A 1,153,433-nucleotide genomic window follows, 5' to 3' on the forward strand; every position below is an offset into this window, starting at 1 on the left:
ACAACTTTAGCAAAGTTGCTGAATACAAAATAAAGCCACATAAATTCTCAGCATTTTTATACATCACCAACAAAATGCAACAGCAAGAGATAGAAAGAGAAATTCCATTCCAAACAAATGTTGAAAGTATAAAATATTTGGGAATCCATCTACCAAAGAAAAGTCAGGAATTATATGAGCAAAATTACAAAAAACTTGCCACAAAAAATAAAGTTAGATTTAAATAATTGGAAAGACATTCAGTGATTTTGGATAGGCTGAGCGAATATAATAAAGATGACAATACTCCCCAAACTAATCTATTCATTTAGTGATATACCAATCAGATTCCCAAGAAACTAGTTTAATGACCTAGAAAAAATAACAACAAAATTCATATGGAAGAATAAAAGGTCGAGAATTGCAAGGGAACTAATGAAAAAAACCTCAGAGGAAGGTGGTCTAAGTGTACCTGATCTAAAGCTATATTATATAGTAGCAGTCACCAAAACCATTTGGTATTGGCTAAGAAATAGACCGGTAGATCAGTGGAACAGATTAGATACAAAGGACAAAAAAGGGTACATCTATAGCAATCTAATCTTTGACAAACCCAAAGATACCTACATTAGGGATAAAAATTCATTATTTGGAAAAAAACTATGGGGAAAACTGGAAATTAATATGGCAGAAATTAGATATGGATCCACACTTAACACCATATACCAAGATAAGATCAAAATGGGTCCATGATTTAGGCATAAAGAGGGAGATTATAAATAGATTAGAGGAACAGAGAATAGTCTACCTCTCAGACTTGTGGAGGAGGAAGGAATTTATGACCAGAGAAGAACTAGAGATCATTATTGATCACAAAATAGAAGATTTTGATTACATCAAACTAAAAAGTTTCTGTACAAACAATACTAATGCAAATAAGATTAGAAGGGAAGTAACAAATTGGGAAAATATTTTTAAAAGTAAAGGTTCTGACAAAGGTCTCATTTCCAAAATATATAGAGAACTGACCCTAATTTATAAGAAACCAAACCATTCTCCAATTGATAAATGGTCAAAGGATATGAACAGACAATTCTCAGATGATGAAATTGAAACTATATCCACTCATATAAAAGAGTGTTCCAAATCACTACTGATCAGAGAAATGCAAATTAAGACAACTCTGAAATACCACTATACACCTGTCAGGTTGGCTAAGATGACAGGAACAAATAATGATGAATGTTGGAGGGGATGTGGGAAAACTGGGACACTAATACATTGTTGGTGGAGTAATGAAAGAATCCAACCATTCCAGAGAGCCATTTGGAACTATGCCCAAAAAGTTATCAAACTGTGCATACTCTTTGACCCAGCAGTGCTACTACTGGGCTTATATCCCAAAGAAATACTAAAGAGCGGAAAGAGACCTGTATGTGCCAAAATGTTTGTGGCAGCTCTTTTTGTTGTAGCTAGAAACTGGAAGATGAATGGATGTCCATCAGTTGGAAAATGGTTGGGTAAATTGTGGTATATGAAGTTTATGGAATATTATTGCTCTGTAATAAATGACCAGCAGGAGGAATACAGAGAGGCTTGGAGAGACTTACATCAACTGATGCTGAGTGAAATGAGCAGAACCAGAAGATCACTATACACTTCAACAACAATACTGTATGAGGATGTATTCTGAAGGAAGTGGAAATCTTCAACATAAAGAAGATCCAACTCACTTCCAGTTGATCAATGATGGACAGAAATAACTACACCCAGAGAAGGAATACTGGGAAGTGAATGTAAATTGTTAGCACTAATGTCTGTCTGCCCAGGTTACATGTACCTTCGGAATCTAATGCTTATTGTGCAACAAGAAAATGGTATTTACACACATGTATTGTATCTAGGTTATATTGTAACACATGTAAATGTATGGGATTGCCTGTCATCGGGGGGAGGGAGTAGAGGGATGGGGGGATAATTTGGAAAAATGAATACAAGGGATAATATTATAAATATATATATATATATATATATATATATAATAAAAATTAAAAAAAAAGAAAAAAAAACAGTTAGATGAAGGTGGCCTAGGTGTACCTGAACTAAAGCTATATTATATAGCAACAGTCACGAAGACCCATTTGGTATTGGCTAAGTAATAGACCAGTTGATCAGTGGAACAGATTAGATACAAAGGACAAAAAATGGTACAAGTATAGCAATCTAGCGTTTGACAAACCCAACGATACCAACATTTGGGATAAAAATTCATTATTTGAAAAAATTGTTGTGAAAACTGGAAATTAGTATGGCAGAAATTAGATATGGACCCACACTTAATACGCTATACCAAGATAAGATTAAAATGGGTCCATGGTTTAGGCATAAAGAATGAGACCATAAATAGGTTAGAGGAACAGAGTATACTCTACCTCTCAGACCTGTGGAGGAGGAAGGAATTTATGACCAGAGAAGAACTAGAGATCATTATTGATCACAAAATAAAAGATTTTGATTACATCAAACTAAAAAGTTTCTTTACAAACAAAACTAATGCAAACAAGATTTGAAGGGAAGTAACAAATTGGGAAAATATTTTTACAGAAAGGTTCTCATAAAGGCCTCATTTCCAAATTACATAGAGAGCTGACCCTAATTTATAAGAAATCAAACCATTCTCCAATTGATAAATGGTCAAAGGATATGAACAGACAATTATCAGATGATGAAATTGAAACCATATCCACTCATATGAAAGAGTGTTCCAAATCTCTACTGATCAGAGAAATGCAAATTAAGACAACTCTGAGATACCACTATATACCTGTCAGGTTGGCTAAGATGACAGGAACAAATAATGTTGAATGTTGGAGGGGATGTGGGAAAACTGGGACACTCATGCATTGTTAGTGGAGTTGTGAAAGAGTCCTGCCTTTCTGGAGAGTAATTTGGAACTATGTCCAAAAGGTTATCAAATTGTGCATACCCTTTGACCCAGCAGTGCTACTACTGGGCTTATATCCCAAAGAAATACTAAAGAAGGGAAAGGGACCTGTATGTGCTAACACTTTTGTTGCAGCTCTTTTTGTAGTGGTTAGAAACTGGAAAATGAATGGATATCCATCAATTGGAGAATGGTTGGGTATATTATGGTATATGAAGATTATGGAATATTATTGCTCTGTAAGAAATGACCAGCAGGATGAATACAGAAAGGTTTGGAGAGACTTACATGAATCGATGCTGATTTAAATGAGCAGAACTAGAAGATCACTATACACTTCAACAACCATACTGTATGAAGATATATTCTGATGGAAATGGATATCTTCAACATAAAGAAGATCCATCTCACTTCCAGTTAATCAATGATGGACAGAAACAACTACACCCAGAGAAAAAACACTGGGAATTGAATGTAAATGGTTAGCACTACTGTCTTTCTATGCAGTTTACTTATACCTTCAGAATCCAATTCTTAACATGCAACAAGAAAATTGGATTTACACACATATATTGTATCTAGGTTATATTGTAACACATGTAAAATGTATGGGATTGCCTGTAATCTAGGGGACGGAGTAAAGGGAGGGAGGGGAAAATTTAGAAAAATGAATACAAGGGATAATGTTATAAAAATATTACTCATGCATATGCACTGTCAAAAATATTTTATAATCATAAAATTAATAAAAAAAGATATAAAAATTAGAGGGGCAGCTAGCTGGCACAATGGATAGAGCACCAGTCTTGAACTCGGGAGGACCTAAGTTCAAATCTGGTCTCAGACATTCAACACTTCCTAGCTGTGTGACCCTGGGCAAGTCACTTAACCCCAGCCTCAGGGGAAAAAAAATAAGAGAAATAGGGAAATCTAAAAATATATAGAAAAAAGTGATACTGAAAAAGAGCTCATTTAAAAAGACAAACAAAATAAATATACCATTAGTTTACCTGACAAAGAAAAGAGCATAAAATCTAATTATCAAAATAAAAGACCAAGATATGTTCCCCAAAAAGAGGAAGTAAATATAATTATATGAAACTAAAACATATTTTGACTACAAAATTTAGAATTAGTATGTAGATAGTTATTTATAAAAATGTAAAAATTCACCTCATTAATAAAACAAGAAATAGATACTTTTAACAATTCAATCTCAAGAAGAGAAATCAAATAACACATAAATATCCTGAGGTAGAAAAAATTAACATCCCTGTGTCAAATGGATTTACAAATGAATTCTATTAAAGATTTAAAGAACAGTTTATTCTTATATTCAAAACTAATTTTCAAATTATCAAATGATAGAAGGCATTCTATCATTCTTTTTTTAATGAGACAAATATGTTCATTTCCTTAACTAGTGAAAAGAAATAAGAAAAAAGGTGTTAAAGATTAGCTTTACTTTCAGATGAAGAAATTAAAACTATTTCTAGTCATATGAAAAGGTACTCTAAATCACTACTGATCAGAGAAGTGAAAATTAAGACAGCTCTTAGTTACCACTACATATCTTTCAGACTGGCTAAAATGACAGGAAAAGTAATGATGAATATTTGTGGGGATGTCAGAAAACTGGTACACTAATGCATTGTTAGTAGAATTGTGAACTGATTCAACCATTCTGGAGAGCAATTTGGAGCTATGCATGAAGGGCTATCAAAATGTGCTTACCCAGTTGTATTTCTACTGGACTTGTATCCCAAAGAGATCATAAAAAAGAGAAAGGGATCCACATGTGCAAAAAATATTTGTGGTAGCCCTTTCTGTAGTGGCAAGAAACTGGAAACTGAGTGGATATACATCAGTTGGAGAATAGCGGCATAAGTTATGGTTTATGGAATATTATTGTTCTATAAGACATGATCATTAGGATGATTTGAGAGAGGTCTGGATAAAGTTACATGAACTGATGCTAAGTGAAATGAGCAGAGCCAGATTAGTATACATGACAAGAGCAAAATCATATGATGATCAATTCTTATGGACATGGCTCTTTTTAACAATAACATGATTCAGACTGGTTTCAATGATCTTAAGATGAAGAAAGCCATCTGCACCCAGAGAAAGGACAGTGGGAACTGAATGAATACCCTAACATAGTATTTTCACTCTTGTTATTTGCTTGGATTTTGTTTTCTTTCTCATTTTTTCTTTTTGTTTTTAATCTGATTTTTCTTATGCAGCATGATGTTTGTTGAAATATATATAGAAGAATTGCACATGTTTAACATATATTGGATCATTTGCCATCTAGGAGAGGGATGGGGGGAAGAGAAGGGAAAAACACAAGGATTTTTAAGGTAGACTATTGGAAATTATATATATATATATATATATATATATATATATATATATATATATATATATACATATATATATATATTAAAAGTAAAATGCTTTCATTGAATAAAAAAAAAAGATCAGCTTTACCAATGAATGCAAATGCTAAATTTTAAAGTAAAAATTTTTGCAAGGAAAAGTTATACATGTAAAAATAACATCACTAAGTTAGTTTCAATCAGGGATGCAAGAATGATTCATAGGAAGGTAATTAGCAAAATTAATCATAATAACAAAAAATACATTATTATTTCATCAGGATCAGAAAAAAGCCTTTGACAAAATGGAGGACTTATTTATGTTAAAAAGCTGTCTAAAGAACATCAATAAAATAAAGTCTTAGCTTATTTGTAATGGGAAGTCATTGCAATTTTCATAACACAAAAACAAAAGAAAGCATAATGTCACCCCACTATGATCTGACAATTCTGAAAATGTTAGCTGATGTGATAAAAGTTAGCATAATTAAAATTCCAAAAATCAGTAAAGAGGACACATGTTATTCCTATATGTAAGGATACCTATTATAATATCTACAGTTTAATTATAACAATAAGAAAAGAATGAGAAATTGAGGCAATTAACATAGATAAAAATGAAACAACTATTTTCCCACATAATACCATGGTTTATCTAGGGATTTCTACTGAGATGACCAACAATTAAATTAAGCAATTAATAGATTTAACAAAGTAACAGAGCATAAAATTAACTGACAGAAATCATAATCATTTCTATGAATTATAAAAAATAGAACAAGAAGAAATAAATACCATTCAGAACAATTAAAGAATATATGAAATATGTGTGATAAAATCTACACATATACAATGTCATGTGATATATATCAAGACAATTATAAAACATTTTACACAAGTGAATATCTACCTAAGTAATCAAGAGGTTCCATTATTAATGGGTATGTCTAATTACAGTAATTTAAATGAAAGTAACTCTGACACAATACTGACATGTAGATGAACTGTTAATAGAGCTATGGATCATTCCAAGCATTCTGGGAAACTATTTTGAATTATGACTAAAAACTCACTAAATTATATATGCTTGCTATCCTAGAAATATCAATCCGAGGCTTATATTTTAAAGAGATCAAAGAAATAGATAAAAGGTGCATATATCCACAAATATTTATTGCAGTGCTTTTTTACTAGTAAAACATGAAAAGGCAAATAAATAAATAAATGTCCACTATTCATGCTTAGACCCAGGCAAGATAATAAAAATGGTGACTACCTGAATCTTTTTATATAAATAATACAAAAAACAATAAAATATTCAGGCAGATAATCTAAGACAACTTTAAAAGAAACAAAAATATCATTTATTGTTGAGGACCATGCTTAAGTGTGGATCTTAGAAAGTAAAACATTTCAAGGTGACTACACCATTAAAGAGAGCTCTCTCAAGCCTCCACAGCTGTGAATCCCAATCCTCATAATGTTTTGTTTATACAGAGTTTCAAATCAGCCTTTACTTTTATCTTACTATCTGTGCAGAGTTCACAGGCTTAAGGAAAGACTAACCCGGAGAAGTCAGAGATATCTGTCTGGAAGTCATAAAACACATTTATTGATGTAGATCTTGCTTGTTAAAGAATGTATGCTTTTATTTTAAGAATCTTGCTGTACTTAAATGTTATGTAGATATAGACGTAGATTCTGTATTAGGAATGAGATAGTATATATATAGTAGAGAATATTTTGATGTTTATTCAGACTTGATCTATTCCTATGGATAGAGTTTTTCATCATAAGTCCTTTAGAATAGTTATGGTTGATGGTTGACTGTATTACTGAGAATAACAGTTACTTAGATCTGGTTATACCAGAACAGTGCTATTACTTTGCATACAGTATTTTTCACTTTGTTCATAAAGGACTTTCCAGGATTATTTTCCCTGATTATATCCTGCTATATTAAACAATAATAATATTTTATCAAAGAAACTTAATTTGATTTTTTTTTACAATTACTATTGCTAATTTTATTTCCCATTTATACTCTCTCTCCTTTAACCTTGTCCCTCCTCAAAAGTGTTTTGTATTGATGATTCCCTCTCCAATACACACTCTCTTTTATTACCCTCTCCTCTTTCCATAGCCTATGCTCCTCCTCTTTTCCTGCTGGGCAAAATAAATTTCTATATCTCTATTGAATATGTATGTTATTTTCTATTTGAGCAAATTCTGATGAGCATAAGGTTTATTCACTCACCATCTTCTCCCCATTTTCCTCCACTGTAAAATACTTTTCTTATCTATTTTTTATGATAATTACCAACACTCCATTTCTTCTTTTACCTTTTTTACAGTATATTTCTCTCTCTCACCCCTTAATTTCATCATTAAAAAAGATATTATACCTTCATGTTCAAGTCACATCCATGCTCTCTGTCCATATATATTCCTTCTACTACCATAATAATGAGAATTAGAACAATGATTTTCTAATGAGTTACAAGTATCATCCTCCCATATAGGATTGTAAGCAGATAAACATTATTAGGTCCCTTATGATATCAATTTCCTGATTATATCCTTATGGTTCTTTAGAGTGCCATATTGAAAATCAAATTTTAAATTTAGTTCTGGTCTTTTTATCATGAATGCTTGAAAATCCACTGTTTTATTTAATAACCACCTTTTACTCTGAAGGATTATACCCACTTTTTCTGGGTAGGTGATTCTTGGTTGCTATCCTATTTCCATTGCTCTGAAGAATATCATATTCAAAGCACTCTGATCTCTTAATGTAGAAGCTACTAAATCTAAAGTTTCCTGACTGTGATTCCACTATACTAGATTTTTTTTTTTTCTGAATGCTTGCAATATTTTCTTCTTGACCTGGGAGTGCCAGAATTTGGCTATCATATTCCTGATAGTTTTTATTTGGGGATCTTTTTTCATGAGATGATCAGTAAATTCTTTCAATTTCTATTTTACCCTCTAGTTCTAGAATCAAGACAGTTTTCCTTGATAATTTCTTGAAAGTGATGTCTAGATTCTTTTTTAAAAATCATGACTTTCAGGGAGACCAATAATTTTAAAATTATCTCTCCTGAATTTATTTTCCAGGTCAGTTCTTTTTTTTTTCTTTTTTCCCCTTTAATCCTCTTTTTTTATTATGATAGCTTTTATTTACAAGATATAGGCATGAGTAATTTTTCAGCATTGACAATTGCAAAACCTTTTTGTTCCAATTTTGCCCTCCTTCCCCCCTCTCTCTCCCCTAGATGGCAGGTAGACCAATACATGTTAAATATGTTAAAGCATATGTTAAATGCAATATATATTTGTGTATACATACATATATATACATATATGTGCCTATATCTATATATCTATATCTATACATTTCTAAATAGTTATTTTGCTGCACAAGCAGAATTAAACTTTGAAATAAACTTTAAAATAATCTACAATTAACCTGTAAAGGAAATAAAAAATGCAGGGAGACAAAAATAGAGGGATTGGGAATGCTATGCAGGTTCAGACTCATTTTCCAGAATTCTTTCAGTAGGTGTAGCTGGTTCTATTCTTTACTGAACAATTGAAACTATTTTGGTTCATCTCATTGAAGAGAGTTGTTGTTGAAGTATATAATGATCTCCTGGTCCTGATCATTTCACTGAACATCAGTTCATGTAAGTCTCTCTAGGCCTTTCTGAAATTATCCTGCTGGTCATTTCTTAAAGAAGCATAATTTTCTATAACATTCATATACCAAAATCTATTCAGCCATTCTCCAATTTATGGGCATTTATTCAGTGATCAGTTTTCATCAAACAGTGAATTATTATCCAAAAAGCTGGGGTCTTTGGGTTTGTCAAACACTAGATTATCAAGGTTATTGACTATTTTGTCCTTTGAACCTAAGCTATTCCACTGATCAACTAGTCTTAGCCAATACCAAATGGTTTTGGTGACCTGTTTTTATAATACAGTTTTAGATCTGTTACAACTAGGCCACCTTCAATTGATTTATTTTTTCATTAGTCCCCTTGAAAGTCTTAATGTTTTGTTTTTCCAAATGAATTTTGTTGTTATTTTTTCTAGGTCATTAAAATATTTTTGGGGGGAGTCTGATTGGTATAGCACTAAATAAATAGATTGATTTAGGTAGTATTGTCATCTTTATTATATTTGCTTTCCCTATATAAGAGCACTTAATGTTTTTCCAATTGGTTAGATCTGACTTTATTTGTGTGGAAAGAATTTTGTAGTTTTGCTCATATTCTTTTGGGATAAGAATTCACTATTTGACAAAACCTGCTGGGAAAATTGGAAAATAGTATGTCAGAAACTAGGCACTGACCCACACCTTACACTATATACCAAGATAAACTTGAAATGCATTCATGATGAAGCCATAACAAAATTAGAAGAACATATGATAGTTTACCTCTTAGATTTATGGAGGCAGAAGGAATTTATGAACAAGGAAAACTGGAGATCATTATTGCTCACAAAAAATATAATTTTGATTTGCTAAAAGTTTTTTTACAAATAAAACTAAAGCAGACAAGATTAGAAGGGAAGCAATAAACTAGGAAAACATTTTTTACATTTAAAGTTTCTGATAATGGTCTCATCTCTAAAAAATATAGAGGATTAACTTAAATTTATAAGAATTCAAGCCATTACCCAATTGATAAATGGTCAAAGGTTATGATCAATCTCTAGTCATATGAAATGGTGCTCTAAATCACTATTGATAAGAGAAATGTAAATTAAGACAAACCTGAGATACCAGTACACACCTCTCAGATTGGCTAAGATGACAGGAAAATATAATGATGAATGTTGGAGGGGATGTGGGAAAACTGGGACACTAATACATTGTTGGTGAAACTGTGAACATGTCCCACCATTTTGGAGAGACTTTAGAAGTATGTTGAAAAAGTTTTTAAACTCTGCATATCCTTTGATCCAGCAATGTTTCTATTGGGCCTATATTCCAAAGACATCTTAAAGAAAAGAAAAGAACCCATATGTGCAAAAATGTTTGTGGCAGCCCATTTCATAGTGGCAAGTAACTGGAAACTGAGGGGATAGCTATCAATTGGAGAATGACTAAGTAAATTATGGTATATGAATTTTATGGAATGTTATTGTTTTGTAAGGAATGACCAGAAGGAAGATTTGAGAGAGGCCTGGAGAGACTTACCTGAACTGATGCTAAGTGAAATGAGTAAAATCAAGAGATCATTATACATAGTAACAACAAGATTATACAATGATCAGTTCTGGTGGATGTGGCTCTCTTCAACTATGAGTTGATTCAAACCAGTTCCAATTGTTCAGTGATGAAGAAAGTCATGTACACCCACAGAGATGATTGTGGGAACTGAGTGTGGCTCATAAGAAAGCATTTTAACTCTTTTTGTTGATGATTATTTGCATTTTATTTTGCTTTTCTTTTTATTTTGCTTTCACTTTTTACTGGTTTAAGTTGATCTTTGTTGTGTGGTGTAATTGCATAAATTATGTATGTATATATTGGATTTAATATATATTTCTAGAATATTTAGCATATATTGGATTACTTGCCATCTAGGGAAGGGAATATGGACGGGGGGATAATGAAGCACAAGGTTTTACAAGTGATAATATTGAAGAATTGTCAATGCATATATTTTGAAAAAAAACCTTTAATTAAACAAAGCAAAGGTCATTTGGATATTTATGACATCAATTTTTGGGGCAATACAAAATAATTAACTTATAAAACTTGAGCAGCTGGAGAGTATCTAGCTTTTATCTCATCTTTAGCCTGTTGTTGCTTTAATAAATTAATTCTCTGGCTTTTTATGGGCCTGTGGGCTATATGTTCCTTGCCCCTGCTACACAGGATTCCCACATCATGCCAGGAAATTGAATTGCTTCCATTTGAATTATAATCTGAAAATCACTTGACAGGATAACATACCAAACACTAAGGTACTTTCTCAAACTAAACTGCCAAGCTTTCAAACTCTACTGAAGGGAATGCAATTGTTGCACTGGTCACATTCTTCCAATACCAAACATTTACTTGCCGAAAAGGTTATTTTATTGATACCTCACACAGGGTAATTATTCACATCATGATCATAAAAAGCAATAGAAAGACACACTCAAGTTGTCCTTCAGGAACTTTAAATTTGATTGTATGACAAGGGATACACTGGCAAAGAACTTCCATGCATGATATGCCCTCATCAGAGAAAGTGCTCTTTCCTATAAACAAAATAAAACTGAACTTGCTCAAAAGAAATGTGAGATGCATAGAATTAGAGAATTAACCCTGGATGTTCATATAAACTATTTGTGCCAAATTTCTGTTAGAGCATTCTCAGCTTGAATTTGCATGATCAGCCACAGTCAGATATAATGAAACTTGACTCTGACATAGTCATGTTATTTTGGTCTTCTGAGAATTATGGATGAAAACCATGAGTATATTATATATAATATGAGGTCAGTGTGCTTTATTTTTTCTTTCTTGGAAGCTAATTAAGATGTTGTTAATTCATTTTTCTTTGGGTCTGACTCATAGAGACCTCATTTGGAATTTTCTTGTAAACAGAATTTCATTTTGTAGCTCATTTGTGAAATGAGGAAACTGAGGATTAAATGGTGAGCCTAGGGTCACATATCTAGTAAGTGACCAGATTTGAACTTTGAAGATGATGAATCTCTAACTCTGGAATCAGTGCATCCACTACATCCACTACATCACCCAGCTGCCTAATAAAGAGGAAGATATTTACTTTATTCAATTCAATTTATTCATTAAAAACACACAACAGGAACTAGAACACATATTTCCTGAAAAAAACCATTCTTCCTTTCACAATAATTTGCTTCCTCTATTGCTCAGGCTATATATGTTCTTTATTAGTAAATGTTATTGCACCATTGTTTTTTATCTCCCTACTTATCTCATTGACTACATATTTTGACTCTATGGAACTCTATATGATTCATAGCAAACTGTAGGATTCTGAAATCTGACTTCTGGGTTTATAGTTTAGAATATATAGAAATTGTTTAAATGACTAATGCATGATATTTGATAATGTGAATTAGATTGCAAATTACTGCGATAACTTTTCCAAGTATTGCAGAGAAATTTAAACAGTTTGATTAAATTAATTTAGAAGTAAGAGAATCCAGGAGAGGTTAGTGACCTGGAAAAGAGTATAATTGATAGAAGAGATAAAGATATAGGATTTAATGTTGCTTTTGAATTGATAAGAAGCATTAATGTCAACAAGGAAAGTTAATTAGATGGGCTAGATTCAACACTTTTAAAAATGGAGTACTTAACTTACTGCCATAAAATTTCAGCCTGTCACTGAGTTAAAAGACTATGCCAAGAATGTGCAAACTAATTTCATTTTTTTCTTTTATAAAGGTCAAAGAAGGTGATTCGTGATTAAAACGAGACTTGGTCAAAATCTGTCCTCTTATTATGGAGGAAACATAAAAGAAGTGACTTTTGTATTAAATGGATGTAGCAATATTTTGACTGGTAATAAGATTAAAATTAGTTGATGATACATCAGGAACCTTTGATATTCCCAAGTATAAATACTTGATCTTTCCAGAAAAATCTAACTCTAATGACTCATCATGTAGATAAAGTACCTTGAGTTCTTGATTTAGAGTATAAGTAACTATACTCTCCTGGGGTTTTTAGCCAAGGTTTTTAATTACTATGAGGCATCCTATGAAAGGATAAATAAGTATAGTCTCAGAAGGCTGAACACTGGGTGAATCATTTTTCTTATCATGACTATTCCTATTCTATGCCCACTGATACCTGTCTCACTCCAGGACAAAACTACAAGGGACTTCTTTGATTTTTTGTACTTTTTAAAAACTCCTCAGTTATAATAATAGTGTAGCAATGTGTTATAATGCAAAAATTACTGTGTGTGGATCTGAGTTCAAAATTAGTCTACTATTAAATTCCTCTAGTATCTTAGGACGGTCACTTCTCTTTCTTAGTGTCTTTTTTTCATCCATAAAATGAAGGGGTCAGTAGAATGACATGATAACAAAGGTCACATGTAGTTCTAAAACATTATGTTGGGAAAAAAAAGGAAATAGAAGACTGCAAAACTGCTCAATTCTTAGATATTTTATAAGAAAGATTTTAATTGTCAGTATGCTTCTTGTACAGTTTTGGTTTGAAGGCCAATAAATTGGCCCACAAACTAGATCAATTGAACCATATGGTGAAATTTTCAAGATAAAACAAAGAATAAGCAAAAAGATTGTATTAAATTAAAAGACAGCAAATAAATTGAATTTCTAGATTTGATAAGATTTGATATATTTCATTTGTTTTAAGGTGATCAGAAATATATCTTACTAAGGTATTTTTCCATTTCATTTCCATCAATGCCAAGGATGAATGTGAACAATCATGAATATATGGTAGTTTATTTGACAAAAATCATAGATTGAATAAAATGTAGACATTTGATGAAGAATTTGGCAAAATCCTCCAAATTAGTTATTGTATATATTGGAATTTGGTGGCTTTAAGGGGGCAGGAAGGATGGTTAAAAATAATACAGCACTCATCATTCAACTATCAGAAAATGCATTGGAAGATTGTACAGGCTTCACAAAAGTATACCATGAATGGTTGCTCTAAAAAGATTTGTGAGTTGCAAGATATTGTAAACAAATTGAAAATTATTATATCTTACATAGGACACAATTGTATTGATGTGATTTTAAAAATAACTATCTTTCTGGAATCAAATAATTTTCTTTTTTTGCTGCATCAATTGTGGTAAGTGATTTGCCCAGGGTCACTAAGTCAGGAAATGTTAAATGTATGAGGCAGGCTTGAACTCCTGTACTGCTGACTTCAGGACTCATGCTCTATCCACTACATCAACTAGCTGATCTGGAATCAGAAAATTTTCAATAGACCAATATCAACCTAGAAGAAAATTTTTAAAAGTCTATAATTCAATAAAATGTATGCCTTGGTATTCACTGACTTCATTTTGAAAGTGGGGACAGGAGAAAACAGATAAAATTATGGTTAAGAAAATGATTAGGTATCAATGAAAATTAAGTAAAATCTTATAAATTACATTAAAGTCACCCTTGTGTATCATGAATATCTTCTTGAAGAAGGTACAGTTGAATCTACTATTATATCCATTTCTAAAATGTTTAGACTCTCACATGATTGGTAGACTTAGAAATATTTTGAGCATAAGAAAAGAGAACTTGACTTTTGAATTGTTTTCTTCTGTATTTCTTCATTGAGAAATAGTGAGAATTCAAAAATGATTATTACTTTACATTAAGTCAACCTACAACCCTTTCATTGACTATTTTTAGAAGCAAACTTCAGGTCTTTTTCAAGATCCATCTTCTGCAGTAGTAGCTATAAACTGGGAAGAGATCTCCTATTAATATACCCAACTCCTTCCCAAATGATTTTGCATATGAAATCTTAAGTTCCTGTGGCCTAACCAACTTGATTGTGCATCCAGAAGATAGAAGATTCTGCAGTCCAAGATGGCCATTATTTATTTTATTACACACATACATATGTACACATACATATATATTACTTAAATATTTGTTGAGTATAAAGTTATGCTATTAATTTTGTCATTTTGATGTGTGTTTTTCACAGGTAAAATTTTAAGTAATTTGTGCCACAATATTATTTTCCCCAAAAGCTCTGTGATATTCATTGAGTAATTTTGCATACCATGATACTTTTATAGGAATACCTGTCAAATTATAGTATAACTTACCAAGAAAGTATGGAATATGATAACTTAAATTGACTTTTTCTTTTTATATAGAAACTATTATCCATAAAACACGCAGTTATTTTAAAATCTGCTATCTTTGTAGCAGTCTCTGTTCATTCTGTTCGTTTAACACTTAGGTAAAAGTTAACACAAATTAAAAAGAAAATCAATAGCAGAAGACAAGTTTGTTCAATCAAAGTATCTCCTGTAGAAAATGATCAAGTTGTTTTTTTTTTTTAATCCTTAAAATGATCATAAAGACACTGATTTGAGCTATCATAAATTTCTAACAGTTTTTTTAACCAGTGCAAAATAATTGTAGCAAGAAGAAAAAAAAAAGCCTAAAACTGACATGGACAGCACTTTAACTCATGCATATATTAAGTGATAAGGAAGTCTAGGGTGATATTAGTTTAGAGTTGAAGATATTTTACAAATATTGAAGAAAATGACAAAAGTTTTGAGCAGCATTGCCTAAAAAATAATAAATCATAATTATTAATTTGACACAGAGGCAAGATAGTAGAGAGAACAGAGAAAGTCTCATGTCAAAAGAAACCTGGGTTTGAATCCTACTTTCACCATTTAATCAATAAAAACCATGGGCAAGTTTCTTAATCTTTTTGATCCTAAGCTCCTTTTGTCTCTAAAGTAAAAATAAAAGTGAAATCTATAATAAATGAAATTATAATATCTATGATATCCTTTTTGTGGGACTGATAAAAGATTCATTTGAAACAATGAATGCAAATTCATTTTTCAAGAGCAAAACATTATATAAAGTACTATAATTATTTTTCTTCGTGTGACACAGTATTTTTATTATCCTGTTAACTTTTATTTGCTTGGTTCATCAACAGAATTTGCTTCATATACTTCAATAGTTCATGAACTATTTTAGCTGCTATACTTTGTGAAATTATCTGCTAAAATGCAAAGAGGCTGCAAACTGATTCAGTGAGAAATGCCATTATGATAAAATATATATATATATATATATATATATATGGCTCATTTGAAGTAGTAGAATTTTTTTTCATTTTAAATATTTTAATTGAAATTTAGTGGGATACAAAAATCTAATCAACTTTACATTGCTCCTAGATGGGGAATAAATGTTTACTCCCTGATCCTTTCTTTCAACATCCCTTTTATTTTTCAAATGAATCCTTCTTTCCTTAATCACAACTATCTTGTATGTGTCACCTTTCACTCTTACAAAATGTAAGTTTCTGATTGTAGAATATATATGCACATATACATATACATATATAATATGAATGTGTATATAAATATGCACATAAATGTTTGTATATATGTGCACATAAACAAAAGCATATGAAATACATATTATATGTGTGTATATATAATTTCTTATATTATTAATAAAATCCTACAAAAGAAATAGAGAAATTCCAGTTAAAATGAATGTACTTGTGAAAAATAACTCATTGAGCTCCTATTCTATTCAGCTCATGAAAATCATATCAAAGTTCTGTATGTGAGGCCCCAGAGCTATGAGCTATAGATTATAAGTTTGCTTGCTTAATGATAGGAAGTTAACTGAAAGTCCTCTATCCTTGTTTTCCTTGTCATGGTGAACAAGTCCAGCATGACAAAGATGTCAGCTACTTGGAAAGTTCCCTCAAATTGTCTAGTACCACCAGATCAAGACATATACAATAGGAGCAGGAGAACTTATGACCTCTTAGATCAAGCAACTTTTGGTAGCTTATGCCATTTCTTCCTGCCCAACTCATGAGAAACCTGGGCATCTTGGGTAAATATATTCCTTGTTTCACCAACTTGTGACCCTGCTGACATATTATTTTGCTTATTTTAACTTATGTGGGACATGTCAATCAATAGAATTATTCTCTATTTGATATGGCTGTTATGGAATGTTTAGTTATCTAATCTTATAAAATAGGGGCCTTGCTGGAGCCAGTGCATCTTTGTCAAAAATTAGAAAATTAATGGTATAGAGAACTAAATTTAGAAGTTCTCTAGGGTTACCTATGGCTCCCCCTTTTTTTGTTTTTGGAGGAGTGTCTTGATGTCTCTGTTTCTTCTCTCTGCTATTGCCTGACCTGTGGATTAAAAGGTATTCCAGTTGTGTGTAAAATCTTATACTGCACACAAAAGTGTGCAAAATGTTTAGAAGAATATGCAGGTCCATTATCTGTTTTTATTTCTTATGGAACACCCATAATTGCAAATGCTTGGATAAGGAATTCAGTGACCACTCGGACTGTCTCTTTTGATGTTGGCACTGCAAAAGTGAATCCTGAAAAGGTATCTACTACCATGTGGATAAAAGACAGATGACCAAAAGATTTATAGTGGGTCACATCCATTTGCTAGATTTCATTGGGTCTCAAACCACAAGGATTCTTCCCTGGAGGGAGTGTAGGAGTGTGGAAAGGAAGGCAAGCAGTACAGCTTTTTACTATGCTCCTAGCTTTCTCTCTTGTTATTCCAAATTGTAAATGTAAAGCTCGAGCAGCCTGATGATATTTAGAATGAGATTCTTATGCTTCCTGAAGTAAACGAGTCCCTGGCTAACATAGTTAAAAGGCTATATGCCTTTGAATTTCCATCAAAAATAGGACCTGGAAGTCCACTAGGTGAGTGGACATGCAAGATATAAATCTTGCTGCATGTTTTCTCACTTTCTCTTGAAGTTCCTTAAAGAGCTGATAAATATTAGAGGCTGCAAATTTTATTTGGGCTATGGCAATTCTTTGTACTACACCTACTAAATAGGCTGAATCAGTAATTATATTTACATCTCCTGGGTAATAAGTAAGAACTAGCATGATAGCAAATAATTCATTCTTTTGAGTGTACTGAAAAGGAGTTCTGACTACTCTCTTTATGGTTAAATCATGAGAGTACACAGCACAAATATTTTGTTTGGAGGTGTCTGTAAAGATTGTTGGTCCTTTAAGAGGAACCTTAGAGACCTTTTCTTCAAAAATCCATCGCCAATTATGTAGTAGCCGGGTTATCTTTAATGGAAACCCATTTGGAGCTGTGGCCAATAAAATTTGCCATTCTCTAATACTTATCAGCTCTTTTTTTTTTTTTTTTTTTTTTAATTTTTATTTTATTTTATAATTATAACATTTTTTGACAGTACATATGCATGGGTAATTTTTTACAACATTATCCCTTGCACTTACTTCTATTCAGATTTTTTCCCTTCCTCCCCCAAACCCCTCCCCCAGATGGCAAGCAGTCTTATATATGTTAAATATATTACAGTATAATTTAGATACAATATATGTGTGTAGAACCGAATTTTTTGTTGCACAGGAAGAATTGGATTCAGAAGGTAAAAATAACAGTTTACATTCATTTCCCATTGTTCCTTTTCTGGATGTAGCTGGTTCTTTCCATCATTAATCAATTGGAATTGGATTAGCTCTTCTCTATGTTGAAGAAATCCACTTCCATCAGCATACATCCTCGTACAGTATCATTGTTGAAGTGTATAATGATCTTCTGGTTCTGCTCGTTTCACTCAGCATCAGTTGATGTAAGTCTCTCCAAGCCTCTCTATATTTCTCCTGTTGGTCATTTCTTATAGAACAATAATATTCCATAACATTCATATACCATAGTTTACCCAACCATTCTCCAATTGATGGACATCCATTCATCTTCCAGCTTCTAGCCACTATGAAAAGGGCTGCCACAAACATTTTGGCACATACAGGACCCTTTCCCTTCTCTAGTAGTTCCTTGGGGTATAAGCCCAGTAGTAGTATGGCTGGGTCAAAGGGTATGCACATTTTGATAACTTTTTGGGCATAATTCCAGATTGCTCTCCAGAATGGTTGGATTCTTTCACAACTCCACCAACAATGCATCAGTGTCCCAGTTTTCCCACAGCCCCTCCAACATTCATCGTTATTTGTTCCTGTCATCTTAGCCAATCTGACAGGTGTGTAATGATACCTCAGAGTTGTCTTAATTTGCATTTCTCTGATCAATAGTGATTTGGAACACTCTTTCATATGAGTGGAAATAGTTTTAATTTCATCATCTGAAAATTGTCTGTTCATATCCTTTGACCATTTATCAATTGGAGAATGGCTTGATTTCTTATAGATTAAAGTCAATTCTCTGTATATTTTGGAGATGAGGCCTTTATCAGAACCTTTAACTGTAAAAATTTTTTCCCAATTTGTTACTTCCCTTCTAATCTTGTTTGCATTAGTTTTGTTTGTGCAGAAACTCTTTAATTTGGTGTAATCAAAATGTTCTATTTTGTGATCAATAATGGTCTCTAGTTCTCCCTTGGACACAAACTCCTTCCTCCTCCACAAGTCTGAGAGGTAAACCATCCCATGTTCCTCCAATTTATTTATGATTTCGTTCTTTATGCCTAAATCTTGGACCCATTTTGATCTAATCTTAGTATGTGGTGTTAAATGTGGGTCCATGCCTAGTTTCTGCCATACTAATTTCCAGTTTTCCCAGCAGTTTTTGTCAAATAATGAATTCTTATCCCAAAATTTGGGATCTTTGGGTTTGTCAAAGATTAGATTGCTATTTTTATTCACTATCTTGTCCTGTGAACCTAACCTATGCCACTGATCAACTAGTCTATTTCTTAGCCAATACCAAATGGTTTTGGTGACTGTTGCTTTATAATATAGCTTTAAATCAGGTACACTTAGACCACCTTCCTCTGACTTTTTTTTCATTAGTTCCCTTGCAATTCTCGACCTTTTATTCTTCCATATGAATTTTGTTGTTATTTTTTCTAGGTCATTAAAATAGTTTCTTGGGAGTCTGATTGGTATAGCACTAAATAAATAGATTAGTTTGGGGAGTATTGTCATCTTTATTATATTCGCTCGGCCTATCCAAGAACATTGAATGTCTTTCCAATTATTTAAATCTGACTTTATTTTTGTGGCAAGTGTTTTGTAATTTTGCTCATATAATTCCTGACTCTCCTTTGGTAGATATATTCCCAAATATTTGATACTATCGACTGTTATTTTGAATGGAATTTCTCTTTGTATCTCTTGCTGTTGGATTGTGTTGGTAATGTATAAAAATCCTGAGGATTTATGTGGATTTATTTTGTATCCTGCGACTTTGCTAAAATTCTGAATTATTTCTAATAGCTTTTTAGCAGAGTCTTTGGGGTTCTCTAAGTATACCATCATGTCATCTGCGAAAAGTGACAATTTGATTTCTTCATTTCCTACTCTAATTCCTTGGATCTCTTTCTCGGCTCTTATTGCCAAGGCTAGAGTTTCTAGTACTATATTGAATAGTAATGGTGATAGTGGGCAACCTTGTTTCACTCCTGATCTAACAGGGAAAGGTTCTAGTTTATCACCATTACATATGATGTTTACTGAAGGTTTTAAATATATGCTCCTTATTATTTTAAGGAATAGTCCATTTATTCCTATACTCTCAAGCGTTTTTAGTAGGAATGGATGTTGGATTTTATCAAATGCCTTTTCTGCATCTATTGAGATGATCATATGGTTTTTATTAATTTGATTATTAATATGGTCAATTATACTAATAGTTTTCCTAATATTAAACCAGCCCTGCATTCCTGGTATAAATCCCACTTGGTCATAGTGTATTATTCTGGGGATGATTTTCTGAAGTCTATTTGCTAATATCTTATTTAAGATTTTAGCATCAATATTCATTAAGGAAATTGGTCTATAGTTTTCTTTCTCAGTTTTCGATCTACCTGGTTTAAGTATCAGTACCATGTCTGTGTCATAGAAGGAATTTGGTAGGACTCCTTCAATCCCTATTTTTTCAAATAGTTTACATAGCATTGGAGTTAGTTGTTCTTTAAATGTTTGGTAGAATTCACCTGTAAATCCATCTGGTCCTGGGGACTTTTTCTTAGGAAGTTGGTTAATAGCTTGGTCTATTTCTTTTTCTGAGATGGGACTATTTAGACTACTTACTTCTTCCTCTGTTAATCTGGGCAAGCTATATTTTTGAAGGTATTCTTCCATTTCATTTAAGTTATCAAATTTATCGGCATAAAGTTGAGCAAAGTAGCTCCTAACTATTGTTCTAATTTCCTCTTCATTAGTGGTGAGTTCACCCTTTTCATTTTCAAGACTATCAATTTGCTTTTTCTCTTTCCTTTTTTTAATCAGGTTTACTAAGGGTTTGTCTATTTTGTTGGTTTTTTCATAAAACCAACTCTTAGTTTTATTAATTAATTCAATAGTTTTTTTACTTTCAATTTTATTAATCTCACCTTTTATTTTTTGAATTTCAAGTTTTGTGTTTGTCTGGGGGTTTTTAATTTGTTCCTTTTCTAGCAATTTTAGTTGTAAACCCAATTCGTTGGCCCTCTCTTTCTCTATTTTATGCAAGTAGGCCTGTAGAGATATAAAACTTCCCCTAATTACTGCTTTGGCTGTATCCCACACATTTTGGTATGATGTCTCATTATTGTCATTTTCTTGGGTGAAGTTATTAATTATGTCTATGATTTGCTGTTTTACCCAATCATTTTTTAGTATAAGATTATTTAGTTTCCAATTATTTTTTGGTCTATTTTCCCCTGTCTTTTTATTAAATGTTATTTTGATTGCATTATGGTCTGAAAAGGATGCATTTACTATTTCTGCCTTACTGCATTTGATTTTGAGGTTTTTATGCCCTAGTATATGATCAATTTTTGTATAGGTTCCATGAACTGCTGAGAAGAAAGTATATTCCTTTCTGTCTCCATTTAACTTTCGCCAAAGATCTATCATATCAAACTTTTCTAGTATTCTATTTACCTCTTTGACTTCTTTCTTATTTATTTTGTGGTTTGATTTATCTAATTCTGATAGTGCAAGGTTGAGATCTCCCGCTATTATAGTTTTGCTATCTATTTCCTCTTGCAGCTCTCTTAATTTCTCTTTTAAGAATTTAGATGCTGCACCACTTGGTGCATACATGTTTAATATTGATAGGGCTTCACTATTGATGCTTCCCTTTAGCAGGATATAATGCCCTTCCTTATCTCTTTTAATTAGATCAATTTTTGTTTTTGCTTGATCTGAGATGAGGATGGCTACTCCTGCTTTTTTGGTTTTGCCTGAAGCATAATAGATTCTGCTCCACCCTTTTACTTTTAGTTTGAATGTCTCATCCTGTTTCAGGTGTGTTTCCTGTAAACAACATATAGTAGGATTCTGACTTTTAATCCAGTCTGCTAACTGCTTCCTCTTTATGAGGCAGTTTGCCCCATTCACATTTATGGTTAGAAGGACTAATTCTATATTGCTTGCCATCCTATTAACCCCTGCTTATGCTTTTCCCCTTTCCTTCCCTTTTACCCTCCTATCCAGTATTAAACTGGTAAACACCACTTGCTTTTCACAGCCCTCCCTTTTTAGGATCCCTCCCCCACCTTAAAGATCCTCCCCTTATTTTATCCCTTTTCCTCGAAATTACTGTATTCCCTTCCCCTTAGCTTACTCCTTCCCTTTCACTTTTCAATGAAGTGGAAGAAGTTTCACCATAAATCGAATATGTCTATTGATACACGCTATGTTCATCTCCCTCCTTTCTTTCTCTCAGATATAATAGGTTACCTTTGCCTCTTCATGAGATGTAGTACCACCACTTTATACTTTTTTATGATATAATCTCCTTTCCACCTCTAGTTTCTAAGACAAATTGTACATATGTTCTTTACATATTTTTTTGACAGAAGTATAGTTCTCAAGATTCTTTTTACCTTTTTTAGAAGTCTCTTGAGTTCTGTATTTGAAGATTAAACCTTTTATGTAGGTCTGGTTTTTTCATCAAAAATAGATGGAATTCATTTATTTCGTTAAATGTCCATCTTCTTCCCTGGAAAATGATGCTCATTCTTGCTGGGTAAGTCACTCTTGGCTGCATACCAAGTTCCTTAGCCTTTTGGAATATCATGTTCCAGGCCCTGCGTTCTTTTAATGTGGACGCTGCTAGATCCTGTGTTATCCTTATTGTGGATCCTCCATATCTGAATTGTTTTTTTCTAGCAGCTTCCAATATCTTTTCCTTTGTCTGATGGTTCTTGAACTTGGCCACTATATTTCTTGGCGTTTTGATTTTAGGGTCCCTTTCAGTAGGTGATCGATGAATTTTCTCAATGTCTATTTTACCCTCTGTTTCCAAAACGTCTGGGCAGTTCTCTTTGATAATTTCCTCGAAAATGGTGTCCAAGCTCTTTTTTTCCTCCCATTTTTCAGGGAGTCCGATTATTCTCAAATTGTCTCTCCTGGATCTGTTTTCCAGGTCTGTTGTCTTTCTGGTAAGGTACTTGACAGTCTTTTCAATTGTCTCATTTCTCTGGTTTTGCTTGACTCCCTCTTGGTTTCTCCTTGAGTCATTCATTTCTACTTGTTCCAGTCTAATTTTCAATGATGTATTTTCTTCACTCACTTTTTTTATATCTTTTTGTAATTGTCCAATTGAGTTTTTATCTTCTATGGAATTTTTTTCCATTGTATTTTTTAGAGAGCTGATTTCTTTTTCCAGCTCTCTAATCCTGTTTTCCTTGGAGTTGTTTACCTTTTCCAGCTCACTAATCTTGTTTCTCAATGATTTGATTTCTTTATCCACTCTGTCTTTGAATGCATGGGATGACTTCTCCAGGCTCTCTTGCCAAGCTTCCCTTTCCTTTTCCCATTTCTCCTCCAGCTCTCTTGTGAGAGCCTTTTTGATTTCCTCTATGAGGTTCTTTTGTATTGAGGAGCAGCTTATATCCCTCCCAGGGGATACATCTGGGGACAGTCTGTTCCTAGTCTCCTCAGCATTTGAAGTCTGCTCCCTCTCCACACAGAAGCTGTCAATGGTTAGAGCCCTTTTGAATTTTTTGTTCATTTTGTCAGAGTAGGAATCAAAGAAAACAAACTGACAAGAGAACCAATTGGTCTGTTTTGCGGGGGATAGGGCTGGATGGTATTAATGGGCTTCCTCTACAGACTGGGGGTAGGGCAGCAGAGAGCCACTAACAGAACAGCAATGACTGTACTGAGTCTGCGCTCTGAGGCTCCGAGAACGCACCGAGTCAGTCCAGGTGGGGGTTGGGGGTGGCCGGGCTCTGAGAGACGCTGGCTTTCTGGGGTTTTAATCTTCACCTCCAATGTTTACACCCTCTCCACCGCTCCTGGCTTGCTGCCAAGACGGAGCATCCACACTGGGGCAAAAGCCCTTTCACAGAAACTGCAGAGATCACACCCCTCCCCCTCTGGTCTGAGCTGTGTGAGCTGCCTGTCTTGCTCTGGCTGTCTGCCCTCAGTCTGCGCCCAGTCTGATTGACCCTCCCCCGAACAAACACAGACCTTTTCTGGCGACTTTCAAGGATGTCTTCTCTTGGTGATAATTTGTGGATTTCTTTCTGGGTCAAGCATTAAGTCAGAGGCTTGTCATGAAGTAAGTTCTGAGAGAAAACGAGGAGCTCAAGCAGCTGTCTGCCTCCACGCCGCCATCTTGGCCGGAAGTCTACTTATCAGCTCTTTAAGGAACTTCAACACGGGAAACCTCACCAGGCCTGGACATGGAAAGGATTGACAGATTGATAGCTCTTTCTAAATTCAGTGGATGGTGCTACTTGGCCCTTCTTGGTTGGTGAAGCAATTTGTCTGGACAGTTCTCTGATGTTAGGTGAGAACTCAGGTTGTCTGGACAGTTCTCTGATGTTAGGTGAGAACTCAGGTTGTCTGGACAGCTGTCTGATGATTGGGATTACAAAGTGAGAACTCAGGATTGTCTGGACAACCTCAGTTCTCACCTTGTAATCCTAACAGGGCTTGAAGGTGGGAGATATCTCAGATAATGAGAAAGATCTGAGGTTCACTTCATTAAAGGGGACCATGGACCATTTAATAAAGTGTTGTTGACTCAGAGCTCTGCCTGTCTCATTGATTGTAAGGGGAATAATTTTAATCCTCATGACTTAAAATGTGAAAAATATTTGGGACTCTCACTACCAAGATATACAGAGGAATGCTATGAATATAACTAGAAAAGACACTTTACACAAATAGAGACTGGCCTAAATAGTTGAAGAAATATTGATTGCCTGTGATAGATGGAGGTTATATGATAAAAATTACATTATAACCTAAATTAATTTTTAATTCAGTGCCATACTAATTGATCTACCAAATAATTACTTTACAAAATCAGAAAAATAATAAAATGTTATTGGGGGAATAAACGGTCAAGTATAATAAGGGAAGTAATAAAAAAAATGAGAGTAAAGGAGGTTTGGCATTATCAGATCTCTAAATATATCATACTGCAGTAATCATAGAAAATAATAGTTGCTCAGAGAGAGAGAGAGACAGAGAGAGAGCGAGAGCGAGCGAGAGAGACAGAGAGAGAGCAAGAGCGAGCGAGAGAGAGACAGAGAGAGAGAGAGAGAGAGAGAGAGATCAGTGAAACAAACTAACCAATTAATCAAAGACTATTTATTAAGCACTTAGTATGTGTATCATAGTAGTTGGGGAGGCAGGAGGACCTGAGTTCAAATCCTTTGTGCCCATAGGCAAACCATCTAACCCCTAACCTGTTTGTCTCAGTTCATTATCATAAAATGACTTGGAGAAGGAAATGATGAACTATTCTAATATCTTCACAAAGAAACAAAGAAAACTCCTAACTGGATCATACAGAGTAAGACTGTACTTAGTATTTATTCAACAATAACAACAATTATTATTCTGGAGATTCTAAATTCTTTATTTTTCCTCCTGAGGCAATTGGGGTTAAGTGACTTGCCCAGGATCACACAGGTAGGAAGTGTTAAGTGTCTGAGGTCACATTTGAACTTAGGTCCTCCTGATTTCAGGGTTGGTGTTCTATCCACTGCGCCATCTAGCTGCTCTGGGATTCTAAATTCTGGGGATATAAAAGAGTCAAAGATGGTCCCTGACCTCAAGGACATTACAATCTAATGGGATCATAGCATTCAAATTAGTTGTTGTTTTTCCTACTCAAAGACATATATTGGCAAACATATATTTGGCACTGAAAAAACGTGATCAGCCCAACAGATTTGTGCTCTCTGCAACAGAGTTAGAATACTTGGCAGTATAGTTCAAGAAAAGACATCAGTGACTGATATCTTATCCTGCCAGGTGATCTTCAGAATCTTCCTGATACAATTCCAGTGGAGGTGATTTAGTTTCCTGGCATGGCTGCACTGATATACTGTCTAGCTTTCATAGGCATACAACAATGAAGTCAGAACAACAGCTTTCTAGACCCTCAATTTGGTAGCCAGTATAATACCTTTTTTCTTTTACCCTTTTCTTCAGAGCCTCTCAAAAACTAAAGTAGCTTAGACAATGTATATATTAATTTCCTTATCAATGTGGTTATCCTTGAAAGTCATAATGTCAAGGTAAGAGAACTTATCCACAGCATTCAAAACTTCACCATTTACTGTAACTGATGGTTCAACATATGGAGGGAGGTGTGATGTTGGCTGATTCAAGCAACTATGTTTTCTTGATTAGTTGTTAAACCAAAATTTGCACAGACATCAAAGAATTAATCCATACTTTGTTCGGCTTCAGAGGCTGTATTGAGTGTATAATGTTCTGCAAACAAAAGAATCATGCATACTAGATAACTAAGAAATAATTAATGGAAGGAAGAAAATAGAATTAAAAGGAGATGAGAAAGGTTTTCATTAAAGGATGTGATAAGATGAGACTTGAATTGGTAATTTATTAAAAGAAGCCAGAGAGAAAAGTAGGCAGAGCAAAAGAGGGAAAATATTACAAGCATGGGTAACAGTAAGATAAATGCCTAGAAATATTTGTTCATGTGACAGCCAAGGGGTCAGTGTCACTCTATAGAAGACTATATGATGAAGAGGGAGGTTAAATAAGACTGGATAAGAAGGAGGGCTTTGAATAGGTAACAGAATTTTCCATTGAACCTGGAAATAATAAGATTTCACTAGAATTTATTACATAATTGGAACAGCTCTTCAGGAAAAATGCTTCAGTGACTGAATGAAGAATTAATTGGAGTGGGAAGAAACTTAAGTCAGGCTGACCCACCAGAAGGGTTTTATGATAATCAGTTTTTGAGTTGATTAGAACCTGCATTACAGTGGTGGCAGAGTCAGAAGATAAAAAAGGGGAACATCCAAGAGAAATTAGAAATATATTATCCTTGGCAACATCTTTGATTTGGGAAGGAGGGAGTAGGATCAGGGAGATAGTGAGGAGTCCAGGATGACATTTTGGTTGCAAACCTGAGGGACTAGAAAAATGTTGTTAGTCTTTACAGTAACAGGGAATGTGGGTAAAGGGAACTTTTAGAGATAAAGATAATGTTTTTGTCTGGGTATTGAGTTTAAGATCTATGTCTGAAAGGCAAGTTGGAGATGCATGTCTGTAGGTCAATAGAGTTTGGGGAAGAATAAGAAGATTTGACAACCACTGGCATAAAGAAGGTAGTTAACCCATGAGACCTGATGAGATCACTAAATGAAATAATATAAAGAACAAATAGAAGAGAATTTCTTTCAGAGTAGAACCCTTAAAGTCAGAAAACATGATTTGGAAGAGAACCTTGCAAAGGTTATAGAAAAAGAGTGGTCAGACAATCAGAAGGAGAATCTGAAGAGAGTGGTGATTCAAAAATTTAGAGAGGAGAGTATCAGAGAGTAAAACATGATCAACTGTAACAAATTCTGCAGAGAGATAAAAAGAAAATGAGAAATGATTTGGCAACCAAGAGATCATTAATAATGTTGAAGAATAAGTAAAAAGACTGGATAGATGGGGATATGTTATGCAATGGTTTGAACACTAGAGTGAGATGATAAAAATGATATTGTTAGAGATCAAGAAAAGAGAAGGAGAAAAGTGGATGCATCAATATAGGCAGGCTTTTCAAGTTTAGTTACTAAGAACAAAAGAGATATAGATAGGATGATAACAGAAATGGAAGAATCAAGTGAGGGCTATTTTTCAAAATGGAGAAAGACTCATATGACCATGTTTATAGGCAGTAATAAATCGCTAGACAAAAAGAGATAGAATACATCAAAGATTGGAGATTATGGAAGAGACTATCATTTGGAAGACAAAGGAGTACTTAAACAAGTACTGACATTCGTCTTGTAAAGGAGTTAGGCCATTTAATCATATGAAAAATGAGTCCACAAAGAATGGTCCCAAATTTCTTCTGTAAAATATGAGGCAATATTCTTGGTTGAAAGAGTGGGGAGAACATGGTTCCTTCTATGGAAGCACAGAACGTTTGGGAAGGGATGGAAAGGTTTGGCAGAGGCATTGTGGAGAGTGGGATAGTGATTTGATAAAGGAGGTAGAATAGAATTATTTAGCAATAATTGGGATCCCATTTTAAATTGTGTACCATTTGTAGTGTACCCAAATAGAAGGACTGAAAGATTTTTTCTGAATATTCATTCAACAGAATGTATATAGGAATAAAAGTGATGAATGATGGTAATGACATATGTCTGAGGTTGAGCTGGTCATAATGGGTAATATGATACAGAGCTCTAGATTCATGAGAAGAGGACAGTTTAAAGTCAGATTGTTTCACAAGGGATCAAGATAAGGAAAGGAAAGGAAAGTAGACTGGGTTTCTCAAACTACAGCCCGCAGACCAGATGAGGCCCGCTGAGGACTTTTATGTGGCCCGCCAGGTTATAGCAAATGGGCTGAGGGGCAGAGACAGAGTGTGAGTTTTTGTTTTTACTATAGTTCACCCCCCCAACAGTCTGAGGGACAGTGAACTGGCCCTCTCTTTTAAAAGTTTGAGGACCACTGAGTAGCTAGTGCAGAGGAAATGAGTTTAGAGAGAATTGAGAGAATCATGATATGAATGAAAAGTAGGATTTTTGTAAGAAAAGTCAGAAGAACCAGGAAAATATTGTACACAGTAATTGTCATGTAGAGGACTGAAACTCTGTATGATTGATTTAAACAAGGTGTTAACTCACTGGAATTGATAAGACAATGGTTATCTAAATTAGCATGATGATTAATAATTTTCTAATTCAGTATGATTGAATTAATCTTACAACAAATAATAGTCCCCTCATGATATAATGATTGACCTATATTAAGTATGATGAATTGATTTAATTGTAATAAAATATTTAAGAGGCTGGTCAGACTTAGAGGGGGACTGGAACAGACTCAAGGAAGACAGAGGACTAGAGGCTGGAGCACAAGCTACCAGACTCAGAGACTTCATGACAGAGACTATTGTGATAGTCCTCCTGCCTCCCGACAAAAACATTCCAGAGGACCTCCAGAAAGCTAGCCTGGACCCCAGGCAAGGAAACAGATTGTGAAGGAGACAATAAAGATTTTTGTACTATATCTCTAGCAATTCTCATGGAGACTACGCTGATGAAAATAAGGCTGGTCTAGAGACACACAGAAAACTAACCAGAACACTACACAGTGAACAAATGAAAATGACTTAACTATTCTCAGCAATACAATGATGCAAGACAATTCCAATGGACTCATGATGAAAATTGCTCTCTTCTTTGTGAATGGAAATTGAAGCATATTATTTTTTACTTTTCTTCCTTCCTTCCTTTTTTTTTTGTTTGTTTTTCCCACACAATGACTATTATGGAAATACATTTTTATAACATATATCAATCATTGTTTGCCACCTCAGGAGGAAGTGACAAGGAAGGGAAGTATAGAATTTGGACTTCAAAACTTAAAAAAACAAAACAAAACAAAACTACAAATGTTAAATTTGTTTTGACATTTAATTTGGGGGAAATATTTTGAAAAATGAGGACATAAAAATAATTCTTGTGAGGAGACAAAGGCTGAACAGGGATTTTCATAAATTGAAAAAGGGTTATTACAGAAAAAAAGGAAGGCTATGAAATGATGCAGAGTGAAGTAAACAGAAATGAAAAATAAATATACAATGATAACAATACAGTAAAGGCAACCAACAATGAAAGAATTAGGTATCATATTCATGTAATGGCCAAAAATTATTCCAGAGTACTAATGAAGAAACATGCAACCTACTTCCTGGTAGAGTTAAAAACCTTAGAAATAAAGAATGAGAAAAATTAGAAAAGATAACAGCAACATAAAAATTCATTATAAATAACCTGTCTAATATAGATTCAACCAGTTTTTTTTTACCCTCTAGAACTTCCATATATGAAAATCAACAGTCTCTTTCTGCTATAAATACCATACTGAATTTTGCGATTGTCCCTAAACCTTCAGCTATTGTTTATAACAAACAAGAGTGTTTATAACAAATAAGACTACAGAAGTGGGGAACAAGAATTCTAACTAACTAGAGTTTTATTTTTCCTCACTACCAGACTTCTAAAAACAAAGACCATACTTACTATTTTCATTTCTTCACCATGTATTCAGTAGTTAACCTCTTCCTGCCTGGCTTTTGACCCTTCAACTTTGCTAAAGTTACTCTTTTCACCAAAGTTCTCTGGATAGGTAATTAAAATCAATAGTTTCTTTTTTTTCCTTCAAGTCAGTTATTTAGTTTTAATACAATTGACAATTCCTCTCTAATTCAATTGCATTCAATTAATAAATATTTATTCAATTATTTATTTTGATTTATTAAATAACAAATTTCTTTTTCAAATTTATTATTTTTATTTTTATAATAATTTTTATATTTTAAATGCACACAAAGAAAGTTTTCACCATTCACTCCTGCAAAACCTTTTTGTTTCAAATTTTTCTCCTCCCCTCTCTATTTTTCCCCTTCTTTAAATAGCAAGTAATCCAATATATGTTAAACATATACATTTCTTAAAAGCATATTTCCACATTTATTATGCTGTACAACAAAAATCAGATAAAAAAAGGAATTAAAATTAAATAAAAAAACAAACAACAACAACTACAAGAAAGATGAAAATAATATGCTATGATCCACATTCAGTCCCCATAGTCCTCTCTCTGTGTGCAGATGGCTCTCTCCAACACAAATCTATTGGAATTGACTTCATTGTTGGAAAGAGCCAAGTCCATGATAGTTGATCATCACATAATCTTTCTATTGCTAATCTTGTTCCTACTTACTTCACCTAGCATCAATTCCTGTCTCTCATCCTTTCTGAAATCATGCTACTGATCATTTCTTACAGAACAATAATATTTTATTAAATGCATATACCATAACTTATTCAGTCCTTCCTCAATTTTGCTCAGTTTCCAGTTCTTTCCCTCTACAAAAAGGGTTGCTACAAATATTTTTGCATATGTTCTTCCTTTTCCCTTTTCTATGTCTTTGGCATACAAAATCAGTAGAGATATGGTTGGATCAAAGGGCATGCTCAGTTTGATAGCCCTGTGGGCATAGTTTGAAATTGCTTTTTAGGATATGGTTCAATCAGTTCACAACTCTACCAACAATGTATCAGTGTCCCAATTTTCCTACATAGGCTCCAACATTTATCATTATCTTTTCCTATCATCTTAGAGAATTTGAGATGTGTGAAATGGTATCTCAGAATTGTCTTAATTTGCATTTTTCTAATCAGTAACTAAAAGCATTTTTTTCATATGATTGTAGATGGTTTGAAATTTTGTCATCTGAAAATTGTTCATCTCCTCTGAACATTTGTCAATTGGAGAATAATGACTTATATTCTTATAAGTTTGAGTCAGTTTTGTGTGTGTGCGTGTGTGTGTGTGTGTGTGTGTGTGTGTGTATCAGAAATTAGATCTTTATGGGAACCCTTGGTGTAAAAATAAATTCCCCAGTGTTTTGCTTTTCTTCTAATCTTGGCTGCATTTTTTTGTCTATACAAAACTTTTTAAATTTAATATAATCAAAATTATCCATCTAGGATTTTATAATTTTCTATAGTTCTTCTTTGACCATAAATTTCTTCTTTTTCTACATATCTGAAGATAGACTTTCCCTTGTTCTCCTACTTTGCTTATGGTATCACCCTTTATGTCTAAATTATAAACCCATTTCAACTTTGTCTTTGTATAGAGTGCTAGTGGTCAATGCCTACTCTTTGCCACACTATTTTCCAATTTTTCAACAATTTTTGTTTAATAGTGAGTTTTTATTCCAGAAGCTTTAGTATTTAGGCTCACGAAACATTAAATTATTATAGTCATTGACCATTGTATCTTGTGGACCTACCTATTGCACTGATCCATTATCTATTTTATAACAAGTGCCAAATGTTCTTGATGATTGCTGCTTTATAATAGTTTTAGGTCTGGTACAGCTAGACCACCTTTGTCAGCATATTTTCTTTGATTCCTTCAAAATTCTTGACCTAATAATTATATTTCTTTGTTATATTATGCCCCTTAACAAAATCTGTTATTATAAACTGAACTAATAATGTTTCATGACTTCATTCTACATTTTTTAATCTATATCCATTAATAAAAGCTGTCATCACCCTCTTACTCCTGAAATTTCATCTTCCCTTAGAACCCAACTCAGTTTCCTATTTTTCTGTAAAGTTTGTTGTTTGTTTGTTTGTTTGTTTTGTTTTTGATGCTGAGGTTGTATAGAGAAGACATCAAGGATGGGAACCAATTTGAATTGGCAAAAGTATCAAAGTTTGAATTCAATAAGCTGGGTTGGAAGTGAACATGTCAAAAGATGTAGCAAGGCAAGAACTTGATTAAGGTAAAGGCAAAAAAAAACAACAACAGGTAAACTCTCAGAAAAGTAAAAGATGAGAAACTGTCATCTTTTGACAAGGATTTCTTAGTCAATTAAGGATAAGCAAGCTCAAATTTAAAGGGCTCCAGATTCTTAGATGGTGATATGATTCCATTAATTCAGGACTTTACCCCAGTCCACAGAGAAGTCACAAGAGGCTGACTCAAGATGCAGTGCTAAATTTTCTTGGTAGATGAAATTATACTGAACTCATGAGCCTTTAATAAGTCCATGTAGTCCTCACTTTCTCAGTGCTTATAAGATATCCAAAGATTTTAGATTAATTTTTTTTAGATAATATACCTAACAGTATTTGGTTTTCCTCCAAGTTCCCTAATCTCTTCCCTCCATTTGATAATACTAGATTAAGTTTGAACATTTGAAACAAAATAAAACATAATTTAATAAAATTAAACCATTGAATATTATAAAATGTAAAGCTAAAAATGTCAATGGTTTTCTTCATTGGCCTCAATAAAATTTGTCTTAGTATCTCAATATTCTCATTTTTTTCCAAATGCCAGAAGCCACACATAAGTTTTTTTTGTTTTGTTTTTTCATAAACAGAAATTACAAAATATGTCAACAAGTGGGGAGAAACCATTTTTTCCTCAAATTTGCTAGGCAAAGGAAAAGTTAAATTATATAGACTTGTAGTAATACTGTACTTTTGTTATCATTTAGACTTAGTCGAAGTAATATGTTAACACAGATGCCACGAAATTTAATCAAACAGTAATGGACTGGTTTAATTAAACAAAATTCAAAATGCATAACTTAGAAATTAATATTCTGAGAAGAAATTAGCAAAGAAGGTAAAGGATCATATTAGGGTACAAGTCTCCACTCAATCTAATCAATGTTACTATTGCTGCCAGACATCCAAAATAAATCATTCTACACCAGTTATAATCTATGTTTTTCACAAATTCATCATGAAGAGCTCTTTGTAGTGTATAGGATAAAGTTCTATATTTTAGATTATTTCTCACAATAAAAAAATAAAAATAAAAACTACTTCATGATAGTAGAGGGATTCCTCTTTTCTACCCCAAAGATATTAGAGAAAAAGCTAAAACTTCTGCCACGTGGTATTGAATAAGGCAAAATCAATGCTAAGGAAATATGTAATATATAGTAACCTAATACCTAAACTAACATAAACTTTTAATAGACTAGAATCCTTCCTTTGTCTGTTGCTTTGAAGATTGAACTGAAATTACCACTAAATTTTTTCTGTTTTCCTAAAAACTCAGTGACACACATGGACATTTCTTTTTTTTTTTTTCTTTTTTTTTTTTTTTTTTTTATTATATATATATATATATATTTTATAATATTATCCCTTGTATTCATTTTTCCAAATTACCCCCCCTCCCTTATTCCCTCCCCCCGACGACAGGCAATACCATACATTTTACATGTGTTACAATATAGTCTAAGTACAATACATGTGTGTGAATATCTTTTTCTTGTTGCACAATAAACATTAGAATCCGAAGGTACATGCAACCTGGGCAGACAGATATTAGTGCTAACAATTTACATTCCCCTCCCAGTGTTTCTTCTCTGGGTGTATCTACCTCTGTCCATCATTGATCAACTGGAAGTGAGTTGGATCTTCTTTATGTTGAAGATTTCCACTTCCATCAGAATACATCCTCATACAGTATCGTTGTTGAAGTATACAGTGATCTTCTGGTTCTGCTCATTTCACTCAGCATCAGTTGATTTAAGTCTCTCCAACCCTCTCTGTATTCCTCCTGCTGGTCATTTCTTACTGAGCAATAATATTCCATAACTTTCATATACCACAATTTACCCAACCATTCTCCAACTGATGGACATCCATTCATCTTCCAGTTTCTAGCTACAACAAAAAGAGCTGTCACAAACATTTTGGCACATATATGTCTCTTTCCGCTCTTTAGTATTTCTTTGGGATATAATCCCAGTAGTAGCGCTGCTGGGTCAAAGGGTATGCACAGTTTGATAACTTTTTGGGCATAATTCCAGATTGCTCTCCAGAATGGCTGGATTCTTTCACAACTCCACCAGCAATGTATTAGTGTCCCAATTTCCCCACATCCCCTCCAACATTTGTCATTATTTGTTCCTGTCATCTTAGCCAATCTGACAGGTGTGTAGTGGTATCTCAGAGTGGTCTTAATTTGCATTTCTCTGATCAGTAGTGATTTGGAACACTCTTTCATGTGAGTGGATATAGTTTCAATTTCTTCCTCTGAGAATTGTCTGTTCATATCCTTTGACCATTTATCAATTGGAGAATGGTTTGGTTTCTTATAAATTATGGTCAGTTCTCTATATATTTTGGAAATGAGACCTTTGTCAGAACCTTTGTTTTTAAAAATATTTTCCCAATTTGTTACTTCCCTTCTAATCTTGTTTGCATTAGTATTATTTGTACAGAAACTTTTTAGTTTGATGTAATCAAAATCTTCTATTTTGTGATCAATAATGATCTCTAGTTCTCCTCTGGTCATAAATTCCTTCCTCCTCCACAAGTCTGAGAGGTAGATTATCCTCTGTTCCTCTAATCTATTTATTATCTCCCTCTTTATGCCTAAATCATGGACCCATTTTGATCTTATCTTGGTATATGGTGTTAAGTGTGGATCCATATCTAATTTCTGCCATACTAATTTCCAGTTTTCCCAACAGTTTTTTCCGAATAATGAATTTTTATCCCTAATGTTGGAATCTTTGGGTTTGTCAAAGATTAGATTGCTATAGATGTACCCTTTTTTGTCCTTTGTATCTAATCTGTTTCACTGATCTACCGGTCTATTTCTTAGCCAATACCAAATGGTTTTGGTGACTGCTGCTATATAATATAGCTTTAGATCAGGTACACTTAGACCACCTTCCTCTGAGTTTTTTTTCATTAGTTCCCTTGCAATTCTTGACCTTTTATTCTTCCATATGAATTTTGTTGTTATTTTTTCTAGGTCATTAAAATAGTTTCTTGGGAGTCTGATTGGTATAGCACTAAATAAATAGATTAGTTTGGGGAGTATTGTCATCTTTATTATATTCGCTCGGCCTATCCAAGAGCACTGAATGTCTTTCCAATTATTTAAATCTGATTTTATTTTTGTGGCAAGTGTTTTGTAATTTTTCTCATATAATTCCTGACTTTTCTTTGGTAGATGGATTCCCAAATATTTTATACTCTCAACATTTGTTTGGAATGGAATTTCTCTTTGTATCTCTTGCTGTTGCATTTTGTTAGTGATATATAAAAATGCCGAGGATTTATGTGGATTTATTTTGTATCCTGCCACTTTGCTGAAATTTTGAATTATTTCTAGTAGCTTTTTAGCAGAGTCTTTGGGGTTCTCTAAGTATACCATCATGTCATCTGCAAAAAGTGATAGTTTAATTTCCTCATTTCCTACTCTAATTCCTTGAATCTCTTTCTCGGCTCTTATTGCCGAGGCTAGCGTTTCTAGTACTATATTGAATAGTAATGGTGATAGTGGGCAACCTTGTTTCACTCCTGATCTTACTGGGAAAGGTTGCAGTTTATTTCTATTGCATATTATGCTTACTGACGGTCTTAAATATATACTCCTGATTATTCTAAGGAATAATCCATTTATTCCTATACTCTCAAGAGTTTTTAGTAGGAATGGATGTTGGATTTTGTCAAATGCTTTTTCTGCATCTATTGAGATGATCATATGGTTCTTATTAATTTGATTATTAATATGGTCAATTATATTAATAGTTTTCCTAATATTAAACCAGCCCTGCATTCCTGGAATAAATCCTACTTGATCATAGTGTATTATCTTGGAGATGATTTTCTGAAGTCTTTTTGCTAATATCTTATTTAAGATTTTAGCATCAATATTCATTAAGGAGATTGGTCTATAATTTTCTTTCTCAGTTTTCGATCTACCAGGTTTAGGTATCAGTACCATGTCTGTGTCATAAAAGGAATTTGGTAGGACTCCTTCATCCCCTATTTTTTCAAATAATTTATATAACATTGGGGCTAATTGTTCTTTAAATGTTTGGTAGAATTCACATGTGAATCCATCTGGCCCTGGGGATTTTTTCCTGGGGAGTTGATTAATAGCTTGTTCTATTTCTTTTTCTGAAATGGGACTATTTAAGCAATTTATCTCCTCCTCTGTTAATCTAGGGAGCCTATATTTTTGGAGGAAGTCATCCATTTCACTTAAGTTATCAAATTTATTGGCATAAAGTTGGGCAAAGTAACTCCTTATTATTTCTCTAATTTCCTCTTCATTGGTGGAAAGATCCCCCTTTTCATTTGTAAGACTATCAATTTGATTTTCCTCTTTCTTTTTTTTGATCAAATTTACCAAAGGTTTATCTATTTTATTGGCTTTTTCATAAAACCAACTCTTGGTTTTATTTATTAATTCAATAGTTTTTTTACTTTCAATTTTATTGATTTCTCCTTTTAATTTTTGTATTTCGAGTTTAATTTTTGGTTGGGGGTTTATAATTTGGTCTTTTTCTAGCCTTTTAAGTTGTAAGCCCAATTCGTTAATCTTCTCTTTCTCAATTTTCTTCAAATAAGCCTCTAAAGATATAAAATTTCCCCTTATTACCGCTTTAGCTGCATCCCAAAGATTTTGATATGATGTCTCATCATTATCATTATCTTGGGTGAAATTCATTCTTTAAGATGAGATTATTCAGTTTCCAATTACTTTTTGGTCTATTTACCCCTAACTTTTTACTGAATGTAGCTTTTATTGCATTGTGATCTGAGAAGAAGGCATTTATTATTTCTGCCTTCCTACATTTAATTTTGAGATCTTTATGTCCTAGTATATGGTCAATTTTTGTATAGGATCCATGAACTGCTGAGAAGAAAGTATATTCCTTCCTATTGCCATTCAGTTTTCTCCAAAGGTCTATCATACCTAGTTTTTCTAATGTTCTATTTACTTTTTAAATTTCTTTCTTGTTTGTTTTGTGGTTTGATTTGTCTAAATCTGAGAGTGCAAGGTTGAGATCTCCCACTATTATAGTTTTACTGTCTATTTCTTCTTGCAGTTCTCTTAACTTTTCCTTTAGAAAGTTAGATGCTATACCACTTGGTGCATATATGTTTAGTATTGATATGGCTTCATTATTTATGCTACCTTTCAGCAGGATATAGTTTCCTTCCTTATCTTTTTTAACGAGATCTACTTCTGCTTTTGCTTGATCTGAGATAAGGATAGCTACCCCTGCTTTTTTGGCTTTACCTGAAGCATAATAGGCTCTGTTCCAACCTTTTACCTTTACTCTGTATGTATCTCCCTGCTTTAAGTGTGTTTCCTGTAGGCAACATATTGTAGGGTTCTGCTTTTTGATCCAATCTACTATCCGTCTCTGTTTGATGGGATTGTTCATCCCATTTACATTTACAGTTAAAATTACTAATTCTGTATTTCCTGCCATCGTATTATCCCCAGATTATGCTTTTTTCCCTTGACCCCCCTGATCCCCCTCCCCGATATTTAATTTACAGACCCCCCTTGTGACGCGCAACCCTCCCTCTTTTTTTTTTTTTTTTTTTTTTTTTATTAGGATCCCTCCCCCCTCCCTCCAAGTCCCTTCACTTATTCCCCTTTTCCTTTTCCCTTTTCCTCTCCCCCCTTTTAATGAGGTGAGAGAAAATTCTCTGAAAAACAAATATGTTAATTATTTACTCTTTGAGCCTCTTCTGATGAGAGTAAGATTCACACAATGATTCTCCCCCTCACTAAGTTCCCTCAGATATGGTGTATTTTCTATGTCTCTTCCTGGGATGTAGTTTCCCTCTTTTTATCACTCCTTCCCCTTTTTCTGAACCGACCTCCTTCCCTTTACTACACCCCCCTTTTTTTCTTTTATATCAGTAAAATCAAATTATCCTTGAGTATTTTTTATATACCCACAACAGAGTTACAGTTCTCAAGGGTTCTGTGTACCTTTTTCTGTTTCTCTTCAGTCTTGTGGATGTAGATCAAATTTTTTGTTTAAGTCTGGTTTTTTTCTTAGAAACATATAGAATTCCTCTGTTTCATTGAATGACCATCTTCTTCCGTGGAAAAAGATGCTAAACTTAGCTGGGTAGTTCATTCTTGGTTGCAGTCCTTGATCTTTTGCCTTACGGAATATCAGGTTCCAGGCCCTTCTATCTTTTAATGTGGAGGCAGCCAGATCTTGGGTGACCCTTATTGTGGCACCTTGGTATTTAAATTGTTTTTTTCTAGCTGCTTGCAGGATTTTCTCCTTTGTGTGGTAATTCTGCAGCTTAGCCACAATATTCCGTGGTGTTCTTTTTTTAGGGTCTATTTCAGAAGGAGTTCGATGAATTCTTTCCACATCTACTTTCCCTTCTGTTTCTATTATCTCTGGACAGTTCTCTTTGATAATTTCCTGTAAAATAGAATCTAGGCTCTTTTTTTGGTCATAGTTTTCTGGAAGTCCAATAATCCGCAGATTATCTCTCCTAGATCTATTTTCCAGGTCTATAGATTTTCCCAGTAAGTATTTGACGTTGTTCTCCAGCTTCTCATTTTTTTTGTTTTGTTTGACTGATTCTTGGGTTCTCTGTGAATCATTCATTTCTATTTGTTCCATCCTGACTTTTAAGGAGTTATTTTCTTCTTTCACAGTTTTTAGTTCTTTTTGTAAATGCCCAATTTCGTTTTTAAATGAATTATTTTGCTCTATTGAATTTTTTTCCATTTCCCTAATTTTTTTTTTTGAGAATTATTTTCTTTTTCCAATTCAGAAATTCTATTTTCTTGAGACTTTTTTATCTTTTCCAATTCAGAAATCCTACTTTCCTGTGTTTTTTTAACCTTTTCTAATTCACTAATTTTGTTTCCCTGCATCTCCTGTGAATTCTTTATTTTTTCCAACTCCAATTTCAGGACGTTGTTATTCTCTATCATAACTTCCCTTTCCTTGCCCCATTTTTCTTCAATCTCCCTCAATTTCTTAAGAGCTTCTTCTAGGAGAGAGTTATGTGATGGGGGGCATGAATCGTTCCCCTTTAGGTTGTTATCTTCTGAATCTTTGCTGTTAACTTCCTCGGGGTTGGGTACCCGCTCTTTCTCTGTATAGAAGGAATCTATAGTTTTTCTAGCTTTTTTGCTCATACTTAAAAAATGTTTTGGGGTCTGTCCCTGGGGTAGGAAATTATTTACTTCTTTACCAGCTTCCTCCCAGACCGGATGGATGCAGCGGCCCCTGCGCCTGAGCTAAGAGAGAGCTCTGGGAGAGAGTTCCCCACCCCCTCCCTGGAAGCGCCTCAGAGGTGATTAGCACTGCTGTGCTTTGAGGGCGTAGAATAGTGAAGACAGCAAGAAGCTCAGCCTATGTGTCCGGGTGGGGAGTGGATGTCTGCAGCAGGTGACGTGAGAAGCCCCTGCGCTCAAACTGGAAGTGTCTGCCAGAAACCGCGGTCCCTAGTTCAAAGGTTCCGCTTCTCTGGGACTTCCTGGAGCTGAGTTCCACTCCCTCCAGCTAAGCTAGGCAGTGTGTGTTGCCTTGGGCCGTATCCACCCACTTGTCAGTCTCTTAACTATTCTCAGGAGGTAGCTGAGGCCACACCCCCTGGTGCCGAGTCTGCCGAGTCACCCCCAGGGTGGGGGGAGGGGAAATCTAATCTGAGTTTTAAAATATTTTGGCTTTCTCTTCTGAACTGCTAAATAATTAGCAGAGAAGAGCTAACAGCCTGTGCCAGATTCCTTTACCTCAGTGGCTTCTCTGATCCCAGAGCCCCTCCCAGCGCAATGGGCGCAGCGTGCCCCTACCCCACCGTCTGTGCTGGTCTTTCTTATTCCTCCCCTGAGAACTGACCTTTCCTGTTGAAACTCCAGATTCTCTTCAGCTGGTAAGTCGTGCTTCCAGTCCTTGTGGTATCTATCAGTCCTGAGCTAATTTTGAGACTTAATTTATCTAATTGGTTGTGAGGGAGTGAGGACGTTCACTGAGTAGTGTGTTTCTTCTCCGCCATCTTGGCTCCGCCCCCCACACATGGACATTTCTGAAAGGATTTCACACTGATATAATTCAGCATGTAACATAAAAGATAACCAATATTTTATCATCCTAAAACAGCAATGACTTTGAGACTCTTTTAAAAAGCAACCCATGTTAGAGTTCATATCCTTCAGAATTTTAGTTTATTATTGTTTCTGAAGTCTTACTCATGGATTAATAGTATACTATATTAGAGCTAAAATGAATCTTAGAGTCCATGTAGGTTGATTCTCTTATTTTACAGATAAAGAAACTGAGTTCTTAGTAGGTTAAGATAATATATTAATGTGATAGAGGTAAGATTTATAGTGAAAACCCCAATTTGCTATAGTCCACTGTGTAATTAGAGGAATTGGAAAAGCAAGGAAAAGGCTAAACTAATCTATGGTTCTCTATATATGGATCATATTAGTTAAATTGTTACTGGCATAATTCATATCATAATGTCTCTTTTATATTTACATCATGATATATTTTTATAATCACTATGACATTTTCCATAATCTACATATGTTTGCTACTTAGAATATTTGAAATTCTAAATGCAATCACAAAGCTTGCTTGAAAAAGCATATATTCATAAACACAATCACGATTAACATCTAGCTCATCTCATAGGTACAAATCATTATTGCAGAAGTATGGAAGAGAAAGCCATGAGTCAATGTTATTTTGTTTATTTTACATTCTGGCATCAAACTCGCAAAAGTCAAAAGATAATTCAAAAATACAGATTAAAAACTAATTTTGGTACTTTGGTTCTTAAATTTGTCATATACCTTCTTATATGCTTATGACCATTTTTCAGCTAAATTACCCTGGGTTCTGGAAAAGTTTCTATGATTCCATATAATGCCAATAAATAAAACTCCTATCTCTATAAGAAAAGTTCCAATAAATCTGGCAAATTAGCTCAATAATACAGACTTCTGGCCAAGATGGTGGCATGGAGGCAGACAGCTGCTGGAGATCCGTGTTTTTTCTCAGGACTTACTTCATGACAAGCCTCAGAGTTAATGCTTGACCAGAAAAGAAAACCACAAATAATCACCAAGAGACGACATCCTTTAAATTCGCCAGAGAAGGTCTGTGTTTGCCAGGGGAGCGTCGAACAGACTGGGCACAGACTGAGGGCAGGCAAGCCAGAGAGAGACAGACAGCTCACACAGCTCAGACCAGAGGGGGAAGGGTACAATCTCTGCCATTTCTGCAAAAAGACTTTTACCCCAGTGTGGATATTCCATCTTGGCAGCAAGGCAGGAACAGCAGAGAGGGTGTAAACACCAGAGGTGAAGAATAAAACTCCAGAAAGCTAGCTTCTCTCGGGACCTGGTCACCCGCACCTGCACTTGGAGTGACTCAGCATGTTCTCAGAGCTTCAGAGCGCAGATGCAGCACAGCCATCACTGTTCTGTTAGTGGCTCTCTGCTGCCCTCCCCCCAGTCTGTAGAGGAAGCCCATTAACACCATCCAGCCCCATCCCCCTCAAAACAGACCAATTGTTTCTCTTGTCAATTTGTTTTCTTCCATTCCACTCTTGACAAAATGAACAAAAAAATCAAAAAGGGCTCTAACCATTGACAGCTTCTGTATGGAGAGAGACCAGACTTCTGAGGAGACTAAAAACAGACTGTCCCCAGAGGAATCCCATAAGGGGAATATGATCTGCTCTTCAATACAAAAAAATCTCATAGAGAAAATCAAAAAGGCTCTCATAAGAGAGCTAGAAGAGAAATTGGAAAAGGAAAGGGAAGCTTGGAAAGAGAGCCTGGAGAAGTTATCCAGAATGGATAAAGAGATCAAATCATTGAGAAATAAAATTAGTTAATTAGAAAAGGCAAACAACTCCAAGGAAAACAGGATTAGTGAGCTGGAAAAGGTGAACAACTCCAAGGAAAACAGGATTGGTGAGCTGGATAAAGAAATAAGCTCTCTAAAAAATAAAATGGATAAAATGGAAAAAAAAATTCCATAGAAGATAAAAACACAATTGGACAATTACAAAAAGATATAAAAAAAGTGAGTGAAGAAAATACATCATTGAAAATTAGACTCAAAGAAGTAGAAATGAATGACTCAAGGAGAAACCAAGACATAGTCAAGCAAAACCAGAGAAATGAAAGAATTGAAAAGAATGTCAAGTACCTTATTAGAAAGACAACAGACCTGGAAAACAGATCCAGGAGAGACAATTTGAGAATAATCAGACTCCCTGAAAAATGTGAGGAAAAAAAGAGCTTGGACACTATTTTCGAGGAAATTATCAAAGAGAACTGCCCAGACGTTTTGGAAACAGAGGGTAAAATAGACATTGAAAAAATTCATCGATCACCTACTGAAAGGGACCCTAAAGTCAAAATGCCAAGAAATATAGTGGCCAAGTTCAAGAACCAACAGACAAAGGAAAAAAATACTGGAAGCTGCTAGAAAAAAGCAATTCAGATATAGAGGAGCCACAATAAGGATAACCCAGGATCTAGCAGCATCCACATTAAAAGAACGAAGGGCCTGGAATATGATATTCTGAAAGGCTAAGGAACTTGGTATGCAGCCAAGAATAACTTACCCAGAAAAAATGAGCATCCTTTTCCAGGGAAGAAGATGGATATTTAAAAAAATAAATGAATTCCATCTATTCTTGATGAAAAAACCAGACCTACATAAAAGGTTTGATGTTCAAATACAGAACTCAAGAGATTTCTAAAAAGGTAAAAAGAAATCTTGAGAACTATACTTTTGCCATAAAAATATGTAAAGAACACAAGTATAATTTGTTCTGGAAACTAGAGGTGGAAATGAAATTATATCACAAACAATTGTAAAGTGATGGTACTACATCTCATGAAGAGGCAAAGGTAACCTATTATATCTGAGAGAAAGAAAGGAGGGAGATGAACATAGTGTGCATCAATAGACATATTCAATTTATGGTAAAACTTCTTCCACTTCATTGAAAAGTGAGAGGGAATGAGTAAGCTAAGGGAAAGGGAATACAGAAATTTAGAGGGAAAGGGGTAAAATAAGGGGAGGAAGTTTAAGGTGGGGGAGGGATACTAAAAAGGGAAGGCTGTGAAAAGCAAGTGGTATTCACAAGTTTAATACTGGATAGAGGAGTAAGAGGGAAGGAAAGGAGAAAAGCATAAGCAGGAGTTAACAGGATGGCAAGCAATATAGAATTAGTCATTCTAACCATAAATGTGAATGGGGCAAACTGCCTCATAAAGAGGAATCAGTTAACAGACTGGATTAAAAGTCAGAATCCTACTATATGTTATTTACAGGAAACACACCTGAAACAGGGTGATGCATCCAAACTAAAAGTAAAAGGGTGGAGCAGAATCTATTATGCTTCAGGCAAAGCCAAAAAAGCAGGGGTAGCCATCCTCATCTCAGATCAAGCAAAAACAAAAATTGATCTAATTACAAGAGATAAGGAAGGACATTATATCCTGCTAAAGGGTAGCATCAATAATTAAGCAGTATCAATATTAAACACATATGGACCAAGTGGTGCAGCATCTAAATTATTAAAAGAGAAATTAAGAGAGCTGCAAGAAGAAATAGACAGCAAAACTATAATAGTGGGAGATCTCAACCTTGCACTCTCAGAATTAGATAAATCAAACCACATAATATATAAGAAAGAACCCACATTTAACACCACATACTAAGATAAGATCAAAATGGATCCAAGATTTAGGCATAAAGAACAAAATCATAAATAAATTGGAGGAACATGGGATGGTTTACCTCTCGGACTTGTGGAGGAGGAAGGAGTTTGTGTCCAAGGGGGAGAACTAGAGACCATTATTGATCACAAAATAGAAAATTTTGATTACACCAAAATAAAAAGTTTCTGCAAAAAAAAAAAAAAAAAAAAAAAAAAAAAAACTAATGCAAACAAGATTAGAAGGAAAGTAACAAATTGGGAAAACATTTTTACAGTTAAAGGTTCTGATAAAGGCCTCATCTCCAAAATATACAGAGAATTGACTTTAATTTATAAGAAATCAATCCATTCTCCAATTGATAAATGGTCAAAGGATATGAACAGACAATTTTCAGATGATGAAATTGAAACTATTTCCACTCATATGAAAGAGTGTTCCAAATCACTATTAATCAGAGAAATGCAAATTAAGACAACTCTGAGATATCATTACACACCTGTCAGATTGGCTAAGATGACAGGAACAAATAATGATGAATGTTGGAGGGGCTATGGGAAAACTGGGACACCGATGCATTGTTGGTGAAGTTGTGAAAGAATCCAACCATTCTGGAGAGCAATCTGGAATTATGCCCAAAAAGTTATCAAAATGTGCATACCCTTTGACCCAGCAGTGCTACTCCTGGGCTTATATCCCAAGGAAATACTAAAGAAGGGAAAGGGATCTGTATGTGCCAAAATTTTTGTGGCAGCTCTTTTCATAGTGGCTAGAAGCTGGAAGATGAATGGAAGTCCATCAATTGAAGAATGGTAGGGTAAATTATGGTATATGAAGGTTATGGAATATTACTGCTCTGTAAGAAATGACCAACAGGAGGAATACAGAGAGGCTTGGAGAGACTTACATCAACTGATGCTAAGTGAAATGAGCAGAACCAGAAGATCATTCTACACTTCAACAATGATACTGTATGAGGATGTATTCTGATGGAAGTGGATATCTTCAACATAGAGAAGAGCTAATCCAATTCCAATTGATCAATGATGGACAGAATAAGCTACATCCAGAAAAGGAACACTGGGAAATGAGTGTAAACTGTTATTTTTGCCTTCTCAATCGAATTCTTCCTGTGCAACAAGAAATTCGGTTCTACACACATATATTGTATCTAGAATATGTTATAATATATTTAACATGTATAAGACTGCCTGCCATCTGGGGGAGGGGGTTGGGGGAGGAAGGGAAAAAAATCTGAACAGAAGTAAGTGCAAGGGATAATGTAAAAAATTACCCATGCATATGTACTGTCAAAAAGAAGTTATAATTATAAAATAAATAAACAAAACAAGACAAAAAAAAAGTTAAGAGAGTTTGAAGAAAAATGGGGAAAAGAAAGAGAACCTATGATAGAGAATAACAAAATTCTGAAATTTGAGTTGGAAAAAATAAAGAATTCACAGGAGCTGCAGGGAAACAAAATTTGTGAATTAGAAAAGGTTAAAAAAATCACAGGAAAGTAGGACTTCTGAATTGGAAAAGATAAAAAAATTCTCAAGAAAGTAGGATTTCTGAATTGGAAAAGATTAAAAAGTCTCAAGAAAGTAGGATTTCTGAACTGGAAAAAGAAAATAACTTTCTAAAAAAATTAGGGAAATGGAAAAAATTCAATAGAACAAAATAATTCATTTAAAAACTCAATTGGGCATATATAAAAAGAACTAAAAAATGTGAAGGAAAATAACTCAATAAAAATCAGGACAGAATAGATATGAATGATTCATTGAGAACCCAAGAATCAGTCAAACAAAATTAAAAAAAAAAAATAAAAGCTGGAAAATAACGTCAAATACTTACTGGGAAAATCTATAGACCCGGAAAATAGATCTAGGAGAGATAATCTGAGGATCATTGGACTTCCCGAAAACTATGACTAAAAAAAAGAGTTTAGATTCTATTTTACAAGAAATCATCAAAGGGAACTGTCGAGAGATAATAGAAGAAGGAAAAATAGGTGTTGAAAGAATTCATCCAACAACTTCTGAAAAAGACCCTAAAAAAAGAACGCCACAGAATATTGTGGCTAAGCTGCAGAACTACCAAACAAAGGAAAAAAATATTTCAAGCAGCTAGAAAAAAGCAATTCAAATATCAAGGGACCACAATAAGGGTCACTTAAGATCTTGCTGCCTCTACATTAAAAGAACAAAGGGCCTTTTCTTCTGAAAGGCAAAAGATCAAGGATTGCAACCAAGAATAAATTACACAGCTAAGTTTAGCATTTTCTTCTATGGAAGAAAATGGTCATTTAATGAGACAAAGGAGTTTCATTTGTTTCTAAGAAAAAAACCAGACTTAAACTAAAAATTTGATCTACATCCACAAGACTAAAGAGAAACAGAGAAAGATAAAAAGAACTCTTGAGAACTGTATTTCTGTTGTGGATATATAGAAAGTCTGCATGCATAATTTCATTTTACTGATATTAAAAAAAGGGGGGGAGTAGTAAAGGGAAGGGGTTAGTATCAGAAAAAGGGGAAGGAGTGATAAAAAGAGGGAAACTACATTCCCGGAAGAGGCATAGAAAAAGAGGTGGTGAAACATTGTGTGAATCTTACTCTCATCAGAGTAGGCTCAAAGAATAAAGAATTGACATTTTTTTTCAGAGAATTCTCTCTCACTTCATTAAAAGGAGGGAGAGCAAAAGGAAAAAAGGAAAAGGGGAATAAGGGAAGGGTACAAGAAAAGGGAAGGGTATTAAAAGGAAGAAAAGGGATACTAAAAATGGAGGGCTGTACATCATAAGTGGGGTCTATAAATTAAATATTGAGGAAGGGGTTCAGGGGGGTCAAGGGAAAAAAGCATAATCTTTGGATAATATTGTAGCGAGCTGTCGTCTCCAGAAGCTGCTGGATCGCTCTCTGGGAAGATATCTGCTGTGTCTACTCAAATCTCTCAGACAGATTCTTCTTCCTGTAGTGAACCGTTGTCTCCAGGAAGTTGCTGTTAACTCGTGTCCAGAGAAGTGACTTCCCTTCCTGCAGAGAGCCGACTTCCCTTCCTGCAGAGAGCTGCGTCAAGCCAGATGTAGTGCAGAGTCTTCTTCTTGAATCTCCTCCAGCTCTTATCCTTCTCCAGGCCAATCTGCTCTCTGGGCCCAATGTTGTCTCTTTTATCCTCCCAGAGAATGGGTGTGGGATAATGCAAGGGCTTCTGGGAAGAACCACTTCAGCCAATGAGCTTGCTCCTTCTATTAAGTCATCCTGAGTTCTCACCTTGTAATTGTCCAGACAACCTGAATTCTCACCTTGTCACTGTCCAGACAACCTGAGTTCTCACCTAGTAATCCTAACATAATATGATTGCAGGAAATACAGAATTAGTCATTTTAACTGTAAATGTGAATGGGATGAACTCTCCCATCAAACTGAGATGGATAGCAGACTGGATAAAAAGTCAGAACCCTACAATATGTTGTTTACAGGAAACACACTTAAAGCAGGGAAATACATACAGAGTAAAGGTAAAAGTTTGGAGCAGAATCTGTTATGCTTCAGGTAAAGCCAAAAAAGCAGGGATACCCATCCTTATCTCAGATCAAGCAAAAGCAGAAATTGACCTAATTAAAAGAGAAAAGGAAGAAAACTACATCCTGCTAAAAGGTAGCATAAAGAATGAGGCCATATCAATACTAAACATATATGTACCAAGTGGTATAGCATCTAACTTCCTAAAGGAAAAGTTAAGAGAGTTGCAAGAAGAAATAGATAGTAAAACTATAATAGTGGGAGATCTCAACCTTGCACTCTCAGATTTAGACAAATCAAACCACAAAACAAATAAAAAAGAAATTTAAAAAGTAAATAGAACATTAGAAAATCTAGGTATGATAGACCTTTGGAGAAAACTGAATGGCAATAGAAAGGAATATACTTTCTTCTCAACAGTTCATGGAACCTATACAAAAATTGACCATATATTAGGACATAGAGATCTCAAAATTAAATGCAGGAAGGCAGAAATAATAAATGCCTTTTTCTCAGACCACAATGCAATAAAAACTACATTCAATAAGAAGTTCGGGGTAAATAGAACAAAAAGTAATTTGAAACTGAATAATCTCATCTTAAAGAATGACTGGGTGAAACAGCAAATTATAGACACAATTAATAATTTCACCCAAGATAATGACAATGATGAGACATCATATCAAAATCTGTGGGATGCAGCTAAAGCGGTAATAAGGGGAAATTTTATATCTTTAGAGGCTTGTTTCAACAAAATAGAGAAAGAGAAGATTAATGAATTGGGCCTGCAACTTAAAAAGACCAAATTATAAACCCCCAACCAAAAATTAAACTTGAAATACAAAAATTAAAAGGAGAAATCAATAATATTGAAAGTAAAAAAAAATTAAAAAAAAACTATTGAATTAATAAATAAAACCAAGATTTGGTTTTATGAAAAAGCCAATATAATAGATGAACCTTTGGTAAATGTGATCAGAAAAAGGAAAGAGGAAAATCAAATTGTTAGTCTTACAAATGAAAAGGGGGATCATTCCACCAATGAAGAGGAAATTTGAGAAATAATAAGGAGTTACTTTGCCCAATTTTATGCCAATAAATTTGATAACTTAAGTGAAATGGATGACTTTCTCCAAAAATATAGGCTTCTTAGATTACCAGAGGAGGAGATAAATTGCTTAAATAGTCCCATTTCAGAAAAAGAAATAGAACAAGCTATTAATCAACTCCCCAGGAAAAAATTCCCAGGACCAGATGGATTTACATGTGAATTCTACCAAATATTTAAAGAACAATTAGCTCCAATGTTATATAAACACTTGCCACAAAAATAAAGTCAGATTTAAATAATTGGAAAGACATTCAGTGCTCTTGGATAGGCCAAGTGAATATAATAAAGATGACAATACTGCACAAACTAATCTATTTATTTAGTGCTATACCAATCAGACTCCCAAGAAACTATTTTAATGACCTAGAATATATCACAACAAAATTCATATGGAAGAATAAAAGGTTGAGAATTGCAAGAGAACTAATGAAAAAAAAAAAAGTCAGATGAAGGTGGTCTAGGTGTACCTGTAGCTATATTATATAGCAGCAGTCACCAAAACCATTTGGTATTGGCTAAGAAATAGACCAGTCGATCAATGGAACAGATTAAGTATAAAGGATGAAAAAGGGTACAACTATAGCAAGCTAGTCTTTGACAAACCCAAAGATACCAACATTAGGGATAAAAATTCATTATTTGGAAAAAAAACTGTTGGGAAAACTGGAAATCAGTATGGCAGAAATTAGATATGGATCCACACTTAACACCATATACTAGGATAAAATCAAAATGGGTCCATGATTTAGGCATAAAGAATGAGATCATAAATAGATTAGAGGAACAGAGAATAGCCTTCCTCTCAGACCTGTGGAGAAGGAAGGAATTTATGACCAGAGGAGAACTAGAGATCATTATTGATCACAAAATAGAAGATTTTGATTACATCAAACTTAAAAGTTTCTGTACAAACAATACCAATTCAAATAAGATTAGAAGGGAAGTAACAAATTGGGAAAATATTTTTACAGTTAAAGGTTCTGATAAAGGTCTCATTTCCAAAATATATAGAGAACTGACCCTAATTTATAAGAAATCAAACCATTCTCCAATTGATAAATGGTCAAAGGATATGAACAGACAATTCTCAGATGATGAAATTGAAATTATATCCACTCATATGAAAGAATGTTCCAAATCATTACTGATCAGAGAAATGCAAATTAAGACAACTCTGAGATACCACTACACACCTGTCAGATTGGCTAAGATGACAGGAACAAATAATGATGAATGTTGGAGGGGATGTGGGAAAACTGGGACACTAATACATTGTTGGTGGAGTTGTGAAAGAATCCAACCATTCTGGAGAGCCATTTGGAACTATGCCCAAAAAGTTATCAAACTGTGCATACCCTTTGACCCAGCAGTGCTACTCCTGGGCTTATATCCCAAGGAAATACTAAAGAAGGGAAAGGGACCTGTATGTGCTAAAATGTTTGTGGCAGCTCTTTTCATAGTGGCTAGAAGCTGGAAGATGAATGGATGTCCATCAATTGGAGAATGGTTGGGTAAATTATGGTATATGAAGGTTATGGAATATTACTGCTCTGTAAGAAATGACCAGCAGGACAAATACAGAGAGGTTTGGAAAGACTTACATTAACTGATGCTTAGTGAAATGAATAGAACCAGAAGATCGCTGTACACTTCAATGCTGTATGAAGATGTATTCTGATGGAAGTGGATATCTTCAACATAAAGAAGATCTCTTCCAGTTGATCAATGATGGATAGAAACAACTACACCCAGAGAAGGAACACTGGGAAGTGAATGTAAATTGTTAGCACTACTGTCTATCTACTGTCTATACTTTTGGAATCTAATACTTAATATGCAACAAGAAAATTGGATTTAGACACATATATTTTATCTAGGTTATACTGTAACACATGTAAAATGTATGGGATTGCCTGTCATCTAGGGGAGGGAGTAGAGGGAAGGAGGGGATAATTTGGAAAAATGATTACAAGGGATAATGTTATTTAAAAAATTACTCGTGCATATATACTGTCAAAAACTTTTATACTAAAGTGACTTTGTTTTCAATTAAAAAAAATAAAAAAAATAAAGTGATAGATGGTAAATTCTTCTTCCATTGCTCAAAGCCTATTATAATATCTAATGTTCAATTTCTTCTTAAGTTAGAACTTGAATTATTTTATCTTTCTTGTGAGAACCCCAATTCATCAGGAAAATTGATCTCTTATCATTTATATTGTCTTGCATAGGATAATAACAAAATCAACTTGTATCACTAAAGTTGGTAGAAATTGTTAGCTGTTTTTGAAGCTTTGTTTTAAAATAATGTTTACATGTTCATGATATTAATTTGGTTTTAATATTTTCAAAATCTTACAATTTTATTTTGGATACTTAGACTTCATGTTTTTTTTTAATGAATGGGCTAATATTAAGGCAAATTTTTTTTATTTATATGCATTAATAAAAAAAAAAGTTGACTTTAATCTGCCAGTTGAAATTATGTGTTTAGTTTTGAAATTTAAATTTACACTGAAATTTTTAAAAAGTCATTTTTCAACCGTATGCACTTTAAAGCTTTGATAAGCTGGGTGATATTATTAGAATCTTATCCATAGAAAAATGATAATAGTATGTCAAAATTTAAATAACATTTTGTCTATCTAATAAGAGCATATATGATCAACAAAACTGGATAAAAAGGTATCTCTGAGTAACAAACCTCAATTTTTTCCATTAAATTCCATGAAATAACTATAAATGAGGCATATGACAAAAGTATTATTAAACTGAATACTTTAAACGAACAAAGTTTTATGATAGAAACTGAGTTTTTATTTTGTATTGAGTATATATGATTATAGCAATAGTCTACATAAGTAGAATTCTAATATTCTGAATTTCTTCCAGGTTGTATGCTGGTCCAAAATGAATGGATACATTATAATGTCATTTATATAAGGCAGGCACTCATCATCTCATAGATAGGCTATTAGAATAGTCTTTTGTTTGGTCTCCCTACCATAAGTCTCGCTCCACTCTAGTCCATTTTCCACTTATTTGCCAAATAAATCCATCTAATGCACAAGTCTGACATAGCTTCTAACCATTCAATAAACTCCAGTGTCCCTCTATTATATTCAGTATCAAATAGAAGGTCTTCTGTTTAATCTTCAAATACTTTATCACTTGATATTTTCCTTCATTTCCGGTCTTCTATATTGGCCTCCTTCATATACTTTACAATTCAGTGACTATCACTTTTCTGTTCTTTGCACATCATGCTCCATCTCCTGCCTCAAAATCTTTACTGGCTGCCCTCATACCTGGGAATGTTTCTCATATTTACCTCCTAGCTTCCCTGACTTTTCTCAAGTATTAGAAAAAGTGCATTTTCTGAAAGAGGCCATTTTAGTCCCCCCCCCCCCAATTTTCCTTGTATATACCTACTTTGCACATAGCTGCTTGTATGTATGTATGTATTCATGTATGTGCATGTATGTGTGTATATCTATATATCTATCTATCTATCTATCTATCTATCTATCTATCTATCTATATCTATATCTACCTATCTATCTATTTATCTATCTATCTATCTATCTATCTATCTATCTATCTATCTATATAAAATTCCCCCATTAGAGTGTGAGTACCTTGAATATAGGGAAAAAAATTACTTAATAATTACTACTTGACTATTCCACAGCATCATAGAGGAGGGAAAAAAAAGATAGATAGATAGACAGACAGACAGATAGATGCATGGATAAATGGATGATGGATGGATGGATGGATGGATGGATCTCTCTGTCTAACTATCTGATTATCTATGCATGATCCATAGATAATCAGATAGTTAGACAGAGAGAAATAGATAGATAGATATAGACATAAAGTATCAGGTTTTTGTTTTTTGTTTTGTTTTGTTTTGTTTTGTTTTAAAGAGACCATCCAAGCAATCTTCTTTAGGAGATAGGAACCAAAAGTGAGTTTAATTGGTACACTTTAGATAATGGATGTTTGACTGAATTAGTAGAATGTAAATTCCTGGAGCCTAAGGAATTTTTCTTAACTTTTGTTTCTGTATTTCTTTTTATGGAGCATAGTGATCAGTACATAATGCATCCTTGACAAATAAGTATTTGCTGAACTATGACGAATGGTATCATTATAGTTCATTGTCCTAATGTAAATGAATGAATGTATATGTGTGATGGTGTTAAACAAATAGAAATGACAAAAATATGCAAAAATGAAACTAATGAACACTTACCTACATACTACTATGATGAAGAAGGGATATTCCAAACCCAATACTATTCATTAGTGACTATCCATCCTTTAGTAATTTATATCAGGAAATAAATTTGATTTATTGTTTGCCTTTTAAGAGAGAACACCTTGCTTATCCCAAAGGTTTGTGATGGAATTTGAGAGAGTATATTAAATATACATTAAAAATACAGTGCTGTGATAGGTAATTGGGCCTCTCCTGGAACTTTTGTAAAGCACTTTAAATCACATCAGTTTGAAGACTGCCTCATGGTTCTTTTCAATCCCCAAAAAAGGATTGTCCCACCTCATCAATTAAAAGAAGAAAAATTATATTTTCTTTAAGTTAAGTGTTTCATTATTTGACATTTAAATAAAATTCAGCATTGGTATGGAATGGTTTGAATTCTATACTTGAATTCAGAGAGAAGTGGGTTCAAATCCTCTTTCAGAAACTTTCTAGCTATGTGAACCTGACCAAAATTTTCCCTTGCTTCAAACAATTCATAGAGGATTATTTAAGTAAGAAGTGAGAATACCATATGTCAAGAAATTCATAAACCCTTTACCTATTTACCATCTATAAGACTGATTGGTTTGGCTCATTTAGAAATTAATGAACAGTCATATTCTCACAAACCATGCTAAAAAAAAATGCTGCTATGGATCATGATTTCTGTCTTTTACTTTTTACTTAAAATTTATAACTGAGGGGAGTCACAAAAGGACATGCCATTTGCAAGGCTAACCAATGCTTAAAATGTCTAAAATGCCTAACAAAGTCTGATTGGAGTATTTGAGTAAGACTTGCACTTTTCAATCCACATTTGCTTATACTTTCTTTACAGAAAGCAACTTCCCTTACCTGCTTATTACATTATCACCTTATGAGATAAAATGAAATTTCTCTTGAAAAGCCATGATTCACTGTTTATTTATGTATCATTCTTTAACAGACACTATTATCTTAAATCAATTAATTAACTAAGTTTTTGGCAAAGAAAGATACAAACCCCTTGAAATAGTTTTGGAATGGGTGCAAATATGCAAGGCAAGGACCATATATCATGTCATTAATAATTACTTGGAAAATGTCTACTGAATAGCTTATAGAGGTAAAATAAATGGTTTTCATTAACTAACAATTAACCTGGTTATATTACGAACATCAAAAGCCAGACAGTGGACTATAAAACTGTACATGCAGATATTCAAGAGATATTTTTTTCTAAGTATTCTAGGGGAATGCAAGTAACGATGGAGGTAGAACCATATAGAGTATGTAGCAACCAGTAGTAGCAACCATAGAGAAGTGAAACTAAAGTGAGACAAAAGGTCTCATTAAAAAAAAAAAAAAAAAAAAAAAACAGAAAACAGAATGACATAAAGAACCAAGTGAATATTTTGTACATATTCTTGCATAAATTATGCAACTTTTACTGCTAAAAATTATAACCTGCAAGTTTGTAATAATGCATGAAAATGTGAGTTTATGTTTGGAGAATGTGGAGGCAGGTTAGAGATATCTTAGATTAAGAAATAAGGGGGAATTCTAAAACATTATTATGAGGAAATAGAAAGGTATACTCTATGATTTCAAAATTTTATTGGGACTGGAAATGTTTACTTCATTAATTAGAATGGTAATACATTTGCTAATTTTTTATTTCTCTTCTTAGATGAACCAAGTTGAGTTTTTTTATTCACAGTGAGTGCTCCCACATAGGATCAACTAAACAGGGAATAAGATGTGAAAGGGATAAAATTATGATAGAAAATAGCACAAAGCATATGTGCTGAATGCATATAACTCAGAATATTAACAGCACCTTCTTAATTCATGTTTTGACCTCCTCCAGTTTTCCCTGTGCACTTGGAATACTGGCTCAAGTTATGTCAGCTCACTTTTCAATTCTAATTGCATTGGCACTGATTCACAGTGCACCTCAAAAGCCCAGATGGTTCTAGGAGTCACATATGCTACAGAAAGCAAGGATCAAAACATGAAGGAGAGTATGAACTTGTTTGGTTGTAATAGAAATATTGCTTTGTATTTTGATTAGATTACTGTCTGTGTAAAGTTCTATGTTAATATTATTTGATACATTTTTCTATATATCTCATAATGTTTTCAGGTCATATAATTATTTCCCTATTATTTTTTTATATATCACAGGCATTAGCATATTCAAATATATTGAAGACTATTGAAGATTCAAAATAATAGTTGACTTGGTGATCATGTCCTGACAATTCAGAACTGAACATTTTATATCAATTTAATTCTAGTTAAAATAGAATCTAATGGCCAGATTGACTATTTCCCTCCATCATCTCCCTCCTATCCAAATAGAACAGTATTGAAACTGGCTAGTAGTACGGCAGAATCATTCTTTTACTTATCTTTGGGAAAAAAAAAAAAATTTGTTTCCAATTTGAAAAGGAAAAAAAAAAATAAATGATCAGTTATTTGATGGACAGAAAACATTTTTTTAAAATAACTTTGATTTATCGTACAAAAATAGAAATGCAATATATCTCAAGAGATAATCTGGCTCACTTGTATGAATCAAGCTAGATAGAAAGGTTATCAACTTCCTAAAGATGTTCAAAAATAATTCCCTAAGCAGAATGCAAAGTCTCTGTTGAAAATTCTCATGTTAAGATTGAGCCAAAGATAGTGGAGCAATTAAGATTATAATTCATTCTATCTAGATAACGTTCTAAGCAGACCTTTCACTCTTTTTTTTGATAATTTTTACATTTACATTCATATCTGCATGATTGTAGGTTGACAAGCGCTGGAAATACAATAAGAAGGAAAAAGCATAGTTTCTTACAACAAGGAGTTTACTATTGGGAGAGACAACATAAAAACAAATATATTCAACCTAAATAGAAACTATTTGAAAATGTGAAATTACTAAATATAATTTTAACATAAACATCAATAGCATATTTGGCAAACATTTTAAAAAATAATATTTCATTTTTCAACATATGTAAAAGAGTTTTTAACCTTCATTTATATAAGATTCTGTTTTCCTAATTTTTTTTCCTTCCTCCCTTCTCTACAAGACAGTAAGCAATCTAGTATAGGCATACATTTATCCTCTTTTTAAACATATTTCCATATTTTTCATTTTGTGGAATAAATATCAGACCAAAAAGGAAAAAGCCATAATAAAAAAGCAAGCTAATAAACAAAAAAAGGTGAAAATAAGTACTTTTATCCACATTCAGTATCGACAATTCTCTCTCTAGATGCAAATAGCATTTTCCATCCCAAGGCTATTGGAAATGTTTTAGATCACCACATTGTTGAGAAAAGCTAAGTTTATCATAACTGATCATCATACATAACTTACTTCAAACAAGTAATATTGGCACAAACCATGAATTCGATTGACTATAGTTTAGAGTATATAAAATTATTATCAAATGCTTAAGGATATATTTTATAATGTCATGCCTGTGATATCTATTTATGTCTTTTTTCAATTCTCTTTAGTAATTTTTCCTTTTAAAATTATTTCCTATTTAACTAATATATGTCTATTTTTATGTTGTTTCTCCTGTTAAACTATAAACTTGTTGAAGTAAGGAACTATATCTTTTGTTTCTTGTATCTCCAGGGCTTGCCCAGTTTCTGGCACATAAAAAGCACTTATTACATGTTTTTTTTTTAAATTTTTTTATTAATTTTTGTAATTATAACATTTTCTTTGACAGTACAAATTCATAGGTAATTTTTTTTTACAACATTATCCCTTGTACTCCCTTCTGTTCCAAATTTTTCCCCTCCTTCCTTCCCCCCCTTCCCTAGATGGCAGGCATTCCCATAGATATTAAATATTTTATAGTATATCCTAGGTACAATATATATGTGCAGAACTGAATTTTGTTGTTGTTGTTGCAAAGTAGGGATTGTATTCGGAACCTAAAAATAATCTGGGAAGAAAAACAAAACAAAACAAAACAAAGTACTCACAGTTTACATTCACTTCACAGTATTCCTTTTCTGGATGTAGCTGATTCTGTCCATCATTGATCAATTGGAATTGGATTAGCTCTTCTCTATGTTGAAGATATCCACTTCCATCAGAATACATCCTCATACAGTATCATTGTTGAAGTGTAGAATGATCTTCTGGTTCTGCTCGTTTCACTTAGCATCAGTTGATGTAAGTATCTCCAAGCTTCTCTGTATTCCTCCTGTTGGTCATTTCTTACAGAACAATAATATTCCATAACATTCATATACCATAATTTACCCAACCATTCTCCAATTGATGGACATCCATTCATTTTCCAGTTTCTAGCCACTACAAAAAGGGCTGCCACAAACATTTTGGCACATACAGGTCTCTTTCCCTTCTTTAGTATTTCCTTGGGATATAAGCCCAATAGTAGCACTGCTGGGTCAAAGGGTATGCACAGTTTGATAACTTTTTGGGCATAATTCCAGATTTCTCTCCAGAATGGTTGGATTCTTTCACAACTCCACCAACAATGTATTAGTGTCCCAATTTTCCCACATCCCCTCCAACATTCATCATTATTTGTTCCTGTCATCTTAGCCAATCTGACAGGTATGTAGTAGTATCTCAGAGTTGTCTTAATTTGCATTTCTCTGATCAATAGTTATTTGGAACACTCTTCCATATGAGTGGAAATAGTTGCAATTTAATCATCTGAAAATTGTCCATTCATATCCTTTGACCATTTTTCAATTGGAGAATGGCTTGATTTCTTATAAATTAAAGTCAATTCTCTGTATATTTTGGAGATGAGGCCTTTATCAGAACCTATAACTGTGAAAATGTTTTCCCAATTTGTTACTTCCCTTCTAATCTTGTTTGCATTAGTTTTGTTTGTGCAGAAACTTTTTAATTTCAACATCAAAATGTTCTATTTTGTGATCAATAATGGTCTCTAGTTCTCCCTTGGACACAAACTCCTTCCTACTCCACAAGTCCGAGAGGTAAACCATCCCATGTTCCTCCAATTTATTTATGATTTTGTTCTTTATGCCTAAATCTTGGACCCATTTTGATCTTATCTTAGTATGTGGTGTTAAATGTGGGTCCATGCCTAGTTTCTGTCATACTAATTTCCAGTTTTCCCAGCAGTTTTTCTCATATAATGAATTCTTATCCCAAAATTTGAGATCTTTGGGTTTGTCAAACACTAGATTGCTATTTTTATTCACTATCTTGCCCTCTGAACCTAACCTATGCCACTGATCAACTAATTTATTTCTTAGCCAATACCAAATTGTTTTGGTGACTGTTGCTCTATAATATAGTTCTAGATCAGGTACAGCTAGACCACCTTCATTTAATTTTTTTTTTCATTACTTGCCTTGAAATTCTCGACCTTTTCTTGGTCCATATGAATTCTGTTGTTATTTTTTCTAGATCAGTAAAATAGTTTCTTGGGAATCTAATTGGTATAGCACTAAATAGATAGATTAGTTTAGGGAGTATTGTCATCTTAATTATATTCCCTTGCCCTATCCAAGAGCATCTAATGTCTTTCCAATTATTTAAATCTGACTTTATTTTTGTGGCAATGTTTCATAATTTTGCTCATATAATTCCTGACTTTCCTTTGGTAGATATATTCCCAAATATTTTATACTATTGAGCGTTATTTTCAGTGGAATTTCTCTTTGTATATCTTGCTGTTGGATTGTTTTGGTAATGTATAAAAATGCTAAGGATTTATATGGATTTATTTTGTATCCTGCAATTTTGCTAAAATTGTGAATTATTTCTAATAGCTTTTTAGCAGAGTCTTTGGGGTTCTCTAAGTATACCATCATGTCATCTGCAAAGAGTGATAGCTTGATTTCCTCATTTCCTACTCTAATTCCTTGAATCTCTTTCTTGGCTCTTATTGCCGAGGCTAGCATTTCTAGTAATATATTGAAAAGTAATGATGAGAGTGGGCAACCTTGTTTCACTCCTGATCTTACAGGGAAAGGTTCTAGTTTATGGCCATTACATATGATGTTTACTGAAGGTTTTAAATATATGCTAGTTATTACTTTAAGAATACTCCATTTATTCCTATACTCTCAAGCGTTTTTAGTAGGAATGGATGTTGAATTTTATCAAATGCTTTTTCTGCATCTATTGAGATGATCATATGGTTTTTATTAATTTGATTATTAATATGGTCAATTATACTAATAGTTTTCCTAATATTAAAACAGCCCTGCAGTTCTGGTATAAATCCCACTTGGTCATAGTGTATTATCCTGGGGATGATTTTCTGAAGTCTTTTTGCTAATATCTTATTTAAGATTTTAAAATCAATATTCATTAAGGAGATTGGTCTATAGTTTTCTTTCTCAGTTTTCAATCTACCTGGTTTAGGTATCAGTACCATGTCTGTGTCATAAAAGGAATTTGGTAGGACTCCTTCATCCCCTATTTTTTCAAATAGTTTATATAGCATTGGAGTTAGTTGTTCTTTAAATGTTTGGTAGAATTCACATGTAAATCCATCTGGTCCTGGGGATTTTTTCTTAGGGAGTTGGTTAATAGCTTGTTCTATTTCTTTTTCTAAGATGGGACTATTTAGACTACTTACTTTTTCCTCTGTTAATCTGGGCAAGCTATATTTTTGAAGTATTCTTCCATTTCGTGTAAGTTATCAAATTTATTGGCATAAAGTTGAGCAAAGTAGCTCCTAACTATTGTTCTAATTTCCTCTTCATTAGTGGTGAGTTCTCCCTTTTCATTTTCAAGATTAACAATTTTATTTTTTCTCTTTCCTTTTTTTAATCAGGTTTACTAAGGATTTGTCTCTTTTGTTGGTTTTTTCATGGAACCAACTCTTAGTTTTATTAATTAATTCAATAGTTTTTTACTTTCAATTTTATTAATCTCACCTTTTATTTTTAGAATTTCAAGTTCTGTGTTTGTCTGGGGGTTTTTAATTTGTTCCTTTTCTAGCAATTTTAGTTGTAAACCCAATTCGTTGGCCCTCTCTTCCTCTATTTTATGCAAGTAGGCTGATTCAGGTGTGTTTCCTGTAAACAACATATAGTAGGATTCTGACTTTTAATCCAGTCTGTTAACTGATTCCTCTTTATGAGGCAGTTTGCCCCATTCACATTTATGGTTAGAATGACTAATTCTATATTGCTTGCCATCCTGTTAACCCCTGCTTATGCTTTTCTCCTTTCCTTCCCTCTTATTCCTCTATCCAGTATTAAACTTGTGAACACCACTTGCTTTTCACAGCCCTCCCTTTTTAGTATCCCTCCCCCACCTTAAACTTCCTCCCCTTATTTTATCCCTTTCCTTCACAATTTCTGTATTCCCTTCCCCTTAGCTTACTCCTTCCCTCTCACTTTTCAGTGAAGTGGAAGAAGCTTCACCATAAATCGAATATGTCTATTGATACACACTATGTTCATCTCCCTCTTTTCTTTCTTTCAGATATAATAGGTTACCTTTGCCTCGTCATGACATGTAGTACCACCACTTTACAATTTTTAATGATATAATTTCATTTCCACCTCTAGTTTCCAGGACAAATTATACATGTGTTCTTTACACATTTTTATGGCAAAAGTATAGTTCTCAAGATTTCTTTTTACCTTTTTAGAAATCTCTTGAGTTCTCAATTTGAAGATCAAACCTTTTTATGTAGGTCTGGTTTTTTCATCAAGAATAGATGGAATTCATTTTTTCGTTAAATGTCCATCTTCTTCCCTGGAAAATGATGCTCATTTTTGCTGGGTAAGTTATTCTTGGCTGCATACCAAGTTCCTTAGCCTTTTAGAATATCATGTTCCGGGCCCTTTGTTCTTTTAATGTGGATGCTGCTAGATCCTGGGTTATCCTTATTGTGGCTACTCCATATCTGAATTGATTTTTTTCTAGCAGCTTCCAATATTTTTTTCCTTTGTCTGATGGGGTTCTTGAACTTGGCCACTTTATTTCTTGGCATTTTGATTTTAGGGTCCCTTTCAATAGGTGATAGAAGAATTTTTTTCAATGTCTATTTTACCCTCTGTTTCCAAAATGTCTGGGCAGTTCTCTTTGATAATTTCCTCGAAAATAGTGTCCAAGCTCTTTTTTTCCTCACATTTTTCAGGGAGTCTGATTATTCTCAAATTGTCTCTCCTGGATCTGTTTTCCAGGTCTGTTGTCTTTTTAATAAGGTACTTGACATTTCAATTGTTTCATTTTTTCTGATTTTTTCTGAGGCTTGTCATGAAATAAATTCTGAGAGAAAATGCAGAGCTCAAGCAGCTGTCTACCTCCATGCCACCATCTTGGCCAGAAATCAATTATTACACATTAATTAATTAAAAAGTAGATTTTTAAAAATAGCAATGTACTTTAAAATTCAAGTCAGTCTAAAACACAAGATACCAAAACCACAATGCGATGAATGACCAAAAAGCAGCATAACAATATAAAGTTATGTAGGAAGAAATAGGAAAAGAAGTCATGCAGGTACTTTTCCTTAGAGCATTTTCTGAGATCCTTATTTTCATAATCATAGATAACATCTTTGAACATAAAGTAGATACAAATCAGTAATTCTGAACTAGTTTTGTGTCATGACATCTTTTGTCTCTGTGGAGAAACTAATGGTCTTCTTTTCCAATGCATAAAATAGAATGCAAATGATAATTTAAAAAATACATATCTAAATAAATATGTACTTTTAAAATTTAAATAAAATTCATGGACCAAAGACCAAGACCCTCTTTAAATGTGATCCTAAAATATACAGAATGTATAAACATATATTTAATCAAAAATCAAATTGATAGGGGGTGGAGCCAAGATGGTGGAGAAGATACACGAGCTCCCTTCTTCCCTCAATAACAACTAGTTAAATCAGCCTCAAAAATAACGTTGGACTGATAAAAACCACAAGGATTAGAAGCACAACTTACCAGCTGAAGAGAATCTGGAATTTCAACAGAAAAGGTTGCTTCTGAGGGGAGGAAAAAAAGATCAGCATGGACAGGGTTAGGTGCTAGCACACTGTGCAAAACTGGCTGGGGAGAACTCTGGGATCAGAGAAGTCACAGGCTGATAGCTCTACTCTGCTTATAAAACAGCAGATCAGAAGAGAAATCAAGTCATTTTTAAAATATAAAGCCAGATCTTAGATCCACCCTTATCTGGAAGTGACCTAGCACCAATCTCAGCATGGCTGTGCAGCCGCTTTCTGCTGCCTAGGGCTTCTCCTTGGGGTAGTTAGGAGCCTGAACAGTGAGGACACAGTCCAGGGCAGTCTCTAATACACATAGTGTGGGGCTCAGCCTGAGGCAGTGGAATTCTAGCAGTAGCAAGAGAAAACTCCAACAGCAGCTGAACTCCCAGAACAGCATATCCTCCAAAGCAGGCACCATGGTTTCTGGGCAGACACTTCTGGTTTGAGCACAGGGGCTTTTTGCATCAGCTGCTAATATCCACGGCCCCACAGGAGGCTCTGGATAAGATTTGTGACTCTTTCGCTGTTCAGACTTAAACCTCAGGGCAGTCGCTAGGCCACACAGCAGGGTTCCTCACTGGGCACTCCTTGCAGCACAGCTGTGCTAACAACCTCTGAGGCATTTCCAGGGAGGTGGAAGGGGAACTCTCTCCCATAAATCTCTCTTAGCACAGTCAAAGGACTGCTTCAATTCTATCCCCCGTCTGAGAGGAAGCTGATAAATTTCATACGCAAGGGCAGACCCCCCACAGAGTGTTAACAATGAGTAAGAAGCTGAAGAGAATGATTAATACCTTCTATACAGAGAAAGAGCAGGTATTCAACCCCAAGGAGGCTAACAGCAGACTGTCTCCAGATAACACCCTAAAGGGGAATGATACCTGCCCCCCATCACATAACTCTCTCCTAGAAGAGAATATTTAAAAAAAAAAAAAAGTTAAGAAAATTTGAAGAGAAATGTGGAAAGGAAAGAGAAGCTATAATAGAGAAAAACAGCATCCTGAAATTTAAGTTGGAAAAAATAAAGACTTCACAGGAGGGGCAGGGAAACAAAATTTGTGAATTAGAAAAGGTTAAAAAATCACAGGTAAGTAGGATTTCTGAATTGGAAAAGATAAAAAATTCTCAAGAAAGTAGGATCTGTGATTTGGAAAATGAAAATAACTCACTAAAAAAAAAAATTAGAGATACAAACACAGTAGCAATGCTGCTGGATCAAAGGGTATGCACAATTTGATAACTTTTTGAGCATAGTTCCAAATTGCTCTCCAGAATGGCTGGATGTGTTTGCAGTTCCACCAACAATGTATCAGTGTCCCTTTTTTCCACATCCCCTCCAACATTCTGCTTTATCTTTCCCTGTTATTCTAGCCAATCTGGCAGGTGTGTAGTTGTATCTCAGAGTTTTCTTAATTTGCATTGATCTGATTATTAATGATTTGGAGCATCTTTTCATATGACTAGAAATAGTTTCAATTTCTTCATCTGTGAATTGTCTGTTCATATCCTTTGACCATTTATCAACTGGAGATTGGCTTGATTTCTTATATATTAGAATCAATTCTCTATATATTTTGGAAATTAGGCCTTTATCTGAACCTTTGACTGAAAAATGTTTTCCCAGTTTATTGTTTCCCTTCTATAATCTTATCTGCATTGATTTTGTTTGTATAAAAACTTTTCAATTTGATATAATCAAAGTTTTCTATTTTGTGATCAATAGTGATCTCTAGCTCTTCTTTAGTCATGAATTCATTCCTCTTCCACAGGTCTGAGAGGTAAACTATCCTTTGTTCCTCCAATTTATTTATAAACTCATTCCTTATTCCTAGGTCATGAACCCATTTTGACCTGACCTTGGTGTATGGTGTTAAGTGTGGATCAATGCCTAGTTTCTGCCATATTAATTTCCAATTTTCAAAGCAATTTTTCTCAGACATTGAGTTCTTATCCCAAAGGCTGGTGTCCTTGGGTTTGTCAAACACTAGGTTGTTAGAATTATTAATTATTTTGTCCCTTGGACCTAACCTATTCCACTGATCAACTAGACTATTTCTTAGCCAATACCAAATGGTTTTGCTTTATAATATAATTTTAGATCTGGTACAGCTAGGTCACATTCATTTGATTTTTTTTTTATTAATTCCCTTGAAATTCTTGAACCTTTGTTTTTCCATATGAACTTTGTTGTATTTTTTCTAGGTCATTAAAATTGTTTTTTGGAAATCTGATTGGTATAGCGCTAAATAAATAGATTAGTTTAGGTAGTATTGTCATCTTTATTATATTTGCTCACCCTATCCAAGAACATTTAATATTTTTGTGATTGGTTAGATTGGACTTATTTTGTGTGGAGACTGTTTTGTAGTTTTGTTCATGTAGTTTCTGATTTTCCCTTGGCAGATAGATTCCTAGCTATTTAATACTATCAGTAGTTACTTTAATTGGAATTCCTCTCTGTAACTCTTAAGTGTTGGATTTTGTTAGTGACATATAAGAATGCTGATGATTTATGTGGATTTATTTTGTATCCTGCAACTTTGCTAAAGGTGTGGATTATTTCTAATAGCTTTTTAGTTGAGTCTTTGGGGTTCTCTATGTATACCATCATATCATATGCAAAGAGTCATAATTTGGTTTCCTCATTATCTACTTTAATTCCTTTCTTTCTAATTCTTTCTCCACTCTTATTGCCAAAGCTAGCATTTCTAATGCAATATTTAATAGCAATGGTGATAATGGAAAACTTTGTTTCACCCCTGATCTTAATGGGAATGGTTGCAATCTTTCTCCATTACATATGATGCTTCTTGATGGTTTTAAATAGATGCTAATGATTATCTTAAGGAAAAATCCATTTATTCCTATACACTCAAGTGTTTTTAATAGGAATGGATGTTGGATTTTATCAAATGCTTTTTCTGCATCTATTGAAATGATCATATGATTTTTGTTAATTTGATTATTAATATGGCAAATTGTACTGATAGATTTCCTAATATTGAACCAGCCCTGCATTCCTGGTATAAAGTCTACTTGATCATGGTGCATTATTCTGGGGATGATTTTCTGGAGTCTTTTTGCTAATATCTTATTTAAGATTTTAGGATTAATAATCATTAGGGAGATTGGTCTATAGGTTTCTTTCTCCATTTTCAACCTACCTGGTTTGGGTATCAGTACCAAGTTTGTATCATAAAAGGAATTTGGTAGGACTCCTTCAATCCCTATTTTTTCAAATAGTATATATAGCTTTGGGGCTAATTGTTCTTTGAATGTTTGGTAGAATTTTTGACTTACCTCTTTAATTTCTTTCTTATTTGTTTTGTGGTTTGATTTATCTAATTCTGAGAGTACAAGGTTGAGATCTCCCATTATTATTATTTTGCTATCTATTTCTTCTTGCAACTCTCTTAACTTCTCCTTTAGGAAATTAGATGCTATACCACTTGGTGCATATATGTTTAGTATTGATATGGCTTAATTGTCTATGCTACCCTTTAACAAAATGTACTCTCCTTCCTTATGTCTTTTGATTAGACCAATTTTTTCCTTTTGCTTGATCTTAGATAAGGATGGCTACCCCTGCTTTTTTGACTACACTTGAAGCATAATAGATTCTGCTCCAGCCTTTTACCTTTACTATGTAAGTATCTTCCTGCTTTAAATGTGTTTCCTGTAAACAACATATTGTATGTAGGGTTCTGACTTTTGATCCAGTCTGCTATCCACTTACACTTAATGGGAGAGTTCATCCCTTTCACATTTACAGTTAAAATTACTAATTCTGTATTTCCTGCCATCAAAATATGCCCTGATTATGCTTTTTCCCTTACCCCCACTGAACCCCTTCCCAAGTATTAAACTTATGAGCCCCACTTGCGTCACGCAGCCCTCCCTCTTTAATATCCCTCCCTCTGACTTTAAAATCTTTTTCTCTTTCTTATTCCCTTTCCTTATGGCTCTTTTCTTTTTCCTTTCCCTCTTTTTAATGAAGTAGGAAAGAATTTTCTGTAAATCTAATATGTTAATTATTTTCTCTTTGAGCCAATTCTAATGGGAGTAAGGGTCCAACAATGGTTCTCCCCCTCTTTAACTTCCCTCAGATATGATAGGTTTTCTTTGACTCTTTGTGAGTTGTGGTTTGCCTCTTTTTATCTCCTCTTTCCCCTTTTTATTACATTATCCCCTTTCCATTTCTACTTCCCTTTTTTGTTGTTGTTGTATCCTTAAAATCAAATTATATATGTAGTCTTAATGTATATCCACAACATACAGTTCTTAAGAGTCCCTTTTACCTTTTTCTGCTTCTCTTTAGTTTTATGATTGGAGATCAGATTTTTTCTTTAGATCTGGTTTTTTACTTATATACATATGGAATTCTTCTGTTTCATTAAATGTCCATCTTCTTCCATGGAAAGAAATGCTCAACTTAGCTGGGTGGTTTATTCTTGGCTGCATTCCAAGTTCTTTTGCCTTTCAGAATATCAGATTCCAAGCCCTTAGATCCTTTAATATAGAGGCAGCCAGTTCTTGAGTGACCCTTATTGTGGCACCTTGGTATTTGAATTGCTTTTTCTTAGCTACTTGTAATATTTTTTCCTTAGTCTGATAGTTCTGAAATTTGGCCGCAATGTTCTGTGGAGTTCTTTTTTTTTTTTTCCCCAGGGTCTTTTTCAGAAGGTGTTCAATGAATTCTTTCAATGCCTATTTTACCTTATGGTTCTATTATGTCTGGGCAGTTCTCTTTGATGATTTCCTGTAAAATAGTAGCTAGGCTCTTTTTTTCATCATAATTTTTGAGAAGTCCAATAATCCTCAGATTGCCTCTCCTAGATCTATTTTCCAGGTCTGTCGTTTTGGCAAGTAGATAGCTGACATCATTTTTTTGGCTTTGCTTGACTGATTCTTGGTGTCTCAGTGAATCATTCATTTTTATTTGTTCAGTTCTGATTTTTAATGAGTTATTTTCTTAATTAGCTTTTTAAACTCCTTTTTGTATATGTCCAGTTGAGTTTTCAAATGAGTTGTTTTGCTCCATGGCATTTTTTTCCATTTCACTAAATTTATTTTTTAGTGTGTTATTTTCTTTTTCCAGTTCACAAACTTTACTTTCTTAGGAATTCTTTATCTTTTTGAATTCACAAATCCTACTTTCTTGTGAATTTTTTTACTTTTTCCAACTCATTAATTCTGTTTCCCTGCACTTCCTGTGAATTCTTTACCATTTCCAATTCACATTTCAGGAAGTTGTTTACCTTTTCTAATTCACATTTCAGGAAATTGTTATTCTCTATCATAACTTCTCTTTCCTTTCCCCATTTTTCTTCCAATTCTCTCTTCAGATTTTTAATAGTTTCTTCTAGGAGAGTGTTATTTGGGGAATTGTCTGGAGGCTGTCTGTATTAGCTTCCTCAGGTTTGGAAGCCAGCTCCTTTTCTGCATAGGTTCTTCATTTTTTTGCTCATTTTTTTTCAAAGCCTTCAGGGTCTGCCCTCAGGGCAAGGGGATCACCAGCTTCCTCTGCAGAATGAGGATGGGTTTATGGGCAGTATTTTCCCTCTCAATGGGCTGCAAGGAACAGCCGAGCTGTAGGAGGGCTCTGGAAACAGCTCCACTTGGCAGTGACTAGGCCTGGGTACCACAGGCTGGACTGTGTAAGTGCCCTGCTAGGAGCCCCACTGTCAGGACTAGTGACCGCCTTTGGGCTAGTGGTTAAGGAGCAAAGGTATCACTGCCCTCCCCCCCCCCACACTCACTTTGAGTATTTGTGATCATCCTGTCCCTCACCATACTGGAAGTGACCCTGCCTGCGGGAGTGCAGTCAGACTGGGAAATTCCATTATTCCAGGTGAGCCCCTCACTATGCAGATGAAAGGCTGCCCTGGGTTGTGCCCCTGCTGTGTGTGACTTCCCCCTAAGAGCCCCTCACTGCAGAATGCAGCGAAGAGCTATGTTATGGTCTGGGCTAGGTCACTTTCGGTCCTGGGTGGGCGCAGCCAGAGCCTCTTGGGCTTTGGAATCCCTCAGCATAACCACTAGCGCAGGCTCCAACTTCTGTGCTGGTCCCCTACTCTGCCACCAAAGCAAAGCAGTCAGGCTACAGCAGAGATCTCTTTGTAAACCTTCCAACCACAGAGGCTGTTCTGCTCCCATTTCTATTCCTGCCCTGCACTGGTCTGCTCCCTCACCCTCAGGTCAAATCTTTTTTGGCGATATTCTAGATTCTCTTTTGCTGGTAAGTTTTGTATTTCCAATCTTCCTGGGTTTTATCAGTCAAGCAATGTTTTTGAGGCTGAATTAAATACTTGGTAGAAAGGGAATTAGAGAGCTTAAAAAGTTCCATCTAGCTTCTCTGCCATCTTCAAAGCTAGGATTTCTAATACAATATTGAATAGTAATGGTGATAGTGAGCAAACTTGCTTCACTCCTGATCTTAGTGGGAATTGTTCTAGTTTATCCCCAATAGATATAATTTTTACTGATGGTTTTAAATAGATGCTACTGATTATTTTAAGGAAAAGTACATTTATTCCTATATTCTCAAGTGTCTTTCAAAAATATTTTAATAGTTTTTATTTACCAGCTATATTCATGGGTTATTTTACAACATTGACAATTGTCAAACCTTTTGTAATAATTTTTCCCCTCCTTCCCCCACCCCCCAGATGGCAGGTTGACCAATGTTAAATATGTTAGTGTGTAAATTAAATACAATATATGTATACATTTCCAAACAGTTGTTTTGCTGTACAAAAAAAAATGGATTTTGAAATAGTGTACAATTAGCCTGTGAAGGAAATCCAAAATGTAGGCGGACCAAATTAGAGGGATTGAATTCTATGTATAGATTCATAATCATCTCCTAGAGTTCTTTTAATAGGTGTAGCTGGTTCAGTTCATTACTGCTCCATTGTAACTGCTTTGGCTCATTTCATTGTTGAAAATGGCCACATCCATCAGAATTGGTCATCATATATCATTGTTGTTGTAGTATACAATGATGTCCTGGTCCTGCTCATGTCACTCAGCATCAGTTTATGTAAGTCTCCCCAGGTCTTTTTGAAATCATCCTGTTGGTCATTTCTTACAGAACAATAATATTCCATAATATTCATATACCACAATTTATTCAGCCAATCTGCAATTGATGGGCATCCACATAATTTCCAGTTTCTGGCCACCAAAAAGAGGGCTGCCACAAACATTCTTGCACATACAGGTCTACTTTCCCTTTTTAAAGATCTCTTTGGGATACAAATCCAGTAGCAATGCTACTGAGTCAAAAGGTTCGCACACTTTGATAACTTTTTGAGCATAGTTCCAAATTGTTCTCCAGAATGGCTGGATATATTCACAACTCCACCAACAATATATCAGTTTCTCTTTTTCCCACATCCCCTCCAACATTCTGCATTATCTTTCCCTGTCATTCTAGCCAATCTGACAGGTGTGTAGTGGTATCTCAGAGTTGTCTTAATTTGCATTTCTCTTATAAATAATGTCTTACAGCATCTTTTCATGTGACTAGAGATACTTTCAATTTCTTCATCTGAGAATTGTCTGTTCATATCCTTTGATCCTTTATCAATTGGAGATTGGCTTGATTTCTTATAAATTAGAGTCAATTCTCTATACATTTTGGAAATGAGGACATTATCTAAAACTTTTGCTGTAAAAAAAAGTTTTCCCAGTTTATTGTTTCCCTTCTAATCTTATCTGCATTAGTTTTGCTTGTACAAAAACTTTTGAATTTGATATAATCAAATTTTCTACTTTGGGATCAATAATGATCTCTAGTTCTTCTTTGGACATAAATTCATTCCTCTTTCACTTGTGAGGGGTAAACTATCCTATGTTCCTCTAATTAATTTATAATCTCATTCTTTATGCCTAGGTCATGATCCCATTTTGACATGACCTTGGTGTACAGTGTTAAGTGTTGGTCAATGCCTAGTTTCTTCCATATTTTTTTCCAATTTTCCCAGCAATTTTTTTCAAACATTGAGATCTCATCCCAATGGCTGGGGTCCTTGAGTTTGTCAAACACTAGGTTATTAGAGTTATTGATTATTTTGTCCTTTTGACCTTACCTATTCAACTGATCAACTAGTGTATTTCTTAGCCAGTACCAAATGGTTTTGGTAACCAATGCTTTATAATATAATTTTAGATCTGGTACAGCTAGGTCACCTTCATTTGATTTTTTTAAATTTTTATTTATTAATTCCCTTGAAATTCTTGAACTTTTGTTCTTTTCATATGAACTTTGTTGTTATTTTTTCTAGGTCATTAAAATAGTTTTTTGGGAGTCTGATTGGTATAGCACTAAATAAATATACTAGTTTAGGTAGTATTGTCATCTTTATTATATTTGCTCACCCTATCCAAGAGCATTTAATGTTTTTGCAATAGGTTAGATTGGACTTATTTTGTGTGGAAACTGTTTTGTAGTTTTGTTCATGTAGTTTCTGATTTTCCCTTGGCAGATAGATTCCTAGCTATTTAATACTATCAGTAGTTACATTAATTGGAATTTCTCTCTGTAACTCTAAGTGTTGGATTTTGTTAGTGACATATAAGAATGCTGATGATTTATGTGGATTTATTTTGTATCCTGCAACTTTGTTAAAAGTGTGGATTATTTCTAATAGCTTTTTACTTGAATATTTGGGGTTCTCTATGTATACCGTCATATCATCAGGAAAGAGTGATAATTTGTTTTTTTCATTACCTGCTCTAATTCCTTGTTTCACCCCTGATCTTAATGGGAATGGTTGCAATCTTTCCCCATTACATATGATTTTTATTGATGGTTTTAAGTAGATGCTACTGTTTATCTTAAGGAAAAATCCATTTATTCCTATACTCTCAAGTGTTTTTAATAGAAATGAATGTTGAATTTTATCAAATGCTTTTTCTGCATCTATTGAGATGATCATATAATTTTTGTTATAATTTTATATAATTTTGTTAATTTGGTTATTAATATGGTTAATTATACTGATAGTTTTACTAATATTGAACCAGCTCTTCATTCCTGGTATAAATCCTACTTGATCATGATGTGTTGTCCTAGGTATGGTTTTCTGTAGTCTTTTTTGCTAATATCTTATTTAAGAATTTTGCATCAATATACATTAGGGAGATTGGTCTATAGTTTTCTTTCTCTGTTTTCAACCTACCCTGGTTTGGTTATCAGTATCATGTCTGTGTCATAAAAGAAATTTGGTAGGACTCCTTTATTCCATATTTTTTTCAAATAGTTTTATAGCTTTGGGGCTAATTGTTCTTTAAATGTTTGGTAGAATTCACATGTAAATCCATATGGTTCTGGAGATTTTTTCTTAGGGAGTTGATTAATTGCTTGATCTATTTCTTTTTCTGAAATGGGACGATTTAAGCAATTTACTTCCTCCTCTGTTAATCTGGGAAATCTATATTTTTGGAGGTACTCATCCATTTCACTTAGTTATCTGATTTATTGGCATAAAGCTGGGCAAAGTAACTCCTTATTATTTCTCTAACTTCTTCTTCATTGGTGTAAAGTTCCCCCTTTTCATTTTTAAGGCTAACAATTTGATTTTCCTCTCTCCTTTTTCTAATCAGATTTACAAAAGATTTAGCTATTTTATTGTTTTTTTTTCCATAAAATCAACTCTTAGATTTATTAGTTCAATAGGTTTTTTTTTTTTACTTTCAATATTATTAATTTCTCTTTTTAATTTTAGAATTTCAAGTTTAGTATTTGGTTGGGGGTTTTTAATTTGATCTTTTTCTAGCTTTTTAAGTTTTAAGCCTAGTTCACTGATCTTCTCTTTCTCTATTTTATTCAAGTAAACCTCTAAAGATATAAAACTTACCCTTATTACTGCTTTGGCTGTATCCCATACATTTTGGTATGATGTCTCATTATTGTCATTTTCTTGGGAAGTTATTAATTATGTCTATGATTTGCTGTTTTACCTAATCATTCTTTAGTATAAGATTATTTAGTTTCCAAATATTTTTAGTCTATTTTCCGCTGGCTTTTTATTAAATGTAATTTTAATTGCATCCTAAAAAGGATGCATTTACTATTTCTGCCTTACTGCATTTGATTTTGAGGCTTTTATGCCCTAGAATATGATCAATTTTTGTATAGGTTCCATGAACTGTTGAGAAGAAAGTATACTCCTTTCTGTCTCCATTTAGCTTTCGCCAAAGATCTATCATATCAAACTTTCCTAGTATTCTATTTCCCTCTTTGACTTCTTGCTTATTTATTTTGTGGTTTGATTTATCTAATTCTGAGAATGCAAGGTTGAGATCTCCCACTATTATAGTTTTGCTGTCTATTTCTTCTTGCAGCTCTCTTAATTTCTCTTTTAAGAATTTAGATGCTGCACCACTTGGTCCATATATGTTTAATATTGATACTGCTTCATTATTGATGCTACTCTTTAGCAGGATATAATGCCCTTCCTTATCTCTTGTAATTAGATCAATTTTTGTTTTTGCTTGATCTGAGATGCGGATGGCTATCCCTGCTTTTTTGGCTTTGCCTGAAGCATAGTAGATTCTGCTCCACCATTTTACTTTTAGTTTGAATGTATCACCCAGTTTCAGGTGTGTTTCCTGTAAACAACTTATAGTAGGATTCTGACTTTTAATCCAATCTGCTAACTGCTTTCTCTTTATAAGGGAGTTTACCCCATTCACATTTATAGTTAGAATGACTAATTTTATATTGCTTGCCATCCTTTTAACCCCTGTTTATGCTTTTCTCCTTTCCTTCCCTCTTACCCCCCTACCCAGTATAAAACTTGTGAACACCACTTGCTTTTCACAGCCCTCCCTTTTTAGGATCCCCCTCACCTTAAAGTTCCTCCTCTTATTTTACCCCTTTTCCTCACAAATTCTGTATTCCCTTCCTCTTAGCTTACTCCTTCCCTCTCACTTTTCAGTGAAGTGGAAGAAGCTTCACCATAAATCGAATATGTCTATTGATACACACTATATTCATCTCCCTCCTTTCTTTCTCTCAGATATAGTAGGTTACCTTTGCCTCTTCATGAAATGTGGTACCACCACTTTACACTTTTTTATGATATAATTTCCTTTCCACCTCTAGTTTCTAGGACAAATTATACATATGTTCTTTACATAATTTTATGGCAGAAGTATTGTTCTCAAGATTTCTTTTTACCCTTTTTAGAAATCTCTTGAGTTCTATATTTGAAGATCAAACATTTTTGTAGGTCTGGTTTTTTCATCAAGAATAGATGGAATTTATTTATTTTTTTAAATGTCCATCTTCTTCCCTGGAAAAGGATGCTCATTTTTTCTGGGTAAGTTATTCTTGGCTGCATACCAAGTTCCTTAGCCTTTCAGAATATCATATTCCAGGCCCTTCGTTCTTTTAATGTGGATGCTGCTAGATCCTGGGTTATCCTTATTGTGGCTCCTCTATATCTGAATTGCTTTTTTCTAGCAGCTTCCAGTATTTTTTTCCTTTGTCTGTTGGTTCTTGAACTTGGCCACTATATTTCTTGGCATTTTTATTTTAGGGTCCCTTTCAGAAGCTGATCGAAGTATTTTTTCAATGTCTATTTTACCCTCTGTTTCCAAAATGTCTGGGCAGTTCTCTTTGATAATTTCCTCGAAAATAGTGTCCAAGCTCTTTTTTTCCTCACATTTTTCAGGGAGTCCGATTATTCTCAAATTTTCTCTCCTGGATCTGTTTTCCACATCTGTTGTCTTTTTAATAAGGTACTTGACATTCTTTTCAATTGTTTCATTTTTCTGATTTTTCTTGACTATTGGTTTCTCCTTGAGTCATTCATTTCTACTTGTTTGAGTATAATTTTCAATGATGTATTTTCTTCACTCACTTTTTTTATATCTTTTGTAATTGTCCAATTGTGTTTTTAAGTGAGTTTTTTTCTTCTATGGAATTTTTTTGCATTTTATCCATTTTCTTTTTTAGAGAGCTGTTTTCTTTTTCCAGCTCACTAATTTTATTCAATAATTTGATCTCTTTATCCCCTCTGCATGACTTCTCCAGGCTCTCTTGCCAAGCTTCCCTTTCCTTTTCCCATTTCTCTTCTAGCTCTCTTGTGAGAACCTTTTTGATTTTCTCTATGAGATTCTTTTGTATTGAACTGCAGATCATATCCCCCTTAGGGGATTCCTCTGGGGACAGTATGTTTTTAGTCTCCTTAGTATTTGAAGTCTGCTCTCTCTCCATACAGAAGCTGTCAATGGTTAGAGCACTTTTGAATTTTTTGTTCATTTTGTCAGAGCGGAATTGAAAAAAACAAATTGACAAGAGAAACAACTGGTCTGTTTTGGAGGGGCTGGGGCTGGATGGTGTTAATGGGCTTCCTCTACAGACTGGGGGGAGGGCAGCAGCGAGCCACTAACAAGACAGCGATGGCTGTGCTACGTCTGCACTCTGAGCCTCTAAGAACGTGCTGAGTCACTCTGGGTGGTGGTGGAGATGGCGGGATTCTGAGAGACACTGGCTTTCTGGGGTTTTATTCTTCACTTCTGGTGTTTACACCCTCTCTGCTGCTCCTGGCTTGCTGTCAAGACCAAATATCCACACTGGGGAAAAAAGTATTTTCACAGAAATGGCAGAGATCTCCCCCTCCCCACTCCAGGTCTGAGTTGTGTGAGCTATCTGTCTCACGATGGCTGCCTGCCCTCAATCTACACCCAGTCTGTTTGACCCTGCCCTGAGCAAACACAGACCTTCTCTGGCGAATTTCAAGGATGTCTTCTGTTGGTGATTATTTGTGGGTTTCTTTTCCAGTCAAGCATTAACTCTGAGGCTTGTCATGAAGTAAATCCTGAGAGAAAACATGGAGCCCAAGCAGCTGTCTGCCTCCATGCTGCCATCTTGGCCGGAAGTCCTATAGATGTTTATTTTTGACACATTCTTCCTATCTACTTCATTAAATCTATATGAATAAATCTATTTGCACTTTTACTACATTTAATAGATTACCCATATCTTCATTTTGTATCTTGATATTTTTCCTACCAATTGTATACTAGTTTTGAGGAACATAGACTTTTAAAAGAATATAATTCAAGGAGTTGATAGTTATTGCAACCATTAGTGTTTGCCTATCAAATAAGTCATGTAAATGATTTTAATAGTGCCATACTATTTCTAAGTATATGTCTCTATCTCTGCACCTTGCTGTGTGACTCAAAATAAGCCACATATTCCAAACTTATAACTGCTTTTTTTATATAAAACACCCTACAAGTTAGTGAAAGGTCAATGGAGACAGAAACCAAATCATCACACTTAGAAAAAATATAGGAGCTATTGAACCACCTTTTATCCCATATGTCTATATCTCTAATTTTTCAAATAAATAAAAAATAATTTTATTGTCAATATACTAATTAATTTTCATTTAATCACGTTAAATTGATAGTAATATTTTGCTAAGTTTACTGATAAAAATGTAAATTAAGGAATTATGTTCTTTATTAAAGCATACTTTTTGTCTCATATGTGCATTATGATGTGTAGGGATGAACAATAAACTTAAGTTTCATTTTTTCTACAATCTTATAAACTATTGTCTCTACTTTTTACATAGCACATTTAAAATTCCACAACTTTTGTCAGTGACAACAAAGAGAGAGGTGCAAAAATATGAACAAGTGTATTTGTGGAAAAAACAACATTAATAGAGTGTATAATTCACACATAAAGTCTCAACCTGTTTCTTTTTCCTTTTATTTTGTTACTTTTCTTTTCCTTTTTCTAGACAATAAGAGAGATACATTTGTTTTATGCAAAACTGTTGGTAAAGGATAAAATGCTTGCAAAATGTCCTATTTCTATATGAAATTTTTACAGTTCATTTCCCTCCTACATTCTATTTCTATTTTCTTTTTCTTGAGTTCTAATTTAATAAATCCACATGTCCCCTGCTTTATGAAACAGAATGGCCACCTTCTTCTTCATTCTCTGCTTCTGTGGAATTCTCAGAGGTATATTTAGCACTCAATTTGATTTCATCCGCAGAACTCATAAATTTTTGTCTCTTCAATCTAGTTAAAAAAAAAAAAAGGAAATATGAAAATGACTAGAAATTCTAGCAAGAAATATTTCAGATAAATAGAAGTATTCTGAACTGTCAAAATACCCACAATTATACTTTTCCAGACCTAGAGGTAGGGAGATGGCTTTAGACACTAACTCTATGACCCTTGGTACTTAACTCTGTTTTATTCATTTTCCTTATCTATAAAATAAGGTGGAGAAGGAAACGGCATAGGACTCCACTGTTTTTGCAAAGAAAACTCCAAATGACTTGAGAAAGAATCAGACATAATTGAAAAAACTGAACAACAAAACTTAAATATTTTGTCTTAATTTTATTTAAGCAAAATAAAAATGGACTGAAGTAGCTTAACTGATCTTTAATCTTATTTTAATCCTAGCATATGCTCATATAATCTGTTGTTTACTCTGAACATGTACATGTGGTACAATGACAGTTCACTAATCATGAGACAGGGAAGGAATTATTTGCAATAAATTAAATGTGATCAGGTAAATTGGAGAGAAATCTAAAATAATCATCTAGGCAACAAAAGGTGCTGGGGTCTTAATAAATCAAGTGTTAAATACATGACAGTGACTATTATCTCAGCTCTCAATTTTTAGTAAGAGATATTTAAACTTTACAATCAGATGAAATAATTTATAAAATAATATAAACTTTGTTGTTTAGACAAATCAAAAAAATGAACAGTCATGGATACATGAACATACTCTTTTCATAAATCAGAAAATTTGAGCAAAACAGATAGATGAGAGACAGATGGATAAATAGATAGATGATTAGATAGATAGATAGAAAGACAGAGCACACAGTTGAGATTTGTAAATTTTTTAAGAATCTGTATTTAAGATATGTATATTTGTATATGTATATGTGCATATACACCTGTGGCAGTGACACACATGGACATGCACATATACTTGTAGAAAACTAAGCTGAATAATAGAAATGAAAAATAATAGATATTTGCCTATTTATATGCATATATGTGTATATAAATATGTGTGTACTCATGTGCATATATGTGTTAATGTATATAATATTTTGACATAGTATCTCAGAGAAGTTTTAATTTGAATTTTTTTAAATTTGTTTTTTAATTTTTTGTACTATATTTTGCTTTATAAATCATGCTGGGAGAGAAAAATCAGAACAAAAGGGAAAAACCATGGGAGAGATTAAAAAAAAAAAAAACAGAAAAAAAGAAATGAACATAGGAAGTATTGATTTACATTCAGTCTCCTTAGATCTCTTTTCTAGGTGCAGTTAGCATTGTCTGTCAAAAGACTATTGGGATTGCTTTGAATTACTGAACCACTGAGAAAACCAACTCTTTCATAATTGATCATCTCACAGTCTTACTGTTATTGAATACAATGTATTCCTGGTTCTGCTTGTTTTGTTTAAGATCAGTTCATGCAAATCTTTCCAGACCTTTCTATAATCAACTTGTTCATCATTTTTATAGAACAATAATATTCCTTTACCTTCATGTAGCACAGCTTGTTCAGTCATTTCCCAATTGATGGGCACCCACAACTGTAACAGTTCTTTAATACCATGAAAAAGCTGCCACAAACATTAATGATCGCTAGTTCTTTGGTTATAAAATCCTCCCTTCACCAAAGATATAATACTAAATTATCCCTTGTTTTCCTAATTTGTTTATGATATCATGCTTTTTGCCCAAATCATGTATTCGGTTTGACTTTATTTATTTATTTATTTATTTTTTTGCCTGAGGCTGGGGTTAACTGACTTGCCCAGGGTCACACAGTTAGGAAGTATTAAGTGTCTGAGACCAGATTTGAACTCCGGTCCTCCTGAATTCAGGGCTGGTGCTCTATCCCCTGTGCCACCTAGCTGCCCCTGACTTTATTTTTTAATGAAGTGTGAGATATAGGTCTATGCTGACTTTCTGATGTTATTTTGCAATTTGCCAAACAATTTTTGCCAAATAGTGAGTTCTTATTTTTGGCAGTTTATCAAATACTAGATTGCTATTCAATTATTTCAATTATTGTGCTGTGTGTAAGTACCAAATAGTTTTGCTTACTACTGCTTTATAATACAGTTTTAAATTAGGTACAGCTAAGCCACCATCTCTTGTATTTTTTGTTCATTAATTCTCTTGATATCCATGCCCTTTTGTTCTTCCAGATGAATTTTGTTATTATATGTTCTAATTCTACAAAGTAAAGCTTTGACAATTTCATTGGTATGACACTGAACAAGTAGACCAATTAAGGCAGAATTGTCATTTTATTATATTAGCTCATCCCAGACATGAACAATTGATATTTTTTTCCAATTATTTTGATCTCATTTTATTTGTTTGAGAAGTGTTTTGTAACTATGTTCATATAGTTTTTGGGTTTGTCTTGGCAGGTAGATAAAAAATAGAGTATTTTATTTTATCTACAGTAATTTTAAATGGAATTTTTCTTCCTATTTCTTGCTAATGGGCTTTGTCAGTAATATATAGAAATGCTGCTGATTTGTGTGTATTTATTTTATATCATGTGACTTTGCTAAAATTGTGAATTGTTTCCAGGGAATTTTTCTATGATATATAATATACATAACTTATACATATAATATATAATATATGCAATATATATATATATGTAGTCTAAGTATATTATCATGTCATCTGCCAAGAACGATAGTTATATTTCCTTATTCTCTATTCTAATTGCTTTAATTTATTTTTATCTTCTTATAGCTAAAACCAACATTTCTAACAATGTTGACTAATAGTGATGATAATGGGAATCCTCGTTTTGCTTGTTATCTTTTTGGGAATGCATCCAGCTCCTTTCTATAAAATGTAATGTTTGCTGGAGGTTTTAAATATATACTGATTATTATTTTTCAGGAAAGCTCCCTTTATCCTTAAGGAAATCCTTAGGGAAAATGATTTTTAATTTCCTTTCTCTATTTTGGCTCTTCTGGTTTAGGTATCATTGCTATATTTGTGCCATAGAAAACAACCTTTTTACCTATTGTTCCAAATAGTTTTCATAGTACTGGAATTAAATATTCTTTAAATATTTGTTTAAAATCTCTCGTGAATCCATCTGACCTTGGAGATTTTTTTTTTTTAGGGAGTTCATTAATGACTTCTTCAATTTCTTTTTTTTCTGTAATGGGCCTATTTAAGTATTTTATTTCCTATTCTGTGAATTTGGGCAATTAATATTTTTATAAATATTCATCCATTTAATGTAAATAGCAGACATGCTTCTATAGAATTGGGGGGAAAATGCTCCTAATTATGGCTGTAATTTTTTTTTTCATTGGTGGTGGTAATTTTATCCCTTTCATTTTTAATACTGGTAATTAAAGAATGGTTTATCTATTTTGTTAGTTTTTTCATAAAACAAACTCTTTGTTTTGTTTATTAGTTCAATAGTTGTTATTTAGTTTCTATTTTATTAATCTCTCCTTTCATAATTTTTAAATTGGTACTTAATTGGAAAATTTTTATGTTCTTTTTCTAGCTTTTTTTAGTTACATGCCTCTTTCTCTGCTTTATTTATGTAGCTATTTAGTGATATAAAATTTCCCTTAAGAAGTGCTTTTACAGCATTCCATAGATTTGTTTTGTCTCATTATTGTCATTTTTCTTGGATGAAATTATGGATTTTTTTCTGTTCTTTCTTGTTTAACACATTTATTCTTCAGAATTATATTATTTGATTTCCAATTGGATTTTTTTCTGTCTTTCCCTGGCCCTTTATTGAAAGTAATTACTTATTGCATTGTGATCTGAAAAGGAAGAATTTACTGTTTCTGTCTTTATGCATTTGAATGTGAGGTTTTTATGTCCTAATGCACAGTTATTTCTGTGTAGGTCCATATACTGCTGAGAAAAAGATGTATTTCTTTCTATCCCCATTAAATCTAGGTTTTCAGGGATCCTATTAATGTTCCTAGCTTATTCTACTGTTTAAGTAGTTGTTTTCCTCATTTTTCCCTTTCATTTTCAAACTGCTGATTCTCTCATGTGTGTCTTTCATTTCTTTTCTCATATTTTCTTCTAGCTCACTTTTTTTTTGGTCTTTTGAAGTCTTCTATGAGCATTTCCAAGAAACCTTTTTGGATTTGCAATGATTTATCTCACTCTTCTGCATATATTGTGTCCTCATCTGAGTTTGTGCTTGTGGCTGCTTTTTATGATTAAGGTTCTTTGCTGTTTCTTGTTCATTTTTCCCCTTTTCTTTTGGTATTTTGTATTTTTTACTTTTAAGATATAGCTCTTGGAGAGTGGAGCCAAGATGGCAGAGAAGATACACTCAAATTTGTAAGCTCTCTTCTTCCCTCAATACCAACTAGTTAAATCAGCCTCAAAAATAATACTGGACTGATAAAAACCACAAGGATTAGAAGCACAACTTACCAGATGAAGAAAATTGGGAATTTCAACAAAAAAGGTTGGTTCTGAGGGGAGGAAAAAAATATCAGCATGGACAGAGTTGGACTAAGAGCTAGCACACTGTGCCAAATAGGCTGGGGAGAACTGTGGGATCAGAGAAGCCACTGAGATCTTTGGAGAAAACTGAATGTTGATAGAAAGGAGTATACTTTCTTCTCAGCAGTTCATGGAACCTATACAAAAATTGACCATATATTGGGACATAAAGATGTCAAAATTAAATGCAGGAAAGTAGAAATAGTAAATGCCTTCTTCTCAGATCACAATGCAATGAAAACTACATTAAATGAGAAGTTAGGGGTAAATACATTAAAAAGTAATTGGAAACTAAATAACCTCATCTTGAAGAATGACTGGGTAAAACAGCAAATTATAGAAACAATAATTTCACCCAAGATAATGACAATGATGAGACATCATACCAAAATTTGTGGGATGCAGCTAGAGCGGTAATGAGGGGAACTTTTATATATTTAGAGGCTTATTTGAATAAAATAGAGAAAGAAAAGATTATTGAATTGGGCCTGCAAGTTAAAAAGCTAGAAAAAGAACAAATTAAACACCCTAACCAAAAATCAAACTTGAAATACAAAAATTAAAAGGAGAAATCAATAATATTGAAAGTAAAACAACAACAACAACAACAAAAACAAAACAAAACAAAACAAACAAACAAAAACTATCGAATTAATAAATAAAACTAAGAGTTGGTTTTAAGAAAAAGCCAAAAAAGTAGATAAACCTTTGGTAAATCTGATCAGAAAAAGGAAAGAGGAAAATCAAATTGTTAGCTTTAAAAATGAAAAGGGGGATCTTTCCACCAATGAAGAGGAAATTAGAGAAATAATGAGTTAACTTTGCCCAACTTTATGCCAATAAATTTGATAATTTAAGTGAAATGGATGACTACCTCCAAAAATATAGGCTTCCTAGATTAACATAAGAGGAGGTAAATTGCTTATATAGTCCCATTTCAGAAAAAGAAATAGAACAAGCTATCAATCAACTCCCCAGGAAAAAAAATCCCCAGGACCAGATGGATTTACATGTGAATCCTACCAAACCTTTAAAGAACAATTAGCCCCAATGGTATATAAACTATTTGAAAAAATAGGGGATAAAGGAGTCCTATTAAACTCCTTTTATGACACAGACATGGTACTGATACCTAAACCAGGTAGGTTGAAAACTGAGAAAGAAAACTATAGACCAATCTCCTTAATGAATAATGGTGCTAAAATCTTAACTAAGATATTAGCAAAAAGACTTCAGAAAATCATCCCCACGATAATACACTATGATCAAGTAGGATTTATATCAGGAATGCAGGGGTGGTTTAATATTAGGAAAACTATTAGTATAATTGACCATATTAATAATCAGATTATTAAAAACCATATGATCATCTCAATAGATGCAGAAAAAGCATTTTATAAATACAACATCTATTCCTACTAAAAACACTTGAGAGTATAGGAATAAATGGAATAGTCTGGAGCATATATTTAAGATCATCAGTAAGCATAATATGTAATGGAGATCAACGGGAACATTTCCAAGTAAAATCAGGAGTGAAACAAAGTGGACCACTATCACCATTACTATTCAATATTGCATTAGAAATGCTAGCCTTGGCAATAAGATTCGAGAAAGAGATTAAAGGAATACGAGTAGATAATGAGGAAATCAAACAGTCACTCTTTGCAGATGATATGATAGTATACTTAGAGAACCCCAGAGATTCTAATAAAAAGTTATTAGAAATCATTCACAACTTTAGCAATGTTGCTGGATACAAAATAAATCCATATAAATCCTCAGCATTTTTATACATCACCAACAAAATGCAACTGCAAGAGATACAAAGAGAAATTCCATTCCAAACAAATGTTGACAGTATAAAATATTTGGGAATGCATATACCAAAGAAATGTCAGGAATTATATGAACAAAATTACAAAACAATTGCCACAAAAATAAAGTCAGATTTAAATAATTGGACAGACATTCAGTGCCTGTGGATAGGCCGAGCGAATATAATAAAGATGACAATACTCCCCAAACTAATCTTTTTATTTAGTGCTATACCAATCAGACTCCCAAGAAACTATTTTAATGACTTAGAAAAAAATAACAACAAAATTCATTTGGAAGAATAAAAGGTCGAGAATTTCAAGGAAATTAATGAAAAAAAAAAAAAAAGTCAGATGAATGTGTTCTAGCTGTACCTGTTCTAAAGCTGTATTATAAAGCAGCAGTCACCAAAACCATTTGGTATTGGCTAAGAAATAGACTTGTTGATCAGTGGAACAGATTAGGTACACAGGACAAATAGGGTACAACTATAGCAATCTAGTTTTTGACAAACCCAAAGATATCAACTTTTGGGATAAGAATTCATTATTTGAAAAAAAAACTGTTGGGAAAACTGGAAATTAGTATGGCAGAAATTAGATATGGACCCACACTTAACACCATATACCAAGATAAGATCAAAATGGGTCCATGATTTAGGCATAAAGAATGAGATCATAAATAGATTAGAGGAACAGAGCATAGTCTACCTTTCAGAGCTGTGGAGGAGGAAGGAATTTATGACCAGAGGAGAACTAGAGATCATTATTGATGACAAAATAGAAGATTTTAATTACATCAAATTAAAAAGTTTATGTATAAACAATACTAATGCAAACAAGATTAGAAGGGAAGTAACAAATTGGGAATATATTTTTACAGTTAAATGCTCCAATAAAGGCCTCATTTCCAAAATCTATAGAGAACTGACCCTAATTTATAAGAAATCAAACCACTTTCCAATTGATAAATGATCAAAGTATACGAACAGACAATTTTCAGATGATGAAATTGAAACTATATCCACTTGTTTGAAAGTGTTCCAAGTCGCTACTGATCAGAGAAATGCAAATTAAGAGAACTCTGAGATACCACTACACACCTGTCAGATTGGCTAAGATGACATGAACAAATAATGATGAATGTTGGAAGGGATGTGGGAAAACTGGGACATTGTTGGTGGAGTTGTGAAAGAATCCAGCCATTCTGGAGAACAATTTGGAACTATGCCCAAAATGTTATCAAACTGTGTATACCCTTTGACCTAGCAGTGGATTTATATCTCAAAGAAATACTAAAGAAGGGAAAGGGACCTGTATGTGCCAAAATGTTTGTAGCAGCTCTTTTTGTAGTGGCTAGAAACTGGAAAATGAATGGATGTCCATCAATTGGAGAATGGTTAGGTAAATTATGTTATATGAATGTTATGGAATATTATTGCTCTGTAAGAAATGACCAGCAGGATGAATACAGAGAGGTTTGGAGAGACTTACATGAACTGATGCTGAGTGAAATGAGCAGTTCCAGAAGATCACTATACACTTCAACAACAATACTGTATGAAGATATATTTTGATGGAAGTGGATATCCTCAACATCAAGAAGATCCAACTTACTTTCAGTTGATCAATGATGGATAGAAACAACTACACCCTGAGAAGGAATAGTGGGAATTGATTGTAATCTGTTAGCACTACTGTCTTTCTACCCAGGTTATTTATACCTTCGGAATCCAATTCTTAATGTGCAACAAGAAAATTGGATTTACACACATATATTGTATCTAGGTCATACTGTAACACATTTAATACATATGGGATTGCCTGTCATCTAGGGGAGGGAGTAAAGGGAGGGAGGGGGAAATTTGGAAAAATAAATACAAGGGATAATACTATAAAAAATACTCATGCATATGTACTGTCAAAAAAATTTATAATTACAAAATTAATAAAAAAATAAAAAGATCTAGCTCTGCTCCTGGGTAATGGTGGTGCTTTCAGTGCAGCTATGAACCTTGAATTGGAGCACAGCAGCTGCTTGTCTTTGTAGTGATTACCTTTGCTTGCTCTGTTCAGGAAACAGCCTGGTTTCCCAAAGTTTTCCTTTTGTCCTGGGACTGGAAGCTGCCACACTAATTTTCTCTATTACTGAGCCAGAACTGAGAATTTTAGTTGTTCAACTGCCATGTTTAAGACTCTCTCATGGGCTTGTTTCACTCCATCAGGCTTTGTTCAGTGGCTTGGTTTCATATAGTTTTCTAGGGAAACTTGAAGACTTGAGCAGCTTCCTTTCTTTACTCTACCATTTTGGCTCTATACCTGGAGCTTTGTATATAATATTTTAAAATTTAAATGCATGTATATACACATATGTACATATATATATATATATTACTTTTAAAATTTGCTATACCAACTTTAACTGTCTATATCAATTAACTTACAAAAATAATTGAACTTTTTCATTTAATTTTGGCGGTAATTTGGTACTTTAGTGAATAGAATTGCAAAACCTTGTGTTCCAATTCACCCCTTCTCCTACATCGTTTAGATGGTAAGTAGTCCAATATTTGTTAAATATAGTAGAAATATGTTAAATCCAATATATGCATACATATTTATACAATTATCTTGAAACAAAAGAAAAATCAAATTAAACCAGAAAAAAAAGAAGCAAAATAAAATGCAAGCAAACAGCAACAAAGAGTGAAAATGCTATGTTGTGAAACACTGAGTTATCACAGTCCTCTCTCTGGATGTAGATGGCTCTCTTCATCACTAAAACTTTGAAATTGACTTGAATCATCTCTTTGTTGAAGAGAGCTATATCTGTCAGAATTGATCATCGTATAATCTTGTTGTTTCCATGTATAATGATCTCCTGGTTCTGACCATTTTGCTTAGCATCAGTTCATGTAAATCTCTCCAGATCTCTCTGAAAACATCCTGCTGGTAATTCCTTACAGAACAATAATATTCCATAGCATTCATATACTATAATTTATTCAGCCATTCTCTAATTGAGGGGCATCAATTCAGTTTCCAGTTTCTTGCCACTATAAAAAAGGTTGCCATAAACATTTTTTGCCTATATGGGTCCCTTTTCCTCCTTTAATATCTCTTTGGGATAAAAGCCCAAACATTGTTGGATCAAAGGGCATGCACGGTTAGATAACTTTTTAAGAGCACAGTTCCTAACTCTCTCCAGAATGTTTGCATCCATTCACGATTTCACCAACAATGTATTAGTCTCCCAGTTTTCTCACATGCCCTCCAACATTCATCATTATCTTTTCCTATCATCTTAGCTAATCTGAGAGTTTTTAGTGGTATCTCAAAGTTGTGTTAATTTGCATTTTCCTGATCAATAGTGATTTAGAGCACCTTTTGTTATAATGAGTAGTTTCAATTTCTTCATCTGAAAATTGTCATTTCATATCCTTTGACCATTTATCAACTGGTGAATGACTTGAATTCTTATAAATTTGAGTCCATTCTCTATATAATTTAGAAATGAGGCTTTTATCAGGAAATAGAAAAAAATGTTTTCCCAATTTATTGCTTCTCTTTTAATTTTGTCTGCCTTAGTTTTTATTTGTACAAAAACTTTTTAACTTAATATAATGAAAATTATCTATTTTGTAATCAATGATGATATCCAATTCTTCTTTGGTCACAAATTCCTTCATCCTCCACAGCTCTGAGAGGTAAACTATCATATGTTCTTCTAAGTTGTTTATAATATCATTCTTTATGAATAGGTGTGGAGGCTTAGATCTTTCTGTCTCATCTACAATTCATCTTTCTTTAATGTGTTATTGATCCCAAGTAGAAAGTAAATACTTTGAGAGCAGAAAAATCTCCTTTTCTCTAATTATACCCCACCCCCAGATTTAACACAATACTTAGAATGTTCTATTTTTTTTTTTTTTGTCTCTTTCTCTTATATGGTAACTGATTTAGCTACCATACTTAGTCCAAATTAGATCATTTATTGATACAGAATAAATTTGTTTTAATGAAATAATTACTTTAAAATTAATTATTTTTAAATACAGAGATCACTAAAGATGTCCCATTTGAACATTTTTCCTTATTGCCAGAATCATAAAATATGCTTAATGATTATGTAATGCAATAATGGAATTTAATATATTCATTCTAAAAAGCATAATGTACTTATTACTAAATGAGTAACCTAAAAAAATGTTCTAATTCCCAAAATTTGACTTTCTATTAGTATCTTATTTGATAGAAAGCAAATTGTTGGTGCTATTGTTATAGACATGTATTTGAAGGTATCCAAGCTTATTTGATAAACTATCATTTCAGTTTCCAAGCAACAAAAACTCAAATACACAGTGTAAGAATACTCTTCTTTTATATCTCAAGAGAACCAGAAAATTAGAGAATTAAAAGAAAAAACAGTCAACTCAAAACCATGAATAAAAATGATTAAACCAATATAGTATATCATATCCACTTGGAATACACCTAAACTGCATATTTAAAAACAATTTAATTTATCTTGCAATATAAAATCCTTTCTAACAGAAATACAAAGACCATTTTGATAATGATCCTGGCTTTCAGTTGTAAAATCTCAATTATCAAAGCTAATGTGCCCTCATGAAATAAGGTAGTGGAAAGAGTTGGCAGTTTGATGCCACTATCTTCAATAGATTACTAAAGACACAAATTAATTTTAGCCAATTCTCATGCTGGTAGTACAAATTGATGAAAATGCTATACATTATGTTTGAAATTGATAACAACCCAATACTTTATTAAATTGAACATTATTTTGAATAACAAGGTTTTTAAATATTTCTTTATGAAAATATGAATGAGTAATATTATGAATTTTTATTGAAAAATAAAGTACTCTGCATTTGCATTAAATTAAAGGTATTTTCATTTGGAAATCAGAGTGGTTGTTGTTGTGGTGGTGGTGGTTGTTGTTGTTGTTGTTGTTGTTGTTGTTGTTGTTGTTTTTCTTTATAAGTAATCTGGAACTCAATTGGGCACTTGGGGTGTGAAAAGTGAAAAGAAATGCCTCTCTGGCAGGACTCTGTTACTTTGTTCAAATTTTGATTCAGGTCACACTCCTGGGTAGCAATATTAGGTCTAAAAGTACCATTAACAGAACAGAGCTTGCATCCACAATGAAAAGGGGACCATCTTCATAGTTCAAAGGCAAGAAAGAGTGGTCATGGCTTCTCACAGACCAAGAGAGTACTAAACACATCTGTCCTTAGATCAAACCACATTTAAAGAACTGAAAACGTAGAAGTCCCTAACAGTATGTTTGAAAACAGCTACACAAAACACCTGAAGCTTGGAACAATGCACTTTCCATCTTCAAAGTGGATCCTTACTTTAATAAAGTGTTAAAAATCAAATAACAGGCTAGGAAAATAGGCCAACAATAGAAAAAAAACTTCTGATCCTCAAAAATATGTAGAATTAAATCATCTTATAAGAATAAGAACCATTTCCCAATTAATAAATGATCTAATGATATGAACTGTTTTCACATGAAGTAATTAAATCTAGCTGTAGTCATGTAGGAAAAATAATGTCATAACTCACTTCTGATGGGGTAAATGTAAATTAATACAATTTTTAAATACTACTACATACCTATTAGATTGGATAATAGGAAAGAAAAATAAAAAAACAAATGAGACATTAATGCTCTGTAGATTTCTTAACCAATTCAACTAGTCTGTAAGGTAATTTGGAACTATGCTCAAAATGCTATAAAATTTGGGGGCAAAGAATTTGAAGTTGAGGGGATGCCTATCATTTGGGGATTGGCAGGAAAAAAAATGTGTTATATGATTGTGCTATTACAAATGATTAGCAAGATACTTTCAGAAATAAGTGGAAATACTTCCATGAGCTAATGCAAAGTGAAATGTATCATAAACAAAATAACATCAGCATTATTTTTAAATGTTTTAATTTTTTTTCTAGTTATCCATGTACATTAACTTTTCAAATACAATTTTATTTTTTAAAAATTTAGTTTAATCCTATATTTATTAATTTTATTAAATAAAATTTTAAATAAAAATCATATTGAGAGAGAAAATCAGAACAAAAGAGAAAAAACCACAAGAGAAAAAAAGTGAACATAGCACATATTGATTTATATTTAATATCCATAGTTCTTTTTCTGGATGCAGATGGCATTTTCTATTCATAGTTTATTGAGATTGTTTTGGATCCCTGAAGCTTGAGAATATCTAATTTTTTTATAGTTGATCATTGCATAATCTTGCTGTTACTGTGTACAGCATATTTCTGGTTCTCCTTGTTTTGCTCAGTATCAGTTCATATAAATCTTTTTCAGGCCTTTCTAAAATCATTTTTTCATTATTTTTTATACAACAATGATATTCCATTACCTTCATATAGCCATTGTCTATATTGATGGGCAATTATTCATTTTCCACTTCTTTACTACTACAAAAAGATCTGTTATAAACATGTTTGCACATGTGAGTCATTTTTCCTTCTTTATGCTTTCCTTGGGATACAGATATAATAGTGCTATTAATGGTTCAAAGGGAATACACAAATTTTATAGTCCATTGGGCATAGATGCAAAGTGCTTTTCAGAATTGTGGATCATTTTACAGTTCTATCAATAATGCATTAATGTCCCAGATATCCCACATCCTCCTTCAACATTTATCATTAATTTTTTTCTGTCATTTTAGCCAATCTGAGATGTGTGAAGTGGTACTTCAGACTTGTATCTCTCTATTCAGTAGATTTGGAGCACTTTTTTTTAATATGACAATAGAGAGCTGCAATTTTATTATGTGAAAATTATCGGTTCATATCCTTTGACCAATTATCACTTTGGGGAATGATTTATATTCTTATAAATTATATAATTTAGAAATGAAATCTTTATCAGAAATACTGACTATAAAATTTCCCCCCAGCTTTGTACTTCCCTTTTAATCTTGTTTGTATGGGGTTCTTTGTGCAAAACCTTTTTTAATTAAGGTAGTCAGGGTTGTCCATTTTTCACTTTTACAATGTTTTCTAATTCTTTGATCACAAATTTCTCCCTTTTCCAAAAATCTGAAATTATTCCTTGATCTCCTAATTTATTTTTATGGTATCATCCTTTATGCCTGGTTAAGTGTGATACTGCTAGGAATATAATTTTTTCATTGATTCATATTCTTGACTTTTTTTTCTTCCAGATGAATTTTGCTATTATTTTTCTAACTCTATGAAATTATTTTGGCAGTTTAATTGCATGACACTGAATAGACCAATTTAAGTGGAATTATCATTTTTATTATATTAGCTTGGCTTACCTATGGACAATTGATATTTTCCCAATTGTTTACATATGAATTTATTTATATAAAACATGTTTTGTAACTGTCTTCACATAGTTCCTGAGTTTGTCTTGGCAGGTGGACTACCAAATATTTTATATTTTCTGCAATTATTTTAAATTGAATTTCTCTGTCTCTTGCTGCTGAGTTTTGTCAGTAATATTTGGAAATGCTGATGATTGATGTGGGTTTATTTTACATCCTGCAACTTTGCTAAAGCTGGTAATTATTTCAAGTTGTTTTTTGAATGATTTTTTTAGAATTCTGTAAGTATATCATTATATCATCCACAAAGAGTAAAAAAAAAAAAAACTCTTTATTACCTATTCTAATTCTTTTAATTTAAGCAACATTTCTAGTACAATACTGAATAATAGTGGTGATAATGAACATTCATTTTTCACCTTGATTTTGTTTGGAATGTGTCCAATTTTTTCTCCATCACAAATAATGCTTGCTTTTGGTTTTAAGATGGTACCACTTATTATTTTAAGGAAAATTTCCTTCATCCTTTTGCTTTCTAATGTTTTTAATAGGAACGGGCACTTTATTAAAAGCTTTTTTTTTTTTGCATCTATTGAGATTATCACATGGTATCTGTGGGTTTTGTTATTGATATGGTCGATTATGGTAATAGTTTTCCTGATATTGAATAAGCCCTCCATTCCTGTTATAAATTCCACTTAGTCATTATCCTGTAGAAAAAATTTGCATACCAGTAACATTTTAAGATAATCAGCTGATTCATTCACAGCTGATTATCTTAAAATGTTACTGGTATGCAAATTTTTTTACAGGACAGCGATATAGTTAGTTTTTTTTTTTTTTTTTTTTTTTTTTTTTAATGGACTACCATATTGGAACAGTCTTTCATAAAAATAAAAAAAAAAGATTTGAGCAAAACTAAAAAAGAAATGATTCTGTTTCATCAGATATGCAATATCCCTCATTTGTAGTCTCTTGCACTCCAACTACTAAGAGAAGGAAATCACTTTTTTGGCACTTGTTTTTTGGAACCAAGATTGCAGGCATCAGTGTTAAGAAAGAAAGTGAAGAACTAGGAGTGTGTCTAGTATCTAATTCAGAGTATAATCAAAGAGGGTGATTAGAATGATATACATTCTGAAGGCTGTTTAAATCCTGGATAAACTTAAATATGTTTATTTCAATCAGGTATATTTACTATTTTATGCCTAGATGTGATTACTTAAGCACAAGTATATAAAAGCCCTGTCATTCAGCTTTTCCTGAAATCTCTCCAATTGATTAAATTTTTCTGTCCCTCTTCATAAGGATGTACTTTAAAGCAACTGACTATTAACTGGGATAAATCTACAATGTCTCTTGGTCTTATTTTCTTCATGTATATAATTATCTTTAAGGAAACTTTCTAAGTCTAAATGCAATGATTAGAGTATGTGTTGGCTTGTAAGAATGAACTAAAAATTGACTTGGAAAATAAAAAACTAAGAAGTTGTGAATAAATATATAAAATGTTTTGATTTTCTAAAAAAAATTGTTGCTAAATAAACATTAAAATCAAATACTGTCAACAAAGACTAGCATACTTTATGTTTCACCAAAACCAAGCATAGGAAAAATATTAAGAAAGCTATTAAAGATACATCCCATTGTGTCCAGTTATAAAGAAGGATGTGCTTGATTTCTTATCTAAATATGTATCTCAATACTTTTGTTAGCTAATGACACTTATAAACTTCTATGGACAATTTTATGTACAGAAACCTGTGCCATCATTTGAATTATAATCCTGTATTTGTGATTGTATTAACTGAATCTCAGAGCTGGAAGAAACCTCAGATACAAACTATTTCATAATATAAGTTGTTATGGGCCAGAACTCTTAACTTGAAACAAAGCATTCTTACAAAGTAGTAAGTCAGTGGAATTGATAGAGAAAATAGTTATCTAATTTAGCATTGGTCCATATGATTGATTTAATCCTACAAGGAGATGTTATGGGCCAAAACTTGAAACAACAAATGATAAATCTAGTTTATCATTGATTTAATCCTACAATAAATAATGGTTTCCTAGTGATATAATTATTGGTGTATACTTAGTGTGGGACATGTAAACTAGAAGCTCTCAGGGCCAGAAAGGACAATCACACCAGAAGCTCTCAGATGCTGAAATAGATTCATTCCATCGTCCATCTTTGTTGTGTCTGGAGGCTGAAGCATAAACCTTTGAATTTGGGGAGATTCAGAAGCTAGAGAAGACAGGCAGGAGCTCAAGCTCTCAGAACCAAAGAGAGAGAAAGGCATCCATAAAAACTAGCCAATCCCCAAGTGAAGGAGATAGGACTTTGAAAGAGGCAATAAAGGATTTGGACTTCAATCCCTGGCTGCACTTGTGGTGATTACTGAACTGAAATGAAGACTGCCTCTAGAGACCCCAAGAAAAACTCAACAAGAGAACAGTACATTTTAGAGAGAACACCACATTTTTGGCACCCAACATGGGGCTAAGAACCTTCATCTGTGACTCAGAAATTAGGGTGAGTACAAAAATAGACAAGGAAACTGTGTTAAAGGGCTAAAGTAGTACTTAACTAAAATGGGACCGAGGTTTAGAAAACAGTCTTCTTTTCCAATTCAAGGAAAATGTGTAGAGAGAATTGTCAGACTTATGAAAAGCTAAGGTTTGATTGTAACTTGGGAGCAGATCATTTACCTTTTAGAAACAGTACAGTACATATTTCCTTGGTTCTCTAAGGAAAAATAATTGAATCCAGATGAGTGAAAATTAGTAGGAGAGCAACAATGTCAACACTACAATGATTATAGACCTTCCTCAATTTCCAAAGAAACACTTTATACATATAATTTAATACAACTGACTTTAGGAAATTATATGTTATAGAATAAGGAAAAAAGAAGGAAGTGCAGGAGGGGGAGGTAATTGATATACTAGATGAAAAAGATGAAAAATCAGATAAGAATGGAGTTATGTACAATTCTGAGTGTAGTGCTTCACAGCAGAAGCCATTAAGGCATTCCCCATTTCCTGACCTACTTCCCTCAATTAACCCTTCATGGGTGGAGGGAGAAGGAGGAGGGGAGAGATAGTAACACAATCAGCACCATCTATGAAGCAGTCTATGATAAGATTACAAAAGGCATTGGTTACAGAAAAAAAAATTAAAATAAAAAAAATTTTAAAAAGGATAGGATATATCTGATTTAATAAATGCATATCCTGTGATTGAAGATCTTGATGCTTCAGGTCAACAAAGAAGAAAATATACTCATTTTGATCTGGAAAAAAATAAGGATTTGAAAAAGGGTTGCACTCTTTATGGGGCTACGTCATCTTATGTTAAGATGTTACTAGATAATTTGGCTTATGAAATCTTAACCCCTAGTGATTGGAAATACATAGCAGGGACATATTTAGAACCTGGACAAAACTTGTTGTGGCTTTTGGAGTATAGTGAATTATGTAGGTTTCAAACCCAATGTAGTAGGCAAACTGGAGTTAACATACAAATCACCTTTGACCACCTAACAGGTGAAGGTCAGTATTCAGAGAATTTAGAACAGATTAATTACCCCAAACAGCTTATGAACAAATTGCTATTGCTGCTATAAAAGCTTGGGGTTCCCTCCCAGTGAAAGATGAAGGTAAAGTCTTCATAAAAATAAAGCAAGTTCCCAATGAACCCTTTGAAGATTTTGTGGGACATTTGCAAACAGCTGTCACAAGAACCTTTGGAGAAAATGCAGCTACAGAAATAATGATCAGCAACTGGCTAAGGAAAATGCTAATGAGGTTTGCAGAAGAATTATATGGGGACTACACAAAGATGCTCCTTTAGATGAGATCATAAGATGCTGTGTCACAGTGGGCACAAGTGCTTATTATTCACAGGATATGATAAACATGGGAAGACAGGGTCACTTTTGGCAAGGGACTTCTAGAGAGATTTGTTGACGCTTTCAATGTGGAAAAATTGAACATCTGAAAGCCCAATGTAGGTATAGAGATAGAGTGAGAGGACAAGGTGAGAGAATAAGACCCAAAACCCTATGTCCAAAATGCAATCGAGGTTTCCATTGGGCCTCACAATGTTGATTGACCCAGGGAAATGAGAGGCAGGGCCCAGCTCCAAGATATCATACAAAAGACAGTGGGGCATAATGACAGTTGAGTTTACACCCAGAGAGACTTAGAAATTCAATATTAATACATGATCAATCAGCAAAAAGCAATCAGATGGCAAAAGGGATTACAATTGGAGATAATACAGGCTTTTTAATCCAACAAAAGGGCAGTGATTAGTGAAAACAGCTCCAATATAATGAGCAGCTCCAATGTAATTGCCAGGTGATGAGGAGAGATTTAGAAAGTGGTAAATAGAAGGGACTAGATAGGTTAACTGCTTGGTAGAAAGGGTTTGCTTTTATCACTATAGATGGATAAGGAATCAGATGGGTGCTAACAAGCACCTGGAGAGACACAGAAAAAAGAGAAAAACCTTGGAATAAAGGAGAAGACTTAAAAAACATCTGACACTGAAAAAGCCTGGCTGATAATGAGACTGTTAAAGAACTTTAAAATCAGCAGGAATCATTGGATTCCCTGAGATGAAAAAATTGTTAATAAAACTATTGCAGGACTACAAAACTTGCAGGATTCCTGGCACATTAAGTAATGGGCAATAGATTCCTTTTGGACTATTTCTAGGACTTATAGACATGTATAATTCCTCATTTTGATTCATGTTATTTGTTACATCACTACTAGCCTGTGTTATGTTTCTATGTGCTTATGTAATTTATTTAATTATGTGTAATACCACCCATATTGATAGATTTATGTATACCTGTTTTAAGAGTGAGATCCTTCAGAAACCTGCTAATCTGATTTGATTTCCCATTTTCTTTGGTGTTTTCATCTCCCTTCCTGAGATGTCAGGAAGGTCATGACCACCTATGTTCTAAAAACAAAAGAAAACAGGCAATGTTATGGGATAGAACTTGAAACAAGGTGCTAAGTCAGTGGAATTGATAGAGACAATGCTGTTTTAGTATGGTGCTTAACAGTTCTCTAGTTCAGTACATGTACTTAGCACTTACTATAGTTCTACAAGATTCACACCTTTGATAAGAGAGCACATAAGCTCAGACAAACTCAGACAGAATCAGAACTAGGGAAGGCAGAGAAGTGGTACCTGGCTCTCCTCCACTTTTACACTGAAACCAAGATCCAGAAGGCCTCCAGAACTAGCCGAGCTCCAAGTGAAGGAGATAAGACTTTGAAGGAGACAATAAAGGATTTGGACTTTAACCTCTGGCTGTACTCCTGTGATGATTACTGAATTTAAAGGAAGGATACCTCCAGAGACCCTAAAAAAACCTCAACAGAGAACATTACATTTTAGACTGAAAATATCTTCTACAACATACAAAAAACATGGTCATTCAATCCTCTGCTGAAGAGGAATCCACTTTTCCCTAAAGTAGTAAATTTAACTCGGCTCTAATTAATAGAAAGTTTTTTTGTTTTTGGTTTTTGTTTTAGTTTTAGTTTTAGTTTTTTGTTTTTTCCCCTTAATCATGCCTAAATCTATGTCTTGGAAGTGTCCACATATTATTCTTTCTGGGTTTAAATTAATTTGTGAATTCTGGAAGAGAATTTCTTCTATAAATATACATTAGTATATTATGTATGCTTTCTCTTTACATATATTCATTCTTCTATGAATATATAGGTATGAATGTGTGTAGTCTGAAATTAGACAGAAATAGAAATATTTATTGAACATACTTAAATATGAATGCCTTTTTAAAATTAACAGTATATTTCAAGGGGCAGAACATAAGCTCTAGGTCTAAATTACTTGATTCAAATTTCCTCATTGGGGCTTATATTTTTGTGACCTTCAGTAAATCACTAAAATTCTTAGGGTTTCAGTTTTCTAAAATATTAAATGGAGGGATTTTATTAGATGATATCAGTGATCTCTCTCAATTTTAGATTGCTACTTCCATAATTCAGTATGATTTAAGAACTATGTTTGCTTATTTTCCAATAGAATCTAGAACCTTCTATATTTATTCATCTATCCATAGCACAAAAATTTTCTTATAATAGATAATAGAACTTTTTATTTAAAAATACAGCAAAATTGAATTTTTTTTTTGTATTTTATTAGTTCAAAATCTTGGGTAAGTTAAAAAATTAACGGACTTAAAGTTCATCTGATATATGCATCATATCAAATGAAATAATTCTTGAAAAAAATGCATTTAGCAGTGACTGCCACATAATATGTGTTATATTATCTTTTTCCTTACATCCTTCCCTGCAAATGGGAAAATATTTAGCATGTTAATCATATAAACATGATAACAGAATCATTATTAAAGTTACTCAACTGCATGCTTTTTTCACCAAGACATTAAAAGTATCTTTATACATTCAAACACTAGTTGTGCCAATGATAAATCCTTCTTATGCTTCTTAAAAGGATTCTCAGAGGAATTGTATTAGGAATCACATTTTATTGTGAGTTAATTTATTACATGGACTGGAAAATAAAATTGAATTTCTTTTCATGTACACTAATTCTAAGAGAAATGCAGAAGTAGGTATTTCCTTGCCTTGTTATTAGTTTTATTTCTCAAAATTTAAAGAAGAAAGAAAGGGATCATAACTTTGGTCTTTGTTGTAAAACAAAACAAAACAAAACAAAAAAGAACTAATAGATAACATGAGAGTAGGAGGAACTGGGGAAAAAGTTTGTAAAAGTGAACAAAAAAATTCCATGACTTAGATTTCAGAAGAGAACACACACACACACATGTGTATTTTTTCCTGAGTCAACATTGGCATTTTCTTCCTCACACCTCTAGGGTTTTTTAATCCATCTTTTGCATTGTCTTGTTTTATTTTATATTATCATCATTTTAACATTTTTATTTCCTTTTAATAATAACAATCATTAATATAAAAATACTTCATGCTTATAGGCTACATGTTTTATAATGTAATTCCTCTATTAAACTTTAAATCCTCCTGGCTAAATTCATAAATTATTAATTCTTTTTAATCTCTTCTACTACAAATCTATGCCTGTAATAGGTTTTGGATATAAAGCTGATATATATATATATATATATATATATATATATATATATACTTACAACATTGGAATTTAATCTTAGATAGTCATGTGATAAATTAAGTAGAAGGCTTATCTGAAGAGTTATATTATTACATTCAACTTTCTGGTCAATTTACGCCTTATAAGTACAGTTATACCATAAAAGAAATCTCAGGGAAGGAAACACATATACAACAATGAAATTCTTCACCTGTTTTCCCTTGGATTAACTCATTGGGCATGACCCTCAGAAAAATTTATCTGCACATAGAATTTTTTCTTTTTAATCCCCAAGACTTCAGTTGGATCATGTTAATCTCATTTTAAACAAGTATATCTAAAGAATAGTCACCATGCTTATTTTCCCTGATAAAAGTAATACCTCATCATCTTCATTAATATACCAAATAAATATTATATTTTTTGGAAAGTTGTGTTGGGAAATTTATTACCTAGATATTATTGTTAACTTAACTCTATTATTCTGTTGTTTTTTAAACTAAATTAATGGAGTTGATTTCATTAAACTAAATCAATAATAACACTTTCTATTTTCCTATTCATTCAATATATGGGTTTTCTATTACAGCTATTACTATATTCTTCTAAATCATGATTTAAAAAACCCTAAACATCATATTTTAAGAAATTATCAAGGAAAGCTATCCTAATATTTTAGATTCAAAGGGTAAAAAATGTTAAAATATTCACAAGTTATTTCCTGAAAGAGATACTAAGATAAAAACTCCCCTGAATATTATAGCTAAATTCTGGAGCTTTCTAGAGAAGCAGTCAGAAAGAAACAATTTAAAAAGTGTGGAATCATAAATGGTCACACAAGATTTAGCAAAGTTCACAGTAGAGAGTGGAAAGCTTTGGATTATAATCAAGAATCATTTACCCAGGAAATCTAAGCATAATACTTCAATTGGGGGGGAGGGGGATAGAAATGTAATGAAATTGAAGACTTTCAAGAATTCTTTATGAAAACACCATACCACTATAGACAACTTGACATTCAAAGAGAAGACTCAGGAGAGATATAAAAGGTAAATATAAAAGAGTTTTCATAATGAGCTCAACAAAGTTAAATTGCTTCCACATGTATATGGAAACATGGAGACATATAACTCCTAAAAAAATTATCATTACTATCATTTGAGGTGCTAATGACCTTCATGGGGGAAAGGACTTTAAATTTGTGATAGTAAATTGATAGTAAATCCTGATTTAATTTGGTTGAGTTTTGTTCTAGAATTAAATAATCATATGGTCTCTTTAATAATGAGAGATTTTTGACCAGCAGGAGGAATACAGAGAGGCTTGGAGAGACTTACATCAACTGATGCTGAGTGAAATGAACAGATCCAGAAGATAGCTGTACACTTCAATGCTGTATGAAGAGGTATTCTGATGGAAGTGGATATCTTCAACATAAAGAAGATCCAACTCACTTCCAGTTGATCAATGATGGACAGAAATAACTACACCCAGAGAAGGAACACTGGGAAGTGAATGTAAATTGTTAGCACTACTGTCTATCTACCCAGGTTACTTATACCTTCGGAATCTAATGCTTATTGTGCAACAAGAAAATGGTATTTACACACGTGTATTGTATCTAGGTTATATTGTAACACATGTAAAATGTATGGGATTGCCTGTCATTGGGGGGAGGGAGTGGAGGGAGGGAGGGGATAATTTGGAAAAATGAATACAAGGGATAATATTATAAAAAAAATTACTCATGCATATATACTGTGGGAAAAAAAAAATTCTAAATAAATAAATAAAATAATGAGAGATTTTCTCCTATTGAGGAGGCAATTGTTTTAAGCTGACTTAACGCAAATTACATTTCCTACCCTGTGTTAAAGCTTCATACTGGAAAATGTACAAATCAGCAAAGTTTGAATTAAAATCATGTCTCAGAAATTTATTAGCTGTGTGATTTTAAGCAAATAATTTCACAGCTGCTTACCTCCAATAGCTAATTTGTAATTAAATGATAATAATAATATCTGTAAGAATTGGATGAGGGTTTAGTTTCCCTAGAGCTATGTAAAAAATCAAAATGAAGAGAAATGAAACTGAAACCTAAGAAAAGAAACCTAAAAGTTAGGCTGATGTGAAACAAAGTAAACAAAAACTTATAGAGAGATTGCCATTATGGTCATTCACAGGAACTAAATAAGGCTAATACCAATGAGAGATTTAGTCAGGGATGAATACTCATGCTCACTTAGGGGAATTAAGTGCTATAGATTCTCTGTAATATTTATATTACCTAGCCAACGAGGGGAAAAAAAGAGAAGGACTTACATTTCAGCATAGGGAATAAAGATGGTTTTGCATTTCAAGGATGTACTTACTAGCATAATAAAAACTTTTCTGGATTCATCAGCTAATCATTTAAGTTCTTGGTAAGATGCTTGTTTATTAAAGCACCTACTTCCCAAGTTATTGTGAGAATCATATAATTTTAAATATTTAACATAGAATTAAAATATCCACATAAATGTTGATTACTAATATTTATTTCTTAAAATATTTATTTAAAACCAAATGCAGCATTGTAAAGGGCAGAAATAGAGATGCACTTGAATAGCCTAGCACTTAAAGCTAATTACCAATTGTCCAATGACAATACTCTATTAACATATGACCCTCCCCAACTATTCTATGCTGGCTGGATCTGTGGGTGGAGACAGAGAAGTATGAGAGAGCTCAGAGGATGATGGATCATTCTTTGTTGGTGGATAGAGAGAAAGAAGGTGTGGTGATTCCTATATCTAATTCCCTGAGGGCGACCCTAAAAGATCAAGAATAAAGACTTTTGCTTATCCTGATTCCTGCTCATTCTAAGATACTCAGGGTACTAACTTGTTCATTATACAACATGAGAAAAAAAATTATAGAAAAAGGCAGAAAAAGAAAGTGAAAATCAAAATAAGCATTGTCATATGCTCAGCAAAACACCATGGAAGATTCACATTAGTTAACAATAAATTTCTGTTTCAAGAAAGCATATATAAGAATAGAAGAAATTATATTCATGACTTTCAAGCTTTTCTTTCCTTGTTTGTAGGTATTTTGTTATTTGTTGTGTAATTTTACTTCAGTTTTCCCCCTTTTCATTTTTCCCTTCCTCTTCCACACAGACTAGTCTAGCACAGATATACAAATATATATATACTTACATACATACATATATGTATGGTTTCTTGGCAAAAAAAAAAAAAAAATATATATATATATATATATATATATATATATATATATATATATTACATATTTTGAAGATGTATCCACTCATGGATCCATCCTTTATCTTCTCCTCTTACCCTTTCCTTCCCTCTTTATCCCATAATCTATATATCTTATCCAACTCCTCTTAATCTAAACACCCTTCTGTAACCCAATTTATCTTATGCCAGCTTTTCCCTCTTTCTTTTGGTGGTTGTTTAATATTATAGTTAGTTTTTCTACATATGATATATTTTGGCTGCAGGTATTTTTTTATTGTCTTTACATTTTTCAGGATTTTTTCTGGGTTTTTAGTCAAATACCATGTATCCACTGTATATGTAAAACTCCACAATGGGGCTTCTCAAAAAATAACTTAGTCCTAAGCTGTGACTACTTAAATTTTGCTACTTGAGGTAAAATGGCATGGATTATAATTTGGTTTTATTCTGAATTTTGATTTAAGGTGTGATTTCTGAATTGTCACTAAACCAATATTCCTTCCTTGAAGTGTATTAGCATGTGCTGCTCAGAAGGAGTAAGATTTAGAAATACCTACATGTAGAAGTACGTTCCTAAAAAAAAAATGATGGGACAACATTTGGCCTAAATAAAGTTAGGACATGCTTAATCCAATTTCCCCATTTTGTTATTTTCTTTCTGAATGGGGATTTTTTTTTTTAATCTGGTTAAAAATAAAATTGTTTATAAAGCCTTCAGAATAACTGTGGAATTTTTCTATATGGTTGGATGTTATTATGACTCATAGCTAGAAATCAAACAGGATTAAGGAAGTTTTGTTTGTTTGTTTTTTCCTATTTTGGGTTATGTGAATTTAGTCTGGCCCTGGAAGACACAGTCTTGATATTGTGATAACCATGCACCTCCTTTTTCCTTTAATAATATATTTCTATAATTAGAGCTGCTGACTTGTAAAATGTTTTGTTGTTATAATACTGAATCTATTAATTTTTGGATTAATACTGAAACTTTTTATTAATGTAAGGGAAGGAAATTTTAAGTATTTTTATCTAAATTTGCAATCAATTTTATACTTTAGCCAACTACATTAAAAATATTTTTGAATCTGTCACTCATGTTTTCATGCTTAAGATTAAGGGTTTTGTTTTTGGTTTTTTGGGGTTTTTTTAATAAAGTTTTTTTTTTTTTTTTTTTTTTTCAGAATATATGCCTGAGTAATTTGACAACATTGACTCTTGCATAAGATTGTGTTTCAGATTGTCTTCTCCTTCCCCCCACTTCCTCACCTACGTGACAAGCAATTCAATATATGTTAAACATGTTAAAATATATGTTAAATCCATTATCTAGAAACATATTTATATAATTCGCTTGCTGCAGAAATCAGATCAAAAAAATAAAGGGAATGATTAAGAAAACAAAATGCAAGCTAACAACAACAAAAAGCATAAGAATGCTATGTTGTAATCCACATTCAGTTCCGGCTCTCTTCATCACAAGATTATTGGAGCTTGCATCAATCATCTCATTATTGGAAAGAGGACGTTCATCAGAACTGATTGTTGTATAACATTCATATTGCCTTGTACAATGATCTCCTTGTTCTGCTCATTTCACTTAGCATTAGTTCATGTAAGTCTCTCAGGCCTCTCTAAATTCATCTTTCTGATAATTTCATACAGAACAATAATCTTCCATAGCATTCTTATACCATAATTTATTCAGCCATTCTCCAAATAATGGGCATCCACTTAGTTTCCAGTTACTTGCCATTTTAAAAAAGGCTGCTACAAACATTTTTTTCACAAGTGGGTCCCTTTTCTGCCTTTAAGATCTCTTTTGGATATAGGCCCAATAGAAACACTGTAGAGGGGGACTTTCAGGGGAAGAGACAAGACAGTGGAGAGGACACACATTTCTTTCCAAACTTCTTCTACAACTCTAAGACTAATTAGCAAAACAAGTCACTGAATAAGTTCTGGACCAGCAGAATACACGAATATTGTGAGTGCAACAAATTACAAGCACAGAATCATTTTGAAGATCGCCAAAAAAGTCTGTTTTAACTGGGAATGGAGAAAGGTAAGCCAAGTGAAAGTGATGTGGGTTGTGCTCCCTTTAAGACACTAATCCTTTCAGATTGATTTTATTTCCTTCTGATTCCCAGCCCTTCTTAGCTGAGGCATTATCAATTCAAGAAGGTAGGGCCTTTTGATTCACAAATCCTGTCAAAAGCACCCTTTTGAATTCCAATAGGAGATCTGGGCTCTCACAACCCCCACCCAGATCTGAGCCAACTTGGGACACCACCCACAGGCCCCTTTAGCTAAATCTCTCATAAAAGAGCCAAACTAAAGCTCTCTCCTTGTAGAGGTTCCTAACATGACAGCCTAATGCCTGGCTGCCAAGGATCTTTCTCCACTGGAATTTTATTTCCTTTGCCCTTTTATCTCTACCTTCACCTTTTACTAACTAGACTTTAACTTTACTTCCAAACCCCATAATAAACCTCCTCTATCAATCTAGGTTTTCGGGTCTGTAAATTGCTTTACAGGCAACTCTGTGCTGCCAGTAGACCTAATTTAACTCTTGTATTCTTGTGCTGAATCCAAGGGGGTTGCAGGGGAGTTCTATTTGACTCCCTCTACCCCAAACCTGCCACTAGACCTCAATTGAACCTAATTTCATTTAGTTATCCCAATTCTAAATCTCATCATAAGCAGGCTAAGCAGAGATGCCAGCACAGACAGTGCCAAGTCCCAGAGTGGTGCAGACTCTGTGTGGCAGTGCAGACTCCACAGGACAGAAAATCTACAGGGAGGAATCTACTGTAGTGTTGACTATTTTGCCCTGGTTGCAAGCCAATAGATCAGTGGAGAATTATAAAATGTCCAACACAACACAAAAGATAAAAAGAGAGTCCCAAAATGCCAGAATCTCACCAAACCTGGTCACACCCACCCCACACCAGGAGTGAGTCAGCACAGATCCAGCACAGCCAAGGCTGTGTATAGAGGTAGCTGTTGCTTGTAGAGGAAGCTTGGAAAACCTCCCCTGCCCCAAAAAGCAGACTTTAACTTTTAAAAAATGAGTAAAAAAGCAAAGAGAACTCTGATAATAGACAGTTTCTATGGTGAAAGAGAACAGATTTCAAACCCCTAGAAGACTAAAAGCAGATCATCTCTAGATGAAGCCCCAAAGGGTGATATAACCTGATCCCCATCACACAAAGCTCTCCTAGAAGAAATTAAAAAGGATCTTCAAAGAGAGCTAGAAGTAAAATGGGGAAAGGAAATGAAAACTATGAAAGAGGGTTTGGAAAAGACATATAACTCATTAAACAATAGATTTGATAAATTGGATAAAGAAAACAATTCCCAGAGAAACAGAATTTGTGACAAAGATAAAGAAAATAACTCCTTAAAAAAAAAAAAAAAACTTCAGAATTAGTGAAATGGAAAACATTCCATAGAAGAAAACAAGTCATTGAAAAATTCAACTAGACAAATACAAAAATAAATTTTAAAAAAGTAAATTAAGAAAATAATTTACAACTAAAAAAACAATGGAAATGAATGACTCATTGAGACAAAATAATCAGCCCAACCAAAACCAAATAAATGAAAATATAGAAAAAAAAAATGTAAAACTCCATGAAATATTGTGGCTAAATTTCAGAACTAAAAGACCAAGGAAAACTATTACAAGCAGCCAGAAAGAATTCAAATACTGAAGAGCCAAGGATAACCGGGACCAAACAACTTGTACTTTAAATGACCAGAGGACCTGGAATCTGATATTCTGAAAGGTGAAGGAACTTGTAATGCAGCAAAGAATAAATCATCCTGCTAAACTGAACAATTTCTTTCAGGGAAGAAGTTGGGCATTCAATGAGACAGGTGAATTCCCTTAATTTCTAATGAAAAGACTAGAGCTAAACAAAAAAAAAAAAAAAAAAAAAAAAAAAAAATTGACCTCCAAATGTAGAACTCAAGAGAAGCATATAAAGGTAAAAAGAATTTAAAAAATAAAACACTTGAGAACTATTTATTTTATGGGTATACATGGAGAACACATGTATAATCTAATTTTACTGATATTACTATAATATAAAAAATAAACTATAGATGGAAAGGGGAATGATTAGAAAAAGGGGAAAGTGAAGGTAAAATGAAGGAAATTACATTTCAGTAAGAGGTAAAGAAAACCTTTTACAATTGAGGGAAAGACAAGAGGGTGATGAACATTGTGTGCATTTTATTCTCATCAGATTTGGATCAAAGAAAAAGTATTAGACCTATTTGGTTTCACTGAGAGACATCTCTCATTTTATAGAAAAGTGGGAGGAGAAAGGGGAAAAGGGAAAGGATAGGCTAAATAGAAGGAAACACAGAAATATTAGGAGAAAGATATATAAAAGGCTGAGGATCTCTAAAGGGGGAAGCCTGCTTGAGGCTAGTAGTACTCATAAGGAAAATACTGAGGAGGAGGGAAAAAGGAAAATGAAAGAGAAACATATAATTTGAGGTTAATAAGATGACAGAAAATACAGAATTATTAGTTTTAACCATAGAATGGGGTTAACTCTCCCATATAATGTTAGCAGGTAGCAGACTGGATTAAAGGCCAGAATTCTACAATATATTGTTTACAAAATACACATTTTTTTATTTTATATTTTTAATTATAGCTTTTTATTTACAATATATATGCATGGGTAATTTTTCAGCATTGACAACTGCAAAATCTTTTGTTCCAACTTTTCCCCTCATTCCCCTCACCCTTTCCCCCAGAAGGCAGGTTGACCAATACATGTTAAATGCATTAAAGTATAAATTAAATACAATATATGCATACATGTCCAAATAGTTATTTTGCTATACAAAAATAATTGGACTTTGAAATATTGTACAATTAGCCTGTGAAGGAAATCAAAAATGCAGGTGGACAAAAATAGAGGGATTAGGAATTCTATGTAGTGGTTCATAATAATTTCCCAGAGTTTTTTGCTTGGTGTAGTTGGTTCAATTCATTAGTGCTCTATTGATGGCTGTGTCCATTAGAATTGATCATCATATAGTATTGTTGTTGAAGTATATAATGATCTCCTGGACTTGCTCATTTCACTCAGCATCAGTTCATGTCAGTCATTCCAGGCCTTTCTGAAATTATGCTGCTGGTCATTTCTTACAGAACAATAATACTCCATAATATACATATACCACAATTTATTCAGCAATTCTCCAATTGATGGACATCTACTCAGTTACATGATACAGATTTAAAGCAGGATGATACATACAGAATAACGGCAAAAGATTGGAGCAGAATCTATTATGCTTTAAATGAAATAAAAAACAAAAAACAAAACAAACAAACAAAAAAACAGGGGTAGCCATCCTGATCTCAGATCAAACAAAAGCAAAAATTGATCTAATTAAAAGAAATATAGAAGGAAATTATAGATACCTATAGATACACTATATGTGACCTATACCTATATCTACCTATAGATAACTATAGATACAGAAGGATACCATAGATAACGAAGCAATATCAACATTAAACATACAATGCACCAAGTGGTGTATCATCTAAATTCCTAAAGGAGAAGGTAAGAGAATTGAAGAAGAAATAGACAGCAAAACTATGATAGTTGGAGATCTCAAAGTTATACTCTCAGATCTAGATAAATCAAACCACAAAATAAATAAGAAATAAGTTAAAGAGGTAAATAGAATACTAGAAAAGTTAGGTATGATAGATCTTTGAAGAAAATTGAATGGAGACCGAAAGGAGTAAACATTCTTCTTGGCAGTATATGGAACCTATACAAAAATTGACCATGTATTAGGTTAGAAAGATCTCAAAATCAAATGCAGAAAGGCAGAAATAGTAAATGAATTTTCAGATCATGAAGCAATAAAAATTACATTCAATAAAAGGCCAGGGAAAATAGACCAAAAAGTAATTGGAAATTAAATAAATTCATCCTAACTAATGAATGGGTAAAACAGAATATCATATACACAATTATTTCATGCAAAAGAATAACAATAATGAGACAATGTACCAAAATGTGTGTGATGCAGCCAAAGTGGTAATAAACAGAAATCTTATATCTCTATGTTAGGATTACTAGGTGCTAACTAGGTTGTCTAATTTAGCATGGTACTTAACAATTCTCTAGCTCAGAGTTCACACCTTTAGTTCAAACCTTTAAAGGAGTTTACATCTTTAAGGAGCTAGCTCATTGGTTGTAAAGGAGTTCCCACAAGCCCCTGGGAGTACTCACAAGCCCATTCTCTGGGAGGATTAAAGGAGCCAGGATTCAGGAAGAAGAGGATTCGAGATTCTACTGTGGTGCTGACTGGGAACACTTGGACAAGAGCAGATTCACAAGAACTAAAGAAAAAGCCTACTCATGAAGATTCACAACTAGGACTGACTTCCGGGAAACCCACAATCCCATATTCTTGGAGGCAGAGTCTGATTCATTCCCATATCCACCTTCGCTCTGGCTGGAGGCTCCAGAAGCCTCCCAAGAAACCTGCTCCCAGAGAAAAGAATTTACAGAAAAGAAACCTCTTCCCAGAGAAGGATTATAATTGAGAGAGGACAGAACATTATGTGGGGCAAGGACTTTTGCTTATCCTGATTCTGGCTGATTCTGAGCTATTCAAGAGAGCTAGCCTGGACATAACAGCTCTAGATGCTTATTTGCATAAAATATAGAAAAAGAAGATCAATGAATTGAGCTTGGAACTAAAAAAGTTAGAAAAATAACAAATTTTAAAAACCCAATATAATACTAAATTTAAATTCTAAAAGTAAAAGGAAAAATTAATAAAATTAAGTGTCAAGTGTATGAGATTAGAATTGAACTGAGATGCTCCTGACTCCAGAGCAAATGTTCTATCCACTATATTATCTGGTTGACCCTTTAGTTATAATATATTAAAAAGGTATGTTCTAAGCAAGCAGGTTTATGTATACAGGAGGACATTTAGAAATCAACTCAATGAGCCCAGGAGAATTTTCCTTTTATAAATTAGGGGTCAAACCTATAGTGGGGAGTTTTTAAGAATAATTTAAACAATTATAAAATTATAAATAATTTATAACTAAATTTGCACATACATATTGCATTATATGCCTTCAAAAAGTGTTATTTATTGGGCAAGAGAAACAGATGATGCAGTGAAGTATTCTTTCCCCATAAATGGAATACAGCTATAAAATCTGAATAAAAATGATGAAATAGAACTTCTCATTCATTATATATGATTTCACCACTTTCCCACCTCTCTGTGATAGGTGTTTTTCCTACTAAGAAGCTTGCTTTCTTAGTTATAACTTAAAGACATAGTCTTCATTTTAATGAAATTGGTTACTATTTTTTTTTCTTTTCCCATTCTTACTGTGATTATCTGTAAGTTATTTCCTTATGATAGTCTCTTGCCTTTTGGCCTTATCTGAGTGACAAAGGAATTGAAGATATAAGTTGTAATTCATCTTTTCAGGCATTATGTATTCATTCATTTTTTTTTTTTTTTTTTTTTTTTTTTTTTTTTGCTGAGGCAATTAGGGTTAAGTGACTTGCCCAGGGTCACACAGTTAGGAAGCAGCAAGTGTCTGAGGCCAGATTTGAACTCAGGTCTTCCTGATTTCAGGGCATCCACTGCACCACTTACCTACCTCTCAGGCATCATTTTTAATGCATCTGTCTCAGTGCATATTCATATATCAGGGCATTTTTATAGCAAAAGCAACATTACTAGAATTAACTCTATATTTCATAATAATCCTTAAATGCTGAATTCACTGCAATGAAATAAATATAGTTCTGAAGGATATAGGACTGAAGATGGGGGAGAACAAAACTTGTTTCTTCAACTTTCTTATCTTCCTTAAGTTTTGTGAAGCTAAAGGAGAAAATTATGGTTGAAAGTGGTGAATAAGAAAACTTTTTTATTTTCTTTGTCGTATTTTATCTCACTACTGTTTAAAAAAAACTAATTAAGAAGAAAAAATTATCTTGGCAGACTTCCAATAGGCTTAAAACACATCTTAAAATTCTGGGTTTGTTTCCAGACTAGTGTGAATCAAATGTCTATTCAAATGTCTGGTCTAATGAAATTTTTTGTTTGTTTGTTTGTTTCCACGTAGCTGGTAACAGTTTAAAAGCAATTGTACTGTGAGGCAAAAAAATCTCCCCACCAGAAAAATGCATTAATGATCAGGAATACAGAGATAATCTGTATAATTAAAGCACAGTGTAAATTTGGCATTGTCAATGGATTATGCAATACATGCAGGACTGAATTAGATCTTTTTTGAAGTAAATGCTTATTTAATATTTAATTTTTGAGATTTCCCCTTTCCAAATTGTGCTGCCTTCTCGCTTTTTGATGATACATATTTTAATGGATTTATATTTTAAACACACTGTGCATCTTTCCTTTATCCATGAATATTTAATTATATGAGTTCCTAATTACTAGTACAGTAAAGACACTCTACATATTCTTAATTTTCTCTGTTAAAGACTTAATACATTTTTTCATGCAATGTGTTCATTTGATAAAACACCTAAACTACACTCAAAATACAGAACTAACTGGGTAGATATTGGTCATCTGCATTCAATAATTTTAATCATAAAGAAAATTCAGTTTTTAATTTTTTTACAGTACTCTAAAAATTTGCAAAGAAAGGCATATTGGTTGACTAGAGTCTAAATTACATCAGAAGAAGATTGCTTCTCTTTATAAGCAAAAATTTATGAAACCTAATATAATCCAAAACTGCACGACTGCTAAGACTGGGAAAATACTCCTTAAAAGGGACAAAAAAAAAAAATAAATTCTGAAAATTCTCAACAAAAATTTAGAAATTAAAGAGAAAATATAAAAGATGAGTGTAAATACCAAGTCAGCACTCTGGAAACCTTAGAATCAGCCAGAGTCAGGATAAGCAAAGGTTTTTGTTATTGGTCTTTAGGAGCAGAAGTGAAGGGAATGGACCTAGGATCTCTGTGACCTCTCCTCTATGTCTCCCTCCCAAAAGTGACCCTGGCTAGTCTTACTCCACCCCCTAGTCTCTCCTACAATTCCCTGTATACACCAAACAATTGGGCCAGCACAGAATAGTGGAAGGAGTTATTTTTCAAGCATATTCTAAAAGAGTATTGTCCAATCAGTAATTAGCCTTAAGCGCTTTGCTGTCCAACCTCAGTGCATCAACTCAGAGTTTCAGCCCTTTACAGATGAGTATCATGTATTTTGACCACCGTATCAAATCCCTCTTCCCTACAAGAAACTATATCAGATAGGTTAAGGGACATGTGGAATACTTTTAAGAACAGATTTGGGAGGTTTGATTTTTTTTTTTTTCATCCTAAGAGAGGAATTTGGGGAGATGTTTGGGGAACTCTGGTGATTCTGATCTTCACCAGGGAACCATAACAAAAGTGTAAGCTCCTAAAGGAGCATATATTTTGATGCTGATACTTAACCTTACATGAGCATAAAATGATGATTACATATAAGATTTGCTTTTTCTATCGAAGATATATTTTTAAAACTGGACCACTATAGTTAATCCAAGAAGTTGTCTGAGCTGTGCTTAGTTTCCCTTCAAAACAATATTAAATGAAGCCCCTAAAGAGATTCTGGATTGACAGAACCAAAAAAAAAAAAGAAATTTTATTTCTAGCCTAAGATAACTTAGAAGGGCTTCAGAAAATGTCTATCTTACGTGGGTAGATGGAAAGAGTAGCCCAATACAGATGTTATCTAGTTAAACTAGTGGGATGCTCTTAGTTACAACATGGATGAAAAACTAGGAGTCTTCTGTGCTGGCTCAACAGAACAATATGAAAAAATTAATTTAAACAAGTCATCAATGATTATCTAAGAAAAAATGTGAGTCAGATGGAGTTTCATGCAAATTCTATGAAATATTTAATGAACAATTAATTAAGATACTTTTTGAAAAAAAATAAAGGAGTTCTGCCGAATTCTTTTTATGACACAAATATGATGCTGATGCCTAAAAGAGGAAGATCCAAAAGAAAGAAAATTATACACCAATCCCCCTAATAAATATTGATGCAAAAATTTTAATTAAAACATTATCCAAGAGATTAGAACAATGTTACATGAGAATTACACATTATGAGTAAGTGAGATTTATCCTAAGCTTTCAGGTCTAGTTCACTATTAGGAAAATTGTCAGCATAACTGATCATATTAATAAGAAAACTGATGAAAGTTATATAGTTGTCTCAATAAAGCAGAAAAAGCCTTTGAAAAGTATAGCATCCATTCCTATTAAAAACATCAAAAAGCATAGGAATAAATGGAGTTTTCCTTAAAATGATATGCAGTATCTATCAAAAATATCAGCAACCATTTTATGTAATAAAGACATACTAGAAGTCTACCTAATAAGAGCAGTAAGAAAGACAGAGTGCCTGCTACTATCACTTTTATTCAATATAGAATTAGAAATGCTAGCTTTAGAAATAATAAATGAAAAGGAAATAGAAAAATTAGAACAGGCAATGAGGAAATCATTATCAGTCTTTTCAGAAGATATAATGATATATCTAGAGAAGCCTAATACATAAACTAAAAAACTGCTTGAAATAATTAACAACATTGTCTATATTGTAGAATATTAAATAAATCCATATAAATCATTGGAATTGCTATATGTTACTAAAATGCCCAGCAGCAACAGATAAGAAAAAAAAAGCCATTTAAAATAATGTAGGAAATATGAAATATTTGTGAATCTATTTGCTTTGTGTGAAATTATATAAAAACAGGAATTACATAACAACAATTTAAAAAACATTTTTCACACAAATGAAGTCTGGATTAAATAATTTTTAAAATAGCATTTGATTATGGGTAGACTGAACTTATATAATAAAAATAACAATTCTATGTTAAGTTTATATGTTTATTCTGAGCCATAGTAATCAAACTACCAAAAATTATTTGATAGAGGTAAAAAAAAATAACAGAATTGTTTTTAAATAACATAATGTCAAAAACATCAAGGGAAGTACTGAAAAACAAAATTTAAGGAGGTGGCCTAGTTGAACCAAATCTAAAAATTTATATAAAATGACAGTCATCAAAAATGTTTTGACCAAGAAATGAGTGGTGGATCAATAGAATAGGATAGGTACGCAAGACTCTATGGGCAATGATTACACTAAAATGACTGATAAATCCAGCTTTTGGGAACAAACTATTTAACAAAAATTACTCCAAAAATTGGAAAAGAGTATTGCAGAAATTGGGCATAGGCTAACATCTCACACTCTATTCCAAGAAGAGATCAAAATTCATACATGATGCAAACATAAAAGTTGATACCAAAAGGAGTGCAAGGAACAGTTAATCTGTCAGATAAACAGAAAAAGGAAGGATTGATAAGCAAATTGGAGAAAGAGAACATTTTTAAATGGCTGATTTTGTTTACATTAATTTAAAAAGTTTTTGCATGAGCAAAGCCAATGCAACCAAGATCAGAAGAAAAGTAGAAAGCTGGGAAACAATTTTTATAGGTAGTAATTCATTTCTAAAACACATAGAAAACAATCAAATTTATTAAAAAATAATACAAGTCATTCTTTAATTGACAAATGGACAAAGAATATGCACAGAGTTTTTAGATGACAATATTAAAGTCATTTCAGTCATAAGAAAAATGATAAAAATCATTATTAGTTAGAGATATGGAAATTAAAACAACTCTGGGGTATCACCTCACACCTATCAGATTATATAATATAACACAGAAAGAAAATGATAAATGTTGGAGAGGATGTGGGGAAAATTGGAATACTAATGCATTGTTCTTGGAGTGGTGAGCTGATCCAAAATTTCTGGAGTATAATTTGGAATTATGCCCACAGGGCTATTAATCTTTGCATACCCTTTGATTGCCAAAGGGATTTTTAAAAAAGGAAAAATGTCCACTAGTACAAATTTGGTCCTAGCTGTTCTTTTCTTGTGGCAAAATATTGGAAATTCATCAGATGATTATCTGAACAGGAAATTTCTGAACAAATTGTAATATGTATTACATATATATATATATATATATATATATATATATATATATATATATGTGTGTGTGTGTGTGTGTATTACATATATATATATATATATATATATATATATATATATATATATATATATCATGACATGAATTTAATGGAGTATTATTATTCTTTTTTTTTTTTTTTTTAGCCCTTTAATGTTTGCAAAACACTTTACATGCATTTTATCAAGTGGTTCTCACAACAATCTAGGATGCTAGTTATTAAACGCCTTAGAGGAAAATAATACTGAAAGAGATTTGTTGTCTTGTTTATGGTTATACAACCAGAGAATATCAGAGATGGGATTCCAACTCAGGTTTCCCCTGATTTCAGCAGCCTTTTGTAAAACCACATAACCTTTGATCGATTCCTTTAATGATTACCAAACATGTGACCTGCACTATCTCATTTGATTTCCTAGACAAATTTGGGTTGTGTTATTGCTATTATTGTCCCCATTTTACATCTGAAGATATTATGTCTACATGAGATTTTATAGTTTGCCAATTACTGTCAGAGGTGGGATTTGAATGCATGTCTTTGATGATATCTTTCTTATTTTTTCAGTGTACTGCCTGGTCTCTGAAGGACCACTGAGGTCCCTGAGGATTGAACAGCAAGAAAACTGAGGTTTAACTACCAAAGGGCTTTTTGAAAGACAGGTGCTATACGTGAGCACTGTCGGAAGGCAGCTTTGGGGAGCACTCAAATTTGTGTTTTTACAGGCAACAATGTACTTGAATAGGGCCTACTAAGAGGGATTGGTATTAGAAAAGTTTGTAAAGGCTTGTATTAAAAGGTTATCAAAAGCAGTCTGGAATCACTACTTGCCTTTGGTATTCAATGGAGTAATATACAACATTATTATTATTATTTTTTTTATTATATATATATATATATATATATATATATATATATATATATATATATATATATATATATATTATAATATTATCCCTTGTATTCATTTTTCCAATTTACCCCCCCTCCCTCTATTCCCTCCCCCCGACGACAGGCAATACCATACATTTTACATGTGTTACAATATAGTCTAGGTACAATACATGTGTGCGAATATCATTTTCTTGTTGCACAATAAACATTAGAATCCGAAGGTACATGCAACCTGGGCAGACAGATATTAGTGCTAACAATTTTCATTCCCCTCCCAGTGTTTTGTCTCTGGGTGTAGCTACCTCTGTCCATCATTGATCAACTGGAAGTGAGTTGGATCTTCTTTATGTTGAAGATTTCCACTTCCATCAGAATACATCCTCATATTGTTTTTGTTGAAGTGTACAGTGATCTTCTGGTTCTGCTCATTTCACTCAGCATCAGTTGATTTAAGTCTCTCCAAGCCTCTCTGTATTCCTCCTGCTGGTCATTTCTTACAGAGCAATAATATTCCATAACCTTCATATACCACAATTTACCCAACCATTCTCCAACTGATGGACATCCATTCATCTTCCAGTTACTAGCTACAACAAAAAGAGCTGCCACAAACATTTTGGCACATATATGTCTCTTTCCGCTCTTTAGTATTTCTTTGGGATATAATCCCAGTAGTAGCGCTGCTGGGTCAAAGGGTATGCACAGTTTGATAACTTTTTGGGCATAATTCCAGATTGCTCTCCAAAATGGCTGGATTCTTTCGCAACTCCACCAGCAAAGTATTAGTGTCCCAGTTTCCCCACATCCCCTCCAACATTCATCATTATTTGTTCCTGTCATCTTAGCCAATCTGACAGGTGTGTAGTGGTATCTCAGAGTAGTCTTAATTTGCATTTCTCTGATCAGTAGTGATTTGGAACACTGTTTCATGTGAGTGGATATAGTTTGAATTTCTTCCTCTGAGAATTGTCTGTTCATATCCTTTGACCATTTATCAATTGGAGAATGGTTCGGTTTCTTATAAATTAGGGTCAGTTCTCTATATATTTTGGAAATGAGACCTTTGTCAGAACCTTTGTTTTTAAAAATATTTTCCCAATTTGTTACTTCCCTTCTAATCTTGTTTGCATTAGTATTATTTGTACAGAAACTTTTTAGTTTGATGTAATCAAAATCTTCTATTTTGTGATCAATAATGATCTCTAGTTCTCCTCTGGTCATAAATTCCTTCCTCCTCCACAAGTCTGAGAGGTAGATTATCCTCTGTTCCTCTAATCTATTTATTATCTCCCTCTTTATGCCTAAATCATGGACCCATTTTGATCTTATCTTGGTATATGGTGTTAAGTGTGGATCCATATCTAATTTCTGCCATACTAATTTCCAGTTTTCCCAACAGTTTTTTCCGAATAATGAATTTTTATCCCTAATGTTGGAATCTTTGGGTTTGTCAAAGATTAGATTGCTATAGATGTACCCTTTTTTGTCCTTTGTATCTAATCTGTTCCACTGATCTACCGGTCTATTTCTTAGCCAATACCAAATGGTTTTGGTGACTGCTGCTATATAATATAGCTTTAGATCAGGTACACTTAGACAACCTTCCTCTGAGTTTTTTTTCATTAGTTCCCTTGCAATTCTTGACCTTTTATTCTTCCATATGAATTTTGTTGTTATTTTTTCTAGGTCATTAAAATAGTTTCTTGGGAGTCTGATTGGTATAGCACTAAATAAATAGATTAGTTTGGGGAGTATTGTCATCTTTATTATATTCGCTCGGCCTATCCAAGAGCACTGAATATCTTTCCAATTATTTAAATCTGATTTTATTTTTGTGGCAAGTGTTTTGTAATTTTTCTCATATAATTCCTGACTTTTGTTTGGTAGATGGATTCCCAAATATTTTATACTGTCAACATTTGTTTGGAATGGAATTTCTCTTTGTATCTCTTGCTGTTGCATTTTGTTAGTGATATATAAAAATGCCGAGGATTTATGTGGATTTATTTTGTATCCTGCCACTTTGCTGAAATTTTGAATTATTTCTAGTAGCTTTTTAGCAGAGTCTTTGGGGTTCTCTAAGTATACCATCATGTCATCTGCAAAAAGTGATAGTTTAATTTCCTCATTTCCTACTCTAATTCCTTGAATCTCTTTCTCGGCTCTTATTGCCGAGGCTAGCGTTTCTAGTACTATATTGAATAGTAATGGCGATAGTGGGCAGCCTTGTTTCACTCCTGATCTTACTGGGAAAGGTTGCAGTTTATTTCTATTGCATATTATGCTTACTGACGGTCTTAAACATATGCTCCTGATTATTCTAAGGAATAATCCATTTATTCCTATACTCTCAAGAGTTTTTAGTAGGAATGGATGTTGGATTTTGTCAAATGCTTTTTCTGCATCTATTGAGATGATCATATGGTTCTTATTAATTTGATTATTAATATGGTCAATTATATTAATAGCCCTGCATTCCTGGAATAAATCCTACTTGATCATAGTGCATTATCTTGGAGATGATTTTCTGAAGTCTTTTTGCTAATATCTTGTTTAAGATTTTAGCATCAATATTCATTAAGGAGATTGGTCTATAATTTTCTTTCTCAGTTTTCGATCTACCAGGTTTAGGTATCAGTACCATGTCTGTGTCATAAAAGGAGTTTGGTAGGACTCCTTCATCCCCTATTTTTTCAAATAATTTATATAACATTGGGGCTAATTGTTCTTTAAATGTTTGGTAGAATTCACATGTGAATCCATCTGGCCCTGGGGATTTTTTCCTGGGGAGTTGATTAATAGCTTGTTCTATTTCTTTTTCTGAAATGGGACTATTTAAGCAATTTATCTCCTCCTCTGTTAATCTAGGGAGCCTATATTTTTGGAGGAAGTCATCCATTTCACTTAAGTTCTCAAATTTATTGGCATAAAGTTGGGCAAAGTAACTCCTTATTATTTCTCTAATTTCCTCTTCATTGGTGGAAAGATCCCCCTTTTCATTTGTAAGACTATCAATTTGATTTTCCTCTTTCTTTTTTTTGATCAAATTTACCAAAGGTTTATCTATTTTATTAGCTTTTTCATAAAACCAACTCTTGGTTTTATTTATTAATTCAATAGTTTTTTTTACTTTCAATTTTATTGATTTCTCCTTTTAATTTTTGTATTTCGAGTTTAATTTTTGGTTGGGGGTTTATAATTTGGTCTTTTTCTAGCCTTTTAAGTTGTAAGCCCAATTCGTTAATCTTCTCTTTCTCTATTTTCTTCAAATAAGCCTCTAAAGATATAAAATTTCCCCTTATTACTGCTTTAGCTGCATCGCAAAGATTTTGATATGATGTCTCATCATTATCATTATCTTGGGTGAAATTGTTAATTGTTTCTATAATTTGCTCTTTCACCCAGTCATTCTTTAAGATGAGATTATTCAGTTTCCAATTACTTTTTGGTCTATTTACCCCTAACTTTTTACTGAATGTAGCTTTTATTGCATTGTGATCTGAGAAGAAGGCATTTATTATTTCTGCCTTCCTACATTTAATTTTGAGATCTTTATGTCCTAATATATGGTCAATTTTTGTATAGGATCCATGAACTGCTGAGAAGAAAGTATATTCCTTCCTATTGCCATTCAGTTTTCTCCAAAGGTCTATCATACCTAGTTTTTCTAATGTTCTATTTACTTTTTTAATTTCTTTCTTGTTTGTTTTGTGGTTTGATTTGTCTAAATCTGAGAGTGCAAGGTTGAGATCTCCCACTATTATAGTTTTACTGTCTATTTCTTCTTGCAGTTCTCTTAACTTTTCCTTTAGAAAGTTAGATGCTATACCACTTGGTGCATATATGTTTAGTATTGATATGGCTTCATTGTTTATGCTACCTTTCAGCAGGATATAGTTTCCTTCCTTATCTTTTTTAACGAGATCTACTTCTGCTTTTGCTTGATCTGAGATAAGGATAGCTACCCCTGCTTTTTTGGCTTTACCTGAAGCATAATAGGCTCTGTTCCAACCTTTTACCTTTACTCTGTATGTATCTCCCTGCTTTAAGTGTGTTTCCTGTAGGCAACATATTGTAGGGTTCTGCTTTTTGATCCAATCTGCTATCCGTCTCCGTTTGATGGGATCGTTCATCCCATTTACATTTACATTTAAAATTACTAATTATGTATTTCCTGCCATCGTATTATCCCCAGATTATGCTTTTTTCCCTTGACCCCCCTGATCCCCCTCCCCGATATTTAATTTACAGACCCCCCCTTGTGACGCGCAACCCTCCCTCTTTTTTTTTTTTTTTTTTTAGGATCCCTCCCCCCTCCCTCCAAGTCCCTTCACTTATTCTCCTTTTCCTTTTCCCTTTTCCTCTCCCCCCTTTTAATGAGGTGAGAGAAAATTCTCTGAAAAACAAATATGTTAATTATTTACTCTTTGAGCCTCTTCTGATGAGAGTAAGATTCACACAATGATTCTCCCCCTCACTAAGTTCCCTCAGATATGTTGTATTTTCTATGTCTCTTCCTGGGATGTAGTTTCCCTCTTTTTATCATTCCTTCCCCTTTTTCTGAACCGACCTCCTTCCCTTTACTACACCCCCCTTTTTTTCTTTTATATCAGTAAAATCAAATTATCCTTGAGTATTTTTTATATACCCACAACAGAGTTACAGTTCTCAAGGGTTCTGTGTACCTTTTTCTGTTTCTCTTCAGTCTTGTGGATGTAGATCAAATTTTTTGTTTAAGTCTGGTTTTTTTCTTAGAAACATATAGAATTCCTCTGTTTCATTGAATGACCATCTTCTTCCATGGAAAAAGATGCTAAACTTAGCTGGGTAGTTCATTCTTGGTTGCAGTCCTTGATCTTTTGCCTTACGGAATATCAGGTTCCAGGCCCTTCTATCTTTTAATGTGGAGGCAGCCAGATCTTGGGTGACCCTTATTGTGGCACCTTGGTATTTAAATTGTTTTTTTCTAGCTGCTTGCAGGATTTTCTCCTTTGTGTGGTAATTCTGCAGCTTAGCCACAATATTCCGTGGTGTTCTTTTTTTAGGGTCTATTTCAGAAGGAGTTCGATGAATTCTTTCCACATCTACTTTCCCTTCTGTTTCTATTATCTCTGGACAGTTCTCTTTGATAATTTCCTGTAAAATAGAATCTAGGCTCTTTTTTTGGTCATAGTTTTCTGGAAGTCCAATGATCCGCAAATTTTCCCAGTAAGTATTTGACGTTGTTCTCCAGCTTCTCATTTTTTTTGTTTTGTTTGACTGATTCTTGGGTTCTCTGTGAATCATTCATTTCTATTTGTTCCATCCTGACTTTTAAGGAGTTATTTTCTTCTTTCACAGTTTTTAGTTCTTTTTGTAAATGCCCAATTTCGTTTTTAAATGAATTATTTTGCTCTATTGAATTTTTTTCCATTTCCCTAATTTTTTTTTTTGAGAATTATTTTCTTTTTCCAATTCAGAAATTCTATTTTCTTGAGACTTTTTTATCTTTTCCAATTCAGAAATCCTACTTTCCTGTGTTTTTTTAACCTTTTCTAATTCACTAATTTTGTTTCCCTGCATCTCCTGTGAATTCTTTATTTTTTCCAACTCCAATTTCAGGACGTTGTTATTCTCTATCATAACTTCCCTTTCCTTTCCCCATTTTTCTTCGATCTCCCTCAATTTTTTAAGAGCTTCTTCTAGGAGAGAGTTATGTGATGGGGGGCAGGAATCGTTCCCCTTTAGGTTGTTGTCTGCTGATTCTCTGCTGTCAACTTCCTCGGGGTTGGATACCCGCTCTTTCTCTGTATAGAAGGAATCTATGGTTTTTCTAGCTTTTTTGCTCATACTTAAAAAAATGTTTTGGGGTCTGTCCCTGGGGTAGGAAATTATTTACTTCTTTACCAGCTTCCTCCCAGACCGGATGGATGCAGTGGCTCCTGCGCCTGAGCTAAGATAGAGCTCTGGGAGAGAGTTCCCCACCCCCTCCCTGGAAGTGCCTCAGAGGTGATTAGCACTACTGTGCTTCCAGGGCGTAGAATAGTGAAGACAGCACGAAGCCCAGCCTATGTGGATGTCTGCAGCAGGTGACGTGAGAAGCCCCTGTGCTCAAACTGGAAGTGTCTGCCAGAAACCGCGGTCCCTAGTTCAAAGGTTCCGCTTCTCTGGGACTTCCTGGAGCTGAGTTCCACTCCCTCCAGCTAAGCTAGGCAGTGTGTGTTGCCTTGGGCCGTATCCACCCACTTGTCAATCTCTTAACTATTCTCAGGTGGTAGCTGAGGCCACACCCCCTGGTGCCAAGAGTTCCGCCGAGGAAAGAGACATATATGTGTCAAAATGTTTGTGGCAGCTCTTTTTGTTGTAGCTAGAAACTGGAGGATGAATGGATGTCCATCAGTTGGAGAATGGTTGGGTAAATTGTGGTATATGAAGGTTATGGAATATTATTGCTCGGTAAGAAATGACCAGCAGGAGGAATATAGAGAGGCCTGGAGAGACTTAAATCAACTGATGCTGAGTGAAATGAGCAGAACCAGAAGATCACTGTACACTTCAACAACAATACTGTATGAGGATGTATTCTGATGGAAGTGGAAATCTTCAACATAAAGAAGATCCAACTCACTTCCAGTTGATCAATGATGGACAGAGGTAGCTGCACCCAGAGAAGAAACACTGGGAGGTGAATGAAAATTGTTAGCACTAATATCTGTCTGCCCAGGTTGCATGTACCTTCGGATTCTAATGTTTATTGTGCAACAAGAAAATGATATTCGCACACATGTATTGTACCTAGACTATATTGTAACACATGTAAAATGTATGGTATTGCCTGTCGTCGGGGGGAGGGAATAGAGGGAGGGGGGGTAAATTGGAAAAATGAATACAAGGGATAATATTATAAAATATATATATATATATATATATAAAATAAAAAAAAATAAAATAAAAAATAAAATAAAAAAAAATTAAAAAAAAAATTTATTAAAAAAAAAAAAAAGACACCCACTTGAAATAAATTTCTTCAGACTGAGAAAAAAAAAAAAAAAAAAAAAAAGAGTTCCGCCGAGTCACCCCCAGGATCGGGGAAAATCTAATTTGAGTTTTAAAATATTTTGGCTTTCTCTTCTGAACTGCTAAATAATTAGCAGAGAAGAGCTAACAGCCTGTGCCAGATTCCTTTACCTCAGTGGCTTCTCTGATCCCAGAGCCCCTCCCAGCGCAATGGGCGCAGTGTGCCCCTACCCCACCGTCTGTGCTGTTCTCTCTTATTCCTCCCCTGAGAACTGACCTTTCCTGTTGAAACTCCAGATTCTCTTCAGCTGGTAAGTCGTGCTTCCAGTCCTTGTGGTATCTATCAGTCCTGAGCTAATTCTGAGACTTAATTTATCTAATTGGTTGTGAGGGAGTGAGGACGTTCACTGAGTCGTGTGTTTCTTCTCCGCCATCTTGGCTCCGCCCCGAGTATTATTATTCTTAAGGAAATTAAGCACAAGTGCATTTCTATAAAACTTGAAAAGACCCTCATGAACAGATAATGAAGTGAGCAGATCGGGGAGACTATTAAACATGGTAGCAAACAACTTTTTACAGTGATCAAGTTTGATAGAGTGTCCTTTTCTCAGCAATACAATGATCCAAGACAATTGCAAAAGATAGAATTGATAGTAAATAATATCCTCATTCATATAAATAACTATGATGTTTGAATACAGATTGAAGCATGATAATCTCATTAAAAAATAAAAAGAAATTAAACAATCCATTAATGAACTTCTTAAGAAAAAAACCTCTTCAGGGCTAGATGGATTTACATGTGAATTCTACCAAATATTTTAAAACTATTATTTCCAATACTATGTAAAATATTTGGGAAAATAGATAAAAAAGGAGTCCTGCCAAATTTCTTCTATGATACTAATATTCTACTGATATCTAAATCAGGATGAGCCAAAACAAAGAAAGAAAATTACAGACCAATCTCACTAAGGAATATTGAGGCAAAAAATTTAAATAAACTATTAGCAAAGAGATTACAGCAATTTACCATTAGGACAATACATTATGATCAAGTGGGATTTATACCAGGGCTGATTTAATTTCAGAAAAAAAATTATGCTATAATTGACCATATAAATATCAGAACCAAAATATGATAATCTTTTATCATATAATAATCTCAAAAGATGACAAAAAAGTCTTTGACAAAATACAGTATGCATTCCTATTAAAAACAGTAGAGAGTATATGGATAAAAGGAACTTTCCTTAAAATAATAAGCAGTAACTATTGCAACACAACACCAAGCATTATTTGTCATGCAGTGAACCTGTATGTATTCCCAATAAGATTGGGGTGTAAAAAGGATGCCCATTATCACTATTATTATTCAAAATTGTACTAGAAATGTTGGCTTTAGCAATAAGTAAATAAAAATAAATCAATGAAATTAGAATAGACAATGAGAAAATAAAACTATTATTCCTTGCTGATGACTTGATAAACTTAGAGAATCGTAGAAAATCATCCAAAAACTTACTTGAACCAATTCATACCTATTGCAATATTGCAGGATTTAAAATAAACCCAAACAAGTCATCAGCATTTCTATTTAGTACTGACAAAGCCCATCAGCAAGAAATAGAGAGCAATTCCATTTAAAATAAGTGTAGACAAAATAAAATATTTAGGTGTATACTGGCCAAGAGAAACCCAAACTTATAGGAACATAATTACAAAACACTTCTTACATAAATAAAGTCAGATCAAAATACATGGAAAAATATCAGTTGTTCATGGGTAGGCCAAGCTAATATTACAAAAAGGACAATTCTGCCAAAATTGGTCTACTAGTTCAGTGTCATAACAATTAAACTGCCAAATATTATTTTATAGAACTTGAAAAATAATAAAAATAATTCACCTGGAATATCAAAGGAATTAATGAAAGAAAATTAGAATGGTGGCTTAGCAGTGCCAAACCTGAAACAATATTATAATGCAGCAGTCATCAACACCATTTGGTACTGACTAATAAATAGTGGTGGATTAGTGAGATAGATTAGATACACATGAAAAAAAATCAAGGCGTTTGGAAACCTAATATTTTATGAACCCCCAAACTCTAGTTTTTGGAATAAGAACTCTGCTGAAGATATTGGAAAATAATGTGAGAAACTCAGGATATCAGATATCATATAGATAAACCCATACATCATATCAAAATAATCAAAATGGGTACATGATTTGGGCAGAAAGGATGATGTCACAAATAAATTAGGAGAATAAGAGATAGTTTACCTATCAAATCTTTGGAGAAGGAAAGTATTTATGATCAAAGAAGGCCTAGAAAACATTAAGAAAGGCAAAAACTTTGATTACATTAAACTAAAAAGATTTTGCACAAATAAAACCAATGCAAACAAGATTAAAAGGGAACACCAATCCAGGAAAAATCTTTACAGTCAGTGTCTCTAATAAAGGCCTAATTTTAAAAATAAATAAAGTACTCTATCAAATTTATCAGAATACAAATTATTCTCCAATTGACAAATGGTCAAAGATTATGACAAGACAATTTTCAGATGATGAAATTAAAGACACCTAAAGGTATATGAAAAAATGCCCTAAAATAGTATTGACTAGAGAAATAAAATTAAAACATCTGTGAGACATTACCTCACACCTCTCAGATTGGTTGAGATGTCAGGAAAAAATAATAAGTATTGGAAGAGATGTGGGAAAACTTGGACACTGATGCATTGTTGGTGGAATCCTATTTATCCCACCATTCTGAGGAGCAATCTGGAACAATGCCCAAAAGGCTATCAAACTGTGCATACCCTTTGTTCCAGCATTGCCCACTATTGGGTCTGTATCCAAAGGAAATCATAAAGAAGGAGAAAAAACCCATATGTGAAAAATGTTCGTTGCAGATCTTTTTGTGGTAGCAAATTTTTGGAAAATGAGTAGATGTTCTTCAATTGGGGAATGACTGAATAAGGGGAGTATATAAAGATAATGTAATATTATTGTTCTATTAAAATTATGGACTGATTTTTAGAAAAGCCTGCAAAGATTTACATGAACTAATACTTATTGAAACAAGCAGAACTATTTCTGTAATTTTTAAATAAATGATACACAGTAACAGCAGAAATGTGCAATTGATCAACTATGAAAGATTTTGTTTTTATTAGTGGTTCAGTTACCCAAAGCAGTCCCAAAAGATTTTGGACAAAAAATGCCATTTGCATCCAGAAAAAGCTATGGAAATTGAATGTAAAACAATACATGCTATGTTCATTTCATTTTTATGCTTTTTTTTTTTCTCTGCCATGGTTTTTCCCTTTTTTTTCTGATTTTTCTCTCCCAACATGAGTCATAAAGCAATGTGCATTAAGAACATTTTATTAAAAAATTAAAAAGCAATTTTAAAGTTTTATCAATATTTTCTTTTTCTTACATTCCTTTTTTTACATTAATGTATGTACATACATACATTATATAGTATTTCATGTATTCACTTCCCTCTTTCTGTTAGTGCTATCATGTATGACAAATATTACTTTTTATTTAGAGAGGAATAATGTCAGCACAATTGAGCAATTCATTGTGAAAATCTAAAAGTATATGCAATGTTTAGCACCTGTGAACTTATTGCTTCCCTGAAGGGGATAATTTAGGGGTCTCTTCTCAAATATCATAATTTGAAATCCACTGGATTTTATTTTGTTACACTTACTTTTGGTTTTGTTGTGTGGAATTACTTTTCCATTTATACTGGAGTTCCTTTGTAAATTTTTTTCTTGGCCCTGATCATGTAACTCTTGTAATCTAGTTCTTGTTTGGCACACTTTCAGATTGTTTTCCAAAATGGTTAGATAAGTTTACAGTTCCAACCATAGTAAATTAATGTTCCAACTTTTCCCCATTCCAATCTAACATTTGTTCTTTTCTTCAATCATGTATCTTTCTATTCCAAATATAAATTAAGGGCTGGAAATATTATATTTCCTTGTTCTTTATTTATTTTTATAATTCCCTTGATATTCTATACCTTTTCTTTTTCTAAAATTAATTTTATAATTGTATCTAATTCTTTATAGTTTAATTGGCATAATATTAAAATATAAATATTTTTGTAATATTGTCACAGAGTGTTGTCACCTCTACCTACATTTACTTAATTTATGTTGTTATATTATCATCGATATCATTTCCAGTGTGATACCAATGAATAGTGGGTAAAGTGGAAATACTTGTTCACTTTCATATATACTGGGAAATTTCCACTGTATCCTCATTACATATGCTGCTTGCTTGTGGTTTTAGATAGATTCTTTTTAGACTTAACAAAAGTTCCACTATATCCATACTTTGTGGGATTTTGAGCATAAAATATTACACTTTGTCTAAGAATTTTAGATGCTTTTGTAGTTTTGGAAGTATTGATTTATTTTTTTCAAATTGTAATTAAAAGCAATAATAATATCCAGGAATTGAGTCAAATTGGAAAACATTCTTGAGATACACACACATACATTCTCACACACATAGAGTGATCTAAATTTCCTTTACTGACAGGAAAATTATTATTTAATCCTTCTTTAATTCTTCTAATTTCCCAAGATAATCTTCTAATATTTAATACAAAAAGTATTGCATTTTTCCAAATGCAAGGGACACAGTTTAAGTGTTTTAAGTTACTAAGATCAGGCTAAGAGAACATAAGGATATTGTCTTCCTATAAAGGTTTTATATATGTGTGTATATATGTCTATAAGTATATGTTGTGTATGTGTGTGTCTATGTATGATGTTTTCTACTCTGGAAAAGAGGTTGAAAGTAGTATACTAGCCATGTAAAGTATATTATCATCATTAAAAAACAAAACATAATAAAACAAACAATCAAAAAAATAGCTTGTTCTTTGATTTATAAACCATCAAAAGAAAAAAAAAAACACACGGATAGATTCAATTGTAAGAAGGTTTTGGGAAATAAGAGACATATACTTATGTGCATAAGTACAACTAAGTGCATACTTTGCTTATGTCATACACACATACATAAATACACATGTTTATGTATACTTGTTGTTTAGCTATTTCAGTCATTGTCCAACTCTTCTTTACCTTATTTGGGATTTTCTTAATGAACATACTGGATAGTGTTTGCCCTTTTCTTTTTCCATCTCATGTTAAAGATAAGGAAACTGAGGCCAAAACAGTTAAGTGACTTGCCCAGAGTAGCATAGCTAGTAAGTGTATGAGGTCCTATTTGAACTCAGGAAGATGAGTTTTCTGATTCTAAGTATGATATTATTTTTACTGCATCAATTAGATATATGTACAAACAAGTGTTGGGATCAGATTTTTATGAAGTATATATTAATAATCTAATGATACAGAATTCTCATTGAATACATACTAAAGTCTTAGAAAGTTATATACCAATTTGTTCTCATGTATTTTTTTTTCTGGGTCCTATCATGGTATGCATACACATACACAGAATGAATAGAGAAATCATTAGTAATTTAAATTAATATAAATTGAGGCTTATGACTCATGTTTTTAAATTAGGCTTTGACATCATGAATGACTAATACATTAAAATGCAGGCTGCAAGTAAAACAATGGTTAGTCTTTTGTGATCTACTTTACTGCTTATCTGATCAGGTGTTGTACTCTAAACAATGAAAGAAGAAAGAAAACACAGATGTCTCAATGTTAGAGATAGTGACACTTTTGAATTTCAGTGTGAATTGTTAGCCACTCCTTTGAAGATTGATGATGCATGTATTTTTAAGAGATTGCACAATGGTTTATGGAGGAAATGGTTTGCTGAAATTTTTTCATTTTGCTATTTCAATTAATTTCTTTGTTTTCAAATAATTATGACTTTTGCCTAACCAATCAAATAAATGTATTTTTTTGGGGATTATTAGTTAAGATTTTTAGTGGATATAAATCAAAAGGGTGTCTTGAATTTGGGATATCACTAATTGAGTCCCTATACAAGAGAAGGTTTTTTTTTTTTTTTTTATTAATTTTATAATAATATATTTTTTGACAGTACATATGCATGGGTATTTTTTTTACAAGATTGTCCCTTGTATTCACTTTTCCAAATTTTCCTCTCTCTCCCTCTACTCCCTCCCCTAGATGACAGGCTATCCCATACATATTAAATGTGTTACAGTATATCCTAAATACAATATATGTGTGTAAAACCAAATTTCTTGTTGCCTGGTAAGAATTGGATTCCAAAGGTGTAAGTAACCTTTGGTAGAGAGATAGTAGTGCTAACAGTTTACATTCAATTCCCAGTGTTTCTTCTCTGGGTATAGCTGTTTCTGTCCTTCATTGATCAACGTAACTGAATTGGATCTTCTTTATGTTGAAGATAGTCACTTCAATCAGAACATGTCTTCATACAGTATTGTTGTTGAAGTGTATAGTGATCTTCTGGTTCTGCTCATTTCACTTAGCATCAGTTCATGCAAGTCTCTCCAAGCTTCTCTGTATCCATCCTGCTGGTCATTTCTTACAGAGCAATAATATTCCATAACATTCATATACCATAATTTACCCAACCATTCTCCAATTGATGGGCATCCATTCATTTTCCAATTTCTAGCCACTACAAAAAGAACTGCCACAAACATTTTGGCACATATAGGTCCCTTTCCCTTCTTTAGTATTTCTTTGGGATATAAGTCCAGTAGTAGTACTGGTGGGTCAAAGGGTATGCACAGTTTGATAACTTTTGGGGCATAGTTCCAAATTGCTCTCCAGAATGGCTGGATCCTTTTACAACTCCACCAACAATGCATCAGTGTCCCAGTTTTCCCACTTCCACTCCAACATTCATCATTATTTGTTCCTGTCATCTTAGCCAATCTGACAGGTGTGTAGTGGTATCTCAGAGTTGTCTTAATTTGCATTTCTCTGATTAGTAGTGATTTGGAACACTTTCATAAGAGTGGATATAGTTTCAATTTCATCATCTGAAAATTGTCTGTTCATATCCTTTGACCATTTATCAATTGGAGAATGGTTTGATTTCTTATAAACTAGGGTCAGTTCTCTATATATTTTGGAACTGAAGCCTTTATCAGGACCTTTAATTGTAAAAATATTTTCCCAATTTGTTACTATCTTGTTTGCATTAATTTTGTTTGTACAAAAGCTTTTTAATTTGATGTAACCAAAATCTTCTATTTTGTGATCAATAATGATCTCTAGTTCTCCTTTGGTCATAAATTCCTTCCTCCTCCACAAGTCTGAGAGGTAAACTGTCCTCTGTTCCTCTAATCTATTTATGATCTCATTCTTTATGCCTAAATCATGGACCCATCTTGATCTTATCTTGGTATATGGTGTTCAGTGTGGGTCCATATCTAATTTCTGCCATACTAATTTTCAGGTTTCCCAACAGTTTTTTTCAAATAATGAATTCTTATCCCAAAAGTTGATATCTTTGGGTTTGTCAAACACTTGATTGCTATAATTGTACCCTATTTTGTCCTGTACCTATCCTGTTCCACGATCAACTAGTCTATTTCTTAGCCAATACCAAATGGTTTTGGTGACTGCTGCTTCATAATATAGCTTTAGATCAGGTACAGCTAGGCCACCTTCATCTGATTTTTTTTTTCATAATTTCCTGAGAAGGTGTTTTCTTAAAATCATTATAAACTACAACTTGGAAAAACAGTGAAAGATCATTAGCAATATTTTGCTTAGCAATTATTATTAATAAATTTTTCATAAAACAATGAAAATTATTTTAGGGAAGACTTTTTATTGGAAGAGGGAAATTTTATAGTTGTCATTTCTTTAGGGAATAAATTAGCTTAAATTCAGTAAATCACGCAATCCTACTTTCCTAAGTGAACAGCTAGGTTGTCCAATAGTTACAGCACTGGACTTAGAGTCAGTAAGACCTAAATTTGAAACTTGAAAATACTTGCTATTTCATCCTGGTGAAGTTACATAATTTAATAAAAGTTTAGTTAATTTTATCAGAAAAATAAAATAAAATAAAATTGTTAGTGCCAAAAATGAAAAGGGTGAACTTTCCACTAATGAGAAGGAAATCAGAGCAACAATTACAAGCTATTTGGCCCAACTGTATGCCAATAAATAATATAATCTAGATAAAATGAAGAAATATTTACAAAAATACAGATTGTCCAGTTAACAGAAGAGGAAATAAATTAATTAAATAGTCTCATTTTAGAAAAAAAGAAATTAAACAAGCCATTAATGAACTCCCTAAGAAAAAATCTCCAGGGCCAGACAGATTTATGTGTGAATTCTACCAAACATTTAGAGATCAATTAATAATAATACTTTGTAAACTATTTGGACAAATAAGGAAAAATTAAATACTACCAAATTCCTTTTATGACACAGACAGAATGCTGATACCTAAACCAGGTAGGGTCAAAACAGAAAGAAAGTTATAGATCAATTTCCCTAATAAATATTGATAGAAATCATAAATAAAATATTAGCAAAGAGATTACAGAAATTCATACCCAGGGTAACTCATTCGACCAAGAAGGATTTTTGCCAGGGAGACAGTGTGCTTTAACATTAGGAAAATTATTAGCATAATTTACTATATCAATAATGAAACTAACAAAAATAATACAATTATCTCAATAGATGCAGAAAAAATATTACACAAAACACAATAGTCAGTTTAAACACACTAGAGAATATAAGAATACATGGATTTTTCCTTACAATTATGAAGAGTATTTTTTATTAAAATATTTTATTTTTAAAACATGAGTATGGATAATTTTTTGATAATAATACTTGCAAAACCTTGTGTTTCAATTTTCCTCTCCCTTTTCCCACCCTCTTCCCTAGATGGAAAGTATTTCAATATGTTTTAAATGTGGTAGAAATATATGCTAAATCTAATATATGCATACATATTTATACAATTATCTTGCTGCAAACCAATAGCAAAAAATGGGAAAGAACACAAAATTGAAGGAAACCAAAATGAACAAAATGAGAATGCAATGTTGTGATCTACTTTTGTTTCCCACAGTCATCTGTGGGGATGTAGGTGCCTCTCTCCATTGCAGATCCATTGGAACTGCCCTAAATCATCTCTCTGTTGAAAAGAGCCACATCCATCAAGAATTGATCTTTGTATTATCTTGTTGTTGCCATGTACAATGATCTCCTGGTTCTGCTCATTTAACTTAGCATCAGTTCATGTAAGTATCTTCAGGCCTCTCTGAAATCATCCAGCTGAGTTTCTTATAAATCAATAATATTTCATAACATTCATATATCATAACTTATTCATCCAGTCTCCAACTGATGGGCATTTATGCAATTTCCAGTTTCTTGCTACTACAAAAAACCTGCCACAAACATTTTTGCACATGTAGGTCTATTTCACACTTTTAAGAACTCTTTGGGATACAAGCCCAGGAGAAACACTGCTAGTAAGCAAAATCTGATAACACTTTGGGCATAGTTTCAAATTGCTCTCCAGAATGGTAGTATCCATTTACAATTCCACCAACAATATATTAGTGTTGCTTAGAGTTTCCATAATTTGCATTTCTTTCACCAACAATGATTTAGAGCTACTTTTGATATGATTAGAAATAGTCTCAATTTCTAAAATTTGTCTGTTTATGTCCTTTGACCATTGATGAATTGAAAAATGGCTTGAATTCTTATAAATTTGTGTCAATTCTTTATGTATTTTAGAATGAGGTCTTTATCAGAACACTTAAATATAAAAAATGTTTTCCCAGTTTATTGCTTCACATCTAAACTTGTGTGCACTAGTTTTGTTTGGCCAAAAACTGGAATATATTGTTTATAAGAAACACATTTAAAGCAGAATGATATATACAGAGTAAAGGTAAAAGGCTGGAACAGAATCTCTTATGCTTCAGGTGAAGTAAAATAAAAGCCAATGTAGCAATTCTGAACTCAGATAAAGCAAAGCAAAAATAGATCTAATTAAAAGAAATAAGTAAGGAAACTATTCCTTGCTAAAGAATACCATAGATAATGAAGAAAGATCAGTATTAAACATATATGCACCAAGTGGGTATAGCATCCAAATTCCTAGAGGAGAAATTAAGAGGGATGCAAGAAGAAATAGGCAGAAAAATTATACTAATAGGGGAATTCAACTTTGCTCTCCCAGAACTAGATAAATCAAACCATAAAATAAATAAGAAAAACATTAAAGAGATAAATAGCTTTATACCAGGGATGCAGGACTGGTTCAATATTGGGAAAATTATTTGCATAATTGAAGATATCAATGACCAAAAAAAATTATTATCTCAATAGATGCAGAAAGAGCATTTATTTGATAAAATCCAACATCCATTCCTATTAAAAATAGAAAACAAAGGAATAAATGGACTTTTCCTTAAAATAATCAGTAGCATCTATTTAAAACCATCAGCAAGTATTATATGTAATGGGGACAAACTAGAATCATTCCCAATAAGATTAGGGGTGAGACATGGTTGCATATTATCACAATTACTATTCTATACCTTATTAGAAAGGTTAGCCTTTGCAATGAGAAGAAAAAAAAAAGATAAAAGGAATTAGAACAAGTAATGTGAAAATCAAAGTATGACTTTTTGCTGATGATACCAAAGTATTCAGAGAGAACCATAGAGAATCAACTAAAAACAAACAAACAAACAAAATAAAACTAATAGAAACTTTAGCACAGTTGCAGATGCAAAACAAATTAATCCACAGAAATATCAGAATTTTAAATATTGCCAAGAAAGTCTAGCAACAGAACATACAAAGAGACAATATACTTAAAATAATTAAATAATCATAAAATGTTTGGGAATCTATCTGCCAAGGGAAAAATCAGGAACTATATGAACACAACTACAAAACACTTTCCATACAAATAAAGTGAGATCTAATTAGTTGGGAAAATGTCAAGTGCTCATTGATAGGCCAAGTGAATATAATAAAAATGACAATACTTCCTAAATTAATCTGCTTATTTAGTGTCATACCAATCAGTCACCCAAGAAATTATTTTTACAATTCTAGAAAAAAATAATAACAAAGTTCATCTGGAAGAATTAAGATTGAGAATTCCAAGGTAATTAATGGGAAAAAAAATCCAATTAATTTGGCTTAGCTGTGCCAGATCTAAAACTATATTATAAAGCAGCAGTCATCCAAACCATTTGGTACTGGCTAAGAAATAGAATAGTTGATCACTGGAATAGGTTAGCTACACAGGACAAAATAGTCAATAACGCAAGAAACTAGTGCTTGACAAACGCAAAAGCCCCAGATTTGGGGACAAGAATTCACTGTTTGACAAAAACTGCTGGGAGAATTGGAAACTAGTATGGTAGAAATGAAGCATTCACCCACACCTAACACCATATACAAAGATAAGGTGAAAGTGGGTCCATGATTTAGACATCAAGAGTGATACTATAAGCAAATTAGAAGAGCATATGATAGTTTACCTCCCAGATCTGTGGAAAATAAAGAAATTTTTGGCCAAAGAAGAACTGGAAATTGTTATTGAACACCAAAAAGATAATGTTGGTTATATTAAGTTAAAACTGTTTTGAACAAATAGCATGTATTTAAAGCCATCAGCAATCATACTATATTAATGGAGATAAATGGGAATAATTCCCAATAAAATCAAGGGTAAAACAAGGTTGCCCACTATCTATTCAATATTGAATTAGAAATGTTTGCTTTGGCAATAAGAGAAGAAAAAGAGATTAAAATAATAGAGTAGGTCATGAGGAAACCAGTTTATCATTCTTTGCAGATGATTTTGATGGTATACTTAGAGAACCTTACAAAATCAACTAAAAAATTACTAGAAACAATTCACAACTTTAGCAAATTTGCAGGGTATAAAATAAATCCACATAAATCATCAGAATTTTTATATATTATCAACAAAGCCCAACAGTAAGAAATACAAAAAGAAATTCCATTCAGAATAATTGCCTATAATATAAAATATTTGAGAATCTATCTATTAAGGGAAAGTCAGGAACTATACAAATTCAACTAAAAAAAAAAACTTCCCAAACAAAGTAAGACCTAATCAGTTGGAAAAATATCAAGTGCTCATGAGTAGGCCAAGCAAATATAATAAAAATGACAATACTACCTAAATTAATCTACTTATTTAGTGCCATACCAATCAAATTCCCAAGAAATTATTTTACATTTCTAGGAAAAATAGTAACAAAGTTTATCTGAAAGAACTAAAATTGAAGAATTTCAAGGGAATTAATGAAAAAAAAATGATAACAGAGGTCCTTGCTGTGCCAGACTTAAAATATATAAAGCAGAGGCCATCAAGACCATTTGGCACTGTCTAAGAAATAGAATAGTCAATCAGTGAAATAGGTCAGGATCACAGGACAAAATAGGCAATAATTACAACAATCTGCACTCCAGCTTTTGGGATAAAAACTCACTATTTAACAAAAACTGCTGGAAAAATTCAAAAATAGTATGAAAGAAATTAGAGCTCAACCCACACCTAGAACCATATACCAGGAAAAGATCTAAACTGGGTCATGATTTAGACATAAAGAATGCTATTATAAGCAAATTAGAGTAACATAGGATAGTTCATCTCTCATATCTGTGGGAGACAGGAGTTTGTACCCAAAGAAGAACTGGAAATCATAATTGAACACCAGATAGGTAATTTTGATTATATTAAGTTAAAAAGTTTTTGTACAAACAAAACTAATGTAGACAAGATCAGAAGTGAAGCAATAAATTGGGAGATCATTTTTATACTACAGGGTTCTGATAAAGGCCACATTTCTTTTTTTTTAATTAAAGTTTTTTTTTTTTTTTACAAAACATATGCATGGGTACATTATCAACACTAACTCTTGCAAAACTTTCTATTCCAAATTTTTCCCTCCTTCCCCCCACCTCCTCACCTAGATGTCAGGTAGCCCAATATATGTTAAATATATTAAAATTTATGTTAACTCTAATATATGTATACATATTTATATAGTTATTTTGCTGCACAAGAAAAATCAGATCAAGAAAGAAAAAGAAACCTGAGGGGAAAAAAATGCAAGTAAACATCAAGAGAAAGTGTGAAAATTCTATATTGTGGTCTATAATCAGTTCCCACAGTCCTTTCTGTGGGTGTAAGTGCCTCTCTCCATCACAGGTACTTTGGAACTGGCCTGAATCATCTCATTGTTGAGAAGAGCTACGTCCATCAGAATTGATCTTCATATAATCTTGTTGTTGCTGTATATAATGATCTCCTGGTTCTGTTCTTTTACTTAGCATCAGTTCATGTAAGTCTCTTCAGGATTCTCTGAAATCATGAAGCAAATTGTTTATTAATAGAATAATAATATTCCACAATATTCCTATACCATAACTTGTTCAGCCAGTCTCTAACTGATGAGCATTCACTCGGTTTCCAGTTTTTTGCCACTACAAAAAGGAGTGCCATAAACATTTTTGCAAATGCTGGCAACTTTCCCTTATTTAAGATCTCTTTGGAATATAAGTCCAGTAAAAAATACCACTGGATCAAAGAGTATACCTGTAATGTGCTGTTGTCTCTAGAAACTGCTGATTGCTCTCTGGGAGATCTGCTGTGTCAACTCAAATCTCTCAGACAGATTCTTCTTCCTCTAGAGAGCCATTGTCTCCAGACAGTTGCTGTCAACTCTGGTCCAGAGTAGTGACTTCCCTTCCTGCAGAGAGCCACCTCAAGTCTGGTCCAGACAAGACTCTCTGTCTCTCTCTCAAGTGCCGCTCTCTTTTATCCTCCCAGAGAATGGGCATGGGATAATGCAAGGGCTTCTGGGAAGAAATACTTCAACCAATGAACTTGCTCCTCCTAAGCATGCAAACTCCTCCCCAGGAACTCAAAGGGGTTAAATACCTAGTAAAGACCAGAACTAGAGAATTGTTAAGTACTGACTTAGCACTTAGTAAGAACCTAATATCTCATTATCTCATTAGCACTTAGTAAGAACCTAACATATAACCAGTTTGATATCCTTTTGAGCATAATTCTAAATTTCTCTCCAGAATGGCTGAATCTGTTCACATTTCAACCAACAAAAATGTATGTGTTCTAGTATTCCCATATCTCTTCTAGCATTTGTTATTATATTTTCCGGTCATCTTAGCCAATAGTGTATGGTGGTAGCTCAGAGTTTTCCTAATTTGCAGTTCTCTGATAAATACTGATTTAGAGCACCTTTTCATATGACTAGAAATGGTTTTGATTTCTTCATCTGAAAATTATCTAATCATATCCTTTGACCATTTATCAGTTGGAGAATGGCTTGAATTCTTATAAAGTTGAATCAGTTCTCTATGTATTTTTGAAATGAATCCTTTATCAAAATCTTTGAAGGTACATATATGTTATGGAATATTGTTCTATAAGAAATGATCTGAAGGATGACTTCAAAGATGCCTGGAGGAATTTACATGATGATGCCAAGTGAAGTGAGCATAACCAGGAGATGAATGCACACAACTACAAGATTATACGATGATCAATGATATCATGATGGACATGGCTCTTAAACAATGAGATGATTCAGGTCACTTCCAATTGTATTCTGATGAAGAGAGCCATCTGCTCCCAAAGAGAGGATTGTAGAGACAACATGTGAATCACAACACAATAATTTCATTCTTTTTATTATTGTTTGAATTTTGTTTTCTTTCTCATTTTTCCCTTTTTGATCTGATTCTTATAATTTATGATAATGGTGGAATTATGAATAGATTTACTGCATTAAAAATATTGAGTTGCTTGCCATTTAGGGGAGGAGGTGGAGGAAGGGACAGAAAAAAATTGGAACACAAGGTTTTGCAAGAGTGAATGCTGAAAATTGTCTTTTCATATGTTTTGAAAATAAAAATCTTCAATAATAAAAAATTTTAAATTAAAAAAAAGAAATCCTATCTACTTTGAGAGATAGAAACTATTGCTTCCTGATGTGCCAGTGGACACAAAAAACTCTTATTTCCAATAGAATGTAGATTATTCACCAGTTTTATGGAAGTTTAACCACAGCAATGTCATGTTCAAATTATTTAGGATGTCATTTCTCCTTATTCATCTCTTTTGAATTCTTTTTATCTTGGGTATTCACTAAGAGAGTGAATTGTGATTTTGTTTGAAATAGGCAGTTTTCACAAAGGAAACAGTGACCAAAGATTTTTATAGTTCTTTATAAATTGACCAACGCCTCTCCACAAGGACCTCTATTATTTTGTGAGAAAGAATAGAGAGAAGTGTATAGGTCAGTAGACTTGGTGTGAAGAAGACTCATTCAAATTTTACTTTAAAAATACTTTTGTTGGGGCAGCTACATGGCAGAATAGGTAGAGCACCAGCCCTGAAAGCAGGAACACCTGAGTTCAAATGTGATCTCAGACACTTAACACCTCCTAGCTGTGTGACCCTGGGCTAGTCACTTAACTCCAATTGCCTATATATATATATATATATATATATATATATATATATGTATGTATGTATATATGTGTGTATATATATATCTATATATACATATGTGTGTGTGTATAAATCCCTTTACTTCTCTGGGCACTAATTTCCTCATATATAAAATGAAATAGCTGTATTTGACTTGTAAGTTCTTTTCCATGTGCAAATCTTAAGTGCTGGCATTTTAAAATCTCCTATTTGCTTGTAATTTTCTGGAACATATTTTTTATACTATGGAACTAAACCCTCATATTCCATAAAAATCTCCTTCTTGATGAACAAAGTTCATCACCTTATAACACTGAATTAGAAAAAAATATATATTATTTTTCCTGATGATTTTTCCCTAAATTACTCACCTTTATCAGCTGAAAGAACTTCAGAAACTGCTGTCCTTACAGATGAACAAGTAACTGTTTTTTAGCTAAACCCAGAGCTAAACATAATTTTATTAATGAGACTTCTCTAAGATTTAATTTTAGAAGCAGGTGACTTTCTGGTTTTCCTGAAATCAGCGCTCATTTTGGTCAAAGGCACTTTAAACTTCCTACCCTCACAGCTGCCAGTCGTTGAGATGCACAATTGCCAGAAAGCCTACTCCCTCAGTGGGATGTGGGGAAGAACCCTGCAGGTGGGGAACATTCTTCAGTGGCAGCCTATTTGCATCAAGGTAACCATCCATAATTCTTGATCTTTGACTGCCAGAAAATGTCACAAAAAGTTTCTTTTTTTATTCTTTGGCATCAGCATCCTAAAAAAAAAATATTCGCTACTATTAAATGGAAAATTTCCCCTCAGTTATATTATCTGCATCTAATAAATTTAATATTCTTTAAAGAAGAATTGTTATAAAAATTAGTACACACATTAATAGATACACTTGTTTGTTTATTTATTTGGATTATGCCACCTTTTGTATTTGTATAAATAAATCCTGCTAAATAAGTTTTCTTTCCTTATGTACTTGGATCACTGACAAGCTAAGTGGCTTGCCATAAGTCAGAAAAACAATATGTAAATCAAGTTGGAATTACTGGCTCTGTTGGATTTATTGGCTCCTTTGACCTGTTCCTGGTTTGCTAGGAATGGGTCTGCATTGGTATATTCTGTGGTGGATGGTGTTCCACTTTCACCCAGGTGTGACAGACCTCTCCTACTCATCTTTTAAGATATTTTGGACTGCAAAATTATTTCTAATGTAAACACTAAAAGATTATAATATAGATCATAATATATATTTTATTCTTATAGGATCTTAATATGTCCTCTATAGCCTCTAGAGAATATGTTCTATATAATTCTCCATTTCATTGAATGACTTCCTTTTCCTCTGAAAGATTATCCTCAATTTGGCTGGGTAGGTGATTCTTGATTACACTTCTTGCTCCATTGCTCTCCAGAATATCAAATTGCAAGCCCTCCAGTTTTTTAATGTAGAAGCTGCTAGATCTTATGTTGTCCTGACTGTGGCATCATTATACTTGAAATGTATTTTTCTAGATGCTTGCAATATTTTCTCTTTGAACTGGGAGGTCCAGAATTTGACTATAATATTCCCTAAAAGAGATAAATGGATCCTTTTGATTTCCATTTTCCCCTCTGGTTCAAATATATCAGGAAAAATTCCCTTGAAAATTTCTTGAAAGATGATGTTCAGACTCTTTTTTTTTAATCATTACTTCCAGATAGACCAATGATTTTAAAATTACTTTTCCTGGATCTATTTTTGAGGTCAGTGTTTTTGTTTTTGTTTTATTTTGTTTTGTTTTTCCAATGAGATATTTCACATTTTTTAATTCTTTCATTTTTTATTTTGCATTATTGTATTTTAATTTCTTAAAAAATCATTAGGTAGCATTTGCTCAGTTCTACTTTTTAAGGAATTATTTTCCTCAGTGAGTTTTTGTATCTCCTTTACCAATTGGCAATTTTGCTTTTTAAGGCATCATTAGCTTTTTGTATTTCCTTATACCTCTCTGAATTATTTTCCTAAATTTTCTTCTATCTCTATTACTTGATTTTCAAAGTGTTTTTTCAATTCTTCCATGAGCTGAGCCCAATTCTTATCTTTCTTGGAGTAGTTAGATGTAGAAGCTTTGACTTTGTTATCATCCTCTAAGTGCATGTTTTGATTCTCCTTGTGACCAAAATAACTTTCAATGGTCAGAACCTTTTTGGTTTGCTTGTTTTCTGCTCATTTTCCTAGCCTATTATGGTGCTTTTAACACTTTGTAAAAGTAGGACTCTGTTTCTAGGATGGGGAGTGCACTGCTCCAAGCTTCAAGGGTTTTGCACAACATTTTATCCCTCTAGGAATATGACCTGAATCACTAATCTCTTCCCTGGAGCTGCTAAGTATATCCCTGTGCCACCTATTATCTATATGATCTAGTGTGTTGGCGAGGGCTGGGGCTCATCCTACCAGAACCACACTGGGATACATACCAGACCTCCACTCCATTACAATGGACTTTCCAAGTCCTCCCTGGTATTTTTGGGCTGAGAGGTCCAGAAGTCTCCAGCTTTGTTGCTGATTGAGAGGCTCCAACTCACTAATCACTAACACTGGGGTCCAGGTCAGAGCTTGGGCCAGATCAGGCCTATCATAGATTGCATTCTAGTTTCCTACTCTGGTTTCACAGAGCTTTTCTGATGACATTCCACCTTCTGGTTGGTGTCCCTGAATTGAGAGGTCTGGAAAGACCTCCATATTGCTGTTGACAGGTTGGGCTAGGCTGAACTGGGACTGGGACTGGATTGAAAGCTGTACTTTTCTGCTGGGTTTTTAAGTTGTTTTTGGCAGGAAAATATTGTACTCCATCTTTTTGAGTGTTCTGATGATATAAAATTTGTTTAGACTCATTAGTTAAAAGAATCTGGAGAATTTGTGGGGAGTGGTTAGGCACGCTCTTGCCTTTATTCCCACAACCTTGGCTCTGCCTAATACAAAAATTTAAAATAAAACATTAGCAAAGAGATTAATGCAATTAATCACCAGGACAATACACTGCTTCCAGCATATTTATACCTAAAATTCATTGATGGTTCAATATAAAAATGCATTAGTATGATGGACTATATCAATAAAAAAATCATGAATCATATGATTATCTCAATAGATGCAGAAAAAATACCTGTTAAAACAGTACAAAGCACAGTAATAAATGAAGTTTTCCTTAAAATGACAAATATCATTTGCCTAAAACTATCAGCAAGAAAGTAAAGGGGATATGTAATTATTATATGTAAAGAGGATAAGCTCAAGGCCTTCCAAATAGACTCAAGGATGAAGCAAAGAAGCCATGATCATCATCACTATTATTCAATATAATAACTAGAAATGTTAGTTTTATCAGTAAGTGAACAAAAGGAAATTGAAGGAATTAGAGTAGACAACAAGGGGGGAAAACTATCACTCTTTGCTGATGACACTGTAATATACTTAAAGAATACTAGAAAATCAACTTAAAAAAACTACATGGCTTAATAACTTTAGCAAAGTTTAAGGATATAAAATAATTCCACATAAATCTTTGATATTTCTCCATATTATTAGAAACATAAAGCCTTGTCACAAGAAATAAAAAAAAAATAAATAAATTCAATGTGAAATAGCTGCAGATACTGTAAAATATTTGGGAGTTTTCCTTCTAAGATAAACCCAGGAACTGTGTAAAAATAATTACAAAAACAGTTTTCATACAAATAATGTCAGATTTAAATAATTGGAAACATATACTTAAGATCTAGCTGCTTCCACATTAAAAGATTGAAGGGCCTGGAATCTGATCTTCCAAAAGGCAAAAGACCTTGTAATGTAATGAATAATAAACTACCCAGCTAAGATGATCATTTTCTTCCAGGGAAGACAATGAACATTTAATGAAACAGATTAATTCCATTTGTTTCTAAGGAAGAAACCGGGACAAAACAAAAATTTGACCTCCAACTATCATGACTCAAGAGAAGCAGAAAAAGGTAAAAAAAAGTTCTTGAGAACTGTATTTCTGTTATGGATATTCATAAAGAGTACATGTATAATTTGATTTTACTGATATAAAATAAAAAAGGGAAGTAGAAATGGAAAGGGGATAGTATCAGTAAAACGGAAAAGGGGAGATAAAAAAGAAGGAAACTACATCCCACAAAGAGGCAAAGGAAACCTATAATATCTGAGGGAATTTAGAGAGGGGGAGGAACATTGTGTGAATCTTACTCACATCAGATTTGATTCAAAGATAAAATAATTGACATACTTGGTTTACAGAGAAACTTCGATCACCTGATTAAAAAGTGGGAGAAGGGAAAAGGTAAAGAGTAATGAGGGAAAAGAACAAGAAAGGGGAAGGTATTCAAAGGTGGTGGGAGGGATTCTAAAGTGAGAGAGTTGCTTAAGGGAAGTGGTGCCCATAAGTATAATACTAGGGAAGTAAGGAAGGGAAAGTAAGAAAAAGAAAAGCATAATCTGGGGATAATAAGATGGCAGGAAATTAAAGAATTAGTCATTTTAACCAAGAATGTCAATAGGATGAACTCTCCCACAAAAAGCCAGAACACTAGAATATGTTGTTTACTGGAAACACATTTAAAGCAGGGAGATATATACAAAGTAAAGGTAAAAGGCAGGAGCAGAATCTATTATGCTTCAGGGAAAGACAAAAAAGCAGGGATAGCCATCCTTATCTCAGATCAAGCAAATGCAAAAATTGATCTCATGAAAAGAGATAAGAAAAACAAAACAAAACAAAACTATATCTTGCTATTGGGAAGCACAGACAATAAAGCAATATCAATACTAAACATATATTCCTCAAGTGGTACTGCATCTAAGAAATAGACAGCAAAATGATAAGAGTGGGAAATCTCAACCTTGTACTCATTAGGTATGATAGATCTTTGGAGAAAACTGAATGGAGACAGAACAGAGTATACTTTCTTCTCAGCAGTTCATGGAACCTATACAAAAATTGACCATATATTAGGACATAAAGACCTCAAAATGAAATGCAGGAAGGCAGAAATAGTAAACGCATTCTTTTCAGATCACGATGTAATAAAATCTGCATTCAACAAAAAGCTAGGGGTAAATAGACCAAAACATATTTGGAAACTAAATAATCTCATCTTAAAGAATGATGGGGTGAAATAGAAAATTATAGACACAATAAATAATTTCACCCAAGAACATGATAATGATGAGACATCATGCCAAAATTTGTGGGATGCAGCCAAAGTGTAATAAGGGGAAATTGTATATCTTTAGAAGCTTACTTGAATAAAATAGAGAAAGAGAAGATCAATGAATTGGGCTTACAACTTAAAAAGCTAGAAGAAGACTAAATAAAAAATCCTCAATTAAATACTAAACTTGAAATTCTAAAATTAAAAGGAGAAACTAATAATATTGAAAGTTAAAAAACAAACTATTGAATTAATAAATAAAACTAAGAGTTGGTCCTATGAAGAAACTAATAAAAATGATAAACCTTTTATAAATCTGACTAGAAAAAGTAGAGAGGAAAATCAAATTGTTAATCATAAAAATGAAAAGAGAGAATTTTCCTCTAGTGAAGAGGAAATTAAATCAATAATTAAGAGTTACTTTGCCCAACTTTATGCCAATAAATTTGAAAACCTAAGTGAAATGGATGATTACTTCCAAAAATATAGGCTTCCCAGATTAACAGAGGAGGAAAGTAAATTGCTTAAATAGTCCCATTTCAGAAAAAGAAATAGAACAAGCTATTAATCAACTCCTTAAGAAAAAATTCCCAGGAACAGATGGATTTACATGTGAATTCCACCAAACATTTAAAGAACAATTAACCCCAATGTTAAATGATTTGGAAAAGTAGGGAATAAAGGAGTCCTACCAAATTCCTTTTATTACACAGACATTGTACTGATAGCTAAACCAGGTAGCTTGAAAACAGAGTAAGAAAATTACAGACCAATCTCCCTACTGAATATTAATGCTAAATAAATAAATAAATAAATAAATAAGATTTTAGCAAAAAGACTACAGAAAATCATTCCCCAGATAATAAACCATGACCAAGTAGGATTTACACCAGGAATATAGGACTGGTTCAATATTAGGAAAACTATTAGTATAATTGAGATATAAATAATCAAATTAACAAAAATCATATGATCATCTCAATAGATGCAGAAAAAGCATTTGATAAAATCCAACATCCATTCCTATTAAAAACACTTGAGAGTATAGGACTAAATAGGCTTTTCCTTAAAATAATCAGTAGCATCTATTTAAAACCATCAATAAGCATTATATGTAATAGGGATAAACTGGAACCATTCCCAATAAGATCAGGAATGAAACAAGGTTGCCCACTATCACTATTACTATTCAACATTGTCTTAGAAATGCTAGCTTCGGCAATAAGAGTTGAGAAAGAGATTGAAGCAATTAGAGTAGGTAATGAGGAAACCAAATTATCACTCTTTGCTGATGATATGATGGTAAACTTAGAGAACCCCAGAGATTCTACTAAAAAACTATTAGAAATAATCCACACCTTTAGCAAAGTTGCAGGATATTAAATAAACTCACATAAGTTATCAGAATTCTTATATATCACTAACAAAATCTTATAGTTAGAGTTACAAAAATAAATTCCATTTAAAGGAACTACAGATAGTCTAAAATACTTGGGAATCTATCTGCCAAGGAAAAATCAGAAACTATTTGAGCAAAACTACAAAACACTTTCCACACAAATAAAGTCAGATTTAACCAACTGGAAAAATATTAAATACTCTTGGATAAGGTGAGCTAATATAATAAAAGATGACAATACTACCTAAACTAATCTATTTATTTAGTGCTATACCAATCAGCCTCCCAAAAAACTATTTTAATGACCTAGAAAAAATAACAACAAAATTCATATGGAAAAACAAGAATTTCACGGGAACTAATGAAAAAAAAAAAAAATCAAATGAAGGTGGCCTAGCTGTATCAGATCTAAAATTATATTATAAAGCATTGGCTACCAAAACCATTTAGTATTGGCTAAAAATACACTGCTGGTTCAGTGGAATAGGTTAGGTTCAAAGGACATAATCATCAGTAACTTTAATAATCTAGTGTTTGACAAACCCAAAGACCCAAGCTTTTGGAATAAGAACTCAGTATTTGGCAAAAATGCTGGGAAAATTGAAAATTAGTAGAGTAGAAACTAGGCATTGATCCATGCTTAACACCATACACCATGATAAAGTCAAAATGGGGTCATAACCTAAGCATAAAGAATGAGATTATAAATAAATTAGAAGAACATAGGGTAGTTTACCTCTCAGACCTTTGAAGGAGGAAGGGATTTATGACCAAAGAAGAAGTAGAGATCATTATTGATCAATAAATAGAAATTTTTGATTATATCAAATTGAAAAATTTTTGTACAAACAAAATTAATGCAGACAAGATTAGAAGGGAAATTAGAAGAGAAATTAGAAAGAGACATTAGAAGAGAAAATGTCTTTGCAGTCAAAGGTTCTGATAGAGGCTTCATTTCCAAAATATATAAAGAATTGACTCTAATTTATAAGAAATCAAGCCATTCTCCAGTTGATAAATGGTCAAAGGATATGAACAGACAATTCTCAGGAGAAGGAATAGAAACTGTTTCTAGCCATATGCAAAGATGCTCTAAGTCATTCCTAATCAGAAAAATGCAAATTAAGTCAACTCTGAGAAACCACTACACACCTGTCAGATTGGCTAGAATAACAGGGAAAGATTATGTGGAATGTTGGAGGGGATGTGGGAAAACTGGGACACTGATACATTATCGGTGGAATGGTAAATACATCCAGCCATTCTGGAGAGCGATTTGGAACTATGCTCAAAATGTTATCAAACTATGTATACCTTTTTGATCCTGCAGTGTTACTACTGGTTTTAAATCCCAAAGAGATCTTAAATGAGGGAAAAGGATGTATGTGCAAGAGTGTTTGTGGCAGCCCTCTTTGTAGTGGCCAGGAACTTGAAACTTAATGGATGCCCCTCAATTGGAGAATGTCTGAATAAATTATGGTATATGAATGTTATGGAATATTATTGTTTTGTAAGAAATGACCAGCAGGATTATTTCAGAAAGAATTGGAGAGACTTACATTAATTGATGTTGAGTGAAATGAGCAGGACCAGGAGAACATTATATACTTCAACATCAATTCTATATGATGATCAATTTTAATGGGCATGGCCCTCTTCAACAATGAGATGAAACAAATCAGTTCTAATAGAATAGTCATGAATTGAACCAGCTACACCTAGCAAAAGAACTCGGAGAAATGAGTGTGAATCACTACATAGAATTCCCAATCCCCCTATTTTTGTCTGCCGGCATTTTTTATTTCCTTTACAGGTTAATTATACACTATTTCAAAGTCCAATTCTTCTTGTGCAACAAAATAACTGTATGGACATGTATACATATATTGTATTTAACATATACTTTAACATATTTAACATGTATTGGTCTACCTGCAATCTGGGGGAGGGGGTGAGTAGAAGGAGGAGAAAAATTGGTTTTGCAACTGTAAATGCTGAAAAAATAATCATGCATATATCTTGTAAATAAAAAGCTATAATAAAAAAATAAAATAATATATATAAAAAATAAGAAACTCAAATTACCAATATTAGTTCTGAAAAGTTTGAATTGTAATTAAGATGAAAATTAATTATAATAATATGTAAACCATTTGAGTAAAAAGGTAAAAATAGATAGAAAAAATGTCCTACTATATTCATTGCATGATGCAAATATGATTTGATATTTAAACCAAGGAGAATACAGAGAAATAAAACTGTAGGCCATTTCCTCTAATGACAATTACACAAGAATTTTAAATATAATTTTATCAATGGGATTATAGCAATATATCACAAAGATCATACATTATGACTAGGTAAAATTTGTATGAGGAAATCAGGACTGGTTTGCAGTTTGAAAAACTTTCACCTTATAAAGAACAAAACCAATCAAAATCATATGATTACATACATAAATGAAGAAAAAAGTTTTGGGAAAATATAATATTCATCTTTATTAAATCATTGAAAAGCATGGAAAGAAATGGAGCTTTTTTCAAAATTTAAGCAATATCTATTAAAATCAATGATAAACTAACTATAATTATTATATGTAATGGGAATAAACTGGAAGTCAAAGTAAGGTCAGGGATGAAAATGACATCCATAATCAGCATTATTATTCAGTATTGCCTTTATTGGTTGTCTTGTTAATTGCTTACTTTCCATGTTCAAAGAGATCTAAAATGATATCACTCTGACAGGGTTAGGCTGCAATTTGCCCAATTGTATAGCTAATCAGCCCAATTTGAGCTCAGAAAATTTTACCCACATTTTGGGTAGAATAGTCTATATGAACATTTGTTATGGAGAAATCACCTCATCACTAGACTGTCACCACAGAAGTATAAAATAGGTAAAACTTGTAAAATTATATGAATGATGTCTTTGGATTTATTCATAAATTAGATTTAAATGAGGTAGAGTTACAGGAAGCCATTGGCCTAACCCTCTGTAAAAGTCATTAAAATCCAGTGTCAAGATAAATTCAAAATGACTGGTGATGATTTGGAATGCAGTAGACAATGATGGCATTGCTGTTATTAGACCAAGCTCTATTGTTCCCCAGCGTGTATTCTAGACACATATATGGCCATGAGTGGATATTCTAATCTCTCCATTCCAGTGGGAGAAGTCTTCACATATTTAGGGTAGGGTCCCCCAAACTCTTCGAAGGGTTTAAGTTTCCTCTGATACTTTTAACATACTTTAGTCCATCTGCAAAGACTGTTTGCCAGGGTGCAGTCAATGTTCATGCTATAGTTTCTTGAAGTCATTGGTAAAAATTGAGTGAATCAGATGGACACTAAAGGTATAAGCATCCCTAAAGCAACCCTCACATCAGATATACTAGTATTCCCTGTACATACCCTACTTCTCAACTAATGGGGAAAGAAAAGGAGGCTACTAACTGAGAGTAGTGGGTTAGATGAGAGAAACAGAAGCAGTGAGATATTTAGTACAGGAAATAAACTGATCAAATCCAAGACACCTTGACTATTACACATACACACACACACACACACACACACACACACACATACACACACATATACACACAAATAAGTGTTCATAGGATTTGAAAAATAATTCTCAAAAAGAAGAAATGCAAAGTATCATTAAAAAATAAAGAGATTAAAATGTCCATATCCCTTGATACATAGTCCATCACCAAACTTTTACTACAAGGAACCTATCAATCCTTAGAACAGCAGTTTATGTGACATAAAAACTGGAAACAAAGAAAATGTGCATCTCTTGAGGAATGGATAGCAAAATAATGTTACCTGAATGCAATTGAATAATCTGTACTGTAAGAAATGATGTATGTGATAAATAGAGAGAATGGGAATCATGGGAAGATACATATAAAGTAAGAGAAAATTAGATACAAAGGACCTGCAATAATGTAAATGAAAAAATTTCCCAGCAAAAAAAATCAAAAATAAATGTAACAAAGTTTTGGGTTTTTTAAAATTTTATTTATAATTTTTGACAGTATATATGCATGAGTAATTTTTTATAACATTATCCTTTGTATTCATTTTTCCAAATGATCCCCTCCTTCCATCTACTCCCTCCCCTTGATGACAGGCAATCCCATACATTTTACATGTGTTACAATATAACCTAGATAAAATATATGTATGTAAATACCATTTTCTTGTTGCACATTAAGTATTAGATTCCGAAGGTATAAGTAACCTGGGTAGATAGACAGTAGTGCTAACAATTTACATTCACTTCCCAGTGTTCCTTCTCTGGGTGTAGTTGTTTCTGTCCATCATTGATCAACTGGAAGTGAGTTGGATCTTCTTTATGTTGAAGATTTCCACTTCCATCAGAATACATCCTCATACAACACTGAAGTGTACAGCGATTTTCTAGTTCTATTCATTTCACTCAGCACCAGTTGATGTAAGTCTCTCCAAGTCTCTCTGTATTCCTACTGCTGGTCATTTCTTACAGAGCAATAATATTCCATAACCTTCATATACCATAATTTGCCCAACCATTCTCCAATTGAGGGACATCCATTCATCTTCCAGTTTCTAGCCACTACGAAAAAAGAGCTGCCACAAACATTTTGGCACATACAGGTCCCTTTCCCCTCCTCAGTATTTCTTTGGGATATAAGCCCAATAGCAGGAATGCTGGATCAAAGGGTATGCACAGTTTGATAACTTTTGGGGCATAGTTCCAAATTGCTCTATAAAATGGCTGGATTCTTTCACAACTCCACCAACAATGTATTAGTGTCCCAGTTTTCCCACATCCCCTCCAACATTCATCATTATTTGTTCCTGTCATCTTAGCCTATCTGACAGGTGTGTAGTGGTATCTCAGAGTTGTCTTAATTTGCATTTATCTGATCAGTACTGATTTGGAACAGTTTCATATGAGTGGATATAATTTCAATTTCATCATCTGAGAATTGTCTGTTCATATCCTTTGACCATTTATCAATTGGAGAAAGATTTGGTTTCTTACAAATTAGGGTCAATTCTTTATATATTTTGGAAATTAGACCTTTATCAAAACCTTTAACTGTAAAAACATTTTCCCAATTTGTTACTTCCCTTCTAATCCTGTTTTCATTAATATCGTTTGTACAGAAACTTTGTAGTTTGATGTAATGAAAATCTTCTATTTTGTGATCAATAATGATCTCTAGTTCTCCTCTGGTCATAAATTCCTTCCTCCTCCACAGGTCTGACAGGTAGACTATTCTCTGTTCCGGTAATCTATTTAAGATTTCATTCTTTATGCCTAAATCATGGACCCATTTTAATCTTATCTTGGTATAGGTTGTTAAGTGTGGATCCATATCTAATTTCTGCCATACTAATTTCCAGTTTTCCCAACAGTTTTTTTCCAAATAATGAATTTTTATCCCTAATGTTGGTATCTTTGGGTTGGTCAAACACTAGATTGCTATAGATGTGCCCTGTTTTTGTCCTTTGTATCTAATCTGTTCCACTGATTGACTGGTCTATTTCTTAGCCAATACCAAATGGTTTTTGTGACTGCTGCTATATAATATAGCTTTAGATCAGGAACACCTAGACCACCTTTATCTGACTTTTTTTTTTCATTAGTTCCCTTGAAATTCTCAACCTTTTATTGTTTCAGATGAATTTTGTTGTTATTTTTTTCTAGGTCATTAAAATAGTTTCTTGGGAGTCTGATTGGTATAGCACTAAATATATAGATTAGTTTGGGGAGTATTGTCATCTTTATTATATTCTCCTAGCCTATCCAAGAGCAATGAATGTCTTTCCAATTATTTAAATCTGACTTTATTTTTGTATCAAGTGTTTTGTAATTTTTCTCATATAATTCCTGACTTTTGTTTGGTAGATGGATTCCCAAATATTTTATACTGTCAACATTTGTTTGGAATGGAATTTCTCTTTGTATCTCTTGCTGTTGCATTTTGTTTGTGATATATAAAAATGCGGAGGATTTATGTGGATTTATTTTCTATCCTGCAACTTTGCTAAAATTCTGAATTATTTCTAATAGCTTTTTAGCAGAGTTTTTGGGGTTCTCTAAGCATACCATCATGTCATCTGCAAAGAGCGATAGTTTGATTTCCTCATTTCCTACTCTAATTCCTTGAATCTCTTTCTCGGCTCTTATTGCCGAGGCTAGCATTTCTAGTACTATATTGAATAGTGGGCATCCTTGTTTCACTCCTGATCTTACTGGGAAAGGTTGCAGTTTATATCCATTGTATATTATGCTTACTGATGGTCGTAAATATATGCTCCTGATTATGCTAAGGAATAGCCCATTTATTCCTATACTCTCAAGTGTTCTTAGTAGGAATGGATGTTGGAGTTTATCAAATGCTTTTTCTGCATCTATTGAGATGATCATATGGTTTTTATTAATTTGATTATTAATATGGTCAATTATGCTAATAGTTTTCCTAATATTAAACCAGCCCTGCATTCCTGGTATAAATCCTACTTGATCAAAGTATATTATCCTGGGGATGATTTTCTGAAGTCTTTTTGCTAATATCTTATTTAAGATTTTAGCATCGATATTCATTAAGGAAATTGGTCTATAATTTTCTTTCTCAGTTTTCTATCTACCTGGTTTAGATATCAGTACCATGTCTGTGTCATAAAAGGAGTTTAATAGGACTCCTTTATCCCCTATTTTTTCAAATAGTTTATATACCATTGGGGCTAATTGTTCTTTAAAGGTTTGGTAGGATTCACATGTAAATCCATCTGGTCCTGGGGATTTTTTTCTGGGGAGTTGATTAATAGCTTGTTCTATTTCTTTTTCTGAAATGGGACTATTTACGCAATTTATCTCCTCCTCTGTTAATCTAAGAAGTCTATATTTTTGGAGGAAGTGATCCATTTCACTTAAGTTATCAAATTTATTGGCATAAAGCTGGGCAAAATAACTCCTTATTATTTCTCTAATTTCCTCTTCATTGGTGGAAAGATCCCCCTTTTCATTTGTAAGACTAACAATTTGATTTTCCTCTTTCTTTTTTCTGATCAGATTTACCAAAGATTTATCTATTTTATTGGCTTTTTCATAAAACCAACTCTTGGTTTTATTTATTAATTCAATAGTTTTTTTTACTTTCAATATTATTTATTTCTCCTTTTAATTTTTGTATTTCAAGTTTGATTTTTGGTTGGGGGTGTTTAATTTGGTCTTTTTCTAGCTTTTTAAGTTGCAGGTCCAATTCATTAATCTTCTCTTTATTTTCTTCAAACAAGCCTCTAAAGATATAAAATTTCCCCTTATTAGCATTTTAGCTGCATCTCACAGATTTTGGTATGATGTCTCATCATTGTCATTATCTTGGGTGAAATTATTAATTGTTTCTATAATTTGCTGTTTCACTCAGTCATTCTTTAAGATTAGATTATTCAGTTTCCAATTACTTTTTGGTCTATTTACCCCTAACTTCTTATTGAATGTAGCTTTTATTGCACTGTGATCCGAGAAGAATGCATTTATTGTTTCTGCCTTCTTACATTTAATTTTGAGATATTTATGTGCTAATATATGGTCAATTTTTGTATAGGATCCATGAACTGCTGAGAAGAAAGTATATTCCTTTCTATCACCATTCAGTTTTCTCCAAAGGTCTATCATACCTAGTTTTTCTAATGTTCTATTTACTTTTTTAATTTCTTTCTTATTTGTTTTGTGGTTTGATTTGTCTAAATCTGAGAGTGCAAAGTTGAGATCTCCCACTATTATAGTTTTGCTGTCTATTTCTTCTTGCAACTCTCTTAACTTTTTCTTTAGAAAGTTATATGCTATACCACTTGGTGCATATATGTTTAGTATTGATATGGCTTCATTGTTTATGCTACCTTTTAGCAGGATATAGTTTCCTTCCTTATCTCTTTTAATTAGGTCAACTTCTGCTTTTGCTTGATCTGAGAAAAGGTTGGCTACCCCTGCTTTTTTGGCTTTACCTGAAACATAATAGATTCTGCTCCAACCTTTTACCTTTTCTCTGTTTGTATCTCCCTGCTTTAAATGTGTTTCCTGTAAACAACATATTGTAGGGTTCTGACTTTTGATCCAGTCTGCTATCCGTCTCTGTTTGATGGGAGAGTTCATCCCATTCATATTTACAGTTAAAATGACTAATTCTGTATTTCCTGCCAAGATATTATCCTCAGATTATGCTTTTTTTCCCTTGATCCCCCTTCCCCAATATTTAATTTATAGACCCCACTTGTGACACACAGCCCTCCTTTTTTAGTATCCCTCCCACCTCCTTCCAAGTCCCTTCCCTTATTCCCCTTTTCCTTTTCCCTTTTCCTCTCCCCCCTTTTAATGAGGTGAGAGAGAGTTCTCTGAAAAACAAATATGCCAATTATTTACTCTTTGAGCCTCTTCTGATGAGAGTAAGATTCACACAATGTTTCTCCTCCTCTCTAAATTCCCTCAGATATGGTATATTTTCTATGCCTCTTCCTGGGATGTAGTTTCCCTCTTTTTCTCATTCCTTCCCCATTTTCTGATACTACCCCCTTCCGTTTACTACTCCCCCCCCTTTTTTTATATTAGTAAAATCAAATTATCCATGCAGACTTTCTATATATCCACAACAGTGATACAGTTCTCAAGAGTTCTTTTTACCTTTTTCTGTTTCTCTTCAGTCTTGTGGATGTAGATCAAATTTTTTGTTTAAGTCTGGCTTTTTTTCTTAGAAACAAATGGAATTCTTCTGTTCATTAAATGACCATCTTCTTCCATAGAAGAAAATGCTAAACTTAGCTGGATAGTTTATTCTTGGTTGCAATCCTTGATCTTTTGCCTTTTGGAATATCAGGTTCCAGGCCCTTCGATCTTTCAATGTGGAGGCAGCCAGAACTTGTGTGACCCTTATTGTGGCCCCTTGATATTTGAATTGATTTTTTCTAGCTGCTTGCAATATTCTTTCCTTTGTGTGGTAATTCTTCAGCTTAGCCACAATATTCTGTGGAGTTCTTTTTTTAGGGTCTTTTTCAGAAGCTGTTCGATGAATTCTTTCAATGCCTATTTTCCCTTCTGTTTCTATTATCTCTGGACAGTTCTCTTTGATGATTTCCTGTAAAACAGAATTTAGGCTCTTTTTTTGGTCATAATTTTCCGTAAGTCCAATGATCCTCAGATTATCTCTCCTAGATGTATTTTCCAGGTCTGTAGATTTTCCCAGTAAGTATTTGACGTTATTCTCCAGCTTTTCATTTTTTTTTTTTTTTTTGTTTTGTTTTGTTTGACTGATTCTTGGGTTCTCAATGAATCATTCATTTCTATTTGTTCTGTCCTGATTTTTAATGAGTTATTTTCTTCATTCACATTTTTTAGTTCTTTTTGTATGCCCAATTGAGTTTTTAAATGAATTATTTTGCTCTATTGAAGTTTTTTCCATTTCCCTAATTTTTTTACAGAATTATTTTCTTTTTCCCATTCAGAAATCCTACTTTCTTGAGATGTTTTTTATCTTTTCCAATTCAGAAATCCTACTTTCTTGAGAATTTTCAATGCGTCCTGTGGGGCATGGATATCAGCAGCTCATGTGAAAATACTTTTTAGGAGCAGCTGGATAAGTCAGTGGATAGAATATCCAGTTTGGAGACAAGAAGACAGGAATCTGGTCTCAAATACTTATTAGCTGTGTGACTTTGACCACGTTACTTAATTCTTTTTCTGAAGTGTTTCTATTATTATTATAACCTAGGTAGGCAATCTTATTCCATGAGACAGTTATGATAATTTTTCAAAAATGCATAAATGAACATATGAATGTTGAAATCAGAGTTTATAAAAGTTAACCTTTTTCTTTGTCAATGTTAGGCATATTTGTAACTGGTAAATAATATAAAACCAAATCAAACATATTATCTATTAATTCGTATCCCTTGTCCAGTCATTTTTTTTTCTTTTTCTTTTTTTTTTTTTTTTTTTTATTTCTCATGTTGTACTTTAGGATCTGTAGTTAGCATTAGTGTTTCCAATATCATGAACTGTTTAATCATCACCATCATCTACAACTTAATATGTCAAATTTTCCTTTGTCTTAACACTTGGTAACTTGTTCTCTGAACTCCTATATTCATATTCCTGGGATAAGTTTTCCTTTACTCATTCAGCTCATCTTGTATTATTATAAATATCAAAAAAAAAAAAAAAGAAAAGAAAAAGAAGATGCCATCAAAGATAAAAAAAGACAGAAAGATGAATTTACATACCTGGAGATTAACTTAGAAAATTTCAAAATTAGGAATGGCTGGAGTGGTAAAATTTGTTTTCTATTGATCACATAGATGAATAGTTTTTGACGTACAGAAAACATTCATGTCCTACATGCCAATATAAGGAAGTACCTTCATAAAAACTGTATTTAGGAGGATGAGATGAAACAGTAGCAATTTAGGACAAATTTTTCACTACTTCCTATTGTGGTTCTCCCCTTTAAACATCATATATACATATACATCTGTATATATGATGTTTAAAGGGGAGAACCACAATAGGAAGTAGTGAAAAATGGCATTTTATGTGGTTAAATTATTTTTCCCATATAGCAAGAAGCATAGTCTGTACCTATAATTTTGTGAGTGGGAATAATTCAGAGTGGAAACTTCTTCCATCAATTTGGATTAGGATTGCCTCAAATACAGAGTGGTTCAATGAAATGCCAATGGTCCATCAAACAAATTTTTATTATGAGATATACAGGTAGTATGTGTCAAGGGTAGCATTTTAACAAAAGTATTTTGACACTATTAATGTCTTTTACAATTACTTGAGCTGATATTGTGAGCTCAAGTTAATATATACTTCTAAGTTATCACATTATGCTTCAGAATCTCTAAAACTCTGTCAAGTTGAGTGGCAATTATCACTTTAAATATCTCATGATTGTAATGTTTTCCCTGAAAATTGTACTTCCTTTCAGAAAAGTATTTTTTCTATTAGTAGGTTGGAACTGAGATTTTGTCTCACAACACTAATAGGCTGAACAGTTATAGGAACCCAAATGCCAATTAATGAAAAAAGATCTTATAATATGTGGCTTATATAAGTAAAATACTAGCAATAGAAGAATTGCAGATTAAAAACATTCCTGAAAAATCTGTATGCATAAAATGTGTATCATTTAAAGCAGTTTTATGTAGCGAGCTGTCGTCTCCAGAAGCTGCCAGATCGCTCTCTGAGAAGAGATCTGCTGTGTCTACTCAAATCTCTCAGACAGATTCTTCTTCCTGTAGAGAACCGTTGTCTCCAGGCAGATGCCATTAACTCTTGTCCAGAGAAGTGACTTCCCTTCCTGCAGAGAGCCCCGTCAGGCCTGATGTAATGCAGAGACTTCTCCTCTTCCTGGAGTGCTGTCCTCCAGCCCTTGTCCTTCCCCAGTCCAGACTGCTTTCCAAGCTCAATGTTGCCTCTTTTTATCCTCCCAGAGAATGGGCGTGGGATAATGCAAGGGCTTCTGGGAAGAAACACTACAGCCAATGAGCTTGCTCTTTCTAGGATTCCTAAGGTGTAAACTCCCTTTACAGGTCTGAGCCAGAGAACTGTCAAGTCAACCTGAGTTCTCACCTTGTAATTGTCCAGACAACCTGAGTTCTCACCTAGTAATCTTATACAGTTTTACATTTGCTAAATGAGGGATTGAGACTTAGAAGTAGATAGGACTTTAAAACTAAAGTAGTTCTTCATTTAACACTGAAGGAAACTAGGATGAAAAAGGTTAAATAACTTACCTAAATTCATGGAATATAATAGATGACAGTTGGTATTTAAGCCCCAGATCATAGAATTAGAGGAACAGAGATGGAAGGTACATTATAGGTTATCTATTCCAAGCATCTTATTTTACATATGAGCAAACTGAGAAGGTGAATTGAATAATAAGAGGTCAGAAACAAGATTTTATCTATCACTCTATATTCCCACTGCACTTTGACTGCTAACATCTATTTTGATTTATATTTCAAAAGTGGTAGGGAAACTCATTATTTCATGAAACACTAATGAGAACAGTTTTGCTTACCAAAACTGATTATAGGAATAGCCTGTTATCTCTTCACATAGGTAAATGAAAAGGCATCAGAAAAGCACACTGCCCTTGAGTCAATGTGTCAAAGACTACCAGTTATAGCCCAAAGTATTTTTTGTTTTTAGTATGGAAATTTGAACATGTAATAGCCAATCATTTACCAGGAGTCTTTCTCTCCTCTTTCCCATTCCATATGACTCCATAACAAGAATCAGGATGGGGGGAGCCAAGATGGCAGAGAAGATTCACAAGATTTTTGTAAGCTCCCTTCTTCCCTTATTACCAATTAGTTAAATCAGCCTCAAAAATAACACTGGACTGATAGAAACCACAAGGATTGGAAACACAACATACCAGCTGAAGAGAATTTGGAGTTTCAACAGAAAAGGTTGGTTCCCAGGGGAGGAAGAAAAAAGGCCAGCACAAACAGTTAGGGGCTAGCACAATGCACCGATTGAACTGGGATCAGAAAAACCACAGAGAAGCAGAACCTTTGAAATAGGGACCACAGTTTCCGGGCAGACACTTCCAGGTTGAGCACAGGGGCTTTTCACATCAGCTGCTTATATCCACACACCATGGGACGCATTGGCTGGGCTTTGTGTCATTTTTACTGTTCAGTCTTAAGCCTCAGGGAAGTCGCTAGGACACACAGTGGGGTTCTTCACTGGGCAATCCTCACAGCACAGTCATACAAATCACCTCTGAGGCACTTCCAGGGAAGGGGAGGGGAACTCTCTCACAGAGCTATCCCTTAGCTCAGACACAGGAGCCGCTGCATCCATCCAGTCTAGGAGGAATCTGGTAAAGAAATAAATAAATAAACTTCTTACCCCAAGGGCAGACTCCAAAAGATTTTTAACCATGAGTTAAAAAGCTAAAGAGAACCATTGATTCCTTCTATATAGAGAAAGAGCGGGTATCCAACCCCGAAGAAGTTAATAGCAGAGAGTTAGCAGATAACAGCCTAAAGGGGAACGATACCTACCCCCCCCATCACATAACTCTCTCCTAGAAGAGACTATTAAAAATTAAGAGAGTTTGAAGAAAATTGGGGAAAGGAAATAGAAGCCATGATAGAGAATAACAAAGTTCTGAAATTTGAGTTGGAAAAAATAAAGAATTCACAGGAGATGCAGGGAAATAAAATTTGTGAATTAGAAAAGGTTAAAAAATCACAGGAAAGTAGGATTTCTGAATTGGAAAAGATAAAAAATTCTCAAGAAAGTAGGATTTCTGAATTGGAAAAAGAAAATAATTCTCTAAAAAAATTAGGAAAATGGAAAAAATTCAATAGAGCAAAATAATTCATTTAAAAACTCAATTGGGCATATACAAAAAGAACTAAAAAATGTGAATGAAGAAAATAACTCATTAAAAACCAGGACAGAACAAATAGAAATGAATGATTCATTGAGAAACCCAAGAATCAGTCAAACAAAACAAAACAAAAATAAAAAAAAAAAAAAAATGAAAAGCTGGAGAATAACGTCAAATACTTATTGGGAAAATCTATAGACCTGGAAAATAGATCTAGGAGAGATAATCTGAGGATCATTGGATTTCCCAAAAATTATGACCAAAAATAGAGCCTAAATTCTATTTTACAAGAAATCATCAAAGAGAACTGTCCAGAGTTAATAGATACAGAAGGGAAAATAGGTGTTGAAAGAATTCATTGAACACCTTCTGAAAAAGACCCTAAAAAAAAGAACTCCAGGGGCGGAGCCAAGATGGCGGAGAAGAAACACACGACTCTGTGAACGTCCTCACTCCCTCACAACCAATTAGATAAATTAAGCCTCAAAATAAGCCCAGGACTGATAGATACCACAAGGACTGGAAGCACGACTTACCAGCTGAAGAGAATCTGGAGTTTCAACAGAAAAGGTCAGTCCCCAGGGGAGGAAGAAGAGAGGCCAGCACAGACGGCTGGGGGCTAGCATACTCTGCCGATCGCTCTGGGAAGGGCTCTGGGATCAGAGAAGCCATTGAGATAAAGGAATCTGGCACAGGCTTATTAGCTCTTCTCTACTAATTATTTAGCAGTTCAGAAGAGAAAGCTAAAATACTTTAAAAACTCAGATTAGATTTTAACCGGATCCTGGAGGTGACTCAGCAGATCTCGGCACCAGGGGGTGTGGCCTCAGTTACCACCTGAGAATAGTTAAGAGATTGACAAGTGGGTGGATACGGCCCAAGGCAACACACACTGCCTAGCTTAGCTGGAGGGAGTGGAAGACAGCTCCAGGAAGTCCCAGAGAAGCGGAACCTTTGAACTAGGGACCGCGGTTTCTGGCAGACACTTCCAGTTTGAGTGCAGGGGCTTTTCACGTCACCTGCTGCAGACATCCACGCCCCACCGGGACGCATAGGCTAGGCTTTGTGCCGTATTTACTGTTCAGTCTCAAACCTCAGGGAAGCAGCTAAAACACAGCACCCTCGGGGCACAGCAGCACTAATCACCTCTGAGGCACTTCCAGGGAGGGGGTGAGGAACTCTCTCCCAGAGCTCTATCTTAGCTCAGGCGCAGGAGCCAGAGCATCCATCCGGTCTGGGAGGAAGCTGGTAAAGAAGTAAATAAATAATTTCCTACCCCAGGGACAGACCCCAAAAGATTTTTTAATCATGAGCAAAAAAGCCAAAAAAACCATAGATTCCTACTACACAGAGAAAGAGCGGGTATCCAACCCTGAGGAAGTTAACAGCAGAGAGACAGCAGATAACAACCTAAAGGGGAACGATTCCTGCCCCCCCATCACATAACTCTCTCCTAGAAGAGACTCTTAAAAAATGAAGGGAGTTTGAAGAAAAATGGGGAAAGGAAAGGGAAGCTATGATAGAGAATAACAACGTCCTGAAATTGGAGTTGGAAAAAATAAAGAATTCACAGGACATGCAGGGAAACAAAATTTATGAATTAGAAAAGGTTAAAAAATCACAGGAAAGTAGGATTTGTGAATTGGAAAAGATAAAAAAGTCTCAAGAAAATAGAATTTCTGAATTGGAAAAAGAAAATAATTCTCAAAAAAAAAATTAGGGAAATGGAAAAAAATTCAATAGAGCAAAATAATTCATTTAAAAACGAAATTGGGCATTTACAAAAAGAACTAAAAGCTGTGAAAGAAGAAAATAACTCCTTAAAAGTCAGGATGGAACAAATAGAAATGAATGATTCACAGAGAACCAAGAATCAGTCAAACAAAACAAAAAAAAAAAAAAAATGAGAAGCTGGAGAACAACGTCAAATACTTACTGGGAAAATTTGCGGATCATTGGACTTCCAGAAAACTATGACCAAAAAAAGAGCCTAGATTCTATTTTACAGGAAATTATCAAAGAGAACTGTCCAGAGATAATAGAAACAGAAGGGAAAGTAGATGTGGAAAGAATTCATCGAACTCCTTCTGAAATAGACCCTAAAAAAAGAACACCACGGAATATAGTGGCTAAGCTGCAGAATTACCACACAAAGGAGAAAATCCTGCAAGCAGCTAGAAAAAAACAATTTAAATACCAAGGTGCCACAATAAGGGTCACCCAAGATCTGGCTGCCTCCACATTAAAAGATAGAAGGGCCTGGAACCTGATATTCTGAAAGGCAAAAGATCAAGGACTGCAACCACGAATGAACTACCCAGCTAAGTTTAGCATCTTTTTCCATGGAAGAAGATGGTCATTCAATGAAACAGAGGAATTCTATATGTTTCTAAGAAAAAAACCAGACTTAAACAAAAAATTTGATCTACATCCACAAGACTGAAGAGAAACAGAAAAAGGTACACAGAACCCTTGAGAACTGTAACTCTGTTGTGGGTATATAAAAAAGTACTCAAGGATAATTTGATTTTACTGATATAAAAGAAAAAAAGGGGGTGTAGTAAAGGGAAGGAGGTTGTTTCAGAAAAAGGGGAAGGAATGATAAAAAGAGGGAAACTACACCCCAGGAAGAGGCATAGAAAATACACCATATCTGAGGGAAATTAGTAAGGGGGAGAATCATTGTGTGAATCTTACTCTCATCAGGAGAGGCTCAAAGAGGAAATAATTAACATATTTGTTTTTCAGAGAATTTTCTCTCACCTCATTAAAAGGGGGGAGAGGAAAAAGGAAAAGGAAAAGGAGAATAAGTGAAGGGACTTGGAGGGAGGGGGGAGGGATACTAAAAAAAAAAAAAAAAAGAGGGAGGGTTGCGCGTCACAAGGGGGGTCTGTAAATTAAATATCGGGGAGGGGGACCAGGGGGGTCAAGGGAAAAAAGCATAATTTGGGGATAATGGGATGGCAGGAAATACAGAATTAGTAAAGCAGTAATAAGGGGAAATTTTATATCTTTAGAGGCTTATTTGAAGAAAATAGAGAAAGAGAAGATTAATGAATTGGGCTTACAACTTAAAAGGCTAGAAAAAGACCAAATTATAAACCCCCAACCAAAAATTAAACTTGAAATACAAAAATTAAAAGGAGAAATCAATAATATTGAAAGTAAAAAAACTATTGAATTAATAAATAAAACCAAGAGTTGGTTTTATGAAAAAGCCAATAAAATAGATAAAACTTTGGTAAATTTGATCAAAAAAAAGAAAGAGGAAAATCAAATTGATAGTCTTACAAATGAAAAGGGGGATCTTTCCACCAATGAAGAGGAAATTAGAGAAATAATAAGGAGTTACTTTGCCCAACTTTATGCCAATAAATTTGAGAACTTAAGTGAAATGGATGACTTCCTCCAAAAATATAGGCTCCCTAGATTAACAGAGGAGGAGATAAATTGCTTAAATAGTCCCATTTCAGAAAAAGAAATAGAACAAGCTATTAATCAACTCCCCAGGAAAAAATCCCCAGGGCCAGATGGATTCACATGTGAATTCTACCAAACATTTAAAGAACAATTAGCCCCAATGTTATATAAATTATTTGAAAAAATAGGGGATAAAGGAGTCCTACCAAACTCCTTTTATGACACAGACATGGTACTGATACGTAAACCAGGTAGATCGAAAACTGAGAAAGAAAATTATAGACCAATCTCCTTAATGAATATTGATGCTAAAATCTTAAATAAGATATTAGCAAAAAGACTTCAGAAAATTATCTCCAGGATAATACACTTTGATCAAGCAGGATTTATTCCAGGAATGCAGGGCTGGTTTAATATTAGGAAAACTATTAATATAATTGACCATATTAATAATCAAATTAATAAGAACCATATGATCATCTCAATAGATGCAGAAAAAGCATTTGACAAAATCCAACATCCATTCCTACTAAAAACTCTTGAGAGTATAGGAATAAATGGATTATTCCTTAGAATAATCAGGAGCATATATTTAAGACCGTCAGTAAGCATAATATGCAATAGAAATAAACTGCAACCTTTCCCAGTAAGATCAGGAGTGAAACAAGGTTGCCCACTATCACCATTACTATTCAATATACTACTAAAAACTCTAGCCTCGGCAATAAGAGCCGAGAAAGAGATTCAAGGAATTAGAGTAGGAAATGAGGAAATTAAACTATCACTTTTTGCAGATGACATGATGGTATACTTAGAGAACCCCAAAGACTCTGCTAAAAAGCTACTAGAAATAATTCAAAATTTCAGCAAAGTGGCAGGATACAAAATAAATCCACATAAATCCTCGGCATTTTTATATATCACTAACAAAATGCAACAGCAAGAGATACAAAGAGAAATTCCATTCCAAACAAATGTTGAGAGTATAAAGTATTTGGGAATCCATCTACCAAAGAAAAGTCAGGAATTATATGAGAAAAATTACAAAACACTTGCCACAAAAATAAAATCAGATTTAAATAATTGGAAAGACATTCAGTGCTCTTGGATAGGCTAGGAGAATATAATAAAGATGACAATACTCCCCAAACTAATCTATTTATTTAGTGCTATACCAATCAGACTCCCAAGAAACTATTTCAATGACCTAGAAAAAATAACAACAAAATTCATATGGAAGAATAAAAGGTCGAGAATTGCAATGGAACTAATGAAAAAAAAAAACTCAGAGGAAGGTGGTCTAAGTGTACCTGATCTAAAGCTATATTATATAGCATCAGTCACCAAAACCATTTGGTATTGGCTAAGAAATAGACCAGTCAATCAGTGGAACAGATTAGATACAAAGGACAAAAAAAGGTACATATATAGCAACCTAATCTTTGACAAACCCAAAGATACCAACATTAGGGATAAAAATTCATTATTCAGAAAAAACTGTTGGGAAAACTGGAAATTAGTATGGCAGAAATTAGATATGGATCCACACTTAACACCATATACCAAGATAAGATCAAAATTGGTCCATGCTTTAGGCATAATGAGGGAGATAATAAATAGATTAGAGGAACAGAGGATAATCTACCTCTCAGACTTGTGGAGGAGGAAGGAATTTATGACCAGAGGAGAACTAGAGATCATTATTGATCACAAAATAGAAGATTTTGATTACATCAAACTAAAAAGTTTCTGTACAAACAATACTAATGCAAACAAAATTAGAAGGGAAGTAACAAATTGGGAAAATATTTTTAAAAGCAAAGGTTCTGACAAAGGTTTCATTTCCAAAATATATAGAGAACTGACCCTAATTTATAAGAAACCGAACCATTCTCCAATTGATAAATGGTCAAAGGATATGAACAGACAATTCTCAGAGGAAGAAATTGAAACTATATCCACTCACATGAAAGAGTGTTCCAAATCACTATTGATCAGAGAAATGCAAATTAAGACAACTCTGAGATACCACTACACACCTGTCAGATTGGCTAAGATGACAGGAACAAATAATGATGAATGTTGGAGGGGATGTGGGAAAACTGGGACACTAATACATTGTTGGTGGAGTTGTGAAAGAATCCAGCCATTCTGGAGAGCAATCTGGAATTATGCCCAAAAAGTTATCAAACTGTGCATACCCTTTGATCCAGCAGTGCTACTACTGGGCTTATATCCCAAAGAAATACTAAAGAGCGGAAAGAGACCTATATGTGCCAAAATGTTTGTGGCAGCTCTTTTTGTAGTAGCTAGAAACTGGAAGATGAATGGATGTCCATCAGTTGGAGAATGCTTGGGTAAATTATGGTATATGAAGGTTATGGAATATTATTGCTCTGTAAGAAATGACCAGCAGGAGGAATACAGAGAGGTCTGGAGAGACTTAAATCAACTGATGCTGAGTGAAATGAGCAGAACCAAAAGATCACTGTACACTTCAACAACAATACTGTATGAGGATGTATTCTGATGGAAGTGGAAATCTTCAACATAAAGAAAAACCAACTCACTTCCAGTTGATCAATGATGGACAGAGGTAGCTACACCCAGAGAAGAAACACTGGGAAGTGAATGTAAATTGTTAGCACTAATTTCTGTCTGCCCAGGTTGCATGTACCTTCGGAATCTAATGTTTATTGTGCAACAAGAAAATGATATTCACACACATGTATTGTATCTAGACTATATTGTAACACATGTAAAATGTATGGGATTGCCTGTCATCGGGGGGAGGGAATAGAGGGAGGGGGGTATAATTTGGAAAAATGAATACAAGGGATAATATTATAAAAAATATATATATAATAAAAAATTATTAAGTAAAAAAAAAAAAAAAAAAAAAAAAAAAGGAACTCCACAAAACATTGTGGCTAAGCTGCAGAATTACCAAACTAAGGAAAAAATATTGCAAACAGCTAGAAAAAAGCAATTCAAATATCAAGGGGCCACAATAAGGGTCACACAAGATCTGGCTGCCTCCACATTGAAAGATCAAAGGGCCTGGAACCTGATATTCCAAAAGGCAAAAGACAAGGATTGCAACCAAGAATAAACTACCCAGCTAAGTTTAGCATTTTCTTCCATGGAAGAAGATGGTCATTTAATGAAACAGAGATATTCCATTTTTTTCTAAGAAAAAAACCAGACTTAAACAAAAAATTTGATCTACATCCACAAGACTGAAGAGAAACAGAAAAAGGTAAAAAGAACTCTTGAGAACTGTATCACTGTTGTGGATATATAGAAAGTCCGCATGGATAATTTGATTTCACTGATATAAAAAAAAAAGGAGGGAGTAGTAAAGGGAAGGAGGTAGTAATAATTCACAACTTTAGCAAAGTTGCTGGGTACAAAATAAATCCACATAAATCCTCAGCATTTTTATACATCACCAAAAAAAAAAATGCAACAGCAAAAGATACAAAGAGAAATTCCATTCCAAACAAATTTTGATTGTATAAGATCAAAATAGGTCCATGATTTAGGCATAAAGAATGAGATCATAAATAGATTAGAGGAACAGAGGATAGTCTACCTCTCAGACCTGTGGAGGAGGAAGGAATTTATAACCAACTCTGACAACTCTGAGATACCCCTAGACACCTGTCAGATTGGCTAAGAAGACAGGAACAAATAGTGTGCTGAATGTTGTAGGGGATATGGGAAAACGGGGACATTAATGCATTGTTGGTGGAGTTGTGAAAGAATCCGGCCATTCTGGAGAGCAATTTGGAACTGTGCCCAAAAAGTTATCAATCTGTGCATGCCCTTTGATCCAGCAGTGCTACTATTGGGCTTATATCCCAAAGAAATACTAAAGTTGAGAAAGGGACCTGTATGTGCCAAAATGTTTGTGGCAGCTGTTTTTGTAGTGGCTAGAAACTGGAAGATGAATGGATGTCCATCAATTGGAGAATGGTTGGGTAAATTATGGTATATGAAGGTTATGGAATAGTATTGCTCTGTAAGAAATGGCCAGCAGGACGAATACAGAGAGGCTTGGAGAGACTTACATCAACTGATGCTGAGTGAAATGAATAGAACCAGAAGATCGCTGTACACTTCAGTGTTGTATGAGTATGTATTCTGATGCAAGTGGATATCTTCAACATAAAGAAGATCCAACTCACTTCCAGTTGATCAATGATGGATAGAAACAACTACACCCAGAGAAGGAACACTGGAAAATGAATGTAAATTGTTAGCACTACTGTCTATCTACCCAGGTTACTTACACCTTTGGAATCTAATACTTATCGTGCAATGAGAAAATTGGATTTGCACACATATATAGTATCTAGGTTATATTGTAACACATGTAAAATGTATGGGATTGCCTGTCATCAAGGGCAGGGAGCAGAGGGAGGGAGGGAATAATTTGGAAAAATGAATACAAGGGATAATGTTATAAAAAAACACTCATGCATATACACTGTGAAAAATTTTTATAATTATAAAAAAGAAACAAAAAACAAAAAACAAGAATCAGTAACAGTCTCTATGTTCAAGTTCCTCAATTACTTCAGTCAATGTTTGGTCCTGCTAGAGCAAAATAAGATTACCAGAAAATCTCATGAGACATGATTTCTTGGAGGTGGAGAACCTTCTTCCTACAGTTGTAACTAATGTTACCTGAGTTCCCAGGAGTGACCTGTTTCCAAGCTCTTTCTGGACTTCCCTTCATATTATAAATGTTTTCCTTCAATAGAGATAGTGTGCCCTCTTTGCTGCCTTGTTCATGTTTCTTTGTTTTGGATTTTGGTATTCTTACCAACTAGATAATATCATGTTGGCATTGGAGAAGCCATAGAAAAAGAAGACAGTCCCTGAACTCTCAAAACTAATTTTCTGAGAGGAGGAAGCAATGTAACACCTGTGCTAATAACTATAAAAACTGAATAATCATGTTCTGATTTATTCATTTTTCAAAATGACATCTCATATTCAATTTTCTGAAAATGGGGACATATATATTAATAAACATTAATTCCCTTAGCACGTTGAAAATGTGAAATAAGACTGCTGAATATCAATTGATATTATCTGCAGAATATCTACGGAGTCTATGAGCAATAGAAAAGTCTTAGTGGCTATTCCACCTGATTATCAACAAAGTCAGCTAATCTTCATACTGAAAAGACTTGCTTCAATATGTTGTGAACATGTGAACTGCAGTTGCCTGTATTTCTGCCAAAAATCCCAATATTTCCTTTCATTATTTCAAAAACTTCTTCCTTGTGGAAAGTTGTTAATTTTATTAATTTTGCCTTTCTGGTATTTTGGCTCAAATTCATTTTTTTAACTATCATGAGTGTTTGGAATCTGTTTAAGTATGCTTTCTTTCATCTACAAATTGTTTTATTAGTAACAGCACTACAAGGATTCAACTCATTTTTCAATTCAAAGACTCTGAAATCAAAGAAGTCAAAAGCTGAATTACCTCTTTCCCACATTTTAGTCATAGAGAGAAGAGAAAAAAGAAAACACTGATGATTTCAATCATGTAGGTAAACGAAAAGTGCCATAGCCTCTAAAAGACATTGTACCCCAGATAATATCTATTTCCTCTGTTTAATTCTATTCCATGTTTCTTTGGGCATTATTCTCCAATTTTTCATAGAAAAGGGAATTTGAGTATAGCTATGGAGAAGAGAGATAAAGCTGTAGGTTTTTGTTTTGTTTTGTTTTTTAAGACATGAACAAAAATTAATGTATTCTCTAAATTTTCACCAATTGTTTTCCAATTTAATAAACATTTGTTGAGCATTTATTATATGTCAAGTACTGTTCCATGTGGAATGGATACAAATTAGAAAAAGAAATCCAATCCCTGCCTTCAAGGAATACATAATCTAATATTTTCCAAATGTTTAGATTTGTTATTTGTAGGAAAAGTGGTTTGAAATTGTGTTCATATAATTTATGAGTTTCTCCTTGCTATTTACTTCCTGGTATTTTATATCATGTACATTCATTGTAAGTGGAATTTTTCTTTTTATCTTTTGCTGCTTGACTTTTTCAGTAATATTTATGTGGATTTATTTTGTATCCTGCAACTTTTTTTAAAGTTGTTAATTATTTCAAGTAGTTTTTAGTTTATTCTCTAGGATTATCTAAGTTTACCACCATATCATCTCCAAAGAGTGAAATTTTTGTTTCTCCCCATTCTAATTACTTTAATTTATTTTCTTTATCATTGATTTTTATAACATTTTAGTTCAACATTAAATAATAGTTGATAGTAAGCATCCTTTCATTAGTCCTGATTAATAAGTTTTCTAGCTTATCTTTTTATAGATAATACTTCAGTATGCTTTTAGATAAATATTACTTATCATTTTAAGAAAAATCCCTTTTATTCCTATGCTATCTAATATTTATTTAAAAATGGGTGCTGTAGTTTGTCAAAGAGTTTTTTTTCTGCATCTATTGGACAAATCATATGATTTCTATTATTTCTGTTATTGATATAATCAATTATTTAATATTTTCCCTATGTAGAACTAGCCCTGTATTCTTAGTCATTATGCATTATTCTTGCAATATATCATTGTAATTGCTTTGCTAGTTTTTTTAATTCATTTTTTGCATCAATATTTATTATGAAAAAATGGTTTAAATTTTTCTTTTTCTGTTTTTACACTCCCTGACTGGGTATCAGCACAATATTTTTGTGTAAAAAATGCTTTGGGAGGACATTTTCTTTACCTATTTTTTTCCAAATAATTTGTCTAATGATAGGATTTGTTATTCTTTATATACTTTGGTAGAATGCACTTGTAAATCTGACTCTTCCTGGATTAATTTTTCTAAGAAAGTTTATTGATAATTTGTTCAATTTATTTTTCTAAAATTGGGTTGTTTAAGTGTTTTTTCTTTCTGTTCATATGAGCAATTTTTAAACTATTCACCCATTTCATTTAGATTTTCAAATATATAGGCATTTATAAAATTGTGTTAATTTACTTTTCATTAGTGAATTCACTTGTTTCATTTTTAATAGTAGTAATTTGGTTTTCTTATTTTTAAAATCAAATTAATTGAATATTTATGTATTCTACTGTTTTATTTTATTTTTTCTGAACAACAACTTCTAGTTTTATTTATTAGTTCAATGGGTTTCTTACATTCAATTTTACTAATCTCTCCTTTGATGTTCAGTATTTTCAATTTGGTGGATAATTGCAGATTTTTAATTTGTTATTTTTCTATTTTTTTATTTTTATGTTTAAATCATTGATTTGCTTTTCTCTATTATATGATAAAAGCAATTGCAGATATCATTTTCTCATAAAGTCCCAATTTATTCCTTGTGATATGTTGTCTCAATATGTATTTTTCTTTAAGGAAGTGATCAGTTTATTCTATGGTTTATTCTTTGACTCAATTTTTTTAATACAAAACTATTTAATTTTTATTTATGTTTTTGAGTTCCTCTCCAATGTCCATTATTAAATGTAATTGTTATTGCATTATAATCTTAAAAAGATATATGTATTGTTTCTGCCTTTTTTCATTTGATTGTGAGATTTTTATATCCTAACTCAGTCTCTGTTTTCATGTGAGTACCATGAAAATCTCAAAAATTTCTTTCAATTACTATTCAATTTTCTCCAGAGATTAATCATATTTAATTTTTCCAGAATTTTATTTCCCTGGGTAGCTTCTTATTTATGTTTTCATTAGACTCATCTAGTTCTGAGAGGAGAAAGTTGAAGTACTCCCCTTTAATTGCTTTATTACCTAACTGCTTCCTCAAAAATCTACATGGTAAACCATTTTGTGCTTATATGTTTATTATTGATTTCACTGGTTTCACTGTATATAGTGCCTTTAAGTAAGATATTACCTTCTTATTTATCTCTTTTAATTAGACATGCTTTTGCTTTCCTTTTGAAAATAGGATTGCTACCCATGATTTTTCATTTGTTTTTGTTTTACTTTAGCAAAAATAGCCCTTATCTCTCTGCTTGAAATGTGTACAACTTTTCTAGGATTGTGTTTTTTAGTCCATTCTCCTATTTACTTCTGCTATATAGGTTAATATAGCCCATTCAATTTATAATTATGATAATTTCATTTTCTGGATTTTTTTTCACTTCCCCCCTTTCTCTGATTCACCATCATTTCTCTTTTCCAATTGTTTTACTTCACATCACTACCGTCCTCAACATATGCTCCCTTTTATCATTCTCCTTTCCTTTTTCTTTTTATCTTCATTCCCTTTTATTTCCTTAGACTGTAAGTTAGATTTTATATGTAAAGTGTCTTTGTTATTCCCTCTGAACTAATTTTGATGAGAGTAAAGTTTAAGTTTATGTCATCCCCACCACACATTTTCCTCGTTATTATAATAACTTTTCATACCTTTTTTATGTGAAATGATTTACCCCATTCAATCTTCTGTACTTTTTTTCTTCCAGTGGTTCTCATCCTTTTATTTTATTTTGTATTTCAGTATTATTTCATCAAAGTCACCTTATATTATATCCATTATCTACACATACTCCTTCTAATAGCTCTTATAATAATAAAATTAATTATTAAAAACATTATCTAGCCATTTCGAAAAGTAAATTTTAACATTATTGAATTTCTTATGGTTTTGCTTTCTTATTTTTTTACCTTTTTATCTTTCTCTTTAGTCTTGTATTTATTTGGAGGTCATTTTTGTTCAGTTGTGGTCTTTTAATTAGAAATGCTAAAAACTCCTTTATTTCATTATGCATTGCATTTTCAAGTCAAAGTGAACTTTTATGAAGTAACTTCTATGTTTCAGGCACTGTACACTGAGGATACAAAAAAAAGGGACAAAAATAGGCCCTGTCCTCATAAAGGATATATCCTAGATTAATAAGGAAAAATAAAAAGAGAGAATGCCCTAGAATTAAGATGGGTTGGGAAGGCTTCCAATGAAAGGTGGATTTCATCTGAGACTTAAAGAAGCCTGGGATGTCAGTAGTTTAATCCCTGATATATTTCTATGTTTCTTCTTTAAAAGGAAGAAATCTTTCACCCTATTCTGACAAATAAATAATAATAAGAGCATATTGAGTAAATAATGCAAGACCACCACTTACATGACAACTTCCCATTAAGTGCTGGAGTTTTCAACAAAGATAAAAGATGCTATAACAGCAAGTCACCATTGCCATGCTTCTATATAATTTGAGCAGGCACATCAAAGCAGTTAGAATGTGATAAGGCCAAGGAAATGTAACCATTGCAATATTTTCTCATGTTGATATATAGAAAAATGGCACCAATTAAGTGAGGGGAGAACATTACAATGATATCTATGATAGCATTCTTATATTTATATGCTCAGGATGCCATTTAGATATGAACAAAGAATGGGGAAATGTAATCTTTTATCTCCTGTAGCTTGTTAGCAACTTTATTTTTGCCCTGCATTAAATACTACCTATGTGTCTCACTAGAGAAAATCTAGTCCAGGTCAAAGAACTTTAGATTTGAGATCAAAAGATTTATCTACAGCCTCCAGCTTTTCTAATTAACCTGTATTCTTGGCTATGTCATTTAATCTTTTTGTTCCTTATCTGTAAAATAGGGACTGAGGGGGAGAATCTGCAAAGTTCTTGATCATTTCATTTTCATATCAGATTATCCTATGAAATTCTAGCCTTCACTGCATTTACTCCTGGGCAATTACAAGGCACTACTGAAGAGGAAAGAGACAACACACACACACACACACACACACACACACACACACACACACACACACATATTTGTGGTGCTGAAACCTAGTTAAGATCTAGAAAGTTCGAAAAGAAAATTCCTACCTAGGAAGAACTTACAATTTAGTTACAAGTAATGTGCAAGGTGGACATGAAAACAAATACCAAGTCTGTAGAACATGCATATTAGCTTTCAGTGACTAATCCCTAAGTAAAAAAATCATTCTGTACTATATTTTAGCATATGTGCAGAATTTTTAAAAACCAGGATTAAACTTAGAAGACTTATTTGTGTTTTTGGTAAAAATTTAGTCTCTTTTAAAATCATAAACCATAATTAGATGGTATTAGTATGGGATTATAGGCTTTTTCTTCGTGTTTGCTTTGTCATTTCTGAATTTCTCAAGTGCAAATACCTAAGATAATTCTTGGTATAAATGAGAAATGCCAAAGGGAAAGACAGATATCCCTACAAGTGTAGTAATTGTGTTTCGATATATATTTTATTGCATTTTAGGAATGATAGAATCAGTTGTATCAGGAATATAAAGTCTGCTGTAAATAATGATTGTAGTCAATGGATCAACAAAACAAAATAAAAACAATTTGTATTTGTTATTTACATATATCATCATGGAATTTTTAGTTCGATTTTTCTTTAAATCTAATGCATGTTTGAATAATTCTATACAATAGAAACATTTATGAAGTACCTAATAACACATTCTGTTAGTCTTTGAATACAAAAAGGAAAAGAAAACAAAACAATAGTTCCTAACCTTATGGAACTTATATTCATAATACTTCATTAATAGGAAAATAGCATCTCTCTCTCTCTCTCTCTCTCTCTCTCTCTCTCTCTCTCTCTCTCTCTCTCTCTCTCACACACACACACACACACACACACACACACACACACACACACTAAGAAGTTGTTCTCAAATACCTAATGTATGCCAGAAACTATGCTAAAACTTGAAAATACAAAAAAAAATTCTCCCTACCAGCTTACAATTTAATTAAAACTAAAGATTAAATCATTCAATTAGTTATATCTGCATGAAACTAAAGGAGCCAGTGTGGCTCCTATATCTTCTGAATTAATTTATTGTGTTAATCAGATTCAGGCACAGACTAATCCAGGAAGAAAGAAAAATGTGTGTATATATAGGGATACATTATAGACAAACTTGAAAGGTGCTTTATATGCAGTTTCCCAGAGGTGTCTTTTTTAGGTTTCTTTCTGTAACACATGTATAATCATAGAGGTTTGTTTATCAGAGGTATTTTCTTTTTTTAAATATTCCTTTTTTATTAATCTTATAATTATAAAATTTTTGACAGTAGATATGCATGAGTAACTTTTTTTTATAACATTATCCCCTGTATTCATTTTTCAAAATTTTCCCCTCCCTCCCTCTACTACTTCCCCTAGATGACAGGCAATCCCATACATATTAAATGTGTTACAGTATAAACTAGATACAATATATGTGTGTAAATCCAATTTTCTTGTTGCACGTAAAGAATTGGATTCCGAAGGTATAAGTAACCTGGGTAGAAAGACAGTGGTGCTAACAGTTTACTTCAATTCCCAGTATTCCTTCCCTGGGTGTAGTTGTTTCTGTCCATCATTGATCAACTGGAAGTGAGTTGGATCTTCTTTATGTTGAAGATATCCACTTGTATCAGAATATGTCTTCATACAGTACTGTTGTTGAAGTGTATAGTGATCATCTGGTTCTTTCTGCTCATTTCACTCAGCATCAGTTCATGTAAGTCTCTCCAAACCTCTCTGTATTCATCCTGCTGGTCATTTCTTACACAGCAATAATATTATATAGCCTTCATATACCATAATTTGCCCAACCATTCTCCAATTGATGCACATTTTCCAGTTTCTAGCCACTACAAAAAGAGCTGCCACAAATATTTTGGCACATACAGGTCCCTTTCCCTTCTTTAGTATTTCTTTGGGATATAAGCCCAGTAAGAGCACTGCTGGGTCAAAGGGTATGCACAGTTTGATAACTTTTTGGGCACAGTTCCAAATTGCTCTCCAGAGTGGCCAGATTCTTTTACAATTCCACCAACAATGCATGAGTGTCCCAGTTTTCCCACACCCCCTCCAACATCCATCATTATTTGTTCCTGTCACCTTAGCCAATCTGGCAGGTGTGTAATGGTATCTCAGAGTTGTCTTAATTTGCATTTATCTGATCAGTAGTGATTTGGAATACTCTTTCATATGAGTGGATATAGTTTCAATTTCATCATCTGAGAATTGTCTGTTCATATCCTTTGACCATTTATCAATTGGAGAATGGTTTGATTTCTTATAAACTAGGGTCAGTTCTCTATATATTTTGGAACTGAAGCCTTTGTCAGAACCTTTAACTGTAAAAATATTTTCCCAATTTGTTACTTCCCTTCTAATCTTGTTTGCATTAGTTTTGTTTGTACAGAAGGTTTTTAATTTGATGTAATCAAAATCTTCTATTTTGTGATCAATACTGATCTCTAGTTCTGCTCTGGTCATAAATTCCTTCCTCCTCCACAGGTCTGAGAGGTGGACTATCCTCTGTTGCTGTAATCTATTTAAGATCTCATTCTTTATGCCTAAATTATGGACACATTTTGATCTTATCTTGGTATATGGTGTTAAGTGTGGATCCATATCTAATTTCTGCCATACTAATTTCCAGTTTTCCCAACAGTTTTTTTCAAATAATGAATTTTTATCCCAAATGTTGGTATCTTTGGGTTTGTCAAACACTAGATTGTTATAGTTATACCCTTTTTTGTCCTTTTTACTTAATCTGTTCCATTGATTGACTGGTCTATTTCTTAGCCACTACAAAATGGTTTTAGTGAATGCTGCTTCATAATATAGCTACAGGTACACCTAGACCACCTTCATCTGACTTTTTTTTTTCATTAATTCACTTGAAATTCTCAACCTTTTATTGTTCCAGATGAATTGTGTTGTTATTTTTTCTAGGTCATTAAAATACTTTCTTGGGAGTCTGATTGGTATAGCACTAAATATATAGATTAGTTTGGGGAGTATTGTCATCTTTATTATATTTGCTCAGCCTATCCATGAGCACTGAATATCTTTCCAATTATTTAAAGCTGACTTTATTTTTGTGAAAAGTGTTTTGTAATTTTGCTCATATAATTTCTGACTTTCCTTTGGTAGATGGATTCCCAAATATTTTATACTCTTGACATTTGTTTTGAATGGAATTTGTCTTTGTATCTCTTGCAGTTGCATTTTGTTGATGATGTATAAAAATGCTGAGGATTTATGTGGATTTATTTTGTATCCAGCAACTTTGCTAAAGTTGTGAATTATTTCTAATAACTTTTTATTAAAATTTCTGGGGTTCTCTATGTATACCATCATATCATCTGCAAAGAGTGAGAGTTGGATTTCCTCATTACCTACTCTTATTCCCTTAATCTCTTTCTTGACTCTTATTCCCGAGGCCAGCATTTCTAATACAATACTGAATAGTAATGGTAATAGTAGGCAACTTTGTTTCACTCCTGATCTTACTAGGGAAAGGTTCCAGTTTATCTCCATTATATATTATGCTTACTGATAGTCGTAAATATATGCTCCTGATTATTCTAAGGAATTTTCCATTTATTCCTATACTGTCAAGCGTTTTTTAGTAGGAATGGATGTTGGATTTTATCAAATGATTTTTCTGCATCTATTGAGATGATCATATGGTTTTTATTAATTTGATTATTAATATGGTCAATTATACTAATAGTTTTCCTGTATTAAACCAGCCCTGCATTCCTGGTATAAATCCTACTTGATCAAAATTCTAAAATGGGACTATTTGACCAGGTTACCGCCTCCTCTGTTAATCTAAAAAGCCTATATTTTTGGAAGTAGTCATCCATTTCACTTAAGTTATCAAATTTATTGCCAATAAATTTGATAACTTAAGTGAAATGTTTGACTACTTCTAAAAATATAGACTTCCTAGATTAACAGAGGAGGAGCTAAATTGCTTAAATTGTCCCATTTCAGAAAAAGAAATAGAACAAGCTATTAATCAACTCCGCAGGAAAAAATCCCCAGGACCAGATGGATTTCCATGTGAATTCTACCAAACATTTAAAGAACAATTAGCCCCAATGGTATATAAACTATTTGAAAAAATAGGAAATGAAGGAGTCTTACCAAACTCCTTTTATGACATAGATATGGTACTGATACCTAAACCAGGTAGGTTGAAAACGGAGAAAGAAAACTATATACCAATTTTCTTAATGAATATTAATGCTAATATCTTAAATAAGATATTAGTAAAAAGACTTCAGAAAATCATCCCCAGGATAATACACCGCAATCAATTAGGATTTATACCAGGAATGCAGGGCTGGTTTAATATTAGGAAAAATATTAGTATAATTGGCCATATTAATAATCAAATTAATAAAAACCATATGATCATGTCAATAGATACAGAAAAAGCATTTGATAAAATCCAGTATCCATTCCTATTAAAAACGCTTGAGAATATAGGAATAAATGGACTATTGCTTAGAATAATCAGGAGCATATATTTACGACCATCAGTAAGCATAATATATAATGGAGATAAACTGGAACTTTTCCCAGGAAGATCAGTAGTGAAACAAGGTTGTCCACTATCACCATTACTATTCAATATTGTAATAGAAATGCTAGCCTCAACAATAAGAGTCGAGAAAGAGATTAAAGTAATAAGAGTAGATAATGAGGAAATCAAAGTGTCACTCTTTGCAGATGAAATGATGGTATACTTAGAAAACCCGAGATTCTAATAAAAAGTTATTAGAAATAATTCACAACTTTAGCAAAGTTGCTGGATACAAAAAATCCACATAAATCCTCAGCATTTTTATACATCATCAACAAAATGCAACTGCAAGAGATACAAAGACAAATTCCATTCCAAACAAATGTTGAGAGTATAAAATATTTGGGAATCCATCTACCAAAGAAAAATCAGGAATTATATGAACAAAATTACAAAACACTTGCCACAAAAATAAAGTCAGATTTAAATAATTTGAAAGGCATTCAATGCTTGTGGATAGACTGAGCGAATATAATAAAGATGACAATACTCTCCAAACTAATCTATTTGTTTAGTGCTATACCAATTAGACTCCCAGGAAACTATTTTAATGACCTAGAAGAAATAACAACAAAATTCATCTGGAAGAATGAAAGGTCGAGAATTTCAAGGGAATTAATGAAAAAAAAATCAGATGAAGGTGGTCTAGGTATACCTGATCTAAAGCTATATTATATAGCAGCAGTCACCAAAACCATTTGATATTGGCTAAGAAATAGACCAGTCAATTAGTGGAACAGATTAGGTACAACGGACAAAAACAGGGCACATCTATAGCAATCTAGTGTTTGACAAACCCAAATTTACCACATTTGGGATAAAAATTCATTATTTGAAAAAAACTGTTGAGAAAACTGGAAATTAGTATGGCAGAAATTAGATATGGATCCACACTTAACACCATATACCAAGATAAGATAAAAATGGGTCCATGATTTAGGCATAAAGAATGAGATCATAAGTAGATTACAGCAACAGAGGATAGTCTACCTCTCAGACCTGTGGAGGAGGAAGGAATTTATGACCAGAGCAGAACTTTATGATCATTATTGATCACAAAATAGAAGATTTTGATTACATCAAATTAAAAACCTGCTGTACAAACAATACTAATACAAACAAGATTAGAAGGGAAGTAACAAATTGGTAAAATATTTTTATAGTTAAAGGTTCTGATAAAGGTCTCATTTCCAAAATATAGAGAGAACTGACCCTAGTTTATAAGAAACCGAACCATTCTCCAATTGATAAATGGTCAAAGGATATGAACAGACAATTCTCAGATGATGAAATTGAAACTATATCCACTCATATGTAAGAGTGTTCCAAATCACTAATGATTAGAGAAATGCAACTTAAGACAACTCTGAGATACCCCTAAACACATGTCAGATTGGCTAAGAAGACAGGAACAAATAGTGCTGAATGTTGGAAGGGATATGGGAAAACGGGGACATTAATGCATTGTTGGTGGAATTGTGAAAGAATCCAGCCACTCTGGAGAGCAATTTGGAACTGTGCCCAAAAAGTTATCAATCTGTGCATGCCCTTTGATCCAGCAGTGCTATTATTGGGCTTATATCCCAAAGAAATACTAAAGTTGAGAAAGGGACCTGTATGTGCCAAAATGTTTGTGGCAGCTCTTTTCATAGTGGCTAGAAACTGGTAGATGAATGGATGTCCCTCAATTGGAGAATGGTTGGGCAAATTATGGTATATGAAGGTTATGGAATATTATTGCTCTGTAAGAAATGACCAGCATGATGAATTCAGATAGGTTTGGAGAGACTTATATGAACTGATGCTGAGTGAAATGAGCAGAACTAGAAGATCACTATACACTTCAACAACAATATTGTATGAAGATATATTCTGATACAAATGGATATCTTCATCATAAAGAACATCCAACTCATTTCCAGTTGATCAATTTTTGACAGAAACAACTACACCCAGGGAAGGAACACTGGGAATTGAAGGAAATTGTTAGCACTACTGTCTTTCTACCCAGGTTACTTATACCTTAGGAATCCAATTCTTAACGTGCAACAAGAAAATTGGATTTGCACACATATATCGTATCTAGGTTATACTCTAACACATGTAAAATGTATGGGATTGCCTGTCATCTAGGGGAGGGAATGGAGGGAGGGAGGGGAAAATTTGGAAAAATGAATACAAGGGACAATGTTATAAAAATTTTTCTCATGCATATTTACTGTCAAAAATTTTATAATCATAAAATTAATTAAAATAAAAAATAGAATTGACCAAATGTTTGGATAATCCACTGAATAAAACAATTATTTTGAAAACAGAATTCATCAAATGGAAAAAAAGAAGTTAAAAAGCTCATCAAAATGAATAAATACTGAAAAATTAGAGGAAATGGAAACTAATGACACTACAAGTCATCAAGAATTACCCAAATAAAATCAAAGTAATGAAAAAATAGGAGAAAAGATAAAATGCCTTATTGGAATAAACAAATGACTTGGAAAATAGAGACAAGGGAGATAGATAATTTAAAAAATAAATTAAATGTACGGAGGAAAATATAAAATTTAGTAACCATAACTTTGATTATGAAGAGGATGAATCCCATAAAACAGAAGCAAATAGAGTGGATTAACAACCAGAAACCTATAAGATATTATTGTTAAGTATCACATCTGAAGCAGAGCTTTACATATACAACAAAGATAAAAGTCTGTGGCAGAAAACATTATGCTTCAGTTGAAGTTTAAAAAAAAAAACAAGTGGGAGGGAGTAGCACTCTTGATCTCAGACAAAGCAAAAGCAAAAATAGATATAATTAAAAGATATAAGGAAACTACCTGTTGCTAAAGAGTTCCAAAAACAATGACAACCTATAATATTCTTGGTGGTTTTCTGAATATTTCTGAGCAACCTTCCTTTTAGTTCAGTAATCACCACAAGAACAGCCAGGTGTTAAAGTCTAAATTCTTTATTATATCCCTCAAAGTCTTATCTCCTTCACTTGGGGCTCAGCTAGTTTTCTGGATGGCCTTCAGATGGGACTTGGTTTCAGTAGAGGAAATGCAGGAGGCCAGGCCAGCTATCATGAGGCTGATGAAAATGGAATGAATTTCTCTGAGTCTGAGGGCTTCTGCTTCAGCCTCTAGCCACCACAAAGGTGGACAATGGAATGAATGTGTCTCTCCTTGGCTCCCAGAGCTTGAGCTACCGCCTTCACTCCTCTATCTTCTCTGAGAGCTGAATCTGAGTCCTATCTTATATGCTCTACACTGAGTATAAAACCAATCATTGAATTAATAGGAAATCATTATTTGTTGTAAGATTAAATCAATCATATTGAATTTAGAGAACTATTAATCATCATGCTAAATTAGATAATCATTGTCTCATCAATTCCACTGAATTAGCACTTTGTAAGAATTCTTGTTTCAAGTTCAGAGTTCTGGCCCATAACAACAACCTACTCATTCACCAGGATGCACCCCATCCTTTCACACTGCTCTTTCCCTTCTTCTTTAGTCCATGTCCATTAATCTATACACCTTATCACATTCCCATGATCTGGAAACCTTTCTGTATGCCATTATGCTATATTATTTCCTTTTAAATTTCAAAATTTTATACTTTTTCTTTTTCTCTCTCTTACTATTTGATATATAGTGTTACAGACCTGCAGTATTTTAATGAAGCCTCTACTAATTCTTGTGTAATTCTACTTGTGACACTGTCATATCTTTATTGTTGTTTTTTCATGCTGCTCATAATATGTTCTTCCTGACCTGGAGGGGAGTTTAGAATTTGTCTAATATATCCCTGTAGATTTCTTTGTAGAATCTTTTTCAGGTGTTAAAAAATCAGGTGATTTTTTTTTCAATTTTTAATTTTTTTCTTGTTATAACACTTCAGAATAATTTTCTTTAATTATTTATTCTATTATTGTATCAAGATTTTTAAAATCATATCTTTCAGGTAGTCCAGTTGTTTTTATGTTATCTCTTCTTGATCTTTTTTCTCCAGATCTGTTGTTTATCTTCCAGGATGTTTCACATTGGCCTCTATTTTTCATTCTTTTTGTTATATTTTATTATTTCTTAGTCTTACAACTTTAGTAGCTTTCCCCCATCCAATTCTACTTTTCAAGGAGTCATTTTCTTCCTTAAGATTCTGTATTTCTCTTTCTAATTGGTTGACTTTTTTCATAATCTTTTTGATTTGTTATTTTTTTCTCTCATTTTTCCTCAAAATTTCTCATTGGACTTTTAAAATGTATTTTCTGAGTTCTTTAAATTCCTTTTGGGCAAGTAATCACTTAGTGTTATTCTTTAACATAGGGGATGCTTTTAAAAATAGTTCAAGAATTCTTTGAATATGAGCCCTAATTTTATTTTCTTAGCAACCTTCTATGGTTTGGTTCTTTTTCCTTTGCTGTTTTTTTTTTTTAATTTGTAGCAGATATTTGATATAATTATTTCTAGTTATGGGACGTGGGAGATGGTGCCTTGGGTCTCAGATCCTGGTCTAGAACCTGAAATTAAGTACTTTACCCTCCTATTAGTGTCTATATCCAGCACACTTCCCACCCCAATGCTTTTGCACTCGATAGGCAAATGCTCATTTTTTTTTTTCCCAAACAAAACTACATATCAGCAACATAGCTGGGTCTGGTTCCTTGTCAACAGAAGTTTACTCAAACTTCCCCTACTCAGAAACCCAACCCCCTACACAGCATAGAAGGTAAAATTTTCTCTCACTGTTTCCAATGCTGTCTCCTAAACTAGCTAGCTCCAGGGTTTAAGGCTTGTTCTTCCAAGGGAACTAGTATGGAATTGTTTTCCCTTAACATGCATCAATTTCCATTTGGTATCTTTCTTCAGATTTTCCCTGATTTTCTCAGGAGGACCACTATCCTGTTCCAACTCTTATTTGTTTTTAACTGTTCTAAGTTTTCCCTGTGGCACTTTTTAATTCTAGTTTGTAGGGGTAATCTGCAGAACTTTAAATTCTTTGACCTATTTTGTCATTGTCTCAGAAACCTCTCCTACCTCTAGCATACAAATTCTTAGGGAAAAAAAAAGTGAGTTATAGAAAGAAAAAGGCAGCAAAACTATATTTGTGCGTGACCTGAATATCTCCCTCTCAGAACTTGGCAAATTTAACTTCAAAATAAAAGCAATCAAGTTAAGGAGATAAATGTAATTTTAGAAAAGTCTGATGTAATATAACCCTGAAGAAAATTGAATAGGGATAGAAAATAATATACTTTTCCCCCACAAACATGCTACCTATATAAGAACTGACCTTGTATATGGCATAAAAACCTCATAACCAAATGGAGAAAGACTGAAATATAAAATAGATGAATTTTCTGTAATAATGCAAAAAAACCTGCACATAAAAAGGCCCATGGAAAGATACACTAAAACCTAATTTATCAGTAAATAATCTAATCCTAAAGAATGACTGAGTCAAACAAAAATCATAGAAATTACCAATAATATCATAAAAGAAAACAATAGTAATGAGGCAGAATAGCAAGATCTAGAATGCAGCCAAAGCAATACTTAGGAGAAATTTTGTATCTCTAATGCATTTCATGAATAAAATAGAGAAAGAGAAAATCTATGAATTGACTATGCAGTTCAAAAAGCTAGAAAAAGAACAAATTTAAAATCCTCAATTAAATAGTAAATTAGAAATAATAAAAATTAAGGGAGAAATTTATAAAATTGAAAATAATCAATTGAACTAGTAAATAAAGTAAAAAAAAAAAAACATTTTATGAAACAAGCAATAAAATAAGAAACTTTTTTTTCTTAATTTGATTGGAGAAAGAAAAACAAATTACCAGCACAAAAATGAAAACTAGGAGGGCAGCTACATGGTGCAGTGACCCTGAAGTCCGGAGGGTCTGAGTATACATAATGCCTCATTCACTTAATGCTAGCTGTATGACCCTGGGCAGGTCATTTAATCCCAATTGCCTCAAAAACAACAAAATAAATTAAATGAAATATTGAATTCGCCACTAATGAATAAAATATTTAAATCCCCATCCCCCCAAAATGAAAATGGTATCAAAATGAACTTTATAAGAAAATATATCTAGGGCCAGATCAATTTACAAGTGAATTATATCAATCAAACCTTTAAGGAACAATTCATTCCAATTCTATATAAACAACATAAAAAATTGAAGAATTCTTATCAAATTATTTTATGACATGAATATGCTGCGGATGCTTAAATCTGGTAAAACCTTCAAATAATATTGATGTTAAAATATTAAATGTAATACTAGCAAAGATATTACATAATATATTACCAGAATGACATACAATGACCAGGTAGGATTTAAATCTTGAATGCAAGGAGATAATTCAGTATTATAAAAAACTGTCAGCAAATTGACCTTATTAACATTAAAAAAGAGAAATTATATGATTATCTCAATAGAAGCAGAAAAAAAACAACACTGGAGAGCATGAGAAAAAAAAAGCATTTTTTCAAAAGATAAGAAACATCTATCTACAGTCATCTAAAGCATTATCTATAGATAAGCTCTAAACATTCCAAATAATAAACATGTCAAAACAAGGATGTTCAATAATGCCACTATTATTCAATATTGTATTAGTAAGGTTAGCTGTTGCAATAAGAGAAGAAAAATAAATTTAAGGATTGTACTATCATTCTTGGCAGATAACACAAGAATATAATTAGAGAATCAACTTAAATACTTGAAATAATAACTATAGCAAAATTTCAATATATTCATTAAACCCACAGAAATAATTAGCATTTTATATATTAATTATAAAACCCAGTAGCAAAAGACAGAAAGAGAAATTACACTGAAACCATTTAAAGATAGTATAAAATTTTGAGAATTCTATCTGTCAAGACCAATCCAGGAATTATGTGAATACAGTTAGAAAATACTTCACAAAAATAAAGTCAAATCTAATTAACTATGGAATATAATAAGTTCATGGATAGGCAGAAATAATATAATGAAAATGACAATTCTGCCAAAACTGATTTATTTATTTAGTACCATATCAAACTACTAAATATAAATATATACATATATATATATATATATATATATATATATATATATATATATATACACACATATATATATATATATATAGTTAGAAAAAATGATAACAGAATTAATATAGAGGGCAAAAATTCAAAAACATCAAAGGTATTGATGGGAGGGAATGACAGGAAAGGTACCCTAGATGTATCAGATCTCAAACTTGACAATTATCAAATTTTTTGGTACTAATTAAGAAATATAATGGTGGATCAGTTGGATAGTTTAGGATCACAAGACAGCAATCAAAAATTATAGTAATAAATTATCCGTTGATGAACCCAAAGTCTCCAGCTCCTAGGATAAGAAGTCATTTTTTTTAAGTTAGGAAAACTGGAAAGTAGTATGGCAAAGTGCGAGCATAGATCAAAATCTTACACTATATAACAACATAAAGTCAAAAGGAGATCATGGACAATAGAGGGAAAGGAGAGAAAAACAACAAATTTCAAAATCTTGCAAGGATGAATAATAAAAAAACATATATAATTGGGAGAAAAATGCAATACTCTTAAATAAAAGAAAACAAAACAAAAACCTAGCAATACTTTGAAGAATTATGTGGTATGATGGAGAGAGATTTGAGCTCAGAATTCAGAAGTAGATGATTCAAGTCAGACCTCAACCACATTTTGTTTGTATGACCCTAGGTGAGATGCTTAACTTCTAAATGTTCCCAGGCAACTCCTTATGATTATAATTTCCAACAAATCTATTGATATTTATCATCTATCTATCTATCTATCTATCTATCTATCTATCTATCTATGTATATATATCCATATGCTATTCTTAAAAATTGACCAGAAATCAAATTGTATCTGTATACACACACATATGTAATGCGTATATATGTGTGTATATACAGATATGCACACACACATACATATACACACACACACACTATACACACACAAGCACACACACACACACACACACACACACTATATATATATATATATATATATATATATATATATATATATATATATATATATATATATATATATATATATATATAAAATTTCAAGTTTTACACATTTTTGTTCAGATAAACCTTAGGCATTTCACACAGTCAGAATACTTTCAAAAGTATCTTCTCAGATATTTTCTCCAGAGAGTTTATCTATTTAATTTTTTTTTCTCCTACCAAGCAGGGTTTCTTCAGTTACAGAGTTTTAATTGTCTTTTTAACAACTGTTGGGGATTCTACTTTGGATTAATACCTAGTTATTAACAAAAGATTTCCTCTAACATCAGTTGTCAGAAGATAAAATGAGACTTCCCTAATTATTCTTGAACTTTCATCATTTGCCCATTTACTCTACTCCTCTAATCAGACATTGATTTGACATTGAACAACAGCCTTGGCAGAAACAGCTAAGCCACCTGCATAAGTGACTTTGACATAATGAATATAGTAATGGTTTCTTTTTGAAGCACTAGACCTGTTATTTCATTGTTATTGGATTTTCTTAGAGAAAAATTCCTAATTATTCCCCCAGCAAGTCAGGTGCTTATCAGTTACTGATACTCTCAAAGAGCTTCCTGGGTTCATTGTTATTTAGAATCCACACCTCAAAAGGGAATTCCACAAGAAACCTGACATATGTTCAAATAAATTGTAGCCACATTAAAATTTTAAAAATCTCTTCTGCTGTTAAGGTCTTGGTGCAAAAATTCAATATAGTTACTAGAAGCAATTTTCAAGCAGGCTTTTGAAAGTCATGAAGATAAACTTCCCAAACTTGGCCTTCTAAAATGAGAGTCTCAACACTTGTCTGAGACATTTTTGTACTCTCATCCCTATGAAATGTCCAATCCTTAAAAATAGTCCAGCTTTTCTTTGAGGTTCTTCAGAGACTCACCATAAATTTCACAACTTTCTTACCTTGGACAGTATATTCCAATATGCATTTTTTCTCTCTACAAGAAGGTTTTTTGAAGGTGAATATTTTTGGTTTCCATTTGCATTTAAATTGCTCTGTGGTGTATGGAGATCTTATATACCATTTAACATTTTTTCTTCTCTAAAAACTCTGTCTATCTACATTCAATTAGCACGATTCCTTTGCTATTAGCACAGCAGTATAGTGAGTTCATTAATCATTTTAATAAAATGTGACTTTCTTAAAAGATAATTATTAAGCAGAAAATTATAGTTTATCAGCAAAATATTAGCTTTTCCTCTTGAAATCAGTTTTAAAGCTAATTTGCCCTCATAAAAGAATATTTGGTGCTTTTCATTTTCTTATGTGTTTTTATTTCAATTTTCATGCAAAAATGGGATTGTTAACTTTTTTATTCTTCCCTCAAAACATATTTGACCAGTATAAAACTATTCACAAAATGCCTATTGAATGTCCATCATCTATATATAGATTTTATTGGGTAATTATGTTTACAAACTATATTAGTACTCATGTAAGCTAAATCTTCTTGAAAAACATGAGAATTCGAAGGGTCTTTATTCTTTAGCCCTTAAAAACACTATTTCTTTTTCTATTTTGCCAAGTAAAGATCCTTTTTTTCTTTAATATTAAAAAGCCTATCTCCAGTGAAATCAGTGATTATTAATATATATCTATATTTATAAGGAAAAAAACCCAATACTGTTTTTTCAAGAACTATTTTTCAAGAACTATTTTTTCAAGAAATTTTTTCAAGAACTATTGTTTTTGAATACAGGGCATATTTAATTATATGCTGTGTGCATATGTATATATGTATGGGGAAAGGGGGACTTAAACAATATGAAATAAAGTTGAAAAATAGAGGGCCATCATTAAAAAAAAAAGCATATAATAGAGATTTCTTGCACAACTATGGACAAAAGGAGAATTCTCAATAGAAAAAGTTATATAGGAAATACCAGAAAATAAAACCCCATCTAGATAAAATGGAAAAAGCTTTGGAATATAAAATTAATACTGATAGAATTAGTGGAGAAATATTTAATGAATAAATTTCTTTGTGGTAAATGTCTCCAATAATTACCTGTTTACAAGATATATAGGGACATGATATAAATATTTAAAAATCCGAATCACAGATTATTGTATAAGAAATATAAATTGTTGATTGTTTTAAATAAAAAATTCAAACATCAATTATGTGAAAGAGTACTTTAATTCATTAATAATAAAAGAATTACCAATAAAACTAGTTGTTTTTCTCATGTATCAGTTGGCAAACATGGAAAATGATTTATTAAATATAGCATTATGACATTATTATATGATATATGATACATCACATGGTATTAAGATTTGGTATATGTCATATTGTATTATAATATGGAGGAACTATAAAAAGACATTTATATTAATGCATTGTTGATAGAGTTGTAAAGTGATTCAACAATTCTTGAAAAAATAATCATATTTATATCAAAGAAATCAGTAAAATATAACAGTGACCCAACCAGTACCACATAGAGCAAAAAGATAAAAAGCAATACAAACATGTATATATACATATATATATATATATGTACATATATGTATATGCATCTACAAATATATGCAAACATACATATGTATATATCCTTTTTATCAGAAGAAAAATTGGCAAAAAGGTCAATGGTCATTAACTGGGGTATGGCTTAAAAAAACTGGTATATAAGTGTTTCAGAGTGTTTTAGTTGCATTGTGTGCATGTATGTGTCTGTCTGTGTGTATATGTGTGTGTGTGTGCGTGTGTAGATAGTAAATACATTGGTACATAGATTGAAGGATAGATGATAGAAAGATGGATGGATAAATAGATATGTGGAATTTAGAAAAATGACAAAAATAGAATCATGGGAGTAATTTTTACAATTATGTCAACAATGTAAAAGAAAAAGATGTTGGTAGACTTGATAAGTCTCTGATTATTGAAACAATCATAGCTGGAAAACTAATAGGGAAAAAGTTTCTTATTTTTGGGGAGAGAAGTACAGAATAGGACACATGTTTTCATGTGTCTTCAATATATTGATTTGTTTTGCTAATTTTTTAACAAAGAAAGATTGCAGTTGGTAAAAGTAGCTATACTACTAAAAGTAGTATAGAAAAAGGAATCATTTAAACTTAATTAAATAGCTGTCACAGGATCAGTAAAAGGGATATTATTTAAACTTTTCAAACTACTTCAACCTTCCTTCCCTGAATAAAGATATAATCCTATATGTTTATTTAATTCATTTAAAAACATTATTCTGAATATTTCAGTATGTATCATCCATCTAATGTCAAAGCAATCCATGAAACAAAGAAATGTTAGGAAATTTGTTAGTAGAAAGATGAAGAAACCCTTCCAATTAAATAAAATCAGAGGAGTGCTGTGGAATGATTAATAATAAGCTCTCTAGGAAAATAAATATTCTTAAAATAAACTACAACTAATAGGAAGCATGAATACCACTTAAAGAAAATACACATTTATATTCATAAGTTATATAACACAAATTAAAATGTGCAACAGCCTAGAGAATTGACACCATTGAGTAGCATAAGAACATGTAATAACAAATAATTCATTATCTAAAAAATGCATTCCAAAAAATGAAAGAAAAAAAAACAAAAAACTAAGAAACAATGTAGATTAGAACTTAGTGCTCACAGCAAAGATTTTTAAAATTCAGGTAACAAATCTAATGGAAAAATAATCCTGGAAAATAATATAGTCTTGGGTAATAGTAGGGGATAAGATCAGAATCCACAAGGTTTTTTGTTTTGGAGAGGACCACAGATATAGGGGAACTCTGGATAAGGTAAAAGACCTTTCAGCCAGAAGGAACCTGCTGACAATGTCTGGTTTGGCTCCTCACCTCATTTCAGTGCTCTTACATTTCCTGAGAAGTCAGGGAGGGCATGACCCCCTCCCTTTGGTGTTCTCACCCTTTCTATTTAAAGCAAGAGATATTTACATTAAAAAGAGAGGCATTTCCATATCAATAGCAGGATGCTTATACTTAGCACTTGCACTGTGTGCTGTGGTGATATAATGCTACTATACTTAGCACTTGCTCAATGCAATGTGATGATATAATGATTCTCTAATTGTCACATGATTAGTGTTCTGTAATGATGTAATCATACTAAGGTATTTAAGGGCTGAGAGGACTTGAAATGAGGACTACATCTTTGACCATTCTTGTGAGTCTCCTTCCTTCTTCACTCCTCCATTAAGACCAAAGCTGGTCCCAAGATCCTCCAGAGAGCTAGTCCTGAAAATATATCTTGGCATTCCAATTTGGGGTTCTAGAAAGCACACTACATTTTGGTACCTAAACAGGGACATTCAGAAGGACACTACACTTTATAGAGATGGAATTCATGTTCCACCCACATATGGTATGGCTTCAAATTTATTGCTTTTAAAGGGTTATATTTTTTTAATTAAAACTTTTTTTTTTAATTTTCAAAACATATGCATGCAAGGATAAATTTTCAACATTAACCCTTGCAAAATCTTGCTTTCCAATTTCCTCTCCTCCCTCCACCCTGTCACCTAGATGGCAAGTAATCTAATATATGTTAAACATGGTAGAAATATACATTAATTCCAATATACGCATACATATTTATATAATTATTTTGCTTCATGAAAAAAATCAAATCCCAGAGGGAAAAAATGAGAAAATATAAAATGCAAGCAAACAAAATCAAAAAGAGTGAAAATGCTATGTTCTAAAACTCAATCAATCCCCACAGTCCTCTCTCTGGATAAAGATCATTGGAACTGGTCTGAATAATTGCTGAAAAGTACCATATCCGTCAGAATTCATATCATCATATAATTTTGTTGTTGCTGTGTACAATGATGTGCTTCTGTTCATTTTACTTAGTATCAGTTTATGTAAGTCATGAAATCATCCTGCTGATCATTTCTTACAGAATAATATCCCATAATATTCATATTCCATAACTTATTCAGCCATTCTCCAACTGATGTGCATCCACTCAGTTTCCATTTCCCTGCCACAAAGAAAAGGGCTGCCACAAACATTTTTGGACATGTGCATCTCTTTCTCTCCTTTAAGATCTCTTTGGGATATAAGCCCAATAGAAACACCGCTGAATCAAAGGGTATGCACAGTTTGATAACTCTTTGGGCATAGTTCCAAAGTACTCTCCAGAAGGGTTAGATCAATTCACAATTCTCCAACAATGTATTAGTGTCCCAGTTTTCTTGCATTCCTTCCAACATTAGTCATTATCTTTTCTTGTCATCTTAGCCCAGCTGACAGGTATGCAGTGGTATCTTTGAGTTGTCTTAATTTTCATTTGTTTGATCAATAGTGATTTGGAGCACCATTTCATATGACTAGAAATAGTTTCAATCTCTTCACCTAAAAATTATCTGTTCCTATCCTTTGACCATTTATTAATTGGACAATGGCTAGAATTCTTAATAAATCTCAGTCTTATAAGTCTGTATATATTTTACAAATGACACCTTTGTTAGTATCCATGAAGGTAAACATGCTTTCCCAGTTTATTAATTCTCTTCTAATCCTGTATGCCTCTGGGGCAACTAGGTGGCACAGTGGATAGAGCACCAGCCTTGAATTCAGGAGGACCTGAGTTCAAATCTGGTCTCAGACACTTAACACTTCCTAACTATGTGACCCAGGGCAAGTCACTTAACTCCAGCCTCAGGGGTGGGGAGGGAATCTTGTATGCCTTAGTTTTGTTTGTACAAATTTTTTTTTAACTTAATACAATTAAAATTATCTATTTTGTGATCAATAATAATCTCTAGTTCTTCTTTGGTCACAAATTCCTTCTTCCACAGATCTCAGAGGTAAATTATCCAGTGATTTTCTAATTTGCTTCTAATATCACTCTTTATATCGAGATCATGAATCCATTTCGATGTTATCTTGGTAATCAGTGTTAGGTGTGAGTCACTGCCTAGTTTCTTCCATAGTAGTTTCCAATTTTTGTGGCAGTTTTTGTCAAATAGTGAATTGTTATCCCAAAAGCTGGCTACTGTGGGTTTGTGAAACACTTGATTCGATAGTCATTGACTGTTTTGTATTGTGAACCTAACCTATTCCACTGATTGACTACTCTATTGCTTAGCCAGTACCAAATGGTTTTGATAACCACTGCTTTATAATATAGTTTTAGATCTGTCAGAGCTAGGCCACCTTCATTTGTATTTTTTTTTTTATTAATTCTCTTGAAATTGTTGACCTTTTGGTCTTCCAGATGAAGTCTGCTTTTATTTTTTCTAAATCTGTAAAATAATTTCTTGGGAGCTTGATAGATATAGCACTAAATAAGTAGATTAATTTATGTAGTATTACCATTTTTATAATATTCCCTTGGCCTATCCATGAGCACTTGCTTTATTTCCAATTATTTAGATCTGATTTTATTTGCATGGAATTCTAATTCATTATACTCCAACTGAAATATAATAGATTTTGCCCAAGCCTTTTATTTTCACTCTAGAAATAAGGCCTTTATCAGAATTCTTAAATGTTAAAATGTTTTCCCAATTTATTGCTTCCCTTCTGATCTTGTCAGCATTAGTTTTATTTGTACAAAAATATTTTAAATTTAATATAATCAAAATTGTGTATTTGATGTTCAATTGTAAGTTCCAGTTCTTCTTTGGGCACTAATTCCTTCCTTCTCCACAGATCTGAGAGGTAAACTATTCTATGTTCTAATTTTCTTATAATTTAACTCTTTAATTCTAAATCATGAACCCATTTTGATGTTATCTTGATCATGTAGTTATGACAGAGCAAGGTTGAGATCCCCCACTATTATAGTTTTGCCATCTATTTCTGCTCACAGGTCTCTTAAAATCTCATTCAGGAATTTAGATGCTAAACTAGTTGGTGCATACATGTTATGTATTCATATTACTTCATTATTTATGGTAACCTTTAGCAAGATATTTTTCCTTCCTTACCTCTTTTATTTATATGCTTTCCTTATGTTTGATTTGAGATCAGAATTGTTATCCCTGTCTCTTTAGTGCACTTGAAGCATAACAGATTCTACTCCAACTTCTGACCTTTACTTTGAATGTATCATTCTGCTTTAAATGTGTTTCTTATAAACAATATATTGTAAGATTCTGCTTTTTAATTCAATCTGCCATCTATTTCCATTTTTGAAAGAGTTCACTCCATTCACATTCCCAGTTAAAATGACTAATTATTTTCCACCATCTTATTTACCCCAAATTATGCTTTTGTCTTTCTTTTCCTCCTTCCCTTCTCCCCAGTATTTTGCTTCTTACCACCACTTCCCTCAAGCAGATCTCCCCCCTTATAGCTCCTCCCTTTTTCTTATAACTTTTCCCTTCTACTTGTTTTCCATTCTATTAGTTTTTCCTTTTCTTTTTTCATTCCTCCTACCACTTCCCCATAATGTGAGACAAGTTATTCTGTGAAACTAAATAATCTAATATTCTCTCTTTGAGCCAAATCTGATGGGAGTAAGGTTCCACACAATATTCATCTCTCTCCTGTTTTTTCTTTAATGATAATAGATCTTCTTTCCTCTTCTTGAGATGTAATTTCCCTTATTTTACTTCCATTTTCCTTTTTTTCAAGTTCAATTCTCTTTCCACATCTAGCTTCTTTTTTTATATTATCATAGTAAAATCAAATTATAATTGCATTTTCTATGTATATCCAAAATAGATATGTAGTTCTCAAGAGTTTTCTTTCCTTTTTGCCTTTTTATACTTCTATTGAGTTCTATATTTGGAAGTCAAAATTTTTGTTCAGCTCTGCTCTTTTCATCATAAATAAATGAAATTCATCAACATCTCTGATTATACATCTTCTCTGAAAGATAATGCTTAACTTACCTGGATAATTTATTCTTGGCTGTAAACCAAATTCCTTTGCCTTTCAGAATATCAGATTCTAGTCCTTTCAGTTCTCTAAGGTGGTAGCAGTTAAGTACTGTGTAATTTTGATTGTATCTCTTTAGTATTTGTGTTGTTTCTTTTTGACTGCTTGCAATATCTTTTCTTTTTTCTGATAGTTCTGAAATTTATCAAGGATATTGCTTGGAGTTTTAACTTTTGGGGTCTATTTGAGAAGATATTTGGGAAGTCATGCAATGGCTCTATTACCTTTTGATTCTAGGATATCAGGATAGTTATCCTTGATGATTTCTTGAAATATAATACCTAGACTCTTTTTTCATCATGGTTTTCAATTGTCCTATAATGCTTAGATTGTCTCTCCTTGATCTATTTTCCATGTCAGTTGTTTTCCCAAGTAAATATTTTACATTTTCTTCTGTTTTTTTTTTCTTTTTCTTTTTTTTTTGGTTTTGCTCGACAGATTCTTGATGTTTCATTACATTATTCATTTCCAGTTGTTCAGCTCTCATTTTTAGTGAATTATTTTCTTCAGTTAACTTTTTAAGTTCTTTTTGTATTTAATCAATTGAATTTTTAAATAAGTTGTTTTGGTCTATGGATTTTTTTTTCCATTTCACAAATTCTGTTTTTAAGGAGTTATTTTTTTTTCCAATTCATCAATTCTGTTTTTCAGGGAGTTGCTTTCTTTTTCCATTTTGTCAAATCTACTTTGTAAGGAGTTATATGCTTTTCTCAATTTCACTAAATCTATTTTGTAAGGAATTTTTTCAGATAATTTCTGCTTCCTTTTCCAAACTCACTTTTAAATTTCTCATTTACTTTCTTAATTTTTCTTCTAGTTCTTATTTAAGATCCTTTTTGAATTCTTCCAAGAGAGCCTTGTGATATCAGGACCAAATTATGTCACTCGTTATGACTTCATCTGGAGATGCTTTGTTTTTAATATTTTCAGGGATTGAAATATGTTCTTCTCTTTCTCCATAAACTGTCCTGGACCTGTACACTGACTGTGATTGGAGTCTGTGCTCTGCCCACCTGCACTCAGCCTATCTGTACTTGCCCCACTTTCCTTTGTGCCTAATTGAAAGAAAACTTTTTTGGGCAATTTTTGTAAATATATTCTGCTAAAAAAAATTACACTCAAGGAGGCAGCTAGATGGCGCAGTGGATAGAGCACTAGCCTTGAATTCAGGGGGATTTGAGTTCAAATGTGGTCTCAGACACTTAACACTTCCTAGCTGTGTGACCCTGGGCAAGTCACTTAACCCTAGCCTCCAAAAAAAAAAAAAAAATTACACTCGTAATATTCATGTGTTCTTTCACTCCAAAACCAGTTCAAAGGCTGGATTTGTTGTGACTGAGGTACATGGGGAGAGCTCAGAAAAGATGTGTCTCCTCTCCACCATCTTGGCTCTGCTCCTTAAAGTACTACACATATTTTTTGAGGCTCTGAAATTTTAATTTTATACAAGTTGGGTGCATAAAGGTAAATATATACTGCTTGGTAACTGGAAATAGGAGTTTTAATATATTGTTCATTTAAATTCTGGGAAAATACTCATATTCTGGAAATGATTATTCATGACTATATGAAAATAACAGATGGCAGGTACTATGTGTATCCATATGGATGCTTCTAAAAGCTGACAGTGACTTCTTGGATTCAGGTTTTGATGTAAATAATAATCTAATTACCAGAAATTCCTATTCATTAGAATAGGAGAATAAGCATTAACGTTAGACAGAAGAAACCTCTTTCAACTGTATGTTTTAATCAAACAATATACTACTAAATAAAGTCAAAACAGGATATAACAGAGATAGAATTTTAGCTGATTTAAGAAAATGATCACTCAAAAATTGCCTTCCCTCTTTATTGAAGTAATCAGAGAGTCCATAACCTATAGGAGAACTAAAAATGAGGAAGATTCCTCTTTTATATAGTATCTCCTAAGGTATGTTTACTTTTCATTGAAAAAACTTTAAACAAAGACAACCATTTCACACCTTGGTTTAGATTAGTTTAGAGGACAGGAAAAGAAAATGATAAATTTGGAGAGGATGTAGAAAAACTAGGACACTAAGGAAATGTTTTTAGAGTTGAGAAATGATTCAAGAAATGATGAGGAGGGCTGGTTTCAGGAAATCCTGAAAAGACTGAGATGAACTAATGCTTTAATGAGTAGAACCAAGAGAGCACTGTACATAGCAGAAAGATTATTTGAGGAACAATTGTGAACTAGGCTCTTCTCAGCAATGTGGTGATTAAAGACAATTCCAATAGATTTGGGATGGATAATTTCATGCACATCCAGAGAAAGGAAACTTCAAATACTGAATGTTGACTGGAACATCGTATTTTTGTCATTGATTGTTTCCTTGCATTTTCTTTATTGTCTTTTTCCCCCTTTTGGTCTGCTGTTTTTCTTGTACACCATGACAAATATGAAAATATGTTTAAAAGCATTGTATGCTTTTATATATACACATATATATATATATATTAGAAAAACAAATGTTGAAATTATTTACATGTATTTGGATAAAAATACTATAAAAAGAACAAATGTTAGAAATGCAAAAACTTTAAAGTTGATAAATTATGAAAATAGAAATCTTAATTAATGATTAAATTTGAACATTACATTACTTATACTACATTTAAAAAACTGATTATTCAACAAAGAGACTAGCAAGTGCCAAATGTTACAGTAAAGAAAAGTAGATCTGACTTCCTGCCAAGATGGAGGCATGGAGGCAGACAGCTGCTTGAGCTCCACGCTTTCTCTCAGGATTTAGTTCATGACAAGCCTCAGAGTTAATGCTTGACCAGAAAAGAAACCCACAAATAATCACCAAGAGAAGATATCCTTAAAATTCGCCAGAGAAGGTCTGTATTTGCTCGGGGGAGAGTCGAACAGACTGGGCACAGACTGAGGGCAGGCAAGCCAGAGAGAGACAGACAGCTCACACAGCTCACAATAGAGGGGGGAGAGGTATGATCTCTGCGTTCCTGCTAAAAGGCTTTTACCCCAGTGTGGATGTTCCAACTTGGCAGCAAGCCAGGAGCAGCAGAGAGGGTGTAAACACCTGAGGTGAAGATTAAAATCCTGAAAGCTAGCTTCTCTCAGAACCGGCCACCCCCACCCCCACCTGGAGTGACTCTGAGTTCTCAGAGCCTCAGAGCGCAGACACAGTGCAGCCATCACTGTCCTGTTAGTGGCTCTCTGCTGCCCTACCGCCAGTCTATATAGGAAGCCCATTAACACCATCCAGCTCCATCCCCCCCAAAAACAAACCAATTGTTTCTCTTGTCAATTTGTTTTCTTTGATTCCACTCTTGACAAAATGAACAAAAAATTCAAAAGGGCTCTAACCATTGACAGCTTCTGTATGGAGAGAGAGCAGACTTCAAATACTGAGGAGACTAAAAACAGACTGTCCCCAGAGGAATCCCCTAAGGGGGATATGAGCTGCTCTTTAATACAAAAGAACCTCATAGAGGAAATCAAAAAGGCTCTCACAAGAGAGCTAGAAGAGAAATTGGAAAAGGAAAGGGAAGCTTGGAAAGAGAGCCTGGAGAAGTTATCCAGAGTGGATAAAGAGATCAAATCATTGAGAAATAAAATTAGTGAATTAGAAAAGGCAAACAACTCCAAGGAAAACAGGATTAGTGAATTGGAAAAGATAAACAACTCCAAGGAAAACAGGATTAATGAGCTGGATAAAGTAATCAACTCTCTAAAAAATAAAATGGAAAAAAATTCCATAGAAGAAAAAAACTCACTTAAAAACACAATTGGACAATTACAAAAAGATATAAAAAAAAGTGAGTGAAGAAAATACATCACTGAAAATTAGACTTGAACAAATAGAAATGAATGACTCAAGGAGAAACCAAGAGGTAGTCAAGCAAAACCAGAGAAATGAAGCAATTGAGAAGAATGTCAAGTACCTTATTAGAAAAACAACAGACCTGGAAAACAGATCCAGGAGAGACAATTTGAGAATAATCGGACTCCCTGAAAAATGTGAGGAAAAAAAGAGCTTGGACACTATTTTTGAGGAAATTATCAAAGAAACCTGCCCAGACGTTTTGGAAACAGAGGGTAAAATAGACATTGAAAAAATTCTTCGATCACCTACTGAAAGGGACCCTAAAATCAAAACGCCAAGAAATATAGTGGCCAAGTTCAAGAACCATCAGACAAAGGAAAAAATATTGGAAGCTGCTAGAAAAAATCAATTCAGCTATGGAGGAACCACAATAAGGATAACCCAGGATCTAGCAGCGTCTACATTAAAAGAACACAGGGCCTGGAACATGATATTCCGAAAGGCTAAGGAACTTGGTATGCAGCCAAGAATAACATACCCAGCAAGAATGAGCATCGTTTTCCAGGGAAGAAGATGGACATTTAACGAAATAAATGAATTCCATCTATTTTTGATGAAAAAACGAGACCTACATAAAAGGTTTGATCTTCAAATACAGAACTCAAGAAATTTCTAAAAAGGTAAAAAGAAATCTTGAGAACTATACTTCTGCCAAAAAAATATGTAAAAAACATATCTACAATTTGTCTTAGAAAGTAGAGGTGGAAAGGAAATTATATCATAAAAAAAAATAAAGTGGTGGTACTACATTTCATGAAGAGGCAAAGGTAACCTATTATATCTGAGAGAAAGAAAGGAGGGAGATGAACATAGTGTGTATCAATAGACATATTCGATTTATGATTAAACTTCTTCCACTTTATTGAAAAGTGAAAGGGAAGGAGTAAGCTAATGGGAAGAAAATACAGAAATTGTGAGGAAAAAGGGTAAAATAAGGGGAGGATCTTTAAGGTGGGGGTGGGATCCTAAAAAGGGAGGGCTGTGAAAAGCAAGTGGTGTTCATAAGTTTAATACTGGGTAGGGGGGTAAGAGGGAAGGAAAGGTAAAAAGCATAAGCAGGGGTTAATAGGATGGCAAGCAATATAGAATTAATCATTCTAATCATAAATGGGAATGGGGCAAACTGCCTCATAAAGAGGAAGCAGTTAGCAGACTGGATTAAAAGTCAGAATCCTACTACATGTTGTTTACAGGAAACGCACCTGAAACAGGGTGATACATTCAAACTAAAAGTAAAAGGGTGGAGCAGAATCTACTATGCTTCAGGCAAAGCCAAAAAAGCAGGGGTAGCCATCCTCATCTCAGATCAAGCAAAAACAAAAATTGATCTAATTAAAAGAGAAGAGGAAGGGCATTATATCCTGCTAAAGGGTAGCATCAATAATGAAGCAGTATCAATATTAAACATATATGCACCAAGTGGTGCAGCATCTAAATTCTTAAAAGAGAAATTAAGAGAGCTGCAAGAAGGAATAGATAGCAAAACTATAATAGTGGGAGATCTCAACCTTGCACTCTCAGAATTAGATAAATCAAACCACAAAATAAATAAGAAAGAAGTCAGAGAGGTAAATAGAATACTAGAAAAGTTTGATATGATAATCTTTGGCGAAAGCTAAATGGAGACAGGAAGGAATATACTTTCTTCTCAGCAGTTCATGAAACCTATACAAAAACTGATCATATACTAGGGCATAAAAACCTCTAAATCAAATGCAGTAAGGCAGAAATAGTAAATGCATCCTTTTCAGACCACAATGCAATGAAAATAACATTCAATAAAAAGCCAGGGGAAAATAGACCAAAAAATAATTGGAAACTAAATAATCTTATACTAATGAATGACTGGGTAAAACAGCAAATCATAGACATAATTAATAACATCACCCAAGAAAATGACAATAATGAGACATCATACCAAAATGTGTGGGATGCAGGCAAAGCAGTAATAAGGGGAAGTTTTATATCTCTACAGGCCTACTTGCATAAAATAGAGAAAGAGAGGGCCAACGAATTGGGCTTACAACTAAAATTGCTAGAAAAGGAACAAATTAAAAACCCCCAGACAAACACAAAACTTGAAATTCAAAAAATAAAAGGTGAGATTAATAAAAGTGAAAATAAAAAAAAAAACTATTGAATTAATAAAACTAAGAGTTGGTTCTATGAAAAAAACAACAAAATAGACAAACCCTTAGTAAACCTGATTAAAAAAAGAAAGAGAAAAAGAAAATTGTTAGTCTTGAAAATGAAAAGGGAGAACTCACCACTAATAAAGAGGAAATTAGAAGAATAGTTAGGAGGTACTTTGCCCAACTTTATGCCAATAAATTCGATAACTTAAATGAAATGGAAGAATACCTTCAAAAATGTAGCTTGCCCAGATTAACAGAAGAAGAAGTAAATAGTCTATATAGTCCCATCTCAGAAAAAGAAATAGAACAAGCTATTAACCAACTTCCTAAGAAAAAGTCCCCAGGACCAGATGGATTTACATGTGAATTCTACCAAACGTTTAAAGAATAACTAACTCCAATTATTTGAAAAAATAGGGATTGAAGGAGTCCTACCAAATTCCTTTTATGACACAGACCTAAAGCAGGTAGATCGAAAACTGAGAAAGAAAACTATAGAGCAATTTCCTTAATGAATATTGATGCTAAAATCTTAAATAAGATATTAGCAAATAGACTTCAGAAAATCATCCCCAGGATAATACACTATGACTAAGTGGGATTTATACCAGGACTGCAGGGCATGTTTAATATTAGGAAAACTATTAGTATAATTGACCATATTAATAACCAAATTAATAAAAAACATATGATCATCTCAATAGATGCAGAAAAAGTATTTGATAAAATCCAACATCCATTCTTACTAAAAACGCTTGAGAGTATAGGAATAAATGTACTATTCCTTAAAATAATAATGAGGGTATATGTAAAACCTTCAGTAAACATCATATGTAATGGTGATAAACTAGAACCTTTCCCTGTAAGATCAGGAGTGAAACAAGGTTGCCCACTATCACCATTACTATTCAATATAGTACTAGAAACTCTAGCCTGGGCAATAAGAGCCAAGAAAGAAATTCAAGGAATTAGAGTAGGAAACTAGGAAATCAAATTATCACTTTTCACAGATGACATGATGGTATACTTAGAGAACCCCAAAGACTCTGCTAAAAAGCTATTAGAAATAATTCAGAATTTTAGCCAAGTTTCTGGATACAAAATAAATCCACATAAATCCTCAGCATTTTTATACATTACCAACACAATCCAACAGCAAGTGATACAAAGGTAAATTCCATTCAAAATAATGGTTGATAGTATAAAATATTTGGGAATATATCTACCAAAGGAGAGTCAGGAATTATATGAGCAAAATTACAAAACACTTGTCACAAAAATAAAGTCAGATTTAAATAATTGGAAAGACATTCAGTGCTCTTGGATAGGTCGAGTGAATATAATTAAGATGACAATACTCCCTAAACTAATCTATTTATTTAGTGCTATACCAATCAGACTCCCAAGAAACTATTTTAATGACCTAGAAAAAATATCTACAGAATTCATATGGAACAGCAAAAGGTCAAGAATTTCAATGGAAGTAATGAAAAAAAAATTAAGTGAAGGTGATCTAGCTGTACCTGATCTAGACCTGTATTATAAAGCATCAGTCACCAAAACCATTTAGTATTGGCTAAGAAATAGACTAATTGATCAGTGGCATAGGTTAGGTTCACAGGGCAAGATAGTGAATAAAAATAGCAATCTAGTATTTTACAAACCCAAAGATCCCAAATTTGGGGATAAGAATTCATTATTTGACAAAAATTGCTGGGAAAACTGGAAATTAGTGTGGCAGAAACTAGTCATGGACCCACATTTAACACCACATACTAAGATTAGATCAAAATGGGTCCAAGATTTAAGCATAAAGAACGAAATCATAAATAAATTTGAGGAACATGGGATGGTTTACCTCTCAGACTTGTGGAGGAGGAAGGAATTTGTGTCCAAGGGAGAACTAGAGACCATTATTGATCACAAAATAGAACATTTTGATTACACCAAATTAAAAAGTTTCTGCACAAACAAAACCAATGCAAACACGATTAGAAGGAAAGTAACAAATTGGGAAAAAATTTTTATAGTTAAAGGTTCTGATAAAGGCCTCATCTCCAAAATATACAGAGAACTGACCCTAATTTATAAGAAACCGAACCATTTTCCAATTGATAAATGGTCAAAGGATATGAACAGACAATTCTCAGATGAAGAAATTGAAACTATATCCACTCATATGAAAGAGTGTTCCAAATCACTACTGACCAGAGAAATGCAAATTAAGACAACTCTGAGATATCATTACACACTTGTCAGATTGGCTAGGATGACAGGAACAAATAATGATGAATGTTGGAGGAGCTGTGGGAAAACTGGGACGCTGATGAATTGTTGGTGGAGTTGTGAAAGAATCCAACCATTCTGGAGAGCAATCTGGAATTATGCCCAAAAAGTTATCAAAATGTGCATACCCTTTGACCCAGCCGTACTACTACTGGGCTTATATCCCAAAGAAATACTAAAGAAGGGAAAGGGACCTGTATGTGCCAAAATATTTGTGGCAGCCCTTTTCATAGTGGCTAGAAGCTGGAAAATGAATGGATGTCCATCAATTGGAGAATGGTTGGGAAAATTATGGTATATGAATGTTATGGAATATTATAATTCTATAAGAAATGACCAACAGGAGGAATACAGAGAGGCTTGGAGAGACTTACATCAACTGATGCTGAGTGAAACAAGCAGAACTAGGGGATCATTATACACTTCAACAATGATACTGTATGAGGATGTATTCTGATGGAAGTGGATATCTTCAACATAGAGAAGAGCTAATTGAATTCCAATTGATCAATGATGGACAGAATCAGCTACATCCAGAAAAGGAAAACTGGGAAATGAGTGTAAACTGTGAGCATTGTTTTATTTTGTTTTTGTTTTGTTTCTCTTCCCAGATTATTTTTACCTTGTGAATACAATCCTTCCTTTGCAACAACAACAACAAAATCCGATTCTGCACATATATATTGAACTTAAGATATACCATAAGATATTTAATATGTATGGGAATGCCCGCCATGCAGGGGAGGGGGTGGAAGGAAGGAGGGGAAAAACTTGGAACAGAAGGGAGTACAAGGGTTAATGTTGTAAAAAAAATTACCTATGCATTTGTACTGCTAAAGAAAATGTTATAATTATAAAAATTAATTTAAAAATGCTTAATAAAAAATATATCTTATAAAATGTGAATGCAACAAACACAAGAATATTAGAATGTGCTAGAAAATTATCGATGATTAAAAGAAAAATATCATGAGGGGAATCAAAATTAGAATTCAAAAGGACAGATGGTAGAAAAGCTAATGAAGCAGGGAACAATTTGAAAAATCAATGTAAGTAAAAATTAAGGAGCGAAGAATCCAATAGAATATCTTTAAGTCTTAATTTCAGAGTTGATGTCTATATACTCAGATATTTTGCAATAAAGAACATTATAATGAGGAAGGGATATATGGACAGAAATGGTAGACTTAAGCAGAATTAAAATCAGAGAGCATAAATATAGCCTTGATATTCCATGGAGTTTTAATTGTGGGGTCTCTTTCAGGAGGTTTTTGGTGAATTCTTTCTATGGCTATTTTACCTTGTGATTCTATGACATGCAGGCAGTTCTCTTTGATGATTTCCTGAAAAAAAAATGTTGTCTAGGCCCTTTTTTTTTCTACATGGTTTTCAGAGAGTCCAATAATTCTTAAATTGTCTCTCCTTTATCTCTTTTCCAGATTATCAGTTGTCTTCACATTTATGTATCCCCTTTTTTCTATTACTTTTTTCATTTTTTTTTCATTTTTTGGTTTTGTTTGTTTGGCTAAGCTTCTTCTACAAGCAGCAGCCAGCTGTGGTGGGTCAGTACTGGCTGCTTGAAGTCAGTATTTACTGACTTCTGATGTTAGGTGGACATGGCCAAGTCCCATGAGATTATGGCATTTTGGGGTTAACTCTTTACCTTTTGTGTTTGTGTTGGATGCTTTATAACTTCTCTGCTGATCTATTGGCTTACAACCAGGGCATGGTAGCTAACACTGCTGTAGATTCTACACTTCTTGTAGATTCTCTGCTCCACTGAGCTCCCATCTCCCTAAGTCTGCATAGACTGCACTGGCATCTATGCCCAACTTGTTTGCACTTTGCCCACCTCTCTCCATGCTCCATTGAAACAGACCTTTTCTGGAAATCTTTGAAAGTATCATTTGCTGGTAATTTGTTGCACTCCCAATATTAGTGCATTCTGCTAGTCCAGAAGTAATACAGAGGCTGGATTTGCAAATTATTCTGAGAGTCTTGGAAGAAGATCAGAAAAAAGCATGTGTCCTCTCCACCATCTTGGCTCTGCTCCTCCCAAATAGTGAGTTCTTATCAAAAGCTAGTTTGTCAAACACTAGATTGCTATAGTTATTGATTATTTTGTCCTATGATCCTAACCTATTCCACTGATTGACTACCTATTTCTTAATCAGGACCAAATAGCTTTGATAACCACTGATTTATAATATTGTTTTAGGTTTGACACAGCTAGGCCTCCTTCATTGGCATTTTTTTCATTAATTCCCTTGAAATTTTTGATCTTTTGTTTTTCCAGATGAACTTTGTTATTAATATTTTTAATCTGTAAAATAATTTCTTGGGAGTTTGATTTGTTATGGTACTAAATAAATGGATTAATTTAGATAGTATTGTCATTTTTCTTATATTCCCTTGGCATACCCATAAGCCCTTGATAGTTTTCCTACTGATTAGATTTGCACAATATTCATCTCTCTTCCTTCTTTCCCTCAATTATAATAGGTCTTTTTTTGACTCTTCATGAGATGTAATTCCCCTCATTTTTCATCCATTTCATTTTTTTTCAAGTAGAATTCCTTTTCCACTTCTAGTTCTTTTTTTTTTATATTATCACCATAAAATCAAATTATACCCGCACTCTCTATGCACACCCATAATAGAAATACAGTTCTCAAGAGTTGTTTTTGCCTTTTTATGCTTCTCTTGAGTCCTTTGTTTGAAGATCAATTTTTTTTAGTTCTGGTCTTTTCATTAGAAATAGATGAAATTCACCTGTATCACTAAATGTCCATCTTCTTCCCTGAAAGTTAATATTCATTTTACCTGGATAGCTTATTCTTGGCTATAATTCAAGTTTCTGTGTCTTTTGGAATATCATATTCCAGGCCCTTAGGTGAAAGCTGCTAGGTCCTGGGTAATCCTAGTGGTAGCTCACTACCTGTATTTACATTTTTTTTTCTGGATGCTTGCAATATTTTTTCCCTTGGTGTGATAGTTATGAAATTTAGCCACAATATTCCTTGGGGTTTTAATTTTAGGGTCCCTATCAGAAGGGGATCAGTGAAATTTTTCAAGGGTTATTTAACCTTCTGATTCTAAACTATCAGTGCAGTTTCCCTTTATGACTTCCTGTAAGATAATGTCTAGATTCTCTTTTTTTCATCTTGGCTTTCAGGAAGTCCAATAATCTTTAGATTGCCTCTCCTAGACCTATTTTCCAGGTCATTTGTATTTCCTAGGAGTTATTTCATATTTTCTTCTATTTTTTTCAGTTTTTCTTTTTTCATATATTTTTTGTAAGGAATCATATGCTTTTTCCATTTCATCAAATCTATTTTATAGGGAGTACAAAATTTTTCCATCCCTTCTTGCAAAGATCTAATTTCCTTTCCCCATTTTTCTTCTAACTCTTTTTAAAAATCCTTTATGCAGTCTCAAGAAAGCCTTGTGAAATGGGCACCAGCTCATATCACCCTTTGGGGTTTCATCTGTATTCCTTTTGCATTTAGAAACCTCAGAATTTGAGATCTGTTCTTCTCTCTTTCCATAAAAGCTGAATGATGATAGTTCTTTTTGGGATTTGCTCATTTTTTAAAGCTTGAGGTCTATTCTTAATGCAAAGAATTGACAACTGTTTTAATTTACCCTGGGCAGTTCTGCAGATTGATTTCCAGTGCTGTGGAATTGTTTCTAGGTTCCATGGTCTTCCCAAGCTCAGTGGTTTACAATTTGCCTTTTGTAGCAAATCTGCTCACAATCAGGAAGAGTAGCTTAAGGGAGTCACAGGAGATAGCCAGGTGTGTGGAAACTGCAAAGCTCTTACAAGGAGACCCAGCTCCTTGCTGTGGTCTCCCTGTGCTGGGTTCTGTACTCGGCACACTGTCCCTTTGCCTTTTTGGAACATACCTGTTCTGAAGTTTTTCCAAGATATATTCTTCCAGAAATGTGTTGCAATCCAAATATTTGAGGGCTCTTTAAATCCCAAACAAGTTTAGAGCCTTAATCTGTTCTTGGTTTGAGAGAAGGTCAGAGAAGGTCATAGGGAGTAATGTCCACTACCTTGGCTCCATCCCCTATGATACTGACTAATAGTGGTGATAATTGCTTCCTTGTTTCACTCTTGATTGTAGTGGGAATGTTTCTGATTTATTCCTCTTATATAATATAGTTGCTGATAATTTTAGATAGATTATGCTTATCTATTTAAAGAAAACTACTTGTTTCTATACTCCAGTTATTTTGGTAGGAATGGATTCTGTATTTTGTCAAAAGCTTTTTCTGTGCCTTTTTAGATAATCATAAAACTTTTATTAGATTTGTTATTGATATGGTCAATTGAACTGATAGTTTTTTCTTATATTGAACTAGCCCTACCACTGCAGAAATAATAGAATACTAATTTACACTGTCACAGCTCTTGAAAGTTTATAAAGCATTTTACTTCTAACAACTATTTTAATTATACAATGTAAATGTATTTTCTACTATATTTTAGATGAAGTCTCAGTTCTCAGGGGATGTGTCCAGGGTCTTACTATTAGTAAGTGGAAGAGCCAGGATTTGAATCTAGTTCACCTAGTTTCAGTGACCGCTGCCTTTTATATAAAATTTTATAATCATATATTCCTCCAAAATAACAATGGAATAATCAACAATTTTAAAGGATCATAAATTATTATAGTAGGTAGTATTTTTTTCAACAGACACCAGGCAATCATTACACTACTGGGAAAAGTTTGGTGTTTTCAAACCATTTTCTTTATGATTATTTAATTCATTTTAATCCTAACTAAGGACTTCTAGTTTTGACTCTGCCAATCTCCTAATAAATATTTATTAAGTACCTGCAATATCAATTCAAGAGTGAAACAGTACTTTGCCTTAGGAAGCTTCAATCATATTTGCTTATATTACACTTTATATTAAGTAAACCAAGAATATATACAAAAGAAGTTCCTGAAATAAATAGCACTTTAAAAATTGGATGATTATGAAAGATACCTTGAGAAGAGGTAGTGGTTGCATAGGCCTTAAAGGGAGTTATAGGTTTCAAGAAGTGGAAACAAAGAGGGAATCAATATCAGGCATAAGTGAAAGCCTTTGTGAACTCATAGAAGGAATGAAGGAAGGAAGGAAGGAAGGAAGGAAGGAAGGAAGGAAGGAAGGAAGGAAGGAAGGAAGGAAGGAAGGAAGGAAGGAAGGAAAGAAGGAAGGAAGGAAAGAAGGAAGGAAGGAAAGAAGGAAGGAAGGAAGGAAGGAAGGAAGGAAGGAAGGAAGGAAGGAAGGAAGGAAGGAAGGAAGGAAGACAAGGAAGGAGGGAAGGAGGAAGGAAAAGAGGAAGAAAGAAGGAAGGGTGGCAGCTAGGTGGCGCAGTGGATAGCGCACCAGCCTTGAATTCAGGAGGACCCAAGTTCAAATCTTGTCTCAGACACTTAACACTTCCTAGCTGTGTGACCCTGGGCAAGTCACTTAACCCCAACCTCAAAAAAAAAAAAAAAAAAAAAAAACAACAAAACAAAACAAAAAAAGAAGAAGGAAGGAAGGGAGGAAGGAAGGAAGGAAGGGAAGGAAATAAGGGAAGGAAGAAAGGAAGAAGGGAAGGAAGGATGGAAAGAAGGAGGGAAGGAATGAAAGGGAGAAAAGGAAAAAAGGGAGGGAGGGAGGAAGGGATGAAGGAAGGAAGAAGAAAAAAGGGAGGGAGAGAAAAATGAAATAGGGAGGAAGGGAAGAAAGAAGAAATTATTTGTTTAGTGCTTACTACATGCTAAGCTCTGTTCTGACTTCTAAACAAATACAGTAACTAACAATAAATAGTTTAATATATGACTGTACTAAGAACTTTATAGTTATTATCTCATTTGATCTTCTCAACAACCCTAGGAGGTAGAGGTAAATATTATTTTTATCCTCATTTTACCTTAGAGGAAACTGAAGTAAACAGAGCTAAAGTGATTTACTCATGCTTCCAAAGCTAATAAGTATATAAGGTCTAATTTGAATTCAGATCTTCCTGACTCTAGATCAAGTGCTTTATCTGCTGTACCATCTTATTGCCTCCCTCTAAGGAAAATATAAACCATCAATCAAACTGTATAGAAGATAGAAATTAGTTTAGTTTTACTTGGATGCAGGGTACAAGCAATTCTATGAAAAAAAACATCTAGATAGACTTCTCACCTTGTGGGGGATGGTAAATTCCAGATTAAGGTGAGATTTTACTTTAAAGGCAATAGTTTGAAAGAAAGAAGTGTCATGGCAAATATTTCTATTAAAACACTATTCAGTTATCAATTTAAAGTATAATCTGGAAAAAAAGAAACAGTGGAAAAAGGAAGATCTATAAAGCTATATGACTGAGCATCTGTATTAGACTCATAAAGGAATAAATAAACTAGGAACTGAGAAATGTACAGAAGATTTGCCAATAGTAGCAGGAACGCAGTTGAGATATTACAGCATGCATTTAACATAAAAGTAATCATCATAATTATTTTTTAAGTTGAAATAAGCAATAAATCTAATCTCATTATAGGATCAAAAGATTTAGTGGATAAAGACACACAGTCACTTTGCTTGTTTAATATCTAAGAATGTAGACATGTATTTGCATGTTGGTTTTTACTGAGAGTTAAGGCCTAGCAAAGAAGGGTAAGAATGGCCATGGGTCAAAAGGCTGATGAGTACTCAAATGCTAGCTGTTTAATCAAAAATTAATTTTCTATGAAGTATGTGAATTAAGAAATATGAAAATAAAAATTAGGAAACAGAGAAACATGAGTGTAAAATGGGGATAACAATAGCATCTACCTCAAGAGTTGCTTTGAGGAATAAATTAGATTATATTTATGAAGTATATCACAACATTAACATCCTATATAAGTGATAATTACAGCAAAGGAAACTGAAGCAAACAGAGATTAAATGATTTGTGTAGGGTCACATAGCTAATATGTTCTTTCTGACTTGTCAAAAACTGCTAAATAAAGATCTTATGCATGTTGAAGAAAATGGAATGTATGCTCTATATTCAAGACATTATTGGAATTAAATATGAATGTCCACTTCAAGAGAGATTGTATAGTAGAAAGTAATTGGAGTTTTACTTAGAAGCAGGTATTTAAAGCTTCATTTTGCAACAGTTATATTTATGGGGTTTTTGTCAAGTTTAATTCCTGTTATAAAGTTTTAAAAATAAGAATAGCAACAGCTACCTGGTCTGACTCACAAGATAATAGTTTGGATAAAATGGGGTTAGTGTATACACTTCTTTGATAGCATGTGAGCTTTTTGTTTAAAAATGCTTTAGCAAAACAAATTTAAAATCATTTTAGAGAATACACTTGGAAAGGTAAGCACAATAGTTTTCTTATCAAATGGGAGAAGACTTAAGGTCAAAAGTAAAAGGCAATAATCACTCTTAAAAGTCTTAGAATCTTTCTATATAGTTCAGGTAAAGAAGTTCAGGTAAAGAACAGCTAACAGCAAATTCCCCAACAACATTCTAGTTATGATTAAAGTTTAAATTACTTAAAGATTGCTAAGTATTATACTAATGCAAACAAGATTAGAAGGGAAGTAACAAACTGGGAAAATCTTTTTACAGTTAAAGGTTCTGATAAAGGTCTCATTTCCAAAATATATAGAGAACTGACCCTAATTTATAAGAAATCAAACCATTCTCCAATTGATAAATGATCAAAGGATATGAACAGACAATTCTCAGATGATGAAATTGAAATTATATCCACTCATATGAAAGAGTGTTCCAAGTAACTACTGATCAGAGAAATGCTAATTAAGACAACTCTGATACCACTACACACCTGTCAGATTGGCTAAGATGACAGGAACAAATAATGATGAATGTTGGAGGGGATGTGGGGAAACTGGGACACTAACATATTGTTGTTGGAGCTGTGAAAGAATCCGGCCATTCTGGAGAGCAATCTGGAATTATGCCCAAAAAGTTATCAAACTGTGCATACCCTTTGATCCAGCAGTGCTACTACTGGGCTTATATCCCAAAGAAATACAAAAGAGGGGAAAGGGACCTGTATGTGCCAAAATGTTTGTGGCATCCCTTTTCGTAGTGGCTAGAAACTGGAAGATTAATGGATGTCCATCAATTGGAAAATGGTTGGGTAAATTATGGTATATGAAGGTTATGGAATATTATTGCTCTGTAAGAAATGACCAGCAGGATGAATTCAGAAAGGTTTGGAGAGACTTAAATGAACTGATGCTGAGTGAAATGAACAGAACCAGAAGATCACTGTACACTTCAACAACAATGATGTATGAAGATGTATTCTGATGGAAGTGGATATCTTCAACATAAAGAAGATCCAACTCACTTCCAGTTGATCAATGATGGACAGAAACAACTATACTCAGAGAAGGAACACTGGGAAATGAATGTAAATTGTTAGCATTCCTGAGTTAAGGAAGTATCTTTTGAAAAAGAAAGCCTTCCTCAATGGAATGAATTATTAAGAACATTTTGTTCCAATGGCATGATGGGAGCTGAAGCAGGAGTTGTAGAGCACTTAGAGTGTGATTAAACTTTGAAGATACCAAGATCATACATGGCATCTCAAATGATAACCAGTTGTTTTGACTTTTGTCTTACCACTGATATTGCTGAATCTGGAAGAGAGTAAAACTGATAGTTCTGTGAACCTCTTTCTCACATATCTTATTCATACATGAGTTGAGACACTATTCTGTGATGTCACTGGTCTTTTTCAAAAATTAGGGCAAACAACAATAAACATAGTAAGACATGAATATGAAATATAAATGAGTAAATAAGAATATCTGTTGCGACTGTTTTTCTTGATAAGGGTGTATCAACAACAAAAAATATGGATAGCACTACTTTGAGGTATAGGTTTTAATAATTCAAAGAAAATAACAAGAAGTTGCCATTCTGATCTCTGAGACATACAGATATAACCAACTGTTGAAAAGCTATGTAAGTCTTAGAACTACATGATTCTCTTAGAATTTTTGTGCAGAAAGCTGATAAGAAATTGACATGTTGCTTGCTTCCTTTTGCAAGAAATTGTCATCAGTCAGCATTCATCACACCACTGCAGATAACAAGATATGGAAGTCACACACACACAATATCAGAAGCATTTGCATTTTCTTTCTGCTTCTTTGACTTAAGTAAACTTTAATTGATTCAACTGGAAATATTTTAGCAGAAATTATCTCTTTACCTGTTTCCATTCAAATATTAAGCATATGTGTATACCTGCAAATATTAAGAATAAAATTATGTGAATTATTTCTCTGTACAGTAAGCTAAGACAGAAGCAACACAAAGAATCTATATCTTCTTTTAATGCCCTGATATCTCCTGAAGTCTGAAAGGAAAAATTCAAGACTAAAAGATATTAAATAATCTAGTTGTTGCAAATACCAAATGAGATATTTGTATAAGTGGTTAGCAGAGTAAGTGATTCATATTAGGAATTAAATAAATGTTTCCTTCCTCCTTTATTTTCTAAAAGTGTTACTGTTCTTATTACTCTGTATGCACTGAAACTTACAGAAAATTGGAAAAGGAATAAGATAAGATGAAAAAAATCATCCTAGAGTCACCAGTGAGAACCTAATGGGAACCATTCATAGCTATTTAGTAAGGAGATATCATTATAAATATTATGGAATATTACTATTCTATAAAAAGTGATCAGCAGGATGATTTCAGAAACGCCTAGAGAGACTTACATGAACTGCTGCTTAACTGAAGTTAGCAGTACCAGATAATTTTACACAGCAAGATTATATGATGATCAATTCTGATGGATGTGGTTCTTTTCATCAGTGAAATAATTCAGCCAGTTCCAATGGTCTTATATTGAAGAGAGCCATGTGCACTCTGAGAGAAAAGTCCATGGGAAGTGAGTGTAGATCACAACATAGCATTTTCACTTTTTGTTATTGTCTGCTTATACAACATGCTGTTGTCTCCAGAAGCTGCCGATCGCTCTCTGGGGGGAGATCTGCTGTGTCAACTCAAATCTCTCAGACAGATTCTTCTTCCTGTAGAGAGCCATTGTCTCCAGACGGTTGCCATCAACTCTGGTCCAGAGAAGTGATTTCCCTTCCTGCAGAGAGCTACCTCAAGTCTGGTCTAGAGCAAAGACTCCCTTTTTTCCTCCAGAGCTGCCCTCTTTATCCTCCCAGAGAATGGGCTTGGGATAATGCAAGGGCTTCTGGGAAGAATTACTTCAACCAATGAACTTGCTCCTCCTAAGCATGCAAGCTCTTCCCCAGGAATTCACAAGTCAAACTCTCAGGAAAGGCCGGAACTAGAAAATTGTTAAGTACCGACTTAGCACTTAGTAAAAACCTAATATCTCATTATTTCATTAGCACTTAGTAAGAACCTAACATGCTTACATTTTATTTCCTTTCTCATTTTTTTCTTTTTGATCTGATTTTTCTTGTGCAGCATGATAATTGTGGGAAAATGTGTAGAAGTGTTGCACATGTTTAACATATATTGATTCACTTACCATCTAGGGGAGGGGGCAGGGGGGAAAGGAGGGGGAAATTCTAATGCAAGGTTTCACAAGGAAGAATGTTGAAAATTATCCATGGATATGTTTTGAAAATAAACAGCTTTACATTTGACAAAATCCAACATCCATTCCTACTAAAAACTCTTGAGAGTATAGGAATAAATGGACTATTCCTTAGAATAATCAGGAGCATATATTTAAGACCGTCAGTAAGCATAATATGCAATAGAAATAAACTGCAACCTTTCCCAGTAAGATCAGGAGTGAAACAAGGTTGCCCACTATCACCATTACTATTCAATATACTACTAAAAACTCTAGCCTCGGCAATAAGAGCCGAGAAAGAGATTCAAGGAATTAGAGTAGGAAATGAGGAAATCAAATTGTCACTTTTCGCAGATGACATGATGGTATACTTAGAGAACCCCAAAAACTCTGCTAAAAAGCTATTAGAAATAATTCAAAATTTCAGCAAAGTGGCACGATACAAAATAAATCCACATAAATCCTCAGCATTTTTACATATCACTAACAAAATGCAACAGCAAGAGATACAAAGAGAAATTCCATTCCAAACAAATGTTGAGAGTATAAAGTATTTGGGAATCCATCTACCAAAGAATAGTCAGGATTTATATGAGAAAAATTACAAAACACTTGCCACAAAAATAAAGTCAGATTTAAATAATTGGAAAGACATTCAGTGCTCTTGGATAGGCCGAGCGAATATAATAAAGATGACAATACTCCCCAAACTAATCTATTTATTTAGTGCTATACCAATCAGACTCCCAAGAAACTATTTCAATGACCTAGAAAAAATAGCAACAAAATTCATATGGAAGAATAAAAGGTCGAGAATTGCAATGGAACTAATGAAAAAAAAAAAAAAACTCAGAGAAAGGTGGTCTAAGTGTACCTGATCTAAAGCTATATTATATAGTATCAGTCACCAAAACCATTTGGTATTGGCTAAGAAATACACCGGTAGATCAGTGGAACAGATTAGATAGAAAGGACAAAAAAGGATACATCTATAGCAATCTAATCTTTGACAAACCCAAAGATACCAACATTAGGGATAAAAATTCATTATTCGGAAAAAACTGTTGGGAAAACTGGAAATTAATATGGCAGAAATTAGATATGGATCCACACTTAACACCATATACCAAGATAAGATCAAAATGGGTCCATGATTTAGGCATAAAGAGTGAGATAATAAATAGATTATAGGAACAGAGGATAATCTACCTCTCAGACTTGTGGAGGAGGAAGGAATTTATGACCAGAGGAGAACTAGAGATCATTATTGATCACAAAATAGAAGATTTTGATTACATCAAACTAAAAAGTTTCTGTACAAACAATACTAATGCAAACAAGATTAGAAGGGAAGTAACAAATTGGGAAAATATTTTAAAAGCAAAGGTTCTGACAAAGGTTTCATTTCCAAAATATATAGAGAACTGACCCTAATTTATAAGAAACCGAACCATTTTCCAATTGATAAATGGTCAAAGGATATGAACAGACAATTCTCAGATGAAGAAATTGAAACTATATCCACTCATATGAAAGAGTGTTCCAAATCACTACTGATCAGAGAAATGCAAATTAAGACAACTCTGAGATACCACTACACACCTGTCAGATTGGCTAAGATGACAGGAACAAATAATGATGAATGTTGGAGGGGATGTGGGAAAACTGGGACACTAATACATTGCTGGTGGAGTTGTGAAAGAATCCAGCCATTCTGGAGAGCAATTTGGAACTATGCCCAAAAAGTTATCAAACTGTGCATACCCTTTGACCCACCAGTACTACTACTGGGCTTATATCCCAAAGAAATACTAAAGAGCGGAAAGAGACCTATATGTGCCAAAATGTTTGTGACAGCTCTTTTTGTTGTAGCTAGAAACTGGAAGATGAATGGATGTCCATCAGTAGGAGAATGGTTGGGTAAATTATGGTATATGAAGGTTATGGAATATTATTGCTCTGTAAGAAATGTCCAGCAGGAGGAATACAGAGAGGCTTGGAGAGACTTAAATGAACTGATGCTGAGTGAAATGAGCAGAACCAGAAGATCACTGTACACTTCAACAACAATACTGTATGAGGATGTATTCTGATGGAAGTGGAAATCTTCAACATAAAGAAGAGCCAACTCACTTCCAGTTGATCAATGATGGACAGAGGTAGCTACACCCAGAGAAGAAACACTGGGAAGTGAATGTAAATTGTTAGCACTAATATCTGTCTGCCCAGCTTACATGTACCTTCGGAATCTAATGCTTATTGTGCAACAAGAAAATGGTATTTACACACATGTATTGTATCTAGGTTATATTGTAACACATGTAAAATGTATGGGATTGCCTGTCATCGGGGGGAGGGAGTGGAGGGAGGGGGGAGATAATTTGGAAAAATGAATACAAGGGATAATATAAAAATATATATAATAATAAAAAAAGAAAATTAACAGCTTTAATTATAAAAAGGGGGGAAAGGGGAAAAAAAAGGAAGCCCTCCTTGAACAGCTTCCTTTTTTAAACTTCATAACTTTTGACTGATTGATTTCTTTGGGATAAGCAAAACAAATATGGGAAAAGATTGAGAAATTTAATCTCCTTGAATTTTATCCTTAACTTAAACAATGGTTTATAAAAATGATAGTAATTTTAGTAGGAAAAGGACAGGAATAAGAGTAGCAGGAATAACACTTAAACTCAACAATCAAATTGTATAGGAAAGAGTTAGGGATGGATTTTCTTAGCTTACTTTAATATTCAGAGTATAAGAATTGCAAGTAATTGTGATAAAATGCTACAATATTATGAATCTAATTATTTTCTCATAGGTATTTAAAAGGAAAAAATGAGAAGCTAAGAAGTACAAATTAACATACAAGAATAAAAATGTGATTAAAATACAAGAATATTTTAATTTTTATACATTTCATGCATATGCACTATTTCATATTTATGTTATATTCTTGTTTGTTTAATAAAAAGAATATTTAATTGATTACCATAGTCTATATTTTTGAATATTTCTATTTATGTTCCCCTTCCTAGTTGTATCCTTTCTTATAACAAATAAAAACAATGAAACAGAGACACTAATGTATTGATCATATCTTAGAATGCACACAGTATTCTGTGCAAGTAGTCTCCCCATTTTTTAATACGTAAAGATGGATTAATTATTGTTTATAGCCAATTATTGTTTTTTTTTATTTTGTTTTGTTTTTCTGTGTGTTGAGCATTTCATTTATGTTGTTGTCAACAAGTAATTTCTGATTCTAGTTATTTCTTCATCCCTTCATCAAAATCTTTTCTGGTTCCTGTGAATACCTCCTATTTGTCATTTTCTACTGAATAAAGATATGTCATTGCTTTTACATATTAATGTGAAAAATCTTCTTTGTTAGATACTTTAGCATAAATATTAATTAACCTTCTAATGTCTGATAAAAAGTCATTTGAAAATTCATGTGACTCAGGATTGTACACCCACTTTTGGCTGGTTATTTTTGATTCACTTAATTTTGCATTTGAGATTAGACTTAAGAAAACAGCTTTTCTTTCTTTGGGGTTTTAGAACACACACACAGACATACATACACAAGCCAGTGATTTCAACAATAAAGGTACTCCTTCCATCTCTTTATTTATATAGAATTAAGAACACTATGTATGTACTTTCTCAGTTAGTCAAATCTTACATAGCTTTTCTGTGGAATATACTGGATGCTTCCTTTTTGTTCCTCATTAAAAAGACAACATTTTTTCTATCTTTTTTCTCTATCCCTCATTCTCCGTGCATGACTTCATGCACTTTAATAAAATCCTTCATATTTTTGAAAGATTTTATTGGTGTAATACTACAACTACTATTTATCTTTTCTTTTTCCTTTTTGGTTATTTCTAATTATATTTTTTGGAATTTTTTCATGATTTATATTATGAAACTTAACTTTAAGGGTATAATTTTGCCTTGGTGAGACTTTGACTTGGAAACACTACACAATTCCCCAAAGAGAGTTCAGAACCATCATCTTTTCTCTAAAATTCAAGACCAATCTCATTATTTTTCTGATATGACATCAAAATTGCTGCAAATAATGGCTTAAATTGAGCAGTTGCATATCATAATCTGACCAATGTAAGTTTTTCATTCATTTTTAGAATATGGATGATTAAAGCATTTTTTAAAAGTCTGATTTCCTAGAGGAAATTTTACATTTTCCTAAGGTTTCATAAAATAGTGTAACAGAGAAACCTGTAATGAGCCAGAACCGTGGAGAAGTGTACTTGAAACAAGGTTTCTTACAGCAAGGTGTTAACTCAATAGAATTGATAAGACAATGGTTACCTACTTCTGGGTGGTGGTTAATAGTTCTCTATTTCTGTGTGATTGAATTAATCTTACAACAAATAATGGTTCCCTAGTGATATAATGATTGGCTTATATTCAGTATGATGAATGGCTTTAATTGTAATAGAGTATTTAAGAGGTCAGAGTCAGACTTAGAGGAGGAATTGAAGAAGCTTAAAGACAGAGATCTTCATGGTGGCTGGCCTGTCCTCTTGCTTCACCCACTGAGACCAAAGTCCATCTGAAGCACCTCCAGAAAGCTAGCCAGGCCCCAAGTGAAGGAGACAGACCATGAAGGAGTAAATAATTTGGACTTTATCTCTGGCTGTTCTCATGATTACTTTGCTAAAACAAAGGCCGGTCCCAAGATCTCCAGAAAGCTAACCAGAACACTACATTTTGGCACCCAAAAGTGGGGCTAAGGGTTTATACTCAGCAGTCCAGATCGACACAATTCTGAGTTCAGTGGAAAAATCTCTGTGACCCAGAAATTAGGGTGAGTACAAAAATAGACAAGCAGGAAACTTTGTTAAGGGCTAAACTAGTGTTTCAGCTGAAATGGGACAAATGTTTAGAAAACAGCCTTCTCTACCCCAAGCAAAGTGTTTAGAAAACATAGTTAGTTATAGAAACCTTTGTCTTATTTAAGGCTAATGAATATTCCTTATTTTTTCCCACATATTTAACATGGTATTTTGTACAATTAGATATTAAGTAAATAATTTAATGGAAAAATTAATAAAACATTAGGAGAAGCCCAATGAGCACAGAAAGCTGACACATATTAGTAGACACAAAAATAGAAATATTAAAAAAATACATCAGGACTCTTCCTTCATTAAAATTTATATTTTGGTAACATTTATCCCTCTTTTCTCTGAGGCTTACATATTTTGTCTATTCATTTTGTGATATATTGAGGAGAATTTTTTTTTTTTACATTTGTAGTCATGTCTGATTTTTTGAAACTCCATTTGGAGTTTTCTTGGCAAAGATCCTTCAGTGCCTTGCCATTTCTTTCTCTAGCTGACTTTATAGATAAGGAACTTGAGGCAAATAAGGTTAAGTGTTAAGTGTCTGAGAAAAGATTTGTACTTAAAATGATAAGTGTTTGGGATTTCATATTGAGCACTTTACCTAGTGCCCGGCCAAGATAACTTGAGAAGAAATGTAGCCCAGCACATATCAAAGTGATTTTAAAATTGAATTTATGCTGATATTGATTTTCTCTACAAATTTATCTTAAATCTCAGGGAGTTTCTTCCTCTTTCTGTCACATTCTTTTGTATAATGGCTTGTAAATCTTTCTCAGAGGATATGCTTCTAAATACTATAGACTTTTAAAAAATATGATAAATTCAATAACTTAGGTCAAAAATAAAATAAACATACAAATTCAATTTGAATACTAAAACTTATAATAAACTTTATATACATACATATATATTCTCCCCCAAAACCCTCCAAACGCCTTTAAATGATGCCATAAAAAATTCCAAAGCAGCAGAATCCACAAAAGGATAAAGTGAAATAATTTTACAGGCCAAGACAACTTAGGAGATCAGTAGGAAAGGTCTGCTGCTCCTGAGGAAAAGTGAATCACATTTCCACACAAGCTGTGTGCCCACAGACTCAGTCAAACAAACCAAAGAGTCAGAAGGAAATTATAGAAATAATTAACACTGAGGTAGAACTCTGTCTCTTTTCTCACATTCAGATCCAGGTTGCAGATCTGGATGTCATTCCCAGGTATACTAGCAAACCAGACCTTGTTACAGTGTAGCAAGGTATTTCTTCAGAGTTGGAACGGTGAAAAACATGTTTGTGGTCACTCAAAGACCAGAGTAGAGGCTGGAATAGTAGTAAACATACTTATTCTTAAATCATACCCCCTGGGAAGAATTGAAAATTTATAAACTGCTAGAAATACCTCTTGACATAGCTGCACAAAACCTCTGAAGCTTGGTATAGTGCAACCTCCAACCTGGACGACTCTTTAACAAAAATTTAAAAGCTAAGTAATAGACTGAGAAAATGTGTAAACAATAGGGAAATTTTCTGATCTTGTAAAATTATTATCAAGGGTGATCAAGACACACATTCAAAGGAAGGTTTCAAAGTCAAAGCTTCTCCATCCAAAACCTTCAAGAAAAATAACAATTAGTCTTAGATTGTGGAGGAGCTCAAAAATGTTTTTAAAAATCAAGTAAGAGGAGTAAAAATTTGGGAGAGAAATAAGAGGGATATAAGAAAAGCATGGAAAAGAGTAGGGAGGTTGGCTCCCCTATTGAGGAAATTTATACCTTAAAAGACAAGGAAGACCAAATGGTAAAAAAAAAAAAAAAGTTACAAAAACAAGGAATCAAAATTGTTCAAATAGAAAAAAAGAGAGACACAAATATATAACGGAGCAAAATTTCCTTAAGAAGTAAAATTGACCAAATGGAAAATGAGGTACAAAACCTCACATTAGAAAATAATTCCTTATTATCATTGAGAAAAAGGAAGAAAATGACTTTTTTGAGAGAATCAATAAACAATAGAATAAAAACAAAAGCATGGAAAAAGAGAAGACTATGGAATATCTCTTTAGAAAAACAACTGAATTGGAAAATAGACCTAGATTTAATTTAAAAATTATTACATTATCTGAAATCCATGGTCAAGAAAAGATCATCTTTCAAGAAATTGTCAAGAAAATCTTTCATGATAATCTAGAATCAGAGGATAAAATATAAATTAAAAGAATGCATAGATTATAAGCCAAATTCTAGATTGCAGATTCAGTATAAAACATTGCAAACAGCCAGAAATAGAAAAAAAAAGTCAAATAGTGTAGAGTCACATTCTGGAAAATAGAAAACTTAACAGGCTCTACATTAATGAATCAAAGGTCTTGTAATACGATATTCTAGAGAGTGAAGGAAATAAGATTATATCTAAGAATCAAGTACCCAGAAAAACTGACATTCAGAAAAAAAATTGACTTTCAATGAAATAGACTTCCAAATATTTTTGATGAAAAAATTTAATTTTTTTATCAAATTGAATTGAAAATTTAAATTGAAAAGTTTACTTTTAAACATAATAAACAAGAAAAGCATAGAAAACTAAAGAGGAAAAAAGGAATTGATGAGTATTATATTTACATTCTACAAAGAAAGTTGATACCTGTAATTCATAAGAACTTTTTCATTATTAGGACAATTAAAAGGATATCTAGACAGAGAATGCTGGATATGAAGAAATGATACCTAAAGAACTGGTAATGTCTGAATAAAAATGGACATACTTTTTAAATTTTATTTTTCTTGGAATTTTTCTTTCTGTGATTTCTTTTATAACATGAATAAAATGGAAATGTTTTTCATGACTACATATATGTAACCTATATACCATTGCGTGTCTTCTCAGTGAAAGGGTGGTACACACTTTGGAATCCAAAGCTTTAAAAACAAATATGTTATGAGTTGTCTTACAAGCAACTGGGCAAAAATAAAATATTAAATGAAACTTTAAAAAAAGAGAAAACTATCACAATAAAACACAAGATATGGCAAATTAAATAATTCATCTAACGTTCTTCCACAAACCTCTCAGAGATGGTCCAAATAAACATCAGGGATGGTAAGATGGACCTACTGATTTCTCTCTCTTTTTAAATCTTGTTTTGCTTTTTTCCCTGTCTTTTCTTACCTTTAACCCTACTTGTTCTTTCTTAGCTGGCATTTTGATAATTAATTTTCACAACTAAATATACTCTGATTTATTATAATTTATTGATTTCTTATCATTAAGCATGTTATAAATGTAAAATTATAGTAAATTAAGCACTATTTCCTTTATCTTTGTAAAAAGAATGGCTGTAGGTATATTTATACATTTTTGTTGTACTTTTCATGTAGTTTTGGGGTAAAATCTTAAAAATGGCACCTATAAGGTAAAACAAAAGTTGGTTAAATTTTTGTAATAAGTTTTAATTATTTATAATTAATTTCAAAATGTGTAGAGGGCCACAGATAGTGGGGAATTCTGGATGAGGAACAAGACCCTTCAGCCCAGAGGAAACCTGCTAATATTATCTGGTTTGGCTTCCCATCTCTCCTAAGGGCTCTCAGTCTTCCTGAGAAGTCAAGGGCAGTGACAACTTGTGTTGTAGTTGAAGCAGAGTGATACCAAGTGGCAAAGAGAAATCTACATACAATAGCAAATTATTTATGTGGTCAGGCATATGCAGTATATAATTAGCCCATGAGCAGAGTGTTTTGATTATACAAGGATATTAGGTATAATAAGGTTGAAAGAATTGGAAAAAACCGACTCCTTGTTTGGCCATAAACATAAGTCCCACCACTTTACTCCACTTCTAAGACCAAAGAGTTAGACTGGTACCAAAGTCCTCCAGAGAGCTAGTACGGACACCACGCTTAACTTTTTTCCTTATTATTATTATAGCTTTTTATTTACAAAATATATGCAGGGGTAATTTTTCAGCATTGAGAATTGCAAAACCTTTTGTTCCAACTTTTCCCCTCCTTCACTCCACCCCCTCCCCCAGATGGCAGGTGGACCAATACATGTTAAATATGTTAAAATATATGTTAAACACAATATATGTATACATGTCCATACAATTATTTTGCTGCACAAAAAGAATCGGACTTTGAAATAGTGTACAATTAACTTGTGAAGGAAATAAAAAATGCAGATGGACAAAAATAGAGGAATTGGGAATTCTATGTAGTGTTTCATAGTCAGTTCTCATAGTTCTTTCACTACGTGTAGCTGGTTCTCTTCATTATTGAACAAATGGAACTGATTTGGTTCATCTCATTGTTGAAGAGGGCCATGCCCATCAGAATTGATCATCATAAAGTATTGTTATTGGAGTATATAATGATCTCCTGGTCCTGCTCATTGCAGTCAGTATTCATTCATGTAATTCTCTCCAGGTCTTTCTGAAATCATCCTGCTAGTCATTTCTTACAGAACAATAATATTCCAAATATTCATATACCATAATTTATTCAGCCATTGTCCATTTGAGGGGCATTTTCTCAGTTTCCTGTTCTTGATCCCTACAAAGAAGGTGGTCACAAACATTTTTGCACATACAGGTCCCTTTCTTTTCTTTAAGAACTCTTTGGGATATAAGCCCAGTAGTAACACTGCTGAATCAAAGGATATACACAGTTTGATAACTTTTTAAGTATAATTACAAATCACTCTCCAGAATGGCTAAAGGAATTCACAATTCCATCAACAATGTATCAGTGTCCCAGGTTTCCCATATTACCTGCAACATTCTGCATTATCTTGCCCTGCTATTCTAGCTAATCTGACAGGTGTATAGTGGTATCTCAGAGTTGTCTTAATTTGAAATTCTCTTATTAATAATGACTTGGAACATCTTTTCATAGGGCTATAAATAGTTTCAATTTCTTAGTCTGAGAATTGTCTGTTTATATGCTTTAACCTTTTATCAAATGGACAATTTCTTATAAATTAGAGTCAATTCTCTATGTATTTTGGAAATGAGGTCTTAATCAGAACATTTAACTATAAAAATGATTTCCCACTTTATTTCTTCCCTTCTAATCTTATCTGCATTAGTTTTGTTTGTACAAAAACTTTTCAATTTGATATAATCAATATTTTCTATTTTGTGATCAATAATGATTTCTAAGCTCTTTTTGACCATAAATTCGTTTCTCTTTCTCAGATCTGAGAGTTAAAATATCCTATGTTCTTCTAATTTATTTATAATCTCATTGTTTATACCTGCGTCACAAACCCATTTTGACCTTATCTTTGACCTTATGGTGTTAAGTGTGGATCAATGCCTAATCTCTGTCATACTAATTTCCAATTTTCCCAGCAGTTTTTTCAAACAGTGAATTGTTATCCTAAAAGCTGGAGTTATGAGATTGTCAAATACTAGATTATTAATGTTATTGAGTATTTTGTCCTGTAAATCTAACCTATTCCACTGATCAACTACTCTATTTATTAGCCAATACCAAATGGCTTTACAAAATTTCATATTATAATAAAAATAATTATGGATAATTAATATAATTATCTATTGTAATCATATAATATAATAATTATAAATTATATTATAAAGCAATGAAAAAATAAAATGATCATATTTATTTATATAAATAAAATATAAAATAACAATTATGAATTATAAATATTACATATTATAATAATATATAGTATAATAATTCTAATAATAAATGATTATGAATTATTATTTATAATATGATTTTAGATATGGTACAGCTAGGCCACCTTCATTTTTTTTTCATTAGTTCCCTTGAAATTCTTGACCTTTAGTTTTGCCATATGAACTTTGTTGTTATTTTTTCTAAGACATTAAAATTGTATTTTAGGGGTGTGATTGGTATAGAACTAAATAAATAGATTAGTTTACATAGTATTGTCATCTTTATTATATTTGCTTATCCTATCCTAGAGCATTTAATATTTTTCTAATTCATTAGATTTGACTTTGTGTGGAAAGTGTTTTGTAGTTTTGCTCATAGTTCCTGATTTTCCCTTGGCAGATAGAGTCCCAAATATTTTATATAATCAGTACTTACTTTAAATGGTATTTCTCTTTATAACTCTAACTGTTGCATTTTGTTAGTGAGACATAAGAATGTGATGATGTATGTGGCTTTATTTTGTATTGTGAAACTTTGCTAAAGTTGTGGATTATTTCTAGTAGCTTTTAGGAGAATCTCTGGGTTCTCTATGTATACCATCATATCATCAGCAAACAGTGATAATTTGGTTTCCTCATTACCTTCTCTAATTCCTTTAAGCTATTTCTCAACTCTTATTGCCAAAGCTAGCATTTCTAGTACAATATTGAATAGTATTGGTGATAGTGGCCAACCTTGTTTCACTCCTGATCTTATTGGGAATGGTTCCAGTTTATCCCCATTACATTTTTGTAATGGGTTTAAATAGATGCTGCTGATTATTTTAAGGAAAACTCCATTTAGTCCTGTAGTCTCAAGTGTTTTTTTTTTAATAAGAATGGATGTTCAAAGGATATGAACAGACAATTTTCAGATGATGAAATTAAAACTATTTCCACTCATATGAAAGAGTGTTCCAAATCACTATTGATCAGAGAAATGCAAATTAAGACCACTCTGAGATACCATTACACACCCGTCAGATTGGCTAAGATGACAAGAACAAATAACGATGAATGTTGGAGGGGCTATAGGAAAACTGGGACACTCATGCATTGTTGCTGGAGTTGTGAAAGAATCCAACCATTCTGGAGAGCAATCTGGAATTATGACCAAAAAGTTATCAAAATGTGCATACCCTTTGACCCAGCAGTGTTACTACTGGGCTTATATCCCAAGGAAATACTAAAAAAGGAAAAGGGACTTGTATGTGCCAAAATGCTTGTGGCTTTTCATACTGGCTAGAAACTGGAAAATGAATGGATGTCCATCAATTGGAGAATGCTTGGGCAAATTATGGTATATGAATGTTATGGAATATTATTGTTCTGTAAGAAATGACCAACAGGAGGAATACAGAGAGGCTTGGAGAGACTTACATCAACTAATGCTGAGTGAAACGAGCAGAACTAGGGGATCATTATACACTTCAACAATGATACTGTATAAGGATGTATTCTGATGCAAGTGGATATCTTCAACATAGAGAAGAGCTAATCCAATTCCAATTGATCAATAATGGACAGAATCAGCTACATCCAGAAAAGGAACACTGGGAAATGAGTGTAAACTGTGAGCATTGTTTTTTTGTTTGTTTGTTTTTTTTTTTGTTTGTTTGTTTTGTTTTGTTTTTCTTCGCAGATTATTTTTACCTTCCAAATACAATCCTTCCTTTGCAACAACAATAACAACAACAAAATTTGGTTCCGCACATATATATTGTACCTAGGATATACTATAAGATATTTAATATGTATGGGAATCCCCATCTAGGAGAGGGGGTGGAGGGAAGGAGGGGAAAAATTAGGAACAGAAGGGAGCACAAGGGATAATGTTGTTAAAAAAAATACTTATGCATATGTACTGTCAAAGAAAATGTTATAATTATAAAAATTAATATAAATAAATAAATAAATAAATAAATAAATAAATAAGAATGGATGTTGGGTTTTGTCAAATGCTTTTTTCTGCATCTATTGAGATGATCATTTTTTTTAAATTTGGTTATTGATATGGTCAATTATACTAATAGTTTTCCCAATATTGAACCAGCCCTGCATTCCTGGTATAAATCCTACTTGGTCATGGTGTATTATCCTGGGGATAATTTTCTATATTCTTTTTGCTAATATCTTATTTAAGATTGTAGCATCAAAGGGGCAGCTAGGTGGTGCAGTGGATAAATCACCAGCCTTAAATTCAGGAGGACCCAAGTTCAAATCTGGTCTCAGACACTTAACACTTCCTAGTTGTGTGACCCTGGGCAAGTCATTTAACCCCAGCCTCAGGGGAAAAAAAAAAAAAAAAAAAAAAAAAAAAAAAAAGATTGTGGCATCAATATGCATTTGGGGGATTGTTCTGTAATTTTCCTTTTCTGTTTTCAACCTTTTCAAGATATCAGTACCATTTCTGTGTCATAAAAGGAATGTAGTAGAACTCCTTTATTGCCTATTTTTTTCCAAATAGTTATATAACATTGGGGTTAATTGTTCTTTAAATGTGTAGAATTTACATGTAAATCCATTTGGTCCTGGGGATTTTTTCTTAGGGAGTTGATTAATAGCTTGTTCCATTTCTTTTTCTGAAATGGGACTATTTAAGCAATTTACTTCCTTCTCTGTTAATATGGGAAGCCTATATTTTGGAGGTAACTTAAGTTATAAAATTTGTTGGCATAAAGTTGGGCAAAGTTATTCCTTATTATTCCTCTAATTTCCTAAGCATTGGTAGAAAATTCTCCCTTTTCACTTTTAATATTAACAATTTCATTTTCTTCTTTCCTTTTTCTAATCAGATTTACTAAAGGTTTATTCATAAAACCAACTCTTAATTTTATTTATTAATGCAATCATTTTATTTTACTTTCAATATTATTAATTTCTCCTTTTAATTTTAGAATTTCAAGTTTAGTATTTGGTTGAGGATTTTTAATTTTGTCTTTTTCTAGCTTTTTAAGTTGCAAGCCCAATTCATTTATCTACTCTTTCTCTATTTTGTTCAAGTAAGCCTTTAAATATATGAAATTTCCCCTTATTATTGCTTTGGCTCAACTCACAAACTTTGGTATGATGTCTCATCATTGTCATTATCTTGAGTGAAATTATTATTTGAGTCTATAATTTGCTGTTTCACCTAATCATTCTTTAAGATGCGATTAGTTTCCAATTACTTTTTAGTCTATTTACCCCTAACTTTTTGTGGAATGTAGTTTTTATTGCATCGTGATCTGAAAAGAATGCATTTCTTATTTCTGCCTTCCTGCATTTAATTTGGATGTATTTGTGTCTTAATATATGGTCAATTTTTGTTTAGGTTCCATGACCTGCTGTGAAGGAAGTATACTCCTTTCTGTCACCATTCATTTTTCTTCAAAGATCTATCGTAACTAATTTTTCTAATATTCTATGTACCTCTTTATTTTCTTTCTTATTTGTTTTGTGGTTTGATTTATCTAATTCTGAGAGTACAAGGCTGAGATCTCCCACTATTATAGTTTTGCTATTTATTTCTTCTTGCAACTCTCTCATTTCTCCTTTAGGATGTTAGATGCTATATCACTTGGTGCATATATATTTAGTATTGATATTGCTTCATTGTCTGTGCTACCCTTTAGTAAAATGTAGTTTCCTTCCTTATCTCTTTTAGTGAGATCAATTTTTGCTTTTGCTTGATCTGTGATAAAGATGGCTATCCCTGCTTTTTTGACTTCACCTGAAGTATCATAGATTCTGCTTCAACCTTTTATCTTAACTCTTTATGTATCTCCCAGCTTTAAATGTGTTTTCTGTAAAAAACTTATTCTAGGATTCTGGCTTTTGTTTCAGTCTGCTCTTTGCCTCCCCTTTGAATCCCTTTCCCTTTCTTATAACTTTCCCTTATTACTCTTTTCCTTTTCCCTTTTTCTCTCCTGTAATGAGGTGAGAGAAGTTACTCTGTAAACCAAATATTTAAATTATTTTCTCTTAGAGCCAGCTCTGATGAGAGTAAGATTAACACAATGTTCCTTTCCCTCCCTATATTTTATCAAATATGATAGATTTCCTTTGACTCTTCGTGGGATGTAGTTTCCCTCTTTTTATCTCCCCTTTTCCCTTTTTCTTATACTTTCCCCTTTCCATTTCTACTTTCCTTTTTATGTTATATCAGTAAAATCAAATTATACATGTGGTCTTTATGTATATCCACAACAGAAAGACAGTTCTTGAGTTCCTTTTACTTTTTTCTGTTTCTCTTGAGTCCTATGGTTGGAGATCCAATTTTTTTTAGATCTGTTTTTTTCCTTAGAAACAAATGGAATGCATCTGTTTCATTAAATGTCCATCTTCTTCCATGGAAGACAATGCTCAGTTTAGCTGGGTAGTTTATTCTTTGCTGTATTGCATGTTCTTTTGCCTTTCAGAATGTCAGATTTCAAGCCCTTGAATCCTTTAATGTGGTGGCAAGCAGATCTTGAGTGACCCTTATTGTGGCTCCTTGGTATTTGAATTGTTTTTTTCCTGGCTCATTGTAATATTTTTTCCTTAGTCTGATAGTTCTGAAATTTGACACAATATTCCTTGGAGTTTTTATTTTATGGTCTTTTTCAGAAGGTGTTCAATAAGTTCTTTCAATGACTATTTTATCTTCTGGTTCTATTACATTTAGGCAGTTCTCTTTGATGAATTCCTATTAAAATAGGATGTAGGCTCCTTTTTCATCATAATTTTTTGGAAGTCCAATAATACTCAGATTATCTTTCCTATATCTATTTTCCAGATCTGTTGTTTTTCCAAGGTGATATTTATTGTTTTTTTTTCTAATTTTTCATTTTTTAAATTTTCTTTTATTGACTGATTCTTGATGTCTCAATAAATCTTTATTTCTGTTTCTTCAGTTCTAATTTTTAATGAGTTATTTTCTTCATTAGCTTTTTTTACTTCTTTTTGTATATGTCCAATTGAGTTTTTAAATGAGTTGTTTTGCTCTGTGGATTTTTTTTCCCATTTCACTATTTTTTTAGTGAGTTATTTTCTTTTTCCAATTTTCAAATCTTACTTTCTTGGAAGTTCTTTATCTTTTCCAATTCACAAATTATTTTTCCCTGCACTTCCTGGGAGTTCTTTACCTTTTTCAATTCACATTTCAGGAAGTTATTACTCTCTAGCATAGCTTTTCTTTCCTTTCCCTATTTTTCTTCTAGTTCTCTTTTAAGATTTTTAATAGTCTCTTCTAGGAGTGATTTGTGCGATGGGGGCCAGGTTACATCTGGAGACTGGTATTTGTCTTTGCAGAGTTGAAAACCTCCTCTCTCTGTGTATAGAAGCTATAAATCCTCCTTTGATTTTTTTTTTACTCATATTTTTTTAAAGCCTGTAGGGTCTGCCTTCAGGGCAAGGAGGTTACCAGACTCCTTTGCAAGGCAAGGATAGGTGCCAAAGGGCTATAAAGAACAGTGAGGTACGGGAGTGCTCTGTGAAAAGTCCCCCAATGGAAGTAACTCAGGCCTGCACTGGCCAAGTGAAGGAAGTGTCCAGTGAAGAAACCCCATTTGTGGATTAGCAATTGCCCTGGTACTAGAGGCTGAGTTGCAAAAATGCCACTATCCCAAGCCAAAGCCAGCTGTGGAGCTGTGGATTTTAGCAGTTGCCCAGAGAATAGTCCTGCACCATCACTGGAAGTAGCTCTGCCCAGGGAAGCACAGTTGCAGTGTGAAAGTTCTGTTGCTCCAGGCCAATCTCCCCTCTGTGCAGATTAGAGGCTTCCTGGAGCTGTACCCCCCTGCTGTGCAGATTAGTGACTGCTCCTTGAGCCCTGTGCTGCAGAATGTCGCTGCTTAGCTGTGTTGTGGTCTATGCTGAGTTACTTCCAGTTTTAGGTGGGTATAGCCAGATCTTGTTAGGTTCTGGCATTTTTAGTTTATCCTCTACCTTTGGCTTTAATTTTTCTGCTGGTCCACTGCTTTGTTATCAAGGCAGAGCAGTCAGCCTATGGCAGAGTAATCTCTATAACTTTTCTGGCCACAGAGGTCACCCCCGCCCCGGGTCTACTGTGGATGCTAGCATCTCCTACCTCCCTGCTTATGCTGATCTGCTCTCAGGACAAATCTTCTCTGGTGTTCTTCCAGATTATCTTCAGCTGGTAAATTGTTGTACTTCTAATCTTCATGGATTTTTACCAGTCAAGCTTTATTTTTGAGGCTGAATTTAATAATTGGTCTTGAGGGCATGAGAGAGGCTTAGAAAGTTGCCTGTGCCTTCTCCACCATCTTGGCTCCCCCCGCCTTAATTTTATTTATTAATTCAATAGTTTTTTTTTTTCTTTTTACTTTCAAGGTTATTAATTTCTCCTTTTAATTTTAGAGTTTCAAGTTTAATATTTGATTGGGGGGTTTTGATTTGCTCTTTTTCTAGCTTTTTAAGTTGCAAGCCCAATTTGTTGATCTTCTCTTTCTCTATTTTATTTAAGTAAGCCTCTAGAGATATAAAATTTTCCCTTATTACTGCTTTGGCTGCATCCCACAAATTTTGGTATATTGTATAATTATTGTCATTCTCTTGGGTGAAATTATTAATTTTGTATGATTTGCTGTTTCATCCATATTATTCTTTAGGATAAGATTATTTAGATTCCAATTACCTTGTGGTCTATTTACCCCTAGCTTTTTGTTGAATGTAATTTGTATTACATTGTCATCTCAGAGGAAAGCATTTACTATTTTTGCTTTTCTGCATTTAATTTTGAGGTCATTATGTGCTAATATATGGCTATTTTTGCATAGGCTTCATGTATACTTCTTTCTATCTCCATTCAGTTTTCTACAAAGATCTATCATACCTAATTTTCCAATATTCTATTTACTTCTTCATTTTCTTTCTAATTTGTTTTGTGGTTTGATTTATCTAATTCTGAGAGTGCAAGGTTAAGATCTCCCAATATTATGGTTTTGCTGTCTATTTCTTCTTGCAACTCTCTTAACTTCTCCTTTAGGAATTTAGATGTTATACCACTTGGTGCATGTATGTTTAGTATTGATATTGCTTCTTGGTCTATGCTACCCTTTAACAAGATGTAGTTTTCTCCCTTATCTCTTTTAATTAGATCAATTTTTGCTTTTGCTTGATCTGATATCTGCTTTTTTTTACTTCACCTGAAACATAACAGATTCTGCTCCAGCCTTTTACCTTTACTCTGTATGTATCAACCTGCTTTAAATGTGTTTCCTGCAAACAATATATTGTAGGATTCTGGCTTTTGATCCAGTCCTCTGGATTCACATCCTCTTTATTGGAGAGTTAATCCCATTCATATTTATGGTTAAAACTACTAATTCTATATTTTCGGCCATCATATGATCTCCCTATTTATAAATTTCTTTTCCTTTCCCTGCTTATCGACCTTCCCAGCATTAAACATATGGGCACCAACTTGTCTCAGGGAGTTTTCCTTCTTTAAAGTCCCTTCCACTGCCTTTAAATCCTTCCCCCTTTCTTATACCTTTTCCTTATTATTTTTTTTCTGTATTCCCTTCTATTTACCCTACTCTTTTCCTTTTGCCTTTTCATCTTCCACTTTTTAATGAGATGAGAGAAGTTTCTCTGTAAACCAGAAAAGTCTAATATTTTATCTTTGGGCCAAATCTGCTGAGAATAAGATTCACACAATGTTCGTCCCCCTCCTTTAATTCCCTCAGATATGGTAGGTTTCCTTTGCCTCTTCGTGGGATGTAAGTTCCCTGTTTTTATCTCCCCTTTTCCATTTTTTCCGATACAATCCCCTTTCCACTTCTTTCCTTTTTATGATATAACAGTAAAATAAAATTATACATGTGCTCTTCAATGATGGACAGAAACAACTACACCCAGAGAAGGAACACTGGGAAGTGAATATAAATTGTTAGCACTACTTTCTATCTACCCAGGTTACTTATACCTTCAGAATCTAATATTTAACGTGCAACAAGAAAATTGGATTTACACATATATTTTGTATCTAGATTATACTGTAACACATGTAAAATGTATGGGATTGCCTGTCATCTAGGAGAGGGAGTAGAGGGAGGGAGGGGATAATTTGGAAAAATGAATACAAGGGATAATGTTACAAAAAAAATTACTCATGCATATATACTGTCAAGAAAAATTTATAATTATAAAATTAAAAAAATAAATTAAAATAAAAAAAATTATACATGTGCTCTTTATGTATGCCCATAACAAAAATACCATTCTCAGAAGTTCTTTTTGTCTTTTATGCTTTTCTTGAGTCCTGTATTTGGAAGTCAAATTTTTTGTTTAGCTCTGTTCTTTTCATTAGGAATAAATGGAATTCACCTGTTTTATTGAATGTCCATCTTCTTCCCTAGAATAAAATGCTCAGCTTATCTGGGTAGTTTATTCTTGTTTGCATTCCAAGTTCTTTTGCCTTACAGAATATCATATTCCAGGCTCTTCAATCCTTTAATGTGGAAGCTGCTAGATCCTGAGTGATCTTTGTTGTGGCTACTAGGATTTTAATTGTTTTTTTTTTTTTTTTTTTTTTTTTTTTCTGGCTGCTTGTAATATATTTTCTTAGTCTGATAGTTCTGAAATTTAGCCACAGTATTCCCTGGAATTTTTTTGGAGTCACTGTTAGAAGGTGTTTGATGAATTCTTTCAATGCCTATTTTACCTTCTGATTCTATTACATTTGGGCTCCTCTCTTTGATGATTTCCTGTAAAATAGTGTCTAAGCTCTTTTATTCCTCATAATTTTCAGGAAGCCCAATGATTCTCATATTATCTCTCTTAGATCTATTTTCCGGGTCTGTTGTATTTCTAAATAGATAGTTAACATTTTTTCTTTTCTTTCTTTTCTTTTTTTTTTTTTTTGTTTGACTTATTCTTGATGTCTCAATGAATCATTCATTTCTATTTGTTTAGTTCTGATTTTTAATGAGTTATTTTCTTCATTAACTTTTTTACTTCTTTTTCTATATGTCCAATTGAGTTTTAAATGAGTTGGTTTGCTCCATGAAATTTTCTTCATTTTACTATTTTTTTTAAAATGAGTTATATTTTTTTTCCCATTTCACACATCCTACTTTCCTGGGAGTTCTTTATTTTTTTTCCCATTCACTAATTCTGTTTCCCTGGGAGTTCTTTACCTTTTCTATTTCACATTTCAGTAAGTTGTTTTCTTTTTCTTCTTCATCAAATATTTCTTTTAATGAGTTATATGCCGTCTGTCTCTCAGTTGTAATCCTTCTCTGGGAGGAGGTTTCTTTTCTCTGTGAATCTTTTTCTCTGTCCTCTTCACTTGCAAATCTATGGGATGTCTTCTCCTTGATCCAATCCAGACTTTCCAGACTCTAACTTCTTCTTTTATCCTCCCAGAGAATGGGTGTGGAATAACTCAGGGGCTTGTGGGAAAAATACTTCAATCAATGAACTTGCTCCTCTTAAACATGTAAGCTCCTCCCCAGAAGTTCAAAGGGGTAAAACTCCCCTTAAAGGCTGGAACCAAAAGGTGTGGACTAGAGAATTGTTAAGTACTGACTTAGCACTTAGTAAGAACCTAACAATATGCCTTTTCCATACTCTCTTGCAGAGCTTCTCTTTCTTTCTCCATTTTTCTTCTAGCTCTCTTTTAAGATCTTATCTAATTTCTTCTTCAAGAGCTTTGTGTGAAGGAGGCCAGGTTATATCCTCTTTTGCAGTGTTTTTTGGAGATAGTCTGCTATTAGTCTCATCAGGGTTGGAAACATGCTTTCTTTCTGTATAGAAGCTTTATACAGTTAGAGCTTGCTTGGATTTTGTATTCATTAAAAACAAAACAAAAAAAAAAACAAAAAAAAAAAACAAAAACAAACTTTTGTGTCTGCCTTCATGGCAAGAAGGTTCTCAGCTTCCTCTACAGAACAGGGATAGATGGACAGTAGCTGTCCTGTCAATGGGCTGTGAAGAGTGTCCATGCTGCTGTGGAATTTCTACTGCTCTGGGAAAAACCCCTAGCAATGGAAGTGCAACTGCCTGGGAGGAGCTCTGCTATGCCAGAAGTGTGATTGTCCTGAGCAGAACCCCGATGTGTAGGATGTTCAACTGCCCTTGGCAGAGTCCCACAGTGCAAAACAAAGGCTGCTGTGGGTTGAGCAGTTAAGCAGCAGAAGTGTCACTGTCCTTGGCAAAGTCCTGTGCTTCAGACTGTGGCTTCACAGCTTCACTTTGATTGTGCTGAGTCACTCTGGGTGCTGGATGGGTGTGGCCAGTTCTTGTTAAATTCTGGCATGTTGGGGTATACTCTTCCTTTGGCATTTGTATAATTTCTCTTTGCAACTAAAACAGAGCATCCAACCTGTGGTAAAGTCCTCCCTGCAAATTATCCACCCAAGGAGATCTTACCCTGCCCCTGTCTGCTCAGCATGGGTTAGCTTTCATGTAATGCCTCCCTGCCTGTGCTGGCCTCTTCCCACCTGATCAAGAGAGACCTTTTTGGGTGATCTTCCAAATTATTTTCGACTGGTAATTTGTTGTACTCCCAATATTCATGCATTTTACCAGTCAAGAACTATTGCTGAGGCTGAATTGAGTAATTAGTAAGTGAGGGTAGAAGGGAGCTCAGAATGAAGAATGTGTCATCTCCACCATCTTGGCTCCGCCTCAATACCAATTCTTGAAAAACAAAATTTGTGAAATGGAAAAAAAATTCAATAAACAAAACAGTTCAATTGGTCAAACACCAAAGAGCTAAAAAGGGTAATTGAAGAAAATAATCCGCTAAAAATTAGAATTGAACAAATGAAAGTGAATGACTCAATAATTCTCTAAAAATCAGTCAAACAAAAACAAAAACAAAATTAAAAAAAGATAGAAGAAAATATGAAATGCCTCCTACAAAAACAACTGACCTGGAAAATAGATTTAAGAGAGACAATCTAAGAAATATTGGACTTCCTGAAAGCTATTTATGGGGAAAAAAAAAAAAAAAAAAAAAAGGATCTAGACATTATGTTACAGGAAATCATAAAGGAAAATTGGCCTGCTGTTTTAGAATCAGAAAGTAAAATAGCCATTGAAAAAAATCACCAATCACCTGCTGATACTTAAAAATTAAAACCCCAAGGAATATTGTATCTAAATTTTAAAACTATCACACCTAGGAAAATATATTGTAAGCAGCCAAAAGGAAAAAAATTAAATTGTGAGGAGCCACAATTAAGATTACCTAGGACCTAGCAGCTTCTGTCTCAAATGATCAAAGGACCTGGAATCTGATATTCTGAAAGGCAAAGGAATTTGTATTACGGCCAAGAATAACCTTTCCTGCTAAAATGAGCATTATCTTTCAGGGAAGAAGATGAACATTTAATAATATAGGTAATTTTACCTACTTCTAATGAAAAGACCAGAACTGAACAAAACTTTGATCTCCAAACACAGAATTTAAGAGAAGCATAAAAAGGTAAAAAGGAAAGAAATCTTGAGAACTATATTTCTGTTATGAGTATACTTAGAGAATATGGTTATAATTTGATTTTATCATGATATATGAAAGAGAAAATAGAGGTGGAAAGTAGATTGTACTGAACAGAGGGAGAAAAAAAGAGGTAAAATATGGGAAATTATATCTAACCAATAGGCAAAAATGATCTGTTATAATTTAGGGGAAAAAAGGAGGGGAATGAGCATTGTGTGAATCTTTCATCAGATTTGGCTCAAAGAGAGAATATCAGACATTTTTGGTTTCACAGAAAAACTTGTCTCATTTTACAGGGAAGTGGGAGGGGAAAGGGGAAAAGAAAGGGAAAGACTAATAGAAGGGAAAAGAACAACACAAATCAGATTACTACACCTCACTTCTTTAGCCTTATTTGATTCTTTTGTTTGTTTGGATTTTATTCTTTACAAACTTTTTTTTCAATTAAAAAAAAAAAAAACATTTGAAGCATATGTTATTCATGCTCTTCTCCCCCAATACCAGTCAACATCTTATTTAGATCAGTCAGCTATAATCACATGGAATCATATTTTTATTTTATGTTTTTTAAGTTTTGTATTTATTTTGCCCTGATCACTAAATGTACATAGATGCTTCTCAATGAACTCTGGGTTGATAATTCACCTTTTTTTTTAAGCTTTATTTTCAAAACATATGCATAGTTTTCAGCATTCACCCTTGCAAAACCTTGTGTTACATTTTTTTTCCTCTTCCCCCACTCTCTCCCTTAGAAGGCAAGTAACCTCATATATAAAATACATACTTGTGTATCTATACATATATAAATATACATCCACACGTGCACACACCCCCACACACGTGCACATACACATACATATATATATGCATATATATATATATATATATATATATATGTATATATATATATAAAACACATGTTCAATTCTTCTATAGGTATTTCCACAATTATCATGATGCAAAAGAAAAATCAGATCCAAAAGGGAAAAATTGAGAAAAAACAAAAAGCAAGCAAACAATAAAAACAAAAGTAAAAATAATAGGTTGTAATCCACACTCAGTCCCCACAATCCTCTCTCTGAGTGCAGATGGCTTTCTCAGTCACAAGTTTCCATCACATGGGAATTGAACCTCTCTGTTGAAAAGAACCACGTCCATCAGAACTGATTATCATATAATCCTGTTATTGTGTACAATGTTAATGTAAATCTCCTAAAGCCTTTCTGAAATCATCTTGCTGATCTCTTTTAAAGAACAGTAATATTCCATAACCTTCATACACCATAACTTATTTAGCCATTCTCCAACTGACAGGCATCCAGTTAGTTTTCCAGTTTCTTTCAGTTATAAAAAGCAGCCTTATCTGATTTTGATGTTGTTAAGAATGTCTGTGTATAAATGTCTATATTATTTGTATTTCCTCCTTATGCTTGTTCTTTTGACAGTTTTACATTACTTGTGAATTTTAAATTTGACCCCTAAAATCAAATAGTACATACAGATTAGGGGTCTTTTTCTTTGAAAATGATAAATTTTAGCAGATTTAAAGAAGAATGAATATTAGTCATATGTTGCCATTACAAATAATAAATGGTAAATATGTAATTTCATCGTTAAATTATTATTATCTTCAGATATAATTATTATAGTCATTAGCTTTAATTCTTCCCATTCATATATTTTATCAGAGAAATATATATTTATTTAATATCAAATATTTCCTTGCAGTAGCAAATGCTGGTGTATTTGCATTACATTATTACATTTATTTGTTTATCAATTGATACATTGTATAATGTCCAGACTATCTTTCTGGAGGATCTCTGGATATATCTTGTTCTTTAGATGGTGAAGTGATGAATTCAGGAGAGCCACTACAAGCATCATTAAGGATGGAGTCCTGAGTCTCTGAGTCTGAGATAGAGCTAGAACAGACACTCTCTCCTCTCCAGTCCTCTCAGTCCTTAAATACCTTAGTATGATTACATCACTACAGCATACTAAGAATGTACCATCTGTAGAATCATTATATCACCATATCATATCAAGTATATTCAAACTAGAGAACCATTATCTCATCAATCACACTGAGTAAACACCCAGATCTAAGTACCCTTGCTTCAGGTATAATACAGGTAGTTATGCCCTTCTTGACTTCTCAAGAAAAGGTGTGTGTGCTCCAGCTCTATCTCAAGGGAAATGGGCACCCAAACCAGATACTGTCAGTGGGTTTCCTCTGGGCTATATGGTCTTATATCTTACCCAGAGTTCACCCACTATCCATGGCCCTCTATAATGTTGATAAGAACATATTAGGAGTTTCTTATATGATAGGATTCTCTGTTAAATGGTAGAAATATAAAGATTATCTATAATCTCTTCCCTCAAGAAAATTGCATTTTAATGTGAGATAGAAATATTCAAATATATATATATATATATATATATGTATGTGTGTGTATATGTGTATATATTTATATATATATATATATATATACATATATATATGTTTGTATACAGACATTTGGTTGTATCCATAGACACACACATAAATATGTATATATACACAATAGCTTGATTGATATATAAGTACAGATAATATTAATATAATATTATATATGTGTTATAATAAAATATACAATAAAATAGATACAGTGCCACCTTAAGAAAAGATAATAGCAATTGAGGTATGCTTGAGGACTAGAAATTCTAGAACTTCTTCAAACAAAATAACATATAAGCAATATTTTGAAGCAGTATTAGAATTTCAAAAAAAATGTTATCATGAAGGAATGGTTTTCAGAAAGGGAGACAATTAAATAGAATGTATGAAGACTGTATAAGAAACATCATATTGGGGTAAATTAGCAAAAGAAGACAGAACTGTTATGTATGTGAATGGAGTGGACAAATGTAAAAGACAGGAAAAAGTAGTAACTAGGTTGAGAATGGTTGTAAAATGCAAACAAAAGGAGTTTATATATGACCTTGAGGTCACTGGGAAGACATAAGATATTTCTGAGTAGTGCAGGGGATATTGTCAGATTGAAAAAATTAGGTATATATGTAAAGAATTGATTTCTTAGGAAGATGATGATGCAGAGAGATCAATAAGCAAGCTATTGCAATAGTTCAGACAAGGTCTGATAAAGATTTAAACAAGCAAAGTGAATGTAAAAGCAGAGAGAAAGGGAGATGCAAGAAATGTTTGGAATACAGAATGAAATGATCTAGAAATATTGTATTAAAATGGTAAATGATGTTGAGTAATTAAGAATAAAATGCAGACTTTGAACTTAGGTGGTTAGAAAAACTGTGTGTGAATAAAGTGGGATTTAAGATATTGTCCTATAGAAAACCACTAAATTCAGGAAAACTGGAAGGGCAGAATATTTAGGAATGGGGTACTATGTGTGCAAAGATATAACAATAGGAAATGGATTGCTGAATTCCATATCCTCAGTGTGATTGATTGATAGAGTTTGTGAAGGGGAATAGTCTAATATAGTTGTAGAACCAGGAGATAATAGTTCCATGAAAAATTAATGGAAGGACTATTCAGAAAGAGGTTATTACTGGTGTAAATAAATGTGGGAAAAGAAGTAGTACAAAGACTGAAAAAAAAAGCCATTGGATTTGTCAATTTAGAGATCATTGATAACCATAGAGAGATCAGTTTTAGTTGAAAGATGACATCAGAATCTAATACATGCTACAGAAGAGAGTAAAATAAATATATAACAACTCAATGTAAGTGGAATAACAAGTAACTAAAAAAGGAAGTAATGAATTGGTTGGGGTAAAGGAATCTAAGTTTTCAAATGTAGCCTTGTTCTGAAAAGCTGGTGAGAATAAATAGAAAATTACGAGAGAGAGAGAGAGAGAGAGAGAGAGAGAGAGAGAGAGAGAGAGAGAGAGAGAGAGAGAGAGAGAGAGAGGGAGGGAGGTTTATAGATAAGGAGACAGGGAGTGCTTATATACAGGAGAAGCAATCAGTACATAAGAATGAACTGAGGAGATTCAAAATAAAGAAAAAATGATAGTTAATATGTAGAAGTGTCATACTAGTATCTTGGTTTTATGCCACCCTAAAACTCAGAAGTATGACCTTAATAAGATTAAAAGGTAACAAAATGTTAAAAATTAAACAAATATATGATGTACCCTAATTGTTTGAAGTTATCTAAGTCAACCAATGACCTAAAAAGATATTTTTGAAGACAGGGAAAAATGGGACTAAGAATAAATATAAAAGAACTAGTCTTGGCAAAGAGGAAGATTACCCCTTTATTAGAATCTGAAGTCAAAAGGAAGATATGTTGAGTGTTTATATTGAAAAATGATAGAAGAGGGACCTAAAAGTGAATATATTCAATATTTTCAACACATTTAAGATAGCGTTGGTAAAGTTTAACGTATTTGAAAGAATAGGCAGAAGGATTGTTATGGGAAGATTGAAAAAAGAAGAAAAAGTTTGGCCTGAATGGGATAGAGAAATTATTAGAGTAGATGGATTGTTTTGCTACTGTTAGCTCCCAGTTAAGATTAGGTAATAAATTTGTATTGGATTAAGTCATCACATTTATTTATGTAATATACATACATATATATAATTACATAAAGATAATTTATATAAAAGATCTATTTTTGCATAGTGTTTCAGTGGTTTTTAGAAAAGTATGCGATTGGAAGTAGCTGTTTTTGATTACTCTTATTTTAACCTATATAATCATGTAAGAACATACAAATTACTGGAAAAGATTGGATCAAAGTATTACAAAGAAATGAAGAAATGAACAAACTAATTAGACTATAAAAGTTTTCTTTATTTGCACCTGGTTACTTATTATACTTCCTGATTGTATCTTTATTCATATTTCAATCACTTATGTGTATAACAAAAATTTTGGTGCTGATCCAAGAAAATATTGTAACACAAGGGGATGCTGTGTGAAGGTTATTATTTATACTCAGTGACTAGTATTTTAACTCTTCCATTTCTGTAATTTAGTTCCATGAAGCAATGGCATAGTAGATTCCAGGTGTCAAAAAAGTATATTCAAAATTGTCTCCATTATAAATTTGATTTTTTTAATGAATTAAAATAATTCTAATGTGACCATCATTTTCATCCAGTTCTTACAATATCTATGTCTTTCATGGTGAGACAATAGATTCAAGTAGTTAATCAGATTCAACTGCTTGATGCTTAAAACATCCATATTTGTTTTCAGGAGAAATTTAGATCAGGAGGCCACTTGTGGCAGTTGTGATCATTATATAAATAATCTCAATTGAAAGATAATCATTACATGAAATCATATTCATGCTTTTAAAAATGCTAGGTTTCTTTTTAATCATAGGGAGAAAACTACCCCTCTATTTTCATTGTGATTCTTTCCCCATATGACTAAAAGACAAAAGATGAAAAGTTTTGGAAGGTGGTGTATGTATAATCACTAGAGACTCCTGACAAAACCCAACACAATTATCATGATGTGGCTATCTATTCAACTCATATATTAATTGATAGACATTTTTTTTTTAATCTGTGGAGTACCTTTTTTTAGGACTAGAACTCAGTAATAAGAAAACTTAAGCTTGCTAAAAGATCATGAGAATAGGTGACAAACAAATAGATCATTACTTTAAAGGATTTAGAAGATAATCAAACTGAAATTAAATTAAAATTCTATTTTTCCTTAATTGTCTGTTGTCTATTAAGATGGTTGTTGATTTGCAGTCCAGGGTATTTCTTACTACAATGAAATAATTATGTTAACCAAAGTGTAGCAATAGTTGCTTTATCCCTTCATCAGGAAAAAAAAAAAAAGAGTGTGCATTTTAGTTATGTCTATCCGTTCTTGAAATTGCATTGCAAAAACTTGATGAAATAATATTTCTGAGTTTCATTTTCCAAGCCTCTTTAATACAGCTATTTTAATTCTCCTCTTCAAAATGTGTAAATTTTGGTCTCAAAATGTATCTTTTTTCCAGTATTATTAGGAAGAAACGTTTCATGGATATCAATGGATATCAATCATCCCATAATATAGGTTGAAAACTATAAGCCATTGACTCACCTTGGTGTAAGAGATAAGAAAAATTTCTCCTCTCTTTTTTGTTTAAACTTTAAATAGGAGAAACTGGAAAAAAAATGGAAAAAAGGGAAAATAAAACTTCCTGGTAGGAAAATGTGGGGGCTTTTGCATTGCTCTTTTAGAAATGACAACAGGGAAATCCACTATTTTCACTTTACAGGATTCTCATTGTCATTTACATTTAGCCACCAATTTTATCCCTGATATATTTAAAGAATTACATGAAACAATAGTTTATAGGTGGATTGTTCATTTATTCAGTCTGCACATAGAGAGAGGAACTATGACACTTCCTCTTTCAACAAAATTATCTAGAGCAATTCCAAGTACAAAACAGGTGCTACCCCTTTCCCAAATTAACTAATCAGCGACATCTTCAGGTACAAAGAGAAAAGGGAAAATAAAACTTCCTGGTAGGAAAATGTGGGGGCTTTTGCATTGCTCTTTTAGAAATGACAACAGGGAAATCCACTATTTTCACTTTACAGGATTCTCATTGTCATTTACATTTAGCCACCAATTTTATCCTTGCAGGGAGAGGCCCAGACACACATCAGGGAGTCATTCCAACTCCTACCATATTCTCCTAGAACCTAACCAGCTTCAGCCTTCTCAGGTTTAAATAACAAAAGACTCAAGCCTTTTCATTGGATAGACTAAAATGAAATAACTCTCCTTGACCAATGTTGTCTGCTTCCTGTGGGTCATGGCATTTCCTGTGGGCATCACTTCTTGAGTTCTGACCACTAGAGACCATGTGACTCCTTGCAACTCAAGATTCAAGACTGGGAATAGGAATCATGTGACTTACTGAAACCTGAGGTCCAAGACACCTCATCTTCCTGCTCTGGGTATAGGGATCATGTGACTTACTCTCAATACTGAGAAATACTTCAGTCAATCCATCCTATTCATTCTGATTAGGGAAAAAAAAACAAAACAAAAGGTTCTCCACACCTTCTGAACAACCTTCCCAAATTTCCATTACAATATTCCTCTACATAAGTAACATGCAGCAATATATAGAAAGCTTTATTTGAAATCCTATTCAATTATTCCTATCAATCCCCCTTTTGTCATATTCCTACTTCTATTCTCTCCATAATGATACAAATTATAAATTAAGGCACCTACATTGGTATAGGGAATTTCATGTGAGAGTTGCCTATGCTATTAAAGTCATAGGTCTAGTCACCATCCAAGTCCTTGTTTTCTAACCTTAAATACATTTAGATGATTGGTTTATTTACTGCAGCCTGAGTAAGCAATTTATGTTCTTACCTTCATGTCTTTGCCTTTACCCTATCTGTACTTATTTTTAAGACTAGTTTAACACCCACTATTTCCATGAAGTCTTTCTTGAATTCAGAGGAGTCAATCACATGAAACATAATAATGTTTCTTATTTCCATAAATCAAGAATCCTCATGAGTCAACATTAAGTAAAGGTACACTGAATTCTATATGGGAGGGCTTATCAATAACATAATCTTTAGCCTATGATTCAATATAAAGTAATCCTAAAAACATTTTTCATCTATTTTCTAGCTTTATTTGCCAAAAGGCAGCAATAAGCTTTTGAACAGAGATAAGATGTATCACTAACAATATGAAATATTCTCAAATGTCTCATCCTCAAAACAAGTCCATAGGCAACTAATTGATCTGTCCCCTTCAGTAAATCACACTTACTTTGTTAGCCAACTAGTCAACATAATTACTCAGGATTTACATTACTGCATTAGGTTTACTTTTGTCTTTGCCAATAAATGGATGAAGAATTCAGAGTTAGAGAGTCAAATTTCTTCCCTCTGTTAAGGAGTACCCATCCCCTTCCTTGATATAATCAAAAGACAAATTCAAAGTTTTCTTTTTACATCAAGTTTATATTTCTTAATGTTCTAGATCAATACTTCCACCATATCCTCATGAAACAGGGCTACTTTACTGTTAATATTCTGTCATTCTACATATATTCAATTCTATTGAATGCTATTGAGTTGAAAACTTGGCTGTTCTGCAGCTACTTTCAATAGCTACCATCACTTAATTCCACTGATTCTGTTACCGTATGAAGGGAGTGTTACCACTGTTGGATAAGAAGACTCTCTAGACTAACATGCCTTAACATGAATGAGACTTTATCTGATAACAAATCGGATCCCTCCAGAAGCTCTCAAACCCTTCATTTTTTTTTTTTTCAGGGAAAGTGACCAGCTCTCATTCCTATTTAATCCTTTTATCTTTTTCCCTGCTGAAGGATATAAACTTCCACATACTCAAAATTGATTACTGATTATTTTATTTTTTCTCAATTACATGTCAAGGTAATTTACAGCATATATAGCATTCACTACATTTTTTTTATTTCAAATGTCTCCTTCCCTCCTTCCCTTCCCTCTCCTGAAAATGGTAAAAATTTGATAGAAATAATACTTAAGCTATCATACAAAATATATTTTTATTAGTCACAATTGTGAAAGAAGAAACAGATCAAATAGGTAGCAGCTTTGGAAAAAAAATTAAAGTAAAATGGTATGCTTTGATCTGCATGCTGAGTGTATCAGTTTAGTAATGGAATAAGGATAGTATTTTTCTTCATGAGGCCTTTGTATTTATTCTGGATTATTGTGTTGCTGAGACATGCAGAGGTATTCATAACTGATGAATCTAATGTTCCTGATACCTTAAACAATGTTTTCCTGGTTCTGATCATTTAAATTTTCTGTAGTTTGGTATAAAAAAGTCCAGGTTTGTCTGAAATCTGCTTTTTCATCATTTCTTGTTTCACAGTAGAATTTCATTATATTCATAATTATGGCTTGTTTAACAATTCCCAATTGATAGTTATCCTTCTAAAATTCCAATATACTGCTATCAGAATAAGAACTTGTATAAATATTTTTATACATGTAGATCCTTTCCCCTTTTTATGATCTCTGTAAGATACAAAATTGCTGGATTAAAGGGTAAGCAGAGTTTGTTTGCCCTTGAGACATAGTTGCAAATTGCTTTCTAGAATGATTGGATCATTGCACAAAAAAATGCATGTGTATCAATTTTCTCACAACATTTGTAACAATTTTCATTTTCCTTTATTATCATCATAATAGCCCATCCATGAGGTGGCACTTCATAATATATTAATTTGCATTTCCCTAATCAAATGGTTTACAACACTTTAAAAAATACTATAAATAGCTTTCATTTCATTCTCAGAAAAATGGCTGTTCATATCCCTTAACATTTATTGATTAGGGGATGATTTGTATATTTTTTTATAAATTTGGCTCAGTTCTATACAAATTTAAGAAAAGAAGCCTTTATCAGAGTAAATTGCTGGAATGATTGTTTTCCAAATTTCTGCGTTCCTCCATTTGTTTTGCTTATAAAAACTTTTTAAAAACTAATATAATCAAAATTATGTATTTTACATCTCTCTCTCTCTCTCTCTCTCTCTCTCTCTCTCTCTCTCTCTCTCTCTCTCTCTCTCACACTGTCATTTGGTCATGAATTCTTATAGATCTAACAGGTAAAGCACTCCTGATCTTCTAATTCACTTATGATGCCAATACATTTGGACATTATCTTGGCCTAGGAGGTGAGATGTGGGTCTATACCTAGTTTGTGTCATATTGTTTTCTAATTTTTCCAAAAGGTTTGGTCAAATTGTGACTTTTTATCCCAAAATCAGTAGACTTTCAGTTCAGCAAACACAAAGTTACTTTAATCATTTTATTATATATGTTGATGATTTATGTGCATTTATTTTGTATCCTGCAACTTTGTAAAGTTGTTGATTGTTTTTAATAGTTTTTAGTTGATTCCCTAGGACTTTCTAGGTATACCATCATATCATCTACAAAGAGTGATAATTCAGTTTCCTCATTCCATACTCTAATTACTTTAATTTCTTTTTCTTTTCTTATTGGTAAACTAATATTTCTAACACAATATTGAATAATAATTGTGATGGTGAGCAAATTTCTTTCATCCCTGATCTTTTTGGGAAAAGTCCTAATTTATCCCCATTACATATGGTTCTTGATGATGCTTTTAAATTGATGATACTGCTCATTTTAAGGAATTTTACAACCCATTCTTCAATTGAAAAATGGTCAAAAAATATGAAGAAAATTTTCAGAAGAAGAAATGAGAGCCATTTCTAGTTATGTGAAACAATGCTCTAAATCACTGTTGATTAGGAAAAAAAAGACAAATTAAGACAATTCTGAGGAATCACATATCCTAGATTGGTTAAAATGACAGGAAAATATAATAATAAATGTTGGAGGGGATGTGAGAAAACTGGAAAACTAATACATTATTGGTGGAGTTGTGAATTGATCAAGCCATTCAGGAAAGCATAATATGGGATTATGCCCAAAGGACTATCAAACTGATCTTTGTAAGAGTTTTTTGTTTGTTTCTTTGTTTGTTTTGTCATCATAACAGCCAGGCCAAAAGTTTTGAGATTGTAATTCCACAACCTTTAATGTATCAGTATCTCTATGTGGCCTATATTCAAAAGAGATAATAAAAAAGAGAAAAGTTTCCATATCTAAAAAACTATTTGTAGCATCCTTATTGTAGTGGCAAGGAACTGGAAATGAAATGGATGGCCATCTTTTGGGGAATGGCTTAGTGAGAATCGTCTATGAATAATGGAATTTTTTTGCTCTATAAGAAATGAATAAGGAGGTAAATAGAAAATTAGAAAAATTAGGTATGATAGATCTTTGGAGAAAATTGAATGGTGATAGAAAGGAGTATACTTTCTTCTCAGGAGTTCATGGAACCTATACAAAAATTGACCATATATTAGAACATAAAGATCCCAAAATTAAATACAGAAAGGCAGAAATAGTAAATGCTTTCTTCTCAGATCACAATGCAATAAAAACTACATTCAATAAGAAGTTAGGGGTAAAAAGACAAAAAAGTAATTGGAAACTAAATAATCTCATCTTAAAGAATGATTGGGTAAAGCAGCAAATAATAGAAACTATTAATAATTTCATCCAAGATAATGACAATGATGAGATGTCATACCAAAATTTGTGGGATACAGCTAAAGTGGTAATAAAGGCAAATTTTATATCTTTAAAGGCTTACTTGAATAAAATAGAGAAAGAGAAAATCAAAGAACTGGGCCTGCAACTTAAAAAGGTAGAAAAAGACCAAATTAAAAACCCTCAACCAAATACTAAACTTGACATTCTAAAATTAAAAGGAGAAATCAATAATATTGAAAGTAAAAAAAAAAAAAAAAAACTATTGAATCAATAAATAAAATTAAGAGTTGGTTATATGAAAAAGCCAATAAAATAGATAAACCTCTGATCAGAAAAAGTAAAGAGGAAAGTCAAATTGTTAGTCTTAAAAATGAAAAGGGGGATCTTTCCACCAATGAAGAGGAAATTAGAGAAATAATAAGGAGTTACCTCACTCAACTTTATGCCAATAAATTTGGTAACTTAAGTGAAATGGATTACTACCTCCAAAAATATAGGCTTCCTAGATTAACAGAGGAGGAAGTAAATTGCTTAAATAGTCCCATTTCAGAAAAAGAAACAGAACAAGCTATTAACCAACTCCCCAAGAAAAAATCCCAAGGACCAGATGGATTTACATGTGAATTCTACCTAACATTTAAAGAACAATTAACCCCAATGTAATATAAACTATTTGAAAAAAATAGGGGATAAAGGAGTCCTACCAAACTCCTTTTATGACAAAGACATGGTGCTGATACCTAAACCATGTAGGTTGAAAACAGAGAAATAAAATTATAGACCAATCTCCTTAATGAATATTGATAATAAAATCTTAAGATATTAGCAAAAAGAATTCAGAAAATCATCCCCTGGCTAAGACAGTATCATGATCAAGTAGGATTTATACCAGGAATGCAGGGCTGGTTAAATATTAGGAAAACTATTAGCATAATTGACCATATTAATAATCAAATTAACAAAAACCATATGATCATCTTAATAGATGCAAAAAAAGCATTTGACAAAATACAACATCCATTCCTACTAAAAACACTTGAGAGTATAGGAATAAATGGACTATTCCTTAAAATAGTCAGGAGCATATATTTAAAACCATCAGTAAGCATAATATGTATTGGGGATAAACTGGAACCTTTCCCAATAAGATCAGGAGTAAAAAAAGGTTGCCCACTATCATCATTACTATTCAATATTGTATTAGAAATGTTAGCCTCGGCAATAAGAGTTGAGAAAGAGATTCAAGGAATAAGAGTAGGTAATGAGGAAATCAAGCTATTACTCTTAGCTTAGAGAACCCCAAAGACTCTGCTAAAATGTTATTAGAAATAATTCAGAATTTTAGCAAAGTTGCAGGATAGAAAATAAATCCACATAAATCCTCAGCATTTTTATACATCACCAACAAAATGCAACAGCAAGAGATAGAAAGAGAAATTCCATTCAAAACAAATGTCGAGAGTATAAAATATTTGGAAATCCATCTGCCAAAGTCAAGAATTATATGAGCAAAATTACAAAACACTTGCCACAAAAAATAAAGTCAGATTTAAATAATTGGAAAGACATTAAGTGCTCTTGGATAGGCTGAGCTAATACAAAAAGATGACAATACTCTATAAACTAATCTATTTATTTAGTGCTATACCAATCAGACCCCAAGAAACTATTTTAATGACCTAGAAAACATAACAACAAAATTTATATGGAGGAGGGGCAGCTAGGTGGCACAATGGATAAAGCACCAGCCCTGAATTCAGGAGGATCTGAGTTCAAATCTGGTCTCAGACACTTAACTCTTCTAACTGTGTGATCCTGGGCAAGTCACTTACCCCCAGCCTCAAGGGGAAAAAAAAAATTCATATGGAAGAACAAAAGGTCCAGAATGTAAAGGGAATTAATGAAAAAAGACATTAAGTGCTCTTGGACAGGCCCAGCGAATATAATAAAAATGACAATACTCTCCAAACTAATCTATTTATTTAGTGCTATACTAATCAGACTCCCAAGAAACTATTTTAATAACCTAGAAAAAATAACAACAAAATTCATATGGAAGAACAAAAGGTCGAGAATTTGAAGGGAATTAATGAAAAAAATAAATCAGATGAAGGTAGTCTAGCTGTTCCTGATCTAAAGCTATATTATAAAGCAGCAGTCACCAAAACCATTTGGTATTGGCTGAAAAATGGACTAGTTGATCAGTGGAACAGGTTAGGTTCACAGGACAAAATAGTGTACAACTATAGCAATTTAGTGTTTGACAAATCCAAAGATATCAACTTTTGGGACAAGAATTCATTATTTGAAAAAAAACCTGTTGGCAAAACTGGAAATTAGTATGGCAGAAATTAGATATGGACCCACACTTAACACCATATACCAAGATAAGATCAAGATAGGTCCATGATTTAGACATAAAGAATGAGATCATAAATAGATTAGAGGAACATAGGATAGTTTACCTCTCAGACTTGTGGAGGAGGAAGGAATTTATGACCAAAGGAGAACTAGAGACCATTATTGATCACAAAATAGAGGATTTTGGTTACATCAAATTAAAAAGTTTTTGTACAAACAAAACTAACGCAAACAAGATTAGAAGTGAAGTAACAAATTTGGAAAATGTTTTTACAGTTAAAGGCTTCATTTCCAAAATATATAGAGAACTGACTCTAATTTATAAGAAATCAAAACATTCTCCAATTGATAAATGGTCAAAGGATATGAACAGACAATTTTCAGATGATGAAATTGAAACTATTTTCACTCATATGAAAGAGTGTTCCAAATCACTACTGATCAAAGAAATGCAAATTAAGACAACTCTGAGATACTACTACAAACCTGTCAGATTGGCTAAGTTGACAGGAACAAATAATGATGAATGCTGGAAGGGGTTTTGTGGGAAACCTGGAACACTGATGCATTGTTGGTGGAGTTGTGAAAGAAGCCGGCCATTCTGGAGAGCAATTTGGAACCATGACCAAAAAGTCATCAAACTGTGCATACCCTTTGATCCAGCAATGCTACTACTGGGTTTATATCCCAAGGAAATACTAAAGAAGGGAATGGGGCCTGTATGTGCAAAAATGTTTGTGGCAGCTCTTTTTGTAGTGTCTAGAAACTGGAAAATGAATAGATGCCCATCAATTGGAGAATGGTTGGCTAAATTATGTTATATGAATGTTATGCAATATTATTGCTCTGTAAGAAATTACCAGCAGGATGAATTCAGAAAGGTTTGGAGAGACTTACATGAACTAATGCTGAGTGAAATGAGCAGTACCAGGAGATCACTATACACTTCAACAACAATACTGTATGAAGATATATTTTGATTGAAGTGGATATCTTCAACATAAAGAAGATCTAATTCAGTTCCAGTTGATCAATGATAGACAGAAGCAGCTACACCCAGGGAAGGAGCACTGGGAATTGAGTGTAAATTGTTTGCACTATTGTCTTTCTATCCAGGTTACTAATACCTTTGGAATCCAAATCTTACCATGCAACAAGAAATTTGGTTTTACACAAATATATTGTATCTAGGTTATACTGTAACACATTTAATATGTATGGGATTGCCTATCATGTAGGGGAAGGAGTAGAGGGAGGGAGGGGAAAATTTGGAAAAATGAATACAAGGGATAATGCTATAAAAAAAAAAAAAAACTTACCCATGCATATGTACTGTCAAAAATATATAAATATAAAATTAATAAAAAAAGAAAAAAGAAAAAAAAAGAAATAACTGAAAAAATCTATCACATTTTTTTTCCTCTTTTGCTCTGAAGTTTTTTTCTCCTAATATAATTCTTAAAACAATGTGCATTAAAAAATAGTTGAATATGAAAAGGTGGAAAAAAGACAACTGTCTTTGCATATATAGTTTGAAAAATGAAAGGTTATTATAAAATGAAAAAATAATAAACATAATTGGAACATACTCTTCACTTGCAACTTTAAGGAACTGGGAATCAAATGTGCTAAAATATATAAATATTGTAAAAGCCCTTTAAATGGGTGGTGCCACAGTGCAATGGGAGATTAAGGCTGGAAGTAATCTCTGTGGATATTAGGACTGCCCAGTGGGATCTTGGCCACATTGAGATAGCTTCATAATGGGTGACTCTCTCGCTGATTGGCTGTGTGTGTGACCTCACAGGCCCTTTATAAGCCCACCACAGACAGCAGTCGCTCTCTTTAACCTAGCTCCCTGAGCCAAGGGGATGGATAGCCCAGAGAGGTAAGGAATTTGGTAGTGAACACGTGGGAATGACCAGGTGTTCACCAGGGAACCAACAAGTCAGGGCATCAAGTCAGGACATTATGTGAGTAGGTATAATAAAGGCTTTTAAGATTACAAGTGGCTGTTCTTGAGCGTGCTACTGGTTATTAAACTATAGATTCAAGAGATTGTGGCCAGAGACCTTTGAAGGCCTCAGAGGAGGTGAGGCGGGTAGAGTTGACACTGCAAAGGTCAGTGGTCAAAGGTACTCTTTTGTGCCTAGGGCAGACTAGTAATTTTAACTGTCAAAAGGGCACATTAGAAAATATTTTTAAATTTCCTCTTACAGACACATCTCACTGGCATAAAAACTTTGGAAAGAGTTCATAGTAATTTTTAAATAGTAAATAATAAAGTTTTCAAATATATTTGCTGTATAATTAAAGAAAACATACTACTATCAAAACCAAGTTACTACAAAAGAAATGTTGCTGTTGTTCTAGAAATAAATATTTTTAAAAAGACATAAAAAAAACAATATTCTCATTGTGAAGATGATTTGATTGGAAAATTCTCTATCATTTTTTTCAAATAATGAAATGGAATCTAGCTGGAAGAAGATTTGGGAATTATATAATTCAATTCTTACACATTGTTAATTATCAATAGAGACTTTGATAAACAAAATGAATTGTCTAAGGTGTCACACATAGAAATAAAAATGGATTAAATATTATACACATGTCCACACATATATATGCTATAATAACAATATGTACTATAAAACACCAGGGTTACATCCTTTTAGTAGCAAGAATTAGTTTTGTGTAAATGTAGCAGATGTGTCATTATGATTTGATTGTCTTTGCTTTACTAAATAGAGATTTATGGTCATCTATGGACATAAAACGTCCCAAATATTTGGGAATCAGAACACATCCTTTTTTTTTGTTTGTTTGTTTGTTTGTTATATTTTTGTAGAGAATATTCATCATCATATTCTACCCTACTGACTAGAAACTATTCATGGAGGTGAGAGAAGTTATGTTCAGAGTAGCATTAGTGCATCTCTATCTTGGCAGTCAGGTGGCACAGGGATTACATGCTGGGCACAAAGACAGACAGATCTAACATCAAATCTGACCTCAGATATTTACCAGTTCTGTGACCTTAGACAGGTCAAATAACCTAATTTGCCCCAGTTTCCTCATCACTAAAATCAACTGGAGAATGAAATAATAAGTACTATTGTATCATTGTCAGGAAAACTCCAAATGACATGGGATACTATTGAAATGACTGAATAACAGCAAAACTTCTTTTTGTCAACTGCTATGTAATATTGAATTACCCTGGTTCCCAAGATCAAATGGAGTATGAGCATTAGACTTGCTTTAAAAAAAAAATTTTAGAGATGGTCTGAAAAGAACACATAAGAGATGAGCTTAAAAGAGTAGCAGAAGAAAAAAAAGTGGAAAGATGTCACATGAGAGAATACATTATTCCTTTGGAATTATGTCTTAACTCCTGCTATACCCACAATGATTTTCTGATGATAGTTAGAAATTAAGCTTTCTCTCACATATAAGAAACAGTAGAGAACTTCCCACTCTTCATTTAAAGTACTAGGAGAGGATAATGGTAAGGCAGACATTTATAACAGTGGCAAAGTTTAACTCAGATGCATAAACTGCTAGTCATGTTATCTGCACAATATTATTAGCATCATGATTCTCATTAACATATCCTCTTTTTATTCAATTAGCTTTATTAAAAGTTTGATTTATTAAAAGTCTGTGTCTAATGCACCGCATAAGCTATTGTAGACACAAAGATAAAACAAAGACTGCTCTCATGTACTTAAAGTTTTGCTCTATTTATTCTATATTTCATTCATAATTATAGCAAAAGCATAAATGTAGTAAATGAAGGAAATATGAAGTAAGCTAGAATATCACCAAAATAAGAGCTTAAATATCAATGGATGTAAGCCTTTTTTGGAATATTACATTAAGTTTCTATCCACTGATTCTTTATAATTTGTAAAATGGTAATAAGATTTTTTGTTTTTGTCTATCTCCTTACATGACAAATATTTAAAAGAAGCAATATGTAAAACTTTTTAAAAATTGAATTATCAGTTATTTGCCAATTTTCTTCCTCAAAATAGATTTCTGTCAGGAGGAATTGGGAACACTATACATTTAAGATAATTTTGTGAGAAAGTAAGAAGAAATGCCTACATCTAATAGGCACTTTTGGCTTATTTTATTAATACCATAATTGTTACACTGAGGAAGCTAATCAAATGAAATTTACATTAAACAATACAATTCATAAATTTCCTTTTTGCAATGATAATATATAAAATTCTATGCTAAAAAGCACACTAAGAGACTATGGCACACCTCTTGAAAGACTTTCTTTATAATTATGAGGTATTAAATAAATGATCTGCTTTCTATGTTTGAAAGTTATATTTATATATATTTTTTCAATTGATTGAGAAATTGGACAATCTACTAAAAACCTATTTTTAACCAGAGCCAAGATGGCAGAAAAGGAACATGTGACTTTCTAAGCTCCTCTCATACCCTCATGACCAATTACTAAATTCAGCCTCAGAAATAGCTCTTGATTGGTAAAACCCACGAAGATTAGAAGTACAACAGTTTACCACCTGAAGATAATCTGGAAAATCACCAGAACAGATTTCTCCTGAGGGATTAGAGCAGATCAGTGCAAGCAAGGAGGTAGGAGAGGCTAACATCCACAGTGGACCACGGGTGGCAGTGATCTCTGTGGCTAGAAAGATTATAGAGATGTCTCTGCCATGAGCTGACTGCTCTGCCTTAATTACAAAGCAGCACACCAGCAGAGAAATTAAAGCCAAAGGTAGAGGATACTCTAAAAATGACAGAACCTAACAAAATCTGGCTATATCCACCCAAAACCAGAAGTGACTCAGCACAGAACACAACACAGCTGAGCAGCAAAATTCTGCAGCACAGGGCTTTAGCAGTCAATCACTAATTTGCACAGCATGGAGGGACAGCCCAGGGCAGCCTCTAATCTGCACAGTGGAGGGCTTAGCCTGGGGCAATAGAACTTCCCCACCTCTACTATGCTTCACTGGGCAGAGCCACTTCTGGTGCTGTTGCAGGACTATTAGGTATTACTCACAGCCCCACAGTGGTCTTTGGCTTGGTGTAATGACTTTCCCGGCTCGGCCTCTAGCCCCAGGGCAGGCATTAAAACACACAGCAGGGTTTTCACTGGGCACTTCCACAATTCAGCCATGCAGGCCTGAGTCACTTCTGGTGGGGAACATTTTCCCAGAGCACTACCACACCTTGCTGCTCTTTGCAGTGGAAGCTGGTAACCTCCTTGCCCTGAAGGAAGACCCTTTAAAGTTACAATCTTTAAAAAAAAAAAATTAAAGGGATGATTGATAGCTTCTATTCCCAGAGAGAGCAGGTTTTCAACCCCAAAGAGACGAATAGCAAACAGTCTCCAGATGTAACCTGGCCCTCATCACACAAATTTCTCCTAGAAGAGATTATTAAAAATCTTAAAAGAGAGTTAAAACAAAAATGAGGAAAAGGAAGAAAAGCTACGAAAGAGAGGAACAACTTCCTGAAATGTGAATTGGTAAAGGTAAAAAACTCTCAGGAAAGTAGGATTTGCGAATTGTAAAAAGAAAATAACTCAAAAAAAAAAAAAATTTAGTGAAATGGAAAAAAAAGTCCACAGAGCAAAAACACTGATTTAAAACTCAGTTGGACATATACAAAGAGAAATTTTAAAAGCTAATGGAAAAAGTAGCTCATTAAAAATCAGAACTGAACAACAAGAAATGAATGATTCATTGAGACATCAAGAATCAATCAAGCAGGACTACCTACCGCTTCCAGCCAAGATGGCAGCGTGGAGGCAGACAATTGCTTGAGATCCATGTTTTCTCTCAGAACTTAATTCATGACAAGCTTCAGAATTAATGCTTGACTGGAAAAGAAATCCACAAATAATCACCAACAGAAGACATCCTTGAAATTCGGCAGAAAAGGTCTGTGTTTGCTCGGGGGAGGGGACAAACAAGCTAGGCTCAGATTGAGGGCAAGTAGCAAGAGCCAGGCAGGAAGCTCACACAAATAAGACCAGAGAGGGGAGGGGTCTGATCTCTTCTGTTTCTGCAAAACGACCTTTAACGCAGGTGGATATTCCATCTTGGCAGCAAGCCAGGAGCAGCAGAGAAGGTGTAAACATTCGAGGTAAAGAATAGAACCCCAGAAAGCTAGCATCTCTCTGGACCCGGCCACCCTAACCCCCACCCAGAGTGACTAAGCACATTCTTAGAACCTCAAGAGCAGAGAGAGAGAAGCCATTGCTGTCCTGCTAGTGCCTCACTGCTGTCTCCCACAGTCTGTAGAGGAAGCCTGGTAACACCACCCAGCCCCAGCCCCGCCCAGAAACAGACCAATTGTTTCTCTTGTCAATTTGTTTTCTTTGATTCCCACTCTGATAAAATGAACAAAAAATTTAAAAGGGCTGTAACCATTGACAGCTTCTATATGGAGAGAGAGCAGACTTCAAACACTGAGGAGACTAAAAGCAGAGTGTCTCCAGAGGAATCCCCTAAGGGGGATATGATCTTCTCCTCAATACATAAGACTCTCATAGAGGAAATCAAAAAGGCTATCACAAGAGAGCTAGAAGAGAAGTTGGAAAAGGAAAGGGAAGTTTGGCAAGACAGTCTGGAGAAGTCATCCAGAGTGGATAAAGAGATCAAATCATTGAGAGATAAAATTAGTGAGCTGGAATAAGAAAACAGCTCTCTAAAAAATAAAATTGATGAAATGGATAAAAATTCCATACAAGATAAAAACTCAATTGGATAATTAAAAAAAAAGATATTAAAAAAGTGAGTGAAGAAAATACATCGTTGAAAATTAGACTCAAACAAGTAGAAATGAATGACTCAAGGAGAAAACAAGAAGTAGCCAAGCAAAACCAGAAAAACTAAACAATTGAAAAGAATATCAAGTACCTTATTGGAAAGACAAGAGACCTGGAAAACAGATCTAGGAGAGACAATTTGAGAATAACTGGACTCCCTGAAAAAATGTGAGGAAAAAAAGAGCCTGGACACTGTTTTCCAGGAAATTATCAAAGAGAACTGCCCAGACTTTTGGAAACAGAGGGTAAAATAGACATTGACAAAATTCATCACTCACCTACTGAAAGGGACCCTAAAATCAAAACGCCAAGAAATATAGTGGCCATGTTCAAGAACCATCAGATGAAGGAAAAAATATTGGAAGCTGCTAGAAAAAAGCAATTCAGCTATGGAGGAACCACAATAAGGATGACCCAGGATCTAGCAGTGTCCACATTAAAAGAACGAAGAGCCTAGAACATGATATTCCAAAAGGCTAAGGAACTTGGTGTGCAGCCAAGAATAACTTCCCCAGCAAAAATGAGCATCCTTTTCCAGGGAAGAAGATGGACATTTAAGAAAATAAATGAATTCCATCTATTCTTGATGAAAAAGCCAGATCTACACAAAATATTTGATCTTCAAATACAGAACTCAAGAGATTTCTAAGAAGGTAAAAAGAAATCTTGAGAACTATATTTCTGCCATAAAGATATGTAAAGTACACATGTATAATTTGTCCTAGAAACTAGAGGTGGAAAGGAAAATATATCATAAAAAAGGGTAAAATGGTGGTACTACATCTAATGAAGAGGCAAAGGTAACCTATTATATCTGAGAGAAAGAAAGCAGGGGGATGAATATGGTGTGTATCAATAGACATATTTGATTTATGGTGAAACTTCTTCCACTTTATTGAAAAGTGAGAGGGAAGGAGTAAGCTAAGGGGAAGGGAATACAGAAATTGTAAGAAAAGGGAGTAAAGTAGAAAGAAGAAATTTAAGATGGGGGAGGGATACTAAAAATGGAGGGCTGTGAAAAGCAAGTGGTGTTCACAAGTTTAATATTAGGTAGGTGGGTAAGAGGGAAGGAAAGGAGAAAAGCATAAGCAGGGGTTAATAGGATAGCAAGCAATATAGAATTAGTCATTCTAACCATAAATGTGAATGGGGTAAACTCCCTCATAAAGTGGATTAAAAGCCAAAATCCTACTATATGATGTTTACAGGAAACACACCTGAAACAGGGTGATACTTTCAAACTAAAAGTAAAAGGGTGGAGCAGAATCTACTATGCTTCAGGCAAAGACAAAAAAGCAGGGGTAGCCATCCTCATCTCAGATCAAGCAAAAACAAAAATTGATTTAATTACAAGAGATAAGGAAGGGCATTATATCCTGCTAAAGGGTAGCATCAATAATGAAGCAGTATCAATATTAAACATATATGCAGCAAGTGGTGCAGCATCTAAATTCTTAAAAGAGAAATTAAGAGAGCTGCAAAAAGAAATAGACAGTAAAATTATAATAGTGGGAGATCTCAACCTTGCATTCTCAGAATTAGATAAATCAAACCACAAAATAAAAAAGAAAGAAGTCAAAGAGGTAAGTAAAATACTAGAAAATACCAGAAAAGTTTGATATGATAGATCTTTGGTGAAAGCTAAATGAAGACAGAAAGGAGTATATTTTTTTCTCAGAAGTTCATGGAACCTATACAAAAATTGATCATATACTAGGACATAAAAACGTCAAAATCAAATTCAGTAAGGCAGAAATAGTAAATGCATCCTTTTCAGACAACAATGTAATGAAAATAACATTCAATAAAATGCCAGGGGAAAAGAGACCAAAAAATAATTGGAAACTAAATAATCTTATACTAAAGAATGATGGGATAAAACAGCAAATCATACACATAATTAACTTCACCTAAGAATATGACAATAATGAGACATCATACCAAAATGTGTGGGATACAGCCAAAGTAGAAAGAAGGGGAAGTTTTATATCTCTAGAGGCCTACTTGCATAAAATAGAGAAAGAGAAGGTCAATGAATTGAGCTTACAACTAAAAATGCTAGAAAAGGAACAAATTAAAAAAAAAAACCCAAACACAAAACTTGAAATTCTAAAAATAAAAGGAGAGATTAATAAAATTGAAAGTAAAAAAAAAAAAAAACGTATTAAATTAATTAATAAAACTATGAGTTGGTTCTATGAAAAAATAAACAAAATAGACAAACCTTTAGTAAATCTGATTTAAAAAAGGAGAGAGACAAAGCAAACTTTTAGTCTTAAAAATGAAAAAAAGAGAACTCACAACTAATGAAGAGGAAATTAGAACAATAGTTAGGAGCTACTTTGCTCAACTTTATGCCAATAAATTCAATAACTTAAATGAAATGGAAGAATACCTTCAAAAATATAGCTTGCCCAGATTAAAAGAGGAAGAAGTAAATCATCTAAATAGTCCCATTTCAGAAAAAGAAATAGAACAAGCTATTAACCAACTCCCTTTCTACCAAACATTTAAAGAACGACTAACTCCAATGCTATATAAACTATTTGAAAAAATAGGGATTGAAGGAGTCCTACCAAATTGCTTTTATGACACAGACATGGTACTGATACATAAACCAGGTAGGCTGAAAACAGAGTAAGAAAATTATAGACCAATCTCCCTAATGACTATTGATGCTAAAATCTTAAATAAAATATTAGCAAAAAGACTACAGATAATTATCCCCAGGATAATACACTATGACCAAGTGGGATTTATTCTTTTTTTTTTTTTTTTTTTTTTTTTTTTTTTATTTAGAATTTTTTCCAAGTGGGATTTATACCAAGAATGCAGGGCAGGTTCAATATTTGGAAAACTATTAGTATAATCGACTATATCAATAACCAAATTAACAAAAACCCTATGATCATCTGAACAGATGGAGAAAAAGCATTTGATAAAATCCAATATCCATTCCTACTAAAAACTCTTAAGAGTATTGGAATAAATGGACAATTCCTTAGAATAATCAGGAGCATATATTTACGACCATCAGTAAGCATAAAATGTAATAGAGATTAACTGGAATCTTTCCAGTAAGATTAGGAGTGAAACAAGGTTGCCCAGTATCACCATTACTATTTGATATTATACTAGAAATGCTATGCTTGGTAATAAGAGCCAAGAAAGAGATTCAAGGAATTAGAGTAGGTAATGAGGAAATCAAACTATTACTCTTGGTAGACGACATGATGGTATACTTAGAGAACCCCAAAGATTCTGCTAAAAAGCTATTAAAAATAATTCAGAACTTTAGCAAAGTTGCAGGATACAAAATAATCCACATAAATCCTCAGCATTTTTATACATTACCAACACAATCCAACAGCAAGAGATACAAAGAGAAATTCCATTCAAAATAACGGTTGATAGTATAAAATATTTGGAAATATATCTACCAAAAGAAAAGTCAGGAATTATATGAGCAAAATTATAAAACAATTGCTACAAAAATAAAGTCAGATTTAAATAATTGGAAAGATATTAAATGCTCTTGGATAGGCCGAGCGAATATAATCAAGATGACAATACTCCCTAAACTAATCAATTTATTTAGTGCTATAACAATGAGACTCCCAAGAAAAGATTTTAATTACCTAGAAAAAATAACAACAAAATTCATATGGAAGAACAAAAAGTCGAGAATTTCAAGGGAAATAATGAAAAAAAAAAAATCAAATGAAGGTGGCCTAGCTGTACCTGATCTAGAAAAGCAGCAGTCACCAAAATCATTTAGTATTGGCTGAGAAATAGACTAGTTGATCTGTGGAATAGATTAGGTTCACAGGGCAAGATAGTGAATAAAAATAGCAATCTAGTGTTTGACAAACCCAAAGATCCTAACTTTTGGGATAACAATTCATTATTTGAAAAAAAACTGCTGGGAAAACTGGAAATTAATATGGCAGAAACTAGGCATGGACCCACATTTAACACCACATACTAAGATAAGATCAAAATGGGTCCATGATTTAGGCATAAAGAATGAGATCATAAATAAATTAGAGGAACATAGGATAGTTTATCTCTCAGACTTGTGGAGGAGGAGGGAATTTGTGACCAAAGGAGAATTAGAAATCATTATTGGTCACAAAATAGAAGATTTTGATTACATCAAATTAAAAAGCTTTTGTACAAACAAAACTAATGCAAACAAGATTAGAAGGGAAGTAACAAATTGGGAAAACAGTTAAAGGTCCTGATAAAGGCCTCATCTCCAAAATATAGAGAGAATTGCCTCTAATTTATAAGAAATCATACCATTCTCCAATTGATAAATGGTCAAAGGATTCAGATGAAGAAATTGAAACTATTTCTACTCATATGAAAGTGTCTCAAATCCCTATTGATCAGAGAAATGCAAATTAAGACAATTAATACTACACACCTGTCAGATTGGCTAAAATTACAGGAACAATAATGATGAATTTTGGAGGGGATGTGGGAAAACTGGGACACTGATGCATTGTTGGTGCAGTTGTGAAAGCATCCAACCATTCTGGAGAGCAATCTGGAATTATGCCCAAAAAGTTATCAAACTGTACATACTTGTAAAGGGCTAGAACTGAGCAAATGCACTTCGATAATAGAGCATGTGAGACTAATTGCCAATTGGACGGTTCTCAATAACTTGTTTAAAGATTGACCCTCCCCAGCTGTTCTGTGCTGACTTAATTGGTGGGACAAAAAGGGGGAAGTGACATGCGTGTGGAGAGTAGGAGGAAATTGAGGCATTCTCTCTCATGGCAGTTGAGAGAGGAAGGTTGTATGAAGATTACTAGATCTAATCCCCTGATGGTGACCTCAAGAGACCAAGAATAAAGACTTTAGGTGATCCTGACTCCAGCTTATTTCTGGGAAGATCGACTTCCTGCATTTGGCGCCCAACCTGGGGCAAGGACTTTTGCTTATCCTGACAAGGACTTATTCTGAGCCCTTCAGAGGAGCTAGCCCAGACCTTTGCATTTAAGGACTTATTCTGAGCCCTTCAGAGGTGGTAGCCTGGACCTTCGCAATTTGTCCCCCAAACAAGGACAGACACCCTACCTCCACTGAAGTCCTCCAGTGACCAGGGATTAGGTAAGTGTTCTAATAGACAAATAAGGAACTTACCTTGTTAAGGGCTAAACCAGCAATTTCTTATAGCTGAAATGGGACAGATGTTAGCTAAAGATATTCCCTCGACCTCAGCCGACTCAGCCCCAGCCCCAGCAGCAGCCTCAGCTCCAGCCCCACTCAGGAGTGGTGCCATAGAGAGTATAATTAAGATAATTGAGGAGCAGAGTTTACTTGTAACCTGGGTACAGATTGCTAAACTCTTGGTGCATTAAAACATACATCCACTTGGTTCTTAGAGGAAGAAAAACTAAATGTAGATAGCTGGAAGCTAGTGGGAGTTGAAATGAAAGAATTTCACACACACACTCATACACACAAAAAGTGCCTTGTTCAATTTCTGCAGAGATATTTTATATATAAAACCTAATTCAATTAGCCTTAAACTATCGAGCAAGTTGTAGGAGAAGGAAAAGTTTTAAAAATGAACAGAGGAGGAAGTGTGAGGAAAAAAAAGAAAGATCAAGATCTTGCCCAAGGGCAAGGGACTTTAAATGAGGAATTAGGGTGTGATGACTCTGATTCTCTTGAAGAAGCTTCAACCCCACCTAGAGAGCAGATTATTGACAGGCCCACATCAACTCCACTTTCAGAGGTGGAGGAAGAAGGAGGAGGGGAAGAGGCAGAAACACAAACAGAATCACCTATGAAGAAGCCTATGACAAGATTAGAAAAAGCATTGATTAAGACTAAGAGAGAAGGACAGGATATAAGTGATTTTATACTTGCATATCCTGTGATTGAAGGGATTGACTCTGTTGGTCGATAAAGGAGAAAATATACACCTTTAGATTTGAATAAAATTAAAGATTTGAAAAAAGGTTGTATCCTTTATAGGACTACATCAGCTTATGTTAAAATGTTACTAGATGGTTTGTCTTATGAAGTCCTATCCTCAAATGATTGGAAATCCATAGCAAGGACATATCTAGAATCTGGACAAAACTTATTGTGGCTTGTGGAATTTCATGAATTATGTAAGATCCAAGTTAGATGCAATATAGAAACAGAAGTTAACATACAATTCACTTTTGAACAATTAGCTGGTGAAGGTCAATATGGAGAGAATTCAGAACAGATTAATTATTCCATGACAGTGTATGGGAAAATTGCTAAGGCTGCAATAAAAGCTTAGGGTACCCTCCCTGGACAGAAAGATCAGGGAGAGGCTTTCACTAAAATAGAGCAAGGTCCCAATGAACCTTTTGAGGATTTTGTGGGATGTTTGCAAACTGCTGTCAAAAGAACTACTGGAGAAAATGCAGCTACAGAAATAATGATCTGGCTAAGGAAAATGCCAATGAGATTTGCAAAAGAATTATATGGGACTAGACAAAGATGCTTCTTTAGAGGAGATCATAAGATGCTGTGCTACAGTAGGAACAAATGCTTTTTATACCCAGACTATGATGAACATGGAAAGACAGGGTCCCTCTTGGCAAAGGACTTCTAGAGAAATTTGTCAATGTTTCAAATGAGATACAGTGAGAAGACAGGATGAAAGAAGACCTAAATCTCCATGTCCAAAATGTCACAAAGGCTTTCACTGGGCCTCAGAATGCAGATTGGTCCAGGGAAATGAGAAGTGGGGCCCAGCTCCAAGATATCAATCAAAGGATAGGTGGGGCATGATTGCAACTGAGGTTATACCCAAAGAGCCTTTAGAAGCTCAGGACTCTGATGTGATCTATCAGGTGAAAAGCAATCACATGGAAGAAAGGGATTAACTGATCAGTCAGCCAAAAGGCAATCAGATTGCAAAAATTAATTACATTTGGGGAGAATACAGGCCTTTTAAACCAACAGGGCTGTGTCCTGTACAAATAGCTCCAATGTAATTGCCAGATGATGAGAAGAGATTTAGAAAGTGGTAAATAGGAGGATATTAGGTTAACTGCCTGGGAGAGAGGGTTTGCTTGTATTTTAACAGACAGAAGGAAACAGATGAAGAAGGAAACAGATAGGTGGCAACAAGCACCTGGAGAGAGACAGAAAAAGAGAAAAACCTCAAAACAAAGGAGAAGATCTAAGAAACATCTGACACTAAAAGAGCATGGCTGATAAAGAGACTGTTAAAGATTCCCTAACACAAGATAAGACTGTTAAAGAATTTTAAAACCAGGGGGCAGCTAGGTGGTGCAGTGGATAGAGCACCAACCCTGAATTCAAGAGGACCTGAGTGCAAATCTGGTCTCAGACCACTTAATACTTCCTAGCTGTGTGACTCTGGGCAAGTCACTTAACCCCAGCCTCAGGGGGTAAAAAAAAAAAAAATGAATTTTAAAACTAGAAGAAATCACTGGATTTCCTAACACAAGATGAGACTAATGGACAATGGACTTATGGACATTTATAAATTCTCAATTTATGATTATTTGATCATGTTATTTGTTACATCCTTCTAGCATGTATTATGTTGCTATGTTACTATGCTACTATGTGTTTATGTAATTTATGTAATTATGTGTAATACCTCCCATATTGATCAATGTCATGACCACCCTATGTTCTAAATAAAAAAAGAGGGAGAAGTTAGGTTCTTACTAAGTGCTAATTCGGTATTTAACAATTCTCTAGTTCACACCTTTGGTTCCAGCCTTTAAGGGGAGTTTACCCCTTTGAACTTCTGAGGAGGAGTTTACATATGAAAAGGAGTTTACACAACCTTTAAAAGGAGGAAGTTCATTGGTTGAAGTAATTTTCCCATAAGCCCTTGAGTTCTCACACGCCCATTCTCTGGGAGGATAAAAGAAAACAACATTGAGCAAGGAGTGAATCTACTCTACAACAGAGTTGGGATGGTTCTCTGGAGGAAGAAGAGTCTACTCTAGGGCAGAGTTGGGACAACTCTCTGGAGGAAGAAGAGTCTAGTCTGGGATTGAGTTGAGACAGCAGATGTCCTCCCAGCAAGCGATCTGCAGTTTCTAAAGACAACAGAATATTACACATACCATTTGATCCAGCAGTGCTACTACTGAGCTTATATCCCAAGGAAATACTAAAGAAGGGAAAGGGACCTGTATGTGCCAAAATGTTTGTGGCAGCCCTTTCTGTAGTGGCTAGAAACTGGAAAATGAATGGATGCCCATCAATTGGAGAATGGTTGGGTAAATTATGGTATATGAATGTTTATGGAATATCATTGTTCTGTAAGAAATAACCAACAGGATGAATATAGAGAGGCTTGGAGAGATTTACCTCAACTGATGCTGAGTGAATGAGCAGAACTAGGAGATCATTATACACTTCAACAGTGATACCATATGAGGATGTATTCTGATGGAAGTGGATATCTTCAACATAGAGAAGAGCTAATCCAATTCCAATTGATCAATGAAGGACAGAATCAGTTACACCCAGAAAAGGAACACTGGGAAATGAATGTAAACTGTCAGCATTTTTTGTTTTTCTCCCCAGGTTATTTTTACCTTCCAAATCCAATTCTTCTTTTGCAACAACAACAACAACAACAAAATTCAGTTCTGCACATATATATTGTACCTAGGATATACTATAAGATATTTAATATGTATGGGAATGCCTGCCACCTAGGGGAGGGGGTGGAGAGAAGGAGGGGGAAAATTAGGAACAGAAGGGAGTACAAGGGATAATATTGTAAAAGAAAAATTACTTATGAATATGTACTGTCAAAAATATTATAATTATAAGTCTACCTACCTTAAAAAAAAGAATCAATCAAGCAAAAAACAAAACAAAACAAAACAAAACAAAATAAAACAAAACAAAACAAAAAAAAAAAAAAAAAAAAAGAAAAAAAGAAAAATTAGAAAATGATGTTAAATATCTACTTAGAAAAACAAAAGACATGGAAAATAGATATAGGATAGGAGAGATAATCTGAGGATTATTGGACTTCCCAAAAATTATGATGAAAAAAGAAAATAGATACTATTTTTCAGGATATCATCAAAGAGAACTGTCCAGATATAATAGAACCAGAAGGTAAAAAAAGCATTAAAAGAATTCATTGAACACCTTCTGAAAAAGACTCTAAAATAAAAAAAAAAAAACTTCAAAGATTAGTTTGGACAAATTTCAGAACTATCAGACTAAGTAAAAATATTACAAGCAGCCAGGAAAAAAACAATTCAAATACCAAAGTTGCCACAATAAGGGTCATTCAAAATCTGCCTGCCTCCACATTAAAGAATCTAAGATCCTGGGGTCTGATATTCTGAGAGGCAAAAGAACTTGGAATGCAGCAAAGAATAAACTACCCAGCTAAACTGAGCATTTTCTTCCATAGAAGAAGATGCAAATTTAATGAAACAGATGAATTCCAAATGTTTCTAAGGAAAAAACCAGATCTAAACAAAAAAATTTGATCTCAAACTATAGGACTTGAGAGAAGCAGAAAAAGGTAAAAGGAACTCTGGAGAACTGTATTTCTGTTGTGGATATACATAAAGATTTTACTGATATAACATAAAAAGGAAGTAGAAATGGAAAGGGGAAAGTGTCAGAAAAAGGGAAAAGGGGAGATAAAAAGAGGGAAACTACATCCCACGAAGAGGCAAAGGAAACCTATCAGTCTAAATATTGGTTTTAGACAAATATTGTCTAGCTTGCAAGAGATAAGAACTTTATATATTTAATATGTGCATGCTGAAATATTTAAGCAATTTTAAAACTGGAAATATTAAGGGATTTATAGGGCCAATTTAAAAATCTTAATTTCCTTTTTTTTTTTTTGTAAGAGTTTAAAATATTCCCTCTAAAGAAAATATAGTTGATGTGCTCTCTTAATTCCATATTTCAGCAGGCATTCCATGGGGCTTTTCAAGGATTTTCTAGCAATAAGCCTCAGAGAGAGAAAATCTTAATATAAATGAATTTTTCTGCCCTCTGCTAATTACCCTCTATTATTATGGGGCCTTGCTTACTTCCATGTCTGAGAGAACTTCAGTAGATATTTTTTTGCTGGATTGCTTTAGTACTTCATGACATGGGGAAAAATTAGATTTAATCAAACCTCATGAATGAATAATAAGTTTGTATATAAAATCACATCTAATTGCTTTTCTACAATAAAACCAAATAATCTAAAACTACTGTTGCAAGGAATGTGCAGTATTATTAGTGTGACTCACACTGGTTTATGAAAGATTATGTGAAATGTCCTTTAATGTTTTAACAGACATATTTAAAAATTCATATTTCTTTAATACACAAAAATAATACACAAAAAAGTATGTTTTGGTAATAAGTTAAGCATATGTGCTAGTATTATTAGATTGTGACATGTACATATTAACCAATATGTGGAAATATTACTACGTACCTAGAAAATAATGTAAGTTATGCATATGATACAATAGTGGTTGTAAAGCTAAAAAAGATAAATCAGACAAACATGCACATAGTCCAGATAACCACAATGAGGCCCAGATAGGTTAATAAGCTTAACTAAGTTCTCACATAAATTACTTGATTTTATCAAAAAAATATATATCCTTAATCAACATAAGAATAATGTTCAATAGGCAGGACTAAGACTTTCAAATATATTTTTTTCTAATATTCACTTTGGGAACCCACTTGTGTCTTAGGATTTCAAAAGTTATCCAGAGTTGGGATGAGAGTGAGACAAAGATTATCATTTCATATTATATGCAGACATCAAAGGGAAAAAATGCATGGCATATTCAGAAAAAAAAAAAAAAAAAAAAAACCTAAATTCTCATTTTCCTGTAAATACTAAGTTAATGTGTACACTGGAAAAATAATTTGAAGAAGAGACTGACATTTTAATCACTAAATAATATATCCTAAGACTTTTCAAAGTTATCAAAATGCTTTCTTCCCCATATACCACGATCATGTGAGATTTATACCAGGAATGTAGGACTAATTAAATAGGAAAACTATTAGTACAACTGATGATATCAATAACCAAACTAACAAAAATCATATTATTATCTTAATAGATGCAGAAAAAGCATTTGACAAAACCTACCATCTAATCTTCTACAAAAATACTAGAGATCATAGGATGGAATGTTGTTGTTGTTGTTGTTGTTGTTGTTGTTTTTGTTTGTTTGTTTTTGTTTGTTTTTGTTTTTTAAAGATCAGTAGTATCTATTTAAAACCATCAGCAAGCATTATGAGTAATGGCAACAAAGTAGAACCATTCCCAATGAGAACAGGATTGAAACAAGTTTGCTCATGATCACTTTTATCATTCAATATTGTGTTAAAAATGTTACCTTTAGTAATAAGAGAAGAAAAAGAAATTAAAGGAATTAAATTGGTTAAGGAGGAAAACAAATTATCTCTGTTTGCAGTTGGTATGGTGGTATACTTAGAGAAACCTAGGGGGGGAAAAAACTACTAGAAAGAATTCACAACTTTAGCAAAGTTGCAGGATATAAAATAAATCAACATAAATCATCAGCATTTTTATATGTCACCTACAAGTTCCATCAGCAAGTGATACAAAGAGAAATTCCATTTAAAATAGATAATATAAAACATTTGGGTGTCTACCTACAAAGATAAAGTCAGGAGCTATATGAACACAATTACAAGTACCTATTACATAAAGTCAGATCAAATCAATTGGAAAAATGTCCATTTCTAACCTATCTCCATGAAATATTTCATGGATTAGGCATAGAAATTATTATTAAATAATAGATAGAGAGCATTATAGAATATAAAAATTGAGAATTGTATAAAATTAAAAACCTGTTTGTTTTTTTCTAGAAAACACATGTAGCCAAGATTAGAAGGAAAGTGAGAACCTGGGAAAATTATTTTACAGAAATTTTCCCTGATAACAGCTTCTTTTCTCAAATATATGGCGAAATTAGTCAAATTTATAAGAATACAGGTCATTCTTCAACTTGTAAGTTGTTATAAGATATGAATAGACATTTACAGATAAAGAAATGTTATTCACAGACATAAGAAAAATGCTCTAAATCATTAAAATTAGTGAAATTTAAATTAAAATTATTTACAATTCATATCTTCTCAGATCAGCAAATATGAGAGGAAAAAAGAAATAATAAATTTTGGACACTAATATACTGTTGGTAGAGTTATAAACTAAAGCATTCTAATCAACAATTTGCAACTATGATCAAAAGGCTGGAAAAGCATGCTTATTAGCTTAGATAGTTAAGTCATAAAGATTAAATGTGAGGTAAGACTTGAATACAATAAACCAATATGCCAATTATGCTATTATGTCTCCTTCAAATTGCATTTCCTTAATAAAAAAATGTGCAAACTACCATATATTTTAATAGAATAGTAAATTAAGTCTACAATTGTGGATGTGATTTTTAAATTTTAAAAGAAAATTGACTAAACTGTCTATATCTTTTACTTCAGCAATCCTTTATTAGCCACATAATCCAAGATTTCAGATGAAAACAAACACCCAATATATAATTAAATACTCACAGCAACATTTTGTTCTTGCTGCTGCCACCCCTGTTGTTAAAATTCCAAAAAAAATTAAAAAACAAAGTGATTACAAATCAATGGGGAAGTCAGCATGCAAACACACATATAAAATCAAGCTATATGTAAAGAATAAATAGGAAATAATTAAAATGGGAAGATATTGGAATAAATGAAGTTAGGGGAAGGTTTCCTGCATAAAACTTTAATATGATAGGTGAAGGTGAGGACTGTCTTTCAGATATTGTATACAGGATGCACAAAGTCATGGAAATGAAAGATATAATGCTGTATTTGAGCAACACTAAGAATGTCAATTTGGGTGAAATGTAGATTGCTAGAAGGGGTGTAATATACAACAAATATGGAAAGCAGAAAGAACCAGATTGTGGATGGTTTTAAATACTAAACAGAGGAGGTTGAATTAATTCAAGAGGTAATAGGATGTCATACAATTTGGTCTGTTTGATATTTAAAAATTCCCAATATATTAATCTAAATTTAAACATTTATAAAAGGTGCACACACAAATATGTTCATATGTAATTGTATATGTACATACATATCCTATCCCTCATATGCATATATGAATCTATATATACACATACATAAATATCTTAATACACTTAGTAATACAATTATTTAATTAATATATATTGTGGGTGTGGATGTGGGTATGTATGGTGCAACTGAGGGAATTAAAACAATTGATGAATCACATCTATTTTGTGAGCCAATTTTGGATATACCTCAATTCCCTTTCTATTCAGTTATGGATCTAGAATAATCTCTGTTTTCTGAGAGGACTTTATGGTCTCTGAATAAAGCTATTCAATTGTGAGAAAACTGTATTACTTGTTTAAACCGAGTCCTTTCTGATTAGGAAACTGGGCCATCTCTCCCTACTGCTTCGAATCCTTAACAAAAGATTAAGATTATGCTGAACAAGGGAGACAGAGCCAAGATGGTAGAGACTATGTTGCTTTCTTTCTTTTTTTTTTTTTTAATTTTTTTTATTATATATATATATATATATTTTTTATAATATTATCCCTTGTATTCATTTTTCCAAATTACCCCCCCTCCCTATATTCCCTCCCCCCGATGACAGGCAATCCCATACATTTTACATGTGTTACAATATAGTCTAGGTACAATACATGTGTGTGAATATCATTTTCTTGTTGCACAATAAACATTAGAATCCGAAGGTACATGCAACGTTGCTTTCTTTTTGACCTTCTGTCCAACCTCCCACTAATTATGAAATCCAGCCTCTAAATTAGTTCTGGACTGGCAGAACCCACAAATATTGTGAGTGCAACAAATTATCATAAGAAGATAATTTTGAAGATAGCCAGAAAAGGTCTGTTTCAAGTGGAAATGGGAGGGAGGCAGCCAATACAGCCAGCTAAGTACAAATGTTAGCCCAGAAAGCACATCATCTCCAGGGTGGAGCAGTCTTTGTGTGGTGGTGCAGACTCTGCATGGCAGAGAATCTATGGGAGGAAAGAGACAAGGCAGGAAAACAGGAGAGAAGAAACAGGAGGGAGGTAGCCTAATACAAACAACTGACCACAAACACCAGCACAGACAGCATAGAGTCCTGAGGTGTTGCTGACTCCAAGGCTGTTGCTGATTCAGTGGGAATAGTGCAGTCTGTGAGTGGCAGAGAATCTATGGGGAGGCATCTACAAGAATTTATAGCAGTGTTGGCCATTCTGCCCTAGTGGCAAGCCAGTAGAAAAGCAGACATGTTATAAAACATCCAACATAAACACAAAAGATCAATAGTGAACCCCCAAAAACCAGAATCTCACTGGACCTGGCCACACCCACACAGTGCAGGGAGTGAATAAGTATTGATCCAGCACAGCTGTGGCCACTTGGAAAACCTCCCCTAAGGGCAGACCTTAAAAAAAAAAAAAAAAAAAAAAAAAAGTAAAGAGGACTCTGATGGCAGATGCAGACAGCTTTTTTGGTGAAAAAGAACAGATTTTAAACCCTGAGAAGAATAATGACAGATTGTCTCCAGATGAATCCCCCAAAGGCAATATAACCTGGTCCCATCACACAAGTCTCTCTTAAAAGTACTTAAAAAGGACCTTGAAAGAAAGCTAGAAGAAAAATGGGGAAACAAAATGAAACATTTGCAAGAGGGTTTGGAAAAGGAAACACAGAAACTATCTGAAGAAAATGCACTACAAAATAGACTTTGTGAAATGGAAATGGCATATAACATTAAAAGATAGATTTGATAAAAAAAAAAAAAAAAAAAAAAAAAAAAAAAAAAGAAGAAGAAGAAGAAAAGAAAGCAACTCCCAGAAAAACAGAATTGGTGAAACAGAAACAGAAAATAATTCCTTAAAAATGAAATTTGTGAAATGGAAAAAAATCCATAAAACAAAACAACTCATTTAAAAATTCAAAGAGACAAAAACAAAAAGAACTAAAAAAAGAAAAGTAAGAAAATAATTAACTAAAAATCAGAATTGAACAAACAGAAATGAATGATTCCATGAAACAATAAAAATTAAGTCAATCAAAACCAAAAAAAGTTGAAAAAAAATAGAAAAAAAAATTTACAATATTCTGGAAAATAGTTTTAGGAGAGAAAAATCTAAGGAGTATTGCACTCCCTGAAATACATGATGAAAAAAAGAGCCTAGACACTATCTTTTAGGAAATCATCAAAGACAAGCACCAGTATATAATAGAAACAGAATGTAAAATGACCATCGAAATAATTCACTGAATACCTCCTGAAAGAGACCCCAAAATTAAAATCCCAAGGAATAAAGGAAAGAGAAAAGGAAAAAAAAATTGGGGTTAATAAGGTAGAAAATACATAATTAAGTAGTTTTAAACATATATGTGTAAGGGGATGAACTCTCCCATAAAACATAAGTGGATTGCAGACTGGATTAAAAGTGAGAATCCTACAATATGTTGTTTACAAGAAACACATTTAAAGCAGCATGATACATACAGAGTAAGGTAAAAAAAAAAAAAAAAAAAAAACAACTGGAGCAGAATCTATTGTGCTTCAGATGAAGTTAAAAAAAAAAAAAAAAAAAAAAACAGGGATAGCCATCCTCATCTCAAATGCAGCAAAAGGAAAAATTGACCTAATTAAAAGAGAAAAGGAAGGAAACTATATCTTGCTAAAGAGTACAATAGATAATGAAGTTATATTAATATTAAACATATATGCAACAAGTGGTGTAACATCTAAATTTCTAAAGAAGTTAAGAGATTTGCAACAATATATACACAGTAAAATTTTAATAGTGAGAGATGTCAACCTTGTTCTCTCGAAACTAGATATATCAAACCAGTAAATAAATAAGAAAGAAGTTAAAGAAATAAATAAAGTATTAGAAAAATTAGATATGCTAGATCTTAGAGAAAATAGATTGGAACTAGAAAGGAGTACATTTTCTTCTTAGCAGTTCATGGATCCTATGCAAAAATTGACTATACATTAGGAAATAAAGATCTCAAAATGAAATGCAGCAAGGTAGAAATAGTAAATGCAATTTTTTTCAGATCATGATGCAATAAAAATTACATTCAATAAATGGCCAGTGGAAAATTGACCAGAAAAGAAATTGCAAATAATGTAATTCTAAAGAATGAATGGGTGAAAAAGCAAATCAAAGACACAATAATTTCATCCAAGAGAATGACAATAATGAGACAACATAGGCAAATTTAAGGGATGCAGCCAAAACAGTGAAAAGGGGAAATTTTATATCTCTAGATGCTAACTTGTACAAAAAAAAGAAAGAGAAGATCAATGAATTGAGCTTGCAGTTAAATAATCTTGAAAAAGAACAAATTAAAAACCCCCAATCAAATAAAATACTTGAAATTCTAAAAATATAAGGAGAGATTAGTAAATTCAAAGTAAAAATCTATTGAATTAATAAATAAAAGTAAGAGTTAATTTTATGAAGAAACCAACAAAATAGATAAATCTTTATTTAATTTGATCAGAAAACAGAAAGAGGAAAATCACATTATTTGTCTCAATAATGAAAAGGGAGAGCTTTCCACCAATATAGAGGAAATTAGAGAAATAATTGGGAGTCACAAGAGAACTGCACAGATTTAATAGAATCAGAAGGTAAAATAGGTGTTGAAAGAATTCATCGAACACCTTCTAAAAAAGACCCTAAAATAAAAACTCCAAGGAATATTGTGGCCAAATTTCAGAACTATCAGATTAAGGAAAAAAATATTACAAGCAGCCAGTAAAAAACAATTCAAATACCGAGGTGCCACAATAAAGATTACTCAAGATCTGACTGCCCCCATAATAAAAGATCAAAGGCCATGGGATCTGATATTCTGAAAGGCAAAGAACTTCAAACACAGACAATAAAAAACTACCCAGCTACCCTGAGCATTTTCTTCCATGGAAGAAGATGGACATTTAATGAAACAGATGAATTACATTTGTTTCTAAGGAAAAAAACAGATCTAAACAAAAATATTGATCTTCAACCATAGGACTCAAGAGAAGCAGAAAAAGGTAAAAGGAACTCTTGAGGACAGTATTTCTGTTGTGGATATATATAAAGATCACATGTATAATTTGATTTTATTGACATAACATAAAAAGAGAAGGAGAAATGGAAAGGGGATAATGTCAAAAAAAGGGAAAAAGGGAGATTAAAAGAGGGAAACTACATCCCATGAACAGGCAAAGGAAACCTATCATATCTGAGGGAATTTTAGAGAGGGGGAGGAACATTGTATAAATTTTACTCTCATCAGAGTTGGCTCAAAGAGAAAATAACTGACATATTTGTTTTACAGAGAATCTTCTCTTATCTCATTAAAAAATGGGAGAGGAAAAGGGAAAAGAAAAAGAGTAATAAGGAAAGGGTACAAGAAAGGTGAAAGGATTCAAAGGGAGGATGAAGGGATCTTAAAGAGGGAGACCTGCGTGACTCAAGTGGGGGCCATAAGTTTAATATTGGGGGAAAAGGGAAAGGAGAGCAAGAAAAAGTAAAGCATAATCTGGAAATAATATGATGGAAGGAATACAGAATTGGTCATTTTAACTGTAAAAAGTAATGGATGAACTCTCCCATAAAGCAGAGGTGGATAGCAGACTGGATCAAAAGTCAGAACCCTACAAAATGTTGTTTACAGGAAACACATTTAAATCAGGGAGATACATGCAGAATAAAGGTAAAAGTCTAGAGCAGAATCTATTATGCTTCAGGTGAAGTAAAAAAAAAAAAGCAGGGATAGCCATCCTTAACTCAGATCAAGCAAAAGCAAAAATTGATCTTATCAAAAGAGATAAGGAAACTATATCTTGCTAAAGGGTAACATAGACAATGAAGCAATATCAATACTAAACATATAGAAACCAAGTAGTATAGCATCTAATTTCCTAGAGGAGAAGTTAAGAGAGTTGCAAGAAGAAATAGACAGCAAAACTATAATAGTGGAATATCTCAACTTTGTAATCTCAGAATAAAATAAATCAAACCAAAACAAATTAGAAAGAAAATAAAGAGGTAAACAGAATATTAGAAAATTAGGTATGGTAGATCTCTGAAGAAAACTGAATGGTGACAGAAAGGAGTATACTTTCTTCTCAGCAGTTCATGGAACTTATAAAATATTGACCATATATTAGGACATAAAGACGTCAAAATTAAATGCAGGAATGTAGAAATAATAGTAAGTGCTTTCTTTTCAGATCATGATGCAACAAAAACTATATTCAAGAAAAAGTTAGCAGTAAATAAACCAAAAAGTAATTGGAAATTAAATAATCTCATCTTAAAAATGATTGGGTGAAACAAAAAAATAAAGATGCTATTAATTTCACTTAAGATAATGACAATGATGAGACAACATATCAAAATTTGTGGGATATAGCCAAAGTAGTAATAAAGGGAATTTTTATATCTTTAGTGGCTTACTTGAATAAAATAGAGAAAAAGATCAATGAATTGGGTTTGCAACTTTAAAAGCTATAAAAAGAGCAAATTAAAAACCTGAATCAAATACTAAACTTCAAATTTTAAATTTAAAGGAGAAATTAATAATATTGAAAGTAAAATAAAAACTATTGAATTAATAAAACTAAGAATTAGTTTTATGAAAAAAACCACAATAAAATAGATAAACTTTTGGTTAATCTGATTAGAAAAAGGAAAGAGGAAAATCAGATTGTTAGACTTAAAAATGAAAAGGGAGAACTTTCCACCAATGAAGAGGAAATTAGAAATTTAAACTATTTCTAGTCATATGAAAAAATGATCCAAGCCGTTATTAATAAGAGAAATGCAAATTAAGACAACTCTGAGGTACCACTATACACCTGTCAGATTGGCTAGAATGGTAGGGAAAGATAATGCAGAATGTTGGAAGGGATGTGGGAAAACTGGGATACTGATATATTGTTGGTGTAATTGTGAATACATCCAGCCATTCTGGAGAACAATTTGGAACTATGCTCAAAAAGTTATCAAACTGTGCATACCATTTGATCCAACAGTGTTACTACTGGGCTTATATCCCAAAGAGATTTTAAAGAAGGGAAAGGGATCTGTATTGCAAAAGTGTTTTGGTAACCCTCTTTGTGGTGGCCAGAAACTGGAAACTGAGTGGATGCTCATCAATTGGAGAATGGCTGAATAAATTGTGGTATATGAATATTATGGAATATTATTGTTCTGTAAGAAATAACTAGCAGGATGATTTCAGAAATGCCTGGAGGGACATACATGAACTGATGCTGAGTGATATGAGCTTGACCAGGAGATCATTATGTACTTCAATAACAATATTATATGATGATCAATTCTGATGGATGTGGCCCTCTTCAACAATGAGATGAAACAAATCAGTTCCAATAGAGCAGCTACACCCTGCAAATGAACTCTGGGAGATAACTATGAACCACTCATTGAATTCCCAATCCCTCTATTTTTGTCTGCCTACAATTTTTATTTCCTTCACAGGCTAATTGTATGCTATTTCAAAATCTGATTCTTTTTGTACAGCAAAATAACTGTTTGGACATGTACACATATATTGTTTTTAAGTAATACTTTAATATATTCAACATGTATTGGTCAACCTGCCATCTGGGGGAAGGGTTGGGGGGAAGGAGTGGAAAAGTTGGAACAAAATATTTTGCAACTGTCAATGCTGAAAAATTACCCATGCATATATCTTGTAAATAAAAAAGTATAATAAAAATATAAAAAAATAATAATTAGGAGTCACTTTGCCCAATTATATGCCAATAAATTTGATAACCTAAGTGAAATGGAGGGATATATACAAAAATATAGATTGCCCAGATTAACAGAAGAGGAAATAAACTACTGAAATAAGTCCCATTTTAGAAAAAGAAAATAAAACAAGCTATTAATCAACTCCTAAGGGGGAAAATAAATCCCAAAGACCAAATGGATTTACATGTGAATTCTATCAAATATTTAAAGAATAATTAATTCCAATAGTATATAAAATATTTTTAAAAATAGTGAATAAAAGACTCCTATCTAATTCTTTTGATGACACAGTCATGAGACTGATACCTAAATCAGGCAGAATGAAAATAGAGAAAGACAATTATTGATAAATCTCCTTAATGAATATTGATGCAAAAATTTAAATGAAATATTAACAAAGAGATTACAGAAAATCATTCCCAGGATAATACATCATGACCTAGTAGGATTTATGCCAGGAATGCAGGGCTGGTTCAATATTAAAAAACAAACAAACAAACAAACAAACAAAAACTGTTAGCATAATTAACTTTATCAATAACCAAACTAACAAAAACATATGATTATCTCAGAATTTGCAGAAAAAAAATTTGATAACACCCAACCCTCATTTCTATTAAAAATATTAGAGAATATAGGCATAAATTGAATTTTCTTTAAAATAATCAGTAACATCCATTTAAAGCCATCAGCAAACATAATATGTAAGGGGAATAAACTGGAACCTTTCCCAGTAAGATAAGGGGTGAAACAAGGTTACACCACTATTCAATATTGTATTAGAAATTCTATCTTTGGCAATAAGAGAAGAAAAAGGGATTAAAGTAATTAGAGTAGGTAATGAAGAATCCAAATTATCACTCTTTGCAGATAAGAACCCTAGAGAATCAACTAAAAACTATTAAAAATTATCAAAATACATAAAATAAATAAAAAATAAATACACATAAACCATCAGCATGTTTATACATCACTAACAAAATCCAACAGCAAGAGATACAAAGAGAAATTCAATTTAAAATAACTGTTCATAATGTAAAATATTTGGGAATCTACATACCAAAGGAAAGTCAGGAATTATATGAGCAAAACTAGAAAACACTTTCCACACAAATAAAGTCAGATCTACACTGGAAAACATATTAATTGCTCTTGGATAGGTCAAGAGAATAAAATAAAGATGACACTACCTAAACTTATCTACTTATTTTGTGCTATACCAATAAATCTCCCAAGAAACTATTTTACTAACCTAGAAATAATAACAAAATTCATATGGAATAATAAAAGGTCAAGAATTTCAAGTGAATTAATGGGAAAATAAGCAAATGAAAATGACCACACTATACGACATCTAAAACTATGTTATAATGCAGTGGTCATCAAAACCATTTGATACTGGCTAAGAAATAGAACAGTTGATCAGTTGAATAGGTTAGGTTCACAGATCAAAATAGTCAATGAGTATAGCAATCTATTGTTTGCCAAAGCCAAAGACCCCAGCTGTTGGGATAAGAATTCACTATTTGACAAAAACTGCTGAGAAAATCCAAAACTAGTATGGCAGAAACTAAGCACTGACCCACACATAACACCATATACCAAGATAAGATCAAAATGAGCTCATGATCTAGACAAATTAGAATAACAGAGGATAGTTTACTTCTCAGATATATGGTTGAAGGAATTTGTGACCAAAGAAGAACTAGAGATCATTATTAATCACAAAAGGATAATTTTGATTATATTAAGTTAAAATGTTTTTGTACAAACATAACTAATGCAGACAAGATTAAAAAGGAAGCAATAAACTGGAAAAACATTTTTACGTTCAAAGGTTCTAATAAAGGTCTCATTTCCAAAATAAATAGAGAATTGACTTTAATTTATAAGAAATCAATCCATTTTCCAATTGATAAATGGTCAAAGGATATGAACAATTTTCAGATGATGAAATTAAAACTATTTCTACTCATATGAAAGGGTATCCAAATCAGGATTGATCAGTGAAATGCAAATTAAGACAACTCTGAGAGGAGACTACACACCTCTTAGATTGGCTAAGATGAGAGAAAAAGATAAAGATGAATGTTGAAGGGGATGTGGGAAATCTGGGTCACTTATTTATTGTTGACGGAATTGTAAACAGATCCAAACTATCTGGAGAGCAATCCTGAACTATGATGAAAAAGCTATCAAACTGTGCATACCCTTTGACCCAGCAGAATTTCTACAGGGCCGATGTATCCAGAGAGATCTTAAAAGAGGGAAAAGGTCCCATATGTGCAAAAATACTTATAACAGCCCTTTTTGTGGTGACAAGAAACTAGAAACTAAATGGAAGCCCATCAGTTAGAGAATGACTGAATGAGTTATGGTATGTGAATGTTATGGAATATTATCCTGTAAGAAGTGACCAGCAGGATGATTTTAGAGAAGCCTAGATCTGATTTTATTTGTGTGGAAAGTGTTTTCTAGTTTTGCTCATATAATTCCTGACTTTCCTTTGGTATGTAGATTCCCAAATATTTTACATTATGAACAGTTATTTTAAATTGAATTTCTTTTTGTATCTCTTGCTGTTGGATTTTGTTAGTGATGTATAAACATGCTGATGGCTTATGTGGATTTATTTTTTTTTATTTATTTTATGTATTTTGATAATTTTAATAGTTTTTAGTTGATTCTCTAGGGTTCTTATCTGCAAAGAGTGATAATTTGGATTCTTCATTACCTACTCTTAGCCAATTGATGCTAAGTGAAGTGAACACAACCAGGAAATCATTATACACTGCAACAACAAGAGTTTCTTATTCAACAATGAGATGATTCAAAGTAGTACCAATTATTCAGTGATGAAGAGAGCCATCTACACCCAAAGAGAGTGATTGTTTACATTTTGTTTTATTTTTCCCAGTTTTTTTTTTCTTTATTGATCTGATTTTTCTTGTTCAGCAAGATACCTATATAAATACATATACATATATTGTATTTACAAATAAAAAAATGGATCAACACTCATTAGGGAGATTGGACTATTATTTACTTTATCTATTTTGTCTCTATAAATCCATCTGGCCCCAGTGATTTATTCTTAGGGAATCCATTGATGACATTTTATTTTCCTAAAATGGGACAATTGAAATAATTTATCATCTCCTCTGTTAATGTGGGAAATTTATATATTTGGTAAAATTCATCCATTTCATTTATATTTTAAGTTTTGCTGCCATAGAGTTGGGCATATATCTCCTAATTAATGGCTTTATTTTCTTTATCATTGGCGGCAGGTTCACCCATTTCATTTTTTGAAGTTGACGATTTTTGTTTTTGTTTTTGTTTTTGTTTTTGTTTTTGTTTTCTTTTTCTATTCAAATTAATCCATGGTTTATCTGTTTTATTGTTTTATTCATAAAACCAAATCTTAGTTTCATTAATTAGTTCAATAGTTTTCTTAGGTTCAATTTTATTAACATGTCCTTTGAATTTTGTAATTTTTAATTTGGTATTTAATTAGGGGTCTTTATTTGTTGTTTTCTAGTTTTTAAAATTGACTGCTCAATTCATTGATCTTCTTTTCCTAAGGAGAAATTATCCTTTTGAAGGTATTGTTTTCTTCAGTATATTTTTCTAGCATTTTGTCAATTCTATTTTTTTAAGGAATTGCTTTCTTTTTTCCAAACTGTTAACTTTCTCTTTTATACTTTTATTCATGTAATTATTTAGAGATATACAACTTCTAAGAACTGTTTCCCATAGATTTTGGTATGTTGTCTCATTATTGTCATTCTCTTGCATCAAGTTATGGATTGTTTCTGTGATTGTTAATTGATCCATTTATTCTTTATAATTAGACTTAATGATTATGTTATACTCTCTTTGAACCAAAACTAATGACATCAAGCTGCACACAATAGTCATCCCGGTCCCTTCTTTCCCTCAATTGAAATAGGTCTTTTGTGCCTCTTCATGTGATCTAACTTTTCCCATTATACTTCTTTCCTCTTCTTCCAGTGCAGTCCTTTTTCCATAATGTCTTTTTTGATACCATCACATCAGAGTCCACTCATAACCACACCATGTGTGCATGTGGTGCACCATCTGTATGCCCCAGATGTAAACAGTTTAATCTTTAAATATATATTTCCTGCTGTTTACCTTTTTATGCATTTTGTGATTCCTGTGTTTGAAGATTAGATTATTAGTTTAGTTCTGTTTTTTTTTCTTCTCAATAAAATGATTGAAAATCTCTTACTTCATTGAAGATCCATCACCTACCCTCAAAGATGATGCTCAGTCTTCCTGGGTAGTTGATTTCTAGTTGTAAACCCAGGTCTTTTTTTTTTCTCTCCAGAATATTCCACTTCCTCTTATCCTTTACTATAGAAGGTACCAGATCCTGGGTAATCCTGACTGTTGCTCTTTGATTTATTACTTTATTTGTCTAGCAGGTTGCAGTATTTTTGTCCTTCAGATTGTAGTTCTGGAGTTTTGCAAATATGTTCCTTGGAATATTCTTTGTGGGATCTCTTTCCAAAGGTGATCAGCAAATTCTTTACATAATTATTTCCCTCTCTGAGTACTGGGCAATTTTCCTTGATGATCTCTAGAATTTATTTAGGCTCTTTTTTTTTTTTTTTTTTTTTTTGTCATGGCTTTCAGATAGACCAATAATTTTTAAATTGTCACTTGTCTATTTATTTCCATGTCGGCTGATTTTCCTTGATGCATTTTACTTTGCTTCCATTTTTCCATTTTTATTTCTCCATTCCATATCTTGATGTCTCATTGCTTCATTAAACTTCCATTTGTGGACCCACACTTAACACCACATACTAAGATAAAATCAAAATGGGTCCATGATTTAGGCATAAAGAATGAGATCATAAATAAATTAGAGGAACATAGGATAGTTTACCTCTCAGACTTGTGGAGGAGGAAGGAATTTGTGACCAAAGAAGAACTGTAGATCATTATTGATTAAAAAATAGAAGATTTTGATTACATCAAATTAAAAAGCTTTTGAACAAACAAAACTAATGCAAACGAGATTAGAAGGGAAATAACAAATTGGGAAAACATTATTACATTTAAAGGTTCTGATAAAGGCCTCATCTCCAAAATATACAGAGAACTGACTCTATAAGAAATCAAGCTATTCTCCAATTGATAAATGGTCAAAGGATATGAACAATTTTCAGATGATAAAATTGAAACCATTTCCACTCACATGAAAGTGTTCCAAATCACTATTGATCAGATAAATGCAAATTAAGACAACTCTGAGATACCACTACACACATGTCAGATTGGCTAAGATGACAGGAACAAATAATGATGAATGTTGGAGGGGATGTGGGAAAACTGGGACACTGCTGCATTGTTGGTGGAGCTGTGAAAGAATCCAACCATTCTGGAGAGCTATCTGGAATTATGCCCAAAAAGTTATCAAACTGTGCATACCCTTTGATCCAGCAGTGCTACTACTGGGCTTATATACCAAGGCAACACTAAAGAAGGGAAAGGGACCTGTATGTGACAAAATGTTTGTGGCAGCCCTTTTTGTAGTGGCTAGAAACTGGAAAAATAAACGGATGCCCATCAATTGGAGAAAGGTTGGGTAAAAAAAAAAAAAAAAAAAAAAAAAAAAAAAAAAAAGAGCCTAAATAGAATATTATTGTTCTGTAAGAAATGACCAACAGGATGAATATAGAGAGGCTTGAAGAGACTTACCTCAACTGATGCAGAGTGAAATGAGCAGAACTAGGAGATCATTATACACATCAACAATGATACTGCATGAGGATGTATTCTGATGGAAGCGGATATCTTCATCATAGAGAAGAGCTAATCCAATTCCAATTGATCAATGATGGACAGAATCAGCTATACCCAGAAAAGGAACACTGGGAAATGAGTGTAAACTGTTAGCATTTTTGTTTTTCTCCCCAGGTTATTTTTACCATCTGAATCCAATTCTTCCTTTGCAACAATAACAACAGGAACAAAATTCGATTCTGCACATATATATTTTACCTAGGATATACTATGTATATAATATGTATGGGAATGCCTGCCATCTAGGGGAAGGGGTGGAGGGAAGGAGGGGAAAAATTAAAAGCAGAAGGGAGTACAAAGGATAACGTTGTAAAAAATTATCTACTCATATGTACTGTCAAATATGTTATAATTATAAAATTAATAAAAAAAACTTCCATTTGCCCCATTCTTGTTTTTAACGTATGATTTTATTCAATAAGTTTTTGTATCTCTTTTTCTATCTGCTTAATTATGCTTTTGAAGGTATTGTTTTTTTCAGTGGATTTTTTTCTTGTATTTTGTCAATTGTATTTTTTTAAGGAATTGCTTTCCTTTTCCAAGATGTTAACTCTCTCTCTTTTATAATTTTCATGTCTTTTCTCATTTCTTCTTCTACCTGTTTATTTGCCTTTTAAAGTTTTTTTTTTTAAGCATTTCCAAGAAGCCTCTGTGGGCTTGAGACCTATTCATATCACTTTCTGAGATTTCCTTTGTGGCCTATTCTTTTCAGGAAACAACCTGGAGTTTCCCAAAGTTTACCTTCTAAGTTGGAACTGGAAGGTACACTCTTGATTTCCTCCTCTACTTAGCTAGAATTGAGGGTCTCAGTTGCTGAACTATTGTAATTAAGTCCCTCTCATTGGCTCTCCTAAACTGTATCTGAACTGGGCTGGACATCCTTTCACCCCACTGATACCAACATTTCTTGAAGTATTTCCATTCTATCTTGAGCTAGAAAATTATTTTATTTTGTTGGACTCTTTTCAGAGGCTTGGTTTCATGTGGTTTTCAAAGGAAACTGAGAGAAAATTAGCTGCCTTCTAGCTTCACTTCACCATCTTGGATCCACCCCCAGAAATTTCTCTAAGTGATAGAGTTAGTTTTTTCACATATTTCATTCTTTTCCAATGTTAATTCTGAAATCATCACTTCATTAAAATTAAACTCTAAGTTAGCATTGATTTCTTAAAACAATAGCAAATTTTATTTTGAGGTTTTCTTTCTGTTTGATTTCTTGGAATCTTTTGATTTTGATGATCATACTCTCCTAATGTGTCATTCTCCAAAATAGATTTTCATGAAATTGATTTTCCTGATTCTCCTCCAGTGAATCACTTCTACCTTTTGTTCACTTTTCTTTGGTCTTAGACTCTATTCTTTTTACTTCATACTTCATTTTGAAGAACTCATAGGTACCAACGTGTTTAATTTTATTGACACTTTATTACTGCAAATCCAGAATTAGACAGTCTCCTGAGCTGAAGTTCTATATCATTTGTTTACCTGTTATATATCTTCACCGTGGATATTTATGAAGATGGGGACTAAACTGACAATTGTATCAAAATAGAGAAATTAAGAATGGGAAAACAATTTATCAATGCAATCTGACATACTCTCAGCAATTTGTTGGCTTACAAATGTGCCTAGAGAACTAGAAAAATTAAGTGATTTGTCTAAGATCACATAGTCAATATATATCCAAACAGAGACTATTTAGCTATTATTTACATCTTACACTTTTATGTTCAAAATTAAATTCATATTTTCTCCCAAAATCACCATTTTTGTAATTTTTTTTATTTCTGTGAAATATGACATTTTTTGTGTTTGTCTCCTCAACACCTAGAACATTTTGTCATACAGCAAACTCTTAAATAGTGATTGACTGAATATTTTTTCTTAATACCTTGCATGAAGATTTTTCTCATAAAACAATCATGAAATTATGTCAATAGAAGGAAAGAATCAAGGGAATATATATTTGGCCCTATATCATAATTTTTCCTGAATTAAGTTAGCAAATATTTTGATCTTTTTTCACTGACCTCAACTTTATACATAATGTCATACTTGCCTGTACAAAGTATGACACTTTTCCCAACATAATGGCATGATTAACATTCAGTTAGGAAAGTACTTTGTGTAGATGAGCAAGATTCCTAAGCACAGCACAGGCTTACTATAGATCTTTTTCTATTTCTTTCTACTAGTTCACAACAGGGTTGTGATAGACAAATGTGCTGCATTTGTAGAAAGTAACCCATGTTACTTAGTAACCCATGAGTCAGTGCACATTTTTTTTCTTTGCAAATCAGGCCAGCTATGGCATTTCCAAAATTGCTATGGAATGACATAATTTCCAATTCTGCTTCGTATTTGATAACTAGCTTAAGGAAGAGGGAGTGGACTTTAAGCGTGGAAAACAAGAATAAATTTTAAAATGAGTGACTCATAATTTATATGGTAATTCTGACATTTAAATAAGCATTTATAAGCAATGCTCTGAAAATGTTATTGACATTCATAACTCTTAACATCACATATATTTCAAATTTATTCAGTTTGTCTGGGGCACTTTGAAATTCCAAGAAGGAAACTAGCTGCAACATAACAGGAAAAAGTCAGGGTAGTGATTAATAAAAGATTTTAGAAAATTCGATGCAAGAAATTTTCTGAAAAAGAAAACACTGGGGACCAAAATAAAAATATGTGATCTCATCACTAACCTGATTTTACTCAAGAATTGCAGGCTAGGAAATACACCTTGGGAGAGCTGAGCTCTGGCAGATGTAATTACCTTATGGAAAAAAAGCTTAAGGGTGGGGAAACTGCAGCATCCTTTAAACAATTGAAAACATCCCAAAGAAACACATGAAAATTGGAATAGGTAATGTAGGAAGAAAATGAAAATGCAGTGATTCCCCATTCAAACATGATTAGATAATGCCATAAAACAAATGAAGTGGGGGGAAAATGCCAGGATAAAATAATTTTCCACCCAGCCAATGTGGAAGATCAGCAGAATAGGTGTGTTCCTCAAATTGAGATTAGAGCACAGCACAGGACACATGATGCCGACATAGCCTCAACTCCAGTAAATCAGTGAAATCAATGAATGAACAGCAGGAACAGCAGTTCCTAGAGTTAACAGACCCAAACAATAAGTACATTGAAAAAACTGACCAGAAGGAGTATACAGTAGGTTTTTTTTTTTTTTTTTTTTTTTTTTAATTTCATGTGTTTTTGTTGTCAGTAGTTGCAAAACTGTGCTGCTTTGGCAATACTTGGATCTGGGTAACAGTCTTCAGTGGCTGTCCTGGAGGAAGGAAGAGAACTACAAAACAGAGCTTGCAACTACAGTACAATGGATACTGTTCTCAGAATTCCATCAATGGATAGAGTGTTTCTGGTCACTCACACATCATATGTCATAAAAGTAGTAAATAACTCTCTTTAAATCTACCATCTTACAGGAAATGAAAACTTACAGATGGCTAGAAGTATCACTGAAAAGAGCTGTACAAACTTCGTGAAGCTTGAGACAGTTCACATTCCACACTGGAAACAGATCATTTTTTTAATGAAGAGATAAAAGTTGTGTATTAAGCTAGAAAAATTAGCAAACAACAGAAAAAAAAAAAGTCTGACCATAAGAATTCATTACAATGACACTATGATGACAAAGAAGATCAAATTTCACGTTCAGGTGAAGATGACAGAGTTAAAGCTCCAAAATCTAAATCCTTCAAGAAAACAAGCAAACAAAAAAAAAAAAAAAAAAAAGAAAGAAAAGAAAAGAAAAAAAAAAAAAAAAAGAAAGAAATTGGCATAGGCTAAGAGATTACCCAGAAAGCATTTTAAAAACCAAATGCATGGAAAAGAAAAAAAAAATTTAAAAGTTAAATGAAAAGGAGAACAGAAAATCATGAAAAAAAAGTCAATAGTTTGGAAAAGGATTTATTAAAAATATTAAAATAGAATTCCTTAAAGGAGTACACTTTCTTCTCAGCAGTTCATGGAACCTATACAAAAATTGACCATATATTAGGACATAAAAATCTGAAATTCAAATGCAGTAAGGCAGAAATAGTAAATGCATCCTTTTCAGACCACGATGCAATGAAAATTACATTCAATACAAAGCCACGGGAAAATAGACCAAAAAATAATTGGAAACTAAATAATCTCATTATAAAGAATGATTGGGTGAAAGAGCAAATCATAGTCATAATTAATGACTTCACCCAAGAAAATGACAATAATGAGATGTCATACCAAAATGTGTGGGATACAGCCAAAGTGGTAATAACAGTAAATTTCATATCCCTAGAGGCCTACTTGCATAAAATAGAGAAAGAGAAGATTAATGAATTGGGCTTGCAACTAAAAATACTAGAAAAAGAACAAATTAAAAACCACCAAATACTAAATTTAAAATTCTAAAATTAAAAGGAGAAATTAATAATATTGGAAGTAAAATCTATTAAATTAATAAATAAAAGTAAGAGTTGGCTTTATGAAAAAAAAACAATAAAATAGATAAATCTTTTTAAAATCTGATTAGAAAAAGGAAAGAGGAGAATCAAATTGTTAGTCTTAAAAATGAAAAGGGGGAACTTTCCACCAATGAAAAGGAAATTCGAACAATAATTAGGAGTTACTTTGCCCAATTTTATGCCAATAAATATGATAACTTAAAGGAAATGGAAAAATACCTTCAAAAATATAGCTTGCCCAGATTAACAGAAGAAGAAGTAAATTGGTTAAACAATCCCATCTTAGAAAAAGAAATAGAACAAGGTATTAACCAACTCCCTAAGAAAAATCCCAGGACCAGATGAATTTACATGTGAATTCTAAAGAATTAACTCCAATGTTATATAAACTATTTGAAAAAATAGGAATTGAAGGAGTCCTACCAAATTCCTTTAATGACACAGACATGGTACTAATACCTCAAACCAGATAGGTTGAAAACAGAGAAAGAAAATTATAGATCAATCTCCCTAGTGAATATTGATGCTAAAATCTTAAATAAAATATTAGCAAAAAGATTACAGAAAATCATCCCCAGGACAATACCCTATGGCCAAGTAGGATTTATACCAAAAATGCAGGGCTGGTTCAATATTAGAAAATCTATTAGCATAATTGACTATATCAATAACCAAATTAACAAAAAACATATGATGATCTCAATAGATGCAGAAAAAAACATTTGACAAAATCCAAGATCCATTCCTACTAAAAACACTTAAGAGTATAGGAATAAATGGACTATTCCTTAAAATAATAAGGAGCATATATTTAAAACCATCAGTAAGGATAATATGTAATGGTGATAAACTGGAATCTTTTTCAGTAAGATCAGGAGTGAAACAAAGTTGCCCACTATCACCATTACTATTCAGAATTGTATTAAAAATGCTAGCTTTGCCAATAAGATTGGAGAAAAAGACTAAAGGAATTAGAGTAGGTAATGAGGAAACCAAACTATTACTCTTTGCAGATGATATGATGGTATACTTAGAGAACACCAGAGATTCTACTAAAAAGCTATTAGAAATAATTCACAACTTTAACAAAATTGCAGGATACAAAATAAATTCACATAGATCCTCAGCATTTTTATATATCACCAACAAAATTTAACAACAAGAGATACAAAGAAAAATTCCATTCAAAGTAACTGTCGATAGCATAAAATGTATTTGGGAATCGATCTACCAAGGAAAGTCATGCATTATATAAGCAAAATTACAAAATACTTGCCACAAAAATAAAGTCAGATTTAAATAATTGGAAAGACATTAAGTGCTCTTGGATAGGCTGAGCAAATATAATAAAGATGACAATATTCCCTAAACTCATTTATTTATTTAGTGCTATACCAATCAGACTCCCAAGAAACTATTTTTTTTATTTGTCTTTTTTTTTATTATATATATATATATATATATATATATATATATATATATATATATATATATATATATATTTTATAATATTATCCCTTGTATTCATTTTTCCAAATTACCCCCCCTCCCTCTATTCCCTCCCCCCGACGACAGGCAATACCATACATTTTACATGTGTTACAATATAGTCTAGGTACAATACATGTGTGTGAATATCATTTTCTTGTTGCACAATAAACATTAGAATCCGAAGGTACATGCGACCTGGGCAGACAGATATTAGTGCTAACAATTTTCATTCCCCTCCCAGTGTTTCTTCTCTGGGTGTAGCTACCTCTGTCCATCATTGATCAACTGGAAGTGAGTTGGATCTTCTTTATGTTGAAGATTTCCACTTCCATCAGAATACATCCTCATACAGTATTGTTGTTGAAGTGTACAGTGATCTTCTGGTTCTGCTCATTTCACTCAGCATCAGTTGATTTAAGTCTCTCCAGGCCTCTCTGTATTCCTCCTGCTGGTCATTTCTTACCGAGCAATAATATTCCATAACCTTCATATACCACAATTTACCCAACCATTCTCCAACTGATGGACATCCCTTCATCTTCCAGTTTCTAGCTACAACAAAAAGAGCTGCCACAAACATTTTGGCACATATATGTCTCTTTCCACTCTTTAGTATTTCTTTGGGATATAATCCCAGTAGTAGCACTGCTGGGTCAAAGGGTATGCACAGTTTGATAACTTTTTGGGCATAATTCCAGATTGCTCTCCAGAATGGTTGGATTCTTTCACAACTCCACCAGCAATGTATTAGTGTCCCAATTTCCCCACATCCCCTCCAACATTTGTCATTATTTGTTCCTGTCATCTTAGCCAATCTGACAGGTGTGTAGTGGTATCTCAGAGTGGTCTTAATTTGCATTTCTCTGATCAGTAGTGATTTGGAACACTCTTTCATGTGAGTGGATATAGTTTCAATTTCCAAGAAACTATTTTAATGACCTAGAAAAAATATCAACAAAATTCATATGGAAGAATAAAAGGTCAAGAATTTCAAGGGAATTAATGAAAAAAGTCAGATGATGGTGGTCTAGGTATACCTGATCTAAAGCTATATTATAAAGCAGCAGTCACCAAAACCATTTGGTATTGGCTAAGAAATAGACCAATCTGTTCCACAGATTGGGTACAAAGGACAAAAAAGGGGACAACTATAGCAATCTAGTGTTTGACAAACCCAAAGATACCAACATTTGGGGAAAAAAAGTCATTATTTGAAAAAAAAACTGTTGGGAAAACTGGAAATTAGTATGGCAGAAATTAGATATGGATCCACACTTAACACCATATACTAAGATAAGATCAAAATGGGTCCATGATTTAGGCATAAAGAATGAGACCATAAATAGATTAGGAGTAACAGAGGATTGTCTATCTCTCAGACCTGTGGAGGAGGAAGGAATTTATGACCAGAGGAGAACTAGAGATCATTATCGATCACAAAATAGAAGATTTTGATTACATGAAACTAAAAAAGTTTCTATACAAACAAAACTAATGCAAACAAGATTAGAAGGGAAGTAACAAATTGGGAAAATATTTTTACAGTCAAAGGTTCTGATAAAGGCCTCATTTCCAAAATAGAGAACTGACCCTAGTTTATAAGAAATCAAGCCATTCTCCAATTGATAAATCATCAAAGGATATGAACAGACAATTCTCAGATGATGAAATTGAACTATATCCACTGATATAAAAGTGTTCCAAATCACTATTGATCAGAGAAATGCAAATTAAGACAACTATGAGATACCACTACACACCTGTGATATTGGATAAGATGACAGGAACAAATAAAGATGAATGTTGACAGGGGTTTTGTGGGAAACCTGGGACACTGATGCATTGTTGGTGGAGTTGTGAAAGAATCCAGCCATTCTGGAGAGCAATTTGGAACTATGCCCTAAAAGTTATCAAACTGTGACCCTTTGCCCCAGCAGTGCTACTACTGGGCTTATATCCCAAAGAAATACAAAAGAGGGGAAAGGGACCTGTATGTGCCAAAATGTTTGTGGTATCCCTTTTCGTAGTGGCTAGAAACTGGAAGATGAATGGATGTCCATCAACTGGAAAATAGTTGGGTAAATTATGGTATATGAATGTTATGGAATATTATTGCTCTGTAAGAAATGACCAGCAGGATGAATTGAATTCAGAGAGGTTTGGAGAGACTTACATGAACTGATGCTGAGTGAAATGAGCAAAATGAGAAGATCACTATACACTTCAACAACATACTGTATGAAGATATATTCTGATGGAAGTGGATATCTTCAACATAAAGAGGATCCAACTCACTTCCAGTTGATCAATGACTGACAGAAACAACTACACCCAGAGAAGGATCACTGGGAATTGAATGTAAACTGTTAGCACTACTGTGTTTCTATCCAGGTTACTTATACCTTTGGAATCCAAATCTTACCATGCAACAAGAAAATTGGATTTACACACATATATTGTATCTAGGTTATACTGTAATACATGTAATATGTATGGGATTGCCTGTCATTTAGGGGAGAGAGGGGAAAATTTGGAAAAAATGAATACAATGGATAATGTTATAAAAATTACTCATGCATATGTATTGTCAAAAATGTATAATTTTATAATTATAAAGTTAATAAAAATAGATATAAAAAATGAAGAAGAAGAAGAAGAACAACAAGAAGAAGAAGAAGAACAAGAAGAAGAAGAAGAAGAAGAAGAAGAAGAAGAAGAAGAAGAAGAAGAAGAAGAAGAAGAAGAAGAAGAAGAAGAAGAAGAAGAAGAAGAAGAAGAAGAAGAAGAAGAAATTAATTAACTCCCTAAGAAAAAAATCTCCAGGGCCAGATGGCTCTACATGTTAATTCTGCCAAGCAATTAAGGAACAAATAACTAAAATTCTATATAAAGTATTTTAAAAAATAGAGAATGAAGGTCTTCTACCAAATTCCTTTAATGAAGCAGGTATGGTACTGATATGTAAATCAGTTAGGATGAAAACAGAAAAAGAAAGTTGTAAACCAAATTCCCTAATGAAAATAAATGCAAAAATCTTAAATAAAACATCAGCAAAGAGATAATACAACCTGACCAAGTAGGTTTTAGACCAAAAATTCAGGGCTTGTTTAATATTAGGAAAACCATTAATGTAATTGACTATATAGATAACCAAACTAAGAAGAAACATATGCTTATCTCGAAAGTGTTATTACAAACACTAGAGAATATAGGAATAAATGGTATATTCCTTAAAATAATCAGTAGCATCTATTTAAAATTATCAGTAAGCATTATATGTAATGGGGTTAAACTAGAACCATTTCCAATAAGATCAGAAGTAAAACAAAGTTGCCCACTGTTACCATGACTATTCAGTATTATCTTAGAAATGGTAGCTTTGAAAATAAAAGATAAAAAAATAAATTAAGGGAATTAGAGTAGGTAATGAGGAAACCAAATTATCACTCTTTGCAGATGATATGATGATATACATAGAGAACCCTGGAGAATCCACCAAAAATGCTAGAAAGAATTTACCACTTGAGCAAAGTTTCAGAATACAAAATAAATCTACATAAAAGAGCATTTTTATGCATCACTACAACAAGAGATACAAAGAGAAATTCCATTTAAAATAATTGTTGATAGTATTAAATATTTGGGGATCTATCTACCAAGGTAATGTTAGGAACTATATGAACAACTACAAAAGACTTTCTGTGCAAATAAAGTCAGAAGTAAACAAATGGAAAAATATCAAGTGGTCTTGGATAGGTTGAGTGAATGTAATAAAAATGAAAATACTAACTAATCTATTTATTTAGTGCTATATCAATCAAACTTCCAAAAAAAAAAAACTATTTTATACGCCTGGAAAAAAATCCTGACAAAATTCACCTGGAAGAAAAAGAGGTCAAGAATTTTAAGGGAATTAATGAAAAAAATGCAAACGAAGGTGCTCTAGCTGTACCTGATCTAAAATTGTATTATAAAGCAGCAGTCATCAAAACCATTTTGTACTGGCTAAGAAATAGAGCAATAGGTCAGTGGAAAAGGTTAGGTTCACAGGAAAAAAATATCCAATGACTATAGCAAATTAATATTTAACAAACCCAAAGATTCCAATATTTAACAAAAACTGTAGGGAAAATTGTAAACTAATATGACAGAAACTAGGCATTGACCCACACCTAACACCATATACCAAGATAAAGTCAAAAGGTTTTCATGATCTAGACATAAAGAATGACATTATAAAAAACTAGAAGAACAGGAGAGGTGGAGCCAAAATGGTGGAGAATGCACATGTGAGATTTTGAGCTCCTCTCATACCCTCATTACCAATTTTAAAAATCAGCCTCAAAAATACTGCTATACTGGTAAAGTTCATGAAGATTGGAAGTACAACAAATCACCAGCCAAAGATAATCAGGAACATTGGCAGAAAAGGTTTGTCTTGAGTGGCAGGAACAGACCGCTACAGGGCAGGGATATAACCAAGAGCAGGGTGACCTTCACAGCAGGGGCATACCCAGGGCAGCCTCTCATCTGCATAGTCGGGGTCTCAGCCTGGGGTAGTGTAATTTCCTCAGCTCGATTGCATTGTCCAGGCAGAGACACTTCTGGTGCAGTGAGGGATAGGGAGACTGCTAATACTCAAATCAGGCATTTGGGGGGGGGGGCTTAACCTCTAACCCCAAGGCAGTCCTTAATCCTCACAGTGGGGCTCCTTGCAGGGCACTTATACAGCCCAGTCTTTGATACTCAGGCCTACTTACTTCCCTGTGGAGTTTTTACCAGAGCACTCCCTCAGCTCAGCCTTTCCTTGCAGACCATTGAGAGGGCAGTTACTGTCCATATAACCATCCTTGCTCTACAGAGGAAGCTGGTAACCTCCTTGCCCAGAAGGCAGACTTTTAAGGCTTTTTAAAAAAAAAGTTAAAAAATGAAGAAAATGATTGATAGCTTCTATACAGAAAGAGAAAGGGTTTCCAACCCCTAGGGGACTGATAGCAAACAGCCTCCAGACAATGCCCCAAATAACCCTCACCTAGAAGAGAATATTAAAAATCTCAAAAGAGAGTAGAAGAAAAATGAGGAAAGGAGAGAGAAGCTATGCAAGACAGTAACAACCTCCTGAAATGTGAATTGGAAAAGGCAAACAACTTCCTGAAATGTGAATTGGAAAAGGTAAAGAATTCACAGGAACTGCAAGGAAACAGAATTAGGGAATGGAAAAGGTAAAGAAATCATAGGAAAGTAAGATCTGTGAATTGGAAAGGATAAAGAATTCCCAAGAAAGTAGGATTTGTGAATTGGAAAAAGAAAAAATACACACTAAAAAACAAATTTAGTGAAATGGAAAAAAAAATTCCATAGAGCAAAATAACTCATTTAAACACTCAACTGAATATATACAAAAAGAAGGGGAAAAAATCTAATGAAGAAAATAACTCATTAAAAATCAGAAATGAACAAATAGAAATGAATGATTCATTGAGACACCAAGAATCAGTCAAAAATGAAAATCTGGGGAAAAAAATGTCAAATATCTACTTGAAAACATGACAGACCTGGAAAATAGATCTAGGAGAGATAATCTGAGGATTACTGGACTTCCCAAAAAGTATGATGAAAAAAAGAGTTAAGATACTATCTTACAGGAAATCATAAAAGAGACCTGCCCATAGGAAACAGAAGGGAAAATAGGCATTGAAAGAATTCATCAAACACCTTCTGAAAAAGAACCTAAAAAAAAAAAAAAAAAAAAAACCTACACGGAATATTGTGGCTAAGCTACAGAACTATCATACTAAGAAAAAAATATTGCAAGCAGCCAGGAAAAAACAATTCAAATATCTAGGTGCCACAATAGGGGTCATGGTCACTCAAGAAGATCTGGCTGCATCCACATTAAAGGATCGAAGGGCCTGGAATCTGATATTGCAAAAGGCAAAAGAACTTAGAATGCAGCCAAGAATAAACTACCCAGCTAATTTTAGCATCTAAACAACAAAAAATTTGATCTCCAACCACAAGACTGAAGAGAAGCAGAACCCACACTTAACATTGTACACCAATATCAGGTCAAAAATGGGTTCATGAACATAGGCATAAAGAATGAGATTATAAATAAATTGGAGGAATACAGGATAGTTTACCTATCAAACCTGTGGAAGAGGAATGAATTTATGTCCAAACAAGAACTAGAGATCATTATTGATCACAAAGTAGAAAACTTTGATTATATCAAATTGAAAAGTTTTTGTACAAACCAAAGTAATTCAGATAAGATTAGAAGGGAAACAATAAACTGGGGAAACATTTTTACAGTCAAAGGTTCCAACAAATTCCTCATTTCCAAAATATATAGAGTATTGACTCTATAAGAAATTAAGCCATTTTCCAATTGATAAATGATCAAAGGATAGGAACAGATAATTCTTAGATGAAGAAATTGAATCTTTTTCTAGCCATATGAAAAGATGCTCCAAGTCATAATTAATCAGAGAAATGCAAATTAAGACAACTCTGAGATACCACTACACACCTGTCAGATTGGCTAGAATGACAGGGAAAGATAATGCAGAATGTTGGAGGGGATGTGGGAAAACAGAAACACTGATACATTGTTGGTGGTATTGTGAATACATCCAGCCATTCTGGAGATCAATTTGGAACTGTGCTCAAAAAGTTATCAAACTGTGCATAACCCAGCAGAGTTATTACTGGGCCCAAAGAGATCTTAAAGAAGGGAAAGGGACTTGTATGTGTAAGAATGTTTGTGGCAGCCCTCTTTGTAGTGTCCAGAAACTGGAAACTATGTAGATGCCCATCAATTGGAGAATGACAGAATAAAATGTGGTATATGAATATTATGGAATATTATTATTCTGTTCAAAATAACCAACAGAATGATTTCAGAAAGGCCTGGAGAGACTTACATGAACTGATGCTGAGTGAAAGGAGTAGGACCACAAGATTTTTATATACTTCGACAACAATACAATATGATGATCAATTCTGATGGATGTGGCCATTTTCTTTTTTTGTTAATGTTCTTTTTTAAATTTTTTATTAATTTTATAATTATAACATTTTTGACAGTACATATACATAGTTAATTTTTTACAACATTATCCCTTGTACTCTCTTCTGTTCCAAATTTTCACCTCCTTCCCTCCACCCCCTCCTCTAGATGGCAGGCATTCCCATACTTATTAAATATGTTATAGTGTATCCTAAATACAATATATATGTGCAGAACCGAATTCTGTTGTTGTTATTGTTGCAAAGGAAGAATTGGATTCGGATGGTAAAAATAACCTCGGAAGAAAAACAAAAAATGCAAAAAGTTTACACTCATTTCCCAGTGTTTCTTCTCTGGGTTTAGCTGATTCTGTCCATCATTGATCAATTGCAATTGAATTAGATCTTCTCTGTGTTGAAGATATCCACTTCCATCAGAATACATCCTCATACAGTATTGTTGTTGAAGTGTATAATGATCTCCTAGTTCTGCCCATTTCACTCAGCATCGGTTGATGTAAGTCTCTCTAAGCCTCTCTGTATGCGTCCTGTTGGTCATTTTTTACAGAACAATAATATTCCATAACATTCATATACCATAATTTACCCAACCATTCTCCAATTGATGGACATCCATTCATTTTCCAGTTTCTAGCCACTACAAAAAGGGCTGCCACAAACATTTTTGCACATACAGGTCCCATTCCCTTCTTTAGTATTTCCTTGGGATATAAGCCCAGTAGTAGCACTGATGGATCAAAGGGTACACATGGTTTGATAACTTTTGGGGCATAATTCTAGATTGCTCTCCAGAATGATTGGATTCTTTCACAATTCCACCAACAATGCATCAGTGTCCCAGTTTTGCCACATCCCCTCCAAAATTCATCATTATTTGTTCCTGGCATCTTAGCCAACCTGACAGGTTATATGTGGTATCTCAGAGTTGTCTTAATTTGCATTTCTCTGATCAACAGTGATTTGGAACACTCTTTCATATGAGTGGAAATAGTTTCAATTTCATCATCTGAAAACTAAGTGTTCATGTCCTTTGACTAGTTATCAAATGGAGAATGGCTTGATTTCTTATAAATTAGAGTCAATTCTCTATATATTTTGGAGATGAGACCTTTATGAGAACCTTTAATTGTAAAATGTTTTTTTTTTTCAATTTGTTACTTCCCTTCTAATCTTGTTTGCATTAGTTTTGTTTGTATAAAAGCTTTTTAATTTGATTTAATCAAAATTTTCTATTTTGTGATCAATAATGATCTCTAGTTCTCCTTTGGTCACAAATTCCTTCCTCCTCCACAAGTCTAAGAGGTAAATTATCCTTTGTTCTTCTAATTTATTTATGATCTAGTTCTTTATGCCTAAATCATGAACCTATTTTGATCTTATCTTAGTATGTGGTGTTAAGTGTGGATCCATGCCTATTTTTTGCCATATTAATTTCCAGTTTTCCCAGTAGTTTGTGTCAAATAATGAATTCTTATCCCAAAAGTTGGGATCTTTGGGTTTGTTAAACACAAGATTGCTGGTTTTCTTCACTATCTTGTCCTGTGAACCTAACCTATTCCACTGATTAACTGGTCTATTCCTTAGCCAATACCAAATGGTTTTGGTGATTGCTGCTTTATAATATAGTTTTAGATCAGGTACAGGGAATGTGGCCATTTTCAACAATGAGATGAACCAACTAAGTTCCAATAGAGCAGTAATGAACTGAGTCAGCTACACCCAGTGAAAGAACTTTGGGAGATGACTATCAACCACTACATAGAATTCCCAATTCCTCTATTTTTGTCTGCCTGCATTTTGGATTTCCTACACAGGCTAATTGTACACTATTTCAAAGTCTGATTATTTTTGTACAGCAAAACAACTGTTTGGACATGTATGCATATATTGTGTTTAGTTTATACTTTAATTTGTTTAGCATGTATTGGTCAGCCTATTATGGTGAGGGGGGGGATGAGGGTAAAGGTTGAAGTAGGGGTGTTTGGCAATTGTCAATGTTGTAAAATTACCCATGCATAATATATCTGGTAAATAAAAACTATTAGAATTTTTTTTAAATAAAAAAATAGAATAACATAGTAACATAGGATAGTTTACTTCTCAGATCTGTTAAGGAGGAAGGAATCTGTGATGAACAAATAATGAGATTATTATTGATCATAAAATAGATATTTTTGATTATATAAAGATGAAAAGTTTTTTTTTTTTTTTTTTTTTTTTTTTTTTTTTTTTTTTTTTTTTTTACAAACAGAACTAATGTAGACAAGATGAGAAGGGAAGCTATAAATTGGGAAAACATTTTTTTCATTCAAATATTCTTATGAAGGCCTCATTTCTCAAATATATAGAAAATTGAATCAAATTCATAAGAATTCAAATCATTCTTTAATTGATAAATTGTGATGTTCTTTTTCTCTAATTTGCAATCGTTTTCTGTGTACAGGTTTCTTGGGGAGCTTCTGGAGGCAGCCTTAGTTTCAATCACCTCAAATGCAACTAGGAGTTAAAGTCTAAATCTTTTATTGTCTCTTCCAAAATCTTATCTCCTTCACTTGGGGCTGGGCTAGTTTTCTGGAGGCCTTCCTCTCTCTTTGGTTCTTGAGAGCTCTTGTCCCAATGTCTCCAGCCAGCAGGAAGGTTAAAGTGGTAATGAATCAGACTCCACCTCCAAGAGTGTGGGATTGTGGGCTTTTGCCTTTTGAATCTCCCAAAAGTCAATACTAGTTGTGAATCTCCCAAAGTCCCTGAAGTTCTCTCCTTGACTGAAACCTGACTCTGAATCTCCCTCCCAGAGAGTGGGATTATCCTTTTATATGCTCTCTAAAGGTATGAAGTCTAATGTGTGATCCAATGAGCAAACTCTTTTAAAGGTATGAACTTTTTTAAAGATGTGAATTAAGTACATAAGTACCTAATACTTTCTCTCAAGTTCTGGCCCATAACATCTCCTTGTAGGATTAGATTAATCATACCGAATTAGATAATTATATACATTCTAGTGACTTAGCACCTTGTAAGAATCCTAACAATAAATGGTCAAAGGATATGAACAATTTTCATATGAAGAAATTGAAATTATTTCTAGTCATATGAAAAGGTGTTCTGAATCACTATCGATCAGGGAAATGCAAATTAAGACAATTCCAAGGTACCACTACACACCTCTCAGATTGGCTAAAAAGGCAAGTAAAAATAATAACAAATGTTGAAGGGGATATTGGAAAACATGGATACTAGTACATTGCTGCTGGAATTGTGAACAGATCCAACCATACTGAAGAGCAATTTGGAGCTATGCCTTAAGAGCTATCAAACTGTGCATAACTTTTGACCCTGTAGTGTTTCTACTGGGCTTGTATCCTAAAGAAACCTTAAAAGAGGAAAAGTGATCACAAAATGTTTGTGCCAGCCATTTTTGTAATGACAAATATAAGCAAAAACAAAAACAAAACAAACAACAACAACAACAACAAAAAACAAAAAACAAAAAAAAAAAAAAAACAAAGCCTGGAAACTGAGTGGATGCCCATCAATTGTAGAATGGCTAAATAAGTTATGGTATATGAATGTTATGGAATACTATTTTTCAATAAGAACCAGTAGGATGATTTTAGAGAGACCTAAGGAGACTTACATGAACTGATGCTACGTGAAATGAACAGAACCAGGATATTACTACACATGTTAATAACAAGACTATATGATGATCAATTCCGATGGTCATGCTTTTCTTCAATAATGAGATGATTGAAGTTAGTACCAATAGTTTAGTGAGGAAGAGAGCCATCTGTATCCAGAGAGAGCACTGTGGAAACTGAGTATAGTTCACAACATAGCCTTTTTACTCTTTTTGTTGTTGTTTGCTTGCATTTTGTTTTGTTTCTCTTTTTTGGGGGGGGGGTTGATTTATTTTTCTTGTGTGGCAAGATAATTGTATAAATATGTATGCATATATTGGATTTAACATATATTTCTACCATTTTTAACATATAAATGACTACTGCCATCTAGGGGAGGGGATGGGCTAAGTGACAGAAAATTGGAATACAAGGTTTTGGAAGTGCTAATGTTGAAGTATTGTTCATGCATATATTAAAAAAAAAGCTTTATTAAAGAAAAAAATAGAATAGATCAAATTGTAAAGAAAATAGAAAATATCAATGAGGAGAAGAATGGTAAGACAAAAAGAACTGAACAAATGGTAAGAGACACAAAAATTCACTGAAAAAAATTCTTTTAAAAAGTAAAATAACACAAAATATTGCCACAGAAAATTATCCTTGAGTGATAGAATAGGAGGGGAAAAAAGAAAGAGAAAAAAATGAACCCATCACCACCTCAAAGATATTTTACAAGGCAACACAAAGGAATATTATTTCTAAATTTCAAAAAAAAATCAGACCAGAGAAAATTCTACAATCAACAACAACAACATCAACAAAAAAATTTAATTTTTCTGCAGTTACAATTTTAAAATTGTAAATGAATTTACCAAGATCACAAATTCTGGAATTCTCTCCCTTCCTTCAACCCCCTCTATGTGTGTATATATATGTATGTATGTGTATATACATATCGAAAACCAATAAAACTAGGTCTTGAACTAAAATATATATTCAACAAAACTAATGAGTCAATGAAAAAAATGGGCATCCAAGGAATTTGCAGATTTTCAGGATTTTTTGCTGACTAAACTTGAACTCAATTCAAACTTTAATATATAAAAACCAACATAAAAGATTAACTTCAAGGGATTCAACAAGGAAGAGTTATTTTATATTATTTTACATGAAAATGTAAACCACTTAAGATTGATATCAGTAATTTAGCAGTTTAAAAGAAAAATTGGGACAGAGCTGAATTTGATCTTACTCTAAAAGGCAAAACTATTTAGGAAAAAGGTAAAAAAAGAGTAATTATGCTAGATCAAAGAGGAACAGAAGATAAACTGATCCAAAGACATTAGAAATAAGGAGGGGGGAAATAAGAATAGGTGGGATATAGAAAGGTGTAGGTTTTTATGGCAGTGTTTCTTGCTTTCTCAGTGAAAGATGTGGGGAGTAAGGAAGGGAAAGAATTTAGAACTCAGACTTTAAAAAAAAATAAAATTGTTTTTACATGTACGGAGGAAAATAAAATATTAAATATTTTTTAAAAATTGGAGTAGACCTCAAAGAACCAAGATCTTCAGGGGAGATTGTTCTTTTTAGCTTAGAAACAAAGCATGAGGAATCTTGGCAATTGAACTACTGAAAAGGCTAACAAAGAACAGACAATTAACTTTTATGGCATTAAAAGAAGAATATTCAACTTTAAAACTATCATTTTGCAAATATGTTTTAGTCCTGCTGAGCTTCTGTTTTATGAAATTTGCATAAATTTGTATAAATACTGATTTTTTGTTTTATTTTTCATGAAAATCATATTATATAATTTATGCAATGCAAATACTCAGGGCAAAAGAAGGAAAGTGTTATGCAAATGTATGGCTATAATTGCCATTATCTTATTTGGTTTTATTGAAGAAGGACCCTAAAATGAAAATATTATTTTGACTCACAGTCAAAGGGAAGCTAGTATACTTCTTTAAAATAGAAACTCTTGCTTTAGAATCAAGTAAGACATTTGTAAGACAGAGAAATTGATTAAAAGAATGTCAATTAGATGGTTATTGTCATATCACACAGAAAAGAGATAAAGATAGAGAGACAAAAAGACAGACAGAAACTGAGACAGAGAAATTAAGACAGGAATGGAGACAGAGACACAGAGACAGAGACAGAAAGACTATGAAGACAGAATAGGAAATGTTTTTAGACAGAAACCTAAAGTACAACAAAATAATTCTTTTTAAAAGCTGCAAGGGAACCAGGAGAAATTCATTTAACATATAGAAAAGAAATGAACTTTTCTTACACACTTTAATGGTATATAGTTTGATTGTACTTCATGAATTTCATAGATTTTTGATAAGAGAGATAAAACATGTATACAGGAATGTATGTATTATGTCAATTATTTTTATTCATCTGTTTATTTGGGCAGCTAGATGACATAGATAGAGCAACTGACTTGGAGTCAAGTAGACCTGTTTTTAAATCCTGCATCAGACCTTATTAAATGTATGATCCTAGGCAAATCACTTAACTGTTCTCAAAATCAGTTTTTTTTTTTTTATCTGTAAAATGGGTATAATAAGTGTTTCTATTCAATGGAATTTATGCGATAATTGAATGGGAAATGTCTAAAGTTTCTTTATGAATCTTAAGGAACTATGAAAATGACATTAGTTTATATATGTGTATTTTTTTTTATTCTACACCCATGGTTTTATTGTGGTGGTGAATTTCAAGAATAGATTCTCTCTCCACTCATCCAATTACTACTATATTATAATCCTAGAAATTTTTGTGGGGCACTAAGAGTTTAAATTGCCTACCCATTTTTGATACAGATAATAATGAAAGATCTTGCTGATTCCAAGGCTGGCCTTCTATGCACTATGATATACTATCTCAAAAATACATATTACTTGTCTTATAGACTTGTTACTACTTCAGTATTGTGCTCAGGTTTATTCTAAGAATTTAAATATTGAAGGCAGTGTAAAGTACTCAGCATTTAAGTCATAAGATATGTTAAAAATTCAGACTGTAACAGTAGATAGCTATTTTGGAGACTCTGGAAATGTCACTAAGCTTTTGAGTGTCACTTTCTTCATCTATTAAATTAAGATAATATGGGGCAGGTATATGATGTAGTGGATAGAGTTCTGGCCCAGAAGTCAGGAGGACTCGAATTCAATTCTGACCTCAGACACTTAATACTTCCTAGCTCTGGGACCCTGGGCAAGTCACTTAATCCCAACTGCCAAAGAAAGAAAGAAAGAAAGAAATATAGTATTATTTAGATCATTCACTAAGCCTGCCTGATAAATGTGAACAAAATATTTAAAAAATATATTTCAAACACCAAGAATTATAAACTACTTCAGGTTTTATATATATATATATATATATATATGTGTGTGTGTGTGTGTGTGTGTGTGTGTGTGTGTGTATGTGTGTGTTTATGTGTATATATATATATATGCATACTTACTAATAATGATAGTAAATGATAATCTACATTTTGTATTTTGAGGTATGCAAAAATGAATAGGAGTAATCTAAAAAGTCACAGTAATGGAATGGAGTTAAACACACTCAGGCAGCTTGTAATATATCTGGATATAATATATCTTAGAGAATTAAAAAGATACGTTGCTGGCCAGACAATCTTCAGGAAAATTTACAGAATATCACCTTCAGTAATTCATGATGGCTTCTCTAAGACAACAAGGAAAATCATATACATTTAGTCTCAGACTCTGCAGTAAAAAGGAGCTTTATTCATCATATGTAATGGAGAAAGGTTGCAACCATTCCCATTAAGATCAGGGGTGAGACAAGGTTGTCCACTATTCAATATTGTATTAGAAACGCTAGCTTTGGCAATAAGAGCCGAGAAAGGGACTCAAGGAATTAGAGTAGGTAATGAAGAAACCAAATTATCACTCTTTGTAGATGATATGATGGTATACATAGAGAACCCCAAAGATTCAACTAAAAAGCTATTAGAAATAATCCACACCTTTAGCAAAGTTGCAGGATACAAAATAAATCCACATAAATCATCAGCATTCTTATATGCCACTAACAAAGTCCAACAGTTAGAGATACAGAGAGAAATTCCATTTAAAATAACTACTGATAATATAAAATATTTAGGAATCTATCTGCCAAGGGAAAATAAGAAACTATATGAGCAAAACTACAAAAAACTTTCCACAGAAATTAAGTCTGATCTAACCAATTGGAAAAATATTAAATGCTCTTGGATAGAGTGAGCAAATATAATAAAGATGACAATACTACCTAATCTATTTACTTAGCGCTATACCAATCAGACTCCCAAAAAACTATTTTAATGACCTAGAAAAAATAACAACAAAATTCATATAGAAAAATAAAAGATCAAGAGTTTCAAGGGAATTAATGAAAAAAAAAAAAAAATCAAATGAAGGCGGCCTAGCTGTACCAGATCTAAAATTATATTATAAAGCAGTGGTTACCAAAACCATTTGGTATTGACTAAGAAATAGACTAGTTGATCAGTGGAATAGGTTAGGTTCAAAGGACAAAATAATTAATAACTCTAACAAAAACCCAAGGACCCCAGCCTTTGGGATAAGAACTCAATGTTTGACCAAAATTGCTGGGAAAATTGGAGATTAATATGGCAGAACCTAGGCATTGATCCACACTTGACACCATACACTAAGGTCAGGTCAAAATGGGTTCATGACCTAGGAATAAAGAATGAGATTACAAGTAAATTAGAAGAACATAGGATAGTTTATCTCTCAGACCTGTGGAAGCAGAATGAATTCATGACCAAAGAAGAACTAAAGATCATTGTTGATCATAAAATAGAAAGCTTTGATTATATCAAATTGAAAAGTTTTTGTACAAACAAAATCAATGCAGATAAGATTAGAAGGGAAACAATAAACTGGGAAAACATTTTTACAGTCAAAGGTTCAGATAAAGGCCTCATTTCCAAAATATATAGAGAATTGACTCTAATATATAAGAAATCAAGCCAATCTCCAATTGATAAATGGTCAAAGGATATGAAAAGACAATTCTCAGATGAAGAAATTGAAACTATTTCTAGTCATTTGAAAAGATGCTCCAAATCATTATTAATTAGAGAAATGCAAATTAAGACAACTCTGAGATATCACTACACACTTGTCAGATTGTCTAGAATGACAGGGAAAGGTAATGCAGAATGTTGGAGAGGATGTGGGAAAACAGGGACACTGATACATTGTTGGTGGAACTGCAAATACATCCAGCCATTTTGGAGAGCAATTTGGAACTATGCTCAAAAAGTTATCAAATTGTGCATACCCTTTGACCCAGCATTGCTACTATTGGGCTTATATCCCAAAGAGATCTTAAAGAAGGGAAAGGTACCTGTATGTGCAAGAATGTTTGTGGCAGCCCTCTTTGTGGTGGCCAGAAACTGGAAAGTACATTGATGCCCATCAATTGGAGATTGGCTGAATAAATTGTGGTATATGAATAATATGGAATATTATTGTTCTGTAAGAAATGACCAACAGGATGATTTCAGGAAGGCCTGGAGAGACTTACATGAACTGATGCTGAGTGAAATGAGCAGGACCAGGAGATCATTATATACTTCAACAACAATACTATATGATGATCAATTCTGATGGATGTGGCCATTTTCAACAATGAGATGAACCAAATAAGTTCCAATAGAGCAGTAATGAACTGAACCAGCTACACCCAGCAAAAGAACGCTAAGAGATGATTATGAACCATTAAATAGAATTTCCAGTCCCTCTAATTTTGTCTGCCTGCATTTTGTATTTCCTTCACAGGCTAAATGTACACTATTTCAAAGTCCAGTCTTTTTGTTCAGCAAAACAACTGTTTGGTCATGTATACATATATTGTGTTTAATTTATACTCTAACATATTTAACATATATTGGTCAAACTGCCATCTGGGGGGGGGGCGGGAAGGAGGGGGAAAATGGGAACAAATGGTTTGGCAATTGTCATAGTCGTAAAATTACCCATGCAAATGTCTGGTAAATAAAAACTATTAGATATGAAAAAAGGAGCTTTATTCCTTATTTATTTTAAAGCATACTCTTATATTGTTGCAACATAAATCTTTTTGAATTGCCAATTCAGACTGTTAAAGACCCATTAACATTTCATTGACCTATAGCAATTGCAGTTACAGCTTCAGCCAATAGATCTGGGGTAAGGATGGGAAATTATGTTCCAGTTGACAGTATGTAAATAAGATTTATAAATTTAAAGTCCAGTTTCTACATGGTTTGACACCTAAATGAGTTTTAAGAAGTTTTTCAATAATGTAAGAATGGTGGTATAGAACACTTTGTAACCGAAGGAAAGAAAAAAACTGCAGGTGTGAAAACAGACTACATGTAATTTAACCATCAAAAAAACTTCCTTCTTTGAACACAAAAGCCACTGCCAGTATAGGAAATAAGAAAGGTTTTTTGGTATTCTTATTTGTTTTTTGTCAGGATAGGTTAGAACTGAGGAGCAGAAAGTTAGTCATGCCTGTGAAGTGCTGACTGCTACTGCAAAGTGGGAATGCCAGGCTGGGGAAAGCCAAAAACAAACAAACAAACAAACAAACAACAACAAAAAAAACCCAAAAACCTACGAGTAGAAAAGGGATGAAATAGAAAGAGAACATCAATTCATAGGACTTCAGAGAAGTTAAAATAATGTTAGAAAACAACTCAAGAGAGGGAGTTAGTTACAGAAGGTGAACAACAGGATCCAGATATCATGCACAGATTCAGAAGGTGAGTATTGTTTTTTATTGTAAGAAACTAAAAACAATCCTCTTTTAATATTGTACATGCAAAAATGAAATTTTTAGATAAAAGTACAAAGGTTAAATGACATTAAAGGTGACAAAAAGTATTAGTGATGATGAAATAGTCATATGTTCATCTGCCTAATATAGAAGTTATTAATTTATTTTGGATGCCAAAATTGGAAAAAAAAACACATTTCTTAAAGGTAAAGATAAAATGTTTCATAGAATTCACTAGTTTTCAAAATATCCTGGTGATTACTATGTAAAAATAGGAGGATTTTAAGCAACATTCATGAAATTATTTTTCTTCCTTTATAATATTAATTCAGTTTTCATGAACATGAGATTAAATTAGTTTAAAAGGACTTTATAAATATGGATTATATGTTCTTAATACTTTATTGACTATGGGTTTCAGCAGAATACTGTAAATCTTTCTCACATTGATTCAAGGCTATTGGTGTAACTATCTTGCCTCAATTATTCATACTTTCTTCATAGCTTTCTTCATTTCTCTGAAATTTGAAAATATTTGTCAGTATTAACTAAAGCATCATATCTCAAAATTGATACCCAGCAAAACATGATGAAATAAAAGTAATTTTATTTTAAATAAAGGTCAAGCTATAACAATTCATAATATTTATTAACTCTCCCTACTTTTAACCAATTTCTATATGAATATTTTAAAATGTTTGACATTTTTAAAGATTAATTTTATTGAGTAAAAAAACTTCTTAAACAAAGCAATTTCTATAGAAAGAAATTCTTAAGCATCAGTGCATAAATATAGATTGTTTATAGAACTTATTTTCTTTTCTTCTTGATAATAATAATTGACACTGGCAGTCCTAGAACAGAGATAAATCAGAGATTTTTGTCCCCTCTACACTGATAAAGTAATTAAAATGTCTTTCAAACTACTGACAATGTGATATTTTTGGTCTGTATATAACTTTTCCACAAACTATATTGGGTTGCTGCTATACTTATAAAATATTGTTTCTATTTAGATTCGATCATTTATTCTATTTTAGCCTAGTTTATCCATTTGGGGGTAATGATACCTTTTTAATTTTTCAAAATATATGCAAAGGTAGTTTTAAACATTCAGCTTTGCAAAATCTTATGTTCCAAATTTTTCTGCCTTCACATCTCTCCCCTTCCATAGTCAGCAAGCAATTCAATATAGGTTAAACGTGTGCACTTTTTCTAAACACATTTCCATATTTATCATGCTACACAAGAAAAATCAAATCAAAAAACAAAACAAAACATGGGAAAAGAAAGGCAAGCAAACAACAAAAACAAAACATGTAACTGCTATGTTATGATCCACATTCAGTACCTATAATCTTCTCTTTGGATGCAGGGGGCTCTCTTCTTCACAAGTCTATTGCAGTTGGCATTAATCACCTCATTGTAGAAAAGAGCTAAGTTCATTACAATTTATTATCGTGTTGTTGCTATATAGCACAGTTTATCTATTTTTAAAAATCATAAATGATGGACAAGACTTTCATGTGGTTTGTCTTTAAAATAGTTGTTTCTTTGTACCACTGAGATATAAAGAATATCTTGGAATTAGTAAATTATTAAAAAGGTCAAGAATAATTGAATTATAGAACTAGACGTTATCTTAGATACCACCTAGTCCTAAAATGATATTTTTACAGAATGAAAAACTGAGGCTATGAAAAGTTAATTGATTTCTAAAGTATCACAAAGAGCAAATAGCAAAGTTATAATTCAAATTCAGATATTTGTATTCTGAATATACTTCTCCTACACCTAATTATAGATAGCAGGCTATTTCTAACAGTTTTCTTGGCCACAACAATCAAAATGAAAGAATATTACAATTGCTGGTAGAATTTGTCCCACGGAGTTAAATTATTTATGGAGACTGGGTTCTTTTTTGAATATTCATTACATAATATATACTGGGTTAGACTACTCTTTTAGGTACTGATGAAGATACAGGTTTTTGGGGAAAAAAAAGATTCATATTTGCAAGGAATCTAGAGAAGTGAATTTAGAACCTAGAATGATCACTTTCAAAAGAAATAGAATGGGTGGATAAATAAAATTATCAATGATATTTTTACATTGATAGGACTGAAACTCTGAATAGGTGTACTTGAATCTGAGAATGCAGAGCACTTAAGGCTAATTTTCTATTTGGGTGGTGGAGGGGGGGGTGATAAGAGAAGGAAGAGTCAATTACCTGCAAGATGAGGAGGAGAGATGCTAGAGACTGCAAACTCCAGAATCCAGGAGATATCTTTGGCAAGTCTCATGGCAGCTTGCCTGCCTCCTTGACTTCTCCCCCTAACCAAGGACTTTAATTTGTCCTGACTGGCTGAGCCTGAAGCCCTCCAGGAAGCTAGCCCGTACTCTACGGTCAAAAATCTTTTATGTTTGATATGCTCCTTCCCCATGATCTTCCTCTTCATTTTAAAATATCTTTCATTCATTTTTGTGTGAGATAAATATTTATATTTTATTCTCCCTTTTCCATTGTCTCAATGTATTCTTTCTTATCTATTAATTTGGTCTAGATATAATTCCATCAAATTCAACCCACACCTCTGTCTTTTGTCTATGAATATTCTTTTTAATTTCCCTAATGATATTCTAAGAGAAATATAATTATAATCTCCCCATGTGATAATATAAACAATTTAATCTAATAGAATCCCTTATTATTTATATTTGCTGTTTAACTTTTTATGCTTTTCTTGAGTCTTACATGTGAAAGCATTTTTTTTTTAAATTCAGTCCTGGTCTTTTCATCAGGAATGCTTGAAAGTCTTTTTTTTTTTTTTTTTTTTTTTAATCGGATGTCCATTTTCTGTCTAAAGAATAATAGTGTTTCTGGGTAAGTGAATCTTGGTTATAATCTTAATTCTTTTCTTTTCCAGAATATATTACTACAAGTCCTCCTATTTTTTAATATGGAAGCTTGTATTATCCTAACTATGGTTCTACAGTATTTAAATGATTTCTTTCTGCCTGCTGACAATATTTTATCTTTGATTCATAAATTATAATATTTCTGAGTATTTGAACTTTAGCAAATTCAGCCAATTCTAATTTTTAGGATATAATTTTCTTCAGTAAACATTTTATACTTCTTTTTCAATTTGGTATTCTCTTTTTTACAATGTTATTTACTTCAGTATTTTTGTGCTTCCATTATCAAGCTGTTGACTTTTTTAAACCTAATTTTTGTGCATCACTTTATTTTTCCCTAATTTTTATCTATCTTTGATTTTTAAAATCCTGTTTTCAATTTACATTTGAGCTGTGACTAATTTGTATTTTTCTTTAAATCTATGTATATAGTAGTTTTGATAATTTTGTCTTCTGAATTTATATTTTTATTTTCCCTGTCACCATAATAGTTTTCTTTAGTCTAATTGTTTTTCCTGTTTCTTTTGTTCATTTATGCAGTTTATTTCTTCATTTTTAGCTTTTAAGGTAATTATGTTATGTTTAAGTTAATTTATGCTCTTAGAGTGGCAGGAACACTGGCTAAATTTCCAGAGTTTTTGTTATTTTTTAAAATTAATTCTGTGGTCTTATTAAGTTGTCAATTCTTTTAAGATGATATGGTCTGACAGGAGGTGTGATCACTGCTCTCCTGGCTTATGCCATGCTCTGGCCATCAAGTATTCTTTTCGTTAGAAATGTTAGTAGGATTTTTGCTTCCTTTTGGCTATAACCTTTGGCGTGTTAGTGACCCTTTCCTACCCAGAGAATGAAACTCAGGACTGCAACTTGGTCTATCTTTGAACAGTTCTATAGTCACATGCCCAGGTCCAGTAAAGGAATGCGTATAATTTCCTTCTGACCTGTTTTCCTATCCCTTTACCATCTACTGAGAAATCCAGAGGCTGCTGACCCTATTGACTCAGTCACCCCCCCCACACACACACACAGCCTGCTGAACATCAGCCCGTACTGGACTGTGCTCCATTCTCAACCAGGTACAAGAGACTTTCCCTGTTAAATTTCTAAGTTGTTTTGTGCTGGAAAGTCATTCAGTTGGTTTTATTGTAGGTTCTTTCACACCAAAATTCATTTTGAGAAATCACTTAAATTATTTATAGGGGAATTTGCAAAAACTCAGGTTAAGTCCTATTCTTTGCCAACTTGGCCTTGCTTCCTATATTTTCTTTTTGTTGTACTTTTCTTTTATTTCTTCTTTATTATTTTTCCCCAAAGTGGTTTTATGCAGAAATATTGATTTGTAAGAAAAAGATAATATTTTTCACATCAAAGATTTTTTTCAATTCTTAAGAACAATTTTAAACTGGATTAGAAGTATGGGGACAAATGTTACTTTTGTTATTTAATGAAATTATGTTTACTCATATCTCAAAAGATGTTAGGATTACTAGGTGTGAACTCAGGTTGTCTGGACAGTGACAAGGTGAGAATTCAGATTGTCTGGACAATTACAAGGTGAGAACTAACTTGATAGAAGGAGCAAGCTCATTGGCTGAAGTGGTTCTTCCCAGAAGCCCTTGCATTATCCCATGCCCATTCTCTAGGAGGATAAAAGAGGCAACAGTGGCCTGGAAAGCAGTCTGCCTGGAGAAGGATAAGAGCTGGAGGAGATTCAGAGTCAGGATTCAAGGAGAAGTCTCTGCATTACATCAGGCCTGATGGGCTCTCTGCAGGAAGAGAAGTCACTTCTCTGGACAAGAGTTAACAGCAACTGCCTGGAGACAACGGTTCACTACAGGAAGAAGAATCTGTCCAAGAGATTTGAGTTGACACAGCAGATCTCTTCCCAGAGAGCGATCCGGCAGCTTCTGGAGACGACATCTCGCTACATTTGGTGCCCAACGTGGGGCCATACTCCTTTCAATACTCCTACACTCTCTCCAGGGAAGAATCCTCGTGGTTTGAGACCCAATGAAATCTGGCAAATGGATGTGACCCATTATAAATCTTTTGGTCATCTATCTTTTATCCATGTCGTGGTAGACACCTTTTCAGGATTCACATTTGCAATGCCAGCAGCAAAAGAGACAGCCCGAGTGGTCACTGAATTCCTTATACAAGCATTTGCAATTATGGGTGTGCCACAAGCAATAAAAACAGACAATGGACCTGCATATACGTCCAAACATTTTACACACTTTTGTGCACAGTATAAGATTTTACATACCATGGGCATACCCTTTAATCCTCAAGGGCAGGCAATAGTAGAGAGAAGAAACAGAGATATTAAGACACTCCTCCAAAAACAGAAGAAAGGGGGAGCCACAGGTAACCCTAGAGAACTTCTAAATTTAGTTCTCTATACCATTAATTTTCTAATTTTTGACCAAGATGCACTGGCTCCAGCAGACAGGTTTTATAACCCACCAGAAGGGCAGTGTCCAGTGCGAGCATCTCCACTGTCCTTAGATAATCGCCAGGTGATGTGGAGAGATCCAGAAAGTGGTGAATGGAAGGGACCAGATAGGTTAACTGCCTGGGGGAGAGGGTTTGCTTGTATTTCTTCAGCAGGAGAAGGAATCAGATGCCAACGAGTCATATTCGCCTTGTCCATCAGAGAGAGACAGAAAAAGAGAAAGACCTCAAAATAAAGGAGAAGATCTAAGAAACATCTTACACTGAAAGAGCATGGCTAATAAAAAGACTGTTAAAGAACTTTAAAACCAGCAGGAATCATTGGACTTCCTCACACAAGATGAGACTAATGGACAATGGACTTATGGACATTTATAAATTTTCAATTTATGATTATTTGATTATGTTATTTGTTATATACTTCTAGCATGTGTTATGTTAATATGTTACTATGTGCTTATGTAATTTATGTAATTATGTGTAATACTTCCCATATTGATGGATTTATGTTTCAAGGTCATGACTGTCCTATGTTCTAAATCAAAAGAAAGGGGGAGATGTTAGGATTACTAGGTGAGAACTCGGGTTGTCTGGACAGTGACAAGGTGAGAATTCAGGTTGTCTGGACAATTACAAGGTGAGAACTGACTTGATAGAAGGAGCAAGCTCATTGGCTGAAGTGGTTCTTCCCAGAAGCCCTTGCATTATCCCATGCCCATTCTCTGGGAGGCAACAGTGGGCCTGGAAAGCAGTCTGCCTGGAGAAGGATAAGAGCTGGAGGAGATTCAGAGTCAGGATTCAAGGAGAAGTCTCTGCATTACATCAGGCCTGACGGGGCTCTCTGCAGGAAGAGAAGTCACTTCTCTGGACAAGAGTTAACAGCAACTGCCTGGAGACAATGGTTCACTACAGGAAGAAGAATCTGTCCAAGAGATTTGAGTTGACACAGCAGATCTCTTCCCAGAGAGCGATCCGGCAGCTTCTGGAGACGACAGCTCGCTACAATAATATATGATTGTATTTTTTAAAATTCATCATTTTCAAAAGTTCCTTATCACATTTATTATTAAAATCTGACATTTTAGGTAAGCACACTTATTTTATGACTGATTCATCAACATACATAAGAGAAAATACCCATGAACAAGAACCACAATCTTTACTTTCTCAAGTATCTCAAGTGTCATCAGGTGAAAAAATTCAAGCTTCTTTCTAAGTGAGTTGTTTGATATGTTGTCCTGCATGTTACAAATATTTGCTTGATGTTTTTAAATACTCTGTCCTCAAAAATTTTAATCAAGCTTAACTTACACTGGAAAAAAATTGTATCTTTCAAAGAAAAATAAATTTACTTTCCAAGTAAAAATAAATAACTATGTACATATGATTCATTATGGTATACAGATATTTTTCTCTCAATATATATGTGAGCTATATTTTGAAAGTTTTATCATTCCTATGAGAAGAGATATAACTAGTTTATGGCCATATAGCTATAGGATGACAACAGCAGAATCTTTTAAAGTTGAAAGTTATTTTTCATTATGCCACCCAATACATGTTTATACATACATTAACACACATACATTTATATGTATACTTTATACATATGATAATAAAATGGGATTCTATGTAAAAATCATTCATCTCTTTTGTAACAGTTCCTTTTGCATTACCATTGCTATCTGTCCCTGCTCACACATCACAAAGTAAAAGAAAAACATCCTTGTTAATAAATGACTATAGTCAAGTAAAATAAATCTGCACAGTGATTATGTTCAAATATCAATATCTACTTTAGCCTCCTCTCTCTTTCAGAGATTGAGTAACATGCTTCACAAAGATTTTTTGCAGATATAGTTGTTCATTACTTTGTAGTTCTTAAGTCTTTCAAAATTGTTTTTCTTTACAAAATTGCTAGGATATATACATACATATATATATATATATATGTATAGGTCTCCTGGTTATACTCATTTCAATCTCCATCAATTATGATTTTCCTGGATCTTTTGAAATTGTTCCACTTTTTAAAAAACACATAGTTTCATTTTAATACATGTTTATGCAAAAAAGAAAAATCAGTCTTTGCTAAAATATGAGTGATGAAAACCTGTATCAAGATTTGGTAGTGGTAAAATTACCTATACTTTCCAGATGATAAATGCAAGTCATTATAATATGAGAGTGAGTTCTCTTGTCTCACAAAAAACAAAAAACAAAACAAACAAACAAAAAAAAAAACATAGCTTGTGTGATTTCTCTTAGATCACAGTTTTTACACTGAGCTACCAAACTTTTTGAGAACTTGGAATCACAGAAAGCTCATTTTCTAACAAATTTAATGGAAGACTTTGCATTCCCACTGACACAAAAAGTTAACTACAAGAGAAATAGAAACTTAAAGTTTTCCAAATGTTCTATGAAAGCCAAATATGTTTCTTGGATAAAAATGTGATCATGAACATAGAGATAGCAGAGATTTTAGAAGTCAATGAGCCCAATTTTCTCACCTTATAGATAAGGAAACTGAGATTTCTAAATGTAGAAGTCATATACATCATAAATGACAAAGTCAAGAATTCCATACTAGTCCTGTTAAGGACCATGCCTAAGTATAGGGGCAAGTCAATTCTCTGAGAGGCTCCACAACTGTGGATCATAACATATGAAGGTGTTGCAAAGCAGCGCGAGATGTTGCTTGTGGACTGGGAATGAAATAAATTGGAGACAGAGGGAAGAGGAAAGATGTCAGACAAAACAACTACCTCTCATTGGAGAAATCAGAGAACAGCAACTGCCTCTCAGTCTCCTTGTATCATCATCATCCTTTCACATGAAGAGATCTATTCTACAGGTCTGAGTTAGACCTCCAGAAGCCACTGGCAGGTGGTCCCTATATCACAATATAGTCCTCTGCTTTCAAAGACATTTTATCTATGTATCATAATTATTCACTATCACATCCTGACACCATAATATTTTGATTAAATAAACATATATTAAGATTGTCTATAAATATATTTCTTTAATGTATCCAAGTTTATGAAGTGTAATGCTTATGAAATAATATTTATGCAAGTAAATAAGAAAAAAACACATATAAGTAGATGGAATTAGAATTACATCCAGAAATAAACAAGCTGATTTTTGGAACTTCACAAATTTGATCACAGGAACAAAATATCATGATATATTCATTACCTGCTTTGTAGATGATTGAGCTGAATTTGTAGATTATCATTCATTTTTATCTGCTCATCCAAAGATCGCTGGAGTTTATGAATTTGATTTAGCGAGTCATCAAGCTAAAAGAAAAGAAAAAAGATGTCTGATTTAAAGTGAACCCAAAAACTGAATATTTTTAGACTTGCTGTTTTCTTTAATTTTTCTGGTTATTCATGTTCATTAATTTTTAAATACATATTTCTTTGTGAAAAGTGTTAGGAGAGAAAAATCAGAACAAAAAGGAAAATCCATGAGAGAAAAGAAAACATAAGAAAAAGAAAAAAAAAGGGACCATATTTTGCATCAATTTACATTAATTCTCCAAAGTTCTCTTTCTGGATACAGATGATGTTTTCTCTCCAAAGTTTATTGGGATTGCTTTGGGTCATTGGATCACTGAGAAGGACCAGTGTTTCATATTTGATCATCATACAATCTTGCTGCTATTGTGTACACTATATTCCTGGATCTACTTGTTTCACTCAGCATCAGCTCCTTTAAATCTTTTCAGGCCTTTCTAAAATCAACTTGCTCATCATTTTTTAAAGAACAATAATATTCTGTTACTTTTACACACCATAACTTATTCAGCCATTTCCCAACTGATGTACATCACTTCAAATTCCATTTTTTCAAAGACATTTTTGCACATGTATGTCAAAAGCAATTAAAAAAATTAATTTTGAAATTAAAAAAAATCCTATGATCTTTTAAACACCTTGATTTTGCTTATGCAAACTTTGCAAAGTAAAGAATTATGGTCAGTATCTGGAAGAATGAAAAAAAGTTATTTTTTCCTCTGATTTTAAAATTAATACAATGATGAACACTTTCTTAATTTCTTTTAAGTTTCTTTTATTTAAGTTAATTATGAGACTGCTTATATTATAGAATAATTCATAGGATAAAATAAGTAATAATATTATAGGGCTTTTAAATGTGAGGTCACCTTATTTAATCTTTGTTTATCAAATAAAACAGACTGAGAAAGGAGAATGAATTGGTGAATTAGAAGTGTGAAAATCTTAGTTCATATAACTTTTTGGTGATCAAGCTAGGGATAAAATCTAACACACCAACTAAAATAACTTTGAATATTAGAAAGAAAGGCATTATTAGCCAATATGATAGAGTGAGAGAACTTGAATTTTAATTCAGAAGCCCTAGGTTCTAATCTTGCCCCTAGAATTTATAGTATCTATGTGAAGCTCTTCTAATGTAAATTGAGAGATATAGATGAAATGAGTTTTTGATCCATTGGAGTTTTAAATTTATAACACTATGAAAATTAAAATTAATGTTACCTAATATTCATATCATTCTTAGAAGATTGGAAATTTATTTACAAATTTTATTTCAAGTCTTCTTAAACTTCTTAATAACCCTGCAAAATAAGTGATATTCTTATTCTCATTTTACAGATAGGAATATTGAAACTTGCTTACTCAGAGTCACACATCTTGTGTCTGAAGTAAAATTTCAATTGAAGTCTTACTAATAATAAGTTCTACTACTCTATTCATTCTGTGACCCAGTTTTACTTTTTTTTATTAATTTTCTTTTGTTGTTCTTTCTCTTCACCCCTACCTCCTGGTGGTCTGTCTCTGTGGGATCCGGGTTGTGCACAAAGACAGATAAGTGTGGCCTAGCTGTGCTGTCAATGGACGGGCATTAAGAGTAGCTCAAAAAAGGACTTCCGGCTAAGATGGTGGAGAGGAGGCACATAGCTGCTTCAGCTCCATGTTTTCTCTAAGAATTTATTTCATGACAAGCCTCAGAATAAATACCTGACTGGAAAAAAACCCCACAAATAATTACCAACAGAAGACATCCTTGAAATTTGCCAGAAAAGGTCTGTTTTTGCTCAGGGGATGGAAGAACAGACTGGGTGCAGGCTGAGGGCAAGTAGTGAGAGCAAGGCAGTTCACACTGCTCAGACCTGAGTGGGGAGAGGTGTGACCACTGCCAATTCTGGGGAATGAACTTTACCACAGTGTGGGTATTCCTTATTGGCAGCAATCCAGGATCAGCAGAGAAGCTGTAAACATGGGAGTTAAAGAATAAAACCCCAAAAAGCTAGTGTCTTTTGGGACCCAACCACCCCCAGAAACAGAAGGTAAAATAGACATTGAAAAAATTCATCACTCACCTACTGAAAGGGACCCTAAAAATCAAAACGCCCAGAAATATAGTGGCCAAATTCAAGAACCATCGGATGAAGGAAAAAATATTGCAAGCTGCTAGAAAAAATCAATTCAGATATAGAGGAGCCACTATAAGGATAACCCAGGATCTAGCAGTGTCCACATTAAAAGAATGAAGGGCCTGGAATACAATATTCTGAAAGGCTAGGAACTTGGTGTTCAGCCAAGAATAATTTACCCAGCAAAAATGACCCTTTTCCAGGGAAGAAGATGGACATTTAATGAAATAAATGAATTCCATCTATTCTTGATGAAAAAAAAAGGATCTATACAAAAAGCTTGATCTCCAAATACAGAACTCAAGAGATTTCTAAAAAGGTAAAAAGAAATCTTGAGAACTATATTTCTGTCATAAAGATAGATAAAGAACACATGTGCAATTTGTTCTAGAAACTAGAGGTAGAAAGGAAAGTATATCATAAAAAAGGGTAAAGTGGTGGTACTACATCTCATGAAGAGGCAAAGGTAACCTATTATATCTGAGAGAAAGAGAGGAGGGGGAATGAACATGGTGTGTAGCAATAGACATATTTGATTTATGGTGAAACTCCTTCCACTTCATTGAAAACTGGGAAGGAAAAAGTAAAAAGGGAAGGAGTAAGCTAAGGGGAAGGAAATACAGAAATTGTAAAGAAAAGAGGTAAAATAGGTGGAGAAACTTTAAGGTGGGGGAGGGATACTAAAAAAGGAGGGCTGTGAAAAGCAAGTAGTACTCACAAGTTTAATACTGGGGAAGGGGGTAAGGGGAAAGAAAATGAGAAAAGCATAAGCAGGAGTTAACAGGATGGCAAGCAATATAGAATTAGTCATTCTAACCATAAATGTGAATGGAGTAAACTCCCCCATAAAGAGGAAGCAGTTAGCAGACTGGATTAAAAGCCAGAATTCTACAATATGTTGTTTACACGAAACACATCTGAAACAGGGTGATACATACAGAATAAAGGTAAAAGATTGGAGCAGAATCTACTATGCTTCAGGTGAAGCCAAAAAAACAGGGGTAACCATCCTCATTTCAGATCAAGCAAAAGCAAAAATTGATCTAATTAAAAGAGATAAGGAAGGGAATTATATCTTGCTAAAGGGTAGCATAGCTAATGAAGCAGTATCAATATTAAACATATATCAATATAGTAATATTTTATTATTATTTATATATATTAATTTATATTATTTATATTAATATTAATAATTAAACACCAAGTGTTGTAGTATCTAAATTCTTAAAAAAGAAATTAAGAGAGCTGCAAGAAGAAACAGACAGCAAAACTATAATAATAATGGTAGATCTCAAACTTGCACTCTCAGAATTAGAAAAATCAAACCACAAAATAAGTAAGAAAGAAGTCAAAGAGGTAAATAGAATACTAGAAAAGTTTGATATGGCACTATTACATACATCTAAGGATTAGAGATGATTTAGCTAATAATGCTATACTATTATGTTAATAGTAATAACAAGCAAAGAAGAAAGAATCCAAATATAGAAATGTAATATGGAAATAGAGAATACAGGTGTTCATCTACAGAGGAGGACAAAAAGTAACATTAAATGGCTATCTTCTCAGAAAGGACTTATAGGAGAGCTTAAAAAACTTTCAAAAATCAAATAAGAAAGACTGAGGAAAAATTTTAAAAAAACAAAAATATTAATAAGAAGAATCACCCAATAAAACTAAGGATATTAGGGCAGAGGTGAGGGAGAAGTGAGCAACTAGAAAAGGAGATACAGAGCCTTAAAGAAGAAAATATTTTTTGAAAATTATATTTGTAGTGGCGAGGCAGAGCCAAGATGGCTGAGAGGACACACTTTTCTTTCTTGCCTTCTCCCATGACCCTAAGACTTATTACCAAATCAAGCCTCTGAATTAATTCTGGACTGAAAGAATCCACCAATGTTGGGGATGCAACAAATTGCCAACAGAAGACAACTTCAAAGATCTCCAGAAAAGGTCTATTTCAATCAGGCTCAGAGGGAGGCAGGTAAAAACAAGCAGGTCAAGCACAGATGCCACTGCAAAGAGCACACAGTATTGAAGAGGTGTGGGTTCCTGGAGCAGAAAAATCTACGGGAGAAATCTACAGCAGTACTGGCTACTCTGCCTTGGTTGCAAGCCAGTAGATGAGCAGAGAAGTTAGAAAACATCTAGTGGAAATACAAAAGCTAAATAGTGAACCCAAAAATGCCAAAATGTCATGGGATCTGGCCACACTCACTCAGCACATGAAGTCAGTGAGTGAAGCTGCTGTTACTTGTGGAGGAAGCTTGCACAATCTCTCTTGCCATAAAAACAGATCTGAATTTTTAAAAAACTTTTAGTAAAAAAAAAAGCAAAAAATTCTGACCATAGATACTTTTTATGGTGAAATAGAAGAACAGATTTCAAACCCTGAAGAGACTAAAAACAGATTGTCTCCAGCTCAAGCTCCAAAGGATGATATAAATCAGTCCTCATCACACAAGGTTCTCCTAGAAGGAATTATAAAAGATCTTAAAAGAAAGCTGGGAAAAATGGGGAAAGGAAATGAGAACTTTAGAAGAGGATTTTGAAAAGAAAACACAGAAATTATTGGAAGAAAATTCATTACAAATTAGTAAAATGGTAAAAGGATATAATTCCTTAAAAATATATTTGACAAAATAAAAAAAGAAAAAAAAAATCCTGAAAAACAGAATTTGTGAAATGGGAAAAGAAAACAACCCCCTAAAAAATAAAATAACTCCTTAAAAAAAAAAAAAAAAAAAAAAAAAAAAAAAAAACAGAATTTGTGAAATGGAAAAAAATCCATAGAACAAAACAACTCATTTTAAAAAGTTTAATTGGGCAGATACAAAAAACAAAAACAAAAAATTTTAAAAAAGTGAAGAAAAATAATTCACTAAAAAATCAGCACTGAACAAATGGAAATGAATTCGTCCAATGAGGTTATGAATAATCAGTCAAGCAAAAACAAAAAAAATGAAAAAATAGAAGAAAATGTGAAATACTTTTTTTGAGAAAAACAACTGACCTGTAAGAAAGATTTAGGAGAGACAATCTAAGGATTATTGGATTTCCTGAAAACCATGATGAAAAACAGAGCCTAGACATTATTTTTTCATGAAAATTATCAAAGAGATCTGCCCTGATGTCCATAGAATCAGAACGCAAAAATAGCTATTGAAAAAAATTCACTAAATACTTCCTGAAAAAAGACTCCAAAAACTAAAAAATCCAAGAAATATTGTGAAAAAATTTTCAGAAGTATCGGAACAAGGAAAAAATATTGTAAGCAGCCAGAAAAAAAAAATTTAAATACCAAGAAGCCACAATAAGGATAATTCAGGATCTAGCTGTTTCCATATTAAAAGATTGAAAGTCCTGGAATATGATATTCCAAAAGGCAAAGGCAATTGTAATGCAACCAATAATAAACTATCCCACTAAACTAAGGATTTTCTTTCAGGGAAGAAGATAGACATTCAGTGAAACAGGTGAATCCCATTTGTTTCTGATGAAAAAAACAGAACCGAACAAGAAATTTGACTTCCAAATATAGAACTAAAAAGAAGCATAAAAGGTAATAAGAAAAGATCTTGATAACTGTATCTCTGTTATGGGCATACATAAAAAGTGCATGTATAATTTGATTTTACTATTATAATATGAAAATAAATTATATGTAGACAGGGGATTATACCAGAAAAGGGGGTAAGTGGATGTTAAATGAGGAAATTTTATCTCATGAGAAGGCAAAGAAAACTTATTATAATTGAGGGGGAAAAAAAAACGGAAACAGGACGAATCTTGTATGAAATCTTAGTCTCATTAGAATTGGCTTAAAGAGAGAATATTAGATGTATTTGGCTTCTCAGAAAAAAAAAAAACAATTCTCACTTAAAGGAAAATGAGGGGGAAAGGGGAAAAAGGGAAGGGTAAAGCTAATAGAAGGGAAAGGGGAAAAACAGATATTAGGGGAAAGATATAAGAAATGGGGGCAGGGGCTCTAAAAGGAGAGTTCCCTGCTTGAGGTAAGTGGGTACTCATAAATTAAAATATTGGGGAAGAGAGAAAGGGGAAAAGGAAAGAGAAAAGTATAATTTGGGGTAAATAAGATGGCAATAAATACAGAATTAGTAGTTTTAACTGTAAATGTGAATGGGGTAAATGTTCCCATAAAGCATAAGCAGATAGCAGACTAGATTAAAAGCCAGAACCCTACAATAGGCTGTTTACTAGAAACACATTTAAAGAAGATTCACACATACAGAGTAAAGGTAAAAGGCTGTAGAAAAATCCATTCCTATTAAAAGCATTAGAAAGTATAGGGATAAGTGAACTTTTCCTTAAAATGATAGCATCTATTTAAAACCATCAACAAGCATCATATGTAATGGGGATTAACATTCCCAATATTAGGCATGAAAGAAGGTTGTCCACCATCACCATTACTATTCAATATTGTATTAGAAATTCTAGCTTTAACAATAAGCAAAGAAAAGGAGATTTAAAAAATAGAATAGATAATGAAGAAGCCTAATTATCACTCTTTGGAGATAGTTAGAGAACCCAAGAGAATCAAATAAAAACAACTATTAGATATAATCCACAACTTAAGCAAAGTTGCAGAATACAAAATAAATCATCAGCATTTGTTAAATTACTAATAAAACCCAACAGCAAGAGCTTGAAAGATAAATTCCATTTAAAACAACAATTGATAGTATAAAATATTTGGGAATCTATCCACCAAGGGAAAGTCAGGTACTATATGAGCAAAACTACAAAATACTTTCCAGGCAAAAAGTCAGATCTAAACAATTAGAAAAAGATCAAGTGCTCTTGGATGGAATGAGTGAATATAATGAAGATGACAACAATATCTAACCTAATCTATTTATTTGGTGCTATACCAATCAAACTCCCAAGAAACTATTTTACTGCCCTAGAGGAAAAAAAAACACAAAATTCATCTGGAAAACAAAAGGACAAGAATTTCAAGAGAATTAATGAAAAAAGAAGCTAATGAAGGGGGCCTAACTGTAACAGATCTAAAACTACATTTTTTTTAATAAAACCAACTCATAGTATTATTTATTAGTTCAATAGTTTTCTTAATTTCTGTTTTATCAATTTCTCCTTTGAATTTCAGAATCTCCAATTTGATATTTATTTATTTCTTTATTTATTTTTTACTTTTTGTAGGTTTTTTTAGTCCCATGCTTAATTCATTTGTCTCTTCTTTCTCTATTTTATTCATGTATCTGTTTAGAGATATAAAATTTCTCCTAAGAACTGCTTTGGCTACATTGCATATGCTTTGAAATGTTTTCTCATTATTATCATTTTTTAAAATGAAATTATGGATTGTATCTGTGATTTGTTGTTTAAGCTATCTGAACAAAAGTTTTTAATTTAAAATGGTCTGACTAAAGCTTTTTTCTTAAAAAAGAGGTATACTTCCTTCTGTGTATATAGAAGAGACAGTTTATTAGTATCAATTTAATTATCCACACTAATGTTCAGATTTTAGGCAAAATGCAAGAGGAGCCAAAGCATCACTGACAATTAGTAATACACAAACTTTCATCAGAATTCATCAGTATTTATGAAATACACCATGTACAGATCTCTCAATATGGATATAATTTATTCAAGAGATTAAACATAAGATTGGAGATGGATCAGGTTTGTAGGTTGAATATATAAATATATGTTAAAATAGAAAAAAATAGAAATCAGAGGTGGAAAATAGATGTTGAATTATATTTGGGGAATTATTAATTAAGGGTGAAAAGTAGAAATATTTTGTCATTGATCCATACTACAAACAAGAAATACTGAAAGGAGATATATAAAATGTTTTAGGAATAAATCAGAAACCTAATGCAGAGGCATGATATAATAGTAATGAAGAACTTCAATATTCAATAAGTTGCTAGTATTCTCCCTGCCAAAAAAAAAACAAGCAAATACATTCTTAATTTATCTGTCTGATAACTACAAAATGAACATTTAGAAATAAAAAGAAAGGTATATTTTTTATCCAATTCTCAGAACAAAAACTGTTGTAAAAATGTTGGTTACCTGGACTAATCCCCACATTAGTTATGGGTCAATCCCTTTTAATTGAAACATAACTAGTCTCAAATTTGTGATTTTATTGTTGCTTGTAAAATCTAGAGCATTCTGCTTTCTTTCTTGAGAATATAAATGATATAAAGGTGTGAGGCTTCTGTACAGATGAATCTTTCGAATCTTTCATTCTTCATTCTCAGTGTAAATTAGATTTCTTGCCATTTTTATAGACAAAATTTTACATAGACAAAGAAACACTTTTTTATTGTTTTCATATTTTTGTATTTTTCTGTATATAGACCTCTGAAATGTTTGGTGCAGGTTATTTTGGTAACAGAACTCCTCTTTTAATGCAGATAAGCAACTCTTCTGCAGTTTAAATTCTCAGGGAATGTAAATATCTTGTGCAGTCATACATCTAGTGTATTTCATTGAGAGTGTTGTACCTAGTTCTTCCAGACTCACAAGAATGTTCTCTATTAACTATAATACCCTTTCATATGAAATATTATATTGTTTTAATCTAAATAGTCTTATCTACTACTATGTAAGTTCTCTGTCAATATTTTCAAAGGTATCTCCTATTAAAATTATATTCTGGAATGAGCTGGAGCACCTATGACCTCAATTTCCTTGTAATTTATAAGAGAAGGGATCAAGTGTTAGAAAATGAAATGTAAGAGAGAGAAAGAAAAGTGAAAATTCGGAAAAGGAAGAAAAAGAAAAAGCTGAGTGAGAGCTGATGAAGAATCAATATTTGAGAAGGTTGGACATGGTTCACCATACCTTTTTCTCCAGTTTAGAGTACATAGTGTCTATGTGAACTTGGCAAAGGAGATGGAAGAATAAGGGGAAAAGCAAAACAAAACAAAACCTCTCTTAAAATCAGGATTGTGGGGCGGAGCCAAGATGGCGGAGAAGAAACACACGACTCTGTGAACGTCCTTACTCCCTCACAACCAATTAGATAAATCAGCCTCAGAAATAGCACTGAACTGATAGATACCACAAGGACTTGGAAGCACGACTTACCAGCTGAAGAGAATCTGGAATTTCAACAGAAAAGGTCAGTTCCCAGGGGAGGAAGAAGAGAGGCCAGCACAGATGGCTGGGTGCTAGCATACTGCGCCGATTGCTCTGGGAAGGGCTCTAGGATCAGAGAAGCCACTGAGATAAAGGAATCTGGCACAGGCTGTTAGCTCTTCTCTGCTTATAATATAGCAGTTCAGAATGGAAATCTAAACACTTTAAAAATTCAGATAGATTAGATTTTCCCCGGATCCTGGGGGTGACTCAGCAGATCTCGGCAACAGGGGGTGTGGCCTCAGCTCCCACTTAAGAGTAGTTAAGAGATTGACAAGGGCAGATACGGGCCAAGGCAACACACACTGCCTAGCTCAGCTGAAGGGTGTGGAACTCAGCTCCAGAAGTCCCAGAAAAGCGGAACCTTTGAACTAGGGGCCACAGTTTCTGGCAGACACTTCCAGTTTGAGTGCAGGGGCTTTTCACGTCACCTGCTGCAGACATCCACACCCCACGGGGAAGCATAGGCTGGGCTTTGTGCCTTCTTTACAGTTCAATCTCAAACCTCAGGGAAGCCGCTAGAACACAACGCCCTCAAGGCACATCAGTGCTAGTCACCTCTGAGGCACTTCCAGGGAGTGGGTGGGGAACTCTCTCCCAGAGCTCTATCTTAGCTCAGGCCCAAGAGCCACTGCATCCATCCAGTCTGGGAGGAAGCTGGTAAAGAAGTAAATAAATAATTTCCTACCCCAGGGACAGACCCCAAAAGATTTTTTAAATATGAACAAAAAAGCCAGAAAAACTATAGATTCCTTCTACACAGAGAAAGAGCGGGTATCCAACCCCGAGGAAGTTAACAGCAAAGATTCAGCAGATAACAACCTAAAGGGGAACAATTCCTTCCCCCCCATCACATAACTCTCTCCTAGAAGAGACTATTAAAAAGTTAAGAGAGTTTGAAGAAAAATGGGGAAAGGAGAGGGAAGCTATGATAGAGAATAACAACGTCCTGAAATTGGAGTTGGAAAAAATAAAGAATTCACAGGAGATGCAGGGAAACAAAATTTGTGAATTAGAAAAGATTAAAAAATCACAGGAAAGTAGGATTTCTGAATTGGAAAAGATAAAAAAGTCTCAAGAAAATAGAATTTCTGAATGGGAAAAAGAAAATAATTCTCAAAAAAAAATTAGGGAAATGGAAAAAATTCAATAGAGCAAAATAATTCATTTAAAAACGAAATTGGGCATTTACAAAAAGAACTAAAAACTGTGAAAGAAGAAAATAACTCCTTAAAAGTCAGGATGGAACAAATACAAATGAATGATTCACAGAGAACCCAAGAATCAGTCAAACAAAACAAAACAAAAAAAAAAAAATGAGAAGCTGGAGAACAACGTCAAATACTTACTGGGAAAATCTATAGACCTGGAAAATAGGTCTAGGAGAGATAATCTGCGGATCATTGGACTATCAGAAAACTATGACCAAAAAAAGAGCCTAGATTCTATTTTACAGGAAATTATCAAAGAGAACTGTCCAGAGATAATAGAAACAGAAGGGAAAGTAGATGTGGAAAGAATTGACCGAACTCCTTCTGAAATAGACGCTAAAAAAAGAACACCACAGAATATAGTGACTAAGCTGCAGAATTACCACACAAAGGAGAAAATCCTGCAAGCAGCTAGAAAAAAACAATTTAAATACCAAGGTGCCACAATAAGGGTCACTCAAGATCTGGCTGCCTCCACATTAAAAGACAGAAGGGCCTGGAACCTGATATTCCGTAAGTCAAAAGATCAAGGACTGCAACCAAGAATGAACTACCCAGCTAAGTTTAGCATCTTTTTCCATGGAAGAAGATGGTCATTCAATGAAATAGAGGAATTCTATATGTTTCTAAGAAAAAAACCAGACTTAAACAAAAAATTTGATCTACATCCACAAGACTGAAGAGAAACAGAAAAAGGTACACAGAACCCTTGAGAACTGTAACTCTGTTGTGGGTATATAAAAAGTACTCAAGGATAATTTGATTTTACTGATATAAAAGAAAAAAAGGGGGTGTAGTAAAGGGAAGGAGGTTGTTTCAGAAAAAGGGGAAGGAATGATAAAAAGAGGGAAACTACACCCCAGGAAGAGGCATAGAAAATACACCATATCTGAGGGAAATTAGTAAGGGGGAGAATCATTGTGTGAATCTTACTCTCATCAGGAGAGGCTCAAAGAGTAAATAATTAACATATTTGTTTTTCAGAGAATTTTCTCTCACCTCATTAAAAGGGGGGAGAGAAAAAGGGAAAAGGAAAAGGAGAATAAGTGAAGGGACTTGGAGGGAAGGGGGAGGGATACTAAAAAAAAGGGAGGGTTGTGCGTCACAAGGGGGGTCTGTAAATTAAATATCGGGGAGGGCGATCAGGGGGATCAAGGGAAAAAGCATAATCTGGGGATAATATGATGGCAGGAAATACAGAATTAGTAATTTTAACTGTAAATGTGAATGGGATGAACGATCCCATCAAAGGGAGATGGATAGCAGATTGGATCAAAAATCAGAACCCTACAATATGTTGTCTGCAGGAAACACACTTAAAGCAGGGAGATACATACAAAATAAAGGTAAAAGGTTGGAGGAGAATCTATTATGCTTCAGGTAAAGCCAAAAAAGCAGGGGTAGCTATCCTTATCTCAGATCAAGCAAAAGCAGAAGTTGATCTAATTAAAAGAGATAAGGAAGGAAACTATATACTGCTGAAAGGTAGCATAAATAATAAAGCCATATCAATACTAAACATATATGCACCAAGTGGTATAGCATCTAACTTTCTAAAGGAAAAGTTAAGAGAGTTGCAAGAAGAAATAGACAGTAAAACTATAATAGTGGGAGATCTCAACCTTGCACTGTCAGATTTAGACAAATCAAACCACAAAAAAAACAAGAAAGAAATTAAAAAAGTAAATAGACCATTAGAAAAACTAGGTATGATAGACCTTTGGAGAAAACTGAATGGCAATAGAAAGGAATATACTTTCTTCTCAGCAGTTCATGGATCCTATACAAAAATAGACCATATATTAGGACATAAAGATCTCAAAATTAAATGTAGGAAGGCAGAAATAATAAATGCCTTCTTCTCAGACCACAATGCAATAAAAGCTACATTCAGTAACAAGTTAGGGATAAATAGACCAAAAAGTAATTGGAAACTGAATAATCTCATCTTAAAGAATGACTGGGTGAAAGAGCAAATTATAGAAACAATTAATAATTTCACCCAAGATAATGAAAATGATGAGACATCATACCAAAATCTGTGGGATGCAGCTAAAGCAGTAATAAGGGGAAATTTTATATCTTTAGAGGCTTATTTGAAGAAAATAGAGAAAGAGAAGATTAACGAATTGGGCTTGCAACTTAAAAGGCTAGAAAAAGACCAAATTAAAACCCCTCAACCAAAAATTAAACTTGAAATACAAAAATTAAAAGGAGAAATCAATAATGTTGAAAGTAAAAAAACTATTGAATTAATAAATAAAACCAAGAGTTGGTTTTATGAAAAAGCCAATAAAATAGATAAACCTTTGGTAAATCTGATCAGAAAAAAGAAAGAGGAAAATCAAATTGTTAGTCTTACAAATGAAAAGGGGGATCTTTCCACCAATGAAGAGGAAATTAGAGAAATAATAAGGAGTTACTTTGCCCAACTTTATGCCAATAAATTTGATAACTTAAGTGAAATGGATGACTTCGTCCAAAAATATAGGCTCCCAAGATTAACAGAGGAGGAAATAAATTGCTTAAATAGTCCCATTTCAGAAAAAGAAATAGAACAAGCTATTAATCAACTCCCCAGGAAAAAATCCCCAGGACCAGATGGATTCACATGTGAATTCTACCAAACATTTAAAGAACAATTAGCCCCAATGTTATATAAATTATTTGAAAAAATAGGGGATGAAGGAGTCCTACCAAACTCCTTTTATGACACAGACATGGTACTGATACCTAAACCAAGTAGATCGAAAACTGAGAAAGAAAATTATAGACCAATTTCCTTAATGAATATTGATGCTAAAATTTTAAATAAGATATTAGCAAAAAGACTTCAGAAAATCATCTCCAGGATAATACACTATGCAAGTAGGATTTATTCCAGGAATGCAGGGCTGGTTTAATATTAGGAAAACTATTAATATAATTGACCATATTAATAATCAAATTAATAAGAACCATATGATCATCTCAATAGATGCAGAAAAAGCATTTGACAAAATCCAACATCCATTCCTACTAAAAACTCTTGAGAGTATAGGAATAAATGGACTATTCCTTAGAATAATCAGGAGCATATATTTAAGACCGTCAGTAAGCATAATATGCAATAGAAATAAACTACAACCTTTCCCAGTAAGATCAGGAGTGAAACAAGGTTGCCCACTATCACCATTACTATTCAATATAGTACTAGAAACGCTAGCCTCGGCAATAAGAGCCGAGAAAGAGATTCAAGGAATTAGAGTAGGAAATGAGGAAATCAAACTATCACTTTTTGCAGATGACATGATGGTATACTTAGAGAACCCCAAAGACTCTGCTAAAAAGCTACTAGAAATAATTCAAAATTTCAGCAAAGTGGCAGGATACAAAATAAATCCACATAAATCCTCAGCATTTTTATATATCACTAACAAAATGCAACAGCAAGAGATACAAAGAGAAATTCCATTCCAAACAAATGTTGAGAGTATAAAGTATTTGGGAATCCATCTACCAAAGAAAAGTCAGGAATTATATGAGAAACATTACAAAACACTTGCCACAAAAATAAAGTCAGATTTAAATAATTGGAAAGATATTCAGTGCTCTTGGATAGGCCGAGCAAATATAATAAAGATGACAATACTCCCCAAACTAATCTATTTATTTAGTGCTATACCAATCAGACTCTCAAGAAACTATTTCAATGACCTAGAAAAAATAACAACAAAATTCATATGGAAGAATAAAAGGTCAAGAATTGCAAGGGATCTAATGAAAAAAAACTCAGAGGAAGGTGGTATAAGTGTACCTGATCTAAAGCTTTATTTTATAGCATCAGTCACCAAAACCATTTGGTATTGGCTAAGAAATAGACCGGTAGATCAGTGGAACAGATTAGATACAAAGGACAAAAAAGGGTACATCTATAGCAATCTAATCTTTGACAAACCCAAAGATACCAACATTAGGGATAAAAATTCATTATTTGGAAAAAACTGTTGGGAAAACTGGAAATTAGTATGGCAGAAATTAGATATAGATCCACACTTAACACCATATACCAAGATAAGATCAAAATGGGTCCATGATTTAGGCATAAAGAGGGAGATAATAAATAGATTAGAGGAACAGAGGATAGTCTACCTCTCAGACCTGTGGAGGAGGAAGGAATTTATGACCAGAGGAGAACTAGAGATCATTATTGATCACAAAATAGAAGATTTCAATTACATCAAACTAAAAAGTTTCTGTACAAATAATACTAATGCAAACAAGATTAGAAGGGAAGTAACAAATTGGGAAAATATTTTTAAAAGCAAAGGTTCTGACAAAGGTCTCATTTCCAAAAGATATAGAGAACTGACCCTAATTTATAAGAAACCGAACCATTCTCCAATTGATAAATGGTCAAAGGATATGAACAGACAATTCTCAGATGAAGAAATTGAAACTATTTCCACTCACATGAAAGAGTGTTCCAAATCACTACTGATTAGAGAAATGCAAATTAAGACAACTCTGAGATACCACTACACACCTGTCAGATTGGCTAAGATGACAGGAACAAATAATGATGAATGTTGGAGGGGATGTGGGAAAACTGGGACACTAATGCATTGCTGGTGGAGTTGTGAAAGACTCCAGCCATTCTGGAGAGCAATTTGGAACTATGCCCAAAAAGTTATCAAACTGTGCATTCCCTTTGACCCAGCAGTGCTACTACTGGGCTTATATCCCAAAGAAATACTAAAGAGCGGAAAGAGACCTATATGTGCCAAAATGTTTCTGGCAGCTCTTTTTGTTGTAGCTAGAAACTGGAAGATGAATGGATGTCCATCAGTTGGAGAATGGTTGGGTAAATTATGGTATATGAAGGTTATGGAATATTATTGCTCTGTAAGAAATGACCAGCAGGAGGAATACAGAGAGGCTTGGAGAGACTTACATCAACTGTTGCTGAGTGAAATGAGCAGAACCAGAAGATCACTGTACACTTCAACAACAATGCTGTATGAAGATGTATTCTGATGGAAGTGGATATCTTCAACATAAAGAAGATCCAACTCACTTCCAGTTGATCAATGATGGACAGAGGTAGCTACACCCAGAGAAGAAACACTGGGAAGTGAATCTAAATTGTTAGCACTAATATCTGTCTGCCCAGCTTACATGTACCTTCGGAATCTAATGCTTATTGTGCAACAAGAAAATGGTATTTACACACATGTATTGTGTCTAGGTTATATTGTAACACAAGTAAAATGTATGGGATTGCCTGTCATTGGGGGGAGGGAGTAGAGGGAGGGGGGGGATAATTTGAAAAAATGAATACAAAGGATAATATTTTTTAAAAAAATAAATAAAAGTCATTGTAACAATGTCAAAAAAAAAATCAGGATTGTATTTTAAACTAGAATATAACTTACTTGACCAGTATTTACTAAAAGCCTACTATGTTTAAACACTGTGTTAGACCCTGATACTTTATTATGGATAAATAAACAGGGAAAATTCTTTAGGAGAAATAGAAGAAAAACAAGATATTCCCAAAATGAACTGTAGCTTTCCTATTATGCCCTTTAGAAGTGTGACTTGAAAGTTAACAATTTTCCATGTTGTATTTGTTTTTGTGCCTGGGTGTCAAATCTAATAAATTGATTTATTTCTCTAAGGGTTTTTTAAAGAATTCTTTATTTTATGGTAGTCTCGGGCTTGTAGCTTCAATACTAGGGAATTTTTTCTAAAGAACTTTAGAGTTATTTCCCCTAGAAATTATCCATAAAACTTACTTAAAATAATTTTTGAGTTGAAATGTCTGATCCTAGTATTTATGGTAACAACCATACCTCTGGATGTAATTTTATAATGTGAGAACAAGGAATCTGACACCTTAGAATAAGAATTCAATAACACAGTCAAGAATATTTGAAATTGTATTTAGAATATTTTCTCTTGAAAAAATGAGCTTTCAGATTTTAAAGCTTCCTTTGTTACACAGCATAATCATACAAAAGTTGTTTTTTACTGGAAAATATCTAATTTTTGTTTTCTTATAGATATGGCGTTTGTACATGATCAAACTAAAAATTGCCTTCACCAAATACATACATACATACACACACACACACACACACACACACACACACACACACACACACAAATACTTTTATCTTAATTAAATTATTGAATATCAACATTCAGAGGAAAAAACAATGAATTTGGATTTAGAGAAGCAGGTTGAATTTCTAGTTCTCTCAAAAACCACCTGCATTATCTTTGAAAAATACCTCACTGTAATTCCCTCATTTGTACAAAGAAGAGATTGAACTAGATAAATGTCACTGAAAGTACCTTCTACATTAAAACTATGATAATTTGATCAATGTCTGAAATTTCTAGATTATTACCTAAATTTGAGATTTGTTAATATTTTAATGTCAAAAATATGACTGATGATTAAAATAACTCTTAGAACAGAATTGTAATTTGTTTCTGTGAAAACTGTTTTTAAAAGATTTTCTCTCCTTGAATGCAAATTTAATGTCTTCAAAGCCTTTTCTTTTTCTTCCTCAAAAGCTTACCTTCTAAAAAGATTCTCCTTTTCAGTAATTCCAATTTGTCCAAAAAACCCTGACCTCATCAATACTAAAGTTCCTTTTTGTACTTTCTGAAAAATAAAAGCAAGTAAAGAAACACTTTTTAAGAGACTAAAATGTCACAAACATTGTTCTAAGTGCTTTACAAATATTATCTCATTTGATATCAACCCTGAAAGGTGGGTAAACTACTATCACCATTTCGAAGTTGAGGAACCTAAGGCACAAAAAATTTAGGTGATTTTCCTGGGATCACCCAGCTAGGAAATAGCTGATGCTGGATTTGATTTCAGATATTTCTTACACTACACCCAATGTTCTACCCATAATAGCACTCTAAATGTGGGCACCAAAAAAAAAAATAATAATAATCTTGGAAATATTGTATTAGCCAAACACTTAAATGTTCAAAATATAACAAATCAATTTTCCATTTGAAGCAAACCCACGCTAATGCTTATATAATAAAACTTATAATAAGGGGATAAAACGATTTATCTCTTGTATAGACTCTAAAGCACAGACTCTAAAAAGACTCATTTGAAGATAAGTAATTTTGTGGGGCTTTTTGTTTGTTTTGTTTTGTTTTTGATATAAAAATACTTTTCCACCAGTGAGCTAAAGCACATTCATAGATTTCAAGTATATTTCCATGAGTCACTTCTGATGGAAAAAAATTAGGAGCTATTTTATTATAACTTATTTTAGCAATATCTGCTAATAGAATGTGCATTGAAACTGGCTGCTCAGGGACCATGAATTTTCAAACATCTTAGAGAGAAAAAAAAAGGCAGTGTTAGCCCAGGGAGAATTTCATCCTGCTTTTCTACAAGTTTATAATCATAAAAACCTCAACAAATTTCTGAATCCCAAAGAAATAATAAAACTTTTCCTATCCAATTGGCTGAGTAACAACAAAGATATTAAGAGAATAAGTTCCTTAAAGTATGATAATTAAAGGAGCTATAGATGGGGAGACTATTCTTTCTATTTCTGGTGTTTGAAATCACTAAGAGTTGTGAACTAAATTTCTAAATAATTAGAAATAAGATTGTTTGTTTTTGCTTTATTCATTTCTGCATCTTATAAATAAGGCCTAGTTTAATTTTATTCTGGTGGTTCAAATACAGCTTGGGCATATGTCTTCAGAAAAAGGATGGAAATTTTCACTATCACAACATATTTAATGCAATTAATATTGATAGAAGTATAAGAATCATATCACTTAAGACGCTAGAATTGTAAGATCTGTATATCACCAGTAGGATCCTCCATATTATAAACTTGAAGAGAGTCTATTGTACATGTGAAAAAATGGAATGTGAGATTCTTTGTCTTACCTTGCCTTCTACTAACTTGTCATTTAAGGTCCAGGTGTCATTCCCAAATCATAATGCCTGAAGTCAGGCCATTATTTGCATCAAATGCTTATTAGAACTTCACATTCTGTCCTTGATATTCACAGATCAGATAGGCTAGTTTTGTCTTATCTTTCCAGGAAGCAAAACTCCACATCATTTCATGAACATGATTTATAAACCATGCTCTGGCAGAGAACACTTTTACCTTTTTGTGAAGTTTCTTTGTTTTCTTTATGTTGTTTCAGTGTACACTTCTTAAGAGAATGGACTGTCTTAATTTCTTCAAATTGCGTACTCCTTAATGAGCATAATGCATGACACAAAGTAAAGTTCTCACTGGATGACGTTTTTCTTTATATGTATGTACCTATGAATCTAAAAAGGATAAAAGCACAGACAACAGAGTGCTTATGTGGGTCACATAAAAATGGAAGTTTGTATGAAATATTGGGGAGGCAAAAATTTCTTAAAGGCCTCGAATAATTGAACCAAATCAAATAAGGCAATATTAGGCTAAATAAAATTCTTAATACTTAAATTGTTTTCATCAAAATTTAGCAATATCATATTTCCATTAATCATATTTTATTTTTTTGCTTTAGAAAATTATGGTGAATTCTGAACAAAAGTTTTTATTTAAGCAAATGCAAAATCTAATGTTTTAGTTAAAAATGTTAAACATATGATGGCAATGGCCTGCCTCCACAATAGAAAAAGAGACAGCAGCTTAAGTGAGCTATTTCTAATATAACAACAATTTGATGTGAATATCAAACATTAATATAATTATGGGCTGTAAAGAAAAGATCTTAATGAAATAGAACACAGAGGAGGTTATCCAATATGACAAAGGAGCTAAAAAATGTGTTATTATAGAGCTTACTGAAGAACCTAGGGATGCTTAGGATAGAGAAGGAAAGACTTTTAGGAAGTTGAATAATAATACAGAAGTACATTAAAGAAGTACAAAACAATGAAGAGACAATGTTGTTACTATTTGCAAGAATAAATAAAACTTCATAAAGGAGGAAGTATTCTAGTTTTCACAAGTTCCATATATTGTAGTAATAGTTGTAATTTGAAAATACATATTTCAACTAAATTTGAAAAAACTAACATTTGGAACTGAAATGGAAAACCTTGTATGGTACTGTTTTCCTCATTAGTGGAGATACTTACTAGGGGCTATCTCATAATGATGACTTAGTAGAGAGATTCCTTACTTAGTTTTTATTTTAACTAGATTAAGATAAAATTTCTAATCTTAAATAATGGGCAACAATTTATTATATCTAGATAAAGCTATTGCTACTCATTTACCTGATCAAACATGTCAATAAGATTTATTCAACTTTTTTGAAAGTACTCAAAGTTTACTCTACATTTCACCTAGTTGTATACATTAAGACATGACTCTTACCCAGAACAATACTGCTTACTATCAAGAGGTTAAGCCCAACCACATTAATATAGACAAATAAAACAAACACAAAACCATGTACCTACATAGATGTCAAAAGAACTTGAAATGAATGAAATTCAAATCCAAGTGTGGTTAATCAGTAAAGGTACCATTAAACAAATGAATTTTATGGTTTTGAAGGCTGGTAGAGATGAAGTTTTTTTTTTTTGTTTGTTTGTTTGTTTTGTTTTGTTTTGTTTTAGAGAAGGCAAAGAATGGTATTCTAAACAGATGTAAGTACATGCAAAAAGTCTGATGATATAGAAGACTTCAAGGTATACAGATATAGACACTTTGAGCAGAATTTCTTTTCTGAATTATAACTAAGCACAGAATCAGGTAGAAATCAATAATAATTAAACAGAGAAAAGAATAAAAGAACAATTAGTGGAAGGAATGGAAGCATGATGTATTGGAAGACAAATAAAAAAGCAAGAGTGTCCTAAATCTGCAATTCATTGATGTGAGGAATGATTTGTGTGGAACCTTCAGACACTGACATAGATCGGCAACTTATTTGTATCATATGTACTCAAAGAGTATTCTGGATAATGGATATTTTAATTTCTTTATGCATGCTTATACAACTAGCATTTTAAGAGTCAGAGTCTTTCAATTTTGGTCATGGTGATTACAAAAGAACTTTTTATTCATCACACAATATGCCTCTCAAATCCCACATTATTTAATTTATACATAAAAAGCTCTGGGAAATCAATTTTATTTTCAAGTGTGGAGAGTGTCAAGACTGAAATTAAGTAAAAGGATAAACAACACAATTATAAATGGACCATTACACAATTATTGAAAGAACATAAAATAAATTATAGCAAATGCAGAGGCATGCATGAACCACATGAGTGCTCAATGGGCTTTATTTTCTATCATAAATTTGAAAAATGTATAAGGTGAGTAGGGATATTAAACAAGCAAAAGATAAAGAAAAAGGTGAATAGCTAGATGGGAGTCATTTTATATACAATTGCTTTATTTGAGCCATATTATTTGTTTTAAATACTATTTTATTTTTCCAATTACAATAAATAACATTTTAATTGTATTGAATTTTAATAAAATTTTAGCTCCAGATTTTCTTCTTCCTTTTCCCTTTTTCCTCAGAGGGTAAGCAATTTGAGAGAGGTAATATATATGCAATTGTGCAAAACTTATTTATAGTTATCAGTTATGTGGTGAAAAAAGAAACAGAACAACATAAAGAAGTGCAAATAGCATGCTTTGATCTGCATTCATATTCCCATGTCTGGATATGCATAGCATTCTCCATGAGTCTTTTGGGATGTCTTGACTCATTGTATATCTGAGAAGAGCAATGTTAATCACAGTTGAATATTGTACAATGTTATTATTGTGTACACTGTTCCCCTGACTCTATTTAATTCTCTTTGCATCACTTCATGTAAGTTTTTCTAGTTGTTGTTATTGTTTTTCCTTAAATGTGCCTTGAACCAAACATTCTTAAAAGATATGCCTTCTTAAAGGCATAAGAACAGAGAAAATTAGTTCCTGAGGAATAACTTTGTTATTGACAAAGCTGAATGCTGAGTTTAAATGAATCATTCGTTATACTCATTGTAAAATAGGTCGACAAAATTCCCCTTTCTAAATACACTGCTTCACTTCCTGTCATATGGGAGGGCAAAACTTGAACGATGATGATAATGATGATGGAAAATGAAGAAAGGAAATGCCTATCTTTTTGGCCTCTAGAATTTTTCAATAAAGCAGAGAAAAATTTAACTCAACAGATGTTATTTGATGTGTACTACTAAGAGCAGATAATATATTTTAATTTTTCCTTAGACTAGTCAACTTCATTGAAAGGCTGAACTAGAATATTCAAGAAGCCATCAAAATATAAAAATAAAAATATAGGAAATGAGATGAAAACAACAGAGACAACATAAAGCCCTTTGTTCATCCACATAATACAATTCAAATTAGGAATATGGGGAGTAAATTATTCTCAACTAGAACCCAATAGTGGTGAAATATCAACCTCCTGATTATCAGTTGAAATCAAATCGTGTGTTCAACATTCTGGCCTGAGCAATAATTGGGACTTCAGTCACTGTATCAGGACTTTGTTTCTTGCATTTGGAGAAGATTGAAAATCCTGCCAGAAATGTGTCACATAATCCTTTGGCTACTAATAGTGTTCAAATGTGAGGTGCTAAAGAAAATCTAAGTGTTCACTTCCTGAAAACTTTGAGTCCAGGTCTATCCTATAGACTATCCTATATCTAGGAAAAAAATTTTATGGTTCAGGTATAAAGTGGCACTAAATTTTAAATATAACTTTATATTTTATTTTGCATCTTATTCCAGTTATGATTTATATCATTATGAGAATCTTTGCTGAAGAAACATTGTACATTGCATCTAAGCAATCTTTTGTCTTCCTTTTGAACAAAGATAAATCAAATTAAAAATATTTTAAAGTGCCTATCCTGTGTCAGATACTGCATCAAGGATTGAGGACACAGAGAAAAGAATGAAACGAGAAAACGATATGTACATTTATAGCTAGCAGAGACTACAAAGGTGATGTAATCCAACCATTATGGAAAAGTTATGCAACTAGTATTCAATGAAAACTCAGTAAGGGAAAAAGGAAGTGAGAGGAGCTTATATTATAATGAAAGGAGGTATTATTTTTATTTTCATTATTATTAAAGCCTTTTATTTTCAAAATATATACATAGATAATTTTCAACACACACCCTTGCAAAACTTTGAGTTTCAGTTTTTTCCTCCCTTCTCCCCACACTCTCCCCTAGACACCAAATAGTCCACCATAGGTTAAATATATGAAATTTTTCTATACATATTACCACAATTATCTTGTTGCAAAATAAAAATTATATCAAAAAAGGAAAAAAATTAAAATTAAAACAAAATGCAAAAAATAAGAACAACAACAAAAACAGTGAAAATACTATGTTGCAATCCAACCACAATCCCCACGGTCCTCTTTCTGGGTACCTGTATGTGCAAGAATGTTTGTGGCTGCCCTCTTTGTAATGGCCAGAAACTGGAAACTGAGTGGATGTCCATCAATTGGAGAATGGCTGAATAAATTGTGGTCTATGAATATTATGGAATATTATTGTTTTGTAAGAAATGACCAACAGGATGATTTCAGAAAGTCCGAAAGATACTTAAATGAGCTGATGCTGAGTGAAATGTGCAGCACCAGGAGATCATCATATATTTCAACAACAATACTATATGATGATCAATTCTGTTGGACGAGGCCCTCTTCAACAATGAGATGAACCAAATCAGTTCCAATAGAGCAGTAATGAACTGAACTAGCTACATCCAGTGAAAGAACTCTGGGAGTTATCTATGAACCACTACATAGAATTCCCAGTCCCTCTATTTTTGTCTGCCTACATTTCTGATTTTCTTCATAGGCTAATTGTACACTATTTCAAAGTCCGATTCTTTTTGTACAGCAAAATAACTGTTTGGACATGTATACATATATTGTATTTAACTTATACTTTAACATATATAATATGTATTGGTCAACCTGCCATCTGGGGGAGAGGGTGGGGGAAAGGAGGGGAAAAGTTGGAATAAAAAAATTTACAATTGTCACTGCTGAAAAATTATCTATGCATAAAATTTTTGTAATAATTAATTAAATAAATAAAAAAATTGGGAAAAAAATATCCTAAAGTAAGCATCCTTTTCTCCTTTTAGAATATTTCAAATAGAACAAGGGAAAATAATGAGCCCTAAACAAAATATAATTATACAAAAAGCACTCTAAGAAAATGAGCAAAAAAAGTAAGCAATACAAGTTTAAAGAATAATTCCAAACTAAATGATCTGTGATATTAAACTACAATTACTAAGCTTGGGCACAAAGAGGAGATATGGGAATGGATCCCAAAATCTTCACCTCTTTCCCTACTTTTTTGCAGAAGCAGCCAAGTATGGATGTGGAACTTGGAAAAACAATGTCAGAATTGTAAAGTATGTTAATTAGTTGGAGAATATACAGGAAAATGAAAGTGCTGTAAGATGGAAGAAGACACCAATAAGTATTATTTTTAAAAGAATATTTTAAGCACACTAAAGAATAAACTAAAAAGCATTTGCAACAATAGTTTTCCTATTTCCTTATGAAGTTCTCATCTAGTATTTACTGAAGATAGTACAGATATGAATAACCGTGATACACACTGTAAGGCACAAAAGAAGCTTCAGAAAGTACAGCATTTGCCTGCAAGATATTGCTGGTATGTTTTCTAGAAAAAACACTGGACTTGGAAACAAACAAACAAAAAGTTGAATTGAGTTACAAGTTCAGTCTCTAATTAATTTGTCAAATATAATCTAGAACAAATCAGTAAATTTTCTTCCTCTGTGGGTTCCAATTCCATCTCTATTGTTTACATGACATATGACACTAGAAAATTTATCTAATGACACATAGTATCTATTTCCTTATCTATAACATGATAGAGTTAGAAGAGATAAGTCCAAAGGTTTTTCCCTAAATTACTACATTATATATGACTATAACAGAGAAAAATAGCCACCATTAAACTCAAAAAAGAGAAAGCATGGCATAAGCACATAGCAAAAATTAGAAGAAAAATTTAATAAAACAACAAATTAGACAAGCCTATAAAGATGAATAATTAGCCTTGTATTAACAACAGTAATAAGCTTCATTAGGGAAAGGTGGATGGGTGGGATGAATCCAGAATTGTGACTTCTTTGGTATAGGGAACAAATTTGTTAACTCACATTAGCTACTTCCTGGCAATTCAGACTTAAAAGAGTTCCCAGAGGCAATGAGAGGTTGAATGATTTGCTTAGAATTATACAGCAACAGGAATTGAATCCATAACTTTCTGACTTTAAGGCAAGTTACCTTCCTGCTATGCCACTCATTTTTACCTCTATTTTGTGACTACATATGAAGATCAAATGGTTCTAAATTATGGAGTTAAGTTCTCAAAAATTTTATGTAAAAATCGGAGAATGGATCTCATCCCTATTCTTGGCTTTCACTTAGAGGAAAAATGACATACATTTTTAGACTTCCTAAATCATTCCAGAAGGTAAATCGTTATGTTATACAGTACTGGAAAGGAATTTTTTTTTCTCTGATTTCATTTTGGTAACCTACTAAAAGTCATCTCTCTTTTACTTCTAAACATCTTAAGTAATATAACTTCTTCCACATTCCTTCTGAGATTTTTTTAATCCTTCAAAGAAATTGATGTTTTTTTGCTTGTATAAAAAGATATCCAAGTTCTCAGACTGATAGAGCCAATTTGAAAAATAGAAAATAAAACTGGAAAAGAGAGAAAGGGAATAAAGATGTGTTTTAGCTGCTAATAATTAATTTGTCTGATAGTGATTTTTTTTTCTTTCTATAATATAAGACATTTCTATACTAGGGATAGATAGTCTCAAGTGTGATTTCATCTTTAAATGTCCACTTTTTTTTTTCCATTATGTTGAACAATGTGTAGAATGGAGTGCTCTGATGATTCCTGCTTTTTTCAGGACAAGAGCCCAAACCTCTAAATTTAGAAAGTTCAGCTTGCTAATCTCCTAAGTAATATATAAAAGGTATTTATTGCACCCTCTTCACCTATTTTAAAAAAGAGAAGGGGAAAAATCAAAAGAAGGATAATCATATTCTCTCTATACATTTTTTTCTGCCAAGGAATAATAATACATATGCTAACTTCTGGTGATTGTTTAAATTAATTTATCAGAGAACACTTTTAGATTTCTATAATACTATATATAATATAGCATTGTGCTTTGTGGAAATAAGCTTTATCATTCAGTGACTATTCCACATTTTTAATTCCTAGACTTCAATTGGAAGATAAAAAATAGGTTGAGATTCTATTTTTTAAGGACAAATGCTGAAAAAATTCTGAAACAATTTTTATTTGAAAATTGAAAAACAGATTGAAAGTTATAATCAGATATCAGATAAAAAATTCTCTGCTGCAAAATTACCAAGTATAGTAGAAAATGAAGATGGATATTGATAAATATAAAAATCCTATTTAAGTTGTGAAAATGAAAAAATGTGTAAGTGCATGAAATAGCCACTTATCATAGGGATATATCACCATCTACTTATCTATCTATCTATCTATCTATCTATCTATCTATCTATCATTCTATCTATCTACCTATCTATATATCATATCCCCAGACTACCTTTCTTCTCATAAGAGAAGAAAAAAAAATGTAAATTAGGAATTAAGTAGTTAGGACTCAATTAAAGCAATTCATATATATGACTGTGATAGAATTTTAGAAGTCTAGGTAATTTTAAACAGATTCATCAAAGTGTCATCATGCATTGATCTTAGATATGAATTAAGAGACTTGGTTTCAGTACTTCTTGAAGGAATATAAGTGTGTGTGTGTGTGTGTGTGTGTGTGTGTGTGTGTGTGTGTGTGTATGTACGTCTTCCAGAAAAGAGTTCTATTGGATAGAGCCAAAATGGTCACTTCTTCAAACTCAAATTTTTTCAAGAGGCAAAAATATTATAACTAGATAACTAGCTAGTCAATAAAAGACTTGACTAAAAAGATACCATTGTTGATAGAAAAAATATTCACATGACAGTCATATGTCTAATTAAGGATAATAGTTACTACTAGAGATTATTAAACAAAATAGATAAAACCCTTTTCAGTTAAAAATATCACTTTTCTGTTACATGGTAGTTATGAAGCTTAGCACACATACTAACCCATCAGTAGTGACATTCAGCATAAATCTATAGAAAAATTATCTGGTATTTTTTATTGTGAAAAGTAGCATTCCACTTGGCAAATAATATCCTTTTACAGGACAATAACAAAGTAAAAGTTACACACACATACATGCACAGAGAGACATTTTTTCTGTTACCTCATTAATATTGATTACATATTTCCACCATTACCTAAGCACAACTTTTAGGGAATTTTTCAATAGATATATTCTAAAATTCTTAATATTTCCTTACTTGAATATGTATCCAAGAAGGTATTTATATATAAATATATATATATACATATTTTTAAAAAGAAGATAGGTAATAGAAAAAAAAAAACAATCAAACAACTATCTATTAAGCTACTATTGTGTATCAAACAATATACTGGAATATGAAGAATGAAACAATCCCTACTCTTATGAAGCTTAAATTATCTTAAAGTAGACAACATGTACATATTTTAAAATATATATAATATATTAACAATTAATATAAAGTAATTAAACTAAAGGTGATTAATAAGAATTGTAATTAGTAGTTGGAGCACATGGAAAAAAATCTAATAGAAATAAGGGAGAATCAAGAGAATGGGTTGTTTTATCTTTAGTAACCTAAAGTGGAAATTAATTTCATTACATGTATATGTGTATATATACATATGAAAATCTAGGCTATCGTACAGTCTTACCATTTTTTAAAAATTATATCATTGGTTCATTAAATTTGGATGTCATGTGTTTTAGAAAGGTATTTTCAAAAAAAAAAAAAAAACAACAATCAATTTCCTAAGAAAATGCTTTGAATGTGCCATTTAAATATATATACACAGAAATATTTCTTTAAAACTATTAGCTATAGAGCTCATTCAGCATATGATGATCATGCTTAAGCCTCATTCAAAAGGACTGAAATTCTGAAGCGAAAGCTAAAAGTATCATAACGTTATTGCAATTTTATGAAATTTCTATAGTGTGGATGTGAAAATATTACAGTAAGATTCTGATGTATTATTAGTTTTATTATTGTTATGCAAAAATATGTACTTTTTTCAGTCTGACAAAATTCTTGTTGCCTTTATGAAGTAAAGGCATCAATGTAGAGGGAGGTAACATTTCTTTAGTTACCAATCTCATATAATTAAACAAATATTATATAATATATTAGTATTCATTTAGTAGATCCATGGGTTAATATAATCTTTAAGAAATAGCAATATTTGAAAATATTGTAAAATATGAAAAATATATTTTGTTTGTTTGTAAAGAAGAATCAAGGTCTTAAACTGTATTGGAATTTCCACTGTTTTTTTAGGAGAATACTGGAGAAAGGTTCCTGAAATCATACTATATACTCCGCAAATAAAGCATATTTCTCAATATTACTGTATATTTCCAGTCAATACTATTTATCATATATATAAGATCAAAGGTACATTTGATTTCTCTTTTTCAACAGATTCAAGTTTGAGCTCAAAAAATTGCAGAAGGAGATATTATACTTTCTTTGGTAGCTTTCTTCTTATACAAAACATGAATTTCTGACAATAGTAACATATAGGAGTACTTATATAACATTCATGAATAAATGAAAATACCATATTATTCTATTGTTTCTATTATGCCACAACCATATAGTTTTTGGATAAAAGTATTTGTTTTCATAATTAACAACAAAAATGATGCTCTTTTATAAGCCTGCTACCTGTTATTTTATCTGTAAATTAGCTGTACTATTGATGACAGTATGGTAGTTGATAGATCAAAATAACTGGAACATGAGAGGCTTGGTGATGTTTTCTGACTTTTTGTAAAGTTTAAAGTTGTGACTTAGTAAACTAACAATCATCTAAAACTTAAGTCATCTTTTCCCTGAAAAACACTTCTTTTCCCTAACATCTTTAGCTCTCCATGCATCCATTATTATATAGTCAGTGCTAGTAATTTCTACATCTCATGCATTCAACTAAATACCAAAGCCTGCCAATTCTACCTACCCCATCTCTTCTAACCTTTCTTTCCTTGCCCACTGTTATATTTTGAGTCCTTTTCCACACACAAAAATATCCTAATTTGCGTCCTATTATGTTTTCTCTACCATAATTCACAGAATCATGCAATTTAAAAGTGAGACAGGAGCTCAATAGTTATCTCATTCAATCCATACCTGAAAATGAATTTTGTTTCCACAATATACCCAGTAAGTATTACTTGGGCCTTGGCTTCAAGGTTTTCAGTTAAAAATAGACCACTTTTAAAAAAAATCCTACTTTTATTTCTATTCTTATTTAGTTTAATATTCTTTTATTTCATTTAGTGTCTTAGCTTTTTGATCCTGACTTTTCTAATTCTTATGAAATGTTCTTACATATTAAGGCAAAATTAGTGTTTTAGAAGCTATGTCATTTGTTCTTATCTGTATTTGAGTCAATGAAGTAACATTTATTAAGCATTAATAGAGTGAAAGCTTTTTATCAGGTGTTGGGGAAACAGACAAAAAGAGTCAGAAATTTACTTAAACATTTTAAGCACCTATCATGTGGTATGGGCAAAAAAATACAAATACCAACAGAAAAGTCCCTGCCCTCAAGGGATTTGCAATAAAATAGGTGTAGACAACACCCAAAAGAAAGCTGAAAAGGTACTAGGAGGTACCTAAGTCAAGGACATGATGAAAAAATAAAGAGAAGGAATCACAGTGACTCAAACAAGTAAGAAATAAGGAGATACTCTGAGCTGAGTTCCTTGTTAAATGGATGTTAGAATTCATGCCTCCTGACTTCAATAAAAGAGACAGATGATAGTGAGGTAGAGTAAGAGTTACAGGATCTTGAAGAACTGTTCTAATATAAAGCTTTCTGCAGCATGGTGCGGAAGTCAGAGAAATTTCAGTTCTTGGAGGTAAGAATTGTCAAAAACATTTTATAATTTCCCAGTTGAAATTTTCTTTTTCTGGCCCTTCCTTATATGTGTTGTGCATCTCCATTAGAATACAAAATCAATTGTGGTTAGTATTTCAGTCATTTCTGACTCTCTCTGCCTGTATTTGTGGTTTTCTTGGGAAAGAATTTGGAGTGGTTTGCCTTTGCCTTATCCACTTCATTTTACAAATGAGGAATTAAAGAAAACAGGGTAAAATGACTTGCTAAGGAATACCCAGATAATAAGCATCTGAAAGTATATTTGAGCTAAGTTACTTCAGAATCCTGGGCTAGCACTCTTATCAATTTAATCATCTAACTTCCCAGGGAAGTCCCTGTCAGGTTTCTCCCTGATCGGACAATAGGACTTGCAGAGTCAAATTATATCTTTTTAAAAATGACTTAGGATGTAAGTTGCTTCTTCCAATTATAAATGTTAAGCTGAGTCTCAGTTAAATTATCTATCAGTTTACCAGAACAAGGTATCATTTTGAATGAGATGAGGTGAGATCTTTCAAGACAGTTGTGAAAATCGAGTAAAGCTTCATCTACTTCAGAGTTCAAGTAGGCCTGAAGGACTCTGAAGTTCGAACAAAGGGCATTGCCTTCCCCTCCTATGATATCATCTCCCTATTTCATCCAAATATGGGCAACCATGTACTTATTGGTCAAGTTCAATTTCATGGGTAGATCTCACATTTAGAATGTAAGACTCTCAGCCAATGAGGATGAGGGTCAGTGGTGGGAGGGGGCGTTTTGCATTAGGGATTAAAGGTGCTGTCCTGCCCACAGGAGGTGCTTCCTCTCTTCCATTGTCTACTAGAAGGGTGGGACGCCCTTCTCGAGAGAATGTACAATAAACTTTGCTTTTCTCTAGAGCTCTTTCCAGCTTTTTTTATTAAAATGGTGTTCCCTCACCATTTCCGTACCACACAATTTGTTTCTTTTCTAAGAATATGTTTCACCCTCTTTATGTTATTGGAATAATTATCCTTTTTATTCTACATTCATTTTAAAATTATAAGAATTTGTTCTTAATGTTAAATATCACAGCCTTCAATCCAGCCAGGTTAATTTTTTTTTTCTCCATTACTGAGTACTCAAAGAAATGAGTATTTCAGATTTTATTGAATTCTAGTTCCAGCACTCTCCTAATAGCAACACCAAAGAGATATTTCAAAAGGCCAAAGCCAAGATGATGGAGACTAAATAAGTCTTTCTTTGAGCTCTTCTGGCTTCTCTCAGAACAACACAAGAATAAGACCAAAAATGTTTTCGAGTGAGAGAACCCCAAAATAATTGAAGTGAACAAAATTCCACCAGAAGATATTTTGGGAGAAATCCTGTGGGAAGTTCAGTCTCAATCAGGCTGAGTAGAGTTTTTAACCCAGCACAGCTACAACACAGGGAGATTCAGGGAAGAGAGGCCTCCATGTAAAGAAGGAATCTAGTGGGAGGTTCTTAGCCAAAAAAGCAGTTTTTGCTACTCTGTCCTGATTCAGAAGCTAGTAGATTGGCAGACTAGATGGCAGACTAGATCACAAACACAGAAGGGAAATAGCAAGCCTCTAAATCCCAACTTAACAAGGAAAACTTACCCATGCACACTCAGCACAGGAAAGAAGTCAAAGATTTGGTCCCAGGGCAGCTGATAGTTTTTCCAGATGAAGCCTCAAAGAGAGGTATTAGTTGATTTACATCATAAAAGGCTCTCTTGGAACAATTTGCAAAGTTTCATGAAAGAAAGCAATAAGAAAAATAGGAAAAGGAAATGAGAGTTCTGGAAAAGGAAATAGAAATTGTCTGAAGAAAATCATTCCTTAAAAATAGTTTTGGTGAAATGGAAAAAAAAAAAAATCAATGAACAAAACAACTCTTTTAAACATTCAATTGGCCAAATGCAAAAGGAGATAAAAAAGCCAAATGAAAAAAAAAAAATCACTAAAAATCAGAATTGAAAAATGGAAGTGAATGATTCAATGAGATATCAAGAATCAGTCAAACAAAAAAAAAAAAAAAAAAGAAAAAGAAAAAAATTAGAAAAAAATTTAGAATAGATTATGGGAAAAAAACAAACAAACAACTGGCCTGGAAAATACACCCAATTGAGACAACCTAAGAATTGTTGGATGAGCTGAAAAGTACAATGAAAAAAGAGCCTAAACAACATATTTCAAGAAATCAAAAAGGGAAACATATTTGATGTCCTAGTACCAGAGGGTAAAAAAGACACTGAAAGATTTCACCAATCACCTCCTAAAAGAGATCTAAAAATGAAAACTCCAGGGAATATTGTAGCAAAATTCCAGAAATATCAGATCCAGGAGAAAATATTGCAAGCAAGCAGAAAGAAATAATTCAAATATTAAGGAGCCACAATCAGTATTACCAAGGAAATAGCAGTTTCCACATTAAAGGATGGAAGAGCCTGAACTAGGATATCCTGTAGGGCAGGGGAAGTTGGGCTGCAGCCAAGAATCAACCATCCAGGAAAATTAAGCATCATATTTCAGGGAGAAAGGTGTATATTCAATGAAATAAGGGATTTTCATTTATTTTTTATGAAAAGACCAGAATTGAAGAGAGAATTTGATCTTCAAATACAGAACTCAAGAGAAGCATAAAAAAGGCAAAAAAGGAAGGAAAAGAAAAAAATACATGTTTAAAGGTTAAAATTTTTATATCGCTATATGGGACGATGTTATGTTTAACTCGAGAATTGTATCTTTGTTAGGAATATAATTTGATTTTACTGTGATGGTATTAAAAAAAAAAAAAAAAAAAACAAGTAGCAGTGGAAAAAGTATTGTAGTGGAGAAAGAGCAAAGGGGAGATATAAGGAAGGATAAATTATATTAACCTGATAAGGCAAAAAGACTTATTATACTTGAAGGAAAGAAGGGAGAGTGGAACATTGTATGAATGTTACTCTTCTTAGATTAAGCTCAAAGAGAGAATATGTTTACTTTTATATAGAAACTTGTCTTTTCCTATAGGCAAGTAGGAGGAGAAAGGGGAAAATAAAGAGAAGACTAATAACAGGGAGAACAGAAGTAGAAGGGGAAAGGAATAAGAAAGGAGGTGCTATAAAAAGGGAGAGCAGATTAAAGGAGGCTATAATCAGAAGCAAAACACTGGTGAGAGGGAAAGAAAAAGGAAAGAGAAAAATTTAACTTGGGGAAAAATAAGTTGACAGGAAATATGGAGTTAGTAATTTTATCTGTGCATGTGAATGTGATGATTTCTCCCATAAAATGGAAATAGATAGTAGACTGGATTAAAAGTCAGAATCCTAAAATATGTTGCTTATAAAAAACATATTTAAAGCAGAGTATAACATATAGACTAAAGGTAAAAGGCTAGAGCAGAATCTATTATTCGTTGGCTGAAGTAAAAAAACAAAAACAAAAACAACAACAACAACAAAAAAAAAACAGTGGTAGCAATCCTGATTTCAGATCAAGCAAAAACGAAAATAGATCTAATTAAAAGATATAAGGAAGAAAACTACATATTGCTAAAGGTATTGTAAATAATGAAGTAATATCAATAGTGAACATATATGTACCAAGTGGTATACCATTTACACTCTTAGAGGAAAATTTAAGAGAGCTGCAATAAGAAATAGAGAACAAAATTAGACTAGTGGGGAAATTCAACACTGCTCATTAAGAAGCAGAGAATTTGAAACATAGAAAAAAATAAAAACTTAAGGATTTAATAGAATTTTAGAAATGTTAAGTATGATAGCCTTTTGGAGAAAAACTGAATGGGGACAGAAAATTACTTTTTTTTTTTTTTTTCCTTAATAGCACATGGAACCTACACAAAAACTGTCCATGTTTTTTAGGGCATAAAATCCACAAAATCAAATGCAGAAAAGCAGAAATAGTTAATGGATATTTTCCAGATGATGCAATGAAAATTGCATGTAATAAAGGGTCAGGGAATAACAGACCAAAAATTAATTGGAAACTAAATAACCTGATTCTAAAGAAGAGGTGGCTGAAACATCAAATCATAGAACAAAACAAGAACTACGTTCAAGAGAATGGCAATAATGAGGCAATATACTGCGAAATATACTATATAAATATACTGCTAAAGCAGTTCTCAGGGAAAATTTTATATCACATGCACTTATTTGCAGAAGATAAATAAGAAAAGACTAATGAAGTGGGCACGATACTAAAAGAGCTAGAAAAAGAAAAAGTTTAAAATTCCCAATTAACTATCAAATTTGAAATTCTTTTTTTTTTAATTTTTATTTTTATTTATTTATTTATTTATTTTTTATTCATTTTTCCAAATTATCCCCTCCCTCCCTCCACTCCTTCCCCCCAATGACAGGTAATCCCATATATTTTACATGTGTTACAATATAACCTAGATACAATATATGTGTGTAAATACCATTTTCTTGTTGCACATTAATTATTAGCTTCCGAAGGTATAAGTAACCTGGGTATATAGACAGTAGTGCTAACAATTTACATTCACTTCCCAGTGTTCCTTCTCTGGGTGTAGTTATTTCTGTCCATCATTGATCAACTGGAAGTGAGTTGGATCTTCTTATGTTGAAGATTTTCACTTCCATCAGAATACATCCTCATACAGTATTGTTGTTGAAGTGTATAGTGATTTTCTGGTTCTGCTCATTTCACTCAGCAACAATTGATTTAAGTCTCTCCAAGCCTCTCTATATTCCCCCTGCTGGTCATTTCTTACAGAGCAATAATATTCCATAACCTCCATATACCACAATTTACCCAACCATTCTCCAATTGATGGACATCCATTCAACTTCCAGTTTATAGCTACAACAAAAAGAGCTGCCACAAACATTTTGGCACATACAGGTCCCTTTCCGCTCTTTAGTATTTCTTTGGGATATAATCCCAATAACCGCAATTCTGGGTCAAAAGGTATGCACAGTTTGATGACTTTTTGGGCATAGTTCCAAATTACTCTCCAGAATGACTGGATTCTTTCACAACTCCACCAGCAATGTATCAGTGTCCCAGTTTTCCCACATCCCCTCCAACATTCATCATTATTTGTTCCTGTCATCTTAGCCAATCTGACAGGTGTGTAGTGGTATCTCAGAGTTGTCTTAATTTGCATTTCTCTGATCAGTAGTGATTTGGAACACTCTTTCATATGAGTGGAAATAGTTTCAATTTCATCATCTGAGGGTTGTCTGTTCATATTCCTTGACCATTTATCAATTGGAGAATGGTTTGGTTTCCTATAAATTAGGGTCAGTTCTCTATATATTTTGGAAATGAGACCTTTGTCAGAACTTTTACTTTTAAAAATATTTTCCCAATTTGTTACTTCCCTTCTAATCTTGTTTGCATTAGTATTATTTGTACAGAAACTTTTTAGTTTGATGTAATCAAAACCTTCTATTTTGTGATCAATAATGATCTCTAGTTCTCCTCTGGTCATAAATTCTTTCCTCTACCACAGGTCTGATAGGTAGAATATTCTCTGTTCCTCTAATCTATTTATTATCTCATTCTTTATGCCTAAATCATGGACCCATTTTGATCTTATCTTGGTATATGGTGTTAAGTGTGGATCCATATCTAATTTCTGCCATACTAATTTCCAGTTTTCCCAACAGTTTTTTTTCAAATAATGAATTTTTGTCCCTAATGTTGGTATCTTTGGGTTTGTCAAAGATTAGATTGCTATAGATGTACCCTTTTTTGTCCTTTGTATCTAATCTGTTCCACTGATCTACCGGTCTATTTCTTAGCCAGTAGCAAATGGTTTTGGTGACTGCTGCTATATAATATAGCTTTAGATCAGGTACACTTATACCACCTTCCTCTGACTTTTTTTTCATTAGTTCCCTTGCAATTCTCGACCTTTTATTCTTCCATATGAGTTTTGTTGTTAATTTTTTTAGGTCATTAAAATAGTTTCTTGGGAGTCTGATTGGTATAGCACTAAATAAATAGATTAGTTTAGGGAGTATTGTCATCTTTATTATATTTGCTCGGCCTATCCAAGAGCACTGAATGTCTTTCCAATTATTTAAATCTGACTTTATTTTTGTGGCAAGTGTTTTGTAATTTTTCTCATATAATTCCTGACTATTCTTTGGTAGATGGATTCCCAAATACTTTATATTTTCAACATTTGTTTGGAATGGAATTTCTCTTTGTATCTCTTGCTGTTGCATTTTGTTGGTGATATATAAGAATGCTGAAGATTTATGTGGATTTATTTTGTATCCTGCCACTTTGCTAAAATTCTGAATTATTTCTAATAGATTTTTAGCAGAGTCTTTGGGGTTCTCTAAGTATCATGTCATCTGCAAAGAGTGATAGTTTGATTTCCTCATTTCCTACTCTAATTCCTTGAATCTCTTTCTTGGCTCTTATTGCCGAGGCTAGCATTTCTAGTACTATATTGAATAGTAATGGTGATAGAGGGCAACCTTGTTTCACTCCTGATCTTACTGGGAAAGGTTGCAGTTTATTTCTATTGCATATTATGCTTACTGACGGTCTTAAATATATGCTCCTGATTATTCTAAGGAATAATCCATTTATTCCTATACTCTCAAGAGTTTTTAGTAGGAATGGATGTTGGATTTTGTCAAATGCTTTTTCTGCATCTATTGAGATGATCATATGGTTCTTATTAATTTGATTATTAATATGGTCAATTATATTAATAGTTTTCCTAATATTAAACCAGCCCTGCATTCCTGGAATAAATCCTACTTGATCATATTGTATTATCCTGGGGATGATTTTTCTGAAGTCTTTTTGCTAATATCTTATTTAAGATTTTAGCATCAATATTCATTAAGGAAATTGGTCTATAATTTTCTTTCTCAGTTTTTGATCGACCTGGTTAGGTATCAGTACCATGTCTGTGTCATAAAAGGAGTTTGGTAGGACTCCTTCATCCCCTATTTTTTCAAATAATTTATATAACATTGGGGCTAATTGTTCTTTAAATGTTTGGTAGAATTCACATGTGAATCCATCTGGTCCTGGGGATTTTTTCCTGGGGAGTTGATTAATAGCTTGTTCTATTTCTTTTTCTGAAATGGGACTATTTAAGCAATTTATTTCCTCCTCTGTTAATCTAGGAAGCCTATATTTTTGGACGAAGTCATCCATTTCACTTAAGTTATCAAATTTATTGGCATAAAGTTGGGCAAAGTAACTCCTTATTATTTCTCTAATTTCCTCTTCATTGGTGGAAAGATCCCCCTTTTCATTTGTAAGACTAACAATTTGATTTCCCTCTTTCTTTTTTCTGATCAGATTTACCAAAGGTTTATCTATTTTATTGGCTTTTTCATAAAGCCAACTCTTGCTTTTATTTATTAATTCAATAGTTTTTTTACTTTCAATATTATTGATTTCTCCTTTTAATTTTTGTATTTCAAGTTTAATTTTTGGTTGGGGGGTTTTAATTTGGTCTTTTTCTAGCCTTTTAAGTTGCAAACCCAATTCGTTTATCTTCTCTTTCTCTATTTTCTTCAAATAAGCCTCTAAAGATATAAAATTTCCCCTTATTACTGCTTTAGCTGCATCCCACAGATTTTAGTATGATGTCTCATCATTGTCATTATCTTGGGTGAAATTATTAATTGTTTCTATATTTGCTCTTTCACCCAGTCATTCTTTAAGATGAGATTATTCAGTTTCCAATTACTTTTTGGTCTATTAACCCCTAACTTTTTACTGAATGTAGCTTTTATTGCATTGTGGTCTGAGAAGAAGTCATTTATTATTTCTGACTTCCTACATTTAATTTTGAGATCTTTATGTCCTAATATATGGTCTATTTTTGTACAGGATCCATGAACTGCTGAGAAGAAAGTATATTCCTTTCTTTTGCCATTCAGTTTTCTCCAAAGGTCTATCATACCTAGTTTTTCTAATGTTCTATTTACTTTTTAAATTTCTTTCTTATTTGTTTTGTGGTTTGATTTGTCTAAATCTGAGAGTGCAAGTTTGAGATCTCCCACTATTATAGTTTTACTGTCTATTTCTTCTTGCAACTCTCTTAACTTTTCCTTTAGAAAGTTAGATGCTATACCACTTGGTGCATATATGTTTAGTATCGATATGGCTTCATTATTTATGCTACCTTTCAGCAGGATATAGTTTCCTTCCTTATCTCTTTTAACTAGATCAACTTCTGTTTTTGCTTGATCTGAAATAAGGATAGCTACCCCTGCTTTTTTGGCTTTACCTGAAGAACAATAGATTCTGCTCCAACCTTTTACCTTTACTCTATATGTATCACCCTGCTTTAAGTGTGTTTCCTGTAGACAACATATTGTAGGGTTCTGATTTTTGATCCAGTCTGCTATCCATCTCCGTTTGATGGGAGCGTTCATCCCATTCACATTTACAGTTAAAATTACTAATTCTGTATTTCCTGCCATCATATTATCCCCAGATTATGCTTTTTCCCTTGACCCCCCGAACCCCTTTCCCAATATTTAATTTATAGACCCCCCCTTGTGATGCACAGCCCTCCCTTTTTTTTTTTAGTATCCCTCCCCCCTCCCTCCAAGTCCCTTCCCTTATTCTCCTTTTCCTTTTCCCTTTTCCTCTCCCCCCCTTTTAATGAGGTGATAGAGAATTCTCTGAAAAACAAATATGACAATTATTTACTCTTTGAGCCTCTTTGATGAGAGTAAGATTTACACAATGATTCTCCCCCTTACTAAATTCCCTCAGATATGGTGTATTTTCTATGCCTCTTCCTGGGATGTAGTTTCCCTCTTTTTATTACTCCCTCCCCTTTTTCTGATACCACCCCCTTCCCTTTACTACACCCCCTCCTTTTTTTTTCTTTTATATCAGTAAAATCAAATTATCCATGCGTACTTTCTATATACCAACAACAGAGATATAGTTCTCAAGGGTTCTGTGTACCTTTTTCTGTTTCTCTTCAGTCGTGTGGATGTAGATCAAATTTTTTGTTTAAGTCTGGTTTTTTTCTTAGAAACATATGGTATTCCTCTATTTCATTGAATGACCATCTTCTTCCATGGAAAAAGATGCTAAACTTAGCTGGGTAGTTTATTCTTGTTTGCAATCCTTGATCTTTTGCCTTTCGGGAATATCAGGTTCCAGGCCCTTCTATCTTTTAATGTGGAGGCAGCCAGATCTTGTGTGACCCTTATTGTGGCACCTTGGTATTTAAATTGTTTTTTTTCTAGCTGCTTGCAGGATTTTCTCCTTTGTGTGGTAATTCTGCAGCTTAGCCACAATATTCCGTGGTGTTCTTTTTTTAGGGTCTATTTCAGAAGGAGTTCGATGAAAGAACTCTGTTTCCCCTCTGTTTCTATTATCTCTGGACAGTTCTCTTTGATAATTTCCTGTAAAATAGAATCTAGACTCTATTTTTGGTCATAGTTTTCGGGAAGTCCAATGATCTGCAGATTATCTCTCCTAGATCTATATTCCAGGTCTATAGATTTTCCCAGTAAGTATTTGACGTTATTCTCCAGCTTTTCATTTTTTTTTTTTTGTTTTGTTTGACTGATTCTTGGGTTCTCAATGAATCATTCATTTCTATTTGTTCCATCCTGAATTTTAAGGAGTTATTTTCTTCATTCACAGTTTTTAGTTCTTTTTGTAAATGCCCAATTTTGTTTTTAAATGAGTTATTTTGCTCTATTGAATTTTTTTCCATTTCCCTAATTTTTTTTTGAGAATTATTTTCTTTTTGCAATTCAGAAATCCTATTTTCTTGAGACTTTTTTATCTTCTCCAATTCAGAAATCCTACTTTCCTGTGATTTTTTTACCTTTTCTTGTTAGGATTACTAAGTGAGAACTCAGGTTGTCTGGACAGTGATAAGGTGAGAATTCAGGTTTTCTGGACAATTACAAGGTGACAACTCAGGTTGACTTGATAGAAGGAGTAAGCTCATTGGCTGGGGTGGTTCTTCCCAGAAGCCCTTGCATTATCCCATGCCCATTCTCTGGGAGGATAAAAGACACAATATTGGGCCTGGAGAGCAGATCGGCCTGGAGAAGGATAAGAGCTGGAGGAGATTCAGAGCCAGGATTCAAGAAGAGGACTCTGCATTGCATCAGGCTTGACGGGGCTCTCTGCAGGAAGGGAAGTCACTTGCTTTCTTTAAGAACAGAGAAGTTGAACACCTTAAATGACTTTCAAAAATTAATAGGAGATATCCAATGGATGCGTCCAGTGTTAGGCTTAACTACCAATCAACTACAACCTCTATATGACATTTTAAGGGGAGACAGTGCTTTAAATTCACCACGCCAGCTTACAAAAGAAGCACAAAAGGCTTTGAGAGAAGTTGAACTGGCTTTATCCAATGTGGTTGAAAGAGTCACTCAAAAACCCTTGGAAATATCAGTTTTTGCTAAAAAAGAGGCACCCACAGCAGTCCTTCATCAAGGAGACAGAGTGATTGAGTGGGTGAACCTCCCAGCACAACCAGAACAAAGCCTTACACCTTACCCAGTGCTTGTGGCTAGGATTTTATTAAAGGCTATTAAGAGAGTAACACAATTATCTGGAATAAGTCCTGAAAAAATATACACATTCTATACTAACGCACAAATTAATGTATGCTGTGAGACCATCCCAGAATGGCAAATTTTATTGGCCACCGCTCCAAATTTTGCACATGGATCTCCATTAAAGATTACCCGGCTACTACATAATTGGTGATGGATTTTTGAAGAAAAGGTTTCTAAGGTTCCTCTTAAAGGACCAACAATCTTTACAGATGCCTCCAAAGAAAATATTTGTGCCATATACTCTCATGATTTAACCATAAAGAGAGTAATCAGGACTCCTTTTCAATCCACTCAACAGAATGAATTATTTGCTATCATGCTAGCTCTTACTTATTACCCAGGAGACGTAAATATAATTACTGATTCAGCCTATTCAGTAGGTGTAGTACAAAGAATTGCCACAGCCCAAATAAAATTTGCAGCCTCCAATATTTATCAGCTCTTTAAGGAACTTCAAGAGCAAGTGAGAAAACATCCAGGCAAGATTTATATCTTGCATGTCCACTCACATAGTGGACTTCCAGGTCCCATTTTTGATGGAAATTCAAAGGCAGATAGCCTTCTAACCATGTTAGCCAGTAGTCCTTTATTTCAGGAAGCACAAGAATCTCATTCTAAATATCATCAGGCTGCTCGAGCTTTACGTTTACAATTTGGAATCACAAGAGAGGAAGCTAGGAGCATAGTAAAAAGCTGCACAGCTTGTCTTCCTTTCCATGCTCCTACACTCCCTCCAGGGAAGAATCCTCGTGGTTTGAGACCCAATGAAATCTGGCAAATGGATGTGACCCATTATAAATCTTTTGGTCGTCTATCTTTTATTCATGTCGTGGTAGACACCTTTTCAGGATTCACATTTGCAATGCCAGCAGCAAAAGAGACAGCCCGAGTGGTCACTGAATTCCTTATACAAGCTTTTGCAATTATGGGTGTGCCACAAGCAATAAAAACAGACAATGGACCTGCATATACGTCCAAACATTTTACACACTTTTGTGCACAGTATAAGATTTTACATACCATGGGCATACCCTTTAATCCTCAAGGGCAGGCAATAGTAGAGAGAAGAAACAGAGATATTAAGACACTCCTCCAAAAACAAAAGAAAGGGGGAGCCACAGGTAACCCTAGAGAACTTCTAAATTTAGTTCTCTATACCATTAATTTTCTAATTTTTGACCAAGATGCACTGGCTCCGGCAGACAGGTTTTATAACCCACCAGAAGGGCAGTGTCCAGTGCGAGCAGCTCCACTGTCCTTAGATAATCGCCAGGTGATGTGGAGAGATCCAGAAAGTGGTGAATGGAAGGGACCAGATAGGTTAACTGCCTGGGGGAGAGGGTTTGCTTGTATTTCTTCAGCAGGAGAAGGAATCAGATGGGTGCCAACGAGTCATATTCGCCTTGTCCATCAGAGAGAGACAGAAAATGAGAAAGACCTCAAAATAAAGGAGAAGATCTAAGAAACATCTGACACTGAAAGAGCATGGAAAATAAGAAGACTGTTAAAGAACTTTAAAAACCAGCAGGAATCATTGGACTTCCTCACACAAGATGAGACTAATGGACAATGGACTTATGGACATTTATAAATTTTCAATTTATGATTATGTTATATACTTCTAGCATGTGTTATGTTACTATGTTACTATGTGCTTATGTAATTTATGTAATTATCTGTAATACTTCCCATATTGATGGATTTATGTTTCAAGGTCATTTATGTAATTATCTGTAATACTTCCCATATTGACGGATTTATGTTTCAAGGTCATGACTGTCCTATGTTCTAAATCAAAAGAAAGGGGGAGATGTTAGGATTACTAAGTGAGAACTCAGGTTGTCTGGACAGTGATAAGGTGAGAATTCAGGTTTTTTGGACAATTACAAGGTGAGAACTCAGGTTGACTTGATAGAAGGAGCAAGCTCATTGGCTGGGGTGTTCTTCCCAGAAGCCCTTGCATTATCCCACGCCCATTCTCTGGGAGGATAAAAGACACAATATTGGGCCTGGAGAGCAGATCGGCCTGGAGAAGGATAAGAGCTGGAGGAGATTCAGAGCCAGGATTCAAGAAGAGGACTCTGCATTGCATCAGGCTTGACGGGGCTCTCTGCAGGAAGGGAAGTCACTTCTCTGGACAAGAGTTAACAGCAACTGCCTGGAGACAACGTTACGCTACAGGAAGAAGAATCTGTCGGAGAGATTTGAGTAGAAGACACAGCAGATCTCTTCCCAGAGAGTGATCCGGCAGCTTCTGGAGACGACAGCTCGCTACATTTTCTAATTCACTAATTTTGTTTCCCTTCATCTCCTGTGAATTCTTTATTTTTTCCAACTCCAATTTCAGAACGTTGTTATTCTCTATCATAGCTTCTCTTTCCTTTCCCCATTTTTCTTCAAACTCTCTTAACTTTTTAATAGTCTCTTCAAGGAGAGAGTTATGTGATGAGAGGCAGGACCGGTTCCCCTTTAGGTTGTTATCTGCTGACTCTCTGCTGTTAACTTCCTCGGGGTTGGATACCCGCTCTTTCTCTGTGTAGAAGGAATCTATATTTTTTTTGGCTTTTTATTCATACTTAAAAAATCTTTTGGGGTCTGTCCCTGGGGTATGAAATTATTTATTTATTTCTTTCCTGGCTTCCTCACAGACGGGATGGATGCAGGGTTCCCTGCCCCTGAGCTAAGAGAGAGCTCTGGGAGAGAGTTCCCCACCCCCTCCCTGGAAGTGCCTCAGATGTGATCAGCACTGCTGTGCTTTGAGGGCGCTGTGTTCTAGCGGTTTCCCTGAGATTTGAGACTGAAAAGTAAAGGCGACTCAAAGCCCAGCCTATGCATCCCGGTGGGGTGTAGATGTCTGCACCAGGTGACGTGAAAAGCCCCTGTGCTCAAACAGGAAGTGTCTGCCAGAAACCGCAGTCCCTAGTTCAAAGGTTTCGCTTCTCTGGGACTTCTGGGGCTGAGTACCACAGCCTCCAGCGGAGCCAGGCACTATGAGTTACCGCCCCGCCCACTTTTCAATCTCTTAACTACCCTCAGGTGAAAGCCTGGATTGCCTATGTCGGCCACACCAACAGTGCTGAGATCTGCTGAGTCACCCCCAGGATCCGGGAAGATCCAATCTGGTTTTAAAAATTTAAAGTGGCTTGATTTCTCTTCTGAACTGCTGTATTATAAGCAGAGAAGAGCTAACAGCCTGTGCCAGATTCCTCTATCTCAGTGGCTTCTCTGATCCCAGAGCCCTCCCCAGTGCGATTGGCGCAGTGTGCCACCAACCTACCGTCTGTGCTGGCCGTGCTTCTTCCTCCCCTGGGAACTGACCTTTGCTGTTGAAACTCCAGATTCTCTTCAGCTGGTAAGTCGTGCTTCCAGTCCTTGTGGATTCTATCAGTCCAGAGCTATTTCTGAGGCTGGTTATATCTAGTTGGTTGTGAGGGAAGAAAGGAGCTTACACAGTTGCGTGTATCTTCTCCGCCATCTTGGCTCCACCCCTAAATTTGAAATTCTTAAAATGAAAGAGGAAACTAATGCAATTGAAAGTAAGAAAACTATTAAGCTAATAAAGAAACCTAAGAAATGGTTTTATTAAAAAAAATAACAAAATAGAAAAACCTTAAGTTAATTTGATTAACAAAAAAAGAAGACTGGATTTATCCCAGATTGTACTGTATTCTGTCAGTACTTAATAAAAATATCTGAGAAAACTGGCAATTAGTATGCCAGAAAATAGGAATTGGCTAACTTTAGCAGCTTATACAAAGGTAATATCGAAATGGTTTTGTGATTTAGACATAGAGTTGATTTGGGAAATCTGGGACAGTAATACATTGTTGTTGGAGTTGTGAACTGATCCAATCTTTCTGGCCAGCAATATGAAACTATGGTCAAAAGTCTATCAAATTGTGCATGCCTTTTGATCCAGCAGTGTTTCTCTTTCCTAAGCCTGCATCATAAAAAAAAGGAAAAAGGACTGTTATGTGCAAAAATGTTTGTAGCAGCCCTTTTTGTAGTATCGTGCAACTGGATATTGAGAATCCATCTGTTGGAGAATGTTATGGTGCATACATGTTATGTCATATTATTTTTCCATAAGAAACAATCAGCAACATGATTTCATAAAGGCCTGGAGAGAATTATATGAACTGATTGTAAGAACACTGTACACAGCAACAACATGATTGTACCATGATTACTTCTGAAAGATGTGCTTCTTTTCATTGCTAAGGTGATTCAGACCAATTCCAATAGTCTTGTGAAGGAGAGAGCCATAAGTACTCAGAAAGAGGACTGTGAGAACTGACTGTGGATTATAACATAGTATTTTCGCTTTGGTTGTTTTTGTTTGGTTGTTCTTTATTTTCTTTAATTTTTTTTTCCTTTTGAACTGATTTTTCTTGAGCCACATCATGAATATGAAAATATATATAAAATTGTACATGTTCAAAATATATTTGCTTGCCTCCTACCTAGAGGAGGGAGAAAGGGGAAACAAGGGAGGAAAATTTGGCAAACAAGGTTTTGCAAGGTGAGTATTGACAACTATCTTTGCAAATACATTAATAATACAGTGTTATTCTTGAAAAATAATAATAATATTTTATTATTATTGAAAAAATAAATATTTTATTAGTCCAGTTCCCTTGAAGAAACAAATAAGAAATCAAAGTAAAGTCAAGTTCATAGTGTTCTTGTCATTGAAGCCTCATTACTTTTTTTTTTTTTTTTTTTTTTTTTTTTTTAGAATTTGATACCTCATTACTTTTTGACAATCTATTCTCATTCTTCAGCTCTCCCTTACTCTATCATTCACTGCAAAATCTACTTTATGGAAAGTATTGTGTTCTATGCTAAAGGAGTTTTGAAGTGTCAATAAGCTAGTTCTTCACATCACTGACAGTTTTCCAGCCAAAGACAATGAAGCAGGTTGGCATAAAAGGTCTGTAATACCAATGTGACAGTGTAATGCAGCAGTCCAGTGCACTTCAACACCAGCATAGCATAGCCCCAGTGAATCAGGAGTAGGCCTTCAAGAGTGATTGAATCTACAATAGCAATAGCTCCTTCTGGAGCTCTCAGTTCAAATGGTTAGAACACTCAGCAACTGGTTAATCTTTCTCTACCTAGACTCTACATTTATAGACCTGGTTTGACTATATAGTTATGTTTTGCTGCTTAGCCTCTACAATCTTTTTTACTGATTAACCTCAGAAAGTTGAAGATATCATAGTTCATATAACATTTATTTTTAGGACATATTACAAATTTATTTCTAGATGCCTTATTGATGAGGGGAACCCTGAAACTCTCTTTTTTCTCTCTCTGACTTTGGAGGGAACACTAATCCCTCCCCTGGAGACCTGCTCATATATATATATATATATATATATATATATATATATATATATATGTATGTGAAATTAACCCAGAGACACTCATTCAATTCCAAGATTTTCTATTCTGATTCCAGCTGAAACTGCTCTCAGCCCCCACCAAGAGCTGCCCGCATCTTTTAGCTAAGGTTTCAATTATAAAAAGAGACAATTTGGGGCTCACTTCTTGCAAAAGGTCTAAAGTAGCTTGCTCAGCTACAACTCACTGAAATGACATTCTCTTCAGTGTTATCCCTTCTTTATCTTTCTCACCTATTTCCCTAATAAGACCTTATTTACTTTCTCTGATAAGATAGGATTTTTCTACTAAAAAATTTATATCCCTCTGTCTGGACCTTGCCACCAAGGAATTTAGTCTTTCTAGTAAAGGCTGACTTCCCAATGCCAATAATAAATCTCTTTTTGTCAGTTTAGCTTTTCAGGTTCATAAATTCCTTTACAAATGACCTCTGTGCTAACCAAAGGGGTTCCCACAACTCCTTGCCCTGAACTGAATCCTAGGGCAATTGAGGGGGCCTTGGGACAAATCTCATCATTTGGGGACACAACCCTGAACCTCTTCATTATCATCCTAAACAAGTTTTTATATCTTCTAATTATTGCATATGTATGTATACATATGCATACATGTTTATATATGTATTTATGCATCTGCAAAAAAGATTCAGAATAGACAAAAATAATATTGGAGGGAAGGCACTAGCTATTTTATGGATTAGGAAACACTGCAAATGGAAATATTGGCTATCAACCCAGAAAGAAAGGTCTAAGAGGCAGATGTGAGGAGGAAATGGATTTCTGGCATCAGAACAGTCATTGCAATGACATAAAAAAACAATATTAAGTGTAATGTGTAAAGAAGAGAAAGGACCATTTAGTCAGACCATAATCTTAGTAAAGGAAAGCAATTTTTTTTCTGAGAATGGAAAGGTAGGATAAAGCCATTTTGTGAATTGGTAAATGCCAAATGGGAGGATTTATATTTGAGTCTCATGACCATAGGGAGCCACTGGAGTTGACTGAGTATGTGAGGTCTGATATCCACTCTAACTTGGCAACTGTTTGAAGTATGAATTAGAGAGAGACAATGAGATCAATTAGAAGGATATTGAAGTAGATTAGAAGAGAGATGATGAGTGCTTGAGCTAAGCTATTGACTTTGTGAGTTGAAGTGGGAGTTGAGGCATTTAATGTTGTTTTTTTTTTTTTCCTCTAAATTATAATCATTCTCTTGGAGCAGATTTCTTGGGGAGCTTCTGGAGGCAGCCTTAGTTTCAGTTCAGTTCAATAATCACCTCAAATTCAGCCAGGAGTTAAAGTCCAGATCTTTTATTGTGTCCTTCAAAATCCTGAATCTTTTCCTGGGGCCTGGTTAGCTTTAGTAGAGGCCTATCTCTCTTCTTGACTTCTGAGAGCTCTTGTCCAAATGTCTCCAGCTAGCATCATGGTGGAAATGGTAATGAATCTTCAATCTTCCTCCCAGATCATGGGCTTGTGGGTTTCTGCCTTGTGAATCTCCCAGAAGTCAATCCTAGTTGTGAATCTCCCAAAGTCCCGAGAGCTCTGAGAGCTTCCTGCTCACATGTTGTCCACTGAGTATACACCAATCATTTCATCACTAAAAAACCATTATTGTTGTAGGATTAAATCAATGCTAAATTAGATTTAACCATGTCTCCTCAATACCATTCAGTACCTTGTTTCAAGTTCTGTCCCATAACATCTCCTTGAGGGGTCAGATCAATCATACTGAATTAGATAATAATTGTCTATTCATAATAGACTTAGCACCTTGTAAGAATCTTAACAGAGGCAACAGATTAAAAAGCCTGTTATGGCATGGAAATTACAGTAACTGCGTAGATTGTGGCATAAATGAGGATAAGAATGACATTATAAACTTGAATATCTGGTACCCTGAAAGAAATCAATACATATAGAAAAGATGTTGGCTAAGGGAAAAGATTAAAATGACCTCTGTTTTGGCTATATCAGCTATGATGTTTATTATAAATAAAAATGGAACTCAGGCAAGTAGGCATTCAATAAACATTTATTTAGCCCAGCACATTGTTTTTAGTGAAAATAAGGTGATTTATATGGAATACTCAGATCTATATGAATTAAAACCTGCATTGTTGGAGGTAATACATATATCAGTGAGATTTTATGTTCACATAAGTGTTAAAGCATGTGCTTTGACATAAAAAGTAATGAAACATAATAAGGTCTCTTTAGTAATAACAATATTACTTTAAGTAATTATATATACAATTTATTTTATTTAGAGGGCCTAGATCCTTAAATAATGAATTTCTGCCCATATGATGAACTGACCATATACTTTTAAATTATTTAATAGTAAAGAGAATGAAATATAAGAGAAAAATTAAATTGTCTTCAACTAAGTCTCAAGTTATAAATTCAATATTAAATTGTGGTGGTTCAGACAAATAGTCCTCACTATTATTTTGTTAAATGAAATAATTTCAGGAAAATTATTTTAGACATGAAGAATCCAAATCAAAGAATCCAACATATTAGAAAACAGAATTATTAATGGAGAGTGCTTTTTAATCAGCTCTGTATTTGCCAATGTATAGTGTGGATCTTTATGTTGGAAATCACATTCCTACTGGTTGGTAGAGGAAATAAAATTTTAAAACATTGCCTTCTCTTATATAATTAAAGTATAATTAGCTAAAGTTAAAGTTGTACATATTTTAAAATAATAAATTTGGGCATTTTTTCCCTCATAAGTCATAATTCCATCTACTCACCATCACCTTCCAGAAAGGAAAAAAAAAATTCAAAAATTTGATATTTGGTAACCAGTCAAGTTAACAAATATTCCACTCTCTCATATGGAATTATTCACTCTGAAAGCATTCCCTTTGTAATTTTTGCATTGATGACTCTTAAGCATAAGGATCATACTTTAGCATACACTTTTCCAATTACAATATAGTTGTAGAAGAATTATAGAAGATATGGAATACAGAGGAAATAAAAGTCCACATTCATAAAGATGTACTTTATATTATAAAAGGAAGAAGGCACAGCTTCATATCCTCAGAACTGAACATAATTCAGTTTTTTTATATGTTAGGTAACTATCACAGAATTCAACATACCAGAAAGATTATTTTCCATTCCACAGTGCCAGATTCCATTTATTTCAAAAGTAAATAATCTGTTAGGCAAAAATTGATGAAAAGACCAAATTTCAGTAGTGATTACTGTAATGTAGATTCTTTACTTATCCAATTTGCCTTTAAGAAAATGAAAAAAAAATTAGTGCCTTTGTTATGGAGAGCCACTTTGTTTATGTTTTTATTAATTTGTATGCATATTGTGTCATACTAAAGAACGTATTTTGGGAAGAGAAATTTCTTTTTTCCCCCTGAGGCTGGGGTTAAGTGACTTGCTCAGGGTCACACAGCTAGGAAGTGTTAAGTGTCTGAGAGCAGATTTGAACTCGGATCCTCCTGAATTCAAGGCTGGTGCTCTATCCACTGCACCACCTAGCTGCCCCAAGAGAAAAAAAATTTGGCAAGAAACTTATTGGTTGTTAAATTTATAGTCCTTGTTCTGTTTCTAATTGGCCTTGTTTCCTCAGTATCTCATCTCAGAATTAAATCAGATAACCAATTGTTGAAATCAGTTCCTTATTGCATATTAAGAAGATGTTCCTATGAAAGGTGACAGTTATTTACCTGTGTTGACTACAAAGTCATATGTGTGATATAGCTAATAAATAAATACAAATTATATGCTACAATTTCATATCACTTTCTTTACTTCATTATTATTTATTCAAAGAACACAGTGACCACATTTACATGAAAATAAACATCTGAGTTTAAAAAGATAAATCACACCTTTAATCAGTGATTCAAATTTTTCCAAATACCTAAAATATTCTGTATCATTCAGGCCAAAAAAGGAAGGCCTAATTCTCTTCCACTTATCTTCCTTCTGACTACTCTTTTAATCAAAGGTTTATATATTACTTGCAAGTACATGTTGGCTAAGCAAAATATGGAGGGATTAATAAAACAATCAAAGAAAAGGTGAATAGATAAAAGGGTATGAGGAGAGTAGCTCTCCTGGATACAAAGGAGAAGAAATTCACAGCTAAAATAATATATGAGGCTAGCCATTGGAAATGGAGAAAGATTAGATTTAAAAATATTTTCCGATAGAATTAAAGTAATTATTTGTCATTGGCTAACAACAAATTAGTCAGTCTGAGGTATTCCTTAAAAAGAAAATCTGCCAACCCTTCAAGAAAGGAAGCAGCTGTGTGTAGAGTAACCTCTGAATATCTCTCTGAGGTTTCCTTCTTTTCACACATCATTGCATTTTACAGTATATCTATTTCTTCCACAGAAGAAACCATATTAAAAATACGACAGGAAAGGGAAGGGAAGGCTTAGGAGCATGATTTATAATAGGAAAGAATGGACATATCTGTGGATTCAAATGAGAATTTGTTCTAACACTCATGGGTTGAATGACTTAAAGTTGAGAAAAAGAGACCTGGTGACCTCAGAAGAGAAACTGCATTGAAGAGAAAGAAGCCTCAGAAAACCATAACGAAGAAAAGAATCGAATTCTGAAAAACCAGAGGAACAGATTGAATTAGTCATACATTATTTCCGTATTTTGGAAATAACTTTGTCATAAGTCTATAGTAAAGGGAAGATACATATATTTTGGAACTATTTATAGTATAGCATAGTGTATTTGGAAATATTTATATCATGACATCATAAATGCTTTTAATCCTAGCTTATTATGTCTACTGGATCCCTGTTATTAAAGATCTAATAATATTATTGATTTTCTTTGAATTCAAGGGAATAGTTACTCCATTAGGGAGCCACTACAACAATATAAAACAAGGCAAAGACAGCATGAAATGAGAAAATATCTATATAAATAAGGAGTCTAAATGAGTCTAAAACAAGTTAAAAATTTATTCTCTTAAGTAATTTTACTGCAACACTTTATCTATATGATTAAATTTGCTCAGTATGTATTTTTGGTATGTATGTAACAGCAAAATAAGCTTCTGTATTTAACAGTAAAGCAAGCTTCTTAACTCTTTTTATCACAGATTTAAAATTAATCAGATCAGAAGGGAAACAATAAACTGGGAAACCATTTTTACAATCAAAAGTTCCAATAAAGGCCTCATTTCCAAAATATATAGAGAATTGACTCTAATCTATAAGAAATCAAGCCGTTCTCCAATTGATAAATGGTCAAAGGATATGAACAGAAGATTTTCAGATGAAGAAATTGAAAGTATTTCTAGTATTGAAAAGATGCTCCAAGTCATTATTAATAAGTGAAAAGCAAATTAAGACAACTCTGAGATACCACTACACACCTGTCAGATTGGCTAGGATGACAAGAAAAGATAATGCTGAATACTGGAGGGGATATGGGAAAACTGGGACACTGATACATTGTTGGTGGAATTGTGAATACATCTAACCATTCTGGAGAGCAATTTGGAGCTATGCTCAAAAAGTTATCAAACTGTGCATACCCTTTGATCCAGCAGTGTTACTACTGGGCTTATATACCAAAACAATCTTAAAGAAGAGAAAGGGACCTGTATGTGCAAAAATATTTGTGGCAGCTCTCTTTGTAGTGGCCAGAAACTGGAAACTTAGTGGATGCCCATCAACTGAAGAATAACTGAATAAATTGTGGTATATGAATGTTATGGAATATTATTGTTCTGTAAGAAATGACCAGCAGGTAGATTTCAGAAAGGCCTGGAGAGATTTACATGAACTGATGATGAATGAAATGAGCAGGACCAGGAGATCATTATATACTTCAATAACAATACCATGTGATGATCAATTCTGATGGATGTGGCTCTCTTCAAAAACAATAAGATGAACCAAATCAATTTCAATTGTTCAATAATGAGTAGAACCAGCTACTCCCAGCGAAAGAACTCTAGGAAATGAGCATGAACCACTACATAGCATTTCTCATCCCTCTATTTTTGTCCATCTGCATTTTTTATTTCCTTCACAGGTTAAGTATACATTATTTCAAAGTCTGATTCTTCTTATGCAGCAAAATAACTGTATGGATATGTATACATATATTGTATTTAACATATACTTTAACATATTAAACATGTTTTGGTCTACTTGTCATTTAGGGGAGGAGGTGGGGGAAAGAGGGGACAAATTGGAACAAAAAGATTTTTTTTACTTTTATAATTATAATTTTTGACAGTATATATGCATGAGTAATTTTGTTTATAACATTATCCCTTGTATTCATTTTTCCAAATTTTCCCCTCCCACCCTCTACTCTCTCTCCTAGATGACAGGCAATCCCATACATTTGACATGTGTTACAGTATAACCTAGATACAAAATATGTGTGTAAATCCAATTTTCTTTGTTGCACGTTAAGTATTAGATTCTGAAGGTATAAGTAACCTGGGTAGATAGACAGTAGTGCTAACAATTTACATTCACTTCCCAGTGTTCCTTCTCTGGGTGTAGTTGTTTCTGTCCATCATTGATCAACTGGAAGTGGGTTGGATCTTCTTTATGTTGAAGATATCCACTTCCATCAGAATACATCTTCATACAGTATTGTTGTTGAAGTGTACAGCAATCTTCTGGTTCTGTTCATTGCACTCAGCATTAGTTTATGTAAGTCTCTCCAAATCTTTCTGAATTCATCCTGCTGGTCATTTCTTACAGAGCAATAATATTCCATAACCTTCATATACCATAATTTACCCAACCATTCTCCAATTGATGGACATCCATTCATCTTCCAGTTTCTAGCCACGCCGAAAAGAGCTGCCACAAACATTTTGGCACAAACAGGTCCCTTTCCCCTCTTTAGTATTTCTTTGGGATATAAGCCCAATAACAGCAATGCTGGATCAAAGGGTATGCACAGTTTGATAACTTTTTGGGCATGATTCCAAATTGCTCTCCAGAATGGCCGGATTCTTTCACAGCTCCACCAACAATCTATTAGTGTCCCAGTTTTCCCAAATCCCCTCCAACATTCATCATTATTTGTTCCTGTCATCTTAGCCAATCTGACAGGTGTGTAGTGGTATCTCAGAGTTGTCTTAATTTGCATTTCTCTGATCAGTAGTGATTTGCAACACTCTTTCATATGAGTGGATATGGTTTCAATTTCATCATCTGATAATTGTCTGTTCATATCCTTTGACCATTTATCAATTGGAGAATGGTTTGATTTCTTATAAATCAGGGTCAGTTCACTATATATTTTGGAAATGAGGCCTTTATCAGAACATTTAACTGTAAAAATATTTTCCCAATTTGTTACTTCCCTTCTAATCTTGTTTGCATTAGTATTGTTTGTACAGAAACTTTTTAGTTTGATGTAATCAAAATCTTCTATTTTGTGATCAATAATGATCTCTAATTCTCCTCTGGTCATAAATTCCTTCCTTCTCTAGGTCTGAGAGGTAGACTATCCTCTGTTCCTCTAATCTATTTATGATCTCATTCTTTATGCCTAAATCATGGACCCATTTTGATCTTATCTTGGTATATGGTGTTAAGTGTGGATCCATATCTAATTTCTGCCATACTAATTTCCAGTTTTCCCAACAGTTTTTTTTCAAATAATGAATTTTTATTCCAAATGTTGGTATCTTTGGGTTTGTCAAACACTAGATTCCTATAGATGTACCCTTTTTTGTCCTTTGTACCTAATCTGCTCCACTGATTGACTGGTCTATTTCTTAGCCAATACCAAATGGTTTTGGTGACTGCTGCTATATAATATTGCTTTAGATCAGGTACACCTAGACCACCTTCATCTGACTTTTTTTTCATTAGTTCCCTTGCAATTCTCAACCTTTTATTCTTCCATATGAATTTTGTTGTTATTTTTTCTAGGTCATTAAAATAGTTTCTTGGGAGTCTGATTGGTATAGCACTAAATAAATAGATTAGTTTGGGGAGTATTGTCATCTTTATTATATTCGCTCGGCCTATCCAAGAGCACTGAATGTCTTTCCAATTATTTAAATCTGACTTTATTTTTGTGGCAAGTGTTTTGTAATTTTTCTCATATTTTGCTGATTCTTTGGTATTTATTTTGCTGTAATTTTGTAATTTTTCTCATATTTTGCTGACTATTCTTTGGTAGATGGATTCCCAAATACTTTATACTTTCAACATTTGTTTGGAATGGAATTTCTCTTTATATCTCTTGCTGTTGCATTTTATTTTTGGTGATGTATAAAAATGCTGATTATGTGGATCTATTTTGTATCCAGCAACTTTGCTAAAGTTGTTAATTATTTCTAATAACTTTTTATTAGAATCTCTGGGGGTTTCTAAGTATACCATCATATCATCTGCAAAGAGTGACAGTTTGATTTCCTCATTACCTACTCTTATTCCTTTAATCTCTTTCTCGAATCTTATTGCCAAGGCTAGCATTTCTAATACAATATTGAATAGTAATGCTGATAATGGGCAACCTTGATTCACTCCTGATCTTATTGGGAAAGGTTCCAGTTTATCTCCATTACATATTATGCTTACTGACGGTCATAAATATATGCTCCTGATTATTCTAAGAAGGAACAAAAAGTTTTGCAGTTGTCAATCTTGAAAATTTTCCCATGCATATATCTTGTAAATAAAAAAGCTATAATAAAAAAATAAATTAAATTCATCAGGTCTATACTTCCAAGTTTCTACTGAAAAAAACTTTTTGAAGTAGAAGTAACATCATTAATTTTTATTAGAACTTAAGTCAGGGCAGCTATAAAGTGCAATAGAGAGAGTATTTGAACTTGAGTTCAAATCAGGTCTTAGACAATTATTAGCTCTGTGATTGTGAAAATCACTTAATTCTATTTGCCTCAATTTCTTCATTTACAAAATAAGCTGAAGAAATAAATGGCATACTACTCCATTATGTTTGCCAAGAAAACGCCAAATGAAATCATATGAGACTGAACAACAAACTGGAGTAAATACATATGTGCAGTAATTTTGCAAAAATTAATTTTGCAGACAATAATACAATTTAATGCAGAATAACAGAATTTAGATCAAATTCCCTTCCCTCATGATACTTCATATCTAAATGATAAAAATAAATGATCCACACTTTTAAAAGTGCATTAGAGTTATAAAAGAAAGTGCTGTAATCCATGATTATAACTTCAACAAGATGTCTCTCACATGCATCTCTGGCTGATGATATCAGAGTTTTAAAAAAAGATTTAGCATCATGACCGAAGAAGAAAATGAAATTAGATGTTTGAATTAGCTAAGAATTATAAAAGTTATTAATGCCATATTGTTATCATAAGGTGAAAATGTGTTAAGTGTTAAGACATATGACACCAGTTTCAGCAAAACACTAACAACTTTATAGTGAGGATTTTTTAGAGTATAAACAGGATTTTTTTTTTTAATTTGGGAAAGTCATAGTTTCCTTTTTAATTTGACTGAGAAGTAGGATGCATAAAAGTTACTTTATTTTTGTAGACACAAAGTTAGATTTATTTTAGTACAAAGACAATTTATAGGAAAAAATGGTCTAAATCTCTTTCTAGAAGTCTCATGTAATTCTTTTGAATAAGAAGATTGTGACTGAGGTTAGAAAGAAATCTCTGTTAGAATAATCCCAGGATTTGTCTTTGCCTTGTCAACCATTCAAAAATTTAATAATGTCTTAAGTAAAGACTTAGATTCATACCAATCAAAAGGCGTGATAAAAGAATTAAGATCCGGGAGCCAAGATGGCGGAGAAGAAACACACTACTCAGTGAACGTCCTCACTCCCTCACAACCAATTAGATAAATTAAGTCTCAAAATTAGCTCAGGACTGATAGATACCACAAGGACTGGAAGCACGACTTACCAGCTGAAGAGAATCTGGAGTTTCAACAGGAAAGGTCAGTTCTCAGGGGAGGAATAAGAAAGACCAGCACAGACGGTGGGGTAGGGGCACACTGCGCCCATTGCGCTGGGAGGGGCTCTGGGATCAGAGAAGCCACTGAGGTAAAGGAATCTGGCACAGGCTGTTAGCTCTTCTCTGCTAATTATTTAGCAGTTCAGAAGAGAAAGCCAAAATATTTTAAAACTCAGATTAGATTTCCCCCCCCCCCACCCTGGGGCAGACTCGGCACCAGGGGGTGTGGCCTCAGCTACCTCCTGAGAATAGTTAAGAGACTGACAAGTGGGTGGATACGGCCCAAGGCAACACACACGGCCTAGCTTAGCTGGAGGGAGTGGAACTCAGCTCCAGGAAGTCCCAGAGAAGCGGAACCTTTGAACTAGGGACCGCGGTTTCTGGCAGACACTTCCAGTTTGAGCGCAGGGGCTTCTCACGTCACCTGCTGCAGACGTCCACTCCCCACCCGGACACATAGGCTGAGCTTCTTGCTGTCTTCACTATTCTACGCCCTCAAAGCACAGCAGTGCTAATCACCTCTGAGGCACTTCCAGGGAGGGGGTGGGGAACTCTCTCCCAGAGCTCTCTCTTAGCGCGGGCGCGGGGGCCGCTGCATCCATCCGGTCTGGGAGGAAGCTGGTAAAGAAGTAAATAATTTCCTACCCCAGGGACAGACCCCAAAACATTTTTTAAGTATGAGCAAAAAAGCTAGAAAAACTATAGATTCCTTCTATACAGAGAAAGAGCGGGTATCCAACCCCGAGGAAGTTAACAGCAAAGATTCAGAAGATAACAACCTAAAGGGGAACGATTCCTGCCCCCCATCACATAACTCTCTCCTAGAAGAAGCTCTTAAGAAATTGAGGGAGATTGAAGAAAAATGGGGCAAGGAAAGGGAAGTTATGATAGAAAATAACAACGTCCTGAAATTGGAGTTGGAAAAAATAAAGAATTCACAGGAGATGCAGGGAAACAAAATTAGTGAATTAGAAAAGGTTAAAAAAACACAGGAAAGTAGGATTTCTGAATTGGAAAAGATAAAAAAGTCTCAAGAAAATAGAATTTCTGAATTGGAAAAAGAAAATAATTCTCAAAAAAAAAAAATTAGGGAAATGGAAAAAAATTCAATAGAGCAAAATAATTCATTTAAAAACGAAATTGGGCATTTACAAAAAGAACTAAAAACTGTGAAAGAAGAAAATAACTCCTTAAAAGTCAGGATGGAACAAATAGAAATGAATGATTCACAGAGAACCCAAGAATCAGTCAAACAAAACAAAAAAAATGAGAAGCTGGAGAACAACGTCAAATACTTACTGGGAAAATCTATAGACCTGGAAAATAGATCTAGGAGAGATAATCTGCGGATTATTGGACTTCCAGAAAACTATGACCAAAAAAAGAGCCTAGATTCTATTTTACAGGAAATTATCAAAGAGAACTGTCCAGAGATAATAGAAACAGAAGGGAAAGTAGATGTGGAAAGAATTCATCGAACTCCTTCTGAAATAGACCCTAAAAAAAGAACACCACGGAATATTGTGGCTAAGCTGCAGAATTACCACACAAAGGAGAAAATCCTGCAAGCAGCTAGAAAAAAACAATTTAAATACCAAGGTGCCACAATAAGGGTCACCCAAGATCTGGCTGCCTCCACATTAAAAGATAGAAGGGCCTGGAACCTGATATTCCGTAAGGCAAAAGATCAAGGACTGCAACCAAGAATGAACTACCCAGCTAAGTTTAGCATCTTTTTCCACGGAAGAAGATGGTCATTCAATGAAACAGAGGAATTCTATATGTTTCTAAGAAAAAAACCAGACTTAAACAAAAAATTTGATCTACATCCACAAGACTGAAGAGAAACAGAAAAAGGTACACAGAACCCTTGAGAACTGTAACTCTGTTGTGGGTATATAAAAAATACTCAAGGATAATTTGATTTTACTGATATAAAAGAAAAAAAGGGGGGTGTAGTAAAGGGAAGGAGGTCGGTTCAGAAAAAGGGGAAGGAGTGAAAAAAAGAGGGAAACTACATCCCAGGAAGAGACATAGAAAATACACCATATCTGAGGGAACTTAGTGAGGGGGAGAATCATTGTGTGAATCTTACTCTCATCAGAAGAGGCTCAAAGAGTAAATAATTAACATATTTGTTTTTCAGAGAATTTTCTCTCACCTCATTAAAAGGGGGGAGAGGAAAAGGGAAAAGGAAAAGGGGAATAAGTGAAGGGACTTGGAGGGAGGGGGGAGGGATCCTAAAAAAAAAAAAAGAGGGAGGGTTGCGCGTCACAAGGGGGGTCTGTAAATTAAATATCGGGGAGGGGGATCAGGGGGGTCAAGGGAAAAAAGCATAATCTGGGGATAATACGATGGCAGGAAATACAGAATTAGTAATTTTAACTGTAAATGTAAATGGGATGAACGATCCCATCAAACGGAGACGGATAGTAGATTGGATCAAAAAGCAGAACCCTACAATATGTTGCCTACAGGAAACACACTTAAAGCAGGGAGATACATACAGAGTAAAGGTAAAAGGTTGGAACAGAGCCTATTATGCTTCAGGTAAAGCCAAAAAAGCAGGGGTAGCTATCCTTATCTCAGATCAAGCAAAAGCAGAAGTAGATCTCGTTAAAAAAGATAAGGAAGGAAACTATATCCTGCTGAAAGGTAGCATAAATAATGAAGCCATATCAATACTAAACATATATGCACCAAGTGGTATAGCATCTAACTTTCTAAAGGAAAAGTTAAGAGAACTGCAAGAAGAAATAGACAGTAAAACTATAATAGTGGGAGATCTCAACCTTGCACTCTCAGATTTAGACAAATCAAACCACAAAACAAACAAGAAAGAAATTAAAAAAGTAAATAGAACATTAGAAAAACTAGATATGATAGACCTTTGGAGAAAACTGAATGGCAATAGGAAGGAATATACTTTCTTCTCAGCAGTTCATGGATCCTATACAAAAATTGACCATATACTAGGACATAAAGATCTCAAAATTAAATGTAGGAAGGCAGAAATAATAAATGCCTTCTTCTCAGATCACAATGCAATAAAAGCTACATTCAGTAAAAAGTTAGGGGTAAATAGACCAAAAAGTAATTGGAAACTGAATAATCTCATCTTAAAGAATGACTGGGTGAAAGAGCAAATTATAGAAACAATTAACAATTTCACCCAAGATAATGATAATGATGAGACATCATATCAAAATCTTTGGGATGCAGCTAAAGCGGTAATAAGGGGAAATTTTATATCTTTAGAGGCTTATTTGAAGAAAATTGAGAAAGAGAAGATTAACGAATTGGGCTTACAACTTAAAAGGCTAGAAAAAGACCAAATTATAAACCCCCAACCAAAAATTAAACTCGAAATACAAAAATTAAAAGGAGAAATCAATAAAATTGAAAGTAAAAAAACTATTGAATTAATAAATAAAACCAAGAGTTGGTTTTATGAAAAAGCCAATAAAATAGATAAACCTTTGGTAAATTTGATCAAAAAAAAGAAAGAGGAAAATCAAATTGATAGTCTTACAAATGAAAAGGGGGATCTTTCCACCAATGAAGAGGAAATTAGAGAAATAATAAGGAGTTACTTTGCCCAACTTTATGCCAATAAATTTGATAACTTAAGTGAAATGGATGACTTCCTCCAAAAATATAGGCTCCCTAGATTAACAGAGGAGGAGATAAAATGCTTAAATAGTCCCATTTCAGAAAAAGAAATAGAACAAGCTATTAATCAACTCCCCAGGAAAAAATCCCCAGGGCCAGATGGATTCACATGTGAATTCTACCAAACATTTAAAGAACAATTAGCCCCAATGTTATATAAATTATTTGAAAAAATAGGGGATGAAGGAGTCCTACCAAATTCCTTTTATGACACAGACATGGTACTGATACCTAAACCTGGTAGATCGAAAACTGAGAAAGAAAATTATAGACCAATCTCCTTAATGAATATTGATGCTAAAATCTTAAATAAGATATTAGCAAAAAGACTTCAGAAAATCATCTCCAAGATAATACACTATGATCAAGTAGGATTTATTCCAGGAATGCAGGGCTGGTTTAATATTAGGAAAACTATTAATATAATTGACCATATTAATAATCAAATTAATAAGAACCATATGATCATCTCAATAGATGCAGAAAAAGCATTTGACAAAATCCAACATCCATTCCTACTAAAAACTCTTGAGAGTATAGGAATAAATGGATTATTCCTTAGAATAATCAGGAGTATATATTTAAGACCGTCAGTAAGCATAATATGCAATAGAAATAAACTGCAACCTTTCCCAGTAAGATCAGGAGTGAAACAAGGTTGCCCACTATCACCATTACTATTCAATATAGTACTAGAAACGCTAGCCTCGGCAATAAGAGCCGAGAAAGAGATTCAAGGAATTAGAGTAGGAAATGAGGAAATTAAACTATCACTTTTTGCAGATGACATGATGGTATACTTAGAGAACCCCAAAGACTCTGCTAAAAAGCTACTAGAAATAATTCAAAATTTCAGCAAAGTGGCAGGATACAAAATAAATCCACATAAATCCTCGGCATTTTTATATATCACTAACAAAATGCAACAGCAAGAGATACAAAGAGAAATTCCATTCCAAACAAATGTTGATAGTATAAAATATTTGGGAATCCATCTACCAAAGAAAAGTCAGGAATTATATGAGAAAAATTACAAAACACTTGCCACAAAAATAAAATCAGATTTAAATAATTGGAAAGACATTCAGTGCTCTTGGATAGGCCGAGCGAATATAATAAAGATGACAATACTCCCCAAACTAATCTATTTATTTAGTGCTATACCAATCAGACTCCCAAGAAACTATTTTAATGACCTAGAAAAAATAACAACAAAATTCATATGGAAGAATAAAAGGTCAAGAATTGCAAGGGAACTAATGAAAAAAAACTCAGAGGAAGGTGGTCTAAGTGTACCTGATCTAAAGCTATATTATATAGCAGCAGTCACCAAAACCATTTGGTATTGGCTACGAAATAGACCGGTAGATCAGTGGAACAGATTAGATACAAAGGACAAAAAAGGGTACATCTATAGCAATCTAATCTTTGACAAACCCAAAGATTCCAACATTAGGGATAAAAATTCATTATTCGGAAAAAACTGTTGGGAAAACTGGAAATTAGTATGGCAGAAATTAGATATGGATCCACACTTAACACCATATACCAAGATAAGATCAAAATGGGTCCATGATTTAGGCATAAAGAGGGAGATAATAAATAGATTAGAGGAACAGAGGATAATCTACCTCTCAGACTTGTGGAGGAGGAAGGAATTTATGACCAGAGGAGAACTAGAGATCATTATTGATCACAAAATAGAAGATTTTGATTACATCAAACTAAAAAGTTTCTGTACAAATAATACTAATGCAAACAAGATTAGAAGGGAAGTAACAAATTGGGAAAATATTTTTAAAAACAAAGGTTCTGACAAAGGTCTCATTTCCAAAATATATAGAGAACTGACCATAATTTATAAGAAACCAAACCATTCTCCAATTGATAAATGGTCAAAGGATATGAACAGACAATTCTCAGAGGAAGAAATTGAAACTATATCCACTCACATGAAAGAGTGTTCCAAATCACTACTGATCAGAGAAATGCAAATTAAGACCACTCTGAGATACCACTACACACCTGTCAGATTGGCTAAGATGACAGGAACAAATAATGACAAATGTTGGAGGGGATGTGGGGAAATTGGGACACTAATGCATTGCTGGTGGAGTTGTGAAAGAATCCAGCCATTCTGGAGAGCAATCTGGAATTATGCCCAAAAAGTTATCAAACTGTGCATACCCTTTGACCCAGCAGCGCTACTACTGGGATTATATCCCAAAGAAATACTAAAGAGCGGAAAGAGACATATATGTGCCAAAATGTTTGTGGCAGCTCTTTTTGTTGTAGCTAGAAACTGGAAGATGAATGGATGTCCATCAGTTGGAGAATGGTTGGGTAAATTGTGGTATATGAAAGTTATGGAATATTATTGCTCAGTAAGAAATGACCAGCAGGAGGAATACAGAGAGGGTTGGAGAGACTTAAATCAACTGATGCTGAGTGAAATGAGCAGAACCAGAAGATCACTGTATACTTCAACAACGATACTGTATGAGGATGTATTCTGATGGAAGTGGAAATCTTCAACATAAAGAAGATCCAACTCACTTCCAGTTGATCAATGATGGACAGAGGTAGATACACCCAGAGAAGAAACACTGGGAGGGGAATGTAAATTGTTAGCACTAATATCTGTCTGCCCAGGTTGCATGTACCTTCGGATTCTAATGTTTATTGTGCAACAAGAAAATGATATTCACACACATGTATTGTACTTAGACTATATTGTAACACATGTAAAATGTATGGTATTGCCTGTCGTCGGGGGGAGGGAATAAGGGAGGGGGGGTAATTTGGAAAAATGAATACAAGGGATAATATTATAAAATATATATATATATATAATAAAAAAAAAAATTAAAAAAAAAAAAAAAAAAAAAAAAAGAATTAAGATCCAAAATGAACTCAGACAGTTTAGACGGACAGTATAAACTGAAGAAAATTAATTTAATAATAAAGTAAACGTATGTTTAGGTTAGAAAATAATTTTCCACAAGCTGGGAAAAATGACAAATCAATCCTGTGTTTTTAGAAAAGTAGTATCATGCTAAAAAAAAAAAAAGAAAGAAAGAAAGAAAGAAAGAAAGAAAGAAAGAAAGAAAGAAAGAAAGAAAGAAAGAAAGAAAGAAAGAAAGAAAGAAAGAAAGAAAGAAAGAAAGAAAGAAAGAAAGCAGGCCCAACAAAGTAGAAAAAAGGATAAGGATGTAGGTAAGCTTCATTTAGACAGTTTTGAAATATAATATTTTCTATATCTTATTCTACATGATATTGTTAAATTTTCCCAATTACATTTAATCTGACTCTGGTCACACTCATCAGTTCTTTATATCTCTTCTGGTCTAGTAACACTCTGAAACCTCTGCTTTTATGTCAAGTTAAATTTAGTGCTCCATTCCCCACCCTTCTGCTGAAAGAGAATATGTCCTCTTTCATTCGTATTCTCATTACTTACATAACATTCTTACTGAGCATTACATTTTCAGATTCTTTTTTTAGACAGGTAATTTGATTTATCTTGGAAATATCCAAGTAAAAAAATTTCTAAAAATGCAATTCATGTTTCCCTGCTACTTAAAATACCAGAATTTGCTGAGAGTAATGAGAGGTTAAATGACTTTCTCAGAACCACATAATTAGAAATATATAACATTAAGGACCTAAAATGCCAAGATGGCAGAGACAAAATGTGTTTCTCTCTGACCTTCTTTACAACCCTCACAATAATTACAAAATCCAGCCTCTGAATTACCTCTGGACAATCAGAACCCACAAATATTGAGAAAGTAACAAATTATCAGCAGAAGATAATTTCAAAGATCACACACACAAAAAAAAAAAGTGTCTTTTTCAATTGGAAATGGTGGAGAGGAAGCCAGGGGAACTATACAAATGCCAGAAAAGACCACTCAGAGTTCCAGAGCAGAAGATTTATGGGAGGAAACAGACCATAAAAAATTGTTTCAATCAGAAAAGGGAGAGAGAGGCAGCAAAACACAAACAGCTGACCACAAACACCAGCACAGACAGAATAGAGCCCCCAGAGCACAGACATCTCAATGTGGCTGTGCAAGCTCCTTTGGGTAGAGAGTTTATGGGAAGAAGCAGATCAGAGAAGATTTGTTTCACTTGGAAGCAGGAGAGAGGCAGAGATGCCCAAGCAGATGACCACAAATGCCACCACAGACAGCTCAGAGTCCCTGAGCAATGCAGTCTCAGGGTGGCTGAGCAGACTCTGACCACAAACACCATAGCAGACAGCACAGAGCTCCAGGGCATTGCTGAAGACTCTACATGACAGACCCAGCAGAAGTGAATTAGCACTGATTTCTCCTACTCTAAAAGCAAAACTTAACTCAACTTTTAAAAAATGAGTAAAAAAGTAAAGAGAACTCTAACAATAGACAGCTTTTATGTGACATTAAAACCTTGAAAGTGACACAAAATAGACATAGTGAAATGGGAAAAACATATAACTCATTAAAAGATAGATTTGATAAACTGGAAAGAGAAAACAACTCCCAGAAAAAAAAAAAAAAAAAAAAAAAAAAAAAAAAAAAAACAGAATTTGTGAAACATAAAAAGAAAATAACTTCTTAAAAAAACAAAATTTGGGACTTCTGGCCAAAATGGTGGCGTGGAGGCAGACAGCTGCTTGAGCTCCTCGTTTTCTCTCAGAACTTACTTCATGACAAGCCTCAGACTTAATGCTTGACCGAGAAAGAAATCCACAAAATCCACAAATAATCATCAAGAGAAGACATCCTTGAAAGTCGCCAGAAAAGGTCTGTGTTTGCTCGGGGGAGGGTCAATCAGACTGGGCACAGACTGAGGGCAGGCAGCCAGAGGGACACAGACAGCTCACACAGCTCAGACCTGAGGGGGAGGGGTATGATCTCTGCCATTTCTGCAAAAAGGCTTTTACCCCACTGTGGATACTCCGTCTTGGCAGCAAGCCAGGAGCAGCGGAGAGGGTGTAAACACCAGAGGTGAAGATTAAAACCCCAGAAAGCCAGGGTCTCTCAGAACCAGGCCACCCCCAACACCCACCTGGACTGACTCAGCACATTCTCAGAGCCTCAGAGCGCAGACTCAGTACAGTCATTGCTGTTCTGTTAGTGGCTCTCTCCTGCCCTACCCCCAGTCTGTAGAGGAAGCCCATTAATACCATCCATCCCCATCCCCCGCAAAACAGACCAATTGTTTCTCTTGTCAATTTGTTTTCTTTGATTCCTACTCTGACAAAATGAACAAAAAATTCAAAAAGGTTCTAACCATTGACAGCTTTTGTATGGAGAGAGAGTAGACTTCAAACACTGAGGAGACTAAAAACAGACTGTCCCCAGAGGAATCCCCTAAGGGGGATATGAGCTGCTCCTCAATACAAAAGAATCTCATAGAGGAAATCAAAAAGGCTCTCACAAGAGAGCTGGAAGAGAAATGGGAAAAGGAAAGGGAAGCTTGGCAAGAGAGCCTGGAGAAGTCATCCCATGCATTTAAAGACAGAGTGGATAAAGAAATCAAATTATTGAGAAACAAGATTAGTGAGCTGGAAAAGGTAAACAACTCAAGGAAAACAGGATTAGTGAGCTGGAAAAACAAAACAGCTCTCTAAAAAATAAAATGGAAAAAAATTCCATAGAAGATAAAAACTCAATTGGACAATTACAAAGAGATATAAAAAAAGTGAGTGAAGAAAATACATCATTGAAAATTAGACTGGAACAAGTAGAAATGAATGACTCAAGGAGAAACCAAGAGGGAGTCAAGCAAAACCAGAGAAATGAAACAATTGAAAAGACTGTCAAGTACCTTACCAGAAAGACAACAGACCTGGAAAACAGATCCAGGAGAGACAATTTGAGAATAATCGGACTCCCTGAAAAATGGGAGGAAAAAAAGAGCTTGGACACCATTTTCGAGGAAATTATCAAAGAGAACTGCCCAGACATTCTGGAAACAGAGGGTAAAATAGATATTGAAAAAATTCATTGATCACCTACTGAAAGGGACCCTAAAATCAAAATGCCAAGAAATATAGTGGCCAAGTTCAAGAACCATCAGATAAAGGAAAAGATATGGGAAGCTGCTAGAAAAAAAAGCAATTCAGATATGGAGGATCCACAACAAGGATAACCCAGGATCTAGCAGCATCCACATTAAAAGAACGAAGGGCCTGGAACATGATATTCCAAAAGGCTAAGGAACTTGGTATGCAGCCAAGAATAACTTACCCAGCAAGAATGAGCATCATTTTCCAGGGAAGAAGATGGACATTTAATGAAATAAATGAATTCCATCTATTTTTGATGAAAAAACCAGACCTACATAAAAGGTTTGATCTTCAAATACAGAACTCAAGAGATTTCTAAAAAGGTAAAAAGAAATCTTGAGAACAATACTTCTGCCAAAAAAAAAATATGTAAAGAACATATGTACAATTTGTCTTAGAAACTAGAAGTGGAAAGGAAATTATATCATAAAAAAGTGTAAAGTGGTGGTACTACAGCTCATGAAGAGGCAAAGGTAACCTATTATATCTGAGAGAAAGAAAGGAGGGAGATGAACATAGTATGTATTAATAGACATATTCGATTTATAGTGAAACTTCTTCCACTTCATTGGAAAATGAAAGGGAAGGAGTAAAGGGAATACAGAAATTTCGAGGAAAAGGGGTAAAATAAGGGGAGGATCTTTAAGGTGGGGGTGGGATCCTAAAAAGGGAGGGCTGTGAAAAGCAAGTGGTGTTCACAAGTTTAAAACTGGGTGGGGGGTAAGAGGGAAGGAAAGGGAAGAGCATAAGCAGGGGTTAATAGGATGGCAAGCAATATAGAATTAGTCCTTCTAACCATAAATGTGAATGGGGCAAACTGCCCCATAAAGAAGAAGCAGTTAGCAGACTAGATTAAAAGTCAGAATCCTACTATATGTTGTTTACAGGAAACACACCTGAAACAGGGTGATACATTCAAACTAAAAGTAAAAGGGTGGAGCAGAATCTACTATGCTTCAGGCAAAGCCAAAAAAGCAGGGGTAGCCATCCTCATGTCAGATCAAACAAAAAAAAAAAATTGATCTAATTAAAAGAGATAAGGAAGGGCATTATATCCTGCTAAAGGGCAGCATCAATAATGAAGCAGTATCAATACTAAACATATATGCACCAAGTGGTGCAGTATCTAAATTCTTAAAAGAGAAATTAAGAGAGCTGCAAGAGGAAATAGACAGCAAAACTATAATAGTGAGAGATCTCAACCTTGCATTCTCAGAATTAGATAAATCAAACCACAAAATAAATAAGAAGTCAAAGAGGTAAATAGAATACTAGAAAAGTTTGATATGATAGATCTTTGGCAAAAGCTAAATGGAGACAGAAAGGAGTATACTTTCTTCTCAGCAGTTCATGGAACCTATACAAAAATTGATCATATACTAGGACATAAAAACCTAAAAATCAAATGCAGTAAGGCAGAAATAGTAAATGCATCCTTTTCAGACCATAATGCAATCAAAATTACATTTAATAAAAAGCCAGGGGAAAATAGACCAAAAAACAATTGGAAACTAAATAATCTTATACTAAAGAATGATTGGGTAAAACAGCAAATCATAGACATAATTAATAACTTCACCCAAGAAAATGACAATAATGAGCCATCATAGCAAAATGTGTGGGATACAGGAAAAACAGTGATAAGGGGAAGTTTTATAACTCTACAGGCCTACTTGCATAAAATAGAGAAAGAGAGGGCCAACAAATTGGGTTTACAACTAAACTTCTAGAAAAGGAACAAATTAAAAAGCCCCAGACAAACACAAAACTTGAAATTCAAAAAATAAAAGGTGAGATCAATAAAATTGAAAGTAAAAAAACTATTGAATTAATTAATAAAACTAAGAGTTGGTTCTATAAAAAAAACAACAAAATAGACAAACCCTTAGTAAACCTGATCAAAAAAAGGAAAGAGAAAAAGCAATTTGTTAGTCTTGAAAATGAAAAGGGAGAACTCACCACTAATGAAGAGGAAATTAGAACAATAATTAGGAGCTACTTTGCTCAACTTTATGCCGATAAATTCGATAACTTAAATGAAATGGAAGAATAACTTCAAAAATATAGCTTGCCCAGATTAACAGAGGAAGAAGTAAGTAGTCTAAATAGTCCCATCTCAGAAAAAAGAAATAGACCAAGCTATTAACCAACTTCCTAAGAAAAAGTCCCCAGGACCAGATGGATTTACATGTGAATTCTACCAAACATTTAAAGAACAACTAACTCCAATGCTATGTAAACTATTTGAAAAAATAGGGATTGAAGGAGTCCTACCAAATTCCTTCTATGACACAGACATGGTACTGATACCTAAACCAGGTAGATTGAAAACTGAGAAAGAAAACTATAGACAAATTTCTTTAATGAATATTGATGCTAAAATCTTAAATAAATATTAGCAAATAGACTTCAGAAAATCATTCCCAGGATAATACACTATGAAGAAGTGGGATTTATACCAGGAATGCAGGGCTGGTTTAATATTAGGAAAAGTATTAATATAATTGATCATATTAATAATCAAATTACTAAAAACCATATGATCATCTCAATAGATGCAGAAAAAGCATATTATAAAATCCAAAATCCATTCCTACTAAAAACATTTGAGAGTATAGGAATAAATGGACTATTCCTTAAAATAATAAGGAGCATATATTTAAAACCTTCAGTAAACATCATATGTAATGGCGATAAACTAGAACCTTTCCCTATAAGATCAGGAGTGAAACAAGGTTGCCCACTATCACCATTACTTTTCAATATAGTACTAGAAACTCTAGCCTCAGCAATAAGAGCCAAGAAAGAGATTCAAGGAATTAGAGTAGGAAATGAGGAAATCAAATTATCACTTTTTGCAGATGACATGATGGTATATTTAGAGAACCCCAAACACTCTGCTAAAAAGCTATTAGAAATAATTCAAATTTTAGCAAAGTTGCAGGATACAAAATAAATCCACATAAATCCTCAGCATTGTTATACATTACCAACACAATCCAACAGCAAGAGATACAAAGAGAAATTCCATTCAAAATAACAGTCGATAGTATAAAATATTTGGGAATATATCTACTAAAGGAGAGTCCGGAATTATATGAGCAAAATTACAAAACACTTGCCACAAAAATAAAGTCAGATTTAAACAATTGGAAAGACATTCAGTGCTCTTAGATAGGCTGAGTGAATATAATTAAGATGACAATACTCCCTAAATTAATCTATTTATTTAATGCTATACCAATCAGACTTCCAAGAAACTATTTTAATAACCTAGAAAAAATAACAACAGAATTCATATGGAACAACAAAAGGTCGAGAATTTCAAGGGAAGCAATGAAAAAAAAATTAAGTGAAGGTGGTCTAGCTGTACCTAATCTAGACCTGTATTATAAAGCAACAGTCACCAAAACCATTTGGTATTGGCTAAGAAATAGACTAGTTGATCAGTGGCATAGGTTAGGTTCACAGGGCAAGATAGTGAATAAAAATAGCAATCTAGTGTTTGACAAACCCGAAGATCCCAAATTTTGGGATAAGAATTCATTATTTGACAAAAACTGCTGGGAAAACTGGAAATTAGTATGGCAGAAACTAGGCATGGACCCACATTTAACACCACATACTAAGATTAGATCAAAATGGGTCCAAGATTTAGCCATAAAGAACGAAATCATAAATAAATTGGAGGAACATGGGATGGTTTATCTCTCAGACTTGTGGAGGAGGAAGGAGTTTGTGTCCAAGGGAGAACTACAGACCATTATTGATCATAAAATAGAACATTTTGATTACACCAAATTAAAAAGTTTCTGCACAAACAAAAGTAATGCAAACAAGATTAGAAGGGAAGTAACAAATTGGGAAAAAATTTTTACAGGTAAAGGTTCTGATAAAGGCCTCATCTCCAAAATATACAGAGAATTGAATTTAATTTATAAGAAATCAAGCCATTCTCCAATTGATAAACAGTCAAAGATATGAACAGACAATTTTCAGATGATAAAATTAAAACTATTTCCACTCATATGAAAGAGTGTTCCAAATCACTATTGATCAGAGAAATGCAAATTAAGACAACTCTGAGATATCATTACACACCTGTCAGATTGGCTAAGATGACAGGAACAAATAATGATGAATGTTGGAGGGGCTGTGGGAAAACTGGGACACTGATGCATTGTTGGTGGAGTTGTGAAAGAATCCAACCATTCTGGAGAGCAATCTGGAATTATGCCTAAAAAGTTATCAAAATGTGCATACCCTTTGACCCAGCCATACTACTACTAGGCTTATATCCCAAGGAAATACTAAAGAAGGGAAAGGGACCTGTATGTGCCAAAATGTTTCTGGCAGCTCTTTTCATAGTGGCTAGAAGCTGAAAGATGAATGGATGTCCATCAATTGGAGAATGGTTGGGTAAATTATGGTATATGAATGTTATGGAATATTATTATTCTGTAAGAAATGACCAACAGGAGAAATACAGAGAGGCTTGGAGAGACTTACATCAACTGATGCTAAGTGAAACGAGCAGAACCAGAAGATCATTATACACTTCAACAATAATACTGTACAAGGATGTATTCTGATGGAAGTGGATATCTTCAACATAGAGAAGAGCTAATCCAATTCCAATTGATTAATGATGGACAGAACCAGCTACATCCAGAAAAGGAACACTGGGAAATGAATGTAAACTGTTATTTTTACCTTCTGAATCCAATTCTTCATGTGCACCAAGAAATTCGGTTCTACACACATATATTGTATCTAGAATATATTGTAATATATTTAACATGTAAAAGACTGCTTGCCATCTGGGGGAGGGGGTTAGGGGAGGAAGGGAAAAAATCTGAACAGAAGTAAGTGCAAAGGATAATGTTGTAAAAAATTACCCATGCATATGTACTGTCAAAAAAAAAGTTATAATTATAAAATAAAATTAAAATTAAATAGAAAAAAAAGAAAAGAAAAAAAAATTTGTGAAATTGAAAAAGAAAATAACTAATTAAAAAACAGAATTTGTGAAATGGAAAAAAAATATTCCATAGAACAAAACAACTCAAACAACTCATTCAAAAATTCAATTGCACAAATACAAAAAGAAGTAGCAAAAGTAAATGAATAAGACAACACACTAAATTCAGAATTGAACAATTGGAAACAAATAACTCAATAAGGAGAAAAGAACCGGTCAAGCAAAACAAAACAAAACAAAACAAAACACAAAAAGAAAGAAAGAAAGAAAGAAAGAAAGAAAGAAAGAAAGAAAGAAAGAAAGAAAGAAAGAAAGAAAGAAAGAAAGAAAGAAAGAAAGAAAGAAAGAAAGAAAGGAAGGAAGGAAGGAAGGAAGGAAGGAAGGAAGGAAGGAAGGAAGGAAGGAAGGAAGGAAGGAAGGAAGGAAGGAAGGAAGGAAGGAAGGAAGGAAGGAAGGAAGGAAGGAAGGAAGGAAGGAAGGAAGGAAGGAAGAATAGAAAAAAAAATGTAAAATACCTAGTGGGGAAAATGACCAACTTGGGAAATAGATCTAGGAGAGACAATTTAAGGATTATTGAACTCCCTGAAATACATGATGAAAAAAAGAGCCTAGACACTATTTTTCAGGAAATCATCAAAATTAACTGTCCAGATATCATAGAATGAAAAGGTAAAATAGACATTGAAAGAATTTATCAATCACCTACAGAAAGAGATCCCAAAATTAAAAGTCCAAGAAATATTGTGGCTAAATTCCAGAACTATCACTCCAAGGAAAAAGTACTACAGATAGCTAGGAAAAAAAAAAAAAATTCGAATACCGAGGAGCCAAAATAAGGATCACTCAGGATCTAGCAGTATCCATAGTAAAGGATCAAAGAGTCTGGAATCTGATATTCTTAAAGGCAAAAGAAGTTGGTATGCAGCTGTGAAGAATGAGTTAACATACCGAATACTTTAGAATCAATAGGAGTCAGGATAAGCAAAAGTCCTTAGTCTTTATTTTTTGTCTTTAGGGGTAGGAGTGAAAGGAATGGACACAGGATCTTTGCAACTTTCTTCATCCTCTCTACTGCCAAAGTGACTCTGACTAGTCTTACTCCACCCCTAGTCCCTCCTACAATTCTCTTAATACAACAAATGATTGAACCAGCACAGAATAGTGGGAAGGACCATTTTCCAAGCATAGGCTAATAGAGTATTGTCCAATTAGCTGAAAGTGCTCAGTTGTCTGACCTCAGTGCATCAACTCAGAGTTTCATCCCATTACATGCAGCTAAGAATAACATACTCAGCCAAACGGAGTGTTTTTTTTTCAGGGAGGAAGATGGAGATCAAGGAAATAAGTGAATTCTATTTATTTCTGATGAAAAACCCAGAGTTAAACAAAATTTTGACCTCCAAATATAGGACTCAATACAAGCATAAAAAGATAAAAAGAACTCTTGAGAACTGTATTTTTGTTATGTGTATACAAAAAAATATACATATATAATTTGGTTTACTGTTATAATACATAAAAGGATCTAGATGTGGACAGGAAATTATACCAGAAAAAGGAAAAATAGAGGTACTACATCTCATGAAGAGGCAAAGGAAACCTATTATATCTGAGAGAAAGGAGGGAGGGGGATGATCATAGTGTGAATATTACACTCATCAGAACTGTCACAAAGAGGAAATATTAGACATATTTGGTTTACAGAGAAACTTCTCCCACCTCATTGAAAAGTGGGAGAGGAAAAGGGAAAAGGGAAGGGGTAAGATAAATAGAAATAGAAGGGAATACAGAAATTGAAAGGGAAAGGTTTAAGAAAAGGGGAGAGATTTAAGGTGGGGAAGGGATCTTAAACAGGGAGGGCTGGGTGAGGTACGTGGTGCTCATAAGTCTATTACTGACAAGCAGGGTAAGGGTCAAAGTAAACAGAAAAGCATAATTTGGGAATAATAAAATGGTAGGAAATACAGAATTAGTAGTTTAAACTCCCCCATAAAGCAGAGGCACATAACAGACTGTATTAAAATCCAGAATCCTACAATATGTTGCAGGAAACACTTGAAGCAGGCAGATACATACAGAGTAAAAGTAAAAGGCTGGAGCAGAATCTACTATACTTCAGGTGAAGTCAAAAAAGCAGGGGTAGCCATTCTGATCTCAGATCAAGCAAAAGCAAAAATTGATCTAATTAAAATAGATAAGGAAGGGCACTATATTTTGCTAAAGGGAAGCATAGATAATGAAGCAATATCAATACTAAACATATGTGTACCAAGTGGTATAGCATCTAAATCCATAAAGGAAAAGTTAAGAGAGCTTCAAGAAGAAATACTCAGCAAAATTGTAATAGTGGGAGATCTCAAACTCATACTCTCAGAAATAGATAAATCAAACCACATAACAAATAAGAAGTCAAAAAGCTAAATAGGACACTAGAAAAATTAGATCTTGGGAGAAAACTAAATAGAGACAGAAAGGAGTACACTTGCTTCTCAGAAGTTTATGTAACCTATACAAAAATTGACCATATATTAGGATAAAGACCTGAAATTCTAAAGGAGATCACTATGCAATAAAAATTAAGGAGAAAATAAAGTAAAAATAATTGGAAACTAAATAATCTCATCCTAAAGAATAAATGGGTAACACAGCAAATCATAGACATAATTAATAAATTCACCCAAGAGAATGATAATAATGAGATGATGTACCAAAATGTGTGGGATGCAGCCAAAGCAGTAATAAGGGGACATTTTATGTCTCTAGAGGACTACTTGCATAGAGAAAGAAAAAATGAATGAACTAGGCTTGCAACTAAAAAGCTAGAAAAAAACAAAGTAAAAAACAAACACTAAACTTGAAATTCTAAAAATAAAAGGAGAGATTAATAAAATTGAAAGTAAAAAAAAAAATTGAATTAATAAATAAAAGTAAGAGTTGGTTCCAAGAAAAAAATCAACAAAATAGATAAACCCTTGCTAAATTTGATTAGAAAAAGGAAAGAGGAAAATCAAGTTGTTAGTCTTAATAATGAAAAGGGAGACCTTTCCATTAATGAAGAGGAAATTTGAGCAATAATTAGGCGTTACTTTGCCCAACTTTATACCAATGAATTTGATAACTTAAATGAAATGGATGAATACCTTCGAAAATATAGCTTGTCCAGATTAACAGAGGAAGAAGTAAATTGGTTAAACAGTCCCATCTTAGAAAAAGAAATAGAACAAACTATTAACCAACTGTCCAAGAAAAAATCTCCAGGACCAGATGGATTTACATGTGAATTCTACCAAACCTTAAAAGAACAATTAACTCCAATGCTATATAAACTATTTGAAAAAATAGGGAAAGAAGGAATCTTACCAAATTCCTTTTATGACACAGACATGGTACTGATACCTAAACCAGGTAGGTTGAAAACAGAAAAAGAAAATTATAGGCCAATCTAACTAATGAACAATGAACTTTGATGCAAAAATATTAAATAAAATATTAGCAAAACTATTAAAGAAAATCATCCTCAGAATAATACACCATGACCAAGTAGGATTTATACCAGGAAGGCAGGGCTGGTGCAATATTAGGAAAATGATTAATATAATTACCTATATCAATAACCAAATTAATAAAAACCATAGGATCATCTTAATAGATACATAAAAGGCATTTGATAAAATCCAACATTCATTCCTAGTAAAAACACTAGAGAATATAAGGATAAATGAACTTTTTTTTTAAATAGTCAGTAGTATCTATTAAAAACCATCAGTATGCATCATATGTAATGATGAAATACTGGAACCATTCCCAATAAAATCAGTAGTGAAACAAGATTGCCCACTTTCACCATCACTTTTCATTATTGTATTAAAAATGTTAGATTCAGCGATAAGAGATGAAAAAGAAATTGAAGGACTTGGAGTAGGTAAAACGGAAACCAAACTCCTTGCAGATGATATGATGGTATACTTAGAGAACCCGAGATATTCTACTTAAAAGCTAATAGAAATAATCCACAACTTTAGCAAAGTTGCAGGTTATATAATAAACCCACATAACTCATCAGCATTTTTATACATCACTAACAAAATCCAACTACAAAAGATACAAAGAGAAATTTCATTTAAAATAACTGTCAATAGCATAAAATATTTGGGAATATATCTGCCAATGGGAAAATCAGGAACTATATGATCAAAAGTACAAAACAGTTTCCACATAAATAAAGTCCACATAAATAAATAATTGGAAAAATATTAAGTGCTTTTGTATAGGTCGAGCAAATATAATAAAGATGACAATACTACTTAAACTAAACTTATTTAATGCCCTAGAAAAAAGAACAACAAAATTCATCTGGAAGAACAAAACGTCAAAAATTTCAAGGGAACTAATTTAAAAAAAAATCAAATGAAGGTGGCCTAGCTGTACCTGATCTAAAACTATATTATAAAGCAGAGGTCACCAAAAACATTTAATATTGGCTAAGAAATACACTAATTGATCAGTAGAATAGGTTAGGTTCACATGACAAAATAGTCAATAACTATAGTAATCTAGTGTTTGACAAACTTCCCAGTTTTGGGGATAAGAACTCACTATTTTCAAAATACTGCTGGGAAAATTGGAAATTATTATGGTAGAAACTAGGTATTGGCCTACACTTAACACCATATACCAAGATAAGATCAAAATGGGTCCATGATCTAGGCATAAAGAATGAGATTATAGTAAATTAGAAGAACATAGGATAGTTTACCTCTCTGACCTGTGAAGAAGGAAGGAATTTGTTACCAAAGAAGAACTAGAGATCAGTATTGATCATGAAATAGAAAATTTTGATTAGATCAAGTTAAAAAAAAAAAAAAACACTTTTGTGCAAACAAAACTAATGCATACAAGATTAGAAGGGAAGCAATAAATTGGGAAAATAGTTAAAGGTTCTGATAAGGCTTCATTTCCAAAATATATAGAGAACTGATTGAAATCTGTAAGAAATCAAGCCATTCTCCAATTGGTAAATGGTCAAAGGATATGAACAGAAAATTTTCAGATGACTAATTCTACCCATATGAAAAGGTGTTCAAATCATTGTTGATCAGAGAAATGTAAATTAAGACAACTCTGAGATACCACTACACACCTGTCAGATTAGCTAAGATGATAGGAAAAGATAATGGTGAATGTTGGAGGGGATGTGGAGAAACTGGGACACTGATGCATTGTTGGTGGCATTATCAATGGATCAAATGATTCTGGAGAGAAATTTGGAACTATACTTAAAAATTTATCAAGCTGTGCATATCCTTTGATGCAGAAGTGTTCCTGCTGGGCTTATATCCCAAAGAAATACTTAATAAGGGAAAGGGTCCTGTATGTGCCAAAATGTTTGTGCCAGCCCTTTTCATAGGGCAAGAAACTGGAAACTGATTGGATGGCCATCAATTGGAGAATGGCTGAGTAAATTATGGTATATGAATATTATTAAATATTATTGCTCTGTAAGAAGTGACTAGCAGGATGAATACAGAGAGGCTTGGAGAGATTTAATGAACTGATGCTGTGAAATGAGCAGAATCAGGAGATCATTATACATTTCAACAACAATACTATATGAGGATCAATTCTGATCGAAGTGGCTCTCTTCAACAATAAGAGCATCCAAATCAGTTCCAATTGATCAGTAATGGACAGAAATAGCTACAACCAGTGTGTGTGTGTGGGGAAACACTGGGAAATGAGTGTGGATTGCAATATAACATTTCCACTCTTTCTGTTATTGTTTGCTTACATTTTTATTTTTCTTCCCAGGCTATTTTTACCTTCTTTCTAAATTAATTACATACTATGCAAATTATTTGGCACAATAGGGAAAGAAGGAGTGTAGTGTCCAGACTAGGTGTCTGGAGGATTTCTGGATGGGTCTTGGCCTTACATAGAGAAATGATGAAGGCAGGAAAGCCACCACAAGGATGGTCAAAGATAGAGTCTGGAGTATGAGATCGAGCTTGAGCTCATACTCTTGTCTCCAGTCCTCTCAGTCCTTAAATAACTTAGTGCAATTACATCACTAATAGCACACTGCGCATGTGTCAACTATAGCACCATTACATCACTAAATCTATATGAACTAAATATATTACACTAAATATATGTGAACTAGAGTGATTATATCTTTATATCACACTAAGTATATGTGAACTAGAGATCCATTATCTCATCAATCACACTCATCAATCTCATCAATCAAATACCCTGTTGTAAGTATCCTTGCTTTAAGTATATTTTCCCAGAGATCCCCACTATCTGAGGTCCTCTACACAGGAGTCCAAATTCATTTTATGACAGAGATATGGTGCTGATACCTACATCAGGTAGTGTCAAAACAGAGAAAAAAAATAGATGAATTTCCCTAATAAATGTTGATGCAAAAATCATAAATAAAATATTTGCAAAGAAATTACAGCAAGTTATTGTCAGGATAATACATCATGACCAAATAGGATTTATATCAGAAATGCAAAACTGATTCAACATTAGGACAACTATTAGCATAATTGACTATATCAGTAACTAAACTTACAAAAATCATATGATTATCTCAATAGATGCAGACAAAGCATTTGAAAGAAAAAAAAAATCCAACAACCATTTCTATTAAAACCACTAGAGAGCATAAGAATAAATAGAGTTTTCATTACAATGATGAATATCACCTATTTAAAACCATCAGCAAGCATCAAAGGTAATGGGAATAACCTAGAACCATTCCCAATAAGATCAGGGGTGAAATAAGGTTTCTCACTTTCCCCATTAGTATTCAATATTGTATTAGAAATGTTAGCTTTGACTATAACAGAAGGAAAAAAAAATCAAAGGAATTAGAGTAAGTAATGAGGAAACCAAATTATCCAATTTTGCAGAAGATATAATGGTATACTTAGAAAATTCTAGAGAAACAACTAAAAAGCTACTAGAAACAATTCACATTAGTAAAGTTGCAGAATATAAAACAAATCAACATAAATCATCAGCATGTTTTTATATTACCAAAAAAGCCTACAAGCAAGAGACCTTGTTCATCATATACTTCCTTACAAACCTGTCTTTTTCCAACTCCCTCAATCACCAATCATTTAGTATGCATCATCAGTCACAGAACAGTAACCAGAAGAGTTCTCCATGCTTATTAAATAATGGAATCAAACCAACTAATCTAGAAAACTTCTTGAGTTCTAAATCTATGGAATTTCTCTTTGTATCTCTTGCTGTTAGATTTTTGTTAGTGATGTATAAAAATACTGATGATTTATGTGGATTTATTTTGTATCTTGCAACTTTGCTAAATTCGTGGATTATTTCTAATAGCTTTTTAGCAGAATCTCTGGGGTTCTCTAAGTATACCATCATATCATCTGCAAGGAGTAATAATTTGGTTTCCTCATTATCTACTCCAATTCCTTACATTTCTTTTTTCTTCTCTTATTGCTGAAGCTAACATTTCTAATACAATATTGAATAGTGATGGTGAAAGTGGACAATCTTGTTTCACTCCTGATTTTATTGGGAATGGTTACAATTTATCACCACTGCATATGATGTTTATTGATTTAATTTTAAATAAGTGCTACTGACTATTTTAAGGAAAAGTCCATTTATTCCTGTATTCTCTAGTGTTTTTAGTAGGCATGAGTATTGAATTTTATCAAAGGCTTTATTTATCAAATGCATCTATTGAGATGATCATATGTTTTTTTTGTTGTTTTTTGTTTTTTTGTTATTTTGGTCATTGATATAGTCATGTTGTAGGGTTTCAAAATTTGCAGGAATCATTGGATTTCTTGACACATGCAGTAATGGACAATAGATTGGTTTTAGATTATCTTTTTGCTGCTGAAGGAGGTGTATGTGTGATTGTTATTTATATACCCTCCTTCTAGGACTTATGGATATGTATAACTCCTCATGTTGGTTCATGCTGTTTATTACATCACTATTAGCCTTTGTTATGCTACTATGTGTTTGTGTAATACCTCCCATGATGATGTATTTCTGTAAACCTGTTTCAAGAAAAACCCTTCAGTTCAGAGAAAATTTGCTAACAATATATGCTTTGACTCCCCATTTCCCTTTGGTGTTTTCAACTCCCTTCCTGAGAATTCAGGGAGGGTTTGATCAACTCCTTTTTGATGTTTTCACCTCCCTTCCAGAGAAACCTAAAACAAAAGAAAGCAGGAGATATAGACAGCTGGAACTCTGAAAAGGTATGCTTAAATCAAGGACAGGATAATGCTTCTAGTTAAGTACCTACTCAATGTGAGATAATGGTTCTTTAAATGTATACTTAATGTGATGGTGATGTCATGGGCTGTAGGCACATGCTCAGTTGTTGTAGTGATATAATTTTACTGAAGTATTTAAGAGAAGAAGCCTCTCTCAGCCCAGGACACAGAAGAGTCTCAGACACAGAGACGATTCAGGACTCCATCTATAACCACCTTATGGTGGCTCTCCTGCCTTCATCACTTCTCCACCTAAATATCAAGGCTGTCTAGAGATCTCCCAGAAACTAGCCCAGACATTAGACACTACTTGCCTTTTGTATTGCATTAGATGTTTCACAGATAATATGCTGATCCATTTGTTTGTTCCCCAGACACAGTAGCTAACACTATTATATTTTAACTCAGAGTATCCTAGTAGATTTTCAGGTGACTGGACAATAAATACTCTGGATCCCTTTGCTGTGCCTGCACTTGGCTGCCTGCCTCCTCCTCGATTGAAACAGACCATTTCTGATGTTCTTCCCAAATATCTTCTGCTGGAAATTTGTTACACTCCAATTATTTATGTGTTCTGTCACTCCAAAACCAGTTCAGAATCTTGATCTGGTGTGATCTTAATGAAGTCAGAAAGAGTTCAGATAAAGTCCTGTCTCCTCTCTACCATCTTGGCTCCACCCTGCATTGTATCTATTTCTTAAGGAAACAGCTCTGGACTTAGTGATGCATTAGTGTTATAGCTATATTGTATAGAGAAAAAGCTATCTTCCCTCAAAGTCACTATGGTGACTATGGTGACTATGGACTAGGGTGACCACTAGGTGGCACAGTGGATAAAGCATCAGCCCTGAATTCAGGAGAATGGGAGTTCAAATCTGGTCTCAGACACTTAATACTTCCCAGCCTCAGGAAAAAAACAAAAAAACTACTGCAAGTATTCCAAGCACTGTGCCAAGTTCTTTATAGTATTATCTGATTTAATCCTTACAACAATACAACAATCCTGGAAATTTATTCTATTTTCCACTAAGCCATCCCTTTCAAATGGAAAAAAAGAAGAAAGTAATAAAGAGAAGTAAATTAACCAATCAGAAAGTAAGAACATGAAGACCAAAGTCAAAAGACTGAAAAAATAGAAAAAGTGATTAAAATATATAATCATGAAAAACAGGGCAAGAAACCATAGGACACCATGAAAACCATGATGAAACAAAATCCTGCATATCATATTTCAAGAAATCATAAAAGAAAACTGTCTAGGAGTTTTAGAAACAAAAAGAAACATAACAATATAAAAATTGTTTATAATTTGTTTAAAAAAAAAAAAAAAAACAATGTCATCATGAAGTTGTCATTAAGATTTACAAGTGAATTCAATTTCACTGAGGCAGGGCTGTGCAAGGTCACTAGCTTCACTCTCTCTTCCAGAACCACTTGTGAGCCATGGTAAAATTTACATCAGGAGAACTGGAGAGATCCCCAATACAGTGGGAAATCTTGGCCTTTTTAAGTTAAGTTGCTTCCAAGATATCAGTTTGTCATAGGTAAAGCCCATTCAGTGAGTAAAGCTAGGAAATTATGGCCAAAAACATGGTTTTGTTTATCTAAAAAATCAGTATGGGAGGGGAAGGCTTCGGGGTTTCTGACTAAAATAGAAATGATTATTATTTATATTCATTCTGAGTCATCAAGCCCAAACAATAACCAAGTAAAGACTGAGCAGGGATCTATTAACCTTCTCCAGTTGTTCAAATCTGTTTCTTGCCACTGAACCCAGAGGGCTCTGAAATCTAATTCATTTGAAAATCATTATATCACCTTTCTGAGTTCATTGGTCCTGTTCAAAAATCAAGAACAGCAATCTGTGGAAAGTGGTAGTTGCCCCAAGGCTTTCTTTCTCTTTCCTTCTTTTATTCTCCTTCCTCTATTCCTTTTCTCCCCACCTCCTTTCCCTCATTTCATGTAGGAAATCATACCCTTACTTGTGTGTGCTCTGCCCAAAAGAATATAAATTTTAATGCTTGAAACTTCACAAGATATCTTAGGGTTATCAGACTAGATTTATTATTTAAAATTAAAAATATTTTATTAAAAATTGCATCAAGTTAGGAACACTTTGAAAGGCTGACCACTAGAGATCACAAGAGATTCAAGCTAAATCCAGTTTTATGGAGTTTGTTTAAAAAAAAATAAAGACAATTTGGGTAGGTTCATGTCAGCAAAGAGTGATGTACCTCTGCTTCTCAGTCACATCACTGAAGGATGACATTATAGATAAAGGAATATGCTTCTAGGTGTTGGCTACTAGATTAATTTTTTAGAAACTTGCCTTAAATTGAAATCACTATGGCTTTCACTAACTGAAAATTATTAATCACCACCTGAAAGAACTCCTTCATTAAACATTGGTTTGGCTGTCCTACAACATAATTGTTCAGTGTTTTTATTCCTTTTCCACCTGTTTGACATGACCAGCTTCGATAACAAAAGAATGACTGCTTTGTGCTTTATAGGTTTCCCTAAAGTAATTAAAATCTTATGTTTTGGAAACATTATCACAGATTGGGTATGAAAGAGTATCTCACATTGAAATTTTAAACAAATTCTCTTCTAAAAAATTCTATTGATTTTCTGTAATTGAACATACCTAGAAGAGATCAGCTATGCTTCATTCTTTAGGCTGTACCACCAGGACACAATTGCTTTCTCCTCTAGTCCTATAGTTATCTTCTCCCACTAATGAGTTCCCCCTGGAAAGTTCTTTCTGAGAAAGAGTTCAGTTTAACTATCTTTCATTCCCTATGCTTCACTATAATTGCTTGCCTCTAATTGTCTTTTCTCATTGTCTTTTCTATTTTAAGTGCTTATCCTCAATAGACTGTAACCTACTGAAAAGCAACAACTGTCTTTCTTTTTGTCTGAACTTATATCTCCATCATTTAACATAGTCTATGAAACATAATAAATATTAATATATTTATTAAATGTTTTTACTAACTTTATCTAAATTTTCTGGCCCCTGGAATCATGACTTTTGAGTTTATTTAGAGTGTATCATTTTCAGGGTTTATATTTGAGTCAAATCAGTTCAACAAGCATTTATGAAGTACCTAGAGACAAATTACTTGTCCAGAATCACCCATCTAGTATATATCAGAATAAAGACTTAAACCCAAGTCTCCTTAATTGCTATCTCAAAATCTTCCAGAGTTAAAAGAATGAAAAATTACAGTTACTGTTTTCAAGTGACTTAAATAACATTTTGATAAGGAATACTTCTTTGATCTGGAATAATATAGTACTATGTATAATTTGATAGAGGCAAAAGTAAGAATTATAAGAAGTTCTTGAGGAAATGTTAAGGAAAATGGATTTCAGCTATAGAAATTGGGGGAGACTTCATGAACAAGGCGAGAATAGACCTGAGCCTCAAAAGAAGAGAAAGACTTTTACAAAGAAAAGATAATGTGGGTTGCATTATAGCCTCAGAGTTCAAATTAAAGGAGTTCATGGAGAGTGTACACTGAATTTGGAGAATAGCTATTAAAATAGTTATTGGAGTTTGTTAAAAATAGTCTAGTCTGCGTGTAATAGTGTGTGAAGGGTAATATGAAATAAATTTGAAACGTTTAGATCCAGAATTTTAAGAATATAAAATGCCAGCCTAAGAATTGTGGGTTTTACCTTTTTGAAAACAAACAAGCTTTGAAAAGTTGTTCTTGTTTTTGTTATTATTGCTAAATTAGTGGTTTGTAATTAACAAAGAGGAGGCATAGACTTCATGCAATAGCAGGTCTATTTTTTGTAGTCACATGAGAAGTGGATTGGAAAGGAATAAAAAAGGGATCAGGCAGTCTATTTAGAATGCTAATATAGCCCAGGAGAAAATTAAGAAAGTCTATATTTTAAGAGGTTTTAATGTACTCACTTCTGAATTGTTCTATGAAGATGACTAAATTGAATTGATAGGGTGTACCTTCTAAGGGAAATACAGCAATAGTCTTGAGATACCCTGACCTTAGAGTTCTAATGTCCTAATAATCTGTCTGTCAATGACCCAAAAGTCTCTTTATATTAGAAATATTATATATATATATATATATATATATATATATATATATATATATATATATATATATATATATATATATATATATATATATATATATATATATATATATGTATTTCCCCCCTTACATTTTAGGGAAGATATAGCAGTAATATGAAGTCCCTGGACCTTACATACTATTGTCCTAACAACTTGGCTGTTAATAATTCTAGTCTCCTGAGCTTAGGAATACCATCCTACAGTCTTACAAACATTGCTGACTGTCAGATGCAAAAGTTATTAGTCAGTGATAACCAAGTTCCTGATAGAATAGTGAATAGACACTTATCAAACTTACCTGTAAGCCATAAAATTATCAAATAAGTATCATGGGGATCTGATCTCTCATGTTTTATAAATTTATCTTCTTACTCCCAGTTTTCTGATAAATCTAAATATTTTTTTTGAACTTAGCCCTCTTCAATTGGTGTTACAATAATAATAAACTTTACCCCTTCACTTGGAGATGGGTTCAAGCCACAAATTCTTTTGAGACACCTTGAGACACTGGTTTACAACTACAAACTTTTGGAGTCTCCTTTGAATTTCCACAATTGGTGGCTCTGTATGGAAGAGTCTTGTTTCCCATGGCTTTCTCCCCTTCCCTGTCAAGGCAAGAGTCCCATTCTTTTCTCCCTTAATCCTACCTATATCTGGGACACCCCAAATAACTGGGAGAAGGCTTATCTAGGTCGTCTTAATCTCCACGCTCAACAAATTTTCCTTCACTGGAAATACCCAGCCTTGGAAATTTTTGCAATTTTTGAAAAAGTTTCTAGGTAACTTTTGACACTTTTTCACTTTGTCTAGGATGCCAGAGTATACAAGGTGCTATAGAATGGCTTTTGGAAAAGATGAAACAGTTCGCTTCCATGTCATTTTTGTCTGTGTCTGTCTCTATGCCGAATGTTTACATCATATTTGTTCTGTGAGCTTGATTTTGTTACGAGGAAAGATGAAAATTTCTGTACTGCAGTTAGAGCACTGGGAAAGATTTCTTAACATCCTTGAATTCCATCTTAAAGAGGGAAAAGCCTGACTTGCTTCCTGTAGACCCCAGTTCTGAACAAGCTGGATAGAACACTGACCATGAAGTCAGGAGGACCTGAGTTCAATTCTGGTCTCAGATAGTTAATAGTTCCTAGCTGTATGACCCTGAACAAGTCACAACTCCAAATGCTTCACCAAAAAAAAAAAAAAAAAAAAAAAATTGCAGAACTGCTAAAATAACATCTTAAAAGATTCTCAAATTTTTGAGAGAAATGATTAAGGAGTTTGGCAATTAATCATTTTAAGACTGCAGGAAAAATTCCTGAGACATTGGGAATAATTCTTATGAATTAACCCCATTTTAAAAGGAAAAGAAAAATTGGGTAAATAGAAAATTTTGCTAATTCCTTCTTGATTCCCGTCTTGTTTGCAGCTCCCCATTCTGCTCCATTGGGAAAGTACTTCAGAAGGTATTAAGCTATCCTCTGATACTGATAATTCAGTATGCTCTACTCCCTGGAGAACTGAGTGCATCTCAGTAGTGGAGATTGTTAATAAGATTGATATAGCTCATGCTCCTCTCTTAACCCCTCTCATCTCAAAATCAGATTAGGAAAAGAGAATGCAAAAGAACAGTAGGGAAACTCAAACTGTTTTTGAGCCACCTGAGAAATAGGGGAAGCAGCAAAAGTAGTGGAATCCTTACACACACCTTGCCCAATCAACTCCCCAACTCAGCCTGAGGTGGGGATGGAGTGGGATCAGGCCTTTAGTAAGTATTCCATGAGCCCTGGCACCTGAAACTACCATCAAAAATAGATCATGACATCAGTCACTATAGCCTTTAGCAAGTTCTATCCAGGTACCTCTGGCAGCACACAGCATGGCAGGGTGAGATGAGAAAGTCAGTTAGCCTCTGCATTTGGTAAACCCAACATTCTCTGTTTCAGTTGCAGATATGGATTAGCTATGTAATTGATGGTAAATTATTTGATCTCTGCCAAATTTTCTGATTTGTAAAGAGAAATAATAATGGTTGCTGTAAAAATCACATGATTGCAAAAATACTTAGCATAAGGCAAATGTTATATGATTGTTAACTGTTTTATTGGATATAATTGTTTCATATTTTTAATTTTATATGAGTTTTTAGATGTGATAACATAAAATGAAATAAATGATTTTGTGTGTGTGTGTAAAGTAATTTGGAAGCAAATTCAGTTAAATTATGACTGGCCTCTCAGAACTAGGAAAATACAGTGCATAGAGGAAAGAGATCCTTTTTCTCTTTCTTCCCCCTTCACTTTTTCCCTCTGCATTAGGGATACATGGATAAATAGGTGAGAGGGAGAGAAATAAAATGTAATCAATTCAGTGAAATTTATTTATTTGAGAAATGATAGTAAAAGCAGTTTTAAAGAAGCTCTAATCAAAGCCCACTTATGGGCTATGTAAATCGTAATCCCACAGTGCAGCTATATTGTGCTTATTAACAGGTTTAGGAAAACAGAAAAGCAGTTTGCTGCTATTTTCAAAACTCTAACAGCAAACAGTCTGCTTTTAAATTATCAAGTTATCTGCTCAAGTAGGTAGATGATATCTTCATGTGCAGCCCAATCTGAGAGGCTTCTTGGTTGATGTAATAAAAACCCTTAACTTTTTTGCCTTCCAGGGCTAGAACGTTTCTTTATCTAAGGCCTACTTTTGCCAGTCAGTCTGTAAAGTATATAGGCCATGAATTAACTGCTACCTCCTTTTGCTTACAAGGGAGAGGAAGCAGAAAACTTATCATTCTCTGAACCAGTCTCAAAAAAACAACTATATACTTTCCTGGACATGGATGGATTTTGTAGACTTCTCAAAGAAACTTGCTATCTTTGGAATGACCCTTTTGTCTTAGAGCAGTGGCTGCCACACCCATTTTAGTTGAGGAAGCCTCCAAACTCAGTCTAGACCAACTATTGGAGGTTCTAATTTCGTGATAGGTTCGGAGAGTTTTTTTGAAATTAGAGGCCATCTGATTCTCCTTTTATGGCAAACTTTCAACTCTGTCACCCTGCTCCCTGAGACTACTCAGTTGAGTGACATCATTTATAATTCTGAGGAAGCTTTAGATTCTATCTATTGCAGTCGGCCTGACATTCTAGATGGTGTTTGATTTACTGATAGGTACAGTTTTCTTGAAAACAGGAAAAGGAAGGCTGGTTACTCTGTGGTGACCTTATTAGCACCTTGGAGGTTACCACAGGAACTCTGCCCAAAGGGCCTAATCCATTGCCCTCACCAGAACTATAGAACTAGGGGAAGAAATGAGAGTGAATATCTATACTGACTCCAAATATGTCTTTCATGTTTTGCATACTTATAGGGCTACACGGGAAAAAGCAGATTTTTGACAGCAAAAAATTCCTCCATTAAGTATATAGAGGAAATTCCACAATTACTGCAAGTTGTCCATGGACTTAGAGAGGTTTCTGTTATGTTTTGTAAAGGACACCAGAAAGGGGATGCACTTCAGACCTAAAGAAATCGGCTTGCAGATTCAGCTGTTCTACTGCTGTCCATTTGTCTCTGTAGCACCTTTAATTTCCCAATTTCTGGACTCTAACTCTCCTTCACAAAGCCCCCAGGAACAAGTCCTTGTTGAAAAAAGGATGTACAATGTTTCTCCTTCTGGGTGGTTTCAAACATTTTCACAACAACATCTCTTTTTAGAGACCAGCCATCTCTTTGTCCATCATTCGGGAAAAATGCTCTTCAGTCCTTTATGAGACCTATTTTCACTGATCACAAGCTAAAGGAAACAATTAAAAAGATCTATTAAGCCTGTCCATTTTGTACTTAAATTCCATTCAGCTGTGTAGCACATACCCAGGGGAGGATTGGCAAATAGATTTTACACTTATACCCCCTTTCAGGGTTAAACTGCCTTTAGTTTTTGTTGACAGCTTTATCAATTTATTAAAAGCATTCCCTTGCAAGACTGAAAAGGATTAGAGTTTTTGACAAATGAAATTATATCTCTTTGTGGCCATCCTAGGTTTTTATAGAGTAACAATGGTCCAGCCTTCACTTCTCAAATAACTCAAACTGTGTCCAAGGCACTTATTATTAATGATCATCTCCATCCTGCCAGTCTTCTTCCCTACTCCAAGTTTAATGTCTTTTACATATTATGGTGCTTACTAGGCCACCTGAGCACACTTTTCACTGTGTATAATGTCCACTCATTGCCTCTACTCTTTTGAGGAGACAAAAGCAAGGATTTGGAGAAACTGTTCTTTGGTATTTGTCCTATAAAAAGCTGTATATGTGTGATACATTCATGAGAACCTCATAACCCAGCCCCCTCAATCTTCCTCTAGGGGATTACTGGTTACTGTCCCTAATAACCTCTATAATGACTCTACTTTTTATTTATTCATATTTGCTCATATTTGGTCCCTGTATTTTAAATTTATTTTTGAGAGTTGTCTCTTCTAGATTCCAAGTCATGAAATTCCAATCATTTGGTCAAACTGAATATCATTTGCTACTTTATGCTGTTACTTAGCACTTCCTAGATGCTGTTGCCACTATCTTCAATTCACATATCTTCTCTCCTCCTCAGTCTGGACTGCACTAGACAGGGCCAGTTCTATGAGCCTTAGCCTAAAGCAGCTTCTGTCCCTGTTTTCCCAAATGAGTTTGGGTTTCAAACTGCTTAAGAAGGGAATGATGTGGTACAGCTTCTAGAAGGAATAGAGCAGTAATATTGAGGTCCCTTGATATTAGAGTTCTATTGTTCTAATTATCTGTGTGTTAATGATCTTAAAAGTTTCCTGACCTTAGGAATAAAATAATACTGTTATATCTTTCTGCAGAAAAGTATATGTGGGATTATAACCTTTAGAATGTAGTCTTTTGGGCCTTATTTCTAAAATAAAAAGAGAGTTAAATCAAATCTATAAGAATACAGGTCATTTCCAATTGATATATGTATGGTCAAAGGATATGAGCAGATAATTTTCAGAAATTGAAACCATTTATGGTCACACGACAAAATGCTCTAAATAACTATTGATCAGAGAATACAAATGAAGACTCCTCTTAGGTACCACTTTACACTTCTCAGATTGGATAAGATGACAGGAAAAGATAATGATTAATGGATAATGATTAATGTTGGATGGGATGTGGGAAAACTGGGACACTAATACATTGTTGTTGGAGTTCTGAAGAGCAATTTGGAATTATGCTCAAAAGGCTATCAAACTGTGCATACCCTTTGATCCAGCAGGTATCTATTGTGCTTGTATCCCAAAGAGATCTTAAAGGAGGGAAAGGAACCCATATGAGCAAAAATGTTTGTAGCAAGTATCTTTGTAGTGGCAATGACCTGGAAAGTGGGTGAATGCCCATCAGTTGGAGAACGGCTACATAATTTATGGTATATGAATGCTATGGAGTATTATTTTTCTATAAGAAATGATAAGCAAAATGATTTCAGAAAGATCTGGAGAGACTTATATGAATTGATGGTAAGTGAAGTGAGTAGAACAAAGAGGACATTGTACACAGCAACAAAAAGATCATATGATGATGGATTCTGATGGATTTTGCTTTTTTCAACATCCATGTAATTCAGGCCAGTTCCAATGGTCTTGTGATGGAGAGAGTCTTCTGTACCCAGAGTGAAGACTGTGTGTACAGCACAATATAATATTTTCACTTTTTTGTTGTGTTTTTTGCTTGCATTTTTTTTTCTTTTTTTCATTTTTTTCCTTTTTGGTCTGATTTCTCTTGTGCAGCATTATAATTGTGGGAAAATATATAGAAGAATTTCACATATTTAACAAATATTGGATTGCTTGTCTTCTAGGGAAAGGAGAGTAGGTAAGGTAGGGAAAAATTGGAACACTACTTTTTGCAAGGAAGAAAGTTGAAGGATATCTATGCATGTGTTTGAAAATAAAAAAGTTTCATTAAAAAATAGAATGTAGTATTTTCTTTTCTTTGATGGATGCCTATCCCTAAAGACATTCATTTTAAAAATCCATGATATCCATAGAAACACAAAATAAATACGTTATCTTATTCATTATCAAGAACTCCAGAGCACAATATCGAAGCCAAATCATTACATAGATAGACGAAATATTCAAATATTCTCCTTTGCTGAAGTTTTTATCCTTTTCTTGTGATTCTAATTTCAGTTTCCATCATCAAATTTTGAATATTCTTATTCCAAATAAATGTAAGAATATGATTCTGTTAATTTACATAGTTATTGGTTATCTACATCATTAAGTTAGAAACTAGGAAAGAAAAAGAATCCATCTCTAATTGAATTATAAAATACCTCATCTTCTGCATGGTTGAGCCCCCTTTTCAGGTCTTCTACTCGAAATCTCAGTTTCTTTACTTCTGTCTCACGGTGATCCACTCTGTTATTTGCATGAATCAGTTCAGCCATTTTATCTTGGTACTGTTTGTTTAATTTGTAGTAGGCATGTTGAAGTTCAGCCAACTCCTTTAAAGATAAAAGAGATTATATTAATCATAATGATTCACATCATGTAGGATGAAATAAAGTGTTTTGAAAACTTTAAACTATTTTATAAATACCATTGTAATTACAATTGTTAAAATATTAGCATAGTTAATAAATAAACAATTTAACAATATTATCAATGATTTTTATTAGATACCTACTTTTTGCCAGGAACTGCACTATCATCATCAGAGCTTTGAATCTGTAAATAAGTAAGAAATTACAAGCTCTTTCTTAAAAAACTGGCAATTGGGTGGTTGGGAGGAAGAATGCTATACCCAATCCACTCTATTTCCACCAACTGGTCAACTCCTTTCCCTGCCAGAAGATTGGAAGATTCTTTAATCAGTGATCATGTTCCTCTTTTCGTGTCTACCTGGCTAGGAGACTGTTGGGATTAGTGGAAGACAAGAGTCTGTTGGTCTTTCAGGCTATTGCAGATGCTCTTCCTCCCCTCACTCGCTATTGTAAATGTAATATTATTCTAGTTCATTTCTTACTGGCCTCTCTACCATATTGGTGAAAATATCAAATTTAGAGATAAAGAACTAAATTGCAATCAAATTTGATAATTTAATGGTAACACTTTAAGCTGGTCTGTTCTCTTCTCTGGGATTCAATTTCTTCAAGTGTAACATATGTGTGTTGGACTAGATCAGCTCCAAATTCAATGATATATAAATGTTAAGATGTATAATTTCTTGGCATCCTTTTTAAAATCAGTTGTTTTTTTTATCTCATATAACTTACATTCTAAATTGGGGGAGAAGGGGGAGAAGAGGCCAGATTCTTTGCTTTTCAATCATACTTTTCAACTATCCTTTTACCATTAGCAACTCCAGTCTTCTTTACAGAATGAAAAGTCTGGAGCCAAGGAAGCGTCAATGTTATAGTTCTTTGCTAAACTTTGCTATCCGTTATTGAGAGATGAGAGTAGCCCATCCTATCTCTAAGCTCTCTATGAGCATAGACTAGATGATATAAATAAAGGGGTACTGCAGTTCAGTGGGGTCAAACTATTTTCACTGATAAAATTCACTTTTTAAATTAACAAAAAATAAAAACTGCTATCAGACAATTGAAATGTGTTTATAAAATCTGGTCTGGCAATTTTCATTATATCATACCCCTATCCTCCCCTAACCCTCAAAATGTTTTGTATTTTTTACTACTAGTATTTCTGGAAGACTTCAACTGCAGAGAGAATGATACATGTTTATAAGTATAATGATAAACTAGTTAACTGAATTTGGCCAGAATCATGGAAACAATCTAATGGTGACAGAATGGTACTCTACAATTTTGCATCAGGCTCAACCTGTCTTATTTTTCAGCATCACCTGCTTTAAGACTTATAGAGAACTTAAATCTTGTTTGATCCTCATAACAGCATTTTGAGATAAAATGTGTTATTATCTTCAATTTACAGATCAGGAAACAAGGAATTTGCATTAAAATTTCACAACTAGTAAGTATCTGAGTTAGAATGTAAACCATAAGTGGTATTCAGTCTGTATTCCATGACCAAAGGAAAGTTATTCACTGAATATTGAAAGTATGTTTGTATTTTTTTTTTAGTTTTCCAACTTTATAAATTCAGGATATCAAATAATTATCCTGTTCATGATAGTAGATTGTTTCCATATTTTCCAGGTTAATAACAACAACCTTCTGGCCCTTTTTTTGGACAAACACATGATTGAACTAGGAAGTCTATGAATTTAAATTATTAGTAGGCAGGGATTATTGTCTCTTTGTGGTTTCTTTGTTTTGTTTTGTTTTGTTTTTTTGTCTTCATATCCATAGTTTCCAGCACAGTTCCTGTGAATGTGGATATTAAATACCCATATGATATTTAATTAATGTTTGCTGAAGTTTGAAACTATAACTCTATATCTCTGTGATACAAATGAGTGTATATCATAAACTTTTTAAATAGGGGGCCACTTCACTGTTCCTCAGACTGTTGGAGGGTCAGACTATAGTAAAAACAAAACCTCACCCCTTCACCCCTCAGCCATTTGCCATAACCCGGTGGGCCACATAAACCTCCTCCTCCTCGTAGTTTGAGAACCCCTGCTTTATACCAACATAAAAATTGAGTTTGAGTACATCATTCAATTCAGTTTTATCAGTCAGCAAAGTATCCATCTAAAATGAATAAGTTACAGTCCTGTGCACACAATAGGCACCAAATAAATGTTTTATAATGAATATTCATTGAATTGAAAAAGAAATACTGCTTCATTTGATGTAATGCTACTTTAAAAATACTAAGAATTTTTCTTCAAATTTATTGAAAAATATTGTGAAAGGACTTTAAGTAACATTATTAAAGAATGGAGCCCTTTACAAGGACTATAAATATGTCTGCAGATGCCATTTTATGGAAGATAAAAAGAAAATATGAAAGGAAAGAAAGTAAATCTACATCCTGAATGTCTTAATTGGGAAAAGAAATCTGGAATAAGTTTTATTTCCCCCCTGCCAAATTTTATTTCAGTAAATAACATTCTTGAATGATTCAGTCATTTTATTCTTTTTTTTTAATCTCCTATCTATTAGAAATCCTAAAGATACATAGATCAAAATGGAGTAAAGGTAAGTGAATGTCCAAAGAACAAATTAATATATTAAAATAATATCTTAAAATTGTCCAGGCTATGAAATATGATATATCTAAACCAAACAAGGGAAAACAACAGAAAAAGTAAATGTTTGTTTTTTCATAAAACATTTATTTAATTAGAAAAATAACTTCAAGGGTTTATATACATTTTTTACAACTAATTGCAGTTGGATATTTCTATATAATTTGTCTTCCTTTATGAAGTAATGAGTCAAATTTTAATGTGACATTTAACAAAAAGAAATATATACTAGTTGAATTGGTGCTAATATGTAAAAATAGTAAAATAATCCAAGGCAGATTCCTAATATTTAGTTATATACAAGAAATGAGGTAAATCTGCATTTGGCTGCTCTGCCACTTAGTACATACACATTTAGTATTGTTGCTACTTCATTGTTTACAGTACCCTTTATCAAGATGTACTTACCTTCCTTATCTCTTTCAATGAAATCTACTTTTACTTTTGCTTCATCAGAGATTAGAATTGTTATTTCTGCTTTGTTTTATTTCAGCTGAAGAAAATAAATTCTGTTCCAGCCTCTTACATTTACTTTGGATGTGTTTCTCTGTGTCGAATGAGTTTTTTGTAAATGACATATTGTAGAAATGTATTTTTAAATTCAACCTGCAATTTGCTTTCATTTTATGTGAGAGTTGATCATATGCACATTCACACTTAAGATTACCAGCTCTATCTCTATTTTCTCACCTGTACATACTTTTGTTCTCTCTTTCCACTGGGCCTTTAGTGCTGCTTTTTTTTTTTTTTTTTTTTTTTTACTCATATCATCCACTACCACCTCTCCCTCTGTTCTTAGTATTTTTTTTTTAACTCATCCCACCCATTGCCTTAACTTCTATCATCTTTTCCCCTTCTCTTACTTTTCCCCTAGTGTTTCTACCCTCCCTTTTTGTTTCCTCTTTCTCTTCCTACTTTATATATAATTAGATAAATTTCTAAGCCCAAGTAAGTGATTAAGTAATTCAGAGCCAAAACTGATGAGATAAAGCTTCAGACAATGCTCATCCCCCTCCCTTCTTTCCCTGGATTGTAATAGGTCTTTTGTGTTTCTTCTATTATCCATTAGGAACAAGGGGATTTTACCCTTTCCTCTTTTCAATACAGAGGTTTTCCCATTTCTTATTGTCTTATTTTTTTATATCCCCACATCACAGACCAGTCACAATCACATTATCCATGTCTGCCCCAGTAACAGATACAGTTCTCAAGAGTTATAGCTATCATTTTCCCATCTAACTATATAAACAGTTTAACTTTTAAATAATGTTTTCCTCCTATTTACCTTTCTTTGCTTCTCTTGAGTCATGTATTTATAGATTATTTTCTGTTTTGTTCTTTTTTTTTTTTTTTTTATGTCTCTTCTTTTAAGATCCATCACCTGCTTAGAAAGGTTATTCTGAGTATCTCTTGGTAATTAATTCCTGTTTGTCATCCCAGGTCCTTTATCTTCCACAATATAGTATTCTAGGCCCTCCTATCCTTTATTGTAGAAGCTACTAGATTCTGGATAATTCTATTTTTCCCTGATATTTGAATTGGCAGCTTGCAGTACTTTTTCTTGAGGTTGTAATTCTTGAGTTTCAAAACAATGTTCCTTGGAATTTTCTTTGTGGGATATCTTTCAGAAGGTGATCAATAGAGTCTTTCAATAAATATTTCCCTTCCTATTTCTAGAATATAGGGGAACTTTTCCTTAATGATGTCTTGAAGAATGCTATCTGGGCTCTGTTTTTGGTCATGGTCAAGTAGGCCAATAATTTTTAAAATTTTATGTTTTGTATCTATTTTCCAGGTAGACTGCTTTTCCAATGAGGTATTAAACATTTTCTTTGCTTTTTTCTTTCTTTTTAGTTTGACTGATTCTTCTTCAATCACTAACTTCCATTGTCACATTCTATTTTTTAATGTGTAATTTTCTTTGTTAGTTTTTTTTTTTAATCTCTTTTTCCATTTAATTATTTTGTGTTTGAAGATATTGTTTTCGGGACTTCCGGCCAAGATGGCGCCATGGAGGCAGACAGCTGCTTGAGCTCCTCGTTTTCTCTCAGAACTTACTTCATGACAAGCCTCTGACTTAATGCTTGACCCAGAAAGAAATCCACAAATAATCACCAAGAGAAGACATCCTTGAAAGTCGCCAGAAAAGGTCTGTGTTTGCTCGGAGGAGGGTCAATCAGACTGGGCACAGACTGAGGGCAGGCAGCCAGAGCAAGACAGGCAGCTCACACAGCTAAGACTGGAGGGGGAGGGGTGTGATCTCTGCCGTTTCTGTGAAAGGGCTTTTGCCCCAGTGTGGATGCTCCGTCTTGGCAGCAAGCCAGGAGCAGCTGAGAGGGAGTAAACACCGGAGGTGAAGATTAAAACCCCAGAAAGCCAGCATCTCTCAGAGCCCGGCCACCCCCAAACCCCACCTGGACTGACTCGGTGCGTTCTCGGAGCCTCAGAGCGCAGACTCAATACAGTCATTGCTGTTCTGTTAGTGGCTCTCTGCTGCCCTACCCCCAGTCTGTAGAGGAAGCCCATTAATACCATCCAGCCCCATCCCCCACAAAACAGACCAATAGTTTCTCTTGTCAGTTTGTTTTCTCTGATTCCTACTCTGACAAAATGAACAAAAAATTCAAAAGGGCTCTAACCATTGACAGCTTCTGTGTGGAGAGGGAGCAGACTTCAAATGCTGAGGAGACTAAAAACAGACTGTCCCCAGAGGAATCCCCTAAGGGGGATATGAGCTGCTCCTCAATACAAAAGAACCTCATAGAGGAAATCAAAAAGGCTCTCACAAGAGAGCTGGAAGAGAAATGGGAAAAGGTAAGTGAAGCTTGGCAAGAGAGCCTGGAGAAGTCATCCCATGCATTCAAAGACAGAGTGGATAAAGAAATCAAATCATTGAGAAACAAGATTAGTGAGCTGGAAAAGGTAAACAACTCCAAGGAAAACAGGATTAGTGAGCTGGAAAAATAAATCAGGTCTCTAAAAAATAAAATGGATAAAATGGAAAAAAATTCCATAGAAGATAAAAACTCAATTGGACAATTACAAAGAGATATAAAAAAAGTGAGTGAAGAAAATACATCATTGAAAATTAGACTGGAACAAGTAGAAATGAATGACTCAAGGAGAAACCAAGAGGTAGTCAAGCAAAACCAGAGAAATGAAACAATTGAAAAGAATGTCAAGTACCTTACCAGAAAGACAACAGACCTGGAAAACAGATCCAGGAGAGACAATTTGAGAATAATCGGATTCCCTGAAAAATGGGAGGAAAAAAAGAGCTTGGACACCATTTTCGAGGAAATTATCAAAGAGAACTGCCCAGACATTCTGGAAACAGAGGGTAAAATAGACATTGAAAAAATTCATCGATCACCTACTGAAAGGGACCCTAAAATCAAAACGCCAAGAAATATAGTGGCCAAGTTCAAGAACCATTAGACAAAGGAAAAGATATTGGAAGCTGCTAGAAAAAAGCAATTCAGATATGGAGGATCCACAATAAGGATAACCCAGGATCTAGCAGCATCCACATTAAAAGAACGCAGGGCCTGGAACATGATATTCCAAAAGGCTAAGGAACTTGGTATGCAGCCAAGAATAACTTACCCAGCAAGAATGAGCATCGTTTTCCAGGGAAGAAGATGGACATTTAATGAAATAAATGAATTCCATCTATTTTTGATGAAAAAACCAGACCTACATAAAAGGTTTGATCTTCAAATACAGAACTCAAGAGATTTCTAAAAAGGTAAAAAGAAATCTTGAGAACTATACTTCTATCAAAAAAATATGTAAAGAACATATGTACAATTTGTCTTAGAAACTAGAGGTGGAAAGGAGATTATATCATAAATAAGTGTAAAGTGATGGTACTACATCTCATGAAGAGGCAAAGGGTAACCTATTATATCTGAGAGAAAGAAAGGAGGGAGATGAACATAGCGATGTTCATCATCAATAGACATATTCGATTTATGGTGAAACTTCTTCCACTTCATTGAAAAGTGAAAGGGAAGGAGTAAGCTAAGAGGAAGGGAATACAGTAATTTCGAAGAAAAGGGGTAAAATAAGGGGAGGATCTTTAAGGTGGGGGAGGGATCCTAAAAAGGGAGGGCTGTGAAAAGCAAGTGGTGTTCACCAGTTTAATACTGGATAGGAGGGGAAAAGCATAAGCAGGGGTTAATAGGATGGCAAGCAATATAGAATTAGTCCTTCTAACCATAAATGTGAATGGGGCAAACTGCCTCATAAAGAGGAAGCAGTTAGCAGACTGGATTAAAAGTAAGAATCCTACTATATGTTGTTTACAGGAAACACACCTGAAACAGGGTGATACATTCAAACTAAAAGTAAAAGGGTGGAGCAGAATCTATTATGCCTCAGGCAAAACCAAAAAGCTGGAGTAGCCATCCTCATCTCAGATCAAGCAAAAACAAAAATTGATCTAATTAAAAGAGATAAGGAAGGGCATTATATCCTGCTAAAGGGCAGCATCAATAATGAAGCAGTATCAATATTAAACATATATGCACCAAGTGGTGCAGCATCTAAATTCTTAAAAGAGAAATTAAGAGAGCTGCAAGAGGAAATAGATAGCAAAACTATAATAGCAGGAGATCTCAACCTTGCACTCTCAGAATTAGATAAATCAAACCACAAAATAAATAAGAAAGAAGTCAAAGAGGTAAACAGAATACAAGAAAAGTTTGATATGATAGATCTTTGGCGAAAGCTAAATGGAGACAGAAAGGAATATACTTTCTTCTCAGCAGTTCATGGAACTTATACAAAAATTGATCATATACTAGGGCATAAAAACCTCAAAATCAAATGCAGTAAGGCAGAAATAGTAAATGCATCCTTTTCAGACCATAATGCAATCAAAATTACATTTAATAAAAAGCCAGGGGAAAATAGACCAAAAAATAATTGGAAACTAAATAATCTTATACTAAAGAATGATTGGGTAAAACAGCAAATCATAGACATAATTAATAACTTCACCCAAGAAAATGACAATAATGAGACATCATACCAAAATGTGTGGGATACAGCCAAAGCAGTAATAAGGGGAAGTTTTATATCTCTACAGGCCTACTTGCATAAAATAGAGAAAGAGAGGGCCAATGAATTGGGCTTACAACTAAAACTGCTAGAAAAGGAACAAATTAAAACCCCCAAACAAACACAAAACTTGAAATTCAAAAAATAAAAGGTGAGATTAATAAAATTGAAAGTAAAAAAACTATTGAATTAATTAATAAAACTAAGAGTTGGTTTTATGAAAAAACCAACAAAATAGACAAACCCTTAGTAAACCTGATTAAAAAAAGGAAAGAGAAAAAGCAAATTGATAGTCTTGAAAATGAAAAGGGTGAACTCACCACTAATGAAGAGGAAATTAGAACAATAATTAAGAGCTACTTTGCTCAACTTAATGCCGATGAATTCGATAACTTAAATGAAATTGAAGAATACCTTCAAAAATATAGCTTGCCCAGATTAACAGAGGAAGAAGTAAGAGGTCTAAATAGTCCTATCTCAGAAAAAGAAATAGACCAAGCTATTAACCAACTTCCTAAGAAAAAATCCCCAGGACCAGATGGATATACATGTGAATTCTACCAAACATTTAAAGAACAACTAACTCCAATGCTATGTAAACTATTTGAAAAAATAGGGATTGAAGGAGTCCTACCAAATTCCTTCTATGACACAGACATGGTACTGATACCTAAACCAGGTAGATCAAAAACTGAGAAAGAAAACTATAGACCAATTTCCTTAATGAATATTGATGCAAAAATCTTAAATAAGATATTAGCAAATAGACTTCAGAAAATCATCCCCAGGATAATACACTATGAAGAAGTGGGACTTATACCAGGAATGCAGGGCTGGTTTAATATTAGGAAAACTATTAGTATAATTGACCATATTAATAATCAAATGAACAAAAACCATATGATCATCTCAATAGATGCAGAAAAAGCATTTGATAAAATCCAAAATCCATTCCTACTAAAAACGCTTGAGAGTATAGGAATAAATGGACTATTCCTTAAAATAATAAGGATCATATATTTAAAACCTTCAGTAAACATCATATATAATGGTGATAAACTAGAACCTTTCACTGTAAGATCAGGAGTGAAACAAGGTTGCCCACTATCACTATTACTATTTAATATAGTACTAGAAACTCTAGCCTCGGCAATAAGAGCCGAGAAAGAGATTCAAGGAATTAGAGTAGGAAATGAAGAAATCAAATTGTCACTTTTCGCAGATGACATGATGGTATACTTAGAGAACCCTAAAGACTCTGTTAAAAAGCTATTAGAAATAATTCAGAATTTTAGCAAAGTCGCAGGATACAAAATAAATCCACATAAATCCTCAGTATTTTTATACATTACCAACACAATCCAACAGCAAGAGATACAAAGAGAAATTCCATTCAAAATAACAGTCGATAGTATAAAATATTTGGGAATATATCTACCAAAGGAGAGTCAGGAATTATATGAGCAAAATTACAAAACTCTTGCCACAAAAATAAAGTCAGATTTAAATAATTGGAAAGACATTCAGTGTTCTTGGATAGGCCGAGCGAATATAATAAAGATGACAATACTCCCCAAACTATTCTATTTATTTAGTGCTATACCAATCAGACTCCCAAGAAACTATTTTAATGACCTAGAAAAAATAACAACAAAATTCATATGGAAGAATAAAAGGTCGAGAATTGCAAGGGAACTAATGAAAAAAAAGTCAGAGGAAGGTGGTCTAAGTGTACCTGATTTAAAGCTATATTATAAAGCAACAGTCACCAAAACCATTTGGTATTGGCTAAGAAATAGACTAGTTGATCAGTGGCATAGGTTAGGTTCACAGGGCAAGAGAGTGAATAAAAATAGCAATCTAATCTTTGACAAACCCAAATATCCCAACTTTTGGGATAATAATTCATTATTTGACAAAAACTGCTGGGAAAACTGGAAATTAGTATGGCAGAAACTAGGCATGGACCCACATTTAACACCACATATTAAGATTAGATCAAAATGGGTCCAAGATTTAGCCATAAAGAACGAAATCATAAATAAATTGGAGGAACATGGGATGGTTTATCTCTCAGACTTATGGAGGAGGAAGGAGTTTGTGTCCAAGGGAGAACTAGAGACCATTACTGATCACAAAATAGAACATTTTGATTACACCAAATTAAAAAGTTTCTGCACAAACAAAACTAATGCAAACAAGATTAGAAGGGAAGTAACAAATTGGGAAAAAATTTTTACAGGTAAAGGTTCTGATAAAGGTCTCATCTCCAAAATATACAGAGAATTTACTCTAATTTATAAGAAATCAAGCCATTCTCCAATTGATAAATGGTCAAAGGATATGAACAGACAATTTTCAGATGATGAAATTAAAACTATTTCCACTCATATGAAAGAGTGTTCCAAATCACTATTGATCAGAGAAATGCAAATTAAGACAACTCTGAGATATCATTACACACCTGTCAGATTGGCTAAGATGACAGGAACAAATAACGATGAATGTTGGAGGGACTGTGGGAAAACTGGGACACTGATGCATTGTTGGTGGAGTTGTGAAAGAATCCAACCATTCTGGAGAGCAATCTGGAATTATGCCCAAAAAGTTATCAAAATGTGCATACCCTTTGACCCAGCCATATTACTACTGGGCTTATACCCCAAGGAACTACTAAAGAAGGGAAAGGGACCTGTATGTGCCAAAATGTTTGTGGCAGCCCTTTTCATAGTGGCTAGAAGCTGGAAGATGAATGGATGTGCATCAATTGGAGAATGGTTGGGTAAACTATGGTATATGAATGTTATGGAATATTATTGTTCTATAAGAAATGACCAACAGGAGAAATACAGAGAGGCTTGGAGAGACTTACATCAACTGATGCTGAGTGAAACGAGCAGAACCAGAAGATCATTATACACTTCAATAATGATACTGTACGAGGATGTATGCTGATGGAAGTGGATTTCTTCAACATAGAGAAGAGCTAATCCAATTCCAATTGATTAATGATGGACAGAACCAGCTACATCCAGAAAAGGAACACTGGGAAATGAATGTAAACTGTTATTTTTATCTTCTGAATCCAATTCTTCCTGTGCAACAAAAAATTCGGTTCTACACACATATATTGTATCTAGAATATACTGTAATATATTTAACATATATAATACTGCTTGCCATCTGGGGGAGGGGGTTAGGGGAGGAAGGGAAAAAATCTGAATAGAAGTAAGTGCAAGGGACAATGTTGTAAAAAATTACCCATGCATATGTACTGTCAAAAAAATGTTATAATTATAAAATAAAATAAAAAATTTAAAAAAAAAAGAAGATATTGTTTTCTTCAATGGATTTTTTCTTTCTATTTGGTCAGCTGTAATTTTTTAAGGAGCTGTTTTCTTCAACAAATTTTTTCCCTTCCTTTTCCAAGCTGTTGACTCTCTCATAAATACTTCTCATTTTTCCTTGTCTGAGTTGATATTTTGGTCTTCTCTGTCATATTAGTAGCTTTCTATGGTCAAGATTCTTTCTTTGTTAATTGCTCATTTTCTTTTCTTTTTTTTTTTTCTATTCCCTCATTTTTCTTGTACTTTTATGTTTGAACTCTACTCCTAGGGTAAAAGGGGACACTGCCACAAGCTTCCTCTGTAATTCTGAGTTTTGGATTTGAGCACAGAGGTTTGTGTTTGCAGTGGTAGCTTTGCCTATTCTTTTCAGGAAACAGCCTGATTTCCCAGAATTTGTCTTCTGAGATGGGACCGGAGGTTGTTCCACTAATCTGCTCCTTTACTGAGTCAGGACTGAGGATCTTAGTTGCTGATTTGCTGTGATTAAGATGCACTCACTAGCTTTTTTCAGAGCCATGCTTTTTTACCCCAGTGTTACTGATCTTTCTTGAAGTTTTTCCTGAATTGAGCTGGAGAGTGGTTTCATTCTACATGACTGTTTAGATGGCTTGCTTTCACTTGGGTTTTTAGGGGAATTTTGAGAGCTGGTGAAACTTCTACTCAAAATCTTGTCTCCATCCTTCTCCTATTTCTTAGCCATAACTAAATAATTTTGATGACCACCATTTTATAAAATAGTTTTAGTTCTGGTAGAGCTAAGCCACCTTCCTTTGCATTTTGAAAAGTCCCTGTTTTCAAAGAGATTATGGTCTATTGAAAAAGCAACATATAAAAATTAAATATATATATATATATGTATATATGTATATATGTGTGTATATGTATATGTGTGTGTATCTTTTTGTGAATACACATGCACAGTAATATATAATAACTTGGAGATATTTCTCAGAAGGAAGAAGCCAGGAAGGCATATAAATGATGTGAAATGAAGAGGGGGTTGTTGGCAAATGACCTCATTATGTAATAAAATATAAGGCAAAGATCTCAACTGAATGCGGGTGGGCCATGGGAAGCATGGGAAATTTGAGGAAGTAGAAGAAGGTTTGGAAAGTATACTATAGTAAATGGAATAGTAAATGCACAACAGAAGTATAAAATGATTACTTTGCTTCAGTGAAAGCCTAGTTGAAATAGTGCAATTACAATTACAGAGTATCCAGTTATCTATCACAGTTTTATGATTTGTTTGTTTTTCTAGCTTTGATCAGCAGCCAGTGGATAGAATGGTTGAAATGAGTGGAAATGGTTGAATGAGTGGAAATGGCAAAATGAATCCATTTCTGTTGGTATTACTGAAAATATCAAGATTAGGTATCTATGTATTTTTATAAATATTATGAAAGATAGCAGTTATTATATAGTATAGCATTTATGGGTTTGGAACTTTGTTTAATTATCTTTAACTCCAACCAATGTAAATTAAGGCAAATAGGTTTAAATTTTCTTTCTTTTAATACACATGGATTACATGACTGATAATTCAAATCTGTTCAAATTAGATTCAATTTATATATATATATATATATATATATATATATATATATATATATATATATATACACACATTAGATATTTAGAAACATTAATTATTTTTGGGTACATTGAGTAATTGTGAAAATGTATTCTGACCAGCATAAATATAACAATGACTTGAAATACTTCATGAAAACTATGCATTTTCTCTTCAAAAGAATCAAATGACATTAGAGAATATTATCAGTATAAGTCGACATAAAACATAGGCTAGGTAATAATACTACATAATACATAATAATAGCATCAGCACTAGTATTTGCTTTGAGGGGAAGTGAAAAGGACAATGATGAGTCTTGGTTCAGTGAATGCCAAAATACCTGGCAAATGTTCTTTTTTTTTTTTTTAAAGCTTTTTATTTTCAAAACAAATGAAGATATAATTTTTCAAATTTTAACCTTGCAGAGCCTTGTGCTTCAGATTTTTTCCATTATTTTTCACATTCTTGGGTTAGGGTCCCCTTCCACAATTTACCAATGAGTTTGGGACCTCTTGATTATATGGGCTAGTTTAGCCCATCTATCAATATAAAGATGTAGCTGCTGCACATGTTACAGTTCCTTGGAGCTAAATTTGAGAGTTAGGTGAATCAGGTGAATGTTAAAAGTAGATAAGTAATCCTAAAAAGGGCTCAGCAAGCTCTTACACCAGAGGTGGTAGTCTGTGAACATTTTATTCATATATGTGTATATGAATGCCTGCATGTATGTATGTGTGGGTATATGTATGTGTGTATGTATGTATATATATATATATATATAAATATATATATATATATATATATATATATGTATATATATGTATACGTATACATATATACACACACGTATGCACACATATGCACATATATACATATATTTGTGTATATATGTTTTTCTGTAAATGTAGCTGTATGTGCATACATTTTAAAATATTTGTTGAAATACTATTCCTCAATGGTTAAGTGGTCTAAAGATTTGAATAGTTGATATATATATATATATATGTAAAATCAATGATCATATGCAAGATTACTCCTCATTACTAATAGTGAAAAAAAAGCAAATTTTAAAAAAGTTTAGATATTACCTCCTATTAAACTAATTGGCAAATGTGAAAAAAGATAGAAATAATGTTGAAGAGGTTATAGAAATATAGCTATACTGTTGGTAGTACTGTATGTGTATTGCAGTCTAGAAAGCAATTTGAGCATACTGCCCCCACATAATTAAAATATGCCTATTGAAACCCAGTGCCTAGAATAGCACTCTAAAATAATGCTTGTGCAGTTATTATATTATATGGCAATGTTTTTTGATTAAAAAGCATTATTTCAGTGCCTACTATATATATATATATATATAGGTATGGTACTAGATCCTAGGGGACACAAATACAAAAATGAGACTTTACCAAATATATATTATGCCAAAATTAGGAGGAAATATATGAAAAAAATAGATGACTCTCTCCTTTAAAATAAAACAAAGACAATGGTTTAGAATTCAAGCACAATTAGAAAATATTCTATAAGTGAGTAATGGAATATTACAAGTAATATATTACCAAAAGAATACAAAATGAAGATAGTAAAGAGAACATTTATTGAAAAAACAAACAAACAAACAAATACATGTTATATCATATAAGTAAACCATATTGTTCCAAGATAAATAACAAAGAGGGAAGGACAAAGAAAGTAACAGAATTCAGTGGATTTCTAGCCTTTTTATGGTGAACTATTCTCATGTGTAATAGTAATGAAATTAGTAAATTGAGATGCTTCCATCTCATGCCTGCATCACTTGAAATAATATTGAAAAAATGTATAGATATAACCAAATACATATATAAAACATTAATATTAAGAGGGGACACATTAGACATCTATTTTGAAATGTTTAGAAAGAAAAGGAAGAAAAGATACTTAATCTTTTTTCTGCTTCACTTTTTCACCTATAAAAGGAAAGTACTAGAATACAATCTATTTCTAGTCCTAAATCAATGGTCCTAAACTTTCTAAAGCACAATACCTAGTTATCTTTATACAACTGGTTCTGGGGCAGAGAAAATATACAATTTTATTGTCAATTTTCTCCATTAAAAAATGAATTCATTTAGATGGGTCAAAATGCACCCTTAAAGCCTTTCTCCTCACATGAGATGCCTTCCTCACATATGTCAAAATATTTCAAGATTCTGCAGTTGAATCTACAGATGTTGCCATGGTGATAACTTGGTTGAGTTATCAGTAGAATTTTAAGCTCCTACACTGTATCAGACAGTAGAGTAGGCACCAGAGATAAAAAGAAAAATGAATTAATTCTTGTCTTAGAATAGCCTGGAGATAGGGGAAATAGGGAGAGTTTGGTGGAGAAAAACACAGGTAATCTGTGTAATGCCACTGATGCTATGAACAGAGATATAGGAGGTAAGTGAAGTATTGAATTATGTGACAGTGGAGAAGATCCTCTTTTGGCTCTTACCCTCTTAATTTATATTATGTTTTAATTACTATGTAGCCAATAGATGAGAGTACTGTAGTCATGATCATGGAAATACAAGGCCAGAGAATAATGTTTTTACCCTATGAATCTGAAATGGGACAAAAGTTATAGTTTAAAAAATCAGTTTGGATTTTCTCTGTAGATATGGAGAAGAGTTGTTTTTCTAAATCCAAGCTTGATGGGGTACACAAATGTGCTACACATGTTAGTAGGATACTTGTGAACCACTGGTCATCTTGCCATCATTATTATGAGTTTCAGAGTTCAGGATTTTAAGGCCTTATTTAGAAACAATAATAAAGAGGTCTGGCATCTGGTTATAATATCTACTTGGAATATGAAAGTGGTTAAGAATAACTTTGTCAGCTTGGGAGCCAAGATGGAAGAGAAGCCACACATGACTTTCTAAGCTCTCTCATTCCCTCACTATTTAATTCAGCCTCAAATATAGCGCTTGACTGGTAAAACCCATGAAGATTAGAAGTGCAACGACTTACCAGCCAAAGAGAATCAGGAATTTCATCATAAAAGGTCTGTACTGAGGGGCAGGAAAAGACTGGCACAGACAGTGATAGAACTAGGCTAGAATATTGTGCAGATTGAGCTGGGGAGGCCTCTGGGGTTAGAAAAGCTACAGAGACAAATGACTCTTGGTATAGCCTGATTGCTCTACTCTGCTTGCAAAACAACAGATCAGCAGAGAAATCAAAGCCACAGAACCTATACTCTGCCCACTCAAAACCAGAAATGACTCAGCATAGATCACAGCATAGATGTGCAGCCACCTTCTGCTGTTTGGGGCTTTTTCTTGGGGCAGTTAAGAATCTGCAATGCAGGGGGACACAGCCTGGGGCAGCCTCTAATCTGCACAGTGAGGGGCTTGGCCTGAGGCAGTGGAACTTCCACAGTAGCAAAACTTCCACAGCAGCAAAACTTCCACAGCATCAACTGTGCTTCCCAGGGCAGAGCCACTTCCAGTCTGTGCTATTCACTGGTCAGCTACTAATACCCACTGCCCCTCACAGTGGGCTTTGGCCTGGGGTTGTGACTCTCTCACTGTTCAGCCTCTAGCCTCAGGCCAGTCACTAGGCCACAGAGCAGGGGCTCTTCACTAAGCACTTCTGCAGTCCAGCCTGTGCTTACCAGCTCTGAATCACTTCAGGTGGAGGGGAACTCTTTCCCAGAGCACCCTTGTACCTTTGCAGCCCATTCACAAGACAACTGATGTCCATATACCTATCCCTGTTCTGCAGAGGAAGCTGGCAACCTCCTTGCCCTGAAGCTAGATCCTATAGGTTTTTTAAAATGAGTAAAAAAAAAAAAATTGAAAGGACCATTGATAGCTTCTATACAGAAAGAGAAGATCTGCAACCCCGAGGAGACTAATAGCAGACAGTCTCCAGATAATACCCTGAAGGGGAATGTTACCTGACCTCTATCACATAAGTCTCTCCTAGAAGAGACTATTAAAAAACCTTAAAAGAGAGTTAGAAGAAAGATGGGGAAAGGAAATAGAAGCTATTCAAGAGAGTAACAACCTCCTGAAATGTGAATTGGAAAAGATAAAGAATTCCCAAGAAAAGTAGGATTTGTGAATTGGAAGAACAAAATAACTCACTAAAAAAAAAAAAAAATTAGTGAAATGGAAAAAAAATCCCATAGAGCAGAACTCACTTAAAAACTTAATTTGACATATACAAAGATAAATTTTTAAAAAGTTAATGAAAATAACTCATTAAAAATCAGAACTTAACAAATAGAAATGAATGACTCATTGAGACACCAAGAATCAGTCAAGCAAAACCCCCCAAAAAATGAAAATCTGGAGAAAAACATCAAACATTTACTTGGAAAATCAAAAGACCTGGAAAATAGATCTAGGAGAGATAATCTGAAGATTATTGGACTTCCCGAAAATTATGATAAAAAAGAGCCTAGATTCTATTCTACAGGAAATCATCAAAGATAAATGCACAGAGCTTAGAGAACCAGAAGATAAAATAGGCATTGAAAGAATTCATCGAATATCTTCTGAAAAAGGTCCTTACCAAAAAAAAAAAAAAAAAAAAAAACAACTCCCTGGAATATTGTGGCCAAACTTCAGAACTATCAGACTAAGGAAAAAACATTACAAGCAGCCAGGAAAAAACAATTCAAATACTGAGGTCCCACAATGAGGGTCACTCAAGATCTGGCTACCTCTACATTAAAGGAGCAAAAGGGCCTGGAATCTGATATTTTGAAAGGAATGTAGCCAAGAATAAACTACCCAACTAAATTAAGCATTTTCACAATGCAATAAAAACTACATTCAACAAAAAGTTAGGAGTAAATAGACCAAAAATTAATTGGAAACTAAATAATCTTATCTTAAAGAATGATTGGGTGAAACAACAAATTATAGACACAATTAATAATTTCACTCAAGATAATGACAATGATGAGACATCATACCAAAATTTGTGGGATGCAGCTAAAGCAGTAATAAGGGGAAATTTTATATCTTTAGAGGCTTAATTGAATAAAATAGAGAAAAAGAAGATCAATGAATTGGGCTTACAACTTAAAAAGCTAGAAAGGACCAAATTAAAAACCCCAATAAAATACTAAACTTGAAATTCTAAAATTAAAAAGAAAAATTAATAATATTGAAAGTAAAAAAACTTTTAAACTAATCAATAAAACCAAGAGTTGGTTTTATAAAAAAAACAAACAAAAAAAAAAAACCCAAAAACAATCAAATAGATAAAACTTTGGTAAATATGATGAAAAGGGGGAACTTTCCACCAATGAAAAGAAAATTAGAGAAATAATAAGAAGTTATTTTGCCCAATTTTATGCTAATTAATTTGATAACCTGAGTGAAATGGATGACTATGTCCAAAAATATAGGCTTCCCAGAATAACAGAAAAGGAAGTAAATTCCTTAAATAGTTCCATTTCAGAAAAATAAATAGAACAAGCTATTAATCAACTCCCTAAGAAAAAAAAACCTCCAGGACAAGATGGATTTAAATGTGAATTCTACCAAACATTCAAAGAACAATTGGCCCCAATGCTATATAAACTATTTGAAAAAAATAGGGAATGAATGAGTTTTACCAAACTCCTTTTATGACACAGACATGGTACTGATACCCAAACCAATTAGGTTGAAAATGGAAAAAGAAAACTGTAGACCAATCTCCCTAATGAATATGGATGTTAAAATATTAAAATAAGATATTAGCAAAAAGACTACAGAAAATCATCCCAGGATAATACACCATGATCAAGTAAGATTTATACCAGGAATGTAGGGCTGGTTCAATATTAGGAAAACTATCAGTATAATTGGCCATATTAATAACCAAATTAACAAAAAACATATGATAATCTCAATAGATGTAGAAAAAGCATATGATAAAATCCAACATCCATTCCTATTAAAAACTCTTGAGAGTATAGGAATAAATGGACTTTTCCTTAAAATAATCAATAGCAACTACTTAAAAAACCATTCTCTTTTTTTTTTTATTTAGAATTTTTTCCCACAGTATATATGCATGAATAATTTTTTAAATAATATTATCCCTTCTATTCATTTTTCCAAATTATCCTCCCCCTCCCCCAGATGACAGGCAATCCCATACATTTTACATGTGTTACAATATAACCTAGATACAATATATGTGTGTAAATCCCATTTTCTTGTTGCACATTAAGTATTAGATTCCAAAGGTATAAATAACCTGGGTAGATAGACAGTATTGCTAACAATTTACATTCACTTTCCAGTGTTCCTTCTCTGGAAGTAGTTATTTCTGTCCATCATTGATCAACTGGAAGCAAGTTGGATATACTTTATGTTGAAGATATCCACTTCCATCAGAATACATCTTCATACAGCATTGAAGTGTACAGCGATCTTCTGGTTCTATTCATTTCACTCAGCATCAATTGATGTAAGTCTCTCCAAGCCTCTCTGTATTCTTCCTGCTGGTCATTTCTTACAGAGCAATAATATTCCATAACCTTCATATACCATAATTTACCCAACCATTCTCCAACTGATGGACATCCATTCATCTTCCAGTTTCTAGCTACAACAAAAAGAGCTGCCACAAACATTTTGGCGCATATATGTCTCTTTCCGCTCTTTAGTATTTCTTTGGGATATAAGCCCAGTAGTAGCACTGCTGGGTCAAAGGGTATGCACAGTTTGATAACTTTTTGGGCATAGTTCCAAATTGCTCTCCAGAATGGCTGGATTCTATCACAACTCCACCAACAATGCATCAGTGTCCCAGTTTTCTCACATCCCCTCCAACATTCATCATTATTTGTTCCTGTCATCTTAGCCAATCTGACAGGTGTGTAGTGGTATCTCAGAGTTGTCTTAATGTGCATTTCTCTGATCAGTAGTGATTTGGAACACTCTTTCATGTGAGTGGATATAGTTTCAATTTCTTCATCTGAGAATTGTCTGTTCATATCCTTTGACCATTTATCAATTGGAGAATGGTTTGATTTCTTATAAATTAGGGTCAGTTCTCTATATATTTTGGAAATGAGACCTTTGTCAGAACCTTTAACTTTAAAAATATTTTCCCAATTTGTTACTTCCCTTCTAATTTTGTTTGCATTAGTATTGTTTGTACAGAAACTTTTTAGTTTGATGTAATCAAAATCTTCTATTTTGTGATCAATAATGATCTCTAGTTCTCCGCTGGTCATAAATTCCTTCCTCCTCCACAGGTCTGAGAGGTAGACTATTTTCTGTTTCTCTAATCTATTTATGATCTCATTCTTTATGCCTAAATCATGGACCCATTTTGATCTTATCTTGGTATATGGTGTTAAGTGTGGATCCATATCTAATTTCTGCCATACTAATTTCCAGTTTTCCCAACAGTTTTTTCCGAATAATGAATTTTTATCCCTAATGTTGGTATCTTTGGGTTTGTCAAAGATTAGATTGCTATAGATGTACCCTTTTTTGTCCTTTGTATCTAATCTGTTCCACTGATCTATCGGTCTATTTCTTAGCCAATACCAAATGGTTTTGGTGACTGCTGCTATATAATATAGCTTTAGATCAGGTACACTTAGACCACCTTCCTCTGACTTTTTTTTTTCATTAGTTCCCTTGCAATTCTCGACCTTTTATTCTTCCATATGAATTTTGTTGTTATTTTTTTCTAGGTCATTAAAATAGTTTCTTGGGAGTCTGATTGGTATAGCACTAAATAAATAGATTAGTTTGGGGAGTATTGTCATCTTTATTATATTCGCTCGGCCTATCCAAGAGTACTGAATGTCTTTCCAATTATTTAAATCTGACTTTAATTTTGTGGCAAGTGTTTTGTAATTTTTCTCATATAAATCCTGACTATTCTTTGGTAGATGGATTCCCAAATACTTTATACTTTCAACATTTGTTTGGAATGGAATTTCTCTTTGTATCTCTTGCTGTTGCATTTTGTTGGTGATATATAAGAATGCTGAGGATTTATGTGGATTTATTTTGTATCCTGCCACTTTGCTAAAATTCTGAATTATTTCTAATAACTTTTTAGCAGATTTTTTGGGGTTCTCTAAGTATACCATCATGTCATCTGCGAAAAGTGACAATTTGATTTCCTCATTTCCTACTCTAATTCCTTGAATCTCTTTCTTGGCTCTTATTGCCGAGGCTAGCGTTTCTAGTACTATATTGAATAGGAATGGTGATAGTGGGCAACCTTGTTTCACTCCTGATCTTACTTGGAAAGGAATTGCAAACATTCTCATTAAGATCAAGAATGAAACAAGGTTGCCCACTATCATCATTACTATTCAATATTGTATTAGAAATGCTAGCTTTGGCGATAAGAATCGAGAAAGAGATCAAAGGAATTAGAGTAGGTAATGAGGAAACCAAATTATCACGTTTTGCTGATGATATGATGGTATATTTAGAAAACCCCAAAGATTCTACAAAAAAAGCTATTAGAAATAATCCTCACCTTTAGCAAAGTTGCAGGATACAAAATAAACCCTCACAAATCATCAGCATTTTTATATGTCACTAACAAAGTCCAACAGTTAGAATTACAAAGAGAAATTCCATTTAAAGTAACTACCAATAGTATAAAATATTTAGGATTCTATCTGCCAAGGGAAAATCAGAAACTGTATAAACAAAACTACAAAACACTTTCCACACAAATTAAGTCTGATCTAACCAATTGGAAAAATGTTAAATGCTCTTTGATAGGGCGAGCAAATATAATAAAGATGACAATACTACCTAATCTATTTATTTAGTGCTATACCAGACTCCCAAAAAACTATTTTAATGACCTAGAAAAAATAACAACAAAGTTCATATGGAAAAATAAAAGGTCAAGACTTTCAAGGGAGTTAATGAAAAAAAAAAAAATCAAATGAAGGTGGCCTAGCTGAACCAGATCTAAAATTATATCGCAAAGCAGTGGTTACCAAAACCATTTGGTATTGGCTAAGATAGAATAGTTGATCAGTGGAATAGGTTAGGTTCAAAAGACAAAATAATCAATCACTTCAATAATCTTGTGTTTGACAAACCTAAGGTCCCCAGCTTTTGGGATAAAAACTCACTGTCTGACAAAAATTGCTGGGAAAATTGGAAACTAATATGTCAGAAACTAGGCATTGACCCACAATTAACACTGTACACCAACGTCAGGTCAAAATGGGTTCATGACCTAGGCATAAAGAATGAAATTATAAATAAATTAGAGGAACATAAGATAGTTTACCTCTCAGACCTGTGGAAGAAGAATGAATTTATGTCCAAAGAAGAACTAGAGATCATTATTTATCACAGTAGAAAACTTTGATTGGTTTGTCAAACTAATGTAGATAAAATTAGAAGGGAAACAATAAACTGGGAAAACATTTTTCCAGGCAAAGTTTCTGATAAAGGCCTCATTTTCAAAACATATAGAGAATTGACTCTAATTTATAAGAAATAAAGCCATTGTCCAATTGATAAATGCTCAAAGGATATGAATAGACAATTCTCAGGTGAAGAAATTGAAACTATTTCTAGCAATATGAAAAGATGTCCAAGTCATTATTAATCAGAGAAAAACAAATTAAGACAACTCTGAGATACCACTACACACCTCTCAGATTGGCTAAAATGACAGGGAAAGATAATGTGCAATGTTGGAGGGGATGTGGGAAAACAGGGGCACTGATACATTGTTGGTGGAATTGTGAATACATCCAGCTATTTTGGAGAGCAATTTGGAAATATGCTCAAAGAGTTATCAAACTGTGCTTACCCTTTGATTACTGGGTATTGTGTTACTACTGGGATTATGTCCCAAAGAGATCTTAAAGAAGGGCAAGGGACCTATATGTGCAAGAATGTTTGTGGCAATTCTCTTAGTGGCCAGAAACTGGAAACTATGTGGATGCCCATCAATTGGAGAATGGCTGAATAAATTGTGGTATGTGGAATATTATGGAATATTATTGTTCTGTAAGAAATGACCGACAGGATGATTTCAGAAAGGCCTGGAGAGACTTATATGAACTGATGCTGAATGAAATGAGCTGGACCAAAGATCATTATATACTTCAACAACAACACTATATGAAGATCAATTCTGATGGGCGTATCCATCTTCAACAATGAGATGAACCAAATCAGTTCCAACAGAGCACTAATGAACTGAACCAGCTACACTCAGCAAAAGAACTCAGGGAGATGACTATGAACCTCCACATAGAATTCCCAATGCCTCTATTTTTGCCCACCTGCATTTTTTATTTCCTTCACAGGCTAATTTTACATTATCTCAAAGTCCTATTCTTTTTCTATAGTAAAACAACTGTTTGGACAAGTATACATATATTGTACTTAATTTATACTTTGACATATTTATCATGTATTGGTCAGCCTGCCATCTAGAGGAGTAGGAAGGAAGGGAAAAATTGGAAAAAAAGGTTTGGCAATTGTCAATGCTGTAAAATTACCCATGCATATATCTGGTAAATAAAAACTATAATAAAAAATAATTGCTTATTTACTTGGGAAAAAAAAGAATATCTTTGTCTGAGTGATTCTCCTCTAGAGTAATGTGAATCAAGTAGCAAAATATAGATGAACTGGTCATGGTCCTGGATGCAGTGGGAAATAAGAGAGGCTTCATGACTTTCTCAAGTCCATCTATACATCTTATGACTTAAATGCGACTTAAACCTGAGTCTTCTGGTTCAGACATCAGCCTTCTATTAGTTATAACAAAACTGTAACAAAAACAATGAAAAAATCAGGAAAAATTAGTATGAGGAGGCTGAATCAAGATGTTGGAGTAAAGGCAGGAACTAACCCAACTTCTCTCCCAAAACACTCAAAATTCCTTTTAATAATGACAATACATTTTAGAGCATTAGAACATCCTAAAAGATGAATTAGAATATTTTCTAGCTAAAAGCAACTTAGAAGGTCAGGAGAAAAAGTCTGTGATATCAGGATGGGCTCTAGCATGCAGTTCTGAGGCAGACTGCACCAGTGGAACCCCAAAGGCAGCCCCATCCCCAGCAGGCCCTAGTTCCAGACATAGCTCAGCCTCTGGATCAGCATTGGTACTGGTGATTTCCAGACTCTTAACTCAGAGACAGCAAAAAGGATTTGGAAGTTAAGGAGAAAGGATCTGCAAGAGAAGGGTATGAATCCTGCATGCAATACTAGTGCAAGCCAATCAGCATATTGCCTAATTCCAATCTGGCCTGGATCCCAGAATCCCAGGATCCCAGGTTAGGACCTCTGACTCAGCAGGAGTGATGGAAGCTTCTGAAACTCTTGTCCCAGGGGACACCAGGAAGGGGCAAGGGTATGTGGCACTAGCTGGGAGTCCAAAGTATAGTTTTACTACAAGCCACACTAGTGTAGCCCCAGCCCCAAACCTGACAGCACCAGCATTGGCAGAGCAGAACCCTGTTGCTCTAATAGACTAGATTTAACAACTACAGTAGGATAGAGACACTCTTAACAATTCCAGGGGGAAAAAAAATGCAAGTAGACAGGTCCCTAGAAAGATCTCTGAAAAGATGCATAAAATGCCTAAAGTTTGAGACATTACACCTTCCACTCTATAAACAGAGTCCTATTTTGGCAAAGAATTAAAATCTGAGTAATAGAATAAGAAAATGAGCAGACAACAAAAAAGTCTCTGCCCGTTAAAAGTAATTATGGTGACAAGGAAGATCAAAACACCCATTTAGAAGATGAGAACAGAGTCAAAGCTCCTACACCCAAAGCATATCTAAGAAATGAAAATTAAAGTCAGGCCATGGAAGAGCTTAAAAGAGATTTTGAAAATCAAGAGAATTTGAGGAACAATTAGGAAAGAATTGAGAATGGTGCAAAAGGAAATACAAAAAGCTAATTTGGAGAATGTTTTAAATAGCAAAATTGGCCAATTGGGAAAGTAGATATAAAAGCCCAACAAAGAAAAGAATTCCTTAAAAAGTAGAAGCTAATGACTTTATGAGAAACCAAGGTACAAAACCAAAACAATGAAAAAGTAAGGAAAAATGTGAAATATCTCATTGTAAAAACAAATGACCTGAAATGTAGATTCAGGAGAGATAATTTAAAAATTATTGATCTCCCAGAAAATCATGAGAAAAAGTCTGGGCATAATCTTTCAAGAAATTATCAGGAGAAATTGTTCTTATATTCTAGAACCAAAATATAAAATATAAATTGAAAGAATCTGGTGATCACTTCCTGAAAGAGATAGCAAGATTAAAACTCTCAGGAATAAAGGGCCTAAATTCTAGAAATCCTAGATCAAGGACAAAATATTGCAAGCATCCAGAAAGAAATAATTCAAGTATAGTGGAAACATATTTAAGATAGCACAAGGTCTAGCATCTTCTATATTAAAGGTTTGTAAAATTATTTTCTGGAAAACAATGGAAATTGGATTATAACTAAGGATCACCTACTGAACAAAACTAAATATAATCCTTTAGAAAAAAAGGTGATTCAATGACATAGAGAAATTTCAAGCATTTCTGATGAAAAAATAAGACTTGAGTGAAAATTTTGATTTTCAAATATAGGACTCTGGAGATACATTAGGAAGGAATCAGGAAAGTGATATCATAAAGTACTTAATTAGGTTTATCTATTTGCATTCCTATATAGGAGGATATTACTTGTAACTTATTAGAACTTTCTCATTAGTATGTCAGTTTGAAGGAATATATGTATATCTATATGCATACATACATATACAACTCACAAATGTGATAATATCTTTTTTGTTAAAGCTTTTTATTTTCAAAACATATGCATGGATAGTTTTTCAACAACTGATCCTTGCAAAACTTTGTATTCCATATTTTTCTTCCTCTTTCCCCCATCCCTTCCCCTAGATGACAAGTAATACATGTGCAATTTTTCTATACATATTTCTAGAATTAACGTGCTGCACAAGAAAAATCAGATCAAAAAGGAAAAAAAAAATAAATTAAAAAGAAAATGAAATATAAGCAAACAACAACAAAATGGCATATTGGGGAATGGAGTGGTCAATACCAAAATACTGTTGAGGAGAGACAGGGTGAAAGGAGAGACAGAGTAAATGGGGAGAAATATAGTTAGCAATAGTAATTGTAAAAATAATTTCAAAGCAAGTTTCTCCGACAAGCCCTCACTTCTTAGACATAGAGGGTGTAAGTTTTTTGTTTGTTTGTTTGTTTTGTTTTGTTTTGTTTTGTTTTGGTGTGGGAGGTCTATTTTCTTTTAAAACTTGATATTTATGAAAAGGTTTTGCATAATGCCATGTGTGATTTCTTAATTGTGTATAGGGATAAGGGAAAGAATCTAGAACTTAAAATTAAAAAAAAAAAACAAATGTTAAAAAAAAGTTTTTGAATGTTAATTGAGGGAAAATATTAAATAAAAGAATATCTTTGGTCTATATTAAGCTTTCTAACCATTTTTACTTAACCAATGAAGCATTCAGAGTCAGAAACAGATTTAAAACTTGAAGGTATTTTAGAAAACATAGTACAAAATTTTACAGATGAGAAAACTGTAGCTAAAAAGGGAAAAGTGATTTGGATTGTAAATAACAAAATTATAATTTTGACCCAGATCCTCTGACTACAAGTGTTAAGCCCCCTCCATTATACACATTTTCCTATCTTTCCAAGAATAAAACTTGTAGGTCATAAAATAAAAATAAGAAGAAAAAATGAGGATTTCAAAAAAATGACAGGGATCTTTGAATAGGACACAATAAAAGCTACTACCAAAAATAATGAATTAGAAGGAAAGACAGGAAGCTTTTGGACTGTTTACCTGAGTGGAAAAAAAAGAGGAATAAAAGATGGATAAAATGAATAAATGAGCAAAATTAAATAATTAAGAAGATAATGACATTTGAAGTAAAGGAAGGTTAGTTTAAAAAATGTGGAGAAGGAGAAGAAAATCTCAAAGGGCTAATATCAAAATTGTTTAAGAAAAACCCATCACATATACAAAGTATTAAGGTTAAATGGGAATATATTGCACAATCCAATAAAATGATCTATAGTGACAGAATAGAAAGAGAATAAAAACCAGTAGCTTATTACATAGAAGAGATATATTTAAAATAGATAAAAACAGAAACTAATACAAAATTAATTAGGTATCAGATAAATTTAATAAAGCTGAAGTTGTATTCAGGTTATCCAGGAAAACAAAAGTTACTATAAATAATATTCAGAGCTAAAAATAGGGGAACTATTTTATATCTATATTACCTTCTTCTTTATTCATTTACCCTAATTCCTCATATTTGTCATGTTTTTTATCATCTTTACTCTTCTACTCTTTCTCAGTATATCACCTTTTCATAGACTGTATTTTCCTCCCTTCTTTTTCTTGGTTTTTGATGAACCAGTTCAGCTCTATTCTCTACTCTCAAATCCTCTTTTCATCTTATCCTAACTTTGAACATACTATATTAAATCATGACACCGAAGTTCCCCTTTCAGTGCCACCCTCTATGTATTTAACTTTGATTTGAATAGACCTATGTTTCAGCTGAATCCACTACAAATATTTGTTACCTATTCTCAATTGAGCCCTAAGTTCAGGAAGAAAGTCTTTTTCTTCTATTATACATTTCCTAACACCTGTTACACACACACACACACACACACACACACACACACACACACACACACACGTATGCTCAAGCTTGTGGCAGCATCCCTTTGTTCCACTTTCTTATCTGAGTAACTCAGCTTTTACTTTTCCCTCCCTTCCAAAACTGAGGTTACTTGTTAAGATTTCTATATTCCCTACAGAACTCTGCAAAGATACCTGGTAACTTACATGAACCAAGAAAAAATTAATTAAGCTGAATCAGAAAAAAATATAATATACAAATAACTATATTAACATAAAGTCAAAAACAAGAACAAACAGAAATTGAATACTGGTAATTATTATAACTAAGCTTTGTCTGGAACAAGTGTGTATTTCACTACTCTTTTTAAAAGTGGAAGACTCTGGATGATATTCAGTTGATATCATATTTGTTTTTTGCTTTTTAAAGTATTCTTATTAATATGATCTGGCTGCCTGGTTTGAGTGAAGGAGGCAATATATTTTAAAAAATTAAGGTAAAAGATAAAAACATATTTTTAAAGGAAGAGGCATTTTAATTTTTTTTTCTTTTTCAGAATGGAAATGAATAAAAGAGCAAACAAAGAAAGTCATAAAGGATGACTCAAGCAAAGTACTATTTGCATGGTCAGAGGTAAAGATCACTAATGGCAACCTGTGAAATTGCAGGCTCCTAAAAGAGGTAGCTTTTAATCTGTGTCTTAAAGCTACAAAGTTATTCATCCTGCTGGGTATTTAAGGGAAAAGAGAAGAGAGAAAGGACAATCCAGTTACCAAGATATATGAATAAAGGCACAAAGCCTAGAAAACATAGCACATTTGTAGTGGCTAATTAGTTGAATACATATGGGACAGCCAATGAATTGAGATAGAAGAGACTGGAAAGACAATTACATGAACCAATTTTTAAGGATATAGGAAATCGTTAATGAATTTAGAATGGAAAGGGAAAGGAAAAGCATGTGTAAGGTAGATAAATGTGACAACAGTGTTAGAGGGCTAAGTAAAGGATAACTAGAGCTAGGAATAATGAAAAAATATTTTAGGTAGTTATTTCAATAGTTCAGTTTAGTCCTCAACTATCATGTTTAAGTCGGGATAAAGAAGATTGATTGATATAAGAGCTTTGAAAAGAAAAGTTAACAGAACTTGGCAATTAATTATAGAAAGCATCTCAAAAATGTGAGAATAGCTTTAAACAATTAAAGCTTAAAACTACTCTAAGAATCATAGACATTAGGGCCAAATCACACTGGTTTGGGCAAAAGTAGTTCTAGTCTCTTATAAATGCCTATTCTTGAGTAGGTCAGATAAGGCTTAGGAAAGGGTTTGGAAAGATTTTTGGATATCCTTCAGTCATTTCGTCCTTATTCTCTCTGTCTGAATGTCCCTATTTCCACTCTGAGTGAAATAGTCTTATTTACAATCATTAATTAATTTCTATCACTTCTTTAGCTTTATTTAAAACAATCCATTCATTGAGCCATTTTAGTATAGGGTACTATCCTCTACACAAATTTTTGCTCATCCAATCAGATAATCTGTTTCTAGAATTTCTATTGTCTGGAAAACACTTTTTCCTCTACTCACATAAGCCTAAATTCAGCTGTTATGTGAAATACTTCTTTGATGTCCCATACACATTATAATCAGTGCCTTCCTAAACCATTATTATATTGCCAAATGGCATCACCCTTAAAACAAAGATATACTATTTCATATTGTTTATATTTTATGTGCACATATATAAATATTCCAGATAAAATTTAAACTATTTCATCCTTCTCAAATGCTTGGAAACCATTTCTTATTTAACACAATGGTTGCAAACTCAAACAGAAACAGATCTCTATGGGTCAAATATTGACATAGAAAATTTAATGATTTTTCTTAATTTATCTATTTTGTGTTACATTTTTACATTTTGTTTAGGCATTTCACCAATTACATTTTAATCTACTTGTTGCTGAATTGAGGAATTTTACAAGCAGCATGCTTTGAACATATCGACCATTATCCATTTATTCTCTTAGCATATGATTATAAAGAGCATCATTTTCATTTATAATACTTAGACTGAAATTGAAGTCTAAGCTGTCAACAACTAGTTTGTAGAAGTATTTCTTCCTTCAATTTCACCACAAAGTATGTAAGTGGTATAACTAGAAAGAACTCTATGAGTAATTTAATGATCCAAAAAGAAAAGAGACTTAGATGCAGCAGTAAAATATCTGTATCTATATCTCTCTATATCTATATCTATATCTATCTATCTATCTAATCAGGTAGACAGGTAGAACACTATGGAAGAGAACAAAAGTACATGGAAAAAGAATTTGAAAAAAGCATTTTCTATCTCCATTATAATCATGAAAATCAAGGCCTTAAAACTGTCTCTCTGAGAACTGATATTACCTCTTTTCTTTATTATTATGATTACTTTTCTAAAACTCCACACTCTTAAAATAAAGGTCCTCCCTTCAGAGTGACAATTTTTCAAAGATTTCCTTTGCTTTAATTTGAAGCTGTTGTTCAGCTTTTTAAATGTTATAAGGATTACCAAAACTCAGGCTTGTAGATTCAGGTTTGGAGCACTCGATATACTGACCTTTACCATTGTCCATGGACTAATATTTTCTCAGATTCTGATGTGTACATTTTGAAATATTTCTGGAGTTGGTGACACTTTTTCATTAGTTGCTTAGACAAAAAAAAAAGTTTTCTTGGACAAAAAGTGAGAAAAGATTCTCTCTTAGCCATGTTTGACAGTAAAGGATGGTATTTCTGAAGAAATATTCTGTAAATGCAATGTTAAAAACTAAATATAGATATTTTGGGAAGGATAAACCAATGACAGTATGAAGAAATGTTGGCTTTATATCTGTAGTAGATGGATAACATATTAGAATTCTCAAATTAATCAGCTCATCATATTAAATCTGAAAATCCATAGTAATGATTAAGATAACTTCTTTCAAATTAGATTTCCATGAAACACATGAAGTAACAGGTGTTTTAAATTAAGTGGTTTTAAATCATTAAATCATTAAAGTAAAGATTGATAATTATATAAAGAACATTTAGAGTCATTTTAAAAGACATACTTTTAGGAATGATCATCATAACTGTTGACTACACACACACACACACACACACACACACACATATATATGTATGTTTTTATGGTTAAGGAGAGGGAGGTAAGGAGTAAAAAGTTATTCCCGTGAATAGAGAGAAATGCACTGTTTGACAGTTTTAAAATAGTCTAGATATTTTTATTATATACACATTTATGTACATATACATGTGCACACATACACATATGTGTATTCTCACACATACAGACACATCCAGGAGGTTTTGTGAACATTAGCTATTTGATAGTTTTCAATATTAGTGGCCTAATATGAGTGATAATTAATTTTCCTGACAAAGTAGTTAGTGAACAATTTTGACAGTTTAATTTTTTTTTTAATTTCAAGGACTCAGAAAAGAGAAGGGGAACTGAGGGGCAAAGAATTCCTAAGAATTATTTATGAGTACATACTAGAAGGCAAGAAAGCAAACACATTTTTTCATGTTGCAATTCTTTCAAATTAGAGAGCACAGATAGGAGATTGCCAAGGGAGCACCTGCCATGTTGAACAATTTCCAGTCTTTTTAGAATCAAAAGATGATACAGCTCGGAGAGAATTGAAATTGTATACACAGTACAACCTTCTCATTTTATAAGTGAGGAAAATGAGGCTCATACTTGAGAAGTGACTTAACCAAGGTTTGTAAGTAGGTTAATTATTAACCATATTAATTATTAGCCATAGGTTAATAGAGCTAAGAAATCATTTTTTTTAACTCTGACCTCTTTAGGTAAGAAATCAGGAATAACACATAGGTTATGAAGCTGGATGACTAGAAGAATGGAGATGCTCTAAACAGTAATAGGGAAAGTCAATAGGAAGAACTTTATGAGAAAGACAATGAGTTCAATTGTAGATATATTCATTTAAATTGTCTGTGAAAATTTAAGTTTAGACAAATAGAGATATGAATATTAAGATTAGCAGAGAGGTCAGAGCTAGGAAGCTATATTTATAACTCATTATTAAAGAAAAGATAATTAAATCCATGATGCTGATGAGATCACCAAGGGGTATACCATAGAGGGAGAAGAGAAGAGAACCTAAGACAGAACTCTGAGGAACAGCCAATTTTACACAATATGGTTTGGATTACATTATAGCAAAAATTTTTGAGAAAAAAAAAAAAAAAAAGCTTAGAAGAGTAGAAAAGCAACCCTGGGATAGTAGTGGGCAAACCTAGAATGAAGAATATCAAGAAGTGATTGCTTGGGGAGCAGAGCCAAGATGGTGGAGAAGATACATGCGAATTTGTAAGCTCCCTTCTTCCCTCAATATCAACTAGTTAAATTAGCCTCAAAAATAACACTGGATGGATAAAAACCACAAGAATTAGAAGCACAACTTACCAGCTGAAGAGATTCTGGAATTTTGACAGAAAAGGTCGGTTCCGAGGGGAGGAGAAAAAAAAAAAAAAAAAAAAAAGATCAGCACAGGCTGGGGAGAACTCTGGGATAAGAGAAGCCACTGACATAAAAGAATCTGGCACAGGCTGATAGTTCTACTCTGCTTTCTAAAATCACAGATCAGAAGAGAAATCAAAGCCACATTAAAGCACTAGCCAGATAATATAATAACCCCAAAATGGAAGCGACCGAAAAGATCTTGGCATGGCTGTGCAGACACCTGCTGCTGCCCAGGGGTTTTCCTTGGGACAGTTAAGAACCTGAATGGAGGGGGACACAGTCGGGGCAGCCTCTAATCCACATAGTATGGGGCTCAGCCTGAGGCAGTGGAATTCTTCCTGCAGTGAAACTCCAGCAGCAGCGGAACTCCCCTAATAGCAGAACCTCACAGCAGAAACTGCTTTCCAGGCAGACACTTCCGGTTTGTGCACAGGGGCTTTTCACATCATCTGCTAATATCCACGGTCCCACAGGAGGCTTTGGTTGGGGTTTGTGACACTTTCACTGTTCAGCCTTAAACCTCAGGGCAGTTGCTAGGCCACACAGCGAGTGTGCACTCCTCGCAATGCAGCCGTGCTAAATATCTCTAAGTCACTTCCTGGGGGAAGGGGAACTCTGTCCCAGAGCTCTCTCTTAGTCCAGACACAGGACATAACCTATCCCCGTCTGGGAGGTAGCTGATAAATAAATTTCCTACCCAAAGGGCAGACCCCACACAGATTATTAACAATGAGTAAAAAGCTGAAGAGAACGACTGACACCTTCTATACAGAGAAAGAGCCGGTATCCAACCCCGAGGAGGCTAACAGCAGACAGTCTCCAGATAACACCCTAAAAGGGAATGATACCTGCCCCCCCCCCATCAAATAACTATCTAATAGAAGAGACCATTAAAAAGTTAAGAGAGTTTGAAGAAAAATGGGGAAAGGAAAGAGAAGCTATGATAGAGAATAACAACGTCCTGAAATTTGAGTTGGAAAAAATAATTCACAGGAGGTGCAGGGAAACAAAATTTGTGAATTAGAAAAGGTTAAAAAAAATCACAGGAAAGTAGGATTTGTGATCTGAAACAGAAAATAATTCACTTAAAAAAATTAGTGAAATGGAAAAAAATTCAACAGAGCAAAATAATTAATTTAAAAACTCAATTGGGTATATACAGAAAGAACTAAAAAATGTGAATGAAGAAAATAACTCATTAAAAATCAAGACTGAACAAATAGAAATGAATGATTCATTGAGAAACCAAGAATCAGTCAAACAAAACAAAAAAAGAAAAGAAAAGCTGGAGAATGACATCAAATACTTATTGGGAAAATCTATAAACCTGGAAAATAGATCTAGGAGAGATAATCTGAGGATCATTGGACTTCCCAAAAACTATGATCAAAAAAAGAGCCTAGATTCTATTTTACAGGAAATCATCAAAGAGAACTGCCCAGAGATAATAGAAATAGAAGGGGAAATAAGCATTGAAAGAATTCATCTAACACCTTCTGAAAAAGACCCTAAAAAAAAAAAAAAAAAAAAAAAAAAACACCTCCACAGAACATCGTGGCTAAGCTGCAGAACTATCTAACTAAGGAAAAAATACTGCAAGCATCTAGGAAAAACAATTCAAATATCAAGGTACCACAATAAGGGTCACGTAAGATCTGACTGCCTCCATATTAAAGGATCGAAGGGCCTGGAACCTGATATTCCAAAAGGCAAAATTACAAGGATTGCAACCAAGAATAAACTACCCAGCTAAGTTTAGTATTTTCTTCCATGGAAGAAGATGGTCATTTAATGAAACAGGAGAATTCTATTTGTTTCTAAGAAAAAAACAGACTTAAACAAATTTTTGAACTGCATCCACAAGACTGAAGAGAAGCAGAAAAAGATAAAAAGAACTCTTGAGAACTGTATCTCTGTTGTGGATATACAGAAAATCCATATGGATAATGTGATTTTAGTGTTATAATATAAAAAAGGGAAGTAGTAAAGGGAAGAGGATAGTATCAGAAAAAGGGAAAGGAGAGATAAAAAGAGGGAAACTACATCCCAGGAAGAGACATAGAAAATTTACCACATCTGAGGGAATTTAGAGAGGGGGAGAAACATTGTGTGAATCTTACTATCATCAGAGTAGGCTCAAAGAGTAAATAATTGACATATTTGTTTTTCAGAGAATTCTCTCTCACCTCATTAAAAGGGGGGAGAGGAAAAAGTAAAAGGAAAAGGGGAAGGGACTTAAAAGGAGGGAGGAGGGGTTCAGGGGGGATAAGGGGGAAAAAAGCATAATCGGGATAATATGATGGCAGGAAATACAAAATTGGTAATTTTAACTGTAAATGTGAATGGGATGAACTCTCCCATTAAACGGAGGTGGATAGCAGACTAGATCAAAAGTCAGAACCCTACAATATTTTGTTTATAGGTAACACACTTAAAGCAGGGAGATACATACAGAGTAAAGGTAAAAGGTTAGAGCAGAATCTATTATGCTTCAGATAAAGCCAAAAAAGCAAGGGTTGCCATCCTTATCTCAGCTCAAGCAAAAGCAGAAATTGATCTAATTATAAGAGATAAGGAAGGAAACTATATCCTGCTAAAAGGTAGCATATACAATGAAGCCATATCAATACTAAACATATATGCACCAAGTGGTATAGCCATCTAACTTCCTAAAGGAAAAGTTAAGAGAGTTGCAAGAAATAAACACCAAAACTATTATAGTGGGAGATCTCAACCTTTCACTCTCAGAATTAGGCAAATCAAACCACAAAACAAATAAGAAAGAAATTAAAGAGGTAAATAGAACTTAGAAAAACTGAATGGTGATAGAAAGGAGTATACTTTCTTCTCAGAAGTTCATGGAACTTATACAAAACTTGACCATGTATTAGGACATAAAGATCTCAAAATTAAATGCAGGAAGGCAGAAATAGTAAATGCCTTCTTCTCAGATCACAATGTAATAAAAATTACATTCAATAAGAAGTTAGGGGTAAATAGACCAAAAAGTAATTGGAAACTGATAATCTCATCTTAAAGAATGACTGGGTGAAACAACAAATTATAGAAACAATAATTTCACCCAAGATAATGACAACAATGAGACATCATACCAAAATTTGTGGGATACAACTAAAGCATTTATAAGGGGAAATTTTATATCTGTACAGACTTAATTGAACAAAATAGAGAAAGAGAAGATTAATGAATTGGGCCTGCAACTTAAAAAGCTAGAAAAAGACCAAATTAAAAATCCCCAACCAAAAACTAAACTTGAAATACTAAAATTAAAAGGAGAAATCAATAATATTGAAAGTAAAAAAAACAAAACAAAAAAAAAAAAAAAAAAAAAAAAAAAACTATTGAATTAATAAATAAAACCAAGAGTTGGTTTTATGAAAAAGCCAATAAAATAGATAAAACTTTGGTAAATCTGATGAGAAAAAGGAAAGAGGAAAATCAAATTGTTAGTCTTACAAATGAAAAGGGGTGTCTTTCCACCAATGAAGAGAAAATTAGAGAAATAATGAGTTACTTTGCCCAATTTTATGCCAATAAATTTGATAACTTAAGTGAAATGGATGACTTCCTCCAAAAATCTAGGCTTCCTAGATTAACAGAGGAGGAGGTAAACTGCTTAAATAATCACATTTCAGAAAAAGAAATAGAACATGTTATTAATCATTTCCCCAGGAAAAAATCCCCAGGACCAGATGGATTTACATGTACATCCTACCAAACAGTCAAAGAACAATTAGCCGCAATATTATATAAACTATTTTAAAAAATATGGGATGAAGGAGTCCTACCAAACTCCACTTATGACACAGACATGGTACTCATACCTAAACCAGGTAGATTGAAAGCTGTGAAAGAAAACTATAGGCCAATCTCCTTAATGCTAAAATTTTAAATAAGATATTAGCAAAAAGACTTCAGAAAATCATCCCCAGGATAATATACCATGATAAAGTAGGATTTATACCAGGAATGCAGGGCGGGTTTAATATTAGGAAAACTATTAGTATAATTGGCCATATTAATATGATCATCTCAATAGATGAAGAAAAAGCATTTGATGAAATCCAACATCCATTCCTACTAAAAATGCTTGAGAGTATAGGAATAAATGGATTTTCCTTAAAATAGTCAGGAGCATATATTTAAGACTGTCAGTAAGCATAAAATGTAATGGAGATAAACTGGAACTTTTCCCAGTAAGATCAGGAGTGAAACAAGGTTGCCCATTATCACAATTACTATTCAATATTGTATTAGAAATGCTAGCCTTGGCAATAAGACAAGAGAAAGAGATTAAAGGAATAAGAGTAGGTAATGAGGAAATCAAACTGACACTCTTTCAAGATGATATGATGGTATACTTGGAGAACTCCAGAGATTCTAATAAGCAGTTATTAGAAATAATTCACGATTTTAGCAAAGTTGCTGGATACAAAGTAAATCCACATAAATCCTCAGCATTTTATACATCACCAACAAAATGCAACTGCAAGAGATAAAAAGAGAAATTCCATTCAAAACAAATGTCCAGAGTATAAAATATTTGGGAATGCATCTACCAAAGAAAAATCAGGAATTATATGAGCAAAATTACAAAACACTTGCCACAAAAATAAAGTCAGATTTAAATAATTGGAAAGACATTCAGTGCTTGAGAATAGGCTGAGTGAATACAATAATGATGACAATACTCACCACTCTATTCTATTTATTTAGTGGTATACCAATCGGAATCCCAAGAAACTATTTTAATGACCTAGAAAAAATAACAAAATTCATATGGAAGAATAAAATCTCGAGAATTTCAAGCGAATTAATGGAAAAAAAAGTCAGATGAAGGTAGTCTAGGTGTACCTGATATAAAGCTATATTATAAAGTAGCAGTCACCAAAACCATTTGGTATTGGCTAAGAAATAGACCAGTCAATCAGTGGAACAGATTAGGTACAAAGGACAAAAAAGGGTACATTTATAGGAATCTAGTGTTTGACAAACCCAAAGATACCAACATTTGGGATAAAAATTCATTATTTGAAAAAAAACTGTTGGGAAAACTGGAAATTACTATGGCAGAAATTATATATGGACCCACACTTAATATCATATACCAAGATAAGATCAAAATGGGTCCATGATTTAGGCATAAAGAATGAGATCATAGATAGATTAGAAGAACAGAGGATAGTCTACCTCTCAGACCTGGGGGAGGAAGGAATTTATGACAAGAGGAGAACTAGAGATCATTATCGATCACAAAATAGAAGGTTTTGATTACATCAAACTGAAAAGCTTTTGTACAAACAAAACTAATGCAAACAAGATTAGAAAGGAAGTAACAAATTGGGAAAATATTTTTACAGTTAAAGGTTCTGATAAAGGCCTCATCTCCAAAATATACAGAGAATTGACTATAATTTATAAGAAATCGAGCCATAGCTCTTTTTGTTGTAGCTAGAAACTGGAAGTTAAATGGATGTCCATCAATTGGAGAATGGTTGGGTAAATTGTGGTATATGAAGGTTATGGAATATTATTGCTCTGTAAGAAATGACCAGCAGGAGGAATACAGAGAGGCTTGGAGAGACTTAAATCAACTGTTGCTGAGTGAAATGAGCAGAACCAGAAGATCACTATACACTTCAACAACAATACTGTATGAGGATGTATTCTGATGGAAGTGGAAATCTTCAACATAAAGAAGATCCAACTCACTTCCAGTTGATCAATGATGGACAGAAATAACTATACCCAGAGAAGGAACACTGGGAAGCAAATGTAAATTGTTAGCACTACTGTCTATCTACCCAGGTTACTTATACCTTCGGAAGCTAATAATTAATGTGCAACAAGAAAATGGTATTTACACACATATATTGTATCTAGGTTATATTGTAACACATGTAAAATGTATGGGATTACCTGCCATCGGGGGGAGGGAGTGGAGGGAGGGAGAGGATAATTTGGAAAAATGAATTAAAAAAAAAAGAAAGAAAGAAATCAAGCCATTCTCCAATTGATAAATGGTCAAAGGATATGAACAGAGAATTCTCAGATGATGAAATTGAAACCATATCCACTCATATGAAAGAGTGTTCCAAATCACTACTGATCAGAGAAATGCAAATTAAGACAACTCTGAGATGCCTGTCAGATTGGCTAAGATGATAGGAACAAATAATGTTGAATGTTAGAGGGGATGTAGGAAAACTGGGACACTAATGCATTATTGGTGGAATTGTGAAAGAATCCAGCCATTCTGGAGAGCAATTTGCAACTATGCCCAATAAGTTATCAAACTGTGCATGTCCTTTGATCCAGTAGTGCTACTACTGGGCTTATATTCCAACGAAATACTAAAGAGGGGAAAGGGACCTGTATGTGCCAAAATCTTTGTGGCAGCTGTTTTTGTAGTGGCTAGAAACTAGAAAATGAATGGATGTCCATCAATTGGAGAATGGTTGGGTAAATTATGGTATATGAACATTATGGAATATTATTGCTCTGTAAGAAATGACCAGCAGGAGGAATACAGAGAGGTTTGGAGAGACTTACATGAACTGATGCTGAGTGAAATGAGCAAAATGAGAAGATCACTATACACTTCAACAACAATACTGTATGAAGATATATTCTGATGGAAGTGGATATCTTCAAAATAAAGAAGATCCAACTCACTTCCAGTTGATCAATGGTGGACAGAAATAACTACACCCAGAGAAGGAACACTGGGAATTGAATGTAAACTGTTAGCACTACTGTCTTTCTACCCAGGTTACTTATACCTTTGGAATCCAATTCTTAACATGCAACAAGAAAATTGGATTTATACACATATATTGTATCTAGGTTATACTGTAACACATTTAATATGTATGGGATTGCCTGTCATCTAGGGGAGGGAGTAGAGGCAGGGAGGGGAAAATTTGGAAAAAATGAATACAAGGGATAATGTTATTTAAAAAATTACTCATGCATATGTACTGTCAAATTTTTTATAATTATAAAATTAATTAAAAAATAATTATATGAATAAAAAAAAGAAGTGATTGCCTGACAGTATCAAAGTTTCACAAAAGTCAAGAACTGAGCAAAGGCCATTAGATTTGGCAAAATAAGTGAATCAACAACAATTTAGAATCCTCAAATGCTGGCTATATCTAAAATGAGAAAATAATATGATTAGGAGCTTCCATTCTTGGAACCCCTATGTGAAAAGACTGGGGAAATTTAGAATGATAACTAACATAGTAAATAAGAAGAAACTGCTCCAATGAAGAGAAAGATATATTGGTTATTCTAACTATAAATATTTGTGTAAGATTTACTCAACCCTTTTTCACTTGAAATAAGTGGTATGATGTCGAATCTATTAATGTCATAAGCCCTTGACTAAGAAAGTTTTCTGAATTACAGAAAATTTGCACAAGAATTATGCTTAAATTAGTGGAAGAAGCTTGGCCACTAAAGGTAACTATCAAACAAATTAGAACCTTATTAATACAAAAGATGAGTGAAAATATGGTATTCCAGCACATCCAAGAAAATCTCAGGAACAACTGAATTCAAATCTAGCTCAAAATACCTACTTACAACATGATCTTTAGCAAGTAACTGCTTGCTTCAGCTTCTCATTTATAAATCAGGGATGATAGTCTTTACTTCACAGGATTATCATAAAGACAAAATAAGCTAATATTTGTTAATAAATCACTTAGAAGATATTAAATGACTATATTAATGCTATTATTGTCATTATCATCATTATTATTGTAATTAGAAGAAAGAAAAGGGAAATATCAGCAAGGGTCATGGTGTATTATTGTTCCATAAGAAACAACCAACAGGATGATTTCTGAGAGAACTAGAGACACTTACATGAACTGATGACAAGCGAAATGAACAAAAACAAGACATCATCATACATGACAACAAGACTATACAATGATCAATTATGATTTACATGATTCTCTTCAACAATGAGATGATCCAAACCATTTCCAGTTGTTCAGTGATGAAGAAAGCCATATATATCTATAGAGAAGCCTGTGCCAACTGAGTGTGGACCACAACATAGCATTTTTATGCTTTTTTGTTGATGTTTTCTTGCATTTTTTCCCTCTCAAGTTTTTTTGTCTCTCTAGATCCATTTTTTCTTGTGCAGCAACATAACTGTATAAATACATATACGTATATGGAATTTAACATATATTTCAAAATATTTAACATATATTGGATTAGCTGTCATCTAGGGGAGGTGATAGAGGGAAGGAGGGAAAAAGTTGTAACAGAAACTTGTGCAAGAGTCAATGCTTAAAAATTAACCATGTATGTTTTGTAAATAAAAAGCTTTAATAAAAAAAGAAAAAGGAAAAAAATATTGATACAAACATCTTTAATAAAATATTAGCAAAGGGATTACAGCAAGTTATACCAAAGATAAAACACCTTGACCAAGTAGGATTTATACCAGGAATACTGGACTGGTTCAATATAAGAAAAATTATTAGCATAATTGGCTATGCTAATAAACAAACAAAAATCATGATTATCTCAATAGATGCAGAAAAAATATTTGAAAAAACCCAACATCCATTCCTATTAAAAACACTAAAGAGTATACTAATAAATAGAGTTTCCTTAAAAATTATTTGTGGCATCTATTTAAAACTATCAGTAAGCATCATATGTAATGGGTATAAACTAGAACCATTCACAATAAGATCAGGGGTGAAACAAGGTTGTCCACTATCATCATTACTATTCAATGTTGTATCAGAAATGTTAGCTTTGCCAATAAGAGAAGAAAAAACATTAAAGGAATTAGAGTAAGTAATAAGGAAACCAAATTATCACTCTTTGCAAATGATATGATGTATAATTAAAGAAGCCTAGAGAATAAACTAAAAAAAACTATTAGAAACAATTCACGTTAGCAAAGTTGCAGCATGCAACTTGGGTTTACACCTGAGGAACAAATGTTAAAAGCGTGTTTAGAAAGACCATAGAAAAACTAAGGAACTACAAATTGCATATAGCTATAGAAAGCATTCAAAGGCATGCTCCTTTTCAATATTTAGGATATGGAGTATAACCTAAGGTGCTTACAGTACAAAAGCTTTCTTCAACAACAGAGAAGTTGAACACCTTAAATAATTTCCAAAAATTAATAGGAGATATCCAATGGATGTGTTGGGTGTTAGGCTTAACTACCAATCAATTGCAACATTTATATGACATTTTAAGGAGAGACACTGCTTTAAATTCACTATGCCAGTTTACAAAAGAAGCTCAAGAGGCTTTGAGAGAAGTTGAACTGGCTTTATCCCATGTGGTTGAAAGTGTCAATCAAAAACCATTAGAAATATCAGTTTTTGCTACAAAAGAGGCAACTATAGCAGTCCTTCATCAAGGAGACAGTGTGATTGAGTGGGTGGACCTCCCAGTACAACCAGAACAAAGCCTTACTCCTTACTCAGTGCTTGTGGCTAGAATTTTATTAAAGGCTATTAAGCATGGTTAAAGAATATGAACAGACACTTTTCAGATGATGAAATTGAAACTATTTCTATTCATATGAAAGTGTTCCAAATCCCTATTAATCAGAGAAATGCAAATTAAGACAACTCTGAGATACTACTACATACCTGTCAGATTGGCTAAGATGACAGGAAAAAAATAATGATAAATGTTGGAAGGCATATGGGAAAACTAGGACACTGATGCATTGTTGGTGGAATTGTGAATGAATCCAACCACTGTGGAAAACAATCTGAAATTATGTCCCAAAAGTTAACAAACTGTGCATACCCTTTGATGCAGCAGTGTTACTACTGGGCTTACATCCAAAAGAAATATTAAAGAAGGGAAAGGGACCTGTATGTGCAAAAATATTTGTGGCAGCCCTTTTTATAGTGTCTAGAAACTGGAAAATGAATGAATGCTCATCAATTGGAGAATGGTTGGGTAAATTCTGGTATATGAATGTTATGGAATATTGTTGCTCTGTAAGAAATAACTGACTAGCAGGATGAATACAGAGAGGCTTGGAGAGACTTACATGAACTGATGCTTGAGTAAAATGAGTGGAACCAGGAGATTATACACTTCAACAACAATATTGTATGAGGAAGTATTCTGATGGAAATGGATATCTTCAACAAAGAGAAGATCTAATTCAGTTCCAATTGATCAATTATGGACAGAATCACCTACACCCAGAGAAGAAACAATGGGAAATGAGTGTGAACTGTTTGCATTTTTGTTTTTCTTCCCAGGTTATTATTACCATTTGAATCCAATTCTTCTTGTGCAACAAGAGAACTGTACGATTCTGCACACATGTATTGTATCTAGGATATACTATAACATATTTAACATGTATAAGATTGCCTGCCATCTAGGGGAATGGGTGGAGGGAGGGAAGAAAAAAGTTGGAATAAAAGTGAGTGCAAGGAATAAGGTTGTAAAAAAAAAATTACCCATGCATATGTTCTGTCAACAAAAAAGTTATAACAATAATAATAATGTTATTAAGTGAGAAGTACAATTATCTGGGTTAAGACCAGACAAAATATACACATTTTATACCAATGCACAAATTAATGTATGCTGTGAAACCATCTCAGAGTGGCAAATTTTTTTTGGCCAGACCTCCAAATTTTACATATGGATCTCCATTAAAAATAACCCAGCTATTACATAATTGGCAATGGATTTTTGAAGTAAAGTTTTCTAAGATTCCTCTTAAAGAACCAATTATTTTTACAGATGCATCCAAACATGACATTTGTGCTGAATACTCTCATGATTTAACCATAAAGAGATTAATCAGATCTCCTTTTCAGTCCACTCAGCAGAATGAATTGTATGCAATCATGCTAGCTGTTACTTATTATCCAGGAGACATAAATATAATATCTGATTCAGCCTATTCAGTAGGTGTGGTACAAATAATTGCTATAGCCCAAATAAAATTTGCAGCTTCTAACATATATCAGCTCTTTAAGGAACTTCAAGAGTAAGTGAGAAACTATCCAAGTAAGATTTACATCTTGTATGTCCACTCTCATAGTGGACTTCTAGGTCCTATTTTTGCTGGAAATTCAAAGGCAGATAGCCTGTTAACTATATTAGCCAATAGTCCTTTAGTTCAGGAAGCTCAAGAATCTCATTCTAAATATCATCAGGGTGCTCGAGCTTTATATTTACAATTTGGGATAACAAAAGAGGAAGTTAGGAGCATAGTAAAAAGATGTACACATTGACTTCCTTTCCACACTCCCACACTCCCTCCTGGGAAGAACCATCATGGTTTAAGACCCAGTGAAATCTGGAAAATGGATTTAACCCATTATAAATCTTTTGGCCATCTGTCTTTTATCCATGTTGTAATATACACCTTTTCAGGACTTACTTTTGCAATACCAGCAGCCAAAGAGACAGCCTGAGTGGTCACTGAATTATGACTGTGCCACAAGCAATAAAAACAGATGGTGAACCTGCATATACTTCTAAACATTTTGCACACTTTTGTGCCCAGTATCAGATTTTACACACTACTGGTATACCTTTTATTCCTTGAGGTCAGGCAATAGTAGAGAGGAGAAAAAAAGACATTAAGATACCTCTCCAAAAACAAAAGAAAGGGGGAGCCACAGGTAACTCTAGAGAACTTCTAAATTTAGCTCTCTATACCATTATTTTTTTTGAAATTTTTGATAAAGATGCACTGGTTTGACAGACAGGTTTTATAACCCACTGGAAGGGCAGTGTCCAGTGCGAGCAGCTCCACTATCTTTAAATAATTATCTGATGATATGGAGAGATCCAGAACATGCTAAATGGAAGGGACCAGATAGGTTAACTGCTTGGGGGAGAGGGTTTTCTTGTATCTCCTTGGATGGAGAAGGAATTAGATGGATGCCAATGAGCTGTATTTGCCTTGTCCATTGGAGAGAGACAGAAAAAGAGAAAAACCTTGAAAAAAAGGAGAAGACCTAAAAAACATCTGGCACTGAAAAAGCATGGCTGATAATGACACTGTCATAGAATTTCAAAACCAGCAGGTTCCAGATTAACAGAGAAAGAAGTAAATTGCTTAAATAGTCCCATTTGGGAAAAATAAATAGAACAAGCTATTAATCAATTCCCTAAGAAAAAATCTCCAGGACCAGATGGATTTACATGTGAATTCTACCAAACATTGAAAGAACAATTAGCCCCAATGTTATATAAATTATTTGAAAAAATAGGGAATGAAGGATTCCTACCAAATTCCTTTTATGACACAGACATGGTACTGATACCTAAACCAGGTAGATTGAAAACTATAGATTAATCTTCCTAATGAATATTGATGCTAAAATCTTAAATAAGATATTAGCAAAAAGACTACAGAAAATCATCACCAGGATAATACGTCATGATTGAGTAGGATTTACACAAGGAATGCAGGGCTGATTCAATATTAGGAAAACTATTAGTATAATTGACCATGTTAATAACCAAATTAACAAAAACCATAAGATCATCTCAATAGATGCAGAAAAAGCATTTGATAAAATCCAACATCCATTCCTATTAAAAACACTTGAGAGTATAGGAATAAATGGACTTTTCATTAAAATAATCAGTAGCATATATTTAAAACTATCAGTAAGCATCATATGTATTGGGGATAAACTGGAACCATTCCAATCAGATCAGGTGTGAAAAAAAGGTTGCCCATTATCACCATTACTATTCAATATTGTATTAGAAATGCTAGCTTTGGCAATAAGAGTTGAGAAAGAAATTAAAGGAATTAGAATAGGTAATGAGGAAAGCAAACTATCACTCTTTGCTGATGATATAGTGGTATGCTTAGAAAACCCCAGAGATTCTACTAAAAAGCTATTAGATATAATCCACACCTTTAGCAAAGTTTCAGGATACAAAATAAACCCACATAAATCATCAGAATTCTTATATATCACTAACAAAATCCAACAGAGCTACAAAGAGAAATTCCATTTAATGTTACTATTGATAGTATAAAATATTTAGAAATATATTTGCAGAGAAAATCAGAAACTATATGAGCAAAACCACAAAACACTTTCCACACAAATAAAATCAGATCTAACTGGAAAAAAATATTAAATGCTCTTGTATTGCAAATATCATAAAGATGATAATACTACCTAAACTAATCTATTTATTTAGCGCTATACCAATCAGAGTCCCCCAAAAACTGTTTTAATGACCTAGAAAAAATAACAACAAAGTTCATATGGAAAAACAGAAGGTCAAGAATTTTAAGGGAATTAATGGGGAAAAAAATCAAATGAAGCCTAGCCAGGCTAATGATACACTGTTTCAAGTCTGATTCTTTTTGTACAGCAAAATAACTGTTTGGACATGTATACATATATTGTATTTAACTTATACTTTAACATATTTAACATGTATTGGTAAGCCTACCATCTGGGGGAAGGAGTGGGGGAAAGGACAGGAAAAGTTGGAACAAAAGTTTTTGCAATTGTCAATGCTCAAAAAAATTATCTATGTATAAATTATTTTGTAAAATTAATTAATTTAATTAATTAATTAAAAATACAGCAGGAAGCAATGGATTCATTGAGATGAAAATTGTTAGGACTGTTTCAGAACTTCAGAACCAGTAGGAATTCTCTGAGACATGATAAAACTGATGCAAGACTTCAGAATCTGCAGAAATCATTGGATTCTCTAATTCATGAAGTAATGGATAATATATTCCATTTGGACTATTTCTAGGCCTTATGGACATGTATAATTCCTCATGTTGATTCATGTTACATGTTATATAACTACTAACCTGTGCTCATTACTATGTAATTTATGTAATTATATGTAATATCTCCCATATTGATAGATTTATGTATATCTGTTTCAAGTGAGACCCTTCAAAACCCACTAATCTGATTTCCTTTAATATTTTCATTTCCGTTCCTGAGATGTCAGGGAGGGTATGATCACCTCCTTTTTAGTGTTTTCATCCTTTTTTTGAGGAGTCAGAGAAGTGTGATCACCTGCTTCTTTGGGGTTCTCACCTCCCTGAGAAGTCAGGGAGAATGACCACCCTATGTTCTAAAACAAAAGAAAGTGGGAGATGTTATGGGCCAGAACTCTGAACTTGAAATAAAGATGCTTACAAGGTACTAAGTGGAATTGAGGAGACAATGGTTCACTTGTTTACATGGTTCTCTAAATTCAGTATGATTGATTTAATCTTACAACAAATAATAGTTTCCTACTGATATAATTATTGGTTTATACTCAGTGTAGGAAATATAAGGTAGGAAGCTCATTCAGGATTCATTCAGAGAGAGCTAGAGAAGACAAGCACACTAGAAGATCTCAGAGACAAGGAGACAGAAATTCATTTCACCTTCAGTCAGGCTCTTGGTGGCTTTCCTGGCTTCTTGCATTTCCCCCATTGAGACCAAGGCCAGTCTGAAAATCTCTCCAGAAAACTGCCCAGTCTCAGGAAGGAGATAATAAAGAATTTACACTTTAGCACCTGGCTGTTCTTGTGGTGATTACTCAGACTGAAAAGAAGGCTACTCCAGAGACGCCAAGAAAATGGAACCAGAGAACAGTACATGGCAGAATTCAAGATAAGGTATAAGGTTGAACATAGTTATTAAGTGTGAGAGGCTGGATTTGAACTAAAGAAGGTGAGTCTTCCTGGTACTAAATTCAGTGCTCTATCTGCTGTGCCACCTAGTGGCCCTAAGTTATATTTTATATAATTAGAGACATATTATCAGTATCATCTTCATCATAATTTTTCATCTTTTAAAAACTGGTTTTATATATATATGATCCTAAAATAAATTACTATTCTGTTTTTATTCATTTTATTAATGGTCTTATTACATTACATATTAGCTCTTTTTACATTTAACAATGCTAAAATATATCCTCCTTGGTTTTTTTTTTATATTATATTATTTATTTTATATATATATATATTTTATTATATATATATTATGATATAATATATATAATATTATATATTATTTATATTATATTAGAGGGTAGTAAATTCAAGGCTGTATATTAGTCAAAAATGATCATGAAATTTATCAGGAATATCATCTGCTTAGGTAGATTCCAACCTACAGAAATGGTTTATGCTAAATTCTCAGACAATCATTATATACATATACTAATATATACTCATAAAATATATAGAATAAAAGAAAAGAATACATGAAATTATAAAATATTTATATATATGATACACATAATATTTGCCCTTTAAAAATCTCTAATGCATAAGATGAAATATGTATATACTTTTAAAATATGATACAAAGCTAGTTACATTTCAAACAACCATATACAATTCCATGATGAAAATAATACAAAAAATGTTACTATGAAAACACAGAGCTCTGGCCTTCTTTCCTTGAAATAAATTGCCTTACAGCTGTTCTATAAGAGAATTTCCACAACATTTATGACAAATACCTTGAGATTATATTGTACTAGTATGCTTCAGTAAACCATGCTATTAAAAAAGAGTTTCAATCCATTATCTACTGAAAATCAACAGCTGTACAATAAAATATTCTGACAACTGACACCACAAAGTCAGGTTACAGAAATTATACATTCTTCATTTTTCATGCAGTCTTTCTCACAGTAAGCATATAATAAGAATTTGTTGAATTGATTGAGAATTTTTAAAATTTAATTTAGCTGTAATTAAAAAGGCATGTTTTTCATGTTGAACAATTAAATGTCCATGAGTAATATTATATTTATCTTTAATAATACATATTCATATCTGTATTTTGAATTCTATAGGGTTTGCTAAATGCTTCTGAGTATCTATTATGAAAATAAGCTTTGTGACCTTGATAATATTAGCTTTGTTAAATAAGCATTCATATTTTGATGGTATTGGCTTTCTCTTTAGTGAATTTTGTTAAAAACAAGGATTTTACTTTCTGATAATGTTTAGCTTCTTTAAATCCATTGGGATGTAATGTTTACCTTATTCATGATTCATTCTTCCTATTGAAAAATATCCATAGCAATAGTTATTCCTGCATTATGAATTTAAAACGAGGAAGTAGTATTTATTTCAATTTAACTTTTTTAAGTACTTATTAGGTTTAATGTAAGAGGATGCAAAGATGAAGTAAGACAAAGGCTAAAATCAAGAATCAGTTGGTCTTACATGATTGACAGGTTGTTATTTAACTGTGAAAAATACTTTCTCTAAAAGACTGATTTCAGTGTATCTCTTTTAAAATGAAAATGCATGTAATAAAAACTTAAGAATCATCATAGAAGTCTTCCTTGATCTTTCATAAATAACTATTTTGTGAAAAATTCTCTGTAGGATTCACAAAAATAACATTAAAATGTAGAAGAAAAATGTTTTGCTTACATAAACACAGATGAAGGAATATCTTCTTATAATATCCATACTGTGATGAAAGATTATTTAAGTTTTCATAAAATTAGCATGTGTTTTATGAAAAGCACCAGAAAAAGAGCTCAATTGCATTTGGTGGATATTATATAAAAAAGATTTATGGAAAGACCTGTACAAAAGTTATGTAGGAAAAGAGTAAATAAGATGAAATCTGTACCAGCTGACATTGACTATATAGAATAAATTATACATACACTGAATGTTGTGATTTTACCATTTACTATACATTTAATGAGCTAGCAGATCATTTAAATATAATAAGTCTTTAAAAATGAATAAAATAATGCTGTTAGATATTTTAAATCACCTTCAATTACTTCGTATATAAAGGATTCATGATAAAACATAGAACTTAGAACAAGAAAAACAGCTATCATCAGCCTGCTCATTTTGCAGGTGAAGAAATTGTGGGTTAAGAGTAGGCAAAAAAAAAATTATCATTACATCAGAACAGGATCTCTACTGATCAAAAAATAGAAAATTTTGATTATATTAAGTTAAAAGGTTTTAACAAAAACAATTTAAAGTTAAAAACAAAAACAAATGCAGACAAGATTAGAAGGGAAGCAATAAACTAGGAAAGGATTTTTACATTCAAAGGTGCTGATAAAGGCCTCATTTCTAAAATATATAGAAAATTAAATCAAATCTGTATTCTCCATTTGATAAATTGTCAAGGGATCTGAACAGACAATTTTCAGATGAAGAAATTAAAACCATTTCTAGCCAAATGAAAAGATATTCTAAATCACAATGGATGAGAGAAATACAAATTAAGACAACTCCGAGGTACCTCTAACACACCTCTCATATTAGCTAAGATGACAGGAAAAGACAATGATGATTGTTGTAGGGGATGTGGGAAAACTGTGATCCTGATATGTTGTTAGTGAAACTGTGAATGGATCCAACCATTCTGGAGAGCAGTTTGGAACCAAGCTCAAATAACTTTCAAATTGTGCATAATCTTTGATCCAGAATCCATCCCAGTTTCTACTGGGCTTATATCCCAAAGAGATCTTAAAGTAGAGAAATGGACCCACTTGAATAAAAATGTTTATGGCAGTCCTAGAAACTGAATGGATGCCCAGCTGTTGGAGAATGGCTGAATAAGTTTTTATATGAATGTAATGGAATGTTATTTTCTATAAGAAACAATTAGCAAGATAATTTTAGAGGCCTGGAAAGACTTCCATGAACTGATGCTAAGTGAAATGAGCAGAACCAGGAGATCCTTGTACATGGCAAGAACAAGATTATATGATGATCAATTCTGAAAGATATGGAACTTTCCAACATTGAGATGATTCAGGCCAATTCCAATGATCTTGTGATAAAGAGTCATCTGCACCCAGAGAGAGGACTGTGAGAACTGATTGTGCATCAGAATATAGCATTTTCATTCTTTTCTTATTGTTCGCTTGTGTTTTATTTTCTTACTCATTTATATTTGATTTTTCTTGTGTATAATTATGTAAATATGTATGCATATATTGATTTAAAATTCACATTTTATCATGTTTAACATATAAGATTGGATTACTTGCTATGTGGGGAAAAGAGAGGGAGGAAGGGGGAAAAACTGGCACAAAAGGTTTTGCAAGGGTTAATGTTCAAAAATTATCCATGCATATTTTCTACAAATTAAAAAGCTTTAATTTAAAAAAAAAAAACTCTTTAAATTTGTGATAGAAGAGGTGAAAACTACACATATACTGATATGTTTCTGTTGTGTAAATTCAACCAATATTGATTAAAAAAAAAAAAAAAAAAAAAAAAAAAAGAAGGATCACATAAAATGTTCAGGGATAATCGGAGTAAGGGAAATGGAAAAGTATCAAGAATAAAATTGAATGACCAAAAAAAAACCTTCAACCAAAATTTAGTTGAATTTGCTAAAGAGTAAAATTCCAGGAATTTTTCCTCACTTTGAAAAGTGCTGTGGAGAAATACCATGAAGCTATGCAAAAGGCAGCAGAAGAGGGCAAAGCTAGAATTAGTGAAAAGGCTTCCGAGCTGAAGAGAGAGTTTATCATTTAGAATATGCTGAGTTGCTTCAGTCTGTTTATTCAGAACGTCTACAAGCATGTTGTTTTGAGAAATGGATAACAAAGTAAGAGAGTCTGAATATTAGCATAAATAGACTGGGGCTCTCCAGATGGAAATTCAAACATGCTGGCATCCATAGTGATCTTCTAAAATGATAAAACCTGTTTTTAAAGAAATAGCTTGTCAATAAAGTAATTTTCCTCAGGAGTCCTGTGCCTGGGCTCTTAGTGCTTGTCAGGAGAAGCAAGGCGGTCCTGAGAACCACAGCGCTTTTGAGGTATTTTTGTTTTCTTTTGGGAAGGATTTGGATTGCTGTTTTGCAGTTGGATGCTTTTCTAATGGAAATGATAGTTGCTTTTGTTATATATCAGCTACATCTATTTGATCAAATTTTTAAAAATGCATTTGAGAAAAGAAGCTGAGGAAGGAATAGCAACATAGGCAAAAAACTAGTCCTAGAGTCAGGAAGACTTGACTTTAAATCTAGCTTCAGATATTATTACCGTGTTTCCCCGATAATAAGACACTGTCTTATTATTTTTTTGGGACTAAAAAACACCAGAGGGCTTATTTTCAGGGGAGGGCTTATTTTATCCTCCATCATGCCCCTTTTATCCTCCATCATGCCCATTTTAGCCTCCATCATGCCCCTTTTATCCTCCATCATGCCCATTTTAGCCTCCATCATGCCCCTTTTAGCCTCCATCATGCCCCCTGAGTGCTTATTTTATTCTCCATCGCTTACTGAACTTACCGAGTTTTTAGATGGTCCTGTCTCAGCTCTACTCCGCGGCGCTGCTCTCAGTAGCGCCAGCAAGCAAATCACCAGGGAAGAAGAGGATGACGCGCTCACTGCTGCAGCTCTGATTGGATGCAGCTCGGAGCGACGACGTGCGTTTCACCCGGGAGGGGAGGGCGGCGCTGCTTACTGAAGGTACCGCTACGCAGCATATAGCGCAGGGGATCACCATGATGACCGTTTTCATAGTAAGTTCGATAGGGCTTATTTTCGGGGGAGGGCTTATTTTAGCGGAATATTAAAGAGTATGTGGGTGTCTTATTTTCAGGATAGGTCTTATTATCGGGGAAACACGGTATCTGTGTAACCCTGGAAAAGCTACTTAAACTTTGTGTGTTTCAGTTTTCTCAATAGTGAGATAAGTTGAAGAAAGAAATGGCAAACTACTCCAGCATCTTTGTGAAGAAAATTCTCGATGGGTCACAAAGAAGTGCATTAAACTAAAACAACAGAACACAAATAAATACAAAGTATGTATATGTACTCTTGTTTTTCAGTTGGTGTGATTATGATCTCATCGACCATACTGTCTATGATGTTTTTTTGGAAAAGATTCTGGGAAAATGTGCCATTTTCTTAGCCAGTGGATCAAGGAAAACAGAAGTTAATTGAGTTGTCCATTATCACACAACTAGGAGTTGCCAGAAATTGTATTTGAGCTCATTTCTTCCAGAGCCAAGACTCTGAGCTCCATACAGCCTTCAAATTATCAGCAATTAGCTTTATACATGCTCTTGTTACCTCAGTTCTCTTCCCAGTTCAATTCATCTTAAGTTCCAGAGTGATTTTCAAATACTTGCAGATCTATTTTGTCACAACCACCCCATATTACTAAATTGTTATAGCTTCCTGTTGTCTCTAAGAATTAATAAAATTCTTGTTTCACACTTAAACTACTGACCTTCTGACACTCCACTTTCAAGGTTTTTTCACATTTTATTTTCTTTGATTCACTCTATAATTTAGCAAAACTGGTATATATGGTGACACATTTCATTTCTAGTCTCCATACCATGCTCATGCTCTGAACATTCATTCTTTTCATTATTTTCTCTCAGACTTCTTGGATTCATTCAAGAGTCAGATCAATCTTAGTTTTTATTTGTTTATCTATATCTCCCCAAAGCTTATCTTCTAGTTACTTTCTATGTCCATTGAATATGTTCTACATTATACTTACTTATTAGCATGTTGTCTTTTCCATTACTTGATGACAAGAATAGGTTCTATTGTGGTTTTTTTTGTACCCCTAATTGTTAGCATTGTACCTGCCATGTTTATAACTGCAAATTAAATCCTTCTTTACTGATTGATTGAGATTTGAATGTGGCACAAAGCAGGGAAGGATAATTAACAAATTGGATGACAGTCTTGATGAAAAATAATTATATCAAGACAATTAATGTAATTTAAAGAAGAGATACAATATGGAAAATACAACAATTTACACTTATGTTCAAAATAACTATTTTATAATATGCGAAAATATGGTCACTCAGCAATTTCTTTTAAAATGATAGTGAGTTTTGTTTTTTAATCTGCAATATAAGTATGACTCAACAGTTCAAGAAGGGATCCAGAGTAATGGAGCCAAAATGAAAGGGAGGCGGTATGTCTCTATGTAACCTCCTCTGAGGTTCCCTCATATCAACAGCAGATTAAGCTACTGAATTGGTTTTGAAGTGACAGAACCTACAAATACTTGGAGTACATAAATTCAAATGTTGAGGAGCCACAATCAGGATTACCCAAGACCTAGCAGCTTACACCTTAAAAGATGAAAGGGCATGGAATCTGATATTCCAAAAGGTAAAGAAATTTGGATTGCAGCCAAGAATGAATTATCCAGCTAAACTCAGCATTATCTTTCAGGGAAGAAGATGCACATTCAATGACACAGGTCAGTTTCATTTATCCCTTATGAAAAGGCCAGAGCTAAACAAAACAAAACAAAACAAAAAATTGATCTTCACATACAGAACTTAAAATAAGCATAAAAACATAAAAAAGGAAAGACCTCTTAAGAACTATATCCTTGTTATGGATATACTTGAGAAAATGTGAGTATAATTTGATTTTATTATGATGATATGAAAAGGAACCTAGACGTATAAAGGGGATTGTACCAGAAAAAGAAGAAAATGAAGGTAAAATTAAGAAAATTACATCTCATGAAAAGGCAAGGAAGACCTATTATAATTGAGGGAAAGAAGGGATGGGGATGAACATTATATGAATCTTGCTGTAATCAAATTTATCTCAAAGAGAGAATATCAGACATATTTAGTTTGAGAGATAGCCTTGTCTCATCAAAATGGAAGTGAAAGGAGAAAGGGGAAAGGAATGGGGAGGCTAATAGAAAAAAAGGGAGAAGTAGTAGGGGAAAGGTATAAGTGTGGGGTGGTAAACTGGAGAGCTGTTTGAGGGAGGTGGTGGTTGGAAGCAAAATACTGATAAGGAGGCAAAAGGCAAAATGAAAGAGAAAAGTATAACTTTGGAAAAATAGGATGATGCGAAAGACAGAGTTAGTAATTTTAATTGTGAATGTAAATGGGATGAATTCTCCTGTAAAATGGAAGAAGATAGCAGACTTCACTGAAAGCCAGAATAGTACAATATGTTGTTTACAAGAAACATATTAAAGCCAAGTGAAAAACATAGAGTAAAAGTAAAAGGTTGGAGCAGAATCTATTATGCTTCAGGTGTAGTTAAAAAAAAAAAAAAAAAAAAAAAAAGAAAGAGCGGGGTTAATGATTCTGATCTCAGATCAAGGAAAAGGAAATATGTATATAATTAAAAGAGATAAGTAAGGAAAATATATTTTGCTAAAGGGAATCATAGATAATGAAGCAATAATAATACTAGACAAATTTCTAAAGAAGTTAAGAAAGCTACAAGAATAAATAAAAATCAAAACTATACAAGTAGAGGATCTCAACCTTGATCTCTCAGAACTAGATAAAATACTAAATGAATAAGAAAGAAGGTAAGAAAGTAAATAACATTTTACGAAAGTTAGGGAGGATAGATCTTTATAGAAAATTGAATGGAGACAAAAAGGAGTATACTTTTTTTGCCCTGCTTCATGGAATATATACAAAAACTGACCATGTATTTCCAGAAAAACCTCAAAATCAAATGAAGAAAGGCAAAAATAGTAGATTTTTTTTTCAAATCTTGATGCAACAAAATTTCCATTCAATAAAAGGCCAGGAGAAAATAAACTAATATTCTAATAATCTTAAAGAATGAATGAGTGAAACAATAAGTCATAGAAACAATCAGTAATTTTATCTAACAAAATGAGAATAATACAACACATACCAAAATTTGTAGGATTCAGTCAAAGTGGTTATTAGGAAAAATTTAAAATCTCTAGGTGCTTATGTGAATAAAACAGAAAAATATCAATGAATTGGGGTTACAACTAAAAACAGTAGAAAAAGAATAAATCAGAAACCCCCAATTAAATATCAAATTTTAAATTCTGAAAATAAAATGAGAGATTAATAAAACTGAAAGTAAGAAAAATATTGAATTAATAAATAAAACTAAGTTTTGGTATTATTAAAAAAAAAAACAAAAAAGTAGATAAATCTTTCATTAACTTGCTTAGAAAAAAGGAAAGATAAAGATGAAACTGTTAGTCTCATAATTGGAAAGGAAAGAATTTTCCACCAATTAAGAGGAAATTAAAGCAACAATTAGGAGTTATTTTGCTCAACTTTATGTCAATAAATTTGATAATTTAAGTGAAATGAAAGAATATCTACAAAAACATAATTTGCCCAGATTACCAGAAGAAAGAAATTAGTTAAATTAGTTTCCATTTTAGAAAAAGAAATTAACAACAAATTAATCAACTCCCTAACAAAAAATCTCCAGGGTGAGTTGGATTTACATGTGAATTCTACCAAACATTTAAAGAACAATTAATTCCAATACTATGGAAACTTTGAAAAATTAGGGAAAGAAGGAGTCCCACCAAATTCTTTTTATGACATAGATATGATGATGACACTTAAGTTAGATAGGATGAAAAGAAATAAAGGAAGTTATAGGCCAATTTCCTTATGAATACTGATGCAAAAATCAAAAATATTAACAAAGAGATTACAGAAAGTCATCCCCAAAATAATACACCATGACCAAGTAAGATATATGCGAGGAATTCAGGGTCAGTTCAATAGTAGGAAAACTATTAGCATAATTGACTATATCAATAACCAAACTAACAAAAACCATATGATTATCTTAATGATGCAAGAAAACCATTTGATAAAGTCCAATATCCATTCCTTAAAAAAAAAAAAAAAAAAAAAAAAAAACTAGAAAGAAAAAATAACAGTAGAGAATATGGGAATTAATTTAGTTTTCCTTAAATTAATCAGTAGCATCTATTTAAAATCATCAGCAAGCATCATGTGTAATGGGAACAAACTAGACCCATTCACAATAAGATCAGGGCTGAAACAAGGTTTATTATTATTATTATTTATTATTATAATAAATTAAGTGTTTTTTCAGTGTCATATCAATCAAACTCCCAAGAAACTATTTTACAGATGTAGAAATAATAATAAAAATGTTCATTTGGAAGAACAAAAGGTCAAGAATTTCAAGGGAATTAATGAGAAAGAAATGCCAATGAAGATGGCCTAGCTGTACCAGATCTAAAACTATATTAAAAAGTATCAATCATCAAAATCATTTGATACTATATAAGAAATAGTGTAGTTAATTAGTGGAATAGGTTATTTAGGGTAATCAATATTCCTTGGAGAATCTGCAATCATGTAAACACAGACATTCAAAACAGAGTTGAAATCATTTCAGCAAAGTTATTTATTTCACAGATGAAAAAACTAGTTTAAATAACTTGTTAATGAAAATAAATCTTTCTACGCTTATGTTTAAATTTTTTTCATGCATGCATTAACCTGCTTAAAATATGTAATATGTACAGAGCATAGATCTAAGCATTATTGGGATAAAATATATAAACCATGATTATGTAAAGATATTTATAGGCCCCCAAATCTGCTTAATTTAGCAAATGAAACACATACAGTTCTAAGATCATAACTATTAAGTTTTAACTCTCTGTTTTAAGATCTCACTATCCTGAAACACACATTATTTTTTTGAGGAAATATTTCTATAAAGAAATCCCTGGAACTATAAAGACAGTGCTTCAAACTATAGTTGACTTACTTATGCCCTTCCGTTATGCTTCCTGACTGGTCTAATCTGACTATTAGTCATTATATGCAAAACTAAAAATTATTCTAAAAATTCTCCCCATGAAGAATTCAAAAGAAAAGAAATAACTTTAGTGAATACTCTTATCATTATTGAGATCAATAATGCACGCATCAAATTCATGTATTAAAATTGGATTAATTATAATACTTCCTTCAGATGCCTAAATGAAATAGTGATTAAGTTTTCCCTCTGATTTGTCAAATAAAAGAATATTTTTAACAATGAGAAATCTGATCATACTTATGAGAATTCATTAACTTGTACATCATAAGCTGCTTTTCTGAGATTTTCAGTAGCAAATTTATATATAATAAAAGAGGCATTTCATGTAATGAAGCATGAAATAATGTTGGTTCTCATAAAATGATTTTCCCTGCATGCACTGGGGTTCATTAATGTAAAGAAACAGACGGAGGATAATGGCAGTCATCTGTAGAAGAGTTTTGGCTGTCATTCAGAAAAATGAAAAGAGTATTTTCTGCATTACTTGCCATAAATTTAGGAAATTCCAGAGAGATTTTCACTATACATAGTTTCAAGTGACAAATTTCTAGAAAATAATAACTTTTATCAGAAGATGACAGGTTTCATCTTACTGTTTAGTATTCTACTGTACTATCTATATTTACTCCAACCACATTTTTGTCAAAACCAGTTAACTTTTCTAATTTTCAAATTTCTGTGCAAGAATGCTGATTTTCAGATTAGTGAATGTCTTACATGCTCCATTATTTCTCATAATTAATAAAGAATTTCTAAGAAAGCTGAAAACACAGAAGAAACAAATATAAATTCAAAAACAAATATATATAAATAGATAGATAAATATTTATATAAAACAACATCTAGGCTAACAAAATAATAAGTAGAGTGTTCAAAAAAGTAAAAAGAATAATTTGAAAATGAACTAGACTCAGCTGTAAAGGATGGATTCACAAGAGAATTCTATCAAACTTTTAAAGAACAATTAGTACAAATACTACATAATATCACAAAATTTGAGAAAGTACTCTACCAGTATCATTTTATGAGACTAATTTAGTACAAAATAAGAAAAAGATAAAAGAACTATATAGTACAAGTCAACAAAGTACAGCTCAAGGACTCAGAGTATGAGAGTTATATATTTTTTAATAAAACAAAGTTTTATTTTTGTTTCAAAATCATTTTTTCTCATGTAGTACAAAAAGAGACAGTAAGGCAGATTTTGTCTACTCTAGTAATTTGCTGTTCTATGTTACAAAATAGTGCACTAATGAATATCAATTCAAAACTTTTAAAATAAAAGATAATAAATCAATGAAAATAAAATATAGATAATTCTACTTTTGTACCCACACATCTGAGTTTAAAAAAAAATCTGGAGAAAATAATGAAACTATGCTGCCTAGGTCCACTATAAGTTTATATTACTTTAGCTCAACTAGGTCCTCACTTGAGCAAGGAAAACCTTTTGTACCTCTCTATCCTACTCATTAAAGAGACTTATCCAAAATTTTAAATCTCTCTTCAAAGCTCCCCAACCTACTTTTACTCAAACCCAAGTGATTAAACTTTATTCACATTGTGCTGGCAAAAAAAAAAAAAAAAAAAGGAAGGCACTCAATTAAGGCCTGCACTTAATATCTTTCTCAAAAAAATCCTTGCTTTTTTTGAACTTCTTTATTATTGTTAAAATTACTAAAATTCTCCCAATCATTCAGCTTCTAGCCTAAGTGCTATCCTTGACTCCTCACTCTTATCCTATATATCTTCTTAATATCATTCAATTATGCCCATTTATCGATATAAGACCTTATTACCTGCTGTATGCTTTCCCTTCCACAAGATACTTTATAGAGTATCTGACCACTCAGCTGACAAAATAATCTTCCTAAAATAGAGGAATGACAGTATGGCCATTCCACTCAATAAATGCCAGTGATTTCCCATTACCTTCAAGATCAAATATGAGAATTTTCTTTTAAAGTTTCCAAAAAAATAAATATTAAAAAAAATGATTTTGCCACTTCTTATTTTTCAAGACTTCTTATCCTTTACCTTTTCCCCTATACTGAGATATAGTGATACTGGCATCTTTTTATTTATTTATTTATTTATTTACATTCCATTCTCACTAAAATCATTTACAATGGCTATACCTGTATCTGGCATTCTCTCCTTCCCCTCATTTCTGCTTCCTGATTCTACTCCTTTCCCCTAAGTCCTAGTTTCAAAGTCTACTTTGAGCAAAAAGTATTTCCCAATTGGTTTTAATCTTAGTATCTTCCCCCTAACATTATTTCCAGTTTACCTAGTAGGTATCTTATTTCTACAGTTTTTTATGTTGTTTTTATTTTCACATTTAATATTAGTTTAAAAAGAGATTCTGATTAATGACAGACAAGACAAGAATCAAGAATTAAGTAACCTAATAACTTCATGTTCAAATATTTAACAAAGGCATCACCATTCTGTTTTTTGGGGCAGATAGGGGATTTCTGGGGTAGATGGGGTATACACTATACACTTACTTTGTAGACTGTTTTGACAAATTGAATCATTTTGGGGTTTTTTGTCTTTTTTCTTCTTCTTCTATTTTTCTAGATTATTTATTAAATAGCTCCCTGAGAGGGGGAAAGTAAGAATAGCAGGAATACTAGTGCAAATTCTGATGAGGTAAAAAATATATAAAATTATTTTAAGTGAAATACATTTAAAATATTAACAATTTTGAGGTTTTACCTCACATCTATCAAACTTCCAAAGATAATGAAAAATGCAAATATTGTTATGGAATCCAGAAGAATTCCAGGAATATACTAATTGTGAAACTATGAAATGGTGTTCATATAACTAGAAACAGTTTTAATTTTTCCACTCAAAATTGTCTGTTCATATCCTTTGGCCATTTGTCTAATGGATAATGGCTTGTATTCTTATAAATTTGAATTGATTGTATATATATATACATATATATATATATATATATATATATATATATATATATATATATATATGTATATATATATATATATATTATCAATGAGGTCTTTATCAGAGCCCCTCAATGGAAAATATTTTTTCCCAGATTACTGCTTCCCCTTCTAATATTCTCTGAATTGGGTTTGTTTGTTTAAAGATATTTTAACTTAATATAATAAAAATATCCATTTTGCATTCCATAATGTATTCTAGTTCATCTTTGGCCACAAATTTCTTCCTTCTCCACAGATATTAGAGGGAGGCTATTCTTTGTTTTTTTTTTTTTTTTAATTTGCTTATAGTATTACTCTTTATGTCTAAATCATGAACCCATTTCAAACTTATCTTGGTATAAGGTGTTTAGGTGTGGATCATTGCCTTGTTTCTCCCATACTAATTTCTAATTTTCCCAACAATTTTTGTCAAATAATTCTTATCCCAGAAGTTGGGGTCTTTGGGTTTATGAAACATTAGATTACTTCATTTATTGACTACTATGCCTAGTGAACCAAACCTATTCCAATGATCAACTACTCTACTTTTTAGCCAGTACCACTGCTTTATAATGGTTTTGATGACCACTGCTTTATAATATAGTTTTAGGTCTGGTACATTGAGATCATCTTCGTTTGTATTTTTCTTTAATTAATTCCCTTGAAATTCTTGACCTTTTATTCTTCTACATGAATTTTGTTATTACTTTTTCTAGCTCTGTAAAATAATTCCTTGGTAATTTGATTTTTATGTCTCTGAATAAGTAGATTAATTTGGGTAGTATTGTCATTTTTATTATATTATCTAGGTCTCCCCAAGGGTACTTGATATTTTTCAAATTTATTGGATCTGACTTTATTTGTGTGAAAAGTGTTTTGTAATTTTGTTCAGGACAATTTTTCTGGATAATTTCTCACAAGATGATGTCTAGTTTCTCTTTCGATCACGGTGGGCCAGTAATTGTTGTCATCTCTCCTGGATTTATTTTCTGGTCAGATGTCTTTCCCATGAGATATTCAACATTGTCTTTCTTTTTTTTTTTCATTCTCTTTTTATTGTTTCTTGATTTCTCAAAATTTGATTAACTTCAATTAGTTCAATTCCAATTTTTAAGGAATTATTTTCTTCAGAGAAAAGCAAAATCATTTAATGGCCAACATTGCTATTACTTTTTATAAAGTACATTTCATTTTTCTGGACTTGATGGAGAACTTTCCAGGTTGTTTTTTTTTCTGAGAGGTTTTACTCAACATTAAGCATAAAACAATAACACTCCATCAGAATTACATACAACTCTTTATTGAACCATTGCCCAATTAATGGACATCCCCTTACTTTCCATATTTTTTGCCCCAAGATAAGACCTACTATGAAATTGTATGTATAGCTCATTTTCATTTTAAAAAATATCTTTTGGTATTCACGCCTAATAGTAACAACACTAGTAGTAGTAGTGTTATTAGGTGAAAGGATATGCATTTGTAGTTCTTTGGGCAAAAATTACATTTTTGATAATTTATCAATTGAGACATGGCTCTTATTTTTATAATTTTGACTCACTTCCCTCTAGGTTTGGAAAATGGGGCTTTATTGTAGAAACTTCCTTCAAAATTCTTTTTTACAGTTATTATTGCTAAATGTACTCCCCTTATTTATGCTCTCTCATTTAACCTGTACCCTCCACAAAAGTGTTTCAGATCATTCCCTATGTCAAAATGCTTTTTCTTTTATCTCCCTTACTACTTTCTATATCCCATTCCCCTCCTATTTTCCTGCAGAGGAAAATAGATTTTTATGGTCATATTAAATAGGTGTGTTATTTCCTCTTTGAGCCATTTCTGATGAGAGTGAGGTTCATTCACCAACCTCTCCTTCACCCTCCTCCCTTCCATTATAAAATTTTTTTTCTTGCCTCTTTTTTGTGGTACCTAATTTTCACCATTCTACTTCTCCCTTTGTCTTTCTCCCTTAAAGAGGTCTCTCACCTTTTAATTTCATCATTTTTAAAAGATATTATCCATTAATATTCAACTCACACCTGTGAAATCTATGTATTTACTTTTTGGAGTGCCATAATAATAGTAAAAAAGTTCTAATGAGTTACAGGTATCATCCCCCTATGTAGGAGTATAAGCAGATAAGCATTATTAAATCCCTTAAGATATCACTTCCTTATGATTCTCCAGAGTCTTCTATTTGAACTTCAAATTTTCCATTCAGTTTTTTTTTTCATTATAAATGAAATATTTATATTTCCTCTATTTCATTGAATAATTATCTTTTTCTCTGGAGGATTATACTCACTTTTCTGGGTAGGTAATTATTTGTTGTAATTCTATCTCCTTCTCCAGAATATCTTATTCCAAGCATTTTAATATTTAATGTAAATGTTGTAAATCTTGCTGTTATCCTGTTTGTGGCTCCACTTTACTTGAAGTGTATCTTTTTGTATGCATGCAATTTTCTCCCTGACTTGGGAGTTCTAGAACTTTGTTATAATATTCCTGGAAGTTTTTATAAATTTTGGCTCTCTTTCAAAAGATCATTGGAGGATTCTTTTAACTTATATTTTGCCTTCTGGTTCTAGTACATCAGGAAAACTTTCCTTGATAATTCTTTGAAAGATGATATCCAGGCTCTTTTTTTCATCATGGCTTTCAGGTAGACCATTTTCCAGGTCAGTTGTTTTTCCAATGACATATTTCATTTTTGTTTTGTTTTGTTTTATTGTATCTTTATTTCTTATAAAGTCTTTAGCTTTCTATTGCTCAATACTATTTTTAAAGAATTATTTTCTTCAGTGAACTTGTACAACTTCTTTCCCAATTGGGCAATTTAACTTTTTAAGAAATTTTTCTCCTCATTAGATTTTTGTATTTCCTTTTGTACAACTCTCAATATTTTTCCTAATTTTTCCTACATCTCTCTTACTTGATTTTCAAAATCCCTTTTGAACTCTTCCATATCCTGAGCCCAATTCCCAATTTTCTTGTAGCCTCTGGAAGTAGGAGCTTTGACTTTGTTATTATCTTCTTAGTGTGTATTTTTTATTAAAGTTTTTTTTTTATTTTCAAAACATATCCGTGGTCCTACTACTGGGCTTATATCCCAAAGAAATACTAAAGAAGGGAAAGGTACCTATATGTGCCAAAATGTTTGTGGAAGCTCTTTTTGCAGTGCCTAGAAACTGGAAAATGAATCAGTGTCCATCAATTGGAGAATGGTTGGGTAAATTGTGGTATATGAAAGTTATGGCATATTATTGTTCTGTAAGAAATGACCAGCAGGATGAATACAGAGAGGCTTGGAGAGACTTACATGAACTGATGCTAACTGAAATGAGCAGAACCAGGAGATCATAATTCACTTCATCAACAATACTGTATGAAGATGTATTCTGATGGAAGTGGATATCTTCGACAAAGAGAAGATCTAATTCAGTTCCAATTGATCAATGATGGACAAAATTAGCTACACCCAGAGAAGGAACACTGGGAAATGAGTGCAAACTGATTGCATTTTTGTTTTTCTTCCCAGGTTATTTTTACCTTTTGAATCCAATTCTTCCTGTGCAACAAGAATTTTAATTCTGCACACATATATTGTATCTAGGATATACTATAACATATTTAACATGTATAAGACTGCCTGCCATCTAGGGGAAGGGGTGGAGGGAAGGAAGGGAACAACTGGAACAGAAGTGAATGCAAGGGATAATGTTGTAAAAAATTACCCATGTAAAAATTACCAAAAAAAAGAGTTATATGTATTTTAATCTTCTTTGTCACCATGGTAACTTTAAGTGATCAGAAAGTTTTCCTCTTTGCTAAATTTTCTAGCCTATTACTCAGCTTTTAACTCTTCCTAAAGTAGGTCTCTGTTGTCAGGATTGAGGTATAATGTTTCAAATTTAAGGGTTTTTTTGCAACTATTTTCAGAGATCCTTCTAGGAGCATGACCACAAGCACTCTTTTCTGCCCTGGAACTGTTAGAAGAGTCTCTATCCTACTGAAGCTGTAATATCTAGTGTGCTAAAGCAATCGACTCCCACTTTGTGGATGCCAAGGCCAGAATTGGGGCCACAACTGTACATGAGACTCCTACCTCATTGCCATAGACCATCCCCACTGACTTTTCAAGTCCTGCTTTGTATCTACAGCCCAAGAGGCCCAGAAGCCTCTAGCAGTGTTGCTAATTCAGAGGTTCCACCTCAGTGGTAGTGGGGCTGGTCCTAGACTGAGCCTACATTGGCATATAATTATGTGATGGGCTCTCACCCTGGTTCCACAAACCTTTCCTGCTGATCTTATATGTTGCCTTCTATTAGAAAATATTCTACTCTATCTTTTTGGGTGTTATGATGCTCTACAATTTGTTTCAAGTCATTATTTGAAAAAATTTGGAGCAATTTGGGGGAGAGTTTGGGTAAGTTCCTGCCTTTACTCTGTCATCTGGGTTCCACCTAGGATTTTTTCTTCTTCCTTGATTTTTTGTGCTTCTTGCATTTGTCCAAATCTGCTTTTAAAGTATTCTGCTTTATTTGTTTATTTGCTTTTTTTCTGTCTTTAAGATCTGGCCTAGTTTGTCTTTTAAAGTGTTATTTTTTCAGTATTTTTGCTTCTCTTTTACTAAGCTGCTGACTTACACATTTTTCTTGCATCTCCCATTTTTCTTCTCAATTTTTACTCTTTCTCATTTGACATCCTTTTTAAACTCCTTCATGGCCTAAGACCAATTTATATTTTTCTTGGAAGCTTTGGATGTATAATATTTGACTTGTCATCTTCTTCTGAATGTTTGTTTTAATCTTCCTTGTCAAATAAAAATTTCTATGATCAGAATTCGTTTTCTCTTCTTTGCTCATTTTTGCCAGTCTATTTTTTATTACACCTTGTTATATACAAAATATATTCATGGGTAATTTTTCAACATTGGTCCTTGCAAAAATTTGTTTCACCTTTCCCCCTCCTTCCTTCAACCCCCTCCCCTAGATGGCAGGTAGTCTCATACATACTAAATACGTTAAAGTATATGTTAAATACCATATATGTATACATATTTATATAGTTATCTTGTTGCACAAGAAAGATGAGATTTAGAAAGAAGTTAAATATAACTTGAGAAGAAAAAACAAAAATTCAAGCAAACTATAACAAAAAGAGTGGAAATGTTATGTTGTGGTCCATATTCATTTCCCAGTGTTCTTTCTCTGGGTATAGCTGGTTCTGTTCATTACAGATCAGTTGGAACTGATTTGGATCCTCTCATTGTTGAAGAGAGCCACATCCATCAGAATTTATCATCATGTAGTATTGTTGTTGAAGTGTACGATGATCTTCTGGTTCTGCTCATTTCATTCAGCATCAATTCATGTAAGTCACTCCAGACCTCTCTATATTCATCCTGCTGGTCATTTCTTATAGATCAATAATATTCCATAACATTCATATACCACAACTTATTCAGCTATTCTTCAATTGGTGGGCATCCCTTCAGTTTCTAGTTTCTAGCCACTACAAAAAGGGCTGCCACAAACATTTTTGCACATACAGGTACTTTACCTTTTTTAATATCTCTATGGGTTATAAGCTGAGCAGTAACACTGCTGGCTCAAAGGGTATGCACAGTTTGATAAAATTTTTAGCATAGTTTCAAATTGCTCTACAGAATTTTTGGATCCATTCACAGTTCCACCAACAATACAATCAGTGTCCCAGTTTTCCTGCATCCCTTCCAACATTTGTTCTTATCTTTTCCTGTCATCTTAGCCAATCTGACAGGTGTGTTGTGGTATCTGAGAGTTGTCTTAATTTTCATTTCTCTAATCAAAAATGATTTGCAACACATTTTCATATGACTAGAAATATTTTCAATTTCTTCATCCGAAAATTGTCTATCCATATCCTTTGATGATTTATTAATTGGAGAATCATTTTGCCAGTCTATTATTTGACTTTTAATTGTTTGTTAAAGTAGGCTCTGCTTCTAGGGTGGATGTATTAATACTTCTGAGTTCCTTTTAAAACTCTTAATTCTTAATTCTATTCACTAATACTAATGATTCTCTTCTAATCATTCTATAATTTAGTAATTTGATTTAGACAATAGATTGCTGTATATGAAAAAGACACTTTGTACCCTAAGATAATGTTTGTTTAATGGCTATAGTGACATTATACACATTCATACTCAATTTTCAGAATTCTAATAATCAAAAATTCTTTTAATATGAATCTCCATAGAAGAAAAATTAATTGGAATTTATTCTAAAGAAAAAATAGGTGAAACAACAAATAATAGACATAATTGACAATTTTATTCAAGAGAATGACAATAATGAGTTAACATACCAAAATTTGTAGGATGCAGCCAAAGGGGTTATTAGGGAAATAGAGTAGCCCCAGAGTAGCTCTTTTGTAAAGAAGAAAATAATAAAGTAAGAACTTTGTTAGATAAAGATCAATAAAAAAGCTAAAAAAACTACTTTGTGCCTTATCATAAACCATTTTAAAACAAGAATATATGCAAAATATTCTCTAATGTGTCAAAATTTAAATGTTTAAAACAATTTTTATTTGTAATATTAATATCCTCTCTATGCAATTAATAATTCTACAATAGTTCTGCACCTTCAAGAACTCAGGCAAATTTCAGTGATAATTACTGTCAACTTGATAGTTTCTCATATCTTATTTCAGGTATTCATGATTCACAAGTTTTATTAGTGTTCAGTTTAAAGTGCCATTTATGTGATTATCATTATTGCTAATAGATTAATTCTGAAATTTCTCAGCTGCCTAGAAAACTAGAAAAACAATTAAATCAAATAAAATATTTTTATAAAACTTTTTTCAGAAATATTCATTATGCAAAAAAAACCCTACAATTTGAGATACAAATCAGGACATTTTCATTCAAATTTTAAAGTATCAAAAATATTCAGTAGTAAAGAGCTGAATTATTTGAGTCTAGGACATCAGATATATCCTATGTATATGTGTATATATGTGTGTATTTATATGTGTGTTTATATGTGCTTATATATATATGTGTATATATAAATATATGCACATAAATATATACATATTTGTATATATGCATATATATATGATTGTATATGTATATGTCATAGGGTGAACACCAAATCTCAGTTACATTACAGTACTATGAAAACTAAATGAGTATGAACATTTTAAATCATAGGAATATAGATTTAGAGCTAGACTACTAAAGCCATAGACTCTTGTGAGTCATTCAATATAACTTTTTCATTTTACATGTTAATAATCAATGCCCAATGGGACATTTTCCCTGAAGTTCCAAATCTAGTATGTGAACAGAACAGGGATTTGAATCCAAGTTCTCAACATAAATTAAAAGCATCAAATTGTTTTCTTTCTTTCCCCTGTGGCCTGATGATATCCAAATCACAAAATTCCCCTCAAGTTATTCCATTCAGATCTATAAACACAGCCACTGTAATATACATGGAGGAAAGAAAAGAAAAAACCCTTAATGTAAAGGAAATCACATTTTCCTTGGAGGAGAAGAATGCCAAGTTTAATAAATGCAACAAACATTTTTAAGTACATAATGCAAAGTGGGTATAGTTATACACATTTACTAAATGGCAAATTCTGGGATGGTAAGTACATTAAAGTTTGTAGTAGTTAACAACAAAACATCAAGCTGTACCCTTCATCTAGACTAAGTCTAAACATCATAGTAAAGAAATATAACAGGAGTGGAGGAGTGGAGAATATACCAAAATAAATATAAGTATGGAATTGCCTAGAATTAAATGCAGAGTATTTTCTATATTTTTACATTGGAAAATTTTAGCATAATGGAACTAAAGAATGCAAACTTAGCAAGAGTGTCTTAATTCAAGAATATTTTCTATGTATATTAACTTCCAGGTATCCTAATACTGCTTTTCGTATTCTAACTCATTCTGATCTCAAAGGAAACCAAATTACAGTGATTTTTTTTTTCAGCAAAAAGAATTCTTTTTTTTTTTTCCAAATTCTTTGAGTATGTGTATCAAGTCATTTGATGACTAATGTTTTGAAATTCAAAATTAAATTAAGCAAATGAAATAGCCATGTACTAGCTGCCAGAAATTGTTAAGCAAGATGGAAATGGCAGTGGGTGAATGTCAAATGAACTCTTATACTTCCCTAATGTTTAACAGCCTCTGGCATCATGTTGTTTTTGCCAAAGTAAAGGGAAACTGTCACTTCTTAGAGATAAGCAGCAGGGGTTGCCATAAAAAATTGCTTTTTATGTCAGTAAACCCATGTAAAAAGCAGTGTGTTGGAAAACCAACACTTTTGTAAAGTGAAAAACTCAGCAAAAAGATGAACTTTCAGTTCAGGAAGAAAACTCTTTATATAGTTCTGCTACCTATTCAGTCAAAATGGAATTTACTGAAATTTGAAGATATTGAAGGGTGAAATTAAGGCTTTGCTAACTTAGAAAACCTGCTATGTAGAATCTTTGGGATGGACAAGACTATAGTTAAGATTAGCTGCTATTTTTTGAAAAACTACCAAAAGGATGAAAAAATATATGGATCACTTTGCAATTTGAAAGTATTTAGACAAGAAATTGAAAATTATTCAAATTGTTTAGTGTCCTACAAAAGCATAACTTTTTTCTGCTAATCACAATGTGTGAAATGGGACATACTTTAGTGTATCCATCTTTAATGGATTAGAAATGTAGATTAAGATATCCTCAGAAACAGTCAATGTATTGAATTATTTTGTTGGACTAAACATTTGTTATAAATAAAGCTTAGTGGAGAAGGAAAAAGATAAGTAGGTAATAACATACAAGAAAAAATTAAAAATAAAATATCTTTAGTGCATAGAATCAAAATGTACGGGAGATACAAATATTAATTATGTTATTACATTGTTAATTTTTGCATATATACTTCTCAAATTTCCTCAGTTTCTTATATAAGCATCACAACTATTTCTTATTATTTCTTCTTTAAATTATTTGTTTGCTGATTATGAACATCTGAATAAAACAGAAAATTTAATAATAAAAAAACATGAAGCCAAGTTTTCTTGCCTATGATTTGCATAGAATCAAAATGTACGGGAGATACAAATATTAATTATGTTATTACATTGTTAATTTTTGCATATATACTTCTCAAATTTCCTCAGTTTCTTATATAAGCATCACAACTATTTCTTATTATTTCTTCTTTAAATTATTTGTTTGCTCAAATTGGGAAAATATTTTTAAAAACAAAGGTTCTGACAAAGGTCTCATTTCCAAAATATATAGAGAACTGACCATAATTTATAAGAAACCGAACCATTCTCCAATTGATAAATGGTCAAAGGATATGAACAGACAATTCTCAGAGGAAGAAATTGAAACTATATCCACTCACATGAAAGAGTGTTCCAAATCACTACTGATCAGAGAAATGCAAATTAAGACCACTCTGAGATACCACTACACACCTGTCAGATTGGCTAAGATGACAGGAACAAATAATGACAAATGTTGGAGGGGATGTGGGGAAATTGGGACACTAATACATTGCTGGTGGAGTTGTGAAAGAATCCAGCCATTCTGGAGAGCAATCTGGAATTATGCCCAAAAAGTTATCAAACTGTGCATACCCTTTGACCCAGCAGCGCTACTACTGGGATTATATCCCAAAGAAATACTAAAGAGCGGAAAGAGACATATATGTGCCAAAATGTTTGTGGCAGCTCTTTTTGTTGTAGCTAGAAACTGGAAGATGAATGGATGTCCATCAGTTGGAGAATGGTTGGGTAAATTGTGGTATATGAAGGTTATGGAATATTATTGCTCGGTAAGAAATGACCAGCAGGAGGAATATAGAGAGGCCTGGAGAGACTTAAATCAACTGATGCTGAGTGAAATGAGCAGAACCAGAAGATCACTGTACACTTCAACAACAATACTGTATGAGGATGTATTCTGATGGAAGTGGAAATCTTCAACATAAAGAAGATCCAACTCACTTCCAGTTGATCAATGATGGACAGAGGTAGCTACACCCAGAGAAGAAACACTGGGAGGGGAATGAAAATTGTTAGCACTAATATCTGTCTGCCCAGGTTGCATGTACCTTCGGATTCTAATGTTTATTGTGCAACAAGAAAATGATATTCACACACATGTATTGTACCTAGACTATATTGTAACACATGTAAAATGTATGGTATTGCCTGTCGTCGGGGGGAGGGAATAGAGGGAGGGGGGGGTAATTTGGAAAAATGAATACAAGGGATAATATTATAAAATATATATATATATATAATAAAAAATTTTAAAAAAAATTATTTGTTTGCTGATTATGAACATCAGAATAAAACAGAAAATTTAATAATAAAAAAACATGAAGCCAAGTTTTCTTGCCTATGATTTTTTTCTATCCCTTTAAAAACAATAATAACAATAGTACTTGACAGCTTCATAAGGTGTTTAAGATAATAAAATGAGACAATGTGTACAGTGTTTTATTAACTTTTAATGATTATCTTACCATCAGCTTTCAAAAAAGGAGGAAGTAGTGACAAGTAATAAGCACAAAGAAATGGAGAAAACATCAAGTTTTACCAAATAATTAAAAACAGGCAAGCAATCCATCAAATGTCTGGTCAGGAATGATGTGAGGGAAATTTGCTTTTCTAGCTTTCTGGTCATGACATAAATGTGTACAATAACAAGATTCAGTTCTCTGAGAGCAGGTGGCATTACAATTGACTATAGCACAACTTTGGCATGCAGCTCCTATTGATAAAACTTGACAATTGATTGGATACAGAGAGTGTATGAAACAGAGATATCAAGACTTGCATATTGTGTACCTGAATGGGTATCTTTAACAGGAATTATAAAGTTAAAATATGGGGCAGTTTTTAAATGGAATGAAAAAAGAAAGAATAAAATTCTGTTTTGAACAGAATTATGTTAGGAATGTCCATGGAAAACCAAGAAAGAAGTGAGTTATGGGACCTGAACTCAAGAAGATGATGATAGATGGATATTTAGATTTAGGAATCATTTTCACAGATGAAGACAACCAGACATTGGGATTTTAAAGTATAAGAAAATAGAGATTACAAAATATGCATTTATGAACTTAAAAAAAAAAACCTAGTAATTATAAGGGCCTAGGAAAGATTTAAATATGGCCTCCTGTCTCAGTTTTTCTTTTCTTTTATTTAAAATAAAGAGAAGAAAAAAAGTATAGCTAAAATTCTTTGCTTTTCAGATCTCATATTAGGAAACCAGAGGCTGAATCACTCGTTTTCTCTGTTATTTTTTGAATGCTATGTTCTTTAGTTTCTTTTACACTGTCTACACTCTCCCTCCTTGCAAGTCACCTATTGTTGTGCCACAGAATTCCAAAGACAATCATAGAGGCATTAATTTATTTTTAATTCCATTCTCTTTACAATTGATGCCTGTTTGTTTTATCTTTAGAATTAGTATTTTTTTTGGTAAATTTATTTTATAAAATAAATATTGATAGCTTTGGACATTTTATTTGAGTTAGGAATTTTACCAAATATGCAAGTATTTGCAAATTATCTTAATTAATAATTAAATATAAGGATATGATAATGATAGTATTTAAATAGCATGCCCAAATCATCTTGGCATCTATAGAAATAAGTACAAAAATAGAAAAATAGAAATTCTTTTGGAACAAGCAGATATCACTTTACTATGTAATAGTGAAGAACAGCAACAACTAAATATCGTAATTTTTAAAATTCAATTTATGAGATAATTCATTTATCTCTTAAAGTCTATAAGACTTTTAAAATACAAAAGAAACAAATTATTGATCTTCAATGGGTGATGTTCCTGTAAACTCAACAAGTGGAATATTAACTATTTGAAAACAAATAGTAGAATCATGCAAATTTCCTTACCAAATGTAAGCATTTATGATAGCAATGTAGAACCATATTATTGCCTCAAAAATAAAACAAAACCTTATCCTAAATGATTTTAGATTAATAAATTAATATTGATTATTCAAGGAAATGGTAGAAATTGCACCATGTCATTGCAGATACAAAAATAGAGGACAACTAAATACTCAGAAAGACAAAAGAAAATATCTATAATTATATACTAGATGCTCCATATCCTTCATAAATTAATAAATGACAAATATCCCAGAGAACCCAAACATATTTTTGATAAACAAGTAGCCTACTGAAACCAGATCAATATCAAAGATAAAATTATTGTTCTACTGTGGGTTTCCTGGGCCACTTTGACCCTAAAGTTTGGGTTTTCAATCTACACTAAAGCAAATTCAGAGAGATCATCAAAAATAGCTTCCAAGACATCTGGGAGTAGAGTCAAGATGGCAGAGTGAAGTCAGGAAGCTACTCCAGCTCTTCCAGTTACCCTTGAAAATCACATGAAACTAAAGCCTCTAAAAAGTCTGACAATTGAAAAAAAACTTCAGAAAAGATCAGTTTCATTGGAATGAATGGAATGTTCAGTCCAGCTCAGACACAGTTTGGGAAAGCCATCAAGAGGCTCTTAATCACAGCAGATCTGCAATTAATACCACTGGTACTGGCTCAGTATTGGAGCCAATCAGTTCCAAGTTACAATGCAAATTCTGGGCAACAAGGCTGTGTCCTGTAAAGAGCAGTTAAGTTAACCCTACAAACATAAGGGGCACCTGTGTTCAAAGCCAAAGCTCAGAGATGCACAGAAAATTTGCAACAGCATCCCTTCTACCCCAGGAGCAGAGCTCAATCATAAATGTAAAAAATACAAGAAATAGAAAAAGAAATAGAAAGAAAATGGGCAAAAGAGGCAGAGCCAAAATGGCAGGGAACAGACAGGTCTTTGTCTGAGCCCTTCCTGGTTTTCCTCAGAATCAATAGCAGATCAAGCATCTGAGTGGATTCTGTAGTGACAAAACTCACAAATATCTGGAGTATAACATAGTTCCAGCAGATGATATTGTGGATGAAATCCTAGAAAGATCTGCTTTAAATGGGGGGAGGAGTGGGAATTGAAGTGGTCCAGTGCAGGTACAGTGCAGAAAAGCCCTGGGAAGAGAGGACTCTGAATGAGGGGACAATAACTGGTAGGCTCAGCAAAAATACAGCAGTATTAGATATTGTTTCTTGTTTCAGAAGCCGGTGGACCAGCAAACAACTACAGAAGACAAATAGTAAGCCTCTGAAGCACAACATAACAAGCAGAAGTTGGTCATGCCCACACAGCATGAAAAACAAGCCTGCAGCATCAACCCCAGGGCTAGTTAAAATAGCTATCATTTCTAGAGGAATCTAGGGACAATCTCTTTTTGCCAAAAAAACAAATATCATCCTTTAAAAATGAATAAAAATGCAAAAGCAACTGTTATAGAGATAAGGAAGAATAGACCTCAAATCCTGAGGATACTAAAGGCAAAACTTCTTCAGTTGAAGCCTCAAATGGTAATATAAATTAAAAGGTTATTTGGGAAGAATTAAAAAAAAATCTTAAAAGACAGAAGAAAAATGGGGGGAAAAATTGAGATCTGTGGAAAAGGAAACACAGGAATTGTCTGAAGAAAACCATTCCTTAAAAAATAAATTTGGAGAAGTGGAAAAAGAAAACAGCTTGAAAAACAGAATTGATGAAATGGAAACTGAGAACAACTCCCTAAAAAACAGAATTGGTGAAATGGAAAAAATATTCAATGAACAAAACAATTCATTTAAAACTTCAGTTCACAAAATACCAAAGGAGATTAAAAAGTTAACAGAAGAAAATAATTCACTAAAAATTAGAATTGAACAAATATGGACGTGAATGACTCAATGAGACATCAAGAATCACTTCATCAAAATAAAAAAGAAAAAATAGAAAAAAATTTAAAATACTACATTGGAAAAACAACTGATCTAGAAAATAGATTCAGGAGAGACAATCTGACAATTACTTAATTACCTGAAAACAATAATGAAAAAAAGAGCTTAGACAACATTTTTCAGCAAATCATCAAGGAAAACTGTCCTGATGTCCTTCACCTGGAGGATAAAATAGCCATTGAAAGAATCTACCAATCAATCACCTGCTAAAAGAGAACCCCCCCCCCAAATGAAAACTCTAAGGAATATTGTAATGAAATTTCAGAATTATCTGATTGAGGAGAAAATATAGCAAGCAGCCAGAAAGAGACAATTCAAATATTGAAAAACCATAATTAGGATTACCCCTAATTAGGACCTCGCAGCTTTCACTTTAAAGGACTGGGGTCTAGAATATGTTATTCTGGAGGGCAAAGGAGCTTGAACTGCAGCCAAGAATCAACTATGCAGCAAATTTAAACATTATCTTTCAGGGGAAAGCATAGACATTCAACGAAAAAGGGAATTTCATTTATTTTTTGATGAAAAGACCAGAGATGAATAGAAAATTTGTTTTTCAAATATAGAACCCAAGAGAAGCATACAAAAGTAAAAAAGAGAAGAAAAAAACTGTTTTTAAAGGTTAAAATGTTTACATCACTATATGGGAAGATGATATGTTTAACTCTTGAGAACTATATCTTTGTGACTTTATTGTAATAATGTTAAAAATTCCATTGTAGGATGGAAAGGGATTGTATGGAAGAAAATTAAAGGGAAAGCAAAATGGGGTGCAAATAAAGAGGTAAAAAAAAAGACCTATTAAAATTGAGGGAAAGAAAGGAGTGACATGAGCATTGTTTGAATCTTAATTTCTTCAAATTAGGCTCAAAGAGAGAATATCAGACATAATTTATTTAGTTTGATAGAGAAACTTGTCTCATTATATAGGTAAGTAAGAGGGAAAAAGGCAAAAGGGAAGAGAGACTAATAGAAGGGAGAACAGAAGAGGAAGAAGAAAGGGATATGAAAGTGGGGCTGTAAAAAGGGAGAAGAGATTGAGGGAGGGGGTGGTCAGAAGAAAAACACTGGGAAAGAAGGAGAGGAGGAAAGGAAAGAGAAAAGTATAACTTGTGGAAAATATGATGGAAGGAAATGCAGTTAGTAATTCAATTGTGAATATAAACAGGTTGAAGTCTCCATAAAATGGAAGTGGTTAGCAGACTGGATTAAAAGTCATAATGCTACAATTTGTTTATAAGAAACACATTTAAAGCAGAGTGATACATACATAGTGAAAGTAAAAAAGCAGCAGAATCTACTATGCTTGAGGCAAAGCTTAAAAAAAAAAACAAAAACCTCAGGATATACTTGCAGCCCAATGATGGCTTAGTAAAGCCAGGAACTTGTTTGATCTCTCCCCGTTTCCTTCAAAAACCGCATGAAATCAAGCTTCTGAACAGAGTCTGATGGAATGAAAGCACTCTCCAGCTAGAGACAGATTGGAAAAACTTCAAGAAATGTCAGTCTTACGTGGATAAAAATAGTGTTCACCCCAGCTCAGACAGACTCTGAGAAGGCACTAAGGGGCTCTTAATCACAGAAAATCTGTAACTGGGACCATTAGTCCTGGCTCAGAAGAGGAGCAGATTAATGGGGCAGTCTGCCCTCCAAGATCACATGGCAAACTCTGGGCAACCAGGTTGTTTCCTGAAAAAAGCAGTCAATGCTAAGCCAGGCAAACACAAGTGACCCCTTTACTCAAAGCCAAAATTAAAGATTGCATAGGAAGGCTGGCACATGTCCTTTTACCCCAGGAGCAGAACTCCAACATAAAACTTAAAACAAAAAAAAAGAGAAAACACCAAAAGAAAAGGAAAGAAAATGAGCAAGAAAGAGAAAAGAACCTTGGCCATAGTGACTATAGTGACTGGGAAGACCAAAATACCTACTCAGATAAGGACAAAATGTCCACAGAGGAAATCACAAGCAGTGATATGAATTAGTCTAAAGCCCAAAGAGGCTTCTTTGAAATGTTCATAAAAGACTTGAAAGGGGAAATAAGAAAGGTACAAGAAAAATGAGAAAAGAAAATACAAAAGAGAGTCAAGAGCTTGGAAAAGGAAGGCAGTACCTTAAAAAAATAACAATTGGTCCAATAGAAGAAATCTGAAGAAAACAAAACCCTCAAAAACAGAATTAAACAATTGGGAAAAAAAAGATACAAAAGCTAACAAGAAAATCACCCATTAAAAACTAGAATGGGATAAATGGAAGCTAATGACTCTATGAGACATGAATAATTAGTCAAACAAATCAAAAAGAATAAAAAAATGTTAAATACCTGTTTAGAAAAGCACCTGACTAGGAAAATAGTCCTGAAAAGACAATTTTAAAATTGTTGATCTACCTGAAAGCTATGATCAAATGAAAGAGCCTGAATAACATTTTTCAAGAGATCTTCAAGGAAAATTCACTCTTTATTCTAGAAACTTAGATAGAAATACTCATTGAAAAAAAAAAAATCCAGCAATCACTTTTGGTAAGAAGTCCCACAAGGAAACTTTTAAAGAACATTCTTGCAAAACTTCAGAACTACAATCTCAAGGAAAAAATGCTGCAAGTTGCTAGACAAAAACAATTCAAATATTAAGGAGCAATGGTTAGGATCTGGCAAATTTGATAATAAAGAATCAGAGGACTTGAAATACTATATTCTAGAAAGCAAAGAACCTTGAGTTACAACCAAGAATTAACAACCCAGGAAGACTGAGCATCAGCTTTTAATAGAGGTTATAGATCTTCAATGAAGCAAGAGACTTTTGATCATTTCTATTGAAAAAAATAAAACAGAACTAAACTAAAAAATTTAATCTACAAACATAGGATTCAAGACAAGCATAGAATATATGTGCATGTGTGTGTACGTATATGTAATTTAAAGTTTAAACTGTTTACATTCCTAGATTTACAAAAAGTTATGTGTTACTGGGGCAGACAGAGGGATTACATAGATGGAAAGTGTGGTTATGAATGGCCTTTGATGTAACAATATCAAAGAAAAAGGCATTAAGGGGTGGGAAAATGATTATATTGGAAGAAGAGTAAAAGGGAGGTAATAATTTAGATCACATGAAAAAGCACAAAAGACAATCCAGGGAAAGAAAGGATGGGTATATACATTGTTTGAATATTGATCTCATCAGGTTTGGCTCTAAGGAATAACTTAATCATTAAGTTGTGTATAGAAATTTATCAAACCTTATAAAGAAAGTGGAGGAGAAATAGGAAAGGGGAAGGATTGGATAAAAGGGAGAGCAGAGCCACTAGAAAAAAAAAGTAAGATAAGTGGGGAGGGGTGATAAAAGATACTATAGTGGGTGAAGTGGGTCAAAACAAGGACTACAAAAAACAGGGTAGAAAGAACAAAAGCATTTACAGGGGAGATAATAGAATAAAGGGAAATACAGAGCTGGTAATCATAGCTGTGAATATGAATAAGATGGACTCTCCTATAAAACAGAAACAAATAGGGAATGGAATAAAAAAACAAAATTCTACAATAAGTTGTTTACAAGAAACACATTTGACAGAAAGACATGTAAAGGTAAAAGTCAGGATACAAATTTATTATGCTTCAACTTAAGTAAAAAAAGCAGGAGTAGCAATTTTAATCTCAGATAGAAAAAAAAATAGACCTAATTTAAATTAGGGTATTTAATACCCTAATACCCTTTTGATAAAGGATCCTGTAAACAAAGAAGTATATGCCACAAGTGGTAGAGCATACGAATTCTTAGAGAAGATATAGAGCCAGTAGCAGGAAGAAATAGAGAGCAAAACTGTATTAGTGGGGGACCTCTACCTTCCTTTCTCAGAATCAGACAAGTTTAACCACAATATAAACAAGAAAAAACTCGGAAGTTCAATAGGAGTTTTTTAGAGATACAAAATTCTCCAAAGAACTGCTTTGGCTGCATCCCATAGGTTTTGGCATGTTGTCTCATTATTATCATATTCTGTGATTTGTTTTTATTTCCTTTCATTTTTATAATCAAATTAACTAAAAAATTATCTAATATATTGATTTTTTCATAACCTACTCTTAGCTTAATTAATTAGTTTAATAGCTTTCTTAGCTTCAATTTTCATTAGTCTCTCCTTTGAGTTTCAGAATTTCTAATTTGGTATTTAATTGGGAATTTTTAATTTGTTTCTTTTTTTCCTAGCTTTTTTAGTTGCATATCCAATGCATTGATCACCTCTTTATTTTATTAATGTATATTTAGAATTATAAAATTTCTCCTAAGAACTATTTTGGCTGCATCCCATAGGTTTAGATTATTTTATTTCCAATTGGTTTGTAGCCTATCTTTCCCTGGCCCATTATGCTTTTCTGTTTCTATTCCATTTTCTCCAGAGGTTTATAATATCTAGGTTTTAGGATCCCATTAACCTCCCTAGTTTCTTTCTTATTTATTTATCCCTTCACTATCTTAGTGGTGTTTTGCTTTTTTTAACCTATTTCACCTTTCTTCTTCTCCCGGGTCATTTTTTCCCACCCTTTCATGTCTTTTGCTTTGATATCATCATATCAGAGTCCATTCACAACCACACTCTCTAACAGTGTGATATTACTCTCTTTCATTCACACTTATTATTATCAGCTCTGTATTTTCCTCCATCCTGTACATCTTCCTTTCTTTCTATCCTATCTTTTGTAGTGTTTTGACTCACTCTGTCACTACCTAATCTCACACCACCCCTCCCCTTCTTTAAGTAATGTTTTTAACCAATACAGCCCACACACTTATCTTCTATTAACTTGCAACTTTCTCTTATTTTTTTTTCCTGTTTCTGCTTTCTCTTCTATTCAGCTCCTCCGTTTTCTTTCTTCTTTCTCCTTTTATTTCTTAATAGGGTTAGCTAAATTTCTATATACCTAATTGAATGATTAAATTATTCTGTCTTAGGGCCAAAACTGATGAGATCAAGCTTTGGACAAAGCTATCCCCCTCTATTCTTTCCCTGGATTGTAATAAATCTTCTGAGTCTTTTCATGTGATCTAATGTGACCCATTACACCTTTCCTTTTTCCTCTTCTCCCAGTGCAGTTCTTTTTCCACCCCTTAATTCCTTTTTCTTTGTTATCACATCAGAGTTCATTCACAACCACATCTTCCATGCATGTAATTTCCCTTTTGCCTCAGTAACAGATTCAGTTTTCAATAATTATAGATATTTTCTCATTTAGTGATATAACCTTTAAATAATATGTATTTCCCCTGTTAACCTTTCTGTGTTCTCTGTTTTTGTAGACAAAATTTTCTGTTTAGTTACATTTTTTTTTTCAATAGAAATGATTGAAAGTCTATTACTTCAATAAAGATATATTACTTCTTCTGAAAGCTGATGCTCAATCTTACTGGGCTACTAATTCTTGGTTATAATTCTAGGTCCTTTGCCTTACAAGAATATGTTATTAGTAAAATCTGTTAGATTCTAGGTAATCCTGACTGTTATTCCTTAAGATTTTGGGTAATCCTGATTGTTATTCCTTAATATTTGAATTGTTTTTGTCTGGCAGCTTGCAGTATTTTTCCTTGAGATTGTAGTTTTGGAATTTTGCAACAATGTTCCTTGGGATTTACTTTGTATGATTTCTTTCCAAAGGTGATTAATGGATTTTTTCAGTGAGTATTTCCCCCTCTATTTCTTTAATAAGGGGGGAATTTTCCTTGAAGATCTCTTGAAGAATGCTATCCAGGCTCCTTTTTTGATCATGGCCTTCAAGTAAACCAGAAATTTTAAACTGTCTCTTCTACATCTATTTTCCATGTTGGCAGTTTTTTTGTTTGTTTGTTTGTTTGTTTTTGTTTTTGTTTTTTATGAGGTATTTCAAATTTCTTCTATTTTTATCATTCTTTTTGGTTTGTTTGACTGGTTCTTCATGTCTAATAAGTCATTTGTCCTATTCTAGTTTTTAATATATGATTTTCTTCAGTTAGTTTTTGCCTCCCTTTTTCCAAATGGTTAATTCTACTTTTGAAGGTATTGTTTTCTTCAGTGATTTTTTTTTTTTTTTTTTTTTTTTTTTTGCAGTTGGGCAATTGTATTGTTTTAGGAATTGCCTTCCTTTTCCAAGGTTTTGATTCCCCCTCTTGCATACCTCTCATTTCTTCTTATTTTTTTTCCCTATCTCTTTTACTTCCCTTTAAAAGTCTTTTATGGACATTTCCAAAGAGTATCTTTGGTCTTTAGACCAATTCATACACTTTTTGAAATTTCTTTTGTGGACATTTTGTCCTTGTCCGAGTTGGTGTTTTGGTCTTCCCTGTCACCATAATACCTTTCCATGGTTGAGATTCTTTTCTGTTTCTTGTTCATTTTCTTTCCTTTTCTTTTGGTAATTCCTTTTTTGTTTTTTTTGTTTTTTTGTTTTTTTTTACTTTTACAGTGGAGTTCTGCTTCTGTGGTAAACCTGGCACTGTCCCAAACTTCCAGTGTTTGGACTTTCAAACTTGGCTTTGAGTACAGGGGCCACTTGAGTTTGCATGCTGTAACTTTGCCTATATTTTTTTTTTCAGTGAACAGCCTGGTTTTCCAGAGTTTCCCTTCTGAGCTGGGATTGGAGGGTGCCTCACTAATCTGCTCCTCTACTGAGCCAGGACAGAAGACCTTAGTTGCTGGTTTTCTGTAAATAAAAGCCTTTCATTAGCTTTCCCAGACTGAGGACCCTTTTCAACCCAGTGAGACTGACCTTTCTTGAATTTTTTCCAATCTACTCTTAATTGGAGAGTGATTAAATCCTATCAGACTCTCTTCTGATGTGGTTTTTGAGGGAAACTTGAAGAGTTTGAGGAACTTCTTGGCTTTATTCCACCATTGTGGTTTCCCCCAATTCTAATTTTCAAGGAGCTATTTTCATCTTTATGATGCTATCTCTCCTTTTTTGGTTGGTTAACTTTTTGTCATAATCTTATTTTTCTTGGATGTTTTTTATATTTTAGTTTTTAGTGTTTTCTCAGTGTCTCTCACTTGATTTTTAATTTCATTTTTTCAGTTCTTTTATAAATTCTCTCTGGTCAGGGAGCCATTTAACATTCCTCTTTGGTGTAGAAGAAGCTTTGTTGTTGTTGTTGTTGTTGTTGTTGTTGTTGTTTTACTTAAGTGTCTTCTTCTGAAGATGAAAACTGCTCTTTGCTGTTCCCATAGTACCTTTCTATGGTTGAGTTCTTTGCCAGTTCATTTTTTTTTAATAAAAATTATTACTGTAAACACCTTTCATTGTGGGATGGGGGAATGGTTCATTTCACCTCTCTCCTCTCACTTGGAACCCCAAACCTTCCCATTGCTGCAAGTGTCCTGAGTAAGCAATGTCCCTGCCCCACCACTTCAGCACTTAGTGAGTGTGGTTTCTTCACTCCCAGTTTGGAGTCTGTGCAGCACAGCTGGGCCTGACTTTCCTAATCAATCCAGGTTCCCTCAATTTTTTCCAACTTAGATCCTGACTCCTCACACTCTCAAAGAGGTGAAAGTTTCTTTGGTTCCTGCTGATGATCCAGCCAAACCCAGCTGGCCCCATTTGGTATTTATGTGGAGTGAGTCCAGATATGTTTGCATTTCACACTGATTTATCTCTAGCTTAGGAATTTTCTTCAGATTTTCTTGGGTTGCACAAGTTGGACCTCTGTTCTGTTCCAAGTCTTCTTCATTTTTCACTGTTTGCCCTGTGGTGCAAATTTTTCTGTTCATGTGGAAAATCTAGAAAGCTTCAGACTTTATCTTACTACTCTAACATGTTCACAGAATTATTTTTTTCCCCTCAGTTTCTTTATCTGTAAAATGAACTGGAGAAGCAATTGTATCTAATGTATAATCGAGGAACTGAGACAAGCAGAGCTTAAATGATTTGACTAGTTACAAAGTTGGTAAATACCTAAGGGCAGATTTTAATTCAGGCCTTCTAGACTTTAGACCCAGACCTCTAACAAATATAAGCAAAAAAGGAAGAAAAGCTATATACCCCATAGAGGTTTACATTCTAATATGGAAGGGATTTGAAAAGCACAGAAATAGATCTCAAAAGGACATAGGAGACAAAATGAAAAGTCTGGAGAGTCAAAAGTAGAACTTGTTTTAAAATGAGAATGGCCCTTCTGGGCTCTTCTTCAAATGGATATTCTAAGCAGGAATTGACCAAGCAGAAAAAAAGTCACCTTAGTTATACTGACAGTTTTAGCTTAAAAAAGAGACAACTGAGATAGAATGAAAGGAAAAAGTCTGGGGACTCAGAAATCAGTCTAAGAGTTAGATTAGTAAATGAAAATTACATACCCAGATAGACCATATATTTATATATATATATATATATATATATATATATATATATATATATATATATATATATATATATATATACACACAAATATACACATTCTGATATGTTGATGTAAATATAAATGAATGTTTGTGCACATATTTATAAATATAATACAAATATATAAACATGTATATGGAAACTTGTAGTGCTGACTATAGAGAGGTACATGTTTATATATGTTTATTTCTGTGTGTATATTTCAATGTGAAGAGCTTAACTTCATCCAAATAGAGAAAAATGATGCTAGTACTTCTGTTGCTGCTGCTATTTCTCTTTAGGATATGCAGTCCATCAGCTAAGAAAGGGGGTTTTATAATGCTGGGAAATGATGGCAAAGATGAGGTACAGAGTGAACTTTGTGTATTCTACTATTGTTATTCTCAGTGTGACTTTCTGGACAGAATTTTGAGATACCATACATTTAGGCCCTCACTATGTCATTGTCTGAGCTAACATTCCTGTCCTAGTACTACAACTGTTTCTAAAAATGACATAAATAGACAGTGTTAATCAATAGATTTCTCACATAGAGGGAGGCCAAATAGGCTAGGCATAGATACTTGCTCATGCTTGGAACTGGGACAAAAAAGTAATTAACTTTACATCATGAGGAAAGTTACTGCAACTCTAGGTCCTTACCTTTTCCTTCCTGCCACTGAGCAAGCAAGGAGGAAGAAGTATGTGAGGAGGAAAAGAAAGAGACTGTACATTTGTATAACTCTTACTATACAAAAGGTACTATGCTAAATGCTTTAGAAAAATCTCATTTTATTCTCAGAACTATGTTGTGGAGGAGGGATTATCAGATAACTGATAGATGAGAAGCAAGGAAACAAATGGTTTAAATACTTTAGAATGAAATAAATAGGTAGGAAACCATAGGGTTGTGGGCTGACTTTCCTCAGTACTGGCATAGTGACCAGCTTCATACAGAGGACAAAAAAGTTAATGGTATTCAAAAATTTTCCATTTTTAGGGAATACATACAAATAACAGACCAACATGTCAAAATAACTTTTAGTAAAACTGGCCTTTCTGTAGACATCATGAATAAATATATTCTCTCACAATATTTGGCTGAAAATATACTATTTTGGGGTTTGTATACAATAGTATACATTAAAATCATGATGATGGCAAAAAGGGTAGAACTAACATGGAACATGTAAAGGCAGGAATAGGATATTAAAAACACAGACACACACACACACAATGGCATGAACAGCTTGTGAAAGCTTGTGAAGAATTAAAGACATTAGAAGATATCAATATATATTGCTAAGCACATTAGAAAACTTGAAAATCATAATGAAAGGAAAGAAACATATGAAATGAATTCTGAGAAAGAAAAGCATATCAGAAATTCTAGATTCCACTTATCAAAAATTGAAATGGAAAGCCAAAACCTTGATAAAACACAAGAAGTCAAAACAATTCAAAAAACAATTTTAAAATCAACTAATGTTGAATAAATAAATTCAGTGTCTGTAATAGAAAACAAATAATAATAAATGGAGAGAAAAAATATTCCAGTGACAGATGTGAAAAATTTTTGATCATCTATATTTCTAAATAAAGAAAAACATTAATACTATATTCTATTGGTAGACATAATCGTGCCAGAAACAAATTTTCATCACTTTATCGTGATTATAATTTAGTAATTATTTTTGGTGAAATAAATTACTATACTAACAAAGTTATCAAATGTTGTTGAATGTGTACCTTACAAGATTCTTGAATTAGAAAGTTTGACATGATAAAACCTACAAGTCAGGGGAAAATACAGCTCAAGATAAGGCAAAAATTAATATTTTGCTTCATCAATCCAGAAAAATAGTTTCACTCAAATAAGCCTTTGTTTTCTAATCAGTGACCTAATTACTTTAGAGAGGATTGCTTCCTGTGCTGATCAGAAAAAGAAAAAAAGAAAAAAAAAGAAAGAAAAGAAATAAAGCATTACTCTTGAATTAATAGAGAATTACTAATAAGGGTTTATTTTTCAGATTGGTTCAAAAGTTTTATACAAAGACAATTTTAAAAGCTTTCTAAACATTTATAAAATATAGAAAAAGTAAGTAGGGTAGCAAAGAATTAATTATTCCATTTTATCTTATTTTAATTTTGAAACCAAACAGTGATATATAAGTTGTTTCTCTGTGCTAAGAAACAATTTAAGTGAGATAGTTTGTCATTGACATGTGTCCCTCAAATTTGGTAAGCAGCCACTAAAGGTGTGTTCCAAATCTGCTGAATAAGTGAAATATTAATGATATTACCTTTGACTGATAGATTTTTTTTCATTATTAGCATAGGAAATCAATCATCAATCAGGATATAAATCCAATTTGCAAATACCCTTAGAATCATAAAACCTTATGGGAATCACCAGTCATCATTTAGGTTTTTTTGGTGGCTGTCACAATTGGCTTCTGCCTTTCCTACATGAGGATATCCAAATATTCTTCTCTTGCTCAAAAATAGTTCTGATAGATGTATGTAGACTAGCCAAAATGTCATTTCACTGAAGGATACCTGGCGTCTACCTTGGCAGAAAGGCAAAAGCATCCCCCTCTCTTTTTTGCAGAAGTTCGGGGCTTAGCATGTATAATATTGCATGGAATGAGAGAAATGAGAGGACATTGTTTTAATTGGCTTCTTTTGACTGTTTTAGTTAAAAAGAATACCTTGGAAATGTAATGTACATTTTCTTTTAAAACAGTGCATTCATGCTAATGATTTGAAGAGACAAAACAACTGCAGGCAATTACTAATTATTGAATAGCACAACACAGAAGTGTTGAAACATCATAGTTACCATGTCTAAAAATTACCAACCAGGAACATTTCTCAGTTAGAGTACTATCCTGGGAAAGAAAGCACAATAGCACACATTGCCTGCAAATTGGCTCATTTAACCTCATCTTTTCAGTATGAAGTTTAAAGCTATTCCTCACACACAACCATTCAACCATTCCCAGTTTTTCCAAGCTGATGTGATATGTCTTAGAAGGCAAAGAAAAAATGTTTAAGATGCATGGCATAAAACAATTCAACTAAAAATACACATTACACTTCAAGTACACACAGACTAGGGTGTAGGGAGAAGAGTGAGATATGAAATTTAAATGTCATGACCCTTGAATTAAGGGAATTTATGATCTAGTAAGGACTAAATAAAATCATGACAAAAGTAATATGGGAAAAATTAATCAAACAAGTCTGATCAAAGTTTAAAGCAAAAATAGAAAAATATCATTATGGAATAGGGCATTAATGGTGTACTAGAATATGTGGCATTGCAACTGGAGATTCAAGGTATTGTCAAGAGGTAAAGAAGGGAAAGTGTACATTCCAGAAGAACCAAGATAAGGAAATACATGGAGTTTAATATAGGTGACATTAACTTTTGGTTGAAACATCAAGTATGAAGCAAATAGATAAAACTGGATAAACTATTGATGATTCTCAATTATTGAGGGGGAAAGAAATGAGACTGTACTTAGAAATTCATAGGAGAGTAACTCAAGAGATATAAGAAGAAAGGCCAGTTCTAATACTTAATTGAGAAAATTATTTGGAGAGATTCTTGCTAAATGGGCCCTAAAGCTAAGCATGGCTTCATCAAAAACACCTGAGTATGGCTTAAATCTTGCCTCTGCTTGGAATCTGGAAAGATGTTACTGATCCAAATTTGGCACAAATGTCAATGAAGACATGACTTGAGGCACTAGGATGCCATTTCTAAGAAATAAGCAAATTATCATTAAATCCTTAAATCATGGCTCCCATACAAAGGAGAAGAGCAAAGTCTCTTGCAAAGTGGAAATAGAAAAGAGGAGTTCAGGCATAAATACTTACATAGTGAAGAAAGAATATTAAAAATCTATACTCTCAACAGCATGAAGATAAATAATATATGAATCTGGAAATGTTTTCTCACTCACCTCAGAATCAGCAGCTGACACTAGTTCTTATTTTTCATTTTACAGTATATCTCTGATACCATATACTGATTTCATTGAATGATTTTCTCTTCTTATTCAAAACAGTTAATGTAGAGTAAGGTTCCATGAAATTTCACAGTTGGAACCATCATGTAGTAGTACCACATAATTTAAGGAATTACTCTCTCCTAAAGTCTGTGATGCCTATTTCAAATAGTCTCATTGTGTAGTTTTGTGTGTTTCTCACTAGATAAGTCCATTCCAAATTAGCACAAGAGCTTTCTCCTATGCTTGTGATTGGGTTCAATGGTAAGAATCTTATTAATCTCAGTCTATATGTGAATAGTTATAAGAAACCTGGAACACTCCCACACACACCATGGTGTGAAAGTATTAGATTTAGTTGGCAAATATAATTCATTGACAATGTTTTGTTAGTATAATTTCTGGTTTATTTGTGTTTTTATTTATTTTTTTATTTATCTCCTATATTTAACTATAAGTATTTACATGATAAGATGATTGTAGGAATAGAATTAGTATACTGCTTTGGAGGAAGAAATAAAATTAATTAACATTGAATAGAAGTAATTGATCTTTAATTTAAAGAAGTGTTTCAGTATTTGAGCAACTAAAAAGCAACAATCATATACACAGTTCATTACAATATTGGAATAGAAAGCATAGTTTTAATATTGAGTGGCTTACTCATCTGCTTTCTCATGTACAAAAATGCTTTTATGGGATTTCCCACCACCCATCTTTATAACTAGGTTGATGTTCTAGATCTCAATTCTCCCTTAACTATAACTATTCCAGTTTCATACATATAAAGTTTGATAGTATTTAAGGATTAGGATCCTCAAAGAAATTTATCTATAATTGATAAGTAATTAATTCTTTTGACATTCACCTACTGAATGAAAACAAAATTGTTCATAAGGATATTGAAAGTGTGGGTAGAAAGGAGCTTATTTAAAACATGTACATATGCTTCTGATGAAATATAATATTCCAATCATAAAGTCAGAGATTTAGAAATGGGAAAGTACCTAAAATTCATCTTTTTGAACTTGATTGTTTAACAAAATAGGAAGATTCATATAAGGGCAAAGAGTTGACAAGAAAAATCAAAATTCAAACCATTTACTCTGATCCTATTCTAGTGTATTTTTCCACATGCCATATTTTAACCCACAATAACTTCACTTAGAATTTCCATATATTTCCTCATTCTTCTTGTGTATATACTGTTTGTTTCCCCAAACAAAATATATACACTCTTGGAATTGATGGGAATTGTCTACCTATCTATTACCCAGTGAAATTGTCATCAAGCTAAATAAGTATATCATAAAGCATCTCTCCCACAGTTCATTGTTCCTCTATATTTTTCTATATTCAGATATTCATACTGAAATGTTTTTGTTATCTAATTATTGAGGATATTTGCTCAAGTGATGCAAATAACAAAACATTCATATATGGTCACACTGAACAACTGTAACTTCCCAGTTTTAACTAGAGAATATCCAGGCAATTTGTTGAAGGCTTTCTTTTCTCCATGATATTTAATTTGATGATATTATTATATACCATTCATTCAGTTATTATTTCTATGACAATGATTCTCAGATCTATTTTTCTGAATGTAGCCTGTTTTTTGACTCTAGTCTCACATCTCTAGCTGCCTATTGAACATCTCAAGCCGGAGATCCCATTGTGAATTTGGTAATTGCTATAAATATCTTTATACCTAGAGATTCTTTCCATTTCCTTTGATCCCCCTGGATATAGATTTAATAGTAGTATATGGGGGCTAAATGATATGTCTAATTTTACATTTGGGCGTAGTTCCAATTTTTTCTTTAGAATGGTTGAAACTGTTTATAACTCAACAGTGTATTTTTGTCCCAAAATTTTCCACATTTAGAATTTTTCTTCTTCCTTTTCTGTCATAGTGGCCAATCTGACAAGTAAGGTGGAACTTCAGTTATATTAATTTGTATCTCTCTAATTATTAGTGATTCGAAATGTTTTCATATGACTATTGACAGCTTTGATGCCTTCCTTCTGAAAACTGCATTTTCATATATTTGATCATCTGTCAATTGGGCAATATATTTTATTTTAATAAATTATGCATATGCATATATTTTTGCGTATATATGTACATATGTGTTATATATACATGTGTGTATGTGTGTTATATATACATGTGTGTATGTGTGTGTGTGTGTGTGTATATATATATATATATATATATATATATATATATATCTGACAAACTTTTTTCTGTCATAAACTTTTTCCTTCAATTGAGTGGATGCCCATCAACTAGGGAAAGGCTGAATATGTCATGGTATGTGAATGTAATGGAATACTATTATTCTATAAAAATGATCAGCAGAATGATTTCAGAAAGGCCATAAGAGATTTAAATCAACTGTTGGTAAGTGAAGTGAGGAGAACCAAAAGAACATTGTGCACATCAACAATAATATTATGTGATAATAAAATGTGATTGACTTGACTTCAATAATGAGGTGATTCAGGGCAATTCCAGTAGATTTGTGATAGAGACAGCCATCTGAATCCAGAGAGCAGACCATGGGGTCTGAATATGGATCACAACATAGTATTTTCAACTTTTTTTTTTCTTGTTAGCTTGCTTGTGTTTCATTTCTCATTTTCCCTCTTTTGATCTGATTTGTCTTGTGCAGCATAATAAATGTGGAAATGTGTTTATAAAAAAATGCACATCTTTAACCTATTTGGATTTCTTGATGTTTATGGGTAGGAAGAGGTGATGAGGGAAGAAGAAAAACATGGAACACAAAACACAAGGTTTCTCAAGGTTGAATGTTGAAAACTATCTCTGCATGTATTTTGAAAAACAAAAACCCCCATTATTTAAAAAAAAAAAAAGCAACCTCTTCCATTATCCTTAAATCTGACAGGAAAAAAATTCCCATGTTTCCTTAATTTACTTATATCATGCTTTATGTCCAAATCATGTACCAAATTTGGTCTCAGTTTGGTACATGGTATTAGATATTTGATCACTTCCAGTTGCTGCCAGACTGGTTGCCAGTTTTCCCAGATGTTTTTTGGTCAAATAATGAGTTCTAGCTTTAATAGATGGAATCTTGGGGTTTATTACATGTCAGATGTCTATTTCATTTCCTTATGTATTTTGTATACTTAATCTATTCCACTAATCAACCACTTTATTTATTACCCCTTACTAGATTTCAATGATGATTACAACTTGGAATATGGTTAATGTCTTCTACGTTTTTGCATTGATTCCTTTAATATTTTTGATCTGTTTTTCAGGCAAAATTTATTTTTTATCTCTACAAAATTATGGTAATTTAATTGGTATGAACTGAATGAGTAAATTAATTTAAGTAGAATTGTCATTTTTATTATATTAACTTGATCTACCCAAGAGCAATTAACATTTCCCCACTTGTTTAGATCTCACTTTATTTTGGTGAAATTGTTTCATCTCTGTATTTATGTGAATGATCCATAACTGAACAGGTAAACTCATAAGCATTTTATATTATCAATAGCTATTTTAAGGGAATTTTTCTTTTGATTTTTTTCTGCTGCATTTCGTTGGTAATATATAGAAATGCTAATCATTCATGTGAATTTATTTTAAATCCTTCAACTTTGCCAAAATTGCTAATTCTTGGAATTCACTTTTAGTTGATGCTCATAGGGTTTAAAGAATGCTACTGTAGTATCTGCAAAGAAAGATAAATTTTCTTTTATTATTGCCCTTTTTAAATTCAACTTCTTTTTTCTTGTCACTGAAAAAGTTATTATTTCTAGTATACTATTATAGAATAATAGTGGTAATAATAGATATCATTGTTTCATCTTTTTGTTATAGGGAAGGCTTCTAGGTTATCACTATTACAAAAAATATTTATTTTTTTTGTTTTAGATAGATATATCTTAGTTTATAAAAAGTTCTATCTATTACAATGGCTTATAATATTTTTTATTAGAAATGAGTGGTGTATTTTTTCAGATGCTTTTTCTTCATTTATTAATTCGATCACATGTTTTTTTCTAATTGATGTAATAAATTATGTTTATCTTATACTTTGAACAACTTTGTACTTATGGTATTAATTCCTCTGAATTATTGTGTTTAATCTTTGCAGCATATTGCAATGATCTCTTGCTAGTATTTTATTTAAAATTTAATTGAATATTTGTACAATATTCATTAAGGAAAATGGTCTATAGTTTTCTTTCTTCTTTTTTTTAAGCTCCCTGGTTTAAATATCAAAATCATATTTGTGACAGAAGAATTTGACAGGATTTTTTCACCTATTTATCAATATTAGAATTATATTTGGAGGGATGGAGTTCACTTATAAATCTATAAATCTATATTTTTTTCTTGGGAATCACAACTTGTGTCTTATTTTATTTTTCTAAGATAGTTTACTTAAATATTCTATTACTTTTCCTGTTAATCTGGTTAATTTATATTTTTGTAAAAAGATATATATTTCATTTAGTTTGTGAGTTTTATTGGCATGTAATTAAGCAAAATATCTTTTCATCTTTTTTGGGGACACATTCATCCTCTCATCTTAGTAACTTGGCTCCCCCCTTTTTAAATCATATTAATGACTTAAATAGTACTTATGTATTTATTTAGTACTTTTACTATTATTTTTTCTTCATAAAACCAGTTTCTAGTTTTATTTGTTAGTTCATTTTTTTATTTTAAACTTTATAATCTCTCCTTTGATTATTAGGATTTTAAATTTGGTATTTAGAGTTTTTAATTTTTTTTCTACTTTTTTTTTACTTGCCTGACCAATTCACTAATTTTCAACTAATATTGTTCACTATCTATATTTCCCTGTAATAAGTTTTCCTTTAAGAATTTGGATACTACACTATTATTTGGTGTATGTATATTTAGTATTAATATTATATGATTACCTATGAGACTTTTTAGAAAGATGAATATTGGCACACTTATTCCTGGTACAGATATTTGCTCCCAGTTTGTGTCACATGATATCTTCCATTCCAATCTTCTTTCTACAGCACTTTGTAAGTTAACCATCAGATAAAATAGATTGCATACACTATATATTACTGGATTATATACATTCCTGCATATGGACAGGATCTGATGCCCCAGTAGGTGAGAGGGAGAAAAAGAAATCCTGTGGTGTAGACAGCAAGAAAGAATTGAAGCCTAGAAAAGGGGAAAAGAAAAGAGCTAGAAAACTGTAGATACTGAATTACAGCTTCCTATAAAAGCATTAGAAGACTCCTTCCACTTCTATCCACCCTCTTAAAAAGTGTGTATATAGGGTGAAAAGTGGGAACATGGCAGGAAGAAGAGAAGGAAGATGGAACAAAAGAGAAGAAGGAGGAGGAAGAGGGAGCGAGGGAGAGGGAGAGGAAGAGGGAGAGACAGAGAGAGAAGACAGGGAGAGACAGAGAGAGACAGAGAGAGGAGGGGGGAGGGAGGAAGGGAAGAAGGGAGGGCAAATGAACTACAGTGAAGGATATTCTGAGACAAATTTTAGGAAAACAGGCAGTTTGGCAATTCTTGTTCCTAGGAGACTTCTTTAGTTGATAATTTGCAAATTTGTTTTTTTTTTTAATATTTTAATCATTTTTATTTACCAGATATATGCATGTTAAATTTATAACATTGAAAACTGCCAAACCTTTTGTTCTGATTTTTCCCCTCCTTCCCCACCTCCCCAGATGGCAGGTTGACCAATACATGTTAAATATGTTAAAGGATAAATTAAATACATATATGTATACATGTCCAAACAGTTGTTTGGCTGTACAAAAAGAATCAGACTTTGAAAGAGTGTACATTTAGCCTTGAAGGAAATCCAAAATACAGGTGGACAAAATTAGAGGGACTGGGAATTCTATGTAGTGGTTCATACTCATCTCCTAGAGTTCTTTTGCCGGGTGTAGCTGGCTTAGTTCATTACTGCTCTATTGGAACTGATTTGGCTCATCTCATAGTTGAAATGGCCGCATCTGGGGCAGCTAGGTGGCGCAGTGGATAGAGCACCAGCCTTGAATTCAAGAGGACCCAAGTTCAAATCTGGTCTCAGACACTTAACACTTCCTAGCTGTGTGACCCTGGGCAAGTCACTTAACCCCAGCCTCAAAAAAGAGAGAGAGAGAGAGAGAGAGAGAGAGAGAGAGAGAGAGAGAGAGAGAGAGAGAGAGAGAGAGAGAGAGAGAGAGAGAGAGAGAGAGAGAGAGAGAGAGAGAGAGAGAGAAAATGGCCACATCCATCAGATCTAATCACTTAACCCCAGCCTCAAAAAAAAAAAAAAAAAAAAAAAAGAGAGAGAAAGAGAGAGAGAGAGAGAAAATGGCCACATCCATCAGATCTAAAGATCTCCTAGTACTGTTCATTTCACTCAGCATTAGTTCATATAAGTCTCTCCAGGCCTTTCTGAAATCATCCTGTTGATCATTTCTTACAGAACAATAATATTCCATAATATTCATATTCATATACCACAATTTATTCAGCCAATCTCCAATTGATGGGCATCCAGGCATCCATTGCAAATGTGAATTATTTTTCTCTCAGTAGCCTCTTCTAGTCTCTGTAGGTGACTTGCGTACTACTTTTCAAGTAACTGCAAAGTCCGTTATATAAAATTGTCAAGGTTTTTTGATATGCTTATTTCCATTTGACATCTATTAATGATATCTCTCCCTTGTATACAACTATAAAGTTTTCATAAGCTTATTTATTTTTTCAGCTTTCTCTCCAAATTTATTCCTATTTCTGTTGAAGATATCATCCTTCCAGATTCTCAAGTCCTCAACTTCAGTGTTATTTTTGATTCCTCATTCTCTGTCACCCCACATATTCATTTCCTCACTAAAACTTGCCATTTCTACCTCTACAATATCTCTGCATCTGACCTTTACTTCTTTTTTTATTAATTTTATAATTATAACTTTTTTTGACAGTACATATGCATGGGAAATGTTTTTACAACATTATCCCTTGCACTCATTCCTGTTTTGAATTTTCCCTTCCTTCCCTCCAACCCCTCCCCTAAGCGGCAGGCAGTCGCATACATGTTAAATATGTTGTGGTATATCCTAGATACAATAAATGTGTGCAGAACCAAATTTATTGTTGCACAGGAAGAATTGGATTCAGAAGGTAAAAATAATCTTATTTATTTTTAATAATTTAATATTTAATTTTTTTAATTTTATTTTAATTATTTGATTTAATTAATTTAATATTTATTTTTAATAATTTTAAATAAGCTTATTTTAATAATATGTCTGTCATTTCACAGGTAAGAAAACAATCACAAGACAGTAAACAATTTGCACTGGATTATAGAGTCAGACCTCATAAATTCAGACTAATTTCCCAGTTCTCATTTACCACTGGGTATGTATATGTCAATCAATAAATGTCCATAAACATGTATTAAGAATCTACTAAGTGCCAAGCACCATGTTAAATGCTACAGATATAAAAATAAAGGGGCAAAAGACAGCCCCTACTCTCAAGGAACTTAAAAATACAATGAGGGAGACAAAATGGAATATATGTGTTATACATATAAAGAAGCGCTTTTATATTTGTATGTGTGGCTTTATATATATATATATATATATATATATATATATATATATAAACACATACAAATGTATATAAGGACATATATATGTAGAGTTATAAATGTGAATGTTTATATAGCTGAACATTTATTGATTGATGGTGCTTGATCTTGGATTAGAAAAACTAGAGTACAAATACAGACATATGATACATTAATATATTTTGTATGACAATCTGTTTTATCTGATGGTTAAATTGGAGCTTAATAAATCTGTGCTGTAGAATGGAAGATATCTTGTGTCACAAAGTGGGAACAAATCTTTCCCAGCACCCTAATCAATGTATTTAACCTAGTGTGCCTCAGTTTCCTTACCTGTAAAAGTAGGTCAATAAAAACACCCATCCCAAAATGATTGTGAGAATAAAATGAGATAACATTTACAAAGTGTTTTCCAAACTTTAAGTACCATATAAATTGGTTGACATTTTTATGTGTATATATTACCAGAGAAATATAAGTGATAAAAGATTCATTACAAAAGGATTTTGAATACTTCTTTGAACTGATACATCCTTAACATATAGTCTAATACATTCATCCAGCCTCAACATGGCAAATGGTTAAACAATTGAGCTAGCATTACCATTTAGAATTCCATTAGCACAAAAAAATACTATGTTGTTGCATCAAATATGTTTACCAAAAAACAATTGCCAAAATTTTAGTAAATTATTTAAGGAAGAAATGAAATAGGAACTTATTAAGTGACAAATATTCCCAAGTACTGTGCTAAGTAAATTGATCTTCAAAATAATCCAAAGGATTTTAACATCTGACAATCAAGATACTTCCCTATAGTCATCTAAAATGTCCCAAGAGTTTATTTAGATTTACATCACCATCTTTTGTCATTTAATAATAAGATCAGTTGATGTTGCTCTGTCTCATAAATTCAAAGATCTAATAATGCCTTGAATGAGTGAAAAAAAATATTATCAATGTTTTACTGAATGCCAAACACTGTGTTAAGTGACAGGAATGCAAATTCAAAAGTGAGATAGTTTTTTGCCTTCAAGAACTTTATATTCTAAGGGAAAGAAAATACATATATGTGATGTTTCCTCCAATTCTAAAAATTTTTGATTCTGTGAATCTTTTAACTTTTGGGGAATCAAAAAATCTTTAAAATATAAGATCTTGTATGAATAGGTAGTTCTCAAATGAAGTAATTAAAGTTATTTCTAGTCATACAGGAAAAAGATGCTTTAAATCAGTATTGATTAAAAAAAGGCAAATTAAAACAAGTATGAGCGATCACTCCACACCTATCAAATTAGGGTAATAAGATAAAACAGTAAAATGACAAATGTTTTACGAGATGTGAAAAATATTGACACACTAATGCATTGCTGGTAAAGCCAATAAGCATTCACTGTGTTCCTGCTGTGTGCCAGGCACCATAGTAAGCTTTAGAAATTCAAAGAATGACAAATAAACTCCCTGCCACAATCTAATAGGTAGAGATTATGTAAATATCAATATACAAACTATATATAGGGAAAAAAAAGAAGAAATAAATATCAAATGGAAGCACAGGATCAAGCAAGATCAGCAAAGTCTTTGTAAAGAAAGTAGGATTTTATCTGAAACTAGTTAGAAAGTAATGGAGAAGAGGGAAAGGATTGCAAATATGAAGGTTAGTTAGCTAAAAATTGCTGTGCTTGAGAAAAATCACTTTGGTTACTTTTTGGAATATGGACTGAAGTAAGAAGAGAAATAAAGAGATAATGACTTGGATAATCTCAAAAAGCATGAGAAAATGCAGGAGAATGGTGATTCTACTAGAAGAGAGAAGATGCCATATTTGACAGATGTTGCACAGGTGAGATTTATAGATTTTGACCACAGATTGTATATGGGATGGGAGTGGGGGGGAAGAGAGAGACAGAGAGAAATACTGAGGACTTGACGATAACCTTTTGATTCTCAGCTTTTATAACTGGGGGAATGGTTATTTCCTTGATAATAATAATATAGAAGCTGGTAGATTCTGATTGTGGCTCCTTGACATTTGAATTGTTTCTTTTTGTTCACTTGCAGTATTTTCCCCTTGATCTGATAATTCTAGAATTTAGATATAATATTCCTTGGAGTTTTCATTTTGGGGTCTCTTTCAGAAGATGATCAGTGAATTCTTTCAATAACTATTTTGTGCTCTGGTTGTAGGATATCAGGATTGTTTTCCTGGATAATTTCTTGAAAAATGTTGTTCTGATTCTTTTTGTCCATACTTGGAAATTTATTGCACAAATAATATTTATGGTTTTCACCAAAGGGATGAAAATCTTATTCATTTCTCAGCAGAGAAAAAGTATGTTTCGCTTTAAATTAATATGTCACATATTTATACGTATTCCACTGGATTCTGCAAAAACAGTTTTCATTGTGTTAGTACTTTGATATAAAGACTCTACTGATAATCATTTATATCATATAATAAATGATAATAATAAATAAAAATGAATGATTAATGTTACATAAAATATCTCATTTGAGTCTCACAACAGCCTTGTGATGTTGGTGCTATAAGTATTATGACCATTTTCAAGAAATGAAAAAATAAGGATCAATTCATTGCAATGACTTCCCCAGATCACATATATAGGGTTTGATTGGTTTGGGGTGGTTTTTTTTTTAGTTATACATGTACATTAATTTAACTTTTTACATATTTCCTTATGAATGATGAGAGACAAAAATTCAGAACCAACGGGAAAAAACAGAAGAAAAAATTAAAACAAACAAAAAATGTGAATGTAGCATGTGTTGATTTACATTCAGTTACCATAATTCTCTCTCTGGATGAAGATGGTGTTTTCCATCCAAAATTTATTAGGATTGTCTTGGATCACTGAATGGCTGAGGAGAACCCAGTCTGTCAGAGTTGATCATTACAAAATTTTGCTGTTACTGTGCACAATGTATTCCTGGTTTGGCTGTTTTGCTTATCAGTTCATGTAAATCTTTCCAGACCTTTTAAAAATCAGCTTGTTCTGTTTTCATAGAGCAATAACTCTCCATTACTTTCATAGACCATAACTTATTCAGCTACTCCCCAGTTGATTGCCATTTACTCATTTTCCAATTCTTTGCCTACACAAAAAGAGCTGCCACAAACATTTTTGAACATGGAGTCTTTTCCCTCCTTTATGAATTATTTGGGATACAGATCCAATAGAAGCACTGATGGTTCAGAGGGTATGCACAGTTTTATACTTCTTTGAGGATAGTTACAAATTTCTTTACTGAATGGTTGAATAATTCTAGGGTCTTATTATTTATTGTAGTTTACTGGTAGTCCAATAATTCTCTCCTGCATCTATTTTCCAGGCAGTATTTTTAATGAAGTATTTTACATTTTCTTCCATTTTTTTCATTATTAAAACTTTTGATTTGTTTTTGATGTCTCATTGAGTCATTCTCTTCCATTATATATTAATTTTGCCAAATTTATTTATTTATTATTATTATATCTTTTTATTTACAAAACATATGCAAGGGTAATTTTTTCAACACTGACTCTTGTAAAACCTTCAGTTCTAAATTTTCCCTTCTTTCCCCCACCCATTTTGATCTTATCTTGGTGTACGGTGTTAAGCCTAGTTTCTGCCATAGTAGTTTCCAATTTTCCAAGCAGTTTTTGAGAAATAGTGAATTCTTATCCAAAAAGCAGGGGTATTAAGGTTTGGCAAACACTAAGATTGCTATAGTTATTAAGTATTTTGTCCTGTGAACCTAACCTGTTCCATTGAACAACCACTCTATTTCTTTGCCTGTACAAAATGATTTTGATGACTGCTGCTTTATAATATAGTTTTAGATCTGGTACAGCTAGGCCATATTCATTTGATTTTTTTTTAATTAGTTCCCTTTAAATTCTTGATATTTTATTCTTCTAGATGAATTTTATTGTTATTTTTTCTAGGTCAATAAAATGATTTATTGGGAGTTTGATTTGTATAGCACTAAATACATAGATTAATTTAGGTAGTATCATCATCTTCATTATATTCGCTCGACTTATCCAAGAGCATTTGATATTTTTCTAATTGTTTAGATGTGACTTTATTTGTGTGGAAAGTGTTTTGTAGTTTTGCTCATATAGTTGCTGACTTTCTCTTGGCAGATAGATTCCCAAATATTTTATACTATCAGTAGTTATTTTAAATGGAATTTCTCTTTGTATCTCTTGCTGTTGGATTTTGTTAGTGATGTATAAAAATACTGATTATTTATGTGGATTTATTTTATATCCTGCAACTTTGTTTAAGTTGTTAATTATTTCTAATACCATTTTAGATGATTCTCTGGGGTTCTTTAACTATACCATCATATCATCTGAAAGAATGATAAGTTGGTTTCCTCATTACACACTCTAATTCCTTTAATCTCTTTTTCAATTCTTATTGTCAAAACTAGCATTTCTAATACAATATTGAATAGTAATGGTGATAGTCAACAACCTTGTTTCACCCCTGATCTTATTGGGAATGATTGCTTACTGATAGTTACTGATGCTCACTGATGGTTTTAAATAGCTACTGACTATTTAATGAAAAAGTCCATTTATTTCCATACTCCCTAGTATTTTTATTAGGAATTTTATCAAATTGGATTTTATCCAATGCTTTTTCTTTATCTATTGAGATGATTTTTTTTGTTAATTTGGTTATTGATATAATCAATTATCCTAGTAGTTTTCCTAATATTAAACCGGCTCTGCATTACTGGTATAAATCTTATTTGGTCATGATGTATTATCCTGATGATGATTTTCTGTAATCTCTTTTCTAATATTTTATTTAAGATGTAAATTCATCTGGTCCTGGGGATATTTTTCTCAGGGTGTTGATTAGTAGCTTGTTCTATTTCGTTTTCTGAAATAGGACTATTTAAGCAATTTACTTCCTCCTCTGTTAATCTGAGCAATCTATATTTTTATAGGTAGTCCTCCATTTCATTTATGCTATCACATTTATTGGCATAAAGTTGGGCAAAGTAACTTCTAATTATTGCTCTAATTTCCTCTTTATTAGTGGAAGACTAACAATTTCATTTTCCTCTTCTTTTTTTCTAATCAAATTTACTAAAGGTTTATCTATTTTGTTGGGATTTTCATAAAACCAACTCTTAGCTTTATTTATTAATTCAATATATTTTTTACTTTCAATTTTATTAATCTTTCCTTTAATTTTTAGAATTTCAAATCTTGTATTTGATTAGGGTTTTTTAATTTGCTCTTTTTCTAGCTTTTTTACTTGCAAGCCCAATTCATTGATCTTCTCTTTCTCTATTTTATTCAAGTAAGCCTCTAAAGACATAAAATTTCCCCTTATTAACGGTTTTGGCTGCATCCTACACATTTTGGTATGTTGCCTCATTATCGTCATTCTTTTTGATGAAATTTTTTATTGGGTCCATGATTTGCTGTTTCATCAATTCTTTCTTTAGGATCAGATTGTTTAGTTTCCAGTTACTTTTTGGTCTATGTTCCCCTGGCTTTTTAGTGAATTTAATTTTTATTGCATTGTGATCTGAAAAAAAAATGCATTTACTATTTCTACCTTTCTGCATTTGATTTTGAGGTCTTTATGTCCTAATATATGGTCAGTTTTTGTGTAGATTCCATGAACTACTGAGAAGAAAGTGTACTCTTTCTGTCTCCATTCAATTTTCCTCTATGATATATACCTAACTTTTCTTGTATTTTATTTACCTCTTTAACTTCTTTCTTATTTTTTTTTGTTTGATTTATCAAGTTCTAAGGGAGCAAGGCTGAGATCTCCCACTATTATAATTTTGCTGTCTATTTCTTCTTGCAGCGCTTTTAACTTCTCCTTAGGACTTTCCAATCTATATCACTTGGTGCATATATATTTCGCATTGATATTGCTTTATTATCAATGGTATCCTATAGCAAGATATAGTTTCCTTCCTTATCTCTTTTAATTAGATTAATTTTTGTTTTTGCTTGATCTGAAATCAGGATGACTATCCTGCTTTTTTTTTTTTTTTTTTTTTACTTCACCTGACGCATAATAGATTCTGCTCCAGCCTTTTATTTTCACTCTGTATGTATCACTCTGCTTAAAATGTGTTTCTTATAAAGAACATATTGTAGAATTCTGGCCTTTAATCCAGTCTGCTATCTGCTTCTGCTTTATGGGAGAGTTCACCCCATTCACATTTACAGTTAAAATTACTAATTCTATATTTCCTGCATTTCATTATCCCCAGATTATACTTTTCTCTTTCCTTTTCCTCTATCTCTCCTCCCCAGTATTTAACTTATGAGCACCACTTGCCTACAAAAGCCTTCTTCCTTTAGAATTCCTCTCCCTTTAGAGTACCTTCCCCTTTCTTATACCTTTCCCTACTATTTCTGTGTTCCCTTCTATTTAACCTACCATTTCCCTTTTTGCCTTTCCCCTCCCACTTTTCAATAAGGTGAGAGAAGTTTCTCTTTAAACCAAGTATGTCTAATATTTTTTTTCATTGAGCCAAATCTGATAAGAGTAAGATTCACACAATATTCATCCCCCTCCATTCTTTCCCTCAAATGTAATAGGTTTGCTTTTCCTCTTTGTGAGATGTAATTTCCCTCATTTTACCTCCACTTTTCCCTTTTTCTGGTACAATCTCCTTTCTACTTCTAGTTCCTTTTTTATAACAGTAAAATAAAATCATGCATGCACTCTCTATATATACCCATAATAGAAATATAGTTCTCAGGAGTTCTTTTTACCTTTTTATGCTTCTCTTGAATCCTATATTTGGAGGTCAGATTTTTTGTTTAGTTTTTGTCTTTTCATCAAATATAGATGGAATTCATCTGTTTCAGTGAATATCCTTCTTCCCTGGATGAAAATGTTCAATTCGGCTATGATACAGGCTTTCTCACTGATCTGGGTTGGCTTGGGCTAGACCTGAATGTTATGGTGGGGTTCAGAGGCTCACAATTTGCCATCTGTGATTATGTTGGAGTTTTCATAGCTGGCTGCTTATCCACTGGTCCTCTGAACCAAGACAGAGTAGCCAGTGTTGCTGTACTTTATCTAAGAGTCTCCTGCTTGATTCCCTGCACTGGGCTTCCAGGTCTCCCTACACAACACAGGCTGTATTCCTCTCTGCCTGATTTGGACAAATCTTTCCTGAAGTTCTTTTAAAATACCATAAGCTGGAATAGTATTTGTGGGTCATTCCAAAATCCATTTATAAGTTTGATCTAATGTTGATTCTGAAAGAAGCCAGGGAGAGCTAAGCAAGTGGCTTCTCTCTGCCATCTTGTCTCAAGAATTTCATTTTTATTAAGGGAAGACAATGCATAAAAATGAATAGAGAGGATGCTAAGGGAAAAAAAAAAGTGGAGTATGTAGAATTACTCCTTTGAAGAATGATCTGAGCATAGACAAGGCACCTCATGAAATGGAAAGCCAAACTTTGGACTCATAAATTCTGGGACAGAGTTTCAGCACTGAGTTATCTGTAGTACTAGGAATCTTCCATAGAGGAGGTAAAGAATTATAGAGTGAATCCCCAAAGGGTTCAAGGATTATTGAGAGAAGCTGGGGCCCCTATTGATAAGAGCATAGGACCTTGTGCACCAATCCTGGAAGTAGGTCTCAGAGTAGAGGTTGTTGTTTAAACTAGAATGGTCAGATACTATGCAGTTCATTTTGTTCTTGTTTGCCTTTATTTTTAACCATCTCAGACATTGTGTTAGTTTTTGTTTATTCTTTGTTTTATTTTTAGTGTTATTGATATCTATGCTATGTCTGTGGTGTTACTATGCATGTGTGCTATTAGGCACTTAAGTATGTTCAGCATTCTGAGCACTGCCCTTCACTGTAGCATTCATCAAATCACTGTCAATTCTCAATGCCTTTAGAGAGGTAAATAATGCATATGTGTAAATAATGCATATGTGTTAATAGCAATGGGTTAATCTAAGTAAAGTTACAAAATTTAAAAGGGGGCAAATGAATAAACAGAGTTAAATGGATTATCAGTACATTGTATCTCTCAATGACATTATCTGGAATACTATAACAAAGTGATAATTCATCCTAAACCCCAACTGAATGGATAACTACCTCAGGCACTTTGACTAGTAGAACTAAAGAAATTTGCTTCCTTTGATGTTAGTGGGAAAGCAGATTGACATTTCTTACTCAGTATTAGGAATAAGAGCTTTCAAAGGCACAGCTTCTTAAACTAATCTCTCTCAGCAATCCTTCTTGCAATCCAATTCTAATGAGATTAGATGAGTATACTTTTTTTTTTTCCAACCCTGGAGTGATTCTTTTGATTTACCAAATCATTTTTTTGGTAATTAAGCTCTCAAATAGACTTAATAGAGTTTATAAGAAAGGCAATATTTGTAACTCAGCATGAGGGAAAATGGATAACAAATATGGAAGCAAATTTTTCTATCAGGTAATTGATTCAGGAACTTTCATCCCTATTAAATTTTAGAGGTGCTGAAGATTTAAGACTGAAATTGCAATCTCTCTCCTACTATGTCTTAGTCCTCTAAACATTTACATATCCAACAATTGATTCATTATTACTTAGGCCACATTCTCTGTGCTGAGTAGTATTTGAAGAAATGACATTAATATATATGATAGTTAAAATAGGTAACCTTGAAAACTGTAATGTGAGAAATATACATTTAATTCTTAAATACTAATGAAAAATGAAAAAAAAAATCATGTATACAACAAAAAGACATCATAAAAGATATATACACTTTGCTGACTAATGTGAGATCACCTTATTCTTGCTCCCTTTCTTTATTATATATTAAATATAAACAAAGATATTGGATAGTTGGGTGTCTTGAAGTTAGAAAGACATGGATTTAATTCTTGTCTCAGGAAAATAAGTAGATGATGATGATGGGTAAATTCACCTAACATCTCAGGACTCCAGGAAATTCTCTAAGATGGAGAGTTGAAAATTTGCATGGATGAGCAGATTTTCAACACCAAAAGCTATTCAAACAGATAAAATCCTAAGACTATATATCCAAATCAATAAATACAATGTATCTTTTGAAAAATCACTTTTTAATACAACAGGCAAAGGCAAAAACTTCCGAATTAAAATTGAATTGAAAAACCTTAAGAGTATTTTACTGCTAACACTTTGAAGAATTACTTAATTTTTGTTTATTTGTTTTTGCTGAGGCATTTGGGGTCAAATGACCTGTCCAGGGTCACATAGCTAGGAATTAATTTTTTTAAAGTATTAAGTGTCTGAGACAACTAGGAATTTTTTTTTTTTTTTTTTTTTTTTTTTTTTAAGTATTAAGTTTCTGAGACAAGATTTACATTCAGATCTTCCTGACTTCAGGACTGGTGCTCTATCCACTGTACTACCTAGCTGTCCCTAAGTGTTACTTATTGATTAAGGGTTCTTAACCTGCATTCATAATTTTTTTTAAATTATAGAGTATAATGATCTCCTCTGGGAAAAAACAACCAAAAAAAAAAAAAAAATGAGTAAATGAGCAACATGGTCCTTCAAAAAGACATATAAAATGCAACAAACCAAAGCTTGATTGGAAAATTTAATTTAAAAAAATCCATAGTTAAGTCATTTTTATCCCAGACAAAGTAAGCATATAGATGCAGAGATGCATGGGGTTGTGGGTTGAAGCTACCTTAATAGAGCACTAAAGTTCTAAGGAAAGGCTAGGAAGAAGAATAAAAGGAGATAGACCCATATTAAGTCAAGACTAATATTTTTGTCACCTACTAGCCAATTCCAAATCATAGATCTAAGGTATACTGAGGAGAATGCATGCTGAAGGATAATATTCTGAAATAAGGAGCAGTCCCCGTTCCTAAGTAGTATACTGAGGGAAGCAAGTACAAAAGAAAGCAATAATGGTAGCTCAGAACCCAGCAAGCAGAAGAGAGTCTCAATAACATCTAACCTACTCTAAAGGCTATAGAAAAACAAATAAGTCAAGAATTCCAAACCAAAGGGAGTCTGTAGTTCTGTCAGTTAACTAGCAGAGATTCTAAACTGGCTGATAGTCCTGGAGTTAAGCACAAGACATTTGTTGTTCAGACTCACACTCAGCTCAGGACCTGGCAGAGCTTACACTAAGGAAGTATCAATCCGATTATGACCTGGATAAGATAATTTGTAATTAACGAAAGTTTATATATTCTCAGTAGGATGAATCCCTAAGATTGAGGAATAATACTACTCTCAATACCCTCAAGAAAGCAGCACAGAACTAAACAAGATCATTACTCAAGCAGTACACTGGCCTTAGGATTTGGGGGTTTTTTTGTTTGTTTTTTTGTTTTTTTTGTTTTTGTTTTTTTCCCCCTGAGGCTGGGGTTAAGTGACTTGCCCAGGGTCACACAGCTAGGAAGTGTTAAGTTTCTGAGACCAGATTTGGCCTTAACATCTAATCCTAATTCAGGAAGTAGATTGGAAAATTTGTATATAATAAAAAAAAAAATTAGTACTAAAATCTATTTTAGTAACAAAGATGCTCAAGGTATAAAACACAAAGAATAACCGTAAAATATCACAAGGAAAGCCTAAGAGAAAAATGTAACTTGGGCACAAAATTAGCTAGAATTCCTGGAAGAAAGGAATCCAAAGTTTAAAAACAAAGAAAACCTAAAACTTTTTTTTTTTAATTAATGAAATTAGAGTTCTAGAAGCAAAAGGATATGCAGATCACTTCCTGAGAAAACACACATGCACACACACATGTGCACATACACAAAGAGAGAGAGAGACAGAGAGAAGGATAGAGATGAGAAAAAAGGAGAGAGGAGGAGGACAGGGCAAGACATGACAAGATAGGAGAGGAGACAGAAAGAGAGAAGAGAAGAATTAAAGAAACAAAGTCACAATAGCAGCTACCAGTATAAAGAAACAAAGAGTCTGGAATATGATGTTTCAAAAAGCAAAGGATGTAGCTCCAGAGCCAAAAAAAAAATATTTATTCAGGAAACTTTAGTAAAATCCCACAGGGGAGAATATAAAACTATAATTAAATATGATATATTTCAAATGTTCCTGATGAAAAAATGGGAGCTGTAAAGAAACTCTGAGATTCAAAAACGGAGTTAAAAGAAATATAAAAAGATAAATATGAATAAACATAGGGGATTAAAGAATTATTACCACTTATATTCTAATATTGGAAAAATATACATGTGTTCCCTTTGAATCCTATTGTCATCTGGGATCACCGAGGGAGTCATATTAAGTAAAGACTGGGAATAGTTCTGTTATGTTTTAATGACCTTAAAAATAGAAATAAAGAGGGAAGACACTTAGGGGCAGGGAAGGGAAATGCAAATTAGAGAAATTTTTCTCACATTATTAAAGTTTACAAGTAGACATCTATACAAAGTAGAAGAGGTAGAGAAATGTGGCAGCTCAGGCTTGAACTTAATTTCATTTGAATTGGTCAAAAGAAAAAAAAAAAAAACAATATACACATACATGCAAACGGGTACAGAAATATGTATTGTCCAACAGGGAAGAGGAAGGAAGGGTGGAAAAAGGAAATGGAGGAATAAGAGGCATGGTAGATTTAGATAGAGATTATTCTTACAGCAAACAAACCCTAAAGTATATATCCAAATAAAAATTACAGCTTTTTTAGAGGTTGCAAAAAAGCCAAATAATAGTACTGTGCAGTTAAAAATGATAAAGAGGAGAATTTATAAAGAAATCTGTGAAGCTTTATGTGATCTGATGCAGGTTAAGTGACTGAATAAAGCATATTGTCTGTTTGTTTTTTGTTTGTTTTTTTTTTTTTTTTTTTTTTTTCCTGAGGCTAGGGTTAAGTGGTTTGCCCAGGGTCACACAGCTAGGAAGTGTTAAGTGTCTGAGACCAGATTTGAACTCTGGTCCTCCTGGATTCAAGGCTCATGCTCTATCCACTGCACCACCTAGCTGCCCCAGAAAGCATATTGTCCAGATTATGACAAGGATTTGAATAGATAAACTATAAACACTAAAACTAGGCAATAAATAGACCTTAAATTGAAAAAAATAAATGAAAGAATCAGCTGGACTTTTTTTTTTTAATAGCCTGGCTCTTTTCAATACCAAGATTTTCTCAGAAACAAAATTATCAAAAGTCACATAAGTATAGTGAATTGTAATAAATAGGATAAATCTACAATAAAAACGTTTAAAATATAGAAATTTTGCTTATCAGCTTGATACCTGCATCTTTCTTCCCTTGAGCATGTTAAACAATGTCTCTTATATTCTCATCTCCTATTGATTTTTTTAACAGTAAAATGGTGGTTGAGTAATTCTTTTGGGTCCAGTAATATGGTGTTGTGCTGCATATGAAATTATTTTCCATAATTACAAAAATATAATGACACATAAAATAGCATTTCATCATTTTCTAAATTATTTCAAATTTTTCAAATGTATCTGCTGATTTTGTTCTTATTTTATTAGATTATCTGCAAATGTTTTAAGAAGTATAATATAGATCCAAAGATATATATGTGTGTGTGTGTGTGTGTGTGTGTATCCACATGCATAAATGTATTTTTTCTTTGCTCTAGTTAGAATGAATATTTTACATTATATGATTTTTCTTTCTTGCTCTGTGTGTACATGTCTGTGATATGTATGTATATATTGTATATTCTACATAATATGTACACACATATCATATGTATATGTATACATACAATGCACATTTGCGTGTATATTCTACATAATGCATACATATCTATATGTATATATTGTATATTCTACATTATATATGCACATATGTATATATACATACAATGCACATGTATGTGTATATTCTACATAATATATACATACATATCACAGGCATGTACATACAGAGCAAGAAAGAAAAATCATATAATGTAATATATTCATTCTAACTAGAGCAAAGAAAAAATATATTGAAGAATTCTATAGATTGCATAAACTTCCTCTCTCAATGCATCTTTATTGTAGCTGTCACAGTTTTATAAAAAGACTATCTGTTTTATTATCTCCATTTTCCATTGCTTATAATAGTGTTTGGCATGAAGGAGAATGTTGATAGGTTTCATGCTTTTATTCCCCAAATCGCCAAAGTCTTTATTTATTGTAATAATGGCAATCATGGAGTGCCCCACATTGAAAATTGCATTAGAATCAGCAAGACTGAGTTTAAATCTGACTTCAGACTAGCTGTATGATCCTGGTCAAGTCATTTAATCTCATTTTACCTCAGTTTTCTCAATTCTAAAATGGATAGCAAGAACAATATCTACCTCCTAAGGTTTTTGTGATCAAAAGGGATAATATTTTCAAAATACTTAGCATAGTTCCTGGAAATAGCAGGCACTTAACAAATATTTCTTTTCTTCCCTTTACTCCTGCTGGATATTACAAAACTTTATTGTGAAATGAATGTAGTATAACACTAAATAAGAATAGCTCTGATTAAAGATAAATTGAATGTTTCTGCTTCAAAAAAATAAAAATTCACCAAAATATGTTTTTCATCCTGGATGGTTTCAGCATGATTCCTGGATCATACAAAAGGCACTGAATATGAAGCATGGAAATTTGAATATGACTTGTAATTATCCTTTCTTATTGACATCATATTTGTTACGTACTAAACAAGAAAACCAAAGAAGAGCTATATGATAAAAAATCAAGTATTTTTAACAACTCCTGTTAACAAATGATATATTGACAATTTCTCTGGTAACCATTTTCCTTTTTACACTTAGCATGACTACCAGATACATTAGTGAGTTAATATCACATTAAGCCACATTTATATGTGTGTATGCATGTATATATGTATGTATGCATGCATGCATATGTATATATGTGTGTATGCATGTATATATATAGTATGCATATATGTCTGTATAAGCATAAATGGAAGCAAATAATAGAAGCACATGAAATGAGAAATCTCTCAATTAAATCAACCATCATATTAAATTTAATTTCAAGACTGTGAAAGAAATAGATGGAGCATATGGAAAGGACATTCTAAGAAATGTCAGGCACCAACAGCTACTATGGCAAATCCTTAATTAAAAACATCCAGAATTCTAAAAAATAATAACCTTTTCCCTAAGAAAAAAAATTACTATACCTGGTTTTGATAGAAATCTAAAAAAGTGAAATTTGAAAAACATGTAAAATCACAGAATTTCCAAACATTTCAAAACTTTGGAAAGTAGGACTATACAGCTTGTTTAATGAAAATGAAAGAATTTTAGAGGTGGCAGGGGTGATAGCAGCCTTCTATAACTAATAGGTACAAAGAATTCTCACTATAATATACCCGACAAAATATGTTCTGCACAAATGTCCACACTCTATTTGAAAAACTCTAAGGAAGGGGACTCCACATATCTTTGAATGAGACATTCCAATTCTGGACTTTAGTGAACAAGAAGATATTTTTGTCTTTTCCTGATTTCAATACTCAATTTGCCTTAGTAATTAGTATAACAATTAGTTTTATGAATTAAAAATATGAGATTCGTTATATTACAACACAGAGTAAGTTAAGTCATCTAATCCAACTGACGCTGATCTCCCTCAACTGATGTTAACGGAATTGTCATGGATTTAATAGGTTAAGCCAAAAGGAGTTTATACATTTTTCTCAAGAGCAAATGCCAAGATTTCCTGATTTTTAGCCCCTTCTATTTTTCAAAACAAGTGACATATAAAACCCCAAATGACTAGGCAAGAATTCTTTCAAAATGCTTTAACATAAGATACATATCTTAGACATCTACATATCTGAGACATCCTTATAAACTTAGCTCACTAGAAATATGTGTATACATACTTTATGTATATATGTATACTGTATAAATACATATACATATTGTATAGATAGAAAAATATGTATGTCTATATATTTACATGTGTAGTGTATGTATATATAAATATAATTTGTATATATATATATATAGTACATGTAGATAAATATGTATGTGTATATAGATTTCTAGTACTATGCCATATAATATATATATATATATATATATATATATATATATATATATATATATATATATATATATATATATATATATATATATATATATATATATAATAAAGTACTGACCCTGTGAAAAATTATACTAGTAACAATGTTGCTAAGGAAAGTTATCCTTTGCCCTTTCACAATTCTTATGCATGTTGGGCTCAAATGTCCAACTGTACTGCAGAGAGCACAACTTTTTAAGGCTGGGCATATTGTTCAAATGCTAAATGTACACTTGCCAAAAATATTATTTTATCATACATCAATCACATAGAACAAGTGCCCTATGTGGTCAGAAAAGGTGAAACAAGGACACTCTCAAAATCTCTTGAGAACTTCAGAATGGATTGTTATGACACCAGAGAAACTAGCACAAGATTGCCCAGGATAGCAGAAAGATGGAGCAAATAGGAATTGAATTAGCTAAAAAGATGTGTGAGATGCACAAAGTTAGAGAAGTCACCCCAAATCTTCACAGGGTCTATTTATGTCTGATCTGTGGCAGAGCATTACAAGCTCATATTGGTCTTGATCATCCAGTCAGATAAACTGTAACTCAACACTTATAAAGTGATGTCATTTTGATCCTCTTCAACAATGAAAGATAATCAATATTTTCATGGGAATTTTCTTAGAGTTAGGATTTGTGCTTAATACTTACATTCACTTACATTCATTTCTGAAATTCTATGATTTGGATATTGTTCTTGACGAACACACTCTATGGTAAACACAATTCTGTTTTGTATATTCCTGATCCTATTCTTTGTTGTCAAGTCTAATTGAAACCAGAAAGATCTATGATCTGTTTCTCCATTGGCTTGATAGTTTATCTTGAAAATTATGTTCTTAATGTAACTTTGGTCTTATAAATATTGCTATAATGGCTCATTAGGTCAGATCCAAACCCTTTAACTACACTAAAATTAAGGAATTAACCAATATCATGTATTTGTTTTTAAAATATGGGGCAAGTAGGTGGAAAAGTGGAAAAAATGCCAGAGGTGGTGTTAGTAATAATTATGTTGAAATCCTGCTTTAGATAGGTAATATAGCCCTTAGAGAAAAAAAAAATCATCTAATGTCTCTCAATCATCTAAGCTTCATTATTTATTAAATGGAGAAAATGATGTTATCTACCTTATCGAATCATTATGATGTTCAAATAAGATAATATATTTAAAGTACTATGTACATTTTAAAACACTACATAAAGTTCAGCAATTTGAAAGTAACATCTTAAAGTATATATTTTTGTAATGAATAACTTCAGAAATAGTACTATCCTATTTAAAATTATTTGCTAAAAATTTCTTATATTACATAAATTACAGCAAGGAAATAAAATCCAATAGAAAAATTTCACATATGCTAAATATCCAAAGTATCAGCTTTTTATTTATATATTTTCAAACTTTTACAAAAGATCCATATTTCTTTTTAAAAATGAACTTTAAAATTTTAAATAAATTTCAGTCAAAATTGACTATATTTTATAAGATTTTGAAAACATAAAAGGATAGATGAGATCTCTGAGCCTAAAATGTTATAAGGGAAAATTGATACAAAAAATAATAGGATGTCCTTGAGTAGGAAATTTTGATAACATGAACATAAATGGTTCGGATGATAAGAAGCACATTTCTAGACTAAAGACATGTGCTAGGAAAATGTGGATGACAAAGCTGATTTTTTTAAAGATGAATTCAAAAGAAAGAACCAAGGTCAAGAAAAGAATATAAAAGAGTAGAATGATCTTGTCAAAATCACTAAAATATTCATTGAATAGCTAAGGATGATAATGAATGCTCAGTACAAAACCAAGCTTTTTATAGCAATATTGCAGATATGGTGAAGTTGAAACAATGAGAATTATATGATAGAACAATCACTGGATTTGAAGACAGATATCAGTTCTTCTATTCTTAGGCAAATTTCTTTGTCAAGTCATTTAGGATCTTCAGTTACTCATCTTTATAAAAGGACATTGGACTATATTACTTCTAAAATTCTCTTTCTGTTCTGAGACCCATTATCCAATAATACAGTAACATTGAAATATTGGGCAAACTCTCTTATGATTCTCTTGTTGACAAGTGAAGGATATGTAAACTAAATGATAGCATACATCAGTAGATAAATAAATAGCTATTAGATAACAAAGAAATAGGCTAAGGGATTACTGTTACCTTGGTGAGAGGTTTTCAATAGAATGATATCGTGGCCCAATGCTTTTCAAAATTTATCAGTGAAATGGTTGAAAGTATAGAATGCATGATTTGCAGATGCCATGAAGCTTTAAACATAAATTTTGGATTATAACCTGATAAACTTTTTAAAAAATAATCTAATGTTTTCAACAACTGGATAAGTGATTGGTTTAAGGCTACTTTAATTTTCCCATGTAAAAACAACCAATAGATATATGTAATTCAGTAGCAGAATAGCAATAATCAATAAATAAACATTTATTAAATACATACTATATAGCAGGCACTTAGAAGAAAAAGGATAAAATATGTAATTAATGAAATATGAGAGGAAGAAAAGCAAGATTAATCACAAGATAAAGACAGGAATGGTAACTGAGTCATATTGATCCACTAATTGTCTTGAAATGTCAGAAAAAATTTAAGGAAAACACTATCACATTGGTGGGCTATTTGTGACAGACTTATTGGACAAAGGACATGAACAAAAACACATGTTGGATAGTCATGAATGTGCTATAATATATAACACTGTTGGCAATTTTCAAATTGATGAGATTTGAGGTAATATTCCAGGAACTGGTCTAGAGATGGAAATACAATAGAAAATATTAATTTGACCTCAGAAAATAACATATTATCTAATAATAATAAAGTTAAAAAGGAATAAATCTCCTTACATACACATACAAAAAATCTAATAAGAATCTTGCAGAAAAACTTAAGAAATGATTAAACAAAATTTCTTAAAGGTTTAAGCACTTAAGTATTTTTGGTAAATAACAGTAAAGAGAAATCTCTCAGAAAACTATAATAATGTGATAACAGCAGTCAGATGCATTATAAATGGAAATAGAAAAATTCCCCAAACATAAGGCATGATTATATTCTTTTTAAATAATATTTTTTTTATTTTTCAAAATACATACAAAGATAGTTTCCAGCATTTATCCTTGCAAAGCCTCATTTTCCCTTCCTTCTCACTTCCTCCCTCCTCTAAACAACAAGCAATCCAATATAGTTTAAACAGGTACAATTTTTCTAAACATATTTCTACATATTTCATGCTGCACAAGAAAAACCAGAAGCATGATTATATTCTTAATAAAATAAAGGAAAAATAAAGCAACAGGTATGTAATAAGAACTTACTCTGAGCCAGATAGTATGGTCAGAACTGAAGATAAAAACACAAACAAACCCTCAAGGAAGGAGACAACACATGAAAGTGAAGGGGAGTGGAAAGATAACACCATTAGGGTGCAGTCATGAGAGAAATGAAGAATGGCTATTCTGGGATCTTCCTCAAAAAATAATGAGAAAGGAAGAATATTAAAGTTATCAAGAAAAATTTTGAAAAGTCAAATGAGAACAGTAGTTTATAACAGAAGCTTTGTTTTTATTTATCGACTTATTTTTAATACACATTAATTATGTGTATTAATTATGTTAGGAAAGAAAAATCACAACAAAAAGGTAAAATCATAGGATAGGAAAAAAAACTGAAAAAGGAAGTGAATGTCCCAATATCCATAGTTCTTTTTCTGAATGCAGATAACATTTTCTATCAAAAGTCTATGAGATTGTCTTGGATCACTGAACCACTGAGAAGAAACAAGTCTTTCATAGTCGGTCATCACACTTTCTTGCTGTTATTGTGTACAATATATTCCTGGTTCTGCTTGTTTCAATTATCATCAGTTTATATAAACCTTTCCAGCCCATTCTAAACTTATCTTGTACATGATTTTTATAGAAAAATAATATCCTATTAACTTCATATACTATTACCACAAAAAGAGCTATACAAACATTTTTATACATCTGAGTCCTTTCCCCTTCTATATGACTTTCTTGGGATATAGATCCAGTAGTGGCATTGCTGGATCAAAGGGTATGCACAGTTTGAGCATAGATCCAAATATTTCACCAGAATACTTAGATCAATTATCAACTCCATCATCAATGAATTAGTCCCTGTTCAGGCGCCAAAATATGAAGTCTGGGCTAGCTCCTCTGAAGGGCTCAGAATAAGTCCTTGCCCCACGTTGGGCACCAAATTGTAGTGTCCTATCTTCTCTCAATTGTAATCCTTCTCTGGGAGGAGGTTTCTTTTCTCTGTGAATCCTTTTTTCTGTGAGCAGGTCTCTTGGGAGGCTTTTGGAGCTTCCAGCCAGAGCAAAGATAGTATCTCGAATCCTCCTCTTGCCCTCCAAAAGTGTGGGATTGCTGGACTTGCGAATCCACAGGATGTCTTCTCCTTGATCCAATCAAACTCTATCTTCCAGACTCAATGTTCATTTTTTTATCCTCGTAGAGAATGGGCTTGTGGGTACTCCCAGGGGCTTGTGGGAACTCCTACAACCAATGAACTTGCTTCTTTAAAGGTGTAAACTCCTCTAAAGGTTTGAACTAAAGGTGTGAACTCTGAGCTAGAGAATTGTTAAGTACCAGGCTAAATTAGACAACTGAGTTAGCACCTAGTAATCCTAACAGTTTTCCCACATCCCTTCCAATATCTATCATTATCTTTTCCTGTCATCTTAGCCATTCTGAGAGGTGTGAAGTGGGACCTAAAAGTTATTCTTAATTTTAATTTCTCTAATCAATAGTGATTTAAAGTGACATATGTCTATAGATGACTTTAGTTTCATCATCTGAAAATTGTTCATGTTCTTTAAATTTTTATTTATTGAGTAATGACTTACATTCTTATAAACATGATACTGTTCTTTATATATTTTAGAAATGAGACCTTTATCAGAAATAGATGTAAAAATTTTCCCACCTTTATATATGCCTTTTAATTGTGTTTCTGTTGGATTGCACTTTTTTTTTAATTTAATATAATCAAAGTTGTCCATTTTTCCTTTCACAATGTTCTTTAGATCTTTTGTTGGTCATAAATTCCTCCCTTCTTCAAAGATCTGATCATACTGGAAATATGTATATTTTTTTTAATATTTAGTAGGCTTTGTGTATAAATCCATCTGGCCTTAGAGTTTTTTTTCCTTAGGGAGTTCATTAATGCCTTGTTCAATTTTTTTTTCCAAAAGTGCAAATACAAGTAATTTATTTTCTGTTAATCTGGGCAATTTATATTTTTATAAATATTCATCCATCGTAGTTGTGTTTTCTGATTTGCTATCATATAGTTGGGCAAAATATCTCTTAATTGTTGCTTTAATTTATTTTTCACTGGTGGTAAGTTCACCTTCATTTCTGATGCTTGTGAATTGGATTATTTTCCTTTTATCTAATCAAATTAACCAAAGATTTATCTATTTTGTTAGGGTTTTTTCATAAAACCAACTTTTAGTTTTATTAATTAGTTAAATAGCTTTCTTAGTTTCTATTTTATTAACCTCTCCTTTGAATTTCAGAATTTCTAATTTGGTTTTTAATTTGTGGTTCTTAATTTGTTCTTTTTTCTAGCTTTATTAGTTGCATGTCAAATCATTGATCTTCTCTTTTTCTCTTTTATTCATGTAGCTATTTAGAGATACGATATTTCCCCTAAGAACTTCTTTGACTGCATCCTGTAGGTTTTAGTATTGTCTCATTATGGTCATTTGCTTGCAAGAAATTATTGATTGTTTCTGTGATTTGTTGTTACATTCACTATTTCTTTGGAATTACATTATTTAATTTCCAATTGGTTTTTAATCTCTATTTCCTCGGCCCTTTGTTGAATATAATTTTTATTGCATCATGGTCTGGAAGCATTTACTGTCTGCCTTTCTCCATTTTATTGTGAGGTTTTTGTATCCTAATACATTGTCAATTTTTGTGTAGGTGCCATGTGTTGTCAATGGTGTATTCCTTTCTTTCTATATTCAATATTCTCCAGAGGTCTATCTAGATTTTCTAGGATCCTATTCACCTTGCTAGTTTCTTTCTTGTTTATTTTATAATTAGATTTGTCTGCTTCTGTATAACAGAATCTTTCAAAACAGTTGACAATTTAAAAGGGAGAGTAACTGAGACAAAATACAAAATAGTGCCAAGATATAGCAACAAACATCAAAACAATAAAGAATTAAATAATTCTGTCAAATGGAATCCCTATTGTTTAATAAACCAATACAGCTGATATAGAAACCAAACCTCAGCAAGTGAGATCTAAAATATAATTTAAGAATTATTTCTGATACTTCAGAAATATTTGTCTTTATACTACATATATTATTGATATATATGTATATAGGTATGTAGGTAAATATAGATATTTCCATAAATATAGACAAATACATATTTCTATATAGATTGATAGATAGATCTTATTTTAAAAGGAACCTGAATACTGTGTATATACTTGTATGCCTTGAGTAGTAGAGAAAAGGAATAAAAGTCACTGATTAAAATAATTCACTAGATACCATTATAAAAGAATATCAAATTAAATTTTCCATAAAATATATTAGTCATTTCAATTTTTGATAATATTTTCAGGAGCTAGGAAAATGCAAATTTTATATTTGGATACCATAGACCAAAAGGTATAGCTCTACTCACTCATATTATAATAATGAAAATTGAAAGAAAGCACTGTAATATGAAATTCCAAAACCACACCACTTATCTAGCTCATTAAACTCACAGTTACTTTTCCAGTTTGTGTATCCAGAGAATAATTAATTATTTTACTACTACTATCCAGAATTCTAGAGGAAATTGTGAAACTCTAATGGTCATTATCTAGTATGACCACTCATGAATACCATTGTCCTACATTTCTTCAAAGCATTCATAAGATGGTCATTGTGGTTTGAAAATAGAGGACCATGGACTCCCCTGTCTGAATAGCTATTCGTAGGCAAAGTATATAGTATTTTGGATGTTTTTTTTTTTCTTTCCCTATCTCTTCAAGAATTACTCAAGGTAGCAATTAATATGTATTCTGACTAACTAGGGAGGGAACAGAATAGGTGTCATCAGTGTTTGCAATGAAAAGAGGTAGAAGAGGCAGAGGTAGCAAGGGCAATGTCAAGTCAGCCACTTAATATTTAAGTGGTGTCTAATATGTGCCATATGCTAGGGATACAAAGAAATGCAGAAGACATTCTCTGTCCTCAAGAATTTCACAATCTAATGGGTAAAGATCACACCTTTAAATAACCCTTAAAAATGGGAGGAGAAAAAAAAGGGGGAGAAGGAGACCAAGGGAAGGGGTGTTATTAAATTCTAAAGTGAGTGGGGAATTGAGATGGCTGTCACAGATACCTCCATTAAATCGAAGATCCAAGACAAGCTCTTGATTTCTATCTCTCTTCACCAGAGAGAGACATATTTTAGGGTCAGGCATTATGAGGAGGAAGGAACAGCTATAAACACCACTGAGGAGGCAGAGTACTTGATACTTATGAGCTGCTGTCCATTTTTCCCCTTTTTACACATTTGTGATGGACAAGAAAGACACAGGCTGAGCAAAGCTGCAGAGATAGCCACAGGAAAGAAGGTGACAGAAGCAAAGGTGACAGCAGTTGCACAGGTTAAAAAAGGTCATTTGATAGTTTCCTTATCTATAAAATATGACATAGTAATATATTGTATCTCCTTAAAGGTTTGCTATTGGGATCACATAAGGCATAGTATGTTAAGTGATGCGGTTTATGTTGTGAGGTTTGGCACCAAATGATGTGCTTTAAGGACAAGAATGATGTAAATGAAGTAGACATGATGGTAGGCACCAAAAATTGGGGTTCAGTTTTACAAAGGATTCACAATGGCCATTCTCTTCAGGAAAAGGTAGATTTTGGGGGGGGGAGATTATAGACAAAATGAAGGCATACAACAAGAATTGTAAATATGAAATAGAGTTGGGAGAGCATATGAAAGACAAGTTCCTCAGTACAACTCACAATTACCCAGTAAAAAGGGAACACCCCATGAATTTGGGGCATGTTTTTAGCTGGCAGACTAAATCCTGAAAGGGACTTAGCACCCTAAAAGAATTAGCTGTCTATAAGAAAGTGAAGTTAGGCTGGGAAGCAGAGTGGAGTTAAAAGACATACCACTTGGCATGGGGAAAGGGGAAGGGGGAAAATACTATATGGCACATTACTGACCCAAATGAAGGCAGCAGTCATGGGATAGCCCATAAGTAGATTTTATAGGGAAAATTCAACCTCAGAGAAGGAGTGGGATTTCTGACAGGGTATGGCAAGGTGAGACTACTCAAGACTGATACAGAGAGTGGGTCTCAAGGATTTAACATAGCTTGGAGTTCAGACTGGATGACTTCCCCAAAGGGTGGGACCATGGAGCTAACTGACTCTTTCAGAACCTTCTTCCTGCCTGTCACAGGGATTTTTTTTTAAAATCAATTCCTCTGCTACCCACATGTAACTCTGAAGACTTCATCATTAAGCACTTTAAAAAGTTTAAATTATGATATAAATGCTATGTTTTATTCTCTCAAAATTTGGATTCCCAACTGATCACAGATCTTGCTGCTTAAGACAAAGTTCTTTACTGAAGTTTGCTAGTCAGTTTGCCTACCATAAATCTTTCCACTTAAAAAACATTCTTACAACTCATTTCTATCCATGAAAAACATCTCTTAAAAGGATATTGACAATGAATGACTCGTCTTAATATGAATGTAAGTTGTGATTTCACTTTTATAATCTAAAGGAAAGAACTTTCATCTCAAATTGTGGAAGAAATGATTGTATCTCCTGATAGAGGAATTTTGACCTTCAATGAATAAGAGGGCAATTTTGTATAGATACTTCTTTTTTTCTTATTGTGACAGAAATATTATCATTTAGGCACCTTCCTAGGCCATCTAAAATGTAGTTAGTTCAGTAATTTCAAAAAACCCAGAAAAGATAACCCTTATTAATTCCTTCATATTGGCACCATCACTTCAATCAGTTTGGCACTGAGTATAAAAACTCAAAACTCAATAACAAAACTATTTCCATTCATTTCCAAACAAGTGTGCTGTCTGGCATTATCCAAAATTCTGCTTTTAGAGTCATTTCAAGTTTTATGCTGTTGTATAAGATGATTTTTTTATTTACAAAGAAATAAAAAAGCATAATGACACCATTGGTGGCAGGATAATTTAAGGTGCCTATATCCTATCATATTGTGTCTTTTCAAAGGCATAATCGCATTTGTATGAAAAAGGTGCTAAAGACAATACAGGGTGTTATTCTGACTCACTGTCAGCCAATCAAGAGGCTTTGTTGTGAACTAGCTGTGAATGAGTCATTCACAGACACTCTGGTGGCTTTTGTCTTGAAAATTACCATCAATTTTGCTGTAATGAATATTTTTAAAAAGTAGAAACTAGGCTTAAAAAAAGAACATCAGTTCTCACATTCAGGCACTGCTGCTCAAATCTGACTACATTATTTCAAGGTTTTTTATATATTATTTAAAAGGATTCTGGCAAAACTTATTTCATCCTGTACAAAACTAATCTAAAAATTAGGCATAAAATTTTATGATTAAAATGGAAGCAATTGATCATTATTTTTGTTTAGATTTTTCTCTACATTTGTCTTTATTTACCTATTATTTGCAGCAAAATTTAGGGAATAGGGGACCAAACTAGAAGGCCGGAATACCTGGGGTCAAATTTCACCTCTCACATGAAGTAACCATGTGAATATGGTGTAAGAAATAAAATACCTTACCAAGAACTTCACTGATTCATTGATATGTTCATTGTTGCATGAATGGATGCCTAAGGTAGTAGACACATTTTTGAAACCTCACAGGCACTGTTTTATTACTTAACTTGAAGTGCAAGTCCCTCCCCTGATTCTCCATTGACTGGATGTTATAGAAGTTACAGAATGTGAATCTCAACCCCTTTTCTAAAAAGCCAGTTGCTGCCCCCAAGATTACACTCTTATGGGGCAAAAATAATCTGAGAAGATTAGTGGAGAAATATCCAAAAAGTTCCTGTTCAAATCTAAAAACCCCACCCCAATTATATTTTTGATGTTCCTTGTGGATCCTAACTTTCCTTTTCCAGGTTTCCATTTGCTAATTTAAAATTTTCTTTCTCCAATTCAATTTTTCATAACTATGTGGAAACCAAATCAGCATTCAATTCTCATATTGGACTAGTTACTTAACTTCTTTCTATGAACCGCAAACTACATTACAATTAATTCAAAAGAATGAGTTGCCTACCTATAAAATCATACATATGTGACAAATACTATCCAACAGGTTTGATATGGCCAATGGTTTCTGACTTTATGTAAAATCATTTTTGCCCTGTTCCAATTCAGAAAGTGTTATGCCACAGTTTCCTTTGATTGTTCTACCTCAGTTTTCCTAATTGTTCTGCTTCAGTCCCCCTGGTTGCAGCTCCACCCCCACCTCCTGAGTATTAGGACTGATATAATTTAAGGTTGGCTACTCTAAGGTTATAAACCATAAATGCTTAATCTCAGATAAAGGGAAGATCTCCTATTTTAGACATCATGGCTCCAGACCTTCCCAACTTATCAGAATATCCAGTGCTCACTCTACCTCTCCCTCCCTTCTGTCTTTGTTCTCCCTTATCACTAAAGTCCTATAAAGAATCTTTGGAATCTTACATTCCATATTGGATACTTTGAGAACCCAGTCTGATCCAGTCAATTAATTAAACTCCAATAAATAAAACATTAAACTCTCTAATCTCTATCTTTCCTCAGTTTCTCTTGCATTATGAAGTAGCAAAATGAAATATTCTTAATTTTCAGCATGAATACAACACCATTTCTTTAATACTTCCACTTATTTAATATGAATCTCTATTCATCAATATTTGCTAAATTGGAAAATGTAAAAGGTCCTACATATGGTGAGATGGCTGTATTTATGCTGCTGGACAGAAGGCAAAATAAATATCTCTAGCCTCTTCTCCCTTTACCTTCTCTAAGAGATACTTTCTTTCTTGCCAGGCCTGGTAGGAATTGGAGGTAAAGGCTACCACTATTCTTCTCCTCTCAAAAAAAGGAATAGCAGCCTAGAAGCTTATCTATTCATACCCATAAATATTACTAGGGTGTGATTAGGTTTAAACTAATTTTGTTAACTTTATCATTTTAGGGTAAAAGTGAAATACAAGATTGGCATCCAAGGTTCTTCACCTAAAACCAGTTCTCCAATGAACAATTGTAGATAAGGAAGCCCATTTAACTAAATCATTGCAAAAAAGAAATCAGAAAAATTATATATAGGTAAATATATGATGGGCAATGCAGAATGAAGAAGCTCTTCTTTGGGAGTGGGATAACTTACCTTAATTAAGAGAGAGGGTTCTGAATTTCATCCAAAGAAAACTTCTAGAATAGTAGTCTGGCAATAGGAATATGATGGAGTTTGTCTTTATGTCTCGTGTCTTTCCAGAGGCTTTTCCTCCAGTAATTTGAAATGGGGTTGCCTCTTTCATCTTCTCTCTCTAAGCTTAAAATTAGCTTGGACTCTAGCTCAAAAAGTCCCAAAGGAGAATTTTTACTTGCAGAGTTCCCAAAGGATATTTACCTCTAGAAAATTATTCCCCACTCATCACACAGGGTGGGACTTTCCTCTCAACCAATAAGAAGAGATTGTCATACCAGTGATTTTAATATGTTACAAAAAAAAAAATAAACAAACAAACAAAAAACAAAAAACCAAAAACCAAATAGTGCTGCTTTTCTGGATTCTGTCCCAATGGCTATGAAACATGATGTTTAGAGTTGGATATCTTATCTATTTGTCAAAGATTGGAGACTGCTGGTAAGTCACTCCATTAGAATGTATCTTTCTTCTTAAGAGGAGAGAGGTGGAGGAGTTAAATAAATCCGGTATTAAATAAAACCTGAATCAAAATTGAGTTGATTTCATTGCTTAGGGGAAAAGTTGAGGATGAATTCCAGTGAATGACTTGGCTAAATAAACTTTAATCTTATAATCTATCTCTGAAATTTCTCCACCTATATTGCCAGATAGCTGGAGATATTAAGAGAATATTGAGTTTTCTAAATGTAAGTTGTTAGTACAGGTAATATCATTTTCAACTTATAAATGATTAGACTAAGCTTGAGAAAAATTATAATTTTTCCATAGTCTCCCAAACATTAAATGGTAAAGTACAATTTGAATACCTATCTTCTTCCTATACATGCAACAACCATATTGTCTCTCCTAAAAAAGAAAAAATATTAGTGTAAAAATTCAATTCTGTGATCTATTGGTTGACTTTTAAAATTAAGAAAAGATATATCTATCATTATTATTTGTTGTGGTGGGCCTTACTCTTCCATCAGGTGTTTTAAGTTCTTTCTCAGAATAGTTGTTCACATCTATACTTAAGCCATTTTACCCAATGAGTTAAATACCAAAGCAGAGAAAACAAAGAATTATCTATTTTGAACATGAATAAGTATATCCTTGTGCAATAAATGATGGCTTAAAAGATTAAAAAAGATGGAAGTAAATCTCAGTTGATTTAACAGTTTCCTTCATTTGAGAATTAAATGGCTCTTCAGAACATGGTGGGAAAATTTTCCCATAATTAACTATCTCATTCATTCTCACTTGCCAACATTAAGTAAAATAAAGAAATGTAAACAAAAATTTTCAACAGATTTGTTTTAATGAGATAATGTCAAGATGTATGTAAAGGTTTTAATTAAAGAAGTAAATTAATTGTTAATTTGTGCTGGAAACAAATATAGTGAAGCTATATGTATTATAAATACTATTTTTAGAGAACAGTTTTAGAATGCCAATTATTCTTCAGAAAGACAGTAAATAATCCCATCTTCTCTGGCATAATCAAGATCATTTTATGTATGAAAGCAAAAAAAAAAAAAAAAAAGTTTCTTCCAAATAAATTAAATGTTTTATTAATGAATTCTTTTAAAACTTTCCTCATATTACATGCATTAAAATACTAGGAAGATTTAAAGATTTATTCATTTAAATACATTTTTTAAATATTGAAAATTCTAGGCTTGATTATATTTCTTAAATATACCATTCCATGAGTATCATCTCCACAAATGTGTCCACAATATATATATATATATAGATCTAATTCTAGTCTCCAAACCTGGAATCCATTCCTGAGTTATCAAGTATCTGATTAACATCTCTGTCATACCATTAACATCTCAAATGCAACATGTCTAAAAGAGAATTATATTTTTCTATAAATTTACTATTCAAACTCCTCCATTTTTATTAAAAACATCACTATCTTTCCATTAACATATAACCAAAGGGAGGAATGTGATCCCACAATTTTGCTTATCAGACTGGTTTACTCGCTTTATGTTTATACTGGCAAGTCTAGAGTTTCCAGAATAGGCAGTAATGATGTAACTGTGGGTAAATCATTAAGTTTTTTAGTGTTTTAGGTGATTTTCTAAAATGTCAAAATATGCAGAAAATAAAAAACTGCATTAATTAAGGGAATTCCTGATCTAGGAATTTTTTTTTTCATAAATGAAACTACAACACCTATGTATATCTCTTTTCTAATTGATCTCCCCAATCCCAGTATCTTCCCAATTTAGTCTCCATACAATCACCAAATTTTTTCTTTCATATGCCAAACAAAATGATCTCAGTGGATTTTTTTATTATCCTTATAAACTTCCTGATGTCATTCTATCTGCTTCACTGTTTTTATATGAAGTGTCCCTCATGCTTGACATTATCCTTCATCTCACATTTTTTTCATAATCCTTATATTTCTTTAAACCTCTGCTAACCTGTTACTTCCTCTGTGAAGTCTTACCTAATCCTCCAATGTTTAAAGTTGTTACTCTTCTAAAATAATTTTGTAATACAGTCATCTGCATACATGTCTCCTTTGAAAGAAAAGTCTGTAACCTTTTAAAGAAGAGATTTGCATTATCTTTGTGGATCTGATACCTGGAACAGAGCTTTGTAGTTAATTATATAGATATAGATATAAATATAAATATGGATGTAGATATAAATATACACATATAAATGAATAGAATTAAGAAAGAACATATAATTCACTTTTATTTTTCAATTAATTAAGCTATTTAGATAAGGAGAAAAACTGTACATTTATGTAAGGAACATATATACAGACTTCTGTGTGATAAACATTTGGCAAAAGAGGTTAGTAACCTAAAAACTACATTGCCTCTTAAATCACTGCTTTAGAAAACTTCACTTTTTAGAGAAATCAGTTAATAAGTGAAAGTAATATGGTGGTAAGGTTTATTCCTTTGTAACATTTGTGAAAATAAATTTATTAGGTTCTGGCTTTGATGGCTTATCAACTTTTTGACCCATTCCTCATTTCCTGAAGCCATTGGCCATTAAGTTTCTAAAACTGACCCATTGTGTGACCTGAATGAATGAATTCAATTTCAGGAGTGGATTGAGAAAACAAACTTTCAAAATACTTTATAAGAAATATATACACATATATGTGTACAAATATAGCTATACCTATAGATAAATATATAGAGAAATAAATATGGATATATCTATATCTACCTACCTATCTGTATGAATTTTTCATGAAACTGTATCCAGGACAAATTTGAACAAGATTTTTCAAGTATATCTATCTCATCTGAAAATGCAATGAAAACTTAACATATATAGTATATGTCAGAATTAAAAACTCTGAATATAAGTAAAAATGCAAGTAACGCAGCAGTGACTGCACCAAAAGAAAATATGAGAGTACATTTGACATCATTATATGGCCATATTTTTTTTCTGCTACTTTTAATTGTTGGACCCAAAAGAGTCTCCAAGTTGAACCATAGAAAAAAGGTCCAGGGCGGAGCCAAGATGGCGGAGAAGAAACACACGACTCAGTGAACGTCCTCACTCCCTCACAACCAATTAGATAAATTAAGTCTCAGAATTAGCTCAGGACTGATAGATACCATAAGGACTGGAAGCACGACTTACCAGCTGAAGAGAATCTGGAGTTTCAACAGGAAAGGTCAGTTCTCAGGGGAGGAATAAGAGAGACCAGCACAGACAGTGGGGTAGTGGCACACTACGCCCATTGCGCTGGGAAGGGCTCTGGGATCAGAGAAGCCACTGAGGTAAAGGAATCTGGCACAGGCTGTTAGCTCTTCTCTGCTAATTATTTAGCAGTTCAGAAGAGAAAGCCAAAATATTTTAAAACTCAGATTAGATTTTCCCCAATCCTGGGGGTGACTCAGCAGATCTCGGCACCAGGGGGTGTGGCCTCAGCTACCACCTGAGAATAGTTAAGAGATTGACAAGTGGGTGGATACGGCCCAAGACAACACACACTGCCTAGTTTAGCTGGAGGGAGTGGAACTCAGCTCCAGGAAGTCCCAGAGAAGCGGAACCTTTGAACTAGGGACCGTGGTTTCTGGCAGACACTTCCAGTTTGAGCGAAGGGGCTTTTCACGTCACCTGCTGCAGACATCCACGCCCCACCCGGACACATAGGCTGGGCTTTGTGCTGTCTTTACTATTCTACGCCATCGAAGCACAGTAGTGCTAATCACCTCTGAGGCACTTCCAGGGAGGGGGTGGGGAACTCTCTCCCAGAGCTCTATCTTAGCTCAGGCGCAGGAGCCGCTGCATCCATCCAGTCTGGGAGGAAGCTGGTAAAGAAGTAAATAAATAATTTCCTACCCCAGGGACAGACCCCAAAAGATTTTTTAAGTATGAGTAAAAAAGCTAGAAAAATCATAGATTCCTTCTATACAGAGAAAGAGCGGGTATCCAACCCCGAGGAAGTTAACAGCTGAGAGACAGCAGATAACAACCTAAAGGGGAACGATTCCTGCCCCCCATCACATAACTCTCTCCTAGAAGAAACTCTTAAAAAATTGAGGGAGATTGAAGAAAAATGGGGAAAGGAAAGGGAAGCTATGATAGAGAATAACAACGTCCTGAAATTGGAGTTGGAAAAAATAAAGAATTCACAGGAGATGCAGGGAAACAAAATTTATGAATTAGAAAAGGTTAAAAAAACACAGGAAAGTAGGATTTCTGAATTGGAAAAGATAAAAAAGTCTCAAGAAAATAGAATTTCTGAATTGGAAAAAGAAAATAATTCTCAAAAAAAAAATTAGGGAAATGGAAAAAAATTCAATAGAGCAAATAATTCATTTAAAAACGAAATTGGGCATTTACAAAAAGAACTAAAAACTGTGAAAGAAGAAAATAACTCCTTAAAAGTCAGGATGGAACAAATAGAAATGAATGATTCACAGAGAACCCAAGAATCAGTCAAACAAAACAAAAAAAATGAGAAGCTGGAGAACAACGTCAAATACTTACTGGGAAAATCTATAGACCTGGAAAATAGATCTAGGAGAGATAATCTGCGGATTATTGGACTTCCAGAAAACTATGACCAAAAAAAGAGCCTAGATTCTATTTTACAGGAAATTATCAAGGAGAACTGTCCAGAGATAATAGAAACAGAAGGGAAAGTAGATGTGGAAAGAATTCATCAAACTCCTTCTGAAATAGACCCTAAAAAAAGAACACCACGCAATATAGTGGCTAAGCTGCAGAATTACCACACAAAGGAGAAAATCCTGCAAGCAGCTAGAAAAAAACAATTTAAATACCAAGGTGCCACAATAAGGGTCACCCAAGATCTGGCTGCCTCCACATTAAAAGATAGAAGGGCCTGGAACCTGATATTCCGTAAGGCAAAAGATCAAGGACTGCAACCAAGAATGAACTACCCAGCTAAGTTTAGCATCTTTTTCCATGGAAGAAGATGGTCATTCAACGAAACAGAGGAATTCTATATGTTTCTAAGAAAAAAACCAGATTTAAACAAAAAATTTGATCTACATCCACAAGACTGAAGAGAAACAGAAAAAGGTACACAGAACCCTTGAGAACTGTAACTCTGTTGTGGGTATATAAAAAATACTCAAGGATAATTTGATTTTACTGATATAAAAGAAAAAAAGGGGAGTGTAGTAAAGGGAAGGAAGTCGGTTCAGAAAAAGGGGAAGGAGTGATAAAAAGAGGGAAACTACATCCCAGGAAGAGGCATAGAAAATACACCATATCTGAGGGAACTTAGTGAGGGGGAGAATCATTGTGTGAATCTTACTCTCATCAGGAGAGGCTCAAAGAGTAAATAATTAACATATTTGTTTTTCAGAGAATTTTCTCTCACCTCATTAAAAGGGGGGAGAGGAAAAGGGAAAAGGAAAAGGAGAATAAGTGAAGGGACTTGGAGGGAGGGGGGAGGGATCCAAAAAAAAAAAAAAAAGAGGGAGGGTTGCGCGTCACAAGGGGGGGTCTGTAAATTAAATATCGGGGAGGGGGATCAGGGGGGTCAAGGGAAAAAAGCATAATCTGGGGATAATACGATGGCAGGAAATACAGAATTAGTAATTTTAACTGTAAATGTAAATGGGATGAACGATCCCATCAAACGGAGATGGATAGCAGATTGGATCAAAAAGCAGAACCCTACAATATGTTGCCTACAGGAAACACACTTAAAGCAGGGAGATACATACAGAATAAAGGTAAAAGGTTGGAACAGAGCCTATTATGCTTCAGGTAAAGCCAAAAAAGCAGGGGTAGCTATCCTTATCTCAGATCAAGCAAAAGCAGAAGTAGATCTCGTTAAAAAAGATAAGGAAGGAAACTATATCCTGCTGAAAGGTAGCATAAATAATGAAGCCATATCAATACTAAACATATATGCACCAAGTGGTATAGCATCTAACTTTCTAAAGGAAAAGTTAAGAGAACTGCAAGAAGAAATAGACAGTAAAACTATAATAGTGGGAGATCTCAACCTTGCACTCTCAGATTTAGACAAATCAAACTACAAAACAAACAAGAAAGAAATTTAAAAAGTAAATAGAATATTAGAAAAACTAGGTATGATAGACCTTTGGAGAAAACTGAATGGCAATAGAAAGGAATCTACTTTCTTCTCAGCAGTTCATGGATCCTATACAAAAATTGACCATATATTAGGACATAAAGATCTCAAAATTAAATGTAGGAAGGCAGAAATAATAAATGCCTTCTTCTCAGACCACAATGCAATAAAAGCTACATTCAGTAAAAAGTTAGGGGTAAATAGACCAAAAAGTAATTGGAAACTGAATAATCTCATCTTAAAGAATGACTGGGTGAAAGAGCAAATTATAGAAACAATTAACAATTTCACCCAAGATAATGACAATGATGAGACATCATATCAAAATCTTTGGGATGCAGCTAAAGCAGTAATAAGGAGAAATTTTATATCTTTAGAGGCTTATTTGAAGAAAATTGAGAAAGAGAAGATTAACGAATTGGGCTTACAACTTAAAAGGCTAGAAAAAGACCAAATTATAAACCCCCAACCAAAAATTAAACTTGAAATACAAAAATTAAAAGGAGAAATCAATAAAATTGAAAGTAAAAAACTATTGAATTAATAAATAAAACCAAGAGTTGGTTTTATGAAAAAGCCAATAAAATAGATAAACCTTTGGTAAATTTGATCAAAAAAAAGAAAGAGGAAAATCAAATTGATAGTCTTACAAATGAAAAGGGGGATCTTTCCACCAATGAAGAGGAAATTAGAGAAATAATAAGGAGTTACTTTGCCCAACTTTATGCCAATAAATTTGATAACTTAAGTGAAATGGATGACTTCCTCCAAAAATATAGGCTCCCTAGATTAACAGAGGAGGAGATAAATTGCTTAAATAGTCCCATTTCAGAAAAAGAAATAGAACAAGCTATTAATCAACTCCCCAGGAAAAAATCCCCAGGGCCAGATGGATTCACATGTGAATTCTACCAAACATTTAAAGAACAATTAGCCCCAATGTTATATAAACTATTTGAAAAAATAGGGGATGAAGGAGTCCTACCAAACTCCTTTTATGACACAGACATGGCACTGATACCTAAACCAGGTAGATCGAAAACTGAGAAAGAAAATTATAGACCAATCTCCTTAATGAATATTGATGCTAAAATCTTAAATAAGATATTAGCAAAAAGACTTCAGAAAATCATCTCCAAGATAATACACTATGATCAAGTAGGATTTATTCCAGGAATGCAGGGCTGGTTTAATATTAGGAAAACTATTAATATAATTGACCATATTAATAATCAAATTAATAAGAACCATATGATCATCTCAATAGATGCAGAAAAAGCATTTGACAAAATCCAACATCCATTCCTACTAAAAACTCTTGAGAGTATAGGAATAAATGGACTATTCCTTAGAATAATCAGGAGCATATATTTAAGACCTTCAGTAAGCATAATATGCAATAGAAATAAACTGCAACCTTTCCCAGTAAGATCAGGAGTGAAACAAGGTTGCCCACTATCACCATTACTATTCAATATAGTACTAGAAACGCTAGCCTCGGCAATAAGAGCCGAGAAAGAGATTCAAGGAATTAGAGTAGGAAATGAGGAAATTAAACTATCACTTTTTGCAGATGACATGATTGTATACTTAGAGAACCCCAAAGACTCTGCTAAAAAGCTACTAGAAATAATTCACAATTTCAGCAAAGTGGCAGGATACAAAATAAATCCACATAAATCCTCGGCATTTTTATATATCACTAACAAAATGCAACAGCAAGAGATACAAAGAGAAATTCCACTCCAAACAAATGTTGAGAGTATAAAGTATTTGGGAATCCATCTACCAAAGAAAAATCAGGAATTATATGAGAAAAATTACAAAACACTTGCCACAAAAATAAAATCAGATTTAAATAATTGGAAAGACATTCAGTGCTCTTGGATAGGCCGAGCAAATATAATAAAGATGACAATACTCCCCAAACTAATCTATTTATTTAGTGATATACCAATCAGACTCCCAAGAAACTATTTCAATGACCTAGAAAAAATAACAACAAAATTCATATGGAAGAATAAAAGGTCGAGAATTGCAAGGGAACTAATGAAAAAAAACTCAGAGGAAGGTGGTGTAAGTGTACCTGATCTAAAGCTATATTATATAGCAGCAGTCACCAAAACCATTTGGTATTGGCTAAGAAATAGACCGGTAGATCAGTGGAACAGATTAGATACAAAGGACAAAAAAGGGTACATCTATAGCAATCTAATCTTTGACAAACCCAAAGATTCCAACATTAGGGATAAAAATTCATTATTCGGAAAAAACTGTTGGGAAAACTGGAAATTAGTATGGCAGAAATTAGATATGGGATCCACACTTAACACCATATACCAAGATAAGATCAAAATGGATCCATGATTTAGGCATAAAGAGGGAGATAATAAATAGATTAGAGGAACAGAGGATAATCTACCTCTCAGACTTGTGGAGGAGGAAGGAATTTATGACCAGAGGAGAACTAGAGATCATTATTGATCACAAAATAGAAGATTTTGATTACATCAAACTAAAAAGTTTCTGTACAAATAATACTAATGCATACAAGATTAGAAGGGAAGTAACAAATTGGGAAAATATTTTTAAAAACAAAGGTTCTGACAAAGGTCTCATTTCCAAAATATATAGAGAACTGACCATAATTTATAAGAAACCGAACCATTCTCCAATTGATAAATGGTCAAAGGATATGAACAGACAATTCTCAGAGCAAGAAATTGAAACTATATCCACTCACATGAAAGAGTGTTCCAAATCACTACTGATCAGAGAAATGCAAATTAAGACCACTCTGAGATACCACTACACACCTGTCAGATTGGCTAAGATGACAGGAACAAATAATGACAAATGTTGGAGGGGATGTGGGGAAATTGGGACACTAATACATTGCTGGTGGAGTTGCGAAAGAATCCAGCCATTCTGGAGAGCAATCTGGAATTATCCCCAAAAAGTTATCAAACTGTGCATACCCTTTGACCCAGCAGCGCTACTACTGGGATTATATCCCAAAGAAATACTAAAGAGCAGAAAGAGTCATATATGTGCCAAAATGTTTGTGGCAGCTCTTTTTGTTGTAGCTAGAAACTGGAAGATGAATGGATGTCCATCAGTTGGAGAATGGTTGGGTAAATTGTGGTATATGAAGGTTATGGAATATTATTGCTCTGTAAGAAATGACCAGCAGGAGGAATACAGAGAGGCCTGGAGAGACTTAAATCAACTGATGCTGAGTGAAATGAGCAGAACCACAATATCACTGTACACTTCAACAACAATACTGTATGAGGATGTATTCTGATGGAAGTGGAAATCTTCAACATAAAGAAGATCCAACTCACTTCCAGTTGATCAATAATGGACAGAGGTAGCTACACCCAGAGAAGAAACACTGGGAAGTGAATGTAAATTGTTAGCACTAATATCTGTCTGCCCAGGTTGCATGTACCTTCGGATTCTAATGTTTATTGTGTAACAAGAAAATGATATTCACACACATGTATTGTACCTAGACTATATTGTAACACATGTAAAATGTATGGGATTGCCTGTCATCGGGGGGAGGGAATAGAGGGAGGGGGGGTAATTTGGAAAAATGAATACAAGGGATAATATTATAAATATATATATATATATATATATATATATATATATATATATATATATATATAAATAAAAAAAATTAAAAAAAAAAAAAAAGAAAAAAGGTCCATACCTGTGATAATGGTTCATTAACTTGAGGTGAATAAAGTAAGAAGATATATGTTATGTAGTATGATAATAATAATAATAATAATAATAATAATAATAAAAGGTAACATTTATATGACACTTGGTATGTGCCAAGGATTACACCAAGCACCTTACACAAATTATCTTATTTGCCCTTCACTTTGTGAGGTAGTTGTTATAAACAGGACTAGAACTGTTCTCTAATCTATGATTGGCCAAAACTAAACCAAACAGACTAGACAGAGAAGAATCTGGAATCAAAAATAAATTTAACTTCAAAGTGAGGGAAATACTTGTAAACAGAAGGAGGATTTATGGTTTATGTCAAGGATTGGGTATTATTCCTGAAAAACCACAAAAATACAGGACTAATACAGGTATATTTGGGTCAAGCCCACGCATGATAAAATGTCAAGTTCTAAGCCACAAAGATCTAGCTATATAACTTTTTTGGTGAATAAGCCAAATCTAATAGAGTAATGAATTTAGTAAAAAAAAAAAAAAAAAATCTAGTATGTATTATTGTGTATTGTATTGACATATAGAAATTTTATATAGGCTTTGTAAATGACTAATTATAAATGTTACCTGAAATCTTAGGTTATAAGAATCTTCTTGGAAGGCATTAGGCACTAAAGTGATTTGTAGATCTATTTAGCTCTCTCCCTTTCTCTCTCTCTCTCTCTCTCTCTCTCTCTCTCTCTCTCTCTCTCTCTCTCTCTCTCTCTCTCTCTCTCTCTCCCTCTCTCTCTCTCCCTCTCCTCTCTCTCCCTCCTCTCTCTCCTCTCTCTCCTCTCCTCTCCTCTCCTCTCCTCTCCTCTCCTCTCCTCTCCTCTCCTCTCCTCTCCTCTCCTCTCCTCTCCTCTCCTCTCCTCTCCTCTCCTCTCCTCTCCTCTCCTCTCCTCTCCTCTCCTCTCCTCTCCTCTCCTCTCCTCTCCTCTCCTCTCCTCTCCTCTCCTCTCTCTCTCTCTCTCTCTCTCTCTCTCCTCTTCTCTCCTCTTCTCTCCTCTTCTCTCCTCTCCTCTCCTCTTCTCTTCTCTTCTCTTCTCTTCTCTTCTCTTCTCTTCTCTTCTCTTCTCTTCTCTTCTCTTCTCTTCTCTTCTCTTCTCTTCTCTTCTCTTCTCTTCTCTCTCTCTCTCTCTCTCTCTCTCTCTCTCTCTCTCTCTCTCTCTCTCTCTCTCCAGGTACAAGTTAAATGTATATAGGTAAGTGATAATGTAAATATAACTTTATCTAGCAGACAAGTGATCAAATGCAGATAATAATAAATTTATTTAATCCTTCCTCTGTGCGCTTATTTATGTTTTATATTATAATTATATCATATATTATAATATAAATTCATTATATGTTATATATAATATTATGTTATACATAATGTTATATAATATATTATAATAAAAGTTATTTATATATGCATATCACTATATTTTGACCAATGCAAAACTTGTTTTCAGATTTCAGTGCCAAACCAACCATTTCATAAACTTTAACCAAAGATCTTGAGGTTTTAATTCTGATTTCTTTTTTTCTAATTCTACAGCGTTTAAAATCTGTGGATTGATTATCAGTGTGGTATAATTGAAAAAGTGAAGAAATAGAAGTAAGAAGAAATCTGAGATTTCATTTTATTTTTAGTACTTATTTATGGGAATCCAAGCAACCCCAAGCAACTACTCTGAGTAGTATTTTTATACTTTCATTATTTATTTTTATTTATGAAATAAATATTTCATATTTATTATTAAATATTAATAATAATTTTATTTTTAATTTATGAACTCAATTTTTTTTTTAATTGATCAGTTAATTATACCTAACTCACCAGAGATTCCTGATTTAGGTAATTCCTTGATCTGTTACTATTACTAAAATCTTATTCTTATTTTAAAAATAGTATTCGAATAAAAACACTTCTGGGTCAAGATTTTATACTGCTCTTATTCTATTATTATTGATGCCTCACTGTTACAAGAGTGGATAGAATAGTTGCTTTTTAGAATAAAAGAATTTGGATGTAAGTTCACTCTTAGTAGGCTTGCTGAAACCTTCATCAATACAACATGAATACCAGAACCAGGAATAATATATATTACATCTTTTGTATAATTTTGCTATCCTTGTTTAGGACTCTATATTTTAAAAGCTTTTGGTTCCATGCACCTTTTAAAATTATATGCTTATTGTTATGTCAAGTGATTGTAACAATTTTGTCTTTTTCAATACAGTTTATTGGTAGAGTTCTCCAAGGTTTTTTAAAATCTGTACATAGTATGGCAATATATCATTTTTTTCTTATTAAATATAGTGAAGTTCCTATGTATAACTACAGCCAACAGATTATGTCTTTTTACATATAGAATAATCATTTTTTTTACAGTCTGAAGTAATGTGTTGCATGGATTTCTATAACCTGTTTACAAAACTTACTTTAATCAATAAGTTTAGAATCGTTACAGATAATTCCTTTGCAATGTCATGTGCATCTCAACTGCAATCAGCTACTTTTCATTTCCACAAATAAATCCATTTTGTTCATCTTTTTGGTTGAAGAAAGTTGTCAACATATTGTTGGTTGAGTTTATGCAGATATCACCTTATAGGATTTCTTGATTCAATTCTTGGATTTTCCTTTTTGTCACAAACCTCATATGATTTACTTTTGGTTACATATAACAAATATAACAGACTCTATCTACAACAAGCCTTTAATATTGTTCTCCTGGTTGGGTTAAAATATTCTTGTAAAGTTTTTATATGCTTAGCATATGTTCAAATAATAAGCATTAAGTCCTCTTTTCCCCTTTTTTGCAAGGAAGTTTTATAATTACATAAGCATGAATAGTTGTAATTATTACTGTGATTACTATTTTTCCCATTTATGTAGCATTTTAGCAAAATTCTGTGCAGTAAATAATAACAGTATTATTCCTTTCCTTCCTATCTTATGGTTTGCAAAAATTAATTTCAGAGTGAATAAATACTTTACCCTAGGTACCAGGGACAAGCTGGAAGAATTCAAACCTCAGGAATAGAAGGAATTCATTTATTTTATTAAATGTCCATCTGCTTCCCTGAAAAAAAGATGCTCATTTTTGCTGGGTAAATTATTCTTGGCTGCATGCCAAGTTCCTTAGCCTTTCGGAATATCATATTCCAGGCCCTTCGATCCTTTAATAGGAACATTGCTAGATTCTGGGTTAAACTTACTGTGGTTCCTCCATATCTAAATTACTTTTTTCTAGAACCTTCCAATATTTTTTCCTTCGTCTAATGGTTCTTGAATATGGCCACTATATTTCTTGGCATTTTGATTTTAGGATCCCTTTCAGTAGTTGACAGATGAATTCTTTCAATGTCTATTTTACCCCCTTTTTCTAAAACATCTGGACAGTTCTCTTTGATAATTTCCTGGAAAATAGTGTCTAGGCTCTTTGATTCATCATATTTTTCAGGGAGTCCGATTATTCTCAGATTGTCTCTCCTGGATCAATTTTCCAGGTCTGTTGTCTTCCCAAGAAGGTACTTGACATTCTTTTTTTTTTCCCACATTGAAATTTATTTAATTATGAAATTTGATATTATTAATTTTACCTTCCTTTTGGTTTTATGTTTAGAATTTAAAATTAGAAGACTTGAAAGGTATTCCTGAATTACTATGTCTCTTTACTGAGGTCTAAACACAACCAGAACATGGGAAATGCAATAAGGGATTTGACTCAGGTCCTGAAACTTAAATAATTCTGTAGCACATTTTTTTCAGCAGATAGCAGCTACTGAATTTATCTCGTAGATGGCAAATATATTTAGTTAATATATAAAGCTACAACATTTCTTCAGTATTACCCAATATTATTGAATTGGATAATGACTGAAGTAGGATTTTTTTTTTTTATTCATTTTTCCAAATTAACCCCTCCCTCCCTCTACTCCTTCCCCCCGATGGCAGGTAATCCCACACATTTTACATGTGTTACAATATAACCTAGATACAATATATGTGTGTAAATACCATTTTCTTGTTGCACATTAATTATTAGCTTCCGAAGGTATAAGTAACCTGGGTACATAGACAGTAGTGCTAACAATTTACATTCACTTCCCAGTGTTTCTTCTCTGGGTGTAGCTACCTCTGTCCATCATTGATCAACTGGAAGTGAGTTGGATCTTCTTTATGTTGAAGATTTCCACTTCCATCAGAATACATCCTCATACAGTATTGTTGTTGAAGTGTATAATGATCTTCTGGTTCTGCTCATTTCATTCAGCAACAGTTGATTTAAGTCTCTCCAAGCCTCTCTGTATTCCTCCTGCTAGTCATTTCTTACAGAGCAATAATATTCCATAACTTTCATATACCACAATTTACCCAACCATTCTCTAATTGATGGACATCCATTCAAATTCCAGTTTCTAGCTACAACAAAAAGAGCTGCCACAAACATTTTGCCACATACAGGTCCCTTTCCACTCTTTAGTATTTCTTTGGGACATAATCCCAATAACAGCAATGCTGGGTCAAAGGGTATGCACAGTTTGACAACTTTTTGGGCATAGTTCCAAATTGCTCTCCAGAATGGCTGGATTCTTTCACAACTCCACCAACAATGTATCAGTCCCAGTTTTCCCACATCCCCTCCAACATTCATCATTACTTGTTCCAGTCATTTTAGCCAATCTGACAGGTGTGTAGTGGAATCTCAGAGTTGTCTTAATTTGCATTTCTCTGATCAGTAGTGATTTGGAACACTTTTTCATATGAGTGGAAATAGTTTCAATTTCATCATCTGAGAATTGTCTGTTCATATCCCTTGACCATTTATCAATTGGAGAATGGTTTGGTTTCCTATAAATCAGGGTCAGTTCTCTATATATTTTGGAAATGAGACCTTTGTCAGAACCTTTCCTTTTAAAAATATTTTCCCAATTTGTTACTTCCCTTCTAATCTTGTTTGCATTAGTATTATTTGTACAGAAACTTTTTAGTTTGATGTAATCAAAATCTTCTATTTTGTGATCAATAATGATCTCTAATTCTCCTCTGGTCATAAATTCCTTCCTCCTCCACAGGTCTGAGAGGTAGACTATTCTCTGTTCCTCTAATCTATTTATGATCTCATTCTTTATGCCTAAATCATGGACCCATTTTGATCTTATCTTGGTATATGGTGTTAAGTGTGGGTCCATATCTAATTTCTGCCATACTAATTTCCAGTTTTCCCAACAGTTTCTTCTGACTAATGAATTTTTGTCCCTAATGTTGGTATCTTTGGGTTTGTCAAAGATTAGATTGCTATAGATGTACCCTTTTTTGTCCTTTGTATCTAATCTGTTCCACTGACCTACTGTTCTATTTCTTAGCCAGTACCAAATGGTTTTGGTGACTGCTGCTATATAATATAGCTTTAGATCAGGTACACTTAGACCACCTTCCTCTGAGTTTTTTTTTCATTAGATCCCTTGCAATTCTCGACCTTTTATTCTTCCATATGAATTTTGTTGTTATTTTTTCTAGGTCATTAAAATAGTTTCTTGGGAGTCTGATTGGTATAGCACTAAATAAATAGATTAGTTTGGGGAGTATTGTCATCTTTATTATATTCGCTCGGCCTATCCAAGAGCACTGAATGTCTTTCCAATTATTTAAATCTGACTTTATTTTTGTGGCAAGCGTTTTGTAATTTTGCTCATATAATTCCTGACTCTCCTTTGGTAGATATATTCCCAAATATTTTATACTCTCAACATTTGTTTGAAATGGAATTTCTCTTTGTATCTCTTGCTGTTGCATTTTGTTGGTGATATATAAGAATGCTGAGGATTTATGTGGATTTATTTTGTATCCTGCCACTTTGCTAAAATTCTGAATTATTTCTAACAGCTTTTTAGCAGAGTCTTTGGGGTTCTCTAAGTATACCATCATGTCTTCTGCAAAGAGTGATAGTTTGATTTCCTCATTTCCTACTCTAATTCCTTGAATCTCTTTCTTGGCTCTTATTGCCGAGGCTAGTGTTTCTAGTACTATATTAAATAGTAATGGTGATAGTGGGCAACCTTGTTTCACTCCTGATCTTACTGGGAAAGGTTGCAATTTATTTCTATTGCATGTTATGCTTACTGAAGGTCTTAAATTTATGCTCCTTATTATTCTAAGGAATAATCCATTTATTCCTATACTCTCAAGAGTTTTTAGTAGGAATGGATGTTGGATTTTGTCAAATGCTTTTTCTGCATCTATTGAGATGATCATATGGTTTTTATTAATTTGATTATTAATATGGTCAATTATATTAATAGTTTTCCTAATATTAAACCAGCCCTGCATTCCTGATATGAATCCTACTTGATCATAGTGTATTATCCTGGGGATGATTTTCTGAAGTCTTTTTGCTAATATCTTATTAAAGATTTTAGCATCAATATTCATTAAGGAAATTGGTCTATAATTTTCTTTCTCAGTTTTCGATCGGCCTGGTTTAGTTATCAGTACCATGTCTGTGTCATAAAAGGAGTTTGGTAGGATTCCTTCATTCCCTATTATTTCAAATAGTTTATATAGCATTGGGGCTAATTGTTCTTTAAATGTTTGGTAGAATTCACATGTGAATCCATCTGGCCCTGGGGATTTTTTCCTGGGGAGTTGATTAATAGCTTGTTCTATTTCTTTTTCTGAAATGGGACTATTTAAGCAATTTATCTCCTCCTCTGTTAATCTAGGGAGCCTATATTTTTGGAAGAAGTCATCCATTTCACTTAAGTTATCAAATTTATTGGCATAAAGTTGGGCAAAGTAATTCCTTATTATTTCTCTAATTTCCTCTTCATTGGTGGAAAGATCCCCCTTTTCATTTGTAAGACTATCAATTTGATTTTCCTCTTTCTTTTTTTTGATCAAATTTACCAAAGGTTTATCTATTTTATTGGCTTTTTCATAAAAGCAACTCTTGGTTTTATTTATTAATTCAATAGTTTTTTTACTTTCAATTTTATTGATTTCTCCTTTTAATTTTTGTATTTCAAGTTTAATTTTTGGTTGGGGGTTTATAATTTGGTGTTTTTCTAGCCTTTTAAGTTGTAAGCCCAATTCGTTAATCTTCTCTTTCTCTATTTTCTTCAAATAAGCCTCTAAAGATATAAAATTTCCCCTTATTACTGCTTTAGCTGCATCCCAAAGATTTTGATATGATGTCTCATCATTGTCATTATCTTGGGTGAAATTGTTAATTGTTTCTACAATTTGCTCTTTCACCCAGTCATTCTTTAAGATGAGATTATTCAGTTTCCAATTACTTTTTGGTCTATTTACCTCTAACTTTTTACTGAATGTAGCTTTTATTGCACTGTGATCTGAGAAGAAGGCATTTATTATTTCTGCCTTCCTACATTTAATTTTGAGATCTTTATGTCCTAATATATGGTCAATTTTTGTATAGGATCCATGAACTGCTGAGAAGAAAGTAGATTCCTTTCTATTGCCATTCAGTTTTCTCAAAAGGTCTATCATACCTAGTTTTTCTCATGTTCTATTTACTTTTTTAATTTCTTTCTTGTTTGTTTTGTGGTTTGATTTGTCTAAATCTGAGAGTGCAAGGTTGAGATCTCCCACTATTATAGTTTTACTGTCTATTTCTTCTTGCAACTCTCTTAACTTTTCCTTTAGAAAGTTAGATGCTATACCACTTGGTGCATATATGTTTAGTATCGATATGGCTTCATTATGTATGCTACCTTTCAGCAGGATATAGTTTCCTTCCTTATCTCTTTTAATTAGATCAACTTCTGCTTTTGCTTGATCTGAGATAAGGATAGCTACCCCTGCTTTTTTGGCTTTACCTGAAGCATAATAGATTCTGCTCCAACCTTTTACCTTTACTCTATATGTATCTCCCTGCTTTAAGTGTGTTTCCTATAAACAACATATTGTAGGGTTCTGATTTTTGATCCAGTCTGCTATCCGTCTCCTTTTGATGGGAGCGTTCATCCCATTCACATTTACAGTTAAAATTACTAATTCTGTATTTCCTGCCATGATATTATCCCCAGATTATGCTTTTTCCCTTGACCCTCCTGAACCCCTTCCCCAATATTCAATTTATAGACCCCCCTTGTGATGTGCAGCCCTCCCTTTTTTTTTCTTAGTATCCCTCTCCCCTCCCTCCACATCCCTTCCCTTATTCTCCTTTTCCTTTTCCTTTTTCCTCTCCCCCCTTTTAATGAGGTGAGAGAGAATTCTCTGAAAAACAAATATGACAATTATTTACTCTTTGAGCCTCTTCTGATGAGAGTAAGATTTACACAATGATTCTCCCCCTCTCTAAATTCCCTCAGATATGGTGTATTTTCTATGCCTCTTCCTGGGATGTAGTTTCCCTCTTTTTATCACTCCCTCCCCTTTTTCTGATACTACCCGCTTCCCTTTACTACACCCCCTCCTTTTTTGTTTTCTTTTATATCAGTAAAATCAAATTATCCTTGCGTACTTTCTATATACACACAACAGAGATATAGTTCTCAAGGGTTCTATGTACCTTTTTCTGTTTCTCTTCAGTCTCGTGGATGTAGATAAAATTTTTTGTTTAAGTCTGGTTTTTTTCTTAGAAACATATGGAATTCCTCTATTTCATTGAATGACCATCTTCTTCCATGAAAAAAGATGCTAAACTTAGCTGGGTAGTTTATTCTTGGTTGCAATCCTTGATCTTTTGCCTTTCGGAATATCAGGTTCCAGGCCCTTCTATCTTTTAATGTGGAGGCAGCGAGATCTTGAGTGACTCTTATTGTGGCACCGTGGTATTTAAATTGTTTTTTTTTCTAGCTGCTTGCAGGATTTTCTCCTTTGTGTGGTAATTCTGCAGCTTAGCCACAATATTCCTTGATGTTCTTTTTTTAGGGTCTTTTTCAAAAGGTGTTTGATGAATTCTTTCCACACCTATTTTCCCTTCTGTTTCTATTATCTCTGTACAGTTCTCTTTGATAATTTCCTGTAAAATAGAATCTAGGCTCTTTTTTTGGTCATAGTTTTCTGGAAGTCCAATGATCCGCAGATTATGTCTCCTAGATCAATTTCCAGGTCTATAGATTTTCCCAGTAAGTATTTGACGTTGTTCTCCAACTTCTCATTTTTTTTTTGTTTTGTTTGACTGATTCTTGGGTTCTCTGTGAATCATTCATTTCTATTTGTTCCATCCTGACTTTTAAGGAGTTATTTTCTTCTTTCACAGTTTTTAGTTCTTTTTGTAAATGCCCAATTTCGTTTTTAAATGAATTATTTTGCTCTATTGAATTTTTTTCCATTTCCCTAATTTTTTTTTTTGAGAATTATTTTCTTTTTCCAATTCAGAAATCCTATTTTCTTGGGACTTTTTTATCTTCTCCAATTCAGAAATCCTAATTTCCTGTGATTTTTTTTTACCTTTTCTAATTCACTAATTTTGTTTCCCTGCATCTCCTGTGAATTCTTTATTTTTTCCAACTCCAATTTCAGGACGTTGTTATTCTCTATCATAGCTTCCCTTTCCTTTCCCCATTTTTCTTCAAACTCTCTTAACTTTTTAATAGTCTCTTCATGGAGAGAGTTATGTGATGGGGGGCAGGAATCGTTCCCCTTTAGGTTGTTATCTGCTGACTCTCTGCTGTTAACTTCCTCGGGGTTGGATACCCGCTCTTTCTCTGTGTAGAAGGAATCTATGGTTTTTTTGGGCTTCTTGCTCATACTTAAAAAATCTTTTGGGGTCTGTCCCTGGGGTAGGAAATTATTTATTTCTTTACCAGCTTCCTTCCAGACTGCATGGATGCAGAGGCCCCTGTGCCTGAGCTAAGAGAGAGCTCTGGGAGAGAGTTCCCCACCCCCTCCCTGGAAGTGCCCCAGAGGTGATCAGCACTACTGTGCCCTGAGGGCGCTGTGTTTTAGGGGCTTCCCTGAGGTTGAGACTGAACAGTAAAGGCAACTCAAAGCCTAGTCTATGAGTCCAGGTGGGGTGTGGATGTCTGCAGCAGGTGACATGAAAAGCCCCTGCACTCAAACTGGAAGTGTCTGCCAGGAACCGGGGTCCCTATTTCAAAGGTTCTGCTTCTCTGGGACTTCCGTTCCACAGCCTCCAGCCTGCCGAGCCAGGCACTATGAGTTACCGCCCCGCCCACTCTTCAATCTCTTAACTACTCCGAGGCGAAAGCCTGGATTGCCTATGTCGGCCACACCCCCGGTGCCGAGATCTGCTGAGTCACCCCTGGGATCCGGGAAGATCCAATCTAGTTTTAAATTTTAAAGTGGCTTATATTTCTCCTCTGAACTGCTGTTTTATAAGCAGAGAAGAGCTAACAACCCGTGCCAGATTCTTTTATGTCAGTGGATTCTCTGATCCCAGAGCCCTCCCCAGTGCGACTGGCGCAATGCGCCACTACCCCACCATCTGCGCTGGCCTCTCTTCTTCCTCCCCTGGGAGCTGACCTTTCCTGCTGAAACTCCAGATTCTCTTCAGCTGGTAAGTCGTGCTTCCAGTCCTTGTGGATTCTATCAGTCCAACGCCATTTCTGAGGCTGATTAAATCTAGTTGGTTGTGAGGGAAGAAAGGAGCTTACACAGTGGCGTGTATCTTCTCCGCCATCTTGGCTCCGCCCCCTCGGTACTTGACATTCTTTTCCATTGTTTTGTTTTTCTGGTTTTGCTTGACTGATTCTTGGTTTCTCCACGAGTCATTCACTTCTATTTGTTCAATTCTGATTTTCAATGATGTATTTTCTTCACTCACTTTTTTTATATCTTTTCATAATTGTCCAATTGAGTTTTTAAGTGAGTTGTTTTGTTCTATGGAATTTTTTTTCCATTTCATCCATTTTATTTTTTAGAGAGCTGTTTTCTTTTTTCCAACTCACTAATCCTGTTTTCCTTGGAGTTGTTTACCTTTTCCAACTCACTAATTTTGTTTCTCAATGATTTGTTTTCTTTATCCACTCTGTCTTTAAATGCTTGGGATGACTTCTCCAGACTCTCTTACCAAGTTTCCCTTTCCTTTTCCCATTTCTCTTCCAGCTCTCTTGTGAGAGCCTTTTTGATTTCCTCTATGAGAGTTTTGTTTATTGAGGAGCAGATCATATCCCACTTTGGGGATTCCTCTAGAGACAGTCTGTTTTTAGTCTCCTCAGGGTGTAAAGTCTGCTCCTTATCCTTATAGAAGCTGTTAATGGTTAGAACCCTTTTAAATTTTTTGTTCATTTTGTCAGAGAAGAATCAAAGAAAACAAATTGACAATAGAAACAATTGGTCTGTTTCTGGGGGAGGGGGGGCCTGGGTGGTGTTATCGGGCTTTCTCTACAGACTGCAGGAGACAGCAGCAAGGCACTAACAGGACAGCAATGGCTGTGCTGCATCTGCGCTCTGAGGCTCTGAGAACACACTGAGTCACTCCAGGTGGGGGTGGGGGTGGCCCGGTCCCAAGAGATGCTAGCTTTCCGGGGTTTTATTCTTCACCTCCAGTGTTTACACTCTCTCTGCTACTCCTGGCTTGCTGCCAAAACAAAATATCCACACTGGGGTAAAGAATGTTCCACAGAAATGGCAGAGATTACATCCCTCCCTGCTCCAGTCTGAGCTGTGTGAGCTGCCTGCCTCACTCTGGCTGCTTGCCCTCAGTCTGTGCCCAGTCTGTTCGTCCCCTCCCCCAAGTAAAAACAGACCTTCTCTGGCGAATTTCAAGGATGTCTTCTGTTGGTAATTATTTGTGAGTTTTTTTTTTTTCTGGTCAAACATTAATTCCAAGGCTTGTCATGAAGTAAATTCTGAGAGAAAACATGGAGCACAAGCAGTTGTGTGACTCCTTGCTGCCATATTGGCCAGAAGTCCACCTTTATTTTCATAATTATTTTGTATACCAGTTTCGGGATTATAAGAGGGGAAATATTAATTAATCAGCTTTAACTATTTATGCAAAAGGAGAGAAGATAGGTCACTATAATAAAGTATTGCTTGCAGGTGCATATTTTCTAATTTTTTTTACTATTTCTGTTCTTAAAATTAATCAGTGGGTTCCATTTCTATTTATATTAACAAATTATTTTTCAAATATTATTATTATGATTTTAAAATTCAAACATCATTCCATGAAGAAAATCAATAATACCACATAAAAATCTATCATCTAATCTCAATTGATTCATCAATTTAGCTGATGTCATAGTACAAGGCCATCCCCACTAGATGAAAAGTAGCACAAATATCAATAGATGTTAATTTGGAATTAATCTTCTGGTAACACTCCTCCAGACTTATCAAATGAAGAATCAATTCATTTACTGACATTTAAAGTTCAATTTACCCATTAAAAAGTCAGATATAGTTTTCTTAAGACACATCCATTATAATGACAATAAAAATACATGCATAAGCAACATATTTGCAAAGAGATTGAGAGCCAGAAATTGATTTGAATAGATCACCTGAAAGAATCTTTATCTTTTGAATTACTAATTTTTTTTTTTGTTTTGTTCTGCAAAAAGTATCTTTGAAACCTCAGGTTTTTTGAAGTCCTTGAGAGGTGTTAGCAGAATCTAAAACTTCCATCCAAAATATCTGATGGTGTAAGTTTTCAAATTTATGAACCAAAAAGTGAGTTTTATATGTTAGAGAATAGAAAATCTGGCGTAATCCCTTTGTGTATTCATTTTAGATGGTGGGAAAGAGACAAGTTAAATTTGGAAAATTAGGTCAAACTTGAAAATATCTAGACATTAAGAGTAAGATTTACATAAGTAAAAAAATGTACTTCAAAGTAGAATTCATACCTTGCTTTTCTCTAGCAGCTGGCTTTGTGATGTCTTCAAATCAGGATCTTGAGAAGTTGCAGCTAATAGATATTCTTTAGTAAAAAACTCTTTCATTTCTTTCACCTGGGCCTTTAACCTTCTATTTTCTCTTTCCAGTCCTTGTTTTTCTCTTTCAAGTATTTCCCTCTTGCCCCATTCAGAGGTATTCTCAGCCTGCAGTCTCTCTAGCTGAAAACATATATAAAAAAGCATGCAATACCTATAAATGCCAACTTAAGACTGTCCAAATGAACAACACATAATGATGTTTGATAGCTGACTCATAAAAGTAGGTGATAGTTTTAATTTTTAAAAGATTTTTTTTTTATTTTAAGCTAAGTTAGAAGAACAACACCTTTGTCTAAAGCTGTCATGTTTGAGAAGTTGACAAAAACACTAACTTCTAAGACTAAATGTGTTCATGCATAAGGTAAATTCCAAAATAACTAATCCAAATATTTTCCTAATTTTTATTATTATTAATATTAAACATCATAATTAAACTAACTCTATGGCAATTTATATAATATTCATTATTCCTTTTGACTCAACTCAATTTTGCATTTTCAATAAGAATTATAAGGAATTCAACCTATTCAAGAAGAGATAATCAAGGGATCAATTTGATCATTAGGGCATGTTTCTATAAATTATATCTAGGTAATGTTGACATACATGTAAATTGTATGCCAAAAGTTCATTTAAAAGTATGGTACTTGTAACTCAGATCAAAATTATTTTCCTTGTAAAAACATTTTGATAAATGATAATTCCCTCCAACATTCATCATTATCTTTTCCTGTCATCTTAGCCAATCTGACAGGTATGTGGTTATATCTCAGAGTTTTCTTAATTTGCATTTCTCTGATCAATAGTGATTTGGAGCACATTTTTATATGACTGCAAATAGTTTTAATTTCTTCGTCTGAAAATTGTCTGTTCATATCCTTTTACTAATTTATCAATTGGAGATTGGCTTGAATTCTTTTAAATGTGAATTAATTATATATTTTAGAAATGAGGCTTTTATCAGAACCTTTGAATGTAAAACTGTTTTCTTAGTTTATTGCTTCCCTTCAAATCTTGTCTGCATTAATTTTGTTTGTACAAAAACTTTTTAACATAATATAATCAAAATTATCTATTTGTGACCAATAATGACTTCTACTTCTTCTTTGATCTAAAATTCCTTCCTCCTCCACAGATCTGAGAGGTAAACTATCCTATGTTCTTGTAATTTGTAGGTCAATGCTTAGTTTCTGCCATACTTGTTTCCAATTTTCCCAGAAGTTTTTGTCACATAGTGAATTCTTATCACAAAAGCTAGGTATAAAGGGCTGAAACTCTGAAAAAGTGTGCTTGAATCAGACAATTGATTAATTACCTATTCAGCAATTATTCTATTAGCATATAGTTGGGAAAATGGCCCTTCTCACTGTTCAGTGCTGGCTCAATGTTTGTTGTATACAGATAATTGTAAGCAAAGATAGAGGGGTGAGGTGAGACAAGCCAGACTCACTTGGCAGCAAGACGAGTAGCTCAAAAGAAAGATAGGCAGAGTTAAGTTAAAAATAATTGTCATATTATACAAATGAGGTGCAAAGGAAGAACAGGCATAGTCATTAAAGAAGGGAGAAGGGCTCATAATTCTTTTTTTTTTTTTATTCATTTTTCCAAATTATCCCCTCCCTTCCTCCACTCCCTCCCCCCGATGGCAGGTAATCCCATACATTTTACATGTGTTACAATATAACCTAGATACAATATATGTGTGTAAATACCATTTTCTTGTTGCACATTAATTATTAGCTTCCGAAGGTATAAGTAACCTGGGTACATAGACAGTAGTGCTAACAATTTACATTCACTTCCCAGTGTTCCTTCTCTGGGTGTAGTTATTTCTGTCCATCATTGATCAACTGGAAGTGAGTTAGATCTTCTTTATGTTGAAGATTTCCACTTCCATCAGAATATATCTTCATACAGTATTGTTGTTGTCTGGTTCTGCTCATTTCACTCAGCAACAGTTGATCTAAGTCTCTCCAAGCCTCTCTGTATTCCTCCTGCTGGTCATTTCTTACAGAGCAATAATATTCCATAACTTTCATATACCACAATTTACCCAACCATTCTCCAATTGATGGACATCCATTCAAATTCCAGTTTCTAGCTACAACAAAAAGAGCTGCCACAAACATTTTGGCACATACAGGTCTCTTTCCGCTCTTTAGTATTTCTTTGGGATATAATCCCAATAACAGCAATGCTGGGTCAAAGGGTATGCACAGTTTGACGACTTTTTGGGCATAGTTCCAAATTGCTCTCCAGAATGGCTGGATTCTTTCACAACTCCACCAACAATGTGTCAGTGTCCCAGTTTTCCCACATCCCCTCCAACATTCATCATTATTTGTTCCTGTCATCTTAGCCAATCTGACAGGTGTGTAGTGGTATCTCAGAGTTGTCTTAATTTGCATTTCTCTGATCAGTAGTGATTTGGAACACTCTTTCATATGAGTGGATATAGTTTCAATTTCATCATCTGAGAATTGTCTGTTCATATCCCTTGACCATTTATCAATTGGAGAATGGTTTGGTTTCCTATAAATCAGGGTCAGTTCTCTATATATTTTGGAAATGAGACCTTTGTCAGAACCTTTACTTTTAAAAATATTTCCCAATTTGTTACTTCAAAGGGCTCATAATTCTTAAAATCTACTCACAATGGGAATGTATTCATTAAACACTACATATATACCATGAAGGATATAGCATCCTCCAAAATCTGTAAAGCAATAAGGGAGGAGAGATGGGCAGATGGGAAAGCAAAAGATGAGGGAATAAAACAAGGGAGGGATCTTTGGATGAAGTGAAATTAAATAGTAGCAAGGCAAGTTATGGAGCAGAATTTAATTAAATATGTGTGTATGTGTGTGTATGTATAAGGGGTGTATATGTATGTGTCAGTGCATATATGTCTGGATATATCTATATATGTATATGTCCATATATCTTTTTTTTAATTGATAGATTGTTTGGAAGTGGTGTGGGGGGGGGGAAGAATAATATAAATAAGATGCTAAGCAGAGAACCAAAGAACAATTTACACGGAAGTAAAGAAAAAATGGACATTCATGAGTATAATTTCTCTACTAATATATATGCTTTCTTAATCTGGTAATTGGTTGTTATATTTTGAATCTTCCCCAATGTTCTGCTGGGCATATGAAAATGCTTTCTATTATTTTGTTTTATTTTGTTTTGTCTTCCTTTTATGTTTTTTTTTTCTTACTCTTTTTTTTCAAATAAAATATATTTTTTTTTAAATTGGATCAATATTCATTAGGGTAAATGGTCTATAATTTTCCTTCTGGATAATGAACAAGGCTCTTAAACTTTCCCAGTCACTGGACTTTATGCTTACTTCCATGCTTTTTGGCAAAATGTTTTCAACCATAATGTCAAATGCCGTCAATGAGAATAAACATTACATCAAAGTCAGCTATCTATATCAGATTGTTTGCTGTCTTGTTGGGAGTAGGAGTGGGATAAAGAAAAATTTGTAATTCACAATTTATAAAAATGAATGTTGAAATCTATTTTACATATAATTGGAAAAAATAAAATAGTATTATACGCAAAAATAAAATTGTTGTTCTAGAAGATTAGATATAAGTGAAGATAGAAACTATATTGGATTCAAAATCATTAGTGACATTTACAAAGATGTACCCTAGGGCATCAGTAGCACAGGTCACAGATTTTAGGTGACAGTTTTTCCAGAACAGAATATTTTCATGGACAGATAACAATGTGTTAAGGTTAAAACATTGCCATTGTGTTACAAATATACTTGAAGCCCTATTTTCTATCATGACTACAGATTCAACAGTGCCCTGACAAGATTATCTGATTGACTGATATGGCCAAAGGATCTATCTTATCATATAATATGCTTCTATAATGTTTGTATTTCTGAGCCTTTCTATTTAACCTACAACTGAAAATTTTTTTTGCATCTTATTCATCCAATTAAAGTGTGAACTCCTTGAAAGCAAAGACTTTCATAACATTTCTATTTTATTTCCATCATAGGCATTAAATTTTTTTTGATTCATTAATTTATTCATTAATAGTATATCTAGCTTTAAAATCAGATAAGATCATTCACATCCTTATGGATAAAAAAGGAAAAATATGGGTTGATTAGTATGCAATGTCAAACAGTATTCAATGAGATCAATTTCAACTTACAATAAAGTCTCTAATGCACTCCTCAGTTCTATACTTGGTTATGTAACATAACTAGCATGTAGAGTTAGTCAGGTCTTAGAAATCTATTTCAAGTTCTTTATTTTATGATGATGAACTGAAACTCATAGAAGTTAATTGATTTTCCCAAGTTTAGAAAGTGAGAACTTTTATTTAAACCCAGTGCCTTAAAATCCATAATTAGTCATCCTTCCACTGTGCTACATTTGATCAATAGTCTATTGAAGTAATAATTGCAGAGAACAGCCAGGGAAGAATCAATATTTAAAAATAACAGAATCAAGAATAAAAATTCCAATCCATCAATCAATGAATATTTACTTTTTATAGATAACATTGCATTTTGTTGAATTTCTTTTTCAAATTTCTCTCTTTACCTGCCAATTTCTTCTCTTCCTCTATATGCCAATTGAAAAGACAAGAAAGATGATGTCCATTATACTTATAAAGTCTATGTTCCAGCCACAGTGCCAACAGTTAGAAAAACAGAAAAGAAAACAGTTTTTCCTTCAAGGAATTTTAAGTCTTTTAAAGAGAGACAACACATACACACATTTATTTTAAAATAAAGTATAACTCATTAGCTATGGGATTAGTAGCTTGTGGATCAAAAAGTACTATATAGAGTGTCATACAGAATGTCAATGAATGAATGAATGATAGTATTTATTAGGTGCTTACTGTAGGTGAAGTACTGTGATAAATTTAAAAGATGCAAATAGAAAAATAAGTCAGTCCTTGTACTCATTTTCTAATAAGAGAATCAAAATTTGAAAGATACAATAGCAAGTCAAAAAGTCAGATCCCAAGGTTTTTAAATTACAGCAGAAAAGCAGATATTAATGCCTCCATTAATATTTTCCTATAAGTGACTTTTGAGCTTATCTTTGAATAAAAATATAGATTACCACCACCACTACCATCATTATTATCATTATCATCATTATTTTGAGACATGATCATTCTATCTGGCCCAAGATATGAGTACAACAGACATTAATGGACCTGGTTCCAATAGTAACTGACACAATAGTACCAAAATTCTCCTTTTTTATAACTTGGGCTGATTTGTCTCTCCTTATGCAGACTCATGGCTCTTTATTCTTGGGACCTAGTAGCAGACTTCATGTATACATTTAGCCCTATTGTATCTCATAACTTCCAAGTTCAAGCAATCTGTTAGAGTCAATGTCTTCCAGAAGTAGAGGTTACAGGTCTATACTACCATACCAAAAATTAGAAATTCTAAGAGACAGAGGTAAGAAAAGACTACATTTCATTTATAATATACTATTTAAGATACTGCTTAACTTAAATGGATCCATTTATAATATGAAAAATAGATTTAACAAAGAAAAGTTAGCTCAACAACTGAATAATGTGATATTTTTCACTTTTATAAATAAATATGTTAATACCTAAAGAGAATTAGATAAAAGCTTTATTTAATCAAAATACTAAAGAATGTGTTTGAAGCAACAGTTTTATGGTTTAAAGAATCAGAAAAAAGAACTTTTACTTATTGCAAAGTGGAAAATACAATTATAAGAAAACCGTTCAAGGACACAAAATGAGTTAGACCACATTGAAAATCTCAGAGCTTCAGGATTGTATGTTCCCTAAGTTCATTTGCATATAATTGTTTTATGTGTAAAGGATAAAACTGAAAAGAATGAAAATAATATGGTACATAGGTTTGGAAATATAATTTACAATGAGTATTGATTTCATGAAAAATTTGAGGAATTGTAACCTTGTCATTGAACAGCGGATCATTGAAAGCCAAAAGCAAATGGCTTTGATTTAAAATCATTGAAAAATACAATAGAGATAGAAAGCTAAAGAATGACATCAGAGGAAGAAAGAGCATAGAATTTAAAAGGCAGGCTTTTTGAACTGTCTAGAGAGACCAACAGAAAGAAGAATCAGCTGAAAAGAAGACTGGCTGTTATTGCCTGATCAACAGAGTGAAGATGACAGTTCATCTATTGCCTTTCAGCACCACCTAAAAGCTTTAGAGAAGTGAAACTCTTAGGTATATATTGCCCTTTTCTGCTCCCCTTTGTGCTGAGAAAAGAAAACAGAAAAGGAAAAGGCAGATACTGTAGATATTTTGATATGTAAGAAAAGCTGGCTGGGTTTAATCTTTTAGCCAGAGATTACATTGGTGATGTGTAGTGGCAGTTCTTTTCTGATTTGACAACATGGTACTTGATGAATGAATAGCTGACTAGCTATGGTTTTATAACACAAAGCAAGTTTCATGAACTTTACAACTCTTTTACTTAAAGAACACTGCTATTAAAATAAAGACATATCACTTTTTAAAAGGCAATTATAGTGGTGATTAGAATTAAAGATGTTTATAAATGCTACATTCAAATATGAAAGTATTTACCCATCTGAAGAATTTTAAGGACCAATAAGTAAGCAATGAACAGAAATGTCATTTCATGTCATACAGATATTTCTAAGTGAAGTAATATTATCAAAGTCTAAAGTTCAGAGTTTCAAGTTACCTTAACCACATGGATTTTTCTTTTTCAAGTGTTTCTCTTCTATTTTCCATAAGCAGATGCTTGTTTTTTTCTCTCTGAGAAATACTAGTAGCCTTGATGGAATTTCATCTTTAAGCTTTATATGAGTATTATATTGCATTTCATTATTTATGTATTTGATCTAATTATGAGTATTCATGATGTTACATTTTTTACATACTATTAAAGTAAATGATTATTTTGAGTTCTAAAAATATCATTATTATGAGTTGTTTGTATAAATCTAATTCTTGATGTATGGGTTTTCAACCACCATTGCAACCTGGTACAGTTTGAATAACTTATTGTGTAAAAAAAAAAAAAAAAAAAAAAGATGGGGATTCAAAAGCTAGAGTAGTAAGAAGAAGAAATATATTTCCAACTTACATGGTTACCACTAGGGTTCTGAAAGAATTTGAATATAACTATGTGGTAGCATTTTCTCTCTAGAAACCTAAACTATCATGTATGAGAGCAAATTGTAGGGACAAAGTAGATGTCTATATACCTTGTGTGCAGGTGACATCATAAAGGATCTATATTAAATGGAGATCCTACACATGCCATATATTGTTATTTTTATGAAGTCAGTGACTATGCCACACTGGTTTTAGAGAAACATAGAGACACAGTTGGGGCAAAGGTGAAAGATGGTATACTATTTAACAATACCCATCAACAACAAAAAAGTTTTTTGGGCTGAGTACATGAAGTATTTAAGAATTCTAGAAAGACACATTGAAACCAGTTTAGAAAAGGCTTCACATGTCAAAATAAATGCTTTGGTTTGAGTCCTGGAGAAAACTAGAAAATATTGAATAGGAAAGTCACTAGATCAGTGACATTCATTTATTAGAAATATAATAACTTCTATGTATAAGGCAGTGTGGATAGGGAAGAAACTAAATTCAGGAACTCAAGTTACTGAAACCTTAAGTACTAAGTAGCTAACACATTATATGGAGTACTCAGGAAGAATATCACCTCTGGTGGAAGAGCTTCCTGAGTCCTTTTCAGAACCATTCTTCCTTTTTTTATACACCTGATTTACCCAATTCTCATCTGTGGCTCTAAGAAGATATAAAATGAACAGCAACCACATCTTTGTAAACTTTCTAGCAAATGGCTAAACCAAGTTGATGGTAACCAATAGGATTCAAATGTTTTGTTAAATTGGGGCATGCCTACCTCAAGCATGTGAAGATCTTCCACAGGAGAATGGGTAAATTAGAACAATTTGTCCCAATGGCCGTGAAAACAACTAAAATAAACATGGTTAGGTATTAATGACATCAAAGTTATCTTCTGAATGCTGGGCCCTTGATAGTTGTCTTGGCTTTTGTTTCATCATTGGCCTGAGATGACTTAGGAAGAGAGAGTGAGTTGACAACTTTATATAACTCTGTCTAACTTAAATACAACTCTTAAATTATACCTCTGAGTCTCCTTTGAAAACAAATGACAAACAACAACAATAACAACACACTGAATAATTATTTTTCATTGGACCAAAATGATTTTGCCACTATAAAGAGAACTGATACAAATATTTCAAAGCATATAAGTGCTTTTATTTTTTCCCTCATCACCTTGAGAAACAGACCTAATAGTGATATTGTTGGGTCAGTGGGTGTGGACAATTTCACGATTCTTTGGTCATAATTCCAGATGAGCATCTTTCTGAAGTAATGAGTTTGCACTCAATGAAAATTGTCAGAATCCAACTGAAAAATTCACCTATCAATAACATTTAAAGGAATATCCTCACATGCATTGGAGAATTGGACAAAGTGATTTCTAGTATTTCATCAATTTTTAAGACTGAATTTATGATCAAATAATTATCCAGAAATTTTTAAGAAGTCTCCTTAGAAAATGTGACTAAAATTATATTTTCTTTATTATTGAAGTAAAAAGTATGAAAAATCTCTTATTTAGTGATGATGAATATTATCTAAATGCTTTATAACAATATTAATTTCAATGAAAAAATAATATTTAACTTTAAGTAAAATAATTCTTAAATTTAATAAAGTCTCCAGAGCTGAAACCCAAACCACATCATTTATCAAGAACTTTTGTTTTTTAATTTGCCTACTACTTCAATAAAAACATTGCATTTCAGACCTGTGAAGTGATTCATTGACTTATAACCTCATACATAGCACAAGACAAAAGTTGCATCTTATGCAGTAAATAATTCATCTAGATTAAATAGGAAAATTAAAGGATTAGTTTTCAGTTGATACACTTAATGTTTGAGGTGGCTGCAAATATATAGGACATAGAAATTATCATTCATAATTTAATTTAGAACATGACCTTATTTAAATCACTAAGTTTAATGTTCCAAAAAGTTTTACAATCATTGAACCATTTATTAGGGTTAAAACCTAGGGCAAAGGGGAAATTGTCCCAGACTTTCTCTTTAGGCAACAGTGGATTGTCACTGCCCTGAACTGTCCTGCTGACTTTCTTCCTGTTGTTATGGGCCTAGTCAAGTTCTGCATTAATCTGTGGTTTGGAGGCTCCTTATTTTCTTTTTTTTATTTGTGTTGAATTTCTCACCACTAATCTGCTGATCCACTGGCTTCTAAACAAGGACAAATTAGGCAATGCTGCTGTTTTCTGGTTTAGAGTCACCCAGTTGATTCCTTGGGCACATGGAACCACACCTCCCTGGATCGCTGCACTGTGCCTATATTGGCTGCCTCACCCCATGCCCAACTGAAACAGACCTTTTTTGAAGTTCCTCCAAATTATCTTCTTCTGGAAATTTGTCATACTCCAAGTATTTGTGGGTTCTGTCACTCCAAAACCAGTTCAGAGGCTTGATCTGAGTTAATCTGAAGAATGCTAGGAAGAGCTCAGATAAAGACCTATCTACTCTCCACCATCTTGGCTCAACAGCTTCAGTTCTTAAGAATCTTATTACACTATGGTTTATACCAGTGTCTGGAATTAACTAAGTGAAGACACTCTCTTGGGAATATAGGCTTAAACTCTACCTTAATTATGAGTTGAGACTTTATAATAACAAGTAGAGGTATAGCTAAAAAAGTTGTAGGTCTTTGTCTCCTATTTCTACAACCTCTTAACATTTAAGTACTTCTTTTAAAAACAATTTATTCTTTTGTTTCTTTATTAGATTTCCTGGATTATAATGTAAGCCTGGCTCCCCCAAACAATAGGAGAAAAGGCCAGGCTTAGGGGAAGGGGGATGTTACTGTGTTCAGGGTATCTAATCTTGTTTTTTGAAGTTTTTACTTTGCACTGCTTTTACTGACACCTTGTCAGATGGGAGATACCTTGTCTTTCAAGATCATAATAAACTTTTTTTTTTTTTGCTTTTTCTTATTCTGAGAGTCTATGATTGCTTTTATGATTTATATTGTCCCACATACCAGAAATGCAGGGCTGTTTCTATTATTAGGAAAACTATTGACATAATTGACCATAGCAGTAATAATGGAAATCATATGATTATATCAATAGACACAGAAAAAGCATTTAACAAAATACAACACCCATTCCTATTAAAAACATGATAAAGCATAGGAATTAATCAAGTTTTCCTTAAAATGATCAGTAGCATATATTTAAAACCATTAGCAAGCATCATATGTAATGGAAATAAACTAGAAGCATTGGCAATAAGATCAGCTGTGAAACAAGGTTGTTCTCTATCACCATTATGATTCAGTATTGTATTAGAAATTAGCAATGAGAACAAAAAAAAATTGAAGGAATTAGAATAAGTAGGAAGGAAACCACCTTTTCACTCTTTGCAGATGATATTGATCAGGTCTAGATTTGGGGTACTTAAATGAAATTAGGGTTTAATTGAGGTCTAGTGGCAAGTTCCAGATACAGGGAGTCAAATAGAGCTCCCCTGCAATCCCTTTGGGTTCGGTGCAAGGATATAGAGTTAAATGAGGTCTAGTGACAGCACAAGAGTCTCCTGTAAAGGAATTTACAGGCCCAAAAATTCATGAAAGAGGTTTATTATGGGGTTTGGAAGTAAAGTTAAAGTCTAGTTAGTAAAGTTGAAGGTAGAGATAAGAGGGCACTGGAACCAGTGTTCCAGTGGGCAGAGATCCTTGGTGCCAGGCGTAAGGCTGCCATGTTTGGGACCTCTGCAAAGATAGGGCACCAGGCTGGCTCTTTTATAATAGGGGGCTTTGGCTACAAGCTGAAGGGGGCTTGTAGATGGAGTCCCATATTGGCTCCTGGCTGAGTTTCAGCCAGGGTTAGAATTTGAATTGAATTCATTGGGTTTGGGACTGAGCCAACCCCACCCAGATAACAAAGATGAAACTGTGCTTGGGGTGGAGTCCCCTCTTTGAGGCAGAGTTGAAGGAGGCTTTCTCCTTTAAGGATTTTTCGGAGTTTTGGGGTTTCCTCTTCAATATGATGGTATACTTAGAATTCTAGAGAATGAACTAAAAAACTACTAGAAATAAATAGCAACTACAACAATTTTTCAGGATATAAAAATAAAGAAAAATTCCAAAATAACTAGATAATATAAAATATTTAGGAGTCTACCTGCCAAGGCAAAGTAAGGAACCATGTGAACACAGTTTTCACACAAATAAAGTCAGATCTAATCAACTGGAAAGATATCAAGTGCTCGTGGGTAGGCCTAGCTAATACAATAAAAATGACAATGCTACTTAAATTAATCTGCTTGTATTTAGTGCCATATCAAATAAACTCTCAAGAAATTACTTTACAAAACTAGAAAAAATAATAACAAATTCATCTGAAATAGAAAAAGTCAAGAATGTTGAGTAAATTGATGAAAAAATGCAAGTGAAGGAGGTCTAACTGCATGACATCAAAAATTGTATTATAAAGTAGTGATCATCAAACTCATTTGGTACCATCTAGGAAATAAAGTAATAGATCAGTGAAGTCAGTTAGGTTCACAAGAAATAATAGTCTATGACCAAACCTAAGACTCCAATTTCTGGGATAAAAACTCATCATCTGGAAAAAAAAAAAATTCTGGGAAAACTGGAAAATAATATGGTAGAAAGTAGGCATTTACCAGTACCTTATACAAAGATGAAGTCAAAATAGATTCATGATGTAGACATGAAGAGAGATACTTTACATAAATTAGGGGAACATGGAAGAGTCTATATTTCAGAGCTGTAGAGATAAATGGAATTTATAGCCAAAGAAGAACTAAAGAACATTGTAAAATACAAAATGGATACTTTTGATTATATTAATTTAGAAAGTTTTGTACAAACAAAACCATGGCAACCAAAATTAGAAGGGAAACGGTAAACTGGAAGAAAAAATTACATCCAAGAGTTCTGATAAAGGTCTCATTTCTAAAATATATAGAGAATTGACTTAATTTTTTTAAGAATACATGTTATTCTTCAATTGATAAATGGTCAAAGGATATGAACAAAGAATATGAATTTTCAAATGAAGAAAATAAAACAATTTCTAGTCAAATGAAAAATGATCTAAATAACCATCGAAGAAATACAAATTAAAACAAAATGCCACTGCACACCTCTTAGATTGGCTAAGGAAAACATAAAGAAAAGTGTTGGACAGGATGTGGGAAAACTGGAACTCAGCTACATTGTAGGTGGAGTTGTAAACTGATCCAGACAGAGAGAGAGGATCATCCAGAGATCCTCCAGAGAGCTTGTACAGACATTATATAGATATATTATTTTTTTCCACTTTTTGTTGTTTTTACACTTTTTTTCTCATCTTTTTATTTTCTTTTTGATTTGAATTTTTATGCAGCATGAAATAGAAAGATTTTATAAGGGTGAGCAATGAAAACTCTCTTTGCAAGTATTTTGAAAATTTAAAAAAAAACTATTATTAATGAGGTCCTGGAAACTCCAGGATCCCCTAATGATAAACAACAACAATAACAATAACAAAAGAATCTTATAACCTGATGAAGGAATAAACTGCATGCCAGCTATAATTCTCATACTCCTAATTATTAAGCTTTTATAATTTCTGCATTGCTTTTTTGTTTGTTTGTTGTTTTATAAATTTACTATTTCAAATAGAATACTAAGCACTCATATTCTTTCAACAATCTAAAACAACTGGAGTTATTATGAACTTAACAATAATTAATTAAAATGGGCAACTACCTGATAGCTTGTTTTATGTCCTCTATCACTCATACCATGACCCTAACTAAATTTCTCTCATACTTGTCCATGTTACCAACCTTATTAATAATTTCAAAGTATTCTAGGATCACTCTCTCCAACCAACTGTATTTGTCTTAAAATTTTATTTCAGGATATTTGTGATGTTTATCCTCTGCTCCAAAATTTCTAGTTACTACTTAGCCTATATTTAATAATGAACTTATGAATAACACTACAATTATTAATTAATTTGGACTGTATATTTAGCTAATATGATTAATTTAGATGAAAAAATCCACTTTATTATATAGAATAAAACTTCTTCATTTTCTTTATACCTCTACACATTGTTGACTGTTTTTTAGAACTACTATGACTAAGAACATAAATTATTGGCCAATCATAAACAACTTTTATTTAGTCCTTATCTTAATTGCTGCTAAATCAACAAGTTCTGTACTAGGTTCATACTCAGAACTTTTCTATCTAGGTACCAACCAGAGCTTATTTTCATCTGAACTGCCCTTGAGGAGTAATAAATCAGAAGACTTCTTTATTAAAAGATGATCCATTGAGGACCATAAGATTTGAGCTTGAAGTGATCTTAAATGTTATCTAGTTCAATATCTTTATGAAGAAATCAAGATATAGAGAGAATGATGGAAAATTGCCTAAAACAATATGGATAAAAAGTAGTGGATACAGTCAGTGTCTGTTTTATTTTTTTTTAATTACCAAGCCTAATATGCTTTTCTCCATGCCATTCTTTTGTCATATTTGCCTCTATATAAGTAAATATATTCTGTTAAAGATCACTATTTCACTGACCATCATTAGAGTGAGCAATTAATTTAATGAGTATTTTTGATGATTTTAGTTAATTTGCTTAAGTAAAGAGCACAAGAACTAATTTGTAATTGAAAATAGGTAGATGAATGAATGATGAATGAATTAACAAAGAAATAAGTAAATAGGATGATAGAGAGATAACATGCCAAAAGGAAGGATCCAATTCAATAAACATTCAATTCAATTCAATAAATATTTATTAAACATCTGTTATATTCCAGGCACTCAGCTAAGGATTGGAGATACAAAAAGAGGCAAAAGATGATCCCTATATTAAAAAGATTATAATGAAAAAATAGGAAAGTCAACTTATACATATTAAATGGAATATAAATCAAGAGCAATGTTAGCAAATGGAAAAAAAGAAAGCAACCATAGTTCTTTTCTAAATAAATCAATATCTACTTGAATCATAAGAATAAAGAATTCTTGAAGGATTTTGATGAACTTGTGTCCATATGCAGAATTCATAAGAATTTGAAGTCAATACTGTTAATTTGATTTAATAACACACTTTGTTCTTTCTAATTATTTCAAGGAAATACCTAAACAAAACTTAACTAAATATTTACATTTTAATTATCATTCTATGTATATGTCAATATGCTGCCAGAAGGGAAGAAATCACATTGTCAAATAATGGTGACATGTGATAACCATTAAAAGCTTGGCCATCATCATTTCAATATAAAGTAAAATAACAAAAAAAAAAACCATAAACTAAAAGCAAATACAATCAAATAAGTCTTTTCTGAAACTTTCCTGTCAAACTTTTTCATGCTACAGTAGTTTTCCTATGATCTTAGGAGAAAATTGGGCTGAGAAAACCATGTAGAATAGAAAAGCTATTAGGTACCTGACAAGCGAAGACCATTACTATTTGTAACAACTAAAAATAATGTTGCTGGTAATAAAACATAGAAGTTTAAAGGTTTGTAGCCCTGACATCTGTATAAATTCCAGCAGCAAATAGAATTTAAAAATAAACAAGCATCCCAGGTTAACTAGGTCTTGCATGAAGGGGATTAGCAAACTACATGTTCTGCATTTGAAATCATAATGCCTTTTATAAAACAGATCAGATTTTTCTCTAATGTTTACTTGTCTTCCAGGAATCAGTTAAGAACAAAAGAAGGTATTTTAAGCAGTGAGGACATGTGACTAAGAAAACTGTTCTTTATAACCAGCTAATATGGTTTACTATAGAGAAACCATAGGAAATCCCTTGTCCTTCTCCATAGCAAGATTTTCATTCAAGTCCACTTGTTTCTTCAACCTTTCAAATTTGTCCTTGAGCAAATGCTCCAAAATGACTTTCATGGACTATATGCTTTTTTGTGTTATTTTTTGTTGGTTCAAATATTCAAAAGTTTTCTACATTTTTGAATTCTGGATAGATAAGTTGGAATAAATGTACAAACATGCTACAGAACAGACAGCTATGTAGAGTATTTTAAAGTATGTAACTGCTACTACAAATATGTTCTGAAAGTGCAATGTACATACCTTCCTGTTAGGATTGATATGAATATTACAAAAAACTGCATGTATTTTAAAAAATGTTTTTTTACAACATTTCAAGAACAACACAAATAGAATTGCCCTTATGGAAACCTGCCCCTTCTCCATGAGATTTAACAATATTTCATTTATAAAAAGAACAAACTTCATGTGCAAAAATTATTTTTTCACAGTTTATTTCACGTTGTTCAACAGGAATGGGACATCATTCACGTAATAACTTAAAATATATTCAGTTACAACAAGCATTAATAAATATGTTTTCAGTCAGTTGGATTAATTGCAAGTATTCATCTTTAATCTAAAGAGTCATACCTGTTCTCATTTAGTTTCAGTTGGCAACATTTCTATATCTATGACTCTAGTATAATTGATTATATTTGTCATTGAAATAATTCTTTTCCCTATATTTAGTATTTACTTTTATTGTTCATCACTTTCTAACACTTAATATGGCTTAATATAATGCAACCATCTTTTGAAAATGAAATAAATAAATATTGATATTCTCTAAATGGTTTTTAATTAAAAGTGGTAGAATTGTTATTTGTTACACATTATTTATGCATACTTTTAGTATTTTTCCAATTTCCTGACTCCTGAAAATGATTTTAAGCCATTTATCTGTGGTTAGTATTGTATCATATTCCAATACAAAATGATACAGATAGATATATCTATAAATAATACTAAATAAAAACTTTTTTAAAAAGTATAACATGATATTTAAGGGCTTTATTTTCTTGTAGAAAGATTAAGAAAAAATGGTCTTCAAATACAGCTAAATTTCTGCTTTTATCATATGTTTAAGGCCTATATTCATACACTGATATATTTGGTCAAAAAGAAGCCTTTCATCACTTTTAGACATCACATGATGATTTTTTCTACATATTGCTCTTCTTTCATAGCATGCAACAACTTAATATCACTTAAAGATAGTTTCCTTATGTCCTTTAAATATTTCCTTTACTCATGTGTCAAAATCTGGCCAGGTATGCAGACATAGGGAATTTGAACCATTTGAATGCCGGTACAAAGGCCAAAATAATATAGTATGATCTTCAAAGAATGTCTTAGATAATTTTCACTTTTTTCCGAACATCTTAAATCCTTAAATGATTATGTGCTCATAATTCAGTTCCTTCACAGATTTATCATTCATATTTGTAGTGTTTGGGTCCCTAAGTTCAATCTTAAAACAAAACAAAACTACTAGGTACTGGTTATACAAAGTGCCTACATACATACACATTCACACATATATGTGTATATACACATATGAACTGAAAATTTAATATACACACATGCTCACTGAGAATATACATGTGCACACTTCTAGAAATACAAATATTGTGTTTACATATATATGTCTGTGTACATATAAAAAACACATGCATGTCTATGGTCTTATATTTTTTATGAATTTGTATATGTGTAGTAGATACCTCCAAGAGAACATCCTGGTCTTCTTGTGTTACCCTATTAAATCCTACTCCCAAGAGATCAGTGTTTCATTAATGGACAGATTGCAGATATTTAACAGAAGTTATAACTTTTAGTTCTTAATTGATAATGGAATTCTTTGACTACACATGTATTCAATGAAGGACACAATCCTGGCCTGACTATATGAGATATATTGGAGATTGTTTACTTGAAATTCATGAACTTTTAAAAAATATATTTATTAGTGCATTTTGATATGTTTCCTTTTTATCTTATTATTGTATTTATGCATTTAAAAGCATTCTGAGAATACATGCAAAATTTCTTCAAATTCTCTAAGATGAGACAAAATAAATTAAGAACACTCTGATCTCCAGCATGATGTCAGTTTACCATTTCAATTTTTGCATCATCAAAAGCATCAGAGTGTTGAAACTTCAGAATGACTATTTTTAATCAATATTTTGAAATGAGTAAAGTATTGGTCTTCTACTCAGAGGATTGGATTCACTTCCTGTCACTGATGGCATTTTCTTTCTGAGTAAATCACCTCTTTCCCTTTGATTTTTTTATATAGAAGTCATTTGGCTAGGGTGTAGTTTACATCTGGATATATGACCCCCTTCTTATAATTTCAATCATTAGTTTACTTTCTCACTCTTTACTTTTCTCTTTAACTCCTTACAATATAGTTTTTATAACTTTCACACTATTGAAATTGCCCTCTAAAGAGTCAGTTGATAGATGTTAGGCTATGAAAATCTCTTAAGAGCCTTTTATTTTTTCAGTCTTCATTTTCAGTCTCCTTGACCACAAAGATGCATTGACATATTCTTTCTGGATACTCTTATTTCTCTTAGATTCAAAGATGCTACACAGTCCTAATTCACCTACCATTTTAATTATTTTACTAGTTCTACTCTTAAGGATTTATTCTAGGCTCTCTTTTATTTCTTCTACCATTTCTCCACTGATAATTTCATTTATTTCCATTTCTTTGAATATTGACTTTTATATAAAAGCTTACCACTCAGCATTTCAACAGCCACTACTTTTTTGAGCTCCAGCCCCAGATTTCTGACTATTGCTATAATATCTCTTCCTAGATATCACCTAGAACTTCAAACTTGGCATGTATCTAACTATAGTATATTTTCCTTTAAGCTTATTCTGTTTCACTAACTCTAACATAAGGAGAACTTCAATTCACCTACAACTTCTGGTCACTACCTGTGATACCTAAAGGAAATTACTTAAAATCCCTGAGAATAGTTTCTTCATTTGGAAAATGAGAAGTTGAATTAAATGACCTTGGAGATAACTTTCCCCTCTATATCTAGAATCCTATGCCCCATAGTTTCCATCATTTTCACATTCATTCCTAGTTTAGAACTTTAATGTCTTATCTAACCAATTACCTGATCCTCTCAGCAATTCTCCCACAAAATCTCTGGTGTTTATTCCCCCTGTATTTCTACTGTAATCTATAAAATACAAAATCGCTGAAATCACCCTGAAAGGCCTCAGATTCCAGTTTCCTTTTGAATGTACATACAAACTTCAGTACTGTTAATTGTGCTTTAACTAAAATGTTCAAGATACTTTAGTAATTAGGAAAACATAATGGAAAGTTAGTCTAATAACAATTGCATCAAAATAAGACTTCCTGTGCTTCCCATAGGTGCTCACAGAGGTTTCTCTTAGATCCAAGTAGTAGTAGCCCCATCAAAATAGTGAGAAACTTATCAGGTCAGAGGAGCAATATTACACCTTCCTGGATTGCTATTATCTTCCATGAGTTATATACCACATTAGCTCAAAGTCAGATTAGTAATTGCAAAAAATATGATTTTAGGACTATATATCCTTGTCTTTATGTTCTTCTCTCTTCTCTATTTTAAAATCTTATTGTTTTGATAATTAGTTTTCTACTATACTGGTGCCCTATGAGTTCTTACTTGGCTTGAATCTATGTAAATACTTGGAATTTATTAGAGAGAACAGGGAGAAAGCACAGTCAGACCTCATCAAAGTACACACCTTAACTATCACATAGTCTTTCTGTTTGATGATTAAGACTACCCTGCCTAAAAATTCTGTTCTTAGCCATAGTAAAGAATGTCAACATGATATTTAGTATGCAACAAACACAGATTCTAGACAACATGTCTCTGAACACATAAGTACCTCTCTGTACTTTGATAAATTTTACACAACTTAATCAGTAAATCTGGTATTTGGCAGCATGGTAGATTGTGTAACACTACATAAATGTCCTAAGTAGTTCATTATCCCAAGATAAGGTTAAGAGATTATTATATAATTATTATATAATGCTATGTAGATATATGTAATATATATAATTGCTATATAGTAGTTATCATCCTTCCATGGACTTTGCAACTATTTCCAAAAAGAGTTGTTCATTTCTGTTCTTCATTGTTTTGAAATCATCTTCACATGATTTTTTTAAAAATCCACCTTTATCAAAATAAAACTAAAAAAAAAAAAAATCAGATAAATTTTGGTTTTGCATTATCCTTTATTTCTAAACTGTCTTTTACCCAACTCCTCTGCAGGAAATCATTCTTTGTTTGAGAAGCCACCTTTTATTGCACCAATTTCATAAGCAACAAAATGGAAGTTCATATTGTGAGACACTTTGATTACAGTTGCATAGATAGTAAATAGTGAATCAAGACCCTGATTCCTACTAGGATCTGTTGAACTAGAAAACTTTTAATGCTATGTGTATTGACATCAGCTTTTTTATTGTTTTCCTGTTTCATAAATATGATTGACACAAAAACAATTTAATAGAATTTGCTGTATTCCATTCAAATTCTCCATGTATAATGGATGTGATAGGATGAACTTTTCCTTGATGCAAATTCCCTCTGATGAGCCCACTTAATCTTATACAGCTTCCTCCTTCCAGGCAACTTAACTGACCTCAAATTTCTTAAGGGAGCTGCTTTGTTCAAAAGCACAAAATCCCACAAATGTCTGCCCTCTGGACATCCCTCACTACTATGTTCCTGAGACTATGATAATCACCTTGCCCTGATAATTTACTGTCAGACCCTTTCCAAATGGAATCAGAGTATTATAGGCTGAATCTAGATAAGCTGTGTCACTGTGTGCTTATTGCATATTTTTACCTTACTAAAGTAAAATAAGCCTCCTATTTTAAATGTTGAATTTAAATCTAAACTAAGAGAATGCTGGTATTAGTACCCTACCTACATAAAAAGAAAATAAAATATATAGGATACTTAAAGCTAGACATAATGTAACTTGCATGGTGTCAAATTTGAGAATACTGAAAATATTGAAAAATGATGATATGATCAGAGATTTAGACAAATTTTGTATTTGCCATGAATTTAATGTCGTGTCATTGCTCTTTGCCAATGACAAGACAATTTAATAAAACAGAACTATATATATATATATATATATATATATATATATATATATATATATATATATATATATATATATATATATATATATATATATATATAGTATTAAATAGTAGCATTTCTATTGGTTGAAGTTGGGGTAAAATAAATGTAATACATACTTTTAATATAAAAGTATTATTCTCCTCCTTTGGAAAGACAAAGGGAAAAGGTCAAACATGTCAGAAACAAACAAGTTTTTCATGTTTTTACACATAATAGATTTTGCCTAAGAATCTGTTGATTTGATATAATTTTCTTTCTCTACCCTGCCATAAGTCATATATGAATCTTTTAGATCAAGATCTAAAATTACAGTTTAGCTACTGTAGTTTAGTGTAATGTGCTGTTGTCTCCAGAGACTGCGGATCACTTTCTGGTCTAGAGGAGAGACTTCTTCCTCCAGAGAGCCGCCTCAACTCTGACCTAGAACAGAGACTCTTCTCTATCTCTCAAGTGCTGCCCCCTTTTATCTTCCCAGAGAATGGGCATGGGATAACGCAAGGGCTTCTGGGAAAAATTATTTCAACCAATGAACTTGCTCCTCCTAAGCATGCATGCTCCTCCCCAGGAGTTCAAAGGGGTTAAACTCCTAGTAAAGACCAGAACTAGAGAATTGTTAAGTACCGACTTAGCATTTAGTAAGAACCTAATATCTCATTATCTCATTAGCACTTAGTAAGAATCTAAAATCTTAGCACTGGATTTGGAAGACAAAAAACAGGGATTTAAGTTCTAGATACATTATGGTTTTGGTTTTGACTTTTTCACTAGATATATGATTTTAAGAACTTATCCTTTTCAAGCAACAAAATCCTTTATCTTCAAGAATAATAATACTTGTATAATCTACCTCACAAAGATGTTGTGAGAATTGAATGAGTTGCTGTATCATAAAGGTCCATATAAATATGGACTAAGGCACAATGTAGCATAAAGAAAGAAAAATACACAGTTAAGATAAAAAGAGGCTCAAGGAAGGTCATGAGGTAGACTGATAACTTTACATTAAAAATATCACATAGATAAGAAGATGTCAGGACAGATGAATTAGAAAATATTCATCTTATTGTTGAAGCAAATGTTTTACATGTCCTTCTATAATTATCACAGTGTGTTCATGGTCAGTGAATAATATTAATTTCAACTTTACCACTGACAAAGTACCTTTGCTGTTATCCTTACTGATAAGAGTTTAACAATGAGGAGACTACAGATATTTCCACTTTCCAACAAAAATTTTACTGAATGATTTAAAAATTTTTTTACTTCTAATTCTCAAGTAGTAATGAAATTGATCTTTATTATTCATTGTAGCTATACTTTGTTGTTATAATTCTATGAAATAGGGTACATTTGTTTGTTTCTCTGCTGTCAAGTTAAATAGTTGAAAGGGAAAGATTAAAAAAAAAACACTTATCTTTATAGATCCCAGTTTTTTTGATGCATAAAAAAATTTGAAATCCAAATTCGTTTCCTAATGGGATTAGGCTCCCACATAGCTGACTCACAAAATTTCAAGCCAGAGAAATTTATTCTTCTCCTACTAATCAATTAAAAAAAATGATTTTGGCATGATTCAAGGAAATAGCTTTATCAAAGTCACACTCTTGGTATGGACACTACTATTTCAAGCTATGATGTTGAAAACACATATATATTAAAATTGACAATGGCAATTCTTGAAGCACAAAAATGTTTTCTACATCTCTCATATTCTCCTAATTCTATGTTTTCTTCAGAATTTTATAAATAATATAGAATAATATAGAAAGGATCAATTAGTTAATATATATTTCCCCCAAACACTTCTTGTCTGAGTCTACATTTGGAACAGGCAATCCTTGTTGCTAAGTGGATAATATGCAAAGAGACATTAAATTCCTTATTCTGAGGCTTTTAATACAATTTTTATCTGGAAATTTGAGTATGCTATGTTAGGTTCTTACTAAGTGCTAATGAGATAATGAGATATTAGGCTTTTACTAAGTGCTAAGTAGGTACTTAACAATTCTCTAGTTCCAGCCTTTACTGGGAGTTTTACCCCTTCGAACTTCTGGGGAGGAGCTTGCATGCTTAGGAGGAGCAAGTTCATTGGTTGAAGTATTTTTTTTTTCCCACAAACCCCTGAGTTATTCCATGCCCATTCTCTGGGAGGATAACAGAAGCAACATTGAGCAAGGGAGAGGTGTCTCTGTTCTAGGTCAGAGTTGGGGCCCAGAGATTGAGTTGAGACAGCAGATCTCCTCCCAGAGAACGATTGGCAGTTTCTGGAGACAATAGAACTTTACATGCTATCCATTGTATTATCTATCCTTAAGTCAGTAAATAAATGTCCTGAACAAATATTTCAGAAGAATAATATCTGATCCAAAAGTGAATAAGAAAATGTAGCAAATTGTATAATTTTGATGATTGTAAAATCCCTCAAATATCTTTTTTAAAAGCACACACATTTATTTACAATAGCATTCTTCCAGCTACAAAAACATGTTACTCACTGATATTAAAATTACCTGTGAAGCTAAAATCAAGAAAAATTTTAAATAAATAAATAAATATATATATATATATATATATATATATATATATATATATATATATATATATATATATATGAAATGGGCCACCTCATTACTGATGGTAATATGTATGTCAAAAGTAACATACAAACTAGTAGGGATCAATTTATCTTCTTGGGTAATTGTCTAGGGGTACCATGTAACACAGGTTATTATATTCCAGAGGCATACCTAACTCAAGGGCAAATTGACTCTTTATTTGCTATAGTAAGTGGTAGACTTGAGTCAGGTCTGCCTAATTCTTCCAATCAATAAAGTTTAACATGGCAATTTATCTGTTTGTTGGAAGAGTCAATGTTTTTCTCAATTGTTTCTTTCATAAGTTCACTTAATTCATTATACTTCCATAGTTTTAGACAAGAATTGACCTTATAAAACAAAATTAACCAAGAAGGTTCTACTGATTCCTATTAATAGTCCTCTAGACATAACCCATTACTAAAATCCAAAGACCTAATGTCCTCTGCTTAGACACAAACAAAAATACAATAAAATAAAGACCAATTAAACATTTACTATGTGCTAGGAACTGTACTGGGTGCTGGAGATACAAAAAGAGACAGTTTCTACATTCAATAAGCTTATATTCTAATAGGGAAAACAATATGCAAACAAATGTATGCAGTTGCAAATGTACACAAAGCACCAGGCATAATAACAGAAATGCATAAATAGCCTTTACTTAAAATTAAGGACTCCATCATATTAATTGTCAAATAAACAACTCTTTTTATTCAATCTTGTCTGAAGCATATTATAAAATCAGTTGTAGAATATGGATGGATAAATGTCATTACAAATTTAAACTTTATGTAAGTCTCAGATATTTTAATGGCCAGATGCATAAATTATATTTTTTTCTAAATTGCATAGCAGTGGGTCTCAGGAGCACATTGGTCAGCTTATGAATTAATTCAGGGATTGTCCAATAAATAAATTTAATGGTATTCTCATGCCAAGGAACACATTTACAACTTATAATACCTACATTTCTTAGTTTTAAAATTAAAATCTTCACAATAGCTCAAGTTAATTCTTGAATTTACAAACTCTGTATTTTGTTATCATTGCAAATGATTTTGAAAGATAATCTCTCCATATGCCAATAATTGTCCCAGGATTTAGTACTATAGCATTTTATCATTACGTGAAAACTTATAGATTTATCTAGTATGATTCCCTACCCTCCAATGACATTCTAGGAAAAAAATAAGATTAAGACTTTCAATAACACATTGCAGAATAGATGTGATCCTGAATTCTTAAGCCATTCCAGCAAAGCACAAGTTTGGCAAAGTATTAGAAATTGAAAAGACTCTGAGGAAAAATATAGCTAGATTAATATTTATTGAACATTTGCCAGGCATTGTGCTAAACTCTAAGGATATAGAGAAAGACAAATACAATTTTTGTCCCCAAAGGACTCACATTTTATTGGAAGTGACAACTTCAAATAACTGATTATATACCATAGTTAGATAGATAGATAGATAGATAGATAGATAGATAGATAGATAGATAGATAGATAGCTGGATAGATAGATAGATATACATATAGATATATACACATATAGATATAGATATATATAAAAGAGGTGGAAGAAACAAAGATTGAGTCTTTAGTGCTGAACTTCAGCTATGTCATATTCATTCAAACTCATCAAAATATTGACCATACATTAATAATTATAATACATTAAAATGTATTAAAATAAATAAAACTATTAATGTTGATTATTAATAATATGAGTTCAATCTAAATTATTTCAAACCTTATTCCAAAGAACATAGAGTTGTGTTAAAATGTTATTGTGACATTTCCCAATGTTTTCACTCTTTGTCTTTTTGATTTTTTTTTAAAGAGACCTAATGACATCAGTGGTAATGGCTGGATGTGTCCATCAATTGGATTAAAATGAGACAGATTTTTACAAAGTCATCAGCCTCACTGTCTACTCCAGAGCTATTAATCTCCAGTGACAAAACAAAAGTCAAGGTAATTTGTGATGGTCCAGGACACAGTAGATGTCCTTAGTGTCTTTAATGACAGACAAAACTCTAAAATTTCCACATCACCTACTTCAGTTGCCATCATGTCCAGTGGAATAAATTGTTTTCCTCCATCCATTCTATTAGGAAAAATCTCCACATGCTTGGGGCAAACATTTCCTCCCAACACATCAACGGATTTGGGTTCTGATGATTACCCTTAATCTTATTTAATTTGTCTATCAATAAGTAATGTAACCACTATGTACTATGGCTTCTTGCAGTCACACATGAGAGGTGAGAGCCTGGGAGAAATCAATAGTGAATGAACAGTCATTTAAAGAGTTCAGCAATCCCTAGCATCAGAGGTGCTAATGATCCTTGAATATCCGTCCCACACCCACATCTCAATTAGATAAATGGTTAAAGAATATAAATAGCTCAGGAGAAAAAAAAAAGAATAGTAAATTAATAGCTGTATAAAAGATTGATCCTTATCACTAATAATAATAAAATATAAATCACAAACACTCCAGAGTTTTATATCACATATAGCAAAGTTTAGAAAAGATGCTAGTTAAATATTGGAAAAACTGGGGAAAGGCAGAAACATTGATATACATTGTTAGTAGACTGGAAATTATTCTACACATTCTGGAGGGGGAAGGATTTTATTGGAAAAATTATGAAAATCTCCAGAATCTTGAATATGGATATAGATTATATATTCCAAGAACATCAAAAAGAGAAAATTATTTTATATATACAACATATTCCCAACAGTATTTTTCTTGTGATAGTAAAGAACACAAAGCAAATAAACTCAAAATAATGAAAGACTACAGTTGTAATAAATGAAAGACATAAAATATTGTGACATAAGAAATGACAAATACAAAAAATTTAGAGAAGCACGAAAATACATATGAATTAAAAATAGTAGAGTTTGGAAAATTTAGAAAACGAGATAAAATCCTGAATTTAAAAAAAATGACACAACAAACTGAAAAACTTTTTTACCCCAATAAGGTCAAACAATTTTGTTCTTATATATGACAATATTATCAATTGTTTTATTAATGTTATTTTCATTTGGGTAGTTTTAATGAAACACTTGAGCTGTTGAATATGATGAAGTGATTCTAAAACCTATATAGACAGATAGATGATAGATAGCTAAATGGATAGATGGATAAAAAAAACTACAAAGATTTAAACAGAAAAAAACAAATTAAAAATTGTACCTCAATGCTATATAATTATAATAAATAGAAAACTATAGAAAGAAAAAGGAATGCGGAGTGGAATATCACATGTATTGTCAGGCACAGTTAATGTGTTGATAATGTTGAACTGAATTTTTTCTCTTTCATTTTTTATTCTTTATTACAAAATTATCTTGCTGAAAAAGGAAGAAGAAGAGATTTTTTAAAAAGGGTGATATATTTTTCAAACAAAAGACATCAAAAATGTTTAAAATCAAAATATTTAAGACAAAAGGGCCAACATTTGAGCATCAGTAAAGAATAAATTAATACCCCTTCTATTTCTCTTCTTAAAATGTATACACACATTTGGTTGCTGTTGTTCTTGCTGCTGACATTGGGTTCGAGAGCAAACCTGTGAATGTATTAATGTTGGGAAATTACTAAACAAAAAACTTCCTGAACTGATGCATACTGGCAAATAATTTACAGCTCAAAATCTCATGGGTAATTGCTGTGTATTTTTGAGGCTTAGAAAATTGCCTAGGGTACAAATAGGTAATATCATTTGTTTATAGTTACATTTTCAGACTATGTCAGAATATGTTCTTAGTAAGCCTTACTCTAAAGCCTGACCTCTGTACCCACTATATCAAGTGATAGAAGAAAGGAGGGAAAGAGTAGAGGAGGGAAGGGTTATGTAACTTTACTTAGTGACAACCTAATTTATTTGGGGAGGGGTAAAAAGTGAAAACGTCTGTAATAAGAAAATCTACCAATGACCAGAATATTTCCCTTAATCATGATACATGCATTCTTGTTAAACAGGAAAAGACTCAGAAAACTGTACTCAAATAATTCCAGCTATTTTGAACTTTAGTGGTTCAACACTGAAAAACGTATATGCTCTATTAGTGGTAAAATGATTGTTATAACAGTCACCTGTGTCTACTAGGATTTTTTTTTCTAATGGAGGAAATAAATCACATTCGTAAACACATTATCATCAAGGTTTTTTTGTTGTTGTTGTTTTTTTGGTTTTTTTAAATAAAAGCTATTTTTTCAGCAAGAAGTTATGAACATTTCTAATAATAATTTTCATCATTATAGACATTAACCAATTTAATGTATCAGGATCCAAAAAGAAAAATCAATTTCTTTGAATTAATTCCAGAATTTTAAATGGAATTCAAAAGGGATGAGGGATTATGCATGAGACAGAACACTGAGAAAGACATAGTTGTCCAGAAGTCAGGTAATATAAGTTCTTGTTTCAAAATGACTTGGTGTGTGAACATGGGAAAAAAAAAAAAAAAAAAAAAATATATATATATATATATATATATATATATATATATATATATATATATATATATATTTGTATATATGTATATGTGTATATATATATATGTATATATATATTATATATATGTATATGTATATATGTATATACATAACACAAATATCATTTTCAGCAAAATGAATCAATACTTAAAAAGTATGAAAATATATGCAATTTGCCACATCCAGGGACCTCCAACTTCTGAAAAGAACTCTTAGGCTGGTTTTATATTTGGTCTTCGATGCCAAGCTTTTTTTTCTTTTTTTTTTTTTTTTTTTTTTTGGTAATTTTGCAAGTTTCACTTTCTATTGTTATGTGTTCTTTCATTGTAATCAATGTACACATTGTTTTCTTGATTCTTCTTCTTTCACTCAGCATCCATTCTTGTAAATCTTTTCCAGGGTTCTTTTCCCCTCTCTATTCATCACTTACATTATTTCTTAAGGAGCAGTAATATTCCATTATATTTGCATACAATCACTTCTGTAACTCAGTATATGCATGCCACAAAAGTATTGCACTATGCAAAATAGTGCAATTAAAAATCATGAGGCTTTGGGGAAGGGGGGAAATAAGGTTAGGAGTACAATATCCAGTGAGATATGGGGAAAAAATGTAATCCAACAAAAATGGCAGTTCAGATTTATGCATGTTAAATGGTTAAGAAATACACAAATATTTAAACAAATAATGGTGCTTAGAAAGGAGTCTAGGCTCTTTCCTATAGCACAGGCTAACAAATTCTTATAAAAGTTGAATGGGCTAAAGGCTGGGATTTCCAAAGATGAGCAGATGGTAAATGTCATCAAGCCTGACTCTGCCTACAGATCTTGCTGCTCCAAAATATGAATAATAACTATGGTATTTTACTTTAAAATTACTTGAATTTTGCTTGTGTTAGGCATCTGAAGGATTATAGGCTGGGAATTACTGTGAAGTAGTATAGATTTATATAATATTTCTTTAGGAAAATTCACACATAAACTCTAAATTCAAATTCTGCTCAAAATCGTTCCTAATATACTTTTTGTTGGAATAAATTCTTATCTTCAAAGCAACTTTATAATAAAAAATTCCACTGCAATAGATATTTTGGTATACATAAAGGGCTTTCTTCTCATCACTGACCTCCTTGGAGGTAATGGAATAAAGGAACTAAGCTAAGTAATGGAATTTTTGGGTCAAAGAATATGGTCACTTTAGAAACCTGAATCTTATAACTTCAAGTTATTTTACAAAAATAGTTATATTTGTTCACAACTCCACTAATAATGTACTCATATGCCTATTGCTTCGCAACCACCTATTTCCATCTTTTGTTATCTTTTCTAATTCAGGGTCTCAGGTCAAACTTTAGGATCCTTTTGATTTATTATTATTATTATTATTATTATTATTATTATTATTATTATTATTATTATTAGTCTAGAGCATTCTTTCATGTTACACTTGGTAATTCTTTTGCAAAAATGAGTGAGCAAAAATCCTTGAATGCTCTTGAACAGAAATATCTTGTAAAAAATCCTATTCATGAATTCTATGCATGGTAAACAAATGTCTTTTTAGAAGAAACAAATTTAAAGAATAAAATTTTAAAAATTAAAAGATATTATTTGGAATATATGTGTGTTATGTGTATACATATACAAATATATAGATATGTAAGTGTAAAAATGTACATATATCAATGTAAGTATATATGTATATATATAAAACATGCCTGTGTATATGTATATATATATATATATAGGGCACACATAATATATACATGAGTACATTTTCAATGTGTTTTCCAGTTATAGATTCCATCCTACTCCTAATATTAAAGCATTGAATTTCTTTTTAGTGATAATATTTTAACATCTTCAAAGAGTCTACTTGGCGCACTGAATTTATCTTAAGAAAATTAATGCTTTTGACTAATATGAGCCAGCTAAGATAATAAAGGGTAAGTTCCCTAGGGTCTAGCACACATCATTCATATGTGATACACACTTTCCTCTATGATTTCACAAGGCACACTTGACCTTTTCTGAGAATTTAAGGCAAATGAACTAGTTTGAGGCTCCAGGGGTTCGGACTAAGAAGCTAATGTCAAGTGAAAGCAGCCTGGCATTTTGAGTAATGTTGAAAGATAGTTAGCTCTTACAAGCTATAATATGAATGGTTGTTTTCAAAGAAAATTATTTCAGAGAATTTAGATTAATTATATCTAAATCTCAAGTTGCAGAGAAAAACAATTCTCAGCCTCAGATTGCTTCTAGCTCTGTATCCTATAATCCTTCCTTACTTGGAATACTTTTCTTCCAATCACCAATTTGTATAGGTCCTATTCTTCCCCCAAGGTCCAGAGCAAGTTAAACCTTCTTTATCCCAATCCTAGATTGATAACTCTATCTTCCGAAAAATATATAGCTCTTATTACTATATTAGTACTTAACATGAGCTTTGTTGTATTGTTTTATACATTTTTATATATTTTATACATATGTAACTTATTTTAAAAATGCCCACTACATAGTTGACACATAATAGTATTTAGTTTAATGGATTGGATTGAACTGAATTGTTGGATATACATCTATGATATGCATGAGATTCACATCTATATAACAAGCCTAAATATCATCTCTAACACTAATCAATCCAACATTTCAAAATCTGAATTAGCACATGTGGCCCCTTTATTTTGAAATTGCAAATTATTTTATTAAGATGTCTAAAGCTTCCAGAGTATTTCACTGACTTCTTAGTTCAAATTTCTGTAGTATCCTAAAATGATATAATGATCTCCTAGTTGTTTTTTTTTTTCTTCATTCATTTAGCTTTCAACTTAGTCCTTTTCACCTATGCCATTAATATATCACCATGTAATTCCCTTGCACACATTTTTTTCCATAAAAAAATTTTCAGTGACTCCCTTTTGCCTATATGAGAGAATATAAATTCCTTAGGCTGTCATTTAAGCCCCTATAAAATTTACCTCCCTTTTGTCTTTCTAGACTTATTTTATATTACTCTCATTCATATAATCTAGTAGTTTAATCAAAGTAAACAACCTTAATGTATTGACAAAAGAAATGAATTCAGAGATAAACAACCTATATTTACATCATACTAGCTAGCATTTCTCTATTGTATGACCTTGGAAAGTATTATCATCTCTATGAGCCTTAGTTTCCCTCTCTGAAAAAAAAAAAAAAAAAGGGTTTGGTGAGATAACCTTTAAGATGCTTTTCAATTCTAACTCCTTTGATTGAAATACAACTACTAACTGCTATTCACATTCATCTTTTACTTTTTTTTTTTTTTTTCATAATTTTGTGTGTCTTCATGTAGAATACTCTCCCTGAATCTCTGAATGTTGAAACCCTTGAAAGTATTTCAACGTTAAGCCTCAGTTCAGGCAGGGGCTACCTCTTCCAGAAACATTTTTCCAAATCGAAATCTCCTCCTAATTTTCCCCTCTCAAATCATTCTCTTGTAGTTTGTCTAGATTACTTTACCTTGCATATTAGATTATAAGCTTATTGAATTAAGGAATTGTATTTTTCTGTTATTTTAAGAAATCTAGAACACTGAATCCAGTTCACTGTTTCACAGATCACGGGAAAAAAGGGATAGAATTGGTGACATTAAGAGGACTAATACAAGTCCTACATTTTACTAATGAGGAAAATGTAATATTTGATCTTTAAGTGGATTACTAGTCACTGGCAGATTTGGAGCTTTTTAGTCTACCTAATCTTGTCAAGAGCTCTTTTCATCATGTAACTCTGATGTTTCATGTTTTCTTCTTGAGAAACTTTCAGTTTTAAAAATATGTTATTATAACAGGTAGAAAGATAATTTAAATTAAACTTAAGTGTGTATATAAATAGAAAGTGACACAAATGAATTTTTGGTGGGATTGTGAATTAATGTAACCATTCAGGTAAACAATTTGGAATTATGCAAAGAATGTGATTAAAATATCCAAAACACTTGAACAAGAGAAGTTGCTACTAGGAATACACTCACAGAAAAAAAAAATCAGTGACTAAAGAAAATATCTACTATATGCATTTATTAAATATCTACTATTGTGTCAGACATTATGCCAAGTACTTTTAAAAAATTATCTAATTTGTAATAAATGCTATTGCTATCTCCATTTTACAGTTCAGGAAACTGAAACAAATAAAGATTAAGTAATTTCCCCAGAATCATAGAGTTAGTTATTGTTTGGGGTCAAATTTGAACTCAGGTCATCCTGATTTCAGGCCTAGTATTCTATTCACTGAGATGCCTAGCTGCTTCCAGGGAGTTAAAGGAAGGTATATATTAGGGTATATATTAGGGTATTATATTAGGTATATATAAATCTTGCAACACTGATGTGACTTAAAGCCAAATATTAAGAAAAATTAATTATAATGTTTGTCATTACTAAAAAGAAGCAGTTTCTTTTCTTTTCTTTTCTTTTCTTTTTTTTTCAGTTGAGATTAAAGTTCTAGAGTTTTGCAACAATGTTCCTTGAGGTTTCTCTTGTGAGCTCTCTTTCTGGAGGTGATGGCTAAATTTTCTCAGTGACTATTTCCCCCCCTGGTTTTAGTATATTTGTGAAGTTTTCCTTGATGATCTCTTGAAAAATGCTATACAGACTCTATTTTTTGTTTTTTTGGTAGACCAATAATTTTTAAATTACCTCTTCTGCAACTCTTTTCCATATTAGTTGTTTTTTCCAATGAGCTATATTCTATTTTCTTCCATTTTTTTCAATAGTTCCCATTAGTTTGTCTGATTCTTGATGTCTCAGAGTCATTAGCTTTCATTTACCTTATTCTAATTTTCAATGTGTGATTTTCTTCAGTTAGTTTTTGTAGCTTTTTTTTCCATTTCATTAATTCTATTTTCCAAAGTATTGTTTTCTACTATGGATTTTTTTTTTTTTTTGCATTTGGCCAATTGTATTTTTTAAGGAATTGTTTTCTTCAGTCAATTTTTTCCTTTCTTTTCCAAACTTTTGACTCTCTTTTGCATACCTCAAATTTTTTTTCTGATTTGTTTTTCTTCTATGTCTATTATTTGACTTTTAAAATCATTTATGAGAACTTTCAAGAAGCCTCTTTGGGCCTGAGACCAATTCATATCATTCCTTGAGATGCCCTATGGGCATTTTGTCCTCACCTGGGTTGGGATTTTGGTCTTCCCTGTCACCATAGTAGTTTTCTATGATTAAAGTTCTTTTCTGTTTCTTGCTCATTTTCTTTCCTTTTTTCTCTCTCTCTCTCTCTCTCTTTTTTTTTTTTTATCCTTTTGGGCCTTTTATAGTCAAGATCTGCTCCTAGAGTAAAGAAGGTGGTGTCCTAAGCTTCCACTGCAGCTCTAAGCCTTGACTTTGAGCACAAGGACCCCTTATGTTTGGTGTCTTGCTCACAGCAGATTGTATCCCTACACTTTCTCCAGGTAACAGCCTGGTTTCCATAACTGGCAATTTGATTTCTGAGCTGGGACTGGAGGCTGCCCCACTGGTCTGCTCTGCTACTAAGCCAGAACAGAGGATTTCAATTGTTGATCTGCTGTGATTATAAGACCTACTCACTAGATTTCCTGGACACCATCTGAGGTGGGCTGAACATCCTTTTCACCCCAGTGAAATCCAGCTTTCTTGAAGTCCTTCTAATCTATCTTGAGCTGGAAAGTGGTTTCATTTTGTCAAACTTGGTTGAGAAGCTTAGATTCATGTGGTTTCCAAAGGAAAGTGGGAAAGTTCAAGCAGTTTTCTGGCTTCATTCTGCCATCTTACTTCTGCCCCCAGAACTCTTTTTATTTTACTTAATAGAATTTTTTTCCAATTACATGTAAATATAGTTTTCAACATTCATCTATGTAAGATTTTGAATTCCAAGTTTTCTCCCTTTCTCTTTTTCCTTCCCCTCCATATGATAGCATATATGATAATATAATAATAATATAACATAATAATGGCAGTTTATACATGGACAATCATTTTAAACATATTTCTACATTTGTGATACTGTGAAAGGCCCAAAATAAAGAGGAAAAACATGAGAAGGTAAGAAAAAAGTGAAAACAGTGCATTAAGATCACCTAGTTCATTCTCTAGATGTGATCAACATTTTCCATCAGAGTCCCTTGGAATTGTTTTATATCATTGCATTGTTCAGAAGAGCTAAGTTATTGTATTTGATTATCGCATACTATTGCTGTAACTGTGTGTTCTTAAAGAACAATACTGTTCCATTATATTTATATGCAACTTCTTCTATTTCCACTTGATGGATATCTCCTCAATTTCTAATTATTTGCCACTACTAAAATAGCTGCTATATACATTTTTTGTACATGTAGAACATTTTTCCTTTTTATGATTCCTTTTGAAATACAGACCTAGTAGTGGTATTATTGAATCAAAAGATATGAACAGTTTGCTTGCCATCTGGGCATGGTTCCAAACTTCTTTCCAGAATGTCTGGCTTAGCTCACAACTCTACCAATAATGCATAAGTGCTCCAATTTTCCCTTATTTTCTTTAACACATATCATTTTCCTTTTCTATTGTAATAGTCAACCTGATAGGTATGAAATGGTACCTCAAAGTTGACTTAATTTGAATTTCTCTAATAAATAATGAGTTAGAATATTATTTTCATATAACTATAGATAGCTTTGATTTCTTGATCTGAAACTTGTCTGTTCATATCTTTAAATCATTTATCAATTTGAATCAGTTCTTCATTAACTTGAGAAAGTAGACCATTATGAGAAAAAGTGACTAAAAATTGTATTCTAGCTTTCTACTTTCCTTCTAATATTGATTGTATTTCTTTTGTTTGTGCAAAGCCCTCTTAATTTAATGTAACAAAAAAGTATCTGTTTTCTAATTAATAATATTCTCTATCTCATGTTTAGTTATTAATTCTTCCCTTCTTTAGTTATCTGACAAAGTATTTCTTGCTCCACTAATTTAATTTTGGATTACCCTTTGTGTCTATATCATGCCCATATCAACATTATTTTGGAGCGCGATGTGAAAAGTTGCTATGTGCCTAATTTCTGTCATACTTTTTTCTATTTTCCCAAGTTTTTTTTTTTTTTTTTTTTGGTCAAATAGTGAGTTATTTCCTCACAAGCTGTAGTTTCTGGGTTTGTCAAACAATAGATTGCTAAAGTCATTTACTATTGAGTCTAACCTATCCAATTGATACACCACTCTATTTCTTACACAATATCAAATAATTTTAATGGTTACTACTTTACAATCTAGTTTCAGATCTGGAATGGCTAGACCACCTCTCTTTTCCTTTTTCTCCTTTAATTTCTTTTATATTCTTGTTCCTTTATTCTGTAGATGAATGTTGTTATTAATTCTAGTTATATAAAAAATCTGGCAATCACTGAATAAGTAAATTAAATCAAATATAACTGTCATTTTGATTAATTCCGCCTACTCATGAATAATTCACTGAGAGAAATTATTCCTTAAAAATTAGAATTGAGCAAATTGAAGGTAATGATTTTATGAGAAATCAAGACACAACAAAACAAAAGCAAAAAATAAATAACAATATACAAAACAATGTGAAATATCTCATTAGAAAAACAACTGACTTGAAAAGTAGATCCAGAAGAGATTATTTTAAAATTATTTTTAGGGACCAGCTAGTTGGTGTAGTGGATAGAGCACCAGCCCTGAAGACAGGAAGACCTGAATTAAAATCTGGCTTTAGACACTTAAACACTTCCTAGCTGTGTGACTCTGGGCAAGAAACAACTCCAATTGCCTCAGCCAAATATATATTGGTCTACCTGAAAACCATGATCAATAAAAGACTTTTAGTATCATATCTCAAGAAATTAGAAAGGAAAACTCTTGATATTCTGTAACCAGAGAACAAAATAGAAATTTAAAGAATCTACTGATCACTTACTGAAAGAAATTCCAAGAAAGAAACTCCCAGGAATATTATAACCAAATTCCAGAAATCCCAGGTCAAGGAGAAAATATTGCAATGATTCAGAAAGAAATAATTCAAATATAGTAGAGCCGTAGATAGGATATATGATTTGCAACAGTTACATTAAGTGAATTGAGGTTTTGGAATATGATATTCTAGATATCAAAGAACCTAGAATTGCAATCAAGAATCATCTACCCTGCAAAACTGAGTACAGTCCTTCAAGGGGACTATAACATAGTATTTTCACATTTTCTGTTGATGTTTGCTTACATTTTGTTTTCTTTCTCAGGTTTTTTTTTTCTTTCTAGATCTGATTGTTTTTGTGCAGCAAGATAACTGTATAAATACATATACACATATTAGATTCAACATATATTTCAACTTATTTAAAATGTATTGAAATACCTGCCATCCAGGGGAGAGTGTGGAGGAAAGGAGCTACAAATGTGGAACAGAAAGTTTTGCAAGGATCAATGATGAAAAATTTTTGCATATGTTTTTTTTTAATAAAAATCTTTAATAAAAAATGAATTAAAAAATATTGAAAGGAGTACTGCTAAATTCCTTTTGTAACATGAATATGATGCTCATACCTATACCAGAAATATCCAAAACAAAAAAAAAAAAAAATTATTGATTCCTAATGAATATTGATGCAAAAAAAAAGAGCAAAGAGATTACATAAATTTATCACCAAGATAATGTGCTATGATCAAGTAGAATCTACACCAGAAATGCAAGGCTGGTTCAATATCAGGAAAAATATTGACATAAGTGATCATATCAATAACAAAACTAAAAGAAATGATATGTTTTTCTTAATAGATGCAAAAGAAGCTTTTAAGAAAATATGGCACTTATTCCTATTAAAAACACTAGAGAGATGGGGAGCCAAGATGGCGGAGAAGATACACGTGACTGTGTAAGCTCCTTTCTTCCCTCACAACCAACTAGATATAATCAGCCTCAGAAATAGTGCTGGACTGATAGAATCCACAAGGACTGGAAGCACGACTTACCAGCTGAAGAGAATCTGGAGTTTCAACAGGAAAGGTCAGCTTCCAGGGTAGGAAGAAGAAAGGCCAGCACAGACAATGGGGTAGTGGCACACTGTGCCGATCGCATTGGGGAGGGCTCTGGGATCAGAGAAGCCACTGAGATAGAGGAATCTGGCACAGGCTGTTAGCTCTTCTCTGCTTATAAAACAGCAGTTCAGAAGAGAAATCAAGCCAACTTAAAATTTAAAACCAGATTAGATCTTCCCGGATCCTGGGGGTGACTTAGCAGATCTTGGCACTGTGGGTGTGGCCAACATAGGCAATCCAGGCTTTCACTTGGGGGTAGTTAAGAGATTGAAAAGCGGGCGATAACTCATAGTGCCTGGCTTGGCTGGAGGCTGTGCAACTCAGCCCCGGGAAGTCCCAGAGAAGGGGAACCTTTGAACTAGGGACCACGGTTTCTGGCAGACACTTCCAGTTTGAGTGCAGGGGCTTTTCACGCCACCTGCTACAGACATCCATGCCCCACCGGGACACATAGGTTAGGCTTTGAGTCGCCTTTACTGTTCAGTCTCAAATCTCAGGGAAGCCACTAGAACACAGTGCCCTCAAAGCACAGCAATGCTGATCACCTCTGAGGCACTTCCAGGGAGGGGGTGGGGAACTCTCTCCCAGAGCTCTCTCTTAGCTCAGGCACAGGGGCCGCTGCATCCATGCAGTCTGGAAGGAAGCTGGTAAAGAAAGAAATAAATAATTTCCTACCCCAGGGACAGACCCCAAAAGATTTTTTAAGTATGAGTAAAAAGCAAAAAAGAACCATTGATTCCTTCTACACTGAGAAAGAGCAGGTATCCAACCCCAAGGAAGTTAACAGCAGAGAGTCAGCAGATAACAACCTAAAGGGGAACGATTCCTGCCCCCCATCACATAACTCTTGCCTAGAAGAGACTATTAAAAAATTAAGAGAGTTTTAAGAAAAATGGGGAAAGGAAAGAGAAGCTATGATAGAGAATAACAACATTCTGAAATTGGAGTTGGAAAAAATAAAGAATTCACAGGAGATGAAGGGAAACAAAATTTGTGAATTAGAAAAAGTTAAAAAATCACAGGAAAATAGGATTTCTGAATTGGAGAAGATAAAAAAGTCTCAAGAAAATAGGATTTCTGAATTGGAAAAAAGAAAATAATTCTCAAAAAAAAATAGGGAAATGGAAAAAAAATCAATAGAACAAAATAACTCATTTAAAAATGAAATTGGGCATTTACAAAAAGAACTAAAACTGTGAATGAAGAAAATAACTCCTTAAAATTCAGGATGGAACAAATAGAAATGAATGATTCATTGAGAACCCAAGAATCAGTCAAACAAAACAAAAAAAAAATGAAAAGCTGGAGAATAACGTCAAATACTTACTGGGAAAATCTATAGACCTGGAAAATAGATCTAGGAGAGATAATCTGCGGATCATTGGACTTCCCGAAAACTATGACCAAAAAAAAGAGCCTAGATTCTATTTTACAGGAAATTATCAAAGAGAACTGTACAGAGATAATAGAAACAGAGGTGAAAGTAGATGTTGAAAGAATTCATCGAACTCCTTCTGAAATAGACCCTAAAAAAAGAATACCACAGAATATTGTGGCTAAGCTGCAGAATTACCACACAAAGGAGAAAATCCTGCAAGCAGCTAGGAAAAAACAATTTAAATACCAAGGTGCCACAATAAGGGTCACACAAGATCTGGCTGCCTCCACATTAAAAGATAGAAGGGCCTGGAACCTGATATTCTGAAAGGCAAAAGATCAAGGATTGCAACCAAGAATAAACTACCCAGCTAAGTTTAGCATCTTTTTCCATGGAAGAAGATGGTCATTCAATGAAATAGAGGAATTCCATATGTTTCTAAGAAAAAAACCAGACTTAAACAACAAATTTGATCTACATCCACAATACTGAAGAGAAACAGAAAAAGGTACACAGAACCCTTGAGAACTATATCTCTGTTGTGGGTATATAGAAAGTACGCATGGATAATTTGATTTTACTGATATAAAAGAAAAAAAAAAGAAGGGGGTGTAGTAAAGGGAAGGAGGTAGTATCAGAAAAATGGGAGGGAGTGATAAAAAAGGGAAACTACATCCCAGGAAGAGGCATAGAAAATACACCATATCTGAGGGAATTTAGAGAGGGGGAGAATCATTATGTAAATCTTACTCTCTCTCATCAGAAGAGGCTCAAAGAGTAAATAATTGTCATATTTGTTTTTCACAGAATTCTCTATCACCTCATTAAAAGGGGGGAGAGGAAAAGGGAAAAGGAAAAGGAGAATAAGGGAAGGGACATGGAGGGAGGGGGGAGGGATACTAAAAAAAAAAGGGAGGGCTGCGCATCACAAGGGGGGGTCTATAAATTAAACATTGGGGAAGGGGTTCAGGGCGGGTCAAGGGAAAAAGCATAATCTGGGGATAATATGATGGCAGGAAATACAGAATTAGTCATTTTAATTGTAAATGTGAATGGGATGAACGCTCCCATCAAACGGAGACGGATAGCAGACTGGATCAAAAATCAGAACCCTACAATATGTTGTTTACAGGAAACACACTTAAAGCAGGGAGATACATATAGAGTAAAGGTAAAAGGTTGGAGCAGAATCTATTATGCTTCAGGTAAAGCCAAAAAAAGCAGGGGTAGCTAACCTTATCTCAGATCAAGCAAAAGCAGAAGTTGATCTAGTTAAAAGAGATAAGGAAGGAAACTATATCCTGCTGAAAGGTAGCATAAATAATGAAGCCATATCGATACTAAACATATATGCACCAAGTGGTATAGCATCTAACTTTCTAAAGGAAAAGTTAAGAGAGTTGCAAGAAGAAATAGACAGTAAAACTATAATAGTGGGAGATCTCAACCTTGCACTCTCAGATTTAGACAAATCAAACCACAAAACAAATAAGAAAGAAATTTAAAATGTAAATAGAACATTAGAAAAACTAGGTATGATAGACCTTTGGAGAAAACTGAATGGCAATAGAAAGGAATCTACTTTCTTCTCAGCAGTTCATGGATCCTATACAAAAATTGACCATATATTAGGACATAAACATCTCAAAATTAAATGTAGGAAGGCAGAAATAATAAATTCCTTCTTCTCAGACCACAATGCAATAAAAGCTACATTCAGTAAAAAGTTAGGGGTAAATAGACCAAAAAGTAATTGGAAACTGAATAATCTCATCTTAAAGAATGACTGGGTGAAACAGCAAATTATAGAAACAATTAATAATTTTACCCAAGATAATGACAATGATGAGACATCATACCAACATCTGTGGGATGCAGCTAAAGCAGTAATAAGGGGAAATTTTATATCTTTAGAGGCTTATTTGAAGAAAATAGAGAAAGAGAAGATTAACGAATTGGGCTTACAACTTAAAAGGCTAGAAAAAGACCAAATTATACACCCCCAACCAAAAATTAAACTTGAAATACAAAAATTAAAAGGAGAAATCAATAATATTGAAAGTAAAAAAAAAAACTATTGAATTAATAAATAAAACCAAGAGTTGGTTTTATGAAAAAGCCAATAAAATAGATAAACCTTTGGTAAATCTGATCAGAAAAAAGAAAGAGGAAAATCAAATTGTTAGTCTTACAAATGAAAAGGGGGATCTTTCCACCAATGAAGAGGAAATTAGAGAAATAATAAGGAGTTACTTTGCCCAACTTTATGCCAATAAATTTGATAACTTAAGTGAAATGGATGACTTCCTCCAAAAATATAGGCTTCCTAGATTAACAGAGGAGGAAATAAATTGCTTAAATAGTCCCATTTCAGAAAAAGAAATAGAACAAGCTATTAATTACTCCCCAGGAAAAAATCCCCAGGACCAGATGGATTTACATGTGAATTCTACCAAACATTTAAAGAACAATTAGCCCCAATGTTATATAAACTATTTGAAAAAATAGGGGATGAAGGAGTCCTACCAAACTCCTTTTATGACACAGACATGGTACTGATACCTAAACCAGGTCGATCGAAAACTGAGAAAGAAAATTATAGGCCAATTTCCTTAATGAATATTGATGCTAAATAATAATATCTTAAATAAGATATTAGCAAAAAGACTTCAGAAAATTATCCCCAGGATAATACACTGTGATCAAGTAGGATTCATACCAGGAATGCAGGGCTGGTTTAATATTAGCAAAACTATTAGTATAATTGACCATATTAATAATCAAATTAATAAAAACCATATGATCATCTCAATAGATGCAGAAAAAGCATTTGACAAAATCCAACATCCATTCCTATTAAAAACTCTTGAGAGTATAGGAATAAATGGATTATTCCTTAGAATAATCAGGAGCATATATTTAAGACCGTCAGTAAGCATAATATGCAATAGAAATAAACTGCAACCTTTCCCAGTAAGATCAGGAGTGAAACTAGGTTGCCCACTATCACCATTACTATTCAATATAGTACTTGAAACGCTAGCCTCGGCAATAAGAGCCGAGAAAGAGATTCAAGGAATTTGAGTAGGAAATGAGGAAATCAAACTATCACTCTTTGCAGATGACATGATGGTATACTTAGAGAACCCCAAAGACTCTGCTAAAAAGCTATTAGAAATAATTCAGAATTTTAGCAAAGTGGCAGAATACAATATAAATCCACATAAATCCTCAGCATTCTTATATATCACCAACAAAACGCAACAGCAAGAGATACAAAGAGAAATTCCATTCCAAACAAATATTGAGAGTATAAAGTATTTGGGAATCCATCTACCACAGAATAGTCAGGAATTATATGAGAAAAATTACAAAACACTTGCCACAAAAATAAAGTCAGATTTAAATAATTGGAAAGACATTCAGTGCTCTTGGATAGGCCCAGTGAATATAATAAAGATGACAATACTACCCAAACTAATCTATTTATTTAGTGCTATACCAATCAGACTACTCCCAAGCAACTATTTTAATGACCTAGAAAAAATAACAACAAAATTCATATGGAAGAATAAAAGGATGAGAATTGCAAGGGAACTAATGAAAAAAAAAAAAAAAAAAACTCAGAGGAAGGTGGTCTAAGTGTACCTGATCTAAAGCTATATTATATAGCAGCAGTCACCAAAACCATTTGGTATTGGCTAAGAAATAGACCGGTAGATCAGTGGAACAGATTAGATACAAAGGACAAAAAAGGGTACATCTATAGCAATCTAATTTTTGACAAACCCAAAGATACCAACATTAGGGACAAAAATTTATTATTTGGAAAAAACTGTTGGGAAAACTGGAAATTAGTATGGCAGAAATTAGATATGCATCCACACTTAACACCATATACCAAGATAAGATCAAAATGGGTCCATGATTTAGGCATAAAGAATGAGATCATAAATAGATGAGAGGAACAGAGAATAGTCTACCTCTCAGACCTGTGGAGGAGGAAGGAATTTATGACCAGAGGAGAACTCTAGTTATTGATCACAAAATAGAAGATTTTGATTACATCAAACTAAAAAGTTTCTGTACAAATAATACTAATGCAAATAAGACTAGGAGGGAAGTAACAAATTGGGAAAATATTTTTAAAAGGAAAGGTTCTGACATTTCCAAAATATATAGAGAACTGACCCTGATTTATAGGAAACCAAACCATTCTCCGATTGATAAATGGTCAAGGGATATGAACAGGTGATTCTCACACAATTCTCAGATGATGAAATTGAAACTATTTCCACTCATATGAAAGAGTGTTGGAATCACTACTGATCAGAGAAATGCAAATTAAGACAACTCTGAGATACCACTACACACCTGTCAGATTGGCTAAGATGATAGGAACAAATAATGATGAATGTTGGAGGGGATGTGGGAAAACTGCGACACTGATACAATGTTGGCGGAGTTGTGAAAGAATCCAGCCATTCTGGAGAGCAAGTTGGAACTATGCCCAAAAAGTTATCAAACTGTGCATACCCTTTGACCCAGCATTGCTGTTATTAGGATTATATCCCAAAGAAATACTAAAGAGCGGAAAGGGACCTGTATGTGCCAAAATGTTTGTGGCAGCTCTTTTTGTTATAGCTAGAAACTGGAAGTTGAATGGATGTCCATCAATTGGAGAATGGTTGGGTAAATTATGGTATATGAAGGTTATGGAATATTATTGCTCTGTAAGAAATGACCAGCAGGAGGAATACAGAGAGGCTTGGAGAGACTTACATCAACTGTTGCTGAGTGAAATGAGCAGAACCAGAAGATCACTATACACTACAACAACAATACTGTATGAGGATGTATTCTGATGGAAGTGGAAATCTTCAACATAAAGAAGATCCAACTCCCAGTTGATCAATGATGGACAGAAATAACTACACCCAGAGAAGGAACACTGGGAAGTGAATGTAAATTGTTAACACTACTGTCTATCTACCCAGGTTACTTATACCTTCGGAAGCTAATAATTAATGTGCAACAAGAAAATGGTATTTACACACATATATTGTATCTAGGTTATATTGTAACACATGTAAAATGTATGGGATTACCTGTCATCGGGGGGAGGGAGTGGAGGGAGGGAGGCGATAATTTGGAAAAATGAATAAAAAAAAAAAAAACACTAGAGAGTATAGGAATAAATGTTCTCCTCCTTTAAGTGATGAGAAGCATCCAACTAAAATCATCAATAAACATTATATATAATATAGATAAAGTTGAAGCCTTCACAATAACATCAGGCCTAAAGAAAGGGTGCTTTTATTGCTTACGAAAAAATTCTTTTCATTTTTGATTCTGATAATTTTGTTTTTCTTTTCTTTCTTTTAAAATCAATTATCCTTGATTTGTCCATTTCATTTTTTTCATAAAATATAGCTCTTAGTTTTATTTATTAATTCAATGATTTTCTTACTCAATACTATTAATCTTTACTTTGATTTTCATGATTTTTAATTTGGCTTGTAATTAAGAATTTTTAATTTGTTTTTCCTAATTTTTTTTAATTTCCATAACCAATTTGTTAATGTGCTCTTTCTTAATTCAACTAAAGTTAACATTTAAGGAAATTCAATTTACATGAAATACCACTTATCCTATGTCCCATATAGTTTTAAATTTTGTCTTATATTTGTCATTTTTTAATAAAAGTATTGTTTCTATGATTTTTTTTCTTTGAACTACTCATTCTGTACAATTAGATTATTTAATTTTTAATTAATTTAAACTTATCATTTCATGGCTTTTTATTGTATGTAATCTTTATTGCATCACGATTTGAAAAGAATGCATTAAATATTTTCTTCCTCTTTGTATTTAATTGTGATTATATGCCCTAAATCATGACCAATTTTTGTATAGGTGCCATGTGCCACTGGAGGGGAAATGGCACCTTACTTTCAATCTCCATTCAATTTTTTTTTCAGTTTTCTTGTGCATCCAACTTTTCTAAAATTGTATTTACTTCCCATTCAAATTCATAGTTATGATTAGTGTGTATTTCCCTTCATCCTATTTTTCCCTGTCTATCCTTCTTCCTCCTTTTTTATCTCTTTTCATACTGCTCCTTCTCAGGACTGTTCTTCTCCTGACCACCTTCTCATTCAATCTACCCTTTCTTCTATCAGTTTCTTCTTTTCTTTTTCCCTTCTCTTTGGTTAAGATAAATTTTAATGCATTCTTTGAGTCAATTCTAATGATAGTAAAGGTCAAGGTATTCAACCCCCAATCTTTCCCTCCATTTTGTACCTCTTTAAGTGAAATAATCCCACCCATTTTATTTCTCTTTCTCATCTTCTCCCAGTGAAATCATTCTCATTTTTTAATTTTTATATCATTATATCAAAACCAACTTTGCCTTTACCCTTTGTTTAAATATACTCTTAATGGCCATAAGAATGATACACTTCTTGAGTTATAACTGTCATCTTGCCATTTAATGATGTAAATAAATAGCTCAATCTAATTGAATCCCTTGATTTCTCCTACCACTTACTTTATTATGCTTTTCTTTTGTCTTGTATTTGAAAATCAAATTTTCTGTTTAGCTCTGCCCTGTTTACAAGTGAAACTTGGAAGATCTCTATTTCACTGAAAATTCATTTTCCCCTGCATTGTTCATCTTGTTTGTAACACCAATTTCTTTACTTTCCTAAATATTATTTTAGAAAATATCCAATTTTTAATGGAGAAGCTGCTAAATTCTATGTAATTCTGAGTATGGTTTCACAATATTTGGATTTTTTTTCTTTGCTTTGTTTTGTTTTGTTTTCTGGCTGGTTGAAGCATTTTTCCTTGACTTGAGAATTCCATAATTTTATTCTATATTCCAGGGTTTTTCACCTTGGGAATTCTTTCAGGAAGTGAATAGTGGATTCTTTCAATTTCTATCCTACCCTCTAGTTTTAGGATACTAGTGCAGTTTTCTCTGAAAATGTCTTGGAAGATGTTAAATAGGCTATTTTTTTTGATCCTGGCTTCCAGGTAATCCAATAATTTTTAAATTGTCTTTCCTGGGTCTATTTTCTAGGTCAGAATTTTTTTTTTAATGAAATATCTCACATTTTCTTCCCTTTTTTTATTCTTTTGATTTTGTTTGGTTGCATCTTGATATCTTATGGATTCATTAGCTTTAAGTTGCCCAATTCTAATTTTTAAGGAATTACTTTCTTCACTTAGTTTTTCTATTCCTTTTCTTTTGGCCAATTTTATTTCTTAAAGAGTTGGGTTTTCCTCAGTGAATTTTTTCCCCTTTCTGTGCTTCCTTTACCAAGCTGTTGATGCTTTTTCTCCCCATAATACACTTACAGAACTTTCATTTTATCCGCAATTTTCCTTCTCTCTCTCATTTTATTTTTTTTTTAAATCCTTATTGAACTCTTCAAGCCATTCTTTTATGACTTGAGACCAATTTGCATTTTTTCATTGATGCTTTGAATACAAATATTTTAACATTATTGTCATTATCTTAGTTTGTATTTGATCTTTTTTTCCAGTCACTGGCCTGCAGTTCTGTATGTAGTCTTACTATTCACGTGCTGCACCAAGGACTGGAAGCTTCGCAGCTAGCCCTTCTGGCCTACTGCTCCAGGCATTCAGGCCCTTCATTGCTGATCTATCTTGCTTACTAGAGGCCTCATTCTGGCTTACCTGGACACTGCTTGCATAGGGCTATGTTCCCCTTCTTTTTGACCAGAGTAAGATAGATCTTTCCTGCACTTGTTCTATGTTGTCTTGTGGTAGAAAATGATTTCATCTCATCCTTTTCTTCCAATCAAGAATTTATTTAAAGTAATTACTTTACATTGTTTGGAAAGAAATTTAGAAGACCTTAGGCAAGCCCCTGCCTTCACTATCTTGTCTCTACCTTTCCACATGTTTTTTAATAATATATTAAAAAGTGAGCCAAATTCTTATTACTTTTGCCTCCCCTTCTTCTATAGTTTCCTGCAGAACTTTTCATTTCCTTAAATGCTTAATTAGAATTTCTGATTTCCTCAGTTCTTTATATAGGAGCTATATAAACATAAAGGGTAAGAATTTTGAAAGTCTATATCACTAAGTGTATAATTATCTTTGCTTTTGTATCAAATCAGGAAAAAAAACAAGGAATTCATATTCAATGAAAATTTTTATTTTTTGTGGAATGACAAAGCACTGCTTCATTTGAAAAGTACCTCAGTCAATTTAAATATAACAAAATAAATTTACTCTGCTTGTGTCTCATTTCTGCACCGCCTTGCCAAGAATATCATTAAGTCCCCCAGAAACTTTATGCAATTCATGAATTACATCATTGGATATGACAATTGCCTGACACAGCAAACCCCACAATAGATTAAACTTTTAATAAGCTTTTACTCAAAGAAATATATGTATTGAGATCAGAAATCTTAGACTGGATAAATGTTATATCTCTGTGCCTTCTGTGGCAAGAGCACAGAATGAGTTCAATATATGGGAATTATATCATTTTTAAAATAATGAAATTAAGGTGTAATAGAGGAATGTACTGGAAGAAAGAGAAAGGGAGAAACAGAATAGTGCAAATTATCTGCCATAAAAAAAGATAAGAAAAAAAAATTTATGGTAGAGGGAAAGAGAAGTGATGAGGAGAGAATAAATCTTACTCTCATCAAAACTGGCTTAAAGAAGAAATAATATACATACTCAATATAGGAATAGAAATCTATCTTATCCTTCAGGAAAGTAGGAGGGGAATGGTATATGAAAAGGCAGGTAGGATGATAAAAGACAGGGCTATTTGGGAGGAGAGTGGTTAGAAACAAAACACATTTGAGAGGGGACAGGGTGAGAAAATAAATAGAAGGAAATACAGTTATCAATAATTGTAAAATTTTAGAAGCAAGTTTCTCTAATAAGGCCTCATTTCTCAAACAGAGGGAACTAAGTCAAATTTATAGAAAATAATAATAATAATAATAATAATAATAATAATAGCCATGCATCAAATGATAAATGATCAAAGGATAATCTGTATCCAACGGGCTGTGCATATTCTTTGGCTTAACAATACAACTACTAGACATGCATACCAAAAGAGATTTCCCCCAAAAAAATAATAAATAAATTAACCTATTTCTACAAAAAATATTCATATCAACTCTTTTCTCAAGGCAAAAAAAAAAAAAAAATAGTGGAAATTGCAGAGATGCCCATCAAATGGAGAATGGCTCAATAAAATGTGGTATGTGTTCCTAAAGGAATATTAGTGTTCTATGGACCCCAATGAAGAGGGTGCTTTCAGGAAAATAAATTCAAAGTCCTTCATGAACTCAAACAAAGTGAAATATACTGTATGTAAAGTCAGTAACAATGTTCTGGGGTGACTAATTATAAACAGCTTTGCTATTCTCAGTACTACAATAATCCATCACTACTCAAATGATGAAAGATTCTATCAATACTAAAAGAAGGTAATTGTATCTGAATACAGATTAAAGAATTCTTTCTCTCCATCTCTCTTTTGAAAAACTATCTTGAAGGGTTTTATTTTCATTAGGGGGAGAGATCTACATTGTATTTCACATGATTTTTTGAGTATATTGTGCAAAAAAAAAAAAAAAAAAGAGAGGGGGAAGATCTGCCTAGTCTTTAAAATCAGCACATTTCATTGGTTTATGATATGCACAATATTAACTATGTAAGCAAATTTATGCACTGTGCTTATAATAGTAGCTTATTATATGACAATGCAAAATAATAGCAAAAATCAAAACAAAACATACCTCTGCTCTCAGTTGACAAATTAATCTGTCCTTACGGGTTTGGCAATTTGCTTCATCCTTTCTGTTTTCAGAAACTTTATCCTCTTCATTTTCATGTAGATCATGGACTATGTTAGACTAGAAAATAATCATAAATTGATAATCATAAAATTTAAAAGCATATTCCAAAGATATTATTTTAAATATGTTTTGTATTATCAGCAGTTTAGGTCTTTCTATCCCTTTTCATTTTAATATTATATTTAATATTATAATCATTGAATTGGTGAACTACCTAATAATATTAAGTGTATCCACAAAAAAATATGTTATGATATAGCAAGCTTATGAATAGTAGGTTTATAAGAGGCAGTATGCCGAAGTAGATAGGAAGGAAAACTAGGTTCACTTCTTATCTTTGACAAATGCTAATTTTTGAGTCTTGAACAATTCATTTAACTTCTTAATGATCCACAAAACTCTTTTTTAGCCAAGAAAAACTGTTTTAATCATAATAATTCTATTATTTATGTGATCTAGAACAAGCCATCTCATTTCTTTTCTTTTTCTTTTTGTTTAAAATTACTACAGAATAAAAAAAAACCTGAAAAAGAAAGACAGAAAAAGTAAAATAAAACAAAACATTGTTGTATACTCAACATGTTTTATTGTGTTAAGGTTTTATTTTTGGTCAGAATTTTAGTTGTACAATTATTCTTATATTTTCTCTTTTTTTACATATGGTTCAATATGTAAAAATATATTTTAATTTAATCTTCACTACTGAGAACAAAGTCTTTCATAGTTGATAATTGCACAATCTTATTGTTACTGTGCTCTATGTATGCCTACTTCTGCTTGTTTCACGCAGCATCAGTTCATATAAATCTTTCCCGGCCATTCTAAAATCAGCTTGTTCATCATTTTTAGAGCAATAATATTCCATTATCTTCATATACCACAATTGATTCAGTTGCTCCCTGACTTATGAGCAGCTACTCATTTTCCAATTTTTTTACCATCACAAAAAGAGCTGCTACAAACATTTTTTGCACATGTGGGTCTTTTCCCCTCCTTTATGATTTCCTTATAGACCCATTAAAGACACTACTGGATAGTTTTATACCCCTTTGGGCATAGTTTCATATTGCTCTTCAGAAGGGTTGGATCATTTTGCAATTACACCAACAATGTATTAATGCCCTAGTTTTCCCACATTCCTTCCAACTTTTATCACTATCTCTTTTTGTCATCTTAACCAATCCGAGAGGTGTAAGGTGGTATCTCAGAGTTGGATTTCTCTAATCAGTAGTGATTTAGAGCATTTGCCCATATGATTATAGATGGCTTTAATTTCATCATCTGAATATTGTCTGTTCATATATTTTGACCATTGAGAAATGATCTTTGCCTATTCTTCCTGAATATTTTAGAGACATTCTAAAGTCCAATACCAAAAGGGGATTAAGCTTAACTCTTCAGTAAAATAACCTTATTCTTTTATAATCTTATTCTTTTCTTATTTTTTATTCTTTTCCTCTTTATGAAAGTTTAGATATTTCTCTTTTTTCAATGCTTAAAATAGTTCCTGGTACCTAGTAAGTATTTAATAACTGCTTCTTTACTTGACTTGACTTTCAAATTGCTATTCTCTATTTTCTCCTTTCTCCATGATTTCAAAGTTTACCAAGGGCAGACCCATACAATCATATGTAGCTTGTGTGACCTTGTTGTCTTGAGCTTATCAAAGGAAGATAAGTGCTCTCCAATATCCATATCTATCCTGGGAACTAAATTCCCTATTTATCATTTTTCATCTGTGCTTCCTACTCAAAATTTCATTGTCTTTGGAAAAGAAAAGAGAAGCACAATAGTATTTAAATCAAATAACTATCATCTTATATATTTACTTCTATCATATATAAAATCCAACTGAAAATCTCTCTTCATAGAATATAGAATTGGAAATATAATAGAACAAACAGTATTTTGTAGATGAAATATAAGATCTTATTATATGTATTGTCTGTTCATCCGATGGAAAAATGCAATTTATTTGGTAGAATAAAGTAGAACTTTAAAGACTGTCATACAAATATCTCCGAATATGTGAAGACCACTGAAGAATACTTCAAAGATACAAGCATAAAAAAAGACATTTTTCATTAATTATCAGATGGTAAATATAAAAGAAAATGGTGTTTCACTTTCATCAGGATTAAAGTTTAGATGGAAGAATGAATTCCTTATCAACAGTGAGCTACTATAATATCGTCATATGCTAATTGTATTGAGCACAAGAAAACTATACTTCTGTAATGAGTTATATGAATTCTGAAAAAGACTTTAATGAACCAAACAATTTTAAAATAATAATCCAAACAAACCCTACAATCATGTTGTTGAAACATGAATAACATAAACTTATGTGACATATTTGTACTATCAGAATATATCTTTAAAATACCAACATATTCTGTATAGATACTATGGGTAGACAATAAGTTATGCCTAAAATTGAATGGAAGGAGCAGTAGATTAAATTTTATATAGAAAATTGCATAACCATTTCAATGATCCCAAGTCTAACACCCTACAATCTCTTACATGTATATTTCTTCCCCATACACAAACCTCTCCATAAACAGAATACACCATCTCTGTTTCTATGCAAAGGCTGCTTTATCTTTGCAAAAGGCCCTCTCTATAGATTTCCTATATTGCTTTAATACTGAGTTTACTTTCTACCTCTTATATAAAACCCATCCTTTGCAGCTTACTTATTAGTCCTCCATGCCTAGAATAGAGATTATTTATTGTTTACTTACCATATAATTTATAGTTAGCTGTTATTATTTGGGGGGGTTTGTTTTGATTTGGTTTTGGTAGTTATTTTCTCCAATAGAATGTTAGCTTCTTGTATACAATGGAGTATTTAATTTTTGCCTTTACATTCCCAATGTCTATCACAGTTTCTGGAGTTGATAGTAGATATTTAATCAATATTTATTGAATAAACAAATGAATGAATGAATACAATGTTCTCCCAATAATATTATATGACAACCAATCATGAAATAAATCTTATAACAAATGTATCATAAGATCAAGAATTTAAGTTACATAAAAAGAAATGGAAAGACTCACCTCAAGTCTAAATGGGCAGTAATAATATAATACCAATGTTGAGTGATGTTCCAGAAGTACCATAAAAGACACCCCAAAAGACGTACATGACTAGAATAGTGCTGGGTTCTGCATGTCAAAAATGAGGGATGACTTTTGGATAAATAGAATAACCACAAAAAATACAGAAAACCTTTGTGATGCCTTCCACAATGTTGAGTATATACTTCCTGTTGTTGTTTGTCCTTCATTCTTGAAGAGGATCATGGCATTAGGGAGGTACTCTGACATGCAAGTGAATTGGTTTTAAGTAAGGTGGGCTGTACAAGGTCATCTGCATCACTTTTCCTTCAAGAGTCATCTGGTCTGGTGGCAAGGCATAAATCAACATGATCAAACTCATATATTCTTCCTAAGAATGTATTGAAGAATATGGGCTAGCATCACAGAATATAGTAAGATTTGAATCAGTTTATAATCTATAATATAAATAGATTACACTGGGCAGGGGAAGAGAGCAGTAAATATTTTCTGATATTGCACAACTTCATATTTAAAGTAACTAAAAACTATATACATTAATTGTATAATAATTCTATGACTACATTGAAGTTTGGGCTTCTTTTAAGTTTTAAAACAAATACATATTATATATGTATAGTCCTAGTTATGTGCTACATGGGTATACTGGAGTCAGATCACACTAATTCTGGATAGTCAAATGTTTAATTTTTATTATGACCTTTTATAGCTTTGAACAGTAAAAATTACAAATCAGGGATATATTTATTGTTTTGTTGCTTATTTACAGTATAAAATATTAGAAAAATGACAATAATGTAAATCAAACTTAAAATTAACTTTTCAAACATTTTTCAGACCAAAATTGTTAAAAATTTACCAGGATACTCCTAGAAATAGATATTTGTATATTTGATGTACCTTCCAATAAATGAAGTGATCGGTTGCCGGGAAAAAAAAAGCATCTAGAAACAAGGTAAATTTGTTCTTTTTGCAAATAGAAACATAATACTTTTCAAATTATATTTAATGATAATGATAGCTTAAAAGTAGAATGAAGTGAGGTAACATATTGGACAATGGAATTATAGTCAGAAAAATCCAATTCAAATCCAAACTTAGACACTAACTGGCTAGCTAAATATGAAACAAAACAAAACAAAACTTGCTTTGCTTCAGATTCTTCATCAATAAAATGGGGATAAAGATAGTCCACACCAAACAGGGTTTTTATGAGGACTAAATAAGATAATATTTATAAAACTTTGAAAAAATTAAAGCATACTAAAAATGTTACTATTATGCAAATAAATTATCTTTCTTTTTAATTTGCTAAGGTGTTTCATCCTGGAAGAAATTTTGAATTTCTTAAGAAGTAATAGATTTAGAATAATGAATTTATAATTAAAAATACTTAACAGTGAGAAAGTTGAGTTGTGCATATGTAGGTATTGATAAGTAACATTTGAAACAAAATTTAATTAATGCCATTACTTTAATGATATATGGCTGTAGTTAAATTGACCCCCCCAAAAATCAGAATGGCAGCTGCTTAAATTAGTGAGGCATCATTAGATGGAATTTTCCAAGATTATGTTCAATTTTCCAATTCTTAATATTTAATTCAGATGCCCGACTAGTTTGTTTGCATGGAACAATGGGGAAAAAATTTTTGATGAAAAAAAAATGCAATCTCAGAAGAGAACATGAACTTTTAGTTCTATCACATTTATTTTATCTTAAGAATGTCATATAAAAATATTTATGAAAATGTTTGTTTTTAAAAATATATAGTTAGAAAGACTATGTGCATTGAGGGGAAGGATATTTGTTTTGGTTTGGTTTTCTTGTTCCTTTATTAAGATTCTAGTTTACTCTTAAATCATTTACCATTTTTTTTCTTTTTCTTTTGTCCTGCTTTATTTGTGGCAGATTAAGCAGTGCAGCCTGGACATATTCCCAAGCTCTTGCTTTAATCAACTTTATTGGCAATGGTTTGCTTATGGAAGCACTGTACCATTTGCTGTTTTTTCTTTTTTAAAAAATTACATTTCTATTGGCATTCTGTATAGAATATTTTTTGGGTTAAAATCTGAGAAGAAAAAAATGTGGAAGTCAAATCGAACACAGTATTTTCTGATTTTCTGACAAGAAACTTCATATTGATCTGTTTAATAAGATATCTTTGAAAGAAGAGTATCTCAAAGGCACAATTTAATTGGGTTTTCTATAGCATTACTGTTTAACTTTGATATCTTAAGAATTGAAGAAATATCACTGTCAAGAAAGCAAAATCCCAACTAGAACATTGACAAATTGATGAAATGATTTGTGTGGGTGTGTCTGTTTCTCAATTCTATTTCATTTGGTTATAAGTCATATTAAATATAATGCCCCACAAACATATGCTATTTGACTTTGTGCTTTATCTCAGAAAGCATTATAGAGTATTTGACTCAATTAAAATGAAAAATTTAATACACATATTATACATGTCATGGTTCTATTAGATATGTTGTACATTTCAAATAAATATGTTACTGTCTTAAATGAGTTTTCAATTTTTAAAAGAAAATTTCTTTATAAAATGCTCTAAAAATCACAATTATTGAACTATAACATATGATGTTTTATAGGATATGGCTACCATTTAAACAGTAAATGTATTTAAATAAGTGATTTGTGTTGTGGGTTTTGTATTTAGGATAGTACTTAGACCATAGAGTACAAGTAGAGTCAGTATAAATAGTGGCTAGCATTTTGAGCTCAGAGCTAGGGAAGACCTGTGTTCAAATCCCATCTTTGATCATTATGAGCTATATGGCTCTGGAAAAGTCATTGAATTTTTATGTGTTTAAAACAACTCTTTAGTATACTACTGTCTCCAGAGTTATTCCTGTGACTTAAAACCTGAATGGAATTTTACCTTGAAAATTTCCCATCCAGATTATGCCTATATATTTTATAAATGGTATATTGTATTTTCAGATACATACATCAACAAATAACTAATTCATTCCCATTGATTGCACTGAAGTTTTAAGTGGGGGTGCCATTTAATCAGCACTTGGGAGATATATCATAATTTATTTCAGAAGAGTTGAAATTGTTGGGAAGTATAAGCAATAAATCAGTTTCAGAACATATGTGAAAGAAGATTACAATAATGTAAAAAATGATCATATACTTAATATAAAACATGGACTATACAATGAGGAAATGTGGAATTTTAGAAAAAAAAATTGGATATGAAATTAAGTCACATGGCTTAAAATCCCTTCCCTGACATTAAATGTGTAAAAATAGGCAAGTCACCAAACTTTTGTAGGCCTCAATCCTTATATGAAAAAAATATGGCTTTTAATACCTTCTCATTATGAGAGGTATTAAAAGTTTTACACTGCTATATAAATTGTATTATTAAAATGATGGTATTGGCTTAGATCAGAGGTTCTCAAAACTTTTGTTGTATGAAAATCCCACTCACAATCTGGCCAAGTTTTTGGTTTCCTTCTCAGAATAATGTTTCTGAATGTATAAAATACTTTACAATAAATGTTCATTAATTGATTGATAAAATAAAACATCTAAAATTATAAAGAAAATTTAATATATTGAAATACAGCTCTCAAAATTAAACAAAAATTGTCATATAGTAATTTGTTACTTTATAAACAAGTTAAAAAAGACAATATACAACAATGTAGTCCAGTTAAAATAATTTTCATTTTTAGAGAAATATCAGTGTGAAGACTTGTTATTTAGCTTGAATAAGATAATTAAAGTGACATTTTCTATCACAAGGCAACATATATTTAATATTGAATATTAATAATTTTCAGGGATTTTCTTTTGTTTTTTATGGTTGCAAGTGTTGAAGATACTAACTTACAAAGATATATTATTTCAAAAGTTTTCATAGCTCTTTACAAACCAGGAATTTTATTTTTTCAAACACTTTTTGAAAGAGTATCATCATGCATGATATAGCAATCTATTTGATAATTATGATAATTTCAAAGTTGTTTTGTGAATTAATAACATTTCAAAATACCTCCACCAAATGTAATCAAAATATAATAATACTTGTGATTTTTATTGGTGAAAAAGTCACAAATATTGTTAATATTTGGGGGGCAAAGATGTTGATTATGTTCATAATGAAAGGTTAAATGTTAAATTTTGATTAGAGAAAAATATTTTCAGAATTTTTTTTTATACAAGTTTACTGAAATTCGGAGATTAATCAATAGAACCTATTCTGAGGATCTCTAGATTAATAGATCTCTGCACATCTCCCAGCTTTCTAATTTGATTATTGATTTATTGATTATTGACAGGAAAATGTTCCAAGCTATTGAATCTGCCTCATACTTTCAATAAAATACAATAAGTATTATTGAGAGGAAAATGACATTAGAATAGTTATATGCTTTTTTAAACCAACCTGTATTCTTTAAGTTTTTGAAGCCTAAATTTAAAAAATCCTGACATTTAGATGTTGTTTCATGATTTGTGAGAAATAGCTATTTCAGCATAAAAAGATAAAAACAGATCAAAAGAGAAATTGAAATTCAGAATTATTTGATAGCATAATAAATTGAAATAAATAAGGAGGTGTCAATGTAAATATAGAGAAAAAGCAGGCAAATAGGGCATATTATGATCAGAATTTAAACTATATTGTAAGATAATTTGGTATTTATTTAAAAATAGAAAGTGTTAAAATGAAGTTGACTATGTAAGCAAGAAGCAGAAGTTTAAAATGAAAAATTCTTTAATATGATAATCACAAGAACAAAAATCATTGAAGGAAATATTCCTATTTCAAAAGAATGATACAAAAATTAGAAAATAATTAGACAGATAATAGTATTAGATCATCAGTTTATACTATCAATTACTATGTGACCAGAATGTAAAAACAACTTTTGAAAAAGTTAGACAACAAAAAGTACTTTTTTTTTTTTTTTTTTTTTTTTTTAACAACCTTGACTGCTGGGAAAAGGGAACAAGGCATAAAGATAATCATAAAAGATAAACCATTTAAGTAAAACTTAAAGAAAGTTTTGAGTAATAAATAAGTATACAGATAAAAGAAAAAACTGAATAGTAGAAAAATAGAATTAATGCTAAAAATACGAAAATCAAGATATGTACATAATTAGCACAAAGATATGGGACTGAGATGATTTTTCTCATCCATTTTATATCTAGACTATTGGATTTTATTGAATCAATGAACCACTAAGAACCAAGTCTTTCATAGTTGATCATTATATATTCTTGCTGTTACTGTTTACAATGTATTCCTAGTTCTACTTGTTTTAATCAGTTCATGTAAACCTTTCCAGGCCTTTCTAAAATCAGATTCATCATATTTTATAGAATAATGATATTCCATAACCTTCATACACCATAATTTATTCAAGCATTCTCCAATTGATGGGCATCTACTCATTTTTCCAATTTTTTGCAATTACAAAAAGAGCTGATAGAAACATTTTTGCACATTTTGTACATGTTTGTTTTTCTTCATTTATGATTTCCTTGGGATACAGTCCTAGTCATGGCACTGCTGAGTCAAAGGGTGTGTATGGTATAACCTTTGGGAATAGTTTCAAATTGCTCTCCAAAATGGTTGAATCATTTTACAACCAACAAAAATGCATTATTGTGCCAGTTTTCCCTCACCCCCTCCAACACTTATCATTATCTTTTTCTGTCATCTTAGCCAATATGAGAGATATGAAATGGTACCTCAGAGTTGTTTTAACTGGCATTCCTCTATTTAATAATGACTTGTAGCACTTTTCCATATGACTATAGATGGCTTTACTCTCATTATCTGAAAATTGTCTGCTCATATCCTTTGACCATTTGGAAATGACCCGGAATATGATCCTTTCATCTCATGTAGCATTTCCTCCAGCCCAATATCCAATCTGTTAGTGGAAGAAAATTGGTGCCCTACACTCAATAATGAATGCTTTCATACCTAGTCATATCTTTCACATCCTAATGACTCTGAACCCCTATAGATTCCCCATATCTCACTTCTTCTTCATCTGTTTTATTTTGCTTCATCTCAAACCTCTCATGACAATATTTCAGTCAAAAACCATCCAGCTATTCCACTGGGCCTTTGGGAATATCTGTTCTATAGCAACACATTTTCCTTCATCCTTAATCTTTTCTTCTCCCACTCCTGAAGCCTAATATCTATCATTGGAATGTAACTACTCCCTAATTATATGGATTATCTGGTCATCCATTCCAGTGTAGATTTCACTTTCACTCATTCTCCTCATTGGTCAAAACAGGGGAATTACAATATTACTTACTCCTCATTCCAAAGGAATATTACATTTTCACTTCCAAGTTCTTACTCTGAACTATTTCTCTCACTTTCTTTATCTTCTATCACTCAAATGTCTTTTGCCTCTATTTCTTAATTCAACCCTATCTCAAATAATGAAGTACCTTTATTCCTTACAAAATCTTGTCTCTCTACTTGTTCAAGAAATTTTATTCCTTTCCTCACTCCTGTCCTCTCTGTCATCTCCAATTTTAATCCCTCACTTACTACTACCTACAAACATCCTTCCACCCCCATGAATTTCATCCTTCCATCCCCACTAACTATTGTTCTATAGATTTTTTCAAAAATGTATTTATTTATTTTAAATATGCATTGCTTTATCAATCATGTTGGGAAAGAAAAATTAGAACAAAAAGGTAAAACAATGAGAGAGAAAAACTAAACAAAAAAAAAAGAAAAGAAAAGAAATGAACATAGAATGTGTCGATTTATATTCAATCTCCACAGTTCTTTTTCTAGGTGAAGATGGCATTTTCTATGCAAAGTCTATTGGAATTGTCTTGGGTCACTGATCACTGAGATCACTCTGAGAAGAATCAAGTATTTCATGGTTGAAATCACACATTCTTGCTATTGTATTCCTGGTAATGCTTGTTTCACTCAACATCAGTTCATGCAAATCTTTCCAGGCTTTTCTAAAATCAGCTTATTCATAATTTTTATAGAACAATAGTATTCCAATAACTTTGTATACCACAATTTATTCAGAAATTCCCCAAATCATGGACATCTAATCATTTTCCAGTTCTTTGCTATCAAAAAAAGAGTTTCTGTTAACATTTTTGCACATGTGGGTCCTTTTCTTTCCTTTATGATTCTCTTGGGATACAGATTCGGTAATGGCACTTCTGGGTCAAAGAGTATGCACAGTGTTATATTCCTTTGGGCATAATTCCACATTGCTCTCCAGAATGGTTGGATCATTTCACAATTTCACTAACAATGTATTAATATCCAGTTTTCCCACACCCCTACAATATTTATAATTATCTTTCCTTTCATCTTATCTAATCAGAGATGTATGAGCTGGTACCTCAGAGTTGATTTAATTGGCATTTCTCTAATTAATAGTGATTGGAGCATTTTTTCATATGATAATCAAAGGTTTTAATGTCAACTTCTGAAAATAGTTTGATCATATCTTTTGTTACCATTTATCATTGGGGAATGACTTGTATTCTTATAATTTGACACAAGTCTATATATTTTAGAAATGAGATCTTTATCAGATACATTGGCTGTAAATTTTTTCAACTTTATACTTCCCTTTTAATCTTGTTTCTGTTGATTCTGTTTATGCAAGAATGTTTAATTTAATATAAACAAAGTTGTCCCTTTTGCCTTTCATAATATTCTCTAGTTGTTTTTTTTGTTTTGTTTTGTTTTGTTTTAATCATAAATCTCTCCCTTCTCCAAAGATCTGATAAACCATCCCTTGTTCTCCTAATTTGCTTAGGGTATCATGCTTTATGGCCAAGTCATGTAACCAGTTTGAACTTATTTTGGTATTGGTTGTAAGATGTAGTCTATGCCAAGTTTCTGACATATTGTTTTCCAGTTTTCCAAGCAATTTTGTAAAATAATGATGGGAAAAATCCCAGAAGCTAGTTTGGAGTTTATCACATATTAGATTACTATAGGCCTTGATTATTATGTCATGTGTATCTAGCCTATTCCACTGAAGCACCAATCTATTTCTTACCTAGAATAAAATGGTTTTAATGGCTACTGCTTTATAATATCATTTTAGGTCTTCAGGTTCTCTTGAAAAATATTAAGAAAAAGTGACTAATTAAACTATTCAGAGAGAATTTTTAAAACACTCCTCCCTGTGCTAAACCAAGAAACTCAAATGAAGAAATAAATGTTGAATATATAACAAAATCTTCATAATGGCATAATTTTTGATAGAAAAATACTGGAATCAAAGTGAGAAATTGTATGGCCTAATGCAGAATAAAATGAACAGAACAAGAACAATATACACAATGATTATTATAATTAGGAATAAAATATTTTAATAATTATCATTGTATACCATGCCTTACACATGATAGGTGTTTAATGCTCAAATATTCATTGTTTGATTTGTTAAAAATGAATAGTAAGGACTAGAACTAATAATGTTGATAATGATGGTGGTTGTGGTGGTGATGATGATGATGAAGATATGACTAACAAAAAAGTCATTTATTTTGCAGATTATATTGGAGGCAGGAATAGGTACAGAGAAATGGAGAGAAAGGGAGAGAAGGAGAGGGGAATAGAAGGAAAGGGGAAGAAAGAACATAATATATATTTTCATATGTGATCATTATTTTGTTTCTCTTTGCTTAATTGTTTATTACAAGAGATAAGTCCATAAAGGAGTAGCATGGGGAAAAACAGCATTTATTATAATGTAAAAAATATATATATTAAATTTTATAAAAGTTAAAAATAATCAGTAAGTCCTTGGACTTTGGAAGTTTATGCAAAGAATGTTAAATTATGAAGATTTATGTAGGGCTTCATGAGTGGATAAAAGAAGAAAGCAATCATATAAATAAAAGATAAAAACCTAGAGAGTCTGAATAAAACTCATTCAGGTAATTAGTAGAAGATTATCAGGTTAGAGATGAAGAGATAGAGGTAAAGTGCCAGTGACATTTGGATACTTTGCTAAAGTAGAGAAATCAAGAACTGTTTAAAAGAAAAGTTAGAATATTCTGTATTCCCTTAAGATGCAATTAACAGAATGAAAAAATTAAGATTCAGATACAAAAATAAGCACTAAAAATAAGATAAAACTCTTGTGTAAAGCAGATGATTGTCAAACAGATGGGCTTATTTCTAAATTTTATAAAAAAATAAATAAAGCTCAGTATTATAAAGCAACTCATCAGGAGAGCTATTAAATAATAAAATTGGATTTTATCCAATAAAAATTGATCTCACAGTTACTCTGTTTAACTGTCAGGGGAAAAACAAAGTTTAACTAAGAATCAGTTCCTGACTTTATATTCAGAAATTATATTCTAGTCAGATTATATGATGCTTAAATTGATTATAATAAAATGTATTACAAAATAGTAAGGACTTAAGTAGAAGAGATAAAAAAGAGGTGGCAAGAATATATAGAAGAAATATATAATAAAGATCTTAATATTTCTAATAACCTTAATGATATGATTATTGATCTAGAGCCAGAAACTCTGGAAAAGGAAGTCAAGTAGGCTTTGGAAGCAACATTAACAATAAAGCTAATGGAAGTAATGGGATTTCAAGTGAGCTATTTAAAATGCTTAACATGTTGATGTTGAAGTACTGTACTCAATATATCAGCAAAATATGGAAAATTCAAGTGTAGCCACTAATTTGGAAAAGATCAGTTTTTATTCCTATCCTAAAGAACGTCTATGTCAAAGAATGTACAAATTACTTAACAATTGCACTCATTGCAGGTGTCAACAAGGTTATGTTTAAGATTCTCCAAACTAGAGAACATGGAGTCAAGATGATAGAGAAAGGTGGAAACTCTCCTTGGTGCTCTCCTAAATTCCTCAAAATACCTTCTAATAATGACTCAAAATTATTTCTATAGCAGCAGAATTCACAAAAAGATGCAATGAACCAATTATCCAGCCCAAGACAATTTAGAAGGTTAGCAAGAAAGGTCTGTTGCATCATAGTGAGAGTAACATGCTATCCCAGACTTCATCAGCCCAAACCAAGACTTGGAAAACCATGCCCAGGTGTTAGGAGCAATGAAAGCAGTAGTAGCTCTGGTGGTTTATGGCCCACTCATAGGGTAAGGGAGAAAGGCAAATTGTTCAGAAAGAACCTGTAAGGGTTCCATTGCTGGCACTGGGTACAGGATTCTGTTTGATTGTCCATATTTAGATCTGGCTGCAGTCCTGGGCTATCAGTTCCAGAACAAGGAGTAGTATCAGTATACCCAGAGCTCAAGGTGGAAAGGAATGATTGTTCATAATAGATCAGTTCATAATAAATGAGAGTAATAAAGGAGAAAACACAAATTTCCTTAGATCATAACATCTAGGAAAAGCCAAAAATCTAGAGTTGCCTTATTTATCTCTGATATAGCTACACAATAAACCTGAAATCTAGGATAGTGTTCCATCCATTCCAGTTATAGAATCCAACTATAGGATAAAGTTAAAAGTAAAAAAAGAAAAGGCTTAAAAATAAGCAAATAGCAGAAAACTTATTCTGATGATAAAAAAAATTACTATGGCAATAGAAAAAAAAAACTTAGAATAAGCCAGCAAAGCCAAAATTCCTACATTCCAATCTTAAAAAAATATTTCTCAGGTCATGGAAGAGACCAACATTATTTTAAAAATCAAGTAATAGAGATAGAGGAAAAAATTGGGAAAAGACACGATAGTGATGTAAGAAAATCACACACAAAAAAGGATCAATAGTTTGGTAAAGGAGGCATAAAAAATACAGAAGGAAACAGTGAAAGAGAAAGAGAAAGAAAAAGAAAGAAAGGAAGGGAGGAAGGAAGGAAAGAAGGAAGGAAGGAAGGAAGGAAGGAAGGAAGGAAGGAAGGAAGGAAGGAAGGAAGGAAGGAAGGAAGGAAGGAAGGAAGGAAGGAAGGAAGGAAGGAAGGAAGGAAGGAAGGAAGGAAGGAAGGAAGGAAGGAAGGAAGGAAGGAAGGAAGGAAGGAAGGAAGGAAGGAAGGAAGGAAGGAAGGAAGGAAGGAAGGAAGGAAGGAAGGAAGGAAGGAAGGAAGGAAGGAAGGAAGGAAGGAAGGAAGGAAGGAAGGAAGGAAGGAAGGAAGGAAGAAGTCAAATGATGAAAGAGGTACAAAAAATCCAAAGAAGAAGAAAATGCCCTGAAAAATAGAATTGGTCAAAAGGAAAAGTATAATGTTCTCTCTAAAATGTAATCTTCTCTATTGAGGTTTTATTGGGGTCTCTGGATGCAACATCCTTTTCAGTTCAGTAATGATCATGCCGGTAGCCAGGTGTTAAAGTCCAAATCCTTTATCACCTCTTTTAAAGTCTTATCTCTTTCACTTGGGGCTGGGCTAGCTTTCTTAAAGGCCTTTCAGAGTCTTGGTTTCAGTGGAAAAATGAAGCCTGCTACCAAGGTGATATGAAATAGGATGATTGAATGTGGTTGTGAGTCCCCACTTATATGCTCCCCACTGAGTATACACCAATTATTTTATCACTATGAAACCATTATTTGTTGTAGGATTAAATCAATGCTAAACTAGATTTAACCATTGTCTTCTCAATTCCACTTAGTACCTTGTTTCAAGTTCTGGCCCATAACATCTCTTTGTAGGGTTAAATCAATCATACTGAACCATGCTAAATTAGATAACTATTGTCTCTATCAATTCCACTGACTTAGCACCTTGTAAGAATCCTTTGTTTCAAGTTCAGCATTCTGGCCCATAACAGAAAAATAAGTACAAAAGTTCACTGAAGAAAATAATATCTTAACGAAAAGAAGTGGGCAAGTGGAAGCTACTGACTTTATGGGACATTAAGTAACAATAAAATAAAATAAAAAAGGAAAATAGATTCAGGAGAGATAATTAGTTAGTAGAATATCTGATAGCCATGATCAAAAAAGCCTAGATATCATCTTGAAAGAAATTGTCAAGGAAAACTTCCCTGATGTTTTAGAACCAGGGGATAAAATAGAAATTTAGAGTCCTCCTCCTATAAGAGATCCCAAGATGAAAATTCCCAGGAATATATAGCCAAATTCTAGAGCTCCCTAGTCAAGGAGAAAAGTAGTGGAAGGAATAAAAAATAGGAGAAACAAGTAGGATAAGACAAGATTTAGCAGTATCTACATTAAAGGGTTGGATGGCTTAGAATAGGGGGCAAAAGTGCTAGAATTACAACCAATAATTAACTACCCAACAAAACTGAGTATAATTCTTCAGTAAAAAAAAAAAAATGGACATTTAATGAAATTGGAAGACTTTTAAGGTTTCCTGATGAAAAGATCAAAACAGAATAAAAAAATTTACTTAAATTCAAGACTCAAAAGAATCATAAAAAAAGATAAACAGGAAAGAGAAATCATAAGAAATTAAATAATCTTAAACTGTTTACATTTCTACATGGGAAAGAAGATATTATAACTTCTAAAAATGTTCTTATTATTAGGACAGTTAGGAGCTTACATTGAGAGAAAGCATGGGTGAAAATTGAATGTGGTGGATTATATTTAAAAATTAAGAAGTGAGAAAAAACTCACTGAGACAATCATAAAGGTTGAAATAGATGGGATAAAATATTTAACACAAAAGAGGCTCAAAATAGACTTTATAGTGGAAGGGAATATGGTGAGAAAGGGTAAGTGATAAAATGAACTTTATTCTCATCAGAATGGTTCAAAGAGGGAATGACATGCAGTCTGATGGATGTAAAAATCTATTATATCATACAGAAAAGCAGAAGCAGAAGGAAAAGGGGATGGGATAGGATGCTGATATGGGGAGGACAGAAAAATCAAAAACATTTTTGAGAATGGGCATGATTAAAGGAGAAAGCAAGAAAAATAAACAAGAGGAAAATAATATGGAGAGAAATTCATACTATGGGGGGATTATAGCAAGTTTCTTTGAAAAATCTCATTTCTCACATATATAGAAACTTAAGTCAAATTTATAGAAATAAAAGTCATTTCTTAATTGATAAAAGGTCAAAGCATATGAATAGCTAGTTTTCCAATAAAGGAATCAAAGCTATTGAAACTCATTTTTAAAAATGCTCTAAATCACTGTTGATTGGAGAAGTACAAATTAAAATAGGCTTTAGATACTCCCTCACACCAATCAGATTGAATTATATGACCATTTTCTGTCATATTTCCCTTTTGGGAAATGGCAAATTTTGGAGTAGAAGTGAAACTAATTACATTATTGGCAGAGTAGTGAATAGTGAACAGATTCAACCACTATGGAGAACAATTTGGAATTATGTTCAAAGGATTATAAAATCATGCATACTCTTTGTCAAAAGAAATACCACTATTAGGTAAATCTGAATACCAAAGAGATTTTAAAATAAAGAAGAAAGAAAAAACTTGTAAAGACTTACAGGAACAAAATGAAATAAATAGAACCTGGAGAACACTACACAGTAGAACTAGTATTTTGTGATAATTATAGTGATAATCATGTAACAAATCACTTAGCTCTTCTCAGCAATACAATTATCAAAGACAATTCTGAAAGACTTAAGGTTTTGTCCATCTTCAGAGAAATTACTGATGGAGTCTGAATACAGATCAAAAATACTTTTCCTTTACTTTTTTTAGTTTATTTTTGTCTCTTTTTTTCACAGAATGATTTATGTGAAAAATGTGTTTTGCATAACTACAATGTATAACCTTTTAAATGGGGGTGAGAAGAAGAAAGGTAATTTGGGACTCAAAAAATTTTAGTGGAATGTTAAGATTGTTTTTACATTTAATTGGGAAAATAAAAATATTAAATATTTTTTAAAGATCTGCAAGCTAGGCTTCAGCAATATCCAAAATTCACCAGAAAATAGCCTCATTTTCTTCTTTTGAAAGTTTTTAAATTAATTTAAACTTCAGTACAAAATTAAAAAAAAAGAAAAAAACATGTAAGCAACAGAAAAGAATGGGATTTAATATAACAATAAATTTCCATTTCAAGAAAACCTGTATCATGAATACAACATATTGTTTTCAAAGCTATCCAGATTTTCTCTATTTCCTTTTAGGTCTTCTTTTGATCTCAGCTATGCCCTTTTTACTTTATTTTTTCTCTCTTTTTCCCACACCCATCCAAAGAAGGCTATAATTAGACACATATAGATATTTATAAACATACATAAATATACACTCATACACATATACATAAGATCATACTAATGTTATTTTCATTTCTCTGTTTCTCTGAAGGATAGAATATTTTTTCATTAGTACAAGTCTTTCTCAACTTTTTTTTTTTTTTTTTTTTTTTTTTGGCTCTAAATCAATCAGCTTATTAACGACTCAGAAAGATCCCAAGCCAATCACATTCTATCTTAAAAATTGTCTATGAAACGTCCCCCCCCCATTATCTTCTGTTAGGATTACTAAGTGAGAACTGAGGTTGTCTGGATAGTGACAAGGTGAGAACTCAGGTTGACTTGATAGAGGGGGCAAGCTCATTGGCTGGGGTGGTTCTTCCCAGAAGCCCTTGCATTATCCCACGCCCATTCTCTGGGAGAATAAAAGAGAGGACTCTCAGAGAAAGAAGAAGACTCTCTGCATTACATCAGGCCTGACGGGGCTCTCTGCAGGAAGGGAAGTCACTTCTAAGGACAAGAGTTAACAGCAACTACATGGAGACAACGGTTCACTAGAGGAAGAGATCTGCTGTGTCTACTCAAATCTCTCAGACAGATTCTTCTTCCTCTAACGAACCGTTGTCTCCAGGCAGTTGCTGTTAACTCTTGTCCAAAGAAGTGACTTCCCTTCCTGCAGAGAGCCCCGTCAAGCCTGATGCAATTCAGAGTCCTCCTTCTTGAATCCTGGCTCTGAATCTCCTCCAGCTCTTATCCTTCTCCAGGCCGATCTGCTCTCTGCGCCCATTGCTGTCTCTTTTTATCCTCCCAGAGAATGGGCGTGGGATAATGCAAGGGCTTCTGGGAAGAACCACCCCAGCCAATGAGCTTGCCCCCTCTATCAAGTCAACCTGAGTTCTCACCTTGTAATTGTCCAGAAAACCTGAATTCTCACCTTGTCACCATCCAGACAACCTGAGTTCTCACTTAGTAATCCTAACAATCTTCATTCCTTGTATTCTTGGCTACATAGGTTTTATTTATATAATAACAATCCAAATTATCCATTTGACACTTCAGCAGTGCTCTCACCTTTTATATAGTTTAAGATCTGAATCTGTATTTTTTATATCATTTCCCACCTGCATTCTTTGCAGTTCTTGACCTTTTATTCTTCTAAATGAACTTTGTTGTTATATTTTTCTAACTCAGCTAGATAATTTTTAGTAATTTAATTGGCATAGCATTACATAAATGGATTAATTAGGTACGATTGTCACTTTTTATTATATTAACTTTAATATACATGAACAAAAATTTACTTCAGTTATTTAGATTTAACCTTATGCTTATGTTCAGATATTTCTTGCATGTGTTTTGGCAAGTTTTCTCTCAGATATTTTATACTATCTAGTTATTTTAAATGATCTTAAACAATATTGAATTATAGAGCTGACACAGAGTATAGTTTACCCTATTTTTTCCTGTGGTTTAGCTCTATTTTACTTTTTACTTTGTTTAAATTATGATTACTATACCTTATTTTTATATAATAAATTCTGCTGCTGGCTTTTATGTTATATTTTGTTTATCTCTCATTTTATAGCATTTCCTGAAAGCTACATATTGTTGAATTCAAATTCTTAATATACTATCTGTTTTCATTTTATAGATAAATGCATCTCATTCACATTCCAAGCTATAATTTTTTCCTTCTTCCTATTTTTACTCACTATCTTCTTCACCTAATTTTTATCCCTCCTCATTCTTCTGCTTTATTTCTACCAATTACCTTGCCATTCTATTCTTTAATCTATCCACCCTTCCAAGAATTCTCCCTTTTTCTTTTCTTTCTACCCTGTCCTAATTTCTTTCTGAATTTAGAAAACTTTATACAGGCATACATGCATGCATACATACATATATACATTAATTCACATATATATAATATATATATGTGTATATATATGTATGTATGTGATTTATATATATATATATATATATGTATATATGTAGTTCCTCTTTAACCCATTGTGGGTTTCCAACTCTACCCCCAATAACTTCTTTATCTTTATTCTTTTTTTTGTTTCATTTGTGTGAGATAATAGTTCCTTGTTATCTCTACCTACATAGACTTTTTTTTTAATAGAATCACATCATACTCAGCTCAGCCCAAAACTCTATTTCAAAGTACACAAACAAAAAATGACTGACTGACATAAAAGAAGTGATAGTATTTTCATATAAAAGAAGTAATTGATTTGATCTTATTTAGTCCCTTATTCCTCCTTTATGTTGACATTCCTCCTGGATGTTATATGTTTAATTTTCCCTTAAATTCTTTTGAAAGTCTCTGAGTTCATTAAATGTCTTTTTTTTTCCTCTTCCATACAGATTATACTTAATTTTATTGGTAATATTCTTGATCATAAATCCAAATCTTTTGCTCTAAGAAATAATATTATTCCAAGACCGATGGTCCTTCAAGGTATAATTTCTAAATCTGATGTAATCCTTACTATAGCTTTGCAATAATGAGATTTTTTTTTCTTGTTGCTTCCAATTTTTTCCTTACTTTGGAAGCTTTAGAAATTGTTTATGATATTCCTGTAGGTTTTCCTGCAGAGGTCTGTTTCAAGTAGGGATCAGTGGACTGCTTTTCTATTTCTGCTTTGTTTTCTTGTTCTGTAACTTCAGGACAATTTTCCTTGATAATATTTTATTATATGTCAAGATTTTTTAATCATAATTTTCAGGCACTTTGACTATTCTTATATTATTTTTCCTTGGTTTGTTGTCCAGATTAGTTGTTTTTATGATGAGATGTTTCCTAATCTAATAAAATTCTAAAGCATAAGACCTAACTCTTTTTAATGAGATATAATATATAAGAAAGTTACTGAATTTGCCCCTCTTCTGCTTACTCTTTATCCTTTATTTAAGAGTCCCAGGTAATTGCATAAGAAGGAAAACACACTCACATTTAACTCTGAAAGTTTTTTTTTTCCCCCTGTGGGTATGCATTTCTATCTAATTCTATATGTGATGAGTATTATTTGAATCCACACTATCTTCCTAAATTTTTGAGAATATCAAATCCTAGACAAAAGGCAATATTTTCCTTGTTTTCATCATAACTTATGTCATACTTATTTATAGGATAATGTGCTTTGAAAACTTCTTGAGAACCATTAAGTGTCACACTAGAAAACAAAGTAGTTCAATGGAAAGAATGCTGGAACAAAATTTAAGCTCTTACTTTAGTACTTAATAGTTTGTTTGGGGAGTAAGTAACTTAACTTCTCAGACTTTTAATTTCCTCTTCTGCTACATGGGAATTTGACATTTCTTTTCATGAGAAATAGCAGCAGGGTGCAGTGGAAAGGACATGAAATTTGAAGTTAGAAGAAATGTATACTAATTTAAGTTCTGTCACTAGCTAACTATGTACTTTTGAGCAAATTACACAATTTCTCTGGGACCCAATTTTGTAAATAAGAAAGTTAAATTAGATTTTCTCTGAAGACCTTTTGAGCTCTAAATTCTATTCTTCATGAAAAAGTAAGAATGATACAAATGGGATAAAATAAACCAGTAAAGAAATAATTGTGTACTTCATAGTCAACAGAAAAAAAAAAATAAAATGTGCTAATATGATAATGAGTTTATTTGCTCAACTTAAATCACCAAAATTATATTTGATAGAACAAAGTATTTGAGAACAAGGAAACATTACATTATCACTGCCTTTTGTCAGATATATCTCTTTATGCAAATGTAATTAGCAATACAATAATATAGTAAAACATATGAAAGGCAGTACAAAATTACACTTTTTAAACTTTATAACAGCATGCTTTTCTTAAGATGACAATTCTACTCACCTACAATCAACATGACAAATATTGCAATGCTTTTGCCCAAAGGGCAAAGGTTTTGTACTGCTCATTTTAATCTTTTTCAACTGCTCTTCAGTATTAGCAGTAGTTAAAAAATACATAGATTATAAGTACTGTGTGCCATTAAAGTTACCATTGGCTATTTTAGAAACAGGAGTCAAGTATTGCCAATTTGTGTGGCTATTGAAGACATTCACTTTAGGGATGCTAATTTCTCTTCTACAAAATGTAGCATAGTGAAGAAACATTATGAGATAAGAGAACAGGATTTATTGCCCCTAAAAATTATTAGTTGTGTGAACACTGTTAATTAATTTAAGCATTTAAAAACTGTTTCCATAATTGAATAATGGAAATAATAATGGTATCTGTAGATTTTTAATGATTAAATTATTTGTGTAAAGGTGTTTCATAAACTTTAAATATTATGTTTATGTCAATTACTAATACTAAGGTCTGAACTCTTTTAGAAAGGTGTTACCTATATGCACATTCTCCTTTTAGCCTCTGGTTATAAAGTATATGGGTATAGTGAATTCTACTTCCATCTTAGAACTTAATTGAGTTATATTCTGGTTGTCAGAAATTATGAAAAAAATATTTCACCAAATGCATCTTACTTTTGCATTCCCAGTAGGTGTGTTTGTTCCCTTGTTTGTTTGATAGATGAAGAGCAGAGCTGTGCATAATTTTGAGTTTAAAGTCCAGTGTATTCATTTCCATAATTGACAGAAAATATTGTCTTCAAAGATGAGACATGATGCTTTATTTTCTTTGTTTTATTTACTTCCATTAGGTTAAACAAGAAGATCAATGATCAGAAAATATTACAAAAGCAAATGCTGTAACAATCACAGTTTTTCCTGAAATACTCATCCTTGATCTAAATTCTTGCCAAATTCTTTAACTCAATTTCAAAACTCACAACAAAGACATCATTGCTGTGATTCTTAGAGGACAAACTATGTCATAAAGAAATGGCATTTATAAATTATAATTTTGTAAATAATTTTTTATGTATCAATACATTTTTCAGAGTCCTAAAAGTCTATAAGAACCTTAAATTTAGGAAATAACACTTTTGATTAAGAAAACAACATCATCTGCATGAATAAATGAGATGTTTTCTCTTGGATTATAATTTAATTTTTAGTTACATTTCAGGTTTTTCCCAGATCCTATATAATTGTTACAAAACAATTTAAAAGTATATATTTTAATGGATTTTGCTAAAGTTAAAGTATATGACCTAACTTCATTGAAGTAAAAAATAGCACATACTAATCCCCAAATATTCCTTTTTTAATAAGTTCAAAAAGACCCCTATTTCTCTATAGAACATATAACTTAACAAATTATCATTTATTTGTAAAACCTGACATTGTTCGATTTATTAAACATGTCAAGGGTAGAACACTAATTCCTTTGCTATTTTTGGTTTGTTTAAAATGAAGCTTTCCTTAAAGGAAGAAATATTATCATATTTTAACTCTTTAAATTTAGATAATTACAGAAAAAACTCTTTAATTTTACTTTCTTTTTTCTCTGAAGATATGAGGACAAATCTTCCTTGGTATTTTTTTAATGGGGGCTTTCATAAGGCATTGGAATCCTATTCATGCTTTTTCTTGGGCTATGACAAGAAAAAAATTATTCAGCTAGCAGTATTAATAGATTACAGAAACTGTGTTCAAAAACCTATGTAAATAACAAAGATTGTTTTAGGCAAAAGGATTACAGCAATTATTCCTTCTAATTTAATTTTATGTCTCAAAGGGCTTTAGCTTGGAGCATTCTTAATCAAAAGATCTGAAGCAAAGCATGAGCTTTCATCCCTTAATTTGCCTTAGTGGCATCCCTATTTTAGGGGAATCAAAAGGCCTTCTTACTCCTCTGTGTTTTTCTGAATTCAATACTGGGATTTGATGATTCAAAATAGGGAATATCACACTTCTATGGGGAAAAAAATAACCAATATTCATTCACATTCATCCCAGAGTGATTTTTTAAAAGTTGTAATTTGAACTTCATGATTACATACATGATTTGACCTTCAAGGTTACAAGCTGTAATACTTCATCCTATAAATTTTATGACTATCCTGGATATTTATTGTTATTTTTCAATTTTCTTCATAACAGAGAGATCATAAAGTAATTAAAGAAATTTATCTTACGTATATAATTTGTTTCTGTTATCACATAGTTGACTACACTCCTTTTCTTCTTTGGAGCAAGGTGTCTTTATGTGTAAATAATATAAAAAGTCAATAAAAACAATTTCATGTGATGCTTAATTTAAAAAAAGGAAAAATTTAGCAATTGAAAATAAATGAGTTAAATATAAGATTTCATATTTTTTTATTCCTAACTACAATGAAATCTGCATCTCTTGAATTGAAATGTGAGATGTATTTTATACTGTAAATATTGACCTTTATTTACTAAATTTGATATATAGAACTTCTAAACAATTAAATTATCATACTGGCTTAACAGAAAAGGCATAAACAAACTTTCAGTACTAGTAAACTTTATCAGTGAAGATACTATTGTGTTCAAGATCCTATTTTAGAAAAAATGAAGAAGAGGAAGAGAAGGAAAAGGATGATGATAATCATGATCATGGGGACTTAGGATAAATGGGAACTTTATGCATGATGATGATTATAACATAAGGGTTCCTGACTCTCATCTCTACCATTACGAACTTGTTACATTATTATAAAATACATGAAGGAGGGCATATCAAAACACAATATCACAAAGATCCCTACTACAATCTACCTTAGAAATTAATATAACTTTTCAAAACATGAGAACATATTTCATTTGACAGATTTCCAGGGGTTATTCAATTTTTACCATGTATTCCTTCCATAACAAGAAAACCATTTTGGAATCTCTTAATTACATATTGGGAAATGAAAATTTCTATATTGGATATATCAGTATGATGACCCTTGCCTGAATGCCATGGAGTTATTTACATCTAAATCTGGTTGCTTCTTATTCAAGATGCTTCTCCTTCAGGTATTGAAGTAGTGCTCAGCCAGATGATCCTCAGACATTTGCTGAGTACTTAAGAACAATAGCATATACAGAATGCAATTGTGTCCAAAAATGAAAAGACACGTTTACTATTTTTATGGAAACCAAGGTAGTTACACATCTTCCTTAACAGTTAAGCCCTTAAAGTTATATTGATCACTAACTTTTTCTGGGATACCCTTCTAAGTAATTCTAAGTCATTTTCCATTTTCAAAACAATATACCAGGTCTACTCTTCAGCCCACAAATGTGTATAATGCCTGAAAAGTATTCCTGAATACTGTTTTACTCAGTATATTTTTTTATTTTTATTTTTTAAATTTATTATATATATATTTTTATAATATTATCCCTTGTATTCATTTTTCCAAATTATCTCCCCTTCCTCTACTCCCTCCCCCCGATGACAGGTAATCCCATACATTTTACATGTGTTACAATATAACCTAGATACAATACATGTGTGCAAATACTAATTTCTTGTTGAACAATAAGCATTAGATTCCGAAGGTACATGTAACCTGGGCAGACAGACAGTAGTGCTAACAATTTACATTCACTTCCCAGTATTCCTTCTCTGGGTGTATTTATTTCTGTCCATCATTGATCAACTGGAAGTGAGTTGGACCTTCTTTATGTTGAAGATTTCCACTTCCATCAGAATACATCCTCATACAGTATTGTTGTTGAAGTGTATAGTGATCTTCTGGTTCTGCTCATTTCACTCAGCATCAGTTGATGTAAGTCTCTCCAAGCCTCTCTGTATTCCTCCTGCTGATCATTTCTTACAGAGCAATAATATTCCATAACCTTCATATACCACAATTTACCCAACCATTCTCCAACTGATGGACATCCATTCATCTTCCAGTTTCTAGCTACAACAAAAAGAGCTGCCACAAACATTTTGGCACATACAGGTCCCTTTCCACTCTTTAGTATTTCTTTGGGATATAATCCTAATAACAGCAATGCTGGGTCAAAGGGTATGCACAGTTTGATAACTTTTTGGGCATAGTTCCAAATTGCTCTCCAGAATGGCTGGATTCTTTCACAACTCCACCAACAATGTATCAGTGTCCCAGTTTTCCCACATCCCCGCCAACATTCATCATTATTTGTTCCTGTCATCTTAGCCAATCTGACAGGTATGTAGTGGTATCTCAGAGTTGTCTTAATTTGCATTTCTCTGATCAATAGTGATTTGGAACACTCTTTCATATGAGTGGATATAGTTTCAATTTCATCATCTGAGAATTGTCTGTTCATATCCTTTGACCATTTATCAATTGGAGAATGGTTTGGTTTCTTATAAATCAGGATCAGTTCTCTATATATTTTGGAAATGAGACCTTTGTCAGAACCTTTACTTTTAAAAATATTTCCCCAATTTGTTACTTCCCTTCTAATCTTGTTTGCATTAGTATTGTTTATACAGAAACTTTTTAGTTTGATGTAATCAAAATCTTCTATTTTGTGATTAATAATGATCTCTAGTTCTTCTCTGGTCATAAATTCCTTCCTCCTCCACAGGTCTGAGAAGTAGACTATTTTCTGTTTCTCTAATCTATTTATTATCTCATTCTTTATGCCTAAATCATGGACCCATTTTGATCTTATCTTGGTATATGGTGTTAAGTGTGGACCCATATCTAATTTCTGCCATATTAATTTCCAGTTTTCCCAACAGTTTTTTCCAAATAATGAATTTTTATCCCTAATGTTGGTATCTTTGGGTTTGTCAAAAATTAGATTGCTATAGATGTACCCTTTTTTGTCCTTTGTATCTAATCTGTTCCACTGATCTACCGGTCTATTTCTTAGCCAATACCAAATGGTTTTGGTGACTGCTGCTATATAATATAGCTTTAGATCAGGTACACTTAGACCACCTTCCTCAGTTTTTTTTCATTAGTTCCCTTGCAATTCTCGACCTTTTATTCTTCCATATGAATTTTGTTGTTATTTTTTTCTAGGTCATTAAAATAGTTTCTTGGGAGTCTGATTGGTATAGCAGTAAATAAATAGATTAGTTTGGGGAGTATTGTCATCTTGATTATATTCGCTCGGCCTATCCAAGAGCACTGAATGTCTTTCCATTTAAATCTGACTTTATTTTTGTGGCAAGTGTTTTGTAATTTTTCTCATATAGTTCTTGACTTTTCTTTGGTAGATGGATTCCCAAATACTTTATACTCTCAACATTTGTTTGGAATGGAATTTCTCTTTGTATCTCTTGCTGTTGCATTTTGTTGGTAATATATAAAAATGCTGAGGATTTATGTGGATTTATTTTGTATCCTGCCACTTTGCTAAAATTCTGAATTATTTCTAATAGCTTTTTAGCAGTTACTCAGTATATTTTAAGGAATTCATATATAAAAGACCATATCCAAATATTTAGCATTGGTCCTCAGCAACCTCAAACAAATATTTAATGCTGAAAGGATAATTCAGGCAAACAAGTTGTAGTGAATTTTAGCAACTACTATTACAACCCTATTGCAACTCCTGCTAAATTCCACCTGTATACACATATAATGTCTGGACTATCTCCCTGGAGAGCCTCAGGATGTCAGAGTCAGGATAAATCAAAGTTATTGGTCTTTAGAGGGAGAAGTGATGGAAGCAGGCAAGCTGCCACAAGACTTGCCAAAGATGTATCCTGGATTCTGGAGTCCAGATTCTCCAGCCTCTCTCCTCCTCATCCTACCACCAAATGCCTCTGACTTCTCTCTCCCAGCACTGCAATCCTTGCCTGCTATTATCTCACCACCAAGCATTCAGCAAGTCCCAATCATGAGGAGAGCCATCATCTAAATATATGCTTATAGAGCCATTATTTTACATTGAATAGGTAATTAGTCTTAAATGCTCTCTTTTCTGATTCAACCACACCTTTTTCAGAGTTGCAGTCCTCTACATACACAGAATATGTATTAAGAAATGCCTGCCAAGGAAAGAAATAATTTACATGGAAAACAAAGTAATTCTCTGTAATCTGAAATAAATAGGTTATAAAATAGAGTTGGAAATCCAGAAAGATATAGGTCCAAGTCAACTTGAGGTTCTTTTAATAATTACCTAAGCAATTGGACTTAGATAATATTTAATCAAAATAGAAATAAGGATCTGAACTGCCAACATACCTCTGAAGTTCCTGCTGCAGAAATGACTGGATCTGGTACATTACTTAAATACTAAGCTGAAGTAGTGCTAAAACAGATTCAGTGTCCACATTAATCTTGCACTATCAAAGGATCAAATATAATTTATATATTCCTGACTTCAAGGATAACACATAAGTAACACAAAATATCAATTTTCTCAATGGCATGAAATCAATATCTTATAAAATAAGTACTTTCATATAATGTTATTAATTTATTTGAGGCAACTATTGATATCTCCTCACTGAACCTATAGTGAGAAAGACCTATGCTCAAATATAGACTCTTAATATCTGTTAGTTATATAACTTTGGAAAGTCACTTAACCTATATGTCTTAATTTCCTTGTGTGTAAAATGGGGATAAAAATAACATCTACTTCAAGATGCTTAGTAATTTTTTGGAGAGGATAAGATGAGGTATTTGTAAAGAACTTTGCAAACATTAAAATATTACATAAATTATGTTTTTTTAATATTACATTATCATTCAATTTCAAAGTAGTGCTTCTGATACAATCCAGAGGTTTTATTTGTCAGTCTTCAAGCACCAAAGCAAATATATCTAAATAGAACTGTGGATATTAACCTGTATGAATGTCCTTAATTACCTCCTAACTTTGCTTGCAAGGCCTTTCTAGAGACTGGTTTGGGGCAGTATTTATGTTTCTATGTCAATTTTTATGACATGCATCCCTATTATCTTGTCTTGGGTTATTACAAAGGTTAATTTTGAGTTCAAAGAAGAGATGCTATTGAAAAATTTTATTACTGGCTTCACCTAAGGACAATCCCACAAACCTTTATCTAGGAAAGTTCTGAAATTGCAATATTGAGACAGATGGCACAACCTTGAAATATATGCAGTGATGCCCTTACCAGACTGTTAATTCCAGCATGAAAATTAAATATGTAAACAATGGTATATGATGCTTGTGAGAAGTTCATTTTTGCTACTATTGCCTATTTATCAAACATCTTTGTCCTAGAGAAATGTTATCATGGCATATGTTTAGGCTATTCATATTATCAGAAATATAGAATACTTCTGTTTAGGGTCTATTGTTATTTTTGTTTGAAAATAGAAGGCCAATAACTCAGCATTAGAATATCAGCAAGCTGGCTGAATGACATTAAATCTCTTTAAAATGCTCTCAGACAGACATAAGCAGGGGACTGCTCAGTTTCCATGGAGACTATATTCAGTTGTTTATCAGACTTAAGAGAATTGAAATAAATGTATAACTTTTTATATGCATATGTAATGAGCTAGTTAGACATAAGCTTACAAATTTCTATATCTACCCAACATCTATATCTTGAGAGCCTAAAATAATTTTAAAAGTCTTTCTCTTACTTTCCAAAATCAGTGTTATTGAACTTGGCAGTTGTAACTGATGTTGTTTTCCTAGTTGGCATAATTTTGAATATGAATGCTTTTGATTCTGAATCCTACTACCACCTTGATACTAGAAGTGACCTTTTTGGTGTCCAGTGAGAAAGAGAAAGAGAAACACAACTTTGTTTATGAACTACTTTAAACTTTAAATTTTACTGTTATCATTTTTGTATTCCTGTTATCATGTATTATTAGGGGGAGGAAGAGTGAAAGACAGAGATAGAGATAAAGAGATAGAGAAAGACAGAGAGACAGAGACACAGAGAGAGACAGAGAGAAAACAACTATAGCCTATATGAAAGTGTAAAATCACACATGATTTTTAAAACAATATACAACCACAAGAATAAGTAGATCTACACATGTGTGTACATATCTATATCTATATAAAGATATGCATTCATCTATAAATCTATAATTTTCACATTTGTATGTAAGAGTACATGTATAATCCAGGGTTCAAGCCAACATGTTTGTATAAGACTCTCCTCATTGATGGGAAAGAATCTGTTTAGAGCATAGGGGAGGAGAGTTGTGTTTCTGACTTCCAAGGTTAGTATAGGTAATATATGGTTAAAGAATCTTATTCAGGGATAAGCTTCTGGAGGCAGGTTTCTTTGATTTGAATTTATCCCTATTTCTAGCTCCTTTCACTAAAGAAACTGCAGAAATAACTTTTAGGTCAGGAAGGACTCTTTTTCTTAGCTCAGTTTGCTTGCAGGGAAAACCTACTCATTCTTTGTGTTGCTTGATGAATTGGAATTTACATAACTTCACCTATTTATCTTTGCTCTCAATTTGTATAGATGAGATTATTTGCAATTCTCTATTTGGTAAGGTCACTGTATAACTGCCATTTGGATCTTTAGGAAGTCAAACCTCTTTACATAGCTTGGGGCACTCCTTCCATTTCCCTTAGACTAGCAATATTTAGAGATATTTCTAAATATAATTCATCTGATATCTCCTCTCTGAAAAAAAAAGGCTTCCTAAAGAGGCCAACAGAGTGGCCTCAGGATCCTAATCTCCTTCTTCATTGTCAATTGGAATTAAAACTTCCTTTTGAGCAGGATGGAAAAGATTCCAAAGACATCCATCAATTCATGCATCCTAGTAAGTCCAAGAGAGTAAGTACTTACCCAATGTAAGGGAAAAAAATAGTTCTATATAGACTATAAAAGATCTTAGAGATCATTTGTGACACAAAGATGAAGAGTTTGTAATCAAATATGCATACTTCCAACTTCAATTCTTTACATCTCTTTGATATTTCTGATGTACAATTAAAACAAATCCTATGTGACTTCTTTAAATGAATTACTGATGCCAAAAAATGAAAATAAGATGAAAGAAGTCAAAATAAAATTTATTTCAAATAATTCCTATAGAAGTTGAAAAAGTAACAGAAGAAAAAGAAGTTTAAAAAGATGAAGAAGGAGGAGGAGGAGGAGGAAGAGGAGGAGGAAGAGGAGAAAAAGAAAAAAGGAGAAGGAGGAAGAGGAGGAGGAAAAGAAGGAGGAGGAGGAGGAGGAGGAGGAGGAGGAGGAGGAGCCAACAATTATTTTAACAAGCTAAAAAATCTTAAACCGTAGGTCATAACTCCATATTATGTGCTTATTTAATTGAATATGAGGGTCATGAAATTATGATTCATTATCAATAAATGTTTGATTTGTACACCTATTTTATTTTCCTATATATCCAGGGTAGCATAAAACTTTCTTGGGGAAAAAAAGATCATCAATGCAAAAATTTTAAGAAGCTCTGAGTTAAGCAATAAATATTTTACAATTTCCTAAATGGCTAGATATTGAAGACAATTTAAAGAAAGCAGAAACTTGTGCTAAGCAAAGTTATCTTGAGGTCATTTGTGGATAAAGATGAAAAAAAAAAACAATAAATATATGAAATATCTAAAAGATCTACCAGGATATGTGTTAAAAAATGTTTTTTTTTTTTTTTCCTCTATCAAGGACAACTGAGCAACCACACTTGTATTATACATCACTATTACAGATATAGTTGGAGAACAAGTAAAAAAAAAAAAATACCTTTAAAGAGAGGAAATTAAGGGGAGACATCCAGAATATACATAGAATACATAAAGGGAGTCAATATTAGAGTTTATAAATTTTCAGGTAATTCCTGGAAGCAGCCCTAGCTCTTTTGTCCTTTATAATACCATCTTCCAAGTACTTTGATCCTTTAGTTTAGAAGCTGCAAAATCTTGTATTATCCTAATTCTGGATCCATGATATTTGATTTGTTTCTTTCTAGCTGCTAGTGATATTTTCTCCTTGATCTGGGATCTCTGGAATTTGGCACTGGAAATATATACATGTATATACATATATATATATATATATATATATATATATATATATATATATATATATATATATAAATGTATATGTGTATATGCATATTTACATATAGATATATATGTTAAATGCATTATTAATATTCCTGACATATCTTGCAAGTCTTATTCAGCAATTCTCTTTTTTTTTCAAACTTCACAACAGCATTTGTTGTGAAGATCATCAACTCCATCTCCAAACACAGAGCTACCACTCCAATACAGATCTTCATTTACTGATTATATTATTGAAACATACTCTTAATTGCTCTCCCTGTCTTAAATCTCTTTCCATTGCAAGTGTCAAAGTGATTTTCCTAATGCATGGGTATGATCATGTCACCTGACTATTTAATAAATTCCAGTATCTCTTTATGAATTTTAGGTAATTATAAAATTATCTATTTGGTACTTGATATCTTTCATAACCTGATCTTTTCTTACCATATATTTGCTTCCTTTCTACATACATTAAAATCCAACTACATTTGCTTGCTATTCCTCTTGCAAATACTGCATTTTCCATCTCCAAACAATTATACTGAATGACCTCTTAGCCTTCTTATCTGATTCTTAGCCTATTTAGCTGTTTCTAAGGACTTACCTCAAATTTCATTTTCTTCAAGAAATCTCTCCCAGTTCCAGTTTCCTATTACTAATGACTTCCAACTGACGTCACTTTTCATTTGCACTCTATATTTTTATATGTAAATAATTATATGATTATTGAATCTCCCATTATAATGTGAGCTCCTTGAGAACTGGGAATATATTTTAGTCTTTCTTTGTATTCCCAATTTTTTTGTCTGTTCCTGGATCAGTTAATAATAAAAGCCTGTTAACTGACTGATCCTCATTGAATGATTGAGAAAATGATTCTTTGTTAATAGTTTATTTTGTTAAATAGTTCATCATGGTTTCAAAGTAACTTGTTGTATATTTGTACTCAGACTGAGATCCTGGATTTATCTGATTTAAGACTAATCCAAAACAACATTTTATTGCTTATTTTTGTCTTAGCACGGAAATAAAATCTTCAATGTTGAATGAATCTACAAGGCTATTGAAGGTACTATCTCTAGGTCATATTATGCAATTCATAATCTGTTTACCTTTTTTTATACTATGTAATCCCATAATAAATACTTCTCATACATTCTCCTAGAGGATTAACCCAATAAAGTATAAGTAGAATGGGAAGGAAGTTATAGTTTAACATTATTTAGGAACCAGTAAAATTGCATGTCATTCCTAATCTCTCACTTTCATCACATGATATTCAGTGGTCTATTTATTTCTGCCATATATTTCTGAAATTGTATTTCATGATGAATCATGGTTAGATATTACTGACAAAATAATATTGCTATTTAAAAGATGGGAATGTTGTTTTCAATGAAATATTAGTGGTCATTGAAAAGGTTTCACAATTTCCTAAATACAAGCCAAATTGTCTTCTTTTTCCTATTTTATACTAATTCAGAATTGTAGTCTGCCTTCAGTCCACCCAAAATATATATATATTAAAATCTCCATGGAGAAACTTACATGAACTGATACTGAGTGAAATGAGCAGGACCAGGAGATCATTATATACTTCAATAACAATACTGTATGAGGATCAATTCTGATGGACGTGGCCATTTTCAACAATGAGATGAACCAAATCAGTTCCAATAGCTCAGTAATGAACTGAACTAGTTACACCCAGTGAAAGAACTCTGGGAGATGACTATGAACCACTACATAGAGTTCCCAATACCCCTATTTGTCTGCCTGAATTTTTTATTTCCTTCACAGGCTAATTGTACATTCTTTCAAAGTCCAATTCTTTTTGTACAGCAAAATAACTGTTTGGACATGTATACATATGTTGTATTTAATTTATACTTTAACATATGTAACATGTATTAGTCAACCTGCCATCTGTGGGAGGGGGGTGGGGGGAAGGAGGGGAACAATTGGAATAAAAGGCTTGGCTGTAAAATTACCCATGCATAGATCTTGTAAATAAAAAGCTATTAAAAAAAAAAAAAAAAAAAAAAAAAGAGCTCCATGGACTTATTAGGCCCAATGCAATAATGCAATTGAGTGGTTATGAATTACATTTATAAAGCACTATAGTGTTCTATAACTTGATGAAATTAATACAAAATCATCTCTATACAAGATATTGAAGGACACCCTCAATGACAAAAATTCTTTTCTCACTTGCAATTTTTCCTGTATATCTTTTGTGATAAGGTTAATTGATGTGAATATATGCCTTTGTTTAAGTTTCATATAATTATGATAAGAACTTAATTTTAAGTTGTCTTGGTTGTTACATCCACTAAGGAATCTTCTTTGATTTTAACACAAGAATGGGACAAACTTTTTTAGAAGAATACCTTTGAAGCAATATTTTGCTTTGATGAATAAATTACCTTTTTATATATACATATAAAAAGGAGAATCTTAAAATATCTGCTACTTTCAGTAAGTTTTTTGACTATAAAAAAATGCCATCTTCTGTGGAATGTCATTTGTAAAGGTCTGCCTGCTTTTTTTCCTCATATGTTCTCCATGAATGTGTGCAAAATATGTAGAGATCATTTTCATATTTTACAGAGATGAGAAAGATATTTGTATAGGTAATCATTGACATTTCCTTTATTCTCATTTTCTGCATGATACAATTTATAATTTCTAATCATTCAGGTTCTTTTTTTTTAAACACATTGTAATAAAAGCCCAAAATTGTATACCCTTTGGCATAAATGTTATCCTTATTTACTTGATATAAGCCAACTAATCTTTCTGAGAGTTATGTTCATTAAGGAGAATTTTAGTTCATGTAACCCAACTGGGAATGGGGTTCTATAATAGTATTAACATAGTGGCTCTACTGTGAGTGATGGCAAATATGCATTATTAGAGATTTTCCCTTTTTATTAGAGATTTTCCCTTTTTATTTATTTGTGGTCCTTATCTAGTTTTATCATTCAGTGCTTGTAGGATGATGAGGTTTACTTTGTGTTCATTCCAAGCTTTGTGCAAACTCATTCTTTCTTCTCTGGTTCCCTAATGTTCAACAAGGTAATTCTGTTTATCATATTCCAGAAATAAAATGTTTTGAAAAAACATATATCTTAAGTAAAGAATCAGAGAATTAATTCCTATTACATTTTTATTTAAATTTTGCCTCAACTCATTTTTTTCCTTGCTAGATAAGATCCGCTTTAATTAAAAAGAATCACTTATCCAAGAAGGTCTTTTCTTAAGATAATCTGGTTAGGAAACAAAGTTTTCATCACATGATATTCTTATAATGTGCAAATCTGTTCTTCAAACTATGTTTTATTATTCTCTCAAGGCTAGAATATATTTGCTGATATTTTCAACCTTACTGTAATAAAACAAAACTATACTTTTTTTTATTTAACAAATTAAGTACTCCATTAAAAATCACTGTTCTTGAAAAACTTTTGTGTAGTATTTCTTCAGACTTTATCCATGTCTCCTGTCTTACATTCGTTTCATTCTTTTTTCCATCTGTTGTTTCTACAATTCTTGACAGTCTTATTGACTTTCCATTTAGTTGATTCAAAATCAAATATTTGATTCAAAATGATCATGCCTTTTCTTTATCACATGAATTAGTAGCTCCTGTTACAACCCTTGCTCTGGGCAGTCTCTACTGTTTCTGTTATGTCATAAGTCAAGTAAGGAAAAAAAGCTGTTATTTTTCTTATATCACAATGTCTTGACATAACAGACGCTTAATAAATGTTTATTGAATGGGTGAATGAACTGTATGGACAGAAATCAGCAAGGTAATGATGGGGCTAATAAATTGATGGGATTGCACACCATTTAAAATCTCTTTGGTGACAGGATTTGAATGAGGGGATAAAGAGTAGGGATCCTAATGGAATTTAATTAACAAGTCAGATCTAAAACTTAATGATTACTGTGTCACTCAAGTTTCCATATTTCTCATTAGTCCATATTTTAGATCATCTACAACAAATTTAAGCTAGGCCATTAATCCAAAATGCCCAATCTTTCATTTATGGGGTTGTTATTTATTTGTTTTGTTTTTGTTTTGTTTTGTTTTTTCCCTTTTCAAGATAGTCTTATCTCATTCTATGGCTTCATTTATCTTGTAACATTTTTTTTTCTCCTATTGCTCCTAAATCTTCTTTTCAGCCACATTTCTCTTTATGTTTACTTCTATAGAACTGTGTTTTGTGGAATATTTATTTAAATTCTTGACAAACATAAAACTTATTTCATTGTTTTTCTCTTCATATTCATTGATTAGACCACTCCAGCTCACCATCACTATAATATCTCAAAAACAAAAATCATGAGGATTACACAGGAATTGGTGTATGGGTATGTCATTATTGATTTAGAACTCTACAATGATCTTAATGGTAAAATTTTGGAGTGGCAATGGAGAGTGGTAGCATGATGAAATAGGAATGGGTTTGAATTTAATCAGAACCCAAGAGTCTAAGCCTTGAAATTTTGAAATTCTTATAGATTCCTTTTTATTCATTTAAAATTATGATGTTTCCTTGCAAAGATAGGAGTATATTTAATACCATTGAGTGTAACTTAAATTTCTAAGTGTCATTCAAATTCATGATGTAGCGGTAAGATGTGTAGTCAGAGGAACTAGATATCAATAATGACTCCTGTTTATTATGTCTGGGATTCTAAAATGTCACAGAGCTTTTAACTCCTCATTAATAAAATAAAAGTTTAGATCAGATGATTTCTAAAGCCAGTTATAAGCTATGATCTTACGGATAATCAATATCAGATCAACAGAATGGAAGGAGCTGGAGCTAGCCTATAACTGAGGAAGCATTAAGAAAGATTACAAGAAGTCTGAAAAAAAAAAAAAAAAAAAAACAGAGGAAATGATCATGTGTGATAAACACAGGAATGGCTAAAATTCATTCTGAAAAGGATTCAAGTCAAAGGTAATGGTTATGTGAATATGAAGCAATATCTAGCAATTAAGAGATGTCTATTCTAATTCTATTTCCATTAGTAATTGTGTGTAAGTCCTCGGGCAAATCACTTAACTAAAGAAATAAGAGAGATGATATAACTGAACTTCTAGTTTCCTTCCAGCTCTAGTATTACATGATTCTGGCTATGTAACAAGAAAATCTAAAGGTGATGATGAAATTAGGTGCATCCAATAGTAAAAGGAAACTCATAGAAATCTGGGAACAGGACAGAGCATAGAAATTTCAAAGTAGTTTAAAGATGTTATGACAACAAATTACTTGTTGGATTTCATTTATATTAATAGGATCATATATTCACAGCTAAAACATACTTTTGAGAGCTAGTTCTAAATGCACAATTTTCAGAAGGAAACAGAAGAGAGAAGTTAGATTTTTTTGAAGTCACACAGGTAGAAGGTATTAGAGCTAGAACACGAATTAAGTTTTTTGTTTTTTGTTTTTTTATTCCAATATCTCTTCCCCATTTTCACTATCTAACATTATCAACTCCTAGTAGCAATTAAATAAGTATTTGATACTGAGAAAAGCTGAAGTGAATTTAATTGCATTGAATAAGTTGTCATAACAAAATCACTTCACCCACTCATTCTCAAAATGAAAGACTACTGAAGTCATGAAGTCATGAAAACATGAAGACCTGAGCTAGAATTCTGCTTCAGAAACTTCCTCATAGTGTTGTTGTAATACCAGAGCTTTGTAAAATGTGAAAAATCATGTAAAAATGCACACAGAATGAAAAGATTCAGAGAACTTTCAATCTGAAATTACATATTCCTCTAGCTATTAAGCATTGTTATAATATATATAATATAACTTTTGTGCAAAAATAATGAATAAGTAAATAATGTCTGTTCTATGCTCTTACTCCTAGACATAAATAATGAACTCTCTCCAGATTCTCTTCAAAATTATTTGTGTTACTTAGACCATCTCTATCATTCTGATTCTACTTGGATTCTCTTCATCCTCCGTCTATGCTATACACCTTATATTCCTTAATCTTTTTCATGTTGCCTATCTCTTTTCTGAGAAAGCAAAAACTGTGACTATTTGACTTGCTCAGTGTCGATTGCAAGATACACTTGGAAATATAAATATATATATATATATAATATGTATATTTGAGGGACTAAGGAATGTTATTATATCAAATATATAGAAATTAAAAATATATTAGTTTGTAAAAACATAAAAGGCAGAATGAATATTCTATATATTGTGCCTAACAAACTGCAGTCTCATTAATATATTATTTAAATATATGCAAAATCAAAAAAAAAATTAACAACAAAAATTTTCTATCAGCTATCTTGTCTTTTCTTTTGTTTAATGAAGTTTTTTTTTCCTTTGTTCCTTTTTCAACTAATGTATTTCCATTGCTTAAACAACACTGCTTGCCTATAAAACAGATATTTTCAATGAACACAATAGAATAATAAATCTCCTCTTTTGCCTTTCCCAATTGTAATTTGATATAAGTCAAAATGGAAATATATTTATTCCTGCAGGAAAATAGTGAGAATGCTATTTAAAAAACAAATTGGGATGTCTGATTTCAGTAAAATTCTAACTGTAATGATATTAGGAGAAAAATGTAATGATAAAGGAGAAAAAAGCCCTTTAAAACTTGTAGACTCTTTGCAAAAGAAGCAGCAATTAAAAAAAAATCATTGAGTGGTCTTTAACAAAATGACTAAAAATTTTGTTTTTTATAGTTATTTATTTATTTTCTGAGGCTGGGGTTAAGTGACTTGCCCAGGGTTCACACAGCTAGGAAGTGTTAAGTATCTGAAATCAGATTTGAACTCAGGTCCTCCTGAATTGAATGCTGGTGCTCTATCCACTCCACCACCTAGCTTCCCCTTTTTTAGTCATTTTGATGGAGCAAATGCTCTGAAGACAAAAATTTACCTTTAATGAATGATGTCTTTGTTGGTTAACAATTTGCTGTGATTTATTACAAACTCAAATATGAGTTTTCATAAAAAGATTGTTTTCAAAAATGGCTTATTTCTTTTCAATCCTTTCCTTATCCAAAAAAACATCTCATTGAAGTAACAGAATGGTTATAAACGAGCAATTTCAACCAAATCCAGGCTACAAATGTGCTCCCTCCTTCCAAAGACAGTGCACCACCTTTTCTGCTTAAATCATTATAGAAATTGTAAAAATTTTTCATAATGATAGAGAAAGACCTATATCAGATTAAGAAAATATAAAACCTTTTTACATAATGAAGAGAATAAGCTATTTTATGGGAAAAAAAAAAAAACACCACAAGGGTAGAATACAAAGAACTTTAGATTGTTAGAAATACTGAATTTTATTAACAAATCTCATATTTGGAAGGGCCCTCAGAGTCCATTCAGTTGAAACTATATTTGAACAAGAATATTCCCTTTAACTTATTATAAGTAGTCATCCAAATTTTGAAGTTCCCTAATGAGGGAAATATTACTCCTCCCAAAGTAGTCCACATTCCTAACAGCCCTACTCAAGAATTCCTTATATCCAACCAAAATCTTTCACTGCAATTATTATACATGATTTCAAGGTTTCTTTGATGAAACAGAGTGATTCTACTAACTCTTCTACATGATAATTCTACAACTGTTTAACAACTGGTATGTCCCACTTGTCGCATCTTCTTGTCTAAACTAGACACACATAATTCCATCAGATCATGGGTTCTTAATCTGGATCCAATAGAACCACAATAAGTTTATGGATCTATTTCAAGGGTAAGTAGGATTGTTAATTTATTGTTGTTTTTAATTTTTAACCGGTTCTCATTATAATTGGTTTTCTCTACAATCTCTTATATTTTATATAATGCATGTCAAAACATTATTCTGAATAGGTGTCCATAAAAGTCTCACTAGGATACTAAAAATGTCCTTGACAACAAGAAACTCTAACAGCCCCCTTTTTAGAAAAGTATTATATTGCATTGGTTTTAATTTTTTCATCATTATAGTCACCTTCTTAGATATTCTTCAGCTTGCCAATGTCTTTCAATTTGGGCAATCAGAACAATATTCACAGATTAACTAAAAAGAGCAGTGGGATGATTAGTTCCCTCCTTCTGAACATTATAGCCCTCCAAGCATGGGTCTTTTACTACCTCACCATTTAATCTTAAGCATGCAATTTGTCATAGCAACAACCTCAAAGATGTTGTGAGGATCAAATGAAATAATATTTGTAAAATAGTGTTTATCACAGTAGTTCATATATATATATATATATATATATATAGCTGAGTACTACATAAATACTTATTCTTCTACCCTACCCCTTTCCTGTCATGTTTCCTTATCTGCAAAGTAAAAAAGGTAAAATGTCTCTGACCTACCTTCCAACTCTAAAATCATAAAGTTCTAAAAATTATGTCAACAATATATCTAAGTCAAATTATTGCTATCAAAATTGCTATAATGTACTTGTTGCTTATTATTGCTGTTTGTGAGTTGGATTTGAGTGAAGGAGGCCTTTGCACGATAACTAGCCTCATGTTCTCCTCCAGAATCATCTGGGTTCAGTGGCCAGATATAAATAAGGAAGACTGGAAATAGCTCTGGATGCAGTGGGAAGCTAAAATCTCTGCTTGACCGAGGCAGCAATCCATTTAGTGATTAAGGCTAGGTGCAGATTAGACCAAAGATGTACCACAGAAATACCAAGTTACTAAGTCATTAAATGCTAGAATTATCTGTGTAGTGTCAAACAAGCACAGACAGAACAGTAAAGAAAAATTCTTAATATAGTATCAACTGCAACATGGATATTATGTTTCAAAGACAAACATCTCTGCTGTTCAATATCTATGCTTGCTGTTTTTTTTTTATAATACATGTTCTTATTAAATTATTAAATTTTTCTTCTCAAAATGTCAATGATTTAATTTAAAAAACAATTTCCCTCTGAGAAATATTAGCAGTACAAATACTTAAGTTTTGCACTTTCAAAAACATGTTTCTGGCTCTCTCTCCCTCTCTCCCTCCCTCCCTCCCTCCTTCTGTGTGTGTGTGTGTGTGTGTGTATGTCTTTCTTCCCCTAGTGCTTAGCCAGGAATTTATTTTTTTAATAGACTCAGATATTTCAAAGACTTAACTATAGTTATGGTCCCTATAAGACAAAGGTTAATTATTTAGATCTTTTGGGGAAAAAAATGGGAGTAAAAAGGGAGAGACATCCTAGGGAGTAATCAATGAACCAAAATGTGTCATGAAAACTTTTTCTATTGTCAATCACTGGTGTATAAGACTTTGGGTTACTTCATTTCATCTCATTTTTCAACAGCATTGCATAAGATATGTACTGTTTATAAAGTATTCTAGCAAAAATAGCTTTGGTACTTTAGTGAGATTTGATCCTCAAAATTTTATTCATTTGCATTTTTAAAGTTGATGTGAGTTACATTTTTGTAATAATTATGTAGATATGTGACAAATCTTTGGATGAATTCTGAGCTTTCTTGCTATTAATTTACTGCCTTATAGAATGGTTTTGTACTCTAAATATTTTAAGGATCAGTATTCGATGAATCTTCTAGTCACTGCTCATAACAGTACCAGGACACAGAATTAAAAAAAAAAAAAAAGACACAGTGTTACTTGAAAGAAATATTTTAAAGAGACCTTGGAGCACACAGACTAGAGCATCTTTGTTTTCTTATATGCATAAAATTCTATTTTATCATTTATTTGCTGCATGACTCAGATATTTAAGTTCATTCTCTAGCTTCATTCCTCCAACTTCTGTTTATTGAAACCATCTATCTAAGAGCAGCTCTTGCTGTTGCTATCATGGAAATTATTGATAGTAGAGTACAAGAGGTTAATTCTCAACCTCAGTAGGTTGTAGGTTCTCTGTTTTATTAAGTAGTTAAGCCTGTTGTCCAGCTCAGCTTTATTGTATTTATTTTTGAAATGTTGATATCAAAATGTAGACAGTTTATATCACCTAATACTATAATCTCTGCAATTTGAAATGAAGAAATTTATTGTCTTCTTTAAAGAATTGGTGGTACTTAAAACGAAAAGCATGTTTTTAATATTTCCATAAACGATAAAGAAATAAGAGTTTTTCAAACCAGTACTAAAACATTTTCATAGAACAATGATAACATAGAAAAACAAACCTTAACAAACTGATATTCATTATTTGTAGGTCTGTACTGCACACCAGTGGCAATACCAAGTACCTGCATGTTTCTTTCTGAATTAAATCTTGTGGTAAATTCTGACCTAAACATTAAATCGTTTTTAAACTAAGATATCAGTTATGAAAATAAAATGCAAAATACTTTGTGTCCTGTACAATATTTGCTTTATCACAATCTGACAAATATGATTGTGAAATCATGAGAATATGTATTTGTGTGTATGAAAGAGAGAGAAAGAGAGAGAGAGATTCAGAGAGACAGAAAGGATGAAGTTTCATGAGGCTTTTAGAAGATAGAATAAATTATTAGCTCAGTAATGATTATGTAGCTATAAAAAAGATGTCAGAAATGTAGCATACTAGATGAAATTCTTAGCTCATTATAATCCTCTTAATCCTCTCAGTGAATTTTCCAGAGGGAAGTATTCTCAAATATTCAAATTGAAGATTTATTTCTTTATAAACTTAAAAGATCTTTAATATAGAGTTTGAAGAGAGTTGAAACATGCTAGCTCTGTCCAAACATCTTAGAGATGAGAAAACTGAAACCCAAGGAGACTGGGAATTTTGCAGAATTATACGTTGAAAGCATCAGAGCCAAACTGAAAAAAACAGGTCTTCTGACTTCAAAGCTTGCTGACTCCTGTACTAGAGAATTCCTTTGACCAAACCCTACATATGATTGTAACAAATGCTGATTCTACTGATGGAGATGCTATTCTTCAGTGTGAGGTAACAGGAAAAGGTAATAACTCTAACCACAATTACCTGTAAACCAAAAATGCCCTTTATTTTGTGGTTGTAATTTGTACTAGTAATTTGTATCATTTCCTTTTGTGACTATATCATAGCCTCATGTTATGTTTGGCAATCTCATTTCTCATTACAAACTTCTGTGATAACTAGGCTGTACCAAAACATTGGTCAAGTAAGGTGACCTTGAAGTAATTCATTATTTTATTCTGTCCCTATGCAACCTAACCCTCCATAAGAGCATGATCGCTTGTTGTTTTAGTGCTAGTAAGTTAGCTTTCAGAAATAAATTGTCAGTGATAGTCATCTCCAATGGGAAAATTAAATTAAATTAAAATTAAATTAAATAATTGATGTGAAATAACTTTAGAGAAATAAACCATTATGGAAATGTAAAACAGGTACAAGTATGGCAATATTAATAATATTTCTTTAATTATGATGGTGTCTGAAAGTCTTAAGGAAGTTTAAGCTTAATTTTCATCCTTCCTAGCCTTTTCGATGGTTTTTGTTTTTATTATTTGCTATCATCTACAAGTCTTCCAGAAAATATACTACCCTGTTTTCTATGTCATTGTTAATATTGGCTCAATGGAGTGACAAATACTCTTAGGTGAGCAACTTATAAATGCATTATTTTTAAATTATTAAAGAATTTAAAATATTAAAAGTATCCAAATGTATAGGGTATGGATTGTGCAGAATCAATGTTAATGTCAAAAAGAAAAATAAATAAGTACCTACTTAGCATTGATCCAAAGAATACTATGAATCCATGTAATATGACTTGCAATATATCATCGATAATGAAATATTACTAATAGAAATGATAATGACAGCTGATAGTAATTAAGACAATGAGGTATGAGAGACAAATATCTTAAGGAATAGAAGAATTTATTACATAAAAACATTAGAACACAAAGAAAGATAATTTTATTGTTTCCATCTGAAATAAATATAAGAATTTGAACTGAATTTATGGATCTAGGATAATATATAAATCATTTACAAGAGATACTTTGTGAGGACTAAATGCAGTTTAGCAAGTGGGGAGTACAGATTTTGTTGTGTAAATCAAAGTAAAAACAAACCAAAATGATAGATTATTGAAATGACTATATCTGTGGTGAACATATGAACCTCCAGGGTCCAAATTCACCACTCCAAAGGATCTGCTTTCTTCAAAATTATGAATGATTTTTTAACTGCCAAATCCAATACACATTCTCATTTTTCATTCTTCTCAAACTCTCTGCAGCCTTGGACAACATTAATAATTCTCTTCTTCCTGATATTCTCTTTTCTCTAGGTTTCTGGGAAATCATTCTCCCCATCAATCCTTCTCCTGCTACCTATTCTTTTTTCCTGGATCCTCATGCAAATTATGTCCTCTGATCATAGGTGATGCATATGGTTCTGTCCTTTATTCCTCTGACTCTTCCCTCTTTACTACTTCACTTAATGACTTCAGTTTACATAAATTTAATTACCATCTTTATGCTGATTATTCTCATATCTACCTATCCTGCTCTAACCTTTTTGCTGATTTCGAATCTCATATCTCCAACTGCCTTTCAGATTGCTCAAATTGGATATTCAGTAAACATCTTAAACTCAATATGTCCAAAATTGAACTCATTATGTTTCCTCTAAATCTTTTCCTCTACCCTTGTCCTACTATCCCTGATAGTGAAATCCCAGTCTTTCAGGCTGACAAAGGCTAATAACAATTTCTCCCTCCCTCCAACTCTCTCTCTCCCTCCATATCTCTCTCTCTCTCCCTCCATATCTCTCTCTCTCTCCCTCCATATCTCTCTCTCTCTCCCTCCATATCTCTCTCTCTCTCCCTCCATATCTCTCTCTCTCTCTCTCTCTCTCTCTCTCTCACACACACACACACACACACACACACACACACACACACATCTGATTTATTGCCAAGGCTTTTCAATTTCACCTTCGTAACATTTTTTGAATATGTTATTTTCTCTCCTCTGACTTTGCTACCACTTTAGTACAGGCTATCAGTAACTCATAACTAACCTATTGCAACAGCTTAACAGCTTCTGGTAGGTCTGCCTGTTTCATGGCTCTTCCAGCTCCTAGCCATCCTCCATTAAATCAACAAAATGCTTTTCTTAAATATAGATCTGACTACCACACATTCTCATTCTCATTCTCTCTCTCTCTCTCTCTCTCTCTCTCTCTCTCTCTCTCTCTCTCTCTCTCTCTCTCTCTCTCTCTATTCAATTGGCTCTATATTCCTTCAAGATAAAAAACAAAATGTTTTGTTTGACCTTCAGAGTTCTTTCTAACCTCATCCTCTCCTACATTTTCAATCTTCTTATTCTTCATTTCAGTACCTCAATCCAATGATACTTACTTGCCAGTTGTCTCATTAATAAAAAAAAAAAACTTCATCCATGATTCCAGGCACTTTCTCTAGCTATTCCCCATGCCTGGAATGCTCTTTTCTGTTTTTCCTGATGATCAGTTGACTTCTGTTAGGTAGTACCTAACAAAAAGTTCAACTTATACAGAAAATTCTTCAATCTCTTAATTTTAGCTTCTTCCCCTTTTAGTTATTTTCTATTTATCCTGATTGTAACTTTCTAGCATATATATATATATATATATATATATATATGCTAGAAAGTTACATATATATATATATATACATACACAATTATTTTTCTCATTATCTCACCCATAATATGGTGAGCTTCTTTAAGACAAGGACTGCCTTTTATCTCTTTTTAGAACCTCTGAATTCAGCATATTTAGTGGCACACAATAGTTGATAAATGTGTATTGACTTTACTAATTGGTTGACTTCATACAATCATATTTCAATATGGAATTATTAAAACAGGAGATGTGGAATTTTAAAAATAAATAAGTATAATGACATCTCTTAGTTGATCATTCCCATTTCCCCTATAAACACAGAGTTCATCTTTAAAAGCAACTGTCTTTAGAAGCTTTTCTAGAACATTTTCACTCTCATTGCCTCTGTCTAGTTTTACTATTTCCATTCTAGTTCTAAGAGATAAGGTTATGGATGTCTTAGTCTACAGCAATGACACCAGAATATATATTTGGAGAAACATGCTCCTGGAATTAGTTGTGTTTTCTATTTCTTATAAAAGTTTTCACATACTTTAAGTTTTATGTTAAAGATAATTATGGGAAGAATACTTTTGTCGTGGAAAACAATTTGTGACATAAGATGAATTAAATTCTAATGTCATCTCATTTTAGTAACATATATTGTATTGATATAAAAGAATAAATAAGCTAGCTAGAAAAGGATGACTTTTCTGATATTTCTTTCTGATATCTTTTCTTTCAGCTAAATTTTGACTTGGGGGAATATTAATATCAATTGTAATGTATATATATATATGTGTGTGTGTGTGTGTGTGTGTGTGTGTGTGTGTGTATTATGGTTTAGTTTAAATGGAATTGAGTAATGAAATTTCAACATTAGAGCTAGAAGATATAATGGAAATAATTTATTATACTGTATAAAGTTTAATAAACAGGGATCTTAGTTACAAAGAAGAAAACTAATATCCAAGGTCACAGACCTAATTGGAAAGTAAGCTAATAGCAAGACACAATTTTCCTGATATAAAATTTAGTGATTATTAAACAAGTCATGTTTATTCATAGTACAACTCAATGAACTCAGAATTCATTTGTTGATAAAATCATAAAGACAAACAGATAAGAAGGAAGACTAACAGACACAACATGGGAAGAAAAACACTAATAATAGTGACAGTTTCCTTAATTCTACACTAAATTAATTTTAAAATATTTCTTTTTTGTATATTACTTAAATTTCTCCCTGAATCATTTGCTCTCATTCCCATATATTCATCCCTTATAAGAATAATTGTTAAACAATTGTTAAAAAATGATCAAAACACCAAATATCTGACATTTTATACAATGCTTCACATTTGTGAATTGCCCATTTCCGAAAAACAAGTAGGAGAGATATCTTTTTTTATTGCTCTCTTCTTTGGAGATAAATTTCTTCTACACAATTGCAGAACATCCATTTTCAGTTGCTTTGTGGTCCCTATTCTTTCCATGTACATTGCTGTACTTATTTTGTATGTTCTCAAAATGTTAATTTCACTCTGTACCATTTCACATAAATCCTTTAATGTACTACACAATTCTTTTAGCCATTCCCCAATCATTGGGTATCTGTTTTGTTTCCAATTTGCTGTTCTTCAGGAAAAAAAAAAAAAAAAAAAAAGTTTGCAGTAGATGTATTGGCGTGTGTGTGATCCTACTTTTATTTATTTGTATCACTGACTTATTTGGGATACACCAAATAGATCAAAGAATAAAAACATTTTTATCTGGTTATTCCCATAATTTCAGTTTTCTTTCAAAATGGTTGCACTATTTTATAGCTTTTCTAAGAATATCACTAATGTTCTTTTCTTCCAAAATTGGACTACCCCAACATTAAATATTTCCTACCTTTGATAATCTGCACATTTGCAGGGTATGAGATGAATGCTCATACTTTCGATTTACATTTTTATTATCATTAGTGATTTGGATAATTCTTTCATAGTTTTTTTAAGAGTATGAAATTCTTCTTTTGGAAATGGTTCAATCAATTTACCATTATTCTATTAAGGAATTTTTTTTTTGTTATTTTACTTTTGTACTAATTGTCTATGTGTTTTATGTATTAAGCCAATGATTAGTAGAGATATTTGATTCAAAAAACTTTTTTTTCCAGCAGTCAACAACTAGCCTTCTTGAGCTAGATACATTATTTTCTGTTTGTGTGTGCAAAAGTTTTTCCAATTCTTGTAACCAGCATGATCTATTTTTTCTTTTGTAATGATTTTCATTCCTTCTTTGATTAGAAATGTATTTCTTGCTCTTAGCTTTAAAAATGTATGAGCTATGTATTTTTAATATCTTATAATATAAACGTTGATATTCCAGTAACTTATATAATTTGAATTTATTGTATTAGTATATTCCTATTTTTAACAGTATGTTTTTCAGTTGCTCAAAAGTTGTAATCAAATAGGGATTTCTAAGATAATTTAATTTTTTTCAGCTTTACTGAGCACCATGTTATTGAATTATATTACATTTGTTTTTCTATTGTCAAGTCTTTCCTATTAATTTATTTTCATGGTTTTAATTGCTACCAGATGATTTTCAAAATCACTGCTTTCTAATATTTTATTAATATTATTTTCATTTAAAAAAAAAAAAAGCTTCCCTTGCTAGATCCCTTGTTACTCCAAAAGAATTTTTTAATTTTATCAATTTTTTGGAAGTATCTCTTTGGTAAATTGACAGGGTTCGCATTAAAATGGATAATGTCATTTTTACTGTAGCAACATGGCTTACCTATAAGAATATTATGAAATATTTTAAAGCTTTTTGCTTTAATTATTCTTTATTTTAAAAGAGTATCTTAAATTGGATGTATACAAGTAGTTACCATGCTTTGGTAGCTGAACTCCCAAAATTGTTGTGCATTTTATAATTATTTTTTTCACATTTTATAGTCATCATTTTATTCTTATCTTTCATTATTAATTATGATAATTTGCAAAAACATGCATTTATGGTAAAATTCCTAACTCAGATAAAATCTACAACTCTTATCTGCATTGCTTTTATAAATTGATTTGCAATAGCAAAATATATTAACTTTAAAGTCTTTGCTCCACACATTGGATTTCAAAACAGAAATATTTTAAGGGATATTTTAAATTGGATCTATGCAAGTATTTATTATGCTTTGGTAACTGAACTCCCAAATATGTTGTGTATTTTATAGTTATTTTGAATGGAATTTATAGTAATATTGACCAATAGTTCAATTTTATTTTATCCTTTCCTGATTTTGTTATAGAATTATATTTGCCTCACAAGATAAGTTGAAAAGGTGTTTTCTTTCTCAGTTTTACAAAACAATTTTTCTACTATAGATATTAAAAATATTCAAAATTTTGAAAGATTTATCCTGTGAATACATTGGGAATAGGAGTTTTATTTCTTGTTTTTCCTTTTTCCTTTTGTACTTCTTTTGTATCTAATAGCATTTCCTTATCTGAGATAGGATTATTTAGGATACCTAGTTGGTTTTCTGCTATTTTTCAGAACAAATTTTCAAAACATCTATAATTTTAAAAGTAAACCTATTCTTGGCATATAAATTTGATTAGTAACATGATAATTTTGTATCTTCTAGAACTATTAAAATATCACCTTGTTTTTTGTGTTTTGATTTTTTTTGGACAGAGTTTTTTGTCTTCTCATTAATTATATTGATTTATGGTTCAATTCTGTTAAATTTTCATAAAATTTAGTTCATGTTTTTGTAGCCTTTTGGGTTTTTGACATAAATGTCTTCATTATTTTTCATGTACTTCCCTTTAGGATAATTTTGAGTTTCTTTGTTGGATTTTAATTTTAAATGCATATTCATATCACTTCATTAATTTCTCCTTTTCTATTCTATTATTGCATGTTTTGGGAACATATTCTTCCTCTACTTTAACTGTACTCCCCAAATTTGGTATATCATATGAACATTATTATAAACTTTCACCAATCATTAATTCTTATTTGTTCTTTGTTCATTATTGAGAATTTCATTTTTAAGCATCTAGGTGTTTCACATACTTGTACTCTCTGTAATATGATTTTTTATTATGCTCAGGTTTATAAAGGATAAATTGAATTTTTCTCTCCATTTTATATTTCTTTGCAATTCCCTCACATCCTAACTTATTATCACTTTTGGAATACATTTCATGTAATACTGAGAAATATGTACATACATTATCAATGTCAATGAAAAGAGTTCATAAGTATTTTCTATCTTGTTTCTCCAGAAATTTGTTCAGTTTATATTTTCCATCTTGATTGTATATAAGATTTACCTAACTCTGAGAAAAAAAATAATTAAAATCTCCTATTATTATTGTTACTATCTTAACCTTTCTTGCAATTTGTTAAATTTCCTTAAGGATCATAGATGAAATAATGTCTGAAACATGGAAGTTAAGTGTTCATTTCTTTAAGTCCCTTTAAGCAAAATTTTATTTTCTTCTCTATATTTATATTGTATTTTTCCTTTTTATATAATCTAATATAAAGTGTGCCTTTTTAAAAAACTTACCTTCAACTGTAAATTTTGTTCAACCATTTGTTTATAATATGCATGTGTGATTTTTAGGGAAATCTTACATGGCTTTTTTAAATTTCAAATCTATTCATCTTTAAAGCTATGAGTTAGCTTTATAAATTCCTTCATATGGATCGTAAGTATTAATTTTTCTTAATTAGAATTTTTTCATCTCCTTCTTCTTTTAGGTTAGCTCTTTGTTTCCATAATAAGTTTGATTGGTGTAATTAAGTCAACTCAATTCCTATAAATCATTTTCAATGTATCCTTTTTATTCCATAAATTATTTTCTTAGTTTTAGAGTTTTACTCATGTTTCTTTTTCATTACTTTTTTTAGTTATCTAATTCTTATCATTTTCCCCCTTCTGAACTTTTTGATGAGATAGCATTACCAAAGAGAACAAGGAAAAGAAATCTATCTGTTCTGAACTTTCATTTATATATATATATATATATATATATATATATATATATATATATATATATATATATATATATATATATTTATTTATTTATTTATTTGTATAGTTATATGTTTGTATACTATATGTAGAAATATATCATATGTGTATATGTATGGATACATATATAACATCTACATCTCTTTATATTTATCATTAGATATAATTTACACAATTTTTATAGTAGCAAAAAGAATCAAAAAAGTAGTTTCTCATTGATTAGGAAATGGCTAAATAAATTGTGAACCATGAATACAAAAAATAATGAACATGACTAATCCAGAAAGTCTTCAACTAACTGATATTAAATAAAGTAAGCAAAGAGAAGAAAAATAATATGCACAAAGACTAAAACAGTGTCATTGAAAATAACAAACTAATAAAAAAATTAATACAAAATTAAAAAGAAAAAGCTTAGTTTCAAAGAAGGTATATGAGAAGAAGTATACTCATTTGTTTGGAGAGCATGGCTATTAGGATTCACAGGTATAGAACATTTCATTAATTGTCAGATTTTTCTTGATATATTAATCAATTTTATTGATTTTATTCTTCTACATTTTTTTCTCTTTAAGAAAATTTTTTTTATATCAAAAGGCCCTCTGGAAGGGTGAAGAAAAGAATAAAAATGTAGATGATGTAAAAAAGATGTCAAAAGAAGTTTTTAAAAGAAATTAAAGATTTTTAAATACCAGATTTATTTGTAATAGCAGTATTTTATAGAAAGGATATAATAGTAACAATAATAATTATTATTATTTCTATCATCCACAGTACTGACTTTTCAGATCTTTCTCCTTATGTAATCTACCCCTTTATTTTTCTACTGAGTTTCACATCTTATAGGCCTCGGATATGCATTACATAATTAGATACCCATGACAGTATTGTAGAAAGACAAAAAAAAAAAAAAAAAAAAAAAAAAAAAAAAAGTATGTTGATTTACCATTCATAATAATAACTTTTTAGGGATTTCTTCAAGATGATTTAATTTCTACCCAATGTATTCATTGTGTATATCTAACATGTTTTTTAGCAGCCCTGCTGTTCTAAATGACTTCTTATCTACTGATCTTCATTTGGCAAATATTATGAATATGCCACTAATGAGAACAATTATAACTTTTTTTGTAGCTAAAAAGAAATTCATGCCTACGTACCTGGTTTAAATTAATCTCTTTTGATTCTTTCATTTCTTCATACCTGCATTTCCAAAGAGACAATGCTGACGCCAGTAACGCAACTTCTTTTTCCAAACGTGAACGCATTCTAGGAATTTTCAAATTAAAACATTTTTAAGATCATTATAATTGAAACAAAATCTCTCTAAATATAAACTTATTGCCTCCCTGCTTCTATTCAGCCATAATTAAGTGAAATTCTAAGACTAAAGGACAATTAGTTAAGCCAGAAATTTAAGAACAAATTGTGCATACCAACAAAGTCAAAGATTAAAAAAAAATCTGTATAAGCAAAAATATTTACAGCAAAATATTTTGTGACACTGAAACACTGGAAGCAATGTGAATGCTTATCGATTTGGAAGTGATGGAAGAAATAGTAAAATATTATTGTGTATTTAAACACATGGGAAATTCACTGAAATATCAAAAGACTTTTTTTGAACTGTTGCAAATCAAAGTAGACAAAAACAAGACAAGGTAAGCATAGTGAGTATAAAAGTGCAAAAAGGTAACTAATTTCAAAATAAATATTGAATCTAGAGGATAGGTGGAGAAGACACATAGAGGGAAAGTTGCTGTTTTAATTAGGGGTTTTTTTGACTATTTTTTTTGTTGTTGTTCAAAGAATAGTTCTGGGATAGGGAGTTATGGAGTAGGCAGGAAAACCATATGGGAAAAATAATCATAATAAATAAAATATAAAGATATAACTAAATTTTAAATAAAAAACAAAATAAAAGAAAATCTTACAAATAAATGAATAACCATTAGACAATAGATGACAGATAGAAAAATAAATATATTGATAGATTTTAGACTTTTATTGGACTATTTCCCCTTTATAACTTTTCTATTATACATTGTATCACTGAGACTTAATGTTGTTCCCAAGATTCTAAGACCTTGCAATACCAAAAAAAAAAAAAAAAAATTTAAAAAACCCTTCAGATAGATAAATGATAGATAGATACACATATCTTCACATACACACACACACACACACACACACACACACACACATTGAATTATTTTTAATATCTCAAGATACATTCTGCCTACAGAGGATATCAAGGTCAAAAGATTGTAACACTTTCATTACTTTTTTTCATAAAATTGCAAAATATTTTCAAAATTGTTGAACCAATTCATAGCTCTAGCAGTGTCTTTGTGAACCTGTCCTCTCATAGTATTCCAATATTTTCAATTAATAATATTTCATCATATTTGCCAGTTTGCTAGTTATAAAATGAATCCATCAAATTGCTTTAACTTAATTTTCTTATTAGTGATTCAAAATAATATTTCCCAAAATTAATAATATGTTTCAATGTTTTTATAGAGAACTTTTCTTTTAATGTACTTTGGTAGCTTATCTATTGGAGAAAGGTTATTCTTGTTATATATTTCAGTTTACTTCTACATTTTTTGTCTCAGAGATCATTATCAGAGATATCTGATATAGAATCTTCCTAATTTCTCCTTTTTATCATAGCTTAATTGATTTAATTTATGAAAACAATCTTTTCTATTTCAGGTAATAAAAGTTGTCCTTTTTGTCTTTTATGTTCTCTCCTCTTCCTTGTTTAGCTAGTCATTCAGCTTCAAGCCATAGTTGCAAATGATATCTCCTTCAGTTATATTCCAATTTTTTGCTGTAAAAGGTATATATTCCTTGACACTTATGGGATTATCATATAATATGCTATATGCTAGTCTATACCTATTTTTGCAAAAACACTTTCTGTTTTTCCCCAGCAGTTTTTTTTTTTCAAATAGTTTTAATAATTGGGTTTGTTGAATTCTGTTTCACTAAATGTGTTAGTTTGGGATTCTTGCCTATGTAATTTATCATTCTTTCATATTATACATTTCACAATCAACATATTGTCATATATGTTTAACTATTGGCAGTTTTCATGAATATTGCTTTACAATAAACTCAGAAATCTGAAAGTGCCATTCTTTTCTTTTTCAGTTTTTACTTTATTCAATTTATTTGATATTCTAAATAATTGTCCTTATGAATATTTTATATTGTTTTGTCTTAACAATGTTATTTTTTATTGATATAACATTAAAATTTGGTTTAATTCATGTAGCATTAATATGTAAATTAATATATTAATATATCAGCATGATATAATAATGAATGTGATTGTTTCTATTATTTTTATTACTTTAGTTCTTTAAACATGTTTATAAAATTTTAAGTATTTCATAATAAACTGATTTCCAAATAGTTAATGTATTTTCTAGATATCTTGAGTATTTTAAAATTTTTCTTTCTATCATTTCCTCTGTATTTTTATAATTGCTATTCAGATATGTGATGATTTTTATTATTTTATTTATCAGTAAACAATGAACAAACAAAACTCTGTTAAATAGTTATTATGTGTTGATTCCTGTACTGGAGATAAAAGAAAGGAGGAACAAATTCTAATAGGATAAGAAGAAAACAAGTAGTTATACATAGTACATTAGGGTTAATCTTAAAAAGAAAACAGTAACATTAAAGGGAATTAGGAAAGATTTCTTAAAGAAGGTAGGATTATAGCAAAGACTTAAAAGAAACCAGGAATTCTATATTTAAAGATAAAAAAGAAAGTATTCTAAATATAGTGAATAGCTAGTGAAAATGTATGGAATTTAGAAATGAGGTGTCTTTTTGCAAGGTATAGAAAAAGGATGAATGTTACTGAATAATAGTTTAAAGGGAAGGAAGCTAAAAAGAAAATGAAAAGGTAGAAGGTAAAGAGGAAAGGGAAGGGGAAGAGAGAAGGGAAAGAAGATAAAGGAGAGAAAAAAGGGAGAAGAAAAGGCAAAAGGGGGAAAGGGAAAGGTAGAGAAGAACAAAGGACTAAACATTTTAAACATTTACTATGTGCTAGGCACTGTGCTGATATTATCCCAATTGATTTTCAGTATAATCCTGTCATGTAGGTGTTTTTATGATCCTTATTTTATAGTTGAGAAAACTGAATCAAAGATAAAGTGACTTTCTCAGAGTTATACTGCTATTAAATGTCTGGGTTTAGATTTAAATTCCTAAGATCCTAATTCTAAATCCCTATGTTTTATTCACTTTGTTTTTTAATTGCCTCTAAATAAGATTTATTAGAATTATAAATGTTGTCAATTATTAAATTTGGTAACTCTCTGAAGTTTTCTAAATGAGCCACATTGAAGTCTGGAATTTCATGAAAATAAAAACAATCTCTTCTTCTATACTATTTATGCCCCTAATTTATCTTATTATTCTCTTTCTCTTTTTTAAGAGGCACTATGCCATAGTGGCAAAGAGAAAGAGTGAACAGTAGATAATGGATAGAATACTTCTATCCTGAATTTGAATCTGGATTCAAGTAATGACCATCTGTGTGATCCCAAACAAATTCAATTTCTTTCAGTTTCAGTTACTCATCAATAAAATAGGGTAATATATCTCAATGAGTTGTAAAGACTGATAAAATTATAACTACATCTATCCATATGTTACTGTATCTACATATATTATATAACACATAAATGTATATAGAGCATTTTGCAAATTTTATACTACATAGGTATCATTTATATAATATATAAATATTAACAATTGTAATAAAGGATGGAGAGCCAGTCTCAAGTTAAAAAGCTCAAGGTTCAAATCCTATTTTTACAAATACTGTCTTTGTGATCCTGAGCAAGTCATTTAGTCTATCAGAGACAAAAGCAAACTATCTAAGACCATGAATTGCAGAACAATTATCAACCTATATGAAATTAGAGAATGTCCTCATGGGAAGTTCCCCATATTAATTTTCTCTTCCAGTTTTCAAAATTATGAAATAATTGTGGATTTGTGAAATTCAAAATTATGAAATAATTGTGGATTTGTGAAATAATCTTCCTTTCTTTTTCTAAAGCCTCCTTATGTCAAAATTTGTTTTCTTTCTTATTGGAATTTTAAAACTTAAACATATTCTATAATGTGAAGCAAGCTTCCTTTTGCTATTGTTTTTGTTGGAGCTGATTTATGAATTCTTTAAATATATTATATACACAAACATCTATATATGTGTATATGTATATATATATATATATATATATATATATAAATAAATATGGAGAGAGAGAGAGAGAGAGAGAGAGAGAGAGAGAGAGAGAGAGAGAGAGAGAGAGAATAAAATTAAGAGTAATTTGTATTCAAAAGTTCTGAGGAATTTTATTATTTACTCCTGTCTAGGATAAGGCTTTTTCTTTGTTTTGGTTCTATTCTTTATTTTTTTTTCCTTTATAAACTTTATAATTTTCTTTGGCTTATACAAAACTGATTTTTTTTAACCTAATAATCTTTTGTTGTTGTTGTTTTTTTTTTTTTCTATTAAATCTTCCACCAGTTAATATATTTTTTTTTTTTTTTGTATGATATCTTCCATTCTTTCCCTTGGAGTCTCTCTTTCCTTAGAGTTATCTTCCATCATGTAAATCAGTTTCCTATGCTTCACCTTGAGTTTTTAAATTCTCTACTAAGAACTCTAAATGCATTGTTATTTTTTTTCTATTTTTCTATGGAACACTTCTGGAATTTCTTCCCACTGTTCTTGAACTCTGAGGTTTCTGCAGTTTTCTCTATTGGTTGATTTTTACTTCATTTATCTTCCTTGTCTAATAATTGTTCAATATGTTTTGGCTTCTCCATGTAATTTTCTTTTTTACTCTTTCTTGGTTCTGATCCTCTTTTTATCTTGAAATGCTGATCCTTCCCAACTTCTGGCTCTATTTTTTCATTCCACTCCTTTCATTTCTTCAAAGATACCTGAGGTTTAATTAGAGACTGTCTTCAGCATCTTATAATTGGTGAATGTGATAGGGCTTAGTACTTGTCCCTCCCCATCCCCCCAAAAAATGTCAAGAAAGGACTGTTTTATTTCTGGCAGTACATATATTCTTTAGATTATTACTTGTATTTTTGAATGTTCTTTATTGCCTTTATCTTTCACTCTTCCCCCTACATAATTCATTATTTTTTTAACATTTTTTATGAACTTTGACAGTCAGACATAGCATGAAAAAGGGAAAGTAAATAGAGAAGGAATTCTTAACCTGAAATGTGTGAACTTGTTATTTAAAAAAAAAAAAAACTATTTATCAATATTCTTTTTAATTCTAAATATTTTATTTCATTCTGAGAAAGGATCAGTGTGCTATGTCTTTAAATAAAAGCTACTTTTCTTCTAGTCATTCTGCACCTCTTTTCCTAGTCATACGACTAAAGGTGTTTTTTTCTTGACCATAAAATAATATCTTTGAAATAATAATCTTTTTCTCGAAATGTGATGTATTTTCCCAAAAAAAATGAGTACATGGATAATAATAAAAAGAACTAATGTTAATGATTAAAATGTTTCCAACTATGTGAATAAAGAACCTTAAAATGGTTTCAGCTAATCTGAATATTATTAGAAAGCAAGTTCCTATGATATATATACAGAAGACAGATTATTAAATGACTTACATAGTTCATTTTTTTTCTAAAGAAATCAATCCAGGTGAATTTGTCACTAGTTTATTTCTCACTGAAATATTAATAGGCTTTTTCTTTAGTTTCCTTTATTCCATATTTTAATTCCAAGTATGAAAATCTAGTCAACCAGTGTAGATGATCTACTCATATATAATTCATTGTTTAAAGAATTGTCCAAAGACCTGAAAAACTTAAGTCATTTATGTTAGGTTCTTACTAAGTGCTAAGTTGGTATTTAATAATTCTCTAGCTCAGAGTTCACACCTTTAGTTCAAATCTTTAAGGGAGTCTACACCTTTGAAGGAATACTTTAAAGGAACTTGCTTATTGGTCAGTAAGGAGTTCCCACAAGCCCATTCTCTGGGAGGATATAAGGAGCCACCAAGTCTGCCTCCGAGGACATTGAGTTTGGAACTAACACATCTATACATATTTATACACAAGTAGTATAAGAGATAAGACATTCTAAATGCAAAGCTAAAATCTTTGCATTTACTTTATGTTTCTCCATCTAATACTACTATAGACTATATATTTATAGACCACAATTTCAGAAGTCTCCATTTTTTTGTTTACCTTTGAAAGATTATCATCTGATGTTAGTTTCTGCTCATTTTTATTTGCCATTAAGAAAGACAGCTAAATATTTTATTAGGTTAAATCAAAATTATTATAAAAATATAGTTCTTGAAAAGAAAAGTGTATATAAAACATGCTGTGCTTAAATCATTTTTAAAATTCTGTTTGGTTCTTATTTTTATTTTAGTTTGGCATTTAACTGTCATTAACACTAGATTTTTGTCAGAATGTAGCAAAGAAGAGTGCATATCTACAGTCATGCAGCAGAGGGCACTACATAAATACATAATATTTTAACCTAATTAAATAGTTTTGCATTTCAGAAAGAGTTACAGAATTATTTATTCAACAAGAAATTTCTAATTTCATCTGCACTGGTTATATTTTGTCACCAGTATCATTAGAGGACACTTACTAACAAGTTAAAACAAGGTTTATATATTCCAGAATTTTTTTTTTTAATTTGATAAACAAAAATTTAAAAAAACATTGGAAAATGTTATGATAAAATTTTCCTGGTCTAAAGTAGCAGTTTTCAAGTGACTCTGCTTGAGTCCTCAAATGTTATGACATAGCAACAATTATTCAAAGAGCATTTGTGCAGCAAGATATTGTAATGTTTTCACGGGATCTAATAGTGGCTTGTCAAATTTTATGATTACAATATACCTTAAAAATTAGAATCAAAATATGTCCATAAACTGAAAGTTCTTTTAACAATAAACATCCAGAAAGAAATATTCCATATTCCAAACACAGAAATTCCCTTTCAAAATAATGTATCCACCATATTTCTGAGGATGAAAATTTAATTTCTCAAACTTATCTTGTTGATGTTAACATGGCAAAAAAAAAAAAGAAAAAGAAAACTAAAGACTCAGTGCCAATTTAAAGTTAGTAAGAATTAAAGAATTTAAAACAAAATCCTAAAGGGAAAATAATCAATGAATAGATAAATATTTATCAATAGATAAATATTTATCAAATTATGCATACTATGCTAAATGCTAGAGACAAAAGATATTTTATGCCTGTGAGGAGTTTACAGTCTAATAAGGGAAACAACATACAAACAAATATATTTTTTAAAAACTATATATAGTATAAATAAGAAATAATATAGAAAGCATAAATTTTAGATGAGACTTAAAGGAAGGCAGGGGGGGGGGGGGTCAGTAACTGGAGAAAAAGGGAAGAATTCTAGGCCTGGGAGAGATCTTGCTGGCAAGAAAAACGTTGTCTTGTTCCACTAGAGGCCAGTATGTCTGTAAGTACTGTAAGAATGGAAAGATAGGAAGGATCTAGGTTATGAAAGGCTTTGAATAACAAAAAGTACATTTTGTATTTACTCCTGGAAATATTAGGAAGTCACTGGATTTTACTGAATAAGGAGCAGGGATAGGGACCAGGGTAGCAGGGGGATGGGATAAAGAGGTTTGAATGATTGGATTTACACTTTAGGAAAATCAATTTAGTGTTTGAAGAAAGGATAGATTCAAATGAAGATTGATTTAAGCCAGGTAGACCCAGTAGTAGTCGCAGTTGCAATAATCCAGTTGCAAGAGTCCAGGTGATCTGGATCTGCACCAGAGTGGTAGCAGTGTCAGAGGAGAAAACAGACCATATTTGAATGATATTTCAGCTATGAAATTAATAGTCCTTCCAAAGAGCTTGGATATAAAAGATGAGGAATAATGAGTAACCCAGGATTACTCTTAGTTTATGAGCCTGAGGGAGGCACTGAGAGAATGAATTTGCCCTCTATAATAATAGAAAAGGCAGAAGTTGGGGAAGAGATTAGGGGAAATATAATTCTATTTTGGATGTATTAAATTGAAGATGTCTACTTGACTTCCCATTGGAAATCTCTGAAAGGCAGTCGTAGATATAAGATTGGAGGTCAGCTCAATCTATGGATCAGGTTAGGAAGGGTGGATTTAAGAAAGATCGGTTTAGAGAAACTAATTACATTCATGGAGTTAATGAGATCACCAAATAAGTATAGAGGGAAAGAAAAGAGGGCCCAGGACAGAATCTTGAGAGACAGCTATGGTTAAAGAACATGATCTAGAGAAGGATCCAGCAAAGACTGAAAAGGAACAGTTAGTTAGGTAAGAGGCAAACTAGGAGAGACTGGTACCCAGAAAACCTAAAAGGAGACAACATTAAGGAGAAAGAGATCAACAATGTCAAAGATTGCAGAGAGGTCAAGGAGAATGAGGATTGAAAAAGGCCACTGGATTTAGCAGCTTAATGATCATTAGTTACTTCATGATTACTTATTACTTCAAAGAGAATTGTTTCAATGGAATAATATAGTAAGAAACCAGATTATGAGGAGTTGAAAAAAATGTATGGAAAAGAAAGTAGAAGCACCTATTATAGACAACCTTCTCTAGATTAAGACAAAAGGGAAGAGCAGAGGATAAATAGGATGATAGCAATTATGGAAGGAAGACATGAAGGTTTTTTGGTGTTTTTTTTTTCCCCAGAGTAGAGTAAAAATGGGCTTGTTTATAGATAGAAGGAAGGAGCCAGTAGAGAGGGACAGGTTCAAAATAAGTTATAATGTCAGGATGGAAAAAGGATTCTTGGAAAATGATGGAATAGGTCACAAAATTCCAAACTCTCCATATTTTCCCCACAAACAAATCACAATTGTGCTTCAGGATAAATGTAGACTGGTGAAAAACAAATAAGAGTTGGGCCATATAATGTCCAGGCTACCTTTCTGGAAGTCCTCCAGATGGGCCTTGGTCTCAGCAGGATAGTCATCACGAAAATTTCAGGAATAGAGTCTAAAGTCTTTATTGTCTCCTTCATAGGCTGTTCACTCTGACTGACTCTTTCCCCAGTTCTCTCTAAATAGCCCTAAAATAGCCTATTACAATTACATCATTACAGCATACAGATATATGCCAACTAGAGTGATTATATCATTATATCATATTAGATATTTGTGAACTAGAGAACCATTATCTCATCAATTCCACTGAGTTCATACCTCATAAGTATCTTTGTTTCAAATATACTTCTCCAGAGTTCTGGCCCTCTACAGAGGCAGAACATTAGTCCTACTGGGATACCTAGAGAAGATCTGAAGAAAAACCCTAGGAAAGGGCTTTGGCTCCTGTGAAGTATAAGCATCTCCAAGGCAGCTGCACTCAAAACCAGCAAGTGAGATGCCTTAAGACTACAAAGAGTTAAGATGTCATCCTTAATCCCCAAGCACGGGAAGTTTTACCTTCTGAACAGTGTAAGGAGTAGGACTCTGAGTTTGAGAAGACTGAGGGAAGCAGCTGTGCTGCTGAGACATGAGTCCAGGTTAAAAAAAAAAAAAAAAAAAAAATCAGCAAACACTTGGTGAGTGCAAAAGCAGTGGGAAAACCACTGGCTTTGGGCACTTAAAGGAGGCTAAAATTCTTGGTTTCAGGCTCCAGACCATAGGGAAGAACTGAAGAAAGACTTGATATCAGAGGCACCATTCCCCTTACCCTAAAAGAGATGATTAAACTAGCAAGATCTTACTTTTTTTTTTTTTTAAGTGAGCAGGCAAAGGTAAAAAAACCCAACTACAGAAAGTTTTTTTTTTTTTTATTATATATATATTTTATAATATTATCCCTTGTATTCATTTTTCCAAATTGCCCCCCCTCCCTCTATTCCCTCCCCCCGACGACAGGCAATACCATATATTTTACATGTGTTACAATATAGTCTAAGTACAATACATGTGTGTGAATATCATTTTCTTGTTGCACAATAAACATTAGAATCCGAAGGTACATGCAACCTGGGCAGACAGATATTAGTGCTAACAATTTACATTCGCTTCCCAGTGTTCCTTCTCTGGGTATAGTTATTTCTGTCCATCATTGATCAACTGGAAGTGAGTTGGATCTTCTTTATGTTGAAGATTTCCACTTCCATCAGAATACATCCTCATACAGTATTGTTGTTGAAGTGTACAGTGATCTTCTGGTTCTGCTCATTTCACTCAGCATCAGTTGACCTAAGTCTCTCCAGGCCTCTCTGTATTCCTCCTGCTGGTCATTTCTTACAGAGCAATAATATTCCATAACCTTCATATACCACAATTTACCCAACCATTCTCCAACTGATGGACATCCATTCATCTTCCAGTTTCTAGCTACAACAAAAAGAGCTGCTACAAACATTTTGGCACATATATGTCTCTTTCCGCTCTTTAGTATTTCTTTGGGATATAATCCCAGTAGTAGCACTGCTGGGTCAAAGGGTATGCACAGTTTGATAACTTTTTGGGCATAATTCCAGATTGCTCTCCAGAATGGCTGGATTCTTTCACAACTCCACCAGCAATGTATCAGTGTCCCAATTTCCCCACATCCCCTCCAACATTTGTCATTATTTGTTCCTGTCATCTTAGCCAATCTGACAGGTGTGTAGTGGTATCTCAGAGTGGTCTTAATTTGCATTTCTCTGATCAGTAGTGATTTGGAACACTCTTTCATGTGAGTGGATATAGTTTCAATTTCTTCCTCTGAGAATTGTCTGTTCATATCCTTTGACCATTTATCAATTGGAGAATGGTTCGGTTTCTTATAAATTATGGTCAGTTCTCTATATATTTTGGAAATGAGACCTTTGTCAGAACCTTTGTTTTTAAAAATATTTTCCCAATTTGTTACTTCCCTTCTAATCTTGTTTGCATTAGTATTTTTTGTACAGAAACTTTTTAGTTTGATGTAATCAAAATCTTCTATTTTGTGATCAATAATGATCTCTAGTTCTCCTCTGGTCATAAATTCCTTCCTCCTCCACAAGTCTGAGAGGTAGATTATCCTCTGTTCCTCTAATCTATTTATTATCGCCCTCTTTATGCCTAAATCATGGACCCATTTTGATCTTATCTTGGTATATGGTGTTAAGTGTGGATCCATATCTAATTTCTGCCATACTAATTTTCAGTTTTCCCAACAGTTTTTTCCGAATAATGAATTTTTATCCCTAATGTTGGAATCTTTGGGTTTGTCAAAGATTAGATTGCTATAGATGTACCCTTTTTTGTCCTTTGTATCTAATCTGTTCCACTGATCTACCGGTCTATTTCTTAGCCAATACCAAATGGTTTTGGTGACTGCTGCTATATAATATAGCTTTAGATCAGGTACACTTAGACCACCTTCCTCTGAGTTTTTTTTCATTAGTTCCCTTGCAATTCTTGACCTTTTATTCTTCCATATGAATTTTGTTGTTATTTTTTCTAGGTCATTAAAATAGTTTCTTGGGAGTCTGATTGGTATAGCACTAAATAAATAGATTAGTTTGGGGAGTATTGTCATCTTTATTATATTCGCTCGGCCTATCCAAGAGCACTGAATGTCTTTCCAATTATTTAAATCTGATTTTATTTTTGTGGCAAGTGTTTTGTAATTTTTCTCATATAATTCCTGACTTTTCTTTGGTAGATGGATTCCCAAATATTTTATACTCTCAACATTTGTTTGGAATGGAACTTCTCTTTGTATCTCTTGCTGTTGCATTTTGTTAGTGATATATAAAAATGCCGAGGATTTATGTGGATTTATTTTGTATCCTGCCACTTTGCTGAAATTTTGAATTATTTCTAGTAGCTTTTTAGCAGAGTCTTTGGGGTTCTCTAAGTATACCATCATGTCATCTGCAAAAAGTGATAGTTTAATTTCCTCATTTCCTACTCTAATTCCTTGAATCTCTTTCTCGGCTCTTATTGCCGAGGCTAGCGTTTCTAGTACTATATTGAATAGTAATGGTGATAGTGGGCAACCTTGTTTCACTCCTGATCTTACTGGGAAAGGTTGCAGTTTATTTCTATTGCATATTATGCTTACTGACGGTCTTAAATATATACTCCTGATTATTCTAAGGAATAATCCATTTATTCCTATACTCTCAAGAGTTTTTAGTAGGAATGGATGTTGGATTTTGTCAAATGCTTTTTCTGCATCTATTGAGATGATCATATGGTTCTTATTAATTTGATTATTAATATGGTCAATTATATTAATAGTTTTCCTAATATTAAACCAGCCCTGCATTCCTGGAATAAATCCTACTTGATCATAGTGTATTATCTTGGAGATAATTTTCTGAAGTCTTTTTGCTAATATCTTATTTAAGATTTTAGCATCAATATTCATTAAGGAGATTGGTCTATAATTTTCTTTCTCAATTTTCGATCTACCAGGTTTAGGTATCAGTACCATGTCTGTGTCATAAAAGGAATTTGGTAGGACTCCTTCATCCCCTATTTTTTCAAATAATTTATATAACATTGGGGCTAATTGTTCTTTAAATGTTTGGTAGAATTCACATGTGAATCCATCTGGCCCTGGGGATTTTTTCCTGGGGAGTTGATTAATAGCTTGTTCTATTTCTTTTTCTGAAATGGGACTATTTAAGCAATTTATCTCCTCCTCTGTTAATCTAGGGAGCCTATATTTTTGGAGGAAGTCATCCATTTCACTTAAGTTATCAAATTTATTGGCATAAAGTTGGGCAAAGTAACTCCTTATTATTTCTCTAATTTCCTCTTCATTGGTGGAAAGATCCCCCTTTTCATTTGTAAGACTATCAATTTGATTTTCCTCTTTCTTTTTTTTGATCAAATTTACCAAAGGTTTATCTATTTTATTGGCTTTTTCATAAAACCAACTCTTGGTTTTATTTATTAATTCAATAGTTTTTTTACTTTCAATTTTATTGATTTCTCCTTTTAATTTTTGTATTTCGAGTTTAATTTTTGGTTGGGGGTTTACAATTTGGTCTTTTTCTAGCCTTTTAAGTTGTAAGCCCAATTCGTTAATCTTCTCTTTCTCAATTTTCTTCAAATAAGCCTCTAAAGATATAAAATTTCCCCTTATTACTGCTTTAGCTGCATCCCAAAGATTTTGATATGATGTCTCATCATTATCATTATCTTGGGTGACATTATTAATTGTTTCTATAATTTGCTCTTTCACCCAGTCATTCTTTAAGATGAGATTATTCAGTTTCCAATTACTTTTTGGTCTATTTACCCCTAACTTTTTACTGAATGTAGCTTTTATTGCATTGTGATCTGAGAAGAAGGCATTTATTATTTCTGCCTTCCTACATTTAATTTTGAGATCTTTATGTCCTAGTATATCGTCAATTTTTGTATAGGATCCATGAACTGCTGAGAAGAAAGTATATTCCTTCCTATTGCCATTCAGTTTTCTCCAAAGGTCTATCATACCTAGTTTTTCTAATGTTCTATTTACTTTTTTAATTTCTTTCTTGTTTGTTTTGTGGTTTGATTTGTCTAAATCTGAGAGTGCAAGGTTGAGATCTCCCACTATTATAGTTTTACTGTCTATTTCTTCTTGCAGTTCTCCTAACTTTTCCTTTAGAAAGTTAGATGCTATACCACTTGGTGCATATATGTTTAGTATTGATATGGCTTCATTATTTATGCTACCTTTCAGCAGGATATAGTTTCCTTCCTTATCTTTTTTAACAAGATCTACTTCTGCTTTTGCTTGATCTGAGATAAGGATAGCTACCCCTGCTTTTTTGGCTTTACCTGAAGCATAATAGGCTCTGTTCCAACCTTTTACCTTTACTCTGTATGTATCTCCCTGCTTTAAGTGTGTTTCCTGTAGGCAACATATTGTAGGGTTCTGCTTTTTGATCCAATCTACTATCCGTCTCCGTTTGATGGGATCGTTCATCCCATTTACATTTACAGTTAAAATTACTAATTCTGTATTTCCTGCCATCGTATTATCCCCAGATTATGCTTTTTTCCCTTGACCCCCCTGATCCCCCTCCCCGATATTTAATTTACAGACCCCCCTTGTGCCGCACAACCCTCCCTCTTTTTTTTTTGGATCCCTCCCCCCTCCCTCCAAGTCCCTTCACTTATTCTCCTTTTCCTTTTCCCTTTTCCTCTCCCCCCTTTTAATGAGGTGAGAGAAAATTCTCTGAAAAACAAATATGTTAATTATTTACTCTTTGAGCCTCTTCTGATGAGAGTAAGATTCACACAATGATTCTCCCCCTCACTAAGTTCCCTCAGATATGGTGTATTTTCTATGTCTCTTCCTGGGATGTAGTTTCCCTCTTTTTATCACTCCTTCCCCTTTTTCTGAACCGACCTCCTTCCCTTTACTACACCCCCCTTTTTTTCTTTTATATCAGTAAAATCAAATTATCCTTGAGTATTTTTTATATACCCACAACAGAGTTACAGTTCTCAAGGGTTCTGTGTACCTTTTTCTGTTTCTCTTCAGTCTTGTGGATGTAGATCAAATTTTTTGTTTAAGTCTGGTTTTTTTCTTAGAAACATATAGAATTCCTCTGTTTCATTGAATGACCATCTTCTTCCATGGAAAAAGATGCTAAACTTAGCTGGGTAGTTCATTCTTGGTTGCAGTCCTTGATCTTTTGCCTTTCGGAATATCAGGTTCCAGGCCCTTCTATCTTTTAATGTGGAGGCAGCCAGATCTTGGGTGACCCTTATTGTGGCACCTTGGTATTTAAATTGTTTTTTTCTAGCTGCTTGCAGGATTTTCTCCTTTGTGTGGTAATTCTGCAGCTTAGCCACAATATTCCGTGGTGTTCTTTTTTTAGGGTCTATTTCAGAAGGAGTTCGATGAATTCTTTCCACATCTACTTTCCCTTCTGTTTCTATTATCTCTGGACAGTTCTCTTTGATAATTTCCTGTAAAATAGAATCTAGGCTCTTTTTTTGGTCATAGTTTTCTGGAAGTCCAATAATCCGCAGATTATCTCTCCTAGATCTATTTTCCAGGTCTATAGATTTTCCCAGTAAGTATTTGACATTGTTCTCCAGCTTCTCATTTTTTTTGTTTTGTTTGACTGATTCTTGGGTTCTCTGTGAATCATTCATTTCTATTTGTTCCATCCTGACTTTTAAGGAGTTATTTTCTTCTTTCACAGTTTTTAGTTCTTTTTGTAAATGCCCAATTTCGTTTTTAAATGAGTTATTTTGCTCTATTGAATTTTTTTCCATTTCCCTAATTTTTTTTTTTGAGAATTATTTTCTTTTTCCAATTCAGAAATTCTATTTTCTTGAGACTTTTTTATCTTTTCCAATTCAGAAATCCTACTTTCCTGTGTTTTTTTAACCTTTTCTAATTCACTAATTTTGTTTCCCTGCATCTCCTGTGAATTCTTTATTTTTTCCAACTCCAATTTCAGGACATTGTTATTCTCTATCATAACTTCTCTTTCCTTTCCCCATTTTTCTTCAAACTCCCTCAATTTTTTAAGAGCTTCTTCTAGGAGAGAGTTATGTGATGGGGGGCAGGAATCGTTCCCCTTTAGGTTGTTATCTTCTGAATCTTTGCTGTCAACTTCCTCGGGGTTGGATACCCGCTCTTTCTCTGTATAGAAGGAATCTATAGTTTTTCTAGCTTTTTTGCTCATACTTAAAAAAATCTTTTGGGGTCTGTCCCTGGGGTAGGAAATTATTTACTTCTTTACCAGCTTCCTCCCAGACCGGATGGATGCAGCGGCCCCTGCGCCCGAGCTAAGATAGAGCTCTGGGAGAGAGTTCCCCACCCCCTCCCTGGAAGTGCCCCAGAGGTGATTAGCACTGCTGTGCTTCGAGGGCGTAGAATAGTGAAGACAGCACAAAGCCCAGCCTATGTGTCCGGGTGGGGAGTGGATGTCTGCAGCAGGTGACGTGAGAAGCCCCTGCGCTCAAACTGGAAGTGTCTGCCAGAAACCGCGGTCCCTAGTTCAAAGGTTCTGCTTCTCTGGGACTTCCTGGAGCTGAGTTCCACTCCCTCCAGCTAAGCTAGGCAGTGTGTGTTGCCTTGGGCCGTATCCACCCACTTGTCAGTCTCTTAACTATTCTCAGGAGGGAGCTGAGGCCACACCCCCTGGTGCCGAGATCTGCTGAGTCACCCCCAGGGTGGGGGGGAGGGGGAAATCTAATCTGAGTTTTAAAATATTTTGGCTTTCTCCTCTGAACTGCTAAATAATTAGCAGAGAAGAGCTAACAGCCTGTGCCAGATTCCTTTACCTCAGTGGCTTCTCTGATCCCAGAGCCCCTCCCAGCGCAATGGGCGCAGTGTGCCCCTACCCCACCGTCTGTGCTGGTCTTTCTTATTCCTCCCCTGAGAACTGACCTTTCCTGTTGAAACTCCAGATTCTCTTCAGCTGGTAAGTCGTGCTTCCAGTCCTTGTGGTATCTGTCAGTCCTGAGCTAATTCTGAGACTTAATTTATCTAATTGGTTGTGAGGGAGTGAGGACGTTCACTGAGTCGTGTGTTTCTTCTCCGCCATCTTCTTTCTTCTCCGCCTACAGAAAGTTTTTGATTGGTTGTCCTTCATTCTCAAAGAGGAACAAAATGATATCATTATGCTAGTGTCAAGTTACAGTGTGTTGGACTTTAGCTGATCAAACCAAAATGAGCTCAAAATGCTTTGCCACAGGTCAGGTACAAATAGTCCCTATGAACTTTTGAAGTATATTCTCTAACTTTGCACATCTCATGTTTCTTTTGAGCTACTTCAATTCTGCTTTTCTTCTGGACCACAGCATCTTCCCTGATGAAGGCATGACATATTGGGTCATCCTGTGCCAGTATTGCCCATATAGAGGAATCAATTCCAAAGTTATCTTTGTATAGTTTTTACTGACCACTCCCCCCCAACTGAGCTCTTATCCTGTGTGAGGTGTCCATAATATAATATTTTAGGCAAGGGTACATTTGACATTTGAACAATGCAATTAGCTCAATGTTGTTTTACTCTCTGCAGTAGAGTATGAATGCCTGTCTGTTATCTTATCCTGCCAGGTGACCTTCAGAATCTTCCTAAGACAATTCAAGTAGAAATGAAGTTTCCTGGTATAACTGTGGTATACTGTTTCAGAAACATAAAACAATGAGGTTGGCACAATGGCTCCATAAATTTTCAATTTGATAGTCTGATACCTCTTCTCTCATTCATTTTCCTTCAGTGCTTCCCAGACACTAAACAAAGCTAATGTCATGTGTCAACCTCATTATCAACATGAATATCCCTAAAAAGTACACTGCCAAGGTTCTAAGTGAAAAAAATAGAACACCACAAAATATACCAACAGAACAATAATCCATCTCTAAGAAGGTAGCATTTAATTCCATTAAAAATAAAATGCAAGCAAAATTTAGAGAGATTCAGATTCAACACAGTAAAAAAGCAGATAAAATACAGTCTTATTCTACTAGGAACAATCCCAAATGCTTTTATGATGCATTGAAAGCTAATTATAGGCCAAAGATCTATGGTGCATCTCAACTACTCAGTGTTGATGAAGCCACATTAATTACTGATAAGAACATGATCCTAGAGAGATGGGCTGAATACTTCCATAATATTCTCAACAGACCATCATCAATTGATGCTGAAACCATTGACTGTTCACCTCAGAAAATTATCATGAGATTAGGGAAGACCAGGCTTCACCTTCAGAGGAGGATGCTGAAGCAAAAAACAAAAAATAAAAACAAAAGCTTCTAAAACCCCTCAAAGAGTAACATTAAATGGTTGCGTGCCCAAAACGAATTCATAGAAGGATGTCTCTGTGTACGTGTGTGTATGTGTATGTAAACATAATTATATCCAAACTTAACTTTAGCCTGCATAGGGGAGGTGGAAGGGGAAAGAATAAAATAAAATGTTCGCAACAGAGAACAAAAGAAAACCTACAAAAAAGCAAGTTGTTCTAATATATACACTTTTTTGAAATGGGCTTTATCCTATCCCCTGCTAAGTACATGACAATTTTTTTTGTTTTGTTTTCTTTTTCTATTTCTTTGTTTTTCTATTTTCTATTTAAGTTTTTAAAAACTTTTAAAGAACATTTGGGGATGATAGTAGTGGTAATTTGTAGAAGAAAGAATGGAATGGAATCACTTGAACTAGTAGAGGCAACGAAGTTAGTCTTGGTAAGGAATAAGTCTTCTTTATATGCCTTTTTTTGTCCTTACATATCACAGAGGACCATGAAATCAGGGAGGTAATGCCCTGATATATCAGTGAGTTAATTTAAGTGAAAGTGGGTTAGGCAAAGTTACCAACTTCATTTCATTTTCAAGAGCCATCTGTGTCTAATGGCAACATATAAATCAGAACTATCCTATTGGGAAAACATCTGATTCAGAAAAAAAGATCCAGGAGAAATAATTTTAAAATTATTGGTCTACATGAAAATAATGATAAAAAAAGAGCTTGGAAATTATCTTTAAAAAAATTATCAAGGAAAAATATCCTTATATTACAGAACCAGAGGGGAAAACAGAAATTTTAAAAATCCACCAATCACCTTCTGAAGGAGATCCCAAAATGAAAATTCCCAGGAACATTATAGCCAAATTCCAGAACTCCAAGGTCAAGGAGAAAATATACAGGCATCCAGAAAGAGACAATTCAAGTATAATGGAGCCACAGTCAAGATAACACAAGATCTACCAGCTTCTAAATTAAAAGACTGAAGAACTTAGAATATGATATTCTGGAAAGCAGTAAAGCTAGGATTGCAACCAAGAATCACCTACTTAGCAAAACTGAGCATAATCCTTAAAAAGAAAGGTAGTCATTCAATGGAATAGAAGATTTTCAAGCATGCATGTTGAAAAGACCAGAGCTAACTAGAATTTGATTTTCAAATGCAGGATTCTAGAGATACATAAGGAGGTAATCAGGAAAGTGATGTCATAAAGGATTTAATAAAGTTTATCTGTTTACATTTCTACATGGGAAGATGATACATATAACTTATTAGAACTCTTTCATTATTATGACAGTTTGTAGGAGTATATATAGACAGAGGACATAGGTGTGAATTGAAAATGAAGGGATAATATCTAAAAAATTGATGAAAGTAAGGTTTAGAAAGAGGAATTTTCTGGGAGAAAGGAAAGTGGAGAAGTGGAACTCTTTAAATATTCTGCCATTGGAGGGGCGGAGCCAAGATGGCGGAGAAGAAACACACGACTCTGTGAACGTCCTCACTCCCTCACAACCAATTAGATAAATTAAGTCTCAAAATAAGGCCAGGACTGATAGATACCACAAGGACTGGAAGCACGACTTACCAGCTGAAGAGAATCTGGAGTTTCAACAGAAAAGGTCAGTCCCCAGGGGAGGAAGAAGAGAGGCCAGCACAGTCGGTGGGGTAGTGGCACACTGCGCTGGTTGTGCTGGGGAGGGCTCTGGGATCAGAGAAGCCACTGAGGTAAAGGAATCTGGCACAGGCTGTTAGCTCTTCTCTGCTAATTATTTAGCAGTTCAGAAGAGAAAGCCAAAATATTTTAAAACTCAGATTAGATTTTAACCGGATCCTGGAGGTGACTCAGCAGATCTCGGCACCAGGGGGTGTGGCCTCAGCTACCACCTGAGAATAGTTAAGAGATTGACAAGTGGGTGGATACGGCCCAAGGCAACACACACTGCCTAGCTTAGCTGGAGGGAGTGGAACTCAGCTCCAGGAAGTCCCAGAGAAGCAGAACCTTTGAACTAGGGACCGCGGTTTCTGGCAGACACTTCCAGTTTGAGCGAAGGGGCTTTTCACTTCACCTGCTGCAGACATCCACGCCCCACCCGGACACATAGGCTGGGCTTTGTGCTGTCTTTACTGTTAAGTCTCAAACCTCAGGGAAGCCGCTAGGACACAGTGCCCTCAAAGCACAGCAATGCTGATCACCTCTGAGGCACTTCCAGGGAGGGGGTGGGGAACTCTCTCCCAGAGCTCTCTCTTAGCTTAGGCGCAGGAGCCGCTGCATCCATCCAGTCTGGGAGGAAGCTGGTAAAGAAGTAAATAAATAATTTCCTACCCCAGGGACAGACCCCAAAAGATTTTTTAAATATGAGCTAAAAAGCCAGAAAAACCATAGATTCCTTCTATACAAAGAAAGAGCGGGTATCCAACCCCGAGGAAGTTAACAGCAGAGAGACAGCAGATAACAACCTAAAGGGGAACGATTCCTGCCCCCCATCACATAACTCTCTTCTAGAAGAGACTCTTAAAAAATTAAGGGAGTTTGAAGAAAAATGGGGAAAGGAAAGGGAAGCTATGATAGAGAATAACAACGTCCTGAAATTGGAGTTGGAAAAAATAAAGAATTCACAGGAGATGCAGGGAAACAAAATTAGTGAATTAGAAAAGGTTAAAAAAACACAGGAAAGTAGGATTTCTGAATTGGAAAAGATAAAAAAGTCTCAAGAAAATAGAATTTCTGAATTGGAAAAAGAAAATAATTCTCAAAAAAAAAATTAGGGAAATGGAAAAAAATTCAATAGAGCAAAATAATTCATTTAAAAACGAAATTGGGCATTTACAAAAAGAACTAAAAACTGTGAAAGAAGAAAATAACTCCTTAAAAGTCAGGATGGAACAAATAGAAATGAATGATTCACAGAGAACCCAAGAATCAGTCAAACAAAACAAAAAAATGAGAAGCTGGAGAACAATGTCAAATACTTACTGGGAAAATCTATAGACCTGGAAAATAGATCTAGGAGAGATAATCTGCGGATTATTGGACTTCCAGAAAACTATGACCAAAAAAAGAGCCTAGATTCTATTTTACAGGAAATTATCAAAGAGAACTGTCCAGAGATAATAGAAACAGAAGGGAAAGTAGATGTGGAAAGAATTCATCGAACTCCTTCTGAAATAGGCCCTAAAAAAAGAACACCACGGAATATAGTGGCTAAGCTGCAGAATTACCACACAAAGGAGAAAATCCTGCAAGCAGCTAGAAAAAAAAAAATTTAAATACCAAGGTGTCACAATAAGGGTCACCCAAGATCTGGCTGCCTCCACATTAAAAGATAGAAGGGCCTGGAACCTGATATTCCGTAAGGCAAAAGATCAAGGACTGCAACCAAGAATGAACTAGCCAGCTAAGTTTAGCATCTTTTTCCATGGAAGAAGATGGTCATTCAATGAAACAGAGGAATTCTATATGTTTCTAAGAAAAAAACCAGATTTAAACAAAAAATTTGATCTACATCCACAAGACTGAAGAGAAACAGAAAAAGGTACACAGAACCCTTGAGAACTGTAACTCTGTTGTGGGTATATAAAAAGTACTCAAGGATAATTTGTCTTTACTGATATAAAAGAAAAAAAGGGGGGTGTAGTAAAGGGAAGGAGGTCAGTTCAGAAAAAGGGGAAGGAATGATAAAAAGAGGGAAACTACATCCCAGGAAGAGGCATAGAAAATACACCATATCTGAGGGAACTTAGTGAGGGGGAGAATCATTGTGTGAATCTTACCTCATCAGGAGAGGCTCAAAGAGTAAATAATTAACATATTTGTTTTTCAGAGAATTTTCTCTCACCTCATTAAAAGGGGGGAAAGGAAAAGGGAAAAAGAAAAGGAAAATAAGTGAAGGGACTTGGAGGGAGGGGGGAGGGATCCTAAAAAAAAAAAAAAAAAAAGAGGGAGGGTTGCGCGTCACAAGGGGGGTCTATAAATTAAATATCGGGGAGGGGGATCAGGGGGGTCAAGGGAAAAAAGCATAATCTGGGGATAATACGATGGCAGGAAATACAGAATTAGTAATTTTAACTGTAAATGTAAATGGGATGAACGATCCCATCAAACGGAGACGGATAGCAGATTGGATCAAAAAGCAGAACCCTACAATATGTTGTCTACAGGAAACACACTTAAAGCAGGGAAATACATACAGAGTAAAGGTAAAAGGTTGGAACAGAGCCTATTTTGCTTCAGGTAAAGCCAAAAAAGCAGGGGTAGCTATCCTTATCTCAGAGCAAGCAAAAGCAGAAGTAGATCTTGTTAAAAAAGATAAGGAAGGAAACTATATCCTGCTGAAAGGTAGCATAAATAATGAAGCCATATCAATACTAAACATATATGCACCAAGTGGTATAGCATCTAACTTTCTAAAGGAAAAGTTAAGAGAACTGCAAGAAGAAATAGACAGTAAAACTATAATAGTGGGAGATCTCAACCTTGCACTCTCAGATTTAGACAAATCAAACCACAAAACAAACAAGAAAGAAATTAAAAAAGTAAATAGAACATTAGAAAAACTAGGTATGATAGACCTTTGGAGAAAACTGAATGGCAATAGAAAGGAATATACTTTCTTCTCAGCAGTTCATGGATCTTATACAAAAATAGACCATATATTAGGACATAAAGATCTCAAAATTAAATGTAGGAAGGCAGAAATAATAAATGCCTTCTTCTCAGATCACAATGCAATAAAAGCTACATTCAGTAAAAAGTTAGGGGTAAATAGACCAAAAAGTAATTGGAAACTGAATAATCTCATCTTAAAGAATGACTGGGTGAAAGAGCAAATTATAGAAACAATTAACAATTTCACCCAAGATAATGACAATGATGAGACGTCATATCAAAATCTTTGGGATGCAGCTAAAGCAGTAATAAGGGGAAATTTTATATCTTTAGAGGCTTATTTGAAGAAAATAGAGAAAGAGAAGATTAACGAATTGGGCTTATAACTTAAAAGGCTAGAAAAAGACCAAATTATAAACCCCCAACCAAAAATTAAACTTGAAATACAAAAATTAAAAGAAGAAATCAATAATATTGAAATTAAAAAAACTATTGAATTAATAAATAAAACCAAGAGTTGGTTTTATGAAAAAGCCAATAAAATAGATAAACCTTTGGTAAATTTGATCAAAAAAAAGAAAGAGGAAAATCAAATTGATAGTCTTACAAATGAAAAGGGGGATCTTTCCACCAATGAAGAGGAAATTAGAGAAATAATAAGGAGTTACTTTGCCCAACTTTATGCCAATAAATTTGATAACTTAAGTGAAATGGATGACTTCCTCCAAAAATATAGGCTCCCTAGATTAACAAAGGAGGAGATAAATTGCTTAAATAGTCCCATTTCAGAAAAAGAAATAGAACAAGCTATTAATCAACTCCCCAGGAAAAAATCCCCAGGGCCAGATGGATTCACATGTGAATTCTACCAAACATTTAAAGAACAATTAGCCCCAATGTTATATAAATTATTTGAAAAAATAGGGGATGAAGGAGTCCTACCAAACTCCTTTTATGACACAGACATGGTACTGATACCTAAACCAGGTAGATCGAAAACTGAGAAAGAAAATTATAGACCAATCTCCTTAATGAATATTGATGCTAAAATCTTAAATAAGATATTAGCAAAAAGACTTCAGAAAATCATCTCCAGGATAATACACTATGATCAATTAGGATTTATTCCAGGAATGCAGGGCTGGTTTAATATTAGGAAAACTATTAATATAATTGACCATATTAATAATCAAATTAATAAGAACCATATGATCATCTCAATAGATGCAGAAAAAGCATTTGACAAAATCCAACATCCATTCCTACTAAAAACTCTTGAGAGTATAGGAATAAATGGACTATTCCTTAGAATAATCAGGAGCATATATTTAAAACCTTCAGTAAGCATAATATGCAATAGAAATAAACTGCAACCTTTCCCAGTAAGATCAGGAGTGAAACAAGGTTGCCCACTATCACCATTACTATTCAATATAGTACTAGAAATGCTAGCCTCGGCAATAAGAGCCGAGAAAGAGATTCAAGGAATTAGAGTAGGAAAAGAGGAAATCAAATTATCACTCTTTGCAGATGACATGATGGTATACTTAGAGAACCCCAAAGACTCTGCTAAAAAGCTACTAGAAATAATTCAAAATTTCAGCAAAGTGGCAGGATACAAAATAAATCCACATAAATCCTCGGCATTTTTATATATCACTAACACAATCCAACAGCAAGATATACAAAGAGAAATTCCATTCCAAACAAATGTTGAGAGTATAAAGTATTTGGGAATTCATCTACCAAAGAAAAGTCAGGAATTATATGAGAAAAATTACAAAACACTTGCCACAAAAATAAAATCAGATTTAAATAATTGGAAAGACATTCAGTGCTCTTGGATAGGCCGAGCGAATATAATAAAGATGACAATACTCCCCAAACTAATCTATTTATTTAGTGCTATACCAATCAGACTCCCAAGAAACTATTTCACTGACCTAGAAAAAATAACAACAAAATTCATATGGAAGAATAAAAGGTCGAGAATTGCAAGGGAACTAATGAAAAAAACTCAGAGGAAGGTGGTCTAAGTGTACCTGATCTAAAGCTATATTATATAGTAGCAGTCACCAAAACCATTTGGTATTGGCTAAGAAATAGACCGGTAGATCAGTGGAACAGATTAGATACAAAGGACAAAAAAGGGTACATCTATAGCAATCTAATCTTTGACAAACCCAAAGATTCCAACATTAGGGATAAAAATTCATTATTCGGAAAAAACTGTTGGGAAAACTGGAAATTAGTATGGCAGAAATTAGATATGGATCCACACTTAACACCATATACCAAGATAAGATCAAAATGGGTCCATGATTTAGGCATAAAGAGGGCGATAATAAATAGATTAGAGGAACAGAGGATAATCTACCTCTCAGACCTGTGGAGGAGGAAGGAATTTATGACCAGAGGAGAACTAGAAATCATTATTGATCACAAAATAGAAGATTTTGATTACATCAAACTAAAAAGTTTCTGTACAAATAATACTAATGCAAACAAGATTAGAAGGGAAGTAACAAATTGGGAAAATATTTTTAAAAACAAAGGTTCTGACAAAGGTCTCATTTCCAAAATATACAGAGAACTGACCCTAATTTATAAGAAACCAAACCATTCTCGAATTGATAAATGGTCAAAGGATATGAACAGACAATTCTCAGAGGAAGAAATTGAAACTATATCCACTCACATGAAAGAGTGTTCCAAATCACTACTGATCAGAAAAATGCAAATTAAGACCACTCTGAGATACCACTACACACCTGTCAGATTGGCTAAGATGACAGGAACAAATAACGATGAATGTTGGAGGGGCTGTGGGAAAACGGGGACACTGATACATTGCTGGTGGAGTTGCGAAAGAATCCAGCCATTCTGGAGAGCAATCTGGAATTATGCCCAAAAAGTTATCAAACTGTGCATACCCTTTGACCTAGCAGCGCTACTACTGGGATTATATCCCAAAGAAATACTAAAGAGCGGAAAGAGACACATATGTGCCAAAATGTTTGTGGCAGCTCTTTTTGTTGTAGCTAGAAACTGGAAGATGAATGGATGTCCATCAGTTGGAGAATGGTTGGGTAAATTGTGGTATATGAAGGTTATGGAATATTATTGCTCTGTAAGAAATGACCAGCAGGAGGAATACAGAGAGGCCTGGAGAGACTTATATCAACTGATGCTGAGTGAAATGAGCAGAACCAGAAGATCACTGTACACTTCAACAACAATACTGTATGAGGATGTATTCTGATGGAAGTGGAAATCTTCAACATAAAGAAGAGCCAACTCACTTCCAGTTGATCAATGATGGACAGAAATAACTACACCCAGAGAAGTAACACTGGGAAGTGAATGTAAATTGTTAGCACTAATATCTGTCTGCCCAGGTTGCATGTACCTTCGGATTCTAATGTTTATTGTGCAACTAGAAAATGATATTCACACACATGTATTGTACCTAGACTATATTGTAACACATGTAAAATGTATGGGATTGCCTGTCATCGGGGGGAGGGAATAGAGGGAGGGGGGGATAATTTGGAAAAATGAATACAAGGGATAATATTATAAAATATATATATATAATAAAAAATTAAAAAAAAATAAAAAATAAATAAAAAAAGAAAAAAAAAATTTCTGCCATTAAAAAAATGAAATAAAAAGCTTTTACACTGGAGGGAAAGAGGGGGAGAAAAGGGAGAGTAAATGAACCTAATTCATCAGAATTGGCTAAAAAAGGAAATAACTTACCACTTAATATGAGTATAGAACTCTATATTACCTTTAAGGAAAATAAGAGGGGAATGGGATATACCAAGAAGAGAGGGTGATAAAAGAGAGTGCATATTGGAGAGGAAGTGGTCAGCAGCAAAACACTTTTGAGGAAGAACAGGGTGAAAGGAGAGAAAATAGAATAAATGGGAGCGATATGGTTAGCAATAGTAATTGAAAAAAGACTTTTGAAGCAAGTTTTTTCTGATAAAGCCTTATTTCTTAAATACAAAGGGAACTGGGTCAAATTGATAAAAATAAATAAATAGATAAGAGCCATACCCCAGTTGAGAAATAATCAAAAGCTGTCATCTTTGCTTAAAGGGACATAAATTCATACATATCCTTTGATCACCAATACCACTGTTAGCCATCAATAACAAAAGATAGAAGGGAGGAAAAGAAACTCTATGTACATACATATATATATATATATATATATATATATATATATATATATATATTTTTTTTTTTTTTTTTTTTTTTTTTTTTTTTTCCCCCTGAGGCTGGGGTTAAGTGATTTGCTCAGTGTCACACAGCTAGGAAGTGTTAAGTGTCTGAGACCACATTTGAACTCGGGTCCTCCTGAATTCAAGGCTGGTGCTCTATCCACTGCGCTACCTAGCTGCCCTCACAAACACATTTTTAAACAGCTCTCTTCTCAGGCCAAAGAATTAGAAATTGAGAAGAGGAAAGACCTGACTAAATTGTGGTGTATGATTGTCATGGAATATTTTTGTACTATGGGAAGTGATGAGTAGGATGCTCTTGTGGGGAAAAAACACCTGGAAAATTTTCCACGAACTTAAGCAAAGTGAAATGTACTGTATACAAAGTAATAGCAATGTTCTGGGATGACCAGCTGTAAATGATTTTGCTCTTCTCAGCAATACAATTGTCATAACTACTCTGAAAGTTTTATGATGAAAAATCCTAGTCATACCAAAAGAAGAAAGTGATTGTGTCTGAATATAGATTAAATCTCTCTCTCTTCCACCCCTCCCCCCAGTGTGTGTGTGTGTGTGTGTGTGTGTGTGTGTCTCAACTTTATTTTTCTAGAGTTTTATTTGTTTGTTTGTTTGTTTGTTTTTTTTTTTATTAGGATAAGGGAATCTATTTTTTCTTTCATGTAACTTTTATGGAAATGTTTTTTCAAAAACAAAACAAAAACAAAAAACAACAACAACAACAAAAGAAGCAACCTGAGGTCTTTAACAGATCTCAGTTTGCTCAGTTTGACTGAGGCAACTGCCCATTCAGAGATGAAGAATAGGTAAATCTGAGGCAAAGAATGACCTCTTTTACCTAGTCAAAAAAAAAAAAAAAAAATACCATTCTTGGAGTGGAAAATCTTCATGATTTCTGGCCAAAAAAGAAGCATTTCATTTTCATTTTAATTCATTCACTCTAAGTAAATCAGGACCCAAACAATAACCAGTTAAGGCTTGGCCTAGGACTTATTGCTGGACAATCAATGAGAACCACAATGATCTGTACTTAAGATATGATCTTTAAGAAAAAAATCTCATAGCAAAAATTTTTTCAATCTAAAAAAAAAACTTTACATTCTTTTATGCAGAACCCCCACAGGCAAATGTATAATATTCAATGAAGAAGAGAAGAGAAGAGAAGAGAAGAGAAGAGAAGAGAAGAGAAGAGAAGAGAAGAGAAGAGAAGAGAAGAGAAGAGAAGAGAAGAGAAGAGAAGAGAAGAGAAGAGAAGAGAAGAGAAGAGAAGAGAAGAGAAGAGAAGAGAAGAGAGAAAAGAAAAGAAGGAAGAGAGGGAAGATGGGAGGAAGGAAGGAAAGAAAGGTAATAAGGATGGAGAGAAGAAAAGAGAAAAAAGGAAAGAGAGAAGGGGAAAGAGAAAGGGAAAAGAGGGAGTTCATAGTGGATGGCTTAATTATTTTCTGTAAAACATAAGATAAGTTTCTCAGCTAAGAGAGTTTGAGGAATAAGGAGACCTGCAATGTTTGAGGAAGAAAGAAGGGATTCTAAAGAGTTGTTTTGGAAAGTGAGATAGTAAAAGGATATGAGAAATAAATATGGTGGGATAAGAGAAGTAAAGTAGGATTGCTTAGCGAGAGCCCAGGTAGATTATGTAATGTGTATTTGTAATGGACTTCACCAGAATAATTGTATCATTTTATCCACCTTCAATTAGTAATACATATGTAAAAATGAAGGGACAAAAGATATAATTGATACAAGACTGAGGTTTGATTGTAATATACAATATTATAAGGCATTATTTTACTCATGGAAAGTGAAATGTAAATTATCCTATATTTATGGTCATATACTGATAGCAACAAGCTTACCTTTTCTCTTCCACACAAAATAATCAGATTCATATATTTATGTATTTTTAACATTAGGAAAGACAAAAACATATAAGAAATATAATTTACAGGATGAAAGGCAACTCAATGGATTTCTTTCAAACATTATTTGCTATACCTCATCACTTTGATTAAAACCATATTCTAATTACAAAACAGTAAAAAAAAAAAAATTATTTTTACTGAAGCACAAGGCAACAAAATCATAGGATCAATTCACTTTAAATGTTCAAGGGATGTCTGGGTTCACTTAATCCAAACTGCTTCTTTTATATGGGAAAACTTTCAGAAAATTAAAGTGAACTGTCTAAGCTCATAGCTGAGCCAGAACAAGAACTCAAAATTCTTCACTAGCTAATTAATGCTCTTTTACGTTTACATAATAAATAAACATTAATGTAATTAACATAAGACTAAAATTATTTTGTCCTTTCCTATGCAAAAGAAGAGTTGAGCTCTAAATAATGAAGCAAAAATAAATGTTCTATGTGAAAGAAAACAAATACTATGAAGCAGATAGAGGCAAAAGCTATAGTTATAGAAACAATTCTTCTTTAAAAATAAAAAAAGCTACATGAAATATCTGCTTCGCATATAACATATTGCACACAGGTAAAATCCCTGAATTAAATCAGCCAATCAATCCAAAGGGATTCATAGATACCTCCTTATCTGTGCTTCTTAGAAGGATCAGAAGCAGAAAGATAAACATGTGAAAGGAAATTTATCCACCCATCCCCTATCACTTTTCCAGTTTCTCTTCCAGTGTGATATTATTGCAGCTGGTCAGTAACTCAAAGTGTATCTTTCAAAAAAACATTCTGGATAGCAGCTTATAAATAGTGAAATTGTATAAATAATATTAAAAAATAAATTTCATAAATGGGAGAAAGAAGTTTCTGTACATTTTCCAAATCTAGTTCATGTCAGATGTGGGACTAGTTGCCTAAACTAGCTGAACCAAGGCCAAATTGCAAAGCGTTACTTGCCAAATCTAATGGAGAGGAAGAAATTGACCTTTTAGACGATCCTCTCTTCTCCACTCCTTCAAGGGCACAAGAAGCATTTGCTCCGCCCTCTGGCTCTCAGCAGAATGCTTGCACTCCAGGACCACCTCCTTATCAGAAACAGGACCCAGGGTCCAAAGATATAGGACTCCCCTCTCCACCAGAGTCAAGTTCTGGAAATGCCCAACCCCCACTTCTTAGTCCTTCTCATACACAAAGTGGGCTGCCTTTCTCCTCAACCCACTCCCTTCCTCCTCCTTCTGAGGCCGGCCAATCTCAAGGTCTTTGCACTCCTCGGGCTGAAGCTGTAGATTCCCCTTCTCCTCCACGGGAGCCTGATTCTGCTCCAGCTGTGGATCAGGAGCCTCCTTCTAATCTCTTCCCCTTGAGGGAAGTCGACGACCCTCAGGGGGCAGTACTCAGAGTATAAGTGCCCTTTTCCATGTTGGATCTTTCCCAAATCAAGGAAAAATTGGGCAGATATTCTGAGGATCCTACTAAATATATTGATGGATTCAAAGCCATCACCTTCCAATATGATCTTTCCTGGGGAGATATTAATATTATAATCTCCTCTTCCTGTACCATAGAGGAGAAAAGGCGAATCTGGGATTTAGCTCAGAAATTAGGGCACGATATGGCTTCCTCCTCCCCTGCTAGGTACCAGGCAGGGGCTGTTACTGTACCTTTATCAGACCCCTCATGGAACTATCAGGAGGGAAGCAGGGATAGAGAGAGGAGAGACCACCTACTAACCTGCCTCATTGAGGGCATGAGGAAAGGAATCAAAAAGCAAGTCAATTATGACAAGCTCAGGGGGATTTCTCAAACAGCTGAGGAGAATCCTGCCTTCTTCCAAGGTCGATTGGAAAAGGCCCTGAGAAAATACGCTAATCTGGACCCCACTTCTCACGAGGATGTCATGGTTCTTAGCATGCATTTTATTAACCAGTCTGCCCCAGGTATCAGAAGGAAGCTACAAAAATTGGCCCTAGGGCCTCAGCCCCCCATGACTCAATTATTAGAAGTTGATTTTGGGGTGTTCAATAATAGGGACCAAGCAGCAACAATGGAGAAGGATGGCAGGGCCAGAGCCAGAAATAAAGAAGAGGCTCAGCTTTTAGTGGCCGCCATTTCTAGAGATCAGACCCATTCGTGCTTTAAATGCAAGAGGCAGGGTCACTGGGTGAGAACATGCCCCCAGAAAAAGTCTCCAGGTCCTTGTCCTACATGCCACAAGGAAGGACACTGGAAAAGGGACTGCCCAGAGAGGAGTAGAGCCACTGCTTCAAACCTCGCCCTCCAGTCCTCTCAGGACTCAGAATGACAGGCCCAGGTTTGTCGAGGCCCCACCTTTCTCCATCAGGGCAGCCGAACCCGGGGTGACTCTAGACGTGGCAGGTGAGCACATTAATTTTCTATTTGATACTGGGGCCTGTTTTTTGGTTCTATTATCCCACTCTGGTCCAATGCGCCCCTCCCCCCATAAAATAATGGGGATTGAAGGGAATCTCCAGAGCTGCTTGGAAACTTTTCCTCTACCTTGTAGATATGGAGATTTGCTGTTTCCACACTCCTTTTTAATTATTCCTTCCTGTCCCACTCCTCTATTGGGTCGGGATTTAATGGAGAAGCTGAGAACCCAATTCTCTCTGCTCAAATCTCCAAGTGATATATTTGTGCTCCTTCTGAGACCTTCCCATGTTCCTTATGAAATCTGGGAGGACATAGACTCTTCCGTCCGGGATCAGGGCATTCCTGGAAGGGCAATACATGCTACACCAGCCCTCGTTAAGCTATGGGATCCTACTGTGTTCCCACATAGATGGCAGTATCCAATTAAGCAGGAGGACAGGATCGGGTTACAGCCTTTGATTGAGAAGTTCCTTAAGTTTAAACTTCTGGTCCACTGCCAGTCTCCCTGTAATACTCCTATCCTTCCCGTTAAGAAAGCGAATGGGGATTATTGTAGGGTACAAGATTTAAGGGCAATTAATGAAGCAGTTATCCCAATCCATCCCATAGTACCTAATCCCTATACTATACTTACCCAGATCCCAGGAAATACTCAATGATTTACTACCCTGGACCTAAAAGATGCTTTCTTTTGTATTCCTCTGCACAAGGACTGCCAGTTTCTCTTTGCCTTTGAATGGGTAAAGCCAGATGGACTTCCTGGTCAATTAACCTGGGTGGTCCTCCCTCAAGGTTTTAGAGACAGTCCACATCTATTCGGACAAGCCCTAGCTAAAGATTTGAGAGATCTTGAGCTGCCCGGCAGCAGCCTTATTCAATATGTGGATGATATCTTGCTTTGCAGTCCTACTAGGGAGGAATCTCTGGCAGTGACTGTAAAAACCTTGAATTTCTTAGCCTCAAGAGGTTACAGGGTCTCTCTATCCAAGGCCCACATTGCCTGCCAATCTGTCAAATATTTGGGTCACAATCTCAGCCCCACCTCTGGCTCTCTAACTGAGGAGAGGAAGCAGGCTGTCTTAAGTATCCCACCTCCTATTTCTAAGAAACAGCTGAGAAACCTCTTAGGTATGGCTGGCTTCTGCAGGATCTGGATTCCAAACTTTGGGATTATTGCTAAGCCCCTCTATGATTCTATTCAAGGTCCCGATAACCTTCCTCTCGAATGGGGACCTGAGCAGGCCAATGCTTTTAAAACCTTGAAGGCTAAGTTAACCTCTGCCCCTGCTCTCGCCTGCCTGACTTACAGAAACCTTTCACTCTGTATGTAGATGAAAGGCGCGGGCAGGCTTTGGGAGTCCTTACTCAGTCTCTGGGACCAGATCCCAGGCCAGTGGCCTATTTTTCAAAGAAGCTGGACTCAGTTTCTCTAGGATGGCCTTCCTGCCTTAGAGCGGTAGCTGCAACCGCCCTCTTAATAAAGGAAGCCTCCAAACTGACCTTGGGGTCACCATTAGAGGGTCCACAGCATTCTAGAATCCAAAAGCCATCAGTGGCTCTCAAGTGGGAGAATTACTGAATACCAGGCTCTCTTATTAGATACCCCTGACTTGACTCTTAGAATTTGCCACACGCTAAGTCCTGCCACCCTCCTCCCTGAGGTCTCTCAATCTGGAGAGATTGTCCATAATTTCGAGGACATTATAGACTCTGTATATTCTAGCAGAGCTGACTTGAAGGAAATTCCTCTTGAGAACCCAGATGAGGAATGGTTCACGGACGGGTCTAGCTTCCTCAAGGATGGGGAGAGAAAGGCGGGTTATGCAGTGGTATCTCTTTATAGCACCCTGGAAGCTAAGCCATTGCCTCCTGGCACCTCAGCACAGAAATCCGAACTTACTGCGTTAACCAGGGCTTTAGAACTGGGGAAGGGGATGAGAGTCAATATTTATACTGATTCCAAATATGCTTTTCATGTTTTGCATGCTCATGGAGCTATTTGGAAAGAAAGGGGCTAGTTAACAGCAAGGAATTCTCCCATTAAACACTCGGGAGAAATTCTACGTCTATTACAAGCTGTCCATGAACCCAAGGAGGTCTCGGTTATATTTTGCAGAGGGCACCAGAAGGGAGAGTCACTTCAGGCTAAGGGAAATAGGCTGACAGATGCAGCTGCTAAAAGGGCTGCCCTTATGCCTCTATTGACCTTTAATTCCCCAGCTAACTGAGTCTTTTACTCACAGGAGAAAGCTCTGGCAGAACAAAGGGGATACACCCTTTCTCAGACAACTCTTAGTTCCAGAGGCAAATCAGTGAAAACTGATCTCTGGTCTGCACCAGGCTACGCATCTGGGGAGGAATGCCCTCCACTCTTTGGTTGAATGTGTTTTCACTGGCCATAAGCTGGGGGAAATGATCAGGCAGGTCTGCCAGGCCTGTCCAATTTGTGCCCAGGTGAATCCTGAGGGAGCCGTTAAACCCCCACCTCTCCTGAAGCCAATTCAGAGAAGAGGCATTTACCCTGGCGAGGATTGGCAACTAGATTTCACGCATCTGCCCCCTGCAGAGGTTTCAAGTTGCTTCTAGTGTTCGTGGACACATTTACTAACTGGGTAGAAGCATTTCCTTGCAGGACTGAGAAAGCCCACGAGGTATCCAAATGCCTGTTAAACGAAATCATACCTCCCTTTGGTTTACCTGCCTAGTTAAGGAGTGATAACGGGCCTGCCTTTATTTCTCAGGTGACACAAATTGTAGCACTGGCTCTTAAAATTACTTATCACCTTCCCTCTGCCTGGAGACCCCAAGCCTCGGGGAAGGTGGAGAAAATGAACCACACCCTTAAACGAGTCCTCACTAAATTAAGTCTTGAGACTCAAGAAGATTGGATTAAAAATCTCCCTGTCGGGCTTCTTAGAATCAGAATTGCCGCCAGAAAATCTATCACATTCAGCCCATTTGAGCTCTTGTATGGAAGGCCTTTTCTAACAACCAACATTCTTGTGGACCCAGAACAGCATCTGGTCACTTGATTTGCTTCACAACTTGGTGCAGTTCAGAAGGCCCTTTCTGAATATGCAAACAAGCATCTTCCCAAACCCACAGATGCTCTTACTCAGGCCGATTTCCCTGTCAATCCCGGGGATATGGTCTATTTAAAGAGCTGGAAAGCCCAGGGGTCTGACCCCCTAGGCGTGAAGTGGAAAGGCCCATACAACGTCATTTTAACTGCTCCAAATGCAGTTAAACTGGAAGGGTCCCCCAGCTGGACTCATATTTCTAGGATTAAACATGTTGCTTCTGTTTCAGATAACCCAGTTTATTCTTGTGAACCCATAGAGGACCTGAAGTTTCTCTTTCGCAAGATGCCCGGGACACTGGAGAAAGAAGCTTCTCAGGCTAATCTCCTTTCTTTCTCCTTATGAGGACTCTACTCTTGATACTTTCTCTCCAGCTTTCATGGTCCTACTCTGTGGGTCCTGGGAAATGGGGTGACAACTTCCTATTCAGACTCGGGAACTCTGCGGGGAATGGGGGTGTCTAGGACTGCTGGGTGTGCCATCACCACCTCCAGGGTGGGTCCCACATGTGGCCTAATGCATTCTTTGCAAAGGCTTCATTCCCACAGTCCACCAGCTCCTCAATAGATGCCACCCCTCTGTACTAGCTAACCCCCAGGGGAACTACTCTGACCCAACTGTTCCCTGCTTTCTGGCTGGGAAGGATCTCATATCTACCCATCATCACACCATAGAGACAGTAGTTGTCACCATGGCCCCTAATGGCCATGTTCAAATCCCTGATGTAGGAATATTGACCTGTACCACCAATACTGTGGGTGTCAGCGAGTGTGACCCTTTTCAAAACTGACGAAGTGAAACTTCGGCAACTTGCATGAGCTGCATAGGTGGGACACAGGCCAGGTGCACTTATGATTACGCACCCCCCAAGAAGGTAATTGTAGGGAACCCATTTAGGGTTTATCCTGGCAAGCTCACCCACAGTGCTAATATAGCACCTTCCTTGAAACTTCTCCATAACCTCCTCAGGACTAACATTCCAATTGATAGGATGTTATGCTATTATAATCATCCATGGGGACAAGCAACCAGGTCACTGCTACAAAATACAACTTCGGGGACCATCTATGCACCAAGGGGGTATACATTCCTCTGTAAAGTAAGTCCTACACTCCACCTCAATGTTTCTGAGGGTCCTGTTAGAAGAAACGCCTCTGACTGGAACCCTCCCCCACCTGTGATACTTTCCACTCGATGCCTTACACCTTTTAAACATTATGGGTCACGCACCCTAGGTTATCTAAGCACCCCTTTCACGATATATAATGCCAGCACCTCTGATCCCACCCCTTCAAATAGACCAAGGAGGGGGCTTTGGGAAAATGTTCTATGGTACTTACAGAAAAGCGCTTCAATGCTAGTGCCCTTTGTAGGGTACTTAGAACATGAAAATGTTCTTTCCAATCTAACAGCTGCTATTAACCAGCTGGCAAATGAGACTGCACATTCTCTCCGAGAGATTCAAGAATTTCTAGACTCCCTTGTCAATATGGTTCTGGATAATCGTCTGGCCTTAGATTATCTCCTGGCTTCTAGTGGCGGAATTTGTGCCCTGGTCAATACTTCTTGCTGTATGTATATTAATAATTCCAGTGAAGTTGAACTTAGCACTGAAAGAATTTTAGAAAAGGCTGGCTGGATGAAAGACATTCAAGAGAAAATCCTTACTCCTCCCTACTCTTCCTCTGGGTGGAGCTCATGGACATGGTATTTAACTCCCATCTTCACTCCACTTTTAATAATTGTCTTGTTACTCATATTTGGTCCTTGTATTTTCAGACTACTCGTGGGAGTCATTTCTTCTAGGCTTCGAGCTTCAAACTTTCAGCTGCTTCTACAGCCTGCAGACTCTGGGACTCAAGGAGACACACACCCTCTAGACTCAGCTGCTGCCATCTTCAGATCCCGTGTTTCCCTTCCTGACACGGACCCCACAAATGAAGGGGTCATCTCTACGACCATTTCCAGCTTGAAGAAGCTACAGAAGATGAGACAGACCTTCGTCCCTTTTCCCCAAAAGAATTTGGTGAGACTTGTCTCAGGGGGGAATCTGATGGGGAATCTGACTAGGAAAACTGAGGCTGGAGACCTAAAAAGTCACTCTCCAAGTTGTCCTGACCTAGAAGTCAGCCCAACCCCACCTCTGTTAAGTACCACTAATTTACCTTTCTATAGAGTTCAGATGACACTACCCAAGTTTTCTATAGAGCTGAACTAAAGCTAAGTACCCCTAGTTAACTTTCAATAGAACTGAATTCACGTTAAGTACCTCCACTTAAGCTCTATACAATTTGAACTATCATTAACCAAACTTTCTATAGCCTTACTGAAGCCTATTCAAACCCAACAGCTCTGTATTGTCTCAAATCATATATATGAGGGTGGGAAGAATGGGCAGGTGGGCAGAATGGACAGAACTCTAATTCCATCAAAGAGTTCTGCTCCATTTGAGATCTTGATGATTTATAATAAACCTTTACTTCTACTTTTACTTATAATTTAGTAAATTATTTTACTTCACCCGAGCCTTGTCTCATCAAAAGCCTGCACATCCCCAAGATAGTCATATTAAAAATATAATCTGCCTCTACTAGATCATTTCCCTCCTCAGTATATTTCAGTGATTCCCTGTACTTCTAAATCAAATAACAATTTTTCTTTATGGCATTTAAATATTTCCCAACTATATAGTCTTAGGTTTATTATACATTATTTTTCACACATTCTAAAATCTAGTCAAATGAAACATTTTGCTCTTTCTCATTCTGATATGGGTTAAGATTCCTTTCTGATTCCCAACCCCCATAAATTCCAATGGAAGATATCTGGAGTCTCCCAGCCCCCATTGTATCTTAGCCAACTTAGGCTGTCCCAGCCCCCATTCTAATGATCTGCTCAGGTTTCCCAACCCCCACTCCAAGCACAAACAGCTTCCTCCTCCATCTAAAAACCCATTGAATTTGATTCAAATTCTAGCCCTGGCTGAAGCTCAAGTCAGAGGCCAATCTGGGACTCCAACCAAGAGCCCCTTCAGATTACCAAAAGCCCCCCTATTATAAAAAGGGCAAAACTGCAGAAGTCCCAAAAATGAGATCCTTATGCCAGCCATGTCAAGGATTTCTGCCCACTAATGCCAGCCCTGGCTCTGGTGTCTTTCTACCTTTTAACCTTACTTCCAAACCCCACAATAAACCTCTTTTATCAACCTAGGTTTTCGGGTCTGTAAATTCCTTTACAGAGGACTCTTGCACTGCTACTAGACCTCATTTAACTCTGTATATTTGTGCCGAATCCAAATGGGGTTGCAGGGGAACTCTATTTGACTCAATTAAAACTAATTTCATTTAGATACTCCTTATCTAATTTTCATCATTTCCACATGAAATTCCTTCTCCCCATCTCCCATAATTTGGTCCAATCTATCCTCCACTCTTGGAATATATACCCCTTCATCTTTGCCTTATTTCTTCCTAGATCACCTTAAAGTTAAGTTCAAATATGACTTTCTATATGCTACCTTTCACAGTCTTATCTACTGCTTGAACCTCCTCCCAAAAATTACATTTTATATTTTCCATATATTTTTCATATACTTATAAATGGCACAGTGAATAGAAAGCCAGTCTTGGAGTTAAGAGAACCTAAGTTTAAATCTGGCCTAAGATACTTACTATTCTTTGACTCTGAGCAAGCCACTTTAACCTGTTTGCTTTAGTTTCCTCATCTATAAAATGAGATGGAAAAAGAAATGGCAAACTACTCAAATACCTTTTTTCCTAGAAAACCCTAATGGAAGTCAAAGTCAGAGACAATGAGTAAGTTAGTGTTATTTCACTATATTAGTTCATGAATGGCAAATCCCGTTTTGCTTTTGTCTATATCTATTATGCCTAGCACATAATAATCGTGTTAAAATAATTTATTGATTTTTGATACATTCCAGATGTGACTGATAGAAAAGAGGACCACTGTTTGATATACACTGACATGAAAGACCAACTTTCAAAAGGGTAGAAAGAGTAGTTAGAATATGAATGCTTACTATTCAGCTAGGAAGGTTGGCCCAAGAAGATGATGGCTTATAAAAATGAAATCATTAAAAGATAAATAGAAATTATTTCATTTAGGAAGGAAAAAACTGTTTAAAGAAATTAATATGACTGTACAAAATTCTCATTGAATAACTGATTTCAAATATTCAGTATAATGTTTTCCAGTTTGTTTTCTTAGGGTCTCTAGGAGCAGCCTTTTTTTCAGTTCAGTAATCACTACAACAACAGCCAGGTGTTAAAAGTCCAAATCCTTTATTGTCTCCTGGCCTGATGCTGGGCAGCTTTCTGGAGAGCCTTTCAGTCTGGCCTTTGTCCTAGTAGGGGAAGTTCAGGAGACAAGGTCAGCCACCAGGAGCCTGACTCAAGGTGAAATGAATTTCTGTCTCCTTGGCTCCAAGAGTTTCTAGTGCACTTTTCCTCTGTGGCTCTCAGTCCTTGCTTATATGCTCCACCCTGAATATAAACCAATCATTATATCACTAGGAAACCATTATTTGTTGTGAGATTAAATCAATCATACTGAATCATGCTAAACTAAATAACCTTTGTCTCATCAATTCCACTGACTTAACACTTTGTTTTAAATTCAGAGTTCTGGCCCATAACACTTCAGTATGTAAACAATGAAAACAGACAAGCAAGAGTCCATACTTCCTGTTTTAAATAGTGTCTGGAGCACTACAATTTAGATGCATTTTTTGGCTGTTTTTATTGTTTTCTGTTTTGTTTTGTTGTTTTGTTTCAAGCTATAAACAAAGGAAAATCAGAAGACTAAACACCTGCATTGACATATTATTTCATTTTCTCTCTCCCAAGAAGAAAGAAGTTTCCTCTAGCAAGGATACAACAATAGTCAAAGATAATTGAAAAAGAAATTAAGAAGAAGAAATAGTAAGAGGGCACTTGTATCTCGTGTCATCCAGTTAAATGACTACAGAGTAAAGTGGTTTAGTTGTTGGCCTGGTATCAGAGATTTGCTTCTGACATTATATATGTAATCTTAGACAAATAACTTAACTTGCCTGAACTTCAGTGCCAACATCTTTGAAAGGAGAGAGATGGATTTGCCCAAATAAAATCAGCACAAATAAGATTAAAAGGGAAGAACAAAGCTGGGGAAAATATTTTATAGCCAGGGTTTCTGATAAATGTCTCATTTCTAAAATATATGAACTGTATCAAATTTAAAAGAATACATCATCCCCCAACTGATAAATGTTAAAGAATATAAACAATTTTCAGATGACGAAATTGAAGTCCTCCATAGTCATATGAAAAAATGCTCTAAATCACTATTGATTAAAGAAATTCAAATTAAAACAACTCTAAGGTACCACCTCACACCTCTCAGATTGACTAAGATGACAGATAAAAAATAAAGATAAATGTTGGAGGGGATGTGGGAAAACTGGGACACTAATGCATAGTTTGTGGAGTTGAGACATGATCCAATCACTCTGGAGAGCAATCTGGGACAATGCCCAAAAACTATCAAAATGTGTATAATCTTTGACCAGTAGTGCTACTACCAGATCCGTATCCCAAGGAAATCATAAAGAAGGGAAAAGGACCCACATGTACAAAAATGTTTGGAGCAACTCTCTTTGTGGTAGCAAAGAATTGGAAAATGAGTAAATGCCCATCAATTGGGGAATGATTGAACAAATCATGGTATATGAAGATAATGGAATATTATGGTTCAATAAAAATGATGAACAAGCTGATTTTAGAAGGGCCTAGAAAATTTACATAAACTAATGCTGAGTGAAATAAGCAGAAATACATTATACACAATAACAGAAAGAATGTGTGATTATCAATTATAAAAGACTTGGTTCTTCTCAGTGATTCAGTGATCCAAAGCAATCCAATAAGTGTCAGAGTTAGTTCTTTATGGCTTCAAGTCCAGCTGTGTTTGAAAAGACATTGTCACAAAGACAATAGTGCAAGCACATTCTTATAACATTTATCTAAATTAACTCTATTCAATGTTTTAAAGTCATGATTTATTCAAAAGATACAATGAATTGCACTTACTTTCTTTCCTTCCACAAATTTTCTGAGAGTCATCCAAATGAAATTTCAGAGTTGAAATCTGGCTTAATTCCTTCTCTGCAGGGTGTAGTATATTATCTAGGAGCAATACAGGTTTCTCCATACAGTTGTCATGAAGATCTTTTCTGAAGAAATTAGGACCTTGTAAATCCAAATCCTGGTTGAATCTTTCTGGGTTGACAACTTATGTATTTCCTAGGGAGATAAATATAAATGTTTTATATATATATATATATATATATATATATATATATATATATATATATATATATATATTATATATATACAAAGCAAAACTAATTTACTCAATTATGTAATACCTGATTTAACAATTATCTCAAGAGACTGACTCTAATTTATAAGAAATTAAGCCATTCTCCAATTGATAAATGGTCAAAGGATATGAACAGACAATTTTCAGATGATGAAATTGAAACTATTTCCACTCATATGAAAGTGTTCCAAATCACTATTGATCAGAGAAATTCAAATTAAGACAACTGAGATACCACTACACACTTGTCAGATTTGCTAAAATGACAGGAAAACATAATGATAAATGTTGGAGGGAATGTGGGAAAATTGGGACACTGATGCATTGTTGGTGGAGCTATGAACAAATCCAACCATTCTGGAGAGCAATCTGGAATTATGCCCAAAAAGTTATCAAACTGTGAATACCCTTTGACCCAGCAGTACTACTACTGGGCTTATATCCCAAAGAAATACTAAAGATGAGAAAGGGACCTGTATGTGCCAAAATGTTTGTAGCAGCCCTTTTTGTAGTGGCTAGAAACTGGAAAATGAAAGGATGCCCATCAATTGGAGAATGATTGGGTAAATTGTGGCATATGAATGTTATGGAATATTGTTGTTCTATAAGAAATGACCAGCAAGATGAATACAGAGAGGTTTGGAGAGACTTAAATGAACTGATGCTGAGTGAAATGAGCAGAACCAGGAGATCATTATATACTGTATGAGGATGTATTCTGATGGAAGTGGATATCTTCAACAAAGAGAAGATCTAATTCAGTTCCAATTGATCAATAATGGACAGAATCAGCTACACCCAGAGAAGGAACACTGGGAAATGAGTGTAAACTGTTTGCATTTTTTTTTACTTCCCAGGTTATTTTTACTTTCTGAATCCAATTCTTCCTGTGCAACAAGAAATTTAGTTCTGCACACGTATATTGTATCTAGGATATACTATAACATATCTAACCTGTACAAGATTGCCTGCCATCTAGGGGAAGGGGTAGAGGGAAGGAAGGGAAAAATAGGAACAGAAGTGAGTGCAAGGAATAATGTTGTAAAAAAAATTACCCATGCATATGTACTGTCAAAAAAAAAGTTATATTATAAAATTTAAAAATATGTTAAAAAAGCAATTATCTTAGGAGAAATATAGGGAAAATAATTAAGGCACATTTTCTTAGTTCAAAATATTCAACATAAGATTATTATCTTCTCAATATACAAAATTGTTCCTTGTTTTATTGTGATTTTTGTTGGAACTTCCCCATTGCTCTGGGGAATTCTAAATATGGAAAATCACTTCATTTATGCAAATCAGCAACTCAATAGTGACTTAAACAAGTGGTATCAAATTTATGTAGAAATAAGAGTCATTAAACCACTCATAATGCTTCTTGTGGGTACATATTAACAATAATGATAGCAATAAACAAAAATATTATCATCTATATTTTATGTAATTTTATTTTTAAAAATATTTTCTAATTACATTTTAACCTGTGACAGAGCCATTGTTTGAAACTTCTGAGCTACACTTCGTAAGTTCCCTACAACATTGAGGTAGGAATATTTATAAGGTCAGATTTATAAATGAGGAAAGTAGAGCCAGAATGGAAGTGATAGGAAAATAGAGAGAATTAACAGCATGGTGATTATGGCAAGGATGAAGATTTTTGAAGATATGAGGAACAGGGAGGTATAAAATGACAGGCTATTATAATCATTTAGGGAAATTCCAGAGTTCTTGATATGGAAGCAAAACACCCATAGGTAATGGGAAGATCATGGTCTAACCATCTCCATATATAATTGAGAAGCAGTGAAGGTCATGGGAGTTGAGGAAGTTAATGAGTTATGGGGTTGCTATTTTTGAGGAAATATACATATATCAAGTCAGTATCCAGTTAGAATTAAGATTAACCAGAATTAAGAAAACATAACCATCTTACCAATTAATGACAATGAATACTAACCATGCTAGTTTTATATATATATATATATATATATATATATATATATATATATATATATATATATATATATATATAACATTTAAATGTCTACTTGTTATGAATTTCTACTGCCACTGAGGAAAAAAATATATACTTAAATTACCTCTATACACTACAATATAAGAATGAATAAATACATTATATCTCCTTCTAATAGTGGTACACAGAGGCAGTAGTGCTTAATTTTATTCTCCATTTTCTATATAAAAAGTACTTTACACTCTGAGCAGTAGTTGTCAAATAACAAATGGGATGTGTGTAATATACTAAGTAAAATAGTAAGCAGAGAGAAATGAGGCATGGCCCTTCTTATGCTTAGAGCTGGCAGAAGAAGCTGCTCTAAATCAGAGCAGCTGCTTAAGGCTTCTTTTACATCTTATGGTAATTCATTTCCCCTAATTCCTGAAGAAATTTCAGATTTAGACATTTCCTGCATTTATTCATGTTTAAATATATTTTATTTATATTATAAATTATTTCAGGCAATACCCCTCTCCTTTCTACTGCCTTCCCACATAATATTTCATGTATGCTATCAACAAATTAACAAATGATAAATGACTTTAAAATTCTGTAATTCATTCTAAAAGCATAATCTTTACCCATTTAATTCATTAGTATCTGTTAAATATCTCATGTCGTTAATTGAATCTCATTGTTACAAGACTATACAGAATTCCACATTTTAATTGATTGAAAGTGGCAAAACTATATCTACAAAAGGAATGTAGAAGGCAGAGTCAAGATGGCAGAGTAAAAACAGGTATTCATCTGTACTCTCCCCCAAACTTCTCCAAAAACTTTTAAATAATGACTGTAAGCACATAGATGGAGTGGAACAATTTCCCAACTAAAGACAATTTAGAAGGTCAGTAGGATAGGTATGTTGCATCAGGGTGGAATTGCAGCATAGTTATGACCGCAGCAAAGCAGTATAAGGAAATCAGTGACAGCAGCAACAGCGATTTTCAGATCTCACAGCCCACAGACACCAAGGATGATTTGGAAAGTCATCAGGAAGTTTGTTATATTAGAGTGAGGGGGGACCCCAGAAACCAGGAACAAGCCTTGGGAGCCACTGAATCAGCATTGGTAACAGCAGCAACAGCTTCTGGAGGGTTCAGTGAAAGACGATGAGGGAGGTTGAATAGCTCGTAAGAAGGATATTACAAAGGTGGCTTTGCTAGCTCAGATGCAGGACTCTGTTGCTCTGAACATATACAGATCTGTATATTCTTGTAACAATGAGATTCAATTAACCACATGAGATATTTAATAGATACTAATGAATTAAATGGGTAAAGATTATGCTTTTAGAATGAATTACAGAATTTTAAAGTTATTTATCATTTGTTAATTTGTTAATAGCACACTCTGAACATATACAGGTTAAAGTTCTGGCTTACATTTCCAAGTCAAGTAGAAACACAACCACTATAGAACTTATAGCTACAGTATATATTCCCTACAACTAAAGGAAGGAGTGGGGACCCTCCTCATCATACCAAGTAAGTGGTCATTCACATACCAGAGCAAAAGCCAGGAGCTTAGTAAACACATTTCTCCTTGGATCATACTCAAGGAGAGAACTGAAAACTTACAGATCCCTAGAAAGATCTCTGAAAACAGCTGCATAAAATCTGTGAAGCTTGTTAAAATGCACCTTCCACTCGGGAAACAGAGTCCGATTTAAACAGTGAGTTAATGCCCAAATAATAAACTGGGAAAATGAGCAAACAACAGAAAAAGGTGACAAGAAAGATCAAAACACACACTCAGAAGATAACAGAGTCAAATCTCCTATATGCAAAACCTCCAGGAAAAAAATAATAATTGGAGAGGGGGCAGGGCAGAGTCAAGATGGTAGAGAATAGACAGGTTTTTGTCTGAGCTCCTCCTGTCTTCCCTCAGATCAACATCAGATTGAGCCTCTGAACTTGTTTTGGAGTGAAGAACTGACAAATATGTGGAATGTAACAATTTCCAGCAAAAGATGTTTTGGAAGAATGTCAGAAAAGATTTGTTTCAAATGGACAGAGGGGAGTAGCCAAGTGCAAATGTAGGGCAAGAATCAGGGCCCTGTGGTGTCTGCATGGAGGGGAAATCTACTGGGAGGTTCTTAAGCAAAATACAGCATCATTGGCTACTCTGTTCTGGTTTAGAAGCCAGTGGATCAGCAGATTAGCTGAGAGACATCCCATACAACTACAGAAGGCAAATAATGAGCCCCTGAACCCCAGCATAACAGGGGACTTGACCATGCCTATCTAGCACAGGAAGGAAGTCAGTACACTGACCCAGGGTAGCATAAAGCCACTGTCTCCTGTAGAAGGTTGGTACAATTTCATCTTTGCCCTAAGAGCAGATCTTAACTTTTAAAAATGAGCAAAAAAGCAAGAACAGCTCTGACAATAGGGAGATTTTATGGAGACAGGGAAGAACAGACCTCAAACCCTGAGGATGTTAAAGGCAAAATTTCTCTGGAAGAAATCCCAAAGGGTGATATAAGTTTGTGTGGGACAGTAATCCTTAAACAGAGATTCTCAAGGTAAAAAGCAAAAAAAAAAAAAAAAAAAAAAAAAAAAAAAAAAAGTATTTATTACTATCTATCAAGAAAGGGCAACTTCCAACAGACAAGATGTCAGTAGAGAAATGCAAAGAACAAACTGCAAACATAGGATAATGTAGAACCTATGCAGAAGCTCCTACTTGCCTTTCTGACCTTTTCTCCCATTGGCTGCCAAGTTTCTTACCCAGGAACTAAATATCAACCCCAGAACTCACTTTACCTATTAGTCACTTAAATGCTAATGAAAAGATGGGGGTGGAGGAGGAGAAACAGGAAGATTTTTTTTTTCCTAAGATAATCAAACATCTGCAATCTTTAGCTATAACTTAATTTGTTATTACAAAGTCTCAAGCCATAATTAGGGCATAGGTCAAGGCCACATTCTTATGAGAGGACTTCACTCTCTAGATAGGAAATAGTAGATAGAGTACTAGCCCTGAAGTCAGGAGAACTTGAGTTCAAATATGGTCTCAGACACTTAACACTCCTAGTTGTGTGACCCTGGGCACATCATTTAATCCCAATTGCTTCAGGAAAAAAAAAAATGGGGCAGCTAGGTAGCACAATGGATAGATCACCAACCCTTAAATCAGGTTCAAATCTGGTCACAGACATTTAACACTTCCTAGTTGTGCAACCCTGGGAAAGTCACTTAATCCCAATTACCTCAGGAAAAACACACACACACACACACACACACACACACACACACACACGGAAAACCCCACCATTCCATCCTTCATCTTTATTTATTAACCTTTGAAGACCTCTCAAACCATTCTTGATGCATTTTCTCAATCATCTTGTTCTCTGTCTCCAGTCCTCTGGATCTGTTTATCCTTTTTCTCTAGTGAGATGCATCCTAGTTATTTCAATACTCCAAGTCTCACTGGACCTGACCATCCAGATAGTTCAATCTTTAGTATCTGACCAGTGATGTCTGTACTACCCTTGTGATAAGCTGTATCATACAGCAGAAGCAAGGCAGAGAGTAGTATAATTCTACCTAAAGTTCTCAGAAGGAAGCAAAGAATCACTTTCCACCAGCTGCATCCAGACCAAGACCACCAAGAGATATTAAATGGTGAGGACCAGATCTGGAATAGGACATGGGCTTATTTTCTGATATCTTTGGCAATTTCCTTTACTACCTGTCCATTATTACCAATTTTTAAACAGTAAAATATTAATTTCCCACAAATTCTATCTTATTTAGCCAACAAATCTATTTTGGAGTACTGTTTCTCTAGCCTGGTTGGTCTGGTCTTCTAACAAATTCAGTGCCTTTGTTGTCTGGTTAATAATTATTTCAACCATGATCTGGAGTCTAATGAGTCTATTCAGCATAAAAATCATGGTTCCGAATCTCCAATGATAAATTTCCAGTGTCAAAGGAAAATGGGAGCTTTTTACCAACTGCTTAAAGTTTTCCACTTCCAATCCCAGTCAGTCAGGCAGCTCACTAGTTCTTGACAAAGGGAAAGTCCTCTTACGGACTCTAACCATTTAGTTTCCCCTCCCCCTGCACCAGTTTCTTGCCACAACTGCTTTGTATACAACTTGCTTGAATAACTTTTTCTCAACTGGTTTATCTCCTGAGACTCTATATTCACTAGGCCACTTCCACTTTTGCTTTGTCTGAGTTTCTCTCTTGGAGAATTTATTCTATCAGTGTGAATTCCTGGATTAAGTCCAAGGACCACTGAAGAACTCTCGAGGGCACCTCCCCAAAAATTTGATATGGGAGAGATGCTTCACAAATAGGAAATATCCTGGATGAGCCCACAAAATTGTGTGAGACAGTGACCCTTACCCAAAATAAAATCAGAAACTCTCAATGTAAGAAGAAAAAAAAAAAAAAAGATCTATTATGATCTCACAAGAAAGGGCAATTCCAAACAGACAAGGTGTTAGCAAAGGAGTACAAAGAACAAACAGCAAATATAGGATTATAAATCCTAACACAGAAGCCCCCAACAACTTTTCTCATTTGACATCTCTGAGGTCTTCATTTAGTTTATCCCATTCAAGTTGATCCCCAACATATAAGGGTCTCTTGGAAGAATTAAAAAAGAATCTTATAAGAGAGTTAGAATAAAAATGGGGAAAGGAAATGAGAACTTTTCAGGACAGTTTGTGAAAGGAAACAGAGAAATTATTTGACAAAAATGCCATAAAAAAGATTTATCAAAATGAAAAAAGTGTATAACTACTTATAAAATCGATTTGACAAGATGAAAAAAGAAAGCAATTCTTGAAAAACAGAGTCTGTGAACTGGAAAAAAAAATCCAATGAACAAAACAAGTTATTTAAAATTCAATTGGCAAAATGTAAAAGGAGATAAAAAAGCTAACTGAAGAAAATAATTCACTAAAAATTAGAATTGAATAAATGGAAGCGAATGACTCAATGGAACATCAAGAATCAATTAAGCAAAACTTCTAAAAGAAGGAAAAGAAAAAAGAAAAAAATAGAAGAAAATATCTCATTGCAAAAACAACTGATCTGCAAAATAGATCCAGGGGAGAAAATTTAAGAATTATTGGACTACCTGAAAAACATGATTAAAAAACAGAGCCTAGACAACATCTTTAAAGAATTCATCAAGGAAAATGGCCCTGATGTCCTCAAACCAGAGGGTGAAATAACCATTGAAAGACCTCACTGATCATCTCCTGAAAGAGACTTGCAAATGAAAACTCCAAGGAATATCTTAGCTAAATTTCAAAATTATTAGATCAAGGAGAAAATGTTGCAAGAATCCAGAAAGAAATAATCCAAATATCAAGGAGCTGTAAACAGAATTATCCAGGAACTAAAAGCTTCCATTTCAAAGGATAGAAAGGCCTGGAACATGATATTCTGAAGGGCAAAGGAACAATCCAAGAATAAAGTATCCAGCAAAGTTTATCATTATCTTTCAGGGGAAGAGATATACATTGAATGAAACAGATGAATTTCTTATAATTCTGATGAAAAGAACAGACCTAAACAGAAAATTTGATAGTCAAATACAAAACACAAGAGAAGCATTAAAAGGCAAAAAGGAAAGAAAAACATATGTTTATAAAGGTTTAAAAGTTTGCCTCCCTATATGGGAAGATTATATGTTTAACTCATGAGAACTGTGTCTCTATTATTGGCATACTTTAGAGGTGGAGGCATAATTTGATTTTATTGTGTTGATATGAAAAAGGAACTAGAGGTGGAAAGAGGATACTAGTGGAAGAAGATAGAGATGGAGGCAAAATAGCAATAAATTACATTACATGAGAGACAAAAAATAACCTATTAAAATAGAGGGAAAGCAGGGAGGGGGATGAGCATTGTGCATTTAGTATTTTCATCAGATTTGGCTCCAAGAGAAAATATTAAACATATTTAGATTCAAAGAGAAACTTGTCTAACACTATAGGAAGGTAGGAGAGGAAAGGAGAAAGGAAAGGGGGAGGCTAATAGAAAGGAAAACAGAAGTAGGAGGGGAAAGAAATAAAAAGGGGGGCTGTAAAGAGGGAGGGCTGTTTGAGGGAGATGGTGGTGAAAAGTAAAACACTGAGGAAGAGGGAAAAGGAGAAAGGAAAGAGAAAAGTGTAACTTGGGAAAAATAAAATGGAGGGAAAAGCAAAGGTAGAAATTTTACACATGAATGTGAAGTGATTAAATTCTCCCATAAAATGGAAGTGGATAGCACATTGAATTAAAAGCCAGAATGCACCAATATGTATTCACATGAACCACATTTAAATCAGAGTGATACATACAGATTAAAGATAAAAGGCTGGAGCAGAATCTATTATGCTTCAGCAGAAGTGAAAAAAGGAGGGGTCGCAATCTTGATCTCAGATAAAATTAAGCAAACATAGAGCTATTTAAAAGAAATAAAGAAGGAAACTACAATTTGCTAAAAATAATAATGAAGTGATAGATACTGATAGATAGATAATGAAGTAATATCAATCCCAAGCATATAGGCCCCAAATGCTATGGCATCTAAATTCCAAGAGGAGAAATTAAGAGAAATGAAAGAAGACTTAGGCAACAAACTGTACCAGTTGGGTAGATATAGAACTAGATAGGTTGAACAATAAAATAAATAATCAAGAAGTTAAGGAGGTAAAGAGGATATTAGAAAAGTTAGGTAAAATAGATTTTTGGGAAAAAAATTAATGGAGACAGAAAAGAATACACTTTTTTCTTGGTGGTGTATGAAACCAACACAAAAATTGACCATGTTTTAGAACATAACAACCTCAAAAAAAATGCAGAAAGGCAGAAATAGTAAATGCATCTTTTGCAGATCATAATGCAATAAAAATTACATGTAATAAAAGGCCAGCTAAAATAGAACACTATTAATTGGAAACCAAATAACGTAGTCCTAAAGAATGAGTGGATGAAACAACAAATCAGACACAATCCATATTTTCATTCAAGAGAGTGACAATAATGAGACAACATACCAAAATTTATGGGATTCAGCCAAAACAGTTCTTAGGCAAGTTTTATATTTCTAGATGCTTACTTGTATAAAATAGAGAAAGAAAAGATCAAGGAAGTGGGCATGCAACTAAAAAAGCTAGGGAAAAAAATTAAAAACTCCAATTAAATAACAAATCTGAAATTCTGAAAATAAAAGGAGAGATTAATAAAATTGAAAGTAAGAAAACTATTGAATTAATAAATAAAATTAAGAGTTTTTTATGAAAAAACAACAAAATAGATAAACCTTTAGTTAATTTGATTAGAAAAAGGAAAGAAGAAAATCAAATTATTAGTATCAGAAAAGGAAAAGGGTGAAATTTCCACCAATGAAGAATGAGAACAATGATTGGGTGCTATTTTGCCCCAACTGTATGCCAATAAATCTGATAAATTAAGTGGGATGGAATATTTATACAAATATAAATTATCCAGATTAACAGAAGGGGAAATAAATTATTTAGTCTCATTTAGAAAAAGAAATAGAAAAAGCTATTAATCAATTCCCTAAGAAATATCTCTAGGACCACATGGATTTATATGTGAATTCTACTTTTAAAAAATAATTAATTTCAATACTATGCAAACTATTTGGAAAAATAGGGAAGGAAGTCCTACCAAATTCCTTGTATGACACAAATATGGTGCTGATAGCTAAATCATATCAGGGCAAAATAGAGAAGGAAAATTATAGACAAATTTCCCTAATGAATATTAATGCAAAAATTTTAAATAAAATATTAGCAAAGATCCTATAGCAAGTTATTACCAGAATAATACCCCATAACCAAGTAAGATTTATATCATGAATGCAGAATTTGTTCAATATTAAGAAAACTATTAACATAATTGACTGTATCAATGACCAAACTAACAAAAATTATGATTATCTCAATAGATACAGAAGAAGCCTTTGACAAAAATCTGACACACATTCTTATTAAAAATACTACAGAGTTTAGGAATAAATGGAGTTTTCCTTAAAATGATTAGTAGCATCAGTAGATAAATGTGAAAACTAAATTATCAGTCTTTGAAGATATGATGGTATACTAAAAGAATCCTAAAGAATCAACTAATAACTATTAAAAACAATTCACATCTTTAGCAAAGTTGTAGGATACAAAATAAGTCCATAGAAATATCAGAATTTTTATATGTTACCAGCAAAACTCTAGCAACAAGAGATATAATGAGAAATTCAATTTAAAATATCTTTAGATAATATAAAATATTTGGAAATCTACATACCAAGGCAAAGTCAGGAACTATATGAACACAATAACAAAACACTTCACACAAGTAAAATCAGATCTAATCAATTGGAAAACTATCAAATGGTTATTGGTAAGTTAAGCTAATGTAATAAAAATGGCATGATTACCTAAATTAATCTACCAATTAAACACTCAAGAAATTATTCCACAGAGCTAGTAAAAATAACAAAGTTCATCTAGAAGAATGAAAGGTCAAGACTTTAAGGGAATTAATAAAAAAATGCAAATGAAAAGTGCTTATCTGTATCAGACCTAAAGCTATATTATAAAGCAATGTGAATACAAACCATTTGATACTGGCTAAGAAATAGAGTAGTTGATCAGTTGCATAGGTTAAGTTTACAAGATACAATAATCAATGAATATAGTAACCTGGAGTTTGATAAACCCAAAGATCATAAAGGAACTCACTATTTAACAAAAATTACTGGGAAAATTGGAAATTACTGTGACAGAAACTAGGCCTTGGCCTACACCTAACACCCTATAACAAGGAAAGGTCAAAATAGGTTCATGATTTTCGCATAAGGAGCAGTACTATAAGCAAATCAGAAGAACAAAGGATAATCTTCCCTTCAGAGCTATGGAGAAGGAAGGAATTTGTGGCCAAAGAAGAACTAGAGTACATTATGGAATGCAAAATGGAAAATAGGTTATTATGTTAAGTTTAAAAGTTTTTATACAAACAAAACCAATGAATACAAAATTAGAAGAGAAGCAACAAATTGGGGAAAAAATTTTTACACTCATATATTTTACATCTAAGTGTTCAGATAAAGGCCTAATTTCTAAAATATATAGAGAATTTACTCAAATTTATAAGAGTTCAAGACATTCTCCAATTGATAATTGGTCAAAGGATATGAACAGACAATTTTCAGATGAAGAAATTAAAACCATTTCTAGTCATATAAAAAATACTCTAAATCATTATTAATCAGAGAAATGCAAATTAAGACAACTCTGAAGTACCACTACATACCTCTCACATTGGCTAAAATGACAGGAAAAGCTAATAATGAATGTTGGTGGGAACAAGGGAAAACTATGACAGTACTTCATTGTTAGTGAAGTTGTGAATTGATCTAACCATTCAGAAGAGCAGTTTGGATCTTTGCCCAAAAGATTATCAAACTTTGAATCCAGCAGTGTCTCTACTAGGCCTGTATCCCAAAGAGATAATAAAAAAGAGAAAAAGACCAACATGTGCAAAGATGTCTGTTATAGTTCTTTTTTTATTGGCAAGAAACTGGAAACTGAATGGTATCAGTTGGAGAATAGCTGAATATATGGTACATGAATGTTATGGAATATCATTTTTCTATGAGAAATGATAAGCAAAATTATTTCAGAGAGGCCTGAGAGATTAACATGAACTGACATTAAGTGAAGTGAATAAAACAAGGAGAACATTGTACCCAGGAGTAGAAAGATTATGTGATGATAAATTATAATAGATGTGGCTCTTTTCAACAGCCAAGTCTTGTATTGAAGAGAATCTTCTGCACCTAGAAAGAGAACTGTGGAGTCTGAGAGTGGATCAGAAAATAGTATTTTTACTTTTTTTTATCGTTTGCTTGCATTTTATTTTCTTTCTATTTTTTCCTTTTTGATCTGATTTTTCTTATGCAGCATGACAATTATGGAAATATATGTAGAAGAACTGTACATGTTTACGATGTATTAGATTATTTGCCATCAAGAAGAGGGTGGGAGGAAAGGAGGGAAAAAAAATTGGAACACAAGGGTTTGCAAGGGGGAATGTTGAAAATTATGCATTATGTTTTGAAAATGAAAAACTTTAAAACAAAGAATAAAAGAATAACTGTTCTCAGATCATAGAAGAATTCAAGGAGGATTTTGAAAATCAAGTAAGAGAGGTAGAGAAAAAATTGGGAAGAGAAATGAAAGAGATAAAAAAGGGAATACAAAAAGCTAATGAGGAAAAGAATACCTTAAAAAACAAAATCAGCCAAATAAGAAAGAATTTAGAAAAGCTCATCAAAGAAAACAATTTCTTAAAAACTAGAATTGAACAAATGGAAGCTACTGACTTCATAATAAAGCAAGAGACAATAAAACAATACCCCAAATGAAAAAAAAAAAAAAAAAAGAAAATAATGTGAAATGTCTTACTGGATAAACAACTGATCTATAAAATAGTCAGAAGAGGTAATTTAATAATTATAAATCTACCTGAAAAAACCTATGATTAAAACAAATGTAATCATCTTTCTAGAAATTATCAAAGGAAACTTCTGATATTCTAGTACTTTAGAGTAAAATAAAAAAAATCTAAAGAAAACACTTGCCACCTCCTGCAAAAGACCAAAAGATGGTAACTTCCATGAATATTATTGCCAAATTTCACAACTCCCAGGTCAAGAAGAAAATGTTATAACCATCCAGGAAAAAAAAAAAAAAAAAAAAAAAAAAAACAATTAAAGTATAATGAAGCCACAGTCAGGATAACACAAGAGTTAGAGCTTCTATATTAAAGGATACGATAGTCCAAAGAGATATGGAATTAGGATTATAATTAATAATCATCTACTTAGCAAACTTGAGTATAATTCTTCAGGTGGAAAAGGTGGATTTTCAATGAAATAGAGAACTTTCAAATCATTCTTGATGTAAAGAGCAGAGCTGAAAGAAATTGTGATTTTCAAATACAGAACTTGAGAAGCATAAGCTGGTAATCAGGAAAGGGAAATCATAAAGGACATAAAGTTAATCTATGTTCATTTCTATATGGGATGATAATACTTATAACTCATAAGACTTTTATCATTATTAGGGCAGTTAGATGTTACAGGTGTGATCTGAACATGAATAGATGATATCTTTTAAAAATAAAATTAAGGGATGAGAGAATGTACTTAGAGTAAGGGAAAGATGGATTGGCATAAATTATCTGCAATAAAAGAATCAAGAAAAAGCTTTTGCAATAGGAGAAGAGGAAAAGGAGAGTAAGTGAGTTTTACTCTTATCAGATTTGGTTTTAACCGAAAACAATATATACTCTATATGGATATAGGAATTCTACCTTACTTTTATGAGTATATAAATCAATAACCATTCTGTAGAGCAATTTGAAACTATGCACAAAGGGCTATAAAATCATGTATTTCCTTTGATCTAACAATGCCAATGCCAAGCATACATCCTAAATTAAATTTTAAAAAAGAAAATGCACAAAAAAATTTACAGCAGCTTTTTTCTCAGGGCAAAGATTTGGAAATTGAGAGATGCTTATCAATTGAAGAATGGCTGAATAAATTATATGTATTATTATGGAATATTGTATCTATAAGAAATGATCAAGATGTTCTCAGAAAAAAAACATGGAAAGTCCTCAATGAGCTCAAGAGAAATATAATATACTGTGTACAAAGTAATAGTAATGTTGTGGGATAATCATCTGTGAATGACTGCTATTCTCAATAATACAATTATTCAAGACTCCTCTGAAAAACTTATGATGAAGAATGCTATCCATACCTGTAATGTTCAGGCTAGCTTTCTGGAGGTCCTACAGAATGGCCTTAGTCTCAGCAGGATAGTCACCATGAGGATAGACAAGAATAGAGGCCAAAGCCTTTATTGTTTCCTTCACAATCTGAATCTTTCACAGTCTGTGTCTATCAAAGTCTGACCCAGTCTCAGTCTGACTCAAGTCTTCTCCAGCAGTCTCCAATCAGTCTCAGTCTGAGTCTGATTTTGTCCCTAGTTTTCTCAGCCCTTAAATACCCTATTACAATTACATCATTACAATTTACAGAGTATAAGCCAATCTGGAGTGATTATATCATTATATCAAATTAGAGTGATTATACCATTATATTATACTAGATATGTGTGAACTAGAGAACCGTTATCTCATTAATTCCACTGAGTTAACACATTGTTTCAAGTATACTTCTCCAGAATACTGGTCTTCTATATTTCCTGCTTTCTTTTGTTTTAGAACACAGGTGATCATACCCTCCCTGACTTCTCAGGAAGAGAGATAAAAACACCAAAAAAGGAGGTGATTACACCCTTCTTAACTTCTCAGGATTGTCCATCTCATACCAGAGGACATTCAGAAAGCTAGTCTGAACATTACATTTTGGCACCCAAATGTGGACATAAGGACCTATACTCAGCAGTTCAACTGACACGATCATAAGTTCAGTGGAGAAGTCCCTATGACCTGGAAATAGGGTGAGTATAAAAACAGACAAGCAGAAAACTTTGCTAAGGCCTAAACTAGTCACTTTCATTTTTCAACTAAAATACGGCAAATATTAAGAAAAGAGCCTTCCCCATCCCAAGAGAAGTGTGTAGAATGCATAGTTAGGTTAATAAAGAAGCAAGGTTTGTTGGTAACTTAGGAGCAGATTATTGAACTCTTAGAAATATTAGAATGTACATCTCTTTGGTTTTCTAAGGAAGAAAAATTAGAGTCAGATAAGTGGAAACTAGTTGGAGAGCAACTAATTGAGTTTCACAATGATAACGGTCCTGATTCAATTCCTAAGGAAACATTCTTTATATACAACATAATACAGTTGGCTTTAAGGGATCCCACAAGTTTTAAAATAAGGAAAAAGGAGAAAGAGCAGGAGGGGATGGTGCTGATAAAGCAGCTGAAAAGCATGAAGAATTGAACAAGAAAGGAGTTATGCAGCAGCTTTGCCACCCCCTATGACACACTTATAAAAGGCATTAGTTAAAGCTAAAAATGAAGAACAAGATATATCTGATTTGAGAATAGTAATGTACCTTTTGATTGAAGAGTTTGACTTTCAGGTCAAGAAAAAAATACACTTCATTTAATTTGGAAATTATCAAAGATCTGAAAAAGGCATGCAATCTTTATGGGTCTACATCATCTTATGGTAAGATGTTATTAGAGAATTTGGCTTTTGAAATTTTAACCCCTAATGATTGCAAATCTATAGCAAGGACATGCTGCAATACCAGCAGCAAAAGAGACTGACTGAGTAATCACTGAATTCCTTAAACAAGCTTTTGCAATTATGGGTGTGCCACAAGCAATAAAAACAAATAATGGACCTGCATATACTTCTAAACACTTTGCACACTTTTGTGCATACTATCAGATTTACACACCCTACCATACCTTTTAATCCTCAAGGACAGGCAATAATAGAGAGGAGAAACAGAGACATCAAGATGCTCCTCCAAAAACAAAAGAGAGGGAGAGCCACAGGTAACCCTAGAGAACTTTTAAATTTAGCTCTTTATACGATCAATTTTTTGATTTTTGATGAAGATGTACTAGCTCCAGCAGACAAGTTTTATAACCCACCAGTGCAAGTAGCTCCATTATCTTTAGATGATCACCAGGTGATGTGGAGAGATCCAGAAAATGATGAATGGAAGGGACCAGATAGGTTAGTTGCTTGGGGGAGAGGGTTTGCTTATATCTCGATAGATGGAGAAGGAATCAGATGGGTGTCAACAAATCATATTCACCTTGTGAGAGAAGGAGAAGACCCAAGAAACATCGGGTGGCTCCATCTCTGACTACATGTGCCCCTGAAAAAGCTTGGCTCATGAACATCAAAAATTGTTGATGAAACTACTGTAGGACTTCAAAACTTAAAGGAATCATTGGATTCTTTGACCCATGAAATAGTGGGCAATAGATTGGTTTTGGACTATCTCTTGGCTGATGGAGGAGGTGTATGTGTGATTGTTATTATTTATGCTCCTTCTAGGATTTATGGACATGTATAATTCCTCATATTGATTCATGTTGTTTGTTACATCATTACTAGCCTGTGTTATATTCTATGTGATTGTGTTATACCTCCATGCTAATGGATTTATGTATACCTGTTTCAAGTAAGACCCTTCAATCCAGAGGAAACCTGGTAACAATATCTGGGTTTGGTGTTCTCACCTCCCTGAGAAGTCAGGGAGAGTTTGACCACCTGTTTTCAAAAACAAAAGAAAGCTGGAGATGTAGAGGGCCAGAACACTGGAGAAGTATATATTGAATTCAAACAAAAGTAATGTTTATCTTAATTCTATTAGATTTATAAGCACCCAAATGTATTTTATCCTTTCCATGTTATACCTCTTACTTTTATAGTCTCTAAAATGCCATGGAATACCTTAAAGATTTTTTTGTAATGTTTTTTACATGCCAAAGTATCTTTTCAGATAGAAGACTAAACAGAGATAGAAAAAAAAGTGATATATTGTGATTTCTTAATGAAACAACCCACAGTTACTTCTGACCTTATTTCATGGATTTGTTCTGAATACTGTTTATAGAGTTTTCCTCTATACCCAATTGCTACTGCAGAAAAATAGAAGAGTCAAGATAAAGAGCTGTATTTTTTGTCTAAGTAACATGGGTCATTACATTGTCATTTTAGTTAAGTTAAATGGAACATATCTGAATAGCTTTTAATAAATTATGTTTAAACTTATTTTTAAAAGAAAAAAAATTTAAATAGTCTCTAGAAGATGAGATTATTTGATGACAATTATCCCTTACCTTCTTGCTTATATCTTCGTTGGGAGAAATCTGTATGTTTCCCAAATTGATTTTAGGAGGATTATATTCCTTAGCAATCATTGGAAATTGAACTTCTTGTGGACAGGAATCTTCCACATGACCACTCTTCTCCTTCCTAATGACTTCAGCATCCAATAATACCTTTTCATTAGGTGAACTTTGTTTCTTTTTGAGTGTGCTCAATTCCTTCATTGCCATGTCTAACTTTATTCTGAGCTGCCGTCCTTCTTCCCTGGCTTTATTCCTTTCTATTCGTATTTTGCTCCATTTCTCTCTCCAGTTGGCAGTGCAATCTGACCACCAACGCATGGTCTTTTCCATCTGGGCAGCTCTGGCCTTGACTTCTTCAAGTTCTCGAATTCGAAGCTCTTCACAGATATCCCAATCATTGCTGCCATAAGAGTGAGCACAGAAGTTCCTGGCACCATTTGTATACATGCTTTGATTTAGTAAGTAGGAATTACAGGGATCCTGGAGTGGTGAGGCAAGTGGCTCTGTTTCACAAGGTGATCTCAGTGAAGATTGCTGGAGCTTAAAATGTGTGTTTCTTCAATTAACTTGTGGATGGAATTTAAATTCATTCTTCACTGTGTATGGCCTTTAAAAGAGAGAATAACAGTATATATGTATTTAGTCTAATGGCTATGATATCCAGATTTATTTGGTGAAAAATAAAATGTAATAACATCACATGTTATATAATAGGGATAATATTTCATTGGGAAAAAAAGTAAATGGAATTTTTTATGGATGTAAAACTTATTTTTTCTCCCAAAGGAATTCTTCCAAATTAAATATATTTAAAAGTAAAATAGGATGGAAAGCTATCTTCAATATTATTGCACAAAGCTAGTTCAATATCCCCCTTTTTGGAATGTGATTCTATCTCTGTTCTCTTTGATCCTAAATTTCATTTGAGAGCCAATTTCAAACTGAAAATGAAGCCTTTTCCAATAACCCCTGATCATGTGATCTTTCCCATCATGGAAACTTATGAGCCCTTTTGTTCATTTTACACTTATCCATTAGACTTTGAAAAGTCTTTTTTTTTCCTCCCCAGGGGTATTTTGAGGAAGTACTGACTCTTCCTGAAAGAAGTCTAACCAATGTAAAAAAAAATACCAAAAGGAACAGAACAAAAGATCCTCAAACCCTCAAACCCTAGTAATCATTTGATTTGCTGGTGCAATGGAGAGCAATAAAAAAGCAATAGAAGCTAAAGGTATCACCAATTTAAAGTTCAATATAGAATTAGATTTGGAGAGAACTTTGGAGATCATGTAATCCAAACTTTTCACTTACAGGTAAAGAATCTGAGGCCCATAGGGGTCAAATAACTGAGCCAAGATTACTACTAGGGGTAGTAATTTCAACCCAGGTACAGTGACACCAAATATAGTAATCTTTCCACTGTAACAGACTACCTTGGATATGAACTAATTTTTGAAAGTTATGAAAGTAACAGAAGACAGTTTTCTATATTTTTTTTTTACTTAGCAATATTGTCTCACAAAATAGAAATATAAAACATAGAAGGCAAAGTGAACCAGTGGAAAGTGTAACATGAGATCTAACTATCCAGATCATCTCCAAAACATTAATGAAACTATGGAAAGAGGTGGAAAATGGAATAGATTTGCCACCATTTCTGTTGAAACCTATTCTCAAAAATGATGACAGTGGAAAGACCATGTTTAGACAGCATTTGATATGATATATAAAGATGTTAAAATAGCATTTAGAGAGGAGAAGCAAAGGAATCAAGAATGTTTATAATGTTACCCAATAGATTCATGTATACCTCCACTTGACCATTCTCTGATAAGAAATTACATATCCATTCATTTTGGCAATAATTCAAAATACTAAGTTTTTTTTTCTTCTCTTAAAGTATAAATTTCAACTTTTAATTCAGTTTTGATGTATTATTTCTTTCCTTTATTATTTCTGAATGTTAAGACACTTGCCTATCTTCATGCCAGCAGAATCTTTCCCATTTTCCATTATCTTTAAGATCATAGATCTTAAGTAATCACATCCCCAAGTTCTTTTAGTTACTCAAATCAAATTTATGGAGAAGAAAATTTATTTCAATTAAATAAAGTTAGTGAAGTACTCTTTCTCTTTATTTATGTTGGATTTCAATTAAAGGCAAGATAATATTCTAGATAGGTCAATACATTGGGAGTCAGGAGGCTCAATTCAAGTTCTATATATGTACATGCAATGTATTTAATAAATGTTTATTGATGATGATCATTGACCTTTCACTGTATAACCAAATGAAAGACTGTATATTTATCCAAGCTCAATATTCTAATAGATAAGATATTTTAAAATTTGAAATATGTCTTCCAGTTTATTAACTATTTAACTAAAGTTATCTGAAATTAAGTGAACATTAACTTCATTCAAGCCACTGGTAACAATGGAAAATAACACAGAGAAAAGCCAAGCCCACATCCCTTGAATATTTCACTATAGGTTTCCTGACATATTGATATTAAACTACTAACTATTCTTTAAGTCTGGCTATGTTGTCATATCAGAACTGACTAAACTATATTGAATTCTTTGACAAGACATTATCCATTTCTTTTTGCTTTTCTCCTCTGCTAATATATACCTCGTTGCTTAATAATTTTTAGAGATTATCTTGAAATTTCAAAGACTATGTCAGAAAAGCTCAAGCACTAGATCTTGCTTTGGTAAATAGTTCTAGAATATAAGCTCATAAAAAGACTATATGCTTGTCAATATTAACCATGTGCTTGTCAGTATTAAAAAGACAATTGAAAGATACAGTGATATAGATAGATGAATATAGATGATATGGGTTAAGATATAGATGTCATATAGATATTTATATAGGTAGATTATGTAGATTATACACTCTATATTATGATACAATTTCATGTCATAGTCTAAACATTAGGAGTCGCATTTTATGTACTTGACTTTTCCACTGTGGATTATTGACTAAAACTCACTTTGTAGTGATTATGAATCTCTTGTAGGAGGGTCTGTAATGTTCCCCAAAAAGGGGAAATTAGCACAGTATAATATATAAGCAAAAGTATCTGGAGAATCTTACCACTTATAGGAAATCCCTCTTTAATTCACATTTTTTTGCCAGTAGCAAAATCATTTGACCCAATAAAATTCATTGCACTATGCTTCATTGCTTTAATATAAAGAATCAGAAGTTTAAGTTATTTCTGTTTGTTAAATATTTAAAGGAATTTTGAATCACTTTGACATAAAAATAAGAAGAAATTTTAATTTTTTTCTTCTTGGGGAGGGAAGAGTGTCTTGATCTATGATTTCATTGATGCACGGAATCATTGATTAGAAAAGCCATTTTACCAATGCTAATCAATATCTATACTGAACTTATAATATTGGAGAATTTCATAGGAATCTGAGAAACTACTTTTGCAAATGTGTCATAATGCGTGTCAAGGACACAAGTTGGACACAAGTCCTGAGTGGTATGAGGTAAACTCCCTATCTATTATGCCATATACTTTTAGCAATATTGTCTAGAATTGTGCCAAAAAGAGAAGTCACTGATCTATGATTTAAAGAATGTCTAGTCTTTTCCAATATTAACTTTCTACAAATCTATAAATATTTTCTAATGTCATGAAATAATTAATTTTCCTTCTTAAATAGCTAACTTATCACCTACCAGAGAATTTTTAAAGAATCTTCAGCCCATAGAATACCATATTAGAAATAGTTCCCCCCCAAAAAAAGTTAATAAAACAAAATAGTTCCCTCTTTTCAAGGACAGAATTAAACAGAAAAACAAAAATGGTCTCACTAAATTGAAGAAATATCAATCAGTACTGTCTTCCATTAAGAAGTACCAATTCAACATTTATTTGAGGTTGCATGGGAATTTAATATCAGTAGCACACAATAAATATCCAGGATCTTACATCTTCAAATTATTTTCTGTTTCTTTTCATTTCTTCTGTGATTTGCTCTAAATTGAATTGTCCTAATTTGTATTTCTTATAATAAGAAGAAGAACTATGAGGGAGAAGGAACAGGGTACTACTGATGGTTGAGGAGCTTCTCAATGTTAATACTAGTTTTTCAATTATCTTTGCTAATAAGGTCCAAATGCATATAATAAATTTAATACTCATTCTTCTAATATGTCTCCAACTCGCCTACATTGATTTCCTTGTTACCTATAGATCTGTATAGTGCCTAGTAGAACATTTTTAATGTTGCATTATAATTGGAGAAACAAAATGAATACAACATAGACTTCTGGGCTTATCTACCAATAGATAATATCTGATATTATATCTAATTTATCTGATATTATCTGTTATGTCAAATCAGATAGATATACTAAATATCTTACTGTCAACAATATTACAAGATTACATTATATAAATATATATATATATATGTATACACACACACACACACACACACACACACACACACACACACACACACATATATATATATATACAGAGAGAGAGAGAGAGAGAGATAGTCCATATACAACTTTACTCTCATTTTTTAATTCATTTCATTATGGTACAAATACCTTTTCTGTAACCAATCCACCTTTTTTCTACTTAAGGAAATTCTAGAACTTCTGATTCCCTTGCCAGGGAATTCAGCGAAACAGTTTGTCTGATATAAAATGAATAATATTTTTAATTGTTGAAAACTCACTTTGAACAAGTGAGCTGGACCTGTTCCAAAACAATTCAATCCTGACTATAATGAGATGGACCTGTGACTACAATTCTTTTGTTAGCCTAGGAATATATTCAGTCAGATTTAAGTAACTATTGATTTTGAATTATTCTTCTAATTATTTCCTGTATTTTGGAATAAATGTAATGTAGTTTATCAAATTTCCTGCTATGTGTATATAATATAATTTACCAAATTTCTAGCTATATATGTATGTGTGTATGAACCATGACTAATATTCCCATTAAAAAATAGAAAAGTTTCTAATAAAGGACAAAAAATACTACTTGTTTATGCAAAAGAGTACACATCTTTATTGAACTTACTTTAGATGACATCTGACATGAGGCAGTCATTTTTATGAGGGTGTTAAACATCAATTCTATGTTTTTAAATTAACCTGTATTATAAATGTGCAAAATATTATAACATAACTCCTATCTTGTATTCCACTGATGATTTTCAAACACTGTAATTGAATGCTGCTACTTTAGAATATTGCCTACCAATTAGCTTTATGCTTTTCATAGCTGACTAAATAAGAAATGTTCTCATCAGTTAGTACTTAGACTCACACCATTTCTTCTAGTCTAAATATTTTGCACTAAAAAGATAAAATGAATGCCTTGTTTAATCATCTAATCTATCATAACAGAATACTCTTCTCATTAAATATTTATTGACATTTATGAATTATGTTTTTATATTAAATAAATAACATGACTAAGCTCTTCACATGAATATAAACATTTTACTAAAAGTATATGTTTATGGCAGTGTAAGATCTTAAATGAGAGTTCATTAGAGAGTAGCCTATTCTTGCTATTTTTAGTGATGCTACATTTACATTTTAGACTTTTTATAAAGCTAAATTTAAATGCAACATATACATATGTGTACTTGAAATATATGTAAATATATACATATATGTATATATGTATATGTGTGTGTGTGCATTTATACAGAGAAAGATAAAGAGGAATGGAGATAGAAAATAAGGCTGTGGCATACTGTATTAAAATTAAAGTGATGAAGAATTGGGTCTTGCTTCTGACATGTACTGTTTATATACTATGGGCAAGCGATTTAACCTTTCAGTGGCCCAGACTCTTAAGACTGTAAATTGCAGAGTATTTACACTTTTGCAATGGTAGAAGGACACCCTTACTCTAGTAAAATCACAGGTTCAGAACCTTCTAAATTATTGTAATATTTATAATATTTTTTCACTGAAAAGAAGAATGAAATTAACTAAGTATCTAGTAACAGAAAAAATAGCATGAAAGATAAAAACAGAATACATATTATCCCCATCATTCTGTCTACTATTGTAGTCATCTTAAAAATGTTTTCATTTAGTATATAGGAAACAGACATTTTATCCTTCCATTCAATAGCTCCCTGAATATTAAAAATTAAACAATAATAAAAGGATTCTGGTTTGTCCCTACATAATTTCTATCTGAACTCTATTAAAAAAATACGAGGAATTAATAAAAAAATTATATAACACTGGAAATTTACCAAGCGTTTTCATTCAAGCAACATTCAAATAGCCATTATTGCTACTCTTTGTACTGATAGCAAAAACTAAGAGTCAGTTTCAGTGACTTGACCATACTTTTGTTGTTAGAAAGGGTAAGTTCTAAAATTTGGGAGGAAAAAAATTCTGATTCTAATTTTAGTATGTTTTCCAATTTAAATTGGATTTCCAGGAAAGAGTTATTTTAGTTTTAATATTAAACAGTATTAATTATATTTAATGGGAGATAGCAAAAAAGTAAAGATTTTTACTCTAATATATTTCTGACCACATGTTTTCACCAAAAGTCATGTTTGCTTTCAGCATTAAAACAGTAGAAATATGACTATTACCATGTCTGTGCCCATTTGGAATCAAGGATAAATAAAACAAATCAAAGATCTTTACCTCTGCCCTTAGGAGTGTAGAATGATAAATATTCAGGGTAGGTACTTTGTTAGCCACTATCCTTCAATAAAATGAGTGGAAAACCAGAAAACCATAGTTCACCATGAATTCCTACCCAGGATCCTACCCTGATATTTGGATTTCATGTAGCCTATGTGAGAATTGATAATCAATCTGGTAATCTGGACAAATCTGTCTAAGCATTAACCATTGCAAATAGCTTCACTGGGACTAATTGGCACATGTGAAGTTTGTATTGTTTTAGCCTAATCACACATAGAAAGAAATCTAGTACTCCATAGTTCCCAGGAGAAAATTAGTTTTCAAAATTCTATAATTTTCTATTACCCATTATAAGGCAGTATCTTAGATGGTTTCAGGGGAGGGGAAATGCCTTTGTATTAAAAACTAATGAACTTTATTTACTATTTGTCATGTCATAATGCATGCTAGACTTGGAGTCAAGAAGACTGGGCTTTCAATACAACTCTAATAATTATTATTTTCAAAAAGAAACATAGTAAAATCACCTTTTTCTAAAACTTAGTTTCTTTATCTGAAATTTGGGCATATTAATAACTGTTGTATTGACCTTATGGAAGTGCATGAAGATAACATTTATAAACTGTTTTGCAAGACTTAAAGTACTATGGCAGAAACTAGGCATGGTCCCACATTTAACATCACATACTAAGATAAGATCAAAATGGGTCCAAGATTTAGGCATAAAGAACGAGATCATAAATAAATTAGAGGAACATAGGATAGTTTACCTCTCAGACTTGTGGAGGAGGAAGGAATTTGTGACCAAAGGAGAACTAGAGATCATTATTGATCACAAAATAGAAAATTTTGATTACATCAAACTAAAAAGTTTTTGCACAAACAAAACTAATGCAAACAAGATTAGAAGGGAAGTAACAAATTGGGAAAACATTTTTACAGTTAAAGGTTCTGATAAAGGCCTCATCTCCAAAATATATAGAGAATTGACTTTAATTTATAAGAAATCAAGCCATTCTCCAATTGATAAATGGTCAAAGGATATGAACAGACAATTTTCAGATGATGAAATTAAAACTATTTCCACTCATATGAAAGAGTTTTCCAAATCACTATTGATCACAGAAATGCAAATTAAGACAACTCTGTGATACCACTACACACCTGTCAGATTGGCTACCTGTCAGATTGGCTAAGATGACAGGAACAAATAATGATGAATGTTGGAGGGGCTGTGGGAAAACTGGGACACTGATGCATTGTTGGTAGAGTTGTGAAAGAATCCAACCATTCTGAAGAGCAATCTGGAATTATGCCCAAAAAGGTATCAAAATGTGCATACCCTTTGACCCAGTAGTGCTACTACTGGGCTTATATCCCAAGGAAATACCAAAGAAGGGAAAGGGCCTGTATGTGCAAAAATGTTTGTGGCAGCTCTCTTTGTAGTGGCCAGAAAGTGGAAACTGATTGGATGTACATCAGTTGGAGAATGGCTAAATAAATTGTGGTATGGAATAATATTTTTCTGTAAGAAATGACTAACAGGATGATTTCAGAAATGAACAGGACAAAGAGATCATTGTATGCTTCAACAACAATACTATATGATGATCAATTCTGATGGACATGTCCCTCTTCAACAATCAGATGAACCAAATCAGCTCCAATAGAGGAGTAATGAATTTAACCAGCTATACCCAGTGAAAGAACTCTGGGAAATGACTATGAACCACTTCATAGAATTCCCAATCCCTCTATCTTTGTCTGCCTGCATTTTTTATTTCCTTCACAGGTTAATTGTACACTATTTCAAAGTCTGATTCTTTTTATATAGCAAAATAATTGTATGGACATGTATACATATATTATATTTAACTTATACTTCAACATATTTAATATGTATTGGTCAACCTGCCATCTGGGGAAGGGGGTAGGGGGAAGGAGGGGAAAAATTGGAACAAAAGGTTTTGCAATTGTCAGTGCTGAAAAATTATCCATGCATATATGTTGTAAATAAAAAGCAAAATGATAATAATAATAATAAAAGCAAAAAAAATAAAAATAAATAAATAAGAGGCATTATTGTAAGAACCTCTAATTGTGAGGTGGGATGATGGTGCTTCTAGCTTCACTTGAACTTTCCCTTGTGACCTGGAACCCCAAACTCCACCCTCCACCAAGTGCCCACAGCTAGCAGCATCCCTGCCCCACTGCCTTTGCACTAAATGGCCCACTGGTTCCTTCTAGTCCAAGGCCTCTTCTCTGCAGCACAGCAGGCCTAGTGTTCCTAATCAGTTCAGGCTCACTCAGTCCTCTGGGACTCAGACCCTAACTCCTCATTCAGTCTGGGACATGAAAGTTTCTGTGGTTCTGACTGAGGCTCCAGTTAAACTTAGCTAAGTTCCGGGTTCCTCATTTCATTCTTCTGCAGTTAGCCTGGACAAATTTGCACTTCACATAGGGTTAATCCCAAACTCTGAGTCTTCAGATTTTCTCAGGTTGTATCTGGAGGGCCCCTCTTCTGTCCCAAGTCTTCTTAATTTTTCACCAGTCTATGTTCATTCTGAAGCACAAATTACTTTATTTGTGAAGGAAATCTGGAAAACTTGAACTTGAAATTTACAAACTTCACTATCTTCGGAGAATCTTCCTCCCTTTCATTTAATTTTTAAAGTCTTTTTTTTAGTTCTTCTATAAATTCTTTCTATGGAGCTAGCTATTTAACATTATTCTGCCATAGGAAACACTTTTTTATTTCAATGTCCTTCTCTGTGTCTTCCCTAGTCACATAGTAATTTGCTATATTTGGGTACTTTCTCCTTTTTGCTGCTCATTTTTTTTAACATGAGCATTTATTAGTGTAACCACTTCTAGTTCTGGGACAGGCAGGTGAAATGGAAGTTGATAGAATGATGCTTCATTTCAGTTTTTCCTTCTGACTTGGAACCTAAAACCAAGAACTCTGCTCTCCTGTAGTAGCCAGCAGTGATAGAACAAAAGGGGAAAGTAGAAATAAAATAAATCTACTGATCACCTCCTCAAAAAATTCTACAAGGAAAACATAGGAATATTATTGCTTGATTTCAAAAAACCCAGGACAAAGAGAAAATTTTACAAAAAACAAAACAAAGCATAATTTAAATATGCTGGAGCTACAGTTAGAATTATATAGTATTTATAAGTAGCTATAATAAATGACCACAGTCCCTGGAATATTATGTATCAACAATCAAAAGAATTGAACATGTGACCAAAATCCAGTAAAATCAATTATAATATTGAATGAAAAAATGGACATTCATTGAACTCTCAGATTTTCAGGATTTTGTCTCAAACAAATCTGAGTTTGATATGAGCCAATATCGAAGACTAATTTCAAGGAACTCAATAATGGTAAACTGTTTATATTTTCAACATATGGTAAACCATATGTCTAAGATTGACATTAGTAAATGCATAGTCCAAAAAAATTGTAGCAGAACTGAGTATGATCTGATTTTTAAAAGTGAACCATCTAGGAAAAGGTAAAAATCATAATTATGCAATGTGAATAAGGTGTACACAGAGCAATTAAATAGGAGGAAGAAAGATGCTATTTCTGAAAACCTACTCATATCTGGAATGGATTAAATAGAGAATAATATATATATATATATATATATATATATATATATATATATATATATATATATATGTATGAGCATGTGTGTTTGTGTGTGTATATCAAGGGGGCTATAGCATCCTCCAAAATCTTTAAAGAAAGAAAGGAATAGGATGAGGTGTGGTACAGAAGGGTGTTTAAATTAACAGGAATGGGATAAAATGTGCAAGTTAACAGTAATAGGACAAAAAGGGAAGAAAAGGGTGAGGGGAAAAGATGGGAGAAGATAAGGCAAGTTAAGAAATAGAAATAAAGTAGAAGAGTTTAGAAAGAGAGGAAATAAGAGATGTACAGAAACACAATAATAATGATCAGGAGTAGTTTATTAGGAAAAAAACATAAGGCTAGTATTCATACATTCCAAATAAAGACAGAGATTCAATCAAGAGAAAAATCTACATTATGTTATCAGCCATAGTAATAGTGTTTGAAATGCATATCTATGTATGTGTATATGTATATGTATATATGTATATATATACATATATATATACATATATATATATGTATATCTGTGTATGTGTGTGTGTACGTAGTATATATGGATATAGAGTGTGGGTATGGGTATGAGTAAATATATATGTATACATTTATGTATGTCTATATGCGTATATACATATACACACATAAATATATTCATGTTTAACTGTAGCCTACTTAGGGAAGTTGATGGAGGGGGAGAAATAGAGAGAGTGAGATAAAATAAAATGTGCATGCCAGATCATTTTGCCTTCAATGAGGCAAAATAAAAAAAAAAAATAAAAAGATGGACAGTCATGAATATAATCTCTTCTATTATCATATATATTTTCTTGAAATGGAAATTTATTATTAAAGATTTTGAATCCTCCCTGATGTTCTGCTAGGTTCAGGCATTTTTTTCCCCTTTTTCTGTTTTTTTTTTTTTTAACTTATTTTTATTTAAGTTTCAAATAAATATTTTTAAAGGAATACAAATTGGCTATTTTGATCCATGATATGATAATTTTAAATGCAATAAATAAAGCTAATAGACTTTCTCATATATGTGTGTGCTCCATATAACCTCAAAGAAATATAGAGTTTTATAACTTAAATAAGATATTTAATTTTATTCTTACTCCTTCATTGTGCTTAATTTCAAACTTTAATATCAAATTTCTTGTATTATTTTCTGATTATAAGCTACTTGAAGAAAAAAGTTGCATTAGATTTCTTATCTACTAATTTCTAAGAAAGTATTTCATACTCAATAGGTTCATGACAAAAAAATTCAAATTAATAAGATCAGATTTTTCATTAATTCACTTTTTTCCTTCACTTAGTAAAAATATGTTCCACAATGGAAAAAGAGGGATTCTTGACAATGGGAAGAAAAAAAGCTTTCTTACTAAAAAATGTTAAAATTCTTTCCATTAGGTAGATTTCTGGATAAGTTTCAAAATAAATCATTGGAAAACAATCCCTCCAACTTCATTTCAACAAGTGAATTATATTTATTACATTTAGGAATTATGTGTTTTGTTTATCAGTAATGAATTGTTGTTGAACACGTGATATTAATGGCACTATGTTAAAAAATGTGATACAAGTAGAAATTACACTAATCTCAAAATGTTTATATTTAGCTAGAAAGACAGCATATATGAATTTAAAAGAAATAAAAATACCAAGTGATGATGCTAAAAATAATAAGATTTAAGAATAGGATAATATCAATTGTTAGTGTATATGCATGTGTATAGATGAAGATGACTATGTTTTGAAAAGCACTTCATTGTCATTATCTCTTTTGATCCTCATGGGAATTCTGTGGGATAGTTATTATACTTACTCTATTTTAGAGATGAAGAAACTAAAATCCAGAAAGATTTAGTGATTTTTCTACTTAAATGCACTGTGTTCATTTAACTATGAATGCTACATGAATTCAAAGGAGAATGACAGACTGGGGAATTACTAATAAAGTTTCATCATATCATTGGAAGAAACCTGCTTTGCAGTGGAGGAGCAATGTCATATGTCCCTAAATTAGCTAAAGATCAAGAAAACATGTTTGTTTGTTTTTCAGCCCTATTTCTCAGATAAATTAAAGATTAAAATATACATATGCTGTATCCTGGGAGTGAAGAAGAATACTGTACTTTTTTTTTCAAACTTTCTGGTGGTTTAATAATTTGGGGACTGCATGTGGATGGAAAATACATGCTTAAATTACACAAATAAATAATGTAATAACATATTCAGGTATCTGTTATTTATAACTCTACTCTTAGGAATTTTTTATGGAGTTGTATTAAAAAAACATAAACAACTTGCTGTCATGTTTTATATTTTTCTAAGGAATACCATTAAATAATGTTTAAGTTCTATTATCTCACTGAATAGGAATTTTTGTAGTTTTTGAGATCTAGTATTCAATAAATATATTGTCTTAAAGCTTTAATGAATTAGCTGGTTGATTTTCTATCACTCAATTCTTTTACCATTACCTCACTCTATTAGAACTATTTCTAGTTTCACCTATGTAAAACAAATTGATGAATTTTCTTGAATATATCTCTTTAAACTAGGACTTTCTAAGAAACAAAAAGTACTAAAATATAAATTCCTTACAAAAAAATCATCAATAGTTGGAAATGAAGTCTATTTATTCTCGAACCAACCATCTCAGAATCATCTTTGCACATAAAGTTTTCTATTATTGATGATAAGCCACTGGTTATTAATAATATTGTTTCACTAGTACTCTGGAGGAAATAAAAAAGCGAAACAGTTGTATAGGGCAGGACTATGAAGTAGTCAAGTTGGAATATGAATAAAGAAGTGAATAAATAGCCAGTCAACAAATCTGTTTTACAAAGAATCTACGCATCATTTGTAATGCAACTTGGGGAACAAAAAAATAGTCCTGTTTTCTGGCAAGGTGATCATTGTGAATTTTCTATAATGGTTTGCCTGCCAGATACAGATTTTGTTTCAGTCAAATTAGAGGTTTTTGTGGATATAACAGAATTTATGCTCTTCCACATGTGTAGTTTTCAATGTGTCAAACAGGTACAAGAGGATTTTCAGCAATTATTTTTTCATTTTTATGTTCTAAACACATATGTTTTAAGGTATAAGAGTTTTCTAATTCTTAGAATGTGAAAAGAGAAGCGTATTTCCCTCAACATAATTAAAAGAAAAATAAATAGCAACATAAGAATATTATAGTTTTATATTCATTTTCCTATTCACATGAAAGCTACACCATATTGAACTTCTTCAAAAGTTTACATACAACCAAAGATTTTAATGATATTGTGTCACAAGGCACTTCACTTTGTATAAAATATCATTCAAAGCAATAGAGCCAAATCAAAGAGCCAAGTTATTTCCTTGTAAATGCAAGCCAAAATTGAAATGGAAATGAACTGCAAGAATCAGAGGGCCTCTCATTTGGAAATGTTTTGTATACAACATTTTTTTTCTCTTTTCCAGAGATGACTACCAGAAAGATAGTCAAAATAGTACTTCATTAGAAAAATAGAACACTTGAAATGAGGATATGACCTATTTGATGCAGAATAAGAGGAGAAGAGAGGATAGGAAAGGACAGAAGAGGACAGGACAGAACAAAAGAAGATAGAAAAGGGTAAGACAGGAGAAATAAGAAGGATATGGGAGACCAGGAAAGAAAATAGATGGAGATGGGAACAGAATAGAGAGAAGAGAAAAAAGGAGAATTGAAAGAAAGGAGGAGAATAGAAGGAAGAAAGAGAAGGGAGAAGAAAAAGAGAAAATGGAAAGAAAAAGGAAGAAGGAAGAAGAATGAATGGGAGGAAAGGAGAAAAATAAACTTCCAACAAATGAATTTTAAATCCTAGCTGAAAAGATGTTTCTTTCCAGCATCCATGTCCCAGTTACTCCATGCAAAATTCTCTTAAGAAATGTCTTTTGGTGATATAGGAAAAATATTCATGGTCTAGCTTTAGGAAAAAGGGAAGACTTTTGAATATAAAGTTTATCCAATTGGGTTTTCACACATATTCTATGGAATGCATATAGCTGCCAATCTCCTGCATTAACTGACAGATGAGGTTTTGTCAAACTTAAAAAGTAAATTGATTTGTAAAAATTTAGAGAGCATAATCCAAATGATTGTTAGATATGTTTTTGCATAGCAGTTATAAAATATTGCATAAAATCAAAACAAAATTATTCCCAAAGTCTTTTTTTTAATTTTCCAAATTGTACATTCTTTGTGTCTATAAATTGAAATTTGTCAAAATGCTTCTTCTCACAGGAAAAACAAAAGAAAATGGGGATCTGGGAAAATGTTATCCAATCATTTATTTTGATGTTATAGCCTATACCTATGCTTATTTCCATGTCCTTTGCTCTGTCTATTCATCCCTAATTCAAATAAAGGAATAGTTTTACAAAAGATTGACTGCAATCTGGCTTGGTACTCAATTATATATTATATATATATATATATATATGTGTGTGTATATATATATATATATATATATATATATATATATATATATATATATATATATATATATATATATATATATATATATATATTTCATCTCTTCATTAAAGTAACAATACATTTATTTACTTCTTTCTGTGTATTCCTTCTCCCTACTAAAATGCAATCTCTTTGAAAGCAGGGCCAATTTAACTTTTGTCTTTGTATTACTAATGCCTTACCCAATGGCTTGGAAATAGCAGGTAATTAGTAAATGTTGGGTTTAAGTGAATTGAAGAGATCATTAATTTTCCACCAAATCATTCTGACCTTAATGAATGATTTAAACACACACAGACCGGCACACATGCACGCACACACACACAACAAACACGTACACATAAGCACACACAGACACACAAACACTGTATTTGCTCATTGTTTCAGGAGATAGCATGAGAAAACTGCAAAGCCTTCTAGGTTGGAAGACAGGTAACCTTAGAATCATTGATTGGTTGGTTGGTTGTTCTCAGAGGATCAAAATGACATCATTATATGAGTGAGTCACAGTTTCCAAATGTGGCTGATCACACAAATACAAGTTCAGAATTCTTTAACACAGGTCAGACACAAGTAGTTTTTTATAAAGATTTGGGGTAATTTTTCTGATTTTGTACATCTTGTGTTTCTTTTGGGCTAATTCAATTCTGCTTTGCTCATAGAACACAGCATCTAATCTGATGAGAGCACGCCATAGTGAGCTGTCCTGTGTCAGTATCTCCCATGTCATACAATCAATTCTAAAGTTCTTAACAGAGACCTTAAGTGTCTTTGTATCACTTTTTCTGACAATCTTGTGAGCGCTTGCCCTGTGTGAATTTTCCACAAAATAATTTTTTGGCAAGCATTCAATGTGGTCAGCTTGATGGAGTTGTGCTCTCTGCAGTAGGGTTGGAATGCATGACAGTTTCCTTTGAGAAAGGACCTCAGTGTCTGGTATTTTATCCTGCCAGGTGCTCTTCAGAGTCTTCCTAAGACTATTCATATTGAAGTGACTCATTTTCCTAGAATGGTTCTGGTATACTGTCCAGGTCTCACGGGTGTATAACAAAGAGATCAGCACAACAGCTCTGTAGACTTTCAGTTTGGTGCTGTCTAATATCTCTCCTCTCCCACACTTTCTTTCAAGGCTTCCCAAACACTCCCTGTGCTAGCAATGCATGTGTCAATCTCATCATTAATATAGACATCCCGGAAAGTACACTAGCAATTCAAGAGAACTTATCCATAGCACTCAAAACTTCAGCATTTGCTGTAACTGGTAAAAAGTCATCTATCTGAGAACTATCATGACTTCAGAAGATGCTAAAGAACAGTTTATGTGATATTTACTGCCCAACAAATCCAGGAAAAATTACAGCAGCAGAACAGCAATATATACAGCATTTGTAGTTCAGACCAAAGTCTTTGATACTGTCAGTTGTGAGGGGTTATGGAAAATTATGTCAAAATTTCCTCAAAGAAGTTCATCAGTATAGTACATCAATTTAAAGTTGGTATGCTTGCCCAGGTAATGGGCAATGCTCTTGAGCTTTCTCAGTTACCAATGGAGTGAAACAAAGTTAAGTGCTTGCTTCCATGTTTTAGTATGAGTTTTTCAGCCATAGTATGTCAAATGCCTTCAATGAGGAAAAACATGGAATCAAAATCATCTACTACATTAATGGATGGATGAATGGATGGACATATGTGTGTGCATATACACATTTACATTGGTAAAGCACTGTTGTGAAGAGTAAGAGGACAACACTTAATAAAATCCACTGGGTCTCTTATTACCTCCAAAATAAAATATAAAATCCTCTTTTTTTTAAAATTTAAAGTTCTTCACAGACTGGACTCTTCTACTTTCCTTGCAAATTATTTCTTTCATGTACTCTATGATCCATTTTCACTGGCCCACTTGCCATTCTTCATGCATAACACTTAATCTCCCAATTCTATGCACTCACTGTTCCCCACATCTCCATTTTTTCAAGATCCAACTCAATTCTTACCTTCTGCAGGCCATTCCCACTTCTTCCCTCTTATTAATGTTTTTCCATTCCAAATTGTCTCCTAGCACTCTGTATATGTAATCTATGTGTCTAATTATTTATATATTATCTCTTTTATTAGAACATAATCTCTTTGAGGGTAAGAAACACATTTTTGCCCCCTTTTTAATGTTCAGTGATCAGTAGAGTGTCTGGTATATTTTAAGCACTTCAATAAATGTTTGTAGACTAAATTGCTTGTAAAGATGGAGAATTTGGGGAGGAGGAATAAAGGTACTTCTTCCTAGAGGTATTTTTCCTTGAAGTTTTGCTGTATCCAACTTCTCAATCTGCCCTACTGATAGAATGAAAATAGAATGGGAAAGAGAATCAAGTTTGAACTCATTGTGTGCCAGAAAGCATATAACGGTATCCCCTTCCTTCCTGGATTCTTGCTTTCATTCATAAAAACCTGTAAGAATCAATTCAGTTACTTCAGGGAGTAAGAAAAATCTTCCTCAGGTCCAGGAATTCTCTGCTACTATGCAATAAAAATTTACTCTGAGAAAAAAAGTAATAGGAATAATTCAGTGAAGGGCAAAACAGGAGGAAAGCCAGTGCCCTCTTTCAAACCTCACTCTGTAAAACAATGGAATTAGAATCCACAATATCTCTTCCATTTCTAACAAAATTTTTTAAATGTAGTTGGATTTTGTCCTGTTTTGTTTCATTTGGGGAGCAATGAAAATAACTTCAAATCTTCTCATACATCTCAATCCAATATCTATTTGTTCTTATAATTACTATTTCCCTCACACAACACATTCTTGAGTAAAGAATTTCATGGATGTCAAGGAGTAAGGGAATAGATGATTTTAGTTTAAAATTATATTTTTTAAAAATTAGTTTAAATTAAATACACTGTAGTTCTGCCTTTAATACTATCACAAATAACACTTTGGAAACATCTCTGAATTGTTTCTTTAATATGAATATAATCACACTACATTATACAATGTAGCAAAGAAGCATAAAAATATTTTGAAGGTCTTAGGGCTCTCTATACTAAACAGGCCAGAAGAAAATTTAAAATCCTCCAAAATGTCTGATAAGTAAATATAATTTCCACAAGATCAATTTATTCCCACCATTTGTCTTTGTGGTTCCTGTTCTAGGTATAACAATTTTAATCATACTTCTATTAAATCATTTTCTTAAAAATGATGATTTTTAATAAACATATAAGATCAGTTTTGATTTAGCTTTAAAGTGAGGTTTTGCAAATCACTTATAGGCATACCATTTACGAAAACACTAGCTATATGTAAAAATGTATCCTCAAGTTTCAAAATGCACCAAAAGGCATTTCCATGTGAACAAGATTAAAATAATATGAACTGGATTGCCTTTATTTTTAGAATTCAATTCATTTTACATAAAAGGAACTTTCTTTTCCCCTGTTTTAAATGCTCAGAAAATAAAATTTTGCTCCCTTTCAATATAATTATTACCTGATTTGTTTATGGAATATATGGAATCAGAAATTCCATAAAAAATTATCCACTTGTAAATTGGAGACTGTTATATTTTCTCATTTTACAATTTTCCCCACTTGTTTGTATTTGAGTTTAATCACATAATCTAAATAGACTGTGCTGACATGTTGTATATGTTTAGGAATTTCAGAAACACATGGAGAAAATATTCTCCCATGTAATATTACCTTTCTGCTTAATCCATTTTCACAAAAATCATACATAAGCAAACCAACACTTTGGGGAAAATCTTACTATTTAATATCTCTTGGATTATGGGGAGCTAAATTTTTCTTATTTGTTTTCAAGATCAGTAATTCATTTTCTATGATTATGATCCCATTTCAGATTTGAAAATGCACAACATATGAATAAGCTATATATTCATAATTTTTTTGCTCTGAACATTCAATTACAATATACAATTGTCATTGCCCTCTCAGACTATATTCTGCTGTTGTCATTCAGTCACAACTGATTCTTCATGAGCCCATGCAGCATAGCACAGCATTATTTTCTATGAGGTTTTCTTTGCAAAGATACCGGAATGCTTTGCCAGTTGCTTCACCAGTAGATTAAGGCAAGAGTTTAAGTGATTTGTCAAGATCCACACAATTCACACAAGTAAGTGTATATCATACATAGCTAGTAAGTGTCTGAGGCTAAATTTGAACTCAAGTCTTCCTAAACCCAAGCCCAGGGAAAAAGCCCCTGAAAATAAATGACTCAAGAAGGCTTTTTCAACATCAAATGGTATAAAAACAAAACTAAAAAAAAAAACCCTATATATTTTGATGATTTATAAGTTTCAAACATATGGAAGGAATTTCCTTTAAGTTACACTTGAGCTGAAAAATTAAGAGTAAAGAACTTACCAAGACATTTGGAGTGTCCTTAACTCAAAACATTTTTTAAAATGACACAAAAAGATCCAACTAACCCAGAGAACAGCTGAACTTTCTATTTTCAATTTGCTTTAGCTAGCTTCCTTCCTTTTTACATAAAGTATTCAAATACTAAAATCCAAATATGTGTTAATATTGTCTTTCTTATACTGTGTGAATCACATATTAGATGAAATATGTAATTTTGTTTTGACTCCAAAACTATTTTTTTCTTCAAAATATGGAAGCCTCTTTAAAAAAACTGTTTATTAAAGCATATCTGAAACTATCCTACAAATTATAGTCTTAAAATGTTGACTGGAGTACCCAAAGATAAAGTGACATACCTAGGGTCACACAGATAATGCATATGAGAAGCATGACTTAAAATCAGATTTTCCAAAGTCTAAGCCCTTTATACATAATACCATGCTGCCTCTCTATAGAATATACATATATATTTACTTGCATAAAAGGTAATATAACAACTTCCAGGTCACTTTAGCAACAAAATGGAAAACTAAACCTTTCAAATGATCCCCATGAGCTCTTAGACTTCTCCAAAATAGAAATAATGAGCCAAAAATAATAATGATTTCAGCTCCCTCCATGGTCTAGAACATTCAGAATACAAAAGAAAGTAAGAAGAAAAAATGAATGGATGCTCATTGACTTTGGGCTCACTCAACAATGGTTTCCCACCTCCCAAGATCCTGATATATGGGCTTACAAACAAAATCCAATTTTCCATTCTGTTTTCCTCTTTCTTTTTCTAGTGCCCTTGGATATTCAGGTGCCAGGCTATGAAAATCTGTTCTTATTACAATAGAAATCTGCCTCTGGCAAATAAGTCTGTACTACAGAGCTCTGAACTGCTCATGTTCAGACCAGAGAAGTAAGATAAAGAAGGGAACATGAAGGCAACATAGACCATATATATTTTGAGGCTAGAGGATATCACTGTGTAGTGCTCTATTAAACCTAAGGAAAGAGCTCAGTATCCAGCTAGGACTAGTTCTATTGACAAAAGTCACTTGAAGCAAAGACCTAGACTGACTATGAAGTATAAATTGTTCATAATGGGAGGCTGAAGCTCTGAAATCTAGGCCTAAAGGCCTAGATTATCAAATAGAGAAAATCAAAGAGGCAATAGAAAACTGAAATTACTAAAGATCTCAGGAAGAAAACTCAAAATCATTTGAAATAAGCAGATAAATCAGCAGGGAAAACAATAACAATAGAAAGAAATATGGGCTTCAGATTTAGTTAAAAAGTACACTTCAATAAGTACAAACTTTTATTAAACATTTACTATGTGCCAAGTGTTAAGAATTAAAAAGGAGGCAAAAAAAAAAGGATCTCTGTCTTGATGAAATTTATGATCTAATGAAAGATAGAAGAAAATGTTCTAGAACTCAATGAGACAGAGGACTCTATGGATTCAAAAGACTTGCATGTAAGTTTCAGATCTATTGTTATTTTCTGAGTGACTAAGCAAGTTAACCTCTTAACTTTCAGCTATCTTCTGAAAAAATGAAGATAATAATAACATCCCTAACTACCTAATGTAGTGTATAATGGAAGTTCTTGAGGGAAGTAAAGTAAAGAACTGAAGTCAAGAGCAAAGTAAAAAAATAATAATAATAATAAAAATAATAATAATAAGGCAGGGATAGAGGTAGAGAGTCAAAAACAGAAATTCTAAGAAAATATTCAAAGGGCAATGCAAAAAATGCAAAAAATCTAAGGGTAAGAAATCATTAAACACTGCTTTAGAAGACTAAAAAGAGAGTAGTTGTTTTTTGTTTCCTCTTCTGCAGAAATCAGGCTCAGTAATCATAATTAATTCAGTAAACATAGCACAAAATTGTCGGTGACACTGTGTTTGTGTGTGTGTGTGTGTGTGTGTGTGTGTGTGTGTGTGTGTGTGTATGTGTGTGTGTGATAATTAGGCTATAGATATTCTACTCACATGGATGATCCTCCTGATTTTTATGTAGATATACTCTCTTCTTAAAGAGCATGTATTTTATTTATGAGAATGAACTCAAGATCTAAGAGGAAGTGATGAGAGAGGAAGCATAGCATGAATGTAGAATTATACATTCAATTGAAATTTACTTGTTTTTTGCTGTTTGTCCTCTGACTGAATCAGAAAAAAAAACCAAAAAAAAAAAAAAACATAGTTACATTTTTGAAGAGGATTTGGATGAATTGGGGCAACCAAAATTGACAAGTGTTGAGTATTATTTATTAATATGCTTAGGAAAAATAAATTTTATTATCGTATAAGTAGATTAAAGAAATGAGATTTTTAGTCATAAAAATTTCACATTCAGGGTAAAGTTGTTTGTGGCCATAAAAGAAAAATGTAAATTTATTCCATATATCAAAGTTTTACAAATGACCAAACATTTAGAAATATCTTCAGATAATGAAACTAATACTAATAGCAATAATGTAAAAATTATGATACATATCAATTATTCATTGCAATAACCAATAGAAGGAATAATATAGAAAGTCAGATAATCAACAAGTTGAAGGGGAGAAAAAAGTTGGTAATATTTGCGGTGTTTGCCCAAAGCTAATAAATTAGATAGATCACTATAACTTCTTGACAAGGTAAAAGAGTAAAAAGAGACTTAACTAAAGGCACAAAAGATGGGACACTTAGCAAATCTACAGATTTCATTAATCTGGACAATAAAACTAATATGTTGAATGAAAGCATCAGAATAACAAAGAAAAAAATCTTAACAGACTAGAAAGATAAATTGAATGAAATAAGATGAAATATAATAGTGATACCTACATCTCATACCCCATACCAAAATAAGGACAAAATGAATACATGATTTGTGCATAAAGGAGGACACCATAAACTTTAATTACTAAATACCAGAAATAATTTTTAGTATCTAAATGCATTTAATAGCAAACATTTGCAGAAGATATGAAGCTGGGATGGAAGACTTATATACTAAACAATTAGTTGATTTTGTCATTTTCTCTTGAAAAGGACCAAAATGACAGCATGATATTAGAATCAAATTATAATGTTTTGGGCTATGGCTGATCAAATAAATCTATACTAGCTTGTAATGCTATACCACAGATTGAATGATATGCAATTTAGTGGGGCCAATTATATATTCTTACTTTGGAGTTTAAAAAATAATCAATAGAAGATAGAAGATATGTCTATTAAAATTGAAGTTTTAGTCAGTTTTATGCTAATTATTATTCAGAAATATGACAGGAAATTAAAAAAGACAAAACAATCTTAGGAAGCATTAAAAGAGATAACTGTAGAAATAAAATGATGTTACTTCTATGTCACCATAGTAAAATCCTATTTGATCTCTTGTGTTTAGCTCTGAGATTCATATTCATTATTAAGTTGAAAACCATGAAGATCAGGGTAAGTAGAGTGATGAAGGGCCTTCAGTTCATTTAATTGAACAGTGGTACAAGGAACTGGAACTATTTAGCCTCAAGACAGAAGATCATGGGAGGGGAGTAAGAATATATAGGAGATAAAGGAATAATTTATCGATCAGCTCCCTTGATATGATATGATGGCGAAGGAAGAAATTTGTGACTTAAGATGAACTAGAGAATATTATGAAGGGCAAAATGGACACCTTTGATTACAACAAATTCAAAAAATTTTGCACAAGCAAAACCAAGACAAATGAGATAAAAAAGGGAAGTACAAACCTGGAAAAAAGAATCTTTATAATCAGTATTTCTAATAAAGTTTCATTTCTAAAGTATATAAAGAACTGCATCAAATTCTAAGAATACAAGTCATTCCCCAGTTGATAAATGGTCAAAGGATATAAACAGACAACTTTCAGATCACTAAATTAAAGTCATTAATATTTATATTAAAAATGCTACAAATGACTGGATTAAAGAAATGCAAATTAAAACAACTCTGAAGTACCACTTCACGCATCTCAGATTGGCTAAAATGATAGGAAAAGATAATGATAAATGTTTGAGGGGATGTGAGAAAACTGGGGCACTATTGCATTGTTGATGGAGTTGTGAAATGATTCAACTATTCTGGAGACCAATCTGAAACTATGTCCCAAAGGTTATAAAACTATACATACCCTTTGACCCAGCAGTGCTATTACTGGATCTATATTTCAATATAGATAAATTTCCTTTAATCACAAAGGAGGGGAAAGGATCCACATGTGCAAAAATATTTGTAGCAACTTTTTGTGGTAGGAAATAATTGAAAATGCCCATCAATTGGGGTATGGCTGAAAAAATTGTAGTATATGTGGTAATGGAATATTATTGTTTTTTTAAAAATTATGAACAATCAAATTATAAAAAGGCCTTGAAAGATTTACATGAACTGAACTGATGTAGAGCTAAACAAGCAGAAACAAGAATACATTATATATAATAATAGCAAGAATGTGTAATGATCAACTATGAAAGACTTTAGTTCTTCTTAATAGTTCAGTGATTCTAAGCAATCACAATATATTTGGAAAAGAAAATGTCAGAGGCAGCTAGATGGCATAGTGGATAGAGCACCAGCCTTGAATTCAGGAGGACATGAGTTCAAATTTGGTCTCAGACACTTAACACTTCCTAGCTGTGTGACCCTGGGCAAGTCACTTAACCCCACCCTCAAAAAAAAAAAAAAAAAAAAAGAAAAGAAAGAAAAGAAAATGTCACCTGCATCCAGAAAAATAACTAAGGAGACGTTCATTTCTTTCTATTTTTTTACTTTTCCCATGTTTTTTTCCTTTTCCTCTGATTTTTCTCTCCTAACATGATTCATAAATCAATAGGTATTAAAAAATATAATTACTACAATAAAAAATATACAAGGGATGATAAATGTAAAGTCATATGCTTGAGTCCAAGAAGTCAATTACATATGTATAGGTAAGAGTAGCTCACTCTTCATTAATAATGGTAATAATTAGTAATTACTCTAAATAATTTAATAATTCATTTGAAAATATTTCAAAACTCTTTTTAGACTGCAGCTTCAATATAATATGTCGATGTAACATAGAAATCAAAAGCAATCTTAAGTTTCATTAAGGCAGATGTGATGTCTAGAACAAGGAAATTCACTAAGTGTTGTTCAGAATAAAATAGAACTGTGTTCTGTTCTAGGCACCACATTTTAGAAAAGACATTAATTGACTAGAAAATTTTACCATGTCATTAGAAAACCATTTCATAAAATGATCAATTTAAAGAATTGGGATTTTTTTTTGTTCTATTTTGTTTCATTTTTAGCTTTAAGAAGGGAAAACCCTGTAGGACATGATATCTTTCTTCAAATATTTCAATATTGCCACACTCTTATGTGGAAAAAAACATCTGTTCTTGTTCATCTAGAGGGCATCCAGGTAGCACAATGGATAGATCACTGAATCTGAAGACAGGGTGCACTAGGTTTAAATCCAGCCTTAGAAACTTACTAGCTGTATGACACTGAGCAAATCAGTTTCTTAATTTCAATCACAAATTTGTTCACAAAGAGTTGTATTCAAATAAGTTAAACAATTTGTCTAGAGAGCAAACCCAGAAATATTCAATAAAAGTTTCACAAATATTCATGATATGCACAGAGATAATATTGATAATTCAATCACTACAAAAGCGAATAAGTTGGTTGTCCCAAAAGGCAGTGTTTTTTATCACTGGTGATCTTTAATTGTAAATTAAGTAGCCACATAGGGATATTATGGAGAAAGTTCTGGTTGGAAAAAGTGACCTCTGAGAATCTTTCTATCTCTGAAATTCTGTGATTCAGTGGGAACTTGAAATAAAAATAAACCTCAGCTTATTACATCTTACACACTACAAATATTATGAAAATATTTATTCATCTCTGTATTTTTGAATTTGTTCTCTCACCAGAAAAAAAAAAAAAACCCAACAGTTAAAAGTTTACTTTCCAGGAACCTAAGCATTTAAATCAATAAAAATAATGTGAATATTCAGGAGGTAAAGTATTTTTAGTGCCTGATGATACATAGTAAATCAAAAAGTGACAAGAGGAACAAGTCTCTGAGATGTCTTGATTTATAATTTGACCTTGAGAAGGCCAAATATGAGGATTTTGGAAAGTATTTAAAGCAGGAAAGCAACATTAAAGAGCCACTAACTGTCTTCCTCAATAATAGATTACAAAGAAAACACAGCTTCAGAGATATAATATTAAGAAATAATAAGAAAGTTGGCAAACAGTATTGTCCTTAACTACTTAAAATATAGTGTATACTAATATATATCTCCTAGAAAAGTGTTCTTCATATTTCATAAGTTTTCATATTTCATAAGTTTACATACATTTATGATTTTATAAGTTCATATATTTATCATAATAAGTTATATTGAATGTTGAACTATTTAATCATAATCTTATCTTCTTTACAATTTTCTCAAGTGTAGGACAATATAAAAGTAATAAAGTTGGAACATAATTGTATCACAAAATATTACATATAAATTCACTATCAGTTTTTGGGGGGTTATCTATTCAGAACAATATTTATATTACAGTCTACAAATTGTCACATAGTGAGGTTTTTTATTCAAATAATTTATTGAGTTGAAGTTTTTCTTGCTCAAAATATCTTAACATTTTACTCTTAAAGAATATTGCAATATACTTTTAAAATCCATTTAATAGTTTGCACATTTCTCTATAATGCCAAATTCCATTTATGAAAATCTTTTTTGAGATCACAAGATTATTTTGTAAGTGTATTTTGACAATAGTTAGGTTATATACCCTAAGGTTTGTGAAGTTATAAAACTGAAGATGTCAGTCATATAAAAATAGCAAATGTGACTTTGTTCTACTCTCTAAAAGTTTATTAAAAGACTTTGAAGATAAAATTTTACCCATTTCATACAAAAATATATCTCACCTTTTACCACATTTTAAACTTTTATAAGCTTGTATTTTTAAAATATTACCAACTTAAAAAAATAAAAATTATATTTCTACTTGTTCATAAAAATATGGCAAAATATATATAGTATCCATATTTAGAATGTATATTTTTCCTAGTTGAGCATTCAATAAAAAGCTTTTTTTTAAAAAGTGTGGTCGAAGGATCTGACTGAAATCTTGGCTCTTTCACTAAATGGCCTTGAATGTGTTATTTATCTCTCCTGTGCCTTAGTTTCCTCATCTACAAAACATGATTGTTATGGTGCTTTCTAACCTACTCCTTCCCAAACAAAAATGTCTAATTCTAGTACATCATCAAATCTCCATAAAGTTTAAACTAGAGACATTAACTTGTGCTCCATCAATATTTGTTACCTGAATCTGGCAATGCAGGCAAGAAAAATGAGATTTGAGAGATATTTAGTTCTACTTAGGACACATTTTTCATCAAAAGTCAGTTTTCTAGTTTGATAGCAAGAAAATGCAGCATATCTTGAGACCAAAGGAATTTGATCCGAAACCTCAATTCACCACCAGCATGGGCACAATCCCAAATAATAAAAACAAAAGAAAATCAAGGACACACACAAGCATTTTATGAGACAATGGAGGAAAGCCAATTGTTTTTGGAAAGTGACAGCATCAAGTAGGCCAACTTGGCACACAATCATACAGTCCCAAATGATGTGCTGTTTGTTAGACAAAAGTTAGTGTCAAGAGATGACATGATCTTTAGAAGAGTTATTTCAGTCCAAGTCAAATTATAAGCTACAAAGAGTATTGGGGAATTATTGGGTCATACTTTGTTGATCATATCATTCTCATGTACCCTAAGACTGCATAAAATACAGAAGCAAACCTTTTGTTTTATCCTTTAATCTTACTCACAGATTCATAAAATATTTATGATTTGAAAGGATCTTAGTAATCTTATAATCCAACCCAAAACTGAATAATACCCCCCTCCAGAAGATACTGGAAAAAACATTATCCAGTCTTTTATGGACAACTTCCAAAAAAGAGAAACCCATCACCTCCCAAGACAGTAATCTTCATATAGTTCTGTTAAGATGTTTTTCTTATACCAAGACTAAAACTTCAGTTTTGCAATCTAATTCTACCATATGGAGCCAAACATAACAACTTATATCCCCCCTCTATGTGATAGTCTTTCAAATACTTGAAGATAGACATTATATAAATATATATATATACACATATATATTCTTACTCCCCTCCCATGATCTTCTGTCTTGAGGCTAAATAGTTCCAGTTCCTTGTACCACTGTTCAATGAAATGAACTGAAGGCCCTTCATCATCCTGCTTACCCTGATCTTCATGGTTTTCAACTTAATAATGAATATGAATCTCAGAGCTAAACACAAGAGATCAAATAGGATTTTACTATGGTTACATAGAAGTAACATCATTTTATTTCTACAGTTATCTCTTTTAATGCTTCCTAAGATTGCTTTGTCTTTTTTTAATTTCCTGTCATATTTCTGAATAATAATTAGCATAAAACTGACTAAAACTTCAATTTTAATAGACATATCTTCTATCTTCTATTGATTATTTTTTAAACTCCAAAGTAAGAATACATAATTGGCCCCACCAAATTGCATATCATTCAACCTGTGGTATAGCATTACAAGCTAGTATTGATTTAATCAGCCATAGCCCAAAACATTATAATTTGATTCTAATGATGTCATTTTGGTCCTTTTCAAGAGAAAATGACAAAATCAACTAATCATTTAATATATAAGTCTTCCATCCCAGTTTCATATCTTCTGCAAAATGTTTGCTATTAAATGAATTTAGATACTAAAAATTATTTCTGACATTTAGTAATTAAATACCTTTTGTTTTTACTTTACAAGTTAATTGTCATTTAAATAAATTGTCTAATTTGCTTACCACCAATGTCAAGTATTGTGTTTTTTCCCCATATTTGCCTTTCCTTATGTCAAAATAATCTCCACAAAGTCAAGTAATAGATTAATGATACTAATTCAGTGTCCTTGAATGAAACACAATATGCTTGTTCAATATAAAGGTTCTCTTTACAGAAAAACAACTCCATGGCTTTGGCTAAAATATATTTGTTACTCAATTGAAATTGCACAGAGAATTTTACACATTAAGAAAAGATTTCACTTAGTTAAAAGTGTACTTCATGTTGAATATTTTAGATTTTTCAGATGCAAAATTTAAAGTTTCAAGACTTCTCTTTATGTTATGAATTTTTTTCTAATCTATGCCATATAAAAAGAAATTCTACAAATATTGACCCATAAAAATAAAATGTTGAAATAAAAACAAAGCTTAACAAAATGAGTATTTTGTTCATGTGGTCATATATATATAATATTCCTACAATCATAAATATAGATTTACATACCTGGGGGAAAACTTCAAAGGTACAATAGAACTCATTTTAAGATGATTAACATGAGAAGCATTTAGACAGATAGCTCAGATTTTTTAATAACTAGAATTCAATAAAATTTTGCATATTTGTATGTCATTTGGAGAGATAGAGTGTTCATGGTTTTAAAAATAACTAGTAATTTTTTATTTCTTTGAGGTAACATGGGAAAATGTTTTGTCTTTCTAATCACTTTCTTCATATTGTTGGTTTTTAGTAAAGTGGAATAAACAACAACTAAGTAATACAGCTAATACAGTAATAGAACTGAAATCAGGAAGTTTTATCTTCCTGAATTCAAATCTAGCTTCAGAAACTTACTGTTTGACAGTGGGCAAGGCACTTCATCTTGTTTTCATCACTTTCTTACCTGCAAAATGAGATGGAGAAAGAAAATGACAAACTCCAATGTCTTTAATGGAGAAAATTCCAAATGAGGACCCAAAGAATCAGACACAACTGAAATGGCTTAACAATAGTAATAATGTGGCATCATTGACTTCACATGAACCTATTATTTATTTTTGAAAGCTGGATTCTTTAAAAAGAAAAGACAAAATAATACCTATATAGCTGTTTATCATGTACATTTTTTGTTGCTATTCTGGTATGAATTCATTTTGTTTAACCTACGTTTCTATCCAGAAAATTTGTCTGTGTTTTTGTTTATTGAAAGTAACTTGTGAAAGTGTTTTTTATTCTCTTGTGTCACATGGGATTTAAAATTAATGAAAGAGACAGAGGGGATGGACTGCAGAAGAGGTTTTTAAAAATAATAGGCTCCCACTATAAATCTTATGTGAAATAGAAGAGGTTTTTTTAATGTCATCTGAGTAGCCAAAACACTAAAATCTATTATTTACTTATGGTTTAGCTAATATTTTAAGATACTTGTCACATCAAGTGGGAGTTGGGGGATTGATTTATTTTTACACCAAGTTTTTTATTTAGTTAAAATTTAAAAGCTTAAAATTTGAATTATATATACTTATACATTAATTTGCTTAATACTGATAATATAATAATGTTCTATTCTGATTCTTCTCAAAAATCTCATCACAATATTTCAGTCAAAAACCATCCGACTTACGGAGGTAAATAGAATTTTTTAAAAGTTAGATAAAACAGACCTTTGGAGAAAATTGAATAAAGACAGAAAGCAATATGCTCTTTTTCTCAGCAATACATGTAACCTACACAAAAATTGACCAAGCATTAGGAGATAAAAACCTCAAAATCAAATACATAAAGGTGGAAATAGTAAATCCATCTTTTTCAGATTATGATGCAATAAAAATTGCATTTAGTAAAAAGTCATGGAAAATAGACCAAAAATTAATTGGAAACTAAAAAATCCAATCCTTAAAAATGAGTGGGTGAAATAACTAATCATAGACACGATTGATAATTTCATCCAAGAGAATAACAATAATGTGACAACATACCAACATTTATAAGATGCAGCCAAAACAATTGATAGGGAAAGTTTTATATCTCTAGACGCTTACTTGCATAAAATAGAGAAAGAAAAGATCAATGAAATGGGCATGCAACTAAAAAATCTGGGAAAAGAACAAATTAAAAACCACCAAATAAATACTGTTTCAAATTCTGAAAATAAGAGAGAAGATTAATAAAATGGAAAGTAAGAAAACTATTGAACCTAATTCAAAAAATTAGGGTTGGTTTTATGGGAAAAAAACAATATAAATAAACCTTTAGTTAGTTTGATTAGAAAAAGAAAAAAAATCAAAATGTCAGTATCAAAAAGGAAAGGGTTGACCTTTCCATCAATGAAGAAGAAATTGGAGCAATAATTAGGAACTATTTTGCCCAACTGTATCCCAATAAATTTGATAGTTTAAGCAAAATGATGAATGCTTACAAAAATATAGGTTGCCCAGATTAACAGAGGAGTAAAAAATTACTTAAATAGTCCCATTTTACAAAAAGAAATTAAACAAGCTTTTAATCAACTTTAAGAAAAACTCTCCATGATCAGATGGATTTACATGTGAATTTTACCAAACATTTAAAGAACAATTAATTCCAATACCATGCAAACTATTTAGAAAAATAGGGAAAGAAAGAGTCCTACCAAATTCTCTTTATGAAACAGATATAGTGCTGGTATCTCAACCAAGTAAAATCAAAACAGAGAAAGAAAACTATAGACCAATTTCCCTGATGAATATCAATGCAAAAATCTTAAATAAATATAAACAAAGAGATTACAGCAAGTTATCACTAATATAATATACCATGACCAATTAGGATTTATAGTAAGATTTCATGGTTGGTTCAATATTAGGGAAAGTATTAGCATAATCGACCATGCCAATAACCAACCTAATAAATCATATGATTATCTCAATAAATGCAGAAAAACATTTTATAAAATCCAAAACTTACTCCTATTAAAAACACTAGAGAATTTAGGACTAAGTGAAGTTTCCTTAAAATGATCTATTTAAAACCACCAGCAAGCATTATATGTAATAGGGATAAACTAGAACCATTTCCAACAAGATTAGGGATGAAATAAAGTTGCCCACTAACAACCATTACTATTCAATATTGTATGAAAAATGTTAGCTTTAGCAACAAGAGATGAAAAAGAAATTAATTAAAGTAGATAATGAAGAAACCAGAGTAACACTCTTTGCAGATGATATGATAATATATTTAGATATTCCTAGAGAATCAACTAAAAAAATCTATTAAAAACAATTCACAACTTTAACAAAGTTACAGGATACAAAATAATATACATATAAATCATCAGCATTTTTATATATTACCAACAAAGTCCAACAGCAAGAGATACAAAGAGAAATTCCATTTAAAACAACTGTAGATAATATAAAATATTTGAAAGTCTAACTGCCAAGACAAAGTAAAGAACTATATGAACACAATTACAAAACACTTTCCATACAATATCAGATGTAATCAACTGGAAGAATATCAATGCTTATGGGTAGGTAAAGCTAATACAAAATAAAAATGAAAACTCTACCTAAATTTATCTACTCATACAGTGCTATACCAATCAAACTTTGAAGAAATTATTTTACAGACATAGAAAAAATAATAACAAACCATCTGGAAGAACAAAAGATCAGTAATTTCAAGGGAATTAATGAAACAAAAAGCCAGTGAAGATGGTCTAGCTATACCAGACCTAAAATTATATTATAAATCAGCAGTCATCAAAACCATTTGGTACTGGCTAACAGATCAGTGGAATAGATTAGGTTCACAAGACACAATAGTCAATGACTATATTAATCTTGTGTTTAATAAACCTGAAGATCTCAGCTTCTGGCATTAGAATTCAGTATATGACAAAAATTATTGGGAAAATTGGAATTTAGTATAACAGAAACTAGGCATTCAGCTACACCTAACATCCTATACCAAGATAAAGTCAAAATGGGTTCATGATTTAGATGTAATGAGTGATACTTTAAGGAAATTAGAACAATCAAGGATAGTCTACTTCTTAGATCTGTGGAGAGGGAAGGAATTTGTTGCCACAGGTGAACTAGAGTACAATATGGAATGCAAAATGAATAATTTGATTTTATTACATTAAAAAGTTATTTACAAACAAAAGCAATGCAGACAAAATTAGAAAGGAAACACTAAATTGGGGGGGGGGAATTTTATATCCCTTGGATAAAGGTCTTATTTCTAAAATATATAGAGAATTGTCTTAAATTGATAAGAATACAAGGATAAATGGTATTAACAAACAATTTTCAGATGAAGAAATTAAAACCATTTATGATCATATGAAAAAATGCTCCAAGGCATTATTAATCAGAAAAATTCAAATTAAGACAACTCTGAGGTACTACTACACACCTCTCAGATTGGCAAAGATGACAGGAAAAGACAATGATAAGTGTTGGCGGGGATGTGGGAAAACTGGGACACCAATATATTGTTGGTATAATTGTAACCTGATCTAACCAACAACATGGCAACAAGGCAACATGGAACTATTCTCAAATGGCTATCAAATTGTGCATACCTTTTTATCCAGCAATGTCTCTAATGAGCTTGTATCCCAAAGAGATCATAAAAAATGGAAAAGGACTCACATGTGCAAAAATATTTGTAGCATCCCTTTCTGTAGTGGTAAGGAACCATCAATTGTTGTCCATCAATTGGAGAAAGGCTGAATAAGTTATATGAATCATATATCCAATATGCCATCTTTAAGAAAAAATATCATGTACATTAATGAATTTTATCCAAAATTATGTTGAACAATCTTTGATTATTAAAACCAAATAGTAAACATGAATATGTAGTAAATATGAATATTATGGAATATAATTGTTATATTAAAATAATCATCCGGCTGATTTCATAGAGGCCTAGAGAGACTTACATGAATAGATGCTAAGTGAAGTGAGTAGAACTAGGTGAACATTGTACACAACAACAGCAAGATTATATGATGATCAATTTTAAAGGACATGACTCTGACAGTGAGATGATTCAGGTCAGTTCCAATGGTCTTGTGATGAAGAGAGCTTTCTGAACTCAGAGAGAGTCCTATGGAAAATGACTGTGGATCACAACATAGTATTTTCATTCTTTTTGTTGTTGTTTGCTTGCTCTTTTTTTCCCCCTTTTTTATTTGATTTTTCTTGTGCAACATGATGTTTGTGCAAATATGTATAGAAGAATTGCACATGTTTAACATATATTGGATTACTTGCCATCTAGGGAAGGGAATGAGGGAAAGTGGGGAAAATTTTAGAACACAAGATTTTGTAAGGGCAAATGTTGAAAATTATCTATGTATATATTTGAAAGTAAAAAGCTTAAAAAAGAAAAAAAATAGTTTTACATATAATTGGAAAAATAAAATACTATTGAAAGAAAAAAAAAAGATTTCTCTCATCTTTAAAATCTAAGATTCCAAAATCCCTGAATCTCAGCTTCTCCACAATTTCTATCCTTGAAATCAATTGATTCTTCTTAGCCCAGTTCCTTCACCTCTAAAATAGGTTTAATAATGTAGTACCTCCTTCATAGTTATTGGGAATGTGAATGACTATAATGTATGTATGTAAGAAGGCAAGAAAAGCTACAATATTTATTAGATAAGTCTTCATTAGTGCTTTTTAACTAATGAAGACTTATCTAATAAATATTGTAGCTTTTGTGGCCTTCCTTATGAATTGTAATAATTCTAATCACATAGGTATAAGAACTTTCCTAACTTTCTCTGTTTTTGTCAATATGGATCTGACAGCATTTCCACTCTATCACAGCTTTTAGAAACTACAATTTATTGCCTAGTCCCAATTTCCTTCCTTTATTTGAATAAATTTTCAAAAGAACACATGCCAAAAAATAAACAATAAATTGGCTTTTAAGAAGCAGCAAAACTTATGACTTGCTTTAACTGTGAATTATATGTCCATCAATTAACAATGACCTAGAGGGATGGGACATGTGAGAATAGAGAGAGAATAATGAATTACGCTTTATTCATACAGGAAACTCAAATGATCAAGTTGTTAATAAAAACTTGATTAGGTAAAACAATATTTATTAAACACCTGCTATGTGCATGATAACATTCCTTTCTTTTATGTTTTAAGATATTGTACCTCTTTTCTGATAAAGTTTGTTTGGTCAGTTGGTTAATTTGTTGTTTTTTATTTGTTTTTAGGAAAGTATTTGCAAACCAAAAAAAATCATAAAAATTCAGGTAATCTTTCGCAATCTCTGAATCCAAATATACAAATAGGAATATATTTCATTCACTGTATTATCTTGAAAGAAAAGTAAATCAAATGTAACAGAATAAGTCTATTTTCTAAAGTGTTTTTCCATAGTAATTCTGCTTTGAGACATTCTTAGATTTAACACAATTTGCCACGATCTTCTACAGAACAAGTCAGAGATCATATTTTTTTAAATATAATGTTGGTTGTTAAACAACTTGAATGTGAAGAATTGTTTTTCCATTGTATCACTGTGCAAAAGAAAATCAACTTATTTATATGATCTCAAGCATGATTTTTTAAAATCTATGCATGTGTTCTAATGGAAGACAGCATTAAATATTGATATTTTTAAATACTTGTTAAAAGAGAAAGCACAAAAGAGAAAGTATAGACATAGGTGGCCTGGGAATCAGGAAGACCTGTCACAAAATATGTGGTCCTTAGTAAGTTCTTTAAACTCTGTTCTCTAAAAATTTCTCTAAAGTAGAAAAAGGACTGACACGCAAGGGTAGGATACCTTATGTTAGTTAAATCATATATTCAATCCATGACATCTTTTAAAAAAATATCATGTACATTAATGAATTTTATCCAAAATTATGTTGAACAATCTTTGATTATTAAAACCAAATAGTAAACAAGGACAGAGTAGAGTATTATAATGGATGAAAAACTATCATTGAGGCCAAGGAAATCTTAGTTCAGGTCCCTGTCTTTGATGTAAATGAACTATGTGACCTCAGACAAGTTATTTAATCTCTCAGTGCTCCAGGCAATACTCTAAGAAGGTAATTTTGCCAAAGAAGTGGTGAAATAGTATTTGAACGGATTTCCTGTGGAGTTTTCCCTACAGTTCCCTATGTTAATAAAATCTCAGATCTAATCCTTATCCAGGGAAGAAACATCTTTTATTTTGTTTTATTTTTAATAAATAAATGAATGATTCCTACATATTGAAACACAACAAAAATATGAATTAACAAAAAGCATGTGAATGACATTGGAATCTCTACCCAAATATTCAATGTAGTTAAACTCTAATCTTTCTAATGAATTCCAATCTCACAACACCAACTTCATTGTCTTCCACTCATTCACCCCCACAAACCTTTCTCTGAAGATTCCTTATTTATAGCAAGAGTATCACTCTCTTTCTGGTTATCCAAATCCACAACCTTAAAATTATCTTCTTTTCATTTCCCTCACCTCACATATCCATCTGGATGCCAAATCATCTCTCCTTTATTCACAACATTTCACTGCCTTCTCTTTCTCTCCATTCAGATATTCACCATCCTACTACTTTTCTTCATTAATTTAATCATGGCAAATATGTTCACTGTTTCTATTGTCTCTTCTCCCCAATTCATCTTTTACTCTCTTCACAGAAATTTTCTTAAAGTTAAAATCTGCACCTATCACTTTCTTACTCAATAAAATCTAATGATTCCATATTATCTTTAACATCAAATATAAACTTCTACTATGAATAGATTAAGCCATTTATCATCTGGTTCAAACAAGCCTATTATAATTTATTTTTCTTTATGCCTTTTAGAGTATAGCCAATCTGTCCTTCTTGGTATTGCTCATACATAACACTTGATGCCTTTTTGCTGAAATACAATTTCCTCTTTACCAATGCCTCTAAAAATATTTTGTCCTTGAGGAAGGAACTTTTTATTTGTCTTTCCAATGACTAACAGGGTCTGTCATATTGTAGATAGTTAATAAATGCTCGTTGGTTAACTGGTGTATCACTAGTCACACCATGTCATCCTATTAACTCAAGCTACCAGTAATCTTTGGAAATTAAAGTTCCTAATAACTTTGTCCTCAAGGCCATTGACACAGATTAGAGTTGGGAGTACTAGGCTGCATAAGTGTAGGGTCTCATATTTATATGGCTTACAAGGGAACAGATTAAATCTTATCTGCATTACCTTAGGGTTAGGTAATTAAAATTACATCAAAATTTTCACCACTAATTGTTGTTCTATTGGTCTTACTGCAGGTTTGTGGAGCTTATCTGAGGTTTACTTATTATAGAACCAAATGGTCCATACAATAAGACCTAACTGGTTTCCTTGATTTAGCACAGTATTAGAATATGATTCTTTAATTAATATTTGATGCAATTTACAAGTTACAAGTCTTTGATCTTTAGAACAATTTGCACATGACTTCTATGTTTTTCTTTTCAATATTACTCAATGTGGTTATTATTTTATTCTGACTACATGTAAACTTTTGCACTATACGGGCTAGAAACAAAAGAAGGTTGTCAAGAGGACCAGAATAAGAGACAATTTTAATGCAATGCCCAATTCTACAATTAGTTCATTCTTTTGATTATAGTTAAATAAGAACTTTTCCCCATGTTGAAATAAAATTTCCCTGAAAGATGTAAAATAGTAAGTTTATTGATTATCATCAGTTTTTTATACTACAATGTAAATGAATTTATCATCCTTCTACCTATTCCACAACACTCTCACTTCTTCCCCAGCAGATAACGGGAAATAAGAGCAGAAAAATAACAAAGTCACAGACCACCTGAGAATTTCCTTAGTAACAATAACGGAAACATTTTTCCCTAGGTTAGTTTTGTTTTCACCATCTCTATACAACATCTCCATAAACAAGTTACAATTTTGCAAATATACTTGATTTCACTTCTGAAGAGTATAACCTCTATCTTGCCAACTCGTTATCTCAATTGTAACATGTATTTATAAATTTCATAAAATTAAAGCTTTTTAAAGATAAGCAAACAGTTCATTTGCTTTTTACCAACAATACTGAAATACTCTGGTAGAATAGCCATTTTGACTACTGATTACGCTAACAGTACACTTCTATCAAGAAGTTTCTATCAATTCATTAGCATTTTGTTGAAAAAATCATTTTGCTGAAAAAGAGTCTGAACTGAATCTAATTTAAGAATGATCCAAAGCAACCTCAGAGCAGTTAATTATAACTGCTTCAGTATCCTAGTTTATTTACCAATCTTACTTTTCCCCATTAAATTGTCTACTCTCTTTTATTTTGTCCTTTGAATCTATAAACATTTTGCAAGATTTTTTTTTTTCTTCTTTCTCTTCATTTCAGTTCAAATGAACTACTCTGGGAAGTCTGCCCATTGTCAATATTTCTTTTTCATAAACATCTGGAACTACTTAGGCTTTCAAAATGCGAGCATTTATGGATATTAGTTGTTGGAATGTTAAGAATAGTTTCCATTTTGTGATATCGTCTCTAACTCTTTTTCTATTTTTCAACATTCATGAGCTGTTTTTTTTTTTAACAAGTTCAATTGAATTGGATTGATCAAAATTGATTTTTAAAAACTCAATCTTACTATATTCCATTGTGAATGAATGTCATTTGTTTCCAAAAGAAGACATGCATGAGTGCTAAAGATGAGTGATTGTTGAATGATGAAATAAGCTCTCATCCAAAAAATTTTTATTTTTTTCCCTTAAGAAAATGTTTCAAGATACTATTTAATAACACATTGTCTAAAATTGAGAAAGGAATGACCATGTCTGTGGTGTTTATAATGAAACCATTTTGCTTTCTGTTTATTATTATATTTGTTCTATTGCAAAATATATAATAACTTCAAGAAATTTTCCTAAAAAACACAAACAGCATACATATGAAGCCTATTTTTGATAATGGAAGCAATTCAGAAGCTGATATATTAGTAAACAAATGTATGACATTAAGAAGGAAAATCCTATTATGATAGAAGTCTATTGAATAAGTGAAATTATTTTACTTTTAAAGAGTAAAGTCAAGAAATGCTTTTTAATAGATAAAATAAATAGACACAGAATTTTCCACATGGAGAAAATGTTACTGTACCATATTAGTATATGCCTTTCTTTTCCTGTTTTCCTGGAAGCATTCCTTATGATTTCTAGAAAGATTTTGAAATTGAGAATGTGACAATTTGAATAATATCACAAAGGAATAAAAGATATTTAAAGGGATATTAGTATAATCTGGCAAGAAAAAAAGAGATATTTAAAATCCTAAACCAGAGGAGGAAAAAGTTTCCCAGAGATTTTGGATGTCAAGATGAAATTTAGAGTTTTATAAAGGTTACTATTCTATTTAGAGTCAGTGAAGAGGTATAGACAGACAGACAGATAGATACACAAATACACACATACACATATATGTTTCTATTTACAGAAATAGTTAAGAATTAGTGAGATATATATTCTAATACATTTTACTTCTTTAAAAATTTTGTTCTAAAGAATTTTCTTTGATTGTTTATAGTTTTTTGACTTTTCTTAAGATATTTTACTGATTTAAAAAAAAACCTAAAGAAAATATGGAAACTGGTTGTCATAAGATTGTGAAATTCTGCCAAGGTTCATGGTGTCCATATATCTAAAGTGCATAAAGTGCTTTTCCTGTTTTTCCCGTAATCTCTTTTGAGATTCATGTCTAGTAAGTGGTATTGTTAGGGAAAAGTATGTGCATGATTTTGCAGTACGTTGGACACTGTTCATATCTTCTGAATATTTGTGAAATGGCCCTCTTTTTATCAAATTGGCTCTGCTTCTTATATATTTGAGAAACGAGGCCTTCATCAGAAAAACTTGCTTCAAAATTCTTTTCATAATTACTATTGTTAACTGTATTTCACGTACATTTAGTCTATTCTCTTTCATTTTACTCTCTCCTCAAAACTGTTTTGCTTCTGGCCAACCCCTCCCCCAACATGATGTCTCTTCTATTACCCTCTCCCTTTATTATATCTCCTTGGTCTCCCACTTTTCTGCAGGGTAAGTTAGAGCTCATAAACTATATGGAATGTGTATGCTATTTTCTCTTTGAGCCAGTTCTAATGAGAATGTGGTTCAATCATGTCCCTTCTTCTCACTCTTCCTCTCCATTATAAAAGGTTTCTCTTGCCTCTTTTATGACAGATAATTTATGCCATTCTACCTATTTCCCTTTCTCATTATTCTCCTCTCTCACTCTTACTTTTTTAGATATTATCCCTTCATATTCAACTCTGTGTCTTCTCTCTCTCTCTCTCTCTCTCTCTCTCTCTCTCTCTCTCTCTCTCTCTCTCTCTCTTTTTCTCTCTTTATATATATGTATACATATATATATATATATATATATATATATATATGTTCCTTCTAACTCCTAATTATGAGGAAGTTCTTATGAGTTACAAGTATTATCTTCTCATGTTAACCTAATAAATTCTCTTATGATTTCCCTTTTCTAATTATGTCCTTATGCTTTTCCGGAAATCAAATTTTCTATTCAGTTCTCACTTTTTTTTTATCAAGAATGCTTGAGGGGCAGCTAGGTGGGGCAGTGGATAGAGCACCAGCCCTAAATTCAGGAGGACCCGAGTTCAAATTTGACCTCAGACATTTAACACTTTCTAGCTGTGTGACCCTGGGCAAGTCACTTAGCTCTAGCCTCAGGGAAAAAAAAAAAAAAAAAGAATGCTTGAAACCCATCTATTTCACTGAATTCCACCTTTTCCTTAGAAAGTTTATGCTTTTGATAGTAGATATAAAATGCAAGAGGGAAGAACCAAATGCTGGTTTTGATGGTAGATATAAAATAGTGCTCTGTTTCCAAGGTGGAGGGTGTAATGTCCCAAGGTTCAGGAATTTTGTGCAATTGTGTTCAGAGATCTTTTTAAAGACATGCGATTTTCAGTTCTACCAAAGTATTATTATTTAAGGAGAAGTGTGTTTGAATGATAACAAACACTCTTTTCTCCCCTAAAACTGTGAAGAGGGTCCCTGCTCCACTGTGGCTTATGTTATATTGTGCTAAAACAATACATAGTTTCCTCAACATTAGTTTAAAAAAAAAAAAAAAAAAAAAAAAAAACTTCCTTCTGATCAGCTGTTTGACCTCTAGAAGCTTCCACTACTACTTCAACCACTGATGCTGTTGCCTCTGACATTCAGTGGACTCAGGCCTGCTCTTAGTTTCTTGGTTTTCTAAGGCCTTCTCACCCTACAGAGATGATACCCTAGCGTTATCTTTGGTGTCACTAGTCTGAGAGATCTGGAAAGCATTGTTGTCACTGATTTAGAGGCCCCAATGCCCACTTATAGTTTGCTGACACAAGGGCCAGGTCTAGGGCTGTGCTGGTATAATCTATGCTGAGACTGCATTGGACTCCCATCCTGGTACAACAGATCCTTCTGCTGACCTTCCTACTTGTCTTGAGCTGGAAAATTGTCCAAATTTTTCTGTGGCTTCTGACTTTTTAAAATTTGTTGGATCATTATTCAAAGGAATTTGGAGGTGTTTAGGGGAAAGAGAGAGGCAAGTTCCTGCCTTTACTTCAGCATTTGGTTCTTCCCTCTTGCAAGTTGTTTTTGTTATTGTTCCTGGGTTTTCTTGGCAAAGATTCTATAAGGTTTGTCTCATTTTACAGATGTGGAACATGAGGCAAACTGTGCTAAATAATTTGCCCAGGGTCACCATGCTGATAAGTATCTGGGGTTTGATTTGGAAATGTTCCTGACACCAGGACTGCCGAATCCACTGTGACACCAAGTTATCCAATGATCCTGGGACACAATAGGCTTGTAACAAATGTTTGTTTAATAAAAGTTTCTGTTAAAGGCGCGCATTTCTAAAATGTACTGAGCATTGAATCAGATTTATAAGAAAATAGGTCATTCTCTAAATGATAAATGGTCAAAGGATATGAAAAGGCAATTTTCAAATGAAATCAGAACTATCTATAGTCATGTGAAAAAATGCTCTAAATCACTACTGATTAAAGAAATGCAAATTAAAACAACTCTGAGGTACTTCACACTTATTACATTGGCTAATATGAAAGAGAAGAAAATTGATAAATATTTGAAGAATTGTGGAAAAATTTAGACAGGGAGACAATGTCAGTGGAATTGTGAACTTATCTAACCATTCTGAAAAGCATCCTGTGAATCACACTCTTTCATTAATTAGGTCCTTATCCTAAAAAGATTTTTTAAAGGGAAATTGATCTATTTGTACAAAAATATTTATAGCAATTCTTTTACTAGTGAAAAAGAATTGGAAACTGAAGTAATCCCCATCAATTGAGGAATGTCTGAACAAGTTGTGGTGTATGAATATAATAAAATGTTATTTTGCTCTAAGAAATTACAAGCAGCATGATTTCAGAAAAACCTGGAAAGACTTGCCAAACTGAAGCAAAATGAAGTTACCAAATACTAGAGAATATTGTACACAGTAACAATAATACTGTATGATGATCAACTGTGAATGCTCTTTCCTGTTATGAGTTATTCTCAACAAATAAAATGATTCAAAACAATTTCAAAGGGCTCATTATGAAAAATGTTATCTACTTTCAGAGAAAGAACTTATAGAAACTGAATGTAGTTAAAAATCTCATATTTTTTTCTTATTTTATGGTGGGTTTTTATGTTTTTGTTTTCCATTCACAAAATGATTAATAGTTAAATATATTTTGCATGAATGTGATATTTTTACATATCAAGTTGCTTACTGTTTCAAGATGGAGGAAAGGGAGGAAGAGAATTTGGAACTTAAAAGTATTTTTAAAAATGTTTAAAAAATGCATGTAATTGGGGAAAATAATAAAATATATTCAAAAGTAAACCAATAAGCAAATATGTATTGGCTGTTCATTGGCTGAATTACTCAGCTTCTGCATCCTACTGCATAAAAAAAGGATAATAGCACCTCCTGGAGAATATATAAATGCTACTTATTATCATTTAGTGAGTAGTAAATTCACCAGTGTTCTTTAATGCCATTTTTTCTATTTAATTTGTTTAAAAAGTTTGCTTCAAATTCAGTATTTTGGATTTATTTGATAAACTTTTAATAAAGTTTAGTTACTTTTATTGAAGTCAACTAAATTATATTATTCCTTCTATGCATTAATTTGATCATCTCATAACTATAATAGTTATTCATAATCGTATTTGACATGGTTAGTAGCCTGCAACACCCCATTTAGCGTGATCATCATCAATTAAAATACATGTTGACTTGTTTCTAGCAATAATTGGTTGCAATTTTCCCACTATGCTTATGAATCCCAAATATACCCCACCCATTTGCATCCATTGCTTTTTTTTAAATATATTTCAGAAAACAAAAGCCTTTATATCCATGTTTTAAGTGACTAATAGACATTCATAGCTTTTTTAAAAAAGTGATTTAAGTACATAAATTTTATCTTTTATATCTCCCTTTTCCCTCTTTTATTTGTTCTTATTTCACTTCCAAGAGGTCCAATGCCTAAAGAGTTCATGCTTGGTATATTCTCTCCTCCTTAAGACATTTTATTTTCCTTTCTTTCATCCTTTCTTCAGAAAATACTGATGTGCTATGATTCATTCTAGTTTCTCAATATCATAGCCTTTGTTTTGAACATTGTACGGAGTCTATTAAGTGAGGTTTTTCCTAAATGTCTGAAAGAGTGTGACTTTTCTTAGGTAACACAATGCTGTCTTAGACCAAAAATGTAAGTCTAATACTTAAACATCTTGATTAGTCTCAAGTAGGATCATAAAACAAGTAGCATTCTTGTTTTAAATTTTGAAGCTATATGTCTAATGCAACATTACAAACCTTTTCCATTTAAGTTCATTCATGAAAAGGACATTCATAGCCAATCTACTAAATTCAATCATCCATTATCAGATTTTTAAACAAACATTTTTGTTTTATTTCTCCATATAAACATTTTACATAATTAGTTTAAGATGATTAATGACATTTTTCTGATGAATATATAAAATGAAAATTTTCAGTTAAAAGTGTTCAAATGAAGAAAATATTAAGTTATTTCTTAAAGGACTGTTACTAACAATAAATTTCATTTAAAGAAAGTTGTCCTATTAAAATATTAATTCATATAGATGAAAAAAATATTTATGAATTTTCATATTATATTATTACATTTTGTGTAATAGATGATTATAAAATAATAGAATAAATATTTCATAAGGTTTATTTTTAGACTGAATTATTAAAAATAGTCTGAAAACTTAAGTCACTTCAGAACTTACTTTTCAATATCTTTTTTGAAATATTTTTTGAAAATGATGACTTCATTGCAAAATTTTATTTTATTGATTTGTTTTTATATCACTTTCATTTCTGAATATATACTTACTATCATCCTATCAAACACATCAGACCTTGTAAAAAAAGAAAAAGGAAAAAATGAAAGAAATAATAAAGTCAGCAAAAGTAACTAGCATAGCAGCACTCAGCATAGTGTCTGGCTCATAGTAAACATTTAATAAATGTTTATTGACTGACTGACATCAGTGGAGTCTATCAGTACACACAGTGTTTCATATCAAAGGTTTCCACCTCTCTATAGAATAGAAGAAAACATATATTATCAGTTCTTTAAAAAAAAAAAATCTTGTTCCTTATATCTAAATAGTATTTAATTTTGTTTGCTATTCAATTAAGATTACTCTAATTGGTATATGAGGTTTTTCTGGTTCTGCTTTCTTTGATATATCAAATTTTTAAAAAATTTTTAAATAATTTTTTGACAGTATATATGCATGAGTAATTTTTTTATAACATTATCCCTTGTATTCATTTTTCCAAATTATCCTCTCCCTCCCTCTACTCCCTCCTCTTGATGACAGGCAATCCCATATATTTTACATGTGTTATAATATAACCTAGATACAATATATGTGTGTAAATACCATTTTCTTGTTGCACGTTAAGTATTAGATTCTGAAGGTATAAGTAACCTGGGTAGGTGGACAGTAGTGCTAACAATTTACATTCACTTCCCAGTGTTCCTTCTCTGGGTGTAGTTGTTTCTGTCCATCATTGATCAACTGGAAGTGATTGGATCTTCTTTATGTTGAAGATATCCACTTCCATCAGAATACATCTTCATACAGCATTGAAGTGTACAGCGATCTTCTGGTTCTATTCATTTCACTCAGCATCAGTTCATGTAAGTCTCTCCAAGCCTATCTGTATTCCTCCTGCTGGTCATTTCTTACAGAGCAATAATATTCCATAACCTTCATATACCATAATTTACCCAACCATTCTCCAATTGATGGACATCCATTTATCTTCCAGTTTCTAGCCACTATGAAAAGAGCTGCCACAAACATTCTGGCACATACAGGTCCCTTTCCCCTCCTCAGTATTTCTTTGGGATATAAGCCCAATAGCAGCAATGATGGATCAAAGGGTATGCACAGTTTGATAACTTTTTGGGCATAATTCCAAATTGCTCTCCAGAATGGCTGGATTCTTTTACAACTCCACCAACAATGTATCAGTGTCCCAGTTTTCCCACATCCCCTCCAACATTCATCATTATTTGTTCCTGTCATCTTAGCCAATCTGACAGGTGTGTAGTGGTATCTCAGAGTTGTCTTAATTTGCATTTCTCTGAGCAGTAGTGATTTGGAACACTCTTTCATATGAGTGGATATAACTTCAATTTCATCATCTGAGAATTGTCTGTTCATATCCTTTGACCATTTATCAATTGGAGAATGGTTTGGTTTCCTATAAATTAGGGTCAGTTCTCTATATATTTTGGAAATGAGACCTTTATCAGAACCTTTAACTTTAAAAATATTTTCCCAATTTGTTACTTCCCTTCTAATCTTGTTTGTATTAGTATTGTTTATACAGAAACTTTTTAGTTTGATGTAATCAAAATCTTCTATTTTGTGATCAATAATGATCTCTAGTTCTCCTCTGGTCATAAATTCCTTCCTCCTACACAGGTCTGAGAGGTAGACTATTCTCTGTTCCTCTAATCTATTTATGATCTCATTCTTTATGCCTAAATCATGGAACCATTTTGATCTTATCTTGGTATAGGGTGTTAAGTGTGGATCCATATCTAATTTCTGCCATACTAATTTCCAGTTTTCCCAACAGTTTTTTCCAAATAATGAATTTTTATCCCTGATGTTGGTATCTTTGGGTTTGTCAAAGATTAGATTGCTATAGATGTACCTTTTTTGTCCTTTGTATCTAATCTGTTCCACTGATCGACCATTCTATTTCTTAGCCAGTACCAAATGGTTTTGGTGACTGCTGCTATATAATATAGCTTTAGATCAGGTACACTTAGACCACCTTCCTCTGACTTTTTTTTCATTAGTTCCCTTGCAATTCTCGACCTTTTATTCTTCCATATGAATTTTGTTGTTATTTTTTCTAGGTCATTAAAATAGTTTCTTGGGAGTCTGATTGGTATAGACTAAATAAATAGATTAGTTTGGGGAGTATTGTCATCTTTATTATATTCGCTCGGCCTATCCAAGAGCACTGAATGTCTTTCCAATTATTTAAATCTGACTTTATTTTTGTGGCAAGTGTTTTGTAATTTTTCTCATATAATTCCTGACTATTCTTTGGTAGATGGATTCCCAAATATTTTATACTCTCAACATTTGTTTGGAATGGAATTTCTCTTTGTATCTCTTGCTGTTGCATTTTGTTGGTGATATATAAAAATGCTGAGGATTTATGTGGATTTATTTTGTATCCTGCAACTTTGCTAAAATGCTGAATTATTTATAATAGCTTTTTAGCACAGTCTTTGGGGTTCTCTATGATATATCAAATCTTATAAGTTATACCTGCTTTGAAATCTTCATGTTCCTCCTAATACAATTATCCCTTCCACAACACAAATTTTCCCAATATAGTTTTGTAAAAGCAATTAAATGGGAATGGTGGAGGGGAGGGGTGTATTTTGAAAGTCACAGATACACAGTAAGGCCTCTAAATGTCACAGAAATAGTTATTTTTCACACAGTATTTTACATAAAATTGACCTACATATAGCTTATGACCAAATATTCAACAAAAAAATTACACCAAGATACTTGCAAACGCCCCATAAAAGAAAAAGAAAAAGAAAATAAGACATATTCTCTGATATGAAGAGGTCAAAAAAATTTATGTGGATTCCACAGATCATGGGAATTCTAGGCCTTTGACTCCTGTGATGTAAAAAGGATAAATAAAACAGTCTATTGCCTTCATGCACCACAATTATTTTTGGTGATTCTCAAATCAATGGGCATCTAGTATATTTCAAGTTCTTTGCTAGTATACAATCTACTAACACAAATATTTTGCTGCATAAAGGATGTCCCAAAAATCCTAGTGAAATTTTGAGCTATTAAAACTAAAAATTACACTATTACTTTCAAGAAGCACTGTATATGAACTTTATTTCTCACATTAATCACCTTGAAGTTTATGTTTGACAGTTGGATCTCTAGATCAAAGATATGTATATATATATATTTCCATTATTTCTTTAATATAATTCTAAATTGCTTTTCAGAATGTTTATAACAATTAACAGAACTACCAACATTATATTGATATTCCTGCCTTTGACAATGATTCCAACATTCACACATTTTGTCATCTATGATAGTCTGCCAAATTTGCATTGAAATCTCAAATTTCTTTTAATTTGCATTGGTCTTATTATTAGTAATTTGGAATATTATTTCATATAGTTTACAAGAGTTTTCAATTCTTCTTTGAGTTCAATTTATTCATAATTTTGACTGCTTATTAGTGGGGGTATTTTATGTCTGTGTGTATATACGCACAAATACATATGTGTGTGTGTGTGTGTATACATATATTTGCACATTAAGAGTTATAAATCAATAAATAAATATTTATTAAGTATTTAATGTGTTCCAGGCACTCTACTTAGTATTAGGGATACAAAAAGAGGCTCCTCATGGAGCATAAAATTTAATGGGAGAGACAACATGCAAACAAATATGAAACAAAACAAATAGGAAAGAATTAAAAGAAAGAAATCATTGGAATGGAGAGCCATTAGGAAGAGTTTCCTGCAGAAAGTAACATTTCAGTTGGAACTTAAAGTATCTGAGCTGGTTATTTTTCCTTGTTTTTTTTTTTTTTTTTTAAATTCATGATAAGCCTTCTAATTTTCTAATTAGGTATCAATTTGAGATTTTTGCATTGTGTAATACCTTGTCTAAACTCTATTTCTGCTAAGCATCTTTTTTAGCATTCCCAGCAGTGCTCATTAAATAAGAAATACTTCCCTATTTTTATTTTATCACATTTTTATTTTTGAGTATAGTAGTTCTTGTGTCTTCTTTATCCTGTCTTTTCTACCAATCTACTTTTTAAAGTCAATATTTAATAAGTTTAATGACAATTTCTTTATACTATAATGTAAAGTCAGGATATATTATTCTGCTTTCATTCTTACCTTCTCCTTCCTCTCCCTACCAAGTTTTCCATCAAGATTCTAGATCTTTTGTTCTTTGAAACAGAATTTTTAAAATTATTCAATTGAATATTATGAAATAGTTGATGGATAATTAGTTTAACTCATATTATCATCATTATCAACCACTGAATTCTTGCTGTGAACTCTTGGAATAAGCCACAAGTTATGTCAAACATTAGATGTTAATCTAGAGGTAACAAAGTCATAAAATAAATATAAATCTGAGCATTTATTTTTAAAAGGCTTTACATGCTTTGTAATAGTCTTTGGGACTTTTTAAACTTTCATATTTAATTTAAATTAGAGAGAAAAATCTTGATTGTTATTATAAGTAAAAAAAGAGAGAAGATGGATTTTCTAAAAGGAATGGATTAACAATGAAAGCTAAAGTTGATGAGAAATGAAAGAGGATAAAATCAAATAATGTTAATATAATTACAGAAACTATTTTTTTGGTTTCTCAGTGCATAAAAAAATTATTTGCATACTGTATTGTTCTCTATTAAGTGTGCAATTGTGTTATGTCTTTTAAAGTGTAGATACCTTAATTTAAAATATTGTATACCTAACAAAAAATGCTAAACATCATCTAAGCCTTCAGGAAGTAGTAGTCTTTTTTTTTTTTTTTTTTTTTTTTTTTTGGACTGATGAAGGGTCTTACCTCGATATTGATGGATGCTTACTGATCATGGTATTATTGGTTGCTGAAGGCGGTGGTTACTGTAGCAATTTATTAAAATGAGACAAAATGAAATTTGCCACAAAGATTGTCTTCCTTTCATTGTAAGGCCATTGTGGGGTTATAAACTGGTCAAATTTCAATAAGGTTGTGTTTCAGGGAATAGGAAGGCTTGAAAAGAGGAAAGGGATGGGGAATAGACAGTTTTTGGAGCAATCGGAACACATAAAAGATTTACTGTTAAATGTCTTATATCTTATATGGACATGGTTCATGGTGCCCCCCCCCCCCAAAAAAAAAGAAGGAAGTAAGATTAAGGAATTCTCCACCTTGAAGGAGAAAAATATATGGGATAATTTGTTTTCTTTTTATTGCTTACAAGCAAAAATATGAAAACTGTGGATCATCCAGTCATATCTGAACATGTGACAAAGATATATTTCCTACTCTACAGCTTCAATCTGAAGAAAAAGGTTTCCCCTTTCTGTGGTAAAGTAGGACATCCCTGACTTCCATAATTACCCTGGCTACCATGGGTGTTACACTGTATTGATTACCTCCCATACCCAGCAAGTGTTTTCCTCACTACATTTTTGTATTCTAATTCATACTCCTTGACACATAAAATTATTTTAGCATGTTAGCTTTGGTTGTGTAATTATTTGGGGGGAAAGGCAATAGAATATTTGGCAAGTGACTGAGTTTTAAACTGACCTTGGGTTCTCTTGCCACATAGAAAATAACAAGGTTATAAGAGGGAAAAATAAATAAAGACCAAAGAGAAAGCTGTCAGCCATAGATTATAGAACATATTCTAAAAGGACCTGACTTTCTCCCTAGCTAACCTATAACATATAGTTCATTTTAATGAGTTCCTTAGACAAGAAAGTATTGGGGGGATAAAAAAGTGATATTGTGCTAATGACTTCTCTTGGATTCCTCTATCTCTAATAATCCCTGTTGAATCAGATGTGAGGAATCTGACCACCTCCCTGGCAGTATGTCACCATATACTACACATTAGTGCTATATATACTATGCAAAGAAGTTATCATGCTTGGGTTTTTGTGTTTATTAAGAACCAGCTTTTTAAAAATTAAATTTGATGAAAACAAATTTTATGTGACTATACTTCGTGTGAAAATTTTACTAGTTGGAGGATGAATAGCTGTTGGGAGGAATGAGTTATTATTAATATTTAGTCACTTTAGTCATATCTGATATTTTGTGACCTCATTTTGGATTTTGTTGTAGAAAATATTTAAGTAGTTTGCTACTTCATTCCTTTCATTCTTTAGATAAGGAAACTGAGTAAACAAGGTCAAGTACCCAGCATCATCATGTTAATAAGTGTCTGAGATCAGATTTGAACTAAGGAAGAGTCTTTCAAACTCCAAGCCTGGCACTTTGTCCACTCCACCACCTAGCTGTCCCAGTTAGTATTTAGAGTAATGTAAAAAAAATAAAAGAAAGAGGAAAGTAAAAATTATTTTTTAAAAAGAACCAGAGCAAAAGAAGGCCCAGACAAGCAGAAAAGTTTTTTTATCATGTCAAATTTAATATAACTTTTTTTTAATGTGAAACTTCACAACTCCAAAAGGTAAATATTATTATCCTTATTTTAAAGATTTAAAAAATCAAAACTAAAAGGTTAAGTAACTTTCCCAGATTCAAAGGTTTAATAAATCTGTGTTAGAATTTAAATGCATTGTAAACCATTTGCATTTTTGTTTTTCGTCTCAGGTTATCTTTACCTTCTAAATCCAATTCTTCCTATGCAACAAGAAATTCAGTTCTGCACACATATATTGTATCTAGGATATAGTATAACATATTTAACATGTATGGGACTGCTTGCCATCTAGGGAAGGGATTGGAGGGAAGGAGGGGAAAATTCGGAACAGAAGTGAGTGCAAGGGATAATGTAAAAAATTACCCATGCATATGTACTGTCAAAAAAAGTTATTATTATAAAATTAATTAAAAAAAGAGAAAAAAGGGGAAAAAAAGAATTTAAATGCAGGACTTCCAAACTCTTAGTACAATACTTTATATATTGAATCACTCCAACAAATCATATTAATAAAAGTTAATTGTTACATACAGTTTTCTCCTTGTCTTCTTTGCATAATAAAATGTTCTTCTTTGTTTATATATTTTAAGTTAATAATACCTTTTAAAATATATTATTTTAGAAGCAATGTTTATCATATACTAGAGGGAGTATATTGGTGAGAAAGTCAGAGTCCTATTTTTCTGGGATTTAGTCAATGCAGAGAATAATCCTTTCTAGTCATACTAGAATCAGTTTCTTCTTTTTTTTTTCTCTGAGAGTTTAAATCCAATGAGTGAGGATAACTGATAAATTGGTTAGTTATAGAAGTAAAGACTGAATCCAGGAGATCAGAAGTAAATGAAGAAGCAAAATACAGAATATGGTCTGACAAAATATTAGCTAACCATTTTCATGATTCAACTGTCTGAAAACTTTACTATTTTTGATTGCTTTTTATTCCTGTCCTATATTGATATATTGGCTTAAGTGACCTTGTACAAGCTTTGCTTTGACCATTCATCAGACTCCAGCCCATATAAGTTTGGAAAGAAAATAACTTAAATGTAACTACAGAAGAAAAAGTTTGAGAAAAGGCATTTTTTCTGAAACTACAACACTATAGATTCAGCATAATTGTAGATTATGAAGATGAAACTATGAAGGGGAAAGGATTTAATAGTCAGTATTGTAGGGGCAGGGTGAAGGAGAACAGAGGAAATACCATAAGGCATAAGTGAAGGAATAAGAATATATGGTTCTGCTTCTTCCTCTGAAACAGTAGGAAACAATAAGATGATGAAAAAGAGAAGTTTTAATTATTTCATCTAGAAAACAAGACAATCTACTGAGAACAAAAATTATTGCTAAAGTTTGGGAAACAAAAATGGAAACTGCTTGGAAGTTTTTTCATGATTAGTAATAGTAAAAATAAAATGAACAAATTTCACATTTTTCCTGCCAATTATTGTTCTTTTCTTAAAAAAATAAAGTTTATTGATCTACTGTTGTCACAATTGTTATTCCTCCATGAGGATGAGAAAAGGAAACTCAGAATCAAGCAGAGTGAGATAGCTTACTGTCTTCTGTTAAACAGCAAAAGACAGATGTGACCAATAAGAAATGACTGAGCACCAAGAACTGCAGCTGAATTGAGAGGCAGTTCAAAGGAAGTAGACAGCTATTTGTGACATATTATTGTCAGTTTGGTAGAATTCAGTGGTCATTAGTATTTCACAGTAAAGGAGAATTTATCAAATGTTGTCAGGCCATGAAAATCAGTGTATGTATCTGTTTTGTCTAATTTTTTTTATTAAATAAATGGTTTTTATTAAGTAGAGGTTAATACACTTCATTATCATGGCACAGTCAATAGTAGGCTGGGATTGAAATGTGCAAGATCTGGGTTCCAGTAGGGTATCTGATACTTACTGTGTGACATGGCAAAACACTTAAACTTTCAGAATCTTAATTCCCTCATCTATAAAATGGGGATCATATTAACTCTAAAGTGACAACAAGGCAGAGTGAAAAGAAAACTCCAAAGAGGTCAGAAGGACCTGGTTTAAGAAGTGGCTTTCAATAATGCTTACTGTGTGACTCTTGCTAAATTCTTTAGCCATAGGAAACCAGGAAATTCTCAAAGCTGCAAAAGAGTTGGTGGACTTGCATTGGTAGAGGGCAATTCTTAGCCAGGAATTCCCAATATCAATTACATTTTTCAGATAGTAAAAAAAAAAAAAAAAAAAAAAAAAAAATCTACTTCTCAGAATTGATGTGAGGTTCAAATGACATAGCATGAATCTTGCCAAATTTAAAGCATGATATAAATAATATTATTTTCAATACTAGTAACTAATACTAGTTAGCAATTATATAATGTTTCAAAGTTTGTAAAATACTTTGTATTCCTTATATGTCATTTATAACATACCTTATATGTCATATATATTATCCTTAAAAGAACTCTGTTAAGAAAATTCAATAATCATCCCCCATTGATTGATGGAAAATCTGAGTCAGAAAGTCTATGTTACTTTTCCAAAATCACAAGGTAAAGAAGTATTTGAGGCAAGATTTGAACACATCTTCCTGACTTCAACTTCTTCACTTTTCACTGTGCCATTCAGCTTCCTTTTATTCATTTGGAGTTTTAGGCAGTACTACCCACAAATTGTATCCTATAAACTAATTCTGATTCTGCATATAAAAATAAATTTCAAGTAGCATTTAATTGTGATACTAATTTAAAAATCTGAAATGTGGAAAAACACTCACAAAGTAAATGATCTTTATAGAGTTTTTAGCTCTAAAAAAGCCCTGAAAAGAGGGTAATATTTGTTTAAGACAATCTTACAGCACTTTCAATAAATTTCAAAGTGATAAGGGCATATTAGCTGCCAGCATGTCTTTGGAATGTCCCCTACTGAAAACAATGCTGCTCATAATTAAAACTTTGATTTTTTAAAGTTTTTTTTTTTTTTTTAAGTTTTAACCTAAATCAGAGCTTTCTAAATTGAACATACTTTAAAGAAAGAAAGGAGGAAAGCATTATATATTACTTTTATAAATACCTATTCAAATCCTTCCTTGGTCATAAAGGAATCTTTGGAGAAATAATAAAACAGAAATAGGAGATAGAGTGTTATATGCAGAACAATAAAATCTTGAATGTAAGATTAGAAATGTCATTTCTTTTTTCTAAAAGTGATTGTTGAAGGAATAGCAGGTAGGTGGTGCAATGGATAGAGCAACAGTCCTAAAGTCATAAGGACATGAGTTCAAGACTAGCCTCAGATACTTATTATGTAACCCTGGGCAAGTCATTTAAAAGCTTTTTCCTCCAAATAAAAAAGAAAATATTCTTGACAGCAAAGAGACATTTCTACTAAATTATCTAGGCTCTAATTTAAAATGCATCTATCAAGAACACTAGAAAATTCTGAAAGACTCCAGCAAAATTAATGGCTTATTGATGTTGAAATTAAATATATTCTCTTTTATTTATGAGTTTTTAATTTTTCATTTATGAAAAAAGAATTGCTTTGGGAGAGTTCTTAATGCTTTCATTAGTAAACAATGACATTTTCTAAGGGGGAAGTAATACTAAAAAAAATTTTTTTTAAATCTCTTTAGTTTCTTGACCTTTTAGCAAGCTCAAGTTGTTGAGTATTTGTTCCCAAATGATATTTAGGACAACTTCATGGCACAGGGGATAGAGCACTTGGCCTGAAATCCAGCAGATTCTGCCTTCTGAGCCTAAATCTGGCCTTAGACACACATTAGTTTCAAGACCCTGGGCAAGTCATTTAATCCTGGATGACTCAGTTTCCTTACCTGTAAAATGAACTGAAGGAGGAAAAAAAAGGCAAATCATTCCAGTATTTTTGCTTAGAAACACCCCCCCCCCAAAAAAAAAGGGTGGGATTGCATCAAGGAAGACATGACTAAAAAAATGACTAACCAAAAAATACTCCATTTTCACATACACTAATGTAGTAGATGGAGGAAAGGCAAAAAGAAAAAAACTTAGGATACCAAAGAATAAGATACCTTCCCTTCTGGGAAGGAGCAGAAAGAAAAACCTTTTTTTTTCTTTTAAAAGTATTTTATTTGTTGTAGCTAGAAACTGGAAGTTGAATGGATGTCCATCAATTGGAGAATGGTTGGGTAAATTGTGGTATATGAAGGTTATGGAATATTATTGCTCTGTAAGAAATGACCAGCAGGAGGAATACAGAGAGGCTTGGAGAGACTTAAATCAACTGTTGCTGAGTGAAATGAGCAGAACCAGAAGATCACTATACACTTCAACAACAATACTGTATGAGGATGTATTCTGATGGAAGTGGAAATCTTCAACATAAAGAAGATCCAACTCACTTCCAGTTGATCAATGATGGACAGAAATAACTACACCCAGAGAAGGAACACTGGGAAGTGAATGTAAATTGTTAGCTCTACTGTCTATCTACCCAGGTTACTTATACCTTCGGAAGCTAATAATTAATGTGCAACAAGAAAATGGTATTTGCACACATATATTGTATCTAGGTTATATTGTAACACATGTAAAATGTATGGGATTACCTGTAATCGGGGGGAGGGAGTGGAGGGAGGGAGGGGATAATTTGGAAAAATGAATAAAAAAAAAAAAGTATTTTATTTCTGCTTTTTTACCCTCCCAAAGAAAAAGAAAATTTCATTAAAGTTTTTCAGATGATTTAATAGGATGATGGGGGGGGGGGGTTGGTTTTGCTTGATGATTTTTAAAAAATAAACTAAATGTTGAATAAATAAATTCATTGCTAAAACATACACTAACATTTTGGATAAAGTTTTAACTCTTTGGTCAGGGAATAGTTATAGATTCAGCTAAAAATAAGCTGAATTCCCTTTTTGTTATTATTCTATTGAACTCAATGTTTCTTACTCCTTTAAAATATATTTAATCTTTCTCAGTTTTCCTGGAATTTTTCATTTTTTATATCATTATACTTTCTGTTCAATGTTCAAGTTTTCCTTGGAAGGGCTTCTATATATTTAAATATTATATAAATCATTTTAATTATTATGAGCACATTAAGTTCACATTTTTATTATACAGTTAGAGAAAATATTTCTTGAAAGTGTAAAGGATTGACCTTATTTATGTCTTTACTTATAAATTGTTTCTTTCAGCATTATTCAGCTGCTAAATTCTGTGAATCAAAGCCAACCAACAATTTCAAAAAGAGCAATTAAGATAATTTCATTTAGTAAATTTTTCTTTTAAAAAAAGAAGATCAGCTCACATATGTGTTATCTATACTTAGGAAGTATATGTACACTCCTGTGTATAAAGATAAAATAAGAAATGAGTATCTGAAGTACCCTACTATCACATTTTTATGCATTTGAAAACTAATAGAAAGAATTCTGTGAACCAAAAAAAGTTTTTAAAAGATATTCTTGGTATAATTTAACTATGCTTTCTCAGTGCAAAAGGGAGGAGAAGTTTTTAAAAGAAAAAAAGTGCTTACATAGAAAAGGACAAATTACTTTGAAAGTTCTGGGAAAATCTGAAAGACATAAAGTTTTCTGGATCATAATAAACATCTCAAATTGCCCCACTATTGCAACATAAGTAAGCTTTCTGGATTAATCTTCAAAATAAATATTCACACAAGTTCAACTTTGTTTAAAGTTGGAAGGTGGAGTACATCCTGCTCTAAAACTGAGGGGAACATCCTAAAAATTCCCAAAAGATTTTAAAAGGAAGTCCATTGATCTCCACCCTGCCCATCCCAAAATGTAATGCTATTCATTTGAGTTGGATTAGTTTATCTCTAAAATACCTTCCATTTCTAAAACCACAGTCTTAAGATTCAGTGTATTGAGTCAAGCACTCAATTTAAAGATGCATTGATTTTTCTCTTAGTGAGAGTGTTTTGGTGCTCAAAGAAATAGGTAATGAGAATGGACAATGAAGTGAAAGAGCCTTAGAGTAAATGTGTGTCATCTTAGTTTGAGTTCCATCAATTATCTGAAATTGAAGGTCTTTATAATATTCAATTGCTACATTATATTTCAATATTAAGTGCTTCCTATGTACAATGCACTATGTTAGGTTATAGGAGCACAGAAAACAAAAATAGACTCTGGTTTAAAGGAGATTACATTCTTATGAATCCTAAAAGCTATATGATTGGAAATACAACATATATATTTTAATGTACTTTGAAAAGAAAAGGAAACTCAACTAATGAGTTATTAGAAGAGGTGTTGAAAAAGAATTGTCAGAAGGTATACATTCAAAGAAGTTAAAAATTCTAAAAGATAAGGAGAGTATTCATTTTACAAAACACTGATTTTCAGAAAGCATAACCAAAAAACAGGTACCATTTGTGTAAAAGCATGAAGGAAGGTGAAATATTTTATTTATGGAACAGTGAATATTGTAGTTAAGCAGGAAGAGGAAGTTTATAAAGGAGAATCTAGTAGGTGTGAGCTCCTTGGGGCTGACGATCTTTTGCTTCTTTTTGTATCTTTTTACCTCTTTTGTTTTTATTTGTACTTAGCACAATACCTAGCACATAATAAATACTTAGTAAATGCTTGCTGATTAAATGGTATGAAATTATATTGGAAAAGAAAGTGGATAAAGATACCAGATTAAAGATTTTTAAACTTTATTCCAAAAGTAATAAATGGATAGCCACTAATAGTTTAGGGCATCTATAGTTTAGGAATACAAATGTAGTAGTTATTTTGAAAATGAAATAGAGTAAGAAAAAGAAAGGAGTCAAGAAGAATAATTACAAGGCTGTGACAATAGTTGAAAGGTGGAACTAGAAGAAAATTGTTTCTCTTAAAGTAGACGAAAGACTTAAGAGATAGAATAAACAGGATTCTAACTCCTTAGGATATGGGAATTAAGGGAGATAGAAGGGGCAAGGATAACTCTCTGACTTCTTTCTAAACCCCTAAATTTCTTTATCTACAGTAGTGTCTCCTACTCCTGTGAAAGCCTGAAAGGGTCTTTCAAGGCTGCTCCTATCAGACTATGGGGAAAAGCCAATTTAGATAATGAACACAAATCCACAAACACACACATAGCCACACATCCAATTTGCTCCAAAATATTTAAATTGTTGCACAGGTTTGATTTCTCTATTTCATTTGAAATATTTGACTGCTATTTGTATGGTTTTGTAGAATATAGATTCCTCAGAATAAGGAAAAGCTAAATTCAATTCCACCATACCCACATACTCAGTGTGTGAGCCTGAACTAGTATTTAACCTCTCAATGCTTGGACAACTCTTTAAGACTAGGTTTTAGAACAGTTTTGGAATGGCATCGATGGAGATAGTTTCCCCACTGGGAGTTCCCTGAAACATCAAAAACACTATTATAAACAAAAATAAAAATCACAACAATAATAGATACTCCAACAGAATTTGGGCTAAAAATTTTTTTTAACTTTTTTACTAAAAATATCTTTAAAATAATAAAAGGATTCAAAGACAGACCTCAAATGTGTAGAGTAGATCCCATTTAGAGAATGAATTTGTAATGAATATGAATTATGAATAGAAACATGGCTATTATTATGAATAGAAAGTAGGCTACATTATTAGTAAATAGATTACCACATATACCAGCAGAAGGATCATGGATGCACTGAGATGAGATTCTTCTAAAAGCATTTTATTATTTTATGATTGTTTTTATTAAAAAAAAAAAAAATCCTGGGGGCAGTTATTGGTTTAGTGGATAAAGCACCAGCTCTGAAATCAGGAGAATCTGAGTTCAAATCTGACCTCAGAGACAACACTTCTTAGCTGTGTTACCTTGGGCAAGTCACTTAACCCCAATTGCCTCAGCAAAAAAAAAAAAAAAATCCTATCATTAAAAGCAATATTCAAAGACTGTCTCATGTATTGTGTATGTGTGTGAGTATATGACATGCAATGACATGCAAGTGAAATTTATTTAAATGAAGTTGGACTATGCAAAGTCACCAGAGGGACTTTTCCAGGGTGACTTGATCCAGCTACTTCTCTGGATCAAGTAGCAAGGTATAGATCAGGACAACTGGTGATGGCGTGGGATGCAGTGAGAGATAAGAGAGTCTTAATGACTTTCCCAAGTACCTTTAGCCAGCTCATGGCAGAAGTGTAATTTAGACCTGAGACTTCCTGTTTCCTATCATAGGAATGACAGCTCTCTATTAACTATGACCCCCCCCAAAAAAAAAAATCAGATAAAACTAGTATGGGGAGGCAGAACCAAGATGGAAGATTAAAGGCAAGAACTCACCCAACCTCTCCCCTTTAAATAATGACTTAAAACAAATTTTAGAGTATCGGATGACCAAAAAAAAAAAAAATATATATGTAGAACATTTTCCAGCCAATGGCAACTTAGAATATCAGCTGAAAAATTCTATGGCACATGGGTAGGAATCCAGCTTGTAGTCTTGCTGCAGGATGTACCAGCAGTCTTTGTCCCAGCCCCAGCCCCAACCCCTCCTTCTTACCTCCTTCATTATCAGCAAGGTAGGACCTCTGAATCAACAACAGTATTTGTGGCTTCTGGATCTCTTAGTCCCCTAGACAACTGGGAAGATTTGGAAAGAAGGTGGATGGGAATAGGGCATACCCTCCCAACATAGGCTGCACTAACACAGCCCCAGGGCCAGTCTTGGCATCAACACAGTGGATCTTTCAGCTACAGTGGTACAGGAACTCTCCTAACAATTCCAGTGCAGAAAAGAGTGCTTGTGATTAGGTCCCTAGAAAGATCTCTGAAAACAGCTGCAAAAAAAACCCTGAAACTTGGAACAATGCACCTCCATCCTAAAAAAAAGAGACCTACTTTTAACAAAGAGTTAAAAGTCAACTAATAGATTAAGAAAAAAGCAGATAAAGTTTCTGATCGTAGAAAGTTGCTGTGGTGACAAAGAAGATAAAAATATACTCAGAAGATGATAATTTACTCAAAGCCCTTACATCCAGAGCCTCCAAGAAAAATAAGAATTGGACTCAGGTCATGGAAGAGTTCAAAAAAAGGATTTTTTAAATCAAGTAAGGGAGATATAGGAAAAAACAGGAAAAGAACTGAGAGTGGTGAAAAAAGAAAACTTTTTTAAAAAGCTAATGATAAGAATGTCTTTAAAAACTTTATTGGCCAATTGGGACAAGAGTACAAAAACTCACTGAAGAAAATAATCCTTAAAAATTAAAATTGAGCAAATAGATGCTAATGACTCTATGAGAAATCAAAACACAATAAAGCAAAACCAAAAATTAAGAAAGAAAAAAATAGAAAAAAAAATTGTGAAATATCTCACTGGAAAAACAACTGACTTGGAAAAAGATCCAGAAAAGATAATTTAAAAATTATTGGTGTTCCTGAAAGTCATTATCAAAAGAAAAAAAAGCTTGAACATCATTTTTCAAGAAATTATCAAGGAAAACTATCCTGATATTCCTGGGCTATTTTGCTTCTCCTTAGGCATTTTGTTGCTCCCTTGCTACAGGGAGACTAACCATATTGATACTTATAGACATTAAATTAAATCCTACTGAAGTTCTGAATTCCTGAAGTCAAATGATTCACCAGTTTTAGCCTCATGGTAGAAGTTACTATAAGCATGGGTCATTCCCATCCCCATCTTTTTTGTCATTTCTGTATTATGTTTGAAAGGAAAATATTCTCTGTTAAATCAGGGCATTTTGAAGGCCTATTCATTTCAAATATTTTAGCTATGAAACCCATAGGAATTACTTTAATCTTTGTTATTCTATGAATCATTTTACTTTTTAAAAGTTAAAACACCCAGTTACAACTACAAATAACAAATTCTAAAAAGTATTTATTCTCTTCAAAAGTCAGTGTGTTTTCTCTTTGCTTTTTTTCCTTTCTTAATGCCTGTCCACACTTTATTTGTAGCCAAAAAAAAAAAAATAAAAAAAAATTGAAATTTGTTTGAACATTAAGTTTCTCAAAGTCTCCAAACATTTAAGAAAATGTTTTCCTGACTGGCTTGTGTTTTTTGGCACAATAGAAAATCACAGTTTAAAGACTGTTAACTATAAAACCCAGTCCTTAGCACTAATCCTAATTGATCTGCAATCTGACTTCATCTGCTTATTTTTACTGTAAGTGTAGTTGCTTATTTCCTTAGATAAAATAAGTAAATACATTGGATTAAAAAATATCAAAATAACAGGGATTGAATACCCTGAGGACATTTCTCTCAAAAGTGAAATGTCTGAGTTGAAGCAATTCTAAAGTACTAAGTGGAAAAATCCACATGAGACTTTTTTTTAAAATTATTTCTCCTCTTACATCTCTCCCTTCTACCTTCACCCTGGAACTACTTCCCATTTTCGTTCTTATCTTCTTTAAAAAGAACAAAACCAAAAACAATTTCAGTTGCTTTGCATTATGGCCCCTGGTTTCTCCTTTATACTGTTCAAGTCAAATCAAGTCAATGCAGTGCCTAGTAAGTATGAGGTATTGTATAAATGCTGGGTATACAAAGAAGTAAAATTGTTCCTCAATTTCTCATGTTTTCTCAAAAGACAAGCTATAATCTTTTGAAATTAGGTACTTTCTCTATACGGACCTCTGTGCTTTTTATTTTAATTTCTGAGGTTTTTAAATGTCCAGATCCAGAAGAGATACTGGTCACTTAACAATTTATCACTGTTTTAATGGAAAAGACTGAGAAATGGGATCTGTCACTATACTATCTATCAAATCAGTGTGACCTCCTGGAGAATTTTAAGGAAATCTAAAATTCTGCTTCTAATTTTTTTCATCTTGTTTAAAAACAATTTTTATATAGTTTGGCATCATTCCTAGATCTTTCTGTTTTTCTCAAGGTTTGCCATAACTTGACACTCATGTATGACATGTGCCTCCCTACAAGGAAATGTCAAATGATATGTTATAACAATAAAAAGGGAAATGTGTGTACTCTGCTAACCCCTATTCCTAAATAAAAGGCATATTTCTAGATAATAGCATAAATTGTCATACTTCATGGAAACTTATTCTCCCAAAATATTTAAAGCACTGCTTGACAGTTCAATTAAAAGAAAAAAATTCACATGGAAATCTTACAGCTCCATTATGGATCACATAATCCAGTAGTCAGAATATTTTTGTGATCATAACACAGTTAAATTAATATTATTCATAAAATTATATATATGCATAAATATATATGTATATATATATATATATATATATATATATATATATATATATATATATATATATATATATATATATTTAAACTGTTTACTGCAATATTTGGACAATTCCATTGAGACTTTCCAAAGTATGTTTTCAGTACAGATATTTTGGACAAAAGGAATACAAAAAGTGAAAAATATTTGTTGAATATTGGTGACAATATAGGGATAATACCCTGAATTTTTATTTCCTAGGGAAATTAATTATTAAATGTGATTTCATCTTTATACCTAAACAAACAATATTGTTATTTTATAAATAAATAAACAATAATAACATAAATGAACAAAGAATTTGCTATGGTATGATAGACATAAAGTCTATAATTTTTCCCAAAAACAATTTTTAATAACATCTGGAATGACCAATGAAACATAATGGTAAAATAAAAAAGTTGTTCAATAAACAAGAAAAAGATTATAGACATTAGAATTATGTTATAAAGGTTCAAAGCCAGATAACACAAATTAACTTCCAGCCAAACACATTTTTAACATAGACCATATAATGCACCGGTTTTGATTTAATGACGGTTCATATGGATAAATGACAATATATGCAAAATGTGAACATCTCTCAATGCAAACATCTCCCAATGCCTTCTTATGGACTTCTTTTTTTTTTTTTAAATTGTGTTGAAAATTTGATCATTTTTACTTTTTAATCTTTATATTGCACACATTTTCTTACTGAAAATCTTAATGACTTCCCAAATTTGGGCAAATCTGAGACACTAAATGATCATAAAGTTACCAGACATATGGCCTGATTCAAGAAGCTCTATGTAATTTGTTTAGCTTATATAATTATTGAATACACTATCACATTTTTGTTTTGGAAATTCTCAGTCATTTTTGTTATTGATCACTCATTTGTTTTAAAAAGCTTTCATAATCTACTTCAATATCAATAATTATGTTTATAATAAAATTCATTTCAAACTTTTTAAAATTCATGTCATATGTCAGATTTCTACAATCAAAAAAATTTTATTTCACACAAAGAGGAAATAAATATACATGATTGAATAAAAACAAAATATTTACAAAATAGTTTCAGTGACAGGACTTATTAGCTTAAAAAAAGTTGTCTAAGTTGCCCTTTGAATGATGTTAGGAATTGTATGAAGTGGAGGTAAGAAGGAGATAGATAATTCCAGGTATGGAGACTCGACTATACAAAGGCATTGGGGTAGAAGATTAAATTTCTCAAAGTGGGAATCATATTCTAGCCAATATTGGCTAGAATATTGAGTGTTTAAAGGAAGATAACATAATATTTGTCTGGAAATGAAAATTAGATCAGGACTGTGAAGGGTTTTATTCCAAACAAATGAGTTAGAAATATTATACCAATAATGGTATTAGGCTATGAATTAGGCAATCAAAAGTCAAAAGATCAAATTTTTCCTCTCCTCTAAAACAAAGTTTTATTATTTATACTATGTACTTAAAAGATGGTGTTTTTTTTTTTTTCCCAATTCATTTTTGGTTAAGTATTTAATCATTATATAGTGCTTTTAGGTTGACAAAGGTCTTTAGATACAGTAAAATAATTAACACAACAATTTTGAAGTATAAGCATTATTATCCCCATTTGATAGAAAATGAAACAGAGGGGGCGGTGCCAAGATGGCGGAGAAGAAACACACGACTCAGTGAACGTCCTCACTCCCTCACAACCAATTAGATAAATTAAGTCTCAAAATTAGCTCAGGACTGATAGATACCACAAGGACTGGAAGCACGACTTACCAGCTGAAGAGAATCTGGAGTTTCAACAGGAAAGGTCAGTTCTCAGGGGAGGAATAAGAAAGACCAGCACAGACGGTGGGGTAGGGGCACACTGCGCCCATTGCGCTGGGAAGGGCTCTGGGATCAGAGAAGCCACTGAGGTAAAGGAATCTGGCACAGGCTGTTAGCTCTTCTCTGCTAATTATTTAGCAGTTCAGAAGAGAAAGCCAAAATATTTTAAAACTCAGATTAGATTTTCCCTGGACCCTGGGGGTGACTCAACAGACTCGGCACCAGGGGGTGTGGCCTCAGCTACCACCTGAGAATAGTTAAGAGATTGACAAGTGGGTGGATACGGCCCAAGGCAACACACACTGCCTAGCTTAGCTGGAGGGAGTGGAACTCAGCTCCAGGAAGTCCCAGAGAAGCGGAACCTTTGAACTAGGGACCGCGGTTTCTGGCAGACACTTCCAGTTTGAGCGCAGGGGCTTCTCACGTCACCTGCTGCAGACATCCACTCCTCACCCGGACACATAGGCTGGGCTTCGTGCTGTCTTCACTATTCTACGCCATCGAAGCACAGTAGTGCTAATCACCTCTGAGGCACTTCCAGGGAGGGGGTGGGGAACTCTCTCCCAGAGCTCTCTCTTAGCTCAGGCTCAGGAGCCGCTGCATCCATCCGGTCTGGGAGGAAGCTGGTAAAGAAGTAAATAATTTCCTACCCCAGAGACAGACCCCAAAAGATTTTTTTAAGTATAAGCAAAAAAGCTAGAAAAACCATAGATTCCTTCTATACAGAGAAAGAGCGGGTATCCAACCCCGAGGAAGTTGACAGCAGAGAATCAGATAACAACCTAAAGGGGAACGATTCCTGCCCCCCATCACATAACTCTCTCCTAGAAGAAGCTCTTAAAAAATTGAGGGAGATCGAAGAAAAATGGGGAAAAGAAAGGGAAGTTATGATAGAGAATAACAACGTCCTGAAATTGGAGTTGGAAAAAATAAAGAATTCACAGGAGATGCAGGGAAACAAAATTAGTGAATTAGAAAAGGTTAAAAAAACACAGGAAAGTAGGATTTCTGAATTGGAAAAGATAAAAAAGTCTCAAGAAAATAGAATTTCTGAATTGGAAAAAGAAAATAATTCTCAAAAAAAAAAATTAGGGAAATGGAAAAAAACTCAATAGAGCAAAATAATTCATTTAAAAACGAAATTGGGCATTTACAAAAAGAACTAAAAACTGTGAAAGAAGAAAATAACTCCTTAAAAGTCAGGATGGAACAAATAGAAATGAATGATTCACAGAGAACCCAAGAATCAGTCAAACAAAACAAAAAAAATGAGAAGCTGGAGAACAACGTCAAATACTTACTGGGAAAATCTATAGACCTGGAAAATAGATCTAGGAGAGATAATCTGCGGATTATTGGACTTCCAGAAAACTATGACCAAAAAAAGAGCCTAGATTCTATTTTACAGGAAATTATCAAAGAGAACTGTCCAGAGATAATAGAAACAGAAGGGAAAGTAGATGTGGAAAGAATTCATCAAACTCCTTCTGAAATAGACCCTAAAAAAAGAACACCACGGAATATTGTGGCTAAGCTGCAGAATTACCACACAAAGGAGAAAATCCTGCAAGCAGCTAGAAAAAAACAATTTAAATACCAAGGTGCCACAATAAGGGTCACCCAAGATCTGGCTGCCTCCACATTAAAAGATAGAAGGGCCTGGAACCTGATATTCCGAAAGGCAAAAGATCAAGGACTGCAACCAAGAATGAACTACCCAGCTAAGTTTAGCATCTTTTTCCATGGAAGAAGATGGTCATTCAATGAAACAGAGGAATTCTATATGTTTCTAAGAAAAAAACCAGACTTAAACAAAAAATTTGATCTACATCCACAAGACTGAAGAGAAACAGAAAAAGGTACACAGAACCCTTGAGAACTGTAACTCTGTTGTGGGTATATAAAAAATACTCAAGGATAATTTGATTTTACTGATATAAAAGAAAAAAAGGGGGGTGTGGTAAAGGGAAGGAGGTCGGTTCAGAAAAAGGGGAAGGAGTGATAAAAAGAGGGAAACTACATCCCAGGAAGAGACATAGAAAATACACCATATCTGAGGGAACTTAGTGAGGGGGAGAATCATTGTGTGAATCTTACTCTCATCAGAAGAGGCTCAAAGAGTAAATAATTAACATATTTGTTTTTCAGAGAATTTTCTCTCACCTCATTAAAAGGGGGGAGAGGAAAAGGGGAAAGGAAAAGGAGAATAAGTGAAGGGACTTGGAGGGAGGGGGGAGGGATCCTAAAAAAAAAAAAAAAAGAGGGAGGGTTGCGCGTCACAAGGGGGGTCTGTAAATTAAATATCGGGGAGGGGGATCACGGGGGTCAAGGGAAAAAAGTATAATCTGGGGATAATACGATGGCAGGAAACACAGAATTAGTAATTTTAACTGTAAATGTAAATGGGATGAACGATCCCATCAAACGGAGACGGATAGCAGATTGGATCAAAAAGCAGAACCCTACAATATGTTGTCTACAGGAAACACACTTAAAGCAGGGAGATACATACAGAGTAAAGGTAAAAGGTTGGAACAGAGCCTATTATGCTTCAGGTAAAGCCAAAAAAGCAGGGGTAGCTATCCTTATCTCAGATCAAGCAAAAGCAGAAGTAGATCTCGTTAAAAAAGATAAGGAAGGAAACTATATCCTGCTGAAAGGTAGCATAAATAATGAAGCCATATCAATACTAAACATATATGCACCAAGTGGTATAGCATCTAACTTTCTAAAGGAAAAGTTAAGAGAACTGCAAGAAGAAATAGACAGTAAAACTATAATAGTGGGAGATCTCAACCTTGCACTCTCAGATTTAGACAAATCAAACCACAAAACAAACAAGAAAGAAATTAAAAAAGTAAATAGAACATTGGAAAAACTAGGTATGATAGACCTTTGGAGAAAACTGAATGGCAATAGGAAGGAATATACTTTCTTCTCAGCAGTTCATGGATCCTATACAAAAATTGACCATATATTAGGACATAAAGATCTCAAAATTAAATGTAGGAAGGCAGAAATAATAAATGCCTTCTTCTCAGATCACAATGCAATAAAAGCTACATTCAGTAAAAAGTTAGGGGTAAATAGACCAAAAAGTAATTGGAAACTGAATAATCTCATCTTAAAGAATGACTGGGTGAAAGAGCAAATTATAGAAACAATTAACAATTTCACCCAAGATAATGATAATGATGAGACATCATATCAAAATCTTTGGGATGCAGCTAAAGCAGTAATAAGGGGAAATTTTATATCTTTAGAGGCTTATTTGAAGAAAATTGAGAAAGAGAAGATTAACGAATTGGGCTTACAACTTAAAAGGCTAGAAAAAGACCAAATTATAAACTCCCAACCAAAAATTAAACTCGAAATACAAAAATTAAAAGGAGAAATCAATAAAATTGAAAGTAAAAAAACTATTGATTTAATAAATAAAACCAAGAGTTGGTTTTATGAAAAAGCCAATAAAATAGATAAACCTTTGGTAAATTTGATCAAAAAAAAGAAAGAGGAAAATCAAATTGATAGTCTTACAAATGAAAAGGGGGATCTTTCCACCAATGAAGAGGAAATTAGAGAAATAATAAGGAGTTACTTTGCCCAACTTTATGCCAATAAATTTGATAACTTAAGTGAAATGGATGACTTTCTCCAAAAATATAGGCTCCCTAGATTAACAGAGGAGGAGATAAATTGCTTAAATAGTCCCATTTCAGAAAAAGAAATAGAACAAGCTATTAATCAACTCCCTAGGAAAAAATCCCCAGGGCCAGATGGATTCACATGTGAATTCTACCAAACATTTAAAGAACAATTAGCCCCAATGTTACATAAATTATTTGAAAAAATAGGGGATGAAGGAGTCCTACCAAACTCCTTTTATGACACAGACATGGTACTGATACCTAAACCTGGTAGATCGAAAACTGAGAAAGAAAATTATAGACCAATCTCCTTAATGAATATTGATGCTAAAATCTTAAATAAGATATTAGCAAAAAGACTTCAGAAAATCATCTCCAAGATAATACACTATGATCAAGTAGGATTTATTCCAGGAATGCAGGGCTGGTTTAATATTAGGAAAACTATTAATATAATTGACCATATTAATAATCAAATTAATAAAAACCATATGATCATCTCAATAGATGCAGAAAAAGCATTTGACAAAATCCAACATCCATTCCTACTAAAAACTCTTGAGAGTATAGGAATAAATGGATTATTCCTTAGAATAATCAGGAGTATATATTTAAGACCGTCAGTAAGCATAATATGCAATAGAAATAAACTGCAACCTTTCCCAGTAAGATCAGGAGTGAAACAAGGTTGCCCACTATCACCATTACTATTCAATATAGTACTAGAAACGCTAGCCTCGGCAATAAGAGCCGAGAAAGAGATTCAAGGAATTAGAGTAGGAAATGAGGAAATTAAACTATCACTTTTTGCAGATGACATGATGGTATACTTAGAGAACCCCAAAGACTCTGCTAAAAAGCTACTAGAAATAATTCAAAATTTCAGCAAAGTGGCAGGATACAAAATTAATCCACATAAATCCTCGGCATTTTTATATATCACTAACAAAATGCAACAGCAAGAGATACAAAGAGAAATTCCATTCCAAACAAATGTTGAGAGTATAAAATATTTGGGAATCCATCTACCAAAGAAAAGTCAGGAATTATATGAGAAAAATTACAAAACACTTGCCACAAAAATAAAATCAGATTTAAATAATTGGAAATTCATTCAGTGCTCTTGGATAGGCCGAGCGAATATAATAAAGATGACAATACTCCCCAAACTAATCTATTTATTTAGTGCTATACCAATCAGACTCCCAAGAAACTATTTTAATGACCTAGAAAAAATAACAACAAAATTCATATGGAAGAATAAAAGGTCAAGAATTGCAAGGGAACTAATGAAAAAAAACTCAGAGGAAGGTGGTCTACGTGTACCTGATCTAAAGCTATATTATATAGCAGCAGTCACCAAAACCATTTGGTATTGGCTACGAAATAGCTACCGGTAGATCAGTGGAACAGATTAGATACAAAGGGTACATCTATAGCAATCTAATCTTTGACAAACCCAAAGATTCCAACATTAGGGATAAAAATTCATTATTCGGAAAAAACTGTTGGGAAAACTGGAAATTAGTATGGCAGAAATTAGATATGGATCCACACTTAACACCATATACCAAGATAAGATCAAAATGGGTCCATGATTTAGGCATAAAGAGGGAGATAATAAATAGATTAGAGGAAGAGAGGATAATCTACCTCTCAGACTTGTGGAGGAGGAAGGAATTTATGACCAGAGGAGAACTAGAGATCATTATTGATCACAAAATAGAAGATTTTGATTACATCAAACTAAAAAGTTTCTGTACAAATAATACTAATGCAAACAAGATTAGAAGGGAAGTAACAAATTGGGAAAATATTTTTAAAAACAAAGGTTCTGACAAAGGTCTCATTTCCAAAATATATAGAGAACTGACCATAATTTATAAGAAACCGAACCATTCTCCAATTGATAAATGGTCAAAGGATATGAACAGACAATTCTCAGAGGAAGAAATTGAAACTATATCCACTCACATGAAAGAGTGTTCCAAATCACTACTGATCAGAGAAATGCAAATTAAGACCACTCTGAGATACCACTACACACCTGTCAGATTGGCTAAGATGACAGGAACAAATAATGATAAATGTTGGAGGGGATGTGGGGAAATTGGGACACTAATACATTGCTGGTGGAGTTGTGAAAGAATCCAGCCATTCTGGAGAGCAATCTGGAATTATGCCCAAAAAGTTATCAAACTGTGCATACCCTTTGACCCAGCAGCGCTACTACTGGGATTATATCCCAAAGAAATACTAAAGAGCGGAAAGAGACATATATGTGCCAAAATGTTTGTGGCAGCTCTTTTTGTTGTAACTAGAAACTGGAAGATGAATGGATGTCCATCAGTTGGAGAATGGTTGGGTAAATTGTGGTATATGAAGGTTATGGAATATTATTGCTCGGTAAGAAATGACCAGCAGGAGGAATATAGAGAGGCCTGGAGAGACTTAAATCAACTGATGCTGAGTGAAATGAGCAGAACCAGAAGATCACTGTACACTTCAACAACAATACTGTATGGGGATGTATTCTGATGGAAGTGGAAATCTTCAACATAAAGAAGATCCAACTCACTTCCAGTTGATCAATGATGGACAGGGGTAGCTGCACCCAGAGAAGAAACACTGGGAGGGGAATGAAAATTGTTAGCACTAATATCTGTCTGCCCAGGTTGCATGTACCTTCGGATTCTAATGTTTATTGTGCAACAAGAAAATGATATTCGCACACATGTATTGTACCTAGACTATATTGTAACACATGTAAAATGTATGGTATTGCCTGTCGTCGGGGGGAGGGAATAGAGGGAGGGGGGGTAAATTGGAAAAATGAATACAAGGGATAATATTATAAAATATATATATATATATATATATAATAAAAAAATATATATATATATAATTGGAAAATATTTAATAAAAATAAATAAAACATAAAAACATAAAAAAAAAAAAAAAAAGAAAATGAAACAGACTCAGAAAAGGTAAATCTTGCAGTTGACTCTCAGATCTATTTTTCTAACCACAATCTTTCTCCTGATCTCAAATTCCATATCTCTAATGGCCTACTGGATATCTCTAACTTAAAATGTGTTATAAACATTTAAACACAACATGTCCACAACTGAACTCATCATCTTTTCAATGAAATCCACCCCTCTTCCTTTTCCCCTATTTTTACTAAAATTATACCTATCCCATGCATCCAGGCTCACAATCTAAGTGTCATGCTTGACTTCTTACTCTCAAATCCCTTGAATGTAAAATTCTGTCATCTCTACGTTGAGAATGACTCATATATGGCTTCATCTTTCCTTTTATTCTGTTACTACTCTAGTGCAGGTTTTCATCATCTCACACCTAGACTATTAGCATAGTTTTCTGTTTTGTCTCATTATCCCAAGTGTATCTTGTAAAGGGCTGAAACTCTGAATAAGTGCACTTGAATCAGACAACCAAACACTTAGAGCTACTTACGTATTGGACAATGACTCTATTAGCATATGTTTGGAATTGCTCTTCTCTCAGTTAATGCTGGCTCAATTTTGGGGGTTAAGAGAATTGTAGGTAAGGATTAGGAGGTGGAGTGAGAGAGGTAAGAGAACTTTACTTGGGCACAGGACCAGGAGAAGGGAAGTTGGTGGAGAGCTTGTGGCAGGTTGTCTGTCTCCTTCACTTCTCCCCTTAAGACTAAGGACTTTTACTTATCCTGACTTTGGCTGATCTTGAGGCCTCCAGGGAGCTAGCCTGGACTTTACAGTATCTGACTCCAGTCCAACCTTCAGTAAGCTGTAAAATTGCTCTTCCTAATGCAAAGGTTTGATCATCTCACCCTATCCTTTCTTATTTAACAAACTCCAAGATCTCCCCTTACTTCCAGAATAAAATAAACACACTGGCTTTTAAAGCTCTTTAAAACTTGTTCCTATCCACAGAAAGAAATAATTATTAATAACCAATTATCTGAGTAGATTCAGACTTGCCCTCCCTTTTTAAATCTTAATTTTAAAAGTTTAGTCTCTTGAAGGACATTACAGATAAAGATAGTGGACTAACTTTCTTGCTCAAAATCCAGGTGGAGAAGCCATTGTACTTTACTCAAACTCATCAGGGATAAATTATTTGAATAGATTTTCTAAGTCTAGGGATAATTTAAGAAGTAAATGACATATCAAAGTGCAGATTCAGTCCCTCATTGTAATATTCATTCTCTCATTGTTACCCAGTCAAATATGATTGCCATCCTCAGAAACACCCCTTTTCTAATGAACAAATAAGCTATGAGCCCACTGCCATGAATGTCTTTGGTCTAAGAGAGATATGGCCAAATATCCACTCTTTTATTAATAAATATGTTGACAGTTATTAAGAAAACCATTTAATACCTAGAAATTATGTTGGATCTTCACCCTTTTTGTCCCTTACCCTTTTCTGAATATTCTGTGACCTTGAATATTGAGTATGATTATGTGTAAGGATAGGTTTGCATAGATAAAACATTTAGGAATGAGGAAAGTTTTTCTTATATCCACTGATTCCAGAAATTGTCACTGGCTATCCAGTGTTTAGAATTCTTCACCTCTTCATCTCTGATGCTTAGTTCAGTTTCTGTCATATTCTAGTTTAAATCCCACCTTGTACAAAAAAGACTTTTCTGATGATCTTTAACATTAGCATCTTTCCTCTAAGATTATTTCCAATATATCCTGTGTATTAGCTTAAATGTACTTAGTTACTTGCAAGTTATCTTCTCTATTAGACTGTAATTCCTTTGGCAACAGGGATTGCTTTTTTTGTTGTTTTACTTTTCTTTGAAGTCACAATACTTAGCACAGTGAATAGTAAGCACTTTAAATATGTATTGACTTAATTTGTATTAGCCACCAAGAATTGAATCCATTCCAAATCTCTCCAATGTCTAGCACTTAATTGAATTCTCTCCAACACCAAACTAAGATAAAAACTTAGGCAGAATCAAGGCAAGCACTTCAAAAGGTTGGACCATATGTTTCTCATGTATTTATTGTTTATTTGTCTTATTGTCTTTTGCAAATTTCTCATATGTCCCTACCAGAATGTGAGTTCTATAAGGTCAAGAATAGTGTCTGAACAAAACTTAATGTTTCCTCCACCATTTAGTAAAACGCACACTTAAGATATAAATTTTTTGTATTGTTTCTGCTGAATTTAATTAATGCATACCATATTCCCATATCAAAATTCTTAATTGTCACCATATTGATCACCTGCTTAATGTTATTGAAAAATGCATTAGTTGATAGGATAGTATCTCTAGAATATGGGAGAGTTAAAAGAGGTGTTTCTTGGGTGTTTACAGGTTTCTACATAAAATAGAGTACTCTACTGGCAGATGATTCCTATGCAGAATTAAAATTGATCTTCTTTTAGAAATATACCTTCCTCTTACCAATTTTAATAAACATTTTCAGCATCTGATGTTTCATTTTTACTCATTGGGGTAAAGAAGAAACAATTTAACAGAGTGACTAATTTGGGGCCATACTCAGGGATCTGTGTCTAAAAGCAAACTGTGAACAAAAATGGAGCAACTCTAATAAGTCTGTCCTGGGTTCTAAGAAATCCTATTTCAGAGTTATCCAGTTATAGAGACAGTCATCTATGTGAAAGACATTCATTCCCAGGGAAGTCCTGATACATGAACTAGGTCTACCTTGATGTCTTTCTATACAAAAGATAAAATGTGGGTAGCCTCTAGCTTCCTATAATTCTTAGATGTCAGTGAATTTCTGAGTCTTAGATGCTCCTGCCTTCTTAGGTAACATCTGCTATGCTAATTAAGAAATAATTAAAAGAATGATGCCAAAGGAATTTGAACACTTGCCTAAACTGAAGCAAAGTGAAATGAACAGGACTAACCATATAATTTACATCTTAGCAACATATAAAGAAAAACATGCTTGAAAGATTTAAAATTATGATTAATTCTATTACCAACTTTGACTCCAGGTTTATGATGAAGAATGCTACCAACCTTCTGCCAGAAGGATGATAGCTAGGGAATGATTTTTGGACAAAGAAAATGCATATCTTTTTTTCTGTTTGACTACTTATTTATTATATAATTTTTATATATATATATATATATATATATATATATATACATATACATATATGTATACATATATATATATGTATATATATATATATATATATATATATATATATATATATATATATATATATATATATATATATATATATATATTTTTTTTTTTTTTTTTTTTTTTTTTTTTTCCCCACTGTAAGGGAGGCAGATTTGGAAAAGAAGAAAAGAGCAATGCTACAAAAAAGAAAAAGAGACTGAGTGGGCATAACTCAAAATGCACTGAACAAAAATTCAAAAGAAAATACAAATAAGCAAGAAAGTTTTGAAAGTAATATCTTGGTGATATTAATAATACTAACGCATATACATATATGTAAACATATATATATATGTATATATATATATATATATATATATATATATATATATATATATATATATATATATATATATATATCACTATGTGCCATGTAGTAAGAGATTTACAATTATGTTCTCATTTGAACATGACAAAACTCTGTGGATTATATGCTATTATTATCCCATTTTATAGATGAAGAAGCAAGTCCATTTACTTGCCCAGAATTAAAATGCTAGTAAGTATCTGAGGTCATATTTGGACAACGATGTTTATAATTCTAGGTCTTACTTTATTTACTGTGCCATAAGATATCCACAAGATATATGTTATAGAGAAAAGATCTATTTAGGGTTAAGCTCAGATTGCTTTTTTAAAAATAAATAATATTTAAATGAAATATAAAGCATTTTTTAAAAAGATTCTCCATTCACTTCTTCATCTTCTGACTTCCTACAATATTCATTGGATGGACACTACTGGGAACCAGAAGAGCTGAGTTCAAGTACTAGTTTTGCCGCTTTCAGTTATGTGAACATTTTTTTTTTTTTGCTTCAATCTTTTCAGTTGTGTCTGACTTTTCATGACTTCATTTGGGATTTTCTTGGCAAAGATAACTCAGCGGTTTGCTATTATCTTCTCTAGTTCATTTTTAAATGAGGAAACTGAAGCAAATAGAGTTGAGTGACTTGTTCATTTAGATAGAAGGTGCCCAAGGCCAAACTTGAACTCAAAAGGATGAGTCTTCCTGACTTCATGTCCACTGTGACCCAACAGCCTTTTTGTGAACCTAAGAGAAGTTAATTTTCCTAGTCTCAAATCTTCTATGAAAAAAAAAATAATAGTAAATGAAATGATAGTAAATAATAATATAATAGTAAATGAAAATAATAATAGCAAATAATATATTTAACCTTAAAGGATTTTATGAGGAAAATACTAAATAAATATGTATTGTTCATGTCTTTTGAGTCCCATACTACAGAGCTGTGTGAGTGAAGGGAGCACCCACATTGAATACTTGAAGGACGCACTGGCTAACTATATTTATGGATCTATAGCTTGTGTCCCCAACAAAATGAATCCATGACAATAGGGAGCTTTGTACAGAGTAGTATGATGTTAATAATCACAATGACTGATTCAATATCTACATTTCCTTCATAAATAAATCTTTTATCCTCACAGAAATATCACTATAAATGATAATATAATCACATATTTAGAGCTAGAGTCAACCTAGATTAACAGCTACCCTGTCCCATTGTATAGATGAGGAAATTGAAAATATCAAGATCTTAAATGGTTTACTCAAAGTCATACACATATATAGCAGAACTGTGATTTAGTTCCAAATCCTCAATCTCTAAACCCAATGCTCTTTCCATTTCAACATAAAATTAATGTCTGTGATTTCTTTAAAACTGCTTCCACATAAGACACTAGATCTAGAATGTGTAATAAGATATCACCATTAGAATATATTTAATATATTTAAATACTTATATCTTCAAAACAGATGCTAGACTGTCAAAAATGGAAGTTCTCATTCTGATTTCTTGAAAGAATTTCTTCTACAAATTAAAAGCAGACCCAGCATAGGAGTTATTATGGTCCATGTTTCAAAACTAACATAAAGATCTCTCTGTCTTCAAATGCAACATCAAAGACAAAAATCTAAATGTTAAGCTCTCAGGCATATTTATTTTTTTTTTATGTTTACATAAATACAGAACAAAAATCACCAACATCTTAATTTAAAATAATCTGTATTGGGGCAGCTAGGTGGCGCAGTGGATAGAGCATCAGCCCTGAATTCAGAAAGACCCAAGTTCAAATCTGATCTCAGACACTTAACACTTCCTAGCTGTGTGACCCTGGGTAAGACACTTAACCCCAGCTTCAGAAAAAAATAAAATAAAATATAATAATCTGTATCAGCAGTTTTTGGGGAAATTTCAGCATTAAAAATAAAATCAAAAAGTAACTGTTGAAATAACTAAAAGCAGAGGTATCCTAGACAAAACTATGTAGTAAGGCAAATTTGTTTTCTGAGACACCAGCCTCCATAGTTCTACTATTTTTCTCTGCCTCTCTGTCTATCATCTCCTTTTTCTCTTATTCTTCTTCCTCCTCTACTTTCTTCTTCCCCTTCCCACCATATTGTAACCAACAGATGGCACTAGTAGAAAATGAAAACAAATGACAAAAGAACTTCCTTGCCACCCTCATATTTGTAATCATCCTCAAATTCTCCCTTATCTGAAGTTTGGGGAGTGAATCTCCCTTATTTAGTCTCCACACTTCCCCTCATTAGAGATCTCAAACTTTAAAAGGAAAGGAAACCAACAGATAGTAAATGAGTTTGCCCCCTGGGCCTTTGCTTTTGAGACCTGCTAGTCTAAATCTATTTACATATGACTCAATAAGTCTAGGATTGATAGGGTGGTTAACTTAGATTATTTAGGAGTTTAGAAGTGTTATGAATAAAAATCAAGAATGTTCAATTCTCTCAAGAATATCTCTCAGAGCTAAAAGTAGGCTAAAAAGAACTCTAGTTACTGTTATTCAGTCGTGTCTGACTCTCAGTTGGACAAAAGTAAGTCTAAGGGTTTTCCTAGCAAATATACTGGGATGTTTCCTTCTCTAGTTATCCCCATTTTATAGATCAGGAATCAAGGCAAATAGGACTAAGTGATTTGTCTAAAATCAAATACCTAGTAAGTGTCTGAAGCTGGATTTGAATTCAAATATCCAGGTCCAAGGTTCTATCCACTGTGATGTTAGTTTCCCCCTAGTTATTTTAGAACAAAATTCGAACTTCTATTCAGTTGTCTCAACCACCAATCATTCCTGTATATACAGTGAATATACAGTGAATATATACAATCTTCCTGTATATACAGTGAATTGCTGACATTATCATTAGTTAGGATGATATCATATCATCCTAATTATGATAGGATAGTTAGGAACTATCCTAGTTTTATATGTTAAAAAATCAGGAATTAGAAACATCTTAAAGAAATGGAGAAATTGATAAATTTTTGCCATGATAGAAGTGAATATAAAAGGGAGTAAAGAGGATAGAGGAAAATTAAAGTTTCACTAGGTTTTCTGAGATAATAATAATCTATGAAAATAACAATAGGTCAGCCAGATCCTTTCATTTATAGCCATAAGAAGCTTTGGTTATTATTGTTTGCTTGTTTTTGTTGTTAGTAGGCTATGGCCACAGGAGTCAAATGGGAGGACCAAATATTCACAGGAGCTTTTTTCTCTCCATTCACCATTTGCTACTACTCCCATGCAGATCCTGTTCTTACAAAATTCAAACCAAATCTATCTCTCCATCAGCTTGGCTGAGTGACTACCTTCTTTCCTAAAGCTAGTGCTTATTTTTTCAGTTTCAATCCCAGAAGGTCTGTTCAAAGCCATGAAACTTCAAGTCTCATCATGTATTTCTCCATTTTCCCAGAGTCACTGAGATTACAGTAACAAAAACTGCTCTCAGATATTTCATTGACACAAAGGTATAAATTACTGAGAGAAATTTAAAGCATTACCTATCCCTGGGTTATTTTAATTTTAAATTGAATCAGAATTAAAGCTATTTTGCCGTTTTAGAAATTTCATTCACCAGTCAACCTGTCTGAGACATGATTCATGTGTAAAAGAGGTTTTAATGAACATCCAAATCTTTATCACACCATGTAGACATCAAAATATGAAACATGAACTTTAAAAAAAAATTTTGATGATTCTTTAATGCTACTTATTTCTTTTCAGATTTATTATAATTTATTTTGTGTGGTAAGAAACTTTCTTCTGAGAATTCGAAGATTTCACTAGACAATTAAAAAGATCCATCATGCATACACATATACAATGAACAACAACAACAAAAATAAATAAATAAATAAACAATGATTATGGTCCCTACACAAAAGCAAACTTTGCATTATACTTGGCAAAGGGCTAGATTCTGTCAACAACCAAAAAGAAGAAAGGGGAGGATTCTGCAAAAATGGCAGAGTAGGTTGAAAAATTTTAAGCTCTCAAGATTTCCACCACAAATAAAACAAATTTGTGCTTCATAGCAAACATATGATGAAAAACAAAAGATAAAGCAGAAAAGGGTCCTACTGGTACAACTCAAGAGAGGACCTCAGGATGAAGGTTTAGCCAGTGTGAAATATTAGCACCTCCAGGCTAGTCCTCTGAAACAGTAAACAGAGTGCCCTGGAGTTAGTTGGATTTGACTAAAGTCTCAGTCCAAATCAGAGGAACTTTTACCTCCTAATGAAGAGAGTTTTGGGTCTTGGAAGACTGAGGAACTTTGGCTGACTAGGAATACTAGGCCAAGCTGCCCTGAGCGAGAAGGAACCAACACACCTGATGAGTACAAAAACAATGGAGCAGGACTGCTGCTGGCTTGCAAGCATTTGAAGGAGCATGGAACTTTTGGTTTGGAATTCAAGGTCAGAGAGAAGAGCTGAAGTGAAGTTAGAGGCATCTCTACTTCCACTCCAGGATTAGAGGTGCTTATACCAATAGCTTTTACTTTAAAATAATAATAATTAACAGGCAAAGAAGAAAGAACTCAACCATAGAAATCTATGGGAATGGGGAAGACCAGGGTACATCTTCAGAGGAGGATAGTGAAGTTTAAAAAAAAAAAAAAAAAAAAAAAAAAAAAAAAAAAAAGCCTTTTCTATACCAAAGAATAATATTAAATGGCTACCTGCCCAGAAAGAATTTATGGAAGAGCTCAAAAGAGACTACAAAAAATCAAAATCAAAGAGATTGAGGAAAAAGTAAAATAAATAAAGAATCCAAGAAAAAATAAGATTATGAAAAAAAAATAACTAATAAGAAAAGGAGATACAGAGTCTTAAAGATGAAAATAGTTCTTTGAAAATTAGAACTGGGCAAAGAGAAGCCATAAGAGACCAAAAAATAACAAAACAAAACATAAAGAATGAAAAAATAGAATGAAATATGAAATAGCTTATGAGCAAAAAAAAAAAAAAAATCTGGAGATCAAGATAAGAAAATATAAGAATCATGAACTATCTGAAAGTTATGACCAAAGAAAGAAAGAATTGTGACATACTAATGCAAAAAATAATCAGAGAAAATTGTCCTAGAGAGATAGAACACTAGGAGAAAGTAGAAATTAAAAAAAAAAAACAAAAAAACAAAAAAACAACCTTCCTATCACCACCTTTTTAAAGAAATCCTATATCGAAAATACAGAGGAATATTATTGCCAAATTTCAAAAACCCCTGATCAAAGAGAAAATTTTGCAAGAAACAAAACAAAAAAAAAAAAAAAACAGAAAAAAATTCAAATATGCTGAAGCTAAAATTATAATTGTCCCAGTATTTATAAGCAACTGCAATAAAAGATCACAAGACTTAGAATAATACACATTGGCAATAAAAAGAACTAGGCCTCAGACAAAAATATCACATCCAACAAAACTAAATATAATATTGAATAAAATTGGTATTCAATGAACTTGCAAATTTTCAGGATTTTGTCTCAAAAACACCTGAATTTTAATAGAAAATTTAACATGGAAGAGTTAATATCAAAGATTAAATTCAAATGACTCATCATAGACAAATTGTTTATTTTTTTGCATGTAAATGCATATCACATGTTTAAGTTTGACATCAAATATTGGATAGCTCAAAAGAAAGACTGAGGCAGAATTGAGTATGCTCTGACTCTAAGAAGCAAAACTTTCTAGGAAAAGTTAATAGTAGTTATGCTACAAAAATCAGGTATAGAGGGAAAACAGCTACAGAAGTATTAGAGAGGGAAGGTGGATTGGCAGGTCTGAAAAGCTACTCACTTTGGGAATGGGTTAAATAGGAAATACTACATATTGAAGGGTATAGAACCCTTCAAATTCTATTTAAAAAATAAGGGTGGGGAGGATAATATACATTATTATACATTATCTTATACATGAGAACAGGATCAGGATTATAGAAGAGTGTATAAATTAGTAGTGTAGCAAGATGTGTGATTAATGGACAAGGGATAAAAAAAACAAGGTGGGATATAGAAAGATGTATAAAGTTATGGCAATGGAACAAGGTGTATGGATTAACAGAAAATGGATAAAAAGGGAAGGAAAGAATGGAGGAGAGAGATCCATAGATGGGGGAAGTTAAGTAATAAGACAAGTTAAAGAGAAACTTAAAGTAAAAAAGTTAGCAGGGATAGGAAATAAGAGATATACACAAGTGCTATAAAAAGGATCAGGAAGAAATTTTGTTAGAAATAAAATAGCAAGTTCAGTAATGATTGACTCAGACAAAGTCAAACTTAAAAGATTCAATCAAGAGAAAAATCTACATTAATGTATCAGCCATATTAATATTTTAGATGTAAGTTTATGTGTGTAAATGCAAAGATATGTGTATATGCATTTAGATATATTATATACATGTATGTATGTGTATATGTGTAAATATATCTGTGATTAATTGTAGCCTGTTTAGAGTTGGGAAGGGGATTAAAGAGGGGAAAAAAAAGTAAAACGTGAACAGAAGCAAACAAAGAATAACCTACAAGGAAGCAATGAAAAGATGGACAGTCATGAATATAATCTCTTCATTTTTTGAAATGGAAATTTATTGTTATATATTTTGAATCCACCCTAATGCTCTGCTTGGCACACGATTGTGCTTTGTTTTGTTTTATTTCCCTTTTCTGTCTTTCTTTTTCTATTTTGTTTTTTTTTTTCCTTTTTTGTATTTATATTTTAAAAAGAAAGAGGAAAATGACCACTATTTTCTCTTTTATGTACCCCAAAAGTACCATACTTCTAGGTTCTCACATGGTTTAAGAACAAGTAAAATATTATGCATAGCTTCTCTGAGTTCTGCAAAAGAAAAACACAATACAAAACCAAAGTTAAATCTAAATTTCCCTCCAGTTCTGTGATTATCTAAGTATATTCTATTTTTTTCTTTTGTATATAATGCGTTTTTTTGTTAAACTATTTTCAAAACTAACTTTTATATACATTTCCTGTTTTGCAATAAAGGAGTATGACTAAATAGATTTGACCAAGGGAAAATGGTTTAGTTTCTCAGATGCTCAGTTTCCTAATCTGTTAAAAAAAAAAAAAAAAAAAAAAAAACCCTCATATTTAGAGAAAGCTGCCAGGGTTGAAAAGCAGCTAAGACATAGGTAGTATAAACATCAATATCTTCATTTTGCCAATGAGGAAACAGACTCAGAGAAGTTTATAAGATCCAAAATTTAGAGCATAAAGTTGCATTAAAAGTCTTTTTAATAAATAATTATTTAATAGATGAAGAAACTGAGGCTAATAAGGTAGAATGACTAAGAAATAGTCACACAGATTGTAACAGTTAACTGATTAGTTATGATTGTCAAGTTCATAACTGGAAGAGCCAGATTTTAAAATGATATTTTCCAACCACAAGTCTAGCAATCTTTTCACTATATCCTGTTTCTTTTTGTAAAATGAGAAAACTGAATTAGAATGAATTTAAGGTTTTTTCCAAAGCATGATTCCATGAATCCATGATTCCAAATACGTGCAATTTATAACTTATTGCAACTTAACACATAGATACTTATAAACAAAGTCTTTATTATATTCCTCATCTTCATAATAAATGATTTTTCCTGATATTTCCAGGAACAATTTTTACATCTGTCCCTAAGTTTAGATTTTATCACCATTTGCCTTAATGATCTTCTAACTGATCTTTCTTTTTCTGATGTCTCCCTTTCTTAAATCTTCCACATTACAAAAATATTCATCCTAATATATAGATAATATCATATCACTTTGCTGCTCAAAAGCCTTGAAGATCTCCTTTATTGCCCTAGACAAAAGTAGAAACTCATTAGTCTGGCATTTAAAGTCCATCATAATTTTGCTTTAGCCATCTTATGTTTCTCGTGGCTCTGTATTCCCCTATGGCCAGGCTATAGACTACTCTCCTATCTTAGCATGCCATCTTTCATAACTCATTTATTCAGATCTAACCCACATTCTTGACATTCACTCCCTTTGTCTTTGACATTAATTTAGGAAGCAAATTAGGGATTCTAAGAATTATAATTGAAAAGAAATATATAAACCAAATCACTACAGCTAATATGAGAAGGAAAGGGTTAATTGGGAATGTATTTATTTATTTGAAGCATGCTCCTCTGATAAAATTCTGATAACCAAAAAACAAGAATCATTATCCAGTTGATAAATAGCCAAAATATATGGACAGAAATTTCTCAAAAGGAGCAATATGGCTATCAACAACTATATGGAAAAATATCTCAAATCACAAATAATAAGAAGAATACAAATTAAAACAATGCTGGGATTCTACCTCATTGCCATCAAATTGGTTATAATAACAAAATAAGAAAAATTGCAGTTATTAGGGAAAATATGGGAAGATAAGCATATTAGTCTTGGTAGAAGTTTAACCCAAACATTTTAGAAAATATTTTGGAATCCTATCCCAAAAACCACTAATATAATATATACCCTTTGACCCAATGATTTTATTACTAGGTATATATCCCGAAGAGATAAAAGAAATAAAAATTTAAAAATGGAGATCTCAAAGCAAATTCAGAGGCTAGCTAATTCAATTCTCATTTAATAGATCAGGTAACTGAAATTCAGAAATGTTGATTGATTTGCCTGAGGAACACTAGCGGTTATATATGACCCTAGATCCTCTGACTTGGAGCTATTATACCATGTCAGAAGATCCATACATAAAACATAATCATAGTAGTACTTTTTGCTTTAGGGAAAAAAATAAATGAATATCAAATGACTAATGGTTATAAAATAATGGTATCACAATTAATGGAGTATTATTGGGCTATAAGAAATGATGAAGAGGATGGATTCAGAAAAACCTGACTCAACATGCCTCTTCATATGCAGTATGATGACTGCATGAATAAAGAAATGAGTGATGGCTTTCTTCCTCTGATCTTCCCCAAAATAAGTATTTCTGTCTTCTAATCAACAGTATAAAGACATGTGAGAGAACTGCACTAGTGCTATATTATAGTCTTTTCAGAATATTCTCTTAAATTTAATGTTGCCATTAAAAATGTATATGTAAGAAAAATGGTATGGGGATTTTTTCCCCAAACCGTGTAAGGTCTCCTGTTGACTATAAAAGTAGACTAATTTAGTCATGTCAAAAAGATTCTTTTCAACTATATTCTAAAGCAACTATCCTGGGATGAACATTCCTTTGATCTAATCCATCTAAACTTAAAATTGCAACACCCTGCCTCCAAAGAAAGAATATAAAATCTGATATGTGAGCTGATTTAGAGAGATGAAGATATCAGTTGATGTGAAGAATAAAAGTGTTTAGAGGAATAAAATAGAAATATTAAGTTTTTGAAAGCCATCTGTAACTTAACATTTATCCAACAGTTAATAATGATTTTAAGAATTTCCATTCTTTGACAATTTATTTTACATTCACAGGTAATCAAAATTGTTATCTTTTTTAAAAATTAACAAATAAACTAAATCTTTATATTGTCAAAGAAAGATTTTTTAAGGAATAGCTTTACCCCTTTGTATAGTTATATTTTCCATTTCCTTAGTTTATGTATGTATTGATCTTTATTCTCTATTCCTCTCCCTTCCACATGCAAGCCTGTATTTTATATAAGGAAATTCAGATCAGTTGTGATAGCTTTAAAATATGATATATCTCATTTGATCACACAACTTCCTCTTAGCAATCATAAGAATTCAACAAAAGTACCATTTATTTTCAAAGGGCATTAAGCATATGAAGCATAAGTTTATAGTTCTGAAAAGAGAATATACTCTATGCAAAAGCAATATTACCTTGTTTTTATTGCATAAAATATAACATTTCTGATAATTCATATTCATCTTATGCTACCAAAGTTTCTAAAATAATAATTTCAATTACTATCTATATCTGCATGTAAAACCTTACCTGTTTATAATAACTATACAAAAATTTTAAATGCAGGAAATGTACATCAAAATAAATAGCACCATTAGTGAAAAAATGAACAAGGAAAGAAAAAACACATCTAACTTAACAAAAACCTTCAAATATTTCTTTCTTGTATTTCACAATTGTCTTGCTCTGTGTCTTATAATCAACTAATTTTTCCCTTGCTCGTAGAACAACCCATTCTCTATCCCAGTAGGAAAGAATAAAAATTAAATAGAAAAACCACAAGGTTATTAAATACTCTTACCCTCTGGGCTTGCTGGGCTGCTCTAGCTTCTCAGTGTTACAGACACATGTGTAAACAACTGAATTTCCTGCATCCTTTCCTCATCTGTACAATTCTGGGGTCTTGGCCAACAGGATTATATCCAGCATTAAGGCCACTCCACACTAACTCAAAAAGGATTCCCATTGGTTGTGAAGCTTTATCAAAGCCAATACTTTAGATTTCGACTTAGCTAACTAAAAATCTTTTTCTACTGTCCCCAAACTAAACATGAATTTCTTAGTTTTTTTTTTCTCAGTGTTTAAACTATATACTAAGAAAATACCAGGAATTCAAATAATAATTTCTCATTAGTCAGCTTTCTACTTATTTTCATGTCATTTCATTCAGCCAATCACTTTTTCAAATGTACAAAAATATAAAAATAAAAACAACTATTAATGAAAAAATCTTCAAAAGGAAGGGATAAACATTCTCTGTTATGGGTTATAATAATTAACACTAGAAAGATATCTGCAGGTATTCAATATGTCACTGTGACTCATTTTGCAAAAGAAGAAAAAGAAAGAAAAAGCTCTGTAAATTTAAGGAAAAGTTCTAAATAAGTTAGGACACTTGATTGCAGTCAGACTGACAAGAATTCTGAGTTTCCAAGTCAAAGATCTTCTAAAGAAAGGATTTTGGCACTGATTTCTCTGTACTTAATCTGAATGACTTTCCATTGACATGACTCAGCTTTCAAGATGGCCATTGAGAGAGAGTACTGATGTTTTATCCCTTTAGTAAGTAAAGTAAAATAAATAAATAAATAAACAAATAAACAAAAACAGTAACAGGACTTCAAAGGTTAACTCAAATTTTCAAATTGTTCAGAGGAAACAGAGAAAAACTAAATGCAAAAACTTCATATAATGGGAAAGAAGAAATTTCCTTCAATTATTTATATTTTCTCTCCCTTGGGTTTTGGGGATAATAATTAGCCATATCCTCTGGTAGAAACAAAGCATAATCTAATAATTCAAATCAAAAATATACTCCATAGGAATCACTACTGTGCATTTTTAGGTTACTCATAAAACTGGCCTAGTTATATGAAAATTTGAAAAGTAGAATAGCCACAAGATTTCAATTGTATAGAAATGCAGAATTAAACACTACTGGAAATGAATATCACAGACTCAGCCCATAATTTCTCTAAAAACAAAGAAAAGAATCTCTTTCTTTTCAGGATCCTTATCTATCTTTCCCTCCCTCCCCCCACTTTTTTTTTTTTTTTTTTTTACTGGAAGCAGAATTTTTTTATATGTTATTCACAGTCTATAAACCTTTAGTTTTCTATATGCATCTTATCTTCTAACTCAACATTTTTCTTACTTGGAAAACATTCTTTCTTTTAATTTAAACAATAGCATTAGTTCTAAATTGTTCTTAGATCAGTTCACAATGTCACTAATAGTGCATTAATGCCTTAATTCTCTCACATCACCTCAAGCATTTATCATTTTTCTTTTCTGTCATATTAGCCAATATGATAGGTCAGATGATATCTCAAAGTTGTATTAATTTGCATTTCTCTTATCTAGTGACAGAATATCTTTTTATATGTCTATCGATACCTTTTATATCTTCATCTGAAAATTACTTGTTCATATTCTTTGACCATTTATCAAATGAGGAATGATATAAATCTCTATATACTTGAGAAATGAGCCCTTTATTAGAGAAACTTCTTAGAGTTTTTGCCAGTTTTCTGCTTTCCTTTAAATCTTGCCTGCATTGCTTTTCTTATCCTTTTAAATTTATTCAAAATTGTCCATTTTGCATTCCATAATACTCTTCTTTGGTCATAAATTCTTCCATTATTCATAGATTTGAAAGATAATGATTTATTACATTCTTTCCTCTAGCTGTTAATTTTTTGAAGTTCTTTTTCTTCAACCTCTTGTTATAAGCTTTAATGAATTATTATTTAAGAAATTGTTCTAAGATATGTATTTATGTTTTCACTAAATACCTTGGTTATTATATCCTTACAAGAAATAGCTGATAAAGAAATATTAATACACACTTTCCCTCATTAGACTAAGTACACATTTTTCTCTACTGAAATGACTTTCCCCTAATGATACAGCTTTCCTGACTATTCTTTTCAGTACTGGTTGTACCTTTGTTGATTTACCATGGCTCAGTGGCCAATGCAGAGAAATTGGAATATTCCTTGCTCCCTTTTGTCATTGCTGGCTTTTCTTACTCTTCCCTCTCTTAGCAACTTCTCTTCCTTTGATGTTTATACTTTTCATATCTACAATTCAATCAAAATCCTGGAAGCTGTTGTCTACAGATCTGTAGTCCTTAATGAGTTCTATACCTGGTTTATAAATATTCTCTTTTCATCATCTCCTACCCTCATGCTGGGAATTTGAACATGCATATTGATTCTCTCTTAAATAACCTAATGACTCAGTTTTTCAACCCACTCATTTCCCATGGACTACTTCTCTACCCCACCTCGTCACATACAAAGAAGATCATAATATTGATCTTGTCATTATATATGAATATACCTCCTCAAAATTCAGGAATTCTAAAATCTCCTTCTCCTTATTTAACTATAATCTTTTGGCTTTTCAGCTTTCCCTCTTCCTTCCCTTGCATCAATCTCATCATGATCTTTAATCCTTGGAATCTTCAGTTGTCTTCAAAACCATTTTCTGATGAACAAGCCATTTTCTCCTCTACCAGTTTTTACTCTTTGGTGAACCAATTCAACTCTACATTATTCTCCTCTCTTGAATCTTTAATCCCATTGTCATATCATTAATTAGACTCAGCCAAGCCCACTCACAGCTTTGGATCACTGTCACCAGTTGTCTTTCCTTCACACCTACATATACGGTGCTAATTGAAGGTGAAAAAAAATCACATAACTATTCTGACTTTATCCATTATAAATTTATGTAACATAACCTCAAGTAAGTCCTCATTAGTTCTAAGGGATCCTGCTATCCCTCCCTTATTAATTCCACATCACACTCTTTACATCCACTGTTCCAAATTTATTTGTTCCTTTTCAAACATCCCATAGTTCTCCCTTACCCTGCCCTCTCAACAGAACAAAAAATCCTCATATTTTGCTGAAAAAAAATATTGAGACCATTTTGGGGAACCTTCTCCCTCTTCCTCATCTCCTATCACTCAGATGCCTTGTGTCATGATCTCTTCCTTCACCTTTGTATCATATGATGAAGTAGCCTTATTCCTCACCAATACTAACTCAATAGTTCCTTCTTGTTCAAATGATTCCATTGCATATCTCTTTCAATAGATTGCCCCTTCTGTCACCCTCATTCTTTCACTTATTTTCAGCCTCTCATTCTTTACTGGCTCATTTCCTCCTGCCTACAAACATGCATGTGAATTCTATTCTGAAGAAAATCCTCATTTGTTCCTTCCATTATTGCTATCACCCTATTTCTTTTCTGCCTTTTATAGCTAAACTCCTAGGGAAAAAAATATCTATAATAAGTCTCTATTTTCTTTTCTCCAACTCTCTTCTTAACTCCTTCTTTCAATCCTGGTTGCTAACCTTATCATTCCATCAAAGTTTTCTCTCCAAAGTTACTAATAAGTTCTCATTTATAAAAACCAACAACCTTTTCTCAGTCCTCATTTTCCGTGACCTCTTTGCAGCCTTAGCAGACTGCTGATATTACTCTTCTTTTTGATATTCTCTTCTCATTAGATTTTCAGGACCCTACTTTTCCTGATTTCTTCCTATCTACATGGTCATTCATTTTCTGTCTCTTTTGCTTAATTGTCTTCCATATGACACTCTTTAACATTAACTATCCCATAGCTCTCTTCTCTTCTTCCTCTATTCTACTTTAATTGGTGAACTCATCTAATTTTATGAATTAATTACTACATCTATACTGATGGTTCTCAGATCTACCTTTCTTGTTTCAATCTCTCTGCTGATCTTACATTTCCAACTACCTTTCAGATATCTTGAATTGGGTTGCAGTAAATATCTTAAATTCGATATGTCCAAAAAAGAACTCATTATTGCTTCTCTTAAGTTTTCTACCCTTCCTGTTGATGAGATCTAGATAAGGATAATGAAATTAAGGTTAATTGAGGTCTAGTGGCTGGTTCGGGGTACAGGGAGTCAAATGGAGCTCCCCTGCAACCACTTTGGATTCAGCGCAAGGATACAGAGTTAAATGAGGTCTAGTGGCAGTGCAGAGTCCCCTGTAAAGGAATTTACAGGCCCAAAAACCTAGATTGATAAAAGAGGTTTATCATGGGGCTTGGAAGTAACGTTTAGTTAGTAAAAGGTGAACATAGAGATAAGAGGGCACGAGAAATATTCCATTGGACAGAGAGTCTGTGGTGCCAAGCATGGTGCTGTCATGTTTCGATCCTCTGAAAAGAGATAACTACAGCTTGACTCTTTTATAAGGAGAGATTTAGCTAAAGGGGCCTGTGGGTGAAGTCCCAGGTTGGCTTCTGGCTGGATTTCAGCGAGGGCTAGAATTTGCTAGGTGGGGGTTGGGAAACCTGAGTAGATCATTAGAATGGGGGCTGGGACAACACAGATTGGCTCAGATTCGATGGGGGCTGAGAGAGCCCAGATATCTCCTATTGGAATTCAAAAGGGTGCTTTTGACTAGGATTTGTGAATCAAAGGTCCTAGCTTCTTCAGCTATGAGGGTTTGGGAATCAAAAAGGAATAAATCAATCTGAAAGGACAAGTCTTAAAGGGATCACAGCCGACATCACTCCTACCCTTCATGTTACTGCATAAAGCAACATTATCTTCCCAGATTTGCAGGCTTTCAATGTAGGAGTGTTTCTACATTACTCACTGTTTCTAATCTTTATATGCAACCTAGGCTTGTCAATTTGACCTTTGTAATACTTCTCAAGTTATTTCTCTCCTCTCCTTAGACATTACCAATATCTTGATACATGCCTTCATCTTCTCATGCCTCTCTCAAATCTCTCCCCACTACAATCCTTTCTCAATAAACTCCAGTTGTTTCCTATTGCATCTACAAGCAAATACAAAATTTACTGTTTGTCTTTTAAAGTCCTTCATAACCTATCTCCTTCTGCAGTCTCCTTATACTTTATTTGTCAACACATCCTTTTCATTCCAGCCATGCCTTACCCTTCTTAGTTCCAAAATTTTCCACCTGTCAGTTCTTTATCCTGTATTTATCTCAATCTATTTTTTTTTTTGCATATTGTCTCCCTCATTAGATTGTAAGTTTTCTTAGGGGTGTAGACTTTTGTCTTTGGTTGTATCCCTGGAATGTGATATGTTCTCTAACATATACTAAGGACTTAGTGCTTATTGAATTGAATTATCTTTTCTCTCCTTTATTTGATTCAGTATTTTCTGCCTGGACCAGTACCTGATGTGCTTCTCTATTTTTTTTCCTCTTAATGTTTTGACATCTTATTTTTAGATTTCATATACATTTAAATTTTGTCATACAAAATATTGTTCTAAATCTATCTTATTCCCAACTACATTCTAATTTTCATAGCAGTATTTAATCAAATGGAGGTCCCTCTCTCCAAGCAATTTGTGCTCTTATTATACTATTATCAAACTTGTTCTGAATTTTATCAAACAACTTAATTTTATCAAGAAACACTATTTCTGATTTATCCTTATTTAATGTCCCATTAATTTACTTCTAATTTTTAACCAGTACAAAGGTTTTGGTTTTTTTATTGTGTTTGCTTTATAATAAAATGAGGTATAATCTGACACTTGTTTTCTTTTAAATTTCTAAGATTAGTAAATTTTTGGATTATTTTTGTAGACTATAGATAGTCTAGATTTCTTTCCGGGAAACTGTAATGTTGGTGGACATGTGAATGAATAAAATCATTCTGAAAGCTCTTTGGAATTATGACAAAAATATGTGCCTTTTAAACCAGAAACATTCCTGTTAGCCCTATATCCCAGAGATTCAAAGAAATAATGAAAAAAATCCTATAAATAAAAAATATAGCAGCTCTTTTTGTGGTACTCCCAAAAATAGAAATGAAGAGTTTGTCCAACTATTGATAAATGTCTGCATATTGTATGGTGTATAATTGCAAAGAACTAAAAAATGAACAGATAGATAACTTTAAAAAGACATGGAAAGACTTATATTGACCACATAAGATGAAGTAATCAGATCCAGAACAACAATTTATATAATAATATAGTGTGAAAATGAACATTTTTGAGGACTTTCATAAATTGATAAAGAATGAAGTTAGTAAACCAAAAGAATATACACAATTAATAATAGTATATACATAGCTTTAAGCTCTAGGAGTATTGTAATCAAACAACAACAAACACATTCATGTTTCCACAGGGCTGGCACTGAAACACATTATCCATTATAGAGATGTAACATGTTTTATATGCAGAATGATATGTATCTTTACATGCAACCACTGAGTGAATTTGCTTTGCTTCGCAATATATATTTGTTACAATGAATTTGTTTTACTTTTTTTTTTCCAATGGGAAGAGATATGAGTTTGAGAGGTAGAGCAGAAAGCTGATTTCTGATATATTTTTAAATAGTGAGATGGAGAAGGGGACTACTACAGATTTAAAACTTTGCATATATTTTCATATGAGTTCACTGCATTTATTTAATTTAGCTTTTTTACTCTATGATAAGACATCTTTTACAAAGTAGGAGCAATCTATAAATGTTTAGGATTCAAAAGCAAAATATATGATAAAAACTTTTTAAACATAAAATTTAAGGTATAGAAGTATTATTTTACCATTAAAACTTTAAATTATTTTGGATAGAACACAAAATTTAATTATATTAGTGGATCCCAATCTCAAACGTTTTAGTCATTATTATTTCCTTTATTTGGCATTGTTTCATTTCAAATATTTTGTAATCATATTTATATGCTCTAGGTTTACATGGTAAAATAAATGATTGCCAAATACTTTATGGTAGTTATTTTTGTTGTTGTATCTAATATATATCCATAACAATAAACGTATGTTTATATAATATTCCTTATTTGTCCTAGATTTTATTATTGCTATGTAGAAAAATTGATAATCTTTGTGTATTTATTTTTATCTTATTCTATTATCGAAGTTAGCAAGCAATTGGTCTTATTTCTGATTTTTGGAAGTTTTCTAAATAAATATTATGTTTTCTGCAAATCATAGTTTCACATATTTCTTAATGCTAATAGCTATAATTTCTTTTTTCTCTGATTTCTATCAAGAGAATTTCTAGAACTCTATAAAATAGCAATGCGTTGAGTGAATTGTCTTCTTGTTTAAGAGGAAAAGAGTCTAGTGTTTCTACATTAAAATTAATGCTCACTTTTAATTTTTGTTATATTATTTTTTATTATATTTGAAATGGTTCTTCTTTTAGTATTTTGTTACTTTTTTGGCTCAAATGAAGGTTATAGTTTGTGAAAGGCTTTTTTCTGCAATTCTTGATATATTTTCTTGTAATTATAATTAAAATGTTTGCATCAACATATATATAATATTTTAGTCTGTTCTTTCAGTCTGTCCTTTTCCCTTGCTTTATCCTCTCATGGTTTGGGTATAAATTAGATTTTTCCTGCAGAAGAAGTTTGAAAACATGTTTTTTCTCAATTTTTAGAAAATTCAGTATATAATAACTATTCATTGTTCTTTAAATTTTTGGTAGAATTCTAAATCTTGCTGAATCACAATTTGTTCCTCTTTGTAATGCATCATAACTGTTTTACTGGAAATTCTTTTTTTCTTCTATATTGATTTCATCTTGCTCTTTTTTATTTTAGTAATTTAATTTTCTTCCCTTTTTTGAACAGATCAGATAAAACTATATTGATTTAGTAAGTCAGGACAAAGAATCAGACTTTAAGTATTTTTAAAATAATTTCTAGTCTTATTTTCCATTTTACATATTTCTCAAGATTTCCTCTCTGTGGTTCATTTGTATTTATTTGTGAGTTACAGTTCTCAATTGTATGTTCTTTATAAATTTCCTTTCCTATTTTTAATGTAAAAAGAAAAGAAAAAATAAATTTCCTCTAAAGAGTCCTATACCTCTAGAAATCATGGAGTTAGAGGATTCATCCCAAGCAGATTCCTGATTCTGAGGCTAGCACTCTGTCCACTGTCCACTATGCATTCTCATGTCACACTGTCCTCTCATGCATTCTCAACTATTCTTTAATTTCTCAATTTTTATGTTCTAAATCTCTTGTTCTTCCTAAATTGCTTCTTTTTTGAGTCATATATTCAATTATTCTATCATACTATTGTGTTTTAATTGTTGACAGCTAGATTGTTTATTGATTGATAGATTGTGAAAGGATTTGACCCAGCTGTCAGTCAGTCAGTCAATAAACATTTGTAGAGTTTCAACTATGTGATATCAGGCACAGTGCTGAGCATTGCAGAGTTCCTTTCCCCTCAGTTACAAATATCTTTTCCCCCTCTAGACAGCTCTGCTGTAGCACTGAAATGTTCATGTCTCCTCACTTTTCTCACTCCCACCTCCACTTGTTCTTCTTTTCTTTTACACCTCTATACAGAATTTGAATTTGCTACTTCTTGTACTTTGTGTCTACTAGACACAAAGTTCAAGCTGAGTCAGTGCTGTGTGTGGGCTCCATACCACCAGAGACCAAACCTATGATTCATTATGACCATTTAGTACAAAAAGAGTGTTGTGAGTGGGTAGAAACTGCGAATGAAAACTCCTAAGCATTTTTACAATATTACTGAATAAACTTTCTTTTCAATTAAATAGCATTGTACAGAATATATATTTTTTATCTTGAATATTCAGCTATTTTTAGGGTTTATATTTTGTTAGGGGATTTTTGAAGTTTGTTTTTTTTTTCTTTTTTTTTTAGGATTAATTTCACACACATGAAAAAAATATTGACTACAGCACTCTCATGTCTTGATAGTCACATGGCTTCATTTTTAAAAATCAGCATTACCTAACTACAATTAAATAACACCCATTCTACTTAAATGTTTACACAGAATAGATAGACTGGTTTTTTAACCCTTCTGGGAAGCAAGAAAACAAAAATGCCTGGGATGTTCTTGTCTTCTCTATTAGAATATAAGCTCCTCACAAATAAAAATAGTTTCATTTATTATATCCGATTTTCAGCATCTGGCCACAATTCCTAGGATATAGTAAATGCTTTTAAAATTCTCAATTGTTGGATTGATTGAAAACCTATATAGTATGGTGTCTGCAAAAGATACAAAAGAAATGTTGTTTCGCTAACTCAACGTACCAGGCCTCAACAACTGATAATTATTATTATTAGGTAAGAGACCAATTTATATTCTGAATAATAAGCATTATCTGATTTGTAATCACATATTGATAAGGGGCATGGATGTAATCATTGGCCGCAACTCTGATATCATATCTACATCTCCTCATTAATATGGAGGGTCATAACCAGGAAGGTACTTTTTATTAAAAGAATGCATACTTCCCCACACATGTTAGTATTCTAAATGTGACTGATTAGAGGTATTTTTCACTCTATGAATTTCATTTTCAAAGATGCAAAAAATGTTTTCTTCAGTTTTAAAGTTATAAATTATCTTGATATAAAGTTCTTTTAACAACACTTCTTATATTTCTCATCAAAATTTCCATTATTCAAATATATGCTTATTTTTAATGTGCTAATTAGATGATGATGATAGCAATAGCTAACAGATGCATATATACTTCTGTATAAAAAAACATCTTGAGGTTTTCACATTTATATATGTGTGTATGTGTATATATATTTGATCCTATTATTCCTATTTTACAAATGGATTTGTTAAAGCTGAGAGAGGTTAGGTGACTTTCCCAGAATTGCAAAGTTAATAAATATATTCAAAAACATTCATTAGGGGCCTGTTTTGTTCCAGGAACTATCCTAGGCACCAAGGATAAAAATATAACAAATGAAATAATGCCTATTCACAAAATGTTAGCATTCAAATGAGAAAAGAAGTATATTGATAAGTCAGACAGATAGCTAGAATACAAATACAAAAAGAATAGAGATTTATAAATATGAAGTTGTTAGCAAGGGAGAATATTAGCAGTTGTAAGGATCTTCCCATAGCACTTAAGTTATGGTTATAAAAATTACTCTAAAAAGCAAAAACAAAGAGTGAATGTATTCTGGTTATGGAGAATGGCCAACGCAAGGGCATAAAAGTAGAAGATCATGTGACATGTAAAGAATCAAGGAAAGGTCCATTTCATTGATAGATTGGGGCCAGGTTGTGAATGTCTTTAAAAGTTAAACAGAGGTGTTTATATTTTATATTTTAGGCAACAGAGAAGTACTGTAGTTTATTGAAGAGGGAGATTATATGGCTAGATCCCTTCTTAAGAATCACTTTGGCAGCTATGTCTAGTGAAGAGAAGCTATATATGTTATAACAGCATATATTATAACAGCTTATGTTAAAACATGTAATAATATGTTATAAAGTACTTATAATGTGCCACACTATACTAAACACAAAGGATACAAAGAAATACAAAATACTATTCACTGCTCACAAAGAGTTCAGCATAATAAGGGAAACAACATGAAAATAATTGTACACAAAGAAGAAATATATATATATATATATATCTACATAGATATATAATCTATAATATAACATATATATATAGATAGATAGATATATAATCAGCAAAAAGAGGCAAGAATTAATAGGAACTAGAACAATCTTTTTTGATAGTGGAATTTTAGCTCAGATTTGGAGAAAACTGGTAAAGCCAAGAAACAGAGATGAGTTCCAAATTACAATGACTTCTCCTCAGTTCACATAACTTCTGATTCCTTTTCATGAGACTTTTGGCATTTCCTTTCACTCACTGTCTGCTGGGACCCAAATGAACTTTCTTCCACATAGCACAATATATTCTCTTGCAATTCTTTAATGACACATCCCATTTGACCCACCATTTTTTTTTTCTTTCTTTCTCTTTTTTTTTGAAGTTGAAGAAATAAGAATTATAACTTCAGAAAGAAAATCATTAAACTTGCCTTTGACAATAAGAGAGTTCCTTTATTAAGGATATGAAGAATATACTTAAAAGTGTGAAAGAAGAAACATTATATAATATGATGATCAAAATAGATGGAAAATTAAGACAAGAGTTGAAATATATGACTTCTAGTCTTAACTCCCCATAGAATTGTTGCTGAGCAATGGACAAGTCACTCAACCTTTCTGTCTCTAGCATCAGCAAATATAAAAATGAATACTTAGATAACTATTATAATGGTTCTCCAAATTGTATAGTGAGTTCCATAATAAACAAAATTATCAACAAAAGCAAGTGACATTTAAATCAATAAAATATTCTAAAGTTTAAGGGATCAGGTCATCTCAATCAGCATTAATATAATTCCCAGTTCATTATTACAAAAAATTGGGCTTCTTTAAAGTACCTAATTTTCTTTTCACTGGAAGTGATTCAGCATAGACCACAGTACAGCTGTGCAGCCGCATTCTGCAGCATGGGGCTTTTGCCAAGGACAGATGCATTTCTGCACAGCAGGGGGATGAAGGCAGCTCTGCCCATGACAGTGGAACTTCCTCAGCACAGCTGCTCTTCCCAGGGTAGTGATACTTCCACTGCAGGACTCTTCACAGGGCACTTCTGTTCTTTGCAGCCCATTTGCAGGACAGCTTCTGTCCATCTATCTGACCATCCTGTTCTGTAGAAGAAACTGGTAACCTCCTTTGCTCTGAAGGCAGACACTAAGTGCTTTAAAAAAAAATGAGCAAAATAGCCAAATGAACTCTAACTATTGATAACTTCTATATAGAAAGAAAGCAGATTTTCAATCCCAAGGACACTAATAGCAGACAGTCTCCAGACAAAACGGAAAAGGGAGATATAATCTAGTCCCCATCACACAAGGGTCTCCTAGAAGAAATTATAAAAGATATTAAAAGAGAGCTAGAAGAAAAATAGGGAAAAGAAAGAGAAGCTCTGCAAGAGAGTATGGAAAATGCATATAACTCATTAAAAAAATTTGATAAAGTGAAAAAGGAAACAATTTACTGAAATATGAATTGGAAAATGTAAAGAACTCCCAGGAAAACAGAATTTGTGAATTGGAAAAGACAAAGAACTCCCAGGAAAGTAGGATTTATAAATTGGAAAAAGAAAATAAATCAGTTAAAAAATATATAGTGAAGTTTAGATATCCAAAAATACTAATTCGAGTTTCAGAGAATTCCAAAGTAGATGGAATAAGATGGGATAGACCAGCTACACCCAGCAAAACAACTCTGGGAAATGAGTGTGAACCACTTCATAGCATTTCCAATCCCTCTGTTTTTATCACAAAAAAGAAGTATCAGTTTTAAAACTTCAAAAAATACATTTCATAAAATGTAGTTGCAAATGTATACCACAAACTCAATTATACTGAGGCTTACCTCATGCTCCTTAAACACAAGTGACACAGAGCCTTATTTTTTGTTATAGAGATAAGACCCTAAGCTGAAGGTATTATCTTTGTCCTTCAAAAACAAGTAATAATGTAGCTTGATTTTATCAGAAAAGTCCTGGTTTGCATATGACATTGGTAATCACTTTTTATGATGAATGTTAATCATACTCCTCAATTTTGATATAAATGATTTTAAATAAGGGAAATAATTTAATTAAAAACAAAATATGTGCTGTTAAATTTTACATAAATATTGGACCTAATATTCTCATTATATTTCTTCTACAGAACAGGTAGAGTTGTTCTTTACATACAAAGACCATAAGGGAAAAAAAAGAAGAAGCTGAATTATACTGGATAGGCTTACAAACTTTAAAACAAGAAAGTATAATAATGGCATTGTGATTTTTTAAGGATCTTGTCCTGTATATTTAAAATATATGTAGCTAAATGTCCATTTAAGGACATGTCACATACAAATATAATTAAATTAATTAATCAAGCATCAATTAATTTAATTAACTTTGCCAGCAAAATATCGATAAAATTATAGTTCCAACAATATTCTGAATCTTTCAAACATTGTAGCTAATTTGAACTTTAATTTTAAGTTGGTGGGCTTTCCACCAAAAAAAAAATTATCTTAAAAAATAAGTTAGTTGAAAAATAATGGGAGAAGCTGAAATGAAAAATTAGCATTTCATCCTCTTTTAGTTGCCAGTGAAATTCTGTTTTTTCTTTTCTTTTTTTTTTCTTTTGGCAATGCAATTGGGGTTAAGCAACTTGCTCAGGGTCATATAGCTAGGAAGTATTAAGTGTCTGAAGCAGGATTTGAATTCAGAGGTTCCTAATATTAGGATTGGTCCTCTATTCATTGTGCCATCTAGCTAATTCACTTCTCAGTGAATTTCACACCAAACTAACTTGTGATTTAGTAAAGATGTTGAACCCAAAAATGACATAAGAAGAGAAAATCTTATTATTTTGCTGTTGTTGCTCATTTTGCAATTTCCTGAAAGCATCCAGCCTGTACTCTTTCTCTTATGGAATTCTGCCAAACTCATTGTTCACCTGTGCAGTCTGAACCAGATACACATACTCACCCCGTTTCTAGTCAAATTTGACACCATTGCTATAAGAGTAAACTCTAATTTTTTTAAGAGTGTGTCACCTCATCAGTTTTTCAGTCACCCAGCTAGGTGACAGCTTTTTATAATGTAGAAAAAGCAGAGTAAGTACTATTCTGGATTATTCAGAACAATGAAAGTCTACTGACATAAAAATTACAAAACTTTGCATTTAAATGATTATCCCATTATATGATTCATAGAAAAGGAAACTACTGTCAGGAGTAATCTGAATTGCACCTTATAATTAAGAAAGTAGATTTTAAATGATTTAGAGAATCGATAGATAGGGTTCAATTTGTTTCAGGAAAAGTCAGCCTAACTGGGATGGAAAGCTGTCACAAATGAAAAACAATATAATGAGAAAAGGTTTTGATTAAAAGGAAAAATAAATATGGTTAAAGAGACCCAGAGCACTTATCAGGAAACTCTAATTTTTAAAAGACACATAGAAAATATAACAAAGTAAAAATATTTAAAGATAAATACAAACCAACAGCAAAGCCCGAGAATGGGGTCAGGAATATTAAAACACAAAATAACTTGGAACTGGAAATGAATGTCAATGATGAGAAAAAAAGTTTTGTTTTGGGTTTTGTTTTTTTTTTCATTTTCCTTGTTGCTTATTTGTTTAACTGATTAGTTTTTAGCTCCTGGGGACAGGAGAACAATGAAGGAAAGATTAGAACAGCTGCTTGAGGTATGTAGACTATTGATAACATGACATAAGAAGACTAACTACTGAAATTTCATTTTGTTTCTGCTTTATTTTTCAATAAGAGTCTTTTGAATTTAAGTCTGGAATGAAAAATAGTTAGTTGAGAGTGGACAATAAAAATAAGTGAGAACACAGATAGCATTGCCATCAATTATTGCCATCAATTAGTCCAAGTCACCAAGGTCAGATATATTGTTCTATTCAAGAGTATGCTGATTAATATTTAATAAACAACTCTCCTAATTGCAAGACACGCTTTTAAATTTAATCTACATTAGCAATACTTTGTCCATTACTTTCTTAAATGTAGACAATAAATGAAACAATAAATCAAACCCATATTTCTGTCTTGTTCCTATTTCTGATTTATAAATAATTATGCTGCAATTTAACAGTTCTCAGGAGAGGAGTTGATTCCACCATTCTCCAATAAGGTCCAAAGATATTAGCATGTATTTTTGCTGAGTTTCTATTTGATGTCTTTTGAAAAATCTAGAGAATGATAAAATTGCTAAAGAAAGGAAACTGTTTTCCTGATACATTTTTTAAAATAAGGAAGAAGATTGAGTCTGAAAACTACAGACTAGTAAATTTGATTTCTGTTCCTGGCAAAACTCTAGGCTTCATCATTAAGGAGATGATTTGTGAGCACTTAGGAAAGAAAGAAGCAATAAGTAAAATCCAACACATCTTCATCAATAATAGGACACAATCTTTACCCTAGAGAACAGTTAATAAACTTTATTTCCCTCCTCTCATGAAAGAGACAGGGAACTATATTAATAAAATGTTTCACAGATTATCTGAGATGGAAACTTTTATTTTTGTTTTTCACTTTTTTTTTTTTTTTTATTTTTACAAAGTACGGTTTAGTATTATGGGTTGCAGTACAGTATACTTTTAAAGACATAGACTAGAAATAAATGGCACTGGTAAAGTTTTAAATAAAGTGTAAAACTTTTTTAAAAGGAAAGAATATTGATGGTTTTGTTAATAAATTTCATTCACTATTTCTCTTTAATGTTTCATGTACTGTCTCCTTAACTGGATTTGAGCTCCTTGATGGCAAGAATTGTGTTTCATAATTGTATCCCCCACTAAAACAATGATTTACATAGAGTAGTTACTTCAGAAATCTTTATGTTTGATCAATTGACTCCTTCCTCTGATTCTTAGATGTTTCCCAGTAAACTCTATATTTATTCTACCCATTCCCAAAAATAATCAAATAGATTCAGCATGTTAAACCCTTCTTAGCAGGCGGGGTTCCTGTCTGCAGGTACCATTTTCCTCACTCAGAAATTAAACTTCTCTTTTGTCCTGCTTCTCTATCTCTAATCTGCTTTGTTTTGGCTCTGACCACCCACAGGATAGGGGTTGGTTCCAATCCAGTTGATACTGCTCAAGAAACATTTGCATATACTTCTAAACATTTTGTACACTTTTGTGCACAGTATAAGATTTTACATACCACTGGCATACCTTTTAATCCTCAAGGTCAGGCAAGAGTAGAGAGAAGAAACAGAGATATTAAGACACTCCTCCAAAAACAAAAGAAAGGGGGCAGCTATATGGTGCAGTGGATAGAGCACCAGCCCTGAAGTTAGAAGGACCTAAGTTCAAGTCTGCCTTAGACACTTAACACTTCCTAGCTTGTTGTGCCCTGGATATCTTAGAATTAGCCGGAGTCAGGATAAACAAAAGTCTTTATTCTTGGTCTTTTGGGGCCTCTCTCAAGAGATTAGATACAGGAATCTCTACATCTCCTTCCTCTCTCTCCACCACTGAAGAAAGAATCCTTCTTCTCCTATTTCACCAGCTAATCTCTCCTCCCTTCTCTCACCACACCCACCCATTGAGACAGCATTGAGTTGAGTAGGGTCATCCTCCAAACATGTTAATAGAGAATTGTCCAATTGGTAATTAGCCCTAAGTGCTGGTTACCTTGCATCTAGGTCAAATATATCAGCTCTGTTCTAGCCCTTTACAAACATTAATGATTTTCTCTTATCTGTTGGATAAAATATAAGATCCTCTGTCTGGAATTTATATATCAACTTCTTCAGTGCTTCATGGCAGTCCTTTGATTCATCCCTCATTGAACCTCTACTGCAATATGCAGAAAGATTGTTCCACATTTCCCTACATACCCTACTCTTGGTAGTGAGTCTCTTACATCATACTTTATTGAGAAAGAAGTTCTATATAAGCTTCTCTCATACTTTACTGTATCTCGAAATCTGTTACTTCATCATTTATTTCTCCTATTTTATTTTAGTTTTAGTTTTTTTTAATTTTTTAAATGCTTTTCAGTAAGGCTAATCCTTCCATTTGAAACCTTGATCATTTGATTCTATGCTAAAGCATGTCAAGCAGAGATCAAGAAGGAATATAGAAAATACAAAAGGATGTAGAAAAGGCAAAAAAAAAAAGGATGATCTATATTTATGTACAAAGTGGAAAGAGGTATAGAAATGTATATAAGGAAGTAAAATAGAAGAATCTACAATGAAGGGAAATTCTAACAAAGCATTAAACCAAGTTCTCCAAATTGTAACTATAACTTTGTCTCTATTATACTTTGAGTTCTCATTTTTGACATATTTCTCTCTAAATAATGTTCCAATATCAGTAATGTCATGAAAATATATCTCTCTACTGTACCTTGACCATTCTCCTCCATGACTTAGATCTTTCTGTGGATGAAAATTTTGTTTTCCAGTGCTCTAGAGCAAACAATTCTGATTTCACCAAAGTCATCCATCTATGTGGATTCTATCTCTGTCATCAAAATCTGTTTTTAGGCTGTGGAGCCAGGTTGTCATTTTTGGAGGAGGTTGTCAGTTGAAAGAATAGTATTTGAGGAAAATGCCTTCATTCCCAGAGTCAGGAATTATCACAATCCATATATTTCAATACTCTGTCTTTAAAAGATACCAAGGAATGTTTCATGGGACAGCATATTGTGTTAGAAGACAAACATAATATGCTGTCCCATGAAACATTCCTGGGATAGTATATTATGTTTGTCTTCTAAACTTCAAAAACTCAATTTAATACTTTTCAAAAGTTATGGTTTTATTTCTTCCTTTAACACTTCAGCACCAATGAAAGATAGGTCAGATAGAACACTGGACCTGAAGTCAAGAAGATCTGAGTTTAAACAAAGACTGAAGATTCTTACTATGTGATACAGAGAAAGTCAATTAATGTCTATTTCATCAACTATAAAATGGAAATAATATTAGCATCTACCTCCCTAGGCTGTTGTAAGAATCAAATAAAATCTTTGTAAAGCAATTAACTCTGTGCCTGGCACATAGTAGTTACATGTAAATGCTAGTTATTATTATTTTTAACACTTATTTGAATCATTTATTTGTGCAGTATTTATTAAGCAACTATTATATCAGTTTAGATATCCAAAAATACTAATTCGAATTTCAGAGAATTCCAAAGTAGATGGAATGAGATGGGATGGACTACAGAGATCATCTAATCTAATTCATACCTGAAATAAAATTCCTTCTGATATGCACCCAACAACAACAACAACAAAAAAAAACAAAAACAAAAACAAAACAAAAAAAAAAAAAAAAAAAAAAACTATTGTTGAGCCTTTGCTTGAAATGGAAAAAATCCATTATTTGTAAGGGAGCCCAGTTCATTTTGTCAGTTAACTCTAATTGTTAGGAATTTTTTTTCTTTTCTTTAACCCAAATCGTTTCTCTGCATCACCAACAAAATTTATCCTTTTTCATGAGTCATCCCTTTAAATATTTGAAGATAGTTATTGTTCCTATATCTTATTTTAATTTCTTAAACAAACCATTTACTTCAACTAATGCTCATATGGTACAAACTTAAGAATTTGCAGCATCTTGGTCATCATCCTCTGAATATTCTAATTTATCAATGCCTTTCCTAAAAATGTGGTAATCTGAATTGAACATGATACTCCATATGTGGTCATATTTAGGCACAGTACAGAAAACAATCATTTCCCTAGTCCTAAATAGGATGGCTTCTTGGTTATTGTAGTCAAAGATTAACTTAACTTTTGTTGGCTTCCATTTAACATTATTAGCCCATATTGAGCTTGTAGTGTAGATCTTTTTTTTTTTTTCAAAGAAAAACTGTCATCTATTCACATATCTCACTTGTAACATTTATTTTTTAATTCAGATTTAATAATTTCCTTTATCTCTATTAAATTTCATCTATTTATACATTTTCCAAAGTTCAAAACTGTTAAGATGTCTTTTAGATGTTAACTCTATAGTTCAATATGTTAACAATCCTTTCTAGCAATTGGAAATTGAGAAGATATCCATTGATTGGGAAACAGCTGAATAAATTGTGGCATGGGATAATGAAAGAATATTATTGTCCATAAGAAATTATGATCAAGATGTTATCCCAAAAAACATTGAAAGTCCTCTATGAGCTCAAGCAAAGTGAAATGTACTATATACATAGTAATAGCAAGAATCATGTTGAGAGAGAAAAATCAGGACAAAAGGGAAAAAACCCAGAAAAGAGAAAAAAAAAACACAAACAAACAAAAAAAAGAAGTAAACATATCATGTGTTGACTTACAATCTTCATAATTCTCTTTCTGGATGCAGATAGTGTTTTTTTCCCCAAAGTTTATTTTAAAAGTCAATATACATGTATAGACAGAAAAAATAAATAAATTAATATTCAAAAAAATGTATAGGTTCCATCAAACTCACTTGCAAATTTACTTTTAAGTGCTGAGTGAGTTCTGTGTTAGATACTGCTGGTCTGGGTCCTGAAAGAAGCACTTTATTCCTTAAATCAATTAATACTGATTAATGGCAACAAAATCTGGCATAGATTTAATCTTCCAATTCCCAGACTTATGTAATCTCTTAGATTTCAAAACCTCTCTTGTACTTTTGAAAATCAAAACTTCATTCAATTCATTCCCAACTTCTTTAATTTAAAATGAAAAAAGAACAAATATCAAGATAGTAAAAGAACTACAATCAATATTCATATTGATTTTGGAAGGAAAGTATTCAAGGGTCCCCCTACAGTCTTGTCAACTAATGAATCAAAACAAGATAATAGATATAAACAAGAGAGGAAGAGGCTAAGGTCAACTCAGACCTTTTGAAGGTTCCCCCAATTGCAGTTCTACAGCTGCAACCAGTAAAAAAAAAAAAAAAAAAATTACTATCCATTTCAGGATTAGGAATCTGGAACCAATGCATGCTCTAAAATTCTTCAGAAGCAATAACCTTAGCATCTTCCACACAGTATCAGTCAAGCACACTGATGTACCCTGTGCAGTCTCATAAGCTTGGATTCTTGAAAGCTTCAGAGATCTCTGATCTCTGTAACCTTTCCAGCGAGCTCTCAGCTAATACCTAAGAATTTATTTCTCATTTCATCTCTACCTGAAAATAAAATGGTCTGTGTGAAAATTCTTCTCTTTCTCCTTCCTCTAGCCCTTCTGTTAACTACTATTTCTTCTAAACTACTAAACTTCCATTTCTCCTAAATATGTAAGTTGTATTGTCACCTAGCTTTTGGTCAGAAACCCAAGTTTACTTTACAGAATTAACATGACTCCCGACCAAGGCAAATTTTGCTAGGTCTCCATTTTCTTAAACAGGAGAGGAATTAAAAGGCACTATGCAAGCAAAATTATCTAACTCCATCCCCACAAGCCTCTGTGTTCTATACAAAATAAAAAGTGCTGTGCTGGCTAGAGAATTCTGAGACATACTGGGATTTGTGTCCCATATTCCCCTAGCAACATATCACAGTTGACTCTTTTACTAAACTCTTACACTGAAATCCTACTTTAGTTTTTCCTTGTGTCACAGAGATAAAACTGGCTTTTAACCAGTGATGTATAGGTTCTGAAAAGTTGGCCTCACATAGTGCTCAGTGAAACCCTGTTTGTGAATCCAGTAATGAAGTATATATATTTTTGGTCAAAGATCACTTTAGTTTGGAGTAGTAGTCACCAGAGAAGATTGGACATTGGTTCATTAATCATTTCAATCAGAGAGACTCAAGAAAACACTATACTCAAGGCTTAGAAACATAATTTACAATATTAAAGAGAGTAACCACACAGATTAACAGAGGAGGAAATAAATTGCTTAAATAGTCCCATTTCAGAAAAAGAAATAGAACAAGCTATTAATCAATTCCCCAGGAAAAAATCCCCAGGACCAGATGGATTTACATGTGAATTCTACCAAACATTTAAAGAACAATTAGCCCCAATGCTATATAAACTATCTGAAAAAATAGGGGATGAAGGAGTCCTACCAAACTCCTTTTATGACACAGACATGGTACTGATACCTAAACCAGGTCGATCGAAAACTGAGAAAGAAAATTATAGACCAATTTCCTTAATGAATATTGATGCTAAAATCTTAAATAAGATATTAGCAAAAAGACTTCAGAAAATCATCCCCAGGATAATACACTATGATCAAGTAGGATTTATACCAGGAATGCAGGGCTGGTTTAATATTAGGAAAACTATTAGTATAATTGACCATATTAATAATCAAATTAATAAAAACCATATGATCATCTCAATAGATGCAGAAAAAGCATTTGACAAAATCCAACATCCATTCCTACTAAAAACTCTTGAGAGTATAGGAATAAATGGATTATTCCTTAGAATAATCAGGAGCATTTATTTAAGACCGTCAGTAAGCATAGTATGCAATGGAGATAAACTGCAACCTTTCCCAGTAAGATCAGGAGTGAAACAAGGTTGCCCACTATCACCATTACTATTCAATATAGTTCTAGAAACGCTAGCCTCGGCAATAAGAGCCGAGAAAGAGATTCAAGGAATTAGAGTAGGAAATGAGGAAATCAAACTATCACTCTTTGCAGATGAGATGATGGTATACTTAGAGAACCCCAAAGACTCTGCTAAAAAGCTATTAGAAATAATTCAGAATTTTAGCAAAGTGGCAGGATACAAAATAAATCCACATAAATCCTCAGCATTCTTATATATCACCAACAAAATGCAACAGCAAGAGATACAAAGAGAAATTCCATTCCAAACAAATGTTGAGAGTATAAAGTATTTGGGAATCCATCTACCAAAGAATAGTCAGGAATTATATGAGCAAAATTATGAAACACTTATCACAAAAATAAAGTCAGATTTAAATAATTGGAAAGACATTCAGTGCTCTTGGATAGGCCGAGCGAATATAATAAAGATGACAATACTCCCCAAACTAATCTATTTATTTAGTGCTATACCAATCAGACTCCCAAGAAACTATTTTAATGACCTAGAAAAAATAACAACAAAATTCATATGGAAGAATAAAAGGTTGAGAATTGCAAGGGAACTAATGAAAAAAAAAGTCAGAGGAAGGTGGTCTAAGTGTACCTGATCTAAAGCTATATTATATAGCAGCAGTCACCAAAACCATTTGGTACTGGCTAAGAAATACAACAGTAGATCAGTGGAACAAATTAGATACAAAGGACAAAAAAGGATACATCTATAGCAATCTAATCTTTGACAAACCCAAAGATACCAACATTAGGGACAAAAATTCATTATTCAGAAAAAACTGTTGGGAAAACTGGAAATTAGTATGGCAGAAATTAGATATGGATCCACACTTAACACCATATACCAAGAAAAGATCAAAATGGGTCCATGATTTAGGCATAAAGAATGAGATAATAAGTAGATTAGAGGAACAGAGAATAATCTACCTTTCAGACCTGTGGAGGAGGAAGGAATTTATGACCAGAGGAGAACTAGAGATCATTATTGATCACAAAATACAAGGTTTTGATTACATCAAACTAAAAAGTTTCTGTACAAACAATACTAATGCAAACAAGATTAGAAGGGAAGTAACAAATTGGGAAAATATTTTTAAAAGTAAAGGTTCTGACAAAGGTCTCATTTCCAAAATATATAGAGAACTGACCCTAATTTATAGGAAACCAAACCATTCCCCAATTGATAAATGGTCAAGGGATATGAACAGACAATTCTCAGATGATGAAATTGAAACTATTTCCACTCATATGAAAGAGTGTTCCAAATCACTACTGATCAGAGAAATGCAAATTAAGACAACTCTGAGATACCACTACACACCTGTCAGATTGGCTAAGATGATAGGAACAAATAATGATGAATGTTGGAGGGGATGTGGGAAAACTGGGACACTGATACATTGTTGGTGGAGTTGTGAAAGAATCCAGCCATTCTGGAGAGCAATTTGGAACTATGCCCAACAAGTTATCAAACTGTGCATACCCTTTGACCCAGCATTGCTGTTATTAGGATTATATCCCAAAGAAATACTAAAGAGCGGAAAGGGACCTGTATGTGCCAAAATGTTTGTGGCAGCTATTTTTGTTGTAGCTAGAAACTGGAAGTTGAATGGATGTCCATCAATTGGAGAATGGTTGGGTAAATTATGGTATATGAAGGTTATGGAATATTATTGCTCTGTAAGAAATGACCAGCAGGAGGAATACAGAGAGGCTTGGAGAGACTTAAATCAACTGTTGCTGAGTGAAATGAGCAGAACCAGAAGATCACTATACACTTCAACAACAATACTGTATGAGGATGTATTCTGATGGAAGTGGAAATCTTCAACATAAAGAAGATCCAATCACTTCCAGTTGATCAATGATGGACAGAAATAACTATACCCAGAGAAGGAACACTGGGAAGTGAATGTAAATTGTTAGCACTACTGTCTATCTACCCAGGTTACTTATACCTTCGGAAGCTAATAATTAATGTGCAACAAGAAAATGGTATTTACACACATATATTGTATCTAGGTTATATTGTAACACATGTAAAATGTATGGGATTACCTGTCATCGGGGGGAGGGAGTGGAGGGAGGGAGGGGATAATTTGGAAAAATGAATAAAAAATTTAAAAAATTATTATTAATAATAATAATAATAATGTGTTCTGATTCATATGATCCATATAGTCCTGATTCTCAGGCTGATTCTCTATCCACTGTCATGCATCCTATAGATATAAATATATGTGATATAATAATATACATGCATGTGTACATTGATACATACAAATAAATGCACCTGGGTAATTATCACTAATACAATAATCTCAATTGAATAATATTGTATAATTGCAAAAATCAGAATATGAAAAATCTGTTTGAATAATACTTTTTAAGTACTAATTGGGATAATTATATCTACCATATATGAATTGAACTTCTTGGACACTGCAAAACATATCAAATTAATCTCCATTTTTCCTTGGCATATGTCCAATAGTTACTATTTCACTCTGCACAGCATTCTTAGAACTTTGAAAATCCAAATGATCTGCAGCTGTGAATAACTTGGAGACTCTAAAATGATGGACAGGTTTAAAATTGAAGTGAGAAATTCAATCTGATACTCTGAACTTGGAAACCTTTTTCCTGATTTTAAAAAATTTTATTTCACAAAACATACTAAATTACATGGGGAAAATTTTGTTAGATGACATAATATATTTTAAGTGCATATAAATATTAATTATTTTACAGCAAAATGCAACTTTACCTTTGTATTCAAGCCTATAAATAAAAACTTTTTAATAGTCCCTCTACTCTTTAGTAACCTGTTAGAAAATTTAGCTACCTTGCTCACATTATACTTCTTTTTTCTTGTTCAACCTTCTATTTGTTTCTACTCAGCTTTATAATTATCTATACTCAGCTCTAGAGTCACTGGGTTAGTTCACTAGTGATGAATAGATATTAAGGCAATTTTATTAGTTTATTTTTAGAAAGAGTGAATGACCTCACTAGCTTCCTGTAATAAGAAACTTCCTTAAGTGAGCGAGCAAGAAGTGATTTCAAATAAACATAAATTGGGTAATTTTATTATATAAACTATTTATTGAGACAAGATATATATTGAATTGAATGTTGAAAAATTCTTAATCTTCCTTGCTTTATGTCACTCAGGCTAAGAAGTAAATTCTCCTGTTCCTTGGCATCCAAGAAGAAGTGTTTGGCAAGTCCATAAAACTTGATATGAAATGGAAAATTGGCATTCATGATCATGCAGACAGCCAAATCAGACAGAATAAGTCAAAAAGTGAGGATTTTGTCCATTGTTTAAATTCTAGAAGTAGTCCACAGCTGCAGATAATTTGTATTGCAAAAGTTGTAAGAATTAGTGAAAAATAGTTTTGTCTCTAATAATCTGGTTTGGCTGTCTATGCTACTCCACTTTATATGATTCTTGCCAACTTTCCACTTCATCTTATAAAGACAAATAAGAGATTACTGAAAACAAAAACATATGAATGATCACAACTATATTCTACCTAGTAGGCCTAGATTTGGCTTGAAATAGGAACCTCCAATTTTGGAGAAAAGGCAAATTTTCGAACAAGGTCATTTGCTTCTTTTTTGTGTGCAATGGACCACAAAATTCAATGCAATTTTTATGAAACTATGTAGGACAAAAGCATTCAAATAAATGGCACAGCATGGTGGCTTATCAATCAGTATTATGAAGATTTTTTTACTTAAAGAGAATCTGTTTAGATGCTTAGAGAAAATCATGTCATAATAGGCAAGACTATATTATCTCAGAGGCCTTTACAGTTAGGCTCATCATGATCTTTCATAGCTAAAATAAGGGGATAGTTTATTGTTCTTTATAGCATTCCACAGAGATGCAAGAGAGAATTTGTGAAATCCCTAAACTCAAAAGTAATTTGAAAGGATTATGTTTTTTTATCAAAATCTGTATCAGTGAAAGGAATTTCCACATGGATGAAATCACAGTTTTAGAAGAAATGGGAAAAAAATGTTTATCAGAATGAAACATGATATGTGATGAAATAATTAAATACACTTGTGAAAGGAATATCTAGTGGGATTTATTGTTTCCTTAAGAGGAGCAATACAACCTCACTATGTGAACAATAATTTCCCCACAGAGAATTGTTTTAATATAGTTCTGTTAACCATGCGGCATTCCTAAAGTGAGGGGGTGTTTTGTATTTAAAGATGGTAAATGTCCAAATTCATAAGCATCCCATGACTCTGAGCTGCATCTTTATGTTCACACAAATTAGGTAAAATCCTGAGGGATTCTCTTTATATTTCTTAGACATATTCAAACCTGAAATTTTCTCTGAAAACCTCAGAACCTTAAATTTGTGCAAAAAGGCCGTCATATTTTATGTAAACATTTACAAATCATAGTACTATTGTGACTATAAGACAAGTTTTCCATAAGCTGACAGAATGTTCCAAAGTCTTATATCCAAGTCCATGCATAGTTGAGATAACTTTCCTGGATTATGGGAGCCTCCAGCTTCCCAAGGACCAGCATAGAATTTGCTTTGAAAGTACCCTTTGTAAAAGAAAAGAATTAGAATTTCTAGGGAATCAAACCACATTCACGTCTGGTAAATTCCAAACATCCCACATGCTCATATATCATGGTTTCCAGATTATTAAGTGCTGGTCCTTCTTTCTTTTGTGTCTCCTTTTCTCCTGCAGAGTGTGGAGGTCTTCATGTATCCATGATCCCCTTCTAAATCCTAATGGGTATATTTGTCTTCAACTCTCCATAAATCTGAACAAAATTCTTCAGTGTTTCTATATGGCACTGATTCCTTCTGGGAGACTTCATAGATCTCTGTAGGGACTGAAAGTATATGAAAGCCTCTCCAGATGAACTGATTTTGCATCTGTTTATAACATTTCTCTATCTTAATACAGAGAAAGACTAAGCCCCGGGAATATAACATATGAGTATCATGAACCAATGGCAGAACCAAGCCCTTTTGAGAGAAACTTAGAGAACTCAGAACAACAAACTTCATATATTTTATAAGAAATGCCTCCCTTTTTTAGACTACATAAGAGGTAGAAATTGGTTACACAAGGAAAATTTAAGTCCATCAACAAGAATGGATGTAAAAGGGTTGTAATAGGAGCATATAAACTATAGAAGCATGAAATATTAGAGCTGAAAAGTATATAATGAATCATTTAGCCTAATTATTCATGCAAATTATGTCTTCACTCTGAAATATTACTGATAATCTGGTATCTACTCAAACATTTCTAGTGATCATTCCATTTTTCATTTTTATACATCTAAAAGTCAATTGAAAGCTTTCCTTTATGTTAAAACCTTGTTTTTATTTGTTAATCCTTATCCATATTTAATCATATTATTGATTGGCTTATAAAATCATATCAATAATTCAAAGAATTTCTCTTTCTTCATCCTTTGTAATAGACGTTAGTACATGACCCACAATTATTTTAAGGTAATCTTTTTAACTTCATTTAGAGATGTTAAGTGAAATTATAGTCTATGTAATTATGATTTTTCTTGTTTTTAGAAAGAAAAGCAAAATTGTTTCATTTATTCACCTCTTTAAACAAATCCTGGAAACTTTTCCTCTATTTTGTTTTTTCTTTAATTTCTTGTGGTTTTATTTATAGTAATGTTATGAACCAAAAATATCTCTCCATGTTTTGTGCTGCTTCTATAAGTACTAGTGTTCAGTTGTCTCTACTCTGGTCCTAGACCTTCTTCCTCTCGGACTCCTTTGCTCTGCTCTTTTTTGGGCACTTAATACACTTCCATTACCTATGTTTGCTTTCCTTATTTGATTCAAGTCAAATCAATAAATAAGCAACTACTATATGCTAAGTTCTGGTACTGCAAAGATTGGTATCAATATAAAATTTTATGAAAATAATCCCTTATCTCTAGATATTCACAGTCTAAGGGGGAAGACACCATGGGAATGACTATGTACAAACGATATTTTAAAAGGATAATTTGGAGATAATCTCATAGGGAAGGCACTAGCATTTTGGGGGATTAGAAAAGGCTTCCAATAGAAGGAGAAATTTTAGCTGATTAAAGAAAATCAGAAGTCAGAGATGAAAAGGAAAATAATATGGGGCATGGGAAATAACCCCCCCAAAACATGAAGTTAATAAATAGTCTTGTGTAAAGAACACCAAGGAAATCAGTCTCATTAAAGTAGAATAAGGTGTCAGAAGATATTTGATCCTGAAGATTACTGAATATATGTGTGATATCTACATTTTAGGAATATCATTTTGACAGCTGGGTGAAGGATGGGTTGAAGTGAGGTTGTATTGAGTTAAGAAGACCAACCAGCAAACTATTGCAATAGTATAGGTAAATCTATAACATAAAAGATAACAAATAAATAAAATATAAAACTTTCTCCCTCCTGAAAAAAAAAAAAACCCATAGCCTTTGCCTGTGGGGCAAGCCATCACATTACAGAGGTGATAAAGAACTTGGACAGCTTGCACAATGATGAAAAAGAGTGGAGAAAGCTAGGTTTAACAAATCCAAGAACTCATTCACAGCCTTAATGTCACAGGACTATTACTGATCCTTCTTCCTGAAGACTACATGGTACTCAAATTCTTCAGTTCACATTTGGAGCTCTAAAGGAATTCTGGTGTCATCTAATCCATACTCCCCTTTTAACAGATGAGGAAAAAAACCTAAGATTAAGTGTCTGTCAAGATTACGCAATATTTAAACTTGGTTCCTCTTTTTCCACAACTAAAGCTCTTTTTGTCATCCCAGACTAATTAACGAATATTTAAAAAAAATCATTACAGGTTAAAGTTAATGTTATGGATAGGTAAGTAAATAGATAGATATATAGATTATGTATATAATGTATATAATGTGTAACACATAATATTAATTTGTAATTATATAGGACCAAAGGAATTTTGGTTGAAAAACTAAGTTTCATAAATGTTGCAAAAGTTAAAACAATACTAGAATTTTAAAAGGAGAAAAAGATGGGCTAAAATGTTATTTCAAATTTATTGCCACAATAAATGTGATTTAGAAAAGTGGCAAAGTTTCTAAAGGTAAACAAATAATACAAATAAGTGAGTAAAGATCCAATGAAAAGATATCAAAAGTATTGTGCTTCCTTACTCTCAAGAATGAAGAACTAAAGGGGTAATGTAAAAATGGACTGTCTTTGAATACATGAAGAATTTTTGTAAGGAACATTTGGCAGGTCTTTATTTGTATCCCTGCTAGAAAAGACCAAATAAAAAGAAATAATTTGTAGCAAAAGAGTTTAGAAAGATGTAAGAAAGAACTCCCCAATACTGAGAGGGGTTAAACACTGGAGCAGGTTATCATTGTGAAAAATAACTGTCCATGGAGAAATTTTAGAAAGGAAGCCATTTGTCTTAAATGGTTTATGTGTAGATCTACCTGGAAGCAAAGAAATGAATACAATAAATTTGAGTTTTGTTCCTATCCCCATGATTCTAGAAGTAATTGATACTTTCATTTTTCATATTTCACTTACTAATAATATCAGATTTTACCCAATCTTGAACCCCATTTTCTGCTTGTAATACAATGTGCTTATCCCTCACCATTTAGGAAAAAAAAAAGTCATCCTGAGGTTACATATAAATGATTAGCAAACTTAGTCTTAATGCATTATGGTTTTTGAGACACCTTCATTATCTATAAAAGCTTTTTTAAAATTATTATGTTTAAACTATACATAAACATCTCTATAACTTTAGCAAAAAACAAATATGAAAAAAATAAGTCAAACTCTGGAAACTAAGTTAATATTTATTAAATATTTAAAAGTATATAAATTATGAGTAATAAATAAAAACTTTTTTAGGTTCTTAAAGATTAGGCTTTGGGTTAAAGCAAATTTGCATATTATTTATATTTAAATGATATTTTATAAGTAGTTAATAATATTTCATTAGGAGGTCTTTATAGATACTATTTATGCCCAGTATTGATATTCCATTGACTTTTGATGCTTAAAATATCTCATAAAGTACTTTCTAATTTTTTAATGTCCTATGTTATTGTCTTAAACAAAGTATTTTTTTAATTCCTCAGATTCTCAGTAACTATAGATTCATTAGAATGTGGTTTTGATTCCCATTTTATCTATGAGAATAAAAAGGTGAAAATCATATGTGATTTGCAAATGAGTATAATTTTGGTAAAATAACTGTGACTTCCCTTATTAATAGTTTTTTTTTTAATGTTTCACCCTATAATTTGATCATAAGGTGAGGTTTGCCTAGACTATTGGTTGAATGTGTGTCCATGGAGTTTAGAGAAATATTTTCTACTCAAGTTTCATTGCTTATTTATAAAAAGGCCTTGGAACATCATTTAACATTTCATAGCCTTTGATCCCTGATCTCTAAAATAGGAATAACAGTATTTCTCTACCTACCAAGTTGATTTGTTAAGGAATAATGAATCAGTCTTCTATAGGTCTTTATGTCTTTATTCCCTCACTTCCCAAAAATAAGAAGCTATCTAAACATATTACTTACCTGAATAGTTGTTGAGCTAATGCCCAATCTGAGTCTTATTGTATTTGAGCTCTTATTTATCAGTTAAACATATTCACCGGGCATTTTTAGCACTGCTTATGAACTCTCTAAGCACACCACAACTGTCTTGTAATATTTTTGTTCCCATGGAAACATCTTTCTTGGATGGTATATTGAGAGAGTACTAAAGATAAATAAGATGAAGGAGGTCTCAGACTCACAAATTTCCCCTTGGCTCTAAACAACACTTGGAAATCAATGTGGTACATGATATTCTGTCAGTTTCTTAAGACACAAAAAGCATCAGCTAGTTTTGTGATAGATTCAGAAGTTTTCAATTTTTTTATTAAAAAAGATTTATGTCTCCTAAGCACACTCCAAATTAACAAAAGCTATCACTAACAATATAGATGGCAGGAAATTTCAAATAGCCTATACTTTCAGGGTTTTGAAATACTTTAATAATGATTGCAAAATTATCATGGTATCAGTTGGTGTAATAAATAATGGCAGGGTCTAAAGTCAGGAAGACCTGAGCTCAAAATTGGCCTCAGATATTTACTAGCTATGTGACACTGGCAAGTAACTTAACCTCTGTTTCAATTTCTTCAACTGTAAAATGGGGATAATAATAGCACCTACCTTATAGGGTTGTTGTGAGGATCAAATGATATAATATTTTAAAATCATTTAGCATATGTGATAAGTGCTTTACAAATTCTTATTTCCTTATTTTTCTTGTTAATTATTATGTAATTTTAAAAAATCAGTTTGTCTTTCTCAATCTGGCAAGGATCTTAACTATATTAGCTTCTCACTCTGCCAGCACCATTTTGAAACTCTTTGATAGCTATAGTCTTCAAGAGATGCTGTGATGAAAAAATTACCACCCAGGAGTCAACTTCACAAATAATCCTCTTCATACTTGGTCACAAGGATACTTCTATAAAATATATAAACACTGCATTATAGTAACAAAATGGTTATTATGTTAACATACACTACAGTTGATGATATTTTCCTCTTTCTAGATGAATCATTTAATTATTAAGAGACTAATTCTCTGTGCTTTTTTTTTTCAATTTAAAAGTAAGAATAATAGTAATTATAATTAGCTCACAGGAGCTAATCTTTATGTGGAATCTTCTGCTTCTCTAAAGAAGTAATTTAAGCAGACTACTATTATTTTGCTGAACTATTGTCAAAAAATGATAAAGGAAATGTAGAATAGTATTTGAAGGTTTATTCAAGAGAAATTGAGTAAAATTTATTTGGTATGAAAAATATCTACTGTAAATAAGTTTACCAGTATTTCACCTTTGTAAAAATAAAATAAAATAAAATAAAATAAAACAAAGCATATAGTCAGTAAAACTCAGTGTTCAATTTCTTTTGATTCAAAAAACATTTGTGATGAACCTATTTGTTTGTATTTGTTATGCATCTATGTGGGAAACCTTATAGATATTAAAGCATGAGGGATGGAAAGACAAAAAAGGAAAGCAATCCCTACCTCAAGAGAGTATATGATAGCTTGAAAATAGATAAGAAAATATAAGATAATTCGAGGAAAACAAGAATACTAAAAGTACAAGAGGAGAAGGTACCTTCAGGGACAAGATAGCATCTGAGTTGAGCCTAGAAGGAATCTAGATTTTCTAAGATACCTGGGGTAAAAAGGGAATTAATTCCAAACTTAGGAGATCAAAGGTATGGAAATAGGAAATGGTATATTAAAATTGCAAGTAAAATAAAATAAGTCTATTTGACTGGAATATAAAAAAGAATGAAGGGGAAAACTGTAAAATGTCTATGAAGATTTCAAATACCAGGATAAAGAGTTTGTAATTTATTCAAAAGGCAAGAGGAAGCTAACGAAGATTTCTGAGAAGAGTTGTATATGTGGTCATGTATAGGAATTAATTTGGCAGCTGGGTTGACAATGGAAATCGATTATAAGCCAGAAGATCAATTAACATGCTCTTGGAAAAGTCTAGGAAAAGACTAAGAATAACATGCTATTAACAAATGTACATTATTAATATAAAAGGAGAGTGAGAAAAGAAAGATAGATATAAGAGATATGGGGCATGAGGTAGAAAAGACAAGACTTAGCAATAAATCAGTTAAGAAAAATGAGGAAGAATCAGAGATTCCTGGTGTAGAACAAGGCAACAAGATCAATTATAGCATTCTCAACAAAAATAGAGAAATTTTTAAAAGTCTAGGGGTGAAAATAATGATGATCTCTATTTTGTACATGATGATTTTGAGATGCCAAGGCAGAAAAGTTTCACAAGCAGGTCATGACATAGGACTCTATTTAAGGAGAGAATTGGTAGATAAAATGCTTGTCTTAGAGTCAGGAAGATCTGATTTTGAGTCCTAACTTTGACAACTATTATGAACCTGTGAATAAATCTAAGTCTCATTTTCCTCATCTGTAAAATGGATCTAATAGTATTCATCAGATCCAGATCATGGATTTATCATGAAATTCAAATAAAAAAAAGTAAATATGATAAATTATCTTGATATTTTTCAAGTATTATATGTCAATTATTATTATCAACTAATTTTTGTTAGTTTGCAAATAATTAAACAATGGCTGCTAATGAGACCACCAAGAGGTCCTATGTAAAACAAAAAGAGAAGAGTGTCCATGACAGAGTCTGAATGATGATGAAAGGAGGCTTAAAATATCAAGAAAGGTAAGAGAAGAACCAGATGACAGAACAATGTTGATGGTAGAAGGGCATCTAAGATAAAGGATGGCAGACACTTTCAAAATTGCTAAGGACTCAAAAAGGATGAGTTTTACTATTAATCAACTCTATTTTCAAGAAATTTAGAAACATCCTAGTTAAATTATCCATGAATCTAATACACATGTAACTTATTAATGCTAAGGAGGATTACACATAAATTTCAAATGGATGTAGATAACTCAAAATATAGATGAAGTACAACAATTAAATCTATTTGGTCTGTATTCCTCATATTTATCACTATGATCAATATAATGTTAAAGTGATTTAAATACCTATGAGACAGTGATAATGAAGTAGACTCCATCCACATTTATACTTATATTTTCTGTTCTTTCATATTTTAATTAATTATACTTACAATCAAATATCTTTGATGCATATAATTATATGAACAAATATGTAGTATTAATGTAAGAAGAAGTAAATTATATAAAGCTTAAAATATTATAATGGTCTTTGCTTTAGATTGTTCCCATTTGATAGCATTCTAAAGCCATCTCTGATGGGGAAGATGTGAGAAAAACAGTAATGGCTATTTCATAAATTCAGTTGGAATGAGATTATTTGATCCCATAAATATTAGGTTGTATAAAGCATATCTTGACAAATCATCCAAAATGTTATTTTAAATTTTTTCTGTTCATATTCTGACAGTTAATGCTAATCAAGTATTTTCCTTAGTATTTGTAGATCACTCCAGGTCACTCCAAGTCTTCATGAATACTTGAAAATTATTGATCAAATGTTTATCTTTGACAAAATGTTATATTAATATCAAAATAATAACATTTTAATACCATCTGGAAAATGAAATCTGTCTAGATTTAAAACTTGGAAAGCAAAAGTAAATTGAAGGAGTTTTAATTTTGGGGGGAAATGGTTGTATAGTCTTGGCTTTAATTTCCCTTGGGCAGTAGTGATCAACTTTAAAAAATCACTGAGCTTCTTTGTCTATATAACCCATATACCCTAAAAAAAGTTACAATTTTGTTGCTGTGTAGGCATACAATATACTTAACTGTTGTTTATAAAGCCATTTCAGACTAATCAAGCTTACCATGGAGCTACACTTAAAGATACATTTAACATATCATTAACTATCACAAAGAAACATAGGTGTCAAAAGGTCTGTGACCTGAAATGGTATCAGAAAATATGAAGCAAAAAAATTTTTTTAAATGACAATTATATACAAGAAGATGTAAACATGCACAATCATAATAAAAAAACACATTTGTACAAACATTGTTAGAATTGAGAATGTTCCTAAACTAATCTATTTATTTAGTGCTATACCAATCAGACTTCCAAGAAACTATTTAAATAACCTAGAAAAAATAACAACAGAATTCATATGGAACAACAAAAGGTCGAGAATTTCAAGGGAAGTAATGAAAAAAAAATTAAGTGAAGGTGGTCTAGCTGTACCTGATCTAGAACTATATTATAAAGCAACAGTCACCAAAACCATTTGGTATTGGCTAAGAAATAGACTAGTTGATCAGTGGCATAGGTTAGGTTCACAGGGCAAGATAGTGAATAAAAACAGCAATCTAGTGTTTGACAAACCCAAAGATCCCAAATTTTGGGATAATAATTCATTATTTGACAAAAACTGCTGGGAAAACTGGAAATTAGTATGGCAGAAACTAGGCATGGACCCACATTTAACACCACATACTAAGATTAGATCAAAATGGGTCCAAGATTTAGGCATAAAGAATGAAATCATAAATAAATTGGAGGAACATGGGATGGTTTACCTCTCAGACTTGTGGAGGAGGAAGGAGTTTGTGTCCAAGGAAGAACTAGAGACCATTATTGATCACAAAATAGAAAATTTTGATTACACCAAATTAAAAAGTTTCTGCACAAACAAAACTAATGCAAACAAGATTAGAAGGGAAGTAACAAATTGGGAAAACATTTTTATAGTTAAAGGCCTCATCTCCAAAATATACAGAGAATTGACTTTAATTTATAAGAAATCAAGCCATTCTCCAATTGATAAATGGTCAAAGGATATGAACAGACAATTTTCAGATGATGAAATTAAAACTATTTCCACTCATATGAAAGAGTTTTCCAAATCACTATTGATCAGACAAATGCAAATTAAGACAACTCTGAGATGTCATTACCCACCTGTCAGATTGGCTAAGATGACAGGAACAAATAACGATGAATGTTGGAGGGACTGTGGGAAAACTGGGACACTGATGCATTGTTGGTGGAGTTGTGAAAGAATCCAACCATTCTGGAGAGCAATCTGGAATTATGCCCAAAAAGTTATCAAAATGTGCATATCCTTTGACCCAGCCATACTACTACTGGGCTTATATCCCAAGGAAATACTAAAGAAGGGAAAGGGACCTGTATGTGCCAAAATGTTTGTGGCAGCCTTTTTCATAGTGGTTAGAAGCTGGAAGATGAATGGATGTCCATCAATTGGAGAATTCTTGGGTAAATTATGGTATATGAAGGTTATGGAATATTATTGTTCTGTAACAAATGACCAACAGGAGAAATACAGAGAGGCTTGGAGAGACTTACATCAACTGATGCTAAGTGAAACGAGCAGAACTAGAAGATCATTATACACTTCAACAATAATACTGTACGAGTATGTATTCTGATGGAAGTGGATATCTTCAACATAGAGAAGAGCTAATCCAATTCCAATTGATTAATGATGGACAGAATAAGCTACATCCAGAAAAGGAACACTGGGAAATGAGTGTAAACTGTTATTTTTACCTTCTGAATCCAATTCTTCCTGTGCAACAAGAAATTCGGTTCTACACACATATATTGTATCTAGAATATACTGTAATATATTTAACATGTATAAGACTGCCTGCCATCTGAGGGAGGGGGTTGGGGGAGGAAGGGAAAAAATCTGAATAGAAGTAAGTGCAAGGGATAATGTTGTAAAAAATTACCCATGCATATGTACTGTCAAAAAAAAGTTATAATTATAAAATAAAATTAAAATTAAATAAAAAAAAGAATTGAGAATGTTTCACTTAACCAAGGGAAGCTTAATAGAGATATGTTTTTAGTGTAGTTTTATAAAATTTAATGCAAATGGCTCCCTATTTGCTCACTATCTATTTCTGATATGTAGTCCAGAGTATCCTCAAAACATTGAATTTATATGAACTGAAATCAGTCTCAGAGTTGAAGCAAAAAGGTCATTTTTTATTTGTTTTATTATATCCTTGACTAGAATTTACTCCATGCCAAGTTTTTTTGAAGCAATGACAAGTAGATATTTGAATCTCTATTATTTTCCTCCCCTACTGTACTGAATTGGATGAACCAAATTTGAAAATAAAACATAACAAAACTTAAGGCAAAGGGGATTGAGAAAAGATTCAGCCTGCTACACTCTCACCAACACAAGCATTAGTTCCAAGCATAATCTCCTGTAATTGTATAAAGATTTTGAAGGTTAGTGGAATCAACAAATAATACAGAAAGAAGTTGAAAATATTGTTGCCATGGGAAATGAATAATGGAAATGCATAAAGAATAATGATGTTGAGGTGTGAGAATTGAGGGTTGAGAGATCCCCCAACAACAATGGGATCTCCTTTGGCAGTTGCAGGTTTTGTGAAAGAATTCACAAACCCCAATGAATACAGGCTCGAGGTTTGTGGCAAGAATGGGTTTATTTATGCTAAGAAAACAGCATGCTAAGAAGACAGCTTTCTTAGCAGGCAAGATGCTGTTAGGACTATTACAAAGATGGATTTACACTGAGAAGAAAATATCTTCATCAGTGGGCAAGATCCTGTTAAGACTTCTGCAAAGGTTTGCACTGAGAAAGATCTAGCAGGCTAAGTCTGAAAGGGCATTAGCAAAGATTTGGGGTTCAGAGTCATCTTTTATTACCCTTCTGAGGTTTGAGTCTGAGGATATTAAGGGTTAATTTTTTTTTATACAATAGAAGGTAGTGATTATGCCCCAGGTCAAGATTCCATATTAAATGAAATTACTTATCTGAGAGTTTCCTTATGGATGGGTGGGATCCCGTCAGAGGCCAGAGAGTTTGAGAATCAGGAGCACTCTTCCTCCAAGATTAAAGGGGACATAGTTTACATCAATAAGGTGTCTGTTACAACAAAGGGACTAAATGGAAGTCATCTGGACACTTTAGGAATACACCCAAGATGAAGTAGTTAATAGGGTTAACTGGTGCTGCTATCTTCACAAGAAATTATCACTGGGAGAGAAATGGAGGGATATTTAGAGAAATTCTCAGAGGATATTGGACATTAAATACTAGTTTTTCTTTCTTTGCTGAGTTTTGCTCTTAGAATTTTCAATAGGGTTTAAAGTGGAACAGGGGAATGCTACTGTATTTTCTAGGAAGAAATGCCACTATCCTTATCTGTTTACCTCTCACAGGTTATCCTTCTGGAATATGTGGGGGGTTGGGGATGAAGATTATAAGGGAACACACCAAATCAACAATAGTTTTAAACCCCTAAGCATTATCCCTAAAATACTGGAAGGGAAAATAATCAGTCAGCAACTCAGGCCTTGGATTATCAAGGCAATTGTGTGGAAGTTTAGGAAGTGAGACCAAAGGGAGTGATAGAGCTTCATAGAAGATGGAGGATTAATCACTTCCAAACTTCTTCACAACCTTTCAACACCCCCAGAAAAGAATTATTCACCAGACATAAAGTGATCCCAGTTGAATTCAGAGAAAAAAAAGGAGACTTTCATATGAATTAAAATATTGTTTAGAAGATTCTGTTCCCTTCCCTTTTAAAATTAGAACATTTGCTGTTCCCTAATGTTGTAAACTTTTTTTGTTCTATTTTCCATGATGTTTCAAATATTACTAATAATAGCTCAGCAATCATATCTGTTTGGCCTTTCAAAACTTAAAGATGATATTCAGCTGAGCCAGATGACTTGAATTAAACTAGGGCAAATAAGTGCATTTTTATTATTTTCTTGTTTATCTTTGGTATTGACTTCTTAGTTATTTTTGTTCTATCATTTTTAGTATAAAGTGTGGTCTTATTGACAAAAAAAAAATTGGACAGATCTGTTTTCATTTATAATGATCCCATCCACCCCCAACCAAAGACTGTACCTCTTTGTCTTTTTCATCCTTTTTTTTTAATATAGTTGAAACTATATACCATTCCATTGTCAGCCTTCATTAAGCTATCCAGCTGCCAAAGTGATCTTCTTAAAGGGCATATCTCACCAAGTTAGCATCCTACCCAATAAACTCCAGTGTCTTCTTCTCATCACAAAGACTCCAGCCACTGAAATTCCTTTATATTTGAGCTCTGTCTGTGGGGTTATTTTGACATGAGGAGTTTGCTAACATCAACGAACAATCCAACCTTTATCTCAGTCTAGTCCAGATGAATCACTGGAAATTTCAATTTTGAATAAAGTCTATCCCTATTAATTAGCCAGAAAACCAGGCTTCTCAATATGTGAATGCAATTATCCCTCACTTGAAATAAAAGAGAAAGGGATTTTTTATGTCCCATAAAATGTCAGTTTTCAAGCATGATTGAGTTGTGGTAGCCTATTAAAAAGTTTCAAACTATATTGTTAAGCTTTATTGTTTAAAATTTATGATTAAGTATAGTTTGAAGTAACTATTTTCCATTGCCTGGTAATGTATTTTTTAGTGTTTAAAAAATAAGCTATCTGTCCTTCAGCTAATATTCTCAATATACTATTTATTTTTCATTTAAAAATGTAAAGGATCCACTTACCAAATTTTCAAATAAAGAAAATAACTTAATAATTTTTTGCTTTCCTCCACAAAAAGGGGTAATTACTCAAGGAGAAAAATAACAATCATGTAGACACATGATAACAAATCCAGTGGTCCATCTGGCTTCTTTTACCAATCCTCTATAATACAGGAAATGGTTTCCACTATAGTTAGTCTGTGGTTAAACTACATACATACATAAACTACATAGTTTGTGAAAATGGTTCAATTATGGCTGTATCCTCTGTTATAGTAGGGCCATAGTAGATGGTATGATGTTTGACCATAAAAGATACCCAATTTACATTCTTATAATTTTTAAAGGAAATCCTACAAGATGGTATCATTCAAGCAAGTTCAACAAAAAAAGCCATGATATTTCAAATGAATAAATGAAAAAATACAACTCTGATGTCTCATTTTGGCACAATGGTGATGCCAACTATTGCAGTTGAGCATTAAATTCCATACATTTTGTCAAGTTACAAAGATCTTGGGATTGAATAGTGACAGACTGTGACTGTCTACATAGTTATATGTATATAGTCTATGACCAGAACATTACTTTTAGTTGAAAATTGGAATCCAGGAATTGAGCAGATGTAAAGAAACTCTGCATGTACGTGTGTGTGTGTGTGTGTGTGTGTGTGTGTGTGAGAGAGAGAGAGAGAGAGAGAGAGAGAGAGAGAGAGAGAGAGAGAGAGAGAGAGAGAAAACTCTGTGTATGTGTATGTTTGTGTTTGTGTGTGTATGTGTGGGACAGTGAAGAAAACACAGTGATAAAATTACTGACTTTCCAAAATATGGTTCTAGATAGACATGACGTAAATAATTAAGAATATAGATTTAATTAATTTAATGTAATTAAATCAGTTTAATCAGCTGGGCAATGAATCCTAAAATCTCTATCATATAAGAGCTCGAAGGGTCTTGAATGTAGAGATCATTAAGAACAACTTTCTTGATTCATAAATAAGAATATTAAGATGGAAAGTCAGAGAGCTTGTCACAAAGAGAACTAGGAAAAAGAACCAGGTCTCACATTCTAGTCTAATATCCTTGTAAGCAAACAAAATTTATATGCTATCTCTTATGTTCTTTTTTTTAAATTCTCAATATCTCTCTTTTCATTCAATATCCTCTCTCACATTATTTACTAAATGTATCTATTTTAAGTACATATATCCTTGGGGTTATAGATTTCAAGTGAGAAGAAAATGTAAACATTTTATTAGTTCAGCTAATCCCCAAAGACATCTTAAAATTGAGAATTAATTATTATTTTACCCTTGTCATGATGCTTTTTTCTTTTAAAGATGACTTATTGTGGTGAAAAACTCTTCAAAACTAAAAGGAATGATCTATAATAGTAGAGTGACAAGAATTAGTTTGTATATTTGTTCAAGTGATTTTGACCAGAATGCCTTCAAATAACACTGTAGGTGATTATCTACTCAGTCTATTTTGAATTGTCCTGTCTATTTTATATTGTATTGTATTTGTATTTTAAACTGTAAATTTGTAAAATGCTAGAAGAGAAATCAGATGGGTATATGCATTAAAGAACAATGTAACATCAGGCAATTACTTGTATCAATTTCCTTTGAATCTAAATTAAATATAAGAAAACTACTAGTGTAGAAATTGAATTATTTACCTTAACACCATATTTAAATGTTATTGTGTTTACTCCTAGTGAATAAGGAGTGTCATTCTTAGAGTCAGCTTCTGAAATAATTGTCTTAAATTAAAAGATAGTCTTGTCAGAATTGGCTTGTTAACTTTTCAATTGCCTATTTGCCCATCATATAACAAACATCAATATGATTTTTGAAACTACAGAACAGTGATATTTTCCTACTATTTTCCATAGCAAATTACCCAATAAAATAAAATTATAAGTGCCCTTCTATTTGGAAATAAGACTAAACTAGTAAACTTTTCCCTTTGCCTTGATTCCAACAGATTTCTACAGTTGTCAACATGGAGAAATTAAGTTTCCACAAGGTGATGGAGGAGAAGATTCATCATGGAGACTGAGGAAATGAATAGTCAGAGGAAAACTCCTAATATGGCAAAAAAATAATGTAGGATAAATTAATTTCAGAATTGGTCTTCAGTAAAAGAATAATCCAAAGACAATTACAAGAAGGGCCTAAGAAAACAGAATAAGATAGACTCATGAATTTCAAAATTAGTTTTAAAGTCTAATAAAAGATTTGGCAGCAGAGATAAGAAATGTCATAGGTATTTTAATAGTTTGTAACAGAAACTGCAAAATCAATGAATATTCAAAGGGAGACAGTGTATAAAGAAAACTCAAAAATTCAATGATCTTTTCATTAAAGCAAAGTCAGAAGCTAATTAAGTTGGAAAACATTTAAGGAATATATTATCAAAACAGCAATCCTAAGGGGAGAAAAGATACAAAGAGATAATAAAAGAATTATCAGATCTACAGAACATAATAAAAGAAAATTTCTGAACACCCTGTTTCAAAGAATCATGAACAAATGCTTCCCAGCTGTATAGAAACCTGAAAGCAAAATTCAAAGTGATAGAATCCAAATCTCACCACCAAAGAGAAACCCCAGTGTTAATATAATCTGAAGTATGACTGCCAGGATGGAGAGTCCCAAAGAATGAAAAACAAATAATCTAAGTTACTAGGAAGAGAAATAAAATGTATGAATGAACCTCAATCAAAATCACATAAGACTAACTATCATCTTTCAAAAAAGGATAATATATTATTAGCTATAATACACCAAAAATTCAATTCTATTTTGAAAATAATTTATCTGTCATTTAATCTAATCTCACAGGGGTAAAATTAACCCTAAATAGAACTAATAATTTTAAGAAAAGTGGAGATAGGCAATGTATTTAGAAACAGGCAGAAGAAACATTTGAAAAAAAAAAAAAACTCAAGGAGGATTCTGAGAAGATATAGGAGTAGGTTGATAAACTTCAAGCTCTCCCAATTTGCCTCACAAATAGAACAAATTTGCACCTGGGGCAAACATAGACTGGTGAAAAACCAAGAAGACTTGGGACAGTAAAGGGGACCTTCTGATACATACAGTGACAAGATCTAAAGAAAGACTGTGGGTTAGAATCAACTTGTCTGAAGTATAAACACCTCCAGACAACTCTGCAGAAATTTAAAGGGTCCCTTTAACTACCTGCATTTGGCTGGAGCCTCAGAGACCTTCACCTCCCAGACTATTTGTTGAATAGAGATTTCAGTCCAGGAAGAAAGAGGAAACCTTTGCTGATTGGGAACTCCATGCCCAGCTCTGCTGCTGAGATAAGTGGCTTGCAGAAGGGTAGAACTCTTGGTTTGGGGTTCATGGTAAGAGTGGAAAGCTGAAGGGGATCTTGAAGCACTATCCCCCAACTCCAAGATTAGAAGTACTTACCCTAATACCTCTCATTAAAAAAAAATGAACTAACAAAGAAGAAAGAACCCAACATTGAAACATGTTATAGCGATAGGGAAGACTGAAATTCTTCTTCAGAAAAGGAAACTTTAGTTTAAAAAAAAAACAAAAAAAACTTTGTACCCCAAAGTGTAGCATGATATGGCTCCCTGTCCAGAGAGATTTATAGAAGAACTCAAAAAAATGATTGAAAAGTCAAATGAGAGACATTGAGGAAAAACTGAAGAAAAAATTTAAAACCATCAAAGAAAAACAAGATTATAAAAAAAGTTAACCAATTAGAAAAGGAGATAAAGAGTCTCAAAGATGAAAATAACTCTAAAAATTAGAATGAAACAAGGGGAAGCCAGTGAAGCTAAGAGAGACTAAGAAGTAATAAAAGAGATTATAAAGAATGAGAAAATTGAACAGAATGTGAAACATCTCAAAAAAAAAAAAAAAAACAGATCTGGAGAACAAATCAATCTTTTGTTTTCTGTCATTTTGTTTTGTATTGCTTTTCTGTTTTTCTTTTTGCTTATTCTGTTTCATCAAATAAATTTGGAGGTGAAGTAAATAATTCTAAAGGACTAAGGAACAGTTACATCATAAAACAAAGAAAAGATTATTTTCTTCAAAGAATTCATCAACTTCTTTGATTAATTAGGAAACAAAGGAAAACAAAATAGCAGCTTGAACAATCAAAACATACTTTTTTCTTTTTAATAAATAATACGATTGAGTTTAAAAATTATGGAGAAAGAATATGAATTAATTTAGTGTATTTTAGAAATATACTAAATTTAGCTCAGAATTAAAAAGTTTTTCTGAAGAAATTTTACAAATACTTTTGTGTCAGAGAAAGCTAGATTACACAGGGGTTATAGCGTTGGATTTGGAAACATTTTGCTCTGAACTCAAATTGAGTCTCAATCACATTACTTTTTGACATGGGACAAGTCACCTAATCTCTCTGTGCCTCATTTTCCTCATCTGTAAAATGGGTGTGATAATAACACCTACCTCCAAGAGTTATTGTGAGAATCAAATGAGATATTTGCAAAGTTTTGAAAGTATTAAAGTATTGAATAAATGCTAATTACTATTTTTGTTACTCTTCTTATCATTATTATTAATTTGCATAAGATTTGTTATTCACATAAGGTGAATTCTATGTTAATGTATTATTCATCATTTGTATATTCTTCTAATAAAGTTGTGGTATTTCTTATCTCAAAACATAATACTCACAGAAAATATTCAAAAAGTTTAAGAAGGAATTAAATAAAATTATGGGCAATTGCTTCACAAGAATTTGGGGATGATTTTATGGAAGACATATTTAATCTCTTGAAATTGCCAGAATACTCAAAAATATTTTCAAAAAGTAAAATAAAATAAAATCTTTTAATACCTGCAGCAGGCATAGACCTCTGATTGAAAAGACTGCATTACCTCTTCTTTTCAGATGATTTCTACTCAAATTAATCTTAAATTCATGTGATGAATGTTTTATCTTGATCTATTACCCTTTAGTAACATCTCATATCCTTAATGATACTTTAAGTTCTGTGAAGCCAGGGATTCCATTATATCTACATTTGTTATTTCCCTTCACTAGATACCATATGCTCTATACAAGGTAGATGTCTACTAAATATTTGTTGAATCATTAACATGAAATTGTTAATATACTAGCGACAGAAAAAAATGTGATTTTATAAGTAAAATCATGAAGTCAACATCTTTGAATTTGTTGTATATATGAGTGCATGGATTAAAGTCTCTATCATATTAACAGTCAAACATCCAATAGTAGGTCCCCAACTACATTTGTAATGTCACAATCATGTGTTGGCAACACGGTTAACTATAAAAGAAAGAATATTTTTATCTTTTTAAATAGAGCAGAGGGATTCTCTGTGGAAATATGAAAAATTGTGTGGCTTGCTGAGAATCAATATTCTCTTTAAGAATAAAACCACATAATCTGTATGGTTTGAAAATTTACCCAAAGAAAATATTTACCCCAACTCTTAAGGAAATAGAACAAGTTTTTGTAATGAATAAAAATGGGGGAGGTTTGGGAATGATTTCAGGAAGTAGTGGAAATGAGTTTAAGAAGGGAGAATAACCACTTGAGAGCATTTGACCTTTTCCTATATTGTTTGTTTATCCTCATTCTACTTCTATTAAATACCCACACTTTAAATCCTTTAAACCATTCATATCTTTCTCATGCCAAAGGTAGTAAACATATAATTTAGCACAGTTAAATGTTGACAGCCTAGTTCATAAGCCAACAAAATATTTTATGTTTTATAGTTTTAAAGAGGAACATAGAATCCTCTAAAAGTATTATATTATTGAAAACCAAATTCATTTGTTATAATGTCAGGAATTAGAATCAATACAACTTGATAACTGGGCATGATTATAGAGAAAATATTATCCATTTTAATGGTATGGTTGATAATAAAATTGATTTTATACATGGGTTAAGCAAAGAAAGGAATCTTTTCTATATCTACAGTTTTTTATTTTTTATTAAAGGTTTTTATTTTCAAAACATTTGTATAAATAATTTTGAACATATACCCTTGCAAACCTTGTGTTCCAGATATTCCCCTCCTTTCCCCCATCCCCTCCCCTAGATAGCAAGTAATCCAATATGTTAAAAAAATGTTCATCTATACATATTTCCACAATTATCATGCTGCATGACAAAAATTATATCAAAATGGAGAAAAAATGAGAAAGTAAACAAAATGCAAGCAAACAACAATAAAAAAATGAAAATACAATGTTGTGATCCACACTTAGTGCCCACAGTTCTCTCTCTGGGTAAAGATGTCTGTCTTCATCACAAGACCATTAGATGGTCTCAGTCATCTCATTATTGAAGAGCCACGTCCATCAGAATTGATTATTACATAATTTTTCTGTTTCTGTATACAAAGTACTCCTACATCTACTCATTCATTTAGTATTAGTTCATGTAAGTTTCTTCAGGCTTCTCTGAAATCCTGCTGATCATTTCTTATAGAACAATAATATTCAATAACATTCACATACCATACATAACTTATTCAGCCATTCTCTAGCTGATGGGCATCCACTACTTTCACTTTCTTGCTACTACAAAAAAGGGCTAATACAAACATTTTTGTGCATATAGGTCTTTTCCCTTTTTTATGATGTCTTTTGCATACAAGCCAAGTCAAGACACTTTTGGGTCAAAAGGTAATAATAGCCCTTTGGACATAATTCCAATTTGCTCTCCAAAATAGTTGGATCAGTTCACAACTCCACCAATGATGTATTAGTGTCCCAGTTTTCCCACATCTCCTCCAACATTCATCATTATCTTTTCCTGTCATCTTAGCCAATCTGAAAGGTGTATGGTGGTACCTCACAGTTATCTGAATTTGCATTTCTCTGATCAATAATGATTTAGAGACTTTTTAAATGACTATAATTGGTTTTAATTTCTTCATCTGAAAATTGTTCATATGCTTTGACCATTTATCAATTGAATAACGGCTTGTATTCTTAGAAATTTGAATCAATTCTCTATGTATTTTAGAAACGAGGCCTTTATCAGAATACTTGAACGTAAATTTTTTCCCAGTTTATCGCTTCCCTTCTAATCTTTTGTTTATACAAAATATTTTTAACTTAATATAAGTAAAATTATACATTTTTCATTCCATAATGTATTCTAGCTTTTCTTTGGTCAAAAATTCCTTCCTTCTCCATAGATCTGAGAAGTAGACTATCCTTTGTTCTTCTAAGTTGCTTATAGTATCACTCTTTATGTCTAAGTTAGAAACCCATTTCTACCTTATCTTGGTATAGGGTTTTAAGTGGGTCATTTCCCAACAGCTTTTGTCAGAGAGTGAGTTCTTATCCCAGAAGCTGAGATCTTTGAATTTATCAAACACTTAATTACTATAGTCATTAATTATTGTGTCTTGTGAACCTAATCTATTTCCCTGATCAACTATTTTATTTCTTAGTCAGTACCAAATGATTTTGATGACCACCGCTTTATAATATAGTTTTAGATGTCATACAATTAGGCCACCTTCATTTGTATGTTTTTCACTAATTCACTTAAAATTCTTGACCTTTTATTCTTTCAAATGAACTTTGTTGTTATTTTTTCTAACTCTGTAAAATAATTTCTTGGGAATTTGGTTGGTATGGCACTATATAAGTTTAGTTTAGGGACTATTGTCATATTAGCTCATGGCTTCCTTGACTCCCTTTCTAGTCTCATGTAAAAGTTTTACCTTCTGGGATGTCCAAGAGCCAAGATGATGAATTAAGCAGCAAATGATTTTAACTCTCCCAAATTCCCCACCAAACAACTATAAATAAAATCTCAAGATAAATTCTGGAATAACAAATCCAATAAAAAGACAGGGTGAAAAGATTTTCTAGCCCACAGCAACTGAGAAAAACAACAAGAAAGGTATATTTCATTCAAGTAAAAAGTGAAAACAGTCCAAGGCAGGCAATGGCTCAGCAAGTCAACAGCAGGCCCTGAGCCTCAGTATAGATCAGTGACTGATGTATAGGTCCTCAGTCACTGGGGAATAGGTCCCCAGTTTACCAGCAGATGAGCAGCAGAACTATCTTCCTCTTCCCTTCCAAAGTCTTAATGCAGCACCAGCCACCTGTAGTCCCAATGCAGCACCAGTTAAGAAGCTAGACTCCTGCAGTTTTGGTGCAGCATCAGGCCCATGATGGACCCCTTTATAGCACTTCATGGGTGGCCAGGCACTTTGTAGACCCAGGGCACTACCAGATGAGTAGTCAGCTATGATTCACAATGGCTCTAGCAAACTGCCAAATGGGTGGTCAAGGCCCTTACTCCCACTCCCCACCCCTTCTACCCCCCACCCCATGACACCTGTAGCTCCTAGTGCAAGAACTTTGGGACACTGACCTTTTCATCCCAGGAGCAAAACTCAACTTTAAAAGTAACTAAATATCTTGAAAAATGACTCCCCATGTAAAAAAGAAAAAGAAAAAACAAACAAGAAATTGATCATATGCTACACCCCTATGGATTACTCTAACCTGGTAGCTCCCCTTTGAGCTACTCTTAATGCTCATCCATTGACGGCATGGCTAGGCCACACTTACCTGTCTTTGGGCACCAACCCGGATCCCATAGAGACAGACCACCATTAGGTAAGGGTGAAGCAAAAGAGAACTTTATTCTGAGATAGCCCATATTTATACCCCACTGATGATATGAGGGAAGGGGGAAGTCCTCTAGGAACCTGGCATAATGGGATTGGCCCAAGAAGAAGGAGGGAGGCATGCTAGGCTTTGAGAGCACTAAGGAGGGAGGCGTGGTACCTGGAATCAGACACTGCCTCTTGGGGCTGTGCCCCACCTCCACGTAGGACTCGCCTGAACATCAAAACCTCTCATCCCTCAGATCCTCTCACATGCCTTGAACTGCATTCCTTGCTTCTAGAGGCTTTTTAACCCTTACAATCATAGAAAACTATTGTGATGACAGAAATGGCAGAAATATAAACTCTGAAGAGGACAACAATGTCAAAATTCTGACATATAAAGCGTCAAAGAAAAATGTGACTTCATCTCAAATTGAAAAAGAATACCTAAAAGACCTCAAAATAATTTTAAAACAAGTAAAAGAGAGAAAAAAATAGGAAAAGAAATGAGTGATACAAGAGAATCATGAAAACAGAATCAAAAGCCTAATAAAAAGAATATAAAAAGTGGGAAAAGATACAAAAAAAAAATCCCTTCAAGAAAATATAATTCACTAAATGTGAAAGAATGTTTCAAAAAAAATGCTAATTAAAGGGTAAAATTCCTTAAAAATTATAATTAGAAAAGTGCAAGCTAATGATACCTTTACACTTCAAGAATCAATCAAACAAAATCCAAAGAATTAAAAAATAGAAGAAAATGTAAAATGCATCACTGAAAAAACATTGGCTTAGAAAACTGATCCAGGAAAGGTAATTTAAGAATTAGAATACCTGAAAGATATGATTATTAAAAAAAAAGAACAAAAAAGCAACTGGATATTATGCTTCAAGAAATTATCATAGAAAGCTACTCTAATATTGTGGAACCAGAAGATAAAATACCCATTGAAAGAATACTCTGATTACCTCCTTAAACAGAGACTAAAATGAAAACTGTTATAGGCAAATTCTAAAACTTCCAGGTCAAGGAGAAAATGTAATAAGCAATCAGAAAGAAACAATTGATATATCATGGAACCACAGTCAGGATTACATGAGACTAAGAAGTTTCTACATTAAAGGATCTGAGGGCATGGAATGTGATATTCAGAAGAGAAAGATGTTAGGATTAAACCATAATTCAGCTACCAGTGAAACTGAGCACAATTCTTCAGGAGAGGAAATAGTCATTTAATGAAACCGAAGACTTCCAAGCTTTCCCAATGAAAAGACAGAGCTGAACAAAACAAGAAAAGAAAAAAGTTGTTTTTTAAACACAGGAGAAATATAAAAAATTTTAAAAGAAAGAAAAAACATAAAAAAACATGAGGAATTAAATAAGGCTAAAATGTTTGCATCCCTAGTGGTAAGATGATACTTATAACTCTTAAAATCTGTGTCACTATTAGTGCAATTAGATTGAGTATTTATACACAAAGGATGCCGGTCTGAAAAGGCTTTGATGAGATGATATAAAATAAACTAAGTAATAAAGAGGATTACATTGGGAGCAAAAGGAAGGGAAATGCAAAAGGATGTAAATTATTTTACATGAAGAGGTATGAAAGTCCTATTACATTGAAGGGGAAGATAGGAAAATGAAACAGTGAACCTCACTTTAATCTTGATATCATCATAATTGGTTCAAAGAGAACAATATACATGATCAGTTGGGTATATAAATCTGTCTTATTCTATAGGGAAGAGAGGAGCAGGTGAAGAAAAGGTGAGGTTGGAGGGGACTGACAAGGAAGGACAGACTAGAGGAGGTGGTAGTCAGAAGCAATACATTGGTAAGGAAGGAAAGGATAAAAGGAGAGAGAGTATTAAGTATATGTTTAACTAGAGAACCATTACCCCATCAATCATACTGAGTAGGTGTTTAACTATAAGTACCTTGATGCCCTTGATTCAAGTACACCTTTCCAGAGTTCTGGACCCCTACACTGGAGAAATGATGAAAAGGAAATACAAAAGCTTAATGAGGAATATAATTCCTTAAAAACTAGAATTGAGAAATTCTAATGCCTTTATAAGAAATCAAGAAATAGTAAAATAAAAATGAAAGAATGAAAAATAGAAGACAATGTGAAATATCTCACTAAAAAAACCTCTGACTTGGAAAATAGGTAAGGCAGAGAGGACCTGAAAATCATGATCAAAAAGGAAAAAGAGAAAAAAAAAAAAAGAAGCCTTGAATAACATCATCTTTTTTTAAAAATTTTATAATTATAAAATTTTGACAGTATATATACATGAGTAATTTTTTTATAACATTATCCCTTGTATTCATTTTTCCAAATTTTCCCCTCCCTCCCTCTACTCCCTCCCCTAGATGACAGGCAATCCCATACATTTTACATATGTTACAGTATAACCTAGACACAATATATGTGTGTAAATCCAATTTTTTTGTTGCACGTTGAGTATTAGATTCCAAAGGTATAAATAACCTGGGTAGATAGACAGTATTGCTAACAATTTACATTCATTTCCCAGTGTTCCTTCTCTGGGTATAGTTGTTTCTGTCCATCATTGATCAACTGGAAGTGAGTTGGATCTTCTTTATGTTGAAGATATCCACTTCCATCAGAATAAATCTTCATACAGCATTGTTGTTGAAATGTACAGCGATCTTCTGGTTCTGTTCATTTCACTCAGCATCAGTTGATGTAAGTCTCTCCAAGCCTTTCTGAATTCATCCTGCTGGTCATTTCTTACAGAGCAATAATATTCCATAGCCTTCATATATCATAATTTACCCAACCATTCTCCAATTGATGGACATCCATTCATCTTCCAGTTTCTAGCCACTATGAAAAGGGCTGCCACAAACATTTTGGCACATACAGGTCCCTTTCCCCTTTTAGGATTTCTTTGGGATATAAGCCCAATAGCAGCAATACTGGATCAAAGGGTATGCACAGTTTGATAACTTTTGGGGCATAGTTCCAATTTGCTCTCCAGAATGGCTGGATTCTTTCACAGCTCCACCAACAACGTATTAGCGTCCCAGTTTTCCAACATCCCCTCCAACATTCATCATTATTTGTTCCTGTCATCTTAGCCAATCTGACAGGTGTGTAGTGGTATCTCAGAGTTGTCTTAATTTGCATTTCTCTGATCAGTAGTGATTTGGAACACTCTTTCATATGAGTAGATATAATTTCAATTTCATCATCTGAGAATTGTCTGTTCATATCCTTTGACCATTTATCAATTGGAGAATGGTTTGATTTCTTATATATTAGGGTCAGTTCTCTCTATATTTTGGAAATGAGACCTTTATCAGAACCTTTAACTGTAAAAATATTTTCCCAATTTGTTACTTCCCTTCTAATCTTGTTTGAATTAGTATTGTTTATACAGAAACTTTTTAGTTTGATGTAATCAAAACCTTGTATTTTGTGATCAATAATGATCTCTAGTTCTCTTCTGGTCATAAATTCCTTCCTCCTCCACAGGTCTGAGAGGTAGACTATTCTCTGTTCCTCTAATCTATTTATGATCGCATTCTTTATGCCTAAATCATGGAACCATTTTGATCTTATCTTGGTATAGGGTGTTAAGTGTGGATCCATATCTAATTTCTGCCATACTAATTTCCAGTTTTCCCAACAGTTTTTTCCAAATAATGAATTTTTATTCCAAATGTTGGTATCTTTGGGTTTGTCAAACACTAGATTGCTATAGATGTACCCTTTTTTGTCCTTGTACTTAATGTGTTCCACTAATCTACTGGTCTATTTCTTAGCCAATACCAAATGGTTTTGGTGACTGCTGCTATATAATATAGCTTTAGATCAGGTACACCTAGAACACCTTCATCTGACTTTTTTTTTTTCATTAGTTCCCTTGAAATTCTCGACCTTTTATTCTTCCATATGAATTTTGTTGTTATTTTTTCTAGGTCACTAAAATAGTTTCTTGGGAGTCTAATTGGTATAGCACTAAATAAGTAGATTAGTTTGGGGAGTATTGTCATCTTTATTATATTCGCTCGGCCTATCCACAAGCACTGGATGTCTTTCCAATTATTTAAATCTGACTTTATTTTTGTGGCAAGTGTTTCATAATTTTGCTCATATAATTCCTGACTTTTCTTTGGTAGATGGATTCCCAAATATTTAATACTCTCAACATTTGTTTGGAATGGAATTTCTCTTTGTTCCTCTTGCTGTTCCATTTTGTTGGTGATGTATAAAAATGCTGAGGATTTATGTGGATTTATTTTGTATCCAGCAACTTTGCTAAAGTTGTGAATTATTTCTAATAACTTTTTATTAGAATCTCTGGGGTTTTCTAAGTATATCATCATATCATCTGCAAAGATTGACAGTTTGATTTCCTCATTATCTACTCTTATTCCTTTAATCTCTTTCTCAACTCTTATTGCCGAGGCTAGCATTTCTAATACAATATTGAATAGTAATGGTGATAGTGGGCAACCTTGTTTCACTCCTGATATTACTGGGAAAGGTTCCAGTTTATCTCCATTACATATTATGCTTACTGACGGTCTTAAATATATGCTCCTGATTATTCTAAGGAATAGTCCATTTATTCCTATACTCTCAAGTATTTTAGTAGGAATGGATGTTGGATTTTATCAAATGCTTTTTCTGCATCTATTGAGATGATCATGTGGCTTTTATTAATTTGATTATTAATATGGTCAATTGTACTAATAGTTTTCCTAATATTAAACCAGCCCAGCATTCCTGGAATAAATCCTACTTGATCATAGTGTATTATCCTGGGGATGATTTTCTGAAGTCTTTTTGCTAATATCTTATTTAAGATTTTAGCATCAATATTCATTAAGGAAATTGGTCTATAATTTTCTTTCTCAGTTTTCAATCTACCTGGTTTAGGTATCAGTACTATGTCTGTGTCATAAAAGGAGTTTGGTAGGACTCCTTCATCCCCTATTTTTTTCAAATAGTTTATATAACATTGGGGCTAATTGTTCTTTAAATGTTTGGTAGAATTCACATGTAAATCCATCTGGTCCTGGGGATTTTTTCCTGGGGAGTTAATTAATAGCTTGTTCTATTTCTTTTTCTGAAATGGGACTATTTAAGCAATTTATCTCCTCCTCTATTAATCTACGAAGCCTATATTTTTGGAGGAAGTCATCCATTTCACTTAAGTTATCAAAGTTATTGGCATAAAGTTGGGCAAAATAACTCCTTATTATTTCTCTAATTTCCTCTTCATTGGTGGAAAGATCCCCCTTTTCGTTTGTAAGACTAACAATTTGATTTTCCTCTTTCCTTTTTCTGATCAGATTTACCAAAGGTTTATGATATCATCTTTCAAGATATTTTTAAGGAAAACTGTCATAATATAGTAGAACCAGAGGGAAAATAATCTGTGAAAAAATCCAATAATCACCTCCTGAAAGAGATTCAAAGTGAAAACTCTGAGGAATATTAAAGTTAAATTTCAGGGCTACCAGATCAAAAAGAAAATATTGCAAGCAGCTAGAAAGAAACAATTAAAAAAATCATGGAACCAAAGAAAAGATAAGAAAAAATTTAGCAGCTTCTATAGTGAAGGATCCGGGGGATTAGAACTGAAATTCTGGATTACAACCCAGCAAAACTGAGTATAATCCTTCAGTAGTGAAAATGGAGATTCAATTAAATAGAAAATTTTCAAGCATTCTTGATGAAAAGACCAGAGTTAAATAGAAAATTTACTTTCAAACACAGGACTCAAGGTAAGCATAAAAAGAAAAATAAGAAAGATAAATTATAAAGTAAAAGTATAAAGTTAAATTGGTGGTGTCTCTGCATGGAAAGATGAAATTAGTAACTCATAAGAACTTTCTCATTATTAGGGAATTAGAAGGAATTGATAGATACATAGATACATAGATAGATATAGACATAGATATAGATATATATAGACAGAAGGCACAAGTATGAGTTGAATATAAAGGAATGATATCTTTAAAAATACAATTAAGAGGTGAGAGAGACATACTGAAAGTGAATGGGAGAGATAGGTTGGGATAAATTATCTCATGTAAAAGAGTCTAGAAAAAGTTTTTACAGTAGGAATGAGGGCAGTTGAAGGGGAGGGAGCAAACCTTACTGTCATCAGAATTAGCCCAAAGAGGGAACACCATATATAGAAATCTATCTTATCCTACAGGAAAGTGGTAAGTGAAGGTAATGAGAGAAGGGGAAGATTGATACAAGGGAGGATAGATTGTGGAAGAGATATAATCAGAAGCAGATTATTTTTGAGGAGGGACAAAATAAAGGGAGAGAGAAAATAGAATAAAAAGGGAAGGGGATAGAATGGTGGAAAATATAGTTAGTGATAGTAAAAATGGCAATAGTAAAAAAAAGTTGAAGCAAGATCTCTGATAAAGACCTCATTTCTTAAAACTATAGAGAACTTAGTCAAATTTATAGAAATAAGAGCCATCTCTCATATTGTTAATGATCAAAATATATGAAGTTTTCAAATGAAACGATTAAAACTATCAATAACCATATTATTTTAAAAATTCTAACTCACTATTGATTGGAGAAATGAAAATTAAAACACTACAGAAGTACTACCTCGATTATATCCCAAAGAAATACTGAGGAGGAGATAGGGACCTGTATGTGCCAAAATGTTTGTGGCAGCTCTTTTTGTTGTGGCTAGAAACTGGAAGTTGAATGGATGCCCATCAGTTGGAGAATGGTTGGGTAAATTATGGTATATGAAGGTTATGGAATATTATTGTTCTGTAAGAAATGACCAGCAAGAGGAATACAGAGAGTCTTGGAGAGACTTACATGAACTGATGCTGAGTGAAATGAATAGAACCAGAAGATCGCTGTTCACTTCAATGCTGTATGAAGAGGTATTTTGATGGAAGTGGATATCTTCAACATAAAGAAGATCCAACTCACTTCCAGTTGATCAATGATGGACAGAAATAACTATACCCAGAGAAGGAACACTGGGAAGTGAATGTAAATTGTTAGCACTACTGTCTATCTACCCAGGCTACTTATACCTTCGGAATCTAATACTTAATGTGCAACAAGAAAATGGTATTTACACACATATATTGTATCTAGGTTATATTGTAACACATAAAATGTATGGGATTGCCTGTCATTAGGGGGAGGGAGTGGAGGGAGGGGGGGATAATTTGGAAAAATGAATACAAGGGATATTATAAAAAAATTACTCATACATATATACTGTGGGAAAAACATTCTGAAAAAAAAAAGTACTACCTCATATCTATTAGATTGACTAATAGAGCATAAAATAAATATGACAATTGTTGGAGGAAAGGTGGCAAAATTAGAATACTAATGTATTTTTGGTGAAGTTACAAACTGATTCAGGCTTTCTAGAAAACAATTGGAACTATGGTCAGAAGTCTTTAAAATTATGCATGCTCTTTGACCAAGCAAGATACCATTATTACGCCTGTATCCCCCCCCAAAAAAAATGAAAAGGACCAATGAGTAAAAATATTTATAGCAACTCTTTTTGGTGATAAAGAACTGGAAATTGAGGGGACATCCATCAATTGGAAAATGACTGAACAAATTATTGTATATGATTATGATAGCTTACTATTGTGTTATAAGAAATGGTAAATCCATCAGAGTAAAGATAGTTCATTGTATTGCTAATAATAGTGAAGTCATTCATAGCTGATCATCCCACAACATTGCTATTATTCTCTACACAATACATTTCATTTTACTTGAGTTCATGGAGAACTTTCCAGTTTTTTTCTGAGATCATTTTGCTCATCGTTTCTAATAGCACAATATTATGCTATCATAGTCTTATATAATTCATTCAGTCATTCTCCAATTAATTAGCATCTCTTCAGTTTTTAATTTTTTTGCCCTGAGAAAAGAGCTACTATAAATATTTTTGTAATGTAACTCCTTTTATTAAAAAAAAAAAATCTCTTCTGGGATTCATGCCTAGCAGTGGTATTGCTAGGTCAAAGGATATACATGATTTTATTGTTGTTTGGACATAGTTCCTACTTTTTTACTACCTATCAATTGGGAAATGTTCTTATTGTTTTCTAATAAATTTGACTTGATGAGGCCAGGCCTTCTCAAATAAACTTGCTTCAAAATTAATTTCCTAATTATTATTGCTGAGTGCATTTCTCCTGTTTATTTTATTCTCTCTTCTTTCACCCTGTCCTTCTTCAAAAGTGTTTTTGAGCACCTTCTGCCCCGATATGCTCTCTCTTCTATCCTCCTTCCTGTTTCTACTAGACCCTTGCCCCCCTGCTCTCCTGCAGAGTAAAATAAATCTCTATAACCATATTGAGAGTGTATGTTATTTCCTCTTTGAGCCAACTCCCTTCCCATTCATCCTCTACTGCAAAAGGTTTTTCATGACTTTCATGACAGATAATTTACGCCGTTCCACCTTTCCCTTTCTCCCAATACATTCCTCTCCCCCCCTTAAATTTTTTGTAATATTTTCCCTTCATATTCAACTCACATCTGTATCCTGTCTATATATGCTCCTTCTAACTGCCATTATAATGAAAAAGCTCTTATGAGTCATAAGTATCATCCTCCCATATTAGAATATAAAAAGTTGCTTATGATATCCCTTTTCTGATTACCTCCTTATGCTTCTCCTGAGTCCTATATTTAAAAACCAGCCCTGAATTCAGGAGGACCCGAGTTCAAATCTGGTCTCAGACACTTAACACTTCCTAGCTGTGTGACCCTGGGCAAGTCACTTAACCCCAGCCTCAGGGGGAAAAAAAAAATCAAAACACCAAAAAGGACTAGAAGGTCAATAAAAAAAGATCCCTGAACCAGAGAGAAATTCCAGATCAGGTCCGAGCCCTAGTTCCAATTTAGATCTCAGCATCAGCAAGGTGGGACCTGTGAATCAGAAATGCTAAAGGTTTCTGTTCATCTCTGCTGGCAACTCTAGGGAGGACTCAGAAGCTTAGTGGAGTGGATCTATGGCAATAGGGTGAGAGTTCCAATCAGTGGAGCCCCAGCCCTGGCTACCACACTAGATCTTATAGCTACAGTGGGACAAGGACACACCTAACAGCTGGATAGAAAATAGTACTTGTGATCAGATTCCTTGAAGGATTTCTGACAACAGCTGAACAAAACTCCTGAAGCTTGGGATAGTGCACATTCTACACTTTTGAGGGGGGACAGGATGAAAGGAGAGAGAATAAATGGAAGGGGAAATACAATTACTAACAGTAATTGTAAAAAAATTCAAAGCAAGTTTCTCTGATGGAATATTATTGTTCTCTGGATGAGCAGAATGCTCTCAGAAAAAAAAAAATAAATTCTGGAAATTTCTCCATGAACAAAGTCAAATATACTGTTTACAAAGTAATAGCAGTACTCTGGGATGAAATAATTAATTGATTGATTAATTAACTAAAAAGTTTTTCATAAAGAAAGACAATGTAATCAAGTTCAAGAGAGAAGCAGAAAACTAGGAAACAATTTTATTGTCAGTATTTTTTAAAATATAGAGAACTGAGTCAAATTCATAAGAATAGAAGCCATTCCCCACTTGATAAATAGTCGAAGGATAATGAACAGGCATTTTTCAGATGAAGAAATTAAAGCTCTCTATAGACATATGAAAAAATGTTCTAAATAACTATTGATTAGAGAAATGCAAATTAAAACAACTCTGAGGTACCACCTCATACCAATCAGATTGGCTAATATGAAAAAAGATAATGAAAAGAAAAAGATAATGATAAATATTGGAAGAGATATGGTAAAAGTGGGACACCAATGTATTATTGGTAAAGTTTTGCATTGATCCAGCCATTCTGGAGAGCAATTTGGAACTATGCCCAAAAAGAAAACAAAGTACACATACCCTCCAGATTACTACTGGGTCTGTATTCCAATAGTGGCAAAGAATTGGAAATTGAAGGCATGCTCCTCAAATGGGGAATGGGAGACCAAAATTGTGGTATGTAAATGTAATGGAATACTATTGTTTGATAAGAAATGATGAGCAGATAGATTTCAGAAAAACCTGAAAAGACTTGCAAAAATTGAAGCTGAGTGAAAGGAGCAGAGTCAGAAGAATATTGTACACCTTATGGTGTACAATATTGTGGCATAATAAATAATGGCTTTGCTCTTCTCAGCAATACAATAATCCAAGATAATTCCAAAAGATTTATGATAGAAAATGCTATTCACCTCCACAGAAAGAATTATGGAGTCTGAAAGTATCCTATTTTCATTTTTTTTCTTTCTCATAAGTTTTCCCTTTTTCTCTGATTCTTATTTCATATGACTAATGTGAAATTATGTTTAATATCATTATACATATATAATTCCTAGCAGATTGCTTGCTGTTCTCTTGTAAAAGAGAAAAAGGAGGGATGGATGGAGGAAGAAAAAACATTCAAATCAAAATCTTATTAAAAAAATAAAGTTGAAATCTATATTTACATGTAATTGGGAAAAAAATCAAAATATATTAAGTGGAGAGTTGGTAGAATTCTTTCCTTAGTAATTGGTAATTCAATTCAACAAGTGTTTATTAAGTACCTGCTATGTACAAGACACTGTACTAGACTCAGGGTGGGAAGACAAAAAGAAGTATTCCTACTCTCGAGGACTTTATGTTGTAATAGAAGAGAAACAATTTTTATTCAGATGGGAATGCCAGATGTTTTGAGAAAGGATAATCTGTTAATAATTGGAAGATAAGGAAAGATTTCAGGTAGAATATGAGACAGTGATCCAGATCCTAGAGAAATCTAGCAATTCTAAAAAGTGGTAGTAAATAAGGAGCACATGCCAGGAATGGGGAACAACCTGTACTTCTACAGAAACAGAAGATGGAATGTCCAGTTCAGAGATCTAAGGGAATATTAAGTAAACCAATTTTCCAATAGTTGTACACAGGATGCAGCAGAAATGGAATTCACACCTTTGTTTTCCAACTCCAAATAAAGCAGTCTTGCAATAGCATGTTTATCTTTGGAGTACACTTTATTTTGTTGTTGTTAGTTGTTTTGGTAATGTTGAAATCTTTATTATCTCACATTATTCTTGACAAAGATATAGGGATGGTTTGCAATTACCTTTTCCAATTTATTTTACAGATGAGGAACCTAACACAATCTGGCTTGAATGGCTTCCTTAGGGTCACACAGCCAATAAGATTTGAATATGTGTTGGGGGAGGGAGGGGCTTGGAGTAATGTGATACTATGCCATACCTGGAGCAATGCTTGTGGTAAAACCCAATGAAGGGAGATACGGAGATGGACACAAAGAGCTGTCCTTTGCACTGTATTACATCCATTTCTGAGCCTAAAGAACTGTCAGACTAGAGGATAATTTGTGTCTCTCTATCCAAGAGCCCTGGCACTAGATATGCTCTGCCTTTCTCCTCCTAAATGAAATTCTTCTAGCCCTGGACCACCTCAAAGGCTCCAGTTTGTTGTCCACTTCTGCAGGGAAGCACACAGTGCTCTACATTGGTCTCCCCTGACCTATTATCTGTCTTCTCTGAAACCTTCAGGAACTGCCTTGCAAAACAATTAACAAGCATTTGTTTGTTTGTTTTTCAATTGCAGCACTCTGCTGACCACTGGGGGCACAACACAAAAGTTCCTGATCTCAAGGAGTTTATATTCTAATGGAAAAAATGTGTATTTAGAGGTATATGCAAGACACATTCATATAGATACTACTCTGGCTAAAGATAGAGGAGAAAGCATTAGCAATTGGGGTAGATGAGGGGACAGAAGCCTAAGATTACAAGATGTGGAAGTGTGAAAGGAGAGCATTCCAGGGAGGAGGAAAAGCCACGGCAAAGGCATGGAGTTGGGAGATCGCACATAGAGTGTGAAGTATGGCAAGTTAGCCAGGATCTTGGAATACCAGAAAATGGAATATATATAAGACTAAAATGATAGGAAAAGGACAGATAAATAATTTTACATGTCAAATAGAGAAAGTACTTAATAGTTTACATTTTTGCACCTATCTTTTAATTTTTTTTATTAACTAAATTACATTGTTTTGAATTTAAATGTAACTGGAACAATCATTTTACTATGGTGAGTGTCGTATTTTGCCCATAGATGCAAGATAATCAATTTCTTCCTTCAGATTCCCTTTACACCTTACTGGCCTCCAAGTCAGAATCCATCATTTCTTTTAAATTATTCATCATTCAGCAATTCTTTTGACTCTTTAAACACATTCAGGGGTTCCTCTATAATTTTTTTTAAATAGTAGCATAGAATTCTAATAGGAAAACACTAGTTTTTGAGATAGTAGATTGAATTTAGATTTCTTCTTACTATATTATATTCACCCTTCATGTGTAACTACAAATTCTGAAGACAAGGTCTATCTAGGACAACTCTCATAACTTCAATATTGTCAGCATTTGTATCATTTAATGGAGCAGAAAATTAGTAATCCTCTCCTTCTGTCTTGTCTAAATCTTTTTGAAAGCTTAAAAGCATCCTTTTAGCTATCTATACCTTCTGGGACTTAAAAATCTGAGAAGAACAAGAGACTAAGAGTACCACCCAGTGGAAAAAGTGTTAATTTTGGGATCAGATAACCTAGGTTCAAAATCTAGCGTTGTCATTTATCACCTATGTAACCTTGGCCTAATCACATCTCCTCTCTTGGCTTGTTTTTTATTTATAAAATTAAATAGATAAGACTAGATGCCCTTGAAGGACTTTTTCACCTCTAAATGGGTGATGCCTGCATTACTCTATTCTTAAAAAATCTATTGTGGACTTTGGCTACTAAGAGTGATAATAATGATATCATAAACAATTCCAGAGAGGTATTGAAATGGTGTCCCTACTTTAACTATAGACATTAGGCACCTAGCTACTTCTCAAAGACCAGTTTTAATGCTCTTAGGCTTTTATACTAGACAAATGACCTTGAATATCCCTGTTAACTTGAAATCCATGATTTAACATAGTCCAGGGAAAGAATAGATTTTTTTTTTTGCTTGGATTAACTTTGAGATACCCCACCAATTAGATTTTTAAAAACAAATTTTCTTGATTTTTTTTTATTATTACATGACCAAAAATTACATTAGATCAAATCATAAAGGTTTCACTGAAAGGTACAAGAAGTTAGTCCATCATTGAAAAATTATCTGTATAAAGGCCTCATTTCTAAATTATATAGAGAATTGATTCAAATATAAAAGAGAATTCAAGCCATTCTTCAATTGATAAATGGTCAAATGATATGAATAGACAATTTTCAGATGAAGAAATAAAAACTATTTTTAGTCATATGAAAAGGTGCTCTAAATCACTGTTGATCAGAAAAATGAAAATTAAGACAACTCTGAGGTATGACTACACACCTCTCAGATTAGCTAAAATGATAGGAAAAGACAATGATTGATGTTGGAGGGGATGTGGGAAAACTGGGACACTAATACATTGTTGGTAAAATTGTGAAGTGATCCAACTGGAGAGCAATTTGGAACTATGCCCAAAGGGCTATCAAACTGTGCATGCCCTTTGATCCAGTAAGGTTTCTACTAAGTTTGTATACCAAAGAGATCTTAAAGGAGGAAAAACATGAAAGCAAAAATGTTTGTGGCAGCTCTTTTTGTAGTGGCAAGAAACTGGAAACTGAGTGGATGCCCATCAGGGGGAGAATGGCTGAATAAATTATGATATATGAATGCTATGGAATATTATTATTCTGTAGGAAGCAATCAGCAGGAGAATTTCAGAAAGGCCTGGAGAGACTTAGATGAACTGATGTTAAGTGAAATGAGCAAAACCAGGAGATCATTGTACATGGCAACAACAAGATTATGTGATGATCAGTTCTGATGGACATGGTTCTTTTCAACAATGAGATGATTCAAACCAGTTCCAATGATCTTGTGATAAAGAGAGCCATCTACTTCCAAAGAGAGGATTTTGGGAACTGAGTGTGGATCATAATATAGCATTTTCATTCTTTTTGTAGTTGTTTGCTTGCATTTTATTTTTTTCTCATTTTTTGCCTTTTTGATTTGATTTTTCTTGTGCAGCAAGATAATTATATAAACATGTATGCATATATTGGATTTAACACACATTTATACCACATTTAACATGTATTGCTATCTAGGGGAGAAGGTGGGGAGAAAGAGAAGAAAAATTGGAACACAAAATTTTGCAAGGTTCAATGTTGAAAAATTATACATTCATATCTTTTGAAAATTAAAAAGCTTTCACAAAAAGAAAAGAAAAATTATCAGTAAATATTACACATCTTTTGCAATTTATGGTTTATAGTTTTTATTTCTTAAATCACATACAATTAAAGCATACATATCCATATTCCTTCCAAGAATCACCAATAGTCTCAACTGAGTACCAAATGATCATCAGTATATGCTACTAATAGTTAATAGTATGTTATCAGTAATAGTATTGACCTGGTTTGTCATTCTCTGAGACGACCATGACCTTGGTGATATGGTGATATGATGACATGTAAATGAATTGGACTGTGCAAAGTCACTAATCTCACTTTTTCCTTTGGAACCATCTGGATCCAGTGGCCATAAATAGATCAAGAGGACTGAAGATGGCCAGTGGTCACACCAAACGGAAAAAGTATTTTTTGAAATTTGTGAGCTCAGGGTCAAGTATACATGAGTGTAGATTATAGATTTTCTGAAAATAGTTATTTCCCAAGAAATCCAGTCTATCTCCTTTCTCAGCAACACAATTATGATGTATGGCTTTCTTCAAGGATAATTTCTCTTAAAATATTTTTATAAGTTTAATGATATGTGTTGTTTCACTTCTGATGTTTTATGCACCTAGAATTCTACAACTAGCACAAAATGATACTTTTTCTGGGCAACAACTTCCTTGATCTTTTCCAAACTTCCATTATCCTTTGCAACTGTGAAAAGGTTTATAAGTTTTTGATACCGATCTTTCTATGTATAGATAAGTATTCATATTCTCATTTTTTGACTAAACTTTGATACCTGTTTCAATTTGTGTATTCATTCTGTGATGATTTTTTTTTCTATTGAAAGGCAGCATCTAATAATAGATAGAGAACTGGCCTTAGAGTCAGGAAAATCCTGAGTTTAAATCCTGCTCCTAATATATCCTAGATCTCAGTGCTCCCAAGAAATACTATTTGACTAGAAGTTAGAGATACATTTAAAAATCAGCATCAATATCCTATTTTGCCCCTTATCTCCACATAAGAAAAAATATGTACAATATTAATTAGGAAATAAATGAATTTTATTTTGGCTAAGTTCTCAGGGTACCCAAATTTTACCAGTGATACCACTATATTGTGTACAACAGCACAAATAGCAAGTAGTAGATATTTCTTGAATTTACATAACTAATAAGCTCATCAGGAAGACCTTCTAGGAAGGACGTATGGCAATCATGAAAACAAGTCATACAGGTTGAGAAATTATAGATAAGTTGTGATCTGCTATGTTAGAGAGCAAACTGCATTGTTGGAGGGCATGTTCACATTGATATTAAAGATGCAATAAAATATTGAAATGATGGATGTGCTATTTCATCATTCCCGGGTATACTGCATCACTAGCAAAATAATCTTATTAAAAAGATGAACTTTTTTTTAGAAGTGAGACACGTAGGTATAATTGGAAATGCCAAGCCAATTCATAAATATGACCCAGTCTACTTGATTCTTTTTATTTGGCTACATTTCCCTTTCAATTTCACAGCTATTTCCATTTCTTATAGACCATTTTCTTATAGCATGTGTGTTCTCTAATTATACTTAATCAGTATGTAACCAAAGACATGAATAAATGATCTGAACTTTTAAAAATAGTTCTTTAGTAATGTTTTTTAAACATTAAATCTAAAATGTCCCTGCAGATTTGGTCTCTCTTTAACAGGCTAATTCAAGTGATTCAAGTGATTTATAAACAAAGTTTTCATGTCTGTCCCTTTATGAAAGAATCTGATGGTAAGTCTTTTGCAAGAATTTTTTCATAATATAATAAAACATTTCCTTGAGGAGGTAAAAGAGGTCATTACAAAGAACACTGGATCTGAAATCAAAGAACATGAGTCCTGACTTTGCCCCTTTAAAGCCTTAACCAGATATTTTGTCTAGTTTAGGTCGCTTTTACTATAATTTAGGGGAGTGGGACTAGATAAATTGTAAAGTCCTTTTAATCTTTAAGCTTATGATTTGATGATTTGATTGTATATAGTATATTGTTTTAGGGATTAACAGTAACATAAAGGATAAAGTCTTGGACTTGGGGTCCTTAGATATTTATCATTATCTCAACATGAGACAATAGAAACCAATAAAAATATTTAGGAAGAATTCAAATCCCATTTATGTTTTTTTTTTTTTAATTCTTTATTTTAACTAATTAAATTTTAATATTTGCTAAGGTTTCGGGTTTTTTTCCCTACTTCTGGTCCCATTAAAGAATCTAACCACAAAATATGTGGTTTTCTCCTTTTTTATTAAAGCTTTTTATTTTCAAAGCATGTGCATGGATAATTTTCAACATTCACCATTGCAAAACTTTGCGTTTCAAATTTTTTCCTTCCCTTCCCCCTACTACCTTCCCTAGTTACTAAGTAATCCAATATATGTTAAATATGTGCAATCTTTCTGTACATATGTCCATAATTATCATGTTGCACAAGGAAAATAAGAAAAGGAAAGAATATGAGAAAGAAAAAATGCAAGCAAACAACAACAAGCAAACAAACAAACAAACAAAAAAACACCATAAGAGTAAAAATATCATGTTGCAATTCACACTCAGTTCCCACAGTCAACTCTCTGGGTATAGATGGCTCTCTTCATCCCAAGACCATTGGAATTGGCCTGAATCATCTCATTGCTAGAAAGAGCCAGGTGCATCAGAATTGATTGTGGCATAATCTTGCTGTTGCTGTGAACGATGATCTCCTGGTTCTGATACTTCCCTTAGCACCAGTTATGTAAGTCTCTCCAGTCCTCTCTGAAATCAACCTGCTAATCATTTCTTATAGAAGAAATATATTCCATAAAAACCTTCATATAGCATAACTTGTTCCACTTTCTCCAATTGATGGGCATCCACTCAGTTTCCAGTTTCTTGCCACTACAAAAAGGACTGGAACAAACATTTTTGCAATATGTGGATTTCTTAATGAAATGATTTTAGCAATAGAAATTGATAAAGCATGCTAAAGATGTGCTATTATAGTCCAAAAAACATCTCTATTTATAAGAATATTTCTGAGGAAGTCAGCCTATTTTCTAGACAAGCCAACCTCATTTTAACTTTTGGAATTTTTTATTTCTGTGCTTTTGCTTGCTAATTTCATACACTAACCTATTCTTAGCATATCCTTGTCTGTTGTATCAGAGACAGGAAATCAATCACATGCACTTAAACATTAATATACCTTGTTCATAAAGTCTATAACCTTTGCTGCTGTCATAAAAACCTGTGGTGAATAGAAACTAATGCAAAGATATGCTTATAATTAACTTATTAATAAAACTAGAAATTATCAATGAACAAGGTCAATGGATCCTCAATGGTTAAAGTTTCATCTGACAACCAGAGCAACTCTTTTATATAATTGCTTACATGGGGTCCAATGATGCTGATTAAAATAAAATTGTGACTAGTCTAACATAGTCAATTTGACTTAGAAAAGAGATTTCCAGAACCTATGGCAAGGGGAAAAAAACAGAATTAACTAATACCCTCTGGAATGCCTCACAGTATGCACAGATTCACTTTCTTCCATGATTAGCAAAAGTTCACAGATTCAAGTCTCTTATGGTTGGACAATAGCTCATAGGAAAAGGAAGCTAAAATACTTCTACCATCAAATTCTACCAAGAAAGTCTATACACTCAAGTCCATATCTGATCTATAAGGAGTGATTCAAGGGATTAGCCATTATGAATCAATTAATGACATAAATTTCACATTGTCTTGTCAAATGATGGAGAGTTAGGCTAAGGTAGGTATGCTGAGGCAGAAAGCAGACTCTCCAAAGAACAATAACTACACTAGCTACTTTTCTTGCCCTATTCTGATGGTCACCTTTGATCTCCATTGTTATAGCTTATTCCATGGTATATTTTTTTTCATGTCCCTGTCGTTTGTTTGGTTTTGTTTGGTTTTATTTTGCCTTTAATTTTTTATTCTTCCTTTTGCAAACTAAAATGAAGCATAACAAAATCCTGCTCCTTTACTCATTGTTGTTGAGCCTGATTTTTTGGTGAATTTCCCTCTAAGTCTCCATAGCCATTGGCATAGGGTGGCATTGTTCGTAACACTCACAGTATGTAAAATGTTTTTAAGTTAATACATTGTTTTCAATATTTTTTTTATTTCTGTATATGTTTTGCAAATTCTCCTTCTGAAAAATTCCATAACTGAGAATCCATTTCATCCTTCAGGCTACCCCTATTCAATTGAATTATTCCACATCTCCTGGAACCAACAACTTAACATCAATTTCTGAAGCTATTCCAAATTACATTTACTTTTCAATGATTTAACTGAAATGACAATCCCTGTAAATAATCATTTTGACTTATTTGTTTTTAAAAAACAGTAATGTCAGTAGCCATTCAAAAAATCATAATTTTCTCTTTGAAATTCTATTTCATTTGAAACAATGTAGTTATTTTTTGTGCAAACCAATGCTATTTCCTGATCACTAGAAATACTAATATAACTGTTATTTATTTAAAAGTCACTAATAGAGGAAGAGAGAAACAAATGTTTTTAATTCCTAAATACATAATGCAGTTTTAACAAGCCAACTTGTTTAAATTATTTGCTCAATGTAGAATGCATAGACTGAAAAAAAAACCTAACACTAACTGTGATAGAAATAAGAACATGAATTATTAAAAATAACTTTTATTTCATTTAATTATGAATATCTGATATAGTCCTGAAGAAATAACAGAGTAGCTTATTCAATAACTGGTATTCCCCAAACCATGTTATTTGACAGTGTTATTTTATAAATGAATCAATCTATATTTTTTACAGCTCTTAAAAATCAGTTTAATGATTCAATAAATATTTATTAAATATTCTCTATTGTCAAGGAAATGTGCTATAGACAGGACATACAAAGATGAATAAAACATCACTTTCCTTCCCAGAGAACTTGCAAAATAATAGGTGAGATTAAAACACATGTGAATTTGAAAAGTAATTTAACGTGAAAAAATGTTTAAGAGTGGTACAAAGTTCTCTAGAAACAGACAGGTATATTGACTAAATGACTCATGATGATCTTTGAATAATTATGAGAATAAATGAGATGCCTCCTGATTGGAGATATATAAATGTCCCAATTTTCAAAAATATGAAGAAGATAGAATTTGTCAACAAATAGTTAATGATCATAATTTCAATTTCTGGGGGAATTTTTTTAATACTTTATTCGAGAGTGAAGAGGTCAAAGAAGATAGCTCAGTATGCAAAACAGAATGTTACATCCTCAAGAGAAATCCCTTTCTTATACAAACTTCAAAGCATTTACATCCTCCTGAGGAACTTCTTTGATATACAAACTTCTCTATATCTGAAGGAAGCAGAAAAGTCCTTTGTAAATACAAACTTTGTTTTATGATCCTGTTTGTGTATAAAATGAACCTCCAAAATTCTATTCCTGGCAAATAGGCTTTTCTCCCTGGAAGCCTTTTGCCTGCCGACCCTGTGGTGTTCCTTTCCTAATCAATAGAGATTTTGTTTTATCACATCATTGAGTAGAAGAATTCATTCGCTATGAATCTGGCATTGGCACTTTGGAGAGAGGAGGAGAGAGACAGGCAGTCAAAAAGAAGCCACAGACCCATCTCTGCCCAGAGTTTACCACCCTCTTCATTCATCCTCTTCAGAGATGACTTGTGAGCATTTTGAAAAGACAAAAGTGAACAGTAAGACCCAAAATCATATCCTCATAGACTTAGAGCTAGAACAGACTTTAAGGACAGATTAGCTAAAACCCTTAATTTTATAGATGTAAAAAACTGAAAAGTTAAATGATTTGCACAATGTCACAAAGGTTGTAAGTGGCAAATTAAGATTTGAAACTAAATCCTTTGTAATTCAAATCTAGAAGTTGCCTTCCTTCAAGTGGAAGTAACAATTATAGCTGATCTTTAAAAAAAAAAAAGTTTGAATCTTTTAGCTATTAAATTCTTTCTTGGAAATTGTAACAATGGAAATTGTTATTTAATACTTTCAATCCCTTTGATATTCATTGGGATATGCAATAATTGTTAATGATGATAGTAATGATTTAACAGCTATATCTCCCTATTTTTATCCCCTGTTTTAAAATGTATTAAATAGTCTATAATCACTAAGGAAAACTGTAATATAAATAAGCTATTATATTACCAATTTTACATAAACAAAAACTTTGGAAAGGCAGATTAAATACCAGGAAAAACTGTAAAGAAGGCAAATTTTAACTCATTCTCCACTCTTAAAATTTCCTGAAAAAAAATTATATTACAGAATTACAGAATCTGAGTTAAAAGGTACCCCGGATATCATGTGTTTCAATTTATCTCTTTATAAGAATTCCCTCTACCGTAAACCTGGCAACTTCTCATTCCTCTTTACTTTAAGTAAGGGAGATTCCAACACCTTTTGAGACAATATTTTGCTTCTGGCCAATTCTAATTGTTAGGAAACTTCCTGATAGCAATCCTAAATTTAAGAGTTTGTAATTTTTTCTCATGGATTCTAGTTCTGAATTGAATCCAAAGAGATCATAACAAATATATTTCTTCTTTCATATAAGAACCCCTTTTAAAGATTAAAGATTATCATTATCAAGGATATTGGATATATTGCCAGGCTTAGTATTAGGAAGGCGCATTTTCCTAAATTCAAATCCAGCCTGGGCAAATCACTTAATCTTGTTTCCTTCATTTTCTTCATCTGTAAAATGAACTGGAGAAGGAAATAGCAAATCAATCTGGTATCTCTGCCAAGAAAAGTTCACATGAGGTCACTAAGAATCAGACATGGCTGAAACAGGAATAAAACTCTTCATCAATCCAATTAATCTCTCTGAATCTCAGTTTCCTCACCTAGATAATTGGGATGTTGAACAAAATGATCTCTAAGGTATTTTCCTATAAACCTCAAAACTAACATGTTTAAACCAAGCTCATTACAAGCCCTCCGGATAGTTCCTACTTCTCACATCTTCCTATATCTGCTAGTTATCCAAGCTCAGAACTTCAGGATCAGTTTGACTCTGGCCTCTCTTCTGCCATGATCACCAAACCAATAGATCCTATCTAGGTCAAAAACAAACAAACAAACAAACAAACAACAAAAACTTCAAAAATCTTTCAAGGCCAATAAAAGAAACTAAATCTTTTAAGTGTATCATTGAAAACCTTCCATAATCTTATCCCAACATACTCTTCTTGTCTTATCTGGCAGTATTCTACCTTATAAACATATGTCAGTCAAATCAATGTATTTAAATCCCCCTATATTTCTCCATCATGTCCTTGTTTATTCTGTTCCTTCTGCCTAGAATCATCTAATGGGTCAAGAATATCATGTTATGTATCAGGAGATTATTACCAGAATTTCCCATTTATTTAAAAGCCAGTGAACAGATTGATTTTTTTTTTTAACCTAACAAGAGATTTGCAGAAATTGGCTATTGCCATTAAGAAGGCCATAAAATTTCCATTTCACCAGAGATCTGGAGAAAAGGAATTGGATATTTCTGGCATTAGATTTCACTGTAGTTTAGATTTTTTAAATGATATATTGCATTGAATAAGAATCCAATGTCTGAATTTTCTTTTTGAGTGAGAGCTTACATATCTCCCAGAAGATCTTTTTAAATTTATTTGGGTGAAAAAGAATCCTCAACTGGAAACACTTAAAAGCATTCTCCTATAGCAAACTCCAGATGTTCTTGTGTCACTTCCTTAAGTGACTACACTGAATTTAAGGCATGGTTATAATAGGGATAACTAAAAATTCAGGGCCAATTGTCTGATTTGCTTTCAGAACAAAAATCAGAAATGTAGCAGAAACATAATTATGAAATTGCTTTTCCAAGCTTCCATCCAGAGTTATTTTCTAGGGATTATAACAAGGACATTATGAATCTTATTGTTTCATTTTTTTTAATTATTAGTTTAATACTTTAAAAAGTTCAAAGTCTCCTCTGTTTCTATATTAGTTAATTCCATAAGGGTAATATAAATCATGTAATCAAATACTAATGATGCAAATACAAAGAAATATTTTTGACTTTGCTTTAAATCAATTCAGGAATCTAATTCAAATATAACTTACTCTGTGAAAAATATTTCTTCAACTTAGTATTATAGGAAACAAAGCACAAACAACTTTGTGGTAAAGTAACATAAACAAAGCACAAACAACTTTGTGGTAAAGTAACATACACACACACAAATATTTCAGTGTAGTTTACCTAGAATAGAGACATACATCAAGGGGCAAGAAAAACACCATCCTCAGGTTCAGGGGATAGTGGAAGATTCTTGGGATATATGAACAGAGTTGTATTTCTGAACAAAATAGTAATCACGAAGCACGTAGAAAACCTGAGCTGTGTGGAGACCTAAAGAAAGGCTTTTACTGAAGAACATTGCATTGTTATGGCCATTCAGAGAGATGACCATTGATGAGAAAAACAGACAAGAAAAGGTAGCCTTGATTTGAGCAAGAAGATTTCTCAAAACTGGAATGGAGAAAAAGACATTTACACTGTAGTGAAATGTGTAAGAAGAACTAAGGAACTCAAACTTTAAATGGATAAATAAACATTGACTTGTAATGATAATGTGAATCATATGGATAAATGCAAATTTCTGGAAAAGGATGAGATCTATTAAAGGGGTGTATTACTTAAAGACTTTGGAAAAGAGAGGAATTGGTGGTCAGAGGTCTCAATTATGAGTCTTTTCCATATTTTTGCATGGCTAAATATAACCTGTTTTATATGTGATATTTTATTAACCTGAATACTTGCAGGTTAGTTTAGAACTTTTATAGAAGAGCAAACAAACCAGATATAGATCTTCTCAGGGACACATTGAGTTAGAGCATAAATAAAGGTAGCTATGCAAAGTCATCAAGTAAAAAGAATATTTATGAAGTACTTACTATGTGCTCAGTATTGTGCTAAGTACTGGGGGTACAAAGAAAAGCAAAAGCAGTATCAGCTTTCAGCAACTTACATTCTAATGAGAAAGATAACATGCATACAAATATGTATAAAGATATTATAGAGTAAATTGGAGCTCAGGGAATCTTCTGAATAGATATGATCATTAAATCCTTGGAAGCTAATGAGGTCACCAACCATGATAGTATTAAAAGGATAAGATAAGAGAATCCAGCTTGGGGCCTTGGGAAAAACTCACAGTTAGCATGATCTAGACCAAGATACAACAAAGAAGATAGAGTATGGCAAGAGAGATACAAGGAGAACTATAATAGAAAAGTGTAAGGGCCCTTTAAATGGGTGCCAACAGTGCATCGGGAGATTGAGGCCCAGAAGTAATTTCTGTGGATATTAGGACTGCCCTTGGGCGGGATCCTGGCCATATTGAGATAGTTTCGTAATGGGGTGACTCTCTCGCTGATTGGCTGTGTGTGTGACCTCACAGGCCCTATGTAAGCCCACTGCAGGCAGCAACCGCTCTCTTTAACCTCGTGCTGTTCACCCTGGCTCCTAGCCTGGGTGGCCAAGCCAAGATGGGTAGCCGAAAGAGGTAAGGGTTTTGGTAGTGAACACATGGGCTCTTCTGACCAGGGTGTTCACCTCGGGAACCAACAAGTCAGGGCATCAGCTAGGGCATTATGTGAGTAGGTATAATAAAGGCTTTTAAGATTACACGTGATTGTTCTTGAGTGCGCTACCGGTTACTAAGCTATAGATTCAGAGATTGTGTGCTAGAGACCTTAGAAGGCCTCAGAGGAGGCGAGCCGGGTAGAGCTCACACTGCAAAGGACAGTGGTCAAAGGTACTCTGGTGGGTCTAGGACAGACTAGTAATTGTAACTGCCAGGAGAGCACGTTACAGAAAAGTATCACAAAATGTTAAAGAGCCAAAAAGTTTCAGAAGAGAGTAATCAGCAGTCAAGGCTATAAAGAAATCAAATTATATGAGGACTGAGCAAACACATATTTCTCAATTACAAAGTCACTGATAACATTGGAGAGATAAGGTCAGAGTCAGGCTGGAGTTTGGAAGAAAGTGACAGGAAAGGAAGTGGAGATAACAATTGTAGATGGATTTCTCCAGTTTGGCAATGAAAAGAGAGAAAAACATTAATGCTAAAGCTAGTGAGGGTGGATAGATCAAATAAAGATTTTTTTTTAAATTTATGTTTGATAGATTATGGATTCCCATGTCTCCCCTATCCTAACAAACAGGAAAAATATGAGAACCCACATTGCCTGTTGTAGGCAAAAGAGATTAGTGAAGATTAGTAAAAAAAGGAAAGCAATCTACTGGGAAAGATCAAATAGAAATTATGAGTCTATTAAGAAAGTATAAAAGAACTGTTTTGCTGAAAGCCTTTTTGAGAATATGTTACACAAATTTATGGTAGATTCAGTCACACAGTTTCTAAATTTTCTCCAGTTCTGTTCAGCAGTATATGAATAAAAATCATTTAGCAATATGTGGGACAGTATCAGCCACAAAAACAAATTCTCAGAATAAGAAAAAGCAAAAACAAAAAGGGGTGGGGGAGGACAGGTTATTACCATCTCATGAGAAAGGACATTTCCCATATGACAAGGTATTTGTCAGTAAAAAAAAAAAAAAAAAAAAAAAAAAAAATGCAAAGTAAAAACTGCAAAACACATGATTAAATAGTCTGAACACAGAAACCCCCACCCCTGCAGCTTGGCCTTTTCTCCCATTTTGGGGGGTGTCTGAACTTACATTTTAATCAAAGAAATCTAACCCAGAAATAAGTGAATAGAAAAGAGGAACTTAAATGCTAATTAAGAGGTGATGAGAAACAGAAGGAGATAAACACCTGCAACTTTTTATTTGCTATTATAAAGTCTAAAGTCACAGTTAAGATATAGTTAAGGCTATTTTTCCATGATAGTGTCTTCACTCAGTTAATTCCATACAATTCCTCCTTTGTTATTTATTAACCTTTGAAGACCTCTCCCACCATTCTTGATACATTTCCTCAACCATCTTGTTCTCAATCTCCAATCCCTCTGGACCTTGCTTATCCTTTTTCTCTACTGGGGTCCATCCTTGTCTAACTTTACCTCCTCCAGGTTGCTCAATCTTTCTTCTGTCTAAATCCCACATTTCCCCTAAAAAATTTCTCCTAAAAAACTCACCTATGGCCATCTCAGGGTTCTTACTAAGTGCTAAGTCGGTACTTAACAATTCTCTAGTTCACACCTTTGGTTAGGGCCTTTACCGGGAGTTTACACCTTTGAACTTCTGAGGAGGAGTTTACATATGAAAAGGAGTTTACACAACCTTTAAAAGGAGCAAGTTCATTGGTTGAAGTAATTTTCTCACAAGCCCCTGAGTTCTCATGTGCCCATTCTCTGGGAGGATAAAAAAGGCAGCATTGAGCCTGGAGTGAGTCTGACGAGGAGATTGAGTTTAGACACTGGTCAAGAAGGAGAGTCTGGCTGGAGGCTCCAGAAGCTTCCTAAGAAATCTGCTCACAGAGGAAAAGATTTTACAAAAAAGAAATCTCCTTCCAGAGAAGGATTATAATTGAAGAGACAACAGGACCTTGACATTTTGGCACCCAACATGGGGCCAGGACTTATTCTGAGCCCTTCAGAGGAGCTAGCCTGGACCTTCACACCATGGCTGCCAATCTCCTTTGCATCAACATCATGCCATGTGGTGTCCTTTCCCTTCCCCCATACCATGTGATATCTCCCCCAACTGCATCATGTTTTCCAACCTGTGATAGGAGTATTTGTTGCTTTGAGAATAATTGAAGAAAGTTGTTCTTTTTTTTTTTTCCCATGGGTTGCCACAGTTGCTGGTAGAACTTGATGGTATTATTTTTGTTCTCTTTCAAAACAGTGAAGAGATGGGGCAGCTAGATGGCACAGGTTGGAAAACATGGTGCAGTTAGGGGAGATGTCACGTGATATGGAAGGGAAAGGACACCACATGGCAGGATGCTGATCCAAAGGAGATTGCATTCTAAATAAAATGTAAATTTTCTTTAAAAAAAAAAAATGAAGGTACACATATAACCTAAAATAAATTAATAATGATTTTTTTTTTTTTTTTAAAGAACACCTGAGCTCAAATTTAGTCTCAGACACTTACTGGCTGTATGACCCTGGACAAGTTATTTAACTCCTATCTGTCTCAGTTTCCTAACTATAAAATAGAGATAATAATAACACTTACCTCATAAGGTTGCTGTAAGGATCAAATGAAATGATCTTGATAAAATGTATTTATCACAAAGACTAATACATGATACCAGCTCTACAATTATTTATTACCCTCCCTTATTTCTAAGGGCTAATCTACGTGGACAAAGGGTAATTAACTCCATATAGTCAGAAGCACAATCAGGATAAGCATAAAACATGGCTAACTTCCAAAGTATATCCTCTAAATAGAAATCCCTAGAAGGAACTTGCCAACAGAAGAAGGGGAACTTTTCCCATCTCTTTGCTATTGTAAAGGTTCTCTCATTCCTGGAATTCTTTCCCTCATCAACTCTGTCTCAAGAATCCCTATTTACTTTAAGACTTAGCTCAAATATTAGCTTCTACACGAATCTTTTCTTGAAAACTTTAGCTGCTAATATCCTCTCACTGTATACTTGTTTGTTATTTTTTAGTCAGCTAATATCTTCTCACTGTAAACTTGTTATTTTTCAATCATTTGTCAATCTTTTTTCTTAAAGATATTCATAAAATCTTGCAATATAATATATAATTGTCTGCTATTCAGTATTACCTTTGGCTCAGTATAATCCTTTGTTTTTATTCCTTTTTTACTAATTTTTGTTTTTGTTTTTGGTTCACAATTGTGATTCCATCAATGTAGGGAACTTCCATTGTGGAAATTCCTTTTGCTGAATTGAGGGAATTGGAATAGCAAAAGTATTAAGACAATGACTCCATCTTGTGGCTCAATTCTGGAGCTAGCCCAGTTTCTTTTCTATTTGATCATAGGTTTAGCCAAATTTCTATTCTGTGAGAAAACTTTATTCAATGGTAAAAATTGTGAGAAAATATCATTGCATTGTTTACACCTAGCCCTATGAATGGAAAGTAGACCACTCCTAGTTACTGTTTAGAGATCTTTAATTAAGGACTAGATTATGATGACCAGAAATCTGGTCAGATGAGAAGAGTAATACAAGGAATTTTCTCAAATTATACTTCTCAAACAACCCATATGTCCTATGTGAAAACTAGCCTCATACTGATCAATCCATTATTGTTTCTATGTTCCTTTGCTTGAACATAATTATTGGGAGGGAAGATGAAAGGGGAGTGGGACACCCCTTTTTCTGATTTTAAGAAATTGCTCTTCCAACTTGGAAAGTTCCTACTTGAAAAGTACTCAATTTTTCTTCCAATTTGATATCATATTACTTAATGCTATTTTTTTAGTTAATTGTTTACTCTTAATTACCCTTATTTGATTAATTGTTTTTAACATAAAATTCTGTTTCTTTGTGTGTTCAGGGTCAATGCCATAACTGAGGAAAATTGCTGGTTCTAATTTGTTGGACAATTGGCATGCATTACTTAATAAATTGATATGCCTAGATGCTTGAATCTTTTGCTTCCTCATTCATTTTATTTTTTTATTCATTACAATACCTACTATGTAGAGATTTTGCTAAGCATTACAGATACAAAGAAAGGCCAAAATGTAAAAATAAAAAACAGTCTCTTCTTTCAAGGGAATCAATAATTTATTTGTAATTTTAAGTTTTAGATAATTGACTGACTCTTTGTGATCTCTTTGAGGGTTGTCTTGGAAAAGATTATGGAGTAATTTATTATTTCCTTCTTTAGTTCATTTCACAGATAAGGAAATGAGGCAAAGTTAAATAATTTATCCAGGGTCACATAGCTACTAAGTGTCTGATGTCAAATTTGAACTTAGGCCTTCCTGAATCCAGGTCCTGTGCACTCTCTATTGCTTCCCTTGTCTGGGGGGACTGAGAGATTAAAAGATTTTCCCTATAGTCACTCCCCTAGTATATGTCAGAGGAAGAATCTGAAATTAGATCTTAAGGTCAAATCTTCTTGATTTCAACCCACTATTTTACTCTGTCTTTTAAAAATGTCATTCTTTAAAAGATTTTTACCATAAATTTGCTTCCAAGTTTCACTTCAAATGAATTTTCTTCTGTGTTGCCATATTTAGATTTCATCACCTTCTTTCCACTTCATACTTTATGGTTCTAGAATTTCTTTGTTGGACTACTTATCAGTCTTTGCACTTCTCTGATATTAATTCTATTAAGGGACAGGTCAATTTTCCCAGAGTCTCCCCACAGCTGTAGATCACAATATTTGAAGGAGTTGCAAGGCAGCCTTTGCTGACACAGGTGTTGTAGACTAGAAATAAGATAAATTTGAGTCAGAGAGTAGAGGAGAGAGGTCAGAAAACACAACAGAGGTCAGAGAACAGCAACTGCCTCTCAGTCTCCTTGTATCATCCTCTCACACAAGGAGATCCATTCTGCAGGTCTGAGGTAGATCTCCAGTAGCCACTGTCAGGTGGCTCCCAGTAGCACAATGTGGGGCATAAGAATTATAAGAAAAAACAGACCTGTTCACGAGAAGGATCATTACAGAGTTCCTTCAGTAACCATGGGGAAAGAAAGGAAGAAGAGCCTTGGTAAGACTTTTTTTAGTAGGGGTAAGTAAATGGGCCAACACATCAAATGGCCAAGCCAGGAGACTGATGAGAGACTTAAATGCCTTTTTCTGACTACAATCCTCTTCTCCGTTTGAAAGTTTGCCTCAATCAACACCTACTACAATCATCCAGAAATGATAGTGCTGCTTGCATTCCTCAATGTGTGGACCATGCTGTGGGAGGAAAATAACAGCAAAAAACAAAAAACAGGGAATTTTAAAGGGACAGGTCAATTCTCTGAGAACCACCACAACTATGAATCATAGCATCTGAAGAAGTTGTAGAGCAAACTTTGCTGACACAGGTGTTGTAGACTGGGAATGTGATAAATTGGAGGCAGGGGGAAGAGAAGAGAGGTCAGACAAAGCAACGGCCTCTCAGTGGAGAGTTCAGAGAACAGCAACTGCCTCTCAGTCTCCTTGTATCATCCTCTCAGAAGAGGAGATCTATTCTGGAGGCCTGGATTGGATCTCCAGCAGCCACTGTCAGGTGGCTCCTGTGTATTCCAACACTTCTCCAACAAATTCATTCCATGTTCATCACAAATTCTATTAATGAGATATTAAAGAGGGGCAATCTATAAAGAATAGCACAATAATAATGAAATAAAATAAATACATTGTCTATATTTCATGGGGGAATCTAATTTTTAAATCATATTTTGTTTTTGGTATTCATTTCTTTTTTAAGGTAAGCAATATAGAATATATATGTAAGGTCATGCTCATTTCTTTTGTGATCAAGGATATAAAAGTGAAATTTGTACGAGAAACACAGAAAAGCAGCTTGAGGAGAAACACAAATACTTCTGATAGGAAATGAGTGAAAGTAGTCCCAGTCAAAAGCAAAAGTTTACTGATGATAAAGATGGTTACAGCACATTGTTTCAATTATCTACATTACAAAGGAAAGTTTTCAGGACTTTATTGCAAGGAAGATTTGAATCAGAAGACTGGGAGCAGTGAGATACATTTCACTGTATGATATATCAATTATTTATGTCATACTTGACAGAAACATGAATTTGGGGTTTTCAACTAACAATAGCTATAAATTATACTTGAAGGCCTGATTTGATATAAACCTGAAGTTAAACTGCATACAAAACTCAGAAGACAGATGTAGAATCTGAAGAAGAAAAGACATGAAGAGGCTACAGAAGTCAAGAGAGCTTAGAAATCAATAGAAACAGCTACTTTGAGCTAGGCACAGTTAGGACCAGATTAATAGAAATAGTAACAGTTCGCTCTGTAGTTGAGGCTGATAGCTCAATTAATTGAAAAAAAAATCACTACTAATTCTGTGAACTGATTAGAGAAAACAGAATCTTCTGCTGTTTGAAGTGCTAGCTGAAGAAAGGCTCTCTTGCCCCTCAGTATCATTTATACCTATAAGAAATTTCTCACAGGCTTATTATCTATTTATATGTAATAAATATCTTTTATCACTCAAGAGACAGAAACCTAAAGTGCAGATATTAATAACTTTGCAGGTCATAGGATGAAGAAGGAACTTTTACTAAATGATGTCTAATATTGTCAGTGCAAAATTTAGAAAGAAGACATTTAACATGCCTGGCTTAAAGTTACTATTTGCCAAAAGAGATTTTGTTCAATGGCCTGAAAGTCTCAGAGAAAAGGTTTTTGTCTGACAGGAACTGTCCTCCAAGGAAGTGATGTATGGTGCTAATTGCTCCTGAAAAAGATCAAGAATATCATGGCCTATAATCCAGGTTGTGAGTTGCCACAGGCTCATGGGTTTCCCTAATCAAATACCTCAACTTATAAGTTTTTATGTTTGGCTTTCCTCTCTGGCATTCAGACTCCATTATTATTTTGTTGATATATGATGATATTTACATTTGCATTTGTTTTCTATTAATACATGTTTTAAAATTAGGAGCTAATGATATTATTTTGGCTGATTGGTTTGCATGGAAATCATTAATAGGGCTCAGGAGCTATGGTAATAAGTACCAAATTTATAGTTTTTTTTTTTCTTCCACCAAGATTACATATAGTTCCTAAGATCAAAATTGAGAATCACAGATGTATAGTTTTTCACCACCAAGTGTAGCATTGTATTCCTCCTGAGGAACTGACACAATCTATAGGAATAAAGTGAACAAACTCCTACCTGGTCAAAAAAGATAGAACCTAAAGAGAACTGGAAGGGTTATTTATGTAGTTCATATATACATACATACATTTATTCACACACACACACACACACACACATAGTACACCAATATTTTTCTTTACAAAATTGGATTTGTTATCATTTATAGTCTGTAGAAATTTTGTTAAATTTGGAGCCAAAAAATCTGGGATTTAGATATTGACTTCCTAGTAATTTGCGTGAATTTGGGCAAAGTTGCTTAATTTCATATATTAGTTTTCTCATCTGTAAAATGAGAAGGTTAGACTGGATGACATCTCAGATTCTTTCCAGCTCTAAAAATTCTTATCCTGTATTAAGTATGAAGGATTTTCTGTTTTTGTTTTTTGGGAGTTTTTTGTGTGTTGTGTTGAAGTGATGACTTATTGTTCCAAGTCATGATAGAAGAAAGAATTAATATGGGACTAGTCTGAGATTTTAAAAATAAAATTTATGCCACATCCCAATATGTCACTAATATGTTATATGAACAAGGATTTATGCTTCAATTATCAGAGTCCAGATAAATTCCAGGAATGTCTAAGCATAGAATACATTTTCAAATAAAACTGCCTGGAAGATTACTACTTTAATCTTAAAAAAAAAAAAAAGACTTAATTTATAAGTTTTTAAGAGTGATATATGTCTTCTTAAATTCAGTGATAACACAAATATTCTATTAATATATATTTTTATTCTCTCTGTCCTATTTATATATTGAATGTTGCTACTTTTATTTAAAAAAAGTTACTAATAAATGTAATGTTACTTAACTCTTTATGTAGCCCTCAGGCACTGTGAATAATCATTTTCAATTATAAAAGACATTTCTAGTTTTATATCATAGAGATGTTAGAATAGTATAGTCACAAGTAATTAGTTTATCCAGATTAAATAATCTTTACATTGTATCATAATCTTTTGTACCACAAAGTGAATTGTTTTGCAATTCTAAAGTAGGCAAGTGGGATAATTTTGAAACTAATTTGTTGAGATCTAGAGCCAAGATGGGGGACTTACCCTTTTCCTTCCCCAAATCCTTCCAAATACCTTTAAGTAATGATTTTAAACAAATTTTAAGTGTCATAACCCACAAAAAAATGTGGAGTAAAACAATTTTCCAGACAAAGACAACTGGGAAAGTTAGCAGGAAAGCTTTGTTGCCGCAGGACAAAAGTGTAGCACAATTCCCAAGCCATGCTAATGCAATTCTAGCTCTAGCAGACCTTAGGGTTTCTGAATCAGTGGCAGCAGCTGTGACAATCCAGATCTTTCAGCTTACAAATATCAAGGAACACCTGGAAGGTGAACAGAAAAAGTTTGTCACACTAGATGTATGAAGAGCCCCAGCAAACCAAGAGCAAGTTTTGGGAGTCACTGAATCAATAATGTTGGCCACAGCAGCATCAGCAGCTTCCAGAGGTAAGAAGGAGTCAAATGACTGAATAAAAAGAAATTACAGGGGTCAGTTTATGATCAAAGAAGCAGGATTCTATTGCTTTGTCCATACTCAAATCAAAAGTTGTAGTGTTGGTTCACAGTACAGGTCTTTAGAAGGATTCCACCCTGGATACAGATCCCTACTTTAATAAAGAATTAAATGAACAAATAATATACTGAGAAAATAAGCAAACAGCAGCAAAAGATTTTGACCATAGTTAATATAGTGACAAGGAAGATCAAAATATACACTCAAAAGAAAACAAGAAAATTAAAACTCCTACATCCAAAGCTCTAAGAAAAATAAGAATAAATCTCAGACTATTGAACAGTTCAATAGGGATTTTGAAAATCAAATAAGAGAGGTAGAGGAAAAACTTAGATGAGAATTGAGAATGGTGAGAAAGAAAATACAAAAAGGTAATGAGAAAAAGAATGCCTTAAAAAAAATTGGTCAAATGGAAAAGAAGATACATAGTTTCAATGAGGAAAATAATTGCTTAAAAATTAGAATTGAACAGCCAATGACTTTGTGAGAAATCAAGAAACAATAAAACAAAACTAAAAGAATAAAAAAAGAAAGAAAGAAAGAAAGAAAGAAAGAAAGAAAGAAAGAAAACAACATGATAATATGTCATTGGAAGAACAACTGATCTGTAGAATAGATCCAGGAGAAATAATAAAAAAAAATTTTTCTACCCAAAAGCCATAATCTAAAAAAGAGCCTAGATGTCATCTTTCAAGAAATAATCAAAGAAAACCAGCCTGATATTCTAGAACCAGAGTGTAAAATAGAAATTGAAAGAATCCATTGATTACCTCCTGAAAGAAATCCTATAATGAAAACACATCAGTATATTATAACCAAATTCAGGAATCCCCAGATCAAGGAGAAAATATTGCAAGCATCTAGAAACAATTCAAGAATAATGAATCCACAATCAGAAAAACACAAAATTTAGCAGCTTCTACATTACAGAATCAGATGGCTTGGAAAACGATATTCCAGAGAGCAATGGATCTAGGATTACAACAAAGAATCACCTATTCAGCAAAACTGAGTGTCATCTTTCACAGAAAAATATAGATATTCAATGAAATAGTGGACTTTAAATCATTTGTGATGAAAAGACCAGACTTGAATGGAAAATATGATTTCTCAAATATAGGACTCATGTAAACATAAGGGGGTAAGCAGGAAAGTGATATCATGACACTTAATAATGTTAATCTTTTCATATTCCTGCATGGGAAGATGATACTTATAACTCATAAGAACTTTCTCAAATTCTTTCTCAAGTTTCTCAAGGCAGTTGGAAGGAGCAAAAATAGACAGTGGACCCAGCTGTGAGATGAATATGAAGGGATGATATCTTTTAAAATACAAAATTAAGAGGTGAAAGAAGAATATACTGGGAGAAAGGGAAAAGGAGAAGTGGAATGGCTTAAATGATCTGCTACAAAAGAAAAGATCTGCTACAGCAGAGAAGGGGAAATGGAGGGAGAATGAGTTAGTTTAACTCTCATTAGAATTGGCTGAAAGAGGAAATAATATGCACACTCAATATGGGTTTAGAAATATATTTCAACCTGCAGGAAAGTAGGAGAAAGGAAATGGGGTAAGGGCAATAGAAGACAGAGCATATTGGGTAAACGGGTAGTCAGAAGTAAAACATTTTGAGAAGGGACAGAGTGAAAGGGGAGAGAAAAAGAATAGAATAAAGGGGAGGGAAGTACAGCTAAGAACAGTATTTGTGAAAAAAAAATTTGAAGCAAGTTTATCTGATGAAGACCTCATTTCTCAAATGTATAAGGAACTAAGTCAAGTTTATTTTTTTTAAAAGCCATTCCCAAATTGATAATCAAAAGATATGACCTATGCCCAAAGGTGTACTCTTTGACCTAATAGCACCACTACCAGACATGTGTCTCAAAAGAGTTTTTTAAAAAAAGAAAGAAAAAAGACCAATATATACAGACTTCTTTATAGTGGCTCTTTTCTCAGGGTAAAGAATTAGAAATTGAAAAGATGACCCTCAATTGGTGAATGGCTGAATAAATTGTGATATGTGATTATGAAGGAATATCATTGTTCTATTAGAAATGATGAGCAGAATACTCTCATATACACCTGAATGTCCCCCATGAGCTCATACAAAGTAAAATGTACTTTTTCAAAGTAATAGCAATGTTGTAGGATGATCAACTATGAATTTCTTTGCTATACTCAACAATAAAATGATCTAAGACTACTCTGAAAGACTTATGATGAAAAATGTTATACATACCCAGAGAAAGTAGTGATTACATCTGAATACAGATTGAAATATACCCTTTTTGGCTTTATTTTTCTTGAGGGTTTTTTTTTTAGGGGAGAGGGAATTCTATGTTTTCTTTCATAACATGAATTTTAAAAAATGTTTTGCATAGCTTTACATAAGCCTTCTCAATGTTGGGGGGAAATGTTGGGGAGGGAGGAAGGAAGAAAATCTGGAACTCAAAGTTTTTTAAAAACAAATGTTAAAAATTGTTTTAAATATATGTAGGATAAATAAAATATTAAAAGAAAAATAAAGTAATGTATTATCACATTCTTTTAAAAAAACAAGTTGTGCACAATAGAATTTTGTGGTTTCATATACAATATTTATTTTCTGTATTTCATGCTTATGTTTTAAGGATATTTGTTAAGTTCAGAGTCACACAAACATCTTAAATGCTATGAGAAGTTAGAGGAGTAAAAGTCAGGTGGAAAATCAAGGAAGGTTTCATGAAGAAGATAGGTGATCTTTGAATATAGACTTAAAGGGTAGCGTTTCAAATAGTTAAGAGGTAGAAAGAAGATAGCATTTCAGGTAAAGAGAGGGGAAAGAATAGTAGCAACAAATATAGTTAGAGTATATATGTTGGCCCCACTCTCTCAGAAGCTGGTGTAGTATAAATCATCTCAAGATTCCAGGGTACATTGAAGGATTTGGGGTGATTTTTTTTCTCTACTGTCATTGATTTGACCTCACAATGACTATATTCCCACCATTGTTATAGGGCCAGTGGCAGGGACCACATTTCCATTTAACTGCATGACCATTGATTAGCTGTTTAGTAACTGAAAAAGATATGTAATTTAAAAACATAGTCAAAACAACCTAATTTCATTTATTGGATATATTCTCCTTATCTATCTTGGTCTCTGTAGGAAGGTTCAAATTAGCTTAGTTTCTGCAAAATGTCAATCTTACAAAATATACAAAGTCAGCATTTCTGTTGGATGAACCCATATCTCTGATTCAGCTCTAAAGTTAACTCAGATTATCCCCTGAATGAATCCCTTGTTCTCACATCAATGATAGGCTAATTACAATTCTTAGTCTCCACTCAGAATCCTTTGTTTCTTCAAATGTTTAAACCTCCCAAGGTCTGAAATACTGCTCCTTTTACTGAATGTCATAAATGAAAGAGTCACTACATTGTTTCAGAAGCAATGTAATGAATAAAGAATTGGACCTAGAGTTAGGAAATCAGGAAGGAAGACCTGAGTTCAAATCTATATGAGCTTATGCAAATCATTTCACCTCTGTTTGAGAATGATCATTATCACATCATAAAGGACAAATACTATAAGGCCAGTACTTTTCAATCACATAGTGAAGATTATGAAACATTAAGAAATAGGAAAAAATTATATTCTTACATTTAGCAGTTATTTTTATTCTGTTCTATTTCTTAAACAATTTAACAGCTAAAGGCATAATTTATACTGCATTGACTTTGTGGAGAAACAGCAAACAATTGAATCATAATTGGTGTCAGTGACCAATATAAGCTCCCAAGATAGAGTTACATCTTCAGATTTTGTTCGTCAATGATCTGGATGACAAAATATAAAACATATTGAATAACAAGGCCTTTTTATAAATCCTTTATAAGAATCAAAGGGATGAAGGTGCCCAGGATTCAATCTCAAAATTATCTGTATAAATTGCCAAAATATTCAGAAATAAACTGAATTAACTTCACTAAATCTAAGTGAAATAAAGCAGTTTTATATATATATATATATATATATATATATATATATATGTGTGTGTGTGTGTGTGTGTATACATATATATATATATATATTAGAAAATATGATGAATTTAATTTGATCTAATTTCACTCTGTAATGTAAGGCCTAGCTAAACAAACTGTAGGCAAATCATATAAATTCTGCAGATCTCAGTTTCATTTGTAAGAAGTGGTGTTTGAACGAGATAACCTCTAAGGTAGTTTCTATCCTTGTTTCCTAAGTAAAGGACTTATGACTAATGTCCTATAATATTTTTCTGAACTGTTCATCTAACTACTTATGCAATTTTTTTTCAAATCTGGTCATCTTGAATGTGGCTCTGAAAAAGAAAAAATGGAAAACCTTCAAAAGATCCTTTGTGAGAGTGAAGAAAAGGAAAAAAAAAAAAAAAAACAACAGTGATTGTCATACCAAAAAAAGAATTCTAAAAAAGGCAACTGTACCATGTCAATTTTAAATAGGTTTCACATGAAAAAGGTTATTAAATAAATGGAAGCCCTGAATGTATAACCAAATACTACCACATGATGTCCCTCTAACTTAAGGAATTAAGGTCTAAAATAGTAAAACCTTTCATGTTACAATGGGAAAATTACCATGAATCCTAAATTATCTGCAGATCAAATTATTGAAGGTATAACAGAAGTTGTTTTGTAAGAAGGTGTTTGTACGGTTTAGAAAATCTTTACAAAAACAAATGTGATTTTCATCTTTTGGTAACATTCACAAAATTTTAAAATCTTAAAATAAATTTTAGGTGATAATAGTGTTCTTTAAATATTGCAGTCATTCTGCAAACTGGAAAACTTGGAATGGAAAATCAGCTTTATAAAATTTCAGTTTCCATATCTACAAATAATTTTACTTGTTTTGCCCCACTAGAATGTGCATATCATTCCCTGATTATAACAACTGATTACTTTAAATAGTCCTGTCCATATTTTTACAGAAAGAATAGTGACTTTGATTGTTCATTCTTTCCCAAAAATGTAATTTCTGTGAAAGACTATCTATAATTTTAAAAATTGATAGAGTATACATTACAAACTATGGGCAAGACATTTAACTATCGCAGGTCTCAATTTCATTTGTAAGAAGTGGGATTTGAATTAAATAACCTCTAAAGTAATTTCTATCCTTGTTTTCTAAGTAAAGGAGTTATGACTAATTGTCCTACAATATCTATCTTAACTATTTAAACTGTTCTTAACTATTTGTTAACTGTTCATTTAACAACTTACTAATTTTTTTTCCTCAAATTTAGTCATCTTGAATGTGATAAAACTGAAGAGAAAGTCATGTAGGAAAAGCATTTTATTGTTGAAAGAAAGTAAATAGCAAGAAAAGAAAAAAAGTAGCAAAACATATGTGTATTTTTGAAATGAAGTTTGGAGTTTGGAAGCTTAGAAGTATAACCAGATGGCAGCATCTAGCATGTTTGGCTATATATATAGCAGAGTATTTGGAATTTGAGTTGTTTTCTATCCCTTCCCAAATTACACCTTTCCTCTTCCACTTGCCTTCCCAGGCTAATTATCTTAAATAAGTTCATATATCTATTTCCTCCTCCATTCTACTGGCTTCATTGAGGAGTCCACTGGCATACATCATCTAAATCTTGCTTTTTCATGTCTCACAGGTTATGCATCATGCAATGAATGCCCAATATAATCTACTCCTCCTTAACACCAAGCACAATCCAAATTTTATAAGAAAAATTATTTGTTATCTCAAAGACCAAACTGGTTTATTGCTCACATCTACTTCCAGCTCCTCAAACCTTTGCATTTTTACCTTGTTCAGTCCCAGATGAAGAAAGCTATTTCTTGGTTCAAAGTTGGATCTTTTCCTAATTCTCCATGAAACACTGATAGGCATTACTGCAGATGGTAAAGCTGATCAATCACTGCATTTATCTTTCTACTACCTCCTCCCTGTTGAATAGGGATAGGGCCAAATCTTTCCAAGGTCTTTCCTGTATCATTCCTGGGAGATCATTTAGAATGTAATCTTATCCACAATCCTGTTCTTCCTATATCTTCTGTCTCTCTGGAGATAAAATTAATCATAGCCTGTTACAACAAATAGCTCACATTTTTAGAAGTCAAAATGTGCTAGATGTTTAGGAACATTCAAAATATATATTGCTTGTATACACAGATATATGCATACACACACACACACACACACATATATATGTAGCAAGCTGTCGTCTCCAGAAGCTGCCGGATCGCTCTCTGGGAAGAGATCTGCTGTGTCTACTCAAATCTCTCAGACAGATTCTTCTTCCTGTAGAGAACCGTTGTCTCCAGGCAGTTGCTGTTAACTCTTGTCCTTAGAAGTGACTTCCCTTCCTGCAGAGAGCCCCGTCAGGCCTGATGTAATGCAGAGACCTTCTTCTATCTCTGGGAGTCCTCTCTTTTATTCTCCCAGAGAATGGGCATGGGATAATGCAAGGGCTTCTGGGAAGAACCGCTTCAGCCAATGAGTTTGCTCCTTCTATCAAGTCAACCTGAGTTCTCACCTTGTAATTGTCCAGACAACCTGAATTCTCACCTTGTCACTGTCCAGACAACCTGAGTTCTCACCTAGTAATCCTAACATATATATATATATATATATATACACACATATAAAACACACACACACACACACACACACACACACACACACACACACACACACTCATAAACACACATCTCTTCCACACATGTAGCTTGCATTCTATAGGTATGAAAACAATAATGTACTGGTAAAAGTTTAATAAATGGTTCTGGGAGAAAATTGTGTATATGTTGTATATATTTATATTGTATGTATAAATGTATATTGCACATATGTAATATAAATTTGTGTATATACCTACGTGTTTATCACAAATTTAACTGATAAAAAGGATGCACAATGAACAATCTATAAATTAAAAATATATACAATATGTTCTATCATAAATTCTATATAATCTAATGATTCTTACAGAATGATTTTCTTGATATTTGCCTAACTCTTGTATTCTTTAATCAATGTGTAATTGCAATTTAACCATAATTTGACAAATAAAGTTGCATGCTAACCTGTTAATTTTCCCCATAAATTTATTGTCATTAAATCTGATATCTAATCTATTGTTAACATTTTTCTTATCTTCATATAAACTGAATTCATTAAACTGAAATCTCATACAGTTGCAGGAGTATTGCTTGCAAGAGTATTCTTTTTTAGCTTTTTTGTAAAATTGGACCTCTGTGTGATTCTTCATTAATATCTATAACATTCCCCCATATCAATTTGATGTTTTAAAATTTCTCTTAAATTATATATATTTTTTCACCAACTGTTCATGGTGAAGTTTGTAGTTCTATATAAGCCAACTAGAGGGTTCTAATCAATCAAAATAACAAAAAATGCTTTCATCATTTATTCTCTAGAGGAAAATACATAAATTCATGTGTCTATATTTTCTAGCATCATATTTCTAGAAATGACATTAAATATTTTATTTTATTAAGTAGATCATCTTATGTGATTTAATCTTTAACTTGAGATTAATGTTTTTCAGTACCAATCTTTGAATTTTCTAGAGCTCTCACATTGTATTTGATTAATTCTTGTAACTTTTAAAATATTATTTGGTGATGTTCATGGCAATGCAGTTGAAAGTAATGAAAATTCTTTAAGAATGTCAATCGTCAAAGGAAAGTCTTGAAAGAATGTTATCTAGTCTCTTTTGTCAACCCACAGTAAAATGGGGAGGGGGGGTGTATGTGTGATAGGTATGTCATACAGTAGTAGTGACTCTTAGACTACATGCCACTTATTTCAGTCCCCTTAGTCTCAGTTCATTTTCAAGTCTTTAGGTTACAGATTCTAATTCAATTTGATTTTGTTAGATTGGAAATAACTAAAAATAAATTTTCCATGAAATATTTTATTTTTATATTATTTATTTTTATTAAAGCTTTTTAATTTTCAAAATATATGCATGGATATTTTTTTCAACATTAATCATTACAAAATCTTGTGTTCTAATTTTCCCCCTTCTTCCCAAACCCTCCCTTAGATGACAAGTAATTCAACATATGTTTTGTATGTTAAATCCAATATAAGAATACATATTTATACAATTATCTTGCTGCACAAGAAAAATTATATCAAAAAGGAAAGAAAATGAGTTTAAAAAATACAAGTGAACAATAACAAAAAGAGTAAAAATGCTATGTTGTGATCCACATTCAGTTCCCACAATCCTCTCTCTGGGTTTAGATGGATCTCTTCATCAATAAATCATTGAAACTGGTCTCAATCATCTCATTATTGGAAAGAGTCACATCCATCAGAATTGATCATCATATAACATCATATAATATTGCTGCTGCCATATACAATGATTTCCTGGTTCTGCTCATTTTACTTAGCATCACTTCATATAAGTCTCTCCAGGTCACTCTAAAATCATCCTGCTGATTGTTTCTTATAGAACAATAATATTCCATAACATTCATTTACCATAACTTATTCAGTCATTCTCCAATTGATGGGCATCCACTCAGTTTTAATTTTTTTCCCATTACAAAAAGGGCTGCCACAAACATTTTTGCACATGTGGGTCCCTTTCCCTCATTTAAGATCTCTTTGGCTTATAAGCCTCATAGAAACACTACTGGATTAAAGAGTATGCACAGTTTGATAGCCCTTTGGGCATAATTCCAAATTACTCTCCAGAATGGTTGGATCACTTCACAACTTCACCAACAATGTATAAGTGTCCCAGTTTTCCCACATTCCCTCCACATTCGTCATTATCTTTTCCTGTCATCTTAGCCACTCTTAGATGTGTGTAATAGTACCTCAAAGTTGTCTTAATTTGCATTTCTCTGATCAATAGTGATTTAGAGCACCTTGTCATATGACAAGAAATGGTTTTTATCTCTTCATCTGAAAATTGTTCATATTCTTTTCATTTGTCAATTGACAAATAGCTTCAATTCATATAAATTTGAGTCAATTTTCTACAATTTATCAGAACCTTTATCAGAACCTTTGAATGTAAAAAATGTTTTCCCAGTTCATTCTAATCTTGTCTGCATTAGTTTTGTTTGTATAAAACCTTTTTAATTTAATATAATAAAAATTATCCATTTTGTGTTCAAAAATGAATGCCAATTCTTCTTTGGAAATTTTTTTTTTTGCTGATTTGAGAGGCAAACTATCCTTTGTTCTTCTAATTTATTTATAATTTCATTCTTTATGTCTAAATCATAAACCCAGTTCAACCTTATCTTGGTATACTTTGTTAGGTGTGGGTCAGTGGCTAGTTTCTGCAATTCTAATTTCCAATTTTCTCAGCAATTTTTGTAAAATGCTGAGTTTTATCCCAACAGCTAGGGTGTTTGGGTTTATCAAACACATGATTTCTATAGTCATTGACTATTTTGATCTGTGAACCTAATCTATTCCACTGATCAACTATTCTTATTCTTAGCCAGTACCAAATGGATTTGGTGATCCCTGCTTTGCAATATAGTTTTAGATCTGACACAGCTAAGCCGCCTTCATTTGCATTTTTTTCATTAATTTCCTTGAAATTCTTGACCTTTTGTTCTTCCAGATAAACTTTGCTATCATTTTTTCTAGCTCTGCAAAGTAATTTCTTAGGAATTTGATTGGTATATTCGTTCAAACTACCCATGAGCCCTTGATGTTTCCAATTGATTAGATCTGATTTTATTTGTGTGGAAAGTGTTTTGTAGTTTTATTCATTTAGTTCCTGACTTTGCCTTGGCAGATAGACTCCCAAATATTTTATCAACAATTATTTTGAATGGAATTTCTCTTTGTATCTCTTGCTGTTGGATGTTGTTGTTAATATATAAAAATGCTGATGATTTATGTAGATTTATTTTGTATCCTGCAACTTTGCTAACCTCATGAATTGTTTCTAGTAGTTTTTTTAGGTGATTCTCTAAGAATACTATCATATCATCTTCAAATAGTGATAATTTGGTTTCCTCATAACTTACTCTAATTCCTTTAATTTCTTTTTCTTCTTTTATTGCTAAAGCTTACATTTCAAATACAATACTGAATAGTATTGGCGATAGCAGACAACCTTGTTTCACCCCAATATTATTGATTCTAGATTATCTCCATTACATATGATTCTTGCTGATGGTTTTAAATAGATACTACTGATCATTTTAAGGAAAACTTCATTTATTCCTATACACTCTAGTGTTTTCAATAGGAATAGATATTGGATTTTATAAAACGCTTTTTCTTCATCTATTGAGATAATCACATGTTTTAAAGTTAGTCTGATTATTAATATAGTCAGTTATGCTAATAGCTTTCCTAATGTTGAATCAGTCCTGCATTCCTACTATAAATCCTACTTGTTCATAGTGTATTAGCCTAGGAATGACTTTCTGTAATCTTTTTGTTAATATTTTATTTAAGATTTTTGCATCAATATTCATTAGGGAAATTGGCTTATAACTTTCTTTCTCTATTTTTACCCTAACTAGCTTAGGTATCAGCACCATATCTATCTCATAAAAGGAATTTGGTAGGACATTCCAGAAAATTTAGCTATCAGTATTAGCTGACTCTAGGAAACCACTGTATTAAAGTACCCAGAACAGTTAAACATTATATGTAATATTATATAAGTTCTTCTAAAGAGTCCATGCATTTCCTCTTATTGAGTTTATTGATGCAATAATTAATATCAATATTAGATATTAGATTAGGTAAATTCATAACTTTCAGAAGGGGGGATTGGCTCTCTATCCTTATTTAAATTAACCCTCCATGTTTCATGCAAAAATCAGGATACAGGATTACTTTCAGATAATAGAAACAAGCAAAGTATATGTTACAGTATCTATCATCAGAAAGGTACTAGAAAGCAAATTTGGGGGAAAAGCAGACTCTTTTTGGAATTTTCCTCAGGCCTTGGAAAGGTGTATAATTCTTGCAACTTCAGTTGAAGTCTTCTTTGAGATGCCTGTAAGTGTCCAAGAGTCTACTTTCTTGGCCACAGCTTCTTTCACTTTCTTCTTTCAGGCCTCTTGCCCCTAAGATGATGAATCTTATTTCAATTTATTAAATCCCAGGTAGAGCTGCAGAGCAATTAGTCCCCATTACTGATATTACTAAGTTCTTGTACAAGGTCTCACTCTTTCTTCTCCATTTTTTGAAGATAGTATGTGTGTACCTCTAAGAATTCCCACCTGTGCCTCAAGCCCACTTTCTGGTTCAAATTATGATAGAGCTAAGTAGCTGAAGCTGAATGAGAGAACTGATTGTCCCTCAAATAACATATTATTACAAATAACAGAATACTAGACAGTTCTCTAACCCCTCTTCCATGTAAATAACTAATAAAATTAAAATTGCCTGTCTCCCAGAAAGACTTTTACAGAACATTGCTTTTTAGATAACTAGATCTTAAAAGCTAAGATCTGGCAGCACACAGTATCTGGCATTTAATAAAGCACTGGTGACTAAACTAAAGTAACTATAATAACTGAAAATTCATTAAAAATAATTAACTTTCCAAATATGAATAATGCCATTTTAAAGCTCAGGTAAATCAAATTTTAACATGCAGGTAAGTAAAAACCATATGTAACATTAATTTTTAAAAACTAGGGGGCAACTAGGTGGCGCAGTGGATAGAGCACCAGCCTTGAATTCAGGAGGACATGAGTTCAAATCTGGTCTCAGACACTTAACACTTCTTAGCTGTGTGACCCTGGGTAAGTAAGTCACTTAACCCCAGCCTCAGGGAGGCATATCTTTATTTTATAACACTAGAATCTAAATGATATGCAGTAATTCTTTTGTTATTCTTTTGATAGATGATGATTACAAATATGGCTATAGTTAGTGTTATTCTTTTTATTATAAATTATTAAATAATTAAAATATTATGAGATATAAAATATCTTTAAGTTAATAAGATGAATTTTTTCACATCAGAATAAAATGGTTTATATGATATAATATATTTATTATTAGTCAATCACTGATTCATTTCATTTGCTCTAATCAATAATGTTAAAGTTTAAGAGAGCAATTCAATGCCTGCCATCTAGGGGAGGGGGTGGAGGGAAGGAGGGGAAAAATTCCAAACAAAAGGGAACACAAGGGCTAATGTTATTAAAAAAAAAATTACCTATGCAGTACATATACTGTCAAAAAAAAGTTATATAATTATAAAAATTAATAATAAAAAAAATTTTAAAAAAAGAGAGAGCAATTCATTGCAATATAAGGTACCACACATTGTAAATGGCAGGGCTGAAATTAGTACCCTGCTCTACTTATACTATATCTTGCTTGCTTTCCACTATTCTACAACATTCCATAAATATTTATTAAGTATTCCATTTTCAGTATTCACTATTCCATCATTGATATTTCAAGAGATATAAAATTAAAGAAACTCTCTTTCTCTTCTATTTATAGTATTTATAACACATAGGGAAGAAAGTTATGTATAAATATAAATATCTATGATTAGGGTATTTTAAAAGTTATAAATTAAAATTTTATGTAAGAATCAACTAAGAACATCAGAGAGAAAATCTATAAAGGAGGCAGCAGAGGGAAAAGCTTGAGCGAGAGCAGGAACAAATGGGATCAGATATGACATCTTTCAGAAGAAGGGAACAGAAAATAATCTAGGCTAATTTGGCTGGATTATAGTATATAAAAAAGGCCAAAAGTATATAATATGATTTGAAATAGTACAAGATTGCAGGAGCCTTTGAACATCAAATTAAGGTATTTGAACTTTACTTAATAGATACTGAAATTTTTTAAAGTGAAGAATCATATAATAGATCTAAGCATAAGGATGGTTATTTTGGTAGCAGTGATAAGATATATAGGAGAAATTCTCCAATTCTTTATTGGAAAAGGACAGAATAGAGACAAACAGACTCTTAAGGGGTTGCTTTATAATCTCATTTGTATTGTTCAAAAATAAACAAAATGAGACCATTATGAGATGCTAAAGAGATGGGATTCACATAAAGTAATTGAGTAGAAATAGGAGATGAGCAAGAGAAAAGAATTGACATAAAACAAATATAATGAAGATACTGTTATGACAGAAATAGTAGTCACAAAAAAGTAGAATTAAAATGAAATATAAGCTTGCTTTCAGATTTCTTGAATTAGACTTTACAAGATTTGTGGATCTAAATATCAAAAGAGAACCCAAGATTGTGTATGTAGATTTGTTGGTTAGTAAATTAGTCAGTCATTAAGTATTTATTAAGTGCTAGACACTACATATTAGGTTTATTCTGCCTGAGGCCACAACAATAGGCAAATGACTAAAAGTTGCAAAGGCAGATATAAACTTGGTATCAGGGGAAATTTTCCTATTAGCTAGTTCTATCAAAAAATGGGATAGAATTCTTTCCTCAGGAAACATTTGGTTCCCTTTTAATAAAAGAAAACAAAGACTGAATGACCAAATGTCAAGGAAAAGGAGTTGCTTTGAGAAATATAACTATATTCAATAGTCTCTCCCAATTTGATGGGCCCAGAGATACTTTAGGGAACTTTCACTGGTTTAGCTTTTTGTCCATAACAGCTTAGAAATTATTAGTTTAGAAATATAAGTATCCAGAATCAAATTCCTGGAGAAGTATTCACTAGTTTCTCTTCTAAGTGCTCAACTTCACAAGTTAAGAGACAAGATTAAAGATCTCTCATCATCTCTTTTCAGAGAACTATATAAATCTTTGTGATTTGTAGTAGTTTCTCATTAGAAATCAAACAGTAAGCTTTATGAAACTCCTAGAATACTGTTTGTGTATGTGCCAAATTTACATAAAATATATTCTCTACTAGTTATTCTTGATACTTCCTCTAAAATCAGTTCCTTTGCTCAATAATGTTATTCTGACATTTTCCAGCAGATGGCTGAAAGCCTTTTCCAGGGGAATCAGATTTACGATGTCATCCTAGAACTTTGTCCCAAAGTATTATAGGCTAAATTTAAAAAAAAAAAAAAAAAAACTAAAAAAATCCTGAGACCAATAACCTCTTCTATCTTACTTTGAATTATCTCAGGGTGCTAATAATCTACTCTTTCCTTTTATCATGTATCAGCCCTGCTTACCTACTGTATCACTTAGTACCTAGGCAGTCTGCTTTTTGATCATTATATCCCATTGAATTCAGGATTTAGAGGGACTTTCTATTTCTCATAATCCTTTCAAATCCTGTGATACTCTAGACAGTTTAGATATATTATGCAAATGTCCTTTGGACTATTATATGAATGATTATCAAATGAGAAAAAAGTAAATGGAGTTAAAAACTTTGTATATAGGCACTTGCCTCACCTGCAACATCTGATAATCTTCCCTAGTAGTAGTATAATTTGTATTCCTGACCTTCTCATAAATGCTTACATACTCTGTCAGCCCATAATTTCTAATTTTTTAAGGTTCACTTAGTAGCAGAAGTTAATTAAAATAATATTATAAAATACTCTATGATTATTAAAGAATTTTTTAAATGATTTAAACACAATGATATAGAGAGGAAGGAACAGAGTGTCGAGATATAGCATATAGAGAGTATATTCATTTCAACAGCTAGGAGTTCAAAATGGATCATTTGTCAAGTAAAGTGGACAGCAATAAACAAAAAGATTAAATCCAATGACAAAACCGATAAATGCAAGGCACAGACTTCAATTAAATATAGTAGAAGAGGTGCAAGAGGGACAGCAGTTGATAGAGAACCAGCTCTGAAGTCATCAGGACCTGAGTTCAAATGTGACCTCAGATACTTAACACTTCCAAGCTGTGTAACCCTAGGCAAGTAACTTAACCCCATTGCCTCAGGGGGAAAAAAAAATAGCACAAGAAGTTTAACTTGAACAAGAATTTTCAAAGCGTTTCTTATTCATATAGATAATGGTTTATTATTTCTTCCCTTTTCTTTATCTCAGTTTCAGTGACTTATATAATCTTTCTTTGAAAAATGGAAAGAGCCACCAGACTGACAAATTCTGAAAACAATTAGGAAATGTTAGTAATTTCTTGAGAATAGATTTACAAGAATTAACCTATTATCATTAAATATTATTGATTAAAATATTATTTCTGAATTTTAAGATTTATTTATGCTTTTTATTTTCTAGCACATGTTCACCTTTTATAAATGGATCATATTCAAACCATTCTGGAGAACAATTTGGAACTATGCCCAAAGGGGTATCAAATTGTGCATACCCTTTCATCCAGCAGAAATGATAAAGAGATCTTAAAGGAGGGAAAGGGACACACATGTGCAAAAACGTTTATGGCAGTCCTTTTTTAAGAGGAAAACTGAAAACTGAGTGGACATCCATCAACTGGAGAATGGCTGAATAAGTTATGGCATATGAATGTTAAGGAATATTATTGTTCTGTAAGAAACAATCATCAGGATGATTTCAGAGAAGCCTGGAGAGACTTACATGAACTGATGCTGAGTGAAAGAAGATCATTGTACATAGCAATAGCAAGATTATACAATAATCAATTCTGATGGATGTGGCTCTTTTCAACATGAGACAATTCAGACCAATTCAGGTGATCTTATGATGAAGAGAGCCATCTACACCCAGAGAGAGGAGTGGGAATTGAGTGTGAACAACATAGCATTTTCATTCTTTTTATTATTGTTTGCTTGCATTTTATTTTCTTCATCATTTTTTTTCCTTTTTGATTTGATTTTTCTTGTGCACCAAGATAATTGTATAAATATGTATGCATATATTGGAATTAACATTTTTACCACATTTAACATATACTGGATTGCCTGCTATCTAGGGGAAGAGGTGGAGTAGAAGGGGGGGGAGGATTGGAACACAAGGTTTTGCAAGGGTTAATGTTGAAAATTATCCATGCATATCTTTTGAAAATTAAGAAGCTTGTAGCAACTAGATGGTGCAATGGATAGAGCATCAGCCCTGAAGTCAGAACTCAGTTCAAATCTGGATTTAACACTTTAATTAACTTAACACTTCCAAGCTGTGTGATCTGGGCAAGTTACTTGACCCCAACTGCCTCAGTAAAAAAAAAAAAAAAAAAAAAAAAAAAAAGAAAATTTAAAAACTTTAATTAAAAAAAAAAAAGAATATTCATAATGGACTAGATAAAATGACTGAAAATACTGTTTTTAAAAAACATGAAACATTTATTATGTTTGCCAAAAAAAAATAAATAGATGAAATATGTGGTAATGGGAAATATTTATATTTTTAATAATAATTCAGAAATTATCCAAGATTTTTTCCATTCTAATTTTCCCCAACACTGTTTATCTCTATAATTTTCCTTCTTTATTTTTTATTAAACTTATTCTATTCTAAGTCAAAAACTTTAGGTTTCCACAATTATTGTTACTAACAATATTTTTTCAATTATTTTAATATTTCTTTAAGGAATTTATATGCAATTCCATTTAGTGCTCTTATGTGTAATAATGAGAAGGTTTCCATGTTTATCCCTCTTGACATTATTAATTTTATTTTTGCTACATGGCTATAATTTCCAATTTGGGGGAATTTCCTATAATAATACATTTTTCCAAACTCTCATTTTCACTCTGCATGTTATCTACACTTTAAGTGTGTTTCTTATGTGTAGCAAATTGTTAGATTTAATTTTCTTATCTATCCTTCCATTCATTACCTTTCATTTTATTAGGGCTGTTCAATTTCAGGGCTATGATTAAATGTGTGTTTTCCTCCATTTAAAGTATATTATATTATTTTACCTTTCCTATTTAAATTGCCAATTCTTTCCAGCAGTTTTGTTTATAGTAATCTATTCCTAGTTTTGTTTGTCAATTTCTCCTCTACCTTTTTAAGCTCTCTAAAATTTCATGTATAAGTTAAAATCATATAAGATTCCTTAACAAATGCAAAAAGAGATAATTTTGTTCAAAGGCTTCTGACTATTAAGGAAACTATGAATAAGAGATATGGATGCATTTTTAAGTGGTCTCTTTTGTATCAAGGATGTCCTAAGCAAAATCTAAATGGAAGAGAGTCTGCTTATAGTAGCAAGTTTGTCCAAATACTTCTGTTTATATTCAGCATTGTGCTACTAAAGACTCTCCCAAATAATTAACAATTTTTTTTTTTTTTTTTTTTTTTTTTTGCTGAGGCAATTGGAGTTAAGTAACTTCTCCACAGTCACACAGCTAGGAAGTGTTAAATGTCTGAGGTCACATTTGAGCTCAAGTCCTCCTGACTTCAGAGCTGGTGCTCTATCCACTGCTCTACCTAACTGTCCCAACAATTTTTTTTTTTAATTCATGACCCAAAACCACTGGAAAATCAAATATCTCAAAGCAGTTTAATTTTTACAAGTTACATTGATGAATAATTCTTCCACACTACTTGACAGAAAAAGTAAAGATATTTCAGGACCTGTACATAACATAATGAATTGTGGCTGATGCCATATTAAATACTATAGGAGGAAAAGTATAGCTTACAAAGACTAATCCTAAAGACAAGTATTAAAAACACAAAAAGCAGAGGTTTGAGAATAATTTTGTATATATATGGAAAGATGTTGGAAAATCATGTCATTGTCTGGTTGATCCTCACATGAACATCATATTACCTGATTGAAAGCAACAACAACAACAAAAAAATGTGTAGAAATGCAATCTGGAGTACAAAAGTACATGTGAAATTCTGCCCAGTCTACTCAATAACTGTAAATGAAAGCCAAAATGTTAATACATATAAAAAGACAAAATAACACATAGAATAAAATAGCTCAATATCAATTTTTAAAAATATATTATTGGAGCAAAAATCAAATGAAAAGGAGAAAACACTTGAGAAGGTGTGGGAAATGACTAGTTTTCTCTAGGGACACAAAAACTACAACAAATTGAAAATGGAAGTTGGATCAACTATGAAAAAAGACAGCCTGATCACTGCTAATACAACAAATAACAAAAGAATAGTTATATCATGTGAGATGACTAATCATTACCTTTTGTGAAAATCTGACAAACAGATGTAGCCCAAAGATGATTTATAACGATTGGCTCAAATGCTGCCCATTGGCACACTGATTACTTGCAAAGAACTTTACCATGTTCCTCAGACACAAACATGATTCTACATGCCTTAATAGAAGATACCCAATTCCTAATATCCCAAACTGATATTTCCAATATAGTACACATATAGAATAGTTAGTCAGATAGGCCCACACATTTGTGTACATCCATATATGTTTATAATATATGTATACAATATGATTTACACATGTACTTATGCAAATACTTTATGCTAAATATTTACTTTTTGGAACAATAATATGAACTACAACTGATTTGAAATGTATTACAATCTTAACAAATAAAGGGCCCATACTTCTATGATATCTTAAAAAGAATTAATAACTTTTCTTTAAAAAGGAAGGATACTAATACAGTTTCTCAGGTCACATGAGAAATGGCTTTAGGGGCAGCTAGGTGGCGCAGTGGATAGAGCACCATCCTTGAATTCAGGAGGACCCGAGTTCTAAGTAGCTAAACAAAGTGAGGGTTTGTTTAAAAACTTGCATCTGTGTTAAGCGAATCCACTTAGAGAGATAAAGTATAACAATTAATTAACAGATTCCTAAATCTAGACCTAAACCTAAAATATCTGCTTGGGTTTTTAGAGTATAGCTATTTAGGTTGGAGTAAATATCTACAAATGTGAGGGTTTAGATGGTCAGAAAATTGAAACTGGAGGGCACTAAATATTCATCGAGTCTAGCCCTGCTATTTTGCAGATTAGGAGACTGAAGGCCATAAGAAATGACCAGCAGGATGAATACAGAGAGGCTTGGAGAGACTTACATGAACTGATACTAAGTGAACTGAGCAGAACCAGGAGATCATTATACACTTCAAATATGATACTGTTATGAGGATGTATTCTGATGGAAGTGGATTAACTTCGACAAAGAGAAGATCTAATTCAGTTCCAATTGATCAATGATGGACGGCATCAGATACACCCAGAAAAGGAACACTGGGAAATGAGTGTAAACTGTTTGCATTTTTTTTTTCGTTCCAGGTTATTTTTACCTTCTGAATCCAATTCTCCCTGTGCAACAAGAGAACTGTTCAGTTCTGCACACATATATTGTACCTAGGATATACTATAACATATTTAACATGTATAAGACTGCTTGGCATCTAGGGGAGGGAGTGGAGGGAGGGAAGGGAAAAGTCAGAACAGAAGTGAGTGCAGGGGATAATGTAAAAAATTACCCAAGCATATATTCTGTCAATAAAAAAAAAAGAATTTTAAAAAGAAAAAAAATTGTACTGAGAGAAGAGGAAAGTGGAGACAAAATGGGATAAATTAGATCATATGAAGAGGCACAAAAGACCTATTACAATAGAGAAAAAGGAGGGAGGAAGATAAGCATTGTCTGAAGCTTACTCCCATCAGTTTTGGCTCAAAGAGGAAATAACATATTCACTCATCTGGGGATAGAAATTTATCTTAACCTATAAAAAAGTAGGAGGAGAAAGGGGAAAGAAAAGGGAGAAGTTGGATCGAAGCAAGGGCAGAAACACTAGCAGAAAGGGATAAAAGAAAAGGAGAGATGACAGAAGAGAGGATAGGGTGCATGAGGGATTGGTCAGAAAGAAAACACTACTAAAGAGGGACAGGATAAAAGAGAGGGCAAAAGCATATGTAGAAAAGAAAATAGGATGGAGGAAAAAACAACTAGTAATCATACCTGTGAATATTAATGGGATTAATTATTCTATAAAACAGAAGCAAATGGCAGAATGGATTAAAAAACAGAATCCTATGATATGCTGTTTACAAGAAACATAGTTAAAACAGAGATATGCATATAAAGTAAGGGTAAAAGGCTGGAGCAGAATTTATTATGCTTCAAACAAAGAAAAAAAAAATAAAGAAAAAAAAAACAGGAATGGCAATCCTGATCTCAGATAAACCAAAAATAAAAATGGACCTAATTAAAAGAGATAAGGAAGGAAATAATATCTTGTTAAAGGATATCATAGACAATGAAGTGGTATCAGTACTAAATGTATATACACCAAGTGATACAGCATCCAAATTCTAAGAGAAGTTAAACCAACTACAGGAAGAAATAGACAGCAAAATTTTACTAGTGGGGGACCTCAACCTTCTCCTCTCAGAATTAGATAACCATAATTTAACCATAAAACAAATAAAAATAAAACTAAGGAGATTACTGGAATCTTAGAAAACTTAGAAATGATAGACTTCTGGAGAAAATTGAATAGGGACAGAAAGAATATACCTTTTTTCTCTGCAATATATGGTACCTACACAAAAACTGACCATATATTAGGCGGGTATAAAAACCTCAAAATCAAAATCAAATGCAGAGAGGCAGAAATAATAAATGATTCCTTTTCAGATTGTGATACAAGAAAAATTACATTCAATAAAGGGCCAGGCAAAAATAGACAAAAAGCAAATTGGAAATTAAATAATTTAATACCCCTTATCAAAATAAGGTCAAATTGGGTACATCATTTAGGCATAAAGGATGACACTATAAGCAAATTAGGAGAGCAAGGGATAGTTTATCCATCAGATCTTTGGAGAAAGGAGGAATTTATGGCCAAATAAGAATTAGACAATATTATGAAATGCAAAATGGAAAACTTTGATTATATTAAATTAAAAATCACTACACAAACCAAACCAACTAATCTTACCAAAATTAGAAGGAAAGCAGAAAGCTTGGGGAAAATTTTTGTAGCCAAAATTTCTGATAAAGTCCTCATTTCTAAAATATAAAAAGAACTGAGTCAATTTATAAGAATACAAATTATTCCCCAATTGCTAAGTGGTCAAAGGATACAAACCAATAATTTTCAGATGAGGAATTAAAGCCATCTATAATCATATGAAAAAAAATGCTCTAAATCACTATTGATTAGAGAAATGCAAATTAAAACAATTCTGTTTGTTCTTCAACCTCTCAGATTGGCTAATATGACAAGGAAAGATAATGATAAATATTAGAGAAGATAGGCGGAAACTGGGATACTAATACATTATTTGTGGAGTTGTGAACTAATCCAACTATTCTGGAGAGAAATTTGGGACTATGCCCAAAAGGCTAGAATATTATGCATACCCTTTTATCCAGCAGTGCCACTACCATATTTGTTGTCCAAGGAGATCATATAGAAGGGAAAAGGACCTACATGAGAAAAAAATGTTTGTTGCAGCTCTTTTTGTGGTGGCAAAGAATTGAAAAATGAGTAGATGCCCAGAGATTGGGAAATGGCTGACTGAGTTATGGTATATGGAAGTAATGGAATATTATTGTTCTATAAAAAATAATGAGCAGGCTGATTTTCAAAAGGCCTAAAAAGATTTACATGAACTGATGCTGAGCAAAACAAACAGAACCAGAAAGATTGTGAGATGATCAACTGTAACAGACTTGGTTCTTTTCAGCAGTTCAGTGATCCAAGGCAATCCCAATCAACTTTGGATGAGAAAGACCATACATATCTAGAGAAAACTATAGAGATTGAATGTAAATCAACACATATTATGTTCACTTTTTTCTTTTTCTTGTTTTTTTTTTCTTTCATAGTTTTCCCCTTTTGTTCTATTTTTCTCTTCCAACATGATTCATAAGGTAATAAGTTTAAAAAATGCATATGTATAACTAAAAAAAAAATTTTTTTACATGTAACTGGGAAAAATTTAAAAAAAAAAAAATGATCACATAAGTGATTGGAGCCAGAATTTTAACCAAGATCCTCCTACTACAAACCCAGTGATCTTTCTAGAAAAGGGAATTAACTGTGAAATATTTATATAAAAATTAATTTAACTTCTTTTTGGGTGATAGCAAATCAAAATGAATGGAAATAAATGTCTTTCTTACTGAGATATTCCATTGAGTAGAATCTTTAAACAAGAATAAACTACAGTGTTTAGGAGAAAACAGCCTAAATTTATGACAAAATCTGTTTCAGAGATTTGAAAAGTTATTATGAATTTTAAATTTTTTTACTTTATTCTTCATGTTTAACATTTTTTTTTCTCTTCTTCCCATTGTGGGGAAAAAATCCACTTAAATGCTTAAGCAAATTCTCACATTAGGCATGTTTTAAAAATGTCTCTCCATCTGCACCCTGTCTGTCTCTTTATGAAAATGAGTAGCATGGTGGAGGCAAGATGGCGGAGAAGATACACGAGATTTTGTGAGCTCCCTTCTTCCCTCAATACCAATTAGTTAAATCAGCCTCAAAAATAACGCTGGACTTATAGAAACCTCAAGGACTGGAAGCACGACTTACTAGCTGAAGAGAATCTGGAGTTTCAACAGCAAAGGTCGGTTCCCAGGGAAGGAAAAAAAAAAAAGAAGCCAGAACAGACGGTTGGGTGCTAGCACACTGCGCCAATCGGGCTGGGGAGGGCTCTGGGATCAGAGAAGCCACTGAGATAGAAGAATCTGGCACAGGTTGGTAGCTCTTCTCTGCTTATAAAACAGCAGTTCGGAAGAGAAATCAAGCCACTTTAAATATAAAGCCAGATACTAGAACCACCCCAATCTAGAAGTGACTCAACAGATCTCGGCATGGTAGGTGTGGCCAATTTAGGCTGTCTGGGACTTCACCTGGGAGTAGTTAAGAGATTGAAAAGCATGGACACGGCCCAAGGCAACACATAGTGCCTGGCTCAGCTGGTGGCTGTGCAACTAACCTGCAGAAGTCCCAGGGAAGCAGAACCTTTGAAATAGGGACCACAATTTCTGGGCAGACACTTCCAGTTTGAGCACAGGGGCTTTTCACATCAGCTGCTGACATACACACCCCACTGGACGCATTGGCTGGGATTTGTGTCACCTTTACTGTTCAGTCTTAAACCTCAGGGAAGTCGCTAGGACACACAGAGCCCTCAAAGCACTGCCGTGCTAATCACCTCAGAGGCACTTCCAGGGAGGGGGTGGGGAACTCTCTCCCAGAGCTCTCTCTTAGCTCAGGCTCAGGAGCCGATGCATCCATCTGGTCTGGGAGTTAGCTGGTAAATAAATAAATAAATAATTTCCTACCCCAGGGACAGACCCCAAAAGATTTTTAAAAATATGAGTAAAAAGCAAAGAATAACCATTGATTCCTTTTACACAGAGAAAGAGCGGGTATCCAACTCCGAGGAAGTTAACAGCAGAGACTCAGCAGATAACAGCCTAAATGGGAACGATACCTGCTCCCCATCACATAACTCTCTCCTAGAATAAACTATTAAAAAAATTAAGAGAGTTTGAAGAAAAATGGGGAAAGGAAAGAGAAGCTATGATAGAGAATAACAACGTTCTGAAATTGGAGTTGGAAAAAATAAAGAATTCACAGGAGATGCAGGGAAACAAAATTTGTGAATTAGAAAAGGTTAAAAAATCACAGGAAAGTAGGATTTCTGAATTGGAAAAGATAAAAAAGTCTCAAGAAAATAGGATTTCGGAATTGGAAAAAGAAAATAATTCTCTAAAAAAAAAATTAGGGAAATGGAAAAAAATTCAATAGAGCAAAATAATTCATTTAAAAACTCAATTGGGAATATACAAAAAGAACTAAAAACTGTGAATGATGAAAATAACTCCTTAAAAATCAGGATGGAAAAAATAGAAATGAATGATTCATTGAGAACCCAAGAATCAGTCAAACAAAACAAAAAAAAAAAAAAAAAAAAAAATGAAAAGCTGGAGAATAACGTCAAATAATTACTGGGAAAATCTATAGACCTGGAAAATAGATCTAAGAGAAATAATCTGAGGATCATTGGACTTCCCGAAAACTATGACCAAAAAAAGAGCCTAGATTCTATTTTACAGGAAATCATCAAAGAGAACTGTCCAGAGATAATAGAAACAGAAGGGAAAATAGGTGTGGAAAGAATTCATCAAACACCTTTTGAAAAAGACCCTAAAAAAAGAACATCAAGGAATATTGTGCTTAAGCTGCAGAATTACCACACAAAGGAGAAAAATCTTGCAAGCAGCTAGAAAAAAACAATTTAAATACCACGGTGCCACAATAAGAGTCACTCAAGATCTGGCTGCCTCCACATTAAAAGATCGAAGGGCCTGGAACCTGATATTCCGAAAGGCAAAGATCAAGGATTGCAACCAAGAATAAACAACCCAGCTAAGTTTAGCATTTTTTTCCATGGAAGAAGACAGTCATTCAATGAAATAGAGGAATTCCATATGTTTCTAAGAAAAAACCAGACTTAAACAAAAAATTTGATCTACATCCACAAGACTAAAGAAAAACAGAAAAAGGTACACAGAACCCTTGAGAACTGTATCTCTGTTGTGGGTATATAGAAAGTACGCATGGATAATTTGATTTTACTGATATAAAAGAAAAGGGGGGTGTAGTAAAGGGAAGGGGGTAGTATCAGAAAAAGGGGAAGGAGTGATAAAAAGAGGGAAACTACATCCCAGGAAGAGGCATAGAAAATATACTTTATCTGAGGGAATTTAGAGAGGGGGAGAAACATTGTATGAATCTTACTCTCATCAGAAGAGGCTCAAAGAGTAAATAATTGACATATTTGTTTTTCAGAGAATTCTCTCTCACCTCATTAAAAGGGGGGAGAGAAAAAGGGAAAAAGGAAAAGGGGAATAAGGCAAGGGACTTGGAAGGAGGTGGGGAGGGATACTAAAAAAAGGGAGGGCTGCGGGTCACAAGTAGGGTCTATAAATTAAATATTGGGGAAGAGGTTCAGGGGGGTCAAGGGAAAAAGCATAATCTGGGATAATATGATGGCAGGAAATACAGAATTAGTAATTTTAGCTGTAAATGTGAATGGGATAAACTCTCCCATCAAAAAGAGATGGATAGCAGACTGGATCAAAAGTCAGAACCCTACAATATGTTGTTTACAGGAAACACACTTAAAGCAGGGAGATACATACTGAGTAAAGGTAAAAGGTTGGAGCAGAATCTATTATGCTTCAGGTAAAGCCAAAAAAAGCAGGAGTAACCATCCTTATCTCAGATCAAGCAAAAGCAGAAATTTATCTAATTAAAAGAGATAAGGAAGGAAACTATATTCTGCTAAAAGGTAGCATAAATAATGAAGCCATATCAATACTAAACATATACGCACCAAGTAGTATAGCATCTAACTTTCTAAAGGAAAAGTTAAGAGAATTGCAAGAAGGAAAAGACAGTAAAACTCTAATAGTGGGATATCTCAACCTTGCACTCTCAGATTTAGGCAAATCAAACCACAAAACAAATAAGAAAGAAATTTAAAAAGTAAATAGAACATTAGAAAAACTAAGTATGATAGACCTTTGGAGAAAACTGAATGACAATAGAAAGGAATATACTTTCTTCTCAGCAGTTCATGGAACCTATACAAAAATTGACCATATATTAGGGCATTAAGATCTCAAATTAAATGCAGGAAGGCAGAAATAACAAATGCCTTCTTCTCAGACCACAATGCAATAAAAGCTACATTCAGTAAGAAGTTAGGGGTAAATAGACCAAAAAGTAATTGGAAACTGAATAATCTCATCTTAAAGAATGACTGGGTAAAACAGCAAATTATAGAAACAATAATTTCACCCAAGATAATGACAATGATGAGTCATCATACCAAAATCTGTGGGATGCAGCTAAAGCAGTAATAAGGGGAAATTTTATATCTTTAGAGGCTTATGTGAACAAAATAGAGAAAGAGAAGATTAATGAATTAGCCACGATTTGGTTTTATGAAAAAGCCAATAAAATAGATAAACTTTTGGTAAATCTGATCAGAAAAAAGAAAGAGGAAAATCAAATTGTTAGTCTTACAAATGAAAAGGGGGATCTTTCCACCAATGAAGAGGAAATTAGAGAAATAATAAGGAGTTACTTTGCCCAACTTTATGCCAATAAATTTGAACTTAAGTGAAATGGATGACTTCCTCCAAAAATATAGGCTTCCTAGATTAACAGAGGAGGAGATAAATTGTTTAAATAGTCCCATTTCAGAAAAAGAAATAGAATAAGCTATTAATCAACTCCCCAGGAAAAAATCCCCAGGACCAGATGGATTTACATGTGAATTCTACCAATCATTTAAAGAACAATTAGCCCCAATGCAATATAAACTTTTTGAAAAAATAGGGGATCAAGGAGTCCTACCAAACTCCTTTTATGACACAGACATGGTACTGATACCTTAACCAGGTAGATTGAAAACTGAGAAAGAAAATTATAGACTAATTTCCTTAATGAATATTGATGCTAAAATCTTAAATAAGATATTAGCCAAAAGACTTCAGAAAATCATCCCCAGGATAATACATTATGATCAAGTAGGATTTATTCCAGGAATGCAGGGCTGGTTTAATATTAGGAAAACTATTAATATAATTGACCATATTAATAATCAAATTAATAAAAACCATATGATTATCTCAATAGATGCAGAAAAAGCATGTGACAATATCCAACATCCATTCCTACTAAAAACGCTTGAGAGTATAGGGATAAATGGACTATTCTTTAGAATAATCAGGAGCATATATTTACAACTGTCAGTAAGCATAATATGCAATAGAAATAAACTGCAACCTTTCCTAGTAAGATCAGGAGTGAAACAAGATTGCCCACTATCACCATTACTATTTAATATAGTACTAGAAACGCTAGCCTGGGCAATAAGAGCCGAGAAAGAGATTCAAGGAATTAGAGTAGGAAATGAGGAAATCAAACTATCACTCTTTGCAGATGACATGATGGTACACTTAGAGAATCCCAAAGACTCTGCTAAAAAGCTATTAGAAATAATTCAGAATTTTAGCCAAGTGGCAGGATACAAAATAAATCCACATAAATCCTCAGCATTTTTATATATCACCAACAAAATTCAATAGCAAGAGATACAAAGAGAAATTCCATTCCAAACAAATGTTGAGAGCATAAAGTATTTGGGAATTCATCTACCAAAGAATAGTCAGGAATTATATGAGAAAAAATACAAAACACTTGCCACAAAAATAAAGTCAGATTTAAATAATTGGAAAGACATTCAGTGCTCTTGGATAGGCCAAGTGAATATAATAAAGATGACAATACTCCCCAAACTAATCTATTTATTTAGTGCTATACCAATCAGACTCCCAAGAAACTATTTCAATGACCTAGGAAAAATAACAACAAAATTCATATGGAAGAATAAAAGGTCGAGAATTGCAAGGGAACTAATGAAAAAAAAAGTCAGATGAAGGTGGTCTAGGTGTACCTGATCTAAAGCTATATTATATAGCAGCAGTCACCAAAACCATTTGGTATTGGCTAAGAAATAGACCAGTCGATCAGTGGAACAGATTAGATACAAAGGACAAAAAAGGGTACATCTATAGCAATCTAGTCTTTGACAAACCCAAAGATACCAACATTAGGGATAAAATTTCATTATTTGGAAAAAAACTGTTGGGAAAACTGGAAATTAGTATGGCAGAAATTAGATATGGATCCACACTTAACCCCATATACCAAGATAAGATCAAAATGGGTCCATGATTTAGGCATAAAGAATGAGATCATAAATAGAGTAGAGGACCAGAGAATAGTCTACCTCTCAGACCTGTGGAGGAGGAAGGAATTTATGACCAGAGGAGAACTAGAGATCATTATCAATCAGAAAACAGAAGATTTTGATTACATCAAACTAAAACGTTTCTGTACAAACAATACTGATGCAAACAAGATTAGAAGGGAAGTAACAAATTGGGAAAATATTTTTAAAGTTAAAGGTTCTGATAAAGGTCTCATTTCCAAAATATATGGAGAACTGACCCTAGTTTATAAGAAATCAAACCATTCTCCAATTGATGAATGGTCAAAGGATATGAACAGACAATTCTCAGATGATGAAATTGAAACTATATCCACTCATATGAAAGAGTGTTCCAAATCACTACTGATCAGAGAAATGCAAATTAAGACAACTCTGAGATACCACTACACATCTGTCAGATTGGCTAAGATGACAAGAACAAATAATGATGAATGTTGGAGGGGATGTGGGAAAACTGAGACACTAATACATTGCTGGTGGAGTTTTGAAAGAATCCAGCCATTCTGAAGAGCAATTTGGAACTATGCCCAAAAAGTTATCAAACTGTGCATACCCTTTGATCCATCATTGCTGCTATTGGGCTTATATCCCAAAGAAATACTAAGAAGGGGAAAGTAGCTAGAAACTGGAAGATGAATGGATGTCCATCAATTGGAGAATGGTTGGGTAAATTATGGTATATAAATGTTATGGAATATTATTGCTCTGTAAGAAATGACCAGCAGGAGAAATACAGAGAGGCTTAGAGAGACTTACATGAACTGATGCTGAGTGAAATGAGCAGAACCAGAAGATCACTATACACTTCAACAGCAATACTGTATGAAGATATATTCTGATGGAAGTGGATATCTTCAACATAAAGAAGATCCAACTCACTTCCAGTTGATCAATGATGGACAGAAACAACTACACCCAGAGAAGGAACACTGGGAAGTGAATGTAAATTGTTAGCACTACTGTCTATCTACGCAGGTTACTTATACCTTCAGAATCTAATACTTAATGTGCAACAAGAAAATGGTATTTACACACATATATTGTATCTAGGTTATATTGTAACATATGTAAAATGTATGGGATTGCCTGTCATCAAGGGGAGGGAATAGAGGGAGGGAGGAGATAATTTGGAAAAATGAATACAAGGGATAATATTTAAAAAAAAAATTACTCATGCATATATACCGTGAAAAAATTATAAATAAAAAAATAAAAATTGAAAAAAAATGAGTAGCATATTTCATAATTTTTTCCTAGCATTGTGGTTGTTTCTTATATTGATCCAAGTCCTTAAGTCTTTCAAAATTGTCTTTATATTGTGGTTGTGTATTTTGCTCAGCTCATATAAATCTCAGATTTCTCCAAAATCATCCCCTTAATCTTTTTTTTTTTTTTTTTTTTTTACTATCCTGAAGATATATAAGCTCCTCTAGAGGAACAGTTCTTTCCATTGTTATCTTTGTATCCCTGGGGGCACAGTGCAGTACCTTGAATACTTAAGACACTTATTATATATTTGCTGCATTGTAAAGTTCTGAGTACCTCTCTTGACATGGATAGTTATATATTGAGGAATAGAGTTCTGGTGGAGTAGAATTATTTAGTACAGAAGGATCTAAGTCTGAAGAGTAATTGCATTTAGAGGAGAGAGTAATATTTTCTTCCTGACATAGAAGGGGCTATGAGACTCCCACAATTTAAATTATATATGGAAATGAGAAGATGTGATTTAATTTATGGAATGAGTGATATGAAGTATAATAGGTTAAGACATTGTAAAAGATGGGAGCAAGATACAAAAGGCAATTATGGGGTGAATCACCACTAGATATCCCAGAGTCATAATCAGAAGGGACACATTTGGAGCTAAGGCAAAAAGCAAGTATGATTGTTCATACCTGGATTGATTCAGATGGGGGCATTTGAGAAGTCAGATGCTGAGTCCTTAGTTTTTCTATTCTTTAAAGTTACATTTCTAATTTCTGGATAAGTAGTTGTGAATTGCCAGCTACAAAAAATGGACAATTATAACAAGTTTATCTCTGTGTTTCATTATTTGTTCATTGGGAGTTGCAAAAAGAGGAACATTATTGACATTTGCCAGAAAATGAAAAAGACAGAAATTCAGATTATATTCAAACTGTCCCGAGGTGGGAGAAAATTCTGCCAAACTCTATGTGGAGATTCAGGAGCTATAAAAGAGTATTTTTTTTGGATATTGATTTTTTAAAATATGTGTATGTGTTTGTATAAATGTTTCAAAACAAAGTAAAAACTGAATTCAAGGTACTCATCCTACCTCAGAGTTTTTTTAACTGAGTTCCATAAACTTGAGTGATTTTAAACATATATATGTGTATATGTGTATGGTCATGCAATACACATATGAGGCTCTCCCATGATATATATTGTATATAAGAATGAGAGGAAGATATGATTCAATTTATTGAACGAGTGATATGAAGTATCGTAGGTTGAGAGATTGTAAAAAGTGGGATATGAAGGGCTAGGCAAAAAAGAAAACAAAATAAAACCAAACCAAACCAAACCATAAAAGTACATATACATGAGTAATAGAACCATGATAATCTATATCTGGAATAATTTATGTTAGCAATATCAAGAAAGACACAAGGAGCTGGAAGAAAGGTTTAGAAGGCTTTCTTATGAGGCTAAACTAAAATAATAGGGACTAAAGAGCATAAGGAATGAAATTTGAAATATTATACTGTAAAGGGCTAGAACTGAGCAAATGCACTTGAATAATGCAGCACGTGAGACTAATTGCCAATTGGACAATTCTCTATTAACATGTTTGAAGGTTGACCCTCCCCAACTATTCTGTGCTGACTTAATTGGTGGGTCAAAGAAGGGGAAGTGACTTGTGTGGGTGGAGTAGGAAGAGGAAATTGAGGCATTCTTCTGGAGGTGGAGATTGAAGGAGGTAATGTGGAGATTACTAGATCTAATCCCCTGACAGCGACCTCAAAAGACCAAGAATAAAGACTTTTGATTAGCCTGACTCCAGCTGATTTCTGGGAAGACAGAGTTCCAGCATTGTACAAAGAAAAATTAAAACTATCCTTGAACAAGAAGCATACCTTGAAACCTGAAAGGGTTGTTTAATGACTGTTACATTTGAATCAGTGAAAGAAACCTTCTCACAATAAGTATATCTTGATTTATGGTTTTAAGCATTTCAGCTCCTATATTCTTTTCTTGAATCAGTTTGATGATATTTTGTTACTGTACTTGTGACATCTCAGCAGTTAATACTTTAAGGTACATTTAATTATTACATCTCTTTCTAAACTACTGATATAATATCTATTTTTATTTCCACCAAGTTAGTTCACTCTTTTCACTGCTGCTAAGGCTGTTTGATCCAGCTTTGGGGTATTAAAAAAAGTATCTGCAGGCAAGTTTTTTCTAGTATTTGTTTTATCATCAAGTGGTACCCTTGACTATTCAAAAACTCACAGATAAGCTTCCCTGTAGCAAAATTTCTTTTCTGTAGGAAAGACAGGATTATTTTTGCTATCATAGTAACCATTATAATTTTTTTTTCTCCCCTTTGAAACTCTTTGTAATATGAGGATGTTTTAGGTTGTTTTTTTCTTTTTCTTTTGGCAGCAAGTTAGTTATTAAATAGGCTTGATGCTATGGGTTCTGATCAAGCTTCACCTAAAATCCTTATACTTTGTTTCCCTGCCTCTCAATCACTGTTATCATTTCAGTTCAATATTTGGGGATTTGTTTATTTGTTTTGATACCAAGAACTAATTTAAAAATAAGGGAAAAAATGCTTTACAGAACTGATCCTTTTTAAAAAGTCATATTATCTAAGGATCAAAAATGGCCAAACTTGGTGTGATAAGAGAATTTGCATCACATTGTATTTTGTTGGGGAGTAAAATATAAATAGAATGAAAAGGAGAGAAGGGCTAAGGTTAATAACTAAGGTTTTTGAAACATTTGTTAAATTGAATTTAAACTAAGGAGTGGAGGGATTGGAGGTCATGATGAGGACAAAGAAGGTTAGAATTTTCAGTGAAGAAAGAATGACAACAAATTCATCAGGAAATGGAATTTCAGAATTCATGAAAATGAATGTGGAAAAATTGTAAGTGATAGCAACATCAAAACATGATTATCTGTGATTATCTAGGTGTATATAGTTAAGGTGGGTTTGGTAGAATAAGTTGCTCAATAAGTGAATTCAGGAATTGTTAGACTAGGATGTTGTGTTGTGCCACAGTTTGCTTTTAATGTCCTGACCCAGTTTCCCTAATTGCCCTACTTAGTTACTCTGCCTCAGGTTATAACCATTCCCTATTAATGTTTGATAGGATAAAGGTCATATCTTCGACTTTAGGCTAAAATCATTCCCTCTTAATGTTTGATGGGACAAAGGTCTTTATCCATTTTAGACATCATTAGAATATCAGGAGCCTCTCCAGTACCTCCCTCCATTAAGTCATCCTAGGTACCTGCCTCCATTATATCATTCCTCCCCTCATTGGGTGTCATCCCCATCCAGGTACCTCCCCCATTATGTCATTGTTCTTGTTACCCTATAAAAGAATCTTGTATCTGACATTCACTGCTGGATTTAAGAATCATTCTAAGGAATGATAGTCTCATTCAGCCCTGGGACCAAACCATGGATCCATTTGGTCCCAGTAAATTTCTCCCATTTAATAAATTATTAAATACTCTCTAATCTCTATCTTGCTTAGTTTCTCCCTCATTACATTTGGAGGGAATATCAGTATATATTTCATGTCCCTAATATGAATATTGGTACTAGTATAGAAAGAAAAAGTAGGAGCCAGGAACTGACATGTTGAGGAAAGAAAATATGAGAGTAGTTTAATAAAAAAAAAAAAACAAAAAAAAAAACCTCCCATAATTTTGACTGGCTGGTAAATATATATTTAGTGAATCTCTAAGGAAAAAGATACTGGGGATTGAGGGAGAGCCCAGAAGTGACAAAGGGAAGCAAAGGGAAGCAAGAAGTATTCTAATTCCTATCTCCAAAATTAACAAATTTGGAAGAATGTGGGTAAAAATTTAAGGAGAATTGGGAAAGGTAGAGAGAGAAATTGTGTCAATAAAAGGAGGAAAGCCAGGCCTCAGTGAAATAAAGAAAATGGAAAGAATGGGAAAGAAAAAAAATATAAGATGAAAGCATATTTATTACCTATGAAGCAGGTATTCCAGACACCATGATAGAAGGGGTAGTTGTTTTAGAATGGTAGGTTAGGGATTATGGATGAGTAAAGTTGATTCAAGAAAATTGGGAATAAGGGATTAGACAGTAGGAGATCTTTAAGAATGGGATTGAACAATGGCAACTGAGGTTTCAGAAATGAGGTGGTAGTTTATCAATCCTTCAAAAATGAGTTCAGATAGGTATTAACATACCTCAGAGAAAGGCCTTAAGAAAGTCTTCTCAGGTATTGACAGAAGTGAGTATTGTTATTGTTGTTTGTCCTTTTTTCTTGAAGAGAATCATAACATCTGGAAGGTCATGACAGATTTGCAACTGCCAAGTGAATTGGATTTAAATGAGGGAAGGCTGGGTCACCACCTCACTCACTCCTCCAGAGTCATTTGGATCCAATGGCAAGATATAAATCAGTATGACTGAATATTTCTCCAGATGCAGTGGGAGAACTTTTTAAGTTAACATCTAAGTTTGACTAAGGTAACAGTCATTCAGTGATTAAGGTTAGTTAAGAAATTTGGGAAAGTATGGCCTTTTTTATTTAGTCTAGAAAGGGGTGGAGGTACTCATGAGGGTGAACTCAATCAATAATCAATTTATAAACATTTTTGAAGTATCTACTTTATATATACTAGACACTTTGTTAAATTCTGAGCATACAAAAAAAAATAGTCAAAAAGTAGTTTCTGCCTTTAAGAAGCTCACAATTTAATGAAGATATATGTTCCACAATATAGAAAATTCTATCTTAAGGATTTTCTAGAATCCATTTTGATATTCAAGGTTTTATTTTGGAGAATAGAAATTGAATAGGGAAGGAAATAAGCATTTTTATAGTACCATCACTTGGGCCAGATCTGGCTGGCTGGAGCAACACAAAGCTGGCTAGAGATAGGAGAGTCAGAAGCTTAATTAATTTTAGAGTGAGGAAAACAACATCTGCAGGCAGCAGCTTGTCTTCTAAGGAGGAGGGCTTAATACTGATTACTGATGTTGGGCCACTTAAGTACATGAAAGGGATTGGCTCACAACACAATTATTCTTAAGTCTTGAGATAGTTCTAATGGTTAGCATTATTTGGGACAGGTGTTCTTTGGTCCTGTAGGAAGTGTTTTCTTGAGTTTTGGGAGGTTCTGATCACCTTGTAGGGCTCAGAACCAGAGTTTTGTGACAGTAACAGAAGTGTGATACCATCAGTTACACAGAACAAGTTATGTTAAAGATGGCCCTGGAAAATAAAGAGAAGCTGATTGTCTCAGTGTACACCTGATGCTGGTCCAAGCAACACACTTTCATAGAAAATGATATTATCCAGAAAACAAAGGATTATTGTTATGCCAAGCCTAGGAAATAGTCTCTTTGCCGGGTCTTCCCTCTGGGAAACAAGGTATCTCCAAAATATTATGACAGCACCTACAATGTGCCAGAGACTTTGCTTGACCTGGCCACTGGATCCTAATGGTTCTTGAGGGAAAAGTGAAGGAAGTGACCTTGCACAGCTCTTTCTCACCTAAATCCAATTAATCTGCATATGATGGCATTATCTCCCAATGTCATGGTCCTCTTTAAAAAGAAAGGACAGACAATAACAAGTGCTTTTTATAAATAGTATTTTCATTCAATATTTACAACTTTCCCTGATAAGTATTTTCATCCCCATTTTGCAGTTAAAGAAATTGAAGTTAAATGATTTTCCCAATGTCTCTCACAGCCAGAAAGTGTTTTGAGATCAGAAATTCAACTCCTTCTGATTCCAGGCTCAGTGCTCTATTTTTTACTATACCACCAGTTGCCTCTAACCAATGAGAAGATCAGTAAATTCCACTGGAAAGATTAACAAAATTAGACTCAGAAGACCTAGTTTTGATTTTTGGTTCTTCATTTTACTATTTGTATGGTGTCAGAAAATTTGTTTAATTTTTATGGGCTTCAGTCTCCTAATCTGCAAAATAGCAGGGCTAGACTCGATGAATATTTAGTGCCCTCCAGTTTCAATTTTCTGACCATTTAAACCCTCACATTTGTAGATATTTACTCCAACCTAAATAGCTATACTCTAAAAACCCAAGCAGATATTTTAGGTTTATGTCTAGATTTAGGAATCTGTTAATTAATTGTTATACTTTATCTCTCTAAGTGGATTTGCTTAACACAGATGCAAGTTTTTAAACAAACCCTCACTTTGTTTAGCTACTTAGAACTCTATTCCAATTAAAAATCAAATCTTAATAACTATATCAAATGATAGCAAGCATTTAGTCTCACTCTTTCTGTCCAACAAATTTATTGTAAATTAGTCCAGCATCCACTTATCCTCTTATTCTTTTCTCTTTCCCTTTTCTTTTGGATCTTTAATTATTCAAGCAACAAAAAGAAACATTCACTATGAGTAACTTAGTTGTCTAAAGCCAGCATAGTTCTAAAGGAAGATGTATATAAAAGAGTTACATTTTCTTTTGAGCAGCAAAATATCTTTTAAACTTTTGAAACAGATACAGAACTATTGTAACTACTAGTTCAATCCTTTTAAAATCTACTTGAAACATTGCCACTTTCATATGTTTCTTCATCATCAATACTTTTTTTAAAAAAAATCTTTGTTTTATAACTTTTTCATGTACTTTTCATATACTATACTTAGTTATCTGTGTATATGTGATATCCCTTTACTATATATACCTCTAATTAGCTTTTGTTGTGACAATGATTTACATCCTACTTAGGTCTATCTTATGGACCTCTCCATTGCTTTTTGGGTGTCTCAAATTTCACTTCTTTGGAACTGGTACTCAATTACTTCTGATCATATGACATCATCAAAAGAATCCTGAGGTTAAGAAAATAAGTATTTGTTTTAGAAAGAAACTTTGAATCATTAAAAAATACTGTATAATTTTCCAAAAGTAATATAGACTATCTTTTTCCTTTTCAATTCTGGAACCAATTAACTATGGATCAAGCACTGTATGTCCAATATATTTCTACTAATAGATTGATTTTCTATCCAGATATCTGTCATGCAGTTCATATGATTTATTGAAAAATAAAGTTGATTGGTCATGTGGCAAAAGCAAGGAAAACTAATGGACAGCAAGAAGGATCTAACATATCAATACAATGTTAAGAGAATTAAAGGAAACTTTACCATTCTTAATTTGGCAAAATCTCCATAAAATATTTAGAGAGTATTCTGGAAAGATGGCAGAATAGGCCAGAACATTCCAAAATCTCCAGAATTCCCCCTCAAACAAAACAGAATTGTATCTCAGGTCAAATGTAGAGTTGTTCAACACAAAACAAATATGAGTTGGGGCAGAACAGTAGTCTGTAAAGTTCTGTTGTCTCCAGAGACTACCCATCGGAGGAAATCTGCTGTCTCAACTGCTGCCAACTCTGACCTAGAGTAGAGACCTTTTCCCTTTGCTTAATGTTGCTTCTTTTATCCTCCCAGAGAATGGGCGTGGAATAACTCAGGGGCTTCTGGGAAAAAATACTTCAACCAATGAACTTGCTCCTCTTCAACATAAAGCTCCTCCCAGAAGTTCAAAGGGGTAAAACTCCCAGTAAAGGCTGGAACTAGAGAATTGTTAAGTACTGACTTAGCACTTAGTAAGAACCTAATAGTAGTCCTCCTGGAATAATTGGAGAAGATCCAAAGGAATTTACTAGGATAAAGCTTCTGCCCCTGTGAAGTATAAATACCTTTAAACTAGTTCCCCAGAAAGTACAAGCTAGCCTGAGCTAGCTAGGTTGGGAGATAGGCCCAGCCTTAGCCACAGGAACTTTCACCTCCCAGACTGTGTGGGGAGTTGGGAGTCTAAGTTGGTGATGGGACTGATTGGGTAAAGTTTTTTTCAGTTTGAGACTAAGTCACATGATCCCTATTCCCAGAACTGGAAGGTCAGATCTTGTACCCTGGGTTGCAGGGATCACATGGTCTCTAAAAGTCAAACCCTCAAGAAGTTACAGGAAGTAACATAACCTGTGGGAAGCAGACAACATTGGTGAGCACTGGTCAAGGATGGTTATTTCCTTTTAGTATATGCAATGAAAAGACTTGGGTCTTTTCCTGTTTAACTGGTGTTCTACTTCTGGCTCGCCAGGTTCCAGGAGCACATAATGGGAACTGGGATGGCTCCCAGGTGTGTTTGGGCCTCTCCCTGCAGGGATTAAATAAATGTTTTCTCTTTGTACCTAAACATGTGTCTGATTAATTAATTTGGGAAAGGGAATCTAGCACCCATCCCTCATTGGGAAAGACTGAGAAATCGTCTCCTGATAGGGAATGCTGAGGGGGATCCTGGGTGAAAGGGAACCAGCATAAGCTCAAGAAGTGCAGAAGCAGTGGAGTGGGGATACTGTTAGTTGTGGGCACATAAAAGATGGTGAAGTTTTTGCTGCCTTCTTCAGTTCCTGGCCAGAGAAGAGAACTGAAGGAGAGCTTGAGGCCAGAGTTCTTGAGGGAACTGGAGGGAGATCATTATACCAAAGATCCACTATAAAAAAAAAGGGGAAAAAAATGAACAGGGAAAGGAGAAACAACCCAAGTATAGAAAGTTACATTAGGAATAGAGAAGACTGGGATTTATCTTCAAAAAAGTATGTTGAAGTAAAGGGGCTACATTATTTTATTTTAAAAGTTTTTATTTACCAGATATATGCATGGGTAATTTTACAACATTGACAATTGCCAAACCTTTTGTTCTAATTTTTCCCCTCCTTCCCCCTTCCCCAGATGGCAGGTTGACCAATACATGTTAAATATGTTAGAGTATAAATTAAATACAATATATGTATACATGTTCAAACAGTTGTTTTGCTGTACAAAAGAATTGTACAATTAGCCTGTGAGGGAAATCAAAAATGCAGGTGAACAAAAATAGAGGGATTGGGATATCTATGTAGTGGTTCATAGTCATCTCCCAGAGTTCTTTCGCTGGGTGTAGCTGGTTCATTTCATTACTGCTCTATTGGAACTCATTTGGTTCATCTCATTGTTGAAGAGGGCCACGTCTCTCAGAATCGATCATCATACAGTATTGTTGTTGAAGTATATAATGATCTCCTGGTCCTGCTCATTTCACTCAGCATCAGTTCATGTCTCTCAACAGACAAGGTGTCATCAGTATAGGAGTGCAAAGTGTAAAACATGGGATTATATAGAATCTAACATGGAAGCCTTTTTCTTCCCCCATTTTCTAGCCCTTCTTTCCATTGGCTGGGAGTCTGCAGTTACATTCTAATCTCCCCAAAGACAAAGGATTCTAGCATATGATACACTCATTACCATAGAAAAACTAGATATGATAGAACTTTGGAGAAAACTGAATGGTGATAGAAAGGAATATACTTTCTTCTCAGCAGTTCATGGAACCTATACAAAAATTGCCTATATATTAGGACATAAAGTTCTCAAAATTAAATGCAGGAAGGCAGAAATAACAAATGTCTTCTTCTCAGATCACAATGCAATAAAAACTACATTCAATAAGCAGTTAGGGGTAAATAGACCAAAAAGTAACTGGAAACTGAATAATCTCATCTTAAAGAATGACTGGGTGAAACAGCAAATTATAGAAAAAATTAATAATTTCACCCAAGATAATGACAATGATGAGATACCATAACAAAATCTGTGGGATGCAGCTAAAGCGGTAATAAGGGGAAATTTTATATCTTTAGAGGCTTATTTGAACAAAATAGAGAAAGAAAAGATTAATGAATTGGGCCTGCAACTTAAAAAGCTAGAAAAAGACCAAATTAAAACCCCCCAACCAAAAATCAAACTTGAAATACTAAAATTAAAAGGAGAAATCAATAATATTAAAAGTAAAAAAAAACCAAAAAACTATTGAATTAATAAATAAAACCAAGAGTTGGTTTTATGAAAAATCCAATAAAATAGAAAAACCTTTGGTAAATCTGATCAGAAAAAGGAAAGAGGAAAATCAAATTGTTAGTTTTGCAAATGAAAAGGGGGATCTTTCCACCAATGAAGAGGAAATTAGAGAAATAATAAGGGGTTACTTTGCCCAACTTTATGCCAATACATTTGATAACTTAAGTGAAATGGATGACTTCCTCCAAAAATATAGGCTTCCTAGATTAACAGAGGAGGAGATAAATTATTTAAATAGTCCCATTTCAGAAAAAGAAATAGAACAAGCTATTAATCACTTCCCCAGGAAAAAATCCCCAGGACCAGATGGATTTACCTGTAAATTCTACCAAACATTTAAAGAACAATTAGCCCCAGTGCAATATAAACTATTTGAAAAAATAGGGGATGAAGGAGTCCTACCAAACTCCTTTTATGACACAGACATGGTACTGATACCTTAACCAGGTAGATTGAAAACTGAGAAAGAAAACTATAGACCAATTTCCTTAATGAATATTGATGCTAAAATCTTAAATAAGATATTAGCAAAAAGACTTCAGAAAATCATCCCCAGGATAATACACTATGATCAAGTAGGATTTATACAAGGAACGCAGGGCTGGTTTAATATTAGGAAAACTATTAGTATAATTGACCATATTAATAATCAAATTAATAAAAACCATATGTTCATCTCAATAGATGCAGAAAAAGCATTTGATAAAATGCAACATCCATTCCTACTAAAAACGCTTGAGAGTATAGGAATAAATGGACTATTCCTTAGAATAATCAGGAGCATATATTTACAACTGTCAGTAAGCATAATATGCAATGGAGATAAACTGGAACCTTTCCCAGTAAGATCAGGAGTGAAACAATTTGCCCACTATCACCATTACTATTCAATATCGCATTAGAAATGTTAGCCTCAGCAATAACAGTCGAGAAAGAGATTAAAGGAATAAGAGTAGGTAATGAGGAAATCAAAGTGTCACTCTTTGCAGATGATATGATGGTATACTTAGAAAACCCCAGAGATTCTAATAAAAAGTTATTAGAAATAATTCACAACTTTAGCAAAGTTGCTGGATACAAAATAAATCCACATAAATCCTCAGCATTTTTTATATCACCAACAAAATGCAACAGCAAGAGGAACAAAGAGAAATTCCATTCCAAACAAATGTTGAGAGTATAAAATATTTGGGAATCCATCTACCAAAGAATAGTCAGGAATTATATGAGAAAAATTACAAAACACTTGCCACAAAAATAAAGTCAGATTTAAATAATTGGAAAGACATCCAGTGCTTGTGGATAGGCCAAGCGAATATAATTAAGATGACAATACTCCCCAAACTAATCTATTTATTTAGTGCTATACCAATTAGACTCCCAAGAAACTATTTTAGTGACCTAGAAAAAATAACAACAAAGTTCATATGGAAGAATAAAAGGTCGAGAATTTCAAGGGAACTAATGGAAAAAAAAAAAGTCAGATGAAGGTGGTCTAGGTGTACCTGATCTAAAGCTATATTATATAGCAGCAGTCACCAAAACCATTTGGTATTGGCTAAGAAATAGACCGGTCAATCAGTGGAACAGATTAGGTACAAAGGACAAAAAAGGATACAACTATAGCAATCTAGTGTTTGATAAACCCAAAGATACAAACATTAGGGATAAAAATTCATTATTTGAAAAAAGCTGTTGGGAAAACTGGAAATTAGTATGGCAGAAATTAGATATGGATCCACACTTAACACCATATACCAAGATAAGATCAAAATGGGTCCATGATTTAGGCATAAAGAATGAGATCATAAATAGATTAGAGGAATAGAAGATAGTCTACCTCTCAGACCTGTGGAGGAGGAAGGAATTTATAACTAGAGAAGAATTAGAGATCATTATTGACCACAAAATAGAAGATTTTGATTACATCAAACTAAAAAGTTTCTGTAGAAACAATACTAATTCAAACAAGATTAGAAAGGAAGTAACAAATTGGGAAAATATTTTTATAGTTAAAGGTTCTTGTAAAGGTCTCATTTCAAAAATATATAGAGAATTGATCCTAATTTATAAGAATTCAAACCATTCTCCAATTGATAAATGGTCAAAGGATATGAACAGACAATTCTCAGATGACGAAATTGAAATTATATCCACTTATATGAAAGTGTTCCAAATCACTACTGATCAGAGAAATGCAAATTAAGACAACTCTGAGATATCACTACACACTTGTCAGATTGGCTAAGATGACAGGAACAAATAATGATGAATGTTGGAGGGGATGTGGGAAAACTGGGACACTAATATATTGTTGGTGGAGTTTTGAAAGAATCCAACCATTCTGGAGAGCAATCTGGAATTATGCCCCAAAAGTTATCAAACTGTGCATACCCTTTGATCCAGCAGTGCTACTACTGGGCTTATATCCCAAAGAAATACTAAAGAGGGGAAAGAGACCTGTGTTGGCCAAAATGTTTGTAGCAGCTCTTTTTGTAGTGGCTAGCAACTGGAAGATAAATGGATGTCCATAAATTGGAGAATGGTTGGGTAAATTATGGTTTATGAAGGCTATGGAATATTATTTCTCTGTAAGAAATGACCAGCAGGATGAATTCAGAAAGGCTTGGAGAGACTTGCATGAACTGATGCTGAGTGAAATGAGCAGAACCAGAAGATCACTATACACTTTAACAACAATACTGTATTAAGATGTATTCTGATGGAAATGGATATCTTCAAAATAAAGAAGATCTAACTCACTTCCAGCTGATCAATGATGGACAGAAACAACTACACCCAGAGAACGACCCTGGGAATTGAATATAAAATATTAGCACTACTGTCTATCTAACCAGGTTCCTTATACCTTCGGAATCTAATACTTAATGTGCAACAAGAAAATTGGATTTACACACATATATTATATCTAGGTTATATTGTAACACATGTAAAATATATGAGATTGCCTGTCACCTAGGGGAGGGAGTAGAGGGAGGGAGGGGAAAATCTAGAAAAATGAATACAATGGACAATGTTATAAAAAATTACTCATGCATATATACTGTCAAAAAATGTAGAATAATAATTATTTTAAAAATGAGCAAAAAAAAACCAAAAACAAAAAGGACTCTGACCATAGATAGCTTTTAAGGAGAAAAGAAGAATAGAGCTCAAACCCTGAGGATCCTAAAGTTAAATCTTCTCTAGATGAAATCCCAAAGGGTGATATGAGTTGGACCCCATCTCACAAGGCTCTTTTGGAAGAATTCAAAAAGGATCGTATAAGAGAGTTGGAAGAAAAATGGGGAAAGGAAATGGAAACTTGGCAAGAGAGTGTGGAAAAGGAAATAAAGAAATTTATTTGAAAAAAATTCCTTTAGAAATAAATAAGTGAAATATAAAAATCAGATACCTGCTTACAAAATAAATTTGACAAAATGGAAAAAAGCTTATGCCTTTACAAAATAGATATGCAAAAGAAACCAATTCACTGAAAAACAGAATTTGTGAAATGAAAGAAAATTAAAATAAACAAGACATTGCATCTAAAAGTTGAATTGAACAAATGCAAAATGAGATAAAAAAGCTAACCAAAGAAAATAATTCACTAAAAATTAGAATCAAATAAATGGAAGTGAATGATTCAATGAGACTTCAAGAAGCAGTAAAACAAAACCAAAAAAATAAAAATAAATAAAATAGAAGAAAATGTAAAATACCTTATTGGAAAAGCAACTGACCTAGAAAATAGATCTAGAAGAGACAACCTAAAAATTATAGGATTTCTGGAAAACTATGATGAAAAAAAGAGCCTAGACATCACCCTTCAGGAATTCATCAAGGAAAATTGCCCTCACATTCTAGAACCAGAGGGTAAAATAGCCAATGAAAGAATTCATCTATCACTTCCTGAAAGAGAACCCAAAATTAATACTCCAAGGAACATCATAGCTAAATTTTAGAATTATCAAAACAAAGAGAAAATATTGCAAACAATCAGAAGGAAACAATTCAAATTTCTTGTGGAGCCCATTCAGGATTACTTAGCATCTAGCAGCTTCCACTTTAAAGGATCAAAGGTCATGGAATCTGATTTTCTGAAAGGCAAAAAAAAAAAAAAAACTTGGATTGCAGCCAAGAATCAATTGTCCAGCAAAATTGAGCATTATCTTTCAGGGGAAAAGATGGACATTCAATAAAACAGGTGAATTTCATTTATTTCCGATGAAAAGACAAAAGCAGAATAGACAATTTGATCTTCAAATACAGAACTCAAGAGAAGCATAAAAAGGTAAAAAACCTTTTATTTATTTTTACTTTTTTGCTAAGGCAGTTGTCTTAAGTGATTTGCCCAGGGTCACACAGCTAAAAAAGTGTTAAGTGTCTGAGGTCAGATTTAAATTCTGGTCCTCCTGACTTCAGGGCTGGTGCTCTATTCACTGCACCACCAACCTGCCCTATAACTTTCTTTTAAAAATGAAAAATCTTATAACCCTATATAGGAGGATGATATATTTAATTCTTGAGATCTGTATGTCAGAGATCTTACAGGATGCAGATATAATTTAATTTTATTGTGATGATTAAAAAAATAAAACTAAAATAAGAAAGAAGATTCTACTGGAAGAAGAGGAAAATGGAATTAAAATGGGATAAATTACATCTCATGGAAAGGCAAAAAAGACCTATTAAAACTGAGGGAAAGAAGGGAGAAGGATGAACATTATATGGATATTACTCTCATCAGATTTGGCACAGAGAGAGAGATATGAGATACATTTTGTTTCACAAAGAAACTTGTCTCACCCTATAGGGAAATAGGAGGGAAAGGGGGGAAAAAGGGGAAGACTAATAGAAGGGAGAACAGAAGGAGAAGGGGAAAAATATAAGAAAGGGGGAGAGGCTGTAAAAGGGGAGGGCTATTTGAGAGAGGGGATAGTCAAAAGCAAAATACTGGAGAGGAGGGAAAAGGGGAAAAGAAAGAAAAATGTATAACTGAGAGAAAACAAGATGGCATGAAATACAGAGTTAGTAATTTTAATTTTAACTGTGAATGTGAATGGGATGAACTGTCACATAAAATGGAAGCAGATAACAGACTGTATTAAAATCCAGAATTCTACAATTTGTTGTTTACAAGAAACACATTTAAAGCAGAGTGATACATTCAGAGTAAAGGTAAAAGGTTGGAGCACAAATTATTATGCTTCAGCTGGAATGAACACAGCAGGGGTAGTGATCCTGACTTCAAATAGATCCAATTAAAAGAGATAAGAAAGGAAACTACATCCTACTAAAAGGTACCAAAAATAATGAAGTAATATCAATACTAAACATATATGCACCAAGTGGTATAACATCCAAGTTCCTAGAGAAGTTAAGAGAACTTCAAGAATTAGACAGCAATGCTATACTAGTGAGTTATTTTAATCTTGCTTTTTCAGAACTAGATAAATTGAATCACAAAATAAATAAGAAAGAAGGAGGTAAATCAAATTTTATAAAAGTTAGGGATGATAGACTTTTGGAGAAAATTTAATGGAGAAACAAAGGAATATATTTTTATTTTCTGCAATACATGGAATTTATACAATTAATTGACCATGTGTTAGGGCATTAAAAACCTCAAAATTAAATGCAAAAAGTCAGATTTTTTTAAGATCATGATGCAATAAAAATCACATGCAATAAAAGGCCAGGGGAAAATAGACCAAATATTAATTGGAAACTAAATAATCTAATACTAAAGAATGAATAGGTGAAACAACAAATTATAGACTCAATTGATAATTTCATCCAAGAGGAGGTCAATAATGATCCAATGTACCAAAATTTGTGGGATGGAGCCAAAGCAGTTATTAGAGGAAATTTTATATCTCTAGATGTTTACTTGAATAAAAGAGAGAAGGAGAAGATCAATGAATTTGGCTTGCAAGTAAAAAAGAACAAATTAAAAACCCCCAGTTAAATACCAAATTTGAAATTCTAAAGTAAAAGGGGAAATTAATAAAATTGAAAGTAAGAAAACTATTGAATTAATAAATAAAACTAAGAGTTGCTTTTATGAAAAAACCCAACAAAATAGATAAACCTTTAGTTAATTTGATTAGAAAAAGGAAAGAGGAAAATCAAATTGTTAGTCTTAAAAATGAAAAGGGAGAACTTTCCACCAATGAAAAGAAAATTAGAGCAAAAATTAGGAGTTATTTTGTTCAACTACATGTCAATAAAACTGATCATCTGAATTAAATGGAAGAATACTTACAAAAATATAGGTTGCCTAGATCAACAGAAGAAGAAATAAAATACTTAAATAGTTTCATTTTAGAAAAATGAATTGAGCAAGCTATCAATCAACTCCCTAAGAAAAAAATCTCCAGGGTCAGATGGATTTACATGTGAATTCTACCAAACATTTAAAGAATTAATTTCAATACTATGCAAACTATTTGAAAAAAAAAATAGGGAAAGAAGCAGTCCTACCAAATCCTTTTTATGACACAGATATGGTGCTGATATCTAAATCAGATAACATGAAAACAGAGAAAGTAAATTGTTATGTCCAGACTAGCTCTCTGGAAGATCCTGGTACCAGCCTGAGCCCTTGATCTTAAAAGAGGAGTAAAGAGGTGTGACTCACATGGATGGTCAAACATGGAATCTATTTATTCCAAATTCTCTCACCCTAATTGAATAAGAAATTAAAATTTCATATTAGAATTGTAAGCTCACTCAAATCTAACAGGCCTGAGCTTCTAAATTATGGGAATTTGACCATTCCATGAACTCTATATGTCTTTGACAATAGATATCAGGAACTAGCCATTCCTGGGAATGTCTATGCTTAGGGCGGTTGGCTTCCTCCCTGAGCATATACAATTGATAAGGAAATATGTCAAGGTATAGACAATATAGAATGAGTCAAAACACCAGATGGTCATGTATTTTTATAGATGTCAAGATAATATATAGAGTAAGTCAAAACACTAGAAGGACACGTATTTCTACACATGTATATGTGCCAGACTTCTTGGTTGAAAGCCCTCTTTGTTTAAGAGAGGTATATAAGATTGAGAATCTTAAATCTCCACTGAGTCTCATCCATGGGGAGGACGCTCTGCCCGGAAAAATCTTTACACAATTCAAGTTGAGTGAGGCTGAAACAGGTCTCCCAGCCATTTGAGTTTTTGAGGTTCCCTTGAATTGGTGATGTATTCTCTTCCTCTGTCTGCTATACTAATCATTGTTGTTATTGCAATAGTTATTCTTATTGTTATTTGTTTTTTATGTAAGTTTAAATTGTCTGTACCTTGTCTCGTTTGATTAAAATTTTTTTACTTTTACTTTTTAAATGAGCTTGAGAGCGTCATTTATAGGAGCGAATCTGAACTTTTCTTTAAAATCGTAATACACTAATATACCCTAATACCCTTATATAACTATAGCAACACTAGGCATGTGCTAACTATATATTGCACATATGGGACCACATAAACTACTTGCCCTTATATGTAGATGATTCTTTGCCATTTGGTATCACTCTGCTTCAACTATAATACAGGTTGTCACCACCTTTTGACTTCTTAGGAAGGCTAAGAGCCCCTAGAAGAGATAGGGAGTCAAACCAGATATTGTCAGCAGGTTCCCTCTGGGCTGAAGGGTCTTATACCTCACCCAGAGTTCCCCCATTATTTGTGGCCCTCGACATCTCTCTTTCTCTTGTTTTAATTGAAGCATTGGTGGTTAAATCCATCACCATCGGAAGAATCACATAAGCAAGTAGTAACATCACACAAGCAAGTAGTAATATAACAAACAATATGAATAAATGAGATACCATAGAAAACTTCCATGAATCCCAGAAGGAAAGTATAGAAAGTAACTATCAATTCAGAAGCACACATACACCTCCTTCTGTAGTCAAGAGATAGTCCAAAGCCAATCTATTGTCCATCACTTCATGTGTCAGGGACTCCAATGATTCCTACAGGTTTTGAAATCCTGCTTCAGTCTCATTTACAATTATTTTTATGATCATGGTAATGTTCATGAATCAATTGCCATACATACAGGGTTAACTGCCATGCTCTTTCAGTGGTGGATAGATGGAATCACCTGATGTTTCTTGGGTCTTCTTCATTTTGAGGTTCTCTTTTTCTGTCTCTCTCTGATGGACAAGGCTGATATGGCTCATTGGCACCCATTGGATTCCTTCTCCAACTGTAGAAACATAAGCAAACCCTCTGCCCCAAACAGTTATTCTGGTCCCTTCCAGTCACCACTCTCCCATCTCTTCATATCATCTGAAGATTATATAAAGATACTGGAGCTGCTCACATTGGGCACTGCCCTTCTGGCAGATTATAAAATCTGTCTGCCAGAGCAAGTGCATCTTCATCAAAAACCAAACAAAAAAAAATAGTGTAAAGCCCTTTATACTAAGGGCTAAGTTTAGAAGTTCTCTAGGGTTCCTTGTGGCTCCCTCTTTCTTTTCTTTTTGGAGGAACATATCAATATCTCAGTTACTTCTCTCTGCTATTGCTTGTCCTTGAAGATTGAAGAGTATACCAGTGGCATATGAAATCTAAGTGTGCATAAAAGTGTGCAAATTGTTTAGAAATATATGCAGGTCCATTATCTGTTTTTACCACTTGTGGCACACAAGACCCCAGCTTTTGGGATAAGAAATTATTTGACAAAAACTGCTGGGAAAATTAGAAATTAATATGGCAGAAACTAGGCACTGACCCATACCTAACAAAGTATACCAAAATAAGGTCAAAAAGGCTTTATGATTTAGACATAAAGAATGATATTATAAACAAATTAGAACAAAGAATATTTTACTTCTCAGATCTGTGGATAAGGAAAGAATTTGTGGCCAAAGAAGAATTGGAGTACATTATTGAATAAAAAAGATAATTTTGATTATATTAAGTTAAAACATTTTTGCACAGACAAAATCAATGCAGACAACATTAGAGGGGAAGCAATAAACTGGGAAAACATTTTTATATTCAATGGTTTAGAAAAAGACTTCATTTCTAAAGTATATAGAAAATCAACTCAAATCGACTCAAATTTATAAGAATTCAAGTCATTCTCCAATTGATAAATGGTCAAATGATATGAACAGACTATTTTCAGGTGACAAAATTGAAACCATTTCTAGTCATATGAAAAGTGCTCTAAATCACTATTGATAAGAGAAATGTAAATTAAGATGACTCTGAGGTACCACTACATGCAATTTGGAACTATGCCCAAAGAGTTATCGAACTGTGCATACCCTTGGATCCAAAGGTGTTTCTACTGGGCTTATATCCCAAAGAGATCATAAAGGAGAGAAAGGGACTCACATGTGTAAAAATGTTTGTGGCAGCCCTTTTTATAGTGTCAAGAAACTGAAAACTGAGTGAATGGCCATCAGTTGGAGAAGAATGGTTAAATAAGTTATAGTACATGAATGTTATGGGATATTATTATTCTATTAGAAACAATCAGCAGAATGATTTCACAGAGATCTGGAGAGACTTACATGAACTGATACTAAGTGAAGTGAGCAGAACCAGGAGATCACTGTTCATGACAACAAGATTATACAATGACCAATTCTGATAGACATGGCTATTCTCAATAATGAGATGATTCTCAATAATGAGATGATTAAAGCCAGCTCCAGTGGTCTTGTGAAGAAAGTCATTTACACCCAGAGAGGACTGTGGGAACTGAGTATGGATTACAACATAATATTTTCACTCTTTTTTTTTTTAAACTTACATTTTCTTTCTCTTTTTTTGTTTTCCTTTCTGACCTGACTTTTCTTGTGCATCCCAATAATTATAGAAATATGTATGGAAGAATTGCACATTGAATTACTTGCTATCTAGGCAAGGGGGCTGAGGAAAGGGAGAAATTCAGAACACAAGGATTTGCAAAGGTGAATGTTGAGAAATTATCCTTGCATATGTTTTGAAAATAAAAAGATTTATTTTAAAAAATGAAAGAAAATTTCGAAAGGGAGAGTCAAAATGATTGAGTAAAGAGAGGGGCTCAACTGACCTCTTCCCCCAGGCCTCTCCAAATTGTTTTATGTGATGACTGAACAAATTTTAGAGGGTTAGAACACCTAAAAAGCTGATTAGAACATTTTCTAGTTGAAGGTAACTTGGAAGGTCAGCAGAAAACATCTGTGATGCCAGGGTGGGAGTTTAGCTTGCTGTGGTACCAATGCAATCCCCGGTCCAGTGGCAGCACATCAAGAAAATTTGGTTCTATAGGGATATGTGTAATTTCAAAACAAATTGTATCTGAAATAAGAAGATTAATTAAAGAGGTGTACCTCTAGAGGGAGGGAGCCTGGCTCCAGAAAATTCAAGTTAGGTTTTTCTGAAATGATAATTAGTGGGAAAACTGAGATATTTATTGTTTATATTAGACCATTTTATAGGATGAGTGGAAGCTTTCCCCAGAGTTCCACTGCCTTAGGAGCAGTTTATAGAATAACATCGGAACAAATTGTACTTAAGTATGGATTAGTAGAGACTATTGATTCTGATAATGGAACATACTTTATTTCTAAGGTTTTATGAGAAATAATGGGAAGGGACTGCAAATTGAGTGGAAGCTCCATATACCTGGGCATCTGTCCTCATCAAAGAAAGTGGAAAGAATGAATCAGGTTTTTAAGAAAAAGATTACTAAACTGATGTTAGAGATTAAGTTGCCTTGGACCAAATATTTGCCTGTTGCTTTGTTAAAGAATTAGAATTTTCCCCATATAAAAAGCTCTTTAGTTTACTTTATTTGAGAGAAGAAAGGGAAATATTCTTTTTTGAAACAAAGGATAAGTTTTTAAGGAGTTGTATACTGGCAGTGTCCTCATCCCTTTTAGCCTGTAGGAAGCAAAGATTGCTGGCCCAGACATTTTTGGAGTCTACAGTTATATGAGACTGAGTTCTAGAAGGAAAAGAGTGGGAAGGATCTTATCAGATGTTATTGATAATCGAAACTGCAATCCGAGGCTGAGAAAGGACACCAGGGTTAAAAAACCTGTGGTAGAATCTTAAGAATGAGTTGTTAAGGACAATTTATAATGGCTAAAACTAACTTTGCACCAGGGCAATTAGGAAAGTTTTGGTGGCAGGGCAGATAAATTATGCTTAGAGGAATTTTAACAATATTGATGTTGTACCTGTTATTTATATTTCCAGAAATGTTTATGGAAACTTCTTGAATAAAAGTTGAATTAAAGAGGTGTACCTCTAGAGGGAGGGAGCCTGGCTCCAGAAAATTCAAGTTAGGTTTTTCTGAAATGATATTAGTGGGAAAACTGAGATATTTATTGTTTATATTAGACCATTTTATAGGATGAGTGGAAGCTTTCCCCAGAGTTCCACTCTTTTAGGATGAAGAAATTATTAATGTTAATTCTGATAGAGTTTTTTAATGTAAAATTAGGACAGTATATTCTATATTAAATGTGAATTTTAATTGGTTGTATTGAGTCACCTTAAAGCTGTTCCCATTGTTTAGGGGGATTCTAAAAACAGTGTTTTATGCTTTTGTCTCTTTGAACATAGTTAATACTGGAACATGTTTTGCTATAGATTGGTTACTTAGCATATTAAAAAAAATGATTTGTGTAATTTTGAATTTAAAACCATCTACTTAGATAATGAAGTTAAGCTGTGAACTTTCTAGGATGAATCTCTTACTGTTATCAATGTAAAATTATAGTTAATACTTATTTAGGATCGTATTCTTGAGAGCTAAATTCACCTGAAGAATTTTGATTAATGGCACTTGCTATTTGAGATAAAATTTCTTGGAACAGTAGCGGATATTATTTGGGGTTTTGAATTCAGGTATGATTGTATGACAGATCATGGGTTCAGTAACCCACCATCTTAATAATGCTACCAGATAATCAGAAGAATGTGTTCCTGAATAGTAACAGGTGGAGGTTAGTATCTGGGGAAGAGTTGGGAGGACAACCGTATCCTCTATTTAATGAGGGATCCTTCTGACTCAGTTCCCCCATTGAATAAGAACCCACCTTATTATTCCTGAGTATTGACTAAAAGGTCTTATTGCATGATTGGTTGTCAAGTGTGAACAGAGCTAAGAATTTTATTCTGTCATGTATGTGCTTTCCTGCTGAGGCCTGCCAAACCACTTTTGATGCTATCATAATCATGTTCATGCTTTTTCGTCTTACAGCAATTACTATACTCAGAGCAAGTGGTCAGTAAAAACCATGAACAAATTAAAGTATGTAAGATTTTACAGTTTTCATTCTGAAAATATGTGGTCATTATATCCTAAATAAGTAGGTATTTGGCCTAGTCATTTATCTGTTGCTTGATGCATTTATTTGTCTGTTCCTTTTCATATTTCTGTGTTGCTGAATTTTATGATAGATATCTTTACTGGTGAAAGGATTGTGAAGTCCCCCAACAACTGGGGATGGAAATGGTTGGGGTGATAGATGGCTCTAAATGGGTTTTGGGAATACAGATCCCCAATTTATAGGCCAAACAGGCTTATTAGACTCCAGGCCATAGTCAAAATAATTAAGGCACTGGATTTGTTAGCAGATAGGCCCAGATAGATTAGAGACTGAAGATAAGATCATTGAAGAAATATATCAAGAAGGGTGTGAGAGGTCTTCAAGGATTAATAAATAAGAGGAGGTATTGAATGGGAAAAACTGAATGAAGACCTTGAATTAGAATATGGCCTCAATCTATAACCTAATCATAATTTGAAACTTTGAAAAAACAAGTTGTGCTATAGCCCAAAGCAACAGGTGTTTGATTATCTTAGCTAAACATACATATCCCTCTTGTTTTCCCCTCCCCTCCTTTTCATTAGCACTAAATTCCTATATAGTGAAGAATGTGTTATTGGCTAGAATTCTTTGTCTCTAAATAGATTAGAATGTAAGTCAGGGCTCCCCTGCAATGGGAAGAAGGGCCAGGAAGGGGTGTGGGTAGTAGGGGCTTCCCATTAGAATGTATATAATACTGTGTTTTGCAGCTTGCACTTTGCACTACTATACTGATGACACTTTGTCTGTTGAGAGTTGTCCTTTCTTGCAGGATTGTAATAAGCCCTTTTTGCTTTTTATCTTGAGAGTCTCTGATTCTAAATTGGGTATGGGGTGGTGTCCTACACACTCTCATTCCAAAGATCAAATGGTCATCTGTCCAAAAAGAATAGAAGAACTCAAAAAAGACTTTAAAAATCAAATGAAAGAGAAGATTCTGGGAACATGGCAGAGTAGGTTGATAACTTTCAAGCTCTTCAGATTTTCCTCACAAATAGAACCAATTTATATCTCAGGAGGAACATAGATTGGTGAAAAATCAAGAAGATCTAGAGAAGAACAGGGGTCCTCCTGGTACTACCCAACAAGATCTAAAGAAAGACCCCAGGCCACGATTAATTCATGTGAAGTAAAACTACAGAGAAATACCAAGTCAGAATCTGTTTGGGCTAGCTGGGTGTGGCTGGAGACTTAGTAGGAATTATAGAGACTTTTGCTTCCTGGACTATTTGTGGAGTCTGCATCTGAGTCTGGGAAGAAAATTAAAACTGACCAAGGAGAAGCCAATGAAGCTATGAGAGATAAAGAAATAACAAAACAGATTATAAAGAATGAAAAAATAGAACAGAATGTAAAACATTATAAAAAATTCCAAAACCCCCAGACAAAGGAGAAAATCTTATAAACTATAATAAAAAAAAGATTCAAATATAGAGATTCACAATTAGAGTCATGCAAGACCTACTAGCAGTTATAGTCCAAGACTGCAAATTTTGGAACACTATATTTTGAAGAGCAAAAGAACTAGATTTGTAGCCTAAAATGTAATAACCAGCAAAGAACCATAATCTTGAACAGCAACAACAACAACAAATAATGGGCATCGAATGAATTGTCAGACTTTCAAGATTTTGTGGCAAAACCAACAAACAAATCAAACAGACCTGGACTTAATAAAAATTCAACATATAGGGTACAATAGAACATCGAAGACTATTTTCAAAGGATTCAATAAGGACACATCAATTATTGTCATCAATAATTGGATATTTGAAAGAAAGATTGTGGTAGAGCTGACAATGATGTGATTCTAAAAGAAAACCATGCAGGAAAAAGTAAAAGAGTAATTATGTTATATGAATGAGGTATGAGAACAAGAACTCACACAGGGGAGAGAAGGGCAGGTAGTTCTGGAATCCTACTCACATCTGGAATGGGTTAAAGAGAGAACAAGGGTAAGAATATAAACAGAAATGGAATAATGGAATAGATTAATGGGAATGGGATAAAGAAAGAGTATAAAGGTGAGGGGGGAGGATAAGAAAGAGAACCTTGGGGAAGGAGGGTAAGATATCAGGTAGAAATAAAACATAGGAGACAGCAGGCATAGGAAGCAAGAGATACAGAAACATAATAACAATGTTCAGGAATAGAATTTAGGAAAAAAAAGGAGAACTAGTAATCACTAATCTAAAACAAAGTTAAAACTAATATATGTTTAATCAAAAAAGAAAAATAGGGGAACTACATTATATACCAGCTATATTCTTTAATATTGTTTTAGACTATATTAAAAAAAAAAACTAAATAGTATAACATTGTAATATTACTGTGATATAAGAAATGAGTTGATTTAGAAAACTTGCTCTTATGGAGGATGTTGTTACCCACCTCCAGAGAATCAGAAGATAAACAAATGTATTTGATGTATATGAATGTTTGTGTATATATATGTGTGTGTAAATATATCTGTACTTATAGCCTTTTGGGGGAAGGTGGGAAGGAAGAAAGACAAAAAAAAAAAAAAAAAAAAAAAAAAAAAAAGTAAAAAGTGTACAATAGAAAACAAAAAGAAAACTTACAACCATCAAAGAAAAGGTGGAAAACTGAACCCAATTTGTAATAATTATCTAGGTTTTCTTGAAATGAAAATTTATTTTCTCATATTTTGAATCCTCTCATGTTCTGCTGTGCACATGATAATGTTTTTTTTCCTCTTTTTTATTCTTTTTAATTTTGGGGGTACATTTTCTATTTTCTATTTAAATTTTAAATAAATAATAGATTTATAGGATATATGTTCTGATATTTCTTCTCTTTCTCTAAATGCCACAGTTTACATTAGATTCTTGGGTTAGTAAACTCAACTCACTCATATTGAGCTTGCAATCTCAAACTGACTTGAAAGCTAATCATCACTTTATTTCCCAACAAGCTTAACTCCTTTGGACTTAACATTATGTCTCTTTCTTCTCTCTCTCACCACTTTCAGCTTCCTTTTATGTGCTTTCTTCTCTATAAGAAGATAAGTTATTTGAATTTAGGGATTATTGCCTTTTCTTCATGTATTGTGTTTCCAGCATTTACTACAGTGCCCTCCACATTGTTAAGTATTTTAAAAATACTAGTTGACGAAGTGTCTAAAATCTCCAGACCTTTTCTAGGCAATCAGCTATCCAAATATGCCTCCACCATCCTGTATTGGTCAAGTGCTTATTTTATTTATTTTTGAAAGCAAAATCTTACATTTTTAAAAGTCTTACATTTATCACTATTGAATTTCATTTTATTAGATTTAACACAATACTCTAGTCAGTCATTTATTGTATACTTCCAAACATATTGTTGAAAAGTTTATAAAATTCTCCTTGGTTCACTTGTACTGGTTTCTAATAATCTGGTGAGCAGTGATAATACTATTCCATTTGACTAGATGAATTTAAATTTATTTTTGTATACTTGCGATAAGTTAGCACACTGTTATAGCTTACCTTGTCCTTAATAAGAATATAATGAGCAAAAGGTTTAGGATTTGAAGTTTAGAAAATTACTTTCATATATAATATTGTAGAATACCTAATCTGAGGAAATGACAAGGCTATGTAGTAATAAAAGCATCTTCTGAAGATAATATGGCAATGATACGTGAAAAGGTGGATAGTGTTCAGTGACCTTGGGTAACTCAATTTAGCCTCAGTTTTCTCACCTGCAAAGTGGGGATAATGATAACACCTATATCATAGATGGGCTGTAAGATTATATGAGGTAACATGTAAAGTCCTTTGAAATTGTAAAGCATTATGTAAATAATTTGTAGCAGTAGCAGTGGTAGTGGTTTTGGTGTTAGTAATAGTAGTGTTAATAGTAGTGATGGTAAAAGTAGAAGAAAATACAGGACTACAAATCTGAAGACCTAGATTCTTGCTCCTTATGAGCTTGACCTAAGGCACTTAACCTATCTAAGCTTCAATTTCCTCTTTTTAAAAATAAGAACTTTGTACTAGATCATTTGTTTTCAATTGAGTTTTTTTTTAAATTTTTTAAATTTCAGGACCTCTTTATGCTCTTAAAAAATTTTGAGGACCTCCTAAAATAACTTTGTTGAGGTGGATAATGTCTATCCATGCTTACAGTATTTAGAAATTTAAACCACCTTATTTCATAATTCAAAATTATGGGAAAAAAAAGTTTGACTTTGTAGATCTACTGAAAGGGGTTGGAAATGGAGCAGGTTGAAGATTCTTTGTTGACCAGTAATAGGAGAAAGCTTGAGTAGATACTGTACTTGCAGACAGAGTAAAAAAGGGAAGTATCTAATATTTAAAAAAAATAAAAGATAGCTACAGATGATGGGAACAAAAATATCTTTCATATCCAATCAGTTGTCAAGTCCTGTCCATTTTACTTCAGTGACATTTTTGGAATTTAAAGTCCTTCACAGTCTGGTGCCCTCCCATACTTCGAACCTTCTGAAACCTTTCTTATGACCACATTCCCTGAGATTAAGTAACATTGGCCTCCTTGCAGTTCCTTGTACTGGATATTATCCTTCTCTTGATTATGGGCATTTCCATACTTCTTTGTCTTCCTTCATGTGACAGCTAAATCCTTCTTTCTGTAGAAAGTCTTTCTTCATCATCACTTCATATTAGTGCTTTTTTTTGTTAATTACCTCTGATTGACCCTTTCTATATCTTATTTGTATGTGATTAAGTTTCCCTCATTAATCTTGTGCAGACCTTGAAAGAAGGAAACATCTTTTGCTTTCCTTTGTATCTAGCATTTCTAGCATTTAGCACAATACCTGCTATATAGTGAGATCTTTTTTTTTTTTTTTTTTTTTTTTCCCTGAGGCTGGGGTTAAGTGACTTGCCCAGGGTCACACAGTTAGGAAGTGTTAAGTGTCTGAGGTCATTTGAACTCCGGTCCTCCTGAATTCAGGGCTCTATTCACTGTGCCACCTAGCTGCCCCCTATGAGATCTTAATACTTACTGATGTCTTTTGTTCTCACTATATTTTTAAAATCCTATCATTTGCAAGAATGATCTCCAGATTCTGAAATAGTTTTAAAAAGAAATTTAGTGGAGTTTTTGGTAGGGAGAAAATTGGAAAGAAAGTATAGCTCTCTCTGCAAGGCTTTGTGAGGTTACAGTATAAAATGTTCAGACAAGTGTGTAAGAACATTTGCTTGATTAATGTAGGCAATAGGTAGTCTCCAAAAGAAGGGAAGCCTGAAATGTATTTCAGAAGCCAAGTTGTTGGGTGGGGAAGGGAGAGGGTTTGGAGAGAAGTGTATTAATGTATACTAATGACATTATTAGTCTGAATTAAATGACAGCAAAGAGGATGTAGCACAGGTGCTATCTCAGGGAAAGATTAATTAAAATTTGTGGTTTAATGTCCTGCTCTGCCAAGTTGATGGGTGGGGAAGGGAGAGGGTTTGGAGAGAGGTGTATTAATGTATACTTAATGATATTATTAGTCTGACTCAAATGACAGCAAAGAGGATATAGCACAGGTACTACCTCAGGGAAAGATTAATTAAAATTTGTGGTTTAATGTCCTGGTCTATTTTCTGCTGGTGCTATTTATTGGCTGATTTCTAAAATGTGCTAGACTTGGTGGAGGATGGAATTATAGATTGTGTATATAGACTGTACCTGTCAGCTAGGGATTGAGAATTTCTGTAGGGTTTGGGCTGGGGAAACAATCAAGAGTCCCATCAGATAGTTTGAAGTTTATATCATCATGGCCCAGCAGTAACTGAGGCATATAAATCTATTAGACCATAGATCCAGTTGAGTATAATTAAAGAAAACAAGCATTCTGAGGGAAGTAAAAATCCACTCAGTACCGTATAAAGACATTATTCAAAAGGGTTTAATTCACTGTATAGAAATTAATTTATGCTTTTTTTTTTTTTTTTTGCTGAGGCAATTGGGGTTAAGTGACTTGCACACAGTCAGGAAGTGTTAAGTGTCTGAGTTCTGATTTGAACTCAGGTCCTCCTGACTTCAGGGCTGGTCCTCTATCCATTGCACCAATTAGCTGCCCCAGTTAATTTATACTTAGTAGAAACTACTCAAATACGGTCTTCCCTGTGTATGTTTCTGTTAATAATGCCCTCACTTGAAAAAAATACCCATTTAAAAAAAAAAGATAATTTTCAAGAGAAGAAAAGGCAGGCCTCAATTTTCTACACATCTTCCTTTTTTTCTTTCTGAACTTCCACGGCTCCAAAGGTTTCCAGAAAAATGCAAATAAAATCAAGTATTCATCTTAAAGGAAAGCTAACACACCAATGGAACTTAAGAAAGACGTACAGGTTGAAGGGCACTTTTAATAAATACTATGTTAGGGAAACATATCTAAAAATCTAGGCCCAAGTTCACAAGGTACCAATTCAGTAATTCACCCTTTTCCCTCATCCCTTTGGCCAGAGATAGCACTAATCTTTGCAACAAAGCGGCTCAAAGCATTACAATATTATTAAGTAGAATAGTGAGCGATAAATGCAGTCAGGTTTGGTCAGAAGTCTGTACAGCTGAGCCCAGCAGTTCAGTCTTCCTCCGCACTCACAGCTTTTCCAGCACGATAGACTTCTGTTGCCCAACTAGCCCAGGACCCAGCCTAAAAAGCCTAAAAACTCGCATATTCCCCGCGCCAAGGGAGGGGCAGAGAGATTAGGGAAATCCGAAGAGAACAGCGGAGCATGCGTGGAAGAAGTGTTACACGCACGCATGCTCAGAAACTAGGGCAACTTCCTGGAGCAGTTAACGGCGGCGTAGCTCACACCTTCACTCTTCCGCGCAGTGACAGCTGAGCTTCCCCTTCCGGCAGCTACTGCGGAGGCGACCGTGGCCTTTTTTTTTTCGCTTATAGACCGACCATCCTTTTTCTTCTTCCCGCGGTCGCCCCCTGCTAGTCTGCAGTACTAACCATGGGAGCTGGAAGCGCTTGGCATCTCCTGCTCCTCTGTGCGGCAGGTAAGCGCGAATGCTGGCCTGCAGTGGAACTTCAGGGCAGGAAGGGGAAGGAGGACAGGGGTCGCCCTAGCCCAGTGGTGGAGGGTGTCGGGGAGGGTGGGAGGATGTGGGGGAGGGATGGAGGCCGCGGTGAAACGTGGGGGAGGGGAGTAGTAGGAAAAGCGCGTGCGCGCGCTCGGGAAGCTGGGTTGCTGTTATGGGCGGGGGAGGGAGTTGGCTAGAGAATGATGGCGGTCCCCCGTTCTAGCCTATGCCCCCGGTGTAGTGAACCCTTTCAGTCACCCTTCTGAATCTAGGGGCCTTCTAAGTCCACATGTCTTTTATCCTTGCAACTTCCAAAAGAAGGCCTTTTGGTGTAATGGGAAGACCCCTAGCTTTATAATATGAGTGCTTATGTTTAAATCTGGAAATGTGACTTTGGATATGTCATTTCTTCTCTCTGTCCTACTTTCTCATTTCATTTAAAAAAAGAAAAATTGCAATCTCCCAGTTCTGCGGGTCTCCTCAACCCTACCTCCCATGTTTTGCATGTGGAAAGTGCTTAATTATAGGGCAATTATATTGCATTGAATTTTAGGGCTACATTCTATAAAAGTTAGAGGACTCCTTATTTGGTTTAACATGAGGTGAAAGGAGCAGAAAGAATGAAGCTTCAGATGGATCAGAATCCCTAAAAATGAGTTTGGGCAAAAAATCAATTTCAAGCTTCTTAAATGCTTAGCCTAGTCTTACAAAAGGGAGGAATTACTATGGATAAAGATAGGCAGGAATATATCTGAATTTGTGTAAAATTAGGTATTGCAGAGGGAAAGTGTCAGCATGTGTCAGCGAGTTGACATGGGCCACAGGTAAAGTGATTCCATAAAGCTGGAGTTTTGTTTTTGTTTTTAATTAAGTACTGAGATTTACTTTTGGTGCTCTGGAAGAAGCCAGCAGAAAAGTAGTAAGGTAGAGAACAGCAGGTTGTAACAGCTGCCACTTATCCACAAAAGAGATGCACACATACAGAGTATGATGTCTTAAAAATATTTGTTAAATGACGTGAACTTAAGTCTTTGCATTTTAGTTGTGTCCTGCAGTGAATTAAGATTTCTGCTCATTGTGGATGATGAAACTGTTGTGCAAATAATATTACTTTCTTAAAATATGTATATTGTATTTTTCTGTTTTTCAGTTGCTGTACTCGGTCAGACTTTGGATACAGATATTGTAGAAGAGTTAGATGAATCGTGAGTATATAGACATATGTAAATATATATGTATATATACATGATTTTAAGATATTTAACATTTCCTGTTAGTTTAGTATTTCCTGAACATTGATATATTTTTGACACCTGTCAAGCTCACACAACACATAGACTTGACTATCAGTGCTTTTGGGAGACAGATATCATTCAATCAGTAAGGATTTATTAAATGCCTACTATGTATTAAGTACTGGGGATATAAAGAAAAGCTAAAGACAGTTCCTGCCCTCTAAATTTCACAATTTGACATGCAAGTTACTTGAAAGGAGGCTGTCAAAAAATTAATCTTCTTATTTTTAAACATGAAAGTGGAAAAAATGACATGTAAATTGTAGAAAGATTACATAATAAATTTGTTAAGTGGTGATATATTGAAGAAATTCCTTTCTTTAAATGTAGACATTGACAATTCACATATATCTAGTTCTTAAAACATAATAAATTTTCTTCTAAAATACTATTATCAACTGTAGCTTAGCTAAAGCCTATTTAACTTAAGTATAAGTATAATATAACTTAAGTATACTATTATTGTGACTAAGACTACTAACCTCTAAGTCCCCTATTAGAGGGAGAGGAAGAAGTTTCTTCCTTTCTTCTTAGATGCAAGAACAGTACTAGACACATTTTAAGAAAATGGTCCCATTTATTTTTAATATTTTTTCCATGTTCTTTTATACTGTCCTAATTTCTGTCCCTTAATTTAATTTATTGTGTTCCCTAATGGCAGTTAACACAGTAATAATATTGTACATGTACTTTCACTTACATTAACTAAATCTGGTTACTCTCTTCTCATCCTAAACATACCCTGGCAATGTTTAAATTTTTGAAGCAATTAGATTTGACTAGTTGTGTAGTGAATTAGTGCTAGGTCTGAATTCCAATTCCAGTTCTGCTACCTTGATCTTAGGTAGTTTCATCATCTTAAAATGAAGGAATTGAATTAGATTATTTTTAAGGGCCCTTTCTTTTTTAAAGCTATGATTCTGGAATGATAAATAGATAAAACAGTAGATTGAGATTCAATCAGCAAGGATTCATGCAGCATGTGCTATGTTTCAGGTATTAAGTGCTGAGGTTACAAATACAAGTTTTCCTTCCAGCCATCAAATTACTTACATTTTATTGGAGGTTTACAACTTGTTCATAGATAAATACAGAATCAATACAGAAGTATTACAAGCTAATACAGACTCGAAAGAGGATTGGAGGTGGGGTGTGGGGAATGGGAGGTTAGATTGGGCTAGCAGTTGAGTTGAGTTGAGTTGGGAGGTAGCTATTGAGCTGAAATGTGAAGGGAACTAGAGTTTCCAACAGACAAAAGTGATGAAGGGTGGCATTCCAGGCAGGAAGGATAGCCAAAATAAAAATATAGAGGCCAGCAAAGGTATGTGGTTTCACTAGAAGTAATGACAACTAGGTCATTTAGTCTGGAGTGTAAAGCATCCAAAGTGGATTAAAGTGTGATTAACCTATATGGGAGGCTAGAATTAAATTGTAAAGAAATACTGTCCAGAAAAGTTTGTATTTTATCCTCGGAAAAAAAAAATAGACTGAAGTTTCTTGAGCCTCTGCTTTAAGGGCTTCAAGCAGGCAGTTGAGTGGAAGGTTCATTAAGGAGAACAATTGAACACAGACTAATTATTAGGCTGTTGGGGAAGTCCACATGAGAGGTGATGAAGGCTTGGATAAGGGTGTTATAGTATAACTATAGAAGTAAAGTTCACGTATCTTTATTAAGTATTTTCCATGTGCTAGGCACGTCACTAAACTCTGAGGATCCTAGGAAAGGTAAAAGACAATTCCTCTTCTCAAGAAGCTCACAATCTAATGAGGGAGGCACCTTGCAAACAATTTTATCCAGGTAAGATATATGCAGGATAAATTGAAGATGATCACAAAAGTAAGGCACTAGCATTAGAGGGATCAGGAAAGAATTTTTAAAGAATTTGGAATTTAGGAGAGACAAGGTAGCCAAGAAAGAGAGAATAACAATAAGGAAGACAAGTGTCATCGGATTGTAGAATTCTTAAAGAGGAATAAGGTGCACGAGAAGACTGGAATGGTAGAAAGGGACAAGGTTATATAAAGAACTTTAAAATCCAAAGGATTTTATATTTGGTCCTGGAGATAAAAGGGAGTTATTGGAGTTCATTGATTAAGGAAATGATGTAATCAGTTAACAAGCATTTATTAAGCATCTTTTATATAGAGAGTTGCTGTGGTCAATGCTAGGGATACAAATTAAACAAAAAATTGTCCCTACTGTCAAGGACTTCACAATGTAATGGAGATAATATGAAACAAGTATATCAAAATAAAACATACATATAGGATGAATTGGAATTAACAAAGAGAAAACACTAGCATTAAGGAAGATCAGGAAAGATTTTTTAGAGAAAGTGGATTTTAGCTGGAATTTGAAAGAAGCCAAAAAAGCCAGAGATAGAGATGAAAAGGGGAAAATTCCAGGCTAATAAAAAATTCTTGGGTTCTGGAAATTATAGTTTTCTTAAATGAAGAAATTGAAGGAGGCCAATGGCACCAGAACTCAGAATATGTGGCAAAAAGATAGGAGGAAATTAAGGTATGTCCAGCTTTTGTATTTTATTTTGGGAGTGTTAGGAAACTACTGGAATTTATTGAATAAGGGGTGACCTAGTCAGACATGAAGTTTAAGAAAACCACTTTAATTGTTGGAGAATGAACTGAAATGTGAGGAGAAATGAGGCAGGGAGAACTGGAAAGTTACTGTATTCTTCTAGTTATGAGGTTGTAAAGGTCTTTGTCAGTGGTGTGACAGAGTCAGAGATCTTCCAAGTAGAGATGTCATGCAGGTTAGTTGGTGATAGAAATATGGAAGTCAGGAGAGAAATGAGGGCTGAATATGAAGATCTGCATAAAGCTGAATAATTAAATCCATGATGAAGATGACACCAAAAGAGAGTGTGGGAAGAGAAGAGGTGAAAGCCTCAGAGATTCTTTGGATACATTTCCAGTTTTTTCTCACTCATTTCTTAGTTCTTATTGCTCCATTTAAATTCCCAAGTTACTAGTGATTTCTTAGTTCTAATCCAGTGGCTTTTTTTTTTAATCCTCATCTTTTTTTCCATTTACATCTCCTTTGTTACATTTGATTCTGTTGGCTACTGTTACTGAATCATCATTCATAGGCTTAGTCCTAGGCATTTCTTCTTTTCTCTTTTTGTATTATTCTTTCTTATTTGAACATTTATCACCTCCCACAGGTTTTAAGTATTTCTATACGTAAATATGCATATTTCCTCCGTTTTCTAATTTATAATATGATAGAGTTGAATTCCATGACCTCTTAGGTTCCTTCTGGCTAAAAGTTTGTTACATCTAAATATAATTTTATTAGATGTTCTGATGTTACTAGTTTTTTTTTTTTTTTTTTTTCTTTTTCAAAATCTCAATTGGAATTTTTATGCTTAATTAATTTTTAAAAATATCCTATTTTGATGTGTAAATATATTAGTAATTTATGCTTTTTCCTTGATTACCTAAAAATAGATTTCGTTTAATAATTATAAATGGATTGTAGATTTTTTGGAACACATTTTAAAAATGAAATGAAGTATAATGATGTGAGTGATGGACAGTCGGATAGTGTCTTTCTGCTGGAAATTAAGTTTGGTTTCCTGTCAGTTGTAGGGAAGAATAGCTATTATTAGATTCATCCTCTGACATAATATTTTTGCTGCTTTGGGTGGGGGGGGGGAATTCTGAAATCAAATTGCCATCTTCCTTAAAGCCACACTGTTAAATATTGTATTTTAATGTTAAATGAGTTTTTTGCTTCTGTTACTTATGTTTTCACGTCATAAAAATATTAGAAATAGAGGCTATTTCTGGGTCTTGAAAGTTCATTTTAATATCACTTTGTTGATGTGATTATAAGAAGTTTTTTTGACTAGTAAATCCTGTAAAAATTAATGTTACAAAGTCCTGATTTAAATCAATAAAGATGTCCTTTTGGTAAAGTAACTAACTCCCTGAGTAATCTCTGAGAATTCCTAAAAGAATTTTATTTGCACACATATTTTCAAACCATGTGGCCACAGTATCTTAGTTAATGAAGTAAATGCATTTAGTAATGGCATTTAGTTAACAGAAATTTGACTACTTGAGAAGTGTTTAATATAAGACACATAGGAAAAATTTCCATGACTTCATGAAAAGGAAATAAATGTAATTTTAAATCCCATTATTTCTTTATTGAAAATTTCCCTTCCCTGGTATTGTAGAATTTCTAAAGTACAATGAAAGTAGCTGATGGTATTTGCTATTATCCATTATCTATTGTAGGCTAATATCCATGATTAATGAGTTTGATCTGCCTGTATCTATCCCTGTCCCTTCACATATAAAGGTTCTACTCTAGTTATAAGCCCTCTTGCATGGAGTATTGTAATACCTCCTTATTGATTTCCCTGCTGCCAATTTCCTTCCCTCTTGGTTTCATTATCTATACCCATAGGAAATTGACATTCTTCCCCTTCACACACAATACATTTTAGGCAAACTCTTTCCCTTACTTTTCCTTATTCACATCATTCAGCCTTTTGTTTCTGTAACTTTGTACCAACTATTCCTTCATATCTGCAATATATTAGTTTTTCAATTTGACATTTTTGAATCTCTAATTGACTTCCAAGTACAAATCAGGTATCACTTCCTGCACTAGGGTTTTTTCTGATATTCCTAGATAATAGCATTTTCTCACTTTTAAAAATTATTCTGTTTTTTCCCTGTGCTTTTCCAAAACATATTATAAGAAGTCCTTGAGGACTGCTTCATTTGTGTTTTTGTATACCCGTGCCTAATACTTGTCACATAGTAGTTAGATACTTAGCTAGTGCTTGTTGAATTGACTTGAAATAAATTTAACCAGTCTGGGGCATAGTTTTTTCCTTCCTCATCTTGAATATTGATTTCCTGTTAGACATTTTTATTGTATCCTTCCTCACCAAAAAGTCATTCTCTTTAACATAGAAAGTCCAAAGTAAAATTAAAATTGAGCTTCTTTGCTTTTGTCAGCCACCACTGTCTCTTATTCCAGGCATCAAGATAGTATAGTGGATAGAGCTTCAGAGGCCAAACACCTGTTCAAATCCTTCATTTCTCCCTTATTCAGAGGCCGTAAAGAATGGCAATCAAAAGAGAGAAAATAAAGTAGTTTAACAAAGATAATCAACAGTCATCTGAGTTTGAAAGTATTTGCAGTATTCATAACTGTGACTCCCTATAACTGCAAAAAAGGCTAACATGCACATTTTTTCATCTCCTCAGTACTGTGAGCTCATTAAAATGTCATTGCTTTCAGTTTTGAATTTTTTGTATATAAACACCACAGTAGAAAGCATTTTGCAAATTGTAAGTTCTTATAAATTAGCATAATTGTTTTCTTCATTCTGTATATGAGTGTATCAGTTCATATATTCCCATATTTGTTGTTTCTTATAAGATTCCATTACATTTATATACCAAAGTTTGTATAGTTTTTACATGACTGATGGTCTACTTAAATTCTAGTTCTTTGCAACTACAAAAAGTGTTGCTACATATCAAATAATTTATTGTATATGAGACTTCTATTTTTCTCTGACTTTCTTGATGTATATCTTGGCAGTTTGGACCAAAGACTACAAACATTTTAGTCATTCTTGAAACACAATTCATGTTTACTTTGTAGATTGATTGGACCAGTACATAACCACCAATGTGACTCTTTCTTTCTTTTTGGTGTGCTGAATTCAAAGCAAAACTAAATAAAATGAGCATTTCCATTTAATTCTTATAACAAATATTTGTAAACCGACACATTAAATTTCCATTTTGATTATGTCTGAAAATGTATATCTCATTCTTTTTGTCTTATTTTCAACAACTTGTTTAACATTAGCAATTTTCATTTTTTCTTTTCAAAAGTGTTCTTACTTTGATCACCTATCTATTGGAAAATGACTTGTTTTTATATTTGGGGAAAGAGAGAAAGAGACAGAATAATTAAGAGAAATTGGAGGTCCCACTGGATAACTTCAGTTTTGTTTTGTTTTGTTTTTGTAAAGTAAAAGACAAGTTTGTCACTTAGGAGAAATGAAGAGGGTGTAGAGAGTTGGGAGGAAAGACAATGTTTGGAATAGTTTCTTTGAAGAATGAGGTATCAGGAAGGAATAAAAGAATTTCTTTGCTGCAGTAAGGTCCCAATTGTTGGATAAAATGAATTGTAATGTACCCAGTCAGCATTGTTGGAATATTTCATACTTCAGCTTCATTGAGTAGCTCAATAGTAATGGAGAAAATTAAAGATGGAAGTAAACCAGCCCTTTGGTTTTGCAAAAGAAGAGCAGCAATAGGAAAAGCATGCAAAGTATTCAAGAGCAGTAGAGAGTAAAAAGGGGATGAAATTTAACTCAGGACTTTGTAACATTAATTTTTACAGGATTTACTAGTCAATAAAACTTCTTATAATCACATCAACAAAGTGATATTAAAATGAACTTTCAAGACCCAGAAATAGCCTCTATTTCTAATATTTTTATGACGTGAAAACATAAGTAACAGCAGCAAAAAACTCATTTAACATTACAATACAATATTTACCAGTGTGGCTTTAAGGAAGATGGCAATTTGATTTTCAGAAATTTAATAAAATACCACTAAGGCATTAATTATTCCAGGGATAAAAAGACAAGTCATAGGCGTAAAGAAATAATGGGTTGCGGTAGAATGTTATAATAAGCTATAGCATAGGTAGTAATATGACTTCCATATATAGTATTATGAGCCTGTGTATGTCTATATTTAAATCTTGCCATTTGACCCAGATGGTTCTGGAGGGGAAAGTGAGGCAAGTAACCTTGCACAGCCCTCCCTCACTTAAATTAAATTCACTTGCATGTCATGGCATCACTTTCCTGATGTCATGTACCTCTTTGAGAAAGAACAACAAATAACAGACACATATGCACACACACATATGTATATTTACACACGTAGTGAAATATTAACATTGTTATCAGAGTTTTCAGTTTCCTCCTTTAGGAAAATGTATTATAAAATTTTAATTTGAGCACATTCATAAATCAGATGTTTTTTGTTTTGTTGTTTTTCTCTTTTAGATTTAAAGACAATCGGAAAAATAGCATTTGGCTTGTAGACGTGAGTATATGACTTTATAGCAGGTTTTCTTTTGGATAATACTTTTTGTGTTACTTTTTGCCATTTTTTTCCTCCCTAAAAAAATGATAGGATCCTTTGTTTTGCTGAGTAATGCTTAGATGTGTACTTGTGTAGACTAAAAGAGTATAATAATCTGAGATTTATACCATATTTTCATTAACAATGCTGACCTCAGAGTCAATTCTAGGGAACCAGTTTATTAGGTAAAACTATCTATACATCATTGCCAAACTGTCCTTGATTGAGGTCCACGGTAGGTCTGTCCTATACTGAACTTTACTTTGTAAGTAAAAATATTATAGTGAGATTATAGTGTAATTTGCTTATAAATTAGATTTCCATTTGTCTTAAGTTTTAACAAAGAGGGTTAGATAAATCACCAAGTCCATGAATAAGTCCAGAACTAATTCTTTTCACTTGTTTATAACCAAATAGTTCAGTGTCTTTCTTACTGAATATTTTGTTAGAGCTACAAATGATGAGCAAAATTGAATTAATTTGAGTTTCATCTTACCTTCCTTTCCTCACTTTCAGGTCAGGGGATAAGTTTAAATCTTATGGCATGGAAGGGCTTCGGACAATTTATTATGGCTCTTCAACAGGTGGACCTGGCCAAGACCCCAGCCAGCTGGTGGCAGAAAAGGTCAGGTCCCTACCTGGTTGGGTGGTCAATGGATATTTTAAAACAGGCCAGCTTTTTCCAGTACCAAAACAGAAGCCCTGGAAGTTCCCCTGTAGTTATGGGGGGGAAATCAGGGAAGTCCCTAGCAATTGTGGGGATATAATATGAAATCTAATCTGAAGAAAAGAGCTGTGATTATCATCAACTATTAGTTTTCTTTTTGTATTAATTTAACCACAGTGAAAATAAAATATGAGCATATTAACTTGGGATTAATGTACTATAAATAGTGAACCCATTTAAACAGGTATCTTTTAAATGAACCTGGTATAGTAATTTTTGAACATTTATGGAAAACAAATTATTAATAGGTAATTTAGTCAGAGTGGAATTCTTGCTACTACAGAGGCCCTTTCAATTGATCAGTGAATATTTTTCAAATGATTGCTTTGATATTTAGAATCACTGATTTTTTTAAAAGAAAATGTCTTGCTTCATTCTAGTTCTATGCGCCATGGTGTGCACACTGCAGAAGATTGGAACCAGTTTGGAATGAAGTTGGTTTAGAGATGAAAAGGCTTCGGTCTCCAGTTAAAGTTGGAAAAATGGATGCTACTTCCTATACTAGTAAGTCCTTTTTGCCTGAATATTTTAATATGCTCATTATCAGGAACATTGATATTCTACCATTATACACAGCAGGAATAGCTGACTGGTGACAAATTAAAAAGTAGCATCATCTTTGCTCTTTAATCTTCTTATATAATTAATATATTAATAATTATTGACATTATTTTTTGTTGAATTAAATCATTTTGTCTTATTAAACTATTTGTTGGACTTTGGGTTAGACACTGTGGGTATACAGAGTGTAAGGTCTAGTTTCAGTCCTCAAGTTGCTTGCAGTTTAACTTACAGATGAAGAGCTTCCTATGAACAATTTGAGAATAGTTAAATATTTAACTGATATCCTAACTATAAGTGTAGTAGAAATTCAGAGTAGTAGAGATCAGAGGAGGTTTGATGGAAGAATTGAGACTTGAACTGTATCTTAAAAAGATTAAATAAATACCTAATCTGTTCTACTGATTGAATTCTTTTGGTTATTTTGAATGGAACTTCTTTCTTTTCCAAATGAGTTTTAGTGTTAATCTACAGAATAATGATATTTATGAATTTATTTGGTATCCTGTACATTCTGAATGTTGTTTCACTTAATTTTTAATTGGATTTCAATTAAAATTCTTTAGTTTGACCATATCATCTTCACAAAGCAATATTTTTGTTTCCCTTTTACCTGTGCTTTTCCCTTAAATTTTTTTTTTTTTACCTTTAGTTCCTTTTGGGCAGTTGGGTAATGTGGTGGATAGAATGCTGGGCTTGGAGCCAGGAAAACTTATCTTCCTGAATTCAAATCTGACTTCAGAGACCTACTAGCAGTGTAACCCTGAGCTAGTACTTAACCTGTTTTTGATTGTTTCCTCATTTGTAAATGAACTGGAGAAGGAAATGGCAAACTGCTTCATATTTTGTCAAGAGAACTCCAGATAAAATCATAATGAATTGGCACAGCTGAAATGACTGAACAACAATAGTTACTTTTTCTAGAACTACGTCAAATAATAGGTGATGATGATGATTATTCTTTATGACCGTAAAGACCCACTTTTTTTACATTCTTTTTTAAAGCTTTATTTTTACTCTGGATTTAAGCACCAAATAAAATTGGCATCTTCTTACACAGTAAAAAAAAAAAAAAAAAAAAAAAAAAAAAAAAGAGGATTGTACATGAAACTGTAGAACTTTTATGTAGAATTTGATTTTCTTTTTGTGTGTGAAATCAATTTGTAGTTTTCAAAATTGTCCTGTGTGTCCATTACTTTTAGTCTTTCTTCTGTTATCTTCCTTACATTAAAAAAAAAAAAAAAAAAAAAAAAAAAGATGCTTTAATTTTCTTCTCTATCCCTCTTCTTTTTCCAGCACTTCCACCTCTTGCCATCCATCAGCTTTCTGTCAAGAGATAAATAACATGCTTCATCATTCCTTTAGAATCATGACCATTTGGTGAATTAATTTGAATTCTCAATTCTTTGAAACTTGTTTTTTCTCTATAATAGTGCTATTGATATAAATTATTCTCCTCTTTCTGCTCATTTTACTCCATCAGTTCAGATAGGCCTTCCCAGTTTTCTTCAAAATGTTTATTTCTTTATTTCTTATCATAATACTGGATTACTTTCATTCCACATTTTTGCAGTTGATCTTCTATTCATGGGCATCATCTTAATTTTCAATTTTTTGTTATTAAAAAACCAAACAAATAGCTATTATAAATATTGTTTGTTGGGTCTTTTTCCTCCTGTGATTTCCTTGCATCTTGAGGCTTAGTAATCTTATTATTAGGTCAGAGAATTTTCATTGGTTAGTAATTTTTTGACATAGTTGTGGATTGGTTTCCAGAATGGATTATCATGTTCACAATTCCACCAACATTGCAATAGTATGCTTGTTTTTCTTCAACCTTTCCAAAAGTTGTCATCCTTTTTTGTCATCTTTGATAGTAAGTTGTGTAGGGAGTAGAACCATAAAGTTGCTTTAATTTGTATTTCTCTAGGAGTGATTTGGAACATTTTTTCATGGCTGTGATTCCTTTGGAAAGTGCTTATTAATATCCTTTGGCAATTTATCAGTCATGGAGAATTCTGTGTTTTGTTTTTTATAAATTTGAACCAATTCCTTATATTCAATATGAGACCCATATCAGAGAAACTTGGTGGAAAAAAAAATTTCCTCATTTAATGATTTCTCTTCTATTTTGAAATACATTGTTATTGTTTGTGCAAAAATTTTTGTTATTAAAATTATCTTATTAATAAATCCAAGAGTTAATTTCTTTCTCCTCTGATGTTTATAATATCATTCTTCACATAAAAATCAAATATATATTTGGAACTTATTGTGGTATATAGTACAAAGTTTTAAACTATACCTAATTTATTAGACTACTTTCATTTTCCAGTATTTTTTGTGAATAATGAATTCTTATCTCAGATGTGTTCAGTTTTTGTAAATAGGGTATACATAATTAAGAAAAATGCATACCTTTTCCCCTTTAGTAATTTCTAGTGATGTGCATATCTGCATTTTCAGAAAGTATTCATACTGAATTTTCTTTTTGTTTATCTTCTGTCAAGTTTTTCTAGGTATGAAAGGAATATATTGAAATTCTTTCATTAATAGTTTATTGTTTATTTTCTCCTATAATTCATGAATCTTTTTAGTATTTAGATAATAGGTCTTATAGTGCATATTTGGCATTAATATTGATTGATTATGATGCTTTTAAGAATAATTTAATTTCTCTATATATCACTTTTATATTGTATGTCTTTATTGTCATCTTCTCTGAGATCCTGATGGTTATTCCTGCTTTTTTGAGTTTACATGAGTCACAATGTTTCAGCTTCTTATTTTAACTATATGAAAATCTTGTTTCAAGTGTGTTTCCTATAACAACCTATTGTTGGATTCTACTTTCTAATACATTCTATTAATCTTTGCCTCTTTTATGGATGACCTTATCCCATTCACTTTTATTATCAAAATCATGGTAGTATTACTTTAAAGTTTGCAAAGTATTTTGTATACATTACTTCATTTGATACTTGTGACAACCTATGGTAGGTGAAGTTTTTGTCCTGATTTTACAGATGAGGAAACAGACCAAGAGAGTTTATTTTAATTGCTCAAAGTCATAAAATTGGTAATTCTTTGAGACAGGATTTGAACTTCTTTTCCTGTATTCAAGTCCAGTTCTCTATCTTTAGATCCACTGAGTTAATTTGTTATTATTAGTGATATTATTTCCCTCCATCCTGTTTCTTTTTGTATTTTTCCTCTTTTTGTCTTTTGTCTCCTTCTTTACAAAAAGAGATGGTAAAAGAGGACAGTGCTTAACACAATTAAATGCTTTGTAATTTGATCTGTTTTATTTATGACTATTCCTTCCCTTACATAATTTACTTTCTCTTTTAATCTTCTTTCCCCTTTTCTTGCCTATCTTATTTTCACTCCTATGAAGAACTTGATTTCTTTGCCAAACTGTAATAATGTCCAGCTATCCTTTGTGCTGTTAAGATATTTTTGTGATTCCCGTTTTCCCATTCCTTCCTGTTTGTATATTGTTCATCTTATGTAACCTTACTATGTGAGACATTAAGTTTTTGCTCCTTTTTCTTCCTCTCACATAGTAAAATCTTTTTTATTTTTTTATTTTTGTACTACCTTTATATTCTTTTAAGAAGATCAAAACAAAATTTAAATCAATCTAGGGCTCTGTATTATTTAATGCTTTCTGTGACCTTTGAAAATAGTAGACTTCCTGATTGCCTTGGCACTGCTTTGCATCTGCTACTTGCTATGACTCCTGCAAGACTGACTACATGTTGTGTTTCCTGGGTCCTGAATCCAATCTGTTATCTATTCTTGTTCATTTTGCTTTCATAAATATCTGTCCTATATGCAACTTCTTTCCATTGATACTGCCATCACTGTGGTATAGGACCATGAATGTCACCTTTTTATCTGGACTATGAAAATAGCCTTGTGGTCTCCTTGTTTCCTGCCTTAGAATATCCTGCACTTAGATGTCATATTGATCTTCCTAAGGTATAGATCTAACCATTTCACCCACTCTTCCTGTCTACACACCTTCTTTCATTAATCTCCAGTGACTCCCAGTTGTCTTCAGGATAAAATATAAAATCTTCTGTTTGGTATTTATAAAATGGCCACATCTAACCTTTCCAGTCTTACTGTACCTCATCCCCACATACTCTGAGATCTAGTGACACTGGCCTATTTTCTGTTTTTTGCACAAGAAATTCTATCTATATACTGGGCATTTCATTGCCTGTCCTCATTCTTAGAACTCTCTCCCTTCTCGTTTTTATCACCAGGCTTCTTTCAGATCTTAGCTAAAAATCTCTTGCTTTCCAAGTTTTCTTGATCCCCGTTAATACCAGTGTCTTCTCTTTGTTGATTATTTCATTTTTATCTTGTGTGTATTAATATGTAAGTATATGTGTACCTTAATTTGGCACAATGCTGTCCCCTTGTGACCTTGAGGGACTATTATGTACCCTTCCTTTGTATCTCTAGCACTTAGCACACTGCCTGGCATATAGTAAAATGCTTAATGAATGCTTGTTTACTAACTCACCTCTTAGAATTCCTTCTTTCAAGACTTAAGCTCAAGCAGTGTATTCTATATAAAGTTTTTCCTGATCTTCTTAATTGCTACTGCTTTATCTCTTTAAACTTCCTTATTTTTTGCATGAACATATACACACCTATCCATGGGCATCCATAGCTATCAATGAGGAAAATCCAACCATACTGGGAAAAGGCCCTGAATTCTCCTCGACAGTTGTCACTGATGAGCAATTAAGGCCCCAACAACCCTGAAAATAGTGATACAGAACCCCAACACATAGGCTGTCCTTTAAGCCTATCTCTTGTGGTCAGTATCCAGGGAGGCAAAACTTGTGAAGATGTTCACAATTCCACCAACAGTTACCATTACTTATCAGAGAGACAAGCCACCTCCTAGCTAAAACAGCAAATCATCCAGAGAGAGGGACAAATGGAGTATTGTGGAGACAGGCCTAGGACTAACCCCTCAAACTCCAGGAGTTTGAGGAGTTTCTAGACCAGGGCTTTTTTTTTTTTTTTTTTTTTTTTTAATGAAAAGGAAAATATTATTTTATTTTATTTTTTACTATCATTTTGTTTTTCAAAATACATGCAATGCAAAGATAATTTTCTTTTCTTTTTTTTTTTTTTTTTTTACATTTTTTTTTATTTTATATATATATATATATATATTTTATAATATTATCCCTTGTATTCATTTTTCCAAATTACCCCCCCTCCCTCTATTCCCTCCCCCCGACGACAGGCAATACCATACATTTTACATGTGTTACAATATAGTCTAGTACAATACATGTGTGCGAATATCATTTTCTTGTTGCACAATAAACATTAGAATCCGAAGGTACATGCAACCTGGGCAGACAGATATTAGTGCTAACAATTTTCATTCCCCTCCCAGTGTTTCTTCTCTGGGTGTAGCTACCTCTGTCCATCATTGATCAACTGGAAGTGAGTTGGATCTTCTTTATGTTGAAGATTTCCACTTCCATCAGAATACATCCTCATACAGTATTATTGTTGAAGTGTACAGTGATCTTCTGGTTCTGCTCATTTCACTCAGCATCAGTTGATTTAAGTCTCTCCAGGCCTCTCTATATTCCTCCTGCTGGTCATTTCTTACCGAGCAATAATATTCCATAACCTTCATATACCACAATTTACCCAACCATTCTCCCACTGATGGACATCCATTCATCTTCCAGTTTCTAGCTACAACAAAAAGAGCTGCCACAAACATTTTGGCACATATATGTCTCTTTCCGCTCTTTAGTATTTCTTTGGGATATAATCGCAGTAGTAGCGCTGCTGGGTCAAAGGGTATGCACAGTTTGATAACTTTTTGGGCATAATTCCAGATTGCTCTCCAGAATGGCTGGATTCTTTCACAACTCCACCAGCAATGTATTAGTGTCCCAATTTCCCCACATCCCCTCCAACATTTGTCATTATTTGTTCCTGTCATCTTAGCCAATCTGACAGGTGTGTAGTGGTATCTCAGAGTGGTCTTAATTTGCATTTCTCTGATCAGTAGTGATTTGGAACACTCTTTCATGTGAGTGGATATAGTTTCAATTTCTTCCTCTGAGAATTGTCTGTTCATATCCTTTGACCATTTATCAATTGGAGAATGGTTTGGTTTCTTATAAATTATGGTCAGTTCTCTATATATTTTGGAAATGAGACCTTTGTCAGAACCACAAAGATAATTTTCAACATCCATCCTTGCAAAACCTTGGATTTCAAAATTTTTTCCCTCCCTTCCTACCCTGTCCCTCCCCTAGACAACAAGTAATCCATTATAAGTTAAACATGTGTAATTCTTTTTTTTTTTATTTAGAATTTTTTCCCACAGTATATATGCATGAGTAATTTTTTTTAATAATATTATCCCTTGTATTCATTTTTCCAAATTATCCCCCCCTCTCCCTCCACTCCCTCCCCCCAATGACAGGCAATCCCATACATTTTACATGTCTTACAATATAACCTAGATACAATATATGTGTGTAAATACCATTTTCTTGTTGCACATTCAGTATTAGATTCCGAAGGTATAAGTAACCTGGGTAGATAGACAGTAGTGCTAACAATTTACATTCACTTCCCAGTGTTCCTTCTCTGGGTGTAGTTATTTCTTTCCGTCATTGATCAACTGGAAGTGAGTTGGATCTTCTTTAAAACATGTGTAATTCTTTTTTCCATATTTATGATGTGTAAGAAAATCAGATCAAAAGGGGGAAAAATGAGAGAAAATAAGCAAAAACCAAATAGCTGTAGCACAGGTACAAATACAATTTTGAGATCCACATTCAGTCTCCATAATTCTCTTTCTGTATGCAGATGGTTCTTTCCATCAGAAGTCTTTTGGAATTGCCATGAGTCCCCTAATAGTTGAAAAGAGCCAAGTCCATCACATTTGATCATTACAAAATCTTATCATTGCTGTGTACAATGTTCTTTTGGTTCGACTCACTTCACTTAGCATCGTTCATGTAAATCTTTCCAGACATTTCTGAAATCATCCTGCTGATCATTTTTCTGGCTTAGACTTTATTGTTAACATTAACAAATGCCAATGGTTTATATGGATTAAGATTGTTAATTGTTTTTAGAGGTTTTTTTGTTGGATTCTATAGAATTCTTTAAGTATACCATCATATCTGCAGAGTGTCATAATTTTCGTATTACTAAAACTAATATTTCTAGTACAGTATTGAATAGTAGTGCAGCCTTGTTGTGGGCCCTCTTGTTTCACCCTTAATCTTATTGTGACTGATCTAGTTTATCCCCATTACATATAATGCTAGCTGGTGGTTTTAGATAGATGCTCCTTATCATTTATTATTATGCTTTCTAGTTTGTTTGTTTTTTAATAAGAATGGTGTTATATTTTTGACAATTTGACAAATTTTGCTTTTTCTGCATCTATTGAGATAATCATATGAAGTCTGTTAGTTTGGTTATTGATTTAGTCAATTATGCAGATTTTTTCCTAATATCCTAATGTGCCTACATTCCTGGCATAAATCCTACTTAGTCATAATCTATTATCCTGGTTTTAAATTGTAATCTCTTTGCTAATATTTTATTTAAGATTTTTGCATCAATATTCATTAGGGAAATTGACCTATAATTTTCTTTTTCCTTTCTGCTTTAGGTATCAGCACCATATCTGAAAAAAAAAAAAGGAATTTGGTAGAACTCCTTATTTCCCTATTTTCCCCAAATAGTTCATATAGTATTGAAATTAATTGTTCTTTAAAAGTTTGGTAGAATTCACTTGTAAATCCATTTGGTCCTTCCTAGAGATATTTTCTAAGAGAGTTCATTAATAGCTTGTTCAATTTGTTTATCTAAAATGGGACTAAGTAAATTTATCTTCTCCTCTGTTAATCTGGGCAATCTATATTTTTGTAAATATTCTTCCATTTCACTTAGATTATCAGATTTATTGGCATACAGTTAGGTAAAATAGCTCCTAATATTGCTTTAATTTCCTCTTCATTGGTGCTAAGTTCAATCTTCTTTTTTGACACTAGTAATTTAATTTTCATCTTTCCTTTTTCTAATCAAATTAACTAAAGCTTTATCTATTTTGTTGTTTTTTTTTTTCATAAAAATAACTCTTAGTTTTGTTTATTAGTTCAATGATTTCTGTACTTTCAATATTATTAATCTCTTCCTTTTTTAAAATTTCTAATTTGATATTTAATTGAGGGTTTTAAAATTTGTTCTTTTTCTAGCTTTTTTTAGTTATATAACTAATTAATTGATTTTTTTTTTTTTTTTTTTCCTCTTTCTCACTTTATTCGTGTAAGCATCAAGAGTTATAAAATTTCCCCTAAGAACTGCTTTGGCTTCATCCCATATATTTTGATATGCTGTCTCGTTATTTTTATTCTTTTGGATGAAATTAGTGACTATTTCTATGGCTTGTTGTTTCATCTACTTTACTCTTTAGGATTAAATTAGTTTCCAATTAATTTTTTTTTTCCCCAGGACCCTTTATTACCTGTTGTTTTTAATTGCATCATGATCTGAAAAGGATTCATTTACTATGTCTGCCTTTTCTGCATTTGATTTTGAGGTTTTTAATGCCCTAATACATGGTCAGTTTTTGTGTGGGTGCTATATACCTTAGAATTAAAAAAAAGTATATACCTATGATTAAAATTTCCGTATTTTCAATAAATGTCCATCTTTTCCCATGAAAGATAATGCCTAATTTTCCTGAGTAGTTGATTCTTGGTTGTGATCCAGGATCCTTTGCCATATTTTAGGCAAATATTGTCGTATTCTAGGCCTTTCTGTCCTTTAAAGTGGAAAATGCTAGGTTCTGGAGATTCCTGATTGTAGTCCTTGATATTTGAATTGTTTCTGGCTGCTTGCAGTGTTTTTCCTCCATGATCTGATAATTTTGGAATTTAGCTACAATATTCCTTGGAGTTTTTATTTTGGTGGTACACTATCAGGAGGTGATTGACAGATTCATTCAATGATTATTTTACCTTCTGATTCTAATACATCAGGGTAGTTTTGTTTGATGATTTCTTGAAAGGCATTGTTGAGGCCCTTTTTTTTTATCATGGTTTTCAGGTAGTCCCAAATTCTTTGATCCTGAATCTATTTTCCAGGTCGGTTTTTCCAATGAGGTATTTTATATTTTCTTCTACTTTTTTTTTTTTTTTTTTTTTTTTTTTTTTTGCTTTTATTTGATTAATTCTTGATGTCTCATTGAATCATTTACTTCCATTTGTCCAGTTTTCATTTTTATTGAATTGTTTTCCTTCAGTTGGTTTTTTTACTTCCATTTGAATTTGGACAATGGTACTTTTAAAGGAGTTGTTTTGTTCAGTAGATTTTCTTTTCCATTTCACCAATTCTATTTTTTAAGAAGTTGTTCTCTTTCTCCATTTTGCCAAATCTTTTTTTTTTTTTTAAGAAGTTTTTTGGTATATATTTTTTCCTATTACACTAAATGTATTTTGTAAGGAGTTGTTTTCTTTAGTCAGTTCCTTTGTTTCTTTTTTCAAACTCTCCTGCAAAACTTTCATTTCTTTTCCCTATTTTTCTTCTAGTTCTTTTTAAAGATCCCTTTTGAACTCTTCCAAGGGAGCCTTTTGAGCTGGAGTCCAATTCATGTCCCACTTTGAGTTTTCATCTGGAAGTGTTTTGTGAACTCTAGTCAGAAGTGTTTTTGTGAGCTCTGGACTTGGTGTTCTTCTGAGGTTGTATTCTGTTCTTCCCCTTCTTCATAGAGCTTTCTAGTCAGAGCTTTTTTTGCTCATTTTAAAGATTGTGGTCTGCTCCTAGGTCCTAGGGGAGATTGTCCCAACCTTCCTCTTAACGGGTGGTAAGGATTTCTCACTGCCCTGGAGTTGGTGGTACTGTAGGCTTCTATACTGGCTGGGCCTGACCAAATTGTACCTGTTATACTAGAGTTCACGGGTTCACTATTTGCTTTTTCTAATTGCATTGGAAATCTCACAACTAGTCTGCTAATCCACTGGCCTTCTGAACCAGGACAGAGTAGTTAATACTGCTGTATATTGGCTAAGAGTCTCCTACTAGGTTTTTTCTGTGCCAAATCTTCCCATGCTTTGCTTTACATTGGGCCAAGTTTCCCCCTGCCCAATTGAGACAGACTTTTCCTGAAGTCCTTCCAAGATATTTTTGCGAAAATTAATACACTCCAAATATTTGTGGGTTCTGCCTCTTCAAAATACATTCAGGGGCTTGATTTAATATCAATTCTGAGGGAAGTTAGGAAGAGCCCGGGCAAAGACCTGTCTACTCTCTGCTATATTCTAGATTTAGCTTTTTAAACTTTTTCCACTTGGGACATCTATTCACCCAAGAAACTTTTACATATCCCCATCTAGAATCTGAATTTAAATGTTCAGGCAGTGTTCTTGCTTGTGTGTTGTGAAGTATGCATGTTACATGTTCAGAACCAAAGCTGCAGTGAAGTTGCACAATATTTCACAGGCAAGGGCTGCCAGAAATCCCTTTGATTCATTACACATTTGATTGTGAATTAATATTTGATCATTGCATTTAGAACTGTTTTATTGTTGCCAAATTTTTTTGCAACCCCCACATTCATTTATGTGATCCCATATGGGATTATGGCCCTAAATTAACTATCCTAAATTGAACTTTCAACTCACCTCCTCATCAAAGAGAGAAATCTTGATGGAGAAAGGGTCCACAATCTTCATGACAGAACCCACCATCTGTTTCTGGCCAGCCAAATTTGACTAGCGGGTACCTCCAAAAGCCCCAGAATAGAAGTATTTCACTCTCTTGCCAAGACCTCCATTCCTTCCCCAGGCCTTGTTGCTTCCCCTGGGAGCAATCTTTTTGAAGGTAGGACCTGTTACTTGCCTCTGACAGTGCTATAACATTCACTTAGTTGTTGTGACTTACTGAAGACCTGGGGAAACAAAAGATTTTGTCACCGAAGTCCTTGATACTTTGAAATTGTTCAAGTTTAGAAATCGGCATGATTTTATCAGTGTTAACAACATTAAAGACGATGGTTTTGGGGCAGCTACTTGGCGCAGTGAATAGAAAACCAGCCTTAAAGTCAGGAGGACCTGAGTTCAAATCTGGCCTCAGACACTTAACACTTCCTATCTGTGTGACCCCAATTGTCTTAGCAAAAAAAAGAAGAAGATAGTCTTCACTTTGCTGCTGTACTTTTAAATACCACTGGACCTTTCCTTCTGATTTGCAGCCTGAACCTCTGGTAGATATTCTCTCCTAGAAATGTGAACTTCTTGAGAATAAGGGTTGTCTTGTCTTGTTACTTCCAATGTTTAACACAGTACTTTACATGCACTAACACAAATGCTTTCTCATATATTGTGAATAGTGTGAAAGAAGTAAGGTGTTATAGATCTATTGATGAAAGAGACCTCAGATGACCTATGGACCAAAATAATCCTTGAATAATTGAGGAAATTCAGGTCCAAGAAGATAGAGTGAATTCTCTAAGTCACAAATCCTACACTGTGTCAATCTTCAGAGCTTGTGATTTTGCCGTTGTACCCATTGTTGTTGTTATTGTTTGTCTTTGTTCTTGAAGAGGACCATGAAGGAAGTGGTGTCATGACATGCAAGTGAATTAAATTTTAAGTGAAGGAGGGCTGTGCAAAATTATCTGATGAATCACTTTCCCCTACAGCACTATTAAGTTCCAGTGGCAAGATAAAGATCAAGAGGATTGGGTGAAATGGGCCACCTTAGACTTTTTAAACTAAGGTCTTCTACAATTCCCAGTTTGACTAAGGCTGCACCCATTCAGCTGTTTTTATGTCCCTGGTATATACCTAACATATTCATAGTAATGAATTTTTAAATTATAATTGCTGTAGACTTGGATGGCATTTTATTTAAATCTTTTGCCTTAATATTCATTAGTGCTATTAGTCTATAATTCTTTTTCTACTTTTTCCATAATTTTAGGTTTTCTGGAATATTTTTGTCTCTTGAAGAGGTTGGTAAAGTTCTTTTTTATTTATTGAGAATGATTTATTTAGTTTAGATACTGTTTTTTCAATTGAAAAGTTAGACAAAAGGGCATTTTCTTTTGTTGATAATTCCTTTATTACATGTTCTTTTTCACTTTTCCAGTTTGGGTTGTTTAATGTTATTAACTCATGTCCTATTAATTTGACTGTTTTACGTCTTAATGGGTTTTCTTTAATTTCTTTGTTTTGTTATCAGTTACACATACTCAGTTCTGATAATTATTTTCTTGTAAACAAATTGCTTCATTGTTGAAATTTTCCTTGTTCATTTTTATTTGGGGTAATTTTCTTTCTTTTTTTTTTTTTTCTGGGGAATTAAAAGCCTTACCATATTTTTTAGTCTTTAATATTTAAAGAATAGGAAAAACGGGCACATTAATGCATTGCTGATGGAGCTGGAAATTGGTTCAGCCATTCTGGAAAGCAGTTTGGAACTATGTTCCAAGTTATGAAGTGTGGTTAATCTCATTAGTAAGCCTATATCCCAAAGGGACCAAAGAAGGAAGAAAATGACTCCATCTCTCTCTTCAACTCCATCTATATTATGTATATGTACATACACACATAAATCACAGATGCAAAGTTATCTCAGCTCATTTTGTAGAATCAAAGAATTTGAAACTAAGGGAGAGCTTATCATTTGAGGAATGGCTGAACATTTTAATATGGATATAATACAATACTATTTTCTAAGAACTGATGAAAAGAAACTTTTTCACAGAAACCTGGGAAGATTTGTATGGACTAATACATAATAAAATGAGCAAAGTAAGGAGAATATAATAATACCATTGTAATGTAAATAACTTTAAAAGTCTTAAAAGAACTCTAGTCAACAAAATGATTGACTATTGCAAAAGACTTGCAAATAAAGGTTCTAAAAGATGAAGCATCCCTCATGTCATTTGCCTGAAAGAGGGTAGACTTCAGGGTACAGAATGAGACATTCTTTTGGTCCTGGCCAATAGGAAATTTATTTTACTTGGCCAATTTATTTGTTGTGAGGATTTTTCTCATGTACCCCCATTGAGGATGTGAAATATGGAGAAAAATAATTTTTTAATTTTATATGCTTCTGCAATTATGTTTTTCCCAGAGGAATATTATTTCTCTAAAACAATGTTTTAAAAGTTTGTGGTCATTTCAGTGTATCAGCTCCAAAGATGTCTCACTTGTCTGTTTTGTTCTCTCAGCTTTCTTCTTAGTCACTCCTAGGTAATTTATTTAAGTGTTTCATTGATACCTTTTTCTATCTCCTTTTTTGGAGGTGGGAGGAGAGGAAAGATCATTATTATCACTTAGTTCCCTTCTTCTTCTGACCTCCTTTGCAAAAAAAGAGCAACCCTTGCCATACAGCAAGTTAGCATTATCAATCAGAACAGAACCACATATTGGTCATGTACAAAAATTTACATGTCATTTTGCCTTTTTTTTAGATATCTCCCTCTCTTGAGAGATAAGGGGATCTTTATTCATCTTTGGTTAATAAAGTCATGGTTGTTGATTGCATTGTTCAGAATTCTTGAGCATTTCAAATTTTGTTTTTATAATGTTGCCATCATTATGGAAATTGTTATTGTTTTGCTCAGCTCACTCTGCTACAGTTCATACATGTTTTTTTAGCTTCCCTTAAATCATTCCCTTTGTCATTTTTTTGTTAATTATTTTACTACATTTGTACACCACAGGTTTGTTGTTTTTTTTAATCTCTTCAGGGCATAATGTCTGGTGTCACAGGATCAGTGGGGTAATTCATAGTGTTCTAGTTTGGGGCCTGACTTGGGTTAGTCTCATTGTGTTTTAGTTTCAATATTAGAACAAAATAAGATACTCTTAAATCATTCAGAAGTCAACAAAAGATGCTTTCCTTAGCCATAGGAATATAAGAATATTAAAAAAAATAAAATAAACATTGAGGGCACTCCGTATTGCTTCACATAAATGAAGTTCCCTTTCCTGAGTTACCCAACAGCTTCTCTTGGCTACTTTGTATTCAAGTAACCAAAAAGTGATGACAGGATGAAAATTTAATCTACTGAGCCAGTTAAATCTCAAGAATGGTTTCATTGACTTGCACTGAGGGTTAGAATCTTACTAGAGCAGGATTAGTATATTAGTCACACCACTCTTCTGTGACCTTTCTAGATTCCAGAATTGACTTTTTAGAATGGTAAACCAGTTCATAGCCTTACCAACAAGTGAATTAATATGCTTTTCATATTCTTTCCATGAAGTGGTATCTTTGCTCTTTTTATTTATTTATTTTTTTCCTGGCATCATCTTTGTTGTTAATTGTAAGGAAAAATAAAACAAAATTTCAATTGATTTCTTTTTTGGGAGAGGGGGAGCAATTGAGGATAAGTGACTTGCCCAGGATCACACAGCTAGCAAATGTCTGAGGCCATATTTTAATTAGTGTCCTCATGACTGCAGGGTTAATGGTTCTGTTCACTGCCTAGGTGTCCCCTAGAGTTGTTTTCTCATGTTAATAATTTGGAGCATTTTTTCCCCATGATTTGAAAATATTTTTTGTTTTCAGAACTAACTGATTATATCCTAGCATCACTTTATCTATTGTAGAAAGTCTTTTTTTAGCATGTGTTGAAATATATTGAATGAGATTGTAGCTTATGCTAGTTATTGTGCTAGATTCTGAGAACATAGTTCAAAGAACAGAACAATCCCTACTTTCGAGGACCTACATTCTTTTGGTGTCTGAACTTTTTATTGCTTGAATTTTTAATGTTAATTGCAGTTTTCATTATATTTTGATCTTTAAAGGATGTGTTTATGCTTTCATTTAGTAAGCAAGAATTTATTCAGTGCCTCTGTATTTCAGGCATGGGATACAAAGTTAAAGACAAAAGAGTCTTTACTATCAGAGGGCTTGGATAAGGCTTGTTGTGGAGGTGGTATTTTAGCTGAGATTTGAAGCCAGAAAGTGGAGATGAGGAGGGAGGACTGTATTGCTTGCATAGTAAACAGTTAGAAAAAATGTCCAGAGCCAAGAGACAGAGTATCTTATTCATGGAACAGTAAAGAATTTATTAGTGACACTGTATAGAAGAGTATGTGTAGGGTGTAAAGTGTAAGAATACTAGAAAGGTGGAAGTGAAGGTTAGTTCTGATGGACTTTGGATTTTGTGTTTTATCTTGGAGGTAATAGGGAATTCCTGGGGGAGATATAACTGGGTCTTTGCTTTAGAAAAATCACTTTGGAAGCTGAATGGAGAATGAACTTGAGGAGGAGGTTATGAGAGTTTGTGCCAGAGTGATGGCTGTATTAGAGAAAAGAACAGATAAATTAGAGAGATACTGCAATGGTAAAATCAAGAGATTTGATAACAGATTGGATATAGTGAATAAAAGATGGTAAAGAATGAACCTGGGGAGTGGTGCCCTCTACAGTAATAGGAAAGTTTGGAAGGGGAGGGTCTAAGGAGAAAGATAATAAATTTAGTTTTGGATATGTTGAATTTTGCATGTTTATTGGACAGTTTAAGAAATCCAAAAAGCAGTTGTCAGAATTTAATCTGTATATACTACCTGGAACATCTTTCTAAATTCAGCCTTCACCATTGTTCTATTTATAGTCATTTTCATATGTATTTTCTTCTTTGTCTTTTACATTGTAATCTTATATTCTACACTCCAAGCTCCTTCATTCATCACATTGGGAATCAGAAACTGCATATTTTCAGTTTGAATGGAGTTTTTTCTCCTTCGTTTAAGGAAACACCTAAATCCTTTTTTATACTAATGACTCCTACCTTGCAGGGTTGTTGTGAGAATCAGAGATTTTAGATGTAAAATGCTTTGCACTCCTTAAAGTATGTTATAAAATTTTAAGTATTACTACAGTTACTATTACTATACTTTGTAGCTAACACTGCAGTAAAGAAGCTTGTTACTTTAGTCAGCTATCTGAGTGTGAAGTTCTTTAACCATACTGTTCTTGACTATCTCCAAAAGAAAATATTGGGATCCCAAGAGTGCAATCTAAAGAGATATTACCATAAAACCATATGAGTAGCATGTTCAGTTACCTTTTGCAGGCTATTTGTGTTTCCTCATTGAAGTTCGATGACTTTGGGGTTTGTTTTTACCAGTGGGAGACTATTCTAGGTGAATCTGGGACTCCATTACTGTTGAGCAATGAACTGTATACTATTCTTTATTCTTGAATCCCTTGTGTCTGTCTTTTCTTCCTAGTTATGTTTTGTGAAGTTTCATTCTTGGACTACTGCCACTTTTCATTTCCTCTTCTATTCAGATACATCTAAGTAGAGTTTAAAAATACAGTCACAAAATGAGGATGATTGAGTTCAGAAAGTGTCTCCAGCAAAAACAAAACAACAATAACAAAAAAAAACCTTAAGACTGCAAACCCAAAGACATATAAAGTTAAATTTAACAATTAAATTCTAAAAAAATTCTATAAGCCATCAAGAGGAAGACCTTCAAATATAAAGAAAAAGATAGTCGAATAGTACAGTACTCTATGCTTTCACTGTAGCAAGGCAAGGCATTCATTCTGCTTCTCTCTAATTTGCCTTTCTTCTCCTTACAACAACTATGTATCATATCATCATAAAAACTGAGGAACTTAACTTGTATTTTATTGATAAAATTAAATAGCTGGTGCCCCTTTTTTCCTTTTTCACAGACTACTTTTCCCACTATCTTCTCCTTCATTTCATCCTCTAAAGAAGAAATGACCCTTCTCCTTGCTAAGGCCAACCCTCTATATTTATCCTTGATCCCAATCTCTGTTGCAGATAGCTCATATATTTTAATTTCCTTTTGAGGTTCTGCCTGCCTCTTCTTTGTTATCGCTACTAGATTTTTTTTCCCCTCTCCCTCCTATGTTTCCTTATATACATTTAGAAACAGATCTTTTACTGGTCTCTCTTGTCAGGTTGTTGCTGTCTTTGCCTTCTTTATTCACTCTTCATGCATTTCTGTCAGCTGAGATGTTTGAAAAGCATATAATTTCCTCAATTCTGTTTTTTATCTAAAATAATTTGAAAATCATCATCAAATCAGATCATTTGAAAGTCATGTTAATTTTTTTTCATATATAGTTAGGCTCAGATTTGCAGGATAGGTCATCCTGGACTGCATCCTGAGCTCTGTTGTCCTTCAAAGTACATTGTTTTATTTCCTCTGATTGTCCTTCAAAGTACATTGTTCCATTTCCTCTTAAGATTTCTAATCAGAAGGGAATAGTCTGTGTTTGAGCTGTGCTTACAGCTTTGAGATTTTTCCTTATTGTTGTTTTGTTTTGTTTTTGCTGAAGATACTTTGAATTCTTTCAATAGATATTTCATTTTGTGTGTGTGTGTTGAGAAGTTCTTGGCAGTTCTCTTATTATTTCATCCATTATGATATTAAAGTATTTTTTTGTTTGTTTTTTGACTTGTCTTTTTTTCCTGGGAGACTTGTGATCCTTAGGTTGCCTCTATATATTTTGTCTTTGAGATGAGTATGAATATATTTTCTTTTAATTTTATTATTTTTTCTAGCTGTGTGACCCTGGGCAAGTCACTTAACCCCAATTGCCTCAGCAAAAAAAAAAAAAAAAAAAAATGCTTCTGTTCTTCCAGATTATCCTTCACAATGTAAATGCATATTTTTATTCCCAATTTATTGTTCTTTTTTTTTTTTTTTTTTTTAATGAGTCTTGCTATTGCTGATTCTATTTTTTCTATATTGCTAATTATTTTTGCTTTGCAGGCCAGGTAAATTCTGCTCTCATAATTCTCCTTTCTCTTTTGAATTACACAGGAATAGTGTATTGTGATCCTACTTTCTCCTCAAATACTACTATGTTCTCTTTCTTGTATTGTGTTGTATTGTTTTCCTTTATTTTGCAGTGTTTATTCATGAATGATTGAATTTGTTTACTAGATTTGGAGGTCATTTTTCCTTCAATTGTTACTGTATTTCTTTTTGATTTATCTGCTTATTTTCAAGGTCTTTTAGTTTTCTTCCTTCTGAAGTCTTCAGTTATTTGTTACTTCTTCCACTCTTCCTTCCCCCCCATGCCCATATTTTTTCCACTATTGCTCACTTTGTGAATCTATCCCTATTTATTGTTGTTTCCTTGGGAGATAGGTCTCAAATCAGCTCCTTCTCCAGTGCTGGGCTGTCCCATGGAGTCTCTGACCCCAATTTACCTTAAGATGCTCAAGACTATCCCCAGATGATTGCTGTGTTTTTGCCTTCAGGCTTGGTACAGTGATGCAGACTCCACCTACTCTACCACCCTCAGTATCCAAGTGTTCCTGTCCTCTTGTTCTATTCATCTCCCCCTATTCATTAATTCTTTGACCTGCACCAACAGTTTGGATGTTTGCATTGTTGTCAAGGGTTATATTTCCAGGCAGGTTTTTCCTCAGAATTGGTTGTAGCTGGCTAGTTGCATTCCTTAAGCCTGGAATCTGGATCTTCAAGAGACTGGAAAGGGAATGAGGGAATAGGGAGGGACTAGTATGGAGGGGAAGCATGTTAATTGTTAGCCTTTGTTGTGTTCTTGGGTGTGCTAGCAGAGATTCATTGCTAATAATTCAAAGTTATCAAATAAATCACTGTATATCCTTGCCTTTCATAGTCTCTGATACCTTGTTTGATAATAATTTATTTCCAAACCATCTTCATTGTTTTGGTCAAAAAATAAGTGCTGTCAGGTTCCTTTATCTAGTGAGCTTTTAGTGTAGGGATTCCTGAATTACTTTTCCACATTGCTTTTTTTACCTAGCTTTATGAATTTGGAGAAGTGTTAGAATTTTCTCAGGAAGTGAAGATAAATAATTTTAATTAATTTTTATTATAGAAACTTTATGGAAAATGGATGTTTAAGAAAGATTCATATGATACCTGAGTGGAGGATAGACTGGAATAGGGAGATACTTGGGGCAGGGAGACCTACCAAAAGGGAATTTCAATTGTACTGATATGGGGTAATGAGGATCTGCACCATGAGATTGTCACCATGAGATTGTCAGAGAAGAGATGTTAGAAAGATAAAAATGACAGGACTTGACAACAGATTAGATTTGGTGATTAAGAATAAAGGATTGAAGATGATCTCTTAGTTGCAAGCCTAAGTGATTGAATGAGTGTTATCATTATCTCTATCTTCTTCTTTTTAGTATAATTCGTAGAAAAAGTTGTATTTATCCCATCTTCACGTTAGTGAAGACTTGAGGTCTTCATTAGTAATAGAGAAATTAGGATGAGAGGATGTTTGGTAGGAGCAATAATAGATTACAATTTTAGACACCTTGAATCTAGGATGATTATAGGATATCCATTTTGAGATGACTAATAGATTGGTAGAGAAGCAAGAGAGAGGTTAAGATATGAATATGAACTTACAGATCTGAGAGTCATCTGCATAAAGCTGAGAGTTGGACCCTTTGTAAAGTGATGAGATCAAGTGAAATAATAATTAGAAAGGAGACCAATACAGAACCCTGGGGGAATGCCTACCATTAGCAGGTATCAGCTATATAAAGATCCAGCAGAGAGCACTGAGAAACAATAGCATACAGATATAAGGAGAACCAAATTGGAGTAGTGATATGGAAACCTAGAGAGAATACAATATTAAGAATAATATTAAAGATTTATAGTTTCAGATATAGAGAAGTCAAATACGAGGTTTGATAAAAGGCCATTAGATTTAACAATTAAGATATCAAAAATGGTCAGCTAAGGAATTGTGATTTTTGTTAAAGGGAGAAATGTCCAAACCAATAAAATGAAAAAATTATTTATATAAGTAAAACTCATTTTACTTTAACAATTTTAAATTCATGAATACAAGTAAAAAGTAATTTTAAAAATGTAGATACGAAATTCCCATTTTCTTGTTATCTTCTTGTTAGGTAGTAAGCATTTGTCAAGTTCTTACTGTATATTGAGCATTATGTTAAGCACTGAGGATACCAAAAAAAAAAAAGAAAAAGAAAGACTAAAATCAGTTTCTTACTCTGGTGAAGCTCACAGTATATATTAAAAGTTCAAGGATCAGGGGTGTTCCTTCTACCTATAATAATACAGATTTGTATGTAGTCATAGTTTTAAAACATAGTATCATCTGTGCCTTGATGAGGCTTTTGGATTAAGACTTTAGTGAAGAATTGGTGTAAACATAAAGAAGATTGAATTTATTTATTGTTCTTTTAATTTTCCAGGCATTGCTTCAGAATTTGGAGTTAGAGGATATCCAACGATTAAGCTGTAAGTTGAGTCAAATGTGGTTGTTAAATATGCATTTTTGTCAATTCGCTTAGTTTTTGAGACATATAATCAACATTAATAGTATGTTATGATTTATAAAGGACTTTCTTGACATCATTTTTTGGGAATTAAGTAGTGAAAGTAGTATCACTCATTTTACAGATTATGGTGATAAGGCTCAAAGAGATGGAATTTGTCTATCATACAACTAGAAATCAATGAAGTCTAGATTTGAGCAACCAAGTTCATTTCTCTGAATCTTATGCTCCAATGCAACATATTTTTAGATTTATCTTGGCATACCAACTTATACTATCACATCATCATACTTTAAAAAAAAAAAAGAAAAAGAAAACCAGGCCCTTTGATTACCAAAAAAACACTGAACTTAGAATCAGAAGCTTGTGTTTCAGTCCTGCTTTTTCTACTGAGTAGTTTATGTACCCTGTTTGTAAACTCTGAAGTGCCTCAGTTTCTTATTTATACAGTGATTTAGTTACCTGCCTTTTAGCATTGTTGTAAAGACTACTTCAGATAATACATGACAAGTAATTTGTAATATATAAAATACTATAAAATATTAGCTATTATTATGATGATTGAATGCTTACAGGAAATGCTGCCATTATTTAACTTTGGAATTTTGTGTTTAAAGGGAAACTATTCTAGATCATCGCAATTAATCAGAATGTGAGTTAAATGATAATTTGTATTTGTTGATCTACTGGTTGTAGTCCACCAGAACTGAAACACATTTCCTGGGATTTATAGATAATTAATTACATCATATTTTGGAATCTTTTCCTTAGAGTTGGTTGCTGCAGTTATTTTATTGTTCAAAGAGCAATTGCTTAAAGATTATGGACAATATACAAGAAAGCAATTTTATTTTAATTAACTTAGTAGTTTTCATTGCTGCAATTTTAAAAAAGGGAAGAGAGTGGTCTTCTCAGTGTAAATCAGTAAGTTTGGTTTTAATTCCTTGGAACATTCTAAGACACATGATTAAAAAAGACAGTTGGCAAACATTTATAAGGTGAAGTAATGATATATTCATCAACAACAGATCATGTCATGCTAACTTAATTTCCTTCTTGACAGTATAATTAAATAACCAGTAGATGAGAGGAATGATGCAGATATATTTTATTTGTATCAAAAGCTTTTTGTAAAATATGTCATATAATTCTTTTGTAAAAGATGTGTTTGTCTTTGTGTATATAAAGAGTGAGAGATTGAGATTTAACAGTAAAGTAATAAGAGGGATTCAGAACTATTTGGAAGGCTATACACAAAACTATTAACTTCCTATTTACTTAGTTTAACTTAATTACCATGACCACCTATTCTACTTCACCTCAACAGTGTAAGAGAAATGGCCCTGTCCTTGATCTTGCCAAAACTTGCAAAGTTTCCTATTTTGATATTCACAAACCACAAAACTCCTTAATTTGATAAGTCTTTTATCATGATATGAATCCTTTCCCTTTTTGTACTTTCCATCTAACAGTGTGATCTCAATTCTTTTGTTGATTATTTATTGCAGCCTATTCAAACTTACTATATACTTCAAATACACAACATACTTTACCACCTAGAATCTGTGCTGAATTTACATCACAGTGTTGAATACTTTTGGGGAGCATATATCTTTGTTTTGTGTTTTGTCTGATATTTATTATAAGAGGGCATTTTTGATGATAAATCTATCATGAAATTTTGAAAAGTCTTATATGTATGGGAGAAAACTAAATGAGTAAAACCAGATGCCCTTTTTTGGTAATCAGAAAAAGTAAGCATAAAGAGTTCTGATTTTCTACAACTTTTAGTCAATTATCATTTGGGAAAACCCACTTTTTTTTTTTTTTTTTTTTTTTTTTTTTTTTTTTTTTTTTTTTTACTGATACTTTCATAAAGAATATCTTTACTTAGTGTATAAATCCCTCTTAGACATTTTATATGGATAAGAAAAAATATATATACACATTTACATCTAAATAGATATATAAGTATATATATGCATATCAATAGATGCATATATATATGTAAACTTTCTTTGTTTCTTAGTTTCTTATTTCCTTTTTTCCTTCCTCCTTCCTCCATTCCTTTGCCCTTCCCCCTCCTCCCTCCTTTTCATCCTTCCTTCCTTCTTGCCTCCCTCCCTCTCTTTCCCTTTCTTTCCTTTTCCCCTTTTTCATTCATTGTCTTTTTCCCCTCCCTCCCTTCCTGCATTCTCTCCCTTTCTTCCTCCTTTCCTTTTTTTCTCTTCCTTCCTTTTTCCTTTCCTTCTTCCCCTCCCTCTGTCCCTTCCTTCCTTTCTTCCCTTCCATCCCTCTTATATATTCCATAGGTATCTATTGCATAGATGGCTATATGTAGCCATACATTAGACATTATACAGAGTTAGATCTGTCTAATCTTTGCTCCCAAATCCCACAGGCAGGGACAGGCAAGAATCTCCTCTCCTCTACCTCAGAATGAGTTTTAATCTTGTTTACTTTAATCTTACCTTGTCTCCTGGGAAGAAAAGCCAAAAAGTAAGGGGGAAAGTATAGATAGAGGAGTGGGGGTTTGATTACAAATGACATTGTTTTTTTCCATTTCTATATACCCTGTGACTCTAAAGTTAATTTGCCCCATCTCCCCCTTCTTGTTGTTTTTTTTTTTTTTTTTAAGTGTCAGGGTGGGTGGGTGTTTACACTCACATTTGTATGGATATATATTTCATATATGAATTACTATATACATGGATATAGGTATATAATCTATATACATATATGCATATACTTTTTCCTACCATATATGCAAAAATCTTTTATGAGGTACCGATACACTACTTTATTTGGATTATATTTTTCTTTATAATTTGGTTCAGTTGTTCTAAATTAAATTTCTATTTAATGTATGCTTCTGTAACTTATTTTTTAATACATTCCATTTGTGTTTTGAAAACTAACTTTTTCTAACTACAATCAAATAACTTTTTAATTAACAAATTAAAACCACATTCAAATACTTAAATAATCAGAAAATCAAATCAGTCTTTTTTTCTTTTTCTTTTAAAGATTAAAAAATGACCTGGCATATAACTACCGAGGGCCTAGAACTAGAGATGATATCATTGAGTTTGCTCATAGAGTCTCTGGGTAAGTATTTGTTCTTCCTTGAAAATAATATAATAGGGTCAAATGTAGAGAATTAAACTCTTAAGGATATTAATTACTTTAAATATTTTTTGTGTTTTAATTGTATAATTACAATTTACAGGGGGTATTTTTGAAGTGTAAATTTATGTAACAGATATGTAAGAATCCGATGTGGTACAGAAAAATGTCATTTTGCAGAGTTCTTTATGTCATTAACTTTGTTTTTCTTATGGTCTTTAAACATGTTGAAAGTGTTGTTCTATGTAGTCATTATTGTATTATCTTACATTGTAATTCCAATTTTATACTGCATCATAAAACATAAATAAAAAAATGATAAAAGTTAACAGTAATTGCAGCTTTATTTTTAATGAGCAACCCATTTATCACTAGTTTTTATTTACATACCATGTTCAAGAAAAATTAAGTAGATGGATTTCATTTACTTTTTTCTCACTTATTATGTAATAAAAATATATTCCACATTTAATTTTCATATTATTTAGAGAGGCCATTAATTCCACAAACTTACACAATGATTTCTCTTTGCCTACACACTTAAAAAACAACACTAACTTTCTGGACTCAAGCAGTTTCTTTCAAATAGAAATTTTCATGTAGAATATAAAGATGCTTTATTAAAAGTGTGTTAGGACCATAATGGGGCACATTATAGGCATAATTGACATTTTGATTAATAATTCCTAGCAAAATTTTGAAGTTTTGAGGTTTGTTTAATGATAACTTGTTGATAGGGTCACACAGACTCTTGAAATCAACATTTGAAGTTGGTCCAAATTTTTTTCTTTTTCATTGCATCCAGAATGGCTGCAACTGAAGCATGTGCAATGTGAGACCTCGTGTATGTAAGTCGATCATTGCCATTTATTAAATGTGCTAATGTTAAATTTTATAAAAGTACTATTCAGAAAACAAAAGTGATCAAAATTTGACTGTGAAATGAGAAAGTCAGTACATAGAGCTTGATTTTATTCACTTATTCAACATTCACCAAATACTTAGCACTTGCTATTTGCAAAGCCTTGTGTTCTAAGTCCTGAGGAACATTCAAACTAAAAAAGGTACAGTGATTATGCTCATGGAGCTAATAGCACAATAGATAATAGTACAATAATAATATAATACATATAAAACACAATTACAATACCCATAATGTATGCTTAATTTCAAGAATTGTAAAGTATTATATGAGGTCTAAGATTGAAGATTATTTAGTGTTTGATATTGAGAGATACAGAATAGATCAGGTAAGATTTCTTTGAAGAGAAAGATGTTAAAGAAGGAAAAAAAAGGAATAAGCATTTATAGAGTATCTACAATGTCCCAGGAATTAGGCTAAGCACTTTACACTTTAAAGACATTTGAAATGTGAAGAAGGAAAGGACGAATATTACAAAAGTAGAGATGGAGAAAGGGAAATGATGAAGCCCAAGGTAGACAGTTTGGTTAGAAGAAAGAGGATGGAAAAGGAAGGTTATATTTAGCAGTTAGCTATCACTTTAAGATTGCAAAACATTTTACAAATATTGTAAGATTTATTCTCCCAACAAAGCTGGGAGGTCAGTGTTTATTATTAGCTCCATTTTTAAAATGAGGAAATTGAGAAAAACAGGTTAAGTGAGTTGTTCAGAGTCACATAGTAACTCTTTTGGCAGAATTTGAACTCAGATCTTCTTGACTCCTGGTCTAGTGTTCTGTTTACTGTGAACTTAGCTATAACTAGGTAAAAAGTAAGGGTGTCTGCAGATTTTTGAAGACCTTGAATATAATCAGAGAAATTGAGATCCTTTAAAAAAATATTTTTGAAGGAATTCCTGCATATTTTTTAGTAGAGATTTGGACTTAATAGATTCAATTCAGGTAATTATCCATGAAGTCCTTACTGTGTGCAAAATATGCTACTCAAAGAAGCTAAAAATATGAAAGTGATATACTCTGTTATCAGAGACTTTAGAATGTATAAAAAATAGTTTAGCTGTATAATTAATTGATGGATTGGGGAAAGAAAAAAATCAAATGGGAAAAAAAACACCCATCAGCTATTATAAGAGTGTATAAGAGATAATTTTGAAACCTAAGATGTTGACAACAGGTGTAATGGGAAAGACATAGAAGCAAGAGAATTTACCGAGGTGAAAATGGCAGAATTTGGTAAATAATTGAACATGAAAAGTAAAGAAAAGGGAAAAATTAAAATACCCACATGCTACCAGTGGAAGAGTGGGGTGGTAGCAATGTAAGTCATAAGTACTAATAAGTATAAGTGGAAAAATACCAAATAAGCTTTGTTTTTGATGTATTGAATTTGAGGTTTGGTAGGAAACCAAGATGGAGAGATGTTGCAGGTATATTTAGAATTGTAGCTCAGAAGGAAGTTCAGAAACAGAATTTTTGGTCTTCTTTGATATTATTAAACTATAGGTAAAAAGATTGCAAATCTCAATCTGTAATGGAGTAGACAACATTACAAATAAGATACATCAGAACAAGATAATCAACAGAGGGAAGCCATTAGCATTAAAGGAAATTGGGAAAGAATTCTTGGAGAGGATTTTAGCTGAAACTTTAAGAACATAGATGAGAAGGGAGAGAAATCCGGACTTAGAAAATTGCTAATGAAGATGCTTAGGGTATGGAGAAGAATTGTCTTATGCAAGCAACAACCAGTGTTACTGGGTCTCAGGCTATGTGGGAGTGGTTAAGGTGTAAGCAGTTTGGAAAAGAAGAAGGAGGATATGAAGGGTTTTAAAAGCAAAATAGACTGTTTTATTATATTTAATATGTATTAATATTTTATTATATTTGATGCTGGAGCTGATAGGAAGCTACTGGAGTTTATTGAATAGGGAGACATTGACAGCTAAGTGAAGGATGTATTAGAAGTATTAAAGTGGGGAGAGATTGAGTCAGAGATACAAACCAGAAGACTATTGCAGTATTTTAGGAATGAGATAATGAGAAAATGTTCCAGCTTCGTAGCACTGTGAGAGGAAAGAAAAGGGCATATATGAGACTTGTTATTAAAGTATAACATTTTAAGATTTTTTACCAGATTAAATTTTGGGAAGGGGGTGGGTGATAAAATGTGAAAATTGTTGATGACAAGTTTTTGAGCCTAGGAAGATGGTAAAATGAGAAGAAAAAATGGAAGTACTGAAAATGAGGAAAGGTGTGCAGCTTAACATGTTTGTTTACATGCAATATAGAAGGAGCAAATAGACTGGAAGAAAGATAAGTGAGAGTATTGTAGGTAGAAGAGACTATCTGCAGGAGAAGACTGAATTGAATGGGATCATTTGTATATACAGAAAGGTTTTCTTTATCAAAGACAGACTATCCCTGACTTGGAGTCATGATATTTGGGTTTCTACCTGTGTGATCATGAGCTAGTCACTTTATTTTTAAGTCTTAATTTCCTAAAAATTAAAAAAAAAAGAATAAGAAAGAAAGAGAGAGATATAATGCTTGCAGCAACTTACACGGTTGTTATGAATAAAGTTCTTTGTAAACCTTAAACCATAATATGAAATTTGACTTCCTAGGATTCATCCTAGGGGAGCGGACTATTAGAGTGAGTATAGTTGGAGAACTTACACTTAATCATGAATAGGACCACTACATAAACAAAAAGAGAAAAGAGTGAACAACTGATTCCATTAAGTTTTGAGAGAGAAAGAAAAAAGTAGGTTAATGATGGGATTTAGAGACATTCAAATATTTTAGGACTTACTATAATTATTTTTGTTTTTATGGTTTTTGGTTTTTTTTAATAGTCATTTTAAAATAAAATCAGTAAGGCTTGTGAGATTTCCCCCTCTCCTCCCTCCTCAAGTTATGGTCATGGGATTTTGGTAGATTTTTTGTTGATGTTTGTTTTACAGATTTCTATTGAATGTTATAAGATATTTTTTTCTGATGCAATTGCTATCGAAAGTATTGCAACCAAAATTTCAAGGCTAACTTTTGTAGTTGCATCAACTCTAGCTAATTGTTAAAAAGGTAAAAATAGAATGCAGAATGATGCAATACTTGAGAGAACTGCCTATTTTTTAAACACACCAAATCTACAAAACTTGTGGATACAGATGTTTCCAATAATATACACAATATGTAGTAATTCATGTTACATTAGCTATTTCTGATAAATTCTCAATTTTTGTTTTGTTATTTTTAATGTAGTTTAATTTTAATTTAGTTTCCTTTTAAACATGTAGGTAAAAAATTTAATAAGTTATTAGTTATATAGTTATTTTGTAATAAAAAATGGATGTATTCATATGTGTATGTATACAAACATATATATATAATATAATATACATATATATATAAAACATATTGGATATATGACCCATAATCATAAATATATGCATATAAATGTATTGGTTTGTTATTTTGTAAGAGAGATATATTAAAATCTTTTAACTCTTGCACAATTGTGAAAGTGTAACAGTCATTTTATACAAATACATAATCTTGATTTGTAAGTTCGAAAGTAGGTTTTATTTTAATTTAAACAAAAAATGTTCTTTTTTAAATACAGGGCACTAATCCGTCCACTTCCAAGTCAACAGATGTTTGAACATGTGAAGAAGAGGCATCGTGTACTGTTTCTTTATGTTGGAGGAGAGTCACCTTTAAAGGTTTGAAATGAAGATAAATTTTGAATACCAAGTTAAAACTTGTTTTGTCGCATTTTAAGTAAGTCATAGTTCCTATAGCATACTAAATTCTAAATATCCATGCAAGAAAACTTGATTCCAGATATTTTGAAATATAGGTATAAAATGTATATATTTGTAGACATTTTTTCAAATATCAAAGCTAATTTCTTGTTTAATCTTTTTGTAATATATGAAAATAGATTTTGTAAGTAATAAATAGTTTACATATTTTCCAAGATCGTGGATTTTTAAGTGAAAATTATCTTAAAGGCAAACTACTACAGTTCTTTTATTCTTCAGATGAGGAAATTGAGACTCAGGGATGTTTAATAACTAGCCTAAGATCACACAGATATTAATTATCAGAGGTAGTATTTAAACCTAAGTATTTTACTATAGACTTCTTTATTTCTATTGTTTTAACTGTACTTGACTGTACAGTTTTTTTTGTTTTTTTTTTTTTTTTTTTTTGCGATTGTTAGCAAAGTTAATGTATGCGTAGCCTGTAACTAATTTAATTTATTCAGTGATATAGAGTACTTTCTTATTTTCCATTATTTCTGGTGTTTGCTTATCTTAGAAATGAGGAAACAGATGAGAGATGCCAAACTTCCTCTATTTAAATATGATGAGTGTAATTTTTTTTTTTTTCCTCGACTAATACTTTTGTTGTTGTAGGGAACTCTGTGAGGAAATTTTCTATAACTGCAGGTTCGTATTGTTCTGCAGTTTGTAATCTTAGTTGCTTAAGGCACTGTAGGTTAATTAACCCTAAATAACTTCTTTGGAATGGAGAAGGTTCTTGAATTTCAGGTCTGAAGCTGATTTCTGTCTGTTACTCTACTTTTGTCTTGATTAAGTATACATTTCATTCAAAAGAAACGATATAGGTAATAGAGGGAAACATTGTATTTTAAAATTACATATTCCATGAGGAAATTAAGGGAATAGATCAGGGTAATATAATAGAAAATATTAGAGTAAAGATTGTTAATACAGAAACAAAAGTCATATTGTCTTTGGAATATGCTATTGATCTTTTTAGAAAGAGGAAGTAGAAGAAAAGTTAAGGATCATATCATAAGTGGCATGTAGACAGTTGAGTTGGTGAACTTCAATAAATTTTTTCTAGAGCTCTCCCCCAACCAAAAGCATATCAATCAAAGAATAGACACTTACAAGTACTTAATTCTGTTCCAGGTGCCACCTTAGATAATGGAGATTCCTCAAGAAGTTTATTTCCTATCAAAGGAGGCAAAATACATATATAGATATATATAAAACATACACAAAGCAGATAAAAGAAACATCAATTAAGATATTTCCAGACACTCGGCTAGTTGAGAATCCATCAAATTGAAATAATTTTAATCCACATTTCTCCATTTAGTGGGCAGAAATACCACAAGAAATCTTTTCAGATGTTCTGGTAAAATTCAAATAAATTGATTTGCAGAATTCCCCTTATCAATTACTGCAGCAATTCCATTAAAAAAAAAAAAAAAGATAATATTAGTCTGGGATAAGCTATTCTTGATACTACTCATTATAAATGTTCAATAATTATCATTTTTAATGAAATGTTTTAGAATGAGAGGTTGACTAAGATTATAAACCTGGTTTACTAAAAGGACAATGACACTTTTGACAAAAGCAGGGAAGAAGGGGAAGTAAGCTTTCTGGGAAAAATAATGACTGATTTTCTTTTATTTTGTTTTTGTACATACTAAGTACCAGATATCTGTGAACAATAGTAGTTTAATAGTAGTTGTGACTAGGACTCAAGAGAGTGACTAGGACTGGGGCTAATAATTTATGATTTTCCGTACTTGTATTTTTCAAAAAGTAGAGAACCACTGATGATAACTTTTAGAATTGACACAGAATTTAACAATAAAAAGTAAGAAGTGACCATTCTATTTCAGTATTGATAGGGAAGGAAAGCTAGGTCTTAGTCTAATACGCTTTCTAGTTGTGAAAAATATAGATTTTAAAGGGTTCAGAATCCAATTTCTTAAAATTCTACAGAGAATTTCAGCTTGAGAAGGCTAAAAAGATCTCAGTAGCAAAATATGAACACACAAAAGAATTTTAGGGAGGAAAAGTTATTGAAATAAATTGGAAATTTGATGATTTGTTGACTAATTTAGATATTTAGAAGTTGTTTGCAGTAGTTAAAAAATGGATTTTATATTATAGATAAGGGAGGAAGATGGAATAGTATTAGAAACACTAAAGATCAGAATGAGCTGAGGACTATAAAAAAGGTGGCTTTTTTGGTTTTTATTTTATACAAATTAGAGAAAAGTAGTAGGATAAAAAGAATTAGGACTGCTGCTTGCGGGGAGAAGTAATAATTTTTGAGGAATGATCAAGAACCATCTTAAATGTTTTCCTTTCTAGGAAGAATGATCTTGGATTTGAAAGAAAAGACCAAAAAGGTCTTTCAATAGTGAATTGACTCCTAGAAGAAGTAGATATATTCTAAGAGAAATGAATTCAAGACACTGGATCTATATAGATCCTGGTCTAAATAGTCTTTGGCAGATATGATTGTTGAGCTATTATTAGTTGTCCTTGAAAGATTATAGAGATAAAGTGATGTAGATTTAGGGAAAGGCAAATTTTGCCCTACTTTTCAAACAAGGATTAGAAGAATGTGAGTCTAAAAACTATAGACAAATGAACTTGATTTTAATTCCTGTCAAAATTCTAAAACATTTCATTAAAAATTATAGTTAATTGAACATTTGTAATGAGTAGTGGCAACAATAGCTTATACCAGACTAATATTTTCTTTTTTAATGGAAGTACTACACTACTTGATAAGGAGAATTCTGTAAATCAATTTATTTGAATTTTAGTAGAACTGCTTGTGGTTTTCCTATCCACTAAATGGAGAGATGTGGATTAAAAATTATTTCAGTTTGATGGATTCTCAACTAGTTGAATGCCCAGAAATCTCTTAATTGATGTTCCCTTGGAATCTATATTTGGTCCTAGATGGTATAATACCAGTTTGGAAGATGACACAAACCAGAGAGGGATAACTAATATATTGGAAGATAGGATACAAAAATGATCTCAGGCTAAATCTAATAAGAGGAAATTTAAGAGAGTAAAATTCAAATACTTTTATATATAAGATGTAGGGGTTTGACTAGATCATGTTTTATGTTTTGTCTAGTTATAATTTTATGGTCATGAAGAATATTGAAGTTTATTCAGTTTGGGATTAGAGAGCAGAAATAGGTTATCATGGGAGGTATTGCATCTCTTTGAAAAGCAAAGATTGTTATATTATGACATAGAGAAATTTTTTTCTTAGATATAAGTTGAATTGGATGGTATCCATTTGGGAATTAAATATGACTTCACTGGAAAGAAGTGCGGGTTTTATATGAAGGTCTATATGAAATTGGGGAAGGTTTAAAAAATAAGGCTTAGGAATTTCATTTTGAATCTTAACATTTGTACAAAATTGTTTATTCTTGAGTAGAGGAGTTATATAATAGAAATGGTAGTTTAGAAAGTTTTATCTGATATTCATATATAGAGCAGATGAGAAATTCCAGAGATACTGAAAATGGGAAATTAGGAGTTAGTATGTTATTATGGTTATTGTTGTTTAATTTAATTTGCAGCTAATGGTAGAACGAAATTTTTTGTTTCTGTGCAAATGAAGGAACAGCAAAGTTCTGAAGGGTCATTGTGGGTTACCCAAAGTTGCAAGGCAAGAAGTTAAAAGTTAAAGGGGAGCTTTAATAAGATACCAAAAAGATCAGTCCAAGATATAAAAGAAGCAGGGAATGTTCTATTATTTCTGTCTTAGAAGAATGTTTTAATTTTACTTAAAACTGGTTGAGAAGGACTTGAGGAAATCAAAAATTTTTGAGATAAAATATTTGGGAGATTAGGAAGGTTGGAAAGCAGATTTCATGGAAGTTAGATGGTAGTGGAATCCTGAAAGAAAAAAAAAAAGTTTTTTTGTGTTTTTTTTTTTTTAATGTCACTTGATACTCATTTAAAATTTTAACTTTAAAACATAAAACTAATAAATGGAGCATACTTCACAGTTCTCCTTAGACAGTGAAATTAATGGAGTTAGTTTGATATGTCCAAGATTACCTGCCACAAGAAGTATCATTTCAGTAAGGTTCTTGATCTTCATAGATTGTGATGTTCTTCATGTACACTAGCCAGGGAAAAAACCAAACAAACAAAAACACACTATAAATGTAATTGCAACTTATAATAGAGAAGTTCTCAAAGTAATTTGACAAAATACTCCAAACTTAAGTCATATGTCCCTCAATCTTTTTTGACTAGAGTGGACCTCTTTGCCAGATGGAGAAACATAAATCAAATACAGGTTTAAAAATATTTTATTTGTAAAACTTTATTGAGCAAGAATGCTAAAGTTTATGAGCAGATCTGTCCTGTGATCTCTGGAGAATAGGTTGGGATATTCATGTAGTAAGAGTAAAAGTAATTGTTGCTAAGCAGTACTTCCACTGATCTCCAAGAAACAATGAGATCCAGTAAGAAAAGCAGCACTTTTTGTGGGGATCCTAATGAGTATTTCAAAGGAACAGGGATAAAAGTTACAACAGATTAAATGATGATTAGCACTATAGGAACTAGTGTCCACATTTAATGAGATCATGGAACAAAATATGTAAATACTATCAGATTTGATAATGCTTTAATGTTTCCTTTTAATAGAGGTATTTTTTGGGGGAAAATGCACAATAAATTGTGACATGAATCTGTGATAGTTGGGACAGTTCCATGATCTCAAATTTATAGCATGGCAAACAGTTTGAATATAAAAGGCTAATGTGAGGGTGGGACCGTACTTGAATGTAGGAGGCAACTTCTTTATAGATGAATCAGTTCCCAGAAGAATATCCCAGAATTATAGCATATTAATCTATATATTTGTTTAACTGGAATCATGTAGCTGATAGCTTTGTGATGATTGCTGTACTTTCATTTTAAGTAATTTTTTAAAAAATCATTCATGGATCTCTCTGTATTCTTTCCCCCGTTTAGATTGTTATTTTGACTTTATCCTCAGTTATGAGTTAAGTAAATATTAGTTTCTAAATATGTAAACTTAAATATTGATTTTGAATTTGAAAATATGATTAAAATGAAGTAAATTTGGTATGTGCTTTGTGAATTGTAGAAATCTTTGAATAATTTAATTGTTTTAATTTTCAAAGTGTTATTTTTGGATTAAGGACTGAGATCCTCTTATTTATTAATTTATTAAAATAACTTATTAAAATGAATAATTAAAAAGTAATCAGTTGGTAAACCTGATTACGCTTTAATTTCAGTGTAATTTATAATAGTGATATCTTGTAATATACTCTTGTATATAGTTAAACATGTGCACATATATATATAAGTATATATCTACATAAAAATATACACACACACAAATATGAAAAAGTGGCTCATTTTATTTTTTTAAATTTTCAAATATTTCTACAGGAGAAATACATAGAAGTAGCTTCAGAATTAATTGTTTATACCTACTTCTTTTCGGCCTCAGAAGAAGTTATACCTGAGGTATGTGACTTTTTAAATACCTTTTATAGCATTTTCTTGGGTAAAATTATTTGAGATATGATTTTATATTTTAGTGTTATTTGATAAATTTAGTATAAATTATTTAAAAAATCACCTGTTAACTAATTGTAATATATTTATATCTTCCACATCATACTTTTTCTTATTGTGGTTTCAGTATACAGTGAGTTGACATAAGTGATTACTGTTGCTTTGAAATTTCCTAAATCTTTTTCATACATTATTTTTATCTAACATTGACCTATATGTAGGGTATAAACAAGTACTTAACTCAGTTTTTACAGTAATTACTGTAAAAATCGTATAAAAAAAAGAAAAAATTCAGACTTTATGCAGATCCTTCAGATTATAGTCAGGGAAGGGAATAGGAGGGGAGTGCCAAACCCCGTACCCCATAATGTGGAAGGGGTAATTGTATAGGTGTTTATTCAGAGCTATCAGGATAAATGAATGTGAATTACAACTAGTAAATATTAATGGAAATAACATTTAGATAATATAAGTATTGTGTTACTGTTTTTTTTTTTTTTCCTTCAAAATTATAACAACATTTATATTTGTTAGACTGACTCCTTAAGTTACATAATGAATAAAGCTATCCTGGTCATTGAGGTGTTTTAATCACCCTCTACTTTCTGGGTTATAGTTTCCCAGAGTAGATTCTTATTTATCAAAAACTTTGCTCTGCAATTAACTTTCTATTTGCTGTGTAATACTTTGTGCTAAAGTTACTTTTCTTTGTAAACAAATGGCTGTTCATAGCACTGGACTAGAAAACAAAACAAGAGTTTTGTGAAATTAAGAGGAAGAGAATAAGCATTAATAAAACCCCAGTTAGCTGTGTCAGATTGTGCTAAGTAAACACTGTGCAAATTTTATCTGATTTGATTTTCAACAATTCTGGAAGGCAGGTGCTATTATTTCTCCATTTTACAGATGAGGAAACTGAAACAGGTCAGGAGTTATATGATTCCAGAAATATCATTTAGATGTTAAGTGTGGGGACAGATTTAAATTTAGATCTTTCTGAATCCAGGACCAGCACTTTTTTACTATTACCACCTAGTTGCCTATGTAGAACTTCTGTTAAAGTTCGAGAATGGTGATATGACCCACAGCTAATGAGTAATCTACTACTAAAAATCAAAACAAACCAAAACAAAAAAAACTTTATATTTGTGATCTGTTTCTTTGATATTGGTTCCTACACCTTCTTCCTGTGTATTGATTTATTTAAGTCTGGATTTTCCATTTAAGTTTTAAACCCAAACATGATAAATGAAAAATGGCATAACCATTCATTCATTAGAAATGTGATTAACTTTAAGAAACCTACTTCCTTGTATCATAACTATCAATACATTGTTATTCTCAGCAAATCTCATATTGTTCATTTTTAATTTATTCTTCCCATTCAATTTTTATTGACTGAATGCATATGTATGTATACAAACACATACATACACACATATGTAGAGAGATACATAAACATAAATATACATGCACAATAATTTATAAAGATATTACTTGGAAAGCTCTTTAAAAATTTTCCAGTAAGTTTAATACGAAAAATACAGAGAAATAAATTTTTGATATAAAGTTAGAAATGATTAATTTATTTGTGATTTGAGACTTAGAATTTATATCTAAGCACATTCATATTATGTTAACTTGTGGTTTTGATTTTCCAACTAATTTTGTTTTTTTGTCCAGCCCTGTTATTTTATCAGTTTTTCTTAGTAAGAAAATTGAGGGCACTGAATGGTAATGACTTTCCCAAGATCTTATAATCGATGTGTGTCATAGAATTTGAACCCAGATATTCCTGATAGCTTATCCAGCTCTTCATTCTCTAAGCATGTTCCTTCTCAAGTTGAAGAATTTTAGTTTTCAGTTTTAAGATTTTCAGTTTATGACTTATTTGAAGAACATTACATTTTGATACTTTAATAGAAACTTAATTATTATAAATATTTGCAACATATGTAATACTTATTTTATAACATTCAGTAAAGTTCAGTTAACTTTTAAACACCTACTATGTGCAAACAAATGTGCAGATGTGCTTGATGCTAAGGCTGTGAAGATGAAAAAAGCAATGCTATTTTTTTTTATTTAAATAGTCTTAGAAACTTTTAGGAGAGAAGATAGGGACCTATACACACAAAGAACTGAAATAAGTGTGGTGATCAAAAGGGAAAACTAGACAAAAATAATTTAGGCATATTTTAAAAGCTTTTCCCCCCTAGATGAATGTAGTTACAATTTTATAATAATTTATGAAGGAAATAGGATATATTTAAATAAATTGCCCTACAGCTAATTTTGTTGAAAGGCAAAAAGTAAGGATAATTTTTTCTACAGGTACTACTGAAAATTCATAGGAGTTATAGCTTAAATTCTGGAACAATCAAGGTTTTATATATTTTTTTGAAGTGAAAATTTTGATAGGCCTTTTATGCAAAAGGACAGAAAAAGAATAGATGAAACTGGACCTGCTTTTAGTCTGAAAAGCTAAAAGTAAGAAACTATGCTAGGAATAAATAGATATTTAATAAAGACTTTCTGGATGCTCAATTGAAATTTATAATTCATGTAAGGAATAGAATGAAGTGTAGGATGAGAGATCATTTCTTAAAACTAGAAAGAAGTATAAAAGCCTATAATCAGAGTAAGAAGGAACCTGAATTTAATGTGTTCAATCTCCTTTGCTGGGCAACACCCCCCAAAAAAACAAAACAAAACAACAAACAAAAAATGAAATCCTGAGTAGTATCCCTGACAGGCAGTAATATGTTTTGTTTTGTTTTGTTTTGTTTTGCTTTTTGCACAGTTCTGGTGGTTCTTTTTATTGAGGAGAGACAGACAGAGAGATATGCATTTGCATCTAGTGATATACTGGGTTTGCTACAGAAGCAAATAAAAGGACTGCCACAACTTTGACCTATTTCCTTTTGTTCTTTTTGGGGAGGTGAGTGGAGAATGATAATTAAGTTTTTCCATGTGTAGTTTCTTAGATAAGAAGTTCTCTAGCATTGATGGAAGTTTGATAGTTTTTATGAGATCTTATATCCAAGTCAAAAGGCTCACTATCCATTTAGTGAAAAGGGTTTTCCCCTACTATTGTGCCCTTTCTTTCCCCCTGTTTTAAGGAAAAAAACACAAAAAAAAAGATGGTATTTCCAACCTCTTTCCTAAAGATATGTTGTAATCTATTCATACTCTCTAGTTTGGCTATTTTTCCTATCCATCATAATTTTTAGAGGGTTTTTTTTTTAATTTTGCATTAATATTTGCCTCTTATGAGGCAAATACTTCAAACCTTTATTTTACTAAAACAGATCTTAATTTAGATGTCACTTATTAGATGTGTGGCTTTCTGATTATTTAATGTTATGCAACAGTTTGACATAACAGAGTTGATGCAGCTTATTTCTTTAAAAGCCTTATATTCCATTTAGTTATTTGTCTTAACTTCTTTTAACTGAAATTTGTTCTGCATAGAAAATTCCTAAGAATTTTTTAAAGTTCCCCTTAAAATTTAGATTAAACAGATCACGTCTAAAATTTAGATTAGCCCAAGATCCTGTTTTTTAACCAAACTCCTATTTCCCTCTAATACAGGAACAACAAACACAGAGACTGTGTTACAGTTGTAAGAATGCATCCAATCTTTTGCCATTTTGTAATGTTACCCCCTTCCATTCACATAGGCATTACCTTTGTAAAGGTCCTCATTGATCTTTGCCTGGACTATAACAGGTTCTTCCTTAATCTTATTAACTTTTCCTCCCCACCACCTTTATTTCCAAAGTAATTTTCCTAACATCAGAAGTTTGCCAATGTCACCATCTATTTACTCAGTAAATGCTGAGTGGGTCTATATTATTTCTAGAATCATGTATAATTGTCATTTAAAGCCCTTCACAACCTAACACCTGCTTACTTTTCTACCAACACTAAACTTCTTGGTGTTCCAACTTCTGTTGCACACATCTCCATGCCTTTGTGCTGACTGTTGTTTCTCTGGAATGTGCTTCTGCCACCTGGCTTCTTTCAAGATTTCAGTTCAAATTCTACCTGCTGCAGGAGGGCTTTCTTGGTCTCCTCAGTTCTGGTGTCTTTCTTCTGAGATTACCTTTCATATTTACATAGAATATATATTTGTGTATATATAGTTTTTAAATATCTCTTCCTTTAATAGTTAGGTTATTCTAGGGCAAGTACCATATATCCCCATTACCTACCACTATGTATATATCCTTTAGTAAATACTTAATAAATTATTGTTGAATGTTTATTCACAATACTACTGAGTGACCCTACCCTGTTTTACAAATGTCCATATATAAAACAGCTATGTAAGTAACTAGTCTCACTGCAAATGTTTTTTTATAAAGGTTCTTCAAATAGAAAGTTCTACTAATAGGTTTAATTCATGTAACTTAACTCACTTAAAAAAAAACAAAACACTGCATTAATTTTAGAACACACAAAATATATGTATCTTTTGGAATATGCATTTTTTTTTTTTTGTAAAATCTGTAAAATTGTAATTTCCTTTGGTTGTTTAAATACTAGTTATTTATTTAAGTATAATTCTAGGTAGTTGTTTTTCTGTAAGTCACTAGCTAATTCAAAAGTAATACTATGAAAATATAATTACCAGATTTATCTCATTAAAAAAAAAAATACTAAATCTCTTTTGTTTTTATATCACTTTCATTTCCCAGTCCTTCAGTACAAAATAAAAAGAAAATGGGGGAAAAGCTGTTGAGAGAAACTAACAATAAATTCAACCAAGTATAACATCATATGTACTATTCTACACCCAAAGTTCCCCACACAAGAGTTTTTCTTCATAACCAAGCTTGGTCATTATAATTATATTGTGTTCACTTTCAGTTATATATTATTTCCTTTTCATTTTCATTGATAAAGTTATAATATATATTTTTCTAGTACAACTTGCTTAACTTTTTATTAGTTCATAAGTCTTTTTCTGTATTTTTATCCCTGTCACTTTTTATATTGCAATAAATTACATTCATATGTAAGAATATGTTTGCTCTTTTTCAGTAGTCAGCTACTGTGTTTTCAATTTTTACTTTTTTTTCTACCATGAAAGCAGCGCGCTCGCGTGCGCGCTCTCTTTCTCTCTCTCTCTCTCTCTCTCTCTCTCTCTCTCTCTCTCTCTCTCTCTCTCTCTCTCTCTCTCTCTCTCTTTCTATCTCCCCCCTTTTTCCCCTCCCCTTCTCTATCTTTCTTCCACTTAATCCTCTTCTTTTTCTCCTTCCCATACTTACTTCTTACCTTCCCTTTTACCTCCCAAATGAGAAAGACCTGACTATAAATCCTCTAATCTGATACTTAACTTTATGTATAATTTTGGGTAAATCATTCTAATTTCTTCATCTGCCTCGGTTTTCCTAATTTGAGAATCAAATGAGATATATAATGTTTTGTAAATCTTAAAATGATATTTAAATGTTACCTATTATTATTATTTCTTAATATTATTCCTACCTTCTTTCCAGTATAACTAAACTAATTCACAGTTCCCATCCACAGTGTTCATAGAATTTGAATTAATTTTTCTTTTGGGTTATCTTTTTGTATTTTACAATAACAAGATCCTTATAAATATTCACAAAATAAAGTTTTTCCAAAGATTAAAGTATTGACATTTCTGATTTTTTTCAGTACGTAACTCTGAATGAGATGCCTGCTGTGCTTGTTTTTAAAGATGAAACTTACTTTGTATATGATGGTAAGTACATGTAGTTTACAGCACAATTTGATTAGAATAAAATATTTAATAAATATAAATATCTTCAGTATATCAATAAGTTGAATGGCCTAAAAATATATAAATTCCATTTCATCAATTGAAGATACAGATAACAAATTTTCAATGGAATTGTAGATAGAATCAAAATTTAGTAAGTCTTAAAATGTCACTACTAATTTAAATATTTAAATATCAAATGTATAACTTATCTAATATTTTATAATATTTTTATGAAATATTCATATATACAGGGGTACTAAAATATTAGTGTCACCTAAAGCTGCAACTGGAAAAGAAATAGAGTTAAAATTGCCAAATGATTTACTTCAGAAAAATACGCCTTAGTACATGAATAAGCAAATTGCAAAACTTTATCAATTTTTACTACTAACCTTTGTTTAAACTTAATGTGAAAATTAAAATAAAAATTTTTATTGAATTGCCTATTTTATAATAACTTAATTCTATGGAAGTATTTTTCGTATGAACAAAAAATTATATATATATATATATATATATATATATATATATAATACATATATAAAGTATGTCATATAATATAAAATTTGTGACGTATATATCTTGATTTCCTTTTTCTTTTGTTTGAATGACCACTGAATGATAAGTTGGTGATCAAAAAAAATGCATCTAAAATTAAATTTTTATTTCCCACAAGAATTCTTCCTTTCATTTACTTTTTAGGCAGGCAGAGAAAGGACTAATTAGTTTGTGTTTAAATCTGTTTTTCCTGGTGAATACTTAAACAGATTTTCTCTATCTCATTTTTTCTTCTTCATGTACAGTTTTTTTTCTCTATCAAAAATACTATTTCGGGGGCAGCTAGGTGGCAGAGTGGATAGAGCACCAGCCTTGGATTCAGGAGGACCTGAGTTCAAATCTGGTCTCAGACACTTAACACTTCCTAGCTGTGTGACCCTGGGCAAGTCACTTAACCTCAGCCTCAGAAAAAAAAAATAAAATAAAATACTATTTTGAATTTTGTAAATACTCTAAAATAAACTAAATTTAAAATTTTCTGCAAGTTGTTATCTTGAATGGTAGCCTCCTACAAGAGAACTTTTTATGGAGTTTGAATATAATGTCTTCATTGATTGATATGTCTTTCTTTAGAGAACAACATTATATAGTTAATTTGGGAGCAAACCTTTGAGTAAGAAGCTCTGGTTAACTCATGTACCTGACATTAGCTCTGTGGCCGTTACCATATCACTTATTGTCTAGATACACTAGGTAATTCTTTGTGATAATAGTTAGAATAGTTGCTGTTCTGTGTTGGTAGGTAGATTTTTCATCACAGAAATACACTGTGTACATGAAGTCACAAGACTAAATCACCCTTCCTCCAAAAAACCCTATCCTTTTATTTATTTTTAGTACCCTTTAAATTATTTCCCTTAACTTGAATTAGCAGCTTAGATTCCCCCAGAAAGGACTGCTTCAAGAACGAAAGATTAGTTGATTCCACACTCCCAAAATTGGAGCTCACAGGCCTTCACTGATATTTTCACCTTGTGATATTCAGGTTTTGATATTCAACCAGGAGACAATTATTTTGAAACAGTATAATGAAAAAGATAAAGGTAGCAAGGAAAATACCTCCCCTAATTATACATGCTTAATTACTGAAAAGAGTAGATATCTATAGGTTTCATAAGTAGAAAAACATATATAACAGGTTCTTTATCTTATCTTATAACTTATCAATATCTTATAAAATCCCTTATACTGTCCTTCATGCTTCTCTGCTAGTTCCCCTGAAACTGTTTGTAGCCAGAGTGTGTCTCTGCAAAATGCTCTGTCATGGCTTCTACTATCTTTAGCTTTGTTGTTGTTTTTCAGTTGTTCACTTGTTAACTCTTCATGACCCCATGGATCATGGCACAACAGGCCTTTTTAAATTCACTCTCTCTTGATGACTGTCCAAGTTTGTGGGGTTTTTTTGTTTGTTTGTTTTTCCAATGACATTATCCATCTCATCCTGTGCCATCCCCCATTTCTTTTTGTCTTTGATTTTCCAACATCAGAATGAGTCCCTTTTTTGCATCACATGGCCAAGATATTTAAGCTTCAGCTTCGGTATTTGATCTTCCAGTGAAACCTTGAATTAATTTAAGTATTATTTCATTTGAACTTTTTGTTTTCCAACGAACTCTTAAAAATTCTTCTCCAGCACCACATTTCTAAAGTGTAGATTCTGTAACACTTAGCTTTCTTTATAGTCCAACTCTCACAGCTGTATTGTTGCAGCTGTAAAAACTATAGCTTTTACTATATGGACATTCATTGCAAGGTGATGTCTCTACTTTTTTGTATGCTGTTCAGATTTACCATAGATTTCCTAACAAGAAGCAAGCATTTTTTAATTTCACTGCTGCAGTCACTGTCTGCAATGAACTTGGAGCCCAGGAATATAAAATCTGACATTGCTTCTGTTTTTTCTCTCTTTATGTCAAAAACTGATCATTCCAGTTACCTAGATCATAATGTTTTTGCTATTAAGTTCAAGTTAGCTTTTATACTCTCCTCTTTTATCCTCATTAAGATCCTTCTTAATTCTTAGCTTTCTACCATCAGAGTAGTATTATCTGCATATTTGAGATTGTTATTTCTTTTAGTAACTTTAATCCAGCTTTTGATTCATCCAGCCTGGCATTTTGCATGATGTATTTTGCATATAATTTAAATAAACAAGGTGACAATATACAACTTGGTCAAAATCTTTTTTAATCTTAAACCAATCAGTTTTTCCGATGTTCAGTTTTGTTTCTTTTTGGCCTCAATACAGATTCCTTGGTACTCTCATCTCTTTGAGGACTTGGTACATTTTGTTATGAACTGTATAGTTAGAGGCTTTATTATGGTCAGTAAAGGAGTAATATATGTTTTTCTGAAACACCTTTGCTTTTTCCACAAAACCAGCATATGTTGGCAGTTTGATCAATATAGTTTCTTTGCCTCTTCAGAAACTATCCTATTGTAGTTCTTGGTTTATGTATTATTGAAGCTAATTTGCAGAATCTTAAGCATAACCTTGATGGCTTGTAAAATAAGTGCAATTGTTTGGTAATTTGAATATTCCTTGATTTTATCCTTCTTTAGGATTGTGATATAAACTGATTTGTTTCCAATTGAGTGGCCGTTATTAAGTTTTCCAGATTTTCATGCTTATCAAATGCAACATTTAATAGCATTATTTTTTAGTATCTTAAATAGCTCAGTTGGAATTCCATCACTTCTACTAATCTTATTGTTAACAATATATCTTAAGGCCTACTTGACATCATCCAGGATGTCTGATTCTAGATCTAAATACTAGATCAGTAATCACACCATCTTTGTTAATGGTTAATGCTGATGTTAATTAAAATCAACCTTGTATGGTTTTTGCAGACATTCTTGCCACCTCTTTTTAATCTCTTCTGTTAAGTCCCTGACTTTTTTGTCTTTTATCATACCAATTTTTCCATGAAACATGCACCATCTTGTCTCTTAATTTTCTTGAAGAGATCTTTTGTCTTTCCCATTGTGTTATTTTCTGTTCTATCTCTCCTTGGTATTCTCTGGGATTATGTTTTCAATTGTGTTTATATTCTCCTTTGTCCTTTACCTTTTGCTTTTCCTTCTTTCCTCAGCTATTTGAAAAAGACTCATCAGACAGCTATTTTGCTTTCTGGCTCTTCTGTCTTCTTTGGAATTTTTGTTTGTTTCTGTCTCATTCGCATTATTAAGAACCTTTGTCTTTGGTTCTTAGGACCCTCTTTATCAGATCTAATCCCTTAAATCTTTTCATCATAACTTCATATTCATATGGGATGTTACTTAGATCATGCCATGTGATATAATTTTCTCTATTTTCTGCAATATAAATTTTAAATTAGCAATAAGAAACTCATGTTTTAAGTCACAATCATATCCAGGTCATGTTTTAATTAACTCTATAGAGCTTTTCTACCTTTGGCTTCAAAGTATACAGTCTGATTTCTGTATTGACCATATGGTTATGTCCATGTTTAAACCTTTTGGATTGTTAAAAAAAAAAGTGGGTTTGCCCTGCCTTCTGAGTTATCTTGACAAAAGCATTTTTTTTTCCAATTACATATAAAGATTTTCAGTATTCATTTTTGTAACATTTCAGTTGCAAAATGTTTTCCCTTCTTCATTTCCCTCCCCCATCCCGAATACAGCAAGTAATGTGATATAAGTAGTATACATTTACAGTCATGTTAAACATCTTACCATATATAAGTAATTTTATGAAAGAAAAACCAGGACAAAAGGGGAAAATGATAGCAAGCAAAAAACAAAAAGCAAAAAACAAGTGAAAATAATGTGCTGCAGTCTGCATTCAGACTTTCTCTGGATATGGATAACATTTTTCATCAGAAGTCTATGAGACGGAGAGCTAAGTGGGACAGTGGATAGAGTACTAGCCCTGAAGTCAGGAGGACCTGAGTTTACATCTGGTCTCAGACACTTAACACTTCCTAGTTGTGTGACCCTGGGCAAATCACTTAACCACAATTGTCTCAGCCAAAAAAAAAAAAAAAAAAAATCTATGGGAATTGTTTTGGATCTATTGCTCATAAAAGCTAAGTCTATGATAGTTTCTCATCATACACTGTTGCTTTTATTGCGTATAAAATTCTACTGGTTCTGCTCACTTCACTCAACATGAATTCACGTAAATCTTTAGAGGTCTTTTTGAAATTTCCCATATCATTTCTTAGAGAACAGTAATATCCCATTACATTCACGTTAAACAATTTGTTCAGCTATTCCTCAATTGATGCACATCCCCTCAATTTCCAATTTTTTGTCACCATAAAAAGAGCTACTACAAACATTTTTGTACATGTGGATCCTTTTCCATTTTTTTTTTTATGATCTCTTTGAAATATATTTTGTATTACATAATTAATCCACTTCTTGTTTGGTTATACAGTCTTCCCTTCTCCAAAGATTTGACAGGTAAACTATTTACTAATCTCCAAATTTGCTTATAGTTTCAACCTTTATGTCTAAATCATGAATCTTTGTGTTGGATGTGAGATATTGTTCTATGTCTGATTTGTGCTATATTCCTAATTTTCCCAGCAGCTTTTGTCAAATAATGAGTTCTTAACCTAGAAGCTTGAGTCTTTTGGTTTATCAAACAGTAGAATATTATAGTCATTTACTACTATATCTTGTGTACCTATACTATTCCACTGATTAACCACTGTGTTTCTTAGCCAGTACCAAATAGTTTTGACGACTGCTACTTTTATAATATACTTTTTTTTTAAAGTCTGGCACAAGTAGGCCATTTTCTTTGTATTATTATTTTCCCATCATTTCTGTTGATATTTTCTTCCTTTTCTTCTTTCAGATGAATTTTAACATTTTTTTCTAGCTCAATAAAAATATTTTTTTGGCAGTTTGTATAGCACTGAATAAGTTAGGTAGAATTGTTATTTTTATTATTTTAGCTCAACCTACCATAAGCAGGGTTTTTTTTGTTTTTTTTTTTTTTTTTTTTTTGCCTAATTATTTAGATCTAACTTTATTTTTATGAAAAGTCTTTTGTAATTGTGTTTATATCATCCCTGGATTTCTCTTGACAGATAGATTCCCAAATATTTTATATTGTCTGTTGTCATTATAAATGGAATTTCTCTTTCTAATTTTTGCTTATGAGCTTTGTTGGTGATATATAGAAATGCTGATGACTTATGAATGGGTTTATTTTATATTCTGAAATTTTGTTAAAGTTGTTAATTGTTTCAAATTGATTTTTAGTTGATTCTCTTACGTATACATCATATCCATCTACAAAAAATGATAGTTTTGTTTCCTTCTTGCCTACTTTAAACCTCTCTTATTACTACAGCTAACATTTTTAATACAGTACTAAATAATAGTGGTGATGATAAGCATCCTTGTTTTACCTCTGATCTTATTGGGAATGCTTCTAGCTTATCCCAGTATATATAGGGCTTTTTGAAGGTTTTTAGATAGATGCTGCTTATCATTTTAAGAAAAACTCCATTGATTCCTATGCTCTCTAGGGTTTTTAATTTTGTCAAAAGCTTTTTCTGCATTTGTTGAGATAACTATTATATATGTTACTTTTGCTATTGATGTGATCCATTATGCTGATAACTTTATTGTTTCCATTTCTATTGTGCAAATTATTTTCTGGTTCTACCTTTTTTGTTTTTCATCAATTCATACTCTTCTCAGAATTATATGATTCCTTATAAATTGTTTTATGTATAGCATTTCACATCTTTCTAGAAGTCAGGAAGTTATTTGTATACTGATCTGCTTTTCTGAATTGGTAGATTTTGTCATTTTTAAAGAATTGCCAGTTTTAATTGTGATATAATTTAGTTTTTAATGGGAACTAAATGAATAGTTTTTTTTAAAAAGAGCATTTCGGTCAATATCAAAAAGCAAAGTGATTATTAATAAATGAAATATGTTTGATTTTATTTTGTTTATGCTTTCAAAGGAAAAAATAATTAAAAGCACATTTAATTACTTTTAAAAAGTTTTACTTTAGTGTTTATCCTGAATAAGAATATATTTTGAGATATATTTTTAGCAAGTGTGATTAACTGTTCTTTCACTTTTTAAAAAAATTATCTGTAGGAAATGAAGAAATCAAATTGTCACTTTTTGCAGATGACATGATGGTATACTTAGAGAACCCCAAAGACTCTGCTAAAAAGCTATTAGAAATAATTCAGAATTTTAGCAAAGTCGCAGGATACAAAATAAATCCACATAAATCCTCAGGATTTTTATACATTACCAACACAATCCAACAGCAAGAGATACAAAGAGAAATTCCATTCAAAATAACAGTCGATAGTATAAAATATTTGGGAATATATCTACCAAAGGAGAGTCAGGAATTATATGAGCAAAATTACAAAACACTTTCCACAAAAATAGTCAGATTTAAATAATTGGAAAGACATTCAGTGTTCTTGGATAGGCCGAGCGAATATAATAAAGATGACAATACTCCCCAAACTAATTTATTTATTTAGTGCTATACCAATCAGACTCCCAAGAAACTATTTTAATGACCTAGAAAAAATAACAACAAAATTCATATGGAAGAATAAAAGGTCGAGAATTGCAAGGGAACTAATGAAAAAAAAGTCAGAGGAAGGTGGTCTAAGTGTACCTGATTTAAAGCTATATTATAAAGCAACAGTCACCAAAACCATTTGGTATTGGCTAAGAAATAGACTAGTTGATCAGTGGCATAGGTTAGGTTCACAGGGCAAGATAGTGAATAAAAATAGCAATCTAATCTTTGACAAACCCAAAGATCCCAAATTTTGGGATAAGAATTCATTATTTGACAAAAACTGCAGGGAAAACTGGAAATTAGTATGGCAGAAACTAGGCATGGACCCACATTTAACACCACATACTAAGATTAGATCAAAATGGGTCCAAGATTTAGGCATAAAGAATGAAATCATAAATACATTGGAGGAACATGGGATGGTTTACCTCTCAGACTTGTGGAGGAGGAAGGAGTTTGTGTCCAAGGGAGAACTAGAGACCATTATTGATCACAAAATAGAACATTTTGATTACACCAAATTAAAAAGTTTCTGCACAAACAAAACTAATGCAAACAAGATTAGAAGGGAAGTAACAAATTGGGAAAACATTTTTACAGTTAAAGGTTCTGATAAAGGCCTCATCTCCAAAATATACAGAGAATTGACTTTAATTTATAAGAAATCAAGCCATTCTCCAATTGATAAATGGTCAAAGGATATGAACAGACAATTTTCAGATGATGAAATTAAACTGTTTCCACTCATATGAAAGAGTGTTCCAAATCACTATTGATCAGAGAAATGCAAATTAAGACAACTCTGAGGTATCATTACACACCTGTCAGATTGGCTAAGATGATAGGAACAAATAATGATGAATGTTGGAGGGGCTGTGGAAAAACTGGGACACTGATGCATTGTTGGTGGAGTTGTGAAAGAATCCAACCATTCTGGAGAGCAATCTGGAACTATGCCCAAAAAGTTATCAAAATGTGCATACCCTTTGACCCAGCCATACTACTACTGGGCTTATACCCCCAAGGAACTACTAAAGAAGGGAAAGGGACCTGTATGTGCCAAAATGTTTGTGGCAGCCCTTTTCATAGTGGCTAGAAGCTGGAAGATGAATGGATGTCCATCAATTGGAGAATTCTTGGGTAAATTATGGTATATGAATGTTATGGAATATTATTGTTCTATAAGAAATGACCAACAGGAGAAATACAGAGAGGCTTGGAGAGACTTACATCAACTGATGCTGAGTGAAATGAGCAGAACCAGAAGATCATTATACACTTCAACAATGATACTGTACGAGGATGTATGCTGATGGAAGTGGATTTCTTCAACATAGAGAAGAGCTAATCCAATTCCAATTGATTAATGATGGACAGAATCTACATCCAGAAAAGGAAAACTGGGAAATGAATGTAAACTGTTATTTTTACCTTCTGAATCCAAATCTTCCTGTGCAACAAAAAATTCGGTTCTACACACATATATTTTATCTAGAATATACTGTAATATATTTAACATATATAAGACTGCTTGCCATCTGGGGGAGGGGGTTGGGGGAGGAAGGGAAAAAATCTGAATAGAAGTAAGTGCAAGGGATAATGTTGTAAAAAATTACCCATGCATATGTACTGTGAAAAAAATGTTATAATTATAAAATAAAATAAAAAAAAAAAGAAATTTAAGTTTTTAAAAAAAATTATGTTTACTTTTAAATGTTCATGTAAAAAAGTATTAAAACTTGATAGTTCTTGGCTTTCAAGAATATAATATATTTATAAAATTAATATGTTTTTAATCTTTGTTCTCTTTCACCCTTTTCTTTTTAAGAATATGAAGATGGCGATCTTAAATCATGGGTCAACAGAGAGAGATTTCAGAATTATCTTACTGTGGATGGCTTCACCCTCTATGAACTTACAGACACAGGTAAAATATCTTACTGTAGTATATGTTTGATTTAATGATTTTGAGGAAGTTATTTGTAAAGAAATATACGTTAATCATTGATTTAGATTTGAAAGAAGCCTTAGCGGTTTTCTGATCCATCTATTTATTTTTTACCTGAGAAAACTGAGGCCCTCAGAGGTTACCTTATTTGCTTACCATCACAAAGTGAATGATAACATTCAAAACTAGAACCTCTGAGTAGATAGCCAGCTCTATTTACAGTAGTAGTTTTGTTTTCTTTGGAATGTAGATTGTTTTTGTTGACATAGTAATTAAATTATAATTAGCTCTCACTATGTCCTAACAGAAATAATATAAATTTCAAAGGATTATGTGCAAGAATTTCTCCAAGTAGTATACTTAAACTTTTTTTGAAAGTTCAAAATTGTTCCATCACATAGCTAAGCAACTGAAGAAAAAGCTTTTGATAAAAATGTTTTGGTGGTCTATTGTTTTCCTTCTTCACTTTGTAGTTGATTTGGAAGTTAGAGGGAAATTGTACCAGGGGCATTTTGCCAGAATAGTAAGGATTTAAAAGTCTGGAGCAGAGCAAGCTTCAGCAGAAAGAGATTGTCATAACTCTGTATTCTTCCCAAAGAAAATTGTTGACATTTTAAAACAGTGTAATGATTTATATAGTACTTTACCATTTACTTAGCACTTTCTTCACAAAATATCTATAAAAGTTATGTAAATAATATCATCTTTATTTTACAAATCAATAAACTAGCCCTCTTAAAGTTCAAGTAACTTTACCATTCTCATAGATTGTTAGATTCTAGCACTTGAACTAGAATCAAAACCTTTGACTCTAAATGCAGTGTATACAATAAGTGCAATTAATTCAGAGCTTTCAAGTTACACATCTAGTATGAAAAGCCTTTTTTTCTTGATGCTGATCTGCTTTTAAATCTAATTTTTGATAGCTCTTCTCTGAGAATTGACTTAACATTTCAGAATACAGAATATAGAAAGTTCCCCTTGGGTGATAGATTATATATTACAAGAGTTAATCCATTTCATGCTAAAGTGCTAATAGAAATATCAGGTGTATCTACAAATTCCTTTGAAAAGTTTTGGTTTTGGTTTTTTGGTTTTTGGGGTTTTTTTTTGGCAAGAAAGGAAAATAAAATAGCAGGAAAAAAAAAGATGGAATTAAAGAATGTTAGGGAGAAGAAAACTGAGTCATATATTGAAGGGGGAGGGTAGATGGCTTGGAACAGATGGCAGTTTTTGCTTGTGCTATAACTTGTGCTACCTCTGCTTTCTTTTACCATAACACTTCTTTCTTTTAGGCTTGATGCTTTAAGAAAATTTCCATATAATTAGATCTGTACTAACTTGGAATGGCCTTTCTCAAGAGAGCATACTTCTTTTTACTAGAATTCTTCAGCTGGAGGATGTAGATCCATTGTCCAGGGATGTCATAGAGTGGATGCTATTCAGATAGAAGTTGAACCAAGTGACCTCTGATGCTCCTTCCAACTCTGAGAATTTATGATTTTGCTCCTATCCTCCTAAGTAGTCCTCAGTTCTTTTTTTTTTTTTTTTTTTAATAACATCACACTCTTAAAACTCTTCTTATTTATCCAAGTTAAAGCTGTATGCTAATTATGCCCATATTTATATCATCAGTTAGAACTTCTTGGCTGAATTTCAATTTCATATTTCCAACCATGAGTCAAATGACCTGGAAAATTAGGTATTTGGGATATAGTATTTTTAAAGTAATTTCTAAGTCTTAAATCTTGTGACACTAGGAAAATGGTTTTATTTTTCCAAGTTTGATATGTAACCATAAAAAAATAGAGGACAGAATATTACAAAGCAGAACAAAAATATAGAAAAAAAAAAGTGGCCTAATTATGTCTCATGTGGACTAAATAAAATGGTTTCAAAAGTATAGTCGTATATTTTATGATGGGTTAGTGGAAGAATGGGGACATATTGAGAAAAACAGTAACAGTAGCTGGTTTTGGATTCTGAAGGACTTGTCTATTATTGTAACATTTATTTCCTGTGTGAATGAGCAAATCACTAACATTTTTTCTAAGTCTTAGGTTTGTTGTTTTTTTTTTTATTCTGCAAGATGAATTAATAGTATTTATATTATATTTCTGATGGGGTTATTGTGTAGAATTATACATTGATGTAATTGTCACAAATATTTCTATATTAAGCTTGATTTGGAAGAAATTATTTTAATTGGAGAAGTGGATGAAAATGTGTTTTAGTTGGTAAATAGCATAAGAATTTGAGGAACATTTTGGGTAATTCTTTTTATATTTTTGTTTTATCTAGTGTTTAAATGTTAATTGTTTTGGCTATATTTGTATATTATTATTAGAGGGGAATGGTATTAGGATTATAGATTAAGTTGTATTTTTTCATTTTATTTATTTATTTATTTATTTTCCCCTGAGGCTGGGATTAAGTGACTTGCCCAGGGTCACACAGTTAGGAAGTGTTAAGTGTCTGAGACCACATTTGAACTCAGGTCCTCCTGAATTCAAGGCTGGTGCTCTATCCACTGCACCACCTAGCTACCCCTTAGATTAAGTTTTGTATGGTGTGTGGTGATACTGCCCTAAAAGAATCTGACTAGTGCAAGCGTAATTCATTAGTTCAGTGCTTCTTTCTTCTGTGTTAACTTTTCTTATGACATACTCATGTTTTATAGGAAATAATCTAAGATACTGGAAATAGAACCTACTGCCTTATATTTTAAATCTTATCTTCCTCTTAATGGTTTTATTATTACGTTTTTGTTTGCCAACAGTTGTTTTAATTTTATTTTGCATTATTTTGTACTTGACAAACATTAAGAAACAATCTTAATCATCATCACACATATACACAAGTAAAGAAGCACAGAAAAAAGTATCATATATAAAGCCACAAATAATTTATATTCATCTTGATGTTTTTAAGGTAGATAACAAATTCAGTTTAGTGGTTCCAAAACTAGCCTGCTTGTCTTTGTCTATTTCTGAACTTCATTCTGCTCTTGCATGTATATTTTAAATATTTATTAGCCTTCCTTCTCTCCTTCCTTTTTTCTTTTAAAAAAATCCAGTCCAGTGACTAGTTTACAAAATATTTTATACATGAAATTTTGTATGATCCTTACAGCAACCCTAGGAGGTAGGTGTTATTTGTTGTCATAATTTTACAGATAAAGAAACTAATGCAGATTGAAATTAAGTGATTTGCTCAAGGTCACATAGCTAATAAGTGTCTAAGGGTAGGCCTGACCTCAGCTCTTATTAATTCTTCCAGGTCTAAAACTCTATCCACTATATAGTTTAGTTTTCTACCACTTCCGTACTACCTTTTTTCTATGTAACTTTTATGCTCAAATCAAACAAAGAAACAAACACTGCCCTCTCATAATACATTTTTTTTTTAAAGGAAAAAATATTTTATCTAGTTGCTTGACATGACACTTTTACCTTAGATAAATGCCTGACTTGAATCAAACAGTTTAATTTGAATTTTAGGAACACTATTAATTGAATTCCTAATTCACTTGATATAAAAAAAAAAGCATGTCATAAGTAAAATAAAGTTGCATCAGTTATTTATAGAGAATTTTGATGAATTTAGAACATTCTTTTTATTTCAGGAAAACTTATTGTCATAGCAGTTATTGATGGGAAAAATGCAACAATTGAGCATACCAGGTATGATATTCATAAAAGATTATAGCTCTTGAAACAATCAAAACTTTTAAATAATAGGGTTCAACTTCAATTTTGTAGCTATATATCTTTAGATACAATTTATATGCCACTTGCAACATATACAAGTTATGAGAAAACTGAAACAGAAAAGGATTATGTCCTGATGGTCATATCACTTTTGGTCATAGATTCATGACAAGACTCAAATATACCTTGGATTCCATTGAACACTTTTTCCTTGAGAGATTGAAGAGTGTTGCTCTTACCTTAAAAATGGCAGCTCCTATGGTGTTTTGAGTCTATAGAAGGATTGTTAATTTCAGCTTGCACAAGACTTATTAACTTCAGCTTGATCATTTGCTTGAATATTTTCAATTATGGAATCTTGCAAATAGACCTTGTGGTCTGCCTCTAATACTGGTATTCAGTAATAAAAAGAGAAAACTGATACCTCTCCTCCCCTACTGACTTGATTTATAAATTCTATTCTCTTTAGATGGAGAATCAAAATGGAACGATGATTATTTTATAGCTTGGGGGTCTATAGGCATTCACCACAAACAGAAAATTGGATATGACCTAGCTTCCTAACCAGAAACCCCTAGCCTTTGCTGGATAATGGAAAAATTCTTCCCCAAAATTTCAACTTCTGTAAAGCAATTTCACTATTTTGTTGGTATTTATGATCTTCATTTTAAATAAATTATGAGATCTCTAAGCCTCAAATTCCTTTTGTTGAGAATTCTCCCATACAACAGGTGAAATAGAGCTTTCTCTAGTAATCTTACTCTTGATCATAATGAAAGTATTCCTTTACACATCTCATTCTAGGTACTAATTCAATATCCAATTGTACTTATTTCTTCTGTTTAAGAATAGTGAACCTTTCTCTTTCATTACCAAGTAATTTGCCAGATTTTGTCTATTTAAAGGAGGCATGAACTTTGTGAGGGAATGTTTTTATATTCTGGAGAAATAAACAGTTAAGTAAATTTTTAGCATTGTAGTCTACACATTGCTATTTGTTGTGTGAATGTTTCTTATCTTGATTACCTTTAATTTTTAATCAAGTAAAATAAGTTAATCACTGTATTAACCTTTCAGTGGATTAACAAAAGGATAAAAGATTTTCTTCTTTAGTAATTCTTGTTTTTAAACTAGGGGAAAATGTTTTGCTTTGTTTAAAAAATGGATCCTCTTAGTGGAATCATCTCATTTGTATATATTGTGTTTTGTAAAGAGGTACACGTAAACCCGTGTTCAGAAGCAGATTTTCCCCTTATAGTCCTGTGTTTAACTCCAGGAAAATGGGGATATATCCTAATACTACACTTGCTGTGCCCACAGAGTACAGATTAGATTTCTTTGAGACAATTTAATATCTGTAGCACAGTCTATAGCAGACTGCACTGGGAGGAGAGGCCATTAGCAAAATAGCTACCAATACTAAGACAGAATCCCTGTTGTAAAAGGGCTTTGAGGAAGAGGAAACCACACAACTCAAGCCAATCACTATGTTGCTTATTATGTCCCCAAAAAATAATGATCAAGAATTTGAAAATCATTTCACAATCTATTTGGTGTTTTATAGCATATGAAGCTTTTTATATGTGTGTGTATATGGTGCTTTATAGCATATGGAATTTTTTATATGTGTTTATTATACATATATGTATATATATATATATACATATATATATATACATATTACTTTATCCGTTGTTATAAAAATTCTGTTATAAAATCAATATCAACTTCCACAAAAACTTAAATAAAAAAACTGAAAACAATTCATAATATACTATCCATGGATATTAATTTCTTTGACAATGTTACTTTCCAGTGTATCTACTATCAATTAAATAGTTTACTTCAAGCACTCTTTGGGTCAGATATAGCCCCCTACCTGTACACTTCAACCACAAATTTATCTAATGTAATAAGTTCCAAGGACATCTCCAAGGAAAATCTTGAAGATTCAAAACAACTACTTTCATTTATTAGTATGATTTTTTTTTTTTGTAATTAAAAGGAATAAAATTTAAGAATACTTTGAAGGGTTACCAACTGACATGCTACTGACAGAAAGTTGGTTGAAATTTTTTGTTGTAAAGTAAAATGATATAACCTGCTTTTAAGTATTTATATTTTAAGTGTATTTTCACATATGACAAATTATAGTAAAGTCATTTGATATTCCTGGTTTGTCTAGTATCACACACACACACACACACACACACAATACCTCTTTCTCCTCCCTTTCTCTCTTTTCCAGGATAACATTTTGCTTTCCTGAGGTCTCATATAAATACTCCACAGGTAGCTTGGGATTAGGGCAAAACCTTTACAAAGCAGATTAAAGAAACTTTATTAGGAAAGGATGACTTTTGGGGTACCACAAAATACATTTTTGGAGAACATCTACTAGTAATTAGAATTTTCCTCTAAAAGTTTTCTATCAGAATAATTAAGGAGATTGAAGAGTAAATGTTCACATAATAAAGTAGCATCCTAAAATATAACTGAAAACATAAACATTTGTATAGAAAGAAAAATTTAGTTTTATCAGAAAATGTAACTAATGAAGCTTTTACTACTAGTACAGCAGATAGATTTATTAGTTCCTGACTTATATTTAATCACTAAGTAATTTTTCAATGAATAATGTATGTACTAAATGTTAGGAATACAGTTCTTTTCCCTCAAAGAACTTATATTCTAATGGGTGAAGACAATACATAAAAAGAATTGCAAATGTTGAGGGAAGGAGGGACATGCTAGAAAAAGTCCTGTGGAAATGAGTCAACTATGCAGCTTAGCGAAGGATGAAGGCATCCTCCTCGAATTGTATGTTCTTCAATGGGTTAGCTAATGCAAAATAAGGTGAGGCCTCAGGAATGGAAAATATTCCTAATTTGGCAAGTTTTCCATGAGTAGAGCAAGTTTCCAGGATAAAGGGGCTTCCAAAGACCTGTGGAGAAGACTCAGTAATATCCTCTAAAAAGGGATAAAAATATAAAATTATTAAAACCAAATATCCTTATTTTAAAATAATTTCAACCCCCTTGATTTAATCACTATTAAATATTGAACTAGTCAATCATTTTTTTAAAATAGATTTGAGATTGCTATATTTTAAGTGTTTATTTTTCTACAGATTAAAGGAAGTTATTCAGGAAATAGCTAAAGATTATAGAGATCGTTTTAACAGGTAGGTTCCAAACTCTTGAGATGTTTTTTTTTTTTTTCCTTCTCTTTACTTTTATATTAATCTCTTATTTTGTTACAAACTTATTTGCATTTTCCTAGTTGAATCAGGTAACTGAAGTAAATTGATGTTGGCTATATTTTTACATAAGTTAACTGGATTTTTTAAAATTGTAAATGTAATTGCTGACAGTAAAAAATAAAAATTTGAATTATGAATAGGATTAGCTAGTTGTTAGGGCATTAAATTTTAGCTATGCTTTAATCCACATTTTAAAAGTACATCAAGTGCAGTTTTATATTTATAATATTAATTGTCTTATTTTCAGTCTGATGTTTTTACTGATGTTAATATTTCTCCTTTGATATTAATATTCACTTGAAAACTTTCTGTTATACTAATGTTAATTTGTATTTATAATTATTGTTGCTTCTTCAGAAGTATAGACTTAGTAGTTTTATCCTCTGTAAAGCCTATGTTAAGTATATATGCATGTTAAGTAAAATAATTATCTTTTTAAAAGTATGAATCAGTACAGACACAAAGAGCATATTCTATATATGATCTCCAAACAGATCTATAACTTAGCAAGTAAATTATTCACATTCTCTTTCCTAAAGTAAAGGATGGTATTTTTTGGTGTCTAATAAAGTTATAGAACTTAGAAACACTTTAGACATCATATTGTCCAGTTCCAATTGCAGTAGCAGTGTTTGGGAGATCACTATAATAGAATAGAATTTTCTTTCCTTATCCCATTTCTTTTTCTGAAGATCTAATCAGGTACTTAAGGACCCCCCCAAAAAAAATCTTTCTCTTTTTTTCTTAAACAAAGGGCAATATTTTCCTTCCATTGCTTTATGGAAATAGATATTAATCTTAAAGTTAGGAGTACAATCGTGATTGCTCAACACCTCACTGAGAAAAATTTGTAACACAATTAATAATTAAGTGTTCATTATTTAGTTCTTCCTAAGACCAAATTAACTCTACTAATTGTTTTCTTTTATTGTCCTTTAATATTATTATTTTTTTTTATATTAGGAGAGATTTTCAGTTTGGACACATAGATGGAAGTGACTATGTAAACAACCTGCTCATGGAGTAAGTAAACTTATATATATACATATATATATATATATTTAGCTTCATGATCATTTGGTAACTACTAAGTGGCTGCAGAATGAAAAGATATAATTTATTCAGATAGTATGTATATTACCTTTAAAATGATGAGTTTGTTCCTATAAGCATAGTTTAGAGATTAATTAAACTGTTCACATGTTTTAAGTTTTATTAATTTAGAATTTCCATAGCCATTTTAAAATTAGCTAAAGGAATATTAAAGTAACGTACAGATTTAATGGAATTATATTATTCAAGTTATTAATATATTTATTAAATATCTGAGTCTTTTATGATTTCACTTAAATGGTTGATTGTATATTGACAAGGTGTTCAGCTAGGTCCAATTTGTTTTGATTTGTTCTTTTTTATTAAATGTATTTATTTAGAACTTAAATGCAAAATAAGAAAAAAACTAAATAGAAAACTTCCACCTATTTACTTGTCTTGCTGTCACTTAAACTCCTTCAACTCTAAACTCCTCTATTTCCCATCCTACAACTCTATTTTAGGGATACCTCCCATATCCTTCCCCCAACTCTTTTCCTCCCTCTTTATCCATTCCCATTTATCTACCAACTTTATTCCACTTCTTTTAATTTTCATACCCTTCTATTTTTCATCTTATCCTATTCCCTCCCTTTTATTTCCTTTTTCTAGATTGTTTTGCTTTTTAGAGTCATATCATATTCAGTTCTATCAGTCTTTGAACTATCCAGTTACCAATGTCAATCTTAAACATAAATAGTTTACATTTCCACATATAAAACATGAAGAATTTATCCTTGTTGAAACCCTTGAAATTAGTCGTTGATGTAGTCTCTTACATGGCTGTTTTGTTTTTTAAACTGCAATTCATAATTTGTGTAAATGCATGACTTTTTTTCTGATGGAATAAGCCAAAGAAAACCAAACTTTATAAAATGACAGTGAGAATTCTCTAGTTTCTCTTAGTAGGGAAAGGAAATATAGATCTTTGAATAATTCAGATTTTTATTTTCCAAATATTTCCTAGTTCAGATATAAAGTTTTATTATAATCTGGCGCTAGGATATAACAAAAAGATGCTACTTGTGGGAAGAATATAGTCTTGTTATATATTATAAATTTCTTATAATTTTTATTAAGGGAGAATCTCATTCTATTAAAAGTAGTCTGTGATGCTACCAAGAAACTAGAATAACAGCAATTTTAATAGCTTTAAGATTAACAAAACTCTTTCTAAAGTTTATCTCATTTGATCCTGTGACAACACTGGACTGGAAGAGTGGTCTTATTATCAGCCTCATTTTAATGTTGAAGAAACTAAGGCAGACAGAGGTTTTAGTCAGCTAAATTCATTTAAAGATGATTTTGAATTCAGTTCTTCCCAGCTCCAAGTCCAGAACTATATCTACTGCACCATCTAGCCATTGCTAGAAGTATTAAATAATGGTGTTAAATTCTCGATTTTTTTTTCATTCTACTTTGAAAAGCAAAGTAGACTAAATAAAATACTGTAATATTCTTACTTTTAATCTCTCCCCACAAATATTTTCCATTTTTTGTTAATAAGGGGGTGTATATGTGTGAGAGAGAGAGAGAGAGAGAGAGAGAGAGAGAGAGAGAGAGAGAGAGAGAGAGAGAACCTTTTGTGGTGATGTGAATAAAGTGAATTTAGCTGACGTCTTTTAATTTACTTTCTTTTTTTTATTAATTTTTATAATTATAACATTTTCTTTGGCAGTACATATGCATAGGTAATTTTTTTTTTTTTTTTTTTTTTTTTTTTTACAACATTATCCCTTGTACTCCCTTCTGTTCCGAGTTTTTCCCCTCCTTCCTTCCACCCCCTCCCCTGGATGGCGGGCATTCCCATACATATTAAATGTCTTATAGTATATCCTAGGTACAATATATATGTGCAGAACTGAATGTTGTTGTTGTTGTTGTTGCAAAGGAAGGATTGTATTCACAAGGTAAAAATAATCTGGGAAGAGAAACAAAACAAAACAAAGCAAAAAAACATTGTTCACAGTTGACACTCATTTCCCAGTGTTCCTTTTCTGGACATAGCTGATTCTGTTCATCATTGATCAATTGGAATTGGATTAGCTCTTCTCTATGTTGAAGATATCCACTTCCATCAGAATACATCCTCATACAGTATCATTGTTGAAATGTATAATGATCTCCTGGTTCTGCTCGTTTCACTCAGCGTCAGTTGATGTCTCTCCAAGCCTCTCTGTATTCCTCCTGTTGGTCATTTCTTACAGAACAATAATATTCCATAACATTCATATACCATAATTTACCCAACCATTCTCCAATTGATGGACATCCATTCATCTTCCAGTTTCTAGCTACTTTCCCCTTCTTAGTATTTCTTTGGGATATAAGCCCAATAGCAGCAATGCTGGATCAAAGGGTATGCACAGTTTGATAACTTTTTGGGCATAGTTCCAGATTGCTCTCCAGAATGGCTGGATTCTTTCACAACTCCACCAACAATGCATCAGTGTCCCAGTTTTCCCACAGCCCCTCCAACATTCATCATTATTTGTTCCTGTCATCTTAGCCAATCTGACAGGTGTGTAATGATACCTCAGAGTTGTCTTAATTTGCATTTCTCTGATCAATAGTGATTTGGAACACTTTCATATAAGTGGAAATAGTTTTAATTTCATCATCTGAAAATTGTCTGTTCATATCCTTTGACCATTTATCAATTGGAGAATGGCTTGATTTCTTATAAACTAAAGTCAATTCTCTGCATATTTTGGAGATGAGGCCTTTATCAGAACCTTTAACTGTAAAAATGTTTTCCCAATGTGTTACTTCCCTTCTAATCTTGTTTGCATTAGTTTTGTTTGTACAGAAACTTTTTAATTTGGCATAATCAAAATTTTCTATTTTGTGATCAATAATGGTCTCTAGTTCTCCCTTGGACACAAACTCCTTCCTCCTCCACAAGTCTGAGAGGTAAACCATCCCATGTTCTTCCAATTTATTTATGATTTCGTTCTTTATGCCTAAATCTTGGACCCATTTTGATCTAATCTTAGTATGTGGTGTTAAATGTGGGTCCATGCCTAGTTTCTACCATACTAATTTCCAGTTTTCCCAGCAGTTTTTGTCAAATAATGAATTCTTATCCCAAAATTTGGGATCTTTGGGTTTGTCAAACACTAGATTGCTGTTTTTATTCACTATCTTGCCCTGTGAACCTAACTATGCCACTGATCAACTAGTCTATTTCTTAGCCAATACCAAATGGTTTTGGTGACTGTTGCTTTATACTATAGGTCTAGATCAGATAGACCACCTTCATTCAATTTTTTTTTCATTACTTCCCTTGAAATTCTCGACCTTTTGTTGTTCCATATGAATTCTGTTGTTATTTTTTCTAGGTCATTAAAATAGTTTCTTGGGAGTCTGATTGGTATAGCACTAAATAAATAGATAAGGGAGTATTTTCATCTTAAATATATTCGCTCGGCCTATCCAAGAGCACTTAATGTCTTTCCAATTATTTAAATGTGACTTTATTTTTGTGGCAAGTGTTTTGTAATTTTGCTCATATAATTCCTGACTCTCCTTTGGTACATATATTCCCAAATATTTTATACTATCGACCGTTATTTTGAATGGAATTTCTCTTTGTATCTCTTGCTGTTGGATTGTGTTGGTAATGTATAAAAATGCTGAGGATTTATGTGGATTTATTTTGTATCCTGCCACTTTGCTAAAATTCTGAATTATTTCTAATAGCTTTTTAGCAGAGTCTTTGGGGTTCTCTAAGTATACCATCATGTCATCTGCAAAGAGTGATAATTTGATTTCCTCATTTCCTACTCTAATTCCTTGAATCTCTTTCTCGGCTCTTATTGCCGAGGCTAGAGTTTCTACTACTATATTGAATAGTAATGATGATAGTGGGCAAAAATTTAATTTCTTATCAAGCTAATTACATATGGCAGAATCTTATGTTGCAATAACTAGAGAATAACATCTATAAACATCTAACTTATATTTTGTAATTGCTAATGACAACAATTTAAGTCCTTAAAATCAAAATGAGCATTTCTCATTTTCCTTCTATCAAGAGATTGCAGTATGTCTAAGCTGTAAAAACCATATTTTACTTTGAGAACCTCTAATGAACTTTAACAGATTTAACTAAAAAAAAAACTGTAGGAATTTGTTCTTAGGGATTTGTTTTCTAACTATTCATTGTTACCACTCAGCAATTTTGTTAAATAAGGAGCTATGGAGAAAAAAAAAAGACTACAAGAGCTTTTATGTGATTTTTACTAAGAATAGTATTTTGTTAAAGACTTTTTTTCCTCTCATGATATTTACCAGAATAAATCGTCAAGAGACTGAAGGTTGGAAATGAAAGATAGAATTTTCTTTGTCTAAGTATTATTTTAAGAAATGCATTCTTTCATTTTCTTTCCTTCTGGTGACAAAGCACAAATTGGCCCCTTCTTTTATAACCTCTTAATATGGAAAACCACTTCCATATTCATGTTATGGCTAAACCTGCTAAACCTGCTACAAATAGTTATATGTTAACATATGAAAAGATTAGATCTCATGAGGAATTAGCATGTTGCTTATCCATTCAGATTAGCAAACTATCAACCCCATTTTCAAAACGCTAATAATTATTGTACTGATAGTTTGTTGGTAAATAAGAAATCCTTAACATTATTATACATTTTTGTTTATAATAACAGACAAAATATCCTTAGAGAAGAGATAAAGAGATAAAGAAACTCCTTTTAGGGGAAGATGGGGGAAAACCATCACTTAAAGCTGCCCATCAAAAGCAAAAGTTCATCTAATGAAAATAAAATTTTTCAGTGATTAGACTTAATTTCTTTAATTTTCTATAATTTTAGAAATTGTATTTGCTAAAAATAAACCATCAGCTGAATTTATTACATTTTTATGCCAGATGTCACATTTTTAAGTCTTTTTTTCCTTACTACTATTAAAATTCAACTTGCTTTATCATTCCTAAAGTGAACAATAATCTACAAATTAAAACTTAATCTAAACCTAAGTCACCCCATTCTCTGGGAGAAGTTCAATCTTAACTTAAGTTTCCCCAATCCTTGAGGTGGCCCCAAATGTAATCTTAAACTTCACCAATCCCTGGGGCAACTAAGACTTAGAACCTAAAAAGGCAAACTATACTCTAAACCTTCCCAGAGCTGGGGGTAACAAAAAGGAATCAAGAGCAGTAATTCCGCCTCCAGAAACAGTTTTCTGAGAAAAAACAAAAAAGATTAACCAGAGTATTTCTGGGAGTTTTCCTGGAAGTCTGCCATTTCAGGGATCAGAGTTCTGGCTTACAGAAACTGGCAGATGAAAGATGAAATGACTGAAGAAATGTGTTCCTTCAGTAAATATTTAACTGCCTACTCTGTTCAAGTATCAGAATTTTAAAAAAAAATTAATAGGATGAAAATTTAAGTTAAATATATATTGTTTTAACAACTTTTAAAAATATTATTTCACATCTGTAAGTGGGAAAGTGTGATTATACAGCAGTTTATCTCCCCCACATCTGGCTGTTTTAATTGACTGTAAAGTTCACATGAGTCAGTAGTATTAACAAAGTCATAATGTCTGGAGTCCTGTCACATTTTGTTTTTGAGACCATCTAGAGTGTTGTGTTCATTGTTAATGCTTTGTTTCAGAAAGGAAAATGATAAAATGTAGTGTCCAGAGGTCAGAATGATAAATGGCCTCTACTTTGTGCCATGGAAGAAGTGGAAATATTTTAAGCCTAGAAAACATAGAGTAAATATTTAATGGACTATTTTGTGAATGGTATTAGTCTTGTGCTGATTGGCAGTAGAAGCCAAAAGTCGGGATAGAAGGCAGAACTAGAAGTAAGAGGTAAAAGTTTCAGAGACGATATTTTAGGCATCATGTAAAAGAAATGCTTTTTAAAAATTGGAACTAGCCCAAAAAATAAAATGGGCTAAGAAGAGATGGTACGCTGACTTAAGGAAAGCAAAGACTGAACTATCTTATTTGTCCATTATGTTGTATAGAAGATTATTGTTAAGATTTTACTTATGTGACATCAGAGGAAACCTAATAAATCTAAAGTTAAGTGAGGTGATCTCTTCAAACTATTCTGTGATACAGTTCCCTTCCTTCAAAGAATATGGATAATAAAAGAAGTCTGAATAATAATCTAAAAAAAATGTGGAACAAGGAAAGATATGAAACCTTCTGAAATAATTGTGGAAATCCTAATTTTTTTTTTAATTATAACATTTTATTTAAAAGGAGATCTTAATTTCTTAGGATAGTAGTTAATTTTCTTTTTAAAAATGAAATAGATGTAAATTAGTCATTAATAAGTCAGAAAATCATATATAAGAGAATACTTATGTTTATAATTTTATGAGACTTTAATTGATTTTAGTATGAAAATAAATTTATACAGAGCACTGGTATAATTTTTATGACTCATTGAAAAAATGGAATAGTGAAATCTATTTAAAATAATATAATTATGACTTTACAAAATGAAAATAATTGTCTTGTAAAAAATTACTAATTCTGGTTATGAGTAATTTTGTTTGGGATCTTATGTATGTGATTAAGAATAAGTTTTAACTTTAATTTAAATCCAATTTTAAAAAATATATATTTCTTTCAGAATAAATTGCTTAATTTTGATTTTTCCCCCTGAAATTTTTTTTGGGGGGGGTGGGGAATGGTCTTGTGTCCCAGTCCATTCCATTAGAAGGATTTATAGATTCAAATAAAATGCACACTAATTCCAAAAAGTAGTAATAAAAAATACTAAGTATTTCATACTAATAACAAAGGTTGATATTTATATCACATTTTAAAATTTGCCAAGGTGTCTCTATGAATATATGTGTATATGTGTTTGTATATAATTATTTGATCTTCATACCAGCCTTTTTGAAATAGGAATTGCAAATGTTATTGTTATTTTATTATATATGAGGAAATTGAAATTTAAATAGAACTTGTTAAGTTTCAGGGGCAAAATTTGAGTCGGTTTTCTCTTAACTCCAAGTCTAATGTCCTTTACCTTACACCTTGCATTTGTGGGATATATGGAGGCTAGTTTTCAGGTGAGAAAAAGATCAGAAAACTTGTTTTTTTTAATTTTGATCAAGAGTGGAGTATTAATGATTGATTGTTATATAGATGATAATGTAATAATTTGATAAAAACACATCTATGTTAATATCAAACACTTAAAGTGAAATTTTATATGTCACTTATGAGATCTGTTTTATAAGAGTGTGTGTGTGTGTGTGTGTGTGTGTGTGTTTATCTTACCAGGGTGATAGTGAGAATCAAGTAAGATATTTGTAAATCACATAGTATAGTGGCATATATGAGATTATACACACACACACACACACATATATATGTATATGTATAGATGTATACACATATATATATATGTTATTCTTGTTATTATAGTATACATGCTTGCAAAAAGCAATATTGTATACAAATATTACTAAATTATCTGGCCAATTAAACAATCTTGAAAAAATCTTTCAGAATTGAAATAGAATTTAAAAAGCTCAAGCAAGCAAGACTTTCTCCCTCCCCCCCCCCCCCCCCCCCCCGGCAGTTGAGGTTAAGTGACTTGTCCAAGGTCACACAGCTAGGAAGTGCTGTCTGAGACCACATTTGAACTCAGGTCATCCTGGCTTCAGGCTGGTGCTTCAAGCAAAACTTAAAACTCAGCTAGTTTGAAATCATGATTAGGTTTATGTAAGTTGCTGGTGTGGTAATTACAATTACATATAAGGAAATTGGGACTTAGAGAGGTAAAATGATGTGAATTCAAGTGATCCTTAATGGTGTACTAGAATCAGCCTTCACTATAGTTGTCACCTCAAATCCCTGGGCCTTTATATATGCTTTCTCCCAGTGATTTCATCAACTCTGTGGATTGAGTTATTATCTTTATAATTAGGCTTAATCTTTTTTTTTTTTTTTTTTTTTAATTACCATTCTCATAATTCCAATTTTCTACTGGGTATTTCCATCTTCTTGTCCCATAAGCATCTCAAACTCAGTCTGGAAGCTTCTTGATATTAGATACTTAATTTTTTGTCTTTATAACCTTGGTTCTTGGCCCTAACCTGTTCTCTTGACATAAGGAACTCCCCACGACGGAGATTATGCAATACAAATCTGCATGTTTTATAACTTTAAAATCTTTAGAAATAATTGGGTTATTAATAGAATAAATTAATTGACAGAGAATAACACAATGTCACACAAATCATTTCATTTAGGACAAAGGAGGGGAGAGTAGAGAATTGTCTTATGTAAAAGTAAAATTCTTGTTCAGTCTTTTTAAGTTTTATCTAAATTTTTGTATCCCCATGTAGTGTGTTTTTTTGTTTTGTTTTGTTTTTAACCTGGAATGGTATTCCATTTCTTTCTTCAGCTCATTTTTCAGATAAAGAAACTAAGGAAAATAAGATAAAGTGACTTGCCCAGTCATATAATTATTATTATTATTATTATTATTACTATTATTATTATTAATTAATATCTGAGGCTAGATTTGAACCAGAAAAAGTTAATTTTTTGACTCAATGCCTTGCCCTTTGTCCACTGTGCCATCTAGTAGCGCCAAGTAAAATATTTCATTATAAAAGTTGTTTGAGTGTTAGAGAATTATTCATTTGACTTAATTGGGGAAACTCTAACTTGAATTAGTTTAAAAGTTAATTATGTAATATTTTACAAAAAGTAGTTTCTTTTTAAAATATATGGTGCAGCTAAATTGAGACTGATGTACTAGCTTTAAGAAATACATTCAAGTTTGTAACTAGTATATTGAATAAAGAGAAAAAGTATGTTATTTCAAGTATTCCAAAAGTTATTAAGGACTTAGAACTGCAGTTAAACTATAATTCTCAAAGAATTTCTCTTTCTTTGTTATTCCTGATCTTTAAGCATTTGAGTGAGTCTCAGTTATGCTTTAATGTCTTCAGATGATCAGATTTGAGTTTACTAAATTTCAAAGTTTCAGATAATAACCTTCATCCTATTTTTAGTTAATTAAAATAGTTTTAAGATAGGAGGATAATTTTCAACTATTCCTTGCAAATGCATTGCCATTTTTGGCTTTATATTTAAGGGGAAATATTTCTGAGTAAGTCCTTTTGTGAACAATTTTAATATTCTTTGAAATGTATTTTTCAAATTTATCTTATAAGTTAGTCTTAGTAAACTTAGTAAACAAACTTAGTAAAAAAAATTCTTGGTACATTTCTTAAAATGAACAGACAACTCATCCAGGTATCAGTTAACTATGAATATAGAAAAATTTGTGAAACTTTACTCATTTTTGAGGGCAATTTTAAATAAATACTAAATATTTATCAGAAGTTATATTAAAAAGTAGTTAATGCTGAAGTTTGAAAATTGAAAACATTTTTTTGAAAGGCAAGATGTACTTAAAAGGAATAGGATTTTCTATATATTGATTACAGTCACATAAAAAGAGCATATATGATCTTAATACTAAGTTTTAGGAGAAGCATTGGGATCTAGTGAATAGGGAACTGTTCTTAGACCCTAGAATCCCTGAGTTCAAGTCTCTCTTCTGCTGTCTGAGTGACCTTTGGCAAATCTATAAACCTTTCAGTATTTCGTGCATTTTTCTTTTTTGCAGGCAAAATACTAACTTGCCTTGAAATAGGGAGTTTCGTCATCTAGGAGTAGTCTGTGGAGCCAATGAAATCACAAGTCTGGTCCCTATATTTGATACTTCTTTAGTTTTCTTTCATATAAGGGTACTGTGAATTTCTGAGTTTTGACCTCTTTCTTTTTTACATTTTTAGTGAATTGAGTATTCCAACTGTAGTTGCAATAAATACTTCGAACCATCAGTATTTTCTGCCAACCAGACATATTGAGAGTACTGAGGATGTGATGCAGTTCATTAGTGATATTTTGGATGGCACAATAGAAGTAAGTGGCTTAATTCAATTTAAATAAAATAAACTATTTTGGGGGATATATTTTTTGGATGATCAGTTTTTTATTCTAAGGGGTATGGTAAAGTACCAAATGCCAATCTTAATCTTTGAAATGGAAATCTTTCCCTGCTTCTCAATATTGTATCTTTTTCTTTGCTTCTCTTATACTTTATTACATTTCACCCAATTTTCTATTTGTTACATCTCTTTGTCTTCCTTCTCATACATAGGAACCCACTTAGAAGGAATCTCATATGTTGTCTATTATAATCCAAACTTGAGAGGGAAACTGTAACATTTCTAATATAAGTAAACATTAAGTGCATGAGAAGTTCCATCTCTACCTTCCTAAGCATCAGCACTTAGGAAATTTGTCTTTACATTAAGCCAACTTCTATCTTCTGGCCATCTGCCACAGAACTGTTTTTTATATATTTCAATATACTAATTTCTTGTCAAATCTTCTCTTCTCCAGACTAAAATCCCAGGTTTTTTTTAACCAATAATTATATTGGACGATCTTCAGACATTTGACTATCCTGATTTCCCTCTCCTAAACATCCTCTATATTTTTTATTATTTGAAAGTATCTTCTGTTAACAATTTTAATATGATATAAAGAAAAATTTAAAAATGAACACTTTGTGACTCTTAACTTACATTTTGTATGAAATTTAAGGCTCGAGGTGGTGATGGAATTTTGCAGAGATTGAAAAGAATATGTTATGATGTCAGGACTACTGTTGTGGTAAGTATTTGTTGGAAAAAAAATTAAATGATAATGAAAGATAAAGAGATTTTTATGATTCATTCAGATTATATTATCATTACAGTAAAATCTCGAAACACAAATGAGTGGAAGTTGTTTTTTTTAATTAACCAGATTTACACCATTTCATGGGCAACTAATTGACATAGTTGATAGTATCCCAGGCCTGAATTCAGGAAAACTCATTGAGTTCAAATCTAGTCCCAGATACTTATTAGTTTTGTCACTCTGGGCAGGTTCCTCATTACTGGGTTGTCTCGATTCTTTATTTGTAAAATAAGCTAGAGAAAGTAAGACCAATTTTCTCCATTATTTTTGTCAAGAAAACACCAATAGGATCACAGAGAAATGGACATAACTAAGATGATTGAACAATAACAAATCACTCAGTATTTTTTAATTGACAAATAATTTAGTCATCTGGAAAATAGTAGTTGCTTTTAAAAACTTGTGTAAGATAAATGAGTTAATTGTAATTCAATATTAGTTAATTGATAGTGTATAGAATTTAAAATCCTTCATATTACCTAGCCATTGATAAAAGTCTTTTCTTTAATTTCTGTGGTTAATGCAAAGAGATAGTTAATTTGAAGTACAAGATAGAAAATTATTCTCTTGTTCTGACTTGAGAGAATTATTTATTTAACTTGAAGTATATATAAAGTATCCTAAAAAATAAATGTTAATAGCATGAATGGTTAAAATTGTATTCGATTATTCCCATTCCCAGCCTCTACTCTTGGAAAAATATAGATCAAAGAATTTTTAAGTGAATTTCAAAGAAGTGAAATATTCATTGGTGTTAAATACTGTAAATGTCAACAATATCTAGTCAGTTAAGTGTTCAGTCTTCTGTAAAAGTGATTTTCCTTATGATGGTGGGGATAGATAGAATAAAGAGAGTTGAAAAGTAAATGGTAGAAGAAACCAAGACCATGAAGAGTAAATGGGAAGATTGTAAATGAATTAAAGTAAATATAAATATATTAAAGAATTGTCAACCAACATTGGGGGAAAACACCAGTTTCAAGATCTTGAAGGTTAACAATATAAATTCCTTGACAGCAAAGACTAAAATGTTACCATTGTATTCCCTCTACCTCACATAACACCCTGCATATATGAACCTCTAAATAACACATGGACAGCTTGATAGAGGTAGCAGTTGGTCCTGAATGGTGGTTTTTTGATACTTTGGAAATTGTGGCATAAACTGATGATAATAGACTTCAAATGGTCGTAGATGAAGCGCTGCTAATACATCATTCTTTTGGAAAGTGGTATAGGTTATCAGAAAGCCAACTGAATCTTCCTCTTCCTCTAGACCTGTGAGAATTTAGAGAAAGAGAGCAGAAAAAAGAATATAATTATCATCCTAGGGAACCTGTGTTTCATACAAAGCTGGAAATTTAGAAAAGAAAACATGGTACTGTGGAAAGGGGTAGCCTATTGCTTTAGTTAAAGGTGAAATGGAATATTTCTCTAATGGATTGAAGTGAGAGTTCAAAAAGCAGTAACACAATGGAGGAATTTTTTTCTGGAACAACACATATAGCTAACAGAAATGATGAAATAGATTAGAAGGGGAATGAGGGACACTTACTAGTCAATCTTATTGAAACAATTGGTGAAAATGAGATTAAGTTGAGCCGAGAGACTGAAAGTAGCAGTGAAGTTATAGAGGGTGAAAAAAGCATTTCTATAATGCTTTTTAAAGCCTTTAAAACATTAAGGTTTTCAAACTGAATTAGATAATTTATTTTCATTTATGCATCCACAAGTTTATTCAGTAGAGGAATATAACATGATCAGGTTTATCAGTTGGGCATTTGTAAATAGGATAGATTGAAGTTGGGAGAGACATGAGGCAAAGGGGTTCAATATGTGGCTCTTGTAGTAGTCCAGATGAGATATGATGAAAGCTTAAATTAGGGTCAAAATCAATCATATATAAAGAAGGGGATATATGAGAGAGATGAATGAATGAATAAAGTATTAAGTTCTTAAGTATGTGCAAAACTCCTATGGTAAGCCCTGGATGTAAAAATAGAAAAGAAAGACAGTTCCTATTCTTAAGGGACTCATTCTAATGAGGGAGACAACATATATGGGGACGGTTTAGTTTCAAGCAATTTGGAAAGGCCCCTTGATTTTTAGAGCACAAAAACAAAGCAGATGGCAGTGCTTCTTTTTAGTCATCATTTCTATTAATAAATTAGTTTCTGATGATGAATCATTGACATACTAGAACCATTAGTAGCAAGAGATATTATGAAAATAGGATTCATAGTATTTTGACAAAGTAAGAAGTTGAAAATCACACTATAGTTCAAAAGAGAGTTAATGGAAGGATGGTGGTATCCTTGATAGAGAGGTGTGAAAGAAAAGGTATGGGTTTTGAGGGAAGGATATTAAATTCTGTTTGCGATTTGTTGACTTTGATATGCCTATAGGTGTAATGTTCTGTTGTCTCTAGGTCGTGAATTATTCTCTTGGGGGCAGATTTCTTGGGGAGCTTCTGGAGCCAACCTTAGTTTTAGTTTCAGTTCAATAATCTCAAAATGCAGCCAGGAGTTAAAGTCCAGATCCTTTCTGTCTCTTTCTAAAATCTTATCTTCCTTCACTTGGGGCTCGGCTAGTTTTCAGAGGCCTTCCGGATCTTGCCTCTAGTTCTTTGTCTCTTCTAGCTTCTCATCTCTAGCTCCCTCTGAATCCAAAGCCTTCCAGCCAGCTCAAAGGTAGACATGGGAATGAAATCTTAACTCTGCCTCCAAGAGTGTGATTGTGGGCTTCTGTGTGCTTGGCCCTGAGAGTTTCTTGCTTATATGGTGCACACTGAGTATACACCAATCATTTCATCACTAGGAAACCCATTATTTGTTGTAGGATTAAATCAATGCTAAACTAGATTTAATCATTGTCTCCTCAATTCCACTCAGTACCTTGTTTCAAGTTCTGGCCCATAACATCTCCTTGTCGGATCAAATCAATTGTCTCTATTCATTCCATTGACTTAGCACCTTGTAAAAATCCTAACATACAGGGATCTAATTAGAAATGTCCAGTAGTATAGTTGTTTATGAGGGACTAGTACTTAAGGTAAAATAGGACTAGTTATATTGATCTAGGATTAATTTGCATTGGTTTCTGTATAGACCATGGGAGCTGATAAGGTGGTCACCAAGTGAGACAATGTACAGAGTGAAAAGGATCCAGAACAGAGTCGTGGAATACATCCACAATTAAGTGGTACAATATGATTGCTTATCCAAAGAAAAATGTGAAGTAGCAGTTGGATTTATAAAGAGGTGTACCAAAAGAGAATAGTATCATATGATGTAGAGAAAGAGTATATAGAGATTAAAGGAACAAAGGGAGGAAATGGATGTGTGTGTGTTGGGGGGAGGAGAGAGAGAGAGAGAGAGAGAGAGAGAGAGAGAGAGAGAGAGAGAGAGAGAGAGAGAGAGAGAGAGAGAGAGAGGGAGAGAGAGGGAGAGAGAGAGAGCACACGTGCACATGTGTTCAGGGGAGGACAAAGGAAGAGAGGGAGAATTGGCTATTATTCTGTGTTTATTTTTGTGCAAGGTACAATTCGAAAAAGTCTCTATTCTCAGGTTCATATAATAATTGGAAAAAGCATCATATAAAAGAAAGTTCAGATGCAGAACAAATGAAAGGACCCAGGGTACAGTGGCCCATGCATTTTTAGTCGTTACTAGGGGACCGGGGACCAAGCAGATAGTGATTGGAAATTTACATGATGAGAATTTAAATCCTGAAGACTTGAAGGGCAAATAGTGAGGCCTAGTCTTCTTCTATTTTCCTAGAAGAACAAGACTCCCATCTTGTCCAAGCAGTATGAGCACTAAAGCAGATCAAATGAGTTCTGAGTGACTCCATTATTCTGATGCTAACATATCTTTCTGTCCTCTGTCCTAAATAAGAAGAAAATAGTAAATCAGGCTGTTTGCTGTTGTATTTTGTTAATGTGTCCAGTAGATAGCTGTTTTGAAATGGATCAAATGAAATGCAAATCAAAATTCATAGATTTGCTATTTACTGTTTCTTAGAAACTAAAATCCATAGGATTTATATCTCTATACTTTTAGTTTTATTGCTATTTTGTTATGTATATGTAAAATTTTACAACTTAAGTTGTTATATGTCGAGAATATGAAGTAACAATAAAGATGTGTTGATTTTTATATCAACACTAGTTGAAAAATTTTTTTAAGTGGCAAAATAATATCTAAATGGAACTGATTTCTCTCTCTGTCTCTCTCTCTCTCTCTCTCTCTCTCCCCTCCCCCCCCCCAGTCTGTATTTAAAAGCTCACCATTTTTAGGTTGTTTTCTCTTTGGCCTGCCACTGGGTGTCATCAGCATCATGTGTTATGGAATCTACACTGCTGACACAGATGGAGCTTATACAGAAGAACGAATTGAAGTTTCTAAAAGGGAAACTGAAAGTAGAGATATAAGAGATGAAAGCAATGAGGAGGAAAAAAAGGAAGAAAACAGTGAAAATTCTCTAGTACTTTCAGATGCAGAGCAAGAACCCAAAGATATATTGGAAAAGAAAAATGACTGAATCTTCTACGATTTAGGTTATTTGATAGGATTTCTAATTAAAAACAAAAACAAAACAACAACCTTATTTATTGAATTTAGCCATTTAATCATGATCTTTGCTGAGGAAAACATCTGATATGTATTTTGCTTATATAGAGTCCATGGACTAAAAAATCTTCCCATATTTTTGGGAAAAGGTGGGTCATATGGATAAATAAATGTTCTTTTTTTTTTTTTTTTTTTTTTTTTTTTAAGAAGCTTTCAAAGTTTACTATTGATAAACAGCATAATAAGAAATTAAATCAATTTATATATTCCTTTATCTGTATATTATCTAACAAAGTTGAGGTTCTGGGGCAGAATATTTCCATCTGTCAATAAGATAGAAGATCTGTTTTCACTTAGAACAATAACAACACTCCCAGTTACATTTTTGAAAAACAAAAAGTAGGTGTTTATCCTGGCCATTTCAAAGACAGGCACTTTAAATGTGTTAAGGCTTGTAATGATTTCTCCGACATGTTATTCAGATTTTTGTAGATAAAAAGAATTTGACTTTATGTAGCATAGCTGTTTTATTTCAGTGATTGAAAGGAGAATAAATTTTTCTCTTTTGCATTCTCATGAAACCTATGTGTAGATCACCCCAAATCCCAAATCAGCAATGGTATGTTTATTTCTGTGTCTTAAGTGAAATTATTTGAAGAAATATTTTTTAAACCAGTCAAAATTGTTAGATTTGCAGTTATTCCACAGAAATACACACTTTTTTGCATAGGCTTTATTTAGGTAACGTTTTTAAAAGTTGTTAGCATAAACTTATTAAGACAAGTTATGTAACATATTATAAAACAAAAACTCTTGTAAAAGGATCTATATTAAGGTCATCTTCCACACATCTCTCCATTGACCCTATCCTTTCATTTTGTATTCTTATTTAAATATTGTGCAAAATCAATACAGAGTAATATCTACAAATTTTATTTTTTCATGCCATTGTATTTATTTTAGTTTGAGTTTACATTTGATCATTTTAGTTACCATTTGAGCAGTAAGCTATTTATGGTTTGTGCATTTAATTGTCACAAAATCAAGTTATCTTATATAATGTATTTTTCTTAAATACTTAGTTACAAAAGTGATTTCTGATTCAAGCCCAGGATACTAAAAGTATGAGTTATCTTATTTTCTGTTCCCAGAAAGTGAACCTTTGATTAGCACTAATGTTATGAGGATTATCATAGAAACTAAACAAACTTGATTTTACAAGTACTGTGATAATATTAATATGGATTTCATTGTGATCCCTTAGGCTTATGTTTTTTAATGACTCTTATTGCAGCTCTCATTCTTTAAATACATGCCAGCCTCATTATTCTTTATAATAAAACAAATATACTGTGGCACTAAATTCATATTCCTAAATGAAACTTTAGTGTGCTCTTTTTTTTTTTTTTTTTTTTTACATAGTATACTATATAATTTATTAACAGATTCCATCCCCAGTAGTATTTATTCATTCTCTCTTTTGGATGTGAATGTTAGCTTTCATATTATATAATAATTGAATTTATGTGGTCATAGTGCAAAGTTAAATTATCAATGCCTCCATTGAGACTCAGTGTAAGGTATAAATGCTAGAAATCATGGATATTGGGAAATTATAATCATGTTTGACTATGTATCTTTCTCAGATTTAGTCAGCATGATGATTTTGGACCTTGAAAATTAAGTAATCCATCTGTAATTTCAACTTAAAATGAGTGACCTCAGGAAAAATTACAGCTTATTTTGTATATAGAGAATAGCGTAAGTGTTCTTAATAGATATTCTAAAGATTCATGTTTGTGATTTAGTGATTTTATTTTATTCCATTTCTTTTCCCCTATTGTTCTTTGTCCTGATTTCCATTTTCATTTCAAAATTTGTGCATCAGAGAGACTTTCACCTTATTGATTTTAGGAATAGAAGGTGACTCCATTATCTTTTTAAAAAATTGTCTTGAGACAGCAGAGTAGCAATTTTTTAAAAAAATTATTTTATTTGCCAACTGGTTTAATATAATTCTGGTTTATTTATTACTATACTTTTCCTCTATAGTCTCTTTGCCCTGGAAAATTTTTAGCAAAATTATTATGTGTCTGAAAAAATATTGAAAAGTCAAATTCATTTTTTATTTTTTAGAAGAACTAGTTACCAATGGTTCCTGGGTTTATATCATGTTTAAAATGAAATAACTACAATATGAAAAAATTATGTGGTAATTTTGACTTCTGCTTTTATTTTAATTTAGGTTTTTGATGGATTTGTTTTTATTTTGTTTTTACTCAAGCATAATTTTGAGTAATTCCATATAGAATTCAGAAAGATTGCAGATGCCTGCTTCTAGTTACAGGTGCCTAGATAATATTTAAAATGAGAGGTTTTTCAACATTTTCAAAGAGAAATTTGGTTAATAGTTTTCTCAACCTGTCTATATGCCTCTCCCCAAATTCTCTTTCTTTTTCACATTATTTCTTACTGTAACTAATATAGCTAAAACTTTATAAGGGAGTTTTCTGAAGAGAGTTTTTGTCTCAGAGGTTCTGTATTCTCTCTAACAGTGCTTGCTGGCACCTGCTGTGGAAATAATATACCAAATATCTGGTAGGCTGTCCAGCCTAAGTTTGCAGAAAGGCACATGTCTAACTCAGGTACAGATGAGTTGTTCAAATAACCAGCTATGCTGTTTGTTTGTTTGTTTGTTTGTTTGTTTTTAATAACAATTTAAATGCAGTCACATTCTTATCAGCAGTTCATCCCAAAAATGCATTTCTCCTGGGATGAAGAGCAAAAAAAAATCACATATACCTATTCTTAATATCTTGATATTGTTATAATAAATTAGTTTGCAAAATGACAGGTTTGTGACTTAATTTGTGAGATTCGTTTTGGTTTATTTTTATAAATATATTTTTTTCCTGAAAGAAATTAGATGTCTTGAGTCCAAGAGAAGGCAAAAATACTTTTCTATTACTTTACCTTGGACTAATTCTGTAAGGGTTTCTGAAAATCTAACATACTGAATTTATGATATGCTGCCTTATGGTACTGCGTGTAAACTTTGTTTTTCTACAATAAATCAATCAAAAAAAGTTTAGTTTTACTGTATTTTTATTGTCTAACATATTCTAATATTCTATTTAGGATTGGATAGTTATTTATAAAATAAAAAGGGGATATGGGATATAGGTCAATATACCATTGATACCCCCCCTTTAGCCCCAACTTTTATCCCTTGAACTTGATACCTCAGTGCAAGCTACATAACCAAATCCAGGTTCCTTTTCTTTTTTCTTTTTAAACAGGTATTTTTATTTGTTTTTGTTAGAGTTTACATTAATGATGTGCCTTCTAAATGAACAGATATGTATGAGACTCCTATTTTTAAAAATGTTTCTGCACTTCAACTTTTGAGTCCATTATTTTTTATTTCTTGAGATTGAAAAATGGGTCTTTGTAAGTATAAACTCTTATGAACTATCTTTAGTTTGAATAATAAGTTTTTGCTTCCTCCAAGAAGCACAAACTATATCCCCATTTTTAAGATCTTTGGATGTTCCAGAATCCACTGTACATAATATTTTTACTAATATAATTTGATGAAGTGTTTGCATTGACTTAATTTCCCTCTTATTTTGAAAGTGTTATAATGGATTTTGAGCATGAAGAGGTGCTAAATCATTAGAAATGTAATTCACTGTTAATATAAATAGGTCTTGAATCTCAGTTTATATTCTATTGGCCATAAGTTAAAAGACTTATTTATCTTAAACTCATAAATTTCTTACAGATATGAAAGTTTATGCTTGTGAAAAGTCCTAATAGTTTTGCTTCAGATGATATAATTGCAAAGAAATATATAAAATCATTTATATGTCTAATAAGATTATTGGGTTATGTTATAGAAAAGCTGAGGGTTTTGGACAACATGGGTGCTGTAGAAATGACAAGTAATTTATATTGCATTTGGTAGGACTAGTCATTTGGTAATTTAAAAAAAAAAAGGCTCACATTGAAAAAATATTTTAATAGAAAACATAAGTATTTTATTATTTTCATCACCCTTCCTGGCTATGATTATTGATAATCTCTGGAATAGGGAAGGGAATAAGCATTTCTATAGTGCCTGCTATGTGCCAAGTTGTCCTAAGCACTAAATATTATCTCATTTGTTCCTTATACCAATGAGTTAGATGCTATTATCTCTTATTTTATAGAAGGCAAATAGGTAAAGTGGCTACATAGTAAATGTTTAAGATCTTATTTAAACTTAAGTATTCTTGGCCTAGTATCTTTTCATTGTGCTGCCAGTTGTCTGCATTTTATCCCAATTTTTTTTTAATCTAGTGCTGACCTATATATCAGTCATAGCATTACAGAGAGAAACATATTTTCCTACTTTTCATCAGAACTGATGTTGGTTTTCTCACAGATTCGTGACACTCTAGACTTTTCCATTCCTACTTCTCTCATTCTGGTGACATCTCTCATCTACTCGTGGCCTTCTCTTCTAAATTGTCAATTCCTGTCTGAGACTACTATTTCATGAAATTCCCTGTCCATCCATGTTTATTTCTTCTAGTTCTAACCCTGATTCTTTTTATTCATTATGAAATTATTCTTTTAGAGTAAATCTTTGGGTTGAAAATAGAGAATATGGATAGGGGAAGTCTTAGATATGCACACTTCCTCTACATGTGCTCAAAGAATTCTGAGAAGTGGAGACTCTTTTCTTTTCTTTTCTTTTTTTTTTTTTAATTGTAACTTTTTACTGAAAACCATGCATGGGTAATTTTTCAACATTGACCCTTGCAAAACCTTCTGTTGCAACTTTTCCCTTCCTTTCCTCCACTCTTTTCTCTAGATGGCAGGTAGTCCCATACATGTTAAAAATGCTAAAGTATATGTTAAATTCAATATATTTATACATATTTATACAGTTATCTTGCTGCACAAGAAAAATTGGATTTAGAGAGGTGAAAATAACCTGAGAAGGAAAACAAAAATGCAAGCAGACAATAACAGAAAGAATGGAAATGCTATGTTATGGTCCACACTCATTTCCCATAGTTCTTTGGCTGGGTGTAGTTGATTCTCTTCTTTACTGAACAATTAGAACTGGTTTAGATCATCTCACTGTTGAAAAAAGGCATGTCCATCAGGATTGATCATCATATAGTATTGTTGAAATGTATAATCTCCTGGTTCTGCTCATTTCACTTAGTATCTGTTCAAGTAAGTCTCTCCAAGCCTCTCTGTATTCATCCTCCTGGTCTTTTAGTTCAGAAAAATAATATTTCATAACATTCATATGCCACAATTTATTCAGCCATTCTCCAATTGATGGGCATCCATTCAACTTCCCGTTTATGGCCACTACAAACAGGGCTGCCACAAACATTCTTGCACATACAGGTCCCTTTCCCTTCTTTAAGATCTCTTTGTGATAAGCCCAGTAGTAACACTGCTGAATCAAAATGCATGCACAATTTGATAACTTTTTGAGCGTAGTTCCAAATTGCTCGTGGTGACTCTTTTTTTTAAAAGGAGTTGCACAACCAGTATTTGTTAGTAGAGATCTCATCCTGTTAATGCCTCTCATCTTTTGGCCTTTTCCTGTCTAAGGCTACCATTTCATAAAATGTCTAGGCTAAATGTTTGCTTCAGTCCATTCTAGTCCTTATTCTGGACTGTTCTACCTTCCCCTTACAGACTTTTCTCTTTGTGGATACACTCTCCTCACCTCCTCTTTTATGTATTATCTTCCTCTCAATTACAAAAAAACTCCTTGAGCTTGGGGCTTTCTTTTTTGCTTATTTTTGTATTTCCAATATTTAATACAGAGCTTGGCACATAATAAGGACTTTATCAATCTGGTTCTAATGTGGGGCTTACTTACTATTCAAATGATGTTAAATAAAAATGGAGGTTACTAGTTCATATCTATAATCTCTAAAATGTACTATTCTCTTGTTGAGGTTTCCCTGGGGTCTGGGGCAGCTTTGCTTCATGAAATTCAGTAATCACCACATGAGTAGCCAGGAGTTAAAGTCCAAATCCTTTATTGTCTCTTTCTATGTATTCTCTCCTTTCCTGAGTCTCAGCTAGTTTTTCCGGATAGCCTTCCGGATCTTGGTTTCAGTGGAGAAGCAAAGGAAGACAGCCTGCCACCACTTCTCTGGTCTTCCCTCATTCTCCATCTGCTGAGTTTGAGCTTATTTCCTTTCTCATCATAGGTGTGAATCTTGTGGAACTATAAGTAACTACTAAGTACATGTGCTGAACTAGAGAACTGTTAAGCACCATGCTAAACAACCATTGTCTCTATCAATTCTACTGAATTAGCACCTTGTTTCAAGTTCAGGCCCATTACATCTCCCACTTTCTTTTGTTTTTAGAATATAGGTGGTCATGACCTCCCTGACTTCTCAAGGAGGTGAGGACCCCAAAAAAGAGGTTATCACGCCTTCTTTGACTGCTTCCTGATGTCTCAGGAAGGGAGATTAAAACACTAAAGGAAAAGGGAGATCAAATCAGATTAGTGGGTTTCTGAAGGGGCTCACTCTTAAAACAGGTATACATAAATCCAGTATGGGAGGTATTACACATAATTACATAAATTACATAAGCACATAATAGCAGGCTAGTAGTGATGTAACAAATAACATGAATCAACATGAGGAATTATACATATCCATAAGTTCTAGAAATAGTCCAAAAGGAATCTATTGTCTATTACTTCATGTGCCAGGAATCCAATAATTCCTGCAAGTTCTGAAGTCCTGCAATAATCTCATGTGTTAAGGAATCGAAGGATTCCTGTAGATTTTGTTCTTAGGTCTTCTTTGTTTTTCTCTTTTTTTCTTGAGGTTTTTTTTCTCTTTTTCTGTCTCCATGTGATTCCTTCTCCATCTGTAAAGATACAAGGAAACCCTTTCTCCCAAGTAGTTAACCTATCTAGGCCCTCCTATTTTTCTACTTTCTAAATCTCTCATCATCTGGCAATTACATTGGAGCTATTTGCACTGGACACTGCCTTTCTGTTGGGTTAAAAAAGCCTGTATTCTCCCCAGTTGTAATCCCTTTCTGCCATCTGCTTTTTGGCTGGTTGATCATGTAATCCCTTTTTTGCCATGTGATTGCTTTTTGACTGATCACATCAAAATCCCTAAACTTTTTTTTTTTTTTTTTCCCTGAGGCTGGGGTTAAGTGATTTGCCCACAGTTACACAGGTAGGAAGTGTTAAATGTCTGAGACCAAATTTGAACTCGGGTCCTCCTGAATTCAAGGCTGCTGCTCTATCCATTGCGCCACCTAGCTGCCCCAGTCCCTAAACTTCTAAAGGTATAACCTCCACTGCCATCATGCCCTACCTGTCTTTTGATTGAGGTCTTGGAGCTAGGTCCCACCTCTCATTTCCCTACATTCTGAGTGGAAGCTCTTGCGGTATTTTGGACATAGGGTTTTAAGTCTTCTCTCAGCATGTCTTCTTATTCTATCTCTATACCTACATTGGACTCTCAGATATCCTAGTTTTCCACAGTGAAAACATCGACAATTTTCTCTAGAAATCCCTTGCCAAGAGGGACTCTGTCTTTCAATGTTCATCATAGTTTGGGTATAATAAGCATTTGTGCCCACTGTGGCACAGCATCTTACAATCTCTTCTAAAGAAGCATCTTTGTATAGTCCCCATATAATTCTAATGCAAACCTCATTAGCATTTTCCTTAGCCAGTTGTCTTATCATTATTTCTGTAGCTGCATTTTCTCTAATGGTTCTTGTGACAGCTGTTTTCAAATGTCCCACAATATCCACAAAGGGTTCATTGGGACCTTGTCTATTTTTGGGAAGGCTTCCCCTCGATCTTTACCTGGCAGGGTACCCCAAGCTTTTATAGCAGCAGTAGCAATTTGTTCATATGCTCCTATGGGGTTATTAATCTGTGCTGAATTCTCTGCATACTGACCTTCACCTGCTAGTTGGTCAAAGGTGATTTGTACATTAACTCCAGTTTGCTTATTGAGTTGGGCTTGAATCCTACATAATTCATGATACTCTGAAAGCCACAACAAGTTTTGTCCAGGTTCTACACATGTCCTTGCTATGGATTTCCAGTCACTAGGGGTTAAGATTTCATAAGCCAAATTATCTAATAACATCTTAACATAAGACGATCTAGCCCCATAAAGAGTGCAACCTTTTTTCAAATCCTTAATTTTTTTTCCAGATCAAAAGAAGCATATCTTCTCCTTTGTTGACCTGAATAGTCAAGCTCTTCAATCACAGCATATGCATTTATTTTTAAATCAGATATATCCTGTCCTTTCTTAGCCTTAACCAATGCCTTTTGTAATCTTCATAGGCTGCTTCATAGGTGAACAATCTGCTCCCAAGTTACAATCAAACCTTGATTTTTTTATCTGTCTGACCACGCTCTTGACACATTTTCCTTTCGAGAAAGAAATCTCTTTTCTAAACATTTTAGCTTGCAGTACTACTTTAGCCCTTTAACAAAGTTTTCTTGTCTATTTGTGTACTCACCCTGATTTCTGGTCGAGGAGACTTTTCCATTGAAATCAGGATCATGTCTGTCCCACGTTTGGATGCCAAAATGTAATATTCTTCTCTAAAATGTAATCTTCTCTTGTTGGGGTTTTCTTGGGGTCTCTGGAGGCAGCCTTTGTTTCAATTCAATAATCACCCCAAATGCAGCCGGGTGTTAAAGTCCAAATCCTTTATTGTCTCTTTCTAAGTATTGTCTCCTTTCCTGAGTCTCAGCTAGTTTTTCCGGAGAGCCTTCTGGATCTTGGTTTCAGTGGAGAAGCAAAGGAAGAGAGCCTGCCACCACTTCTCTGGTCTTCCCTCATTCTCCTTCTGGCTGAGTTTGTCTGAGCTTATATCTTTTCTCATTATAAGTGTGAATCTTGTGGAACTATATAGTAAGTTCTAAGTAGGTGTACAGAATAGAGAACTGTTAAGCACCATGCTAAACAACCATTGTTTCTATCAATTCTATTGACTTAGCACCTTGTTTCAAGTTCTGGCCCTTAACACATATCCCTGTGTATTTCATATTGATTTAGTTTTAAAATAGAAAATTATCTATATTGTGTTTTTTATTTCACTGTAATTAATCATTCAATATAAAATCAGATAAAAAGGGGAAAAGTCACAAGAAATAAACTAAAAAACAAAAAAAAAATTGTGAGTCAGTTCTCTATATTTTAGAAATTTAGTATTTCTAAAGTGTTTATCAGAAACACTAGCTGTAATTTTTTTCCCCCTAGCTTACTCCTTTCTTTCTAATCTTGCCTGCATTGGTTTTGTTTGTAATTGAAATTAACCATTTTGCATTTTATAATGTTCTCAAGTTCATTTTGGCTATAAATGTCTTCCTTCTACACAGATCTGAGAGAGAGACTATCCCTTCTTGTTCTAATTTGCTTATATTATCACCCTTTATATTTTCATTTTATCATGGTATAGGGTGTTAATATTAGTTAATGTCTGGTTTCTGCCATGTTCCAGTTTTCTCAGAAATTTTTGTTAAATACCAGAAACCTGGAGTCTGTGGGTTTATCAATCACTGGATTACTATAGCCATTGATTAGTGGGTCTTGTGAACCTAACCTATTCCAATGATCCACTATTCTTATTTATTAGCCAGTCAATACTAAATGGTTTTGATAACTGTTGAGAGCTTTTTTCTACATCTAGTGAGATGTATTTTCTGTTGTTTTTATTGATAACAATCCATTATGCTCAGAGTTTTCCTAATATTGAATGAGTTCTGTATTCCTGGTAATACAGGAATTTTTATTAATCTCCTTTGATTTTTAGAATTTCTAATTTGGGTATTTTTAATTTTTTCTTTTTTAGCTTTTTCATTGTATGTCAAATTCATTGATCTCTGTCTTTATGTAGGTAAGAACTTAGAGTTATAAAGTTTCTCCAAGAAGTGGAGATAAATTTTAGCATATTGTTTCATTCTCATTCTCTTGGGTGAAATTTTTGTTTCTATGATTTGTTGTTTTATCCTTTCATTCTTTAGGATTAGGTTGTGGCCCTTTATTGCATGTAATTTTTTATTTCAATATGCTTTGAAAAGGATGCATTTAATATTTCTGCATTGGATTATAAGGTTTTATGCCATAATATATGGTCAATTTTTTTGCAGATGTCAAGTACTGCTGAGAAAATTATATATTCTTTTCTTTCTTTAATAAAATTTCTCCAGAACTTTATCATATCTAACTTTTCTAAAATTCACGTTAACTTATTTCTTGTTTATTCTGTAATTAAATTTATCTAGTTCTGAGAGGGAAAGGTTGAGGTCCCCCACTGGTATATTTTTGCTATTTGTTTCTTTTCCTGTAAATCACTTTAATGCTTCTGTAAGAATTTAGATGCTACACCACTAGGTACATGTATGTTTAGTGTTGATTAATATCAATGAAGTAATCTTCATTGTTTATGCTACTTTTTTCAAGATGCAGTTTCCTTCTTTATCTTTTTAATTAGCTCTATTTTGCTTTTTCTTTTGCTTTGTCTGCATTTTTTATTTCAGCTGAAGCATAACATGTTCTTCACCAACCTTTTGTCTTTACTCTGTGTATCCTGGCTTCATGTGTATTTCTTATCAACAACAAATTGTAGGATTCTGGTTTTTAATTCCTTCAGCTATCTGCTTCCATTTTATAGGAAAGATTATCCCATTCACATTTACAGTTATGATTTGTGTTTTTCTCTCTATTCTAGTTTTTCCCCTTTATACTTTTCTTTCTTTTTTCACTATGTCCCACCTCAACAGTTTGTTTCTGACAACCAGATTGCTCAGTCATACCTTCTTTTCTATCAGTACCCCCAACTTCTCTTTTACTTATTACTACTACTTTCTTCTATGGTAAGATAAATTTCTATAACCAATTGATTGTGTATTTGGTTCCCTCTTTGACCAAAATCCCATGAAGGTAAGGTTCAAATAATGATTAGCCTCGCCCTTCCCCCCCTTTGCTATAATAGATCTTAGCTGTGCCTTTTAGTTTGATGTAATTTATTCTATTATTCTTCTCTCCTTCCTCTTCTCCCAACACAGTCTTTTTTCTGCCATCCCTTAATCACCTTATACTCCCACCCCGGGTCTTCATATACTCCTTTTAACTGCTGTAGTGGAGATAAAATTCTTAAAGAGTTACAAGTGTCATCTTCTCCTCTAGGAATATAAACAATTTCATTTTATTAAATATATTTTTTCTTTACTGCTGACTTTTTTATGCTACTCTTGAGTCTTTATTTTTCTGTTCAGTTTTGGTATATTTTTTAGAAAAATTTGAAAGTACCCAATTTCATTGTGAATAAACTATTCTTTCCCCTGAAAGATTTGTCAGTTTTTCTGGGTAGATGATTCTTCATTGTAGTCCAAGATTCTTTGCCTTCCAGAATATCATATTCTAAGTCCTTTAATTTAATTTAGATGATTAATTTAATTTAAAATATTAATTATTATTATCATTAATTATTAATATAATACTAATTTAATTTAGAATGTTAGTTTAGAATATGTCTTGTGTTATCCTGACTTTGGCTCCTGGATATTTTAATTTTTTCTTTCTGACTTTTTGTATTATTTTCTCCTTGAGCTGATAATTATGGAATTTGGTAATAATATTTCTTGGAGTTTTCATTTTAGGATCTCTTTCAGAAGATGATTGGTGGATTCTTTCAGTGACTATTTCCTAAGATACCAGGGCAGCTTTCCTTGATGCTTTCTTAAAAGATACTGTCCAGACTTTTTTTTTTTTTTTTTTTTTTTTGAGCATAGCTTTCTGATAGTACAATAACTCTTAAATTACCTTTCCTGGTTCCAGTTCAGTTGTTTTGCCAATGAAATATTTTACATTATCTTCTGTTTTGTTTTGTTTTTTCCATTATTTTGATTTCATTTGACTGATTATGTCTAGTTTCTAGACATAGTTGCCCAATTCTGATTTCTAAGGAATGATTTTCTTCAGTAGATTCTCCCTCCTCTCCCCATCCCCACCCCACCCCCAATTTGGCCAACTCTATTTTTTAAGAATTCCCTTTCTTCAGTATTTTTATGCTTCCTTTTTCAAGCTGTTAATTCCTTTTTTATAACTCCTTCATAACATTTCTTTTTCTAATTTCCCTTTTTTTTTTTTTCATTTTTTCAAATCTTTCTTGATTTTTAAAATCTTTTTTGAGCTCTTCCAATAATGAATGTTTTAGCTTGCGATCGATTATTATTCCCCTTTAAGACTTCACATATAGGTATTTTTACACTGTTGTCCTCTTCTGAGTTTTTGTTTTGCTCTTCTCTAGCTTTTTATACTCAGGGCTCTTACGGGATTATTGCTCCTTTTTTTTAAGTTTTACTCTGCCCATGGAGGCACTATCCCTATTGTGCTGGAAATCAGGGACTTTCCCCGCTTTCAGATCTAGAGCCTCAGATTCTTGTGGCTTGTCCCAGGTTCTGGGCTAGCTCACTCTAATTGTTCCTCTTTTGCTGGGGTTCCAGGATTTGTAGTTTGTCTTCGGAACAGGAGATATAGCAGTCACAGCTGGCCCGCTATGCCATTAGCCTGCTGATTTGGGTTCTAGGGGCCTTGGTTGCTGATTCATGTGGCTGCTAAGAGCCTCCTGCTGGCTTACTCTGACAGTTGTCGGCCCTAGGCTACTCTGCAGTACCTGAAATCCTCCAAAGTTATCTTAAGTCTGAAAATTATTTCACTCCATCTTTTTTAGACTTAGTTGTTCCAGAATCTATATGATTTAACATTTCTGAGAGCTCAGGCAATTTCCTGGCTTCCCTCTGCCATTGTGGCTCTAGTAATATCACATTTCCTGTAAACACTTCCAATATTGAATAATTTCACCATTCATGTTCTTTCTTCTTTAATAGATTAAACAGTAGAAAATGAATTCACTTCATGTTATGTAAATCAAAACTTGATTTGAGATTATTCCTAATTTTTACACAAAAGCAAATCTCTTAATTTAAGTAGATTATTTTGATTGACTTAGAGCAAGGGAGGGGAATGTCTAGCCCAAGAGCCATATAAGAATGGTGAAATCATTTGGACTGGCCCTGCCAAAGCAACCACAGTGATGATGAGCTGAAATCTAGCTACAATAAACTTTCATTGCTTGAATTTTTAAGTTCATAATTTTATGTGGCCTGCAAGTTATATTATAAATATCCAAATGGCCATTGGCAGAAAAAAAGGTTCCCTGTCCCTGACTTAGAGACTTTGAATTACTAAGGACAAACATATAAACATTGTATCCAAATGTGTATTTACTTTTATCATAATACTTAATGTTCAGGCCTGTTTTTGTTGCTGTTTTAGTCATTATTTTAAATGAAGAATATACTTGATATGTTTAAATTAGAAATAAAATTGAAACCTTAAGAATATTTTATGAATGTTATTTGTCATTTTAAGGCATTTTGTATTTGCATATCAGGAACAGAAAAGGAATTCTCTGAGACAATTGCAATTTTTTAAGCATCCTTTAAAAAATTTTCTCACTTTTCTAGTATTCACAGAGTTGTGAGAAAGACACTATAAAATAAAGGTTATTACTATTTTCACTTGACTAATTGTTCCTTATATAAGATTTTATAGATTAAAGATATTTTGAGGAAAAGTTATACAGATCAAACTGTTATAACCTTTTAAAATGTGACCATACTTTTTTGAAAATTTTCTTAAATAAAATACATGATATTCATCCATTTATCCATTTACATGATATTCATTTATTTATCACTTTTAAAGCCTTATGAAAATATCTAGAACTATATCTTGCTGTCAAGAATACTGAGAATATATTAATTTGAATAAAAAGCATTATATATTATGGCTATTAAATATGATAGTACAAACTTTGCAAGCTTTTAAATTAATATTTGGTGTATTTTACATACTTACTAGAGATAAAACTGTTAGTACTCTTAAGTAAAATTGTACTTTGGATTCATTCCTTCTGAGTATCTAGAGGTCAAATACTATAACAAGTAGGCACAGAACTGTTTCAATAACTCTGTCATGATATGATACCTTATTCTTATCTTGTATCAGACATATGAGGACAGAGCCAAAATGGCTGAGTGAAGCCAAGAAGCTGCTGGAGCTCTCCCATTTTCTCTCTTAAAACTACATGAAGCCAAGCCTCTAAACAGTCTGACAAATTGAAAGTACTCTCCAGTTTGAAAGACATTGTTAGTACTTAACAAAAAGTCAGTCTCACAGTGGTAAAAGAGATGCTGTGATGGAGTCTGGAAAAGCCAGTGAGAGGGTCTAAGACATAGTATCAGTAACTAAGACCCTCAATTCTGGCTCAGTAGCAAAGCAGACCAGTGGGGCACTGCCCAATATCTTCTCAAAAGACAAATTCTGGGAAAACAGGCTGTTTCCTGGAAAGAGCAGATAAAACTACCCCCTGTTGTGTGCAAAACACCAAAGACAAGGGGCCTCTGTGCTCAAAGCCAAAGCTCAGAGCTATACAGGAAGCTTGGGAGAGCACCCCTTCTACCTCAGGAGCAGAGCTCAACCTTAAAAGTTACAAAAGAAGAAATACAAAAAGAAAAGGAAAGAAAATGGGCAAGAAACACAAAAGAATCTTAACCATAGAAAGATATTCTGGTGACAGGGAAGAATAGAATACCAACTCAGATGGGACAAAATGCCCACAGAAGAAATTTCAAAGTGATATGAATTGGTCTTAAGCCCAAAGAGGCTTCTTGGAAATGCTCATAAAAGATTTCAAAACGCAAATAAAAGAAGTAGAAGATAAAAAGAAGAAGAAAAAAAAAATGAGAGGTATGCAAAAGACTCAACAGGTTGGAAAAGGAAGGCAATTCCTTAAAAAAATACAATTAGTCAATTGCAAAAAATAAAATAAAAAAAGGTCACGGAAGAAACCAGTACCTTGATAGTAGAATTAATCAAATGAAAAAAAGATACAAAAACTAATTGAAGAAAATCACATTAAAAACTAGAATGGTGGGGCAGCTAGATGACACAGTGGAGCACCGACCCTGAAGTCAGGAGGACCTGAATTCAAATTTGGCCTCAGACACAATACTTCTTAGGTCTGTAACCCTAGTCAAATCACTTAACCCTAATTGTCTCAGGAAAAATAAAAGCAGAATGGGGTAAATGAAAGCTAATGACTTGGAAACATCAAGATTCAGTCAAGAATTAAAAAAAAAAAAAATGAAAGAAAATGTAAAATGCCTTATTGAAACTGACAACCTGGAAAATAGATCCAAGAGAGAAAAAATTATTGGTCTAGGTGAAGGCCATGAGGGAAAAAAAGAGTATGGACAGCGTTTTTCAAGACATCATTAAAGAAAATTGTCCTGATATATATTTGAACCAGAGCAGGAAATAAGTCATTGAAAGAATCCATCAATCAACTCTGGAAAGAGATCCCACAAGGAAAACCCCAAGGAACATAACAAACTCCGGAACTATAATCTCAAGGAAAAAATACTGCAAACTGCCAGACAAAAGAAATTTGAGTATCAAAGAGCAACAGTCAGCATTACCCAGAAACTCACAACATCTACCATAAAGGATTGGAGGGCCTGGAACACAGTATTCCAGAAGGCAGAGGACCTGGGCTTACAACCAAGAATTAAGTACCCCGCGAAACTGAGCATCATCTTTCAGGGGAGAAGATGGATCTTCAGTGAAGTGAGAGACTTTCAGACATTTCTATTGGAAAAAAAAGAAAAAAAAAAATATCAAGGAAATTATGAAAAAAAAGTTACAGAGGATGGTGACCTAGCAGTACCAGCCCTAAAACTATAGTATAAAGCAGTAAAACCATTTAGGGGAATCTCAATCCTAAAGAAGGGGAGGAGATCCACATGTGCAAAAATATTTGTAGTAGCTCTTTTTGTGGTAGCAAATTGAAAAATTAGTAAATGCCCATCATTTGGGGAATGGCTAAATAATGTTGTATATGAAGGTAATGGAACATTACGGATTTTAGAAAGTCCTGGAAGGATTTATATGAACTGATGCTGAGTGAAACAAGCAGAATCAGGAATACGTTGTACATAATAATCACAAGATTATGATGATCAATTTTGAAAGACTTGGTTCTTCTCATTGATTTAGTGATCAAAAGTGATACTATTAGACTTTGGATGGAAAATGCCATCTGCTTTCAGAAAGAGAATTATGGAGATTGAGATTGAATGTAAATCAACATGCTATGTTCACTTCTTTTTTTCAGTTTTTTTTTTTCCCCCAAAGTTTTTCCTTTTTGTCCTGATTTTTCTTTTCCAACATGATTGGAATAAATAATCCATAAATTTATATTATTTATAACATACAATTTTGTATTTAAATACACATAAATAATTGTGTGATTTTAAAATTTAATATATATTATCAGAAAAATAAAACAACAAAATAATAATAATAATGAGAAAAAATGTGAATTAAATTGAATTTATTGTGAGAAATTCAATTATGGGGAAAAAATAAGCATCCTAGTCCAAAAGAAGAATTTCTGAGTTAAAAAAAAGTTACTTGAAGGATGTAGTCCTTCCCTACATAATGCTCTTTATCTCATGGAATTTACCTTTAACTTGGGGGATGTAATATGCATCAGTAGGGTATAACAAGTGCTTATATGATATTTGAAAAGAAAAATCCATTTGCTAATGGAGAATTTTAAAAAAGTTTTCCTAGTGGAAATGATAATTTGAGTTGTATGTGTCATAACTTAACAAGTGAAGTATATTCCAGCAAGGCTTGTAAAAAGGCAAATAAATAGATCATTTTGGCTAGAATATATGAGTATAAGAAAATGAAGAAGTACTAGGCAAAGACTGAAAAAAAAAAAAAAGAGTAGGGAACAGGTTGTGGAAAGCCTTAAATGCCAGGCAATGAAGCTTGAACTTGATGAACAAAAATTCCATTCCTTTAAGCATTTTAAGTTCTCTGTATATTTTTGGGGATGTTTTCCTTTCTTTCTCCATACTTCAGAAAATGTCCTGAGAAACAAAAGAGAATCAGAAGATGGGATTAGAAATTGAAGTAAGGAGAAAAGGGAGGTTGGGGGAGGGGGGTGAGAAGGAAGGTGGGGGGGAAGGGGACTCAGAGGGATGGTGGAGGTGACATCGAGAAGATGTAGAGTATTCCATCATTATCCAAGTTCTGGCTTGTGTAAGTTTCCTGAGATAGGAACTTTCCAGATTGCCTAGAAGTTATATTAAGGGGAGGTAAAGAATACAGCAAACAATCCCCATCCTTTTATTATTCTTAAAGAAACTGACCTTCCTAAGGAGTTAAGGCATTATTGTGACCAAATTAGTGGGAGATTAATCCTTCAGACTTGAACCATAGCTTTATCACTAAAAGTATGGGCTTAGATTTGTATAAAGTTTGAAATGATTGATTAGTCTTTATTATCAGTATGGACCTATTCTCAGTGTACCCACAGAAAGAACAAACCTTTGATGTACTAGTACCTTGGGTCTCTTTGATAGTTGTTTAATACTAAAGGAACTGGGAGGGAGCTATCCTGACTATGGTAATTATAGGTTCTTCTATAATTATTCTGGTAGGGCCCATTGCCCTACAGTATGACAGACTGAGATCTAGTGTTAGATGTTCTTTACAAAGGATCCTGTATGACTCATTTGTCATTCTATGAAGACAAACTGATCAATATATTGAAAAATATGTAATTTTCTACACCCTTGCTCCTCACACCTCTTTAAAGAAGTCATGTGAGGTGTCTTACCATATCTCTTTTTTAAGTTGATGGTTTTTTTATATTTTTGTTACATTAACTTTTGATTTTTTTGTGATTCTTTTTATTTTCATTATTGGCATTATGTATATTTTCTTGATTCTGATTTTTACTCTATTTTAGATCATTTAACTTTAGATCATTTAGATCATGTAACTCTTTTCCATCTTCTCTGTATTCATAATATTCATGATTTTTGTGTATAGTAATATTCCATTATGTTCAAAAGTTTGTTTTATTTCTGTCTTTGCTACCACAAAAATTGAAATTATAAATATTTTAGTAAATATGGGTACTTTCTTCTCATTAGTGACCTACTTTGATTATATGTTTAGTTGTAAAATCTCTGGGTCAAAAAGTATGAGTATTTTGGTCATTATTTGCATAATTCCAAATTGCTTGCCAGAATGGTTGTGATGATTCACAGTTCTGCCTACAATATAGAGTGTGTCTATCTTCCTACAATCCCTTCAACATTGACTGTTTTCAGTATTTATCATCTTTGCCAAATTTGGGGGTATGAGGTGAAATTTCAAAGTTGTTTTGAATTACATTTATTTTTACAATGATTGATTTAGAACATTCAATAAGGTTGTTAATAATTTGCAATTATTCTTTTAAGAACTATTTGGTCTCTATTTTTAAACTAAATGTTTTATGATTACTCCTTTGCAGTATAGTTTAAAACTAGTTACTTCAAGGCCCTCTTCTCATTTTTTTCTCATGATTTCCCTTATTAATTTATATTTTCTTCTCTGGCACTTGGAATGGTAGGGCACTGAATCTCTTAAATATTTTAGATATTATTATTAGTTTTATTATATTGGCATTACAGGATGATGAGCTATTCATATTTCCCCAATTAGATTGCCTTTATATAAATAGTGTCTTGTAATTGCATTCAGATAATTCTTATGTGTGTCTTAGCAGTTGTACTTAAAAATTTCTGTATTTCATAAAAAGTCTCCATAAAGTTTCTTTTCATATTACTTCCTGTTAGATTTTTTTTGGTAATATAAAAGAAGACTTGTGAATAGGATTATTTTATGTACTAACATTTTTTGGCAGTGCTTTTATTTTATTTTTATTTTATTTTTTAAAATTAATTTTATGATTATAATTTTTTTGACAGTACATATGCATGGGTAATTTTTTTTTTATAACATTATCCCTTGCATTCACTTCTGTTCCGAATTTTCCCCTCCTTCCCTCCACCCCCTCCCCTAGATGATAGGCAGTCCCATACATGTTAAATGTGTTATAGTATATCCTAGATACAATATATGTGTGCAGAACCGAATTTCTTGTTACACAGGAAGAATTGGATTCAGAAGGTAAAAATAACCTGGGAAGAAAGACAAAAGTGCAGATAGTTTACATTCATTTCCCAATGTTCCTTCTCTGAGTGTAGCTGATTCTGTCCATCACTGATCAATTGGAACTGAATTAGATCTTCTCTTTGTTGAAGATCTCCACTTCCATCAGAATACATCCTCATACAGTATCATTGTTGAAGTGTATACTGATCTCCTGGTTCTGCTCATTTCACTCAGTGTCAGTTCATGTAAGTCTCTCCAAGCCTCTCTGTATTCATCCTGCTGGTCATTTCTTACAAAACAATAATATTCCATAACATTCATATACAATAATTTACCCAACCATTCTCCAATTGATGGACATCCATTCATTTTCTAGTTTCTAGCCACTACAAAAAGGGCTGCCACAAACATTTTGGCACATACAGATCCTTTTCCCTTCTTTAGTTTTTCTTTGGAATATAAGCCCAGTAGTAGCACTGCTGGATCAAAGGGTATACACAGTTTGATAACTTTTTGGACATAATTCCAGAATGGTTGTATCAGTGTCCCAGTTTTCCCACAGCCCCTCCAACATTCATCATTACCTTTTCCTATCATCTTAGCCAATCTGACAGGTGTGTAGTGGTATCTTAGAGTTGTCTTAATTTGCATTTCTCTGATCAGTAGTGATTTGGAACACTCATATGAGTGGAAATAGTTTCAATTTCATCATCTGAAAATTGTCTGTTCATAACCTTTGACCATTTATCGATTGGAGAATGGCTTGATTTCTTACAAATTAGAGTCAGTTCTCTATATATTTTGGATGTACTAATATTTTGTAGGAATTATGTTTCTTTTAATTTTTAGTTGATTTTCTAGTATTTTCTATGTAAAAAATTACAATGTTTGTAAAAAGTAGTAATTTTGTTTCCTCTTTTCCCATGCTTATTCTTTTGTTGTCTTTTTTATATCATCTTATTTCTCTAGTTAGAATTTTAGTACTATATCGAATAACGATGGTAATATATGGAGAATAGCGATTTGTGACTAGGAGACAGACTTGGAAGAGCCAGTTGAGACAGGTAACATCATACATTGATTCTAATATGCATTTTCAGATACCAAACTATATCTGTTAAATGCTTTTGTCTTCATTTTTTATAACCAATAGAGTCAAATATTTTTGAAAGATTTATGAAAACTCTGCACAAACCACATTTTTCTCTCAAATATTTGTCTGGTAGTGGAAATTATAGCCAGACAGAAAAAATTTTTAGTTGAATTTATTGGCTAATTTAACTGACATAGCATAAAAAATAAACATATACACACATCAGAAAAATGTTAAGGAATAAAAATATTGCATTAAAATGTATCAAAGTAGGCTATATGCAATTTAAATAGGTTAATAACAATGAAACAAATTATAATTTTGTGTTTTAAGTGTTTTTACCTATTCTGTCATATAGCTATATTTGACTACTTTTTGAAGATAATACATTAACAATTCAGAGAATGTATAAAAGTTTTGAAGCAAATCAAATTCACATTTCTTGGCATTTTTACTCACTTGTTCAAGCTCAAGTTGTTAATAACTTTATTGACACAGGAAGAAAAGAAAGTCTTTGAACCATGTCATATTTAATAAAATAAAATAAAAATATTGCATTCCATATAATTGAGCTTGATAAAGATGGGTAGTGAAAGTATTGATGCTTAGCATAAAGATGGAGCCAATCAGAGTCACACTGATGAGCTGAGTTACTGACTTCCACAGTCATGGAGAAGTTTCTGCCTTATAATTTCTCCTGATATATTGATAAGCTTTGAATTCTTGACAACTTAAGTCAAAGCTGAGCAGTCCTATTTATGGAAAATACATATAGCATGTGTTAAGGATAGAGAATCCTCCATTAATAATTGGAATGTTGGGTGAAGGTAAATGTTGCTTAAATCTCTTAAGGAAAAGGTAAATTAAAGAGTTGTTATGTATTTTGTATGCACTTGTATGTAAAATGACATGATGTTGAAGAATATTTTACAGATGTTCCAGACAAAAGTTGCATTGGCAAGTAGAATTATAAGAAACTTCAGAGATTATATAGTCCAACCCACTCATTATGTAAGTGAAAAAAATTGTGACCCAAGAGAATGTTATTTGCCCAAGAACATATGGATAATTAACATGAAAGAGGGATTTTTAAATTAATTTTATAATTTTTTTTTGACAGTACATATGCATAGGGAATTTTTTACAACATTATCCCTTGTACTCCCTTCTGTTCCAAATTTTTCCCCTCCTTCCCCACCCCTCCCCTAGATGGCAGGCATTCCCATACATATTAAATATCTTATAGTATATCCTAGGTACAATATATATGTGCAGAACTGAATTTTTTTGTTGTTGTTGCAAAGGAAGAATTGTATTCGGAAGGTAAAAATAATCAGGGAAGAAAAACAAACAAATAAAAAAAATGCTTACAGTTTACACTCATTTCCCGGTGTTCCTTTTCTAGGTGTAGCTGATTCTGTCCATCATTGATCAATTGGAATTGGATTAGCTCTTCTCTATGTTGAAGATATCTACTTCCATCAGAATACATCCTCATACAGTATCATTGTTGAAGTGTATAATGATCTCCTGGTTCTGCACATTTCACTCAGCATCAGTTGATCAAGCCTCTCTGTATTCCTTCTGTTGGTCATTTCTTACAGAAGAAAGAGGGATTTTGAACACAGGTCCTCTACTCCTTCCTCAGTTATCTTTTCCCACTATCATTATTGGGTTCAATGGATTCAATTTATAGACAACATCCAATCCAAACTCATAAGCAAAAAAGTAATCATGAATCAAATTAGGTGACCTGGATTCAGGTCTGGATTCAGAAATCAAAGATTCTCTGTGAAATCATATTATGAATAGGAAGCATGTCTATAATGAATGAGATCTTAGAGCACCATGTCAAAGTCAAGAACCCAGGAAATCTCTTTGAAAGCATAAGATCCAATCCAATTCAATAGTCATTATTTAAGAACCTCATATGTTCTAGCAGATTGGGTGGCAGGGAGGACAACCAAGGATATCTGGTTGAGTGGTATCTTGTAGTTGATAAAAACCAGGCAGGACAGCAGATACAGAATGGAGAGTTCAAAAATTCCAATTTCTGTCCTCTATAAAGGAAGATATTGGGAGTGTTGTACTCTACCCTCTATGCCTCTTGTTCCCTTAAAGGGACAAAAGGCAGAGATGAGGATGATGAGAAATACATTCCAAGCATGTGGAAAGTACCAGAAAGTGCTAAGGCATGGAAAAATTGAGCATGATGTTCAAGGAATAGGAAAAACAAACAAACAAAAAAAAAAAACTTTTTATTGGATAAGGAAAAAGGAGGAAAAGTACCATTTTATTTATAATAAAATTGGAAAAAATAGTTTAGACATAGGACATGAAGAACTGTAAATGACAGAAAAGTTTATAGTTTATCCTATGGATAATAAAAAGTAGTTGAATTTTGAGTATTATGGTTATGCTATAATTTAAGAAAAACAGTTTGATGTATATAGGAAAGGAGTCAAGGATACTAGTTAGGAGGCTATTGCTACAGTATAGACAAGAAATCACTAATTAGGTGATGAGAATTAATATTATGACTATTACTCTACCACTACTATGAGAAATTTTACCAGTCTAGAAATACTGTGTTCATGGCACTTAGGTATCTATTCTATTTTTCTTGCTAAAGAGAATATAAATATAATGTTATAAAGGTGAATAGGGTTCATGATGCAATCTAAATGAAAAATAAAATTCAAGTGACCCAGTGTTTAAAGAATCATTAGTAGTTCAATGACCTCCCACCTCAGTCTGATTCAGCAGAAAATCTATTTAAGAAACTAGTATGCCCTGGAGGACATTTACCAGTTTCACACATGTTATGTAGTAAGGGATAATTATGGGATAGTGATTATTTAATGTCTGTTATGCTATTAATTCAAAGTTTTGCACTTGGAAAAAGCACTAAAATATTAAGTAGAACTCTCAAACTAATATTGTGCAGGGCATTCCATTAGATGTTATTTCCACTCCTTGATGATCTATTGAAGTAATTGGATGGTAAATAAAGCACACATGAAATTTGTGTGCTCATCACTAATATGATAGCCAAAAGAATAAAAAATTATTATAAAGCATTTGGCAAATCTATACTGGTATATAAATGGTAAATAATGGAGCAAAATCTGCTAGACAATAAACCTAGCTGCTAGGCAATACATCTAGCAAATAAAGCTGTTTAGAATATTAATTCTTTCATTGCACCAGTGATGGTTTTATAATACTAGTTTAGAAAGTGACACCACAATTCAACGAAGAAGTTAACAAATTTGTCACCAAGTCTTATTTATGTAAACTTACATTACACATATGGCAGCCCAAGTTGGAGACTGAAGCCCTATGGATTCTTTTAATTAATAAGAAGTTCAGTGCTTCTTAATCTTCTTCCACTCATGACCCCATTTCTACCTGAGAAGTGTTTATGCAACCCCAGTTATATAGGTATATAAAATAGATATAAAAGCAAATATTTATTGATAATAAAACAATTTCACAATCCCCACGTTCAGTTACGTGACTCCTTATGGGGTTATGACCCGAAGTTTAATAGTTTCAAATAGATTTTTTAATGATTTCATCATATTATCTGGAGTTTTACCTCCTTGTTACCTATTATAATTCTTTTAATTTCTTTATCTCTTCTTAGAATTGCTAAAGCTAACATTTCCAGTACAATGTTGAATAATAGTGGTGATAATGGGCATCCTTGTTTTCCCCTTGATCTTATTGGAAATGTGTTTAGCTTGTCTTCATTACAAAGAATACTTGCTGGTGGTTTTTGATAGATGCTGCTTATTATTTTAAGGAAGACTCCTTTTATCCATATGCTTTCCAGTGCTTTTTTTTTTAAATATGGTTTTTATTTACTAGATATATGCATGGGTGATTTTACAGCCTTGACAATTGTCAAACCTTTTGTTCCAACTTTTCCCCTCCTCCCTATGCCCTCCCTCAGATGGCAGGTTGACCAATACATGTTAAATATGTTAAAGTATAAATTAAATACAATATAAGTACAAAAAGAATCAGACTTTGAAATAGTGTATAATTAATCTGTGAAGGAAATAAAAAATGCAGGAGGACAAAAATAGAGGGATTGGGAATTCTATATAGTGGTTCATAATCATCTCCCAGAAGTTCTTTCTCTGGGTGTAGCTGGTTCAATTCATTACTGCTCTATTGGAGCTGATTTGGTTCATCTCATTGTTGAAGAGAGCCACGTCCATCAGAATTGATCATCATATAGTGTTGTTGTTGAGGTATATAATGATCTGGTCCTGCTCATTTCACTCAGTATCAATTCATGTAAATCTCTCCAGACCTTTCTGAAATAATCCTGTTGGTCATTTCTTACAGAACAATAATATTCCATAACATTCATAAACCATAATTTATTCAGCCATTGTCCAATTGATGGGCATCCACTCAGTTTCCAGTTTCTGGCCACTACAAAGAGGGCTGCCACAAACATTCTTGCACATGCAGGTCCCTTTCCCTTTTTAAAAATCTCTTTGGGATATGAGCCCAGTAGTAACACTGCTGGGTCAAAGGGTATGCACAGTTTGATAACTTTTTGAGCATAGTTCCAAATTACTCTGCAGAATGGCTGGATGTATTCACAATTTCACCAACAATGTATCAGTGTCCCCGTTTTCCCACATCCCCTCCAACATTCTGCATTATCTTTCCCTGTCATTGTAGCCAATCTGACAGGTGTGTAGTGGCTCTCTAGTGTTTTTAATAGGAATGGATGCTGTATTTTATCAAAAGCTTTTTTTGCATCTATTAAGATTATCATATGAATTCTGTGGTTTTATTATTTATATGACAAGGGATAGCATAGAGTTTGGCATTTAGTAAGTGCTTAATAAATACTATTCACTTAATTTAACTCTCCTTTGTACCTTCCTCTTCCCTTAACACTAAGGGGAAAAAAAGAAAAACTAAACCCTTATACAAAGATGCATAATTAGGCAAAAATTATCATTTTAGTCATCTCCAAAAAATATGTATCTCATTATGCATAATCAATTTAATATTCCTGTCACTAAGGAGGGAATATTCATTATCATTATCATTGATCCTCTGGAATCTGGTTAATCACTGCATTGATCAAACTGCTTAAGTCTTTTTATACTGTTTTTGTTAGAAGTTATATTGTTGTCCTTTTCTGCTAACTTCACCATATATCAGTTCATGCAAGTGTTCTCAAGTCCTCCTAAAACTTTCCCTTCATCATTTCTTGTGGCACAATAGATTTCCATTATAATCAGCTAACATAATTTGTCTAGCAATATCCCAATTGATGGAACACCATGCTTTTGGTTTCCATTTATTGCTGCTGTTTGTTGTTGTAATTGTTTTTTTTTGTTTGTTTGTTTGTTTTTTTAACAGTGAGTCCTTTTCCTCTTTTTTTTTTTTTTTTTAATCTCTTTGGAGATAAAGACCTAGTAGTGGTATTACTGAGTCAAAAGACAATTTAGTAATTTTGAAACATAGTTCCTAATTGCTTTCCAAGTTGAGAAATTAAATCAATGACTTTTTCCCACTATTCTACAAACATTTGTCATTTTTCTTCTATGAAAAATTTTCTCATAATCTGATAAATATGTAGTGGGACTGCAGAGTTGCTTTAGTTTTTATTTGCCTAATTATTGATGATTTGGAGGATTTCTTTCCTATCCTTATAGATATCTTGAATTCTTTTAAGAGCTATGTTTTCGTATACTTTGACCATTTATAATTTGGGCAATGATTCTTCTCATAAATTTGAAACAATTTCTTACATATCTTGAAAGCAAAACTTTTATAAGATAAAGTTATTGCAAAGATTCTCTGCCACTACCACTCTGTTCTCCCTGCCTCCCCCTATGTTTTCCTTCTAATTTTAGTTACATTGGTTTTAGTTGTACAAAATATTTTTTAAGAAGAGGATTCTGGGAAAATGACAAAAGTAAGTCAGTAAATTTCAAGCTCTCCAGATTTCTTTGATCAACAAAACAAAATTGTGCCTCAGGTCAAAGATAGACTTTAAAAATCAAGAATACTTGGGGCAGACAGGGATCTTCCTGGTACAACCAAGAAGATCCAAAGAAAAACCCCAGGCTGGTATTAACCAGTGTGAAATGCAAACACTCCAGGGTTATTCTGCAGAAACGCCAAATAAGGAACCTTGGGACTATCTGGGTTTGGCTGAAGCCTCTATAGGAACCAAAAAACTTTTACCTCCAGATTGTGTGTGGAGTTGGGGGGAACTTCAGCTGATTAGGAATGGCCAGGCCCAGTTGTGCTACAGAGAAGAAGCCCTGAGCAGGAAGGAACTAATACACTTGGTAAATGCAAAAACATTGGGGCCAATACTTGTTGGAGGGTGGAGCTTTTGGTTTGGGGCTCCAGGACAGAGAGGAGAACTAAAGTAAAACTAGAGGCAACATTCCCCCACTCCACATTCAGAGGTATGTAAGCTAATACTTTTAATTAAAAAAAAAAAAAATCTTCAAAGAAGAACCCAATCCTAGAAATTTACTATGGGAATAGGAGAGACTGGGGTTTTTCTTCAGAGGAAGACACTGAAGTAAAAAAAAAAAAACTGCTTCTACCCCAAAGAGTAATGTTAAATGATTCCTTGCCCGGAGAGAATTTATACAACTCAAAAAAAGAAATTCTTATATTTTATTTTCTTGATCTGTTCTCTAGATCTGCTATTTTTCTTATTTTTCACATGCTATTCTATTTTTTCATTCTTTATATTTTGTTTTGTTATTTCTTGGTCTCTTATAGCTTCACTTGCTTCCCCTTGCCCAATTTTAATTTTCAAAGTATTATTTTCATCTTAAATATATATCCTTTTCTATTTGAATAACTTTTTTTTCCCATGATCTAATTTAATTATATATATATATATATTTCCTCAGTATATCTCATTTGGTTATTGACATTCCTGGAATAGCTGGTAATATCAGGAACCAATGACAGGCAAAACAGATATTTAAAGCCCTCCACATAACCCTATAGGAAACAAACAAATAAACAACTACACCATTGATAAGGGGAATATCTTGAAAATACCAGCAAAATAAGTTTCAGGAACTATACTTTTGCTGCTTGTTTGGTTTGAACTTGAACCCAAATACCTCTGTACTCCATATTTAATATTGGGAGAGTGTATTGAGGAGGTTATTTTGCATCAATTGTTCTTACTATACCACTTTATTAAATACAACTTTATTAAAATGAGGTATTTGTTGACTCATTGATATTAACTGATAATGATTATGTTAACTGATAAGCAACACACACCAGTAGGGGCTCATAGTATGAGCCACATATAGTAATTGACTTTTCAGGGCTAGACCTAAATCTTGAAGGAATAAAGTAACTATGTTTTTGTTCCCCAGCACTTAGTACATACCTAACAAAATAAATGCTTAATAAATATTTGTTGAATAACTGATTTACTGACCTTCCAGTGAAATCAAAGTTGAAGGAATAGCTTCAAAGTATGTACTACATGAGAATATGATATTTTGCTACTATTTTTTTTTTACTTGAGGCAATTGGAGTTGTGACTTGCCCAGGGTACACAACTAGGAAGTGTTAAGTGTCTGAGAGCAAATTTGAACTCATGTCCTCCTAACTTCAGGACTGTGCTCCATCCACTGTGCTACCTAGCTACCCCTAATAATTTCAGTCATCTTCAAATTTGATAGGCTAAAACACATGAACTTTTTAAAAGAGATTTTTGAAAACTGGTCTTATGATCATACTTTTAAAGATTTTTTTAAAAAGCATTCTGGAAGCCCAAACAAGATCGGTACTTAGTACAATATGGTTTGTGAACCTGACAGGTGAAAGAAATGAGAGAAATCAGTAATATAGTAATTTAGTATTAAAAGTGCATTTGCCATAAATTCCAGGATCTGGTACTCTAATTATTTGTAAGAGTTAAATATTAATATGCCAATTGCCTTGTGTTGCAAGAAATTTCTCTTAAAACAAATCTTGTCAGAGAGAAAGAGCAGAAATAGGGTGTTAGTAAAAGACTGCTCACAATTGTTGGTATGAAGCATATTAGAGATACCTCTTTAGCTACATTAAGTAATCCTGCTATTTCCTAGTGAGACAGATTGCTGATTATTACACCAACCCTCCTGCAGAACTTATTATTAAATTGTATTCTAAAATGAAATCGTTAGAATGTTTTAGGCTCCTAATTGAGGAACGAAGTTGTCAAAAGCTTTTTTCCTGAACATATGAATATATACATATGTGTGTGTGTATGCACACCAAAACTTGTTTATAGAAGATATAAATTGCTTTTTAGATTGTATTCTGGTTAATTAAGAATTCTTTTAACTATTCATTAATTTTTGAATGCAATGCTTAAATTGACCTAAATAACAAGAAATACACCTTAACAAATTACTTCTTTTTCTTCTATCCAATTTTATAAAGGACTTACCATTTGTCACCACATATGTAATCCTGACATCAGTCATTGCTTTCTAGTAATTAAAACCATAAATGTAATATTAAAAGAGGAAAGGGACTGCCTTGCTAATAATTAACTTCAGTATTATTTTATACAAATGTTCTCATTACATTCTATCACTTTTCCATAACTCCTTGTTAATTGGCAGTTATTTAGACAGAGTTTATTCTTGGAAAGGAAAATAAACAAACACTTATAACTCACCGGCTAGGGCCATTTCAGTAAAGCAGCCAAACTTTCAAGAAGGTGGTTGTAAGAGCTAAAAATGTCCTGGCATCTTTAGTAAGACCCTATTACCAATAAGCCAAGTTGAATAATAGTGCTGAAATAAAATGGTGAAGTGAAGATAATCCTGATAATTAAAGTAAAGAATCACCCTATGAAAAGATAAACTAAAATACTGATGTAATCATTCTGTACTTCTTCAAGGATCATGACTATTGAAGAACAGGCCTATTGGAATAGTTAAGGAGAGAATTCTTCCTCCTCCAATTTTATACACCTTACTTCTCTGACATTAATAGAAAAAATACTAAGGCTTCATTCTTCCTTTTAATATCCACCATATTTTACTCATTCCATGAAACAATTATATATTATGTATATATATATACCTATATAAATCTATAATAAACAAATATAAACCTATATAAGCACCTATATAAACAAATGCATATAATATATGTTATGTTATATATAATATATTGTTATATAAATATATATGTGCATATATAAACATAATACTTGTGGAGCAGGAATTCTTAAAGATAAAAATTTTCATATTTGGGTCTATTTCGTTCTTTGAATGATAAGATTCATATATGAGAAGAATTCTCATTTTCTTAACTAATGCCCCCCCATCCCACCCTTAAATTTTTTTTCATAATTTTTGAAACAAAAAATACTAGATTATCATAACACTAAGAAGCAAGAGATGTTCATTACCTCTAATCATGATAGCCATGTTAATTAGATTGAAGGAACCAATCAGAAAGTTTCAAGAAGAAATATCATCCATCACAAAACAATAGCTTGTGTGTGTGAATAGATAGATATTGAGGTAGTATGTACATTGTCTACTGCCTGTCAATATAGTTGCTTCTAGTTTAGGAAGATATGATAATAAGGACACTTTCCATATAAATAGCCTTTCAAAGACAGAAAAGATTATAGAAATTTCTAGCTAATAATAACTACATTCTGTAGTTTCTCCCTTCCCTCTCTTACTCTTTCCCTCCTTCCCCTTCTCCCCAGCCATTGGCTGTTTTTTTCTTTTGATTTTTTCCTTTTTCTGATTTTTCTGGCTTATTGCTTCTTCTCTCATATTCCATTGCTGCCTTGCTGTCCACTCACTTCACTATGCACAAAGATTGTGTTCTATTAGACTGCTGTTCAGTTTTTTTTTCCAGTTGTGCCTGATTTTTCATGACCCCATTTAAAATTTTCTTTGCAAAGATACAAGATTGGTTTGTCTTTTTCCTCTCAAGTTCATCTTACAGGTGATGAAATTTAGGGTTAAGTGACCTTCATGGGGTTACATGCCCAGTAAGGGTCAGGTTAAATTTAATGCAAGTGCTCTGTCCAATGTGCCACCTAGAGGAATCTATTAGACTAGGATTAGACTCTGGCTACACTAGTAAACTATTGCTTCAGCTAAAACTGTTTTGACTAATTTGTATAAGAATTTGGCCAATTAATCCTTTGCTTTCTTACAACATTCTAAGGATTTCTAATATAAGGATGAAGGCTATAATATGGTTGTTTAAGGAAGAATAGAGGAAGAGCTCGAAAACCATTTGACTCTAAGAATTCCTTAATGGAGGGTCTATGTGAAATTTGTTTTGTTTTTCAGGTTAAAAAAAAAAAAAAAAAGCCAACCTAAATGCTATGATTTAGTTATCCACCAAACGGAAAGCACTAAAATTATTTGTACAAATAATTTATGTTCCTTTAAGAATATCACAAAATAAAATAGAAAGAAAACTTGTAATTCTATAGGAATGCTTTCTATGCCTTACCTAATAATTCTTTGTCTAGTCATTTCCTAAAGACTTCCAGTTAAAGGGAGCCCATTCCTTACATTAACCAATATCTGCCTCTCTATATCTGCTTTTTTCTTGTTTTCTCTTTGTAGGTTTATATAATGTGTCTAGTCCTTCTTCCTCATGCTATTCCTTTATATGTTTGATGACAGCTGTTATGTTTTCCTCAAAACTTCCCATTTCACAATTTGTTCAACTCATCCTTTCACTATCTTTCTATTCTTTTCTGGAAGCATTTTAGTTTATCAATAGTTCAGTATTTTCATGGATCTATAGCAATAATGTCTAATTCAAATAGAAATAGGAGTCACTAAACTATACATAAGAATCCCTGATGAGTACATATTGACCTAGAAAACTATATATTTCTATTTTTCTTTATTATAATTTTTTTATGTTGTGTAATTATTTTCTAATTATGTTTTTTTTTAATTTTTTATTTTATTTTATAATTATAACATTTTTTGACAGTACATATGCATGGATAATTTTTTACAACATTATCCCTTGCACTTACTTCTATTCAGATTTTTTCCCTTCCTCCCCCAACCCCCTCCCCCAGATGGCAAGCAGTCTTATATATGTTAAATATATTACAGTATAATTTAGATACAATATATGTGTGTAGAACAGAATTTTTTGTTGCACAGGAAGAATTGGATTCAGAAGGTAAAAATAACAGTTTATATTCATTTCCCAGTGTTCCTTTTCTGGATGTAGCTGGTTCTGTCCATCATTAATCAATTGGAATTGGATTAGTTCTTCTCTATGTTGAAGAAATCCACTTCCATCAGCATACATCCTCGTACAGTATCATTGTTGAAGTGTATAATGATCTTCTGGTTCTGCTTGTTTCACTCAGCATCAGTTGATGTAAGTCTCTCCAAGCCTCTCTGTATTTCTCCTGTTGGTCATTTCTTATAGAAAAATAATATTCCATAACATTCATATACCATAGTTTACCCAACCATTCTCCAATCGATGGACATCCATTCATCTTCCAGCTTCTAGCCACTATGAAAAGGGCTGCCACAAACATTTTGGCACATACAGGACCCTTTCCCTTCTCTAGTAGTTCCTTGGGGTATAAGCCCAGTAGTAGTATGGCTGGGTCAAAGGGTATGCACATTTTGATAACTTTTTGGGCATAATTCCAGATTGCTCTCCAGAATGGTTGGATTCTTTCACAACTCCACCAACAATGCATCAGTGTCCCAGTTTTCCCACAGCCCCTCCAACATTCATCGTTATTTGTTCCTGTCATCTTAGCCAATCTGACAGGTGTGTAATGATACCTCAGAGTTGTCTTAATTTGCATTTCTCTGATCAATAGTGATTTGGAACACTTTCATATGAGTGGAAATAGTTTTAATTTCATCATCTGAAAATTGTCTGTTCATATCCTTTGACCATTTATCAATTGGAGAATGGCTTGATTTCTTATAAATTAAAGTCAATTCTCTGTATATTTTGGAGATGAGGCCTTTATCAGAACCTTTAACTGTAAAAATGTTTTCCCAATTTGTTACTTCCCTTCTAATCTTGTTTGCATTAGTTTTGTTTGTGCAGAAACTTTTTAATTTGGTGTAATCAAAATGTTCTATTTTGTGATCAATAATGGTCTCTAGTTCTCCCTTGGACACAAACTCCTTCCTCCTCCACAAGTCTGAGAGGTAAACTATCCCATGTTCCTCCAATTTATTTATGATTTCGTTCTTTATGCCTAAATCTTGGACCCATTTTGATCTAATCTTAGTATGTGGTGTTAAATGTGGGTCCATGCCTAGTTTCTGCCATACTAATTTCCAGTTTTCCCAGCAGTTTTTGTCAAATAATGAATTCTTATCCCAAAATTTGGGATCTTTGGGTTTGTCAAAGATTAGATTGCTATTTTTATTCACTATCTTGTCCTGTGAACCTAACCTATGCCACTGATCAACTAGTCTATTTCTTAGCCAATACCAAATGGTTTAGGTGACTGTTGCTTTATAATACAGTTCTAGATCAGGTACAGCTAGACCACCTTCACTTAATTTTTTTTTTCATTACTTCCCTTGAAATTATCGACCTTTTGTTATTCCATATGAATTCTGTTGTTATTTTTTCTAGGTCATTAAAATAGTTTCTTGGGAGTCTGATTGGTATAGCACTAAATAAATAGATTAGTTTGGGGAGTATTGTCATCTTTATTATATTCGCTCGGCCTATCCAAGAACATTGAATGTCTTTCCAATTATTTAAATCTGACTTTATTTTTGTGGCAAGTGTTTTGTAATTTTGCTCATATAATTCCTGACTCTCCTTTGGTAGATATATTCCCAAATATTTGATACTATCGACTGTTATTTTGAATGGAATTTCTCTTTGTATCTCTTGCTGTTGGATTGTGTTGGTAATGTATAAAAATCCTGAGGATTTATGTGGATTTATTTTGTATCCTGCGACTTTGCTAAAATTCTGAATTATTTCTAATAGCTTTTTAGCAGAGTCTTTGGGGTTCTCTAAGTATACCATCATGTCATCTGCGAAAAGTGACAATTTGATTTCTTCATTTCCTACTCTAATTCCTTGGATCTCTTTCTCGGCTCTTATTGCCAAGGCTAGAGTTTCTAGTACTATATTGAATAGTAATGGTGATAGTGGGCAACCTTGTTTCACTCCTGATCTTACAGGGAAAGGTTCTAGTTTATCACCATTACATATGATGTTTACTGAAGGTTTTACATATATGCTCCTTATTATTTTAAGGAATAGTCCATTTATTCCTATACTCTCAAGCGTTTTTAGTAGGAATGGATGTTGGATTTTATCAAATGCCTTTTCTGCATCTATTGAGATGATCATATGGTTTTTATTAATTTGATTATTAATATGGTCAATTATACTAATAGTTTTCCTAATATTAAACCAGCCCTGCATTCCTGGTATAAATCCCACTTGGTCATAGTGTATTATCCTGGGGATGATTTTCTGAAGTCTATTTGCTAATATCTTATTTAAGATTTTAGCATCAATATTCATTAAGGAAATTGGTCTATAGTTTTCTTTCTCAGTTTTCGATCTACCTGGTTTAGGTATCAGTACCATGTCTGTGTCATAGAAGGAATTTGGTAGGACTCCTTCAATCCCTATTTTTTCAAATAGTTTACATAGCATTGGAGTTAGTTGTTCTTTAAATGTTTGGTAAAATTCACCTGTAAATCCATCTGGTCCTGGGGACTTTTTCTTAGGAAGTTGGTTAATAGCTTGGTCTATTTCTTTTTCTGAGATGGGACTATTTAGACTACTTACTTCTTCCTCTGTTAATCTGGGCAAGCTATATTTTTGAAGGTATTCTTCCATTTCATTTAAGTTATCGAATTTATCAGCATAAAGTTGAGCAAAGTAGCTCCTAACTATTGTTCTAATTTCCTCTTCATTAGTGGTGAGTTCACCCTTTTCATTTTCAAGACTATCAATTTGCTTTTTCTCTTTCCTTTTTTTAATCAGGTTTACTAAGGGTTTGTCTATTTTGTTGGTTTTTTCATAAAACCAACTCTTAGTTTTATTAATTAATTCAATAGTTTTTTTTACTTTCAATTTTATTAATCTCACCTTTTATTTTTTGAATTTCAAGTTTTGTGTTTGTCTGGGGGTTTTTAATTTGTTCCTTTTCTAGCAATTTTAGTTGTAAACCTAATTCGTTGGCCCTCTCTTTCTCTATTTTATGCAGGTAGGCCTGTAGAGATATAAAACTTCCCCTAATTACTGCTTTGGCTGTATCCCACACATTTTGGTATGATGTCTCATTATTGTCATTTTCTTGGGTGAAGTTATTAATTATGTCTATGATTTGCTGTTTTACCCAATCATTCTTTAGTATAAGATTATTTAGTTTCCAATTATTTTTTGGTCTATTTTCCCCTGGCTTTTTATTAAATGTTATTTTGATTGCATTATGGTCTGAAAAGGATGCATTTACTATTTCTGCCTTACTGCATTTGATTTTGAGGTTTTTATGCCCTAGTATATGATCAATTTTTGTATAGGTTCCATGAACTGCTGAGAAGAAAGTATATTCCTTTCTGTCTCCATTTAGCTTTCGCCAAAGATCTATCATATCAAACTTTTCTAGTATTCTATTTACCTCTTTGACTTCTTTCTTATTTATTTTGTGGTTTGATTTATCTAATTCTGAGAGTGCAAGGTTGAGATCTCCCACTATTATAGTTTTGCTATCTATTTCCTCTTGTAGCTCTCTTAATTTCTCTTTTAAGAATTTAGATGCTGCACCACTTGGTGCATACATGTTTAATATTGATACTGCTTCACTATTGATGCTTCCCTTTAGCAGGATATAATGCCCTTCCTTATCTCTTTTAATTAGATCAATTTTTGTTTTTGCTTGATCTGAGATGAGGATGGCTACTCCTGCTTTTTTGGTTTTGCCTGAAGCATAATAGATTCTGCTCCACCCTTTTACTTTTAGTTTGAATGTCTCATCCTGTTTCAGGTGTGTTTCCTGTAAACAACATATAGTAGGATTCTGACTTTTAATCCAGTCTGCTAACTGCTTCCTCTTTATGAGGCAGTTTGCCCCATTCACATTTATGGTTAGAAGGACTAATTCTATATTGCTTGCCATCCTATTAACCCCTGCTTATGCTTTTCCCCTTTCCTTCCCTTTTACCCTCCTATCCAGTATTAAACTGGTAAACACCACTTGCTTTTCACAGCCCTCCCTTTTTAGGATCCCTCCCCCACCTTAAAGATCCTCCCCTTATTTTACCCCTTTTTCTGGAAATTACTGTATTCCCTTCCCCTTAGCTTACTCCTTCCCTTTCACTTTTCAATGAAGTGGAAGAAGTTTCACCATAAATCGAATATGTCTATTGATACACGCTATGTTCATCTCCCTCCTTTCTTTCTCTCAGATATAATAGGTTACCTTTGCCTCTTCATGAGATGTAGTACCACCACTTTATACTTTTTTATGATATAATCTCCTTTCCACCTCTAGTTTCTAAGACAAATTGTACATATGTTCTTTACATATTTTTTTAACAGAAGTATAGTTCTCAAGATTTCTTTTTACCTTTTTTAGAAGTCTCTTGAGTTCTGTATTTGAAGATCAAACCTCTTATGTAGGTCTGGTTTTTTCATCAAAAATAGATGGAATTCATTTATTTCATTAAATGTCCATCTTCTTCCCTGGAAAATGATGCTCATTCTTGCTGGGTAAGTTATTCTTGGCTGCATACCAAGTTCCTTAGCCTTTCGGAATATCATGTTCCAGGCCCTGCGTTCTTTTAATGTGGATGCTGCTAGATCCTGTGTTATCCTTATTGTGGATCCTCCATATCTGAATTGTTTTTTTCTAGCAGCTTCCAATATCTTTTCCTTTGTCTGATGGTTCTTGAACTTGGCCACTATATTTCTTGGCGTTTTGATTTTAGGGTCCCTTTCAGTAGGTGATCGATGAATTTTCTCAATGTCTATTTTACCCTCTGTTTCCAAAACGTCTGGGCAGTTCTCTTTGATAATTTCCTCGAAAATGGTGTCCAAGCTCTTTTTTTCCTCCCATTTTTTAGGGAGTCCGATTATTCTCAAATTGTCTCTCCTGGATCTGTTTTCCAGGTCTGTTGTCTTTCTGGTAAGGTACTTGACAGTCTTTTCAATTGTTTCATTTCTCTGGTTTTGCTTGACTCCCTCTTGGTTTCTCCTTGAGTCATTCATTTCTACTTGTTCCAGTCTAATTTTCAATGATGTATTTTCTTCACTCACTTTTTTTATATCTCTTTGTAATTGTCCAATTGAGTTTTTATCTTCTATGGAATTTTTTTCCATTTTATCCATTTTATTTTTTAGAGAGCTGATTTCTTTTTCCAGCTCTCTAATCCTGTTTTCCTTGGAGTTGTTTACCTTTTCCAGCTCACTAATCTTGTTTCTCAATGATTTGATTTCTTTATCCATTCTGTCTTTGAATGCATGGGATGACTTCTCCAGGCTCTCTTGCCAAGCTTCCCTTTCCTTTTCCCATTTCTCTTCCAGCTCTCTTGTGAGAGCCTTTTTTGATTTCCTCTATGAGGTTCGTTTGTATTGAGGAGCAGCTTATATCCCTCCCAGGGGATACATCTGGGGACAGTCTGTTCCTAGTCTCCTCAGCATTTGAAGTCTGCTCCCTCTCCACACAGAAGCTGTCAATGGTTAGAGCCCTTTTGAATTTTTTGTTCATTTTGTCAGAGTAGGAATCAAAGAAAACAAACTGACAAGAGAAACAATTGGTCTGTTTTGCGGGGGATAGGGCTGGATGTTATTAATGGGCTTCCTCTACAGACTGGGGGTAGGGCAGCAGAGAGCCACTAACAGAACAGCAATGACTGTACTGAGTCTGCGCTCTGAGGCTCTGAGAACGCACCGAGTCAGTCCAGGTGGGGGTTGGGGGTGGCCGGGCTCTGAGAGACGCTGGCTTTCTGGGGTTTTAATCTTCACCTCCGGTGTTTACACCCTCTCTGCTGTTCCTGGCTTGCTGCCAAGACAGAGCAGCCACACTGGGGCAAAAGCCCTTTCGCAGAAATGGCAGAGATCACACCCCTCCCCCTCAGGTCTGAGCTGTGTGAGCTGCCTGTCTTGCTCTGGCTGTCTGCCCTCAGTCTGCGCCCAGTCTGATTGACCCTCCCCCGAACAAACACAGACCTTTTCTGGCGACTTTCAAGGATGTCTTCTCTTGGTGATAATTTGTGGATTTCTTTCTGGGTCAAGCATTAAGTCAGAGGCTTGTCATGAAGTAAGTTCTGAGAGAAAACGAGGAGCTCAAGCAGCTGTCTGCCTCCACGCCGCCATCTTGGCCGGAAGTTCTAATTATGTTTTTAAACTGATTTGGGCCACACTTCAAGAGTGTTGTGATTTGCAGGTAACCACTGCATATTTCATCTACGTTATAATTAATGTAACCTTATCTGTTCCATTTTATCCAGTAACTTTTCCTATATCTTTTAATAAATCCTTGATAGGGCACCTTCTAAATATGCTAGATATAATCCTCCAGGTCTTAACAATTGTAGATCCAGTACAGTCCACTGGATATCCATGGGTCATCTTTCTTTTACTACTTAACAGTATAACCTCTTGTTTTAGATTCATGGCACCTAACATTATATCTTCTAATAGGTGTTCAGATATTGGGTTTTTTAGATTGTATTGGATTGTCCAACATCCTTTGCCGCTAATATATCTGTTAGATATTTTACATTTCATTTGCATGTAATTCATTATGGTTATTATACTGCAGGCCATTTATGCTGACCATATTTTTTTTTTCTCTTTTAATTCTTTAGTTTGCCTGCAATTTTCATTCTTTGGGGCTTAGAGTAATCTATGATCACAGTAATTACAGGGTAATTCATAGAATACTGGTGTTTAAAAGAGGAAGGTTTTAGTTCATGGTGAAACTTTGAGTAATGAAATTTCATTAAAAATGCATGTTCCTCAATGCAATTCAGCTATCTTCAATTTATTTGGTTCTGAAACCCAGAGCACCATTCTGGTTCTGAGACCTAAACATCATAGTTAAGGTATGAGTTAAGGACCCCAAATAATATTCCAGTTGTTGGTTTTCATGTTATACTGTTGACTCATATTAAGCTTTCAGTCTTCTCTAAGTCTCCAGACTTTCCCCCCATTAATTCTTGTATAGTCAGTCCTTTTCCATCCTATAAACATGCAAGATTTGGTGGTTGTTGTTTCTTACATGAAATAATAAAACCTTACATCCCTAATACACTTTATCTTTTAAGATCTGTCTGTAATTCTAGCCGTTTAAAATCACTTGGAAATTGATTCTTTTGTTTAACATGTCAGTTATTATTCCTCACATTTTATTATATGTGTAATTCATAAAATGTTATCTATATTTTTACCTGAGTCATTAACCAAAAAAAAAATGTTCAAAAATATGACTTAGGAGAGATCCTTGTGGTCCTGTACTAGAGACTTCTTTCCAGGCTGACAGTAATCCATTAATAACTTCTCTTTGCATTTAATAAATAAGTACTCAACCAATATTGAATCTACATATCTTTACAATTACCTAGTCCTCATCACTCTAGCTCATTCACAAAGATAACAAAAGAAACTATCAGATGTAAAGGTCCTGTCTTCTCTTGTTAGGTTTACTAAGTGCTAATGAGATAATAAGATATTAGGTTCTTACTAAGTGCTAAGTTGGTACTTAACAATTTTCTAGTTCCTGCCTTTAAGGGGAGTTTTACCCTTTGAACTTCTGGGGAGGAGCTTGCATGTTTAAGAGGAGCAAGTTCATTGGTAGAAGTAATTTTCCCACAAGCCCTTGCATTCTCACATGTCCATTCTCTGGGAGGATAAAAGAAGACACCATTGAGCAAAGAGAGAGTCAAGTCTGGGCCAGAGTTGGGACTGTGGCCTGGAGGAGGAGTTCTGGATTGGATCAAGGAGAAGTCGTCCTGTGGATTCGCAAGTGAAGAGGACAGAGAAAAAGATTCACAGAGAAAAGAAACCTCCTCCCAGAGGATTACAACTGAGAGACGATCAGAACTTGACATATTGGCGCCCAACGTGGGGCAAGGACATTTGCTTATCCTGACAAGGACTTATTCTAAGCCCTTCAGAGGAGCTAGCCCGGGCCTTACAATTTGGTGCCCGAACAGGGACCGACAAGATCCTGATTCCAGTAGAAAAGCCCCCGAACCAGATCTCAGTGGAAAAGCCTCTGATCCATATTTCAGTGGAAAAGTCCATCTGACCCAGAAGCATGAGTAACAAGGAAACTTTGTTAAACTTTTATTAAACTTTGTTTAACTTTGTTAAAGAGTTAAAGTAGAATTTCAGTGAAATGGGGCAAATGCCTTCTGTTCAAGGAAAATGTTTAGAGAGCATTATCAAGATTATGAAAAGCCAAGAATTGATTATAATTTGGAGGAGATTACTGAACTTTTAAAAACTGTGCAGGTCATATGTCCTTGTTTTTTTTCTGGAAGAAGAATTAAATCTAGATGAATGGGAATTAGTAGGAAAGCAATTAGGTGAACACTACAATTCCAAACCAAACTCAATTTCCAAAGATACACTTCATACTTACAATTTAATCCAAATTGCTTTAAAAATCGTTATTCTAAAGGAAGAGAAGAAGGAGCAAAATGGAGAGGTGTCAACTAAACTAGGTGAAAAGGATGAATCAGATAACAATGAAGTTAAGTACAATTCTGAGCAACAGGGGCATTCCCATCTCCTCCCTCAATTAACCCTTCAGGGATGGAGCAAGAAGGAGGAGGGGAAGAGGCAGAAATACAAACAAAACCACCTGTTAAGCAGCCTATGACAAGATTAGAAAAAGCATTGGTTAAAACTAAGAGAGAAGGACAGGATATAAGTGATTTTATACATGCATATCCTGTGATTGAAGATATTGACTCTGTAGGTCAAAAAAGGAGAAGATATGCTCCTTTAGAGGAGATCATAAGACGATGTACTACAGTGAGAACAAATGCTTTTTACACCCAGACTATGATGAACGTGGAAAGACAGGGTCCCTCTTGGCAAAGGATTTCTAGAGAAATTTGTCAATGTTTCCAATGTGGAAAAATTGGACATCTAAGTGGTCAGTGTAGATAGAGTGACAAGACAGGATGAGAGAAGACTTAAAACTCCATGTCCAAAATGTCACAAGGGTCTCCACTGGGCTTCCGAATGTAGATTAACCCAGGGAAATGAGAGGCGGGGCCCAGCTTCAGCCCCCCAAGTGGGGCATGATGGCAGCCAAGGTTATATCCAGAGAAATTTAAGACATGATCAATCATCCAAAAGGCAATCAGATGGAAGAAAGGGATTGAAATTAGGAAAAAATAGAGTTGTACGCAGTAGAGAATACTGAGATACTCCCTGGAGAAGTGAAATCTATTCCTGTTCAGCCTATGGATCCTTTGCCTCCAGGCACAGTAGGCTTGACCATTTCACGTGACTTCTGAGAGTGCTTACAAAACAGTGTCCATCCATACACTGATGTGAGAAACTGGAGAACATGTAGCTAATATCCCAGTCACTAACACAGGTAGACAACATGTGATTTATCAACTAGGAGAAGTAGTAGCATCAGTCTTATTGTTACATACCCCTAATAAGCAACCTGGTGATAGTCGCCCAGATTCTGACTCCAATGAACAAAATCCAAGAATATATTGGACAGCAGCTATGACAGCTAACTGACCTATGCTTACTATTTATATAAATGGAATACCATTTGAAGGATTGGTAGACACAGGTGCAGTTATTAGAGGTACCAATTGGCCCAGTCACTGGCCAAAGATTAAGGCAGACACCTACATATATGGGGTAGGAGGATCAATAACAGCAGAAGTTAGTGCTAGGCCTTTGAGATGGATATTTGAAGGTGAAACAGGAGTTTTTACTCCTTTTGTGGTTGAAAAAATCCCCATCAATCTGTGGGGAAGAGACATTTTACAGCAGATAGGATTACAAATAAGCACTTCGGCTTTTTAGGCAGGGCTGCTGTTGAAGGCCTACTTGCACTTTCACTGGTTCCTATTCTGTGGAAGACTGATTCACCAGTGTGGGTAGAACAGTGGCCCTTAAGAAGTGATAAAATTTAGCCTTATTAGACATAGTAAACAAACAACTTGACCAAGGACACTTGCGGCCTTCTCTAAGTCCTTGGAATTCCCCAGTATTTGTGGTGAAAAAGAAATCTGGAAAATGTAGGATGTTAACTGATCTAAGAAGAGTAAATGAACAGATGGAAACTATAGGAACTCTTAAACCTGGACTTCCATCTCCTACTCAGTTGCCAAGAGAATGGCCTCTTTGGGTTATAAATATTAAGGACTGTTTCTATTCTATCCCTCTAGATAAGGAGGATATGAAAAGATTTGCTTGTTCAGTGCCTAGTGTTAATTTGACTCTGCCTTATAAAAGATATAACTGGACAGTTTTGCCACAAGGAATGAAAAACAGCCCTACTATGTGCCAAATGTATGTTGCTGCTGCTCTTGCTCCAGTAAGAAAAGCATTTCCAAAAGTAATATTGTTACATTACATGGATGATATTTTGGGATGTGCACCTGAGGAACAGATGGTAGAAGCATGTCTACAAAAGACCATGGAAACATTAAAGTACTACAAACTGCATATAGCTACAGAAAAAATTCAAAGACATGCTCCTTTTCAATATTTAGGATATGAAGTATATCCTAAGACACTCATAGTACAAAAGCTTTCTTTAAGAACAGAGAAGTTGAACACCTTAAATGATTTCCAAAAATTAATAGGAGATATCCAATGGATACGTCCAGTGTTAGCCTTAACTACCAATCAACTGCAACCTCTATATGACATTTTAAGGGGAGACAGTGTTTTAAATTCACCACGCCAGCTTACAAAAGAAGCACAAGAGGCTTTGAGAGAAGTTGAACTGGCTTTATCCAATGTGATTGAAAGAGTCACTCAAATTAAATTAAATTAAACTTTAAAGAATTCAAATTATTTTCTTTCTCAGAAGTCTTAATTTATTTTACTTGTTATGTTTCTATCCTTTTTTCCCCTAATCTTTTGAAGATCACTCCTAGTGGCTCAGCAAGTGCATACATATATTCATGGCAAGGGAGATGTCCTGAAAAGATAATATTGTGGTTTTAGAGTTTGTTGTAAAATAAGTGACAGGATGAAAAGAAGTTCCTGAACAAGATGAATTATACAAGAGAGGAAAGAATAAGAGCATGTGTAACATAGTGTTTTCATATAGTTGATTTATCATTATCGATGCTAATAGGCAGAAATATAAAATATACACCTCTCAATACATAAAATCAGTGGTATAGATGAGAAATGAGAAAGAGAAACAAGAAATAGTGGGATGTTATTAGAAATAAAGACCATTTTAAGGAAAACAAAGTCATTGAACTTAAAGAGCTAAACTATATATGATTAAGAGGCTTCTAGTTACTATGGAAAACAAAGGGGCTTTATTTTAGGGAGATAATCCAAGCATTTATGAAATGCTTCCTGTGTACCAGGAATGTATTAAATGTAGGAGATCTAAAAGAAGGCAAAAGATAGTCCCTGCTTTCAAGGAACTTATATTCTAATGTGGAAAGAGAACACCCAAGAGAGTTGAAAAGTTGAGGAGAATGCAGGAAGGAAGATAGGTACCAGGTTGGGAGCGAGCATGGAGGACAAATCATAAGCCTAAGGGAGAGTAGAATGAAGGGTGACCAGCCTAGACTCCTCTCAAAAATGGAGATCTTAAAAGGAGGCCAAACTGGCAGTGATAAGTTCCAGGATAAGGAAGCTCCAGGCACAGAGGGAAATTCCTCGATAATACTGTAGCTAAATCATGGTAACAAGGTAGAAAAAAATCAGAAATTGTGCAGGAGGTTAAATGAGAAAAACAATCATCTATATATATTTCTGTGTATATATGTATTTACACATACACCCATACATATATATGTTGTTCAGTTGTGTCGATTTTTTTATGATCCCATAGTCCAGGGTTTCTCAAACTATGGCCGGCGGGCCAGATGCAGCGGGCTGAGGACATTTATGCAGCCTGCTGGGTTATGGCAAATGGGTTGAGGGGCAGAGACAGAGTGTGAGTTTTTGTTTTCTATAATCTGGCACTTTCACAGTCTGAGGGACAGTGAACTGGCCCCCTATTTAAAAAGTTTGAGGACCAGAGCGCATAGACCATAGCACACCACTATATCTCACACTCTATTCTGAAGTCTGTCCAAACTCATGTTTATTCCTTCCATGACACTACCTATCTTATCCCTTGGCATCTCCTTCTCCTTTTGCCTTTGATCTTTCTTAATATCAAAGTCTTTTCTAATCAGTCTTCTCATAATATGGTCAAAGTATTTAATTTTAAGCTTCAGTATTTGTCCTTCCAATGAATGGTTTGAATTAATTTTTTTTCAGTGTTGACTGATTTGATTTCACAACTCTGTGTGTCTCTCTCTGTCTCTCTCCATATAGATATAGATATATAGGTACATATTATTTATTGTACTTGTTATGATTACCTATGCAAGGTGAGCTTGTTATTTTTGAATATGACAGTCTTTTTTAATTATATGTAAAGATAATTTTCAAAATAATTTTTGTAAGATTTTGTATTTCAAATTTTTATCCCTTCTCTCCCCACTTCCTCAGAAATCAGAAATCTGATATAGGTCATACATGTGCAATCATGTTAAACATATTTCCATTTTCATCATATTGTTAAAGAAAAATCATAAAAAGGGAAAAACTATGAGAAAGAAAAAACAAACCAAATAAATTAAAATTCTTTGACCTGCATTAACTTTTCATAGTTCTTTCTCTGATTGTGGATGGCATTTTCCATTTCAAGTCTTTTGAAATTGTTTTGGATCACCATATAGCTAAGAAGAGCCAAGTGTATCATACTTGAACATCACACAATGCTGCTGTTACTGTGTTCAGTATTCTTCTGGTTCTGCTTACTTCACTTAGCATCAGTTTATGTAAATTTTTCCAGGCTTTTCTGAAATTAACCTGCTCAGTCATTTTCCAGTTGATGAGTATCTCCATTTCCAGTTCTTTGTCACCACAAATGAGCTGCTACAAATATTTTTACATGCAGGTTCTTTCCCCTTTTTTTGTGATCTGAGTTTATTATTCATATGATTCCCTAGCCAGAATACATCTCTATAAGATATATGTTCTTGAAGATGGCAGAGAAGAAACACACGACTCAGTGAACGTCCTCACTCCCTCACAACCAATTAGATAAATTAAGTCTCAAAATTAGCTCAGGACTGATAGATACCACAAGGACTGGAAGCACGACTTACCAGCTGAAGAGAATCTGGAGTTTCAACAGGAAAGGTCAGTTCTCAGGGGAGGAATAAGAAAGACCAGCACAGACGGTGGGGTAGGGGCACACTGCGCCCATTGCGCTGGGAAGGGCTCTGGGATCAGAGAAGCCACTGAGGTAAAGGAATCTGGCACAGGCTGTTAGCTCTTCTCTGCTAATTATTTAGCAGTTCAGAAGAGAAAGCCAAAATATTTTAAAACTCAGATTAGATTTTCCCCGATCCTGGGGGGTGACTCAGCAGACTCGGCACCAGGGGGTGTGGCCTCAGCTACCTCCTGAGAATAGTTAAGAGATTGACAAGTGGGTGGATATGGCCCAAGGCAACACACCCTGCCTAGCTTAGCTGGAGGGAGTGGAACTCAGCTCCAGGAAGTCCCAGAGAAGCGGAACCTTTGAACTAGGGACCGCGGTTTCTGGCAGACACTTCCAGTTTGAGCACAGGGGCTTCTCACGTCACCTGCTGCAGACATCCACTCCCCACCCAGACACATAGGCTGGGCTTCCTGCTGTCTTCACTATTCTACGCCCTTGAAGCACAGTAGTGCTAATCACCTCTGAGGCACTTCCAGGGAGGGGGTGGGGAACTCTCTCCCAGAGCTCTCTCTTAGCTCAGGCACAGGGGCCGCTGCATCCATCCAGTCTGGGAGGAAGCTGGTAAAGAAGTAAATAAATAATTTCCTACCCCAGGGACAGACCCCAAAACATTTTTTTAAATATGAACAAAAAAGCTAGAAAAACTATAGATTCCTTCTATACAGAGAAAGAGCGGGTATCCAACCCCGAGGAAGTTAACAGCAAAGATTCAGAAGATAACAACCTAAAGGGGAACGATTCCTGCCCCCCATCACATAACTCTCTCCTAGAAGAAGCTCTTAAAAAATTGAGGGAGATCGAAGAAAAATGGGGAAAGGAAAGGGAAGTTATGATAGAGAATAACAACGTCCTGAAATTGGAGTTGGAAAAAATAAAGAATTCACAGGAGATGCAGGGAAACAAAATTAGTGAATTAGAAAAGGTTAAAAAAACACAGGAAAGTAGGATTTCTGAATTGGAAAAGATAAAAAAGTCTCAAGAAAATAGAATTTCTGAATTGGAAAAAGAAAATAATTCTCAAAAAAAAAATTAGGGAAATGGAAAAAAATTCAATAGAGCAAAATAATTCATTTAAAAACGAAATTGGGCATTTACAAAAAGAACTAAAAACTGTGAAAGAAGAAAATAACTCCTTAAAAGTCAGGATGGAACAAATAGAAATGAATGATTCACAGAGAACCCAAGAATCAGTCAAACAAAACAAAAAAAATGAGAAGCTGGAGAACAACGTCAAATACTTACTGGGAAAATCTATAGACCTGGAAAATAGATCTAGGAGAGATAATCTGCGGATTATTGGACTTCCAGAAAACTATGACCAAAAAAAGAGCCTAGATTCTATTTTACAGGAAATTATCAAAGAGAACTGTCCAGAGATAATAGAAACAGAAGGGAAAGTAGATGTGGAAAGAATTCATCGAACTCCTTCTGAAATAGACCCTAAAAAAAGAACACCACGGAATATTGTGGCTAAGCTGCAGAATTACCACACAAAGGAGAAAATCCTGCAAGCAGCTAGAAAAAAACAATTTAAATACCAAGGTGCCACAATAAGGGTCACCCAAGATCTGGCTGCCTCCACATTAAAAGATAGAAGGGCCTGGAACCTGATATTCCGTAAGGCAAAAGATCAAGGACTGCAACCAAGAATGAACTACCCAGCTAAGTTTAGCATCTTTTTCCACGGAAGAAGATGGTCATTCAATGAAACAGAGGAATTCTATATGTTTCTAAGAAAAAAACCAGACTTAAAAAATTTGATCTACATCCACAAGACTGAAGAGAAACAGAAAAAGGTACACAGAACCCTTGAGAACTGTAACTCTGTTGTGGGTATATAAAAAATACTCAAGGATAATTTGATTTTACTGATATAAAAGAAAAAAAGGGGGGGTGTAGTAAAGGGAAGGAGGTCGGTTCAGAAAAAGGGGAAGGAGTGATAAAAAGAGGGAAACTACATCCCAGGAAGAGACATAGAAAATACACCATATCTGAGGGAACTTAGTGAGGGGGAGAATCATTGTGTGAATCTTACTCTCATCAGAAGAGGCTCAAAGAGTAAATAATTAACATATTTGTTTTTCAGAGAATTTTCTCTCACCTCATTAAAAGGGGGGAGAGGAAAAGGGAAAAGGAAAAGGAGAATAAGTGAAGGGACTTGGAGGGAGGGGGGAGGGATCCTAAAAAAAAAAAAAAAGAGGGAGGGTTGTGCGTCACAAGGGGGGGTCTGTAAATTAAATATCGGGGAGGGGGATCAGGGGGGTCAAGGGAAAAAAGCATAATCTGGGGATAATACGATGGCAGGAAATACAGAATTAGTAATTTTAACTGTAAATGTAAATGGGATGAACGATCCCATCAAACGGAGACGAATAGTAGATTGGATCAAAAAGCAGAACCCTACAATATGTTGCCTACAGGAAACACACTTAAAGCAGGGAGATACATACAGAGTAAAGGTAAAAGGTTGGAACAGAGCCTATTATGCTTCAGGTAAAGCCAAAAAAGCAGGGGTAGCTATCCTTATCTCAGATCAAGCAAAAGCAGAAGTAGATCTTGTTAAAAAAGATAAGGAAGGAAACTATATCCTGCTGAAAGGTAGCATAAATAATGAAGCCATATCAATACTAAACATATATGCACCAAGTGGTATAGCATCTAACTTTCTAAAGGAAAAGTTAAAAGAACTGCAAGAAGAAATAGACAGTAAAACTATAATAGTGGGAGATCTCAACCTTGCACTCTCAGATTTAGACAAATCAAACCACGAAACAAACAAGAAAGAAATTAAAAAAGTAAATAGAACATTAGAAAAACTAGGTATGATAGACCTTTGGAGAAAACTGAATGGCAATAGGAAGGAATATACTTTCTTCTCAGCAGTTCATGGATCCTATACAAAAATTGACCATATACTAGGACATAAAGATCTCAAAATTAAATGTAGGAAGGCAGAAATAATAAATGCCTTCTTCTCAGATCACAATGCAATAAAAGCTACATTCAGTAAAAAGTTAGGGGTAAATAGACCAAAAAGTAATTGGAAACTGAATTATCTCAAAGAATGACTGGGTGAAAGAGCAAATTATAGAAACAATTAACAATTTCACCCAAGATAATGATAATGATGAGACATCATATCAAAATCTTTGGGATGCAGCTAAAGCAGTAATAAGGGGAAATTTTATATCTTTAGAGGCTTATTTGAAGAAAATTGAGAAAGAGAAGATTAACGAATTGGGCTTACAACGTAAAAGGCTAGAAAAAGACCAAATTATAAACCCCCAACCAAAAATTAAACTCGAAATACAAAAATTAAAAGGAGAAATCAATAAAATTGAAAGTAAAAAAACTATTGAATTAATAAATAAAACCAAGAGTTGGTTTTATGAAAAAGCCAATAAAATAGATAAACCTTTGGTAAATTTGATCAAAAAAAAGAAAGAGGAAAATCAAATTGATAGTCTTACAAATGAAAAGGGGGATCTTTCCACCAATGAAGAGGAAATTAGAGAAATAATAAGGAGTTACTTTGCCCAACTTTATGCCAATAAATTTGATAACTTAAGTGAAATGGATGACTTCCTCCAAAAATATAGGCTCCCTAGATTAACAGAGGAGGAGATAAATTGCTTAAATAGTCCCATTTCAGAAAAAGAAATAGAACAAGCTATTAATCAACTCCCCAGGAAAAAATCCCCAGGGCCAGATGGATTCACATGTGAATTCTACCAAACATTTAAAGAACAATTAGCCCCAATGTTATATAAATTATTTGAAAAAATAGGGGATGAAGGAGTCCTACCAAATTCCTTTTATGACACAGACATGGTACTGATACCTAAACCTGGTAGATCGAAAACTGAGAAAGAAAATTATAGACCAATCTCCTTAATGAATATTGATGCTAAAATCTTAAATAAGATATTAGCAAAAAGACTTCAGAAAATCATCTCCAAGATAATACACTATGATCAAGTAGGATTTATTCCAGGAATGCAGGGCTGGTTTAATATTAGGAAAACTATTAATATAATTGACCATATTAATAATCAAATTAATAAGAACCATATGATCATCTCAATAGATGCAGAAAAAGCATTTGACAAAATCCAACATCCATTCCTACTAAAAACTCTTGAGAGTATAGGAATAAATGGACTATTCCTTAGAATAATCAGGAGTATATATTTAAGACCGTCAGTAAGCATAATATGCAATAGAAATAAACTGCAACCTTTCCCAGTAAGATCAGGAGTGAAACAAGGTTGCCCACTATCACCAATACTATTCAATATAGTACTAGAAACGCTAGCCTCGGCAATAAGAGCCGAGAAAGAGATTCAAGGAATTAGAGTAGGAAATGAGGAAATTAAACTATCACTTTTTGCAGATGACATGATGGTATACTTAGAGAACCCCAAAGACTCTGCTAAAAAGCTACTAGAAATAATTCACAATTTCAGCAAAGTGGCAGGATACAAAATAAATCCACATAAATCCTCGGCATTTTTATATATCACTAACAAAATGCAACAGCAAGAGATACAAAGAGAAATTCCATTCCAAACAAATGTTGAGAGTATAAAATATTTGGGAATCCATCTACCAAAGAAAAGTCAGGAATTATATGAGAAAAATTACAAAACACTTGCCACAAAAATAAAATCAGATTTAAATAATTGGAAAGACATTCAGTGCTCTTGGATAGGCCGAGCGAATATAATAAAGATGACAATACTCCCCAAACTAATCTATTTATTTAGTGCTATACCAATCAGACTCCCAAGAAACTATTTCAATGACCTAGAAAAAATAACAACAAAATTCATATGGAAGAATAAAAGGTCAAGAATTGCAAGGGAACTAATGAAAAAAAACTCAGAGGAAGGTGGTCTAAGTGTACCTGATGTAAAGCTATATTATATAGCAGCAGTCACCAAAACCATTTGGTATTGGCTAAGAAATAGACCGGTAGATCAGTGGAACAGATTAGATACAAAGGACAAAAAAGGGTACATCTATAGCAATCTAATCTTTGACAAACCCAAAGATTCCAACATTAGGGATAAAAATTCATTATTCGGAAAAAACTGTTGGGAAAACTGGAAATTAGTATGGCAGAAATTAGATATGGATCCACACTTAACACCATATACCAAGATAAGATCAAAATGGGTCCATGATTTAGGCATAAAGAGGGAGATAATAAATAGATTAGAGGAACAGAGGATAATCTACCTCTCAGACTTGTGGAGGAGGAAGGAATTTATGACCAGAGGAGAACTAGAGATCATTATTGATCACAAAATAGAAGATTTTGATTACATCAAACTAAAAAGTTTCTGTACAAATAATACTAATGCAAACAAGATTAGAAGGGAAGTAACAAATTGGGAAAATAATTTTAAAAACAAAGGTTCTGACAAAGGTCTCATTTCCAAAATATATAGAGAACTGACCCTAATTTATAAGAAACCGAACCATTCTCCAATTGATAAATGGTCAAAGGATATGAACAGACAATTCTCAGAGGAAGAAATTGAAACTATATCCACTCACATGAAAGAGTGTTCCAAATCACTACTGATCAGAGAAATGCAAATTAAGACCACTCTGAGATACCACTACACACCTGTCAGATTGGCTAAGATGACAGGAACAAATAATGACAAATGTTGGAGGGGATGTGGGGAAATTGGGACACTAATACATTGCTGGTGGAGTTGTGAAAGAATCCAGCCATTCTGGAGAGCAATCTGGAATTATGCCCAAAAAGTTATCAAACTGTGCATACCCTTTGACCCAGCAGCGCTACTACTGGGATTATATCCCAAAGAAATACTAAAGAGCAGAAAGAAACATATATGTGCCAAAATGTTTGTGGCAGCTCTTTTTGTTGTAGCTAGAAACTGGAAGATGAATGGATGTCCATCAGTTGGAGAATGGTTGGGTAAATTGTGGTATATGAAAGTTATGGAATATTATTGCTCGGTAAGAAATGACCAGCAGGAGGAATACAGAGAGGGTTGGAGAGACTTAAATCAACTGATGCTGAGTGAAATGAGCAGAACCAGAAGATCACTGTATACTTCAACAACAATACTGTATGAGGATGTATTCTGATGGAAGTGGAAATCTTCAACATAAAGAAGATCCAACTCACTTCCAGTTGATCAATGATGGACAGAGGTAGCTACACCCAGAGAAGAAACACTGGGAGGGGAATGTAAATTGTTAGCACTAATATCTGTCTGCCCAGGTTGCATGTACCTTCGGATTCTAATGTTTATTGTGCAACAAGAAAATGATATTCACACACATGTATTGTACTTAGACTATATTGTAACACATGTAAAATGTATGGTATTGCCTGTCGTCGGGGGGAGGGAATAGAGGGAGGGGGGGTAATTTGGAAAAATGAATACAAGGGATAATATTATAAAATATATATAAAAAAAAAAAAAAAGATATATGTTCTTCCTTTTCCTGGAATAAATTAGAGGAAGTTGAAGGACTTTGAAGATGAAAATATGATAAAATATTTTAATTTGCCTTTTCTTTCAAGAACCAAGGATTTTAGATGCGGTAATTTAAGGGTCTCTTTATATTAGGAATGGTAGTTGAAATTATAATGGAAAGGATGAAACTAGATTAATGAGGTCTTGAGGCTAGATAACTCAGTGAAAGAGGGATCTGAGGTCTTTAGCTGCATGGCACAGTGAATAGAAGACTAGACCTGAAGTCAGGAGTACCTGAGTCCAAATTATGTAATATTTTCTCTAGCTTTGTATTCTTGGGCAAGTCACTTAACTTCAGTTGCGAAAGAAAGAAAGGAAGGAAGGAAGGAAGGAAGGAAGGAAGGAAGGAAGGAAGGAAGGAAGGAAGGAAGGAAGGAAGGAAGGAAGAAAGGAAGGAAGGAAGGAAGGAAGGAAGGAAGGAAGGAAGGAAGGAAGGAAGGAAGGAAGGAAGGAAGGAAGGAAGGAAGGAAGGAAGACATATTGTAATCAAAGAGCATAAAGGCCCATGACACAGAAACCAACAACCATTTTTAAATGCCTACTCTAAAGCCAAGCATTCTGTTACATGCTGTTTATTTAAAGGCCCCAAAATAAAATAGCCTTTTCCCTCAGTGACTTTACATTTTGTGAGACAAATAGAGACTATACAATTATTTACAAAAACAAATAAAATAAATAAGTACAAGACAAATTTGGCTGGAAGGAAGCTACTATCAGCTGAAGATTTCAAGAAAGACCTAATAAAGAAAGTGGTACTTAAATATTTTGAGATCTTTTTAGTAATAGAATATGAACATTCAGAAATATTGTACACTCAGAAGATAATAGAAATATTAGAAGAGAGAAATTTGCTTCTTAAAACTTTCCATCAAGAAAACAAACATAGTAGTAGGTTAGAAAGATGAGATAAAGATATGTACTTGATCAGGTACTCAAAAGGTGAGCAAAAGAACAGCCTGGAGTCAAAGACATCATCCAGCACTTTTCCTCAAATGATAGAAACTACAAGCCAAGAATGACAAAGGATTGAGGATCTCACTTCTAACAGGTGTGAAGAACAGGGTGACATTCTCAGTTATCTTCATAGGATATCTAGTGTTTATATCTGCCATGGTCAAGTGATTGTCATATATAGTAAAGTACAAAATAGTCTCCCTCCTAGAAGAGATTAAAAAGGGGACAAATAGATATTTTTTTGATCTTCCGGTTATCATGGAGAATGATACATTCTTTTAAAAAAGAAAGATTTGTGACAAGTTCTGAGAAGATGGTGGAATAGATCAGAAAATTCCAACCTGTTCATATTTCCCCCATAAACAAAAGAAAATTGTGCTTCAAGGAGAATATAGGCTAATGAAAAACATAAGATTTGGGCAGAACAGGAGTCTTTCTGGGGCAACTGGAGAAGACAAAAGAAACATGCCAAAACAAAGATTCAACCAGTGTGAAGTATAAACATCTCTAGGCTAGAGTCTGAAGCAAATAGAGAACCTAAGACTACTTGAGTTCAGAGGTAGCCTCAGCCAAAAGCACAGGAAATTTCACCTGCTGGATAAGTAGGGAATCAAGGATTTGAATCTGGGAAGACTGATTGGTATGCCAGGCCCAGCTGTGCTGAGACAAAGACCTAGAGAGAAGGAACCAACACACCTGATGAGTGCAGAAGCAATGGGGCAGGCATAGTGCTGGCTATGGGCACTTGCAAGAGAGTTCCAGGTCGGAGAGGAGAGCTGAAGTGAAGCTAGAGGAATCATCCTTTCCATACCAAGATTAAATGTACTTATATTAATAGTTCTCATTTAAAAGTAAAATGAACAGGCAAAGAAGAACCCAAACAGAGACACTTACCCTGGCAATAGAAACGACTGAGGTTCGTCTTCAGATGAAGACACAATAATGCAATAAATAACTTAAAATTTTTTCCAAGAATGATAGATCATGAGGGGCAAGTAGAAATAGAAAATATATTTACTAATAGAAAAAAAAATCCATCTCAGAAATATCTATGTGGAAAAAAGTAGGAACATTATTTTCCAATTTTGAAACCACCAGAAGAATTGAATCCTCCCTGATGTTCTGCTGTGCCCCTGACAATGCTTTCTTCTTCTTTTTTTTTTCATTTTCCTTTTCTTTCTTTTTCTGTTTTGTTTATTTTCTTATTTTGTATTTAGTTTTAAATAAATAAAAAGAAAAAAATTAGAAACAAGATATGAAATAGGAAAACAAGTAAAAGGTTCTGAAGAAGCAGAGGGAAATGCTATTTGTATCAGGTAGTTAGAAAACGAGAGAATGTGACACTAAAGAGAAAGAAAAGGGCCATTGAATATTTGGAACTAAGAAGTAGAGGATCTCTTTAAGCAGGAGGAAACAATTGTTTTCAAAGAATGATAATGTAGAATTGTCTTTGCTATCAGAAAAAAGAGAAAAGGAAGATGAACACTGGGACTTGGGGAATATTTACAGAGGTACTGAGGAAACTATTTGTTTTCCTGATTAAAAACATAGGGAACCCTGTTATCTTCTATGATATTACAAAGAACCTCCTAAAACTTTTCAAAATGAATGACTAATATCTACTGTGTCTGATTAGCAAAAATATAAATCCTATGGCCAGAAGGAATCTAGGGAGCATTGCCCATTATTTGAGTCTTGACACAAGAAAAGTGAATATCTTCAGGACTCAGCTGTAAATTGAAGGCAATGGCTTCAGAACAGAAAGGTAAATATGGGAAGGGAACTGCTGGTTAATGTGATTAATCTGGGAATGGAGTTTCATTTTCTAGAGAACAACTTAAAATATTGAAAGATCAAAATCTAATTGAGCCAGATTTTAATGGAATACAGCTGACAATATAAGGTAATACTGAATTCTCTGGCTTCCTTTAAAATGTTTACTGGAAGACTTCCTCAAGACTATTACTTCTAGTGCTTTCTCTCTTTTGCAGCCTAAATTTTGCCTCCTTTTGGATACCTAGTACTTATCACAGTGCCAGCTTTATAGTAGAAACTTCATAAATATTCATTGATAGACAGATGGAGTCTTGCAAATATAGTGGAAATTATTTTAACTAGAAAAGAAAGGAAGTTGGATAAAACTATGTACTTATATTCACCATGATAAATATTAATGTAGGAAGAAGGGCTATTTGATAAGAGATAAGTTGAAATTCATAGGATACAAAATTCAATTAAGAAGTCAGCACTAAAACCTATAGCCTACAATGTCTATAAATAACAACACTAAGTATAGATAACAAGCAAAATGAATTTAAAAGTTTATTGCAAGGAACAAAGTTGGGCCAATGAAACTTGATTATGTGAGATTCATGATTCACAAAAGTCTCTGGAAAAAAAAAACTTATTCAAAAGAAACACAATACACAAAACCTTGTATGGTGAGATGCAAAATAGTATTGCACATAAATACACACTTATATTATGATGTCCAGAAATTGGAAATGAAAGCATAGGAGAAAACATCTAGTTAAAAATCAGTGGAGGAGCATCTAGGTGGTGCAGTGGATAAAGCATCAGCCCTGAAGTCGGGAGGAACTAAGTTCAAATTGGTTCTCAGACAACTAACACTTCCTAGATGTGTGATCCTAGGCAAGTCATTCAACCCCAATTGCCTCAGCAAAAAAAAACAAACAAGCAAATAAATAAATAAATAAATAAATAAATAAATAAATAAATAAATAAATAAATAAATGACAATTATTGGAGACTACAACTGAAGTAATTTCTTCCATTCATAAGTCTAATAGACCAGCTGAATAAAAAAGCAAATATGTATCACTTGTCTCCAATACATGACTTCAATTATTTGCTGATATTTTTCTGTCCTAAGAAAATCAAGTAATAGTTTCATGGCTTGATAATTACTTCCTTCAAAAGCTATAAGAACTAATGAAGGAAATCCATATTTTGTAACTGGTGTCTGGGATGAAAATATTGCATATCTTTGGGAGAAGTCCCCACTTTTTCTTAGGATGTGGTTGAGAAGGAGTAAAAAGCCAAAAGTGGTTTGATAAAAATCATAGATTTAGGGCACTCTAAAAGAGTTGGAGAAATGATAGATAGGATTTCATGTGCTAAAATTTTAGGGGAAATCAGCCCATAAGGGCTTGAAGCTCTCAAGAAAAAAATTCTGAAGGCACAAAGTAAAACAATTTTCAGGAGAGGCAAGAAAAGTGAATTGTCTAAAAAAATCAGTGCAGATATATTGGGAATTTATCAACCAACTTAATTTTTAAAAGCACCGCCTTCTAATATAATCTTCCAATTTTTAATCTTATTGGCAAATTTGGGTCACCAGAAAGATGAATTCTCTTCATTGGTAGTTTAACCGGGTCTTCTCTGCTCTTAGGTGCTTGAAGGTAGAAATTGCAAATTTTGGCTTCTTATTAAGAAAAAAAAAACAAAAAAACAACAATTTCTAAACAATTAAAGTATCTAAGGCCAGATTTATACTAGATTCTCCTGACATCAGACTGTTTTTTTAATCCATTGCACCATCTAAGCTGTTTTCTTTTAGTAGTTTTTATTAAAAGATTAACTGATCATTTGTTATGCGCCAGAACTTGAAACAAGTATTAATGCTTATGTACTTAGTTCACATCTTTAAAAGAGTTCACATATTAGACTTCACACCTTTAGAGAGCATTTATAGAGGAGTTCACAAGCCCACTAAAGGACAAGCCCACTCTTAGACCTTCAGGGAGATTCACAAGTCAGAAGCCCACAAGCCCACTTTCTTGGCGGCAGAGTCAAATTCATTCCTATTTCCATCTTTGTTCTGGCTGGAAACATTCAGAGAGAGCACTCGGAATCAAGGAGAGAGATAGGCCTTTAAGAAAACTAGCCAAGCCCCAAGTGAAAGAGATAAATTTGGAAAAAGAAAATAAAGGATCTGGACTTTAACTCCTGGCTGCATTTGGGATTATTGAACTGAACTGAAACTAAGGCTGCCTCCAGAAGCTCCCCAAGAAACCTGCTCATAGAGAACATTGTATTTTAGAGAAGAGAACATTACAATCACTTGTCTATAGTGTAGATGCAAGTGATAATTTTTCATTTATATAGCTTGAAATAGATCAAGCATTCTTAAGTTGGGATCTTTGGGTTTATTTAAAAATATTTTGTAAACTATTTAAATATAATCAGTTTCCTTTGTTATTTTGAATTGCATTAGAAAGGCAGTATTCTATAACCCAACCTCCAAACAAAAACAAAAAGAAGCAAAAGAACCCCAAAATAACTATCTCCTCTACAAGAAGGAAAATTGCCTTCAAAAGCTCAAGACTTTTTTTTTTTTTTTTTTTATATATATATTTTATAATATTATCCCTTGTATTCATTTTTCCAAATTGCCCCCCCTCCCTCTATTCCCTCCCCCCGACAACAGGCAATACCATACATTTTACATGTGTTACAATATAGTCTAAGTACAATACATGTGTGTGAATATCATTTTCTTGTTGCACAATAAACATTAGAATCCGAAGGTACATTCAACCTGGGCAGACAGATATTAGTGCTAACAATTTACATTCGCTTCCCAGTGTTCCTTCTCTGGGTATAGTTATTTCTGTCCATCATTGATCAACTGGAAGTGAGTTGGATCTTCTTTATGTTGAAGATTTCCAAAAAGCTCAAGACTTTTGACAAATTCTTACCCTTTTTTTTCCCCCATCCAAGTCAATTTAAAGCAGAGATTATTATCCATAGCTAGTACATTCATTTGCTCAAATAGAGAAAAGGACCATAGTAGACTATTTCAGTATCTTCCATATTGTGCCAATCCATGACATGGAATATATTCTCTCTAATAGACCAGTTTCTAGAGGAGCTTTATTTCATGAATCTATGATGAATCAGTCCCAGGTATCCATAGCTAAAATTCTTCTCTTTCTTATATTATAAGGTATTCAAATCAAATCCTACATTTGATTGCATGCAAAATGGTTTTTAGTACACCTTAGCATTACAACCTACCTAACAAATTCTACTATAAAAAAAGGAGGTGTATATGTTAGTGAATCTTGACCCTAGATGAGCTGCCCAGAATTTTTTTTCACCCTAAGTTATGCATCATCCTAAAGGCTGGACTACTGTCACAAAAATGATGGGTTTGTAAGACCTTCTCTCAATCTTCTCTCAAACATTTTCACATGATACCTTATGACCTATCTATTTTGACTTATTAATATTCAATTGCTAGGTCCCCAAATATTGTAGTTGTGAACTATAGTGACTTTGAAGACCTGTGTGAACTTCATGAACTCTTCCAGAAGGAATGATTATCCTAGGATATCTATGCTTCCCCAGTAATAATTAAAACAACTAAAGGTTATTTGAACCACTTTGGTTCAAACTGGTAAGTCTGAAGGTCAGACTCTGGGTATCAACCTGAAAATAATCTATACTTCATCTTTGGATAGTGATAGAGATGGATCATATGAGAGATGCTTAAAGTCCAACCATGATTTAAGAAAATTCATCCTGCTCTTGGTTTTACTACATGTTTTGCTTAGCATAGTGTGTATGCTTCATTTGCTCCCAACTCTTGGCTGGTCTTCAAGCTAGACTTATTTTTCATCGTAATTGTCTTCCAAAAGGATTTGATTTGCAAACAAATTTATATTCTAAATTGGTATTTTCATTGACTGCCATATATCTTTACATGACAAAATTAACAGGTATTTTTGACTGAGGCAATCCTTGGGCTTGGTTATTCTCCCTCTTGTGTAGATTGCTTTGCTTTGGTTAAATTTCTGAAGGAAAAGCTCAATCTGACATTTATTTTCCTTTACTCATTTACCACTTTTTATTGTCAAGGGCTTGTCTAAATAGGTCAAGTTGGAGCTTTTGTAGTTGTATGCTGTGTCAACATCTTATCTTTTTTATCCTACTTAATTTAATGTTGATCTTATGTGACAAATTGTGGTCTAAGTATACACATAAACCTGATATAGCAATGGCTCTTTTTCTATCCTACTTAGTTTCCTGCCTCCTGACAGAGGAAAAGAAATGCACAAAACCATCACACAAAACCTCCTGCCTGATCTCCAGCCTCCTTTTGGAGGTTCATAAACAATGAAGCAGTCTATTTACAGGAAGCTTACATTATGTAGGGAGAAATTTAAAGTATAGACATATAAAAGATTTATATGAGAATAGACAAAAATGAACAGAAGGTAGAAAGGGAGTGTACTAAAAGTTGAAAGGATCTTAAAAAGGTTCATGTAGACAACTGTTTGTGATGAGACACTGTAGTAGTACTTTTGGTATTATTATTCTCAGCCTCAATTTCTTTATCTGTAAAATGGGCATAATAATAGCACCTATCTCACTGTACTGTTGTGAGTATCATAATATGTAAGATAAATATAACATATATAAAGCATTTAACAAATCTTAAAATACTATGTAAATGCTATGAATAATAATAATCATTATTATGATGATACTTTACATTTGTTATTTGATCTTTAAAATAGAACTATGAGATATGCATTGCTTTTTTTACAGATAAAGACATAAGCTTAAAGAGGTTACACAGTGTTTTCAAGGTCATAGAGTACAGTTTAGATTAAAATTCAGGTCTTCTAATCTCTATACCAGTATCTTTTCCATGACCACAAGTTATTTTTTAGTATATATAAAGGAAACTTCTCATTCATTCTATATTCACTTAGCGGAATTGGGAATGGAGTTGTTATATCTCATTCATTTCTATATGAAAAGGATCATATCTTGTGATGTGATATGAATGAATGAATATACATTATATATCATAAGGTATAACTGGTCATTTAAAAAATTGAAGCTTTTACCTAATACCTTGCTATTCAGCTAATTCTTATAGAGTCCAAAAGGGGGCAGCAAATGATTTCTATAGGTCAGTGAGTAGTTTCCTTACAAATTTGTTTTTAACTATTTACAAAGATTATTTTATTGTTGGATAAATTCATTTTCTACTCATTTTTTAAATTAGGATGTTAATGTTTAAAATATCAATATTGCCACCTATTAACATACTTCTTTATTAAAACTATGTTTTTGTGATTTGTCTTCTGTTTTCTCCAGAGCCCATGAATCTGGAACTGTGTAATTTCAAATTCTGAACTCTGATCTGTAGAGACAAAAGGCTAACATGGTATAATCCAGTGAGCCCCTTCTTAGGTGACCCCCATTAAAGGGAGATTTCAGTTCATGACTAGACAACTTCTAAAAGTATAAGGCTTTGGTAAACAAGATTTTTGATAAAGAAGGAACAGCACTTAAGGAATTCAAAATATAGAATATTTTTCCTTATATTAGTAATGGAAATCAAGGCATTCTTCCAATTTTATTGTTCCTTTTATCACACATATTGATTTCAAAAGTTAAAACTATAGGCCCATTTAGTTTGATTTAAGATGGATGAAGAAATTAAAACACAACGACCTAAGGACTTTTAAAAATTATGTTATTAATAGTAGATGTTATATTAAAATGATATGAATTAAACATAAGTATTGTTGCAAAATGTCTATGCTCATTGTGTTTCTTAAAATTAGCTTTGATTTCAGAATGAATGGAGCTTAAAAGGTGATTAATATTCATTTTAATAGTTACATTTATATTCCTTGGAAATGATATCTAAAGGATTTTTTAAAAATGATGCATAAAGATCATAGCTAAACATTAAAATAAGTCAAGTTAAATTTTTTTGTATTATTTTGACTGACTTTGTCTTTTTAAAAGATCCTACTCCATTATAGGACAGTAAATTTAGTTTCGATTTCAAGAAAATACAAATGAAGTAACATAGTTTCTATCTGAACTTTTAGTACAATACAATGTCTATTATAGAAACAATATGATTGTGTTCAATTCAAAATTGAATTGAAATTCAAATCCATGTATTAAGTACCTACTACTAAATTCAGGGCTTTGCACTATAACTAGAAAGGGGAAATTGTGTAGTCATTTCATTCAAGTAGTTAGTGTTCATGCATTTTATTCATAAATTGAGATTTAACTTTGTGTGTAGCTGAAATAGACTGCCACCTTAAAAGGTGTTGTCTTAGGAATTCTGCTAAAAAATACCAGCTCCAAATGGCCCCCTCCCCCATTCCTATCTTATCTTTCTGCAATTATTCTGAAAAATTTGCCATTACATATTTATTTCTATAAGGTTAAGCTGTTATGCCTTCAGGATATCCAAGTGAAAAAAAACAAAAACTTGGGGGAGAAAACATATTAACTCATTATAACCCATAATATCTTGCAAGAATTAGTATGAGATGGTTTTCCATAAAGACAACTAATTGAATGCAATACCCTGAAGGAATTAGAAATAAGACAATAAGGTTTGAGAAGAAAAAAAGAAAGGATAGAATTTGGGTAAAGAGCTGAATTATATAAGGGATAAAGAGTTCATTGCACCACCAATCTTGTGAGGAATAGCAGAAGGGCAAATAGATGCCTGAAACATGTCCCCAAAGAAGACACTAGAAATTTAAGGTAAAGGGCTATTGAGAACAGAAATGGGAAGCTTGTTAGACAAATATTGCCTAATTGATAATTTTTTAGAATAACAATAGGTAGATAACATGTATAAAGAGAGTTCATATATAATGAGAACATTTGTCCTTGCTTGAAAAGGACTTGAAGGGAGACAGAATAGATATTTATTGATTCTTTTCCTCTCACTCTTTTCCAGGTAAGACTTTCAAGTCTGGTAGAAAGGGAAGCAAGAGGCTGGATGGAGAGGTCACTCTGCTCTCTTAAAATAGAGGGAGACTGGGCAAGAAGTATATCTCTCTGCTCCTTTAATATTGTTCATTTAGCGGATATGATCAGGTTCTATCTAAAATTTTTAGGGGATATTTTTTCATGTAGGGTTCTATATCCAAGATTTGACCCCTTTCCCACCTAATAGTAGTTCCACAGGGAGCATACAAAACAAATAGAAAAGCCCATTTATTCAAATTATAACAAAATAGGCATCACAAAATGTATACATAGAAGAATAAATACCAAACAATAAAAGGAAAGAACTCTCTCATTGTCAATGAGGCAATTTAGCTCAACCAAAAAAGAGGTTACCGGATCCCACCCAAAGGAACCCTTCCAAAGTCTCTGTAGTAGTAAGCTAGAAATAGGGATACAATGGAGAGAGCCATTCCTCTCATTGTTTCCCTAGAGTCTTTTCCTTTAACAATTTGAAATGGGGCCAGCCTCTTTCATCTTCTGTGTCAATTGTAAGCAAGAACACCAGAAGGATGAGTCCCCAAAGGGGGACTGCTGAGAAATGAAATTCTTCCCAATTTTACTCTGCCTCCTCCCACACGGCAGGGTCTTCATCTCCACTAATAAGGAGGGAGTCCCAATCCAATGGCTTTGATATGGGAGTTACATCAGTTCAGAATTTTCTACAGCTTTCAGAGAAAAGGAGGTATATAGGAACTAACATTAAACATGCATTGTAAAAATGAATAAGTAGGCAAATATTATTTATATGTCTTTTGCTCCATTCTGTCCATGGCAAAAAAAAAAAAAAAAAAAAAAAAATGCTTTTTCCCCATGGGATCCTGCTTCTTTTAGAGAAGTCATATTATTGCAGTAATCTAAATATAAACCAAATACAAAGGTTAATGACACATCAAGACTAGAAATAAAAAAGGTGTAGGAAACAGAGATGAGTCGTACTATATTGTCAAATTAAATAGACACAAACATTACTCTGTACTTGGAAACTTGGAAAATGTTATTATTCTCAGCAGGAATTATAAAGAACACAGGAGTGTTCAATGTCATATTTTTGGGGGAATTACCAGTATTGTTTCTTTTATATAGAGGCTTCCTCCCTTGATATGGAAAGATTCTCAAGGATAGTTCCACTGGGGATAGGTCTTTCTCAGTTACTAAATTGTTGGGCTTTTGCCAGTCAGTCTTTTTTAATGGTCATCTTTGGCAGTATTCTCATCATTTACTTGTCTCCTCATGTCTTCCCAATATTTTCTCCTGATAGGATTTTCTTTGAGTGTGCTCCACTATTCTTAATAGACCTGAGAACAGATAGTAACAATAGGTGTCTCAGAGTTCACTGAAAAAATTGAAAGAGAGAAGGAGTATCAAATTTAGCTAAGGGCAACAACCTACAGTGTGGGTCTTCTTGATACCTTTCACCTAAGGACTGTCACCTACAAGTCAGAAGCAGAAAGTATTTCTATGGAATTTTTTTCCCTATGTTATGACTTTAACCACCTTTGAATCAAATGATTTAAGCTGTTCTGAATCATTGATTGATACTTCAATGTAAAGAAAAGATATGGTGGCTAGAAGGAGAAAAGGAAAAAATTATATTCTTTTATACTATCAAAGTATACTATATATACTTTTATACTATTTTATACTAGGGAGCTGATGAAAAATGATTCATGGAAAGTAATCTTGGCCATAAATTCAAGACCTGAAGGAAACCATATGGCTTTTGAAGCCATCTATTTCAATTCTTTCATTTTACTCAAAAAGAAACACAGGAGCAAAAAATTGGTCCAAAACTATGTAGGTAATAAGGAGCCATGGCAAGATTTGAATATACACTTTCTAATTCTGCTCTTTCTAATACAGCCCTTTTTTTTTTTTCACCTAAGAAGACAGAAGGAAAAAAACAAAAAAACAAAAAACAAAAAACAAAAAAAAAAAACAACCCAAATCTATTTGAATGTAATGGAGAAAATATTAAGGAATTTGAAAATGACTGCTCAAAACCCATATTCTAAAAGTATTCATGTAAAACTGAACCTTTCTGGATACAGCCTTTGCTATGAATCATTTTGGAATTTAATCACGTTCTCTACAAAAGCAACTACTACAATGGCAGGAACAACTCTGCTTGAGAGAACATGAGCTACATTATTATTTTTTTTTGAAAGTTCCTTTTTGTTATATTTCGATGTCTTTTAGGCTTTTTCTTTAGCTTTAATGTACCTGGAAATATAAGGTGCAAATGTAACAAATGGGTTCATTTGGATGATTTTATGAATTGTCATGAATGTCATTGGAATTCACTTTATGGGAAACATTATAAGCATTAAATTACTGAATATTAAAAGAAATCCTCAATTGATAGATTTAATTGATTTTTCTTTCATCACTTTATTAAATGGTGAAGATTAACTTCTGATTTTTATGATTTCCAAAGTCAAGAACTCAAGACTTCATTATTTTGTATATATAATAGCCCATAATGATTTATTTGGCCTATTTAAATTTTAGAGAATTTATCATAATAGTACAGATAATGGACAGATGGTTTGATAAAGGGCATGCACAAGTTGCATTGGTTGTTCATAATTGTATCATCAAAAAAAATCTTTTGATATGAATACTGTGAAATTATTAATTAGAGGCTGTTGTCAATGTTAAAACATATCAAGTATTTAATTGGGTAGATTTTTAAAGGAAGAATTATAATTATTGTGTATGAAATTTTTTTTTAAGTCTTTGTAAAATCTTTTCTGTAAACTTGACAAGTTCCTTGGGACCTTCTGCTTAGTTAGGTAAGATCATAAAATCTTATTGGTTCTGAGAAAGAATTTACTAAATATAAAATTCTAAAACAATGAATTGGCTTACTAAGAAAATAGGATCCTCTCTTCAATCAAAAGCACTCTTTGCCAGTACATGGTGAGGGGAGGGGAGAGAGAAGAAGGCTACTTATAAACTAGCTTATATAGTATGGAAGAAATTTTATAATGATTTGTGTTCATGAAAATCATGAAATTGTACCTGTAAGCAGTCAATGCTTCCCGCCTCTCCAGGGTTTGAGTAAATTATTGCATATTTATTTTCTATGTAGAATTCAAGAATGTCATATTTTCTTAATTGCTAATGATTGATTTTACATCAGGATGAGCTTAAACTCAAAAAAAGAAAGAGAAGAAAAGGATGCTTAATATTTTTTTTGAAAGGCCTAGTAAATTCTTTATTTTTAACTATTTTTGTAAGGACATTATCAACTGTATCCCTAAAGAATTATTAATATAATAATTATAGTATTTTAGGTAAAATCTCTTGGGATTATAATTTGATTTTTTTCTGAGCTTTTAGTTCAGATATAAATGTCTGAATTATTACAAAGTCAGTAATCCATCATTACAGGAAATGCCACAAATTGTTCAAAAACTTTATGAAACAAGAACTTGTACAGATGGATATCTGTGTTTGGGAAAGTAAGGGGATAGATAACCTTCTGTGGAGAAAGATAAGGGCCCCTTGACTCAGTTTCCCTATTGCATTATTTGTTTTTTGAATAGGAATGTTTCCTATCTGGTTAATCCTGAGTCTGACTGTGATACTCTGTGAACAATGCATCACTAGCTGTTCCAAAAAGTTAATTATGACTGTCATCTAAAATCAAAAGACTAATGATGAAGCATATTATCTGACTCCAGAGATATAACTGATATTATTTCAATACAGACTGAACCATGCTATTTTCCACATTCTTTCTTTCATTCTTTTTCTTTTATTTGAATCTTCTTATAGAAAATGACTAATATGAAAGTGTTTTGCATAATTTTACATGTATAATTTCTGACTGTTTGCATATAAGTAAGGGGGGGGAGAAAGAGAGGAAGAATGATTGAATTTAGAACTCAAAACATTCAAAATGTTAAAAATTTAATATTTAATTTGGGAAAACAAAATATATTTTTTAAAATACCTCTACAAAGCTGCCATGATCCATCCATAGACTTTTAAAGATCATTAATACTGTCAAAGGATATGTCATCCTATTCTAAAAACTATAACTATATTTAATTTCTGTATTCACTTTATTATAATTTGGTTTGTTTTATTATTTCTTTCTGTGTTATAGACCTGTTACCTAATCCAAAAGCTGCTTATCATTTCTACTTGGACAGATACTGATTTAGGAATTGTTTTAAAAAAAAAAAAAAGTAAAATAACTGATGGTCTCAAAGAGAAGAATTGTGGGTATCAGAGAAAGGTCAAACAACTTTATTTTTTCTGCAGTTATCATATTTTGCCCCTGACTCTGTTTATATTGCAACTCCCACCATATCTTTCACCTTCCTTACTGCTGAAGTATCAAGGACAGTCCAGTCTATTATGTAGTTGTAAGAGACAGCTAATCTGAAAAAAAAAAAAAAAAAAAACCCTTTCCCATTACTACCCCAGCAACAGTCCTATCCAATCAAAGGATAACATGCCCATTATTTCTTCTTTGCAAACATTCCAGAGGCACTAATTTGCTTCATGGCTAAATTGAAACCTATATAAGCATTTTTGTTTGTTTGTTTGTTTGTTTAGTTCTAGGAGTCTCTGTCCCAACAGGTAGAATTTCCTTGTTGAGAAGCTCAATAAACTTTTTGTGTGTTAAATCTATGTGATTGAGTTTAACTTTGGTTTTTGGATTTTTGTTCTGGCTCTGGTTTATTGTAGTAGTGAAAATTTTACCCATAAGTTCAACATCACTAACAATAGAATCAATTCATTTGGACACTAAAACTTTAATATTTAATGTATTTTATAAACAATTGGAAAATATTATTTAAGATTTTGAACCTTAGAAGAATTGTACTTGACAAAAGACATATAGAGAATATATGAACTGTAGGTAACAATTTTTAAGGCACTTAAGGATCAATTTTCAATCTCCAATATCAAAGGACCCAAGATATGAAAAGAAGTTAAAAAAAATTAAGGATATCATTATTCTCCATAAAAGCTTTTTGAAAATAATTTGATTTTATTCATTTTGATGGAACATAGAGGAATTGTTGGGCTAACATGTAAAGTAAGCTATTCTTTTTTGGATGGTCCTCAAACTCTTGCAGACAGAACCATTCATACCAGACATAATTCAAACCAGACATAATCACTCCTCTTCTCCCACTGGGTATGACTTTCTTTCCATTTACTGCCTAAGCTCCACTTCACTTTGTGAGAGTACTTGGAGGAGAATAAGAAAGGAAAATATTTTCCTGAAAGCCTTGGTCTACTGTCTTTTCCCCAAGCTTCTTATTCACTTAAAACTACTTATTGAGCTCAGACTTTTGTCTAAATTCTTGAATCTGGATTCAAACCTTTTAGCTCTCCTTGAAAAGATATATAATATTAATAGCCTCCTTTATTTTGCTCCAGAGCCCCCAGTTGGGAAAAACCATGATTTTTGACAGAGTCTATTGCTTCCTTTTTTCTGGAATATAATACTGATCACCGAGTCCTTACTTCTCTTGTATGACATTTGCTATAATCAAATGCATACAAATCAGAAATTACCAGAATTCACAATTTATCTTGAACTTAATTTTCAAAAATAATTAAACAAAGAGATGCAGCCAAGGTAGAGAGTAGACAGAACTTTTCCTGACATCTTCCTGGTTTCCCTCAGAATCAATAGTAGATCAAGCCTCTGGACAGATTTTGGAGTGACAGAATCCACAAATATTTGTAATGTAACAAATTTCCAGTAGATCTCTAAAGGACTTCAGGAAATGTCTGTCTCAATTGGGCAGGGAGCAGGGGGAGGGGGACAGAGCTCAGTGCAGTTGCAGTGCAGGAAGGCCCAGGATAGATAGGGCTATAGAGAGGGAATATAATGGGAGGCTTTTGGCCAAAATACAGCAGCATTAGCTACTTTGCCCCAGTTCAGAAGGCCACTAGATCAGCAGCCTGACTGTGAGGCCTCCAGCACAACTACAGAAGGCAGAGTGAGCCTCTGAACCCCAACATAATAGGCAAGATTTGGCTAGGCCCACCCAGAGCAGTCTACATTACAACCAGTCCCAGGGCAGTGTAAAGTCCCTCTTAGCTCATAGAGGAAGCTTGCAACAATCTCCTCTATGTCCTCCAAGCACACTTCAACCTTTAAAAATGAGCAAAACCGCATAAAGAGCTCTGACTATAGTTAGAGGGAGACAGTGAACAACAGAATCCAATCTCTAAGGACACTAAAAGCAAAATGTCTCCAGATTAAGCCTTAAAGGGGGAATATAAACTGGTCTCTGACTCAAAAGATGCTTTTGGAAGAATTCAAAAAAATATCTTAAAAGACTTAGAAATGGGGAAAGGAAATATGAGAGCTTTGTAGGAGAGTTTGGAAAAGGAAACACAGAAATTGAAGAAAACTTCTTAAAAATACATTTGGAGAAATGGAAAAAGAGAACAACCCCTTATACATAATTAAATAAAAAGTTAAGCAAACTTTAAAAAATAGGTAAACTTTGAGCTTAACATATGAAAGTAAAATGGAGAAGGCACAGAAAAAAATCTTTATCAGTTTATTCAAATGGACAATTCAGCAATGATCAGTCTGACTTGACTAAGTTCTTATCAGCAACTTCAGATTGTTTTCCTCTATGGTGGGATAAAATACTACAGAGCTTTGTCATGTATTTTAGAAGAAGAGCACATTGACATAGTCTATCATTACAAATATTTTGGATATTCACTTCAGTTGGACAATTGTTGATCTCAGAATTAAATAGGAGAAGGAGATTTTGGAAAACCACATTTTCAACAATCCCATGTTTCTCCCTGTTGCACAACCTTATCTTTTGATTATAAATATTCTCTTAATAATGCTACATGACATGGAATACCATTACCTCCAAAGAATCAGAAAGATGATTTACTTAAAAGGCAATGGAGAGAAGTATAACAAATGTAATTATAAAGAGCCAGTAGTGTATTGCCAACTATACCAATTTGTCATTAAAAGGTAACATAAAGGAAATGTATTATGGATCATGTGCCAAAGATCAAAAGAGAAGAGATTATCTGGTTGCTGCATTAGTATTCACATAATATTGAAAAATCTAGAGGAAAATCTCTAGTGTGTTGAGTAGATCATGTATGGAACATTCATGAGAGAAAATAGACAAGACTTTTACAGGATAAGTTCTGCAATGCACACCAATAGAAATAACCAAATCAATATACCAATATATTGTCTGAGTAGCCTTAGGATTACTAAACTATTGAATTATAGAAAGCAAAAAAAAAAAAATGAAGTGATAATTCTCATGTGAGGTACCATAGTTACCTAATCATACTTTTAAAAAATTATTCTTTTCTCTTGTAGATTGTGTCTCCTTCTATTATACCATCTGTTTTTACGAATATAACTTGAAAGTATTAGTAAAAAGAAACCAAAAGAATAGATAACTATTGAATGACTTTAATAGGATTATTAAAATAGAAAAAACTGAAAGTAATATTTATGTCCAGTGTTGTAATTTGTAATACACCTAAAAGAATGAGACATACAAACTTGGAAACATCATGCAAAGCAAAACAAATGGAATGAAATACATACTAACTATTTGTCACATTAAAAGAAAAATAATGAGAATGAAGAGATAAAGAATCTTGATGAAGATGGAATAATTGAGAAGCAGCAATCAAATGTTATGCATTGAAATTAATTTATTTTAATGCAAATAATTATAAAACAAGTATAAATATTGTTCTTGTATTTATTATTGAGCATAATAACTCATTAAAACCATTTATTCTGTGTGGCCCTGTCTAATTCAATTGATTGAATTAATTCAATTGATAAAAAATACTCTTTACAGAATTCCCAACAAATGGATACTGAAAGTTCACTTGAAGACTTCTACTGAGAGTAAAAGCACTATTTATAGAGGCACTGTTATTCTCGGAGAGCTGTGGTCGTCAGGGAATATCTACATTCACATTCTAATTTCCATCTGCATCCACATGCACATATATATGTACATCTATAGTCATAGTTACAGCTAAATTTATATCATCTATATCTGTTATCTGTCTATATTGATATGTGTGTATACATACATATATACATATGCATACACACATACATATTTCTATCCATCCATCCATATGTATGAAATTCCCACCCCCACATCCTACACTCAGTCAAAATGTATCTCTTTTAAACTTTTACCATTTACTGGGTGTCTTGTACTCTAGAATCAATTAGATAAAATCAAATATCTCTAATGACAGCTCTATAAATATTCAAATATAGGTACCATGTGCCTCCTAAACCTTTTCTCCTACAAACTAGAAAAGAATACTTATGCTATATAATTTCAATGTACACTATCATGCTCAAACTATTAGCCAGCTTACCTATATCCTTATAAAATTTTATGACAAGAAGTAAACACAGTACCTGAGATGCATTTGAACTAGGGTAGAACATATTAGGTTTCTTATCTCACTTGTTACTAAGAACCTATGATTGCATTTGAAATTTTTTTAACTGCCACATTATATTATATCGATCTATTGAGTTCATAATGTACTCACACCACCTGATTTCTGTTTTCAGGCAACTACTATCAAGCTACCTCTCCTCTTAGATTTATAAACCTCATATGAAAGATGGAGTTGAAGCTAATGATTTTAAAAGAAGGAGTTGAGAAATGATATATGTTTCATGCATATGAGATAGTTGGTACAAAGGCATAGAGATGGAAGACAGAAGGATATGTGTGAGTAACAACTTTTATGTAAGAACATGTATTTTTTAATGAGAGGAAACAATGTTTAATAAATCTGGAAAAAATAATAAAAATAGCCAACATTTACATAGGGCTTTAAGGTTTACAAAGTACTTCACATATCTCATTTGTTACTCCCCAAAGCTCTATGAGGTAGATATTATTACTATCTCCATTTCACAGATGAGGAAATTGGGAATCAGAGAAATTAAGTGACTTGTCTAAAAGTCACACAACTAGTGAGTGTCTGAGAAGGTTTTTAAACTCACATTTTCTGACTCCAACTCCTGCACTTTATTCACTGTCTCCTAGGTTGGAGTCAAATTGTGATCTTAGAGATAATAGATCTTAGAGGTAGAAACTCACTGATAAGGATAGAATTATGGTCAGACCTATACTTCAGGACCATACTTTGGAAACTCTATGAAGACTACTTTAGAGAGGAAAGAATGTTTTGATTTTTTAATTCTATCTTCAGTTCCTAGCCCCAATGCCTGGCATATGACTGGAGCATGCTAAATAGTTATTGATTGATTTATTGGTTGGATACTATTAAATTTAATTATATTGAATATAACACATAATTCTAGCCTATGTGTATACCTTTTTGGATCTTGTAATCCAATGTGTTAGCTGTTTCCCAGATTTGTATGATATAAAAAATTTGATAAATATATCTCCAATACTTTACCCAAATTCATTGATAAAATTTTTAAACAGCAGAGATTCCTACTGCCCTCAACTACTTATCTGCCTTCAAGTTGACATTGATCCAGTAATAATTCTATTTTGGGTTTTTCATATTCTCTGAGTTCTGAATCCATTTTAATTTAATTCTACACCTCTCCCTCTTGTCCACATGAATGGTGTAATTGGTTTATTAAACTAGTTGAAATCTAGTTAAACTACATTTACAACATCAGCCTGGTTTGGTAAGTCGATATTGCTCTCAATAATGGAAAAAGATGATTTTGACCTTGGATCACACAAATCCCTTAGTCTCACTTAACCTTGGATTAGTTATCTGAATAATGGGGATAATAATATTTACCCTACCTATTTCACAGGGTTGCAAAGAGAAAAGAAAATGTAATGTTAATGTGAGTTATTATTATCACATTATTCCCTGTCCCACAGAGGTGTTCAGGCAAAGGCAAGAATATTAGTTATTTGTGGCATTATAGAGATGATCCATTTTTCAAATAAGGATTACACTATAAAACCTGCAAGGTCCCTTTCAATTCTGTAATTCCATAATTGCATATAGTATGAAGAACTACTTGAAAAGAAGAATATGAAAGTAATAAAATCAGGACACTCCCACACAAGCAGACAGAATGTGGTTTTAAAATGGCATTAACATTGAATCCATAGATTGTCAATAACATATCAACAAATAGGTAAATAATATTTATATGAGTTATCTTAGCTACTAATTCTTTAACTGTTTAAATTATGTTGATTGTAAAAAACCAAATATAGTTTTTGGCATAGCATAATTGAACCTCCTTTTTAGTCTTTCTTGTAATAAAGATGCACACAGGCAACCAGAGAAAAGCAGACTTTGTTAAAGCTATTTAATTTATTATCTCAGATTTATTTAAATCTATAAACTGGAAGTAATAACACCTCCTCCAACTCTCCTTTTCAGGAATATGATGATGATTGATTGCATATAAAAGTCAATAACTCTCTGGAAGAGGTAATAACAGAGGCAGTCAGAGTTTTTTGATTATATAGCAGGTTATCTACTCTTTAAAATTCAAGTTTGCCTCGCCTATACCTGCCTCACAATTTTAGGCCCAGGCCAGTTGTACACATGAGGTTGGGGAAGGAAAGTAGAGGGAAGAGCATATCACATGTTCCTGAAGGAACAAATCATGGTTTTTTCTCAATTTCATTTTTCAGTCCTGAACTCTCTTCTAATTTTCAGTCTTGAATCTTCAGTTTAGTATAAACACTGGTCCTTTCCCATGACTGAAATGCACTCTTTCCTTAAGTACCATGTTTGGCATGTAGTCTTTCCTAATGTTCCCAAACTTCCCTCCCAAATTACTTTGTAGATAATTTTGTATTTATTTGTAGTTATTTATTTCTATATATGTGTGCATTTTTTTTGTTTTCATAAAATCAAAATAATCAACTTTATCTTCCATAATTGACTAATCTATTCATACCTATTAAAGATATATAATTCTCTTGTAATTTTTTTGTTATGATCTTTAATATTCAAATCACACATCCATCTTGAACTTATCATTTTCAGCCATGTTCAATTCATTATGACTCCTTTTGAGATTTTTGTGGCAAAGACACTGAAGTGGTTTGCTATTTCCTTCTTTAGGTCATTTTAAATATGAGGAAATTGAGGCAAAAAGGGTTACAGAACTTGTGCAATATCACAAGGCTAATAAGTCTCTGAGGTTAGATTTGAATTCAGGGAGACAAGCCTTCCTGATTCCAGGCCCAGAATGCTATTTACTAACATCATTATGAAATAATAATAAAAGATTTTGGGTTAAGCTTAAGTTATTTTGCTTTTAAGGAAGCTTACAAATTTATTAAAATAGCCAGCTATTTAGTGAGGCTGCTTTTACCCAGATTCATTGTAGATGTCACTGTAACTTAATAGAAGAGATTGTTGTAGTAGGCCAGAAGAAGGGATAATGGCCTAAATTAGTGTAGTGATTGAGGAAAGGATACAAAATTTAAACATTGAGAGACAAACTGGGAAAAAATGAGATGACAAAGCCTAGACATAGAATGAGAGATTTAGATTTAAGTCTTAGCCTTTCTTTACATTTATTTTATTCCTTTAGGAAAATTACTTAGCTTTTTTTCAAGTTCAATTTTTTTTATGTCTGCTTTATATTTACTTTATATTTACAATGTATATACTAGATAGCTAAGATTTATATCCTACTTAGTATGAACAAGGCACTGTACTACATGCCTTATAATTTTTATATCATTTGATTCTCACAACAACTGGGATATAGTTTTTACTATTATTTTTTTAGATGATAAAATTAAGGTAAATAGAAGTAAGTGACTTGTCCAGGATCACACAGCTAAGTATCTAAATCCAGATTTGAATTCAGATCTTTCTGATGACAAGACCACTGCTTTATCTGTACCACCTAGCTGTAAATATGCTTAGTGTTTCTTTCATTAAGTAAGCTCTTTGTGGTTAATTAAATATTACTTTATACTTTATATTTTTATTCCTGGTGCACATCAAAATTCTCAGTACATAATAGTCACTAGTAAATATCATATTTGATATATATAATTGATAAGGTCAAAAAAGAGATAGTTCAAGATAAAAATAATTAACAGGAAATTCTTGTCTGAGGAGGAGTTAAAGGAGATAATTTCAGATACAAATGATTAAGAGAAATTTCTGTCTTATTTTTTTTTTCTTTTTAAGATTTCTTTTTTTTTAATTAATAATTTTTTATTATATATATATATTTTTTATAATATTATCCCTTGTATTCATTTTTCCAAATTATCCCCCCCTCCCTCTATTCCCTCCCCCCGATGACAGGCAATCCCATACATTTTACATGTGTTACAATATAGTCTAGATACAATACATGTGTGTGAATATCATTTTCTTGTTGCACAATAAACTTTAGATTCCGAAGGTACATGTAACCTGGGCAGACAGATATTAGTGCTAACAATTTACATTCACTTCCCAGTGTTTCTTCTCTGGGTGTAGCTACCTCTGTCCATCATTGATCAACTGGAAGTGAGTTGGTTTTTCTTTTATGTTGAAGATTTCCACTTCCATCAGAATACATCCTCATACAGTATTGTTGTTGAAGTGTACAGTGATCTTCTGGTTCTGCTCATTTCACTCAGCAACAGTTGATTTAAGTCTCTCCAGGCCTCTCTGTATTCCTCCTGCTGGTCATTTCTTACAGAGAAATAATATTCCATAACCTTCATATACCACAATTTACCCAACCATTCTCCAACTGATGGACATCCATTCATCTTCCAGTTTCTAGCTACTACAAAAAGAGCTGCCACAAACATTTTGGCACATATATGTCTCTTTCCGCTCTTTAGTATTTCTTTGGGATATAAGCCCAGTAGTAGCGCTGCTGGGTCAAAGGGTATGCACAGTTTGATAACTTTTTGGGCATAATTCCAGATTGCTCTCCAGAATGGCTGGATTCTTTCGCAACTCCACCAGCAATGTATTAGTGTCCCAGTTTCCCCACATCCCCTCCAACATTCATCATTATTTGTTCCTGTCATCTTAGCCAATCTGACAGGTATGTAGTGGTATCTCAGAGTTGTCTTAATTTGCATTTCTCTGATCAGTAGTGATTTGGAACACTCTTTCATATGAGTAGATATAGTTTCAATTTCTTCCTCTGAGAATTGTCTGTTCATATCCTTTGACCATTTATCAATTGGAGAATGGTTCGGTTTCTTATAAATTAGGGTCAGTTCTCTATATATTTTGGGAATGAGACCTTTGCCAAAACCTTTAACTTTAAAAATATTTTTCCAATTTGTTACTTCCCTTCTAATCTTGTTTGCATTAGTATTGTTTGTACAGAAACTTTTTAGTTTGATGTAATCAAAATCTTCTATTTTGTGATCAATAATGATCTCTAGTTCTCCTCTGGTCATAAATTCCTTCCTCCTCCACAAGTCTGAGAGGTAGATCCTCTGTTCCTCTAATCTATTTATTATCTCTCTCTTTATGCCTAAATCATGAACCCATTTTGATCTTATCTTGGTATATGGTGTTAAGTGTGGATCCATATCTAATTTCTGCCATACTAATTTCCAGTTTTCCCAACAGTTTTTTCCGAATAATGAATTTTTATCCCTAATGTTGGTATCTTTGGGTTTGTCAAAGATTAGGTTGCTATGTATGTACCCTTTTTTGTCCTTTGTATCTAATCTGTTCCACTGATCTACCGGTCTATTTCTTAACCAATACCAAATGGTTTTGGTGACTGCTGCTATATAATATAGCTTTACATCAGGTACACTTAGACCACCTTCCTCTGAGTTTTTTTTTTCATTAGTTCCCTTGCAATTCTCGACCTTTTATTCTTCCATATGAATTTTGTTGTTATTTTTTCTAGGTCATTGAAATAGTTTCTTGGGAGTCTGATTGGTATAGCACTAAATAAATAGATTAGTTTGGGGAGTATTGTCATCTTTATTATATTCGCTCGGCCTATCCAAGAGCACTGAATGTCTTTCCAATTATTTAAATCTGATTTTATTTTTGTGGCAAGTGTTTTGTAATTTTTCTCATATAATTCCTGACTTTTCTTTGGTAGATGGATTCCCAAATACTTTATACTCTCAACATTTGTTTGGAATGGAATTTCTCTTTGTATCTCTTGCTGTTGCATTTTGTTAGTGATATATAAAAATGCCGAGGATTTATGTGGATTTATTTTGTATCCTGCCACTTTGCTGAAATTGTGAATTATTTCTAGTAGCTTTTTAGCAGAGTCTTTGGGGTTCTCTAAGTATACCATCATGTCATCTGCAAAAAGTGATAGTTTAATTTCCTCATTTCCTACTCTAATTCCTTGAATCTCTTTCTCGGCTCTTATTGCCGAGGCTAGCGTTTCTAGTACTATATTGAATAGTAATGGTGATAGTGGGCAACCTTGTTTCACTCGTTTATTTCTATTGCATATTATGCTTACTGAAGGTCTTAAATATATGCTCCTGATTATTCTAAGGAATAGTCCATTTATTCCTATACTCTCAAGAGTTTTTAGTAGGAATGGATGTTGGATTTTGTCAAATGCTTTTTCTGCATCTATTGAGATGATCATATGGTTCTTATTAATTTGATTATTAATATGGTCAATTATATTAATAGTTTTCCTAATATTAAACCATCCCTGCATTCCTGGAATAAATCCTACTTTATCATAGTGTATTATCCTGGAGATGATTTTCTGAAGTCTTTTTGCTAATATCTTATTTAAGATTTTAGCATCAATATTCATTAAGGAGATTGGTCTATAATTTTCCTTCTCAGTTTTCGATCGACCTGGTTTAGCTATCAGTACCATGTCTGTGTCATAAAAGGAGTTTGGTAGGACTCCTTCATCCCCTATTTTTTCAAATAATTTATATAACATTGGGGCTAATTGTTCTTTAAATGTTTGGCAGAATTCACATGTGAATCCATCTGGCCCTGGGGATTTTTTCCTGGGGAGTTGATTAATAGCTTGTTCTATTTCTTTTTCTGAAATGGGACTATTTAAGCAATTTATCTCCTCCTCTGTTAATCTAGGAGCCTATATTTTTGGAGGAAGTCATCCATTTCACTTAAGTTATCAAATTTATTGGCATAAAGTTGGGCAAAGTGAAATTTCTGTCTTATTTACAAATATCTCCGGAACCTCTTGGATAACATCTGTGTACAAATGTTGTTTTTATTACCCTAGTTATATTTAAAAGGAAGGTCTAAAAAATGGAATCCTTGCACTCCATCTACACCAGCCTTGTGCCTGCCAACTGGTGTCTCCTTGCCAGGCAGTTTAGCCTTCCTGGAGGCCAAATGCCTGTTTAGCCCTTTACTATCAATAAAGACTTTGTTTTAATACCGCATTGAGTAGGGAATTCATTCTCCACTGAACCCGCCCTTGGTTACTTTGGGGAAGTAGAGAGGTAATGAGACCCAGGAAGAGAAGAATTGATCAATCTTGGCTTAGAGCCTCCACTTTACTCCTCATCATAATGAAATAAGCAACAATATGTTTTCCTCTATATTCCCTAAAACATTTCATTTTTTTTTAAATCAGGAGACTTTTGAATTTTTTATTTTCAATTGTTAGAGGGAGAAGCTAAGAAAATAGCAGAAAACATAACAGTTTATAGCTCTTAATTGCCTTACTAACAGATAGTTAATAAATGTTTGTTGAATTGGATCATTACATCTAGTTCATAAAAGAAATGTTGATATAGTGAATAATAAGGTAGTCTATTAGTAACACCTGGATTTAAGTACCTTCTGTGACATTCCTGACTGATGCTGAAGTTATAAGTATGCTATGCAAGTCTTTAAGACCACAAGTTGCAGAAGTGGGATTATCATTAATATGGAATGCTAAAATTAGTCCAGGTTTTTTTTTTTTTAATTAAACTATGCAACAAAGTACAAAAAGTGAAATCAAGATAAACTTCAAAAATACAATGCATCATCACATTTCTAAACTTGAATGACCTTACATCTGATTGCTTGTTACTGAAAGATTTGTCAGTGGGAATGTTTGTGATAGAGATATTTTCTAGCCAGGTCAAAGGAAGTTTAACATATATCTGACTTGTGGAGACAAATATTCTTCTTTTCTCCATGCTTGATTTTAGCTTCAAGGTCAAAGCAATGTAATGAAAATGTTTGACTTTTTACAAATTTGTCTGTATGTATCATTTGGATTACCAAGATGTTGTAACATTTGTGAAAATATGTGCCTGTAATTTATATGGTTTATACAAATAGATGATATAGACTTTGAACTTGAAACATAATCATGATTAAGTAATAAGAAGCTATTGTACTTAGGAACTATTCTTATGATAACAATTTTTTACCTGGTTGAAATTTTTTCATTTTGGGAAACATTTGGCATAGAAACATTCTGCACTGATACAGATTGACAATTTATTTTTAGTCCTATTACAGAGAATTGCTTGGGATATAGAGAGCTTAAGTGACTTGACCAGTATTATATTACTATTTTGTGTTAGTTATAGGACTTGAACCAATGTCTTCTTGACTTCTATAGAAAATATAAGACTTCCTGATTCTTTTTGTTCAGCAAAACAACTGTTTGGTCATGTACATATATTGTATTTAATTTATGCTCTAACATATTTAACATAAATTCATCGACCTGCCATCTTTGGGGGGGGGGGGAATTGGAACAAATGGTTTGGCAATTGTCAATGTTGTAAAATTACCCATGCAAATATCTGGTAAATAAATAAAAACTATTAAGAAATATTAAAAAAAAAAAAGAAAGAAAATATAAGACTTCCAGTTCTTTATCTGTTGTCACTTTTGAACTACATCTAGCAATTAAATTTTGTTTTATTTTGGTTTTTTTGAAGCAAGAGTTAAGTGACTTGCCCAACTTCAAATAGATAGTAGCTGTCGGGCTGGATTTGAACTCAAGTCCTCCTGATTTCAAGGCTGGCTAGTCCCTAAATAAAGCTATATAATTGTTTAAATTAACAATCACAATCAAGGTGTCAGGGAGAAGTCAAGAAATTGCCCAAGATCTCACCAGTTTCCCTTGAAAACAACATTAAATCAAGCTCTAAACAGATTCTGGATTGACAAAACCTACAAAAAAGGGGAAATGAAATAATTTTATGGCTTAAGCTAACTTAGATATACATTAGGAAAGATCTGTCTATTGGGTAAAATGTTAGTACATTCCAACACAGATGGTATCTGGGCAAATCAGTGGGACATTCTTAGCCACTTAACGGATTAATAGCCAAAGCCCCTTGGTCCTGACTCAACAGGACAATGGCACAGGAAGCCAGCAGTGAAGTCTCAAACCAGAGTCCAGATGGCAGATTGGCAGCCCTGGAAATGAAACAACAATAAGCACTACAAGTTTGGGCTACCTCAGTACAGTGCACAAGCAGCCAAGTTCCTGAGACCCCAGCACTCAAAGCCAGTGATTGTACCTTTGGTATTAAGGACAAGAAAGTTGGGACAGGCCTCTTTTACGCCAGGCAAAAAACTCAGTTTTAAAAGCTATGGAATAGGCAAAAAGATGAGCAGGAAACAAACAAACAAACAAAACTGTTGGCCATAGAAAGCTATTGTGGTATTAGGGAAGATCAAAACAACTCAGAAAAGGAGAAAATACTTGCAATGTAAAACCTCTTTTCAGATCATGAAGAAATAAAAAATTATGTGTAATAAAAGGCCATGGAAAGGTAGACAAATAAATCAGCATACCCAGTGAACACAGAAGCAGTGGTACAGGGACACTGCTGGCTACAGCACTTGCAGGGGAGGGAACTTTTGGTTTGAGGTTTCAGATCAGAGGAATCTAAAGGCGCCATACTCCTCACTCTTAGATTAGAAGTGAAAAATAGTTCTTGATTTAAAAAATGGACAAGGAAAGAAGAAACCACAGAAACCAACCCCAGAGACTTACTATGATAATAGGGAAGACTTGGAGGACATTGAAGCAAAAAAAAAAAAAAAAAAATCTTTTACCCCAAAGAGTAACATTAAATGGTTACCTGCCCAGAAAAGAATCTATAGAAGAACAAAACAAAACAAAAAAAGACTTCAAAAATCAAATGACAGAGATTGAGGAAAATGTAAAAAGAGAAAAAAAAGAACCATCCAAGAATGTAGAGGGTCACAGACAATGGGGGAACTCTGGGTAAGGTATGAGGAAAATGTAAAAAGAGAAAAAAAAAAAACATCCAAGAATGTAGAGGGTCACAGACAATGGGGGAACTCTGGGTAAGGTATAAGACCCTTCAGCCCAGAAGGAACCTGCTGACAATGACTGGTTCCTCTCCCCATCTCCCTTTGGTGCCTCACACCCTTCTTGACTTCTCAGGAAGGGTGAAAGCACTAGAAATAAACAGACTCCATCTTTGACTCGTGGTCTCCTGCCTTTTTCACTCCTCCACTAAGACCAAGGACTCTGGTTGGTCCCAAGATCCTCCAGAGAGGTAGTCTGAATGGTACATTTTGGCACCACAGCATGGGGGCTCTAGAAAGCATAGTACATTTTGGCACTCAATTTGGGGGCTCTAGAAAGCACACTACACAAGAAGAACAAGAAGATTATAGAAAAAAAGAAGTTAAGCCCAGTTATATAAAGAGATACAGTGTTTTCTTTTTACCCCTTCCTCCTGCTCTCCCCCTGGATGTGAAGGTATTTCCCACCCAAAGTTTATTGGGATTGCCTTGGATCACTGAATTGCTGAGAAATACCAAATCTATCATAATTGATCATCATACAATCTTGTGTTTGCTGTGTATAATATTTTCCTGGTTCTGTTTGCTTCACTCAACATCTGCTCAGGTAAATCTCTCCAGGCTTTTCTGAAATCAGCCTGTTCATCATTTTTATAAAACAATATTTCCATATACTGTAACTTATTTAGCCATTCCCTAACTGATGGGCATCTACTCATTTTCAAATTCTTTTCCACCACAAAAGAAGTGCTACAGATATTTTTGCACATGTGGGTGCTTTTCCCTCTTTTATGATGTTTGTGATGTGGATCCAGTAAAGACTCTGCTGGATCAAAGGGTATGTACAGTTTTATAGCTCTTTGGGCATAGTTCTAAATTGCTCTCCAGAATGGTTGAATTAGTTCACAATTCCACCAATAATGCATTACTACCCCAGTTTCCCCACATTCTCTCAAATATTTATCGTCTTTTCCTGTCATCTTAGCCAATCTGAGAAGTGTGAGGTAGTACCTCAGAAGTGTTTTAATTTGCATTTCTCTAATCAATAATAATTTAGAGCATTTTTTCATATGAACATAGATGGCTTTAATTTCTTTTTTTTTAATAGTTTTTATTTACCAGATATATGCATAGGTAATTTTACAACATTGACAATTGCCAAACCTTTTGTTCTAATTTTCCCCTCCTTCCCCCCCACAAGATGGCAGGTTGACCAATACATGTTCAATATGTTAAAGTATAAATTAAATACAATATATGTATACCTGGCCAAACAGTTGTTTTGCTGTCCAAAAATAATTGGACTTTGAAATAGTGTACAATTAGCCTGTGAAGGAAATCCAAAATGCAGGCGGACAAAAATAGAGGGATTGGGAATTCTATGTAGTGGTTCATAGTCATCTTCCAGAGTTCTTTTGCTGGGTGTAGCTGGTTCAGTTCATTACTTCTCTATTGGAACTGATTTGGTTCATCTCATTGTTGAAAATGGCCTCATCCATCAGAATTGATCATCATATAGTATTGTTGTTGAAGTGTACAATGATCTCCTGGTCCTGCTCATTTCATTCAGCATCAGTGCATGCAAGTCTCTCCAGGCCTTTCTGAAATCATCCTGCTGGTCATTTCTTACAGAACAATAATATTGCATAACATTCATATACCACAATTTATTCAGCCATTCTCCAATTGATGGGCATCTATGTAGTTTCCAGTTTCTGGCCACCACAAAGAGGGTTGCCACAAACATTCTTGCATATACAGGTCCCTTTGCCTTCTTTAAAATCTCTTTGGGATATAAGCCCAGTAGTAACACTGCTGGATCAACACTGAGCACAGTTCCAAATAGCTCTCCAGAATGGCTGGATGTATTCACAATTCCACCAACAATGTATCAGTGTCCCTGTTTTCCCACATCCCCTCCAACATTGCGCATTATCTTTCCCTATCATTCTAACCAATCTGACAGGTATGTAGTGGTATCTCAGAGTGGTCTTAATTTGCATTTCTCTGATTAATAATGACTTGGAGCATTTTTTCATATGGCTACAAATAGTTTCAATATATTCATCTGAGAATTGTCTGTTCATATTCTTTGACCATTTATCAGCTGGAGAATGGCTTGATGGCTTTATTTATTTATTTATTTATTTATCTGAAAACTTCCTGTTCATATCCTTTGCCCATTTATCATTTGGAGAATGATTTGTATTCTTATAAATTTGAGGCCTTTATCAAAAACACTGACTATAAAAATTGTGTCTCAATTTTTTGCTTTCTTTTTAATCTTGGCTGTGTTGGTTTAATTTCTACAAACCCTTTTTAATTTAATTTAATTTAATTTTAAGTTTAATTTAATGTAATTAAATTTATCCATTTTGTATTTCATAATATCCTCTAGTTCTTCTTTAGATATAAATTCCACTCTTCTCCAAAAAAAAAAAAGATGGGTAACCTATTCCTTGTTTGCCTATATTTTTAATAGTATCACCCTTCATGGCTATGTTATGTGCCTATTTGATATTACTTTGGTATGATGTGTGAGATGTAGGTCTATGCCAACTTTGTGACATATTATTTTTCAGTATTCCCAGAAATTTTTTAAAATAGTGAATTCTTATCCTAAAAGCTAGAGAATTTGGGTTTATCAAACAGTAGATTATGATAGTCATTGATTATTATGTCTTGTATACTGAACCTAGTTCACTGATCTGCCACTTAATTTCTCAGCCAGTACCAGAAAATTTTGAAGACCCTTGCTTTATAATAGAGTTTTATGTCTGATGGTGCTAGACCACAATCCTTTGCATTTCTTTTCATTAATTCCCTCGATATTCTTATCTTTCTTTATTCCAGATGAATTTTGTCCTTATTTCTAGCTCTATAAGATAACTTTTTGCAGTTTGATTGGAATGGCACGGAATAAGTAGACTAATTTAAGTAGAACTGTCATTTTTATTATATTAGCTCAGCCTACACAGGAACAATTGTTTTTCCAGTTGTTTAGATCTGACTATATTTGTGTGAAAATTTTGTAATTGTGTTTATATACTTCTAAAATATTTTACTCTGAGTATAATTAGTTTAAATGGAATTTCTTCTATCTCTTGTTGCTGGGCTTTGTTAGTAACATCAAAATGCTGATGATTCATGTGTTTTTTTATTCCTGCAACTTTGCTAAAGTTGTTAATTGTTTCAAGTAGTTTTTTGGTTAATCCTCTAGGATTCTCTAAGTATATCATTATATTATCTGCAAAGAGTGAGAATTTTATACTTCATTGCCTATTCCAATTCCTTTGCTTTCTTTTTTTTTTTTTTTCTTATTGCTAAAGCTAACATTTCTGATGCAATATTGAAAAGCAGTGGTGATAATGGGCATCCTTGTTTCACACCTAATTTTATTTGGAATGCTTCTAGCGTCTCCCCATGACAAATAATGCTTGCTGATAGTTTTAGATAGATGATGCTTATCATTTTAAGGAAAACTCCATTGTTTCCTATACTCTTTAGTGTTTTTAATAGGAATGAGTGCAATATTTTGTCAAAAAGTTTTTTCTGAATCTATTGAGATTATCATATGATTTCTGTTGGTTTTGTTACTGATATGGTCAATTATGCCAATAGATTTCCTTATATTGAATCAGCCCTGCATTCCTGGTATAAATCCCATTTGTTTACAATGTATTAATGTGGTGATGGGTTGTAATATCTTTGCTAATACCTTATTTAAAAACTTTGCATCATTATTTGTAATGTCCGGGCTAGCTTTCTGGGGGAACTCTGAACAGGCCTTGGTCTTTAGGTGGAGAAATGATGAAGTCAGGAGAACCACCATGAGGCTGGTCAAAGATGGAGTCCAGAGTGCTGATTTGTCACTGCCCCTCCCCTTCCTCCGACTTCTATCCACAAAGCAAAATTGAGGGAGGAAGGTCAGGAGAAATGCCATAAGGATGCCTGGTCTGGTGTAGGCAAAGGTGAAACTGAGCTGTGGAAATAAGAAGCACAACACCAATATCTCTTGGATGGTGGATTATGGACTTGATGATCTATCAGACAATTAAAGCTGAATTCAAAACTTCAAACAACATTAGGTATGATCTTAAAAAGTTTTATTTTAAATAACAAGTTTCACCAATTAAAGGCTCAGATGTATTTAACTCTCAAGGATCACACATTTTAAATAAGTATGGATTATAATCTTCCATCAATAATAGAGATTCATCCCTGAAAGTTCACAGCTTATCCTGATATCTGAGTAGATCGTTTTAAGTTCAATATTACACAAATAATTTTGCTTAAAGATATTCAATAATCAATAACCAAAGACTCAAGTTTTAGAAATATATTTTTAAAAATTCCAAATTATATATTATGTACATTAAAAACATGTTCAGTTATTAACCATGTTCAAAGGGACAAAGGCATAGACTATTTTCAGAATTGTTTTAAATAATGGAAACATTCATTGTATATTTATTGTCTGAAACCATGTTGAGAGGTTCTGTAACATTTTTGAGGAGGATTGTTACTAAGATTTCAGCCTTTGTGCTAATGAATTTGTTTGACATTATATTGCTTATCTATATAGTACCCTGATTTCCCTAAATTAGAATCATCAGTAAAAGCAGTAAGTACAGAATGAATATCAGGACAGTTCTTTATTATTTTTGGGAATATCTATTGATATTTTTTCACAAAAGGTGAGTAATTTTATAGAGGGTCTATGATTATCTATCTTGCTACTTTAAGTAGAAATCAAACTTTGCCACTTATTCTGAAATATTAAAGATGTTACTTGAGATAATGTGTATGGTTGATGTTTGATTAACAAGGAAGAGCCATGAGTTGGAGATGTCATTTGTTTAATTTATTCATTAGACATGCTACCATTGTGGCTTATGGCATAAGAGTGACAGGAAATTTGTGAAAAGAATCCATTCAAGTATTCCCTGTGATTGATATAAGGCTGCAATAGAGGACATAGGAGTAGCAATTATTGATCCTTGTACCTTTTCATAAGTATTCTTATTAATTGGGCCTCAGATAATTTTTCTTTCTTTTTTTATAAGATACTGTTCACATCTTGCCTCAGAAAACAGAGTTCTAGGAGAGTTTTAATGAAGGGTCTCCTTATAAAGTGAAGAATAAATTGAAAAGTTTATGTATAGATAGATATCTGTACAGTGGGTCAGTCAATTATATCACCTAACAATTTTATAATGAATTAAAATTTTATAATGAATCTTTATTGGTCTCAAGTTTCTGGGGTCAGATTATTTGAGAATCCATCAATAGCCAAGATATAAAAAAGAGGCTTGTCTCTGATTTTTTTCAGGAGTAATTACCAAACCTCATGATTGTTTTACGGCTTGCTGTAAATCTTGTATTAAGAAATTTACATTGTTTATATCTTTACTACTACATAAAATATCATCTATATAGTGAATTATTTTGAAATCATATTTCAGTCTCACTGATGAAAGAGCACAGCTATCAAAATTTTTGGCACATTGTAGAACTATTTTTCATACCTTGAGGTAACATTTTCTATTGAAATCTTTGTGCAGATGCCTCTACATTTATACTAGAAATAGTAAAGACAAATTTAGGTTTATTCTCCTTTGAAAGAAGAATAGTAAAGATGCAGTCTTTCAAATCAATAACTATCAAGGGCCATTCAGCAGGCACCATGGTAGAGAAAGGAAGGCCAGACTGAAGGGGACCAGAGTGACCATGATATCACTTATTGCATGAAGGTCACATAACATTCACCATTTCCCTGATTGTTTCTTTATTACAAATACTAAGAGAATTCCAAGGGCTAGTAGAAAATTCTATTTCTCCTAATTTGAGCTATTCAGAGAATAGTTGATGTAGAACAATTAACTTCTCCTGTGCAGAGGCCACTGTTTTACCCACACTGGAGTGTGACAAGGATTGTTCATAATGACATTTTTTTTTTTTTTTTTTTTTTTGGCTGAGGCAATTGGGGTTAAGTGACTTGCGCAGGGTCACACAGCTAGGCAGTGATAAGTGTCTGAGGCCAAATTTGAACTCAGAGTTCAAACTCCTGACTTCAGAGCTCTATCTACTGTACCAACTAGCTGCCCCCATAATGACTTTTAAAAAGGATGTAATACATGACTGGAAGGACTAAATATGCATAATTACATCTGCTTAAAAATGTCTTTGCCCAATAGATTGATAGGAATTTTTTTCTAAAACATTAGGTTGAAAATAACCATTATTCCCTTCAGGATCTTTCCTATTTCAATATTTTAACATTATGTTTTGATAATGATACATGTTTATCTCTCTTGTTTAACATGCACAGTAATTACCAAAAGTCCTCTTAATTCACAAGCAAAGGTGGAAATACCTAATCTTCTAAATAACACTTACTGAGTTAGCAAGGCTGATAATACCAATAAAAAATAAAGATTTTTAATCACATTTTCCCTCTCCTGTTGGTTTTTCAGTTTATATTCCAATAACATTCAGGGTACTAGATAACTGGGTTCTACAAACTCAGAAGGAACCCATTATTAAATCAATTCATGTAGAACCAAATATATCACAATCAATTAAGTTTCCATTTTAACACACATACCAATTTTAAAGTTATCTCAAAATTAACCAGTATTTTAGTTTGTAAAATTCCCTAAAATCTGCCTAGATATTCCATTAAAGTCTCTTCTCTTTAGTAAGCCAAGAAAGAATTAAGTGCCAATTCTTGCTTCATATGGGTTTTGACTTTAAAATTCTTCCTGGCATGATTCCACAAGCCTGAGTTCTGATAACAAAGTTTCAGGCTCCTTGCTTACAGGAATTTTTAAAAAGATATCACACTGCTCTTCTGTTTTCTGAAAAGTTCTCAAATTTTCTAATCCCTTTCAGTCTATGCTCTTATTACTACATGCTTAGACTTTCTCACTATTTCACTATATTAAATATATTTTTCCTTTTTTTCTCCCCCTCTCAGGCAAAGCTGTTGCAGTCAACAGAGAGAGAGGGAAAGAGAAAAAAGATTTTCTTTCCTTGTACTTTCTTAATCTTAAGGAGCCCAGAATTAGCTCCCAAATTACCTTACCATGATCAAAACCCAATATATTCTGAGTTACTCCGAAAGAATTACTATTCTGAATGAATTCCAATTCCAACAATTCAGCCTGATATTTTCCCAAGCCTGCAACACACAGGCTGAATTCTTATCTCTCACAAGCTTGCTAACTTTTAACACAGAACTCAGAATTCAAAGCAGACATACACACAGAGAAATCGATTTTCAGCTTTTACATACAGATTTAAGCCTGATATACTCAATTTATCCTAGGAGTGTCCTCCCAATTTTTTCCCCTTCATTTTCAATTTCAGAAAGATAAAAAGAGGGGGGAACCTTCTGTCCTCCCTTACAGTCTCTTTGGATTCCTCTCTCCCTCAAGGGAAAGTCCCAAATCCAGAGCCAAAAACATAAGTCACTAGAAGTTCTGGTATAGTGCCTGTTTTCAGGTTTGGGTCAGTATGCCCTTAAGAAGGGAGTTAAAAATCCCAGATGAGTCCCATCTGTTTTCTTACTATTTCCCATTTTTCCAAATCAAAAGTTCCTTGAAGTGAGAAACATTTTTCTATCCATATCTTAAATTCCTTTAACTGATCAGTAGTTCCAAGCAATCCTCTATTTTTTATTACTTTTTTTTTTTTTTTAAGTACTCTTAGGTACACCTGTTTCTGTTTTTCTGATTGAGACAGTTCCATTTTGCTAAAATTAGCCCAAGACTTTAAATGAACTACAACTTCTTTTCTACCTCCAATACTTACTGTACCTTTTGAGTTCTATGCTTTCCTATTGCCCCTCTTACCTCTTGTGGCTTTGGAATCTCGAATGATTAGGGATACTTTCTCCTCACTGCTTCTCTGCTTCAATGTTTATGTCCCTGTTCAGAGGCCAGCTCAAGGGCCTCACCTAGGAAAAAGTATGATACAGGACAGGTGAGAGCTTCATCAATATATTCTTTAAGTTAAGGAAGCAATAGCACTAGATTTCCTTAAGTTAATTAGTTTATATATTTGATGGGTGCATTCTAGCTAGGCATTAACATTAAGAAAAAACTAATATTACTAATTCACTATTGGCAACACAATTATTAAATTGTCTAGTTTGTAATTTATGATACGGGCATTCCTTGTCATGGCTATCTTATATTTATATTAGATATGCCTTCCTGAGCCTACACGTCCACATAGAAAACTCCCAGATAGATTTCATGCTTGTTCCAGCAGCACTTCTTGGTACCTATCAGGTTAGGCACATCCCATGCTCAAACTTGGTCAGGAAGGAATGGTGAACCTGCTGCAAATCAATCCACAGCTGCATAGAGAGTCTGTTAACCCCTGCATGGCTTTTTAGGAAATCTACTTGTTACTGGCCACCTACAACCAATTGTATTTTTAAGGAATTGTTTTCTTTTTCTAAGCTGTTGACTCACTCTTATATACTTCTCATTTCTTTTCCTAATTTTTCTTCTACTTTCTTATTTGATTTTAAAAATCCCTATTGAGCTCTTCCAAGAAGGATCTTTGGGTTTAACCCCAATTCATAGCCTCTTTGAGATTTTGCATGTGGACATTTTGTCCTCTGAATTGGTGTTTTGGTCTTTCCTGTAACTATAGTAGCTGTCTATGGTTAATTTTTTTTTTTTTTTTTCTGTTTCTTGCTCATTTTATTCCTTTCTTGTTTCTATTTCATGACTTTTAAAGTCAAGCTAGGGCAAAGTGATACTGTCTCAAGCTTCTCATGCAGCTTTGAGCCTTGACTTTGAGCACAAGGGTTTCTTATGTTTGGTACTAAATGTAGCCTACTCCTGCCTTTTGGTGCCTGGTTTCTCAGGTTGGCAATTTGCCTTCTTTGTTGGTTCTGGAGGCTGCCCCACTTGTCTGCTCTGCTACCATTTTTTTTTTTTAATTATAAAAAAAAAAACAGAATAGAAAAAGAAAAACACAAAACCAAAACAAAACAAAACAAAAACAGATCATTGTCATATGCCCAGCTGAACAATCAGGGAGGATTCAAAATATATAGCAATCAATTGCCAGTTCAAAAAAGGATATATTATAGTAGAAGAAATTATATTCATGACTGTCCATCTTTTTTTTTTTTTTGCTACCTTGTAGGTTGTTCTTTTGTTATCTTCTGTTTTACTTTTATTTTTTTTTTCTTCCTTCACTTCCCTCAAACAGGCTATAGTTAAGCACAGATATATATACACGTATATATTTGTATGTATATACATATACACACATGTACACACATATATCTATATACATAAATTTATACCGACCCACAGATCTACTCACATATACATATATCTAAATATACACACACATAGAGCAACAACATGCATACATATCTACATATACTCAGATACACACACACACATATATATAATAGATACACATTTATCCATATGTAAATATGCATCTAAAACAATATTAGTTGTAGCTGACATATAATGTAGATTTCTATCTTGATTGAATCTTAAGTTTAACTTTATCTGAGATCAATGATTACTCGATGTACTTTTTTTTGGAGGGGGGTCTTTTGTATATATCTTTTATTTCCTATCCCACTGAACTGTGCTAGTTTAATTGTACTCCTTAACTTACCTTGCTATTATTTAACCCCTCCACCCATGAATCCCTCCTTTATCTTCTTCCCTCCACTCTTTTCTTTCCTTCTTTATCCCATTTCCAATAATCTACACACCTTGTCCTACTTCTGATACTTCCTATATCCGACCTTATTTTATTCCCTCCCCCTTAGTAGCCTTCATGGGATATATACATATATAGATAGATGGATAGAGAGAGCAATACATATGTATATCTATATCTATATATGTATACACACACACACACACACACACACACACACATACACACACACACACACACACACACACACACACAACTTGGAAGCTGGCTGGAGCCTCAATAGGAACCACAGAAACTTTCACCTGTTGGACAGTGCAGGGAATCAGAAATCTGAGTCCCTGAGGACTAAGGGAACCTCTGCTGATTATTAATGCTAGGCCCATCTGTGATGCAGAGATGCAGCCCTGGATGGGAAAGAAGAAGAAGGAGAGGGAGAGGGAGAGGGAGAGAGAGAGAGGGAGAGGGAGAGGCAGAGAGGGAGAGGGAGAAGAAAGAACACAACCATAGAAACTTATCTATGGGAACAGCAAAGACCAGGGATCATCTTCAGAGGAAGACACTGAAGTAAAAAAAAAAAGTTTCTTCTACCTCAAATAATAAAGTTAAATGGCTTCCTGCCCAGAATTTATAGAACTCTAAAAAAACTCAAAAAAGCTTAAAAATCAAATGAAAGATATTGAGGAAAACACACACACACACACACACACACACACACACACACACATATATATATATATATATATATATATATATATATATATATATACCATCCAAGAAAAATAAGATTATGAAAAAAATAGCCAACTAGAAGAGGAGATACTGTCTTAAAGAAGCAAATAGCTTTTTGAAAAATAGAATTGGGTAAGGGGAAGCCAGTGAAGCTATGAGACCAAAAAAATAATAAAACAGAATATAATGAATGAAAAAATAGAACAGAAGGTGAAAATAAGAAAAATAACAGATCTGGGGGCATAGTTGAGTATTAATTGATTCAAAAAGCAACATTGCCTAGAAAAAGGTAAAAATGCTAATTATATTACACAAATGAGGTTCAGAAGAGGAATAGACTCAGAGGCTTTCGAGAAAGGAGGAGGGCTCTTAGTTCTGAAAACCTACTCACATCAGGAAGGGATTAAGTATACAACACTACATATATATACCATGAAGATCATATCGACTTTAATCTATAAAGAAATAATGGGGGAAGGGGAAGCAAAGAATGTGGGAAGAAAATAAGGGAGGGATCCATGGGTGGAGGGAAGTTAAGCAATACTAAGGCAAGTTAAGGAGTAGAATTAAAGCAGAACAGTTAGGAAGGGTAGGAAATAAGATATATACATAAACATTGCAACAAGAATCAGGAGTAGAATTTATTGAGGGAAAAAGGTAGAACTAATAATGAACTCAGACAAAGTCAAACTTAAAGATTTAATAAAGAAAGAAAAGTATATTATATGTTAGCCATATTAATATGGTTTTAGATGCATGTTTACATGTGTAAATGTATATGTATGTATATGTGTATATATGTTTATATAAATATATATATATGTGATTGTGGTTGAATATATATATATATATATACACACACACACATATAGATATGCAAATAAATAGATATAGATATGTATGTAGATCTGTGCTTTATTGTAGCTGCTTGTGGGAGTTGGGAGGGAAGAGGAAAAAAGAATAAAAAGTGCACAGCAGAGAACAAAAAAATTGCCTACAAAGAAGTAAAGATGGACAGTCATGAATATAATCTCTATTATTATATATGCTTTCCTGAGATGGAAATTTATTGTTATAAATTCCTTCCTGATGTTCTGCTATATATAGTTCAATGTTTTGTTTTATTTGCTTTTTCTGTTTTCTTTATCTTTTCTTTTTTCTTATTTTGCATTTAATTTAATAAAAAATAATAAAAATAAAGAAATGATCAGCAGTCAGTTTTCAGAAAAATCTGGGCAGACTTAGATGAACTCATGTTGACTGAAGTGACCAGAACGGGGAGCAACATTGTGTGGATGATCAACTTTGATAGACTTAAGTCTTCTCAGCAATGACTAAAGACAGTTCTAAAACACTCATGATGGAAGCTATCCACAAACAGAGGAAGATCTATGGAGGCTGAATGCAGATCAAACCATACTATTTTATGTAGAGAACTACAGATAGTAGCCTGCTGACAATGTGTGATTTGGCTCCCCACCTCCATTTGGTGCTCTCACCTTTCCTGAGAAGTCAGGGAGGGTGTAACCACCTGTGTTCTACTTGAAACTAGGGATACTTACAGTGAGAGGCATTTACATATCTATAGCAGGGTGCTTATAGTTAGCATTTGCACAGTGTGCTATGGGTAATGTAATACTACTATAGTTAGCTCAGTGTGATGTGATTATAGAATGGTTCTCTAGTTTGCACATGCTTAGTGTGCTGTAATGATGTAATCATACCAAGGTATTTAAGGACTGAGAGGACTTGAAATGAGGACTCCATCTTTGACCATCCTGGTGGATCTTCTGCCTTCTTCACTCCTCTACTAAGACCAAGCCTGGTCCTAGAGATAAATACAAAATTCTATATACTGTATCTGATATACAGAGGATTAATCAGTGCTTTTTGATGGTAATGACATACAATATGTTGAAACTTCCTGTATGTTGGTATAGTTTAATCAGCTTTTGTAAGAAAAAAATCAAAGAGATTTATAGAGAATTTATAGAAAAAAAGAGTGGGTTTTCTACTTTAGCAATTTAATAAAGTCTGTTCTGTTTGTTGGAAAGAATAAGAAACATGACAAAAATGGCCAAATTTATATTTTTCATTACACAAAATAAGCACAACGATGCCAAATATAAGATAATAGCTGATGAAAATGATATGATTAAGTGAGGATGTTTTATTTTTTAAGTTAGTGATGAAGGAAAGGGGAGAGGATAGGATAAAATTGATGACAAAGCAAATTTCTTTGTCCTGGAGAGTAAATGAAGAAGAGGAATATAAGATTAAACTATACAGGTAACTTAAGGCAAGATGGTGGAAAACCTTCAGACAGAGGCAGCACTTTATACTTTATAAGGAATGCAATAGGGAATCATTACAATTTAATTTGTAAGTTAAAAAATGGTATGGACTTAGCTGAGTGCCTGGAGTGGAGGAGAACTGAAGGGAGTCAAATATTGAAAGCTCCTAGAAGAAATGAAAGTAAGCAAAAGTGAAAGTACTAATTCTCCTAATTGCTTGGCACTTAATTATATATTCTCCTCTAGGTCTTTTAACTATTATCTTATGTATAGTTTTGATCTCCAATTGAGATATAACTCATATTCTTCTTGGTAGGTTTTTGTTTCCCTCAATCCTATCCTATACAAGTAGCCCCATACTTTGTCTGCTGTGGTTATCAGTGCTGGTACTGAGTGAATGAATAGTCTTCTGGTTAGCTAGGGAAAGAAAGGGAATGGCAATTCATGCTCCAGGCCAGAAATGAGTTTGAAGATAAAAGAATCAACGTATTCTTCCCTTACTCCTTTTATATTTTTTCCTTCCTAGTGATTGAGATGATGTAGGTATTAACTGTTACAAGCAACTGAATGGAAGGAAGGCAGTAACTGTTCTTTCATCTAGCATTCATGTGCTCATATAAACAGATGCCACTTTTCTCTTTCTTTCTTTTTTTTTTTTCCTTACCTTGATTTTAGATGAACATGTATTCTGAGAGAGGAATGAAGATGTGATTGGAGAAAACCTTTAAAAGTCATAGCTGTTCAGTCAGTAGTAACAGCTGCAGCCCAGTCTGGTAGGGAGCCAGTGCAACATTCAAACAACCTGTTTGACCAAACCCAATGAGAAAAATTATGTCTTGTTATAAACTAGCCTAGATGACCAAAGGAAGGGACTTGTCCATTTCAGATTCCTTATGCCTAAGTGAATTTGGTGTAAAGGCAGGGAAAGAAGAAAAGGAGTAACAGAGCCTAAAGTCACAAAGTAGGCACCCCTTCAGTTCCACATATTCCTAACAAATGTGTCTCATTATCTTTTTACTTCAAGTCTGCTCACTCTGCCCAGTGATTTATATAAAGGGAAAATAAACATCTTGCTTTGGTGAATTATTTTGTATTCTTTCCACCAGTAACCTAACCTGCCAATTCAGTAATAGTCTGAACATCAGAGGGGATGCTATAGAATTTTAGAGATGTAAAGGATAATTAGAGACTATTTAATCCTCCAAATTTTGTAGATGAAAAACTGAGGCCTGAGAGATAAAGATAACTAATAAACACTAAATAGATATGTATTGTCTGAAGAAACATTGAACATAACTTATGAAAAGTAACACAGGAAGTGCCATTCCAAGGAAATAAAGCAAGGAATAAAGAAATTATATGGCTACCCAAAGGTAAGATATTAGAAAGTGGTGAGTTTGTTTGAGAGGACTAGTAATACAAAAAGAGAAGTCTGGAGCTCATTCCTTTTGATTATGTCTCAGAGTAATGAAAAAAATAAAACTGCTGATTTGCCTGAAATTTGTTTCTAGCCCTTGGTTAAGGAGCTATGACTGGGTTCCTTTCTGTTCTGTGAACATAAACTTCTTTGTAATGCTGAGCATTTTTTCTGTCTCTCCCACATGAAGAATCATTTTTTCTCATTTCTGCCTATTCCTTTCTTGACTTTCTTCATATTTTCTCTGAAGTCCCATCTACAAGAAGTCTTTCCCAATCTTTTCTCTTGACTGTGAACTCCTCTGTGTGTGTTCTGCCTGTGTGGGACTTGGGATTAAGTGACTTAACCAAGGTCACATATCTAGGAAGTGTTAAGTGTCTGAGACTGGATTTGAACTCAGGTCCTCCGGACTTCAGAGCTGGTGCTCTATCCACTGTGTCAGGTAATTGTGTGTGTATATATATATATATAACTGTTTGTACATAAAACAATAGCTGGAATTTATATGGAATTTCTAGATTATTTCATAGCTAAAGAAAATTACAACAAAAAAGATAAATGGCTCCAGAATCATATGACTATTAAATGTAAGGCTGGATTTGAATTCAGTTCTTGATTATTGATTCATTTCTCTATCATCTCATCACACAACTTCTTCTAACATGGACTCTACATAGTTGCCTCATAATATTGTGATTTTCAGATTAGGGACATTTTCTTTAGGCTGTCTTTCTATACCTAAGACTTAGCACAGTACCTGACACTTAATAGATAATTAACAAATGCTTGTTCATTTGATTGAGTAACTTTGTTGTTATTGAACTTGATTTTTCTGGCCTCTCGCTTTCGTTTTATTTTGTTTTTGGTGTCCCCATATTCAGAAAAGAGCAAAGAAAAGGGAAAAAAAGTCTAATACCAAAAAAATGTATTTTTTGATTTTATGTATCAACATTACTTTTGGCTTCTCTTAGGAAAATTGTACCAGAAACAAAGAGTTCTAGGAATATTCATCTTCCATAAAATGAACCCTTGTGCCACACTTCTCTTTAATTGTCCTGACCAGTTTCCCTAATTGTCCTATTCAGTTACTCTGCCTCAGGTTATAACCATTCCCTCTTAAAGTTTGATAGGATTAAGGTCCTATATCTTAGACCTTAGGCTATAATCATTCCCTCTTAATGTTTGAGGAGATAAAGGTCTTATATCTTAGACCTTAGGCTATAATCATTCCCTCTTAATGTTTGATGAGATAAAGGTCTTTATCCATTTTAGACATCTTTAGAATATCGGGTACTCTCCAGTACCTGCCTCCATTATATCATCCTAGGTGCCTGTCTCCATTATGCTTTCCTCATCCTAGGTTCCTCCCCCATTAGTTCATCCCCATCTAGATACCTCCCCCATTGTGTTATTGTTCTTGTAACCTTATGAAAGAATCTTGTGTCCGACATTCACTGCTATATTCTTGGCACCAATAGTATCTCAGCCTTGAGACCAAACCATGGATCCACTTGGTCCCAGTATATCTCTTCATTAAATAAATTATTAAAATGTTTTCTAATCTCTATCTTGCTCAGTTTCTCCAGCATTACAGAACAAACAAATAAACAAAAAGAAGCCTATTCTGTACTTCTAAAGCCTATTTTGGGAACTACTTCTTGTTTATTTAAAATATTTGTGTAGTTTTGTTTTTTCTAAAATGGAAATTAATTTTCAGTACAATGAGTTACCTGTGGAAGGACTCAGTTTAGTCTACTAGCCCCCCAACTGAGATTCCTGCAGTAGCCCAGGGCTAAGCAGGCCAGGTTTGGTTTTCCTGTTATCAGCAAAGTTAATTAATTAGGAAGACTGCTACAAAGCTCAGTCTCAGCATAATTTGGCAGCCCTTATTTTTTTTTTCTCTGCATTTGAAACTTTCCTTTTTTCTATTTCTATTTTGAATCATTTCCAAGTGAACTTTCCAATTCATTAAATCCTAGGTGTAAACAGAAGCAAGAGGAAAAGTTAGTGAAAAAGAAACTGCTGATCCTCTTCCAATTCTGCATCAAGATGTCCCCGAGTCAGTCTTGAAAGCTTACATGAAGTTGTAGTCTGATGCTTACTGAGGTGTATCAATGTAATTGCACCAAAGCCTATCAGAAAAATCAAAGATTACAACATTGAACTCCAAAGCCAACTACAACATATCAAAATAGTTGGCAGCAGAAGATATTGCTTTTTAGCAGAATGCATTTGGTTTGCAAAGTGTGTAAAATATTGTCACACTCTTGCATCATTTTCTGATAATATATTCAACAATTTTCTGAAATGGTTAGCAGTTCCTTTAAATGAGATAATCACCAGCCCTTGAGCTGATCCTCATAAAAAAAGTATATACAAGGAATGTTTTTCAAAGGACAGAATGCAAATAAATCTACTGTGTCCCACAAATCACTAAACAATTGCTTTTTCTGCTTCCCAATGCTTATCATCATCATGCAAGGCAGAAGATATGCAACTCAAAGTCCTTTCTATTATGTATCCAAATGAGCAACAGTAATCACAACTTCAAGCTTCTGAAATGAATAATACATTTAAAGGCAATTATAGAAGTAAATACCCCTTTTGTAGCACTTGATTTGTATTCATAAATAGCTTGACTAGTCCTATTATTTCATTGGCATAGGGACTGATGAGGAAATTCTATCAATTCCTCTTTCTTTCTTTAGGTAAACTAAATTTTATGATCTTGAAATTTTATGATCTTGAACTCTCGGGCACTGAGAGCCCTACCTAGTGTCATGGGATATGTCAAAGGCACAACTTGAATCCTGGTCTTGTTGGAGATCAACTTTCTCTCCATTATACTGCATTGATAGGGTCCTGGGTACCTATAAGGGGTTGGTAGGAAAAAACCTAAAGTACTGATAGGATTATATTTCCGGAGGCAAGCAGGGAAGGGTAGTAATGGGATCAGCTCAGTTTTACAATCCCCACTCCTGTGGAGGTCTTGAGAAACTTCACCTTATTCTATCCAATCTGAAAGCAAAGTTATACTGTCAGCTCCCTGAGATTAAATTTCCCTTTTAAATCTGTTCATATCCTAGCCTCAAGGTATATTCCTTTTCTCAGGGCTAATTGTGAGTTCGACTGGAGAACTTTTCTTTTGTTGATTGTCGAAACCTCTTTCCTTGCTAATTATATGCTCTTCAGAATATATTTCATATTTACCACACCTGATTTCTACTTTACCTATTCTTTTTGTCTGTAAACTCCTCTAAGTAAATAAAGCTACCTTTTGGCAAAGAGAATGCCATTTTGAATTCTTTACATGTGCTTTGCTCCTAGTGTTTTGAACTAGGAACTGTTAGCTTGACCTCATCATTTAGTGCTAAACCCCATCATTTGTTGCCAATCTCATCAATACCACCTCTATTCAAAATTATAAAAAATCAATACAAAATAATTTTAAGGGGAAAGGCACTAGCAGCTGTTGTTATTCATTCATTTTAGCCATGTCCAATTCTTCCTGCTCCCATTTGGGATTTTCCTGGAAAATATACTAAAGTGATTTTCCATTTCTTTCTCTAGCTCATTTTAAAGATGAGGAAACTGAGGGAAAAAGCATTAAGTAACTTGTGCAGGGTCATATTGCTAGTAAGTGTCTGAGGCTGGATTTAAACTCAGGTCTTCCTGATTCCAGACTATCAACTGTGTCCCCTAGGAAAGTATTTATGTTGGCTGTGACACTCAAACTGAGTTTTAAAAGAATTTTGTAATTTTAAAATGAGGAGGAAGTGCATTTCAATCCTAGAGGGCAGCTAATGCATAGGCTCAAAGATTAGAAATAGAGTCCTATTTGAAGAACTGTAAGGAAGTTTGGCTGGGCCATAAAGTATATGAAGGGAAGTACTGAAAAATATAGATAGCTAGATAAGTTTATGGTCCAACTTGTTGGATAAACAAAGTTGTATTTGAATCTAGATGTAATAGGAGGTCATTGGAGTGTATTGCATAGGATATAGACACAACTCAAGGGCTGGTTATTATCTCATTTAAATTATCTTCTAACCATTTCTTAGTATTGTTGAATAAAATATCAGAAAGTTAAAGGTCTCATTTCTAAATTACATCAAGAACTATGTCAAATTTTTAAGAATAAAAGTTATTTCCCAATTGATGAATAGTCAGAGGTATTAAGAGACAATTCTCAGATGATTAAATTAAAGCCATTCATAGTCATATGAAAAATATGCTCTAAATTACTATTGACTACAGAAATGCAAATTAAAACAACTCTGAGGTGCCATCTCATACATATTCAATTACCTAAGATGATAGGAAAAGATAATGATAAATGTTGAAGGATATGTAGCCGAACTGGGACACTAATGCATTGTTGATAGAGTTGTGAAATTGATGGGCATGAACCCTGGAACTGTGTCCCCTTTAATCTGTAAAAGAATGGAGATTCAGGGTCTCAGACTCTCCTCTGGGAAAAGCATACCTTCCCAGACAAGCCCTTCTCAAGGTAAGTGCCTTCATTCAATTGGAGGTCTTGGTCAAATCACCCTCCATTGAAACTGAGATCCTTTGGGGGTGGCTCAGATCCCCTTCAGGGGGCTCCCAGAGTCTGGAAAAAGCCTTTGAACTCCTAGTTAAGTGATTTTATTCAATTGGAGATCTCAGTATGATGTCTTTATTGATTAATCCAGACAACTCCCAGCCCCAGGCCAACATTTGCCTATATAACCAGGGGTCTGTTAAACACAGTTTGCAAAAATTCCTAATGAGGAGTTTTGCCCACTAAGAGAGCTTCTTTTTAGTAAACAATAAACTTCCCTTTTCTGATTTGTTTCGAATTGTTTCGACACTTACTAGCAATATGACCCTGCACCAATCAGAAGGCATTCCCCACCTCAATTCTCACACCTCCTCACTACCACTGCGCTGCATAAAAATGATCCAACTATTCTGCAGAGCAATTTGGAACTATGCCCAAAGAGCTATAAAACTGTGCATACCTTTTTACCCAGAAGTACTACTACTGGGTCTGTACCTCAAGGAAATCATAAAGGAGGAAAAATGACTCACATATGCAAAAAAAAAAAAAAAAAAAAAAAAAAAAAAAAAAAATGTTTGTAATAGCTCTTTGTGGTGACAAAGGATTGGAAATGGGTAGATGCCCATCATTTGGGGAATGATTGAATAACTTAGGGTATATGAAAATAATGGAATATCATTGTTCTTTAAAAAATGATAAAAAAGCTGATTTTAGGAAGGCTTGCAAATATTTGCATGAACTTATGCTGAGTGAAACAAGCAGAACCAAGAAAACATGGTACATGGTAACTAAGATTGTGTGATGATCAACTATGAGATTTGGTTCTTCTCAGTGGTTCAGTGATCCAAGACAATCCCAATAAACTTTCTTATAGAAAACACTATCTGCATCCAGAAAGAGAACCATGGAAATTGAATGTAAATCAAGGCATGCTGTGTCCACTTCTTTGTTCTGTTTTCTTTTTCTCTCCCATAGTTTTTCCATTTTGTTTTGTTTTTTCTTGCCCAACATGATTCATAAAGAATTTTGCATTAAAAAAGTTAATGAACTTTTATTATATGTGCAACTAGAAAAAAATTGATTAAAAAGATATATGATATCAGAAAATGAGGCAAGAATATAACAATATTTTACATATTTTGCAAACCAAAGGCATAGCTAAGCTTGGGGAGACCTGTGCTTCATCCTTCAGCATGATCTCAGCTATTTGTCATATTGGCCAATCTGATAGGTGTGAGATGGTGCCTCTGAGTTGTCTTAGTTTTCATTTCACTAATCAAAAGTGAACTTCCTGTTCATATCTTTTGATCACTTATGAATCAAGGAATGACTTATATTTTTAAAAATTTGACTCCTCTCTCTCTATAAAAAATGAAACTGAAGAGGTCAAAAAGATAGCCCAAGACACAAATGATTAACAGAGAAATTTCTGTCTTAGAAGAGGTCAAAGGAGATAACCTGAGACACAAATGATTAATAGAATTTTACATCCTTAAAAGAAATTCCTGTCTTATATAAACTTCAAAGGATTTACAAGTCTGCTCAGGAACTTCTTTGATATACAAACTTCTCTATATCTGAAGGAACCAGAAAAGTCCTTTGCAAATACAAACTCTGTTTTATGATTCTGTTTGTGTATAAAAAGAATCTCCAAAATCCTATTTTTTGCAAATAGGCTTTCTATCTTGAAACCCTTTGCCCGCCAGACCCTGCTGCATTTCCTTTCTAATCAATAAAGATTTTGTTTTAACACAGCATTGAGTAAGCAAATTCATTCACTAAGGAATCTGGCCTTGGTACTTTGGAGGGAGGAGGAGAAGAGAGAAAGAGATAATCAGACAGCCAGGAAGGACCTACTGACCCATCTTCACCCAAAGCCTCTTCATTTGACCTCTTCAAAACCTTTATCAGAGACACTTTCTGCAAAAATTACTTATATACTTTTTGCAAAGATTACATTCCAACTTTTTGCTTTTCTTCTATTCTTGGCTGCATTGATTTTATTTATACAAAGCTTTTTGATTTAATATAATCAAATTTATCTATTTTGCATTTTGTAATGTTCTCTGTCTCTTATTTGGTCATTAATTCTTCCCCTTCCCATAGATTTGATAAATGGACTCTTCCTTGCTCTTTTAATTTGCTTATGGTGTTATCCTTTATGTCTAAATCACTGATCTACTACTCTATTACTTATCCAGTAGCACATAATTTTGATGATTATTGATTTTTAATACAGTTTTGAAATCTGGTATTGCTAGATCACCTTATGTTTTCCATTAATTCCCTTGATAGTTTTGATCTTTTGTTCCTTCAAATTACTTCTATTGTTATTTTTTTCTGGACGTATAAGATGATTTTTTTTTGTTGTTGTTGTTATTGTTTTGTTAGTTTGATTAGTATGGCACTAGATAAGTAACTTAGGTTAGGTAGAATTGTCATTCTGTCTAAATCAACTGCCCATGAGCAGTTGATATTTTTTTAGTTGTTTAGATAGATCTGATTTTGTGTCAAATGTGTTTTATAATTATAATCATATAGTTCTTAGGCTTGTCTTGGCATGTAGACTTCTAAGTACTTTATATTATTTACAATTATTTTAAATGGAATTTGTTATTCTATCTCTTGCTGCTAAGCTTTGTTAGTCATGTGAAAAAAGACTGATGATGCATGTGAATTTATCTTATATACTGCAATTGAAGATTATTATTATAGTCTTTATGTTAATTTCTGCTTAGTGCTGGCAACTTGTGTTTATAGAATCACAAAGTTTTCTTTGTTTAATAATTACAATCTCATTAAATGCTCTTTTACAAATAGGTAGAACAAACTAATTTCTGGTGGTAAATAGTTTTCTCATTTGGTGAAAGTTATTTCCTGCACAGGCTGAGGGAAAGTATGGTTTAAAATACTCTCTCTGTACCTATCTGTTCATATGTGTATACATGATGAGAAAAATTCTTGCCTCTGTACTCAGATATATGCAGAAAGTATGATAAAGTAGAAAGAGTTCCTGGTGTCCCTTGACAATGGACTTTCTATTCATTGGTCACACAGACCCCAATGCAGTCTCTGGAGATAAAAGTTTCTAAAGCTAAAGCTCCCCCAACCCTCAACCCAAGCTATCCCAGTGCTTGTTGTTTGTTGATTTTGCAGAGTTGTCTTGGAGGTATTTGCACTTCACTTAGGCTGAACCTCTGCCCCAGGAGATCATATCTTTATCAGGATCTTCTTAATTAGTCTTAGGAGAACAATTACTTTATTCTGATTTTTATTTATTTCCACTGACCTCTACATTCCCTTTGATGCAATGTTCTTTCTTTTCCTATGGAAGAAATCTAGAGAGCTGAAAGTTTCCTAACCCTCTCTGCCATTTTCCCAGAGTCTTCTACCTTAACTCCTGATCATAAAGGGCTAGAACTGAGCAGATGCACTTAAACTCTAGCATTTAAGGCTAATTATCAGTTGGACAATTCTCTATTAACATATGCTTAGAGAATGACCCTCCCCAACTATTCTGTGCTGGCTCTATTGGTGGGTGTGGACAAAGAAGGGGAGGAGAGATCAGAGGGTAGAGTAGGACAAGCAGGATCATTCTTTGGTGGTGGAGAGAGAGAAAGGAGGAGGGGAGATTCCTATATCTAATCCCCTGATAGCGACCCCAAAAGATCAAGAATAAAGACTTTTGTTTATCCTGATTCCAGCTGATTCTAAGATATCCTGGTGACTAAAGCAGTCACAACACCTGATATAGTTTGTTTCACTTTGAAGAGTAGAGATATGTCCGAAGAAGAGAATATCAACAAAATATTTTTAAATGCATAGAAAAAAAATTAATGATGTGCAAGAGGAAATGAAAGAAAAATAATTTTGTTACTAATTTTTGTGATATGTTCTTTAATTTGACCAGGAAGTATGTTGACCTCACTGAGCTAAAATATGCTTGCTTATCATAGCTTTGTTTTTTAAAAAAATATCCACCCTACTTTAATTTTGTGTTCCGATTTTGTGTCTGTTCCAATGTAATAGGCTCAACAGTCATGTATTTTACTTCTTGTTGTTATGTAGGCTATGGTGCATTTGGGGCAAATGCAAATGAATGAATGATTTAAAGTGAGTAGATTCTTTCTTTGTACTTCTCTCTATATATAGTATTCCATTTAATATTTTTTTCCTATCCTTTTCAATTCAAAGGTCATTATCCTTGGTAGGAAAAAAAAAACAAAAAACAGCAACAACAACAACAACAACAAACAAAAACATAAAAATGAGTCAAATGAGTTTTCTTTTTTTGGTTGGTTAGCCTTCATTTTTCCACATATAAACACAAACAGAAACATTCCCAGTCATGGAGGATCTTGCATTGTTAGAAAACAACACAATATGTACAAACATTCCATACTACTCCAGATACTCTATCTGATCATTTACAGTTCCACACAGCTTGCCATTCCCTGAGCCGGCCACCTCTACACCTTCTGTCCTGCTTTCCAGTTGCCTGCCTAATGCCCTTGGACAACTCTAATTAAGGCCAAATCTTTGTGAATACTGATTACCACCTGTACTCTTTTTTCAATATAATTCAGTCTCATCATTCCCATCCTTTCCTAGAGATTTTTCAAACACCAGTCTCCATTCCATGAGGAATTCTCATTTATTCCCATCTCTGTCAATCAATCCCTCCAAAGGAATACACAGAGTAATGGGGAAACAATATGCAAAAAAGTTTGCATAAATAAGCATGTGAATACATGCACACGTATAATTAGGAGTAGTCTCAAAGTCAAAGAATTAAGAATAAAGAAGGTTGAATAAGATTTCTTGCATAAAGTAAGACTTTTGTTGAAACTTGAAAGATACCAGAGGAGCTAGGAATTGTGAAAGCATTCTAAGCATAAAAATCAGTCAGTATAAAGATTCCAAGTCAGGAAATGGAGTGTCTTATGCAAGGAACAGTAAGAATGCCAATGTCACTGGTTTCAAAAGGGAAAGGTGTGAGATAACTGGAAAGATAGAAAGGGATTAGGTTATATATGACTATTGAAGTCAAACTGAGTATTTTATATTTGATTCTGGAGATACTGGTTCCCTATGAGTTTTATTGAATAGGAGATGATATGATCAGATTATAGTCAGACCTAATGGCCTGCTGATAAATATTTAATAACTGGGTCTCTAAAAATAAGCTTATATGGCATATTTGTAAGTTTAATATGCATTAATAACTTATTTTCCATCACATTATTAATTCTAAATATTCAGCAAAACCATAACAAAGGCTTGATTTGTAACTTTGCTAATTTCCTAAGTGTAAAGGCTCACATTAAAAAATTAACATTTGGTTCTTGACTGCTGGTAAGATCTTGGTCTAGCACATCCATGGTGAGTCCTACATTTTAGGAAGATCAATTTGATCCCTGAGTGAAGGACAGAGTAAAGAAGACTTGAGGAAAGGAGAACAACCAGAAGGTTATGAAAATATTCTAGGCATGAAGTGATGAAGATTGACACTATGATTGTGACAGTATTAGAGAAAGAGACATACATGAGAGATTTCATGAAAATAGAATTGACAGACTTGATAACTGGTTGTACTGAAGTCTGAAAAAGAAAGGAAAGTCAAGGGTGACAGCTCTTGGTTCACACCAAATTGCGAACCTTGGTGACTAAGAAGATGGTGGTGGTGATTGCTGTTGTCCATTTTCATTTTTTTTTTTTTTTTTTCTGAAGAGGATCAATAACAACACAGGTAATGAATTGACTTGCTCATGAATTGTTATCTAAGTGAGGAAGAGCTTTACAAAGTTTTCAGCCTCATTCTCTTTTCCTGAATAGTCAAAGTCCAATGGCAGGACAAAAGTGTAGATGCCTATTACAATATAGGGAAAGAAGGGAGAGGGATGAGCATTATATGAAGCTTAATTTCATCAGTTTTTGCTTAAATAGGGAATAACTTAATCACTCAGTTGGATATAGAAATTTATCTTACCCTATAAGGAAGTAGGAGGAGAAAGAGAAAAGAAAAGAAAGGTTCTGGATAGAAGGGAGAGCAAAAATACTAGGAGAAAGGGCTAAGAGAATGTAGGAGGGGTAATAGAAAGTAGGGGAGGTAAAAAATGGAGTGGGTGAGAAACAAAATACTAATAAGAATGGTCAGGATGGAAAGAGAGAATAAAAGTATATGCAGGGGATAAAATAGGATGGAGGGAAAACAGAGCTGGTAATCATAATTGTGAATATAAATGGGATTAACTCTCCCATAAAATGAAAGCAAGTAGCAGAGTGAATTAATCAAAATATAATCCAAATTTATGTTGTTTATAAGAAATACATTTAGATACATACAAAGTAAAGGTAAAAGGCTGGAGGAGAATTTATTACACTTTAATTGAAGCAAAAAAAAAAAAAAAAAAGCAGGGGTAGCAATTCTGATCTCAGATAAAACAAAAGTAAAATAGATTTACTTAAAAGAGATAAGGAAGAAAATTGCATCTTGCTAAAGGGTACCAGAAGCAATGAAATAATATCAATACTATCTACACCAAGTAGTACAGCAACCAAATTCCTAGAGAAGATATTAAGCCCGTTATAGGAAAAAAAAAAAAAATAGGAAATAATAGATATACAGAAATATTACAACAAGGATCAGTAGTGGAATTTACTGGAAAAAAAAGAATTAGTAATCATTGATTTTAGACACATATAGACTTAAAGATTCAATCATATGAAATTATATTCTAAAGAAAACTAAAAAAAAAAAAAAGGTGTGTTTAAGGTGGGGGTGATGAGAAAAATTTATATGCAGGATGATGCAGAAATCTAGAAGAGTGCCCTCTGGTTAAAAAAAAAAAAATAGTCATAGAATACCTTGTTGAATACAGATTCTAGAAATAAATTTCACCACCACCACCACTACTATACAATCAGATAGAGGGGCTTGAAGAGCAGAGGGCTCTAATTAGGATTTATTTTCAGAAATGAAATGGTTTCCAGGATAAAGAGTTTCTGGGATATGACAGAGTCCTAAGGATGTTCTTTCCATCCTCAATTTACAATGTCTTTTGCTTTAGTGTTAGAATCACACAGTCTAACAAGTGGTTGTTATGTTGTTGGTAAAGCTAATTGTATGGTAATTTAAAGTATGCATTTAATAGCTATCTTTTGAATTGGACATGCTTTATTTTGGAAAGCTGATTTTCCTAATTTTGTCAGTTCTTTAAATTTGATTATTTCTCTTGAGTTTTAACTTTTTTGGATGCTGCTATTGGGAATTAGACAAATATTTTCTTTTCACAAGGTCATAGAAAATTTCGTTTTGGAGCTAGAAAGAACCTTTTAATTTATGTGGTCCAAATCCTGAAACTAGTGAAAAAATAGAAATACTAGAAGTTAATTTGCTTGCCCAATATCACATAGGCATTAAGTGGTAAAACAGGGATTTAAAATTGTAATGCCACAGTCTCCTTGAACTGCCCTACTTCAGTCATTCTGCTCCTAACCTCAGGCTATCATACCACCCTTCCCTTTTAATCATCAGAATAATTGATAAGGATAAAAAATCTTATATTTTAGAATATCAGATGCTGCTCCCCATCCCAAACTATTAGAATATCAAATACCTTTCCCCATCAGAATATCAGATAACCTTCCCATCTCTAGTGCCTCCCCATTATGTCACCCCATCTGCTCCCCATTATGTCATTATTTCTGACTCTTTATAAAAAATCTCTATACCTCACATTTAGGACTGGATCCTTAGAAATGAGAGTCCAATCCAGTCAATTGACTTACTCTCCAATAAATTAAATTATTATAACTCTCTAACCTCTATCTGGCCTTAGTTTCTCTGGCATTACAAAATGAAGCCCTCTAATTCTAAAGTTAATACTCTTTTGAATTTTACCACACAATTTTTTTCCTTCCCAGCATATTTTAAAGCATTTCATTCATTCATTCATTCATTCATTCATTCATTCATTTAACCTTTATTGAGCATCTATTACATTAAAGGCACCTGTGTCAGGTGCTATGAAAGATATAAAATATATAAGCTGTTTCCTGCATTACAGGTGTTTATAATTCAATTGGAGAGACAAGATGTTTCTTTTGCAAACTGTTAACTTACAATTCAGTACAACAGATTATATGTTATATCATAGAGAGACATTCTATAATAGTTGAGAAAAAAGAGATCATTTACTTCAGAAAGGCTTCATAAAGATGAAATTTAATTTGGGACATTTGGAACTATTAAATTTTGATAGAGAAGAGGAAAGACCGCATTTTCAGCTTAAGGAGTAAAATGAACAAAAAGAAACAAAACCAAAGCAATAAAAAAGCACAGTGATATGAAAGTCTAGGCTATTTTGTAGACAATGACAAAAAGTCCAGTGTGGATTCCTGTTGAATGTGAATAATTCATGCTGGAAAGTAGTGTCAGATAAGGTTGAAAAGAGAGGGCTTAGCCATATTGTGGAGGATCTTGAACACCAACCTAAGGGCTTCATTTTAAAGGTAGTGAGAAATTACTCTTGGTCTTATATCACAAAAGGCATATAATCAAAGCAAAGTTGTTGCGAGAATAACAGAAATAATATTTGTAAAGTTCAGTGTCTGGCATACAGTGGATGCTATTTCTACTACTGCTATTGCTGTTTCTACTGTTGCTTTTGCTACTAGTACTGCTTCTGCTGCTGCTGCTACCACTATTTTTCTCATTTTACAGATAGAAAAATTGAGGCACAGAGAGGTTAAGGAATTTAGCTAACATTGTTGAATAAGATTTGAACTCAGGTAAATTCACTAATTTATTTGCTTTTCAGCTCTATACTACACTTAATCTATTGTATTCTCAATCCAGTTAGTAAAAGCATAAATAAACTAAGTCACTGGTTACAATGGTAATTATTAGTGTGGCCATGGTTCAGTTCTTTTAGATTACTGTAAGAAATATGGAATCCTTTGGGTAAGAAAGAAAAAGAATAGTCCTAAATCAACTATTCAACAAGAAGAGAAGATCTTGCTGTTTCTTCCTTCCCTCACCTCTGCCCTGCCATTTCTCATCTCTCTTTCTTCTATCTTTCCCTTCCCATTTCCTCCTTTTTGTTCCTTTATACTACTTCACTTCATGATCACATCAATTCTTAGGATTTAATTTTGGGCCATATCCTTACATTTTTCAGGTCTACTTAACTTGCCTCAATCTGTCTACTGACCTCAATTTTTTGTAACTACAACTACCTTTCTGATATCCCCAATTGGACAAGTTGTCCAGTAGAAAACTTAAACTTAACATGTCCAAAACTGAACTCATTATTTCACCCCCCAGCCATTCTCCCTCTACCTTCTTTATTTTTGTAAAAGAAAACATCCTTCTCCTAGTACTTCAGGCTTACAATCTCAAAGTTATCTTTGACTGTTCAGTGTCTCTCATTCCTCTACTGTTGGGTATATTTACCTCAAGCTCTCTCTTCTCCAGTCCTCTATTCAATAACTAAAGTGATTTTTACTAAAGGCCAGGTCCAATCAAGCTTCCTCCCTCTCATCCCCCCAATAAACTGCAGAGTCTCCCTATTGTCTCCATAATTAAAAACAAAATTCTGTTTGGCATTCAAAGCTCTTTATAACTTAGCTCTCTCCTACCTTTTCACTCTTCTTACACCTTACTCTCCACCATTTACTCTTAAATTTACTGACTCCAGTGTCCTGGCTTTTCCACACACAAGACATTCTATCCCTTGTGTCTGGGAATTTCAGTCTGTCCCTCATATTTGAAATGTTTTGTTTTCAATTCTGCTTATTGACTCCCCCATCTTCCTTTAAGTCCTAATTAAAATTAGCATCTTTTATAACTAATACTTTTTATAACCCTATTCATTTTAATTTCTGGAGCCTCTCTTTGCTAATCATTTTCTATTTATCTTGTATATAGTTTATTATGTATATATCTGTTTGCATATTGTCTCTCCCATTACAATGTGAAGTCCTTGAGGGCAAGAACTTTTGCCTCTTTTTGTATCTTATTGTAAATACAGTGCCTTGGATATAGTAGGCATTTAATAAAATATTTTTATCAGTCAGTCTAAATCTCTACAACATTTAAGTAATTCTATTGAATATAATTAATGACAATAATATTTAGCATTTACATAATACATTAAGGTTTACAAAAAGTTTAAATAAATTATCTCATTTGATCCTTACAACCCTGGAGGATAGATATCATTATTATTCCCAGGATCCTTGAAGCTATTACAAAAATAGATTAATTTCTGCCATAAGGAACTTTTAACAGTGTATCTGCCACCTCACGCTGGCAGACTTAAGCCTAACCTTCCAGAACTGCTCAATAGACTAGCATCCTCCAATCTTTTATGAAATGCTAAGCACAGTAAAAAGTAAAGTAAAAAGAGAAATGACCTCTAGATAACTTTAAATCATACTGTAACATTAGGTAGTAAAATACCAGATGAAACATATTTTGGGAAATCAATAGGAACTTCTCAAATGTGCTAGAAGCTCTCCACTGGCAGGGTACTCTCAAGTATAAGATTTATGAGACATAAAGCACAGGTAGTTTGACAAAGGCCAGTATGCAGTTGTTAAAATACATAAGAGTGCTTGGGCATTTTAAAATGTGGGTTATGAAATGGAGAGTGTTACAGAACTACAGTCTACTATTTACTGAAGTATTGGATCCAATTTTCAGTGAAATTGAATACAGACACAAATATGGGCATCTTGAATGACCTAGAGCAGAGTGACACATGATGGGGGAAACACTTAAATGGAAATAAGGACTCATAAACCAGGATTCTGGAGCATGTTTAAAGGGAAAGCCTGGAAGTGATTGGACACATGGAGTATTAAGTGGTAGTTAAAGAGGGAAATGATCAGTCTTTTTCAATGCCTTTATTTCAGAAAATTAGAATGCAAGAAATGGAAAACTCAGAAAAGAAATACTAGATTCAATGAGGAAGTAAGCTCTAAAAGAGGCTACAGTGGTTATCATTCTGCAAACAATAGAACTCCACTTTGCAATTATGCAAATTTTGCATTACATATAAGAGAGCTGTGTAAGCTAAGGTGATATGGTGAGGGCAATGTTTTGTTATGTAGGCTAATCACTTCAGTAGTGAGAAATGAATCCTGCCCACCTCATCTCTGTGGGTTATTGCACTAGTTTCATTGAACTGCTGGGAGCTTTTCATCTCTAAGGCTACCCAGTTATCTGCTACTGATGAGGGGAGCAGATTAGTGAACATGCTTTTATATCAGAGGTTAAATCCAGAAAATCCCTATTACAATAAAGCTTATATATGGCTCCTTACATAAATTAGGTAGGAATGTAATTTTTGAGCTACAATAATGGAACAATAGATAATTGTTTTATTTTGAGGAAGATTACATTGATTTTATCACAAATTGTGCTTATTAATTTTTCAAAATGTCAAAGAGTTAATTTTAAAACAACTTGGAAAATAAAGAAAATGGTGTTTTGTAATTTTTGCTGGCTACCTATACAAAATCATACTGAACTTCCAATACAGAGTATGCATAATGTATCACCCCCTCACTGAACTTGAATTGGCAAGTAGTTCATGCCTGTTCATGATTTAAAGGAACTGGTGTCCTAGAAGGCCATGAGAAGCATTTCTTATCCAGGTCAAGGGAAACAGAACAGGTAGGTGATCTTGTTGAAAACTTTATACCTTCTCTTTGAATGCTGGGTTTTAACCTCAAAGAAGAAATACACAACACTGGGCAAACTTTGGGCAAATTTGCTAGTACTTGATAATTATTTGCTAGTACTGATACATAGTTTGGTGAAGGAGAAAAGCCACAACAATTAAGCACTGAATTTAAGTATGTGTGAAACAAAATTGGAATTTTCTTGGCAAAAATAGAGTAATTTGTCATTTCCTTCTCTAGCTTATTTACAGATGAGATAGCTGAGGCAAACAGGGTTAAATGAAGTGTTCAAGGTCACATGGCTTGTGTCTGAGGTTTCCTAACTCTAGGCCCAGTGCTCTATCCATTCCCCCACCTAACTGCCCAGTTTATAATTTTAAGAGAAAAGTAAATTATGTCAATTTCTATGTGTATGTGTTTTGTTTTGTATGTCCTCTGTTTCTGTCTCAGCAATCTTTCTGAAATATATACATTTAAAAACCATGGCTCTTATATTAACACACAAACCAGCATACTGCACTTTAGCTTCCTAAGTAACAAAAGTAAAGGGGGAAAATTAATCTATCAAAAATTTGAGGCTACAAAGGCTATGGAATGAGCAAACAGAGCATTAAGCAGCATTAGAATTTGCAAAGATTATTCCCAAGAGGAAGCTACACCTTTCATTGATTTTTTTTCTAAGTATTTCTCCAATGTTTCCATTTAATGTATCTATTGTAGAGATATTTCTTTAAGTCTGGAAGCAAACAATAAATCTCATAGGAACTGATGGACAGTAAAGACCTTGTCTCTGGGTATCTGCTATGCAATAATTCTCTGAGTATTTGCAAACATTTGGTTGTCAGAGATGCCTACATCCAACATTAGTTTCATCCTGATGAATGAACTAGAGGATTTAAATTAGAAATCCAGTTTTTAAAGCTGTCTCTCACAGATAGACTTATTCAGAATGGATAGGATAAAGGAGAGGTGCAGTGATTTCAAGAGGTATGGTAGAGATCTATGATAACTGTTATTCTTAAAGCACATCTATAACCAGTAGACCATATCTTTATAACAATTGCTTATAAACAAATCCTGAAAGAATATGGTTAGCCCATGAGGCAGGTGTTAACACTGCTCCTCAAATGTCATGGTACAAAGTAGTGTTTTTTTGTTTTTTTTTTAAACTATAATTATAGCAACCACTCATTAACTGTTTTTTTTTTTTTTCCTACCATTGACCCTACATTTCAAAGTGACAAATAAGGCAATGAAAACCCTAGAGTATACAGTGTACTATCTTGCTTTACTTAGCTATACTAATTAATAAAGTATCTTCATAAATAAATAGCTACCTTATCCCATGTTGCTAATTAATGTGTCTTAGAAGGAAGGTTACTTATAATTTCATGCTATGCAATTAATACTCAACAATTTTTTTTTTGAGGCAAAACAATGTGTTAAGTTCATTCTAGGATGGTTTAGTGAAATTTTAATTCACCATATAATTAGAGGAAATGATTGTGAGATACTGGTTCTTATTTCTGTTAACAAATAAATGAATTACATATATATAGTATAAGATATGCAGTGCCACATGGAGATAGGATAAGTCATAGGGGAAAAGGACAGGGTAAGATAAGTGAGTCAAACATTTTGTGCACTTTGCTAAAACTCCAACACGTACATGGGGTAAATGCTGTACTAAAGAAAATATATGCCCTGATAATAATGTGCTTTGACGTGCTCTATTATCCTTAAAATCAGCCCAATTTTGGAAAAATGGGTTTTCCAATTTTAAGTACAATACAAAAAAAGGACCTTTTTATTTTGTACCCCAAATCCAATAATTTGTATACTTATTAGAAGCAATCATAGAAACACAGTATATTAGAGTTGGAGAGTGAAATATACGTCAGGACTACAGAAGGGCTAATGTGCTGATTTAGAAAAAAAATTAAAAATGGATTTTTCTCAATTTCTGGTAAACTTTTGAATGAATGAACATCTGGGAAATGAAATAGGGATAATGGAACCAGCATAGTTTTATCAAGAATGTAACAGTTATCTTGTTTCTTTTATTTTGTTTTGACAGGAATTTACAAATTGGTACATCAGAGTATGTAATAGGTAGACTGATATAGATAGGTTTACTTAAGTTTTAGAGTTGCTCAAGTTATACTTATTTATGTACATGTGATAAGATCATAGAATCATTGGGTTTAGAATTAGAAAGGACCTTAGAGATAAGACCATTTATTCCAAATTCACTTTATGGTTGATGAAATTTGTGACCAGGGAGGAAAAATAATATGCCAAGTTATTACAGGTGGTAAGTGAACAAAGATTGACACCTGGATCTTCTGTCCTCTGGTTCTCCCTCTGCTAACTTTCTATCATATCCTTCCTTTCCCTTCCCCCATTCATGTATGTGTTCCATGAAAGCATTGACACTGTTGTTTTTCATTTTTTAAACCTAACATTCTGTTATATTGTGCCTTGAATATAGTAGATGAATGCTTACTGACATAAATGAGACAGTGAATCTCAGAATTATAAGAAACTTCTGAGTTATTGAATTCAACTCAGATCTGAATAGAAATGTTTTTCACAGCACCCATCACAAGTGATTCTCATAGAATCTTCCTGAAGACTATTATGAATGAAAAAAAAAACTCTTACCTTGGGAGAATAATAAATTGTAGTACATTTTCAACTTTATAATGAACTAAAACTTGACTTTTTCTTAATTATCTTCATTCATAATAACTCTGCCTTTTAATATCAAACAACAAATGTTTCTTCCATTTAACCATTCTTCTTGAACTTAAAGGCAGTTACCATCTGTTCTCAGAGCTCTTATTATGTATATTAAAGATAACAAAAATAATAATAGCTAGCATTGATATATTACCTACAATGTGCCAAGTACTGTGTTTAGTGCTTTATAAATATCTCATTTGATCTCACAACAGTCCTGGAGTAAGGTGCTATTGTCATCTTCATTTTTCAGTTGAGTTGTAAGTATCTGAGGCCAGATATAATCTCAGGTTTTTCTGACTCCAGATCAGCATATCAACCTAACTGCTACATAACAAACAACGTTTCTTTCTATACCTATGTCTCATTATTTATGAATTTCCCATTATTTCCTGAATGAAAATTCTTTGAAGGCAAGAACTAGTTCTTTGAAAAAAAAATTCACAGTGACTGGCAATAGCAATTAATAAATATTTTTCCATTCACCCTTTGGTTCATTCCTTCCTTCTGGGAACAATACAAATTAATCTTAACATTGTTAATATCATCAGTCTAAACATGATAATGAATAACAATTATTATGTAAATTATTGAGAAGTTCTATAGTTATTGATCTCATCTGTATTGATAAAATTTTCCACTATACAGATGAAATCACTGGTCTAGACCAAAAAAAATATACACATGCTAGGTATGATGGGATAAAAGTTATTAGATACAATATTATGTGTAGTCTATAAAGTAAAGAAGAAACAATGTTTGATTTTTGGAATCCTTTTTTTCCTTTATGCATTCCAGATCTCAATAACTATTAGACTAAAGACTGAATCTTATTCATTTTGTGTAATTCACCATTTACAGATTCTCCAGGATTTTTGCTTTAAATTTTTTAAATGAACCTCTTTCCCATAACTAATTTAAGAGAATAGAATTCTGTTAAAATACAAAATTAGCTTCTCCATGAAGATCAATAAAGATACTCAGGTAGATAGATAACAGAATACTGTTTTTTATATATACAAAAAAGGAAACATACAAAAATTACTAATGTGGTAAAAAATAAATTATCCAAAAGTATTCTACCAAAAATATATAATACAACTGATTCACATTGGTCAGTTTTATTCTGAATAAATTTGCACAAAAAATAGAATGACATACTAGATAGAAAGCCCATCTCAATATTAGAAGAACTTTTATTCTAGTCTACTCTCTGTCCCATACTGGCAGTATGACATTGGGCAAGTCATTCAACCTCCCATAGCCCCAAGAAACACTCTACAACTATGAGTTGCAAATGTATTTCCTGAATGGTATTGATAGAAAGGATATTTCTCACGAGTTTCTTACACCAATGAAATCACATGCCCAGAATAAAACAAGTAAATATCTTGGGAAAATAATTCTGAGTTTATTTCTAAGGAACATTACTGTATCTTTTCTTACCCTTCACCCTCCATATACAGATCATCTTATCTATAATGAGAAAAGCTTTTTTTTTTTTTTTTTTTGTTTTTTTGTTTTCACATTTACTTTTGATTTCCATTTTTTCTCTCTCCCTCCTTCCCTGGCCTGTTTGTCATGACTGCAATTTGGCACAGGTAATATATGTATAATCATATTAAACATATTTCATATTTCCACATGAGTCATGTTGTGAAAGAATCAGAGCAAAAGGGAAAAATCATGAGAAAGAAAAACAAAGAAAAAAACAAAAAAGGTGAAAATAATATTCTTCAATCTGTATTCAGATCCCATGGTTCTTTCTCTGGATGTGGATAGCATTTTCCATCATGAGTCTTTTGGAATTGTCTTAGATAATTGTATTACTGAGAATAGTTTCTCCCTATCCAAAGGGAATGGTACCATCTGGGTGATGGGGCAACCAGTAGCAATAGTCATAGAGACTTTTGTTCAGACTCTTTACAGAATACTTTACCAATTCTACCTAGGCATCAGTGTCTATCATTCATCTTAAGTTCTTGGTTTTCTTCATGTTTTAAGAATCATGATTCCAAATCTTTAAGAGATCTATAACTCTATTAGACCTATAGATCTATTCCCAAAACATATGATCAATTTACTCTTTGATCTGCATTTACTAACTGTCCAACCCTTGTAATAAAACAAACACTATTATAAATTGTACAGGTAGTTCTGTAAAATCCTCTCTCTCCACCAGGGCTCAGATATTCATTGTATTTACTTTTCTATGGCTAGTCATGTATGTCTATATACATTCTATAATTTGACAAACTGAATTGTCAGTGATGTACTCTTTAATGATATTTACTCAAATCTTAACCTAATGTTTCCCATCCTAATTCCCAAATATTACTGATACAGGTGACCCATTCAGATGTTAAATAGTTTGGGGTTCATTTATCAACCAAAATTTGCCAATTTATTCCCAAAACAAGTCCTTTGGGCAAATGGGGCAATTGTTAGGATTCTTACAATTAATTTAGCATGGTTCAGTATAATTGATCTGGTCCCAAAGGAGTTCTCTTTTGGAAGCACAGGGCTGAAGCTGCTGAAAGATAGTTTTTGGCTCAGGATTAAAAAATCTTTTTAACAGTCAGAGCTATTTGAGTATACCCTCAATTCCCTCATGAGATAGTAAGTTGTAATATCTGGGCTAGCTTTCTGGAGATCCTCCAGAAGGGCCTTGGGATCAGCTGAATAGTCACCACGAGGATAGACAAGAAGAGAGTCCAAAGTCTTTATTGTCCCCTTCATTGTCTGTATCTGTCATGGTCTGACCCAGTCTTAGTCTTGTAATGTTCTTTTTCTCTAAATTATAATCGTTCTCTGTGAGCAGGTTTCTAGGGGAGCTTCTGAAGGCAGCCTTGGCTTCGGTTCGGTTTCAATAATTATCTCAAATGCAGCCAGGAGTTAAAGTCCAACTCCTTTATTGTCTTTTCCAAAATCTTATCTCCTTCACTTGGGGCTCAACTAGCTTTCTGGAGGCCTTCCTCTCTCCTTGGTTCCTGAGAGCTCTTGTCCAAATGTCTCCAGCCAGCACAAAGGTTGAAGTGGGAATGAAACTTCAGTCTAAATCTCCTGAAGTTCTCCTTGGCCCTTTCCCAAAGTTCTCTGAAGTTCTCCCAAAGTCCTGAGAGCTTCTCGCTTATATGCCCCACACTGAGTACACACCAATCATTATATCATGAGGAAACCATTATTGGTTATAGGATTAAATCAATGCTAAACTAGATTTACCATTGTCTCTTCAGTACCTTGTTTCAATTTCGGGCCCATAACATCTCCTTGTAGGGATGATGTTAAAATTCTTACAGGGTGCTAAATCATTGGAATGAATAGAGACAATAATTATCTAATTTAGCATTGCTCAGCATGATTGTTCATAATTATTGTCTCTATTCATTCCAGTGACTTAGCACCTTGTAAGAATCTTCACAGGCAATGATCTCATTCTCCTGCTGAAAATGGGCATTGAGGTAAGTTATCCTACAGGATACCATTTTTTTGGAGTAGAGTGTGGTAAGTTGGAACTGCATGAAGCATCCATAGTGTTAAATCAGATCTCTGAAGCTGGTGGATGTATCTGTAACTGACCAAAATCTAGAATAAAATGAATCTAACAAATAGAGATTAGAGTAATATGAAACAGAAAGACCAGTCCACAAGGATAGCTATAAAATGAAGAGAGGCAATATAGATTGGCCAACAACTTTCAAATAAGTTATTCATAAGAAAACATGTTCAGGACACATAGTACAAACTAGTGTAAAAGATGTTTCAGCTTTAATTTTAATAAACAATAAAATGACAGGTCCCACAGACAATTGTATTAATCGCTCTTTATTTTGAAACCTTTAAAGACCTTGTTTCATACAAACATATACATCTAGTAATAGAAGACTAGGCTAAATACTCATTCACTTAATTATTCAGGACAATATGACTACATATTTTCAGATTGAAAACAGCAAGATATTACATAATTGAATTGTGCTCATGGCTTCTATTGACCATTTGCTCTGATTATAGAAATTTGCTATAAGAGCAAAAAGCAGGGATATAAGTATAATACCATCAAACTTGTTCTTCAGGCTTCAGCCTGGGAGCACATATTTGAAAGAATAAATTATCCTTAGCACAGTTTGACAACCAGTCATTTAATAAAAATTCAATTCTATAGCCAGACTTAGGAATAATCAGATAAATTCTTATTTAAAAAAAAATAAAATAAAACACAACAGGAAACTGCGTCAGAATCAGAATCCTCTAATGGTTCAGGGTCACATACTTCTGAGTAGCTTATAGTATTTTTCTCATATGGTAGATTACTGACTTAATAATTCATTAATCATTCCCAAATTCAAAACTCAAAAAGATATTAGTTACATTGCCAAGAGATTTCATCTCAGTAATAAATTTCACCAATCACTGGCTTCAGATTTATGTAAAAAAACAAACAAAAAAAAAAAAAAAAAAAAAAAAAACAACTAAAAGCAAAAACAATAACAAAATTCTTAGAAATCATTGTATATAATCTAACACATGTGCCTGCAGAGCACAGTCAAAACTAACTGCAGGGATATCAGGTCAAAATCCTGTTCTAGGTGCTTCAAGAAAACTGCAGATCATATTTGTTATCACAGTCATTAAATGTTAGGTTCTTACTAAGTGCTAATATCTCATTATCTCATTAGCACTTAGTAAGATCATAACAATTAAACAATAAGATCATGATACACTTAAATATTAAATAATTTTGCTGAAGGCAGATGGAGACTAATAGAAGTAACCATTTTCAGAGAACTTGCAGTGAAAACAAACATCTTAAAATTTCCTTGCATTGTTAGGTAGTAGAATTTTTGATACTGTCACAAATTACTTTATCTTAAAACAGGCCCAGTTTTGAAAAATTTAAAAAAATAAATAAATATTCAGTTATTTACATCATGTAAACATGAGCTGTTTTTTTAAAACAACAGAAACTGTTATAAAAGGAATTTCATTTAACAAGCATGGGATCCAAATTGGGCTGTGTTCTTGGATACTTCCCTCATTTTGTAAAAGGGTAGGGAGGAAGGGCTCAAGTCAGGGCACTCCATAGTTATTCTGTCATAAGCCAAGTGATCTAAAATAAACAATGAAATGATGAAATTTTCAATTCTCAATTCCAGATAATTAAAAAAAAATAATCAAAAGTTTTCAGGAGCCAAATTGTCACTTTTATTTTCTTATATGGAAATTTTATATTCCACATCAAGCTTATAATTCTATACACATTAGTTATAGTAACTTTAAGTTTTAAAATAATAACTTCACAAAAAAAAATTACAAATTACATAATATAAATCAATAGAACACCTTATTTAAATATTTGTAATTGCAATAGTAAGAGAGATGGTCTTAAGTTCAACATTCCTGGTGTAAAAGCCAATTGTTAGAAATAATTTTTACATTACAAAGTTGTAGATTATCAGTAAACTCACTCCTTCATTGGGAGTTTCTCTCTCTCTCTCTCTCTCTCTCTCTCTCTGTATATATATAAAACTCAACTCAAACAAGTTCTTAGGGATAATTATCTTGCTAACAAGATAGTTTTAAGAAATCTAACAAGTTTCAATTGAAGAGGAATGTACAAGGATTCCAGAAAAAGGCCCCACTTACTGTTCTTGCTTCTCTGTTTACCTTCTTTGATTGACATCCACTTTTTTCTCTGACATCTCCCCCTACTTTTGTTGAAAGGAAGGGAGCTGCATACTCTCAGATCTCTAGGCTTTTATATGCAAACCTGATCCAGGTAAGGTTTTTCATCTCACCTTCACCTTTTCATTTACAATATTTACTGCTTTTAGCTAGTTTTAGACATTAAAAAACAAAAAACAAAAAAAACCCAAACCTTTTAGTTATAAGCCAAATTCAGTTATACAATTTAAGAAAGAAATATCTTTTGATTGTTTTCCTCAACTCACACAAATCTTTTTTTGTGAACCAGGAAAAGGTTAAGTACCTGATAATGCAAGAGTAAACTGTTTGCCACTAGTTTTTAAAATTAGCAGCCAATTGCTTTAGTATTTCTTATAGTTCCCAAGCTTTCAAATTCCTTTCAGCCTATTCCAACATGCTTAAACTTTCTTACTCTGATCTGATTCTTCTCTTACCCTCTTTCACTTGCTTTCACTATCTTCTCTGTACTGAATATGTTTCCTTTCTTTCTCTTTCTCATTCACTCATCCTCTCCTGCTTTTCTCCATTAACTCTTTTTCCTTTTTCTAAAGATATATATTTTATATTCATTGTATGACCTGAGGGAGATTGTTGTAATCCTTCAATCCTCATAGAAACCTGTTTCTTTAGCTCACTCTTTTGCTAAACTATTATAAAGGCAGATTGGCACATAGATGAGTAACTGTTTATTTCTTTTTCTTGTCTATGTTTCACTTTAAGGACAATATGTTGATTGAGAATATTGTCCCTGACACCAATTTATGTAAGATTAATCTAGGTTTAGAATTTGTATTCAGTAGGCTACATACTTAAAGGGCATGGGTACAAGTTTATTACATCTCAGAACTTTGATTGAAACAAGACATCAGGGAAAAGGAAACTTATAGCATAAAAGTAATACAGAATTAACACAGTGATCACCATAGCAATAAAGACCATATAAGAAACAACAGACAAACATACAACATGTATCCTCACCATTCCAAGAAGTGCCAACATCTGAATTTCTTGGCTGGGAGAATCTCTAGTCATAGACATTCAGTGTCTTGGAGTGGGAAAAAAAAATTCCCAGGAAAGGTGCCCTTCATGAGTGAGATTCTCAAAGTCCCTTTCCCATTAAGAGGTTTTCATAGACTGAGAACAAAGAGGCTTTCTGCTAAGTATTCTCATTTGATATGTGACTCCTAAGGCAAGGCAGCCTTCCAGGTGTAGAATGCTTCATCTGGATCCACCAATGCAAATATTTATTAATTCTTTTAGGATAACTGCATTTACTCAGGGAACTGGCCAGGTTTCCAAAGCAAACACAGGTTAGGAATAAAGGAAACTTATTAATCAAGGCACAAAGACAATGGCCATCTCTTTCTGTTCTTCCAGACATTCCATTAGAAAACTTCAAGTATGTTCACATGTTCTCAAAAAAAAGTTACACATGGGACATGGCCAAGACTCACTAGGATTCCCTACTCACTGGGATTCTTTACACTATATTTAGAAGGAAAGCAGAAATCTGGGGAAAATATTATAGCAAGTTTCTCTGATAAAGGTGTCATTCCTCAAATATACAAAGAACTAGATCAAATTTACAAGAATGCAAATTATTCTTCAATTGATAAATGATCAAAGAATATGAGCAGGCAGTGTATATGCAAATACAGAGACATTTTCATTCACTACTCATTCAAGCATTTCTTCAAAGCATAGTACTTGTAGGACTCTCTGATAGGCTCTTGGGGAGATATAAAGATAAATGATTTGTATTCCCTGATCCGACTGTGAATATATGTTTTTGTCTGTATGTGTATACATATGTACTCACAATAATTATATTACATTTTCTTCTTCAAGGTGCTTTATTCACATCATTTCATGCACACACACACACATATATATATAAACACATACATATACACATATGATATATGAAGAGGCTTTAGTACCTTATAGAGATTTAAATAGTCTTTGTAGCCTAAACTACACTAAAATTTTTGAATCATTCTCTTATATTTTCTAATTTAGATGGCACAGGTATAAAGTATGTGACTTCAAGCCAGGAAGACCTCAATTCAAAACTTGTATCATGTACTTACTAGATGTCTGAATGTGGGCAAATATTTTAGCCTCTGTCCACCTAAGTTTCCCTAACTATAAACTGGGTATAATATATACATACATACATACATACATACATGTGCATACCCATATGTACACATATATACATACATATACACATATAGGCATGTATCTAAAACAATATTAGTATGGTTGACATATAATGTAGATTTCTCTCTTAATTGAATCTTCAAATTTGACTTTGAGATCAATGATTACTACTGCTACTTTTTTTTTCGAGTAAATTTTACTCCTGATCATTGTTATTGTGTTTGTGTACCTTTCTTATTTTTTATCCTTGCTAAATCTTTTACTATAGTTCTACTCTTAATTTGCCTTGCTAGTATTTAAACTCCCTCCTCCCATTTCTCCCATATCTTCTTTCTCCACCTTTTCCTTCTCTTTTATTTCATTTCCATTGATATACATATCTTTTAGTACCACTACTTTTAATTTAAACACTCTTCTGTACTTCACCTTCTCCTATTCCCTCCTCTCTATAACCTTCTTGGTATAATTTGTATTATTCCCTATATAATCCATTCCTTATGTGAGTTGTTCTGAAAACCTACCAGTTGTCTTCCCTCCATCTAATTTCTCTGTGTCAGTTCTTCCTCTACAACTCATTCATATAGCTTAATTACTATTTTATCCTTTACCCAGATGGCTTGGATTTTTAGAGTCAGATCATACTCAGCTCTGCTCCAATCTCTCTTTTGGACCACCCAATTACTAAAATCAATCTCAGACATATGATTTACATTTGCATGTATAAAACATAAAGTTTGTTATTATTGAGACCCTTGAAATTAGTCTTTGATATGTTTTTATATGTTAAATTTTCTATAGAGTTCAGGTTTGTTTGAAACAAAATACTGAAAATCTGAGAGTTTGTTGAATGTGCATTTCCCCCCCCCCCCATTCAATATTACACTCAATTCTGTTGGATATAATATTTTCAGTTACAGGCCTAATTCTTTGATTGTTGATATATAATATTTCAAGACCTACAGTCTTTTATTGTACCTGCTGATGAATCCTGTATAATTCTAATTATGGCTCCAGAATATTTATTTTTCTGTTTCTTGTAAAATTTTCCTTTTGATCTAAAGGTTTTGATATTTAGCAACAATATTTCTATATTTTTCTTGTAAGATCTCTTTGAGATGGTCATCAGTGGATTTATTCTATTTCTACTTTTCCCTCTTGTTTTATCATGTTAAGAGAAATTTTTGTTGATTATTGCTCATGTTATTGTGTCAAGGTTCTTCTTTTTTTTTTTCTTTTGGTCAAAGCTTTCAGGGAGTCCAATTATGTTTGTTTTCTTTTCTTGATTTGTTCTCCAAATCTATTATTTTTCTTGTAAGATGTTCCAAATATCTTTTATTTTTTCATTCTTTGTTTTGTTATTTCTTGGTCTCATAGCTTCACGAGCTTTCTCTTACATAATTCTTATTTTCAAAAAATCATTTTCTTTAAGATTCTGGTTCTTTGTTCTAGTTGGCTTTTTTTCATAATCTTGTTGTTTTTCTTGGATAGCTCTATTGATATGCTTTGAACATATAAGATTTTTTTTCCTTTTTGTTTTGTTTTCTTTTTTTGCTTTATATCTTTTTGGGGATAGAGATCTAATTATGGTATTGCTATATCAAAGATTATGCATGGTTTTATAGTCTTTTGGCATAGCTCCATATTACAGAATGGTTGAATCAATTCACAACTTCATCAACTGGGCATCAATGTCTCAATCCCCGCATTCCTTCAAATATTTGTCATTTTCTTTTTCTGTCCTTTACTTAATCCACTATGCATGTGGTAGCACTTCAAAACTGTTTTGATTTGCTTTTCTCTAATCAGTGGTGAGTTAAAGCATTTTTTTTTTCATAATGACTATAGATAGCTGTGATTGCTTCATGTGAAAACTGTTCATATCTATTGATCATTTATCAATTGGAGTATGGCTTGCTCTTCTTTGAAATAAATTTTTCATATTTCTCTTTATGCTTGAGGAACGAGGTCTTTATCAGTGAAATTTGTTTAATATCCCACCCCCATTACTCTTGATAACTCTATTTCTCCTCTATTTATTCTTTTCAGTCATTCCTTTAACCCTGTTCCACCTCAAAAGTGTTTTGCTTTTGAGGATTCCCTCTTCAAATCTGCCTTTTTTTTTTTTTTATCACTCTCCCCATTATCATCCCCCTTTCTCTCCTATTTTCCTGAAGGATAAGATAGTTTTCTATACACACTTGAGTGTGTATGTTATTTCCTCTCTGAGTTAATTCTGATGAGAGTAAGGTTCACTCACCCAACTTTATCCTCCTTCTAACTGCTCTAATAATGAGAAAGTTTTTATGAGTTATAAGTATCATCTTCCCATGTAAGAATGGATTGGCCTTATTATGATTTACCTTTCATGTTTACCTTTTCATGTTTCTCAAGAGTCTAGTTTTTGAAAATCAATTTTTCCACTCACTTCTAGTCTTTTTTTTTTTTTTAATAAAGAAGATTCTATTTCATTGAATATTAATCTTTTCCCCTATAGGATTATATTCAGTTCTGGATAGGCAATTCTTGGTCGTAATACTAACTTCTTTGCTCTTCAGAATATATATCCTGTTCTTATTCTATTAGTGGCTTCACTATACCTGAATTTTTTCTTTCTGGATGCTTGCAATATTTTCTTCTTGACTTAGTAGTTCCAGAATTTGGAGATAATATTTCTGAGAGTTTTCATCTTGGGATCTTTTTTGGGAGAGATTATCCTCCCCCCAATTCTACAATATTAGGATAGGTTTTCTTGATAATTTCTTGAATGATATCTAGGTTCCTCTTTTGGAAGCTTTGGATGTAGGGGATTTCACTTTCTTGTCTTCTCAGGGTGTTTTTTGATCTTGTCACCATAGCAACTTTCTATTGTCAGAATCTTTTCCCATTGTTTGCTCATCTTTCCAGCCTATTGCTTGATTTTTAAATCTTTGTTAAAGTAAAGCACTGCTTCCCAGGTAAAGGGTACCCTGTTCCAAACTTCAGGGGTTTTGTGCAACTCTCTCAGAGATACTTCTAGAGATCTGTGAGTTTTTAGTTCTTCCAAGGATCTAAGGAAAGAAGTTTACTACTTTCCTGATATGTGGTCTGGTCTGTGAGTGATCATAAATACTCTGGAATTGTGAGAAGGGTCCCTACTCCACTGTGGCTATAAGCTCTGGTGTTCTACTAATGCTCCTCCTAGCACTGGGACTGCTATCCAGGACTGTAACCTGGATTTGAGTATGAGCAAAGCATCAGAATCATGCCTTGATGCTAATAAAGTTTTCTATAACCTTCTGCCCAGTTATTCAATTCACTGTCTGTGGGCTGAGAGCTCAAAAGACTATCATTGCTACTGCTGATTCAGTTGCTTTTGCCAACCTTCCAAGTTATGTTGGCCTGGAAAATTTTTTCACTCCATCATTTTTGTAGATTCTGCTGTTCTAGAATTTGGTTAGAGTCATAATTTAAGGATATTTGGAGAATTTGGTGGAGAACTCAGGTGAGTCCTTGCCTTTACTCTGCCATATTGGCTCCTCTTGTTAATAGGTACAGAAATATAAAAGGGAATGGTAGTTACCAAAAAAAAAAAAAATCCCTAACTTCAAAATAAAGTATAAAATATAAAGAAGAAAATTAATTTAGTAGTATAGTGTTTGACAAACATAAAGCCCCCAGCTATAAATAAATATTCATAATTTGATGGAAACTTCTGGAAAAAATGGATAATAGTATAGAAGAATTTAGGCTTAGATCAGTAGTACCTCACAATCTATATAAGTTTTTAGTAGGTATTAGATCTAGATATAAAAGGTCACATACTCATAAAGAAATTATGATGGAGAGATGGAAAGATGATGTTACCTATCAAATCTATATTTAGCAGAACAGTTTATGACCGAAGAGTAGAAGAGATTGCAGAAGAAAAATAGAGAATTTTATTAAATAAAATTTAAAAAAAGTTTTGGACTAAAAAAAAAATCCAAATTGATAAGATTAAAAGAGAAATAATTAAGTAGGAATATATTTACAACAAGTTTTTTTCAATTAAAGGATTTATTTTCAAAATATATAGGGGAATTATTCAAATTAATAAGAATTATATCATCTCCCAATTGTCAGTCTAAGTCTATGAGAAGTTGATTCTCAAGGGGGAAAGTCCAGACAATGTATAAGCATGTGGAAAAATAATACATTACTAAATGCTAGAGAAATTAAAATAAACAATTTTTAGATCACATTTCACAATTATGATACTACTAAAAGTGGCACAAAAAGAAAATGACAAACATTGAAGAGCATAGAGTAAAAATAATTCATTGAGCAATGAATAGATCCAACTATTCTAGAAAGAAATGTATAATTATGTGCAAAAAGTTCATTAATAGTTCGTTTACTTTGCTGAGGTATACAATTAGTAGGCCTATACACTCCAAAGAATAAATAGGAAAAGGTCTTATATGTTCAAAAATATTGACTCTTTTGTGCTATCAAAAGACTGTAGCCTAAAGGAGGCAGTTGAAGACTGGTTGAATACATTGGGGTATGAAGACAATGAAAAACTATTGTGATATTAATAAAATGATAATTTCCAATAGGTATGTAAAGACTTATATGTATCAGCTGATACAGCGAAAAGTAGACAGAACCAGGAAAATAATTTATAACATAACATCAATATTATTAAAATGAAATAATGAAGAACCTTGATCAATTAACTGATCACCCATGGTTCCAGAAGACTGATAAAGGGGTCAGAGTCGGTCTTATAAAAAGAATAAGAAATATATTTTTTTAATATGGTCCAATGCAAATACATGTTTTGTTTGACTGTCCTGGTGTGATTATAGGATTTTTTCTTCTCTTCATTTTCCCTTTTTACTTTTCTCCATCTGCTATTCCCTTCCTTCTTTCCTTCCTAGGACAGCTGAGTGATATATTGTAAAAAATATATCCAGTAGAGCACTGGACCTAGAGTCAAGAAGGTTCGAGTTCAAATCCAAACCTAAACACTTGCAGGATTTATAACTCTGGGCAAGTCTCTCAATCTGTCAAACCTCTGTTTGTCTCAGTTTCTTTAATTGTTTAATGGACATCATAATAGTACCTACTTTGTAGAATTGTTGTGATAATGTTTGTAAAATGCTTAGTATATTAGCTTTCCTTCTTCTTTCTTATTATTGGGAAAGAAACAAAGTAAATATTTGATAACAACATATGTTTAAAAATAAAACTGTGGGGGCAGCTAGGTGGCACAGTAGATAGAGCACCAGCCCTGAAGTCAGGAGAACCTGAGTTCAAATGTGGCCTCAGACACTTAAAACTTTCTAGCTGTGTGACCCTGGGCAAGTCACTTGACCCTAATTGCCTCAGCAAAAAAGAAAGAAAGAAAGAAAGAAAAATAGAACAGAAGGTAAAATATCTTACAAGAAAAAAACAATAGATCTGGAGAACAAATCGAGAAGAGAAAATATAAAAATAATTGGACTACTTGAAAGTTGTGATCAACAAAAGAATTTTGACACAATAATACAAGAAATAAATCAAGAAAATTATCTTGGCATGTTAGAACATGAGGGGAAAGTAGAAATAGAAAAAAAAAAATCCACCAATCATCACCTGAAAGAGATCCTTTGGGGAAAACACATAGGAATATTATTGTCAAATTTTGAAACCTCCAGATCAAGGATAAAAATTTGCAAGAAACAAATAAAAAATAATTCAGATATGCTGGAGCTATAATTAGAATTGCATAGAACTTATCAGCATCCACATTGAAAGCCCACAAAACTTGGAATGGCTAAACAATATACTGGCAATTAAAAGAACTAGGTCTGTGGCCAAAAATATCATATCTTGCAAAATTATCCATAATATTTAAGGAGAAAAAATGGACATTTAAAGAAATTGCAGATTTCATGACTTTCAACCAAACCTGAATGCCATAGAAATACATATATGCTTTATTGAACTGGTAATTCATTATTATATATTTTGAATATCCCCTGAGGTCTGCTGGGCATATGAAAATTTTCTCTTTTGTTTTATTTTGTTAAAAAAAAAAAAAAAAAAAAAGAAGAGAGTAGTATAGACTCATTTGAAGAACAAGTTGGTGAAAATTCTATTATAGCTGCCCTGATCAGAAAATATAAGAAATTATTCAAATGATGAAAGATCTCAAATTCATGCCACATAAAGGATGGTTGTAAGAAGTTGTGATGGGTCCAAAAGGTTTTAAAATTGTGCATGCCCTTTGGTCCCGCAATATCATTATTAGATCTGTACCCCAAAGACATAAAAGAAAAAAGAAAGGAACCTATATGTACAGAAATATTTATAGCAGCTCTCTTTGTTGTAGCAAAATATTAGAATATGAGGGAATACTTATCAGTTGAGGAATGGCTGAACAAGTTGTAGTAAGCAATTGTGATGGAACACTCCTTTGCTATAAGAAATGGCAAAGAGGTTAGTTTCAGAAAAAACACAAGAAGACTTAGATGAACTTATGTAAAATGAAACGAACAGAACCAGGATAACATTGTACACAGTAACAGTAATATATGTTGATCAGCTGAGAAAGAATTAGATATTTTCAGCAATATAAGTGAACCAAGACAATTTTGAAGGATTTATGATGAAAAATGTTGTATCTCTCCAGAGAATATGAAACTATTTTTTGAAAAAAAAAAAAATGTTGTTTACAAATAATTGAAAAAAAATTAAACATAACAATAAAAAAGAGGCATGGTACGGAGAAAAGAAGACATACAGGGCCATATTAATTATTTTCAAATGAATAGCTGTGATGTTAGAGAAGTTTGGTTGCCTTCAGAGAGCAGAAATAGAATCGAGGAGTGATAACTCCAAAGAGACAAATTTAATTTTGATATAAGGAAAAAGCTTCCTAAAAATTAGAATTATGTAAAAGTATGAGGATGTGCTTCTGGAGACATATAAACTTGCCTATTTTGGAAGATATTAGGAGAAGACTGAATGAATACTTGTCAAGAATGACATAAAGGAGAGATACTTTCCAAGTTATGCAGGTCCCTATCGATTCCAAAATTATATAATTCAACACTACATGAAAAAAAGTGTAATAAAATAGAAAGAAATCATTAGTTTGAAAATTAGGAGATCTGTGTTACAGAATCTGTTTTGCCACTTATTAGTTGTACAGTCTTAGTTAAATCATTTTCTCCAGATCCTTAGTTTTCTCATCAGTAAAATAGAGGTAGTTAGTCTAGCCCTGGAAGAACTACCTGGATTAACATTTCACATTATTGTTTCTAGAAATATGGCCCTGTGATATAGCAGTCACATTTAAACTGCTACTCCTTTGCCTTCCAAAAAATAGCCATGACTGCATAATAAATACAAATCACTGTGCTATATCACTAGGCCTCTGAACATGAAAAATAAATAAAAGAGGAATTAAAAAATAAACAAGAGACATTGTCCTTTCATTGAAAGAGTTCCACAAGTCATGCTATATAGTACATAGATTCTGCCATAGTATTAAGTTGACTACATATATTTAGAAATTGGGGGAGAAGTTACTTTAAGATAAACTTGGAAACAAACATTAGATTCATAAGTATTTAAGACATTTTTTCTCTTATAAACCTAATTACAAATTATAAGATGAGTTGCCTCTCTATAAAATGCATATAATGATGCCTATATTTCCTTATTTAGTTAATGTTTGTGATGATTTCTTGGTGATGAGGTGAAAAGACTCACTGGATTCTTTTGTAATCAAATCCCTGTAGTCCTGGTGGCAAGAATTCTTTAGCTAATGATTTCATGTGGCATTAATGGAAGTTTTACAGAATGCCTACCTATGTCCCTTGAGTAATTTATGATTCTAATAGAATGGGACATAAACTCTAATTTATGAATTCTGAATTATGTAAGAGTGGTTGATGACAAATTTTTTGTAGGTAATTATTAGTTAAATGGTAGGCCATTGATCAATTTTAAAAAGGCAATATTTTATCTACAAATGTCTTCTGGTAATACTGGATCCTACTCTTTATCATTTTGTACTGACTTGCCAAAGAAATAGTCAATCCAATGTAAAAATGCTCCTTGCTAGTCTTTTATTAATTGTTACTCCTTTTCAGTTCTGACCCTAGTCTCATACATGAGCTTTTTTGTATTACTGCCACATTAGATGAAATTTATATTTTTTGATTTACATTTCTATAATATATAAAAGACATAAATTGAGGTATAAAATACTTGAGATAATAAATAATTATTATAATTCTTTAAGATTTGCAATGCATTGTACAAATACTATTTCATTTTGTTTTTATAATAACACTCAGAGGTTAGTGAAATTATTATGCCCATTATACAGAACAGGAAAATGTGGCAGATGACTTGCCCAAATGATAAGCCTAGCATATAGCTAGGAAGTATCTGAGGCTGGATTTGAACTCATACCTTTCTGATTCCATGATCAAACCTCTACTATACTATAGCTTCAATGTATTTAATTTTTAAAAAAATAAATCAAGTTTTTGCCCATGTCCACTTTTCCAGCAATTTCAGACATGATATGTGTATTCCTCTGTTTCCATTTTTTATTTTCACTCAGCATTTTTTTTCCTGTTGCTTATATTATTCATTTCAGTTAAGTCAACATTTGCTAAGTATACATAATGACTAAGACACTTTGTCAAGTGCTTGAGATATATCAATGACCACAAGGAACTGAACACAAAGGAAATAAACCATGTCCATAGATAACTAACACATATTTGAATATTACATTCAAATATAGAAATATTTGTGCAAAATGCTCTAAGAAGTTTGAATTTCGAAAGAAAATCATTTTTGGCTTTGGGAATCAGAGAAGGAATAGGGGAGGAAAGTTCTGAGATGAAGATCTAAAGAAGATGAGGAAGTCAGTAAGAAGAAATAATGAGGGGATATTCTAAGTATGTAGGATGTGGTGAATAATTCCATTGGGTCAGAAGAGGGAAGGCAAGATTAGGAATGTCAAGTACTGAAGTTTCTTAAACATCAGAGTCATATAAAATGAAACTGAATGGTAGTTAGAATAGATTGTAGAGGTTCTTGAATGTTTGCCTAAGGAGTTTGGATTTGATTTAGTATGCAATCAAGAACCATTGAAGAGTTCTAAACTGGGGAGTGATTTTCTGAAGTACATTAGGATTGATTACTCTAGCAGCAATCTAAAGGAAACAAAAGCAAGATCAGTCTGAAGGCTATTAAAATAGATTCAATTAAGATAGAAGCAAAGAGAGTGGAGAGGAAAGGATGGACAAAAGAGATGGCAGAGAGGATGCCGATTGGACACAGAAACTGGATGCAGATAAAGAACAAAGAATAGTTAAAACTCATTTTTTATTCCTGGAAACTTAAAGGGGTAGTGGTGCCTTTATTAGAAAAATAAATTAGAAGAGGGCAGGTTAGTAGGAAAGTTGAAAAGTTTAGTTTTAGACATATTAACTTTGAAGAATAGGAAGAGAAGTACAGCAGACGGTAGATGACACTGAATTATTCTATTCAAGGTTTACTTGGCCAAAATTATGAAAATGGTGGTTTTATAGACATTCACCATTTTATATAATATATAAAACATCCTAGCAGGGATAGGGAGCCAGTCAAGAACAGAGAAGGTGGAGATAAATGTTGGTTCTCCACTCATGATCAGGCTTCTCTAGATAGTATGAATATATTTCTAACAATGTTTGCTCATTCTGTTGGGGGCCATAGCCCCCTTTGATATTCCTTTTTTAATCTCCAACTTCCTTTGGGCTAGTTTTTAAGCAAAGGCAGAATGATCTCTTGGTTACGGTTTAAAAATGCAATTCTTTCCAAGGCATTGTTTCACCTTGGTGATGTCAAAGGGGTCTCTCTTAGATTCTGTGTTATTTCCTTATTGACTTCAGTAATAAAAGTGGATGTGAAAAAAATGACTTAAGATGTAATAAAAGCCTAGCTAATAATGTAGCAAAAATGTAGAAGCTATATATTACAAATTAAATATTGGGATAATACTCAAAACCAACTCCAAATTTCATATATTTTATTGTTGAACTCACCTGGCTTCTAGGACTTCAGGCCAATGGAAACCCAACTCAGCTCATCAATCCTTGCTATTCAATGCTGTTAAGTGACACTACAGATATTCATTATATAAATAGCATTCTGCTTTATTATTCTGAAGTATCTAGAATTGTTCAATGGCTATAGCAATTAAAAAAAAAAAAACAAAACCTTCATCATATAAGCTAATCCTGATTCAGAGTACTTAAATCACAAAATCAATTAAGTGCTTTCCATATACAAAATACTGTGCTGAGAAGATAAGTAAAACAAAAATTCCATCTCCTCAAGAATCTTATTCTATTGTGGAATATAACTTATCAATAGATAATACATCACAATTTAAGGAGGGTGGGAGCACTAGTATTTAATGAGAATAAAAGCCTTGAACAAAGTTAAGGATGCCCAAAGTTAAATAATAATATTGGCTGGGAACTTGGAAAGCATGATATGTAATGAGTTTGAAAAAGTGAATTAGAGTCAGACTTAAGAGGGCTTTAAATACCAAGTGGAAGTGTTATATTTTATCTTTAAAGCAACAGGGAGCCACTAATTTTTTTTTTTCTTATGACAGAATAGTGATGTAGTCAAAATTATGCCTTTCAAAGATCATTTTGACAGTTATATGAAAGATGGGTCATAGACAGAAGACTGAAATCTGGGAGACCGTAGGTGGCTGTTTCAATTGTCTAGTAAAAATGTGATGAGAGCCTGACCTAGGGTGACAGTTGAGTGAGTCTAAGGGAATAGATATGAAAAATTATGGAGGTGGTTCCACTGAGATGTGATAATTACTTTTTTTTTTTTTTTTTAAGATATAGGTAGATTAAGTCCCATTCACCATATTGTTTACCCTTCTCTAATTTAATAGCTAGTTTATAAATATCTCTACTAAAGTGCCAAGTATTGAACGGAATAGACAAGTTTAGATGTAGCTTCAATAGAATAAAATGGGATGATTTTTGATAGGATTTTAACTCGTAAGGAGATTGTTAGTTTATTATGCAACACTGTTAAGATATTTTTTTCTTTTTTTTTTATTAATTTTATAATTATAACATTTTTTTGACAGTACATATGCATAGGTAATTTTTTACAACATTATCCCTTGTACTCCCTTCTGTTCCGAGTTTTTCCCCTCCTTCCCTCCACCCCCTCCCCTAGATGGCAGGCATTCCCATACATATTAAATATGTTATAGTATATCCTAGGTACAATACATATGTGCAGAACCGAATTTTGTTGTTTGTTGTTGTTGCAAGGGAAGAATTGGATTTGTAAGATAAGATATTTTTTTCATTATTAGGTTAGATTTAAATGAGACTACTCTCTTTAAAAAGGATAGTCATGAATCCTCTTTTATACACTAAGAGTAGTACAATGGTTAAGTCCAATATGTAAGATCAAGGCAGCAGAGAAATTACCCACTGGCTTTAAGAGTAATCTGCCTATTCAATTCAACAAATGAGATAGAAGCTGAAGCTGATAACAAGAAAAATATTTTTAGTCTCTAAGTAAGCCTCAAGCTAGTTATATGAATCATATTCAGGAGGACATGGAAACTTAGCTTCATGATCCCATGTGACCTATTTTTTTTTAGGATAGTCAGTGGAAAAAGAAACCCAACTAAATAGCAAAGAATTAGGAATTGTTCTCCGTAGTTGTTTGTTTGAATTGGAGTAAACAGGAATAAAATGAACAAATTTAAAAAAAAAAAAAAAGCATTTTCCAGCTTTCAAGGAAGCCCAATTCAATACTGTGGAATCATCTCCTGGTTTCCTTCACATTTTTGTTAAGATGCAATTCCTAAAAAGATCAATCAGATTCTAAAGCACTAGGCTTTAGATGAGATTACTTCTAGACCCCAAGGCAAGTGCTATTAATTGGGTAGGGCTGGACACCATCCAGCTGGGAAACCTAATTTTTGTTTAGAGTATAAACAGAGTTAAGTGTGGTCAAGACTCTTCCTTAGGGAAGGAACTCCTGTCCCTGGCTCATGAAGGGAAAATCTAACCAGAGAAATGGCTTCTCATGCTCAGATTGTTGGAGGCTGCTGAGTCTCATGATTAAGCCAAGTTTCCAGTAGAAGCTGAAAATTTTTAGACTACATTAAATGTTCATGCTTCTGGGTTATTGTCAGGGGAGTTCCTTGTCAGAAAATACATGTCTGATTTAAGGCATTTTTGAATATTCCATGGAGTCTGTTTACTGAGAGAAATCACTGAAACCAATTTACTGGTTATTACCTAACCTAATTAATAAATTGATTATTATTTACCTGGAAACTCTCTTTGGGGTTTTGTTCATCATATTAGCTTGAGGGATTGTCAAAGTTAAGTAAACAGTTATGTTGTTTTTTTTTCTTTTATTTAAAGATATGTGAAACCTATGTATTTTCAAGCAGCAGTGGAAACAGTATATTAAGACAGACAAGATGAGAGACAGAGTGAAGAAAAAATTGAAGGGGCAAGTTCCAGAGAAAATTGAAGGCCATTGTTTCAGGAATAAGTACATGGGTAGTATTTAATAAGAAGGGGATTAGTGGAAGTGATGACCTAATGAAGGAATTTATATGGAAGGTTTCTGAGGTACTGAATAGGATAGAATAAATGCTTATCCTGCTATTTTTGTCAGGCTGCTTCTCTTTCTCTTATCCATAAATATCCTAAGTAAAAATATACCCCCAAGGGGTGCACCCGCGTGGCGAGCACACACACACACACACACACACACACACACTCATATTCATACTCACACACAGTGTTTAGTTATTTATTTGTCTCCCAAATTTAATTATCTAGCCCTATTTTTTTTTCCCCTGGGCTCTTTTCTGAAGAGATTGTTAGACAAATTGCTGCAGATGTCTTAAAGGTATCTTAAGATCAACCTGTCCAAAATTGAATTTATTTTCTTCCTCCCTAAATCTGATACTACTACTTCATGGGATTGTTTAAGCTCAAGTGATCATATAAGACATCTTGTAAACTTTTAAAGTGATGCATTAATGTCAGTTATTGTTATTGTTGATTGTCAATATCTAACAGCATCCAAGGGATTCTCCAAGTGTAAATTGCAGAAGTGATTTTGGTAGAGGGAATAACTTTAAGAGTTTCTTATAACAGTGAAATCACTAATTCACTTCTATACCCAATAATAACAGTTCACATTTACATAACACTTTAAAAAATAAACTGTAGTGCTAATCATGTTCTTTTTAGCCAAAAGAAAGAGTGAAGAAAGCAGAGGTGAAAGAGCTTAAAGAACAGACTTCCCTCTAAAACATTTTAGTGCTTGAGGTTTTTGCTTTCTTTGACACTTCTCAGTGACATACTACCAAATTTAATGTAGTTGAGTGAAATGTCATTTATTTTTAAATCTTATATTACTTGGAAGAAAAAATATTGAATTTTGTAATTTGATGAACGAAGCTCATACTGAGCATTACTTAGAAGCAAATGAATTCAATATATTATGTCAGATTGTAAGATTAAATTTGGGATATGTGGAATTCATTTTATTCTCTGTGTGGTAATATGCTATGAATATGCCACATACCATGAAATCAAATTGTAAAAGAATAAATGAAAAATATATCAAATAGAAGAAAAGATATAGAAAAAATATATCAGAAGTACTTTATTAATATATTCTCCTGTTTCAAAAATTAAAATACAAGAATAGTATCTTATATGTACCATACCACTTTTAAATGACAAATTCTATAATTTGCTTGTACCTTTCAAAAAACAATGTCAAAAATAAAAATATGAAAAACTCTAATGTATTCTATAGTTAGGTTTAGCTTTATATATATTTATATGCAATTATTCTGTCAGATATAAATTAACTAATGGATTGAATTGAGAAGGAGAAAGGTGAATGATGCAGAACTTGTCATTCATACAAGCATTAAACATAATTCAACAAGTTAGAGTCCAGATAAAAGAAAGAAGGTGAAGCAGAAGCGGTGCATGTTAGAGATCAAAATTCACAAGAAGAAAAGACAGTATAGTTTGGAGTAGAAATCCAATTTCCAACATCAGGAGAATTTATTTCAATTCTAGAGCATTTTTGTGCTCTACATTAATTTTGATCATTTTATTCTATGCAGCAGAGAGGAGGAATAGTTCTATTAGAATCCTAAAATGAATGAGTTTCAGAGATGAAATGATAATGATCATATTTATATAGAATTGCAAATATTAGTCAGAACTATCTTCACACTGCCCTGTCAGTTAGATAGTATAAATAGTATTATTCCCATTTAATAGAAAAATAAATTGAAGCACAGTGGAGCTAGGTGAGTTTTCCGAGGTCATAAAGCTTATGGATGCTAGTGCCAGGATAAAAATCCTGTTATCTTTCTTTGCCATTAGGGTTTTCAACTGAAAGGTATCTTTAGTAAAGATTCTTTAGTAATAGAATCACATAATTTTAGATTTGGAAATCATGTCCATAGTCATCTATTTCAACTTATACCTGGAAAAGAATCTTCACAACAGAGGACAGCCAACAGGTACCCATTCAGTCTTTTGCTAAAAAGTCTCCAATAATGGGAAATACCCTATCTTCCAGTTCAGCCCACTTTGGAATTTACACTTTTTAATGCTCTATTTTTTAGGAAGTATACAATGATCTCCTGGTCCTGCTCATTTCACTCAGCATCAGTCCATATAAGTCTCTCCAGGCCTTTCTGAAATCATCCTGTTGGTCATTTCTTACAGAACAATAATATTCCATAATATTTATATACCACAATTTATTCAGCCAATCTCCATTTGAGGGGCATCCATTTAGTTTTCTGCTAAGACTGTTATCCAAGACTTTCAGGGAACTAGTTCAAAACATAAGACCATTTCTCCAATGGAAATATAATTAAAAGGTATAAACAAATAATAATCTGAGTAAGAATTAATAACATTAGGAAATATTGTTTAAAATCACAAGTAACAGAAATTCAAATCAAAATATCTCTGATGTTATATTTCATACCCAACATATTTGTAAATATGACAAAAAGATATGAGTAGTTAATATTAGAGGGGCTCTGGAAAGACAACAACAGTGAAATATTATTGGTGAATCAGGAAATTAGGCTATTTTGTAAAGGAATTTGGAGTTATATGAAAAAAATTATCTGTACACTTTGCACCAGCAATCTCTTTTCTAGGTATTACATCCTGGATGTTTGAGAGAAAAAAGGCCTTATATACATCAAAATCATAATAAATAAAAAAATAAATAAATAAAATCAAAAATCATAATAAGAATATAAATATATACACACACATATATGTGCATAAGCTGGATAAACAAAATGTAGACCATCTATAATGGGGATGGATAGGACTTTGATGGGGCAGCCATTAAAATATTTCATTTCAATATAATGTGGAATATATCTGGACATCTTAAAAAAAAATCAATCCAATTTCTGGCCATATATGACTAAATTGTTTGTATTGTGTGATAAAAGTTTTCCAATTGACATGACCTGAAAACTGATGACTGAGGGGTACCTGAGCCAGGTAGCAAAACTGTCGCTAATCAGGTCATGATGACTATAAGAAGTGATTTAGAGTAAATTAAATAGAACTAAAAAAAAAAAAAAAATATGCAAGACTACTAGAAAGAACAACTTCAACAAGGAATGTTAAAAATGTTTTACATGTAATCAAACAATAACAGCAACAAAAAAAAGCGAAAAAGACTTTCACAACAACAAATGAAACTGAATTCTGCCTAACTATAATGACCAAGCTTAATCTTGGAAAAAGTTAAAATAATCCTTTTCCCTCCCTTCATTACAAAGTTGAGAACTATGTATATGAAATGTTGTAGTTACTATTGAATATGGTTGATGTGTTATTTAATTTTCTTGACTTTTTCTTTTCTACTATACACACACACACACACACACACACACACACACACACACGTTTACATATTGCAATGTTCTGATTTAGCTTTCTGGAGGTCTTTCAGACCAACCTTCCTGTCAGCTGAGTAATCACCATAAGAATAGCCAGGGAAGAAGTCCAAATTCTTTATTAGGCCCAGGCTAGCTTTCTGCTTGTTCGATTCTAATTTTTAATGATGTATTTTCTTCACTAACTTTTTTTATATCTTTTTGTAATTGGCCAATTGAGTTTTTTTCTTCTATGGAATTTTTTTCCATTTCATCCATTTTATTTTTTAGAGAGATGTGTTCTTTTTCCAGCTCACTAATCTTGTTTTCCTTGGAGTTGTTTACCTTTTCCAACTTACTAATTTTATTTCTCAATGATTTGATCTCTTTATCCACTCTGGATAACTTCTCCAGACTCTCTTTCCAAGCTTCCCTTTCCTTTTCCCATTTCTCTTCTAGCTCTCTTGTGAGAGCCTTTTTGATTTTTTCTATGAGATTCTTTTGTATTAAGGAGCAGATCATATCCCCTTTAGGGGATTCCTCTGGAGATCATCTGTTTTTAGTCTCCTCAGTATTTGAAGTCTGCTCTCTCTCCATACAGAAGCTGTCAATGGTTAGAGCCTTTTTAAATTTTTTGTTCATTTTGTCAGAGAGGGAATCGAAGAAATCAAATTGACAAGAGAAAAAATTGGTCTGTTTTTGGGGGGGGGAATGGGATTGGATGGTGTTACCAGGCTTCCTCTACAGACTGCGGGAGACAGCAGCGAGGCACTAACAGGACAGCGATGGCTGTGCTGCATCTGCGCTATGAGGATCTAAGAACAGGCTGAGTCACTCCAGGTGGGGGTGGGGCTGGCCGGGTCCCAAGAGACTAGCTTTCTGGAGTTTTATTCTTTACCTCCGGTGTTTACACCCTCTCCACTGCTCCTGGCTTGCTGCCAAGATGGAACATCCACACTGGGGTAAAAGTTTTTTTGCAGAAACCGAAGAGATCGTACCCCCTACCCCCTCAGGTCCAGGTAGTGTGAGCTGCCTGCCTCACTCTCACTCTTGCTGCTTGCCCTCAGCCTGCGCCCAGTCTGTTCGTCCCCTCCCCTGAGCAAACACAGACCTTTTCTGGCAAATTTCAAGGATGTCTTCTGTTGGTGATTATTTGTGGGTTTCTTTTTTGGTCAAGCATTAACTCCGAGGCTTGTCATGAAGTAAGTCCTGAGAGAAAACGCTGAGCTCAAGCAGCTGTGTGCCTCCTCTGGGCTAGCTTTCTGGAGGCCCTTTAGAGGAGACTTGGTTTCAGAGGGGAAGCAGGAGAGCCACCATGAGGCTGATGGTGATGGAATGTCTCTAAATCTGAGGACTTGAGCTCCAGCCTCCAATCCTCTGCTCTGAGTCTGTCTCTAGGTCTGACTCTGACCTCTTAAATACTGTATTACAATTAAATCCATTCATTATGCTAAGTATAAGCCAATCATTATATCAGGGAACCATTATGTTATAAGATTACATCAATCATACTGAACTCTATAGAGAACTATTAATCGCCATGCTAAACTAGAGAACCATCATCTCATCAATTCCATTGAGTTAACACCTTGTTGTAAGAATCTTTGTTTCAAGTACACTTCTCCAGAGTTCTAGCTCTCTACAACATATATGTATAAACATATATATGCACATATGCATATGTATGCATATGTATATTATTTTTACCATTACGAGGAATTGCTTTCTGGATAAAGAAGAGCTTGAGAATGTGTTTGAAAATGATGTACAACTAACATTAACAATAAAAGTATAATATGATTTTTAAAAAAAGAACGTACCTAATCTTAATGTCTTTTTTGATCTTGTTACATTATTACTGTAGGAAAGAAATTTCTTTTTATTTCTTTGTACTCTTCTTACATTGGTGAAATATTTCCCTTGCCCTGTCATTTCTATTCAATATGTAGCAAGTAACCATAATTAATTTGAATCATCCCATTCAATTGCTGTATCTGTTGCAATGGGAGGAATAACTAGGGAGAAATTGGGGACTTTTGTTAAGCTTCCAGATGTGTGAGGATAACTTAGGTGAGAAATCCGTCATTTTAATGTATGGGAAAGAAAGAAAGAAGGTATCAGGCTTTGGTGTCACTGTATATTATTATGATGTTCACAATGAAGAACCACTTGAAAATAAGAACAGTATATCTATCTATCTATCTATCTATCTATCTATCTATCTATCTATCTATCTATCTATCTATCTATATTTTTTTTCCCCCCCTGAGGCTGGGGTTAAGTGACTTGCCCAGGGTGTTAAGTGTCTGAGACCAGATTAGGGCTGGTGCTCTATCTATTGTGCCACCTAGCTGCCCCAGAGGAGTATATTCTTAATCAGCTCATGAATCTCTTTGAAGCAATGAAGGGTAAGACCCATAACAGAAAAAGAGTATAATACTCTGTGTGTGGCACTCATAGATATAAAACTGGGAATCCTGCTTACTGATGATCTTAGGAAACTCTGAACTGATTCATTTCTAGTGTATCTGAATTAATGATTCTAAGAAAATATTATTTTTTTCCTCCTGCAAAGAGTTATCAATGCCCAAGTATACACATACTAAGTGTGAAGAATTAGTACAGGGGTAATACTAAAGGAGACATGATGGAGAGTGACTACTTGAGGGTCCATGCACTGAAGACTTGTGAGAAACAATGGATTTACATTACTGAGACTTTCCAGGTTTTGGGGAGAATTGCTACTAACTGAAAAGTGGTTATTATTTACCGTGACCTTTTTTATGGCTTCTAGTTTTTGTTATTGTTGTTGTTTGGTTGTATTTTTTTTTTTCACAGGAATGTTACAATTTTTGTTTATTTTGTAAACTTACAAGGGAAGGGGAGTAAGCATTTATTAAGTGCCTACTTTTTAATATTATCACTTTCTCTGTGTCCTTTCAGATATACTCATTCATCATTATGGTTTGGTTCCATGAAAATTCCCACACTGTAGTAGAAACATCACTGGATTTGGAATCAGAAGTGCTGCCTCTGTCATTTACTAGCTCTTTGACATTAAATAAGATGTTTGATCTTAGTCAGTTCCAGTTTCCTCAACTATAAATCGAGAGACTTTTAATTAATGATATTATCATTTTTTATTATTATCATCTTTTCTAATATCTGAGTGATAAGAAATTCAATGTTTTTTTGATTAATCACAACATGATATTGATCACATAGGAAACATTTTGTTTGCTATAATAATGTTATTCCTTAGTTATTTTTAAAAGCTTTTTTATTTTTGACACATATGCATAAATTTTAAGATTCACCATGCAAACCTGGTATTCCAAAATTTTTTCTTCCTTCCTTCCTCTTACCCCCTCCCCTAAATGACAAGTAATCCAATATGTGTTAAATATGCACAATTCTTATATCTATCTATCTATCTATCTATCTATCTATCTATCTATCTATATCTATACTGATCATGCTACACAAGAAAAATCAGATCAAAAAGGAAAAAAATGAGAAAGAAAACAAAATGCAAACAAACAATAACAAAAAAAAAATGAAAATACTATATTTTAATCCACACTCAGGCCCCATAGTACTCTCTCTGGTTGGGGATGGCTCTCTCCATCACAAGACCATTGAAATTGGCCTGAATCACTTCACTGTTGAGAAAACTTATCCTAAGAATTTATTTGGCTGCATTCCATAAATTTTGGTATATTTTCCCATTATTGTCATTCTCTTGGAGGAAATTATCATTTCATTCGCTCATTGTTTATGATTATATTATTTAGTTTCCAATTAATTTTTGCTCTATTTTCCCCTGATCCTTTACTACATATAATTTTCATTGCATCATGATATGAGAAAGATGCACATTTCTGCCTTTATGCATTTGATTTTGAAGTTTTTATGCCCCAATGCATGGTCAATTTTTGCATAAGTTCCACATACTGTCAAGAAAAAATTATATTCCTTTCTGTCTCCATTCGATTTTCTTCAAAAACCTATCATACCTAAGTTTTCTAAAACCCTATTTACCTCCTTAACTTCTTTCTTATTTATTTTGTGGTAGTCCATGCTGCTTTATTTTGTCTATGAGCCTCTCACTAGATTTCTCTAGCATAGGGAAGCCTCTCCACCCTGGATCTCCCTGCATTCCACTGTTCTGCACTGGCCTGCCTTCACAATCTCCAATTAAGACAAACCTTTACTGAAGTTCTTCTAAAATATCTTCTGCTGATAGTTGGTTATACTCCAAATTCTTTCACTCTTTCACTCCAAATTCATTCAGAGACTTGATCTGGTCTTGAACTGAGGGAAAACCTCAGACAAAGGCCTATCTAATTTTCACCATCTTGATTCCGGCTTCCAGGTTATTTTTTAATTGGAAAAAAATTGTGAAATGTAGAAGGGGTAATGCAACAATAACCTTGAAATTTATAAATGATTTCTAATTAGTATGCCACAAGTAACAAAATTTCTTGTTACAGAGAAAGTTGTAGTGATAAATGCAATATAACTGATCTTTCAAAGTTCCTAGCATTCTTATTTAGGTCTTTGAACAGTTCTAAATACATTAGAAGGAAAGAAAACTAGAAACAAATCTTTCCACTAAGTTTTCTCCAGCCACAACTTTTATAACTTCATATTCTAATTCAACCAAAACTACTGATATAGGACCACTATTTGCAGCTTTATCTGAAGTAAGACCCATATTTTGTGGTTTATTTAAGATATCAAATTTTTTTATAACAAAAATTAATAAAAACAAATCATTTTTAAAAACTAAAACTGAAATCATATGTACAATATACATTTTTTAATTTCATGAGGAAAATAATTCCATTAATTTATCTTAAACTATTAAAATAAAACAAACATATCTTTTTAAATTCAATAATATTCAATCTTATTTTTTTTTCTTTTTTTTCTGAGGCTAGGTTAAGTGACTTGCCCAGGGTCACACAGCTAGGAAGTGTTAAATGTCTGAGACCAGATTTGAACTCAGGTCCTCCTAAATTCAAGGCTGGTGCTCTGTTCACTGTACCACCTAGCTGCCCCATATTCAATCTTATTAAAATTATAATCTAATATATTTTTGTTTACATCACATTTAAAAGTCTCACATTGGTGATTATTGGCAATTATTTTTGTTTATATCACACTTAAAAATGTAGTTTTTCTCGTTCTTAAATGTCAATACATCAATCAAATGCTGGAAAGAATGTGAGAAAGTTTCTGAAAGCTATATCGTTTATCTAGTATTAGAAGTCTCAAGACTACACAATGACTGTGCTGTAATTGGCCAGAGAGAATCTGAGTTTTTTGTAGAATATTCACAATAAAAAGAATTTCTGAGGATAAAGACAAAGAACTATTTCAAATCCAATAAGTTCTTACCCAGCAGTTAATATTCTTTACATTTTTTGTTGTTGTATGAGAAAATTAATATAATCAATTTTAGGAAAGTCTCACATTGACATGAAAATTATAGACTACTTAAAAATACTATGTTCTTTGAATATAGATAGTGCTGCTGTCCTACTGTTAATAAGATATATAGTTAATGCAGGGTTTTATTTTTCCCTTAGTAGTAGATGATATTTTTTGATATTTCAGATCCACTCATAACTGGTTTAAATTATGCTATTTTCTGAAATATTTAACTGGGTATTCAGGAGATAGTTATTTATACAAAGAGGTGGAAAAGACTTCCTTTTTTGGAATGACATTGGGAGCACATTGAAAGTCTCTACCTCCTTCCCTGAAGTATTTGTTTTAATGCTTAATGTGTTCCCACTTACAGTACTTAATTTGAGTGATGGTACCTGCACATACCAGACCCTGAAAGAATTAAGTATAGGCATTTACCCTTATCACAGAGATGATGGCAAGAAAGTTGGGCAACAAGGTGGACACACTTAGGTACATGTCAGCCATAAAGAGTCATTGTGTAACTAAATAGAAAAGTGAGTATTCTGGGTATGTGATGTGGAAAACCAAAGAGACAGAAAGAGAAGCTATACAGGGATATAAGAAAATATGGAAATTTGATATGGATAGAATGTTGGCCTCAGAAATTTACTAGCTATGTGATTCTGGTAAGTCACTTAATCCTATTTACCTCAGTTTCCTTATCTGTAAAATGAGCTGGAGAAGGAAATGGCAAAGCATTCCAGTATCTTTGCCAAGAAAACCCCAAATAGAGTCACAAAAAGTTGGACACCACTGTAATGACTGAATAACAACAATGCTAAATTAATTAAATCATTTGATCTAATAGGAAAATCATAGCTCTCAACTGACTTCATGAATTGTGTGTCTATAAGGAGTTAGTGTGAGGAAATGTTCACTTTTTTCCAGGCATAAAGTAGGAATAGGGATCCTAGATAAGCCTTTTATGACATGCATCTATTAATATAGTTCTTGCCCTTGTCTTCTCTGTCTATTTCTGTCTGTCTCTGTGTGTGTGTGTGTGTGTGTGTGTGTGTGTGTGTGTGTGTGTGTCTTTGTCTCCCCTCTGACCCTCTCTCTTTATTTTAGACTCTTTATCTATGTCTCTCCTTTCTGTCTCTCACACGTGTGTGCAGGCACACATTCACTTAGTAAAATGTGTTCTATCTAATCCTATAAACCCCCAAGTAGAAAATGCAAAGGAGACAGGGAATTTTTCCTTGGTGATAGAAACTCAAGAGAGAGACTGCCAATTCTATCTTTCACTTCATATCCTCAATGTCTCTATTTTGAAAACTTTCTGGAGTTTCAGTAAGTAACATTTACAAAGTTTACTGCTAGTTACTGGGAAATGTGACAGGAGATGAAAAAACTGAACTAAAGTAAAAGTGATTATCTCCTGGATGAAAAGATTCCATGGGAGACCATGAAAGGTGAATCCAATTCAGTGTGACTAAATCAAGTAGGAGTTAAGCTCCTTAAGCCCCTCCTAAGACTGAAATAGAGGAGTCCTGAATGTTTGCCTGAGTGGTCTCTTTTGTGTGTCAACAAGGTGAAGCCTGGAGCAATTGTTTATTGACAGATCTGAAAATGCATTGTCTAGTACCAGACTTAAAATCCCATTGATCTGATGCTTAATGATAATTCTTCTTTAGGAGGCAGCAATAGCAGAAATGGGCAGAGTGTAGCTGTAGAGGGTGGGGCAACAACAAATAATAGTTGTAAAAGCCAAAAAGCAGTGAAAAACATAACAGATAGGAGCAAAAGATAGTTACATTAAAAGAGTTTCAACATATCAAACTTTGAAATTTCAATAGCAATAGTTGGAGAGTTAAGCTGAAAGCTATCAGAGTCCCTGCACCATGCCGAGGAGTTAAAAGTCATAAAGATATAGGGATGGGGAAAAAAAAATAAAAAAAAAAAAAATATATATATATATTATATCTGTACATATATAATATATATATATGACATATATATACTATATATGTACAGATATAATATACACACACACACATATATATACACACACATATATTCTCATGTATATGTGTGTATACATGTGCAAAAATTTGATTTATGATTTCTGCTTGTTCTATTGGTAAAGAACGTAGTGGATAAGATCAAGGACAGAGTATTAACCTTGCTCAAAACAGGATAGGGATTATGCTTGTGGGAACTCTTCTACCCAAGTATGCAGACTGAATTTACCCTCTTCAGGGTCAGTGCTTCCCTCTGAATTCTCTAAGGCTGAAGATAAATTTTATGTGCCCTTCTCTCTAGACTTTCAGATCCTGAAACTTCCTTTCTTCCCCTCCCCCATGTATAGCCAATACATAAGCCTCCAGAAAAAAAAAAATTAGAAAAAAAATGAAATGGGGGAGAGAGAAACAGAGCTAGCAGCCTGTGCCCAGCATCCCTGCTACCTTAGCTGAAATCTAGGCTCCTATAGTATGTGTCCTTGGGTTCACCTGCAAGGGCACATACTCTCATACCTCACAAACATAAAGGCACAATACTCACATGTACCTCACAAACATAAAGGCACAAAAGAGATTCCCAGAGACTGCAGTTAATGAAAATTCTCTGGCACAATGACTTTTTTTCCCGTCTGCTAAACATGGAGTTCAACACTGCAAATAAGTGACCTCCTTTGATATGTCTGCAGTAGTATAGATCGTTCACAGATAAGAACCAATAGAGCTGTTTTCTTTTTTGCCCAGCCCTATAATTTATTCTTAGAAAACAGCCAATGAGTGCAAGAGATAGTAGCCTAACTTCAATAGCTAAGCATGTACCTGCAAAATGTTTTTGTCTTTTTTCATGGGCGTATAACTATATGAATAAGCTATTGCTTATTTCTCTAAGGTGTGCTCAATATAATAGTTTCCAGATTGCCTTGGTGACAGTAACTGACAGATCTGAGAGATTCTCCTTTGAGGAAATTTAAAGGGCTACTGAACTAAATAATAGGCAAAATTGACTTTCTATAAATACTCCTAAGATTGTCTAGACATTGCCCAGCAAAAAAGAGTTGGAAGCTCCATATGTATATACTTATATCTCTTTTATGTTCTTGAAATATATAACTCCATTTATCAACAGTTCCACCCTGGATGAATCACATAGTCTGGTGTTATCTATCTATATGTCTATACATTTCAGTGGTGAGCTAAGAGCTATAAACAATGAATGGAATCCAGAATCTTTAGTGGCTACTGCTTAATTTAGTTTACAGAGCCACAAATAAGTAGCAAGAGGATGTTTTCTCAAAAACCATTTCTAGGGTCACATGGGCTTGGTGAAATGTAAATTTCTGTATTGATCACAAGCCACCTGAGAAATGGGAGAGAATTACATGTGGGGGGAAGCAGAGATTTGGAATGATAGGGAATAATGAATGACAGCTGGATGAATTCTGTTGTGAAAAGCTGACTGGATTCTTTCTCCTCCCTTGCATTTGAGATGATTCATTTAAGTTTTAATAGAATATTGTTCTGCTTTATTAGTTTATAACTTGAGGGATGTATACTTGTAGGGAAGCACAGAATCTAAAGATCAGAAGGGACCTCACGATTATCTTGTCAAATATCCATCTGAATGAATGGAGAATTAATTTTCAAGAAGTGATAGAAGGGAAGGTCTTTGTTTTTGGAGTTAGAGGGTTGGTTAGTTTTAAATCTCACAGATCGTATCTATGACTGTTTTTAAAGTAGCCCAGTCTATTTTGGACAGCTACAATTGTTGGAAATAACAGCAACAGCAATAATAACAAATATGACTCTTAGTAATTTTCATCCATACCTTTGCCTTCTGGTTCAAAAATAGAACAAAGCTAAATCCTTTTTTATATCCTTTTTTATATCAATCCTTTTCAAATACTTGAAGGCAGGTATATTGCTTCTCCCCACCCAAGTCTTCGCCCAAGGCTAAATAACTAATTATTTGAACTCGTGGTAAAATAATTACAACATAATTTCTTATCCTCTTTCTATCCTGATCCCCCTTCTTTTGGAGCCACTTCAGCTCATCAGTATCATTTCTAATGTGTCACACCCAGAATGGAACACCATATCCTAGCTAGGTTCTGACAAAGGCAGAGAGTATAATGAAACTGTCACTTGCCAAAATTTGCCTTGGACATAGAAAGCAGATTTTATAATCCTGTCACATACTAGACATTCTCATTTTAATGCTTTAGAAAAGAAATTGGTTTAGGCTCTAGTGAGTTGAAAATTAGGAGGAGTGATGGAACAAATACCAGTCTGCCAACATGCTATATTTCTTATTTGAGTTTTTTCTTGTTATTCCAATCTGGCTCCTCTGCTGATCTCCAACTTGCTTTGATGTTATGTATATCTTTTAATTTTCTAGTGTCCTTTCCACCCCACCCCCTTGCTTTCCTATTTTGGGCAGATGTACTTGGTAGAATATAATTAAACAGAGGTTTTTTGTATGTGAATAATACTGTGATAACCATATCAAACTTAGATGGATGGAATATATCTTTCTGATATGAAATTTAAAGTGGAGACAATATCAAGACTTTAACATCTTACTAATTCTTCCTTTGAGCAAGCACATCACCCATATGAATTGCTGAGGACTTCTACTGACCTTCTTCAGATCATCTATGTTCTCAGCTTCTTGCTGGAACTATTTGTCAAAACTGATCAATTTACTCTGATGAACTGATGATTTACTAGGAGAATAAAAGTGTGGACATATGGGTGACATAGTTAAGGTCAATAGCAGAAAGAAAAAAATCTCCATGTGTCTGGAAGACTGTGGTGGAAAATGCATACAAGGCCTAAGAAAGAAACATTTTGCTATTTTTTTTTAGCTCTATTAAATAATTTTTTGTTGGTTCGATTGGTATGGCATTGAATAAGCAAATTAGTTTAGGCAGAATTGTCATTTTTATCCATCCAACAATTGATACTTTCCCAATTATTTATATATGATCGCAAAGAGTGAAAATTTTGTTTCTTCTTTGCTTATTGTAATTGTTTTGATTTCTTTTTCTTCTCTTATTGCTTTAGCTAGCTTTTCTAATTTAATAATAGTGGTGATAATGGGCATCCTTGCCCTGGTCTTACTAGGAAGGCTTCCAGATCATGCTCATTACAAATACTGCTTACTGATAGTTTTATCATTTTAAGAATGCTCTCTTAATTCCTATGCTCTCTAATACATTTTTTTTAATGAGTGCTGCATTTTGTAAAAAAACAAAACAAAATCAAAAAGCAAAAAAAAAAACAAAAAACCCTAAGTTTCTAGGGTCAAATTTTTTTGATGTTGGTGATATTGTTTTTTTGCACATCTTCCTTTTAAAAAATTTTTATCTCTGTTCCCAGGGTAGAAGAGGTTTCAGGCTTCTTGCATCAGCAGTTTCAGGTGCTGGTGGCTAATTTGGTGCAGTACTGATAATACCCTGAGGCCCATTTGGGTGCTGTGGTGGAGGTGGGTGGCTGGTGCTGCTAGAATCTGAAGGATTCCACCTTATTTGTTGCTGAGCCAGATGTTGAGGCTCGTGTTTCTGTATTTCTCTGGAGCCATATTGAGGCATGTGGAGGTCCGGTTGCTGGCAGCTGTCTGTTTGCTCAGGGCTATGCTGAAGCATGCAACAGGGGGCCTGTGCTGGTGGCTGCCCTTGTGCTTAGGCGCTCACAGAGTTGCAGCTGATCTGTATGTCCAGGGTTGTGCTGAAGCACGTGTAATTTGGCCTCTGGAGGATGCTACTTTGCCTGGGCTTTGCTGAAGCACATAGTAGTCTGTGCAATCCCTTAGCTGTATTAAGGCAATATGAAAGGTCCTGTTGTTGACATTTGCCTGCAGTGTTGAACTGAAGCTCAGCATCTAACACTAGTTTGCTGAGAGGGAGATTCCTGCCAGTTTGATGTGATGTTTCCTTTCCCAGAATACATTTATTTACCTTTTACCTGAGTGAGACACACCTTTCTTTCTAGTCTTCCAAGTTCCTTGGGCTCAAAGGTTGTTTCCTCTCCTTCCCCATCTTTTTGCTGATTCTGATATTCCAAGAATTGTTGTAGGGTACTACTTTATAGTTGTTTGAGTTGAGTATTAGAGAACTATGATAATTTACTGCTTACTCTGTCCTGTCTAGCTATTTAAATTTAGCCAAAAGTTATGCAATTTTGGAGAAAGAAGAAACCTCAGAGTATATAATCCATATTACTTATTTGACAAGTGAGCAAACTGAGAAATACAAGTTATCACAGACTGCTAAATACCACTTTTCTACTATCCTATTTTTGACTTCTTCTTGTTTCTGATCTCCCAGAAGAATCCCAGCAACAGAAAATATCAGAGTTGAAAAGGACAAAAGCAATAATCTAATACTAATACTTAATTTTTCAGAGGAATGAATCAAGACCAGAAAGGGTATGGCTTGTTCAACATCACCTGGATACCCTTTGTCTTTATTCTATTTTCTGACACTTAGGATCCTCTTCCAAAGGACAAGCAGTTATTGGATCTTAGAGACTGAGGTCTTCACTAATAACCCGTGACCATTAGTAACAATATGTAATATAATACATTTCCCCTCAAATAAAGCTATAGGCTTCTCATATAAAATTGTTTTTTCTGTTTGTCATAGATCACACTAGGTTTTGCTATTAATCCTCACTTATTTTTAGTCCAATCAGAAAAATGTGGGAAAAGTTTTCCTACTGATGTGAATTGGCAACTATCTGTAATTTATAGAGTTATACAGAGGCAGTAAAAAGTTGAGCAATTTGTCCAGGAACAAACAGCTAGTGGATGTCAGAAACAGAACTTGAATTCAAGCTTTACTAATTCCTAAATCAGCTCTCTGGCTATTACATACATTGATTATCTCTCTGTCTAATCTATCATGTTTTCAATTGACTATGAATTATTGCCCTGAATTCTAGTGGTTTTAAAGTTTAATGTAGCCATTGATACATTAATTTTCATTTTATTATTTCATGTAATTTAATTTTTTTTTGTTTGTGGTTTTATACCATAGATCAAAGTTTCTTAAACTGTGGGTTGAACCCCACATGGGGTTACATAACTGAATTTGGGGGTCATGAAAATTTGACAATAGTAGAAGGTTTCTGAAGGTAATGATAAAAAAATTAATCTAAAATTAAATCTATAATGAAGCCAAAATATTTCTGGCACCACCTGCCTATGTTGCATCACATGACTTCACTGTAGCCTTGGTTCTGAATATGTAACATGCACATTTTACACTGCACAAATGCAAATGCTGCCAGATATACCTCAGCTCAGATTCAAGACAAGATAGTTTAAAAGTTTTTCAGGTGAAAGGGAGTTATGAGTGAAAAAAGTTCAAGAAGCTCTGAAATAGAAAAACTAAAATGATTAACACTGTTTCACTTCCTTTATAATGTGTCTCTGTTGTGGATCACATATTATAATGAGAATACATTAGCTTCTACATTTAGCAGAAGGAATGACTATTATAGCTATCATATACACTCTGATGAATTTACATTCAGTCTCTTTCCTTTGACTCCCTCCTATGTGATTATAAATATGTTCAAGATTATAATCCTAAAATAAAACCTTTCCTTGATTTCTCTGGTTCATACTGCTATTGTCTTAGCAACCTCTTTTTTCATTGTGAAATTTATAGGATAAATGATTATTACCATTAACAATATCTATCTATATAATTAATGGCTTATTGTTAATAATTTTTATAAGTAGTGATGTTAATCAACATGTATATATTTTAATGTTTATGAAAATCTTTATGTATATCTGATATCTCTACTTCCATGATAATATTTTCCTGGTCTTTTTGTAATCCTCTTTCCTCCCTCAGACTCCCAATAAAATTCTAAAAGGCTACTAGTGACATTGTAACTGTCAAATCCCAAGGCTCTTTTATATTATATCTTATTGGAGTATTTTATACTTCTAGTCACTCTTTTTGGATGTTTTTATTTATTTTAATCTAAGACTTTTAGTTTACCTTTTCTTTCTCTAATTGTTCATTTTTTGTTACTTTCTCTGGTTCTTATCTTTACCATTTTGATGAGGCTGTTTCTCAAAGCCTCTTTGGATACTCCTCCTTGGAAACTTTATTGCTCTCATGTGTTCAGTTATCATTTGTTTGAAAATAACTCCAAAAGCTTTATTTTCCATCCTGATATCATTGAAATTATATAGCCATATTTCCAATTAATAAAATGATATTTCTACTTAATATTATATTAATACCTAAAACTACAATTCAGAATTAGGCATATCTTTTACCTATTCAAAATTTAACATTAAAATTTCCTCCACAAAAACCAAGACACATTCCAGAGAACCTCCAGAAAGCTAGTCGAGCCCCAGACAAGGAGACAAGACTTTGAGGGAGATAATAATTTGGACTTTATCCCTGGTTATTCTCATAGTGATTACTCTGCTGAAACAAAGGCTGGTCCAGACTTCCAGAAAACTAACCAGAACACTACGCAAAGTTCTTTAAATACTTTAAATATAAGACCTTTGTCTAATAAACAGGATACAGGAGGACTACCACAATAGTCTGTCTTGAAATCTCCCTGAGTCTGGGAGCTTGTTCTCTAGCCTCCAGTCCTCTGTCTTCCCCGAGTCTCTCCAGTCCTCCACAGTGGTGGGAGAAAGAATGTCTCTTTGAGTCAGAGGGCTTGTATTCCAGCCTGCAGCCACCACAAAGGTGGGAGTTTGCCCCAACTTATATACTCTATTATAATTACATCATTGTAGGTATGAATCTTGTAGAATAGGTGTCAATCTTGTAGAACTATATTAAGTACTAAGTGCATGTACTGAACTAGAGAACTGTTAATCACTATGCTAAACCATTGTCTTATCAATTACACTGAGTTAACACCTTGTTGTAAGAATTTCTCCAGAATTCTGGACCATTATAACTTTGTGAAATCTATAAAAATATGAGTCATTCCCCAAAAGATTAATTGTCAAAGGATATAGTCAGGAAATTTCTGATCAAAAACTTAAAACAACTCATAGTCATATAAAAAAGTGCTCTGAATCATTATTGATTAGAGAAATGCAAATTAAAACAACATTGTGATATCTTTTTACATTTAGCAGATTGATTAAAATGATAGAAGGAGAAAGTGACAACGTTGGAAGGGATGTGGAAAAATTGGGATGATAATTCATTATTGGTGGAATTGTGAAGTAATTCAACTATTTTGGAGAGCCATCTGGAATTATGTTTAAAGACTGATCAAGCCATCTATGCCATTTGACCCCGCAATACCACTGCTTGGTCTGTTTTTGGAGATAATTAAGGAAAGAGATAAAGAATCTATATTATATGTTTGATGATGTTTATAGCAATGCTCTTTGAGGTGGCAAAGAATTGGAAATTGTTGGAATCCCCCTCAATTGGAAAATGGTTGGCCAAGTTGTGATGTGTGATTGTGATAGAATACTGTGTTGAATAAGAATGTACTATAGGAAATGTTGAGCTCAAGGATTTTAGAAAACCATGGAAGCATTTGTATGATGTAATGGAGAATGAAATGAGTAAAATAATAAAAAAAAAAAAACAAATTTTATACAGTAATGGTAATATTGTTTTAAGAATGACTTTGAGCAAAAGTATTATTTTGAACATTATAAATGCCCAAATTAACTATGTAGGATGCATAAAGAAAGATGAAACCTGCATCCAGAGAAAGAATTTATATGTACAATATGGACTAATAGTGGCTCCTTCCAGGGTATAGAAGAAGAAGAAAATACATATTTTTGTTGTATATTTGAAAGGAATAGGAAGTTGTACATAATAGATTTGCAGCTTCATGTGCAGTTATATTTTGTTTATTATACTATGTTATAGAAATGCTTATTTTATTCTATAAATTAAAAATAAAATAAAACAAAATTATAAAGAAAAGGAAAATAAAATCCTTGTAATAAAATGCAGAGCAAATCATCCATTGTCAGCGTCTAAAAATTATGTCTCCTTTTGCATTTTGCATTGTGAGCCTCTGTGTTAAAGATGCCAAAGCCAGGCACTGGAAATGGAGCAGTTCTAAAGTCTGATTTGATCACCATGATATAATGATTTATTATTACTTTGAGGTATTGAATTCAAGAACTTCAGTAAGTATCTTACTTTTTCTTTTCCTCCCTCTCTTTTAGCATATATTAGTCCACTTAAAGTTTTTTCATAATTTTTAAAAAAATTTCTTATCAGTAAAACAATTATCTTGAAAGCACTCTTCTCAGTGAATAATAATTACTTTTAACTTTTTGTATGGTCAGAACTTGTTATTATCAAAAATTATTTTAAACTCTTATACACATTATAGCATTGTATGTTTTGAATTAAGTTTATGTTGTCATCCTGTTTGAAGTAACATAATAATTTCAAATAGAGCATTAACTTTTAGAGATTTCTGCAGGAGGTTTATATGGGTAGAATGGAATAAGGTAAGGGGAATAAAATAAATTCAGAAGGATAAGATGAAGCCAGATTGTGAAGAGTCTTATGTATTTATATATTTTCATATTCTATTCTATATATTTCTTGAAGTAATCAGGAACATTGTAATTTGCTGAATGGGGGAGATGAATGTCTGTCCTTCAGACATTCTGCCACTTCAGCAGATTGCATGGAAAATAGTTTGGAGTGAGGTAAGACATGATACAAGAAGAACAATTAGGAGGCTATTGCAATAATTCAAGAATAAGGTAATAAGATGTAGAAAATTTTATTCAAGGAACTAGGTTCCTTCACTTGAGAAAGTGAAAAGAAATCCATGGTTATATAACTAGTACAGATAATGGCTTCTAAGGAATGTTTTTAAAGGATAGGGGATAATTGGGCAGAGAAGTTGATAGAGAGATATGAAAGCTTAGAGAATGAAGGGAAAGTTTATTGATAGGAGAAACCTGATGGAGAAGTTGGAAAGGAAGAATATATGAAAAAACATTGACCTTGATGAGAAGGGCCACCTCATCATTGAAGTAATTAAGAAGATAAAGGAAAAAATGTCAAAATATCAGGAGAAGGGGAAGAAAGGGAATAGCAATTAGTCTTCATTTTTTCCCTAGTAAAATGAGAAAGGGTCCTGAGCTGAGAGGGTCAGAAGACAGCATGCCATGGAAAAGTAAAGGACAAAAGAGAAGGTTTAGGAGAGTTGCTATGATAAGTGGAATAGAGAATCAATTATTAATGAATAAGAGTAATAACATTGTGGCAATGAGAACCTGTTAGGATCCTTACAAGGTGCTAGCTAAGTCAGTACTTAACAATTCTCTAGCTAGGAGTTTCCACCTTTAAAGGAGTTTCCACCTTTAAAGGAGTTTCCACCTTTAAAGGAGTTTGCTCATTGGTTCCGTAAGGAGTTCCCACAAGCCCATTTTCTGGGAGGATAAAAGGAGCCAACACTGAGTGGGTCATTCAGTCTGGGCTGGGTCAAGGAGAAGACTCCCCAGTAAACTTCAGGGAAGCTCAAGGAGATTCAGAGTGAGGATTCAGTGGATTCGCAAGTCCAGCAGTCTAAAGGAAAAGCCTGCTCAGGGACTTCCAGGAGATTCACAACTAGGAATGACTTTTGGAAAAGCCACAATCCCACACTCTTGGAGGCAGAGTCTGATTCCCACACTCTAGGAGATTCAGATTCATTCCCATATCTACCTTCTTGCTGCCTGGAGGCTTTGGATTCAGAGGGAGCTAGAGGCTGAAGATTCAGGATTTTGAAGGACACAATAGAGGATCTGGACTTTAACTCCTGGATGCATTTTGGAATTTCTGAACTGAAAGGAAGGCTGCTTCCAGAAGCTCCACAAGAAACCTGCTCCCAGAAAACAATCACAATTTAGAGACAACAGAACATAACAAGAACCCACTTAATTAAATTACTTAAATTGAATTAAATATAAGTTAAATTATTAAGCTAAATAACTTAAATTCAAAGTGAATAAAATCAGCATGATTCTATTTTTTCACTCTGCATCATATAAGTTGGAGTCTTTTAAGTAAGTTGTGATGGTAAAATCACTTATATTTGTCTACTCTCCTCTATTTTCTCTTCATCTTGGTATATGTTCTCCTCCACTCCCACCCTCTCCATATTACTAGAGTATCCCTCAATGGATATTTACATTTATAATATTTATTCCTTTCCATCATTCATAGGACAAGACCTCTAGAGAAAGAAAAGATCTTTGGGGTCATTAGTCACATTCCTTCATTTTACTGATAAAGAAGAGGAGATTCAGGTTAAATGACTGAGCCAGGATACTTTGGGGAGGCTTCAAACATGGCAGCATTTGAGCTAGTATTAAAGGAAGGAATGGATTCTATATCAGCAAGATGAGAAGATAGACTATATTATATATGAGCTTATGATGGTAGCAATGTCAAAGAAGATTTGTTGTAAAGGGATTTAAATGTGAAATAGAAAAGTTTATATTTGACAACAAAGACAATGGAATTTATTGAATGAGGATGCACTGATGGGGTTAAGTCTGTGCTTTACAAAAATTCCTGGGGACTTTTTGAAGATGGTTTGGACTAGGGGAATTGGCAGCAAGAAGACCAATTAGAAAGATATTTCTATTGCCCAGGCAAGAGCTGACAATGATCTTGGTGTGGTATTAGAGAGAATGAAAAAAGA

At 33.0% G+C, this 1,153,433-nt stretch overlaps 2 protein-coding genes across 5 annotated transcripts; one reads left to right on the forward strand and one right to left on the reverse strand.

Moving 5' to 3' along the window:
• Window positions 1-76,268: 76,268 nt before the first annotated feature.
• On the reverse strand, window positions 76,269-697,018 carry CCDC102B (coiled-coil domain containing 102B). Its single transcript, XM_074279195.1, is given in 10 exon segments — window positions 76,269-76,447; window positions 308,693-308,796; window positions 397,712-397,882; window positions 540,808-541,017; window positions 588,415-588,531; window positions 639,337-639,445; window positions 679,283-679,304; window positions 692,463-692,591; window positions 696,404-696,976; window positions 696,979-697,018. Coding segments are annotated over 10 exon segments (1,593 nt in total). The 3' UTR covers window positions 76,269-76,329.
• A 220,148-nt stretch (window positions 697,019-917,166) lies between these two features.
• On the forward strand, window positions 917,167-999,349 carry TMX3 (thioredoxin related transmembrane protein 3). 4 transcript variants are annotated; one of them, XM_074274170.1, is made up of 17 exons: window positions 917,242-917,399; window positions 918,574-918,628; window positions 920,411-920,516; window positions 925,798-925,837; window positions 926,984-927,107; window positions 947,434-947,479; window positions 950,545-950,625; window positions 955,187-955,286; window positions 960,810-960,887; window positions 966,612-966,678; window positions 975,633-975,731; window positions 979,378-979,435; window positions 982,593-982,646; window positions 983,688-983,747; window positions 993,632-993,761; window positions 994,449-994,517; window positions 998,856-999,349. In XM_074274170.1, the coding sequence occupies exons 2-17, from the start codon at window positions 918,622-918,624 to the stop codon at window positions 999,126-999,128; spliced, it is 1,392 nt and encodes a 463-aa protein (XP_074130271.1). In that variant the 5' UTR covers window positions 917,242-917,399; window positions 918,574-918,621; the 3' UTR covers window positions 999,129-999,349. The 4 variants fall into 4 exon arrangements, with proteins under 4 accessions (XP_074130278.1, XP_074130271.1, XP_074130285.1 ...); XM_074274177.1 differs by lacking the exon at window positions 920,411-920,516 and having other exon boundaries at window positions 917,167-917,399; XM_074274184.1 differs by lacking the exons at window positions 917,242-917,399; window positions 920,411-920,516 and adding an exon at window positions 926,393-926,501.
• The last annotated feature ends 154,084 nt before the right edge of the window (window positions 999,350-1,153,433 follow it).

This window comes from Sminthopsis crassicaudata, chromosome 1 (genome assembly GCF_048593235.1).
Source record: "Sminthopsis crassicaudata isolate SCR6 chromosome 1, ASM4859323v1, whole genome shotgun sequence".
Classification (NCBI taxonomy): Eukaryota; Metazoa; Chordata; class Mammalia; order Dasyuromorphia; family Dasyuridae; genus Sminthopsis; species Sminthopsis crassicaudata.

Excerpts from the sequence above, each read along its gene's own strand:
- TMX3 (XM_074274170.1), top strand. Across the intron at positions 947,480-950,544 it reads GGATATCCAACGATTAAGCT|ATTAAAAAATGACCTGGCAT; the intron begins GTAAGTTGAGTC and ends TTTCTTTTAAAG. Across the intron at positions 975,732-979,377 it reads CTATGAACTTACAGACACAG|GAAAACTTATTGTCATAGCA; the intron begins GTAAAATATCTT and ends TTTTTATTTCAG.